This window comes from Doryrhamphus excisus, linkage group LG14 (assembly GCF_037039965.1).
Source record: "Doryrhamphus excisus strain RoL-2023G ecotype Guam linkage group LG14, RoL_Dexc_Guam_v1.1, whole genome shotgun sequence".
Classification (NCBI taxonomy): Eukaryota; Metazoa; Chordata; class Actinopteri; order Syngnathiformes; family Syngnathidae; genus Doryrhamphus; species Doryrhamphus excisus.
This window is the reverse complement of record NC_136370.1, coordinates 14,030,432-14,977,255: the sequence shown is the minus strand read 5'-3', so window position 1 is coordinate 14,977,255 and position 946,824 is coordinate 14,030,432. Positions and strand designations below refer to the sequence as shown.

The 946,824-nt window shown below is 41.1% G+C and overlaps 34 protein-coding genes, 8 long non-coding RNA genes and 3 other non-coding genes across 91 annotated transcripts; 28 read left to right on the top strand and 17 right to left on the bottom strand.

Moving 5' to 3' along the window:
- Nucleotides 1-10,159: 10,159 nt before the first annotated feature.
- plcb2 (phospholipase C, beta 2) lies at nucleotides 10,160-31,149 on the bottom strand. The gene is given in 32 exon segments (XM_078796195.1): nucleotides 10,160-10,585; nucleotides 12,542-12,625; nucleotides 14,610-14,667; nucleotides 14,778-14,831; nucleotides 15,340-15,404; nucleotides 16,753-16,897; nucleotides 17,210-17,435; nucleotides 18,445-18,810; nucleotides 18,895-18,970; nucleotides 19,304-19,368; nucleotides 20,067-20,171; nucleotides 20,246-20,345; nucleotides 20,913-21,077; nucleotides 22,414-22,565; nucleotides 22,731-22,855; nucleotides 22,927-23,011; nucleotides 23,103-23,199; nucleotides 23,302-23,384; nucleotides 23,440-23,656; nucleotides 24,891-24,975; nucleotides 25,112-25,194; nucleotides 25,914-26,071; nucleotides 26,133-26,279; nucleotides 26,349-26,509; nucleotides 26,865-26,965; nucleotides 27,043-27,118; nucleotides 27,195-27,248; nucleotides 27,338-27,417; nucleotides 27,743-27,883; nucleotides 29,949-30,017; nucleotides 30,631-30,708; nucleotides 31,001-31,149. Coding segments are annotated over 32 exon segments (3,756 nt in total). The 5' UTR covers nucleotides 31,085-31,149; the 3' UTR covers nucleotides 10,160-10,414.
- A 1,385-nt stretch (nucleotides 31,150-32,534) lies between these two features.
- On the top strand, nucleotides 32,535-34,262 carry LOC131140365 (uncharacterized). Its single transcript, XM_058090716.2, has one exon. It carries the CDS (start codon nucleotides 32,893-32,895, stop codon nucleotides 33,496-33,498), a length of 606 nt encoding a protein of 201 aa, XP_057946699.2. The 5' UTR covers nucleotides 32,535-32,892; the 3' UTR covers nucleotides 33,499-34,262.
- Nucleotides 34,263-41,357: 7,095 nt separating this feature from the next.
- Nucleotides 41,358-61,988, bottom strand: ccdc9b (coiled-coil domain containing 9B). 7 transcript variants are annotated; one of them, XM_078796187.1, is made up of 13 exons: nucleotides 61,884-61,988; nucleotides 55,750-55,854; nucleotides 55,554-55,652; nucleotides 55,317-55,475; nucleotides 54,214-54,366; nucleotides 49,452-49,630; nucleotides 47,179-47,227; nucleotides 47,062-47,113; nucleotides 46,319-46,415; nucleotides 44,123-44,153; nucleotides 43,542-44,040; nucleotides 42,836-42,918; nucleotides 41,358-42,470 (listed from the first exon to the last, which is right to left on the bottom strand). In XM_078796187.1, exons 1-13 carry the CDS (start codon nucleotides 61,971-61,973, stop codon nucleotides 42,444-42,446), a joined length of 1,623 nt encoding a protein of 540 aa, XP_078652313.1. In that variant the 5' UTR covers nucleotides 61,974-61,988; the 3' UTR covers nucleotides 41,358-42,443. The 7 variants fall into 7 exon arrangements, with proteins under 7 accessions (XP_078652313.1, XP_078652315.1, XP_078652317.1 ...); XM_078796189.1 differs by having other exon boundaries at nucleotides 54,226-54,366; XM_078796191.1 differs by having other exon boundaries at nucleotides 54,292-54,366.
- Nucleotides 61,989-62,194: 206 nt separating this feature from the next.
- Nucleotides 62,195-66,437, top strand: cln8 (CLN8 transmembrane ER and ERGIC protein). Its single transcript, XM_058090522.2, has 3 exons — nucleotides 62,195-62,298; nucleotides 63,245-63,861; nucleotides 65,092-66,437. Exons 2-3 carry the CDS (start codon nucleotides 63,307-63,309, stop codon nucleotides 65,416-65,418), a joined length of 882 nt encoding a protein of 293 aa, XP_057946505.2. The 5' UTR covers nucleotides 62,195-62,298; nucleotides 63,245-63,306; the 3' UTR covers nucleotides 65,419-66,437.
- A 630-nt stretch (nucleotides 66,438-67,067) lies between these two features.
- On the top strand, nucleotides 67,068-105,877 carry arhgef10 (Rho guanine nucleotide exchange factor (GEF) 10). 4 transcript variants are annotated; one of them, XM_058090862.2, is made up of 29 exons: nucleotides 67,068-67,212; nucleotides 73,343-73,450; nucleotides 77,022-77,357; nucleotides 78,307-78,624; nucleotides 79,416-79,452; nucleotides 79,622-79,710; nucleotides 79,934-79,990; nucleotides 80,313-80,491; nucleotides 80,958-81,074; nucleotides 81,736-81,847; nucleotides 81,995-82,107; nucleotides 82,183-82,260; nucleotides 82,345-82,524; nucleotides 82,750-82,866; nucleotides 83,033-83,125; nucleotides 83,458-83,628; nucleotides 84,025-84,170; nucleotides 84,510-84,688; nucleotides 86,811-86,926; nucleotides 87,669-87,796; nucleotides 89,007-89,107; nucleotides 89,224-89,345; nucleotides 90,027-90,113; nucleotides 90,850-91,058; nucleotides 92,101-92,258; nucleotides 95,527-95,669; nucleotides 96,847-97,021; nucleotides 104,274-104,396; nucleotides 104,648-105,877. In XM_058090862.2, exons 2-29 carry the CDS (start codon nucleotides 73,414-73,416, stop codon nucleotides 105,151-105,153), a joined length of 4,227 nt encoding a protein of 1,408 aa, XP_057946845.2. In that variant the 5' UTR covers nucleotides 67,068-67,212; nucleotides 73,343-73,413; the 3' UTR covers nucleotides 105,154-105,877. The 4 variants fall into 4 exon arrangements, with proteins under 4 accessions (XP_057946845.2, XP_057946844.2, XP_057946847.2 ...); XM_058090861.2 differs by having other exon boundaries at nucleotides 89,004-89,107; XM_058090864.2 differs by lacking the exon at nucleotides 80,958-81,074.
- On the top strand, nucleotides 73,508-73,581 carry trnai-aau (transfer RNA isoleucine (anticodon AAU)). The gene has a single exon. It is a non-coding gene; the product is annotated as a tRNA-Ile (tRNA).
- On the bottom strand, nucleotides 76,732-76,805 carry trnai-aau (transfer RNA isoleucine (anticodon AAU)). Its single transcript has one exon. It is a non-coding gene; the product is annotated as a tRNA-Ile (tRNA).
- A 1,813-nt stretch (nucleotides 105,878-107,690) lies between the features above and the next one.
- On the top strand, nucleotides 107,691-113,679 carry kbtbd11 (kelch repeat and BTB (POZ) domain containing 11). The gene is made up of 2 exons (XM_058090865.2): nucleotides 107,691-108,058; nucleotides 109,298-113,679. Exon 2 carries the CDS (start codon nucleotides 109,388-109,390, stop codon nucleotides 111,215-111,217), a length of 1,830 nt encoding a protein of 609 aa, XP_057946848.2. The 5' UTR covers nucleotides 107,691-108,058; nucleotides 109,298-109,387; the 3' UTR covers nucleotides 111,218-113,679.
- Nucleotides 113,680-115,511: 1,832 nt separating this feature from the next.
- Nucleotides 115,512-332,257, top strand: arid1b (AT-rich interactive domain 1B). Of its 5 annotated transcripts, XM_058089853.2 has the most exons (22): nucleotides 115,524-115,666; nucleotides 118,248-118,339; nucleotides 185,512-185,709; nucleotides 204,537-204,686; nucleotides 219,143-219,247; nucleotides 276,705-276,984; nucleotides 289,841-289,927; nucleotides 293,279-293,407; nucleotides 301,543-301,867; nucleotides 311,740-311,858; nucleotides 314,805-314,902; nucleotides 316,698-316,892; nucleotides 318,224-318,439; nucleotides 318,718-318,943; nucleotides 323,608-323,749; nucleotides 325,749-325,918; nucleotides 326,520-326,652; nucleotides 327,277-327,393; nucleotides 327,483-327,558; nucleotides 327,659-328,397; nucleotides 329,012-329,142; nucleotides 329,297-332,257. In XM_058089853.2, exons 2-22 carry the CDS (start codon nucleotides 118,337-118,339, stop codon nucleotides 331,061-331,063), a joined length of 5,406 nt encoding a protein of 1,801 aa, XP_057945836.2. In that variant the 5' UTR covers nucleotides 115,524-115,666; nucleotides 118,248-118,336; the 3' UTR covers nucleotides 331,064-332,257. The 5 variants fall into 5 exon arrangements, with proteins under 5 accessions (XP_078652311.1, XP_057945836.2, XP_057945829.2 ...); XM_078796185.1 differs by lacking the exon at nucleotides 118,248-118,339 and having other exon boundaries at nucleotides 115,512-115,666; XM_058089846.2 differs by lacking the exons at nucleotides 115,524-115,666; nucleotides 118,248-118,339 and adding an exon at nucleotides 150,111-151,684 and having other exon boundaries at nucleotides 316,701-316,892.
- Nucleotides 332,258-338,870: 6,613 nt separating this feature from the next.
- Nucleotides 338,871-364,421, top strand: zdhhc14 (zDHHC palmitoyltransferase 14). 5 transcript variants are annotated; one of them, XM_058089864.2, is made up of 11 exons: nucleotides 338,871-339,407; nucleotides 339,909-340,191; nucleotides 348,922-349,082; nucleotides 355,596-355,748; nucleotides 357,250-357,387; nucleotides 357,956-358,004; nucleotides 359,865-359,967; nucleotides 360,223-360,332; nucleotides 361,365-361,470; nucleotides 362,210-362,232; nucleotides 363,412-363,665. In XM_058089864.2, the coding sequence occupies exons 2-11, from the start codon at nucleotides 339,950-339,952 to the stop codon at nucleotides 363,506-363,508; spliced, it is 1,182 nt and encodes a 393-aa protein (XP_057945847.1). In that variant the 5' UTR covers nucleotides 338,871-339,407; nucleotides 339,909-339,949; the 3' UTR covers nucleotides 363,509-363,665. The 5 variants fall into 5 exon arrangements, with proteins under 5 accessions (XP_057945847.1, XP_057945846.1, XP_057945848.1 ...); XM_058089865.2 differs by having other exon boundaries at nucleotides 338,875-339,407; nucleotides 363,457-363,665; XM_058089863.2 differs by lacking the exon at nucleotides 362,210-362,232 and having other exon boundaries at nucleotides 338,874-339,407; nucleotides 363,457-364,421.
- LOC131139935 (galectin-8-like) lies at nucleotides 364,226-368,368 on the bottom strand. The gene is made up of 8 exons (XM_058089879.2): nucleotides 368,160-368,368; nucleotides 367,888-367,976; nucleotides 366,239-366,449; nucleotides 366,034-366,153; nucleotides 365,942-365,968; nucleotides 365,549-365,637; nucleotides 365,319-365,484; nucleotides 364,226-365,246 (listed from the first exon to the last, which is right to left on the bottom strand). Exons 1-8 carry the CDS (start codon nucleotides 368,196-368,198, stop codon nucleotides 365,097-365,099), a joined length of 891 nt encoding a protein of 296 aa, XP_057945862.2. The 5' UTR covers nucleotides 368,199-368,368; the 3' UTR covers nucleotides 364,226-365,096.
- A 1,143-nt stretch (nucleotides 368,369-369,511) lies between these two features.
- Nucleotides 369,512-372,108, top strand: LOC131139939 (uncharacterized). Its single transcript, XR_013629798.1, has 4 exons — nucleotides 369,512-369,691; nucleotides 370,342-370,383; nucleotides 370,708-370,821; nucleotides 371,851-372,108. It is a non-coding gene; the product is annotated as an uncharacterized LOC131139939 (long non-coding RNA).
- A 1,504-nt stretch (nucleotides 372,109-373,612) lies between these two features.
- Nucleotides 373,613-374,671, top strand: LOC131139941 (uncharacterized). Its single transcript, XR_009132322.2, has 4 exons — nucleotides 373,613-373,745; nucleotides 374,012-374,041; nucleotides 374,378-374,476; nucleotides 374,561-374,671. It is a non-coding gene; the product is annotated as an uncharacterized LOC131139941 (long non-coding RNA).
- Nucleotides 374,672-375,973: 1,302 nt separating this feature from the next.
- On the top strand, nucleotides 375,974-377,450 carry LOC131139940 (uncharacterized). The gene is made up of 4 exons (XR_009132321.2): nucleotides 375,974-376,123; nucleotides 376,903-376,920; nucleotides 376,997-377,101; nucleotides 377,209-377,450. It is a non-coding gene; the product is annotated as an uncharacterized LOC131139940 (long non-coding RNA).
- A 1,940-nt stretch (nucleotides 377,451-379,390) lies between these two features.
- On the bottom strand, nucleotides 379,391-382,456 carry LOC144901702 (uncharacterized). The gene is made up of 4 exons (XR_013629764.1): nucleotides 382,294-382,456; nucleotides 381,854-381,874; nucleotides 380,701-380,853; nucleotides 379,391-379,599 (listed from the first exon to the last, which is right to left on the bottom strand). It is a non-coding gene; the product is annotated as an uncharacterized LOC144901702 (long non-coding RNA).
- Nucleotides 382,457-384,758: 2,302 nt separating this feature from the next.
- LOC131139938 (interferon alpha-inducible protein 27-like protein 1) lies at nucleotides 384,759-386,620 on the top strand. Its single transcript, XM_078796116.1, has 4 exons — nucleotides 384,759-384,893; nucleotides 384,997-385,026; nucleotides 385,125-385,286; nucleotides 386,419-386,620. The coding sequence occupies exons 1-4, from the start codon at nucleotides 384,791-384,793 to the stop codon at nucleotides 386,502-386,504; spliced, it is 381 nt and encodes a 126-aa protein (XP_078652242.1). The 5' UTR covers nucleotides 384,759-384,790; the 3' UTR covers nucleotides 386,505-386,620.
- A 133-nt stretch (nucleotides 386,621-386,753) lies between these two features.
- Nucleotides 386,754-398,291, bottom strand: LOC131139934 (cytosolic 5'-nucleotidase 1A-like). 2 transcript variants are annotated; one of them, XM_058089875.2, is made up of 10 exons: nucleotides 398,139-398,291; nucleotides 394,188-394,332; nucleotides 392,930-393,050; nucleotides 392,586-392,797; nucleotides 392,214-392,523; nucleotides 391,223-391,390; nucleotides 390,344-390,473; nucleotides 388,880-389,002; nucleotides 388,608-388,792; nucleotides 386,754-387,436 (listed from the first exon to the last, which is right to left on the bottom strand). In XM_058089875.2, the coding sequence occupies exons 5-10, from the start codon at nucleotides 392,325-392,327 to the stop codon at nucleotides 387,101-387,103; spliced, it is 1,056 nt and encodes a 351-aa protein (XP_057945858.1). In that variant the 5' UTR covers nucleotides 392,328-392,523; nucleotides 392,586-392,797; nucleotides 392,930-393,050; nucleotides 394,188-394,332; nucleotides 398,139-398,291; the 3' UTR covers nucleotides 386,754-387,100. The 2 variants fall into 2 exon arrangements, with proteins under 2 accessions (XP_057945858.1, XP_057945855.1); XM_058089872.2 differs by lacking the exons at nucleotides 394,188-394,332; nucleotides 398,139-398,291 and having other exon boundaries at nucleotides 392,930-393,645.
- A 6,567-nt stretch (nucleotides 398,292-404,858) lies between these two features.
- Nucleotides 404,859-407,750, bottom strand: LOC131139932 (protein L-Myc-1b-like). Its single transcript, XM_058089868.2, has 3 exons — nucleotides 407,502-407,750; nucleotides 406,665-407,256; nucleotides 404,859-406,127 (listed from the first exon to the last, which is right to left on the bottom strand). The coding sequence occupies exons 2-3, from the start codon at nucleotides 407,191-407,193 to the stop codon at nucleotides 405,559-405,561; spliced, it is 1,098 nt and encodes a 365-aa protein (XP_057945851.2). The 5' UTR covers nucleotides 407,194-407,256; nucleotides 407,502-407,750; the 3' UTR covers nucleotides 404,859-405,558.
- A 3,205-nt stretch (nucleotides 407,751-410,955) lies between these two features.
- On the bottom strand, nucleotides 410,956-411,029 carry trnai-aau (transfer RNA isoleucine (anticodon AAU)). The gene has a single exon. It is a non-coding gene; the product is annotated as a tRNA-Ile (tRNA).
- A 189-nt stretch (nucleotides 411,030-411,218) lies between these two features.
- LOC131140708 (zona pellucida sperm-binding protein 3-like) lies at nucleotides 411,219-414,231 on the top strand. Of its 2 annotated transcripts, XM_078795919.1 has the most exons (7): nucleotides 411,224-411,783; nucleotides 411,858-411,955; nucleotides 412,361-412,467; nucleotides 412,540-412,714; nucleotides 412,807-412,924; nucleotides 412,988-413,067; nucleotides 413,136-414,231. In XM_078795919.1, the coding sequence occupies exons 1-7, from the start codon at nucleotides 411,370-411,372 to the stop codon at nucleotides 413,230-413,232; spliced, it is 1,089 nt and encodes a 362-aa protein (XP_078652045.1). In that variant the 5' UTR covers nucleotides 411,224-411,369; the 3' UTR covers nucleotides 413,233-414,231. The 2 variants fall into 2 exon arrangements, with proteins under 2 accessions (XP_078652044.1, XP_078652045.1); XM_078795918.1 differs by having other exon boundaries at nucleotides 411,219-411,783; nucleotides 412,782-413,187.
- A 625-nt stretch (nucleotides 414,232-414,856) lies between these two features.
- LOC131139928 (uncharacterized) lies at nucleotides 414,857-444,069 on the bottom strand. 5 transcript variants are annotated; one of them, XM_058089856.2, is made up of 8 exons: nucleotides 443,008-443,164; nucleotides 435,766-436,081; nucleotides 421,506-421,649; nucleotides 421,342-421,385; nucleotides 421,097-421,223; nucleotides 419,797-419,907; nucleotides 415,985-419,611; nucleotides 414,857-415,633 (listed from the first exon to the last, which is right to left on the bottom strand). In XM_058089856.2, exons 2-8 carry the CDS (start codon nucleotides 436,055-436,057, stop codon nucleotides 415,578-415,580), a joined length of 4,401 nt encoding a protein of 1,466 aa, XP_057945839.2. In that variant the 5' UTR covers nucleotides 436,058-436,081; nucleotides 443,008-443,164; the 3' UTR covers nucleotides 414,857-415,577. The 5 variants fall into 5 exon arrangements, with proteins under 5 accessions (XP_057945839.2, XP_057945838.2, XP_057945841.2 ...); XM_058089855.2 differs by lacking the exon at nucleotides 443,008-443,164 and adding an exon at nucleotides 443,907-444,069 and having other exon boundaries at nucleotides 414,858-415,633; XM_058089858.2 differs by lacking the exons at nucleotides 435,766-436,081; nucleotides 443,008-443,164 and adding an exon at nucleotides 422,778-423,105 and having other exon boundaries at nucleotides 414,859-415,633.
- Nucleotides 444,070-444,723: 654 nt separating this feature from the next.
- On the top strand, nucleotides 444,724-445,930 carry LOC131139933 (syncoilin-like). The gene is made up of 3 exons (XM_058089871.2): nucleotides 444,724-445,215; nucleotides 445,303-445,713; nucleotides 445,782-445,930. Exons 1-3 carry the CDS (start codon nucleotides 444,754-444,756, stop codon nucleotides 445,908-445,910), a joined length of 1,002 nt encoding a protein of 333 aa, XP_057945854.2. The 5' UTR covers nucleotides 444,724-444,753; the 3' UTR covers nucleotides 445,911-445,930.
- A 347-nt stretch (nucleotides 445,931-446,277) lies between these two features.
- LOC131139930 (histone-binding protein RBBP4) lies at nucleotides 446,278-449,771 on the bottom strand. The gene is made up of 11 exons (XM_058089866.2): nucleotides 449,604-449,771; nucleotides 448,921-449,068; nucleotides 448,694-448,839; nucleotides 448,259-448,432; nucleotides 448,067-448,182; nucleotides 447,786-447,946; nucleotides 447,578-447,704; nucleotides 447,413-447,490; nucleotides 447,118-447,252; nucleotides 446,929-447,039; nucleotides 446,278-446,846 (listed from the first exon to the last, which is right to left on the bottom strand). The coding sequence occupies exons 1-11, from the start codon at nucleotides 449,620-449,622 to the stop codon at nucleotides 446,784-446,786; spliced, it is 1,278 nt and encodes a 425-aa protein (XP_057945849.1). The 5' UTR covers nucleotides 449,623-449,771; the 3' UTR covers nucleotides 446,278-446,783.
- An 8-nt stretch (nucleotides 449,772-449,779) lies between these two features.
- Nucleotides 449,780-452,915, top strand: zbtb8os (zinc finger and BTB domain containing 8 opposite strand). Its single transcript, XM_058089881.2, has 7 exons — nucleotides 449,780-449,966; nucleotides 450,591-450,615; nucleotides 450,712-450,833; nucleotides 450,919-451,001; nucleotides 451,240-451,292; nucleotides 451,409-451,445; nucleotides 451,516-452,915. Exons 1-7 carry the CDS (start codon nucleotides 449,885-449,887, stop codon nucleotides 451,600-451,602), a joined length of 489 nt encoding a protein of 162 aa, XP_057945864.2. The 5' UTR covers nucleotides 449,780-449,884; the 3' UTR covers nucleotides 451,603-452,915.
- A 338-nt stretch (nucleotides 452,916-453,253) lies between these two features.
- Nucleotides 453,254-457,514, top strand: khdrbs1a (KH domain containing, RNA binding, signal transduction associated 1a). Of its 2 annotated transcripts, XR_009132320.2 has the most exons (11): nucleotides 453,254-453,615; nucleotides 453,937-454,064; nucleotides 454,224-454,340; nucleotides 454,411-454,557; nucleotides 454,631-454,749; nucleotides 454,861-455,119; nucleotides 455,234-455,310; nucleotides 455,394-455,455; nucleotides 455,551-455,719; nucleotides 457,197-457,253; nucleotides 457,321-457,514. XR_009132320.2 is itself a non-coding variant. In XM_058089867.2 (9 exons), the coding sequence occupies exons 1-9, from the start codon at nucleotides 453,525-453,527 to the stop codon at nucleotides 455,652-455,654; spliced, it is 1,104 nt and encodes a 367-aa protein (XP_057945850.1). In that variant the 5' UTR covers nucleotides 453,254-453,524; the 3' UTR covers nucleotides 455,655-456,568. The 2 variants fall into 2 exon arrangements, 1 of the variants encoding a protein (XP_057945850.1); XM_058089867.2 differs by lacking the exons at nucleotides 457,197-457,253; nucleotides 457,321-457,514 and having other exon boundaries at nucleotides 455,551-456,568.
- Nucleotides 457,515-457,922: 408 nt separating this feature from the next.
- On the top strand, nucleotides 457,923-463,218 carry tmem39b (transmembrane protein 39B). Its single transcript, XM_058090504.2, has 9 exons — nucleotides 457,923-458,088; nucleotides 458,615-458,815; nucleotides 459,055-459,274; nucleotides 459,914-459,997; nucleotides 460,196-460,350; nucleotides 461,840-462,173; nucleotides 462,339-462,526; nucleotides 462,618-462,738; nucleotides 462,847-463,218. Exons 2-9 carry the CDS (start codon nucleotides 458,685-458,687, stop codon nucleotides 463,078-463,080), a joined length of 1,467 nt encoding a protein of 488 aa, XP_057946487.2. The 5' UTR covers nucleotides 457,923-458,088; nucleotides 458,615-458,684; the 3' UTR covers nucleotides 463,081-463,218.
- A 461-nt stretch (nucleotides 463,219-463,679) lies between these two features.
- ccdc28b (coiled-coil domain containing 28B) lies at nucleotides 463,680-467,213 on the top strand. The gene is made up of 6 exons (XM_058091067.2): nucleotides 463,680-463,861; nucleotides 464,612-464,871; nucleotides 465,309-465,478; nucleotides 465,850-466,004; nucleotides 466,577-466,599; nucleotides 466,679-467,213. The coding sequence occupies exons 2-6, from the start codon at nucleotides 464,636-464,638 to the stop codon at nucleotides 466,731-466,733; spliced, it is 639 nt and encodes a 212-aa protein (XP_057947050.1). The 5' UTR covers nucleotides 463,680-463,861; nucleotides 464,612-464,635; the 3' UTR covers nucleotides 466,734-467,213.
- A 141-nt stretch (nucleotides 467,214-467,354) lies between these two features.
- togaram1 (TOG array regulator of axonemal microtubules 1) lies at nucleotides 467,355-480,199 on the bottom strand. 2 transcript variants are annotated; one of them, XM_058091066.2, is made up of 23 exons: nucleotides 479,923-480,199; nucleotides 477,906-479,063; nucleotides 477,085-477,151; nucleotides 476,594-476,722; nucleotides 476,223-476,399; nucleotides 475,860-476,137; nucleotides 475,471-475,694; nucleotides 475,226-475,326; nucleotides 474,992-475,150; nucleotides 474,856-474,921; nucleotides 474,557-474,672; nucleotides 474,320-474,464; nucleotides 473,257-473,493; nucleotides 472,483-472,606; nucleotides 471,989-472,094; nucleotides 471,540-471,775; nucleotides 471,306-471,464; nucleotides 471,039-471,165; nucleotides 470,856-470,971; nucleotides 469,466-469,649; nucleotides 469,159-469,378; nucleotides 468,941-469,027; nucleotides 467,355-468,867 (listed from the first exon to the last, which is right to left on the bottom strand). In XM_058091066.2, exons 2-23 carry the CDS (start codon nucleotides 478,935-478,937, stop codon nucleotides 468,608-468,610), a joined length of 4,350 nt encoding a protein of 1,449 aa, XP_057947049.2. In that variant the 5' UTR covers nucleotides 478,938-479,063; nucleotides 479,923-480,199; the 3' UTR covers nucleotides 467,355-468,607. The 2 variants fall into 2 exon arrangements, with proteins under 2 accessions (XP_057947049.2, XP_057947048.2); XM_058091065.2 differs by having other exon boundaries at nucleotides 476,223-476,480; nucleotides 479,923-480,198.
- LOC144901679 (uncharacterized) lies at nucleotides 471,723-473,906 on the top strand. Its single transcript, XR_013629725.1, has 3 exons — nucleotides 471,723-471,814; nucleotides 473,609-473,678; nucleotides 473,837-473,906. It is a non-coding gene; the product is annotated as an uncharacterized LOC144901679 (long non-coding RNA).
- Nucleotides 480,200-480,731: 532 nt separating the features above from the next.
- Nucleotides 480,732-488,574, top strand: klhl28 (kelch like family member 28). Its single transcript, XM_058091262.2, has 6 exons — nucleotides 480,732-480,884; nucleotides 481,587-481,847; nucleotides 481,944-482,581; nucleotides 482,668-483,111; nucleotides 485,103-485,311; nucleotides 485,841-488,574. The coding sequence occupies exons 2-6, from the start codon at nucleotides 481,587-481,589 to the stop codon at nucleotides 486,002-486,004; spliced, it is 1,716 nt and encodes a 571-aa protein (XP_057947245.2). The 5' UTR covers nucleotides 480,732-480,884; the 3' UTR covers nucleotides 486,005-488,574.
- Nucleotides 488,575-489,938: 1,364 nt separating this feature from the next.
- Nucleotides 489,939-502,569, top strand: mthfd1b (methylenetetrahydrofolate dehydrogenase (NADP+ dependent) 1b). Of its 2 annotated transcripts, none has more exons than XM_078796031.1 (28): nucleotides 489,939-490,093; nucleotides 491,727-491,811; nucleotides 492,711-492,770; nucleotides 492,856-492,909; nucleotides 493,034-493,170; nucleotides 493,482-493,582; nucleotides 493,687-493,823; nucleotides 494,759-494,870; nucleotides 494,947-495,074; nucleotides 495,173-495,270; nucleotides 495,352-495,525; nucleotides 495,727-495,863; nucleotides 495,947-495,993; nucleotides 496,064-496,171; nucleotides 496,247-496,321; nucleotides 496,401-496,503; nucleotides 496,600-496,676; nucleotides 496,930-497,070; nucleotides 497,175-497,243; nucleotides 497,404-497,515; nucleotides 497,615-497,754; nucleotides 497,844-497,885; nucleotides 498,525-498,625; nucleotides 499,074-499,251; nucleotides 499,339-499,446; nucleotides 499,586-499,738; nucleotides 499,825-499,933; nucleotides 501,912-502,569. In XM_078796031.1, exons 1-27 carry the CDS (start codon nucleotides 490,056-490,058, stop codon nucleotides 499,912-499,914), a joined length of 2,805 nt encoding a protein of 934 aa, XP_078652157.1. In that variant the 5' UTR covers nucleotides 489,939-490,055; the 3' UTR covers nucleotides 499,915-499,933; nucleotides 501,912-502,569. The 2 variants fall into 2 exon arrangements, with proteins under 2 accessions (XP_078652157.1, XP_057946756.2); XM_058090773.2 differs by lacking the exon at nucleotides 501,912-502,569 and adding an exon at nucleotides 500,012-501,629.
- Nucleotides 502,570-503,755: 1,186 nt separating this feature from the next.
- Nucleotides 503,756-644,896, bottom strand: dlgap2a (discs, large (Drosophila) homolog-associated protein 2a). 9 transcript variants are annotated; one of them, XM_058090765.2, is made up of 15 exons: nucleotides 644,732-644,886; nucleotides 637,524-637,578; nucleotides 637,168-637,215; nucleotides 549,513-550,657; nucleotides 542,318-542,526; nucleotides 532,222-532,290; nucleotides 529,755-529,908; nucleotides 529,404-529,620; nucleotides 522,603-522,665; nucleotides 514,229-514,614; nucleotides 510,511-510,599; nucleotides 509,963-510,402; nucleotides 509,781-509,872; nucleotides 508,972-509,124; nucleotides 503,756-507,791 (listed from the first exon to the last, which is right to left on the bottom strand). In XM_058090765.2, exons 1-15 carry the CDS (start codon nucleotides 644,747-644,749, stop codon nucleotides 507,585-507,587), a joined length of 3,345 nt encoding a protein of 1,114 aa, XP_057946748.2. In that variant the 5' UTR covers nucleotides 644,750-644,886; the 3' UTR covers nucleotides 503,756-507,584. The 9 variants fall into 9 exon arrangements, with proteins under 9 accessions (XP_057946748.2, XP_057946750.2, XP_078652154.1 ...); XM_058090767.2 differs by lacking the exon at nucleotides 522,603-522,665; XM_078796028.1 differs by lacking the exon at nucleotides 532,222-532,290.
- Nucleotides 512,706-521,862, top strand: LOC131140390 (uncharacterized). Of its 2 annotated transcripts, none has more exons than XR_009132400.2 (3): nucleotides 512,706-513,123; nucleotides 515,432-515,485; nucleotides 521,615-521,862. It is a non-coding gene; the product is annotated as an uncharacterized LOC131140390 (long non-coding RNA). The 2 variants fall into 2 exon arrangements; XR_009132398.2 differs by lacking the exon at nucleotides 521,615-521,862 and adding an exon at nucleotides 519,574-519,855.
- A 386-nt stretch (nucleotides 644,897-645,282) lies between the features above and the next one.
- Nucleotides 645,283-649,707, top strand: erich1 (glutamate rich 1). The gene is given in 8 exon segments (XM_078796236.1): nucleotides 645,283-645,607; nucleotides 646,027-646,158; nucleotides 646,264-646,407; nucleotides 647,099-647,424; nucleotides 647,426-647,503; nucleotides 647,577-647,658; nucleotides 647,661-647,728; nucleotides 649,505-649,707. Coding segments are annotated over 8 exon segments (1,038 nt in total). The 5' UTR covers nucleotides 645,283-645,576; the 3' UTR covers nucleotides 649,682-649,707.
- A 1,488-nt stretch (nucleotides 649,708-651,195) lies between these two features.
- On the top strand, nucleotides 651,196-654,314 carry LOC131140389 (uncharacterized). The gene is made up of 2 exons (XM_058090775.2): nucleotides 651,196-651,393; nucleotides 652,310-654,314. Exons 1-2 carry the CDS (start codon nucleotides 651,343-651,345, stop codon nucleotides 652,595-652,597), a joined length of 339 nt encoding a protein of 112 aa, XP_057946758.1. The 5' UTR covers nucleotides 651,196-651,342; the 3' UTR covers nucleotides 652,598-654,314.
- A 141-nt stretch (nucleotides 654,315-654,455) lies between these two features.
- Nucleotides 654,456-669,029, top strand: LOC131140388 (uncharacterized). The gene is made up of 12 exons (XM_058090774.2): nucleotides 654,456-655,163; nucleotides 655,454-655,577; nucleotides 657,291-657,872; nucleotides 658,017-658,069; nucleotides 662,577-663,073; nucleotides 663,924-664,017; nucleotides 664,095-664,161; nucleotides 664,241-664,301; nucleotides 664,421-664,517; nucleotides 665,382-665,498; nucleotides 665,940-665,999; nucleotides 666,161-669,029. The coding sequence occupies exons 2-12, from the start codon at nucleotides 655,538-655,540 to the stop codon at nucleotides 666,248-666,250; spliced, it is 1,758 nt and encodes a 585-aa protein (XP_057946757.2). The 5' UTR covers nucleotides 654,456-655,163; nucleotides 655,454-655,537; the 3' UTR covers nucleotides 666,251-669,029.
- Nucleotides 669,030-669,546: 517 nt separating this feature from the next.
- On the top strand, nucleotides 669,547-687,013 carry LOC131140386 (CD109 antigen-like). The gene is made up of 29 exons (XM_078796030.1): nucleotides 669,547-669,705; nucleotides 669,800-669,922; nucleotides 669,999-670,038; nucleotides 670,966-671,047; nucleotides 671,137-671,224; nucleotides 671,802-671,910; nucleotides 672,017-672,126; nucleotides 672,226-672,417; nucleotides 672,536-672,634; nucleotides 672,734-672,796; nucleotides 673,497-673,667; nucleotides 673,744-673,896; nucleotides 674,672-674,744; nucleotides 674,820-674,904; nucleotides 674,993-675,107; nucleotides 675,767-675,880; nucleotides 675,950-676,168; nucleotides 676,281-676,422; nucleotides 676,844-677,020; nucleotides 677,101-677,182; nucleotides 677,716-677,947; nucleotides 678,023-678,194; nucleotides 678,674-678,864; nucleotides 680,454-680,603; nucleotides 680,692-680,757; nucleotides 681,346-681,473; nucleotides 682,112-682,268; nucleotides 686,098-686,200; nucleotides 686,369-687,013. The coding sequence occupies exons 1-29, from the start codon at nucleotides 669,688-669,690 to the stop codon at nucleotides 686,569-686,571; spliced, it is 3,657 nt and encodes a 1,218-aa protein (XP_078652156.1). The 5' UTR covers nucleotides 669,547-669,687; the 3' UTR covers nucleotides 686,572-687,013.
- Nucleotides 687,014-752,531: 65,518 nt separating this feature from the next.
- On the bottom strand, nucleotides 752,532-804,984 carry col12a1a (collagen, type XII, alpha 1a). Of its 6 annotated transcripts, none has more exons than XM_058090210.2 (67): nucleotides 804,248-804,983; nucleotides 803,078-803,194; nucleotides 799,755-799,871; nucleotides 799,532-799,675; nucleotides 798,619-798,672; nucleotides 797,297-797,560; nucleotides 797,048-797,212; nucleotides 796,713-796,886; nucleotides 796,325-796,615; nucleotides 795,638-796,240; nucleotides 794,987-795,265; nucleotides 794,621-794,896; nucleotides 794,262-794,534; nucleotides 790,722-790,991; nucleotides 790,140-790,406; nucleotides 789,159-789,351; nucleotides 788,945-789,069; nucleotides 787,886-788,035; nucleotides 787,688-787,807; nucleotides 787,447-787,611; nucleotides 787,235-787,381; nucleotides 785,837-785,976; nucleotides 785,548-785,677; nucleotides 784,871-785,016; nucleotides 784,025-784,154; nucleotides 783,805-783,941; nucleotides 783,066-783,195; nucleotides 782,832-782,971; nucleotides 782,557-782,689; nucleotides 782,368-782,388; nucleotides 781,537-781,676; nucleotides 780,088-780,217; nucleotides 779,818-779,957; nucleotides 779,512-779,641; nucleotides 779,336-779,356; nucleotides 776,164-776,306; nucleotides 774,575-774,704; nucleotides 774,350-774,492; nucleotides 774,078-774,207; nucleotides 773,494-773,613; nucleotides 773,269-773,415; nucleotides 773,063-773,179; nucleotides 772,836-772,988; nucleotides 772,679-772,753; nucleotides 772,467-772,606; nucleotides 772,238-772,361; nucleotides 772,003-772,146; nucleotides 771,341-771,505; nucleotides 771,084-771,122; nucleotides 770,856-770,994; nucleotides 770,191-770,333; nucleotides 769,734-769,843; nucleotides 764,742-764,897; nucleotides 764,421-764,498; nucleotides 763,255-763,341; nucleotides 762,747-762,800; nucleotides 762,279-762,374; nucleotides 762,113-762,166; nucleotides 759,405-759,458; nucleotides 759,221-759,274; nucleotides 758,756-758,827; nucleotides 758,642-758,677; nucleotides 758,496-758,562; nucleotides 757,678-757,860; nucleotides 757,406-757,483; nucleotides 756,174-756,344; nucleotides 752,532-753,369 (listed from the first exon to the last, which is right to left on the bottom strand). In XM_058090210.2, the coding sequence occupies exons 2-67, from the start codon at nucleotides 803,145-803,147 to the stop codon at nucleotides 753,221-753,223; spliced, it is 9,366 nt and encodes a 3,121-aa protein (XP_057946193.2). In that variant the 5' UTR covers nucleotides 803,148-803,194; nucleotides 804,248-804,983; the 3' UTR covers nucleotides 752,532-753,220. The 6 variants fall into 6 exon arrangements, with proteins under 6 accessions (XP_057946193.2, XP_057946194.2, XP_057946195.2 ...); XM_058090214.2 differs by having other exon boundaries at nucleotides 753,309-754,768; nucleotides 804,248-804,984; XM_058090211.2 differs by lacking the exon at nucleotides 779,336-779,356.
- LOC144901725 (uncharacterized) lies at nucleotides 786,432-796,885 on the top strand. Its single transcript, XR_013629794.1, has 3 exons — nucleotides 786,432-786,507; nucleotides 788,353-788,482; nucleotides 795,657-796,885. It is a non-coding gene; the product is annotated as an uncharacterized LOC144901725 (long non-coding RNA).
- A 965-nt stretch (nucleotides 804,985-805,949) lies between the features above and the next one.
- On the bottom strand, nucleotides 805,950-810,275 carry LOC131140098 (cell cycle control protein 50A-like). Its single transcript, XM_058090220.2, has 7 exons — nucleotides 809,806-810,275; nucleotides 809,608-809,727; nucleotides 808,735-808,842; nucleotides 808,566-808,653; nucleotides 808,317-808,460; nucleotides 807,328-807,537; nucleotides 805,950-806,662 (listed from the first exon to the last, which is right to left on the bottom strand). Exons 1-7 carry the CDS (start codon nucleotides 810,052-810,054, stop codon nucleotides 806,469-806,471), a joined length of 1,113 nt encoding a protein of 370 aa, XP_057946203.2. The 5' UTR covers nucleotides 810,055-810,275; the 3' UTR covers nucleotides 805,950-806,468.
- An 806-nt stretch (nucleotides 810,276-811,081) lies between these two features.
- LOC131140097 (filamin-A-interacting protein 1-like) lies at nucleotides 811,082-834,496 on the bottom strand. Of its 3 annotated transcripts, none has more exons than XM_058090218.2 (6): nucleotides 834,351-834,496; nucleotides 824,170-824,458; nucleotides 821,563-821,736; nucleotides 821,309-821,487; nucleotides 812,535-815,322; nucleotides 811,082-811,609 (listed from the first exon to the last, which is right to left on the bottom strand). In XM_058090218.2, the coding sequence occupies exons 2-6, from the start codon at nucleotides 824,449-824,451 to the stop codon at nucleotides 811,403-811,405; spliced, it is 3,630 nt and encodes a 1,209-aa protein (XP_057946201.2). In that variant the 5' UTR covers nucleotides 824,452-824,458; nucleotides 834,351-834,496; the 3' UTR covers nucleotides 811,082-811,402. The 3 variants fall into 3 exon arrangements, with proteins under 3 accessions (XP_057946201.2, XP_057946202.2, XP_057946199.2); XM_058090219.2 differs by lacking the exon at nucleotides 834,351-834,496 and adding an exon at nucleotides 825,970-826,056; XM_058090216.2 differs by lacking the exon at nucleotides 834,351-834,496 and having other exon boundaries at nucleotides 824,170-824,612.
- Nucleotides 834,497-839,182: 4,686 nt separating this feature from the next.
- Nucleotides 839,183-873,838, top strand: tfb1m (transcription factor B1, mitochondrial). Of its 3 annotated transcripts, none has more exons than XM_058090578.2 (8): nucleotides 839,183-839,279; nucleotides 840,024-840,172; nucleotides 840,693-840,844; nucleotides 841,075-841,183; nucleotides 842,285-842,436; nucleotides 843,432-843,551; nucleotides 871,237-871,364; nucleotides 873,008-873,838. In XM_058090578.2, the coding sequence occupies exons 2-8, from the start codon at nucleotides 840,040-840,042 to the stop codon at nucleotides 873,273-873,275; spliced, it is 1,062 nt and encodes a 353-aa protein (XP_057946561.2). In that variant the 5' UTR covers nucleotides 839,183-839,279; nucleotides 840,024-840,039; the 3' UTR covers nucleotides 873,276-873,838. The 3 variants fall into 3 exon arrangements, with proteins under 3 accessions (XP_057946561.2, XP_078652042.1, XP_078652043.1); XM_078795916.1 differs by having other exon boundaries at nucleotides 839,278-839,297; XM_078795917.1 differs by lacking the exon at nucleotides 873,008-873,838 and adding an exon at nucleotides 871,459-872,392 and having other exon boundaries at nucleotides 839,278-839,297.
- Nucleotides 856,199-861,563, bottom strand: LOC131140300 (claudin-20). The gene is made up of 2 exons (XM_058090580.2): nucleotides 861,228-861,563; nucleotides 856,199-860,698 (listed from the first exon to the last, which is right to left on the bottom strand). The coding sequence occupies exon 2, from the start codon at nucleotides 860,541-860,543 to the stop codon at nucleotides 859,818-859,820; it is 726 nt and encodes a 241-aa protein (XP_057946563.1). The 5' UTR covers nucleotides 860,544-860,698; nucleotides 861,228-861,563; the 3' UTR covers nucleotides 856,199-859,817.
- A 1,164-nt stretch (nucleotides 873,839-875,002) lies between the features above and the next one.
- Nucleotides 875,003-933,272, bottom strand: tiam2a (TIAM Rac1 associated GEF 2a). Of its 3 annotated transcripts, none has more exons than XM_058090570.2 (27): nucleotides 932,900-933,272; nucleotides 911,541-911,631; nucleotides 909,598-910,764; nucleotides 907,838-908,282; nucleotides 906,815-906,987; nucleotides 906,417-906,641; nucleotides 904,084-904,269; nucleotides 903,505-903,642; nucleotides 900,688-900,744; nucleotides 896,653-896,829; nucleotides 896,085-896,189; nucleotides 895,924-896,002; nucleotides 895,745-895,834; nucleotides 895,468-895,662; nucleotides 893,794-893,882; nucleotides 885,385-885,612; nucleotides 884,595-884,663; nucleotides 883,335-883,460; nucleotides 882,848-882,956; nucleotides 880,473-880,652; nucleotides 880,231-880,349; nucleotides 879,689-879,797; nucleotides 878,732-878,790; nucleotides 878,534-878,636; nucleotides 878,201-878,294; nucleotides 877,405-877,559; nucleotides 875,003-876,801 (listed from the first exon to the last, which is right to left on the bottom strand). In XM_058090570.2, exons 3-27 carry the CDS (start codon nucleotides 910,756-910,758, stop codon nucleotides 876,152-876,154), a joined length of 5,121 nt encoding a protein of 1,706 aa, XP_057946553.2. In that variant the 5' UTR covers nucleotides 910,759-910,764; nucleotides 911,541-911,631; nucleotides 932,900-933,272; the 3' UTR covers nucleotides 875,003-876,151. The 3 variants fall into 3 exon arrangements, with proteins under 3 accessions (XP_057946553.2, XP_057946554.2, XP_057946555.2); XM_058090571.2 differs by lacking the exon at nucleotides 932,900-933,272 and adding an exon at nucleotides 927,207-927,265; XM_058090572.2 differs by lacking the exon at nucleotides 932,900-933,272 and adding an exon at nucleotides 914,566-914,630.
- A 253-nt stretch (nucleotides 933,273-933,525) lies between these two features.
- Nucleotides 933,526-935,510, top strand: LOC131140301 (uncharacterized). The gene is made up of 3 exons (XR_009132383.2): nucleotides 933,526-933,660; nucleotides 934,691-934,834; nucleotides 935,372-935,510. It is a non-coding gene; the product is annotated as an uncharacterized LOC131140301 (long non-coding RNA).
- Nucleotides 935,511-946,824: the final 11,314 nt, after the last annotated feature.

Genomic DNA, 946,824 nt, shown 5'->3' with positions numbered 1-946,824 from the left:
GCACATATAGACAAACAACCATTCACACTCACATTCATACCTATGGACAATTTGGAGTGGCCAATTAACCTAGCATGTTTTTGGAATGTGGGAGGAAACCGGAGTACCCGGAGAAAACCCACGCATGCACAGGGAGAACATGCAAACTCCACACAGAGATGACCGAGAGTGGAATTGAACTCCGGTCTCCTAGCTGTGAGGCCTGCACGCTAACCACTAAGTCACCGTGCAGCCAAGCATGATTATATGTTACTATATTTCCTATTCAGCAGTTGATCACGGGTCCATAAAGGTCCATCACTAGGTCCGTATCCGGACCGAGGTCCGCCATTTGGTGATGGCTGGTCTAAATCAACAAACATTAACCGTTGAATTGAATCGAACCGTATCGTCTATACACTGCATCAAATCGTATGAAATCGTGGACAACAAAACTTCACCACCAGAAGAACCGTATCATCTTTGTCACGGAAGGTGGGGGGGGCAAAGATCCACCAAGCCAAGGGAAACACCAAGACCCTTTTAGGGGTTCACTTTGACAGGTAATTTTGGTTCCCTGGGGGGCACTGGGGGAGGTGCGACAGGTCAGTCAAATTCTTTGTAAAGGCATCCAGTACCAGCTTTAGCTATTGCATCACTAACTGTCATGCTGAAACCCCATTGAAACGAGTCCATTCACTAAAAATAAAAATGGGTCCCACTAGCACAAATGAATGAAACATGGTTGATTTGGCGCTATGAGACTTGCTAATTGCACAGATGTATGCAATAAAGCAGAGATGTCACGGTAAATACCCCATCTCTCATTCATCGTCTATCTGAATCAGGAAGCAGCCACTTTGAATGCTTGATTAGAAATTAAAGCCTGTGTCAAGTTCAGGTGTTATGTGCAGCTCATAACGCCTTAATGAGTCACCAGGGGACACCACATATTCAGGGTTGCAACACGTCTCAAGGTTCTTCAAGGAAAGAAAACTTGTTAATGGAAACAAAACACCACACGGAACTCTCTTGGTAACTCGGAGCTTACTGACACCTGGGACTAAATTAGTCCAAAAGCACAAGGTTGGTATATGGCATACATCAGGGACCGGGTTCATTGCAACTAAAAATGTCTCGTCAATGAATCAACATGCCCTCGCTCTCTCCATGGACTGGTTCTTACTAATTGAGACAACCCAAGAGCATCACGGTCAGAAATATCTCATTTAAGGCCTGATGCAATTTGAAGCTTGCACTTTCCGTGCCCCTCACAGGGACCTGTTATGCTCATTTTTCGTCCCTTTGTATTGAGTTGTGGACTCCCATAGAGCAGCACACACAACGACCGGCACACAAAGCTTTATACAGGGTCAGGCAAAATGATCTGACACATTTGTAGGTTAAATAAAAGGCAAATAAAGTAAAGAAACAAAAAAAGTGTTTTTATTTTGGAAAAGTACATACGTACAATGCCATTCTGTTTTATTATGTTTTAAAAATGTAATCAGTTCTGGCGGTTGATTTTTAATGCAGATCCAGTAGCTCTGAAGTTGGTAACCCATAACAAGATGGCGTTTGGAGCTGGTACGGGATCATGTCTACCAAGATTGAAGTTACATATTCATTAGTTTTGATAAACGTTTCCACAATGAAAGCGCGATGCTCATTAGTCCAATTCATGGCAGCAACTGAAAAAAAAACATAAAACAATGGCATTGTAAAGAGACTAAGCAAAATTGCATTATATGTATTTTTCAAAAATAAAAACACTGTTTCATTACTTTATTTGCGTTTTATTTAACCTACAAATGTGTCAGATCATTTTGCCTGACGCTGTAGTAGTTCTTCCAGAATCTGCACCTATTCAGCTGTATTTCTTTGGATTTTGTAGTTGCCGTGAAAACAGTGGTCGTGCTGCCTCTATCAATTGTCTACTTGTCTCAATCTCGGACGCTAAACGGTAGGCTGCCCCTCACGCCTTTGGCAGTGCGGGGGCTTTAATATCAGTCCTCGGTCCTGATTGTAGACAAGAGAGAATCGGCTGCCAGTTGAATGTGTTCTATTGTCATGGTCACAGAGGGTAAAGGCTGTAAAGGCAAACAAATGTCAGGATTTAGGATGTCTGTAAAGAAAGAGTTTAGTGTGTAATATTCCCCTCAGATCCTGTTATCTCTCAAGAGGGCGGTGCCACGAGGTGCACCTGTAGCCACTTTGCCATTAGGGGTATTTAGCAACCAAAGAGAAGAAGGATTGTACTGCTTTGTCTGCATGCTACCCGGAACGCACCAAAGTTCTGTCTGTGACTAGTCAGTATTTGTTGCTCTTGTATGTACTCCTGCAAAGTAATCTGTATGTTAGTCTCTTGTCCTTCTAGTGTTTTGTGCCACCATCTTTGAATGGTCAGGAGACAATGCACAACATAACAACTTGTTCCAGGTTTACTGTTTAATAAGAATCAATCCTAAAGCCTTTTTCCGCCATGCCCTCCCTTGGTGTTGTTCCCCATGTACCACCTGTGTACCTTCCTCTATAATCTGTCTGGCCTGATGGAAATTCCTTTCCTGCAATGATGCACAGGAGATGGAACCCCCCCCCCCCCCATCTCCTCGCTGACAGGACCTATTTGTGGCCTTGCAGGCCTGCTCACCTCTGACAACTCAATAAATTGTACAAATGGATAGCAAATGTATTTGCTTTATAGCCACATTGAGCAGACATGGCCGACACTTGTGTGCACCTGGAGTAAAGGTCTGCTCCACTGTCACATCCAGGAAGGAAACTGCTCGAGTGGAAGGTTGAGCAGGGTTAAAAAAAACACAACAACATTTACTACAAATTGGAATGTTGCTAAGCAGAAATGAATGGTGGACTATAATCAGTTAATGCATCATCGCATATAATAGCAATCCTCATAAATAATGCAACTGTGCTACCCTAGAGGCTATTGGCAGCATTGGCAAATCATAAGAGAGAAATCTGATTGGATGCTTGGTAATTGCGATGCAATACTGTGACGTCTATGCTTTCATTTTGCTTCTGACCAGATTCTCATCTTTGGCATTTGACCTAAACGGTAGTTCTTTGTAACCAACGGGTGTGGACTGACAAAAGTCCTAATAGAGGCACACAAAAAATATGTCATACAGATAAATTATATAGTAAGGGTGGGTGGATTGACCAAATAGCAATACTATTGATACCAAGGGTAATACTAGTAAGATTGATACAAAAGCCAATCCAGAATTGTTGATAATTTTGGGCATTTGAGAATAAGATTTGTGTGAATATGTACCTGAATCTATAGGGGTACACTCAACAAATCAGTAATTTGACATGATGTGCAACATGTTTTAATGTTTACTATGATTGTTACGTCTTTGGGTGAAAGACCCAATTTCATGTGATTTCCGATTTGATTTAAATCAACATTAAAATGCATTAAAATGTGTAAACTGGTTCACAGTCGGTAAATATATTAAAATATAAAGTAAAACTGGTTAAAAAGCTATGGTTAAAAATATACAAGTGAGACATCTTCTCCGAAAACAACCGTTTAAGTGGCAGCACGAGTGCGTGCTCTTTCTGTGAATAGACAATCTTTGACGTTTTTTCTTCTCTCTGTGAAGCACAAGCTAGCAACGCAGAAACGAAAATTTGAAAAGCACACAATCAAGCTGAGTTTGTGCTAAAACGTTTAGCTTAGTGAGCTTTGTCTTTGTGAGCATCTGTGTGAAAAAGCAAATCAAATATCGATCTTAAATATTCCTGAATTATTATTTTGAATGTGTTTGTAAACTCGGTGTGATGTAGCTGCTAACTAGCCTGTGTTTTGGCTAGCTACTCATGTTTAGCATATTTAATACACATTTATAGATAGTAATTGTTTTTTATATTATATATATTACTGCATGCATACATATACGACAAAGAAAGGATCACTGAAACAAGAAAAGTAAGTGGAGTTTTTTTTTATTGGTCCACTGGTTGTCTAGCAGTATACAGTCATGTTGTGAGGACAGCACATTGATTTGTAACACTTAGATCCCATGGAGTATGCTTTCTTTTATTTCATAATTCCTAAAAAAAAATGCTAACAGCAGAGAAAGTCAAAGCTCACCTGAGGACACAAACCTCCACTACGCTTCCAGAAGGAAGTTCACATCTTTTTAAATAAACAAGCGGCCCTGAGGCCCACGTTTATCTATTCTATCCCACACACTCTGCCACTCATCACATCCAGCCTCCAATTGCACACACACAAATCTTCCAGAGCTTCAGTCAGTGCACAGCAGATGCAGCTTTGAGAGAGCATATGTTTAAATGTAAGACTTTACTTTCTTGAGGGACGACCGAATGACTCATGCGCTTTAAGTGCACAACATAGCTTGTTGTCATGACATGGTGGGTGCGCCGCCTGATGAGCCATCTAACACCCACCTGTCATCTGCTGTGTCAGAGAAACATGCAAAATAAAATGTGCAGGTTGGGAAATGAATGAAGGTTTTAAAGTTATAGCTGGAACTGTAAATTTTAGATTGCATGGAGCAAAAATTGATCCACTGCCAGCTGCATGAAAGACAGCCATGTGAACCACTACCATACCAATGTGGTTTAAAGCAGGGGTCTCAAACTCAATTTACTTGGGGGCCACTGGAGCTCGGGTCTGGGTGAGACTGGGTCGCATCAGGTTTTCCAAAACCCCCCCCCCCCCAAAGAAAAGCTCTGATAACACATTCCACTGTTCTCAAATATCTTACTTTTTATTTTTCTACACAAAATAAGATGAAAAATAAATAAACAAATCAAGAATAAAGATAATCAATCAATCAGTAATAAATAAATAAATATAGTAATAATAATAAAACGGCAAATAATAAAAACTTAAGAAACCACGTATAGTTGGTGGGTAGACAAATTATTTTTTGCAGATTTAAAATTAACAAAGCATTATTAGAGCCCTGTAGACATGACAAAACACGACTATAGTCACATTTATACTCTTTTTATTTACAACATATTGCGCAACTGCAGGGTCTTGACCTAAACGGTAGCCTTCAAGTTATTTCCTTTAAACTTAAATAGCCAAAAACTTACCACTTCCACACGGATAGGGAGGATAACTATTAACAGTTATTTAACCTTTAACATGAACATTAATCAAACGTAATAATTTTTTCTGGGTACATGATACCATACAGCATCCATATCAAACTTGCGCGGGCCGCACTAACGTTAAACTTTCATATCAAGGCGGGGGCCTCAAACTAGTGTCCTGTGGGCCACATTTGGCCCACGGGCCGCATGTTTGAGACCCCTGGTTTAAACAAAGAATATGAGTGTAAAGGTGACTGTAGGGGTGTTATTTCATGTCTACATGGCTCTAATGATGGTAAGGAATGTCAGTCAGGACATCAATTTAGCAATATTATCCATCTATTTTCTATGCCGCTTATGCTCACTAGGGTCACAGGGGTATGCTGGAGCCTATCCCAGTCACAGATAGCTCACTTTCTGTTGGGGCCTGTGACTCTTTCAAGAGATGCTGAAGCCTCCACTGGGAAGGTGACCCAGCCTTTGAGCACATTGCTGATAGACCCGCATACCTGTCCTCATTTCGGTCGTATGCAGCCGCCATCTGCTCTCCAATGATGACCGGTCTAGCAGGTGCTGACCGGAGCACAGTGTGGCACTGAGCTGTCATGGTGATCTCTGCAGAGAATTTCTGTTGGCGGTCGTGGTCGACTTCTGTTACTCGACTCGGGATGGTTGTGTCGGTGCAGTGCTGTGCTTTGGTCCCTGGATTCACTTCGGGGCTCTGGGTGGGTTCTTCCTGCTAACTTGACCTCATGATGGTCCTGTTGGTCACTGCCTCCGAAGTGGTTCATCTGCCTTACTGTTGCTGGCTCCCCTGTGTGATCTTGTAACTTTCCTCATCCCTTTTGACAACCTCTGAGACGAGTAAAAAGCACTGGTATTGATATCGCACCTTGCAAGTAGGCTCCAGCATACGCCTGCATCCTTTGTGAGTACAAGCGCCATGTGTGCGTAACTTCAAGCACACATATGCACCTAATCCCCTCATCATTGCCTGGACTCTGATAGAAGAGTGTCACTGGAAAAATAAATGAAAAAGGTATTGTAAGAGTCCTCAGGGGCTTTTAGGTGTATGGTAGAGTATGCAAAATCATCCACACCCACACATTTCCAAACACAATACACACACAGCTTGTAAGAGGATAGCTTGAGCAGGCGGAGGATGTGTGGGAGGTGTGGGCGCTGCTTAGCATTCATCCAAGATGGCATCCTCTTCATGGCAAGATGGACTCAAGTGCATGACTCCCCCACCTCTTGTGGCTTCACACAGTACACAAGCAGAAGAAACACACTCCTACTTTGCATTCTTGTCATGTCAGGTTATATAACCAAGAAATGCCATCATTTTATTCTGACAAATGTAATCTTATATTCATGAAAGTAAAATGAAGTATTAAAAGAGGAGATGTGTTTTAATGAATTAAAGCAGGTTTAAGAAAATGACCTACAAAAGACAAAAGCTGTAGTTTCCTTGCAGATATTCGGTGTCGGATGGCTACTATTAACACTTTTCTGTGTTCCAAATAAAAGTTGAGGTTTGTTATGTAATTAGTTGTGCTTGTGATTTTACAGTTCTTGAAACACTTCACATCTTACTATGTTCATTGTGTTCTATTTTCTTTCATCAAATCATGACTGGAATTTAGACCAACAATTATTATGTCCAGCTGAGTAAATTGTTATTGTATACATTGTTATTGTATACATTTGTAGGGGATAGTTTTTCACGTGTATGTACACATTGGCTTGGCTAGCGACCAGTCTGGGGTGCATCCTGCCTCCTGGCATAGTGAGGGCAAACACGATAGAAAATGGATGAATGGATGATATCTTAGCTCAGTTTGTCCCTTTTTAACAATGTTTGTTTGTTTGTGGAATTATGCAAAACATACAGACATTTTTTTAAAATTTCCAACACTTAATGGCATAATCTAAGCATTGGTCGCAATGACGGTATACAATTTGGTACTGATGCAAAATTTAGATTTTATAGTAGAATAGATTATAATAATAATAATAAATATTAATTCATTCATTTTCTACCGCTTTTTCCTCACAAGGGTCGCGGGGTGCTGGAGCCTATCCCAGCTGTCTTTGGGTGAGAGGAGGGGTACACCCTGGACTGGTCGCCAGCCAATCACAGGGCACATATAGACAAACAACCATTCACACTCACATTCAGACCTATGGACAATTTGGAGTGGCCAATTAACCTAGCATGTTTTTGGAATGTGGGAGGAAACCGGAGTACCCGGAGAAAACCCACGCATGCACGGGGAGAACATGCAAACTCCACACAGAGATGGTCGAGGGTGGAATTGAACCCTGGACTCCTAGCTGTGAGGTCTAACCACTCGACCGCCGTGCCACCCATAATAATATGTATAATAAAGTATAATAGATTATAGTCTGCTATTTAGTTTGCTTCCTGTCTGATTTTGCCTTAACATCTGTCATGGAAAGCCCACCTTTTCTCTATCAGTGTTTTCTAACCAATGAAGATGCATTCAAGGTCTTTTACTGATTGGTTTGCGCTTCCTCATTTTTTTCCCTATTTAGTTAATTTTCAGTTGTGTAAACTAAATCTAAATTTGTTTTGATTATTGCATTACAGAAACATATGTTGTACTTGTAGTATATTTGGAGCAAATCATCAAAACAATGAGAATGTTGTCCTGGCTGCATGGTACTTCATGTGTAAAAAAACGTGCTTCCTCCTCTACTTGGCTTCCTGTCAGTGTCAGCGTGTGGCCAAAGTGTTGCCTGGTTCCAATCCCTTCCCGTGCCATCTTCCACCAGCTGGTATGAGACAAGTTATCGGGGAGCCTCTTTATGTAAAACGATGAGCCCAATGAGTCACCGTTTCACACTCGAGTTCACGGTTCTTCTGTGTTGTGCAAGAGGTGACGGGACTCTCAGGGACAAGCTGTGTCTCCCACACGAGGCTGTCCGCAGCTTTGGTCCAATTTTAAATGTCAGTCAAGTCATTTGATTGAGAAGAAGCGTGTGCCAATGAAAGAGAACAACAGGAAGTATAAGGACAGGCCAGATTGCTCTGGTTGGTGAGTCAATGAAAAATGATGATGGTGTGTGTCGACACTTGATGAAGTACAGTAAGTGGCTCGCACTGATTAGGACATTGCTTGTGGCTGTTATTTAATGTACCATATATGAAGCGGAGACGGGGGTGGGAACAAATGACATGTAGCCATTACTTTAGCTATATTCTCTCCATGAGTTCACTTGTAACACAAATGTAAAAAAGATATATTTTTGAACCTGTTGATATGCATATTATATTCCTCTTGGCACTCACTACTTAATGCCTTTCCAGTTATGGCTTGGTTGCGTTATGTGTGCATTAGTCACAGATGGAGGCTGCACTTTTGTAGCTTTATGAAACAACTTTCAGGTGCAAAAATGACACTTTGAGGTTTCCTTGTGCATATACAGTAGCAGCTGCTGAGTCATCCCCCACTTTCTGACATTGCATATCATAGGGGGGCGGATTGAACAATATTATCAATACTAGGGATCTGTACTGGGGCAATACTAGCATGATGAGTTATTTTGTAGTTGCCTTCAATGTTTATTTTCACAAATATGTGGGGTTTTTTTTTCATTCATTCATTCATTTTCTACCGCTTTTTCCTCACGAGGGTCGCGGGGGGTGCTGGAGCCGATCCCAGCTGAGAAAACCCACACATGCACGGGGGAGAACATGCAAACTCCACACAGAGATGGCCGAGGGTGGAATTGAACCCTGTTCTCCTAGCTGTGAGGGATTTTTTGTTTCTTCAAATATATTGTAGAAATTATATAGCTGAAAAAGTTGCTTAGGGAAAAGGTCCTTGGACACGGGAAGGAAAAACATTGCCAGTACCCGCAATATTAACTCCTAAGTCACTCACACTGTACAAAGACCACACAAAGGACTCCCAGACCTATTTTGTAACAGTGCACAGAATCCATGACCCCTCTTATCCTTTATGATGGTTGAAACTGTCGAGTGGATGATGTTCATTTTCATGGGGATGGCTTTTCTTTCGTTTCGCATATTGCATTGTAAATTCTGGGCTACATTCACACACTCTGCATCTTAAACAATTTGTGGCTAAAAGAACTACAGTTCCCATGAGTGTAGATTCAGAAAGTAATTGGAGTCAATGATAATATCATGTTTTGATGTTTTAGACAGCGATCGTGTTTTGATTTGACAAATTTGAAGAATTACTACAGCTTCTGTTTAGGCTGCTGGACCGTGGAAGCTCCAATGAAAAAAAAACGCGCCTCACCTCCCACTCATCAGAAGTATATATGAAGAATGACATCACAGATTAAGCAATTAACTTTATTTAGACCATTTTATCACAAGACAAGAAATATATTGAAAAGGCTATGCTGCATGAACAACAGACTTTGCAAACAAGTCAAGCAAGAAACTGCATTAAGAGTATAACATAACGTAGAGTTAAGAGTCAGTTGATTGATACGCTATTGATGATGAGTCCTACATTCAGTGCTGGAATGATCTACTAACTACTAAGATGTGAATCCTGTTGTGTCATTGGGTTTGCCTGCAGTCTTCTTCTTCAAAAAGCATGATTTTGATGTTTTATAAGTGAAAATATTAATTTTCTGTACTTTATATTGAGTTGTGGACTCCTATCGAGCAGCTAACATGATAAAATGCACAGAACGCTTTCAAGATCTTCTAGACTCTGCACCTCTGTTTTCAGTGTTTCCATGGACTTCCTGCTTTCGCCCCATCTTTTTAATTTACTCCACCCATTTACTCTTTTATAACTGTCAAATCCATATATAGTGTTTCGAGTATAGGCTTAGGGCTCTTAACTTGTCTTTTAAGGGCATTGGTCTAACCATTACAAAGGAGTATTACGATAAAACATGAGAAAGTTGTAGAAATATAACAAAAAAGTTGTATTTTTCCAAGAAAAGAAGTTGTAATATTACAATAATGATAGTAGTAAGCCCTGTAGAAATAGTAAGCATGTTTTAATGATGTTTTAATTTTAAAGAATGACTGTATGAATGAATGTCAAAATGAATGAATGTCAAAATCCCATGCTCCTTGTCATGGTGTGGAGTATATTGTTTATCTTTTTTGCCCTCATCTTCAACAGTATATTTTCATGATCATATGTAATATTACAACCTTTTCCTTTTAAAATCACCCATAATATTTCCTAATTTCTACTATATTCTTCTGGTTTGTATAATGAAATTTAAGAATATAAACCTTCAAATCACCATATGAAGTCCAAACACACACAAATCCACTGCACCACCAAAATGGAGCGTCCCATGAAGGAAGAATCTATCCCAAAAAGACATCTCCATAGAAGTTTGCCCCCTCAGCTTTATTGGTGACAGCCTGGTCGATGAGTTCAGGGAAATGAGCGCCCACACATGCGTTCACAGCCTGCCTCACCTCCGCTGACAGAGACCTCATTTTATCTTCGTGCTCCTTCAGTGCCTCCTGATTAAGCTGCAGTCACACAGATGGAGGTCAAAGGTTAAACTAAAGGCAAGGCTGACAGTGTGCTCGTTTCTTTATAGGATGATTTTATGCATTTACACATCAAGTTAAATGTTTTAAAGCACTCTCTCAGACAAAAGTCTTATCAAGGGTACAGTTGTCTAGGCGGGGAAAAAAAAACCTATGGACTTTACTGAAAGACGCAAATCAGGCCTTGATCATATGCCATATAAATGAAGTCCGATATGAATCAAATATATGCCATCGTGACGACAGTATCAGCGGACAGACGCCATTGTGAGATGGACTATCAGTGGCGTAGCTCAGAGGTGGATAGAACATGAAACGGAGAAAACAAAGATATTTCCCTTTTGAAATGATAATGAGTCAGTCCAGGACATACTAAACGGTAGGTAATGTAATAGATATATGTAATAATATATAATATTTAATATGTAATACATACGTAGGTAATTTAATAGAACGGACTGGCAGAATGATCCAATAACCTGTTTACAATTTGGTCAATTGTGTGGAATCAATTGTTGATTAATGGTAGGAGTGCACTCGTGTGTTGCAACCAGCAGAGGCACTGTTGAGTCACTCAAACGTGACTGAGGCGACATGTTTTAACACTTGTAATATTATGAAAAACAAACAAAACAAAAGTTGGATAATACAGTATCAATAGTCTCAGTATAATGTCAATATATTGTAATATATTATGACAATAAAAACATCATATTTTAACAAAAAATGACATGAATTGAAATATTTGTTAAAAAAACAGGCAAAAAGTGTAACATAAGGGGGAAGGTTAGGTACGTTTTTTTTTAAATAAAAAATGTCTTTGCATATGATATATACATATCACTATATTGACGGTTACTATGGTACCCATTATGTCATTGTATGGTCATATCACCTTGTACAGCTCGTATGTGACAAAGAATAAATAAAATAAAAAAAAATTAAAATTAAAAATACATTTTATTATATTAGGAAAGCAGGAAGTGAACAAAGGTAACAGTTACTGATTGTAAAAGTACCAGATGTTCAAATGAAATTAAACCGTTACCATATCTACATGCATTGGTTTAAAAAAATGTGATTTTTCATCTTATCGCGCGATTAGAACATAGCCTATGAGATGCAGGGTTCAAAGTCTGCCTTATGCAGTGGAAATTACGGTAGATTAAAAAGTGGTTAAGGGCACAAAGTCAGAAATTAGCATTATAATTCACACTGCTGGGCCGTACGGTGGACAAGTGGTTAGCATGGAGACGCACTGTCAAGAGATTGGTGGAGTTTGTACTCCGGTTTCCTCCCACATTCCAAAAACATGCTAGGTTAATTGGCCACTCCAAATTGTCCATAGGTATGAATGTGAGTGTGAATGGTGGTTTGTCTATATGTGCCCTGTGATTGGCTGGCGACCAGTCCAGGATGTACCAAAGACAGTTGGGATAAGCGGGCATTGTGAGGATAAGGGGCATAGAAATTGGATGGATGGAATTGACACTGGTGTAAATCTTCATTTGAATTGTCCCCGATGTGCTATCCATCTGGCCCTGACACGTCATTGTCTAAAACCACCCCGTGTTTTCTGTTTACCAATATTTTCACAATTCACAACAAAGCTCTGACATCATTTACACGTATCAATCATCCAAACCCAAACGTGTCACATTGCAGCAACCACGCAGATGGCACGAGTTGACAGTGTAATCGATGGCCTAGTTTGTATTGCAAATACGCATGTATGTCAGTGGGTTGCGTTGTGAAAATACAAATCGCTGTGTCATTGTGATGAGGAAAAGCAAGCCCACGCAATGTGATTTTTAGACACGTGTGGTTTTTTTTTTTTTTGTTACAGAAAATGAAGAATTTCAGAGACGGCGGCATGAGCTTAAAGGTAACTGCGGATGTTCCGTGCTGAAATGACAAAAGCGGGTCAGCGTGTACCTGATTTGTCAGAGCCTTGATCTCCTCCAGTGTTGCTGCCTGTTTCACCATCAGAGTCTCTTGCTGGGTGCTGTAATCACAAGGCTGTTGAAGACAATACAACATGTCAAAAACACACAATTGACTTCAATCTGTGTTTATGCGTGTGTCTATCTGGAAAGCAGTGTGCCCACGGGATGCAACCAAAGCATGAGAATCAATACATTGAAGCCAAAGCAGGTCTGGCTTCTCCGGGTTATTAACGCAAGCCTAATTGCACACAGGGAGTCTGTGCTGATTAAACATCTTATTGTATAATAAAGAGCTGCTGTAATTAATGGGCTGATGCTGATTCAGTGAGACAAAATGAGCTGCTGTGAAAACTCTAATGAGTGGAGGTGAGGATGACTGGAGCGGGTCAATCTTTACCTGAAATACTACGGGTCTGAATGTTGATAAGGCAACAGAGGAGAGCTGGGTGAGTCATAGGCCACACGTGAATTAGCCTTCTTCCAGTAAACAGCCTCTGAGTAATGGAGCGGCCGGGCCGCTAGTCAGAAAGCCTGTATATGTGTGTGTGTGCATCACTGAGGAACACGTGGGCGCGGAGAGCATGTTTGCAGATGTGTGTGTGAGGACGACATGCCATGGGTGATTTTTTATTTATTTTTATGTTTTCTTCAACTGGACCCGCTTTTGTGTTGTTACCATAGTTACTATTGTAAGAGTTGAAGAAAGAAGTGTGAGCATTGTACACACATACATGTGTTAGTGTTGCATCTGACACACATACGCATCTCGGACGTTACGTGCAATATTGTAGATATAAAAACAGAGGCAACATTTTTAACAAAAAACAACTGTTGTGTATGAAAACTGTAATTTGAAGCCATTGTTGAAACTACAAATAAGCAGCGACTTTTCTCTCTAAATCGCCAATCCAGCAATCGAATGCATTGCCGCTATTCCGTTTGCCCTCATTATTGTCATGGTTACCCAGGGGTGTCCAAAGTGCAGCCTCGGAGCCTTTTACGGCACACGACTGTTTCTTTATTGGCCTTTCACACAATCAAAAAATATAGTTAATAGAACAAAAAACAAGAGAATAAAAAAAATACGAGAATAATTAATATAAGGAAAAATAATGATTTTATTAACAAAAAGTATTCATTCAATTGTTTATTCATTTTCTACCACTTATCCTCACAAGGGTCTCTGGGGTTGCTGGAGCCTATCCCAGCTGTCTTTGAGGTACACCCGCCTACACTGGTTGCCAGCCAATCACAGGGCACATATAGACAAACAACCATTCACACTCACATTCATACCTATGGACAATTTGGAGTCGCCAATTAACCTAGCATGTTTTTGGAATGTGGGAGGAAACCGGAGTACCCGGAGAAAACCCACGCATGCACAGGGAAAACATGCAAACTCCACACAGAGATGGCCGAGGGTGGAATTGCTAGCTTTGAGGCCTGCGCGCTAACCACTCGACTACCGTGCAGCCTAACATAAAGTAGATTTGACAAAATTTTACCGTGACTTTATTCTGATGAAGTGATGACCAATTTTAAATGAACAAACCAAACTTATTTAAGGTGTGTTTACTCACACTTTTTGCGTCTCTGTCCAGGTTATGTTTTTCCTATAGCATTTGTTACATCATATGCAAATAACATGCAAATTTGCCAAGTTAATTTGGACAGCCAATAGCTACTTTTCTTACTGAGGGGTTGGCAAAAGTGTGAGTTGATTGTGTGGGATTTCTCGCCACTATTGCTACGACGGTGTTTGTACTTCGGAGCCACTGATATTTTTCGGATGTTTGGCAGCAAAATACAACGTGATACATTGATAGATGAAAATAATATCAGTGACGTGAAGTTGTATGACATCGCCATCAGCAGTGTGGTGTATCAACGTATTGGTTGTGTTTGGCAGGTCCCATTTTCTTACGTTTTTTTGTTTTTAAATGATTTTTGAAACGTTAGATTTTAGTTTCTGTATGGCAATATCCTAAACAAATGATTCATTTGAAAAATATGCAGTTTATGGGCTCAAGGTTTATATTGATAAGTGTACTTACCACACTGTCTGATGCATCAGGCCCATCCAGCAACTCCATACTTGTTGCTTTTTTAAGCCTAAAAGGACATTTATTGTGACATGTTTACATTTACGCTTTATCATTTGCCCCTCAATATATATTTCTATATCTTTTTAGATTAGACACTGAAGATGGAAGTAAACTCACTTGGCGTTTTCTGAGCATAAAGATTTCGTCTTCTTCTTCTGCGCTTTGATTTCGCTGCAAAGAGGCCATAAAGAAAGGATCAGTATGTGATTACTTTTTTTAAAAATGAAAAATGACCCTATAAACAACCTTTTGCCTTTAAGCCACTGTTGCATGGCTGTGTGTTGGTGAGGTGACCTTTTCTTTATCGTGAAAGGAGAGCTTCAGTGTGTTGTTATAGTGTCAGCGTGGACAGCTAGAAGAGCACAGCTCAACGCTGCTGTTTAAACACCCTCTGGATAATAGTCGTCCTAAGATAACCATATGCCAGCTGGGGACCCACACACACACACACACACACACACTACTCGCACATCACGATGCGGTAAGCTCTCAATAGGAAATTCAAGGAACCACACTGTGATTCGGTCATTATTCGAGGTTTTGTCATGAGAAAATGTCAGGTGTTTCACCTCAGACCACCTCAGTCTAAGACGCAAAACAACACAGGGGTCTTTAATCCCAACAAACTGATCCCAAATCAACTCAGCATGCCCCAGATGTATTTAAGGTGAGGACGTACCTCCCCAAGGTTTTCAGTTCAGTGCTGTGTCTCTCAGAGGCCATCTCCATCAGCTTAGCCAGTCTCTGTGACGACACAACAAGGAAGTGACATCACAATCAGGATCAAACTTTAGTCCCACTACTTTCATATGCGTACTGAAACCAGGAAAATGCAAGAATATGCAAGAGTCAAATTACATCTTGAGTACTATAAATGTGTACATGTTGGCAGGTCTGCACTAAACCTCATTCACTTCACACATGACATTTTTTTTTGTCATGTGTGCACTTTCTGTTATGTCTACTGTATTGGGTAATACAAGTGTGGAAGTGACTATAGGGGTGTTATTTCATGTATAGAGGGCTCTAATAAAAACGCATTTAGAAGGTCGAAAAACATTTTTTTGTCATGTGTTCACTTTCTGTTATGTCTACTGTATTGGGTTATACAAGTGTGTAAGTGACTATAGGGGTGTTATTTCATATATAGAGGGCTCTAATAAAATCCATATTTAGAATTCATGTACGCTGTTTCTGCTTTCAGGACCCACTGGGGTGGTCACTCTGAGAGGAGGTTCAACTGCACCTTTGTCTTTCTTGCCAAACTACATTCATCTAGTAGTAAGAGTGTGTCTTTTGCTATTATACTTTGTTGCTACTTTTCCGGCTTTTGTTTGTACTTTTGTCACCTGTGTTTTTTTGTTGTACTTTTCCGCTCAATTGAGCTCAAACGTCAGACAACCTGTGAATGGTAAAACTGTGAGCAATAAAATGTCTATTCCTGACACTTATATCAAGCCTTTATGTCTCTGCCGCTAGGGTACATGATATCAATGTACTTAAAGACATCCTGTCTGTTTGCAGTAGCTTCACATCTACACCCATACTAACACAACACAAACGTCAGACGTCATCAAACCAAATGCCTCCCTCACTGACGGATGTGGAACATATACCTTGAGAGTTATAAATTATGAAAAAATACAGTCATAGTAGTATTCCTTATTTATAAATATAATAATGTAATAGTTGGGCATAGAAAACCCATTTACGGCCTTCTAAATATGTTTTTTAGATCCCACTGGACATTAAATAACCTTTACACTCGAATGACCTCCCTTGTTAGCCACCATTAACATTACCAGCAAGGTGCATTCATACACATTACAGGAACATTACTGACACCCAGTGACCAGTGTATAATATTACATGTTGTGTAATTCAGTGCTTTTTCTGAATGCCTTATAATTTGGATTTTAGTTTGAGTCATTTTTATGCTTAAAAATACTTAATTTAGGCCAAAAATACATAACATTTTCTGTCAAATGAAGTCCTTGACTGTATGCATATGTTCTTGACTGCAGTCCTTGGTCCCGAACAGGAAGTGTGAGCTGCAGTCAAGCCCTGGTGACATGTTCCCATTTAAACCAACCTCTGTTGCACATTGCTCCTTCTTCCTCCTCAGGTGAACATACTGTTCCGTCCACAAAGTGTGCAACTCAGATTGCATTTTTTGCTTGTTCTCCTGCGCCGTCTTCACGCTGAAGTCGGATGTGCTTCCTCCAATCAGGCAAGTCCTGCACAATGGGAACAGAGTACATTATTTTCAGCGAATGTACATAGCTTACATTTACAGGAAATCAAAAACGCACCACACATTTTCTACCAAGAAAACACAAATCAATGCAGCAGCATATTTAATTTGTTTTATTGCTGCGCTAAAAAAAAACACATGAACAGGGACATACTTGTCTCTAGTTAATCTAATTATTAACACAGACCAAAACAACAACAACTCAGGCGATGTTCAGCCTGTCAAATTCCACTGTGACTCCTAAGACAGCTTCTGTGAATATAAGATGAAAGAAACAAGAAATTAATCCCCTCACTCTTTTTTCTTCAGCGATGACTTTTTCTTGCAAGCCTTGAAAGCTTCCGTGTATTTCTGGGTCAGATATTCTGCTTTTCTCTCATACTTCTTTTCTGTTTCTTTCATCTCCTTCTCCTGATGCTTGATGATCTTCAAGTAGCTCTTTTGCTGTGTCAGCTCTCCGGTCGTCACAGTGGAAGATTCTGCAGCATAAACACAGTGGTTTTACAACAAATAACACATCACTGACTGTTAATATGGCTTATTAACGGCGGTATTTCATTAATTACACAATTAACACTTGGGTATCATGGCAAGCCACGCCTCTCATCATGACGACAGATCGTGGCACGGTGTAGCCCCCCCACACAGAGTATGCCGCTCTTTTATAAGTTTATTCTAACAATTTCCAACACCATATATGTCTCCAACTCACAAACACGTCTCTAGTCAGAAATATAAAGACGTAGAAAGCCCACACCCGGACACAACACACAAACAGCGGTGTCGCCACCGCACTGTACTTGAGTGAACACGCCGCCATCTTGTGTAGCACAACCTGGCAGCTCAGCGTGCGCAGTGTATAGGCATATATAGGTATATACAGTATGGTATTGTAATGCCTTGTCACGCCCAGAATTTAAGAAACCATCAATAAAAACGTCGAAAGTCGAAAACGAACAAGATAGTGCTACACAAGATGGCGGACCCGCGGCGACATAAACGTACGGCTCATGAGTTTTCTACGTAATGTATTTCTGTGGTTCAGACTCATAATGGGACTTCCTCATTGTCGCTATCGCAAGATGTATTCAGGGACACTCCAAAAATCACACCTCTTTATTATGCATGTATATGTGGTCTAAATAAACAGAAAGACAAAAGAAAAACAAATAGCACATATTCTTATCCCTCTCTTTAAAACCCTTAATGCAGAAGTACAATATGCTGCATTTAAGTATGCTGGTAAATCCCAGAAAATAAAATCAAAACGTTTGTGTTCAGCTTGCTTGAATGCAAAGTTATCTTTTTCATTAGTTTTCAGTTGGCGTGAAGCTGTTAATACATACAAATATACATAATAATTTATTTCAATAAACTACAGTAAAAAATGATACAATTTGCAAATGGTGATTAATTGTGATTAATTCATTTGAAAACTGTGATTAACTGTGATTAGTTTTAATAATTTGACAGCCCTACTTCAAATGTATTACCAGGAGGAAAGCTGGTTGCAGCGTGTGATGCAGTTACCTTCGCCACAAGCTGAAGATGATTGATCTGACTCTGCACATTCAGCTGATGAACTTGAAGTAGGCTCTCCTTGAACGTCATCTTCAACTGGTTTGTCATCTGAAATAAGCTCAGAGTTTGTAGAGTCAATGCTTGACTCCTCTGTGTCATGCTCATCCTCAGGGGGACCTGGAAGTGTCTGACATGTGGCACTTCCTGCTTGGGGTGAAGCATCTGGTGCATCAGCAACCGTGGGAAGAGATTCAGGTTGTGGAGTGTCTGACTCTCCGGCAGTGTCCTCGGCATTTGGTTCAGGTGGAGCATCATCCTGGGATGGTGGGTTACTTGCTTCAATGGGTGGGTTTGGTTCAGAGAACACCTTTTCTACTGGGAGATTTACGTTGAAAAACATCAGCGATCAGAAAGCTTTACTAGAACTAATTGAAACGACAATATTTCCTTTATTTTTACCCGTTGGTTCTCTTTCAGTCACCTCAGTTTGGGCCACAAAAGGCAACTCATAAGGAGAAAGGTAGTCTGCTGATGACTGCATGGGCACAGAAAGGAAAGGTAGCAAGGTTATTTCAAATGTAGCCAATTGTAACAATTGTTTCATTGTATTAAAAACAATGAAAAAGTAAAATAAATGATGGATATTTTAGTTTTAGCATCCATTTCATAGCAAGAGGAGCTGGTATTGGAAGTATTAATATTTCAGTGTGGAGCCGCACATCACTAATATCAGGAATTGATAAATCGACGACATCCTTAAGGACGTCTCAATGCAACATTGCGATTATTATTATTATTATCATTGTCACCAAATACATAACAAATTAACATACAAAGGGTAATTTAAGTTTACTGTATTTTTTTTTACCTCTTTAGGCATTCTTGTTGTCTTCTCTGTGCCCTTAGTTGGGTTGAATAGAGCATCTGTGAAATCTGAAACACATATACGTACATTCATTTATTCATTCATTTTCTACCGCTTATCCTCACAAGCGTCGCTGGGGGTGCTGGAGCCTATCCCAGCTGTCTTCGGGCAAGAGGCGGGGTACACCCTGGACTGGTGGCCAGCCAATCACAGGGCACATATAGACAAACAACCATTCACACTCACATTCATACCTATGGACAATTTGGAGTTGCCAATTAACCTAGCATGTTTTTGGAATGTGGGAGGAAACCAGAGTACCCGGAGAAAAAACTCACGCATGCACAGGGAGAACATGCAAACTCCACAAAGAGATGGCCGAAGGTGGAATTGAACCCCCGGCCCTGGTCTCCAAGCTGTGAGGTCTGCGCGCTAACCACTCGACCACCATGCAGCCTCCTCCACAAAACATGAATGCACAAAAAGACAAAAGAAAAGTCAGTTCATTACTGCAATCACTTCTCCCTGGAGCTTAAGGGTGATAGCCAGCACACTGGCCAGGGCGAGTTGGCTCTGCTGCCCTGGCCAGTGAGTGAGACTCACTGTGGGACAATGCAGCGTGACACCTTGAAACTGCAGCTTTCGCTCATCATGTAACTTATTCAGTCTTTAAATTTAAAGATTAGATTGCATGTCAGCCCTTACCACCAACCACCTTACCAACCAGCCTAGCCATCAAAAAAAAAAAGACTGAAAAGCCACAAACCTGCAAAAGCAGCAGGGATGTAGTCCTTGACTTCGATGTACACAAAAAGAGCAGGCAGAGTGAGCGGCAAGTTGCTCTCGCTACGCAGGCAGATGTGATGGAAGCCTGTAGGACACAAACCAGAGTGAACAAGGCAGCGATGTCACCGATTTGTCTTTTTCTTTTTACATTACACTAACCTGACTGAATGGCATCAAGTGGGATGATTCTGTGTCCAATGAATTTGCCGTTTTCATCATGGACTACCATTCTCAGAGAGGCCATTTCTGGGAGGAGAATCTATCATAAAAAATATTTTAACTCCAGTCACACACTTTACATTGAGGTACACAAAAATACCATAGTTACTGAGAAACTAATGAATAGGTTTGGATTAGGTAGGTTCATTCCACTAATTTTGTCAACCTTATTGTTACTGAAAAGTCATACTGCAAACACAACATGTTTATTTTTATATGTGATGATAATGTTTGGTGGCACGGCACGGAGGTTGAGTGGTTAGACCTCACAGCTAGGAGACCAGGGTTCAATTCCATTTCAATTCTCTGTGTGGAGTTTGCATGTTCTCCCCGTGCATGCGTGGGTTTTCTCCGGGTACTCCGGTTTCCTCCCACATTCCAAAAACATGCTAGGTTAATTGGCGACTCCAAATTGTCCATAGGTATGAATGTGAGTGTGAATGGTTGTTTGTCTATATGTGCCGTGTGATTGGCTGGTGACCAGTCCAGGGTGTACCCCGCCTCTCGCCCAAAGACAGCTGGGATAGGCTCTAGCACCCCCCGCAACCCTCGTAAGGAAAAAGCGGTAGAAAATGAATGAATGAATGATAATGTTTGGAGTACGCACCTTTTCAAACACAAAAGGTTCCTCGTTCCACACTGGATTAATGGAGTTGGGTGTGGTGGACAATTTGGTGCGATATTTCTTCTTCGGGTCTCCTGGTAGTCCAATAACTTCCACCTCGACTCCTGTTCTCACGTTCTTGTCCGACAGAAACTGTCCCGAATAGATCTGGTGATGAGACATGTGACCTTTTTGGTGTTTGTTTTCATCGGGTTATGGCTATTTGTTAGTTTGTTTGTTATGGGGTGTTACAAGACACTCAGATCACGGGACAACTGAAGGGGTGGCAAATTTGGATAAAAATGCAGTTTGGTAGTATTTTCTGCAGTTGAGTGGCTAATGGAACCTTTATATCAATGTAGTATAATCAGGAAGTGATTTTATGCATATGTTTTAAACTAGGCAACAATCGGTACTAAGATAGAACTGTGAGGAGTGTGAACCAGGACCAAGCAGCACCAAAAAGTTTTTCATACACTGCCTTGGTTTTCATACACTATAACATGTAACAAACTTGTCAGTTTGCCCCGTACTGTATAGTACACCGAAATTGAGTGCTGAAAAAAGGCACCCTGCATGTTGCTGACTGGCATTTTTTAATGGAGTGTGATTGCTAAGTAACCCGCCATGGGGCCAAATAAACATTTTTTCAGTTTGCCAAGAAATTTCCAGCACAAAAACATGAGAAAACACCACTGAATTCCATCTCACCAGTTGCAGCTATTCGTCATTTAGAATTATTTAATTGTCTTATGCATGCAAAGCTATCATTATTCTTTATGAACTGTAATTTTGTTAATTTTTATAAACTGTAATTTTGTGTATATGGCATGAATTAATTGGATTTACATTATTTCCTAAGAGACAAATTGCCTCGGTTTTGGTACATTTCAGTTTTGGTCAAAGCCTTTGGTACAAATTAATAACATAACACATACTACTGTACAGAAAAAGACAAACTGTACTTTCAAAATGTCCGATTAGTTTTAAGGGGCCTCTGCCTTTTCATGATCATGGTGTTGCAAATAAAAAGAATGCTATCATATGTTGTGATGTATGTGCAGATCTCACAGCTAGGAGACCTGAATTCAATTCCACCCTCGGCCATCTCTGTGTGGAGTTTTCTGCGGGTACTCTGGTTTCCTCCCACATTCCAAAAACATGCTAGGTTACTTAGCCACTCCAAATTGTCCATAGGTATGAATGTGAGTGTGAATGGTTGTTTGTCTATATGTGCCCTGTGATTGGCTGGCGACCAGTCCAAGGTGGACTACGCCGCTCGCCCGAAGACAGCTGGGGTAGGCTCCAGCACCCGTGTGACCCCCGTGAGGATAAGCGGCATAGAAAATGAATGAATGTTGTGATGTATAAGCCAGTGTTATAGTCAATACTCATGTGGTATTGGTCAGTATTTACACTTTACAATGTCTCTGTATTAGAAATACAAAAAAGGCTAAATGCAGAAGAACTGAAGAAGCAGTGCTACATAAGCTTGTGAACCTGCCTTAATGGTCAGCGTGATGGCCACAACTGTGTCAATCCTCTCGCAAAAAGGGTCAAACTTCTTGTCGCCGCGTCGCAGGACGTCGTGCTTGAGGATGTAGCCTGTCCTCCCATTGAATTCAAACAGAGACATGTTCAGCTGCATGGGGAAGTCTGAAAAGACACAAAGAGCCTTTTAAGGCCTCGCTCTCCTCAGCACCACTCAAGGCCCATCAGAGAGAGCGTTGAGAAGGTGCAACACTGACCTGCTGTGGTGGGGAAAAGAAACTGACAGCTAATGTTTGTCTTCTTTGCTGGAACAAATGTGCATTGTCCTACCCATTGTCTGATAGTTTAACGCCACCATCTGGCAACCGACTGTCCAAAAGGGCTGGGGGTTGAAATTGGAAGAGTCCATTCTTGTCCCTTTGGGGTAAATCCTGCTCATTTGCCTTTTGTTATATCTGACAGTGAACGGTTAGGAATAATTGCAAACATTGATACTTTTGTGCCGTAAAAAGATGTTAAAGGATACTCCACAAATTCAACAGCAGTCTTAGCAATCATAGCCTCCCCTTTGGTCTCCACAAAAGACGAGATGACGTAACTCTTGTTTTTTTCTAAAGAAATAAACTGCCATTACATAACTGTAAATGAGTTTACCCGTGCTTGTGTAAAGTTTAGCAATCTGTCTCGGATGGAACTACACACTTCTGGCATTGTCAAAAGAGATGAATTTGTTTGGCTGGATGTAGTTGACCAGTGATGACATCGCCTCGTACGCTGTTACTTCCTGTCCAGCTGTGCCCTGTGACGGATTGGCAGGAAGTAAAGATGATTGGTGAAAATCTTCAGGCTGGACAAAGAAGATATATTTACAGAGTAATAGCTTTCTAACAACATTGTGTACCTCGTCGCATGTCTTCATTTTTTCCTCATCTTGTTCACCTGTGTCCTCTTGCTCTTCATTGTCCTCCCCCGCGGGTCCCCCGTCTGATGAAACATCATCATTAACATCTTCTCGCATGATTTGATTTGTGTCAATCACCTTGGTTGTCCATATTGCTGCTGGTCTGGTTGACAGGTTCTTGGGAAAGCGTGTCCGCGTTTTGTGCGTTTGAAGCTGTGGTTGTCGTCTGGTCATTGGCTGTTGTGCTGCTCTTTGTTGTCGTCTGGTTTGTCTTCTCATGGCTGCCCTTCTTGTTCTTGATCAGGATCTTACCCATGAGCTCAGTTGGACTCGGGATCTGCTGACCTGGCTTCAGCTAAATAATTCATACAAAGATTAAAGACACAATCAGTTTTGGTGGGGTCACTGAATTGATTGTATTTTATCTCAGTTGTATGCTATAAATCAGGGGTCTCAAACACGCGGCCCGCAGGCCAAATGTGGCCCGCAGGACACTAGTTTGACGCCCCCGCCTTGATATGAAAGTTTAATGTTAGTGCGGCCCGCACAAGTTTGATATGGATGCTGTATGGTATCATGTACCCAGAAAAAATTATTACGTTTGATTAATGTTCATGTTAAAGGTTAAATAACTATTAATAGTTATCCTCCCTATCCGTGTGGAAGTGGTAAGGTTTTGGCTATTTAAGTTTAAAGGAAATAACTTGAAGGCTACCGTTTAGGTCGCTAGCTCTCTAGTTTGCGAGTTAGCATGTGTCTCAAGACCCTGCAGTTGCGCAATATGTTGTAAATAAAAAGAGTATAAATGTGACTATAGTCGTGTTTTGTCATGTCTACAGGGCTCTAATAATGCTTTGTTCATTTTAATCTGAAAAAAATAATTTGTCTACCCACCAACTATATGTGGTTTCTTAAGTTTTTATTATTTGCTGTTTTATTATTATAATTATATTTATTTATTACTGATTGATTTTCTTTATTCTTGATTTGTTTATTTATTTTTCATCTTATTTTGTGTAGAAAAATAAAAAAGTTTTTATTATTTGCCATTTTATTATTATTATTATATTTATTAATTTATTACTGATTAAAAGATTTGAACCAAAGCAAAGTTTTTTTAATTTTTTGTTTTTAATAAATGCGTTTTTTTTGGAAAACCTGACCCAGTCTCACCCAGACCTGAGCTCCAGTGGCCCCCAAGTAAATTGAGTTTGAGACCCCTGCTATAAATATTGTCAAGTGCTTATTAGAGCCTTGTCGACATGTCATAACACCCCTATAGTCACTTTTATATTTGTATTACCCAATATAGTAGCTATAATAACAGAAAGGAAATGGAATAGACATTCTTGAGGTGGCTGTTGTCATCAATGTAACATTACTGACACCTAGTGGCCAGAGTAGAATAGTGCCGCTGATAATAGGCTAAATAGGCTAGAAAAAAAAAGATTTACAAAACCATATAAATGATGCTGAACTAATATACAACAGATGGACCACTGCTGTCCAGCTTGTTTATGCAGCTGTGTGTTGTGTTGGGTTGTGTCGTGTTGACAGACGTCTGTGTGTTGCCGCACTGGAGAACTCACTGGGTATTTGTCCAGGGGCTCTGTCAGCAAGGCATTACCAAATATGGTTTTGCAGTAGTTGGCCATCTTCTCCTGCTGTTTCACCCTAGAACAAAACACAAAAAATGTCAGTCATGTTCACTTTGTCAGCATCCTCAGACGCTAGCATTACGTTTCTATGGGGATTAATGATGATAATAATAATAATAATAATAATATTACAACACTGGAAATGCTCTTACGAGTCAACGTGGTTTTCGAAGGAAAGGATAACAGGATACGGTGAGGTTTTGAAGGCACTCTCAGCAATGGCCTCAATCACATCCTGTTGAGCATCACAAGAAACAACATTCATGTAAACCAGGGGTGGGCAAACTACGGCCCGGGGGCCACATGCGGCCCACCAAGTGTGTGAATCCGGCCCGCCAGTTGCTTTCTAAGTTTTAACATACAAACTGCCAACATGACCTGCAAGTTGGATGTCTTATTCAGTAAAAAAAAAACCAACAAAACTGTAAAATTAAATTACATAGTTTGATGTGGTCTGATGTTTAAAGTGACATTGGAACATACAGCTGATAGTATAACACTTTTATAGATAAAATAAAAGGAAAAGTATAAGCATAAAATATTGTGTCTGTGTTAAATATATATTCTGGCCCCCCAAACAATTTTATTAACTTAATGTGGCCCACGAGTCAAAATATTTGCCCACCTCTGATGTAAACAGATGGCGGCAAATCTATTTCAGATTTATTTGTAGCGGGTTGCCACAAATGATTGTATGGCAAGTGGTTCTACCCGATTTTGATGTGTACTAACCACTGTAAGGATTGCTGGGACCAACATTGTGCACTCCCCAAATAAAGGGGGGCACTGCCACGACCTGAGAAGCGCTGATGTATGGGAAGCACTGGAAAGAAGTTTGTTTAAAAAACTGGCCATAGTTTCGGGCCATATTGACCCATAATGATATAACAACAATAATAATGATGTTCCATCTCAAACCTAATATATATTATGTTATGAAATCAATGACGCAACCTTGAAAAGGATCTCTGTGGTCATGGTGAAGCCGTGTGTAATGATTGGCTCCTCCTCTGGTGGTTTCCCCTTCCAGCAGTCCAGTTCCAGACACCGGCATCCGGACAGCAGACACTGGCGGTACATCTCCGGAGAAGAAACACCGGAAAATTGACCAGCTGTAGGAAAAGCACGTGTGAGCATCAGATAAAAAGTTTAGGGCAATGTAGCGTCTGTGACCTGTTAGGTATGTGTTGTGGGAGGACTTAATGAAGTAATGGGGTATGGGCTGGGTCATGTCCTGACACGTGGCCAGCCTGTCCTGCATGACGACAGAGGTCTCTGGACCCATGAGGAAGGACAGAAGACCTTCTGGAGTAATCAGACCTGCGGATTAACAAGAAGATTTGAATAATTGTTCATGCGGGGAGAAAAGATAGCCGAGAGCAGCATCACCTCTGTTGCAGTTGGTGTTGCAGGGTTCATATTTGGCCATCAAAGCTCGAATCTGGTCCTGCCGCAGTCGGGGAAACAGTTCCTCGTTGAGGCGAGAGTCTCTCTGCTTCTCATTGAGGAACTTGGTGAAGTGTTCCTTCGTCATGGTGGGTTTGTTGGAGCTGGATGGCACAGTGAAGTGGAATCATGTGGTCATACATAAACAGGTTTTGAAGTTGGTCCTTTCCAGAATAAGTACGCTATTTTCTGGACTGTGTGTCGCACTTTTTTTTGTTCATGGTTCGAACGGTCCTGAGAATTATACACCAGAGTGACTGTGTTCTTGTTGTGCATTGTTGGCTGCATGGTCCAGAAAATACGGTACCGATTAAAAACTCCACAACTATGAATAAACACACAGTAAACTAATGAATGGCAAAGACTTAATAAGACTTAATAAGAGACTTAATAAGAGACTTAATAAGAGACTTAATAAGAGATAATCAAGGAATTAGGAATTGTTGCGGTCTGGCTCACTAAGCAGTGAAGATCTCATAGATTTCGGGCCGAGGACAGAGATGTGCCAAGAAGTTCTTAAAGGCCGATTCAGTGAAGACATCAGACTTCATGCTGTCATACTGTAAGACGACAAAAGAAAAGCTTTTGCAGGTTGTTACAAAGTAAAAGTCATTTTAGCAAGATCTTTTTTTTTTACCTTTCCTTTGGGGAGATGTGCAGACGCCAGGGCGCTTTCCACCCTCTTCTTATCAGCGGGGAACATCTTGTAAATACTGACAAGCACACAAAATATTAACAGTGAAAAACATTCAACATCCCCCACATAGTTTTCGAGTTGTTGCAACCTACTTTTTCACTGGGATCTTGCCGTCCTTGTTGGTATGAAGACAAATCCGAACATATCTAAGATGTAAGACAGAGTAACAGTTAAAAAAAAAATCCTCTTGGTACCACTCAGCACAATAAAACCTCAAGATAAGGTTTTCACTTACATTTTGTCCAGGAAAACTTGCCTGCAGGCATTATTTCTGGCAGCATTGTAAGCAATTGCAAGAATGTCATTGGCCCAGTTCTGGTGTACATTCAATTAGAACATTAGCTCACTTTGCAATGTCATCACTCTAAAAAGCAACATTAATAACATGTGAAGTGACGCCAATATGCCACTAGAGGGCGATGGTATAATATAACTGAGATGAACAGTACCAATTGGGATTTCATTGTTGATAAAATTCGATTTATAAAGACAATGAATGAATGAATGAACATGAGGTGGGGGGTGGGGGGTGGGGGGTAGAAGCCTCATTGTTGTCACTGCAATGAATCAGCGACCAAAAGGCAGCTTTGTAAACAGCGACAGATGAAGCAGGCCAATAAAACATTGTGTGCTTTATTACCTGTGTCACTTTATCCTTGGAGGCAAAGAAGTTATGATAGGTGAGGTTGACGGTATCAGGACCGGAGACAACAGTCAGTGTTTTGGACAGGTGATTGCTGTCCGGGAAATCCAAGTTGAACACATTGCGGACCTTAGGATGCTGTAAAAAAAAAAAAAAAATAATAATAATAACTGTTTGAAAACTAGCAATGTGGGAGCTAAAGTATATCTGTGTGGAACACATCTAAGGCTGAGGATAAAATGGGCCTCACTCGGAGGTCATCTTCGTGAGTGTGAGCCTCTAATCAATTAACTCATAAGCTTTTTCTGTGGTATTGGAATTATTGGAAAAGAGGCAAAAATTTACAATACCCATAACAGCGTTTGTCCTGGTTACTCAGTATAATTGGTTACATTGTTTGGGGCAGCATTGCTCGGGTGGTAGGGTGGTTGTCTACCCACCTGAATGTTGCTGGTTCAATCCTCTGTCTTCCTATGATCATGTCAAAGTATCCTTGGCCAAGATGCCGAACCCCGTTGGCTAATATTTAATATACACTTATGCCCAAACACATATGAAGTCATTCAACTTGCATTGAGCAAGGATCCCTCTCCACTCCACAAAATACAATTCCTCCAAATTCAGTCATTAGTTTTAAGCAGTGCTGCATTTTTGGGGGGAATTTTGCCCATCATTCATAATCCATGAACACATATTCTTTCCCTTTTCTGTGCTTTCCGGTGAGAGAAAACTAGTTAGAAGATTGGCGCTCAATTTCACAACAGAAACTCAACAAGGACTGGAGCACAGGTCGTGTGCTGGAAGACACAGCCATCCCAATGAGAGCGGACATTGTAAGTGTTGTCCATGTTTCTATGTTGCTGTTGTTGATGGAAGTGGAGTAGCGTAAGTGTTTTGCTGTGGGTGAACAACAACAACTCTTGAGTAGTTATTTAGCGTCTTGTGTAGTAGTGATCAATTGTGACTGAAGCAACATCCAGAATACTGATACCGAGTTTGAGGAGCTAATTTGGCACTGTGCGGTGGTCGAGTGCTTACCGCGCAGACCTCACAGCTAGGAGACCCAAGTTCAATACCACCCTCGGCCATCTCTGTGTGGAGTTTGCATGTTCTCCTCGTGCATGCGTGGGTTTTCTCCGGGTACTCCGGTTTCCTCCCACATTCCAAAAACATGCTAGGTTAATTGGCGACTCCAAATTGTCCATAAGTATGAGTGTGAGTGTGAATGGTTGTTTGTCTATATGTGCCCTGTGATTGGCTGGCGACCAGTCCAAGTTGTACCCCGCCTCTCGCCTGAAGACAGCATCGTGAGGATAAGCGGTAGAAAATGAATGAATGAACAAATGTTTCGATTCATCGACTGTGGAGACATGCACCAGGCATCACGAGGGACAGTTTTATCCCATAAACAACGACAGAGCATTGGAACCTCTTTGGATTAATTTTAATAAAACGTTTCTTTGTTCACCGACTAATAAGGAATGTGATCTGGATTCAAACCATCGTGGAACAGGTTAGTTTTACCCAACTTGTTGGAATAGTATTCATTGCTTATATTCTACACAACTCAGAGGCTGACCAGCTTCCACTATGGACATTTTTGAAGTTGCAGTGTATTTGAATTGTACCTTACAGGTTTATGTGGACATGTAAACATGTTTACACACACACACATATACCAACAGAACATAAATATGTCCCATCAGGAAACATATGGTGACATCACATACCAAGCTTCCCAATAATGCTCAAGATCAAAGAAGGCCTGTATCCTAACAGATGACTCCCTTCACGACCCCCCCCCTCGCCTCCAAACACACCCGCCGCTCAGATTTCACCTCTCAATGAACCCTCCATGAGGGATGAAGATGACTGCTCGCTGCTCTACTCCGCTGATGAACAGAAGAAAGGAACAGATCACAAACCGCTTGCTATTGATCAATAAAGTAAAAGATGCTGACACGGCAAAGTGTCTCTCTAAAGGGTGACTCATGTGAGCTGTGTGTTGATATTTGCGTGTGTGCACCTGTTTGTCTATACCGAGTGGGTGCTGCTTCATGTGCCCATTACTGTTATTTGCAATGCAAATATGTTTCTCACCCTAAAGAGGCTTGAGGTGACTATTTGCATACCTGCCGAGATTCTTACATAATGAATCACCTGTTTGACTCTATGGGATGATTTTACTGTCATTGATACTCACTTTGGGAAGTTTAGCGTATCTTCCTGTTCTGGTATCTCTGATTGTAGCCACATCCAAGAATGTTGTCTCCTAGAAACAAGAAGCAGACAATCATTTCTATGACTGAATTCAGCATGTAGGCGCAAGTCCAAATATGGACTCACAATGTGGAGAAAACTTTGAGAAATGATGTCTCAGTGCAGGATTTTTCAAACACAATATAGGATTGTGTTGCTGCTTGCTACAATAGCGTCCCAGAATGGCTGAAACAGGAAGCAGGCGTGCATTTGATGTCGGCTTCACTGGATTTATGATGTGGCAAAAAAACAAAAGTAGCCTCATTTTTGAGTGGCTGCAAGAGAAAGGGAGAGAGAAAGCCAGCCAGCCAGCCAGAGCAACAAAGACAAATAGTCCTCTCCGTGGAGTGCATCACAGCGGAGTTGCACTGTGCAGCAGGATGGCGGACCCGAATCAGCACCAATCAATAACATCCACAAGCAGCTGGCACCGCAAGATGCAATGCAGCTCTCTCAGCTTTGCCACACTTCACATGAGTTCCACTCTCACATATTGGATGTTGCATCAAAAACATGGACTACAATCTATTTTATGACATCCTCCTCCACCAAATGGGTCAGCTTTTTCTGACATGTCGTCCACACACAGGCAGGGTATCTTAGTACACACTCTACACAACCATTACCTTGCTTTGATTTGTCCAGTAGAGGTAAAATCCTTTCATATCCATCTTCATAGTTACAGGAACAGTCTTGTTGGAGTCCTTGTAAGGAGACATTATCACCGTTACGATATCAAGGAACCATGTTTGGGCTTGTAATGAAAACCTTCAAATGCACCCAAGCTTTACGCAAGGATAGGACATGCAATTACTTAAAACCAGTAAGTGAAAGTGTATATTGAAATAATAAAACACATAATTAAATAATTGCTTTGGGTTAAAATAGACTTATATATATTAAGGTTGTTTTTTCCAATACAAAATACATGTAATAATATCCATAGATTTTTAAAAAGTTACCAAAAATGTCAAATTTCTGTAAAGTATAACTCACCTCTGACCACTTGGTAAACCTTTCTCCTTTAACCATGTAATCTTTGACCACAGGGTGGTCCAGAAAGTACCTTTTCTTATTCATTGTTCTTTTACTTACTAGTACAATGCTGGTAACATTGTCATGTATATAAGCATCTTCTTATACCCTCGGACTGAAAGGAAGCACTGTAATGAGGTGTGTAGTCACTGGACACATACACACAAGGTCACACCCAAAAGAATATGAATTGCAAATGAAGCTGACAAAGGAAACTGACTAAACGCAATCAAATTCACTGCCTTAATCCTCTTGGGCATGGAATTCGACAGTACTGCACAGGAATCGTTTTTTTTCCACTCGTATACTGGTGGAGATGGTGTATGTTGAACACTTTGAGGATACCCCACAGGTACTCCATTGGGTTCAGGTGTAGAGACATATTGTATCACTCCTTCCGTTTCCTTAGCCACCAATCTTGGTATCAATCTTGGCCCTTTGAGACCCTTAATCTAAACCAGGGGTTTCAAACACGCGGCCCCCGGGCCAAATGTGGCCTACAGGACACGAGTTTGAGGCCCCCCGCCTTGATATGAAAGTTTGATATGGATGCTGTATGGTATCATGTACCCAGAAAAAATTATTACGTTTGATTAATGTTCATGTTAAAGGTTAAATAACTGTTAATAGTTATCCTCCCTATCCGTGTGGAAGTGGTAAGTTTTTGGCTATTTAAGTTTAAAGGAAATAACTTGAAGGCTACCGTTTAGGTCGCTAGCTCTCTAGTTTGCGAGTTAGCATGTGTCTCAAGACCCTGCAGTTGCGCAATATGTTGTAAATAAAAAGAGTATAAATGTGACTATAGTCGTGTTTTGTCATGTCTACAGGGCTCTAATAATGCTTTGTTCATTTTAATCTGAAAAAAATAATTTGTCTACCCACCAACTATATGTGGTTTCTTAAGTTTTTATTATTTGCCGTTTTATTATTATTATTATATTTATTACTGATTGATTGATTTTCTTTATTCTTGATTTGTTTATTTATTTTTCATCTTATTTTGTGTACAAAAATAAAAAGTAAGATATTTGAGAACAGTGGAATGTTTTATCAGAGCTTTTCTTGTAGAAAATTGGAACCAAAGCGAAGTTTTTTAAATTTTTTAGTTTTTAATATTTTTTTTTTTTGGGGGGAAAACCCGATGCGGCCCAGTCTCACCCAGACCCTAGCTCCAGTGGCCCCCAAGTAAATTGAGTTTGAGACCCCTGATCTAAACAATACTGGCTGTGTGTTGTAATTTTTTTAGTTGAAATACTGCTGTACAAGCGGTATAGTTTAATTTCAAGTATACACTGTAATAAAAATGGAGGTGTACTTACTGTAATTGAGTTTAATTAATGCATCATTAAAAATAATAAATCTAGGCCCAAATATTGCTCTCAGCACTTTTATACGTTGTAAGTCATTTCCTCCCTGGCCGTTGCTCATGCAGCTGCTTCTTTAAGAGTCCCCCCCCCCCCGACCCCCCACCCTCTGTCTGTATTTTTAGCTGAGCCAGCCACTTCATTTGCTGGGTAGGACAGTGTTCCGTAAGGTCTCCTCATCCTTTTTTTAATAAATGACATCCAATCTTGCGGACCGCTAGTGGGCCTATACAAGCAGCACCTGCGTGGACATGTCGTGGGCAGGTTAGCACACTGTCGGATGTTGCGTCCAGCCTGTGGATGCTCGCTGGTCATGATGAGACGCACTGCTGCATGCACTGGGCGCATTTCATTTTGACATCAAGTCAATCCTGCTGAATAAGGTGTCTTTCGTGGACGCAGGCTTCCTGTCTTCTCTTGGATTGTGGATTAGAAGAAGCCTTCAAAACGGAGGGGGTGGTGGAGCATCGAGGAAAAAACAGGGGCAATATGAGAGAACGGGACTTCATGCCCAATATGGAGCGGGGCAAACCTGCTACTTATACGGGGGACAAAAAGGCTAAGATGGCTGCGAAGACTAACAAGAAGTGGGTGAGACTAGCCACTGTCTTTGCTTATGTACTGTCCGTGTCCTTAGCGGCCATTATCCTGGCAATTTACTACAGCCTCATCTGGAAGCCCACCAGCGCATCGTCTGCATTGTCGGGCAAGCCGGGGACGCCGGAGGGGGTCACGGCTCCCCAGGCGAACATCACCGCTAACAATTTGACCGAGTGGAACTCCACGCAGCTGTCCGTCAACCACACGGCGAGGCAGAGCTCGACCCCGCACAGCAGGGCTTTCCAGTGGGATCACACCGAGGAGAGCGACGCTGTTGCGGATGGACTTTACGCATCGCCCCGCGGTGCCACGCAGAGATCGCGCACTGTGGAAAGAGAGACGCGAGAGGGGCACCACGCGGAGGAAGAAGAAGAAGACGAGGAGGCTCAGCAGGAAGCCCCCAGGCCAGGAGAAGGACAGGAACATGATCCGGACCGGGTGGCTTCCGATGCACCCACTGTGCCACCCAGACCCATCGGGACGAGAGCTGCTTGACCGGGCCTCTCTAGAGTCCTGGAAAAGTCATCCAACAAGTAGGCCTTGTATTTTGCAGACAGCCGCTGGTCGGACAGAAACACATCACTCATTCGTCAACGTTGACCTCCACTTTGGATCTGCTACTATGACCGATAAACATGGTGGCCACCAAACTATGCTGTTTTTCTTTCCTTTTTTTCTGTTTTAGGCCGTTTGTATGCCTTAAACCCCTGTTGGACTGTTTCAAGGACCCTCTCTATGGATAGACGCCACAGGTAAAAATAGGACGGGAGTCACTTTGGGTTTGGACATGCTTCCCTTCCCTTCACTTCCATTCATGAGCTCGCCACTGGCTTGTTGCATTCCGACATATAGGCTATATTTACTTTTCATGGATCAAGCCTGGATTTCAAGTAGAGGAACTTGCTTTGTTGAGTTATGCTCAGGTATGTGCATATAACTAATGTCAAAGTATTGTGCTATTGGTTATGTACATAATATAGAAGCGGGCAGACACCTTTTTTTGGCCGTGATGAACTTAAAAATGTAATTAGAGGATTTTTATTAATGATACCTTATGTATAATAGGTATAAGTATATCCCAAATATACAAATAAACAACCAAAATGATGAAAATTCTATGGTTTGATGGAAATAATTTCATGTATTGATTCAATTAGATGCATTTTGATAAGGGATGCTCCGATTATTATTGGCACATTTCCGTGAAAAATCAGTGCCGCTCACAAAAGACAATTACCTGTGGCTAGTACTGTCGCGTCCTACAGTGTATGTAGTGTCTTTCCACAATTAACTTCTCGGGTAGCGTTCTCCTCCCACTGTTCTTCTCAGCACCCAGGTGTGCTTTTTTGGCGGTGATGAACTTAAAAATGTAATTAGAGGATTTTTATTAATGATAACTTTTATATAATAGGTATAAGTATATCCCAAATATACAAATAAACAACCCAAATGATTAAATTCTATGGTTTGATGGAAATAATTTCATGTATTGATTCAATTAGATGCATTTTGACAAGGGATGCTCCGATTATTATTGGCACATTTCCGTGAAAAATCAGTGCCACTCACAAAAGACAATTACCTGTGGCTAGTACTGTCGCGTCCTACAGTGTATGTAGTGTCTTTCCACAATTAACTTCTCGGGTAGCGTTCTCCTCCCACTGTTCTTCTCAGCACCCAGGTGTGCTTTTTTGGCGGTGATGAACTTAAAAATGTAATTAGAGGATTTTTATTAATGATAACTTTTATATAATAGGTATAAGTATATCCCAAATATACAAATAAACAACCCAAATGATTAAATTCTATGGTTTGATGGAAATAATTTCATGTATTGATTCAATTAGATGCATTTTGACCAGGGATGCTCCGATTATTATTGGCACATTTCCGTGAAAAATCAGTGCCACTCACAAAAGACGATTACCTGTGGCTAGTACTGTCGCGTCCTACAGTGTATGTAGTGTCTTTCCACAATTAACTTCTCGGGTAGCGTTCTCCTCCCACTGTTCTTCTCAGCACCCAGGTGTGCTTTTTTGGCAGTGATGAACTTAAAAATGTAATTAGAGGATTTTTATTAATGATAACTTTTATATAATAGGTATAAGTATATCCCAAATATACAAATAAACAACCCAAATGATTAAATTCTATGGTTTGATGGAAATAATTTCATGTATTGATTCAATTAGATGCATTTTGACAAGGGATGCTCCGATTATTATTGGCACATCTCCGTGAAAAATCAGTGCCACTCACAAAAGACGATTACCTGTGGCTAGTACTGTCGCGTCCTACAGTGTATGTAGTGTCTTTCCACAATTAACTTCTCGGGTAGCGTTCTCCTCCCACTGTTCTTCTCAGCACCCAGGTGTGCTTTTTTGGCGGTGATGAACTTAAAAATGTAATTAGAGGATTTTTATTTAAAGATGATTACCTGTGGCTAGTACTGTCGCGGCCTGCAGTGTATGTAGTGTCAAACTAATGGCGAACAAACATGTGATGGAGTACGGCAAGTTTTTGAGGCTCATGACTCACAGCCTGTGATCCATGTGATCGGTATTGGATGATTTCAGTCCTGGATGATCGATACCGGAATCAGCAGCATCAAACCGCATTTAGAGCATCCCTGATTTTGCCACAAAATACTAAGTAGTTGGTCCGACACAGATTGTCTTTAGGTTTTGACTTACCATGGAACCAATGCAGTGTGTGGTTCAGCCAAACTCGCGTACTGGCCCTTTAACAATGTTTTTCAGAATGAAAGTTGAGGGCATTATCAAGTCGGCTTGTAAGGTTCTGGGAGTGAGGTTTTCCCAACTCATACTGGCACAGCCACACTGACATTGACACCCATTTGGTATCAACTCTAAATAGTGCCTTGTAGTACCTAATAACGAGTAAACCTATGCAAGCCAAGTAGATTAATTGCAGTATAAAACCAGGAAGTAGCACTTTGGGAGTGTAATTATGTTTACTGATTATAGCATTCCTGAAAGAACAAATCTAAAGGTGCTTTGTGTATTTAAGCCAGAGAGGGGTTCAAATCCGATGGCTGTTAAGAGGATTCTCATGAGAATCAACAGTCAAAGGCTTCCATCTCTTTTCACAGATGTGTTGCTGCATCTCTCCCTGGAACCACTTCACACAGTCGCATGTGTCCAACTATGAAGTGGAAATAAGAGCAGCCACCCCGTGCTATTTGTCAGTAGCATGTGAGGGAGGTGTATCGATCTGAGCCGCTCGCTGTACAAAGCAGAGAAGCACACATTACACAATGCTCGCTTGGTGCTATTTTTGATCCATCTCTCTGAAAAAGAAGCGTTAAAATGAGACATTTGCTTTCCGTGTGCCGGTGTTGACAAGCATAGAGAAGCACTATCCAGCTAAAAATATCAACTTCAATTGCACAGAGCAGCCGTCGCCTGGGTGTTACACCGTGTCGTTGAAGCCGATGTATGTGTTTGCTCTGCCAAACAGGAAGTTCATTCAACACAACAGGGGGAAAAAAATGCAACACTGCGTGCACAGTTTTTATTAACATGCACCCTCCGACAGATAGATGTGTTTGCAGTGCCACTCGCAGCTCTGTGTCATACGTGACAGAATGGCTGACCTATTAATGGAAGAGTTCATCATATCAGGGCTCGGGGATATGGAAAACATTTCAAAATGACTGAGCTGAGCTGCTACTGTTTAGAAGGGTGGAGTCTAATTTACTGTATAGTGATAGTGTAGCATTGTGTGACATTCTATCAGTGGGATTTGCCATTGAACAAAGAAAACAATGCAGTAAACAAAGGACACAGATGGAGGACATCCAGGATTTTGTGTTATTTCTTTTCGGCATGTGGCCTTGCATTACAAGAAGCTTTCTTTGACAAATGTTATGCTTTTAATCAGAAAGATTGTTTTACAGAAGTGACAATCTGTGTCACCACAACAGAAAAAATGCGATCCAATTTAAATACGCCATTTCGATTTGAAATAAAACAATGAATATTGAGTCACAAAAATCATTTACCGTTAAGCAATCACAGCCATGGACAGTCTGGACACGCTGAACTGAATAGTTTGGCACAATCAGGGCTGGCAGGGCCATTACACGAGGGTTGTAATGCTATTGTGGGCTCTAAAATATGTAATACAGATTCAGAGAAGAAAAGCATGAGCAGGAAGGCGTTTCTGAAATAATAATGATACAAATGCTGAATTAAGTCCAAGATTAAATGGTGCAACAAATCGATCTTTTCTGGCAACAACATTTATGGAATGAAGTCCCAATTCTTGTATTTAAATATGGTACAATACAAGGCCGGCTGCACGGTGATTGTGTGGTTAGCGCGCAGACCTCACAGCTAGAAGACCCAGGTTCAATTCCACCCTCGGCCATCGGGTTTTCTCCAGGGACTCCGGTTTCCTCCCACATTCCAAAAACATGCTAGGTTAATTGGCGACTCCAAATTGTCCATAGGTATGAATGTGAGTGTGAATGGTTGTTTGTCTATATGTGCTGTGCAATCCTGTGATTGGCTGGCAACCAGTCCAGGGTGTACGCCGCCTCTCACCCGAAGACAGCTGGGATAGGCTCCAGCAGCCCCAGAGACCCACTTTTTGGAGAGGCTCATTCATTGCCCATAGATACATACTCTGGTACAGTAGGTGGCGGTATATACCTTTTTTAAAGACAGCTGGGATAGGCTCCAGCACCCCAGGATAAGCGGAAGAAAATGAATGAGGCCACTCCCCAAAGTGAGTATCAAATGTGGCTTATTATTTGTAAAAAAAATAAGATTGTAGTATTCTGGACATTAGGCATCAGTAATGAGAGATCAGTCAGCCATGGCATGTCTCACATGACAGAATGAAATAGAGTTCTCCTCCCATTCCGTGTGGAAGTGGTACGTTTCGGCTTATTACTTTGTCTGTCTTCCCCACTTTGTTTAGAATAAGTACTACGGAGAGACTAGCAGTTGTCTTCTACATCCCTACAGTGGTCCCGTACCTTACGCAATGTGGTGTAAACAAGTAATAATGAAGTACACACTGTGGAACATATTACACTAGTATAGTACAGTATATACAACAAAAAGAAGCAAGACATTTGCAAAACTTCAGAGTTGGAGTTACGTAAAGCTCTTGTTGGGTCAGTTAAGGTTCTAGAAATGTGGCGACACAGCAGCCCGGCGGGGGCCCGGTATTACTGGCGGGCGCCCCTGACGCACACGCTCCATGGGGACCGCCAGTCTGTCTTTGTGAGGTTCTGTTGGGGTGAGCACAGAACTTGGATCCACTTCAGCGACATCCATGGACTGTAATGAAACACCTTAAGATTTTTGTGCACATTTTTATTCAATGACTTTGTATGAGGGCGGCACGGTGATCGAGTGGTTAGCGCGTAGACCTCACAGCTAGGAGAGCAAGGGTTCGATTCCATCCTCGGCCATCTCTGTGTGGAGTTTGCATGTTCTCCCCGTGCATGCGTGGGTTTTCTCCGGGTACATTCCAAAAACATGCTAGGTTAATTGCTGATGAATGTGAGTGTGAATGGTTGTTTGTCTATATGTGCCCTGTGATTGGCTGGCGACCAGTCCGGGGTGTACGCCGCCTCTCACCCGAAGACAGCTGGGATAGGCTCCAGCAGCCCCAGAGACCCACTTTTTGGAGAGGCTCATTCATTGCCCATAGATACATACTCTGGTACAGTAGGTGGCGGTATATACCTTTTTTAAAGACAGCTGGGATAGGCTCCAGCACCCCCTGCGACCCTTGTGAGGAAAAGCGGTAGAAAATGAATGAATGAATGACTTTGTATGAACTATTTGCCTCAGCAGGTTTCCAAAAACATGCTAGGTTAATTGGCGACTCCAAATTGTCCATAGGTATGAATGTGAGTGTGAATGGTTGTTTGTCTATATGTGCTGTGCAATCCTGTGATTGGCTGGCAACCAGTCCAGGGTGTACGCCGCCTCTCACCCGAAGACAGCTGGGATAGGCTCCAGCAGCCCCAGAGACCCACTTTTTGGAGAGGCTCATTCATTGCCCATAGATACATACTCTGGTACAGTAGGTGGCGGTATATACCTTTTTTAAAGACAGCTGGGATAGGCTCCAGCACCCCCTGCGACCCTTGTGAGGAAAAGCGGTAGAAAATGAATGAATGAATGACTTTGTATGAACTATTTGCCTCAGCAGGTTTCACTGTGCTGTGTGCTGAGTGCAACTAACATAATCCTACACTGCACTTCAGTCCTCAAACAGCCTACGGGACTTATTTCCATTATATTAACACCCCCACTGCAGTGAATTGCGTCATACCCTGGAAGCGATTGGCTACCTTTGCACCAAAGTGCACCCGGAGTAGTGTGCAATGCAAATGTGTGTTTTAAGAGAACAGTTCATCTTGAAACAAAGTCGAGAAAACAACGTCTGCATGCTTTGAAGCAAGTGACAGGCCAAAATGTAGTGTCTCCAGAGACAGAAGGCTGCTATGGTGACCGCCTCCAGAGGAGATAATTAAAATAGTCGCACCTATGGGAGGTCCCACCTGGAGGGCTAAGAGGGAGCGCTTTCCAATTCAGCAGCTCTGCAGAGACCTCATCCGAAATTAATCAAACCCAACATGAAAGTGGACTCAGTGGGCTGAGGTGGAAAAGCGTGAAGCGACCATGCTGTAATGTGCTCCACATTTATGCTACACCTGCGCCTCACATAGGAACGGGCAAAAGGTTGTATGCACACATATGCATGGAATTTCTTCATTCACAGCTGGAATTGCAAAGCAGACATGAAGACCTCATTTTGCATACAATATGGCGCATGTCTTGTGTTATTTTCACGTTTTTTTCATTTTCATTTCATCTCAACTGTGTTCTTCATGTATTTTTTATCACAAAAGGTCCATGTTCTCAGCTTGCTAATACAATTTTTCCCCCTCAAGTCTCTGTTTTTCTTCTCATCACCGCTGCAAAATAACCCAAAATGAAAGTTACAAGAAGGTGAGAAACATTACTGAAGTAAGAAATATCACACAGCAAAATGCGAAGATGGTTTCCGTGTTGATATCACCTCCACATCCTGTCAGCTTGTCTACGGGTCTTCAATAAAGTGACCTTAAATGCTGTGTATTTATATGTACCTTGAAGTGTTCTGCATGGGAAACTATACTTTCATTCATTCATTTTCTACCACTCATCCTCACGAGGGTTGCAGGGGATGCTGGAGGCGGGGTACACCCTGGATTGGTCGCCGGCCAATCACAGGGCACATATAGACAGACAGCTGCTAGCCTCTCCGTAGTACTTATTCTAAACAAAGCGGGGAAGACAGACAAACTAAGAAGCCGAAACGTACCACTTCCACACAAAATGGGAGAACTCTATTTCATTCTGTCATGTGAGACATGCCATGGCTGACTGATCTCTCATTACTGATGCCTAATGTCCAGAATACTACTACTACTATCTTATTTTTTTTACGAATAATAAGCCACATTTGATACTCACTTTGGGGAGTGGCCTCATTCATTTTCTTCAGTTTATCCTGGGGTGCTGGAGCCTATCCTAGCTGTCTTCGGGTGAGAGGCGGCGTACACCCTGGACTGGTCGCCAGCCAATCACAGGATTGCACAGCACATACAGACAAACAACCATTCACACTCACATTCATACCTATGGACAATTTGGAGTCGTCAATTAACCTAGCATGCTTTTGGAATGTGGGAGGACATGCAAACTCCACACACAGAATGGAATTGAACTCGGGTATTCTGGACACTATACTTGTAAAACCATGAAAATGCACCTCGGGTAAATATTTTTAGCGATACGGAATGGATTCATTGGATTCACATGATTTCTTATGGGAAAAATTGTACATTTTGGTTAGAGTCGGATCTTCTGGAGAAGATGCTAACCAAGCTTTTTTTAACATCATCTGGTTGATGCCATCCCACAGCAGTGTGTGACCAGCATGAGGAGGATTCAGGCTATGGCGGCTGTGTATAGTTTTCTACTGAATATGTTTTCTATATGAATATGTTCTTATTGTTCCTCAAAAGAACTCCAGAGTACAATTATTATGGGAAGGACCAGATCCAAGAACCAGGTCCAATTGTTACCTCATTTCCTTTTTTAAATTTAGCTAGCAGTAACACGGGTGAGTAAGTGAACATTATGAGTCCTGACTCAGTAAATAACTGATGAGTGGTTAATGGCTCACACATCTCTAATAGGCAGTGACTATTTGGGCACATTTTCCATCTACGGCACAGTGCTCATGCTCTCTCAGTGCTGCTCATCCCTCAGATGTGTTTCTTACATAAGTGTGTAAAAAATCCATTGTTACATCATAGAAATAACACACATTTCCTGATGTTTTATGTTTATTTGACAAAGCCAAAATACAAGGCACAACATTCTCAAGGAGGATGCTTTTGTTTTTTTTTGTTTTTTTTTCATAAACATACAAAAACAGCGTGAAAGGACAGCTGCAACTGAAAGTCTGTGTTTTAACTACTGGTTGATTTATTTGCAACATCTCAAGTGAGTCCCTCCCAGAGGTGCCTCAACGTCAGCGTCGGTGGAGAAATCAAACAGACAACTGTCCTAAATGCCATAGAAACCAAGCACGAGTGCAAACAGTTTTTTTGTTTTGAAGGTATCATTCAAATCTTTCTTACCCCTGCTGTCAGACACACAAATGTGCAAAGTTGTATTTCTTATGTGCGTCAGAATATCAAATAGTATAAGTGGACAGAAAGTGACCCTTTTGAAACATAGGAACATTTCAATGTCATGTGCTGGCTACACAATAATGGCTTGAGTATGCCCTGCAGCATGTGCAAATGTATAAGAGCAATGTGACGTGCATCATGACGTGCCAATGGCGACAGTCACAAAACCAAAAACTTACATGTCAGTAGTTTAACATTGGAGTGCATTGTTCCAAAAACCCTAAATCGCCATAATAATGAATGTCTAGAAATGTGTGAGTTACATAAGGCAATTGACTGATGCTGCAAGCAGCTGCTAATAGCTTCTTATACTGTTTGGGTGCAAAACTCCACACTCTACTGTAGCTTTCTATTTATTCATTCACCAAAATGAGTTTTTTTTTGCCATTATTGAAAACACCTCCAAGGCAGAATCAGGCACTAAACAAATAGACCGTGTCAGAAGTTTCATTTGAAGGCCTACCTCCAGTATGTTACGCTACGCACATGTAAACATTGAGCGATATTGCACACTAGATGCACACTAACACACAGAAAATGATGTGTCAGCACACATGCTGTTTATACTCATAAAGTGCTCGGATGGAGCAATGCTCACAAACACCATCCTTATGTCAAATGTTGGGTGAAACAAGCATGGCACGCTGTAAGGTTTGGTGTCGTATCTCTCATAAGTCTTTGTTTCTGTATCTGCTTCCTGGTGGTGTCAAACGACCTTCCCGTTCTCTCTTGCCTGCCCAAAAAAATACAAAAATATTACTTTCCCATTCGTTACATATTGTAGCTAATCTATACAGGTGACTTTGCCATGTGCACATCAGAAGTAGTCTATTCCAGGGGTGGATGAGATGAAGGGTCTTTCTCATGAGACTATTTCTGCTGCACTCCAACAGGCCCCTGAGGGTGGCGAATATACTTAAAACTCAAATTGGATATCACACAGCTGCCGTTCATACACACACTCAAACACACACACACATATGCGCCACGTCTCTCTCTTCTTCATCTATTTAACATCATCATCCATTTGCACTTTCCATCAGTCCATTTACACATCTATCGATTCCTCACGGACCTCTGCTTCTCCCTCACACTGACCTTGTCGCTGCTGCTGGAGTGTGCCGTGTGTGATTCCGCTGAGTCCAAGCTCAAGACACACACACGGGAGTCGATAAGTTCCTCTGTCAAAGGAAAACGTTAGTGTGGGTTAAACATGGCACCATCAAAGGAGTCAAAAAAAAAAACATTGAACATTTCGAGTCTTTCCCGTGTTTGTCCGTCCATTCATTATCTGTACTGCTTGTCCTCACTAGGGTTGTGGGTATGCTGGAGCCTATCCCAGCTGTCTTTGGGACTGGTCGGCAGAATGGTATTCATTCATTTTTTATGTCGCTTAATCCTAAAAAGTAAGCAGTCACCGACTGGGAAGGTTTTGATATCAGATACACAAGATGGTTGTCGGGGGCGGCACAGTGGTCTAGTGGTTAGAGACCAGGGTTCAATTCCACCCTCGGCCATCTCTGTGTGGAGTTTGCATGTTCTCCCCGTGCATGCGTGGGTTTTCTCCGGGTACTCCGGTTTCCTCCCACATTAGGTGGGTTAATTAGCGACTAGCGATGAATGTGAGTGTGAATGGTTGTTTGTCCATATGTGCCCTGTGATTGGCTGGCAAGACAGCTGGGATAGGCTCCAGCACCCCCGCGACCCTCGTGAGGAAAAAGCGGTAGAAAATGAATGAATGAATGAATGAATGAAGATGATTGTCGTTGGGTCGTGCAAGTGTACCTAATGTTGTGTCTAGTACCTGTGTTCGTGTTGCACTTGGCGAGCTCCACAGGCTGGACAGAAGTCTCCAGTAGAGAAGCACAGGCCTTATCGGCAGGGGGGCAACAGTGAGCCACGGGGGTATTGATGTCTTTTTTAGTACATTCACTTTCAGAAGCCTGCGGCTGGCCACGACTACTTTCATCCTCCTTGGCACTTTCCAGACGCTGCTGGGGCGCTTCACGTTTGATTTTTTTCTGACAGGAAGCTTTTAAGGAGCTTGGACTTGATTCGGAGTTGGTGGAATTCAGAGAGCCTGTGATTTGCTTTGTGTGTGCTCCCTGGATGAGCTCCTCGGAGAATCGGACTTTCTTTTCTGAAGCCAGAGGGGATGAGGATTCTGCTTTTTCCTGAAATGGGGTGTCTGCTCTCAAAGTAGCCGCAGAACCAGTGGATCCCTGTGAATGCTGGTCTTTCTGCTCTTCTGTCTCCGCGTCTGTGAGTTCCTCCTGGAATTCCCCCAGTTGTATGTCCGAAGTCTGCAGGATGAGACCAACAGTCACGTTTATTAGCACTTTGTGCTTCAGTTCATATTAAAAGGAAGAATCCTTGACCTCTCACCTGGAGATCTCCTTCTTCGTTATCTTGCCACCTGGGAATGAGACATTTGTAAATCATCATCATGACTCTATTCACTAGACCAGGGGTCGGCAACCTTTACTATGAAAAGAGCCATTTTACCCAATGCCCACTGAAGAAAAATAGCCTGGAGCCGCAAAACATATAGTATGTTTAAAACAACATTGGAGGGAATTTGGGGGTATCAAAGTAGTTCAGATAAGAAAAGACGAGTTGGAGTACTCTTGCTAGTTTTGGAGATAAACTTACATAAATGTATGTGTAAACTACTGTAAACGTAAAAACAAGTTCCCATGCCGCTGTTTTTAAATTATCTCGAATTTATTTTTTAGATTTGTAGGTAAGTATTACTTGTTTTTCTTCATGTACTGAAGTCAGTCAGAACTCACTCAGGATGCATTCATGGTCTCAGACAAAGTTGGATTTTTTAAAACTCATTACAAAAGATGTGCATTTTCTCCACTCGGGTGTTAAAAATATTCAAGCATCGCAAAGGGAGCCACAATAAAGAGGCTGAAGAGCCACATGCGGCTCTGGAGCCGCAGGTTGCTGACCCCTGCACTAGACAATTCATTCATTCATTATACCTGCACAATTTCATATCATCTATTACAGCTATACAAAGATAATAATGCCCAGTTCTGTATACTCTCACAATATGCTTTCACTGAAGCTATTGCAGTTGAATAAGGTCACTGAAATATTTCAAACAGCTTTCTAGATCTTCAAGAATCTGCACCTATTCCAGATGTATTTCTTTGGATTTTGTGCTTCCAGCAAAAATGGTCTGTTTTAAATGATTTTACCAACGGCCCTCCAGCACTTGATCATACTCCCAAGTGCTGGGGGGGACTTCCGGTGATGCACCAATAACTGCCGAGGCCAACTTCATGTAGGACTTGATAATGAACGGCAATTTATCTTTTTAAAATGTTCGCTTTTAACATACAGCCATATGTCTTGGATCCTGAATCTGATCCGGAAGTACAGCCCGGACAGTCTGAAGTTTCAGACGTTAGAGTTTCAGAGGTTACTTCAAGACGTCTCTTAATGGTAAGTCACTTTTAGCATTTTAGCATTTAACAGTTTTTTTTAAACTGTAATGTCTAATGTGGTTATTACACGTTTTTTGCAGCACTACCAGTGTTTAAAAAACTCGGGTAGACCCACTGATTTTGGTGGGAAATGGCTATTAGCAACCCCGCTCCCTGTATGCACACTCTATAATGCTACACAGACAGCCGCTTTTGATCCATGGCTTACACCAGTGGTTTTCAAACTTGTCTCCACCACACCCAACAAGCTCATCAAAATATCTGATTCACGTGTCATACTCTTAAATTGAACACGGGATAAGTAAATAGTGCGATTTACTTATTTACTCATTTAGCAAGTATTTTTTGTGTCTAAAAATTAATCAGTTTGACATGTTATTCTGTGGCTACACGGCGGCGAGTGGTTAGCGTGCAGGCCACACAGCTAGGAGACCCGAGTTCGATTCCACCCTCGGCCATCTATGTGAGGAGTTTGCATGGGGTACTCCGGTTTCCTCCCACATTCCAAAAACATGCTAGGTTAATTGGCGACTCCAAATTGTCCATAGGTATGAATGTGAGTGTGAATGGTTGTTTGTCTATATGTGCCCTGTGATTGGCTGGCCACCAGTCCAGGGTGTACCTCGCCTATCGCCCGAAGACAGCTGGGATAGGCTCCAGCAACCCCGCGACCCTCGTGAGGATAAGCGGTAGAAAATAAATGAATGAATGTTATTCTGTTGTTGTTTGTCTTGTGTCTTACGTGAGCAATGTAATGTCTTCAGTAACACCAGAGAATATTATCAAAAGTCTAACACACTTGAGGTTCTACAAGATTATGTGAAGGATGATTGTGTAACAACATGACCTGATCGCCTTCACGCCAACCAGAACACAAGAATGTTTTACCACAGAGTAAAGCTACAGGGAAAAAAAAGGATGTAGCAAGATGTGAATGAAACCTTCTGGGTTATTTAGTCAGCTGCCAAAAACGTCCAATTGAAGTAACATGACATTCATGGGAATTTGTGTTTTAGCACACAAGGCGGAAAAACAACAAGTCCTCCCGTGGGGTGGGGGGGGGGAGACACTGCATATCCCAATGGTTGAATCAACTTGCTACAAAACAACATGTTTTACTGACCTTCTGGCCCTCCCAGTCAGACGATCTTTGCCTTTTGCGTTGCTGCTCATCACTTGTACATTTTTAGTCGCCTTGTCTTTGCCTCGCTTCTCGTGACCTGGGGAAAAAAGACACAAACTGTCAGAAAAGTTGTACAGCAGGACTTGGTTACTGTACATTGTACTTCAATGTAGCATATACAAGTGGTCCTCGGCTTACGGGTGACTTCCATTCCTATCACGCAAAGTTGAATTTTGCAATGTTGCATTTCCTGAATTCAAGAGTTTCTCACTTTCTTTATGAAAATGCTGTCCTAAAAAAGAGAGCCTTAAGAGTTTACACAGTCACAGGTTTTGCAATTCTTACTGACTAAAAGGTTTAGCATGAGCTACAGAAAAGTGCTGTAACAATTGTTCCAGAACTGTATTGCTCCTACTCCCTTTGACCAAACTAAGTATTTATTTATAACTAGGACCGTCTATTAAAACTTTAGAACCCTCCTGAGCCTGATTCACTATTCAGTATGTTCAATATTTTATAGCGCTGACATCAATGAACAGCTTTAACTTGGCACCATCATTTTTCTCCAGTGGGTCTTTTTTGTTTTAAGAGGCTATCCCTACAGCTTAGCCTGTTCCATGAACTATAAACGTGTACAATTATTACTTTGGTACATCAGACAAATGAAAAGAAAGTAAATCAAATAGTCTTTGTATGTAGTATGGTGTTAGCTTGTTAAAATAATAATTATCTTTGCCGATCACCTCGTGTGTCTGCTCCAGATCTGTGCTGTCCTCTTCTGACATTCCGTCCTCCGGGAAGCAGAATAAAATATTTCAAAAACAAAATTCAGAAGTTATTTAGGTTGCGACATTCTCACCTCGACTTGGAGGACCCCAATCTCTGTCTGGGAGGGATTTGTCTGGAAACCTGCAAGAAGAATTTCAGTTAATTTACATGACATAGCCAACACAGGGGCTGCACGGCGGATGAGTGGTTAGCGCACAGGCCACACAGCTAGGAGACCTGAGTTTGATTCCATGTTCTTCCATCTCTGTGTGGAGTTTGCATGTTCTCCCCATGCATGGACTCCGGTTTCCTCCCACATTGCCAAAACATGCTAGGTTAATTTGTCTATAGGTGGCACGGCGGTCGAGTGGTTAGCACGCATACCTCACAGCTAGGAGGACCAGGGTTCAATTCCACCCTCGGCCATCTCTGTGTGGGGTTTGCATGTTCTCCCCGTACATGTGTGGGTTTTCTCCGGGTACTCCGGTTTCCTCCCACATTCCAAAAACATGCTAGGTTAATTAGCCACTCCAAATTGTCCATAGGTATGAATGTGAGTGTGAATGGTTGTTTGTCTATATGTGCCCTGTGATTGGCTGGCGACCAGTCCAGGGTGTACCAGCACCCCCCGCAACCGTTGTGACGATAAGCGTTAGAAAATGAATTAAATGAATGAATAGCCAACATAAGAGATGCCTTCTCCAATGTTTTGGTCAGTGGAGACAAATGATCGTATTGCCATCATCACATATCACAAATGTGAAAAATGACATAAAGATACAACAGTTATGCTTTGGAATTCACGTCCCCACAACTCACTAAAACTGCCTCTACTATCGAATCCGACGCAAACACCCTAGGTTCTTCCTGGTGGTCCTTGTATAAGCCACACCAAATAAGGCAAGGCATTCCATCCTTCATCCCTGGCTTAAAATAACCACTCCTCCCTTGTCTCTTTACATTTTGATGCTTCCTTAAACAGCACATTAATTTACCCTGCTAGGAGTTAGTGTCTACACAGTCTTCTGCACTCTTTGTACTACAAAGTATATAACATAGAGTTTCATGGACTTCCACTTGCTGCCCATTGGCTCACAGATATAATAAAAGTTGGAATGAAACAGATTCTAGTTTAGTAGCGGCTATTGTTTACAGTTAGTTATTGTCATACCTATGTAAACAGTAGGGGTTAATTTTTAATTTTTGTTCCTCAAGGCATATTCATCCATGTTGCGTCTCAGAATTGGTCTCCTGAGTAACCGTTTGTACTTGTACAGTTGAGTTTGCTGATGACGATGACTGTTTAGTCATGTAACACTCCAATATCCTACAATTAACCGCTGAGCCTCAGTTATTTACAAAAGCTGTTGCGGTGTCTAAATACCGTATGTTCAAAAGTCGACAGATGGCAACTTTCTGATGTAAACTGGGTCAGTGGTTATGTTTTGCGTTGCCATTTTGTTGCCACCACTTTTGGACTAATTGGCATACCGGCTCGTCCGGGTTCATGGGCTCATCTCTGTGTTACCTTGCATTGCTCCTCCTTTGAGGCAACACTCTTCTGCTGTGTATATGCTAGTGACCCCGCCTCTCCTCACAGGGACAAAGGGACTGTATGACTGACAAGAGGGCTCAGGTCGTTCAAACCTTTACTTCATGATTCAAATCAGCCCAAGAAATAAAAACAACGCACAGAGTGAATCTTCTTCCTGCCTGTTTAGAGGCAAGAGAAGAGCAAAACAGACACGCATGCACGTTCAATTTCACTTATTGTGAGATGAATTAATTTACTTATTATTGTGGGTTGTTTTCTGAAAAAGAAATGTCATCATGCTTTAATCCCGTGAGGTTTCGTGACACGAGATCACATGATACCCATACTATGAAAGCTGTCTCAGCAATTTGCTTTTAGCAGTTTTACGATCTCTGTCGCTGTTTTGATGGTCAATGGCCAATACTGTACATGTAAACAAATGATCATGTGGTCAAAGAGAAATACATTCTCCCTTCCACTTTCTCATGCACTCCAAATCATTATTAAAGTTAAAAGATGACAGTTTGACTTAAATTGACTTCCAATGAATAAACATCCTGGCTATAATTACAGCATTACAGAATGATAACAGATGATAACATGCCAATGACAAACAACTGTACGCGGCAAAGACAATGGGACATTATTATACTGTGACAGATTATTATTGGGGATTAAGAAGAGGAAACTTGGCTAATTGAGTCATGACCTGGCAAGGCATCGTTGGTTGTAAAGACAGTGAAAAATCTGTCAGGTCCACCAACTACTGTGGTCAGCAAAAAAAGTGGAAACATTCTTACAACAGTTTCCACTAGAAGTAAGGCATCTTACATGTTATCGGTTTTGTCCATGTCCCATGCCCGTCTCCACTGGCCTTTAGCATTCTTGTGACGTGCCACTCTCTCCTTGTCAATCTGCTCACGCTCCTTCTTCCATCGCAAGTACTCCTCCTGCTCCTCCTGTGATGTGGGGATGCTAAGGTCTGTGATGGCCTCTTGGCTTTCCAGTTCCTTGCAACAGAAAAAAAAAAAAGTCAACTCCCCCGGTAAATGAATAGTTCAGAGTTTGAACAACATTTTCTGGAAAAATAGAAAAACTTCAGCATATCTTGCTAAACCTCAGCTCGGGTAGCATCTTTTTGATTTTGCCTTGCCCAGTAGTAACCCCAAAGAAGTCGGGCCGATGTATGTGAAAAGGGGGCGGTTTTTAAGTTATTTGAAGTTATAGTATTTATTAGCAATATAATGAAAACGAATAGAAATGTGAATATTTACTTTGCCAGTCGATTTCGGTGTGTGCCCTAAAGTTCGGGGCCACTGCGCTCCTAGTAAAAAAAAAGTTACTCTGTAGCCCTGTATTCTGCATATTCATGAAGGCAGTCATGCAAAATGGATTGTCAGTGTTATTTAGCTCATTTGACAGACGGAATCGTCCTCCATGGAAGCCCGTTTTCCCATTGGGATTTCACTGATTACAAAAAAGCTTTGTGTGTATCTTCCATCATTACCGTAAAGCCACACAATGGAGTGTACTGAGGTAATAGAGCAGGAAAACCACAGTCTACAGTAAATGCGATTATATCCCCTCCTCCCGTTCCCCTCTTAACCTGTTTATTGATTACTGTGGCCAACGGAAAGGATTTTATGTGATCCTCAAGAGAGATGTGATGTCGGCTTTTTAACACATCAAAGAGGACAGAAGCTGCGCACTCTTGTTATAAAAACCCTGGAGTGGAACAAGTCAATGGAGCTGCTGCTTAAACAACTTAAGTATGATGTGATTCTGGCGAAGAGGGCGAAATCAGTGTGCTTCTCAGCAGATTATTTCTTATAACAATTAAAACAATGTGAAAATGGAGACGGGACTGTAAATGCTGATGTTTCCCCCCCCCTCAGGTGTGTACCAATCACAGCCAAGTAAACATGTTGCCTTCCTGGCACAGGAACACGGCATCTGTGATCATCCTGCTGTTTTCCATCTTCCCTCCACCTTCTCCTCAGGCCCCCAAAGGACACTGGGCATCACAAGGGAAGGTGCTTCTCACATGTTCCAACAGGCCTGCTGACACTCGCCCTCGCCACCCTGCCAAATATTACTTTTCAATGACCTGCCTTCGTCAAGCGTAACAGACAAATCAGACAACGAGAGGTCAGCCTCAAACTGGACACTTCATTACAAAGATAAAAGTGCTTAAATCTGATTAAAACAATATAAATATGACTGTGGCTTTGGTTTGCAAATTACAAGCTCTCCGATGACACGGGTAGACCCGCAAAAAACATGTAATGACCACATTTCTACTACCAATGTTGTGCCAAGATTGTCGAGCGGCGTCCTCAAGTCCGGCTTCTGAGCACCACAGCACCAGCGATGCCTCTGACAAAGTGTGTCCGACAATGAGTGCTCCTCCTCAGGCAGGCAAGGTGGAGGCCTCGGCCTCACGTCTGGCTTCTCCTAAGCTCCACTGTACCAGCGTCGCCTTAAGTTACCACTCATACACGGTAAGTCAGGGGTCTCCAACCAGCAGCTCATTAGCTACCAGTAGCTCTTAACCACTTTTCAAGGGTTCATTCCTTTATTATCACTGGCTTAAAGAAACCTTTACAGCTACTGTCAAACGTTGTCTGACCTTTAACCTGTTATGCAGCCTTTCCAAGTACACAGACTGCATCTTTAAATATTCATTTAGCCTGACTGCATACGAGCAGGCGAGACAGTGAGGCACGAGCAGTACCACTTTTGTGTTCAATGGCCCTTTGAAGCCTGTCCTCCCGTCCTCCCAGTCAGCCTGTTTATTGCACACTAATCGGTGAGACAGCTCTGAGCTAGTCCAGCGACGTTTGACTTGCCAGCCCTGCAGGATGCGAATGCGCACTACAAAAGGGGTTGTGTATGGTTACGTGTCGGCTATTTCTAATGTTTTTGCTCTCATACTTCAATGTGTGTAACCCAAACATTTTTATCATTTGCACTTGCACTGGTTGACCTCCAATTTTAAAATCCAAATTTAAAATCTAACTGATGATTCAAATTAATATAAAAGTGACTAAACAAATTGGAGATCAACATGGCTCAATAGCAGCACATCATTGGTATCATACGGTAAACTGCCAAAAGATAAATAAAAGATTTGTAGGTCAACACTGCCTCCTAGCGGACTAATAGCGCCATAGCATGACTTACAAGCAACATCCTGATGGCAATTTCCACTGCAATGATGTCATCAGAGCTGTTTGCAGTGATGACAAGAGGATAATTGTGTTTTTCTCTGGTGCAAATATTAGCTCATTTTGTCATTAACAGCAACATAGCTAGAAGAGAAGATAATAAACTCTGGTGGTCGTGGATTAACCTATCCAAATAGGACAAATCTAGTCTGAGGAAATATTGCAGGATCCAAAGTATTGATCCTCCTCTCAGACTGGATCCTGCACCATCTCCTTAGACTAGAGCTGATATAGTCTGTGAGTATGAACTGGTGACACCTGCTCGGATGAGAGGTGAAACGGTGGACACACACATTTATCCTACTACCTGCATCAAAATCCACTTTAACACAAAGACCCATCTACCTTTTCGTTTGGTTTTTTTGTCATCAGTCCTCTGTCTCACACTATTTCTTTCTCTCCAACACTTTCCTGGCACATCTCCAGGCCTCTCTCTTTGGCTGCATAATGAGCCTTTTCAGGGCGAGAAGGCAGTTGAATGTTAATTAGATCAAATCGGCCTTTTCAGCAACACAATCATGCCGGAGGCGAGCAGACCACTTAAGGTTGCACAGAAGGTGAAATAAGAGGCTGGAAAGCAGACATTGGTCTCCTCAGCCCCCCCCCCACTCGCTCTTAGTATGTGAGCAGACAGCAGTCGCCTGCATCAAGACATTACAATCTGCCAGATAGCCACACCCCTTTTCAGGACAGTATTATGCAATCTACGCAGACCGGATGAGTGACATTTCCTCCTCTACTGTACCTTCTGCTTTTTTCCCTTCTTTTGCTTATAGAGTATCACTGTATAGTACTGGTTATGTAAACAACAAGCACGTGGTAGACAGACCACAGTGAGTCACAAATGACTGGTGCACTGTAGCGCAGGCTACTATTTAAGTGCTGATTCAGTCCACGAGATAAATAAAGGGGCAAAAAAGGAACAATATGTTCAGCACAAAACTTTATTGCGTATTACTTCAACTTGCATTATTTTTGTGTCGCCTCCTGAGGCCGCACTGTCTGTGTCTGTGCTTACGGCGATGAGGATCAGCTGCCTGTGCTTTAGTTCATTGATGGACCAGCGAGCAAGCGCAAGCGTGAGCAAGTTTCAGGCGGAGCAGCTGTCTCGAGGTTTCCTCGTACTCCAGAGGCCTGTCACTGATAGTGTGGCATTTCACACAGAGGCCAGGGGGGGTACTTCATATGCATATGTGTCTCATCATATCGGTGTTCAACATAGACTACAGTAACCAGTTATCAGATGTGAAGACTAACATGTCAACACGTCAATAACAAGGCCTTGCAGGAGACTTTGGAGAGTGGGGTCCAAACTCAGGACATAAATAAACAAATACACTCACATTCAAAACTATGGAGTCTCCAATTACGCTAACATGCATGTTTTTGGACTGTGGGAATCCCCAGGGAAAAGTCACACAAGCACAAGGAGAACATGCAAACTCCACACAGAGAGGTCCAAGATTTGCATCCTGAACCTTCTTGTTGTGAGGCCAATCTGCTTAGCACTTTGCCAACCTGCTATCCACTAAAGCTTAGAAACACACACACACATGCGTATATAGCATTTTGTATTTGTTTGCCTGTTATGTTAGCCACAGTGGGTAACTTATAGAGTTCACTGAGTATGACATAAGATGTCAGGGCTGCAGGGAACCTTTCAACCAAATGTTTTAAGTTGAATTAATTCAGAATTCAGTTCAGTATGCTTGCAGTCAGTAGTGGACTGGGACAAAAATTTGGCCCTCGTCTTTTTGATTCAGATTGGCCCCACTCCCCATTTTGAGTCTTATTTATTATAGAACCTCGGAATGACTTGATGCTTCAAGCATGTTTCACAGCAGTGACGTGCATCCTATGCACATACAGTAAGGCCCCCTTTGCATAAAGTGTACTGTATTTACAGTAAGTAAATAGTCAGCTCTTTACTGACCAGCCCACCAGGAAACCCTGGTACTACTGATGACTGGCCTTTGTCAGGCTTGTTGTTTGTAGGTTCAATGAAAATGATGACGTAGTTTTTGCATAACTATGCTATGACACAACAAATACACATGAAAACAACACCTCCTGCTTATGTAAGTGACTACAATTACGTTTATGTGCCTCAGTTTCAACTCTACAGATCAACATATCAGACAACAGCATACAATATGGGGTGGCCCCTCCCGACTCAATTCCGACATTAGCGCCCTCCTTCATACGCCTGTCTGCCAGCCTTTGTGCCCCACCACCAGGGGGGCGTGGCCAGTCTGACATCTATGTAAAACAGCTCCGTAAAGCATGAGGGGACACACACAGGGCATGAGAGTAGACACCGTCTTTGAAAAGTCTTATCACTGCAGAGTTCAATGTCTGGTTCCAACCTGTGCTGTTACCTCCCTCTTGGTCATGTGACGTGGTTGTTTTCCCCTCCCCGCTGCCTCCATACTTCCAGTTTGTACCTCATTGGTCGGGTTCTTTACATCCGTGGGGTGGTCTGGCCTCTTCTCAGACTTCTCACTCACCACCCTCTTACCCTGGAAAGGGTTGTTATTGATAACAGGGTATCATAATTGGGCCAAGATGCATATACAGAAATGTTGTCATGTAAACCTGTAGATTTCTGCAATTTATTTTTAAGTTACATTCTAGAACCCCCACAGATAGAAAACACTTGTAACTAATCTATTAAATCGTGGATTATGCTGCTGCATCAAGACTCACTTTTCGCCCTCCAAACCCTACCACAAGCTCGACATTGTCCTCCAATTTCGTGACAAATGGCTGTTTTAATTATTACATTACATTTAGTTACAGAATCCAACCCTCTAAGTCTCTTTTCATTTGACATTGTTTTCTTCTTGGAAAAAAACAGCCTGTTTTCAGAGACTTATAAATGCTTTACTCAGAATTTTTATGACATAAAAAAACAGCAAATGCTCAATCTCAACATGGAGGAATTTACTATACTATGCAAGTGTTGGCTAATTTTGGGGTTCTGGTTTCAAATCTGATGTCCGTTTTTTCATATTTGGTCATCTTATGCTCACACCCCCTAAAAAGCTTGAAAATGTTATAAAGCATGGACAAAAAGTCAAACTTTCAGCTAGATTTGCTCAATTTGCATCTTTTCACTGGCTCATTTCCCTAGAAGCAGGAGGGAGTGGTATTCTATCTTGTTGAGCTTCACTTCTCTTGGGAGTCTTAGTGCAATTTTCATAGGGCAATATTTCACCAAGACATAAAGGTGATTGAAAAAATCGTGAAGATGGACTGTCAGCAGACGACTGATGGAGTTTGATACGTGGATCTTGGGATGCTGTACATTCCCGTCAATCTAAAAGAAGGAAGCTGTGGGGAACTTACTGTATATCCTCAGTAATTTTATTTCCTCCTCTATGCTTAAATTACAGCATATCCACTACTTAGCAACTGCTTTTGCCTTCACAGCTTCACAATAGTTTATGCATTTCAGTGAGCAACTTACCTTTTTGCCAGCCATGGTGACGGTTAGCTGCTTCTTGTGTCCTCTGCCTGCACTGCCAGCAGCCTGCAGAACAATTTCATCCCCTGCTCCCATATTCTGGTGTCCTTTCCCATTAGGGCAGCTGCTGTTGAAGGACTTGGTCACCACCACTCGACTGTCCTGCTCCACATCACGGACAACAGAAGTCTGTGAAACACTTCTGAAACTTCATGAGAGTGTTATTTTGTTAACACTCACACAGGCGGACTTGTTGATTGTGATCGTAAGGTCATTGCCCTTACGGTTCTGCAGCGCCATTCCTTCCTCTTCTGCTCGTTTCTTGTCTTCTTCCACCTCCTAAATGTCACCCCAACAAAGAACTACATTACAGTTTCTCTACATTGGTTTGTTAAAGTAGTCAGGAACCAGGGGACTCATCAAAGCTTGTTCTCACCTTGTATCTCTTCATAAGTGCTTCATTCTTCCTGCGGAGAGCTTCAATTTTTTTGTCCAACTCCAAGTCCCTCTCTTGATCTCTTTTTGCCATGTCACATGGGGTCTGGAAGGGCAGACATTATTTCATGTACATAAATATATAAGTAAATAACAAGAGCTAACATGACTGTGATTCTTGAGTTTCAGGAGCAATATTACAGCATTATATCAGTATCAAGCCATGCATGAATTGTAAATGGAGTAGAATATTTTACAAAGGGATAATAATTTGACGGAGCGTTGGATGGAAAAAGTGCGTTGCTTGACATGATTGCACATGACTCCAGAAAACCACAGATGGAGCCTTCATTACGCAGCTCTGTTACATGCGGAGAATGCATATGCAGGGAATCCCAAACATGTCAATGTGGCCACAAGGGTTTGAGTAGCAAAGAAGACAGAGCCTGGAGACACTCTTCCATCGTAATGCTTTGCCTTCCCAGTGAATTATGTAAAGCAAGGGTGCCCAAAGTGCTAACGCTAAATTTTCAACCCTTTGTATCGAGTTGTGGACTCCGATAGAGCAGCTACACACAATAACCCGGACAGAAAAGATTTTGCAGATTCTGCACCTATTCCGGCTGTATTTCCTTGGATCTGTGCTTCCGGCGAAATGGTCTGTTTTAATTTATTCCACCCACATTTTATTCTTCTGGGCATGCCCACTCCACTGTGATTGGTCACACGCCCAAAGTGCTTCCTAACTACGAATAAACCTCACTTTCTAATATAGTAAGCGTATATAATAATAAATGAAAGAAAAATGAAAAATAAAGCCTTTAGAAGGTTCATCGAAAAGTGTAACTCATGAGCTACAGGCTGGAGACCTCTGACTCGCCGTGTATGAGCTGGTGCTCCTCCAACCTCGCCTGCCTGAGGACGAGCACTCATTGTCATACACACTTTGTTAGAAGCACTGCTGGTGCCGTGGACAGAAGGTGAAGCCGGTGAAAACCGGGACATGTGACCGCTGCCTCCAACCTCGCCTGCCTGAGGAGGAGTACTCAATGTCGGACACACTTTGTCAGAGGCACGGCAGGTTCTATGGAGCTCAGAAGCCGAACGAAAAGTGGAAAAAGCATAATAGGTCCCCTTTAAAGTCGGAAACCGTTTGGTAACAGAATCTTGTTGAAGAAACCAATTGAAATAATTGGTGTATCATATTATTACTTAGCATGGTTAAGTAATACCTCTATCTAATTCTTATACAACAAAATATCTGTGTCCACAACAGAAGCTTGGAAATTATTGCAAGAGATGCTTAAATAATGAACACACCAAAAAAAGCCAAAACTTATACAACTTCACCTTTATCATTACGGCAGCTACAGAATTGAGTAGTCAAAAAAATAACACATAGTGCAAAAAAAAATCCCAATTAACTTGATATCCCAGTTCTAGGTGAGACACCCCTGCAAGATGTGCAAAGACATAATGGTATTATTAGGTTGCACTCCAAGGGTGCAGCAGTGAGGACAGCAGTGCAGTGGCTGCCCCTGTATAATCTTACAAGCAAGTGCACACACAAATATCGCCACATTGCAAAGATTCTTACTGTGTGTTTTACGTTACGGCCACTATATTGAGTAAAAGGAAAAACTGGAGCAGACCATCACACTCAAATCGCACCAAATCTATTTCTGAGTCCTATAAAACTGCAAAGGTACTGCCAACACGAGAAAAAGTTGGGACTCACTTATAGAGGCTGCAGGCAGGAGAGGTTTTGCCTCACAGCTTTCAGTTGTCAGGGAATCCAAACACAACAGATCATGAGGACATACCACCAGGAATAGTCGCAAGGCAGAGACACGCTGCAGACTCTGAGTCTCAGCAAAGCCAATGTCACTGCAACCAGCCGCCAAACTCTCAGCTGCTTGTCTCTGTGGAGACGCTATGCTTCTGGGTTTATGTGGGTACTTCTTTGCAGGAGTGACGTCAATATATAAACACACAATCCCAAACCCCCACAGAGGCATTGTGGGGACCGCCAGCGGACAGGCAAGCCATGGGGACAAGGGTGGGCCCGCAAAGAGAAAGCTGCCAAGGCGTCCTTCATACCCAACGTTCCTGCCACCTACAGGAGCTCCACGAGGGGAGACAAAGAGCCAGACACGAGTGAAAGGCTTTTGAACGCAGCCACAGCTGAATCTGCGACAGAGCAGAACCCAACACTAAGCAGAGGCACAGGAATAAAGTGAGGGGGGGGAGTGAGAGAAGAGAAGGCACTCACAGGTCTTTCCATGTCAGCGCTGATAGCGAGGCTGGGTCCAGACGCGAGGCAGCCGAGGCAGCAGCAAGGGCTGCCTGGAGTCCACGATCATGCCTTGATCACAATGAGCCAAGTTGGGCAAGCATCCAAGGCAGCCAGCAAACGCACAGAGCTCCCCTGTTAACGGATTTCACAGCACCCACCCGCCTATCCTCCCACCACCCCCTTTCCTTTTCTCCAACCCTCCCACCCGCTGACACATATGCTCTCAGCCCATCTTTACATCACTTCTTCACCCCCCATTTACAGTACTTGTGATCTGCATAGGAATAGGAGAATAGGATTTTCTTCTCATACCAAAATTACAATAACAATATTATTCCTATTAGTGACGCTCCAAATGATTGGCCACTGATCAGTATCGGGTGATTTCCATGAAAAATCATGTGATCGGCATATGCCGATAAATGGCTTTGAATGCCGATCACCTGTGGCTAGTACTACTGCAGCCCACAGCGATCCATGCATGCAGTGTTGTGTCCTGCACTAACGTCTTGGGCATCATGCTCCTCCCACTTTTCTTCACAGTGCGCAGGCGTGCCAAAACAAAAACAATCACGCCTGCCGTGTGGAACTCAATGGATGTTAACTGCCAAAACTTGCCATGAAAACTATCTTGTGGGGGTAGCACATTAAAAAAGCATTCATTTAATTTGAAGAACAAACACTTGACGGAGTATGGTGAGTTTTCAAGGCTCACAGTGTGATCATCAGTATGTACGTGCGTGAAAATCAGAAGGCTAAGCTAATAACCCGAAAGATAATTGAATTAATTGGACGAGATGACCAGCCGTTCTCAGCTGAGTGCTCTCTCACTCACCTGAAAGTCCTGCTAGAGCTCCCTCAATATACTCGCAATTCCAAAGTCTCCTTAAAGAAGGCGCCATCTCCTCTGTAAGTTTTATGAGTGACATACGGTGGTTTGCCCTCTTCAAGATTTCTTTCTTTCCTTTTTTTTGTTACACTTCATCACACAAATGTAAATATTAGTCAATGACAACATAACTAAAAAATGAAAATGAAGTTCTTAAATGAAACCTCTTATTATTAAGGGGAAAAATCCAACCCTACATGGCCCTGTATGAAAAAGTGACATGGAACAGTGGTGAATCTTCCCAGGAGTGACCGGACAACCAAAAAGCACAGAAACGACTCATCTAAGAAGTCACAAAAGACCCCACAACAACATCCAAAGAAGTGTAGGCCTCACTTCACATTATACCAACAGTAAAATATTGTGGTGGTAGTGTGGTGCTCCTTCAGAACCTGGAAGACTTGCTGTGATAAATGGACCAATGAATTCTACCGTCTACCAAAAAATACTGAAAGAGAATGTCCGGCTAACTGTTTGTGACCTCAATCTGAAACCAACGTGGGTTCTGCAGCAGGGCAATAATCCAAAACACAGTTGCAAGTCCACTTCTGAATGCCTGAAGAAAAACAAAATGGCATGACCTTAAGAAGGCAACAATTCTGCAAAGATGAGTGGGCGAAAATTGCAGAAGACTCATTGCAAGTTATAGCAAACACTTGATTGCAGTTGTTGCTGGTTTACGGGACAGTCACTTTTTCACATAGGGCCATGTAGGTTTGGATTTTTTTCATTTTAAAAATGCATTTTGTGTTTTTTTGTCATTGACTCATGATTCAATTTGTTTGATGATCTGAAACATGAAAATTTGACAAACATCTCAAAAAACGAAATCAAAAAAGGCGGCAAACATTTTTTAACACCTGTAGATATGGACTATTTTTACACAATTATGAAGGGTCGTGAATGCTGAATCGCAAATGTGTGGGAATGCACTGTACTGTATTTAATCCTGTGAGATTTACTAAGGGAAGTTGTGGTTGGTTTTTAAAAGCAACCTCGTCTTAAGCCTAAAAACCACAAGTTTGGCATTCAGACAAAGTTCCTAGAGGGCAAATGGGTGAATGACTCTCTACACAGGCCTTTTTTTGTGAGGAGTTTTTTAGCCTGTATGATTGACAGGCGATCAATCCACAACTCTGCCTCTCAGTCTCGACATTTAATAGAAAATGGTTAGATATTTGCTGCGGTTGTCAGTAAGATGATCTGCATGTGAAGACAGACAGATGCCACATGCTTCTCAAGGAGAATACTGAAAGCAAAGTCTGCAAATTCCAGACTATTATGGACACAAACAGAAGCTTGCAAGTCCCCACTCTAAATAAATGACAACATGTTTAGCATATCCAATGCCTCATGCCATACATACTTCATGGAATAATCCGTCAAAATCAGCGTTTGACTTATTTAGACATTGAGAAAACATGTCAAGAATCAACACCAGCAACATCAACTCCATTCTAGGTCCTTTGCAATAAGAGACAGACTTGGTTGATATATAACACATAACACTGAACAATCCGCTTATGTTACTAAAATCTGCCCACTTAAGTTGGCGTGGACATACTATACATGGTCAACCGCTTTTGTCGACATAAAATTGACACCCAAATGTATCATTTATCTGTAAATTTCAACATATGTTCCCGTATTGTCATGCTACATTTCAGAAAAAGAACATCATACCAAGAGTAAAATCTGGTGGTGGTAGTGTGATGGTCTGCAGCTGTTTTGCTGCTTCAGGACCTGGAAGTCTTGCTATGATAAATGGACGCATAAATTCTGCTGTATACCGAAAAATCCTGAAGGCTATCTGTTTGTGACCTCAATCTGAAACCAATTTGGGTTCTATTGTCAACTTCTTAACAGCAACATAACAACTGTGTAGTCACACTGCGTTAAAACAGCGACTTCCTGCTCGGTGCAAAGCAAGCTTCAAAATGCAATAAGATAGAATCACAGCTCAGAATCATACATAATATCCGGTCACTACAATAAACCATGAAAACAGAAAATTCTGCTGGGATAGGCTCCATCATGCCTGCGAACCTGTATGTTATAGTTTGAAAATTTTATCCATTAATCCAGAATGAAGTTTAGGGGGTAAGAGGTCACTGATTTTGGAACCGAGAGAGATTTTCATGGGATTGAGGTCAGGGTTCATCAGTTCTTCCACACCATGATCTTACAATCATGATATGATGGACCTTTTTTAACTAATTTAACTGAAAAGTGTATCAGTCTAGTGTGAAGTTGTAGTAAAACTATAACGATACTATAGTAAAGCTATAACTGTAGTATATGACTACAATAATGGTTTGTGTTTATGCTAACTATGCCAATGTTTACCTTGTAAAATGATCAGTGTACTTTCTTTAGTGAGGGACACCCATTATTTCTTGCTTGAACATCTTAAATCAGCCATCTGAAAACAACAACTTCAGTCATGTATTGTTTACATGTCAAACTGCACAACTTAGCCCATTTGCAGGTTATACGTATGTGCTTTTTGAGTTGTAAATCTGATCACCACTTAATGAATTTGTTTAAGTAAATCTAATTAAAAACAGTATAAAGAGAGTTAAAGCTTACATTTTGCCGAAGCTGAAGGTCGTATTCATGGGGTCAGTCGATTCAAAATATACGTGGCCTTCTCCGAGGAACAGTTTAATTAAAAATAAATCTCAGAAAATGCTTGTTTCGGACAAATACAATGATTATTAAGCTGATGATAGGCGATCTTATCATTTTCCACCGAATTCAATTAAGCTGATTGTGCGAACAAAAATAACCAGCTAGAAACGTGTTATAGCTTGTGAATCCTGATATCCCAAACATTTCGTCAATTTATAAGTAAATCTCCAGAATTCAAGGAAGCACCGTGTATTATTAAAGCTACAGAAGCAAACACATGCAATATGTATGTCATATTAAATGTTTATCTTTTACTTACGTTAAGTAAGAGATGCTTATGGTGAAATGCCTTATTAGCCAATGACAGTATGGCATGTCGTGGTGACATAAACATACCACAAGATGGCATTGTTACGCCAACCAATCAGCCTCCCCCTCAATCAGTTCATTTGGAAATGGTTTAGAAATATGATTTTACTATTATATAATACTATTATTAAGCATGCCAATAAAAATAGGTTTTGTTTTTTTTTACGCGTGAATTTAAGCTAGAAAATGTGACTCGAAGGGAGCAACCAATACATTACTCCACTTACACATTTCGTCCAATGGGGTGTCTGTGAAGGCGTAACTTCCTGTTTGTGGGTCATATGATCAAATGTAACTCGTGCAATGTAAATACCACTTCAGTACTTGGACCTGGTGTTCATTTTACATGATTGTTGGGTGTTGATGTAAGTAACAGTTAAATATCCTTTAGTCTCAAAACTTTCGTTCCATTCCAGCTATCGTTTTGTGGTGGTATATCTTGCTCATGCTCTCAACACGGTTAGCTACTTGGGGCTCATCGAGTTTTTAATTTAAGTAACGGTGGAAACTTGCATTTTGTATCTGTTGTAATTGTTGTGATTTGCTAACTGGTAAGGCACCGATAGTACATAATATAAAGATATTTGCCAGCTATGCTTTTCTCAAGGCTCTACTAATAGCAATGTTACAAAACAATATTTTAGCGATGACAAAATCTGACAGTGAGCTTACGTCCTTTTTAAAAATGCATTTTTCATATGATATGTATTTTATACGTGTTGGTTAGGTATATTACTTCTTCATCTTCAGTTTCGTATCGGATTCATATTGAGTGTTGGACCACAAGTCAATATGTGAAATTAAGTACATCTTCAAGCCTTTCAGACTCATGGAACGTAGCTATGGAAGAAGATCAAAGCTATATGGGATATAAATTTACTTTAATATATATCTGTAGACGGAATTTCATTAAAACTGAATTGTTCGACATTTTCCCCCCTCAGAAATACTAAATGTCGTGTTTGCATTGTGGTTAGTGTGGTGTTAAAAGGATTATAACAGCGTGCTGCTGCATTTAAGTGTGAGGCGTATACATGAATAAAAATAAACACTTCACTTGTAAATTGATACTCAGTTGACTTATAAAACAGGTTTCCACAGCGATCACAGGTTTTGTCTTGACTCAACGTTATATTATCCTGTATAAAATAATGCTCTAACATGTTTAGTATTTGTTATGAAGTAGAATTAATCACTGACTTAATTTTTCAAATTCCCAAAATCTGTAACATTGTTACTATTAATGTTTTTTTAATTGATTGTGGTGTTATGGTGGTAATTGTCTTGAGCAGTTATTCTTTTGCTTTGCAGGTGTCAAGCACATGTTTGTACTGGGTTGACAAGCTGGTAACTAACTTTCTTCCAACGCCATCATGGATTCTGGGGAGACCGGCCACTTCCCACCCTCTGATGCCCCCTCCCATGCTACTGCTCAATACTTCCCCTGGGATCTTCGCTACCAACTTATTGGCATGGGTTTTGCCTTCTATGCAACAATCTTCATTGTCTCCCACCTTCTGTCTGCAGCGCTGTCCCACACCTACACCTCTCTTCTTGTTAAAGAGAAGGTTTTCTGGAACCTGGCAGCTACCCGGGCAGTATTTGGCATCCAGAGTTCAGTAGCTGGTCTCAGAGCTCTCACTCAGGACTCGGTGTTGAGCAGAGACAAAGTCAGAGGACAGGAGTACTGGTCGTGGTTCAATGTCCTCACAGCCACAGGGTTCTTTGTGTTTGAGAATGTAGCATTTCACACCTCTGGTTTGATATTTCGCTCACTTGACCTCCCGCTGGCAATGCACCATTTCTTCGCCTTGGCAGGATACGCAGGAGCAGTAGTGTCCGATGAGATGGGACACTTCCTGCCAATGGTGACGCTGCTACTGGAGATGAGTACACCATTCACTTGTATTTCCTGGATGCTTCTGAAGGTAAGAAGATATTACATCACTCACACTTTATGAGTTGATCTGTATTTTTTTTTTTTTAATGAGTAGAACTGTTGACTTGTTCTCCTTTTCTGTTTTTAGAATTGAGAAGTTGTATTTGTGTTTCTTTGTTCCTTCTGTTCCCTCGCATTATCAAACATACATTGTCGTTCTTAACTCAACTTTATGGAAATTACTTTACATATTTAGATATGATTTGGTTTTACATATGGTTTACATATGAATGTTGCAATCCAGGGTTTTATTGTCAGGTGCACAGGAAAGAAACATCTCTCCCTGTACAATGACATTCATACTTTGCTGTACCGGCATGAATAAGTGTATAAGTATGAGAACTATAAATAATACAGTAAAAGTAGAAGAAAAATTAATCAAGATAAATATTAAGGCATACAAATAATATATACAAATGAAAGAACTGTGTGCTTTGGTGTCTGTAATGTAATGATTTTCTAGTCTGTGATGTGCTGCAAGCTTCTCCGCATCCGTCCAGAGTCAGCAGTGGAAAAGCAGCTATCCCGCTTCTCCCTGTACTGTCTCTTTACTGCTGAAATCACTTTCCCCAGTCCGTACTTGGTAGCCTCATTGAGGGTTTGAAAGTATCAGAAATTATATGCTATTAACTCAGTACTGTTTATATCGACAACATGTCTATGTCGAATAACTCCTCCAAGTCCCATTAATCTGTTTAGAGAGCAGGGGTGCGTTCAATACTAAAGAGTGATCATATTGCTTGTAATAACAGCAGAAAACAAAGCAAAATACATTTGTGAGTTGTCCCTCACTTCATCATGATTTCAATACTGCTCACTTCTGGTCAGGTTACTGCGACTGGTTGTTGAAGTAATCATTTAAAAAAAAAAAAAAAAAAGCAATTGTTTGCTAGTCCACATGGAAATGACGAGCCGGCGTTTTCAGATTTTCCCACTCTGGAAGCCGTCTACAAAAAAATACAGTTTCAGGGAACCCAGAACTGAAATGATGAAATACTTTCCTGTTTTGACCTGAAAATGTTTCTGTGTGGATAGCCTCTGAAGCACTTGACTTGAGGGCTAAGTATGGCAAAATATTTCATTGTTTCAGCCTCTCATCCAAAAAGCGAAGAAGAGTTTTTGGGTGGCGTTTTATTACCGAGACGGAAATAATTTTGTTGAAAACTTTAAGAACTGCCATCATATCTCAACCTTCCCTCTCTCACTCTCTCTTTGCTAGGCCGGCTGTGCCCGCAGCCTCTTTTGGAAAGCCAACCAATGGATGATGATCCACATGTTCCACTGTCGCATGGTCCTCACATACTACATTTGGTGGATAAGCCTGACCCACTGGGAAGGAATCACAAAACACATGGCCCTGTCTGTGCGCCTCATCTTCTTCAGTGGCCTGACTCTTCTTACGCTTATCATCAATCCATTTTGGACGCACAAGAAAACCATGCAGCTGCTCAATCCTGTCGACTGGAATTTTGGTAACAGGCTGGTACCTGAGAAAAATATGACCGGGAACCAGGCAGATGTTCCTGTGAAACCCCATTTAAGCTAAGGAGGAGTTTGTTTCTGTATATTTTTTTAACATTTGCTTTTTGTCTTAACTTATTTTTAAAGGTTCCATTGAAATTTATCATGGACTAATGGGTAAATGGTTGGGTGAAACTACCTGGACCCTCTTACCTACCTTTTATTTCGACATAAGTTAAAAAATGACTTGGATGTTACACTTTGTATGAATTATCCTTGGAAGTATTATCTTAACTGACCGTTTTTATTTTCACATATGATTCATTAATTGATAAATGACAGCACAAAGAGACTGGGTCTGTATTAGGTTTTAGGTATTAGGTGATAAAAACACCACAATAGAAGAAAATAGAAAACCATGTTTGTATAAAATACAAAACATGGAGTAACATCCAGATTGGGCCACTACTTGATTGATCCTTCTTACGATGCAGTTATTCAGATCTGTTTTGGTAGTATAGGTGACATAAATGCAGTGGAATTGGTTATTTGAGTTCTTTTTAACAGTATTTTTTCTGTGTTTCTCGTTGTCAAGAAACAAAGATCTACAGAGACATATCTGAACCAGTGTTGATGCAGACTAAGCAATACTAAAATGAAATATAAGCTATGTTTGGTTGCGTGGGTGTGCAAAGTGTTATTAATTACTTCCAAAAAGCACTGGAAATACTCTTTGCTGGCTAAGTTGTCCAGAGTACAATTTCATTCCATGGGCTGGTTAACTGCAAACCTGTGAAACAATAGATCAAACTGTAAGCCTCAATTCAGAAATGAAGACGGCAACTAAATGATTGATCAGTTGGGTCTACATCTTATAACCTCAATGTCACGGCCCACTGTCTTATTACATACAGCATCTTATCACTGTTTCTCTTGAAGTTGTTACAATAACATTGTGTTTTTTTCTTCCTTATAAGAGAGTATTCTAAATTGGTATTAACAGGCTGGGAGAAGGTTTTCCTGTTACATGTCTGCCATATGCCAAAATCACCACCTTTATCTTTTGTATTATGAAATGTGTTCTGTTGAATTGGTGTTACCAAATAAAATGCTGACACAGCAAAATTGCCTTGATCGAGTGTAATAAGAATACAGCCCAATGTTATTGTCCAGTTGTTTGCAGTGGTGTCACTGAATTTTAAGGATTTGGGGGTGATATATATATATTTATAGAACATAGAGTATGTATATATATTTTGAATAAATCAGCGAATTATTCAGTGGGTCTGAAGAAGATTAGGCCTAACAATAGCATAAAAACTATTCAATACAAATAACTAATACATTTATCAAAATAAAAAAAAACATAGTTGTATCATATATGATTTATTATTTATAATCATTGTGTTTATGAATAGTTTCCAGAAAGACGAGAGGAGACAGATAAGTAAGTTTGATGATTATGTTGTGCATCATGACTATTTTATGATGAATAATATGAGTATATGTATATGAATAATATAAGTAATATATTCATCCATAAGTCCAACATCTCCGGACAGCTGTGCAGTGCAGAGCCACCTCGAAGGTCACGTGGTCACATTCCAGTCCTCCAGCAGAGGAAGACGTTGGCGATTTGATTGACGTGGTAGCTCAGCCAATGAACACTATCTAAACTCACTCATTGACCAATCAGATGCAAACACTATAGACGGGGGGGTAGGTCCTTGAATGGAGCCAGTTTGCATCGAAGGAAGAAGCCAAGTTAAAAAGGACACCAGGCGAAAGGATACTGATGTCTAGTCGCTAATGTCCAACATAACTTATAACAGTTACAGGATTACTACAAAGGGCTAGAGTTGGTTAAAGTCGTGAAATGGTGAGTGGAAGATTTGTTGTACTGCTTTCGACAAAGTTATACATACAAAAGTTTTTTTTGTACCTTTTTTTGTACCTGCTAACGTGAGGCTCAGGTGTGTTTGGTCAGTCTAAATGGGAACATCTCGGTTTACTGTGTATCATTTGGGGTGTTTTAATCTGTGTGTTGGGACATGGATATAACGTGGCGCCTCAGGTTGTCAGGTTGCCAACGCCGTCCAATAACATTACCCAGTGGCAACGTGTCCGAAAATAAGACAGTTATGTTACTTTAGCTCCTAGTCATTCATGCTTTACAATGTTCCATTTATAGAAAGGGTGAGCATAGAGAGCCATATTGTACTACTAACTACAAATAGCAATGTTTCTTTTGCCTTTGAATACACTTATACCTTATACTATCATAAGAGCGTTATGAAAAAGTATGTATTATTAAGAGTAATTCATACAAACAAGGTCCAATAAAGCAGAAATAAATCACTTTGCCATGCAGTGAGGAAGTGTGGTCTTCAATGTGAAGTCTGGAGCTGCCTAGACAACAACAAATTCATGTAGTCATGCATAGCATTCCTTGGTGTTCAGATCCACTCATCTGGAAGATGTGTCTTCACAGGTAGTCGAAACCTGACTTAATAATTTCCAATATTATGAATACACAAATGGTGGTGCTGTGTACGCTGACGGATGATCCAAAACCCAAAACACACAAGCACCATAAAACAAATACAGTAGGAAAATGCAAATGCTGCAATCACATACAAGTATATGGTGCAATGAAATGCAAAATAAAAATACTACAAATACCAAATACATACACAGATTGCTGCATGTTCACCAAACATAACAGAAGATAAGCAGGAGCAGCAGACCTGAGGGATGCCCGGAAAAAGGTGGCTGACTATTGAAGACTATTTAAACACTTGGTCTTATAATATTATACAACGACAATATTATAGAGCAACCGATTTAGATACCTAGGTTTGGCATCCCTGGTAGCCTGGCAACCGTGCGTTTTCTTCCGTCAGCATTTTTCTCATGCAATTTTTTGTGTTTTTGGATGTTGCTATGTTTGGAGCGTATGTACATTTCTGAGTGTTTGGCCCTACTGCTGAGGCAGCTGTAGGAGTCTTCACTGTCAATTTGTTTAGCAAATCACTGTGGTGGCCTGGCTGCAACTACAAATGTTCTACCCCCCCTATGTAAACATCTTGAGTGGGCTTCTTGGGAGTACAGGTATATTTTTCCTTGCACACTATAAATAACTCAGTCATGAGTTGTGGATCAAAGTTGAGGGTTTAGACACCACTTGGACATCACTGTAACCGAATCCTAACCTGTAAATGTCACATTTAATTTGCTGTGAGACGTATTGACGCAATAACTTTGTGCAACCTGACTTTGTTTGTTGAGTTTGTTTGTGTTTGGTCAACCCCAAGCCACCTTCACACATGTTAATCCTTATATGATGGCTTTATGAACCAAACATCCATTCAGAAATGCCATAAATGTGCTACCTTCACATACTGTATTACAGTACACCAACAATACCATGTTTTATGGTTCCATAATATTGTGACTTACAGTACCAGCTCAGACAAAAGCACTCTAGGAGAGGAGAGAGAGTGACGACATGTCAGTCCCTGCTAGAACTGAAGCTCCCATTCAAAGTGGGTGTAAATACACTTCTCTATGCATTCAGCTTTGCAGAGGACATTCTCAGCCACCACAGTAAGGGCAAGGGTCAACCCTGATTTCAGAAATGCCCTTTTCCCATCCCTTCAAATCACTGCAATGATGTAGTCATGATGCTAGCGATTTGTTGCAACAACATAAAATCATGAACAATAATCGACTAACATTAAGACTTTCTATGTAAGACAGGTTATACAGGTACATAATTAATTCACAAATAAAAATCCAAAGAAATATGGCAAAGTGCAAAATGTGAAACTCTGGACTACTGCAATCAGTGAAATTATGAACTGGGCTCCGTCAGCATGAACAAAAACATATTAGATTAGAAGTATTAAAGGAAAACACCATATGCCCCCCCTCGCATACCAGTACTGTCATTGCAAACTGCATATTTACAATCCAAAGGCAAAAATTGCACACCTGTGCTAGCAAGGTTGTTGCTCTGTGGATGACGTCATTACTTACCTGCTAATATTATTAACAAATACTGATATGAACAAATATCTCATTTTATGTCAATGTTGGTCTAATAGCAATTTAACCAAATAGCCACTAATCCACAGCTTGCTGCTCTAAGTGTGTTTCTGACATCATGTTGAGCTCTCAGTGTTTGGTGTGGCTTACTGGGTGGGCAGAGACCAGTTCAAAGGCACATCCAAGACTGGCATTCTTCCACAATTGCCTAATGTTTCATTAGAGACCAGAATTAGTCTGGGCCTTGTTAGTGTTGACTCCAGTGTACCTCACATGTATGGTAAACACTATAATTCTGTAATGTCATTGTCATTTCAAAGGCAGTCATAAAACATTACATCAGAGCCGGAAGGCGTGCAGTCATTTCTTATATCTGAAGTATCACATCTCTCTCTTCAAAAGACAAGACTGCAGGCCAAGTGGATGTCCGCTTATCCACAGCAGTGGCCCTCACAAGTATATTAGCAAATAATACTTGATACCACCTCTTGCATGTTGATTTTTCACAATATTAGTTTTTGATTTTGGTCCAAGGATATATTTAGAAAGCCCTGCTGCACTCCTGAGACTTCCCCGCCCTACTTGAGGTCAGAGTGGGTGGTGAAGTGTTTGGCTCAGATGGACTTGATGGTTGATCTCAGTCAGAACTGCAAAGTTTCTATGCTTACTTTAGTTGCTGCTGCCTAAGGTGATCATCTGCAATAGGCACCGTTAGATGTGGCAAGTAATATTGTTCATCACTTCAGGTATTAGGCTTCAGATCCACTCAAAAAAAAAACTGTGCTGTATTCCAAGTGCTTTTGTCTGAACCACCTGCTCCCACTACAGTCTAGGTCAGGACAAGGAAACAAAACAACAGTAAGGGCTTAATAAGGCTGCCAGTTGGTTGGACTGTTTCCTCTTCTGACTTGGAACTCAAATTGCCTCCCTGGTTTTGTTTATTCAGGAACATTTTCTACCCTGGCCGTTTGTAAAAAGATGTGGCTTTGGAGGTTTGGCTCTTTTGATTGTCATTAATCAGCCATATCATCAGAATTTAGACCACATAACGTGATGATGTAATGGTGGAAGAATGAGATTTTAATGTTGGTCTTGAAGCGGCTAAATGAGGGTGCTGCAGGCAACTTTCCCGTCCCCTCGCTCAAGCATTTTCTGCAATGGACTTTAGACAAATTTGTTGACTCTTAGGCTCATGGTTTTAACACAGCCTGATTACTATAATCCTGGCCAAAAACAAAGACTGGGACACACCATTCAATTCAACGTTCTGAAAAGACACTCACAGCCAGCACTCCGTACCAGCCTCTCCTCCAGGCTTGGTTTTAGGGCTTTCAGCCCATGTGTGGAATGCCACTTGTCATTAAGTGCACCAAAAAAACACACTGGAAAACCAAACTGGGCTTTTTGTTTTTTTGTGAGTGGGGTCCAGATGGTGTCAGGGGATGTATGCTGATTGTCATTGTTTCTGAATATTTGTCATAAAACCATATGATTATTGTAACCTAGCCCTGAAAAACAGCACAAAACACTGATGTAAAAATTTGAATTGTTGATTTGATTGTTAGGTTGGAAACTGCTGTTGTGAAATGCGTTTGAGGCTTTCCATTCTACAATAAGCGCATTTCTGAGGTCAGAAGTCACAAATGTTTTGTTCTCTAGTACATCGCCATGTTTGATGGCAATTAGGTTTTCTAACACAACAAACGTATCCCTTTATGCATTTACCGACTCTTAAAAATTGAAATTTCTCAACCTGAGGCAGTTTTCGTTGTCTTGTCACCAGTCAGTTGCAGAGTATACACAGACTGCCATTCACACTCACTTTCACATCAGCAGTCAATTTAAAGCCTCCAATTAACCTATGATGCCTGTTTTTTTGGACTGTAGGGGTTTTGATCCAAAACCGACATATCACCAAACTGTCATTGTAGAAGTCATTCTCATGCATTCTGTTGTATCAGTGGATGTTCTCATTGTCATCATTGGTTTTAAATACAAGTAAGTAGAAATATGCAGCTGAACAATTTATCTGCATTAAACCAACAGGCCAGATGTTTGCTTGTCTGAAGCTGTTCAGTGATCCTAACATGTAACGACATGCTCTGCTAAGTCTGTCATTAACACAGGGTGGATTTTACTTGTCTTCCGCCCTACCTTCACTCTCTGACATAAGCTTTGTTTGTAGCTCAGCACAATTTTGACAGTTGCTGACGACATTTATTGACATAGAGAGGATGTGATCGTGGAAAGCAGTGTTTTGTTTTCCTGAAGAATTAAATAAAACATGTAAATCTATATGAGGCGCTCAAAACATGAGTTTGCTCTTCTTCACTATGTAACTTCTCTTTCCTCTGCTTCATGAATCAAACCCAAGCATTTCATAGCTTCCTTTGCCCACCCTTCCTTCCCTTGCTCCCCAGACCTTGAATAGATAGATGAGTCACCCTGTAGACATTTTATTTTGTTAGGCCCTGACTGTTCATCTTCACACCAAAGTGTGAGTTTCATCGGACAATGTACACTTTATGTACCCGTGACTTTATGCATAAGCTAAACTGAGCAGTGTGTGACTGTAAATGAACCATGCTCAAGTGCAGACCAAGTATTTTTTCTTAAACATTTTTGGTCCAGACCATGTATGAAGGCACCCTAAGATAGTACATATGCATTATACCTGTTCCTAGTACAGTACAGTATATGCACATAGAGAGGACAGTTGACGTAGTTGTCTATGACCATGCATTTCTAGAAACAGTGAACAATTGCATACAGTAACCATCTCTTCAGGATCTGCATACGCTACCTGCCAGTGTTAGTATAGCATTGTCCACCAGTCCACCCTGCACTCTATAGACACTAGCCCCGTGTGTTCATATTCTCCCTTCTGTCCTTGTGCCCTGTAAATAGGGCGGAGGACAGAGAAGCAGAGGATTTCACATTATTTGAAGACAAAACAAGCTTTCAGACTCACAATGACTTATCTTTGTGACTATATCCCCACCATCTGCCTTTCTTTTTCATTGAAGTGGACAGTTAGGCACTTCTCTTGTATTGTTGTATAGTGGTTTTATGGATAAAACGTGGCGTATACATGCATACCTCGACAATGACTGCTTTATGCTACAGCATGATGTCATTTTGGTGTAATTTATTCTTGAGCAGAGCAGGAAGCTTTTTTTTGGTCAAGCCCTTGACACAAACCGTACCCTCTGGTTGTGAATGAACAAAGACTATGAGGGTGAGGAATTCACACTCTCTATCATGCCCAAGCAGGTCTATATTAAGATGTCTCGGGTCTGAACATGTAAAGAACACTTCCCCTTGGTCCTCTACTTGTCAGGTTGACCATAAAACATTACATTTTCATAACAAAAAAAACTACATTGCAATTTTGCAATTATCTAATAATGTAGACAAATAGACTTTCTTGTACGGTGTGATTGTAAGTAGTCTTTTGCTATACCATATTCTGTTGTCCACACTTGATTGCATCAAGTTCATTTATTTTTAGACCTCTAGTAAATTTGCTCACTTTGACAGGGCTCCAGCTGAGTCAACACACGTGATTCATGCTTTGACATTGCCGTTTACAAACAGGAATCACATACCATTCTTTGTAATGGTTGTCAAGACATTACACACTTCTCTCATTTGCATGACACTGTTGTATACACAACAATTGACAAACTGAAGAAACACAACAAATGGTTCTTTTGTTTGTATTCGTCCACTAATTTGTGTGAACCAGCAGTGGGTTGGTTCTCAAAAAGGCCCACAACAGATAACATTGGGATCAGTGGGTAACTGACAAAAAGTACATTATTAGTGTGCATTCAACGGCAAGTGCAGGAGTGGTAAAATCATTTTTAATGGAAAGTTAGTCCGTTGAATTTGAAATGTGGAATCATCTTGCTTGTTGTGCCTCCTCATGACAGCTCTCTTTTTTCCCCCATTTCCTTTAGGAAGGAATGTGAGTGTGCATAGTTGGTCCCCTGCATGTGGTCTGAAGAGCTTGTACAGAAGAGCTTTAAACATGGATATGGAAGACTTCCCTCCCCCGCCTCCAGAAAGTAAGGTCAACCGTGCTTCTTCATGATCCCTATGAAGTACGAAAGTTGTACTGTTGTGGCCGGTTAGCTCAGTTGGTTAGAGCGTGGTGCTAATAACGCCAAGGTCGCGGGTTCGATCCCCGTACGGGCCAGTGTTTTCTTGGATACCCAACTGCATCTGAAGGAAAAGCTGTGTTTTAAAGTTCTAGTCGTGTGTCCATGAAACTGTCATTCTTTCAAAAGGTAAATTGTACTTTAGAGTCATCAACAATTGCACACCCTTAATGGTCCTTTTGATTGAGAGGAAGATTACATTTTAAAATAATTTTCAAATTCAGCAAATTCTGTTTATTGCCTTGAAAATGATTTGGGAAATGTTGTTATCTATTGCAGGGATCATTTTCTCAGAGTGAACACAGATTCCGCCACTCCTCCACTGTGGAGGGTGTGGGCACACGATTGAGGGAGTTTGGAGAGTAAAATGTGCTGTGTGTACACCAGACAATGTGCCTCAGTGTTGGACTGAATGCCGGCGCAGGAGCACGCACACATTCAGGAATAGACACTGGCCAGAGAGATCTCCAGCTGGCCTCCCGCTTGCTTTGTAGGAGCAATGCTTTTCGCTGCAGTGGGGTTGTCATTCAATCTGGAAAACTGCATTGGAACACCGTTCAAAGTTGGAGTTTCTACTCGTGAAATTATGGCATTCGGTACCCCGAGTTCACACATTTGATACACATTCATGGCAGTGCCCACTGTGAATGTAAAACCTCAGTTACAAGAAGATATAAAGTAGGTGCCTGCACAACTATGGCACATTCATGCACCACCAAACAAACTGAAAAATATTTGACGAAAAAACATTATTAGTGAAGCACAAAGACATAAAAATGTAAAAATTATGCGCTTTCCAATATGTACATTTTACCTTTATTATAAATTATTAGTGACTTATAGTGAATGAGACATTTTCTGTGGGGAAAAAACTGAAAAAATAATATTTGGACCAAAAATCTGCACATTTACAGCGCTGTGAATGGTGAAGCTTAACTGTGAGGGGATCCACTGTAAACTATTTATACGGTGTCACAATATCTTGCAAGATTAAAACTCAACAAGATTATTTATTATTGGTTACATATGTGCCTTACCTTAAAGGTAAAGTCAGTCTGCAGAGCTGTGACTACGCACGAACATGGCCAAAGGCAATTAAAAATCATCTTCCTCCATCCATAATGCGTAATACTTCTCCAAAGAGAGGTTGATAGTACATACATATTCATCCTTCTCACTTGGTGTGCCTTATCTGTATCCAACCTGCACCATTAATAGCAAACGGATGGAAAACGACAGATAGCATCTTTGCTTCCACGTTTGATCCTTCTCAAGCACCTTGACTCACTGGTGCAGATAGACACAGGTCACAGATTTGACCTGTGGCAGTCGCTACAGCCCATGTTTTAACACACTGACTACAGGGTGGAACGACTACCTGTCACTACCAGAGTCACAGTGGTGATTTAGACTTGTGTGCTTGACTGTTAGGGACTTCAAAGCTCCTCCTGGCTTTGCTTAAGGCTCTCGCTGTAAGTTCAGATTTATTCACCTACAAGCAGTGAATGGCTCAGGCCTGGAGGTACAGTAGGCAGTGTTCAACGCTGATGGGATTGATTTAGTGGTCATTACATGGAAAGCGACCTTATTGACCACATAATAAACATGAACTAACTACCTAAATATGTCAAAAAATGTGTTAGGGTGTCTTTTATATGCTGCCAAACATTAGGAATGAAAACAACTTCTTAAAGTTATCTGAAGTTGTCACAGAATGTAAGGTCCATATTTATGTATATATCCATACAGATATGGAAAAACATTTCCCTTTATGGACATTTCAGTTTTTGAACAGTGTTCACCTGTCTTTGCAGTCTTAATAACTGTTGATACCTGGTGTGTTTTTGGCATTAAAAACAAAGTCTGTAATGGGTTAATGGATTAACATGCAAAGCAGTTGATATTGTTTATATATCTTAATCTTAAGTGATTCAGTTTTTTGCACTTGCTTGACATTTAAGAAAGTTAGATGCTACTTAAAACATTTTTGTGTGTTCAAAATATGAACAAATTGCTCAGCTTCATAAAAGGAATTTGTAAAATCGATTTGCACCAAGCGATTTGTTCAAAGTCAGCTGTCACTGTAGTAATAGAAACATTAATTCATTCATTTTCTACCGCTTATCCTCACAAGGGTCACAAGGGTGCTGGAGCCTATCCCAGCTGTCTTCGGGCAAGAGGCGGGGTACACCCCGGACTATAGACAAACAACCATTCACACCTATGGACAATTTGGAGTCGCCAATTAACCTAGCATGTTTTTGGAATGTGGGAGGAAACCGGAGTACCCGGAGAAAACCCACGCATGCACGGGGAGAACATGCAAACTCCACACAGAGATGGCCGAGGGTGGGCTTGAACTCAGGTTTGACCTCACTTTTGACCTCAATAGATGTCTCAACATGAAGAGCCAGACTCCATTTAAGGTTCACAGGAACGTTTCAGGCACATGCCACGTCGTGAAGGAAATTGAATGCCTTGTGGAAGCTTGGAATTTTGTGTTATCTTTGTGAACACATTCAGGATATGAGTGTAAAACTTTAGATTGTCAGCTAACACAATCAAGCTGTGACTGTTGAAGAAACAACTCCCAAGGAATGTGAGGTATGTTTGCTTGAAAAATTGTGACAAAGATTTCATTTGAATGTATTTTAAAGGAAAATGTAACAAATACTATGTACTGCAATATCCTTTAAAAATTAACAGTTGACTCTTTTGAACATTCATTAAAGCAGGACTCATGCATAAACTCAGAACTGCACTTAACAGCTTGACAGTAACAGCTGTCTTTTGGACTGGACTAATTGCAGTGTGGAAACTGGAATGACATTTGTTGTTGGGTTCCTGTCTGCTGCAGAGCGAGCGCACCCATATGAATGTGATGCCTTCAAACATTAACTCCGTCAGGGAGCTGTCGTAGCATAGAGAGAGCTGACATGCTGATCTGGAACTTTGACTTTTTTTGGAAGGGGAAAAACACTGATCTGGTCGACCCCACCCTTAATTATATGTCACTGTGTAGCTCTTAAATCTACGTAAATAGAGAGAGCCAGAGAAGCCTCAAAAGTAGTTTATTTTTCTACAAAGTTGTGAAAGTTACCAATTTTCATTATGTGAAGTTTTACTGTTTTGGTTGATTGTTTTAGCTTCTAATTTGCATTTAAGTGAGCTGATAGCACCCAGAATAATGGCCGGTACAGGGATCGAACCTGTGACCTTGGCGTTATTAGCACCACGCTCTAACCATCTGAGCTAACCGGCCACATGCAAATGTTATATTCTTCAAATCTTGATCTCTTTGATCTTGTGTAAGTTCTGGCTTCCTTCACCACAGTGTACTAGGTGCACCAGATGACTTTTCTAGCTAAAATCAAAGGCTCAGGGGGGCAAAAAAGACTGATTAAAGGTCATCTGCCACCAAAACCCTTCACTCAACCTTGACATTTATTAATTGTACAATGTTTATTTGTGTATGCAGTTTTTGCTGAAGATGAAGATGAAGGGGAAGCCTTTGACTTTGATGACAGTGGTGATGACATCCCTGAGGTGGATCGGCCACCCCCCACCTCCAGCATGAAGGAGCAGTGTCAGGTTGACCTTATGTGTCATCAAGCAGAGGGCGATCAACCCAGCCTGGCCCCACAGACACCTTGCAGCGTACCTGACACAGCTCCATCAGCCCAAGTTCTCACAGCAAGTGAAGCAACACCGGGAGCAGATGGGATAACCACTGCAGAGGAGACTGATGACAAGATAGATTTACCACTGCCTCCTCCACCTGATGAGGTTGTGGGGACTGATTCTGGAAGAACAGGTTTGATTTTTCTTAGTGCATAAATATTTTGTTGTTATTTTTGTGAATATATCCATTGTACGTGCCACAGCTTTGGCAGTTGGTCAAATGGACTTGTTTTGAATAAGTTATCTCACTAACCCGAAAGTGTGTCTCTATCGTGACACCTTGTATCACTGACTGCCTGGCGCTGGACTGTGTCTGGCTTTTATCACTAACAGTTGTGACAGCAACAACAGTCGGGACTTAGCCTTGCATATTCTGCCTCGTTCTAGACCAGGGGTCGGCAACCTTTACTATCAAAAGAGCCATTTTACCCCCTCACTCACTGAAGAAAAATAGAATGGAGCCGCGAAACATAATTTAACAGCAGAATATAGGGGCTGCATAGCGGTCGAGTGGGTAGCGCGCAGACCTCACAGCTAGGAGACCCGAGTTCAATCCCACCCTCGGCTATCTCTGTGTGGAGTTTGCATGTTCTCCCCATGCACGCCTTAAGAAATGTGTAGCAACATGCTCACATCCAGAGCAATTTGCTAGTCTCCCAAGATTTTGATTGAGGGAATTTTGGGATATCAAAGTAGAGAAAAAGCGGAGTTGATCAAGTACTCTTGCTAGTATACGGCCTCACAGAAAGTCAGATTTTGTTCAAAAGATGCATATTTTCCTCATTTGGGTGTTAAAACAAATATTTGAGCATTGCAAAGGGAGCCACAACAAAGAGGCTGAAGAGCCACATGCGGCTCTGGAGCCGTAGGTTGCTGACCCCTGTTCTAGACAATGTGCATACTGCGGCGGTATTTAAGCTTATTCCCTTTAAAGAAGGCTACTTATAAAGACATGCACAATACGCAATTCTGATAATGCTCACTTTTGATAGTTATTGTCTCATAATTTATATAATTCTTTTCATCATTGTACTTGTAGCATTATAATTGGAGGACTCACCTTATTGCTTTATTCATACCAGGGTGTGAAGACCAGTTAGACGCTACACATCCTGTTTCAAAGAGCTCCTCAAAAGTCAACCCTTACTCGGTGATTGACATCACTCCGCTCCAGCTGCAGCACGTCGAGCAGAACGGAAGCCCTTCTTCTCCTCCTGAACCAGGAGAACCCAAGGAGGACGTAAAAGAAGCACAGGATACCCACGGCAGCCCTGGTGTCATCACCTCGGGCTACTCGGTACCAGTGCCTTGTGGCTATGCAACCCCATCTGGCGTGCCGCTCATCACGCCTGCTTACACAACACCCGTCATCATTCGACACCTCTCTGTGGATGAAGACGGTAAAATAACTGATTTATTTGAAGATTTATTGAATATTTTCTTGTTTACATGACATGCTTAGGACTCTGATTGCATTGTAATTAACTCACCAAGGTTACACTGCATTAATGCAATAATATTACTAGGATTATGTAATGCTGTAATAGTCGTTTTTGGTGAAACTTTGTTTCCTGTTACATTCCTTGGAACGCATAGGTCTTATAATAGAGCTTATAATAAAAATTTAAGTTGACCAGTAAAATATATAGAAACAACGTCACAAGAGACTACATTGAAGGACACTTTGAGACCGCTTCAAAGTAAAAAAAGTGTGATTTGTCTCACCAATGTTTTTTTATCAAGTGTGGCCCAGAGGTTATATGCGGCCTGCAGCTCGTTTTCATTGGTTCCACTTTCTAGGGGAAAAAAAAATGGAACAACTTACATGTTGATACTTTTCACTAACAATAACACAGATTAGTCTTTTGAATGTAGATCTATACACATTTTTAATGTATAGATTTACAAAAAAAGTAAAAATGTAAAAATAACAAAGCAGCCCCTAGCATGACTTTTCAGTATGTAGCCCTCCTGGAAAACGTTTTTACACCCCTTCTCTGTAGCCGCTGACAATCTCTAGAAATGTGATTTTGGTGAAATGAAACTATTAGTGACACCTGGTGGAACATTTAAAACATTACAGTATTTCAATACAGTCAGTAATATCTTAAGGGCAGTTCAATATATTTGACATGTATGTACTACGTTGTGTTACAAATGCAATCATGTTTTTCCTCTCTTTTCTTCACAGTGACAGTAATACGGACCGGGAACGCTTCTGTTGACAGGTGTGTGACCCGCCTTACTACTAGTACTAATAACTGGTACTGTTTGCAGTGCCATTTAGTAGTTCTAGCACTCAACCTTTATTACATCCTGTAATGGTACTGGACATGTCTTATTTTATCAATATGTAAAATATGCTGACAGGTGAATTTGTTTCAATACTCTTTGAAGTGTTTTCACTGAAGATTTTCCACCCATAAAAGAGGAGGATGCCCTGGCAAAGTGGGCATCAGATCCCGCCAACACCGCATGGATGGAAAGTAAGGATCGCAAAGAACACTGTCATTGTCTCAGACACAGTGCCTGTCAACAGGCCACAAACGTTCTTTTTATTCTCTCTCACTTTCGACACTTGTCTGAACTCTCAGACTTTCTTCCCAATTTTTTTGAGGAAGCAAACCACTGTACAATCTCTCGCAGAGTGACTTTAAAATGACTGCACTTTATGATAATGTTGCTGTTAATTCTCTCCTTTATGGTAAGATCCAGACGAAGTGATTTACGATGATGTGCCCAGGGAGAACTCTGACTCCAACACAGGTAAGGCCTTTTAATCTGCACACTAGTGTTTAAATATGTTCGGCATATACCACTTTACAAGTTTCATTTTTGTTTTTCAAGATATACTGACTCATTTTTACTTTGACGCATTTGATGCAATAAATACATCACTTGTCCATTTAGTACAATCAGATTTTTGTGTTGGGAAAATCAGTTACAATATACTTGACATGTATGATGTTTTTCATTTTAGGTCAATTCCAATTCATGTTGGTCAATTGTGATAAAAAAAAATCTGCATATTCCCCCTGTATTTTTAAAAGATATAGATGACACTGCTGTGTTATTTACACCCATACAGAACCAGATGAGATGATTTATGACGACGTGGAGCTCGGTGAGGAAGGAGGTTATCTCGACAACGGCTGGAGCTCAAGCGAGTTTGAAAGCTATGACGAGGCCAGCGATGGAGAGGGACGCTCCGAGAATGGCATGCCCCATGCCTTCATGAGGGGGAAGCCCTCCCAGAGGAAGACGCATGTGAGTCAGTCATTTGCATCCTGTCAGGGTTTCTACAAAGAAAGCACAAACATAATAATACACTAAATTAAATCTATCTGTATATTATATATATACAATTTTTGTTATTCTCAGTATTTATTTCAGTCATTGGTTGACAGAATTAGTTGTGTGGTGGCCATTTTAACTTACATTTAACTTACCAATTATGGTGCCTTCCTTGTCTTGCAAGTGGCCTGAAATTTCACCTTTTCTGAATCTAAACATACAGTGCAAATGCATACTACTATACTGTCTGTTACATGTTGTGAGCAAGTCATGTTGCCAGGAAAAGACATTTATTGCATTAGGTCTAAAGCATCAAAAAAGCATATTTCAGGGGAAAAAATGGCTATCAGACATAAAGAAATAAGTGGGATGGCTGTAAATAGCACTCCAAACACACTTTACAAGTGTAACCTATAATGCTTGCTTTGCTTTTGTTCAGCTCTCTCAAGATCTGAGCCGCTTGAAAGAACACTATGAGAAAAAGATGAAAGATCTAATGGCAAATACAGTGGGAACGGTAGAGCTGCAGCAGCTCAAACAGAAACACGAGCAGAAGGTAAACCTGCTGCGGCTCGCCTTGGCCCTTGCCTGCCTATAGTATGTTCGACTCTCAGTTTAGCCAACTTTGAATGCGAGCGTCTTACTGACACCGTGATACCCTCATCCTGCACTAATGTGAATGTTTCATGGTGGTGGTACTGGTGATGGGTACGCCGTATTGTCTGCTGCACTGGCCTGTTTTATCATTAGGAATCCAAGTGAACGTCCAACAAGGCAGAAAGATGCGTTGCCATGTAACATTTGTTTAGTGTATGGTAAACTGGGACACCAGTTAGATGGTTAATATTTATTTAAGTCATTTCAAAAATGCACCTTTACATACAGTAGATGCATGCTTAAACTACCGCCAATTAAATTATTTGCAAGAATGTCAATTACAATTACAACTCAACAAATAATTATCCCTAACTGCAATAAAATCTAGAAACATAACAGATAGGAACTATTATTTAAACTCAGCTGATGTCCCAGTTACCGTCTCATCCTCTGCTCAGCATTGCTTGCTGTCATCCTATGTATATTAGCATCTGGATTCTAACATTGCACATGATGTGCTACATTCGTCTCAGTAGCACTTGGGCTTTGTGTACTTTGTGTACTTGTGTACTTTGGCTTTCAAAAGAAATACTCGTCAATGTGTTTTGTCCCCCTATAAGATGCAAAAATTGGTGAAAGCAGCCAAAGACGGGACCAAAGATGGGCTTGAGAAAACCAAAGCTGCAGTTAAGAAGGGGCGTTCTTTCATCAAAACCAAATCATTTTGTCATGGTACGTGCAGTGAATGTCATTCAAATGCTTTTCAAGATCCACTTAAGTCATTAGTATTTAACTTTTTTTTATTAGTTTTGTTAAAGTGACTGTTTGCTCTTTACTTTTTACATATTTCCTGTATGGTGTCAACTATACACGATTCAGAGAAAAAGTCCACCTGTTTTGAAGAAGAGGAGTCTGAATTCTTCATTGAGGTGGACTGCTTCAATGTTGAGCCAATTTTGGGTGCGGCCCCAGAGGGCCTTTCACAACAACAAGTAAGCAAACGTTGTTTTATTTACTGTTTTAATTACATTTTAATGATCAATTATAATATCTGTTGTCACTTACAGCTGGTGAGAAGATGTATACTGGGATCTATACTGGAGAGTGAGAAGAATTATCTAGATGCACTGAAGAGGATTTTAGAGGTATTGCTGCTGTGTTTACCACGTCTCAGTTCGATTGTAGCGTTTGTTTTTCATTTCATATTGTTTGCTTGTCTGCATCATCAGCAATATGAGAAGCCCCTGTCTCAGATTGAGCCAAGGCTACTGAGTGACAGGAAACTCAAGATGACCTTCTACAGAGTGCGGGAGATCCTGCAGTGCCACTTCCTGTTCCAGATCGCACTGGCGAGTCGAGTGGCAGAGTGGGACAGCCTGGAGATGATTGGTGATGTTTTTGTAGCCTCGGTAGGCCCACATTGTGTATTACTGCCTTTTGTTTTCATACATATTTTCAGAGATCTGCCCTTCCTGTTAATTAGTAAGGGAGGCGTTCTACTGGTATAAAGAACTGTTGAGTAACTTTTGTCTTCTCGGACCGTTCTCCTGGCTACTTTGTAACAATTTTAGACCATTTTTAAAAATGTTATTTTACTGATTGTGATGTGCTTCAATATTTGTGTTTGCCAACAGTTCTCAAAGTCAATGGTGCTGGATGCCTACAGCGAATATGTGAACAACTTCAGCACGGCAATGTCAGTGGTCAGGAAGACGTGTGCAGCAAAACCTGGCTTCCTGGAATTCCTGAAGGTTATATAATACTGTCTTTACATCACTAATTAATTTAATATTAGATACAATATTACCTACACGGCATTGGTAGCATTATTACCCCACAAAATCTATGTGTTCACAAATATCAAAATGAATCTGCTGGCATAGATAATATTTATTTTTTATGTTTGACCTTCTCCAGCATCGCCAGGAGACAAGCTGCGACCGGATGACTTTGTATGGCCTGATGATGAAACCAATCCAGAGGTTTCCGCAGTTCATTCTGCTACTCCAGGTACTTGGATCAATTTACACTTTCATTCTGTTCACTCTGATCCATTTAAAGGTTATATCTTCATCCGCCAGCAGAGGGAGTATTTGACTCACAGTTACAAGTACATTGTATCACAACACCAACCAAATTGGTTATAAACCTCAACTTTTTTATGATTTCTTTAATGTTCACCATTAATTAAAACTAACACCGACTGCACACCTTTATGCTACATGCCATTATTATATCCTCAAATTGCCCTGTGCAACTTACATTTTGTGTAGGCACACAAATACACGCAAAGAGATACATATTGACAATTAATGTGTGATATCTCCATGGCTCCTCATCAGGACATGCTCAAAAACACCCCCTTGGGACATGCGGACCGCCTGCCCCTGCAGATGGCCTTAACAGAACTTGAGACCTTAGCGGAGAAGCTCAACGAAAAGAAGCGAGAAGCCGATCAGCGCTGTGAGATTCGCCACATTGCAAAGGCCATGAATGAACGCTACCTCAACAAGGTGTGTCATATGAATGCTGTTATGTTTTCTTTTTAGTGCCTTTTAGACTGGTGTTTAAACTCATTTTAATGTGTTGAAAGGAGTTTGGTCTAATTTCATTATCTCCCAAAGAGAGCTGCCAGCTGCTTTGAATTCTTTCTATTTCCAGCATATGGTTTAGTCAACAATTTCAAACAACGCCAACTTCTCTCCAAGGTGTAATTATCTGTCTATATGCAGCTTTCCACGTCCTGCATCTGGTGTTTTTCCCTATACAACCAACCATATACTGTATGGTTTCTTGTTCTCATGACCTTTAATGACTTTACTTCTTGTAACAAATGTAGAGTGGGTACACCTATCAGGAGACGAAGCAACGGTTCTCACATAGTACCTTACTGAATTTCATCCCCACAGCTCCTGAGTAATGGCAGCCGTTACCTGATTCGTTCTGACGACATGGTGGAGACCGTCTACAACGAGCGTGGTGAAGTCATCAAAACAAAGGAGCGACGCCTTTTCCTGCTCAACGATGTTCTCATGTGTGCTACAGCCAATATTCGGTCAGTAACCACGTCGTCCACCATTTTTACTCTCACCCTTAAATTACAATTTCTCGTATCCTCTTCTTAGAAATGTGTTGTTTTTCACCTATTTTTAGTTGTTGAAATCACTTAGTTAAAAAGCTACATAAATAGTAATAAAAGTGTAACGTGAGCTGCTAACCACTGTGTGTGTGAGTGGATCTAGCCACTGTAACATGAACTTTTGCCAAGAATGAGTGAGAGCTGCTGTTCTGAGCCTAGTGGGAACATTTTCCTCTGAGGAAAGTGCCAGTTGCTATTTACAAATGCAAAGTGAGCCACAGGGTTTAGACTTGACCTCTACTTGTCCTCAATCAGGTGCCAGGATGGGAGTGGAGGTGGAGGTGCCCCATCAGACCAGCGGTTCCTTCTAAAGTGGAGCGTTCCTTTGAACTTTGTTGAAGTGCTGGAGTTTGGATCCAGTGAGGACATGCCTGACAACACCCGATACCCTGCCCCTCATTCTGGGGAGAAAGTGGTCATCAATGCAAAGCCAAGTATGCTTCTTTTTGTCGTCCAACTAGCTCATTTACTGATTGATTGATTGACTGATATAAACGGATAAAGTTAACATAGCCTCCTTGTCTAATTGAGCATAACAGGTTTTAGGCGAACATAATTGTAGTTATCTCCCGCAGTGAACTGTTGTCATTTGCTGGGAATTTACAGATGTTTCCTAAATCCCAACAGTGCATATTTTCCCTCTTCAATCTTCTGGACTGTTTGCTGCCCAGTCCAATGATTTCAGTCTTTCCACTACTTGGCTTTCTCCTGTCACAGATGGCTGCTCAGCCACTTTAAAGGCCTAGATCGGTCAAACAACAGGCACTGTTTAACTCTAAAATGATTTTGTGGACTGTGGTCATTGTACGGTATGGCATATGAATATATATATAATCACTGACTCTACCATGTGACCTTTTCCAGTCAATTATATACATTTCAGAGTTGTAGTTCATAATATACCCAGCACATACGTGCACATCCTTTGCCTGCCACACTGCATCACAATAGAATGATGGCTCAGTAGTTTATACGTACATCTCGTGTCCCAACCATCAGCATGCCTCTGATACCTCACTGAGCTAAACTGTCGAGCCACGAGGGGATTTCGTGGAACAGATGGTAGAGGCCGAGACCTCCATAACATCTGGTCTGGTTGAAGGGCATTCATGGGGCTGCATCTGACACAATGGCAGCTCCCTCTTAACCTGATACAAGTGAGTGTGTATGTATGGCGTAATGGGTTGTTTAATTTTAAGCATTTCATGGATGGGAGGATAAACTCATTGTCTGTGTCAGATTCAGTCATTCGAACTTTTCTGTGTGGAATTGCGTGGAACAAGTGGATACATGTTTTTTTCCCCCATGACTAGCTTGTATGAAGGCTTTTAACCTGAATTAAAAGTCACCTCTTTCCATGTCTCACAGCTATCAGACCATTCAGAACTGTTCTTCCAATTCTCTTTATGCAATTTCTTGGCATACTTCTGCTTTTTAGGGTTCTCTAATTGCTGGGGTGACCGCTGTGATTCGGATACTGGTCTTAGGCAGTTTTGTTTGAACATGTTGGCGCTTTCACAAAGCGTCATTCATGAGTTGGACACTGATTACACAGCACTGGTTTAGTCAGTGGGAATGGTCAGTTCAGTTAAAGAAACATTAATAATTGAAATAGCTGATACATCAAGTTATATGCTGATATTGCATATTTGCAATAAACTATAAATGTCAAATTAGAAAAAATGTTTTGTGTTAACATTGTTGAAACAGATTAATTAGTTTAGCAACTGTGATACACTCCTTACATGAAATGGCACATATCATTTATGGGAGGTTTATTCAGGCTTTCTGCCTGAATTCCCGACCTCAATTCAACCTCTTGTGTTTGTTTGCTCGGTCAGATGAGCCATGAAAATCCTGTAGAGCTCCCTTTGTGCAAAGCAGTTGAATGCAAACATGTTTACAGTAGCACATAACATGAGGAAACCATTGTAAAGGATGAGCTGCTGTCTACATTATCCGTGGAGTATTTTTTACATTGACAAAATACACTTGGAGATTATTGACAGTGAAATAATATCCAAATCTGTACAGTCGGTTGTAGCTTTTTTGATCATGTTCCATTTGTGCTTTTCATACAGAAGCTGCACTCATGCATATGTATGATTTTTTTTTATTATGTTCAAAGTCATTGCAAGTGTACATAGTACTGCACCACAGAAGGAATGAGAGCATGGGGATCCAATCAGGGCTTCCCTTAGTAACATGTCAGTTAGCATATTGTCCTCGTGTTGTGTGTTGTTTTTACTCTCCTGTGATGGGTGGGCTCTGTGGCTCTGGTCTGTTCGTTTGGTCTGTTGCAAGGTTTCCTGTTGACACCGAATATCATCACCTTTTGCCTCTCAGTGCAAACATGTCAATGACGCGAAGTGATCCAGATGACAATGTGAAGACTGTATTTTTATATTTATGTGCCCTCTAAGGGCAAGTTTCAGCGCTGTCACTGATCAACGTGGGAGTCAGACCTGTTTTTTTTTTTTCACCTTACTCATTGATTCCCTGTTTTTACATATCAGCTTTATTTTCTGTTAAACAAGCTTATGTGTGTCTGTGTAGACAAACTCTACATGGGCCCGGGGCAGCTGTACCAAGATCTGCAGAACCTAATCCATGACCTCAGCCTCGTCAACCAGATCTCTGGCATGATCAGCAGCCTCAAAGGCCACTATCAGGTAATTGTATCACTGCACTTGGCTTATTTAGAAGAATTGATGGCAAGAATAAATATATCCTGAAAAAATATCATGCAGCAAAGCCATTGGCTGAGGAGACACACAAACTCAAACCTTTTTTTTTCGGTTGTTGGGAGGAAGAATAGCACAGTGACTTTGATTGTGTGCTGTGCTGGATGGTCTGAAGTTGCATCACAGAGGAGCTCTCAGAGAAACGCGTGTCCCAAATATGGAGGTTATGTGGGACAGTCTGATTGAAAGAGCAAATAGAAAGGCACATGTTTCCCTGGGCATGGAACTTCATTTGCTAAATGACACAGATTATAAATATAGATGAGGAGAAATGTAGTAAAATCTGAAAATGAAAGGTAGAGAAGTTAGTGTCAACATTATTAGACAGCTATTGAACTTAATTTAATTACAGAATGGACACTATATGATCTATATTTTCTTCTTTGTATGTACTTTTAAACAGTAGCAAGAAAACCAAGAACTACTTGGAAGGACTTGCAAATCTGGTTTAGAAAAGACCCTTCCAAGCTTTTAACAAATGCACTTCTGCCACCTTGTGTCTGTTTTTATGGCTTAGAAGTGCTCTGAAATGGTAATGCATTAGTGTAGAGTTGCATCATCACCTCTTTTTGCCTCTCGTACAAAAAAGTATCCATAAGTTGATGGGATCGGGCGTTCGGTATTGTATAAATTGTCTCTACTACTCTTCCCTTCCCTCTGTTCTTTCTAGAATGTGAACCCTACAGTAGCCCAGGACTGGGTGTCAGGTCTCCAGAGGCTGATTCTGAAGAAGGAAGAGGAGATTAGAGCAGCTGACCGCTGTCGGATCCAACTTCAGCTGCCTGGCAAACAAGACAAGTAAGTCTGTGTTGTTTTACCTTCCACACAATGTCACTACACTTCTCTTCAGCTTGGTTTGCACTTTCAAACAGGGAGCATACACATGTTTTGTGTCTGCAGGGTCATTTCATCTCTCCATCTTTACCCTACAAGCCTTGTTTACCCCTTTTCCTCCATCTGATCTCACACCTGCTGTGTTCATAGCTTTAGGAGAGAGCATTAGAACACATTTGGATGAACATGTTTCTCCACCAGCCCTATTAGGAGGTATGAATCACAAGGGAGGAAATGTGCATGTTTTTTTTTGCAACTAAAGGCTACCCATTGCTGCAGCTGCTTCCCAACATTAATGCTCATGTCACATATTTGCATGCACACCAGGCCTGCATGCTGTCCCTCAAGGGTACATACTTCTCTACTTCTGGCTTTTGTCTCATCATTCTCAGTATCATACACTTATCTGGGGAGATTATGCTTAGAAAGCATAATTTTAGTTTTTAAATATTTTTTTTTACATGATCTCTCAGTCTCAAAGCCCAGCAAATCAAACACATCTTTCCATTATCCAGAGACAGAACCCATATAAAGACACACGAGCTGCCTGTGTGAGCGGGAAATGCTAACTGCCATTGACCTCTTCCGCTAATGTCAGCCTTCATTTTTCAATCAGCGCCAAATAGACTTGTGTTCCGCCCTCGGGTGACAAAATCCCAGACAGAGATCATTTTATTTGACTGGATACACATCAGTCGACTGGTGTGCAAGTATAAATAATCACACATGAACACGACTGCTTGGATGGAGTAACAGTGAGGCTAATGCTTGCCAGGGCACAAATACTATTTATCATATTAGGAACATTTTGTTTTGCAACATTTTAAAGTCTTATATGTGACAATCAGCTGTAAGGTAAATTTGACTGTTGATTACTATTAGATTAGATAGCCTTACTTCACCCATTAGAAATTGGAACAGTAATGAGGATATTAGCTATGTCTGTTTGGTATTAAATGAGCTTGCACTATCTAGCGAATAGAACTCTGGCTAGAATGACTCAAGATGCAAAAATCTGCAGCACTGAATGTTAATTTTCTATAGAAATGGTAAATAAAAACAATATAAAGTGCAAATGAAAGCATCACAAAATTACATTTCAAAGATATCAAAATGAATTACAGATAAAACTGATACTCCTCATTTGTTGTCCTCTTTTTATTTTTGTCAGCAGGTTGGGTAAGCCCACATACTTCAGTGCGGTGTTCAATACCATCAACCCAGCCAATAAACAGTCATGGATCAGTAACTTGCAAATGGCTAAGCTGGCTCTAGGTACTACCTCTTTGTGTTTGCTTCCATTATTATCACGTGTGCATGTAGGGCTTAAAGCCTGCACTGTATTCTGCATACTATGAAATTAAGCTTCCTGTTTGTGTGTTTTGTATCAGAGGAGGACAACCTTCAGGGCTGGCTCTTTGCAGAGGATGACGGAAATCAGCTCAAAAAGCAGAAACACCCTCTTTTGCTCAAACAGATGCCTGTAGTCATGTCTAAACTGCAGGAGTTCAAGGTGAGATGCACATGATGCTTTAAAATGCCTGAAGCAGTAAAAATGGCATCCTAAGTGGTGTCGTGTCCCTGATTGTGTGTAATTATTGACATGTCCCTCACATACCAGATTTAACCTTTATCCAGTCACACTACTCTCCTGGATTAATATTGATTAGCCACTTAGCAATAAATAGCTCTCGGGACAGTGAAGTGTTAACAGTGACACAAACCCAAGGTCATGTGCTTATCACGTGCTGGTCATTTTAAAAATCCAAAATAATGTTTTATGTTCATTCATTTTCTATCGCTTATCCTCACGAGGAGGATGCGCGGGTGCTGGAGCCTATCCCAGCTGTATTCAGGCGAGACTGGTTGCCAGCCAATCACAGGGCACATATAGACAAACAACCATTCACACTCACATTCATACTTATGGTCAATTTGGAGTCGCCAATTAACCTAGCATGTTTTTGGAATGTGGGAGGAAACCGGACTACCCGGAGAAAACCCCACGCATGCCAGGGGAGAACATGCAAACTCCACACAGAGATGGCCGAGGGTGGAATTGAACTCGGGTCTCCTAGCTGTGAGACCTGCGCGCTAACTGCTTGTCCGTCGTTCAGCCCTGTTTTATGTTTATGTATTGTATTTATTTTGTTTAAGTACTCTCTATTATCTTGTTTTTCATGCATTACGACAGGTGGAATGTGCAGTCCACAACCCGGAGCCCTACATAAACACAGAGAGCACAGCAGACACCCCAGCGGTGGGTCACGGTTGTGTCTGGGTGAGAAATCTTCCCTCCATCTTTCAGATAGCAATCAGTGGACTAGTTTTGGACTTCAGCACTAAACTGCATTACATGCATAATACAAGACTTGATGATTTAATAATAAAATGTTGAGCAAGTCCAGCAGCTGTTGAGTGAAGGTCACTAAGCTTCTGGAGCCTCACATCTGCCTGCCTTTGCTTGTCGCAACTAATTTTCAATGAACTACATATGTCAGTGAATCAGACACAGCCGTTTTTGGCAGTTTAGCTGTTGTCATTGTTATTTCTCACCAAATTGATATATTCCACATAGTATGTTGTTGTTATTTGGTGAAGCATCTAATGTCATCTCAAGTGAGCCTGTCAGGGTTCTGAGAGTGACTACATTTTTCTTCTCATAATAAACAATGAATCTCAGCCCTGTGCTAAACTCTGCTAATGTAACAGCTGGCCCATTAGGGGGAGGTGGGACACACTGATTGTTTTCTCAGTGATGTAATATTTGAAAATGTATATATTGTGTTAATTTATTATTTTAAAATGAAGCAAGAGAATGTAAATCATTGCGTGTGTGTTTTTAAAACAACCGAATGGGTTTATTGTTAATTTAAACATTTCAATATTTTGTAAACGTAACACCAGATACTCTGAGGTTCAGCAGTGTTTATTTTCACCAGTTTTGGCTGCACTGTACGTTTTGCACAATTAAAGCATCCCCCCAGGTGCTCAAATCTTAACAAATATGACTGCAGGTTTCAAGTTGTACCAACCAGATGGGGCAGGTAGCCATAGTATCCATGCAGAGCTGCAGCCCGAAGGTGACGGAGTGCTTTAATGTGGAGTCTCGCATCCTCTGCATGGCTTACGTCCCAGCAGAAGAGCCACTGGAGAATGATGTCCCCACCGAAGATGGGAGAGCCAGTGTTACACCGACTGTCTGCCTGGGCATGGAGGAGGGCAGGTAATCAAATTATTGTAACCAAAGCATAGACACTGATGCCACTTTGAAGCATTATAATTCCCACCTGATGAATCGGCACTAACACCAAAATACATTATACTTTTGATGTGCATTTGTTAGTGATTTATTATTATTGTTTGTATGGTGACCTATAGTATGTCACTAAAGTGTGTACAACACTCACATTTTTGCAATAATTTGGTCATGTCTTTTCATGGGATGTTATCAGAGTACATTTTGGATAACTGTAAATTTACTGTCCCATCAAAATAACTCGACAAATCAGTAATGTCTAAACCCCTGGCAACAAAAGTGAGTAAACTCATGAAATGTCCAAATTTTTGTCAAAATTTAGTGTGGCCATCATTATTTTTGAACACTGTGTTTCCACTGTGTCTCTGGAATGAGGTTCACTAGAACAGGTTGACTCTGGAATCCTCTATAGTGCCTCTGTGATTACATCATGGAACTGGTGGATACTCAAACTTTGCACCCGCCTCCAGTGGGCTTAGGTCCATCATCTTTTCCCTCAGCTTTTTAGCAAGGCAGTGGTCATCTTGGAGGTGTGTTTGTGGTACTGGAATACTGCCCTGCAGCTAAGTTTCCAGTATTTATTAATTCATTTTTTTACCGCTTATCCTCACGAGGTTCGCGGGGGTTGCTGGAGCCTATCCCAGCTGTCTTCGGGCGAGAAGCGGGGTACACCCTGGACTGGTTGCCAGCCAATCACAGGGCACATATAGACAAACAACCATTCATACTCACATTCATACCTATGGACAATTTGGAGTTGCCAATTAACCTAGCATGTTTTTGGAATGTAGGAGGAAAGCGGAGTCGGAGATGCCCGAGGGTGCAATTGAACTCAGGTATCCTAGCTGTGAGGCCTGCGCACTAGTTTCCAGTATTGTCCCATGAAAATATTTATTTTTTGCAGAAATGTGAGGGGTGTACTTACTTTTGTGCCGTAAGGAAAAAAGCTATTTTACATAGAAGTGTTTCTTTATTTGATTGATTCTAATTTCATATTATCCCCGTTTAGCATTATTGTGTACAAGAGCAGCCAGCGGTCCAAGAAGGTGCGCCTGCAGCAGTTCTTCTCCCCAGACAAATCCACCGTCACTAGCTTGGCTTACATGAAGCACTGCCTGTATGTCGGCCTGGTCAGTGGCTCTGTGGCCATCTACTCCAGATCACAAGGTGTGTCTTTCAGGGGGGATGGCTTAATGCACTGTTTGTTCCTGTAACAAGTCACTGTTATTGTGTAACACAGAAAGGTATTCATTTTGATCATTTACATCTTTTTAAAACATGTGGAAGTGAGCATGTTTTGCTCAGATATTTAGTCTGCATCTGACCTGAATGGAAGTCAGTCTGGATCACAGCACATGAATAAGAGCACTGTTACTGAGATAGTGGCTCTACTTTTGAGTTGCACTTGCCACATAAACAAATATGGTGATACGCGCCACATGCGTTAAAACACTGTACAATCTGCTGTTTGTCTGAGATAATGTTGGCCATTTTATTGAAATGTCTATTCTTGATGAAACACTCTCAAAAGGTTTCTTTCACCGAATCACTGGGTTAGGAAATTAGAGGCTCACCGGGGTCCCCTTTTTCCTTGCATTGTGGTTCTGTTTCCATTTGCTTGGTTGTCTGGGAGAAGCCATTCTAAAAGAGGTGACCTATTTAATGTCCTCACTCTCAGACGTGCACAGAGAGAGGGAAGGATCTAGGCTGGACACTCTTCCCACAGTCCTTGCCATTCTCTGTTTTGTTCCATCTGTCACTTGGCTCTCATTCAGTCTGGCTGCCTCTTTTTTTTATCTTCCTTTCTTCATACATGCACTAATGATTGCAAATATTTGATAAAAAACCTATCCGTCCAAATAGTTGCATGATCAGCATTCCTCAAATACCACATTTGTTTTATTAACTACAATCACAAAAAATATTACTCAGCTTGTCTTCAGATGATTCAGATCAGATGTGTGCTTAGTTTCCTGCTCTGCTCTTTTGAAAAGTTCATCTTTTATGTGTGTGTGTGTGTGCTTGTAATAGAAAAAGAGACAGGAGGAATATGTGTCTGGAGACAGAAGCTAAAACGATTGTCGGTGCTTCTCGAGCCAAGCTGTCGTTGCTCCGGCGTTAAAAGGAGCTCATACTGAACTGTCCAGTATTGTTTTTAGACTTCTTATCATATTTTCTTTTGGATGCCAATTTTTTTCCGCTTGTCCACTAATTTACAGACAGTAGCACAGGGGCTCTTTGGGGTTTGCTGAATATTTTCGACTATTATTTTCGACTATTTTTCTCATTTTGGCTTTTTATCCCTTCAGTCAACTGCCTGATTTCATGCCAGTCAAAACTCATTCACTAGAACATGATTTTGACATGACTCAACTGCATCTTTGTTGCAACTTTGCTAAATAATTTTTGTAGCAACTTATTTATGATGTACTGTACTTCTTTTTGGTTATTTGTTATTCCAAACTTCCATCACTCACATTTAATTTCGAAGTAATCAGTTAATCGGTAATTGATTGCAGAAGCTCAACTACAGTTCAAAATAAAGAAACAAGCAGGCCTACATTCCTATATGGCAAGCTGTTACACTGCTGATCAAACTGATCTGCTTGGAGATGCTTCTCCTCCTCTACTCGTGTGAAGCTGTACAGTCATCCTCATTCTGCCATGCTTGCTTTTTGCTTTGTGACTGGCTGTGGAACAGAGGGTTTGGCAGAGGTCACACATCATCACCATACACTGGGAACAGGGGATCCATCAAGCTCAGCATCATTCTGTCGAGGGTATTTCAGTGCTTGATGAACTGTCGTCACAGGAAAAAGATTTTTGTTTATTCACAAACACACACAGACACACACACCGCATGATCATTTGGTTGTAGCTGACACTCTCACGAAGGGAGCAATAAGGACTTATATAAGACTGCAAGTTAGCACTTCTGAATTTTTGTGCTTTCCCAGCACTGCTCATTCCTTTTTTGTTGACTCTTTCTGCATGCATATCTATTATAATAATACACCCAGGGCGTTGCTGGAATGCTAATCTCACCTCGACTCTGTGGTGTGAGATTACTTCTGCTTTCCCAGTCATTATTGTACTGTTCTTTCTGCAGGAAATCTTTCCTAGCGTGGCACAGCTAGCACTCCCCTTCAATAGCTGCCTTTGTGCCTTCTCTTAAACAAATACTTTTGGTGAGGCCTCATTCACTTCCTGGTTGAGATTAGGAAAGGCAGTGTGGCATCTGGATGAGGTAAATGCCAGTTAAGCATTGGGCTCATCTCGCTGAGCAATGCACAATTTGGACACTCAAATCTTGAATTTATTTATTTTGGTTAATCCTTACATTTATTTGAATTATTTCACCTTTATTTACCAGTTAAGATCATTTACAATGAGGACCTGACAAGAGGCCCCGACCATTAAGTAAAATCAAAACACATACAGGAATCCACAATGTAACCATACAACCAATGAGGAAAAATAACATTCAAGTAAACCATAATTAAACATATGGAGTATAGTCATCTTCATCAGGGTTGGGGTCACCTTTAAAAAGAGGGAGTACCGTGGCAGATTTCCAGTCAGAAGGTAAAGCACACAGACGAATAGACAGGTTTAACGTAATGGGGGCAGCAGAAATATTAACAGCTTCTTATAAAAATGTGGGCTCAAACCCGTCATAGCCACCAGATATATTAGAATCCAGTTTGATTAGCTTCTCCAAAACTTCTGAGGCGGGGTTGGTAATGGAGCAGCCTCGGAAACCGGGTCAGTTCAGGCTTGCGGGGTATGAACAAAATGTTGGTTGAGGAACGAGGCTATATGCGTGATTTATCAGTGACGATTGTGTTGCTAAATTTTATGGCGGTGGATGGGTGAGGGAACGTGAGTTTATTTTCCATAGACTTGACTGTATTCCAGAACTTATTGGGGTCAATGCCACAGGATGAGAATTGGTCCTGGAAATGGTTGATTTTAGACCCAATTGTCTCAAGGCAATCCAGTCAACGTGACTGGCACAGGCTGTAGTACTGAAGAAGTGTTTTTATAAATCAAATTGGTGGTTCGTGTGATTGCATGCGGTGTTTCATGTGTGCCGAGCTAACACTCTGGGTGCGAGGCACATGGAGAGCAGCGCGCGTAGGAGGTGCAGGCAAGATGCGCCTCACAGCACATCTATATTCACAGTGAAGGATGTGAAAACCCATCAATGGCCTCTCTGTATGAGCGGCGTTTATAGATGGCAATGACCTTCAGAGGTGACATTTATGAACACCGCGTCAACATCTAAGCAATACAGGCCATTACTGGTTGACTTTATCTGGAAATGGTAATGGACTGTGTGTAGTGTGCAGTATTACTAGTACAAAAGTTGTAATGAATGTACATCAGGCATGTTATTTTGTACAACATTGATCTGTCATTATATCTACTACAGACGGACTGTGGAAATGTGATAATCCCAAGGTGGTGAAGTTGGGAGTCCTGCCAATCAAGGCCATGCTGGCTGTGGAAGAGCACCTCTGGGCTTCATCGGGTGGGCAGGTCTTCATCATTAGCGCTCACACACACTCTGTGGAAGTAAGTACTGCATGGGTATGATAAAAGGGACAGTTCATTTTTTTTAAGCTGAGTGAAGATTTAAAAGAAAACAACTCATTTTCGTCTTATCTGTCTCAGTCTGCCTGTGCAAATCACACAGGAAACACTCGAGTGGAAGATATGATGATACATATGTGTGCATCTATAGAGCTGGTTTGGGAAAAGAGTTGGTCTATATAATTGGTAGAATTGAAAAGACAGGCATGTGTTCCGGTTTCCTCCCACATTCCAACATGCTAGGTTAATTGGCAACTCCAAATTGTCCATAGGTATGAATGTGAGTGTGAATGGTTGTTTGTCTATATGTGCCCTGTGATTGGCTGGCGACCAGTCCATGGTGTACCTCGCCTCTCGCCCGAAGACAGCTGGGATAGGCTCCAGCATGCCCACAACCATAGTGAGGATAAGCTGAAGAAAAGAAAAGACAGGTGGCTAAAAAAAACTGAAGTAACAACAGCAGGGTATGTTATCTTATTTCCGCCCTCAGAGCTTCCTCTTTCCATATTCTGGAATATGACTGTGACTTTGACATTCCATTTTTGTGTTCTATTCTCGTTTCGGAAATGGAAGCTCCTGTAATGGGGCCACAGCGAGTGCGTGTCCTTCTGACATGCACTCACTTATAATCAGTTTAGCCCCATTAAGCTCATTATGTTGGACCACCTGCCTATCTTGTTCTCGTTTTCCACTCGCCACTGTGGAATTAGACCTAATCCAGTCAGACTAGGAGTGTGGAGCAGAGCAAGGTGTATATATACTAAGTGAGGTACAAAATAAGTTCAATAGGACATATTTACTGTATTAATTAAAGGGGTGTCACATGTTGGAAGACAAATTTACATTTTATGTTTGATTTCATAGCTGCTTTTCAGAGGCGCCTTCCTCTGCTTGTGAATGGACTCCACTCGACTAAATTTAACTCCACCTACACATAGAGCAATGTGTGGTGTGGTTATGTAACTCTTGGCTAGGAAAAAAGTCCAGTTATTGCTATCTTCACGGACAATTCAGTTTTACACATTTCATAGTCTGAAAAATCATGTGCAAATGAATCATACTCAGTCGTCCCACAAAAGTGTTTTATTATAGCCTGTGTATGTGTGCTTTTAAGGATCGGTATTTAGACTCACCTTGTCCACCTATCATCCCCACCCAGATGCAGCTAGAGGCCCATCATGAAGAAGGTATGGTGGTGTCCAACATGGTGGTGGCAGGGGTGGGCATCTGGATTGCCTTCAGCTCCGGTTCCACTTTGCGTCTCTTCCACACTGAGACCCTGGAGCACCTGCAGGACATCAATATTGCAACACCTGTCCACAATATGCTCCCTGGTAAGATAACATTATCATTTCCAGAGCTTACTCAGCATTATTAGGACGCAATGGTGATATTTGTCTGTAAAGTGAATGTGAAAAGCTCAGCCTGTTTTTATGCTTTTACAAGTTTTTCTAGTTTACACAAAATACAGTATCATAGCACGCAGGCCTCACAGCTAGGAGTCGAACACAAGTCCGATTCCACACTCGGCCATTTCTGTGTGGAGTTTGCATGTTCTCCCCGTGCATGCGTGGTTTTTCTCCGGGTACTCCGGTTTCCTCCCACATTCCAAAAACATGCTAGGTTAATTGCCGACTCCAAATTGTCCATAGGTATGAATGTGAGTGTGAATGGTTGTTTGTCTATATGTGCCCTGTGATTGGCTGGCGACCAGTCCACTCTACAAGCGGTAGAAAATGAATGAATGAATAACTAATAAGGGAACCAAAACCAACCTGTGCTATGAACAGTATTGTACTCTTAGTGGCTTTGTTTATGTGTTTTTGTGAACTAATTTACCATCACGATTGTGAGTCATATGAGTCTATTAACACTGACAAAGGCTAAAAAAATACTACAAACACATTATATATGAATATGTAGTATTGTAGTTAATGTCTCTGTGTTTTAGAATTATTATCTGATACATCAAAGAGCAAAAGAACAGCATAAGCGATACCTTATTCTACCAGTTATACAGATTCAGCTGCATTCATGGACAGTGACCTCATGTTTGTCTTGCTGAGTGCATGTCAGAAAGTAGACATCAATGAAGGTGCTCATTCTGACTCGTGTCATGGCAGGTTTGTCCCATCCCCTTTTTAGTCTCAACACTGGAGCAGTAACCTTTCATTTGGTCTCTATTCATAGTGATGCACCAAAAACATTTCACCTCATCAGGCCAGTTTTTAAGGTTAGCTCAAAGGAACGTCTGACCCAAATAATAGGACTGAGATATAAAGAAGTATGGAACTGTTCAAATGAAGAGCACTTCCTTGTTTGTGGGCTTTACTAATGATTACATTCATATTCTGTTGGCTTTTTCTATGTTTCCAGTTTATTGGGAGTCTGTGCACACTTAAATATCATAATATACTACCATGATAATAATCAGCCAGAAGTATATAAACCTGATACAAGTATCATGATAATAATCAGCCAGAAGTATATAAACCAGGGTTCGACTATGAGTCTCATGAAAGCCACACATTTTTAAGCAAGAGCAACGATTTCAGAATGTAATAAGGTTCGGAAATTCTTTTTAAGAACATTGTTATACTGAAGCTTACCATATAGAGTACTTCTGAGTACGAAATACTTCTTTCCACGAATGCGACTTCTTCCTTCTTTCTTTTCACCATCATCTTTTGTCAAAAGGTTTTTTTTTTTTTTGCAGAATTAGCTAGCAGACAGTTTGAATAAAGGGGCAAAGTTTACCTCTTGGCCTCTCAATAGCTGGCCTTGGCCACCCACATTGCAGTAGAAAATGGATGGATGGATTTAAATTCATAAGAAAGTTTTAGATTTTGAACATTATTTAACATTAACATTAACATTGATTTTATGTAACGTTTTACTTTAAAAAAAAAAAAGAATTTAAATGAATAAATGTTTTCATGTTAAGAAATGTCTGAGAGCCAGATGCAGCCATCAAAAGAGCCACATCTGGCTCCCAAACCACAGGTTCCCCACCCCTGATACAAGCCATCTGCATGGATGTAAAATATATAACTATATCATCAGTTGATATGAGCAATTCATCTTGGAAGCTGCATTTGGAGTCATATGTTCTTTTCCAGAGGCAAATATAGAATTACTAGTAAATGTGGGTTGTTTTGAAGTGAACACAGCGATTCACCTTCATTACGTCATTCTACCTCATTCTACCATGACTGTCCTTTGTTCCGTGCTCGTGTAAGCCATCCCGCAACCCACACAGTCTGCACACTAACTAACTATTAAAGGTCATGCTATTTATTGCGAGAAGTGTCCGTGCTTACTCTGTTTGTGTCATTTAGCATCTGCGTTTAATGTCTTATTGGTGAGCTCACAATACAAGAGGACAGTTTGACGGCGCATAATTCAGTGGTATTGCTTACGACGTTCACAGCAAATGAAATTCAACGTCAGCAAAATCAAAGATCCCTGAAGTCAGCTGAAGTCATCAGAGAAGCCTGCCGCTGCTTTGGATCTTGTAATCCTCTGCGTTACATCAGCCTTGACCCACAAACACACAGCCTGAAAGAATGACTGGAGTCTGTTGAACGGGGAGATTACACATGTTTATTTGAACTCTGGATGTGTGGTGCAACTGAGTAATATTTAGTAATGTTTTGTGTAACATCTTACAGTATGTGTCTTGCTTGTGATGACAACTTAAACCATAAACGGTTGCCCGCAGTCGTTGTGGACCGCAACCAGGCAGCACCAGTACCGTCACTGGGTCAGCTCTCTTCTCTTTAGCCACAAGATGATAGTAATATTTTGAAGTATTTGACTCAAAATCACATCTGGCATTCCTTGCGCCTCAAGCAGCATTTAATAGGACATGAATGCAACATCACAAGCCATAAAGTGCAGTGTGGGCTTGGTATGCAGTGCTTCGGTGTGTGAGGCTCAAATCCTACAGTTAAAGAGGCGACCTCCTCATACCTATGACTGCAAAGAAAACAGATCACTTAACTATAGCAGGAGTTATTTATTTTTTATTTTCCTGAAGAAAAAAGCCCAATGTCTACTTGAAGCAATGGTCCCGTGTTCACCCGATATAGTGGTGACCTCCCAGTGATAGACAAGCGTTTAGAGTTACAAGTGGTAGGCCTATCCTTCAGACAGATGTGAATGATAAAAGCATTCTACTGTGGGAGCTCACCGTCCGTGTGGGCTAATAAGATCCATGCAACTGAAGCGGAAGTTAGTTCTCTGACAGACTGTACCACACATGCAAAACTTTGTTCCTCTGGGTTTATTCTTATCTCCACTTTTCCAAAATGCTCTGCAGAGAATTTACCACCACAAGTCCCTCCAGAAGGCTGCCTGTGCATCAGCTCTGGTGTAATTACAGTACTTTAGGGATTGCTGCAAGAGAAAGAGTAAGGGGTCTTTGATTTGCAACATTTTTTTGCCATAAGTTAACTTTTAGGCTACTTTCAGTTAAGCCTTAAAAAGCGAACAATCCAAAGGTTGTACAAAGTGCAAACCCAAAAGAATAATATGCCTTTTAAGTTTGTGAGACTTTAGGACCTCAATTCAGCAAACTAGATTAACTCTGCATTTTGTTTTTCTGTTTACTTTTTTTTCAATAAAAAACATACTATTGGTGAAGGCAAGCAAAAATGGGAAAATGTGATTACAACCATAGAACTGAGAAATGACGCATCCAAGAACCACATCAAATGACTGTGTTATGTTATTTGTTTTTCAATTGTTAATAATGTTACAATTATGGTCATCACAGAACCGTTTTAGTGGGTCGTTGCCCCCGACTAAAAAAAACAAATAATATGATGACCCGATGTCCGTGAAGACACTTTGCGTTCTTGTCTGAGTTATTCACTTGCTACACCGCCACGAGGTTGGTTCCCAACAAACTTTCACAAACAGTCCCATCAATTATAAGACATCTGTAAAGTTTGAGTTGAAAAGGTTCAGAAATTTGTGTCACTGTTTGTCATTGAGCGGCGATGGTATTGGTCCCTCAGCCAAACCAGTTGAGAACCACTGCTCTACAGAGGTGATGTTTTCATAACGGCAGCAGATTATTTATATTCCTATGAGGAAAATGTAGTCTAAATACATACTTTTAAATTTCCACTGTGTATTGAAATTATATAATGTTGACATTATTATCCTATCTAAGTGCGAAAAGATTTAGGTGTGGAGAACACCTGTGTAGTTTCCACTTTGAATTTGTCCTTCTCATGTTCATACATGTTGGAACAATTGTACTAACCCCTTTCATTTCTGTGTCCAGGTCATGAACGTAGCTTTTGAAACACATTGGCATAATATACTGTAATAGCAGTCATTTTCACGGTAATGGATGCTAATAATTCAATGCACCTCATAATTTAGAGTACTGTAATTCTAAACAACACAGAAAATGTGATTTATTATTTTTACTGAAGTCAGAATAAGGTTGCATGTTGTTGGTGGCAGTCTGGCTAATGTGCTCAGGGTGTAGTCATCTGCCTTTGTCTGCTGCTGTGTGACCTAAATAGGCAGCCATGCATGGCTTAATGAGAGATCAACATCAGGGGGGGAGTCAATAAATAATACCCCCATCTTGTCATTTACACTACCATTGTTTCATAACTGACATCATTAACAATGCTGGTGTTCCTGCATGCTTCCAGTCCTGCAGATCTGCAAGTTTGTGTCATATCATTTAGCTGCACCCTGAAGTGGCTTTGGAATGTAATAAAATGATAAAATGACTATTCTCTAATAACCAACAGAATGAAATGTTCCACCCTTTGGGGTTGTTACCTCAAAGAACGGTTCCCATTCATTCATTCATTCATTCATTCATTTTCTACCGCTTATCCTCACAAGGGTTGTGGGGGTGCTGGAGCCTATCCCAGCTGTCTTCGGATGAGAGGCGGGGCACACCCTGGACTGGTCGCCAGCCAATCACAGGGCACATATAGACAAACAACCATTCACACTCACATTCATACCTATGGACAATTTGGAGTCGGCAATTAATCTAGCATGTTTTTGGAATGTGGGAGGAAACCGGAGTACCCGGAGAAAACCCACGCATGCACGTGGAGAACATGCAAATTCCACACAGAGATGGCCGAGGGTGGAAGTGAACTTGGTTCTCCTGGCTGTGAGGTCTGCGCGCTAACCACTCGACCGCCATGCAGCCCTCCCATTCATTCAAAGTCAAATAAATGCAAAATAAAAAAAAAAAACATTTGGAATTCGACCATATTTTTCATGAAGATATATCAATAAACCCATGCCATGCGGGGCATCAACCTATTTTGTGTGTGATGACAACCATAAAACAGAAGAGTGGCGTACAAAAACCAAGGTTCCACTGTATATGTGAAGCGACTGACCTTGTACTCACAAGAGCGTAATCTCAACTTGTCAATGGATGTCGTCAACGTTCAATACGTTCAACGTTCAATTGTTATCATAGGTTTTACTTCTAAGACTTGTGCTCTTGTATATCATTTAGTTACATTTAATGTTTTCTACTTTGGTGGTTCCACTGTGAGAACAATACCTAAATAGAACCAAACTGTACTGCTTAATGCAAACAGGGCTGCAGTCTCCCTGATTAAAAAAAGTAAAAATGTAGACATTAAGACGAGATCCAGAGCACTTCATCGGCTTAAAAGTCAGCCTAATCCAGAGGACACCATTTCCTCCATCCATAAAGATAGAAAGGCACCGCTGCCCAACGGGTGCTGTTATTCTTAGTGTGACTGCATGGCTGCTATGGTGTGTTATTGTAAAGTGTGAGATTTACTCCTCCCTCCTGCTGTTGCTTGTCGGGGCTAAGTGCGGATCAAAGTGGTGCTCTGCTGTAGGATCAAGGCCCATGTGGATGTTCACTCTAGATTTATTTTAGTTTACCCTCTGGGTGTGGAACTGCAAATATTATGAAAGGGGGAAATTGAGCAATACCCCCCCGCTAGTAGTGTGTATTTCTACTCATTGTGGGCTCTCATCAGAAGCACATGTGGCCAGGATTGTCTATCATGAAACGGGGCTTTGGACAGGGAAGTCTACCTGGCTGAAGAGGGGACTGAAGAGGGACTGGGAGGCATTTTTCCGGACGCCCTGGAGGATTACTTTAAGGGAGGACATTCAAGTCAAGCTGTTAAAGCTGTAATGACTCATGACAGCCTTGCCCCCCCCCACATTGCACCAGTAAAAACTGTTTTTTCTTCTTAATCTCATAAAGACAGATGGTAAAAATGTCTGTGGAGATATATGCAGCCCTGACAAAGCTCATATCTGGATACAGAGATATAAGAGATATGCTATATGAACATTGCTCCTAACGTAACTTGATTTTTCCCGTGCACGGTTATATTGCAGGGACATTTGTGACCAAGAGGGACTTGGACAAATCACACCGTCCTGTTACAGCTACTACAAGCTTTCATGAATAGGCACACTGTTCCTTGCTTAATTACTGCGTTACGCTTCAGTCATTCTGTTATGTAACACTGCTGTGTTTGTTTGTGTAACTCTTTGCGAACCATAAGGAGCATTTGATGGCTTGAAAAGAGCTACTGTATGTTTATTCAGGCTCTTGTTAGCGTTGCCTTAGAGCAGGGGTCTCAAACACGCGTCCCGGACACTAGTTTGAGGCCCCCGCCTTGATATGGAAGTTTAATGTTAGTGCGGCCCGCGTAAGTTTGATATGGATGCTGTATGGTATCATGTACCCAGAAAAAATTATTACGTTTGATTAATGTTCATGTTAAAGGTTAAATAACGGTTAATAGTTATCCTCCCTATCCGTGTGGAAGTGGTAAGTTTTTGGCTATTTAAGTTTAAAGGAAATAACTTGAAGGCTACCGTTTAGGTCGCTAGCTCTCTGGTTTGCGAGTTAGCATGTGTCTCAAGACCCTGCAGTTGCGCAATATGTTGTAAATAAACAGAGTATAAATGTGACTATAGTCGTGTTTTGTCATGTCTACAGGGCTCTAATAATGCTTTGTTCATTTTAATCTGAAAAAAATAATTTTTTCTACCCACCAACTATATGTGTTTTTTATTATTTACCGTTTTATTGTTATTATTATATTCATTTATTTATTACTGATTGATTGATTTTCTTTGATCTTGATTTGTTTATTTATTTTTCATCTTATTTTGTGTAGAAAAATAAAATGTAAGATATTTGAGAACAGTGGAATGTTTTATCAGAGCTTCTCTTGTAGAAAATCGAAACCAAGGCAAAGTTTATTCATTTTTCTGTTTTTAATGCGTTTTTTTAAACCTGATGCGGCCCAGTCTCGCCCAGACCCTAGCTCCAGTGGCCCCCAAATAAATTGAGTTTGAGACCCCTGCCTTAGAGACAACTAAACCTCATCACCTCAGCAGAAACATTATGTCTCAACGGCCACAGCATGTCACTGTAGCCTTCTGAAGTGGTCTGGTTTTTCATGGGGAGAGTTATGAAACACCATATGGACTAATACAGTATTGGCACATCGGGCCTGGTCTCAAAATGTCAGTGAGAGTTCATTCCAAAGGTGTGGGTGTCATACTTTTATTGTTTTGTCGTTCTTCCAGGAAGCCACAGAGTGTCGGTTAGCAGTTTGTTGGTTTGCCACGGTATGCTGCTCGTCGGAACCAACCTGGGCGTGACTGTGGCGCTCTCGGTCCCCAGACTACAGGGAATCCCCAAGGTCACAGGTAATGCAGCTCCAGCAAATATGGGTACACTAGATCCCTGCTATTGATTGGGGATTACATTATCAGACGCCTGATATAATATAATAATGATAATGTAACTGAACCACACGAACAATGCAGGTATGGAACTAAATGCTAACACCTTAATATACATGCAAAATAACTATTTTATACTAATTTACAGTTCTGCAGGCCACATAAAATGGTGTGGTCGGTGACTCAATGTGAAGTGTTTATCTGTATGTCTTCAGGTCGGGGCATGGTGTCTTTGCACGCTCACATCGGACCAGTCAAGTTCCTCACCGTGGCCGCAGCAGTCTGTAACCATCCCTCAGGCCTCCCATCCCCCGCCTCCTCAGCCTCAGCCCAGGCAACTGAGCCAGAGGATGGAGAACACGTTCAGCCCCCCTCAGAGTCAGTTTCAACCCCACCTCAGGGGAAAGGGGTCTGGCTGGGAGATGCAGGTTGCACCACCATGGCTCTCCAGGACTCTCTGTCCTCCTCATCTTGCGGCTCCTTGGCTCAATCCCAAGGCTCCTTGGAGCACGGCCCTGAGGACGGAGCGCTTTATGACATGCTCCATGATCCGGCCCACCACTGGAGAGGACGCCGGGCCAGTAAAGTGGATGTCAGCTCGCTGCTGGTGGTGTCTGGAGGATCGGGACATCGCAGGGTGAACAAAAAAACCAAACAGTCCCGCCATGACGACAACACCTCGACCATCCTCATCTGGCAAATCCCCTTGCTCAACATGTGACACGCCAGTAAGCTCTTTTTAATCACAAAGGCATCTGATCTTACATTTCACTGACTTTTGGACCAATTACAACGAACTAAAAGTCTTAGGATACAGATTTTTACTCCATCACAGTATTTGTCATGATGAAAAGGAACATCATCAATGTTGTGCCAAAACCGACAAACTAGCTAAAGCATCACATGACTGGACAAGACCAGCGTTTTTCAAACTTATTTTTCTACCTGAGGCGTGTGAAGTAACAATAGGGTTGTTACATAAAAGGTATTTTTTTAAGATTAGGATCAGGTTTAAGAAAATCTGTCAAGACTTGTTGAGGTGTAAATATGGAGCTGACTGAGGATTATGTGTACGACTTCAGACAAACGTTCTTTCTCTGTGTAATATTTAAAATATTATCATTTCATGGCCGGACAGCTCTGAGCTAGTCCACTGCTTGTTACCTGTGTATTTGCAAAGAAAAGGGATTCAAAACGGTGAAATAATGTTGAAATAATGAAATAACTTGAGAAGGGATGATGAGATCCCTGGCTGGCCGGGGTTCTAACAAACAGACCAGTTGTTATCCACAAAGAAGCTTTTTCTTCGGACCTAATTTGTTTTTAATTCTTACTTAAGTATATTTAAAAGAAAGAAAAAAATGTATTTTGTCACCCCACTTGTATGTACTATTTTTGTTATGTTTCTTTAACAAATCTATAAACATTGTTTTATGGAGACACTATTTGTTATGATTTATTTTATAGTGTAATCTGGAAAATATGGTTAACATCGTGAAAATGGTTGACTATTATTGATAAAAGTAAATTGCCGCAGTTTGAGGAACAGGGTACAATATTGTATTCTCCTGTGATTGTGCTAGTTTTTTCTCGAGTACTTGTTGGGACTAGCAGCGCGCCTGAAGGTAGGTGAGCTCAGCCTGATGCATCTCTTCCGGGATTTTGATGCTCATTTCTCCCACTGCTGAGCAAAGAGGGTCAAGCCATTTTCTACGCCTACGTCGACTGTTGTGCAACCATTATCATCACTATTCAACCATAATATGGGAGAAGGGCATCATGCAATCCACAGCTGATACTACGTCTTACTACTCCTTGGTTATGTCTGTATCTTGTACAACAATATGTTTGTACTCCTTTAATTGGCTAGTGTTTAATACGGCCGGCTGTTGGTAGCATTGCTCACACTCCAAGGCTCTTTGCTTTCCAACTGACCCTGCAGGTTTCCATGGAGACGCTCATTTGTGTGCATGCATCAGTCCTCCGCCGCTCTTTGTTCTCACAATATCTCGCGTTCAAACCCCCCCATTTGAATACCTCAGTGTAACCTCGCAGGCCTGATGGTGGTGCCATGCCCTCGCCGTGGCTCACCTCGATTAATACATCAGCAGGCCAGTTGCAGTCCACAGAGGAGAGCTTGTGGACTGTATGGGAGGAAACCAGTTACTATTTTGTGTTACCTCAGCTTAGGCCGGGTTGCACCAAAACTTAATGGGGAGGTCAAAACCACAAGTTGAAAAGTGCCATCTGTTTTCATTTAACTGCTATCATAATTTACACGCAATTCCAAAGTAACATTTGAACACAATTGTCAGTACAATAAGTGTAAAAATAAGTCAACAACTACCGATACTAAACTACAAATACTACAAATTTTAGCATTGATCCAATAGTACACTAAATTCATGGCCAGTATTAGCTTAAGTGACATGTTTTCTATTGTTTTTATTTTTGTTGTTCTTATTTTCAAGCAATATCCCTCGCACATTCTTTTCTTTGTAATTTACTTTTTCTTATTTATGTTATTGTTCTGTAGAATTGCACTTTTATGTTCCTGCTTATACTGTGTTATACTGTTTTGTAATTGAAGTTTGTTATAAAAATATATATATTAAAAAATTAAAAACAAAAAAAACACTGCCAGTATTACCAATGCCAATACTTTTCTCAAGATCATTGACAGGTGTTTTTTGCCTGTGTTGTCATCATGATTGTAATCCTAATAAAACACAAGACAGATACTTTAGGCAAACAAAAAATATTAATACAGTTGACATATACTAAAAGAGTCATTTTGTACAATGTATATATTTATGTAATATTTAATACAAAAAAGCAAAACTATCAACCGAATAATTATTTCCTTTTGTGCAAATCAAGTAAACAAATGCAAACAACAACATAACAAAATGCAAATATACCACACACACACAGATATGAGGAAACAAAAAAAAATGTATCAACGCCACACAAATGCGGCATTGGTATCAATTTAATCGATATTTGAATCCACCCACCTCCCTCGACTGTGCGTCCACCTGTTGTCATTACAGCAAAGTACCTAGAAGTCATATTTGTATCTTGGCGTGTCATGAAACCGTGAAATATAAGTAAAATGTGTACCTGATCTTTATAAATAAAGTTTGAGAGGAGGTGAGGTGAAGGAATGGTCCATGGTGTCCAACAGATGGAGCCTCCTGGACTGTGGAGGGTTAATACTAGGCAAAGGGGCGTGGCTTAAGTCAATAGTCAACTGTGAAAAACTACCTAGATGTCCCCTGATTACTCATGCTGCCAATATTGGACTCTTCCCGCTCGTGAGGACACTCTCCACCTTTTTCCATTCCACGACCAAGCGAGGAAGCTGGTGACGGAGGCGCGGCACCCGAGGGACTCGTGTTCGATCACCGCCGCTTCAGCCGCGCCTCGGCTGCGGGCTACAGCTCCTTGGAGAGCCGATGAAAAGATCCAAGCCGTGATGAGAGATGGACCGGTGGACTGAATGACGACATGTGGATAGAATAAAGTCATCTGGCTGCTTGGTCGGGATCGCTGCTTTACGTAACGGAGCTTTGTGGAAGGATTGGCGGGGAAGCTGCTGCTATAATCACAGCCTGAAAACGCAGGTAGGTGACATTTCAACGCAACATGGAAATAAACGTCTATTTTTCCAAGGTCGCACAGATGCCGCCTTCTTATATTTTACTTCTTATTTTATTAGCTTAAAGGAAAATGAAAAGGCTCTTATACACCCTTTCTCATTTATAGAGTAATCTCGCCTTGCGCATGCGCACGGAATGCTTTCAGTTTAATGTGCAGGAAGGGTGAGTAATAATCACTGATTGTAGGAGTTTGCATCTAAAATAAGCTGCGTGTTTTGATTAGTTGTTTTTGCTAAACGGAACCCTAAAACACAATCCTGTACTCGTACAATATGTTTACTGCAGTTTTAGGTATTAGGTTTATTGTATTAGGTATTAGGTTCATTGTATAGTAGTCATCTTACCCTCTATTATTATTATTATTAGGGAAACAGGTGACCTGGAAACTGATCAAGTTGGTCTTTTTGACACTTATTTGGAGCATTTCTACAAAAACATTGAAGTGAAAATTAGAGCGCTCAATTAATAAAAATATTTAATCGCAATTAATCACATTTAAAATACATAATTAACTCATAATTAATCACATTTTAAGTTTTTATCTGTTTTTTTTGTAGTATCGCTGCACTTAAGAAGCCACAGTATTATGTGTACATCACTAATTGCTAATTTATAAAGATGCCAGATACGCACTTAAAAGTAACAAATAGTTTAAGTACATGAGTAAAAACGACACCACTTATTACAACATGTCTGTACAAAGTAACACAGAGAATCACAAAGAGGTGCTTTAGTGACGAACAATCACGCCAAAAGAACCATAGTGGCAGCCATCTGGCCGATCACCCAACTGTCCATCAATCCATCCCTTTCTATGGCGGGGGTATGCTGGAGCCTATCCCAGTTATCCCAGCCAATCACAGGGCACATATAGACAAACAACCATTCACACTCACATTCATAACTATGGACAATTAGGAGTTGCTAATTAACCTAGCATGTTTTTGGAATGTGGGAGGAAACCGGAGTACCCGGAGAAAACCCACGCATGCACGGGGAGAACATGCAAACTCCACACAGAGATACCCAAGCAGAGAATCGAACCCTCTGACGGGGTGGCCAACATATTTTGTAATTATTTCATGGTTTATTTGCATTAAACTATATATATTTGATCATACTTTGTATGAGGTTGAAATGATGACAAAAAACAGTCCCTGTAGCTTAATAACAATTTTTTCCTCTTCCTTTCCATCCATGTAGGTGACATAAGCAAAACAAGAAGTTTGCGAGTCAAAGCAATCAGCATGATCAGTAGCGACGCGGTCCTCCACCTAGAGTGAATAAATCAGGATGAGCGAGGGCTACAGGCCAGGTGGAGGGTTCTCAACAGTCAAGGCCGATGTCGTCCTCCATGCTGTCAGCCTCGACAAGGACAGCGATTTACGTCCAGGTTATGTCCAAGGGTTCTTGGGCGACGACCCAGACTTCAACCCCCCTCCAGTATTTGAGAAGGAATACCTGCTGGATGGAAGGCTGATGGAAAATAACCATAAAGATTGTCAGAAAGGTAACGGCACATACATGGCAAGCGCTCATCAGTTTAATCTCTCCATAGACAAGAAGAATGAGAAGGAACCAAACTTGGCAGACAATCCAATCCACAATGGTGCGAGATCCAAAGTGTCTTGTCTTGATTCTAAACAAGAAACAGATCAATCAGACTTGAAATCCAAGCCGGAGTGCAGCCAGGATGTGATCAATTTAATATCCGGTAAAAAAGAGCCGGATTTAATCATCGAGGTTGGTGGGCAGACCATCAATGCTCATAAGTCGGTCCTGGCAGAGAAAAGCGACTACTTCAAAGCTCGACTGTCGCGAAACATCCTCAAAGTGAAAGGCATGAGCTACAAGACTTTATCGACGCTAATAGACTATGTTTACACTTCCCACATGAATGTTTCGAAGGACAACGTTGTAGATGTCATCACAGGGGCCAAAATCCTCCAGATTCCGTGTGCCGTTCAGGCAGCCATGGACCGCGTGACGGAACAAATCACTGCGGAGAACTGCTACGAGATTCTGAACATTGCCAAAAAGCAGCGACTCAGTGAACTAAAGGAAACCGCCTACGGCTTCATGAGTGATAACTTTCTCCAGATCCTCAAGGACCCCAGTGTGTATGGGCGTCTGACCGGATCGGAGCGTGATCTGGTCCTGAAGAAAAGAATGGATGGGAGGAAGACTCTGATGGTTGCCGAGATAAACGATGTGTTTGATCGTGTTGGGAGCCGACCGCCCAGCCGCTGTGGAAGCCGTCCTCAGAGCCCCTTGTCGGTGGGGTCTTTGGAGGAGAGTCACATGATCTACTCCTTCAGCGAGGCAGCCAATGACTGGAGAGCTTTGACAGCCATGCCGGAGGACATCAACACTAAAGGATGTGGAATCTGCACCATGTATAACTACCTGTTTGTGGCGGGGGGGATCAAGGGTCATGGGGACAAAGGGAAGGTGTCCGACAAGGTTTTCTGTTATAACCCCAAAACCAACCGCTGGACTGAGATCCGACCAATGACCCAAGCTCGCGCCCAGCTAAAACTGGTGTCCATGGACAGCTACCTGTACGCCATTGGAGGGGAATGTTTGTTTACCGTGGAAAAATACGACCCTCGTATGGATCGATGGACTACGGTGGCCCCTTTGCCAAAAGGAGCCTTCGCCGTGGCTCACGAGGCCACCACCTGCAGCGGAGAGCTTTACGTCTCCGGGGGCTCGCTCTTCTACCGCCTACTCAAATACGACCCTAAGAGGGACGAGTGGCAGGAGTGCCCGTTCAACAACAGCAGGAAGAAGTCGACAGACATGGTAGCGCTGAAAAGCTTCATCTACCGCTTCGACGTCACCCGCGAGCAAGGCATCAACGTGTTCAAGTACAACACCATCGTGAAAATGTGGCACGATTGCGCATCGCAAAGGCTGGGCAGCTCATTACCGTTTAGGTGTGCAGTTGTGGGCAATTGTATCTACTGTGTGAACAAAAGCCAGACTCTTCAGTTTGTGGTGGAGGAAGAGAACGCCTACTTTGTGGAGGAGCCGCTGAAGGCGCCTCTCGAAGCCAAGGGCCTTCTTTTTCCTTTTGTGCTCACTTTGCCTGAAAAGCCTGAGAAAGTGACGCCAGAGTAACAATACTAGAACTCCGACTACAGTGGAACCTCCAAAGTCAAACATAAACTGTTGTGTGATGTTATGCTAGGAGTCCACTGGGCCGGTGCCAGTTGGTACCGGTTCACGCCAAAGATGATGTGATTGGCGCCTAGTGGCTCGATGTGGCGCCGAATTAATGTTCGCAACTTGGCTCGCGCCATTACATTCCAGTGGATTCCAATAGGTGGACTGTTTGTGACATTTGGTTCCACTTGGTGGACACTTTGTGGCGCAACGAAGATTTTTAAACATTTTGAAATTTTCTTGCCGCTAATCAAAATTTTTTACCAGCACCACCACGAGCCAGTTGGGGGGCAGTCTGAGCCACTGCACACCACTAGGCACCTTATTGGTGACGAACTGACACCAACTGGTGCCGTCCCAGTGGACTCTTAGCATTAGTTGACTTCTAAGGTTTTGTTATTCCAGAAGATAATAAGGGACTTACCGTAATTACTTGAACATACACCAAACAATTTGTCCCCAAGTGAGTCAGAGCATTTCTTCTTGTCACTCACCCAAACTTTTGATCTCGTGAAAAGTGGCAGAAATGTTCTCTCCAAAAAACATTTTCAAAAAAAGAAAGGCCATCTTGTATTCAGGGTCGTCTTATATTCGTGTCAAACTGTTGCTACCATGAAACCCACATACAAATTACATAGACAATGTAGTTTGAACATTCTCAATTGTTATATACATAAATAGATAATAACCACAGTGTAATTGAACTTAAACGTCACACTTTGAAGACTCTCAGTTGGGGAAAATGTTTTCTGAGCAATACTGCCACCCAGTGGCGTTTGATGGGTATTGCTGTAGTTTACTGGAAGATTTAGGCTCTGCTTGGCATGTGTAACAGATATTTAATAGATATTTAATTATTCTAGAGGCTGGAGCCATGTCCATCCATCCATTTTCTATGCCGCTTATCCTCACTAATGGTTGCGGGGCAAGAGCCATGTGTTGCAATAAATTCCAGTGCCAGTCCTGTGGTGCCATCACCGGCGCTCCTCTGAGATGTGGAGAGGCTAAACACACATTTAGTTTGATGAGATACTGTATGTTGACATTTTCTAATGCATAATTTGAATGTTTTTCAACGACTTTTAAAGCGTGTTTCTCCATAATATTTTGACTTTGGAGGTTCCATTGTACTCCATTCACTCTTCCCAATGTGTCAACCGTGTGTGTGCGTGTCCATTGCCTGTTTGCAACAGAATGTGTGTATTTGCATGACAATTTGACGTTTTTGCTGAAGCAAGCCTTAAAAAAAGGAACTTTTGAGTGTTGAATCAATACTATAATATTAGTATCAGATTATATGACATGATGGAAGTGACAGTAGATGAGTAAGTACTTCATGCCTGTGTAGTTTGGTGCATCTCTGATATTATTTACACCATATAGACTAGTTTGACTGTGGTGACAGTTTGTTACAAAATGCGTCCATGAATGATGCGGTGTGGCTTCTATGCAAATGAAACAGCTATGTAGGGCTTCACGATTGATGACTGGAATGTCAATGACCCGGATACACGACAGTACTAGTGGACACTCTAAAGCACATTTCATTCAAAATGATTGTTGCAATTCTGCAGACCTTTTTAAATGTTCATTCAAAATCAGTATTTCAATTTTGGAGACAAAATGAATGAAGATCCGAGATGATAGGGTTCTATTGTCGGAGCTGATTTTTATAGCCATTTTTTTTTTAGAATGAATATTTTGCATACTTCATATTTGTGTACGTTCCAGCACTTAGCACATTTGCCAAAGATAATTAATAATCTGTGAAATCAGGTTAACATAAATCAACAAGTGTAATATTTGCCCATTTTGGGTGTACAGTATTGGTGTCTATTTAGAATACCATGTTCGCTGCTAACAACCACCTTCAGGGATGTTGAAGAAATAATAGAAGAAGCGGGGAGCCCTGTTTGTATCAATGACATTTGCTGAGGTTAAAGGTTAAATTCAATGCCGCATTGCTTCAGTCACAGTCTGTCCATGGCCTTTATTGCCGCAACTAATAATAATCATCTCTGGCACTATGGCACTTGTATCATACATTCTACATCCATAACATGTATTTAATTTTAGAGATGTCTTAAGTACAGTATTTGCTGCTGCAATAGCACACAGAGTTTTGTATGAAAGAAAAATCTGCAAATGTGCTCAAGAGTTTCCGAGCCTCTTGGATGAACTGGATGTGGTTTTGGTATGTTTATTAGCAGGAATCTGTATTTTTGTGATTTATTTTTTTTTCTGTATGAATTTGATGGATTTGGACCTGCTGCTGTGATGACAGTGAAGTGCTGTAATGCCAGGTTAAAGCTTCTAGTGTAATGGCTTTTGGAATGGGCTAAATAATTAGCTGTTGGATAATGTTTATTTGTCAAATCAAAGTCTGTGCTTGGAATAAAATATTTGGTGTATGGAAATATTTGCTTTTTTGTGAGTTCTTTTTGTGTAAGAAGTAGGACAGAGCTGCCATCTAGTGGAAATTTGAAATTGAAAATACAAAGTACTGTATTTACTAAACATGATTTATAGGAATTAGTTACTATTAGTTTAATAATATACAGTGCTGTCCATACTATCAATAGAATATTATATACAGTACTGTATATGCTATCAATAGTATATTATTAATAGGATATTCATGGAAATTATTAGGAAGTCTTGCCATAACCACAGTAAAAAAACATAATTATATACGTATACTTGCCCCCAGAATAATATTGTGTATTGCTACTTCTAAACAACAAAACTAATCCTAAATGATTTACTCCCTTGCACAGCTTAAAGAATGCATATCGGGCATGTGTTATGATAATTTATAAATCATCTTTTCAAATAGGAGGGCCGGTGTTTTTCAAAATAAACAATCAATCATTCTGCGTTGCAATGTGCCCGCTTACTGTCCAACAAACTGCTGTACTAATCTTTCAACACTGGGGGGCAGTGTAAGCATGAAGTAGAAAACATTACAGCATGTTTTTTCTAATGTGAGAGGATGTCAGACGTGTATTCCATTTTATACATAATACAGCAATTATTTATGCATGGTGATTATTTATTTATTTTTATTTAAAAACTAAATGTCATCAAAAATGTCATAAATCTCTTGTCGGTTTTCGTCAAGTATATCTAAAGTAATCTTATTTGCGTATATTTAAGCAACAAATGACTGAAGAATGTTACACATAGAGAACGAGTGATTTGCAATATTTATTTGTTTGCATGTATAAATAAAACACATCATAATTATCAGTAATCTTACAAGAAAAATTAGGTCGTTATTGTAGCGATGGGTAGTTCCTATCCTGCACCCTGTTGCCATGTAGATCGACCGCGCTTCGCTGATGACCCTTGACCTCTGAACCTAATCTAATGGACCAATAAGCGTCTTTGTATTTTAGGATTAGCTATTAGCTATTAGTAATTAGGTTTATTTGTATTCAAAGAAGGACAGACGACGTTTAGGGTCAAAGTGTCTTCGTACCTTCGTACCTACTTCGTAGCTGCAAGCTAGCATACATTGAAGGATGGGCACGCGCAAGTCCCGGAAGTGAAAGGTAAGTGTCTGGTTTTGAGATTTATCAATTGTACAGTATTTAAATATTTGGCAGGGATTTGCGTACCGGAGGTGTTTTTTATTTGTTTTTAAACATACATGAACAGGATGCTTAATTTATGACGCTTCGTTCATTCATTAATTCATTCATTTGCTAACGCTTATCCTCACGAGGGTGCTGTCTTCGGACGAGAGGCTTCGTTCAGTGAGTTGTAAAAAAGGTAGCACAAATAAAAATAATAACATCTGGGTAAGCGACAAAGCGTTATGTTATGGAAACCTGACACAAAATTGGTTTTCAGTAAAGGAGAACATTGGTGAACAATGAAGACCTGTCCTGATAAACTATGCCCTAAACCAGGAGTTTACAAAGTACATACTATGATTGGGACCTCAACTATTTCAGATTCTTATCCTCTTAGCTTCTCATTATAAGAACTACATTAATTTTGCCTTACAATATAACTGAAGTTAGCATAGTTATTATGCAGTTAGCTTTCAACACCTCCAGTCCTAAACATTTGAATGAGTAACAGCAGAATTTCCTTTTGATTCATCTCTTGTCTTGGACCATTTTAGCTATTAGTCATGTCATTAATACATATGGGTGAACACTGGCCATCACAATGCCTCTTTTGACCAATTAATGCAAGCTGGCTTTTCCCTTTTATCTCGCTTTCAGCCGTCTTACAGAAGACATTGACACGAAGCTGTGATTATCTGCCATCCGACTTATCTTATTTGTGTCAATTTCACAACACGAAATGAGTAGACAGCAAGGAAGATGTCAGCCCTGGAAATGTTGCACAACAGATGGATGCTTCCACCAACTCGTGGATGTCTTACTGGAGGTGAGCACCTTGCCACATACTACCTGTCTTTGTTCTTGAATATTAATTAAGCGTGTCAGTATAATTGGTTTTAGTCATTCCAATGTGGAGCTTGTTAATTTATTTCCCCTTGTTTTCACCTCTAGCTAAATTTAGCAAACCGTTGCCTCTTGTGACTGATATCAACGGGTCTAAAACTATGTGGTAGAAACCAGATTTTGTCACATAGAAATGACCTTTATTGTGACAACAAAATAACAATCTGATGACAAAAAGATTTGCATCACACCGAAAGTGGGAGACAGAAAGTTAGTATTAACAGCGGACAAAGTCGGACAAACATAACTGAAAATGGGCTGTAACATAATATGGGAGAATATACAGTAAATTCTCATGCATCATTTCTGTGCCTTTTGTCATTTTTAACTCCTATTCAGTCTTGTTGTCAGGTGACTGTTCAGCAATGATGCTGGCTTTCGCCAAAGCTTGGTTCCGGAGGTGAAACTCTTTTCAACGTGGAAGTAGCCACAGCCGCAGGACAATGTGCTGCAGGAAATACACTTCTAATTGTGTAGGAAGCAGTAGTGTTCAATATCACGCTGCTAATGATGATGATGATAACCGGACAGCGGATTGTAAGGCGATATTTTTTGATGAAAGGCTTTATATTGCGGAAAATACGATATATTGATCATATATTGTGGGTATATCATAAGCCTCACTGTGTTTTTGTGCTCTTTGATGCCTCTCTTTGTTAGATGTAAAATAATATGACTTTTGATTTAAATTTCCAGTTGATTAACTGTGTTTTGAGCACAAAAACGGCAAACATGCAATCCTTTGGAGAGGCACAGTAAAAAAAATGTAAAAGGCTGAGAATCAGAATCACAGGAGAAAAGCATGGCCTGGGGAGAAGCATCATGTAATGTGCTTTCGCGTATCCACCCCGCACTTTCTCATTTGTGCCATTTAGATATACACAGAATTATTTACACCTTCAAGGCAAGACGACTGAACTGCACATCAGTCAATTAGTAAATCAGAAATTTTCTGTGATTCCATTTTAGCGTGCAGTCCTTGGCTCCCTCTGGTCCCACCTTTTTAGTCTTCCATCCTGACAGTGACAAATTACTCCTCTGCTTGGCGAGATTGAAAATTAAAAGCATTTAAAGTTGCTCATGCATTTATGCTAATGAGGAATTCAGATATGATTTGCATGCGAAAGAGGCTAGTCTCAGAACTCATCATTGCCCCCGCCACCTCCAGCTCCTCATTTCTTTAGGCTGTTTTTCTTTTCTGTTTTTAAAGGACATGCAATGTGTGAATGGATTATGATTAAACTGTATGACATATGTTTTATTACATACAAGAAAATTGCAATATTGCCTTATAGAGGGCTTTTGTAGCTGTATTTATGGTGAAATACATCATTGGTGCAGTCACTCAGCCAAAGTGGGTCATTGTGTCTGGGTTGTTCACATCACATAAAAGGAGCAAACACTATGGACGCTATGACGCTGTGATGCACGGCTAACCGCTAGTTTCAACCAGATGGTCCTGATGCTGCATCATTGCCGTGGAGGTGGAAAAAGTACTGTCCAAGTGAAAGACCATTTCCCATTTATCTTATTTAGCTACAGGAGTGCACCTTCATTGAAATCGTTATTCAGTAGGGACAGTCCTCCAAATCTGATATTAAAATATTTGCTTAGATTAAAAAAAAAAGTCTCTGTGGACATGTGCGGAACACTTTGGCGCCTGAGGATTAAACCTGTGCTGATTTGTTCCCTCAGTAAGCTCCCGTTCTTTTGCTGCCCTGAAAATATCAAAGCCCACGCTTCTTTAAAATTGTTTGTTCCAGTTGCTAAATGATCATCACCTTGGAAACGAGATGCATTAATGAAGCCGGAAAATGAAATGGGACTTTTAATTTGTTTCAGTTTTCATAGCTGAGGTGAAATAGATTAGCTTTGATTGAGCTGTGCGATGAGGAAGGAAAGCGCTGACATGACACTTGTGTTTGTCATTGTGTCATTTCAAGGAGGATGCTGCAGCAATTATGGATACGGGGTACACAGCAATTAAAGGCGCTGGGATTCATTAATAATTTTCACATTAATTTTTCAGTGGACGCTGAAAGGATTGCCACCTCACACCGGCTTTCCAATTATGCTGCTTAATTAGAAATGTCAATATTAAGAGATGATTAAATGTGGGAATACATTAAGGCTGTCAGAAATATTTTAAAAAGTTATGAGCATCACTCATGCTGTGTTTTCTTTTAATATGTCGTACAAGTTTCAGGAAATTAAAGATGCTATTCTTTTAACCAACAAAACTGCAAGAACACCACCATTGTCTAGTATATGTTACCACTAGTGGTTTCAGAGAACAGATGGTACAAAAAAATAATTATGTTTTAGATCAGCGATTCTCTATGCCTGAGATAAATGCACCTTGCCACACCGCCACCGCAGGGTGAGTGACATGTTTATGGGCAACGTTTATCAAGCTTGAGTGGGTCCGTCCGGCACACAGCTGCAGATATCTGCTGGAGAAGAGAGGACAGTGTCTCACCACTGCAGCTCATGTTGTGTTGCAGGTTCCTTTAAAGAGAAGATGTTTGAGAAGTTTGAGGTGGACTTGAACGAGAACTAGTTAAGAGTGCTCAGTGGTGGAAGAATACACTATATGGTGAGTAATGTACAGTATTGTTAAATCGCTCGACTGTCGTGACCATCGTTAAGGATAAAAATCGTGTTGTGATGTCTCCCAAGTTTTTGTAAGGATGATCAATTATTATTATTATTTTTATTATTATTATAATTATTAACATACTGTCAGTCGAACCAAGCTAGAACATTCATTCATTCATTCATTTTCTACCGCTTTTTCCTCACGAGGGTCGCGAGGCGGGGTACACCCTGGACTGGTCGCCAGCCAATCACAGGGCACATGCAGACAAACAACCATTCACACTCACATTCATACCTATGGACAATTTGGAGTCGCCAATTAACCTAGCATGTTTTTGGAATGTGGAATGTGGGAGGAAACCGAAGTCCCCGGAGAAAACCCACGCATGCACGGGGAATTGAACCCTGGTCTGTGAGGTCTGCGCGCTAACCATTCGACCGCCATGCTGCCCCCAAGCTCGAACAATAATCAGCAAACTCAACTGTCCTCTGTGCACACAGCCGTTCTCTTCGGCACACACACACATGCATGCACACACACACAGGACCCATGTCACATTCACGAGAGTTTCGGAAATCATAAAACTCTTGATGACAAAAATAACTGCCACGTTGCTTCAGTATCCTTGAGCATGTTAAACGTTCTACTCCGATGAAAGCGAGCGTAATAAAGCAGTGTAGTGGATTTTTGTTTTCTCTTTTTATTAAGGTTTCATTTAATGACTGAAGACTAACGTCACTCTTCAAGGGTGAGCGACTGAAGTGTTTGAGTTCTGACTTGTTGACACTAAAACTTGACAATGTGTTGTAGGAATGGAACTTGTTCCTAACCCAAGGACTACCTGTACTAGCCATTTACATGTAAACATCTCTTATTTGAGGAATAGCTACAATTTGTAATATTGAACTACATTAATGTGTACGGCCCGCACTTTTTTTTTTTTTAAAGCATAATGAAAGTGCATGCGTAAGCCTTTTCCCATTTTAGCTCAACACATCAAGGAAGTTCAGTAAAGGGTTTATATTGTTGTCCATCGTTGGTCCAGTCACTCAGCCAAAGTGGGTCATTGTGTTTGGTTTCTTCATGGTTGTGCGACTAGAATCTTTTTCCCACCCATTTTGCTTTATAGAGTATTAAAGTACGTTATCACCCACTAATAATGTGATGTTGATTTTTGACCTCCTTTGCTACTGTTGACATCACTTTCCTCCTGTCTTTTGCTTCTTCCTCAATTCCCCCTCTAAACTCTAAACCTTTGTGAACCAATGCTGATCCTGGTCCAAAGCGTAAGTGTGTGTGTCTCATTTAACCTGCGGCTACAGATTAGCCTTGAGAGCTAGAGGATCGACGCTGCTCTCAGACAAATGAGAAAAGCCTGAGTGGCCATGGCCAAAGTGACAGTCCAAATGGAAGCAATTCTTCCCGAGGCATAGGAGAGCAGCTGTGACCAAGGCCCGCTATGCCACTGCTATGGAACTCTTTGCATTGGCTGCTGAACTTTAACCCAAGAGACTCGAGGCATTTGAATGCAGCGTGTCATTAACCCAGAGGAAACCCATCAGTCACCTGGGGCCGGTTACCGTTTACATAGTGAATTTGTGCTTGGGATGTCGAACTTCCATTCATCCATTTTCGATGCTGCTTATCCTCATTAGAGTCATGGGGTATGCAGTAGCCTATCCCAGCTGACTTTGGCCACATTTTGGGTACATTTGGTTTAAATTATGACGTCATAATTTGTGTCTTGTTATTGTACCTTAGACAGCCTGGTTGTATTCCTGGCTCTTTTAAGTTAGAGTAGCGATGGAATACTATCCTGTTGAAATCTGCTGCCATTGATGCAGGCAAAGTGGATGGTAAGAAATAGAACAGGGTTAAAATGTTAGAATGCAGTATATTAACCACTAGCCAGATAAGAAATTCTACACGAACACCAGGCCATTATGACAGGAAGTAAAAATGGAAGAAGAGATGGATTGATCTCTCAAAGACAGCTTATATGAACTTCTTGGGGACACATCTGAGACCAATGTTGAGTGATGTAAGAGGCTGAGCGCTGAGCATACTGCTGCGGCACGAGTATAAGTTGTCATACAAATGAACAAAAGAGATTAGGTAAATACAAAGTAACAAAGGACAATGGCACAAGGGGCAAGAACTAAATAAAGCACCTTGGAGTAGTGTATAAAAGGTTAAAGGAGACCTATTATGAACATTTTTTTGGCCCTTTGTATTGACTTGAGGCTCCTATAGAGCAGCTACGCACAATAACCTGCACAGAAAGCTTTCGAGAAATTCCAGAATCTGTACCTATTCCACATTGATTTCCTTGGCTTTCCAAAACTGTCTATTTTAATTTATTCCACTACGCTATGATAGGTCTACAGCTTGTATTTGTTGATGCCCATATAAGGAAGTCTCACTGTGAGGTCACTGGGAGACGGTGTTAGAAAAATCTCTCTGAAACCGAGCGTTCAGAGCCATCCCAAACTTCTTTAATGATTGCTGGGCACGACTGAAGAGACACAGGAAGGTGAACTCACAAAAAATATATGACTACCTAAACAACAGAATACACGTGATACTGGGGTGTCATGGAGTAGCAGTAGCACTTAGCAATGACTATCAAGGAATAATAGACTTCTACAAGGAAAGGAAAAATCACTGTCCATTCTTGTTTTGATTTTGTTTTATTTTTTATACAAACAAATATTTTGTTCATTGCCAAACAAACTGATATTCTATACATGATACTGTTGTGTGTCGTGAAAAATAATGCATGGGATGCATGCATATGGGAAGGGATGTCCTCGAAGCAAAATGTCCTCTGTCATCCATGCTCTCCTAATGTTTGATTTAATTAGATAGTTTTTCTGATTGGGGGGCTTCAGAATCCAGCAATCACAAATCATGTTTTTCATACGTCTGCATCAGTCCCCTGCTGGCTGCTAACTGTTTGAGGGTGAAATTATCAACGAACTCATCAGTCATGCCACTTGATTGTGAAGTAGGAAATGATGTCATTAAACACCGGTGAATAACCTCCAAAAACCCAAAGAGTTGCTTTTATTTTTAAATGCTTATTTTCTTGCTGGCTTGAGAAATCAATATTATTTGGAATTATTCTGGATTTCTTGGTTTGGATACATATTTTGTGTTAGACTGCTGATGATATGGACATAGACTAATCATAGCACTTAAGACTGGTATTATTTCACATTGTTTGGAGATTAATGCTATTGCTTACATGCAATATGTTGATGTGGAAAGTTAAGCAGGAAATGCTGAATATAAATGCTTGAATGTAAAGTTCATAAGACTATCGAGGCAAATGGAAAATGAAGTCCCTCGATCTTTTGACCTGAGTCAACATGGAAACACGTAGTTTTAAAATATCTGGATAAAAAGGGAAGAAACAGTTGCTTTTTACCTCGGAGGTTGCTTGTCATTTCTCTGAAACCGACTACTGGGCAGATTAAGGTCAAGTCGACCACTTTGACCTCTACTTCTCTCTTCTAAATAGAGGATGAAGAACATGATGAAAGGTAGGAATTGTGAGAGAGAGTAAAGGTAGGATTTGGAAAATCTTTCAAAGAGGTTTTACATTTGACCCTTGTGGGTATTCGCTCTCTCTCTCTCTCTACGAAAAGTGGATGACAATTATGGGTTAGTGGTGCAAGTAGTAGTTTCTTTTTCTGTCAGTGGCAAATTTCTATTTTGATATGTCAGTGAAGGGTATGTCATCTGAGCTAAGTAAGACACCAATGCGTCTCTCAGGCCGTAGACCTTTTCTTACCCAAACGGGTCTGTCTGAAAAATATTTACCCAGGTACCCGGGCATTGACAGCCTCTTCAAACTGAGGACATATTCATGTTCATTCATTGGCCGATTTGGTTCGCACTGTTCCCCGGGCGGAGTCTTACTGCTTTTTCGACTTTTACGTTTTAAGCAGATACTTCCTGCTTCCCAATACTGAAACTGATAACCAACAACTTTTTGTATCTTTTTTTAAATTGATAGGGGAAAAAAAAGTGATAGGGACGACTCAAGCAAAGTTGGATTTGACAAACCAAAGTGTAGATTTGTCCCCATATCATGACATCACGACTATTAACAAAACATAAAAAATGGCTGAGACTCAAGTAGTACACTCAAGACTCAAGTACAAACCATGGCTCGTAGTGGTTTGCTAGCTGACAAGGACTGGTGTCTTGGTGATGGTGGATGACGCTACGATGATGGGAGCGGACCTCTACAGGCCTTTTGTGGGGGGGCTTTACAACATCTTCTTTGGTGGCGCAGACTTTTTCGTGGGCTTTCACGCAGCCATCGTTGCGTTCAGTTTGGCGTTTGGCACAGTTAGCACGCGAGATGTCTAGGGCAGTAGGGAAATCCCACACGATCGATGCTATCTTTGGTTACAATATGTCTTTACAGCACGTCACATGTTGGTGAAATGGAACACTTGGGTAATCTTTATAAAAGATTGGTTAACGGAGCTACTTTTTAATGTTATTGGATTTATTTTTAATAGAAATTCACACTCCAAAACTGTCATATTAAATAAATATCATAAATAATGTCATATGTCAAGTTCAAATTTGTAGTGCCATAATAAGAAATAATAATACACAATAAAGTCCAGTCCTTTTTTGGTCTTTTTTTTATTTTGATTTGTCTACTAATTGAACAAAAAAATTGGTGATTAGGTGATTCAAAATATTAATATTGGTATAACATTATAATTCCTAATATCGGATGAACTTTATCATGCAGCTCTACTTTTATGGCTATTGGGCCGGCGGACAGCTAATTGCCTCTGGCTAGGGAAAGCACCATACGCAACACGACAAAGTTATGGTAAGAGTAGGGTTTCACAGCCATGACATCTTTAATACTGGAATTAAATTAAGGATTATATTTGGCAAATTTATATACCCTCATATTCCATTTTGGCAGCCCGTTCTTTGCAGGCTACCTTATGGAACTCAACAAGTTCCTTATGCAGGACCTCGAAATGCGGTAGTACTTCAAAATAATAATCATTTCGACTTTAGCAGACATTTCTCAAACATATTTAGACTCATGTGGTTCTATCTACCGTCCATGGCCAACAAATCGCAATACGACCACTTCTGATGTAAATATTAGACAGAGGCAGGCAGAATTGTTAAACAGCAGTACGGGACGGAACTAATAGCATATTATATCATTAAGTCCTTCTCACATATGAGAAATCAGCCAAGCAGGAGTGGCAAGCCTGCCACTTGTAATTACCGAAACAATTGACACACACAATTAAGTCTTTTGTTTCAGTGGATTGTCCCGTCAATCAGGAAAGAACTGCCGCAGTTTTACTGATGTGAGTGAACGGCCGTAACATTTTGCCATTCTGTGTCAAGGGCACAGTCGTAAAGTCTGCTAGCAATTAAGAGTCGTAATGTGCTGAATGGAACCCAGCAACAAAATAGGCAGCAATTTCTTCTTCTCCTGATGAAATTATGCTTATCAGGTACCTTGCCTCAGCAAAGGTGAGGGGTCGACCTGAGCGGGCGGACTGCATTGCTCCACATAATTGAGAGAAGTTTGGATTTAATTGTATAATTAATCTTGTCAAATTAAGTTACACAGAAGTCCAACCGCTAAATGAGCAGATCTAGAATATTTTAAATCGCCTTAATGTGAAATCAGGCTCCAGAATGCACTTTGTTCCCTCCTGATGGAGGCAAGCTTTTAGCCACGCTGAACACGCCATGTTGTAATAACCTGTTAACAGTTCTTATCACGTTGTTCCTTTTTACATGATTAATTTTCAGAAAGTAATTGCAATGTCTAAAGCGGTCTCATTTTATTCAACAGCTTTTGTGTGCCGGTAAGTGAAGTGAAGGTAAAGACAGAATTCATGAACATGCTCATCAAGGAAAACTTTCTAAATATTGCAGTCGGTAATCTGTATGCCTGGCGAACTTCATATTTACATACAAAAAAACATGTACCGTAAATTCCGTACTATGAAAGGCAACTTTTTTCATACACTTTGATCCCTGTGGCTTAAAATTAAGGGTGAACTGCATTTTTAGGGGAATTTATGTGAAACATGGACACATTTTCGGTGCATTATAACGCAAGAAAACGAGTTAATACGAGCTAGCTCAAATGCACATCATTGGGACACAGCTATTAAGATGCTTAAGCACTAATAAAAAATCCTTCAAAATAAACACCAAAAGTGTCCCATTTTCATAACTGACCTGTATAATAACCGAGCTGCAGTGATGGCGCATTATAACGCAAGAAAACGAGTTAATACGAGCTAGCTCAAATGCACATCATTGGGACACAGCTATTTAGATGCTTAAGCACTAATAAAAAATCCTTCAAAATAAACACCAAAAGTGTCCAATTTTCATAACTGACCTGTATAATAACCGAGCTGCAGCGATATTGTTATTGTAGCAGCTAACACAGAGTACTATTTTCTGGTGGAGTATCACAACGCCTCGCTATAGGTGGTGGTTTATCTTCAAAAGGGGGGCACTGCAAAAAAAAACAACTTTGGGCTAGGTTATAAATCATGCCCAGCATGTGTATTGTTGAAGTTTATGGCAATAAACCGAATAGATTCCAAAAGCTACCAACAAAATAACAGGACAAAACTGAAGGACACCAGCTCCCAACTTAGACCGGACAACATTGCTACAAAGACTCTGCAAGATGCTGATTTGTTCTGAGCGTTATTTTGAATTTAACAGCTCAATAGGGAGCATACATTGGCGCACACACCAAGCTCAGCATAAAATAACACGCTGGACGTCAGTGAGTAGGCTACCAACGACTCAACACCCAAATTCATTCAAGCAATCTTCTATTCTCTGCACCAAAAAGGGCAAATTAATTTATCTCCTGTGGGGTTCTGTCTCCTGAGGGGTGTTTGACAACAACCCTGGTCTACTGTTGTCAGGTTTAACAGAAGTCAACACTCGAGAAAAAGAGTCTCATTTGCCTTGCTCAAATGCCAGCTGAGTTTTCAAAGGTCTCTCTTTGTTTGAGACGTGGGACTGTCTTTATGTAGACGGCATATTTGGGAGGAAAACGCTGCCCCAGCATGACTCTCCTGCTGCACAGAAAGCACTATCTCCTTCCCTGATGTACGTTTGTAAGGGTACACTTGCACTGATGGTTCCATTCTGCAATGCAATGTGTAGTTCTATTAAGTGTTCTTCCTGCAAGTGAGGAGACATGTGACTGCTGCTCTTGAGTTTTCTCAAGTGAGATTATTTTTAGTTTCTCTCTTTACTCTTTTTTTTTACAAACTGAGGCAGGCACATCTGCAAAAAACTCATTGTTGGTTTACTTAAGGAGTCCAATATGTGGGTTTGTAGTCTTAAGAGTTTTCTTGATCATTTTACTGTAATTATGAGGTTTATTTAAACAATAGCAGATTAGCATACACATTTGAAGAATGGTGTTTACACATTAATACACCCCTGATCAAAGTTTTTGAATTTCCATTTTGCACTGTTGGATCTTGAAGGGGAGCTATTGTGCTTTTTCCACAGTTCTGACCTATAAATGAGGTAGGGCATTCCACAGTGTTGGAACCTGAATAGAAAAGGCTCTTTCTGAGGCGTTGTGAGCGTAGGTTTCTAGATAGAGCATAGGGTACAATTAGGTCAACCAAATAGGCATGGATCAGTTAGCTTTAATGGCACATACAGCTGACTGCTGTCGGCATAACAGTGAAAGCTAACATTATATTTGCGAATGATGTCGCCAAGTGGCAACATGTAAGTATTAAACAAAAGAGGGCCAAGCACTGATCCTTGTGGAACTCCGCAAGTGACACCACAGTACTGAGAAGTTATATTATCATAAACTACACGATGGAACGGATCCCTAAGATAAGATGTAAGCCAAGAGAGTACCGGACCAGTAACACCAATATGCGTTTGAAGGCATTCCGGTAGGATAGAGTGATTGACGGTATCAAAGGCAGCACTGAGATCTAGTAATAATAATATTGAGGAGGTGTCACAATCCACAGATAGAAGAAAATAATTTGTCACTTTTGCAAGTACCGATTCAGTAGAGTGGGTCACCCTAAAACTTGGTTAATATGTTATTATTAATACCTGAACATATGTGTATGTGTAGCGTAAAAATGTGCCATGTCACTACTTTTGTCCAGAATGTTTGGGTTATAATCTAAATAATACGCCTTAATGTGTGGTGTTTGATGTTGGAGGTTCCACCATACTCTTGTAAAATCTTGCACGCTTTATATAGCTTCATTCTTCCCTCTCCCCAATCTGTCTTTAATTGTTCATGGAAATCTCAAATGGGACCAAACAGAATGTAATTGCTGCTGTGTGATGATTACAAGGAAGAACTAATGATGTCCTAACACCGGGGTCAGGTAGGGTTTAATTAGAGGAGGCACAATCAGTGTCACTTCTCTTTGCGCTCTCATGTTTTTGCTGCCTGCCTGGTTTTGTGCCAGCTTGCTCTCCAAGAGGGTTAAAAATGGGCTGTTGATTCCAAGAGAGGAGGCAAAAATGAATGCAGCTCGTTTCCTTGTTCAGAAGTAGAATGTTCTTTGTTTGGGAGAAGCCTGATTTGGATATTTGAGCTTATAAGCAGCACCGGGTTGTCTGCAGATAAGAAGGTTAATGACAAATAGAAAAGGCAGTCCGTGGTCTGCCTGAAAATGTATTTTTACCATTATGAGAAAGCAACATTTTGCTTTTTAAAACCAGTCACCGTCAAAAGCCAAAGCGACCATTAGTGGGAATATGTTCTGCAACCGTTAGCAGACGACCCAAATCAGGAGGCCAGATTGGACAGAAGAGCAATCTCATCCAAGGAGAATAACTGTGGCCAACATTCCTGATTATCCAATCAGCTCTCCAAAAACATCAATTCCATCTCGTCAATACATAATTAAGAGGGATAATTGGCTGGATATTCTCTGGCCAGACAAGCGTGGCAACTCAAGTCCCATATCACACACACATATGCATGCACATTCAGACAAAGGGTGACATTTAGGATTAAGGGAACGGAGTATGTTCTTATCTCATTCTTGAATGCACACAACAGTCAGCTCTTCATTCAGACATAGTTCTTGATCTCTGGCTTTTGTTGTTTTAACACCAAGGATGATCCGTCTTGGCCAATAGAGACCTAATTTTGACTCCTTTCCACCATGTATTTAGTTTTCCTCAGCCGAGGGCTATTCGTGCCTTCAAGATCCAAAGGCATCTTGAAGTACAGGCTAGCAGATCTAACCGGACATGGCCAGAGATTTAAAACATTGCCCTGCCTGGTCTCAGCAGCTGTCTGCTAATCCAGTCCATTGCTCTGACTGTCTTTCCTGCTCTGGTGAATAGCAAGGTCCTTAATGTGTGAGATCAAGAGGAAAATAAGGCTCTCCAAATGGAATCAAATCAAACAGAGGGGCTACCAGGCAGCAAGAGGCCTCGGTAGCATTAGGGCTACAATAAGATCCAGCAATTGGACCATAATTCCTTTCCCAGCTATTAGCCGTGCACAGCTTGTTGTTTACTCGGTTCACATCTCATCTACCTCCCGCCGCCACCCCCCCCCCCCCCATCCCTTTTTGATTCATTCATTAATTCACAAACAAAAACTGAATCACACAATATGTTTACTTATATTGAATGCAGGGTATAATAGTCATCGTAGGACTCCTCTCCAAAAATTACAAAATGATGGCGTAAATAGATTGCTGTCAAATTAGATTTAGATATAAAATTTGAAGTTGTGTTTTCATCACAGTTCGTTAGCAAATATTGACTTCCACAAAACTTTGTCAAAGGGTGGGCAATGGTGTGCCCATTGCATTTTTGGTCAGATAAGATATAAAAATGCCTGGATTTTAGTTTTGTTCCTCTGCCGTATCTGTACATATTTTTTGTGAGCAGAACAAAGGTTGTGTCACAATTCAAAATCGCTGTTTTCTATTTTTTTTTTTTATATTTCATGTTAAAGATGACCTATGATACTTTTTCCACTTTTGGGACCTATAAATGTTGTTAGAATGTTGTATTCTCGTGTTAAACTATGCCACATTTTCAGATAAGGAGGTTAGCGCATTTGGAAGTGAGCCCTGAATGAAGTTTGGGATGGCTCTGGACGCTCAGTTTCAGAGAGTTTTTTCTAATGCCGGCTCCCTGTGATGTCACTGTGAACCGAACATCCTTATACAAGCTGTCGGCTTGCCCTCCCCCCCGCTGTGCTGCACTGTTTCACTGTGTTAGCACAGAGCTAATGCTAATGGCTTCCAGGAATATTTGTTCAGGTTTGAAGAACAGCTAACTTACCTAAAGAAGAGCGCAGTTCAGCAGTAGTCTGGTAGTCTTCGGAAATGTTTGGGAGTGTGACCAACCACATTAGAGTGTGGTTTTGGAATAGGTGTAGATTCTGGAAGATCTAGAAAGCTTTCTGTGTGGGTTATCTGTACAGGTTAACTGCTCTATAGGAATCCACAACTCTATACAAAGGGCAGTAAAATGAGCATATTCAGTGATTAAACAAATACATATGCATATGTAACCAAGTGGTTAGCGCACAGGCCACACAGCTAGGAGACCCGAGTTCGATTCCACCATCTCTGTGTGGAGTTTGCGAGTTCTCCCCGTGCATGTGTGGGTTTTCTCCAGGTAAACATGCTAGGTTAATTGGCGACTCCAAATTGTCCATAGGTATGAATGTGAGTGTGAATGGTTGTTTGTCTATATGGTTTTATGATTTGGTGTTTTTTGTCTCTGTTCAGAGAAGCAGACTTCCTGTCGTATGCGCCCTCCTATAGTCAGCACCACACCATGTAGTTTGTATTCATTTCAAGATTTTAGCCCCCTGAGCCCCACACTCCTTCCACTCACAAACATTCCAGTCCCATTTCCATGCATTCCTTATTGCTATGATAAGCTACTTTAGCTGTTGTTTCGGATTCATGATTACGATATGCATCGCCTTTGACAGACAACAGTGACTTTTGCAAGCCTGTGTGCAAATGTGTGCTTGTGTGTTCCACGTCGACCTTGAGTTTGCTGACACGCCAGCCCCTCTGGAAAACCTGCTGACGCACTGCATGTATGCACCTTCACTGACACATGCTTAAGTCCTCCCTCCACAGCCTAACCTTCCTTCCCACTGTCTCCCAGAGGCTTGTTCGTCAGTGGTGCAGGACACAGTGGACATAGGCTGGTGCTGGATGGGTTTTTTAACATGCGAAGCAGGTACTTCTGTGCGTACATATTGATCCTTGGAGAGCTCTCAGCCCCCCTTTTCCTTTCTTTGCTTGGCAGTGGAGGCCATTCATCAGTGAGGCCATGACTGGAGAGCTCAAACAGCCGTCTCTGTCTGAAAATAGGCTGCACCATGCTACACTGAAACAGTCTCTCTCATCAGGAGGGATGAAGGCTTGACACAGTGTCTCATAGAATAATCTGCTCACTTCCCTCTCAAAAGCCATCCATAGCTTGCTGGTCAATGCACAGTCATGCCTCCATAATGCCAAGCTTACCTTAACGACTCTATCGGTTTGCTGTGTCCCATTCCAACATAACATATTTTTATCGATTTTGTGGCATACGAGGCATGCACTTATCTTTTTGATCTTACGACAAGACATTTAAAATAGCATAAAGTTTGTTTCATTCGGGAATTGACCCTTATACCTATTAACTTTGCATGTTTTGCTTTTTCTTTGGCTTTCACTGGTTTTGTTGCAACACAGAACGTGTAAATTAAAACATTTCAACTTGTCCCAGTGGAGTGTTCGGACTGTCATCCCTATTCCAGATAGCAATGATAGCAAACATCAAGTCAAGTGCTGACCTTCAGTAGCCACAAGAATAACTGAACAGAAGGAACAGAAGATGTGAAGACTGAAGGCACTGTGGAGTCCAGGCACTGTGGAGTCCAGCCACTGGAGTCCCTACTAACGAGCCACTGACTGGCTTCCTGCTGGGCTACAAGTCATCACTTGGATTTTAAACTTTAAGTAGTCAATCTGTAATGCAATTTGTATGAGACTCCAGAGCAGCGGTTATTTGCGGAAAACAGCATCTCATCCTTTTAGGAGTTGGGCGTTGGGATCGTTTTCCAGATAGTTTTGTAGATTAAACAGTGATGGCATGGCATGGTTATAAACCAAAGGTCTGTGGTTCAATTCCTTTATTGGATTAATTAGATTTTTTTATTTCTTGTGTGAAAAATAGTTTAGGTGTTTATACGTTTAGGTTTTCGTTGGACCATTTGGAACCGATGGGGTACTTGTTGTTGTTCATTCATTCATTCATTTTCTACCGCTTTTCCTCACGAGGGTCGCGGGGGGTGCTGGAGTCTATCCCAGCTGTCTGAGAGGCGGGGTAGACCCTGGACTGGCGGCCAGCCAATCACAGGGCACATTTCGACAAACAACCATTCACACTCACATTCATACCTATGGACAATTTGGAGTCGCCAATTAACCTAGCATGTTTTTGGAATGTGGGAGGAAACCGGAGTACCCGGAGAAAACCCACACATGCACGGGGAGAACATGCAAACTCCACACAGAGATGGCCGAGGGTGGAATTGAACCCAGGACTTGTTGTGATTTATTTTATTTTTTTAAGGTTGACTAGCTTCTCAGAACGGAACGCGTTTGGCCTTTGAGGTTCCACTGTATGAATATCTGGTTCATGTTGTTTGTCTTTGACATTGCTTCCCCGTTTAGCGACTTATGCAAGTCTCCTCTAGTCTCACTTCCTTCCTGCCTCCTGCCACACCTATATGTCCTCCCACTCACCCTCATGTTTGATTGATACTAACTGTAGATGCCATTGGGAGATATAATTCCCAGCTGAACTAACCGAGGCTGGAGCCGCACCGGTTGTCTTAGTTTGAGCCATGACAAGGACAAATGGAGAAAAATAAAGATGGAGGGAGCGTGCAGAAGCAAGTGTGGCCTCTGCATCTGATGTATTTTAAATGACTTTGACAGAGCAGTTTCAACAGTCTCGCCGGGCTGGTGCTAATCTGATGTGAGAGGATGCCACACTGAGGCTGATGGGACACACAGATAGAGGAAGGCTGAGAGGCATAGAGAGAGAGAGAGAGAGAGAGAGAGAGAGAGAAGGGTAATAGAGGTGCTCACTCAGCTGGTGAGAAAGCTGCCCTCTTCATCTTTTCATCTCCAACCTCTGTCTTTCTCACTTTGCTGCTGCCTTCCTCACCCAGTTATATCCATTTGCCACCAAGCCCCAGCTTTCCTCTTTTCTCCACTCTTTCTTTTTTTGTTCGCACTTTACATCAAGCTGCCTCTCTCTCCTTCTCCCGTTGTCATCCCCTACATTCACCATCGACCCCCCCCCCCACCCACCCACCCGCCTCACCAGCATCGCTCTCTCTTCTGTCTTTCACAGACGATTTAGGAAGTCACAGTCTCTCCCTTCCATTTATGAAATTGCTCACACTATTTCCTGCCACCAACCTTTTGTACCACAGCTCCTCCTCGCACATCTTATTGGATGGATGCATCCTCTCTCAGTGGATTGTCCAAACACGACCCTATTCCTCGGAGGCTGGTGCTCCAAGAACAAAACACAACAACAAAAATAATCTTTAGGGTAATAGTCTCAGACAGCAGGATTTGCCCCTGACTCGGCGACTCTGCCACAATAACACAGAGAGGTCATTCATAATCCTCACCGATGGCCTCTTGTTCACCTCCTAGCCCCGTGGCCACTGTGGAAACGCACATGCTGCCCCAATTTCCCTTGGCTGTGTCTTTTTTTTATGAGTTACTGCTGTGAGGCATCGCTGTTGTAAGTGTTGTACAAGTGCTCCTGCAGTCATTTTCAAGGCTGTGAAATATGTTTTGTCCTATAAACGCAGTACAGAGCTTTCATCAAGAAAGCTGCCTGGAGGGCCAACATTTCAGCTGCAAACATTGTACTGCATCCCGCCTCTACCTGCTTTGAGTGTGCAAACATGGCACATGCATGTGCACTAGTTATGGTGGTTATGTGTAGCAAATCATAACATGAGTGAAAGTTGTTGGTCGGCACTCTGAATGAATATGTGAAGCCGTGAGTGACAGCTATGAATGCCAGTAATTTGATACCGAGCAAACATGTATGACAATTTTATGTGAAAAATATGTACTGTATATAGTATTTTTGTTGTTGTTTTAAACCACTATTGATAATGAGGTAGCTTGCAGTGGTGTTGTTTTTTATGTGTGTTTTAGAAAGTGTAGTAATGAGTGAGTTGCATATAGTCCCTTTAATTGCCTTATTCAGTGATTGTGTTGTAGTATGCCCATTGTAACCATTAAAAGTTACAAACGGTAATGGATGTATGGGGCTGAACTATGCTGAGAGTTCTAACTGGCTTTTTTCTATTGCCGTCTCAGCTCTTTGCTACTCATGTGTGTCTGCTCTGCGTCGAAAACACGCCAGTATTCACAATGGCTCACAAGACACAGCGGTCTTGAGTTTTACCCTGCCAGGTAACGTGAGGAATAAAAGTCCTGACCTTAATCCTACTGAGATGTTAGAAAGGAGATTTATGCTCGAAAAACCTCCAATGTGGCTGAATTACAACAATTCTGCAAAGTTTAATTGGCTAAGATTTCTCCACGGCGCTGTAACATTCAGCACGGGCATGTATTTCATTTGCTGCTCATAGAGGGAGGGTTCTCATAGTGACATCACTTCCTCCTTCTCCAGTCTATGATGGGGAAAAATGTAGGAAAAAGAAAATAAATCGAGCACACGTCGAACACAGGAAATATGTCTTTCAATGTTATTTTTCACAGAATAAATAACTACATTAACATGTGTTTTGGTGCCATCGCTTAAGTCCTTTGCCTTTAATAATAACATGCAAGATCACATGGTGAATTTAGCAATTTGAGTTTCTTGGTGTTGAATGGAAGATAAAGGGAGGATAAGGAATACCACATTGTGAAAGATGGGAATGTCTGGAGGAACCTTGATGGTGCTTGCTGTAGGGCGAGGGATATTGAATGAAGGGCGTGTATGAGGTGGGTAGAATATGGCAGCATGTCCTTGTGCCGCCTCCTCTCGTCTCCTCTCCTCTCCAGTCTTCTCCACTGTGCTCTCAGCCTATTTCTGGCTCATTACCCCCTTCGCCAGACTTCTCCCTGGGCGACACTGAAGAGAACTGTCCTCTCACTCTCTCCCACTTTCTCCCCGACAGGCGCAGCCCAAGCGCTGCCTTGCCCTCCCAATATTAATCAACACACTCAGACACACACACACACACACATACTGCTTCAAGTGTCTGCTCCCACTCTTCGAGATGAGCTCGCCTGATGGACAGGCTGGTGGGAAGCTGTCTCTTCTCTCACTCCCTCCCTTGCAAATGAGAGAGCCGACCTCTTAGAGGAGCAGGCAAGGGCCGGGATATTAGAAAACACTTATGGGAAACAAACATTGTTCATTCTATACACTTGTCTGTGAACAGTGAGTGAGCGTAGACTACTAAGTAACAGCTGTTGAACAGGTAGACCAAAGAAACCATTGGAAGGTGGTGACAGAAACATTGTGAGTGTTGGAATTTGTCAAAAAATTCTTTATCAATTCTTTATGAACACAAATGAAGCCGGATTTTAAGCATAACAGGCTAAATAAAACAAAAATATATGAAAAAAATATATGCTCAGCAGCAGCTGATCGTTGTCAGAATGGTACAATTTATTTTCAGATGCAACTGCAAGATTGATAGTCGAATCTGACGTCTACGAATGAAATCGTGGACGAGCCGACTATTATAAGACACTCCGACAGATTAGATACTGTTATTCTGAATGGGGCACACACTCCATTGGAGATTAGAGGTTTTTCAGTTTGTGACAATAGAACGACAACAAATCATTTCCAGGGGTTAAGCTTCATCAGTTCTGTACAGATTTTTATTAGATATTGTTTGTCAGTTCATATCCATTGTCCATTTTCTGCCATTTTCTGGAGCCCATCCCGGCTGACTTTGAGTGAGAGGCGGGATGCACCCTGGACTGGTTGCCAGTCAATCACACTTCACATACTGTATAGTGTAGACAGGCCAAGTGCTGAAATTGTGATTGACTGGTGACCGATCCAGGGTGTATGCCACTTTTTTTCCAAAAGTCATCTGGTGACCCAAATGAGGGCATGCGGAATAAAAAAATACAGCAGTTCCTATTGATGACCCTTATATGTGGTGGTATATAGTTGTCAGCATACTCTACTATTTTTGTCTGTGGTTTCTTGCATAGATGCATGGCTTACCATCCGCTCCCATTTACTAATAAAGCTGAGCTTATTGACAGTCTGCCAGCTTTGCCCAAACCCAGGAGACATGGTCCAATGTCACCATGCAAAGCAGGCTCACTTTGGCCTTGAACAGAGGCGAGATGCCAGCTTGGCCACAGTATATCTTCAGATGGAGACAGATATGATCCTTGATTCCGCTACGTGTGACATTAGTTGGCTGCCTTCCCTTTCGTCTCAGCGAGGCTCACGGCCCCGGTGCTCGCCTTCACATGTTGATTGGGTATGTGACCCGGTGTCCCAGTGACATATTCCCTGGCAGAGAGTCAGAATATGAAATGATCGCATTATTCACGTCCTACCTTTGACATTGTCTGTAGGCTATTCACTGAGCTGCACATAAAGCGCCACAATCTGCCAGTGCTGTCCAGCCAAGATAGGAACAAAATATATCCAAATGCGTCTCATGGTTCAAAACCATGTGTACTCTTTACAATGTGCATGCGTGTCTCCCGGATTGCTTTCTGTGCTAATAACTTTGCCTCCACTGTTGTGCCTCTGTCTCGTGGGTGTCCCTCGACTCATCCTGATCTGATGAGAGCAGCTGGACACTGGGGAGGCTTCGTCTCCTTCCTCAAGCAGACTATGCAATTTAAACCTGCCTCAGGCATGTAGATATTACTCCCTGGTGAGATGGCTGAAAATTAATGGAAATTGTTTTAGAGGAATCATTATTAACATTCTCCTTTGGATGCCCTTTTTTCATCTCGGCTCCGTCGCCTCGCCTGTTTTTTCTCACACTAATTTAAACAGTCATTGACATTCCTGGTAGAAATGCTTGAATATATGAAGAATCAAAATAATTGATAATAGCTGTGTTACTTCACTGAGCGTGTCATATCAATTGTGCTTTTAGCTGTTTTGTTCCCTTTTATCTTGTTTTTTTTTCTTGATTTTTACTTTGTTTAAGCCTAGGCATGGGCAATCATTTTGACCTGCACCCACAAATATTTATATATATTTTTTATGTATTCAATACACAATTTAATAATTGCAACTAATTCTAATTGCATTATTTTAGCTGTAAGGTACTGTAAAAAGTGTATCACACAATAATAATCATAATAAACGTAATTGAATAAGACGCCCACAATGTACACGAGTAAAGGATTGTGGATTTACAATACAAACTATGAGCTATTTAGCAGTGACTATTCATGTATGACCATCCCTTGTTTACTTCCCTGACTACCTCCAAAAATGTGACAAAAATGGCAAAACATGAAATGAAAGAGTAAAAACTACCGTGCACACGTCGGATAAAATATCTGCAGAAAGCATAATTACAGTCAGGCTCTGCACACACAACCACATCATGACTCTGTTGCTTAACAAACCATTGGAATGATCTCTATAGTTTAATGCTATACTGAGTCTTAAGCACTGCAAACCCTATTGGTGGCTACTGATTCCATATTAAAGGTTTAAAGAAAATAATACATTAATGGCCCATATATGGGCTGTGAGATGTATTTTGCATAGGTTTGGTTTAGGCACGTGTACTGCAAACACAAGACTTTCCCTTGGTGACACCGACTTAGTTATAATGTATTATTGTATAACAGGCACACAGAAATACATACACACGTGTTCACACACCTCATTTTCACACCCCGAGCTGGATTAAAAAGTCCATGCTCACTGGGCCTGTGCAGGAAAGAAAAGGTAAATATCACCCTGGTTTCTGGTGCAGGAAAAGCTGCTATTTAAATGGTGTGTAATATAACTGACATTTTCCAGTTCATTATGCAGCCCCTGACCTTCACGATGTACGGCTTGAATACTTCTCTGGCAAAAAGGCGAAGCCTGGTTCTCTCTAATGGGAGATGTTTGACCTTGTCAGGAACTAACGGGAGGTCAGGGATGAAGGTGGCTGTAATCGGCCAAGACAGATGGGACGCTGCTGAGGAAACATCTTCAACAATCACTAAGAACAGAATAGCATGTTAAGGTTTTACTATTAGCCACATAATACCAGTTAGTAACACATTCTACTGTTACCACATTTTAACCTTATGATGAGCAGACCTTTCAATTTCCTTAGTTACTAGGTTGACTTTTTGGAACCTGTAAAAGAATATCGATTCTTCCTCCCAATGTGACTTGCTTTTCAGTTTAAGTGCTACCTTCCTGCACTGTGTCCCTGTGCCGTTATTGGCCGGCTCGAAGTCACTGTTCATGCAGTCACTGGACAATGTACATGTCAGAGCTGGAATAGTACTCATCATAAATAAATTGAATGATGTACATGAATGCATGTGTGTTTGGTATCAGTGTTGGCCAATCTCACTCATGGGTGATCAGTATTGGAACTGGAAGCATAAAGCCCTTATAAAGCATCACCTTATGACTAATAGGCCGTATTCAACCACCAAACAGCATGATTTATTAATGTTACATAGTATATTTTTAGTGGTACAGCAGATACTGGCACAGAAGCCTACAGCACCCCGTTGCGGCTGTAAGTGTGAACAAAAAAACAAAACAATACATTACAAGTCGCTCCGGAGTACAAGTCGCAGGACCAGCCAAACCATAAAAAAATGGGCGACTTGTAGTCTGGAAAATACAGTAATATACATATTTTTAAAAACCTGATGAGTGAAGCTGAGAAATTCGAACCTGGAGGTGGCAAGGGAAGACTGTATATTCTTTACAATGGGATATAGTGAGCACATTTGTGATCTGAAGGGATCATCTACCATATAGGTGTCGAAAGTATATTACATGGGAGTTTATCAGTGCTTGTGGCCAAAATACTGTTGCTTATCGTCGGTGGATTCAACTAATCTTCAAACGGCTATTGCCTTCATGTCCAGCTGTATTTTAAAGACTCCTCAGGATTCAAGATAAATCCATGGCGCTCAGTCACAAATGCAAAAGAAAGTAATCATATCAGGAGTCTTTCATGGATTATGCCACTATGAATGTGATTTATAATCTCTCTCATTTGTGTGAACTACAATAATGTGCACTGGGCGTCTGGAAGAGATAATCTTATTAACCAGTTGGCTTTTGTTTTCTGCTGCCTCTCTTTTATTCCATGTAAAACATTTTGGTGCTAATTTGTAGCTGAGCATAATTGGGGTCTTACTTAAAAAAAAAAAAAAAGTCCCCCCTGTTTGGTAGAAGATTAGGAATTTCATCTTTGGGATTATGTATAGAGCACAGTGAAAGGGCCATGAAATTGTCTTGCATTCTATTATGTTTAAAGCCACTCAAGCTTATTAATGTGAAAAGGAAGTGAAAATTATTATTGAAGAAGACCATTGTCATATCACAAAACGTGTCAGATGGCAGCTATAGCAATAGATGGGATGGGATGTGTGATTAGTACCGGTCCAATCAGCACGCTGCTAGGGTCGCACTCATCAAACCAATCAGCTAGACAAAGAAGAATTCTTGTTCAGTGAAATCTCTCCATTGATAGGAAAAGCTTGACATGACTCCAACTGCAAATCTGCCAAATGGTTTGTATTAAGTGTCTGAAAAGCAAGCAAACACAGCTCAGGACACCAGAATGCACAATGAGAGATGGATAAAATAAAACAAAACAAAAAAACATGGAGGAATCCTCACTGATCATTGCTGGCTTTTCATGCTCCTCAGATGTCGAGAGATCAGAGCTTATTATGAAATCTGATCTCATAGTATCAAATCATTCCCCAGCTATGCTAAAAAATGTCAAAGAAACTGCAAAGAGAATAATCAGGTGTCAGTATTTCTGCCTAGTTTACCTAGGGGTCTAATAGGTGATCACACAGAAAAGGGGGCTTTTTCTCCACCATAATGGTGAGCAACTTTTGATTTTGTGTCAAAACATATTTAAAATTTTAGCAGTGCCATCATTCCTGTGGTGTGCCACTCTCTCAGTGGGGCTTGTCACAGGAGGCGTCAAGGCATGCCGCTCCAATACACGAGGCTCCTTTCATTTTTCTGTCTGACATGTTAAGTGTGATAGTACAAAGAGGTTCCATTTTAATTGTTTGGACAGATCACTCGTGGGAGAGGGGCTTTGATATTTGGTGTTGACAGAATAGGCACAGGCTTGCTGAGTTGCTTTGGTGTCGATCTTTCCAATCCTGGCACCGTAGCGTATGTACGGATACTGGCTTGTCTACCTCAGACAAAAGTCGGCTTTTGTCCAGTCTTCATAAGTAACAGAAACGAGTAGGGCTGTCTTCGAACACACATTTTCATTTTCAGATTTCTCATTTGTCCATAATTGACTAATCGTCACGTTGTTTTCCTTTTTAAGGAGTCCCTACAAATAAACAGATCTCATTCTCATCAAAGAAAAAGGCTAAAACACTCAAATTAAGTGTGGCGGTTGCCTAGCTCAATAGCGTCGGTTTCCCTAGTCGTCCATTGATCCGACGATGATCATGGTCCTCATCCTTGATCGGCAGACACGGTGCAGTGGGGGCAACGAAACTGTCCGGGTTGGTCAGGATTTTCTTCTTGCCCGTGCTGCAATCGCGTCAGCTCCCCTCTTCTCCTCGAAGTTGTCGGGTCCACTCCAAAACAATGTGATAGGACACTAATATGTACTGACTAGGAAACAAGAACAAGTATATGTATTACACGCTAACAATGGATCTGCGCGATCGATCGATAGTGCTGCGCCCAAGATGGATCCATCGATCGATTTTTACGCTCACGATGGATATAACTGCCTTGCGCTGGAGACCGATGCTTTGACACTGTGCTGACGATACAATGACAATCGTTGATCTGCTAATTGCATACAATGACTGGGTTAGGGGTTAGGGGTTAGGGTTAGGGTTAGGAGTTAGGGGTTAGGAGTTAGGGGTTAGGGGTTAGGGGTTAGGGTTCACACTCCCCCCGCCGAGAACAAAGTGAACTGCTTGAAAATCAATCAAAGATTTGAAATTTGCATACATCGACTTCTTGTTGATTCTTGTAAGTAACAACGCTCAGCGCTGCCATCTGTTGGCATCCAAACAAACCAAACACATCCATCCCAGGCGCAGCAATATACCATCGATCGTGAGCACAGAAATCGATCGATTTGTATGCTAACGATGGATCCATCTCGGGCGCAGCGCTATTGATCGATCGCGCAGATCCATCGTTAGCGTGTAACATATGCACAACTACAAATCGAAATTATCTGTTAACATTTAGCCCACATTCCATGTTTTGTTTATACACGGCTAGATTGTTATGAATCTGGTCCAGCTGGTCTGGGGTGTCTTTTCCAGGTAATTTTGGGTCAATGGAAAAAACAATGTCTACCGCTGCAGCATTTGCTGGCTTTAACAAGTCTTTGTTCGTTGTGATGCAATCTCTTGGAGTCCTCCTTGCCTTGTACACAAAGCCTTTCCTTGGATGGTAACACTGTGTGCCGCTCAGTACATGCACTGCCGGCATGGCTATGATGTTTCAATGTTTCACTCTCTATTCTTGCGGGCTGTAGCTCATCCTCTGTATATTTTGGCACAAAGGGAAAAGGTTCTGGATTCTCATTTTCCAAAAATAGTCGCAATCCTCGACTTTCACAAAGTATGCCAAATGTGCCATGATTTGTAGTAGCAAACGAACACAAGCTTGACACACTGATGTTGTTGATAGAAATGGGGCTGGACTTGTATGAAAATAGGCTACACATAACAAAAACAAACATTCTATGTAAAAATGTACGCTCTGAAGCAGCTGTGGGTGGTCAGGATGGTACAATCTTGATCATGTGACGTTTTCTTGTGATTGGACAGCGAGATTGATCGTTGGATCAGACTTCTCTGAATCGAATAGTTGACTGTTTATACGACAGCCCGAGAAATTGGATACACTTATATTGAACGGGGCACGCTCCATTGGAGAAGGTTCGATTTGTTCAGTTTGTGACAATAGAAGTACAACAAATCAATTCCAGTGGTTAAGCTTAATCAATTCTGTACAGATTTATATTTTTGTCAGTTCACGTCCATTGTCCATTTTCTGACATCAGTCAATCAATCAATCACGGTGCACATGTAGACAGGTTTTGATATTTAAAAACATTAAATCAAATCAAATCAACTTTATTTGTATAGCGTTTTTCCTGCAGAGACATACAACACAAAGTGCTTTACAGAATTAAAAACAATTACCACAATTAAAAGGAAAAACAAATACTAAGAAAGCCACTCCCTCCCACCCTCCACACACCCCCCCCCCCACACACACACACACAATCACACACAGTAGGGAGACATGGCATGGCACTGAGGATCAAGGAAACGCCACCTTTGGGGCCGTCCACACTGGGAGGAGCTGCACGCCGTGCCATCCGGGGACCAGCACTCGGGCCTCCAGACTCCAACAGACGGGCAGACCTCCACATTAAAGTGAGGAACCCCCAGCCGGCCGGGTTGAAGGGACCCAAGGATGGCACCCCCTCAGCAAACCCGACACAGCCCCCAGTGTGGAGGACCCCCCCCCCCCGAGGAAACACTGGAGTTAAAAGCTAAAAACTAAAAGCATAAAATAGGACTAAAAAGATAAAAACATAAGAAAAGTTTAAAAATATTAGTTAAAAGCCTGATTAAAAAGTCTTTAATCTTTTAAAAAAATATATTAATACAAAGCAGCCTGGTATCTCTGCAGCTACCAGTCATAACTTCCACATAGTTAGTGGTTTACATAGCATTGTGGCTATTTATCCAGCCATTGATCTTTTAGTATGCCGCTTTTGTATGTATATGCTTTAGACAAATACGCACAGGACTATACACGAAGCCTTGTGGAAAAATCACCTGTTGATGGGCCATAATATAATAAAATATTCCATTTGAATGGGCGGCTACTATAATGTCACACACGGCATTAATATTCTACCGCTGTTTGGCTCTCTGCTCTTAGGGAATTATTAGGTTGATGGAGGACGAGGCAATGACACAAGAAAACAGGACACCCCCCCCCCCGCCTCACCTCCCTGCCTTCTTTTCATCGCCTCCCCTCTACCCTTCAACAGAACTGCCACAAATTACCCACTTTTCCCGTAATATTATCAGGGGTTATCGTTGGCCTCCATAATTAGAGTTTCTGTGTCGTTAGCCCCCATTAGGCTAACAATAGATCCTTGGAACAAGGACACTTTGAGCAAATAACATATTTGAGAACACTTGACTTTTTGTGAAGAGATAGTAAAAAAAACATGTGAGGCCATTACTGATCCAAACAGCCTTGACTGGACTCCATGAAAGGCATGGCGAGGTACTGGAGAAGCCGAATCATCTCCATGGCAAAAAACAAAACAAAAAAAACACCTACTCGGGCAAAGATGCACAGGATGAAATGACAGAGACACAGTCACGCTCATCGTTTTGCTCAAATGGTGACAGTGTTTTCCATCTGTGCACCCATTTCCTTTTGACAGTGACACAAATAAAAATATCATCACACCCTGCAACCGCAGCCTAGTGGAGCTTGCATTTCAATCACAGAGTTAGATAGCTTGCTACCGGGATCCTTCTTAAGCTCCACAGAGCGAGTGAGCACTGTGAATACTGTGCCCAAGCCCTGTTTGATCTCCGTCATCATCCCTCTAAGACATCATTGTGTAACACTGTACAAGCGGACTGCTTCATGGTGCGGAGGAAATATCAAGGAAGTTATTCATAAATATTAGATTAGATCAAAACAGCCCGTTGCCTCTCAGACTCTGAGCTCCTGGGTCAATCCATCCTCATCCCTTTGATTTTTAGGTTTCCCCTCAGAGTAGGGAGGATTGGGTGCACATTGAAATTGAAGCCAGGAGCTGAGAAAAGGAGGAAAAGCAGCAGAAAAAAAACAAAAAAAAACTCGCTCAGTCTCATTTCTTCACTGATAAGTTGTTAATAAAGCACACATGTAGAGATTTGTTTCATTTCTGATCAACGCTTTCCATTATTCATAATTGTCTTGTTTTGATTAGTGCCCCAAACACACACAGTACACCAAACCTGCAGAGATTAATAGGCAGCCCCCCCATCCCCCCCCCCCCCCAAACTCTTCCTCTCTCCTCCGGAACTGACACAAATTGGTGAAATATCACTTTGATCATGGCTCCTGAACAACAAACAAAACAAAAACCTAATTAGCCTAATTCAAAATCATTCCAAATGCCTTTGTTTGTTATGAAAGCCTTCACTTTCAGTGCCTTTTGTTAAAGATAAAACTTTGTTGGACTAACAGTCGTTGTTCTACATATTTTTCTGTGTGCGGTCGTCCCTCGCCACTTTGCGGTTTGGATTCCGCGGCTTTACTCTATCACAGTTTTTTCTGTTTTGAAATTAATAAATTATCGTTGTGTTGTGGTTGACTATGGCTTATTTGTCGGCAAATATGCATTTTTAATCCAGCATAAAAATGGCATTGAAAAGCATTCAGAAGGAGTGACATGTAGCGGAATATCTTGGGGAGTGACGTGTGTGACGTCAGCTAGCTAGAGTCAGTGTGATGACTTTTTCGCTAAATCCAAACTCTCTTGGAGCAATAATCTCTAATAAAAATCTAGAATAAAAACAGGGGCTACTATTACAGCTGTAAAAAAAGTATTTTTATTTTATTTTATTTATGTCTTAAATTGCGTATTAACTCTTATTATATCTACTATATCAGGTAATACGAGTGTAAAGGTGTCCATATGTATATATTTTATATTTCATGTCTAGAGTGTTATAATGCTAAAACCTATTTAGAGGGTTGTAAACAGATTTTCTATCCTCCAACTATGAAATATTTGATTTATACTACATAAATACTACATCCATAAACCTCCTCTTTGGTCTTCTTCTACGCATCCTACCTGGTAGCTCTAAACGCAGCATCCTTCTACCGATATATTCACTATTTCTCCTCTGGATATGTCCCAACCATCTCAGTCTGGCCTTGGAGATAAAGGGCCTCTAACATGTAATGTCCCTCTGATGTACTCGTTCCTGATCCTATCCATCCTGGTCACTCCCAATAAGAACTTCAGCATCCTCATCTCTGCGACCCCCAGTTCTTTTCATCAGTGGCACTGTCTCTAAGCCAAACAACATGTGCGAGGGCTGTTTTTTTTTAGCTAGGGATGCTAGGGATGGGTCCACGAGGAAGGTTTTTAGCTCATGACATCATGACTGCAAGACTGGCACCCTGGATGTTGGGAACGCCCGTTTTAAATAATCATGTGGTGGTCTTTCTTCTACATATTTAACAGCTTGATCAATATTTGAAATCAATTTTTACATGTTGACTATAGTCAATGGGCGGTCTCGTGGTTAGCGCGCAGACCTCACAGCTTGGAGACCAGGGTTCAATTCCACCCTCGGCCATCTCTGTGTGGAGTTTGCATGTTCTCCCTGTGCATGCGTGGGTTTTTCTCCGGGTACTCCGGTTTCCTCCCACATTCCAAAAACATGCTAGGTGAATTGGACTCCAATTTGTCCATAGGTATGAATGTGAGTGTGAATGGTTGTTTGTCTATATGTGCCCTGTGATTGGCTGGCGACCAGTCCAGGGTGTACCCCGCCTCTCGCCCGAAGACAGCTGGGAATGAATGAATGACTATAGTCAATCACATTAAAGGCCTCTATACATCAAGTCAGCAACATGTCCACTGTGAAATGTGAAAAATGTATCCTTAATCTCTTCCTGCTCGAGGCAGTGATGTGCTGTAAAAGTCGACACCCCTCTTCAGCACCAGCGTTCCAATGGTACAGTTTTTTGTTTTTTTTTGTTTAGCTCTGAAGCCACATAGCATTTGAAGATTTCACTTACCCGAGCAGCCTACCTTCCGATGCTAGCGGATTAGCTCGCATCGGCGCACTAACATATGCAATGACTGCTGGCGAGCTCTTCCCCATTAGGTTGGCACATCAAAGGCACTGGAAGAAGTTCTTCACAGGCAGTTAAAAGTGGGCTCAGTGTGGATCTTGTAAATACCATCTTTTGAGTCGGAGCCTCTCGGGGGACACTTCACACACTCCTCCAGCCAGGAGAAGGGAGGGGGGGGGGCAGTGACAGGCATCAGGAGGGGAGGAGGGAGTAGAGGTGTGTGAAAAAAAAAATATATATATATATATGAAGGGGGGTTTTGAGAGACCGGTCCCCTGTCACCATCAGGATAGGATCTGCGGATGAAGAAAATCACTCTCCTCTACTTTTCTCTCCATCTCTATCTTCCTCTCATCCTCTTTCTCCTCTTCATACTTCACATGCTAGCTGACAGTGAAAGTAGAGCATCTCTTCGTGCTGTTTCATTTGAGTCATGTTTTTCATAACACATAAATAGAGCATGCTGCAACTTGGGAATTCTGTGATTCTATATTTTAGTATACAGGCAGACACAATAGCAGCCATTCTTCTGAAGTGTTTTTTAAAAAAAACAACATTTTATCCATCACAGCTGTTTTTAAGGCTCTGGTGAGGCCCTCAACTCTGCAAGGAGTAGACAGGAATGAGAGATGTTTTGTTTTGCACATAGCGTTTGCTCCTAGGCCCATTGTTGCTGGATTTTGCAGACTGATCAATGCAAATGTTGTTATTTACCCAAGCCTGAAATGAAAAGACGATGGATCAATTTGATATCCTTCTGGCTTGCTTTTTTTTGGCCCTCCCAAGCCACTTTCTTCAACATCGCTAATGCAAATGATGCCGCCAGGATCTCTCCCTCATGAACACAACAACATGTGCATTCTCTCCATGTCTTTTACTTCTTAGCAGACATACCCACAGTGCAACGCCCGGGCTGTCTGAACTGTGTTTGTGCATGTATGTGTGTTGGGCTGACCCACTTTCTGTGCTTGGCCAAGCTTTTGCTGCTGTCTGCTGTGCTGTTCTGTGCTCCGCTGCTAGGGGGAGATCCCTGCAGACCCCCCCCCCCCCCAGCACACACTCCATCCCTTCTCCTGACAGACACTCACCCTGGCATGTTATCCCCCCGTGGATTGCAGACCTCTGCCTCTCTGCCAGTGTGTTTCACATGTACCTTGATGCGGATGCACCAATGCATGAGGCCGAACAGCATCCTCCAATGAGAACACGCTCACTCCTACACATATTCACAGCACATTTCCATCCAGCCTTCTCCGGCTCCTCCTCCTCCTCCTTCTTTTCTCCATGTTTGTCTGGGGTTATTGTTTCAATCTTGCTGCATCAGGGGGCCCCTGAAGGTTATAAATTAAACATAAATGCAAATGCGCTGAGCCATTGCCGCCCTCCATCTCCCTCCTCCTGCACATACACACTCGTCATTCAAACAGATCAGTGTGTCTGCGAATTAATAGGAGAACAGTGGGCTTTTTTTAATGAGCGGGTGAGGGAAATTAGAGTTGCAAAGCCACAGCGCGGCACACGCCGTACTGCAGCCGAGGCAACGGCTTGAAAAGCCATCATAGAATATGCTAATGCCCCCGGTCCTCTTGCTGTCAGCCTTATAGTGTTGCTCTAGATGAGATCAGAGCTGAGGCTTTGATCTGCCACTCTGACTGGAGCCAGAATCGGCATGTGTACAAAGCACAGAGAGCAGGAAGTGTGTGTGTGTGTGTGTGTGTGTGTACACGTAGATGAGCCTTGTTCTAATCACAAAAGGTGCATGCAACCAGCCACGGATCTAGAGTTTGACACCTTATGCATCACTATGCTCCATCGTTTAGTTTTGTCTGTACTGTCACACACACTAACATACAAAAAGAATAACCATGTTTTGGGGGTGTCCTATGTATAAATAGCCATCTGGTCCTGTTGATGCTATTATACACAGAACATAGTGAATGGTGAGGACCATGGAGACTTTGTTGTTGGACCATAACCATGTTATGGCTTTTATTTTCTGCCATATGGACACATAAAGGCGAGTGGCTGATGCATTTTCCCAGGGATACCACTTGCTTTTATTTGACTCCAGTGAATGAGCTTCCATTTGGACCATTGAATATTCTTTTTTAGTTAATGTAGTGGTACAGTCACAAATGTGTTTTTAGAAGTAGTTTTTACTTGGGATTTTAGCCTTTTTGACAAGCGGAAACAGTGGAATCTCTACTTTTGGCCTTCAAATCGCCTGAAAAGTTGTAACATGGAAGGAAACTGTTGTGGAAAACTTGGAGGTCAAATCATTGTTCTGTGTGACTGCAGCAAATCTTGCTAAACATCAGCAGCTCTCATGAGACTTCTGGTCACTGAACATCTGTTCCTCTTTTTAAATTATTAATGTCAACACCTTGTCACTTCAGCTTTATACTGAGCAGCCAGGACAGAGACAATTTTATATATGCACTACTTTTATCAACACAATAATTTTCCCTTTCCTGTGCTATGGTCAACGTCACCCTTATGAGGTGTCCTTCCTTTGTTTTTATGCTATCACTGAACGATACCAATGCAAAGATTATACAATAACCATAGAACAGAAATAGACAATGTAACTTATTACGTGCATCTGTCCTGCTACTAAGCAACAAGTTGCATTTGTATGTTCAGTGTTGGCACACCGCCTAGGCACTCACGGTAATCCTCCATCTGCATGCCCATCACCCAAGTTTCATATGATTTGGTTTTCTTCAAAATGTTTGTCTTAGTTTCCATACACTGTCTTCGTTTGCACAGAACAAACTAGTCCATTTCCCCTGTACTGCATCGTTCCGCGAAATTGAGTCCCCAAACATAGCACCCCTATGTGTTGCTGATGCACTGTCCGTGCATTTTTTTTATTGAGTGCGGCTGCTAAATAACCCACCATGGGGCCAATGAAAGTCGCAAGTGCCAATTTGAAAGAGAGAAACACGATTGAATTTGACCTCTCCAGGAAGTATGCATCAAGTTCTGTTTATTTTTCTTTGCAATTGCTTTTCATTGTTTGACGCATTTATACTGTAATTATGCTCTGTAAAGTGTATTTTTGGTAATATTTTAGGGTATGTGTAATGGATTAATTGGATTTGCATTATTTCTTATAGGAGATTTTGCCTCAGTTTTTGTACGTTTCGGGTTTTGACGGACCTTAAAAAAGGAATTACAGTAATGACAAAAACTGAGGTTCCAGTGTATTCATTTTCTACCGCTTATCCTCACGAAGGTTGCGGGGATGCTGGAGCCTATCCCAGCTATCTTTGGGCGAGAGGCGGGGTACAACCTGGACTGGTCGCCAGCCAATCACAGGGCACATATAGACAAACAACCATTCACACTCACATTCATATCTATGGACAATTTGGAGTCGCCAATTAACCTAGCATGTTTTTGGAATGTGGGAGGAAACCGGAGTACCCGGAGAAAACCCACGCATGCACGGGGAGAACATGCAAACTCCACACAGAGATGGCCGAGGGTGGGATTGAACTCCGGTTTCCCAGCTGGGTTCCACTGTATATAACAACTAATTCACATTTTAAAATATGATTTTCATTTGAACTTATTTTTACACTTGCATGACAAAATTGAGGTCAACTGTTGAATTATGAATTATTATGTTGAATTATATGGTGGCTAATTTATTTTTCCACTTTCAAGCTAAGAATGTAAAAATCTTATTTAGTTTTGGGATGGATTGATTTTATTCAATTGAATGTTTATGGGTAAAAAAAAGGGGGAAAATATGAACAAATCAGTGGTAGATTTGTTTCAGATTGTACAGCAATGTTCTTTAAACGCTAATGCAGTATTTATGTTGCTGTTATTTTATGAAGCTCTGACTTGTACTGACAACAGATATCCAGCAGGGGTCTTCCCATTGTCATGGACATAGAATAGCTCCATAGAGCACAGCACATGATACAGAGTGAATTGCATCCTCTTGTTTTGTCAGCCAATGCAGCTGAAAACATAATTCTCACCATCAGTATAATCATCATAAACTTCACACCGGTATCAACATCATCATAACATTTGTCCTTAGCACTAGAAGGAGCAGCACCATCCACAGTTGTGTCATTACCAGGGCCATCCTCAGCACCACTCATCCCCAAATCCTTCCCCCATCCTCCCTTCTCCCCCTTTCATCCGCAGCTCCCTCTGTTGATCAAATGCATCTGATCTCATCAAAGCAGAGCCTTTGCTTATTCAAGTCCCAGCAGACAGTCGGCGTCTTTGCTAAGCAGTATTTTACATTCATGTTTGAATACCACTGATGGGTTACAGCGTATCTTGTAGACTTTGGTTTTTGTGTGGTCCGAGCCCAAAGCCTGGGGTTGATTTATTTTATTTCATCCTCTCTCCCTTTTTAAAAAAATGTCATTATCAGTTCAGACAAGTTGCTGTCAGATAAATTAAGTTTCTTTAATATGTGTAGTTTGAACTGAATACTACTTTTTGTGCATCAATTCAAAGATCTATTACTCTGCAATCCCTGCAATCACAAGGTGATTCTAGTTCTTTGGAAGGACAATATTGCTACATAACATTACAGCTTCCATAAAAGCTTGTAACACTCTTACTCTTTTTCCAAAGGCAACATTATTGCAAACAGCATGCAGTTGCGTGTCCGACTCCTGTCAGAGCTGCAGAGAACTGGCTTGAGAGTCTAGGGACGGAGTTGACGGTAGGAGGGAAAACCAGATCTGGATAATACAGTGGCTGATGGGGCAAACGCTCAACAACGTTGAAAAACACAGAAATGATCCAAAACCAAAAGCACACAACCACAATAAAACAAAGGCAATGAGCTTCAGTCACACAAAGGCTGCAATATAAAAAACAAATACAAAAGTTAAAAAGCTTTAAATGCCAAAAACAGATACAGCCCCCCTAAAAAACATACATGAGAGAAACGTTTGGTTAGGGCTGCAACTAATGTTTACTTTCTTTGTCAATTAATCTGAAACCTGTTGTTTCAATTATTCAAGTAATAGACTCTAGTAGACTCTAATAGAATTCAAGTGTAGACTCTTAAACATCTGACCACATCAAACTGTGGAATTTAATTTTACAGATTTATTGTTGTTGTTTTTTTTACTAAATAAGACATCCAACTCCCAAGTCATGTTGCCAGCTTGTATGTTAAAAGTTTAAATACTTAGAAAGCAACTGGCGGGCCGGTTTCAAACGCTTGGTGAGCTGCATGTGGCCCCCGGGCCGTAGTTTGCCCACCCCTGCTCTAGATGGACCAATTCAATATGAACCAAAATGACAATCACTGTTTTTCAAAGTCAAAGCTGATGTGTTTGAATGGCTAATGATTACTGAAAGACCAAAATAGTTGTGGATTAATTGAGGAATCGATTAATCACTGATTAATCAGTTAATTGTTGCCGGCTCAATGCTTGGTATCTTAGTAACACTGATGTGGCTGGCCCAATGGGCGACATCGTAGACGCTAAGATAACCGTGGCCTTTAGGGAGCGCCAAAATCGTCTCTGTTTTTCAATTCAAATTTAATATAATTATATTATAAACCACACCCCACGTAACACACACACTGTTGTAAACTCAATTGGCAAAGTTAAGATAGTTTAGTTGAACTCGTTTATGCTAAATGAATCAAGCACACTTGGATATGTGCATCAGGAACATGGATCGGGACTCCACTCCGTATTTTCCATGTGAGGCGTGCTGGAGCCCTGGAGGTGAATAAGCTGGTGGAGCCCGCTCTCTCTCTCATCCAATGCTGGGCCACAAGGGCTCGGAGAGACGCGGCTACACATCACCAAGACCCGGGATGGAGGAGAGAGGCGGAGGGGGGAAGGAAAAAGTTTAAACCTGGCAAGAACCAACTTTCACCATGACGCCTCATTGACGCGCAGCCTCGCCACCGTCACAACGACAAGAGCAGCAGTGCTAGATTAAAGCTTGTGAAAATATTCTTCACCTTTTTTTTTTTTGCCTTTCCTTCTTCGCTGTCTCTGCGCGCAAGGCTGGCGGGGGCTTGCTGTCCCCGCGCGCTGAGATGTTGGCGTGATCATGGCCGCGCAAGTGGCATCGGCTCCCGCCAGAACTAACAACAAAAATAAGAAATTATCCAGCACCTTGGGCACGGAGCTCAATTCTGGGAAATCCGGAGGAGGAGGAGGGAACATACAGATGCTGGGCGCGGGAGATGGGACCTTAAATAACGTAGACCATCACCGCCGAACGGAGCCCAGCATGGTGCGTTCAACTTCTACGGGTCACAACAAGGATGGGAATAACCTGACATCGTCTAATTCCAGCACGCCCTCAATGGAAACGGCACTGATCACAAACCATAAGCTGAAATGTGTTGGGAGCGGTGGAGACCCCCCTCAGTCCCAGACACCGCAGCCGCAATTCGGCCAATTTGCGCCGCATCCGCAGCGTCAGATCCACAACAACAACAACGGCCAGGGACCCCGAGGTGGGGTGGAGCACCACAGCGGTAAAGAGAACCTGCTGGGGGGTCAGGCGGAGTCACAGCAGCAGCAGCAGGTGCAAGGTAAAGGTGAGGGACACCTTAAATCCACAGAGGGGGTGATGTCCGCAAGGTATGAGCACTCTAACTTGGGGCCAACTAGCAACAACTCAGAGTTCAACAACTATTACACTGCAAGGTCTTACGAGCAACATGGCGGACAGCCACAGCAAGGCATGGGGGTACCATCGGCACAGAACAGCATGGACAACTCTCACGAAGCAGGCTACCAGAACAGCCAGTACAATCAGTACCCTCCCTATAACAGGACGGGGTACGGCGGCGGGGCCTACGGCATGATGGCCCCCTCTGGGTGCCGGCAACCCGGGAGCATAATGATGAGCAGCAACTCCTCAGCAAGCCACAGCAAGTCCACGCTGGGGGCCTCTTCTAGTGGTTTCCAAAGATTCCCAGGGCCGGCTCAACAACAGCATCCCTCGGGGGCCACCCCGACCCTCAACCAGCTGCTCACATCCCCCAGCCCCATGATGCGAGGCTACAGCGGGGCCTACCAAGACTACAGTGGATCCTCCACGCAACAGGGCCTGGGGAAAGATGTGGGGCCACAGTATGGAGCCACCTCAGCTCACGGATGGGGAGGGCAGCCTAGGACCCATCCGCATTCATTGAGTCCGAGCAGTGGGGGGCAAGGCCTCGGGAGAAGTCAGGTAAGGGATGTGGATATTGTGTTGTTGGTTACTAATACATTATAAATACTAGCATGACGATGTATTATTTTCTGTGCCTTGTTGAATTCAATCACAAACAAGACTTACATGACAATGTTAGCTACACAATAAGATCCTATAGTTAATCTATTTCTATAGTAGAAATACAACCTAGTGGACACATTGCTGGACTCTATTTGGAGGGCTTGTTGCGTTTGAGGCACTCATCAAGCAGAGTAAAACACCTCCATCAAATATTAATTAATTCCCATAATATCGCTCATGATTAAATAGTCACATTGGCGTTACTCTGAGAAGAAAATTCCAACAGACGTCTTCCATCATTCATGTTAAGCTACAAAATTTGACTTTTGAAGCCCTGAAGGATTTGTGACATTACTCCATGTACACAAACTGGACAAATGCATGGATCAATCTAAGGTCTAAATAGTGACGATCTTATGCAGTATTAGCATTCTTTTTATTATATGTGATAACATAAACTATGAACACCTTATTTAATTCTGGCCAAGATTTTGACAAAATAAGACATTTTAAAGTTACTTTTGTGATATGACTGATGCCGTCTTCCAGGAAAAAAAAAATAAAAATCACATTCAACAATTTTAAACAACAACCCCTTCAAGCCAGTGTCTATTCTTGGCTTCAGCGGGCAGTTGGATGCCTTGCTTTGGGGCACATCAGTGGAAACAGTTGTGGGAGGGGAGTGAGTGTGTTTCTAAATAAGTATCCCCCCCTCCCCTCCCCTGTTCTGGGCAATAGCTGTCAATGTTCTCTGCTTCTGTCCCTTAACCTCTCACTCTTTGGGGAGCACGGTGTTGAACCAGTGCTAGTGTACTGTAGCAGAAGTGTACTGCATAATATTTTCTTTCCCCCAGTGAGACTTTTTTTTCTGTGATGTATTTGATGCACTAAATTATGCGCCCCACTTGATGTCACATCTGTTCAACTGGAGGGCAAAAGGGTTAAATGCAGCATAGACAAAAAATATTAATATGCTACATTGTTGTATTGGATGCTGGAGAGGGGGTGGCTTATTAAGGCAACCTATGACAGTAAATGATAATATTTAAGTGACTACACTCAGAGTTGTTAGCTCAGTTAATACATAATGAACCTCAGACAGTGTCAGTCTGTTTTTGTTGAGTTGTGTTGTTCTGATTGTAAATGCATATTATTCCACCCGGCCGGCCCCCCTTAAACAAATCTAGCCTTTTCTGTCTGGACCAACATTTCAGGAGCACATTCACACCACAAAAGCCGTATGTTTAATTCATATTTGGAGCGCCAACACTGTTCTTCTGTGCGCTGACAGGCAGTGTGAGAAAAGCGAGTGGTGTGTTGTGCATAATAGTGCATCCAAATTGGCCCAGTGATTCGACTGCGCTTCACTTCAGAGTGCGTTTGGTTGGAGCACGCCTCTGTCACCTGTTGGCACACTTTCCCCCTCTTTCAAATTTAATTTCCCCCCTCACTGCCTCTCTTCAGGAGTGAGCAGTGAGCCAATCCACCGCACCTCATTTACACTTGTACACCCCTCTATACACTCACACACACACACACACTTACACATTCACCCGTATGACTTGTCTGGACAATCACCAAAATGAAGGCAGGACCTTAAACCCACTTCACACTTTAAATTTCACGGCTAAAAAAAAAAATTAGTTAAAACATACTCATTTAAGCAAATTGTACCTTTATAGCAATTTAAAGCATAAAAATAGCTAAAATAATGATATCGCAGAACCCATCCATCCGTCATGGGTATGCTGGAGCCTATCCCAGCTGTCTTTGGCTGAGAGGCGGGGTACTGGTCTCCAGCCAATCACAGGGCACATATAGACAAACAACCATTCACACTCACATTCATACCTATGGACAATTTGGAGTCGCCAATTAACCTAGCATGTTTTTGGAATGTGGGAGGAAACCGGAGTACGCAGAGAAAACCCATATAACATGCAAACTCCACACAGATGTTCAAGCGGAGATTTGAACCCAGGTCTCCTGACTGTGTGGCCTACATGCTAACCACCAGAACCATGGATGTATATAAGTAATGTATCCTATCATATTGGTATATTTCCAGATAAAATTAAAATAACATAAAATAAACAGTACCGATTTTCAAAACTGGAGATCTTTTCAAATCTGGCATGGCAAAGCGAAGACAGTGAGGTCGTTAGCAGCATTTTTAACAGTTATTAATAGAAATGCATGATTTTGTCTTTTTCAAACCGATACCAATAACTTCCTGCTTCTCAAGACCAAAACTGATAACTGATAACTTTTTATGTTTATTATTTTTTTATTATTTGTGCACAAAAATGACTCAAGAGAAGTTGGATTCAACAAACTGCACCTGTAGAGGTTTATTATGACTGGTATTAATAAACCATAAAAAAAAGTACCAATCGTGGCTCTGAGGGGTTTACGAGCCAACAAAATCTGATATCTTCAACAATAACAGGCTGGTCATCCAGTGCCATTATTTTTATGATGAAACCACAGATGGCTCTAGCCCTCTGGCAAATGTTTTTACACGTTTCAAACGACACGGTGGTAGGAACAAGCTCTGGGCTTCGTGTGTTGTAGTGATGCTTTCAGGTGGTTTAATAAGACTCGATGTGTTGATGCTCTATGTTTTTATTTTTTTTGTCCAACACAATCGTCGCCATGTTTATTTACAAGTGAGCTCAGGGCAAGTTACGTCATGCCGTTTGCAGCCCATCACAGAATAAGAGCACTTCATTTGCTCACGGTACCGCACATTATGGGTAATCTCAGGATAAAAATCCACTTTTTACTGCATTCTCATCAATTATGTTAAAATCTTGAATTGATGCAAATAGTGGGTGTTGCCTTGCTCTCTGTGCCGTGTGTACTTTTGGTAGTAGTACAAGCACAGCTGTGCAGTCCTAATGATTTATTAAAGTTTATGTCATAAATTACATAGTGTTTTCCATGTCATCCTACATGTGTAACAAGGATGTGTCTGTTATCCACTAATCTGAACAGACACACGACACATCGAGAACAATAACAGTAATTAGTGGATAATAATGAGGACTGACTACATTAGAAACGGTGGCGTTTCTCACACACTTCATTGTAGCAGCAAGTCATGTGACGTGTGACTTGGTTAAAAATACAAAAAAAAACATGAAAGTATATATATATATATATATATATATATATATACAGTTTCCACCAATTTCCACGATTGTGTTTCATGTGTTGCCTTTGTTAGTTTGTATTCTCAGTACATATCAAAGGGAAGCACATTCCCATCCTCGGTCATGCAGCGCTTACCTTGAAATGATCCCTACTCGCTCTGCTTTTCACTGCATACTGTTTACATTTCTCTCTTATGAATTATTAGTGTGATACGAACAAAGACTTTATAATGGGAGCAATGCATCAATGTCACATTGTATTATGCACCTATCGCAGGGAGCCTTGTGCATAGTGATGGGCCTGACTGTGGCTACTGGAATGGAATTCATGCAGCATGTTGTGCAGTGGACAGAGCAAGATAGTGTGTGTGTGTGTGTGTGTGTTTGTGTTCCAGTCTTTCTCCTTTATCCTGAGACCCGATGCACCTTTGTCAGCACTAAGCAGTCCGCCCTCAATCCCGCCCCTCTCTCGTCATCTTTTTCCTCAGCCATCCGGCCTTGAACAACCCCCCTCACCCCCCCCCCCACCCTCCACCACCTCCGTCAATCATTTGTTGATGTTGTTTTGTGTGTTGGCCAGCCAGCACCGTGCTGATTAGCAACACCAGAGTGAATTTTTAATTTGCTCTGTTCTCTCCGATAAGGGACCTGCTCAGCGGTTTTCATCCTCCCTGGATGAAAACACACGGCTAGCTTAGGTAATTGGCAAGCTGAGTTATTCCTTGGTTGTATACAATTTCCACAGAATACGAATTCTCTGTTTTTAATCGTTCAAATAAAAAAAAAAAAAGTGTACCGTAGCAACAACTGTATGACTCGTTTCGTGCTCGTTTATGGTGACGTTGGCTACATTCACACTGCAGCGTATGATGCCCAGTTTGGCTTTTTTGATCAACTCCGATCTTTTTATGTCATTGTTCGCATTACCAAACAAAAAATGTGACTAGTATTTGTGTAAATTATGACGCGAATGCTAACCAAACACCAACCTCACACTCACGGAAGTTAATTTCCTACTGCATTTGTGGCAATTTCAATTAATATTTAGCCAAATTATTTCACATAGGAGAGTAAGACGGAAGAGTTTTGGCAATGGCGGTTTGTGGAGAAGTCAAAAGCAACATAAATCACACTCCCTTTTGGTACTGAAACTGGGTTCTATGATTGCACCGATAACAACTGTAATGGTAGTAACCAGAGGAAAAAACAAAGTAAATATTGGTGCATAACTTTGGTGCTAATTGAATGTAAACTCAGCCACCGACAACAGATGCTTGAAGGTGATACGTACCTGTATGTACAAGGAATTGCGGAACTTGCCAATAAAAACAGAATATACTGTTAAACGTGAAGTCTTGCGGAAATTGACGGAATTTGAATGAAATGCTGTCATCATGACGAGAAGGAATGTTGTGTGGAGAGTTATTTCCCAGGCGGACCGCTCAAACATAGCGGAAACTTAGTCCCCTTCCGAACTTGACATGCTGAAATTCCAGCGAAAGTTGATGGAAAAACTCTTCTAACAGTGCATGAATGGAAGCTAGCTGGGTTGTCCAGCTAGCTTCCATTCCCAAAGGTGGAGGAAGAATATCTTATTTAATCTATTGCAGTACATACATTCACTTTCTGTATTTCTGTATTAAGTAATACGGTAATGAAACAGTTACAAGTTACAAATAGAAGGTGAAAAGTTAGAAAATAATCGTAACAAGGCAACGTTTTTCACAGTCATAATAAATAAATATGAGTTCAAGCTTTTTCTTTGTATTTTGCGAACATCAACTGCTTGTAGTGTACTTTGAACTATTTACAGATGTGTGTGTGTGTGTATGTGTGAACTGTTTATAGACGAACAACAACGTTTTCCTCTATCCTTAGCGAACGCTACTGAGCTGCCTGTACGTTTGTCTCTGCTGGATTTCCTCATGTATGTTGCAGTTTGTTGAAGTAGCAATGTGTGCGGATGCTGACATCCCATTAGAATAGTTCGCCAGGTACATCCATTTCTGAATTGCTGGCCAAAATTGGCCAGTGATGTATTGCATCAATAAGTGTAAGGATTTCTGTATTTTCGTAATGGACATTTTATTCAGTAACCCCAAAAGCGTAGACTCTATGCTGGTAAAATAAGTGTAGAAGTTAAAAAAAAAAAAAGCACATAGGCCAGTGCACTCAGTTCCATCACATTTGGCTGCAACGCTATCCACAACAACCTTCATTATCACCCAATCACAGTCACAGCTTCTTAGTATTGCATCCTTGTTTTTAAATCCCCAGTCATGATTCCCATATTAAAGAGAGCACTCTATACTGTTTATGCCCAAATAGTTTTTACATATCTTTTAAGACGTGTTACCTAGAACTTATGTTCCATAGTTTCCAATTTGCATACACAGACCAGAGGGGAGGCTCAGCTGCCGGAGAGAAAGACTCCAGCAAGGCCGCAGATGTAAGAATGTAGGCGATATTTGAAGTGAGTCACACGGAGCGTTGCTGACTTCTGAGAAATGTTCCACGCTCAGTTTAGACCGAGCAAGGGAATCAGTAACAGAACTCTGGCAAATGTCAACTTAGTTAAAATCTTCTCCCCTCACTGGAGCTTATTGGGTTCCAACCTGTGAACAATGAGAAGCCGGGGGGGCGGTGGTGGGGGGGGGTGTTGGTCTCCTTCACACTACAGTAATTTAATTGGCTTCTTTCCCTTTAGTGGAGCACACGTGTGTCAGTGCTTTCGGTGGTGCCCCCCGACTCGCTGCCACCCTGACCTTCACATATGCTAATTAGCCATGTGGAGAGGCTGAGTGGAAGGACCCCCCTCCCCCCCATCCCAGAGGAGGAGTGATATTTCTTTCTTGTCCTCCCACGTGGGCTTATTTGTGTATTTGCAAAGGAAGTGTTTTAGAAACAGATGGTCCTCTTTACTTATAGCTTTCAATTTTGCAGCCATCTTGCCTTTTTTGTTCTGTCAGATTTTCCCATTTCTTTTCATGTGATCCGGGCTTTCTGTTGCAAGCTTGGTTTCCCCAAGGGACCCGCAGTCAGTTCAGAGGTATTTAGACAGCCTGCATCTCCCGCTGAATATTTATACACCTTACTCAACACATCTGTAGACTATTGTCCTGACAATACTGCTTTAGTAGTACTTCCTCTTTAAGCACCCACCAGGAAATAAGAAAATCAGTCATTTTCGCAAATTGCAAGCATTAATTACAATTACTATAAAAACCCACACGGCTTTCTTTAAGAGTAGAGAAAATATAATCCTATTCTTTGTGGGATATTTAATAATTAAGAATGTTTATAGTACATTTTAGCCATTAAAAACAGGCAGTAGCAGAGGTTAAGACAGGGTTTTAAAAGGCGCCCTTCCTTATAGCAAAGCAAGAGATTTAATTGACCATGTTTACCAAGGTTTTGGCTTCAATATTGAACATATTTTGCACACACATATTCCTTACAGTTTGAAAAAAAATTATGTATTTTTGTCCACCATTTTTTCAAATGTAAACGTTTTAATATTATTCATTCATTTTCTACTGCTTTTTCCTCACAAGGGTCGCGGGGGGTGCTGGAGCCTATCCTAGCTGTCTTCGGGCAAGAGGCGGGGTACACCCTGGACTGGTCGCCAGCCAATCACAGGGCACATATAGACAAACAACCATTCACACTCACATTCATACCTATGGACAATTTGGAGTCGCCAATTAACCTAGCATGTTTTTGGAATGTGGGAGGAAACCGGAATACCCGGAGAAAACCCACGCATGCACGGGGAGAACATGCAAACTCGAACCCTGGTCAGTTTGAATATTATGTCAAATAAAATTTTATAGCGGATGCTTTTTGCTCCAATTAAAATATAATGTGGACATAATCAAGGATCATGGTAATGATATTTCTGTGTAGAAATACACTAAAAGTCTGAATTTGAAATTTTTGTACTTCCTTCAATTTTATGTTGAATTGCAATTCTACTTCCTGTTTGTAATTTCAGGTCAAATTAAATTCAAAATCACTCACTTGAGATGTATTCTCAATTCATTGAGATTTTTGCACAAGCCTGGTTTGTGGTGATTTGAATCAGTGCTGGCATGATGGGATTGAATGCTGAATAAAAAGATAAGCACCAGAAAGGCTGTCTGTGAGACAAAAATAACCTGAAATCACGATGACTTCACTTTTTTTTTTTTAGCTTTCTGAATATCTTGTCTGCTTCTTTGAGTTGTTTCCCGTTGTTTTGTTTTTGTCCCTTCTATCAGGCAAATATAGACTCAGAGACACACACTCGTCTTTCAGCGCTCCCTCTGTCTCGAGTGTGTTTGGCCACTTTCATGAGTCGGTCGGGTGTGTGAGAAAACAGTGCATCTCACAACAGGATACCGATGACCAATCTTGGCTGCACGCGAATTCATTCAGATCATCTATTTTAGAATTTTTGGTCGAGTGTGCACTCATGTGAATTCATCAACACACACTGCAGATGGGAGATAGATAGGTTATTTGTTAAATAGTTTTTTAAACCCCAAGCCATTATTTCCTTTCCTTGCATTAGCCAGCTCCTTGATACGGCCAGACTTGTATTCCACATTCCAGACACTCCTTTTAACTGAAACCGGATGAACTGGATTAGATATCGACATCCCAACTGAACTTTATTCTGGAGAGTAAATGTCTTATTGCTTTATTATGTTAATTCCTCCAAAGCATGTTGATACTGATTTGGCTGAGCGTACCGTATGCTCTACGTATTCCACTGTGCAACACTGCTTTTGTGTGTCTCAAAGTGCATACATAAGTGTGTGTGTGTGTGTGTGTGTCTCCCTACTCAATGAACATCCATAGTTCATGTTTGCTAAACATGCAAAGGTTACTGTAATGTCAGACGCATGCCAGAGGGGAGTGTGGAATACCACATTACCATAATCCATAGACAACTGTCCCATTTACAAAGCTGGCTGTGCAGGGCTGATCAGTACTGCACCGCAGGAGCACATGGCTGCTTTTGTTAGCGCTCTGCATGATACTAGAGGGAGGAACTCCATATTTCACCTGACCATATTTTTATTTGAACAATAGCACAACCTAAGGGTTATTTGTGCTTTTTAGTTATGTTTGTTTTACATTTAAGCTCATTTCTGACCAGTATAAATCTGCAAATATTAGTATAAATATGATGTATTGTATGTTTGTTGTGGTATTAAAATGTGTGCCTGTTGGTCACTCGGGTGGGGGCGGGGGGAGCACTAATGTGACCATACCTTTTTTTCCTAATATTCTCTCCATTGACAATCAATCATTATGTATTTTATACTTCAAATTGAATAAATGCATGAGGCATAATTCAGCCTCAAACATGGACCATGTCCTGAGTGAACAGTTGCAATTAAAGAGAGAAGGGGAGGGTTCTGGAGCTCATTCATTCATTTTCTACCGCTTTTCCTCACGAGGGTCGCGGGGGGTGCTGGAGCCTATCCCAGCTGTCTTCGGGCGAGAGGCGGGGTACACCCTGGACTGGTCGCCCGCCAATCACAGGGCACATATAGACAAACAACATTCACATTCATACCTATGGACAATTTGGAGTCGGCAATTAACCTAGCATGTTTTTGGAACGTGGGAGGAAACCGGAGTACCTGGCGAAAATCCACGCATGCACGGGATGGAGGTGGAATCGAACCCTGGTCCTCCTAGCTGTGAGGTCTACGCGCTAACCACTCATCCGCCGTGCCGCCTCATTGACAATCAATCATTGTGTATTTTATACTTCAAATTGAATAAACGCATGAGGCATAATTCGGGCTGAAACATGGACTATGTCCTGAGTGAACAGTTGCAATTAAAGAGAGAAGACGAGGGTTCTGGAGCTAAATACTGTAATTTCAAGTGTCATTTTTATTGCAAAAGTTGATCTGAAATCGGAGGTGAACATGAACGTTAAGCCAGCAGACGGTTTTGGATTGGTGGGGGTGTGAATTTGTAGAATTTTTGTGTAGGTCACTTCAGTTATTGTTGCAGAAATTATGATCTAACCTTTACTGAATGGACGGCTATCCGAGTATTAATATTTGCCCTTTTAATGTTAAATAGATCTTTTATTGTACTTGGAAATGGTGGGAAATGCATATGTTAGCTTGTCTATCCAAATGCTTGTTGCTAGGAAGAGTTATTGTTGAAATAATTATATGCATAAGCTCCAGAGGAGGCTTTTGCTGTATTATGGATCTATATTTTATATTTACAGCTTTGTTTACCTGCGTGGAAGTGTACTTTCCCTTTTGTTTTGAGAGAATGACGGTTCGCACTCGTCTAACGTGTTTTTTAATTAAGTTTCTCTGGAAATTCCCAGTGTGTGTTGTGGTTCGCATTGGACATCGCAGACTGCCACAGCTCGTAGTCATCGCTCATATTTTTAGTATCTGGGCATATTCCAGAAAGCAGAGTCTGCATATTCACGTTTGTTATTGTTCTTTCCTTTTGCTTTCTTTACTGTTGTGTTCAAGTGACTCTGTTTTTGTCTTTTTCCAAGCTCGTCGTGGCTGACCTTGGCCGGTGACTGCAGTGTCTACTCATTAAGTAGTAAAGATGAATGATTCCATTATGGCGGGAGGGGGGGGAAATGAGTGGGGACGATTAGTGGTAATTAACAGTGGAGAGGGTGAGGCACGCTGGAGGGCACCGTGACTCCAAGTCTGGAGGGGGCAGAGGGGGCACAGAGGGTGTGTGTGTGTGTGTGGAACAGATTTAGGGATATAGAAAAGTGTATTTTTATGTGTACCTGCTTTTAATAATAATAGCTTTAAAAATGGGTTACAATGATGTCAAGGTAGTTAGGAGCCTCAAGTGTCTTCTTTATGTTCCTCTCTGCTTGTAACGATGTAGTAAGGTAACACTTGATGTTTGCACAAAGCATATGATGTAATCACTGGCTTGTATTTAAGTCTTATAAGGAAGTAGACAAAACCTTGGCCTGCATGCATCGTTCTGACTGGGTTTGAACAAAAAAAAACACTTACTGTATTTCTATCCTCGACTCAAAATACTACGGCCATTATCCAAGCTTGTTGGCAGCTGGTGTCGTAAAACAGATTAATGGGAAGTGACTGCTTGTTGACGTTGTTGTCGGTTTTCAGTGTTCCTGCAAACAATGTGGGTGGTACATTTTAAGCCTGGAAATACAAGGTTTGATGGACTCTTCTGACAGGCAATGGAGATACCTGGTAAGATATTATTGTTGCGCTTAAAATAGTAGCCTTGTATGTACTGTTAAAAACTGTGAAGTATTTCATAAAAACAAACCATTAAAGATGGTGATATTGTTTATATGACAGATTTACCATAAGAAATGTAAATCTCATATTGCAGCCCACACTGTTTATGTATATTCTTATGTTTTGACACTTTAAAGCAGACTCAGGACATCTATATAAATATCATGGTTATGAGCTGTTCATGCTTGTAAGATAAAACGACAACCTCTCAATGTCATAAAGCGTTGCATTGTTATTTTACATAAAAATCAAGTTAAATGTCCCCTATTATGTGAAATGACTTTTTAATGATTCTGTAACAGTAATGTGTCCTTAGAGTCTGTTTACAACCGCTCTACCTGAGAGAAGGCTATCATCTTTTTCACTTGTTTGATCCACATTTGAGAGGAGGTTCTCAAACGGTCACATTTGAAGTGACACCATGCACCAAAAAAAAAAAAATGGTCTTCTTGCAAGATACTGGTTCTGACACTCCACCTTTCATCATCTATAGGCCCATTATTTCACTGAGGATAGCTTTGTAAGAAGAAGGCTTCGCTACACATCTTAAAATAAAGCATGGTGCTCTACCAACTAGCATGGCGTTGTTCGTTTTAACTTATTTGTTACCAAAGACTGTCTATTGTGTTTCCATGAGAGGCAAAAAGAGGTGATGATGCAGTAGAAGAGAACATGTTTAGTTCAGTTTTAAGATGTAAAGATGGCCACAAGGTGCCATTTTATAAGAGATCAGCATGCATATTTCCCATGTTTACATGCTCCACAGCAATTAGGAAGTAAAATAGCGTGGGGGAGTGCAGCGTTCATGTGCGTGCAAATGCAAAAACACACACACAGTTGATTTCCAAATATGATAACTGTAAATAGTTCATGGTGTTGCATTTGCAATGAGCCACTTTTCACAGATGGCTCTTGTGCCACACTTTGGACACCCATGCGTGTTGAGACAGAAGAGTCTGTCTATCTCTGTCGGGTTGCATTGCGGAGGTTTTAGAGCTTTGGCATTGCACTGCGTGGCAGATACGTCACCTTTGTTGACCGCTGGTCACCAAAGTACGCCTTGATGTTGGACACACGCCCTGGAGGTCAGGTGACCATAGAGCAGTGGGAGTCTCATGCTGTGGCCTTAACGGTGCACTGTAGTTGGGCACCTGCTCCCAGCAGACCCGGTGCTGCCATTATTAATGTTGAAATGGAAGTGAAGTTGGACCACCTACATGTTTTGATCTGAAAAATATTAAGTAACTTTGATCAAATGTAGAATGACGACATCTTCTACTTGGATATTAACACAGTTAGATGAAAAAAACATAAATCACATGCTTATGCTGACAGTACACCAAGGTAGGTTGGATTGCAGGGTTTAAGGAGTGTGTAAACCACTCTATTTGTGGTTCCACTAATGCCTTGCACATTACCACGTCATTATTACAGTTATCATTATTAATAGTAGTAACGGCATGATTCACATTCCGATTGGCTTCTTGCTGTCTTGTTGTCAGTTTTTCAATAAAGGAGAACATTTGTCACGTTTCGTGACACCCCTACTTTTGACCCTTAATGTGATGTCACACTCTCTCCTGGGAGTTTGTTAGGCAAAGGTCTGGGAATAAAATAACCGCAGATGCTAAACATCAACTCTGATGACCATATTTTTTTTTACTTTAGTTCTTAATTGGATATTTTTTTGTGCTGATGTGCAGTATTTTAGCCGCTCAGCATCAAGGAGAAATTCAAGGTTGTTGAGAGAGAGAGAGAGAGAGACGATACTCCTGTGCTTGTCTTTTCTTGTTCTCTCTTCTCTTTCTTGAGCTTGATGTATTCACTCCCCCTACCCTTTTTCGTGTTTTCCATCAGATCTTGGGTGAAATTGTCAGCCATGTAATCCTTCGGGTACCACTAGCGGGGAACCCTTAAACGTGAGCCACATACTCGTTTGTAATGATGGTGACAGCAACGGTAGGCAGCACCTGGTCTTGTGGCCAACAAGAAAATCCATACAAAAGCAATAAAGCGATGTTCAATAGACTAAGAGACGAATCTGTGTTGTCACTTTAACATTGGTTAGAATTGGAAGTTTGCGAAAGAGAGCATTTGTAAAAGCAGATGTTTTTGAGGTATTTTTTAAAGTGCTTGCAAAGTGCTGCTTTCAGGGGCTCTGAAATCACCATTGCCGGTAAATAGAGGGTTGAGGAAGATGCAATGTATTGGAAGTAAATTCTGCATCGGAGAGCCTCTTTTCCATATCACTAGTCAAACACAAGTGTGTGTGTGTGTGTGTGTGTGTGTGTAGCGGAGTGACACATAGACAGTGTCTGTACAAGCCACACATTCTATTTATTTGGCATTTCCTCAGCTCACGTACAGGTTAGTCTATATGGTCGCGGTGGTGATGTTGGTGGGGGTGGGGGCGGGGGCGGGTTCAGGGGCATTACACCGCGGGAGCAGCAGCATACATCAAAGACCATTACCCATAATGGCCTCTTATTCCACGCAGCGCGTATCCATTCCCTTTCCCTCTTCTGACATTTATTTTATGACTGCTTACATATCAAATATTTAAATAAACAGAATCTGGAGCTTGGGCTGAGGTTTGCCCAGCGGTGATGGGGGAACGTGAGGGAGGAATGGGATAGATGATGACATTCATTTCGGAAATGAGCAAGGAAAAAAAAAAAAAAAAAAGAAGTAGGTTGGGGCGGCGAGGAAGGAGGATGAAAAAAATGCTTCGCTTGGCTCCAATCGAAGCAGGCGGAGGAGGGCAGCATGTTTTTTCGCTTACGTCTGGCAGCGGCGGTGACAGACGGTTGTGTATGCACATTTGTGCATGATTGCGAGTGTTGATGCGTGTTTGCACACTGTCGCAGGGCTCATCCGTCAGCGTTTCCCAGGGACTCGCGAAGACGTGGGAGAAGGCCCCGGTGGCTCATAAAAAGCAGCCCGCCGCACTGAAGCAATATCAATTGCACGGCGACTGCAAAGGAGATCAGAAAGTAACACAAGCAAACATCAAGACACCGAATGGAACATGGTCGTCGGTGAAGGTGGAAAAAAGAAAAAAGGGCAGAGGGGGGTGTGTGCTAGGTTAGGAAGAGGTTTTATTTTGTCTCAGGAGATAGTAGAAAGTTGAAAAGAATAAACGGGTTGTGGGAAGAGGTGTGTGTGTGTGTGTGTGTGTGTGTGTATGGAGACCGGCTGGGGTGCAAGCAGCCAGTCTTGCACCGGCTGGCGTCAGTGGGAGGCCCATTACTGTCAGAATAATCTTAAAATAATTAATTGCAAAGTCGACGCTTTTTAAAGAGTATTGTAATTGAATCCTAAATTAGGCTTGGGAAAGGGGACGTGTCCTGCTTCGCTGCAAGTCTGCTCCCATTCTCTGAACATACACACACACACACACACACACTTTTGCACATCAGTGGGTCATGTGCAAAGGCAAGCGAAAACATGCGAAGGAAATGCTAATGAAATGCATATTTGGGAGGGGGGGAAAGGGGTCATCTATAATTTAGCTGTGCTCTTTGAATGTGAATGATGTGTGTGCAAGCGCTGTGATTTATTTTTGTTGTGCAGACGGATAATTCTGTCAGAGTAGGCTTTTATTCTTGTAAACAAATGTGGGGGAAAAGAGCATAATAAAAGTGGAGTAATAAAGTAAACAGAATAGTATGAATGCGATTAGCTGCTGGCATGAATAATTTGTGCAAAGGACTGAGGAGTGTGATGAAAGAAAGATGACAGATATGAGACCCGGGATGTCGCATGACAAAATGTTAGCCTCTAAATACTCCACTCATTTCTTGCTCTGTGGTTTTAATTTCTGTTTTTTGTATTTTTTTTTATGATTGCTTATGACTTCACACACTAGTATACACAATAGAGTGTTGCCTGTTCCTGACAAATTTACGCTACATGTTATGAAAGCACACAATTTGGCCCCATAAGTCGGATTGAAATTTGAAGAATTACCATTATGTTAATTTATTGATCAATATAAACCTTAATATCCAGTGTATTTTTATTAAAACGTCAGCATAGCAATGCAGCTAATTTCTGACTATCTCGCGGTGTCTCCTATATTTCAGAGCTACGACTAATCGTCTAAATACTGTTCTGTTCGCAAGTCAGTCGCTCATTCTTTAGCAGAAGAAGGTTGTCCAAGATCCACACTGGCTCTCAGATACCAGGTAGTGTTCCAGGTTTACGTTGAGGCGGTTGGACAGGAAGCGGACCAGGATCTTCCTGGCGGTGGAGAATAGAGATGCCGTGGTGGTTGTTGCAGACGTTCCTGTTCCTCTTGCGTTTGCAGAGGTGAAGGATTAAGGCATCGTTGACTTCCTGTGGTTGTGTCTTTTGGGGTCCACATGATTTTGAACTGGGGCGGCACAGCGGTGGAGTGGTTACCGCGCAGACCTCACAGCTAGGAGACTAGGGTTCAATTCCACCCTCGGCCATCTCTTGCATGTTCTCCCCGTGCATGCGTGGGTTTTCTCCGGGTACTCCGGTTTCCTCCCACATTCCAAAAACATGCTAGGTTAATTGGCGACTCCAAATTGTCCATAGGTATGAATGTGAGTGTGAATGGTTGTTTGTCTATATGTGCCCTGTGATTGGCTGGCGATCAGTCCAGGGTGTACCCCCTCGTGAGGAAAAAGCGTTAGAAAATGAATGAATGAATGATTTTGAACAGGCTCTAGGTCAGTTTTAGACCACCTGAAGTATATACAGGTATTTCAACTGGGATGGAGTCAACACCAGGTGCTTTGTTGCTGGACATGAGCTTAATGGCATTGACAACCTCATCTTTGGTTGGGTTGGAGCCTCTGCAAGTGTGTTGTCAACTGGGACTTGCAGCTATGGCGTCGTCATTGATGGGGGGGACGGTTGGTTGATAATAATGTACTTGCACTCACCTTCTTCATTCTGTTCAAAACCGAAATATTCCACAGTCATTTGTTTCATGTTTATGAAACTTTTAGGACATCTGTTTTACTTGCCCGCTAGCATGTCTTTAAAAGCATTTTGTACACGATCCATACATGGTGACATAAATGTAGCCTAAATGCATCCCATGAGTGCAGAAAGCTGTCAAACCCGGATGATACCGGCTTCTGCACTGACACTGAGGTACTGCTTAGCATTAGCAGCTCAATGTGCTTCCACTTACACATGCTGCTGCCCACATGGCCCCTGTTGGTTGACCTCTGCAAAAACTATAAACTATTGAACTTGCTGGATCAAAGCCCTAGGAAAAGGCTCTGCCCTCCATAAACGTTAGCTCTGCTCCATAATCCTGGCAGGAGCCTGGAAAGAAAGATGACACTGGGTGCAGGGTCAGGGAGACAGTTTATCAACACAGTAAGCAATCTACACATGGAAATAGCTGAAAGGTCACTTAGATCATGTTTAGTTTAGGCTGTTAGTTTAAGCCAAATGTGGCCCGCAGGACACTAGTTTGAGGCCCCCGCCTTGATATGAAAGTTTAATGTTAGTGCGGCCCGCACAAGTTTGATATGGATGCTGTATGGTATCATGTACCCAGAAAAAATTATTACGTTTGATTAATGTTCATGTTAAAGGTTAAATAACTGTTAATAGTTATCCTCCCTATCCGTGTGGAAGTGGTAAGTTTTTGGCTATTTAAGTTTAAAGGAAATAACTTGAAGGCTACCGTTTAGGTCGCTAGCTCTCTAGTTTGCGAGTTAGCATGTGTCTCAAGACCCTGCAGTTGCGCAATATGTTGTAAATAAAAAGAGTATAAATGTGACTATAGTCGTGTTTTGTCATGTCTACAGGGCTCTAATAATGCTTTGTTCATTTTAATCTGAAAAAAATAATTTGTCTACCCACCAACTATATGTGGTTTCTTAAGTTTTTATTATTTGCCGTTTTATTATTATATTTAGTTATTTATTACTGATTGATTGATTTTCTTTAATCTTGATTTGTTTATTTTTCATCTTATTTTGTGTAGAAAAATAAAAGTAAGATATTTGAGAACAGTGGAATGTTTTATCAGAGCTTCTCTTGTAGAAAATCGGAACCAAAGCAAAGTTTATTCATTTTTCTGTTTTTTAAATGTATTTTTTTTTGTTTTTTTTGGAAAACCTGATGCGGCCCAGTCTCACCCAGACCCTAGCTCCAGTGGCCCCCAAGCTATTCAACGTCAATGCTTTCAATAATACCAATACAGTATATAGCACCTACTCATTTAATTTCAGTGATTTGACACATCTACATTTTAAACAGGCATTGATTCTAGTGATAGTGATTTTTACTGCAACACTGGAGGAACCAGTCTAACCACTCATCCAACATGTTGGCCCTTGCTGCTGTTTACTAGGCTGTGCGGGGCAGTTTCAGCGTCATTGACATGTCTTTAAAAATCCCTTTCCAAATCAAAGTACCAAGGAATTATTTAGCTGTGCTGCAGGAATATGGCTGCATGCGTATGACAAATCAAACATCCTCACGCTGCGTTTCAAATGTTTGAAAGCCATTCAACTCCTATTTGGCCGGCTTCTGACAGCTCTAAACTTGGCTCCCAAGCTCACATTCTCCCCTGGCTGACTGAGATGAATAACAGCAGACAGGACAATATTGTGGTCGAGCTGAGCATGGCTGACTCTTCTGCCTCTGTGATCCCTCTATCAATAAGGAACACAGGCCTGTCAGATGGCCTGCCAAGCGTCTGGCTGTGCTCTACACAACATCTGGAAACAGATGGTGCACACTGATCACAGACGCACACACAATACTTTAAATGATGCAGGGCCTCATTCATAGGCGTTTTGTACTCACGCTGATTGGTAGACTTGGTGAGGTGTAAGTCGGTTGATTTAACTTATAGTTTGATTCCCCTAAGGTCATAATACACTTCTATTCAGCACTTCTATACACATCTATTCAGCAAATATCTGTTTCACTTCAATCCTCCATGTATGACGTCACTGTAGCCATGCAAATAATGGAAAATAGTGCACTACTTCCCTCCAACTAGCAGACATTCACTTCCAATTAGTTTGCCGTCCATTGTCGACATGTGACATTCTTGCTAATCAGACCAAATGTACAGAACTACACATACAGAATACACGCCTACATACTCCACTTCACAATGTGAGCTGGAAGGTGCTTGTCGCTGTTGTCTTTCCATAGAATCTAGCATTTTTTTTTGTCAGCAGCACCAGCGAGAGCTAGATTTGACAACAAATCAACAATACGATAAAGATATTTTTATGCCCTGCTGACTGAATAACAACAAAGTAACAGAGCTTTTCCTGGAGAAGGATATGGCATATGCACTTAAAGTACAACAGGAAAAAATGCATTATTTTCATATTTTTCCTATTATCCTATTAATCCTCTACATTCCCAACTACAGCTTTGAAAAGACATTCGACCTTGTTGTCCGGTCTAACCTGCATGTCCGGTTGGAGCAAAAGCCTGTTCCTGGTGAACCATTGCGGTCTTTGTCGCCGATTCTGTTCATAATCTTCATGGACAGAATTTCTTGGCACGGCCAAGGTGTTAAGGAAGACCAGTTTGGAGGTCCTAGGATCTCTGCTATTTGCAGACGATGTGGTCCTGATGACTTCATCAAGCTGTGACCTGAATGTGAAGCTTCTCCGAATCTGAGGCCATTGTATGAGGCCATGATACTGAAGTCGGAAAAAGCTAGCTTGCACCGTCGAGGTTGGGAGTGACGTCTCCCAACCTCACTCCCTCTCTGGTAAGGCCTTCCGGACATGCCCAGCTGGAAGTAGGCTCCGGGGAAGACCTCACAGCTGAGCTGGGAACGCCTTGGTGTCCTCCTGGTGGAACTGGAAAATGTGGTTGGAGACCGGGAACTCTGAGCTTCCTTACTGAGATTGCTGCCCCCATGACCCGGACACAGATAAGTGGAGGAAAATGGATGGATGGATGGAGTCAGTGAACTACCAGCTTTGAACCTCACTGCACATCACCGATGGCGCCTGAAGGCCAACAATGATCAAACTGCAGTTTAGAATATTCATAGAGATTATTCATACCATTGAAAAAAAAAAAAGGTGAAACTACATATCTGTTAAATGTGTAATTGAAGTGTGTCACTGGGGCAGCAATCATCACAACAGAGCAAAAAACTGCTAAAGTGAGTACAACATACTCAAAACCCTTGCCTTGATTTTGCCTATAATGCCTATAATGCTTTTCAAAGCACTTCTCCTTCACTTGTAGTGTGTAATATGGAGCAGACATGTTGCCACTCTTGGGAAATATGTATTGTATATCACATAAATATGTCTACCTTTAATAAAAAAAAACAGGACATACAGTAAAAGGTCAATGATTGTTCAGTTCCACTTATTTCAAAAGTGTATTGTAGTTGCTCAGGTTTTGCACATGTAGTGGAAAACCTGGAAAATGTTTCAGTCATGGAAAACACATGGAATGTGAGAATAAAGTATAAACTATGCGTCCCCCTGCCCCACCTTGTGAAGTTTTGCTCATTCATGTCTGTTGTCACCTTATCTTGTGGGCAACATTAAGGCACAGCATTTCTCTGCTTCTCACCGGCGCAGCGCCCCATGGGGTGCTACCAGCCAATCACACTTGCATTTGAGCTCAGAGCAGTGCTTCCAATTGACTTTGTTGCCAGATTTAGCGACTTTTATTGCCTAGAGGCAGAACCAGCAACTGTAAGTATCGCTCGTATTGACTCGTATGATGCTACAACTTGAAAATGTCCTTGAAAAGAGTTGAAACCCCGAGTTGCATCTTTAAAACCAATGTGTGGTTAATGTGTGGTTTTTCAATTTTGCCTCGGGTAACTGCACATTTTTGCAATTCTTCCATGTAATTCTGGTTAATTTGTTGCAATATACACAAATGGATATTGTAAACTATAAAAGAGGAGTACATGACATGAAAGGTAACTATGAGCAAATCAAGTCCGGCTTGAATTGTTCGATCTGATTCAGTTTTCCAGGACACATGTTTTTCATATGCGCTAACATTACCAGTTCTCTATAAACATAGCTGCCCTGCAGGGGCTTGGTAATAAAGAGGGGGGTGAATGGTGACGTTAAGTGTGATTCAAATCTATGCGGGTGTGCTCAGACCATGCATCAGGGTCCCCACAGGCCTGCAGCCTCTTACTGATCGACTCCGCTCCCCCCGCCTCTCTTTGATTGATTCCCAGTCAGGGTCGAGGAGATGGAAGGTCTGGCTCAGCCTCACAGGGCCTGCGGCCTCCCAGAGGGTGACCTGGAGGGGCTGCGGTGGCTTGAAGTTTATTTCCAGGAAGTTGCTATCGAGGCCGAGGAGCTCTTTTCAGGGTGGGGAGATCTTCATAGCGGGGTGGGAGAGTGGACGCTCCCATTCATTACAGGAGAAAATGAAGGCCATGTCTGCTGCAGCTGCTCCAGTGACCTCTATGTGTAGGTGTGGGTGAGGAAACAAGGTTGGGTGGTGCTGGTGTGTGCATCAGAATGTATGTTTTTAGGTTCGGTGATATTGCCTCCATTTACTTCAAAAAGAAGTGGAGCACCAAACAATCTGGGTTGCATGCTGATATAATGGCTTGGAATCTTCTCTGTCCCAATTCACAATGTCCCGAGAAAATGTCCATTTTCTTCCGACTATTTGACAGACTGCAGCGCGTCTAGCGCCACACTTTTGGTACCTCACCACTGCATACGTCAGAGCTCACAGATCAGATGAGTAGGGTTTAGGGGTCTGAATGTGTTATTTTGTTACACCCTTAACAGTGTAAACCAGGGGTCTCAAACATGCGGCCCGCGGGCCAAATGTGGCCCGCAGGATACTAATTTGAGGCCCCCGCCTTGATATGAAAGTTTAATGTTTAATGCCCGTGCAAGTTTGATATGGATGCTGTATGGTATCATGTACCCAGAAAAAATTATTACGTTTGATTAATGTTCATGTTAAAGGTTAAATAACTGTTAATAGTTATCCTCCTTATCCGTGTGGAAGTAGTAAGTTTTTGGCAATTTAAGTTTAAAGGAAATAACTTGAAGGCTACCGTTTATGTCGCTAGCTCTCTAGTTTGCGAGTTAGCATGTGTCTCAAGACCCTGCAGTTGCGCAATATGTTGTAAATAAAAAGAGTATAAATGTGACTATAGTCGTGTTTTGTCATGTCTACAGGGCTCTAATAATGCTTTGTTCATTTTAATCTGAAAAAAATAATTTGTCTACCCACCAACTATATGTGGTTTCTTAAGTTTTTATTATTTGCCGTTTTATTATTATTATTATATTTATTTATTACTGATTGTTTGATTTTCTTCATTCTTGATTTGTTTATTTATTTTTCATCTTATAATACAACAAAACCCAAAATGCATTTTTAAAATGAAACTTTTTATTGTTAAGGGAGGAATGGCTTGCATGGTAGAGTTCCAAGACTGCTGAACAAAAAGAACACTAAGGCTCGTCTCAATTTTACCAGAAAACATCTTAATGAACCCCAAGGCCTTTGGGAAAATACTTTGTGGTTTATTGAGACAAAAGTTGACCTTTTTGGAATGTGTGTCCCATTACATCTGACGTAAAAGCAATGCTGCATTTCAGAAAAAGAACATCATAGCAACAGTCAAATATGGTGGTGGTAGTGTGATGTTCTAGGTTTTTTTTTTTGCTGTTCAGGACCGAGAAGAATTGCTGTGATAAATGGAACCATGAATTTTGCTGTCTACCAAAAAACCCTGAAAGAGAATATTCGGTAACTGTTCATTACCTCAGGTTAGGATGAAACACACCAGCAAGTCCACCTCTGAATGGCTGATGAAAAACAAAAGATGATTTTTTTAAAGTGGCTTAGTCAAAGTCCGTACCTCTTTTGTGTCTAGTTGTGTTGTCATTGACTAATATTTACATTTGTTTGGTGATGTCAAACATTTAAGTGTTCCTTTCCAAATCAGGAAAGGAAGAAACACATTTTCACACCACTGTATGTATCAAAAGTATATACAGAAAGTTTGATTTCCTCATAAACTTTGTACATTTCTCGCCGGGTTATCAGACGTGAGGGCCTCGCGTGTCATGCCAGGTTCGATAATGAAATCAATTTGGTTGAAATTGTTTCAGGTGACTTTTAATGAGTATCTAATATCCGCCTGAGGTACGAAGGTCAGGATATCTATTTCTTTGTGTGCGTGTGTGTTTGTGTTTGTGTGTTTTTGCTAAAGTGATAGATCACCCGCAGGAGAAATATGGATGGTTCCACCCTTGAGGACTGGGCAGTGCTCCAAAACAAACTGCCTGAATGTAAATCCCTGTTTTTAGTGGGGAGCCTCTTTAACTACACCATGTGTGTGACCTAGTTTGACAAATGTGTTGTTTATCGGAGCAGTGCATTTGGGATTTATTGATTATTTGATGAAAGGCATTTTCATTGAAATCCTTTACCTGTATTTTAGGTGTGCTAAAGAAAATCAAAGGCTTAATAGCATAGATGGGGGCGACCTATTGTGTTGTGGCCTTAGATAACACATTCATAATTCACCATGCTCCCTCTCCCCCCGATGGCCGGCCTCAGGAGCTCGTTAAGCTTTGCCTTACAGGCAAGACTAATGGATGGCAGAGAGAGCCCCCTCAGGACCCTTTAGCATCATTTGTGTTGGTCTGCTCACTTAGTATTCACTTATGTATTTTCATCCTACTCTGAGCACAATATCATGAATAACCATAGCTAATTCATAAACACACTTGGCAATACAGGAATTGGCTCAAAATGATTCAACATGTAGGACCCCCCCACCCCCTCCCCCATTAGCAAAGACGGTGATTCCCTGGAATAAGAGGGAAACCTAACCTGCATGTTTAATAGCAGTAATTCAGCCTTGACTGCAGGACACTCGGGGAAGCAAAAGGGCAGCCCATTTACTCAAACAGCATGCGTACTGTCTTTGGGCCAGATGGGCCTTACTCACAAATAGGTTTTGGAATTTACCCATATTTCCTTGTTTGGGATTTGTTCTTACAAGACTTTGGCAACACCTAACATAATGTGCTTTTGATTGGGAATATTGTTGACCAAAAACATTGCTGGAATTCTTGAATTGTGTTTTAAATTACAACAATGATTCTACATATAGTGGCACCATGTTATGTTGGGTGGTTAGTTGTTATTAAAAAAAAAATATACAGTGAAGAAAATAAGTATTTGAACACCCTGCTATTTTGCTATTTCTCCCACTTAGAAATCATGGAGGGGTCTGAAATTTTCATCGTAGGTGCATGTCCACTGTGAGAGAGATAAACTAAAAAGAAAAATCCAGAAATCACAATGCATGATTTTTTAACAATTTATTTGTGTGATACAGCTGCAAATAAGTATTTGAACACCTGTGTATCATCTAGAATTCTGACCCTGAAAGACCTGTTAGTCTGCCCATTAGAAGTCCACCTGCACTCCATGTATCATCCTGAATCAGATGCACCTGTTTGAGGTCGTTAGCTGCATAAAGACACCTGTCCACCCCATACAATCAGTAAGACTTTAACTTGTAACATGGCGAAGACCAAAGAGCTGTCCAAAGACACCAGAGACAAAATTGTACACCTCCACAAGGCTGGAAAGGGCTACGGAGCAATTACCAAGCAGCTTGGTGAAAAAAGGTCCACTGTTGGAGCTATCATTAGAAAATGGAAGAAGCTAAACATGACGGTCAATCTCAATCGGAGTGGAGCCCCATGCAAGATATCACCTCGTGGGGTCTCAATGATTCTAAGAAAGGTGAGGAATCAGCCCAGAACTACACGACAGGACTTGGTCAATGACCTGAAAAGAGCTGGGACCACCGTTTCCAAGGTTACTGTAGGTAATACACTAAGACGTCATGATGTGAAATCATGCATGGCACGAAAGGTTCCCCTGCTTAAACCAGCACATGTCAAGGCCCGTCTTAAGTTTGCATATGACCATTTGGATGATACAGAGGAGTCATGGGAGAAAGTTTTATGGTCAGATGAGACCAAAATAGAACTTTTTGGTCATAATTCCAATAAGCGTGTTTGGAGGAAGAAGAATGAAGAGTACAATCCGAAGAACACCATCCCTACTGTGAAGCATGGGGGTGGTAGCATCATGCTTTGGGGGTGTTTTTCTGCACATGGGACAGGACGAGTGCACTGCATTAAAGAGAGGATGACTGGGGCCGTGTATTGTGAGATTTTGGGGAACAACCTCCTTCCCTCTGTCAGAGCATTGAAGATGGGTCGTGGCTGGGTCTTCCAACACGACAACGACCCGAAGCACACAGCCAGGAAAACCAAGGAGTGGCTCCGTAAGAAGCATATCAAGGTTCTAGCATGGCCCAGCCAGTCTCCAGACCTGAACCCAATCGAAAATCTTTGGAGGGAGCTCAAACTCCGTGTTTCTCAGCGACAGCCCAGAAACCTGACTGATCTAGAGAAGATCTGTGTGGAGGAGTGGGCCAAGATCCCTCCTGCAGTGTGTGCAAACCTGGTGAAAAACTACAGGAAACGTTTGACCTCTGTAATAGCAAACAAAGGCTACTGTACCAAATATTAACATTCATTTTCTCAGGTGTTCAAATACTTATTAGCAGCTGTATCACACAAATAAATTGTTAAAAAATCATGCATTGTGATTTCTGGATTTTTCTTTTTAGTTTATCTCTCTCACAGTGGACATGCACCTACGATGAAAATTTCAGACCCCTCCATGATTTCTAAGTGGGAGAAATAGCAAAATAGCAGGGTGTTCAAATACTTATTTTCTTCACTGTATATATACATATATTTTACATATATAATAATATATTTTTCTTTTAATGTCAATATTTCTGTTAAGCATGATATCAAAGCGTGGATGTTCATCTTATTACGTTTGTAGCTTGCCGCTTGCACCGTTGTTGACACCCTGGAGCAGCTGTTAGCAGCTGTTAGCATCCCTTTGTTATGTCAAATGATGGGATATCCCTCGCGGAAATATGGATTTGAGAGGCTGCATAGCGGGACTAAACGGCGAAAAAGACGGTATAAAGGTCTTCAAAGACGGTATCAACCATGTTTACCATCTGTTGTCCTGGGGAACATGAGATGGAAGCGCTAACGGGGTAATGTACGAAAACCAAGGCAAAATTTTAGCAAAACTTTTAAACTAAAAACAAATCATACAAAAACTGGGGCGTGGAAAAACCCCAGTTAGACTGTGTAGACATTTATTTGTTCAGTCTGTTCTTTTAAACCACTATTGGTAACATATGCCGGCTGTTGGTAGTGGTCTTAGTATATACTTTGGTTGAAAAAGCATGCAATATATAGCCAGCTGCAAACAATCACTTTTAATTAATGGATGATTTATGGCAAAAGACCGTAAGAATGTAATTTGCATTTTAAATATTCCTAATCCTTTCAGGAGGCAAGTAACTTCTAGCACAATCTAGAGCAATTTCCAAGTGTGAGGTGGGCCTTCCCTCGCTTGGAGGTGCCTGAAGACTTCAGGGAAGGCACAGCAGCTCGAAAAAATTAAAGAGCACCTATAATGCTTTTTTCACTTTTCTGACCTATAAATGTTGTTACAATGTTGCATTCTCGTGTTAAACAATGCCACAGTCCCAGATAATGAGGTTGGGATGGCGCAAAACGCTCTGTGTGAAAAGGTGTGGTAAAACCGTTCCTTTGTGACATCACAGAGGAGCAGACTTCCTTATACGGTTCATAGTTAGGAAGCACTTGGCCATAGGGTGGATTAACAGACCGTTTTGGCAGGAAGCACAATTCAAAGGAAATACAGCTGGAATAGGTGCAGATTCTGGAAGATCTAGAATGTTTTCTGTGCTGGTTATTGTGTGTAGCTGCTCTATAGGAGACCACAACTCAATACAAAGAGTCAAAAAATGAGCATAAAGAAAAACATCTCCAACTTACAGAGATTTAAAAAAAAAAGTGCTTTGTGTCATATTTGGTGACATATTTGGTGGTAAATGTACATTACTGCCACCTACAGGACAAGAGTGTAAATTTTTTTCGAGTCACATGAACATGTTGATGAACACGTATGGTTCTGCGTTGCCAGAATGCGTACTACAGAGTACCATTCCAGTTATCTTTGTTATGTTATGGTCACAAAGGACATGGCAGTCGGGCGTGCTGTAACCAACCACCTCACCCCCAGCATCTGTCATTTAAATTGGACCTGGAGGCACCGTTGTAGAAAAGTCACATTATATTTATATAAAAAAAAACCAACAACCTTACAAACACATTGGTGTCTGGGACCCATCGTTTTTTCCTCTTCTTCCCCCCTCTGTTTCATTTGGTTTCATAAGAGCCAGCCTCCATGGGGTTCTGGGGGCCGAGGAGCACATTCCAGTCGTTCCACCACGGCCACTAAACGAAATGGGTCCCAGTGTTGTAGCAGGCGGAAAACATGGATGATGGGAAATGTATCAGGTCACTCGGTGGTTCGCATCAGTAAAAGGAACCGTGCAGTCTTGTTATTAGTGAAAGTACCGCCAGGCAGTCTTCAGGCTTCTGATAGAAGATACTGCAGATCTGTGGTAAAGATGATTTCAAAACACATCCTAATAGGAAAAACAATATGGAGCATTTGACAAGCTTTGAAAAGCACAATCCATTCAGCCTTATAAACCTGCGTCTTTGAAATAGATTTGACTGGCAAATTTGAGGTCTTTGCTCTCCCACACGTTTCCTCTGCACCGTTTGTTTTTTATTTGTTTTCATTTTCTAATGGGGTGTCACAAGCATGTCAGACAGATCTTGTTTTGTCATTGAGTTTTTTTTTTTCTTCCTTTTCCTCCTTCCTATTTTTGTCCCTGCCACTTCTCCAGCTCTCATTCAGCAAAGGAAAAGGGCTATGGTGACCCTTCGACCCCAATCTCACTTGAGACAGATGAAGCAGCTTCTCCACCCTCCCTGTTTCTCCTCCGCTCTCCTCCTCCCTTCCGCTAATGACGTTTTTGTGATGGCCGTGACGAACCGTGCGATCTGCAACTTTTCCTCAGCCTCGTGGGAGGAGGTCGGGAGGGTTTGGGTGTATTGTGCACACGTGTGCGTCTGTGGTGTAAATATTGGTGTCAAACGCAGAGGGCACACCTCTCACCATCAACCAGAGCGACACAGCACAGAGAGCAATTATGTGCATTGCGCCAAACACAAAAGCACACTGGTTGTCTGCATTACGGCAGCCTGTTATCTGACTTCTCTCTCTCTCTCTCCGCCTGTCTTTCATTTTCACCATCCCATTGCCAAACATGCGCTGTTTATCTGGAAGTCTCCACCTGCTATCTCCTCCTCTTTCTTCGGATTATTTTATCCTCGGCTGCAAAGACATCTGCAGATGTCTATGCCATGCAGGCATGAGCTTAGCAGGGACGGTTTAGCTCCAGCCAGCTGCCTGTGGACTGGAGCTCCTCTTCTCGCTGTCATTTCTTACATGACTTTTTCCTAACAAGGTGATGAGATTGTGATGCAAAGCATAATTGACTGAAGCTGTCCGTCTTGGAATGGCAAAGCTATTTCACTGCAAGATTGACGCACGCCATATATTTTTTTTTGTGGTAACCCAGAGTAGACTCTTCTTAGCAGAGGCCGGGCAGGGAAGAGTTAACACACTGCTGCTCTCCTCTCCACTTGATGACATCAGTATTGTCTCTGCATCCATGAAATTAATTTTTCTAATCTTAGTCAGCAGGAGCGGGGGAATTTGCACACATTAATATGGAACTCGATCTGTAGTCGCCCACTGCTGCAGTCTCTCTTTCTCCCTCCCCCATCTTTTTTCCTCCTTCCCTTGTTTCTATTTTTCTCAGTTTTCTAAAACAGTAGGCCCAAACGCAAAGGGTTTCAAGCCTCAAATGCGTAGCTTTGTTCTGCAGGCGGAGGCATTGTTGGGCCCCGCTGTGTAATAGGAATTGGTGAGTGCTTTGCTGCATGGTATAAATAAATAACATAAAAGACAAGAATGATTGTCCCAGCAGACCGACGGGCTCTGACTGCAGCATGTTGATTCTCCAGAAAGAGACACACAGTGCACTGAGTATAAAGAAGATCCATAGACAATAATTATGCTTATTTGTTTCTAATCACAAATTCACACAGCTAAAAGGTTTCATTACATAGGAATAAAAGTGGGCAGTAGTCGCCGGAAGAAAACAAATGAGAGGCGTTCGGAGCCTCTGCTTTGATGCTTTTGTTAAGATGGCATTCAAAATGTGATAGAGCTATACTCATTGTAATGCTCATCCTGGAATGTTATTTAAGGAACTTCTCCATGAGGAAAAACATGCGTGTTCCACGCAGCGTTTAACTGATACTAAAAAGAAACATAATAGCTCATTTGAGGATTAAACCATTTCTGAGGTAGCTGTGGCTCAATAAAGCAGCTTGTAGACCATAAAGAACATTATGAAGGTTACATGAAGACCAACGTTCCCTCTAAGCTGCACTGACCTTGTGTTCTCGACGAACAGCAAATCCTTGCAGCGCAGCAAAATCAAATCCAACCTGAACTGTAAATAAAATAAACATAATATTTTTTTCTGTGCCAGTACATACCACTGTTTTGCAGGTTAGCATATAGCTACGGGTGATTTTTTTTTAAAATGAATACTTTGTTGAGACACAATGTATATGCATGTGTTCCGATCAAGGTTTTATACTGCAGATACTGATCCCGATAATCTACGAGTGAAATTATACGAAACAATACGATGCCAGTATTGATCACATACATGCCATAGCTTATTTAAAGCCAATCAAAGCCAATATGCTTGTTTTACCAGAAATGAACAAAATGCTGTTATCCACAACTATTTGCAATTTCACTATGCATTTATTTTCTAGTCTCACATTATTAACTGAAAACCTTAATTAAAATCAGGTTTGCCCATCTCTGCCGGGCCCCTCAAGCCGCATCCGCTACCTTTTGAACTGCAGATACAGCCAGCTCCCTCTTCTGTGCCGGGGAGAGGAGACAAAATACTGGCACTCGACCGTCACACAACAAAAGTTCCTCCTGCACTAAAAGTCCAATCCTTACACAGATGGTACTTTTACTCACGTTTGCAAATACAGAGGGTTGGAACCCCGGGCTTTACAGCCGCTGTCTGACGGATGATCACATCACGAGCCTCAAACTCACCACACCAAGCCAAGTGCTCGTTCCCGATTCCCGTACCAATCTAAAGCTTTTCAACACGCCCCTCCAGTGAGAAATTTTATAAGGAATGTTTTGCAGGGTTCAAAACTTCTATCAGGGCTGCACAGTAGTCGAGTTGTTAGCGCACAGGTCACACAGCTAGGAGACCTGAGTTCGATTCCACACTCGGCCATCTCTGTGTGGAGTTTGCATGTTCTCCCCGTGCATGCGTGGGTTTTCTTCGGGTACTCCGGTTTCCTCCCACATTCCAAAAACAGGCTAATTAATTGGCAACTCCAAATTGTCCATAGGTATGAATGTGAGTGTGAATGGTTGTTTGTCTATATGTGCCCTGTGATTGGCTGGTGAACAGTCCAGGGTGTACCCCGCCTCTTACTTTCTACAAACAGTGTTTATTTTTCAAATGCATCCAGTAGCATCCCAGTAAAAGAAGCACAGTGTGTTCATCACACAACATTAGTTTGAGAAGAGTTGCTGCCAATATTGAAATCGGCAGCTGGACATTATTGGTATATTGGATAGAAAGCCAATATGCAGCATCTCTAGTCTACTGAAAGCCAGGAATACATATCTAAATGATCTTACATAGAATGAGGTTAAAAGTGAGGTTGCCATTGTTGTGTTACATTAGATGAATGCATTAATGAGCGGATGCAGACATTGGGTGTGCGATGTGAGGCTTTGTGAGGTTCTGAAATATCCACAGGAGCATGCCTGTTTGTGCATGTGCCTCTGTCTTTATAATAATAAATTACATTTCAATCAGAGCCGTAGTCCAATGTTGTTTTTATGTCTCATTTCATCCCAGCGTGTGTCTCCTAATCCACATTTCTGAGCCTTTTGTGTGGAGCATTCTGTCTTTGCTAATACAGCTCGCCATATAAAAGCGAGCTGTACCGGAATCTGTTTTCTGTCATAAAAAGTTTGTTGAATGAACTCAGAAAAGCCATTTAGCTGGTTTCACTGTGTTCTGTGTAACGGCTTTGTTTTGCAAAGGAAATTAAAAAAAAAGGCTGCTGAAAGTTAAAATGCCATGCATAAGAGTGAGAGAGAGCTTCATCAATTGAATTTTAAATTTAACAGTTATATTCGTATTTTTCCCACCTCTCACCTTCCATTGATTGCATCACGCCCGGATGAACCAAATGGGGAAAACACAATTGTTTTTTTTATTTTTTTTTTTATCTGCTGTCCCCCCTGGCGCAAACATGATTTTGTTCATGTCATATTCAGATTTCCCCCCCTAAGTACACTCATTTCTCCAAGGAGAGGAAAAAGGAATGTTTCAATTTGTCAAGAAATGTTGTTTCTTGTGCTTTGAGGGAATCGCTGGCCATATCTCAAGGAAGCCTTCAGTGGGCTGAAATCTCATTTAGTGAAACTTGTCATGAGGGCAGATATGAGGCTCTGTTTGGGGAGGAGGAGAGTTAACTGCCTGTGTTGATAATGTCACATGTGGTAGATGGACGGATGTGTCTGCTGGCACTATGTAATTTTACTGCAGCCACTTTATTTGACAAATCCTCACCGGTGTGTGTGTGTGTGTGTGTGTGTGTGTGTGTGTGTGTGTATTTGCGTTTAATCGAGCATCCACTTCTCCATTCCCAAAACTCAGAAGTTATTTTCTGATTCCATTGCATTTTTAAGTGTTGCGGTGTTACATTTTTGCAAGCTGTGTGTGTATGTGTGTGTGTACACTATATACACTTGGCAGCTGTGTGAGGGGATTTACTTGAGTTGGCTCAGTAGTTCTTACAAGTGGGGGAGCTCTTGAGATGTAGCTGGTAAACTGGATGGTGCGTTGGGGTTGGTGAGTGCCACTATGGCTTATGGGCTTGTGTATTTTGGGTACATGCCCTTTTCAGGATGAGCAAACATGAATGAAAAATGTACTAATTTAATAAAGTTGCAGTAGCCATACATTTGTTCATATAGTCTGAATTTGCACACTGCCCAGAGTAAATAGTGCTATCCGTTTACACAATGCCACTAGCACAAAGTGAATAATCCCAGTATGATATTGATATCAGCAAAAAAGACGCATCGGTGGCTGCACGGTGGACGGGATGTGAATGTGAATGGTTATGTTTTTCTCATACCTACAGTTGACTATTTCAGTAATATCACTTGATCAAGCCTTTTGTACTATTCTACTATACAACTATTTATGATTCACTGCACTATTGGATCGATATTGGTGTCAGACAATATTGGTATTAAAAGTTGTATTGTCTGTACAGCTACACTAGTTGCCTATAATGAGAAGGGGGGTGGTCGATGGTTTAGGTGTAAATACACGACTGCCCACTGCCTGTGCTGCTCCATGAGTATCCCTTGGATTTTTTATTTTTTTATTTTCTGATGCAATTAAAGGTGGGTGATTTACAGGCACCTACAGTACTTAAAGGGGAGAATGATGCTGAAGAAGAGCAAAATAATTTATGTGTTTGGATGCGGAAGAGAGACAGAAATTAATCTCTCAGAAGCCATAATGATGTTAAAAGACATGGGATGCAGGTTGAACAACTCGGGAGAAAAACAGAACAATGAACATGACAAAACACATTAAGGAAGTGTAGAATTATACTGCATCAATTTGTAAACAAACTGACAAAGTCAATACTTTTAAAGAAGCAAAATGGTGAACAGGATGTGCAAAATAAATGTGCAAATGTGATTGTGACGGGGCTTCACATTACATGCAGGCCTTATGCCAGGGCAGCTGATAACATAGGACATGACATGTTGTTGCTTCGATGGATCAACAGATGGCCAACAGTTCTGCAGTCTAAGGGGGTGGATATGATTGTCAACATCGCATTCCGATGTTTGGCAGAAATAACACCACCACACCTGTCATCGTCATAAAGTTCACCAACAAAAAAATAGATCAGATTTCACTGCTGAGGCAGAGAAGCAAGCTGAAAGGATCAAACTTGTACATTAATGAGCATTTGACAAAAGTCAAAACGCTAATATTGCGTGTGTGTACTTTTACGGCTGTCCAAATGTCTCTGTGTCAGGCTATGTATGAGAAATACTGCATAAAGTAGTCTAGCACAGGGGTCTCAAACTCAATTTACCTGGGAGCCACTGGAGCTAGGGTCTGGGCAAGGCTGGGACGCATCAGGTTTTCCCAAAAAAAAAAAACACATTAATTAAAAACAGAAAAATATACAAACTTTTTCAGTGCTTTCTACAATAAAAGCTCTGATAAAACATTCCACTGTTCTCAAATATCAGAATTTTTATTTTTCTGCACAAAATAAGATGAAAGATAAATAAACAAATCAAGAATAAAGAAAATCAATCAATCAGTAATAAATAAATATAATAATAATAATAATAAAACGACAAATAATAAAAACTTAAGAAACCACATATAGTTGGTGGGTAGACAAATTATTTTTTTCAGATTAAAATGAACAAAGCATTATTAGAGCCCTGTAGACATGACAAAACACGACTATAGTCACATTTATACTCTTTTTATTTACATCATATTGCGCAACTGCAGGGTCTTGAGGCACATGCTAACTCGCAAACTAGAGAGCTAGCGACCTAAACGGTAGCCTTCAAGTTATTTCCTTTAAACTTAAATAGCCAAAAACTTACCACTTCCACACGGATAAGGAGGATAACTATTAACAGTTATTTAACCTTTAACATGAACATTAATCAAACGTAATAATTTTTTCTGGGTACATGATACCATACAGCATCCATATCAAACTTGTGTGGGCCGCACTAACATTAAACTTTCATATCAAGGCGGGGGCCTCAAACTAGTGTCCTGCGGGCCACATTTGGCCCGCGAGCCGCATGTTTGAGACCCCTGGTCTAGCAAGAAGAATCTGTCCACTTTTTACTCTGTTAGAAATTCTGCCGATGTTGACCTTTCCAAGATAAGCCTTTCTCGCATGAGGCCGCAAACACCTCAATGCTGCTTAACAACTTTTCAGACCCCCTGAGTTCTCTCCTTAGTTCCTCTCCGGCTTTCCCTCACTGTCTCTCTCTTTTTCTCTCTCGCTACACAAACACGCTTTCACACTCACTTTTCTTTTCACACTGTGAAATAGCCCAAACTACTCCAAACACATGCCTCGGTAGACAAAACCACTTTAAAAGCCAGACCGCTGCCCGTAACCTGCTGAATAAAGTGCCTCCATCCCCTGACATGTCTTCTTGATATGAACCTGGCAATATGAGGCAGCGGCAATTTCTCCTCCACACTCGACGAGGTGATATTGAGCTGGGGAGGAGGGAGTTGGCAGCGGCGTGGTGGTGGAGTGTGTATGCACTATGCTCAGTGGAGCTGAGAGAGAGAATGAGAGAGAAGTGAAAGTGTGTGGAGGGAACAGTAGGAACAAAATGTCATAAATCACACATGATCCTACACGACAGAGACAAAAGGGCGAAAGCCGGAGAGGAGAAAGGTAGCACGGTGGAAGTCGACATTATCTGCCTGGCCGACACACAAACACGTATCTACAGGTGACGGATTAGCCTCGACTGATCCTGAATTTTCAGTGTCTCTCAAAATCCCTGTTAAAATACATTGAGATACTCATTGTGAAATAAATTGACACCTATTTTTTTTCTTTTTTGGACATGAGTGCTACTTTGACTGCAGGGATTTGAATCCCATTGTCAATTGAATCCAGTTCCTTATTTTTGAATTCAAGCTCCAATTCAAGAATGAATATTTTGTGCTGCTTTGCTGTAAGCGACAACAAGTGAGGTGACAATGTTGTCAAGTGATTATTGGCCTTGTTGGTCTGCAGTTGTGGTGAAAAGGGCTATAAAGTTTTTATTGCTATTGTTTCTTCTTGTTTTAAAGCCATTTTACAACCTTTAAAACCTTTTCAGGCATTATAATAAAGACGTGTTATAATTGAATCATTTTATTTTGGCTTTCCTCCAGCTAAGATGGCCCCCTGTAGCAATGTAATAAATATCTTTGCTAAGTAATTCCTTTTGTAGTTCATTCATGACCTGCAGACATCCATTTAAGGCCTCCAATCAGCATGTAATTATAACATAAATCAATTGTTGCTGTGGTTTAGAGAGGGTGTGCACTTAATGGACTTGTGTCAAAGGCCGCTGCATTGGAGATGATTGTTGTATTTATGTCATACAATACAACATAATCACTATGTGTCATGCGTGATGATAATAATCAAATACAATTTCTCTTCCATAGGTGTCCTCCATGGATTTCATTGCCATGAAGCGTTCACAGCTGTATGGCATGGCCAACAATCCATACCCACAACATCCAGGGGGCGGGCCTTACCCTCCTAGCCAGCCATACACACCGCCTCCTTCGCAGCGTTATCCAATGAGCATGCAGGGAAGGAGTCAAATAGGCATGGGCGGCATGCAGTATCCTCAGCAGCAGGTATGGCCACAAACCAAAGATGTATTGTGTGTGTATATATATATATATATATATATATATATATACACATGTGTGTGTGTGTTTATGGACAAAACCGTTTTATCATTTTGCCGGTTTCATGTGTTGAAATTCCAGTGTTCCCCTACATAGTACATTATTGCAACATTATGGCTAAATAATAAGTCAATTTAGTATAATATGGAACCTTTGAATATCAGTGCAATGTTTTGATTTGTAAAAATATGTAGTTTTGCCCTCACAGCTAAGAGACCAGGGTTCAATTGCACCCTCGGCCATTTCTGTGTGAAGTTTACATGTTCTCCTTGTGCATGCGTGGGTTTTCTCCGGGTACTCCGGTTTCCTCCCACATTCCAAAAACATGCTAGGTTAATTGGCGACTCCAAATTGTCCATAGGTATGAATGTGAGTGTGAATGGTTGTTTGTCTATATGTGCCCTGTGATTGGCTGGCGACCAGTCCAGGGTGTACCCCGCCTCTTGCCCGAAGACAGCTGGGATAGGCTCCAGCACCCCCCGCGACCCTTGTGAGGAAAAGCGGTAGAAAATGAATGAATGAATGTAGTTTTGCTCCCTGCCATTGCTACAGGAGCATCCCATACGTAAACGTCTCTCGCGCTATTGTGACATTCACACATCCGTCCTCATTCGGACACTTTGTACAAGCCAGCTGAAACATTTTGAGTTGAAATGTCCAACGTCGTACAATGATGGCTGTGAAAAGACAGATTTACTCTACAGGTGCTAAAGCTGTCTAATAACTGTCCATTTGTGGTCGTTTTTATGAAACCAAGTTTTTATTGCTCCTGGAAAAAAAAAATCCCTGAAACGTTACATACACACTTGTCATCAGAAAAAGACGATATATTTTTCCCTGAAGGCTTTGCAGGTTCAATTTAAGACTAGGCCTAAATTACCGAGCAGGGTTTTTTTTACAGGCAGACATGTACTGATGTCACTCCTACTCATCACTCACTTCCCTTCAGACTCCCACTGGAGGAGGAGGGGAGTTGATGGGGTGAGCAGAGTCTGTGCATTTGTCCTTTATACAGTATTTGTTCAATTGAGTGCCCGATGTTGAATAACATGCTTCATACTGGTTGAGTTTCACACGTATTTCTGTAGTTCAGTACCTGCAGAACATAACGACATCCCATATAACCACCTTCACACCGTCTGCAACACAACAGATGTATCTTGGAGACAACGGTGCTTCTGTTTTGCTTTATTGAGTCATAAATAAATCTTGTATGGACAAGAAGGATGTGCATGGATGGACACTTAAAGGAACGTGTGTATGTCATTAGCATTAGATTGTGGACTATAGTAGGTTAGTAGCACATTTAAAGGATGACAAGTCAAGCTTTTTTATTGTACTGGGTGGTGTGTGTGTGTGTGTGTGTGTGTGTGAGAGAGAGAGAGCGAGAGAGAGAGAGGGGGGCACAGTGTCCTATGCTGTCACTGCCTGCTATTTACTGTCACAGCTTTGTCTGTTCCATTGGACTTGGAAACCTCACACGAGTGAGCTTCTAAATTTAGAAAGACTACACTGAGACAGTGACAGATGAACCAAGAGGGGGACAGATGCTAACAGACATATATTCATTTTAAAACATTGCATACATGTACTTATAGATATTTTCCAAGGTAGAGTTAGTGCAACCTGGTCTGCAATAAACTACATTGTCTGAAAGCTAATTTCAGCCACAAAAATATATAAAAACTCGGGGTGCTCTGATCGATCGGCCACTGATCTGTATCGCCTATAGCAGGGGTCTCAAACACTAGTTTGAGGCCCCCGCCTTGATATGAAAAATTTTATGTTAGTGCGGGCCGCGCAAGTTTGATATGGATGCTGTATGGTATCATGTACCCAGAAAAAATTATTACGTTTGATTAATGTTCATGTTAAAGGTTAAATAACTGTTAATAGTTATCCTCCCTATCTGTGTGGAAGTGGTAAGGTTTTGGTTATTTAAGTTCAAAGGAAATAACTTGAAGGCTACCGTTTAGGTCGCTAGCTCTCTAGTTTGCGTGTTAGCATGTGTCTCAAGACCCTGCAGTTGCGCAATATGTTGTAAATAAAAAGAGTATAAATGTGACTATAGTCGTGTTTTGTCATGTCTACAGGGCACTAATAATGCTTTGTTCATTTTAATCTAAAAAAATAATTTGTCTAACCACCAACTATATGTGGTTTCTTAAGTTTTTATTATTTTCCGTTTTATTATTATTATTATTATATTTATTTATTTATTACTGATTGATTTTCTTGATTTGTTTATTGATTTTTCATCTTATTTTGTGTAAAAAAAAATAAAAAGTAAGATATTTGAGAACAGTGGAATGTTTTATCAGAGCTTTTCTTGTAGAAAATCAGAACCAAAGCAAAGTTTATTCATTTTTCTGTGTTTAATAAATGCGTACCAGAACAGATTGTACAAAAAAAGTTCAGTATTTTTCACAATTACAAACTAAACTGCAAAAAAAGCATCCTAAACTTTTATTTGACTCAAGTCCGGGACAAGTGGCAAAGAAAAAAGATGGATGGTTTCTGATTCTAGTGCTTAGATTTGATCTACTTGAGAGACATGATCCATTCTGTTTTCTGACAGAGCGCTAATGCACACACACAAAAGCGGTCTGACAATTTGTAGTCATTCCATACATTTAATGATAGCAAACATTAGTAGCTAAACTTTGCCAAACAGCTATTATTATCTGACAGAAAACTTCCAAGCGGAGATATAATGCTTTCAGTATGTTTGAATGTTGCGTCCATTCTACAATGATGTAGGAGCCCACTACATACAATCCCTTTGACTATAATTTCTAGCCGTTGAAAATGGCAAGCTAAATAATGACAAACCATTTATTGTACAAAGTGTACTTGAACTAAAAATGTATTGTAATGAATGTTTGTTCTTTCTTTTCCGCGCCATGGCTTGTACTCCACTGTTGATTATACTGTATATAGTTCATTATACACTGGGATCTTTGATGTTGCATTTTGTTAATGAACACGTACTTGGACATGTTTCTGTAGTAAAACTGATTTATATAAGCTCAATGGAAGTGCCAGACAGAGTTGCAGTAAGTGGACCAATTTAATTAATAGCTTACAAAACAATCACAGGGTTACAACTCTTAATTGACCATTACCCTACACATCATTATCTTATACTGAGATAAATGTACAGTGGAAGTGTCATCGGGATGCACAACAACTTTGTAAAGTTGTAATGTAGTTTGTCCCCAGCCGAGTGCTGTGATTGCTGTCTCAACGGTGGCATATCAGGTAGCCATTCCACGTATAAATTCATCGATATTTAGTATTATTATGATGTCATCACATTGTTTCTGTAGAGTTCTTCATGCAGCCAGAATGAGTTCTATTTGTGGGAGCGCTGTTTTGGGTTTATCCAGTGTAAAAACTGAGCCGGAAGCTGAAAATGTGCTATTCAGCATTCACGAGTGTTACTGTCCCTGCGGCTGCTGTCTCGGGAGAGACGGATGTGCAACATAAAGGGACGGACATGATGGACGCTTAAGTTAGACTCACTGTTATTGCAAATGTGTGTCTGAAATTAGAAGAGAAGCTTGATTTGGAGCAGGTGGAGAGAACCTGTGTAGCATACGGTTCAACGTAAATGCAGTAGCATAACCCAGACTTTATTAGGCTCAATTACTCACGTTTATTCGCTATTCACAGGTGGTCTCGGATCATAATCCCTTCACATATCGGGATGTATTATACTAACCTGAAGCAAACTTTCTGGAGGCTGCAGACAAGTTTTTTGTGATTGATACAGCGGATGCTGAGAGAGATGTATATGATTTGAAACTTTATGTCAGACCCTGCATTCACTCACACAGGAAATAATACATCCTTGGTACTATTTAGTGTTGAGACCCTTAGGCGTATTACATAGGGGAGGCTGTGCATCAGCATAGCAATCACAGCATAGCACTATGGAACGTAATTAGTTCAAATAGAATTAGTTGTTCACTCGGGCTATAGCCATGGGAACTGTGCTTCTAAAGTTTCTAATTATCTGGTCCTGGCTTTAAAAGCAGCAGCACCACCACCGCATCGCCTATCTGCAGCAGCGAGAATCTAGCTCACAGTAATGAGTTCGGAGGAGGTTTAATTCCACACGCTCAGACGAGAGTAATGAGCCTCACCTACAGAAACACGGTCAGAGGTCGCGTCTGAGAGAAGTGGAAAGGTCTACAAAAAAAAAAAAAGCAGTATGCTTAATATAGATTGCGAACGTGACTTAATTACAAATGGAAAGATGCAGCAAGTAGAATTTCAAATGGTGTCATAGCAACGTTGCTAAGGATCAACCTCGCTGTCATGACTGCGACTCCATCAATGAGGATTGTGGGTGATGTAAGACATGGCACACACAATCCCCCATGATGCATTGCGCCTCAGGGCTAAGACCCCTGCTTGTCACAGCCAAACATGCTGGGATGTTGCCAGGCAACATGTCACAGAGATGCGTCCACCTCTGTGAATTGCCTGATGAGTGAGTGTGTGTGAGTGTGTGTGTGTGTGTGCGCATTAGCGGATGAACAAAAGGTCCGCTGCTTTTCATTATGATTAAGACCAGCAAAAATTAAGCCTTACTATTTTAGTTAAAAAAAAAAAAAACTCAACATGCAGTGGAGTGGAGGCACTTGTCTGCTTTTATAGAGTGAAACTTCAATCTTATGTCTTGTAATACACCTTTTTGGGAGTGTGTAATTGCAAAGATTATGGCATTGTTATGGAATAGTCATGTTCATGTTGAAAACCTTAAAAAATACATAAATACATTCTGGGATGCTGGTCATTTTCTGATTTGGTTGTATTTTGAAACAAGTTTTTCCCATAGGAAATAATCACAATATAAATAATCCGTTCCTGTTGTAATCCGGTCCAGTTGTTGCCATCATAATGTCTTTGATTATTAATTACAGCTAAAATAACAACCTCGATTCACACCAGCATGCGATCAATTTTCTATTTTTTTCAAATTGTATTCTACTTAAGCTGCATCACTAACAAACACTGCTATTGTACTCAAGTTGGCATGAGGGCCAACATTTTCACCCCACTCTCTACACCCCCCCAGTGAGACTCACAGGACATCATTGGAATTTCACGGGAGGAACAATTATACATTATTTCATGAATTTACTTGTCTTTATTACATACGTGAATATACTGTAGAATGAATGTATGCCAGTCTTTTCACTTGATTCTTTTATGAAAGCAGTGCTGCTGAGTATTCGGGTATTTGGTTTACATGTGAACATGCTTGGGTGTGTGTCGCCCACAGGCTTAGGTTGACACCAGATTGAAATCAGCCTTACCTTTTCAGGCCCTTCAGTTCTATGTCTGGAGGTGTGAAAATGCCATACGTGTTTGCACAGGAAGTATACCGGTGCACATCCACGTGATTGTGCATGCACTCACACGTGTGCTCTGACAGACTCTGGCTAGCATTTCGATACACCTCTCCTGGGTTTTTTGGTTTAATCCTGTAATGAGAGGCAAGCATAGACATTGATCTTACTGATGATGGCTCAGGAAAAATGCTGCCCCTTAGCCTCTAGCTAATAAGCCTGCAGAGCTGAGCCTGCTGTGTGTACCGTGCTAGGAGTATGACTGCATGCATATGCAGAATTTATTTTTATTTTTTTTACTAGGAGCACAGTGGCCCCTAACTTACAATTTTAGGAGCGCATGCTGAACATCGTACTTTCCCTGTAGGACAAAAATGAACGGACCATATTCCTTCTTTGTTTTAAAGGGGACCTATTACTATATGCTCATTTTTTGGAGTACACACGATAACCAGCACACAGAGCTTTATAGGTCTTCCAGAATCTGCACCTATTCAGCTATATTTGTTTGGATTCTGTGGTTCCCGCAAAAACACTCAATGAAGGATAAATAATGTATGTGTGTGGGCATGCCCACTCCATTTCTCAAAAAAAGAGGTTACTTCAAGATGTCTCTCAATGGTAAGAGGCTTTAGCATTTTAGCGTTAACTATAGCGTTAACTGTAGCTATTGCTAGCTATAGTTATCTTCTTAGCTACAGTCAGAGAGACAGTAGAGCCAGGCAAAATGTTTAAACAAATATGGTAGAATAGTCGTATTTCCATGTGAGTCAAACGCTGGCATAGGCTTAGGCTGTGACAAGCTGCCGTCAATTGACTACACTATTTTTCATTATCACCGTAATTATCACATAATAAGGAACACTTTGTCTGGTCATACATGCGCGAGTAGGTGAAAAATTAACTCGTAATGTCTCATATTTTAGTCGCAAAATGCGACCATTTCATCACAGTGTGGAGCTCTGACATGATTGTGTGTGTATAGTGCTACAAAAACCCTATAGTGGAAGTAGAAATGGCAGGCAACATGAGAGAAGCATCGGCTTGGGAACTAGAATGATGCTGAAAACAAAAAAAAAGGCCAATTTCAAGCATAATTTCCTGTGATGTCAAAGTTGGCAGACGTGGAGGGAAAAAAATTGAAGGAAACATTAGTGTTTGATGTGAAATGAAGGGAGGGCTGATGGAGGGGGAGAAAGACAAAAAATATCCTTGGAAATGAAGACGGAAGGAGTGAGTGTGTGTGTGCGTGTGCGTGTGCGTGTGCGTGTGCGTGTGTGTGTGTGTGAATCAAGGTGAACATGTCAAAAAGTCATGCCAAAACAATCACTAGCGTTCCTCATTCACTGTAGTAGGTAGTGGCCAAACATTTTATCTTTAAGTGGTGTGTTCATGCAAAGCACAACATCCAACACATTTACTTTTACTTTCCATTCCTTTGTCTCCTTTGTCATGTAAAACAGAAATTATGTTCAGTATCTCACAGCAGGTGTGCATTATATATATTATATTGTTATGTTCCATATTGCCATTGGAATATGTGAATAGAACTGAGCGATTGTTATTGTTACAATCAACAGCATTCCCATTGTGCAACATTGTTGCAATCAAAGAAGAAAATATGCATCCTGTTAAGGTGTGCTATTACATTTTTGAGACCAAATGTTCCAAAATATTGGACTTTTTTATAATTTAAATTAGGACTGTCAAAGTTAAAGTGGTAATGGCATGTTAATAATAATAATAATAAAAAAAATTGCAATACAAAATATGCTTGCTGACTGTATTGTTTTAAATAATGTCCCATAGTTCCGGAATTGATATCCTTTTACATAAAATTTTATGTAATTATCATTTTAGTTTATCACAGATTTCCCCTACTTATTATAGATTAAAAAAAACATATATATTTGTATGCGATTAAATGTGATTAATTGCTAGATAACTATAGACAAAATGTGATTAATCACGATTGATAACAAATAGTTACAATAATAAAACTAGTGTTCTGTTATCACCTCTGTAAAAGGGTCAAATAAAAGTAAGCAGCTGACAAATAAAAATAATTGTGAACACAAACCAGACTGCACTAAAGTATAATATTAACATTTTTGGCCTGGACGCAGAACCGGCTCCCTGAGAAATATTTGTTGCAAACCCTAACCTGCAGGTGTAGCAGGCCCATGGAGACCCCTTAATTAGTCATCTATTCTGGGAGAAGGCAGTTATAAGCCTAAAAACACACAAAGGTCCATTATCATTTGTGAGGTAAATGTCCACATGGATGCCTCATTAGAGACACAGCTTTTACACACAATCACAACAGAGGTAAGATTTTTTTTATATTGAGTGATGCCTCATCTGCAGATTTGCATTGTAGCATTCTCATACTTCCTGACTAAATCTTTATATGTAACCCTGCTACCATATTATTGTATTTATATGGCTATAAAATAACTCATAAATGCTTAGTGTAACCATTTTACACATAAAAACACATTGCTATGGTGGTTCTATCGTACCCAGAGAAGTCTGAATTAACAACTATATAGACTTTGAATAAATTGTAGGCAAAAAAGAAGTGGGAACTATCTATGGAACTAAAGAGGTGTTTTAGTTCTATTAATGCTTCACTCCTGTATTATTAATGCTAGACTGTACAATCCGCATAGCAAAAAAGTCATAATAATAGTCTGATTTATATGACACTAATAAATCATGAGATTGGTATATTTTTGTCAAGTTTCACCCGTTATAAATGTTCTCATCAAAAAGCAAGTCAAACATGCTTTGGTCTAAATTAAGATGGTTTTATGGTTCATTTTTTCCACATCATATAGCCTGTAGCACAGGTAAAGCCAGGAATTCTGCGCCCCATGGAAAAAAAATCATGTTAATGATTAAATTAATTAATTACGGATTTTATTAGTAATAATTTAGTTTTTTGGGTCCTCTGGCAGTTAAGGGACCTTGGAATTGCCCTGACTTTTCCCCTTTATATGGCACCCGTGGCCAATAGCATGATTAATAATAGCATTATTAGCATTATATTATTACCCAATATCATGATAGTTAATTAAGCCATGGTATCGGTACCGGTACTGCAGTATTATATCCTGTCTACTTCTGCTTTGAGTATGACAGGGTAACACACACATACACGGCAGCCATACTGTATTAGTTATCAAATAATGATAGCTATTTGGCAAAGTTTAAGTACTAACGTGAGCTATCAATGCATTACAGCATAGCCTATTATGACAACAAAATGAGTGTAAATTGTCTATTGCCTCTCTGGGACTGCTATTATGTTTGTGTACGGGCATGCATGTGATTTCTAACAACGGTGAGTGACAGCCATGAGCGCTAATAATTATAGGGACAAACAAAGATGCATGGTAATTTTTATGCGGTTTGATTCATAATTGTGAAAAATATAGACCACCTTTGGCAACATATGCTAGCCGGTGATGCTGACTTGTCTTCCTTCTGCTCCTTTTTATTTATTCATTGGAGAATGATTGTTGGAATTGTGTTGTTTTCTTCAATGGTTAAATGAAATCAAATGATACATGAAGCGAAATGAAACGTTGTTGTCGTTTGGAGTGAGTTGCATACGGTCCCTTTGAGTATTCCTGCATTTCTCAAGGTTGGCAGGTTTGCAATCTAACGCAAGCGGTTGAGAACATTATTTGCCGGTTGTATTCAATGTTGGTGGGATTACGTTTGAACATCGGAGTTATTCAAATGAGCTTTAGAGTTGACATTGAAATATAGAGCCTGTAAAAACCTGGCCTGTCCAAACATCATCCAGTGGAGTATCGACTTCAGGGAGAAAGATGGGTAATTTACAACATTGATTGCGCCTGGGCAGGGGGTGTTCTCACCAGTGTGGGGAGCAAGGGCCACTTGGAAGCACTTAGGGGGCCCCCGGGTGCCGGGGTTGTCCCGGGGGTTAATGCAGCCAGCGCTGCAGACTCTTACGGATGACTGGGAAGCCCCAATAAATCACCCCCTCTGCCAGGAAGGATGAACGGAGGAGGAGGAGTGGGGGTACAAAGGGGACCACTCCAGCCTTTCTGCGCCCCTCCCTTTCTGAAAGGCTCTTGAAATATTGGATACTTGCTGTTCAAAGTACCCATCTCATCTATGCGGTCACACACTTGTGCCTATACCATTTCCTCTACAACTCCAGACCGGCACTCCATGCCAGCCCATGGGAGCCTGGGCTCCCCCCGCTCACCCCTCCACAATTAAAGAGCACATTAGAGATGGAGGGGAGGGGGGGGGGGGGGGGGGGGGGTCCATGAGTAAGGAAAGGTGGGGTGAAAAAAGGACATTGAAAAGAAAAGAGGACGCCGATGTGAAAAAGGCTGATTAATTAAGGCTCCTCTGGCTGCAGAATAGATGAAGTTTCAGAATCAATTAATTAGCAAGCTAGCCTACGCACATCAATGACTCTAATAGCCTGCTCTCATTTGTAACTTTTATTACCCCTCAACTGTGGAGTGGCTCTCAGCCAATCAGACGCAGCGTTGAGTCGATGCCGTGTGGCTATTAAGCGAAACATTGGGGTGAAAATGTCTTCCATTTTTACGGAGTTGAAGTGATGTTATTATTTATTTCAGTAACACTGATTAGAGCACTGTTGTTGTATATGTCCTCCTTGGCAGGTAGGACATGCATGTCCATTTGTAAATGTGAATCAATATATATATATATATATATATATATATATATATATATACGTATATATATATATGATGAGTATGCCATTAGCTGCTACATATATGATGTCTTGCATTATTTGTAGGAGCTGCAAATGCCATCGTGTTCACTCAGGCAGGTGAGTTGATGTTGGGATTTAATGCAATTTAGTGTTGAATGCAGACAAGCCATGTAAAACATCACAAACTGCGTGTTTCTGAGAGTTGCATGTTCGCTGCTCCCTGTCTTCCGTGCTCTATATATGTCTATTGATAAGATAAAAGAGCAGGGAGATGAAAGTGAAACCAGATTGAGAGAACGTGGAGGAGAAAAAAAAAAGGATATTTTACGTCAGAGCAGCGTTGCGAGGGGATTAGCCTCTGTGCTTTTTTGTCTCATTGAGAATTTATCTGACTTTTCATCCAGACTATTTAAAATGTTCTTACACAGGTCATGTCTGCCAGAGCTGAGATGTGAAGCGGCATCGTCAAAATAGATCTGAGAAGTTAGATTGGCGTCGTAAAGATTTTGCCTCATTTGAGAGACCGTGAATCTTTCATATCCAGTTAGTGTTGGATTGGTATGAAAAGGTTGTCAAGAAAAGAGAGAATCCTGGAAAAGAGAGTCAAAGTGTATCAACTATACAGAATTTAGTATCATATACTCTGGTATCCTGTTTTTGGCGGTAATTTGCCCCAAAAGGTTAGATGAAAAGAAAACGAAAACCAAGGCAATTTCTCCCATAAGGAAACATTTTAAAAAGTACGATGCAGACATTGGCACTCAATACACAAATAACAGGGAGGCCATTGTAGCGACCACTGGGTAAAATACAGCCATGTTTAGGGTGCTCTATTAAGCATTTAAACCCAGCACTGCGACTCCACAGGGGACTGGCTTTTTTCTGTTATAGCCGATAACTTCTTGTCATTCCGAGGGAGTTTCTCACACTTGGCAAATATTTCCTACAGCAGAGGAAAAAAAATGCCATGATCTGGTGAAAATCATATGTTGTTTTTCGTGATTCTGCTTCAAATGTGCAATGAGGTTGGTCGTGTGAAACATCCCAGGTTGTGCCACCAAGGGAAACTTGTGCACCATAACAGACTTTTAACGAAAAATACTACCACATGGCCGACATCACTCCTACTGTGCATGCTGGACCTGCTAGATTGAAGTTTTGGATCACAGTATGGAATGGACTGCTTCTTTGGGAGCACTGATATTGGCAATTGTGCCCTGTGATTGGATGGCGACCAGTCCAGGGTGTACCCCGCCTCTCGCCCGAAGACAGCTCGGATAGGCTCCAGCATGCTCAAGACCCTCATGAGGATAAGCGGTGCAGAAAATAGATGGATGGATACATAGGTACAATCTTATTTAGCTGATATTCATGAATTCATCACTTTATAGATCATAATAATATTTTTCCATGCACAAAATAATGCAAAATAATGAATGTATGGAACATATTGTTGATGTGGACTTCCCGTATATCCTGGTAAGATTCAATTTAATCGTGTTTTTCACCTTCTGTATCAAAATGCTGGCTCTCATAGCTTTCTTTGGCCCCGTGGCGGATTATTTAGCACCCAATAGAAAATACATACACAGTGGGTCAACAATGTGCAGGTACTTTGAGACAGGGGAGACAATTTTGCAGAACAATATAGTGTCGGGCAAACAAACTCGTTTGATAAGTACAATTTTATTAAGAAGAAAATTTTAGATAGAAAAGATGAGTACCAATGCAAGGATTCATACGCTGGTCGATGACTTTTGATACAGTTACACTGTCCTCACAATATATCATTCTGACAGATGGAATATGTTGCTGTAAAAGCTGACACACTTCACGCTCTCTTTTTTTGTTTATTGAAGTCACTTCCAAGCGATGAGAAGCAACGATTTTGATCCTTATCACTAACTGTAATGGCCCCCGAGCTACTTGACAGTTCAATGTGTCAGCATCATTAACACATTGGCACTATTAGAGTGCCAACAAGTGTAATAACCTGTGCTGATGCTGGTTAAAAGCTATTTTTAGCACAAGCTCCTCTCTCCAAACATGTACTATACAGTACATGCATGTACATACACGTACAATATTTGCACCACAACTGGTGGTGATAAATGTTTCAGTTTTGAGGTTGCCATGTCTTCTTTTTGCACATTGCCTTTATCCCTGAAGCATGAATGGTTGTTGGATCCCGTTGGGAGAATGCAGGTCACAGTTTTATTTGGATCATGTTCGTATTATGTTGGATTTCCAGTGTCATTCAAAATGAACACTTTTATTTGCGCTGACTGTATTATTTTGTTGACTGACTCTTAAGGTACCTGTGATGCTTAGTTAATAATACATTGTGCTTGTATGTGACCATGTATTCCTTATTCCCTTTCTTTTACAGTACTGCAAAAGTGTGGTTAAATATTTCTTGTGATAACTAATGTAGTGAAAAAGCTTTCTCTCTTCTCTACCAGTCAGTCTGCCTGTCTTAGCCTCTGATCGGGGTCAGGAGTTTAGTAGGGGAAAAGCATTTGGAGATGATGGCAAGGGGCCCAGAGCCGCTTGCAAAACCTGCGAAAATAAATGGCTGTTCACACATGCCGAGCATTAACACTCATAAAGCATTAACCCGCATTGCACTCCTTCTTCAAATGTCGTCTTTACATCGCTGACTGCAAGTCACAGCCTATGACTGACTTTATTCATCACTTGATGCAAGCAAAAACAGTGTTTGAAACTGAGAAAAATAAGAAAAGATAGAAAGCAATGTTTGGAAGTGTTCTTTTTTTAAACCAGATTTCCAACCAATACTTTGACAGACGCATTTGTGTGGTGAAAATTGTTGAAGAAGAATTATGACTGGAATAACCAAACCTTTGCACAATATTCTAATTCTAAAAGGTGCACATATATACAAAAATATATATACAAAGGGAAAAATATAGCAAAAAGGCAAAATATACAGATGAGTTGAAATGTTGATACTAATAACTAACACAAAGCTTTATCTTCAAATATATATATCGTATTTTCTGGACTATAAGTTGCTCCGGAGTATAAGTCACACAATGTCAAAAATGCATAATTAGGTAGAAAAAAAACATACATAAGTCGCGCTGGAAATTAAGTCACATTTTTATTTTACAAACTACTTAACCAAAACAGACATTATGTCCTCTTGGAATGCAAGTTCGAACATTAATAAAAGAATAGAGAACAGGCTGAATAGGTGTAAGATATGCTAACACAATGGTTATTCAGCTACACAAAAATAAACATTAACAGAAAAGGTGTCCAGTGTTTATGTAACATAAACAGTTTTTTCATGTATAAGTCGCTCTGGAGTATAAGTCGCAGGAACAGCCAACCTATGAAAAAAAATGTGACTTATAGTCTGGAAAATACGGTAATATGCATGTTTTGAATTTCAGTATGCGACCAACGGTGCAGAGGGTTTGTACATCCCTGACTTAAACTATTCAGTGTATACAGTTTAGGCAATATCAGGAAACAAAGAAAAAGTCGTACTAAGTTCAACTATGGCGGCATTCTAAAAAATATTGCACACATCCAATGTCTCATTAGAAGTGTATTTTATATTCCAAGTGGTAAGCAGGTTAGGGTTCAAATGTAATATTTTCATTTTATTTTAACTTTTTTATCCTTTTTGGATGAAAACAAGTAAGACAATGTTACTTTATCTTTTTCTTGTAGACAATTTACTGTGTGTAATAAATGAAATTATGTGTATGGAAGTGTGGAAAACAACTGTATATAGTGTGTATTTTGTACTTTATCGATCTTTGACACGCTGTGCTATGTTATGCACATCTAAAAAGTTTTGACTTGTACTTACTGTGTGTACAAGTTCGTGTTGTAGTGTTTAGCATATCACAGTTGTGCCCTCACTCCTCCAAGGGCAACTCATTCCTTAAGGAGTCACAGGCCCTCCCTTTCCTCCATGTACGTGGAGGGGGAGGAGAGAGTGGGAGATCAAAAAAGTGCATAGCAACGAATGAGCGTGGCGTCACCTTGGGGGAGCAACTCCAAGATGATGACGAGTGTTCATTCGTTTGCTGATGTTTAATCATGAGACTGATGATGCAAATCCTTCCTGCTTCGTCTTACGGGCTGAATGTGGCCTGGAAAACGGCGTGAAAAGCCCAAAAGCCAGCACTGATGTGTTTTGGACTATGAACTTTGAATGCCAGTCAGAGTGAATTATTTTTGTACTGATTGTACATGATGGTGTTGATATAAAACATCCAATAAGTTTCTTGGATGTGGTGGAAAATAACCTAGAGAAACTCCTTAAACATTGGATTAGTTCTATGTTTTGCTGCCGGGAGGCTTGTTCTGTATTGGGTAAATGCTGAAACAGCAAAGAAAGACAATTTGCTGATCATGCTCACCACACTGTATTTTATTACTATGCACTGTATATGGAAATGAGGAACAGATTACGTCATTTGGGTCGCTCATCCTTTCCCTGGTGGAACACATGAGTGTATTATTGAATGTAATGTGGAGGATTCAAAGTAGAAGTAGTATTAGTTACATGTTCTGTTTTGCTACATTATGTTTTTTTCCACTTTCTAAACTCTAAATGTAGTTAGAATGTTGTATTCTTGTGTTAAAAGGATGCCAAAATTTCAGATAATGAAGTTTCCGCATTTGGAAGTGAGCCCTGAAAGGAGTTTGGGATGGCTCCAAACGCTCGGTTTCAGAGGGCGTGGTCAAACTGGAGGTTTGTGATGTCACACATTAGCTTCTGTGTGAGCAATGGCTCCCAGAAAATGTTTCTTCAGGTGTTAGGGAAAGGTACATTTGTTTACAATCGCTAACGACACAAACATCAGGCCGACAAACTGTTGGTCGAGCAAACAGTAAGTTACAATTAATCAGTGTCCTAACTGTGTTTATTTTGTGTAAGCAATGGAACAACAGCGTCTGTGTAGCAATATAGAGTGTGTATGTAATCTTGTTCAGAACTATTCCACACTATTCCTCTGTCTTTGTTCTGGTTGCGCTGCGATTGGACGAGCCCATCTCAGTTGGATGACCCCAACTGTCACTCAAAAGCACTAACCTATAGTCCCGGTCACCAGCTCGCCATATCACCATTCTGAAAATAGCTTCCTCACTGCTCATTGGTCCAACTGAATTACAAGCTGTGCTCTGTGTCGACCTTAAAATGGGTAATTTGAGGAACACTAACACACGCAAGCACGCACACACACACACATATATACACACAAACGCATTCGCTCACACATTGTCTCTGTTTTCATTCTTTTCTTGTTGACAGTTTTACGATTGGGTTCTTTTCAGCGTTTATGACTGCATTTGTGTCCTTGGCTTTTATTTTTTTCATCACACTGTTTCTGCAGTTTATGGTGAATTATTTGCTTTGCAGGACGCCTATTATGTGTCATTTCACACCTAACATCTGCTCTCATTTCATTATATTTGACACCATGTATATGCGACGACACTGTAAATAAACCACACTGTTGTTTGATCTGCTATTGTATTTGAGTGGAGGGAATGGCAGAAAATGTTCTTATTTTCTGCTGCCAGACGTTATTTTTATTGGTAGAATCAGCAGCACTGTCGGTGCTGAGGTTGGACGTCGGCACGATACCATTCATATGCACATGCACGTGGGCAACGTAGCCGCATCATATAATGACTGTACTGCAATTACCAATGGAGGTTCTTAATGATATCCAATACAATACATAACACAGTGGAACCCCGGTTAGCTTGTGTTTTGGTTAACCGTGAGGATTAGCGAGAGAAAATGAATGAATGAATGGAACGCCACATTTTTGTGTACATTCTGTACATGTTTGTGTACATTTCCTAGTTAAAATACTGCACGAGTCCACCAACTGTGTTCTTTTCTAGCCTATAAATGTTATTAGAATGTTGCAGTGCAACAAGCTGTTAAATGTAGTACAAGCTTAATGGGACCAATCACGGCGGAGTGGGCGTGCCGTGGGTGGAATAAATGAACACAGACCATTTTGGAAATCCAAGAAAATCCAGCTGAAATAAGTGCTGATTGTGCAAGGTCCAGAAAGCTTTCTTTGAGGGTTAGCTGGTCCACAGGAGTCCACAGCTCAACACAAAGGCATAAAAATGTGCATAATAGGTCCCCTTTAATATGTTCTTTTTTTCCCACAAAACGTCCTTGTTAACTGGCTAATACATGGAAACAACACTAGCAACTAACAACAACAAAGTTGTCGGGGCGGTGTGAAGGACGTTAATAAAGGCGTTAATAAAATTGGAGAAAGTTAATAAAATTTTGGCAGTATACTAAGATATGGAGGGACTCAATGACTGGGTTCCCTTGGGACCCAAAATGACTAAATACGGCCCTGGTCACTAGGAAGAGTTGTTCTAATTGCCGTGTTATGGACTGATCATTATGTGATAATAGTCATCAGGTTTTGATGTTATGGTTATGTTATGGTTATGTCTCATAATCATGCAGCGCTGATTGTGTAAACACTAGATTTACACAATGCGAGCATTACACATACAATGGAACAACGGAAAAGCAGAGAGAACGCCAGAGAGTGTGCATGAATTGATATTGTGGATATTTTGAGGTACAAACCCAATTTTTGCTTCTTGGCTGATATCTGTCATGTCTTCTGTCATACTTGAAGTGTCAACATGTGGCTGTCTGTCGCCCTGTCATTTATATTTATCTGTGTGAGAGGGAAAACCCATGTGCAGACAGCAAGCCCAGAACGGGGGAAGTCATACAATTCTTATTTTTCAATTTGATTAACATCTATTGGACACCTAATGCCTGCTTGTATTACTTTTATTTGCACAGAAGACATAGTTGGGATGCTTTTCTGTTTTCTATTCCTGTATTTACTCAGTGCAATTTGAAAGCATGAAAAACAAAAAATGTTAAGTCATTTATAAAATATAATAAATGTACTGTATACATAATGTATTACATACAATAGTCAATCACAACAACAATATGGAAAAAACAAGGAAAACACTGAATTTCTTGTGCATTACCACATGAGTATGTGGCCTCATATGTCCATCTGTGCGTGCGAGTGTGTGTGTGTGTGTGTGTGTGTGTCCTGGTTGGCAGTAATGAATCTAGTGAAGCTGTTGGCACGAGCAAGGCCACGCTATTAACCTCTCTGCCAGCGAGACTGATCTCACCCTGTCTGTCTGTCTCGTCGGCCTAATGACACACTCACACACACACACACACACACACACACACACACACACACACAAGACACTAACCTGTCCTTTCTAATCAAATTCCATTTGAAGTGAAAAGCATTCTATATTGCCTAATCAGCTCTATTCAAAGCATCATTGTGACGGCGTCCATGGATGATTTCTTTTCTCCACCTCCACAAAGGAGGTTACTCTTCAGAACTATTGCACATGTATTCATCTCCATTTGCCCTGTGGAGTCACATCATATTTTACACTTGCCATTTGTTGAAAGTATATGCTTTTATGAGTGGGTTTCCTTGCTAATAATATTCACACTATACCAATTGTGCATCATGTGGTGCGTTTGATCTTGCAAGACCTTAGTAGTTGCTACATCACGCTTGTAAATCGAGATATAAATCACTTGGAGTTTTCCCGTTTCTGAAGAAGATTCACAGATTTCCATAAAGGTGGGCGTAAACTTTGAGCTTTGCACACACTTGAAATGACTATGCCTATCCTTATATCCTTATAGATGAGCTTTTAGCTCAGCTGTTTGTCGGCCAAAGAATAGCAAAGTAACACAAGGGCGGAAATATGACATGAAAAGTGCTGTCCTATTGCTTTAATGGCAGTTGTAAATGATGTTTAGTAATCTGCACAGCGCTTGCCTTTTGTGTGTGTGCTTGTACAGTATGTATGTGCGTGTGTGTGTGTGTGTGTGTGTGAAAGACAACCCACACTGCCACAGAAATCCTTAGAGGAGTGGAGAGCACCTGGCTCTGTCTGTAGTCATAACAAATGACAAGCAAGGATTAAGACTACATCTGTATGTGTGCCAGCTTGTTACACAAAGTCCCTGGTCTCATATTCTCTCTCATAACCAGTGTGTAATGTAGCAGCGACGCTTGGCAAGCGACTTTCTAACTGTGCTGTTCTGGAAGGCCCCGGCTCATCCATGTGTCCCTCATTAGGGTTACGTCCTGGGACAGGCACGCTGCACTATCCGATACACCTCATCCCATCTGTGATCCGACCGAGATGGAGATAATTTGAAGAGGACGACACATTTGGCGAGCCAGAGGACATAGCGGTAGAGTTCTTTGCAGTGCGAGTTCATTAGGCACAGGACTGCTGGGAGTCCGTCGTCAGCCTGGCCTGAGCTAAATTAAGATCCTTTAGCCGAGGGACATTCGAGTGAATTGGAAAATGGAGACAAGCTCATTTCTGCTACCCCATTTGGAATGTTTGTGTGTATATATTATTCCTCAATCACGTTCAAGTTGGGGTTGAACTTGCAGCTCAATCACTCCCTGATGTGATTGACTGCTACACAATTTCACAATACAGCCACCCGCTGTGCTTTCCGGCTAATTTGTACCTGACAGCATGTCTGCACTGCTTTCATTTTAAACTGAATTTCATACTCTTGCCTCAGCCTTAACCCTAAGAGTGCCCCCCCAACCATTCTGCCATTGCTTCGGCAGGTGGCGCCCTATGGTCAGCAGGGGATGGGTGGCTACAGTCAGCAGCAGCAGACGGGCCAGCAGGGAACTCTGCCCTATTTCAGTCCCCCCCAGCAGACCCCTCCAGGCCCCAACCAGAGCCCTTACCTGCAGTCACGACCACCTCCTCAGGTAACAACACAGCAGCATAAATAATGTTTATTTCTGATGACACGATAACATACACCACATTAGTAGCACTTCTCGGAGTGATGTAGTATAAAGTCATCTCTTATTTATTCTGGTTTATTGGTTGGCAGACCCAACTGTGATAAGTGAATTTACGTGAAGTTGGATTCCTTATTCATATTCATACTATTAATATTTTCTTATTCACAGCATAGAAAACCTGCATACAGCCTTCTAAATATGTATTATTAACATGGTTAGAGCCCTCTACACATGAACTAACACCCCTATAGTCACATTTTCCACTCATATTACCCAATATAGTCGACATAATTTGAGTAAATAAGCCATTTAAGATATAAATAAGACTCTTGTGTGTGTTGCCATAAACGTGTTCCCCAGGGGAGCTGAGCTTGACTTAGGTTGCAGCTGCAACAATAGCCAGTGTTTTTGTTAGGGATTGTGTGATAATTGAAACCTACAATTAAAGTCTGTTTGTGTTTGTGTGTCAATAGCTTTACTGACACCTAGTGACCAGTGTAGAATACATATCATCCACAGCGTCTTTGAATGTGTCTTTGGAATGCCTTATAATTGTATTTTAGTTCATTTAGCCTTTTTTTATAATTGGAAATGCAACAAAACAGCATGATTTATTGATGAATATATTTTGGATTAAAGTTAAATGCACTAAGTGGTTATGTCTGCACATCACGCAAAGAGGGCAGGCTTGAGAGTGGAAGCTCCTAAACAGACTTGCACCTCCAATGTCAAGAGTGACAAAGGAAATGTCACGTGCACATGAACTTTGTCCAGCTCAAGTTCAGTCTGATGCACCACAGAAGGTTGTTTCTCAGAAGTTGGGTTCAAGTTCAAGTTGTTTTGGATTTGAGCAAAGACTGCCCATGTGTTTTCCATCCACAGTGCAGCCAGTGGGATCTCTTGGCCTTTGTGGAATGACTGTGGCCTGGATAAAACCGAATAAAATGGTGCAGGAGAAACAACACAGCGAAACGGGAGGGTTTTAAAACAGAAGTGGACAGGAAAGAATAGCTCAGACAGAAGATAGAAAAGTGCTTCTGAGCTCTTGTTAAAGATTAATATCTCAGATGATGTATAAATTAATTTAAAATCCAAGTCTAATCTAAACACACGTCACATGCTAGACAACAGTAGATTGATAATAGAAGCTGTAGGCAGTGTTCCCCATACGTTCATTCATCCAATCAGCAGTCGAGCCAAGCGGCAGTCAAACAGGAAGACTATGAACTAAATGCTAAAGTGTAAAAATAAGTCTTAATTAGGGTCTTGAACATTTGTACTGAGATAGCAGCTCGCGTTGTGAAGCCTGAAAAAGCTGCAATAGCTGACTTTGTGGTGCATTATAGCATATCTGCTCATCAATATAATTCATTCATTTTCTACCGCTTATCCTCACGAGGGTCGTGGGATGTGCTGGAGCCGTACACCCTGGACTGGTCGCCAGCCAATCCCAGGGCACATACAGACAAACAACCATTCACACTCACATTCATACCTATGGACAATTTGGAGTCGCCAATTAACCTAGCATGTTTTTGGAATGTGGGAGGAAACCGGAGTACCCGGAGAAAACCCACGCATGCACGGGAAGAACATGCAAACTCCACACAGAGATGGCCGAGGGTTGAATTGAACTCCAAAATCTTAGCTATGAGGTCTGTGCGCTAACCACTCGACCGCCGTGCAGCCCTCATCAATATAATGTATTATTAAATGTTCAATGACTTGCACATTATTTTTTTAAATCAGCATACAGTTATGCAAATTAGAAGAGGTCACCCACTTGCCACAGATATATTAAAGTCCTGCAGGAAACACAAACACTCCAAGCAGTAATCTCACTAGTTTTATCATCTGTACAACTATACTGTGATTTACAGGCAGCTATTATGAAAACACGATTATTTTCATTCTTGGAGAACATTTATGCCAGCCCACCTCGTGTCTCACTGCGAAGAAAAAAACAATAGCACACCCTTGTGTTTTCTCACTTGGAATGCTCTCACATATAGAGACTGTGCAGCCAAGTGAACAAACATTACTCACTCTCAACTCAGAGATCCATGGCCAGGTTGACATTTTGTGATTGCAACAATGTGTTTTCATCATCGCAGATGATGTGGCAGCAATTGACCCGTGCTGACATTTATACACCAGGTAATTCCACTCGACCATTCTGATTGGCCATTAGCTGCGTTTCACCTGTGCTGATAGGTCCTCTATTGGTTGCCATACCAACCAGCGCGGTGTTCAGGGAGCTGGGTTTTCTTCTATTTGTCATTGTAATGCATGCTAATAATGTTTGAAGTAAAAATGTTGCAGTCACGTCACGTGCTTGTTCATTGCTGCATTATTGTTATCAAGAAGGCCTTTCTGTAGGAGAATAAAGCAGCAGGAAGTAAATATTCATCAGCTACAACATTAGGTACACCTGCACATCATCTATCCAATACAGGCACCGTATCAAAAGCCATTACATAAAAAAAAAATTTGTAGCTTAGTTTTGATTTTCAACTTTAATTTATAATATGTTATTTTACTGTGCTTTGTCACTAATGTGTTGTTTTGTCAGATATGCGAGAGGGGAAGGATAGTGATAATGATAGTTTCAACCAAATCATTAGAATTTGCAGGTGTACCTAATGTTATGTTCATTCCCCCATCACCCTAAAATATGTTTTATACCCACACTGCAGTTTCACATCCTTTTCACAGTAACAGAATCGGGTCTTGTTGCCATTTTGGAAAATGCAGGTCATGCTGTGTTTTAGAATTCCAAGTAATATTTGAAAATATTGATCAGTACCAAAACATGACATTTCTCCACAGACTTCCCATTGATTTGAGCGAAAGAGAGTAATTCAAAGAGGAAAACAATACAAGAAAAATACCACGTCTTCAATTTTGAATCCAAGAGTAAACATGCCTAGAAATTGAGCCTACACAGTACATACATACTATATAGTACAGCAGGCCAGGATTACAGAGAGAGAATTTGGTGAGATTTCAGATCAGAACTGTTCTTTTTTCTGTTTTGTGTCAGTTTATGTGTGCGTGTGTCTGTCAGCGTACTAATCGAGTGAATGTGCTGTAGCATTTCTGAGCTGAGAAAAGGTCAAACCGTGACCTTTATTTGTGATTCGGGGCAAAAATGAGGCATGATGTGAGTTCCAGAAAACACACACACACACATATATATAGTAGTATTTGCGAACCCACCACAGATGAGGATGTCATTGTGGTTTTGACCCAACATTACTTGGAGAAATCCAAGCTGCAAACTTCTTTATTTGGTACTACACACAGCTTTGTGTGCAGCACCCCACAGCCCACTTCACTCCCATTAACCCTAGCCAGAGGACATCTTCACGCTGATGGAACCATTCCAACTGCCTTTGACAAAAAAATTAGCTCTGCAACCAAGCACTATTAGCTACTTTAGTAACAAATCGATGTGAAAGCAGCACCTTTCTTTGAGGCTATTTTACTGTCGTGACCTCATCTGATTGCAAGGAGCGGAGGAGGTTAGAAAGGTTAGAACAAATATTTCTCAGACATCCAGGCTGATGGGACTAATACAAAAATACTACACCAGGATACACGCAGGTTGCGGAAAGAAAAATAACAACACAATTGGATGCTGGGTAGTGTTCCTTGTGTACTAGTAGTTTTGAATGTAGCAATATTTTTTGTACTGCCTTCTAAAAGTGGAAATTAAAATGTAATTTCAAGAATTTTCAGATATATTGATATTGTTTGGGGGCGGCACGGCGGTCTAGTGGTTAGCGCGCAGACCTCACAGCTAGGAGACCAGGGTTCAATTCCACCCTCGGCCATCTCTGTGTGGAGTTTGCATGTTCTCCCCGTGCATGCGTGGGTTTTCTCCGGGTACTCCGGTTTCCTCCCACATTCCAAAAACATGCTAGGTTAATTGGCGACTCCAAATTGTCCATAGGTATGAATGTGAGTGTGAATGGTTGTTTGTCTATATGTGCCCTGTGATTGGCTGGCGACCAGTCCAGGGTGTACCCCGCCTCTCGCCCAGCTAGGATAGGCTCCAGCACCCCCCGCGACCCTCGTGAGGAAAAGCGGTAGAAAATGAATGAATGAATGATATTGTTTGCTTTATTATAGCGTGACAGACTTGAGAGGTTGGCTGGCTGCCATGTTTAAAACTCAGAACATGTTACTGGAGCACACCAGATTCAATCCTGCACCAAGAAAGCTTGTCTTAAATTTATGTTTGGAGAGTAATTACATGTAACAGAATACAGGACAGCTATTTTATGGCACTATATAAACTGTAAATATGCCTCCAAGTGGTATATAGTTTGGACTTCTGGTCTTTTGAAGAAGGCAAGTCATTCTTCATGAGCGCTAGTCATGAGTAAAAGCCTTTTATCCATGTCTGAAAAGGATCCTACTGGTCCTTTCCTCTCTTGGTCTTGTTGATTTCCTGTTGCTGTCGCGATTGTTGCCTCTTGGGAGCGGTTCTCAATTGATTGGAGGAGACAGGCGCTCTTCATGAAGACCAAAAGAACTGATTTAGAGGTTTATCATTGCCCCACAATCGTGTTGCAAAATAAAAAAAATGGCACTGTCAGCAAAATTCAATTAGAGTAGCCTATAATACTTTCAGCGACACTGGTCGATCTTCAATTTGACTTACAAATGACTTTGCTTATAGGAAATAATGGAACGTGACATATGTTTATTTTAGGTAACATACATGTGCAAAAAAATATTACCATTAGCATTATTCAGTTCTTTGGATGTTATTGTGGGGCCTTCTGTGACCTCTTGGATGAGTTGTCGCTGGGGTAATTTTGTTTGGCAAGCTAATCTTGTGCCTCTCACTGTGGTTTGCTGGAGTCCTAAAGCTTTATAAATGGCTTCATAACCTTCTCCAGTATGTAGGTGAGACATCAGAAATCCTGATGGGCTGTTGTAGTAAAGTGTGAACAATTTTGGGCGCATGATCCAAGATGGTTGAGTAAACAAGAAGTTTGTTACGTGCGCCATATTGCACACAAAACAATCAGTAAACCAATGCAAACTTTTAGCCGCTGTACTGCTGTATTAAAAAAAAACCAAAAACAAATCTCTCTACAATGTCAATTACGGAGATGTTATGGAAAATTTGATTGCAGATATAAATCTGCCCTACACCCTTCGATTCCCTTTTCTATCGTATAAATATTGCACTGGGCGCACTGGTGGGCGCACTCCCGAGTCGTTTCCCTTTCACAACCAGTCTACCATTTTGCTTTTCCTTCCTCCCCACCCACCACCTCCCTTGCTTTTAATCACACCAGGTTAATTAAAAGGCCGTTGAGCTTTTCTGCAGCCTGGCCCCTAGGTTTACAAGCCCCTTGCTGTGGTCTGCTGCCTCCTGTAGCAATCCCCCGTCCATCCACACAAACACACTCACACTCACACGGAAATTGGAACTCACCTTGGCCACGGGAGGCGGGATGGGGAGTTTGAAGAAACAAGACAGAGGAAATGAAAGTCAGCAAAGAGAGTGTGTGAGTGAAACGAGGGTGGTGGGAGCACAGCATGTGGGAGGGGGGCCTAAAGTTCAGTGTCATTAATTGGTCACCATTGGAATATTAAGTGCACAACTCTGTTAATTAGCGTGATAATAAAAGTGCTGCTGGCTGGAAGGGTATGGAAGGATGCAGGGAGGACGGGTGACGGGGAATGGAGGCCAAATGGCAACCGAGGAGGAGAGGAGGAGTGAGGCTGGGTGTTGGGTGATAAGGAGGAGAGAGAGATGTCCGTGGGTAAAGGTCTGGCAGTGGTAATTTGCGGAGAGCCGCGTTAATTGTCATAACCTTTTAAATGGCAGAGTTTATCTGAGCCCTCTAAATGTCCCCACGTATCTCCACGGCAACCCAAGGCCTGCTGCACTCAGATTGGTTGCCTCTGACGAGCACTTAAGCTTGATGAATTTTACACATATGCATTTATGAGTGTATAGGCTCACGGCATATAAAAACATACATTTACTGGGGACACCTGAACAATATAATGACTTCCACCGTAGCGAAAGCTGTATCAGAGACTTCAGTATCACAGTGTCTGTGTCAGTACTGTTTGCTTATACTGATACCACTACCTCTTAAATAATGTAGGCTCCATCTGTTTCAAGGTTTATTAAAACATATAGCAAGGAACAATGTAAAACATCAACAACTATTTTTTATATCCTACAGTAGTTTATGACCGTCTCTACCATGAAAAGCTTTGGTGGGCCGCATTTCCCAAGCTCATTCATTCATTCATTCATTCATTCATTCATTCATTTTCTACCGCTTTTCCTCATGAGGGCCGCGGGGGTGCTGGAGCCTATCCCAGCTGTCTTCGGGCGAGAGGCGGGGTACACCCTGGACTGGTGGCCAGCCAATCACAGGGCACATATAGACAAACAACCATTCACACTCACATTCATACCTATGGACAATTTGGAGTCGCCAATTAACCTAGCATGTTTTTGGAGTGTGGGAGGAAACCGGAGTACCCGGAAGAAACCCACGCATGCACCGAGGGTGGAATTGAACTCGGGTCTCCTAGCTGTGAGGTCTGCGCACTAACCACTCGACCGCCGTGCCGCCCCCATTTCCCAAGCTGATAAATAAAATAAACAGACCCATTTCATGCATATGTTATATGGGCCAGCACTCTTGATTTTGAAGGCCCTGGACGTATTACATTGACATGACGACACGTACAAGCTGAATCTGATTGGGGAAAAAAAAACACACACTGAATGTACTGTTTGCGTACTGGAAGCAATGCAGCTAAGGGACGTGCCATGAAATTAAGATAACAGACTAATTAATACACTTTTATGGAACAAATACTCGCATTAAGAAAATTAAGAAAAAATCAAAGATGAGGTCACTAGTGTTCATTATTAATGGTGATGGAAGAGATGTATGCATTTAACAAAATTGCTGATTGGCTTTGGTTGGCACTGATTAGAAGTGCACCGTGTGTGTGTGTGTGTGTATAGTTATTTACTTCTATTTCTAAAGAGAAAACTTTTTCTTGGTTGAGTGTTGTGTTTGATTAATTTCTGACTTCAGAGGATCCCTTTAAGGTGATATAATAAACTGCCCACAGAATAACGCAAGTACAGTTTCCACATCCCTAAATGCCCACAAGTGTATAAACCACATAGAAGTGTGTGTGTGTGTGTGTGTGTGTGTCGCACACATTGTTTTATAATGCAGTCTGATTTTTACCTTCACTCTGACTGGCATTTGCTAATTGCTCGACCGGAATCCACCACTTTTTCTTTTTTTTTTTTTTTTCTCCCTTCATTTTCCTTTTTTGATTTGTGTTTGTTTTTGTGTAGCCGTGCTGCAATTCAAATGCAAATGACCAAGAATAGGAGAGATGTTTCTGGATTGGTTAGGACAATCATAATGGGTTTTGAACAAAGCAAGGCCGGTAGTTAGTGGCCCAGCACCCTGGGGGCCTCATTTAGCTGCCATTTGTTAGAAAATGCCGCTACATTTGTTCCTGAATACACACTTCACAGGCAGGAGAAGAAAACACACACAATAAAAAAAAGAATGTCAAAGTCGAGCTTGCCAACGTTTTGCCATTGTTCTTCCATGATGGGGAGCAAAAGCCACGTGGGTGTGTTCCAGTTGGGGTGGATGTCTGCTTTAATTGCGAGCCAAACAACTGAAGTTTGCAGACAGATGGGGCTAGTGGTGACAGCGACCATGGACAGATGCGTAAAGTAAAGATTTCACAAAGCCTTGCTCTTATTTGATGAACTTCAATGAGAATTAAAGAATGTAGTTCGTTACAAGTTATTGAGTAACTCACAATCTGATATTATCACGATGATACTGATTATGAGATATGTCACTTAATAGATAGCAAATTAACACTGCATGTTTTTGGAAAATGATGCTAGTATTCAGATGATGCATTGATTATTTTTACTCCAAACTCAATGTCATTGAAATAGAAAGTCGGCTTAAAACATTGTCAGATAATAAAACAAAAGTAACAATAAGAGGCTCTTGTTACTATTAGTAACATTAAATACTTGGTGTTGACAGTAGTAGACTGTAGTAACGTATTTGATAAATAAAGCTTGTGCATTGATACTGATACAAAGAGACAACAATACTTTTCATCCCAATATGTTGTCAGCTATACATGTGGCATTATCCCAATGGGGAGGACCTACACGCATGTTAAGTATGCATGCATACCTTTGGCGGTGTGTATTTGGTTGTGTTGGCTTATATAGGTAAGTAAATGCTTGCTTATTTGTATGTCATATGGCTTCTTGTATAGACTCTTTGTGTTAAAGGTCAGGCAAATTGCTGCGATAGAATCCAATTTTAAGGACATGCACACATAGCACTGGAAAAGACCTTGCTTCAAATGGACCCATTAAGATACACACGCACAGATACACACAAGCGTCAGCGCAGCTCTAATGGTCACCTTTTCCGTGATGATAATAATAGGCTCCAGCCTGGGATGAATGCCCATCATTTGCATGAGGTCCAACACTGCATTTTTTAAAAAGCAGTCACAGCAGATGAAAGTAGCAGTGCCCTGTGATATATTCCCAGCATATGTGAAATAATCAGCATGTAAATACAGTGTGTTATGTAAAACAGGAAAACACTGAACAAAACATGAAAGACAAACCAAACCTTGATGTCTGTGATATTTTTCGCAAGGCGATGTGGCTCCATCCCAAAGCTTCCATGTCATTGTTCATCCAGCGCTATTAGCATGGGCATGTGTGTGCTTCAGGAAAGTCAGTATTATACTCTGTTTGTATATGTGTGCACATGTGCACGCTCCTCAGGGCCGCATCTGCACGCCATGAGCGACTCGTAGTCCTTGGTGTCTCGGACGTAGTGTATCAGCAGATTGATTGACTTACACGTTCAAGTGTGTGCTTTTGTTCATTCCTAGTGTGTGTGTGTGTGTGTGTGTGTGTGTGTGTGTCAGCGGGGGGACTGTCTCACAAAGACACACAATTAAGCTTAATTTTTAATGAATATTAATGGCATTAGTGTCAGATTTTGTGAGATGTGCATCTTCCAAGGTGCTGTGGAATAACTAATTCATTTGATAGTCATGAGGGTTGAAGGGGCGGGGGTGGAGGGTCTATTGATGAAGAGGAGCAGGGTAGCACAAGAGATGGAGAGGTGGGATAGAAAGCCACACAAGGTGAGGAGAGAGACAGGAAGTGGATGGGAGACTGGATGTGTATTGTGTAATTTGTGAAAATAAAAAAAAAATGATAATATTGGAATGCACAGTCATCGTATTATTCATTGAGAGGTCGGGGAAATGCTGGAAAATATGATCTGCACCAAAACTGGGTGCAGTAACTCCAATTTAGTAATGGTTCTGTCGTGTTTGTATAAACTTACAAATAGACTGTCGCCATTATTAAACATAGACTTTGTCTAATTTGCATAGTTGGCCATGTCGTAAAACTGCAGCGTGAGTGGAGGTTTTTAACTCTGACTCTGTTTGTGCATGAACGGGTAAAACTGAGCATATCCGTTTGTGTCATTATACGTGTGCAACATTATGTAATGTTTTTTTAAAACTTGATTTAACAAGAGAAAGTGAAGTTATTGACTTACTGGTGTTGGTTTCATTTCATGCAGAGGCGTGTGCTTGGGCCTTATGGCATTAAAACACTCATGATGTTTCCTGGGTGTGCGCGTCATAAAGCACGCATCCTTGTACGTCTAATATCTCACTCTATTGATGAACAGACGCGTTATCATGCGCAACCAAGTCAGTTGATGCCATCTACTGTACGGAGCTGTAATCACAAGCTACGCAGACGGTCCCATTACGTGTCTGTGAGTGAGGGGTAAATAAAATAGAGGATAGCGCCAAATGCATTTCATACTATCAAGCTTGAAAGCCTACTTTGTTGGATATATGTGATCAAGGTCTTGCAGCCAGGTAGTCGTAAACATAGCATGTTTCCAAGCACGCATGGTAAATTTACAAAGATAAAACTGTTCAGTGTGTCAAAATCCAAATTATTTCCTCACTTTTTGTAGAAAAAGAGATGAAGACTGACTCAAACAAATTGAGCTTAACATCATGGCTGTAAACTTGCCCCCGGCTGCTTCCTGTTTTGTAGATTGGTGGCTTGCTGTCATGCCTGGGTCATGGCGTATTTTATCCGACTTATATTGCTCAAGACAGGCAATCAAGCAGCTACAAAAGGAGGCAACATTTCACCTCATCCCATGCTTGAATGTCGAGTTCAAATGTGTGCGGTGCATCCCGTCAAAAAGGCCAAATGCAGTTCTTAAATGATGTGAGACATGAAAAATGTCAACTGGAGGAAAAAAAAAGAAGCCGTCTCTGTGTGATGGTTGGATCGCTTCTTCAGGCAGTGATCCCTTTTAAATGACATCTCTGTTGAATATCATTCAGTTCCGTGGGACCATTTTTTTTTTTTAAATATGACTTTCGACCCTGCCGTTGAGGAAATGAAATTTTTGTTTCTGAGGTTAACAAAATTTATACATCATTTGAATCCAACGTTTGAATCCAACTGATTGTACTACGGCTCATACTCCAAACAAGTGTCAGCGAGATTTCCGAATGTCTCACTCGCCGTCTTCCTGTAGCCGGGATTAACGCCGTGCTGCAATATTGATTTACGTCTGCATAAAGCCTCTCCGGCTCTATATATTACAGCACGTTCAGCAGTCATCTATTCAATCAAATCTAATATTACACTGGCTCTCCACACAGCTGTCTAATAGCATTTAACTCACAGTTTGATTCCCCTGCACTCCCTCATGTACTTCAAACGCTTGCTTTTCAATATCCTTCATTCGTTTCCACTATGCCAAGATGAAGTCTTTTGAAAAGCGCGGAGGATGAATGAGCGCGTCTCTGTGCATGCATGCGCAAATGTGTGTATGGAGACAGGATTAGCTGTGGCCTTAGGCTTAAGGTATGGAGCGGAGTGTATTTTAGAAGCTTCTAAATTAGCCGGGAAATGGGATTTTGAGACAATGGAGTGGAGGGGGGAGGAAAAAAAAAAAAAGCTCAAATGAACGGATGCACTCGCAGCGCTTCTTCATTTGCCTCTGATGTTTTTCTAGACTGTTTTTTTTCTTTTAATCAACGCTCCTCTCTTCATCTTCTTGTTCACCTGCTCTCTGTGTCACCTTTTGTTTTCCCTCTCTCGTCCTCCATGTGCCCTCGCTCCCTCTCTCCCTCTCTCCCTCTCTCACTCTCTCGCTTTCTCTTACTCTGTCCATACAGTTGACAGCGATGATGTAAGAACGTGAGTGTAAACAGTAGTATGAGGCTAACCCCATTTTGACCCACTTAAAACAGAAATTCCCACGAGCACACACACACACACACACACACTCACACTATACAATCTCATATGTCTGAGTAAATATTGGACTTGTGTCAGCCGGCACTGGGTGTTCAACCGTCTGTTGTCTGTTCATGGCTTTTTATTTATCTATTTCTTTGTGGTTGAAGATCATTTTTCCACATTTCACAAGCATTCATTTTTTTAATGCTTTCTTATAGCCTTGATTTTTTTTCTATATGTTTTTCAAGCAGCAACCCAAGCAATTCACTTAGGGGATGGAGTTTTATTGGTCATGTCAAAGTATCCCCAGTTGCTGATGACGCTATCCTGATAAATGTGGGCTTTTTATATCCATTGATCTATTTTGTATGCTGCTTTTTCTCGCTAGGGTCGCACGGGGTGTGCTGGAGCCTATGCCAGCTAACTTTGGGTGAGAAGAGGAGTACGCCCTGAACTGGTGACCAGCCAATCGCAGTGCTTTAAATAGAATATGAATAATATGCTGCCACAGTGTCCACCTTTGTAATTCAGGGAATTACACAATGTTAGTGTACTGTGTATTAGGCCACAGTGCTAACGTGTTTAAGTTAACATAAAAAAAGTATGGCAAAGTTTTCTGGTTAGCATCAACTGGTTAACTTGTCAACCTATTGGAAATTGCAGAAGGTTGATACTCAATAGAATAGTCTGACTCACAAGATCATTTTAAAGAACACTGAACTCATCACACAATAACTTAACACTCAGAAGGTGTACATAAGAAATATATAAACAAGTTCCAATACGAGTTTAAAATGAAATACTGTATATTTTAAAGTTTTCCCATAATGCATTGCATCTGAGCAAAGCATCTCATTGGAGGACAAGCAGCATAGAAAATGGGTGGATGGATGTTGTTGCAAGTGTTATAATACATACTTTAGAAATACATATAAATGATGAATACTAGCTGGTTCATAGAGGATGACAGGTAGACATGATTTTGCAGGAGCGGATCATTCCTTTTGATGTCAGAGTGACTCAGACTTTAATAGTAAGTTCCTGATTTAGCACCTTAATTCAGAGCCTCAACAGAAAGAATTTCTTTTGTATTTGCAATCTGTAATCCTGCTAATTGTGTTTTTTCTCTTCTATTCACAATGCTATTGTGTCTAAATGATTGCTGTGAAAAAGTTTAGTAACAATAACATTTGAACAATACAGGTAGTCCTCAGGTTATGAATGAATCAGCGTGAGTCGGAACTTCAACCTAAATTATACCTAAATGAAGTCACTCACACTGTACGCAGAACACATGAAGTACCGTCAATGATTAATACTGTACAAAAACAGAAAGAATGAGTTACCAGTACTCTACCATTAGTAGAGTAATACGTAGTTGCACTAAGTACACTGAAGAAGGACAATGTCACTTTTGTTCAGTTTTGTTATGTTATTAACTTTAACCTCCATTATGTCTCCCAAACGTGAGGCGGACTCCTCTGCGCTAAGGAAAAGGAAAGTTAAGGTATTGCAAAATGCTCAGCAGAGAAGTGGAGAATCAACATTGTCTGATGGTTTGTTTCAGTTTCGGTTTCGATTCCGACTATGTCAACAACCGCCTTTGTTGATGTCAGTCACCAGATAAGCGGGTTCCGCTGTACTGCTGCAAGTTTTAAGCTAAAAATAGTGTCTTGTTATGCTTCTGGGGTTTAATTGGCTGATAATTGAAATGTGGATTTCCAGGAACTACTCTAGGGCTTTTAAGGTCATTACATTACCTTCTCTTAATAATGGATGAATGAATACATTAACTTTTGTCTCTCTGTGCATGCAGCTGTTAAGGCAGCACACAAAGTGTGTGTGTGTGTGTGTGTGTGTGGAAGAACTTTGTAGGTAAAGCGGCAACAATATTTACTTCATATCATATTTCACATGCAATCTGCTCTCAGTTCTGCACAAGAGTAATTCAGCTCTGTTGCACAAATGACTATGCTATTAATTTGTTAATAATAGATTTGTTCTCAGTTGTTGGCTGAGAAGGATAATCTCCTGCTGTAACATGATATCCACTAGCTGGCAGGAGTTTTGCCCAAATACTAAAGTCTAATTACACAAGAGATAAGAAACAAATCAACGGAAGAAAAATGATTTTAGAAGTCAGAAAGTAAATAAATATGTTGCATAGATGTGATGTTCTGCATGTTTAGTATGTTTGGCATGAATGACTTGCGTGTGTGTGTGTGTGTGTGTGTGTGTGTGTGTGTGTCACGTCTAGCCGTCAGCTATCACTAATCCTTCTACTCAGAGGTCTGTAACCACTTGCTATTATGCTACTGATGCTTAACATGATGGAGGAAAGGACCACTGGAGTGAATGAAAAGAAGAAAGAGAAGGAAGGAGGGACTGATATGAAGAATGAGAGCAAGATGAAGGAGGTGGGCAACACCCCCAACAATGGAGAGGAAATTGGTTTACACTAGATAGCCTTGTGATTACAGAGGGACAGAAATGACTTAGATTGAACAATGCGGATGACTGTGTGTCGGTTTATTTATTATAGTTAAGGTAGAAATGAATGTTGGGTGGGGGGGGGGGTGTCTGTTTCCTTGATCATTGTGTGTCCTTGCCTGGAAATTTCATGCTTGAATTCTGAAGGAGACCAGCATTCTAATTGTGATTGTTCACCAAGATTTCTACGCAGATCAAAGGACAAAATATGGATTTTGTTTCAATTGTTCAGTTTCATAATGTATTATAGTCTAAAACAATCACTGTGATATTATAGCACGACGAAGGGTGAATAATGGCAGTGACCAGTCCAGGGTGTACCCCGCCTCTCGCCCGAAGACAGCTGGGATAGGCTCCAGCACCCCCGAAACCGCTAGAAAATGAATTAATGGAATTAATTAAAGGACTGCTAAAAATGGGAGAAGTTCATTATTGTTACTTTGTCAGTAATCAGTTGATAAAGTATCCATTTTAGCAGTAGATTGGCCTTTCCCACAGTAATTGTAGTATTTATAACTTTTTATAAAGATTCACAAATTTCATCTCCCCTTTTTCTTTGAAGGAGGCACAACACGAGAGCTACAGCACCAGAGGTCCTGGTCCAGGGAACTCTGGGAAGAACAATGAGGATGGTGTCTCTTCCCAGGACCGCCCTTCCAGTCTGCCGGTGAGTGAGTGACAATACTGTGGAGCAAACAGCATTGCTAAACATGTCCAAAATAGCGATACAGACACACAACATAACAAGGAGGCACTCTCAGCCACATCACAACAAATCTTTCATGTTTTTGTTTGAACTGCGGTACACAGATTTTCAGCCTTTCCACTCGTGTTGACTTCTGAGCTTGTGTCCATCTGAATGCGTCCATTTACCTCATGGCCCACTTCTTTGTCTCATGTTTGTGTTTTGACTGCTATCCACCACGAGTGTCCAAAAAACATCAGTGGTGAAAGCATCATGCGCTCTCCCACAGGCGCAGGAAAGCATATGCACAGTCACAAGCACTTGTGCTGAAGCGCACAGTCACACATGCAAACCCACGCGCACCGCCTCTTGGCATTTGGGCTTGCTCAAACTTGTTAAGCAGACAGCCGCCAGGAGTAATTGAGGGGGAAAATAGTCAGTGGTCTATTCGTTTTGGACTGCTTTGCTTTTTAAAAAAAATTTTGGCTAAACTAATCAGTTAAGTCATTTCTCACGGCTCCTCTGCATTTTGAAGAATGGCATAAAAAGACATTTACAATTCCTTGGCTTAAGCTGCTTGATGTGTCTGGCAGGGCTTGGAGTAGAATGTGAAAAGTGGGAGATGAAGGGTAGAAACTTTAAATGAAGTCAGGATGTCGTGTGTTCATTGGTTATCTTGCAACACACATTGATGTTTGAATTTGTTGAAAGCTTTTGTTGCTTTTGAGGGACAATGCAATAAATGTTGGATGCAGATGAGGACGACTGTGTATTACAAAGCATACATGCTGCCTCTCTTTTTCTAATACGGAGTTTGTCTTTACTCATTTACTTTTCTTTCCCGAATGAGTGTGGGACTCTGGAGCAAGAGTTCCAGTTGCAGCGGATGAACCCTTGTACCCCGTTTTCCATTACTACTAGCGCATGTTGTCCATCCATGATGGATAGGTTAGCCACTTATACATTTTGTACGGTCTGGAATGATAGTGATATTGTAGCAGCATGGCATGGTGTTCGATGAAGAGGAGCAACAATGCAACAATCCATCTTTTTTCTTGGCAAGCAAATTTTGACCAGACTCGGCATGGGCGATATGGACTTTAATCCATATTACGGCTGTCAACTTAACTGTGGTAACTAATTTGTGTCCTTAATAAAACAATTTGTTTTACCGTAATAAACGCATACACATCTTGGCAAGGCTGCACGTTGGACGAGTGGTTAGCGCGCAGGCCACACACCTAGGAGACCCGGGTTTTATTCCACCCCCAGGCATCTCTGTGTGGAGTTTGCATCTCCTCCCTGTGCATGTGTGGGTTTTCTCTGGGTACTCCGGTTTCCTCCCACATTCCAAAAACATGCTAGGTTAAATTTTCCATAGGTATGAATGTGAGTGTGAATGGTTGTTTGTCTATATGTGCCCTCATTTTCTCCTGCTTATCCTCATGAGGGTCGCGGGGGGTGCTGGAGTCTATCCCAGCTGTCTTCAGGCGAGAGGCGGGGTACACCCTGGACTGGTCTCCAGCCAATCACAGGGCACATATAGACAAACAACCATTCACACTCACATTCATACCTATGGACAATTTGGAGTGGCCAATTAACCTAGCATGTTTTTGGAATGTGGGAGGAAACCGAAGTACCCGGAGAAAACCCACGCATGCACATGCAAACTCCACACCCAGATGGCAGAGGGTGGAATTGAACTCAGGTTTCCTAGCTGTGAGGCCTGTGCTCTAACCACTTGGTCGCCATGCAGCCCAGTGCAATTCCAACACCATATATTTATCTCCAGCTCCAAACAAATGCGTCTCTAATCCATTGGAACGACACTTCCTAATTGTCAGTAGGCACACGGCAAGATGCATTCATGGACACTCCGAACATCCTCTTTTAGTGGTAATGATACTTAAAATGTAGATTCTTCGGCGCCACAGATTAGTAAGGACACAGCTTGGTTGCATCAACATGCATTATTGCGATATAAATAAAATCTCTTTTGGTTTATATCGGTCATTCCTAGACTAGAATAGCTAGACTAGCTCCACCCTTTAGGTGCTGTACCACTGAGGTTGCCAAAAGCGGTACAACTTTTGATGACGGAAACAAACAAACTTAGCCAAACTCTGCTGCTTGGTGAAAACAGGCCTTTCATTTTAGGGCATAAAGGAGAGCGAAAATGAGAGCTGTACTCTTCCAGTGAGCTGTCATGGCGGTGTTGTAACTGTTGTTTTTTCTCTCTCCTCATTTTTCTTTCTCTCCCTCTCTCGCCAGCGTTTGATGTCAGATCTAAAGCTGCTGTCATCTCTTCTTCCTCTTTCTCACTGGCAGGTGGGAGGGAGAGCAGGTCGGCAAAGTGTCATGTTGTTGTTTTGGGACACGTCTGTTGTGTGATGTGGCGGGATTTTTTGAAGAGAGACTAAAAGAAACTGTGCTTTTGTGACTTACCATAAATGCACATGTCCCCTGGGTTTTTAAAGTGTTGCACATGCGCTATATCATGCCTCAAATACAATATCTGTCAGTAACCATGTTGACCTCCTTATCTACTTTTACAAAGACTGTATAGGACTGCATATCGATGCATCTAGCTAAATAATAAGGTCCAAAACACAAAGTGGTTCCAACTGGTTTTGCTGCGGGATCCACCATCACCCTTCAAATTTTCATTCATTCATTCATTTTCTACCACTTTTTCCTCACGAGGGTCGCGGGGGGTGCTGGAGCACCCGGGTGCTTCGGGCGAGAGGCGGGGTACACCCTGGACTGGTCGCCAGCCAATCACAGGCCACATATAGACAAACAACCATTCACACTCACATTCATACCTATGGACAATTTGAAGTCACCAATTAACCTAGCATGTTTTTGGAATGTGGGAGGAAACCGGAATACCCGGAGAAAACCCACGCATGCACGGGGAGAACATGCAAACTCCACACAGAGATGGCCGAGGGTGGAATTGAATCCTGGTCTCCTAGCTGTGAGCTCTGCGTGCTAACCACTAGACCGCCATGACGCCCCCTTCAAATTTTGTGTTTTTTTAAACACTAATGTTTATCGCATTTATTGAATAAATTGCATTTATTTACAGTTTAGTGTCTGCCTACAGGATGCACACCTTTAAAGGTGCCTTATATCTTGCCCTAAGATGGGTCCCAGGTAACCCACACATGCACGCAACACTTTGCTAAGCGCTAGCAGTGTCATTTTAGCCAATTGCAAACTTTAAATTTGCGGTAGTGCAAAACCAGCTCAAAACAATTTTTCATGATCATTTCAGGAACAATATATTTTTATCCACAAATACATAACATATTTGAACAAAAGGTGTCTGTAAAGGTCTTCGGTGCATGGTATATCTGGCGAGTTGAATCAAAGCATTTGCACATTGACCTGGATCAGAGGTGAAACATCTTCAAGAAAAAGCGAGTCCATTTGCTCTGACTGAACACTCAGCAAGTTTCATAATAATAGGAGGACTATTTCTTCTGTAGACCACCCCTGTGCCGGGGTCAATAGATCGAATCGGACATTATGAAACGGCTCCCAGGACTATCATACTGTACCTGGTAGTCTTCATTGGGGGCAGAATTCTGATTTACTGATGTTTACCTAGTTTTTTGGTCTGGTTGCTACCATTTATGTATACCACGGTGCCATTACGTTACATTGCTAACGCTGGCAATAAGATGCAGGGGCATAACCCATGTTTAATACATCATAATTTAACAGAAGATTAAGGAGATATAGGAAAGTACTGAATGGTGCCTGTGCTCGGCAAAGACCTCGTCTAAGTGGAGACGTCCACGTTCATGTCTTTAGGGATTTCCCATTGACATCTCCAGGCCTTTCTGACATTTCATTCAGTTCCAAAAAAAAGAGGGCAAAGTGGCTTTTGACTGCCATCATCTTTTTTGGTGATTTGTACGGTACAAATGTGGTTCTTTTTAAACCACATGTGACTTCAAATAAAAGCATGGACCCCATGGGAACATAGGGATCAAACCCCATATTACATGTGTATTTGCTATCGGATTTTTTTCAGTTTAAATTTTTGTTTACCTTTTGCCACCATATAGTGTGTTCTTTTTGTGTTAGTAAATACAATGTCTATTAATTACATGCACAAATGTGTTAATCCAAGACGTGAATTGGACAATTTTGCCCAGTATTTCATAAACGGATGTAGCTTTGCTAACTTTTTGAGTGGGACACATTGTTCAAGTGTCTGAGGATACACACAAACAACCTCTGGTAGCACCAATGATATGATATTGACACCGTCTCCCCCACACAGACAAAGCGACTTTTTGACAGGATGTCTCACTCTGTTCGCTGTTGTTCTGTGAAGTGAACACTCGAAACGAAGAAAACAGGCACGCATGCATATGGCAATATATGGAGACCGGCAAATTATTGTGTGATTAATTTACTTATTTATTAGTAGTGAGGAAAAAGTAGCATAGAAAAGGGATGCATGGATGGCGTTCTCTGTGTTTTGCCTAAAGTTGCATGTCTGTGAGAGTAACACACACACACACACACACAGCCGTGTTCCAGTCAGTACATGTTCCCAGCTCTCTAGCGCTCCCCTGACAGCCTGCCAAGCTGGCGCGCCGCCTCCTATTCTGCAAGACACGGTAGTGGATGGCCAGCCATGTGGAAACAGAGTGAGAAAGAGGAGGGTGGCGCTGATGTGATGGGGGGGGGGGCAAGAACAGGATGAGTAAGCAAATAAGAGAAGAGAGAAAGGGCGTGAAGCGGTGAGGTGAAACGTGGTTATCTTTTTGTCACTTGTTCAGGGTGAGGGGGGATGCTGAATGCAGGCTAGGGGGTTCAGGTGGCAGCATGTTATTCACACATGCACAGACACTAACACACTCTTATACCCCTAACACTAACTTATATTATTCCCCCCCACCCAAAAAATGTCACATACCAACTCTCCCTCCTGCTTGTATCCACCTTGCCCTCCTCTGAGTGTTAGGTCGTGAATGATTGACAGGACACAGCTGGATAGGCCTGCTACTCTCTCTCGTTCTGTCTCTCTCGTCACAACCACACACTTACACACACAAACACACGCTTAAGTGCACTTTGATGCACGTTCTGCCAGTTTCACGCACACTCACACACTCAATGTGTGCGTGCTCTATCAGAGCATGTCAGTCTGCCTCTACAGGATGTACCCTGACTGGCTCTCCACACTACTGCCTTTTATTTGAGAGTCCCCCGGCAGTCAGGCAGGCAGGCAGGCCAGCAGGCAGCACACAGTAATGTCATCCAACAGGGTTACATTCAGCCTCCACATTAGCACACACTGGGGGGGGTGGATGAGGGGAGTAAAGAGTAGAAGTCCGAATCCCAAGAAAGGGAAATGAAAAAGGGATGAAGTCTGACATATTTTTGGATCACATTCATGTTACACTCACAAAGTCCCTTCACAGTTACAGTATTCCCACTCCATTCCTCATGCGGAAATAACTGCCCTATGAGCTGCTGTGGAGAGAGAAGCAGGCACAGAGACAAGACGTTTTCTGGATGCTGTCATCTATTCTTACAAGGGGCAGCAGCACTGAAGGCCACAGCAGCTCCTGGCTGCCACTGCCTCCGACACGTAGCATGTCTGAGAATAGAAGTGCTAATCTGAAGCCAGGAATGCTTTCAGGGACACTAAACCGCCAGAACGGCCTTTTAACTATTTTCAACCTCGGTTTTTGTTAATTCATTACGAATGGTCAGAAGAAAAACTAAATTACCAAAATAAAGCAAATCCAATGACTTTGTTCCTATATGCAAAGAAACAATGTGATTACTAAATGATGAATAGATGGAACTTTGTCACCTTTCTTATCAAATTACTGTGTGGTAAGTTGGTTTCAGAGATCAGAAGAATAACATGTAGTATATGTGCATATCCCTCCATCCATTAGACATATAGACATATGTAGATGCTATTAAGCCTAGTATAATTATGCTTCTTAAATTTGCATGTTGCACGGTGTAGCGTGCAGGCCACGCAGCTCGGAGACCCGAGTTCAATTCCCCACTCTGGCATATCTGTGTGAAGTTTGCATGTTCCGGGTTTTCCCCTGTTTCCTCCCACATTCCAAAAACATGCTAGGTTAATTGGCGACTCCAAATTGTCCATAGGTATGAATGTGAGTGTGAATAGTTGTTTGTCTATATGTGCCCTGTGATTGGCTGGCGACCAGTCCAGGGTGTACCCCAGACAGCTGGGATAGGCTCCAGCATACCTGCGACCCCCGTGAGGATAATAAGTCTAGAAAATGGATGGATGGATGTAAATTTGCATGTCATGCATATGTAGAGTAATCCACATTTTGTCCTGTTTTACCGCCAACTCAGATATAATGACTCAGTGGGTCAGAGGAATGGTCTTCATTTAAAATGCAGACAGTCTAGTTTTACGCTTGTATGCCGGCCTGTTTTCTTTTGTTCCTCATGAATCATTTAGCATGCACACACAGTTTCATGTACTGTACACACTTTCCCCCCTCCCCCTTCTCTAGAGTGAACACGTGTTTTTTCTTGAGCGTACCATTCGCTCCCCCGTATAAAGTCGCACAGGAAACGGAAATGATCTGAGGTTAAATTCCTCTTTGCCACGCCATCGGCATTCCTTTTAAGAGTTCACATGTCTGGAGTCCAATTAGAGTCAGCAGCAGTTCTGGTCCACAGTCTTTTAGTGAGAATATGATACAAGTAAGTTTTGAAATGGGGAAAAGTTGAAAAGAGACCAGCCATTAGTTAGGCCTTTTAAACTTCTGTGTTGACTATGAATTCCTCCCCGTGCTAAACCACCGCTGATACCGCGCTCCCGTGGAGGAGAGACACACTAAAAGAAAATATCCCAATGGGGATCTGTAAAATATTTTCTTTTCTGAAGGCTTTTAGTTGTAACTTGATGGCTCGACATGGTTCTTCCTACTGGGAGCTCTGATGGCCAGGATAGGTTGTTAAAGCAAGCTGGTAACACAAGGCTGAGCAGCAGTGGCATGGAGATGGGGGAGCCCATGTTTTCTACCCATCTACCCTTGACGGGCTGGTTGGTGAGAAGGGTAGATAAATATGTTTGTGCGCGCTTACACATGTGTGAACCCCCAGGATGTGAAAGGCTTTATGATTTGAGACTGAGGGGAAATGGAGAGGGATGAACTTGGTTAAAAAAACACTAGTTCAGTTCCACTGGCGCCTCTCCACCCACTACAGGGGAGGAAGGAGGAAGAAGAGGGGGAGAATTAGGGACTGAGGATTGACCCTTGAAGGAAATAAACGTCCCCTGTCTGCCTCATTTTTTTAATTTTTCGGAGTTCTCGTCATGTACTGGTGTCCCTTTCTACTACATCAGAAAGGCAAATTTCTTCATTCACACACAAGGGATCAAACTAATCCGACACAGTATCGGTATTGGTTTCCAACACCAGCGTAATTCACATATTAAAAATGCAGATTTCTGATTCATGAGCCATGTTTGTTCTTTAATGTTGTCCGCAAATTTAGCTGGAGGAATATCAGTAAAGGTAGCCAAAAGAGTACCCAAATGCAGGTATCGGGATCTGATTGAAAGTTGGTGCATCCCTATCACACACACACATCCGTATTTTAGTGCCGAATAGCCTGCTGTGTAATTTAAAAAAAAAAAAAAAAGGACAATACTGTACAAATTCAACATTTGGGGTGATTGCATTGCCAAGCATGTGTGTGTTGTGTACATTTCTATGGATCTGTGTGTGTGTGGCACAGAATGTTCATCAGTGTATGCATGAAGGCTATGCTAAAAGGAGTAAATGAATGTTTACATTGTTCAACAATAGATCAGGTCTTTTTGCTCATAATTTAGTAATTTAAAATCGACAATAGCATAATAAAATGAGGCTACATCTCATCTCTCTTGGTATGTACATTTTATATTCACCAGCACTAAAAGTCTGATCCATCCTTCTGACATGAAGCGTTCTTTCATGAATGGTCACTTTCTTGTCATTACTGCATTCATTTTTAAATCTGCAGTTAAAATGGCTTTAAATGTTATTTAGCCAGTCTGGGCAGAAGATTGGAAACATCAATTTTATATTCATTAATAGCTTGGACATGGAAAGTGTTCATTGGTAATTCACTGTGTGTATATGAAGGTGTGTAAGACTGCACACACATTTCCTCCTTCCATTTTTCCTTCTCTTACTTACCATCCTAGCTTTCTGTTTCTGCCTTCGGTCATCCACTGGGTTTATTTTAATGTGTGATCATGGATGCCTGACATCCCAGCACATTGGCTGGAATGAAGGAAGGAGCCCACAGAGGACCGGAGGAGAAGGACTAAATGGACGGATGTAGGAAACACTTGTTTCAAGGGGGAACTCAGCTGTCATCAGCATGGCTCCCTCTGGCTGCAGGGAAGCTGAAATTACATCTGACTTTGAACTTAGATGCAGCGGCACTGCCAGCGTTGCTATAGTGAGAGGATGTGTGTGTGTGTGTTTGTGTATGTGTGGGTACACACCTTGGGAGGTTTATTATGCATGATCCACACTGTGATGAGCCCTGATGGCACTATACAGTGCTGTTATTAATCTACTGTCATCAAATACCTGCACTTTCAACTCCTCCACACGTGCACACCAACCACATCGGTGAATTTATGCTGAAACGCATTCCCATACACAAACACTACCTCGCTCGCTCACGACCCAGTTCACAGCTTGATTCTGGATTCATGCGGTGCCTTTTAAAGATTAAGATAAACTTTTTCAGGCTTATTATATTTTGAGAAGGTTTAGCTGGCTGCACACTGTGCTCACAGGCAAACACAAGTGCAATTACACACACGTACTGTAAATGCAAAGTTACTCAGATTGTAGATAGCTGTGTTTGAGCTGCCTCACTGAGTTTGTGAATATTTATGGCTTTAATCTCATCGAACACTGTATGAGAAGTTAGGATAGATAGATAGGTAGATAGATATATACTAGATAGACAGACAGACAGACAGATGCTATTATGTTGCATTAATGCAGGGCCAGTCTCTCGCTGAGGGCCCAGTGTCAACACACATCTCCTGGTAGTCTCCTACTTATACATTTTTCATGAACACTGAGCGCGAATTAGTGACGGATAGCTGCTGCAAATTGCTTGTTCTCCATGGTCGGGGACCATTGGGGGAGAGACAAAGAAAAGGAGGGTGAAAGTTAACGTAGAATATGGAATACAGAAAATGAGCAGGGATGATTGGAAGGAATAAAACAGAGAATAACACTGCTTTGTTGTGTCCCCGAGGCGTGCCTGTTTGGCGTACAATATGAACAATTATCCTATGTGCCATGTGTACATGTTGCAGTAAATATTCCAATTAACGCCTCACAGAGTCTTCTATAGTCGTAGGTTTCTTGTTCGACAAAAGCAAATAACTGCTTTTGTCTGTAATTAGCTAAACAACTCTGTGGCTGTAGGCAACCTCCTTATGTAGGTAGCTGTCTGTTACTTTGTTCACCTCAGAATGGGCTGTAAAATTGGCATGCTACTGAGGTGTTGGTGTGCATGTTACACTTGCTGTGCTGTTATTTACAATTAACTCTGTATTGCAACATTGGTTCTGTTGCTACTGTGCTGCTTGTATTTGTAATATATGTAAAGTGTGGTTTCTTTTAATTTTCTCATGCACACCAAATTGTGTTGGTAATAGTGAAAGTAGTTGTATTTAATTCAAAATTATTCAAGACACTCGTTGAGTGCAGACGTCCGGCATAGTTCCCCCACATTATGATTTAGACCTACATTTATTTTATCTGGATGTTAGATTTTTAGCTAATGCTGCCAATGCTAACATGCTAATATTAGTATGCAAAGTGTTTATATACATATATGTCTATCTATGAAATGCATAAAAATGCTACTATGCTAATGTTAGCATGCTAACACCGAGCATGATCGTGCTAGGTATTTCTATAAGTGTCTACCAGTGAAAATGGCTATAAATGCTACTATGCCAATGTTAACATGCTAGGAATGTTAACATGCTAATGTTAGCATCCTAACACCTAGCATGATAATGCTAAGTGTTTCTATATGTTTCTACCGATGACAATTGCTACAAATGCAAGTAATGCTAACATGTCAACATTAGCATACTAACACCTAGCATGAATATGCCTAGCAATTTTTCGAATTAGTTGTGAATTTTAAGTTTGGAATGGTTGGAAACGGTTGAAAATTGTGAAAGTAGTTAGAAGCGTTTAGATGAAAGGGATGGTGGAAAATCCACTGAAAACAAGTAAATGTACCTTAAATGACCTGATGTCTTTGAATGCAACCACTCATTGCTCATAATAACACGGTTTAAAGTGTGATTCAAATGACTAGTGTTAGACAAATAGATTTTTAGACTTATAGACTGGTATCTTTTAGCTTGATTGACATTCTATTATTTAAATGTGGTAAAAATGGGCACCTTTCAGCTATAGTTGGTGATCAATTGTGATTAATTTAAAGCTGATTAATGTGATTAAAACATGTAATCATTTGACAGCCCTGGTAATTGTTCATTTGAGATGTTGTTGTTATACATTTTCTCTCTAATGTTTTTTTGCTTCCTTTCCTTCCCACATGTTGTCCAGTGCAGCACATAGTTCTGACCCCAATTTTAGCTTGCTCTCCCTACTCCAATATAACACACATTCACCGGCAGCCTTTTCCTGCCATTACAGAACCTCACGACCAGACAGACTGATAGACTCAGTGTTAAAGTTCCTCTTGAAAAGTTTTTGTCAATTTTTTCCATCTCTGGAAAGAAATGTTTTTATGAACTTTACCTTGAATGGTATCATTTCTTCCTCTTAGTTAGAAAAAAATACTTCACAATTTGGAGATTTTTTTTGGAGTGTCTCAGTCAATAATGCCTGGAATCTAATCATATAATCGAGTCCCTTGTCTAGGAGTGTTTGGTCTTTTGAAGTCGACTGAGTGTTGTTCTTCTCGAGTTGGTGTTTGGTTTTACTGTATGGCGATGTAAGATGGGTGGCACTATCAGGCAATTCCCGGGCATTGATAACGGGCATTTGTTTGAAAGTCATTTTTTTAATTCTAAACACAAAACATGTATGATTAACCATCCAAAATAGACAAAATTTTGAATATTTTTTTGCTACGAATTCTCTTAACTGTGTGGAATTGTTTGTTGACTGCAGCAATTGAGGCAAAATTGAGTGCATAGGTGCTATTAAAGCAGTTTCAAGTGAGCATGTTCTAAAGAAGAAAAACGCAACATACAGTAGTGTATTGGAGGTTGAGTTATAGCCACTGGGGTCTCCATTATCGGACAGAACCTCCAGGCAGCAATCAAATACCCATCCCAAGTTCAAATGACATTGACTGACTGTCCTTGTGTATACTAGAGCATTGTTGTTCTTGCAGTGGACCCGGGACATATTTGACAATCCACAGTTCAAATATACTGTTAAACATTGCAGTATACTGTCACGTTAACTGACCTTTAACTTTACCGACCATAGAAGGATTAAGTGTGTGTGTGTGTGTGTGTGTGTGTGCACCATGTGCAAGCAGGGACTATTATTGCTGCTGTAATCAGCTCTCTTCTGCCAGCCACAGTTATTACACTTGTCAATATGGCGCTCAGGGCTTTATAGACTCCGGCTACATGACACCGGCTGGATGTTGGCCAGAGTCTTTGAGTGTGTGTGTGTGTGTATTTTGTATGTATATATGTGTTTTTGTGCAAGATGATCCCTCATCTCTCTTGCATCTTACATTGTATGACCAATTTTAACAATTGGTGTGACACCTTTGAGGAGAGAAACAGGAGAGAAACACTATTGTGTCTTGAGGATGTAGGCAAGTAGAAAGGAAAGGCTTAATGATGGAAATAAAAAAAAAAAAGGATTGAAATCCGGAGGGGTTTTCTCCTGGTGGCATTCAGCCCTGCCTTGATGACTGTCCAGTCCACTTCAGCTTGTTACTCGCCCTGCCAGCCTGATTACTAACGGCGCTTGGCACTGAGCTATTGTGCAATGGGACCAAAAGTGCTTGAGCAACATTTGCTTTGGTAGCACTGAGTCACACAGTCATACGCACTTTTTTTGGGGCATTTTTTTAACAATAAAAATTGTCCAGAGAAACCAAGATGACTTTTGTCTATTTATTAGGAGCTCCTAGATGACACAGCCCTCCAGAAATAAACAAGCTGCTGTCTGTATGAGTGTGAAAGTCAAACAAAGACACATACAGACATACACTATATTACCAAAAGTATTTGCTCACCCATCCAAATGATCAGAATCAGGTATCCTAATTACCAGGCTTGGCCACGGGTGTATAAAATCAAGCACAAACACTTGGGCCGCTCTCAAGAGCTCAATCAATTCCCGGGTGGAACTGTCATCGGATGCCACCTGTGCAACAAATCCTGTCGTGAAATTCCCTCGCTCCTAAATATTCCACAGTCAACTCTCAGCTTTAATATAAGAAATGGAAGAGTTTGGGAACAACAACGACTCAACCACAAAGTGGTAGGTCATGTAAACTGATGGAGAGGGGTCAGCAGAGGCTGAGGCTCATAGTGCAAATAGGTTGTCAGTTGCTACAGAGCTCCAAACTTCAAGTACTGTACACAGAGAGCTTCATGGAATGGGTTTCCATGGCCGAGCAGCTGCATCCAAACCATACATCACCAAAGCAATGCATAGCGTCGGATGCAGTGGTGTAAACACACCACCACTGGACTATAGAGCAATGGAGACGCGTTCTCTGGAGTGATGAATCACGCTGTTCCATCTGGCAATCTGATGGACGAGTCTGGGTTTGGGGGTTGCCAGGAGAACGGCACATTTGGGACTGCATGGGGCCAAGTGTGAAATTTGGTGGAGGAGGAATTATGGTGTGGGGTTGTTTTTCAGGAGTTGGGCTTGGCCCCTTACTTCCAGTGAAAGGAACTTTGAAGGCTTCAGGATACCAAAACATTTTGGACAATTGCATGCTCCCAACCTTGTGGGAACAGTTTGGAGCGGGCCCCTTCCTCTTCCAACATGACTGTGCACCAGGGCACAATGCAAGGTCCATGGTGGATGACAGAGTCTGGTGTGGATGAACTTGACTGGCCTGCACAGAGTCCTGACCTGAACCCGATAGAACACCTTTAGGATGAATTAGAGTCATCAGTATGCAACCTCACCAATGTGCTTTTGGAAGAATGGTCAAAAATTCCTATATACACTCTTCAACCTTGTGGACAGCATTCCCAGAAGAGCTGAAGCCACACTACGTAGTTGCAAAAGGTGCACCGACATCATATAGAACCCTATGGGTTCAGAATGGGATGGCACTCAAGTTCACATGTGAGTCACAGCAGGTGAACAAATACTTTTGGTCATATAGTGTATGTAATAAGTGTGTGAAAGTACATGAGTGCAAAGGACATTTTCCTCTATGGAAAAAGAGAAGAGAAGAGCTAGCTGCAAGATACCATAGACGGGTCGACCGGAACATACTGTATCTAGCTAAGTGCAAAAAAAATGCATCAACAGTGAGACGTGAAAATTTAGCACAAAAATAATTGCAACAAAACTGAGCAAAAGTCCATACAGTGGAGATATCGATTTTGCGACTACAATATACGCGCACACACAGTCAGAGTCACTGAGCACCCATTTTTGCATTCTCATTGCTCTTTTGGAAGTGTACCACCATCTGTCACACTTGGCTAAGTGATACACACTATCACTGAAAGTGTGACTTACAGCTCCAGTACCTGCTGTTATCATGAACTTCTCGCCTCCATACACGTGCAAAGGACACAGAGCGACCATAACATTATGGATAGTCAAAATGTGGTACATTAAATACAATACATGGGATTCATTGTCAGGTCTAAGACGGTACATGTGTTAGTATTCAGATGTGTTTTAGGTACAGAATCTCCAGTTTGATGTAGATGCATACCGAATTCCAGGCCGTGTATAAAGAGTTAGCGACAGGAAGTGGTCCTTACATGATGTGGTTATTTGGTAATTAAACACAAGCGACTTCAATAGATCCATTCGGCACGGCAGCACAAATCCAATGAAATCCAATGAATCCTTTCCCCTTGAAATACTTAAACCAGAGGTGACCAACATGTGGTCTGGAGTAGATATTTTAGTCTTTTTACAGAATCATAAATACCATAGTTGCCCCCCATATCCTTTGAATTTTCAGTCTCCGGCCTTTGTTGGAAAAAGTTTAAACACCCCTGATGGATAAGACAAAATCCTACCCTTCAGGTGATAAGGAACTTACATTTACTGTGGAACCTCGGTTTTTGTACAACCTGGTTTTCATGGAGAAGAACAAAGACTGAAGATGACTCTATCATCCTGATGGAGTGGAAATAGCAGAATGGAAGCTTTAAAGGGAGTTTAGTGCTTGGTATCTTTTTCCATCTTCTGTTAACCCTGGCTAGCAAACAAACACTTGAAGTCATCATTGCTTAGCATAAAAGGGCTTCATACTGTAGGAAGGGATATTTCTGCTATGAAATGACACCTCAATCAACCAATCATTTGTTACTCTAAAGAGGCAAACATCGTGCAGAAGAAGTTGGAGTTTCAGATTCCTGACCAGTAAGAGAAAAATATGAGACTGTTTTGTGAACGGGCTGCACGGTGAACGAGTGGTTAGCATGCAGGCCACACAGCTAGGAGACCCGAGTTCGATTCCACCCTCGGGCATTTCTCTGTGGCGTTTGTATGTTCTCCCTGTGCATGCATGGGTTTTCTCCAGGTACTCCGGTTTCCTTCTACATTCCAAAAACATGCTAGGTTAATTGGTGACTCCAAATTGTCCGTAAGTATGAATGTGAGTGTGAATGGTTGTTTGTCTATATGTGCCCTGTGATTGGCTGGCGACCAGTCCAGGGTGTACCACGCCTCTTGCCCGAAGACAGCTGGGATAAGCTCCAGCACCCCCACGACCCTCGTGAAGATAAGCGGTAGAAAATGAATGTACTATGAATGCTCATTATAATGCAGTACTGTTCTACATCAGCCACAGTAATAAACATGATGTTAACACATCTTGAGCATTATTATATTTACAAAACTAGTTCATAGATTGCTTCTTTGCATAGCATTTGTCCTAATGGCTTGTGTTTCTTCCCGACTTGTCACATCCATTAGCAGCTGCGTTACTTCCACATCGCAGCTTGTTTGCTGGTGGGAGAAGAAAAACAATGTCCAAGTAGCCAAGAGATTAAAAAGGCTGCCTGTGAATTGAGTTACAGTCCAAATGATTTGTTGTCTTTCAAGTGTTTCTGCCTCTTCTGTTTTTCATTCCTGAGTTCCATCCTTTCTCGTGCGCCCTAAAGGCTTACTGCGGTGTTTATCCCTCTAATGAGCTAGCAGCGCTTTTTTTTTGTTTATGCTTTTTGGATGGCTGATATTCATCATATTCTCAAGCTGACATTTGCATCATGTGCACAAAGCTAAGTGCTCCAGCCAAGGGTTTTCTTAGTGAAAGTGGCCACTGGGGTTCAGAGCAGCTCGGCACAGTGGCCCATGTTGCCTTGTTATATACTCCCTGCCTCATCAGTATGCAAGCTAGCTGGCAGCTTTGCATTTGACACGATTGCTCTAAAAGGGCAAGCGCATTTTGTAACACACAAAAACACACTTACTGTACATGCACGTGGTTGCAGTTGTTTGCTCAGAGCCATGGCGGTGCCAAATGTGTTGTTTCTCTTATTATTTTGCCCAGGCAACGTGGGACCGCTGTGCACCGCCCGGTTCAACATTGTCTGAGTCATTCTTCTCCTACACACTGATATGCATATTGTGTAAACATATTCATACAACAAGTATGAGGAGGGAAAGGTTTATTGGTGATCTTTTGTGTAAACAACATCCAGGGCTTGACTTCCTGAGTTAGACTGCTTTTATAAGTCCCATGATTTCCCTTCTCTGGTCCTTTCACCTCATATTTCCTGGTAAAAAGCTATTTTTTCTATGCTCACTTCACTGTAATGGCTAGGTGTCCCAATTCTTGTTAGTACAGTGTGTCATTTGACTTTTAGTTAAAGTGGACGTGTTGGTGTGTGCATGTGTTGGTGGTTAAAATGATGTGGAAATCAAATTCACCTTGAAGTGCCCTTCTCTCTCTCTCTCTCTCTCTCTCTCTCTCTCTCTCTCTCTCTCTCTCTCTCTCTCTCTCCCCTCACCATCTTTGTGTGTTTTTCTACCTTCGCCTTTGCTTTGAACACACCGCAGCACAGCAGTTCAAAGCATATGTGTGTATATGTGCGTGTCTGTGCGTGTCTGTGTGTGTGTGTGTGTTAGCAGTCCAGTTTGAGGAGCAGGGCAGAGCGGGAGAAAGACCTGCTCCTGCACTCCTCTAACATCCCAGCACCCCCTTCATCTGTCCCCATCAAAGAAGAGCCAGGCTTAGAGGAGCACTTGTCCTTCTCCTATCAACCCCCTCATCAATGAAAAGCAATGCGGGGCAGTGGAGTGGGGGAGGCAAGGTCACTAGCAGGAAGGAACGGAGGAGAGTGAAGAAGGAGGTTGGAAAAGGACAGATATGAATTGATTTAGATGAAGAGGAGATGTGACTGGGGTGAGGAAACATCAGAGAGAAGGGGTGGGGGGGGTCGTCATCCGGGTCTTGGTGACCTTTGACATCCAGTATGTGTGTTGTTGTTGAATTATTTGTGTTTTCAGTAACTTTTTAAAGAGTAGTATCTTGACTCCAAACTTGACGTTTAAATAATGTTCTCCAGTGTTCCTACAGCCAAACATGACAAATACCTATACCAATATTGTCATATTAATTAGTATGAACCATATGATTTAATATTCTATCACGGATATTGTAATTTTAACGTCTGGGCTGTGGTCAGCTCGGCTAATGTAACGGCATTTCTGCTATGAAGTGTAATAAGAAAACAGGTGGAAGAATAGTCTAATGCACACTATACTATGTATAATATTGTATCCCAAAACAGTCAGAAAGTAATATGTGCAGACGCTAGCGGTCATAATGACAGAAATGAAAGAAGCTGATCTGCAGAAAACACACCGAACCAGATAGACAAAACATTTGAACAGAAGGAAAGTAACCATACCAACCTTATTTTAGGTCATTTCATTTTTGTCTCTCTCCATCCATTCTCATTCTTTCCATTTCTCGAATGGTTTCCTCTGCCAACTTAATTCTACCTCCCAGGAGATGGTTGATTCACCACACATTTTACAGCATGTTTACCTTGGCAGATGTACTCTATTAGTTTACTTCTCTCTGATTTTGTTATTACAGCCTCTGTATCTAACCACAATTGGATTTCAAGAACTGTTCTCACACCTTGTCTGTACCACAAGATTACAGAAAACAATATAAATTCCATATGTTTTGTCTTTAATTGCCCATTGTTCTTCCGTTCAGAGTCTACATGAATTCAGACTTTTGCTTCCCAACCTTAACTGTGTTTGATTCTCTTGCTATTTCTCACCCTGGGAGCACACTGATCCCTTTTTTCCCCTTCTGTGACCTCATTCCCTCTTATTTTCCTGTCCTAACCACTCTCAGACTGGGAGTGCTGCCGTGTCTCGAAGTCATTTTCAGTTAAAATGCATTTGGATTGGCTAACCGGAGCGGCCTCCATTCCTTTTACCACTTCCATTGAACCAGGACACCAGCCAGCTAGCCGGTCAGCTGCCCTTGGGGTCAACTAGATCCAAATAGCTTTTCCTGCAGAGCTTCAGACTGGTTTTTACTCTTTTGTCTTCCCTATTTCCCACTTATTATCTTCTTCCTAGCTCCCAGCTAACAAAAGAAGAAGATGGATTGTGCGAGTACGATTTAGGTTTACGTTAATGGTTCTGTTCCAGAAGCCTGTTAACTTCCATATCAGGGGTCAGCAACCTGCGGCTCCAGAGCCGCATGTGGCTCTTCAGCCTCTTTATTGTGGCTCCCTTTGCGATGCTTGAATATTTTTAACACCCGAGTGGGGAAAATGCACGTCTTTTGTAATGAGTTTTAAAAAATCCAACTTTGTCTGAGACCATGAATGCATCCTGAGTGAGTTCTGACTGCTATCCAGTTCAGTACATGAAGAAAAACAAGTAATACTTACCTACAAATCTAAAAAATAAATTCGAGATAATTTAAAAACAGCGGCATGGGAACTTGTTTTTACGTTTACAGTAGTTTACACATACATTTATGTAAGTTTATCTCCAAAACTAGCAAGAGTACTCCAACTCGTCTTTTCTTATCTGAACTACTTTGATACCCCCAAATTCCCTCCAATGTTGTTTTAAACATACTATATGTTTTGCGGCTCCAGGCTATTTTTCTTCAGTGGGCATTGGGTAAAATGGCTCTTTTCATAGTAAAGGTTGCCGACCCCTGTTCCATATAAATAGAAGTACTTGTTACAGTGGAACACAGTCCACTCAAGGATCATAGCCCACTTATTATATATTTTTAAAAGCTCACCACGAGTTAATATTAAGACCGAAAAAATGATAAAATAACTTTGGATTGAGAGTTTTTATTTTAGATGAAAGGCAAGAAAAGCAATGACGTGTCAGTTATGGCATCACATTAAATGATTGCTCTAATCCCTTTTTAATCACATCCCCTAAAGAGATGTGCTAAGAAAAGATCTTGGCATTGATATGATATGTTGCGATGTATGAACTAGTCCTCGTTTAATTCACATTTAATTCACACACATTATCTAAAGGAATTGCGAATCCTACGTATCACATTATAATGTGAATAGCCTACTTAATGTTCACCTGCTATGTTAGTAGTGTAATTGTAAATCACCATACATGACACACATCATTACCGTGAAGCAGTCAATGAAAAGGCCAGACATAAATTCCCCTGCAATGTGACGTGATTTGAATGTATTTGCGTAAAACATGGGAGGAAGATTAACACAGCTGTGGGAAATAATCACACCTGTGATTGGAAAAAGGATTACAGATCCGGCTCTGCCTTTCACCGGTAATGTCTGCAGGACAGGATGCTTGCTTAAACTCCGGACAGTCGCTAACGCTGCTTTGTTTTTCTTCTCAAATGTGACTTTAATGTTGTCTGTTTTCTACCTGTAAATGTTTTACTATTTATGCTCAATCAAAGGAAAAGTGCATTTTGAGGGGAATTTTGCCAATCATTCCCAATCGTTGAGCACACATCTTTATCTCGTCTGTGTGTTCTTATTCTGTGTATAAAGCCTTCTGAAAAAAAACCTCTAAAAAGTGCCAACAATACTGGTCACCTGGCACCATAACTTCCATGATGAAATCACTATGGCAAACTTCTTTGCACTTTTCAAATGCTGCAGTGATAGGAACAAGCACTGGGAGTCATCGCATACCTTATCAGCCACCTTTTCAGGTGGCTGATAAGGTTTCCATCAGTTATCTGAGCTATTTTCATCATAATTATTTTCCACCCCCCTTTTTCATAATAATACAGGGATGGGAATTTTCCGCGGATCCGCGGAATTCCGCGGATTTTTCTGGCAAAAGTCCATTTTCGTAATTCGTGTAAATTCGTTGAGAAAACTGTGGGGGGTGTGGGGGGGGGGGGGGGTAGGTGTAGGTACAGTCTCGGTATATCGTGTCCGATCGGGCCGAGGCGGCATCTTGGCCGCGAAGTCGACGAGAAAATGAGCTGGTTTAGTAGGCTTGCTGTGATTGGTTGTATCGTGTCTCTCAGCCAATCACACGTCGCGTTTCAAACGCGTTCGGTGAACCCGTAATGGCGGAACACGGTGAAAGAGAGAACATGAGAAAGAGAGTAGAGCTGAGCAGAAGAAAAAAAACGAGAAGGCAGCGAAAGTTGCAAGACTGGCACATCAAAAAGCAGAAAAGAGGAAGGTTGCGACTGATCGTTTGCATGCACTGATTGCAAAAAGAAAACGACTATGTTAAGTTACCTGGTGTTGACTTCAACGTACGTGTTTAAAAGGAAATTGTGAGTCACATATTCAAACCTATGGAAATCTATTAATTTTACTTTGAATGCAGTTTGTTCCATGTTTTTTAGTCATTTATTTTTGTTGTTTGAGGTCTTAATATTTCTTTCATTGTATGCCAGTTTTAGTGCCCTCAAAAGCTGAAATGTTGGGAGCTTCCGGGGGGCTTCGCCCCCCTGGGCCCCCTACCGGGCTCCGCCCTGGACCTGGCTGGGTGGCCCCCAGACCCCCGACTTATTTTCAGCTGATTTTCAGCAAAGCCATTCCCATCCCTGATAATAATAATAATAACATGATGGACTGGGACTTGATGAGTTGTTCATCATAGATAGGTTGACAACATACTTAGGGGCCATCTAAAATTCAAAAAGGCAGCTTTTTCATTGACTTTCACAAAATAATGCATTTACGTATACCAAATGTTCTGGCCAGTTAAATGAGGAAGACAAATGCCTGGAACGTAGCGTTATGGCCTTCATTTCCTGCTGGCAAACTTTAGCCACTTAAGCTTGAAGTACCTAAATTGACAATATGATACACAAGATTGAACCGCTAACATAGTGGGGAGTATAACCAGCACAACGGACGTGCAAGCGGCAGTTTTGCATTCAAAATATCAGTGTAATATACCTCTATATCTGTCTGCGTCTGCATGTGTTTGTGTTGTGTTCCATCCACCAACACCCTGCAGCCCCCACACACTCAGACACTTCCTCCTGCACAAACGCCATCCCCGCGAGACAGCAGTGGCGGTGGCATTAGAAAATGTCCAAATATGACGGCATAAACAAACGGGCGGACAGTTCTTGGTCTCTCTCTCTCTCTGTGAAGTGATAATGTGTTCCCCTCGCTGTTTTTGTTCTCATGCTAATGAAGTGGACCACATTGGTAATCACTTTCAGAACCTCAGCCAGGGGAAAAGGAGAAACGGCAAAAAAAACAAAAAGCTCAGACAAAATGAATGCTGGGCTCTTGTTTGTGTGTTGGTGGAGTGTTTGGGAGTGTGGCGGTGGAATAGGTTGTCCTTGCTGCTAGAAAACTGTGTTTAAACAGATCCCGATAGTCACTTATTATCATGGCTTGCTACATACGGCCAGGTCAAAGGTCAGTACTATCGGTATCAGTCGATAGTGTTGTGAGAACTGGACTCCCTAATGTGAGCGAACTAGAAAAATATAGTTTTGAGTTTTTTTATTTGCATGATTGTGGTGAAGAACAACTGCTCTCTCAGACATCGTAGTCACTGCTGGGCAACTGTTGTAGTCACAGACTCACTTTACCTTGTTCACTAGGGGGAAATATATTTAAGAGTCCAGACAGTGGTCGAGTGGGATGGCGGACAACTCACTTAAACTGTTGTCAACAACTTTGCAATTTTGTCTGGACGTCTCATGTTCAATGATAACATCACTTGTAATCATCTATTTCTCAATCTATGTGCTGTGTAAATACATATGCTTGTGTGCCGCTGGTCATCAGCCTGTGCGTATGAGTGCTCTCTGTGCAAGGCTCCAGTAACAAGCTATTGATTGCACAGGGCCATAATGGAAATACTGAGAGGCCAACAAGACATACAATACAGGGACATGTGGCAATGCATACAAAGTTACTTTAATAACACATGGGTCTTAAAGGTTTTCTTTTTTATGTATACAGTAATCCCAGCTTTTTATGGGGGGGGTAACGTTCTGATTCCAAATGTGACATTTTTTTTTTTTAAACAAAGATGTAATGCGGTTAGTTTGGAGCTCGTTTTTGTCTCACAGGGCAGATGAGTGGATATCAGATTTATGGAGTACGTAGTAACATTTCAAAGTTGCACTGAACAATTTTGCTCTCTTGTTGTCATGATACTAATTAAGTTGTGTTCGCAAAACACTATTTGTGTGTTGTTGTTTATTTAACATTAACATGGTGTGTCCAGCCTCTCCGAGTTCGCCAGGTCATTTTGAATAGTTCATCTGCAACTCTCAAAATCAAAGCCAAATATATAAGTTTCATTAAACTAAATGCCTACCTTTTTAAAAATGTTAAAGATTCATGCAAGATGCACATAAAAGTGGGCAATTTTTTAAAATAAATATAGAAAAAGTCAAATTTAACCTTTTTATAACAAGCCATTAGCTAGGCTCAAATCCTCAACTAATAACAAAAGAACAAAATAAGAAGGAGTGCCTAGTTTAAGAGGAGATTTTAAAATTAAAAGACAAGTATGTCCTTATTTTGTGCTGGATCTGCATCAGGCTTAGCACCTGTCTGTCTAACGTCTTGTACATTTGCGGTAGAGCTTGGCGTGTAAATAATTGACTTGAAAACCTCGCTGGACATTGCAAGTCCATCGTTTTCAGCAGGTTTTTAAAGACGTTTTTCCACTGTTGCACCGGGGGACCCTATATACAGTAGCGATGTAGCGATTGGAGTTTGTGGTGGTCAAAATGATTTTTTTATGATCTGGATTGGAAGTACGTCTATATTACTGAGTTACTGCTTATTTTTTGCTGACTTCTTCCACCGCTGACACGGTAGCCTGTTTGCTTCAACTGAGCCTCCGGGCTTCTGCACGCGTGCATGAGGGAAGTCCAGTCTACTGTATGGTGATATCAATGATATGGTTAATTGTGATATTGTGCTTCAAGTATCGCACAGCCCTATTTTTTCATAAATGACCTATTTTGCTATTTTTGACCTATTTTTCTTGGAATGGCGGCCCGACCTTTAGCACTCATTGTAAATAAATTGACAAATTTCCAGTTAGCCCACAATTGGGTGGCGACCAGCCCACGATGTACCCCGCTTCTCACCCAAAGACAGCTGGGATAGGCTCCAGCATGTTAGCGGCATAGAAAGTGGATGGATCTACAGTTAATCCATGTGATTGGTATCAACCGATCTCACTCATAGATGATCGGTATCAGAATCTTTAGCTAGTAAAGGCTAATATGCCGGGATTCACTGGAGACGTTTGTATTGTGTTTTTAAAATGTTTTTTAATATTTATCACTTTCTAACATGATCCTCCTACTCACCAGCTGCAAATTGTTGTATGAGCTCAATATCACTGATGAAGAGTAAAACACGCAGAACAAGCTTTAAAATGTTTTTTTTTTAGCTTTGGCTACAACATCATCTGTGGTTTGTGCAATTTTGACCAAGACTTTCATTAACATTTCTCATTTCGAAGTTTGCAGGGTCACCGATAAATACATAATCACTATCTTCATCTCTACCTTTCTGTGTCTCATCCACACAAACACACACACTAACACACCTGCTTTGCCACTGGCGTGATGTTTGTGTCCCAAAGGTAATTAGACCGAGGCTGTTGCTGGCTGAGCTACAACAGCTCAGATACCTGCACCGACTCTAGGTTACCTGAATGGAGGGAACACCCCCCCCTGCGTGTGCACGCGCGTGCGCGTGTGTGTTCATGTGCTGTCTTATGGCACATTGTTATTATTAAGGATTGTGTGACATGCTTTTCATCGCTTACCTGCACACAGTTGTTGTGACATCTGTGTGATCTTGGTGATAAACCTGAATAATAGGAGCATATATGATCATCTTCCTGTAGACGTCTTCCTCACACACACATACAGGAAGAGACGAAAGGGTAGACGTGTCTATTACGGAGGAGCAAACATGACAAGGCTGTTATCTGCTATGCTCTTTATGAATATCACTAGATGGTCTTTAGGATAGATGGTGCAGGTTTTGATGATGGTAGTGTCACTGCAGTGACATTTTGGCAGTTGTGTTGCTCTCACACGCCGAACACAGCGCTACATAATACACCCAGATCAAAAGCGAGCACAATCACAAACGCTGGGATTTTCTTGCAAGCTGTCACCGTCTTTCTCACACCCTTTGTACACATTTTTGGGAGAAAAGTGTGTGTGTGTGCCGCAACGTGTCATTCTTTCTACGACACAAACACACACTTTTCAGCTCTGTGTTAGTGGGTGCTGTGAAGCTGCGTTAAGCCGAGAGAGTTTAGCGTGTTTATCCTCCTGTTTGTGTTATCGTTTTTTGGAGGCTGGAGGCTGAAATTGAGCTGTTCTTTGTTATGTTAGAGTTAACTATTCATATTTTTAGGTGTAAATTTGCTACTACAGGAGACTTTCAAATGTACAGTAGCGTTCCCACACCACCCGTGAATGATGAAAAATGCAAGTAAATGATACTGCCATAAAAATATATATTTTTGACACACAGCCCGTACCCCTCCAACCTCTCCCGCTATCTTGATGTTGACGTTTTTGTTATAAAAACGCTTGTAATTATTGAACTAGATTCTCTTTTCAATTACAATTGTTCACTTGTGACACAATCCAGGTTTAAGCCCTAAATATGTCACAGACACTTATTAAACATCAGCAAAGTATTACGCGTATAAGTACACTTCACAAATGAGTTGAAATGTAAGATGATCAATAAATACATGGAATCGGATTCACAATGTAGCCTCTAGTCTGGTTGTCAGGCATAAAAATATGATGCATTCAAAGACCGCCGGAAAATGGTGCAAAATCGCTACATGAAAACACCTTATCTCTGATGTATGTGTATGTTTATGAAGTACATAAACATACACGCATTTTAGTACATAAAGTACAAAAATATACCCAAGCCAACCGCGTTCCATTCTTTCAAGTTCTCCGTGATGAGTTTTGAAGCACACATTGCGTAGATGGCGGGTACATCCACAGGAAGAGAAGAAGAAAGTAGATGAAAAGAGAGGAAAAACTGCCAGGCTGTTTGCTCCCACCTGTCTACATTTGCAAGAAGAAACAAAAGTGCAAGAGGAAAAAGACAAAGACGGCAGACGCCTGGGAAGACTTGAAAAGGGAAACTGAAACAAGAGGAAGAGAGGAGGGAAGGAAGAGAGCAGATATGCGTGTAGCCCCAAAAGGCACATCGGTGTTTGAAGCCAAAGCGCTGGAACAAGCGGTAGCATCGACTTCATAGAGAATGGGTCTCCGGGTAAACAGGCACAGTGGAGGGATATGTTGGTATACTGGGAATGCTGGAAGGGAAGGATCATCGCTCATTAGAGCTGCATTTCATGCCATAGCTAAAGGATTTGGATATCTACAGATTATGGAGCTTTTTCAATCCATTTGATGAATTTCTCATCATCTGATTTTTTTTTCCTGCTCTTATGTTATTAGTTGTCACGGACAATATTAGTTACACTTGCACAATCTAATGAGATCTACTGTGACCTGTGTCATTTATATATGGGTCAGTCTCCTGAATCAGAGAGAGTGGTGTATGATGAACTGACTACAGTCATTTACAGCTATGAGCAAATATACTACATACTGTGATATTCTGAAAACACATTCAACAAACAGAGGAACAGTGTATAGTATTTGCTTTTGATGATCTAAAGTAAATTTCAGCTGTTTTGTTGCATAACAGTGGAACCTATGTTTCACCTGCTGTGATTTTCACAATATAACACCTTATAGAACCATAGAAACCATGCAAAACAGGAAATTGACATGCCAAAATAAGAGAACAAAAGGAAATATATAACCCAAAAGTCCAACCTGTCAAATGGAATATTACATTGACGTTCATTTCAGAGCCCTTGTCACGTATTTGTTGACTTGAGACTACTCTATTCCACTACATGTAAATGATTGTAATCATGACATTTATGATGTTCATTCATTCATTCATTCATTCATCGCTTATCCTCACGACGGTTGCGGGGGGTGCTGGAGCCTATCCCAGCTGTCTTCGGACGAGAGGCGGGTTACAATCACAATCAACCCAATCACAGGGCACATATAGACAAACAACCATTCACACTCACATTCGTACCTATGGACAATTTAGAGTCGTTAATTAACCTAGCATGTTTTTGGAATGTGGGAGGAAACCGAAGTACCTGGAGAAAAACCACGCATGCACAGGGAGAACATGCAAACTCCACGCAGAGATGGCCGAGGGTGGAATTGAACTCGGGTCTCCTAGCTGTGTGACCTGCACGCTAACCACAAACGTGAGCAGGATAAGGGCTGTAGAATATTAATGGATGGATGGGAAAGTGTACCTAATGAAATGGTCCATTATATTTCCAGTCCAGGAACATTTCAGTTGTTGTCAGTCTGCATGAACTTTATCTCACTCCATAGCAGTAAAAGCACACATGTCCTTGCTGTTAAAGAAGTGTAAGGACAAAGCATTGTCAGTGAAGCAGCTAAAAGAAAAAAAAAATCAAGGATCACAAGGGAGAAAAGGGGAAGAATGAGTGTATAGAGAGTGAGGAAGACTGGCGATGGAGGAAGTGAGTGAGAATAACAAGAGAGGGAATTATTAAAACGTCTTTAGGGGGGATAAAAGCACCAAGTCATTTTCCAACACAAGAGGAAGGGGACCGGTTGGGGAAGAAAAACGCATTAGCTGAACAGGGTTTTCAAACAGGCAGACGCAGTACTGCTGGTTTTTACCTTGCAAAAAATGAATGCACGGGTGATGTTTTGTGTGTTAAAAAAGCGAGTGACGGCACTTTCATCTCACTCTTTCTTTAGTGTGCCTGTGATCTCAACTCTGGAGGATTTCACTGCAGCGCTTTTGAAATCAAGTCCCTGTTTCCCTCGATGCTTTGCTTTCCTTCCTGTCTGCCACTCTGTGTGCGTTTTGTGTGTGTGTGTGTGTCTGTGTTACACGTCAGACTAACAGCGGCAGCTACAGAGATGCGCCAATAGGAATCCAAAGGCTAGCAGAGCTAAGCTCCGAGGGCCAAACACATCCACAATTTGACAGCAGGGACACGTTCACCCTGGGAGAGTGAGATAGGACACGCTGCTGCATCCCACTGAGGCACAGCATAGAACTCTCATAACGGATGCACTCACAAACATGATCTCAAAAAGCAAGTCTCATATTCATCTTTTTTGCAGCACTCAATGACATGACATCTTTGACCTCATTGATATAATAAAACACCCCCTCCCCTCTCATCCATTCATTTTTGGGAATTTTTCCCCTCCATTTTAAATGATGTTAAAGGAATGTATTGTGGCCGCATGATGGCCAAGTGGTGAGCATGTTGGCCACACAATCACGAGATCGGGAAGATTTGTTGAGCATCTCGGTGTGGAGTTTGCATGTTCTCCGAGTACTCACATTCCAAATTCCAAAAACATGCTAGGTTAATTGGCGACTCCAAATTGTCCATAGGTATGAATGTGAGTGTGAATGGTTGTTTGTCTATATGTGCCCTGTGATTGCCTGGCGACCAGTCCAGGGTGTACCTCGCCTCTCGCTTGAAGACAGCTGGGATAGGCTCCAGCACCCCCATGACCCTCGTGGGGATAAGCTCTAGAAAATGAATGAATGAATTCCAAAAACATGCATGTTAGGTTAATTTATGCCTCCAAATTGTCCATATATCTGAATATGAGTGTGAATATTTGTCTATATGTGCCTTGCATTGACTGGTGACCAGTGCAGTGTGTACCGTGCCTCTCACACAAAGTCAGCCGGGATAGGTTCCAACATACCCGAGACCCTTGTGAGAGTAGAAACAGGATGAATGGATGGAATGCATGGTTACTGTCTCATCAAAAGAATCATCATTCTACATCATCCCAGATTCGTTTTACTCTATTTTCCTTTTTGATTTTCTCAAGACAGCTTCTCTTTGTGGGTAATTAGAATGCCAGCAAATGTGGAGAAGTGTGGGGTACGGAGGAGGTGGAGAGACAGGAAAAAGAAGAAGATCTAGTGGAGGACCTCAGTCACATTAATATCCAACAGGAATGTCTATCATTGACACAGCTAGTCAAAATACAGCGGAACCTTGATTTTTGGGATTAATCCAGTGTCAGTCTGAAAATGAATTTCATGAAAACAAAGCATTTTCCCAATAGGAAGCAGTGGCATTCAATAGTGCAATCATTTCTAAAATATCAAAGTGTAAGTGTTTGTGTTTCAAGTTCCAAGAATCCACGGACAATGTGTGCTTACTTTGCATCACACACTTGAGACAGTGCCAGATATCACACTCTTGTGACTCCGGAGCAAAATGCTAAAATTTTTTTGTTGTCATGGTGGGTTATTTTGCAACCATACTCTTTTTTTTTTTTAAGCACAGAGCCTGTCTGAAAGCCTATTGGAAACTCAAAGTTACACATTGCACTTGAATGTTTCATGTCTGGAGTCACTAAGGTGTGAATCCTTTGTTTGGATCTAGTAAAGACTAGGACTAATTTGTTAGGCGCAGTTTTACCATTGTAGTTTTACATAGAGAAACACATTGCAAGGGATACATGAACATGTAAGGTTTCTTTTACTTTCATTAAAGATGTTGACGTGTTCCGAAAGACACAATGTGGGCCACCTTCTTGTTTTGCCATGAGTTATTTCTTATTTCAAAATGTTTCTCACCCCCATAACTGAATATGGAGCCAAAGAAAGTTGCAAGTGTCAGTATTTTCATCACAAAGTTGTGAAATTCTATCGAATTACCCAGAGCATGCACACTCCACATGGAGAATCGAACCCAGGTTTTCCCGATCTCCTGACTGCGTGGCCTACATGCTAACCACTCGGTGTGTATAACCAATAAAACATAAATGCATACAACTGGGTGACACAAATACTAAGCTCACCCCATATCTTTGATCAACACTAATTTCTCACCCTGTCATGTGCAAAAAGTCATTAAAGCACTCTAAAATGTACTTTGAGGTTCTACAGCACTAATGACCCAGCCACTATTTAAATAGAGCACATCACACACTCGCAAGTGTTGCCAGTGTTAGGAAACATTCTTGGGAATATACATAATTTTATGCCAAATGCTTGCTGGGATGTGGCTGTGTAAAATTAATAATAGTGTGTTTTTACACACAGATAATGACATGCAAATGATATGGAACATGTGAGAGTTGATAGTGATGTCATTGCACTGTTAAACACTATGCAGCTCATTTTTGTAATGTTGTAATTCTATTCACCTATAATGGAATATCGTTTCATCGGATAAGAGAATAAACTTCATAGCAGTGAACAGCAAAAGAAAGTGAGCGCTTGTTGTGTGAATATCGGTTTGCCCCACTGTGCTTGTCCCTCCGAGGGTCCTTATATGGCCTTATCTCACAACCGCGCATGGCCACTCAACTCTGACACTGAATATGCCCAGCGTGCTGGGTACACACTCACACTGGAGAGTGGGTCCACACATTATTCACTCTAAATGACTAAATGCCTGCGTCTCCATGCTCTTCAATGGTTGAATGGCACTGAGATGTGACATTGAGAAGGCATTGTGAGGCTGTACAAGTGGCTGTAAGGGATGTCTGTTGGAGCTGCTTTAGAGATAGTGCTGTCATGTGTCACCGGTGAATTACAAAGTGTTGCATTTGAGATGTGAATGTGCTCATGCATAAAAGTTTGTCTTTATTTAATGTTTGAAAGCTCTCCGCTCAATATCTTAACAAAATCCAACCGTGGGGACCGTGTGGATGAAAATCTTGGCACACAACTATTAATTCTATACATTTTACATTTTAAGGGATCCCATGCCTCAATTACACACAATAATACATATGAACTAATATCTGTCAACAAATTGATGTTTGCTATCACCACACTGGTGAGGGCCTTCAGTCATGAGGGAGGCCCCCCGCAACATCTCCACATAGCCATCTGTCGTTTGACGCCCCTGCACAACCTGACAGTACTCAGCAGCAGGTTACATGTTTTGGGTTTACCGGTTGACCTTTCTGTTCAGGATCTTCAGGATCAGGAGTTTAAAATGAATGAAATCTATAATCAGCTGATGAACAGCCTATTAATGCTTGTTTGCAATACAGCCTCATTTTTTTATGTCTCAATCCAACTTCTTCTGTTTGCATTTTGAAGCTCCTTAAGATCCAACCATCCCTCCATTTTCTATGCCGCTTATCTTCACTTGCGTCACGTGTATGCTGGAGCCTATCCCATCTGTCTTTGGGCACCCTGGATTGGTCGCCAGCCAATCACAGGGCACATATAGACGAACAATCATTCACTCACTCACATTCATTAACCTAACATGTATGTTTTTGGAATGTGGGAGGAAACCGGAATACCTGGAGGAGACCCACACATGAGAATCGAACCCAGATCTTCTTATAATTAATCAGGAGTGTATGAAACATAGTGTTGATGTTATATTTTAGGCCTTCTATTCCAAAGTTGTTCCAATAAAATAAATGAATTTCCTTGCTTTCATCCCTTTTTTACTAGTAGTCATTTTAATTGTATAATGTATCTTGTTTTTGGGTCATGTTAATGTGAAAAATGAAAAAGCTTTGTGAACTCTAAAGCACAATTGGAGGAAAGCATGTGGCTTTTCATTTTTTAACTCATTGCACCAATGACCTTGCTTTCCAAGCCATCCCCTGTAGAGGCGTCTAGCCCTAACCCTTCGTGCACCCAAAATCAATAATGGAAAATGCAGGACCGTGGCTGTGTGGAACCATTTGTGTGAGTCACTTTGGTGGCTATTGGCCTCTCAGAGCAAGCTCTACAGTCATGCTGGTTATTGCTCTCTGGGTAAAAGTGGGATTTGGGAAGTCTTAGCTGACTATTCCCATTGCCTGCAAGTCCTTTTGGACCCTGTGGAGTGTGAAAAGAGCACATAGCTAACCTTAGCATCGCTGCAGTGGGACACAGCTGCTGCTCAATCACGTACACAGAAAGAGAGTCAGCATGTTCTTAAAGTAGTGTGAAAAATGTGTCATGTGGTACTAGCCTGTGGAATTGCCGCCCCAGAAATTCCCAAAAATGCCTACACACACCTTTGAAGGATTTATTGCAACCTATTAAATGTTTGCTTTGTCCAACATTCTGATTTGGCCTTTTCTGCCTCATTTCTTGACCAGAGCCGATATATTATTGTACCCCCACTCCCTCCTTGCTTCATCCCTCTCACGCCAGAGGAACGTTTGCTCTGCCCCTTGTGTCTGGGTCCCTGGTGGACGACCAAGAATCTGTCACAGTTACACACATTAGATTATAGAAAAGCTGAAGCCAAATTGCCCTCTCCTCCTCCTCCTCTCCTCCATAACCCTCATCCTCTTCTGCACTGACTCGTCTCCTTTTCCCACAGGGGTTAGTGTCATTGTCCTCTGCTGTTTATATAACCTTCCAGTCTTTATTCCCTCACCAGTGTCAACTATGCCTTTTTGCCATATGCTGGGCATCTAGGGACCAACGCAATAAAGGAAGGCTTCTTCAGGTCAACCATTCTTTACTTGTCAGTGTGGGTGTCTAACATCGTAGTTCTGTCTAATAGTTTGACCCCATGATGATTGAATTAGTCATTTAGTAATCATACCTATAATGAACAGCATTAGAATATCTTAAATTAAATATTATGTCATGACATTGACCTTTGTGCAAGTCTACGTCTACATTCACAATGCAGGATCTTCTTACAGACCGTGGCAGTGACCCCTCTAGACCAGACATGGTCCTGCTCGCCAGGAGCACAAAAACCATTATAGTTGCCCAACTCACAGTACCCTGGCAAGAGAGGTTAATGTCATTCCACCAACTGAAAAAAGCGAAATACCAAGACCTGATTGATGAAGCTGTTTTATAAGGGGAGCATGCAACCATCTTTCAAGTCGGCTGCCGTGGGTTCCCAGCAAAATCAGTGTGGCATTTCCTTTAGAGGTTTGGGTTGGAGCCCAAACAGCTGAAAAAATTCACAAGGGATTTAACCGCAGAAAGCTCAAAACAGGAGAACCACAGTTGGAACCCTACTGCAGGTGAAACCTAGTCGGTCTTCGCTGGTGTGGAGTGGGAAGAACATCGTACAGTTATAGTAATGTTCAAGTACTTAGTCAGCAGGTTGGCAGAATGTGACATATATGCGTACATTGTCAAGCTCTCTGAAGTCACCCCCTTTTGATCATTTTTCATTAAAATGCTTAGAAATAAGCCGTATTTTAACCAAATCAAAACAAAAAAACCAACAGAAAAAGTCCCTGGGCAAGGTCACTATTCTTTCATCATGGACCGTTGCTGACATCTAGTAGATGAGAGAATCAGCTGTAGGGCACACAACACATCTCTCACACAACTCGCATGTTGTATGGGTTATTATTTGTAGACACAACAGCAAACAGCATATGAGTAATTCAAGTGCAAGCATCAGATATGAAGCCAGTTTCACCACATACGCTTCATCAATAGAGTTTCCCATTGACAAAAAGCCTTAGCCTACCACTTTGGGTCAATCATCATAGCCTACCACTTTGGGTAGGCTAAGGCTAAGACATGGTAGCCCCTATAGCATAGCAAGCTACCGATCTGACTAGTCACTCCTTCCGATAAAGTTAGACAAAGTAAGAATCCAAAAACTTACCACTTCCACATGAAATGGGAGGATAACTTTTTTCATTTCGGACATGTCATGACTGACTTCATGCTTTGTGGACGTTGTATTGTCATCTGTCATCAATGTAAGATTAATGTAACATTACAGATGCCTCATGGCGAGAATACTACATCCTGTATAACCTTTTTTTGACTGATAATAGTCCATAGTCTACAACAAAATAGTGGTCATTTAGTTACTAAAAACCATGGTAGAGTTAGGGAGCGATGTTGGAACCACGATGTAATGACGGAAGACTGTATGCCCTAATTGTCGTCCTTTATTTTATCTCTGCCATATTTCCTTGTTTAATTCATTGGTTACACTCTGTCACACTTACATTATGTCACAAGGTCATCTCTCACTTGCAAGCAGGCAGAAGTGACTGCATATTCTCAAAGTGGAGGATGTGTCTTGTACTTTGAAGAGAGACTCCTTTAAGGGCAAGATCTTAGCTAAATGACAAAATATTGTGGCAAAATTTAGGAATTTGGCCCCATCATCCACAACAATTATGTGAGACATGAACACACGTGTGTTAGTCGCTAGCCGGTGTGGTGTGGCGAGGTGTCACTACACCACTAAAGTAGTCCTTCTGTGTAACAATGTTAATAACAATGTTGCTGTGGATTAGTTCATATGCAGGTCACATTATGTAAATGGTCATTGGTGGCGGTTTTTGGTGTTTTTTTTTCAGGAGGCTTTATATACATAATGGCTGTGTCCCACTATGTGCATTCTTAGCTGCTTCTTTTTTAGCATTTTTATACCTTTAGAAGGCACAGAAATGAGAAAATGTAAAATTAAAAAAGAAATTAAAAAAGAAGTACACTTTTCTTTTAAGGTCATTCGCATTTATGCATCTGTTTGTGTTAGGAAAAGATGTCAGTGATTTTGTTTTTCAGATGTGCTGCTGGCTCTCATGGTAGGTGTACTGTACGTCATGACAAGGATAACGTTGTACTTTCAGAGGGTTGTCCTGAGGCAATTTAGGTTTTGGCCTGAGGAGTTTTGCAGTTTGTTGGCTTTTCACCTGCTGCTAAGCTTGTAATGAGTCCACAGCACTCAACTGAAGCAATAATTGAGGTCTATATTTGGGTGGAAATGAAATGAAACATGATATAAACGAGAAGTAGTATCAGATGGGAATATAAAAAAAGAAAAATGAAGGTGACATCACAGGCAAGGAAAACAAGTGAGGGTAACATAAAAACGTATTGTAGATATCCCTTGGGTTTTGCAGGAATAATGTAGGAAATGAGGAAAGAAATCTCCAATCTTTTTTCTCACAGAGCCAGCAGTCTTGTTTAAATGCTGCAAATGAAGTTAAAAACGTCTAAAAACTCAGTTCATTTTATTCATCTATTTTGATAATCAGCTGATTGTATGTGTAGATTGCTTGTGCCAGCACCTCATACAGTGGTTTGTACAGAAAATTCAATAATTATTAACAAGGTCTCAATACTATTTGAAGTCAAAAGTGGGGGTGCTTCTTTTCTTACGTGCATTTAAAAAAATCCTCTCAGCTCAGTTTAAATTGATGTGTGTCTTTCATGATTTAGGCCCGGCAACCAGGCTAGCAGCCATGCTAGAGGCCCAGAGAGAAACAAACACCAGAGGAGGGCTGCAGTGTTGTTCCCCACCCCGTACTGTGCTCTATTGATCACAAGCTAGAAAGAAAAGATGAAATGAGAGAAAGAGTGCTATGAGAGGCCTAATTATGGGGGTCTGATCATTTGCATCAAAAATAATGAAAGTCTTGGACAGTCTCCCGAATCTCTTGAGCATTTGCAAAACCCCCACTCATCCCCATCTTCCTTGATTTGTGTGCCTCTCTTTCTGCCTTTTTCTTCTTTTCGGTTCATTCTAGCGTAACTGAACATCGGAAAGGAAATGCCAATACATCATTTCATAGTAACACCTCAAGATGAAGTCATATTTCAGCATTTAGCTCCAACTACAGTATGAAAAGTGAAGCGCTCGGATGTCCTTCGCTGGCCTAATGGACCTAGAAATCATTCAGCCATGAACATTATGCTAATACTTGCAAAGCTCGCACCCCCTTGCCTCCTATTGTGAGTGTCTGTCACTCTATTTAGCCTGATAAACAAGCCTGATTTTCAATTATCGCTATTCAAATGAGCCCTGAGGCAGTATTTGCTTAGAGGCGTCCAAATTGGGTGTGTGTGCATGTGTGTTTATGACTGCAAACATACATGCAGCGTGGACAGGAAGCTTTGTTTTTCTCTTTCCTGTGTCCTGCGATTGGCTGGTGACCAGTCGCATCTTGCACCGTGTCATCTATAGGCTCCAGGTTACCTGTGATTGCAGTGAGGACTATCAGAAAAGAAAATATCAAGCTGAGAATTCACAAACCCTCTTATAGGTCTGGCTCCTCCACACCAAAATCATCCAAGCATGCCTTTGTAGAATTTGCTCTATGCACTGGGGCAACAGAAATAGACCTTACCCAAACTATTCCACAAAGTTGAAAGCATACAATTGGGCAAAGTATCTTAGTATGTCAAATGAAGTTGTATTGAGATACCCTATATTAATTTATTAGTCAGTTTCAGCTGTGTGTAAACTGAGCTGTGTGTCTCATCTTAAAAGGATCCCCTTCAGCGGTTTGATACACAAATGGCGACAGCCCCCCCCCCCCCCCCCCCCCCACATACACACACCCCACTTCGACTGTTGAGCCAAGTTCTGTTTGGTTTTCGCTCTTGAGGAAAGTAGTTTGGGGTAGTTGGTGGGATCACTTCAGTAAATCCTTTTGCTTCTCACAACAATATGCGTTCAAAAGAGTAATTTCATTTCCACTAAAAAGTCCCAAACTCACCATGGATCTGTGTTATTTTCTCTCATTTGGTATCACAGTGCACTGCACGCCTGTTTACATGTCTGGACGATGACCACTGCAACGCGAGAAATAATCCAACCTATCCCTTTAATGTTTGCAGGTCACAAAATGATACCCACTTTTTCCTATTGAAACACAGCAATGGAGACTGAAATGGTCAGTCAGACAAACTAATACACCGCTTTATTGATCAGGTGCTATTACTGTTAGTCAATCATGGAGACAGTGTGACCTAAAGTAAGATAAGAGAAGGTCGTGATTCATCTTCCTTTGGCTTTCTCCCTTCTTCCCATTTCCAGGGTCCTTTCTCTATGCTCCTCTACCTCCCCCCCTCCCTCTTTGCTTCCCGTCCTCTGTTTATGAATTCCCCTTGCTTGGCACCGAGGCTGGTGGAGAAGTTTTTAGTATGCAGCCTCTCAAGGACAGAGCCTTGTTAGAAAACCCTATTGAGCTGTGCAGCAATAGCTTGCTTTAACACAGCGCTGGAATCAGTCCATCCTCCCTCTCTCCCACCCTCATTAATGATGTATTAGTTTATTAGGCGTTGGATATTGGGTCGGGGACCCTGTGACGGACTTCATCACAGCAAAGCTGTATGGAGAGGAAATAGAGGGAGGAGGAATAGAGGAAGCAGAGATGCATACAGATGTTGAAAGACCCCGCACACATCCTGTTCCGCATACACACTAGTAAACTTGCATTAACATCACACGCACTCGTCCCCGTCAGTATTCATGAACACGAACTACTTACTATGGAGTGATTTAGTTGGAGTGCCCGGATTAGTAACTGTGCTTGTAATAACGCTGATGCCGGCACAAGCGGTAAACAATGGCGTCCATACAGGCAGGCTATGGTCACACAGAGACTTGAGGTGATTTCCCATAATGCCGTTGCTATACAGGCATCTGTTATGCAAAGATACGAGAGTGAAGCAAGGAAGGGCAGCGTTTGCAGTTTGGTACATATTTGTAATGCATAATGGAGGGGGCCGCTGTGTGATTTACACAATGTGATACTGAATCTTTAACTTCCTTTTCGACCGAACTGAAGAATTTCTTTTTCCTTTTTAATGTGTGCTCCCTCAGTTCCTGTTTGTCAAATTATTTTTCATATCAGCGTTGCCTTTATTCTTCTTTCATGTTCATTTTCTCTATTCTTCTTTGTTCCAGTCGCATAACCTAAAACTTAAGAGTCTTAAAAGATACTGTTTGTAGTTAATAGCTCCTGTAAGTTTTACTTTTCATTGTTCTTTTTGTCAACATCTTGCGTCCCCATTCACCTATTTGTTCAATCCTGCCTTTCTTCCTTCCTATCCCTCCTCCCCTTCTTTCTCCTAGTTTCGACTTTAGTGCTCCATCTCTGTCTCTTTTGTTCCCGCATGGATGATTTTGTTTACCTACTTGTCATTGCTGAAGTGCTGGATCTCTCCATTTGGCTGTGAAGAGTGTATAGGTGCGTGCGCACACACACACACGCACACAAGCACATAGGGCAGTGCATCTACAGAAGCGCACACACATTCCACGTTAGCGCAGCCTCAGCGCTCTGGCTACAAAGTAGGCCTTGAATGCCAGCCAGCCCATCACATCTTACCATTTTTACTCTGTGCTCTCGCTCGCTCTTTCTCTTCTGCACATACACAAAGTTACGCACACTCACACACTACTTCATCATATTTTTTTTTTCACAGTGCACCATCATTGCTACACTGCTGCTCTCCCTCATGGGGAAAAAGTCATATTTTAAACCTAAATGGGAAGCGATGCACTCACAGTTTGGCTTTGGCCTTCATCTTGATGCCAAAAGAAGACAGAAGCACTGACTAAGTGAGGTGTGTGTGTGTGTGTGTGTGTGTGTGTGTGTGTGTGCATGCAGGTGCTTGTGTGTACCCAGATATCGGTGTGAGATATAAATGTGGTTCTATTGCTGAAGGGCAACAACTATGGGTCACTATAAAGACATTATACAGCATCTTATTTGAATGGTTGTTAGTTTACATGTGCTGTGTGATGGACTGGTGACCAGTTCAGGGTACCCTGCCTCATCTCCCAAAGTCAGCTGGGACAGCTCACCCGTGACCCTGAACGGGATAAGTAGTAGAAAATGAATGAATGAATCCAAAATGGATTACCTGACATCTTCTGTGTGTTATCCCGATGTGTTGAGGTCTGGGTTCTCATGTTCCTCCACTCATCCAGTCATGTTTTCATGAGTCTTGCTGTGTGCACTGAGGTAGTCAGAAAATACTAACTAAAACATTTAGTACAACAATAATTGATTAAGAGAGGTGGATCAGTACTTGTGTTACTTTAGCTGCAAATTATTGTACTTGGACTTTTTTTTTTGTTTCTGCCTGAGTGGCCCTAAGCAAGTTCTAAACTGTCTGCTGAACCCTTGTGGAACAAAGTATTAGTCTCCTCTCTCCTTGGCTTCAGGAGAGACATGAAGGGTTTTCTGGTACAATGAACCAACACATCTCACAACCCAGCAGTAAGCCACAGAGATATACACAGATGCCTCATAGCCTGGAAGACATGGCGAGAAAGTACACACATACACAAAGCACTCACACATGATGTGTGCTCCACACATCTTCATGACCTATCTTTAATTTTGCAACATTCACTGGTTTGTAGCGTGGAAGTGAGCCATTCATTTCACACACTGAAACAATAAGGTGTTTCTTTTTTTTCTTTTTTACGCAGTGTGTTGCAGTTGCTCGATGTGCACGCATCACTCTCATCAAGTATTTACTGCCTATTCTTTGGAGAGGATGAATAGCAAATTGCTTTTCTTATTAAGGCGACAGTGGTGGGGGTTTGGCTTTTTTTATATACACTCATCAGACAAACGAGGGATGTGAAAAGGATGTAGGATCATTTCCTACTGTTGGGTCTTGGACTCTTTCAACATGCACACACATTATCCCGAGTGTCATACACCTGGAATTTGGTTCCTACTCGCTTAGAGCGGCTTGTCTGCAGGCATCTTTTCTCTTAGCTTCCTGTTTTTGAGAGAAGGGAAAAGTGGATATGACATATGGTTTATTCTACATTTCTTGCTCTATTTTGCTGTCTGTGTCTCAGAGTCACACTTCTTGACATCTTCTTGAAGAGTCTGGGTCCAGAAGTATTTGGGCTTTTTGGGTTTTTTTTTGGTCAGCATTTAGTTTTCATACACCACAGTATATTTTAGATTGTCAGTGGTTTGTCAGACATATTTCTCCTAGATTCATGTTGTTTTTTTTTTCATTCTAATGATGGCCTTTTTAACTTGCATTGATGGGTTTTTTGGACTTTATATTGGTATCTCCAGTCAAAAAGCTGCCAAATGTCTTCTCAATATCTGATATTTACTCTAATATTATATTAGATGGCAGGGAAGGATACCGGACAAAAGTGGCAGCCCCAGTCCAGGTGTGCTGGGTCTCAAGTTTGGAATTCAAGTCTGAATGGACGGTATTCTGTGCCTCTAGTGCTGGAAGCCGTGACCACAAATCTCGAACCCAGTGGTGGACATCTGAGGTTAGAGCTGCCGTCAAGCTGAAGAAGTAGTCTTGGATGGCTTGTGGGACTCCGACCAATGGTCCGACCAAGCAGCCAATGGCGTGGTCGAGGCAAAACTCTTGTGTGGCAGGCGTTTGTAAAGCACGGAGAATGATTTTTGCTCGGCCTGTAAGAGGTTCTGGAAAACCATTTGAGAAAGAGGAAGCAGTGATCAGTCCACACAGTGGGGACGGAGACCTGTTGATCTGTTGAAGAATACTTTGAGGCCTTTCTCAATCCCACTGACATGCCTTCCATAGAGGAAGCGGAGTCTGGGTCCAGAATGCTGGAGAGATGGGTATAAGCGTTTGTGGAACCTCCGCTATACGAAGTGCAATGTGGTTTTTGAACTTGCAAGGACACTGAAGGGTGCATTGGATTTTGCCCAAGTGGTCTACATGTGCTTTGTGAACTTGAAAAAGGCATCGAACAGGGGTGCTCGGCGAGTACAGGATTGGTGTCACACTACTAAAGCTTTGGAGTGTGTGACTCAGCTGGTCGTTTTGCTTCAAACAAAAGATGCTAAGTAGTGACCCTTATTTATTTACCTCTACATCCATATGTTGGCTTTTATCATTGCCGTTATTGTATTATTGTATTATGGTATTATGAGTGGTGGCAATTGATGAAGACACACACACTTGTCCCACTTCACCATCTGCTTCCTGTTTTCCTTGGCATGCCGATCCATCTCTAATTCTTTAATTCCACCACTCCTTCCTTCTGTCAGTCTCGCTGGCTTTATCTTGCTTTCGCTCTTTTTTGCTTTTTTTTCTTCTGTCTGTCTTTCCCTAGGAGACCACAAAGGCAATAAACAGAGTTGTGCGGCGGTCAGTCTGCGGGACTGCAAGAGTGTGAATGATGACGACTTTTTTTCTCAACAAACCACAAAAGCCGCTCTAAGTATAGGAATGAGAAAATGGTTTTGTTTTTCAGATATATTTTATGTACAGGAGGTTTACAAACAAGTTCTGTTCTTTGTCCTGTAACACAAGGAGGAAAACATACAACTTATTGATTTCACAGACGCAGATCCTTTCACATGTTCAAGGATATCTTCACCCTTGATGATGGTGACAGTGGTTGATTGGCATGGATCGAGCATGTAGACCGTGTTGATGGCGTTTATCTCCTTTCCGTACATTTTTGCAACGTCTGGTGTCCCTTTCATGGTGGCGGCTTTCCTTTTCTTTGCCACACTGCGAATGGAGACTTAGGAGACATAATGAAGGACGTGAGGTTTGGGAGTTAGAGTGATGGTGACATTGTGCGGCGAGTCCGCTTCAGGCACTTAAGTTGTTGAATTTTTACTGTACAGGTCCATTCATTAATTCATTTATTCATTTTCTACCGCTTTTCCTCACGAGGGTCCGGGGGGGCTGGAGCCTATCCCAGCTGTCTCTGGGCGAGAGGCGGGGTACACCCTGGACTGGTCGCCAGCCAATCACAGGGCACATATAGACAAACAACCATTCACACTCACTTTCATACCTATGGACAATTTAGAGTCGCCAATTAACCTAGCATGTTTTTGGAATGTGGGAGGAAACCGGAGTACCCGGAGAAAACCCACGCATGCACGGGGAGAACATGCAAACTCCACACAGAGATGGCCGTGGGTGGAATTGAACCCACCCTGGTCTCCTAGCTGTGAGGTTTGTGCGCTAACCACTCGACCGCCGTGCCGCGTGTACAGGTCCATGTTTTGTCATTTTCTCTATGAAAGGCTTTGCTACATTTCAGCGTCAGAAAATGAACTGGATGCAGTCACATGAAATGTTAGTGCATGCAAGAGCAGAGCGACGGACACACACCTGTTTGTATGCATGCGAGGCGGCCGCCTTGACTTCCACTCGCAGTCAAAGCATTAAATGAATGTGTAGAATTGGTATGTGGACGGGGGGTTTGGGGAAAAACAGGCTGAGATTGAAAATGAATGTGAACTGCATAATAGTCAGCCTCCTTCCGCTGTCCTATTGTTCCGTCTTCCGTCACCCTCCTCCGTTCCCATGTCACCCTCTCTCCTTCCTCCCCCTCTCACTTTCTTCTCTCTCCAGAGGGATTTGACTCTAACTGGCCCTGGCGCCCGTAATGAAACCAAATCTATTTAAAGCCAAAAGCGATGCAAGTTTTAATTTCCTATTCCAGACTTAACCTTTTTGGCTGCGCTGCATTTTCACATCCACTTAATAACTTTTTACCCGCTCCTCCTCCTCCTCCTCTCCCCCCATTCATTCTCTCGCTCTCTGTCGCTTCTCCTCCTCCATCACACCACTGATTCCAACAACCACCCCACCCCCCCGCCCCATTGCTCTCAGTGGCTAGGCACAGGCTGCCTCTTCAAGGGCAATATCTGTCAAATGATTCCCTTGTGAAATTAAGACAGAGGCCATGAAGGAGGAGAGAGAGGGTAAAAGGGAGGTTGAGGGCTAAAGGGGGAGGGATGGAGTAACTGGAAAATGTGGATGTGACAGAGGAAGTTTGAAAGTCAGGTGATGGCCTGTCTCACAAGCTGACAGCGAGTCTCGTCTCAACCGACCATGCTGTAAATGAAAGATTTTTTTTAGGGGAAAGGACGGAGAGAGTGTAAAACACTGTAATATCCTCAAGTATTCTGACAGCAATTAGGCCAGGTATTTGCATCACATTTGAATCAAACATCCAAGAATCATTACTGTCTTCTTCTCTGATTTTTTTTCTTTTTTTTGTATTTTTTTTCTTTTTAATTGTATTTATTATTTCTGTAAGAACTATACCAATGTGGCTCAAAGCTTGGACATTTCAGCCCACACAGCGGCACACTTTCTTCATGTTCATAAAATATGTCATTACTATTCAACATTTTTAATCATATTTGTTATATAAGTTTCATTATTTACTAAAACATTATACAAAAGTCCACATTAGGAGATTAGAGGAAGAATGGCATGTTGTTGTCTTACCTTAGTCCTGAATGCAACCCTGTGTTTGTATTTTTGAGCACATGTCCTATCCTGCTAACAGCAAGCACAGCACCATCTGCTGACGATTTTACATATTACATCTCTGGGGTGGAAACAATTGCCTTGCACTGCATCCACGCCTGCATCACAGCAGCAGATGTGCTGCTTCCTATCATTGTTCTCGTATGAAGTTATTTTTTCTTCTTCTATCTGCTGGCATGTATTCCATTGCTGACATGGAATCAAATATCGAGATCAAATATCTCAATTATCAGCGCTCGCCGATAGGTGCAGCAGCCTGAGAGCTTAAATTTACAGCCTCATTCCGTAAATGTCTGAAATCAAATTAACTTTTAACAGTGTGTCATCTGTGGCTTTTGAGCGCTGAGATTGAAGCTCCTCACTACTCACACACACACGCACACACACACCTCATAATGAGAAGCCATTATTAGGCCTGTGATTGCAGTCAGGGTGCAGATATTAAAAGTGGCAGGAGAGGCAATAACAGCCCAATGTCTAATACCCTGCTAGGTATGTCATATATTTTAAGACAGCTGCTCTGCTATTTATAATTAATAGCAATTTAGTCCCCCTTAAAAATGAGACGGCAACTAACAGAAGGATCTTGTTCGTTTAAGTGCAGATTCCAGATCAGTGTCATAAGAGATATTGGTGGTCCAATATAAATACCATAAAGCCCATGTGCTGTTCTGTGGGTTTTTCACTGATTCCTCTTTGAGTCAGTGTAAAAATAAGTGCTCTGCAAACAGTCGAAATGAAGTTGGCCTCTGAAGACACATGAGTAAAAATAATCTGTCTTTATTCTCATGCCTCACAGTCGTAAATCACCCCCCCCCCCTCCCCAAATGACAAGCTTATAGGTGGTGTATGACTGTGGCAAACTGCTCTATCTTATAATAGCAATGTAGCACATCACAATATAATCTGCTAGGGAGTATTGTAGTGTGTGTGGATGTGTGTGTGTGTGTGTGTGTGTGTGTGTGAGTGCTGTGCCCTGCAGCACTAGCCAGATTACGCTGGGCCCAGCGACAGTCTTATAATAAGACTTGCCCATTAAATCATATCAGCACTGCTTTTTATATCCCAAACACCTCAGCTTCGACACTATGAAAGTGTCGATCACACAGATGAGCGGTGCATGTGTGTGTGTGTGTGTGTGTGTTTTAGCAAAAGTTGTTGCCTTTTGAGCCTCATGCCTCCACGTCAGACGCCGCTTCATCTTCTGCTTTTATTAGATCATCCTCTCGCCGCTGTCACCTCTCCTTTCTCTGGGCTTACATCACACACACACACACACACACACACACACACAATAACTGGAGACCTCGGCGAGGACGTTCTGCTCGGCTGGATGGTGTTCGCTCCATCATGTCTGGTATAGGGAGAGGGCATCCAGGATGACTTTCCATCTCCAGTCACGGTGTGAATATGCAAACGACTCTGATGCTGATATGAGCAATGAATCACAGCGTGTGTGTGTGTGTGTGTGTGTGTTGTGGGCTTATTCATAGATGGAATTAAGATGACTTCTACAGATGTTATTTGATGTTGCAGATCTCATTTGCTGCAGTTCCTTCCTCCTTATCACATGATTTCCAAATGTGACATTAAAAAAAAAACATCTAAAAGCTCCCATTTTATTGCAATTAAAATGCTCTCTGACTAAACCCGAGATTTAAACCAAACATAATTAGAAGTCCCTCATAAGAATGTTTTATTTTCTCTCACTGACAAGTCACTAAAACAGTTAATTGTGGCCAATGTTTTCACACGCAATTGTTGTTTATTGGGACGGGACGACATTTATTTAAATAAACATTCCGCGGTGACACACGAGTGCAAGTCTTTCTTTGTAGCTTCCCTAGCAGCGTTGTCGTGTCACGTTTGTCATCTATGATGGATGGGGTCGGGGTCTCACAGAGCAGCAAATTCATTTGGACCAAACTGACTGGCATGTTTTTGTTCATCGACACTTTATTTGATGCCTTAAGGAGAAATTTTGTACCACAATTTAGGACGCTCACTTGTCTGCCTGATACTGCATCAACTATACTTAGTATACACGGCCCAAAACATCAGTCTCTATCAAGACAATAGTGCTGGGGTTTGTTTGTGGGAGTATTTAAATGGATACCTTTGTGTTTATTAATGTGGTTGTCGTACAGTGATGAGGAACTACACTGCATCATTGCAGCACACTAAGGTAACTAAAATAGAAGAAACATGATGCAGTGTAGCTGATTACAAAACGTGAATAAAACCTATACGTCATCCTCACTTCCTAACGTATTGCCAGTTAAAATTTTGTGGAAAATTAACACTTAAGTCAATCATACCGGACATAAAACGCATTACTTAAACACATACAAGAATTACGTATAAAAACGTATGAGTTCTATGGTTTTGACTGTCTGTGAACATTTGTGGTTGTGAGTTCGATGTTATGCTTGCATGGTTAAGCCGTAGCCTGTTTTGTTTTGCACGTCCAGGTAGACATTACAAAACGATATTTATCCTTAACGATGGTCGCAATAGTACAGTTCTCCCAAAAATCAAGAAGGCACAATTTATTTATTTATTTCATGTCGCCCTCTATGGACCAATGTGTTAACTAACAAACACACAAAAAAATGAAAAAAACTTATGGAAAGCAGGAAGTGAACAAATGTAACAGTTACTGATTGTAAAAGTACCAGATGTAGGGGTAGGATTTAATAAGCTTTGCTTCTACTCCTTTTGGACATGTGGAACTGTGAACTGATTATGTGATGCATTCAATTGTAATCTGATGCATGTTCAAATGAAATAAAACCATTACCATCCACAGATAAACGTAAATCCGGCCTCCCCATGTTTAGTTAACACATAGGCCTTGGTGGAGATTTTGTGCAGACCTCTAGTACCGGATCGACTTAGATTGTGATGTTGTACGTCCTGTTGTGGCCTTGTGAGCCACAGCGGTGAAATCAGCTCCCATAGACACCTTTCTTTCCCAAAAATAATCAGTTAATGATACATCTCCTATTTCCAGCTAACACAACCAAATGATCCACACAGTGGGATTTAATTGAAATGCCTAATGGCCTTGTTACTCATGCTGGGTTTTATGCTAATGTTACCACGCCATACGTAGATAGTATGTCTTTACTGTCATTTTGAACCTCAAACCTACAGCTTCAGAGTTCATATGAAATCAACTGTTAGACATGCGGAGTGTGAGACACATCCAAAGTGACGCTGGAACATGCTGCACATACAAAGCAATACACATGTAGATGGACAGGCTGACAGACAAGCAGACTCACACACACACACACACACACACACACACAGCATCCCCACATCTCTGCTAATCCAAGCTGTCAGTCAGTGCTTAAGGGCCTGGATGCTGCTGTTTGATTGTAATTGCAAAAACCCGGAGACAGTCGAGAGAGAGAGAGAGAGAGAGAGCTGGGGCTGTCGATAGATTGGCGGAGGGGATGGATTCCTCCCACCTTACCCACAAGCCCCTGCTCAGCACGCCATGTGACTTTGTGTCAGCAGTTTGCCTTGTGCATAGCTAATGAAGGCTCATTGGTGTGGGCGGGCTCATGTCTGCATGCAGCCTCTCCCTTATAGCTCTTTTCTTTTCTTCAAGACTTCTCCTAAATTCCATTCAAATGAGATTGTGCTGGAGGTGGCGTGTGGAGCAAGGCCACTGTCTGAGTTTCTGTCTTTTAAAAAAAAAATAAAAAATCTCACAAGCTGTTTAAGACCCAGAGGTTTTTTTTTCTGCTCCTAAACATTTTCCCTCTATCCCCCCTCGTCCCCTTCATTCTTTCCTCCTGCAGCGCCGTCTGTCTTCTAATTGAAGTTGGAGGCCATAATAACTAACAGCGAATTGTTTTAATGATGGAGCTGGAGGAGGGGGAGGAAAGGGCAAGGGCAGCCAGTCACACTGAGCAGCACAGAATTGGAAGGAGGGTGAAAAAAACAATTGGGTTTGGGGGAGAAAAAAAAAGGTTTTCCAATTAAGAAGTATTTTTGTTTTGTTCCCTTGCTCATAGACAGTCAGTCACACTTGCTTTGTTGAGTGTGTGATGAATTACGGACCTCCGCTGCTTCTCCTCTGTCTTTGTTGTGGTGAACCTCCAACTGTCTGTACCTCCTACTTGTGCAGTGAATTCTTCATGCCTGTTTACCAAGCAGGCTTCTATTTGAACTGGAATAGAGAAATGGCTTTTTGAAAAGTCTCTTTGATGGTGAGCCTAATTTGTTTTCGCCATTTAAAAGTTAGTTTGAACACTCGGAAACATGGAATGACGTCAGTGGTGTACTGGGGCAGCTGTCCTGAGAGAGACAGTATGTGTGTTTGTGTGCGTTTTATTTGATTTGATTTGATTTGTGTTTATCTTGTCTCGTGTATAATTACAAAGTCTGCAGGATAGTCAGTTGGCAGATAATGCCAGAGGATCAAAAACAGTTATTGTACATATTTGCACAAAAAAGGATTCACATTCAGTATGGTAGAAAATAACAGTGCGTTCAACTTCATGTTATGTGTAAACATAAATCATAAAAGGTACATTTGTTTGACATTAAATAAGTGAATACAACTTAAAAAACATATATTTATAGGCTAGGAGACCGGGTTCGATTTTCGCTCGGGCATCTCTGTGTGGAGTTTGCATGTACTCCGGTTTCCTCCCACATTCCAAAAACATGCTAGGTTAATTGGCGACTCCAAATTGTCCATAGGTATGAATGTGAGTGTGAATGGTTGTTTGTCTAGATGTGCCCTGTGATTGGCTGGCCACCAGTCCAGGGTGTACCCCGCCTCTCGCACAAAGACAGCTGAAATAGGCTCCAGCATGCCCATGACCCTTATGAGCATAAGCTGTAGCAAATGAATTAATGTTTTTCAGACTTACTTCAAACTTTTATTTACTTTGTTATCTACTTTTATGAATATAATGTACCCTCACGGCTTTTACACAATAGGTTACCCACCAGGATCACCAGCAAATGGCAAAAAAAACTTGAGTAACACCCATACCCCCAAACACTCATGTTAGCTTCATGTTGATGTTCTACGCCGACTTCAGCTCAACATTTACAATAAAAGTAGTTATTAGATTAGATTAGCCCTCCATTTCTCTCTTCAATTGCCATTGTTCACTTTAGACACAATCCAGGTTTAAGCAATGAATATGTGAGAAAATGTATAGGTACTCCCTACTAATGAATGATAATCTAAGATGAAGAACAGATGGAATTGGAGTCCCAGTGTAGAAGTTATGTTCATTCATTCATTCATTCATTCATTCATTCTCTACCATTTATCCTCACGAGGTTCGCGGGGGTGCTGGATCCTATCCCAGCTGTCTTTGGGCGAGAGGCGGGGTACACCCTGGACTGGTCGCCAGCCAATCACAGGGCACATATAGACAAACAACCATTCACACTCACATTCATACCTATGGACAATTTGGAGTGCCCAATTAACCTAGCATGTTTTTGGAATGTGGGAGGAAACCGGAGTACCCGGAGAAAACCCACGCATGCACGGGGAGAACATGCAAACTCCACACAGAGATGGCCGAGGGTGGCATTGTAGAAGTTATATATCTAAGTTATAAATAAGCAACAGCGGTGAGTTAAAGGACTGTTGAGCAAGGTGTGAAATCTCAATGTTTGACAAAAAACATTATCATTGAAGCATAGGAGATATGTAAAAGACATGTAAAACTGTTGGGGGGGGGGGTTTAGACTATATTATCACATATTTATAAATTATTACAGACCCATGGTGAAAATAGTGAATGAGAGGTTTTGGTAGAAAACATTTGGACAAAGATTTTGACTAAACTCCAATATATACTCCAATATAACTCTAAACTCCAACTATTCCATGCATGATGGAAGCTTATACGTGCACTGACAATATAGCAAGTATTCTCCTCCCTTTAATTCTAATAAGGCGTATCTCGTGTTACAGTTTCCCTGTGTGTACTTTTAATGGGTCTTATGCAACACATTACTCTATATTAATGTCTTTGTCTGTCAGCCTTTGCAGTAAATTTATGTAATCCTTAATTTAACTGGAGGATTTACAGTCATTATGTTAAAGAAATGTTCCGACGTTGTTGTAATGTTGTATAAACAAAAAGGCGTGCCCTTCGCCATGATGTCACCGCTGTCCATCACATGTTCCAACACCGCATCTTTCAACAAGAATGAGGATGAAATATGTGTGCCGGCAGTCACCGGTTTTCTTTTAAGCCATCTGAAGGGCAAAGTGCATTGTTGTTGTTTTTTTCCCAGCATGCATAGATCTCCACAAGGTATCTCTCAGAATTCCACCGATCGCATTATTGATCAGCAAGAGGGGTTGATGGATTACTGAGGCGAACGCGCTGACAGGCATGTCCAATGGAAGGGGGGGAATTTTAGCATCACTCCAGTCAGGCCCAACTCCCTCCCTCCTCCTTGACTCTGCTCTCTCCCCATCTCGCTCCTTCTGATCAGTCATTTTGACAGTGATACATACGTCTGTGCAGCACGAGGTTGGCTGGCTGACAAGAAATGCCACAGATCCCCAAGGAGTCAAGGAATGAGAGATTAAACAGAGAAAGACACCCCTTAAAAAGGAAATCAATATTTCCTCCCTCTGCGGACGGCGAGAGATGTTTAATGATGGTAGCTACTTGTGTTTTTGGAGACATTCTCCTGAGTGTTTTTGTGCTCGTCTGGTGTGCCCCTCATCTTCAAAATCCTCGAGGTTAAATGCAAATGATTACGATAAAATCATATCCACCGTTCACCAAGATTTCTATGTATTACCACTTCCACCAAGGACGAGACAGGACACAGCAATTAAAGCATGACGACTAAACATAAAAAGCTAGTTAAGACAAAAGAATGGGAAATAACCTTTCACTTGTTTTCCAATGTTCCTTTACAAACTTGAACACACCTCCGCCGCACCCTTTGCCATCTACCGCGTTCCCTTTGTCAGTGTATCCTTTTATTCGCCATGTTCACAGGACACCACCAAAGCCTCTGAGGAATGGGGAGTTAGAGTGCATTAAAGCAAATGTTGTCTCACAAAAAAAAACGGTCATTCTCCTTTCAGCAGCAAATCCAAAGGCTGTGCAGCAACTGTGCTTCAAAGCTGCTCAGAAAAGTTGTCATAAAACGACTTTGATTGTCTGCTTCTGACGGAGACTAGTAGGGGATCCCCCCCCCCCCATGTGTCTCCGCAGCCATTCTTGTATTTCTTAACACTCCTAACTTTGCACTCTGTTGTGGTTGTTCAGTAATTATTTCAATAGCTTTTAAATACGGATGGGATGCAGAATTGTATTTTATCGACCATTACATTGCAGCATTGTTGAGCAACTTTTATGGTGTGATAAAGTTGCCTGGTGGGTTGCATTGTTGTTGTGAACAGCAAGTTCAGACGTTGTTTTGAATCCGAACGCACTGCCAGAACCACATTGTTATAAACATTACATCAATCTTCCCCACGTATAACCATCATTTAATCATTAATATAATGGTCCAGGAAGTGAGGATGATTAGTCATGCCTCAGGTAATCAGGTGCCTTCACTGACCTCCAGAATTTAAAAACACCAACATGAATAACAATACTAACTCAAAACTCACTGCTAATATAACCAAGTGCATTACCAAAACGGCACTTTTGTTTTTGTTATCCTTACGTAATAAGCAGATCAATAAAGTGTTATTTACTTAATGTTTTAACTTTAAATTCTTTGTTGAATTCTGTGTAGTAGGTGAAGGTGGATGAATACACACTCATTTGTTGTGGGTCTGTTTATTTTTGGTATACATATAGTAAATTAATTCCTATGAGGGGGGGAAAGTGTTCATTGTTTATTTTGGACATGCTTAACAAAATTGTACAATTTGAAGTAAACCACATGTGTCCACTTGCAAAATTATATAATTTATAATTATATATTAAATATTTTGTAATATTATATTTATATTAAAAAATATATAAATAAAATAAATACTATATAGTAAATAAATAAATCGTATGCAATTTATTATATATAAAATAATTAATAATATATTAATTATTTAATATATTATCAATTCATAATTGTGTTATTGATATTTATTTTATTAAATAGATATTGGATATTTTATTAAAATTAATTTAAAAAATAATTATTTTATTAATTCATTAAATAATTATTTAATTATTAGTCCATTCATTCCATTTTTAACTTGACCCATGTTCTTCTAATCTTCTTATAGGGAAAAAAGATAAATAATGTTCAGGAATAAAAAAATGAGTAAGTAAGGGAGTAATAAATATGCATGATGCATTACGAACAATACATGAATTACATTTAAAAAATGAATGAATATAGATTGGAATATCATTTTTGCCCGTTTACAAGTGGGAAAAAAAGGAAGCTCCTGAATGGTACTTCATCACAATACTGTCTCAAGTAAAATTCATTTTTCTTATAGTGGTCTTGACCTCCTGAATTTAAAGCTGCAACATTGAAGTGGATGTCATTTTTCATGGTATTTGTTCAAACGGTGAGCACTGAGAGTGTGAATTTAAGAGTGAAAGGCGGCTCTCCCTCTCTCAAGAAAAGACTGACCTTTTTAAAGAAAAAGGAGTAATGTGTTGGAGGGAAATATGAGAGACGCTAAGAAGATGAAGAGCAAAGGAGGAGAGAGGATGAAAAGGAGTGATGGGAAGATTGGTTGTTTGCATGGTAGTTTGAAGTAACGATTGCAGTCAGATGGACCGTCTTCCTGACACGTACGCACACACGTGCACTCCAAAGCGTTCAACCCCGGTCCCAACCTCCCCCCGCAGTCTCCTCCAATGGCCCTGTCGGTGTGCCAGGGCGGGTGATTACCGACGCTCTCCCCCAATTATGGGCTGATTATTCTGCCGCGCTCTAATTGACTGGGGAGATATGCAAATGACTGTCATTTGGGATGATAAAGGATGCGGGTGCTGGATGCCCCTTGCATTATTTAGCCTCGGCTGTACGCGGCGTGAAGGATGTGGCGTGCGCGTTAATTGCTGAGGAGAGAGAGGTTAAGCTGAACGAGCAGCTGAATTAGAAATGAGGAATTTGGACCCTTTATTTTTTTCCCTCCTCTCTTTCTATCGCTCTCTCTTGCACACTTGATGTTGTGTGTCTAGGGTGAGTGTCGGGGGGCCAAAGAGTGGGTGGCTGGATGCTGTATGCTGAGGTGCTATAAATAAAAACAACATTATAGAAAGAGTATAAAGTAGAAGACAATTGCAACAAATCTACAGGTTTAAATCACAGAAAAAGGGGGTATAACAGGATTAGGTACAGAAAAGTGATACAAACTTGAAGATAGCGCTTCCAGTGCTGGTATACATAAAAGTTTAGGTGGTGCAGGGGGGTCTGCTGGCTAAGAACTCCGACTACAAGCTGCTTGGCATACTATCAGGGGAATCAGAAATTGACTGAACACTAATCCCTCCAGTTTGGAGACAAGCAGCGCCAGATTTGGGTGTCTTTACCAGCTTAGGGGTAATAGGGCCACCAATGTCCCTTTTCAAAGCGGCCCACCTTGTATGGCCACATTACAAGAGGCTTAAGAGCCTCGACGCTTATCACTCATCCAATAGCCAGCTATCAAACAAGCAACAGCTGCTCATGTTGAGGAGTTACTGTTAGTATTATTACATTGAGTCGCCCCCCAATCCAAGTTCACACAAATGTTTGACCCTCCAAATATTTGTGAAAAATAAATCAATATTGAGTCTGGATTGAAAAGAACACTTGTTTTGTGTGTGTGTGTTTGTGTGTGTGTGTCTTACATGTCTCTGCAGTGGAAGTCCTGAATATTGTGTTCTTAGTTTGACATTTTTCAGTATCTGTGTAAACTTGCTTAAAAGTGAAATGTTTATGCTGAATTTATCGTGCAAAATTCTGGATGAGCCCAGTTTATCATTTCACTGGTTTCATATATTATCACACACAACACATGATCTAACAAAGATAAGTCCTAACTCACAAATATAATATTCATTCATTCATTCATTTTCTACCGCTTATCCTCACGAGGGTCGCGACGGGTGCTGGAGCCTATCCCAGCTGTCTTCGTACGAGAGGCGGGGTACTCCAGCAAATCACAGGGCACATATAGACAAACAACCATTCACACTCACATTTATACCTATGGACAATTTGGAGTCGCCAATTAACCTAGCATGTTTTTGGAATGTGGGAGGAAACCGGAGTACCCGGAGAAAACCCACGCATGCACGGGGAGAACATGCAAACTCCACACAGAGATGGCCAAGGGTGGGATTGAACTCGGGTCTCCTAGCTGTGAGGTCTGCGCGCTAACCACTCAATCACCATGCAGCCCCCTTTCAAATCATCATAGTAAAAAAAAAAGTGAGTTCTGTTTATGTATGTTGGTTTTTGACAAAGAAACAACTGATCAGCATAAAACTACAGTAAAAACACAATTGATGTTAAATCTTTACCAAGTTTCTGTTTTCCTCTCTCCTTTCCACTTAATAGCACTAAGGGTAGAGTTGGTGCTCTACAGGGGGTGTTGCATTAAAAAACCCTCTTTTCACACATTAACAAGTCCATTTGGATTCATTTGAATGGCTTTTTTTATTTGAATTTTGCCTCAGTCGATGGTTGGGTGGGGGGGTGTGGATGAATAAACATCTTTACGTAATAGCCTTTCCCTTCAGTCTCCATCGCCACGTAAAGATGGAAAGCTTGGCATCCGCAGCCGCCAAATGTGTGCATTGCTGCAGTGAGTAGAGCTGTCCCTCAGGCCTAGCAACCATAGCTACTGGACTTAATTACAGTTCACATCATCATATTTACTTAGAGGAGAGCAACAGAGAATAAAGCGCACCTTTGTGTGCACAGAGAATTTATTGCTGTATATATACGGTACCGCGGCGTGTGTACAACTTTATAATGTCTATATTTACTTTTGACCCTCGTAACACAAGTCGTATAGATGCATCAAAAATATCAGTACTAGTATAAACACTGGAAAAGTTTTCTACTGTATAACTGCTATACTGGCTATGATGCAAAACTTCGGCCAGAGTGGACATTTTCATCATTAGGGTGTGGATGGGTAAACTACAGCTTTTTGGTTTGTATCATAAGAAATACTGTATATAATACTGGCTTACGATTGTCGCTTTCATTTCATTTTGCGGTAAACACATGTGTGTGCTTTACAACCTGTTTGCAATGAAAAAAGTAGTAAGTATGCACTGATTTTCAAGATAATTTTTCAGTCAGTTGTAGTAGTTGTGTATGAGATGTGTTACGATGCCACCTTCTGTATATAGTTTCAACAACAAACTAAACAGACATTCCCGATATAATGCGTTTATGAGCGAAGGTGAACCGAATCTAAAATAAAGGCTAGCGTCAAATCTATCTGTTGTGGTCCGAATGTAATTGTGGCGGGACACCACAAATAAATGAATTGTCCTTACGTGTGTGCAAGGACATAGATCCTGACCCCAGAGATAAGGAAACATTAGTATATTATATTGAAGTATATTATATTTGGGGGCTGCACGGCGGTCGAGTGGCTACCTCAGAGCTAGGAGACCAGGGTTCAGTTCCACCCTCGGCCATCTATGTGTGGAGTTTGCATTTTCTCCCCGAGCATGCGTGGGTTTTCTCCGGGTACTCCGGTTTCCTCCCACATTCCAAAAACATGCTAGGTTAATTGGTGACTCCAAATTGTCCATAGGTATGAATGTGAGTGTGAATGGTTGTTTGTCTATATGTGCCCTGTGATTGGCTGGCGACCAGTCCAGGGTGTACCCCGCTGTTGGCTGTGCTAATATTTAAGCGTGGAAATGCTAGTGTTGTTATTAACCCCAAAGTTTAAGTGGGCTGGACTCAATGTGTGTACTGTAAAAAGACGATGATCAAGCAAGCATCCTGCAGATTGGTAGTCCCATTCCCTACTCAAAAATAGCGGATATACTGTCTTACGAACGTCCATAGCATGACTTTTACTTACTAGTATGTGTTTGTGATTAAACTATTTAACAAAGACAATGTCAGTTGTACCCTGCCCACCTAATTGTCACTGTGTGGTTACACAAAACCAGCAGCATGATCAAGGCAAAGAAAGGCTGCAGTTTGTTGCGTTCTGATGTGTGTTTGTGTGAGAGTGTGTGGTTGCATATGCGTGTTTGAGCACATACGAGTAAGGGATGACGTGATTATTGGTCATGCGTGTCTCATGTGTTCCCCTCGGCCGCATCAGTAACCAAGCAAGTCTGACTGTGACAGCTCAGCAACGTTATGTGTGTGCACCGCAGACAGGTGGCAACACCAGCAAGGTGAAAGGTCACGAGCAACTGCCTTTCCAATGTTGTGTGAAATGTGCGAATGGAAGCCCATTAGGTACACACTGCATGTGTGTGTGTGTTGGGGTGGGCGGCGGCCATCTCCAAGTAACTGGTTATTATCACCTCAATATTTTTCTTATTATGACAATTACATGCTCCAAGAGTGAATTAAGCAGCACAGGACGCCAAGCGGGAGAGGTTGACAGCTATTTGGAGACTCAATGCACAGAGCAATTTGCAGCCTAGAGCCAAACAAATTGGATTTGGGCCACTTTGGATTGGGGCCCCCGATTGTCGGGCGTTTGGATGCTTCAACCGCATGGCTGTCTGGATGGTTAGCTAGCTGGCTCTGTTTGTGTGTGACTTCGCGGTAGACACCAACTCTGTGGCTCATTACAAGAATGGTATGGGTTGACAAACACATTCAACTCAAGGATCTTTCTATATTTTTATAGTGCTGATTGACGAATATTATGTGGTATTTGGAATCGGTGTTCAGGTTTACCACCCTTTTATTTGATTTTGTGCTGCTACTTGTTTTGGTCTTGATCTACACAGCTGTGCTCAAGTGTGTGTATAATCCAAACGAGCCACTAAACAAATTAGCGATTCGCATTTTCCCACCTCGAAACTGCCACTGGAAAAGCTGGCAACAGCACCCAATTAGGCAAAATGCAATTATTCCCATCCATTCACGTGATTAGCCCATGGGTTAACAACCTAGCTGCACGTCATGCTAGCTGGTGGTTATTTGGAAAAGCCATCACCATGGATACGGCGGATGTCATGGTAACCTGCAGAGTGTCAAGCAGCATTCAACGGCGCCGACGCTGATTGGAAAAATAACCTTCATTGCTTTTAGGAGGCGCTTTGCTTAGCTCGGACAACCGGCTGACCTGATTGGCTGAGACAGGGAGCGGCACCAAGTGTGAGACAGGGATAAAGGAGAGCGGGTGCCCCACGTGCTCAGTCGAGCGAGGGTAGATAATGCCAGGCGGCAGGCTGGCAGGCTGGCAGTGCGGGTGGGCACTCATCACAGCGGTATGATGGGAAACAAAAGCTTTGTGTTTCGCCGTTGAGATCGCATTAACCAAAACAAGCAGCCGCGGACCGACGGGCGCTGCTGTTGAAACAGAAATGACACGGCTACATGAATACAAAACAAATCCTTGTGTTGAATCACAGCCAGTGCTCTCTCTTGTCTCGTGTTGATCCCATTGAGTCTGCACTGAAACCTCTTTGCAATGTTCAATTAAAAGGTAGACTGCTGACAAGTGAGGCTTATTATAATCAGTCAACATACTGTATTTTTAACAACGGCCTACCTTTCTGGCAAATGCAAACCACTCTTAATCATTATCTTGTCTGTGTTGTCTAATTGATTTTAAAAAGGAAGTGTCAGAAAGTATAACACGGGGTAAAGTGTCCAAGCTAAATATGGAATTGATATTTGGCAAATACTTATGGCAGTTTAATAAGTGTCAACAACATGCTAACCAAAATATCCTGTGTATTACAGCTCTCAGTGTGATGTAGTACACTTTTACACCATTCATATTAATGCATTCCACATACATGAATCCAAAAACACAATATAACAGACATAATGAGACTAAATATTGCATTTAACACATAAATATGCTTGTGTGTTGCTATAAATGTAGGAGCGGCGTGAGTGCCGTACAGGAAGTGGCGTTGTGAGTTCAGAGTTGTGCTTCATTCTTGGCTGCAAGACTATTTTTATTTATTGTGTTTATTTTATTTATTGTTACAGTAACATTACTGACATCCAGTGACTAGTCTTGAATAGTACGTTGTCCTTGAATGCATCTTTTGAATGGCATATATTGTATTTTGGTTCATTTAACCATTTTTATGGTTGAAAAAGTTTAAGGAAAAGCTTAAATGTGGAACATTTTTGACTAATAATACGTTGGGTAATAATACGTTCATTAATATATATTTTTTAAAAACCATGATAAAGTGCAGCCACAAAATTTGAATCGTGAAGTTGCAAGGGACAACTGTATTATGGATCAGGACTACACAATTCTGCAAAAACATCACCATTTTCTCACGTGTATGTGGGCCATTTGCTTGCACTTTATGGAAATCACACAGTTAATTAGTATTATCTTTATTATTATTAACTCATATTGCCTTGTTCTGTTTAAAGAAATCTTTCTGCGGTTCTTCATGGTAGGTCGTGAAACGACACTTGGACTTTTTTGATGGAAATGGGTAGAAAGATTGGAAACAATCCACACGAAAAGTCAATTAATTAATGTAACAGTGAGCTCATGAAGAGCCAATATTTTTTATTTTATGTTATTTTTTTGTGCAGCCCCACTATAGAGACAGGGAATACTTGGTTGTTTTGCTTTTGTAGTCCTTTATAGACTAGATAGGCTTTATATATTTTGTACACAATTCTTCTCTTCTATAGGAATATTGTTTGTGTTTTATTGCATTAGATGCTTAGATGGTTAAGGTCTATTGTTACCTTGGATTTGGAGGCACGCTAAAGGGGACATGTTGTCTGGTGTCACGTCTGTATCTTTGCACGTATCTCAGGTGGGATCAGACTGAAGGGTCACCAGGCCAGGTTTAGCAGGTTGCATCAGCTGGCATTCACCGGCTACTCTTCCTCTTCCTCCCTGAGGAAGCACTAGCCAGAACACCAAGGTCACTTACAGGTGACTTCCCCCACTTTTTTTTTTATCTGCAGCTGATCGCCAGCCATCAGTCTGGGGATGTGTGTCTGTTTGGGGGGAAGCAATCAAACCTAATATTGCACATTCTACCACTGCCGTTCATTTTGCTTCAGTATGGGATTCCCCGGATACGCTTAAGAGAATCAAGAAGGGGGACACACACAAATAAAGTGCTCACCACAGGCAATGAAACTGAATTCTTGAGAGCCTGTTCCATTCTAGTGTCACCACAGCAGCAAGCGTTCAAGTGGATTGTCCCGTTCTCCACACCCACGCTGATTATTAAGGCTAAAACTCACATTTTTATTTGTACTAAGTCACACTCACTGGCCACAACTTTAGGTATTTCTGTGTAATCAAATAAGTATGCAAATGTATTATGGCTTTTAGATAATAGCCTATTAGGCGTGCATTGATGCAAATATTGGGAAAAAAACACAATGATGCAGTGCAATGGTGCAACTACAATAGCATGCATTCATTATTTTCATCAACTATTAACTCCTAGTACAAAAAACTGGTCTTCTTCAACCATGTACTTCAACTTTCTTAATGCTGCCATCATCTACATTGGACTTTTTGGTCTTCTTTTTCAGGATCTATCTGGCTCCATAGATGACCTCCCTACAGGGACCGAAGCTGGTCTGGGATCAGCCGTCAGCAGCAGTAGTAGCCAAGGGGAGCAAGCAGGCGCCAACACCCAGAGACAGTCTCCTTTCTCTCCGCATGCCTCCCCGCACCTTCACAGCCACCGAAGCGGACCTTCTCCCTCACCTGTGGGTTCACCTGCAGGTTCCACGCAGTCCCAGCAGTCACGGTCAGGTTCTGGGCCCATCTCACCTGCCAGTGGACCCCCTGCTGGTGCCAACACACCAGGTAGTGCTTCCCTCAAATGCGCTAAATGTACTCACACATTGGATTATACAGTGAATACGTAAGTCAGCTCGTCTCCGGCTTACACATGTGACCCGAATGAGTAAACACAACAAAACAAGAACCACAGTATAACATCACAGAATGAGGTGTGGTCATGTGACATGTCTGTGGTAAAATGTTATTTGACATCTTTCTGGAAACACTAATAGCAGCTTATCACTCCTGGTGGGAAAGAGCAGGTATCACACGCCTGACCTTTCCATTTTCACTCTCTTCTAAAATAAAAGCTAGTTTTTATTTGTGCATGTAGACCTGCTTTTAAAAGATTTTTTAAAATGTCATGAAATGCATGAAGTTTGCAGTAGACTAGTTTTCATAAATAGAATCTTGCCATTATTATATGTTTTGGAAGCAAAGCATTTCCTATTTTGTCTGAGCCTATAAAACAAAAGGCTCAATTTTGGTTGACTTTTGCACACTGCACAAATGACATCAGTCTATCATCAATATTCTCCTTCATAACACAAACTGTCTCACATTATGATAATGTTACTGCAACTCTTGTTCATTTTCATCACATAGTTTTTGACCTTCAATGGTGAGGCTTTGCTAAGACTTTGATCCTCTCCAAATCCAGTTTCATATAACAATGGATCACAGCATTACCTTTTTAATGTGTGGACAATATTTCCACTCCTCATTTATTCTGTCTTCCCATCCCATTTACCATACATTTATAATCATTTCTAAACACGTGATAATACATGTCAGTATACATGTACCACTTAGAAAGCCCACAGTTTTTGTTGTCTGCATGTCTTTATGCTTCATTGATAATATATTTTCATCAAGCGTTGAGATTTCTGACTTTTGGTGGTCCTTGAACGCACCGTATGTGTGTGCTGTGACCGGCTACAATGTGACACCGATTCCATCTGTTGAGTACCTATATATTCATTCATTCATTTTCTACCGCTTTTCCTCACGAGGGTCGCGGGGGGTGCTGTCTTCGGGCGAGAGGCGGGGTACACCCTGGACTGGTCACCAGCCAATCACAGGGCACATATAGACAAACAACCATTCACACTCACATTCATACCTATGGACAATTTGGAGTCGCCAATTAACCTAGCATGTTTTTGGAATGTGGGAGGAAACCGGAGTACCAGGAGAAAACCCACACATGCACGGGGAGAACATGCAAACTCCACACAGAGATGGCCGAGGGTGGAATTGAACCCTGGTCTCCTAGCTGTGAGGTCTGCGCGCTAATCATTCGACCGCCGTGCCGCCGTACCTATATATTTTATACTTTAAATGTGTTTAATATTGGATATTGTGTGGCTAGTGAACAATGGCAATTGAGAGAAGGAGAGGAGACTTTGAAGTTGAAGTGATGTGATCTGAAATCGGAAGAAAACGCCATTTTTTCCACCATTCTCTGGTCTTCCATGTTTGATTCTACGACTGCTACTTTATTATTACACATTTGTATGCGTGTATGTGAGTATGGTAAAGCACTTTAGGGTTAATTTTTCAAGAAATGTTTAAATATATTTGACAGAAAACCGGCTCACAGGATCATTAGTGCATTGGGCATATTAGATATAAGATGAGTGTGTCTTTGTTTTGCCTCTGACTGACATGACTGGCGAATGTGATGTGTGCGCGTGCCCGCCATTCCCGCCTGACCTCCCTCGTCATCCGGCCACCTCTCTGCCCCAACGAGCAGTTGAGTAATGTATCAGAGTGTCTCAGAGCTGCCAGTCATCCTGACGAGGCGGGGCAAAATGTCGTGAGTGAGTTCCTGATGTCAGGCCTCCCCCTCCCTTTCCTCTTCCTCCTTACCAGAGTGATTGACGCTAATGAAAAGTGGGACAGTAGTTCTCTTGCCAAGAATCGTGCCAAGAATCCCGAATGAGGCTGCAAAGATGGGGAGCGAAACTGATTGTTGGGACATGATTAATAAGCAAATATTTAAAAATATTCCCAGTGCCAAATAAATGGTGATAAAGTGTGGAGCAGTGCATTTGGCATGTCTTAGTGGCTGTACTACAATCACTTTGAATTAGAGCAATGAGCTTCCAGACTCGGAGAGACACACAGGAGAACTAATGTGCTTAGCACATATCTGATTACTAAAGCCTCCACTTTCAAACTCTTTATCACAACTTAAGACACTTTCATTAATGTTGGTGGAAGTCAGCAACACTGTGTGTGTGTGTGTGTGTGTGTGTGTGTGTGTACTTCCCTGTTCATTATTCAATTTTATGAACAACAATGTCCACTAAATCAACAAAACATTAATAAGAGACTTAATTAGTGCGAAAAACAAATTGTTGCAAGCTGCATTACTGACTGCGCTTCAGTCAAAAAAAAGTCATAACAGCGTATCTTGTGGCTGGGTTTCATTTTGCTTTATTAATGCGGCTGCCATAAAAGTGGTATCACTTGCTCTGTTATGATGGATTAAGGCTTCGGAATGAATTTACAGATGATGATTTAGTTATTTTGACAGTTTTTGTCATACTAGACTCCATTGTGGCTGTGTATAAATGCCAGCTAGTGACGCTGTAGGCGGCTAATGTAATGGTAATGCAAAGTGAAATTCATCAGTACTTGGGAAATGATGGACTACAAATGATTAATGGGGACCTGGTATGCTTTTAGCCACTTTTCTTACCTATACATGCTGTTACAATGTTGTATGTAAGCATCAGATAATAAGTGGTTCTACTTATGGTTCTCAATGAGAACCAGACTTCCTTATATGCGCTGCACATTGCCTCAAGTCAGTAAACACAGACCCACATATCTGGAAGTCCTCGGGAGCGCTTGGGAATGTACTTTCAACCTCATCCGCCATAATAACTTTATAGCTGCAAACCATTAATACATTGTCAGGCATCTATGTGCTATTAAAGCCTTGGTTATTGCAGGCAATATTACGGTTATTTAATCATACTGTACTATGTTTGGATTGTGAAAGAGTTAGCCGTTAGCCGTGTTTGAATTTGGTTATACAGGGTCAGGCAAAATGACCTGACACATTTGTAGGTTAAATAAAAGGCAAATAAAGCAAAGAAACAAAAAAGTGTTTTTATAGTCGAAAAGTACATATAATGCCATTTAGCTTAGTTTCTTTATGATGCCATTGTTTATCTTTTTTTTGCTGCCATAAATTGGACTGGTTAGCATTGCGCATTGATTGTGGAAACGTTTATCAAAACTAATGAATCTGTAACGACCTTTCTGTTTGCACTTCAATCTTGGTAGACATGATCCCGTACCAGCTCCAAACACCATCTCGTTATGGGTTACCAACTTCAGAGCTACTGGATCTGCATTGAAACGAAAATCAAACGGCTGACCTCACACCGCCAGAACTGATTTAATTTTTAAAACATAATGAAACAGAATGGCATTATATATACTTTTCGAAAATAAAAACACTTTTTTGTTTTTTTACTTTATTTTCCTTTTATTTAACCTACAAATGTGTCAAATCATTTTGCCTGACTGTGTACGAGACCAATGGCTGGCATAATTTCTGGTATTTATATAATATTCTTTAGTCAAAACATTTTCTAGGAATATTTATGGATGCAGTGTTTCAGTAGCATCTCGTCTCGGCACAATGATGTGACATGTCACACGGCTGAGCTCTCACAGGATTATACTAGACTTGGCAGCGGTCAGAGAGGAGCAATTTCATGATGTCATCCTTTCACCTGGCTGTCAAATGCATACACACTATATATTTGGAAGGATAACATGGCCGCTAAGCAGGGCATACATAACAGCACACATGGTTGCACGTACAAATCATTTTGAAATGCTCGCTTGCTGGGATGTGACTGTGATAGAGCCACAGTCAGAGGTGAGGGAACGGGAGGCTGACATATGGCCAGCCTATCATACACCTGTACACATGCACAAATCCATCACAGCATGCCTGTAATTCCCTCTTCTTGCCTTCCTCTCCCTTTCCCAGTCTCTCCATGAGGAAAATCCAATACGCCGGAATATTATCTAGCCTTGCCTTGCTCTGCTGCAGTCAAAAAGACACACACTGGGCCAAATTGATTTTCCTGTTGCACTAGATTTGTGAATTGAGCAGAAAATCAGAGCAGAAATCGCATTGCACAACCTCACACTCACGAAAACAAGCTCTCCGTCGCCACCACATGTGCACCTTCATCAATGAAAGCAGTTGAGTGTCCTCTGAATAACGGTAATCCTCCCCTTCCATAAGACTTTGGGGATAATGCAAGAAGATATGTGTCTTTGTCACATAACTGTAAAGTGGAATTGAGCACCAGAGCTACGGCTGGGGGAGATACGGAGGAGATGGATGCTGTTTGAGTGCTTGAGAGGAGTCAAAGTGTGTAACACAAGATGCTGAAAAAGTTCCCATCCCTCATTTAAAGTTGTTTTAATGGCAGCAGACACATCATCAATCAATCAGCTTGTTTTGTATATGCTGAGAGCGCTGCGATATTCTGAGATGAAATGGTGTTGATGTCGTTTGGAGTGTGTGTAAGGGCTGTTTTTTTTGACGAGCTGACAGCCTTCCAATGTAGAATCACTTCAACCCCAAAATGAGTTGCAGTTGTGCGTATTACATGGCAGAAACTGTTACCTACAGTAAAAGAGCGAACTTCATGTATACGGAGCACAAATAACTCACTTGTCATTGACACAGAAGAGGTGATGATGGAGCACCTAAGACACGGAAATGTGCCACAACAATCCCACAACAACTGTGTGTCGACAACATTTACTGTGAAGGCATATTGCACTTCTAAAAGTGAGGTCTGAACCAGGGAAAATGATACAGGGGGACTCTAAAGTAGAACAAAATATTCATTCATTCATTTTTTATACTGCTTATCCTCGTAAGGGTCGCGGCGGTGCTGGAGCCTATCCCAGCTGTATTCAGGCGAGACGCGAGGTACACCCTGGACTGGTGGCCAGCCAATCACAGGGCACATATAGACAAACAACCATTCACACTCACATGGACAATTTGGAGTCGCCAATTAACCTAGCATGTTTTTGGAATGTGGGAGGAAACCCGGGGAGAACATGCAAATTCCACACAGAGATGGCCGAGGGTGGAATTGAACTCCTAGCTCCTAGCTGTGAGGCCTGCGCACTAACCACTCGCCCGCCGTGCAGCCATTACCCAATATAGTGGACATAATAAGAGTAGTTAAGCCATTTAAGACATAAATAAAAGTCGTGTTAGTGTGTGTTGCTATAAATGTGTTCCTTGGGGGAGTTGAATCAGGTGTGGACAGGAAGTGATGTCAGGATTCAGAATTGATTTTTAGTGTGACGTGAGTTACAACTGCAACAGTAGCTAGTAGATGATTCGACCTGCAATAAAAGTATCTTTGAAAAGTATCAAGAAAGCATCTTTGAATGCATCTTCTGAATGCCTTATATTTTTATTTTAGTTTGTTTAGTCATCTTTATGCATGAAAATGCTAAATTTTGGCGATTTAAAAAAATTAAGTAATTATTATTATTACTATTGAAATATTTCTTATTCATTCATCTAATTCTTCTATTTATTCTTTATTTATTCTTTTAATTTTTAATTTCGCCAATTAACTTAGCATGTTTTTGGAATGTGGGAGGAAACCGGAGTACCCGGAAAAAACCCACGCATGCACAGGGAGAACTTGCAAACTCCGCACAGAGATGCCCAAGCGGGGAATCGAACACGGGTATCCTAGTTAGAACAAAACAATAGCTTATCTAAATTTTAAACCTACTTATATGTTGTGACAGTATAACCAAAGGTTCCTCTGTATCAGTGATTCTCAATTCTTTTCTGTCATGCCCCCCCCCCAAGGGTCAATCATGTTTTCATGCCCCCCCATTTGAAACTGTAGAAACTGAAATCTATTCTATCTATTTATATGCACTGTACACAGAGTCGAACTGAATGTTGAGTACTAGAAATGTGTACATGTTGGTAGGTTCTGCATTAAATTGAAAGCCCCCACTGCTCTATATTGATTATACTGCAGATAGGGTATTATGCATCACGCATCCAACTTACAGGACCCTTGTTAAGCAAAAATGGTCATGTTAGTAACGACATTATAACATTAAATGTGTCCCTATAGCCTGTTTAGAACCACCAAATGGGAGAAAAATCTACCATCTGCCTCATTTGTTTGCTTCACTTTTCAGAGAAGAGGTGCACAGACGGACGGTTTTGAAGTTCCCTGTTTTTCATGACATCATGAAAAGGAAAACGTCCTTCCTCATGGACATTATACTGCCTCTGAGACGCCCCCCAGCTAGATCAGCCTGCATCGTGTATACGCCCACCCTTTCACAGACAATCAGGGATTACAGGGATTGCCGTGTATGTAAATAGTGGACGATGTGCTTCTTGGAGTGAAACAGTGCCAGAGAAAAGGGGTGGACAAACATAGCTCATTAGTATTAAAGCTACAGACATACAGGCTAAATAAAAGTACTGTTAAAATCTGTGGGCTTCCATGGTTATGGAGAAGAACTTGACGCAGATTGGCATTAAAGTCGGTTAGCTCAAGGTTCCTTATTAGAAAATGTCATCCCCCTTTTTTTGCACCGCCTCTTATCCTTTGTATCATCTCCAAGTCTAGACTGTGGTATGCAAGTATTTGGCGTCAGGAAGTACATTTGTATTGCAATCTGTGATTATATGAGAACATCAGATGTAAAAATATCTTTGTATTTTCCACAGTGAGGTCAAAGATCAATCACAGATGCCCGGAAGGGATCCCAGTGCAGTGTTCAAGTGAGAGCTGCATGCTTTAGGGTGGCCATTGTTGATAATGTTGTCAGTAAATGACTTCCTCTCGCATAGAGAGAAACTCATTTGCAAGCGGCAAAATATCCGAGTGGAAAACACGCCACGGGAATGCTCATTGGAAACTTATTTTTCCTCCGTTAGGGGTGCACGTTATTACTGTGGGAGAGAGAGTAAGGGGGATGAATTTTGATGCAGTGTGAAGGAAGCGGAACCAGGCTGCTATTTTTTTTCCTCGTCACACCACTCCCAAAGAGGCTGCATGGGAACACTGCCTGTGGCTCTCCCTGTCCCTCCCTCGGCCTCGTATTACTTTCATCATGCTCACTCTCTCTTATGTTGCCTCTTGTGTCTCACTTTACCCTCGCATCCACCCCCGACCCCCCCCTTCTGTGTTTGTCTCTACTGCTGTCTTCGCTTAGAGCGTTGCTGCGGTGGAGGCCTCCCACCGAGGAACCAGGCCCATTTTTCCATCCCCTTTCTTGCTTCTGTTCCCTCTCCTCTGTACTGCTCCTGCAGCTCTCTTTTCCCTCTTCTGTCCTTTGGTTTTATCGTCTTCCTCTCATCCCTTTCTGCGCATTAAACTTCTACCCACCCTCAAATTCTTCCTCTTCTCCCACATGCCTCTGCCTCTCCTCCATGATGTGAGAACAGCAAAATGTCCTCCCCGCTGGCAACTACTTCGCACAGCACAAACAAAATAAACATAAGAATAAACACAAGACTGTGTTAGCCATTTAAAGAAATTCTATTCTGACTCTGTCCGAGTGGAATATTTAAATTGGAGCGCAGTGTTCAATTATTTTACTCTCCCCAACATGTACCACTCTCTTGCTCCTCTGTAACCCGCTCGCTTGCATTTTTAGCTTAAGCTGCACTTTTGTTTTACTTACACTTGCTACTCAGTGCTGAAAGTAATGAGGATCTCTGGAGAGTGAGAGCACTTGTTTTGTGAGCCACTGCAGGCCTGCACTCGTCCCCTGCAGGTGTAGTTAAACTGGCATCAGCCCCTGGCTTGGAGAGGCATTGGCTTGCACCCATTGAGAGCTGAACCACCATTACTGGAACCTCTTGTTTATTTTCCTCTCTGTATATAAAGTCAGGAAGGACATATTACCTTGCTGTGGGTGTGTTGGGGTGGGGAAGGTGGGTGTACATTTACAACCTAAGGGTTGTATTAGGAGACAGTGCTGAAGCAGCCCTTTCTCTTTATTTGAGCTCACTGTCGTACTCTCTGTTCCGAGGGGATTGTGTCTATCATTGGCCACAAAAAGAGACACGAAAAAAGTTGTGAAAAAGCGTTTGTAATAAAAAATACATTAGCAACACACATTGTATTAATAATATTACATTAATGTGCACCATATTGTTCTATAACCAGGAAATGTATGCAAACCGAGACAAAATTTAACCAAAAACATACACTAACCGGGGGCGGACGCTAACCAAGGTTCCACTGTACCTTAGAATACAGCTGAAATGTACCTGTACAGCATACATGTACCAATGTTAGCCCACAATTTGTACATGTTTATGTCTTGACGCTTAACGGATGATGTTTTTTCATCCAGTGTTGAGATCAGTCCTTGAACACACCATTGTTGTGTGCCGTGACCTGGCTACAACATGACCCAGAGTCCATCTGTTCTCAGGATCTTTTTACATTATCATTCATTAGTTTTAAGTCCAATACTTAGCATGTGTTTGGTAAGTGTATGAGGCATACTTGGAGCCCAAACCTGGTTGCATGTAAACAATGTTGTTGGAGAACCGTAGCGAGAAGGGCGGGATTCTGGAGCTGAATTGAATATAACAGTTTTATTGCAAATAGGATCTGATCTGATATCAGTGGAAATTTGTTAAGGTACTTGTTGTCCAGTGCTGGTTCCAAACCCGGAGAAATTAGGGGTTGCATCAACAATTAATGCGAGTGACTCGTTACGGTAACCCTTTATTGCATCCTTATTATGTACAGTATGCATTTGGGCTGTATTTGTACTCGTGTATCTGCAATGAATCGGGTCTTGTCATTGACTGTATGCATCACTTCCTTTATTGGCATTATACATTCCCACCCAATCTCTCACAACACACATTTACACACACACACCATTACTCCAAAGCTTAATATTAGCCGAGCCCTGAAACAAAACAGAAATATGGCCACAAGTCCTCCCCCTCAGCTTTGAACTTAACAAGCTTTTGCATTTGAAACCCTGATGAAAAAAGCTTCAAAGACCCCATTCCCTCTCTTCAAAAGGAGACTCCGGGTTGCCTTGACAGTACTTGCGGAAGAGGAATTTCAAATGTGTTTTTGGTTTTTAGCGAGCAGCATTATCTCCCCAAAATAAATGCAATGAACTCCCATTGCTTTCGGCCCCATTCCCTTATATCATGGAAAAGTGTGGAAAATGGTTACGCCGCCTAAGTGCCTTTTTATACAGAGCAAATTACAGTTATTTGACACCTCAGTGAAATACCAAATAGTTTCGTCTTTTTTATCCTCCTGTTCACTATCAGTAGCATCACATCAACTGGACTATATTGTTTTGCCTGGAACACAAAGATAATAGGTCTGCTTTTTTTAAAAATGTCACATTTGACAGGCTGAAGTCAGGATAATTACGGTAAATAAGTAAATAAATGATCGTCGATCAGTAATCGTTGCAGCTCTAGTTGTTACAGTACGCCTTTGTTTCTCATGGTTAGTTGGTTCTAGAGCCACTGGTGTAGGTAGGTTTCCTTATTTATAAATCAAATATATTTATACATAGGAACATGATAAGGTAAAATAACAATGTTGTAAAATAGGAGTCAAGGTTGTTGCCATGATTACATATTATAATTTATTAAATAACAGTCATAATAAATATTAGGGATGTCCGATAATCAACGGCGCAAATCAACATAAAAATGCAATATCAGTTGATATTAACACAATATTAAACAAATGCTCTATACAACACATATGTGTTCATTACACATATCTTTTTCATAGCACAGTGAAGTGTACATTTATAGATTCTTCCACATATGTCCACACAATAAGATACGATAATTGTGTGCAAGGAACTTGAATGTGTACATGCATTAAAGCAAACACACAAAGGCTATAATATTCAAGCATCATTATTCAGGCGTGTATACAGTACATGCAAACCCATATATTTTGATGGTTAATATGTACACAGACATACAGGTCTTGTAAAACATGCTCGCTTGCATGGTGCAGTGAGTCTACAAATAGGTAAACACAAAGCACACACATATACACACTTGCATGCAAAGCCGGGAAGACGACCTGTATGGCAGAAGCATTTCCATACAGATTATTATTATTTTTTGTGTATACAGGGAATGATATACTGCTGACATTTAGTTCTCTCGCTTCTCTCTCGGCAGCACATGGTGAAGAACTGCACGTCAGAGATTCAGTGTATGAATTATTAATGGTACAGATTAAGCGTGCCAGGACTCACTGTGGAGCCTGTTTGTTTTATTTAAGCATAATTATTTAATGGCATTTTGGGTGAGGATAGGAGGAGGGGAGCGAGGGAGAGGAGGTTGTCAGGGAGAGATAGGCTTTGTTTGGACACTAATTGGTAGTGAAATAATTACCAAGTGCTGGAAGCTTAACTGGAGTAACAAGGAGGGGCTGTGGCTTTATCAAACGTATTCTACTCCTCTCTTATCTGTTTTCTTTTCAACATGGAGGCTTTCTGTTTCTGTGTTTTTTCTTTCCTTTTCTGTCTTTTGTCATCTCTACTCAATTCCTCTCACATAGATGCAAAGGCCTCATATGTTGTTGCTTCTGTCTCAGACGACACATTGCATGCTTGTGTGGTACCTTCACGGTGACACACACACACACACACACACACACACACACATACAACACAATCTGCTGCCACCATCAGTCTGTCATCCAAGCAAACAGGCACTGACAGCAAAGCTGACGGCTGGCATGCATCTCTGCACACACATACACACACATTTGATCGGGTCAAATTTCATTGTTTCACAGTTCAGTAAATGTCTACCTCATCTGCCAAAACAAACCGATGTTGTGGCTTAATCTGCAGGAATAAATCCTTATTTTGTGCAATCAGATTATTGTCAAATGATTGGTTTATTCGCCCATCATAATCAACTACCTGCAGACTGCCCTTGTGTTAGTTGGTTCCAAACCCGTCATGCCGACGGGGTATTATACTTGAATCATAGTTGTGGTGTCCAGGAGTCGGTGTCCAGGCATGATATTGGTGTTAGGATTCGACTGTTGGGTGAATTGATGGCAGTTTTAGAATGAATACTCGTGAAAAGTTGTAATTTAAAAATGTTATCCGCAAGCATAGTTTAAGCCTTTAAACAACAACTAAATTAAATTACTCACTTAATAAAGTAGCATTCACTCATATTGTGTTGTGATGGGTATGACTTACGGTGATTGACTTTTTTTCTTGTAATATATGGCTTTATGATTGGAATATGGACTGTAATATTGGATATGAGGCTACAATAAGGCGTCATATGGTGTTTTGAGAGTAAATTGTTAAAGAAAGCAACACTACACAATGCTAAATGTTGATTATGACCTCAATATAATAGGAAAAGTGCTGCCCAACTTAGTGTCCCTGCATGTTCCTGCAATGCTGTAGTGTTTCACAGCAAACTTTTGATGAAATATTTTCATCCTAAACATGTCGTGGCGCGACGCTAATGTCTCCAGTGTTATCTAAGGGTTGCTTCAGCGATAGCACACGGATGTTTTACCGTCCCGCCTGCCACATGTTGACAGACTAACTAATCGAATATTCTCTCTTTGAAGCGGTGCCGCTGGATCCACTCATGTGTGAGGCAGGGGTCTGTGTGTGTGGGGGTATGCGGGCAAGTGTGTGTGTGTGTGTGTGTGTGTGTGAGGCATTTTTGGCACATATCCAATCCCTTTGTGCTCTTACTGTGTTTCCTTGTCGGCTTGTGAGTGTTTATTTACATGTGTTTGTGCAATTACTTTTATTACTTTCACGTGTATGAGTGCCTGTGGTTGTGTAGGCAGCCTGGCAGAATGGAATGTTTATGCAGTTTTATGCAAAGCAATTATGTTGACTTAATTGGGTTTGTTTATGTTGACACTGTGCCACCTCCAGTCATGACTTTCTATACACATTTTTTTATCTTTATAAGAGCCCTGTAGATATGAAATAACACCCCTGTAGTCATATTTACACTCCTATTATTCTTTGCTTACACCACTTTTTGCGGACTACGGGCTCGTAGCATGTAGCAAGTTACTGAGCTAACTAGTTAGCCACCAAGTTATTTGTTCAAAACTTAAGGAAGTATTTCAAACGGAGAGGAAGGCAAAAACTTACCACTTCCACATGGAATGGGAGGATTTTTTTCTTTTTATTATGTTGGACATGCCATGGCTGACTACATAGGTAATTCATGTCTCATCAATGTAAAATAATACCTAGTGACAACAATACTATAAATAACATGTATGCCTATACTAATAATAGGCAATAGTCAACCATGTAGTCAACAGCAATCACTAATTTGCAATTACTACATATATACATTGGTCTTGCATGCATTTAATTTGAGTTGAATAGCCAATGTGGTTCTGTTTTAAAATGTGAATCCAAAGATAAAAGGTTACATTTGCAAGTCTCTCTCCTTGCTGTGGGCCAAATCAATCCACTATGGTCCCTGTCTGCCATTGTCCTAATCAGACTCTAAACTTCTTATTGGAGTTCAATGGAACTAGTGCAGGCCAAAGACACGCACAAGCACATAATCAATGACTCTCAAATGGCTCTGCTTTCCTACAGGCGATTGTTCCCATGTTTTAATGCTTACACAAAGAGGTAGCAAAGGGTCAGAAGACTTGACATGTCCTCTGGAAGTACATTAACTGTTAGTGGATACACACAATGGGTGCTTTAACACTTATTCACACTGCAAAAGATGCTAAATCTTATATGTGGGTCTGTAGGCAATAGAGTACAGATTAGTCAGTGACACTTTGTCTTCCTACAGGCTCCACCTTGGCCGCACAGAGCTCTGGGAACGGATCGGATGGATCTCGTCCACCAATCACCCGCTCACCTATGGCTCAGGAGCGAGGTACGAATGTACAGTACTAAACATGTGCATGCATGCTTGGGATGATAATATGTCTTTGATTTTGGAGTAAAAAGATGCATTGTGTATATATTTTTGACTCATAGACTTATTTATTTCAAAATCCACTGAGAGAAACACTAAAAAAAAAAAAACTCGCTGTAGATTCTACAGTCATCCCTCGCCACTTTGCAGTTTGAATTCCGCTGCTTCACTTTTAGGCTCTAACTTTTTCACAATGTGTCCAGTCTTGGAAAACATAGAAAACACAGTGATGGTTAGAAGTGTTTTTGACATGATGCCCATGCGTTAATGTGCATCACACACACACACTCACACACGCACAATCTCTCATCCACACACACCCACTTTGCTCAAGTGCTTGGTTTGCCTCCCTTAAGAGGCTCTCGTCTCTTCATTTTGATAAATACGCTGAATGTCCCTTCCCACTTTCTCGCATGTATGCTTCGCCGGCTGCCTCCTGTCCGGCTGAGAGCTTCGTTCACTCCGCCAGGAAGAGAGAGAGCTTTTTGTGTGTTTGTGTGCGTACAGAGGGAGTGAACCAAGCAGAAATAGAGAAATCCTTGAATGTGCTATTTGCTTTTAGCGCTTTCTACACATTGTTCCTCTCCCCATCCATTTTCCAGGCAATTTAAAGTGCGGTATTACACACTGTGTTTTTTTTCCTCCTCCTCCTCCTCCTCCTCCTCATCCACTCCCAACATCCCCTCATCCTAATGGAAGCAAAACATTACAATAATGTCCTCGCTCCTTAAACCCAACACTCGCAGCCTAAGCACTTTCAGGCCCCAATCTCTGCTCTTTCCCTCCCACACACACTTTTTTTCCAAATGTCTTGGCCTCCATCTCTTTCCCACACACATGCATTTATTGGTCTCTGTCTCTGTTATCTACCCCAATACAGTCAGAGACGCAATATTAATGTGCACATTTGCAAACAGGCACGCTCACCAGCCACTGTATTAGGTACACTTGCCGCACAATCCAGTGGTCCAATAGAATTTTTCCTTACAAATATAATAAATATAATAACACTCCGTTTCAATAGCACAGTCAGACTGTGTATTAAATGTATTAAATAAACAGTTTGTTTATTATTATTCTTGTAGTTTACAGTAATGTACAACTTAGCTGCCGCTTACCCGTAATCCTGAACAAGAAGTGGTAGAACCTGAATCGGATTGAGGAAAGGAATATTCCACCCCTGTGAATCTGATTATATTATGTTCATTCGGATTGGAACGTTTCTTTCGGAATGAGGTGTAGACAAAGGTTAAATTCTTTCCGTTTGAGCAAATAAACCGAATGCAATTTGAATATTTGGGTCCATGTATACATGGTTACTGTTGCGGTTGTAGAGTACGATAATAAATACAACATAAAATAATACCACATGAAGTATCGACCAAACCCACTTATTATGACTTTCTGGCATATTCTTATATTGGATCCCAAAAATACACATACACTTACTTGCGCTACTTAAAAATCTCCAAATCACAAAGGCGTCACTCTGTGTACAAAGTGGATGGTTATCAAAGTTTACACCCTTGCAGTCCAAATCCATATACGCTGCGCGTGAAATACTGAAACCTCTAACACACACACTTTGTGTAGTTCAAGGGCCAACCACCGACCAGTCCCCGTTTGCGCTGCATCAGGAGACCTTTCTGTGGGTTTTAAAAAACGTACACGTGCCTTGAGAACACCGGGCCCAGACGCGGATCTCTCCAAATGTCAATTTGAATGGTGGAGGCGAGTTTTAGCCTGAGAGGCTTTGAGGCACCTTTTGACAGAAACGGCTTAGAATAATGAAGCAGCGCTGTTCAAATCAGTAGCTTATTCTGGACACGTGCAGCTTTTTCCCCTCATAGACACAACAATGTTTAAACTCATTCTCGAGGTCGAGCTTACACAGTTCACTAATTGTGACATTGGAAGTGTCTGAGTGTTTGATGCCTTTTTTCATTTTTCTATTAGCTGTTCCCGCTGGCTAATGCAGACGTTTTCAATAGATAGACTATGGTCTAGATCAAGACCCTGACGCCTGTCTTTGTTGAACGTGACCCTTTAGATTGTTGTGACAAGTGCTTGTCATTTAAAGGGACCGCCCCGCCTCTTCCTGCTTTGAATACACAGGGTTATGCGGGTGTGTGTGGTCTTAATAAAGAGAAAGTGAAAGAAAAAGTGGGTATTCTCATCACTCACTAACATAACTCTTACGGTTGCAGTGTAATTTGCTGCATTTAAGTATGCTCGGAAAGCCCAGAGAACACACTCAAAACGTGAATTCAACTTAAGTTACATGGTATCTTTGAACGCAGCACTTAATGACTCATAATAACTCAGTTAAAGTGTAATTGTGCAACTATTACAAATAACACTGTTAAGCAAATACATTTTCTGACATGTTTGATTGTAAATACACACAAATATATACAATTTATTTCATTTATCTTTCTAAAATATTGCAAAAATCTCACACATAGTGGCAAATAGTGATTAATCATGATTAATTAATCAGAAAAAAATATATGTGTGTGTCTGTGTGAGATGGTCTTTATGGTAGTTTCAACTGATCATTACAATGGAAAAACACTCAGGTACACAGTACACAGTACTGTGCTTGTGGGTTCTGTTCAAGGTTTCTTCCCTCGATGGAGTTTTTCCTTGCTTCCAGCTTATATGCGTTTTCAGTTGATTCTTGTTTCCATTTGTGACCTTCATGAGTAAAGTGCTATGAGATAACTGGTGTTGTTATTTGGTGCTATGTAAATAAATCAAATTGTATTGAATTAAACATGTGACACAAGTCAGCCAATTAAATCATTTATCCCGAGCATCTTTGCGGAACGAGTGGTTGTCAGGCAGTCAAGCGAAAGACACAAGTCCAAGGATGCAAGTTTTGGATAAATAAGTATTATCATGTTTTAAAACGGGCTGCACGGCAAACGAGTGGTTAGCACGCAGGCCTCACAGCTAGGAGACCCGAGTTCAATTCCGCCCTCGGCCATCTCTGTATGGAGTTTTACATGGGTGGGTTTTCTCCAGGGACTCCGGTTTCCTCCCACATTCCAAAAACATGCTAGGTTAATTGGCGACTCCAAATTGTCCATAGGTATGAATGTGAGTGTGAATGGTTGTTTGTCTATATGTGCCCTGTGATTGGCTGGCCACCAGTCCAGGGTGAGGATAAGCAGTAGAAAATGAATGAATATAATGAAAAATAATGTCAAAAATAATGATATAATTTTGGAAGGTCGACTGTGCTTCCATATGTTGTGATAACATATAAAATTCCACTCGTGAATTTGATCTCTGTGTGTGTTTCAGGGTTTATGTCAAATATGCAGAGGAACCAGGCTGGCTCTCAATTCCCTTTGTATCCCGGGATGGGGCCCTACTCCCAAGGTGGACCCCAAGGCCCTTACGGACCTCAAGGATCCCAGTATGGACACCCAGGTAAGAACTGAACCACACTAAGTCCCTGAAGCCATTTTAACTGCACACAATTTTCCTTTTAGAATTCTATAATTCTAAAAGTTCGGACTCTTTTCAGGTTTTCATGAGAAATATTTGTGTGTCAGTCAATCAGGTTGAGGTCCCAGTGGATTTTGGCCCCTGACGGGAACGTTTGGTTTTATATATAAATATTTTTTTGACAGTTAGCCCTTCGTTCACAGTCACTGTGGACCTTGGCATCAGTGTCACCGCTTTCAAAGAGAGCGTGCTCATGAGGAACATTAAATGATTCGTTTAAAACGACATATCCATCTTCTTTTGGTCTCCCGCTTGCACACACACATGCTCACACCCCGTCACACACTCGGCTTGTCTTGTATGGAGAATATTAAATTGGGACTTTCTGAGGGTGACCTCTTGGCCCTCTTCATGAGAAGATGATGAGGTAGCCCCCAGACTGACGATGATGATGTCATCGAGGTTTATCTACTGAATAATGATAGGCCTTGTCATCATCCATTTCTCCAGGGCTCCGTCAGTCAGCCCATGTCATCATGTGGCACATTTTGCATTTTAAAACGATTTAAACAGCTTTACAAAGTCGTGAAATCTAATAAATAATTTCAACTAAACGCAATTAGTTTAGTATTGATATACCTGACAAGTACTACAAGTATTTATAAAAAAAAAAAAGCAACAGTATGATGGGAAAGAGAGAAATTAGGAATTTTGTTATAAGTATTTATAAAGCACCATTCATACATTAATATGTTAAGGATATTAATGTAAAGATTAATGCTTTGTACAGGGTCAGGCAAAATGATCTGACGCATTTGTAGGTTAAATAAAAGGCAAATAAAGTAAAGAAACAAAAAAGTATTTTTAGTACATATAATGCCATTCTGTTTCATTATGTTTTAAAAATTAATTTTCAATGCAGATCCAGTTGCTCTGAAGTTGGTAACCCATAACGAGATGGTGTTTGGAGCTGGTACGGGATCATGTCTACCAAGATTGTTGTGTTCATTCATTCATTCATTTTCTACCGCTTTTCCTGTAGTCGCGGGGGTGCTGGAGCCTATCCCAGCCGTCTTTGGGCGAGAGGCGGGGTACACCCTGGACTGATCCCCAGCCAATCACAGGGCACATATAGACAAACAACCATTCACACTCACATTCATACCTATGGACAATTAACGTAGTCGCCAATTAATCTAGCATGTTTTTGGAATGTGGGAGGAAACCGGAGTACCCGGAGAAAACCCACGCATGCACGGGGAGAACATGCAAACTCCACACAGAGATGGCCGAGGGTGGAATTGAACCCTGGTCTCCTAGCTGTGAGGTCTGCGCGCTAACCACTCAACCGCTGTGTTGCAGTGACAAATTTGTTTTGATAAACGTTTCCACAATGATCATCAGTCCAATTCATGGCAGCAACTGAAAAAGAAACGAAAAACAATGGCATTATAAAGAAACAAAGCAAAATGGCATTATATGAAAAATCTTTACTTTATTTGCCTTTTATTTAACCTGCAAATATGTCAGATCATTTTGCCTGACTCTGACAAATAAAGGCCCTCTTTGAATAAAGAAAAATAAGTCACTAAAGTCCAATTCAAGGGATTATGATAAATACCCTTCGCTTGTCTTTTTATGGACCAATCATCATTGTACAGAATTACAGAATACAAACTATTCAAGCATCCTCAGGAGTATGACTAAGGCTTCCAGGACTTAGCCAAGACCCAAATCATGGTATCGAGCAGGGTGGACAGCTGTTGGTGATTTTTCTTTCTATGTGACAGACCCCATCTGCTTCTCTTCCCTCTCCCCAGTGCACTGACAAATTAGCAAGCCATTAGCCAACACAGAAAGGCTCTCCAAGTTCCTGAACTCTGTTCTTTGTTTTTCTTGGCCTGCCCGCCTGCATGTGTCAGGAGAGCCCAATCATTGGCCTGTGTGTGTTGTGTAACAGAACGTTTATAGCAACGATACCTGCTACGCACATCCGCACAGACAGCTCATACTTCACCAGGGAATATTTAATGCTCTGGAATTGTGGTGTTGGATGATTTTAAGGTACTGTTCTATTTTATTGAGTTTGTTTGGCTCATCGAGAAATCCCAACACAGCTCGTGTGTATGACGATATGTGCAAAAACTGGATACTTTGTTATCTATCATGCTCATTATGTTATCATTCTCTACTCCCAGCAGTTATCCAGTCGTGTGCATAGTCCACAGCCAGCACAAGCAGATAAGACAATGGAGGTGGCTGTCCTCCCATTATAGCAAAAACATTCAAAGTCTACCTCAGCTCTGCTCTCTCAACACTTCCTCCACACAGCAACCCACCTCATCCCCGCATACGCTCCTCCAGGGGTTAAGGGCTTCACCTGTAATGACCATGCAGACAGCACTTTTAAACTGGACCTACGTCGTTATTCTTACCACACACACACACATAGAAAAAAAGACAAGTCATGACTCAAGCCAGGTCCTGAGAGAGGCAGTGGAGTTTTGGGGGAGAAAATTGTCAATGTGAGGTCCTCATCAGACCTCAGGTGCACCCCAACTCTTCTCTGGCATATAGACATCCTGCCAGGAAAGGTGCAATAAAGATGCTGAGGTTGCAAGGGCAGGATGTGCAAGCCTCAGGCAAAAAAAAAAAAGAAAGAGAAAATGCAGCAATTAGGGTACACGGCAATCTAGGACTGAGGCAAAAATAAAGTGTATCAACCTTAGATTTCTTGCATTGGTGGTTTTCATATCCATATTGCCATTTCATGAAATACATGTTTATATATTAATTCATTCATTTTCTACTGCTTATTTATACTGCTGGAGCCTATCCCAGCTGTCTACACCCTGGACTGGTCGCCAGCCAATCACAGGGCACATATAGACAAACAACCATTCACACTCACATTCATACCTATGGACAATTTGGAGTCGCCAATTAACCTAGCATGTTTTTGGAATGTGGGACGAAACCGGAGTACCCGGAGAAAACCCACGCATGCACGGGGAGAACATGCAAACTCCACACAGAGATGGCTGTGAGTGGAATTGAACTTGGGTCTCCTAGCTGTGAGGCCTGCGTGCTAACCACTTGTTCGCCGTGCAGGACCTTATCATCTTATTTGCTGACAGGATTATAGAAAAACACGCCATCAGAAAGCTGATGATGCCTTCAAGCTGCAATTCTGCTAATGGCCTATAGGGGCCAAAGTGAATGCATTATTAATGTTATAATGCACAGGATTAATCCCAGTGTGTCCCGCAGTTTAAAGAAACAGGAAGCGGTGCAGCTGGATTGCCTGTGAGATGTTGATACACATCACCGTTCAGTCCAGGCTGCACCATGTCTCTTGCCCGAACTCACCTGGGATAGGCTAGAGCTCACCCATGACCCAAATGAGTTCTGGTGATATAGAAAATGGAGGGATGAAGTTTAACTCATCCATACTAGAGAATGACAAGAACAAAGTTATCTGTATTTATTGTCGCTGTTAATGCAATGGAATATGCCGTACGGAATGTGTGTATGGTATGTTTTCCTGACTTCTTTATGCATTAGTCCAATTTGGAATCTTCGTATTAATTTCTATTGTCCAAGGTGGCAGCTGGCTTGCATAACAAGCAAAAAAGGACACATTTAGTTTGGACTGTATGTATTATTTTTCAGTATATTTCTATGGAAGAAGATGATGACTATTATTAAGAACTGGTGCGTAGTAGTCGTTCTTTGATGCCTGCGTCTCTGTTGCCTGCATGTAGGTCTGTGTGCATGAAAAAAAGAGCAGAGCCCTGGCCAACCTCTTCCTGTCATGGACAGGAAGTACAAAAGTATGTTCAGTGTAAAAGTGTAATTTTGCATGACCATTGTTCGGTTTGCCTTCTACCCTTCACAACTCAAGATGTTGCCACCGTCCGACATGCTGTGTGATAGTGCCGTTGTCCTTGGCGACATGCAGCCATGTACACTTATCTGCTTTCCAATCTGTATTGATGGAGCTCCCAAATCAGGAAAGTGCATGGTGCACCATCACACATTGCTCCATCATAGCCAGGGGGATGAGTGCCTCGCCTGTTAGACTGGTCCAGTCCATTCTGCTGAGGGAGCAGTAGACAGTAATCTGTTCAGTCACACTTCAGCTCTCCCGTGCGACTCCAGAGATTAAGACCAGCGCTGAATATAGTGTCCGCCCAATGCGTGACTGTGCGGGGAATTTCCATGTAATTGTGAACGAAGTTCCATGAGCGTTGCATCTTCTTCTTCTTCTTCTCCCCCTCCTTCATTCTATAAATACCACCAAGACTCCCCAAAGGCTGCAAGCATCCAAGAGGCAAACAGGAAGCTGAACAACGAAGCACTAGGACAGAAAAAAGGACAAATAAGAACATTCACATTCTCCTTGTCCTTTTTTTATCTTGTCAGTCTTTGATCAATCTCGAGCAGCAGTGAATCACTCAGCTGTACTTATGGTAATGTTCGCACACCCATAGGAACTAACAGAAGGAACGAGGAATGAACAGCAGCGGTGGTGTATCGTGGTTCATGAAGCAGATGGACAGTCGAAATAGACGTCACATACATTGGAACCTCAGTTATTGAACACCCGCTTTTGCGTATGATTCGTTTTTGCAGAATCGCATTTACATTGTTTGTTATGGGAAAATTTGGTTCATTTTTCATAGGATTCGGTTTTAAACGCACTCTGAGGAACTTGTGTACAATTTCATTATTGAACTCTCAGTAAGTGTGGTATCTGTCCTTGAAGACAAGCTCCAGGCGTAGCAGCAATCCTTCAAGATGTGAGTGATTCTTGTGAAGATAGAGCAAGACTAAGCAAAGCTTAGCAGTAACCCTGTCCAACAGCTACGCTGTCTTTCTTTTGTCTGCTGAGCCAACATAGTCCATGGCTGGAACAATTTAAAAGGTGCTACATCAGGGCAGCACTCACTTTAATGACATGACTTTTTTTTTTTTTTTGCTCCAAGATCTGGCTTCACGTCTCCTCTAAAAAGAGAAAACTTTTCAGACACTATAACTCACTTTTGAGGCTCGCCCACTAAAATAGGAAAAGATACAGATAGTCCAAGTGGGACCGTGTAATCTAAACAACTCTGTGGGAGGTGTCTTGAAACTTAAGTCTTTCTCAGAGGCCAAGAACCCCAAAGCGTCCACCCAGCCTATGGCGTCAAGCCATGACCTGGGGCTAAACAGCTGTCCGCAGACGGCTGTGAGAGATTCTTGACTGGGACCTTGTTCATCAAGCTGTCCACCCAAGCTGATAGGAAAGAGACTTCAGGGCGCAATTCCCAGAAATGTCTACAGTGTTGCAGCCAATTGCTTTTGGATAGAAATATGTCTCTTTTTTCTGCAAAGTCTACAGTATTATTGCTTTAGATTGGAAGATGGACCAAGATGGAAAACACAGCAACTTTGGGACATGAGCAGGAAAAGTAGTCCGTTGTAAAGACTATACTGTATGAATTCCTGCATTGTTTAGTAAGGTGGATCATTATAATTGATTGGTCTATCAGAATTTGGTAGGTTCTGTTGAATCGATAGTTGACTGAAGCAATTGATGCAAAATGGAGTGCACTATTTGGCCTCAGAGTCAGCACCAATAGGTTTGCTGTCTAAAGGAGGTCAGCTACAACGATGCTATGACATCTCCTTATGGCAGCATTATTCATTCATGCATTCATTTTCTACCGCTTATCCTCACGATAGCCAGCCAATCACAGGGCACATATAGACAAACATTCACATGCCAATGAGTAAGCGATTTCAATGACATAAACCCAAATAGAATCCTTTTGTCCACTAAAAAACTGTTCTTAAGATTGTCCATCTTTTGTGTCATCACCCTTCGTCTATCACTTATCCTTAGTAGGATCCCATGAGGAAGGAGTCTATCCCAGTTGACGACACCTTGGACTGGTCGCCAGCCAATCACAGGGAAAATATAGACAAACAACCATTCACACTCTATACGGAAACAAAAGCTCAGAACATTCAGAGAGAGGTTCTCCCATCCCATTACAGAACATTCAGAGAGAAATTCTCCCAGCAACATTACAGATGAATATTTGAAAAATGGATAATTTTCCACCATAGTCCATCAAGCAGGTGTAGCTCACCTTCCTTTCCTCCTTTTGCACCCCCATTAGCTTTGATAGGTTCAGCTCACCGACTCATTCAAAGCCTCCTCAAAAAATAATCTTCTTCTGCTTCACTCTTGTTTCCAATACCGGACTTTGTTACAATTTCTGGATAAATTCGACTACAGCTGCCGGCTTTGGCGCAGAGACCTTTATTTTGATTCAATATAAATCCTGTCTCAGAGGTTTGGACGGCAGACATTTTTCCCTTCCTCTTGCTCTCCTTGCCTGTTAGATTGCAGGCTTATGTCATGTAGAAAGAGAAGCTTTCCATTTTCAGAGTCATTTCCCCCCCTTGTGGAATATTGTCATTCAACTTTTCATTGTTGGAGGAGAAGCTTTCAGGTTTTAAAGGGACTTGATCCCTTTTTCCAGACATATTCTCAGAGGATTATGCGGTGAGGCCCTGCTAAAGCACCCATAATCAAATCAAAATAAATAGCCCCCATCATAAGGGTGGGTGCCACATTTGCAGGGGATTTGTCCTGGGGTGGATGATCATGGTGGAAATGGCCCAGCAGCTACAGAGTGACTTGTAATGTTCTGTGTGTGGGTGTGGGTGTGGGTGTGGGTGAGTGCGTACCGTACTGCCTGTGTTTTAGTGTGACTGGGTGTACGTACACATTGTCTTTGACAGCCTGGTGGTTTTCTGTCAGCTCTTATTGCAGCTGGTACTGGAGTGAGACTGTGCTGTTGGAGCCAAAATGGAGGGGTTTAAGTGCGCCTTAGGAAAGCCTCTGGCTTGGCAGGCATGCAGCACACCAGGGCCGCAAGAAAGCATTTACTGCAGATTAAAGCTCCACTCAAGTGTTTCACAAAGTCAGCCTTAAGCTTGGCAATTGTTCCCAGGGCAATTCGGCAACCTGCAGCTATGAAGAATGTCACCAGACCCACACCAGAATATGATTTTCCAGCCTCCCATGGCGGTTGTGATGGTCGTGAATCCGAATTAAGCTCCGGTCTTTGCATGTTTCATTCTTCACCTGGGCAAGGATTACTCGTTTGATAGATGATGGAGCTGTAAGTGTCAATGGTGGAGGTCATAGGGTGCCTGGGCAGTATGTGATAGATCCTCCATTTTGAGTAATAAAGTGATTCATTCTGCCGTTTTATACCATTTAATTTGCGTTTTATATCATTTGATTTAACAGGTTGTTTTTGCAGCTGCACAGCGATCGAGTGGTTAGCTAGGAGCTAGGAGACCGTGGTTCGATCCCACCCTCGGCCTGTCTCTGTGTAGAGTTTGCATGTTCTCCCCGTGCATGCGTGTGTTTTCTCCGGGTACTCCGGTTTCCACATTCCAAAAACATGCTAGGTTAATTGGCGACTCCAAATTGTCCATAGGTATGAATGTGAGTGTGAATGGTTGTTTGTCTATATTTGCCCTGTGATTGGCTGGCGACCAGTCCAAGGTGTACCCCGCCTCTTGCCCGAAGACAGCTGGGATAGGCTCCAGCACCCCCGCGACACTCATGAGGCTAAGCGGTAGAAAATGAATGCATGAAAAGGTTGTTTTTGCAATATGTAACAGTAAAGAATACGCTATGTTCTCAATATTGGCTACACTCTCAATTGCTTAACTGTCCTGACCGTCATTTAAATCATCACTATAAATAAATTATGCAACCATCCTTCTCGGCCTGCACCCACACACACACACATTCAGGGCTGATGTCACGTTCACAGCTTCACATAGTGTCGGAAAGCACAAAACTCTTTAAAATTACACATAACTACCAGATCATACATTGTTTTTGCGCATGTTAAAGGATCCGTCCCTATGAAAGAGACAGTAATAACTCAGAAGCATAGTATTTTTTTTTTATTGCTTGTATTTAGTGTTTCTTGTCAGGCCAACTGGTGATAGTTTCAAAAACCACCACTCCTTGGACACATACCATTTGACAGTGTTTTATAGGCAACATTTCCATCCTAACTACTACACGCTATCTTCTTCAGGGAACTACCCTCGGCCCAACAGCTACATTGGGACTACAAGTACCAACTACAGTGGTCCTGGCCCAGGCATGACCAACAGTCTGGCCATGAACGCAAGCAGCCCCATGCACGGCCAAGGCCCTGGTCAACCCATCCCTGGAGGACGCAACAGTGGACCGGGCAATCACAACAGGGGATACCCCACTGTGGCACCCACCTCGCCCAGCATGCCTCAGCCAGCAGGACCGGGAATGGGTCCACCGTCTTCAGCTTCTTCTAACCGCAAGACCCAGGAGCCAGCACCAGTCGTCATGCAAGGATCAGCTAATGCAACAACACACAGCAGGTACTTTTAACTGAATGTACCATAATGACCCTAAAAATGTAAATTAATTTGACTTGAACTGAAATAGTTCTAGTTGCTGCATGGTTGATGAGTGGTGAGCTCGCAGGTTCGATTCCCCGCTCAGGCATCTCTGTGTGGAGTAGTTTGCATGTTCTCCCCGTGCGTGGGTTTTCTCCTGGTACTCCGGAGTGTGAATGGTTGTTTGTCTATATGTGCCCTGTGATTGGCTGGCGACCAGTCCAGGGTGTACCCCGCCTCTCGCCTCAAAACAGCTGGGATAGGCTCCAGCACCCCCGAGACCCTTGTGAGGATAAGCGGTAGAAAATGAATGAATATTTAATTGTGTAGTTTCTGTTTAAGTGCACAGCAGTATGGGGTACATGACTTCCAGTCAGATGTCTGTCGGGGCATGCGACTGAAATGTGTGCGAACCACTGCTGTACACCTAGTGTCATTTATTGCAGACAAAATGATGGCTTATATGAGGCTGCTCTATCGAGACATAAAAAAGAAGGAAAAGTAAACCACAGTTTTCACAGTGAAAACACCAGAGACTGAAAAGACACCAAGCACCTTCACACAATGGCAATGCACTTTGATGCCATAACACTATACGACTTTAGAAATATTATTGCGCCGTCAGGGTTTAATACATATCTAGTGTTTGCAGTGTTGGGGCTGCTGAGGGATGTGGTGTGGTGTGGCGGTGGAAACTTCTGTCGAACTGTCGAGCTGTCGAGGGAACTTGTGCAAAACATGGCCACCTTGAGAGGGAAATGTTGGGTATCTTTGTTTTCTCCTCTTGTTTGTAGGAAACAGCACATCAGGATAAGCTAACAATATAGACTGACATTTGTCAGGATTTATTATATTTTCTGATGGTGACCAGGGATGGTTACTGATACCATATTTGCACTGGTGCCAACATTAATGACCGAAGAACTAAGTCGCTATTGGTGCCTCATTTTGGTGCAAGATGAATGCAGATGTCCTTTTATAATTGTATTTGTACTATAGTAAATAACATTAAAATGTTAAAACATTTAAAAAGAAAAAAAAGACACATTGAGCTTCAACACATCAAACTCTCCAACGCCCTGTGCCCAGAGCTTGTTCCTATTGCTCTGTGTTTGATAAGTGCAAAACTTTCTTTATCTTGTAATGTGTACAAACTACAGTTAAAATGTAAATCTAAAAACTAATTGACATAAAAAGTTATGGGTTATTGGTAACTGCTTCGGTCCTGAGATGCAGGAACCTATTGGTATTGCCTTGAAAAAAAAATTATGCACTTGCTGAGTTTTTGTCACTTAAGCCCCGAAAATATGTTTTTCTATTTGTTGGCTGGAAAATGTTGTTGTTGTTTTAGGAATTACAAGGCTTAAATGTAAATGGAGCACCAAAGGGTCTTTTATTGATGAATGAGGCCCATTGAGGCCCATTCTTCATCATGTGGTAAAACCCTTGTAAGAACTGTTGAATTTGGGCCATTGTCCTTCAGAATAACAAGTCAACACAAAGCGTTTGCAAGACACACAAACACACTGACTGAGTTTCCATAGTGTGTGCCGTGTGTTGAGCCAGTGTTCTCAGTGCACAGCAAATCTTTGCAGCACACAAAATAAAATCCAACCGGAAACTAAATAAAATATATTTTATTCTGTACCATTTTGCAATGCAACTCTGTGACATATACAAATGACAAACATAACATAACTCATAACAGCAATAATCACTGCAGTGGTCACCTTTACAGTTCAACAAATACACAGGCGAGTTTACCAAGCCAAAAAAATAAAATAAATAAAATAAAATAAAAAAAAAAATTAAAAAACAATATTTTAAAAATCCAAAAATTGGTACAACTTTAATGATGAAAATGGTAATATTAATGATGAGTCTGGCCTCTCTGACTTTATCTCCAAGGCCTCTAACATGTAATGTCCCTCTGATGGACTCGTTCCTGATCCTATCCATCCTGGTCACTCCCACTGAGAACCTGAGCATCCTGTATTTTCCTCCTGTCTCTAGACCAAACAACATGGTGTGTTGAGTGTCACCACTCAACACCAGTTTTGTATACCTTTCCCTTTGGTAAAAGTTGGACGAGCTGTTGTCAGGTTTTGGATATGTTGTGTGAAACCACAGTGTCCACGTCTGATTGCGCTCACAGAGGTCCAAGGAATGCTCAGGTCGTTTGTCCGTCTGCTCAGACGCTTCAAAAATGAGGGTGACATCTTACGTTCGTGTGAGCTTTGTTACCAAATATTGAATGCTATTTCTACGGCAGCGACGTTGTAGAATGAGCAGCTTTGCAACAGACATTAAAAAAGAAACTCTTGGGTCTGTGACAGCTGTCTTGCCGACACTGTTGTTCTTGTCGGCTGTCAATCATTCTGCCTGCTCGTGTTCTCTCCCCTCCCACCTGTTACTCTTTTTTTACCAACTCTCCCAACTGTATCGCCCTCTCCCTCTCTGCTCTGTTATCCTACCCCAGACTCTTTTATCTCACTCCGTCTTTCATCCTCCCAATTTGCTTTTTGTTCTCTGCTGTCTCCAGTGCTGCCTTGTTATGTTTTCCTCCCTCAGATCCCACTTTAAAATATCTGAGGGAGATCAGGAGAAAATTGGCCTGTGAAAACCTGCAGTTAAAGGCTCCAGTGCCCCGTTTGCTCTTCCGATCTCAGCGCAACGTTCCGAAACGTTCAGACCTAGTTCCTCCCTGTCTGAGAAACAAGTTGTTAGTCGCTGCACACGTCTAGTTTCCTGCTTTGATGCATCGACCCTTTGTGAACTACACAGCCGCCTACTCCCTTCAGTCTGGGAAAAAAAGTACATCATTGTACGTCTAAGGGTGGCTTGTCATTGGGATGTTTTCCTCAACAGTACTCGTTTTGTACTCTTGACTAAGGAACAGAAGTTTACTTTTGGTACTGGAAACATTACATGGAGTTGAATAATTATCTGTTTGCATTATAATGCATAACTTGGCAAGATACTGTCTTTTGTACTAAAGATTATAAAACCTAAACACAAACAGATTCATTACACTGATGATTACTTTGCAAAACGCGGACTCGTGGATATAAATGAGCACCGTAAAGGAAAATTGTACTTTTTTTGGAATGTTGCTCATCATCCAAAATCCATATGCAAAACATTACCACACGTCTTTTTTCTTTTTTGTGCCTTCTAAAGAGAGAAAAACAGCTAAAAGAACAGCTGGCATGTGGGAGCTAACAATGCACGCAATGGGAAAAACCCTCCAAAAAACACCAACAATGTTCTATTTACATAACTGACCTGTATACAGTATAAACCAAGTTACAGCAATGTTGTTATTGTAGGGTTTATCACGAAGAACGATTTTTCTCATGTGGTTACTTAACAGGTCCACCAAATACAAAGACATCACATAACTTAAGTTGAATTCACATGTTTTGAATGTAGGTGAACATTCTGGCATTTCCGAGCAGACATAAATGTAGCTAATTGCACTTGTGCTCTAAAAGTTACATTATTGCCAGATAAGAATATCCACTGTTTTCTTTTGTCAATTTGTTTATTTAGATCATACATATATGCATAACAAAGACATTGTGATTCCTGGGATCAAAATAAGTTCTTTTATACAACCCAGAGACAATGAAATGTAATATAGTAGACATAATAGTAAAAATAATAATAGAAAATAAGCCGTCTCTTGACAGCGTACTTCCTGGTGGCTATTGTCTCATCAGTGTAACTTTACTGACACCTAGAGACCAGTGTCAAACACCGCTTTGGAATTTGGAAAGTTGGAATTGCACTGCTGTTGATGTGTTCAGGTCAGAATAAAGTTATTAAAGGAGCAGCAGACTCTGTGGGGAACCTACTGTAGCTCACAGAGCTGCTCACGCAGTAATGACGCAAAAAATTGTAACGTCATTAAAATGAAAACTTGTTTACAGGCGTTAACACCTTACACATTTCCTTTGTAAGTTCAACATTTCCTTCTTCTATTATGACATGTGGAGGCTGGTCCTTTTGGAATAATTGTAATTAAAAAAGAGACACATCCATCCATCCATGTTTTATGACACTTTAATCCTCATTAGCGTTAGGGCTAATGAACACAAAAAAAATTCTAGTAAACTTTGTTTGTTGTGAGTTATTGTGCTTACCGCTCAACATTTTAATTGTACAGTAATATACGGGATATTCTGTTCTACCACAAACATTTTCACTTGCACCCGCCCCCAAAAGACCTGCCAACTGGAAACTATGCTGCTCCGGCATAACCGGGAAACAGGAAAAATACAGGACACTATTAAAACAGGAGGGCACTGGGACAGAAGAGATAAATACGGTATAGTATATATTATGTACTGTATAGTAACGGGCCACTCATGACAGCAATTCAAACATGTTTTGTGCAACCTCAGGGGAAGTTGACTTTAGAGGTTTCACAATGCTTTCGTGCATATTTACATGCTGCTTCCTCAACTCATAACCGCTTGTTTGGGTCCCTGATGGATGAAGGACGAGGACGAAAAAGACATTTGTTAAGAGAAAAGGTGCAGCAGAGTTTTTTTTAGGGGGCTGTGGATTGATGGTGAGGTATTTTGGAGAGGAGACCAGAAGGTATTAAAAGGTATAAGCTCTTCTTGGCAGCAGCTTCTAAGGACAGAATTGGCTTTTCAAATGACTTTACAACGCTGCCGGCGACACTCTACAAAAACTTCCCGGAGCTATAGGAACGGGCGCTGTCGAAAAAATAAGCACTTAGTAGAAGAAGAGCAAAAGCTTTGAGGGAAAAAAAAGCCGTAAATCAAAGGGAAATTGCAGAGAAAAAAAATGTAGGAAGAAAGAAGAGGAGTGCTCCTAGGCAAATCCTTGCCAAATAATTCATTTCTGACCTTCTTAGTAAGTAAATTTCCTAAATAAATAAGAGCAGCACTTGAATGTCAGAAACGGGGATAGTGCCTGTGGTACTTTGTCGCTTGCAGTCTTGGCAGGCTTGTGGAGTGCTCTGTTTTCATTAGATGGGCAAAATAAATGGCTTCTCCTCCATCCATACTGAGCTGTTTGATGTTTGGAGGATGCGGAGCGGAGAGAAGCGAAGAGGAGCTTTTCTCTGGATTTAATATGTTAAAAGCTGTCCTTTATTTTTGTGCAGGGAGTTCTGCTGTGTGTTTATGTGTGTGAGCCAGGAGTTTGGAAGAGCTACTAGGCCGGACTGCCCTAAGAACAGATTGGTTCCATATATAATTCATGGCCTCCAGCCGATCCACTCCATCCAGCAAACCTTCCTGTCTGGCTCTTTCTCTGACACTTTCTTCCACACTTTTTTGCACACACACACACATACACAAAGCACTGGGATCGATGGGTTGCCTTCTTCACACCCCTGGCGGCCCCAGCACATGTGCTGTCTCGTCTAGTTAACAGCAATGGGAGGAAGCGTCAGAGTGGCCTGTCACCACCCAGGAAGGACACAAGGCGCTGCCACATCTAGAGAAACCAAGTCAGATGGTTGGCTGGCACCCCGTAACCATGGCGATCCCTTGGCAACAGCACACACACATACATGAGCACAAGGACAGGCGCCAACACACACACACACACACACACTGCCCCACGGTGTGAAAGTGATCCACATGTGTGATGCTCTTCACTGTGTTTTGGGCATGAATGTGTTTATAGTCACATTTTCTGGTAGCAAGATAGTGAGTGCCACCGATGTAACAACAGCAACCACTCAAGTGTAGACGTCCACCAGGAAGCCACCAAATGTGTTTTTTTTTTTTTTTGGTCCATTCTAATGAGGGTCAGTTTATGCAATCTGACAATAACAATTAACAGCCTTTATTGTAAAGGCACACTCAAAACTGCTAGCAGCCAATCAACAACTGGTACAACATAGCATCCGTCCATCTTCTATACTGTTTATCCTTGTTAGAGTCACATAAAGTATAGTCGATAATGAAAAACACAACAATCTATAAGTCAATAGGTCTAACTCACTCGCTGACATTGGCAAGAAAACAAGACAAAACGCCAACTGCAAAATCGAGTCAAAATCAAGTCAAATGTTGAAGATGACATCATTCATTCATTCGCTTATGCTCATGAGGGTCGCGGGGGGTGCGGGAGCCTATCCCAGCTGTCTTCGGGCGAGATGTGGGGTACAATCACAACCAAGCCAATCACAGGGCACATATAGACAAACAACCATTCACACTCACATTCATACCTATGGACAATTTGGAGTCGCCAATTAATCTAGCATGTTTTTGGAATGTGGGAGGAAACCGCAGAAAACCCACGGGGAGAACATGCAAATTCCACACAGATGGCCGAGGGTGGAATTGAACTCAGGTCTCCTAGCTGTGGGGCCTGCGTGCTAACCACTGCAGGCCGAATATTACATCATTTTGTCTGAAAAGATCTTAAGGCCAAACTCACAAAGACTATTTTGTGATAGGGCATATTTATTCTGCAGTGTCCATTATTGTGTTTGTATTTGGTTCGACCCGCTGTGGTCTTCTTGTCCCACACTGCCTACATACTCCTTGTGGGCCCCTCTTCAATGTTGCTTTCTTTTTCCTCCACTTACTCCCTCCCTCTCTCTCTCTCTCTACAGCAACAGGACGCAGAGTTTTTTTTCCAAAGGTGCCTGAGAGCAAGATGAATTCGTTTTGCCCTTTTTTTCCCTCTCCGATAGCTGTACATGCATATATTAAGTGTGATTAAACGCTGTGCAGTGCCTCCATCAAGTGCTCGCTAATGGCCTTTTTTATGACATGAATTAGTCATAATGGGAGTGCAGCACAGTCGAAAGCCTCCAACTACTGTTGTTGTTGTTGATTTGGATGTTTGGCCGTTCACATGAGACCATGGCTCCTATTGCTATAAGTGGGTGCTGGAAAAGCAAGTTGGAAGGCATTTGGCATTGCAGAGAAAACATGTTTTCATGCAAGACGTGTGAAGATCAAAAGGTAAATGTATTTCTGCATGTTGACTCACACATGGCTTATTAGACAGTGGGGTCTATATTCCCCACTTCTTCTGGAAATGGGGCCAGATAAGCGTGGATTTTGTGCTCATCTGTGTCTTTTCGTTGGCGCTCCCCAGTGCACCTCGACCCTCCTCCCCCCACATAGAGGGATTACATATGTATCATCAGTCGTGCTCTATGACTAATTACATCTGTGAGATGAGATTATAGGGAGGTTTACCAAGCCGATCCCTCCTCTTAGGCTAACTGTATCGGTTCCAACATGCAGCATTACACTGAAAGGGAGACTGATGCCAATGAGTAAGCGATTTGAACGACATAAACCCAAATAGAATCCTTTTGTCCACTAAAAAACTCTACATTTGCTCATAAAACATCTGCGTATGTTCTTAAGATTGTCCATCTTTTGTGTCATCACCCTTCGTCTATCACTTATCCTTTGTAGGATCACATGAGGATGGAGTCTATCCCAGTTGACGACACCTTGGACTGGTCGCCAGCCAATCACAGGGCACATATAGACAAACAACCATTCACACTCACATTCATACCTATGGACAATTTGGAGTCGCCAATTAACCTAGCATGTTTTTGGAATGTGGGAGGAAACCGGAGTACCCGGAGAAAACCCACACATGGGGAGAACATGCAAATTCCACACAGAAATGGCCGAGGGTGGAATTGAACTCGGGTCTCCTTGCTGTGAGGCCTGCGCGCTAACCACTCGTCCACCGTGCAGCCCACATCCTAGAATATCAACACAAAACAGTAACACAATTGCTAGAGAATAAGTGTAGTTTTACATGCAGAACACAATGTGAAATACATATCAATGAAGAATATAATGGATACTTCAAGATTTAACATCACTTTTACCTTTCTTGAAGATTTGTGTTGGTGACCACGTTGATGAGAGGAGGGGGGAGGGTGGCGAGAGGACAAAGGAGCCACGTGAACAAACTTCAAGGGGACCTATTATGCTCATTGTATTAACCTTAGTATTAACCATGGACTGCTATAGAGCAGCTACACGCAATAACCCGTACAGAAAGCTTTCTAGATCTTCAAGAATCTGCACCTCTTCCAGGTGTATTTTTTTGGATTTCCAAAACAGTCTGGGCACACCCACTTCGATGTGATTGGTCCCACTCAGTTTGTAGAACCAACAGGTTGTACAGCTTAGACGCAGGCATGCCCATATGGATGGAGCCTCATTATCTGAAACTTTGGCATCATATAACACGATAATACAACATTTATTGGTCAGAAAATGGATAAAAGCATAATAGGAGTCAGATACAGAGTCATTCATCGTTCAATGTACGTTCTATGAAAAAATAAACCACACACACACATAAGATGATTAAAATTCCCTGGGCAGATTCTGTCTGTGGTGTCCCAACTCTAAAGGAACCTCTATACATTCTTCATGTGGATGCTGTGTTTGGGCCTGTGATTGTCCGACTGGTTTTTGAGGTGCACTGTTTGGTTGCATGAAAACAGACATATTTTTGGTAATCATTTGCATAGAAAACTGAATCTGAAAACTGGAACTGGGCATTGGAAAACTGAGCTATCAGAGAATTTTATAGGCATCATGCACCGAGGGCACATTCTTGGCTGAAACACAATAATCATACCCGAAGTGTTCCCACAAAGTCTGAAAAAAATGTCATTATATGCAAAATACAATACATTTAGAGGCAACCCCTACTTGATTAATTTCTGAAGTACGTAATTACCGTATTTTCCGGACTACAAGTCGCACTTTTTTTCATAGGTTGGCTGTTCCTGCGACTTGTACTCCAGAGCGACTTATAAATGAAAAATCTGATTATGTTATATAAACACTTATATAGACACCTTTTCTGTTTATGTTTATTTTTTGTGTAGCTGAATAACCATTGTGTTAGCATATCTTACATTTATTCAGCCTGTGCTTTATTATTTTATTGTTAGAACTTGCCTTTCAAGAGGACGTAATGTCTGTTTTGGTCAAGTAGTTTGTAGAATAAATTACCCGCAAAAAATGTGATTTATACACCAGTGCAACTTATATTTTTTTTGACCTAATTATGCATTTTTGGTCTTGTGCGACTTATACTCCGGAGCGACTTATAGTGCATAAAATACGGTACATAATTGTGTGTCTTAGCACTTTTGTCCATATAATGTTATGTCCTGTAGTCCATCTTACCATCTCATACCCCACATTTCCCTTTTTTATGTTTTCCTCTCTTTTCTCCTTGTGCCCTCACACTTTACATCTCTGTCCTCCGTCTTTTATATGGTCGTCCAGGGGATAATCTTGTGGCAGCACGTGAGGCCAAATTGTTCCAAACATAGAGTTCCCTTTTAACTCCCATGTCAGTGGCTTTGGCCTGCCCAGAATGTAATGAAAGATGCTGCCTTTAATCTCAAGCTGCACACACACACGCATCCAGCAGGTTGCCGATAAGCCCCTCTGATGTCACTTGCGACACCGTGTGATGAGCCACGAGACGAGGGAGGCTGAAGGAGGGAGATTGAGCGGAATTGATTTTTGCTGTCGCTATGGAAACAAATAATATGAGCCTCTCCAAAAGCACACCTTAATTAGTCAAATTATGACTTGTGGGAGAGGGTAGGGGGGAGGATTTGTAGAGGAAACGATAAGATCTTCGAAGAGTTTGGCTTTTCTGATGAAAGAGATGTGTGTCATCGATGATACGCCGTCTACTGTCTTTTTAGACCCCCAAAAAATGAATGCAGTAACAGATTGCCAAATCTCATCGCTGCAGCATCTTGTCATTCTCTCGCGCCGCTACTTCTAAAGCTGATATATTTGCTGCAAGGTGATCTAACGATACATTCGCTTGTCTCTTTTACACAGGCAGGGCAGCTATCAAGGACCAAGCATCACCCAGGCAAGCACCACAGCCCCCTACAGCCAACCAGCAGGCAGCAATGATCCAGCCACTCAAGGTCCAGCCTACAATGTGATGCCTTCAGGTATCTGGCAGAGCTTATCGTATTGTCTGTGTCATCAGATGTGGAAGTTGGCAACACACAGGTCTGCATTAAAAAACGATACACAATATCATAAAAGTTTGATGAGACTTAGCAATACTACAAAACTAATTTGTATTCTTCATAAAAAAAAAACAAAATTGTTACATATCACACAAAACACACAAAAAATTAAATTAGAAAATTAAAGTAAAACTGAATAAAAAAAAATTCTAATGAATTTAAAAAAGTTTTTTGTATGTTTTTGTGTGATTTTTTATGAAGAATATTAATTAGTTTTGTAGTATTGCTAAAACAAAATTTAATTCATTGATGAGACTTGGCAATACTACAAAACTAATTCATATTCTTCATTAAAAAAACACAGAATTGTTACAAATCAAAAACACACAAAAAAATAAATTAATTAGACAATTAAAGTAAAACTGAAATAAAAAGTATTGGAAACTTAAACTAAACTAAAATATCCCAAAAATAAAATAAAATGTCATTGTAAAGTGTCTTATGTTCACCTCAGAAGCGCATATACAATTATCCGTGCATTTTAGTCTGTTTAATTTCACATATAGTTTAATTAGTTTTATTTAAAAGCTGTTGACATTCCAATTGAAATGTTAAATACTCTTGACATTTTTTTTATTTTTTAGTTTATTGCATTTGATAATGATTATCATTATGAAAAAACGGTTTCAAAATAATGTTGACAATAATATTCTTTATCTGCAATGATGTGTACAACAATCAGGATGACAGGCATATGCGTTTTAGTTTAGTGTAAGAATGTCTAGCATTATTTTATCATATTTGAATTTTTGACTTTGAAACTACATTGTACAAATACCGATCATTTGAAAGATGTTGAGATAACTGAAAACTTGGCAATATGTGAGGGTGGCACAATTGCAAACCTGACTCTTATTGGGAAGTGAAATACTAGGAGTAAACAGGATGTTGCGTCATCTAGAGCTGGGGTCTCCAACTTTCATCGCTATTAAAAGTTACTTTGACAAAAAGAAAGGAGAGGTGAGCTCTTTGTGTTTTACTTTATTTACAAAGCAGGTGTCTTTATTGTCTTTATAGCGTTACATATAGGCATGTAAGCATAAACTATGAATTTAAGATTTATACAGGGTCAGGCAAAATGATCTGACACATTTGTAGGTTAAATAAAAGGCAAATAAAGTAAACAAAAATGTGTTTTTATTTTTGAAAAGTACATATAATGCCATTCTGTTTCATTATGTTTTAACGGTGTGAGGTCGGCCGTTTGATTTTGGTTTCAATGCAGATCCAGTAGCTCTGAAGTTGTTAACCCATAACAAGATGGTGTTTGGAGCTGGTATGGGATCATGTCTACCAAGATTGAAGTGCAAACGGAACGCTTGTTGTGTTGCAGTTACATATTCATTAGTTTTGATGAACGTTTCCACAATGAAAGCACGATGCTCACCAGTCCAATTCATAGCAGCAACTGAAAAAGAAACGAAAAACAATGGCATAACGAAACTAAGCAAAATGGCACTTCCTGGTTTCTTTACTTTATTACTTTATTTTACTTTATTTTACTTTTATTTAACCTAAAATGTGTCAGATAATTTTGCCTGACTCTAGACTTGAAGCAAATCCTTCGGCAAGCTAAAAGTAGCTCATAAGCAACCTGTTTGAGTCCCCTGGTTTGGAGGACCCGTATGAACTTTTAAGAGTCAATTTGTACAATTCTTTCCAAAATGTTGAAAAAAAGAGCTTATTTGAAGTCATGGACTTGGTACACATTTGATGTCATGTGACTAAAGCATCCAACTATGCCCCAAACCTTAGCAAAAGGAAAAGATGACCAAAGAAAAGCCTACGTATTTAGAGCAAGAGCAATGGTAGACTGATTCCTGAACACTGTCAAGGTGCCCTTGATCAATACACCAAAGCCCCTCAGCCCAAGGGCCCAGTCGCAACGTAATCAATACAGCAGAGTACATTTATTCTGCACCAAATATACTTTCATTTTCGCTGTCAATACGCATGCTAAGATTTGAATAATTTGGACCCAGTACTCTACTGACCTATTTTCTATTGCGAAGAGAAGGATGCAACGTGCAAAATATCCCAGAATATCAGACCAGTATTTATCGGAATGACATCTCGGTGAATGAGGAGTGGAGGGCAAATACTTCCACGCTTCCAAGAGTGGTTAGTTCCTCCGAGGCTCAAACTCACAGCAAATGTTGGCGGTATCAATCTTTTTTTCTGCATTGTCGCTAAAGGCGGCCTTTTATTCAAAGCCAAATATTGGAATGTTTGATATATGAAAAACTTGAAATGATTTAGAGAGTACCAAGGTTCCTCAGCAGTTTTCTTCTTTGCCCTGGGAACAGAGAAAAGCCATTAGTCTTTAGTCTCACCGTGCTAGAGCGTAGGAAGGACAAGCCTTCTATCCAAGGACCCTTTCTCTGGCTTTGTAAGAAATGTATAGCTCGTACTATGAAACACAATCTTCAGGATCTTTACCTCCACTTCAACTTGAAACTGCTGGAAGACATGCCAATGTCTTTGAATAGAGAAAAGTATGTCTTATGAATGACAAATCCCCGCCATAGTGATGTGACTTTGATTGTATTTGTTTTCCTTTATACTAAATTATTGCAGTGGATTTCTTAAGGCAAGCATCGTTTGAAATATTTCCGGTTTGAAAATACGCTGCTTGAGACCGACGACTTTAAAGAGACAAAAATGATGAAAGACGACTGTGACGTCATCCAAGACATGATATTGCAGCTTTTACACATCACAAAGGAAGCACAATGAATTGTAGAAATCAATGAATCGGCAGCAGCAAATCTCTCGAGATCGTGTTTAATCAAAATATCATCCTTTGTTTGAGGAATTGTGTTGAGAAAATATTTTTATTTAATGATTTGTTCATGCTTTGTCAAGGAGCCATTGGGATTTCAGGGGACGGCATGATGAGCTCAGATGTGAAAGTGAAAGCAGATGTAAAAGATGATCCCAACAACGACACACATAAGCCAAAGGTAACTGAAATGATATTTTTCTACATTTTGTCGCACTTTGGTTTGATCTCGCTCTCCTAATGACGTGTGATGTTCACATGCTGCCTCAGCACACTGGGGCTGTTTCTCGCTTGTTTTCGCATCATATTTAATGATTTGTTTAACATTTAGCATTGCTAATGTTTTCCCAGCTTTGTTTTGGCCCCCAGCTTTCTCCACTTGCTGATGTTTAGGCAGACTAGGTTTCAAAAAAAAAAAAGAAAGAAAGAACTTGGCACCTGCAGCACAGTCACTTGGACACAAAAGTGCAAGCACTCATGAAGCCTTTGCTGTCCTTCACAACACACACACACACACACACGGCATCTATTTGTGTGTCCAAAACACAATGCTGACTTCCCATTTCACCCAACCATTGCTCCTCTGCTTGGCTCACCTCTGCAACAACAAAAACAGCTCTTCGCTCTTAACCTACACCCTTCCATTATTTCCACTCAGACACATGCACTTCCATCACGTCCACTATCCCTCCATATCGCCGTCTTTTATTTGGCTGATTACGGTCGTCGGGCTCTTTTGAATCATTAAAGGCATTCAGAGCAGCCAGAAAAGACCCCTCGTGCTCCCAACAGAGATGATCTGTCTGCCTGGACCAATGCAAAAACACAAAGAGACAGATCCAGAGAAGACAGACTCGGGGAAATAGAGAGCAGGGAAGATAAGCTCTTGCTGACATGAAGATTCCATACAAAGACCAGGAGCACTTGTCAAGATGTTGTTGTTCCCCCTTTCACACCGGGGGGATGATTCTATTGTTACACTGATATTATTTTTGTGCCGCTGTTTCTGCTGTAGGGTGGCACGGCGGTCGAGTGGTTAGCACGCAGACCTCACAGCTAGGAGGACCAGGGTTCTATTCCACCCTTGGCAATCTCTATGTGGAGTTTGCATGTTCTCCCCGTGCATGCGTGGGTTTTCTCCGGGTACTCCGGTTTCCTCCCACATTCCAAAAACATGCTAGGTTAATTGGCGACTCCAAATTGTCCATAGGTATGAATGTGAGTGTGAATGGTTGTTTGTCTATATGTGCCCTGTGATTGGCTGGCGACCAGTCCGGGGTGTACCCCGCCCAAAGACAGCTGGGATAGGCTCCAGCACCCCCGCGACCCTCGTGAGAAAAAAGCGGTAGAAAATGAATGAATGAATGAATGTTTCTGCTGTAAAACTACAACTATGATAATAAATGCTAATTAATTAAACCAGGTATTGTGAATCGCCCTTCATGGATTATTTTTTTTCTTTAAAAAAAAGTCGGGACTAATTTATAAAAAAAGACCAAACTGACAGTTGCATGCTCCCATGCAAAAGTGAAAAAAAGTGAAAAAATTTCTGATGTTACCACATTTGAATAAATCAATTTGTTCATCAGTTTTCTTACATTATCATTCCATTGTGTTGCGAGTGAACCCAATGCTAGGAAGGCTTGGAGGTGGAGGAAGCCAGACACATTTTTATGGGCATTTTAATTGCCAGTGGATTTTCACTATTTGCTGGATCTCATTAGATGTACATATAAATACTGTAAATAACCTGAGAACTACAAGTTGGCGTCAATGCTGAATTATATACTTTTTTAAGGACCGGCCTTGTTTTTTTCACTGACTGACTCGCTTCTAGTGTACAGTGGACACAACATTTAAGCTATCATACATGTGTATACAATCATCCTTCATTTATCGCAGTTAAGTCCTTTCAGACCAGACCATGATAAGTGTTTTTCATGAAAGTTATTTTTTATGTTTTACTCTGTTGACAGCAGTTACAAAACAGCCATAGTACCAACAGCACCACGAGCTCCCAGCAGTGTGTGTCTCAGCCGGCTACACCCAGCAGCGTCCTGCCTGTCCCCTCCCCACTTTCACCCAGCCCGGCGAGTTTGTCCTCCTACCATGGAGATGATAGCGACAGCATCAGCAGCCCACCTTGGCCCATCAAGGCCCCTCCCAGCCCTGTAAGTAACACAAATACAGATGCATGGTCACATATATACAATAACACAGGAACACAGGAGCTTGTTTCCCTTAACGAAAGGGTTAAGGGTCTTATAATAGTCAAAATACTCAAATACACCAAGGCCATGATAAATTACATCAAATGTGATATATGGAAATTGGAATAAAAACAGCTGCACGGTGGAAGAGTGGTTAGCGCACAGGGCTCACAGCTAGGTTCAATTCCAAACTCGGCCATCTCTGTGTGGAGTTTGAATGTTCTCCTCGTGCATGCGTGGGTTTTCTCCGGGTACTCCGGTTTCCTCCCACATTCCAAAAACATGCTAGGTTATGAATGTGAGTGTGAATGGTTGTTTGTCTATATGTGCCCTGTGATTGGCTGGGGACCAGTCCAGGGTGTACCCCGCCTCTCGCTCAAAGACAGTTGGGATAGGCTCCAGCACCCCCCGTGACCCTTGTGAGGATAAGCGGTAGAAAATGAATGAATGAATGAAAGATTGTTCACAATGTGTAAATATGCAATGATGATTGGTAAAGCATAGCAAATATGTGTAATGATCAAAATGGTCAAATTGCAAGAATTCACATTTTGCACTGTTGGATCTTGAGCCTGGTTCTACCTCGTCTCTTGCCTGAAAAAGCAGGGATAGGCTCCACAGCATTTTCAAAAAAGGACTCAAAACATTCTTGTTAATCACCTTAAAAATCGGTTTAGGCATACTCGATGCCCGTGTCTCATGCGTATTCGGAACGGGCAATTTTTTGGCTTTGAAGGAGGCCTTGTTTGATGTTTTTTGTTTTTAAAACCCATCCCTCGCGGATGCTGTTTGATGGTTATTGGACTGCATTCAGCACCAGTAACAACCTTCATTTGGACCGAGAATCGTACCATGTCTTGACGGACAGCCAATTCTGGCTCAGTACCACATTTTTTAGGGGGGGGGGCTACCGCTTGACTTTTTTTGTTCCCTAACCCTCGGGATCTTTTAAGTTTTAAATGACTGTCTTACTACGTTCAACCTCAGCGGCATTGGCACACACTGCTTACGCAACTCAACAATGTAACCATGTTCAGCGAGGGAAAGCTTTTTCCATCGAGAAGTCTTGACCGTGTGAATTCCTGACTGAAAATGAATCGACATTTTTCAGCTCGTTCAGTTTGATTTGCAATAAATTGTTTAATCAGAATTGTTTGTATCTTTGCCTTTTATTATTTTTGCATTTTAAATATCTATTTAGAACTTCCTTAAATTTAAATGATGACATTCTTTCAGTGTCCCAATTTCTCTCTTTTTTGTTTTTGTTTTGCCCACCATCATTTTTTTGACAGAAAGGCAACTCAAACTCCTCCACGGCCGGTGGTGAGCGAATCGTGCGGCTATACGATCTGGGTGTGGAACCAGAGAGGCGCAGCTGGGTGGAGCGCTATCTTTCCTTCATGGAGGACCGAGGGACGCCTGTCTCCCAGCTGCCTGTCGTGGGGAAGAAGCCACTGGACCTCTGGAAGCTCTACGTTGCTGTTCGTGAGATTGGAGGCCTCGCCATGGTAATGATGATGTTTTTGACCCCCAAAAATGTCTTACCAGGCACTTTCTTATACCAACACGGTTATGTTAAACAATATGTATACTAAAATCTCAGCCATATTACATAGGATAATCTAAAAAAAATACTAGATTTCCACTTTTTACAGTGTTGGGCAAAATATTAGAAACTCTCAGTACGATGCAGTGCAGTCAGCATCACAGCAAACTACATTAATGAACACATTCAGTATTTTGTTATCATGTTACTGAAACAGAATAAATAACATGTCATCCACAGGTAAATAAGAACAAGAAGTGGCGTGAGTTGTCGACCACTCTGAGCGTGGGGACATCGAGCAGCTCAGCCAGCTCACTCAAGAAGAACTATATCCAGTATCTGTTTGCCTACGAGTGTAAGATGGAGCGGGGAGAAGAGCCACCAGCAGACAGCAGCAGCAGCAGTAGCGGCAGCGTGGCTGGAACAGACACCAGGAAGCAGGTCAAGGTCCAGCCGCCCTCACCTGGTAAGGCTTAGTAGCAGATAAATGTACTCTACTACCAAAATGACCCCAGTAAAGCTACATGTAGAGATGCTGTTGCTGAGCATCCATGCTTCATCACATCACATTGTCCCATGACTGGTTGCTGTCGTGAATTACTTGCAAGAAGAGTATTTCATGAAGTGAACTGTATTTACTATGCAGAGAAATGCAGTCCCGGATGGGTATGCTAATTGTTTCTCATAGCTTCAACGTAAAAGGCCAATTCAGTGTTCCATTGAAAGTAACATTATATGCATTTCATATTTCATATTCATGAGTAATTGATACGCCAGTAAATAGTAATAAGTTTGTTTTTGCCACACGGATCGTTCCTACCTATCCAAATCCTCCTTCAACAGTGATGTCCTCCGATTTCAGATCAACATTTGCAATAAAAGTGTCAGAGAAGGCGTTTCTCCAAACACAAGTCACTTTGCTGCAAATAATCAGGCCCGATTGTTGTATTTTTTTGTCTCAAAACAAATTATGGGGCCTTTAAGGCTGAACAAAGTGTGAAATCTCAATGATTGACAAAAAGAAACATTATCAGTGAAATAAATGAACAACATAAAATGTAAAAAAAAAATCACAGTAGTACAGTTATGCTGTATTCTGTATATTATCACACATTTATGAAATAACAGCCATGAATTTCAATGTTGCATTGGGAACATTCCACTGAAATCTCTCAACTGTACAAGGTGTGAAGGTATAGAAAAAGTTGATGAACACACCTTAAGCCCGTGAGAAAAGTAAACAACACTGTCTTGATGAGATAATTCACCATTTTTAATGAAGGCCACTAATGACTGAGTCACCAGCAAACCTCAAGTCAGTTGCTTTTATTTTACTCAAGTGCGATTGATGTTAAGTCGGGTCGTGTTGGGTAAACTTTTATTTGTATGCGCTCGGTGTTCACACCGTCTTTGAACAATTATGACAGGAGGATCAGCAGAAGGAGAGAGAGAGACAGTTGGAGCGTTAAGGTCACACCTCTAATTTGCAACGGAGATGAGAAAGGTGGCCCCAGCTTTTAAAAAGAACATCAGGGTACTTCACCTGCATGAGACGCTGCAGATTGCTTTTTCTGCCAAGCAGAAAAGATCATCCACCTGCATTTGCATGCATACTGTTACACATACTGTACTGCTGACATGTATGGATGAGTACATGACCTCTCATCATTTGGAATTTATTTCACCGCTAAACTATAAAAATACTCATCTAATCCAGTCGTCAAAGGTCTCCCTTTATGTGAAATGTACTTATAATTATGTTGAAATACTTTTGTTTGTTTATCAGCACTAAACATGACAAAAATCTATCATGTCCCGCATTTGTAGTTTCAGGAAACGTAGCAGTAGATGTGGAGCCATAAGCTAAAGTTTGGTAACTTTAGCTTTGAAGCCTGGTAAATGGCTCTCACAACAAGACCAAAGTTATTTGTATATGTCGTCAGAAGGAGCACTGCCGGTATTATTTTTTCCATTTATACAGTACTACCTTAGCAAAAAAAAAAGCCACTAATCACCACTGACTTTTTAGCTTTGAACTGCGAGCTAACATTAGGTTTAGGAGCCGCTAGTTACCGACAGGCATAGCCAAGGTCAACTATATGGAGGCTTCTGTCAAAGTGCCCATGACTGAAGACGAGAATGGACCTAAATAGCATTAGCAATGCTAGCAATAGCAGCATGCTAGTTAGTCGCTGGAAAAGATTTTCAATACAATAGCAAAACATACATAAATATAGTAATCTAATTTCACCTAGATCTAATAACCTAGAGTACCTAGAGTACTACAAAACATAGTATGATACTATGATAGTGTGGTAATGTACATACAGTAGACTCCAATACAGGTTACAGTTTGGCCAACCAAATGTCTTACAGCACAGCACTTTTATACTATTCATAGAACATGTGGATGGCAAGTTTGAGTCTGCAGAGAGCATTCTATGTGTAGCTTTTCTGGTACAGAAAATGTCAGCCTATGAGTGCTTTTTAGATGGGGGAGGGGCCTACTGCAGCACTCGCTAGGTACCTTCACGTCAGACTCTCCAAAAGTCTCCTGACTAAATTTGTCGCTAGTTTTTGCAAAAGAATGTCAAGAGTAGGGATCTCAAAGTCAATTTACCTGGGGGCCAATGGAGCTAGGGTCTGGGTGAGGCTGGGCCGCATCAGGTTTAAAAAACAAAAACAAAAACAAACGCAAAAACAGAAATAAATAAATAAACTGTCTTCAATGCTTTTACTTCTGCTATACCCTACACTTTTTCAGTGCTTTGGTTCCGGTTTTCCACAAGAAAAGCTCTGATAAAACATTCCACTGTTCTCAAATATCTTTTTATTTACTACACAAGATGAAAAAATAAGAAAAATAAAGAAAATAATCAATCAGTAATAAATAAATAAAATAATTAAAAAACGCAAAGAAAACCCTTAAAAACCACATATAGTTTTAATTATTTTATTCAGATTCAAATTAACAGTTATAACAGTTATTTAACCTTTAACATGAACATTAATGAAACTTAACCCTTTTACCCAATTAGCAAGTTAGCATCGTTACATTTGGGAGCAGCGTCTTAACTTGCAAAATTTCGTCAATTGCGCCGCACTAACATTAAACTTTCATATCAAGGCGGGGGCCTCAAACTAGTGTCCTGCGGGCCACATTTGGCCCACGGGCCGCGTGTTTGAGACCCCTGCCTTAATGAGTCAGGGTGAATAATTAGCACCAGGGCCATCACAAATAATTGTAGTATAGCAAGTTTTTGACTTCTAAATTGTTGCTAAAGCTAAAAAACTAGCCTCCAGAGAGCCTGCCAATCTGTTTTATCGACTTGACAGTGGGGTGATGTCACAGGGGGAGTGTGTCCAGCGGGCTGGTGTGTGTGTGTGTGTGTGTGTGTATGCAGAGGCTTGATTTAATGAGGGCTGCAATGTATAATGTAAACAAACCTGACCTCGTTGTCACCTTTCATTCACAAAAGACCCCCCCCCCCCTCTGCCACCATCTCCCTGGATTATGTCACCCACTGACACACACATAAAATGTCAGCCACATGCCTCTTACACATTTTTCCTCCACTGTCATTCTTTTCCCTGTAAATGTGGAGCAAAGGGTACTTGAGTTCATGCTCTCGTCCATCTCCCTTCTGTCTTCTTTGGCCCCACGGCTGAGTATTATATATGTCAGCCTGTCTGCTCTTGAAGAATGGCAAACCTCGGTTAAAGCCGCCGCTGTTTACACTGACACGTGACTCTTCTGATGAAGCCCAGGAGTTTTCCCCGTAAGTGCCTCTTCTCCTGCTGCCATTACGGGATAACCATCTCTGCCCCTATTTCTTTCTCTGTCTCCCACCATGTAGAGGCAGGGGGCGTTGTTGAATAATTCAGAATTAATATGAATTTTTAAAGCTTGAGTCTTGTGTTTCCTGTTGGAAACGTGCGGTGCAGTAAAAGGCCACTGAGGCTCTTCCGGTGGAAAGCTTCTTACACTAAATGCTCATTAGGATGTTTTCATATTCTTTCTTTGTCCTTGTCATCTTTTAAGCAGAGGAGTCCATATTTTCCTATTAGACTTGCTTCAGGGAATGTTTATCCCTTGATATGATGCGCTTGTGTTACCAGTATCCAGAGAATTCACTGGATTGTGGTTTCAGATTATACGCGCTAACTTAGTTGTAGTGGAGATCTATTGATATTTTTTCCACTTGTAACTAAGCATGGGCGGCACGGCGGCCTAGTGGTTAGCGGTTCAATTCCACCCTCGGCCATCTCTGTGTGGAGTTTGCATGTTCTCCCCGTGCATGCGTGGGTGTTCTCCGGGTACTCCGGTTTCCTCCCACATTCCAAAAACATGCTAGGTTAATTGGCGACTGCAAATTGTCTATAGGTATGAATGTGAGTGTGAATGGTTGTTTGTCTATATGTGCCCTGTGATTGGCTGGCGACCAGTCCAGGGTGTACCCCGCCCAAAGACTGCTGGGATAGGCTCCAGCACCCCCGCGACCCTTGTGAGGAAAAAGCGGTAGAAAATGAATGAATGAATGAATGTTTCTGCTGTAAAACTACAACTATGATAATAAATGCTAATTAATTAAACCAGGTATTGTGAATCGGCCTTCATGGATTATTTTTTTTCTTAAAAATAAGTCGGGACTAATTTATAAAAAAAAGTGATAATACACGTCAAATGTATTTAGACCAAACTGACAGTTGCATGCTCCCATGCAAAAGTGAAAAAAAGTGAAAAAATCTCTGATGTTACCACATTTGGTTGTTTGTCTATGTGTGCCCTGTGATTGGCTGGCGACCAGTCCATGGTGTACCCCGCCTTTTGCCCAAAGACAGCTGGGATAGGCTCCAGCACCCCCGCGACGCCTCATGAGGAAAAGCGGTAGAAAATGAGTGAATGAAGGAATGAATGAATAACTAAGCATGTCTGATACTATCAGCCAACCAATATTATTGGCTTACTCCCAGAACCTTTGCCTCAATTCCATAAGACAGACAGACGAGGTACTGCCAAAACCCGACAATATAAATCTGGATACCGGAAGAACATATGTAGTAGACGGTTTTCAGCTTTTATTTTGTGGTTTAAATATATCTTAACATTCCATCATTTCTGTCCTCCAGCTAACTCCGGCGGCTCCCTTCAAGGTCCACAAACACCGCAGTCTTCTGGCAGCAGCTCCACCGTGGAAGGTGCAGGGGACCTCATACCGCCGACACGTGCCACTACCCCGCTTGGACAGGGCGCACCTGTGCCAACCAACAGGTACCACCCATCATATTCCCTTTTGCTACATTCCTACTGCTTTGATTATTTGCAGCATGACTGCTTGTCTTTTTTCAGTCATCATTCATTTGGGTTATATTTCACATTTCATGTACTGTAACTACTGTCACTGTAAAATATCACTTCCAAATTGATGCACGTATCAAGAGAAGAAGGGGGAGTTGATTTACAAACCTTAAAGGTCACACGAGACGGATGTGAGGAATCTTCTTTTACACTTGATCAGTTATGATTTGAAGATGAAGTCAAGCTCATATTTTATTCCGCTTTACGACACGTGAGCGTGTTACTCCTGCAAAGGACATCCCTTCTCCTTTGCTTCTTGATTTTTCAAGCAGAAGGAAGCATATTTTGTTTTCCACACTACGTTTTTAAATGGGACCTATTATGCTTTTTCCATTTCTCTGACCTATAAACGTAGTTAGAATGTTGTATTCTTGTGTTAAATGATACCAAAGTTTACGTTAATGAGGTTTGCACATTTGGAAATGAACCCTGAAAGAAGTTTGGCATGGCTCTGAATGCACAGTTTCAGACAATTTTTGACTATGAGAAGTCTCCAGCTCCATCCAGCTGGTGTTTTCCTTATATGGGTGTGCTCAAATAAAAGCTGTACAATCTGGTAGTTGTCCAATCTGAGTGGGACCAATCACAGTGGAGTGGGCGTGCCCGGATGCAGGCCCTGGGTGGAATAAATTAAAATAGACCATTTAGGAAATCCAGCTGGAATAGGTGCAGATTATGGGAGATCTTGAAATCTTTCTGTGCAGGTTATCATGTGTAGCTGCTCTATAAAAGTCCACAACTAAATAATAGGGCCGAAAATGAGCATAATAGGTCCCCTTTAAGACACTAATTTAAAAAAAAATTATGCAATCCAGTCCAGGGTGTATCACTTGTCTTGCCAAAGTCAGTTGGGATCGGCGTCAGCTTTCCCGTTACCAGGAGCAGTAGAATGTGAATTGACTGACTGTCAGTCGTAAAATGACTTTTCTCAGCTTTTCACGGTTCCATGAGGCACTCAACATATAAATATTAAATTAATCCAAGATTAGGTATAATATTCTGTGTCTAACAAAATTCAATTGTGTGGAAAAAAAAATATGAAGTAGTATCACTGTTTTTCAGTTCTAATAATATCATTAAAGTAATGAATAATGTTGATAATAATACAGTAATCATTTATCACAGTTAGTTGGCTCCAGACCCCACCGCAATGAGTGGATTTCCGCAAAGTGATTTTATAAAAGAAATATTTTCGGAGTTATGGCATAGAAAACCTGTTTTAAGATCTTCTAAATATGTTTTTTGAACATTATTAGAGTGCATGAAACACACAAGACGTGAAATAACACGCATATAGTCTCCTTAACATTTGTAATATCCAATTATCCAATGCATATGTGTTTACAATTAATGTGTTCCAGTAGCTAGTAGGGAAGCAGAATGGGTGGTGGACAGGAAGTGGAGTTCAGAATTGAATTTTAGCTTGTCATGGGTTATGGAAGCAACATTAGCCCATGTTATTATTATTATTAGTAATTAGTGGTAGTACCCTCGTGAGGATATGCGGTAGAAAATGAATGAATAAATCAATGTTATTTTTGTGCCTGTGATAATTTAAACCAACAATTCATATCTAATGTTTGTCTCACCAATGATATAAAACACTACATGCGCAATTTGAATCATCTTCTGAATGCCTTATATTTGTATTTTATGTACTTCAATGTATCAATTTTAATGCTTTAAGAATTTAACACTTTGACTTATCAATTTGTTGTGGTGAAAATGTGACAGAAAAATAGAATAATAGCTTTCTTAATAGGTGACTCTGTGTCCTATATACTGCACTAATATTACATCTATTGACATGAATGATGGAAAATATTGTCTACCTTTCCTTCCTTCTTTCCTTGTTCCTTCTCTTCTACTTGTCCCTCTGCCCCTTTCCTCCTCCCCTCCTCCCCTGGCCCAGGAGCAGCGTGAGCGTGCAGGACCCCTTCTCAGAGGTCAGCGACCCAGCCTTCCAGAAGCGCTCTTCCTCTCTGCCCCCCTCTGCGTCGTACCAGCAGGGCCTCGGCATGCCTGACATGATGATGAGGATGCAGTACGATGCCAAGGACCCGTTCGCTGGCATGAGGAAGAGTGAGTGAGGCGAACACGAAGTTGTTGAAAAATGTTTAATTTATATTATATTTATCCTACTTGTGCAAAAAAAAAAAACAAATATTTGAAATGTAAACTTGTCCTTGGATTACTGATCTGACTATTGCCAAGTCACTATGATATTTCAGAGGGACAGATGTGTCTTTAAAGGTGTTTGTTATACCACACAGCTCTTCACTGAATACATCTGCTGCTCTTGTAGCTTAGCATTCGTCTCATCTTAACTTTGTTCGTCCTTTTCATCGCCATCTTTTGAACCCACTGAGGAGCACCTGTTTGTACCAACTTGTGTACTTGGGACTTCAAAACAAACCAGTGGAGAATGGAGTTGGAATGAATAATATGGAGGATGTAAGCCGCATGATAAAGGCAGCATCCAAAGAACAATAGATCCAAACAAGCAGGCAGTTTTTATATTTATGGGGATGCTGCCACCTGCTGGCTTGAAGAGGCCATAATTTACAATGATACAAAAATTGTATATTAGAATGGAAAGTCAAGTATATTCATCCCTTCCATTCTTACATATTTCATGTGACATCTTCATTTCCTTTTACTGTATTTGTGTTTTCCTCCTCAGTGGTAGGAGCTGATCCCTACATGCCCGGCCAAATGCCAACCGGTGGTGTTCAGGACATGTATGGGCGGCCCCCGACAGCTCTCAGCATGAGTCAACGGTCGCAGTATCCATACGGGCCTGGCTACGACAGGAGGTGAGCATGCATGCATGCAAAACACACGCATGCACGGGGAGAACATGCAAACTACTCTTTGAGATGCCTGAGCGGGGAATCAGACCAGGGTCTCCTTGCTGTGTGGCCTGCGCGCTAACCACTCCTGTGCCATGTGACAAACAACGCAAACAATTTTTTTTGACATATTGTAAAAACAATGCTGCTGTTCTCATGAAGCTATAAGTTTTGTTTGCAATTCTGGGAGTTTTGCATTTCTTAAAAGTTGCGATTGAGTTTCAGCATCACCGACATATAGAAATTTGATTGGCTATAACGACACACATTTCTCTCCATAGTGCCAAACATTTAAAGGTAGATAACCACCTAGGAGGTGAGTGACATAATAGTCAAAGCTTGTGTCATTGTAATTGTTAATATAGCCATGTAGTACTAAGAATCCAGGACAGAGTGTTCCATGTTTAGTTGAACACCCCACTGTGGTGGCCTCACACAAACAAAATACTTGCGAAGTTATTCCTTTTAGATGCTGATGTCTCACAGGACATGCTGAGGTTTTGCCTGCTCATTAAATTCTAAGCGTTTTGACTTTTTCAAATGGATATCAGTCGCATCATTGATATTGAACTGTTGTTTATTCTTCAGACCAGACCACATGATGGGGATGGAGGGGAGTATGGGTCCTCCTGGCAGTCAGAATAACATGGGACCACACAGTGAGGGTAGCATGTATTCTCCCAGCAGATACCCTTCACAGCAGAGGTAGGAACCTGTGTTTGCATGTGTCGTAGTTCCATCCTGTGTCAATGGAAAGCAGTGAGTGTTATATTCTCTATCATTTCACCTTGCAGACATGACGGGTATAGTTCCCAGTATCCTGGCATGCCATACGGGATGCATCCTTCTGGAATGTACCAACAGCAACAGGTGAGCTATAGCCTCTCTTCATAGGTCCATCATTATCCATCATTATTATATTTACAAACAAGAGTATGTTTACTAAGAAGGTCTACCTTTGCTTGGGCAGGGTTACAAAAGGCCCATGGATAGCATGTATGGCCCCCCACCCAAGAGGCACGAGAGCGACATGTACGGCATGCAGTACCCCAACCAGCAGACAGATATGTATAACCACTATAGCGGGGGCTATTCGGGTCCAGATCATAGACCCCTCCAAGGACAGTTCCCTTACCCCTACCCCCGTGACCGCATGGCGTCTTCTATGTCAAGTCAGCACACTATGATGAGTGGGGGGGCTACCCCGAACCACACTGGAGACGGTCCCAACATGTGGCCATCCAGAACAGACCTCAGCTATCCCTACCCCAACCGACAAGGACCCCCATCCCAGATGCCCCCTTACGGCTCCATTGGCAGAGAAGATATGGACGGGCGGCCCGGACAGGATCATTGGCACCGGCAGTCTCCTTATATGTCATCTCCTGGCAACATGGCTCCCTTTTCATCCCGCCACCCCCCATCGTCTTATTCCAACTCCCAGTCCATGGCAAACCACCTGCCCAGAGCGCCAAGTCCAGGGGCTTTTCAGCGGGCCATGGAGTCTCGGGTGTCACCCAGTAAAGCAGCTTTCATGTCAGCCATGAAGATGTCAAAGCCTGGGATGGCAATGATGGGATCTCAGGGATGCGGAACGCTGGGTCAGTTCCCTCCCAACTTGAGGAGGGACCTCAACTACCCACCGGGATCAGTGGAGGGTACCATGCCGATTCTCAGACATCGACGCAAGCTTACCTCAAAGGACACAGGTTAGATGCATTTGTAGGACGGAAAAAAATTGTACAGAAAAGAAGGCTAAAATCATTCCATAGAAACATAAAATCATGACATAAAATTCCGTAACTCATTCCATAAAATGAATTGTGCAGAAATATTTTCAGTTGCTCAGATAAGTATTCTAACTGTTTTAGATATGCTAACTTCAGTGATTTATATGGACCTGAGGTGATTTATTAGCCTCAAATACAGCGGAATGTATATGGCTAGGGGTCGCACTGTTGACAAGTGTTTAGCATGTTGGCTACACAGGGTTCGAGTCTCCACTTGTCCCTATGCGTGGGACTTCTCTGGGTGCTCTGGTTTCCTCCAAAAAAATGCATGCAGGTCAATTGGCGACCATAGGTATGAATGTGAGTGTGAATGGTTGTTTGTCTATATGTGCTCTGTGATTGGCTGGCGACCAGTCCAGGGTGTGCCAAAATTCAGCTGGGATAGTCTCCAGCATACCCACATACATTCTCTTAATTCGATCAATTAATAACAGGTCAGAATTAATCTTTTTTGAATCTCATGACAATTTCAAACTGATTTTTCTATCTATTTGGGCAAAATGTGATAACTTTGGTCTTTTTGTTTTTCCCAGGAATGCCGGAGGCTTGGCGTGTGATGATGTCCCTGAAGTCCGGCCTGTTGGCAGAGAGCACATGGGCGCTCGACACCATCAACATTCTGCTGTATGACGACAGCACTGTGGCCTCCTTCAACCTCTCCCAGGTAAACCGATCTCTACACGATGCCTCAATGATGATACACACAACAACGAGTCCTTTTGTCTGATTTGGGAAACATCATCAAAGAATCATGCAAAGTTCATGTTTCAGTTTGATTCCGATTGACCCATGATGTTTACATGTTTTTGTATGTCCAGTTGCCGGGCTTCCTGGAGCTTGTTGTTGAATACTTCCGTCGTTGCCTCATTGATATCTTTGGCATCCTGCAAGAGTTTGAAGTAGGAATGGTGGCACGGGAAAGCTTATTGGACCCCACCTCTGATAAGAATGAGGAACCCATCTTGGACGATGGGACCGAAAGTGCTGTCCGGCTGATATCTGAGTCTGTACCAGTTACGGAAGAGCCAGCGGACCAACCAGGGAACAATATAGAGGAATCTTCTCCTGCCGATGGAGAACCTGTATCAACAGATGGGAAGAAGGAGCATAGTGGGTGCATAAAAAAGGGTGAAGAAGACAAAGAGGAGGGCGAAAAGAAAGCGGAGAGTAAAAATCAGTGTGATGCCGAGCAGCCTGTCGCTGAGCAGGAACCCAAACCCAAACAAGCTAGCAAATACGATAAATTCCCCATCAGCATTGTTGACAAAGAGGACATTACTGAAGACATGACAGGCGACTCGGTTGAAGAGTTCACCAGTGGGCTGCTCCACTGGCAGGCAGGTGGTGGCGACACCACGTCTCACATTCAGACGTACTTTGAACCCCGTTGTGGTCCACCTGCCAGGGTGGAGGTCAAAGAGAACAAGGTGCCTGGTGAGAAGGAACAACCGAGGAAACATATCATCGCTACAATTGATGATGTTCTGTGCGCACGGGTTGATGCCCTCTCTTACGCCCACCCCGCACGCTCCCTGCCTTCCTACCCTTTCAGGGTCCATCCAGACGGAGAACAGGACCGCATCACCTTGCTGGAGGACGAGCCACGCTGCATGGATGAAGCCCCGCTGTCCACAAGCTCAGCCTGGCAAGAATCACTTGCCAAGCGTTGCCTCTGCGTTTCCAACATTGTCCGTGGACTGTCCTTCATCCCGGGGAATGACTTGGATTTGTCTCGGCACCCTGCGCTGGTTCTTCTTCTCGGCAGGCTCCTGTTGCTGCACCACCAGCACCCCGAGAGGAACAGATCGCCCCCTAGCCATCAAAAAGACGAGCAGCAGGAGAAAGAACATTGCAGTCGGAAGGACGAGTGGTGGTGGGAGTGTCTGAGTCTGCTCAGAGAAAATGCGATGGTCACTCTGGCGAATATCTCAGGCCAGCTGGACCTCTCCACCTATCCCGACAACATCTGCCTGCCCATCTTGGACGGCCTACTCCACTGGATGGTGTGCCCTGCAGCCGAAGCCCAAGACCCCTTCCCTTCGGCAACGGCCTACTCACAGCTCACCCCTCAAAGGCTGGTTCTCGAGTGCCTCTGCAAGCTGAGCATCCAGGACGGTAACGTGGATCTCCTTCTAGCCACGCCATCTTTCAGTCGCCAGGAGAAGCTCTTCACAATACTGGTCCGTTACGTGGGTCAGAGGAAGGCCCAGGTATACAGGGAGATGGCCGTGGCCGTCATCTCCCACCTGGCACAAGGAGACCCCACGGCTGCACGTGCCATCGCCATGCAGAAAGGAAGTGTGAGTAATTTGGTGGCCTTCTTAGAGGATGGCGTGAGCATGGCACAGTACCAGCAGAACCCTCACAGCCTATTGCACATGAGCCACGCCCACATGGATGCACCTAGCGTCAGCATGTTGTGCAGAGCAGCTAAAGGACTGTTGGCCATGGCCAAAGTAGAGGAGAACAAAGCAGAGTTTGTGCTCTACGAAAGCAGATTGTTAGACATTTCCATTTCTTCCGTCCTCAACGCAGGAGTGGTGGCCATTGTTTGCCAGGTTCTCTTTCATTTAGGGAAACTATGACAGGAGGAGAAGCAGGACTTGGTTAGCAGATATTAAGGCGGACTATTTCACTTGTTTTGCTATTTTTATTTATCCAACAGAGGAAAAATTGTTTTTTAAAGAAAAATTCCATGTCAGATATCTCTATGTATAGTCTCTGCGCCCTCTTAAATGCGGGTTGAGATTTCATTTGAATACAAATATTTAATACCTGCTGGCGTTGGATTGCTCAAGTTGATATTACGTTGAACTTTTGTTTACTTTTTTCAGCCAAAGCTGACACCAAATATTGGTGCTGACTTACATCAAGGAGTTGTTGCAATTATCTTTTTTTGTTGTTTTGTTTGTTTTGTAAAAGCTATAATGTGCTCATTTTGTTTTTGGAGAGTATTTATTTAAAAATGTGACACTGTACAGGAGGCTGACCTTTTTGCCAGCACTTGTGGAGGAAAAACACACTGACTTCTTTTCATCCTTGTCTCTGCTGGAAGAGAACTTGTGCAATAGGACAAGACCAAGGCGGTCCTTTCTAGAGAACCAGAGGAAGACACACATGCAGTCTGTACTGCGGGCCACAAGGGGGCAGCCGTGCACCAGCCAATCAACTTAGACGCGCATCTGTTAAAAAATGTATTCGTCATCGCCTCAAAGACTGCAACTTTTGTCTCCTCAAGGCTTGTGTCATGTCTGCATTATTTCATCACTGTATACAAACTGAACAATGGATGCACATGGTTATTTACCATTCCAATCAAGCATAGCAAGAGATGGGACTATTAACAAATGCTTTTATTGTTGTCAAACATTTGTTATTGTTATTACTATACACATTTTGTTAATGGGGTCCGATATTTGAACATGGTAACCGGTGTTTCAATGTAAAAAAATAATAATAATAATAAAATATGCCTGTATGCATTGTATTATAGCTGAGAAAACAATCGCTTTGGTAGTCAAATGTGAAAGTGCCAGGGTGAGAGGATCCGTAGGTTACGTAAGAAAACTGAACACATTTCTTTTTGTTGCTGTCCTCCATTCACGTCAGTGGGCACATTTTGGAATGCCCCAAAAGAAATGTGTTGAAATCCTACAAGATGTTCAAGATGCTCATTGTAAAATTTGCCTTTTTTCATATGACTACAGTATGTCTCTTTTATCCAGTATACACATTTATACTCTGTCCTGCACATGTCACAAATAAATGTACAATGAACATCATCGTAGTTGTTACATTCTGTCTCCACCATCTTATTAGGCCGAGAAAACCAAACTGCCTAGCCTAGCTAGAAAAGCCTAGCTTGATGGATTGCAGTTATTATTTGTCTTAAACTGCTTATTTATTGTAATTATGGCTACTATATTGTGTAATACAAGTGTAAAGGTAACTATAGGGGTGTTATTTCATGTCGAGGGGGCTCTTAATAACATATTTTCGATGCTATTTTCTATTTTACTGATCTGATCTGGAGCCTAGCCTAGCTAGAAAAGCCTAGCTTGACGGATTGCAGTTATTATTTGTCTTGAACTGCTTATTTATTGTAATTATGGCTACTATATTGTGTAATACAAGTGTAAAGGTAACTATAGGGGTGTTATTTCATGTTGAGGGGGCTCTTTGTAACACATTTTCGATGCTATTTTCTATTTTACTGATCTGATCTGGAGCCTAGCCTAGCTAGAAAGTCCTAGCTTGACGGATCGCAGTTATTATTTGTCTTAAACCTCTTATTTATTCTAATTATGTCTACTATATTGTGTAATACAAGTGTAAAGGTAACTATAGGGGTGTTCTTTCATGTCGAGGGGGCTCTTAATAACATATTTTCGATGCTATTTTCTATTTTACTGATCTGATCTGGAGCCTAGCTAGAAAGTCCTAGCTTGGCGGATTGCAGTTATTATTTGTCTTAAACTGCTTATTTATTCTAATTATGTCTACTATATTGTGTAATACAGGTGTAAAGGTAACTATAGGGGTGTTATTTCATGTCGAGGGGGCTCTAATAACATATTTTCTATGCTCTAACTCTGAGAATATTTCATTTTTAAATAAGGAATCCTACTTCACAGAAATTCACTTATCACAGTCAGGTCTGGAACGAACTAACAGTGATAAACGAGGGATTACCTTGCAGTACACCAGCTCTTGCCTTGGATCTTGATTGTGCAAGTGTGGCTGATGAACGAAGTTCTTATCTCATTGTAAATTGTCAGTCATCCAGGTCATGATAATCCCTAAAGTTTGACTCAAGGCAACCGGATTCTTCTGGTTTGTAAAGACGTTTCACCTTTAAGCTATTATTAGGCCCTGGCATTGGTTAATGATTGGCAGCACCATCGATTTTTATTAGGATTGTCAAATATAATGTGTTAACAGACATAACAAATGACTTTGTCTATTCCTATTTCAAGATGACTCCAATCATAGCATTCCTCAGGACGACAACACCTATAAAGGCATCACAGGTTGGTCTTTAAAGCGAAGGCTGCAGAGCAGGTATAACCTCATCTGCTGTACATCTCATTAAGAGTACCTGGCTGCCTTAAACAACATACCTGGATGATTGCTTAATCATCACTGCAGCTTCTTCATCCTTTGTTGCATGTGACGTGGGTATAGAAAACGAACACACCCCTGTATGAAAGAAACACATTTGTCACATTTGAAAGAACTAGCTGTTTGCTTTAGGCTTTCATTTTTTTGCAGCCCTACATATTCGAACATTTTTAATACTGTATTTGTGAGGGACATTCTGCCAATTTGTGCTTTTTCTCTCTGAAGACACAGGTGGTTCTCGGTTTAGGAGATTGTATGGTTCCACAGTCGGTCCCATAAGTTGTTTAAAAACAAGTTACAGCTTGCCGCCAGCGGAAGAATACGTACGTGCCACGCGCAGTGCAAGAATGCAGCATGTGCCTCGTGAGCCGCGGAAGAATACAATGTGTGCCGTCCTCAGCTACACTGTGGAAGAGTAATACTACTTTTATTTATTAGTTCACTTTTTACACTTCATGTCTCCCAGGCGGCAGTGCACCGAAGAAAAAGAGGTTTACTTTTCCAGACTAGCCTGGGGCAATATTATTTAAAGTTAGAAAGGCCTGCAACTATATGGATAGAAGTTTTTTTCCTTTTTATTACTGTTTCATTTATTAACTCTAGTATTTATTTTGTATTGCTATATTTTATGTGTTCTGTGTGATAATTTATCCATAAGTAAAAACTCAACTCACATTCTTGTAAAGGAACTTATACCTAATCTTTTCACAGTCAGGTTTGGCCTCAAAACTTGCAGCAAAATGAATACAAGTTAATATACTATATGATTGTAAATTATTACTGAAATTCCAACAGGCAAGCAGTGTGGATTATGTAGACGCTTGCATCATCTCAGACTGCTAGCCGGGACAATCCAGCAGCCACTTTTGAGGGAGATGGAGACGGCAGAGAGGTTGCTGCCACAGCCTGACATCCAGGCTAAAGGTAAACTGTGACACCCATTCCATTTGTTCCATCAATCATCTTACGTTATCATTAGAAAGTGGCAAGTATATGGAATTTAAAATTTTGGACTGTGAGCGCTAACCAGATTAGCCAGAATGTGCTGCAGTATACTTGACTAGACTAATATTTATCACTGCCATTAAATGCAAATTTACAGCATTCAGTCTTTTTATGTAGGCGTCTACCAGGATACCTTGACTTTATCTAATCATCCTCATTAATTTTTTTTTTTAGTTTAAATGTAGTATTATTTTTAGGGTGTGCATACTCTTACTAAAACATCACTGAAAAAAACAGTTTAGCAATGGCTTATTAGATTTTTTTTTTTTTTACCAAAATGCACCTGCACATTGAAAAGACAGACCTACGCAGTTCAGCGTTCCCCTGTCATTTAAAGTGGGTCGCATCACTTGTTATGGTGATGGCGGATGTGTTTCATGTAGGCAAGAGAAAAACCTCCCACACTTGTTTGCCTCCGAGAAGCTGAGTCATTACACGCTGACAGTGTAGATATGATGGCTGAGAGGATGCTGTGCTTGGCTACCTGCCTTACTGCCTCTCACCATCAGTGTAGGTAGGTGAGTGAGTAATCTCAGCTGACTTTTGGCGGGGTACACCCTGGACTGGTCACCAGACAGACAAAATACCGTTCACACTCACATTCACAATTTCCAATTAATTACACAGATGGTTTTAACAAGAATTTGCTGTCTATGTATTGCTGTATTGTAATTATTCATTGTTTGGGTTAGGGTTAGGGTTAGGGTTAGGGTTAGGGTTAGGGTTAGGGTTAGGGTTAGGGTTAGGGTTAGGGTTAGGGTTTTTAATTTTTATGTGGCTGGTGAAATAACTGTTGATTTGACTTTAGTCAAATTAACAGTTAACAGAGGACGCAAGCATGGAAAGAACATGCAAACTCCACAAAGAGATGTTCCAAAGGAGACAGCTTGTGTGTGACTGAATCTAGAGAAGTGTGTTTTAAAGGAAAACTGCGCTTTGGGGGGAGAGAGGATTTGGAGTATCCTTCACAATCCCAATTTCATTTTCTGTGCGTTCTAATGAGAGAAAACAAGTTAGTATGAGCTAGCAAACAATGCACATCATGAGTAGTACCTATTTTGATGCTAAAACCCTAACTAAAAAAATGGCTACTGTGTTCCATTTACATAACATTAATCAAGTTACAGTGATATTGTTAATAAGAAAAAGTATATTTCTGTGGCGGAGTAACATGACGCCTCGCTATCTGCTGGTCACAGAAGGAAGAATGCATACCTAGCTCTCAATTTTGCTCCAAAGACTCAACAAGATGCTTGTTTGCTGTCAGCTGTCAGACGGGAGCACACGTCTTGTGCTGGAAGACACAGCCATCCCAATGAGAACGGACATTTGAGAGTGTTGGCCATGTTTCTATGCTGCTGTTATTGATGAAAGTCACGTGAGCTATACGAGCTCTGTGAAATCAATGCACAAAGAAGTTTCGTTAATGTTTTAAATCATCAAAATACGGATAATTATGCGTGTCAAAGTGTTTTTATTTTATTTTTAACATCACAGCCTTGAATTGTATGAGTGTGTGTGTGATGTGATTAATGTAGAATAATTGTTTTCCCTTCCTGATTATGCACACACCAGCAGCATGCAACATTATGTATGTTTCCACAACAATTCTACGGGTTGACTGACATCAGGGAGGATTTTTAGTTTGTGTAGACGTGTTAAACAGAACAGATGACAAAGAAGCTGGAGGCTAGTGATGCAATCAATCACACAAAACGGGGCGGAACAGGAAATTGCAAAAACAGTACAAGCACTGCAGTTGGCATCGGAGTGGGACTCAATGTGGCAAATGTACTCACTGACTGATTTCTCTGCACTGTGTTTCCAGGAGACATATACATGATTAGGGTGTCTGACCCCCATTTGTTGGACATATTGTTTGTGTCTGTTGCGATACTGTATCTTATAATTTCATTCATGAAAAAGTGGTCTCAAAGTAACGTTGACAGTAATATCATTTATGGACAATAAATTGTAGGACTGTTATTGTCCAGCAAAATTCACTTTGTTGCATTTTCCTGGTTTCAGTTTTAAGTCAGTCTGTATAGTACGGTTTCTCAATAGTATTTCAAACATGTCTATCTCCCAGTAGGGGCATGATATAAAATAATTGACAACCACTGCCCAATGCAGAGCCGTTTCTGTGCTGTGGGCTGAGCGGAATCCTGACTGGAACTTTGCAAATAAGATGTTTCACTTGACATGGTTCTGGAGCCGGAAGACAACAATCTTCTCTACGGCCTTTGACAAGAAGGTGAGGTTGGAGATAGGCCTGTAATTGGCAAGCACTTGTGGATCTAATGAGGGCTTCTTGAGGATAGGATGGATGACAGCAACTTTGAGGGAAGGCGTGACAGGGCCAGATTACAGTGAAAGATTAACACACTGGGTGCCAAAATTGGCTCACATTAGGAATGAGAGGCTTGAGGGGGAATGTTGGGATGGGATCCAAGATGCAGTTGGACCATTTCATAATCCTTGTATCTTTTGATGATATTTTGACACTCCTTCCATGTACCTTTTATGAACCTTCATGACACAATGCAAGGTAGATTGATCCAAATATTGATACCAAAGGTAGTATCAGTATCAGATTGATATTATTCCGTTCTCTTCTATATTCATTTTGTCAAACATCTGTGTTTTTTGTTGTTTTTGATTAGTGACAGCCAGCAGCAGTTTTCGCTTTTGTTTAGTTATTTTGCACAACAAAAGATCCCTGCATTTTCACGCTAACATTTGTAACCCAGCAAATTTCTGGATTGTTAATTTGGTTTTTTTTCATCATTTGTGCTCTTTCTCTCCAAAAATATACCGTTTTTACAGAAAACACATGAAGTCTGCAATAATTTATAAACATGTCTTCAATTGTTCAAGCGTCAAATGTCTGCATAACACATAACCACATAATAATACAGAATACAGTACAAAGTACATCATGTGTTTTGAAGAACAACAGTCTGGCGATGGTTCCACAACAGAGTGTGCCTTTGAAGTACAGTAAGATGCCGTAAAGAAATAAAAGACAGTAGCAATGATTCCACATGAAAGATGGATACTTTATCCTTTATCCCTGATGGGCGGTTCCTTCCAGGAGCTGAAAATAAGGGAATGAAAGACAGTTAAAGCGTGGAGGGATCCTGGCATCATTATACCTTCAATAAAGGGTCCTGGTTCAGGTCTTGGTTCCATGTTGTTTTGCTGGACCACAAGGTATAAGTCAGACAGAGTTGTCTTCTCTCCCAGACTGACCTCCAGGAAGTTTCATAATACATAATGAATGCACTGAACATTTCAATGGACACATTTTTTATGGTATGTTGTTACTCATTACGCCTCCTCTGACTGACACTGCATTGGGCGTCCTAGATGGTCTTCTTTCATCCCGTTACTTCTGCTGTCATTATTTCTTCCTGGCGCCAAGCCTGTCCGAGGGCTGTATCATCTCCAGATGGGAGCCCAAAAAGAGACTCAATGAAGCCATCACGTTTCCTGCAGAACTTAAAATGATGAAACATGTGCAATATCCTTTCAGAAGGTGAGAATATGACTCTTGAGACCGCTTGAGAGCTGGGTCTCGGTCCGCTTGCAAGTGAACTATGGTGAGCTTGAGCCCAAATGTGTTTGCGACAAAGACACAGATCAGTGTTAAAATTACAGCAAAAAGCATGCATAAACTACAAATATACAGCCGGTTCTCAATTAACGATGATTTGCGGTTAAGACGTACCCGCATAATAGGTTTCGACCTTAATGTTTTGGTGTGTAAATACAAGAATAGTTATGTGAGTGCGGTGGAAGAGTATGTAATCTGTACTGAAGGACAACATAGACCCACCCCCCACTCACCAACCTCACGCCCTTCATCATCATGCCTTCCAAACACATTGCATATGTCAGTGCACCAAAGAAAAGGAAAACTGGAAGTGAAACTAGACATATCCTTGAATTTTGACCATTACATCAACATCATAGCATTCACCTCACAATTTTGTTTGTGTAAAGTTGGATGCTAATGAAGTTGTTATGCTCTAATATGATATGACAATTTTAAATGGTAGACTACAGATTCATACTGTAACACTTTTATTTTGGAGCTTACTTTGCACTGAACAGGAAGTCACTCTGGTGCATAACAAGAGGCACGTTGCTTCGACTCGTTTGTGTTAAGTGCATGTCTCAATAAATGTATTAAAAGAAAAATAAATGGGCAATTATATGGCGGTTATAATACATGTGACGTTGACGATGATGTTAATGGAGGTCCCGAATCCGGTTTGGGAGGGGTCTTTGTAGAGCGCCCCCTCAGTGGCGACGTCGTTTTTGAAGTGGGAGGAGCCGGCGAGCAGGCTGGGAGGCTCCGCTCGGCTCCCATGGTGATGGTGCTTGAGAGGGTGGCAGTTCAGCCCGCGTACCGGAACACAATGTAAACCGAACGGCTGCTCGACTGGATCGCCCGCACGCTTCTTGGGGGGAAGCTACAACTTGCCACGGAATGGTTAAGATTCGCGGTGTTTGACCGACTGTTGTTTTGATGAAAGGCTGGGGCTTTGTGGTCCGGCGGCGGCGAGTCGGGATGCTGGAGCAAGCCTGAGAGCACCCCACTGCGTTTGTTGTCTTTCTCTTTGGATTTTCCTTCGAAGTTTATCGACAAGCTGCACGTTTAAGGCATATGGAGCCTTTAAACTTATAAAATGGTTTGTGTCGTTTGGTTCTACGCTCGTTACAAACCTGGATAAGAAGCAGTGGAGCAGCGACGAAGCGACAACACCCCGACACGACAACCAGTGTTACTTGCCCTCGGTAAGGCAACGCGCCCGCTCCGCCAGTTTGTCGCCTCTCTTGGTTGCACACAAACAACCTGAACGGGGAGACATGGAGCTCATAGTACCGTGTGTTGACAGCCAGAACACGAACCCCTTAGTTTAGGCTGTGTGTGATGTCGTAATAGTTAATCTGAAAGCCCAAAACGTGTAGTTATGTAGAAGAAATTGTGTATTAATGAGATAGCCTCTCAATTGTAATGGTAAGTCAAAGTGCTAACCTAATTTCATGTGTCAAACTGCATTAGCTTTAGCCATAGTTCGGATGCTACGTGAGGCTAGCCAGCTCGCATGCTAACAATGTCTGCTGTAACAACATGAAACGCTGATTGCTCATTTAACAAGTTAAATATTTATTTCTTATATAAAGACGAAAGGTGAAGCATTGTCTATTTTCGTTTGAAGTACGCATTTTTTAACTTTTTTTTTAACTCAGGTGTTGCTGTTAGCCTCACTAACTTGTACGTTGTCTTCTTCACAGCCTGGAATCCTTTCAAGTGAGTGGATTTGAAAGAGCAATTGATGCATCTCGGAGTGTCTGAGTCTATGAGAGAGTGCGAGTATAGCCAAATAAGCACTCGCAGCTCCACTCCAATGGAGACTCCTTTCAAGAAGAAGACTCCTAAAAAGAGGAAATGGGAGTCATTCCCAGGTCGGAATAAATTCTACTGCGATGGGAGGATAATGATGGCCAAGCAGACCGGGGTTTTCTACCTCACCCTTGTCCTCATCCTTGTGACTTGTGGACTTTTCTTCACATTTGAGTGAGTATTGTATTCAGTCTTTGTGCTTCCATAGGTGATTAACCTGCGCACTTTGAACTGGTGACTTGGGGATGTCATGAATGCAGAAAAGTTTAGATGATAGAACATGCCACTTGTGCCATCAGTTTGGAGTCAGTTTGTTTCCAATGACCTTTGGGCACATTGGGAAGGAAGCCTGAACTGACTGGGGATTACCAGCTTCTTCATTTTTCCATGTCAATTTTTTTTTTGGCTAGGGCATGTTTGTGATTTTAAAAAATGCCTTGTGGTTAGTGCTGTGGGTTTTTATTTGCTCCACAAGGCGACAAAGCGACTGCGATTGGCGAAACTCGCCAACATATAACAAATCCTGCACACGGCAGGCAAAAAGTGAGGATGTGCTCACATCCAGAGAGATTAACTCTTTCACGGTTTTGTTCGGCAGTCAGATTTACAAGGAATTTGGGGGTATCAAAGTAACTCAGAGAAGGAAAAGCAACGGTGCTGTTACATAAATGTCCATTTTAATTAATGTAAACTTAAATGGTATGTTTACTGTGGTAGCCATGCCACTGTGTCTTTTTTTTTTAAATCAAAATTAAATTAGAAATGTCAAATAGCTCTGGTAAATCTGACATAGCAGGTATTATTTTTTTCCTCCATGTTTACTTGCAAGAGAGTACTGAATAGCATCTTATCTATTCGTTGGTCACCCAGTGAAACTCATGCTGATTCGTCCTTGTCTGGGCAACAGCGATAAATAGGGAATTTTGTCACAAGCTCGCATTTGCACAATGACATACACAAGGACAAAATTTAGTATGCATGAATTTTGCTTGTCACTTGGTTGGACGGTAACTCGGTATTTCGCCATGTTGCGCAGATTCAATTGAAAATGAATGGACGAGAAGCGACGTCGCCTCCTGTGTGTGGCGGCCATTAGTTTGTGGGTTATACATGCCTCTGCATGATGCACACTGAATGACGGTGTGTTCACACTTGTCATTGTTGGTTTAGTTAAAACAGACGAGAGACATTACAGTTTGTTTGCTCAAGTATGAACGCGATCCATGACCAAACAAGGGGGCCGAGACAACCTGAGAGATGGGAATCCGTCTGCCTGCAAGTGGACATATTGCGAGTGAGACAAGTGTGAACGGCCAACCAAAATACCGCATATGACGTCACTGTGCGCCGATTTCCACAAGTGAGTTTAAAGGAACTGCTAAAGTTGAGTAATTTGGACAGCAATTTTCTAAATGTTTCATTTATTTATGGGAGAACTACATCATGTGGAGTTAAGAACAAAGTTTGTATCGTTCCACACGGATTGTTCAGTGTTTTTCAACAAAATAGATTGGAACATTGAAGGTTTATGCTGTCAGTTATTTAAAATAAATTGGTATCGGCCCTGTGATGTTACCAAATACAACCCTAACCAGGCAATGCATTGCAACACTCAACAGAAGCTGAGGTAAAATCACCAAATACAATATTTAAATGTAAGCAGAGAAGCGTAAATAGAGTAGTTTAACATACGATCCAATAGCTTAGCGCTAGTTTTATAAAATGAGAATGGCTGAGAGCTACGCCTTTTATTTAACTTTATAGCTTATTTCAACAGCATTACACAAAATAGTATGTAAAACTCACATTTTGTACATAAACCAACAAAATATCTGCATTTTGTATTTCAGGTTGCGTTTATTCTTTGTGCAAGTTTCTCTCAACTTTTAGAACTGTCTGACAAAAGGAAAGGAGATGTGAGTCACTTCCGTTTTATTTATATGACGGGCAACATTTAAACTGTACTTTATTTTCAAATTTACAATATTTTCTGCACTGTTCAAATTTGATGAAAACGTGTTGACACTTTGATTGCAGTCCTCACAGAAACATCTTCCTCTTCATCTCACTTGCAGTTGGACAACTTTCGATTTAGCATCAGGCTCTTTTCAAATGCTGCAATAACAGTCTGACATTTTATTGATAAACTGCATACCGTGCTGTACTATCCTGTTAATTATGACATATTGTACATTTCAAAATTTCTCTCAGGGGTTTTGTCTAATATCTGCCTCAGCGTTATGGAGTAGACTAGTCATGTCATTTGTACTTGCTTAATTACAGTCCCAGTCTCCCAAGAGACTCACACACTAATCTGAGCATCTGAGCCAGCCTTTCCACGTCTTCCCAAGTGTCCCAAATATTACATCACTGGGATTGAAGTATGTGATGGATATCGACAATGACCTAAGCACTGCCAACTCATGGGTTTACCACAGTGCATTGTTTCTTTCACCCCTTTGACTAATCACACTGTCATTGTAGAAACCTGATCAGGTCTAGATAACAGTCCTGCTCCTTCATGAGGTTTGTTGCTCAATCTGGCTGTCTGTAAGGGTAAAGTGCTTTCGAACTAGATGGACCTTAATAGGCAAACTGCTGTGTATGCAGTGGATAATGGCTACTGTTCTCTGTGTAGGGTAAATGTGCTCTTTGTTTAATGATGTCAGAGTACCTCAATACTGAATGTTGCAATAAGGACCATTACTGAATGTTGTGACAAGAAAAGTCTGAAATTTGTGTGTATTCCAAGTTATGGATGTGCATTCTGCCATAGGTGTTTATTAAATTCCTCAGTGTACTTACCTGTTCCCTTGACAGCAATTTAGGGTAGGTCGGAATGTATATCTAAATTAACTTAACACTGGACACACACCACATGAAGGCCGAATAAAATAGAGCAATAAAAAGATAAATACAAGAAGTTAATGAAACTGTGATTAAAAAAAAGATCTCCTTACTTTCATGCCTGTGGTTGTCTGCAAGGGAGGGAGAGACAGGCTTTATTGAGAGGAGGAAGTCAATAATGAGACCACTAGGCTGCTCAGTTATCATTGTTAATTTCATAGGAGCAGATTATTTTGCATGCTCACAGATATAGTAATTGTTATCCTTGGTGATGGTATCTGTGTTTGACTGAATTGAACATGCAGCCCTTGAGGCACTGCATTCAAAAGAGTCTGCCTCACACTTTAGAGAAACCTTTTTAGTAATGTTGCTCGAATTCTATTGAGGTGAAGGGCTGAGAGACAGACCAAAGAAGAACCCATAATTGTGGCTGTAGATCCAGGAATTTTTTATACATTTTGTTTTTTTCTAGATAGATAGTGTTGGTACAAATCTTAATGAGAAAATGCCATATGAAAGAGGTGTTTTTCTATGAATCTGCCTAAGCACTGATGTGCATCTTGTATTGTGAAAAGTTGCCTTGGACATTTCCAAATTTGCCACTCAGCCAATTAATAATAAAAGAAATCAAAAACTGACAAGGCAGTTAATTGTGGCGTCATAATTAGGTTCAAACAGTGTTAAGAGATGTGAAATTGCCCCTGTCCGAAATCCAGTGTGCATGCAGTGGTGCATGCTAACCAGATCTATCAGTAATGAACTCTGGACCGCCTAATCTGGGAATACATTGTCACCTCAGAGGAACACATCCATGGCTAAAGGACAGCCTCAGTAAGGAGCAGGAATCTCAGGCTAAACCTTAAACCCCATTTTAATCACAAACTAATTCAGGCTGCACAAAAGTTTTATTTCAGATTCACAGTAACATACAAAATCATCTCTAAATGTTTTTTTTAATTATATAGTCTTGACAAGCTGCATCACAAACAAATGTTGACATTTCATTCAAGGCCTCAAACGGCACTGTCATTAGCATGATGGCCAGCACTTCCTCTTTGCTTGTCCGACAATTGGCGAGGCTTGGTGGCTGTCATTCATCTTCAGTTGATTGACTTTTATTGTGACTTGTCTTTATTACATCCATGAATGTACTGTTGTGTGAGAGACCATGAAATGTGTTTTTATGGATACTTTTTGTCATTCTTGACAATTAAGTCAGATACGTTTTTGTCTAAATTAAGGTGATTTTATGGTTCCCCGTTATCTCCATTCTTATCATTACGCGCTCTCACTTGTGCAGCAGTCTCCATCCACGCATGTAAACACTGTGAGACACACACAAAACAGACAAGCAAGACCATGTCGTGATAAGATCGGAGAGATCAGATATTTGTTTTTGTTAGCAAATGTATTACTCTTGCACGCATATAGTTTTGAGAAGCCAAACTCTTTACTTAAGTGACCCCATCAGCTAACTGGGACTATGTTTCCTCCTCACCGAAATCCTCTCCTCACCGAAAACTCTGCTCATGGAACACACTCATTAGTTCACTTGAGTGTATGCAAATGTACACATTTTACAGAGGGCGTTTTTGTTTGTTTTTATTTATCTTAAGGGCTAAGGGGATACTTGGCCATAAAAAACAAACCCTGTTCACCACCAGCAGACCTTGGTCTATTTATTATTTTATGCTCCCACAGATGTGCAAGTGTGCTGTCTTTGCACGTTGTCTGGCTAGTCTCATGATACAATAAAGTTCACGCAGACACAGGATGTTTTCTGTCACGCTGTTGTGTTTTTGGAATGTTGATCACAAGAACCATCATGAAGTACCGAAGCACAGAAGTATTGAAAATTGTTAGCAGGACTGCTTCTTTTGCTCTACAAAATGGAAATGTAACATATTTAGTTTGAAGAAATTAAATTAGGGCTGGGCGATATGAACCAAAACTCATATCCGGATACTGTAAATTTAGGTTGAATATGGATATACGGATAAGTATATCCCGATATTTTTTCCACAAAGTCAGTCCAGACAAAACCAAAGCCACAATAAAGTTGACGACTCTTGTTTTGAAATATAGAAAATATAACCATACAGTACATCTTTTTATATATGGTGGAGAAACATGTTTTTTTATGTTCTGATTTCGAAGTACCTCCACATTACCGAGATACTGCTTATTTCTTTGTGAGATGCTGGGCTTCTGCTCTGTCTCTCCGACCTCGTGCATGCAGGGATATACAGGAGATACAGGGAGATACAGTACCAATCCAAGCTATATCGATATCAACTATTTATATGGTTTGTTTTGATATCAAGCTTAAAGTAAATATCAATATACTAAGAATATCAATCGACCAGCCCTAAATTAAATTCAACCCTTGTAGTAAAATTTGGAGCTGTTGTGTTACAGGAAAGCACATTTGACTGTTCCCTTGAAGTAGAATCACATTTCATTTCCATAGTACAGTATTTGCCTCATGTATTTTAGAAGAATTCTCCTGGATCACACTGCCAGAGTGCCAGTTGGGGATAGGTTTGTAGTTAAATCACATGAATGTTTCATGTGCTGAATTTCTGTGAGAGGGTCTAATGCAGAAAGAACACCCTGGATTCTTAATGGTGATGTGTTTGTTTGATTGTCTGAATTCAGGCTGTCTTTTTACCTGATTTTGCACAAATGAACTCAAATGAGTAATATACTATAGTAAAGCATTATAGAATATTGAATATCAAATTTCATTATTTTTTTTGTAACACTCAACAACACAGATTGTCAGATATCATTACGTCACTTCGTCTCCTAGCCACACTGGACATCAGACCAGAACGACTGGGGACTTTCCACAAGTACTGTAGTTGTACATAATATTTGTTATTTACACGGTTCGGCACTTGGACCTTGGACCTAGCGTAGGGGTGTCCAAGCTTTTTACACCAAGGGCCACATACTAAAAAACGAAAGGCGATAATTACAAACATTAGCCAGGCTCTATGTTGGTAAAATAAGTGTAAAATGTAAAAAACAGAATAAACAAAGAATAAAAAGGTAAAAACTGAAACCAAAAGTTGTCTGAATCTCCTCTTACAGAGTGTGAATGGAAGCTAGAAGGGTTAGCTTGTGTGGTTGCGTGACTCGGGCTTGATGAGTATATTTTTACCATGTTGTATTTTAATGTAAGGTAGGTTTTGCGGTGCCCGGTGACGACGTGGAAGTAGCTGTAAATACACAATCTCCACACACACGGAACACACTTGCGACCGTCCTTTAAAATAGAGCACCATTTGCCTCATATCTGCCTAAATAAACAAGAGTGTCGTGCTAAATATCCATATATGCATATTCCATATGTTTACTATGTGAGACAAGTATATATCATTATATGGCTTAAGGTTTGTAGCATTTCATACAAGACTGATTAAAAATATTATATCATCATACCGTGATGCATCCTAAAATATCATGGTATATGCTGAGGTCCACATTGCCCAACCTTATATCTAACATATATTATATTTATATTTAATAAAATATTTTTTTCATGTTTTAACCTTCTTGTACTAAAATTAAATTACCTATATAAAAATAAATACACAATGTTATTCTCATAAAATGTAAACTTTTTCTCATTAGATTTGCAACTTTTTTAATATATATTTTTCACTTGATATAAAACTACTGCTGATTTTTACGGCTTGTATTTTTTTTAAAAAAAATACAATTTGCATATGAATACAAATAGAGCCACACTTTGGATACCCCCGGCGTAGTGTTACGTCTTTATTTGGTGATTTTTCTTTTCCTTTACAACATAGCTGATGAATTAAAAATGTTAATCCTATTCTCATCCGCTAATGAATGTGTTGACACAATTAAAGATTAGGACTGCCATGTTGTATTCTTTTATGAAATGTCCTTATGTGTTCTTTGTTCCCTTTTAGTTCTTCGAGACAGTTGACTCATGTAGCTGTTTCCAGGGTAACTGCATCCCTTTTCAAAACTGACATTGGATAGGTTGTGTCTCCATAGCAACAAAACCCCTAAAGTCTATGTAAATGTAGGATTTTCCATTAAATTTAAAGGGGAAATGTGTTCGATCCCACAATGTCCCTTTTTTGAGTCCATCCAATGTAATCCACAGCTCCTCATTTGTCACGTTCAGTGACTGCAATTGATTGCTGACCACATTGTCCTCGAAGGGGAAGAAAAATGTACTGTGTATTCTCCACATATTTATTGATTTGTGCCTATTGCAGAGTTGGCCTGAAAGTTTCGTCCATCCTCCTCGAAGCGTCTGCATTTAACTCTGGCCATAACTTAGGTCACACATGACAACCTTTTCAATATTTTTCTGATGTATGAGTCACTTTGTCTCTAAGGGCAGAATAAGTACTTTTTTCTTTTATCTCTTGTGAAAGGGATACATTTAAGGTTACTTTTACGTGACTCTTCCCAAAGACACAATGTGGCATTGAAATCAACCACTACTACCTTCCTGTTTTCAGTCAAATCAAGAATCATGTCATCAGTGAAGTCTGTGTGTGCGTGCGTATGTGTGTGTGTGCCTGTGTGTGTGCATGCGTCTTTAGTTAGATTTCATCAAATATTGCTCTCAATTTTCCAGTTCCTTTGGTACACCCAGATATAATATATTTCAATAATCCAGCATGGAATCCTCCCTTCATGTGGACACGTGCTGTTCCACTCCCTAGTTCAAAAGTGACTTTATTGATCATATGTTATGTAATTTAGCAGATCAATGTTTTCCAAGACTTACAACAACAGTGATTCAGTTGTGTATGACAGTGATCCTCATCCAAGTGTCCCAAGCAGAGTACATTTGTTTTGTCTGTTGATGGCAAGGGGCGCATTCCACCGTCATGGCACCAACTCCATTGATGATGAATATTAGCTTGATTTATTTATTGTCTTGAATCCTAATTGTGCTAGATGGAACATTGATTTTATAGGGCAAGTACACTGCCAAGAACCATCTCACTTGATTTACTGGCAAATAATCTTTTGAGTCAGTTTTGTGTTTACTGCTTGATCGTTTGTTGGCTGACCTTTTTGTTTGGAAGGTGTTCCCCTCTAGCCATTGAAGTGAACAAGAAGGGAGGCTGTACTCATTGTTTGACTTTAATTACCACAGACCTGCAACCAATATAAATCTTCTGGGTTCATGTTGATATCCCATGCATTCACATTTGTGGAATCCAACATGACAAACCTAAATATAGTTTGGCTCAGTATGTGCGAATAACTGAGGTTGGCATACATCAGCGGATGTGAGTGCCCCTCCTAAGGTGTTACCATATGAGCGGTAGATGTGATATGTTATATAAGCAATTGGTATATTAGGAACTCACTGCCTTAATGATTAACCTTGCAAGGCCACACTTCCAAGAACACATACACGTTTCTGTTTTTATTGTACCTGTGAAGGGTCCTTCCAGTAATTTTCAGTCAGGCTCTTGCTACTGGTCATCTGACCTCATCTTTGGAAAGGTAATGGTTTAAATGACTTAAAATTAATTTAAATAATAAAAAAAATATATGTTTGTCAAATAGCTTCAGTAAAACAATAATTGTACACAAAAATACAATCAAGATCATTTTCGAAATTTGAAGCTTTTTTCAATTAATGGAATAATCGGTTAGGCCATTGATGGACCAAGTTAATATGATGTGCCACAGCCAAATTGATATACCGATAAGGAGCAATTCATGCTTCCATCTCTGTACAACTAAGTGTGATCACTATAATATAATCACCTGTGCCACTGTAGGGTTAATAGGATTACACAGGATCACCTAATGAGAGTGATTGCAACTTTTGAGACTGACATGCGTGTGTGTGTTGGGTGAAGGGATTACTTACACTTAGGAGTCATTATACAACAAAGTGCTTAATCGCCAGTATGCATTACACTTAGTGTGTTTTAAAGTGGGCTTTGTGGTATTGTATGTCTAATGTTTGTAGGGGTTTGTGTTGTTATTTCATAATTTCTCATTTTCCCCTCCTCTCACTATCATTGTTTCTCGTTTCAGTTGTCATTTCTTGGCCCTGCAGTTGACCCCAGTCATACCAGTTATAGGGGGAGTGCTCTTTCTTTTTGTGCTGGGAACGCTGCTGAGAACCAGCTTCAGTGATCCAGGGGTTCTGCCCAGGGCCACAGCGGACGAAGCAGCCGATCTAGAAAGGCAAATAGGTAAGAAACCACTGCTATTACATTACATGATTGATGTGGTCTAGACTATGACCAGAGATGAGATGGAGGGGACACTCTTGGGCTTTAATGGTGGCTTTGGAAATACATATTTTTTAAAACTGTTTAAAACTTTAAAAGATTATTTTTGATATTTTAGAGAAATGTAGACACTATACGACAATAAATATTTTATGTCCTTACCCTCAAGAGCTCATTTCTTGAATGGCTGAAATAGGCTCGATTTGATTATTTACTCGACCCAAACAATTCAAATTGCATTTTTACAGCTCTTCAAGTCATAACTGCATGCGAGCATTGGAAGCCTTTCAGTGATTCCCAAACTTCAGTTCAGTGATCTTCTTCAGACATTTGACCTGAAGACATGTACCTACTAGTACTGAACAACAGTACTGAACAAAGCATACCCTTTTTTATCATAATTAACTTGAAATATATAACATAATTAAATGGTTCATTCATTTTATAGTAATTTGGGTCAAAATTTTGTATCTTTGGAACCTCTGCTTTAGTGTATGTAAAATACCAACATTGTGGAAGCTTAAAATGCAAGAGTTTCAAGATTATTCAGTGATATGCCACATATAAAAAAGGTCTTTCTATTTGCTCTGTGAAGTATTTGTTTCCTGTCTTTCAGGCCTCCTAGGGTCTCATTAAACAAACTCTGGAATGGTATACTCTCTTTTTACCAGACTTTTTAACAAGCTTTTGGTTACTGCAAATTGCATAGAGTACAAACCAATGTGTTGCAAGAGCCATCTGAAAAGTACCAGTGAACTTGACAAACATGTGAGAATCTGAGAATAAACAAAAAAAGAACACTGCTGACCCAAATTCCACACAACCACCATTGGCTTTTGTGGATAATAAATAACTGCTTCTCAACCACAATTAATCATTTTATTTCTTTTTCTTGTTACTGCTGATTGGAGCCAACGTTGTATCTGTATACTGTATACTTATAATTATTCATTCATTCATTTTCTACCGCTTTTTCCTCATGAGGGCCGCGGGGGTGCTGGAGCCTATCCCAGCTGTCTTTGGGCAAGAGGCGGGGTACACCCTGGACTGGTCGCCAGCCAATCACAGGGCACATATAGACAAACAACCATTCACACTCACATTCATACCTATGGACAATTTGGAGTCACCAATTAACCTAGCATGTTTTTGGAATGTGGGAGGAAACCGGAGTACCCGGAGAAAACCCATGCATGCACGGGGAGAACATGCAAACTCCACACAGAGATGGCCGAGGGTGGAATCGAACTCGGTTCTACACGTAAACTAGCTGTGTGGCCTGCGCGCTAACCACTCGGCCGCAATTTAATTTTTTTTTAAAATACGTACGTGTCTCCATTCCATGGTATTTAGTGAACTTTAACCAAATGACTTTTACTTTTGGTGTGATTGTAGATCATATTGTATTTAGTACATCACCACCCTTATTAGTTTGCATGGCTATGCATTGTTGGTATCCATTACCTTGTCCCGTGTTTATGGTTGAACTGCATAGTTCTGCGCTTGTGAGTTGTTATTTGTGTGCCAGCAACGTGTGTTATTACGTCATACTGGAAACGTTACAGAGACACTTTGCATTTCGCTTATTGTCTTTCTTTTCCTCTGCTGTTGCTGTCCAGTGTGCAGCTGGTGCAAGTCTTGGCGCAGCAGATTTACACGCGAGACATCTCTTGCACATCTGTTAGCTCTTATCCCAATCATCTAGCCTCATTCCAAGCTCCAACATAAGTCAGCCTCAGGAAGGAAAACACTCTATGTCCCCCTCGCTCTCTTGGTTCTTTCTCATTTTCAGTTTTACTATGGGGTGCCCACCCGTCTTGATGAGTGGACTGAATGAAGTGTTATTTAACAATATTCACCCGGGGTGTCCCAATGCAACTTTGTCACTTCGATATGATGCATGCAGATATGGGAGCCTTGAGTATCGGTCGATTTCAACACAACTCATACATACTTTTATTCAAGATGTGTATTGTCATGTGCAGCAGTAGACACACAGTGGTAAAACGATTGTGATTTCTCATCCCAGTTGTCATGCTGCTCAGATGTGGTTCTGTGCCACTATGGGAAACTTGTGCATGACAAGTTTTACACTTGGCTGCATTGTCTTTTCCCAGATGCTGCTGAAAAATACTGCCACACAGTTGACATCGTTCCTACTCCTTGTTAAATGCACTAGCTGTTGCTGTGATCAAGTGTGCTCTGCATGCTAAATAAAAGTGCTGCCGTGGAGTCTGGAATGGACTGCTTGTATTGCTCTACCAATATTGGAGATTTTAGATTTAGGCCCATATAATACCAGTTTTTGCCGGTTTCGAAACGATACCCAGGACACCCCTAACATCTTCTTGAACTTTTGATATACTACTTGAATGATCAGTTGTATATATGGTTGTACTTTGCACAGTAAGCTTTTCTCTTTTCTGCTTTTCTCACATGAACCTTTTATTCTTCACAAATTTGCTCCTTTTTTGGTCACATTGAAGCTGACATATTTTTGTCCAGTACTGTTGGATGTTCACCACCCTATCCAATTATTGACTAACACATCCTTAGAAAAGTAAAAGTAAATTACTTATTGATAGCAAGTACTTGTACTCAGCATCTATCATGTCATTTTGAAAAGAAAACTGCTTAATGGTCTGGCCACCAGTAAGCCATGAACATTAGTGTTCACTATAAGTCTCATTAATATGTAATGATGTTGTCAAGTCAGCTCTACGGGGTTCAAGTTCAACCCCACTATTATTGATTTGCTTGCAAAACAGTTGAGCTAATGTCTGCACCAAATGTGACATCATGGCGGCATTGTAAAAGCACTTAGTTTAGTTTAGCACAAGTTTAGCACTTAATTTAGCACTAGCATGCTAAACTAATCTAAATCCACTAGCTTCCCTTCATGCTCCATAAGAGGAGCTTCCATTTCAACATGTTTAGTTCATCAACTCTGCTTTTTTCTGTTTTAAATGGTCATTTATACTGGTATACTAAGTTATATCATTGGAAGACTTTATACCGGTATATAACACTTATCACCCAACCCTAGTTCTGTTTGTGTGTAACATTAGTTCCATTGTTTTACTGACTCTTTGGCGTTACCATCATTATTAGCATCATAATTCAGAAACATAAGACGAGCATTGATGGATTTGTGGGAGGAGATGAATTAAAAATTCAGTGAGTGTATTGTTAAATGGTAGAATAAAGTTAAACTAAACTCACTGTTTTTTTTGTTTGTTTATTTGTTTGTTTGTTTTGTAGATCGCATGTTTTAGCATACGCCTTATGGTGCAGAAAATTCCTCACTTTGATTGTTTGAGAATTTGGGATGACTTTTAAGAGTGGAGCATCGGAAGTGACACGTGTGATGCCAGCTAGCTCAAGTTGACTGTATTTAGCTGAGTGTTAGCAGTGTGGAGGTCGACAGCTGCTCCTGTGTGAATATTCACTGCATATATGTTCTCATATGTGTTCTGAGTCTTTACTTGACTACAAACAGGGGCATTACAGTAGTATTCCACACTGGTCACTAGGTGTCAGTAACGTTACATTGACAAGACATTAGACTACCCCTGCAGGTAGTATGTGGTTGATGCTAACGTGTGAGTGTAAATAACATTACAATGTTATTTTTATTAAAATCTAATATGGCTTATTTTCTATGATTATGTCTACTATTTTGGGCAATATGAGATAAGGAGTGACTATAGGGGTTTTATTTTATGGTGAGAGGGCTCTAGTAATGCTAAGAACTGTATTTACAAGGTTGTAAGCAGGTTTTCCGTGCTCTAACTATGCAAATATTCTGTTTATAAAGAAGGAATCCGACTTGGCAGAAATTCACTTATCACTGTTGGGTCTGGAACCATTTAACAGAGATGAACAAGGGATTACTGTACTCTGGAATCAATAAGGCCATCACTAACAACCACTACAACATCCATGACACATTGGAATGAGTTTGGAGCAACAATCTGTTCAATCAATCACACAAAATGCTAGTATTTCATCTAGAGGTGTGCATTATGTAAATGAATGATGGATGTATTGATTTTACAATAAAATCAATTAGGCCATGTAGGTCGTTAAGGGTGCTCCACTTGATCAGTACTCATTTGGACAACATTAGTTCTGCATGAGCTGAATGGGAGTGAGGTATGCTGTTGTTGTGTAACACTTGGAATGAAATCTAAAAGGCTGGCTTGGAAATCCACTTGTGTTCTGTGAAATAGTGGGGTCACTATTACAGTGGTATTAGAAAGGCTTATGGAACATAATCTATGACACAGCCAGCTCAGTCATATTGTACTATTGCCTCAAAATTCAGTTGAAAATGCAAAGGAATGACTACTGATATCTTGCAGTAGTGTGTCATGATTTCACTTATTGATTGATTGATTATACCTGCAGGATAAATTTATGTAGAACCACATGTCATGATGAGCAAATGATTACTAAATTATTTGAAGCTTTCATTAGCTTAGATTTGTATTAAATTGCAAACGTTCTACTAGTCAGGAAATAAAAGTGTGAAAGATCAGACATCGTATCTCAGCTTTTTTTCATTCCCAAAGTTGAACACAAGTTAGTTTTCTTCATTTTGCCACATCAATGCATGGTCACTTGCCTGGTGCCTATGCGAAAACTAAACTGGCTGGCATCCTCCTTGTGATGACTTGCCAAATCTAAAAGACTCTCTGAAACATTAATCAGACTGAGAGATGGCTGGAGCTTCCTACTTCCTTCCTTGCTTTTACCTAATATGGGCCAAGCAAGCTGACGAATGCCAGGGCAGTGATGTTGCCAGAAGAGGAAATACATTTTTGATAGCTAAAGGCTCAGACTAATGAATGCATGGAGAAAGGATGGCCACATCAGTAATATTTAAAGGGAGAAATTAGCATGAGTGAGCTAACAATGTACTACGTCATGGGACACAGCAGCGGTGACATAGTAGTCTGAGGCGTGAGCTCGATGCTGACACCCTGTAGGTGAGTCTGTGATGAGGCTAGTTGCTAGCCAGTGTGTTCACAACACAGCTTTATGTTTGATATATATATATTTTACCCTGCAGATGAAATACTGTGTTCCACACTTTAAATCGGACCCATTAGGCTAATATTTCGGCCCTTTGTATTGAGTTGTGGTCTTCCCAGCCCTTGAAATTACCCCCTTGGGTCTCATACTTTGTCGGTTTATTATGTATGTCGACCTAAGCAGGAACATTTTAGGAAGAAGAATATGGACCAGGACCTGATGGGTTGGTTGACAAAGACTGGTGAGTTCCACTACATTGCAAGCCTGTACATGGAAAGGTGTGCCAAGTCAATCCTTTCACACAGTGCTGAGGCTAGGAAAGTGTACCGTGTTGGCACACATGTTAAACAACTGTGACTCGAGGGGGCAAGCATAGTTGGCAACAAAAGTGTAATGCCGGGGTTAGTAAGAACCCCCAACCGTTATCTAGTCCTGCATCTGAAGGTTGAATGTTGTGCTATTATTCTGTCATCTTTCTAATCTTTCAAATCCATCCATCTTTATCATTTATCTCTGATCGTAAACACTCGTTTCTGACCTTTCTATACATGGCAGGATAGCAATCAGTCTTTCTTTGTACACCAGCGGGCAGCACCAAGTTCAGTTTGGCTGACATTGAGCCCTCTTCTGTGTTGTTTTGCTTCCCAGTCTACTTGGCCAATATCCTAGCTTGTGGGACACTTACTGGTAAATTAGGGGCTACCTTGGGTTTCAGCAGTGCCAATATATTTACTCTTCATTAGTCTGTCAGCGTCTATATAGTGTTGTGAATGATAATGGACAGGTTGAGGTGAACTGTCCACTACAATGTTTAGTCAGTGATAGGATGGTGCTGAACCCACTGGCTGCACTCCTCTTTTGAAATGGACCCACTCAAGCCTTATGCGTCCTAGATAGACATTACCCCAACATAAATAGGTCTCCTTACACACATTGTCCCCCTCCCAGGTGTGCGTGCTCAAAGTGAAACAAGCAGTAATGGCAAACTGTCTCAACCTTTTTATGGCTCCAAAATTATCATCATCACTCTCCTCCTCACCATTTCACCTGTCATCATTGCTGTCTCGCTACTAAAATTATTCAGAGGCTCAGGATCACCATGTCACTGTATTGTGGACAGAAAAACCTTCTATGGAATGCTGCACAGACTACCTTCGCTTTTTTATCTTTTTTATCTACCTATCTTTATTATTTTTTTACATTTATTTAAAATATAGTGTCATGTAATGCTGATGGGTCGGCATAGCATAAACTGTTTAGCGCCGTGTTAGTATTCAAGCAAGTATATGTCATCTATATAATTCTGTAGACCATACTCTATGTTTACGTAAGCATAGATGAAGCTACACTTCCAATTAATAATTTATGCTTGTGGATTCCTTGTGAGAACATGCCAATGTTTCTTACAGTATGTGCGCTTTTTCTCCCATTTCTAAGATGTGGCCAACGGGAGTACAGGCTACCGGCCACCACCGAGGACCAAGGAGGTGGTGATCAATGGCCAAACAGTTAAGCTGAAGTACTGCTTCACTTGCAAAATTTTTAGACCACCACGTGCCTCCCACTGCAGCCTCTGTGACAATTGTGTGGGTGAGTAAAATATACCGGTCAGCATTATGTGATTTACTCTTTAAACTAGTCATTTTCAACATTTGTAGACATAAAGGCATATTCACACAAAAATGTGTAGCGCATGCATGTTTTAGAGTTGTTTTAGTTTTTATCTCAGTCACAAAACAAAAGTTCACCGAATGGGTGATTTGTTGTATTGGGTAGTGCATATTTTATTACTTTCCCTGTGCTTCACACTGCACGATGTGACAGAAGCAACTCTTGTTTACGTTTGTGTCATTTATACCAGTATAAGTAATTTTCTTATCATTGGAAGACTCTTTGCCGGTTTGTCAGATACAAGAAAAAAAAGCAAAAATGGTAATCTTCCATAGGTTTTCAGCTGAGACCAGGAATCTTGGGCTCAAAAAGGTTGCTGACCACTGCTGTTAAGCCATTGTTTAGTCACAGTCGCTTTGACTGTCTTTTGGTCTTTTGTTTTTTTCTTGGAACTTGTTTATTATAACTCTCCATTTTTCACATTATGTGTCTATTTTGTGAGACAATTCACTTGACCTACATTTTGCACAGATGTGGAATCCCACTGTTTGTTTACATGTTCTGAAGTAACTGGGGTATTACATTCAAACAAGCATCTGGTGTCTCGACGTGAAGCCATGCATAAGGGCCACATGTACAGGGGTATTTAAAAAAAACAAAAGCATTTTTATACTGAGTTGAGTCAATAAGTTCACATTCACTAAAAAAAAAGCAAATTGTTGCATGAATTCAGTTGAAAACATTTTTTAAAGCATTTTTTTATACAGTGGGTGAAAACCAGATCTGATGTCTATATAAATCAACATCTGGCACAACGCAACACTTGATATTGCCAAGAAAGCACGCCACCTAAGGAAGCAGGAAAAAATTCAAGGCACTTGGAGCCGTAACTGCAGAATTCAAGCTAAATTGAGAACCGGAGGAAGCCAAAAATTCTTGCTGTCAAAGACATGAAGGAAGTGGGCCTCAATGCACGTGCACAGATACACACAGCGGCACAGCCTCCAATCACCAATCACACATTTATGGCCTCACAGATGTTAGGATGTTGGGGAAGTAGAAAAAAATAAGTGGAAAGTAACACTCAGACAAGTATGAATATCAGTATGTATCATATATAATACATATAATTACTGTATGTTTTATATTATCATTCACGATCATATATCATTAAGTATCACACTTCAATAGTAATATTAGCTGACTACACACATCTAATGCATGTGCATGTGTGTCTTATGTGGGCTGTGGTTTGTACGGTGGCGAGCAGGAAATGGGCAGGATATACACTTTTCCATGTACCTAACTGAGGCACAACTGAGGCACAACTGAGGCACCACCTTCATGAAGGAAAAGATTCAAACAAAATGTGTTAACTCACAAAACCAGGGCTTATGTGTGGATAAAAGCACCAAAAGTATGTGTAAGAGTGAACATACCCCAAACTTTCACTCTTTCCCTGTCCTTGCTTTCCATGCAGAACGTTTTGACCACCACTGTCCCTGGGTGGGGAACTGTGTGGGAAGGAGGAATTACCGCTTCTTCTACATGTTTATCCTTTCGCTGTCCTTTCTCACCATCTTCATCTTTGCCTTTGTCATCACACACATAATTTTACGTGAGTAAAAGACACACACACACACACACACTTGCACATATACATGGATGTGCTTCAAGCCAGATGGTTCCAGGTGTGTATGTTCCAATAAGCAGCAATCAATGCTGCTGTGGGCACAGAGATATGGGCTCACTTGAGCAGTAAAAATTATATTTAATTATATTGAACGTAATTATTGGTCTCTCATTGAGACTGAATTTATTAGCAATTGGTTATTTGAAGGACAAAAGCAAATTCATGTCCTCAGGCCCAATGCCATTTCACCCTTTTATGTCCACATTTAATCTTTCCTTTAAAACATTACCAAAACCCAGCAGCCTGTAAACCCAATGAATTTTGCACAGCTATGAAAAGGAAAAACAATTCTGATCATTCTGCACCAATCTCACAGCTGCCCCCAAATTTTGGGGGCTTTTTTTCCCCTGTCCACGGGCAGATGGATGATAAATTGAAATGCCAATTTAAGTGGGCACTCTGCCTTGTATTCGTAACTCCAACGCATATATAACCCACCCTCAGAGCTTCTCACACTCTTATGATGGACGTCCTTGCATCTCTGTTTCTACAGGCTCCCATGAAAGTGGGTTCCTCACTGCTCTTAAAAATAGTCCAGCCAGATATCCTTTCACCTTGAGGCCTTCCATTTACTGCTGCAGTCCTTCATGCTTTGTCATTGTGTTGGTCATTTGCTTGAAATGTACTCTCAAAGCAAGCGCTCCATTGTTCGTGGCATTTTGTACAATGTTATAGGATGTGCACATCACATTACTCCTGTTTCATTAGTCAAACCCAGCTTGCACCACTTTGTCTCAGTTTATCTTCCATCACGTTGCTGACAAACCCACCACCCCAGGTTGTGTGTGAGAATGGATTTTTTTTAGGCGTGTCTGTGCGCTAAATGGTGAGTATATGTGAAACACATTAAGCTCCAAATGCAACAATTGTGCCATACGTCAGGCTGTCATCACAATATTGTGTTGTGTAAGCGAAAGTACAGTGAACAGTGCTCCTCCTCAGCTTGGTATCTGTCAGTATGTTTACATGCACAAAAAACTGCATTAATAAGCTTAAAACTAGCTTTTAAATACACATGAAAACAACATCATTAAATTGTGTAAGAATAAAAATATATGTAGATTATGCAATTGGAAGCTGGTTTCTGTCTTGCATATGTGCTATGTTCGGTGGTTGTAATTTTAGTTACGATCAGAATTGTTGCTGGGTCGTTCATGAATGTGAAGAATGACAGACAACTGCGAATAGCTTTAGTGTCTAAAGCCATAATTAAAGCAATAATTAGCACAGTGTCATTTCGTGACACGAAAGTCCATTTGATAATTAATTGGGTCTTTTGTCTTTTTTGTTTGTTTAATTTATTATGTTTTTATAATTAATTTAGAAGATGTTCCAATTACAATGTTGAATACTCTTGAGAAGTATATTGCTTCTGATACGGTGTACTCACATTATTATGCCATATGTCATTAATGGAGAAAATTGTCTCAAAATAATGTTGACAGTATTGCATATATATATTATCTTTACATGAATCAAAACATGGTCTCAAAAATAATGTTGACTATAATACTGTTTATCGGCAATCATTTGTAGGACAATTATCGTCCAGCATATTTACGTTGATGCCCTTTGCCCACCTGCAGTGATGTGGGGAAAATCCAACTTAAATACAAACATTTACTTTTATCTATTTTTTAAATATATGTATTACTGCTCACAAGCATGACTTCATCAGCAGATTCTCGTCCAAGCAAAACTAAAATCATTTGACTCAAATAGCCAAGAAGACAGACCACTATCTAGTGGACAGCCAGCCCAGAGCGCTCTCCTTTTTCTGCCATCCTTTCAGTGGCCGAGTGCCATAACAGTTTGTCTGGCAGAGAAAAGTGTGTCAAGCTGAGCTGAGAAGGGCTTGTCCAGCAGCACTTGAATAAACGGATGCTGGAGTCAATGTTATCATGGCAGTTCTTTATCCAAGGTGAAATATGTTAGAGGGGTTAGAATCGGGCAATGACCCCGACTGGGTTGTACTGTATGAGAGAAGAGAAAAAGAAGGTCCATTGGATTCGTCCAGTGTTTGCAGACTTATCTGACCATGTATCATCATGTGTGTGTGTGTATCTACAGTAGATTACATAAGCGTATTTTTAAGAAGCCTGCTTCATCAAAGTGCTTCATCTCATATTCCTCCAAAAAACACTGTGCTAACATTGACTTAGTGATATTGTATGTTAAGGGAAGAAGGTATTCATGGTATTTGTCATCTCAAGGCTTCATGTGGCAGTTAAGTGAACAAATAAAGAACCATTGGCATGAGGACAAACGTCCTTGGGCTATAGGTCAGTACGTTGTTTTGTTAAATGTTGTGCCTGCTCAGGTCCCTGTTGTTATACTGTATGTATAAAGTGTTCACTGAAGTATACATGCTTTAGAGTTCTTCCTTGACTTCACTATGTCACTGTGTTGGAGGTGGTGGTGTGTTTCTTCTCTGTGTGGTCCATTGTGGGCCTTTCAGGCTTCCATACCTACTTGATCAGCTCCAACCAGACCACCAATGAAGATGTAAGTACTGATTTTAATATTCATTATAATGCCTACTCTAAGTTTCCTCTTGGATTTTTTTGAAGCGGTGATGGTGAGCTGCATAGGAGTGAACTGCGTCATGCGCGCTGTAATAATAATAAAGCTCAGTTTGTCTGCCAATTTTGCATGTGATAGTAAAGCTGACACAAATTGTGAGTCTAGATACCTTCAATACATAATAGGTTGGGTCCACTGAAGCGCTGACAGATGTTTCTGCTGTGTTGTCACGTCCAGATAAAGGGCTCTTGGTCTTCAAAAAGAGGGAAGGACAACTATAATCCTTACAGCCATGGCAATATAGTCACCAATTGCTGTGCAGCACTGTGTGGACCTTTGCCGCCAAGGTATGATGTTTACCACTGTTTGTTCCCACATTTGCAGGATAACTTTCCCATCATTGTCTACGCATTCTAGCAGTACACAACATTTCCAACTCATTGTCATCGTCAGTTTATTTGAATTGCCAAAATAGAAATGTTGACACGAGGAACTACTTAGCCCTGCTGCTTTTTGAATGGGTTTGAAGCACCTCACAAAATCTGTGATCAAAGAATGGTAGAGATATGATTTCACACATTCAAACACATTTTTGTGTTCAATTGATTGTCAACGCCTTCCTTTTCATCGTCTAAATTTAAGAATGCGCTCTTAACCATGCTATCTCTTATCTTTATTTGCTCAGTCATTCTTCCTGTGGATAAAATAACAACGTGGATGGTGTTAATATTTACAGTACATTAACCCGGTAAAGAAAGACATGCATAGTAATCTCTATTTCAACACATAAATGCGTGCCAATATAGCCATGAACTCATATTCACCTTGTAGAAAATAAAAGTACGCGTGACATTCTTTTGCATCAGACAGGCATGACTCATCAATAATTACTGGTTAGCGAAGGAGAACCTTCATGGCACAGGTGGCTGCCATCTGGCTGCGTGCTTGTTGTAAGCAGCAAGCATTGCATTGCTGGGTCCACCAGCGAGGAAGGAATGTTTGAATTCACCCTCAGACTATGCCACCAACGCTTCCTTCACACACCCAAACACATGCACACGAGAGAGAACCTGATGCATCCGTACCCTTGCTGAGGCATTGACTTATTTTCACTGAAGTTAATATGCTCTTTTCTTTTCAATTGTTTACTAGCTGTGCACATGTGGCTGCTTTAGCTGTCTAGAGTGACTCCTCAACCTTTGCGTTGTGTTTTGACCCAGTCGAAGGGAGAACAACGCAGAATGCATCCATTTACACGGACAATAGGCTCTGTCCGCTGTGCTGACTCACAAGGGCCATTTGCACGAATGTAATGTAATATGTAGGAATGAATGGCCACCAACAATACCTTGCTCCTCTCTTTGTTTCTCCCTAACTAGTCTCATTGATAGACGGGGCTACATCCAGCCAGACACACCGCAGCTGGCCCAGCCAACCAACGGCATCACTGTGTATGGTGCTACTCAGTCTCAGCAGAGCCACATGGTAAGACAGTCACCCACTGCCACAACTGGAACAAGCTCACATGTAAGACAGAAGAAGCATGCATATTTAGGACATGTCCACAGCAGCGTAGTTTTTTTTTATGTAGTCTGGCCTTTTATTCATACATAAACTACATTTTAGCTCACTGACATAGCTCATAAGAGTGTCATTTAAGAGCTTATATGTAGCCATTTCCATGGTTTTCTTGATAATATTTATATTTTAATATTTATTTAATTATATTTATTTAATGTTTATTCTTTCTTACATCAGTAGCTATTACATTGTACTGCAAAAAACAGTGCAGACATTCCATGTTGTCGGGTTCATTGTACTTGTAGTGGTATCAGCCTTTAGAATTAACCAGAAATGTCAAGTAACAAGGCTGGTCTAATATTAATTTTCCATGACTGTATACTGAATACTGTATACTGTCTGTATTATGTGATTATGCAAACATTTTCTGCTTTATTATCACATATTGATACATTATTAATGATGTAGGGTTAGTGAGGTGGGTTTTCTGAAAGAAACAATATTTTAGAGAGAAAAAGCACACAAATGTATTTCATAAATTAAAAAAAATTCATTTCAAAAATCTCCAAATTTGCAGCCATCCACTATACTCCGGCTTCCTCCCCCAATTCAAAAGATTAGTCCGTAAACAAGTAGTCATCACTGTCAATTCCGAGAGCATGAGCACATAGTAATGAACGATCTGCACTGTCATTTTTTTTAGGTCAGTGAGACTGAGGCAGACAGGTGAGATAGATCTAAATGTCCACATTTTTGGTCACCACCTATATTCTGTTCTTACCTGCCACCTCAGCACTATTGGTGGTCTTCCTTCTATCGCTGGATTACATGATTGCTCAGTGCCACTAATCTGGTCAACAACCTTTAGAGCAGTGGTTCTCAAACCTTTCAGTCGCGTCCCCCTTCAGACATTTGACTTGAAGCCATGTACTCCCTACTCCTGCATACTTACAAACAAAAATCTAAATCTTCATTAACTTAGTGGGGACCTATTTTTATGCTTTTCCCACTTTTCTGACCTATAAATATAGTTACAATGTTGTATTCTCATGTTAAACAAATATAGTTAGAATAGGTGCACAAGATCTGTAAAGCTTTCTGTGCTGGTTCTTGTGAGTAACTGCTCTATTGGAGTCCACAACTTAATACAAAGGGCCAAAAATGAGCGCAGTAGGTCCCCTTTAAAATATTGAACATGACTAATTGGTTCAAAAAAATGTAAGTAATTCTGGTTCAGAAGTTTTAATTTTGCATGGTCAAATTTTGTTTTACAGTTTTACATGTGCAGTGATAAATGTATTCAGTATTCGTCCTGCATATCTTTTATATCAGCCAGATGTGGGGATAATAATAATAATTTGAGCTTCACTTTTGTCCACTTCCGATTGCTGTTATTTAAATCTGCATATTAATTTAATACCAAATTGAAAGGGAAGGATTATATAACTCAAGCCGATGAAGGACTTCAATGCTGCGTCTCCTTCCTTCCTTTCTGCTCTGACTGTGCGCTCTGTGCTGTCAGGTGTTCAGGCTCACTCGTAATTGTGTTGGGCGCTAATTGTTTTTCATTTCCATTTATGTACCTCCATGACAGTTGGCGTACCCCACTTTGGGACCCTCGGTTATAGAGCGATGTGATGTTAATTGTCATGTCCTAGGACGCTTTTGTGCACCTTCCAATCTACAGAGACCAGCAGGCAGCAACTGGATTTTTCAGCTTTCTTTCATTTGAGCTGTTTACAGGTGTACAGGGTTCTCTGTGGGCTGTAATGAGGGTACTAACCTCTTTTTCCGTTTCTCCCCTTTCTCATCACGTCTTTTTTCTTCCATTTCTGCTTTCATCCCTCCATGTTCTTCTTTTTCACTCCTTCTGCCCCCTTTCTGCTTTCTGCCATGTGCTCCCAGTGTGACCAAGACCAGTGCATTCAGAGCACTAAATTCGTTTTGCAGGCCGCTGCCACCCCCCTCCTCCAGCAGCAGACAAACGAACCGGTTATCCTGACGGCCTCCCCAGAAAACGGAGGCTCCCTCCCAAGCCGAACCTCACTAGGACTGGGGGGTCCCTGCACTTCACTCCCCCTTGGGCAGCCCACCCCTCCTAGCTCCACACCTAGCCTCAGCTGCCAGGAGGCTGGCGACATGCTGCCGATTCACACACACGGCCACAAACACAACCACAGTCGGCCCCTCCAGGACCACCACTTTCTTACCCCAGAGGACCTGCCCTCCCCCCCAGGTATGCTTCCTTGCAGCAGCCCCCTGGGCCATAGCCACACTGTGCAGGCCGGCTTCTACAATCCAGCAAGCCAGGACTCACTGCACGAGGATTCTGTCAGAGGACTGGTTAAGCTCAGCTCTGTCTAACAGTCGGGGAGACAACCTGAAGTCATGCACCCGGTCCCGAAAATGTGCCACAAGCGCTCGCATAGAGTTTCAGGTTTCCACCAATGTGGTGGCATGAATAGAGCTGCTGATAACAGAATGGACCTGAACACAACTGAAGTGAATGCAGGTGTCCGCAGCCAATGTCTTGCCAAACGTCTCTGCTGTGCTGATACTCTTCTCATGTTCCTTTTGGACTAGAAGGAGAACATCTCAAATCTGCACAGGTTGTTTGTTCTTCAAAGCAGACATTTCAAGCAAAAAAATATATTTGACACATTTTTGGTCAGAAAAACAAAAGGCTGAATTTCTGTCATTTTTTCCCCCCACCAGACAGACTTGAGCCTATTTGCCTGTTGCTGATTGGACAGTGTTTTTTCTGCCTTTTTTCCATGTACACTCAGCAGTGCAATGGTTGATGTCATCATATTGCATATCATCCTGCTTTATGTTGGAGAAAATGACAGTTGTATTGTACCAAGGTTATTACAAATTATATTTCCTGTGGATATAAATAAATCACCTACTTTTTATCAGATGCTAGTTTCTACATTGAACTTACCAGCCACTTTGATCATAGATTTTATTTTGTATTTCATCAGACCAACACCGTTCTAAACATCTAAACGCATACATTTTCATCAGCTATAAAGAAAGCGAATGGTTTGGTGAATTAGCTCTCGCCTGACATCTAGTGTCGAAATAGAGGTGCTGCAGCCCATGTCAAATGAACTCTTGATTCCTTCACAGAACCGATTTGAATCTGAACTTAAATGCCTGTATGTAGATGGTTTGAATTAAAAAAAAAAAATAAACTTAATATCAGATTTGCTGAAGAAGAAAAATACAATATGTAGTTTTTCAAAATAACAGGCTTAATGTGGTTATTTTCAAGAAAAGTATTTACATTCCCCTCATGAATTAGACATGAGAAAATATCCCTCAAGTTCTGATTGGTGTGTTCCACATTATTACCATGCGCGTAGTGAATGAAATGGCTTGGTAGCAAAGTGACAAAGAGCAACATTTACACATTTTGTGCATTGAAGACTGAATGGGAAATGAATGCAATCCTAAATTTTGTGAGCCTAGTGTTTAATTTAGTCTCATGCTGCAATCTTCCAGCCATGCTGAGCAGCATTTAGCACTGAGCCTTCAGCACAGACGCTAAACTACATGAGAATTTGAGACCCAAACCATCAGTTTGATCACCACAATTTGACGTCCAAAAGCTCCAGGTCTCCCATGATCTCGAGTTGGTCAATGCTGCTCAGGTCCTGCACCCGATGTCTGAACTCAAACAAATGTGAACCGTTCACCGCCAACTTGAACTGATGTGCTTGGCACAGGAGGAGAATCTGACCAATGACAGAACACAATGTTTGACTGTGACCCCAGATTTATGCAAGAAATAAACAAGTCAAGTTTACCTCAAAGTAATCGCCGGAAGAAAAGGGAAAGAAGACCAATTCACTCTCCTCCTGGCCCCAGGATTCATTCAAATACGAGTTCCTGACGAATGTACTGGACTTCATGCGAGGGTTCAGGTGGAGAGCAACGTTCTCTGTCCTGCTGTTGCGTAGGTTGACTGTGAAACTGAAAGACACTACAAATGAGATTCCGCTCTCCTTGACAAAAGATAAATGTCATGAGTGGTTACCTGTGAGGATAAACGCTGATCTGTCCTTTGATGGTGATGTGCTGCCCAGGGCTCAGGCCTTTCAGTATGCTGCCTTTGTAAGGGAGGCTCTGGGGACAATATGACAACAATTTATGCTACAATATTCTGGATGACCTTACACTGTTGACAAAATTATGGAGGGAAACACGGGCATTACATATACAGGAATTGAAAAACGTTACGATTTTGAATTCAATCACTAATGAGCCTAAGCAAAGTGCGTACCTCCCAACTGATTTCACGCTACTGTATTATGTGTTCCAAACCAGGTGTGGATGCATGTGGTATACTGTAGTATGCATCATTCATTACAGGGGTGTCTAAAGCGTTTTTATTGGCACTTGGCATATTGTTAAAATACAAGAAACTCACCAGGTCACCTGACTCTGAGTATATTGCCTGTGAGACACAGAGAGAAACTCCAGTCATTGTGGAGACAAATTGAAGGATGGAAATAGCTTTACCGAGTTTGGGATGTAGCCTATAGCCTGCACTTGGACTTTCCCAGACATGGAAAATGTGTTGATCCTGTTGAGTGGGACTCTGTGCTTGTATTCCAGCAGGTGAGCGCCATTTACTGCTACCTGTAGGATAAATCAAGTGAATCGGTACATCGGATGCTAGTTAATCTCTTACATTTTAACTGCACTCATCTTTAACCCTGCTGACCTTGAAGGCATCCTCGCACACCAGGATAATGGTCTCGAACGGGGCACCTCGCTTGTAGGGCAGCTGCTGCAGCGTCTCCTCTTGACCCCATCTCTCGTGCAACAGGGAGTTGCATCGCACACAGGGTGGGCCTTTGAACCGAGGGCTGAAGTGCAGGGCCACGTCAGAGCGTGGCTTGGTGCTACCACCACACGTCAGGTCAATCTGAAACCTCACAAGACCATGTGCACCGAGGGTGCATTACACAGCAACTGAAACCAGGAAGTATAGTCTTCAGCGTGCAGCTTGTGCTGTTGTCATTGAATCATTACATTTTCTGCACAAGAAAGTAGCAAATATGTTTTTAATTTTAAAAAATGACAGTGATTTATGCGTTCGTGACTGACTGGCCTTGGCTGAGGTTTGTGCTATAATCTATAGCAGTCAGTTGCTTCTTCCAGTTGTAGTGTTAAGGAATGTTCATCATCCACCCTGAGTATGCATAAAATTTGCTCCAATACGTGGTGGTGGGTGAATTTATATCATAAGAAAAATATTTTCCACATTGCCTTTTTTACTCAATTGTCACAGTATATCTGCAGAATATCATAAGAGCTAGTAAAAGGGCTGCCTTTTACTTTTACCTGTGTGGCTTTCAAGCTAATTGTGCGGCCTGTATTTGATTATGATTGTACTGGCCATTTATGCATCATATGGGTTTAGTTTATTTGGTTTATTTGGCGAAGCTATACTTTCTTTGACCACTGGTGGCAGTATGGTACGGGCTGTATTGCTGGGTTTCAACCACGTGACCTTGACGCAGTTCCGGGGAGCAGACGGCGGGCACTCATGAAGTACGTATGCGGATTTACGCATAGTTTGTGCAATATTTTGGAGATTAAAGCTAATATGGTTGGAGTTATTTACTCTAATTGTGTGAGGGATGTGATACATGAAGACATAAAACAGTCGAAAAGCAATGAACCCTTATCTCAGCGTCAGACGTCATGAAAATAATACGTGTAAGGAGTCAATTTCCTTTCTTACACCCAATCATTTTGAATGGATATTGTCTTTTATATGTCCTTCATCGTTTCGCTGCACCGTTTCAGCGCTATAACCAATGTTCAGTCTGATTTTAGGTGCTTCTAGAAGCTAGCTAGCTAGCTAGGTATTTTTGCTCTGGTATTACATGCCTTCAGGTTAGGAATACCTTTGTTTTGGGGGGGGCATTTCTTTGAAGCAGGGTTGACGACAACCGGACGTGACGTCACGTAAACCCAGCAATAAGTGTGGAAGTGACAGTGTATGGGTAGTTGATAGGAGGTCACATGTTTTTTTTCATCAATCCCTCTAACAGATCAATTACAATTAATCATAAGCGTAACAGAAAATCGATGTCTTGTGCAGCTAGAACTACTAGAACTACACTGCAGCTAAATTACGTGAGCATAATAATGGCTAATCTACAGCTCTCTATGTGATGCAGTTCATTTCTACACCACTGACAATAAACATCCAATATGATAAATTATTTTGATGCCTATGACCGTGGCAGATTTTTTGATAATGGAATGTTTAATGCTGGGAATGATGGATGTCAAATTCCAATGGCTCTTCTGATTTGAGTGTCTGGTTTTCTGTACATAATGTCTTCTATGGTCGCTCACCTGTCAGCGTCTGGGGTCACTGTACCCTGAACGATGATGATCTCTCCTGGGTGCAGGCCTCCAGGTATAGACCCTGTGTACGGGATCACCTGAGGTGGGCATATTTCACAACAATGTCTCGTAAAGTGCATCTGCGAGCAGACATAATAGCTTCTAGCCGAGAGTCTACTGCGTACTGCATAAGTGACCGTACAGGACTATTTATAATAATAAAACCAATCAATGTTGTAATAATAATACATATATACGTACATACATAATACGTATCTCACCGGTTTCAGGACACTATACTTCGCATTTGCCACCGACATTGGGCTTTCTCTGTCAGTCTACAAACTATAGCTTAACGACAAAACAGACGTGTTATTTTGGGGGCCAATTGTGACCCTCTTCTGTCATCCAGAGTGAAACAGGGAGGACGACAACAAAGTACCAATGGTCGCCGCCATCCACGTCGAACAAGGTACGCATGCGCACAGCCGACCAGCCAGGTTCTTTTAAAGGCGACTCACTCAAATATAAAATCTGATTTGAGATAAATAGACAATTTAATCTCTAACGACTTTTGAGATGAGGTACACTGACAACTATTGAGGAGTTTCCCTAAAACCAGTAATTATATGTATGATTTAGTTATTATGTAGATGGATTTGGCGACCTCTTCTGCCCTCACTAGCTTAAAGATGCTCACTGTACCCCGCCATATCGTTTATTATTCCAGTGCAGTTGTGACATTATGAAATATTTGTGAGCAATGCTTATTTATTTACATCGTTTTATATGGCAAGAACACATGCTCGTTCTTCCTTATGTGTTGAAGGGATTGTAGTAGTGACAGGCAGAACAATGAAATGTCCCTCCACTAGATGGCAATCTTAACCTGTGTGTCTAGATGGATTTACGTGAATGGGAATGTTACTATAGCAGTGTAAGTTTTAGTGTGTAATGTTTTTGCTAATAAAATGATATTTAATATCATTATTCATTATTATCACTGATATTATTTTGAAAACGCCTTGTATCATTTGATTCACTTAAGGACCAACCAAGGCAACCTATTCTACCGAGTGGCAGCCCATTTATTTCACTATTATTGTCATCTATTTACTGTCCAGTAGAGTGGCTGTGTCTTTGATGAGTAGAAATAATTTAAAATGCAAGATTTTAGGCTTTATACTAGTACAGTGTGAGAAAGATTATTTAATAATATATTTCCCCTTCGAATATTTACATTATTAGTTTTTATAATGTAGCATCATCTGCATACATTGTTATAGGTGTGCTATTTTATCATTGGTAAACATAGAGAAGAGCAGAGGACCAAGGCTGCAACCTAATTAACGCCCATCGATGACGTGTTCAGCCAATCAGACTGTTTGAGTCAAATTTCCCCACCTCTTTGTCAAAATACGGCATTCTGATTATGTAAATCCATTCCTTTTACTGACTCGGGTTATTATGATATACTCATTAAAATCAATCAGTGATACTCTTTCAATAAATAAAACACGAGTCTCGAATGCGTGAGATGAGTCGGTCTCACTGACTCACTGGTAACGAGTACCCGTGATTCATCTCGGCCAAGACGAGGAAAGAGGAGTTGATCTGAGCCAAGTAACAGGAGGCGGGGGTTGCGAGCGAGTGAACGAGCTAACGAGCCCTCGTTATTAACGGTTCGTTCATGATTCGCACATGTCTCTTCGGCATTTTAGCAGAAAGACACATTCAATAACGGCGATCTCTGTGACGTTCAGAACCATCTTGACGAGTCTTTTGTCACAACACTAAGACCAAATGGGACTGCGTGAGTATATGTTGCAATTCAGCTTTTTAATTGTAGATCTTTAATCATTTAGAAAGAAATCTAGTTAATTTCACCTTACTGTATACGTAAGACTCAGATAGGCGGAACAACTGTCGGTTTTTTTATTAAGGTCCAAAAAGCAACAATTCCTACAAGGGCTATGTCGCGGCCGTAATCCACGCCACTACTAACTGCATCATGCTGTTTTTCTCCGTCACTTTCTGTCCGTCACACATTTTCCTTCCCCACCCGGAACATATCTCTCCATGGCACCATAATACTATAATAATAATAACCACATTACTATAATAATACTGTATGAGCAAGTTAAGTACTGCACTGTTACATAGAGTTAACAATAATAATGCTGGCAAAAAGGAGGGTAAATCAAACCCAAGTCCAGCATACAAATGACCTTGTGTGACTAGTCATGTAGTAGGAACATTAATATGGTGCTCATGTTACAGTATGTTTTCTCCAACACTTTTTTTCTGTCTCATTCGCATTGAATGTGGATTTTATTTTTATTTTATTTTTGGAATGTATACATGTAGTGTAATATACTTGAACTGAACTTCATCGTAAATTAAAGTGACAGTATTTGGAGATTGACTGTGTTTTATGAAAATTTGCCCCCTCTTATGTTGCAGTCACAGCACTCGCAGTTGCAGCAGGTACAGCAGGTGCGGCAGGTAAGCATTATCAGTATATTAGACATATACATAATACATTTTATCACAAGTTTAATGATGCGTTGTTACTTTTTATGCCGGGGGTCTTGAACTGAATTTACCCGGAGGCTGCTGGGGGTAGAGTCTGAGGAAGACTGGGCTGAATCAAGTATTGGGAGTAGGGCTGGGAATCTAACCTCCGGGTACCCCACAAAGAATGTGACTCTGCAGGTCGCAAGTGGCCCGTTGGCCGTGAGTTAGAGACCCCTGGTTTATGTGAATGACAGCCAGTTATGCTCAAGAGTTAGTGACTGTGATTTTTGGTGTTTTCTTGCTTTTCACCAGGAGGGGTTTTGTTTTTTGCCCCTGTTGCTCTTGCAACGATTGGTTACTCTGCTGCAGTGGGAGTGACCGCAGTGGCCAATGCTGGACTGTTAACAGGCACAGCGGCAGTAGCAGGTACAGTATATTGAGGCCACGTCCACATGCACACAGATATTTTAACTAATTAAATTCCAGACATTTTAGACAATTTTGAGTGATTTTTCAAGGCACACAGTATATTGTGTTCTATGGCTATATAAACATGGAACCTACCAAAAGAAAGATTAGTGTCTTATCTTTCATTTAAAAAAATACAATTATATCTATTTATATAGGTAGGTGTCAGGAAGATATCAGTTCACGTCTAAAATAGGGAGAAAACCAGCTTTTTGTGCTTTTTGATACATTTCAAACAAATTTGTTGCATTTGTGATGTCTGAAATATCTAAACAACACAAAAAGGGTTGTTCACAACCCTTGTTGTACATCAATATAATCAGATAATTTATATACAAATATAAAACACCATGAACAATTTACAGTTTTGAGGATACAGAGATGAGGATGCTGAGGTTCTCATTGGGAGTGACCAGGATGGATAGGATCAGGAATGAGTACATCAGAGGGACATTACATGTTTGAGGCCTTGAAGATAAAGTCAGAAAGGCCAGACTGAGATGGTTGGGACATGTCCAAAAGGAGAGATAGTGAATATATCGGTAGAAGGATGCTGCCAGGTAGGAGGCGTAGAGGAGAGAAAGAGGAGGTTTATGGATGTAGTGAAGGAGGACATGAGGGGTAGTTGGTGTGGAAGAGACAGATGTGGAAGACAGGGTTGGATGGAAGAGAATGATTTGCTGTGGCGACCCCTGAAGGGAAAAGCCAAAAGAGAAAGAAGAAGAACTATTTACAGTTTTAACATTTGGAACTAAACCGTGTGTGTGCATGCGTGTGCATGTGTTAAAATGTTCCTAACCTTCTGCGCGCGACTCTCCTCCATGCTCCTACATCACCTCTTAAAATAATAAAATAAAAGACGTATAAATACGTCCTTGGGATTGGGTAAACTATAGCGGAAGTCTTTTTAGTAGGTGTTTCTAATATCGAAATATGTGCCTAGGATCAGTGGGAAACACTGATCTAAAGTGTGACATCTCATTTTAGGTTCAGCTGGTGCGAGTGCTGCTGCTACTGCACCTGTCGCAGGCTTGGTGATGGCTCTCTTCTGAATCCTTGACCACCGAAGGACCATCCTAAAACATGTCTCCTATTTCAATTGTTAGGATTTTCACCACCTTTGGTGCCATTATTCATGTTAATGTGAAACAGATGTCAAGCCTAAGTTATGTCCAAATAATATGAATGGAAATGTTACGGTTGCAGTGTATGTGTGATATTTTTGTGAATAAAATGTCACACATGTGTGTGTGTGTGTGTGTGTGTGCAAGAATGTTCCAAAGTGCAAAACATTGATATGAGGCTTTAGTTACATATCCACATGGTTTTAGTTTAAACTGAAAGGTCACGATCAAGGCTCAATTACAAAGTTTTGGGATGATACAGGCCTACAGCTACTAAGTACTATATTGTTCCAAAAGATGCACTGGAAACAAATAGAAAATGGGTTAAAACTGCACATACACATATGCTAATCATACACTAAACACTTTGGTGAAACAGTGTTGAATCAAAATGAATACTCATGGTCTCAAGGTGTTGATAGAACTGGTCAACTAAATATTGATTCCAGCCATCCAATGAGGTCAATCATATGTTCCATATACAATATACGTATATGTTTATAAGTTAATAAATAACGCAGTGTAAAGTAGTTGAGGTATCATAAAAAGTGCTATATTCATGAAATCCATTATCATCTTCTGCTACAGCAGATCACCTCATGGTTTAACTTATGCATTTAGAAATGTGTTTATTTAAGTTGATATAACCTGATGTCCATGTTAATCATTCACCCATCTAAACCAAATGCATGAGTGGAAATATGTAGTCTAAATAGAACGTCTACTCAACCCAGTGGCCCCCACCAACCTTTTTCTGTGAACAGTTTCATTTCTTGAGAAACGAAACCTAAATGCTCGATTGACTGTTTTATCCAGCCAATAAAAAGTCACTTGTGTTCCTGGCCAATCGGGGAAGTTCGGTTCGCTTCATGAACGGCCTTTAAGGGCGGTGCTTCTCAGGTTTTTGCTGCCATAGTTTTTTTATAGTTATGATAACACAACAGCGTTTACCTTTACTGCTCGTGCTGAACTGCACTAAAAATGATAAACACCGTATATAGTTATTGTCCCCCTCCCATCCTTTTCCTGTAATCACTTTCGTTTCCTGTGAAATGAAACCCAACCCTTGATTGACAGTCCTCTCCAGCCAATAAGAAGTCACTTGTGCTTCTTGCCACTTTTTCCTGCCAAGGATAGTTCAGTTAACTCGTTCAGTCTTTTATGAGCTTTCATGATTCTTCTAGTCAGGTTTTTGCTGTTACAGTTTTTTTTCTTGTTGCCTGTGGTGACTACATGGGAACATGTACAATTATTGAAAACTAAATATTTATCTAGTTATGACAACACACCATCAACCTAGCTTTACTTCCCATGCTAAACTGAATTTGAGACATTTTACACAATTGTTTTTAAAATGATAAACATTGTATGTAATTATTCATGTCCGACAGTGCTAGACATATTCTCTCTTGTTAGTTTTATAATAAAGACATGTTTTTTTATTTTTGATTAATTGGTTTGTCATTTAACATGAGTTGAATGATTCTCCTCAATAATGACCCCTCCCATCCTTTTCCTGTCAACACTTTCGTTTCTCATTAAATGAAACCAAAGACTTGATTGACAGTCCTGTTCAGCCAATAAGATGTCACTTGGATTTCAAATTACATTTCAAAGTGATTAACATCACTTTGATTGCATAATGTTGTCCTGCCTATAAATCCAACAACTTTCTTGTTGGGACAAACACAGCATTGTTGGGTCATACAAGCATTGTATCCAGACGAAGATAAGCACAGAAAGACAAAATGGGACTCCGTGAGTAACTATTATCATTCATGAGCCTTTTCAGAGGTAATTCCCTCCTTTACACAGATTATAATACTCACTTTTGACCGACACTGTCAGGTATTGCTTTTAGAGTATGTTTCTTATTGTATTGTTGTATTGTATTATTTGCATTGATGTGTGGTATTTTGGCAAAATGACAAAAAATGAAAAACTATGAAACGACTATGACAACTAGCGTGAACAAATTGAATATTGCATTGAAAATTAAAACTCCTGTCTGTTTTGTTTTTCAGTTTTCTTACTTTTTGTTGGTGCAGTTTCAGGTACGACTTTTTCCAACACAAAAGAACCATCCTTATAGTTTTTAATACCGCTGTCATACCTCATTAGGATTGAGATTAGTTTATACGTTTTTATCTTTTACGGAATTTCTGTGACTTTGGGTGAAAAACGAGGTATATCCTCGACTACTCAATCACAGGAGACATACAGTATACAGTATACAGTATACAGTATACAGTATACGTACACATGCACATGTAAACTCCACACAGAGATGTTCCAACATAAACAAATGACACGCTGTCTCAAGTCAATGGATGTCGTTCTTGAGCATTTCCTATCAATATTGTTATTATATCCTATGATTTCCTATGCAGGCCCAGCTGCAGTGATTGTTGCACCCGCTATTACGGTCGCCGCTGCTGTCGCGGTGACCAGTAGCACTGCAACGGCAGCAGCCACTGCAACGGCAGCAGGTACATGACTGACGGACAGCTGAACAAATACTGGAACATGAATTTAGATATGAGTTTTTAATGTGCTCTGCCTTTTCATTTTAGGCATTGCAGCGACTATCTTGTGAGTCTTGAAGGACCATCTTGAACCATGTCAAACCATTTGAAATGCTCCAACGCAGCACCCTTGGAAAGAATAAAATGTAACTCCCCTAATGTGTGTGTGTGTGTAAGAATTTTTTTTCTACAGTGCACTAATGCAAGGACCTCAGAACGCTAACATCTAATGATAGATAGATGATAGATAGTCAGATAGACAGATGGACAGATAGATAGGATTGACAATATTTTTGCAGTTTGTTACTGTGAAAGTGCTGTTGAAATGAAGTAAACCTGAATTGTGTTCTTATTATGGGCCTGCAAACAAAGCACAGCAGGCCACCCATTCATTTTCTATGCCGTTAATTCACACTAGAATCGCAGTGGTATGCTGGAGCCTATCCCAACTGTCTGTTTTCACCCTGGATTGGTGGCCAGCCAATCACAGGGCACATATAGACAAACAACCATTCACACTCACATTCATACCTATGGACAATTTGGAGTCGCCAATTAACCTAGCATGTTTTTGGAATGTGGGAGGAAACCGGAGTACCCGGAGAAAACCCACGTATGCACGGGGAGAACATGCAAACTCCACACAGAGATGGCCGAGGGTGGAATTGAACCCTGGTCTCCTAGCTGTGAGGTCTGCGCCGCTCCCTTATAATAATAAATAATAATGTGGAGAATGATCTTCTCCACTGTCCTGCTCTCTACTCTCTGCAGTAACGTCTCTCAAATAACGATTATTAACATATAATACTGTTAAGAACCGTGTTTAGAAAAGGTCATAAACGGGTTTTCTACGCTCTAACTACGAAAATATGATATCAGTAAATGAGGAATCCATGTAAATTTATACAGGGTCAGGCAAAATGATCTGACACATTTGTAGGTTAAATAAAAGGCAAATAAAGTAAATAAATAATAAAGTAAAGTAATAAAGTAAAGTAATAAAGTAAAGAAACAAAAAAGTGTTGCAGTGAAGCAACAACTCATAGTAGTTAGCACTTTTTAAATGATATCCTATTTCTTCCTTGATCATCATCATTAGTTTCACATCATCAACATTTCAGACACTTACTTATTTGCTTACTTATTTGCTTACTTATTTGCATGGAACAACTTTCACATCCCATTTATAAAACAACAATAATTCATTCTTAATGAGATATATTATCAGATGTTATACTAATTTGCTTTGTCACTGCTCAAAGTCCATAAAGCAAAGGACATGCAGACCTTTTTACACCACAACAGCCTTCATTTCAGTTCTGGGACCAGGACGCAGTAATGAGGTCAAAAACACACTAAAGTTCAGATAAGAAGAAAGTGAAAGCCTCTTCCGCGTTGCAAGTATCGGTTGTCTCGACTTTGGCCTTGCAATGCGCCTCCACCCACAAGTGGCCTTTTTCTTGTCAAGTGATCGGCAGCCAATCAGAGGGGCTCACACCAGTCCCTCTCCTCAGACATAAAAGCTCCCAACTGGTTGGCTTTTCAAACCAACACTTGGCATCACTCAACGCTTGACTTAAAACCCAAATTCAAAAAAAATCATGGGAGCCGGTGAGTAACTTTTACTATTTATTCTATGATTACACTTTAGACATGAGCAAATATGTACTGTAATTTTGACTGAACATATACGTAAATACAATGGTTGATAAATGACAGGCAGCATTTAAAAGATCATGTTTGCAACTTATTATATTATACATATTATATGTATGTTATCATCTCTGTGTGGAGTTTGCCTGTGCAGTTTATTTTCTCCCCGTGCATGCGTGGGTTTTCTCCGAGTACTCCGGTTTCCTCCCACATTCCAAAGTTCCAAAAACTCCAAATTGTCCATAGGTATGAATGTGAGTGTGAATGGTTGTTTGTCTATATGTGCCCTGTGCCATTTTTTTAACAGTCCCACACTGTACTCCTTCATTAAGAGTCTAGTTTGGAGTTGTTGTTTTTTTCCCCTCCCCTCTCCGAGTGTTGTCCCCCGCTTCCTCCCCCCCTTCACCGCCCAATCATCCCGTCCTGTCACCCCTTGTCTCACTGCATAGTATGTTGTATATGTATGGACGGATGATTGCATAATTTTGCTTGTACTCCTGTATAAGTCAGCTGGGATAGGCTCCAGCACCCCCGCGACCCTCATGAGGATAAGCGGTAGAAAATGAATGAATGAATGTTGTCATAGCGCACCCAAAAGATGACATGGGAGCTGTGGTGTCTTTAAAATCTTTGCAGACAATAAAAAAAAAACCATGACAGACATTTCTCTACAAATATAAGTCATCTTTTAAATACAGTAAACAAAATTAATCAAGTCTTCTTTCCTTTTTCATCAGGCCCTTCTGCCCCTACAGGTAAGATTATATTTCATTTCAATGTTAATATTGTAGCATAAGGTGAAAAATCACATTGTGTCCCTCCAATTGACAGGAAACCCAGGAGGTTTTATGGCACACATACCTCCTGCTGGGGCGACAATTGGTTATCCCCAACCGAGCCCTGCTCTAGACCCCACTGGCCTCTCATTGCCGCCAGGTACCTCGTTACGTGGTCTTGTGGTGACCATTCACTCTCTACGCTCTTACAGTCACAGGAAATGTGTTCCTTCTCTTAGAATTCTAAAGTGTGACATCTCATTGTAGGTCCATCACTGAGTCCACCATCGTCGATGACTCCGAGGTTTTCCCCTTGAAGCTACGGCTGCTGTGTATTAAGCCACTGTTTTACTCCCTGGTGTCTATTTTAAATGTCAGTTTATTTTCAAGAAATCTGTATTCCAGTTCTTCTTTTGTGTGTGGAGGGCAAAGAGTAAATAAAATGCACATTTTTTGTGTGAAAAATTGAATACAAACCGTGTGAATAAAATGGTTATTTCTGGCTCTGATAGTGCTTGTGGGCTGTTGAATAAACCTGTCCCCACTCGACAGATACATGGCTAGTAAATATCATGGAATAACTTTATGGTCGCCCCTCCCTGTGCTGTGTGTAGAGCCCTGTGCTATTAAGAAAAGTCTTAGAGAAGATGGACAAGACAAGACAAAACACTTATCTCTCAGGAAATAACCCAGCACAAGTCAGAATTTAAGTAGAATTGACAATATTTTTGCAGTTTGTTACTGTGAAAGTGCTGTTGAAATGAAGTAAACCTGAATTGTGTTCTTATTATGGGCCTGCAAACAAAGCACAGCAGGCCATCCATCCATTTTCTATGCCGCTTATTCACACTAGAATCACCGGGGGTATGCTGGAGCCTATCCCAACTGTCTGTTTTCACCCAGGACTGGTGGCCAGCCAATCACTGGACACATATAGACAAACAACCATTCACACTCACATTCATACCTATGGATAATTTGGAGTCACCAATTAACTTAGCATGTTTTGGGAATGTGGGCTACCCAGAGAAAACCCACACACACATGGTGAGAGATTAGATTAAGAGACTAAAATATGCCTTTATTCGTCCCTCAGTGGGGAAATTTGCATTGCACAGCAGCAAGAGTACAGAATCAGTTAAGCAGTACAAAATACACAATATATAAAAATAACCAATATAAACAACCCAAGTATTAACAAAATCAACATTTTTTCCCAGAGTTATATACAATACAGTATGTAGATAATATGAAAGGAGATGAGATATATGACCAGTCTATACACTGAGATCTTGTTAGAGAGTTAATATGAGGCATTATGGAAATACTTCACATAGAACTTAGTATATTGCATTTAGGGCCCTTAATATTGCACATGGAAGTTGATCAGATATTGCACAATGAACGAATGAATGAAATAGAAATATTGTCAAGTATGCTCCAGCTGTATCCGCTATACTTCCACCAAGCACACACACACAGAAGTCCCCATGAATGTCCTCAATGCAAAGTTTAATCTGTAACCAATCAGAACACACACACACACACACACACACACACTGTGGAAAGTCCCTCTGGAAGTCCCTGCTAAACCCAACATCAGATAGTAGTGTTATAAACACACATCACTGGTAGCAGGGTTGGATTTAATCAGCTGTATTTATTATTGTTTGAACTATTATTGACTTTGAATTAGAGTGACTGCTAGCAAGGAAGATGATGGATGGTCAAAGGTTGATAAATACATTAAATACCATATGTCATGTTTTGTGTCTTTTCCTGATAAGCTTTTTCTGGATGTTTTTTTTTTACAGATACCTTAACCTAACCCTTGAATTTGTTCTTAGTGGTGTGGGTGTGGGTGGGGGGGGGTGTCATGCATTTGAGTGGTTCCAGTTTGAGCTACTAACAGAAAGAACTGGACTGAAGCCCAGAAGCTGCCACCACTGTGAGAACAACAAGTCCTTACAAGGAAGCGAAAGAAGGTCAGGAGGGTTCAACTTCTGACACAATTATTTATGTTGACTTCAGCCGCCCGTGAAACCTTCTTCTATGCACGTACAACACTTTCATTTCTCGGAGACTCTTTTCAATTATTTGCAACTCTTATTGCAGAGTCGGTGGGGGAGGGGGGCGGTATCATGATCTGCGTTGCTTTTCTCTTCAGGAGCTTCAGGTAGTGCAGGGGCGTCAAACGGCAGTTGGCTATGTGTAGATGTTGCAGGGTTCATGCGTCCCTCATGACTGAAGGTAGTCATCTGTGTGCTAATGACTGGGTTTTTCAACATTATGTCACTCTTATGGATCATCCTGTGTTCCCCCAATCTAAATCCAAATGAGAACATTTGGGGATGCATCGCAGTTTACAAAACAGAGAATGTGGATTTAAGGGATTTAATTGTTCTGTTCATCTGGCAATGCTGCAAGCAAGAGTCTGGCACACAAATACTTCAGTCACTTCATTTATTGGAGGACTTCAACACTTTAGCTCCTGTAGGTAACACTGAATCCATCTAGCTTGATTGAAATGCATATTGGTCCTTTTGAACCATGTAGCATGTGAAATAACAGCCTCAGAACACTCCTTTCCGACAACTCAGAAGAAGAGTCTCACCACATGGCCGGCGACAGGAGCAGCAGCAGAAGCAGCACCTGAACCTAAAATGAGATGGGACACTTTAGAACACTTAGAGCAGGACAAAGATGTACGTAGATGGAGAAGGACATCAATTACAGATACCAGATCAACAAAAAAGTACCTCCAACCTCCTAGTTCTTGTAGATAAATATGAGCATGACGGCAAGAATGCTATCTAGTAAGGATTTTCAAAGTCAAATATACAGCATATAAAGGAGAGTCTGTGGTGTGTTCACTGGTCAAAGAGTGAAAGATCAGCGAGAGTGGAAGATGTTATACTATGGAATGGAATGGAATGGCCTTTATTGTCATCATACAAGATGTACAACAAAATTGGAGAGCTTCTCCTTTCAGTGCAGTAGGCAAGTTTAAAAAAACAAAAAAAGTATATAAAGTAGAGTAAAAAAGACAATTTAACAAGATATATACAAGATATCCAAAATACACACATAGTATTGCACAGGAGCATATGCAGGAGCAGATATATTAATTTTAGTGCAATGATAAATGGGTCATAGTGCAAATAATGACTGGTGTATACAGATGAGTAAAGACATCTAGACCCGATATAAATATAATATATATAAATTTTACATGACTATCTTCCAATATGCATCAACCCTTTGGAATCCAGGGTAGGATTTATGATGTACCGTATTTTCTGGACTATAAGTCGCACTGGAGTATAATTTATTCTACAAACTATTGACCAAAACTGACATTACGTCCTCTTGGAAGGCAAGTTCTAACATTAATAAAAGAATAGAGAACAGGCTGAATAGGTGTAAGATATGCTAACACAATGGTTATTCAGCTACACAAAAAATAAACATTAACAGTAAAGGTGTCCAGTGTTCATGTAACATAAAGAGTTTTTTCATTTATAAGTCACTCTGGAGTATAAGTCGCAGGAACAGCCACCCTTTGAAAAAAAATGTGAATTATATTCCGGAAAATACGGTACTTTACTTTTGAGTTTAATGTTATAACTAACTAACACACCAATTTACACCATGTAAATATATATGCAGTGTGTAGACAGGACTTGGACATGAGACGGAGCATACGTCATACTACATCAGCGTAGACGGTGCACGTGAGGTATCCGTGGTGTACCGTACCTGCTGCTGCTCCTGCTCCTGCTAGCCCAGTCGCCACCATCCCAGTTCCAGACAGTGGTGATGCTGGTTGAAGAGTGGTTAACATACTCGCAGCATTGGGGTTCATGCCATAACCAATTGTTGTCCCAGCAGGGGGCGGAAAAAGCAGACCACCTATAGTAGCCCAGAATTATAAGTTAGTGGTGTATATTTTTTGCCATCTGTTGCCCAAAGGAAACCCGTCTGTCCTGAGCAGATGAACGTTCATGTTTATTCATTAGCATTCATCAAAAAATGGCTTGAGCTATGACAGGGTTTGCCACACATTTTTTTTATTTATTTGTGACGGCCCGCCACAGATGATTTTGGGACTGCCACAGAAGGATTTAGCGCTCCCTGTTATTTTACAGTAATCCCTCGGTTATCACAAAAAAATTGGTGCCAGACCACTGTGATAAGTCAATTTCCGTGAAGTAGGATTCCTTCTTTGTAAATGGAATACTTTTGTAGTTAGAGCACAGACCTTCTGTATATGTACACTTTGTAACAGTTTTAAAGCCCTCTAGACATGAGTTAACACCCCTATATTGAAAACAATGTCACAAAACATACCCATTGTTATTATTATTATTACCCATTCACACGTCAATTTGATGACATGACCCAACTCATGTTGTAATTTTTTTTTACTTTTTAAGTATTTTTATGAGTTTGCATGTTCTCGCCGTGCATGTGTGGGTTTTCTCCGGGTTTCCTACCACATTCCAAAAACATGCTAAGTTAATTGGAGACTCCAAATTGTCCATAGGTATGAATGTGAGTGTGAATGGTTGTTTGTCTATATGTGCCCTGTGATTGGCTGGCGACCAGTCCAGGGTGTACCCCGCCTCTCGCCCTAAGACAACTAAGATAGGCTCCAGCACCCATTGCGACCCTCGGATACCATAGCGGATAAGCGGTAGAAAATGAATGAATGAATGAAGTATTTTTACTGATTTTATGTAATGTTGGAAGAAATGTTTATGACTTCAAGCCCTGAAAGGTGGGAGGCTCACTGTTGTCACACTCTGAAAACCACAATTTGGATTGTGATATCAAAAATGCTGCTTTATAAGTACACACCATTTATATATACTGTGCATATTTAAAAAATGAAATATAAAAAAAAACTTACTCGCTGGGGTAGATGGAGAGGCTGTTGAAAAAGAATAGTGAATCAATTGAGTTCATCAACACCAATAAATGTTAAACGTTCCCAATGTTCTTTTTTTCTGTGCTCCATCAGACACACTCCACAACCCAAATTAAAGTGTTGTACATATTTCCACATTGCCAAATACCAGACTAAAACCCATGATCTTATATAGTATTAGACATTTTGCTATGTGTTAGTATTCAATGCACAAATCCAACACTGCAGATTCAGAACGAATAATGTTACTTTATATGTTTAACGTGTCTTGTAGCTCGTTTGCCACTTCCATAAAAAGGTTTAATAAAGGCTTAAAGGCTTAAAATACAGTATTTTATGCTGTTTTTGCCAACTGTGACGCATTTAAAATTCAACAAGAAGCAGGAAGTAATAAATCATGTCAAGCATGCGCAGATACTCACCTCCCATGTCGAAAGGCTTCTTTATTTTGTTGTGGTCGAAGACTAACCTTGAGGAGAAAGGAAACGCTGTCGACGCGTTTTATAGCTGAAAAGGGGCGGCGGTACGAAGCGGGATTGTGGCTCTCTGATTAGTTGCCCTGTGCAGCTGTGTGTGTCATAGCGAAAGTGAAAGTGCGCAGCGGGTTCAAAAACAATATGGTGGAGATCCAATAACAAACCCGGTAATAACTGGCTGCCGTCTTGAAAATAACACTTTGTGTAGAGAACAGCTGAACAAAGAAAATCATAAACACTTTGCTGATTATTAATTCAAAATGCTATTCATATTGCTACTTAGAAGCGTAGTAGATTTTTACCTCCATATACAGTATCAGCGGTGTCCAAAGTGTGGTTGGGGGGCCATTTGTGGAATTCATCTAATATTCTTTAATAGCTTGCGTCATTACAATGCAGTTTTTAAATGACTCTTCCAATTATAAACCACCCTTAGCAGCAACAACTGCAATCAAGTGTTTGTGATAACTTGCAATGAGTCTCTTAGAGCAGCTGTGGAAGACTTTTAGCCCACTCAACTTTGCAGAATTGTTGTAATTCAGCCACATTTCCGATTGAGGTGACAAAGAGACATTCTTTTTCAGGATGTTTTGGTAGACAGTAGAATCCATGGGTTCATTTACCATATCAGGGGTGTCCAATGTGTGGTTGGGGGGCCATTTGTGGAATTCATCTCATTTCTTTTAGTAGCTTACGTCATTAAAATGCAGTTTTTTTAAATTACACTTCCAATTATAAACCACCCTTAGCAGCAACAACTGCAATCAAGTGTTTGTGATCACTTGCAATGAGTCTCTTAGAGCAGCTGTGGAAGACTTTTGGCCCACTCAACTTTGCAGAATTGTTGTAATTCAGCCACATTTTAGATTGAGGTGACAAACAGACACTCTTTTCCAGAATGTTCATTTACCACAGCAAGTCTTCCAGGTTCTAAAGGAGCAAAACATCCCCAGACCATCACACTACCACCACCATATTTTACTCTTGCTATGATGTTCTTTTTCTGAAATGTGCCGTTACTTTTATGCCAGATGTGATGAGACACACGCCTTCCAAAAAGTTCAACGTTTGTCTTTTTTGTTTTGGAACACCGCCATGCAAGCCGTTTCTGTTTAGTGTCTTTCTTACACTGACTTTAACTGAGGCAAGTGAGGCCTGCAGTTAAATTGGATGTTGTTGTGGGGTCTTTTGTGACCTCTTGGATGAGTCATCACTGTGGCCGGCCACTCCTGGGTAGATTCACCACTGTTCCATGTTTTCACAATTTGTGGATAATAGCTGGAGTCCCAAAGCTTTAATAATGGCTTTATAACCTTTTTCCACACTGATAGATGTTAATTAATCTCGGTTAAGTTGTGTTTTATCACCGTGCAAGAAGGAAGCACACGCCTATAGAATTGTTGTGAAAGTGGAGCGGAAATAGCTGCTGCTCTTCACTCCTGCGGGTTGTGAGATAACCAAGCTTGCTAGAAGAGTTTCACATCAGTATTAGTTAGAATCTAATGGGGGGGGGTAAGCAATGTTTTTTTGTGAGAGCTATTGTCAGAGAGGTAGTTGTTGAACAAAAGATTTATTATTGAGGTTGTAGTTTGTAACAAATGACACATTATATATCAGTCTATATAATCCAATATGTCTGCAACAGGGTGCTGAATTTTCTTACATGGAGGCTACAAACATGCATCAACTCCAAGACCAATGGGGCCCCACATGGATGTGTGCTCAGCCCCCTGCTCGTCACACTGCTGACCAACGACTGTGTGCCAAAATATAGCATCAATCACAACAGAGTTTGCAGAGTTTGGGCCTCATCTCCAATAACGATGAGGCCTACTACAGTATGGACAAGACCAAAGGAATCATTCTACGGAGAAATCCCCACCTCCCCCCTCTGGACAGTATAACACAACCCCTTAATGCAAACTAGCTGCTGTTTCGGACAAAGACATGGCTTATTGCATTGACTGTTTTCACTCAGTTTTAGTGATACTTTCTATTCTTTATTATAAGCACTGTGTGAGAGAGTACCCATATCAATTCAATGTTCCACCGGAAGGCCCACCATCTTATTTTGTTCCACAGGTGGTACTCAAGACTAGTATTATGAACATTTGCTAGTATCTGTCGCCCTCTGCTGTGAAGAGATAGTACTACAATGTTTTTATCTAGTCATTCATGTAACCGGAAATGACGTTTTTGTCTGCGCTACATGAATTGAAATCTCAAAACGTCAGAGTGTAAGTACTTGGACATTTTACGTTTATATAAGTACACTTTTACATTAAAAGTTTATCTTACAGTATTTTGGTAGGAAAAAAACGTTAAAAGAAAGAGCCGTTTGGGAGCCGAAGAAGCGGCTCTTTTTTTAGACTCCCTAAAAAGAGCCGGAATTCCAATCACTTGAATGGATTGGATCTATTCTGGAGAAACGAAACTGGGTGAAATGACGCCCTCTTCAGTTAAGTTTCGTTTTCCAGAACTGTCCACTGACGGAAAACTCTATCCACAGCTGAAGTGGACGGAAATCATCTACGACATGGGATTGTGTGAGTACCTCTCTTTAGACTGCAATATCATTAGATGTAATACAATACTACAATACTGGCAATTTGAGCACTTGGTCTTAAAGTGTTTGTGTGTGTATTTCAGTGTCGATTCTTGCTGTTGCTGCGGGTGCAGGTAAAATGATGGAATAAGAACTTGTGGTATTTCTGAAGCAAATTGGGTACACGTACAGTATACTAATATGTTTTCACAAATGGTTCACTTTGGTCCAGGTGCTTCGGTTGCCGTGGCTCCAGTGGTTCTTGGAGCGATCGGATTCACCTCAGCTGGGATAGCGGCAGGATCCTATGCTGCAGGCATGATGTCAACCACGGCCATTGCTAATGGAGGTGGGGTGGCAGCGGGGAGCCTGGTGGCTGTTTTACAGTCTGCTGGTAAATACAATAATATGATGTCACACTCCAGAAGCAGTACAATTGCTGTTTTAGAGTATTGATGACAGTTTGCAGTCAAAATTATAACTGCTTCATACATTTTGAGAAATTAATTTGACCATACTGTAGACATAGGCGGTGTACAGTAATTAAGTAAACATAGTTTGATTCTATCTTTTCTGTTGTTGAGTAATCAGCAGTAGAAGGTCAATTTTCACCAAAAAGTATTGTTGCTTAACAAAATTAAGAGTAAACGCCATTTTGTAAAGCTTTGATTGACTTTAAAGGTGAGCCACGTATACATTGACCCAAATATTCCAATTGCAATCAGTTTATTTGCTCAAACGGAAATAATTTTACTTTTGTATACACCACATTCCGAAATAAAAGTGCCAATCCGAATGAATATATAATCGGATTCACAGGGGTGACAGCTATATTGCACCCACTCAGGCGGCGTTTTTCTTCTTCTGTTGTTTATTGGCGGTTGGCAAGCAGCTTTCGATGTGCATTACCGCCATCTGTGGAACAGAATCAAAACACTTCTATACTCCATTCATAAGTCAAAATTGTAAAAGGAATATATCTATATATAGCGAGTTTAGTTATAAAGTATTAGCAAGATGGAATTTTATCTTTTCCTGTTTAAATGTATCCCGGGTGCGTTCTTTCAACGCATGCTCAGATATGACGTAACATGCAGCTCGAGACGTTCAATTTAAAAATGGAGGCGAGCAATCGGCACTGGACTGCTGCGGAAAGTTAGTTTTTTTTATTCAAACTAAATTTCAAGATTGGACGAACGAAAAACTCGCAAGAAGTCGTTTTCACGTGATGTTGATGTTTACGCTTTACTGCGCATGCCTCATGGAAAATTGTTTTCGGAAGTCATTCGGAAAGAAGAAAAACTAATGTAAACAATCGGTTCTGAGCATGCGCGTGATTACGACACTTCCTCCTCTAGCTAATTTTGACTCCAGGCTTATTTTTAACTTATATTTCACATATGTGATATATTTGGTGGTTATATTATTAAAATACTTTGTTACCATGCAGATTCTTTGATTGTCAGTTTTCACCAAAACTGAGCTATGTTACAAATTACAATGCAGTGTTTTACATCTCACCGTAGGAATGGCTGGTCTGTCAGGCACTGCCTCTGCAGCTGTGGCCAGTGCAGGTGCGACTGTTGGAGGACTCGTTGCATTGATCATCTGAGACCAAAGGTTTTTTTTTGTCAAACGGATACAACTATTAGTTATTCAAACAGGAGAACCTTTGTTCATACAAAGGTGTTCACACGAAAATCACAATAAAATCTCAGCAATCCGCAATTCATTTTTTTCATGTTGCTTATTCTCTCCAGGGTCAAAGCAGGCTCTCGACTGATCACCTGTCCATCATACAGTTAGGATACCCAAAAAAGTAGTGCTAATGGTTCCTATTAACTTCTTGTCGGTGATCATGATTGACTGCAGCTGATGGTGTCGCTTGTTTTTATTTACTTAAGGTGTAGGTCATGCAAGTAAATGTCCAAATAAGACAGGAGAAACAACTATCATAAATGTGTGATATAACATATCAAATCTGTGAGGTTTCTGTTGTATATATTTTTCTTTCAACCACTGTGCCAAATTTATAGTGGTAAAATACATGAATTGTCAATAATAACATGCCACCGACATTCATGACCATAAAAATTCAACATACAATGTGACAAGACATGAATTTGACAAGATGATTATTAACAGAAGTAAAATAATATGCATACATTTTCAACTCCCCCGCTTCTCGGTGTTCAAATAATGAAAATGTCATTTCTTTGCAACTTTCTGAGCAATACCGTAAGGAACATGACAGGCCACTGTGCCAAGCTCGGCTGCACCTTCCACATGAAACATCTGATCGTCAAAGAAAATGTGCGGTCTGATCTTCTCCAGCATGGGGCCCTTGGGCGCACCTGCTAGAAAGAGGGCCTCATCGATTTCCAGGCCCCAGGAACGCAGAGTTTTTAAGGCTCTGGTACCGGAACTGGCGGCGCTGCGGGCCGTCACCAGGTAGGTACGGATAGGGCAATCCATGCGCAGGCCTTTGTCAAAAAACTTCCTTTGTAGTTTTCCCAAAGCCTCCAGGAAACCCTTCAGTGGGCCCTGCAGCAAGACGGAAGAGCTCAGTGAAAGAAGTACAATAATGTATACTAATGCAATGCTATGCAATTGTACATACACTACACAGATATAGAATGTTGCCATATGTACATTAGCTGCTGGAACATGAATTTCTCCAATCTGGGAGGGAATAGGCCTTCAAAATAGAGCATGTTCCACTGTGTGACAATGTTTGACAAATTCTCTTGGAGAACTTAATCCTTATTTAGTAAAACCTTTACTAAATGTACATTCAGTGTTTTAAGTAACATAACATCTGGAATAAACTTGAGTAAAACTACTGAACCCTTTGAAGGCATTCAACCGACACAAAATGAAAGTGAAGGAGGAAATGTTCTTAGCAATACTGACACCTTGTGGCATTTTAGTGGTATTGCTGGAAGTGGAAGTGTATGCAGCGGAACACATTTTATGGTTGTTTTTAGACTCAACAGGGCATTTGTTTGCTGCAATTATTAACTTTGTATTGTAAGTACTGAACAGTGAAAATAGAATGGAATAAAAAATGACCTTAATTGTTGTAAGTTATAGTTTTTATCCCTGTAAAATGACAACCCTTTTCTTGTACTATTATGATCATTCTAATATCAGAACTTATTTCCCCAACCTAATTTTCCAACTTGTTATGATGTTATGATGTTATGACTTAAGAAAATAACGTTAAGAAAATAATGTTACAGTGTGCCTCTAACAATTACATTACGACTACTATGATTATTTTGACTTTATTCTCATAAAATTGTGAAGAATACTGTGAAGATTTCAGTTTTCACCAATCACAGCAGATTGGGTGTGTCCGGAGGCGGGACGTGGGTGGAATAAATCGAAACAAACCTTTTGGAAAGCCAAGAAAATACCGCTGAATAGGTGCAGATTCAGGAAGATCTAGAAAGAGTTCTGTGCATGTTATTGTGTGTAGCTGCTCTATAGGAGTCCACAACTCAATACAAAGGGCGGAAAAATGAGCACAATTGGCCAATTTTGTGGGTGTTCAACTTAATATGCTATGCTATGCTATGCTAAGTAATATGCTATCCTTTCATTATAATTTTTTAAGCGGCACCATGCTATCTGTAGTTAATTGCTAGTGTGTATCAGACATTTATGGTGAATACATTTCTGGTCATAAGAGTGCACTATGTGTATACTTTACATGGTCCAGAGGCTTATTCTCATGAGCTTTCTCATGCTCAAAGAACTTGTCCAATCCATGGGCTTTGAAAATGCGTTCGGACTCGTCTGAGAAGAGGACAGCATCACCGTCAAAAGCAACACGCAGCTGAGTCTCTGATACTTCCTTCATCTTCTCTGGAGTGAACATGGTGGCTGCAGCTATACCTGAAACACACATCAAGGAAAAACAATGTATTTTTGTTACTGCCACCAGTTCAAATGTGTCAAAAAGACACTTTGCTTTGCACTGACCTTCTTCCAGAGCTTCTCGAACCTTGGTGGAGTCAGCAGAAAGGTACAAGTTGGTGTGGTAAGCCTTTAAGTAACCTATAGGACTGTTTCCTCCCGTCATGCAGAAGCGTTCAATGAACAAGCCTGAAAGAGAATCGGAAAATAATATCAATTACTGTCAATGTGTTCTCACCAGTTATGGTGAATGGTCTTTCACTTGTAAGGGACTCAAAGCGCTTTCACACTGGTACCTACTGATGACGCAGCTTCAGGAGTTTCAGTATCATGCCCAATTAGTCCGACATGATCACGGGAAGCTCAAACCCGCAACCATTCTACAAACTGAGTCATTCTGCCCCAACAGTATCCGTATTCGACAACAGTATCCAAATATCCGAAAAGGAGCAGTATGACACATGAAGCCCATCTCCAAAGATTTAGTTCCAAGGTCAAAAAGTAATAATTGTGCATAGAGGTAGGAAAATGCGAAAAAACCAAGCCGAAAGGGGTCTAATTCCATTTATAAATGAGGAATCTTACTTTGAGGGTGGGTCTAGAACCACCAATAAACAAGGTCTTATACAGCATCCCTTTTTGGGTATAGACCAGCAATAACCATAGACCAGCTGCTATGAGAACCAGGAGTCGGGACTTAGGAACTGGTGCTATGGTAGTACCGGAACCATTCATTCATTTTCTACCGCTTATCCTCATGAAGGTCGCAGGGGGTGCTGGAGCCTATCCTAGCTGTCTTCGGGCAAGAGGTCGCCAACCAATCACAGGGCACATATAGACAAACAACCATTCACACTCACTTTCATACCTATGGACAATTTGGAGTCGCCAATTAACCTAGCATGTTTTTGGAATGTGGGAGGAAACCGGAGTACCCGGAGAAAACCCACGCATGCACGGGGAGAACATGCAAACTCCACACAGAGATGGCCGAGGGTGGAATAGAACTTGGGTCTCCTAGCTGTGAGGCCTGCGTTCTAACCGCTTGTCCGCCGTGCAGCCGTACTGGAACCAGTTTGGTGGAAAAGGGTTGAGATGTTTAGAAGGGAGCAGGAATGCAGCGTGACATGCAAAGCCTGGGATCTTATACTGTAGTCAGTAGTGCAGATTTTTCCACTTGACTTGATTACACCAGTGGGTCTGATGAGTGTGGGGGTCTTCAACTCCCTTTAATTCCCCTGTGGGGCATTATGTGGCGTAGGACCCAATTTTAACCATACAGCAGACTGGGAATTGGTCCACAAGAGCAGATTTGCAAATAAAGAGCGTAGCAATCGACTTTCCTGTTTACCAACGGATGCAACACATACTGTACATATACATTTGTGTGCCTTAATGACCTGAATTGTGCATCTCATTGGAAGTTTGTGTCTTATGACATTGTCAATCAAATATTATCTTTGTAATCTCAGAATATTTAATTCAGTACTGGTGTGTGTGTGTGTGTGTGTGTGTGTTTGTATAACTCACAATGATGATTGATGGTATTGATGAGCCTGAGGCCCACGTATGCGTGGTTGTTGGTCACGAGCACCACATCAAACAGCTCCTCGCTCTGAGGGTAGAGATCCCGCAGTCGGGTGTTGACAGCCTCCAGAGCCTGGGAACACGACCAAGACCCATTTTGGCGCAAAATATACAAACACACAGTGGAGGCGGCGTCATGTGTTTGTTTGCTCTTTAATCCTTATTATGTATGCAACACCTCCAGAAGGACATGTAAAACATTCTCCAGTGGTGCTTCAACTGATCAAGAATAGTTTTTTTTTTTACCTATCCAATTGGGCAAATAATATTATGCACAGAGATGCCCTGACATGTTAAACAGACTTGCTCTGCCAGGGAAAAGTGTAAATTAGCAGCAACGCCAGCACAGCATGAAAAGTGCGTGGGCTGATCCAGCTAATATTAACAAATGTTATAGAAGACTCAAGCATGTGGTGAAATTGATAAGCTCTGCTGTATTCTTGGAATACCAGATTTATTGTTTATTATTGCTCCTGTTTGGAGATAATCCAAACCTGCAGTCAATGTTCTCACTGAACATTACCGGAACAGAACTGACACTGACTTAATTTGCTTAAAATGTAATATTTGGCCATATTCAACAACAAAACAGCATTATTTATTCATTTATATAGTTTTGAAAAGCAATGATGAGTGAAGCTGCAAAAGTAGAACCACAAAGTAGCGAGGGACGATTGTACACGGAGCAGACTCGTCAAGTTAGGGGCGAGTCAGACGTGGTATCATCCCAGTATTGTCATACACTTCCAGTATGTACAATGGTAGCATGATTTAGTGAGTGTATATTTGTGCTGGGTGATACCAGACTAGTGTCTCTCTGACCTTGACGAAGGAGAAAGCAGGACCGGGACTGAACGGCTCACTTTCATGCTCCACTTGATACTTGAGATACTCCTCCATGCCTTGTTGTTCATAAATCTGCTGCTCCAGCTCCATGTTGAAGAGGACTCGTGACGACACGGCGACGGTGATGGCGTACTCCGGTTTGGGCTGGGAAGGGAAAAGGTACACAGGTCAAGATGATAGAATGAAACAAGGTTGTCAACTGGTTTAGTCAACACATTTACATTTCACTATAGCCAATAATCATTTTGTTGTTGTTGGGCTGGCAGAGCAGAGGTGACAGTGATCTAAAACACTTCTTCTCCTCTCCAAGGGCACATACCACAATTCCTGACACTCTTAACCCTTTGGGGGCTCAAAGTACACAAGACAACAAGAAAACATTCATTCATTCATTTATTTCCTTTGCTTATCCTTACGAGGGTCGCAGGGGGTGCTGGAGCCTATCCCAGCTGTCTTCGGGTCGCCAGCCAATCACAGGGCACATATAGACAAACAACCATTCACACTCACATTCATACCTATGGACAATTTGGAGTCGCCAATTAACCTAGCATGTTTTTGGAATGTGGGAGGAAACCGGAGTACCCACGCATGCACGCATGCACGGGGAGAACATGCAAACTCCACACAGAGATGGCCGATGGTGGAATTGAACTCAGCTCTCCTAGCTGTGAGGCCTGCGCGCTAACCACTCGACCTCCGTGCAGCCCAACAAGAAAACAGTTTGCAGAATTTCTATTGAATTAACAAACTTTGTACTAAAAGTCATGCATCCTGCAAGAGGCCTGGAACTGCATCAACATGTTGCACAAAAGCCTGCTGATGTGAAACAAGAACCCACCTGTTTTGCCAATCACTTGAGAATCAGCATCTTCTCTGCTTTCGTTAGCAATTAACTTCCCCAAATTGTAATGGAGACCAGGAAAACATTGCCATGACAACCGTATGCTGCTGTCGGAGTACTTACAGGTTGAGGTTTCCGTGTTGGAGTAGAGGGCTTCCCAACTCTGCCAGCATCTTCCCAGCTGCTACTCGTACAGTTTCTGTTCTGTCCGCTGACAGTCAAAGTTTCGCCGTTCATTTTTGCCCACTTGTTTCCGCAACAACACACGTCTTTAAATGTGTGTGTAGTCTCCCTCCTTCCCTCTCTCTCTCTCGCTCTCTGTCTGCCAGGAGTTGGTGCCAAAGTGCTGCGTCACTCATGCATATTAACAATTTTGAGGTAAGCTCCCATGCACTCAGCAAAGTAAATCCAGTCAGACCGCAGTGGACCAGATCTGGATATGGAATCAAATGTGTAAGAATAACATCAATCAAAGATGGTGACAGTTCTTCCTACCTGCAGCATCGTGAGCGGTTTCTTCCTCATCCGGCTCGTCTATGCTTCCCTTTCCTCTCTCCTCCACACACTACTGACTTCAAGTCAGTGGGACGTCCTCCCTTTTTAACCCTTGGGGTTTATAATTCCCAGGAGCAGCAGAGCATCGGACTGGACGGTGTACATCGGTGTCTCAAAGCAGAACTGTGTCACGATGCGTGCAATACCTTCACCTTCATGAGATGGACAAAATCTATTGAGATATTTTGATGCATTTACTTATCAATGTGATTACTTCCACTTCTCAGCATGGCTGATCAGCAGTGTGGGAAATGGAGTATCCTCACAGTGCCTGTTCATCTCACCTCATCTTATGTGAGCCCCTGCAGGCTTGCGCCAACGATTGAATTACGGAGCAGCACTTGCTGTTGCCAGGCAACACCCACAGAGCCAGACTTGGCTGGGCGGGACCCCCGCATCTTGGATCTGATTGGTCACGATGACAACAGTCAGTATACACTCACAAGGCACTTTAATAGGTACACCTGCATGATGAAGCACCAGTTCAGAAACAGGTACATGATCCAGGGAACCAAGATGAAAGTGTTGATTGTGCTTTGAAGATCTTAAATGTATTATACTCACTTATAATACCACAAACAGATCATTTAAAAGCAACAGATGGCTTTCTGTGTAGATGATGCTGAGCAGACATTGATGACTCAAGAAGTGGTTCTTTCATGGAAGAGGTTGATTTTCCCATCATTCAATGAGATCCGGAATATCTGGGTTCGAATCTCCACATGGATGGGCATCTCTATGTGGAGTTTGCATGTTCTCCACATTTTCTCTGTATACTCCAGTTTCCTCCTACACTTCAAACAATGCAAGTTAGGTTCATTGGCGACTCTAAATTGTCTGTATGAATGTGAGTGTCAGTGTTGTCTATATGTGCCCTGTGATTGGCTGGCAATTGGCGCAGAATCAAAACACCACTGTGCTGCCTGTAGGAAATACAGCTTTTGAATTCATGTAAGTTTGACCTCATGTGTCAATTTGAGGTGTAATTTATACAAAACACCCACTGAATCAGCAAAGAAATTTGGCACACACACTTAGGGAGAAGTTTATGTGTGTAAATTTTGAGCAAGATTGGCTGGAAAAACATGGCCGTCATCAACCAAAACATTTTTTGAAGGCACACAGGCGGGACTTATGAGCCACTGACCGTTTTATAAAAGATGACAGCTTCTACATGCAAGTGTACAAGAAATATACATTTGCACCTCAGGTAACAGCATCATGGCCTTTTCTACTATGTGTGTCTTGGGACATGGGGACATGCTGGAGACAGTAATGTTGCAGAGGACATCCTGGAACCACTGCCTCTCTGTGAGCAACTAACAGATAAATGGTAAAATTGGTAAATGACACCATATAAAGTACTATGCACATTGATGTGTATACTTTTTTAGCATGTATTTAAAATAAATAAATATTTCATTGTGTATAGTAAATATCAAGAATAGTTTCACATTTCTACTTGAACTGGTGCAATAATTTACATTTTCAAATATATTGTAATTATTGAGCTGTGTCTGTATATACAGTATATTTTCTTACCGCTTTCACTAGCAGTGAAGTCACCAAAGTGGGAGGGGCTTCAAGTTCCTGCATTTCCCCTTAGTAGCCACTAGAGGCCAGTAGATGAGAGGCCAGTCTTTACCGTCTCAGTGCAGAGTTCACACCCTTTGAGTTCATCCGACTGCTAACAAAGACAAATAGAGACAAGGGGTGATTTTGCAGTCATGTGTATGTTTAAACTGCATTGTGGAGTTGAATATTTTCCCGAGTCGCCTCACTTTATCACACATGAAACGTATTATTATTACAGAATGGATATCGCAGTGTTATTTACAGGCAAGCAGTCGGAGAAGAGTTCTATTGTTTGTGGAAACATGAGCGAACACATGCTTTTCTCTTGCGTGTAACAAATATTTCTGCTCACACTTGGCTCTCCCTTTGTGTTCTGATAGCTCGGTTGAAGCTCACAGGGGGTTAACAGGACACGGAGACGGTTGGGCCGCACCCACGTAGCTGATTTAAATAACGCCGGCATTTTGGCGCGAAGCTCCGTTCTTCATACCGAGGCCTGAGTGGCGGGAAATGCAGGACATGAAAAAAAAACCATAACAGAGAGATGAATGAGCAGAAGTGGCTCACCTACTAACTAAGCCGGTTTCCTTGGAAACCCAATACCAAATGTACCACAGAGAAGAGGAGGGGAAAGTACCAATACCCGCCTTCCTGTTGTGGCGCGAAACTGTTGAGAGATAAAGCTCTCTCTGTGGGAGGAGACAAAGGCAGGCATGAGTGGCGTGGACCAGAACAAAGAGTGTACCCTTACCCCTGATCAAGGCCCCACCCCCCAAAACACACCCTGAGGGCTGAAGGCAAGACAGTGAATGGCTATTAAAACCTCAAACAGGCTTTCTGATTATTTATTCATAAAAACACAACAGTGGTCTGGCCAAGGTGTGTTACATACAAGACTCCAATCGCTTTATCACTTGTTATAACATCTTTTTTTGTGTGTGACAATGAATACTATAAGAAAAAATAAACTCATTTGACTTGAACCTAATGAACCCGTACACTGATACACTCTTTAAAGTGATGCTGAGACATGAGATGTGGATCATCCCCGCCAAGGTAAAGGAACCACGTGAAGGTCACACGGCTAACACGGACCACTAAAAGCATCCACTGAGCACTCCAGTGACTTAATTAGATTTGCTTTCATTGGTTTCCACAAATGCGATTGTCCCGCCAAGCCTCCAGTATCACTGGTGTCTGTGGGGCAAAGTCACAGAACAGCAGTTTGTCTCACTTCCTGTCTCCATTTGGCTCAACACAAAAACAGGAAGTGTGTACTGACTCTGTTTTCGTGCTTTACGCAGGTCCTACAGTAGGGGGTTATTTATTACATAAGATCCAATGTGGTGGTCCCGTGGGCCCTGATGACCGCAGACAGATATACGAGGTTAACGTTGGGCGCATCTGATAAAAATACTGAATAGGCTGAAGAGTGTATCTGTACCATTCAAATGCATATAGATGCAAATACTCTCCCTTAAAGTCTCACAATGCAGTAATTGGTCAATACATTGGCTTTTGATGTGTGTGGTGGTGGTGAAGAGGGGGAGGCTGATTAGGCCTTACCCGGAGGGGGTAAGACACAAGCAAAGTAGATACCTTGTGTGTTTGTGGGGGTGGGGGACTTTAAAGGTTTTAATGGTTGTGGTGGGACAACGATGAGGTCTGCAGGGGGTTAAAGTGGAGCGGGGGGAGGGGCAAATCCGGTCCCTCAGTAGCTTGGGGGTGCAGACGGGGGTGGGGGGGGTGAGCAGTGAATGGGCCTACATTCAAAAGATGCAGCAAAGTCCCAACTTCAGCTGAGGCAACTTTACACCACCGAGCACAACAATGGAACATCTGCTGGCTGCGAGTCCAACTGCTGCTCGGGCCTCCGCAACAAGTTTTTTTAATGGTTCTGTTACTTTGTTACGGCCTTGTCTCTCTTTCACAAATCAATAAAACACTCAGGGAATAGTCTGATGCTATACTGCTATACGGCGTATGTAACATGCACATTGTCTGACTAAAAAGTCACGCCTCCAAAACAACATCGTCATGTTGGTCACATGTGATCCTAGGACTTTTGTTTCATTCATTCATTCGTTATGCTGCTTTTCCTCACTAGGGTTGCACGTCATGCTGGAGGCTATCCGGGCTGAGTTTGAGCAAGAGGTGGTGTACACCCTGGACTGGTCGCCAGCCAATCACAGGGCACATATAGACAAACAACCATTCACACTCACATTCATACCTATGGACAATTTGGACTCGCCAATTAATCAAGCATGCATAATTTTGGAATGTGGGAGGACGTCACATTGGGTGGCACGCGTTGTGGCCTCTGTGGGACTTTGCCTTTTGCCTTTCGACTAGCTTGACCCTGACAGTTCATATTGGGAAGAAATTAGTTTTGAAGCATGAGTGAAGAGTTTTGGGAGAGGTACTGTATGAGTTCTTGCAAGGGAGCTATGGTGTAGTGCTGAAGTGTAAGACTGTATGGGCAAATGGAAATTTCAAGAAATGAGCCAAACCAATGGAGAAGACCTACTGTTTTACACATACTATTGTTAAGAATGTCAAGATCTCACGTAAACATTGCATGTACACTTATAAGCACATTTGACCTGGAGACGGATTATTTATATTATTCATATTTTAAAATGAGCGTGCCATTCTGGATCCTGTTTTGACAGTATGTAATACAAACGTCTCACCTAACTTTCTCCCCAATTAAATGACAATATAAAAAGAGTTACGACTTTTACTCAAATGCCATATGGATGACATGTAATGTGTGCAGCGTAAAATTAAAATGCGGTGGCGCTAGCAGGAGCTGTCACTGCAATCTTTTGGAATTCTTTGGCAGGCTTTGTGATTGTGTGTAAGGATTTTGTCCCGAGGTTTAGCAAATCATGAATACAATCATCGTTTGACGTCACTATGAGATGACATTGCAATATAATGACTTAATGAGCCTTAAAATTACCCCAGTCTATCAACATGCATTGAAGCACAAACACCAAGGATGATCATAAGATGAAGGTATGAAAAATATGTCACGTTCACATTTGTAGCAGTGAAATAAAAGCACCTATGAATGCAGTTCAACATTATATAACACTGTCTTGACAAGGGTCACATTCCTTATAAATCACAGCGCTCCAAGAGGTGACGGAGAAACTCCCCACAAACTGGAGAATGCATCCAACAGACCCAAGACTTGGTGTTGGGTCACCATCTGCCTCGACCAATCCAGTTGAGAATAAGACAGAATAAGTAAAAGCAGAAGAAAAAATATGCAATATAGCTATAGCAAATAGGAATGGTGGACCTCTACTACAATAGCAGATGTGGCATTATAACACATCTGTTCATCAATATAGTCATACAGATGTACAATGATGTGTACATTATGTTTAAAATCAGTGCACACTAACCCGGAGCCTTTAAAATGTAAAAACATGACATAATATTGCATATTTATGATACAAACCAAAAAGGTCAGTTTCACCCAATTAGACAATGACGTAGTCTAGTCCCCTCTAGACAAAATATCAATGCAATGTAGATAAGTATGATAAAGACTTCTGATGCATTGCTTTTAAAAAAAATGTGACAATTACAATGACCTTTTTATATGAAATCCTCTCCAACAGTGCCAGTCAGAACAAGAGCATTATTGTCCATGTAAAACCAATTTGGATTTGATTGCACAGTGCAGCTGTACCTATTCATGTGCCCAGTTAATGCTGATGAGCAGTCATAAATGCATGTGTGTACTAGTCACCCATTCTGTGTATCATTTGCTTATCCACCATGGTGGGTGGTGTACAAGGTCCCAACACCGCATTAAACTTTATCTTGTGCCTCCAGAGACAGAGAAAACGACTGCTCCTCTTTGTTTCTGTGAACTCTAACAAATTACGAGTTACTCACCCTAACTGCCAAGTGTCTTTGTTGCATCCATCTCACCTACAGAACCCGACCACCTTCAGCATGATTGTTATAAGCAAAGGTCAGGGGTTTTATTTCCAACCTGATAGCTCACGCAGCGTGACACCTTGGAGACCTTTTGACGGCTTCATTATAATGACCGCTATGGTGTTTGTAGTCACAGATGGCAGCAGTGTTTACACTAACGGGATTAGGATTATCACCAGATTAGACAGACAAGTTGATCGGTCTGCTGCATTGACATTGTATGGCTACATAGTCTTGGCTAACACTCTTAACATGTACAGTTTAGTTGTATTAGTATACATGCAAGGGAGGATTTATTGGCTAAAGCATGTCGGCATACACAACCGTAGGTACCGCTATTTGCTTCAAGAAATTTATTTTATACATAATGAAATTCCCAGAGCGGCACGGCGGTCTAGTGGTTAGCGCGCATACCTCACAGCTAGGGTTCAATTCCACCCTCGGGCATCTCTGTGTGGAGTTTGCATGTTCTCCCTGTGCATGCGTGGGTTTTCTCCGGGATCTCCGGTTTCCTCCCACATTCCAAAAACATGCTAGGTTAATTGGCGACTCCAAATTGTCCATAGGTATGAATGTGAGTGTGAATGGTTGTTTGTCTATATGTGCCCTGTGATTGGCTGGCCACCAGTCCAGGGTGTACCCCGCCTCTCGCCCGAAGACAGCTGGGATAGGCTCCAGCACCCCCGCGACCCTCGTGAGGAAAAAGCGGTAGAAAATGAAAATGAAATGAATGAAATTCCCAGCTGTCTTCGGGCGAGAGGCGGGGTACACCCTGGACTGGTCGCCAGCCAATCACAGGGCACATATAGACAAACAACCATTCACACTCACATTCATACAAGACAGCTAGGATAGGCTCCAGCCCCCCCGTGACCCTCGTGAGGAAAAAGCGGTAGAAAGTGAATGAATCACAGGGAGAACATGCAAACTACAAAAAGAGATTCAAACCCATTTCTTCTGACTGTGACACCAACATGCATTAACATCATATTGCGGGGCTAGAAATAAATATAACAGACATAAATCCATGTAAACTTGACAGAAGAATGAGTTTGGGAGACATAAAGTGCTGTACTTTTGCAAGCAATGTGTCTCTAAAGGATGCAAATCTTCAGCAGCGTTGTCGTCCACCATTGTTGTTATGATCGTGTACTCGTGCTTGCCTATATTGAACTTTCCTCAGCAATATTGCTTTTGTGTTTTCAGGTTCAGTGCACACATTTTAATGTTTTTAGGGGGAATTTTGCCCATCATCTGTGCACTCTAAAGAAAAAAAAACTGCTAGTACAAGGCAGCTAACAATACAATGGGAGTCACCTAGTCCCCATTTAGAACCCGCTATTAAAACACCTCCAAAGACCACCAATAATGTTAACCATGTATTAAGAGGTGGACCAGATAGATAGAATGGCTGAGTGACATAACATACCCGTGGACATTGGAAAGTCCCAAACATCCAAACAAAGCCCAAGAGGTGCTAAAATAGGAAAACGTGAGCTTGAGCGTGTTCCTTTTGCCTGAATGCCATCTCACAAAGCCAAACACCACTATAACACCAGTGGAGGGAAAGAGGAACTCTGTTCCAACAGAATCATCACTGTTATGTAATGCTGACCTTAGGTGGGGAGAGCGAGGGACACGCACAGACGGAGGATCCGAGCACAGAAGCATGACCCAGATCAGCAAACACACACATACCTGGGAGGTAACAAACTGCGGCTATCTGACAGGAAGTCAATAAAATAGATGACAACAAGAAGAGTGTGAGGACGGGGCAGACAGGGAGAAACGGTAAGACGAGGGATAAAGATTACAGCTCGCATGCCAGCAAGTGGCGGCTGCCGGCTCAGTCCCAGTGACACAATCAAGCTGGAATGTGGGTCAGTAGGCAGAGCGAGAGTATGACCAGAGAAAGTTTCTTGAAACGTGTGTGACTGTGTGGCGTGTGACCTCGCAAGCCCATCAGCATCTCTTCCCGCTTGTGTTTCCCGTAGCTTCCTTGCCGGTCAAGCCTCTTGAAAATAGAATAAAGGGAAGGGTGTGTGAGTGTTGAGCAAGTTTTAGGACAAGAAAACTTCTTCTTACTGCCAGTATGTAACCTGGACAAATCATTGCATCACCGCAAAATGAGAAGTTATTAAATGCTATCATTATATCACACAGCATGTTAGATGTTGCCGCTAAATCAACCTATTTACCTCCGTGTGCCCTATATTTGGCAAATGGAGGTCAGCAATAAGGAAGCATGCTCCAAGAATCACAAAGCAGTGCAGTGCTTTATGGTTCTTCTTCCTTCACCCCCCCAACCCCTCCCACTGTGTAAACACACAATGCTAGCCAGCCCAGGTAGAAGACAATCAGTCAACATGGTGGAAATATTGCTCAATTGGCTTGTGTTTTTTTCTGTTAAACTGCAGAGGTAAAAGATTCATCACAAGCTAGCGGATGTTGCAAAACGTTATCCTCCCTGTTTCCAAGAAATTGTTGCTCAATTCAAAAGCCTGCAAAGGTAAAGTTGATATTATCAACACACATCATGGCTTGGTGAGAGTGAAGACCCAAAAGATCGCTTCTAAAGGCCTAGCTTCCCTGTTTTACATGCACAGGTACACTGAATGTTAACTCGATGTGTCAGGAGAGAAATGGGTATTGCATGACTAAATTGTACAGCAGGTGAAAGTTAATGATCACGTGTCATCATGTGTTATTCTAGGTTTCCTCCCTCCGTTAAAGTGCCTATGGCACAAATTGATGAGCATCTTGGCAAATAAATCCGCAATACACAAAAATAAGTTATATGAGTATGATATAAATGAGTAGTACAATTAAAAATAATTGATGTTCCGATCTGGACATCATTGTATAGCATTAAAATAATAATAATAATGTGTGGAGTTTGCATGTTCTCCCTGTGCATGTGTGGGTTTTCTCCGGGTACTCCGGTTTCCTCCCACATTCCAAAAACATGCTAGGTTAATTGGCGACTCCAAATTGTCCATAGGTATGAATGTGAGTGTGAATGGTTGTTTGTCTATATGTGCCCTGTGATTGGCTGGCAACCATTCCAGGGTGTACTCTGCCTTTCACCTGAAGATAGCTGGGATAGGCTCCAGCACCCCAGCGACCCTTGTGAGGAGAAGCAGTAGAAAATGAATGAATGGATATGCATAAGTCTCCATCAAGTGCTATAACTGGATCAAGATGGCGTCAGAAGGGCACGCAGAGTGACAACACTGCTGTATGCATCTTCTCATCAGGAATTCAAGTCATTAACAATAATTTCACATCCTATAGATGAACATATATCATACGTGCTCTGCTGTGCTGACTTTTTTTCTTTTCAAGGTGGCGCGTGACCTTTGTCATTTTTGAATGTGGGCTTACAGGCTTTGTGTTCTTTGAATATACTGTGGGCCCCAACAAAAAATGAGCTGCACCCCGGCCCATTCTGAGAACCACTAGCCTAGGTAGTCTTGAAGAGGTCTCAATCCAAAGAAAAGCAAGATAAATAACAGAGTATGTAAAAAGGAAGTACAAAAGGCTCATCAAATCCCAACAGTCCCACCCTGATCACACACTGAGGTCAAGCCAAAGACCCGCAGTTGTGTATTTAGGCAACTATGTCACTTTGCTCTCCTTTACTTCCCAGTCATGGTCAAAAGCAAAGCAAGGCTACAAGTAAAAAGCTGTGTGTGCATAAAGTGATTACATGTGGTTCACAGATGTAGACTAGATTAAACATGTCAAAGCGGCACATAGGTTCTAGATGTGTGTAATAGTGTTAACATGTGCACTTTGGAAGTTCTGTGTGGGCGAGGCTTAAACTTCAGAGCCGACATTCTGGTTTAGCAAGTTGGTAGAGTTGAACCGGCAGAGCTAAGATATGTTTGGTTCTGGCTCCCTTATTGTAGACGCACAGGGGGGTGTCAAGTGTTTGGGTACATTTTAGTGAACGGGAAGCTCATTTTTGAAAAGAATGAAAAACAGTGTCATTGCACATATGAACCAGTCATAATATCTCATAACAGAACCTTCTAACTTGGACTGCATCGTTAAAAGATCTCATACCAGCCCAACATTTGACACTTGACCTTTTTCATTCACTTCCTGGTGTTGTAAAAGTCAAAACCGTCCAGCCACTGGTAACAAAATGAAGCAATAGCTCATGCTTTAAATGTGATAGATGTTTGCACAAGCTGGTATTACCTGATTGTGGGGCACAAAGCTTCTCTTGGGGAAAGCAGGAAATCCTGCGGCAATATTCTAAGATCTCTGATTAAATAAAAAGGTTCTGGAAAATGTAGTAGAACTTCCCTGTATCTACGTATACTGTGATGCACTGGCAACCAATGCAGAGAGTAACATCCAGCCATCCATTTTTCCCCCAGCGGGTACACCCTAGACTGGTGGCCGGCCAATCACAGGGCACATATAGGCAAACAACTATTCATGCTTATGGATCCGGATCTTGTGACTGTGTGGCCAACATGCTGACCACTAATCCACTGTGCGGCCTGAGATTAAGAGCAATTCTTTCCATTTGTGTGTTCTATAGAAACAAATGCAAATTGTCAAATTAACCTGGACTTTAAAACAACAAAGTTTTGGGTAACTTTAGGCAGAATTTCAATTTGTGCAAATTCAGGGTCATCAGGTAATACAATAATCTATTGTGTTATTCCATCCATCCATTTTCAATACCACTTATCCACATGAGGGTCGCAGGGCTATGCTGGAGCCTTACCAATGTAATAAATCATTTATAAAATGAAAGATTAAAGATTTATGGACACATTAAATTCTGCTTCTGTTCACATTTATATTTAAAAAAAAAACAAAATGAACGAAAACTGGTGCATTTTCCCATAACAATGTAAATCCAGGTCATTCATTTTGTACTGCTTATCCTCACAAGGGTGCTGGAGCCTATCCCAGCTGTCTTCGGGCGAGAGGCGGGGTACACCCTGGACTGGTCGCCAGCCAATCACAGGGCACATATAGACAAACAACCATTCACACTCACATTCATACCTATGGACAATTTGGAGTCACCAATTAACCTAGCATGTTTTTGGAATGTGGGAGGAAACCGGAATACCCGGAGAAAACCCACACATACACGGGGAAAACACACAAAGAGATGCCCAAGTGCGGAATCAAACCAGGTCTTGCTGATGTCCTGACTGTGTGGCCTACAGGCTAACCACTACATCACTGTTACACCGTTTGTGATTTTTTATTAATTATTATTTTTTAAATTTTCATACAGGTATGTTAACAGAGATTTCCTGTTGAAAAATGTGACTATACAAACATCAGCAAATAGCACTCAGGGGTACTTTATTCTGAAACTGTGTCCCGAGGGGTGAAAATATGCATGGAGAACTCAAGCCAATACCAACTACAAATGCAGCCATGACAAAAAGGGAGGTGTGAGACGGTTAGAGCGCAGGGAGTGCCTATCTCGTCTGTCAGGATGTACCTGAACAAAAACAGTTGCTCTGGATTTAATAGACAACTGACAGAATTCCACAAACTAGCCGGGACTCGTCAGCGAGGTCACTGACACAGGAGCTCGAGGAATACTCACACCGGGTCATTTGAACTATGCCATTGTTGGACACAAGCCAAACAAATATGACTTTAGGTGACAAGTGGGCGCAACCGCAGCATGGATTTGCTATCTTGAGTGGATCCTCACCGGGATATACACATCGCTACTAATGAATGATTCATAACCAGAAAATGGATGTGTATGCAAAATATAGTACAATAATATGTCTTCTTGTGTGAGCAACCATGATTATTTTATTCATTTTACAAAAAAGCTGAACTGTATTTGGTTAGGATTAAAGACACAAGTTTTTATGTGTATTCTGATATATACTAGTCCTTTGTCATAATGTTCAGATGCAGTGCAGGTCATGTTGAATTTTTATATACTTATGATACGCTATCAAACAAAAAAAAACCCAAATGCAGATTATCAAGGCACTTTAAACACCAGTGGATTTGATCGATTCCACATCCACGTATAATAAAGGCAGGATATCAGTTATGTTTTGAAGTTTCATGAAAGCATCTGCGCTCCAACACAGCTGTTCCTCCTTCAAATAACAATAAGTTGGCTCATTAAACAGCGACAAGCATGCAAAGCCACCAACAGGTCACCTCGTAACAAACCATCTAATAAAAGACGGAAAAAAAAGACATCCGGTTCAATAATATAAAATTCTAGTATATATTTTAACAAGCCACTTTAGGAGACGTGTGTGCTCCGTGTAGTACGGTGAGGAATAAAAGTTGATCCACATCATCGCCACACCCACGGGACTGTTCTAAAGATACAGAAAGTGCAATATATATGTGTGCGTATGTAACCACTTAGGTGAGAGAACATGAAGTGCCCAGCATGCAGCAGCCACTGCAGAGAGGAGGATCCTCAGCAGTATCATGCGTAGGCTCGTGAAGGGCAAGTCTCAAGGACAAGCTCAGTCTAACCTTGTGCAGGCCAGCAGCTGGCCAACGTAACGCTCTTTTTTTACACAAGCACACACCGCCAGTGACTTAGAGACAGGAAACCAACCGGTTGGTGCTATTTGCCTTTCTATGAGCTGTCTTACAGCAGCTTCTTTACATCTACATGTGGGAGACTTATATTGACAAAAATGTGAGAAAAGACAAAATGCTGGTTGTTTGCAAATAGGGTATAAAAATTTAATGTTGAGCATGCTTTAGAATCAAACAAAATCAGGAGATGCATTGAGGTGGCAAAGTGACATGTGAGTGTAAAGTACAGCAGTGCTACTTATCAAACTTTTTTGCTTTTTTTCCACGTTTTCTTAACAAAATAGACGCTCCACAATGCCTGGTGGCAAATCATACAAAACAGCAAAGCTTTGTGATGACCCTTGATTTTTTTTGTTTTGCTCCCCCACCAGGAGAAATAAGCTATTATTTACAAAGAAATATGAACAGCGGCACAAAAAATACCCAAACAAAAAAAAAAACACAGCTCTCACACTCTCATCATGCGTACACAGCAAAGGCTTGTTTACGCTTCACTCCGATATGAATGTGCAATGATGGAATGAAGTCATCTCGGCCCACTTCCACACTCTCCGCTCCAAAAAAAATCATACTAGACAATATCTCTGTCATAGCTACAAACATATGCTGTGTTACCCTCGCTTTTTGAAACTGTGCAAAAAAAACAGGATATGAACCACGCACACTCATAAGGTCCAACCACCCTCCTATCAATCAATGACAGGTTCAAGTCCGCTGCAGTCCACTGTTAAATGAGAGTATTCCAAGCGGCTTATATCGGGCCTGTTGTCATATCAAAATGGCTTTAAAGGTCTCTTTGGAAGTTTCAAGACCGCTTCAGTGCAGATAACCTGCGAAGGAGATGCTGTTGGCGAGCTTTGAGGCGTTTGCGCTCCTGCAGCTGTCGCTTCTCTCTGGCTTGCAGCTCTGTGAGGTACTCCGTGGCCTGGGTCAGGATGGCTACCTTAGGGGTCTTGGCTGACTCTAGACCCGGGATCTGGTCCCGTAGAGCAAGGAATCTGTACCTCAAATCATTCCTCCTCTTCCTCTCCAGGTAGTTGTGGTTTCTCCTGCGGTCCGTGTCCTCCGCGTCAGAGTTCAAGGGGCTTCCTGACGGAGAGGTGGGCTGACTGGATGTCCGACACATACGTTTGCTTTGGAGCCCCTCCTCGTCTTCTTCATCGTCATCATCGTCATCATCATCCTCATCAGGTTCTGGCCCACTGTCCGGGGAGCGTGCCGCATAGTTGTGCTGCTGCCGGTGTACGGATGCATGGAAGCGTTTCGGGCAAGGGTCTGCACGGACTGTGATGGTCACTGGTTTACGGACACTTGCTAGTCTGGCCTGGTTGTGTTTGCTCTCCACAGTGACAACATCTATTTCTTCTTCGTCATCTGCGATCACATAGAAAAATATATAGAATTATTTCACATTGCCAGGATGTTTCACAGAATACGTGCAGTAGATACAGCTGCTATTGTTCACTCCAAAAAAGGTGGCAATGAGGAAGTGCATTCCACAGCCAAGCAAGCACATCACTATTTCCCCCAACGCTGCTGTAGGGCATTGGAGCAGAGAAGAATTCAAGCCTTTGTCATGGACCACAAGGAGCATTCATCAGCAATTGTAATGAGGGGACTTGATGGCAGTAGGACGCCATCTGAAAGTTTAGTGTGCTGCTGAGTGGAGCATACAGTCGTAAATCACAAAGCTCTGTTTGTCCGCCCCTATGGCGCATCTGATTGCAACGTGAGTGATGAAATGATGCAAAAAAAGTGACCCGGGCGCGGTTTTTAAACATCCAGAAGAGGCATGTGACACGTTGTCGGAGAAGAATTGTTCTGTTCAAGCCGTTATATGCCCGAACCAACCTCTGAACCGCACAGTTATGCAATGCTTGTTCTAATTATGGGGTCAGACTGCGCCCTTACCAGAGGAGTCGGTCCGAGACTCCGTGCCAGACGACGCCGGCTTCCTGCTGCTGCTTGTCGGATAGGTGAGAACAGCCGCGGGGTCGACGCAGTCTGCCGCCGACGTGGTAATGTGAGTGCCGGCCGAGAGGCACTGTGCTTTGCTCGGCCTCGTGTGGACTTGTGGAGCCGGGGGAGCTGCGGGTCGCTGAGGCGGTGGCGCCTGCCTGCCGCTGTCCTTATCCAGCTGCTTGCTGGAAGGGAAACTACTCCACATGCAGTCCTGAATGATGATGGAGCTGAGGTTGCCGAACAGTTCCTCGCCCTCGTAGTCGTCGTCCTGACCCAGGACTTTGGACAGCCAACTTAGTTTGTCTCCCGGCGACATCCACCCATCCCCGCCCTGAAGAGTCCGGGTGGGCGACATGGGAGGGGTGGGCAGGAGCTCGAACTTTTTCCAAATGCCCTCGCTCGGTGCAGTCGACTTGTAGAAATCCTCGTCTGTGTCAAAGTCATCGAAGAAATAGTGCTGGTAACAGTCCAGCTCCATTGTTCCGAATGATAACAAAAGTCCTCTTTGGGGTTAATTATTCCACGTGAAATCCTTTTTATCCTGAAGGGGAATATCACAGTCATTAACGTCATGCGGACTCCGCATTTGCACAAACTAAATAAATCGTAGATTTTTGCTGTGATGAAATCAAACTACCTATGGTTATTACGTAAGGTTCTATGTATATTTAGAATACACTGTACGAGTTCAACTAACCGGCTTTGCAGTTGCCTCAGTCCATATAACGACCTGCTGTGAAACTTTACACAATATACCTGTACAGTATTACTTTTCATATTACATACCGAAAGGCGAAATGCAGGTCATTGAGTTGTTGCGTGTCGTTCCCCCAGAGCTGCTTCTTGTAAAGATAGCAAATAAGAAGCAGACAGTTGTGCCGTGGAAGAGAAGCCGAGCACTGCGTTTTTTCGCGCCAGTGAGAAATCCTGTTATAAGACGACAAAAGTGCAGGGCGGGGCCTGGCAAATATCTGCAGTAGTAGATCCGGGTAAGCCTCCTTATTTGCATAAGAGGTGGGACCGAGCTGCTCGCCCCGCCCCGTCTGAGCCTCCAAATATGGTCACAATCACTGATAGACTATTACTTAATAACATGGAAGTCAAACGCTATATTGTGTAGCTGTAATAGCTATAATACATATACATATAAGATACAATATGTATGCTCTGATTGTACAATATTAAATATTGATAACACATAATGAACATGGGGAATTGTGTTTATTGTTATGTTTATTTTATTTGCATATTTTTTTACTTTCAATTTTGTAGTCTAATTTTATTCTTACAATACTGTCTGTACATGTGGCTGCTGCAGCAAGTAATTTCCTGGAAAGGGTCTATAAAGTATCTAAATCATATTTCATTGTATCTACTATTAAAAAAATGTTTATTATTCTATATCTCAATCTGATAATTAATTCATACACAATCTATAGAGATCCTAGAGCTGTTTACAAACACGTGATAATGCTCAGTTTTGAGATGTATTATTTTAAATATATATTATTGTGGTTGCAGTGGCATTAGGATTATTATTTCATTGATACAGCATCATTTGATGTGTGCTTTGTGTTGCTGATGCTGTGGTGGGTTGGTGGGGAAACATGATCATTTAATTATCATTAGCGTTTAGTAGTCATTTAATTGCTCTCATATATAATGACATATCCGTACACCCTTGTAATTAGCAGGAGCATTATGATTTACTGTGTTGTCATAGTTTTACTTACTGATAGAGTTAATTATCCTCTTCACACAATTGCAGTAGTGTTTCTTCTGTTGCTCAACAGGAAGATTTTGAGTGCAAATCATTCTCCTCGCTAATTTTTCAAGCACTATTGTTGAGAGATACTTAAGCAACAGTTGAGGTTGAGTGGTTAAACAGTGCTTCACTGGTACAATGCTCAGAAGGTGGTCCAACTATTTGTAATACAAAAGGAGGCGCAAATAATTCAGAGCAGTTAGTAGGTACTTCATTTCCATACTCAGCATGTTGACGGTGGAAAGGTACACTGCATGTTGGAAGACGGTAAAGCACAGTGAAGGGCATGTAATTTACTTTTGAATGAAACCCAAACAAGCGCAAACCGTTGAGATCCAGCAGCTGAGGTGTCCAAGGGAGTGCTCGTCTTTAAAGAATGAGGCTCAGGACTCGCTTGTAAACACAACTGTAGCAGGCTTCGCCACACAGAAAGAGAACAGAGGAATGACTGAAAATTTCTGTGCGCCATGCGCTCTCATGAAACACAAATATAGACAGCGAGGATTAAGCAGAGACAATTTGTCACAACACACGCTTTTTAGGCTGTCTTGTAAGGAAAAGGTCAAAGTTCCCCAACGTTTCATGAGCAGACAACGCCAGGTCAAACTTATGTGCCATCTCGGGGGCCTCTGCCTCGCGGCGTCTAACATATTGATTTGGTTGATAGTCGCACGGTCAGCCTCGCCTTAATTGCACATCACAGTGAGCCACACAAAAGCTTCATGCTATGCAAAAGTATCATGTTCAAGCAGAGTGAAGGGCATTGATTACTGACGGTCATCTGTTGTCAGCTTTCCGCTACAAGCACATGACTCTGATGCCCCTCCAGACCATTTGAATAAGTCTATCAGGCTAGACATAAATGAGGTGAGACAAGCCTTGTGATTACATGCAGACTATTTTTTAACATGGCTTATTCAAGCCTTGACATGGAAGATGTTATGCCATCTGAATACAAAAAAGATGTAAAAAATGGTATCACAGTACTTACTTTATATTAAAGTAAACTACAGCGGCAATAGAAACGACCCTAAAGTTCTGCAATTTGTAATTCATGCAAAGTGTTTGTGAACCTATGTCTCTTAAGTGTCAGTATAACACTATCATGTGAGTATAAGAGAATAAACGGATTAAATCTATGTGTGTTTTTGCTGAAAAAAAGACCAGTGTCTATGCAGGGATCTACTCTAATGGAAACACTATTCTGAAATTGAAACAAATCCAAAATAAACAAAGAAACAAATTCAAAATAAACTTTACATCCTAAAATAATTGAAAACTTAACTATCTTATTGTCCAATATGGTACTGATGCATTTGTGGCAAAGAGTAGCGAGACAAAATGATACAAGAACAATGAGGACCCTTCTTTATCTTATCCTATCTTCTATCATTAAAGGTTCTTGTTCCTCAGCGGAGAGTTTATTGGGGTAACAATACTTAACACAAACAAAAGCCTTCTCCCACCGTCATCCCCCAAGCTTAACTTCAAGTGGCCACCATTGTCTTTTATTGTTCTAGTAGCATATGTGCAAGGATGGTAAAGAAAAGAAAGAGAGGGGGGGGTGGGATTCACCTCAGCTGAGCACCCATGTCATCCACATGACCCACCAAGTCTTCTGAGGAACATCACACACTAGGCAGTGAGGGAATTTGGATGGTCGGATGTCTCCATGTTACATACAAGAGGAGCCCTCCTTTTCCCCACGACCCTTCACCCTAACCTTTGACCTTTAGAAGGCATCGAGGAGGAGGTTTCAAAATGGGACCAGTCAACCAGAGACAAAGGAAAGACATGCAGATAAGAACGAGAACATAAATAATTCACACAAGTTTTACAGCTCCCCTGAGAGGTAAAACGTACTCAGACGCACCCCTCAACATTATGACAGCATCATGGGCTGGGTGACCTCTATGCATTTGTTTTAATATAAAGACATGACATGCTGTGTCTATCGGATCAGTCTAAAGTTGTCTTAGTCTAAAGTTGTGGATTTTTGAAAATGTTAACCATATAATACTGCAGCCTTTTCTTTTCTAAACTAATAGGAAAAAACATGCAATTGTTCTTATGTTGACAGTAAAAGATCATTGTGCGCATTGCTCTCATTACTGCTTGTCGTAGACTGCCACCTGGTGGTTAAAGTACAAAATTATCTTATACAGCTCATGTACCTAGATCAGGAGTAACATACTGTTTCACCTCTATATTAATTTTGTAAATATATATTTCTGTACAACTCTTTGTGTGGATGTCAATAGATTTTGCTGTAGTTTAAATGTTGTCGGTTAGTTGGTCTGACGCTACCATACTCCATGTTGTTTTATATATATATCATCTCCGAATTAATAATGTCACTATGTCATTAATGTCAATGTCATTAATCTGTCACTTATCTTACGTCTAATCACGTCAACTGACGTCATTTAATGTACAGTTAATTAAAATTGATTGTAAATAAAAAATGAAAAGGTGTGGCCCGTACGGGGATCGAACCCGCGACCTTGGCGTTATTAGCACCACGCTCTAACCAACTGAGCTAACCGGCCATGTACAACATCGTCTGAAACCGGCTTATCTCATTACTGCAAACACGCATTTGATACTTTGAGAGTGAGACGTGTTTAAGGGAATCGTAATAAGAATGGAATCCGCCATAGGGAGTTGGTGATGTAGTGCCTTGTCTTACGGTGATATTTAGTACTATTAAACCAAGTTGTCTCGCGGAGTGTCACAGTTGTAGATACACAATTTAAATTTTTACATGAGGCAGATTAAAATTAGAATCTTAAATTACGCTTTACTTCACAAAAGTTGTACCATCTCGGCTAATTACATGCAGCTGCGACTGTGATGTAGTTTAACGCCTACATTTAGCGAGGAAAGACAATGAAAAGAAGACACCTTTACTTTATCTGTGGCCTTTTCGCATTTGTACGCCTTAATGGCTTTTCGTCAGCTTTCAGGCGAAATAAAGCTAGCAAAATCCCAAAAGACAAACTGTCAACGTCAAACAAGATTCCTGGGCCGGTCTTGATGCCTCAAATTGGTTCGCAAAGCCACCACCCAACATCAGCACCCAGGTCGACCAGGACCCGGTTCGACTTGACTTACCTTCCAGACGTATCTGTCTCTTGTTCCACGTCCGACATTGTTGTTCGGGTCAAGCCGTCTTTCTACGGGTTCGGCGCGGACGAGTCGGAGCTCAAGCTGGGCAGCAGCTGCAGAAGCAACGGTGTGCTCAGACCATACGGAGACTTCATCTTCACTTACCCGTTGACGGCGTGTGACCCCGGGCGTGAGGTAGCAAGTCATGCCTGCTCGTGTATGGACTGTTTTTGCATCCAAAATGACTTCCGATTAACTTCCATTTTCAGGTAACGCGCGACTTCTTGGTCTACAGATACACGCTCCACTATGAACCTTCAAACAAGACGCCTCTGATTGACGTCGGCATTGAATGTCGTTATCAGAGGTACGGTGTTCCCAGTTACTTGGTATAAGTTCGGTAACTAAATTTGTATCACCAATCCCGGCCAGGAAGTCATAACAGGTGCCCGCCAGAATAGCTCAGATTGGTTTGCTAAATACTGCCCCCTACTGTTGATGTCATGCATTACATGTTCAGCGTCGTATATAACAGATGCATCTTTTTCAAGTGCAATAAGTGCTTTTGTGCTTGTGATCACAACGTACATTATACAAAAAAGTTGATAATTAATCGTAATGCTCAAACATGATTATAAAAGCAAGTTTCAGTGTGTGTCTAAGTGACACAAGTTGAAACATGTTGGAAGTTTTGAAAGAAATGCTTGCACACTATGCATTCATATGTATGAGAACCTGACCCACTTAACTCTCACCTTCTATATTTGCACAGGTACCACCATGTGTACCAACTGGCAGTCAAGCCCACATGGCAAACTGCTCTTGTGCGTAAAAACCTGAAAACACGTCAAAATGAATTCCTAATCCAGCTGATGGATGGTATGTCTAATGCTGTCCACGTGGAATTATCCAGTGCATTATGTCAAAGTAAATACAGTGTGTCAACCTCAGATTCATGGCATAACCCGGTTAAACATCAGGTGTACCAACTTGGTCAGAAGGTTCACATCCAAGTCTCGGCTCCACATCTCCAGACTGGAAGGAAATTATACATCAACAGCTGCCATGCTTCAATCGCTAGTGGCTCTTCATCATCACAGAAATACACAATCATTGGACATTTAGGGTATGTCTTCAGTACAGGAATTTAACATACTTTTATATTGGTTACTCCCTTTGGTGTTCTGCTTAAGACGCCACGTTCCCACCCATCTGCAGTTGCATGCTGGACAGCAAACGGGACCCTGGAGGGGCCTCTCAGTTCATCTCTCACACAAACAAGACCTTGAGATTCTCATTCAAAGCCTTCCAGTTCAATTCTGACCCAGACAAAGAGGTGCAAAATAGTAGCAAACGCTTGTTCTCAAAAAATGTGCTTTAAGCTGTTGTGTCTGTTTAGATCAGCATTCACTGCAAAGTATTTGTCACATCAGAGGAGCCAGGTCCAGCACGTAAATCATGCACCTACAAACAGGGCAGGTGGGCGTTAAATCTAAATAAGTATTCCATGTACTTACAAGTGGATTGAGAATATTTGTGCACGTTAGGTGGAGGGCCCTTTCAGGAGATGACTCCATTTGTGAGTGCTGTAATTCAGGATGCGTGAACTTCAAGTCACAGAAAAACATCATGGAAGGTATGTGATTTGACTTTTTATCAGAATATTTCCATTTTAAAGGTTCAATTAATTGTTTTACAAATGCCAAATCTGTTTGCTAAGGTTCCGTAAGGAGTGCGTTGTTGGTTGCCGATCAGCCGCTTGCAGAGGAAGGCTTACTTGCCATCAGGAGACGGAATCATCCTCAACATCAGAATCATGGTGTCTTGCGGCAAAATGCAGACTTACTTAAATATGATAAAGACGAGTATGATGGGGGAGAGAGGCTGATTCGTGAATCTGCACTCGAGAAATTTCCCCAGGTGAGGGAGACGTCAGAAGAGAGCATTTCAAATGAGTTTGAAGAGAAAGGATCAGGATACGAAGTGGACAACCTGAAGGAAGAACGAGAAGGACAGAATGCAGGGCAGCTGGGCCAAGTCAATCCAACAAAAGGGGAAGCACTGCATGAATGGCTGCAGCCGGAGCAAATGTTAGCATCACAAGTCACAGAGCAGGGAGATGTACAACAATATGATGCTAAAGAAGATGAAGAAAAGCGGAAATGCACAAATGGGACGGAGGAGGCTGCAAGAACAAAGTTCTCTGAGGTCCACAAAAATGATGAGCAAAGAGATGACAAAGACCTGATCTGGTATTTCTCATGGAGGTAGCTTCTTCACTATGTCATCTCAATAAAAACTCACATTTCAGTTAAGGGATGGATTATTTTGTCTTAAAACATGTCATTCTTAAGTTGTCTAATAATGGATATATCATTCAACATTCCTGACACTGACCAATACAGAATAGATTTTGTACATCATTCTGCCCTACAGGTATTCATGTTAATCCTGAAATACAGTGAAACCTCCGTTTTGAACCAAAATGTCTGTTTTGTACACAAAATTGATTGCAAATCATTCACGCGTCGGTGACTTACGTATAGGTTCTTAGTTCCTTCCAGGAAATTCTTAAATAATTCATTTCCTGTGTTTGTGGTTTATTAGCTCATAAAACACAAAATGATGAACAATTATCTGTCTCCTTTCTTCATCACAAGCAAGTGCTGAAGTTTACAATAAAGTTTGAGTATACAGATCAAGTGTACAGACGAGAGTGAAACTGTTTGTGTGGTTCTTCCATCCGCTCCATTCACCATCCTGTTGGCCAACAAGTCTTCCATAAAGGTGAAAGTGATCGTAAATGTTCATTCATCCATTTAATTCTATATTTTGCGTTTTGGATGTGAGACTATAATTGTACTGTTTTGTGTTATTTTGAGGTGTCTGGATGAGGATGGGGATGCACGGTCGGAGAAAGTGATTAGCACGTAGGCCTCACAGCTTGGAGACCCGAGTTCAATTCCACCCTCGGCCATCTCTGTGTGGAGTTTGCATGTTCTCCCAGTGCATGCGTGGGTTTTCTCCGAGTACTCCGGTTTCCTCCCACATTCCAAAAACATGCTAGGTTAATTGGCCACTCCAAATTGTCCATATGTATGAATGTGAGTGTGAATGGTTGTTTGTCTATATGTGCCCTGTGATTGGCTGGTGACCAGTCCAGGGTGTACCCCGCCTCTTGCCTGAAGACAGCTGGGATAGGCTCCAGCACCCTTGTGAGGATAAGCAGTCGAAAATGAATGAATTGGATTTACACTGTTATGCATCAGTTTTTGTTCATTTTGGTTGTTTTTTTTAAATATAAATGTAAACAGAAGCAGAATTCTTCAAGTCATAGACAATTTAATGTGTCCATAAATCTTTAATTTTATAAATGATTTATTACATTAGTCTTTGAAAGTCTGAAAGGTTCAAAGCAGATATATCCCACTATTTGAGCCATAACAAAAGCTGCAAGAAATGGTGTTCTAAATAAGGAATTTCAGTATCACCTGACTGATTATTTACTGACCCCGGATTATATTATGGGTCATGAACACAGACAACCTTAAGTTAACGGGTGACATTGTGAATTTGTGAGAAGAATAAGAGTAAATGATTTTAAGACTTTCATGCAACTTCCATCAGTGGGAACCCTCTTCTTTTTGAACAAGAAAAATAACTTAGGATTCGTTTTCTTAAACGTGTTTTTGGAAACATCTTTGGTAAAATGACAGACATGCTATTTACAGATGAGCGCCCTTACGTCCCATTGCTGCAATATTGAGCACACACTGATTCAGCAGGACATATGTACATGGTACAATCATTTTCAAACAGTAAAAGGCAGTACTTTTCTCTCGCACCAGTAAAGCTCAGAACACCACGTGGCGAAGAAAACATACTGTGTCGACTAAACTGTTAAATGTCCACATCATTTGCATCAAAGTGACATTTTTTTTTCATGTCACAACTTGGAATGAAACCCATCCTGTCTTCTGGTGGAACGATCATGTCTCTCCTTCAGCAGTACCCGATGCTGTGCCATTTGATTTTTCCACTGAATCTGAAGAAGGAGAATGTAGAGTTATTTTGTGCAAAATTGTCTTATATGTTTTCTTTGTATTGTTATGACAAATGGAAGGAAAAACAGTTAGGGAAGTCATACATTGTTAGGGTCACATTTTTCATTTAAATAAATCTGATACGACCGCCTCTTTTGAGCCTGAATTTGATAAAGGTGATTCCTTAGAGTAGGGGTGTCTAAACCTCGTCCAACAAGCACTGCACCCAAAAAAAGATGGGCCACTTTGATTCATTTTTAAGATGATTAAAAACGCTATTTTGAAAGAAATATTGATACCTTAGCTTGTATTGTGACAAAGCAGCTCCTAAACATAGTATAGTATTCTCTTACCAACGATGCTCTCTTGTTGTGCTACATCACTGCCCTCTGCATCCATGGCCTTTGTTTTGGGTTTCTTTGCAACAGGTGGTGGCATCTTGACTTTCTTCATCAACTCAACCTCATTGACCACTTTAATAGGAATGTCCTTCTGTGCCTTATTCTCCATCACCACCCTCTTGTTGTTCTTTGAGAAGATAAAGCTTGCTGTGCTGGTGGGAGACTGACCGACGTCTTTTGGTGACGTCGGCGAGTGCAAGCTGAGGCGAGGTGCAGAGCTGTCTTTTGACCTGGCAGCTGTCCGCAAACGGATGGCCTCCTGCAGGTTCATGGAGGGAGATGTGATCGATGAAGACTTGAGCACCGTGGTTGAAGGTGCAGGTAGAACAGCAACGGACTGGGACTGAGCTGGTGGACAGGTGATAATGGCGGGTGGAAACGCAGATGTAGGTGAAGATATGATCAGAGATCTTCTAATGGGCTTCTGAGGAGCCTCACAGTTGGTTTGTGGGGCCTTGACCTGGTTGGTGGGTTGCTGAATTGACAAAACGTCCTCAGCTTGAGCTGGCTCCTGAGCTGTGGGAGGTTCAGGGCTGCTATTTACAGGCCGCAGCTTCACCATCTGCAGAAGGGAAGGGGTGACCACAGAGACGGGTTCCTCGTGCACAGGAGATGACGACGAGGGCTCAGGGGTTTTATTCTCTGTGCTTGCAGAACTAGTCTGGTGCAGAGGAAGATCAAGACCCCCAATGGGAAGAGGTGGTGGAACAGGAATGTTATCAGGTGGAGCGAAAGTGTGTTCCTCAGTCTTCTCTGGCGACGGAGAAATATTAACGGTTGATAAGATGACAGCTTCTTTCTGAAGTAAAGGGAGGACCTCATTGACAGAGATCCCATCAGTATTTGGAGTTGCGGCATCAGATGCAGAAATCAGTTCAAAGGAAGGTGGAGGTGGAACACTTTGAGGCGGACCAAGAACCCCGTTAGATGACATCTGTTCACTTTGAGATTCAGACAAGATGCTCTCTTGTTGGAGGATGATCTCCGCTTCCAATGAACTTGAGAGTGATTTTAAGGGTTCAATGGGTGGTGGAGGTGGAATACTTTGTGGTGGATAGAGAATGGAAGCTGGGATTTCCTCTTCAGAAGACCAGGAAGAACTCTCTTGAGAATGTGAAGGAGCAACCACTTTAGAACGCTGAGCAGAGACTGCTTCAGGAACCTCAGGAGAGGGATTCTCTTTTGCCGTGACTGAAGGTGGGGGGATGTTCTTTGCTATTAGAGAATGCAGCACTTGAACCAAGGGAGGCGCAGACTCCTTGACTATCAGAGCTGGAACTTCTTCAGGCACCGGTGAGGGACCCTTTTTAGGTGTTGGAGGAGCAACATCCTTATGTGGAGGAGAAATAACCTCTGTAGGCCTTGATGGGGTTGCAGCTACAATTGGTGGAGGGGGGGCCATGTAAGGTGGTGGAGGGGGTATACTCAAGGGTGGAGGTGCACCTACATGCAATGTTTCAGACACCAGCGGTTCAGGTTCAGTCATTGATGGAGTGGCACCAGAGAAGTGAAGCTCTGGAATAATTGTTGCAGCAGGTATTGATCTTGGTGATGCTAACAGAGGTGTAATTAATTCTCCTTCGTTAATTAAGGGTGGGGGTGGAAGGGGTAAATCTAACTCATCAGGCACGCTGACCACTTGTATTATTGGTGGAGGTGGTGGAGGCCAGGGGGAATCAGAGGACACGACATTGTTTACCTGTTTGCCAGGAGGCTCAGGAGGAAGGTGTGCAGGGGGAGGAGAGGGGGACGGAGATGTGCGTATTAATTGAATATTATGTATAACATCCATTCTCGTCTTTACCTCAGTCTTGCCTTTGTCGTCCCTCATCACCGCCAGCCTTTCTTCACGTTTCTGTACAGCTTTCACCAACATTCCATTCAATGTGTCACTTACTTTTACCTTCTCGTCGTTCCCTTTCACTTGGTCATTTCCTTCTAAATCTACATTTTGAGTCAGTCTTTCATTGCTAATTTTATAAACCTCATTCACATTCAAAAGTGCACTTTCTTCAACCTTCTGTTCTGTTCTATCTTCTAGCGCATGTTCAATTCCATGCTTAGCCTCTACTGTCTGATTGGTTTGTTTTCTCTCTGTCGAAACAGATGGAGATGATCTCTGTGGCCTCCTATCTTTTGGATTCTTTTTTATAATGGCGTATACATTGTCTGGGGCTGGCGGTCCCAGAAGCAATTCAAAGGTGCGTTTGTTGTGAGCCCAGACTTCTGGAGGAGGAGCTGGGGGTGCATGGACTTTAGGATGTGGAGGGATGTCAAAAAGTTCTCTCAAGGTCCTCACAGAGGAGCTGACACTTGCAGAATCCACTTTTTCTTGTTGAAAGATTGTATTCTTAGATGATTTGGGGTTTTCATGAGGATCAGACTGTGTGAGTGGAGATGGAGCTGACGCACCAGGAAATAACTTTTGAAGCTTTGCTAAGATTCCTCTTTTGTGCTTCGGCGAAGAGCTGAAAGGCTGAAGCTGCGGGGATGTACAATCTTGACTGGAGTAGCCGCTGGACGGGGAGATTATTTTGGTCATCTTGTTTTCCTGCAATGGTTCCTGCTTTTCTTCTGAAGAAGAAACCATCTTTCCCGCCTTGGCTGAGTCAGTGGCCTGTGGTGATTTTGACAGGTTAAATAACACAGAGCCTGTGGAGTCATCCAGGGAGCTGGTGTCTCCGTTGTAACCAGGACTGTCGACGGTTCTCACAGGAGAAGCTCCAGGTTCATTTGGTCCCCCAGTTGACACCGAGACACTTTGAGGAGAGGACTCCTTTGAAATGACCACCACCTCTCCTAAATCCCGTGACCGCCGCTTTATTTTGGTGTGCAGAGAATATGACCGGCTTGGGGGAGGCGGAGCCCTTTTGGGTTTCATGATAGAAAGGCTGCGTGCAAAAGGCCCATCCTGCTTACCTCCGTTTTCCTTGTTTCTGAGCTTGCCATTGGCAGCAATTTGGGAATCTTTGTTGATGGATGAGGACTCCTTTCTAGAGGCGTTGCCACTGGAGATGGTTGAAGAGTCAGACACCAAAGTCTCTGAGGAGTCAGAGTTGCTCCAACCGGAGGTGTCTGACAGATTGTAGGGGTTGTGGTGGGAGGCAGAAGTCATTCTGGAGCCTTTGGAAGAAGTAGTTCTACGCGAGGAGCGAGATGGGGAAGGGCTGGACAGAAGTAGGCTGCTCTTACTGACAGTGCGGAGGCTGTTGCGACTCTGGCCACGGCTGATCTCCACAACCTCGATAGATGGTGGCAAAATTGCATTGGGAATGATTTTGGACATATAAGCAGCCTGGGGGGACATCGACATAACAGGAGAGGGCATCTCCTGCTGGAGGCTGTTGGCAGTGGTCATGGAGGGAACAGCCACTGACCGAGGCCTCTGCCCATCCATCAAATCGGGGCCCAGTCGGTGCAGCAAGGCCAGGTCATCCATGTGATTACCACTGGCGGCACGGATCTGCTTCATTTTGTCCTCCCTTGATGATTCCTGATGCTCGCTGCCACAGGGCTCACCGTTGAAAAGCTCTTCTTCTTCAAACTTTGAAGCCACTGTCTTGCCACCTCTGTCCAATCCTGATATAAAAGTAGGAGGAAGCTTAGTTAATATAGGTTCATTTGACTAATACAGTGGAACCTCGACTAATACAGTGGATTGACCCTGGCACAGGTTACGTCTGTTTTTTGCTCCAACAACACCCTTAATCAGACTAACTGTGTTCAATAATTCCTGATATAACTTTGAAACATAAGCTTCATACTTAGTTCTCGCTGAACATGCTGAGGGATGCCTCCCACAGTCTTCCTGTGTCGTCGTCTTGTCTTTCCTTTTTCTGACGGTTTCCCAGAGTTTAACGGCCTGAATGTTGACCCTGGACAAAGAGAGACAGTTAAGAAAGAAGGTCTCTTGATAGGACCTATTAGGGAAATTATTTTGTTTCACTTTCCATTCACAACAACATACTTCAAGTAAAATCAACCTGTATATGCCATGTATTAAAATTATAATAAAGTAATCCTAAATAAATTTGGCTGCATGGTGGAGAAGTAGTTAGCACGCAGGCCACACAGCTAGGAGACCCCACTTCGATTCCACCCTCGGCCATCTCTGTGTGGAGTTTGCATGTTCTCCCCGTGGGTTTTCTCCGGTTTCCTCCCACATTCCAAAAACATGCTAGGTTAATTGACGACTCCAAATTGTCCATAGGTATGAATGTGAGTGTGAATGGTTGTTTGTCTATATGTGCCCTGTGATTGGCTGGCGACCCGTCCAGGTTGTACACCGCTTCTCACCCGAAGACAGCTGGGATAGGCTCCAGTACACCCCGCAATTCTTGTGAGGTAAAAAATGAATGAATGAATCCTAAATTCATTACTAATACGGTGGAACCTTTGTTTTCATAAGCACTGTTTTTTGTAAGATTTGTTTTTTGATTAAAATTATTGCCAAAAATGTCTTTCTGGTTATCACACACCCAAATAGTGCCCATACAACGCATACACACATAATTAATTCTGTCTCTGTGGAAAAGGGATTGTGGTTCTTTTGGAACTGGGACACCATAGAAAGATTCCGACCAGGGAACACTTCGATCATTTTTGCGTGTGTGTGTTAACAACTCTGTATCCATCTCCTTTCTTCCTCCTAACAAGTACTGCGCTGTGTGCTGATGAGGCGTTCAAGAGCAGTGCATATTGCGAGTGTTCTGGGTGTCCACATGGCTCTTCCATTATCTCCCCTAATCCCTCCACTCATTGCTTTGTTTGCAACAAAAATCTTCAGTCAAGGTAAAAGTATATTCATTTATATGTATTTCACATGACTTCAACAAGCAAAACTATAATTATTCTGTGTAAAATATTTTTGTTTATAGTTCAGGTTGCCTGGAATGGATTAATTGGATTTATATTATTTCCTATGGAAAGAATTGTTTCAGTTTTTGCACATTTCTCTTTTGTTTTTTACAAAAACTCAGGTTCCACTGTAGCTTTTTAAATGTAAATACAGTCCTGTGTATTTTTGTTGCAGTACATAAAATGTGTTGCTTATTCTGCACTTACCTTGCCTGGTGAGTCCAGAGCGGGAGGACCTTGAAGATACGGATGACTGCACAGAGGCTGTGTCAGGAATGGTGCTGTCAGTCGTAAACCCTCCACCCTCTCCATCGGTCTGTGCCGTCATTATTGACTAATAGGAGCACAACACGTGTTCATCGTCATAAATCGGTTGGAATCTTAGAATGTTTGAACAGTTGTACAATATTTACACAAGAATTAGTGACATTCCGGTTGCATTTTCCACTTACAATTGTACTTTCATTATCTTGGAACTCCACTCCGGTGTTAGTTTCTGCAACGAGAGTAGCATTTACATTCATTATGTAATTTGTTAGGTTACATTCTCTGGTATAACTCACCCAGAGTTATAAATACTTTGGCATGGGGTAAGCTACAAGACCAAACTTTATACCTTCCTGCTGCATCATTTTCAAGCCTTCCAAAGCCTCAGTGTGAAGGTCCTCGAGGTACTTGGGCCTGCTAGCTTCAATGAACACGTTCTCCTGGAGCAGGGGGGGAGGCGGGGCTTTGTCATCATCATGTAGATTTAGCACAGCTTGAGGGAGAGAAAGCCAGAGAAGGTGATCAGCATTGTCACCGAAACAGCAGATTAGCTGCCCGTACAGACACCAAGTGGCAATAAGGTTGCTACAAGACACATTTAAGCCCAAACAAACAATACCAGCAACCAAATACAACACGAGAAAGAATATTCTTTCAATTAATCTTTGTTTTGCTCATGGGTTCAGGATTAAACTTTGTCTTGCAAAGGATTATCAAATAAAAAATCTCCTTCGTGCAATTTATGATAGGATTTGCACATTCTTCTGGACTACATCTAATCTCATTAGACAGTGAAAAGGGAATGAATACATCTGCACAAGCACAGTAACTAAATTCTTCTGCTTGAGTGACAAGAATCATGGACACCATCCAGGAAAAAAAGATAACCTGCTTTGAGATACAAATGGTATTCAGTCACATGTGGACTTCAAACATGACAAAAACCTGAAGAACAACTTCTTACGACTAATGAACGTCTCACATTATCACACTGTGATTTCCATATTATTCAATGCAACATTTATTTTTTTTTAGTTAATGATAGATCTCAAATAGATTGAAAAGAAAGAACCCAAAATGACACTTGCCATGTGATGCATTGGGGCTCATTAGGCTAACTACCTGCTAAGACACATTTATGTAATGCCGACGGCTGCTCTACATTTAGCCACCTACTCTACTAAATTGTCCACAGACTGTAAAGCCACGCTGGAATTAGCTTTGGTGGCCATGTGCTTAAGTGTCAGCACTATTTTGTAACAGAGCATTACAAAGCCAGGGGTGTCCAAACTTTTTCCACTGGGTGCCACATAATGAAAACTCATAGAATAGGGGGCAATTTTGATAAGGCTAAAAAAATGCATACTAATATGCCTAAGTTGTGTGTTACTATGTGGGCCAAAAAACATCAACCTACGGGCTGAGAATGGTCCCCATGCCACACTTTGGACACTGGTGCAATATATTATTTGTTACTTGGCTCATTCTGAAGCAATCGCAGGGTCAAAATACCCCCAAAACTGGTCCACGGTAAACTGAATCCTGGTTTTAAGGTGTTAAGCCAACCTGCTCTATTGAACTGATCCTATAAAATAATCATGTGTGTCCTGCTTCCTCTTACCTTTCTTCTTGGCTGTGAGAAAGCAGTAGAAGTTAGCGCTGAGGTCATTAGTCAAAAGCACTACCATGACTTGGCTTGTAGCTCGTCAATAATCCAAAAGTGCAGCAGAAATTGGCAGAAATTACAGCATTTCTAAATAAAAAAAATCCACAAATGCAGGTACCGTAATAAAGCAAACATTCACAGTTGAGCATGAGATGATAATCTGTGTTGTTTATGTTAAAGTTGTTTTTGTCAGTTGCATTCAGAATGGAGGAAGGTCTAAACAGCCAATAGACAATCAGAGCTCAGGCACTAATCCTCTGCAGCCTAATTCAGGCCATCCCTCTTTCTGCCTATCTGGTCCCGATTGGTTGGTCGGGATCAAACAACGGCCATACATGTAAACACTGATGATTTGTTGTCAGGGATTTGATGGACAGGAGAAGAAAGTTTTCCACATGGAAACAATACATGGATCTTATTGTATACAACTCTGCAATTCAGCAGTAATGTTTTGATTTAGCCACAAGGGGGGGCGTGTGGCTTGAGCCAATTCATTCCTAAAACAAGATTAAGAACATGTTTGAAAAAAGGCCTGCAGCTCCACAGCACATGGTCACACATGTGAAATGTGTTCCTGTTTTCTTGGCACAATATTATTCGGTAGTAATATGGTGCACAAATGACAACATGGCACTTCTCTATGTCGACTTCTTAAAGAGGTTCTTATGAGGTTGCTTCTGTCCATTTCCAGTAAAAAGTGGTGCACACACTTCCTGGTGTGCTTGCATGATACACAGAACCAATGACATCTGAACAAATGGAAAACATTCCCATGCTTGATTCAAACAAAAATCACATGTTACCAAAAGTAAATTGGCGTCTACATTGGATGTTTGATTGTATAGATATAAAAAGATAGTTGATATGAACACATAGTGCGCGACATGGCAGTGTTTTGTTACCCTGACAGAACACGCTTGACAGGAGACATGGGTGGGGTGTGGCCTCTGGTTAATAAGGATCTCCTATATCATAACTTTCACTGGTGACGTTCAAATATGTGTCCATATTAATCATGATGACCTATTAAAAAAGGCACCATCTGTCCGTGGTGGATTGACAGCATTAACAGACTGGAAGTGATTATGTATAAAACCTAGGCTGATGTTTACATCTTGGATTTGAATAAACTTACTAAATCCAGTGGTCATGATCCTGCGTAACCACTCTATTCAAGTTCCACATTTCCGCCTCCAGAAAGGGAAAAACATTGTGTGACAGAAAATCTGCTTAAGAAAATATGATTACATTTTGAAGAGTTATACTGTAAATAACGCCAGCTGTTGAGCAGTGCATGTGGGAAGCATCTGCTGACAACTATGCATAAAGCCAAAATCATAAAAAGCTATGTCAGCGTCCAAATACTTCTGACTATGTAGTGTATGTGGAAAATACATGAAATGGCCACATCATTAGGTACATAATGAGATTTTACAAGAGCTATACAACAATTCCATTTCTGCAAAGATAATAATGCTTTGATTGACATTGTAATGTCACGTTAAATAATAGTACACATTGTGCTTTGAATTTTGCGACTTCACTATCAAATGTTATCAAAATATATGAATGAATAAATCATTGGGGTTTTGTGGTTGACTATGACCTAGAATATTAGTAAAAGAATATGCATTTTTAAGCACTATGTACAGATTTTTGGCCTAAATTAAAAACTGAAACTATGGCAAAAAAAACTTTCAGGTAGAAATTTATGCATATTTCTACTTGTAAGAGGAATTATTGTTGACTCATAGCTTGGGTTGAGTTGTCATGGTGTCACAGTTCATTGCACATGAGTTGGTCTCTGTGGAAAAGTGGGCCAAATACACATTGCACAATCAACAGTGGGTGTCTTAATTTCAGGATTGCTTTTGGAGGCCCAAAAAAAGGCCAGTATTGTTAGTCCAGTGAACGGCATTATGCCACGTCTATCATGTGAATAACGTCTTCAGGAACTGGTTATGATGGAGGCTGGTTTGAGCTACTGTGAGGGCTATTCCCAAACCAAAGTCCGAAACCTGCACGAGCACCAAAACACGGCAGGCTCTGTTGATGACAGACCACGTTCAGGGGGAGAGTGACAACACCCAACCAGGATCGCTACACCTGCAGGACAGGTTTTGCCGTGTCAGTCGTACAGTACAGGAAACACCCAGCAAGTCCAACACCCGGATCAGCAGCCCCACTGTGCATAGACCCGATATTGACTGTCGTGACTTTGTCTTTCGCAGGTTCCATTTTCTTTTTTTGAGTTTTTTGTTTTGAAAAAAATCAATTTTAGGACTTCAAAATAAAAATATGATCTCAACGTTTCTAATGACTGTCAGTGACCCTTCTTCTCTGTCTTCTTTGTAGTCAAAAGGTTGGACTGTAGGCTTGTGGAGTTGTTACGCACGCTTCCATGAAATATATCATACATTATTCATTCATTCATTCATTTTCTACCGCTTATCCTCACGAGGGTCACAGGCGTGCTGGAGCCTATCCCAGCTGTCTTCGGGCGAGAGGCGGGGTACACCCTGGACTGGTCGCCAGCCAATCACAGGGCACATATAGACAAACAACCATTCACACTCACATTCATACCTATGGACAATTTGGAGTCACCAATTAACCTAGCATGTTTTTGGAGTGTGGGAGGAAACCGAAGTACCCGGAGAAAACCCACGCATGCACGGGGAGAACATGCAAACTCCACACAGATGCCCGAGGGTGGAATTGAACTCGGGTCTCCTAGCTGTGAGTTCTATGGGCTAACCACTTTCCCGCCATTCAGCCGATATTATACATATTATACTAATTTGATTTCTTATTTTATTACAGTAGATGCAACTTAATTTTCATGATGCTGTCTTATTGGCTTGTTCAGATAATATTCTATACTAATGGAAAGGTTGACCTAAAGGGCGTACAATACAAACAATACAAAGATGCACACACAACTGTAGGCACAACAACAACAATGACTTTTACACTTAGCGCTGACAGTTAGAGGTAATATATGTTGCAGTTACACAAGTCATCATTCTGGTGGCATTACACTCAAGCAGAGTATGTGCCCTTTTGAAGTGTCTACTGATTTGACGTGACCACAATCAATGGAAATCCTGCACAGACAGCTACACACCTCAAAGTCCCTGCCCTAACTTGTTCCTCTCTGTTGTTTTACTAGCCGGCAGCCATGCAGAGACATTCTGACTCTGGTGCCGTCTTGTTAATCAGACACAACCATCTCAACACGAAGACAGTGAGAAAGATGTGCTACGCATTCTCAATTGACTGTTTTGAGGTTGTGAAGAAGGGGGTAGTCGTTCTTTTACAGTTGGAACACCATGGAAAGATTCCAGTCAGATAATAATGTAATTATCTTTATTATGCAAGTGGATAGGCTATTATAGCAGCATATTTGTGTCCAGAGGAGCATGGGTTTGTCCAAAGGAGGGAGTCGTATGTGTCCAAAAGTTTATATGTGTGGTCTTATTGAGTCAACTAGCAAAACTGCTACCAGTGCTGAGCTAGCTCTTTCTAAGAATGGCACATTCAGGTGCATCACGTACATCTTCAGGCACAAGGTGCTGCTGCGTTCGTGGATATGTGGAAATCACAGGAAACATCCCAGACATGCACATGCGGTCCCAAACACGTGATATTTACAAAACAAACACTGGTTGCTGTAAAACAATGTTACAAATGTTGTACCTCTAACAGGCATCAGGGATAAACAAACAGACTTTCAGATGCTTCTATAGCTTCTAGCTTCCTTTTTTGGCAGACAACACAACTCCAGCGATACCTGTAAAACGCCACCACTATTATTGAGGGGGGGAAAAATCCAAACCTACATGGCCCTGTGTGAAAAAGTCATTGCAAACTAAACCTAATAACTGGTTGGGCCTCCCTTAGCAGGAACAACTGCAATCAAGCGTTTGCGTTAACTTGCAATGAGCATCTTACAGCGCTGTGGAGGAATTTTGGCCCACTCATCTTTGCAGAATTGTTGTCATTCAGGCACATTGGAGGGTTTTCCAGCATGAATCACCTTTTAAAGATCATGCAACAGCGTCTCAGTAGGATTCAGGTCCTGACTTTGACTAGGCCACACACAAAGTCTTCATTTTGTTTTTCTTCAGCCTAGCTGGTGTGTTTTGGGTCATTGTCCTGCTGCAAAACCCAAGTTGGTTTCAGATTGAGCTCACAAACAGATGGTTGGACATTCTCTTTCAGGATTTATTGGTAGACGGCATAATTCATGGGTCCACTTATCACAGCAAGTCTTCCAGGTTCTGAAGCAGCAAAACAGTCCCAGACCACCACACTACCACCACAATATTTTATTGTTGGTATTACGTTCTTTTTCTGAAATGTGGCATTAGTTTAGGTTTGGATTTTCTCCCTTAATAATAAAAAGTTTAATTTTAAAATGCATGTTGTGCCCATTTCTGTTGCCACTGATTAATATTGAAATTTGTTTGATGATCTGAAACATTAAAGTGTGACAAACATGCAAAAAAAAAAGAAATTAGTAAGGGGGCAAGCACCACCGTATGTACCTATCCCCACTCGCAAACGGTGAAATCAGGTACATTTCAGACATAGTTGCTAATGGCGATTAATTAATATATAAACTGTGAGTCATCTTATTAAACATTTCAATCGTTGTAACTTTCTGCACAGCAGCACAACTTGCTGGAAAAGTGTTTAAAAAGTTAAAGATAAGGCAACAACATTAAAAAAACAGTATTTATACAACTTGTTGGAGAAGCATAACTACAGTATTATGTGCCGCCATTGTTGTTTTGACTGAACACTTAACTCACTTTAAACACTAGTCTTGTTAGTAAAGCTGTAACACTAAAAATACTCTTATAATGTTCTGTAAGCCGACGAACAAAATTACAAAGTTTTTCCATTTTCATTCTTCTGTAAATGGTTACTTAGTCTACCCTTTCAGAGAAGTCTTGTTCCAAGACCTGAGGAAGGTCTACATAGCACTCCTCTCTTGAGCAGTGAATCAGATGCCAATAAAACCTATACAGAAGAATGGGAACTACAGTCTCCAGCTCTGTAAGTGCATGTTTAATTAAAGCCTTACTGACTCGTACTGTACGGTATTACAGGCAATAAAACTGCATTTGAAGTTACACTGCAGCCCCAAACTATGTATACTAGAGTGAGTTGGGACACATGTAAATAAGTCACTGCAATACCACAAGAGTGTGAGCTTATCACTGCAGCCCCCCCTGACCTTGACAGAACACTGTGTGCCATGTGAGGAAACAAACAGCACCTTTGTTTTACCAAAACCATCTGTATGGGCATACTGAACCGGGGTGTGATGGTACATCATGTATACGTAACCGGATTTGTCCGAACGGAACCTTCAGACAGTATAGAAGATAATCGATTTCCCACCTGGTACGCATCATGAAAAGTGAGGGGCAGGAAGTGTTTGTCGCACCAGATGTCGTAAGTACTACATGAACAAAAACAGTGCAGCCTTGCCATTGGTCAGTGAGAGTAATGGATAGCGATAGCACCAACTTACAAATTTCCCCACTGAGGGACGAATAAAGGCATATCTTAAGGAGAAGCCAGGTGGACAAGATACCCACTTCTGTGGTTAAAGTCTCCTATTTGGGAACATTTTTTTTTTTTGCCGGACAAAGACAAGTGGATAAGACAAAAGTGTGTCAGCATTGGTCAGTCGAGAACAGGAACGACAATACAAGCTGGAACTTGTAACTGTAACTGTATTTCAACTGTTAAGTCTTGTGTCTTATTGTTCCAAAGCAGCCTCATTTAACTGCATATTTACTGGCTGGTGACTCACAAAACCCACACTTATCAGTCTTTGTATGTACATGCAACAATGCATCGGCAAACATTTTCCATTCTTGACAATAGTCTCTTTATAGCGTCATCTTGCAAATGAATGATTCATGACAACACCATCAAATTGAGGAAAATTTAAGTGACCTGAAAGTCACATACATATGGACTACATACCATCCAGCGAGTCAAGCTAAAGAACACATCAGCAAGCATCATGACAAAACACAAATGCAGTGTGTTTGAACTTTGACACTCAGAAGACTTCCTCCATGAGGTGAAAACATAGGAATTAGATAATCACTTTTCAAAATGAAGAGCGACAGTGAGTCAAACCTGTTTCTCTGTCTACCGTTGTTATTATGTCATCATCACAATGACAACAACATGACAAAAACATAGCCATCACAACATATAGTCTTATTTCCATCAAGGTGTAGATGATCATTTTCTCTTGACCAATCAATTGACCGCAGCTCATCGAACTCCACTCATTAAGTACGATGCCACTGTGGTTACCCAGTTTTTTAACCACTCTAAACTCTACTAGTTTTGCCTAGCATCATTACCCAAACAACAATGAAATGTACCAATTCTTCTCGTCTTTTAGACATTTTATTGTATATGTGACTTTGGAAGCGATATCAGAAGTGATGATAAAACCACGCCAGATACTCGGCTAAATACAAATGGCCCCAAATAGTTATGTTCATACTTGTCACAATGTTTGACAATTGGAATTTAAAAAAACGACTGCATGCACTCGTTGACAAAAGCAGGTTTAAATAAGTGATTTCAAGCAGCCCCTGCTTGCCTGCGTTGCTGTTACAAGGATAATTATGGAGTTCACGGCATTGGAAGAAAAGTCATTTCTGGTCGCTGTGCACTTCATATTTTGTAAGAGGCTAAAATCAAGTTTGCGGTATAACCTGTTGTGCATGTTTTTTTAAAGGTGAGAACGAATATAATATAGTCATTTGAACAGAAATTTATATTAGATGGCACAATGTGCAGTTAAAACAACACGTTTGTATTATTTCACTGGTATTTTTCAACAAAATAAGATGTGATCATTGACGTTGTACACTATGTGACCTGCCTCCATGCTGCTGCTTCTTTCACTTCCCTCAAAGAAAAACAGAATGTTTCATTTCCTTATTTGCTGGCCTAAACACACTGTGCTATTTTTACACAAATTACAAACCTGACGGTGGAGCTGAAAAACCTGCCCTTACAATAGGAACGACATCATCCCCTTGCAACACGGGCATCTCAGCCAAACACAAAGGCACACAGAGGGCTCCTTAAATCCTCCCTCCTCAAACAAATATCTTCATAAAGGTCAGGCATGTGAGGAATTTCAGAATGAGCGTTTGGAGCAAACAGGTGACCCTTTACTCATATCAGGGAGGACTGCATGACCCGTTCTATCATCTCCATCCAACTTCAATTAGTCCAAAATCTTCTTTAAAGCCATAATGAAGGGAAGGAAGGATGTGAGAGGCCTTGTGTGCTTAATAGGATCAAGTAGAATGACATAGAAGAAGAAACAATCGCACATGTCAACATAGATAACCGCTACTTGTCAGTTTATGTTAAAACATATAACAACAGCTTGTCAAAGAAGCAGAGTTAGTAGTACGGAAAGGTCCAGAAGGTCAGAGGTTATCACTCCAATCCAGCTACTGTGCTGGTCAAATTCCACAAGCCTTGTTTACAAAAAATACATTCCTGCAAAGGATGAAGGGTCAGATAACTTAGAATGACATTCAAAATAACCTCACTGTCATACATTTAGGATTTCATCATTAGTTCCTGTATACTTGTATATGTACAAAGTATTAGTGGTACACAGGTGTTTGTACTTGCCACATAGTAATCCTTTGTGGGTGCCAGTTTCTCAGAGAGGAGGAGTGGTGAGTGTGGAGAGGGTCAGGAAAAACAAAACCTCTTGTTCATCCCTCACTGTAACAGTGCTGGCATGGCTTTTTAATGAACTGGCCTCGTGCCAGGCATTGAGTGACCAAGAGGCCCCTTTCTGGCATCGGTCCTCATCATCATCACAAGTTCAATGCGGAGGGATCTAATTCACTGGGCAAGTGTGCGACACTCTAGTACCCGTGTGTAAATAGAGGGCCGAGACACTGCAGGTTTTCATTCCAACCAGTTTCGCCAGCAGGTGATTTCATTGATGAGCTCCTTCTGTCAAACTGAAGGTGTTGATCATTAAAATCACCTGCTTTGGTGACCGGCTAGAAAGAAAACCTGCAGTGTCTCGGCCCTTTTTACTGAGTTTACTGTCATCTACTCCAGTTGGTGTGCTTGCAGAAGCCACATGATGAGGAGTTTACTGTGCCTTGTTGTCAACAGCAACCATTTATACACAAACCACTCATCGCTATGGCTAGCGCTACAACAGAACCTCAGCAGTCAAATGCTTTTGTAGTTGCACAAAAATAGACACATGAGACCCAGACGCCCCTGTGATAGAATTACTATCATAAGGGTGGGCCCACTGTGTGTTTATGTTCATTAAACAACCACACACACATGGTATGTAGTTAGTTTTGAATTAGTACAGCAGAGTGAAATACAAATACAAGCTCTACAACAAAGCGCATTGCTTGTTTGTTTAAAAATAAAATGTCACCTTGGTAAAAAGTCACATCAGAAGCTAGGTGCATAACTCTAACGAGGTAGTTATCGTGCTTGGAAGGACAATGGCTGTTTTGCTGCATTTGTTCTTTTCCTAGCTGCAGCCCCCTAGCTACCCGCAACCGATGCAAAGCACCATTAGTAAACACAAATGCAAGAATAGTCAAACGGCAATGGGTTTAGTAAGGGAGTGACGTAGCGTAGCCTGTGTCAAGCTCAATATGAGACGTGTTATTTTAATGGCAACCCTCAATGACACAGCAGTTTTTTGTGTTTGGCTTTCAAAGGCGTTTATCAGCACATGGTGATCACATGGTTTTTTTACGGAAAATGGGTTGATTGATCAATCAGAGAAATTTGCACATTGTTTTGTGACTAATAATAGGCCGTATTGAAGCCTGAAACAGTATGATTTATGAATGAATACATTTGAAAAACCATGATATAGTGAAGCTGCAAACTCAAACCACAATGTGGCAGGGACAACTATACATTTTGGAGTTGTTCCCGGTGAAATGTCAGCTTTCTTACAGTGTAAACTGCCCTTAAACCTCTCCCTTGATGTATGCCTGCAGGCTTATGTGCATGTGTGTGTATGTAAATCCTAATGTATAGAACAAATAAAAAGCCAGAAGGTACAGTCCATACAATGCCCCCTCAGGAGATGAATATGACAAGCTTTCACTTGTTGTGTTCTATAGGTTTAGTTTTTTAAGTCCAGTAAATATTGCCATGTGTGAAAAATGTACAGCAGAGAGAATCATGGCTTGGAGGTAGCAGATATTGTGCTTGCAGAACTATGTTATCTTCTACAAAGTTTGCCTTCTCTTACAAAACTCAAACATTTTGCAATGAGGTCTCGCCGCTCACCAGACACTTCATTAGGTACACTGGTTAAATGTAATGACAGCTAATGCAACAGCTGAATCAAAAATGCTGTCTTTGCAAAGTTAATATTAAATGCATGGTTGCCGAAGACCTATAGTATGCAAATTATTAGCTGGGTTGGATATAATAATGTTACATTTTAAATAAATCGTCAGATAAGTATCAATTTAACAATGTGTGTGTCTGCACTTGCAGAAAAGAGGCACTGATACTTAGCTCAGCCTGTAACGCTGTATGAGAAAACAAATAACATTACTTTTGCAAAATTGAAGCAAGACAATTTTTGGCCCAGGTTGAGATATCACGTGGACCGTAGCATACACCCCGGCTAGCCAGTTTCTCACAAAACATCAAAAAATTTTGTATTGTTTTCTACTATAACTGTAAAACTATAAAAGACCCATAAATGTAGTTAGATTGTTGTATTCTCGTGTTAAACGATGCCAAAGTTTCAGATAATGAGGTTTGCGCATTTGGAAGTGAGCCTTGAAAGAAATTGGAATGGCTCAAAATGCTCTGTTTCAGAAGGCGTGGTAAAACTGCCCCTTTGTGATGTCACAGAGGGGCGGACTTCCTTATATGGGCATGGCTGTAAGCCAGGTAAGCTCTCTGCCCTCCCCCAAGCTCTGCTACTCTGTTTACAAAACAAGCTCAGTAAGTGTTAAAGTTAATGTATGTGAAATATATTATGTCATTATTGTCATTATATTTTCATTTGACACGGGGCAAAGCTGAGTCAAAGCTTTAGTGTGTAGCTGCTCTATAGGAGTCCACAACTCAATACAAAGTGTCAGAAAATAAGCATATTAGGTCCACTTTAAATGGGAGACAAAAACTGAGTTAATGGGAAACGCTGACCTGTGTTATGTTTTAAAAAAGCTATATGGGAGCATATCCCGGTGGGATACAATAATGTTACATAATAATGATAACATGTTATATAATAGTATAATGAAAGCAATATTGCAGCCAGTGAGTGCATAAAAATGAGCAAGCTATGTTGTCAAGGTTTTCATCACAGTTCATTCATACAACTGGAAGTCTCCTACCCCACTCAAGTTGTAGTTTCACACTCGGGCAAGTGGCAGCAAGCAAAACAGGAGGACCCTCCTCTGTCTGGAAGTTAATTAGCCAAGACTACAAAAGTGCTACCAGAACAACACACATATAAAACAGCCTTAAACAAACAATACTTCTGTGTTTTCGCACAAGCAGCCTCATTTGGACAAAGTGGTGCTTGTTCGTCTGATGTTTGAGCTCTGATCGTAACTGCGGCAAAGAGGTTTGATGAATGAGCATGTTCAGTTTAGCAAAGACCAAAGTCTGCCATTTTGCAGCACACAAAACTAAATAACATAGTGTTCACTCAACTTGTTGCACAGACTGCACAGTGAAAACTGGTTTGGGGTTTGCAGCAGGCGTGTGCAAGCTCAGACAAGATCTGCCGAGCACACCTATGGGAAAAGTCACTTTTCGCAAGAGGGCATGAATACTTTTTTCACCATCAAAGTGTACCTGTGTGTGCGTGTGTTTGTTTAAACTGCTTCACATGGCCGTGTGAGTGTGACTTCACGTCTGAAAAAGCCCTGATTCAGTGAGTGCAGCGCTTGGTGTAACACGAGGACCTGGTAAATCAGTGATTGTATCACAGGACGAGACAGACAACAGCAAAGAAAGCAAACCTAAAGGTCAGCGGGTGAGTAGGAAGACAGTGTGTTCATACAGCCCCTGCAGTGAACAAACATGCATGCCCTGGGGAAAAGAAGCAGGATATTCCACTGGTCCCCAGCAACTTATCATAAAAGTTTCACTTTGCCTTTGAGATTAATTTCAGGTGCTGTATCCGCACAGCTTCCCCCTTGAGGCGTGTGTGTGTGTGTGTGTAAAAACATATTCCTTACTTAACATAATGTAAAATATTCTTGGGCATCCGGTCGAGATGCCTCCCGTACACGACAGAGGGACGCCCAGTGAGAGGCCTCGGAGAGGACCCAGGACACGTTGGAGAGACTGTCTCTCACAGCAAAAATAATGCATAATGGTAAAAATAACCCATTACCAAAAAATGTTGTACAATATGTTTCTACAACAGAGGAGAAATATGATCTCATAAAAACCCACAGCATTTCAGTATGTGGAATCAAATTATGGAACAAATTGAGTAGGGAACATTAATGCACAAGGATGAGAAATAAATTATTAATACATTTATTTAATTATTCAGAAATTATCTCTATTATTATTTATCACAATTTTGATTGTTATATTATATAATTGTGAACAATCACCATTACATCACTCTATGGTTACACTACCTTACACTTCTTTATGTATTGAAAAAAATCTAATCTGCAATACAGGAAGTGAATAATATATATAATATATGTATTTCAATAGAAACAGATGGGGGGAAGGATTTGATAAGCTTTGCTTCTTCTTGCTCCTTTTGAACATGTGGAACTTGGGTATACAAAACTGTGGTGAGACCAGCCATGTTGTTTGGTCTAGAGACAGTGCCAGGGAAGAAAAGACTGCAAGCAGAACTGGAGGTAGTAGAGATGAGGATGCTGGCGTTCTCATTGGGAGTGACCGGGATGGATAGGATCAGGAACAAGTACATCAGAGGGACATTACATGTTAGAGGCATTGGAGAGAAAGTGAGAAAGTCAGAGAGGCCAGACTGAGATGGTTGGGACATGTCCACAGGAGAGATAGTGAATATATTGGTAGAAGGATGCTGCATTTAGAGCTACCAGGTAGGACGTGGGTAGAGGAAGACCAAAGAGGAGGTTTATGGATGTAGTGAAGGAGGACATGAGGGGTAGTTGGTGTGAGAGAGACAGATACAGAAGACAGAGTTGGATCGAGGAGAGTGATTTGCTGTGGCGACCCCTGAAGGGAAAAGCCGAAAGAGAAAGAAGAATTCCATTGTAACTTGATGCATGTTCAAATAAAATGAAACCATTACCATAAAAGTAGCCAACATGTCCCTGCAAACTGACCCAAAATGTGACAGGTGTGGTTATACCCTAGCTTGGAAGGCTTCTGGAGGGGCAACTATGATGCCTTTTTCACTGTTAAAATTTGCTCCAGATTCCCTGATGATTTTATAATACACAGGGGTCCTTTCTGTCCTTGTTTATCAAACGCACCACACAACTACAGGAATAACTGAAACAAAATATGTACGGGATGGATGACATTTGGGTGGACCTATTGGCTGGTATTCCAGGTGCTAACTACGCTATTTCTACTTGACTATTCATATGCTTGACTCTCTAGTTCACTATGACTAGATGCCTTGAACTGTGAACTGAAGGTAACATGAGGGTAAAACAGCGGAGGCAGTCGGCCTCAAATGCAGCCCACTACCACAGCTTCAAAAGAATCCAACGCAAAACCCTGAATGCCAATTATTTCATTCTGGATGAACAAAAATGTACGACAATTGATAACAAGCTTAATTTGTAACAGTGAAAAATATATACTTTGCTGCCCCAAGTGCAACAAAGACAATGTACAGACAACAGTAATCGGACAAAGAGTACATACGGGTTTTGTGGGCTCTTACCATGGCTGTTTCCTTGTGTCTGGGATGGTTTCCCTGATTTTCCTCCCTTGTTTCCGCTGAGATGCACAGCCATGTGTCCGTCCAAAGCCAAATCCAGTGCAGGACCAAGACCTGGATTCTGTCCTTTAGCGCTGAGATCCTTCCTCTTCTTGCCCTTTAGCCAGCCTAAGGCCCGGCCCAGGGAGTGACTGCGCTTTTTCCTCCCTTTATGACTGTGCTTCTCTTGGGCAAAGATCTCAACCACATCGTGAGGAATCAAATCCCCGAAGCCCAGCGAGTCACGGTTTGACATCCCACCACTTTCTGGAATTCTTCCCTGAAACAGACAAAAAAAAAAGAAGAGACTCGTCAACAAAGCCCACGTTGTTCCTCAGTGTCTGGTGGGGATGCTTCAAAGCTTTCGTGGGTACACCACAAAAGTAGCTAGAGGGATAGTGATGGATTATCAAGGATAAACAGGTTTTAAGACACGGGTGTGTTTGTGTGCCTATGTGTGCTGTGTTTGTGACTGTCTGTGGGTACGACCCACTGAGCCTGCCACATGGCAGCCAAACTCAGTCCCCTCTCCAGCCTCTACACCAAACTTCACAGTTCTGCAAAGAAAGGCCTGGCACCGCTCCCTTCATTCCACAACACAGAGTCATAACTCACAAGCCGCACCCCACACACACACACACACACACACACACAGGCACAAACTGCACACTAGGAATCTTAAAGCAGGGAAATAAACAATCCCTGTTGAGCATCAAAGTTCAGATCAGAGCAGTTTCATGTTATTTTCAATCATCTCCTCTCTTTTATCTTTTTTTCATTCTTCATGAGCTCATCACCTTCCTGTTCCTCCCTCCTCCACCTTCCCAAACTCCTCTTTCTCCTGGCGAATCACAGAATCCCTCCTTACTGTATTAAATACATTCTTATCTTACAAAACTACAGGAATGGTGAAGTACATGAAAACTGGGTGAATGACAGCATCAGAATCCTTGCTTCATTCGTAAGAAACGCAGCTCCACAGTCAAGTATGACCCCCCCAACTCTAATTTCAGCATGATTGAACATCATAACTGAGGGAATGCTTGTGTCCCTCAGCATGAACCAGACTAAAAGTAACGTTCCCAAATAAACTCTGGTTGTCAAAGCAGACGTGTTTGGATGCACCATAAGGAACACATTTTGGAACAACTTTTAGTTATCACATCTTGCCAAAGTTTTGTGTGGGACATTGTGGCGAAATGAGAGCCATAAAAGTTAAATGTGGATCTCGTCTCTAGGGAAAATAGTTGTCCGCCTCAAAATATATGTACACAGCAATATGCATGCAGAGCTTCGGTTGTTGGGGTTTCTTATTTTCACTTGGCTACAGCCTAATGTTTGTCTTAAGGAGTGAGTCACAGTGAAAGGCCTTTAACAAGACAATGCATACATCTTAATGGGACAAAATCACCAGGTCTTCCTTGCTGCACTGATCCCTGTGTTTCTACTGCTCCAAATTATAGTCATTTACGTGTGTGTGTGTGTGTATTGGATCCAAAAAAATTGGATGCCTCTCTTTGGCGACAGGGGCTGATTCATTTGTTTACAGCCCAGAGGCCGCTATAAGAGCCACAACCTCCCTGATTATTTGCTCCAAAGAGGAACTAGAGTAGTTCCTCTGGAGTAGGATGTGGCGAAAGGACCACCCAGTGACTTACCCTGCAGTCCGCTCTCAAGGAGTTGACTCACACTGCTATTTCCACGGTTACAGTTAAAAGCCTTCAAGTATTAGTCCTGCCAGCTAGTTTAAAAAGGGAAGAAACACTGAGAATAAAACTGTCAAACCCATTAAATTGATGACCGCCCTTTTTTTGTACACTTCAGGACGAGGGTTTATTCAAGTCAGCCAGATGAAATGTTAAAAATCTTGTCTTCACTGGCTCTGCAATTAATACAGGCTCACCACACCTTAAGAGTGACAATATAAACTAACAGAACAACAAGTTTGAAGCTTGATGTTTGCTAGATTATTTCTATACTTCTTGTTAATACGTACATAGTTCACCCTTACAAAACCTACCTATTTACTTTTTCATGAAATGATGCACTATGTAAAATTCTACAGTGAAGTCACTGAACAATAAATTATTTCACAGATTATTCTTTTAACAAACAATCCAAAGTCTCAGTAGCGAACCATACATGGTTACAACAGCGCGGCCCCTCTTCCATTCCACTGCTCTGTGGGAGGGGAGCCTTGTCACCTATGGAGATAGGAGATGGCCACTGCTGAACCCTTCTCAATCTGCCTCAACATTAATGGAGATGCCATCACACAAGACTTTGTCGTGAAGACTAAGCCAGATGACAATATTATTAGCGCACGGTATCGATCCCTCACACAAATACACACACATATCCTGTGTTTTTTTTTTTTTAGTTCGAGTCCTCATCTTCTCTGTGTTGTTTAATTTACAAAGGCTATTGGGACTATCACACTGCAACTCATGATGTAGTGTCAATATACCTGTAGCATTATCCCCACCATAGCTACGTTAACAGCAGTGTGTGCACTCCAAGTCAGCAAAGAATCATTATGGTTTGCATGCTGTCATCAAATAAACTGCAAAGGTGATTATTAGGAAACGGTAGCTGATGACACTCGAGACCTGCCCAGGAGCTTGAGGACATATTCCAGAGCGCGTCTATGTCAACTGTGGTTTTATGAACGCTGGTAAGCACAGTTAAAAAAAACAACCAAAGTGGTGATACCTGCCTTGCTGAAAGTAAACAACAGAGGCATGGCTTGAAGTGGTTAAGTAAAAAAAAAATCATCCTAAAACGGAATCTAGTGCTACATATTTTGTGTGCCAAAGCAGAGAAGAATGGTGGAATCCATTTTTGGCTACAAACAGCTACTTCAATCACATGTGTGAAGAATGTCCTTGTTGGCAGTGCTTCCAGTATCAGTGTAATCTGCCTAGGGCCTTCAGAATCAGGAATGCTGGCCCATGTCACTTGAACACTATTAGCAAGGGAACTTTAGCAGACTCCTGATTCACCTCACAGCTTGTAGGCCTTTAGTTGTGATTGGCTGATCAGAGCAAAGAGGCAGGCCCTCTGTCCTGATAGGTTGAGTTATGCCTGACCGAGGGGGAGGAAAACTGACATCTCTAATGGGTCGAGGCATTTTTAAAATAAGTAATATTGATTGTAAACTGTTTCAGATGTAGTGTAGCTGAGAAAGGTTTTTTTAGACCCCACCGCATTTTAAAATACCCACAGACTTGAGATGAGGCCAAAAAAATATCCCCAGTACTCCTTATAAGCTCAAATGCAATCACACCCCATCAACACTGGTAAACATGAACAATGAGAGGTCCATTTTGGGAAAGTGCTTGGCGAGGAGTTCTCCAGGAACCGAAGCCTCGGTGAGGCTGAGGTAGCAGACATGTGGATAAGGTACTGCCAAGAGGGCGTGGTAGCACATACAGGCCGCCACCTTTGTTTGGACTAGAGCAAGCTCAATTTAACCACAGGACGTTCACATCTACATGTGCTTGAGTTGCAGCGCCTCACATGGCCCAACATAGCAGTCAGTGATCAGCCGGATGTGCTTAGTCTGTGTCTGCGCAGGGAAGTAGCACATTAGTAATAATAATATGCTAAACAGGGGAAGAGCTTGGGATTTTTTTTCCAGTTTGCCTTCAGCAGACCAGCAGTTCAATTTCTTCTGATACTGGTTTGTTTGATCAGTAGATGTTTAACTTCTCAGCAATGTGGAGTTGGTGCTGTGCAGCACCTGGATACTTCAGTCTGGGTAGTCCCTGCCTTCTCTGTATGAACACCATTGCAGAAATGTATGTAATGTAATGTATCTTTTTTTAAATTATTATTATTAAGTGACTGAGAGACTAGTAGTGTCACTGGTCAGTCGACAACCACCGTCTTGAGCAAAACAACCTGTAATTCTGTAGCTCATTTTAGCAAACGAACCCTCATGCACTTAGATCATGTGCTGTTAACTTAGTCCAGTGGCAGAGTCATCGTTTTAGGGTGACATCCAGGATGGAGCATGACAGTGGAAACATGTACGTATGGTGACACATCTCAGGACTTTTTTTTTTTAGAACAAATAACAGCTTGTGAACCCTTAGAAGAGGGACAGTCATGACTTGTATAAGCAACATTTCTCATTTTCTCTTCAGAATTTTACCAATACAAAAATTATAAAGGCAGGATGGTGGTTTTGTGGTTAGCATTAAGGCCACACAGTCAGTAGATCGGGAAGACCTGGGTTCTCCACTTGGGCATCTCTGTGTGGAATTTGCATGTTCTCCATGTGCATGCGTGGGTTTTCGGCGGGGTTAATTGGCGACTCCAAATTGTCCATAGGTATGAATGTGAGTGTGAATGGTTGTTTGTCTATATGTGCCCTGTGATTGGCTGGCGACCAGTCCAGGGTGTACCCCACCTCTCGACCGAAGACAGCTGGGATAGGCCCCAGTATGCCCGCGATCACAGTGAGGATAAGCGGCATAGAAAATAGATGGATGGATGGAAAATTCTGGTTGCTGCTAAGTCCTAAAGACTGTTAAAAAAAACAGTAAATGACATCTGTCAGAAAGTTAAATATTATGTGTCCAAGTAAAAATGTGCCATAGATATTACTATATTGACAGTTACTATGGTACCCATTATGTCATTGTATGGTCAAATCAAAAAAAACTTAAACTATATAGAGGAAAGCAGGAAGTGAACAAATGTAACAGTTACTGATTGTAAAAGTACCAGATGGAGGGGTAGGATTTAATAAGCTTTGCTTCTTCCTACTCCTTTTGGACATGCGGAACTGTGAACTGATTATGTGATGCATTCAATAACTGTTGTTGGTACACCCATAGTCTAGACATTTATTATTCAGTTGGTTACAAACCAACACATAAGAGCTACTTATTTTTATTACACATTACAGTAGTCTTCTGTGCAATTACAATAAACTTGATGACTGACAATGACAATAAAACACCCATCCATCCATTATTTATGCCGCTTACCCTCTCTAGGGTTGTGGGGGTATGCTGGAGCCTATCCCAGCTGACTTGGGGCGTGTGCTGGACAATAAAATTAATATTTTAATGTGCATAGCTAAAAAGAGAGACAATGGAGTGGTAAATATAACAATAATGTAAATCCACAATAGCATCAACAAAGCCCCCAAAAAACTGTACGTGAGCTGAGTAAGGTCCGGACAGCAATGCAAGTTGGCGTGCTGCGAGGCAGCTATAGCCATGCAACGGCATGTCTGCTAGGGGAGCATGCTACATTCCTAACAGATTGATAATTACCCTCAGAGGAACTCTTCAGTCCAAGTTGGCTTCCACCCTCCCGCCATCTCTGTTGAAGTCACCACCTCCATTACTCCTTTCACCACCTCAGAGCCTCCCGCACCGCCATGCCAAGATAAAGGATAGAGGCGGGGACACGGTGTATACTGTTTATCCTGACTAGGGTCGCGGGTATTTTCAGGAAAGTTAAGATGTCACAAATCTTTATAGTTGCCGTCACACAGGAACTCATACCAGATCCAAGGGTGCCTCACAATCATCACAGGATTAACTCTGTTTGTGTTTTGTATTTTCTTTCAACTGCTATTTGTTCCTGCGTGTACTACTTATATATAGTAAGTATATGGTAAGAGTAATAAGTATTTTCTGGTTTGAGTAGTTGGCCATCAATTAATTAAAATGGTTATCTAAAAGGGACATTAGTGTAGATTGTACTTCACGCAACGTAAATTGATCTTATTTATGCACCATGTAGGACATGAGGTACTAACCTAAATTTTTATTTTAATTTAGTCAGAATTATTAAGTGCAAAACCTTTAAAGAGGATTTAAAGAGTGCCTTCCTTTATGCAGTAATCTCTCATTTATACTGGTTAATTGGTTCTAAGTAAGATACATGAATTTACACATTTTTCATTGTGAGATCAAAACATCCGCTGTGGCAACTCCAAAATCAGGAAAAAAACAGAAAGAAACAAACAAAAGTGCATAGAAAATCTGTTTATAACCTTCTAAATATTTTTTTTAACATTATTAGAGCCCTCTAGACACAAATTAAACACCCCTATAGTCACCTTTACATGCGTATTACCCAACAGAGGAGACATAATAACAGATAAGACATAAATAAGACATGGCATAGACCCACACTGTATCATTGGGAGAGTTCCTTGTTCCTTCCTTGGGACCTATTATGCAAATTTTTGTATTGAGTGGTGGTCTCCCATAGAGCACATACACACAATAAGCCGCACAGAAAACTTTTTAGATTACCCAAGATTAAATACCCAACGTGCTTCCTAACTCTGAACCATATAAGGAAGTCTGTCCCTCTGTGATGTCACACTGGAACAGCTTTACCACACCTTTTGAAACTTAGCGTTTTGAGACATCTCAAACGTCTTTCGGGGCTCACTTCCAAATGCGAAAACCTCATTATCTGAAACTTTGGCATCGTTTAACAGGATAATACAACATTCTAACTACATTTATAGATCATAAAGTGGAAAAAGCATAATAGGTCCCCTTTAATATTTGCCGTTATCGGTTTGCGCTCGATTACAAACACATAACGGTGTGTATGTAGCTTGTTGTTATAACTGGGTAGAGTAAATGAAATGGTAACCCTGCTTCTTAACACACCTCGTATGCCCACACCACAACTAACTTGGCCGTATATTATAATGCATCTGTTCTTCAATATAATGATACAGTGGATGTACAACAACGTATTACAAAATGTGAATTTTCCCTGGAGGTATTGAGAGATTGCAGTGAGCATAGACACTGCAAAATATTTACTTTGCTTCCAGATGTTGCCAGGGGTCAAAATAAGCACTTTAAGACCCCCGAGTTGACAAGTCAGTCAAGACTATGTTGATAAGCACCAGTGAACACAGCTGGACATTCAGCTTTTGGACACAGCCAGACTAAACAAACGCAGCAGGTTCCTTTCAGTAGAAAAGTTCCCCCAATTAAATTTGATTCTACAAAAGTGAGACATTGTAGGTAGCAAAATATTCAACAACATGTTTTTGTTTGCCAAATATTGTTTGTGATAAGAAGCCACTGATGAGTTACTCATCTGCTAATCCTATTGATCAACAGTCACACTCATCAGTCTGGAGTTTCCTCTCACTGCAGGATGACACAAACACACACTTAATCTACTTCCAAACACATGATCACGAGTGGGTACCTGTTGCAACACCCCATTGTTCTCCCTGTTAACATCTCCTTTCCATCAAAAAGCTGAACCAATCGTCTCCTAACTTCATGCTTTCTTCCCAGTCACCACATCTGTGTCATCGTCATCATCACGTCTCGCACTTTATGCACAACATCTCTCCTTCCAAGCCAAACCATCTGCTGCACCTCCGGTGATTACATAATTCACCTGTAATCTCCATAGTACATGCCCCAGCATGGCAGGCTGGTGGAGAAGGAACACCAGTATGTGACACACCCTTTCTAAACAAATGTATCACCTTACCAGAAGGTACAAGAACTAAAAAAGTAGATACAAGAAAAGTTAATACAAGTATAGCATTGTGATGTGCACACACACATACACTCACACGCACACACTACAGTTGAATTTATCAATGGAACAGAATAATAATAATAATAATAATAAAATACTTGATTTTGGTGGTCACTTTGTGTTCATACTGTGTATTTTTGTCTGTAGCTCAAATATCGGAAGGAAAGATGGCAAATGAACGCACCTTAAGCCAAGTGTGTGAGCTCCATGCTGTCAGGCCAAGTCAGTGATGGGAAACAACACAATAGTCTCTGCTGTCATGAGAGAAGCACGACAGGTCTTAAATTACCTTTGCTTAGGATCCCTCAAGGCCAAGCTAAGCAAATCTCCCACACCTACTTTTTTCCATGCATGCCAATACTCGAACTTAATGTTCTCAGCTCGGTTTCTCACCCCACTGTTAAAGGCAACACCTGAGTTTTACTCTATTCGTGGACAAGGTGGTTTTAATCAACCTTTTGCGAGTTTTTTTTTCAACATACAATATTTGTATCAGTCTATGTGTGAAGCAAATGGAAAAAAAACGTGAAATGACGAATAATGAAGATGTCTACCTTGTTAAACTTTAATGGTCCGGATTCCTTTCCTCTCCATTTGCAGCCTTTTCTTCTTCAAACTTCACCGACCAAACTTCAGGTGAAACATTTCCGCAGAAAAGGGCAAAATGAGTCAGGAAGTTTTACTGGATTCGATCGTTTGTGAGGGAAGTCAGCTCAAATGTCTCCCGGTTGTCAGAGCGGCTTCGTCTGAGGACGCCCCGCCGGGCCGCGGAGGGAAAATGGCAAGAAGGTGGCGCTGGAGTGAACAAGTAGCGGCCCACCTGTAAGGAGGATGGCCGCTCAGGTAAAGGGCGCGGCACCGCAGTCTGTGTGAGGAGGACATCTAGTGGGCAGTGTGGAGAATTACACGTTTGAATCACTGAATGGATGAATGGACCGAATGGAATGCACCCAGTTCAGAGCACATGCAGAGGTTTGAGGTTTTGTGCATATAAAAAATACACCACTGTAAATATAACATGTCCGTCACCTAATTGGTCATAATGTATGCTATGGGGTCATGTTGGTTGTTCTTCAAGAGGCCCAAACACCCCTTTTTTGAACCTCCATGGGGGTCAGACAGAGTTCTGCCTAAGGCAAGTATAATGTTTCCACTCTGACTCCAGTTGTTATTAATAAGTGCAAAGTGGGTCCCTGTTTTGGAGACATAAACAAGCAGGGAGAGCTCTGAAGCAGTGAAAGATTTGGACCTACCTTTCTTTTTAGAAACTGAGTGAGTACAAATAACATGTATTCAGATTCATGTTCATTGTTTTTATACTGTATGGGTGATTTATTGTGATAAAATTGACTTGTTAATCTAATCTTTTACGACTGTGATTCTTTCATCACCAACTGATTAATGACTTTCTGTCTTCTGGCTCGTCTTGCAGTCGTCATGGAAATTGACATATCAGTGGACAATGCGAAACACATGGAATCCACATTTGTTGGAGATACTAGACAAAACAGCAATGCCGACTTGGACATGGACAACAATATGGAGGAGTCAGACATGGAAAGCCTCGGAGAGATTTTTGAGCAATACATCGAGCAGGTGTCCCGTTTGGAGATGGAGAGGGATGTGTTGATAAAAGAGCTCCAGTTTCTGCATGAGCCCTTGATGAGGGTTGTGGAGCACTTGAGAGGAAAGCTTGTAGAGAAGTGGAGGCTGGTCACACTAGCTCAGATGGATTACATGGTTGTTTCAGAGGAAGTGCAGCAGGTAAAGAGGAAACTCTTCATCACTGCAAGAGACTGCATCCAGAGTCAGGTGACACTGGCTGAACAAGAGTACCAGGTGGCTCAGGCAGCACTTACAAAGGTAGGAGTCTCAGGTCTTCTTGGGTCTACGTGATTATGCCCTGCTACAACCCACATGACACATTTCACTTTTACTCATTTGTCACAGGAGGAGCTCAAGGCCCATGTCCAAAGCTTGACAGAAGAGTTGTTTCAGCTCCAGGACGCCCATCAGAACCAGCTCAATATTTTGAAGGATCATGCCAAAAAGCCCTCAAGACCAAGAGCCATGAGCGATGTCAGCCAATGCCGACAAGCCTCTGTCCGCCTGCAGCGACGGCTCAGCATCAACATGAAGGAGTTGGAGGGCTGGTATGAGCCTCGACTCGTATCACTCCTGAAGAGGAGGCAGTTTGGAGAGAAGGCCTTAAGAATGAGTAAGGAGCAGGCAGTGGGCTTGAGGGCTCAAGTGGGGAGCCTGAAAGAGGAGGCACAAAGACTGGAGGAGAAGAGGTATTCAATGGAGCAAAGAATTAGTCTGATGGAACAAGAAAGGGAGACGATGATCACACAACACAAGGTAGAGTACGGTACAGTTGATTTAGACTTTAACAGATATTCCATGATTGATACTACTTGTTTGCTCAGGAGCTCGAAGAGGAATTAAAGGAGACTGTGAAGAAACTGGTCCTGGAATTTGAGATTCAAAAAAGACAAACAAGAGACTTGCAGGCACTCACAAATGATATTTTAGAAAAGCTGGCACAAATCAGGTAGGTTTTAACAGGCTTGACATTGCAAATCCCTGCTGAAGAAATGAACAATACACTACTCCAAGTGTAGTTACATTACAAAAAGTATATTGAGAAATAGCTGCTTGGGCAAACTGTTAACCAGTATAATATACTTCATATGCATCAATGACTATTTGACTTTAAATGAGACTGAGTATTGTCTTTCCTGTCCAGAGACTCCGATGAACCAAGTGTAGCTCCTGACAAGGAACATCCCCAAGATTCTAGTAGTCAGTCCACTTAATCTTGACCAGACCATTGAACTGCTTTACATATGAAACGTCAACTCTTATATTTGCCTTTTAACCTTCTCTGCTGACATGCTGGGTTATGAAAAAAAAGCACACCAATTTACTGCAAATATTTATTATGAATATACTTAAGTACACAAGAGTTCTGATGCAGCACAGACAAAACCAGAGGAAACACAGCAGGGAACAAATGTGGACGAGACGCAACACACAAGCTGGAAATTCTTACTACTTCATTTGCACAAATAAAGTGAAAACCTACGTATGTACATTGTTTATAAAAATGGATCTCAGTAGAAATGTGTTGAGCACAACTAACCGATGCAAGAAAATATGTGAATAAAACCATCCAAAAAACACTGGAATGATAGACAACTCTTTGATAGTTTCATCACATCAGGGTTGAATAACTGAGATTATGACAAACTAACAGATCTAATGTCAGACCAATCCAGACAGATTTTAAATACACCACAAGAGCATTTTATGAATTTCCCCCCCAAAACACTGAGTCCAAAATTAATATTAAAAAGACGTTCATCTGCACCCGACAATGATGGAATTGGATTATTTCAACAAGCACGTCAAAAATGTGTTGAATGGATTCATGCTTGGACCTCTGACTCTGCTGCTCCTTCTGGGTCCTCGTCATTGTAGATGTTTTCAGCCTGGAGTAGAAAGAACATGAAAGAGTGTAGTTTTTAATTTAGAATTAGAACCAACCAACACTGTTAAACACACAACAATTACCATTTGCCACACTTGCATGATGTTGTCCTCTGACACAGAACAGATAACCCATGGCTCATTGGGGTTCCAAGAAAAGTCTGATATCTTTGCTGTGTGTCCACCGTGGATGAACTTAAAAAGAACATGTCTGTTAGGCACATAACATTCAAGCTTTTTTTTTTTTGTTTAACAGATAGTTGTTAAATTCACCAGCAGCTCAGGTGGGCCATCTTCTGCATCCTCGGGCGACTGCTCCTCACCGATCTTACTTAAGTCCCACACATTTAGCCTCCTGTCTGTGCCGCTGGAGGCCAGGATGGTTTCGTTATGAGGAGACCACTGCACCTATTTTTCAGACGTGGTACAAATGTCACATTTCTACAAATATATTCTCACTATAAAAGCTCAACAGATGATTAGCCTACCTAGTCATATGCTTTCTAAGTATAATTTCATGTTAATCAAGCAAAGGAGGATTCTGTGTATTCATCGCATTCACGTTTACCTGAAAGATCTCATCTTTGTGAGACTCAAATGAATGCAGCTTCAGCTTCAGATTCCTCAGGTCCCACAGAGCCACGGTCTAAAAAAAAAAAAAAAACACATTCAAATAATCAATAACCATTGATAGCAATGACAATAGCGATTGGCATCGGCAGGGCAGGATCACCTTGTCTGCTGAACCTGTGGCCAGGATAAACTCGCTGTAGGGATTGAAAGACAAGCAGTTGACCTCAGCAGTGTGAGCGTCCACTGCATGGCTGGGCTTGGAGGTGTTGTTGGACCGTGTGTCCCATCTATTCAAAAGAAATGAATAAATCATATCAAACATAAAGTAAACATTTTGTTTATTCTCTGATCTTGACATCTTGACTTACATCATGAGTTTCTGGTCATCAGCCACAGAACCAAAGAGTGACTCATGGAGCAAGTGCCAGGAGACATCCTCCACAACAGCAGTGTGGCCTGTGAAGATGGTCTTGGCATCCACAATCTTTCCCTCTTTCGGCACTGTGCTGATATCCCACAAGCAGATAGTCTGTCAATGTAAAGCAGACAAGGTTAAGAAACAAACAAAAAACATTGTCAAGAACACTTTAAAAGAAAAAGTAAAACAGTTGAACTTGGAAAAAAAAGAAGCCACAAAGCGCTCACTCACATGGTCATCAGAAGCACTGAGGAGGCAGCCACTTAGGTTTGGATTCCAGGAGAGGCCATAACCCTCTTTCTGGTGACCTCTCAAGCGGAGGTCTGGGGTGCACTCTCCAGAGGGGTCTGGTATGACACAATATAAATGTTATCAAGAGAAGACCAGTTAATCCAGGATTGGAATGTCTGGTCTGATTGTCACCTGGCTTGGATGGGTGCTTAGTATAATCAAAGACCAGCACATCACTGGTCGGGGTCTTGGTGGCAATGATGCAAGGGTTCTGAGGCATGTAGCGGGCTCTGTTGACTTCACCTTCGTGATTGATTTTAATCTCAATCTCTATCTTGCCACTTACAGAACCAAACCCGCCAAACTCTGAAACAACACAAAGAACACAAATGTCTACAACTGAAATAAAGTTTTATGCAAGTCTTAAGCCACCACTAGTTCTTGTTTTAATGATCAATGCCCAGAGCACAGTTATTAGCTGAGAAAATACAGGAATTACAAATACTGTTTTATTATATAGCGGCACAACTGCAATACAATCGGCTATCAGCCAAAAAATTTCTCATTTGTTTTACTTTTGCACAGTGCTGTATTTTAACAACATAACATTCCTACAATATCCCCTACCTCCTTTTTCACTGTCATAGTGTGAGGCATCAAACTGGGCATCATCATTGGGGAGTTGAACGCTAGCAATCACAAGATGATTCTGCTCATCTGAGGTGTGTGTCCCTAGAACCAGCCTGTGCACACTGTAGTCCTTTCCCTCGGGTCTGTGAAAAGGGACGAATTGAAAATTAACTATGTCAAACGTTTTCTTGCTACGTTTTAATATACAGGTGTTCTTCACATACCTGGTGACATCTGGCAGCCACTGAGCAGTGAGGCTGGGCCACTCCAGGGCATGAGTCATGACCAGGTCATAGAGAAAAGGGGTGTTCTTTTTCCAGATCTTGTACTCCTCATTGATTACCCTCTCCTCCACGGCATCATCAAATGCAGCTGTGGATATAGCAAAACACGTTTAAATGGCAGAATTGAACCAGTCAAAGATTGACTGCACAGTTTAATACATCAAACAAATAATGGAATGATGGATTACCAGATGCGCAGTGACTATTATATGATTATAAAAAGGTTGCCATGGATCATTAACATGACTTGGTTATACAGCAGGTAGATGGTGCCTTACGTGTTAATTAACTAAGGTTCATTAAGCTAACATTTATTCACATTACTACAGCAAGTTGAGTAAATGCACAAGTGCGACACAGTCCACCAAAAGAACGTGGGCACAAGCCAAAGTTCCAAGTAGAACAATACATTTCCACGCATTAGAACATTAAAACCTACTCATTTAGCACTCTCGTGGCAGCTAACGCTACAGTAGCTAACAGCTAGCTCGCTAGTTTGTAACAATGAACTGAGATGCGGGCAGACGCGCCAACACCGGTCCAACTAGTCCCACAGTTTACATCTTACCGAGCGCCCGCAAACACGGTTTCGGCAACTAAATTAGAAGTGTCGGCAGCCTTACCGTCTTTGTCGGCCATCATGTCCTTGTTTAACGGCTAATACTTTTACAAAATGCGTATTTTAGGGGAGAGCGCTTTGAAGGTAGCACGAGCGCTTGCAATGGCGCCAACTCCATGCAGGACGATTAGCCAATCGGTGTAGAGTGAAAACAGAACCGGAAGTGCGACACAGCTACGGCGTTCCGCCCACCTTCCATGTTGAATTCGAGAGGCTGTACTGTAGACCGACATGCTGAAAGTTTAGTTTGGCAATCTCTTTAAACATAATCGATTCGTGATCCAAATGGGTGACCGCCAGCTAGACCTGACAGAGGCACAGAAAGAAACCAAATCAAAATACCCGCCCATCGACAAAAAATATGAATGTGAGTGAATTATTGTGATAGTGGAAGGGCTAGCTTAAATTGTCGTCATTATGTACATAGTTTAAGGCAGGGTTTAAACTCGGGCCACGGAGGGCGGAGACACTGCAGGTTTTCACCCCAGCTAGTCACTAAAGCAGGTTATTCCAAAGTCGTGCATCGTCTCGTCTCGTGAATTGGGTGTCTCCGGACACCCCGTTACATTGTCTTATTATTTACCTATTGTGAAATTGCTCACAAATACTTCTGTTTGCGAAAATCTTTTTAGTTTGCTTTGAAACTTTATCTTGTGTTTTTCTTTTGTTTATAATCACGCTCGACCAATTTATGGAAAAAATCACAAAATCTGGCGACTCCAAATTGTCCATAGGTATGAATGTGAGTGTGAATGGTTGTTTGTCTATATGTGCCCTGTGATTGGCTGGCGACCAGTCCAGGGTGTACCCCGTCTCTCGCCCGAAGACAGCTGGGATAAGCTCCAGCACCCCCGCGACCCTCGTGAGGAAAAGTGGTAGAAAATGAATGAATGAATGAATCACAAAATCTAAAGTTAACAGTAAAATTTAAAATGGTCACAATAACTTAAGTCAATATTGTCTAAACTTATCACAATGTGTTTGTTTACAGACTTGGATCATACAGCAGATGTACAGTGAGTGTTTTATTGTGGCTAAATTACCACTAAATACTATTTTTTTGGGTGATAAGCATTGTGATGTGTATGTTAACGTATGATCTCCCGTCCAAGAATCCATTCCTGGGGAGCGTCTCTGGAGGAAGCCTTTGAGCAATGTGCCATGGGCATGTTTGGCTACATGACAGACACTGAAACAGTTGAGCCGATTGATACGATTGAAGTGGAGTCAGAAGGTGAGCGCACAGTTGACGGTTTTCAAATCGAAATGATTGATACTCTACAATATCATTAGTCATACTTCCTCTCTGTCATTTACAGGGGAAGACATGGAATCTCTGCTCTTCCACTTCCTAGACGACTGGCTGTACAAGTTTAGTGCAGAGATCTTCTTTATTCCCAGGGTGAGTATATTCAACAGAAATTGCTTAAAATTGTGGTCCGCATAGATTAAATTTATACTAACAAATCATGGTTATCGCCTTCTCACAAAGTTGAGTTGTAATGCAGGTAGACTGGCAATCATTTTAACACATAGAGCGAGTCAGTTACTGTACAGTTAGTGTTGTAATGTGCAGGCACATACACCACATTATTGTGTTCTTCATTGGCTGCATGGCTTGATTTTTTTTCTCCTGGCAGGAAGTCAAAGTTTTGCACATAGACAGAATGCGCTTCAAGATTCGCTCCATTGGGTAAGTATGTTAAGCTCCTCATAAAAATGTGACAAATAAGTAGAACATCTTGCAGTCTCTTGAATCCTATCGTCTTGTACCATTTTTGTTGTAATATCTGTTTGTATGTGTTGAAGGTGGGGTGAAGAATTCTCCCTGGTAAAGCATCCACAGGTAAGAATGCTGCAAGGTTATTCAGAGTAAAATGAAAGAAACCCTATAGTAAGACTGTTTGTCATTCTAGGGTACAGAAGTGAAAGCCATTACATACTCTGCAATGCAAATCCATGACAAGGAAAAACCTGAGATATTTGCAATTGTTGATATCTGATACTTGAAAAATGTTGATCACATCGTTGGTTTGTTGGGACTGGAATACCTTAAGGCCATATTAAGTGGTCTTTTTAAAATTGTATAATATTGTTTGCTTATTATAGATTCCATGGAAGATTATTATACTCATTTATCACAATTCAATAACTATTAATTACAAAATACCAGAATAATTCAATCATTATATGATTATTTGAACTCTATTACGATTAAGGTATGTTTATTACCTGGAAGTGAATCAACTCCAAACCCTTTATGTTTTTGCTTTTTCAAATGTTTTAACAACTATGATTATATGTAAATATATGACTTTTGTGGTTTACGTTGCTCATAAAATATATACTATATACTGTGTATGTATATATACTGTGTATGGAGTATATATATTATACACATGCATATATATATATATCCTTAACTTTTTGTGAGTTGTGTATATGGCCTTTCTGGTTCAAATGAGGTTTTTGAAAAATACAGAATAGAAATGTGGCATTGACATATTTCACACTTGTTTAAGCGTTAAAAACAATAGCATTTAGAGAGTATTCAGTCTTGGCTATATTCCACTTAGTGGTATAAATAGAAGTATCATGAAACACTCAGTTTATGAGACGAGACGATACGCAAGATTGGGTCTACGATAACGAGACAAGATTTTAACTTTACTTTTAAGAAAAGTACTATGGAAAAAATATATAAAAATTGACAATTTATCAAACTCTACTTATGGCCTCGGTGATTTCAGAACAGTTGCTCTGACATGAAGATCGTTGAGAGACTTGTGCTGGCTACAGTTTGCATATCAGCCTCATGTTTGGGTATCGTGGAGACAGGACGCTGACCATTTCTGAGCCTGGTGATGTCATAATGCTAATTAGATGAGTGAATTTACTCTCATCACAAACTTTGGGTCATACTGATGTTTTTTCCCATTTACAGTATCTATTACCGTTTGCTAGCGCCAACCTTTTGAAATAGTAATCCCAAACAGAATATTTTCTTGAATAAACTCCACTCCATTCTTTTACTTTACTTGATACTTGACAAGATACTCATTGCCAACCCAGAGGGAGCACTCCACCCTTATTCTGACTGAAAACCATGGTTTCTGATTTGGAGATGGCAAGGCGAACCAAGCTCCTGCTACGGTTGTACAGTTGTACTTATCATGTTCACCAACAAGTCTTCAATAAAGCTAAAAATGATGTTTAATGTTCATTTATCAATTTCATCAGCCATTTATGTTTTGTTGCTTTGTTTATGCATGTAAAACTAAAATTATCTAGAATTTTTTTTCATATTTTTATACAAAAAATTACATTATTTTGTATGGATGAAATGGTCCATTGTATCTCATGTATAATGAATTGATTTTATTTTTACAATAAGTCCAGGGTAAATAAAAGAGAAATGGCCCCGGCACTTTCAATTGCTTTCATTCATTGTTATTTTAAATCATTTTATTGCGGTAAATTAATCCAATCAATACAATTTAATGTACATATTATTTTTTATATTTTATGTACAGGATATATAAAGGATGGATGCATGAATATACAAAATATTTTTATGTTATTTTTATTTTGTGGGCCTGACCTTTGTCAGCCGTGGCTGTGACGTCATTCACTGTTCCCGCCTCTCTTCTCAATCAAATACAGCTGCGCCATTTCCTCTTTGTCCATTGAGGAAAGAGCGCTCGCTGCAGACGCGCCGCAAGGCTGAATTACCACGACGCTGCTGCTCAGGAACTCTATTACTATTGTTATTATTATTTTTTGCGACAGATTTTTTAATCCTCAGCGAGGCGCACGACGCTCCATTCGTTAAATTCGCTCGTGCTCGCGGGTTTGATTTACGCTATTGCTAACAAAGGCCAAACAGTCCGCCATCGCGCTGAGCCACGAGCACAAGTAAGGCAAAATGGAAGACACTAAATACCTACCTGAGCTCCTTGCCGAAAAGGACAGTCTGGATTCATCGTTCACACACGCCATGAAACTCATTTCTGCTGGTAAGTTGATTCGGTTACCGGGTAGCTTTTGTGGCTAACTGCGAATAGCCGGCTTTGGGCCCTGGGCTTTTATCGCTTGGTTGCACTGAACAATGGAGAATTAAACACGTGGGTTAGCAATGTAGGTCAATCTCCCTTGCATTTTCGCCGCTTTGCCAATGTTATGCATTCAGCAGACATCTGCGATAATCATTTGCTTTTAACACGCTTAATGCCCACATATACTCAATTTTGTGTGTTCAAATTATGAATTTGAGGATGGCCTTTTGTTTCATCTTCGATGTGGTGCATGGAGAACTCACATTTATTATCATTCTGCAGAGATTGAGAGGATCCAGAAAGGCGACACAAAGAAGGAACAAGAGAAAGAGACATATTTGGACCTGTTTGCCACAAAAACACTCAAACTCAAAGAACGAGTACTCATTCCATCTAAGCAGTTTCCCAGGGTGAGTTTGTTTTCCTGTAACAATTCCATATTACATTAGGTGAAGATCTTTGCTCTGTACCCAGAATGGGTCATGCATCCATATTTCCGTGTGACAAAATTTTCACTGGGTCATGGGAAGGGACTAGTGTGCTAATTTTTCTTTATTCACCCCCAAAAGGTCAACTTTGTTGGTAAGCTTTTGGGACCTCAGGGCACCACAATCAAGAGGCTTCAGGAGGAGACAGGTGCAAAGATTTCAGTCTTGGGGAAAGGTTCCATGAGGGATAAGACTAAGGTATGTTAAGTTTCTCATTTATAGATGATGGGATGCACCCAAAATGCATCACAGTGAATTTCTGTTTTAGGAGGAAGAGCTGCGAAATGGTGGGGAACCTAAATATGCTCACCTCTCTATGGAGTTGCATGTTTTCATTGAGGTGATGGCACCCATCCCAGATGCCTACCTACGCATGGCTCATGCTATGGATGAAGTCAAGAAGTTCCTGATCCCAGTATGTTAGTCACACTTCACAGCACATTTTGTACGTGGGTGTCTGGAATGCTTTAATAAATGTTTGTGTTTAGGAACCTTGCGAATATGAGCCATACATGGACCCCCACTTCCTCAATGGATCACAGGATGGTTCAGGCAGAGGACGCGGTGGACATCCGGGAAGAGGTCGAGGTGTTCCTCCAGGGCCGAGGTAGGAAATGCAAGCTTTCTCAGCACATACTGCAATGTCTGTGCTTTTAAGACGAAGTCATGATTGACACAGCTACATTACTAACAAACAGCATAATTGCTGTATTTTCAGAGGCCGTGGCATGCCTCGTGGTGGTCCTCGTGGCGCTATGCGTGGTGGAGCCCCACGAGGGGGAATGGGCCGGGGTAATGGCAGAGGTGCACCATCTGGTAGGGGAGGACCAGCAAACGCTTCTGGTAGGGGTGCAGCTGCTTCCCGCTCCAGGCCCCCTTCGGCTGGAGCACCAAGAATGCTTCCCTCTGCTGCCCTTTCACACCAGCAAGTTCCCCCTTCGGGGTCTCAACCCAAACCTGAGTCCTATGAAGACTATGTAAGCTGTTAACACAGATTTCTTATTTAGATGTCTCAATAAATGGTTATTCAAACGCAAGGCTTGACATCTTTTTGCCATGATAATGTACTCCGTGATTTATCTTCCTTCCAGCCTGCTTATGAGGATTCATATGCAGAGCCAGCCTATGAGGGGTATGAAAATTATTATAGCCAACAACCCGTACCTGCGTAAGTAGAGATTCAAGCACACGTCACATTTTCACTATACTGAGACAAGGACATTTCACTTACACTTGAAAATCTCTTTTCAGGGATACTGAATATTATGACTACGGACACGGAGAGCCCCAGGAAGCCTCTTATGAGCAATATGGTGAGTTTTCACCTTTCTATACACCTGTACACTTTGCTGCTGCTATTGCACCTTCCAGTAATATCTTGTCCGAAATCTCTCCCTACTTGTTACAGGTCAAGAGGACTGGGAGAACTCGTGGTCTGGAGCCGGAGGGAAGGCTGCTCCAGCCAGGCAGACGAAAGGAAACTATAGAGAGCATCCCTATCCAAGATACTGAGCGGCTACTGGTAGAGAGTTGCTATAGCAACTGTCTTCGATTGTAACCCACTTAACGTTTCAAAAGTAATTTCCTTCTCGTTTTCCTCACCCTTTTATATAGTTTTTTGTTTTTTAAACTTGGTACAAATTTTGTTGGCTGTCACAGTTCCAGGGGTAAAAACGTTTTGTCTTCACCATATTTTCATTTAATAACTGTTACAATAGAGTAGTTTGCAGTTGAGGTCAATTGTGACGTAAACTTGAGGCATTCACATTTTAATATTTGCTGGTTATTTTTTAATTGTACCATAAAATGTTAAACGTGGCGAGAAAAACAAAAGGTATAATTACAGAATCAGATTTTTGCAAACTTAAATTAGCCTTGTTTGATTTAGAAACAATTTTGTGGTGCAACGCAAATCTTACAACTGTAGTCTTTTTATCAAGTGGTCTCAAGATGTTATACTAGTAAATTCAACAAAAAAATGCCTGATACTTTATGTTGCACCATTATTTGCAAAATAAAATGTCTGTATTGGAAGGCTGCAGCCACCTCAATATTTTGTATATAATGTAGGACAGTGTGTTTGAAGCTGCACTAAAATGCATAATTGTGTACTTCTGGCTAAATAGGATACTAAATATACCCCCAAATGTCTTTGCAGTGCGTTTTTCAATAAAGTTTGTAGTTTCAGTTAAAATGATTTAAACATGTTATATTGATTTTTGTTGTACCAAAAAAGATTTCCGTTGGACAAAGTGTACCAGTGTATTTGACGCTGACCAAGCTATGTATACTGTTTACCTTTTTTCTTTTTCTTAAAAAAACCAACACAAAACTGTTTTGACATTGAGCTTAGTCTGTTTTTTCCAAACTTTCTAAACTACACTTGTAATGTCATCTACAAAAAAATAAAGCTCATCATTCCATGAGGTAATGGTTTGCCAAATATAAGTTGGACTTGATATACTGCTTGAATATGTATTGTCGTCAACCTCCAACTCTTAAGGCAATATCTTCAGCCACTTGCAGTAACTGAATCTCAACAGTATTTCAAATCAAGCTTGCAGGGGTCTTACTTGACTTTGAAGCAAAGTCATGCTGGCTGCTTTTTATAAAAGAAAAAAATCGCAGAGGGGAGGATTCTAAAAGCCAAAAGATCACCACAAGAAGGTAAAACTAACCAACACTCATTTATTAGATATATTGTTTTATTTTATGTGCAAAGCATAAGGAAATGCAATGTGTCATCCAAAATATCAAAAACTATTGAAGTGCGAAATATGCTATCTGTAGTTATTCGAGCAAAATAAGTCGTACAAAAAGATCAGAAATGGTTGAGATGCAACTCCAAAAATGGTCTGAATTTCCCTTATATTTCCCACTTAATCGTAATGTCGTTTAATGTATGTTATAGTAATATCACAATAATGGGAAAGAAACTTAAATTCGAGTTGCATGAATCTTAGGTAGCGTCATGTTTTGCATGTCAACTCGTTTGTAGATTTGTGAATGCTTGCTTGTGTAAGAGTTCGAGAGCTTACTGGTTTTTCTTCATAGGTTGTCAGTGAAATGTCAATGCTGTTGATGTAGCTTCCAAGTCTCCCAAGTACTAAGGTCAGTTGAACAATTGTCACTTCTAGTAAAAACCTAATTTTGACACCAACTTTCAATATACTTGCAGGTCATTGAGTGCCTTGGAAAGAGGTTTTGCTGTGTCTTCTCACTGAATGCGGCTCTGAAGAATGCACCCTTCAAGATCCGTCTTCTGATGTATTTTTCCTTTGTGAGGAAGTTTTTTTACAGTAACATTTTACCCTTTTTAGGGGAAATGAGATTCAGAGACTGTTTTTTATGAGAATAAAATGTATTACTACTGACTCTGTATTTTTCATTATGCATTAAATTACCGATGTCACCTTGACCTTTTTGCTAGTATTGATCAGATCATGTGTGTGGTCTTAAGGCATATTTTGAATTTTAAAGACACTATCCTGCTTTTAAAGTAAATTTGCAGCCCCAACAATTAATCCAAGGACAATACAACCAACTGCATTATTTGCAGTGACAGAATTTCGGCTGTTACCCCTAGCAGCCATTGAAAGCACTTGAGGTTGTTAATCAGTGTGTTACATTCACAGTACAGGACAAAGTTTGTTTGCATTTCAGAAAATATTGTATAGTCACTATTGGTAGACTTCAAAGCACAAGAGACAATTACGTCTGAAGGTTTATGTTGCCTTTTCGCTTCCTGGTTCGAGCATGTCCCTTTAAATGAAACTCCGCCCACAATTTGCCAACGTATCCTCGCTGCAGTGTATCAGCGGGCACTTGTACAACAACAATGAACGTATTGGGTGATTTCAATGAAAAATACGTCAGGAATTTTGAAGCTGTATTGCTTTTAAGTGGAAATTGATGCTGCGAGTCAGTATTTGACGCACTGTCACCGGTAAGCTTTCATTTTCTCTTTCAGCAGTTTGATATCTTAGCTGGAAGCTAGCTAGCGCGCTACTTAGACTCTTAGCTTAGGCCTCAGATCTTTGTATTTAATCAAGCGTGGTCTTGGCGGAAAAAACGTGTCCATCCCTCAATCTCGAGCCCCCACGTTGTGAGACCCTGTTGCCTCATGGCTTGTGCGTTTACCCGCATACAGTAAAACATGTTGCTACTTGACGTTGTCTGGGCAGATCAGAAAACATCTGCATTGTACTTAAGCGATGCTTGTACAGCAAATACGAAGCGGTTTGAAAGTTTTAGGAGATGCGTATTTCGCACGGATAACTGGCGTAATATACTACATTTTGTATTGCATATGTATAATTCAAGTGTTTTGTGCTTCTAAAGACCAATCCTTAGTGTCTAGCATAAGATATTTCACACACTTGTAGTAGCTTTACGTCACAGTCATTTCAAGTATTTAAATAACAACCTGTAGACGGAATTAATAATTAGAATTTGTTTTTCCTCATAAACAGGAAAGAAGGAGCAAAGAGAAGCAAGCAAGCAGAGGAATCCCCAGAGGAGTGAGCTGTGGGTGTGTCTGCAATGGCAGGTGGAAGGCGAGGGGCAAACCGTACCACTTACTGCAGACCTCCACTAAGCAGTGAACCAGGCTCAGTGAGCAATGGCAACCACTCCACCAGCTCCCCGGTCACTGGGGTACGCTCCCGAACAAGGTCAGTCTGGGTTATCTAAACCAGCAACCAAATAACGTAGTTCATGTTAGGGTTTGAATTACAAACCCTGCATGAAATGCAAAAAATCCTGCAGTTTTTATGTGATTGCAGCATTTTCTAATTACATTTCTTTCATAGTGTTTGTGTCTTTTGGATCATTCCCATGTTTGAAGCATACAGACATTACTGCACAGTTGCCCACATTGCCAGCCGTACATAATATTTTGTTTTTCTTCCAGGAGCGGCACAGGAGCATGCATGTCCAGCCCTCCACTGGCTGCACAGACGGTGGTGCCCTTGAAACACTGCAAGATCCCCGAGTTGTCTGTGGATCAGAACGTGTTGTTTGAGCTCCACCTTTTCTTCTGCCACCTCATTGCGCTCTTTGTCCACTATGTCAACATCTACAAGACTGTATGGTGGTACCCCCCATCGCATCCTCCCTCACACACTTCACTGGTGAGTGTATCTTTTGGGCAGCGTCAACATTGACATTTGCTGTTTCTTTGACTTGCTACATAACAAATTAATTAATTCATTAAAAAACTGCCACAAAGTCACAAGAGAGTACATATGAATATGTACAGTCAGTCTTGATTTGTTTATATTTTCAATAAACCACTAAAATATACACACTCTTCAACCATAGGGTTTAAGAATGAGGGAGGAGACTGTTGACTTTGTAGTATGCATTACACGCTTCTTTTATTATTTATGTGGATTTGTCACTAGCCATATTGTGCTGAACTCCTTGTGGAGTTAATTATTTATAAGCTTATTGGACTGTATTCTATTTTCTGAAGTCTTACTTCATGCCTGACTTGACCTTGGATGTTTTATGCCCTTTCAGAGGGTGAAGGTTTTTGTCAAATTCTGGTTTGCACAACTTCAGGTGGACTTAAATGTAGAGGTTCCACTCCAGTAATAATATAAAGACACCACTATATTTGTGGATATATTTTCATGTCATGATACTGTTTTTGCTACACCCGCTCGTCTATGAAATATCTGCTCTACCTGCTTATTTTATAATATAAGGTGACACAGGAATATGTCAGAATGGCACTGCTACCTTGAAACAGTTGTGTTGTTTTACAGAACTTCCACCTGATTGATTATAACATGCTCGTGTTCACAATCATCATACTGGCAAGGAGATTAATTGGAGCGATTGTTAAAGAGGTAAGCTTTAGACGCATTTTTTGGAAGTTTGTTCACATTTTTGATATAAGAAAAAACATGACAAAATACATTTAAACATGACATTTTTCAGCCTGTACAATCAAGAGAGTTATGAGCTATAGCCAATAATAGAATTTAGGCAGTTCAATTTCTGAGTTTATAGTAATGCTGCTTCTTTCTCTCCTGGATCTCCTGCAGGCGTCACAGAGCGGGAAGCTATCGTTTCCTCATTCAGTCTTCTTAGTGATGGCGCGTTTTGCTGTGCTCACGTTGACTGGCTGGAGTCTGTGCCGCTCACTCATCTATCTCTTCAGAACTTATTCCGTGCTCAGTCTGCTCTTCCTCTGCTACCCGTAAGTACCATCAGGGAAAATATCACATTCAATCACACATGCTGTCTCTTCTGTTCAGTGGTCTTTGGACTTTGACACTTGGTGCCAGTGGACTTGAAGGAAAAAGTGATGCTGTACACAGCTGGCAATTCCACGTTAACACATTGCCAGTTTTCACATTTGAAAAAAGTGACACGGTCTGTTCCGTGAGCTGTGATATACTACCGTATTTTGCCCTTTTTCCTCATCGCACTCCCGTTAAATACTTTCACATACATGTATTGTATTGTAGCATTCATCAAAATAAAATAATCTGGTACTGCAAGTGACAAAGGTGCTTGAACCACAGCAGTCTGTGAGGGCAATGGTGCAGCCCATGTTGTTCAGTTTAGCAAAAGATTTCCTTTATTTTTAGTGAAAATGTTGCATTTGTTGCCTGGGGAGCCTGCTCGGTTTACTGATGATGTAGGAGACAGGTTATAAGTTTGATGTGGAGCACTAATTTTAGACTAACTTAAATAGAAAAGTGGTTTGATAGCACTATCTGCAGGGGGAAAAGAGTGAATGAGGTCAATTCAGTCAATATTTTCCATGATGAATACTGTATACTAGTGCAATGAACCGAGGCAAGAGAGAGAATGAACTCGTCAATGCAGTGCATTTGCAGCTTGAGGCGTGCACGCCGTGCAACATTTGTTACCTGTGAGGAGAGCATGCGGTGTGTGCTGGCACCTCAGGGTTTCAGGGACTGAGCTCAGGGCTGGGGCTGGCGTGGTGCATGTATACGGGCATGTTCAGGGGGGTCAACATGTTTGTCAAATGTCTAATATTCGAGTGGGGATGGCACTTATGTGAGGATGCAGTTATTTTTCCTAACCCTTCACTGGATCGACTGCCAAAGGTCACTGCGCATCAATGGGTTGGTGATCCCTGCTTTATTGTATGCCTACAGTTGTTTAATGTGTAAAACTGAATTGAAAATGCATTTAATAACTGGTGTATTGAGGGGGTATATATTATAGAGTTTAGAGTTTTTAAAAATATATATATTTTTAGGGATTTTTATGGGTGGGAGTATTATTCACATGATTTTGTCATTTGATTCAATAGCAAGGATATATATATATATATATACACACACACTGTATATGCGTACAATGCTTGTACAAATGTTTTAAGCCTACAGACTTGAACCACGCTCACCTCTGTGCTGCAGTCAGCTCATAGTCCAATAGGAAGAGGACTCTTGCATGTTAGAGAGTTCTCTGCTTGTTAATTGAGGCTGACAATGTGGACATTGTACACAGACACAAGAGCGCATTGATTCACTGTGGCTCTCCATGACCAGCTGTCGTGTTCTCTAAACGGTCTTTCACTCATTCACCAGGTGGACATGCAGAAGATTTTTCCACAAAGCATACATTCTTACATAATTTTTATCTCCCATTATGGGCTGTGATCTTGATGATGATCTCCTAACAACGATGATTGTGCCTCTTGTTTCCAACAGGTTTGGCATGTATATTCCATTCTTTCGGTTGAGCTGTGATTTCCGGCGCACAGGTCCTCTCTCCCCCATCGCCAGCATCGGCTCTAAAGAGGTGGGCAGCATCGGCCGGGGGCGGGACTACCTGACCGTGCTGAAGGAAACATGGAAACAGCACACCAGCCAGCTATACGCTGTTCAAGTCATGCCAACCCACGCCTGCTGCCTCTCCCCGGACCTGATCCGCAAAGAGGTGGAGTACCTAAAGATGGACTTTAACTGGAGAATGAAGGAGGTGCTGGTCAGCTCCATGCTGAGTGCCTACTACGTGGCCTTTGTACCTGTCTGGTTTGTCAAGGTGAGACACATGCAGGTTTCTGGTGCACTGTGGGACCTCTAATTTAGACCATGAAACGCATGAATTTCTGCATTTTCAAATCAGAGCCTACTAACCTCAGACGTTCTACTATACCTGAAGATTCCTGCCGTCACCTTAATATGTTCCTACTTTGTTTTTATGTAGAGCACACAGTATGTAGACAGACGCTGGTCTTGCGAGCTCTTCATCCTTGTGTCGGTCAGCACATCAGTCATCCTAATGAGGCACTTATTACCACCTCGTTACTGCGATCTGCTCCACAAAGCTGCAGCGCATCTCGGCTGCTGGCAGAAAGTAGACCCCTCTCTCTGTTCCAACGTCCTCCAGCACTTGTACGTACTTCTCACAGATCATTGCTCAAGATGGACAACATGCTTTGAAATAATATTTAGAATGCTTTCTGTGCTGTGTTTCCCCATTCAGATGGACAGAAGAATACATGTGGCCCCATGGTGTTCTGGTCAAACATAATAAGAACGTCTACAAAGCTATGGGCCACTACAATGTCGCAGTACCATCAGATGTGTCCCATTATCGCTTTTATGTGAGTAATATGAACAGATCAGCTCTCCACAGAATCGCTTGTTTCGCTTGTGACTGAACTAATATGCAGAAACAAATTATTCTAATGCTGTCTTTTTTTACCCAACAGTTCTTTTTTAACAAGCCACTACGAATATTGAACATACTCATCATCCTGGAAGGGGCCATGATATTCTACCAACTCTACTCATTGATATGCTCAGAAAAGTGGCATCAGACAATATCACTGGCACTGATCCTCTTCAGTAACTACTATGCCTTCTTCAAGCTTCTAAGAGACAGAATCGTCTTAGGGAAGGCATACTCCTACTCAAACAGTCCATCTGACCAGAAAGTCAGTTAGAACTAAGTTATTGTGGGTCACTTTCAAGAAAAAAAAAAGATGCTCAAGACCTTTGTATTTTTTCTACAAATTGCATTTTGCGTCATGCTTTTGTTCTGATCTGCCATAATAAAAAAGGAGATATTTTTGTATTACTTCAAATGTCTGTTGCCTAGTTGTTCTTGTCCACGCACTTTTTAAATCGACTCCCATTTACCATGAACATGGTTACATTTTTATAAATTGACTCCCAGCACTAGAAGAAACACCTGCCATACACATACTCAATAACAATACTTTACTGCTCCTTGTGTTCAATAAACATTATAACCCTATGTAAGACTCTCAACTGAACAGTATACAAGCAGGGGGCGTGGTTTAGTTTAAAGGTTAACGCAGCATCGTTTGCAACCGTAGTCAAGGGCCATAAACTATACTAATTCAGGACGAGACATTTAATATATTTTTGGTTTTCTTTCTATTTTTGGTCAAGCTTTGCTACAGTTGCGTGGCACTCGTAAACGAGGCCGAGGAAGTCACAACAAAGGCGTTCATTGTACCTGTCAAGACAAGCGCGGTAAATTGTATTCCCATGGGGTGTACTGCCCCTTTAAGAGGGATAAAACTTGGCAGCTGCGCAGAGACAGTCGCTCATCTCGGCCGCCTTTTAACATTAACACCGATGCTCTTATTAAGACAACATTTATTTTTATCGTTATTTTTATCCTCCTAAATGTGGAAAATTGTATAGGGAGAAATGTAATGTTCCGACCAATACATTTCCTGGCACATTTCTGATACGGTAAGTGTCATTTGTCACATCTGCTGTCGAAATGTAACGCCAAATGGCATTGAATTAATACAATACAATATGTAGCAGTTTTACTAATGCATAAAAACGTTCGGCAAACAAAGATTTTTTTCGCGGCTTAAGTTGCCATTGTGTCAAGCGGCCATGTTTGTGTGGTTAAACGCTATTACTACTATTATTTCAGCTATTGTAGTGGGATAGCGGCATCAAAATAGCATCGTGCAGTGTTATCTAAAGTGCGGCCCCTGGTCCATACATAACAATAGCACATATAAAAATACACCCCCACCCACAATGTATGACACTTAAAAAAACACTACTATAAACACATGGAGAGAAGCAAATACTTCTTACCATTAAAAAAAAATACAGGGCTTTGCTTTTTAGCTATATTTACGATGCATAGTAAGTATGCTGCTGTGTTATCACATACACACAGCCACAATGTTATGTACACCAAATATTAATGGTCAGTTTTGGATATAACAATAACAATATATTTACGACTGTGCACGGTCACTACCACATTGTATTTATTCAACTGCACAAGTGAATTAGTGATTTTTTTCATTTAGCTCTCTGGCATCTTGTTGGGTTGGATTGTGCAGATGTACTTCAGGAAGTGTTTTGACATTTACCCCATTGACCCGAATATAAGACACCCCTCTTTTTCAAGGCCCATTTGTGTGTGGAAAAAACCCTCAATTCAAACCATGTTCCACATAACTATCTGCTCCATAGGAAGAAGTGAACCATTAGCAGGTGATGGAGGACAAGCGCAAGAAGCGGAGCCCCAAAGTGTCCCTCCCGCAGCCCCCTCCTCCACCAATCAACCCACGCAAGCTGTCTGTCCTGCCTGCCAGCAAAAGCGCCACCTTCTCGCTGGGCCTGCCGCAGCCCCCGTCCCCTAAAAACCGAGGGAAGTACAAAAGGTCCGTGGGGGCGGCAGGGCAGCCCAAAGAGGTGTTCACTGGGGTTGTCGCTCCACCAAAGACAACCAGGTAGAGTCAAAATATTGGAATCACTTCTCGGTGTGATGCATTGCAGTTGTCCACCATTGCAAACTCCAGCCACAATACTGTGAATGTATATGGCGTTGACACAGTACCAAACATGTTTTGACACAGCTCTTGTACTGGATCTCACAAAATTGTGCCATTCGTCACATAATAACATTGAGGCCAGTTGGTGCATACGTATGTTAGGGGAAACAAATCATCTCAATTGTTGGTACTTATACCTATATACCTGTGTATATATAAGATATTGGATTATATCTTGTGGGCTGCATTGTGGTTGTCTACAACCTTGTACTTCTAGGTCTGACTTGTTCAAGCTTGTCATGTTGGAAAACTGCCATGCAGTTTTCAGCTTCCCAATGGCACAAAGGCTATAATGACTTGTAAGATTTGTATATGTGTGATTGTTGATCTTACAGGACCCACAGGGAGAAGCCCCGGGCTCCCCAGCCTGCAGGGCCGAGTAAAGTCGTCCAGTCCTCACCGCTGCAGCACTCCTTCCTTACAGATGTGTCTGATGTGAGAGAGATGGAGGGAGGCCTCTTAAACCTCCTCAATGACTTCCACTCGGGAAAACTGCAGGCTTTTGGTAAGGAGAATTTTTAAATAAAAAGGCTGCAAAAGTATTGTTGTCTTCCCAGCACATCACATTAAATAGATCAAATATCTGCAGCCTAAATTTTTCAGACCTCCTTCCATAGAGAGGATCAGTTGTCTCTCGCCACGTCACGCTTTGAATTTTGTGACTTCACTCTATCACGTTTTTTCAAAAATATACCAATAAATCATGCTGTTTTGTGGTTGAATACAGCCTATTATTAGTAAAAACAAATGCATAATTTAGCTAATGTTACATATTTCTGGGACTGCCTTGATGTCCGAGAAAATGCAATGGAAAGAAACAGGTTCAGTCCTGCAGCATAGAAAATGTGCACACGTGAGCAATTCTGTGTGTGGCAGGTAAGGTGTGCTCCTTCGAGCAGCTGGAGCACGTGCGGGAGATGCAGGAGAAGCTGGCACGACTTCACTTCAGCCTCGACAGCCACGTGGAGGAGCTCTCTGAAGACCAAAAGAAGTGCGCCTCCAACCACAACCTGGAACACCTGCTGTGCAACGTAAGTGTACGCCACAATTAGCTCTTTATGTCAATGCAATGCTCTCTTCCTTCAACTCCATTTAGTTGAATTTGTATAGTATCAGTGAGCAGGTCCAGGACTATGCGCTCAGCAAACCAAAATATCTTATTTTGTATATTTATATATATTTTTTACTAAAAATATTATTGCACCTTTCTTCAGATTGACTTAAAACGCGGTTGCAGTGCCCCCTAGTGTTGATTTTAAATAATCAGAGTGATTACTAATGCAACTGTAGATTGTCTTATCATTTTCACTCACTGACCAGACATGGCAGCATACAGTTGCCTCTGAAAGACTCTCAATGAATGACTGGAAAAAGCAATTAGACCTCTGGAGAACATCAATGCTGTCAATTATCTGTCACGGAAAACTCATTAAATATTTAATCGGAGCTGAAAAACACTATGAAGGTGAGCTTGTTATACCATGTCAGTGTCTGTTAGTCTTGTGCATACACTTGAATCAGAATTCTGATTCGTGTAGAATTCCACATTCTACACAGTGTGACGTTAACTTCTATTCTTGTCTAACTTTTTTAAATCCTGTAGCTGGAGGAGCTCAGCACCTCAATGTATCCTTTTCTTGCATTTCTAATAACCAAAAAATCCACAAATGAGATATGCAAGACTCTTTAACATGCGTACGTTCAGACAAAAGCTCCACTTGGCTGAGAATCAGGATCTGCCCAAGACATCTGCTCCCTGATGTAGAGAATGCACTATCCTTGGTAGCACAGGTTACCATGACGTTCCTCCCTGCAGCCGCCCTTGCACCACAATGGACACTTGGAGTGGGTGGAGTAGCGCTCATGTTTTGCTGTGAGGGCACAGGAACAAGACAGTACAACAGTCATTCAGAGAAACAGTCACACAAACCAACATTACATGTCTTCTTCAATCTATTTTGCATTTCCACAGCATGTTTTAAAAGGGGAAAAAATGTTGCACAAGTTTTGTATCTCTGCTAAAATTTTGATACCTGAAACCTGACTGATTTAAACCTTAAATTTTAATATTAATTTTTTCCCCAAGGGTTTTTCTGCATTGAACAAAATGGCAGCTACTTCCAAATGTCAGTGAATTTAGGTGGCGAGATTGTGTTCGATAACAATGTGTGTACCGGTACTTTAAAGTTAGTGCTGGCAGAGGAACTTGACTTAATAAACGCATTTGAGATTTTAAATAAGACTCTTTGAAATTCAATTTTTTTGTCGTGATACAATAAACACAACAAAGAGAATTTGTATGCTGTGTGGTAGCAATGTCCTACTCTATTATTAATAATGTAAGATTCACTATACTCAGCAGACACTTCCAAAGAATCAGCTGCACAGCATTCAGGTCACTTATTGCACTAAACGCACACTGGCCAAAACACAATCTAGTAAGACCTATTGCAAGAGGTGTATCAATAATGAATCAATATTCAGAATTTATGAATAATTCTGTAGGTCTAACAATGTTATTGGATTCTAGATAGGATTGTTGGTTTGGAAGAAGCCATTTAGAACCAACTAGAAAGGTGCTCTTTAAACAGAGGTCTATCGTCCGCATATAACGATGTCCTCACATAACCAGCCACTAAGGAGTTTTTTTTGCCACCATGTCTCCAATTCAACTTTTGCAGATCACCATGACCTGGGTGACTGACAATCTACAGACAGATGTAGCTAGATGCTAGATGTGTGAGTCAGAAAAATGCATGTCAGAAGTTTGATTTACAGAAATAAAACATTTATATATATTTGTATATCAATCTTTGTCATCGTTCCCAAAGAAGTTTGAATATAATTTAATAGAAGTTGAAAGGCTACTTGAAGACTGGCACTGTACTGAGAATCCTCCATCTGTGCCTTCTTGGTTTCTCAGGCAACGGCGGGAGTGAAGCCCAAAGTCTTTTCTTTCATAGCCAACCTTGATCCAGGCATCAATACACAAGAGTTAGCCAACAGCGTACCTCATGCCAGTGAACTGGTCATGCAAAAAGAAAAAAAAAAGCGCATCATCATGGTTTAAAAGGGTTACACAACAAATTGACTGTACTGTCTTACGATTACAGAAATGCTAATACTGTGCAAATACATATCAGCTGTACAAAAGTATCTTGTACTAATTGTGTAAATCTCAATTCACCACTCTGCAAAACAAAAACAGCCACGTAAACATAAAAAAAAAAATATCAAGACATTTGATGACAGCACAAATTGTACACCTTCCCTGTCTTTGTCCTTTAGTGTGCATTTTAACTTTACATTCTGCAAATGGCTCTCTGGTTTGTAGTAAAGTTCAGAGCGTGAAGAAAAGTGACAACTGTATGAATTTCATGTTCATCATTTTCATGAGCTACCTTGTGAATGTGCAAAGAGAGCAGTGTTGTGTATGTAGGACCTGACGTCAGCATGTTGCAATAGTCTGAGCTTCTGTACCAGAGGAAGAAATATCACTGAGAAAAGAGTAAAAAGCTCCTCAATCAACAAGGACTTCATTGGGATAAAAGTGCAGGCACTAAGAAATGTAGAACATCTCTGTCTTCAAGTAAGGTCAGTGTTGTGTCTTTTAGGTTTTTCCTCGGAATCCGCCTTATCTTTTGGACACGCTTCTCAGAACCTCGTTTAACCCTTTCTGGATGTTGGCGGACTGGGATGCAGCACACTCGCTCAGGCCGGGCCCAATCTGTGCGTAAAGAGCTTCGCACAGACTGGCGGTGGCGGCACGCACGCTACCTCCTCGGCCGTGCACGGTGCCGCTGTGACTCGATGTACCCAGGAGGTGCCACAGCAAGGGCAGCACTTTCTGCTCCACCATTTGTGGCTTGCGAGGGTACAGCTCCGTCACAAGATCTGCAAATAGAAAGAGTCGTAATCCAAGAAGGTACATTTTGATTTGAAACTTACTTTTGATTGTTGCACTTACCTGCAACCTTCTCAACAAGATCCACCTTGGCTTTACCGCTTACAAACTGAGCCTTGGTGCAGAAAGGCTGAAGGAGGAGGATGTTATCTGCCAATGACAGAAAGCAAGTTAACTCTAGATCAGTGGTTGCCAAAGTAGTTTGCAGTGCCCCCCCTTTTGGAGATGAAATTATCTTCTGATCCCCCCACACCACTCTAGGTGGCTGCTTGAGTTCATACCGAGATTGAGGATAAGTGCGTTGATGGTGCCGATAGCAGCAGAGTAAATGGCGTTGTTTTTAGAGTTGAGGTGATTGTCCACAATGGCTGGGACAAGAATGTTGACCACTTGAGACAGGTTGTCCCGCATCAAGGGGATGATTTTCTGCAGCGACTCCAGGGCGTACTGGTTGACCTTGCTGTTGGATTCTTGCAGCCTTGCCTTGAAGGCATCGAAAACCTGCAAATAAAAACAACAGAGGTCAAATCTAAATGCCTCTTCTTTTTAAAAGGCATATTAAAAATACTTTGGTGGTTATTTACGTACTGGGAATAAGCTATGGATGACGATGTTGGGCTGGTGCTGGCAGTCAGCCACTAGCTGGTCCATACCCTTGAATCTCTCTCTGAAGTCCTTTGACGCCAGCAGGCCCGTTATGTGCTTGATATATTCATTCTTGTCTGCCACACTCTGTGTCTGAGATCTGCTGCTGTAATTACTGTTGGCCATTCTGTAAATGACACACAATAAATCAGTATCAATCTGTCATTTACGGCATATTCACAATACAGGCAAAAGTATGAAGACGCACCTCCTAAATCTTTAATAAATAAATTACAATTATATACTGCCAACTACGGGTTAACACTTAGTAAGAACTACAAAAGGCATGTTGAGGTGAATTTGGCCTAATGTAAACCTGACCCCTTAAACATCTTTGGGCTAAACTTCCAAGGAAATTATGAATCAGGCTATCTTGTCAAGCATACATGATCTCTGACCTTCTTCTGGATGAATGGACAAAAAACAAAATAATGTGGAAAGTCTTCCGCTGGTCCTCAGGATACGAACAAGTTCTGTTCCAAGACTGTAAGCCGAGTTTTAGAGTAAGACAGAACTTAAAACTAAATTATACCTAAACGATTTGATGCTTAAATGCTGTGAATCTGATGAAAAACTGAGGAGTTTGGCAGAATAAGAACAACAATATATGGCAGCGAAACTTGCTCTCAAGGGCATTCACACAATTCACTCCTTAGTCACTGAAACTGTACACAGAACATATCAAGGACATAAAATACAGCGATAAAAACGTGAAAGATAAGAATTGAATGAAACCATGGCAAATACAACCCCTTTACTTTTATGCCCGTTGCTGTCTTACAGACCTTTTAATATTGTCTCAGGTTAGCATGGAAGGATAAACTCTTTCCACAGATCTCTTTGTGACAGCACATGACATGACAAAAAAAAAGAGCAGCCTATATTAGAGCGCATGTCTCCCTGCTGAGATTTTTTTTTCTCCTCATTTTCACTTCCATGGTGATGGCTGTTCTTTGGTTCAGTGCAGCTTGGGAAACCCGATGAAGACTACTAATAAGTTAACAAACAAGCTATGTTGTTCTTCCTCACTGTGGCTCAGGCACTCAATGTAGTCCTCCGCTCAGCACGAGGCACTTACTGCATTCTTGTGTTATGTGTGGCGCACGTTCTACGACCGATGCATGCTGCAACTGGTTCTCGAGTGAGTCTTGTGTTTAATTACTGCGACAAAAAGCTGTAATACAGACCTTGTAAAGCGAGGACCATCTTTATACTGTATTGTAGAATGTAGTTTTAATAAAGACAGGTGTCTCAGTACTTTTTCATTAAAGTTTCATTTTCATTTAGTGTTATTTCCTGTCTTTGTGGTACTGGCAGGTGGTGACACACATACCTGATGGTGTGGTTGATTGGCTCTCTTGTGAGAGATGAAGCTCGGACTGTACCACTTCCTGGGAGGGAACGTCTGCCTCTGGCTGACTGGGTGTCCTGGGGCATCTCACCAAGACCCTAAAGTCAGTTCCAATAGATGCCGTTAAGACATGAGTAAAAACCTGTTTTAGCCTGAAGATTATACCTTGGTCTTGAGAGTTAAGATGGTTTCTCTGGTGGTCTGTAGGTCTTTCGACTGAATAATTCTTTCCAGGATCTTATCAAAGTCTGGATGGTAGGACAGGGACAACAGCATTCGACGGCCATAGTATCTGAAGATGAGGTAGAGAGTTAGTATGTGAATTGATGATCTTCAAATGTGTTTTCATTTGCATGAATAGGGATTGCTACACCACAAATGAATCTGACGCTGTTATTTTGTGTACGAGGAGAACAAAACGCCTCTACATACCTTGCTTCCTGTGAGGAGTCTTGTGCCAGCCTGCTGACTGCAGGTAAGATTCTTTCAGTTAAATCTTTACCTCCAGAAAGGAGACGAGCGGCACCGACTTTTTCCACCAGACTGGCTAAATGTTGGGCAGTGCACTTCCTTACCACTGAATTGAGATGACTACAAGCCGCAACAAAAATTACTTAAACTCCTACATTCCAAGTTCATTGTTGTGTGTGGTGAATAAATACTGACCTTAGTCCTCCAGACAGTAAAGCATGGATGCTTCGGGTAGGAGTACAGTGCTGCACCATGCAGTCCAAAGCAGCATCAACATCCTGCCGAATAAAGGCATTACTTTCCCCCGCCTTGTGTAGCAAGGCTTTAACGGTCCCTTCGAGCTCCTGATCCATTGCCTTCTGTAGGTGCATGTAAAGATCACCCAGTGTGCATACTGCAGCCCTGGACACACCTGACCTAAGGTTCTTCACCTGAACCAGAAGAGTCACGTTTAGACAACATCATTCAGTGTGAGTAATGCACATTTAATACATGACAGAGGGTATATTACTGAAATTAAGATCAAATTCTGAGTTCAGTTTGACAGATCATATTGCAAAAGTTGTCACAGAACGGGTTGTGTTGGACCAGTGAGGTGCCGGTATATTTTCATTCCATGCATGAATTGATGTGATCCAAGTTACCTCTTGAATGAGAGACAGGCAGACATCACGAAGCCTGCCCTGGAGAATGTCTGAGTGGTATTGAGCCAAACAGCGCAGGAATTTAAGACCTTCAATCTTTTTCTCCCTTAAAAGCAAAACAACATGTTTTCCACATTGTTGATCACTAATGTTGATGACAGTTATGATACATAAGCTTCTTTACGTATGCAATAGCTCACAAAAGTATATCCCTCAAATTTGAACCACTTTAATAACCATTTAATTGTCTCTTCTCCAGGAACAGTACCATATGAATGAATATTCATTTAAAGTAGTCACTGTACAGCTTGGAAAGCAGTATACATTTGTCAACACACAGCAATTATTGTCAAAATAGTACACCCAACAGTGAACATGTTCCATGTGTGAACAGATCAACTAGCAGTGCCTTAATCGCAAGGTCAGCAAGGACCTTTACGTGTTTTAAGTTATGATGGGATGGATTTGTATGTGAAGTTGTGGCTATTTCTTACCAGTGATCTGAGCTCAGCAATTCAAAGCTCTGCAGCAGTACGAGGTCAGGTTTGGAAAAGGGACACAGCTCTGGAGGCTGAGAGAGGTTTTTCTTGTGGCCCGTAGTCGCAGAGGAAAGCTCGTCTAAGAAGACCAAAGACAATACATGACACACGCAACTCATTCAGTCTCCTATTACAGCTCTATCAGGCTCAAAACAAAGAGTGCATGCATGGGTGGGCGAGTGAGTTGGTGATGCATTAACAGTGAGTTGTCAGAACAAGTCACATCAAATAAGACAGAAAGGGCATACTTAACCGCGACCTGGTGGATTTAGTAATATGCAAAGCGCAGCACTGTTTGGTCCAATACAAATAAAATGTGCAAACTACTATCAGGAGGTACACAAACAAGCACACTGCGCAAAGGAATAGGTACACCTGCACAATCTAATGACGTCCAACACATCTGCTGCATCTTATCTAAAGTACTGTCAAAAAGGAGTTGGCCTTCAATCCTGTCGTTGCCTGAGAAACAGTGAAGACAGCAGTTAGTTCAGGGCCAGTCAACTATTCTATTGTTATATTCAGCTTGTTTATGAATAGAAAGATTTGATGCAGGACAGTTTGTATACCTCTGCAAATACCTCTTGTACCGTGTCAATAAAACATTTATATAATATATATGATAAACATTATTCATTAAGTCAAATACATGATTGTGCAGGAGTACCTTATCTTGTGGCGTATGAGTGTCTTTAAAGCCAAACCAAATATGGTCAATCCCTCACTGACCTGAGCTGTGGGACAGCGAGGGGCGTGTCCTGCTGAGGTTTGGTGCCCTCCTCACACGTGACTGGTTTTGGGGATTGGGAGGCACTGTCGGGGGGCTAGGTTGGTGGGGTGGAGAGAGGCACTTGATAGGGCTGTGGGGTCCAGGTGGACTAATCGGGCTGGTGGGACTTATGGGGGACCCATCTGAGATGAGGTCTGCTGTACAGGATATGATTGTGCTTCCGTTCAGATGAAGATCTACAACAGAGATGATCATCACATGATCACAACACTCATGTAAATGTCTTGCATAAGCTGCTGCATGGTGCAAGTTATCAAATACCATTTTCTCTATCTGTTTTTATATCTTTAGAATGCACAAAAAAGAGAAAGACATTCATTCTCAAGGATTGCAGGTGATGGGAAAAATAAAACAAGTGCAGGTATGTTCCGCTGAGAAAGGCATTGTCATCTATTTCTATTATTCATTCATTCATTCGTTGTACTGGTCACCAGCCAATCACCGGGCACATATAGACAAACAACCATTCACACAATTTAGAGTCGCCAATTAACCTAGCATGTTTTTGGAATGTTGGAGGAAACCCGTGTACCAGAAGAAGATCCACGCATGCACGAGGAGAACATGCAAACTCCACACAGAGGTGGCAGAGGGTGGAATCGAACTCTGGTCTCCTAGCTGTGTGGTCTGTGTGTTAACCACTTCTTCACCATGCAGCCCTATTCCTATTAATTCAATAATTTTTCTGGTCATTTGCTAAGCACACTGTCACACTTACAGGCAAGTGTTGCCCAACATTTTGGCTGCATTAGCTACCATTTGACTGATGCTTCACCTTGGGCCTTGAAAACTCATGCGCAGTGTGAAGGAAAGTGGGCGGGGGACGCTTTACAAGATGTTAGAGCAAGACACTACACTGCACACCGGAATCATGACAGACTGCAATTCTACACGTCAGAGGTAATCGGCTTTTGTGATCTGTGTTGAAAGGCGTATATCAGCAGATGCAGATACAAATGTAAATCCACATGAATTAACATGAATTATTGCAAAATGACCTACCTTTAATATTTGTACTCTCTTCAGTGGGTGAGTCAGAGAGCATCTGTCTGACACGGTGCCGAATCTTATCCCTATGACTGGACTGCCCCTCGACTTGATCCAAATGCTGTAGCAGGATCTTATCCTGGCTGGACCGTGTATTAATCTGCTCACACATTGGTGGGGTGGGGGAGACACATCAGGCTGTGACAAATGCAAACGCCACATTGCAATTTACAACATAGCGGCAATCGTTACCTCATCAGGACCTGTGGCATCATCACGGAATATGTGATCGCCAGACAGAACATGGATGACTCCTGGGGGATCAGAAGGCGATTTGCCCACTGAATCACCCTGCTCGAGTGACAAGCCTGAACAAGGGGAGGACAGTACTAAACATTCCTAAGACATACAGTATAACAAGGACATCTGCAGATAAGTTGGATTATAATATGTTGTGGGAATTGGTGATGACCAAGATTTCACTTTCTATTTGTAGCTCAGACTGCTGAGTGAAGAAAGAGCAAATACAACAACCCATGCCATATACATACCTCTGCCGATGACTCCTTCAGGCATCTCTGTGGCTGGTGAATTCCTGCTTCCATTGTTCCAAGTTCCTGAAATACAGGCAATTCTATCAATGCAACCCTGAAATGTAGCATTTTATTTCCCTCATGGCTTGCTTACCTTTAGTTGCCTTTTGAGCTCTGAACGAGTCAATTAACGCTGGTTTGACCAATGGAGGGGATGTTGTGTCCTCATTAGCTCTGACAGTTCCGTTGGAGTAAGTGACTCTCTGCCCAACAACCCCCACCTCAGATGATAGTTCGTTCCTCTGTGATAATCCTTTGAAGCAAAAATACAAATAATGAAAATCATCATCACAAGGAAACAGGATAAACCACCAAGACTATTTAATACCTGGAAGACTGCTAAAGTCCATGGACACAGAAGACCTCAGTTTTGCAGAGGGCACTCTTGCAATACGAGGTTTCACCCCTGGGGAGGCCATGCTTCCAGTACTGTAGAGGTGGAAATAATTAGAGTCTAGGCAGGAAAAAATCCTTAAATTATATTATATACAAGTATCGGTAGGTTTTCTAATAGTCCTCCCCTCCCACCGATATGGAAGAGGGCAGGCTGATTGATAGTTGCGCTCCTGTTACCTTGTTTTGCTGCCAAAGATGCTGGAGCTGCTGAGACTCAAACTGGAAAGACCACTTTCGCTAGCTGAGCTGGTCAGCATAGGAGAGGTATGCACACTTAAGTCTTGACTCAGGTCTAACTTTACAGAATCTAAGCTGTCCTGGTCTGGGTCTGAACTGCTGAGGCTGACTTTGGCCCTCTTCTTAGCAGCACTGTTTCGCAGTGAACGCAGTGAGTTCAACATCTGTAAGAACACGAGATTGGCAAATGAAAGCAGGAAGAGGAATGCGTAAGATTAATATAATTAAATATATCTTCTACATAGAATATATGATTTGATATTATAATTTATGTGATTATCCATAATTTATAATAAACAAAAACCAACCAAATATGTACATAAAAATACCTCCTGCATGTCCAAAGGATCTTCCTCTTGATTATCTTGAGTTGTGTTAAAACTAACAGGCTCCAGGTGAAGGTCCCTCTCTAGATGCTGATTCTGAGGGCTGCACTGTGCATTGGACCTCTGGTCATAAAAATGGGGCTGCTCTCCTGAAGGAATGACTGGTGAAATGGAAAGGGCTGTCCTATTACTGTTCAAGGCCCGGCGGAATGACAATGTTGAAGAAGAACTCTTTAGGGAGGCACGGTTCGGCCGAGGAGAGCATCTGCTAGAGAGGTCCTCTAGGTCGGGTGAGGGCAGAAAATAGATTATTCCAAAATCATGACCAAGCTAATCTTACACTCCTGCTGACAAGATGACCCTTGCCTTGTACTGCTGTGTCCCTCCAGGAGCTGGTGTCTCGCTGGTGAGGGCTGCTCTCTCGCTTGTTGGGCCAGGTGTTGGACATAGAGAGGGACGAGTCGGCATGGCGACAAGACAGTGTTGGAGTGAGCACGCCTCCTGGGAGTGCAGCCAGAGGGTAGGAAGGCAGCAGGAAGGAACCTGATATTTTGTGGTTTGATGGGAGAGAAAGCGTGCGCTCAACACTGGGGTTCCTTGAGAGCATGAGTCCTTTGGAAGACACTGTAAGACACGTTTCTCACACATTATCACATCCAAAACAAAAGGTAAAACTGGATGCGCTAGCTTTGTTCACTAGGAAAAAATGAAGATGTTTTGTGATATTCATTCCTTACCACTATCTGTTTCGGTGAAGTTTGTTGTTTTAAATATGTCAGGGTCTAAGTTCAGGCTTCCGCTTCTTCTCAGTCGGGCAGGAGACAGTCTTCTCCTGGAGGTTTGGGGTGTCTGTGGTTCTGCAGCACCTTGAGACAAAGTATATTTGTCAGTTTGACATGTCTGCAGTATAGACCCTTTGCAACTAACATGGCAGGAACAAGCTCGTCAACCCATGGTTGAAAAGGATGAATTGCAGAAAAGCCAATTAAAACAAATGTCTTTATTATGCAATACTTACTTCAGGCAAGCTTGCCCGTCGTCCAAGTTGACTTACAACCACACACATCTCACAGCTTTCTGTAACGTGTGGCCTTGTGATTCCTTTGACTCAGCATGCTAATCCAATTCAAAGCGGCTCTAATATGTGCCAGCTGAAGTTGACTGTGACAACCGTGTACGTCACTTCAGATTAATGTTGAGCATGAGAGAAGGATCGATTGGGACTTACTGAAAGTGGGTATGTAGGTCTCTGGACTCTGCTTCCTGGACAGTGGAACAACATCTTCAATGGTTACCTGTGAAGAGGTTTTGCATTGATTGAAGGAGGTGGGCGCAGTTGAGTGTAATTGCATACACTGGCCTACAACCTTACAATAGGATGGAGCAGAAATGTTGCCTTTATGTGCATCTTCTGTTGCTGCCACTGATCAAGTCATCTCTTCTCTGTCAGTGTCAAACCAAGCTTTAGAGTAAAGAACTAAAGCACAGCAACAGTATCGAGAGCTTTTAGCATCTCTTGCTTGCTCGGTCATTACGGCAATCTGTCTGAATTTAAGTGAGGGATGGCGCTGTCTGCTTGCTTGATCACACTCTAGCACTTGAACAGATTGCAGTCAACACTAGAGCTGTAAATAAGCCATATTTTGCACATCTAACCTTGTGATATTACCAATTATATTTGCCACCCATAAGAGGTCTCCTGCGGTTGCTGGGAAACAGATGCTGCTATAAACAGAAGGTTTTTAAATGAAAGCTTCTATACTATACAGCACTTCCCAGAACAGAATATAGTCAATTACCATTGTTACAGCTGAAAACTCAGGATGCAGGATGCTGACTCACCTTCAGCATCCTTTCCTCTGCACAATTATTTTAAAACACAGTTTAAGGCATTGCTTAAAACATTGCCTGCAACATTGATATTTTTGTTGAGCACCTATTCATTGTGTTTATATTTAATTCTAAACAACGATTTTGTATGGAAAAATATTTTCTAAATTCAAATCGGAAGTTGAGCAGCACCCTCAACGGTAGGAGGTCGGATCTTACCTGCTCTGAGCACTTTCCACTGGGGGAGCTGCAGTGATGATTATTTTCAGTTGATGAACAGCTCAACATCTCCCAGGGTAGTTTGTTCTTCCCTTTACCTGCGCTGACAATCCTCCGTTGTGAAGGAAGCTCATCAGTGAGGGAGCCTAAGCTGCCGTAGCCATACAGTTGTTCAAAGTCTGGTTCAGTTCTATTACTCTTTGCACTACTAACCCGTCCTCCATTCATCACCCAGTCCAGATCAGCTCCAGAAGTAGCCTGTGGCGAGCAGCGTAAGCCTGTTTTGGGTACCAACAGACCATACTCTACTACCCCCTCTGGTGAAAGCTTAGGGAGGATGTGCCTTGCTCGTCTGGCCTGTACAGCTGCCATAAGACCCTCTGCTTCCTCACTGAGCTCAACCATGTCCACTGCTTTCGTGAGAGGCTGTTTTTTCCCCATGTCCAAGCGGGAGTCAAAAACTGCAAACAGCTCAAGGGCAGCGTGGCGGACCTTCTTTTTGCTGTCTGCCAGGTAGGGTGCAACTTCAAAACAAAGCTTTGGGATGTTGAACTCTTTCCTCGGATGAGTCAGCAAGGCTGCAATAATAATGTTCAGAACATCCTCCCGGACCCTGGAATTTTTGTGTTTCAAGTTTCCGATGACAAGATCGAGAACTAGTTGCGGGGCAACAGTTCTCATCATCTGTTGAAACATGTTCATATATTCATTCCTGGCGATGGTGCGAGTGTCTCCGAGAGCCTTGAGGGCCACCAAGACAATCTGTTTGACATATTTGTCAATATTTGTATCCAATCTCTGAATGAGTATGTTTAAAACTTGTAAGGTGCCACACAATACTTTAAAATTACTGTCATCCAGAAGTCTGGGGAGAAAATTAATGAACTCTTCAATACTGTCAGAAGCAACCAATTCCAGATTCACTTCCGACAGGATTCGTTTGAGCTCTTCTACGCCATTTGTGCGATTCTGATAATTCTTGGGGTCCAGAAGCTGCTGGTACAACTCCTGGGAGATTAGCCCAAGAATCATTATTGATGATCCAGTAAATGAGGTCAAACATGAGAAGAATCCGGCACAATCTTGTGAGGATGATTATATTCCTCTCGTCTCCTGTTGGCGTTCATCATGAGTGGTTGATGATGGTGAGCCGCTCAACTGTAAAGGTAACAGAAAAACAAAAAGGATTGGATGTACTTTGTCAAATTCAAGTTGCTTTCACAAATTGACATTAAGGGCTCTTCACACTTGGTGAGCTTAGTTACTTGGTCGTCACTTTAGTGCGGTCGCTCAGCTTTCTGTTGGGTGTTCCTACAGGCACATTTGGTTACATCATAGTATCTGGTGTTTTAGTCCACTGGTGTAGTCAGTGTTAAGACTTGTCTCACTCGGGATTCCAGTCCGCTAGCAGGCATTCTCGGTATGCCTGCCAAAGCTACTCTTTGGTCTGGTCATTTTGGACCCTTGACCAAACAAACCGTACTAGCAGAGCAAACATATTCCAGTTTGTTTTAATGGACCAAAAATGACAAGCGTAAATGCATCCTAAATTGTGTTTTAAATTGTGCCAAACAGAAAATGATGGAGGCAAAACAACCAAGATAAGACTGGCATTGATGTATAAATGTTGCAGCACTGATTTATGGGAGCATAGCACCGTAGAACACAATGCACTAACTCGTACATTCAACCACTTGTGGCTTTTTGCCACCCTGCAAGCATGGTTCAGGTAACATCTGCTGATGTGCATGATTCCCTTCTAATGTAACATGTCAAAGTATTAAGTAACAGAAATGTAGACTGTAGCCTTGGGCAATTAAACCACGATAGTGGCTTCAGTAGGTTTACAACCAACCCGTGACTGTATACGCCACGGTAAAGAAGGCAACATAATCTTGATACATTGAAGATTTTGTTAGTATTAATAAAATCGCGTGGACGGTGCTAAGCTAGCTACTCTGCTAATTAATGCTGGCTGACACGAGCTAGCAAAGTTAGGAATAACAAGAAAACAGACCTTGTATTTCCACCCGATGACACTTCGACGACGTTCGCCGAGACCATTAAACGTTACGTAGTCCATGTTCCCATGTCTACTTGTCCAGTGTGGAGCGCGCTAGCCGTTGTCCAAATGTAAACATTTTAGTTCTGTTTTAGCTGATGTGAGGAGTGTTGAACGTTTGGAAGCTACAGAGGTATTTGCACCGACAGGCGCCCACGCACACACACATGGATATACACACCTTCACACACACTCGCGCACGTCCACACATTGCACACGCACGCACAGGAAAGCAAAATGGCGACTTCAGGTCGCAAACGGAGCGCTTCCATGGTGACGAGCTAAATTCGTGCATGCGCTGTACCACATTGGTGCACGCGCAAGTGCATTGGAAACTGAAACAGTCACATATGACCAATACACACATCATACAGTATATGATATTTGTATAAAATATTTGTACTATATATTTGTACTATTTTTGTCGTCTTAAAACTATTAGCATTGACATGAAGTCAAATTACCTTGCATACGTGAAGTATATCCTGCATTATGATTTATAAATTATACACTTTCCCTTAAAAAGTATTAGTGTTAGTATCTCAATTAATTTTCTATATTTACTTCGATATCAAACTTGACAGTATCACCCACGCCTAATGTTTGACGTAAACCAAACTATTACAATCTTATATCTTAATATTCGTGGAGTTCACAGAATTTACTAGTTTTGAGAGTCACATCGACATGATCGCCATTAACGACAAATACGGTACTTTTACTTTGAAAGTAGCGGAAGTGGGTGTGCTGTTTACTCACTCGTTTATTACAAGAACTCATCTGTAGCTTTGGAGCTAGCTTGGCAGTTGGTTGTTTTCCTGATAGCCGCCCGGGGTTCCCACTTGTCGTCACCGCTGAACTCCATCGCTGCAAAATCGATTACCACAGCGGCTCACCGGGCAGAAAATAAGTTCCAGGTTCGTTATACTCATGTCGAAACGCAACTCATCAGCGGACAACTAACCAAAAGGTTCCGTTTAGTGTCTGTCAGCCATGTTACTGTATATCAATCAATGATGCAGCTAGTAACCGTGTTTATTTTTAGCAGCTATTTTCTGCGGTGCCCCAAATGCAGAAGTATATTTTAGTTTTATCGCAAAGTAATATTTTTGACAATTCCGTATTTTAATACAAGTGCTAACGTGCGGTCCACAGAAACGCGTTAATGCTAAATTTGCTGGTGTTTGGATTTACTGTGTGCTAGCTAGCGCAATAGCATCTGCTGAGGTGAAGCTAGCATGGTTGTTATCATTTGATTATCATGCAATCGTATCAGTAACACATTTCAGAAATAGTTTTTTGTATCATGGAAGAAATTAACCAACACACCACAAACGTCAGACTGTTTGGTATAAGGTCTTTTTTCTTTCATTGCGGTTGATTGGACAGAAGCCAACACAAATACATTGGATTATGGCTGCCTAACACGAATATAATTCTCAATATCTGGGAACAAGGCATATTTCCCTGACTTATGTGTATGCCATAGTTCACAGTATGTCTAACTTTTCGAGGTGTCTAATTAAATCATGTTTACAATTAGTTGACCTGCATTTAAACAGTACAACTGATGGTGCAAAATGTCAAAATGGCACTCATTCATGTAGTTCTGTTCTCAGATGGATCAACAGGATCAACCCTATATGTTTGCCAGTCTCACACGGCCGCATTCTGAACAGTTGCTGCAAGGCCTTCAGCTCTTGCGGCAGGATCACGAACTATGTGACATTGTGCTCCGTGTGGGTGACTCCAAGATCCATGCCCACAAAGTAGTGCTGGCCAGCATCAGCCCATACTTCAAGGCCATGTTCACGGGTAACCTGTCCGAAAAGGAGACGGCTGAAGTTGAATTCCAATGCATTGACGAGACAGCATTGCAGGTGGGACAGTTGAAATTGCATCCAACAATTTACTGTTCTGTTCTTCTAGTTGTTACTGATGACTCTTTTTTTTTTTCCTCCCCCCTCTCCATGTAGGCCATTGTTGAGTATGCTTACACTGGCACAGTATTTATCTCCCAGGAAACTGTGGAATCCCTGCTACCAGCAGCCAACCTTCTCCAGGTCAAGCTCGTACTAAAGGAATGCTGCTCCTTCTTAGAGAGTCAGCTGGATGCTGGGAACTGTATCGGCATCTCCCGTTTTGCAGAGACATATGGCTGCCATGATTTGTGCCTGGCTGCAACTAAGTTCATCTGTGAGAATTTTGAAGACGTTTGTCAGACCGAGGAGTTTTTTGAACTAACAAGGGCAGAGTTGGATGAAATAGTATCTAATGACTGCCTTAAAGTGGTGACAGAAGAGACTGTATTTTATGCCCTGGAGTCATGGATTAAATATGATGTAACTGAACGACAACAGCATTTAGCTCAGTTGCTGCACTGTGTGCGCCTTCCGCTCCTCAGCGTCAAATTTCTGACTCGTTTATATGAAGCAAACCATCTTATACGAGACGACCACGCGTGCAAGCACCTGCTCAATGAGGCCCTCAAATATCATTTTATGCCTGAGCACCGACTGTCGTATCAAACTGTCCTGTCTGCACGACCCAGGTGTGCCCCAAAGGTGCTGCTGGCAGTAGGAGGCAAGGCTGGACTGTTTGCCACATTAGAAAGGTAATAACTCAAAGGTATTATCTACATTTCTCACTTGTGTTAAATGAACAGCAGAACTAATGTGTCTTGTATCATCCTTCTGGCAGCATGGAGATGTATTTCCCTCAGACAGACTCATGGATCGGACTAGCCCCACTCAGCGTACCCAGATATGAGTTTGGAGTGGCAGTTCTTGACCACAAGGTGTACGTGGTGGGAGGCATCGCAACACATATGCGTCAGGGCATTAGTTACAGGAGACATGAAAGCTCAGTGGAAAGCTGGGACCCGGAAAGCAACACCTGGTCTTCAGTCGAGCACATGGCTGAATGTCGCAGTACACTTGGAGTGGTGGTCCTTGCTGGAGAGCTGTATGCACTAGGAGGCTACGATGGCCAATATTACCTCCAGTCGGGGGAAAAATACGTCCCCAAGTTGAAGGAGTGGCAGCCTGTAGCACCCATGACCAAGTCTCGCAGCTGCTTTGCCACCGCTGTGCTGGATGGCATGGTGTATGCCATTGGGGGATATGGACCTGCGCATATGAACAGGTACTACTCTTGCTTTTTATTTATTTTGAAGTATGACTGTCAATTGTCCATATCAATTTACGAGGACCCACACTTTGTTTAAATAAATATATAAGTATTTCTTCTTTTTCCTTGTAGGAGTAAAAGTAAGCAGGTGGTGTTACTTTTACTTCTGCGGAAAAAAGGCTCTTGTTCCATGTTGTGACAAATGCATCTATATGAATGAGATGTACCCTTAATAAATGCCTTTGGTCACTACTGTAAATGATAAAATACAGTAATCGGTATTGTTAAAGAGCAGGACTGGGCAAACTTTGATTCTTGGGCCGCGTTGAGTTAACAAAATTGTCCAGAGGGTGGCACAATATATATTTAACACACACACACACTATTTTACATTTATAACTCTCATAGTCTGCCTTGAATTATTTGTCTAACTTTATCTGTAAAAGTGTCATTCATACTTTCAGGAGCACTTTAAACATCAGACCACATCAAACTATGAAATAGAATTTTACACGTTTATTTTTTAATGAATAAGACATCAAACGTGCAAGTCATGTTGCAAGCTTCTATGTTAAAAGTTGGAATACTTAGAAAGCAACTGGCAGGCTGGATTCAAACGCTTGGTGGGCATGTGGTCCCCGGGCCGTAGTTTGCCCACCCCTGTTCTAGAAGAAACCTGCTTCTGATCCTGTACATACATGAAGCACTTTTCGTTAAGAATTAAGTTGTCCCATTCTAAATTCCTTGTGGAATGTATGGGGAAGATCACTGGAAGAATACATACTAATTCAAGAAATAAGAAATACAAGTTGATATCCGCACGTAAACAAACTGTTCTTCGTTGCCCCACCATCTAAGCCTTACTTAAAGAAGTGGCAATCAAGTGAAGGGTGTCAAATTTTGCTGAGAAAATGGCCAGGGGCTTGTTTATGACTGAAGTCAAAAATGACGTTTTGGAAGAAGTTTCATTGAGTGCCGCCTGTAAGACCTCTGCTGTTGGTGTGGTGCTGCTGTCTCTAATGAGCACTGTCTCTGTTACTTGTTTCCTTGACTCCCAAAAACCTTCGGGAGTTTCTGTTTGGACAGAGACTCTCTGGAGACTGATGCTTTTTCCTTTTCTCCCTATGGCTTTTATACACATGCCTCATGCAAAACACTCCCGTCTTGCCAATGTTCCAGTGAGTCTTTAGGGGACTTATGTGATCTATTTGTAACATGACCAATTGCATGTTTTTAAGGAGCCAGTATACTGGTGTTATACTTGTTTGTTTGCTTAATCTTGTAACCTTGTAACAGGCAGTGACGTCGGGGGTTCAGAGTTGAGTTGTGATTTGCTTGTTGTGGACTATGGCCGCAACCGTAACCTGTGTTATTATTGTTAAAACTACAGTACCAAAAGTTGTTGGTTTTTTTTTTGCTTTATTTGAAAAAGACAAACTAGAATGTTCTGAATACTCACTTAATATAGCGACAAAATGGCAAAGTCTCTCCTGCTATGTTTTCTTATTCTCCGGCAGACCATGTGCATATAAGGAGTGTTAAGCCACCATCTGTGCTACAATGCACTGGTTGCACTGTTGGCGGTCCAAATGTATTCATGGTGAGCCGCCACAAATGAATCAATATATGGCAATGTCTGTTGTGAATTGTATTTGTTTTAGTAATGTCTTATTTAGCCATTCTCATCTGATGTGGTAAAGTTAATACAAGTAATTATGTAACTGTATGATGGAGCTATCGCCACCCTGAACTCTCACATGTAAAAAGGCAGACATTCCTTCCTGCTGCCTACAAACTTCCTCATTATTCCTCATCTGTACAATCCGTGAATGTAGGGAAACACTACTTCTGTGCAATAAATAGTTTTTGTAGTGTGTTTTATATTTGTTTTTATTATTATTTATATTGTATGTGCACTGGAACAGGAGAAATCATTTTTAAAATCTCATTCTACTTTCTGCAATGACAGTAATGGTATTCTATTCTATTCCATCTTCTATGCACAGTGTGGAGCGGTACGATCCGAGCAAAGATGCCTGGGAAATGGTAGCCCCCATGGCAGACAAGAGGATCAACTTTGGTGTTGGAGTCATGCTTGGCTTCGTATTTGTGGTGGGGGGACACAATGGAGTCTCTCACCTGTCCAGCATCGAGAGGTATGATCCGCATCAAAACCAGTGGACAGCTTGTCGACCAATGAATGATCCACGCACTGGTGAGTGAAAATCATACAGTATAGGGAAAATTATGTGGTTTTACTTTTTTTTCTATAAATAAGTCATCCATATTAGTGAGGTTTGGTAAAGAGAGTAGTCCAAACCAAAATGTTAAATGCGGCATATAGTTAATTAATCTGTAAACATTCAAATGAATAAACTTTTCATGTTTGTTATGAATATTCTAGGCTTATTATCCAAAACCAAACAAGGTTTTTCCTAAGACAACATTTCCAAAACTCCACCTTCAGCGTAATGTGCAACATTATCTCAAGGATATAAACATTATTTAACAGCACATGATGAATTTATTCCCTTCGTGCACAACTAAAAAAGATTCCACCGATACAATAACAATGTAACAAATGAAGTAGTTTAAATATCCACCAACTTTTCACATTGTTTATCTTGAAGGTCTGCATGGGCAATGGAATTATTTGACCCAATTGTCCTCGACGTTACTACATTTAGATGGCGCTATTATCCAAAATATGTTAAATTGTATTTAGTTATATTGGTTTGTTGCAGGTGTGGGCTCGGCTATTGTGGACAATTACCTGTATGTGGTGGGAGGTCACTCGGGATCCTCTTACCTGAACACTGTCCAACGCTACGATCCCATTTCAGACAGTTGGTTGGACTCCAGCGGCATGATGTACTGTCGCTGTAACTTTGGTCTGACTTCCCTTTGACCCATGGCCCAGCCAGCTAGCACTTAATGAGACACCCCCCTCTCCCTCCATTCATCCTCCTGGTGCAAAGGAGTGCAAAACACCAGCAAGAGAGGCTGTGGAGGACGTGGATGGATGGACGGACGGACGGACGAACGGATGGATGGATGGCCATGGGGGGAGGTGTAGGCTGCAAACATGATTAAGAGCTTCACTCTTCTGCGGATGAAAATGTCTGATGATCTGTTGTCTGCTCTCATGGCCACAAAAGAGACGACTGCTCTGTCTGCTGGACCACAATGAGGACTAGGAGCCATTTCCCAGAGGACTGTGGGAGAAACCTGTCACTTTTATTTGAATATTTAGTTACTTTGACCATTTTTTTTATTCCATGCCTTGTAACACTTAAATCTTTTTCTAATTTCCCTTGCTGCAACACAAGGACCATGTGTTCAACATCTGGAGAACACCGTAGTTTTCTTGTGAATACATGTTTGTTAGCCGTATAGATGGGTGTGTGACAGTGTGTATGCTCGAGCGGTATGTGCATGTCGGATAGCATTGTTTTTGTTTGGTGTCTGCATGCAGAACGGATGCTCGTGCCTGGCGACACGAGGTTCTGCAACACAATATGTGCGTCACAAAATGAGGACTTAGAATATTTTTTTTCCACAAGGGCTGCCTTTCTTTCTTGTGTAAATAGTCCAAATTCAATATATAGATATAAGTATATCCTTAATGCATCGCCCTGTAAATGTAAAAACCACACTGGGTTGTGTCTGTATGTATGTATGTGGATGAGGAGGTGAGGAATTCTGAAGTCAACCTCTCGTCTGCGTCATTGTCTGGTTTTGCCTCTGTTGTGTCTTTCAGGGCATGTAGTGCACTCACTCTTCTTTTTGTCGAACCTGACCCTCTTTGCACCCTTTGGTCTGTCTGCAATGCCAACTGGTGCTATTTTTAGGATTCAACTGCAGATCTGTGTTGCCTCACACAACTGGGTCAACCGCTGTCTGCTTCATGGCTGTCTTAGGTGTTCATTTGTTAAAACACACGCACCACACCGTACAAAGATGAAAAGCGCGCACACCATCACTCATATTTTTATGTGAGATTTATTTATTTTTTGCATTTTATCCAGAAGCCATGTACCCAGAATCAATGGCTCAGATGTAGGTTAAATGTATTATCCATGCCAACAAAACTTTGGTCACAATCCCAACAAGTGCCAAAGCATTATGCATCTTTGGTGCAACACCTGATCAACCCCCCCGCCACCCTTCCATACCGGCAAAGAAGTTTCTTGTGTGCCACAATGTCAAGATTATTATTTAATTCTATTTTGTGGCATTAATGCTGTCAAACAGAATGCTGACTGGCGGACAAAATATTGAAGGATAATGGAAGTCTATGGAATGGAAGTGTAGATTATGTTGGCACTTACCAAACTCTATGGTACATATTGTAAGTTGTACATTATGTTTTAATGTAGGCTAGCGGGATTTAGATCATGCAATAAGACTTCCTGTTAGAGTTGTGTCTCTCTTTAAAAAGCCAAGGCAATTTATTGCTGTAACAGAGCACGTGTTTAACACTTGTGGCCGCTCATGTTGTACGACTTAAACACCACATGGTGTTGCTGACCTTTGGCCTCATCATGACGTGCATGTTTTATTTTGTTTATATGAATGTTAAATTTAGGTTATGTTTAGACCCAGGTCGATTCAAATGGATTGTTCCAAATACTATAATAACCACATTTTTGGCATATGCGCTACTGTTTAAGTAGCTGGTAGATTCCCACTTCCACATTGGCTCCGTGCTTTAATAAGCTAGAATTAACCATTACTTCTGTGACCTGTTCAAACCAGTAGAAATTTAATTTTCACCCTTGCAAACTGATAAGGGTTTTGTTTAAACTGTTTATTTAAAAACGTTTTTAAATTTTGAAATGTAATATTTAAAACAAATGTGAATGAATGAAATATTTATGTTTTTGTTTCATGTTCTGTAACTTTGTCTTTTTTTTTGCTCCCTTCCTGAGGGTGCAGCACAAATCACGCAGGCGTAATTTTGTGCTGCTGCCATGATACATTTGTTTTGTTTATTTTTTTTTCAAGTTTACGCCAACTGCTTTTTGAGAAAGGCTAACGAAAAATCTGCAAACGTGAATCTGCAAAAAGAAAATGGAAGCTAAACGTGAGTTTATACGTATGTTCTCTTGTGGCCTAACTAATGCCATTGCCACCACTCTTACCAAAGTGCTTGTTCAAAGAAATCCAGTCCACTCGTATGCGGTTTGTCTGAAGGTAAAGAAAACCCTTTGAAACTGATGTCAATGCTAGCCAAATGACCACTCTGCTTTTTTTTTCCATGTCCCATTTGTACACCTGGAGTGAGGTGATGATCTTGAACTTTAGTATCCTGTGGATGAATACTGGATGTACAATCTAACCCTCAAAACCGTAGCCTTCCATGTTTGATTGAAATCCATTTTGCATAATAGTCTGTCTGTGAGGTGCAGTTGTACCCAGTTTTAAAATAAATGCCTGCCTTAAAAGGTACAGTCTGCTTTTCTCATTTAAAATGTTTATGTATCACCAAATATGGACTTTTCACATTCACTGCTCAAATACCGGTATGGAAATGGGCCTTGCAAGCATGCATAAATAACACTTTTATAAGGTAATTTGCTTCGAATGTAATTCCAAGATGACCAGGATGCTTTCACTAAAGGGTGTGAGTTTCTCTTCTGCATGTGCAGGAGTGATGCATTCGCTTGTCAGCGGCACAAGCTGTATTTTAAAGAGAACAGTTGCAACAGAAGAGATAACTTTTTCATGTCCTACTCAAGCAACTTTTACCATTACAAGTCCCATGTAAATGTAATTTACACTATTCCTACACTGTTGTATTTGTGTTTAGTAGTTGGCACATGCTAATTGCTGCTTCATGTATGACACTATCAACAGACAGTGGGTGCCATTATGATTGTGGATGATGGACTTTTTTTTGTATTTTCTCCAGAAGCCACGTACCCAGAATCAATGGCTCAGACGTAGGTTAAATTATCAATTCTCCAATTATTTACCCATGCCAGCAAAACTTTGGTCACAATCCCAATGCGTGTCAAACCATTATTCACCTTTGGTACAACACTTGATCGCCCCTGCATACCGGCATAAAAATAGCAGCCAGCATTTCTTGTGTGCCAATAATAGTCACTAATAAAATAACTCCCCAATATAATACATATACAAAGTTGTTATTGACCATTTATGTTCATACGTTTAAGAAATAATACTACCACAGCACGTGATGTCGCAGAATCACTGTCGTAAAAAAAATGCTGAAGGAGGAAGTGACGTAGTCCTCGCGCATGTGCGTCGCGGACTGCGTTTTCGGGACGGATTGCGTAGTGACCGCCATCTGCTGATAATAGCGGACTAGTGAAAGCTCCGCCCATTTAGTGGGCGTTGCACACAACAACAGTTCATTGGTCAAGATTATCTGTCGTTCCAAAGGAAACACACAATTGGTTGTCAAGTTTTGACAGTAACTCCATAACCCCGCCTCTCCACCGATCATGGTGTCCATTGGTTAAAGTATGTAAGCAAGGACATTAGGCTGACTTAGAGCACTGATACCCCCAAACGTATGCAACACAATGTAGTACGCTATGGCGCAGAAAGTGTTGATGGTGAGTAAGAGTGTTTGGCGGTACTAAACGGACAGGACTGCAGTGTGCAATGTATTCACTCTAGCTCTGAGCTTGGTATATTAAAGTTATACGCTGATATGCATGCTCACCATCATGGCGGCCAAACTCTCGTGGGGCATACTACGAAGGTGATTTGAAATCAGATTGTCCATTTAACTCTAGTGTCTCTGGTAAGTACATCCAAATTCCTCAAACAAGATACGCCCAAAGTTTGGCTTTACACCACAGCAAAGTGCGCTTAATGTCACTTCCGTCGCTTGTCGCCAAAGTAAAGTTTGCGGACGCACTCTCACAGCAGTGAGTCTGGACGAGAAAATACTTTACATTTGAACGGACTGTCAACCCACTAAGATGCCTGCTCAAGTCATAAGTGGCAAGGAAGTATCGGCGTAAGTCAGCTTTTTAATTTAGTGCTTTCGTTTAGCATTGTCAATGTTAATTCTGAATTGACCAGCACAGAAAAGCATGGTCCTGGATGCTGGCTAAAATGGCAGCTAAATTAATGATATTAATAACCCATTCAAACTCCTTCTGCACCATCATAATACATTGTAGTTGTTTTACAATATTTTCACATTTACACACAAGTATTGTGCATTCTTCAACAACTTTAACACTGCCATGTTACAGTAGGTGATGACCACGTGCAGCAATATTTACAGCCAGGAGCTCACAAGCTGGTGAGAGTTATCCTCCAAAGACACATAATACTTGTTTTTATTCCAGAACATGTCAAATCTCTTATGCAAAGAAAATTACTGTGCTATTAGAAACTGTCCATGCTTCCTTTCCGTATTGTGTAAGAACTTAGAATATGACCTTTGTCCTCTTGAATAATAGATGGTTTGTTTGAGGAACCCATGCCAAAGTTTATGTTGTAGTGTTTGATATTCTAATCGATTATTTAGGTTGATGATAGTCTCATGTGCTGGTCACAAGACAGGATGGGCTGTCGCCTAGCAGTCCCTCAGTGCACTCATTATCAGATAATTTAATACAGCATAAATGAACTATACAGGGAGGCTTTATTTTCATCTGCTGTGAAGCATGACAAAATATGGAATGCTACTACTCATTGTACTGGATTGGACTTTTATGCAAGTTTAGCTGATCAATTATCTTTTACAGCGTAATTTGTTACACTGGTGAACTTAAGCACACCGACTGTGCTACATCTTTATGTACTTCCTGGTAAATATTATAAAACAAACACATCCGACCATTCATGCATGCCTGTTAAATTTTAGTTTCATACCTTTTCCACATTGAAACATTCAGTTCAACTTAAATGTCCTCGCTTACTTTGCCGTGAGTAAGTCGTGTCATGCATGCATAATCAAGAATAGATAAATGACCTGCATGTGAGCAACACACACTCACATTCACTCCAGCACACTTAAATTAGAGAGAGTCAAAAGTCATGTTCTGTCCTTCATGCTCATCAGATGTGGATAAGATAAGTTCCTCAAGACAATTTCACAAGATCCACAGTGAATTCCAGTATCATTTGTGAGGAGAACCCAAAGGAATGCAATAAGATTTGTTCACACTGAGAAAATAATCTCTCTCACTATGGCTTTTAGCTGCTGTAAGGTAAAGTCCAACTAACTTTGCCTCGCCGTTGTTTCATCTTTGACTGGCTGAGCTGATAATCAATGTGATAATGTGCATTGTGTCCCCTTCTCAACAGTGTAAAATGATTAAAGATAACGGGCAACAGTAGGAAAAAGTAATTGCCCCCTAAATCTAAGATTAAGATATGCCTTATCTATCTAATAACTGGTTGGGCCACCCTGAGCAGCAACAACTGTCCTAAGTCCAGAACATAAGTTAGTTCAGTAAAACAAACCCCGGACCACTACACTACCACCACCATATTTTACTTTTGTTATGATGTTCTTCGTCTGAAATGTGACGATGCTTTTACCACAGACACACACCTTCCAAGAAGTTTAACTTTTATCTCCTCAGACCTTCTTCTCGGTTTTCTGGCTAAATTGAGAAATATTTTTTTCCCCCCAGGCAGGTGAGGGAGAGCTTAAAGAAGGATGTTGAGCAAATGAAGCTTCAAGACCCCAACTTCCAACCAGGTCTAGTGATTTTACAGGTTAGTAGCCAGTAGCCAAAGCATATTTTTTTATTTTATATATTTTCATGGGAGAACACTGAAGAAACAACACCGATACAATGTGAAGTAGTCAGTGTACAGCTTGAAATAATAGTGTACACTTATAGTCTGTTTGCTCATTTTTGGAATACAGTTGTTTTTCCTCTTTTGTCTTCTATAACAAAACATGATTGACATAGCATTGGGGACCTGTGCTAGCGAAACAAAAGGTGATCACATGTAATTAACTTACCATCAATATCTAAAGTTGTTGATATTGAGTGCCAGGCCTTTTCTTATGTTGTCCTTGTAAAACTGGTGTTTTGGATCATATGAAAGGTTAAGTTTCTCCCCTTCAAAGATTAATCATCATCGTCTTCAGTGCAATGAGCAGTAGTTACATAACATGGGGTCTTTCAAGCTTTTATTTTGGTGAAAAGCAGAAGTTTATTTTGACATTGGAAGCTGTTTTGGGGTGTTTTTTCTACTAGCATGCTGCTGGATTTATGTGTAAACGCATCAAAAATAGACTTGTGGTCTATCTTTTGCGTCACGTCAAAACAAAATGTGCATCAGACGTGTGTGTGTGTGTGTTGGCTGGTGTGAATTGCTAGATTGATTAAGTTTAACACCATAGCTCCATAGAGCATAGATTTTGGCTTTGGCTGTGGTTTTGATCAGCTACTGAACAGCCTATTTCAGTTTAACTGTTGCTTGGAATAAATTGTTTACTTAAAAAAAATTTGCCTTGCTCTCATTTCCTCTTTTTGCTTACTTGGTGCAAACAGCGCAAAATGTAAATTCCTTGGGTGAGAGGGACTGAAGTTGTGTTGTTTAATAATAACCCTGTTATTAAATAAATATAAATAAATTTAAAGCAACACTGTTTGTGTCTACAGGTCGGAGATCGTGATGATTCCAACCTCTATATTGGCATGAAGTTGAAGGCTGCAGCTGAGGTAAGAACATTTCATCAGAACGTCACTACTGTTGTAATGTGTTTCCAGTCACATCAAACATGACAAGTCTCTTATCTTTGAGCAGATTGGAATAAATGCCACACACTTGAGACTTCCCAACACTGCAACTGAGGAAGAGGTGAGGATAATTATTTTTTTTTTTTTAAATTACACACACGCTTTGTACTTCTGTAACTTGGTTGATTCCTGAATGTAATGTAGCACCATATGGATGACTTCAATGTTTTTGTTTTCTGTCTCAGATTCTTCACAGCATCTCAGAGGTGAATGAGAACTCGGCGGTTCACGGCCTCATCGTCCAGTTGCCCTTAGACTCAGTCCACAAGCTTGACACAGAAAAGGTGACTAACGCCGTGGCTCCCGAGAAGGATGTAGACGGGTAAGCACAGGCGAGCTTGAAATCAAACTTTGATTCGCTTGTACTTACAATGACAACAAAGGACTATTCTATTAAACACTTGAATGCATCATTAATTATCTCTACCAAGGAGCTTACATTGTCATCAATCTTTTGTAGTTGGCAGAATTATGCAAAATTACTACAATTTTCATGAACATTTGTGGAGAGCCACATGGTATAATTCTCATGGAAAGCTTTGAGACTCCATATTAGGATCTGTTTATCCTTGTTAGAGGTCAGTACTCTTTCACATTTCCTGATATTTGATTGTGTGTATTGTTTGTTTGAAGGCTGACAAGCATAAACGCAGGAAAGCTGTCTCGTGGAGACATGAGCGACTGCTTCATCCCCTGCACCCCAAATGGCTGCATGGAATTGATCAGACAGACTGGTAAACAGAGCAATTGAAGCATCTTTGCTGTAATGTTGACTATATACTAACTCTAACAAGAAACAAATAAAGAACTCTTATTGCTATCTATTGTTTCCATGCAGGTGTTCCCGTGGCAGGGAAGCGAGCGGTTGTGATTGGTCGCAGCAAGATTGTGGGCGCACCAATGCATGACCTTCTGCTGTGGAACCACGCCACTGTCACCACGTGCCACTCCAAAACAGTGGACCTGGCTGAAGAGGTAACAACTGTTACATGTCGGCTATCATTATTTTGTTCAAGGAAAACTGCACTTTTTGTGGAATTTTGCCCATCATCCACAATCCATTTTTCTTTTCTGTGCAGAAAAATAGAGACAGATCATTACTACATGTAATGGGACACTCGCATTCCGCCATTAAAGCCTTCTAAAAAAGCGCCAACAACTCCTTATTTACATACAGTATAATGTGATGTGCATATTACTCAAACTACAGCAACATTATTATTATTAGTACAGTTGTTACACCGATCCAACTATGTTACTGGGGAATTGACGTTTTGTCAAAACACAACGACTATGTACGAGTGTTTTTGTTTTGAGTTTGGAAAAGTCAATGCTAGGTGTAGGTGTTTGTTTCTATGTTGCTATGTGAAATCCATGTGCCCAGGAAGGAAGTTCCTGTAATGCTAAAAAGGACCAAAATATGGCAAAATACCCCATAAGTGTTACATGTTACATGAATGTAGCATGTTATTACATGGTCACAGCATGTATATAAAACCTTGTTGGAGATTTTTGGAGGTGTTTTAATAGCTGTCTTTGTAGGCGGCATATGTTTGTCCCATTGCATGCAGTAATGAGCTGTTTTTTTTTTTTTTTAAATAAAGAAAGATGTGTTCATGTCTCGCATAGGGATTGTATATGATGGGCAAAAGTGAAGTTTTCATTTAAATGAGTGTTTCTGTGGAAATGTTAATATTTCCACAGGAAAAAATATAATGTTAATATGTGTAGGAGTGCTTTGTACTTAGGACTCAATCTAAAAGTAGTGTTATGTTCCTTTTTACTTAATCTTGGCTGCCACCAAGTGGCAAAAGTATGTAACAGAAACAGTTATTAGGATCATGCATTAATTTGGTATATGGCATTGTTATCCGTACTGAAGATTAAGATTTTTTTATGCGTCCATCCAGGTTGGCAAAGCGGATATTCTTGTTGTTGGCATTGGGAAAGCAGAGATGGTAAAAGGAGAGTGGATCAAAAAAGGAGCAGTGGTCATAGACTGTGGCATCAATCTTATTCCAGGTTCTCTCCCTTATTAGTTGTTTTCATTTTTCATTTTGGTTTCATGAATGTCAGAGCTTCTATTTATGTTCTACAGATGAGAGCAAACCCAGCGGCAAGCGGGTTGTGGGAGATGTTCACTACAATTCGGCAAAGGAGCACGCAAGCTTCATCACACCGGTGCCTGGTGGGGTGGGGCCCATGACAGTTGCCATGCTGATGGGGGTAAGGTTACTTCTTAATGTGATTTTGGCAAATTATTCAGGTCTGTTGTTACTGACACTAACCTGCGTGTATGAATGTGTGTGCATGCGTGCATGTAGAACACAGTGCTAAGTGCAAAGCGTTTCTTAGAGAGCCATCAACCCGGGCGGTGGTGTATTTCTTACACCAAACTCAACCTCCAAAAGCCTGTGCCAAGGTTTGTCATCGCCTGTTCAATGCTCCACAAGCAGGATGATACTTAAATGTGTTTACATGTTTTTGCTCATCTTTTGAACAGCGACATTGTGATTTCTCGCTCCTGTGTGCCTAAGAACATTGACCTCCTGGCAAAGGAAGTGGGCCTGCTCTCAGACGAGGTGGAACTTTATGGCAAAACCAAGGCCAAGGTCCGACTGAGTATCATTAAGCGGCTGCAGGCACAGCCGGACGGCAAATATGTGGTGGTCACTGGGTATGCTGCACTCACTTGACATACTGTATTTGACCCTAGGACCTGTTAACAATTGTTTAACGTGTAAAAGTTTACTTTTTTGTTTTGTTGGTTTATTGCAAACTACTGCAAGTTTATAGACTTTGCACAGAAATATAAATTTGACTAATTTTGAGTGCAACCAATGCTATAAGTGGCTCTGACATGACTTTCTTTGTGCAGTATTACGCCGACTCCACTGGGGGAAGGAAAGAGCACCACCACAATCGGCCTGGTCCAAGCTCTGGGGGCCCACATGAAGCTCAATGTTTTCGCTAACGTCCGTCAGCCTTCCCAGGGACCAACGTTTGGCATTAAAGGTGAGCATTGAGCAATGATTCGAAGCTGCTGAAATGTCAACCTTAAGTGCCACAGTACCAAGAGGTTTGCTTTAACACCACAGGTGGTGCTGCAGGGGGTGGATATTCTCAAGTCATACCAATGGAAGAGGTATCTATCTAAGATATATAGTATATATTTATTTAAAAAATATATCCCTAATACATTAATATCTTTTCAGTTCAACCTCCACCTCACAGGAGACATCCACGCCATTACGGCGGCCAACAATTTGGTGGCAGCTGCCATTGACGCCCGCATGTTCCATGAGTCAACACAAACTGACAAGGTGACTTTTTTTTTTTATAATCAAAACATATTTCACATTAGTAGTAATATTTGTTATTTGTTATGAACATACAAGGCTCTATACAATCGCTTGGTACCCCTCAGTGGAGGACAGAGGAAGTTCTCACCTGTTCAGATCAACAGACTAAAAGTAAGTTATCTTTTCACTCTCATGTCCTTTTACCATCAGTGCAGTGCTGTCACATTCATGTTTTTGTGCTTTTATTTAGAAACTGGGAATCGACAAAACCGATCCCACCACCCTTACTGAGGAGGAGATCACTCGCTTTGCCCGTTTGGATATTGACCCCAGCTCAGTGACGTGGCAAAGAGGTGAGAGTGTACCAGAAAGTATTATAAATACTCCTTCATGTGTTGTTGTTGTTGTTTTTTTTTATTATTAGTCATGTCTCTTTTGTGTATATCTAGTTCTGGATACTAATGATCGATTCCTCCGGAAGATCACAATCGGGCAGTCGCCTACTGAAAAGGGCTATACAAGAGAGGTAAATGGACAGTAATCCTCTTTTCAGCCAATTTCATCACCAAGTGGTAACTGTGGAATGTATATTTTTATATATATATATATATATATATATATATAAAGTATATTATTTGTTTGATGAAACTGAAATGTAATTTTACCTTTGCAAAAGTCTGAGGATTACAAGTATGGTTTTGAATGTTCATTCAACCAATCAACACTGTGCCGTTTGTTATGTTGTTCATTAAGCAGTGTGAGTCTTTTTGCTTTTTCAGGCCCAATTCGACATCACAGTCGCCAGTGAAATCATGGCAGTGCTCGCCCTCACCAGCAGCTTGGAGGACATGCGTCAGCGGCTGGCCAAAATGGTGGTGGCTACCAGCCGTGGCGGACAGCCTATCACCACAGAAGATCTGGTCAGTAGCCTTCACTTATTAAATTGGTCTTGATATCACAATAAGACAAATAATCCATGGGAGAGGCACCATGCAGTTAAGGTGTTGTGTTGTGTGTCCTATAGGGTGTGTGTGGTGCGCTGACTGTGCTAATGAAAGACGCCATCAAACCAAATCTGATGCAGACTTTGGAGGTGGGTGAAACATAGACTCATTCTAATCTAAAAATAATGAATTTCCAACACGACAGTCGATTAGTTCATGGAGATTAAGGGAAAAAACAGAAGAGTGTGCATGCAGTCGGATTTATGTTTAATTTTGAGTTCACATTATCTAACTTGTACAAAATCACAGGGAAACCCCGTGTTTGTCCACGCTGGCCCTTTTGCCAACATTGCGCACGGAAACTCCTCCATCCTGGCTGATAAAATTGCTTTGAAGCTGGTTGGTCAACAGGGCTTTGTCGGTACGTAGCAGAAAACAGTTTATGCTGTTCTTTGTGGAATAAGTCCTAAAACCGCATAACTTTATGTGCCTTAAATCTTTTGTACATTGTGCCAAATAGTGACGGAGGCTGGCTTTGGTGCTGACATTGGGATGGAGAAGTTCTTCAATATTAAGTGCCGATACTCTGGCCTGAGACCTCATGTGGTGGTCTTGGTGGCCACTGTCCGTGCCCTCAAGATGCATGGCGGAGGACCAACGGTGTGTCTTAATATTTCAGCTTTTTTCTTTGGTAATAGTATTTACTTTGCTCGGAAAGTCTTATTTAATAGATGGTACTTGTGTTTTAGGTGACTGCTGGCATGCCGCTACCAAAGGAATACATTGAGGAGGTAATGTATACTAGCTGACTGGCAGCCTTCCATCTTTTCCACTTCTTCTCAATTATGTATTTGTCATTCAGAGTCCTCAGTGACCCTTTCAGAGAATGATTGGGGTGCTTTTTGGTCCGCCTTAAATTGTTTCTAAAAATAATTTTTGTTTGGTGAGCTGTCATTGCTAATGTTAAAAATCTGAGGATCTTGATGGAGGGAATAATTCTCCCAGACTATTTATCCAGTGAATGAAAGAGAGGACGTGACTGTCTGTATGGTTTTATGATTTAAGGACAAACACACATGGTCAAAATTGTTGGTACGCTTACGCCAAAGAATGAAAAACCCACAAGAATCACTGAAATACTGTAATTCCTTGTTTATCCATCTCCATGCCATGTAGCTTTTCAATACAGCAAAGCGGGAGAAATAAAAACACTTTCCTGGCTTATTAGGATTGGATACCTTATTTATAAATTAATTGTGTTTGTATTTAGAGCATTACCACCTTCTAAATATGGCTTTTAACATTATTAGAGCCTTATGTTTGGAGTTTGTTTAATAACAGGCCATATTCAACACATTCAGACATTGTTTTTTAATTGTAGTTCAGGAGAACTTAACGTAACCCGGGGTTTTTTTTTTCTTTCTGTGTAGAACCTTGAGCTGCTAGGGAAAGGTTGCAGCAACATGAGAAAGCAGATTGAGAATGCAAAACACTTTGGAGTCCCCGTGGTGGTGGCTGTCAATGCTTTCAAGTAAGTCTTGTGTTCATTTTTATCAAGGAAACATATTTCCACATCAACAGTCCACCCTGGTGTGCGCTCCCACTGCGGGGTGATTAAGTGTTAACATCAACGCACCAACACGTCATTGACAACACACATTTTGGCTTCTTTGTTGTTAACATGTGGATTACAAGAACAACACAAGCTGTTTGTTTTTTCGGAAAATATGTAATTTATAATTAATTTCTTTTCATTATCATGACTACTTGCTTACTTGTTTGGCCTTCAGCTATTTCTGGATGATACCTCAATGGAAATGTGCCAGAAATAGGCCTGGTTTGCAATTGAAAAAAAATGTAATTCTACTGTGAGCAAAAAATTCAGAATTGACTCTCTTGGAAAAAAAAATCTCTTGAATCAATTTGATACTTATTAATGTATGAAATATATCCCTTAAACCGCTGCTCTTGCTGCACAGGACAGACACTGATGCTGAGCTGGACCTGGTCTGCAACATGGCCAAAGGTGCCGGAGCCTTTGACGCTGTGCGTTGCAGCCACTGGGCTGAAGGTGGCGCCGGTGCTCTTGCTCTTGGACAGGCTGTCCAGAAGGCCTCTGAGGTGCCCAGCAAGTTCAAGTTCCTCTATGACTTGGAGGTAATGGTGCAAGGCAGCCCACAAACTAAAACACGACATGTCTTCATCCAAATAATTTCTATACATTTTTTTCCTTTTTATTATTAGCTCCCTATCACGGAAAAGATCAGAATAATCGCTCAGAAGATATACGGGGCAAATGATATTGAACTTCTCCCAGAGGCCCAACGCAAAGTGGAGCTCTACACCAAACAGGTCTATATGTTTGCACGTTAGATATAGTTTGATGTTTTCATAATGATAAAACCAGTTATGGGGCTCAGATACAGAAATAATCCAATCTTACATAGAAACAACAACCAACTGGATCAGAAATCGTCTCTTCTTCCTTCAGGGTTTTGCCAACCTTCCAATCTGCATGGCGAAGACCCACCTGTCGCTGTCCCACGAGGCAGACAAGAAAGGTGTGCCCACTGACTTCATCGTGCCAATCAGGGATATCCGAGCCAGCGTCGGTGCAGGATTTCTCTTCCCGCTGGTCGGCACTGTAAGTTTTATTATATATAATATTAGCACAGCCTCGTTAACTTCCATGTTGTTTCCGGTGAAAAATCAACTGTCTCTTCCTCCTAGATGCCCACAATCCCTGGTCTGCCCACCAGGCCTTGCTTCTATGACATTGACTTGGATCCTGAGACTGAACAGGTCAATGGACTCTTCTGAGCTTCTGCACTACATGTTGGTAAGATAATATGAAATGTATGATTTATCAGCAATATTTTCTCTTTTTTTTATATTTCCTTCCTCGGTTTATACCTAGGTGGTCTAATGTTGCCCCCAACTGAGTCTTAATGAAAACAACTGGACGCACCTTTAGCTATATGACTGTAAATAACAATTCATGTTGCCTTGCTACTCATTTCTTTAAAAGCCTTATCGACACTGAAACATCACGTACCTTCAGATGAGCCATTCATGATTGACCTTTTAAATGTTGGAAGATTTCACTCTTTATCATTTGTACGGCCAACACTGTCAATGTTGTCATACCTTAAATTCAAATGTCAAAAGCATCCCATACCATTTCAAAGAAAAAAAACCATCTACTGTATGTTAAGACTTTTAATTACCCTTATTGCAAATTAAGTATTTCTAACATTGTATAACAATGCCTAACCTGATAAATCAGACAATTCTGCACTAATAAAACATTTTAATACAATGCTCTTTATTCTGAACATGAATCTAATTTATGTCTGAAATGGCTTATTTACGTCATTTATTCTATATTGGCTAATACGAGTTTAAAGATGACTACAGGGGTGTTAGTTCATGTCTAGAGGGCTCTAATAATATTAAAACATGTACTTAGAAGGTCCTAAACAGGTTTTATATGTTCTAACTATGTAAATATTTGATTTATTAATAAGGAGTCATACTTTGCAGAAATTAAGTGTTGGTTGGAGCAGAAAAAACTGAACATGGAATTATTTAAAGAAATAGAACAGCTGTGTCAGGACAACCAAGATACTGTAATATCGTATTTGTCCAACAGGGGGCGATATCACATTCGTTTTGAGCAGGGTTCTCACATAACTCAATGAAAGGATATTTTGCAGTGAATCATCTCCTGGCTGTTGAGAATATTATATGGAGAAAATGTCAAAGTATACGTTGTCTGCCTGTAAGGATGGCTTATAAATAAATACTAGATTATAGAAAAAACATGACAGTTATTACCATTGGATTGGGAATATCAATAAGATATTCAAACAATGGGTGTATGTAAACAGTGTATTTAAATTACAGATATAGGAAGCACACAGACAAGCTGTTTCAAACTTTTTGTCCAAAAATTTAATTGTGGGACTTATTTACACTTGATGATGACTGCAATGATCAAACTACTCAAAGAGGCAAAATCTTTCAACACATGAGGTTCCTTAAATAAAATCAATGAATAAATATATCAAATAAATAAATAACAAATGTAGGCTACATCGGTAAAAAAAGGTGACTTCATGAATGAATAAAGGAATAAATTAAATGAATAAATAAATCTACATTCTGAATCAGTATTTTGCATGCCATCATATCTGTTTATAAAATCAGAAAGCAAAAGTGATGACAGAACATGAGCAACAGCAGAAAATAGTTGATTCAGGTGAGAATAATATAGAATTATATACTGTACTATATATCTGTATATTTATATATTTCTTTACAAATAATGAATATTTGGCATTATATTCATCCTTACTATAGATATGCTATACAAGAGATGAAAATAGTTTTCGCTAAACAACTACTTTTCTCATTTTGCCTTGTGGTCATAGAATTGTTTCACATTCCAAGTCCAAAGGGAATCTTAATGTTACGTTATGGATAGGAAAAATGCCCCCCCACCCCACACACACACACACACACACACAAACACATCTGTGGGTCTGCGGTTAAGAACAGTTGATGCAGAAGTGAGGCCACAGATGAAAACATTAAAAATGGGATGCAAGATGATTTGCTCATGGGAAACCTCTTCTAAGACGTGTGGTTGAGTAATAATTTTACAGATTTCATGTCTTATAAGTGAAGAAAGATGGCACTTGGAGTGGATTGCTGCCCTCGTGCTTTTTTTTTTTTTTTTTAGCTATCATTTCTGCCCTTGGGGGTTTTCACAAGGTTACGGTGGCTGACTTGCTATTAATTCATCATCACTCCAGTGACTTCCTGCCAGTGGAGACTGCCTTCAGTTCTCACTGCATCATGTGAACATCCTCCAGTGAACAACCACAAGGGATGTCAAAGCACACAACTTTGACAATATTTATTAAGTGATATACTTATAACCTCCCAGAACTGTCAGTGCTTTTCAAATGACAGTAAATGATCTTTAGTTGCCTTTTTATATTGACCAACACTTGCGAAACACTGTTCCACAAGTTAATCAACACACCGTATGTCCTCGAATAGTGGGGCCGGGGCTTGGTGCTGTCTGATGATCATATTTGTGTCCGTTTTTCGGACAGTAATTATATTGGTATCCGAGTGAGGCCTCATCAGTATGTCCGCAGTCTTATTGTTTTTTCTGGACTATAAGTCACACTTTTTTTCATAGGTTGGCTGTTCCTGCAACTTATACTCCAGAGCAACTTATAAATTAAAACTGTTTATGTTACATAAACACTGGACAGCTTTTCTGTTCATGTTTATTTTTCGTGTATCTGAATAACCATTGTGTTAGCATATCTTACATCTATTCAGCCTGTTCTCTATTCTTTTATTAATGTTAGAACTTGTCTTCTAAGATGACGTATATAATGTCTGTTTTGGTTAAGTAGTTTGTAAAATAAATTACCCACAAAAAATGCGACTTATTTATGTTTTTTTTTCTGCCTAATTGTGCATTGTGCATAATATACTTTATAATATACTCTATATAATATACTCCGCAGCGACTTAGAGTCCAGAAAATACGGTATTTCTAAGTGCCACTTTTGAATTGTAAACACTGTTTGTGAAGCGGTAACGTTTGCTCATGGTGTGTAATGCGGCTCGACCTAAATGAGGGGTGTCCAAATTTTTTCCACCAAGGAGTGCATACTGAAAAATCAATAGATTCAAGGGGCCACTTTTTATATTGTATTTTTAGATATTTTATTAAATTTATTTAAAATTCATTTCAGGACAAAGCTTTGTGTTATTTATTAGTATCAATATTTTAGCTTTTAGTCTTGATATTCTGCCTTTTTCCTCAATTTGTTCTTTTTTTTATGTTAAATTTGATTTCTACATTGTGCCGTGAGCCAATAAAAAAAACAAAAAAAAAACAATCCACAGTGTGTAAATGGCGCCTGTGCCACACTTTGGGTACCACTGATGTAAATAGTGTCGCTGACTACTAATAAGAAAACGTTTTCAGTCTGCACCGAACAGGAAAAGTCCAACCTGTGCAGAACATGACATAAAACGCAATACGGTATACGATGCGGGATAATCTTCCTACAATTCTTCAAATCTGATTTCATGCAGCATATTTGTATTTTTGCTACAATTTGTATTGCATATTACTTGTGAAATGCACCCAGTAGAAGCACAATGTGTTTAATTACACAACATCAGTTTGAGAGAAGAACTGCATATCAGTTGAAATTGGTATCAATGATGGACAATATTAGTAAAAAAAAACCTGTAGTTGTAATTAATTTGGAGCTGCCTCACATGTGCTCAATGATACAACGGAGACAGAAATAGTTGGTGTAGATTCAGGTTTTTTTTACTTGCTGCATGGCTATAAGACCATGTGTCTGCCGTCATATTAATCCTGGTAAGTCATTTGTGTGCTTTGGAGACTCCACGGAATGGAAGGAAACCCAGCACCGTTTAAAATATGCAGATATCATGGAGAGACGGGTCAAGTCTATACAATGTCCAGATAGAACTGTTTCAGCAGGACAATCAATTAGGACTTTTAAATTGAAGGAGGCCTAAGAAAACAAGCTGTCCTGTTGTCATGACATCAAGGTATGTACGTAAGTCATGCTGCTCACTGCGTTCTTCCGACCAACATAATGGCTGTACTGATTCGATACTGCTTGATGGAAACATTTTACGGACATGAGGGACAATAATATAGAAATGAAAGTTGGGTATCTCCTTATGGTAAAGGCAAAAAAGCTTTCTCTCTTTGAACGTAGCCAGATTGTTGCGCTGCATAAACAAGACATCTCTCAGTGCACCATTGCTGCTGAAGTTAGACACCATAAGGCGATTAAACTTCTTTTAAAGACCCTGAGGGTTACGGAACAAAAAAGTCAAGTGGTACACCTAAAAAAAAAAAGAAATGTCACCGGCCCTGAGTTGGAGGATCCAGTTGGCTGTCCATCAAAAAAGGGACAATTCTCGGCTGGTTGTTACTGGTGCCGAGTGCAGTCCAATAACCATCAAATGGCATCTATTTTTATTATTAACGAGATTATACACGAGATTGGGTCTAAGACAACGAAGCTACATAAGATTTTAACATTACTGTTAAGAAAAGTGCCATGAACAAAATATATTGCAATCTAATTTAATTTCTACACATTACACTCTTCTGCACTCTGTGTGTATGCTAGCCACCCCGCCTCTACCCACTGAGACAAGGATTGTACCGTTGTATTATACCATTGTTCTATGGAACAAACAAACAAGGTAATACTTTGAGGCCAGCAAAAACATTTTAATTTACTGTGTGATTAATTAATTAATTTATTATCGTCCCAGGCGTCGTGCTCACGAGGCAATGCGCCAAAAACTCAAAGCGCAAAGTGTCAAGGGATGACGGTACTATAATTGCAATTGGTTGCTGGTGTCATTGTTTATTTTTCTAAGGGGAAAAATGGAAGTTTATTTGAGGTGAGGTGTTGATGAAGTTAACATTTCACTCTGCAAGGATACCCGCCAAATAGAGTATAACGTTAAATACCATGATTTATCAACACTTACTTTTGAAGGCCCCCCTGTGAGGCTGTTTCCTTACCGAAATCTTACATAAGCCATTTTTACCCCGTCAAAAGGCAGACTGAAAATACCCATTACAGCGTACAGCCATCCTCACATAACAGCCCTGCAGCCAAAACTACAGCACAGCACACGACGGCAGTCGTATGGGGCCCAACACCGAGCCCACGTCTCCTCTAAGCCAATATATGTCAGGCAGGGTCTGTCTCCTGCCTGCCTGTGTGCAAACAGCAGGGGATTGTCTCTGCTTCTGCCAAATGGCCAGCATCGCACATCCTCACGCTCTTGCTGTCAAACTGTTAAAGTCTCTGAAGGGACGTGTTTTCGTAAAGTGTGTACCAAACGTGTGAGTGAACAAACAACTTTTTTTTTTTTTTTTTATATGGTGAGATATTAGCTTGTTTTGAACTCAACCACTCGACTGTATTCCTTAAGTACACAGCAGTACTACACTTGTACATCTAATATGATCCATGAGATAGTGGCTTTTGAATGTATGTGCTGGTTATATCTCATAAAACCCAAAATAAAAGCAGTGCTTCATATCTTTGTTTTGAAGAAGCGCTGACGCAGAACAAATGTCCAATGTGTGTGTGTGTGTGTGTGTGTGTGTGTGTGTAACAGCTGGATACGCGATATGCCACTGGCGGGTGGCAGCGGTGAAATAAAGTCAAGACAGTCTTTTTCACCTTCTCTTCGTCAGCACAGCACTACTAAAACTCACAATAAAACTCTTGCTATTCTTCCACATTATCAGGCATCAACCCACTTTGTAGGCCATCACTCCAAAAACATGAGTGAATAAAATAAAATCTTACGACCAGTTAAAAAATAGCTAGAATTTACGTTTTAATGACTTCAAAAATTGGTTTGGGTATGCTTGATGCGACGGCGGTCGAGCGGTTAGCGCGCAGACCTCACAGCTAGGAGACCAGGGTTCAATTCCACCCTTCACACACGGCCATCTCTGTGTGGAGTTTGCATGTTCTCCCCGTGCATGCGTGGGTTTTCTCCGGGTACTCCGGTTTCCTCCCACATTCCAAAAACATGCTAGGTTAATTGGCGACTCCAAATTGTCCATAGGTATGAATGTGAGTGTGAATGGTGTGAATGCCCGAAGACAACTGGGATAGGCTCCAGCACCCCCTCAACCATCTTGAGGAAAAAGCGGTAGAAAACGAATGAATTACAAGTTCCAAATTTATTTATTTTTTTTTAGCTCACTCCCTTTTTGCTTTTGGATATTGTGGCTCTAATTAAAATCTCATTAAGGTCCAAATGTACAAAATGCATAACCCTGCATTTTTTTTATCTGGTCTTAAGATTTTAATCAAGAGTGTATCTCACATAAGCTTTAAAAGATGCGCTACATTAAGTAGCACTGCACAATCTAATACGGCTCAATATGAACACGTGTGTACAATAATCTGCTTTTATGAAGATAATAGAGGCTGTCAGAGTGGCGTTAAAGTGTCTTTCTAATATTAGAATATATGCAGTGCATTTCTACATCATTTCCTGCAAAACAATGCAAAAAAAAATGCTGAATTTCTCTTAGTGTTTGTATTGGACCTCATTATCTTGTGCACGTGTACCTAATGTTGTGGCTGGTGAGCCAATATGCCACAGAGTGGATCGTACAGCTTGAAAAAAAGTCATGTTTAAGATTTAAGTGTATTAATTTGTTCTCTATTTATGCTACAAGGTGAAAACCCCATTCAATTTGGTCATTTTGGCTCAATTTAGTGAATCCTTTCCATGCGGCTTAGTAGTTAAAGTTAAAGAGAGCACCTCAAAGCAAACGTAACACCGATGGCATGTGAAATATTATACATACGTATATTTCATTGTGTTAGGACAAGCGATCTTTCGCTGTTCTCTTTTAGGAGGGGGGGTCTGTGTTAGTTAGTTTTCAGGGATCAAATATGAAAGTGAGCAAGAGTGCTGCTTGAACGGGCCCCGAGGTAAGCACCGTAGATGGGAGTCGAACAAAGCAGAGTGGTTTTGTGCCTGTGATCACTGTAACAATGCAGGTGTGTCAAAAGCAATTAGAGGGCAGGCGAGCTGTGGAAAATAAACATTGTTCCTGTTTATATTTAGAAAATACAGCAGCATTGCTGTTCACTAGAGTGTGTATAAGTAAACGCAATAAATGCATTAGTGTGTGTGTGTGTGTGTGTGTGTGTGTATGTTTTGATTTCCCACCTGCATGGATGTCATGTAAAATGTTGGCACGAGACTCGTGTTGTGTTTCAAGTAAACTGCAATAATTGATAGTTGGCTACAAGACCATGGGATGCACGCGAAATGTGAAATTATGTGAAATTATGAAATGAAGTAATGAATATGAAGAAAGAGCAGGAGCATATTAACACATGGGTTGGATTAGTGCCACATGCACAGAGATGAGGTATTGTCAGGATTGGCACTTTATCAATTTCACATTAAGTTTGGGAAACAAATCATTAATTAAAAAAAAAAGATTGAGTTGGAGATTTACTTTTAAGTTATTTAAAATGCCTACATTGCTATTTATCTTTTTTTTTTTTTTTAAGTCATAGGTCTGGTTGCTGGTAGGTTTCTCAAAGCTGCACTTTTAAAATGGCACTTTGCAAATGTTGGAAAAAAAAAAAATCCCACACAAGATGCTGGATGAGGTTGTTTCGTTTGGGTACCATGGTAACCAGAGAACCAGTGAGAAAACCAGCCAACCCGTGTTGGATATACATCTCCGCTAACGTCGGGGACAAGAGGCACATCCTACAGGTTGATGACGTCGGCCAGGGCCACTGAGGATGGCTTCTAAGATTGGATGGGGAAAGGAAAAGAGAAAAGAAGTCTAGAAAAAAGGCTAGGTGAGCAGGGAGACAAGTTTTTCCCCTGACCCTAACTTCTCAAAGTCGAGTTTGAGCCTCGGGAATATAGATCTCGATGCTGTCCGCTCTCTCTGAGGCTGAGTTCTGCCGAAAGGAAGCCGCTCGCTTGGCTGCCATGAGCCTTCTACGAGCTTCCTGCCGGTGCCTGTCAGGCAGGTCCAAGGATTTCTCCCTTGTCACCAGACTCTTCTGTCGACTTGTCTTCTTTGGTACAGGAGTTGGAGGCTTTGGAAGATAGAAAAAAAAAACCAGAAGACTAATTAGGTGATGCTTTTAGAAGATGTTCAGCGTTTTGTGTGGATCAAACAAGCCTCGCAAATCCAGAGTTGAAAAACAAATTAACATTGTCCTTCCCTTTTCTTCCAACCCTTCACTAATTGGTTTCACAAGATATCTTATCTCAGATGGAGCTGAGCTATTTCTGAAAGACAAAAACAATTCAGTGACTTTTTACTTTTATTATATAGTCCATATTCATCTCTTAAAATGTAAGATTCTGTCTATCCGTTCCGTCCGAGCTTGAGCCGAGCACAGCTGTCAAAAAGCAGATGATATGTGGTACTGAGGCTGCCGTATCTGGATAAAAATCTGATTCGCTATACACTGGATCCCCACACATTCAAGATTCACTGATATTTTTGTAATTTTCTCTGAAAATAGACGGAAAACACATTTCATTCACTCTAGGTCAGGGGTCAGGCAACCAGAATAACTTTAACCAACATGCTATCACAACCTCAGTACTTGGTGTCCGTTACACACACACATACACAGGGCCCAACTTAGCAATTGCATAGGCACTGAGTTTTCCAGGGTCCCCAAAACATCTCATAAAAACATATTTCTTCTATTTAAACTATGCATTACTGTCTTAATTTAGATGCTTATACGTCAAAATGTGTAAACTATCACCGCTTCCTTTCCCTTCTCATGTAATGGACTATTCCATGTTTCTGCGTATGTGAAAGTTGATTCTGGAAAACAAATTGAATCGGAATCTAATCTAATAATTTCAGTGTTTGCTGTTATTGCAAATGTTGATCCGAAATCAGACAAGAACATCAGCATCAAGATAGCAGGATGGTTTGGAAGGGGAGGTGGCGTAAACTCAGTGTCAATAGTATTTTTATTGGGGGTCTAAATTACTTGCGGTTTTCTGCCATTTGCTGCTGGCCCCAAATCGGAATGGCCGTGAAAGATGGGGACAACCAACGGCTTATATGGAGACACACATCTGCATTTCAATATTAGTGATTCAAGTCTCCAAACATGACATTATAAGCTACCTGTTCCGAGCCAGGAAAGGACCAAACCAATGAGGTAAGTTACCCAATGTCTCAAGAAAACTGCATGCAGTTGTATTTGGACTGAAGTCCACATCAGGGGCCAGTCCTGACCCACTTACCTTCTTCTCCGGACTGTCTACTGGCCTCCAGTTGTTGCTCTTGATCTGCTGCAGCTGGTCAAACTTAATGGTTACGTCTTCGATGGAGAGCTGCAGCAGGTCCCAGAACCCAGCCAGGTCCTGTGAGGTAGGCCGCGGCATGGCACTCGGGTCCTAGAGGATTAGGGTGCAGATAGATGTCCTCAGGAAACACTGATCAGAACCAATCCAATTAACAGATTCAGTTCCGTCACTTTCGGGAAAATCATTGTATTAGTAAGCATTCGGCACTGATGGTGAAACAAAACGGTTTGTGCCGTCAGAAATGTATGGACATGACAGGTAAGTTATGGCGATACAAAGCTTGGTCTGTGCTTGATGCATCTGTGATGTCGGCACGGTCAAATGACATCATTTAGCAACCACGGCCCTCCGTGCGGGACCAATATTCAGCACTACGCGGCGCGAATGTGCATCAAGCACAACCCAAGCTGATGTCACCTGTCCAATGGTTTGTATGGGCTTCCATTGTCTTTTAGAGCATCATTCCAGCACACTCCTGTATTTTGTTTACAATTTCAAAGTATTAAAATATATAAAATATAAATAATAGCGAGTCTCATTTTTAGGAACCAAAATTAGGTTTTACATTTTTTTTTGCAACTTTTGCAATCACTACATGCTGTAGTAAACCGAGTACTAGTAGTATTCATCCAAGGATTGCTTCTGGATTGGACACTATTCAATAGTAGTAATGCTTGTAGTAGTAATGTTCATAGGATGATGATTAAAACGCAAGCACACACACACACACACACACACACACTTACCAGATTTTGCTGACACAACCAATAGAATTGCTGGAATTTCTGTGACATGAGGAGCTGAGCGCTTCCCACTGCACTTCTGATTTTACCGAGGACTGAAAAAGAGTAATTATACACATATTATATATATATATATGCTGTATATATATATATATATGTATAATATGGAAATGTTTGTCACTCACTTTCTTCTGACAAGTCATTTTCTTCAGCCTCTGCCTCCATCTCCTTACACCATCCCTCCATCCTCTTGGTCTCGGTGTGCAGCAGTTGCATGAACCAGCTCCCGTCTCTCCTCAGAGAAGGGGAGCTACGCCCCGACTCACCAGATGGGACAGCATTCTCCTGCGGGGAGGGGGGCTCCAGCTGCCACGTGGGCTCACTGGTGGTCTCCCGGGGACTTGGGGGTTCAGCTGTGGTGCGGTAGTCCTCACGGTAGCTGAAGAGCCCCTGGGTGCGGACGGTTCGCACGGCTCCGTACTGGGTGGGCGTGCTGGGCTCCGAGTGGCGCTGGAAGCCCCCGCCAAACTGCAGGCCTTTGTCCTCCATAGTGGGGAAGCCTTCCAACTCCATGTCCGCCTGCACGGCTGTAGTCACGCTGTTGGAGCGCTTGAAGCGGCCTTGCCTGAAGGTGGTAAAAGTTCATAGTGGAACATATCAATCTTTTCTTCCAACAAAAATAAAGGAAGTGACAGCTGACAAAGATGGTAAAGATTCCAAACCATTGCATTACCCTTTCTTGTCATCCTCTACCTGGATCCCTACAGAATGGTATTCCCGGGAGCCTTTGCTTTCCGATTCAGAGTCTGTGGCAGCTTCCACCTAATGCACAGAAATAATAGAAGCAAATATTCCTATCATTATATCAACTATACTCCCCAGTGCTTCTGTCCTTATTAGTTAATATTCATAATTTATGGAGGTTGCAAAAGTAACAAGGTTTGTTTTCAAAAGTCCTGCTTATGACTGAACAGTTTTTTGAGTAAAAAAAATAAAAGTCTGGCTGCACGGTGATAAGTGGTTAGCGTGAAGGCCTCACAGCTAGGAGACCCGGGTTCAATTCCAGCCTCAGCCATCTCTGTGTGGAATTTGCATGTTCTCCCTGTGGGTTTTCTCCGGTTTCCTCCCACATTCCAAAAACATGCTAGGTTAATTAGCGACTCCAAATTGTCCATAGGTATGAATGTGAGTGTGAATGGTTGTTTGTCTATATGTGCCCTGTGATTGGCTGGCCACCATTTCAGGGTTTACCCCGCCTCTCGCCTGAAGACAGCTGGGATAGGCTCCAGTATGCCTTGGCTGCAGAATATGACCGAGTGAATGTCATGCATTTATTAATATAAATACACAAATCAAGGCTTTCAGCAGTCTGCTCAGATCAAACAAGGGCTAATATTAGATCAATATTAGATTTATATTCATTAGACAGACAAACTGTTCATTAATGCTAATTTGGTTGAATGTGTTAAATAGTATATAGGTCCATCTCGGCAGATATGTACGTATATATATTGAGAAAGAAAGATAACATTACCATGTCTGTCTCCCTTCTAATTTTTGTTTGCAGCTCCCTTATCTAATTACTTTGCTGTCTTTGACTAGTGATGATAATTTCCTGTTGGCTCGCCTCGTCTGTGTCTGCACTCCCCTGAACATTTTGCGCGGGTGGCTGTAGAAGAAAATCAAATCAAAGGTTGGTGGCACACAGCGTGTGGATATTGAGACATATGGTCACTGCTCAGAGGCAATGTACCATTTTTGTCCCTTTGCTCACTTGAATGCGCTTTTCTCTAAGTATTCTTCTGTCTTGTACACAGAACAAAAACAATAACAAGAGCGGCGCATACAAGACTTTGGAAGAACAGACGTTCATCTTTAGCTCAGTTCTGTTTTGAAACCGCACAAGTAAGTTGCTCGTTTGAAATATGATGTGCTCCAAATGCAAGAAAATATATCAACTCTATCTATAACTTAGATAGGGTATTGAAAAAGCCGGGGAGACACATTTTTGTATTTGGTCACAATGTCAGTCATTGCAATGCAACACGGAAAATTAGAAAAAAACATTAAAATGTAGTACTTTTAATATCACAAAACACATAAACTTGTCTAAAGGCTAGGGGTTCCCTATAAAGATTACCCTCCACTCATCACTGGAGTCAATTTTAGGTTCTCAAACACAACTTAACCGGGGGACCACATCAACTATTCTGTCCGGAATCACGTTTCAATAAATTAACTTTTCATCAAACACCACCGAAAGCTGTCATGAAACTATTGCAGCCTTCCATCCATCTATTTTCTATGCCACTTATCCTCAATAGGTTCGTGGGTGTACAGCCTGGACTGGTCGCCAGCCAATCACAGGGCACATATAGACAAACAACCATTCACACTCACATTCATACCTATGGACAATTTGGAGTCAACAATTAACCTAGCATGTTTTTGGAATGTTCCAAACTAATCTCATTCATTCATTCATTTTCTACCGCTTTTTCCTCACGAGGGTCGCGGGGGGTGCTGGAGCCTATCCCAGCTGTCTTTGGGCGAGAGGCGGGGTACACCCTGGACTGGTCGCCAGCCAATCACAGGGCACATATAGACAAACAACCATTCACACTCACATTCATACCTATGGACAATTTGGAGTCGCCAATTAACCTGGCATGTTTTTTGGAATGTTCCAAACTTAACTATTGTAGCCTATTTCTTAAAAACTAATGGGGCCCGAGGGCCATGAGTTTGAGACCCACAGTCACTGCAAAGAAGCACTTCTTTGCAACCTCTTCCTTAAATTCACTTATCATCCTCTTCCCATTTCCTGCAGGCTCTATTGCACCTTAAAAAAGTAGCCAATCAGAAGCACATGCAGGCTGATATGGGAGGATGATACCCTGATTGCAAGTTACTCCTCGTCATGCTTTGTGGGCAGCAGTTCATAATCAGACTCAATCATGGTCAGGTGAGCTGATTTGCAGGGCAAAGAACTAGAGTTAGGATGATCATGTGGGAAAGATGGCGATGTAGTGAATTTTAAGGAGGGACAGGAAATGTATGGGAGTGAATGGCAATATAAAAAGCATATCCATGTGCTTACATGCCATTCAACTCGTTTGCTGTTACATTGTCAGCATGCAGTTAGTTGCTTGTGGACACCAAAGTCCCTAGCTATGGTGCTCCGTATAAAACTTAACATGTCCTCCATTGGCGACACCTTGTAGTGGTAATAATTCATTGAGTTAAGGTGACACAAATTGAATGATACACGGCATAATGGACACTTTTTGTTATGGAATACTTTTTTTTTTTTTTTTTATGCGCTTCTGACTTGGATATCCTGTCTGTAAGTAATGTGCAACTTTAATTATGTGATGGTTGTGTGAACTGAGAAAAGTATTTTAGACAACAGGGTTGTTTAATTAGGACACTAATTATGTGTAGCTTGGAGATGGTAGCTGCTGTGTCAGCCACTGAGTGACTAAATACACACATATGACTTTAATTCTATTCTCTTCAATGATATTTATAATATTGAATAATAAATAATATTTGAATTTTAGATAATTTTTCCATTCATATGATTGAAAAGCTTAATCTAGGCAAAACATGTACAAATAGTAATAAGCCACAACCACAAAACAGCATGATTTATCAATTGAATAGAAAGTAAAGATGGGGGCTGCACGGCAGCTAGGAGACCCGAGTTCAATACCACCCTCGGCCATCTCTGTGTGGAGTTTGCATGTTCTCCCTGTGCATGCGTGGGTTTTCTCCGGGTACTCCGGTTTCCTCCCACATTCCAAAAACATGCTAGGTTAATTGGCGACTCCAAATTGTCCATAGGTATGAATGTGAGTGTGAATGGTTGTTTGTCTATATGTGCCCTGTGATTGGCTGGCCACCAGTCCAGGGTGTACCCCGCCTCTCGATTGAAGACAGCTGGGATAGACTCCAGCATCCCCTTGTGAGGATAAGCGGGAGAAAATGAATGAATGAATGAATAAATAAAGATGAGGGTGAATAATGATGCTTACAATCTCTATAACAGCTAGACTGATGGGGGATTAAACACCATCTCCCAATCCACACCCCAACAAAGGATGGTACAAGAAAAAGACAAAAGACAGGATGGTAGTAATTAAGCAAATGTATTTTTCACTCATTATTCTTGGCTGTGTTTTTACAAATGAACATCTCAAATGCAAACATAAACGGCGTTAGAGTGAATGAAGCCTGGAGGGAACCATTCACTAGAATGTGCTATAGCATGAGCTGAATCCTAATTGATGGATTGTGGAACGATGACTCACTCTGCCTATTTTTAGATGCTGAAGGAAGAACTATGTTTCTCTTGCGTCTGTAGCGTTAAGCAAGTATAGAGTCGACAGGTAATAGAAGTGTCATTTCCCGAGCCCCGTCTGAACTATTGATGCCGAATCAAGACTAACCTGTATTCCTATGGAAGATCGAGGCGTCTTCAGGTACTCCTCAGCTTTAGACACCAAGATGGCCTTGTCACAGGTGACGATTGAACTGTGGCTGTTTGTGGATGGTTGTCTTTTCCCAGCCATGACCCCAGCTGCCTCCATGGCTATAGTTACGGCCTTGGCGCTGTCCAGGCTGTCAACGGAGTTATAGAGGGCCCTGCCGGGGCTCAAGCCTAGGGTCAGACCATCAGGGCCCCACATCCCTCCGTGGGGGTGTCTTCCGTCATGGTAAGCGTCCTGGGTGGACTCTGTGCTGCTTTGGGCTGTGATGGAGATGAGAGGTTTTGAGGTGGTGCGAGGCGGGACGGGCGGAGGGGCCTTCTTGTAGCTTGGCGTGTAGGTTATGGCTGTAAAAAAAAAAAGACATTTTTACATACACGCAGCATTCATCACTTTTTTCATTCCGACCTAAATATAAACTTTTTTTCATTACAGTTCCAGCCAAAGTTATTCAACTCTATTCTAACCCTAACCTGGTTCGAATGATCGCTGTTTTGTGGTTAACTATGGCATATTAATAGTCAAACAATATTAAAATACAAAGTTATATAGTATTCTGGTCGCTTCTGCATCAGTATGTATATGTTATGAGACACGGTGTCAGATTATATTACTTTTCACACTGCATGGAGCCAGCATAGCTGAGTCCTCCTATTTCATGTGTACAGGTCTCTAATAATAAAACCTCTATTAAGAAAATCATAAACAGGCTTTGTATGCTGTATGAAAATATTATACACTGGTCACTAGGTGTTTCTAATGTTACATATGTCTCACTTATGTCTGAAATGGGTACTATTTTTTTATTTTTTATTTTTTTTCCTTTTAATATTTGATCTTATTTACTTTCCTATCTCATAGTTCAAGCTTTTCTCATCATGACTTAGTTATGACTTTATGTTTTATGACTGTTTTTTTAAAATCTCATTTCAATTTCCCTATCAGATTTTTTTCCTGTTTTTATCTCATAATTATGACTTTTAATCTCAGATTTTTTACTTTCCTACCTCTTTTTTTTTTGGGAAATGGATACTATGAGTGTGAAGGTGACCATAGAGGTGTTATTTCATGTCCAGAGGGCTTATAATAATGTAAAAAAACATGTTTAGAAGGTTGTAAACAGGTTTTCTATGATCTAACTTTGAAATTATTCCTACTTTGCAGAAATTCACATATCACGATCAGATCCGGAGACATGGAAATCGCAGTATACGAGGGGTGAGTGTATTATTACCTTCGCTTTTGTTTATGGTTGATATGCTTGCTGTTCATCACAGCCTCACAAATTCCTCACATATCCTTACATAATCTTAACATATAGTGATGTTGTGACTTGGTGTAGCGGACTGACCTTTTTCCACATGCCGCCATGTTGACATAAGAGTGGGTAAACACAGCTGTCACTAATGACTTTAATTAGGGCTCTGTAGCAGCACGGTACAGAACCTTCACTCATGCAATCAGCAACACCTGCGTTTGCATATGACTTCGTCGCTAGCGCTGTAAAAGATGGCTCATGTTTTTCCTCAAGTGTTTTTTGAGAAATGTGTTGGACGATAATAAAATATAGGATTTATCGACACTGTCAAGGAAGCGAGGGAAATTCACGGCACTTGGAGCAGCAATCATAAAATCTAAGTACTATAAGTACTTGTTGTTAAAGACATCAAGAAACTGGACAAATATTGGAGATGACATCATCATTGAAGACACAGCTCAAAGACTGGAGGCAACAATAATCCAAAATCATAACGTATTACTAATTGCTAAGAAACGCATTTCATTTATTGATTATCAAAAATCATTTATCAATCACCATTTATAGAGAAATTATTTCTAAATTGTGCAATGTTGTTTACATTATATATATATGTATTATTTTAATTATTTACATACAACAGGAAGTGAACAAAGTGTAAATGACAAAATGTAAGCAAACTAAATATTGCAAAAATATTTAAAAATGTAAAAGATCATTGTTTATTTATGTACATTATTTACGATTGTGATAAGCTAATTTCTGTGATAGGATTCAATCATAAAAAACTGAATATTTTCATTGTTAATACACTAAAACACTCTAAATACATTTTCCAAAAGTATTATTAGAGCTCCGTATACATGAAATAACACCCCATAATCACCTTTACACTCCTGCTATTCTTTGTTTACACACATTGCGCAGGCTACAGGATCACTGCAGGGGCATAAAAGATGGCCGCTGCTAGCATAGCAAGCTACCGAGCTAACATGTTAGCCTCTCTAATTTTACTATTCTAAACTTAAAGGGGACCTATTATGCATTTTCCATTTTTCTGACCTAAAAATTGTGTTCTCGTGTTAAACGATGCAAAAGTTTCAGATAATGAGGTTTTCGCATTTGGAAGTAAGCCCTGAAAGAACTTTGTGATGGTGACGGTTTCAAAAGGCGTGGTAAAACTAGTACTTTGTGATGCCACAGAGGGGCGGACTTCCTTATATGGTTCATAGTTATGAGGCACTTCAGCACAAATCAAAGGAAATACAGTTGGAATAGGTGCAGATTCTGGAAAATCTAAAATGTTTTATGTGCAGGTTATTGTGTGTAGCTGCTCTATAGGAAACCACCACTCAATACAAAGGGTCAAAAAATGAGCACAATAGGTCCCCTTTAGGAAAGTGAGCAAAAAACTCCAAACAACATTCGAAGCAAAAACATACCACTTCCACACAAAATGGGTGGAGAATTTTACTCACTTTTTTCAAGTTTTTTTTTTCAAGTTAATTCATTCATATAATTTCATTAACATATTTTTTAGAAGAAAAAGTTGTTCATTCATACACTTTTAATAGTACAGTACACAGTTAAAGTCTAAACAAAAGAACCCAATCACAGATGCCTCATAGGATTCTCCTAGAGAGCTCACTCTTGTGTCGGTACATGTGGAACAATCTTTGTTCAGTGCCTTGTGATCAAACATGCATGCTACCAGAAACCCCTCAGCCACAATCACAAGAGGAAAGAGCCCTTGGCCACACGGTACGTGACCTTCCCACTTAGCCTTGACCAAGAGTGAAACTGCGAGGAACCCGATGCTTCTGTTTTTGCTTTACAAATTCCTCCATCACACGTGCCAATTAAGGAAGTCCTTGTGGGATCTGTTTTGGGTTATAATGAGTTGCAACCTACACACAAGCCCTCCCAAAGGTTGGTGCCAAATTAATAGCGATTCGCCTAATTAAATTGCAGCCTGAACAACACAATTACTGAAGACACTGCCATCAAAACGAAAGGCGGAGAGACTTTTCAATGCCAATAAAACCCCGGCCCCTCAATCCACTCAACACATTCTGACCTCCTTCTCACCCATGATTTGGTTGTGTTATTAATAGCCACAGAAGTCTGTGAAGAGTTCTGCTTCAGGGAATCAATGACTCATGCAGCTGTCCATTCACAAAATTAACTCCCCAATGATGAGGAGATGCATTCGTGACAAGGAAAATCACGGAGAAAGGAGAGAGAGACAGAAATAGAGAGGTTACATGTGGACTAATGGAAAAAGGTAGTGTTTGTTGGGTAGGTAAAAGAAAAAGGCTTATTCAGGGGGCATGACTCAGCAGGAACACCAAAAATAGACCTAGTAAGTCGGGCAGAGGTGGGGCCGGATGCTGAGAGATGATGATGGTGGTGGTAGACATTGGTTCTTTCATCTTGACACTGGCAGTATTTAGTCTGAAGTGCACACAGCCGGACTCATTCAGGGGATGTTTATACTGTACTCACGCTGGTTTTAACTGAAAAGTAAGGCTGTATGATGTATGATTATCTGACTGAGAATTATCGTTATGACATCATAACGATGAATCAGTTAAGAAACATCTCAGATAACCATTAGGAAAATAAACACTTAGGCCAGATTACCTGTACTGTGCTGTAGGCTAAGTAAGTCAAGCACTCCTTTTCTGTGTTGTGCTGTAAAGGGCCTTTCGTAACTTCCCCTAAACCTCCTAAACAACATGACCACAATCATGTGGGACTCACAATGTCTAAGACATTTCGCCAAACACCCCTGAGACCAATCAGGGGTCTCAAACATGCGGCTCACGGGCCAAATGTGGCCCGCAGGACACTATTTTGAGGCCCCCGCCTTGATATGAAAGTTTAATGTTAGTGCGGCCCACGCAAGTTTGATATGGATGCTGTATGGTATCATGTACCCAGAAAAAATTATTACGTTTGATTAATGTTCATGTTAGAGGTTAAATAACTGTTAATAGTTATCCTCCCTATCCATGTGGAAGTGGTAAGTTTTTGGCTATTTAAGTTTAAAGAAAATAACTTGAAGGCTACCGTTTAGGTCGCTAGCTCTCTAGTTTGCGAGTTAGCATGTGTCTCAAGACCCTGCAGTTGCGCAATATGTTGTAAATAAAAAGAGTATAAATGTGACTATAGTCGTGTTTTGTCATGTCTACAGGGCTCTAATAATGCTTTGTTCATTTTAATCTGAAAAAAATAATTTGTCTACCCACCAACTATATGTGGTTTCTTAAGTTTTTATTTGCCGTTTTATTATTATTATTTATTTATTTATTACTGATTGATTGATTTTCTAGCTCCAGTGGCCCCCAGGTAAATTGAGTTTGAGACCCCTGCTCTAAATGCTCTGCAAACATTTTGCGATGAAGAAAAAAAACATCGAGCTTCACCACATCAAACTTTATCAGCCACCTGAAATTACAGAATCACAATGAAGCCCAAGTCTTGTTCCTATCGCCGCTGCATTTGAAAAGTGTATAAAGTTTCTGTGATTTCATCATGGGACGATAACACTGAACGACTAGCCCTTTACTATTGTTGAAGATACCAGCTTTTGTCGGCTAGTAAACCCATTGGAGCCACTTTTTATTTTTTTTGTCTTGCGGTAAAGCGTATTGTTAATCAAGATGCCCTTACATGCTAAACAGATTTGCTCTGCCAGGGAGAAGTGTAAGATACTCTTCTCATTGGTACATTGATTTCACTTGACTTTATTTGATGTTTATTGTTATGAAAAGGGAGCAGGAGGGGATAGAGATAGAAAGAGGCGACAAGAGAAGAAACAATAGTGAAGGAAAAGCAACAATTGGGAGTCAATGTGTGGTTATTATAGGCTATACATTCAATGATAACTAACGCAAATGGCTAAACCTCACAAAATTGCTATCATTAGCTCTTCGGGTGTCACTTAATTAATGCAAATTAATTCTCTTCTTGCAAGCAATTAATGACAGCAGCCTTGCACCACAGAAATAATCAGAACGACTCAAAATAAGATCTTCTGTTCCAGCTCAGATGCAGCTATTTTGCAGTAAGAAACACCGTCAACTCCTGGTCTGATATGCTGTACATATTTCATCTTTTATTTTTAGGCCTATATGACAAGGAACGTTTCATCTTTTGAGAAATGCCGCAGTGCTTCAATACCATGTGCGGCACAATGTCCACAATATAATTCACCATTATGGTGTTGAAATATGAAAATAAATGAGAGGATGGAAGATTTGTGCTGCAAATGAAGCTCATCAATTTTAATAGCAGACCTTTCACACCACAGAACATCATGGCTTAAGCCTATGGGACCTTGGAAAGCGGTGCAATAGTCAAAGAAGGCTTAGCAACAAATAACTGCATCAAGCACTAATTTAACAACGCCAGTTTTGCTTTGGGGCCTGTGTTCAACTTTTAGAACTTTATTTTAGTTCCTGTTCGCAGATGACTTTGGCGTGCGTAGCCCATGAAGATTCCGGCCAGTAAGGCTGCAGAAAGAAACAGATGGCCCGACATTGCTGGGAGACAAAAGAAATAGAAATGAAGCTGTCATCTTTTTCAGTGTGACTGTAGCAGGGATTCATTATGTTGCACAATTTGCACCGAGGAAAGCAATAATAATCAAATAATAGACATATTGACAATTCTGACAATGGGTCATGTCTTGGAGCTGCTACTGAAATGAGATATAAACTGCTGAAATGAGTCTACCTTCTGTGGCATTGTGCACATCACAACATCAAGTGCCCCCTCTGGTTTTATAAACTTTATTGACCCCTGAGGGAAAATTCCCTTTATACACTCCGAGAAAGATATGAGTGAAGGGGGTTGCTATCTGAGAGCAGTTTGGTTTTTGGGGGAAGCAGAACTCCAGTAAACATCCAAAATGTTTTGGATATTGTGAAAATATCATGTCTCCGAGGCAAATCCTTATAGATTGAGCAACTGTTGCCCCACAAAATATAAATAATACAGCACCACATGCCGTCAGGAGTACCAGGAGAACAATATAGTGTAAATGCTGTAATTATAGGCCTAGTGTTTATTTATCTAAGCCGCAAAGAGGATGCGGTGTTTTTGGAAGCAGGCTGTTCATATAGTGATTGCATAACTTTGTAGTAAGTGATGTAGCAGCAGCATTTCTGTGCATGGTAGGGTGACCTTGAAGACAGACCAAGTCATGTCAATAATAGACACACAAAACACTTTCATCTTCTCACTTTCTATATGAGCACTGTATTAGAGAGACTGATAAACACAACAGCAGGGAGTCAACCGCGCCATCTCTGTTAGGGCCACTCCATCAAGACGGGCTTGGATGCTAACATGAGGCAGGGAATTGAGGGAGGAGCTGAGCGTCACACTATTAAGAATCTTTCTCTGCAGCCTGGATTTATCACTCTAAAGCAGTGGTCTCAAACATGCAGCCCGCGGGCCAATTGTGGCCCGCAGGACACTAGTTTGAGGCCCCCGCCTTGATATGAAAGTTTAATGTTAGTGCGGCCCGCGCAAGTTTGATATGGATGCTGTATGGTATCATGTACCCAGAAAAAATGATTAAGTTTGATTAATGTTCATGTTAAAGGTTAAATACCTGTTAATAGTTATCCTCCCTATCCGTGTGGAAGTGGTAAGTTTTTGGCTTTTTAAGTTTAAAGGAAATAACTTGGAGGCTACCGTTTAGGTCGCTAGCGCTCTAGTTTGCGAGTTAGCATGTGTCTCAAGACCCTGCAGTTGCGCAATATGTTGTAAATAAGAGTATAAAAATAATTTGTCTACCCACCAACTAAGTTTTTAAGTTTTTATTATTTGCTGTTTTATTATTATTATTATATTTATTTATTACTGATTGATTTTCTTTATTCTTGATTGATTTATTTTTCATCTTATTTTGTGTAGAAAAATGAAGATATTTGAGAACAGTGGAATGTTTTATCAGAGCTTTTCTTGTAGAAAATCGGAACAAAAGCAAAGTTTATTAATTTTTCTGTTTTTAATAAATGCGTTTTTTGTTTTTTTTTTGGAAAACCTGATTCGGCCCAGCCTCGCCTACACCCTAGCTCCAGTGGCTCCCAGGTAAATTGAGTTTGAGACCCCTGCTCTAAAGGAAATGCAGCAGTTTGTTTTGCAGCAGACTATTAAGGATATGTACATGAAGTCAGGAAATATGGCAAGATGGATTGTAAACTACATTATAGGGGCTGTCACCTTGCATGGCTGGTAAAAGCAAAGGAATTTGTATAAACTGGCCATGGCCAATGATGGATAACAAAGACTGGAGTGCTTGAGTTGTCACCCATATTTCCCAATCAACCAATTAACTCAAAACTGGATGGTTCACAAAAGATTAATAGGTAAGCATAGCAGCAAAAATAAGATCCACTTTCCCAGTGGTCCTTAATTAAAGTCATTTGAGAAGCCTAAATATATAAAGGAAGTCATAGTATTGTAGTGAGTAATGAGTATTTTACACATCTTCCAGTCTTCTGTCAAATTGACTTCTTCCCCTTTCGACTCTTGAGTGTAAAAAAAAAAACAAACAAAAAAAACCCATCATCTTTTTCTTATGAAGTTTTCTCTTCTATTTTAAAAGGCGCTTCAATATTTGAACAATAATGGCTGGTATAATTAAGTACAGCAATTTTAGCACCGCCTTACAAAACACTTGTGCAGGAGCAATCTTCCTGTCAGCTGATGAATTACCTACTATATACAATGGAAGCTATATTAGTAGACAAACTGAAATATAAAGAACGTTTCTCAGGAGTCACGTCACATGTCAACTTTCAGACGATGACGCAGTCATAAATATGTCTGACAATGGCAGACAAAGCACTCTGAACAATTGAAAGTCTTTTACGACTGTGGTCTTCGCCAGAGAACAATTTCCAGTCTTTCATAGAACCTGTAACTTCCACTGGCATACACTTGATGAATATCTGTGCTATACGTGCACACGGCAGCTAAATGGTGCACTGTGGTATGCACATTTTATTTACATCAGTCTGGGAACATTGTCCCCATGTGGTAGCTTATTGAAGGTTTTACCTGGGGGAGGCTGGGGGGTCCGTTCAATGCTGCTGCAGTTTAAAGGGAGGCAGAACTGGATGCCTGTAAACAAGGGAGTGGGGTGGATTGTTCAGTTGTGGGCACATCAGCCCAAACATTCATTCCGATTATCCATTTATTTTATGTAATGAACGGAGAAGATCTGTTAGTCTGTTGGTTACTCGGAATCGGAATCTTGCTACCCAGGGGTGCATTGCAGAATCAAGCATTCTGGGAAAATCAAGAGTCGTTTCTCAACCATATCATTAATTTGTCATTATGTCATTGGTCACTCTGTGTCAGTAATTGGCAATGCAAGCATCAGACTTGATCGCCAGAATAACAGGCTTTTATTGCAGGTTTAAATTATCTCACAACAGGCACAGTAATGAAAACATAATGATAATAATAATAATAATCCTAATAATAACACGATTGCTCATAACCCACAATAAGCTAACTCTCGCTGATGTTTTATTTATGTTTTAAATGGCTTATTTTCTGTGATTATATATACTACATTGAGTAATACAAATGTAAGGGTGTCTGAATGAGTGTCTAGATAGCTCTAATAATGTTAGAGCTGTATTTAGAAGATAATAAACAGGTTCTATATATACTACATTTCCATTTATGAAGAAAATTTTGAAAATTAACTTATCATAGTCACAGTGCTTGCCCCCTTCCTGGTTTGTTTGTGACACTGGATTCAGATTATCAAACAAATCTAATTAATCAATACAACAAAACACAACTGAACACAAAATGCAGTGCGCAATCATTTTTCACACAGGGCCATGTAGGATGGGATTTTTTTCCCACTTAATAATAAAAAGTTTCATTTAAAAACTGCATTTTGTGTTCAGTTATGTTCAGTCATTGACTAACATTTACATTTATTTGATGATCTGAAACTTTTAACTGTGGCAAATGTGTTTTCTGCACATAAATATACTGTATGTATATCAATGAATACATACATGATTGAGTTAATTTTCATTTATTGTGATTTATTTATTTCATGTGATTTTATATGCACTTGGCTGAGCTGAGATTTTATCATTTGTCTTGATGAGAAAAACTGAGATAACTTAATATTGTGCAAACTTATGACCAAAAAAAATCTCTCAAATGTCTCTTCTGACAAAAACAGCAGTCATTTTTTGTCATATTTGAAAGCCTTTAGTTGAAAGCATATTTTTTACAGCCCATCATATGAATTTTGGCCACAGCAAAAATTCACTTTTTGACAGTATTTCATTTCATGTGAGCATATATATATATATATATATATATATATATATATTGCTAGAGCAAATGTTATATTACAATCTATTTCAGATGGATGTTTTGTAAATGAAAAGTTGGCTATGAATGAGTACGTCAAAGAGAGATGGGCTTTGCTGCTGAAATGACAAAATGAATACAACAATACAACCAATTAACTTTCCATCACTTGAAAAATCTTTCTGCCTCAGCCAATTTAGCCAAAAGTTTCATAAAGTGCACAGGAAAAAAAAGTCATTTTCTGGAAGCGCACCGATGCTCAGCTAAAAGGTTGCTTTTTTTTTAATTTTTTTTTGCAATGTGCTTTATTAGAGCACAGACGTCAGTGGACATGTACATCCCATTAAATGGACACATAGCAAAGATGTATCATTTGATTGATCTGGCTTTTCAGTTGTTCATTGTTGATAATAGAAATGTGCCGTCGGTGGCTACGTAGGCGCTTTTAATTGCACTGCTCATCAGGAAGAAATAATGAATAGTATGAAATGCATACAGTCAGACATGGTGCTGTGTTTTGAAATGCACAAAAACTGGAGACAGCAGTCATGCACCATTACCAAATCGTTGTCATCACTCACTGTCACATGTATAAAAAATACCCACACAATAATATACAGTACTTCTCTGCATCAATACAGTCATTCTGAGCCTTTTGATTCCTGAGCACAACAAATATACTGTATCAGATACAAATATTTTCCCCTAAAAATACACATTACCACCCTTCAACATTGCATTTTATTACTGTAATCATCTACTGGTGACTGAATTACGGAGTAATAATTGGATTCAAATGAGTTTCCAGGATACTATAAGTAATGTGAATGTGATTATTAATTGTGTATAAGTACCACTATGCAGTATATCATCACTGTTTGACTTTGGGAATATATTTCAGCATACATATGAATGATTTAAGACATCAACACTGCAGTATTCCAGATTCCAGAATTTAAAAGGACTTGATATTTCATACTTTGTCCATCGTTGAGCTCACATAGTAAACATCCTGGCATTTCATAGTTATATGATAACTGTCCAAATGATCTCACTCCAACCTGAAGTGAAAATGCATACACATAATTAATATTGTCAGTATTTTCAGATTGAGATCTTCCATCTTGTCTTGTCTTTCAGTAGTCCAAAAGAGTTTCTTCAAATAATTGAGTCATTTATTTTCTTCAACCTCTGAATATTACTGAATCTATGAACTCAGCAGTAATTTCCCCGCAGTCCGCATCCTTCGAATGTAACATTTTCAGTGAATATTTGAAATCATTATTGTTGGGCACATTTGTCACAGTTGAAGACAGTTCTCGGAGTATGATGGCACTTGCTGCTATAAATACACTTCATCTTTTGCGGAATTTTACGAGGAAGTCTTTGCTTTGAATGCCAATGATCTCATTACATTTGGATCAGTGCATTGCTCTACATCATTGTGGCAGCTATGAGCCACGAGTTATCAATTTACTTTGGGCTACATTTTGACTGCTGAGACTTACTGTAAGTACAAGCTCACAGAGTGAGAGAAACATATGTGATTTCGGCACTGTTATACTCATATCTCCCACTCCAAAGTTCAACGCTGGCACTCCTGTGGACTGATTCTTGCCTCTGAGTTCTTTTCTGCCACCGGTACCACAGAAAGGCTTCCTCGCGTGAAGATTCGTCCGGACAATCCGGGGTCTTCTCCTTCACAAATTCCCCATGGTCTTGAGAAGAATCCATCGATTCAAGTGGGTTTTCAGATCGATTCATGCTTGCCTGGACCGTTGACGGTGTCACTATGTCTTCCAGATCATGTGGGAATGCACCGGAATTGGGTGGAGAAGGATCTGGTATTGGACTTGTGGGTCCAAAGTCAATTTCTAGAGAGGTATCAGGGGATAATGAACTTGGTGGTGATATTGTAACAGTGACCTGTGGTAGAGGGGCACCCTGAGGTCCAGAATTTAAACACAATTCTGAAACCGGTTTCAAACAAGTAGCAACATGGAATGTTGCGGCAGGGTCTGTAATGAATACCGATGAACCTCCATAATCTGATTGGTTGGAAGGTGTATCCAAATCTATAATAGGAGAGTCGAGATTTAGGTCAAATGGCTCTGGTTCAGGGTCCATGAACACTGAATCCAGATCCTCCTGATCTAGGGAAGTCAGCATTACTAAGTCAAAGTGAACCAGATCAGCATGATATATTGGGGTGTTATCAAGCGGTTCGGGAAGGGGCGGCCATTCAGAGTCTTCTGCCTCTGGTTCAGTGTTTGGTTGAGTTTGCACTGAACTCGACGAAACGGTGCAGTCTGATTCCATTTGCACCAAGAGAGGACTTGTGGTTTTGTCTGGAAGGGCGACATTGGGGTCAGGATTTGAATCGTTGTCAGTTGGACTTCCAGGACAATCCATGTCGAAGTGCTCTGTCACAACAATGGAAGGACATTTATCCACGCTACATGACGGAGCGGTATCGTTCCTACACGTGGTTGTATCATAAACATCTGTCATGCGGCACTTTGATGCCGTAGGTGACTCTGTTGCTTTTGGTTCGGATTCCCTTGTATCTGAATGAGTTGACTCTTCTAATGTTGTATTTGTTGGAGATGATGGGTTTCTATGTGACTTATCGGCATCAAAATGATCCGGAAAATCAGAGTCTAATGTTTTGTGGTATCCGTGCTCTTCTGGTGGAGACACAGTCACAACAGGAACTGGATATGGAAGGTGCATCTCTTGTTTCTCAGTGTGATCCAAGTCTGGGGATCTTACCTCAATTGGTTGAAGTAGTTCATCTTTAGAGGGGTTGGCATTGGTTTGCTCCAGAGTGAGGGGAATCTTTTGGTCCACTGTTACTGAATTCTGGGGCTTTTCAGTGGATATTTCTGATGAAGGTACCATGATACCGTCAGATGAGACAAGTGTATCAGACAAGCTTCCAACATCTTGGTCAGGCAACTCTGGCTCTGTTTTTTGTTTATGTGGGTCTATGGGGTCTATCATTTGTGAATCCAATGTCTCCGGTTTGACATTTCTAATAAAGCACGGGATTATTGGATCCAAAGAAAGTGGTATGGCGCTTTCCACATACATGGACTGTGGACGTGCAAGAATGTTTGGGTCCATAGAGAGCTGCTTTGGCAGTTTTTGTCGTGATTCTCTCCTTTTCTCCTTCTCTTCCGGACAATTGACGGCTGCATCCGCAGTGCTTTGCCGCACCAAACCCTTACTCCTGGCCTGAGTCCCCACCGAAACTTTAGATACGGGTTTGGTTTTCCCCTTAGCTCCACCAGTGCTTTGTTCCGTCCCAGAAGTCCCCAAACCTCCAGCACTTGCTCCTGCTCCAACATCTGCCGTTGCCGTTGCCCCAGCTCCTGGTGTTTCCCCTGCCGCAACCCCTCCACCCATTCCCACCCCTGTCGATGTGTTACAACTTTGGGGAGACCACGTGTTGTAATGCTTTGCGAAGGTGTTAAAATTACTGTTGAAAGCACGGAGCTCTTTACAGAGGTCTCTTCTGAGTTCAGCCAGTTCTCGACGCATGGCAGAGACCTCCTCTTTCCATTGCATGCTAATAGCCGCAGCCAAGGTTGCTGACTCTTTAATACTGGCCTGAATGGCTTTTGGTGAAGGCCTTTCTGATGTAGTAGGTCTGGGGGATCTGAAGAGGCTAGGAGAGACTGGCGGTCCCGACAGAGGCTTGGCTGTAGCCACCGTGTTATCTTGGTGGTAGGACCTGTCTCTTCTGATGGGGCAGCCTAGATCGTCATGAGCCAAAGGGGATTTTTCTGCTGTGAAATCCTCGTGTGCCCTGGCTTGTTTGGGTAAACAAGAATCTTCCTGCACATAATTTCTGTCTGGAAGACAAATGTAAATATGTATTTGTAATATGGCCACAGGTGTGAGCAGCTGGAGAGAATGTGCTTTTTTTTCATTGCCACAGAGCAGTAACATAAAGTCATGCACTAATTGCCATGAGTCAAAATAAGATTAGAACATACAGTAAATATACTATTACTAATTTGCTTAGTGAATAAATTATGTATGTTTAATATGTATTTAATACCATGGAGTATTTATTGTTGATAAATCACTCCCATTTTGACTCATTTATGTTTATGGTTTACACTGCCTTCTCAAAATATATGTACATGTATATAAAAGAATTTGTAGCATGCATTCTTAACATCTTTTCAATGCACAAAGGAGAACCTCCTAATCCCTAGAATACAAACAAAAATATTCATAATATATAGGATGCTTCCAAAACCACTCGCATGCGCTTCTGCTATCAGCTAAGAAGCAGAAATATGTACTTTGTGCAAGGAAAAGAGGCAAAGATGAGCAAAGCTTCCAACCTTCTCCCACCAATCAGGATGTATAGTATGAACCCTATTGAAAATGACCGAAACATTCCAAGCTCTGATTGCCTCATGTCCTAAATAAATAAATCCATCAAATGCCAAGTCCTGTCTCCTGAAAGATATAAATTTAGTTTACTCAGATTGGAAATTGATTTACTGAGAAAGCAGTGTAAGCAAGCACCAATGGCATTGATAGAAATGATAAGCACATCTCCAGATGGACACACCTCTAACCTAACCTACTTTAGTCCCAGTGTTGTGTGACAAGAGGCAGAATCCATTCAGACTTCTTTTGTGGACATGTTTTTTTCTTCTGTTCTTCCCCCGGGTCTCCATCGTTCATTCATTTGTGCTTGGACGGATCTTTTCCCTTGAGAAGCCATCAATCTAAGCAAGTCATGAAACCACCAGCAGCTTTCAATTTATAATCACGCCTTTAGTACCAGAAATAAATGGCTGTGTCAGCTGAGAAGGTTTAGATTTAACAATGTAACAACGTCTCTGATGGGTGATTAAACATTTGTGAGCTTTCAGGAATGTTTACTTTCTGTGCCGACTGTTATTTATCCATATTACATAATCATCATGTGATCTGACAGTGTGTAAACAATGGATTTGCATTTTGACAAAATACTGATAAAGCCCTAAGAGCAAAGACATCTCCCGGTGTATTTTGCGACATTTAGAGATTTGTAGCACATCGTAAACTAGCTTTACAAGTAGAGAACTCTATGCCACTTTCACCATTCCTTTGCCCAATTTATAGTAAAAAAATCTGTGAATATATCTGAAAGTCAGACATTAAATATGATGCAGAAAGCCATTGAGCATCTGGCCTGATTTGTCTTTCTTGAGATTTTCAATAGGGTTCATAACTTTACTCTCTGATGCATCCAATGGACGAGCAGATGAGGTAACCGCATCCAAAATACAGAATGATGAACTTGCACAGGTCAAAGGTTGTAGGTATGACAACCCAATAATGAAAACACATAAATCATGCAAGGATTATGAGACACCTGACAGTATAACCATTTTATGCAGTCTTAAATTCCAGCCATTACCGCACGTTCAAAAGCAAATAAAACAATAATCTGCTGTTCCGTCGGTACACACGCACCGATTGGATGAAGGGAATGTACACTTTTACCTGTGGTGGATCTGATGGTGGAGGTGACTGTGGAGGCCATGGGTGCGATGCATTCATCGTCTTGAGAGTAGCCGGCTTGGATGGCTCGTAGGTAACTGTGGCTCCGGGTTCGGAAGCAGCCGGGTAAGTCCAACGCATCCATGGCCTGGGATTCGACCTCGCTGAACACCGACTCACAGACTGATTCGAACTGGCCATTTATTTCTGTTTCACTCACCTGGCAGGAAGAAAAGACGCTACTTGACACATGCACATATTTTGTCTCTGCAGTGGTAGATGAGAGATGCTCCCTCAAGGTCATTCAATAGTGTGGGTTTAATATTGTGATAACTAATCCAACCGATGACTCACCTGGCTCACCTGGCTAACACAGCTCGCCTGACTGAGGGTGCTGACCGCCCGCATGTAGCTTTGATTCCTGGAGCGAAACTTTGGGGAGTTGTAGTTTGCATTGGTGTCCAAGGCGATGCTCGGATGAATGGATGATTGCAAGTGGTAACTCTGACTGAACACACAGAAAGACAGAGAAAAGTAGGCCAGAAGTGGCACTTTTAGATAGTTTAAATATCATTTAATAACAGCAACTTATACTTGATGACTTGTGGCTACAACTGCGTGCTGTGGAAGACACTGGGCTTCCACCCCCTCGGATAACCTGAACTTGAGAGAAACACAGTTTATGACCTTTCTTCCTCCAAGAAGAGACCCACCTGCTGTGAGGCAGTGTCCTTAAAAAAGGTGATTGGATTTATGTTGTGCTGAAACATCAAATCAATGTGTGCAAATGAGGGAAATGCAAATCAGGAGCTAGTTAGCGTGCACACACTTCAGGGAGCACCCCCGTTATCCACCGCATCAATTAAATGTGCCAACCTAGCAGAGGAGGGGAGCTGTTCAGTGGACTCTGCCAAGAAAAGGAAATATGCCAAATGAATGAAAAGACAAAGGTTCAGTAAATAAACCGAGAATACCGAGTGACTCACAGCAGAAATACAAATCTTTCTCTCTGCTGGATGTCTTTCTAAAAGCAAGTAAGGATGATTTAGAATCCTTTGATGGCGATAAATGTTTGGCAGTAAATGAAATGCCGGTGTGATTAAAAAGGCTCTCAATACATCATTAGGTTGTCGAATGTCCTTGCTCCGTGTTTGCAAAGTCTTTCAAAATGAAAGTTCAGTCAGTGTGAATGAAGTAAGAAAGTTGAATATATGAAAATAAAATGATCACAAACTGCAAACAAATCACACTTGCTTTCAATCAATATTATGCTTTACTGTATATTGCAGTTATGGTGGAACCTCTAAAGCCCCTGAGGTTGGAAATTGTCTCCTCGGCTTTTGTCCCGCATACAGGTAAATTGTTTTACCATCTTTTACACTTGTGGAACGGTTAATAATATCAAAATGTTACGCAATAAAATCCACAACTAATTGATACGGGCATAAAAATATCAATTTCTGACTCATGGCTCATTCCCCATCCATTTCCATACTATCCTACTAACTTGACAGTGATGTTTTTCTCCGATTTCGAACCAGTAAAGAGTGACTTTTATAATTCCAGTGGAACCTTGATTACCAAACACAACAAAAGTTTACGGCAACATTTTGCCTCAATTTGCATAAATTTCCCAGCTAGCATACAAAATGGCCCGCGTCGTGTCACGTTATTAATGCACTGCGTGAGTCCAATAGTGTTTAAAATGTATTTTTATATCAAAATGACCTAGTTAGTGGCCTATTAGCTTGTTAACAAAATAGAAACCAACATTGTACCCCAGCTTTGTCGCCCGTCTATGATGTCATCAGTTGTTTATTCTGTAGATCTTCGCTAACTAATATAGTTACGCCGCAAGTGTCTGCTTTTGTTATTGATCACGGCTGCAAAAAAGGTGAAAAACAGTATTAAATTAATCAATCATCAATGCCCATCTGTCTTCTCCTCCTCCCTCGCCGCTTGTCATTGTGTATTTGTCAACAATCAAGTCTTCATTTAAGGCAAAAGTTATGTTAAATGTTAATGTATTCATTTCATTCATATGCATTTGGAATTGTTTTACCACATATGATTGTAGAACTATAAAAAAGTGTTTTGCATTCATATTTTTGGGTGTCCAGAATAGTTTAATTGGATTGCATTATTTCCTATGGGAAAAACTGATTCGGTTAGAGTACATTTTGGACCTTGTGCAATGAATTAATGAAGTTACCCAAGGTTCTACTGTATTAGATTGTATAGATATAGATTGTATAGGTACTCATCACTGATGATAACTTTTGCTTCTCACAGCAACTATAATGTTTTCATTGACTGCCAAACAAAGTGTGAAAAAACATTATCAGTACAGCAAAAAGACAAATACAAATTGTGGACTTTTTAATCAGGGTACATGTATGCTGTACATTTTACCTGCTTTATTTTGTATTTATAAATATTACCAACAGAGTGAATGACATGTTTTCTGCAGGAAAAAAACAGCATATTTATGGAGAAAGATACATGAATAATCGGTTTGGACAGAAAATCTCTTAATGGTAAATTGTTAATGCACAGGGATTCACGCCATTTCGATTTTCATTGCTTTGGCTGGGGAAAGAATTGACCGGCAATGACCAGCATCCTGTAAATAATTGTGATTACCCGCGGAGGTTCAACTGTAGATTATTTGTCACCTATTTGTGCATGCAATTTGAGCAAGTTGCCATTGATCTCCATGTTGAAAATGTCAGCAATGGTGTCGAGCCAGCCACCTCCCACACCTGACCACTGCGGCTGGCAGCAACAGAGAGGTAAAGGGAGGCACTGATCGTGTATTCACCTTAAGTCTGCGGCAAAATTGGTGATGTAGTTACGCATGTCACTGTTGATTTTATCCAGGCGATAAGAGCTGTGGGCAGAAAGGAAAACACAGTTACTGGGTCCCACAAGTGGGAGTTGGATGGAGGTGACTTCGCTTGCCATTAGTCCACTGGAAGTAGCTTTGTATGGCAATTGTGGTGGGGCTCAATGTTTGCTTGGGAGTTTTCACCACCAAAGTGCTGCAAACATTAGTGTGACAGAACATGACCAGCATGGTCTCTGTGTGATGATAAAAGAAGGACAATGTTGCCGTAGCATTTAATTGGTTTGCCTTGGTCAGGGAATATGTAGACACACATGCAGGCACACGCACACATAAATGTAATCAGTGTGGTCTCGCAACGAGTGCATACACACACACACACACAGAGACAGGCAGACAAGCCAAACACACAAATGAACACTACATTTCCATGTGTGACCAATTACAGTCACACAAACATTAATTGAGCCAAATGCAAATGGAAAAAAGGACCTACCAAAAATACCACATGAGCATAGGCACATGAGCACGTGATGGTAGGAACGTAGATCGACCGGTAAATTGAGAGCTTTGATTTTTGGTTTTGTTCCTTCTACACCGCAATGAACCAAGTCAGGCTCTGCATCACTGCGGACGCCGCACCAATGTGCCAGTCGATCTTGCGTTCCATCCTTACATCACTTGTGAACAAGACCCTGAGGTACTTAAGCTCCTCCACTTAGGGCAGGACCTCATCCCTGACCCGAAGATGGCCCCATACTTTTCAGGAAGAGAACCATGAATCCAGACTTGAAGGTGTGATTCTAATGAACCAAACACCAACAGCCGGTTTTTGCCATATTCCTGGAGTACTCCCCACAATATACGTAGGATCCTCCTCAATATCCATGCAATGCTGCAGAGTCATGTCAACCAAGACACGCCCACGCCATGTAGGGCCTTAAGGAACTCCAGGTGGATCTCATGTGAGTGGATCTCAGGCACCTTCCTCACCAGGGACGTGACATTTCAAATGCCAAGAGCTAGCTTTCGCAGCCGAGGATCAGACCACCAATGTTTGGCCACCGCCTAGCTAGCTCTACACCCAACCTCTTTGGCCCCATGTTACATTTTCAGGCTATGCCCAGCCAAGCCCCATGGGTGCAGGCCCGGCCACTAGCCGCTCGCCTTTATGTCTGACTTCCAGGTCTGGCTCCAGAAGAGGGCCCTGGTGACCCGCATATCGACAAGAGAAAATTAGGTCCATTGTTTTTTTTTTTTTTTTGAGCTACACTTTGTCTGGTCCCTCCCCGAGGACCTGTTTGTCATGGGTGACCCAACCAGGGGCATGAAAGCCCCCGACAACCTCGCTCTTAGGATCATTGGGACACGCAAACTCCTCCACCACGATAAGGTGGTGGCTCAGGAAGAATTGATAATTGTTGCTGTTCACCAACAACGACAAACAATGCAATTAGTCAACGTTCTGGCACATCTACACCATCATCCGTATGATGTGATTGCTTCTGTTCCCGAATGAATGAATATGCACACACACTGAAATGTTTTGTTGGGTTTGTTCTATAATTATATCTGAAGTGCTTTTCACAAGTAGTCAATGATGTTACCTCAATAACTCTTTATATGATGGGTACTTGGAAAGAGAACAGCTGCTTGCTTCAGACTGTTGAGTTTAAAGGGTTCCTGACATGATTCATGAACCTTGCTTGGGTATATTAAATATTGTTTGTAATTATGTTATACATTGTCCGATTTGTTCAAAGTAAATATTACATTTGCGGATATGCCATTAGTAGTTCATGGCACCAGCCATGACACATTAGTTCTTGCAGTTTGGCCTCATTTCCTGGTGCCCAGAGTGCTGTTTGAATCCCCGTCATCCAGCTGGAGAACAGCAAGTCGCACAAACAGCCCCGAAACACGAACGACCCAACATGCACACACAGAAGCCGAAGATTGTGCTGCCATGTTATGCTAATCAAGTGGTTCTCATTTATTTTTCTGTCATTACGGAACAAAAAAGTCAAGCGGTAGACGCCCAAAAATTACACGTGCACCCAGCCGGAGTATTTGATTGGCTGTTTGTCAAGACACAGAGCGGCCCTCGACCCAAGTTAAGGTCCATACTGGTGCCAACTGCATCAAAATAACCATCACACACCATCTTCAAAAACAAAAGACCTCGTCAACTTCAAAACCACAAAAGCGCCAGTTTAGACTTTGCCGGGGGGGGGCATCAAACATGGGACATTGAAAGGTGGCAAAAAGTTTTATTCTCTGATTAGAAAAAAATTTAACCTTTACGGTCCAGAAGGCTTCCAACGTTGCTGGCATGACAAGGAGATCCCACCTGAAATGTTTTCATTCAGTGGAAGACTGGAGTTTAAGGTGGTGCAGGGTCGTCAAACGGTGGTTGGTTACGTGCAGATGTTGCAGCGAGCATGACTCGTCTGTGTGGTAACAGCTGGCTTTTTCAACAGAACAACGCTGCAGTTCATAATACTCGCTTGACCAAGGACTTCTTCAGGGAGAATAACATTTTAGACCGTCCCGCATGTTGACCTCATTTAAATCCAATAGAGAACATTTTGGGGATGGATGGCAGGGGAAGTTTATAAAAATGGCCATCAGTTCCAGACAGACATCTTCACCACTTGGAGCAATGTTCCCAATAGATTTTGATCAGGGCTGTACTACTGAGAAACTGATCATATCTATTTATTTATCTGTATGGTACAGACTGTACTCAAAAACTGAAACTGAAAAATGCAACAAAACATATAAGTATAAAAGCATTGAAAGTATTTCTCCTCATTTCTCGTAGTTTTGCTTTCTTCTGAATTCCTGAAAACGGTATAATCACAAACCAGACACAATGACACATGTCAGACGCTGATAATTTGAACCTCATATCCAATCCTTAATTGCATTGAATTGAGATAATTAAGTAATTGCTTTGCTGGGTGATGACTAGAAGAGTACGACCAGTTAAGGCAATCTGCCACATGTCACTGGCACGTCCAACTCATGTCCTAAAAAAGTCCAACTCAATATTTGAAAGTGGGAGAAGAGGGGTGTTCATAACTATTAATTAAAACAATCTTGGTCATCTAACTTTCCTTCTTTCTGAGTGATCTAGTGGCTGTGATGTATTTTATATGAGATGAACACAGACACGACCTTGTCAACCACCAAAGCCATAAAGGGGCTTGAAAGAGAAAAGGATGGAAGGAGGTGACGCAAACTGACTGTTCACATTTATATGCTTTGCCTCAGCTGTCATATTGTAGTTTGACACCTCTCAAAGCCCCCCCCCCCCCCCCCTCCCCTCCTCTCACAGGGCATCAAATTGTTGCAAGGGCAAAGGAAATCCAGCTCATTCTTTCTGGAATCAGATTCCATCCCAACAAGTCCAAACAACCTTTATGTGTAAACTCATCTTATATGACTTTTCAGAAAACACAGATTCTGATGTATTTGTCTATCTCAGGGGCCTCAAACATGTGGCCCGCAGGACACTACTTTGAGGCCCCCGCCTTGATATGAAAGTTTAATGTTAGTGCGGCCCGCGCAAGTTTCATATGGATGCTGTATGGTATCATGTACCCAGAAAAAAATATTACGTTTGATTAATGTTCTTGTTAAAAGTTAAATAACTGTTAATAGTTATCCTCCCTATCCGTGTGGAAGTGGTAAGTTTTTGGCTATTTAAGTTTAAAGGAAATAACTTGAAGGCTACCGTTTAGGTTGCTAGCTCTCTAGTTTGCGAGTTAGCATGTGTCTCAAGACCCTGCAGTTGCGCAATATGTTGTAAATAAAAAGTATAAATGTGACTATAGTTGTGTTTTGTCATGTCTACAGGGCTCTAATAATGCTTTGTTCATTTTAATCTGAAAAAAATAATTTGTCTACCCACCAACTATTATTATTATTACTGATTGATTGATTTTCTTTATTCTTGATTTATTTATTTTTCATCTTGTTTTGTGCAGAAAATAAAAATTAAGATATTTCAGAACAGTGGAATGTTTTATCAGAGCTTTTATTGTAGAAAATTGGAACCAAAGCACTGAAAAAGTTTGTATATTTTTCTTTTTTTAATAAATGCGTTTTTTTTTTGTTTTTTTTTTTTAAAACCTGATGTGGCCCGGCCTTGCCCACACCCTAGCTCCAGTGGCCCCCAGGTAAATTGAGTTTGAGACCCCTGGTCTATCTGATGAATTTTCCTGTCTGAGTGAGAGTAGAACATGTTTCATACTACTGCAAAAATCTCCAGTCTGTTGCGGCCATTCTGTTCTTTCTGCTTATGAACTCATAAGCACATCATTTGCTGACATTATGCAAAGATGACCTTGTGTCTGACCTCAGAGTGCAGTGAATGATACACACACACACACACACACACGTATCCTTGCAGCTGCAGCCTGTTATGACCGATAGTCACACACCGACTAACAATAATGATTCCCCCGCTCTTAATGTCACATCCTCAAAACTGAAATGCAGACTCTGCTCACTGAAATGTACTCTTACACTGACAGTGTTAATCTGACACTGCTCATTGGCACACACCCCCCAGTTAGACGGAGCTGGTGACCATTTTTAACCGTCCTGATGGCTTCCAATTGCCTACGACGAGAGTCAGTGTATTTTATTTTATTCTGGATTATGCATTGCATCATTTTTGTTCTGTTTATGATAATGTTTTCTTATGTGTATTATATTCTATAAGTGTCATGTGTTGAGTTGGGAGGGTTATTCGTTCATTTTCTACTGCTTATCCTCACGAGGGTCGCTGACATGCTGGAGCCTATCCCAGCTGTCTTTGGGCAAGACACCCTGGACTGGTCGCCAGCAAACAATCATTCACGGCACACTTGCAGTTGGGAGAGTTATTCATTCATTCATTTTCTGCCGCTTATCCTCACAAGGGTCGCGGGGGTGCTGGAGCCTATCCCAGCTGTCTTCGGGCGAGACACCCTGGACTGGTCGCCAGCAAACAACCATTCATGGCACACTTGCAGTTGGGAGGGTTATTTATTCATTTTCTACCACTTATCCTCACGAGGGTCGCTGACATGCTGGAGCTTATCCCAGCTGTCTTCGGGCGAGACACCCTGGACTGGTCGCCAGCAAACAACCATTCACGGCATGCTTGCAGTTGGGAGGGTTATTCATTCATTCATTCATTCATTCATTTTCCATCACTTATCCTCACGAGGGTCGCTGGCATGCTGGAGTCTATCCCAGCTGTCTTCGGGCGAGACACCCTGGACTGGGCGCCAGCAAACAACCATTCAGTTGGGAGTGTTATGTGTAATGTAATTTAGATTGAAGTGTGTAGTGTCTGTAGTGTTAGAACTGATTTAACTGTGTTTAAAATGTTTTTTTTGCAGTAGTTCCAATACTTTTGATACATTTTCCTCCCCTCCCGCATCTTTCCTCCCCTACATCCCGCTGCAATTATACCCTTTTAACAATTTAACAGCTCACATATTGAGCAGGTAATGTAATATTGTGACTTTGCTTCCACTGTGTGATTACGTCGTCTCTTCACTTGTGTCTTCACTCGTAAGTCCTGGCTGGCAATGTTCTCTTTTCGAAACATTGGATGTTATCCATCAATCTCCAGTAAAAGATGCGACTCTGAATAAACCCCACCGGGTAGCATATGATGACAAAATGGATTGGAAAGAAGGAGGATTACAGTGATGTTTTACTGAAAAAAGCATTTGTCCTTTTCAATAGCTCTTTTTGAAATATGACGTGATATACGAGGCCCCTGTGCTGAGGAATGTTTTCACATCTCCCAAAACCGGCCATGACGATCCATTCTGAATGGCTGTAAATGATGAATGATTTGAAATGATGCAACAGCAGGGAGTTATTGCACTCCAAGGCCTCTCTGAATAATGACTCGCTTAGTGCTTAGACACAGACTCTGCTGGGCTGTGCTAAAAAGAAGCTATTGACCAGCATGGATCAGGCTGTGAGGCCTGACTCCGAGTTCACTGATTGCTGCTGCAGTGTTATTGAGTGGAGAGGAGCAGCTTTGTTATTGAATTCATTTCAAACACCAGGAGTGCCCCCAAGGGTGCCATTACCAAGGAGTTCTGATACTCGCTTGAACCATTTCGGAGAACGGCACTCATTTTGATCCTGTATCAATACTCTTGCAATGTGTGCTGTCCGGAGAGCTGAGTTGATGTTAGATGTTATATTTTTACCCTGAGAAGACATCATTCCATGTTTGAGAGAAAGTTAACCACAAGCTCATTTGAATAAAACATTTTCAGCAGCTTCATAAACATTTTACAAGAGTCTAGGGTCACAAACGCAAGAGACGTTTAACGATTTGGGTACAACGGCTTGAAAATCTCAGTCACCTTGGGTTTTATGGTGTTACTCGGGACCTTCAGCCATTTTTGTGGTGAATACTCGAGAGACCAGTTGGGTGAGTAAGGGAGGAGAATGTCCGTAATAAACAGAGGTCTTTAACTATCCAAGGCACACAGGGATGTTGCTCGTATCTTACCACGAATAAAGATCATTTACTGTAAGGTAAACAACTTAGGTAGTACATATACGTTGGTCCATCTCTGTGTGGAGTTTGCATGTTCTCCCCGTGCATGCGTGGGTTTTCTCCGGGTACTCCGGTTTCCTCCCACATTCCAAAAACATGCTAGGTTAATTGGCCACTCCAAATTGTCCATAGGTATGAATGTGAGTGTGAATGGTTGTTTGTCTATATGTGCCCTGTGATTGGCTGACGACCAGTCCAGGGTGTACCCCGCCTCTCGCCTGAAGACAGATGGGATAGGCTCCAGCACCCCCCGCGACCCTCGTGAGGAAAAATCGGTAGAAAATGAATGAATGAATATACATTGGTTTCAAAATATACATAGCATAATTCTTAAACTTGGTCAAATTATTACGATCCATGAAGCTTGAACTCTACATTTGAAGGACAAAAAAGTTGTGTGGTTTTGGCTATTTCAAAAAGGGTGTCAACGAGAGTCAGCTGGTATAGGTTCCAGCTTACCCGTGATCCGAAGTACTGTATTTCCACACCATAAGGTGCACCGGATTATGAGGTGCAGTCTCAATTACGGGTTTTTTTTCCTGTACTTAACACATACATAAGTTGCACCGTACTATAAGGCGCATGCTAAAACAGCATCTGGCAACAGAGGCAAAACAGTGAGTTAATTGAACTTTATTCTACTATTTAACAATACACTTTTTAAATTAATCTTCACCCACAAATCCATGGCCAATTATGCCGGGTTCCCTCTCATCATTGTCGGAGTCAGTCTCCTTGTCAGGTGGCTTTTCAGCAATGATGCCGGCTTTCCGCCAAAACCCGGACAACAGATACCTTAGCGCAATCAATTATGTCCAAATATGGGGGCGTAACTCACTCGGCGCTGCCTCCGTGTTCGCCATATTTCATTAATCTCTTTCACACCGCTCGCAACTTCACTTTGAACGCCCTGTTTACGCTAATGTCCAGGGGTTGGAGTTCTTTTGTTAATCCTCCTGGAAATGACGGCAAACTCTGAATTTATTTGCTTCGCTTGTTTTTAGACAGTAGCAGAGAGAGGCGTGGAGGATGTTAAGCGTGCGTACTGTACGTATGTACGCCATTGCCGATTTTTGAGAAAATTCAAGGCGCCTTATCGTGCTTAAAATACCGTAGTAGAAAATAGATACATGAATGAATGTGGAATCTCTGTCCATTATTGCCAACTTTTGCATTTATCGAAAAATAATCTGCAAAGCTCCAACAAAGCTTTATCACAGAGACAACTTTAAGTTAATTGCCGAGCCTCTCCGGACCATTCCCCGCAAGACTGGACCAAGGAAGTACCCCAGTAATGCAGAATTCTTGTATTGAAATATGTTTACCGACTAAGCCAATCCCATCTGACAGTGACCATCGCTTGTCAATCACAGGGCTGACACATATACACAAGCATTTTGGATCCTCCAAAAATGTGATGTCACCACTCAAACTTTAAGAAGCAGAAGTCTTCTTTATTGGTAAATGCATTGCATGAATCGGTTAAGTCCTTCTTAGTTAAAATTCTAAATACTTTGGCGATCAGCCTCTGCAAGCATAGGACTGCGGTGCAAACCACTAACCAAAATGTGGGTACATTGTGTTACATTTTCTCTAGCAGGTCATGCTCTCTTAAATCAGCACAGAATAATATGATTTCAATAAAGCCTCCAGATCTTGATTCTGTGTTTTATCCACAGTAGAAATTATTATGCAATACAGAGAGATTGTGATTCCTAACCATTAAATTAGCTTGTTTAGTAAAGCATTTAACAATCACAGGGGGTGGGCGGCATAAATCGCTCGCAGCTGAATTTTCAATTTATTCTCAGCATGAAAACTAACTCAAGTGACCTCAGCTATTTTACATATTTTAATAGGCGGACTCAATAGATTAATTAAGTATATTCAATCCTTCTATGCTTCTCAAAGACTTCCTGACCTTTGCGCTTTCCCTGCTGTTTAATACACATTTAACTACGGCATTAGTCAGAAATGATTTTAAATTGATTATATGTATTATTTTGTTTGTTTTTTCACCAATCCGCTGTTGTAGTTTTTGTCAAAGCCCCAAGGCGCAGGAGTTTTAAACAAGCAGATGGATCAAATAAAATCTGTTTTGATATTTTTTCTTCTTTGAAAAGCTGAGATGGAAGTGGAAAGAAGAATGCCAAGACAGTCTTTTCTCAGAAACTCAAAAATACATTATTGGATTGTTTTTGTTAAGGGATGGATTACAGTGACATCATATCTCTAACATATTGGCATTTTCTTTGCTGTGACCTTGGTCACATCTCAGTTTGGAACCGTCCATACTTACACTTAGCATTTTCAGTGTTGAAGTGCTTTGACATTGAGAAGTCCACTGTCAGTACCTGCATGTTGGTGAGTGTGCAGCAATGGAACCTAACCTCCCTCAGTATTGTCATCTTGGTTATGTAGCGGCATGGGAGGGACTATCATGAGCGGGGGTTGAAAAGTATAGATTTTGTGGTAACATAATATAAAACAAATGAAAGTCAATGAAAACAACAACGGAAATTTGCACCCTCAGGGACTAAATATGCACTGTATACAAGTATACAGTAGATATTGAAGTGTCAATTTGCTAATTCATTGGCTTCATCCTGGTTCCTGCAGGATTATAAACAGACAAGTGCCACCGATATGGTTCTGAAGGGTGGGTGAACATTTCTTGTGATAGTTCCTCTAAAATGTATAAAAACAAACAGCTCTATCTGCACTTTATCCAGATCCTCACCAAAATATTATCACTTCAACCTTGGCCACCCTTCTGCAAAGTTACACAGAAAAAAGTACAAACGACAACAATTTCTCTTTTGGTCTTTGTGTGCAATTCTGCTTACTCCATTCCTCTTCATACTGTATTTCCACATTGGCTTGTTTGTCAAAATAAGGTCAAACAACAAAGATAATGTTGGTGCTTTTTTTCCACAATAATTTACATACTTATACACACAGTGGCATGAAAACAACAACAGGGAAACAATGACATGGGTTGTTAAAGGGGAACTGCACTTTTTTTTGGCGGGCCCATCATTTACAATCCTAACATGAACACATATTTCTGTCCCTTTACTGTGCATTGTAACACCAGAAAATGAGTTAATATGAGCTAGCTAACAATACACGTCATTGAGACAAACCTATTTCGAAGCCCTTTAACAATGTTTTATAGTTTTATATACATGCTGTGATCATGCATGGACAAGTACATTGATGATAAAATGTAATACTTACAGTATTTTACTGGAATGTCTCTAACGCTAACCACACAGTACCAGCACCATTAGGTAGCGTTACTAGGGAGTACCTTGAGGAATTGTGATGCTGAGACGTCACACACAACGCCTATAGCTAATATTCCCCCAAAAGCGCAGTTCCCCTTTAAGATGGACATTGTTTTTCTTGAGTCCACAAGCAAATATATGAGTAGCATCATGCAAGCAGAAGTAGAGGCAAACTCTACAGGAGTTGCATGTGGTGTACCTCTGAGAGTCCAGCAGGTCTCTGGGTCTGATGATGGCCAGAGCGTCTGGCCGCACCAACTTCTGGGGAGAGGTCTTGGGGCTGGAATCCGACTCGCCGCTCTCTTCATCCCCCATGGCTTTAACGTAGCTACTGCTCCGCATTCGTCGACACGGAATCTCGTCATCCTTCCCGCTGCCGGGATAACCTCCCCATTCATCCTGGGGCACCTGGAGAAAGATAATTCATTATTGCTGTACGGTTACGTGGTTATTAAGTGTTGCCAGCGCATGATTAAGTATTTGTATCTGGATTTCTTCTCTCAGTCAGGTATTGACCTTTTTTTAAGGAAGGAATGTTTGTGTCATCAGTAACCCCCCTTCCAAACAAAACATATTGACGAAAGTTGGCCGCAAAGCTCCTCTTACAGAATGTGAATGGAAGCTAGTTGGCTTAACTTAGTTTAGCACTGAATGCTGGTGTAGAGGTGTGTGCGCGACCCATTTGTGTGCGACTCTGGTTCTGCGAGCGTGTTTACACAATGTTGACTTTTAACCCTAATTTTTCAAATTAAAAAAAAGGGTGTCATAAAAAAATATTTTATATTAAAATGGAAATTGCATCGGTGACTACGTCTTCCTGAACCACTAACATTACAATTTGTGGAGGATGTTTGCAGTGGCTGACGTCCCATTCGAAATCTGCTTCGGAATTATTGGGAAAAATCGTCCAATGATGTATTGCATCAATAAATGGAAGACATTTGGGAATCTATGTGATTGGTATTGGCTGATCGCACTCATGGATGATCGGTATCAGTATCTCTGATCGGAGCATCCCTAGTGTTTACACTGTTACAGTCAACCCTTGTCATACACCAGCTTTCATAAAGCTCTAACAGCTGCTGTGGATTTATTATAATTTCTCCAGTCTTACAAAATCCAGACCAAAATACTATCACATTTGTCTTGGCTGACTATGATAACTACTGGCAAATAAATGCTTGTTGTTTGGATCATCTAATTCACAAAGGAAGGCTGTCCTACGTCGTTTACACATAACTCATGCCGCCAGAAGAACATTTGTGCAAAGAAGATTATGTAGATTTAAATATTTTCTGACTCATAATCAAGGTGCCAATAAAAAATGTGACTTGATAATTGCACATAATCATTATACAGCATGTGGGACTGCTGTAACTTAATAGGTGTCAGTAGGGAAGACTCGAATTTGCTGGGCTATCATCATCTACTCCTGCAATGCACTAATGATTATTTATAAGCTCATCACACACTCACATGCAGGCACACATACTGTACATTTTGCTTTGCGACAACAGAGTTCAATTACGTTGACAAGAATTGGATGAGTAGTCGGGTTATTTGTCTCAGTAAACGCACACCATCAAGCAATATGCTCTGGGAGAGACCATTACACTGTTGATCTTTAAACTGAATATCCAATTAATTCATTCAAGACAGCCGAAAATATGAACAAAATATACATTTTTATAGTATTACATGCAGAAAACCATACATCCTAATGACAATCGACGAATGGATGGAAGTTGTTGTTAATTCAGACTTAGTGTTTCTCACCTTCATCAGCATCAAAGTGCTGGCACTCGCAATTTTATTTGGCCCCATGGCGGGTTATTTAGCAGTTGCACTCAACAGTGAGTAAACATGTAAAATGCTTTCAATACAGGGCAAAACTGAAATAGTGGCTCGGGTCGCAGGCATGCTGGGGCCTATCCCAGCTGTCTTTGGGTGAGAGGCGGGGTACACCATGGACTAGTCGCCACCCAATCACAGTGCACATATAGACAAACAACCATTCACACTCACATTCATACCTATGGACAATTTGGAGTCGCCAATTAACCTAGCATGTTTTTGGAATGTGGGAGGAAACCGGAGTACCCGGAGAAAACCCACACATGCACGGGGAGAACATGCAAACTCCACACAGAGATGGCCGAGCAGGGAATCGAACCCAGAGGTACAATGCAGTGCAGTTGTACATCCACAAGCATGAAATATTTTGGAAGTATCTTTCCCAATACTGCTCACATATGGCGTTCACACTTATTGCTAAAAGTCATTCATCTCTCTGCCAAAGACAGATATGCAGAAGCTACCAAATGGAGTCAAAGGGTTAATTAAGTCTTGGAGGGGTTTGGTATTTTTAGATGACTAATTAATGAACAGAATGCCAGAGGAAAGGCGCAAGCTGTGGTAAGATTTGTTTAATTTGGATTGGCTGATAAACTTAATACATTCTCAGGTGTCTCCCTGTTGAGATAAAAAAAAAGATCTGAGAAAAGACACAGTTCTCACAGGACATCATGCAAGTGCAAGAACACCCCAATGGTGTCAGCAGCAAGTGTGACCCGTCTCATTATTAAGCAGCACATTTTTCATGACTCTGTTGCTAAATAAATAAGCGCCTGGTACGTTTTGTGCCAGTGATGTTTACGCCCTGCTCTCCTGGGACTGTTGTGAAAAGTCACAGCTTAAATGTAAGAATTGATATTTCAAATGATGCAGTCACAATTACTAAATGTTCCTTCAGACTTTTCAAGAACGTGAGTGGAAGCCAGCCGCAGGGTAAAATATTAAAATTGTGATTGTTGAAGGGATGTTAGTTTGCTTCCCATGCAGTGTGGAAGTTCCCTTGAGCAATGATCAGTTGAAATTTTTCAGATTGTTGAATTTCAAGTGGGCGGCACGGTGGTTGAGTGGTTAGCGCCCAGACCTCACAGCTAGGAGACCAGGGTTCGATTCCACCCTCGGCCATCTATGTGTGGAGTTTGCATGTTCTCCCCGTGCATGCGCGGGTTTTCTCTGGGTACTCCGGTTTCCTCCCACATTCCAAAAACATGCTAGGTTAATTGGCCACTCCAAATTGTCCATAGGTATGAATGTGAGTGTGAATGGTTGTTTGTCTTTATGTGCCCTGTGATTGGCTGGCGACCAGTCCAGGGTGTACCCCGCCTCTCGCCCAAAGACAGCTGGGATAGGCTCCAGCACCCCCCACAACCCTTGTAAGGAAAAAGCGGTAGAAAATGAATGAATGAATGAATGAATTTCAAGTTGGCTCAAAGCACAGCTTCACAATGCAAAAAAGAAGAAATGTGAGTGAGACAAATCATGGCGAGTGGGGATGCGGCTCCAGGTGGTGAAGATGGTTTCACAATGGCATCCCTAGTCTGGAATTGATGTCCATTTATGGAACATTCCCTTGCCATCCATCCACAAATGTTCTTTACATCAGGGGAACATGCATGGTCCAAAAAACGTTATTCCTTCAGGCGGGCATTGTGAGGACTTAGCATTGTCCTCTTGAAAACCACACAGTCATTTCCACACAGATGAGTACTTTCAGTCATGAGGGATGCCACGTGCAACATTTACACATTTACACAGCTGCCGTTTGACGCCTCTGCACAATATCACAATACCCCCATATCATTATGCCGTGTGTGAAACAGCTCAGGTGGGATTGAACTGTCATGGCGGTAACATTGAAAACCATCAGGACCGACTCATCAACTTTCTTTGAACCTCCTTAAAATCCAACAGTACAAAATGTAAATTGCAGTTCTTCAATTTGTCTTCAAATTTTGATCAGGAGTTTGTGCTGTTTGTGTCTTGTGAAGCATGGCTGGCATCAGCCAAAGCTCCAGCAGTAACAGTGCATTTCATTGATTAGCCCTGCAGTTGTATCAATATCCAGCGCCTCTCTTACCAAGATGGATAAGTCCCTGCCATCAAATTAAAAACAGTGGGACAGACAGAGATGTAGAAAGGGATGTTCACAGAGAAGAAGGGGTATTCAAGTACAAAAAAAAATGGTTCATTATTTGCAATGGCACCAACGGAGCTTGCTTTTCCTCTCTGTAAAATTGCATGGAAATAGTGTGTGTCTTGGAGCAGGTGCTGTGTTCCATTTACTCTATTGGTCCTTTCTTGGGTCCTCCAATGAAGGCAAGAATGATTAGTTACCAGTTGACAGTAACTACACTTGACAAAGCTCTACATCACTTCCACGTGTATTAGAACCACTATCATCTGATGGTATGCAGTATTTGCTGGAGAGCAAATACAGTATATTACTGTATATACTCATTAGGGATAAGAAGAGTCACCAGTTTGCATTGAGCCGCGTTGCCATGCATGTGAGATGCAAATCAAATTTGACCTCATTATATTGATTTAATTTGTTTTTGGTGTATTTTAACAACATCAAAGCTGTGCTGCTCGGGTAGAACTGAAGAGAGGTGCAAAATATTTTTCTCTGGGTTATGTCCCAAAGAAAAAATGAGAGGGCTGACAATATCAGTAAATGACAACAAGTGTTTGTGTTAGTAAAGGCTAACTGGGGCTAATGTGTGAATTGACTTGACATTGGCAATGAGAGAGTGTTAGCGAATGTCTGGCCTAATTGTGCGACATTTGTCATTTCAGAGAAATAAACACCAACATCCATTTAAACATCTTACTTGTGAGCTAACGCTGTCAAAAACGTCCACATACACACATTTTTGTGTATTCTGCTTCCTCTGATGGCAAAAAAAAAAGGATGCAAACAAGGTGACTAGGATATCATCAAACCATCTGGTGTATGATGAATATCCCCCACGCAAACACCCTCACTCACACATGGACAAACAAAGAGGGCAGACAGTCCCTGGACATATTTCTGCTTGAAAAGTTGTAGGCAATTTCAATTCAGCAGAGGACAGCAAGTATTTCATAGCAATTTGACATGGTATTGTTACATTAGAGGTCATGCAAACATTGTTCCTTAAAAAGGACAGTACTGTACACTAAAGATGTCCCGAGACACATTTTATGGCTTCCATGCAGATGCGATTTTTTAAATAGTCTTGCCAATGCAATCTGGTAGCGACCCTTTTTTAAAAATTTAATAATAAAAATAACCTTTGTTATAAACAGGAATTTGTAGAATTGAATATGATTATGAAAATAGCTCTGAGAGCTGATAATAATAATAATAATAATAATAATAATAAAAGTGCCTCCTGCAGCTCCGACTCTCTTAACATTAAGGGAATGCTCACCAGCTTGGTTACACTCTCTACAAGGATATCGTAATATATTTATGGTTTGTAGTATTAATCCTGTGTGAGCTCACCGCACCATGACACAGCAGTAGGGAAACAGTGAGGGCAACTACCGCTGCAGCTACGGAACCTAACATCCAACATCCAAAATGAAACTAACTTACCCACGATACACCTCAGACATGTCTGCATGGAAATGTTGAGTTCTCATCTTTGAGTCGTGTGGCCCAGAGTTACGAACATGATACGGCAACCGGATCCGCCCAGAGATAGGACCCCTAATATTGTGCCATTTCCAGAAATACTACAACAATCATTGACTTAAATGGCTTTCATATGATGACTTAAAATAGAGCACATTTTGACAGTGTGCCACATGAGGACTTTTGTGGCTGTGCTCCTCAGTAAGAGCAGTAGTAACAAAGCTCAAAAATATCCTTTTTTTGAGCCTTTTCATTTGGACTTTCTCAATTCACCCATAATGGGGCTCACACACTTTATTTGATTGTATTTCCAACTTCCTTCCCATCTTTTCCAAGCATCTTGCAGAATTCCCCTGCAAGGGTGGGTAGAGATGTCACACCGCATGGATTGGATTGATAAAGCAGGGCTATATATAGTCCTGCGGCAGGAAGCAGGAGTGGATATTTTTAGAAATGTTTATGGTGCTGCACATTAGACTCTACCTGAGTTCGGTGACCAAAAAGTAGGAAAGGGTAAGATTCACTGCAGGCGACTGCACTTGACTTGATGAAAGTAGTGTCTACTCACTTCCAAAATACTACTGAAAACATTTTATGCATCAGCAAGCATAAAGTGAATGTTATTTTGTAGCTCCACTGGTCAATTTGAGAGATGTATTAGCTTACAGTTTCCAGCGGACTCTAATCCATACACTAATCCAATGTGCTGACATGTTCATTTTATTTTGGCTGCAGGCGGTGCGTACATGATCCTGTCTGATGTCATATTGTTGTAAACTCAACAGCAGTGTTATTGAGTCTGTATGAAAGCCCTGTGGGGCTAACAATTTATAATCTATTTATTATCTTCTTTTTGGAACATATAAACAAAATGATTCTGTCAAATATGCTGACTGATTGGCAATACGAGATGTGAGTAAACTGCGAATTAACACCAACATCTTCTAAAAGGTCATACATGCACAAAAGCTTAGGGCAAATTTTGATACAATATCAAACGGCAGAAGACAAAACAACCAAGAAATCAACAACAGCCCCTTATGCCAATTTGCAGTTCTTTTTACTGTCCATTTTACGGTCCCTGCCTGCATAATGTCTTCCCCTAACTACTAACTAACATCTTGGGCAGCATCCTCCTCCCATGCTGAAACAAAAACAACCATGTCAACATAGCATTTGAAGAACACTCGTCATCATAAATAAATTGAAATATGCATCATTAGTGTAGGGCTGCACGGCGGGCCGAGTGGTTAGCTTGCAGGCCTCACAGCTAGGAGACCTTCAGTTCAATCCCACCCTCGGCCGGCAACCAGTCCAGGGTGTAGCCCGCCTCTCACCCAAAGACAGCTGGGTTCCAGCATGCCTGCGACCCAAGCCACTATTTCAGTTTTTCTACAATATTATAAACTAGTCAGTTTGCCCTGTATTGTATCGTTCCAGCTACACGGCGGTCGAGTGGTTAGCGCCCAGACCTCACAGGAGACCCGAGTTCAATCCCACCCTCGGCCATCTCTGTGTGGAGTTTGCATGTTCTCCCCATGCATGCGTGGGTTTTCTCCTCCCACATTCCAAAAACATGCTAGGTTAATTGGCGACTTCAAATTGTCTATAGGTATGAATGTGAGTGTGAATGGTTGTTTGTCTATATGTGCCCTGTGATTGGCTGGCGACCAGTCCAGGGTGTACCCCGCCTCTCGCCTGAAGACAGCTGGGATAGGCTCCAGCACCCCAGTGACCCTCGTGAGGATAAGCGCTAGAACATGAATGAATGAATCATTAGTGTATGTGATCGGTATCGTTATCGGCTGATTTCGGTTCTGGATGACCGGAACGCTGATCGGAGCATCTGCACTTTTAAATTAAGCCATTTCATCCAAGAACTAAATGGCCAGTATCTCATGAATCAAGAGACCAAGGAACTCACCTGTAGATAGTGACACGGCCTGAGGTTGGGCTTGAGGTCTGTTGGTGTCATTGGTTTCTCCAGATTGAGCGAAGACTTCCTGTAAGCCTCCTTCGCTTGGCTGACTGTTAACGTGGACCAGGAGCTCCTCTTCATGAACTTCCCCTCGGGTGCCATGCCTATGCTCTCACACGCTGAACACTTGACATCATTGTTACTTTTGGAAGTCTTTAGTGATAGGTCTCCTGCCAGGTGGCTGTGCATTGAGTCAGGGTAGCAGTGAGTGATTTGGTCCACGGGGTGTCGGGACATGACACTTGGTGGCCGATATGTGCTGTCGCTATCTAAGTTGTCGTCTGAGCTCCACCAACCTCCCGATCGTTGTCTCCCGCTCCCGTCACCTTTGCGATCTTTACTCTTACTGCGCTTGCTGTGTTTGTGGTGGCCTTGATGGTGGTGATGATGATACGAGCCGTCCCGGTGTGAGTCGTTTTTGTTGCCGTTCATCTTGGATGAACCTTCAAGAGAATGTGACTTTGTGAAGAGCTTCTGTACCGAGTGCACTAAGTGACGTATCCGTCCGGGGCTTTCGTTGCGTTGTTCTGTAGTTGTGGTTGTAGTGGATGTACGTTGGTATTGTAACGTGTGGAAGCCATCCCGGTGCAGCGGCATCTGCTTCTCAAATTGATCTAGAAGATTTGCCGGGATTCGGTTCATTTTACTGCTACCACCATGTGATGATGAGCCGCAATCATCCCGGGAATCCCTGCCACAAGAAGTGTTGCCCCCGCTGTCCCGCGAAGCACTTCCATAGTGCATGCGTGGAAAAGTGCTACATGCGACAGAGTGGTCCGTGGGCGCCATGGACACTGGTATGACCATGCACTCAGAGTGGATGGAGCTCCGTGGTGAAAAACGGTGACGACCTTCCAGGGGACAGCTTTCAGTCGGGCTGAGGAGGTAGGATGGGGGCCGTGAATCTCCATGGTGAAGATGATGCTCCAAGGAATGGTCAACATCTACGTAGCCACAGGTGTGGGCTGAAGTGGGAGAGGTGAGCTGGAGGTGGGTGGGGCGGCCACCGGAGAGACCCTTCATGTTTTTGGGTGGAGGGGAGTAGCTTTCCTCATCGAAGTACGGTGTGGTCGACCATGAATACTGCTGGTCTGAAATGAGCGTGAAAGAAATACTATTAGATCACAAGACATTTTGTTCCATGGTCAAGATAATTCATACTATTCAAATAAAAATGGATTCATGATTCTAGTTCTTTGGAATCCTCTGGAATTACTTTTGGAGAGGGACAATGCATGCTGATAACGCACAAAGTTGCGAGCAACAAGCTGAAAAACATTGGTCCACAAAACAAGCAAACGTAGATGAAAGAGAACAAGAGGAGCTGGTGTCAATATGTATCATAAGTAAACATTTCACGATAATAAGCTCAGCTCCAATAAAACAGCCAAGTGGCTTTTGAATGTACAAACAAGAATTTGAATTGTAAAAGTTGCAAATACACAATGTGAACAAGGTTCATCCAATGGGATACAACTCCAGTTTTGTAATAGCATTCACCAAAATCCTTTCTACCCTTATACTGCTTTTTTATTGTCAAGATGTGTCTGCTAAAAGGAGAGGACAACAAAGACAGATATAAAAAAAGAGAAGGTTGGATCCTGCATGGCCATTTATCCAATGCAAAGTGAAATAACAGCCTATCAGTGTGTGGTTCTGGTGTGATCCATCAAAGCGCAGAGAAGAGTCTGAGAGACATATTGCGTGACAGACATCCTTAGGATTGGGTCACCAAATGTGCCCCAATTGTCCTGAATGGATGACCGTTATGAACAAAGGCTCCATCACTTTACCATTTTAATTAGTCTATGTAAGAAAACTATGGAGTTTATTACAGGGGCGACCAACAATATTGGCTGATTTCCGTAAAAAACATATGATCAGTGTATACTGATAAATTATCCTATATGTCTGCGGTGTCACTCGTATGGCGCTTGACACAGGCGCCAGCGTGTTTGATCACTCTCTTAACAAACCTATTACATCTTTGTTTACACGGTTTGCCTGTCTGTGATTGGCTGTACTTTACATTGGGAGCAGCCAGCTCGCTAGTTAGTGTTGTACACCTAGCTTCTGGTTTTTGGACTGCAAATGTGATTTTTTTTTTTTTAAACGGTTAGTTTGGAGCTTGTTTTGGCCCCACGAGAAAGCCAGATATACACAGTACCACGATATCACATTCATGGGGTACAAACGAACTTTTTAGAGTGCAACTGAACAACTTTACTGTCTTGTTCTAATTGTACTAATTATGTCTTGTCCTAGGCTGCATGACGAACGAGTGGTTAGCACGCAGGCCTCACAGCTAGGAGACCCGAGTTCAATTCCACCCTCGGCCATCTCTGTGTGGAGTTTGCATGTTCTCCCCGTGCATACGTGGGTTTTCTCCGGGTACTCCGGTTTCCTCCCACCTTCCAAAAACATGCTAGGTTAATTGACGACTCCAAATTGTCCATAGGTATGAATGTGAGTGTGAATGGTTGTTTGTCTATATGTGCCCTGTGATTGGCTGGCGACCAGTCCAGGGTGTACCCCGCCTCTCGCCCGAAGACAGCTGGGATAGACTCCAGCACCACCCACGACCCTTGTGAGGATAGGCGGTAGAAAACAAATGAATGAATGAATGTCTTGTCCTCAAAACACTGTATGTGTGGTTGCTGAGTGAATATAAACACATAGTGTGTCCAGTGTTATGATGGTGATACTATCGCATGTGTCTCCCATCACGCCAGTTTATTCTGAGGACGTTATGCCTCGATGTAATGACAAATGACCACAAAACGGCCAACTTCTATTATAATGCTTTCCTCTTTAATAAAATATTCTCTTTGTATTTGGTTGAATTCGGCTTACATTGTTAAAAATAAGCATAACATGACTGTACTTGTATTCACCAGAGAGTATTACAATTCTTATGTTGAGTGTGATGCTAAAAATGCAAACCTCCTATACAAATATAATGCCAACTTGATACCGATGTGAAACACCAGAACTTAAATGACTGTAGCGAGAGAAGACCAATGAGATCCCTGCTCTGTAACAACTTTTGTTGCTTCAAGATACAACTGTGGTTACTCTGAGTTGTAATTTGATTCTATTCTTCTTTGATTCAAAGGTTATCAACCCAACCCGCAAGCTCCTGTAAAGAGTTGCAGTGTGAAATAAAACTCGAGAAAATCCACTGGAGTTGAGTTGAAAACACGTCCTCTAACATCTTCTCAGCCTTTTCAAGTGCGGGATGGCTTATGTTGACACAATGCAATAAGGAAAATGACTATATTATGAGGAGATTACATTGATCTTTTGCTTAGATAAGACTCTCAGTCAAAGTGGATTATAGATCCAGATATATACAGTATAAACTATCACAATTAAAAATGCACTGGATTTTCGTTGCCTGGTTTTGCGTGAACAGCCCAATAGTGTAGTGGAGATCTGCCTCCAGGTTAAACTTGTATCTCAAACTGTGCAGACACTTAAAATCTCCCAGCCAGTTGTAGGATTTATTGGTACAATATACGTGATGAACATCTCATTATTCAACTGTAAGGATTTTTGTTGGGGCGAGTAGATCGTTAATGGGTGTTTTATAATCAAGCTTGACTCCTAAAAGTAAAAATCATTGAAATATAAGGTTGAAATGATGACACCGAGCCCCTACATTCAACATTGTCCTCACTCTACTGTGATTTAGGGTGAATGTTCATTTTCATCTTTCAAAGTGGATCATATTTATTCCTTTGCCAAACTTATTTTTAATGAGGGCTAAGATCTCAACCCCTGAGGTGCAGCCGTGCTCTGCTGTCGTTCTCCATCTGTTGAGATGAAAACAAATTCTTGTTGTTTACCAGGCTTACACGAGGAAATCCACTTGGCCGTCTGATGTAAAATTAATCTCGGCTACTCTAAGCATGCACGGGGGGGAAGTAGATAAGACGTTTTCCCTGAAGAGGAAGTGCTTTCTACAGGCTATATGAAAATGCTTATCAAAGATGTTATACAGCAACTGAGCTACATTGCTAAACTTGCCGTATTCCACTTGCCGGTACTTGCAGCAGAAGGATGATAGTTGATTATGGACAGATGTTATACTGCATTCTTTCCCAACTTTTGATGTCTTTCCCGTGACTCTTGACTCTCCTAGGTACACCAGAGAGCTGTGCTGAATAAATTATCCCCGAGCAGAGTTGTGGCATTTCCTAAGATTATACCACAGATGACAGACTAATCCTCCCTGTGTCTCTCTTTCTGCACTACATCTCTCCCTCTGCAGAATTTCGCTGTTTGAAAGTTTAGCTAAAGGAGAAAAAGGGTAAATGCATTATGCAAACATGATTGCATAATAGTTTGAAAATAGAGCGGAACCCCTGTTTTTGTCATTAATCCATTCCTATAGGTCAGACGAAAACCAAAACATCCATCTATCCATTTTCTATGCCGCTTAGGTAGGGCTGCGGTATGGAAACCGAGTCAATTTTGAAGCAAATCTTAGTTTGTTAGACTTAACTTTAATGAGTAGACAGTTACAGCTATATACTGTACTTTAACTTTATTTAATTTATTTACTTGAACTTTTTTCACTTGAACTTTATTGTAAAGTTCAGCAGCGGGTACAGTCATCATTACAGAACTGCCCCTGCTCACTTTCTGTTATGTGTCACACTTAAAACATTCCCCCTGCAACATGTGTTGACCAGGAACATTTACAATACAGATGCTACCTTCTTACTCATTGAATTCAATAGTTTTTTGCAGTCGTATTTAATAAAAAAAAAACTATACTATAGCATCCATCTAATATACAGTGCTCCTGAATGTCTCATCAGTGTTTGCTTGGCTACTGTTACATCCCGTAGTGTGTGGGATACTTTTGTGTGTTTCCACTCACGTGACACACCTGGAAGGTGCATTCCAGTTTTGTTGGGTTTGTTTTCTGTTGCTCCTAGAATTAAATACTCCTTTTTTTGCACCTTTGTTATGCCCCACTTTTGGGCGTACACCCCTAGACTCCTTTGGGAGGTAACAGTGACACTGTTTATTAGGAGGAATTGAGCAAATAAAGGACACATATTCCTGGATGGAATCTGTCCATAGTGTTTCAACTCTGAAAGAACCACTATCAATTCTTCAGACTACCACTGCACATAGAAGCTTTGTTCGGGCACTCGCACACTATTTTGTTAGGCCGCACAATAACCGAGAATGTACAAAAACCAAGACATAGCAATGATTTTAGTTGAAACCTGAATCCTCCAAAAACCGAGGTTCCATTGGATTATAATTCAGCGTTTTTATGAGGCAGAAAGCAGCTGTCTGTGATAATAGCTTTGCAAACAGAGAGACAAGTGTGTGACATCTGTGGATGGGATGGGGGTGGGGGTGGGGGGGGCTTTCTGTGTCTATGAGGATACAAGCCCCACTTGCCACCCCATTATTGGCTTTCCTGCAAAGGTGACAATTGCATCCATGGGTGGAGGGTGTCTTTTGTGAGTGGGTGACAATGAAATACACACCTACTGTACTTTTACGACATAGTGATACTTTTAAGGCCTGTTTTTTGTTTCATTAGAAATTATTAGAAAATTATAAATTATTTAGATAACAAATTTTAAAATAAGACTGCATGCTATGAATATAGAAATTAATTAATTACTAAATTAGAAATTTTATTGTACATTAGAAACAGAAAATAAATCCTCTCAAAGAGTGTATGTTCTTGAAAAAGAACACCTTGACAACATGACTTATTGAGGGATAAAAGTGAATGAGGCTCATTTGTTAAGATTAGGTTTGGTGTCGCTGCACGGCCCACGTGTACATAAAGGTTGTTTTGCTGCCCTTAACACATTAGCATTTAAATAGCATTATAGCTGAACCGACTATGACCTGCAGCTCCTGCAGCTCCCACTCCTCCACCGGCTCAAACTCCAACTGGACTTCAAGTCAAGGTTTAAAGGTAATAAAGTGTAATAGGGTGAAAATATACACTTTGCAGTGGTTAGCTTTTGAACATGTAGTGAGGGGTGCGTTTATGAGAGAAATTTACAGAGAAAGTAAGTTTTACATTGGATCTAATTTCAAGCTAATGCTAATATGCTAACATGACAAGGTAGAGTCTCAACAATCAGTCTTGACAACAACCTGGCAAAAACTGTGTGTAAAAGGACACAAAAAACTCACAATCACATCCATTTATGGCCTATAAAACATTTCATTGTGTAGTAAGCAAGCTCACACTGAAATGTAATTTGCCAAGTTGAGGTTCAGGTCCAGGCAGCTGTAGGACAGTCATTCTAAACAGTTCTTTTTAACAGACCAAAGTTAGCTAGTCACTGCAAAAGATTTTCAACACATCAGCAAAACAAAACAAAAAAAACAAACAAATTTGGAATGTCTTTTGATTTTTACAAGAAACCAGACCAACACAGGTGAGTACGGTAACTTGTTTGCTTTGTAACTTTTTGCACCTTTTGTTGTCAACCTGAAGTATTGAAAATATATATGGTCAGTCTGAAATGTTGTACGCTGACTATTTTTATATTTATGGGAGTATGAGATTCTATCATGTGTACACTGCAATAAATTATATCGAATCATTCTGTTTTTAAAATATATCGTATTTGAATCATATTGGAATGGTTTATGTTACAATAAATCCAAAATGTATTTTTCATAGTTTTTAATAGAATTTTTGTCATTAAAAACACATTTTGCACAGCTTTGAAATTTTACGTGTATTTTAGGAACAGATCTGATAATAATAATAATAATAATAATAATAATAATAATAATAATAATAATAATAATAATAATAATAATACATTTTATTTCAAAGTGCCTTTCAGGACACCCAAGGTCGCTGTACAGAAGATATAAAAACACAAATATAAAATACAAGATAAAAGAGAACAAACGATGAATAAGAACATACAATAAATAAATAAGGGGGGGGGGGACAATGTGATGCAGTTAGAGGGAGTAAGCTAGTTTGAACGGATGAGTTTTGAGTTTGGATTTGAAGATGGGAAGGGTGGCAGAGTTACGGAGGTCAAGTGGCAATGAGTTCCAGGGTTTGGGAGCAGCAGAGAGGAAAAGGAGAGCGTTACAGTAGTCGAGGCGATAATGATTTTTAAAAATGAACATCAGGCAAATTTGACCAATATATATTCAACATAGACAAAATTCAACAAATTTGGATGTTTATAAACACAGGCAATAGATTGTTGGTTGCCGACAAGGCACTACTGATTCCGATAAAACTGTTGCGGTGGCCATTGCACTGGTGCTAATCTCTGATTGGTCCAACGACCGTATCTCATGAAGCATATCAGTTTAAAGATAGATTACATTGGTGTGTTCACACTTGTCCGACTGTTTTACAAGGTTATGGTCTGCTTTCAAAGTTGAAATTCTGTACTCCACTCACTCAATGAAAGTCACAGTTACATGTAAAATACATACATATTAATCACAACAGTGCCTTGACCCCCTTGCACCCTGTCAAGTCGTTCTGGCAGCATCTCTTCCAGCTGCCCTCAGTAAAGTCACACATTTTCTGAGCAAAGCAAATCGATAGAGAAGCGTACTTATCAATCTCCTCAAAGGTTAAATGCTCTCTGTCCAGAATTTTGGCCTTTGTTTAGAAACCCGTAGGAAGGAGAATTGTGTGCTCAACCCTCAGGGCAAATCAGCCATGGCCTGAGTCATTAGGTTTGAGAGGAAGCCAAGGCAAAAAGTGTCAAAAGAGCAATCTGTCAGCTCGGCAAGCCTTGTAATAGTCACCATCGTGCTTTTGATCAAAATAAGTCAGTGGCTTATGGCTTTGGCACATATCCTGCTCGCTTGTCCATCTCAGTGACAGGACAGCATGATTCATGCATACATTTAAACTGTGACAACTGTGAGCTAAAAATGAAGCCGCAGTACTGCAAGATGAAACTGCATTTTTTTTTTCTGAGAGCAAGGCAACTGTCGCTTCATATAGACACTCTGTCTCTGAGATAACATAAAAGAGTCTGTTTCATTAGTGTTTGCTGAGTCAGCAGGCTTTCAAATAAACTGGCTAATTAAATTTGGTAACTGGTTATTAAAAAGTAATGTTGTCCACAAATAGAATAAAGGCCACATAATGAAGACTGTATATGTAAGCAATGTGTGTTATTTTTAAAACACGCTTTTGCTCTACTAAAGATTTGATCGTATACAAACATTCAAACATGATCCGAGGATCTACTAACACGATGCAGTAAGGATTGTGTCTGTCAAATGAGCAAAATAGCAGTGGCAAAAACATGCAGAATATATGCAGATGATCAAAATGCACAAAATACTGGGAGGCGCAGATGCAAATGTAATAATTTAGTACCTGCAATGTGATTTACCAAACTGAAACCTGTTTGCGGTTTGTGTTTTTGTGCCTTTTTTAAGCATGTTTGGAAGGCAGGTGCAAATTGCCACATAGTAAAATGTTACCTATATGTGTGTGTGTGTGTAGTATTTATAAGTTTTATGATGGAATAAGTAGACGCTGCAAAGATATCTCATGTAGAAAATTATTTAGAAATGTGAATAAGCTGAAGGTCAAACAGCGTCCTGAGATCAATTTAGTTTGTGTTTTAGAGGTCGCTGCATAGTTCCTTTGTGAGACTTTCTTTTTTGCAAAGACATATCTACATATATAATGAAATAATAACATCAAAGATCCAGAATAATATTTAACACAAATAGTACTTTGTACTATCTAATACATATGGAACAGTAAGATGAAATATTAAAATAGGGAAGTCAGGATTAATAATTCACATTTTTGACGGGTGTGCATCCTTGCCACGTTCCAGTGTAGCCTCAGGCACGACCTGTTGAGTAGTGCACTGCATGTGGTGCAGCTGTGTGGATGTGAGACGTCACCCGCTTCTCAGCCAAGCATTACTATCTCTCTCCCACCTGGCTGAAGGTTTGCATGCAAGAACAAAGGGATGGATTAGAGCAAGGGGGGAGGGGGGCTACAGAAGCGAGTGGATAGATTGGTTTATGAGCCTGTGAACAACACTTATTATTCAGGGATGCCGGTTTGTTTGTGTGTACAATAATCCCTCATTTATAGCGGTTAATTGATTCCAGACCCGACCACGATGAGGGAATTTCCACACAGTAGGATTTTTTAAATATTCAATTTACAATTTTTTAAAAATGGAATATTTTCATAGGTAAAGCATATAAAAACTGTTTATGACCTTCATTATTAAAGTCATCTAGACATTAAATAACACCCCTATAGTCACTTACACTTATAATACCCGACATAGTAGACATAATAAGAGAAAATATATATTTGAGATAAATAAGACATAACAGAGACGCACACATTAGCATTATGCTGCAATGTCGCTATTTGTGCCTAAGGAGACACTTGTGAGGCACTTCCACTTTTCTGACCTATAAATGTGGTTAGAATGTTAGAATTCTCGTGTTAAACGATGCCAAAGTTTCAGATAATGAGGTTATCGCATTTGGAAGTGAGCCTTTGGGAGGTATTTGAGAGGTATCAGAGAGGTTTTTCTATCACTGGCTCACTATGACATCACAAGGAGCTCTATTACTGCCCTCCCCACAGCTATGTTTGGCTCTGTCTATGGTTGTTAGCTATGGCTCTCGGGAAATCTGTCTATGAGGCAAGCTCAGGCAGAAGTGGTTGGAGTTTAAGAATCCCAGCAAGAGAAAAATATTTTCATATTTTCACATGTGGACATTTCATGTACATAAGTAAGTTTAACCACTCATCCGTCCAAAGTGCTGTTTCACAGTTGAACACCGTGGAAGCAATATTAGCGCCCTGTCCCGTCAGAAAGTAAATGACAGTTTTCTTCTTGAACACACAACGAACAGAGTTGCTGGCGAGCAGCGAGAAGCTGCAGTATTTAGCTGCAGAGAGATTTCAGTGACCTGATAAGTAGAAGCTGCTGAATGCTCGAATACTTATCATGAGCCTGTTAATGATGGAGCACGTTATCTGTGCTATGCTCAGCGCTCCTCATCCCTTCAACTCTCTGTCAATCAAAACAGGAACAAGTGGTAGGTAGGTGTCAGAAAGAAATCAGGATCAGCATTTGTTGTTTCTCCAGAAATAACAACACTTAGGTTGCCCTTTGTGTAATACTTGAACAATCAATATTAATCTTTAAAAAATGTTTCTCTTATACGCTTTTGTGGTAATTACACCTGGGGCAGCACTGGTTAGTTCTGTTGCTGCACAGTCAAGTTTTCAGTCTAGGTTTCAGCTCTAGTTATTCAAATATGCATATATGGTTGATTAAGGACTGTCTATGGGTGTGAATGTGAATGGTTGTCTGTCCGCCCGTCACACCCGACACGTATCGCGGTGCATCCGCCATACTCACTGGATATGTCACTCCTTGAGCATGTTTGGGAAGCTTTGGATCACCTTTTATGGTTTAGGCAAATAATGTGAGGTTAAAGTGGACATTTTGGAGTGGCCTTTCTTTGTGATAATAGAAATTGTTTCTAGGTGATTCTAGGTTTCTAACTTTTAATGGTATGCAAAATCATCATCACAATATAAACAATGTTGCCCCACTTCCAGTTCCAAAAATGCACGTAGAGTCCACTTTACCCAGGAGTTTGTGAGGTATGTTTCTTGCAGACTTGCATGTACGTAGATGAAAAATGATAAATACAATGCAGCCAGCTGTAGTCTAGTCGCAAATTATGCTGAATATGGAAATCTGCCACAGGAAAAGCCCTGTGTGAGAGAAGACGAGGTTGCGTCTTACATAACGGCCAGGACTGCATTTTCCGACAAACTTGTTAGTTGCCTCAGAACAGTTTCTTGTTGCTGTAGCAACACATACTGAAGTTCTTTTGCAGCCACTATGGAGTTCAGCGAGTAATAAGAACTACAGTTGTTACTTACATCAGAGTAACAACTGCATGCCTGATTCAGTCTATGAGTCCACAAAGACCTAAACACTACAGATCGTCGGAGCATGTTGGAATTTACAATGTCCAGTCAGAGGAAGACGGCTGAAGTCTTTTACCCTCTAATATAATTCACCCCCCCCAGCCACTATGCAGAGGGCAACCAAAATTACTTTTGGGAGATGAAGTGATACGGACAGTCCACTTCAGATCCTTGTCTTGTACGCGGCTCCTCTATAGTCAGCCATAACAATACAAGTCAATTAGCATGTTAAAAGACTTGCAGTGATGTTAATCAGGAAATAATCTGGAAATCAGGAATATTCAGTGCAAAGGGGGCATGAGAGGCTGGAAATGAATACTAATAGACTTGCTATGCAAAGGGTTTTTAATGTAATAATGATCACATTCACTGTGTCTAATTTACAACATAGACGTCACCCCATTAATTTGCATGGAGATATTCAAAAACAACACAGTCACCCGCTCTTTAACACATTCTGATTTGGAGTGAGGAAGGTTGCATGTCACTCCAGGGAACGGAGGTGAACCTGGACGATTCTGACTGTAAAATGCAATTAGTTTAAGTGCCTGTCCCAGTGTTTTACTGGCCTGATTTCGCAGCAGGGAAATGAATGAAGCGCTATTGACAATGCCCTGGGTGGGCTCTAAATACAGCATATAATAAATATTTAGCAGCGAATGCCTGAGAAGCCAAGAAGCACATATCACCCTTCTACAGATGTACTAATAAGTGATGTGCGGCTTTCATATGCAATTATTATAAGACTGCATTCACTTCGTCAACTTTATTGGTCTTTTTTTAAAGGTATTTTTCTGATTTATGAGCACATCTACCTTGCAAGGTTTGCATATTCTCTTAAGATAAGAATACCATTAAACCATAAACAATTGTGTGACCAACATGCTAACCACCACACCGTGCAGCATAATGATTATTATTATTAGACAAGGTGTGTATTATGTAAAAATAACAAAGGCTGTTAATGGGAGTACTGAAAGGTTGCAACAGTGATCTTGTCAGACGACCATGTGACACAGTCATAGTGAAATGTAGTGGAAATAAGCACATTGATGCTGACTTGACAGTCAACATCTGTACCAAAGCACCCTTCTGGGAGCAGGCACACTTTCATGTGCTTCCCCAGGCAGTTACTAAAAGCACATGATTCTAGTAGTAATTCAATGCAGAGAGCAGACTGATTTAGTTTCCCTCTCAGATCCACAACACAAGCAGCTGTAATGGGATTGCTATGAGATGTGGAAAACACGACTATGGACTTTCACAAGGACTGGACTGGATTTTAGCAGCTGCTGTTTCACACTAAAACGTGTAACAGGGAGAAAGAATGAATAAAAAAAAACAACATCTTGAGGTGCACTAACTCTGACAGCAACACATGACAATGATTGGTAACAGGCCAAACTGCAGCCTCTGCTTGTCTACCAGGCTCCAGTAAGGTGAACAGTACGCACAAATATATATTTATATGCGTGGAAGAATCTGTGTGCTGTCAGATGGAGGCACGGAGGAAAGAGAGTGGGTGAAGCATGGGTCACTAAACCGGTGGACAGAGTTTGACAGGGGAGAGACATCAGGTGCTAAACAAGACTAAAATGTAGTTGGGCTTAGGCATATTTTCCATCCTTCCATCAATGGAAGTAGTCAGATTAAAATTCTTTGACAAAAAAAATTCTTTTTGAACTTAAATAGGTCAGTATCACTCTCTACAAAGGCTGATGATGACAAAAGACAATGTACCAGTGATTCATGATTCATTACCACTTTACCTCTAAAAATCCTCCACAAAATAAAAGCACAGAGTGCAACGTACATTTCACAAAAAAATTACTTGATTGTTCCTCCTGCACGGCGACCGACGCACGCAGACCACACAGCTACAAGACCCGGGTTCGAGACCACCCTCAGCCATCTCTGTGTGGAGTTTGCATGTGTGGCTTTTCTCCGGGTACTCCGGTTTCCTCCCACATTCCAAAAACATGCTAGGTAAATTGTCCATGAATGTGAGTGTGAAAGCTTGTTTGTCTATATGTGCCCTGTGATTGGCTGGCAACCAGTTCAGGGTGTACCCCGCCTCTCACCCAAAGACAGCTGGGATAGGCTCCAGCACCCCAGCAATGTGAGGATAAGCGGTAGAAAATGAATGAATGCTCCTCCTACAGTTATTAATTAATTCAATACCAAAGACGTTTTTATATATTTTTATAAACGCGAAGGTTCAATCCAAAAGACCTTTATGTTTGCATTAAGCACCAAACATTTGATCTAAAAACATATTGGCAATCAAATCACAAGGTTGGTATCGTAGATTGGATAAGCAGGGAGGAAGTCTCATTAATATGATTGGCTGGTAAATACCTTTAATAGAGCCAATCAGATTTCCTCTTGAATATTTATGAGAGCATGCCAACTGTGCATCAAATGTACCCTTTGCACTTCATCAAGTGCTGTATAATGAAATAGAACATTAAAGAAAGTGTTTTAAAATCTAGAATAACAACCCACACTTCATCTTAATATTTGGCTCAGGGTATACAAAGTGTAAAAATGATCGATCCCTTCGTACCTCAAGCCCCCCCATCAAGAGTCTCTTCGGTGGTTCTCTTGATCATGTGCTTCCATCCTTGAGCCGCAGGTTGCTCAATAAGGATTGAGAGCATCACAGGTAAGATGAAAGCGTTAGTCATTACCAGGGGCCACATGCAATGCACTGGAATGTGTGACAGTCGCCAGCTGTGTCCCATTTAAAAAAAAATGTTTTTCCAAACTGTGTGTCTAATCTGATAAGCAAATGCAGCAGTTACTCTCTGACACTCACTGTTAAGCGTATACATGCACCATGTTTATACAGCCCTAGACCACAATATTCTATGTGCTTTAAAAAATCAATTAAAATCATCCAAAATGTACATTCCGGATGTCTTATTCAGTAAAAAAAAACCCTGTAAAATTAAATTTCAAAGTGCTCCTAAAAAGGGGGACACAATAAGTACATATAAAAGATTGTATGACACTTCTACGGACAAGACAATGATTCCAGGTGGACAGTTATATCCGTAAAATAGTGTTTGTGTATCAAATATCCAGACAATTTTTTTCCATCTCAATGTGCCCACCCCTGACTTTTCAGTTGATGAAACCCAAGGTATAGATTCATAAGACAAAAAAACACTTTTGTACTGGAGCATTTTATTTATTTATTATTACCAAACAAGCCCTCTGGGCTTCCTGATTTTTGAATGACACCGGCTGCTTGTTGAGAAGAATATGTGCTTTCATGTAATGAAATGTTAACCGAACGCTCCACTTAAACAATAAAAATACAATAAAATACACTGTGATCAAAAAATTTTCCTGGTGCATGATGGCGCACCCTATGCAGTGGTAATTTCGAGTAGCGTCCAAGCTCGCCATCTCCGACCTGGTCTCTTCTTGGCATAGGCGAAGCGCACTGTGCAGTGGTAAATTGACTGACAAGCGCACAGTGAACACATGTCACCAAAACCTGATAAGCAGGTTTTTCAGAGTGTCAGGCACATTTCAATGCAATAAACAATCACAGCAACCACTCTTTAATGTAACCGTCTGAACCAGCATGTACATTTTTGTAGTAATTGTCTCATCACATCTAATATCAGATCAAAGACGTCTCACCTAATGAGAACTCAACCTTAAGGCAGCTAAAAGTATGATGACAACTAATGAGTTCACATTTCTCAGCCAACCACAAACAGCCACGGCATCCGATATGGAGGATACATTCAACTCATGATGATCTCATCTCTTCTCATTCAAAGAGAAAAAGAAGAATGAAAAATAGCATGAAAAGAGAATGAAAAATAATGTGAACCACAGTTGTGCATGATGTCGGCAATTTTACCAGACTTTCATTCGGCAAGCATCTCTGCATATATTCTGCTTTTTTGCTGGCTTTTTGGCAACACTAATTCAAAGGGCAGCCACATAGCAGGGATTACGTCACATAAAGCACAGTGCCCTTATGCCACTCGATTTAATGGCCCAATGAAACACAATGAACCAGGACATTTTCATCACTTTCAACAAAAAAACTGAACAGGACGAACAGGGCAGGACGTTGAAAGCAGGAAAAGTGTTGGGAGACACATGAGAATAAGTATAGATAATTTATTTGGATGAACTTGATTCACTAATAACGTAACACGCAGTAACATGTTGTATCATATGACAAGTTGAAACTCAGCATCTCAGCAAATCAGACAACATCCTCCTACAGCAATATTGACCTCAAGGCTATTGTGTGCCTTTAATTAGGCAAGTGTATGTGTGATTCTCAGCATTAAACTGTTTGGCTGTTTTCAAATGCACAACAAAAGGCAGGACTGAAATCAATTAAAGTGCCTGTGATATCGCTCTCACCCTCATTTCCATATCCAACAAGGTGAGACGCAGAGGGTAACTACAGCATCACCGCTGCGTCCAGATTAGCCTCAAATGTTTGTCCTTGAGGCCTGAGATTTTGGTATTCATTACGTATAGGCAGACACAATAAATGGCTACACCTGCAACAGTAACTTCACCATGAGCGTTTGGGTTATGTATTTGATTCTTTTCTCATTATGTGCTGACGTGATTCGAATTATTTAAACAGATGCAGGCTTATGTGATCGTACTTGTGAATGACATTGCATGTGTTTCTGGTCATTTACGGCTCAAGAGGGAACACTCTAAGAACAGGGGAAGGAAATGTTAACCAAAGACAAAAGCAATGCATGTGGCGAGGCATGGCTTAAATGGATTGCTGTTGTTTTGATTGAATTTCACCAAAATTTGAGCAAGAGATGATCGATGTTAAGTTAACGCAATCATAATAACATAATAATCATAAGAATAACACAGGATACTGTTACATCGCAGACCAAGGGTCTCAAACATGTTATTTCATCACTAATATGTGAAATAAAAAGGAATGTGGAAATTATGTGCAAATTACACATTTCCCAGTATGCTTTGCTATAGTTAAAATGATCGCTTTTCACTGTGTTCTGCCTTTTAAGATGTTGATTTGTACAGACAGGGTGTAATCGTTAAAATTCTCTAGTTTTAGTCACGTACAGTTAAATTATTTTGATTTTTGGTCTGAATCTGGCATCTTATTAATGCATCATCTTATTGATAATTAATATTATCGCCCCGTGTATAGTATTCTACCGACAATATAACATCGTGAGGCTGTAGCCAGCTTTTCAGCCAGAAAGAACACCCTGACAAGCGCTCTTTAAATCGCCCCCATAATTTAGTAATTAGTAATGCATCATCAGTATATGGTACTAACCTCATCTCATTTGCAAAAAAGTATCGAGTGCAAGGTGAAACTCATGAAATCCCTGTTGTGGTGTAAAATGACTTCCTTACACCGTCGTTACTGCCACCACCAGGAGTTTATACATTCAGGAAATTGAAGAACATTATGCTCTGAAACCAATCTATAGCCTAAACCTTTATCTATAATTGTCAATTGACATCTCACTGAATGGCAACATATGACTAATGAAGCACAGCGAGGTATTCATTTGCTGCAATACATCTACAATGTTGGCCCTCGCAAAGCCAAATTGAATCATCCAAAAACAGTTCTCAGGGTTTTAGAACATTGCAGCACAAACAAAAGCCACATTCATGAATTAAAATGTATAAAGTTTTGTGATGATTGATGGAAAATGAGGAGGACAGCCTATGTTTTGACCCATAGCTGTAGACCTCCTGGCCGAATGGTGCTAATGTAGGCAACAAGGTGTAGATTCAGGATGGTAGGCATCCCTCATTCACAGCTCCACATTGTGTCACAGTTACCCCCAGTGACCCCCATTGAGGATGGCGCATGGATTAATATATCCTAAGGTCCACATCAGACGTATTCACAGCCCTTGAAGAAATGAGGGGGGGGGGGGGTGTTTTGGGTCAGGACACCGTACACACAATTAACCCAAGTGGTATTTTGGCAATCATCTGTTAGATGATTGGATGAAAGGGGTCAGCTATTGTGTCTTGAAGTTGGTTTGTCACAGGAAGTGCTTTGATTGAACAGTCATGGCTGATGAAAGAGTCAATTTCAGTTATCATATCAAGAAAAGCAAAACGGAAGCTGTCAAAGTGCTTTGAGATATTTTACATAACTTGACATAGGCTAAAACAGGGTTCAAACAGCACACACATGCTAAACACATCCATCCATCCATTTTCTATGCCGCTTATCCTCACGAGGGAGGGGGTATGCTGGAGCGTATGGGGGTACACCATTATAAAACCTCGTGACAGCCTGCTGACAGTAACCGGCTAACATGATTACATAACTTTTAATGCCACAAGAAGCAGTTTTGTTAGCAATAATGAAAATGTTGTTTTTTTCCAGGATCAATTTCCTAAAGTCTTACTTTCGGTCCTCTGAGCATGTGTTTTATAGGTGGCTACAAAGTCTTAGTCAGGCTAAAGGCAATGGATTTTTGGGGCCGATGGGAAATGAGTCTGACCCACTCAATTCAGTTTGTGTTCACTTGATTTGCACCGACGTTAATAGCTAATAGAGCTGTGAATAGAGCAGTTACATTACAGCGGCGTTCACTCCCAACATATTAGTCGTGGAGTTCCATCATAGAAATTTGTTTGCAGAAAAAAACTAATTATTAGGATTAATTATTTTAATTACATGCAACCTGAAAGACAGGGATTTGCAACATATTCTAAAAATCTTGTCTTTTTTTGCATCAAATGAGCAAAATATCACAATAAACCAGGGCTGTCCTAACTTTGTCTACTGATGGACAATATATATATTTCAAGAAAAAACAAGTGAAAAAGCTTACTAATAGTATGAACTTTTTTTCTTAAAAAAAACCCCAAAATATTTGTTTTATGTTCTTCTTAAATAATCTTTGTAAATGTTATTTTGGTAGTATTTTGACTAATTCCCTTTTCATAACATTTTTCCCAACCTAATTTTCCAGAACTTACACTTTTTTTCTCATATTATGACTTTTTAAAAATAATGTTGTTTTTCTTTAATATTTAAATATTTTTCCTTGTAAATTTTCTTGTGAGTTTTCTTGTTAAATTATTAGGTTTGCCACAAGATCATCGTGTCATGTGACAAGATTACTCCTTCAGAAAAAAATCTTGTGTGCACTAGGCCTGGGACGATAATAAATAAATACATAAATTAGTCGCACAATAAATGAAAATGAACCTGAGAATTTTTCCGGCCTTAATACATTGCCATGTGCATGTTCATAGAACAACGGCATGAACAACGGCATGAACGGTGTGAGCCGTTCTGTCAGTCATACACTGTGGGTGGAAGTGTTTGGAAAACACACAGTACACATTTTGAAACCCCTGCATTAAAGAGGTGGCTGCTAAACATGCTCATTTCAATATTAGCATGTTTAACTTGCTGGTGGAAAATGATAACATTTTGCAAATATTTGCCCAATCCAAGTATTAGTATTAGTATTAGTCAGCTAAAACATGTGGTTAATGTGTTGGTTAATGAGTGAATACTGTTGTACTGAATAATGGCGACATTGCACTTGTCTCTCTTGTCATGTTGGGTCAATGACTTCGGCCGTGTCAACCACTCCCGACCTTATCTCTGTGACCTAAATTCGATGCATGGGTATAAGATCTAAATGGTGCACTACAGTGAATCCAGTCTTAAGGACCATGCCCGAGTAAATTCTTGTTTCACAAACCGCATGTCAGAATAATGTCAAATGTCAATGACATCATCGCGGTGGCATTGCTCATGAGTCGGAACATGATGTGCAAATCCAAACGGGTAGAAATAGGAGCTCATGATTCATCGAAGCAATGACCTGGCAGCAACCATCAGCCATTCACATTCCCAATCCACTTTTCGGAGATCTTCTTAGTCTATATGTACATAGTGCTTGTGATTCAGAGGTGAGCCAGTGTATTATCTCACATTACCGGTCACTCATTCTGCTTGGATAACAAAGCAATGAATCTGCAGAGCCACCATGAATGGAAGTTGCATTAAAATTGTGAATATAGGATGGCAATACTAATCATAGTAGTACAGGGTGCTACCCGATAACCCATGGCTGGCTAAAACTCACCTCTGAACCCTCAATGTCACTTCATTTCCTCCATGTGCAACACACTCGGGCACATGTTTTATTCATTCATTCATTCATTCTCTATCGCTTATCCTCACAAGGGGGTGCTGGAGCCTATCCCAGCTGTCTTTGGGCGAGAAGCGAGATACACCCTGGACTGGTCGCCATCCAATCACAGGGCACATATAGACAAACAACCATGCACACTCACATTCATACCTATGGGCAATTTGGAGTCGCCAATTAACCTAGCATGTTTTCTTGGCCAAGAGTGGAATTGAACCCTGGTCTCCTAGCTGTGAGGTCTGCACACTAACCACCACAGTTGTATTCATTTCTTAAATGGCTTATTTTCTCTGATTGTATCTACTATTTTGAGTAATATGAATGTAAAGGTGTATGGTGAATATGGGTGTTATTTTTATCCAGAGGGCTCTAATATTGTTAAAAGAGCATACCATAAATGTAAACATATCATGAACAGATAGAAGGAATTCTTCTTTGCAGAAATTAATTTATGGAAAATAAATTATGTAAATTTATGGAAATAATTCCTTGGTAAGGTCTAGATACACAGGGTCCATATAACCCGATGATGTGGTTCTGATGGCTTCATTCAGCTTTCACCTTCACCAATATTTGGATTGCAGCCTCCAGGAAGAGCATCATGCCCGAGTTGGCGGGGTATCTTTTGGGTTTTGTTCACAAGATGCTGTACGATATTGATGATGCTGACCATGAAAAACCTAAATCTGGATTTCTCATACAGATCAATAGAATTCACTCTACATATGAATTGTATGTGTGATTTGAGAACTAAACAGATACATTTTGGTATAAAAAGTAACATATGCTTTTCAGGACTCAATTCATCATTGTGTATTAGACGATTCCGGGCAGTATAAGCAACAGTCTATGTTTGATATTCCAAATGTGAGAAGAAGAACGATGAGAAAGATGCGAGACGGAAAACACAAGCTCATTAGGACTCCTATTAAAGATAATTTTCCCACCTGATCTGAAATGTTAATGGTCAATTAGAGGTGACTCAGAACCTTCACCCTTTGTTCCATTTTCACCGTGTTTGAAATAAAGCTTTTTTTTATCGGCCATTATACTTCCATCAGAGCGAGTTTTCTTTGTATAAATCTGTCATGCTGTTCAGTCGACTCAAATGAAAATGATAAATGAACAGAATTGAGCCTATTCTACGATTGGTGGGCGACAGACACCAGGCACTTCAGTACTTAGACTACTGGCGTCCGTATGACTGATTCATGGATGTCGGAACGCATTGGCTGTTTGAGCTCTCATCACACTCCGGGGCATTGGATTCAGATTCCGAGGATTCAGAAGTTGGTTTACTGTACCCTTGGAGACCTGAGAGGAAGCTGCAGCACCAAAGACTTTGGTGGTGCAGCTTGAAGGGCAGAGGCTGCAGCTTAATAGAATTGAAAGATGGATGTTACAGCTCAGATGATTTTGGAAGGGGACAGTCATGCCTGGAGACATTGGGCATACTCCCACTGGGTCAGATGTACCATGCTGAAGCATGATTACCTCTCACATGCCTCTATCCTGCTAGCTGGTACAACTCACTCCCGCTTACATCTGGCAACATGTGTTACAATCAGGAATGTGGGATATTATCGGCTGATATACAAATGAGATATTTCTGTCAATAATGATATCAGTGCTAGCTCTGTATGTAAAAACCCATGCAAGCATGAGGAAAACATGCAAACTCCAAGCCGGGAATCAAACACAGAACCTGCTGACTTTGAAGCAGACAAGGTAACTACATTTATACCATGCTGGTCATCTTCCATCCGTCCATTTTCTATGATGCTTATCCTCACAAGGGTCATGGGTATGCTGGAGCCTATGCCAGCTGTCTTTGGGTGAGAGGCGAGGTACGCCCTGGACTGGTCGCCAGCCAATCACAGGGCACATATAGACAAACAACCATTCACACTCACATTCATACCTATGGACAATTTGGAGTCGCCAATTAACCTAGCATGTTTTTGGAATGTGGGACCGGAATACCCGGAGAAAAATGCAAACTCCACAGAGAGATGCCCAAGCGCAGAACCAAACCCCAGAACCAAACCCCAGTCTTCCCAAGTTAACTTCATTCATTCATTCATTTTCTACCGCTTTTTCCTCACAAGGGTCGCGGGGGGTGCTGGAGCCGATCCCAGCTGTCTTTGGGCGAGAGGCAGGGTACACCCTGGACAATCACAGGGCACATATAGACAAACAACCATTCACACTCACATTCATACCTATGGACAATTTGGACTTAGCATGTTTTTGGAATGTGGGAGGAAACCGGAGTACCCGGAGAAAACCCACGCATGCACGGGGAGAACATGCAAACTCCACACAGAGATGGCCAAGGGTGGAATTGAACCCTGGTCTCCTAGCTGTGAGGTCTGCGCGCTAACCACTCGACCGCCATGCTACCCCCAAGTTAACTTAATTCTTGTAATATTATGACGTTATTCCCTTATAATTAAAACAATGTTCTGACAGTCTAAACACAGTACTGTACACCCACCGATGGAAACTAAAATGGCAAAATAGCCTCAGCCATTTGTGCTTTTAGAATTAATATTTGTGCTATTTTACTTTTTGAGCTATAAGATATAATTTTATAGAATCTGAATTTACCCAGCCCCCCCATTTGCTCCAATTTAAACCCAAACAATCTGTCATTTACGCTGGCAAAAAAAGCCCCATCATACAGACACTGATACAGCACTATTACTAACCTGACTGCAGAACTGTCACTGTAACATTGGACTAAGCCACTTCATAAAAACAGGTGAAGCGGAACATTACTCATGGAACCTCCTGTGTCGAGGGGGGGGGGGGGCACACATCTCTTTGTTTAAGTGTCCCAGAACGGAGACAAGCCAACCCCGGAATCCATCTGCATTAAGCAATGTTACAAATTGCTTTGTTAAAAATAATTTGCAAGTCACTTGCCAAAATAGGGTATGTTGATTATGATATGCAAATTGTCAACCCTGCAGCAGAGTGTGAAAGCAGAGTTATTATATTTCAATCTCTAAAAGTAAAAAAAAAAAAATCCACACTGTCTTGCTGTACTCACACTGAAGCTTGATGAGACGTAATAGCGGAGCTCTCTGTCATAACTTCTCCCCTTACAGCTTCTGGCCTCATTATTTTGCCTAGTACATTTTTATTTATTTTTATGTCACATACTGTGCCGGAGGGCTCTCTTTGAGGCATTAAAAACGGATTTTCAAAAATGTACTGAAGGGTGGGAGTGTAAAAATATCAAGGTGAGGGAGGGTTCGGGAAAGACAATGCAGGCTTCAGAAAGCTGAGGGAGCAATTCTGGTTACTTGATGATGAGCTCAAAAGATTGCTTTGCCACTGCACTTTTTCTTCCACCTGCTAACGGGGGGAAAAAATAGCTTGCAGTTTTAATTGCATGCATCCTTAATCCCACTTTACTGGGCAGCTGCAGGCAATCTTAAAATGTCATATTTGCTTCAAACTTCCTCTCTCTCTCTCTTTCTCTGAAGACAAGAGTGACTAGTAGCCTACTATATAATAACTTAATTGTGTGACGTAAAAGGAAGAAAAAAAGTGCATAATGCACAACATCAGCAGTCCCCTCACATATACCAGCAAAGCTATGCTGGACATCAAAGCTAGCGGTCTGGCTAGCCCAGAGGTAGGGAACCTATGGCTCGGGAGCCAGGTATGGCTCTTTTGATGACTGTATCTGGCTCTCAAGCATTTCTTACCACAATAAAAATGTATTTTTGCTAACATTTCAAAGTAAACCATCACAGAAATGACTGTTAAAAATAATATTCAAACTTTTTTATGCATTTTAATTCGTCCATCTATTTTCTACTGCAATACGGCCGACCATATCCATCTTTCCTGATATTTTCCAGGTCAAACACCAAAACTTGATTATTACTGGGTAATGCTGTAGTCTACCTCGGTCATTGAGATGTCAAAAAAAACATGTAAATGTAAACTTTCCTCCTTTAGTCAAATAGCTAAAGCTGCAGAACCAAGCCTTCTGATAAAGAATGAAATATACTGAGTATGGTGCAAAACTATGCAGCAGCAGAAGTTGTATTAATGGCAACAAGTATTTGATTTATTATTAGACACTGCGCTGCTCACGAAAGTGTGCTGGCCACACCCCATTGGCGTGGGGTAGTGTGCCTGGTCTATGTAATTAGAGCCCATTATCTAAAACTGTTGGTCTTACATAAAAATGCACACATTTTATTGTATTCAATGTTTAAAAAAATGTATATGGCTCTCACAGATACACATTTTAAAATATCTGGCCTTCATGGCTCTCTTAGCCAAAAAGGTTCCCGACCCCTGGGCTAGCCAATATACAATGTACTAAATCAAATCAACTTTATTTGTATAGCACTTTTCCTGCAAAGACATGCAACACAAAGTGCTTTACAGAATTAAAAACAATTACCACAATTAAAAGGAAAAAACTAAGAAACAAAAGAAAGCCCCTCCTTCCCACCCTCCATACTAGGCACACACACACACACACACACAATCACACACAGTAGGGAGACAAGGCATGGCACTGAGGATCAAGGAAACGACACCTTTGGGGCCGTACACACTGGGAGGAGCTGCAGGCCGTGCCATCGGGAGGCCGCCCCGACTCCGACAGACGGGCGGACCCCCACATTAAAGGGAGGAACCCCCAGCCGGCCGGGTCGAAGGGACCCAAGGATGGCACCCCCTCAGCAGAACTGACACAGCCCCCAGTGTGGAGGACCCCCCTGAGGAAACACTGGAGTTAAAAACTGAAGACAAAGAGCATAAAATAGGACTAAAAAGATAAAAACATAACACTGGAGTTAAAAGCTGAAGACTAAGAGCATAAAATAGGACTAAAAAGATAAAATAGGACTAAAAAGATAAAATCAAAACACTGAAAAGCTGAAAACTAAGAGCATAAAATAGGACTAAAAAGATAAAAACACAAGTAAAGTTTAAGAATATGAGTTAAAATGGGTTTCTCAAAATTGAAAAAAATCCATGCTGTCCAATTGAATAGAGGACAGTGTCTCGGGGCTTGAGGAAGGAAGGTATACACTTTTACAGGTCCAAGATGGCCTCCATAGTTCACAAATACTGCTTTTATCCACGCATTTTCAACTTTCTTCTTATCTCACACGTCCCCATTTTCCTCCCTTCACCTCCACTGACTATCCCTTCATCCCCAAACTCTCTTATGCCATCCCTCCTCCCTGCAGCAAAGTTCAGGGTCTTAGTGAAGGTTTGGTTAATGATGCACATTTGTGGCTGCTGACAGAGAGTAAATTGTCCGTGCCTCAGTTGAAGGATGGGGCTCATATTTTGGCTCAGAATCAAGCTGTGACTATGCGAGTAATGCAAAATGAGATGTCAGACCATCACAGACTGAATCGGAATGCACATCAACGGTGTGTGTGTGTGTGCGTGCACATGTGTGTGAAGAGGCTTCTGATCATTTGAGGATGCCAGGGTGAATCATGTGACTTTCCAATGATGTTTATCAATCAATGACAATGCTAATACCTTTGTGGCAAAGTGGCACAAGTAAATACGCTTCAGTTCTTCATTTCAGACCATTCATTCTTATATGAAAAGTTGCCCGGCCCACAACACTCAATGGAGCAGCATGTTTCCATATAGATGAGGCATCATCATTTACACACAACAGTGTCAATCAAAACCAAGGGTTTGTCAAAGCAGTTTTTGATAGAGCTTATCTCATTAAATTGTGCAGGTGTTCCCAATGATATGTCACCTTGATGCCACACAGGACAACCAAAAGGTCCGCTGTGAGGTGACCAGGCATCTTCTTTCAGACACTTTTTGGACCTAAAAAGAGCATCCAGCTGAGATTTAGTTTTTTATTACTTTAGCAGATATGATTTGTTATTTCATTGTGTCTGGTATTTATTGTTGTGTCTGGCCTTTTGACATTGTTTCTGAAAGAAGAAACTCAATGGTTTCATATTTTAACATACGGCTGCATGGCGGAGAGTGGTTAGCACGCAGGCCTCACAGCTAGGAGTTAAATTCCACCCTAAGCCATCTCTATGTGGAGTTTGCATGTTCTCCCCGTGCATGTGTGGGTTTTCTCCGGGTACTCCGATTTCCTCCCACAGTCCAAAAACATGCTAGGTTAATTGGCGACTCCAAATTGTCCATAGGTATGAATGTGAGTGTGAATGGTTGTTTGTCTATATGTGCCCTGTGATTGGCTGGCAACCAGTCCAGGGTGTACCCCACCTCTCGCTCGAAGACAGCTGGGATAGGCTCCAGCATCCCCGTGACTCTCATGAGGATAAGCGGTAGAAAGTGAATGAATGAATTTTAACAAAGTTGTAGAAAATTCATAGCTATTAAAATCATATATCTTAAGCTACTAAACAGTTCAATCATAGGTATTATTGTCATTAGGGCTGTTCCAGTCAGTATCAAACGATATCAGAGAGAGAGCACGGTATCAGCCGATACATGCTTTAAAATGTTGATCCCTACAGCAATCAATACGCCGCATCAAGACTTCCTGTCTTTCTGAGAGTGATATAAGTTCTGCACCCTGCAAAACGTGCCTAAAAAAATTTCTCACCAGGGCGGTGCTTTAAAAAGGTTTAGATTGTTGTGGCATTTTAGGGCTAACACCTGTGGGATGAGTAGTGCCTCAGTAAGGATTTGGGAGCATGCAGACACTATGTAGCACTTTTAGTGCAGGAGGAACTTTCGTTGTGTGCGGGCAGAACACATGTATACAACCAACCATTAACAAGTACATTCACACTTAAGGACAATTTACATTATTAGATTATTTTATTAGATTAATTAAACATGCATGTAAAGCAAGCACTTGAAGGATTATTCAACAAGATCATATTGATATTTTAGTTGTGAGCAGAAAATAACATTTCATTGAAAGGATGACTCTAAGTGTCAATTTGGTGAAAATAAACACATGAAAGAGAGTATATGCGATGCCATGTTGACTATACTGAATAAAAACATACATGCATGTTCTCCCCCCGGGATTGCATAATAACCTTGTGGTCCTAATGTCATAGTAAATGACAACACCAAAGGGAGATCACTTCTGCTGCCACAGAAACACATGTTTTCACAACTAATATACTGCACACACACACACACGCGTGCAAATGCCCAGTTGGGATGTTTACCTCGAGCCTTGCCTCCCCACTCCGTCTGTCTCGGGGGGAAGGTCACTGTTATCACGCTCAATTTGATTATGTCTTAATCCAATCAGGCAAAGCACAGAGAGCCCCATTGATTTTTCAGACATAGAATAATGCTTATTGGACATCGAGGCACATCGTTGATTCCTGTGCAAGGTTAAGTCCAGAGGAAAATATCTTATCTGTCACTGAGCCGTTCACTGAGCGTGTTTGCTTATTTCCTCGATTCACCTGTCTTGAAGCTAAATGCAAAGCAAGCTGTCAGCCCCTGTTGCATTCACAGGCCGTTTCTGCCCACTTCTGTTTAGCGAGATTGTCACTAACAGCAGACTTCCAAGCAAAATCCCACAACAGCCGCAGAAGATGAAATGCCTGATTGCACCTCAAAATATAATCCGTGCAAATAGAGAGAGCGAGCGAGAGGCTGGATGGAGAGCCAAACAGCAAAGATGCACACAGGAATAGTTTGCATTTGGAGATGGATGATGAGGCGGCGTGAGCTGCATGAGAAGATGCCGAAATACAGAGGAAGCGGGAAGCTGAAGGGCTAAGCAGCTTTCTGTCGCTCAAATACATCTGAAGCAATGTGGTAACACACCAGAGAGCATGGGAACTCAAAGAAATCACATGTGCACATAAAGCTTCATGTTCAGTCAGATGAAGTAGAGGCAAATGTGCTTAGTCAGCGCTCTGGAGATTTGTCCTTCAGCCTTCATGCTGCCAATCAGTCAGTTAAAAGCACATTAAGATAGCCGCCCGCTTGAAATTACATTTAGATGACCCGCAGTCCACAGTGCAGGTATCGGCTGTGATAACTGTGCAAGACAGTTGTTGAATGTTTAATTTTGGGGGAAGTAAAACCAGGGTGACCCCTTTTTAATATGTGTTTTTCTCTGAAATGAAGACGGAGAAATAGTGTGCCTGCAGTGAAGCGTGCCCCCACCCCTCCGTCCCCCACTCCCACAACACTCTCAAAGCAGCACATAGCAAGCTGGATGATGACAAGAGCTTTTGGGGAATGGCGAGACCCACTCACCTTCTGGTTCACCGCACAGTGTGCACTGTGATTCTGGACAAGGACCAAAGAGAGAAAACAAGATATTACATGAGACAACACATACGTTTTAAACATCTCTTCTTCAGAAAAAAAGTCATAAAAACAATAACTTTATCAAAAATGACAGAGTACATTGTTGTCCTGTTTATAATGTCTTTACCGAGTAGCACCCGTGTGCACCACAATATGGCGACAAAAACCATGCATAATATAACTATCAGCTGCATGCAGCTGCATAAAAAGAGATGCAGAGTCAGGCATGAAAAGGAAACAAACAAAAGGAGACGTATTACTTCAGTTCATCATTGCCCTATAGAGTAGAAGCAACGTGTGTGCACGAACCATAAAATGAGCAAACATGGGGTATACTTGAAATTTCAATCTGAGAGCAATGTGCACTTGTTGTCCATTATTTTTATTGGTGACGCTGGGGAAAGACCTGAGTAGAGAGCAGACGCCGTTAGTAATATCTGTATCTCATTATATTTACATATTTATATCTATATACAGTATACAATGCAGTATATATCTATATATATTGTATTATATATATTAGAGCTTGTCGTGGTGTAGTGGTTAGTGTTCTGGACTTTGGACCGGACGCGTCGGGTTAGAATCTCCACTATTAAGCATCATCAGTATTCGTCAGGAAGGGCATCTGGAATATAAAGGGTTAAAAAAAAATCAGTATGCGGATCAAAAAGATCCACTGTGGCCGAAAAAGACGAAAGAAACAAACAAACTGTATATATACGTATATCTATATTAGGGATGCTCTGGTCCGATTGGCCGCTATCAGTGAAAAAGGACTGTATCGACATCAGCCGATACATGCTTTAAAACGGCGACCCCTTCCACCGTCAACTCCGCCCCTTCGCTAGAGAATTTAGTAATAAGTTCTGCACCCTGCAAAATGTGCCTGAAAAAGTCTCACTGGGGTGGCGCTTTAAAAAGCTTAAATCGGTGTGGCGTTTGGGGGCAAGCACTTGTGTGGCAGTGTGGTGAGTTTAAGGCTCGCAATTTGATCATCCGTCAGGCGGCGGGGGGTTCCAACTCGCTGTACTTGTACTTGAGTGTGGGCCAAATTTGTAGATGAGTACCGCCACTTTAAGGATTTTGTGCAAGAGGAACTTTTGTTGTGTGCAGGTGCTGCGTCAGACTGTGTTTATTTATTAGCGTTAGGCTTAAATTACTACTCAAACATCATTTTGTCTTTCAAACACATCAATGCTGAAAATAACTGTAGATACTGTATATCGCTAAAAATGACAACATATAGAAAAGAGTTTTGGCAAACTGTCAGCACAGTGGCTGATGACTGAAGCCTGGAGTGAATTTACCGGTTTAATTACCTTCCTATCCCTACAGTGTAATTCCGGAGTCAAAGCAATTGCCGCAATCAGCTGGTCATGCCTGTTAAAATTTAAAGCGCTCTTAAATTTCCCTGCGTAGAGTCCGTATTGATCTAGGTCGCACGGCTTATGTATTGTGGGAACTGCTCTTGTGTAATTCTCATTGGCTTTCAATGACATGTTTTAAACTAGCTTGCTGGCTCTTAAGCCTCAGATAAACTTAATAGGTTATCGTTTTTGAGCCATTATGCACTCATAACGGTGTAAATCTGTTTCAATTGTATCTAATCTATGAAGATCTTAAAGGCTCTGAAAAACCTTTTTAGCTAGACGTGTCTTCTTGATGGAGAGAAACCAAAAATCTAATAAGCGTGGAATGGAGAATGGAAAGACTTCAAATAAAAGTGACTCAGATACGTATAAATATTTGACATTAATAATTGGGTGTTTTCTTTATTTTAATTTCAACTAGGTTAGGGATAAAAATTATTTACATTTCTACATGGGTATGCATTATTTACCATGGTTGATTGGTTCCAGACCTGACCATGATAAGTACATTTCCATCAAGTAGGATTCCTTATTCATAAATGAAATTTACCTACTTAATACATTTTAAACTTTATTAGAGCCCTCTAGACATAAAATAACTCACTCCACCTTTACACTCGTATTACTTAACATAATATAGTCTACATAAAAGAGAGATAATAAGCCATTTGAGACATAAATAAGACAAAATATAGACTCATGTTAACATCAGGAAAGTCAGTAGTTACTGCAGTGGTTATTGTCTCATCAATGTAACATTACTTACTGTAGAATTTAAAGTGTGATGTGATTTAATGTAAGTATGTCAACATGGAAATATATATATTTATAAAACCCCTTATATTATTGTCTTGTCACTTTGAAAGGACTGCTACAGCACAAATATTACAATGTGAATGGAAAGTTACTGCTAGACAAACAATAAAGAGTAGCCAATAAATCGTCAAATGGGGTTTTCATGATGCAAGGTTAAAAAAGTACTATTATAATACATAAATGCTGCAGTTCAGATAAACAGACAAGGGGAATTATATAAGAGAGAACCCTGGTGGCAAAATACATATTGACACTTTCCCTAAATGGCAATCAATATTGACAGCATTTACACGCAATGCAATATACATTTAGGAAACATAATGATAAATGTCATAGATGGAATTGATTTTAACTGTTATATATACACAATAAAGACTTTCATTCTTCGCATGAACAACCACTCTCTATTTGATAAATAAACACCGAACAAGAGCAAGACGATGGCTTGAATCGTCATTGACGTGTGTGTATAAAATGGAAATTGCACAAAACCCACCACACATTCATCTGGGGTCCCAGTAAGACCTAAAGAAAGAAAAAAATCCCACTTTTCTAATGGTTCGTTTTTTGCCTGTTTTTCAGGTCAAGCGGTTGTTGCAAATTCGCCTTTTTTTAAGGTGTTTAAACAACACTTTTACGGTCCGGGAGGTGGACAAAACCCACCACACATTCATCAGGGGTCCCAGTAGGACCTAAAGAAGGTAAAAAATTATATTTTTTTAATAGTTCGTTTTTCGCCTGTTTTTCAGGTCCGCGGCAGTTGCAAATTCTCCTTTTTCAAGGTCTTTAAACAACATTTTTTTGGTCCGGGGGGTGGACAAAACCCACCACACATTCATCAGGGGTCCTAGCAGGACCTAAAGAAGGAAAAAAATCCCAGTTTTCTGACGGTTCTTTTTTCGCCCCTTTTCAGGTCCACGGCTGTGGCAAATTCTCCTTTTTTCAAGGTGTTTTTAAATAACACTTTTCTGGTCAGAGACGGGGACAAAACCCACCACACATTCATCAGGGGTCCCGGCAGGACCTAAAGAAAGAAAAAAATCCCACTTTGCTGATGCTTTTTTTTTTTGGCTGTTTTTTAGGTCCACGGCTGTCGCGAATTCTCCTTTTTTCAAGGTGTTTTTAAACAACACTTTTCCGGTTCGGGAGGTGGACAAAACCCACCACACATTCATCAGGGGTCCCGGCAGGACCTAAAAAAGGAAAAAAAATCCCACTTTGCTGACGCTTTGTTTTTCAGGTCCGTGGCTGTCGCAAATTCTCCTTTTTTTCAAGGTGTTTAAACAACGCTTTTGAAGGATAAAAGTTATGATGACAGGAGATTTCAACTCAAAAGCAATAAAACCTGCGCAGCCGCTTGAAACCGCAATGATTTTGTATCCAAACTTGTGTAAACAACCTTGGAGCAAATCTCGCTGCTGATTGCTTGTTGTCTGTGCAGTAAACAAATACATGGAAATTCACGAGGGTCCGCGGTGTCCCCTGACATCATAACATATCCATTCCGAACATACAAGGAGCTACCTTGATATTATAATGTCTTCATCCATAATTAAGGCCTTCATTTCCATATTAGAAGGACTTCTTCCACCTTCCCCTTTGGCTGAGCTCTCGCTTGCACTGTTCGCTTTATATGACTTGTCAGAGACACAGGTGTTAATGAAACTGCTTTGGGTGTGATAAGCAAGGTGTGATGCAGAACTGAAATAACGAAATGTGGATTGATGGTAGATATAACAGTCCCTCCAGGATTTTGCTGGATTTTTTTGGTTGCAGACTAAAATGCCTGATTCGTAGGCAGGTTTTTTCCACAAAGTTACAGCAAAAGTTGTCATGTTTTGAGGCATATTTTTCCAAAAATCATTATATCAGCTTGTGATTTACATACTTTCCTCGTAATCTTGCAACCCCCAAAAGCACATGATTTCAATGAAGTGGACAAAATGATGAACAAATGAAGATGCCTGATTTGTGCCCATAAATTTGGTTGCAAAATGGACTTTATTCAGTCACAACACTGAATAAATTAAATAAAACACTTAACCTTTAAATATATCTTAGCCTTCACATGAGGGAAAAAAACAACAAACAAAACATTTCACAGTGAAATAACGACGCTCACTTCCAAATGCGCAAACCTCCTTATAATAACTTTGGCATCGTTTAACACAAGAATACTTACTACATTTATAACTCTGAAAAGTGGAAAAAGCATGAAGGGGTCCCATTTAAAAGGGTCTGACTAAGGTTAGGTAATCAACTTACCTTAAATATGTTATATATTGTAATTTCTATTTTTTTTTATGTAAAATTTGTTGTATTTTTGTTCTGCATTGTTCAATTTTTGAAAAATTACATGACATAAAAATTTATGGCGAGCATCATTTCTGGAAGTAAAATCATTCATCATTCAAATTCTTAAATTTGAGACCTATTTTGCTTTTCCCACTTTTCTGACCTGTAAATGTTGTTATAATGTTGTATTCTCATGTTAAACAATGCCAAAGAATCAGAAGCGATTCTTCGCGATTCTTTCTAACACTAAGTTCCACTGATGTTATGCAATCCGGACTTCCTTATATGGGCTGCAGATTGCCAGCACCCAACAAACGCGGACTTATGTATCCAGAAGAATCAAATAAAATCCTCCTGATTTTCTTTATGACTGACAAATTTGGTGATTTTAATGGTGGAAGTAATAAGTGGGTGTGTTTATTAAGACAGGCTCAATAGCTGGACAATAATAGGCATTAAAAAGAAATGAACAGACAGCACACACACATACTATATATATGCATTCACTTATTTACTTCAGTCAAGCACAAGTCACACACACACACACACACACACACACACTCGCTACTCTCATCTATGTGGACGATCACCGATTTCAGTTTACCTTCCCCTTGACTGGCTCAATCCATCTTCAACAAGCGTCTCCGTATGGGTGTATGTATGTGTGTGAGTGAGTGCGGCCTCCCCACGGAGCTGATTTAGCACTTCTCAAAGGAGATACTGTGTCGAACGCAGGCCTGGAGGAGAGCTCATCAGGCCAGCAGTGTAAACCTTTCCTGTCTCTTCAGGGGCTAATTACACAGCACTGACACACACACAAGTTTACTGCTCCTGCACAGTCATACACATACCTTTAGTAATATAGTTTACGCAGGGGCGTCGTTTTGAGCCACACCAAAGAAACTCTTTGTAGTGAATGACTAACAATGTGAGGTATGAAACCCGTGAATGGATCACCTAGTACAATGTTGGCTTCATTGAGATTAATAAAAGGATGAAAGATGACTTTCAGAGTCAATGGCGGGCTAGCCATTAAAGCCTTGGTGTTTTGCGTCATTATTTGGAATATTATTTTCGCAATTATCAACAACATGATAGAGTTAGGCGTAGTCTCCTTCTGATGATGGCCTGCAAAACAATGCAGCTTTGCAAGGAGTTTTTCCATTGGAGATATGGCATAGCTCGCTATTTCTGACAGTCCAAATTTGTCAAGTGCACAGAAGAGTCTCTCTCTAGCCATCCTCCGTCATTTAACCTGCCTCCTCCTCCTCGACACAATGACTAGCCGTCTGTATTGCTGTGCCATCGCTGTGCCAATTTGATCCTGTCGTCCAAACTTGCTAAAAAAAAACAAACGGCTTTGATTTATAATTTGATCAATTATATTGAGGGTACAAAATTTGCAACATTTACATCTTCTCCTATAACTATTGTGTGCGTTCTGATAATGTGCATATAATAGGCATATTATATTATATGACACACGCAATTCTCGTTGCACCCTGTTAGCAGCTCAGCTTTGCACATACAAAGCCCGAGGTGTGTTGAACCCTCCTTATTTACATTCATGACGGATTGCCTTTATACAGTATGAATGCAAAGTGTCACTGGAATACTTATTACGCTTTTTCCACTTTTCAGACCTCTAAATATAGTTAGAATGTTGTATTCTCGTGTTAAACGATACCAAAGTCTCATATAATGAGGTTTGTGCATTTGGAAGTGAGCCCTGAAAGAAGTTTGGGATGGCTTAAAACGCTGATGTGGTAAAACTGCCCCTTTGTGATGTCACAGAGATGTGGACATCATTATATGGTTCATGTACATCTGTGTAATACTTGCTTTTATAGTCAGTATAGTTACTCCAGACCCCATTCACTGTGCAATATCTGATCAACCTCCATGTGCAATATTAAGGGCTCTAAATGCAATATACTAAGTTCTATGTGAAGTATTTCCATAATGCCTCATATTAACTCATTAGCAAGATCTCAGTGTATAGACTGGTCATATATCTCATCTCCTTTCATATATCTACATACTGTATTGTAAATAACTCTGGGAAAAACTTGATTTTGTTAATACTTGGGTTGTTCATATTGTTTATTTTTCTATATTGTGTATTTTGTACTGCTTAACTGATTCTGTACTCTTGCTGCTGTGCAATACAAATTTCCCCACTGAGGGACGAAATAAGGCATATCTTAATCTTAATAGTTAGGAAGCACTTTGGGCCAGTGACCAATCACGACGGAGTGCGCATGCCCGAAGGCGGGCCGTAGGTGGAATAAATGAAAACAGTTTTGGCAGGAAGCACAAACTGAAGGAAATACAGCGGGAATAGGTGCAGATTCTGGAAGATCTAAAAAGTTTTCTGTGCTGGTTATTGTGTGTAGCTGCTCTATAGGAGACCACCACTCAATAAATGGTGTAAAAATGAGCATAGTAGATCCCCTTTAAGACTGGAAAGCATGAAATCATAGCAGCCACTTTGGAACACTAAATGCCACATTGGTAGAAATAGTGTCTCCAAAACAAGGTGTATGGGAGTAAATGGCTTCAAACGGCTTATAGTGACTTTCAGTAGAAGTGGCAGAGAGTGCTTCACTATGACACAGAGCTCTAAACTCAAACTCCACTGTCCTTTATTGGAGAATACAGAGGCCATCAAATGGAGTGCACTACCCTGTCCATTGTGGAAATGTCAACAGTGTGTAAGATGTGTGGCTGTGTGTAGTGGCCGGTTATATCTATAAGACATATGGGCACTTTCTCTTGGGGGAGCCGCGAGTGGAAAAATCCCATTAGCTCATTTGTTAATCGAGTCAGGATGTGTGGCAGATGGGCGTCCTCTACAGGTGGGATACTCGCGCCCCCATGCTGCTCAGACATCATATCAAACATCCATGGTTTGACATGGATCAAACCAAAATGACTATTGAGGGGAGTGACTTCAGGCCCTCAGGTTAATTACACGGCATACAGTGTTGGGTCCGCTAAGGGCGTCATTCAAGCCAGAATTGCCGCTGGCTGTGAGGTTACTGATGCTTGAAGAAGGCGCATCCTACTTGGAAAAAACTCAAAAACATGTCTCATGGGAATACTGAAGCTGCTCTTACACAACAAATAAACAACCTTGGGGTCACTTACACTCTATGCAAAGTACTGCTATTTTCTACACATGCTGTGATGCTGACACAGCGACTAAAGTCTTTTATACAGGGTCAGGCAAAATGATCTGACACATTTGTAGGTTAAATAAAAGGCAAATAAAGTAAAGTAACAAATTGTTTTTATTTTTGTTTCATTATGTTTTAAAAATTAAATCAGTTCTGGCAGTTGATTTTAGTTTCAACGCAGATCCAGTAGCTCTGAAGTTGGTCTCCCATAACAAGATGGTGTTTGGAGGTGGTACGGGATCATGTCTACCAAGATTGAAGTGCAAACGGAATGCTCGTTGTGTTGCAGTTACAGATTCGTTTGTTTTGATAAACAAGAAACGAAAAACAATGGCATTATAAAGAAGCAATATGCACGTTATATGTACTTTTTGAAAATAAAAACACAAATAAAAACACTTTTTTGTTTCTTTACTTTATTTGCCTTTTATTTAACCTACAAATGTGTCATCATTTTGCCTGACCCTGTACAAAACACACCAAAACACACCAAAATGGGACATTACCATGCCTGTATGCACTTTCATACAACAACATGGCGTCATGAGTTTGATCATTTCATTGGTAATCTGGTGTGATGCAGAAAATACATGACAGTGACAAGGGTCAGATTAGTTGCTTATTGGTTAGTTTATTAGTTGATTATATGTTTTTATTTATTGTATTTATTATTTAGGTTAAGTTGCCAGGTGAACTTTTCCCCCTCCACTCCACAGCGTTTATACATAACGCATGCAAAAAGCCTTTTATAGGCAGTGTCAAAGGGGCTTATCACATCAGGACTACAGGCCTCCCTGAGGACCAGACAGCCATTTCCCATGATGCCATTACATGTGGTTCAGTGCAACAGTTAACAGTTTTTTTCAAACTCCCGTTTTATATAAGGGTGCACATATGAATGTAAATAACTGAATGATTTCATCATTTATAAAGGCTTTTAAAATCCCTTCAAAGTAAAGGTTAAGTGCCGTAAATGGAAGTAAAATTGCCCATACAGTACTTTACATCAGGGCATGCAATATGTATGTAGAGTATATACTGTGTGTGTGTATATATACATAGGTACTGTATGTGGTGTGCTTTTGTGTCTGCAGGTATTTCTGCAAACGTGCATATTTAAGTACACTGATTTTGCAACTGCATTCCCGCTGTGACGTTCCTTCAGAAATATTTTTCTCTCTTTATTCCGTGAACATTCTGACTGTGTGAGAGTGACTGAGTTGAAAAAACAAAAAAAGCTGTGAGATTTGGGTGGTTGATGGTAAAAATAGTCAAAAGGGTAACCCTAAGATAGCTTTTCACCTCCTGGGTGATAACAGGAGACGGAGTGGCCTTTAACTGAATGATTTAAATTGTGAAGGACCATTTTAGATAACTATATAAATGGGGAAAGGCTTGAATGATTTATCTGTGAGTGGATTTGAGCGTGAACACAACCCCTGGACTGAATGAAGAAGAGTAGAGTGAATACAAGAGGACAACAAGGCAGGTTTGGGCGCATGGAAAAGACAAAGCGAGCTGCAAATAGACAGAAGCAGCCCGAGACTTGCCACAAAAAAGGTTATTGATGGTCTCCTTCACGCCCCGGCAGCCTTCTGTCTTTGGGCCAGTAGATGAACATATCGGCACGTCCTGACCAAGAGGGAGTAGCCATCAATGATGAGTCCCTCAGTGCTCCTCTTTTTAAATCCTCACGTCCTCCTCGGTCATGCCAACCTATCATTGTTCCGTCAATTACCAGTTTCTGTTGACATTGTCTCTGTTTGGACTCCCTTTATCTTACATCACCTTCATCGTCAGCCATTTGCATCATTTCAAAATGTGACTTCTATATCGGAAATTACAGTATTACTAAAAATGTATGCTGTGTTATCCTTCTATATTTAATACTGACCAATGATTTTCAGTCAATTTTGATAGTTATTGTAAGTCAATGTGTGATATGCTTCTACACAAGTGTCTTCTTCGAGAACATGCTGACAATTATTAAACAGGAAGGTTGATTTTATTCATATACTTAAAAATATGATTTATTTCAGCTTCTGCAGCTTCATTTTTTGTCCTTGTTGGTGTACAAAATTAACCCCTCCCTTTGCCTCTTCATGGAGATAGACATTTTGGTACCAAAACATGGTCGCTTTTGGTTTTACGTGAGTCGGTATCCGGTAGTAACGGCGAAAATTGATCGGTGCCAACAAAAGTACAGTTTGAGTCAATCGCTAATTTTACACACATACAGTATATAGAGTATATACAGTATATTTATGGACAGTTATGGACAGCCAGAAGCTGTCCTCTGAAACCAGAATGAAAGCTTGGAGTAGGGGGAAAGTTTTTTTTTTTTACCGGGGTAATGTCAGCGGAAACATGCCGAGCGTTTTTAAAATCCTGGCTCAAAGTTCCTGTGGTGGAAAATTAGCACTAAGTTCCTAATTGGATTACGTTATGGACTCTGTAGTGGCCAATTCAAGTGTGAAAATGTTCTCATGCTACCTGAACTAAGCTTTCACTATGTAAACATTGTTCCCTTGTAAATATACCTGTGGAAACACTTGTTTATTCTATATATTTTGTCTGTAAGCTGACCTGGCTCTTTGGGGTAACTGGATTCTCTTGTATAGCGACATGTTGGATGCATAGCTCCACTTTGCACCAATTCTTACCCTTATGCAGCCATCACTAAGACACTCTTCATACCACATCAACATTTCCATTGCTTTCGAATTCAATCTTTATGTTACCTAGCAAATAGAAGACATTTTTTCCCACGAGGCTGTTTTTTTTAAATGAATCATGCTGTTTCTGTGACTTATTTTTGGAAGAAAAATTTTATATTACAAAAGTCACATCAAAGTCTTGTAAATTAAGTGGTTGCTGCTCCATTTTTTTTTTTTACTTAAAATACTTCTCTACATGAGAGGAGAAATATCTCAGAAAAGAACTAAATTTGAAACACTTATATGCTCGGACTACATTAAAAAGCCATAGTATTTCAGTATGTGGAATCAAACTATGGAATGGATTGAGTAAGGACCTCAAACAATGCACAACGATGAGCCAATTCAAGAAACAATACAAGCAGTTGATGTTTGCTAAATACAAGGATGAAGAGTCTTGAACCAGTCATGATGTGCTATATATATATCACTATATTGACACTTACTATTGTACCCATTATGTCTTTGAAAGTTAAAAAACTATATTAGGAAAGCAGGAAGTGAACAAAATGTAACAGTTACTGATTGTAAAAGTACCAGATGGAGGGGTAGGATTTAATAAGCTTTGCTTCTTCCTACTCCTTTTGGACATGTGGAACTGTGAACTGATTATGGGATGCACTCAATTGTAATCTGATGCATGTTCAAATGAAATTAAACCATAACCATTATCATTACCAAAATGCCAGCAGTCCTTCAAGTTCCCTTTACATCTAGAGAAGGTTGCTCTTTTGATGACTGCATCTGGCTCCCGACATTTCTTAACCCGGTAAAATGTATTATTTTTTCAGCTGACACTTTAAAGTAAAGCATGACAGAAATCACAGTGGTAAAGATAACGTTCAAAATCTAAAAGGCCGAGAAGATTTTCTTATGAGATGATTTTTTTTTGTATTCATGGTTAACTTATGGAGGGGGAAAAAAGATGGGGGTGGGCACTCCCTTCCGCATGCTCACCCACTCATAAGTGAGAATTCAGCGAGGATGCATTCACAAACTTACAAACAATCGGGTATTTTTAAAACTCTTCTCAAAAATGAACATTTTACCCACTGAAAAATATGAGATCTCTGTGAAGGCAGGCTGTACTCCACAAATCACAGAGATGATACATGTGTGAAACACAAGGGCAGACTGGGAGGTGATTGGCTGCACAGACAGCATGGACCACAAATAGGAGAAACTAATCAGAAAGCAGCATAATAACATCAAAGCAGGAAAAGGTCATAACCAAAATTGGATCCTGTCTGTCCAAATTGATGACTGTTGTTCTTGTCTGTTGTATTTTTTTTTCTTTTCATTAATCCGCTGTATGGCGGCGAGTGGTTAGCGCGCAGACCTCACAGCTAGGAGACCAGAGTTCAATTCCACCCCTGGCGATCTCTGTGTGGAGTTTGCATGTTCTCCCCGTGCATGCGTGGGTTTTCTCGGGGTATTCCGGTTTCCTCCCACTTTCCAAAAACATGCTAGGTTAATTGGTGACTCCAAATTGTCCATAGGTATGAATGTGAGTGTGAATGGTTGTTTGTCTATATGTGCCCTGTGATTGGCTGGCGACCAGTCCAGGGTGTATCCCCGCCTCTCGCCCGGATATAGAAAATTAATGAAAGAATCCAATTAGTTTTGGCAATTTTCCACTGTTTTCTGTGATTTTTCGATTGTTGTGATTGGGGGACACCATAAGTAGGGGGCCTTTGTGCTGTGGACAAAGAAAAAAATAATCCCAGCCGTTATCAACAACCTTCACTAATGAAGAAACGGCTTCTATATTATAGAACTACATTTGAAACATGATATATTAGGATATATATTTTTTCCAAACAAGATAGCGGTTACATTTATGTCTTTACAAGTAATAGCCATCATACAACACTGCCCCCAGGGAGTCAACATATACTATGTATAAAAAAAAATACAAATTGATGACATAATTACTCCTAGATACAAACATCCAGCCCCCACAGTGAATTGCCTGGATGGATACCAAAGCCACTATTCCATTAGTGAATCATTATTTTCCAATCCCTCCATTCATAAAAGCCATTGACTACAATTCACATATTCATAGACAAATCATTAAGACTGGGTTTCAACTGCAAATGTAATCAAACATATTCAAATCAGGGTTGGGCGGCTCGCAGTATTACTGCCATGAATCAATAAATGTAATCAAGCCCCATCCCAGCCGTTTGCCTCCTACATGTGTTCGGCATGGTGCTCAATAACGGTGGGCGAAGGAGCAGAAAAAGGAACTTGTCAAGCATGAAAGTAATCAGTAAGGTTGGCGACAGTGGTTGCATGGCGACTGTCTATTACTCTTCATCTTTCAGACATGTTAGTTTTGTGTGAGTACAATACAAGAGGGGTTCGTAATATGTGATGTGAAATCATCAAATGAGAAGTCTCATGCTTGTCATTTGATTTGCATCGTAAAAAGGAGACGGGACTATCCATCCATCCACTTGCTATCCCGCTTGTCTTCATTATGGCTGAGCTGGAGTCTGTAGCCGTCTTAACACTTGGTCCGCAATTCAATTCAACATAAGGTGTGAAGTATGTGTAAACTGCGCTAGCAAACACTGCTGTGTGATCACACCGGCTCTAAACGGATAGACTTGCTTGACTAGACTTGGGGGGGGGCGGACTATGGAATCGACTGCTTGTATATCTACGGGATGAATCTCAGATCGCTATACTGCAATGTCATCGTGACATTTAATTATGGCAAGAACTTCGACAGGCCACCGTTCCATGTTCTTTTCACGAGGTAGAATTTTACTTTGCATTTCTTTTGCTCCTTAGTAGTCACACTGAGTACTTTTTTTACTCATTAAAAATGCAAGATGCTGCACTTGGAAACTACTGTCAAGGGGACTGCAAAAAAATCTCCCTTCACACTAAAACTGACCCTAATATTTAAAATACTTTATACCTTTCAGTATAATTGCCCTTAATGAAAATTGCACATGTGTGTGTGTGTGTATATATTTCCCCCTTCCTGATTGCCTATTTGTCACACTTAAATGTTTCAGATCATCAAGCAAATTTAACTACCACTCAACAACAACACCACTGAACAAAGAATGCAGTTTTTAAATGAAACTCCAAACCTAGATGATGTGATAACGTGCAATGAGTCTTGAGGAATTTGGTCCCAATCATCTTTGCAGAATTGTTGTAATTTAGCCACACTTTAGGGTTTTTTAAGGTCATGCCACAGCCTTTTTAAGGTCATGCCACAGCCTTTTTAAGGTCATGCCACAGCATCTCAGTAGGTTTCAGGTCAGTACTTTGACTAAGTCACTTCAAAGTCTCCATTTTCATTTTGGTGGACTTGCCGGTGTGCTGCGGATCATTGTCCTGCTGCAGAACGCAAATTGGTTCATTTGTGTTCAGTTGTGAGAAATCAAGAAGGGGGCAGATGCTTCAATAAAAGTAAAATTAAGTAAAATATCAGTATCTTAGTATTAATAATAAGGTTATCTGTCTATATGTGTCGTGCCATTGGTACCGGGATGTATCTCACCTCTCCTTCGGAGACAACAAAGATCAAATGGTATAGGAAATAGATGTTTTTGTTATGATTTCATATTGTAGCGAATATGCAGGTCGGATTTGTTAGACTGTGTATTTGCTGAGGTTTAGTTAATTTTCTTATCTGCATCGCCCACACACTATATGGGACAGAAGCTACAAGGCTGGCTTAGATGGCCAAAAGCTTACATGACAAAAGTCAGAGGGTGACAGGGAAGCTGACACTTGACAGAGTTTATCTGTGTCAACTTGAACTGCGGGGGCCAGATACAGCAGGCAACAGCACGGTATAAATATTTTTTCTCTCATGTCAATCAGTGTGGTGACTTCCAAGGCTGGATGAATGTAAAAAAAAAAAGCTATTCAATGCGACAAATCGTAAGTGAGGGATCCTTCAGGGAGTCTCCACGTTCTTCTGTATCTTAGCAACCAAAAATGCAGCTCCTATTTTGCTCTGCAGTGCTCCAAGAAGGCAAACACTATGGCAGGTAAAAATCGCAACATGCCAAAAAAAAAAAAAAAAAGCTTAAAAAAACTAAACTGCATGACTAAGTGGCACAAAGGCAGTGAGAAACCGAGGACAAAAAAAGTAGCAAAAACACAGATCTTGCGAGACTCGGGAGACCTCTATCACACACATACCAGCGAAAGCTAACACAGTAAAGTGAATACAGAATACACACACATACACACACATAAACCTCAGCGCTCTTATGAAGATGTTCTGTTGCCATGACGATGTGCAAGGAGGTGTTTGCGGAGTCTCCTTCCTGTGCCTAGTGTTTTCCCTCTCACTCTCCCGCTTATAGCAGATGCATGAGTATAAAGATAATCTGCTGTCTCCGCCAAGGCTGAATTAATGCGGCCCACTTCTATTCCTCATAGGAAGATGCCAAGAATGGAAGATGCTAATGCTATTTACTGCTTGTTCAACACATGGAACTCTTTGGCGTCACCTGACTGACAGGTATACAGTACAGGATGTGGAGTCTCCTCAATAGGAAATTGTGAATAGGAAATTTGGGAATATTACATCATATACTGAGAAATGTATAACACCTACAGGAAGTGAAAGGTATAGTTGGTGGGAATTTTTTTTTTGCCATTCATACATAAGAAGATGGGCGGCACGGCGGTCAAGTGGTTAGCGCACAGACCTCACAGCTAGGAGGACCAGGGTTCAATTCCACCCTCGGCCATCTCTGTGTGGAGTTTGCATGTTCTCCCCGTGCATTCGTGGGTTTTCTCCGGGTACTCCGGTTTCCTCCCACATTCCAAAAACATGCTAGGTTAATTGGCCACTCCAAATTGTCCATAGGTATGAATGTGAGTGTGAATGGTTGTTTGTCTATATGTGCCCTGGCCACCAGTCCAGGGTGTACCCTGCCTCTCGCCCAAAGACAGCTGGGATAGGCTCCAGCATCCCCCGCGACCCTCGTGAGGAAGATATGTAATGTCACATGCAAACTCCTCACAGAGATACCCAAGCGGATATTGGAACCCAGGTCTTTCCGATCTCCTGACAAGCTAACCACTCGTCCACCATGCGGCCCGTATAATTATTGAATTCATGAATGAACACAAATTGTGACATATATTTGTTTCTGCTTTACTGTCTTTTGGGGGGAGACATCGCTAAATGGCTAAAATCAATACTTTATTCACTACAAGAGTCTTCAAATAAAGCACAGACATGTCGACATCAGTCTTAGCCAAATGCTTTCTGATGCGCCAACTGCACCAGCGCCATTCCTCTTTGCCTTTAAATAGTTAACAGGCTAGCAGCTGTGTTTTTACATTATTCTACTTTATCTGTAAAGGCCACAATCATTGTGTGATGCGTTGAAATCATTTGACTGCTTTTTAAAGGAACTGTAGAGTTCAGTGGTCTTAGAAAAATCGAGTATTCGACGATGAAGTGTGCAACTGAATTGTATGAAAATCATGTGGTCAAGATTATACCATTCTGACTGCAGGGGGCTGCTGACCATACATTTTTACTTAGAATGTATTAATTTTGGTTATAAACAGCCTATTTTGATAGTAATTCAGCTGAGTCTGTGTTATTTAAAATGACATTTGTGTTTAACTCTGATTGGCTGGCGACCAGGCAGGGTGTATCCCGCCTCTCGCCCGAAGACAGCTGGGATAGGCTCCAGCACCCCCCACGACCCTTGTGAGGAAAAGCGGTAGAAAATGAATGAATGAATGTATTAATTTTGGTTATAAACAGCCTATTTTGATTATAATTCAGCTGAGTCTGTGTTATTTAAAATGACATTTGTGTTTAACTGTGATTGGCTAGCGACCTTGCCAGGGTGTACCCCGCCTCTCACAGCCTGCGACATTCGTGAGGATAAGTGGTACAGAAAATAAACGGATGGATAATGACCGTTCATCCATTTTCAATGCCGCTTATCCTGACTAGGAGTAAGCTGAAGCCTATCACAGCTGACTATAAATACCGGTATCATTAATATATGTGCATCATAGCAAACATATATTCAAATTTTATTTAAAAAGTCAATATTTATATGGTCTAAAGTCATGAACATGGCCAGGTGTTGAAAGACAATCACAAAACAGGAATAATAACGGCTGGAAAAAAAAGGGAATTTGAATCCCCGTTTCACATTTAGTTCCTCAGACATCAATTTCACTGTGAGAAGAAGATAAAGAATGTTGCGTCGCATCTCCATTAGTCATCTGTCTCTTCGGAGACAGTGTAAAGAGACCGATGGCACAGCGAGAGTAAACATCAGAAAGAGGATGTGTCTTGAATCCCAAAGGAGAAAAGTTGGATTAGAACCTGACTCGCCAGGGCCAAAAAAACGGATATTGATGAACGACTTTGTTGTTATCGCAGATGATTTGTTTGTCCGTGACAATAAATCGCAAGTTTATGAAATTGAATGATTTCAGTCAATTGAAAAATGGTTTAAAGCTCAGGCAGATTTAATGGTATGCATTGGTAAACACGGATTACAAATAGACACATCTTTAGATTAAATTATGCTATTGTTTAAGACCAAGAAACTAGAGTTAATTCCCTAAGGGAACATGTAGAAACACACACATACACAAATGGCCTCTTATTTCCTGCCAAGATGATTAGAGGCAGCACCTCAAAGCCATTACAGTGTTGACTGGAATCATACATTGTTGCCATAGCGGCAGATTCTGATTGACTATCATACGCTCAGGCATGCTACACACACGGCAGCTGATGTGGTAGCTATTAATTCACTCGCTTGTTCTTTGTTTTCAATACTTTACAATCCATTTTTATATTACAAATATTGTAGTAGTAGTAGTAGTAGTTACATTCATTCATTTTCTACCGCTTTTTCCTCGCGGGGGTGCTGGAGCCTATCCCAGCTGTCTTGGGGCGAGAGGCGGGGTACACCCTGGTCGCCAGCCAATCACAGGGCACATATAGACAAACAACCATTCACACTCACATTCATACCTATGGACAATTTGGAGTCGCCAATTAACCTAGCATGTTTTTGGAATGTGGGAGGAAACCGGAGTACCCGGAGAAAACCCACGCATGCACGGGGAGAACATGCAAACTCCACACAGACATGGCCAAGGGTGGAATTGAACCCTGGTCTCCTAGCTGTGAGGTCGGCGCGCTAACCACTCGACCGCCGTGCCGCCCTCAGTAGTAGATTAGGTTGTTTTTTTTTTTACCTTTTTGTGAATTTTGTTGTTGAATAATCGTTTTTTTCCCATTGTAGTTGCTTCTGGGAATTTCACCGTTACATAAAACTGATAAAAAACTGTTTATATCTCAGCTGATATACATACCTTACTATAACTAGGTGTCCAACTGACCTTCTCGGGAGAGTTCTCTATTATTCTCATGTGAAAATAGTTGAATGAATCCAGCTTTTCAGCCACATCTCAACATGCTGCCAGATATCCATAACCAACGTGGTGTGTGAATGGCCATTTCAATTGCTTTTGTCAGCTTTTTAGCAGACATTGAGTGATTTCAGAGAGCAGATGCCATATACAGATGGATACCGTCAGGCGTGTGAAGAGACCTCTCGATTTGTCCACCAAGCTTTGTCAAGCTTTCAGTAACAATCCCGCTGCCAAATCGACACATCTTGTTTTTAAATACACCGGCTTGTACTGAACAACTTTTAACGACAATTCTGACTGTTAAGCACTGGAGAATTACCTGCAGGGTTCAAGTACGTATACTTGGAGTTGATTCACATAATGCATCAGTTCTGCTTTTCTTATCAACTTCAAAGGAAATGTTATATCAATATGTCATGCTAGTTGGTCATGTCAATCTCCGCAATCTACTGTATTTTAGATACTAAATGTATAAATTGTATGCTAATGCTCGGACTTAACAACAACATCATGGCGATTTTCTGTGCAATTTTAAAGTTTATGGGATGCACGGTGTCCTAGTGGTTAGCATGTTGGCCATACAGTCAGTTTGAACCTTTATATACTGTATCTCTAACACAGTGGTTCCCGAGCTTGGGAATCAACACAAAAACAGTGTGCAGTGGGCACTTATTCAAATATGACCCCGGTGAGTTTTCATGCCACTAAGAATAAACAAAAACCTAAAATGTTGTTATTTCTGCAGCGTGTCTGCACACTGTGACAGTCCACCAAGCAGCACATGACTATCAACATTAAAAAATTTTTTTTATGTTTTTTAAGGTTTAAAATAAAAAAAAAAAAAACCTCATCGCACTCTGTGTGACTATAAAAACACAAGAAGTCCTGGAAGCAACGGAAGAAACAGCAAGGAACTCTCCCAATGATTATGTTTGAGTCATATTTTGGTGACTCATAGTCTTATTTTTTTTTACTATGTCTACTATATTGGGTAATATAAGCGCACAGATGACTATAAAGGTGTTATTTCATGTCGAGAGGGCAATAGTAGTGTTGAAAAACATATTTAGATGGCCATATATAGATTCTCTATGCTCTAACTCTAATATAACATAAATAAGAAATCCTAATTCATGGTTGCTTGTGGAAGCAATGACAGTACTTATGATAAGTGAAGGATGGCTGTACTGCACAATTCTGTGTACGATTTTTATAAATGATTTTAATATGTGTGATTTTGAATAGGGCTGCACGGCGGTCGAGTGGTTAGCGTGCAGACCTCACTGCTAGGAGACCTCAGTTCAATTCCACCCTCGGCCATCTCTGTGTGGAGTTTGCATGTTCTCCTCGTGCGTGCGTGGGTTTTTTCCGAGTACTCCGGTTTCCTCCCACATTCCAAAAACATGCTAGGTTAATTGGCGACTCCAAATTGTCCATAGGTATGAATGTGACTGTGAATGGTTGTTTGTCGAAATGTGCCCTGTGATTGGCACATATAATGGGCCACCCATGGGCCCGGGGGTGCCCATGCGTGCTGCTGACCATACATTTTTACTTAAAATGTCTTAATTTTGGTTATAAACAGCCTATTTTGATAGTAATTCAGCTGAGTCTGTGTTATTTAAAATAACATTCGTGTTTAACTGTGATTGGCTGGCAACCAGTCCAGGGTGTACCCCGCCTCTTGCCCGAAGACAGCTGGGATAGGCTCCAGCATCCCCCGGGACCCTCGTGAGGATAAGCGGTAGAAAATGAATGAATGAATGATTTTGAATAGCTTTCCTATTTACTTTACACTTCATTCCATTGCACTACATGACTCTATTTGCCACAAACCTTTTGTCACTTTGAATCAGTTTGAGCATTGTATCCTAAAAAAAAGTTTTTCAATTAACCCGGTATGACAAAAATTTACAGAGACTAAAACAGCACAATTTAGAAAAATATAAAAAAACCTGTTCTGATAGTATTTTCTTGGCACAATGACTAATGATGCCAACGTACTAATCTATAGTTCTGTCTGTAGGCGATAATGTCAAACATGTGCTGCTCAGCGGGTATCACAGCAGCACCACCTGGCCTAATGACCCTGGTCCTTACCAGTCAGCAGGACTCTGGCTTGAGCTGCCAAAGATCAGCTGTGAAAGAGGAGGGGTTGCATGGGGGAGAGTGTGGGAGGATCGGCGCGTGTTTGTTGCTTCATCACACCACCGTGTGGCCGAGTGATTAGCATGTTGGCCACACAGTCAGGAGATCGGTAAGACCTGGGTTTGAATCTGTGTTATACTCCACTCGTTCTTGCTATGAGGCAGCAGCGCTAACCAGAGCACCACCGTGCTGCTCCTCATGCCAAATAATTTGATTACAATTTAGCAATGTCATGGCCGTGTCACATTGATGATTTATCTCATGCTATTAATAGTGGAGTCGGGGGGGGGGTTGTAATTGCATTCTTGTGATGACTAACTGCATAAAGGGCATGGGCAATAGAAAGAGATTGGACAATAAAGTTTTTGACAATAAATAAAGCCACCAGTTAAACACATCATTGTAAAAAGTCCCAAAATATATTAATATTCTTCATTCATTAATTATCTATACCATTTAATCCTCATTAGATTCTCGGAATACAGACGGATTTCCACACTACATCGTTCTCTGTGTATAAGTCTCAAATATCCAGCAATGATGACTGATGCTTGCCATGGCCGAGCTCTCACCTTTGAACCATCTCCCATAGTAACTTGTCTGGAGGGAACGCAGTGAGTCCGCTTCTCATCAGAGGTCGTGTTCGTCTGTCACACATCTCTGCATCATCATTCACTCCATGCCATGCCAATGCTCTGTGACAGCGACGTCTCCATCGTAAAACATCGTCTAACATGCATCATGGTTTGCTTTGCTGCCTCTCTGCAATGTAGCCCATAAGCTGGATCACAATTCAGTTTATTGCAAAATATATTTTTCATTTTGCATATTTGAATTTCTACTGTACTTCTTTCTGTTTTGTTTTTTTCCTTCAGGGGTCGCTACAGCAAATTAATCCCCTCCATCCAACCCTCTCTCTCACACCAACTACCTTCATGTCCTCCTTCACTACATCCATAAACCTCCTTTTTGGTCTTCCTCTACGCCTCCTACCTGGCAGCTCTAAACGCAGCATCCTTCTACCGATATATTCACTATCTCTCCTCTGGACATGTCCCAACCATCTCAGTATATGTGATATCTCAGTGATGTACTCGTTCTTGATCCTATCCATCCTGGTCACTCCCAATGAGAACCTCAGCATCCTCATTTCTCCTACCTCCAGTTCTGCTTCCTGTCTTTTCCTCAGTGGCACTGTCTTTAGACCAAACAACATGGCTGGTCTCACCACAGTTTTGAATTACTAGAGTACTACTATTACTATTACTATTACATTAGTGCTGGAGCCTATCCCAGCTGTCTTCGGGCAAGAGGCGGGCACATATAGACAAACAACCATTCACACTCACATTCATACCTATGGAGTCGCTAATTAACCTAGCATGTTTTTGGAATGTGGGAGGAAAATCGGAGTACCCGGAGAAAACCCACGCGTGCACGGGGAGAACATGCAAACTCCACACAGAGATGGCCGAGGGTGGGAATTGAACCCTGGTCTCCTAGCTGTGAGGTCTGCGCGCTAACCACTAGACCGCCGTGCTGCCCATTACAAATACATATTGTAAGAAAAGATAACAATGGCCAATTACATCACTGATCCTTATGCATAGAAACAACTTGAAACCGTGGTCAAATTTTGAATGAAAGGGAATGTGTATTTAGTGAAAAGATATAGTACATATTTTTACATGTCAAGAATTATTCATGTTTTTCTCAAGACATGCACATTTGTTGCTCACAATTAACAAACAGTGTTTCTTAACCACAACCAGCATTTGAAAGGCTGCAGCAAACTTTTACACTTGTGGGTTGTGAGGGCCGTGAAACAGCATACATTATGAATTCAACAAGACATGAGACATACTGTTATCCATGTCCTGTTCACGTCAAACTTATAGAGACGTATTTTTAAACTGTTAAAGGCAGACTTTTTCGCCAGAAGCAGAATTACAAATGCTATTTTTAAACTACTCAAACAAACACTGTGTTTTTCCTGAAGGCCAACAGTCGACACTTTCTCCTTTGGCTCCACTGCCTTGGTTCCGTGTAAGACAATTATTATTCATTCATTTTCTACTGCTTATCCTCACAAGGTTTGCAGGGGGTGCTGGAGCCTATCCCAGCTGTCTTCGGGCAAGAGGCGGGGTACACCCTGGACTGGTCGGCAGCCAATCACAGGACACATATAGACAAACAACCATTCACACTCACATTCATACCTATGGACAATTTGGAGTCGCCAATTAACCTAGCATGTTTTTGGAATGTGGGAGGAAACCGGAGTACCAGGATAAAACCCACGCATGGCCATGGGTGGAATTGAACTCAGGTCTCCTAACTGTGAGGCCTGAGTGTTAACCACTCGTCCGCCGTGCAGCCCTAAAATCTTCCATTCCGGAATAAATTAGTTAGTTAAGCTCATCCTGGAGCAAAGGAGGACAACAATCCACCAGAGTGCTCTATCCTGGGCTTTCCCTCCAGGTTTTTCCCATCTTCTTGATGTTTGCATCAAAGTCTCGTCGCCAGGTGTTTCTTGGCCTTCCTGTCTTCTGCATCCCTCGGGGGGGTTCCACTTGCTTGAGTGCTTGCCTTGTGGTGTTACTGGCCGGCTTCCTCAGGGTGTTTCCAATCCATCCACATCTTTTGTGCCGGGTCTCTTCCTCGGCTGACAGCTGGTTAGTACACGGCGTTGCTGATGATGACGGGCCAGCGTCTGCAGTTTCCTGATGGTGGGCTTCGTCGTCGTCTATGTCAAGTATGCTGCCTTGCTTATTTTTACTCATATGTCAGATGGCATCCTGTTGGTCGATGACAGTTCCCATGTATGCGATGGCCTCTACCTCATACAGCTCACTCCCGTGCAGCGTGCCTGAGACCTCATTTCCTGTTGAACTTGAGGCTAACTTGTACTGAGGTGGCTGCTAAGTCTGTTCTGTCCTCCATCTGCTGGTCCAGATCATCTAACTGGTTCTGTTTTTTTTGTCTGCTGCTCATGTCTTCATGGTCTTCATGGAGCCTTGTCTGACTCTGGTCATCAATATATTCATTCGTTCATTTTCTACCGCTTTTCCTCACGAGGGTCAAGCCTATCCCAGCTGTCTTCGGGCGAGAGGCAGGGTACACCCTGAACTGGTGGCCAGCCAATCACAGGGCACATATAGACAAACAACCATTCACACTCACATTCATACCTATGGACAATTTGGAGTCGCCAATTAATTTGATCCATTAATTGTATAGACTGTCCCATATTCAAATTGACAAGGTTGGGAATTAGGCTTTGATATTAATGGTTCAAAAGGTCACAAACTAGTTGATCTGCATTGTCAAAACAGAATTCCCGATTTGTGATGCCTCAATCAGACATATCAGAGCGAGACAAAGATATGTACTATAGTCATGAATATACAGCAAATAGACAAATGTTGAGGTCTGGCTCTACTCATCGTGATGCACTCTAGGGAATTAACACCAAAAATATGCAGCTTCACTCAGCTCTTTGCTTTATTGTCCAACAGCGGCTTTTGTGTTTTACTTTCTGACTGCCCTCAGTTGCAGCAGGGAGCTTTTTTTCACAGGCAAAAATCACTGAACCCATAAAATCAGAGAGACAATTAGTGAAACACACAAAAAAATCGAATGTAAGTTTGAATCTCGCCCCTGTGTGGACTGTACACGCTCCCTCCATGTTTGCGTGGGATTATGATGGGATGCTCTGCTCCTACCTGTCCGAATACATACATGTTAGGTTAATTAAAACTATTATTTTTAAAACTTCAAAGCCCTGTTCACATGGTAACACTCCTGTATTTTAGTTTGTTTTTTTTGTTGACAAGTTTAAAAAAAGGCTTTTGGTTAGCAGGCAGGCCTCACAGCTCGGAGACCCGAGTTCAATTCCACCCTCGGCGATCTCTGAATGGAGTTTGCATGTTCTCACCGTCTATGCGTGGGTACTCCGGCTTAATTGCCGACTTCAAATTGCCATGTGATTGGCTGGCGACCAGTCCAGGGTGTACCCTGCCTCTCGCCCGAAGATGAGAGGCACCACCCAGCAACCCACGCTACCCTTGTGAGGATAAGCAGTAGAAAATGAATGAATAAATGAATGAAAAGTTTAAAAAGAAATCATATTCAATGTGACAGATCATAAATACCATGAGTCATGTCATGAGTCACCCAACGCACGAATTGAGACAAAACACAGAATCGGGTCAACGAGAACGAGATGAGATTTTAACATACTGGGTGACTGCAAGCCCCATTATAGTATGTATTAATAGTATGTATGTGACAGTAGTAGCCAGCACTCCTGATTCTGAAGGCGCTGGGCAGATTACATCAATATGCCAACACAGGAGCTGGAATCTGATTGGACGGGAAAAAAGGCATATACTACTGGAAGCACTGCAGTGAAGTAATACAGGACAAAATTAAGATACCAGACCGTTGGTAATAAATGAATGTACTGTAGGTCGGTACTTCTGGTAATGGCTTGCTGGCCCTGACTGCACACAACTGTTTGTCTATATATCTGTCCTGTGATTGATTGATAACCAGTCCAGGGTGTACGCCATTTCTCATCTAAAGTCAGCTAGAATAGTCTCAAAATTGTAAGAAAAATGTTTTATTTTTGTGTCAAATTTGCACAATATGTACTTTATTTATACAATGCAGCAACTCGCTGTGTCAGTAAATCTTTTCCAATTTTAGCTCTTCACCACATCGTCTAACATCAAGCCCATTTGGTGAATCATTGTTGCGTGATGCATAATTAGCAGACATTTGAGGAACCTCTGAGTAAGCATTATGTTAATGCTTTCAGAATCTCAGTCATTCTCTACTTTGAGTCAGCCCCTGCAGGAAATGAGATTGCTGGTAAATTAAGCTTCTAAAACAATGCAATACAAAAAGACAAATATAGACAAGAATAAGGTCACTTTAGAGAATACATAAAAAAATGCTGAATTCTGAATGCATGAGTGTGTATAACGCTCTCAAAAGTGCATGTCGATACACTTAACAGATTTAAAAATCATTGTGCAAAATGTGTGTGACGCAAAAGATAACCGGCTCATGATGCGAAAAGTGAGAAGCATTTTTCCAACAGAAGTTTGAAAGGATGAAATTAAAGGACAAAATAATCAGCACTCCTGAGGACTCCCCTCAAACCACACCCCCACGCCCCCCAATTCCTCCCACTTTGTTTTGATCTTTCTCCTTCCTGTTCCCATTCTCTCTTCATCACAATAACATGCACATGCGCTTGTCTACCCGCCCACGTAAACCGCAGGCATGGGTGAGCCCCCAACATGCGGCACAGTTTGGATGGGGGTAAGGGTGGTGGTGGTTGTGGTGGTGGTGGGGGGGGGCATTTATGCAAAGACTCACAAAAATCAGTGCAGCACTGCTGACAAGTGGTGGTGTCTCCATGGCAACTAAGGGAGCAAGGCCCTGCTATGCGGTGTCAAGCAAACACACCATGTAAAACCTTTGAAAAAATGAGATGTGTAGCGGCGGCGGTAATAATGACGGGATGGGGGTCAATAAATGAAGCTCAGTCACAACTTTTGCAGTATTAAACGCTCTGTAAATTAGATATTGCAGTCTAATATTATTGTTAAGAAAGCTTACTTTGCGACGATATATATAGTGTTCAAATTTCCTTTTTTTTATTATTATTGTTTTAGATGGTTGAGTCGAAACTGTTTTACAGATACATTGCAGAAACTTGTTATATATAAAATTGTAGAGAAACCACCAGGGAGTGACATGTTTATGCAATCCCATGACTTGACTAGTCCAGCCCTGCCTCAAAATTCAAAAATACAAAGAATGAGAATTGCACATCAAATGCTGTCATGGCGATGGAAGGAACGTATTAACGCAGAAAAGTATTTCCCCAGGGAACGTTCAATTGTGGCAGAATCTAAACAACAAAAAGACGATCTAAGGCAAAATTTGGCGTAACAACTTTGAAATGTATCTCTTACGGAGCGCGAAAGGAAGCTAGCTGGCTTAGCTTAGTTTAGCATCCTCGTGTGGCAGTGTGTCCGCAACTCACTTTTACTGTTACTGTTAACGGAACCGAGCGTTTTAGGTTCTGAGTGAAACAAGAACGAGATGTACAATTATTCTCGTCTTTACCAACAAGAGACAACCCACACAACATACCTTCAAAATAAGAGCTCGGTTTGCCACATCCTGTTTAATTGTGTGAGCAAATTAAGAGTGCCATAAAAAAATTTTTTTTACATGAATCCTGTTTTCCTTGATCACAAGTGTGGGTATTATAGTTTGTTGAGGTTTTGTAGTAATATTTGAGAGGATGGCATCCCGCTAGAAAAGTTAGCCAATCTATTTTTTTTGAAAAACATTGGCTAATCATGCATTGCATCAATAAATACAGGCATTTCATTTTATCCTTACAAGGGTCACAGGGATGCTGGAGCCTACCCCAGCTGTCTTTGGGCGAGAGGCGGGGTACACTCTGGACTGGTCGCCAGCCAATCACAGGGCACATATAGACAAACAACCATTCACACTCACATTCATACCTATGGACAATTTGGAGTCGCCAATTAACCTAGCATGTTTTTGGAATGTGGGAGGAAACCGGAGTACCCGGAGAAAACCCACGCATGCACAGGGAGAACATGCAAACTCCACACAGAGTAATGGAATGGATACATTGGATATGCATTATTTCTTTTGGTTAACATAATTTGGTTAAAGTACTAACCAAGGTTCTACTGTATTTGATATTGTATTATTTAATTTTAAATCCCATTTCTCTTTATCTGACAGCGCAAATCAAAACTGCACAAACAGTGAACTGGGAAGCAAAAAGGTAGAGAAGTCAGTAGAAAAGAATATGATGTGTGATCTGTGTGTTTTTGTTTACAAAAGGGAGGGGGAGTTCACAAGGGCCTTAGGACAAGGTTTGTATGATATCTGATAAGGAATTGTTATGACAGGTATCCAATACTTGGAGGAATTATTTTGTAAAGCTGCTGCTTATAGCCGGTAAGAAAATCCTCATGTTGACAAGAAAGCGTTATAAATACTAGAAAAAGAACCAAGCTACTGGTGATGACTTAGAAGCTATTATGGTTGTATTTTGGTTGGATTGCAAATACAAGACTTAACAGTGAACATTAGTAGTGTATTACATTAGAATTCATTCATTCATTTTCTACCGCTTATCCTCACTTATCCTCTGGTCGCGGGGGATGCTGGAGCCTATCCCAGCTGTCTTCGGGCGAGAGGCGGGGCACACCCTGGACTGGTCGCCAGCCAATCACAGGGCACATATAGACAAACAACCATTCACACTCACATTCATACCTATGGACAATTTGGAGTCACCAATTAACCTAGCATGTTTTTGGAATGTGGGAGGAAACCGGATTACCCGGAGAAAACCCACGCATGTGTGGGAACTCCACACATACATGCCCTAGGGTGGAATCTAATTCGGGTCTCCTAGCTGTGTGGCCTGCGCGCTAACCACTCGGCCAATTGCGATACTTAACCTTACCCTGTTATGTTTGGATTTAATGCAGAGTTAATTAGTTAATCAGACACACCAAAAAAAATCATATTTCTTGTTACAGTCTGCTTGCATCGGGGCAGAGTAGGGCAGCAAACATCCACATCCACTATGCACCACTACCACTTATAGGCCTGTAATGTCCTGCAAATGAGTCAGATGGATGTTTAAGGTGTTCAACAGACCGCTATTCCCTTTTATCCATGTTTTATATGTACATGTATTTATATTTATGTATTTATATGGAACCTTCCTAAGCGGTGTTGTTACAGAGCAAATAGGTTGTTCTGTCCCAGTGCATGGAACTGTTTGTTTGAGACTCATTAAGTTCAGGCACTGGCTCAGACTGCAGTACAACCTACTGATTACACAATGGAGGAAAGTGAGAAACGGGTAAAGAGACAAAAAAGGAGGACGAGGAAGGATGACATTGAGAGAGAAAGACACAGACAGAGGTGAGGGCCTAAGATGAAAAAGAAGAAGACCATGGAGACCAAGTGGTTCTTACTGGTTGTGCTTAATGGTGGTAAGTCACGCATCCATTATGATCTATTAGGTGCCAATGATGACTAGCCTTATTTCTTCCTATTGCTTTTGCTTGGTAAGGCAAAAAGCAGCGTTTGGCCTTCGTCATTTGTTGTCAAAGTAGAGATTATTATTTTGCTTAGCATATTTGCACAGAGGCTGCACGGTGGCGCGCAGACCTCGCAGCTACGAGACCAGGGTTCAATTCCACCCTTTGCATGTTCTCCCCGTGCATGCATGGGTTTTCTCCGGGTACTCCGGTTTCCTCCCACATTCCAAAAACATGCTAGGTTAATTGGCGACTCCAAATTGTCCATAGGTATGAATGTGAGTGTGAATGGTTGTTTGTCTATATGTGCCCTGTGATTGGCTGGCGACCAGTCCAGGGTGTACCCTGCCTCTCACCCAAAGACAGCCGGGATAGGCTCCAGCACCCCGGCAACCCTCGTGAGGAAAAGTGGTAGAAAATGAATGAATGAATGAATTTGCACAGAGGCTGCACGGCGATCGAGCGGTTAGCGCGCAGACCTCACAGCTAGGAAACCGGGGTTCAATCCCACCCTCGGCCATCTCTGTATGGAGTTTGCATGTTCTCCCCGTGCATGCGTGGGTTTTCTCCAAAAACATGCTAGGTTAATTAGCGACTCCAAATTGTCCATAGGTATGAATGTGAGTGTGAATGGTTGTTTGTTTATATGTGCCCTGTGATTGGCTGGCGATCAGTACCCAGCACCCCCGCGGCCCTCGTGACGATAAGCGGTAGAAAATGAATGAATGAATATTTGCATAGAATATTACCACGATACCCTAAACTTTGCTTTTGTAGTAAATAAACACTTTGACAGTTTCCTATATTTATGGAAAAAATCAGTTCCAAATCCGAACCAATCAGAGGTCAAACATAATGTCCCGGAACAGATGGTGTTTGACCTTGGAGCTTCCACTATAAAGTGCTTTCATAATGTTTAATTGCTTGTGAGAATATGTAGCATCTGGACTGAGACTTGCTGTGAAGAGATAAAAGTGCAGCTTCTCAACAGCTTCAAACATGTTTGTGCGTGTACGCCCGTGTTCTTGGCAGTGTTTTCCAATAGGAGAAGTCGACTCAGTCGGTTGGACACTGATTGAAGTCAAAAGCATTAACCCAGCAGATAGAACACGCTGACAATCATTTGTGCCGCACACGGTCTCATGAGCGCAACTGACACATCATGCACGCTCCAAAATGACACATTTGACATCGGGGCTGATCACCGCCAGCGGGTGAGCTGCTTCATCTCAGCTTGGATCAACTGGCCACTCAATTTGTGGAACAAGCGAGACCCCCCATCTGTATGAAGCCCACCTCATGCACAGAGCTGGCAACGTAATAAGATTCCCCCCAAAAAATGTATGTTGCCATGCATGAGACATTTATATAAAAATGCATCACAATTAACCTTGCCATTGATCAAATTAATGTTAATTTACGCTGTCAAGAAATAAACAGTTGTTTTTCAGTTTTTTAGACGTTACTCATGGATTTACTGGATAATGGCTGTGTTCCGTAAAACTAAAAAAAAAAGCTACACTAACTATTACTTCTATTCTTTATTTGAAAATACAAAATACTGTAGTTATATAAAATTCACTCCACATCACTCTTGGAATTTCGTAGAGTTTCAAAATGCCATCCATCCATTTTCTATACCGCTTATCCTCACTTGGGTCGTGGGGGTATGCTGGAGCCTATCCCAGCTGTCTTCGAGCTAGAGGCGGCGTACACCCTGAACTGCTCGCCAGACAATCACAGGGCACATATAGACAAACAACCATTCACACTCACATTCATACATAGACATAGACTTCCTTTATTGTCATTGCACAATAACACAGCAGTGAAATTGCCAACGAAATGTCGTTGCCTGGCTGCTTATGGACAATTTGGAGTCGCCAATTAACCTAGCATGTTTTTGGAATGTGGGAGGAAACCGGAGTACCCGGAGAAAACCCACGCATGGGGAGAACATGCAAACTCCAGACATGTGGAATCGAACACAGGACCCCGACTGTGGCCTATGTACATGCTAACCACTCGGTCACCGTGCAGCTCGCTTCAAAATGCAAAAAGAAGAAAGGCTATGTAAGATTCCAAAATTCATATTTGTCATATTTGATTAAAAATAGTTAATCACTGTTTATATGAGGCCACAAATGCATCATCTAACAAAAGGTGAAAATGCAGTTACTCCTTTGGTGCTTACCTATGTATACGTATGTATGGTCCTGACAGTTTCACCAAGGCCTTCCTTGATCATGTGTGCCGATGGTTTAAACTCCCAAGTTTTGTGCAGGGCATATTTTTCCTTTTGGTCGAATTTCAAATTGTATGACTTCAGGAGCATGCAACTTAAGAGGTTTGTGTGTACATTCATAAAGGTGGCTTCTTTACTGCTGTTGATTTCTGTCAAATAAATTGTACCTAACAACAGTCGAGCAAGGACCCTTGCTATTTTCAATTCCGTACTGCTCCTTAAATCTGTGTTGCTCAAATCCGACATTACAAATTCATGTGATCACATCCACAACCATCTGCAAACCTCCAAGCACAAACGTATGACATCTAAAAAACCCTTTACCCACTTTGGACGAATTGCTCCTTTTGTGGCTATCACTGAGTCGAGTACAATCATGTAAATGGCCGTTACAATGTGCCGGTGGCAATATTTCACACATGCTCTCACAGCAACAGCTACATGTCAAGATGTAGAGCAATAAACGGCCAGTTGACAGATGTTTGGAAGTCTCAATGTTTGACTGACCATGACTGGGACTGTCATAACAATAATCCCATCATTGCATTCGTTAATGCATTCGGCCTTGCATGTTTATGGTCACACTTTGTAGAATTTAGTTTTTCTCTTTAACTGTTCTGATCCTTTTACTGTTGTTATTTTTTTATTTATTCATTCATTCATTTTCTACCGCTTTTCCTCACGAGGGTCGCCGGGGGTGCTGGAGCCTATCCCAGCTGTCTTTGGGCGAGAGGCAGGGTACACCCTGGACTGGTCGCCAGCCAATCACAGCGCACATATAGACAAACAACCATTCACACTCACATTCATACCTATGGACAATTTGGAGTGGCTAATTAACCTAGCATGTTTTTGGAATGTGGGAGGAAACCGGAGTACCCGGAGAAAACCCACGCATGCACGGGGAGAACATGCAAACAGAGATGGCCGAGGGTGGAATTGAACCCTGGTCTCCTAGCTGTAAGGTCTGCGCGTTAACCACTCGACCGCCGTGCCGCCCCTTTTTTTATTTAGTTGCATGGAAACTTTTTTAAGAGTTCACTTTTTATATCTACCCAATTCTTTTGTACAGAATTCAACAATATTCCGCTGAGAACTGACTCAAAGACAGACATTTAAATAAAAAGTGTCAAGGTTTATGTGGAAGGACTGAAAGGACATATTCAAGTAAGACTGTCTAATGTTCATCAACTGCTTTGTTACGTTCATATCTTTAAACATGCAGATTTGTAAGCTGAATACACTTAGGATTGTGACACTGAAGAATACCATAATATCACCATATTCATGCGACCGCATGCTTCTAGCCTGGGATGGTCATATAAGAGCCAAGGAAGTTTACTGAACTTTGGTGAAAAGGATTATTGTGGGAAAGTGCCTGGTCTTGACAGATAAACAGGCACCCAATTGCAGGAGTGTGGCAAAGAGATTAGTTTTGTTTTCAAAATGTCTGTGGAAAGACAGTGCACTCAAGGCCGGAGAATCCTGATTTATACTGGCTGTATAGATTAAAGCATTTAATCATAACCATCCAGTTGGCTTAACATTTAATATAAGGAAAGGTCACGATAGAAAGTCAGGGTCATGGGTGAGGTGGAGCCAAGCCAAGCTGACTTTGGGTGAGGAGGCATGGCTTATAGTCATTGACAAGGCACATATAGATGCACAACCATTCCCATTCACACCAGTGGACTATTTAGAGTCTCCAGTTAGCGTAACTTGCAAGCACAAGGAGAACGTGTACAGTATACAGTCTTCCCTCATTTATTGCTTCCAGACCTGCCTGAGATAAGTGAATTTCTGCAAAGTAGAAATTTTTTACAGCTTATCCTCACAAGGGTCACGGGGTTGCTGGAGCCCAGCTGACTTCGAGCGATAAGCGGGGTACACCCTGGACTGGTCGCCAGCCAATCACAGGGCACAAATAGAGTCGCCAATTAACCTAGCATATTCTTGGAATGTGGGAGAAAACCCTCGCATGCACGGGGGGACCTGCAAACTCCACACAGAGATGCCAGAGGAAGGAATCGAACCTTGGCCTCCTGGGTGGCCTACGCTTCCTTATTTATATCAAATATTTCTGTAGTTAAAGCATAGAAAACCTGTTTCAGACATTCGAAGTATGTTTTATAAAGAGCCCTTTCCGCCCTGGAGTTATGGGCTACAGTAGAGCAGCTACACACAATAACCCACACATAAGCTTTCAAGATCTTCCAGACTCTGCACCTATTTGTGCAGCATTTCCATGGATTTCCTGCTTCCGATCCAAATAGTCATGAAACAAAGAGAGAAAGCGTATTGCAGAGATGAGCTAGAATACTTTGTGCCTGAGTAGTGCACAAAGATACACAAATTTCTGCGCTGAAACCATCATAATATAAAAATATATAATCCAAATTGTTACTGTTATGTTTGTTGCTTATTTAAAACAATTCAAGAACAGCAATGCACACTAATATCTAAAGCTCTTGGCTTTATTAGCATATCATCATTACTCACATGTAGCTTCGACAGAGTGTAAACATCCGGTTTCCACTCAAGTGCTGAGGCTTCTGGGTAATGTTGTACACATCCACAACCAACACAATTAACATCTTCGGATGTTCAGATTCGGAATCTGTACAAATTGTAGGTGAAATTGACTGCGTGAAATTGTGTAAATATATTGCAACTCCTGTATTTGTAGATATATATTTCACTTCTACAAATTCCAATACATTATTTTTACAAAATGTAACTAAAGTAGTAATAATATTTCACATATTGTTAAATCAAATTCAGTCCTGATCTTAGGTAAAAAAAATGCAATCAAATATCTAACATTTACGATGAAAAGTGAAGTTAATTAGAAAAAGTAGGTGTAAAAAAGTACAAATAGAGTAATATGTGATTAGTGCTTGAAATATCGCAACAGGTCTAATGCTATCTAATCCTCGTCATATCAACACATTAATGTAAGTTGTTGTTGTGCTAATACTTTATAGGCATAATCGATACTCGAGTATTGATATATATCGATACCACGGAATCGATTCTCACATCACTAGTGCTAACCACATGTCAAACTGTGATGCTATTTGCTATGTTTATGTCATGCAGTTCAAGCACATTCATCTTGGTGCAAAATCCATTATTTATGAATGTGCATCCCACTAAGGCATAGTCATACTTTTCCACATGTGTGTGTGTGTGCATGGAGGCCACATGAGTATTTGTCTCATGTGTGTTATCGCTGCTGCAATGACACTTCCAAAAGAGACATGATTGCTGTTTTGTAGCGTATCTTGCAGTCTAAATATACATCCCTATGGAGTCAGCATGACACACAAAGCAGCAGGCGTGTAGGTGGACACCCTGAAGATGGACGGTGGGGAACCACTTGGCGTATCCAAACAGTCTTGCAGGAGATCAGATGTTTATTTAGAGCAGCAAGAGATCCCGAGGTTGTCATTATGGTCTTGTTACTGATATCATTTATCTAAACAAAGAAATGGTAATGACAGACTAACTCCCAACAGATAGATGCACCTGCATCCCCAAACACACCACGGTGCAGACTGCAGGAAGGTACTGAGCTACAACCATCTGTTCAAATGGCACAGACAGATATACTGTATGAAGAGCCTCTCCAAGCCAACGCTGTCTGTGTCAAAGTAAGGTAGCACGTAGCAGCCTGGGCGGGAGAGAGGCTGTCTGCAGTGCAGCAACGGACAGAGAGGACCATAAGCATCTCCAAAACAGGCTGGACCAAAAACCAGAACAAGAAACGGGAAAGCCCCGAAACCTGCAAGCGGTCACCAAGTCCCCACCCACACTCATAGCACCCGGAACCTCATGTAGCACTAATGAGTGTTTCCTAAATGAAAGCTTATGTTGTTGCCCTCTCGCTCACAATCAAAGGATAGTTCAAGCACACACACATTATTGAAAAGGTGTCACACGCATGCAAAGCTGACCCACCCTTCATGACAGTTTACATTAGATGCATACAGCTGCTCACACCCCCACATGGATAGTATTCCCTGCCACGCATGTGTACACATGCTGCAACAATCCCTCAGGACAGCACTGGCAGTGACATAAAAATAATGTTTCTTTCCACAAAAACACTATATATACATTATGCAAAGCATTCCTGTACAATAAATGCATAGCCCAGATTTCAAATTTCTGCATTGAAATCCAATTTATTCCAGATTTCACTGTGCAATGTGGTTGAATTTTAAAACAGGCAAACTTAAACATATTAATCTGACAACTTCTACCAAAATATAACCTTCCATTAAATGCAAAGTCACTGCAAAATGATGCCCACTGACAGCTAATATATCAATCGCATATTAAACTACACGAGATGAAGAGAACTAACTTACCTTGCAAAGTCTCTAAAAGCAGGAGGCATCTAGGAGCACAAGCTGATTTGTCACCCAAAGACAGCAGAAGATCACACAGTCATGTACAAAGTACACTGAATCATAGACTTCCTCAGCTCCTACAGCACCTGTATATTGTCTTCCCTTGCCCTTACATTTATCCAGACTCACTGACAATAAGGGACTCAGGGAAAAAAAAAACAAAAAACACCCGGGCTAAGAAGACGGGAATTGTCAGTGAGATGCTGCGCCGCCACTGCGATGAGTTGCGAGCGCACACTGAGGACCATCTACTGCAGCACAGCAAAGTGGCAGTGCAGCAAGAGAGAGGAGAGACAGGCAAAACAGACATTTGCCACTGCTGGTTCCCACAGCATGGCTGGAGCTAAACTGTGACTGGAATGTGGATTCTGGAGTTTTTTGACACCGGGATTTTTACCAGAACAGATGGAGAGTTATGTGATGAGACGGTGAGAGACAGAGGACAGAAAAAGAGTAAGAAATATAGAGATGTTTGTTATGGTATATATATAACACCCAGATAAGTAGTCTTATTCATCTTTATGCATTCCATATTCTTCCTTCCTCGCTCTCTGACTGCATCCTGGCTGTGTCCTCATTTACAGTGTCAACATCTATTAGGTGTATGTGATGATAAACCCTTCTATGTTAATGTGTTCAAAGCTGGATTTGGCAAATGTCATTCAAAAGCAAGATGCGGTCACACTGGGCATTCGTGCTAATAATTCACCTTGGTTAAAAATATGCCGTCAATTTGTTTTCAAATATTTTTTGTCCCATTTATTCATTTTTTATTAACTGAAATTTTTTTTTTATGGACCAGTATACCGGTAAAGATTCTTCCAATGATAAGAAAATGACTTATACTGGTATAAATGATATCACCCAATTCTAATAATCAGTATAGAAGATGGATGGATGAAAATTTGTACATAAAGTACACATACCCTATCCTTCTCCAGGAAAGGTTCTGATACTTTGTTGGAAACGATCTTACTGTATAAATCCTTAATCTAGACAGTCAAATTAATTCATTCAGCATTAAAACTATCTTTAATGTATTTCAATAGCTATCTAGCTAGTGCTCCACTGCTGCTCTCTGTTGAAGGACGGCAATGACAAGCACCTCCCAGTTCACGCACACCCCTTCAGAATGAGGAGAGTACTGCAACCTCTGTTTTATTGTCCGATGAACAAGAATAAGGAAGCTATCCCAACTCATGTGCACTCAGACGACAGGCTTGTGCACTAAGCTGAGATCAGAGACTTGCGGCAGCCTCATCTTAAGCGTCTACCTGTATTTGATCAAGAATTGTGCAAATTCATGTTATGTTTTTGTTTTTAAATGTTTCATGATGACAAGTTACCTGCCTCGCCTGAGTACACAGGACTGGTTTGCTTGAACCATCACTTCTGCACCGTATGACTGCAATGTTTTGCTGATGCTGATGCTTTGTCTTATATTGACTTATGCTGATTATTTATTCTATGCAAAGTGGCGGTTGTCATTAATTACTGGTGAGAGAAGGGGTTTATAAATATTATGTATTATGTATGTACCAGACTTTATGTGTGAAATGGGCACGCCCTAGTTGTGACTGTCTCCAGTAAGTTTGACCGTAGCATTAAAATGGAAAAAGTACAAAATGCAACGTGATCCATAGAAAGTTATTCGTTCATTCATTCATTCATTCATTTTCTACCGCTTTTCCTCACAAGGGTCACGGGGGGTGCTGGAGCCTATCCCAGCTGTCTTCGGGCGAGAGGCGGGGTACACCCTGGACTGGTCGCCAGCCAATCACAGGGCACATATAGACAAACAACCATTCACACTCACATTCATACCTATGGACAATTTGGAGTCGCCAATTAACCTAGCATGTTTTTGGAATGTGGGAGGAAACCGGAGTACCCGGAGAAAACCCACGCATGCACGGGGAGAACATGCAAACTCCACACAGAGATGGCCGAGGGTGGAATCGAACCCTGGTCTCCTTGCTGTGAGGTCTGCGCGCTAACCACTCATCCGCCGTGCCGCCCTAGAAAGTTATTATTGAGCATTTTGTGACCAACTGACTGAGGAGCACCTCACTTGCTCTAACAAGGGAGCAGGCTTTTGCTTGTAGTCCCAGCAGGACTCAAGGTCGCTTGTCAGAGCTGCTTGCCGGCAGCCCAAATCCTTCAATGATTAACAGTGGCAGACAGGATGGAGCAGCTGTCAATCTAGATCTATAATGTCGGCCAAGAGAGACAGCCAGCCGGGCTCTAAACAGCCTCCATGTTCAACCAGGTAGAACAGAGATTTATGAGACTATTGGAAAAAATCAGTCCTCTTTCAGCGGGTATATGCATAATGCTGATGCTGTTTGCCGACACACTCAGGTAAAAAAAGGAATTAAATTTTAACAAGCCTCTGGAGGTAGTCAAGTGGGAATACAATAAATTTGGTGGAATTACAGATGTGTGTTCTGGGAACTAGGACAGGGATGAACAGTTCTGAATCAATTATGTATACTCACTTTAAACAACATAAAATAGCAAAGGAAATACAGCAATCTTTCATTTATCCCATTTTCTTAGTTATAGATCTGACCGAATTGGAAGAATTTCTCCTCTAAAAAAAAGTTTTTATTAATGAATTAATTAATGTAATAAGTCCCGCCTCTCGCTCAAAGACAGCTGGGATAGGCTCCGACACGCCCGTGACCCACATGAGGATAAGCCGTACAGAAAATGGATGGATGGATGAATGGAATACAAAACAATCTAGCAAAAGTCAAAATTGTATTAGTAGTATTTATTGAAATAAATTACATAATAATGACATATTTAAGCCTTTAAATGTAAAAATGATATAGAAATTAGCAAATAAAACTCATTCTTGGCTGTATTTACTAGCATTGTGATATTTTCAGTCTCACAACAATCTTGTGATGCTCAAAAGAAATATTTTATGTATATATTTTTTTTACCTTCCTTCCCATTCATCCATTTTCTGTAACAAATTTCTGTAACGGGGTACACCCTGGACTGGTGGCCAGCCAATCACAGGGCACATATAGACAAACAACCATTCACACTCACATTCATACCTATGGACAATTTGGAGTCGCCAATTAACCTAGCATGTTTTTGGATGGCCGAGGGTGGAATCGAACTGGAAGACTACATCGGGTGTTACGCCCAATAGAACAATAATTTGCATGTGCAAATCAAATATAGACCACGATTAAACAACATGAAAGCTGCTTCATATACATTCTTTCCACATTTTGCTGCCTTATTACCAGTTGAGAAACATTTAAATGTCACAAGCAAGCATCCAAATGACGTCTACTATATGCTATTAGTGCAAATTGCAGCCGACATATCTGCAGCAACAGCATGCTTTGCTTTGGAATGTTTCCAGCTCCTTGTCAAATCTATGCTCCCAATATTGGCTTTTTTGCATGCATGTAATACTTCAATATATCTTCAATCTCCAGCTCAGCCCTTAACACAATATCTGCTTGTGTTGCCTGTTACTAGATCAGCAATAAAGGTATCATCTTCGCGTGTAACTGTAGTCTCATCACATAAAAATATTAATTTCAACAGTCAATGTCAAATACAAGCCAATATCCACCAAGCGTAAGGCAGTAGACCTTATTGCAAACGGCAAAGATGTGCTGTGGCAGAGAAATCCTCCTCCTGCATGAGCTTTTGTCCTTGCAATGCGGATGCAGTGAATGTAATACTAAACAGACAGTCTAATCATTCATCAACAAGCCTCATCATCGCTCTTGTTTGACTTTGGCCAAAGTACATGCAAAGGTGACACATTTCAACCGGTTATGTGACATTGCACCGATGTCCACTTATTCACTGTTGGGTCATTGTAAACATTGTAAACCCACAAATTCCAACTCTGTTTTGATTTCTGCAAGATTAATGTGCAGATTTCTGATGAAATCATCTTAGAGGGTCCCCGCTCGGGCATCTCTTTGTGGAGTTTGCATGTTCTCCCCGTGCATGCGTGGGTTTTCTTCGAATACTCCGGTTTCCTCCCACATTCCAAAAACATGCTAGGTTAATTGGTGACTCCAAATTGTTCATAGGTATGAATGTGAGTGTGAATGGTTGTTTGTCTATATGTGCCCTGTGATTGGCTGGCGACCAGTCCAGGGTGTACCCCGCCTCTCGCCCGAAGACAGCTAGGATAGGCTCCAGCACCCGAGCGGTAGAAAATAAATGAATTGCTGAATGATCTTAGACGGTAGTCATAAAGAATCCAAGGATTTCATAAAAAACCCAGGACTGGTCGACAGTCAGGCACTTGTGAACAGTGCATTGGGTGAGAATTGATCCCACACCACATGGATGGAGTCAAAGTTATACTGGCTATGTGACATCTTGAGTTGTGAAGTAGTGAAACCAGAAATATCACATGGTTTTCTGACTTTATTTTACAGACGGATGCCAGAATCCATGTTTAAATCCAATAGTTCCTATCAGGATAAATAGTTTTATGTTATTCCAATTCAGATAAAATCATATCAACTGCAGCATGACGCATTGTGTCATGCTCCATCCTTAAGGAACCGTGCTTCTCAAGAAGCCATGTTTCCTCACCTTCTGGGAGCACTCCATCCTTAACTATGACCTGACCAAAACTGTACTTTTTGGAACTGCTGTGTTGTTATTTTTGAGTTTGGACGGTGTTTTAGTACCGGTCTATGTTATGTCACTGTCACATTACGTGCAGAAATGAGCTGTCTTTTTGTATCTGTTTGTATATCTTTAGAATGCACAGAAGCATACAGAAAATAACAATTGTACATGACGGATTTCCAGAGATTTCCAGGTGAGTCTAAACTTCACATTGTTCTAAACAGCGGCTTGCAGATTTACCCTAAGGTATCACCGTTACAAAGTAGAACACCTGCACAATATCAAAACAGTAAAACCACTGGGACGTACTGTATGTGTATCCAAGAGGAAATATACGTCTCACAGACAAATCAAATTGGGATTTGATTTAATTCTACGTCTGCATGCTGGGAATATCTGCCTCTGCTTGCTGCTGGGATAATGGTGCTCCTCGTTTATCTGCTCTCTCTGATCTCATCCGCTGGTACAGCTTTGTTTGTTGCTTGTGTAAATGAGATATGTATTACGTAAGCACCGACACCCATTGTGCAACACTGGCACAATTATTCAAGGTGACGTGTTCACATACGTTTTCTTCCAGAAAAGCCTACTTGCCAAGCTATTCACAAGCTCCTCACTCAATGAGAAGGTTAAAGTCCATATAGAATATCGCAGCCGTCACACAGGCTTTTATAACACTGCAGCAGCCGTGGAATGACTGGGTCAACAGAGGGCTTGATGAATTATGTTCGGTAAAGCTCTTAGAGTGTAAAAGAACAATATGCTGCGTATGCCAAGTCTTTCTGTTTGCAGTTAGGCAAAGCACAAGAAATGACTTAGAGCGGGTGTGATTACTTGGCTGAATTAAGCTACACAATAGATTTTCCCAGCGGTATTAACACTGTGAACTAAGACAAATGAGTGAGCAAAAACACTGTGACTCCAAGTGCAGAACAAAGTGGGCAAAACTATCGTGTACTTTCAGTCGATGAGAGAAAAGTGGTGGATGAGCAGCTTGGTACATATTTTCACGAGTTTTACATACTTAAACTCTGAATGATTAGACCCAAGACTGCATATACAGGGTCAGGCAAAATGATCTGACACATTTGTAGGTTAAATAAAAGACAAATAAAGTAAAGTAACAAAAAAGTTTTTATTTTCGTTTCATTTTGTTTTAAAAATTAAATCAGTTCTGGCGGTTGATTTTGATTTCAATGCAGATCCAGTAGCTCTGAAGTTTGCATCAAGGCAAAAACAAGCAGACTGAGAAACAGCCATCACCACCCTGAACTCAGACATACAACGTACCCGGTCATTAGCATAATGCAAATGTTCAATATTTCCATCACTGCCTCTGTTACTACCTCATATTTATCATATCATATTTATTTATTTAACAACCCGATACAATACACTCATATGTGACTTTACTCATCTGTATACACCAGTCATTATTTGCACTATGACCCATTTATCATTGCACTAAAATTAATATATCTGCAATATGTCTGCTCCTGCATATGCTACAGTGCAATACTATATGTATATTTTGGATATCTTGTATATATCTTGTTAAATTGTCTTTTTTACTCTACTTTTATATACTTTTTTTAACTTGACTACTGCACTGAAAGGAGACGCTCTCCAATCTCGTTGTACATCTTGTATAATGACAATAAAGGCCATTCCATTCCAAGTTGGTATCCCATAATAAGATGGTGTTTGGAGCTGGTACGGGATCATGTCTACCAAGATTGAAGTGCAAACGGAACGCTCGTTGTGTTGCAGTTACGGATTCGTTTGTTTTAATAAACATTTTCACAAGTCCAATTCATGGCAGCAAGTGGAAAAAAAAACAAAAAAAAAAACAATAGCATTATATGTACTTTTCGAAAATAAAACCTTTTTGTTTCTTTACTTTATTTGCCTTTTATTTAACCTACAAATGAGCTCCTTTAAAGAATATGCACATTAACATATCTTAAATGTTTGATCGAATTGAGACATCCACTTGATAGAAAGTTCTGTGCCCCCATGGGTTACTTTGTGTTATTTATTATTAACAGCAGAAAAGTATCTTACACGCTTCCCTGACATAGCTAATCTGTTTAGCATGTAAGCGCATGTAGGTCAACAATACTATTTGCACTATTGGCTGGATCGGGCAGGTTATTTCACTGGCACCTATTATTCTGCTCCGGTCTGACACACACCTTGGGAAAGGACACCCGTAATGATGACAAAGGTTTTGGTGACAGAGACCAATCATATCCAGCCACATTAAATGGAACAAGGTGAGTGAAATGAGACACATTTGAGAGTGAGAGATGGTGATATTTTTGCTCATAAAGACACGGTGGTATTTGTGGAAGAAGCGGTGGACTTAATGAAAGGATGGTCATGGATGAACAAAACCTGGAATTTAATATAACTATATTATCACGGGATGGGGTGTTGAAGCAAATTGAATAAATGTGAATATTCAGAGGTCAGTCAGCTCAACTGGGTGATGACACATACAGTGTTTTGCTGTTTCAGGTATATATAATCCATACTCAAATCTTACAACCTACAAAATATGACATGGGTTGGCACCTGTGGGCTTTTTTAACAATACAGCGAACCAGAAAAAAGTATGCGGGCTCTAGAGCGCCTTCTATTTGCACTCCAACTGCTGATATTAGAACTGCTACTTCAGTAGAACTCTTTCATTCCCGACTCGAGACTTATTCTTACACTTTAGCATTTAGTTCATAGTATCCTGGAATGGGAATAAAGGCAACTCTTGTCTATAAGCTGCAGGTGAATATTGCAATTCTACCTCCACTCGATTTTCCCACCGTCATTCGTTAGCTCCGATGAATGACATGAAAAACTGCTATTGTCTAAGCAGTCTAAGCAGTCTAAGCAGAAACTGTATTAATTCTACACTTTAACAAACTTATCGTAATTCTTATGTATTAAGATGCTACCAAATCTCATACAGTGGTGCAGCTAATTTAATGTGATGTTCCAAACTCGCAACATCTTGTATGCTTGCATATATACGAAATGCACATGATGCAGCTTCCATCCAGCAATTATTCTGCTGGATCGCCAGTGAATCCACACTGTAGGGAGTGTCAAAAAATAAATTATTACCAATGGATTTTCAAAAGCTGGACTACTCTGTGATGAAGAGGACAACACACTTGAATCAGCTCAAGAGCTAATTTGCCTCAAGATGAAAGTGACACTTACAGCGACAAGGTATGAGAAAGAGAGGAATTGTGAGGCTGTTCAATTTATTTTCTGGAAGGCTAATAAAAATTTTATATTCATTAATCACCACTATTTGGGAAAAAAAATGGTTGTTTTTCACCTGATCAAAAGTTTAAGACCACAGGCTATAAAAGCCAGAAATTAAAATTTTTCGTCAGGCATTCACACGGTCATGCCCTCCTGAACGGAGTCAGATTGTGGAGCTGCATAGGCAAGGCCTTTCGCAGCGTGCCATTGCTGCTGAGGTTGGATGCAGTAAAACGGTCATACTAGTAAGGTCTAGTAAGGTCCTTCCTGATTGGCCCTTGCTGATACAGACTGCAGCGCAATAACCATCAGGTGGTGATTGCCGCTTATCCTCACGAGGGTCGCCAGGGTGCTGGAGCTTATCCCAGCTGTCTTATCTGCGGGGTACAACCTGGACTGGTCGCCAGCCAATCACAGGGCACATATAGACAAACAACCATTCACACTCACATTCATACCTATGGACAATTTGGAGTTGCCAATAAACCTAGCATGTTTTTGGAATGCGGGAGGAAACTGGAGTAGTGGAGAATTGAACTCGGGTCTCCTAGCTGTGAGGCCTGTGCGCTACCCACTCTTACACCGTGCAGCCTTTCAAAAAGTAAATGATTTTGAACAAAAGGCTTCTGCTTATTAGCATACGGCCTATTATGCAGGAACTTTGTCACCCCAGTCTTAGCCTTGCATCTGGTAAAATGGTAAAAAAAAAAATGTACGCTGAGGAGAATCAAAGTGTCCCTACATAAAATTATCTCGGGACTAATACGCCGTAGCTATGTACACATGGAGCCTCCTCGGATGAGATTTGAAAAGCAAACACTTGAGGAACATGCATCTGGCCCTGTAGCTAAAGGAGATTACACATACAAACACACATGCTCTCAAGATGGATTTTCATTAAATTATGTGTATCGGGTGTGTTTGAATTTGCTTAAAACCTAAAGCTTGCCTTCTGTTTTGTGACAAGGGAAATTAATCTGCAAATGCCGGTCACCGTGAGATATCATTTGTGTCTAAGAGTGCAAAAAATAACCACGACCCTCTGCTGAACACAGCACATTTAAAGACAATTAGAGCATCTAATGTTTGCCACAAAAACAGGACACTCCAACCCTTGTGTTGGTGCTAATCCTCTGCTGTAAAACACATCCCTAGCGTTCTTCCATCGTAGTTTATCCTGTGTAAATTTGCCTACTCATGAGCTGTTTTCCAGCAGCACCGAACATGCTGACATGAGGATCATGGCGGATAACAGGAAACTGTGAATAATCTGATCTGACTCTCTACCAAGAGCTCATAACAATGCCAATACACACTGACAACAGTGCAATGCTTTTCTCCTTTTTGGGTTCAAGTCAGATGCTGAAATCATGTTCAACAGTGAATGGTTGAATAAAAAAAATGAAATAAAAACATTTCAGATTCATGCAGCATGCTTGTTCTCTCAAAGGGTAATGCTAGAACGTCTTTCTAAAAATAACCCCCGGCAAGGAAAGTTTGGATTTTAATCTGTGATGATTCTCAACGTCTTAATTCTAAAGCTCGATAAAATGACTATGTTGGCCTTTAATCGCAATTAAGTGAATCATTGCAATCACACCTAAGGGGGTTATTTACTGTGATTATGACTTTGACAGTGATGGAGTCTACACCGCAACCATATTAAACAGTGACGAGTACATTCATTTTAGATTCTTCCCACAGCTAGGACTTCTCACAATAATTTCACATGCTATGACACAGACTTTAATGCTCTGAAATTAGTATACAAGCCACATATTATTATTATTAATAATAAAAAATGCTTTAGGCTGCACGGTGTACAAGTGGTTTGCACATTGGCTACACGGTCAGGAGATCTGGAAGACCTGGGTTTGATTCTCCACTTGGTCATCTCTGTGTGGTGTTTGCATGTTCTGCGTGTGTTTTCGGGTACTCCGGTTTAGGTTAATTGCCGACTCTAAATTGCCCATGAGTATGAATGTGAGTATGAATGGTTGTTTATGTATATGTGCCCTGTGATTGGCTGGCAACCAGTTGGCCTCTAGCCCAAAGACAGCTGGGATAGGCTCCAGCATACCCGCGACCCTAGTCAGTATAAGTAGTATAGAAAAAGAATGGCTGGATCAACATTCATCTCAACTCAAACCCAAGCATCATTTATACTGCTGCTGATTTTAGGGTCACTTTTCTGTACGGCGCCAACACTGAATGCAAAAATATCCCCTATATCAACCATTACGCACAAAATGTAACACTTTAGTCAATGTAAATTGCATATTTACAATGCAAAAGTGACACTTGGAAATTATCCCAGACCATGGACATACTAAGCTTGGTGCTCTCAATTGACAGCATACCGCAGTTTAATGATTGTGCACCAACATCATTATCAACAGAATCAACTATAACAATGATCCAATATCTCATTTTTATGCCAAGGTTTTTTTATGCCTATAATAGGTCAGCCGATATTATCAGACATCCCACAGCTGATCCACAACAAAGCGTGTGCATATGGCGAATTACCATAAATATATAAAAGCAGACCAAAACGAGTTTGAAATTAAATTTTTCCCATTGCAACAGAGCAATTCATTCATTGGGGTGCTGCAATGACGTCACCCTCCCTCTTGGCTCTGTGCTCCTCCGGTTCTCTCTGATGGACAGAAGTAACAAACCCATACTTGAGAATCTTACAATATTCATTAAAATGAAATCAGTAATACTTCAAAAGACTTAATGAAACAAGATAATGCACATCAGATAAGATTATTATCTTGAAACATTAAACTGTGCTCATATGAGCTCTCTGTTCCCAAGACTATGAAAAGTTTCTCTTGGAAACGGGAAAAACCTTGAATCCGGAGGTTTATCAATAATGCAGCGTTTCATGGGGGCGAACCAGGTCTAAGAACAAGACCGATGAATCAAAGCCTCCTCGCTGTCTCAGAAAGCCTCTGTGACTGTGTGCACTTTGATGATGACTTTTTTTTTTAGCCAAGATTTAGCATCCAGCATGACCAAAAAGTACCTTACAAAGCGATGAGCTGACAAAGACATCATCTTAAAGCATATATCTGTACTGCAATCTCCAAGATCGTTTTTACTTCTGATCAGATCAAGTCCATTCATTTTAAACTTACTGTTCTCAAGATTTCAGGCCTGTTTGAGTTTTAATACTCTTATGTTGTCTGCATAATACTGGCAGCAGCATTGTAAAGTTTTGCCATCTCCATAAAGAAGTCATTCAACCTATGGCCATTTTTCCTCATTCTAAAAGCAACTGTGATGTCATAGTGTGCCACACACAGAATATGTCTGGGATTCATCAGCAAAGTACAGCAGAAGAGAAGTTGATGCGTGCAGCCGTACTGTCGCTCGCAGATCTTCATCCAAGAGTGCATTGGGGCTGTGCCAGCATTCTTTCTTCTTTTCCGCTATCAAATATTTTGATTGATTTGCTGTCAGAGAAGTGACAAAAATTACACATTCCCCGTGCATGCGCGGGTTTTCTCCGGGTACTCCGGTTTCCTCCCACATTCCAAAAACTAGGTTAATGCTAGGTTAATTGACGACTCCAAATTGGGTATGAATGTGAGTGTGAATGGTTGTTTGTCTATATGTGCCCTGTGATTGGCTGGCGACCAGTCCAGGGTGTACCCCGCCTCTCGCCCGAAGACACCTGGGATAGGCGCCACGCTCCGCGACCCTTGTGAGGAAAAAGCGGTGGAAAATGAATGAATGAATGTTTTAGTCCATATTGCCCAGTACTTCTTAGTTGATGCTCGGCAGTTTGTTTGTTGCTTTTTGTGGCTATTTATTCCAATCGGCGCAGTGAACATCGAAACTAGGAATCGAAATGAAAAAATGTGAGCCATCCCAGGAGAGCGTCAATGTTAATCCCTGTTCCCATCGATGCTTGACACATCCCAAATGGCAGCATACAAAGCTGACAGACTTACTCTCCGAATAATATTATGAACAAGGGTGATCTGACATAGTTTTGGAATGACATTAAATCTGAACTCTAGAGGTACACATACTGTCATAGCAAAAAAAAAAAACATTCCTTTAGAGCTTAAAAGTCCCTAACATGGGGCGACAAATTCCCAAAGTCAGAGGGATGCTGAAGCAGTGGAGGGCACAACACTCTGCTAGGACTTACTATAATCCTTCAATTTCATATTTTAGCTGGCTGCGATAGTGGGGCCGCTCAAACTGCTTCACTGTCAAAGAAACAATAGACAAACGGTCAAAAGATCATTCTTCTGCAATTAAAATGTTCCTTCAGGGTCAAATTCAATGTATGAGATTTGCTATGTGTTCTTGGTTACGTTATTGCAGATGGACTGTAGCAGTGTAAAGGTATTTTATTCTAAAATTGCCTTAAAAATAAACACAATTGTTTTTTTTACCATTATTACAGCCTTATAGTCACCTTTACACTTGTATTACCCAATATAGTAGACCAAACAATAATAAAGTAATCTTAGACACTAAATAAGAGACTGACACAATAGTATTGACAGCGTACTTCCTGGTGGTTATTGTCTCATCAATGTAACATTACTGACACCTACAGACCAGTGTAGAACACCATGCTACTCTACTTCCTATTTCATGGAGAGCCTCGTGATGCACTTCAATCGCTTTATTCGCTTTATCGCAGCTTATTTAGCCATTTTTATGCTTGAAAATGCTTAATTTAGGCCATATATATGTACAATGCACATAAAAATTTATTTTATAAACCAATAATAGGCTATATTCAACCACAAAAGAGCGATTTTTGTTCAAACTTTTTGTTTTTTAGTGTTCGAACTGCAGGGTCCTTCTATGGTGCTCTTATAATGTTTATGTCATCAACTTCTGATGTTTTCCTTGTTCTTCCTGTTCGCTGTCTGTTACTTGGTACACAAATGGTTTATTTCTTCTTCAGGTCTTTCCAAATGGTTCCGCTGGCTATGACCAATTTTTGTGCAATCGTTTTAATGGATTTTCCATCTTTCAGATTCACAATTGCTTGTTTTTCACCCATAGACAGCTCTCTGGTTGAAATGCAGTCCATTCAGGTGGATTCAAACAAAAACTGATATATTCTAAGTTGTGCATCCTATCTAGATATAAATATCTGCAACTAAAAGCTGAAATGTTGCTCTTGGGTCATGTATTTGCCCCAAATGTTTTCAGTCTTCAGCAAAAATAAAGAAATTGACCTCACCGTTCCTATACTTCTGGAGGGCACTGTAACTCGGGTGTATCATGCTGTGAAATGTGATGTTTTTTATCACGTCTCCCAGAAGAAACAGATCCACTTTACCTGGACCGAGAGTTATTTTCCTGACCACAAACCTACGCAGCCAAGCCAGCAATTTTCATTTCTTGTCCAGCCCCTCCTTTCCCCCTTTTCCCATCCATTTCCCTGGGCCTGTAGCCAGCATGGAAGAATGGCAGCTAGCATCCTCTTGTTCCCCCCCTGCATGGAGGCTTGTTCCATTACAAGAACTGGCAGGAGATGATGTGTGAGAGTGTGTTCAACCTAGAATAACACTCCATACTGCAGTCGTCTCTTAAATTCCTTCACTGGAGGTATACACAATAAATGATTAGTATAGCAAGATAAGACACTGACTTAAATGCAAAAAATGCATTTTCCCTCAGGTAAAAAATGCTACATACACTGGATGTGAGCATTACTGTCAACAAAATATCGGGTATCCTAGGAAATATTCACCTGCTACAGGAATAGTGAAGAATTTCATCTTTTCATAACTGTGCTAGTTGGTGACTGGTCCAGTGAGTCTGTTTCCAGGAATTGTGTACAGATTACAACATGGGGCCGTGCATTATAATGCTGCAATATGGGGTGATGGTCGTCAGAGTTAAGATTGTGCTACAGTATCTCTGTGCATTCAAAATGTCATCAATAAATAATCATAATAATAATAATACATTTTATTTGTATAGCGCTTTTCAAAATACTCAAAGACACTTTACAGAGGAATGGAGTTGAATAAAGCAAGTAAAGAGAATAAAAGACATACCAAAATACAACATTCATTGGTTAATACACAGTTAAAACATGAGTAAAAGCGGGGCGGGGCAGTCTTTGTTATCCATAACATATAACTGCATATATACAACATGTATAGCTGCCCATACCACAGCGCCACCGCCACTATGGACCATTAAATCTGGAAGACAACACACCATATTGAGCATGTTCGGGGTGGTCTGGATCAGCCTTGACAGTATTCAATGCAAATGGTGGTCACACCAGATACTGACTGGTACTCCCAGTAATTCATAACTTTGTTGAGTATACTTATTAGTAAAATATATTTTTTTCAGTTGTATTTCTAAAAACACAATGCAAGCCTTTTAAGTCCACAACAATCACAAAAATAGCCTGTGAGATCCTCGAGGGCCTGCTTCATTGACACATGCCACAAACCTACTTGGGAAAATCATCCAGCTATTTATTTTCTGTGCAGTCCTGCTAACGCTGTGTTGGTGAAAGCCATCTTGCTCCGGCCTTGTTTCAATCATTGCCGCAAACTGGGAGTGTGTTTAAATTCAGCCTTTCATTCTGTGCGTATTGACCTTGTACTGAAGGGGGGCAGGCTGCTAAAACCTCCCTAAACAGTCTGCTCTTGTGATTGGTAGCCCGGCCGAGCCAGCAGGCTGATGCATTGTGATGGCACACATATTGAATACTTTATGGGTCCTTGGTTTGTTCCAATATGCCAGTGCACAGGCCCCCAAAGGCCGCATGCTCAGAGAAAGTGATGTAAATCTATTGTAAAGCTGAGATTCACCATTTCAATCACACAGACTAAAGACAAACTTACACAGTGCATACAGCAAAGTCTGGCTACTGTCTATTACTGTGAAAGTGCCGCATTTTAATTGTTTTTTGCCTGCAGTGACAGCTGCTGGTGAGATGAGGTGAGCACATGACTTAGTACATAGTTACTATGATTCAATACAGTATGTGTATCATGTGCTACAATATGATGTAGTTTTATGTCTAAAGGAAACAAATCCAGATTGGCAAGACAGCACCATCTTATGGTCTCAGTGAGAAATTGATGTATACTATTTAAATGTGATTAGCATTGTATTAAAAACGAATAATCACCGCTTTGTTCTCATTTGCATCACGGGGGTATGCTGGAGCCTATTCCAGCTGGAGGTACACTCCAGGACTGGTCACCAACCAATCACAGGTCACTTTAGACAAACAACCTTTCAGACTAACATTCACACATATGAATAATTTAAAGTGGACTTATTATGTTCATTTTTTGAGTTTGCATTGAGTTGTGGACTCCTATAGAGCAGCAACGCACCACAACCAACACAGAAAGCTTTCTAGATCTTCAAGAATCTGCACCTATTCCAGTTGTATTTCTTTTCTTTTTGTGCTTCCCGCGCTTTCTTGTTTTAATTTCATGCAGACACGCCCACTGCGCTGTGGTTGGTCATACGGCCAAGTACGTAGGAGTACTTCTGGTGGTGTACCACTAGCTGCCAAACCCAAATTTATTGGAGTTGATAAACGGCATAGGAGTTGATCATAAACTGCGATTTATCTTTTTAAAATGTCCGCTTTTCACATCCAGCCATATGTGTTGGAAATGCCGTTGACAGATATTTTTCTTTTGCTGGTAAGGAATTAGGAACTCCAACCACTTGTGTCTGATGTTTTCCTCGTTAGGAATTGTGAACAAAATTCCACTTTCCCTTACACCCAATAAAACACTTCTTTGGGAGAAATTGCTAACACCATGAACAGAGAAGCAGAGCTTGGAGGAGGATGGGGGAAGCAGTGCTTGGGAGGTGGGGGGGGGGGGGGCATCTAAGGAAACCCGGCAATCAGTGACATCACAAATCTCCAGGGTTAGAATGTACTCTGAAACCGAGCGTTCAGAGCCATCCTAAACTTCTTTCAGAGCTCACTTCCAAATGTGTAAACCTCATTATCTGAAACTTTGGCATTGTTTAACACGAGAATACAACATTCTAACTACGTTTATAGGTCAGAAAGCAGAAAAAGCATAATAGGTCCCTTAAAAGTTTGGAATGTAGGAGGAAGCCACAGTACCTGGATCTTCCAGATCTCCTGGCTGTGTGGCAAATTGATAAAATGACCCCTAGTCAGTAACATAATCATTCTTAAAGATAGAGAATCCAAATAATATTATACACAAACGCAAACCTACTTGAGGCCATCTATTAATACAGCAACTCCGAGGAATGATATCAGCTTCTGGATGCTCATTCCGAAAAAGCAGGATAGTTGATAGCATTTTACACACTGCTGTTATTTCAACACTTCAAGTCAAATGCTGTACGCTTTAAAGACATTGCCAGCTTAAAAAAATAATAATACAGAGCTCCAAATCAACAACTGCAGGAGCTACGTTCTGACATTTGACGTAAATTGAAGCAGGGCTGCAAACTTTATTTTATTTCACATACTTTCAGACTCTCATAGTTGAAGCTTGCATAATCTCCATGATGTAGACTGAAGGGGGAGATAAGATGTCACCTTGAATGAAAGCAGGCTCCAGTTAAACTAATAGAGAAATGAATGGGTTGCTGGTGCAGAAAATTAAATAGGCCATGCATTACTTTCATGAATAGAGAGTAATGCATGGCCTGCAGTGAAAGAATATTTATGCAATATTGGAAGGAAAAACTAATGACAAAATAGCACCACTCACTGTAGAATTTCGTCTGAGTGGTCAGCAACTAATCCTTATGTCATGGCTCTAACATCCACCTCTTAAATTTACATATTGATTTTAACAGTGAAAGCTAAGTTGAAATCCAGTAAAATGCATTAATCATAACATAAAAATGGTCAACTTAAAGCAAGATAGCAACAACATTCTGGCGGTGGATTCAGTGGCTTTAAAGTAAACAGAACTTTAGAACTGTATGCGAAGCAAAAGCAAAAGCATGCTCATTGTACTGTACATGTAATCATCACACAAATCATGTGTTACTGACACTTAAATACATAAATTAGGTATGGATGATGTCAATAAAGTGCATAAAAGTGGCAAATACACACATCACCACTGTAGGAATCACTGCACTTTACCCCATCCTGCAACATTAAATCAATTTGCAAAAGCTTTCACAGTCGGTAAAAATCAGCAAACTGATAAAAACAACTAATATTTTGTTGTGACAAGCAAGAGTAAGAAATGACTGGAAGATTCTTTGAAATACACTCTATACACTGGAGAACCACAAAAGATGAGTCAGTCATGAATTCAAAAGGAACCGTGGCTGATGGCCTCATTTACTGTGTCCTTGAAAAAAAAAAGAATATGTCCATTCTTTTTGTTTATTGGTGACCCATCACTATGTGCCAAAGGAATGTTAAACAGTGTCAGAAAGGGCTTTCATGATGGTTATTTGGAAGACTTAGCGGTGGCCTTGTTTAGATGATCCCTTAAGGCCTGGACAGATTCATTTATATTCAATAAATAACAGCGGTGATGATAGGAGCGGTACAAACGCTGTACACAAAAGGGTAAAAAATGGCACATGCACCTTTACTATGTTGCCTATGCTATTATATTCTCATATTACAGTTTTGAATCCCAGAAGTCGGATTGACTTTAAATTTCTCACACTGCTTTACAAATGTCACAGAATGTAGTAACACTGACAAGCACATCAGTAAAATGAACAAGACTGATTGAATAAAAAATATAGACATCATCAATCAAAATGTCTTTCCGGGGGCATTGGACTTAGCAACAAATTTGTCATAAGTCATTGGCCATTTTACTAATGGTTAAAAGAATTAATTATGAATATTTATAATACATGTGCTGCCAGGACTACCTCAACTGGCCTGTACAAAACTGTACAAAAAAGAACAGTAAGGCCTGATCTCAGAAGCTTCCAAGCAGCAAATCCTTCTGAAATGAACCATATTATTCCCTACCACAGGGGTAGGGAACCTCTGGGCCGGGAGCCGGATGTGGCACTTTTGATGACTACATCTGGCTCTCAGCAATTTCTTAAAGGGAGCCTATTACGCTCATTTTTCGGCCCTTTGTATTGAGTTGTAGACTCCTATAGACAAGCTGCACACAATAACCAGCAAAGGAAGCCTTCTAGATCTTCCAGACTCTGCACCTATTCCAGTCCTTTGGATTTCATGCATCCTGTGAAAACGGTGTGTTTTCATTTATTCCCCCGCCCACCTCCAGGCACACTCACTGCGCTGTGGTTGGTCACACTCCCAAGTGCTCAGGAGGACTTCCGGTGTTGCTGCCGAACCCAACTTTATGGGAGTTGATAAACAGTATGATTTATCTTTTGTGTTGGATCCCAAATCCAATCTGGAAGTAGAGACTGGACAGTCTGAAGTTTCTCAAGAAAATATTTTACTTCTCTTAATGGTAAGTACTACCAGTGCTTAAAAAGCTCGAGTAGACCCATTGATTGTGGTGAGAAATGGCTATTAGCAACTCCAGGTCAGTTTGTAATTTTCACCCTGCCCCATGTTTGCACACTCTATAATGCTACACAGACAACAGCTTTTGATCCATTACTTACACACAAAAATACACAGTTAGGACACTGATAAATTCTTACTGACTGCTTGCTCTCCTGACTCTTCAACACGACCAGTTGGGATGATGTTCTTGGGGTCATATTCAGCATTTCTTAATTGTGGTCTCACCTGCCCATACCACATTCTCCAAAACCTTGTCTAAGTCATTTAAGTGTTTAGTGGCAAACTTCTGATTTCGTGAGCAGGGCACCTTCATGGCACTGCAGAATCTCCATTCATTACAGCAATATTTTGAAATATAATGTAAACTAGGCCTATGACATGCGTGTGGCGAGCAGCTCATTCCAGACTAATGAAGCAGAATAGCAAAACATAGATTTAGCATGCTGCGTGTGGTCGGTTGCAAATGTGAGGATCATTTTCTCTGATGATCTGGTGTTATGGCTTCTGGGTTGACATGTCAATAAGATACAACGCATTGCGGCAGTTTGCCCAGCATAGATATTGCAATAAAAATAAATGTATGGCTTTTCCTTTTCAACATCATGAAGACCAATGAACCATTTCGTATGACTTACAATGATACGCACGGTTGTTTGTTCAGGTTATAACTCTCACAGACAACATCCATCAGCACGCTGTAATCCCAGTAAATGATGCTATAGGTAAATCGTTATCACAGAGTAACTACCACTATTATACTACTATACCAATGAACACGTCATCAAGCGAGATCTATTTCCACAGCACATTCAGTAGAGGATTTGCACCCAACTTTGGTTTTAGGATTTTAAACAAATTTGATTTAGTTTCATCTATGGATGGAACCAATATGAATAATGGTGTCATATTAAAATAATCTTTTCTTGATGATGATGACTCTGTGAAATAAAATAAATTTTAATTCCACTATTCTGGCTGAGTGTTAAACGACAGTAAAGTGCAAAACAAAGTAAGTAAATGTTGACATGCCACTTGTTATGGTCACGGCTTATCAAATCATGACTGGCTTTTCCAGAGAGAGTAGCTGTCTTCACAGTTGTTTTCTCTTCCTATGAAAACAAACTGCTATTGTAACCTGCCATGATCACTGTTATTTATCTCAAACAACAAAGCGTGCATAAGCATACACACACTCTAAAGTGTTTTTGAGCAGTGCTAAATCTGGATGACAGAAGAGAAAAGGTTTCTTTTGGGTATGAGTTATGTAAGTACCCTCACATTTGACAGTGCACACACATTCACTGGCACTGAAATTGCTTGCTTTTAGGGTCTGGCAGTGGACATGTCTGTCTGTCTGCGTTTATATACACAAAGAAAGCCAATCAGGCTCCAGTGGCTAGTGAACACATTATCATGGGACTGTCTATGGATGTACCTACACAGAGTGAGTGGCTGGATGGATCATAACTCGTTCGTACATAATTGACGTTTCAAAATTCCAGGTCATTAACACAAACATCCACCTTGTGTTGCAAGCAACAATAACAAAAGACACAAATGGAATGCATGATATACAGATCGGGAAGACCTGTGTTCGATTCACATGGACTTTCTCCGGGTACTCCGGTTTCTTCTCCAGTCAGCATCAATGCAGCATTAAGGTGGTAGTTTTTTATGTATAGATGGAGTCCATAGCTCTTCCAACATGAGAGGGAAATGGGCCATTGATGTCAGCATGTGATGTATAAGGTGTGAACTGTGAATTGATGAGTTAACCGTGTGTGTGCGTGTGTGTGTGTGTATGTGAAAGAATCCTGAGTACTCACAGTGTAAAAACAGAGGAAAATTCAGAGGGAATTATACAATTGTCAACACAGGGCATGTTTACAAATATAGTTAAATAACCCTATCATAACCAGAATATTAGCATTAAGCCAGTTGTGTACAGCTATGTAAAAGCGAATAACCCTTTTGAAAAACCTGAATATGTTCTCATATTCCGGTTTTTAAAAAACGGAATATTAACCCTGGGTTACTCCTTTTCTAACCTGAATATTGGGTCATGTATACGCCTATTGGGATATTCCCATCAATAGGAATATTGATTTAAATTCTGCGCATGTTCCATTCGAAAAGGTATCTCATGTCTTTGACAGGAAGTATTTAATTTGAAAACATGGCGGCATGCAAAGCTGCACATTTTTGGAGTGAGGAGGAAATGTAACCATGTTATTAATGTGGTGAAAGTTTTTTTTTATTATTATAAGGCTTGCTGATGTTGTTTTTGTTTTCATATCCAGGAAAAAGAAGCGCATTGCGTCACTTGTGCGTCACTGTTTTGATCGGGATATCAGGATACAGTATATACAGGAATAACCCTGTTTGCTCAGACATGTAAACAGGTTATTCCAGGGGTGGGCAAACTACGGCCCGGGGGCCACATGCGGCCCACTAAGCGATTGAATCCGGCCCGCCTGTTGCTTTTTAAGTATTTCAAATTTTAACATACAATCTCGCAACATAACTTGCAAGTCGGACGTCTTATTTAGTAAAAAAAAACCAAAAAAATTACAAATTAAATGAAAATAAATAACAAGAAAAAATATATATATTAACAATATATATATATAAATAAATGTATGATATATTAAATGACTGATGTTTAAAGTGCTCCTGAAAAAGTTTTACAGATAAAATTAGACCAAAAAAATCTAGAAAAATTATAAGTATAAAATAGTGTGTATGTTAAATATATGTTATGGCCCCCCCGGACAATTTTGTTAACTCAATGCGGCCCAGCAGTCAAAATATTTGCCCACCCCTGGGTTATTCCGAATGTTTCAGAAACCGGAATATTGACCTTAACCGGAATTTTGACTGCATGTGGACATAGTGAGAGTCACTGTTAACAAAGACAACAATAATACTAATTTTATCCCCTCCAATCCTCCATTCATCCGTTCATTAATGAAGTAACAGTGTGACTCTGCAGTAAATCAACACTTTTTCCCAGATCGCTCATTTGGTCAGAGACAAGCTGAGGCAGTCAAACCACACACGTCAGCTGTCACCTTGCCAGGCACCGTGTTTTCCACTGACAGCAGTCCCTACAGGGATGTACATGACGAATTACACTCACATTTATACTTTCTTGGAAAGGTAACACTGCAGAGACACCAACTGCACACTACGGCAACAGTTTAATAGTACACAGCTGTCGCTGCACACAGTTGGTTCAAAAAGGGTCCTGCTTCCTCTTCTTTCTCCACATCACTAACAGGACAAATCAATCAGTAGCAGCCCTGAAGGCAACCACATTAAAGTGGTTGTAGCTTTTCTGGCTTTTAGTCCAAATCGACATGGCAAAAATCTGAAACGTAAACCAGATGTCTAAATCGATGTCTAAAATACTTGTTTTTGATTAACATATCTTTTTTTTTTTTACCAGACTAGGGCCATTTTTATTGGCCCTCTGCATATTTTGAACATACAATTGAACAAAAACAACAAGAGCAATGGAAAGAGAGCGGTAAAAAGTGAAGTAGAAATAATACTGTAAATAGTACTATAAAGCTGTGCTATTAATGTAAAATATGAAAATATTGTGTGAAAAACGACATATTATTGTAATACCATGACAAAAATGTTATATGCATAATAATTTTCACAATATAACAAAACAAAGAATAAAGTTACAATTTTTGAAAAAATTAAGTTTGGAGAAAAAAAATCATATTCTGAGAATAAAGTCAAAATATGAAGGGTATAAAGTCACAGTGTTGAACAAAACATAGAAGAAAACAGCTGAGTTCTTCTTCTTTCTTTTTGGGCTTTTCCCTTCAGGGGTCGCCACAGCAAATTAAACTCCTCCATCCAACCCTGTCTTCTGCATCAGTCTCTCTCACTCCAACTACCCTCATGTCCTCCTTCACTACATCCATAAACCTCCTCTTTGGTCTTCCTCTACGCCTCCTACCTGGCAGCTCTAAACGCAGCATCCTTCTACCAATATATTCACTATCTCTCCTCTGGACATGTCCCAACCATCTCAGTCTGGCCTCTCTGACTTTATCTCCAAGGTCTCTAACATGTAATGTCCCTCTGATGTACTCGTTCCTGATCCTATCCATCCTGGTCACTCTCAATGAGAACCTCAGCATCCTCATCTCTGCTACCTCTAATTCTGCTTCCTGTCTTTTCCTCAGTGGCACTGTCTCTAGACCAAACAACATGGCTGGTCTAATAACAGTTTTGTATACCTTTCCTTTCATTTTAGTTGAAACTCTTCTATCACACATCATGCCTGACACTTTGGAAGTGTCAAAAGTGTCCTTTGATTTTACCAAATGCGGTCCTTGCTGGGAAAATTCTGGAAACTCCTGGTCTAAGAAGAAGCTATTAAAGAAATTTAAACTTGATTTGGTTTCCAGTTTTTGCAGTATGTTGTCTGCCTTCTCTTGTTTTGCAGGTTGATTGCCTCTATAAAGCAAAAAAAAAACAAAAAAACAAGAGGTATTATTTTGCTTGCTGTACCAAAAAAAGAACCAATAAAAGTTTGGTCAAGTTCTGGATACAAGCACAGACAGGAAGTTATTTTCACTTTTAATTCAACACACTGTATTCCACTCACACCGAGTATAGGCACATATAGCATTGTGTAAAAGTTCCAGCTCAGTGACTTAAATTTATTCTCCAGACATCTTATCAAGAATATTCAGCTAAGCCACATCTTGACCAATGAGTCCTGTTTCCAAGATTTGCACTGCAACATGAGAGATGTGCACGATGTATTGCTTCTCTAATCCATAAAGCTTTTGTGTCATATTTGTTTGCAATCAATTTGGTGGTGCAGCAGTTCCGTCGCAGCAAAACAAAGGCATGTCGCAAAGCTGTGCTTGCTTGTAACAGTTCAATGGATGAGCTTTGATAACACTGGAGGGCTCTCAGGGGGGAGAGTATAGGGAAGCGCAGGGACAAACGTACGGGTCAGGGAGCCTGAGGAGAAGAGATACGGCAAGACTCATTATCAACAACAACAGTGGAGATTTCAGTAGAAGTGAGGAGCTGTGAGGGCCATCAAATCACACATAAACGCATGCCACACAATCTTCTATAATAGCATCAGCTCAGTTTTATCTACCAGTTGCAAGTCTGTTGTTGAACCTCGTGTAGTCTCATGCTTTCATTCTCTTTTTCCATGCCGAGGCTGCTCATATTTCATATTTCTTGTGTGTATTGTGATGTGATCTTATGATACAAACGTATTTAGTCAAACTGCATGATAAATTTGTTCATTTTGGCGCTGATGTAAAGGGTATGTGTGCACACGTGCTTTCACCAAGGCAGACTGCACACACAAAGGGAACGGGACAGCTCACCCATTAATTATGCCAGCTAATAGTGTGGCTGCTGATTCAATCTTGTGTCAGTGAGATTTGCTGAGTTGGATAAGTAAAGTCTGACAGGACATGCAAGCATTAATATGAATGCTCTGAGACACAAGACAAAGGCTTGTATTAGAAGAGGAACCATTGCACTGATGCTGCTAACAATTATATATGTTGGAGAGAAACATTGTTATGATTTTTCATCAATAAAATATGTTAAAATGTAATATTCATGCCAGCTTGATAACTTAAATGCATGTGATCAACATTTTATGATGTAGTTATATAATTACAACAACAGAGGATTTTGCAGTTAGTTAAAAAGCAATAATGGTACAATGATATGATTGGTGGGGTGTTACGAAACATCTCCTATGATGCAAAGGTATTTATTGCAAGCTTAACAACTGCAGCACATTATAACAGAGTACATGCAATCTTAAAAAAGTGCATTGTAAACTTTCTTCATTTGTAAGAAAATGCAAAGGCAAGAAATAAATTACCATCAAGGGGAGGAACTGATAGTAAACTCCCAGAAACGCAGCGCAAGCAAGACAAATTGCAATAGAATGGTAAAATATTCACCCGCTAATTGTTGTCTATGAATAGAAATATTCGGAATTGACTGCTGAATGTACTTCAGCGCAGTGGAAGTATAGTAGAAGTAGTGGGACACACTGATAACAAAGGGTGCATGATTATGATAAGCCAAATTGCCTCAGTTTCTTTGCACAAGCTTATGAAGATGACAAAAATGAGGAATAGAAATTTCATGACAGCTCAAAAACTGCCCAGTAGAGGTCGCCGTATATTCAATAAAACAGAAACACACACACAGAATGAAGCAAGTTAAATCAAACTCCCACTGCTGGAGATCATCTTTTTTCAGCTAATACATCTCAGGTCTTCTATTATCTTACTTTTTTTTTTTTACCTCGCCTTCCTGCTTTCATTTATTACATTTTCATCAAGTTTTAAAAGTATGTACAGTACTAGCAAGCATTTGAACACATTTACTCAGGCTATGGTGTGCACGGTGGAAGAGTGGTTAGCGTGCAGGCCACACAGGTAGGAGACCCGAGTTAGATTCCACCCTCGGGCATCTTCGTGCATGCGTTGGTTTTCTCTGAGTAGTGCGGTTTCTTCCCACATTCCAAAAACATGCTAGGTTAATTAACGACTCCAAATTGTCCATAAGTATGAATGTGAGTGTGAATGGTTGTTTGTCTATATGTGCCCTGTGATTGGCTGGCAACCAGTCCAGGGTGTACCCCGCCTCTCACCAGAAGACAGCTGGCATAGGCTCCAGCACACCCGTAACCCTCGTGAGGATAAGCGGTTCATATACAATTCAAAATTCCAAAGTTAAAAAGGAAATTCACAGCAAGTGTTTTTCACCAAGGTGGCTGTGCCCTTGGTGGTCGTGTCTGGGAATGTATAGATGAGTGCATCAATCAAAAGCACTGAGGTTGTATCATCAGTCAAGCACTGCTGTTATACTCACAAAGTCCACAACGGACAAGTCGTAGAGGGCAGCTTTTGCTGTGATAATATAACCATCGTTCGAATGAAGGAACCACTTCATGGCCGAAACGGTAGGATTGAAAAGATAACGTGCATGCAATCACAATGCAGTCAAGGGGTTGATTATTGTAAAGACTGCATCCAGGTACCTGAGTATATCTCCCTGCTCTTCAATTTCATCAGCAACCTCTTCACACCTGCAACAATGTGAATAAGCCCATGACAAGGTTTGCAAAAATGATTTAAAGAATGATTCACCATCAGTTTTAAACAAGTAACACAGCCATTTCGCATGTGATAGTATTTTGTGCCAGAAAAAGGACTTTTTTTCTAGATAGAAAAAACCTGCAGTAATAATGAAACGTGGATATCCTAAGAATGTCATACAGTATCGTAAGCCACCAGCAGGCACTCAAAGAAAAGCACAGGGACTCATCATTTCCTCACCAACACCCACTCCTTGCTTCTGGTTGTCACGTCTATGGTTCTTTTATTTAGTACTTACCTGTGTTCCTGTTTAGGAAGATACAGCAATGCTTCTGCAGTATGCCTGGCAGCACCTGGGAAGAAACAAGACAAAAGTGAGTATAACAGCATAGTGTGTATCACCGTGACCACAGTACCTTATCCAGGTTTGCACAGTTTGTTTGAGTTTGTTGATTGAAGGGTGACTGAAGTAGAAAGAATCATAAATGAACTAAATAAAAAAATATTGCTCATGTGAGAGAGTCAATATACTATCACATGAACAGACTTTGACGGAGCAGGAAGTTGAAGCAGCAAATACCAGAGCCAATTATTGAACAGTATATCACTGAGGGTAGCCATTCTAATCAATAACGAAAGCTTAACATCCACTCTCTGGGGTAATATACAATTCTAATTGATATAAAATATCCTTTTAGCTGCTAATAATTTGACTCCCTGAGGAGATTTTTGGGGGGGAATCTGTGCCGACATTGACAATAAAGTCAATGTATTTAAATCTGCTTCAATGTTAACAGGATTGTGAATGTGAATGTTAATATTAGCGTTCACAGGGGTTTCTGACAGCAATAAGCCAAGAAAAGAAAGATGTCTCAGTAGGAGCTATCAATTTGTGTTTACCTTTGCCAAACTTTTGTGGATGTGGGGGCCCATACTGGTAGATTTTGTCAATGAAAGATGCTAAAATTAATCCAATGTCGGTCAATGTATGTTATGTATGTTCTTGCACGCTGAACGAAGCAAACGCCTATCTCTTGTAGACATGCTGAGGGACTGCTTTGAAGGGGAAAACTGGTGTAAAAGTTGGGTTTGAAACTTCTTTTTGCCCTTGAGCTTTTTTGACATTATCTGCTGTTCGTTATTGCTAACAATTAGATTGTAATAGGGGTGTCACAACAATTATTTGACGATATCTCTTGCTTTTTTTCCAAAGGGTCGATTTTTTGCAGTTTTTCAGGTCCACGGCTGTTGCAAAATTTTTCCAAGATGCTGACACAACATTTTTCTTGTCAGGCAGGTGGGCCAAATCCACCACAAATTCACAAATATGGCAAAAAAAATGACTTTCCCGATAATTCCGACAGATAATTCTGATTTTTGACCGTTTTTTCAGGTCTGAAATGGCATTATCCCAGGTTGCTCACTTTTCTATTCCTGCACATTCATCAGGAGTCCAGGCAGGACCCAAAGATGGCAAAAAAGTCCACTTTTTCTGATGTTTTTTTTTTTCAGGTCCAGTCCAGCAAGGGTTTAATGGCCTTAAGTGAGTATGCCCTAAAATTTGCCTGTTTAATGGCTGTACCAGCCAACACATTGTTGGTTCTCTCACCCTTTTCAAACCAAACATACAATTTATGAATCAGTGCACACCTCATTAGCTCACAGATAATTAACCTTTATGCAACATAACAAGAGAATATCTTTCAATCTTTTAATTAAGACAGTAATTGTGCCTATATGAAGCCACATAGGTCAACTGAACTACAAATTCCACTTCAGTAGTCAAGTGTGAAACAAAGGGTATAGCTGCAGATGAATAGCCTTGCAGATACAAGAGATACATGAGCTGGTTTGTGGTGACTCAAGCAGCTGCATGAGGTACAGTTTTAATTGATGCCGGCTGGCAGCGACGTACGTACACTGGAGGAGTGTGGAGAACAAACTGTCAGCGTCTCATCCGCGTCTCAAGACAACACAAAGCTGTCGCTTGCCTTGTTAAAAGGATTACAGACAAGCCATCTAATTTTACATACCGTACATCAGTGCATTAGGTGTCAGTGTTTGGTCTGTTCAAGCAGGGAGGATTCAAGACAGGCAGAATGAGATGACACACATGGACAATGCGTAGGACATATAATTGGGACAGCTGTATTTTGAGCCTCAGAAAAGCTATTTGTTGCAAAGACGGATCAGTTGGATTACATTTTATGAATCTGCTAATTTTCCAACAAGGCTATACAGTACATACTTCTGTTTAACCTGTTATTTATATGACATAAAAACTGAATTATATAATTAAGCACAAGTTATATCTAATCAATGATGTCTCCTCTGCGCTGGAGGGTCAGTCTTACAAATAAAGTGTCAAACATGTACTGAATAAGTTCATTAAGGTTTTTTGTATTTGGTTGAATGGCTTTTTCCTTATTACCTGAGACTAGAACAGTGCTTTTCAATTATTTTCTGTTATTAAGGGACATAATCTTTTTTTTCTTTGATTTCTTTGATTTGAAATACTAGAGAAACTATTATTATTTATTTAAACTAGATATTTATTCATTTATCTGTACTGTAACTCCGATTTCCTCCCACATTCCAAAAACATGCTAGGTTAATCAACAACTCCAAATTGCCCATAGGTATGAATGTGAGTGTGAATGGTTGTTTGTCTATATGTGCCCTGTGATTGGCTGGCAACCAGTCCAGGGTGTATAGCCCGCCTCTCGCCCGAAGACAGCTGGGATAGGCTCCAGCACCTCCCGCGACCCTCATGAGGATAAGCGGTAGAAAATGAATGAGTGAATAATGGTTTATTCATGTAAATAGAACACTGTTGGTGGTTTTTGGAGATTTAACTTTTTAGTCGAAATAGGCGTGTCCCGTTAAGTGCAGTGTTAGCACTCATACTGGAATTTTATTCTGGAATTTTATTATCTGCCTTACACCGTGAGGTGCCCATCAGTCTGGAACAGGGTTAGTCTGGACTCATTAGACCACATGACCTCACGCTTCCATTGCTCCAGTTGCTCCATTGCTCAGTTCCCCCCCCCCCCATTATCCTCACTATTAAGTGGTGTACTTTCAGAGCTTTTTCGTGCCAAACTGTCATAAGTAACGAGTGTCATGTCACGAGTTCTGTTCAGCGACACTCCTGACGTCACTAAAATGGCTTCATAATGTGTGAGTGTGTGGAAATAAACAGGAACATAAAGAAAAACATGAATTTTATGGTCTTAGCACTCACTTTGTAAGTCTTAAGCATTGAAATGCCGCTACATGGAAGCACACAGTTGCTATCAGTGGCTGCTATTGGAGCTTCACCGTGTTCTGGGTCGCAGGAGTGGACATCCTAGAGCAGGGGTCTCAAACTCAATTTACCCGGGGGCCACTGGAGCTAGGGTCTGGGAGAGGCTGGGCCGCATCAGGTTTTCCAAAAAAAAAAAAAAAACGCATTTATTAAAAACAGAAAAATGAATAAACTTTGCTTTGGTTCCGATTTTCTACGAGAAAAGCTCTAATAAAACATTCCACTGTTCTCAAATATCTTATAGAATGAAGAAAATCAATCAATCAGTAATAAATAAATATAATGATAATAAAACGGCAAATAATTAAAAATTAAGAAACCACATATAGTTGGTGGGTAAACAAATTATTTGTGGGTAAACACGACTATAGTCACATTTATACTCTTTTTATTTACAACATATTGCGCAACTCGCAAACTAGAGAGCTAGCGACCTAAACGGTAGCCTTCAAGTTATTTCCTTTAAACTTAAATAGCCAAAAACTTACCACTTCCACGCGGATAGGGAGGATAACTATTAACAGTTATTTAACCTTTAACATGAACATTAATCAAACGTAATAATGTTTTCTGGGTACATGATACCATACAGCATCCATATCAAACTTGTGCGGGCCACACTAACATTAAACTTTCATATCAAGGCGGGGCCTCAAACTAATGTCCTGCGGGCCACATTTGGCCTGCGGGCCGCGTGTTTGAGACCCCTGTCCTAGAGGATTCATGTTTCTTCTACAAGAGAATGTAAGATGGTTATGTTGGTGGTGGTGGTGGGTGCGGAGGGACGGGAAAAAAAAAACAAGTTGTGGCAGAATGTGCAGCACTTTTAATAGCCGGGGGTCAAACCATATCCATCGATCTCCACTAAATGAGAGTTGAGTAATGATACCTACTTAAGGCGTCGGAGAGTGAGGTTTACCAAAGTACTTTTTCCCCAACCACACCAGTACCCATTACTTGAATACAAACTGTAGTAGTTTCAGTCATCTTCTTTCTGTCCCTCATACAGGACAATCATTTCAGAGTAATATCATTAATTAGCCACGCTACCAGACCTGAAGTATATCCGTCTTTGTGTTTTATGCATTTTTGCCTGTTTTTGGTACGGATTATTTATATGTGAAGTGTGTGAAACTGCAACTATATCACTTGACTAAATATACCATAATTTATTTAAATAACAACTATGGAAAATGCCTATTAGAACTTGAGTGTTTGTGTTGCAAGGGTTTTGTAATTGCAAAAGCATCAAGACAGTTCCTCACTGGTAAATATCTTTAATTATACCTTCACTTTTACCCGACATTTCCATCGTGCATAAATTGACAAAGAGCATCTGGCAGTTGTTTAGCGACCGAGCCAAGAGTCAAACAACAGCTGTTGCTATGATGAAAAAGAATTGGCCTGTATGACATGGACAACGTGGAAAAATAATCATAAAGAATGATATTAACTGGCATCAAAGGGTTTGTATTTACTGCGTTGTAATCAGAAAAGAACGTACAGAAATGACACACATGATTTTATGCTTTAACATTGATCAACCTACGTCCAATTAATTTGATTCGCTATAATTTATCAGACAATATGATTTTATTATAAGGCAAAAGAGTGAATAATAACAGTAATAGGACATGAGGTGGAGCAGCAGGGATGACACATCTGTACATGGCAGAGCGGTTGAGAAAAGAGCTTGCTAAATGTTTCAGCACTAACTCCTCGCCATTGGAGACTAAAATGGCATCACCACTTGAATAAATGTGGACTTGCAGCTTGGCTGTGCATCTGGAAACAGATTGTGAGAGCCTTATCGTGTCGCTGTCTGTATAGGCACGGTCCAAACAAGCCTCCCATTGACAAATTTAAAAGCATGTGTGATAAGGTCTGTCAGTGCATATTGCTGTAACGATTTCAATTCCAGAGTGCTTACAAATGATAGTGAACGGTGCCAGTGGCCTATTTTTGTCTTCTGTTTACTGAACATCAGGGGTGTTGTTAATTAAATCACGTTTCTTTTAAGTAATGTAAAAAGCTTTATTATATTCAACATGGATAGAGTGAGATAAATCCCAGTGCATCATAGCATTGTCAAGAATTCCAGATGTGTCCTGTATTTCTTAGCTGTTATTTTACACCTCTCCGCCCACAGCATTCTTATTTTCTCTCTCTTTCACATACACAAGCTACATATCCATGCATACAGTACAGCACACACCCTGATGGAAACAAATTCATGTTCACAAAGACACTGTCAATTATCCTCCTCGCTGATTTAAAATAATGATAGTTACTCCTGCCTGCTTCCTGTATTAACTGTATTAGCTTTGCTACACCTGCACGCTATATGAAGCTGTAAATGCAGTTTTGATGGAGAAAAAGTGTGAACAAAAGTGGCCATAGCAAAGTCTGAACAAAGCAGATACATGTCACTGACCACCAGATGACAAAGTGTATAAGATTTTGTACTTAAAAACAGGATTAATTTCTTCTGCAGACCACCCTTCTGCCTAGCTCGAACTGGGCATGAATAGTGTACCTGCAAGTCTAATTGTGGGAGAAATTCCCCCATTTAATACAATGTGAAGCAGTAAGACTTGTCTTTATCACGTGGTTGGATGGCCCCGCCCACTCAAGCTTGACCAAGTCGCGCATAAACACCTAGCCAGAAAATAGCAAAGACACGAGGCGCATTCATGGACATCGGGTCATTGGACCTTTTTTTTTCCTTTTGGCAAAATCAGTGACCCACCAGTTGAGAATCACTGCTATAAGGAAAAGGATGAAAAATTAGATTTCAGCCTTCACTTGGGAAAAGAAAACATTTCATGGTTAAAAACCATTTATGCTAATAACAACCAGACAATGCAAATACTCTCAAGGGACATTGCTACAGAAATGACAGCAACTACTACAGCATGTGAGACATTGAGGCATTTTCATCACATACACAACAATGGACAGGTGAATTGGTACAAACAGAAAGTAACACCGAGCCATTGTGTGGTCTGATTTTTTTCAAGGAGTCATTTTTATGACACAAATGTATTAGTCTTTATAACTCATATTGTTTTCAGAAGCCAATCTCTTTACTTAAGTGACCCCAGAAACTAACCGGAACTGCAGTACAGGCCAAACCTTTAGACACACAAACACAACTCATGTTCCCAAGCCCATTAATAACGCAAGAAATTCCACTGTATGTTCCTCCTCACCAAAATCCAACCAGAACTGGGCTCCCGGGGATGAAGTGGGGGGGGGGGGGGGGGTAAGTCGCCATTGATACACTACACTGCTGATGGGATGTCAAAAAATCCAAATTATCCCTTTAAAGTAGAATGTGTTATTGTTTTTATGTTTTACAGTGATTGTCTTTTTTTAGTTAATAATAATACTATACTCATTGTACCCTTCTCAATTCTTACCGCATTGCAGTGGAATTTGGTAGATTATCTTCCCCTATTTGTGGCACCGCTTTCATTGTGACAATCTGACGCTGGCAGCGAGCACCAAGGCAGCCACAGTGTGTTGTGAACATGGTGTACTTATTTTGTATAACTTCCCTCTGATGTGTCACAAGAGTTTAGACATCAATCCTAGATAAGCGTCAACACCAAAACAGATGCAATACAAACCACAGGTGGGACAGAGACTCGACTCGTTATCCCAGTGTGCTCATGGAATTGTGCCTACATGACTGCAAGATATTATGTAACCTTTTTAAGTATGCTTGTGTAGTGTTACTGAGAATCTTCAAATCTTGTATTGCATTTTTTTGTCATGCGTAAGGTTGCTTCACTCTCATTCAGAACTGCCAAGGGCTTGACAGTCATTGAAGCACATCCACCCACAGACAAGTGTTTGTATGAATATACACGATGCAGTAGAAGTTAACCTTGGAGCAGGCATCTTTCTGCCTGAGTTGCTCTTCAGCCATATCACATCCCCTTTAAGTGGTCTAGATACAGATAGATGAGGAATGGTAATTCAAGTGCATGCAAAATCAAGCAAAAGTCATGTGTGGCTCATTCAGATATTTTTTTTTAAATCATTACTCTATAGCACAAAAGTGTCATGATCCATTTTGATTGCTGCAGCACACACACTGTAAATACTATTTATATAACTGTTTTACTGCAAAATGAATAACATATTTTGTGCAGTTTATTGTGTGCACAAATATTACAAAGAGGATTATTTACCTTCTTCAGAGCTGACATTCTAGGTGGATCCTCCTCTTGCAAAGTCCACTCACATGTTGAAATCCTAAATCAAGTTTGGACGGTGAGCAAAACCCAAGTCAGCCTGGTGTTGATGCCTCGCCATGCGGTGCTGTTGAGTTTTCTTATCTCATTCTCCCTCTCCTCACCCCCGCCCTGCACCTGGCGAGACTGCTGTTATGACAGCATTCAAACACAGGGGGCGATATACTCCATTAGTATACAAGTACTATGGAAGTTCTATACAAAGTTTACGTACCATTAATAAACGTAGTTCAACGATAAGCCGAATTAAAGTAGTGTGGAAAACACAGTAGATGATTTATACATGATAAAAAGTTATCTTCTCTGATATTAACCAGCATCCAAATTCTGATATTTTGAATGGAATTTAGCTGACAACTGTTCTTATTTATTTATTTTTTTATATTTAATGGGGTGATAGCGTCTCTTCCACGCTCATTTCCAGAAGGTGGCGGTAATGCACTCCATACATTGCTTGCCAACCGCCAAAAAACAAAACGAAGAAGAAGAAGACATAAATCCGGTTCCCTTTACTAGTTTTTAATACATTGCTTTTGCTGTAAGCTTGAAATGAGTAAACGGCACTAACACTATGAGAAGCATAGTTTACCTATTACATATTTTGTAACCAGAAATTACGCTGGTTTAACTGAACCTAACATCGAATTGTTTCACCAGTGCCGAGCGGATCATTCTGTCACCTTTAATGGAGCGACATACCAAAGCGAGCTAAATACACTTGCTATTTGTGGTGCTCCAGCCACTTCGAACAGTCTACCAGTCGTCTTCGTTTTAAGTCTTCTATGCCGGTTAATATGGCACGCAGGAAAGAAGGTAAGTGGGCCTAAGAAACTGTAGAACATACTACAAATGCGTACCGTATTGTGTACGTGGCTAGCTAGCGTATTCTGTAGCTAGTTAGCTAGCTCTTAGGTGTCTGCAACAAAACACTTCTTTATTCTATTCTAGAAGTAGAACAATGATGTAAAATGTCAGCTGTTACAATATGTGAACGCACACTGAACAAAAAACAAAAACTAGACTTGAGAAAGTATGTTGTTAACCACCATTGCATTTGGGGAACTTGAGCTTTGTTGAGCTGCATCTTGGACACAAAGCCCAGATTTGTTGAGCCACTTTCTCAACCATAAACATGCCTACTTTCGATTAGAACCTCAGATTTAACCACATGTATAAATGTACTTCAATGTATGTGATACAACTCCTAATACTGAATGTGTTGTCTGTATTAGTCTTCCAGTCAAAGGTACTCCAGAAGCTTTACCCTGCAACCCCTGAATTGGAAAAGGAATCAAGCTCACCATGCATATTGGATGCTTTAGCCAATAATAAATATAAGAAAAGAAAAACGTCTCACACTCACAGTAAGATGCTGTATTACCCGACTTTTTGTATCATTTACAAGCATGTTACCACCACCTTTCTGCTCTATTGTGGCTCATTCATCTATATTTAACTGCCTTTTTCAGGTAATGCTGAAATGACACTCAGTGCAATGAAAAGCAGCCGCATGTACACTGCCCTGCCCCCACCCGCAGACTACAATGCTGATTCTGGGACATCTGTCACCCTTCCCCAGCCCGAAAACATAAATAGCGCGGAGGCCCCATCTGGTAAGACAGTAATAATCTTATATTATCATGGACTAGTGGTTTGCATCAAAGAACTCATGGGATTAAAACAAAAATTATCTTCAGTTTCCCTTCTGTTTGTTGAATTAAAATTCACCTTTTTTCTTACTTTAATTCTCTTTGAGAAACAGACCATGAAGGTTTTGTTGTTCCTTAAATGCAGCACATATGGTCTTTAAAGCTGGCCAATTACCGTTAGGTTTTTCAGTGTTATTTGTTAGAAGAAAGGTAACTCACTTTTTGGTCTCCAGGGGATATAATAAATAAACATTTCACAAGCTGTTATTAGTTGACTAGGCTGTTTAAATTTATTAATAGATGGATAGTTTTTTGTTTTCAAATATTGTGTATCATATCTGTCATCATTTTATGAATTGCCAGAATTATCTTTTTTTATGACAGTGTTGGTTCATTCCACATCTTTCTGTATTCATCGTTTTCTTTAATGCTGATCCCCACCTGAAATAATTTTCTCTGTCTCTGTGAACTGGAAAAGTTGAGCTGGCTTGTATGGGCTGTGTACAAAAGTTTTGACAGCTCAGCTGTGAGGACTAAATCAGTAAACCTTTTAAAACAAGTCTACATTTTTTGGATGAGAATGGTGGTGTTAGTCTTATTTTTGAGGTACTATACTCTGGAAAATATTAATTATAATGTTCCCTGTTACCTACAGAACACAACTTACAAGAGTTTGGTGAAGAGCTGGAACAAGAGTTAGGAGCAGATGAACCGAAAAGAAGAAGGAAAAAAAGAAAAAAAAGACAGAATCTTGAAGGAGACTTGAGGAGTGATGGAATGGCTCCAAATAAAGACATTGGTCAGAATGGGATGCCAGCTGATGAGGAAGCGGTGCGTGTTAGCCGGAACAAGAGGAGGAAACTGAAGAAGAAACGGCACAAAGAGAAGCTGCTGTCAATGGGCTTGATGCCTCGGGCGTCTGCCCTGGAGTTTACATACCAGAAACAACAAGAGGAGAAGGACGAGGAGAATGATGATGTGACGAGAGTGGCAGGTGGCAGATTTTCTCAGGACAATGATGAAAATCTATGATTGTGAGTGTAGAGATTATTTAAATTTGGTTACACGCGTTGCACCATGACAATTTGGAAAACCAACGTCCTTTTTTTTTTGGTGACCTTGAATGCATGCAGAGAACCTTCCTCAGTTGTCCTTTGAGCAGCATCACCAGTGGAAGTAGGCACACCTTCCTCCTGAAGCAGGTCCACACCATCCAGTTATTCAATACAAGGAGAGCGACAGACTAGAAACGGCACTGCAGTACCTCTGCAACAGCACTCCTGATGTCTGCAGGTTAGTGGTGCTTTTGTGCACGTCATTCACCCGAAGTCGGTAATAATTTACAAATATGGTATAAAACATAATAAAATTTACATCTTAATTCAGCATACATATACTGTAAATGGCAGCATACTGTGTAGCTAAAATGAACTTTGTTACAATCCGACCTCAAAACTTGCAGCGAGATGAACACAGGTTAATGCATGATCTTAAATTGTTACTGGAATTGCAACAGTCTATTGATGTGGATTATTTAGTTGCGGGATTGGAGAGACGCCTTCTCGGTGACACCGCTAGCCGCTTTAGAGGATGTCACGGTAGCCAGACAACCAGGCTAAAGGCCTTGGTACAATTACATGGAGCACATGAATGAGGCGACGTCTTTGTTTGCTCTTGGCACATCCAGCATGGCGGCGACATCAATATCTGATTTAGAGCTCAGTGAGGTGTGTACATAAAACAGTGTCTACGCTATAGAGGGCTATAAGTGAAGTTAGAGATTTGTAATCTCTATTATAGTTATTTGATGGGATTGAAGTCAGTCAAACTCATCCAACCTTGCTTTTTGGAACAAAAAAGACCTTCCTTGGTTGGAAACACAGTATTTTCCCCAAATGGCTTTATGTGGTGAAGAATAATGATCGGGGAACCGAGTTATGCTGATTAATTAATTGATTATGAAGTGTATAAATAGTGGTGAAAACCCTCCCCTTGTTTACGTAGATATTTGTCTGTCACATTGTGGGCTATTTGGTGCAGGTTCAGACATGCCTTTGTCAGTCCATGCTTGCCGCTCATGCCTCCCAGTCTATCTCTGTATGGTTCACCTGATTAAACCTGCCTTGACCTGCCCGTTTCAGCCTTTACATGTACATACATGATCTTAATTTACAAATCCATACGCTTGAACTTGTCCATACATGTTATACTATACTATATTTAAACCTGCTAACCTTGCCTTAACTTTTGCTTCTGTCAAAGCACCGCAAGCCTGCAGGCACGTTTTCATCCGTGTGTGTGTGATTGATTACCGTGTGGCATAATAGGATCAGCAGGGACTTGTAGGGAGTCTGTTTTGTGTGTGTGTGTGTGTGTGTGTGTGTGTGTGTGTGAGAGACACACAGGGAGGGTGGCATGTAGTAGACACCAAAATCCATCCTCTGTCAAAAGACACAGAGCAATGCGTGTCTCTGTCCATCGCTGTGGACAAAGCCTGTTGTAAGTCTTCCTTTCCTCTCCAATGTGCACCTGCTCCACAACTACATGAAAGCTTGCCAAACATGTCCAAGCTCTCCATGGTGTATGAGTCATCTTATTTCACTCTTTGATAATGCAACTCCCTGGGCAGATTGTATCAAAGAAGCAGATTATGAATCAAAGTCAGCCAAAAGTTCTTCTTGTGAAGATTCATTCACGTGGCTCATCTTTTTATCCCCCCCAAAAATAATTTTCAAGGAACCCATTGGCCTTCACATTCCATTCATGGGAGTTTGACATACAATTTTCTAAAACTGTACTGCAGCTTTGTTCATTCCAATGATCCATGCGCCTGCAGCGAAGTGCTCTGATGGCGAGTACAAATCACCTTTCCTTCTGGCATATTTTTATACACCATGGAGTTCCTCTCATGATTTACCTGACCGTGGTACAGCTTTACCATGTCCATTTCCTGTTTTTCTAAATTCAACTGTTGCATATGTTGCCATGCACAGATGTGAAGTTGCCGGCGTGTTTTGATTTATTAACTTCAATACCACACTTTGTCTTCGTTTTTCCATAGGAAAGCACTTTGGTTGCAACGTTGTTCCAGTACTGTATAACAGACATTCTTCCCATGAAGAGAAGAAATGACACTGGACTCCCACAGCTACTGACACTATGTAAGGATGAACTCTTGCCTTATTTTCATATTGGAAAATTTATTCTGTCTTTATTCTTTTGCATCACACAACAATAAAATGAAACATTCTGCTCAGTCCAAACAGTATCGATCTGTTATTTACTTCAGCGTTATTTTTTTTAGATTGTTTAAATTAATAGGAAAAAAACACTTGTCCGTTTTATCTAACCCCTCATTACCAGCAAATCAAATGTCAGCACGGCTGGAAGTCAGGTTTTGTTTGCTGTCATGACATTTACAATTAGCGAACTAACCAAACTGCTTGTTAAACATCACAACTCTCTGCAGCTCACTGCAAGGTGCAGTTCTGTGTTTTATTTCACCCTTTTCACTATGTAGCCACATAAGTTCACTGTTGGTATTACTCAAGAGGGTTGTTGACACTTGTTGCAGTTATCTAACTAGTTATACTCAATATAGCAGCACAGCATGTTGGATGCATGATAGACTTTGAGCACCACCGCCTCCTGGGGAGCCTGAAGCTCATGTATTCTATTCTGGAGCATTTACCCAAAGTGTTTTGCCAGGGGAGGAGTTCATGAAAAGGACAGAGAATTATCACGGCTAGGAAGTGCCACTGTGTCGGGTTGATTAAGAGATGTTGTCTTTTCAGGACTCAAACGATTAGAGGGAGCAGCTATGCTCTGCTTTGGTAGCATTATTAATTCACCTCTTGTATTGGAGCTCATTAAACTGTTGTTGCTATTATACAGTATAGTATATGCTATTTCAGTTTACTCACTTATTACAGTACTTTACATTTAATTTCACATGGACTCCATAGAAAATGCTCCATAGAATGGCCTTCCTAAAGGATGACCTCAACTGTATTGAACATTTATGGAGCGTGCTTAAAAACTGGGTTCATGCCAGGAAACCAATCAATTTAAAATGAACTCTTTTCAAATCTGTCAAGAGTGGTGAAATATCAAAACAGAATTATACCAAAAGCGTCTTTTAATAGCCACAAAACCATCAGGTTGAGAAGTATGACTGGTGGCATATTTATATGCTGTATTTAAATCTGTATAATTTTGACCCGGTGTGATTTTGAGAAAAATCCCAAATAAATTCAAACCCAATTTAATTCATGAAATGTGTCCTTTTTACAATTATTCCATCCAGTTAAAGAACAATTAAAATGAATCAAGGGTAAAAAATTATTGACAGTAAGTTATGTCAGAATATATAGCTAAAACTCAACTCTGAACCCCCAACGTCACGTCTTGTCTACACATCTGGAACACGTTTATTGCGACACACGTAAGCATTTATGACTTAAATGGCTTATTTTCCCGGATTATATTCCATTATTGAGTAATACAAACGTTAAAGTGACTGTAGGGATGTTATTTAAGGTGTAGAGGGCTTTAAAAATGTACAGTATCTGGAACCACGTAACCGTGATAAGTGAGGAGTTACTGTATAACAATTTTTTTCAAGTGTCTCCTACTTTGTGTATACTGTACTGGGATCAGCCATGTTTCTGTTTACTTCTTGGCCCCAGTATGCCAAGTCCTTTTAATCCCCTTAGAAACACCAACTGCTTGCAGCCTGTTATATAAGGAGACATTATCAAGGTAGACAAGTTCGCCTTGAACCAGATACCTGAACACAGGCTGAAGTGACCACACGCACTCAGGCAGACCCTCTGTCAGTGGGTTTCCCCTCCTGGGAGGCCAGGAAGGGGAGCTTCTTCAATTCTCAACATTGGGAAAATGTTTTTCCGACTCCAAAGACTCACACCAGGCTACATCAGATTACTGCAGGTGAGTTTTGTTTTTGGTTGTTTTGAATGTTCTGCATATATAATTCTGGTGGAAGTCAAATTGTATGGTCTACGTTTTCATAGTGTTGAAGTCCTCTGGGTGTGTCAAAGTGTTCACCGTGATTTATGCCCAAAAAGGACCCCCCTGCACATTTCCATTTAAAGTTCAGGTTACATGGTGATTGCTTGGTCTACACTGGTCCATTGAGTAGTTCTTTAAGGCTGATGTAATCACTGCTTTCAATGTAGTGGTTTTATAGGCACACACTTAGGCTTAGCCCGTGGCTAAGTACATCACCTAAGTATAAACTAAGCATTGTGATGCCATCAGGTAGCCTGTTATATGGTGTGGTGTATCAACGGCATGACCTATGCAAATGCAATGAAATGCATACTCATCACACTATATACAGTTAGTCGATCCATGCTACATTTTCCCTGTTTATAGGATGCATTTTGCTTTAGTTCATGTCACATAATTAGCTTTTTGGCGACAGAAACAATGAAGAAGTCTGAGTCCGTGACAGCCCATTGAGTTGTAAATGGCAATAACAATTGGGTGAGTGAGCAACAGGAATGGCTTTTTAACTGACTGTGACACGGCGCCGTTGGAAAATATGAGGTTTCTATTATTTTCAACACTTTATTATTGTGAAAGGACTGTACAGGAAATTGTTTTTTTGTTTGCTCAAAGAGATGCGGTAAATAGAAGTTAGATGGGTCTAAATCTAATGGTGCACTGAATGGGGCAGATACCTGAGGTGAGTACTTTGAGGGTCATGTGATGGAGTTCATACTTCGGCAAAAAGTTACAAAATAATCTGGATTCACTGAACCCCTGGATAATATATTTTTTTCGTGAGTATTGTGTTTTGGACGCCAACACTTTGATTGATTTGTCTTCTTTTTTCTTTCAGACCCAAGCCTACCATAATGTATGTGTGGTGCGACCCCCTGAGAAGACCATGCCTGGCATGGCTATGCTCTTAGGAGCTGTGGGGATTGGGATGTGTGGCTACAGCTGCAGGCAGTTGGCTCTCTACCACCGGCCTTCCAGCCGTGTGCTACAGTGGGTTGGCTCGCACACTGACGCCACCATGGCGGGCGCTGCTGCCCATAGGACCCCCTTCCTGGATGCCACCTACAGGGCCGGAGCCTGCCAGGAGATCTCCCCACCCTCCTTTGTTGGCCAGAAGTTTGTTTAAAATAAGATTGGTCGCCATAGGTTGATTCTCAGTAACCACACTTGTGAATGTTGAAGATTGGAGCTATGCTGGCCCATTGTGTAAATGAGGCCCTTGTGCTCTCTGATGACATATGAGTGTGGGTATCTGGATGAGTCAACATGTGTGCTGACAGGAAGTCGGATGTAACATTAGTTTTGTGGAATTCTGTAGTTTATGCAATATGAGGAAATAACATCTTTATCTCTAACAGTAGTGTATCATTTCCTTCGCAGGCCCACTTATTGCTCAATGTAGTTTGCTTATGTTTAACATAGAGACATTGTATGACTTTTGGATGACGCAAAAAGGGACTAAAGCTTGGCAGTTGTCCTTTATGCACAGATAATTTGGCTAAGTGACCTCACCTCCCCAAGAAGAATCAACCCAACCTATCCCATTCTGAAGACCTCTGAATAAAGCAGTACCATCCATGAGCAAAACCTCTCAATTGATCTGGCTAAAACTGTTAAGGACAATGTGGAGGTTGGAGGTAATCTTTGTAACCCAATTAGCAACCCATTGTTAGAACCTTGATCAGGATGATGGTAATGAATACCAGGAAGTGGCAACGTACTGTTGTTTTTACCGGATTACATGATAGTGACATGCAATGTAGAGCGCAGGATTAAGCCAGGTGGCAAACCACAAAACCTCTAATCTGGTTTACAATGTGTCTGTCACTCTTAAGAGATACACAGTCCCTGTGCATCCAAACATTGTACCTTTCTCCCTGCAATGTCCACCAATTGTCTCACTGCCATACATGGATTTGAATGATGTTGCGTTGGTGTTTTTGTTTGTGTTCACACCAATGAAATGAAGTCATTGAAAAGAGGGGGCATGTAATTTGGCGAGGCATTGAGTGTGGTTGAGAATGTGTGCTGTGCCTTAGGGAGAGCACAGGGTCTAACAGTCAGACTGATTCAAAGCGAAGAGTTTTACATAGACAGGACCGCAGACCACAGGGATGCTTCTTCTGTGCTACACAATGAGGCTTTCCTGTCTGACTAAACTCGACTCATAACTAGTTGTAACAGGTTGGGAGTTTTTGGAGAGACAATTGCAGACTTTGTGAAGTCCATATAACTCGGACACAAAGACAAAGTCCATAATCCGATCAGCAATGGACGTTGAAAAATTGGAACAAGACTACCACCTGTAAAGATGTTTATAATTGTTGGTCTCCCAGTAACATATTCATCAGAGAGGAAACTTGTACAATATGTATTGCATTGTCTGACGGACATAGACTCTCATTCAATGCTCTCTCAGAGGATTGCAGTCAATATGGGATGGGTTGCAAGTTAAGTAGTGTACCTGGCTGATTCTGCCCAACTCAAATTTTTTTTTTTTTGTTGGCACTGCAGTGTTTTAGAGTGAGCGTGGAGCTCTGAATGAACCTATTGATCTCAATCATTCCAGTTGGGGAGGAGAGACCTTGGGCTGTGCCTCTGCAGCAAACTGCTTCACTCACTGCTTGTCTGTTTATGAGGGTTTACTGTCAAAGATGTGCACTGAAAAAATGGAATACATACAATATAGGGAGTGTTTTCTTCCAGGTTGTGTCTCTTAAATTGTGTAGGTGTCACTCTATTGCTGTATGGATGAGTCTACCTAAAGTTGACTTCAGCTGTGCCCTTTAGATGATACAAATGTAATGTCAGAAATTCAGTGTGAAATAAAAAGTATAATTCAAGCTTCCTGCACTGCTGTTGGCTGTAATTCATAATCATATTCATATGAATAGCAATATTTAATTATATAAACTATTATCTTTGAGAAAATCAATGAAGAAGAGCTTAAAAATACCAATCTCATAATGCTTGTATCAATCTGATATCAATACTGATATACCAATAACAGCACTGTTTGAATTATCAACCAAAGAGCTATAGGATATCATGTGATTAATGGATTTGGACTTCATAACAAAGTGTCATTTATAACGGTGTGCAACTTGTAGTGACATGTTTGACCCCATGACCCCCCCCATTTGAAAAGCATCACAATGACGCCAACCAACGTTGAGTCAGCAAGCAACAAGTTTCTTCATTCCAGGGGTGTCAGAATTGTGCCACTGCAAGTTTTTTTTTTCTAGTCGGTGACTAAAGCAGGTGATTTTAATGATCAGCACCTCCTTCAATGTGAAGGAAGGAGCTCATCAATTCAATTACGTGCAGGAGAAACCGGTTGGAGAGAAAACCTGCACTGTGTCTGCCCTCCATTGACACATGTATTATTCACCCTCAAGTAGCTCACCCGCGCCCTCTGGTGGCTTCTTTTTTTAGCGGATATCCTCGCAGGCGGGCACTCGTTGGGTTTGCCTTGTTTTATTTAGCTCGGTGCTTCACTGTCGGGGTTACAGCGAGAGTTTGCTGGAAGATTTGGATTGTTTCTAAAAACAGAATGGGATAAAAAGTTTTAAAAGGCGATGTAGTCACATGTGGAGGAGACTGAGCGAAGCGTTGCTACAAAGGAAAGTGTTGTGAAGAGTTGATCAAACTACAACAGGCGGATTTCTTGGATTAGTGATCCACTTTCGAGGGTTTGTGTCTATTTATTATATTCCTTTCTTAAGTTGCTGCATACAGTTTGACTTAAGTAAGTCATTTAGAAGTCACTTTAAAGATAGAGTAAAGTAACCGTATTTAATTTAATAGATGATATGAAGCGTGAAATGTCTATGCAGTACGCTCAGATGTCATTGTGTTAAATTCTGATTAGAAGTGAATGAGTTTCGAGAAGTCACTGAGTTTATCTCTCAGTTTGCATACAGTGACCAAACTGTGGGGCCTCATCAATCATCTCGACCGGATGTGCTCTATGTATGTGCAGGTCACCCCCACTGCCACTTTGATCTGGGCTGGGCAGGGAAGCAAAGCACCAGCAGGGCCCATCAGTGGCCAGGTTTACAGCAGGATGGGGAACCTTTCAAGCAAGGACAGCCATGGGCTCACAGGTAGGTCATTCATGTATGTATATATATAGATATATATACGTATATATACATAGTACACACGCTGGATGGTGCATTGTAGATTAGAAGGAAACAAAAGCAACAAAGAGGCCAGAATCTTGGCAGCCCTCCTATGTGTGTTGCTCAGTTAGTGGTCATTCTCCTCCTGTCCCCCATGTGATCCATCGGGCCAGCTGTGATGAATCGGCAGAATTCCCCAGCTCGGCACAAGGGCAGCAGATTAATCATAAAGGCTTAATGCTGTCTGACATCCACGCTCGCTCACACTCGCACACACACAAACCTCATTACACACATTTACTCAGTCAGTCTGCCACCCATGAGCATGGATGGGCGAGCACATTAAGGTTTGGAATGAAGAAATAAAAGGGAAGGGTGGCTTGAGAAACTTATTAAACAATCCACTCATTCTTTTCCAATGAGGTCGTGTATGCATAGTTGCTGCTATCACATCATTTAAAATGAAATCCTTTCTTTTTACAAGCAGAGCACAGCTTTTGTCCAAACAAGGGCAATGAAAAAAAGAGAAATGATGCTCAGTCATTTATGAGTTGTGATTAGTGACTCCATTGTTCAGTTTGCTGCAGTTGTTTGTTCCAGAATTATGTGGTTTTGTGACTGTTGCCCAACATTGTTCATGTGCAGCCTCCCCGTGAAAGTATTCCCAGTGACATGAGCAGCTCAATGAATTGGTATTTTCAGTGTCAACGTGCCAGACGAGTGACCACTAAAGTGGTTTTCTCCCATCGTTCCTCCATGACATCATTGCCTGGTGATTCACACACTAGCTGGGTGATTGTCACTCCTTTTGTGTCGTCCTTCCCACGCTGCTCAAAATATGTTTTTATACTCCCTTGCTGATTATTATTGCTTTATATTTTCACAGGTGCAGTTATTTATAGAATATTTGGATAGACAACTAGACTCCATTCACCTAATGAGGGAAAATAAGGATTCATTCATTTTCTACCGCTTATCCTCATGGGGGATGCTGGAGCCTATCCCAGCTGTCTTCAGGCGAGAGGCGGGGTACACCCTGGACATGGTCGCTAGCCAATCACAGGGCACATATAGACAAACAACCATTCACACTCACATTCATACCTATGGACAATTTGGAGTCGCCAATTAACCTAGCATGTTTTTGGAATGTGGGGAGAATGTGGAAACTCCACACAGAGATGGCCAAGGTTGGAATTGAACTTGGGTCTCCTAGCTGAGAAGCCTACGTTGTAACCACTCAACCGCCGTGCAGCCCGCAAAAATAAGGATTACGTTGGTAAAATAGATCAAAGTGGTCTTTTTATATGATTTACTTCAGTGTATGTCCTTTGTTTGTTTTATATGTATACATGCAGGTAATTTATGCTGTTAAACTAAGCTAGGTATTAATCTCAGTTGCAAAAACTACAAAAATATTACATAGCTGTTTTTAAGTTGGGTCTAATTGCTGACAATTGCTTTCACCACGTCAAAATGCCAAATAAGAGTATTAAGTGCAGACTGTTACACAGGTTAGGTTATCAGCACATCATAGCGAGCCTACATATTGAGAGTCAAATCAGAGTGATCTGTTTCTAGTCATTTTACGACACAGAAATTGTCTATTAAATATTGTTTAAAAAAAACATGGATCAGAAGGTCGTGCCAAGCAACTCATATGCTTTCTTTCAAAAATCATATTATTTCTTTTAGGTAACCACTTGGAGAGTTTCCACACTCCTCCTGCCTCCCCACAAAGTGACGTACCTGGACCTGTACCTGGTGTCCCTCATCTCCTACCTCCCTCATCAGCTAAATATCCCATTTCATCTTCACCTCCAGTATCAGTGTTTACATCGTCCAGCGTGAAGAGATCACAGCCAAGTTCTGCCATTCCTACACCTGAGTGGAGGCCTCCTCCTTCACGACTCAACTCAAACAGTTCCTCAGCTGCTTCAGGAGCCAGTCCGGTGGCCACCAAGCCAGACAGTACAGTAGCAGCGATAGGACATATTACGGTGGCAAAGAACGGGGCTCCTTCTTCTTCTACCCCTCGGCCCGTACCTGTCAGCCCATCAAAGAGTCCATCTACTCCATGTAGCTCCTCACCGGTTGTGTGCAGCTCTTCTGGGCCAAAATGGAGAGAGAGAGATAGCGGCCTGAGTCGGTCTCTGCTGGAGAGAGACCGTCCGGAGGCTGGAGACATCCAGGCAAAGGAACTGGAGACACTGCTAGAGGAATGTCGGACAACACTGGGGATCTCCGTCAGTCAGGATGGGCCCACAAACATCACAGGTAAGAGCTGCAAAACATTTGACTACTCTAATATTTTGTTTTATTACAAATTGTCCTATTTTGAGAAGAACAAACACTTATTTGACCTTTTTCCCCTTTGGTTTTGTTTGCATTTGACATTATCTGACATTTCTACTCCATCAGAGATGCTGAAATGCCTCCAGGTTGAAGTGAAGAATTTGAAGAGTACAATGCAGGTGAGATATGCATGGAGGATGGCTGAAACTGTGAATCAATACACTGATGGGGTAAAAGCTAGTACCTAGTGTAAATATCTAGTAAATGCACCTTTTAAAAAAAAAACCAACACCAACCAGAATGAAAACATTTTCCAACTCAGAACGTGATAACTGGTTTCTCCTTTCTATCTTGTCAGAGCATGAAACAGTCTTTCTGGTTTCATGGATTATTTTTTGTATTGTAGCCGCACGGGAGTGGTTAGTGGGGGAGTGGTTAGTGTGCAGGCCTCACAGCTAAGAGACGAGAGTTCAATTCCACCCTCTGCCATTTTTGCATGATAGTTTGCATGTTCTCCCCGTGCATGCGTGGGTTTTCTCCGGGTACTCCGGTTTCCTCCCACATTCCAAAAACATGCTAGGTTAATTGGTGACGCCAAATTGTCCATAGGTATGAATGTGAGTGTGAATGGTTGTTTGTCTATATGTGCCCTGTGATTGGCTGGCCACCAGTCCAGGGTGTACCCCGCCTCTCGCCCGAAGACAGCTGGGATAGGTTCCAGCATACCCCAGACTTTTTTTTGTATAGTTTTGTTCACTTAATCTCTTCAGATGTATTTTTATCATTTTCCTTGATTTATGTTCCTTTGGGTTTATCATCGTCAGCATACATACAGTACATACTACGTATTGTTTTTCTGTCTCTGTACGTATTAAGTGCACCGACAGAAATTCCATCACATTAGGAAGACATGTTCACAAGCGTTTCCTAGATGTATCCATCATATCTAAAGCTAATCTGCGGTGATTTCCTGGTTCCAATTGTGACCACTCCCTTAGGATAGCATCTGGAGGCTCACAGCTTCCTACAGGTTACAACAGCTGGAATACGACCCAAAGCAGGACCTCCCTTCTTAGCTCTTCTCTATGTGAGTGCTTGTTTTTTGTAATTTAGGTTGCAAGCACTTACAAAGGAACTCATCTTTTGTGAATGTATTTAAGTTGAGAACATTTGGTTTTGAAGTTTTCAACTGCAGATAGCTTCTTTTTGCACGTTCACGTTATTGATGTTATAATGTTACTGCAAATATGACCTGTTGGACTGTTTCGCGGTATCCACGCAATGCACATGGCAGATTGAGGGCTCTTGCTCGCATGTTTGTTGTTCATTTTCTCTTGTCAATATCTACACTTTGTCTCCTTTTCACTTTCCCACACCACGAAAGAAGCTTGCAAATATAATCCGTGCATGGGCCAGCACAAAGCACCGAAAGGTAGCAGTGTATTAGAAACTGAGGCAATCCAACACTGTGTTTACATGGGCCCTCACTGGGCCAATTGACGTTGCAAAGCCTGACTTTATGAACCCACTCAGTCTGCTCTGCTGTCCTGGGAGCCTTTTTGTGAGGAGCGGGTGGAAGGGGAGTGGGTACGGCAGTGTGGAGGAGGAGTGTTCACAATGGGCTGTTCAGGAGACAAAACTTGTTTTGTTTTGTTCCGTGTGGTGAGCAAGAGGAGGCGGCTGAAGGCCGAAGCGCTCGCCCTCACTGGCCATTTGTTTTTGTGTCTGTTGCACACGTGAGACAGAGCTCACAAATACATAACACATGCAGTGAATGTCTTTTAAGAGTGCAGATGATTTTTGCTTTCTTCTTCCCCTGTGGTGCCTCTCTTTGGCTTTTCTTCAATTTGTCCATCAGACATCCAACCGCTCATTCCTGAGCACAGCAGCTCAAAAATGTACTACATTGTTGGTTTCCCCTCCTTTCACCCCCATCCCCTTGACTTTATTTCTAGGATGTTCCACTTGGAAATATATTTTTATTAAAAGCCTATATATTTTAATACCCCTTTCTTTTATGATTTAATTTATTTCAGTTGTTGACTACACAGTATGAACTACAATATTGGGTCACATGACTTGAATGAGGGTAATCAGTCTTCTGTCTGATGTGTTACTGTTTTTTTTTTGTTAAAAAGTACCCCGCCTCTCGTTTGAAGATAGCTGGGATAGGCTCCAGCATGCCCGCGACCCTGGTGAGGATAAACGGTATAGAAAATGGATGAATGGAACTATGTCTTCCTATAGCAATACTTGGAAAATTACTGTGATATGAAATTAGCCATACTCCTAAAAACTTGAAAAGTTAAAGTAGTCAGTGTACAGCTTGTGATTGTCTAAGTACTCTTGCTGGTCAATAAAACAAATGTTTTTAATGAATGGACACACATTCCTATAGATGCACTCTAAAATCTTGTGGAGTGTCTTCACAGAAAACTGAACCACATTCACTTCCTGTAAGGGCCAGGTGTCCCAATGCCTTTGACCATATCAATGAATATATACTGTATTTCCAAACAGCTCTAGAATGAGTTCCAGGTGATTGCTCTTTTGAAAATTTGTAGAATGATCTTGGTCGTTATTTACTCGCTTTATCATTTAAACGACGCTGTCTAGACTAGAAGGAGGCATCTGCGATGTTGAATGTGAAAACGGTGAATTATGCAGTGTGGAAGACATGGCATTGACTTGGGCCCCCTTTCACTTTCATGTCCATTTAGTGGAGGTATGCAGTTTGGTGGTGAGACGGTATTCAATCATTTTTGAATGCATACCGCAGAGTGAGAAGAGTTTTAGATGTTTCTCCAAGTAAGTGTCAGAGAGAGATCGAGAGCTTGGGTGGGGGAGACAACTAGGGACAGATGGATTGAACAATATCGCTTTCCCCATCAGAAATTCAGATGTGGAACTAGATGTGTGTGTTTATGTGTACACACACCACATCTGGTCTTGCTGTGAGCCATGGGTCATAGCTCTTCCGTGTGTGTGTGTGTGTGTGTGTGTGTGTCTCTTGACAATCCACACCCTTATCTCAGTGTGAACTGAGGAGCACCCCTTCCTGTTTCCTTAAACAGACTTGCTCCAGTTGGAGCGTTCATGGCCAGATAAGCACGACTATGTGAAGACAAGATCCGCATTGGGTTTTTTTTTGTTGTGCTTAATATAGAACTAAGAATGAATCCTGCTGTTTGACATGTTTCCCCGACTAGAACGGGAATGCCAAACAATACAGATAAAATGATCATGGGGTTTGGCGGTGAGGCTCAAGAATAAGGAATGTGTGTGCGGGGAAGAGAAAAGAAATGTGAGATGTGTGTGTGTGTGTGTGTGTGTGTGTGTGTGTGTCTGTAGACTTTAATCAGGTCCAGCTGTGTTCTTGAGTCACTGGTCAGAAGAGAGAACATCGACTTGGCTCGGATATTACTTCCTCCTCCGCATCTCCATCCTTTCTTCATCTAATTACTCACCTCTCTAACCTCTGTGCTCCCCAACCATGCTTCTAAACCCTCTGGCTGATATTGCCTTTCAGTGCGTCTGCTGGCTTCATTAAATATGTACCTCCCTTCCTTTTATTTCTTGCTTCTTTTAAACCGGTAGCTGGAGCAGACACCAGTTGGTGCTTCCTTTTTTTTTTTTTTTTTTTATTTAAATCACATGATCATAAATAACACTAAACTGTTTCAGCATGATTATCATCAAAAGTATTGTTGGCTATCCTGTAATCACTTTCACTTTATTGTTAACGTTTCTTTGTTTTGAACATTTTGGCGAGTAGAGACATTTTTTACATAGTTCACTTCCTGTGGAAAAGTCCCTCCCTGTTTGCTTGTCAGGGCTTGCAGTGCCATTTAATTCCCATTGTTCTCTACTAGTGATAGTAGATGATACTCATATATTATACATCAAACAACAACACTTGCAGCATAGTGGACAAACCATCCATTCATCAATTTTCTATACCGCTTATCCTCACGAGGGTCACGGGCTGGAGCCTATCCCAGCTGTCTTTGGGCAAGAAGCGGTGTACACCCTGGATTGGTCCAGTCCACAAACACGGATGTTAATTGAATGGTCCAAATTGTCTGTTGGTGTACATTATGTACATATATACATAATAAATGTCTGTGGTTGACTTCTGACCAGTCCGGGGTGTACCCTGTATGTCATCCAAAGTCAGCTGGGATAGGCTCCAGCTCACAAGTGACGAAGAACAGGATTAGCGATAGGAAAATGAAGGAATGAATGAAATAACAGCGCCCAATAAGCACACCTCCGTGCCATGGCTAAACAATAATCCCAGTTAGTGGTGAATTCCTCCCTTTTGTTGTAGTGAGCGTTACTGTATTCATTCATTCATTCATTTTCTACCGCTTGTGCTCACGAGGGTTGCGGGGGGTGCTGGAGCCTATCCCAGCTGTCTTCGGGTTTAACAAAATTTAACAGTCTAAAAAGATGGACAAGATAGTTAGAAAAGAAGCTGTGATCAATCGTTTTACACTTTCATAGTGTTCATTAAAAAGTGGGTAGTTAGAAACTGGTATAGGACGAGAAGTCATGTGGGTTCCTGCAACATCCCTCCACATAATTTAGTTGACATTGATATAATAAAATTTGAGTAAAAACAGTAATATAGTATATCCACTTTGTAGCAGTCAATGCACCTAACGCATCTATTTGTCTTTTCAGACAGAGCGTACAGAATGGCTGCAATTCCAGGCTGACCTTCAGGTAGCAGTATCAGTAGCTGACCGTCTCAGAGCCGAGACCGAAGAGGAGCTGACGGCGCTCCGGACGGCTCATAAAGATGTGGAAAGAGAACTAGCCGCTGCCCAGCATCGACAAAAGGAGGCTGACATGCAGCTTCTCTCTTTGAGAGGGGAGTTGGAGGAGAGCAGGCGGAGGCTGACTACTCTGAGTCAGACTACAGACAAAATAAATATCCAAGAAGGAGAGAAGACAGAACCTCTGAAGAACTGTGATGTCAACGAAGGGAGCCAGAGAGGCAGAGAGAGGGGGGTGTACCAGCAGGCGGGGAGCCCGAATGATGCCATGAAGAATGTTGCCAGAGAGGAGAGTACAGCTGTCACTAAAAGATACCTTAGAAATGTAACCAATGAGGAAAGAAGAGTGGAGGAGGTGCGATTCGGTGAGACACGAAAAACCGCACCTGCTGTGAGGTCAAGGTGAGATATCCTAACCACTATTCCACTATGCCGCCCATACAAAAACTAATAGATACAAGAGAGTATAACAATATTAAGCATTAAGTAGAAGTGATGCCAGCCTTTAACATGTTGGGGTCGTGGAGGATGTTTGAGGAAATACGGTTGCCGGTGTCATTTTTGGTTTGGGGGATTCTGGTGTCTCATGCATGTAAATAAATTCCTGCCATCAGGAAGCAGGAAGCAACCATTTGTATTTCTTGGTCCTAACACTTATACAGTTATACTCCAAATGATGTACCCCACATTTTAAATGACATTCATTCATTAATTTTCTACCGCTTATCCTCACAAGGGTCACAGCGGGTGCTGGAGCCTATCCCAGCCGTCTTCAGGGCGAGAGGCGGGGTACACCCTGGACTGGTCGCCAGCCAATCACAGGGCACATATAGACAAACAACCATTCACACTCACATTCATACCTATGGACAATTTGGAGTCACCAATTAACCTAGCATGTTTTTGGAATGTGGGAGGAAACCGGAGTTACAGTACAGATAAATGTATAAATATTATAAGTTTCTTTAGTATTTCAAATCGGGGGTGGATGACAAAAAAAAATTCTGTCCCTTAATGACAGAAAATAATTGAAAAGCACTGTTCTAGTCTCAGGTAATAAGGAAAAAGCCATTCAACCAAATACAAACCTTGAAATGTGTGTGGAAATTATTTGTAATATGTAAATGGACACTTTCAGTGTATAGCGACTGCTTGTAATGCTGGTTGTGTTGTGTTGTGTCTATATATGACATTCCATTGTTTTGTTTTATTTTAATTGTTGTAAATCTCTTAATGTATCATAACACTACAGAAGTCTATCAAGATTACCAGCATCCTCAGATTCTGTCACATTACAGAATGGAACTTCCCAGCCTACCATTGTCACAGCTCAATCTGCAAACAAGGTCTGGTTTACTTTAAAAAAATATATGTTTACATTAAAAAAATGCTTTAAAAGATATTTTTATGTATACTTTTTAAGAATTTGGGGCACCTTAGAGGACGTAGAAGTTTGGACCGACAAGACAGCAGGCCCAATATAGATACAGGTATATGTTTTTGTTATTATGTCATCCATTCTAGTAAGGATGTTTTGTATTTAAATTTTGTGATTACTTTTTATTGCAGGAAAAACTGAGGAATCTTTAAACAAGTACAACTCAACCCTCACGGAGCTTCCACCAACCAGGTGACCGTTAATTCCCATTAAGCTTTCTATTCAATCCTAAATATATTACTTTACTTTTACATTTGAGCGATATAACAAAATGTAAGAAGCAGATCTGAAGCTCTTGTCCTCCTGTTCAGGTCTCAGGATGGTTTCAATCTGCTCCTGCGTCGCCATGGAGGCTCGAAGAGGAACTCACTGCTACGTTGGTGTCAGAGTCAAACACAAGGCTACAAAGTAAGCCTAATACCTGTCTTTGATAAATAGTAGACTCTTCAAGTGGGTACACTGGAACCTTGTTTTGTGTATTTTTTGTGTTACGTGTGTCTTGTTGTGTTTGTAATGTTTTTTTATCGACTGGTTTCCATGCACACATATAGGAAAAATGTATTGAGTTTGAGTACGTTTTGGTTTGAGTCTGAACTTCTTAGACATGTTATGAAGCTAACAAAGGATGTATGCTCCTAAATGTTTGAACAAGTATGTATTAGTAATAGTAGTAATAAATCTTGTGTTGCATTACGGTATATTGCATGATCCCGAGATGGAAAGACAGTGGTGAAGTGCAGGTAGAAGTCTTTAATTAGCGAAAAGAGAAAAGCTTCCAGGGAGTGGCATTGTTCACCACCTCAAAGAAAGGCAACGGATGGTAGCATAGGATGGTATTAACTCGCCACTCCAGCCACATCTGACACAAGCAATAATCTAGCAACTAAATGAAGCTCATAATTGAAGCAAATTATAACGCTGAATGTTCATTAGCCTCAGCTGATCTCAAAGAAAGTAAAGACTTCCCACTCAAAATCCAAAATGAGAGTCTTAACAGGAAATAACACCAAAGGTCCAGCTTGTCTTGAATGTGAAATGGAATATTTTGTCAGACCAAAAAAAAATAAAGGTACAAACACAGCACTGTAGCATAATTATCATATCATATATAAGTAGTTAATGTATAGTAGTTTACTTCGAAAAATGCTGTATTTTAGCATAGCCACAGTGTCCGTCTCACTGAGTCTAAGACTGAGTCAGCCATATCTTGTCCCTAATAATGCCACATTATGTCATTATGTGCTAATGGAACTCTTGCATTATTTTCTCCAGAATATTGACATCACCAATTTTAGCAGCAGCTGGGTAGATGGCCTTGCATTCTGTGCTGTTTATCACACCTACCTATCTTCACACATCCCCTACAGCAGTCTCAGTCCAGAGAACAAGGTAAGCTTGTTACTGTTTCATATCGGTGGGGTTTGTTGAAGATAAATGTAATATTCATCTGCCTTGAATACAACTAAACGCTTTCAAGCAGTTTAAGGACTTGCATGCTTGTACGATTTGAAACACTCACCAGCCGTCTCATTAGGTATGCCTGCATAATCTGATGAGAGCTGGTGTAAGAGCTGCATCCACATTGCTGATCATAATGCATGAGGATAATAAAAGCATTCACACTCACATTATTCGTTTTTGTGCTGGTTTTAATTACATATGATAATCATTACTCAATAAACCCAATAAATCAAGTTCTTGATTCAGCACAACTAATTAAATCAATCATAACATGTGGTCGCCTGACTCATAGTGGATGTTGAACGGGTGGAATTAATTTATCTTATGTGTCACTGGGTTGTGCTTTTTTGCTTTGTTGTATCGTTGCAGAGGGAGAATCTCAACCTAGCGTTCAAGACAGGCGAGGCTGTTGGGATTGCCCGATCTTTGGTAAGTCTTATTTCCTTTCAGAACCTAAAATTGGTTACTTTATTGATAACATTAGTTAGGATGGTTGATCCTAAAAAGACTATGAGTCTGTCTTTACAATATGTACAGTCTGTGAAGTAATTCCACTTCTCAGTTAATCACTTAAACTCTTTGTTTAACAGACTGTAGAGGAGATGCTGCGAACAGGCGGCCCTGACTGGCAAAGGGTCCTGAGCTACGTGGAGAGCATGTATCGTCACTTTGAGATGTAGTCTGCAGTCTCAAAGTAGGGAAACTACAGTATACACTATTAACAGTCTTAAGATGATGGCTCAGTTAGTGTTTGGACCACAGTTCAGCTAATGTTTGTGAAGTGCAGCCTTTTGACCTTGAAGTGAAGCAATAACCATCATAGAATGTGAATGGCTTGTGTCAAAATGATTGTGTAAAATCCTAAAGTGGTATAATGGCGTAGAGCGTATACTTTATGCCATTGTTTATCCAAGCTGTTTCATAACACTGGAAGAAATATTTCCACATATAATACAAATTGAGTGACAATGTGTTTATATCTCTATTGGAGTGATGACCAGCATTGTTTTATGTGTGTAGAGCAGGCGTGGGCAAACTACGGCCCAGGGGCCACATGCGGCCCGCCAAGCGTTTGAATCCAGCCCGCCAGTTGCTTTCTAAGTATTTCAACTTTTAACATAAAAACTGGCAACATGACTTGCAAGTCGGGCGTCTTATTTAGTAAAAAAAAAAAAAAAATACAAAACTGTAAAATTAAATGACATAGTTTGATGTGGTCTGATGTTTAAAGTGCTCCAGAAAAAAGGGACATGAGAACATACAGCTGATAGTATAACAGATAAGAGATTACAGATAAAATTACACAAATAATTCAAGGAAAATTCTAAGCATAAAATTGTGTGTGTGTGTGTGTGTGTTCTGGCCCCCCGGGCAATTTTGTTAACTCGACGAGTGAAAATATTTGCCCACCCCTGGTGTAGAAGATACATTTATGTCCAAAAACTATGCATACCCTGGCTAAATTTCTGTTTGCTGAACCAGTTTCTTTCCATTTAACATTAATAACAAAAACCTGAACTCATAATACACCCATCTTTTATTATCTGCAGTTAATTGTTCAATTGCTTACACTTTAATGTGCTCTAAGTTAAAATCCTGCTAAACAAAATACATTTGGATTGTATTTGTTGGTCAAAACAAAGGCTGAGGGTCATGAATCACACTCGTAATAAAAGGACTCGGGGCTCTGAAATATTCAAAATGAAAGCCAACAGTGTAGATATTTTTTTAGTATATTTGACATGTGCTGTAAATGTCTTTACACTGGTACTGAACTGAAGTACTGTAATTCATTAAGCTTTTACCGAACTTGCATTTATTTTTTGTTCTGCATGTGTGTTTTTATCATTTAACGTATGTACAGCTTAGCAATCTCCTAATATGCACTTATGCAAGCACTTTGTCTGTTAAGAATGTATTTTGAATATTGATGAATGGCTTTTATTGGGTTGCAAGAGCAGTGAATTTAAGGGTCCAGGTCTGCTTAGTCGTGATCACAATGTGAATGTGGTTTCATTGAAAGTTGACAATGTTAAATACTCCAGGCGGCTGCACAGGCTTGCTCATCCATTACATTAACAGTGGCACAACAAATGCCTTCCGTTGGCATGCTTAAAATGGACTTTGTACTCTTGATTATACAGTAGGTGCACGCCAAATATTTGACAAACATTTCTTGTAACATGTGTTAATATGTAACTAGTGTTAATACCAAAGGAATAAAGTGTTTATCAACAATGATAAAGCCTGACATGTTTCCAGTATTTGGTAAAAAAAAAAAAAAAAGGAATTAAACACTTCCAAGCACAGTTAAAGAAGCATTTAAACAAATGGACGTGTAATGGGTGTTCAGCCAGGTTTTACATACACACTTGAAGTCTGTCTCACTGGGTGGGCTGTGGAGAACTCTGGTTTGACTTTACATTAGCCTGCACTGTGCTACCACCTAGTGGTAAGATCGAGTAAGGATAAATCCAAACTGCTCCATCAAATGCTGCTTATCCTCACTAAGGTCGCGTTAGTATACCGTAGTCGGAGGGCAAAAGGCGGGTTAAACACTGGCATTCAATTGCTTCCAAACTTCTCTTTTTAGTCAATTTCTTTCATATACTTTACCTTCTTATTGCAGTTTTACAATTTATAATGTAGCGACCCTGATGTGTTTTTGTTGACATGTTGTGTTGTGGAATGTCTGACCGTTTTGGGTGGCCCCTGAATGCACCGGGATGGAGGCGTGTCATTGTGATGGAACCAGGAAGGAAGCACTGGTGTCGTTGCTTGGGGTGTTTTTGGCGGTGTTGTCAGCCATTGTAGTTTGCAATAAAAAGCTTGTTATTGACCACACGGTACAATACTATATAATGGTGTTGTATTAAAAAATTAAACAATGATTTTAATATAAGTGTAACGTAATGTCTGCATATTTAATAATAACTACAACTGTAAATTGTACAAATAGACAAAAGGTGAAAACGTTGCCGACAGGCAAAAGTACTGTGAAGAGGGAGTGAAATGACAGCCATTGTGTAACAAACGATATATGATATAGGATGTGTGTACATCCAGCATGACATGAATGACAATACCATGTGACAGCATCCTCAGGGGAGAAGAGGTGGCCTTTTGTCTCAGGCAGACTCAGCTCCCTTGAGCTTGTTGGTGGCGTTCACTTTCAGTTGGGAGTCCACAAGAGAATTCTGTCACCGCTCTAGTAGCAGGCGGAAGAAATATGGATGATATTTGGGCCCTCGTGTGTTTGGGAGTTCTTTTTTCTGCTCAGACCGGCTCTACTCAAGAGTAAGTAACATGAACAAAATGGACCCAAGTATAGTTTGTCATTGCAAAATAAAACCCAACCGTTTCCTTCCATGACCTCGGCTGTCCACACAGTGCCAGGACATTATTTGTGCTGACGGGACCTGAAGTGTTGCCGGCTGGGACGCCCTCTGTGCTGGCTGTCACCGTAGTCTCAGACCTCCCTGTCAGGGTCAAGGCTGAAGTGTCGCATCACAACAATAAAGTGACCCAAACAGAGGACTTTCAAGAAGGTGACACATATAACACTTTATAGTGATTGCAGTGATACAGTATTAATACTTTCTGTGAACACTAGGCATGGTGAGTGATTGATATGGCCAAAAATGTCAATTATAAGTTTAATTTTTATGTCTCTTGGAGCATATGTGTGTACTTGTAATGGAATACGGTAATAAATAGTACCTCTTATTGTAACTAATGAGCATATACACATACTGTATGTATAAAATATTCAACTTTTTAAGGTGTGACCAAGCTGCTGACTCTCCCACCGGTGAGTATTTCCTTATTCTTTTACTTTACATGTGAAATCAAATCATCTGAATTTTTTTTTTTCTGCTGATTCCATCCCAAACTGCTACAGTTTCCGGCCTCCGTAACTGAAAATTCCCATTTAAATCTGACGGTGACTGGCTACAATGGGGACAACATTGTTTTCACCAACATCACCAGCGTCAGTTTTGACCCGAGGAATGTCTCCTGCTTCCTTCAAACTGAACGCTCACAATATCGTCCCGGAGACGCTGTCAAAGTGTGGGCCGTGTGTCTTCAGTTGGATAATCGTCCATACAAAGGAAAGATGGATATCTCCGTGAAGGTACAGATTTGATGTGCTAGTGACCTAAGGAGATGACATTGTGTGGTGATGCACACTTGGGAAGTGTCACTGATGTTCCTTTGTCACTTTGAAGAATCCCACCGGGAATGTGGTAGACAGGTGGCAGTCCACCGGGAATCACGGGATTGTGTTTCAGGAATTTCATTTATCCCTGACCCCTCCTCTGGGAAAGTGGGCAGTCACCCTGACAGTGCAGGTAAATTTAAAATGTGACAAACCTGAAAGCTGAAACTTTCACCACTAAACTTTTGTTTCCTGCCCCTGCAAAACAGGATGTGACTGATGAGAGAACATTCACTGTGGAGCATGATGGTAACCATTATAGTATTTATACATGCCATCCATTAGTAGAGTGATAATGGTAGTTGTTTTATCTATAATTCACCAGTTACACTGACGAACGTAACATGTTTACACTTGCAAAATTCAACATACAAATTACTATAATCCAACCTCTTCTCAATCCTCAGGCAATATTGATAGTTAATCTGGTATCAAAGTAGAATCCCTGCTTTATAAATTGTATAATTTTGTAGTTAGAGCATAGAAACCCTGTTTAGCAACTTCTACACACAGTCTTTAACATTATTAGAGTCATTTCGCCATGAAATAACACCCCTATAGCCAACTTTTGTGTATATAACCCAATATAATAGATATGCTTTGTACTGTTTCTTATACTGGCCAATATTGGGTAATTGTTTGAGTTCCCTGCTCAGTCCATTTAATAATTTAACTATGATGAAAGCATTTAGTGCTGTCTATTTGAAATGAATTAAATTCACATGAAAGCAACAAAAGCTGGTGATTTTTAATCAAAGCGGAATAATGCAATGACGCATCGGACAAGCTGTGTGTATGACAGTTTTAGCGTAATATGAGAGAAATAGAGTGGGATACTACCCAAGAATCTAATCAAATGAATACAAATATTACCTACATGATGTGGGTTTTCTGCTTTTGTGCACTATAGATTAAATAACTTCATTTATTTTGCCTTTGACATTACTAAAGTTTGAAAAGGATGTTTTTTTTTATATTTCTCAAACTGCTGCACAGCCCCTAAAATCTTAAAGCTTAAAAGTCCTGGGCCTAAGCCATAAGAAAGTGATTTTTTTCCCTTTCTTACAGTACAGATGTCAAGGATATTTGCGAGAATTATTGTAATATTTGCATTGTAAAAACAAAAAGTTGCCTTACCGCCTTTTAATCCTACTTATGCACTGCCTGCTGTTGCAGAGCCCCCTCATTTTGACGTACTGCTTAAGACGCCACCACAGGTCCTAATTGGAGAGGATATCTCAGGATCAGTAAGAGCCATGTGGGTCCGGTATCAAGCAAGCATATGAATAGTATCACATAAGCATATATACAATGCTAAACACTTAATCATTTGTCTCTCTCGTCAAGTTATCCCAACAGACAACCTGTTCAGGGAACCCTGAATGTGTCTCTCACTCAACTGTCTGGTGTGGATGGATTAACACAAACTGAAGAGGTGAGATTTATGGTATGGAACTATAGAACTGTGCTCCTAGAGTAACTACAGCAATGAATGCATGCCTCTCTGACTGTGCCGAAACGGAAGCGTTATTAGCATCCATTAATAATTATAGTATTTTCTGCACTGTAAGGCGCATTTAAAAGCCTTTAATTTTCTAAAAAATCAACAATGCGCCTTATAATCTGATGAGATCCATAATTCAACTTCGGTAAGCGCTCTGCTTGATTGACTGGTGGACCATTTCCCACTGACACAGGGACATCATATGTACTCTGGCAGTGATAAACCAATCAGAGAACAATATGTAATACATACAGCACATACATTGGCAACAATAAACCATACAGTACATACGCTTAACGGCTGTGGACTATTTTAACATTGTCCATCATGTCTGTGTTAACACCTAATGCATAATTAAATGAAGGTATACAATTTGATCATGACAAAATTCAAATAGTTTGGCCTTGGTGAAGGTATACGCTACTTATCTTTGTGAAAGTAACATTTATTGGATTTACGTATTAGGTTTTGAGCTTGTTTTTGATGTTTTTTTCCCCGTTTTCTACAGATCTATGGGTCAGCTCAGTTCTTCTTCAGCAAAAGTCAGCTGCGGAGCCTCAATGCGTCATCAATGGACGTCTTACACATTACAGCGTGCATCACTGAAAGGTCTACAGGTTGGTTATCCTGTCACTCAAAGCTGCACTGTATTGATTAGCACGGTGATTAGCATTAGTACTGATTAGCATGGTGTTCTCATCTACTTTTATCATTTCACATAAGGAATTAAAGTCTGCAGAAGCGTTGCAGTCCACCTGATGAGGAACTCATTCCAGCTTAAATTCCGTGATTTTCCACAGTCACTGAAGCCATCTTTAACCTTCTTTACAAAAGTGGGATAGCTACTCGTCTGTATTGTAAAGATCCTGTATTTTCAATGAAATAGCCATAAGCTGCACTTCAATACAACCTTCTCCGCTTACATTTCTCAGCTTAGCATCTCCAGATACGACAGAAAGCCTCTGAGCCCATTGGATCAAATGAACTCCGTTGTGGTTGACGTCACTCAGACAACATCCATGATGGAGACCGAAACTACCACAATGACTCTTCCAGTGCCCGGGGATGGGAACATCCACATTCAGTTTAAATTACAGGATGAAGTAAAGGTGCTTTTAATTCAGGTGGGTGTTTATTTGTTCCCAGAACTCAAAAGGTGGTTGTTAATGAAAACAAGCCGTGAGATCCTTGTGGTTTCAGTGGATGCTTAAAATTGAAATGAAAAAAAAATCATCCTTTCAGGCCAAGTTTCAGTCAAGTGTAGAAACGCTGAAACTCTACAAGAACTACTCATCTCCTAGCGGCTCATATCTTCTGATCTCACCAAGCTTACCTGCAAAGGTATTACACTTTGCAAATGAATGTTATACTCAATGTAATAAAACTTATATGAGATATTATGAAACGATTTGTTTATCAATGTTTGTGTTCATCTTCCAGGTTGGATTGGCTCTACAATTAGATGTGGAAAGCACATTTGAACCAACCAAGCTCCATTATGTGGTACTGTATCTTTAGTCAAACATATGATAAATAATATAATTCCTTATTTATCTCTGACATCAGGCAACCAAGGTCATTCATTCATTCAGTTATTGCCAAACCAGGAATATAAGATTTTGGTTTTTAGCTCTCACTGGGAACGTGAATTGGCCAATTAAACAGACGAACACTGTGAGCCGTGCCTTTATTGCACCCTCCCGTGAGGAAGGGTTAGCTTTAAAAAAGTATTTTAGAAGACCTTTAAAAAAATAATTTAAACCCCAAATTAGGCAAGAGTCTTAATAATAATTTTTTTTCCTACTCCTTTTTAGACATGTTGGATTGTGTAAATGTGATTCATTAATGTAACTTGCATATTGGAAATTAATTATAACCGTAACTGCACATACGGTATCATAAACAATTCCCAGAAAGAATCAGAATGGCTGGTGGGATACAATGTGGTCATCTATGATTATGCTTTCCAAATTATTTATACAAAGTATGGCTGCATATCATCCTTAATTTATCAATTAATTTCAAATGTTGTGATGATAAGTGACCTAAAACAATGCATTCGGTGTCAAATTTCATAAGAACAGTTCCTGTTTGTTAACAGAAAATTCATGTATTCACATCACTGTTCTACATGTTATGTAGTTAACATGGTGATTTTTCAACAGCACCAACAAAAGTTACTACTTCCTTGCCGTACTTCTAGGTGACCTCTCGAGGTCAAGTGGTGACAGCAGGGACAAAGACTTCCTCCTCGTTTTCTCTGGTGCCGACACTATCCTGGTCCCCTGAGGCCTGTATTACTGTCTATTCTATCCTCTCTGATGGAGAGCTCATTAGTGACACTGCGCAGATTCCCGTCAATCAACAAGGCTATGTATGGACCACCTCTAAAGTTCCGTATCCAATATACCTACATATGCATGTGATTATGAGTGAATCTGCTTTTACAGGTGTCTTTAAACTGGAGCAGTGACAAAGCCCAGCCAGGTGAGCAGGTGGTGCTTACTGTGACAGACCACGAACAAAACTCCCATGTCGGAATCTTGGTGACGGCAATTCACGATGATGCTCCACAGGACTACTGGGATTTCAAAGCACGGCAGGTGTGATTAATTAATGTCACTCTTTAAATTTGTGTGACGTGATTGTTTTAAAATTTGCAAAGTGTGTGTGGTGAGAGCAGCCATGTTGTTTAGTCTAGAGACAGTGACACTGAGGAAAAGACAGGAAGCAGAACTGGAGGTAGCAGAGATGAGGATGCTGAGGTTCTCCTTGGGAGTGACCATGATGGATAGGATCAGGAACGAGTACATCAGAGGGACATTACATGTTAGAGGCCCTGGAGAGGGTTTTTAAGTTTTAAGGCATTTTAAGGGTGGATTTTTGCCATTCACGGTTGGTCAGAGAATGCAACCCTCACATAAAGCAGGGATCTATTGTATATACTCATAATGAAATATAACAATATAAAAAAACTGAACAAATAGTGAAAATATAGTGAATCTTGACTCTGTTCTCCCAATGGACATATCATAAACGAGTTTGCATGTTGTGACCCGGCCTGAACCAGTTAGTCTTGATGTAACTTATCTGCCTGCTTTGTTGTGTTACTTGGAAGAGCTAGAAACTCTAGTGTGCCAGGTTCATCACCTGAGGCTTGTTGATGAATACACAAGTACAAAAAGAAACATTTACATGTATCAACATGAGCACTTTCTCATCTTATCAAAGCTGTGGTGGATTGTACTTTGTATGTGTGTGTGCGGAGTTAATGGACCTTTTTAAACTACACGTATAAAGCTGAGGTGTTTTTACACCTTACATCAGATAGTGTAGGTTGATTTTATTTATGCACCTTCTTTTGCATTGTCACCACAGGGATGCAAGATAAAGATGCTATCCAATACCAGACTGCATAAAGAAAAACAAATGGTGGATGGATCAGAAAATGGTGTGTTATAAATGATAGCAGAAAGCACACAAAAAATTGTTACTTTCTACACAATTATCTTGATTTGCACTTCAGTCAGGGATGCCCTCTTAGTGGAGAAGTACTGGACACACTGGGTGGACAGAAGCCAGCCAATTGTGTGGTTCGATGCTGCTCTCAGGTGAGCGCTTTAGAGCTGAGAATTGACTAAAAGAAAGAGGACATGTGCAACATGAATACATGGTCATGTACTTCTGTTTCTGCTCTAGTAACAAAACATGGACGGGGGATATAACAGTTCCAGATGATATTACATGTTTAGCTGCCACCGCACTGGTAATGTCGGACGACTTGGGTTTGAGCTTCACTCCTGTGCCGCAAAAGGTAACTAATAATACATGCCAAAATGAAATTCCAATTGCTTTATTCACAAGCGGTAAAACACAACACGGTGAGAACACACTCATACACACACAGCCAGACTAGCATGCTCTGCTAAACTAAGGTAACCAAGAAAACTTGTCACAGATGAGTGGTTAGCGGGGGATACTGTATTTTCTGGACTATAAGTCGCACAAGGCAAAAAATGCATAATTAGGTAGAAAAAACATACATAAGTCGCACCGGAGTATAAGTCGCATTTTTTGCAGGTAATTTATTTTCCAAACTACTTGACCAAAACAAACATTACGTCCTCTTGGAAGGCAAGTTCTAACAATAAAAGAATAGAGAACAGGCTGAATAGGTGTAAGATGTACACAACACAATAGTTATTCAGCTACATGAAAAATAAACAGTAAAGGTGTTCAGTGTTTATGTAACATAAACAGTTTTTTTCATTTATAAGTCGCTCTGGAGTATAAGTCACAGGAACAGCCAACCTATGAAAAAAAAGTGCGACTTATAGTCTGGAAAATACAGTATTTTCCATAAAAATGTTGCTTCTCCTCACGATAACGCCATTTAATTCACATGTCAATTTCCACACACAGTTTCCGCTACATTTTTATTCCCTAATTCTGCAATTAACCTCTCATTCACAGTTGATGGTGTCCAAGGATTTTTCATTGTCTCTTAATGTTCCATCATACCTCATCAGAGGAGAGGAGCTTGTCATGGAGGTGAACATCATCAACCGCTTAGAAAGGGACTTAGAGGTAAGGAAGGACTATATTCAAATGCTCCAAGACAATCATATCCATAAACACATATTTGTTTTTCAACAGGTGATGTTGTTGCTTTCACAAAGTGAGGCCTTTGAGTTTGTTTTACGAAAACGTGGTGACATCGCTATGGTAAACGCCCATACGTTCATCTTAAAGGGCTATGCCTCTGCCACAGCCTTGTTCCCCATCAGGCCTGTGGCAGTTGGGGAGATGGAGATATCTGTGGATGCCATATCTGCAGACTCCTCAGATAGCCTTGTTTGGAGAGTGATTGTGAAGGTATGGAAATATGTGCATTTTGTGCAGTGAGATAACATTTTGGTGGAATTCTGTAGTATTTGAGCAATAGGTTTTCTTTGTATTAATCCTCATGATTCCTATGTCTTTTAAGCCTGAAGGATTTGAACAGCACTTCTCCGAAACACTTTTCCTGGAAGTGGCACCACACACCCACAACAACTCCAAGTCCATCTCTGTGTCTTTGCCACCAGATGTAGTACAGGACAGCCAGAGAGTCAATGTGGTGTTAATGGGTATGTGTGTACTTATCGCTACAGCTTCATTATTCGTCAAACGTATACACATGATTGGAAACCTGGTGTATATAGATATCCATGACTAGCCTATACCACACCAATTTATAGAGGGGACACGTGATTAAAAATGAAAAACAATCAGCATCTAACACTCACAATTATGAGTGTGCCTGAAGAAGATTACTGAGCAAAAGGAGACACAGCATAAAATTGTTTATTGTTCTGTGCATTACGTATATGAACAAATAGTTGTGATTATTATTTTGTGCATTTAATTTTGAAGATTTCATTCACATTGGTGTACCAATAAGTGTACTGCACAGTGGTACATTCATTTGCAGATTTCAATAACATCATTTTGGGATAAAGTTTGTCAATTATTTTCCGGAATCAAAAATCCCACTTTTACGCTACACAGGTGATATATTGGCCTTATCCATCAAACATTTGGATTCACTGGTTGAAATACCTATTGGATGCGGGGAGCAGAACATGATCCACTTTGCTCCAAGTATTTATGTGCTCCAGTACCTGGACAGGTCCAGCCAGGATCATCCGGAGATACGGAAGAGGGTTTTGGGCTATATGGTTGAAGGTATGCAACAGCAAGGAATGAGGAATTTATGGAAAACACAACTCTAACTATCTACATGAACAAGTATTATATTTGGTCAGGTTATCAAAGACAGCTGTCCTACCAACGAGATGATGGGTCTTTCAGTGCTTTTGGTGCGAGTGACACTGCTGGTAGCACATGGTAGGTTATGACTATATCCCATTAGAATACTTTGGATTTACTGTTCACTTATTGAATTCTTCTTCTTTCTCTTTTGGCTTTTACCTTCAGGGGTCGCCACAGCAAATCAATCTCTTCTGCATCTGTCTCTCTCACAACTACCCTCATGTCCTTCACTACATCCATAAACCTCCTCTTTGGTCTTCCTCTACGCCTCCTACCTGGTAGCTCTAAACGCAGCATCCTTCTACCAATATATTCACCATCTCTCCTCTGGACATGTCCCAACCATCTCAGTCTGGCCTCTCTGACTTTATCTCCAGGGCCTCTAACATGTAATGTCCATCTGATGTACTTGTTCCTGATCCTTTCCATCCTGGTCACTCCCAATGAGAACCTCAGCATTATCATCTCTGCTACTAATGGAATGCATAACACTCTGATGTCTTTTTTTGATTCCTTCTAAAAGTATTTGTCCGTCGTATCCGTTAAGCTAATTGATTTGGTCAAAAATGGTAGACACACATGGGTTTTGTCCCTTTTTTCTATTGCAGGCTGACGGCTTACGTCCTGAAGTGCTTCCTCCAGGCTCAGCGCTACATGCAGATAGACCAAAGTGTCTTAGATAGAGCCAAAAACTGGCTCTTTGACCACCAGGGACCCCAGGGTGAGTTCCCTGAGGTGGGGACTTTGATGCACACAGAGATGCAAGGAGGACTGGATAACAGCCCCGTGGCCCTCACGGCTTATGTAATGATGGCATTACTGGAGAACAGGACCTATGTGGTGAGTTTTAGTTTTAGAAGATGTGAGAATATTATATGTTTTCACACTATTCTCTTGCTCTTTTTTTATGTGCAGGAAATGTACCTTAAGAATATGCTCATGATGCAAACGTACCTGGAGGGGCATGTGACCAACGGGACGCTCAGTAACTACACACTGTGTTTGGCAGCTTACGCTTTAGCTCTCGCCAAAAGTCCGGTGGCTGGAACTGCACTGACTGAGTTAAGCAGGAGAGCTGACTACAGAGGTGATTTACAAAATGATATATGAGAATGCACCGGATCACATTTCCATTTAAAGTTGATTCATGAATATTCTCTTATTCTACAATACTATGTAATTCCATCTAACACCTATTGTGCCTGATTCCCTCCAGTCTAGTAGAGTTGTATCAATATTGGATCATGATTACAGTATTACTTCATGTGGGATTTTCTGGATATTTAATATGCAACACTAGGCAGGTCAATTTTCAATCGTCTTGTTATTGTTGTTCATTTTTGGCATTTTGTACATAAATTGTTTAACATTTGTTTAACGTCTCGCAAGGATTCTATTCCACATATATTTTCAAATTGTTAGTCGTACGTGAAATGAAATTTTTTGCTTGTAATTGTTACATTATTGAGGTCTGGCGATGAGGTAACGAATCATCAAAATGAACATTTCTGTGAACACAGAAGATGCTACAATGTATACTTACTGTATAATATTACTATTTCCCAGGTGATGTCATGATGTGGGCATCCTCTGCTGGTCTGGAGTCATATGAAGGGCAGCCACGCTCATCCCAGGTTGAAATGGCTTCGTATGTGATGCTGGCACATATTCAACGTGGCAGCTTTCCTGACGGCATCCCACTGATGAAATGGTTAAGCAGGCAGAGGAACCATCTTGGTGGCTATGGGAGCACACAGGTAAACATTGGGGGAAGTTAATTAATTGTTGGTTTCGTGAGGGTTTCGTCGTGAGACCAGCATCTTTGGTTTCGCAAACAAACTGAAATATCCACCGAAAAATCAGAATCAGCTTTATTGGCCGTTATTAGGTCAAACTAGGAATTTGACTACGGTCAACATCACTTTCTGTTACAAGTACAGCAATAGTAAATAAGTCACACATAAGGGGAATAAGAGAATAGTACTACATAAGATGTTTTAGAATGTTTATGTTTATAATAATTTGGTGTATACAAAACTGTGGAGAGGCCAGCCATGTTGTTTGGTCTAGAGACAGTGCCACTGAGGAAAAGACAGGAAGCAGAACTGGAGGTAGCAGAGATGAGGATGCTGAGGTTCTCATTGGGAGTGACCAGGATGGATAGGATGAGGAACAAATACATCAGAGGGACATTACATGTTCGAGGCCTTGGAGATAAAGTCAGAGATACCAGACTGAGATGGTTGGGACATGTCCACAGGAGAGATAGTGAATATATTGGTAGAAGGATGCTGCGTTTAGAGTTGCCAGGTAGGAGGTAGGTAGAGGAAGACCAAAGAGGAGGTTTATGGATGTAGTGAAGGAGGACATGAGGGGTAGTTGGTGTGAGAGAGACTGATGCAGAAGACAGGGTTGGATGGAGGAGATTGATTTGCTGTGGCGACCCCTGCAGGGAAAAAAGGAACTGGAACAATTTGGGGGCGGGGTCTGAGTGGTCCGCAGAGATGTTGCCTGCCCTGTTCTTGGCTTTGGACCATTACAGTTCCTGTATGGAGGGCAGCCTAGTCCCGATGGTTTTGCCTGCGGGCCCTATTTTCTGTTGCTGTCAGCTCTTGCTCTTGTCCATCAATTGCATCAACAATCCAGCTTATATTTTTGTTAATATATCTGGAAAATACAACCAATGTAACTCAAACAGTTTGTTCTCTGGAGCTCATTACAGTGTACAGTGCAAACCTTTGTCCACAAAGAGAGCCTCTTTGAACTAAGCAAAGAGTCTCCCATTGGATAACTGCTGCATGGGTGATAATGTTTGAGCAGGTAGCAAGTCATAGTATACAGTAATTACTGCAGTGATGCAGTGAGGAGCTTCTCATTTCCCGAAATATGCCATGCTTGTGGAAAAGATGATCTGTTACAGAAGGATCAAATTGGCATGCATCAAGCATGCGAAAACATTTAAGGATCAGAAACTATTAAAATCGAGTTAAGAACTGTCCAACACTTTTATTAAAAAGTGGAAGAACAGTGGGGAAACCTTGAGTAGTGTTCCAAATCCCTTGTCAAAGATACAACATCTTGGCGAAATATGAATGCAAGTCAGAAACAGAAAGAAAGAAATGTTGTGACAATGTTGTGATTGTGGAAACGATGTCACAGCAAATACGTGCGGTAACCAAGGGTGCACCAACTAAATATTGGAATGTGTGATTTTTTTTCTTCTGGTCAAGCAATGTAATAGCTGTTAAATCTTGTATTATGATTTTGGTGGAGGTGAAAACTCACTCATTTGTATTACATATATACAATAAATGCATAAACGTGGTTGTGATCTTTTTCACCTCAGGATACAGTCATTGCGCTCCAGGCTCTGGCTAACTATGCTGCATTTAGTGGCGCCAACGCTATTGACCTACATCTCCAAGTCTCTGTTCCGGACTCTTCTTATATGTTTTCCATCAACTCCACCTCCTATCTAACATACCAGCAACAAGAGGTAAGATGGATGTGTATGTAGTTTCTGGATGAATACACTACATTGCAGATGTATTGATACAATATTTTGACTTCTTCCAACTTTTCAGATCAAAGCTGAACAGGATATCCACCTTAATGTATACATGGAAGGAAGAGGATTTGCCATATTTCAGGTACAATCATCAATGTTTCTTTTCTACCCTCCTTTTTTTGCAATCACACATAGTTACATAACACAATTTACAGCTTAAAATGAATGCCATAACAAATGTAAAGCAACAATATGTTTCCAACTCTGCATAAATTGCGGTTTTAATATCCAGACCATGACCTGAGTCACTTGAATGCTGCAGCTGTGTGTGAGCTAATGTAATACATTGTAAAAAAGCCAAAACAAAAACACAGCTAAATGCAAATGTAGCGTGATGGTCTCCTGCCGATGACCATCTGGAACACATACTAAAGCTTAGAGTATTGTTTGCATTAGTGTCTCCACGTTTATACCACTCACAAGACTTTGGTGAAAGGTTAATCTTTTCATTCTGTTCAATTTTGAAGCAATAGCCCTCCCTCCACCTGTTTCTACAGTCTGCGATTCATGATGTTGAGTTTGAATCCCTGATTACAATACAGCAACCCACTTATTTTTTCCCCATACTTGCAGCTAGTGTTTGTGGTGCATTTGCTGTCCTGTAAACAGTGGCATTTCATCATAAAAAGCTAATATTTGATGTTTTAAACGCTGCTATGAATCCTTCCAGATGAATGTCTTTTACAACCTGGAGAGCAAAACGATTTCCCCGAAACGAGAAAAGGAGGCTTTTGAATTAAACGTGAACGTCAGCGACGGCCGAGACCACAATCACTTGTTGTTATCTGTGTGTGTCAGGTAAGAGTAATAAACTTCTCATAAATTAATATAAGTTATTGTTTTTACTAGTGATGGGTGATACCCCAAATTGTATGATTCCAATATAGCATCAGTTTGGGAAATAAATTATACACTACCTATGTTACTCAATGTCACATGTTTATACATCCATCCATCCATTTTCTATACCGCTTACCCTCACAAGGGTCGCAGGCAGGCTGGAGCCTATCCCAACTGCGTTTGGGCGAGAGGCGGGGTACACCCCGGACTGGTCGCCAGCCAATCACAGGCCACATATAGACAAACAACCATTCACACTCACATTCATACCTATGGATAATTTGGAGTCGCCAATTAACCTAGCATGTTTTTGGAATGTGGGAAAACCGGAGTACCCGGAGAAAACACATGCATGGGGAGAACATGCAAACTCCACACAGAGATGGCCGAGGGTGAGGGATTGAACCTGGTCTCCTCGCTGTGTGGCCTGCGTGTTTATTGATTCATTAATTCCTTTCAGACAATTCAGAGTCTCCGATTAACCTGTAACCTTTAATTAGTGGTCCAACCAGTGATCCCTTCACAAGGACTACAGACTGATGAGATTCTTTGGAACCGTTTCCGGGTAAACTACATTTTCTTTGCTTCCTCTGCAGTTTAAAGAAGAGCCAGGTCATCGCCCACACAGGCATGGTTATACTGGACGTAGGGATGCTCAGTGGCTTCGCTCTCTCTCCTGTAGCTGCTGTCCCAGTACATCCAATCAGAAAGGTGGAGACACTGCCTCAGAGAGTCTACCTCTATCTGCATTCAGTGAGTGCTCATCAACTTTAATTTAGTTTGTTTCAAACATGCTTAACAAGGAGGAGTAAGCTTATTAAATCCGACTCCTGTTCCAGTTACTAGTCATTTGTTTACATCTTGTGTGTAACATGCTAACACACACCATGCTAACACAGAATATGTTGTGTGTTAGCGTAACATGTCGTGTGTTAGCATAACCTGCTAACACACAATATGTTGTGTTAGCGTAACATGCTAACACACAATATGTTGTGTTAGCATAACATGTGTTAGCATAACATGTTAACACACAATATGTTGTGTGTTAGCATAACATGTGTTAGCATAATGTGTGTTAGCGTAACATGTGTGTTAGTGTAACATGCTAACATACTATATGTTGTGTGTTAGCGTAACATGCTAACATACTATATGTTGTGTGTTAGCGTAACATGCTAACATACTATATGTTGTGTGTTAGCGTATCATGCTAACACACTATATGTTGTGTGTTAGCGTAACATGTGTGTTAGCGTAACATGCTGACATACAATATGTTCTGTGTTAGCCTAACATGTTGTGTGTTAGCATGTTAGCAATATCTACAATATTGTAGATTTGAAGGTTTGTGTATTCCCTATAAATGGTATTATGTATTATCCTGACCACCATTTTTGCAATATGGTTAATGATTGTACTTTGCTTTTATAGTTATTACTCCATATCTCAATACAATTATTCAGATATGGTAATGTCCGTGAATAGTAAAGTCTGTGGAGGGATTTTTTTGTTGTAAAACTTATTTGCATGGTTTTGATCATTGATCTTTGACCTAGAAATGTGTTTTCATAGACGCTGGATGGTCTCCCCTGAACAAAATGTAATATGTTATCTGCAAACGATATTAACTTTTGTGGTCTTGAAGTCATTTATGTAAAAAAAACAAAAAAAAAAACACAATGACTGATATTCAACAAAATGGTATATATCCACAAGAATAGCCCACAATGTCCTCCATCAGTATAAGTGAAGGACCCATCCTCTGCTGTCTCCCTCAGTTCATAGAGTGTTTTGGTTATTGACTTGCACTCTGCAGAGTCTGACCCACCACAGATGTGTTGGTACTCAGCAGGGGTCCTTCCTGCATATCTCCAGCCACAGGCTGCGGCACTCAGCAGTGCCTGATATTTCTTTGATGGTGTGAGACATGGCTTGGCAGGAGAACTCCAGGCCTTTTAAGGACTTTGATGGTTGATGTTGCGATGAAGCCACGTCAGCCAACCTCCACTGGGTAGACCGTTGCTTTCCAGCCTCCGCCCTCAGAGCGCCTCCCTTAATAAGCTTCTTTTGTTGCATCCTCCCATAGTGAAGCATGTCAACCCTATGAAGCAGCTAGTTTATAAAGAGTTGGACCAGAGTACTAGATCTGGCCTGAAGGTTGACATGAGTGTATGACTGAATAATGAGCTGTTGGCCAACGTCCGCCCATGTTTCCCAGTCCCTTGCACCGTCCAGCTGTCCTTGTTTCTCTTCACAAATGAGGGACAATGCCGGGACGACAGTAGATGTTCTCCTTGCAATCAGTGAAGGTTATGCCTGAGGGTTGTTGGAGATGAGCACAAGGAGCATGCAGGAGGTTTCTCTGCTGGGCTTGCTTTGCACATCTTGCAGCCTCCTGGCGCCAGATCTCTAGGACAACCAACTTTTGCTGTTCCGATGGTCTGTCCTGGCGTTTTCCCAGACCTCCTCTTCCCTGCTGATCATGGCCCATGAGCTCAGCATGCTGGAGTGTTGATGTAGCTTGTCTTTTGAGGTCTGTTTCCAGTCTGTTAGTTCTGATGTCACATACCTAATGGTTGTCTTCCAGGGTCATTATTCTTGTTTTGTACAATTTCAATTATTCCATGAGACTTGTGTTGACGGAAGCCAATAATCTCCATTTTGTTGCATTTCACTGGTTTTAGTTTCAACTTCAGTCTATACAGTTCATTCATTTTCTACCGTTTATCCTCACGAGGGTCGCGGGGGTGCTGGAGTCTATCCCAGCTGTCTTCAGGCGAGAGGCGGGGTACACCCTGGACTGGTCGCCAGCCAATCACAGGGCACATATAGACAAACAACCATTCACACTCACATTCATACCTATGGACAATTTGGAGTCGCCAATTAACCTAGCATGTTTCTGGAATGTGGGAGGAAACCGAAGTACCCGGAGAAAACCCACGCATGCACGGGGAGAACATCCAAACTCCACACAGAAGGTGGCCGAAGGTGGGATTGAACCCAGGTCTCCTCACTGTGAGGTCTGCGTGCTAACCACTCGACCGCCGTGCAGCCCAGTCTATACAGTTGAGATAGTAATTACATAAATCATCAGTATTTCAAATCAGGGGCACAAAAACATTTCATCACCAAAAATAAGTTTATAAGTCGATACTGCTTTGACCTCTTTGGACTCCTAACCATTTCCTCACATAGACGCAGATCATTCTCTTGATCATCTGAACTGCTACGATGGGGATGTCAACAGCCGAGGAAGCAGGCCAAACTGGAGACACCATTATTTTAGCTGCCAGGGAGCACAGAGTAATTGATCATCTTGAGATCCCAGACAAACTCCTACTTGAGTTGTTGGACCTGGCCGCTGTCTTTGAGGCTTGCAACGTCGCATCTCCTGATGGGATTTCACATATGGTTGGAATTGGTTTGCTTTTAATGAAAAACTTTAGTTTGACAGCTTGTCTTTGAGGGAGATGCTTCTTGATTTGAACTTGATCTTGGCCCATGAGATGTTCGTTGCGGTCAAGGTCGTTAGGCGGTGTTACTGTAAGTGGATTTCAGACACTTTTTGAAGCTCTAAGAACCACCGCCGCTGCTATGGTGAATGCTCGAGCAGATATGATGGAGCCAGCCATGATTGTATTGTCTATGCCAAGGGTCTCAAACACGCGGCCCGGACACTAGTTTGAGGCCCCCGCCTTGATATGAAAGTTTAATGTTAATTTGGCCCGCGTAAGTTTGATATGGATGCTGTATGGTATCATGTACCCAGAAAAAATAATTACGTTTGATTAATGTTCATGTTAAAGGTTAAATAACTGTTAATAGTTATCATCCCTATCTGTGTGGAAGTGGTAAGTTTTTGGCTATTTAAGTTTAAAGGAAACAACTTGAAGGCTACCGTTTAGGTCGCTAGCTCTCTAGTTTGCGAGTTAGCATGTGTCTCAAGACCCTGCAGTTGCGCAATATGTTGTAAATAAAAAGAGTATAAATGTGACTATAGTCGTGTTTTGTCATGTCTACAGGGCTCTAATAATGCTTTGTTCATTTTAATCTGAAAAAAATAATTTGTCTACCCACCAACTATATGTGGTTTCTTAAGTTTTTATTATTTGCCGTTTTATTATTATTATTATAGTTATTTATTTATTACTGATTGATTGGTTTTCTTTATTCTTGATTTGTTGTATTTATTTTTCATCTTATTTTGTGTAGAAAAATAAAAAGTAAGATATTTGAGAACAGTCGAATGTTTTATCAGAGCTTTTCTTGTAGAAAATCAAAACCAAAACAAAGTTTATTCATTTTTCTGTTTTTAATAAATGCGTTTTTTTGGGGGTTTTTTTTGGAAAACCTGATGCGGCCCAGTCTCACCCAGACCCTAGCTTGCCCCTAACCCTAACCGAAAGATAGTTTAAATATGTCTACCATCTCATACACGAGAGCTAAATAACAACTCTTTGTCACGGCCTGCAAGTGTGTCTTTATTATTATTTGAAAGAGCACGATGTTCCACACAACATCTGATATTTATTACATTCATATAAAAGCATTCAATTTTATGACATTATGCTTCCAGCTCAACAAGTCAGAAGTTTGCATCCAAATTCCACTCATCAGAATGTTCAAAGTGGCCCACATCCAGGATGCTCTGGTGCAAGTTTATGACTACTATGAACCCAGTAAGTACATGTTGACTGTTACTAAATGTAAATAGCAATTATCACCACAGACCCCATGATGCCGGGTGAAATCACTCAATGTGCATATGACCATCATTTCCATAATCACATACATCATCAGGTTGTCATCTTGATGCCATAATCACATTCTTTTGTCTTGCTTTACAGCGAGGAGAGCAGAAACAACATATAATTCGGATGTTCTCCGCCACATGGAGCCTTGCGTCTTCTGTGGTGAGGACTGTCATCTCTGTCGGACGGGAATCCCCATTGTGGTGTCAAGTCTCTCAGCTCACGCCATAAGAAGCTCCGCCTCTAGCCTTTGTTGGCTCTTAGTCGGAATGATTACTGGTTACTTTTTCATTATTTGAGTCTAATTGCAAAACTGGTCCATTTATAATGTTCCCAATGTGCATTCAAATGTACAGTATGTCCCCCCACCCACTCCCAGTAATGTGTATATTTTACTTTTGTAGTTCTGCACCTACAGATAGCAAATCAATTGTTATTGTTAATTACTGAACAATAATCAAGCATATTCATGTTACTTTCAATCCACTGTGGTCTGAATGTGACGCACATCAGTTTGTACATCACATCATTGTTATGCTAGCGAATGCTAGAGAAGTCAGAGGATATCGGTACTCTAATTACATGAACCCTATTATGAAAGATTACAATGGAAAAGTTCACATTTATTCAAATGTAATACAATGCCCAATTTATATTACTACAAATGATAACAAGTGGAGATTATTTTTGTACATAGTTTTTCGATATAGTACAAGTATATAGTAGCATATAGATATTTGATATAGCAAGTGGATCATGCAGATGTACCTTATATAGAGTTATTGTGTGCAAACTGTGGTTATGTAGTACATTTTGTATTTGTAGTTTAATTATGCCAATTTGATGACTCATTATCTTACAAATTAAAGACAACAGTAAAAACAATGCCATTCCTTTGATTTTGCAAGTCATGTAAGTCATCTACGGAAGGGGGGCATCATATAAAATCTTGCCTAGAGCGCCACTTTTGGGTAGGGCCGTACCTTTTTGGATGTTGGAATCCTGGCTGCAAATCAAATATTGTGTTTTGGTAGATGTTTGTGAATTTGCCCTCCAGGCTGTGCACCACAGCAAAGTTGAACTAACATGTGCACCTTCACCAACACTAGATGGCAGGCTTGGCATCATAAAGTGGTGGTGGTGTGTGGTTTAGTGTGGTGTCAAAACAATGTAATATGGCAACCAGACTGTACATGTTGCAGCAAACAACCACCACATCAATAAAATGATTGATAAATGAATAAAAAAAAAAAAACATTTTGCAGGTGTACCTAATATTGTGCCTAAGAAGTGCAACATAGTATAATGAAACATATGTGACTGTGAATGTCTGTGATAACAGCACACACGCTAAGGTCGCGCCAAACGACCCTTGCACTCTGCAGCCATGTTTTTGGGTCATGTTGTAATAACAGCCCATCAATCACAAGTGATGACGTCATACATTTACTATGTTATAGGTTATTTAAGAAGCAGGTTTGACAATGCAGTCAAAGCATCAGTTAAGTGCCGCAAATATATTAAGATGTTTTAAAAGGTTTTAAATAGGTTGTGTGACAGAAGCCAGTGGTAATCATCGGGAATCTTTCAGATCTTTATGTCGGCAAGTCAAACCTCAAGGCCATTCACGATGAGGACATTAAATGTGGCTGCAGAGGAGTCGGATCGGCTTAAAGCAGGGGTCTCAAACACGCGGCGGCCCGCGGGCCAAATGTGGCCCGCAGGACACTAGTTTGAGGCCCCCGCCTTGATATGAAAGTTTAATGTTAGTTTGGCCCACGCAAGTTTGATATGGATGCTGTATGGTATCATGTACCCAGAAAAAAATATTACGTTTGATTAATGTTCATGTTAAAGGTTAAATAACTGTTAATAGTTATCCTCCCTATCCGTGTGGAAGTGGTAAGTTTTTGGCTATTTAAGTGTAAAGGAAATAACTTGAAGGCTACCGTTTAGGTCGCTAGCTCTCTAGTTTGCGAGTTAGCATGTGTCTCAAGACCCTGCAGTTGCGCAATATGTTGTAAATAAAAAGAGTATAAATGTGACTATAGTCGTGTTTTGTCATGTCTACAGGGCTCTAATAATGCTTTGTTCATTTTAATCTGAAAAAAATAATTTGTCTACCCACCAACTATATGTGGTTTCTTAAGTTTTTATTATTTGTCGTTTTATTATTATTTATTTATTACGGATTGATTTTCTTTATTCTTGATTTGTTTATTTATTTTTCATCTTATTTTGTGTAGAAAAATAAAAGTAAGATATTTGAGAACAGTGGAATGTTTTATCAGAGCTTTTCTTGTAGAAAATCGGAACCAAAGCAAAGTTTATTCATTTTTCTGTTTTAAATAAATGTGTTTTTTTTTTTTTTTGGAAAACCTGATGCGGCCCAGTCTCACCCACACCCTAGCTCCAGTGGCCCCCAAGTAAATTGAGTTTGAGACCCCTGGCTTAAAGCCTCCTCATGGCGAGGAATTTATTCCTCTTTGTTTCCTCTTCTGATGGGATAAACATGCCATATTGTCGTTGGACTCCCTGCGACAGATTGCAAAAGTTAGTGTTTGAATAAATACTCACACTGGGATTTTATTGCATAAGTAAAAAGAGAAAGAGTTTGTGTCACTGGTATATTCACTGGTATAATGATTTATTCTTAACATGTATATGATAAACAGACATTGAGTATAAACTACTGCCAAGTTTGACGCTTTATTTCAGGTACGATACATCAGCAGAAGAAATAGCCATCAACAAACAACTAAGTGAAACGGAAAGCCAAAAGCTATTGGTTGCGTGACGGACATCGGAGGTGGTGGCAGGAACAACAAAGATGAATCAAATGCTGCGACCCAAACGTCTCCCTACATTGGCGATGGTGAGGAGGATGATGATGCATTTGTTTGGCAAGACGTGCTTCACCGGGGGCGAGTCATGGAAAATCTGTTTGAGCTTGCATCCCACCCAGCGTGAGTGCGTATTTGCACAACCCCCAGGTGACCCTGCACAGGCCAGCCAGGAACGTCCTGCTAAGAGGTGGGAGACAGATCCATCCCACAGAGAGGAAACTCCAGAGGAACAAAGCAGGCCTGAATGTCCTCTCCATCATCTTGCTTGAAGCGGAGCTGAGCTTCGTGCTAATGGTGTGCGTAAGGGAGGGAGCACAGGTGGACGACAAGCTCCTGTGAGTCATTGTGGTGTGTCAGTGTTTCTGTCTGCTACGCTACATGAGCTGTCTCAAGCCGAGACATGATAACGCTGATTTCCCGGAGAACTAGTATCAACTCTGTTTCATGACATGCATGCAGGTGGACCAGGATGAGTGGTTAGCACGCAGGCCTCACAGCGAGGAGACCCGAGTTCAATTCCACCCTCTGTTAAATTCCCTGTGCATGCGTGGGTTTTCTCCAGGTACTCCAGTTTCTTCCCACATTCCAAAAACATGCTAGGTTAATTGGCGACTCCAAATTGTCCATAGGTATGAATGTGAGTGTGAATGGTTGTTTGTCTATATGTGCCCTGTGATTGGCTGGCGACCAGTCCTTGTGAGGATAAGCGGTAGAAAATGAATGAATGTCTAAACAACGATGCCAGTTTTACATGGAAATACATTTCTTTTTCACACATATAACCCCATTGAACTATTTATAATTTTCACATTTGCATGTGTTTGAATGGGGAATATGCAGGCTAACTTGTGGCTGGTTTTTTTTTGGCTTAAAACCGCACCAAACATGCTCGCTTCCATTACGCAAGTGCATCCTTACCATGCAAAAAACTTAAATACGTCATTGGTAGGGAATGAGTTAAACATTTTCAAGAATAAACATGGCTTATTCAATCATTCATTTTCTACCGCTTATCCTCACGACGGTCTTGGGGGTGCTGGAGCCTATCCCAGCTGTCTTCAGGCGAGAGGCGGGGTCACCAGCCAATCACAGGGTACATTTGACAAACAACCATTCACACTCACATTCATACCTATGGTTGCCAATTAACCTAGCATGCTTTTGGAATGTGAACATGCAAACGCCACACAGAGATGGCCGAGGGTGAGACTGAAATCGGGTCTCCTGGCTGTGAGGTCTGCGCGCTAACCACTCGATCGCCCTAAATATGGCTTAATGAACTAAAATACGAATATCAGGCATTCAGAAGATGCATTCAAAGATATGATATATGATATACTACACTGTAGGCGTCATAAATGTGTTGGATACAAACATTTTTTTGACTGATGTTTTGAATCAAGTGACATGTACCATTCATTCATTCATTCATTTTCTACCGCTTTTCCTCACAAGGGTCACGGGGGTGCTGGAGCCTATCCCAACTGTCTTCAGGCGAGAGGCGGGGTACACCCTGGACTGGTCGCCAGCCAATCACAGGGCACATATAGACAAACAACCATTCACACTCACATTCATACCTATGGACAATTTGGAGTCGCCAATTAACCTAGCATGTTTTTGGAATGTGGGAGGAAACCGGAGTACCCGGAGAAAACCCACGCATGCACGGGGAGAACATGCAAACTCCACACAGAGATGGCCGAGGGTGGAATTAAACCCTGGTCTCCTAGCTGTGAGGTCTGCGCGCTAACCACTAACTCACTGTACCAATTGAGTTAAATAGATATAAATAGATAGATTTAGCATAACCTCATTTAACACAGCATTATAACAATATTAGTATGTATCTTTGAATGCATTATTTAGTTCATTTAGCCATTGTTATGCTTGAAAATAATGGAGGCAAAGATACATAACACTAATATACACATAATTTTTTATGTGTCCGAAAATTAGGTGTGTGGTTTAGGGCCTCTCCTAACAACTCAAAACATTTAGTTTCTGAGTCTTGCTGGCCCTCATCAAGTAAAAGGTGTTGAAAAAAATAACATCAGTAGTTACCATCATTAACTTTAATTGCACAAGTCTCACAAAATCTAACTACAACGGTTTCCTGTCTTTAATGAAGCATTTTTGTGGCTAAAGCCATCAAGACTTGCGAGTAGAGATGAATGAGGATTGTCCCATAACATACACTTTGAGCGCATCAAAGTGTCACACACATTCCACTCAGTAAAATACGACTGGAGTCGAGGCCTTCGTACCTCCCCAACACGCTTCATCTCCTCTTCACACATTTCACCACGACTTCCACAGCCCTGTTTCCTTGTGTATTTTTCTTTCCAGCCTATTGATGTGCGACGCAGCAGAATGAAGCCGTTTTCATCATGCTGAAAGCGCATCAGTGGGGGAGGAGATTCCAACAACATAGGCTTCTTGGAGTGCGATTGATTGGTTCTGTCTGGCTCAGGATGGGCCTGTTCACCCTTTAACCTCCGCTCTTACTGCTTGAAATGACGAGGTGAGCCAGGCTTGCTGAATATGTTTGTGAAAGAATGAATGATTTCACAGCAGGAGTCAGACTAAACTGGTGCGGTGCGGTGCGGTGCGGTGCGCGTACACACTGGGACCAAACCCCTGACTTTAAATGCTTCTCTCAGTCAGGCACTCCTCATTTTCCACTCATTTTTTTTTTTTGCCAGGGTCAGGTTTTCTGCCCCAGATTCAGCTGTCACACATTTCCCCCAACCTCACTGGGCAATTACAGTAATCAGAAACAGGTGGAAGTGGGTTTGTGCCTCTGCTCCTGTATGCCTGAGTGTGCGTACTGTATGTGGACATAAGAGAAATCCAGCCAGACCCAAAAAAAGTGAGAAAATCACAACATGATTATTTGTATGTACAAAAGACGGCATGGTGAGACTTGTAAAAACAGCACTCTTATGTTTGAACAGGCACGCATCTGACTGACATGGGATCATTATGCGTCTCAACCGCACAACGGGCGAGAGCTCCAGCGGTCCAGATGAGGACTCAAACACCATTTCAGACGTCTGGAGTTGTGTGATCAGCCTCTATGGTTGCTCTCAATAGAGGAAACACATCGATCCATGTTTCCTTGGCTTAATCGCTCATGACTTGAGAGGTTAGGCAGTAGCGGGGATCACAGGGTTGATGAATGGAGGAAGCCGGGCAAATAAATGCGCCTGCTCTCTTTTTCCACTGACGTATGGCTGGAGAATTGTGAGATCCTAAATGGTGGGCCTGAATGGCTGAGTCATAGTTGAGATGGAGTTTAAGAAGTGAGAATGATGCACTTTCTAGCCTTTAGGAAAATGCCCGTACAATCTAATGCAACCCCAAATAGCAGCTGTATCAAAACTGACAACCTACAAATTATGCAAAGGAATAATATTTATAAGTCGCTAGTCTTCAGTTGATAATGTGGGAATGACTGTTGATTAATTGCCTTATTACAGCAATTGAGAATTGAGGCAAAACAGTGTGCACTACTTAGTGGCAGCCATCAGAGGCGCTGCTGATTCAGTGTCAACCACATCGAGTGTAGCCGATCTCCATTAAGGCAACTCCTTGTTCTGCTTATTACAACATGGAAACAGGAATTCAGAACTTTTACATAGATATTCCCATATCCCATCTGTCACGCTCCCAATTCATCAGGCATTTAATGTTTACCCAACTGTCAATCAAGCATGGTTGGTGCATGGTTGTTCATAATCGGAACGTATTTCACCTGGTATCGGCTGGATTTTCACAATAATCACCAAAATGTCAGTTTAGTTGCTCTACCAGGTGGGGACATGTGGAAAAAACTGCATAATTCTGCATAAAAATATCACTTTTGGCCCATGATAAGTGCTCAAATATTATCCTATCCCAGCTGTCTTTGGGCGAGAAACGGGGTACACCCTGGACTGGTCGCCAGCCAATCACAGGGCACATATAGACAAACAAGAGTACCATCTCTTAACTTGATTAAAATTAATTTGCTGTTGTTAATACATACAAATATACATAATCCTGCCCAATAATAATAATACAGTAAAAATGGGCATATTTCAGACATAGTGTGACATTGTGATTAATCACGATTAAATAATTTGTGAACCATGATTAATCTGATTTAAAATGTTAATCATTTGACAGCCCTTGTCATTACATATGTGTAGAACGTGTTTGCCTTGTGGGTGTTTGCAATGGGAAACAGAAATGTGCCTTTGGAAATGAGGGATCTATTATGATGGCTCTTATCTCAGGAGAATGTTGGCCTCTGATTTACTGTTGCATGCCATTCTTTTTGGATCTGATTCTAATGGAATTTGTTGCGTCTGCTTTTGTAATGCTAACGCAGCATCAGGAAGACTCCGATTAAAAGTTAAAAGGACAAAATGTGACTTAGAGCCAAGGCGGTTTTCTTCCCATCCGCAGTTAAAACATTATACGTATATATGTACACTGCTCTGCCACAGCGTCGTTCTCTTTTGACTGACTTGAGGATTTGACCCTGCTGTCCAAATATTTCCTGTCCCAGGTTAAGGACTTTAGCATGAAGGCAGATGTATATAAAACTCTGAGGCACGCTTCCTCTTCTCAAATAGTCACAACGACGCAATGAGCGGCAGAATTATCTGCAAGCAAGATGGCCAACTCTTAAAAAATGTAAACTGTTACCACTCCATTACCACGATAGAGTGACCGCTCATGTTATCGGGTCCACTCTCAGGTGAGGTGTGAGAACAGCTCATAAATCCAAACTGTGAAAGACGTTGTCATTCATTGCTTCTTTGCTGTGATGTAATCACCCGAGCTGTTCTCCTCCATCCCGTAGTCTGTCCAATCACTGTGTCCTGTGCCTGTGCCTGTTGCGTACATAGGAAAAAGTTTTAGCTCTTTGTCTTTTAGCCCATGAAAAATCAAAGTGTTATATATGTGTAATATATTCTACTGTCCAAAAGTTATTGGCTTTTCACCACTAGAGCACAGAAACAATGAGCAAATGTGAAGGAGGATGATAAAAGGGTGGTGCCATTAGAGGTAGCAATTACTGTTTAATGATGCCATGGTGGCTTAGTCAAAATAAGAACCTACATCCACATATTCATCCAGAATGTCACCAACATTATATAGGTTCTTACTAGGCTCATATACCATCCATGTGCAAAGTGTTGTGGAAATTGGTTTAAGATTTTCTGCGTAATTCTGGATGCCAAATACCATTATGTCAAACTGCATGAAACCTACCACTTAGGTAATGTAACCTATAACCTCAATAATATATGCTCTGCTCTTTACAGTGCAGACTATTACGCCGAGTTTGTCTGGGATCTGTGCCAACGGCAGTCACAAAAGGTCATAAAGGAGCTAACATGCTTGATTTGGAATCATTATGTTGCTTTGAAGCCTCACTGCTTTGTCACATCTGCTGTATTTGTAGCGCTCGGCCCCAGACGAGAGATTTGTGCACGCATACCATGTGAATGAACAAAAACACACTCCACCCCAAACACCTGAGAAACACACCCAGTCTGCTTTTGAGTGAATCGGAACTGTAAATCCTTGAGCTGACAGAACGAAGAGAACGTCTGGAAGAACAACCTGACTGCCTGCAAGGGAACCAAGCTGTGACCTGCACAGCCAAAACAAAAGCTTTTAAATATTACTGATTTGTATACCGTCATTCCTCGTCTATCACGGTTAATTGGTTGCAGACTGTGATAAGTTAACTTCTCTCTTGTTGGTTTGGTATTCACCATCAGGATTTATTCTGCCTCTCAGAACACTTCAGATCTCATAAGACGATCATACTAACAGTTCCTTATTTGTTTCTAGCATTATCAGTTAAACAAACCTTTGAACACTGATTAAACTTTAATACAATATCATTTGTGATGTTAAGACACATGTCAATCTAGTGACAATTTATTACTTTTCACATATTTTTAGCACAATAATATCAGTAACACAGTCATTTCATATATTTACATTAGCCTGCTTAATGCTATTCATTATACTTGCTAGCATTAGCCATTTCACATTTGTTCAAATGCTCTACAAAACATTTTATAACAGACCACTTTCCAGTCAGCTGTTTACTTTAGCAACTTTCTCCACTCATTATAGCTGTTTTGTATAAATTATTTCTACTTTATACTAACCTGTGGTACAGAATAAGGAAGACAATTCACGATGAGCTGATGTGTACTCACCATCAGGATTTATTCTTCCTCTGTTGTTTTATCACCTGCTCTATACAACTATGGCTGCCAGCACCCCCTAGTGGACCTTTCGGTATTACACCCAAACACCAACAATGGGGATTTGGATTATTTTAGACACAAATATATTTTTAAAATAGTGAGATGTCTGTATTTATAACTAAATTTTATACATGAAGCATGAATTATTACTACTTTTAACTGCTTTAAACATAATGGTTTTTAACTGCTTTTAACAATGTTAACTTATTGTATCCTTTTTATGTACTTTACACATTCAATGTCTGTGACTGGGACTGTTAGTTTGCATGTACAAACATCTAGACCGTTTTTGCAGTCTTATACAGTGTTCGAGTCACTAGAGTAATAATAATAATAATAATGAACTACCTATAGTCAGGGCTTTGTGTGCTGCCTGCAGGTTTGAACATTTGTGTGGGCCACATTCGTGTCGCTTGCAATTTTCACAATTTTCGCACATAGCCAGCACGTAGGAGCACGTACATCGGGATGTAACTCTTCCTGTAGATCAAAGGTGAAATGATGTACATTTTGCTTGTCAGTGCTTTTATCTAATTGATGAACATAGCTGGGGTCAAGGGTCATATTATTGTTTATGGGTTCTCAGTTCACTACCAGTTGCAATTTTCCTTTTAAATATTTTCTGTACGTCTGTTTTGAGCAGAACTAAACTTCAGGGTTGCATAGCCCCTGAAGTCCGTGATTTACTTCATGTTTTGGAATATGTACTATAAAGTTGTTGTTTTTCCAAATACTGTGTATTTGCTGTCAGTGTCACATCACCACCACAATGTAGCCCAAGTGTGGAATGATACGAAATAGCTGCCCTGCACGGCCTGCTAAAATAACAACAGCATCGTAACTCTCTGTACCTTGATCCCCCCCCCATGTGAAAATACTACACTCTTGAATTATGACGGAATGTTCCTTCTCTTAAAGCTAACTTCAGACATCTGAAGCCCACATGAGGAAATTTGGTCATCTGCTGCCATGGATATTCTCCAGCGCTGGGTTTGTGTAACTGCCTGTGTACCTGGAAACATGTCCAGTCTAGCACACACCCCAGCAGACACGTTTGATTCACTGCACAATGTCTACACTCACATGAAAACACACTGGAAGGATATTTGTGAGGGAAGATGTAAGATGCAAGTCATTATAGGCCAGTTTGTGGGTGCTACAGTATCGGTGATGTACATACTGCTGCAAATAATAATAATAATAAGTAAACTGATGGTAATATATGTACTGAAGGCAATAATGTGTTTGGTGGAGATTAATACAGGTGTGTATACGCAATTTGTTTCGTTATGCCAAACAAAAGTTGACATTTTGTCACAAAATAATGTCATGACATGAAGACATTGTGCTTCTTTTATTGTTATGCCACTAATAAACACTATTGGTGAAAAATAAGACAAAATCCTGCAATATGTAACTAGAAATGTGCAATTTAGGGAATAATAAAGCTGACATTGGACTGAAATGCTATAGCTAGCATGCTAACTGTTAGCATGCTTAGCATAGATAGCGCAAAGGCATTCCAAGACTGTGGCTATACTGACCTAGCAAGGTTCGGCTATGATATCATTATTGGTAGATAGCAATATAAACAAATTTTTATGTCAATAATCGAGTGATCAATATTATCAGACATTCCGAATGATAACTTTGCCACGGAAACCATTGTGTAAGTGAATTTTTAAATGGCTGCAACCTACTCAGGTGTTTTCACTGTCCTATAAACTGTATACCATACAAAAGGTCAAAACATATTGGAGACAAATGGAGTCAAGACACTGACGCCTTTAAACTGCTGAGACAAGGAACAACTATGGAACGTTATAGCTTTGACCTAAATAGGTTTTACAGTCACTGCTGCCTCACTGGGGGATCCTCCATATGTAAAAAACATCAAGCAGAGTTGAGCATCAGCAGACTTGATCTTCCTTTTTACACAGTCTGGCATTAAATGAAACAGGGGTTCAGCTCAATGCCATGCAGATTGCAGCCTCCATTGTGGTGAACGGGGATGATCTTGAAAAAGGTAGTCGTGTCCAAGCCTACATAACATTGTCAGGCTGCACTCTTAACATGCTCGTAGGTGAGACGTACGCATGTCGTTTCCTAGACAAACACCAATTCATCACATTAGCAGTGACAGGAAGTCAGTGGTTGATTTTGCTTTGGGGCGAGTGTCTTTCCAATAGCATCAACTAGTCTATGTTCTATCCTGTAGGGTCACAAAGGAGCTGATTTAGTGTGAGAGGTGGACTACATCCTGGATTGATCACCAGTCACTTACAAGATCCTGTTGCCAAGCAGCATCATGGTGAGTATGACAAGCATACAAAGTGGAAGCTCTGTTTTCATAAGCCCGGTTTTTGTACCAAAAAGTGCACCAAACAAACAAGTCCACACATTGGGACACTATAGACAGATTCCGGCCAGGGAATCATTGAATTTTCTTTATGTGGGTGGTTTATTTATTCATAAAATTCATACATAGAATTATGAGCAACTCTTATCTGGATCCTCCATCCATCCATCCATTTTCCTCCGCTTATCCGGGTCCGGGTCGCGGGGGCAGCAGTCTTAGTAGGGAAGCCCAGACTTCCCGGTCCCCGGCCACCTCCTCCAGCTACACCGGGAGGACACCAAGGCGTTCCCAGGCCAGCTGTGAGACATAGTCCCTCCAGCGTGTCCTAGGTCTGCCCCGGGGCCTTTTCCTGGCTGGGCATGCCCAGAACACCTCACCAGGGAGGCGTCCGGGAGGCATCCGGACTAGGCATCTGGATCCTTCCCTCCTCTAATAAGCACAGTAGATGTTCAAGGGTACTGCGTATCTTTGAGAGTTAATCCTTGCTTTAATGGGGGATATGTGTTTTTTCTTCTATTCATTTTCCCTCACTAAAACATCTGATCAATGATTTTTTTTTCTTTCTGTAGTATTATTGTCACCTCCATGTAGGCTAGACATCCCCATTATATGGTGGAAGCTGCGGAAATGGGGGGTGGCCATGTATTCGTATCAGAAACCACCATCTCCCCGTCTTAGGCCCCTTTCCAGGAGACGCTGCGGAGCCGCCTCCATGGTGAACACCAGATGAAGTCATGGAAAGTGTGGGCCCCAAAGCTTGTAATTGCTTAATTGGATCGACTTGCTCCCTCAAACATTTTCTTCTCGTCTCGCTTCCTCTATCTTGATCCATACATTAATGAAAACATAAACCAGAGGGGTCTGTCTGTGGTGTGTATGCATGTGTGCCTGCACGTGCACGCGGAACCAAGCTTGACCGACAGTGATTTGCGGTTCTTTGATTTAGAGCCGTTTTTTCCATTTCCAACCTCAGGGCTCACATGCCGGTGATCAGGTCATGGCGGATGTGGCAGAGGAGGAGGGAGTCGCAGTTGTGTACTCGTCTGGTGATTTGTGTCTTGTCTGAGCGCCAGCTTGTCCACCCATGGAGTGAAACGTGGAAAAATGACAACAAATGTAGAAACTCATTGCACTGTGAATATTAATAGAACATATATTGTGGGTCCCTGTTTATCCTTGTATATTTTCAATTCATTACATTCATGACATAAAATACAATTAAACTATCTAAAAAAAAGCAATAGCAAAAGTGAAAAAAAAGAAATAAAAACAAAATATTAAGAGAGTAATGACACAATACTAAGAGGAAAGCATAACATTGAAAGGTTAAAGGGATAAATACAAGAAACAAACAAAAATTAGGTTGGATAAAAGTTATAATATTATGATAAGCTCAAATATGAGAAAATTCATAATATGTACAATTAGAAAGTTTAAATATTTGTAAAAAATGTTAAAAATGTTATGCTTTTTCCACTTTTCCGACCTATAAACGTAGTTAGAATGTTGTATTCTCGTGTTAAACGATGCCAAAGTTTCAGATAATGAGGTTGGCGCTTTTGGAAGTGAGCCTTGAAAAAAGTTGGGGATGGTTCAAAACGCTTGGTTTGAAAAGGCATGGTAAAACTGCCCCTTTGTGATGTCACAGAATGCCGAACTTCCTTATATGGTTCATAGTCAGGGAGCACTTTTGGGCACTTTGTGACCAATCACAGCGGAGCGGGCATGGCCGGAACAAATGAAGCACAAATCAAAGGAAATACACCTGGAATAGGTGCAGATTTTGAAAGCTCTAAAATGTTTTCTGTGCATTATTGTGTGTAGCTGCTCTATAGATCACATCTCAATAGAAAAAATATGGAATATGAAACATATGCATAATACATCCCCTTTAAAAACAGCAAAATGTCTAATGTAAGGAGAAAAGGTTCATACTGATAATCCGCTTTGTCACTGATTATATTGATTATACTGTAATAATCAGTCACATTTATTGCAAATGTTGATCCAAAACAGGAGGAAACCATCAAGCAGTATGCCAAAAAATAGGCTTTTTTTCATTGAATGACTTACTGAGGTTTTTATTGCCGTTCGCTGGTGCTCCCTTGACGTAACTCCCGTCTTTTACAGACTTGCAGACTGGCATCGCTCACGTCTATATATTTCACACTCTATAAGATAAATTGTACTGTTTGTTTACAGCAATCTTAACAACGGTGCTTCCTATTTTTGTGCAAAACCTGTACATGTGTCCGCTGGTCAAATGCTTATGCCACTTAAGCTCTGAAGCACTATAAAAGTCAGCAGAGCGGCTGACCCAGTGGACCATAGTGAAGGTCACCCCAGAACAGGAAGGAACAAAAACATAGAGGAGGTTTATTGCCCGACGGGATCTCCTGGCGACTCCTTCTCAAGGGGAAATGCTATCCGTTGCTTTGTGGTTATGTAACTGTTCCAAAAGTGTCTCTCGAAAGAAAAAAAAAACAGCGCGGTGTAAACTACTGATGATATTTCATAACGTTAATATTGATCCGCTGTGACCGTGCTGAATTCCCATTGAACGATCCCATGAGAATATTGGAATCGTTGCCTGACAACAACGCAACGTATCCGCTGAGCTGAACTACTGAGCAGATACTCATACACCGGATTTGCTTTTTTTTGTCCTGAATCTCTGCTATCCTTGTCAGCGTGCAGGAGATTTATTTATTAGTTAATTGAAATACCTGCTGCACACTGAGCATGATCTTTCCCTCAGCATGTATGTCTTCATTTCACGGGAAAAATAGATGGGATTCTCCATCTGCTTCACTGTGGTCCAAACTCGACTGCAGAGATTTGGAGATTTGGAAGAGTATGAATCCAACTGTTAGATGTACTGTATGATGATGGGTTCCGTAAAGGAATGGACCATATTCTCATTTCTACAGAGCAGTTTTGATTATATCACTGGCTTCAGAGAAACAGCAGATGTAAAAGCTTCATCCTGCAGACCGTAAAGCCGACTTTTTTGAACGATTATAGCCAAGATAATATTATGAGTGATATAAAAGTGTCAAAATCGAATGCCAAAACGTCTAGGCTAAAAGGATGGGGTCGTTCTAGAGGCAAACCTATTTACAGCAACTGTAAGGTGTCCAAACTAAGTTCAGACAGTGTGGTTCTTCTGGGTATGATGGCTAACGCCAACATAATAATGTGGTTTTAAGCATTTAGGCCAGCTTAGGACAGCCAAACAACTAAGCAACAGGAGAAAAACAGGAAGCAATATGGGCTTAACAGAGTCTACGCTTTCTTGGAAATATAGGTGGGTGGACCTTATAAATAATAACAAACCACTTTACTTGTTCATATATTCCCCAGCAGTATGACATAATATATTAAATCATAGGACAACATGGTGGCAGTAGAGTTATCACAGAGGTTGTGGGTTTGTATGTCTGCTTGGAAGTCTATGTTTGATGTGTGTACTGTGTATGTGTGAAAGTGATCCTCTTTAATTATTTATAATGATGTTTTTAATGCTGAAGTTTTTTTAAAATGAAATATTTAATGCAAAAATCACCAGCCAAACTACCCAAAACAAGCAGACTAAAAAAAAAAAAACCACTGTCAGTGACTGATGCTCGATCGTGCCCACTTTTATTGCAAATGTTCATCAAACTAGAAGGAGGTTTTGGAGTCAGCCTTGTTGACCGTATTTTTCTCAAAAGCAGTTTTCCAACTGACTTTTCATTACCAGCCAAACCACCCGAAACAGGAAGACTAAAAAAAACAACAAAAAACACTCAGTGACTGATGCACGATCGTGCCCACTTTTATTGCAAATGTTCATCAAACTAGAAGGATGTTTTGGAGTCAGCTTTGTTGACTGTATTTTTTTCAAAAGCAGTTTTCCAACTGACTTTTTATTACCAGCCAAACCACCCGAAACAGGAAGACTAAAAAAAAAAACAACAACAGAAAACACTCAGTGATTGATGCATGATCGTGCCCACTTTTATTGCAAATGTTGACCAGGCTAGCAGGAGGTTTTGGAGTGAGCCTATCAAAAAGTGGATCCTCAATGCAGCAGCATAATATTATATTAGACTGTGAAAAAAATTTTCAATTACTTGCATTTATTTGCTAAATGAAACGTAACTACTATACTTGTACACTCTTCATTTTTTGCTCTTGTGCGTCTCCTCCCGTCAAATGAACATCACTTCCTCAGCTCACATGGCTGCTTTTCAAAACGTTCGTCCATATTTGGAAACTAGTAATCGCTTCGGAAATCAACACACTGTCCCACCCTGATAAAACAGTTTAGCCCTTCCGGAATTCCATCTTATCGCATTCCGCTTCAACCCAGTGGGCCCATCAATATTGATTCCCAGGAAGTCCTTCTTACCTGCACAATATGACAAGAATGTTAGCCCCTTCCAATTGATCATCTGCTGTAAGTGACGCGAGGAGGTTATTCTATGACAGGATGGTTACGCAATCTAATTCACTGTGAATAACAGTTCCCGCTTATCTCCAAACATGGCCAAACGAGCCTAATGTGATAATGAGACTAACAGTCAGTCGTTTTCCTGTTTTCTTGACAAAAAGTAGCAGGAAAGGGAGTAATGACATCATTTCAACTCAATGCGGTCTCCCCAATTAACAATCTTTGCTTCTGACACAAGGCGTCTGCCTGAAGAGTGACATCATGCTAAAGCAATACAGAGTTAAAAAAGCCCAAATGGAGGTCGCTGACAGCAATAGTGCAGTTGAGACAATTGCACAAATGAAAGTGATGACTTTCCCCGTCCGAATGAAGTCATGTAAGTATCTCTTTCACCATGCACGTGTGAAAATGTTGCGCTGACAGTAAAGTAAAGCTTGCAGCTTTGAGTCACTGCCAGGTATACAGCACGCCGCTCCTGTCTTTTCCACTGCCAACCCGGGATTCATGATTAGTTTCCAAGCCTTCCATGCAAATTCAGCTCTCAAGCCTTCATTTTTCCACTCATTAAAAACAGGCCCCAAAAGGCCCCGGTTCAGCACGACAAATCTCTCCGCTCATCATATTTCTCCACTAAAAACAATACAACAGACTGTCGACTCAGCACTTCCTGGCATCTCTCACGTTTATTGTGGGAGTACGTCTGCATGGTGAGTTTTATTGACTGCTGGGGAAAAGGCATGCATGCTGTGAGTGCGAAAGTATGCTCGAGCACACGCACTAAAGTAGATTATAATGTGTCGGAGAAATTAGGCTGGTTTGGGTTTTCGGAAAACATTTTCCTTCTCCTAACTTCAACTTTTCTGTCTGGCAATAAAACAGAGTCATTTTGCAGGAAGTTTAGCAAATATAACATTGGTGTGAACACATGTATGCATGTGTAGAAATAATCACCATCCAGCAGGAAATGGTGTTGCCTGTAATCATTATTTATAAGCATGACATCATTGGGCTTTGGTCTCCCTGCATTAAATCATCCTTATGAGCCTCATGAAATGACCCCTGTAAATTATTGGTAGCCCTACAGCACCAGGTCACCGCTAACGTCGAGACCGTCCTACGCTTGTCTGTCATGAACTGACCTACTTTTAGCTGATGTACAATTTTATCGTTTATTTAAGTGACCTCAAAGACTCAGACCCTCACATCTGGTGAGAACTTTTATTGTTCTGTTCTGTGACTGAAGTTCTTCAAAAATGTAGGGCACTATATGATAGCATACACATGGATTTTACTGTGCATATATAAATATAATGGTGGACATCTTTCCTTTATTGTTAGACTCCAGAACCACATTTCCTTTGATTTGAATGGGTAATTTATATTGAATGCAGAGTCAATTACAAAGTTGGTGGTTATAATACTGCTGTTTTGTTTTTAGTGTGTCCTTGAGTTTTTATACTGGCATTAAATCGGTTCATATCTGTATTGTTCTTTCTGCCGACAATGATACCCACTACTACAATACAAAACAGTTGATGTTTGCTCAATACAAGGATGAAGAGTCTTGAACCAGTTATGATGTGCTATACATATCACTATATTGACACTTACTATGGTACCCTTTATTATGTCATATTATTGTGTCATTATATGGTCATATCACCTGGCATGACAAAAAAACCTTAAACTATATTAGGAAAGCAGGAAGTGAACAAATGTAAAAGTTACTGATTGTAAAAGTACCAGATGGAGGGGTAGGATTTAATAAGCTTTGCTTCTTCCTACTCCTTTTGGATATGTGGAACTATGAACTGATTATGTGATGCACTCAATTGTAATCTGATGCACGTTCAAATGAATTTAAACCATTACCATTACCATTTGTCTTATTTTATACATAATGTGTTCCATCATTACACAAAATGTAACCTGACATGAACCTAAACCTGACCTGTAACCCAGTTTGAGGGGAGTGCATGGTTGTTGAACTGCACAAGTAAGGCCTCTTGCAACGTGTCGTTTCTGCCAATGCAGGACAGTGATTTGGAATTTCTTGAAGATCCTGAAGAATTTAAGGGTTGACAAAAAAATTCAACTGAAGAGAAAGGGTTCTCCTTGATCCAAATGAAGGCCCCGACTGATACTGATCACAAAGGAATAACTATAAGGCAGCATCTGAGAAAAAAAGGGCTAAAAGATAGACAGAGACAATCTGGTTACACTGCTGAAGAGTGTATACTTCGAAAAATGTATGGGCACATACTAGTAAATGTACGTATATGCTATACAATATGCATTTAGATGGTCATTGTATTGTAGTTATCAGGCTGGTGGAGTCATTTCCTTGCCATCAATGTCGTACTGGTCATGGTTCAAAATTGCAACCATTTACGTATTTTGGTTGTTTCTGTTATTTGGCAGCATAGGGTCAAACGTTTATTGTTACTTTTCTTTTTGTTGACAGAGTCCTTTCTTTGTTGCTCCGCAACCTCCACATGACACTCTGACCCCTGAATACCAGCCGCACAAAAGTCACGGTGGGACTCTTTGTAATACCGAGGCTTTCAGAGTAAGGAAATGAACCTTGGTATTGACTGACAGTTGCTCAGGCATGTGAAAATTGTGGAGCGAGCTCTCCGCTGTGAATCCCCGCTGAGGGTGGACAGGTTTGGTGATTTGGGCGGATCAAAACAATATGACATTTATGACATTAGGATGGAACATCCCTAGAGCATAAAAATATACTCGATACTCGATGTGCAAAAGAGTTGACCACTAGCCTTCTTTCTTAATTTCTTTGAAATTTTTGATATATTTATTGTGTTTGTGTGTTTTCAGTTAATTCTGTTCTGCACAGTATGAACCAATCATTTTCTCAAAGGTGAAAATTGTCTTCCTTTGGATTGTGCCACTGCAGCAGGTGATAAACTTAACTTGACTTCAAATATTCATTCATTCATTTTCTACCGCTTATCCTCACAAGGGTGTGCGAGCCTGCTGGAGCCTATCCCTGCTGTCTCCATATGAGAGGCGGGGTACACCCTGGAATGGTCGCCAGCCAATCACAGGGCACATATAGACAAACAACCATTCACACTCACATTCATACCTATGGACAATTTGTAGTCACCAGTTAACCTAGCATGTTTTTTGGAGAAAACCACAGGGAGAACATGCAAACCCCACACAGAGATGCCTGAGTGGGGAATCGAACCCAGGTCTCCTAGCTGTGTGCTCTGCGCGCCAACCACTGGGTCACCGTGCAGCTAAGTAAAAAATAAATTCTGATTACCTATTACTTTTGTTTATGGACTTACTGTATTAGAGTTTCATTATATGATGGTGGGAAGAAGTCCACCACCAAATTATGTCCAAAACTATAATAAGCCGAGTTAAATGTGGAATTCCCACATACCACTTGCTTGGTGTCAGTTGAAGACGTCAGAGGTCAAAGGACGATGACGCCATAATCAGCGTCATTTTGTGAGCATGTGTGTTTGCCATGGCTTCAGCTGTGGAGGATTACCTCTAAGCTGTGACCGGAGGCTATTTGCAGTCGCCTTCATGCAGAGACTGAGACTGCTCACTCTTTTTTTCTCTCTTAAGGCAGGATGTCAATAAACCCGCCAAATTTTTTGTTCAAGGCAGACAGAGGAACCCCTTGGAGGCGTTTTTATGGAGACATGCAGAGTGGAAGGAGAGCTAGAGTTTTGGAAAGGCTAACGTCTGTCTTTTACACATTGGCTCAATGTCTTTTGCAGTATCAAAAATACATGCATTTAATAAATAATGTGGAAGAGGGCAAAATCCATACAGTGGAGCCAGACAAAAGAGCAGTAACTCCATCTGACTGTGTCCCACATGTGGCTTCACACTAATGCGGAGAAGCAGGGCTGAGCGCCAAAGTGAGTCATGCACAACGTAACGGGCCTTTTATTTGTTATTCTTTGCTTCCTTAAACCTTTAGAGAGGTCAGAGGTCAAAGTGACTGCTTGGGGAGAGCTGTAGGCAGCCGATTAAGAAAACAACGCGTCGGCTGCATCAGCTGAGAGCACAGAAATCGAGACATGACAGATTCCTCTCGGGAGCTAAAGAGGATCAGGATCTGGTAATGGGATCCAGAGAGGTGAGGGATGATGTCATGAGGAAAAACGGGGGTCTGGGTGTTTGGGGGGGGGGCTGGCCAGTCTGTGTGCGGATAGATATATAGAGCAACAAACCAGTAGACAGCTCACATATCATTCATCAGCTCTGGAGACATGTTTAGGTTAACTTGTATGTTGATGTTGTTCCTTGTACTTGAACAGTGCACACCCTCAGTTCCAGTTCAAAAGCGACAAAGTTGAGCCCCCCCTCCCTTGGAAAAAAAAATCCTACTCAGATTGCAATAATTTATATATATTTTTTTTATTACAGTGGATATTTCAGGAAGTTGACTGTGCGAATGAACCTTCATTACTTCATTAAAGATGCTTCAGGTAGAATGGGGGGGGCGGGGGGGGTAGCATTGAACCAGCAGGTGTCACTGTTCAACTGTAGCACTGACACATAAAAAGCTGCTGAGATAAAAGATTCATTTTCCAAAGGATGCACACAAGACTAAAAATGAGTCATGAACGCTATTGTAAATGCTTAAAGTCTGTAGTCATTTCTTCCATACAATGCCGTATAATTCCTGGAAATGCCGAGCCTATAAACACGTTTGTGTGATTTGAGCCTTCCCACCACCGAGGTAGTTATGTCATCTAGAATCATATAAAATTTGATGAGGATGCTTGATTTTAACCTCTCACAAAAAAAAACATTAAGTACACATTTACAAACTGTTGTTTTACACCACATCTAAAAAAACGTCTAGAGTGCATTGGCTGTTAAACTTTAGATTCATTTAATTAAAGTCCTCATGACACCAAAAAATGTAGTAAAAAAAACATAAACATATGAAAGTATGAAAGCTGTCTTAGATAAATAAACAATGGCGGACGAGTGGTTAGCACAAAGGCCTCACAGCTAGGAGACCCGAGTTCAATTCCACCCTCGGCCATCTCTGTGGGGGGTTTGCATGTTCTCCCCGTGCATGCATGGGTTTTCTCCCGGTACTCCGGTTTCCTCCCACATTCCAAAAACATGCTAGGTTAATTGGCGACTCCAAATTGTCCATAGGTATGAATGTGAGTGTGAATGGTTGTTTGTCTATATGTGCCCTGTGATTGGCTGGCGACAAGTCCAGGGTGTACCCCGCCTCTCGCCCAAAGACATAATTAATGAATGAATAAAAAAGTGAAAATGAAGTGGTAATTTTTACATGATTTTGACGCGCCCCCACTTGGAACACTTTCTTACGTCACTCCAGCCATGGTGGCAAAGCAGAGCGAGGAAGGAGAGTTCTTTCCTTACATTTTAGGCTGTTCTTCGGTAATTGAATACTTTACTGACTTTACTGTTGAGCATCAGACCACACAGATTTGAGCCATATCTTGACATTTCATGACAAGCTGTTCTGATCAAAAACACATCAATAATACGCCACAGTGCTATTTTTTGCAAGACCATTGAGTAGTAATTGAGCAAAACTGACTTTGTAGCTTTTTAGCTTGTGTTCTCTCATTGACATGTGACATGAAAGAATATATCAAGCACAAAATGTGAATTTATTAACCTTAGCAAGCTTTTCCATGGTTGAACATCTTTTGGGTTTTAGACTTGGGATTGCTTTCTGCATTGGTGCATCAATACTGATTAATCTGAACACATTATGTGTTTTTGAGTGTTTGAGCATAACACAACACTCAGCCATACTATCAAAACATATGTATAACAACAACAGAAATTCAACAACAAAGCTCCACCACAACACAAAAGCAATTGAAACAACTGAGGAGGCGTTTCGGATGTGAGTCACTTCAGCATCCTGCCCCAGACTTCGGAAAGAGAGTGTTTTTAGTGACAGCCTTTACAAAAGTTTAACATGGGAAATACTATGCCTTTCAATGTGATTTTTCACAGTGAAAATAATATTAACATGTGTTCTGGGGTCATGTCTTGCACACTGTATTATCATTCATAAGCATTCATTAGCAATGCCATGGTTCAGTTTGATTGGCTTGGCAATGCAGCTTTTCTTCATCATCATTGGTCATCATCCCGTTGCTCCAGCTATAAACCTAATAGTGACCTAAACCTTATACTAACAAAAAAACAGACTGTGTACATATATTTATACTGTTTATTCTGTATATTTTGTATTTTCATTCTTTTTTTAATAGATTCTTCACCAAAACAAATTCCTAGTATGTGTTTGATCATACCTGTCAATAAACTATTTCTGATTCTGATTCTGGGGCGGCACGGTGGTCTAGTGGTTAGCACGCAGACCAGGGTTCAATTCCACCCTCGGCCATCTCTGTGTGGAGTTTGCATGTTTGCATGCGTGGGTTTTCCGGTTTCCTCCCACATTCCAAAAACATGCTAGGTTAATTGGCGACTCCAAATTGTCCATAGGTATGAATGTGAGTGTGAATGGTTGTTTGTCTATATGTGCCCTGTGATTGGCTGGCAACCAGTCCAGGGTGTACCCCGCCTCTCGCCCATAGACAGCTGGGATAGGCTCCTGCATCCCCTGCGACCCTCGTGAGGAAAAAGCGGTAGAAAATGAATGACTGATTCTGATTCTAAGCCCAAAACTGCAATTACATTTTTAATCTCTTCAAGCAACATTTTTATTATCTTTTTTTATTACCAATTATTTTTTCAACAAACAAGCTAACTATCAGCTTTGGGATGCAAACTTCTTGCAATCGCTTTTAACCAGACTGCCCACATACCTCCAAGCACATTATTCCTAAAACGCTGTATAAAACCTCCCAAATAGAAGGGTGATAGGTTTAAAAAGCACTAATAGCTCTTAATTAGCAGTTCTTTTGAGGAGGGGGGATGCCAGAGGGCTGACCAACATGTCATCAACTTTCTGAATACACGTTTGAACATGAATGGCAGCAGATGAGTTTGTAACTGATTGAACGCCAACCGCAGTGCTTACTTCACAGAGTTTCTTCCTAATGTTGCCATGTGTTTCAAATCTGTCCTCTGTTCTTACAACACTAAAAAAGAATAGAAAAGGTCTGATTAAGCTTTGGAAAACACACATGCAAAAAAGCTGTTGAATGTAATTAAACAATGACGCATTTTTCCAGAAGTCCAACATGAAAAGGTAACATATTGCAGTGCCGATGGTTATTTGTCAATCATTCCTCACCATCAAACACCACGACTAAAAGCCAGTATTTACACATTTACCGTACTCTATAATGACAGCCAAAGGAAAAGCCCAATAGCACAAAGTGTATGTTTACCGGCTTCTATATGGGTGACTTCAATGCGCGCAAAAAATGCAAACCGTAAAAAAAATGATGGCCTCTCAGCTCCCAGTTGTGGTGAATTTCGAGGGTTTTTTACGGGGTTCACTTAGACCGCGTATGTGTTGCTGTTTTTGTTGGCCCAGCAGTTTTTAACTACTGCAGATGATGGAGGACAGCGACGCAGATGCTATGTGGTTTGCCGTCTCTGGGATGCAAACCTCTGAAGAGAGAGCTTACACTAAGCACCACTGTCATATTATTATTATTATTATTATTTTATATCTACATGTCTTTTTTCTTTGTGACATTTGGGGACAATAACAATGTTGCTTTTGCTTGGTTAATATGGAGATCACAGCATGAAAATGGAGCATTGTTGGTGTTTCTTTTTAATGTTTTTCAGCATGCATTATTAGTGGAAAAACTGCCAGACTGATGTGGCTCTGTAGAACACACACAAAAGGGAAAATATGTGCGTGCTTGTCTCACATAAGGTATGTGGATGATGGACCAAATTCCCCCCAAAATGCAGTTTCCGTTAACATATTTCCATTGATCTAGCAGGAGTTGTCAGTCATCCATTTAGCAGGCAGGAAAGAAAGGCGATCCTCTGTTTCTCAAGCAACAGGGGTCGTAGCGTCCAGGCTATCCATGAAGTATGGCTTGTCAAGACTTCCACTTTTCTGGGCATACTTAGTCCAACTTCTGTTTCCTGTCGACAACGAGCTCACACCAAACTCCCAAGAAGTGAACATATACACAATCTCAAGATCGGGTGGTTAGCGCAAGACCTCACAGCTAAGAGACCAGGGTTCAATTCCACCCTCGGCCATCTCTGTGTGGAGTTTGCATGTTCTCCCCGTGCATGCATGGGTTTTCTCCGGGTACTCCGGTTTCCTCCCACATTCCAAAAACATGCTAGGTTAATTGGTGACTCCAAATTGTCCATAGGTATGAATGTGAGTGTGAATGGTTGTTTGTCTATATGTGCCCTGTGATTGGCTGGCCACCAATCCAGGGTGTACCCCGCCTCTCGCCCGAAGACAGCTGGGATAGGCTCCAGCGACCCTCGTGAGGATAAGCGGTAGAAAATGAATGAATGAATGAATCTCAAGATCTTGTCACAAGAACACACTTGTCTCATCTCGTTCCTACAGAGAATAATTACTAGTCTATTAGCCACTTTAGCTAATGAGCTACCTTTTATAGACACCTAACCAAACTGCTACTGTTACATCTTAGTGCAGCCACAGCGTTCTGTCTTCTTTTTACAAGCAGTGAAGGTGAGTGACAGAAAATAATGAATAATGACAGCCAGTTTGCATTTGGGACAAACAAATTACAGTCACTCTCTCTTTACGGACAATAAACAAGAGTGGTCCTAATTGGTTGCACGTGGGCACCCTGGCAGGTGAAAGTCTACAGAGGGTTGAAGATAAACAAATTAAACACCGTCACGTGTACAATTGTTATGTTGTAATTTTAATTATTGCAAAACCTGCTACACAAACTCTATTCTAACACTGTTATACTGACATAAGAGTACATGTTGAATACAGGAAGTGAACAAATGTATGAGCAATTAATGTCAAGTAGAAGTATAACGAACCATAGCACAAACCATAAACCATAACACAAATGATGGGCTGCACGGTGAATGAGTGGTTAGCACGCAGGCCTCACAGCTAGAAGACCCGAGTTCAATTCCACCCTCGGTCATCTCTGTGTGTGGTTTGCATGTTCTCCCCGTGCTTGCGTGGGTTTTCTCCCACATTCCAAAAACATGCTAGGTTAATTGGCGACTCCAAATTGTCTAATTGAATGTCTACGGCTTGCACGGTAGGAGTGGTTAGTGCACAGGCCACACAGCTTGGAGATTCAAGTTCGATTCCACCCTCGTCCATCTCTGTGTGGAGTTTGCATGTTCTCCCCGTGCATGCATAGTACTCCGGTTTCCTCCCACATTCCAAAATTGGTTAATTGCCGACTCCAAATTGTCCATAGGTAGGAATATGAGTGTGAATGGTTGTTTGTCTATATGTGCCCTGTGATTGGCTGGCGACCAATCCAGGGTGTACCCTGCTTCTCACCCGAAGACAGCTGGGATAGGCTCCAGCACCACCCGTGACCCCTCGTGAGGATAACCGGTAGAAAATGAATGTATGAATGAACACAAATGATATTATTTCTACTCAAGCCGCAGCTCCCACCTCCCAAAAATCACATCTTCATGTAAGATGTAAGCCATTTGGTGGAAAGTTGAGTGAGCTTTTATAGGCACATTCTGTATATCACTCAACCAGCAGGTTTCTCTGACTGTACTGTATATTGCTCTGCAGAGACAACAATCTGTCCAGAATAATAGACAATAAAATATATATAATGATATGTCGACTGCACCACAACCATCAGACTTGAAACAGTCTTCATACCACATTTCTTCTTAAGGACAATTAACACAGTTAGTGGTCACCGCAGCATGGGGAAAAAAAACAAGTCACACCATTAAGAACATCATGCCAGACCCCCAACCTGTCATGGGATCACTGCTTCAGTGTTATACGTTGGCAGACAACACAGTACCGCTGTCAGCAAATGTTGAATAGGATAAGTAGAAGATGGAAACATGGTTCTACACGCACACTTTCCCTGGTAACACAGACCTCCACGGGTTTCATCCAATCATTGTGACATGTGCTGAATATATAACAAGTACAGTGTTTGGCAGTTTCTTGATAAAAAAAAAAAACGAGATCACTAGATCACTGCCAAAACTCAAAGTCCATTTTTGAAAGCTCATTATCTTTCCTAATATTTATCCAAACTCAATGAAATTCCAGCACACTATACTGTGCTTGGGTCCAATGCATTGAACTGTGCCCAAGCACAAACTTACCCTCCTCGGACATGATTGGAATTAACGGGCCAAAGCATGGTACAATGCCATGCACATACATGTGCATTCAGGCAGCATAGCAGTCAAAGATTGACTAATCAGGCCTTGCAGGCTCCTCCTTATAACCATCACCTTTTATTTTAGAAATACTCAAAATAATCCTAAAGTCGGGCGGCACGGTGGTCGAGTGGTTAGCGCGCAGACCTCACAGCTAGGAGACCAGGGTTCAATTCCACCCTCGGCCATCTCTGTGTGGAGTTTGCATGTTCTCCCCGTGCATGCGTGGGTTTTCTCCCACATTCCAAAAACATGCTAGGTTAATTGGCAACTCCAAATTGTCCATAGGTATGAATGTGAGTGTGAATGGTTGTTTGTCTATATGTGCCCTGTGATTGGCTGGCGACCAGTCCAGGGTGTACCCCGCCTCTTGCCCGAAGACAGCTGGGATAGGCTCCAGCACCCCCGCGACCCTCGTGAGGATAAGCGGTAGAAAATGAATGAATGAATGAATCCTAAAGTCAAATCTATAGTACCCTCATTTACCCTTTACATCCTCATGCATAATAAAGGCATGTCATTTAAATAATGCAATCGTCCCTCTTAATTCATGTAATTAATGAGATAAAAGACAAAAGAAATAATTAGAATGACTTGAAGTAATCCACAAAATCAGTGAAATTTCATTACTATTAAAGTATGGAAGTCAATGGACAAACAAACAGGCCAAAGCGCAAATTCAGAGGGAGAATGGAGCCCAAGTCCAGCACAATACAAATAGTTTACTAGTGTGTGGACGCCCCAAAAGCCCGTCTCGCATTCAAGGCATAAATAAAACCAGGATTAAACTAATCTGGTTTAATTAAGACATACTAATCAAGTTGCTTTCTGAGATGTCAGTTAATTCCATATTAAGTAGTTCCAGACTACAGTGTTCCAGACTAAAGTAATCAAGTAATCAACTCAGGTCACATGATGTAATTGTAAGGGTGTGCTACAAACCTGGAGTGGAACATTTCAACATACTACGTGTGTTGAACTGGAATTTGAACCCAATCCAGAATGGAGAAAAGAAAGAAAGAAATTCAATGAAAGCGAGAATACACTTTTAATATACTTCAATACACTGAGTATGAGTATGAGTATGCCATATTTGAAGACAAACGCCATGATGAATATAACTCAAATTGAGGTAGAGGGTCGACTTGGTTCGGTATATTTTTTTTTTATCAAAATAGTAGTCAAACCGAAATGATGTGTTGCTGCTGGATGTTCAATATATTTGCGCGGTACTTAGAGTTTGTTGTCTTTTCCGCTATGAGTGATACTACCCTGATGACGTCACTGAACTGCGGGAGCAAATGTAACATTTGTTTTCAAAAATCAAACAATGTAGAACATGATTACAAACAATATATAAAATATTTAAGCAAAATTGATGAATCATGTCGGGACCCTTTAAGTGTTGATTTAGTCTCTCTTCAAGGAAGGATAGGATTTAGCTCAAGACTAGGAAAAATCAGAAACTGATTTGATTCAGTATATTTTTTAAATCAAAATAGTCATCAAGCCGAAATGTTGTGTTGCTGCTGGATGTTCAAAGTATTTGCATGAGGATGATGAACTGATTTGACCCTTAACCTTTGTGGTTCTGCCCCTTGAACATCTTTTGTCAAGGGCATATTTATATTTTAGTGGTTGTTTTTTTGTGACCATACATTTGCCAATAAATGTAAATCTCCAACATATAAATTTGAAGGTCAATGTGAGTTGCAATGATTTTATGTAAAGTATATTTCTAGTATTTATATTTCAGTTACTTCAGTTTGCTTTAACAAGCAGGCACAGAAGGAGGCTATAATACATCTTTGGTAAAAAAAAAAAAAAAAAAGATATATTTCACAAGAAAAATGGCGCACCTGAAATATTCATTGATCAGAGTGGGAGAGGGATAAGTTTCATATGATGGTCTCTCGTACGCCAGAGGGTTTCCTGGACCTCATGGGCCTCTGGCAGGCCACATGTTCTAACATAGTCCAAGCAGAGGACAGCCAGAATAGCTCACCTGGCTGCCCTGTCTGGTTTATGACAAAGGATGTGGAAAATAAATATTGCAGTCAAAAATTTCGAGTGGTGCCTCAGCGGGAGGGCCCATCTGGAACATTATATCCGAGACACGGCATTCTCCATTTGTTTCACAAGATGTTGACCCAGAAGAACCAGCGGTAGTCAACATGCCACTGCTTCCCATCTCCCGGCAACATGGACATCTGGAATTGCATAGTGACCCCAAAACAAATGCCCTGACCATTTTATTACCTAACCTAAGACACGGAAGTTGTCTTGGAGTGAAATTAAAACCCGCGTCCCTGGTGGCTATCTCTTAGATCATTCATAGATGAATTAAGCCGTTCCGCTTTCATGCTTGGTACGTGTCGCTTCTACATCTGAATCATCCGCTTTGCCACAAAAATCACAGCAATAGCTTTGTCTCATTGGAATATGAAGTTTATAATGGAAATCACCACAAAAACAAATCAAAAACAAAACTACTCATGTGAGCAGCAATACCAAAAAACAGTATAAACAATGGGCTTTTCATTTGACATGTGCTTTATGACCAACTGTTTATAGTGGGTATGATTTATCACGTATGTCCAAGTCAAAGGCATGATTTAAAACCCAAGTCAGGCACTCAGAGCTACTTGAGATTCCTTGGTTTCACTTAGAAGAAGTAATGTCTTTCTTATTTTGTATACAGTCTAAGATTTGCTTTTCCGTCTTATCATCACAGGGAGGGACTCCTGTGCTAAAAATATCATTCAACATATTTCTGAGCAATAAGTGTGTTTTTAACCTGTTGAAACATGGCTCTAATGCACCATTGACTTGCAATGTTTGGAAATAAAACACAAATTATGTCTTGATTGCAGGTGGATTTGTTATTAGTGTTAACAGTGGGATGGTATTTCATGTTAAATCACAACACCAGAACTTCTAACAACACTAGTTACTACTAGTATGTAGTACAATGCCCTTCAGAAGTTCTAGAGCAGCTTTGGGTTTGACATCAAAAGAAACATACAGGACAGACAGCAAGATTTCAGTGTGTATTTACATCTGGATGGAACGTATATGTAGAAGATAGCACCAATTGTTTGAACCCGCCCCTTGCCAGTCCAGGGTGCCTGAAGTCAGCTAGGATAGGTTCCAGCACATACTTCAAACCCTAATGAGGATAAGCAGCATGCTGCAGCGAGGGTGGTACTGATCGATAGAGTGGATCTGCGTTTTGAAGCAAGTATCAGCTGATATCGATACAGTGCTCTTCCACTGATATCGGCCGATTGGTTGCCGATTGATCAGAGCACCTCATTAATCACATATTTTTATATGACTCATCCAAATGAGTCGAATAGTCAAATAAATATCACTGAATGTCTACGGCTGTGCGGTGTTCGAGTGGTTAGGCCACACAGTTTGGAGACCCAAGTTCAATTCCACCCTCGTCCATCTCTGTGTGGAGTTTGCATGTTCTCCCCGTGCATGCGTGGGTTTTCTCCGGGTACTCCGGTTTCCTCCCACATTCCAAAAACATGCTAGGTTAATTGGCGACTCCAAATTGTCCATAGGTATGAATGTGAGTGTGAATGGTTGTTTGTCTATACATGTGCCCTGTGATTGGCTGGCGACCAGTCCAGGGTGTTTTGCCTGAAGACAGCTGGGATAGGCTCCAGCACCCCTGTGACCCTCGTGAGGATAAGCGGTAGAAAATGAATGAATGAATGTCTACGTCCAGTTTGAAATTGGGTAGGATACATTTTGCCTGTGTAAACTGCATTTGGAGGGGGGAAACAAATCAAAATCAGAGAACGTCTTTGGTTGAAAAACAAGCAATTGTGAATATGACATAAGAGCAAAATCAATCATGTCCATTGCACAAATATTGATCATAGCCGCTCCAACCATTTGGAATGCCCTGAAGAAGAAACAAACGTTTGAGGTAATCAGCATTTGATGACAGAAACTTTGGGTGAGCTGGTGATAAAGAACAATTAGTGATGTCAGTACCAACTTGCAGAGGGGAGGAGTGAAGTTATCACTATCTACTCTTCAAAAGTACAATGGCTGCACCAGAAGATACAAAGCACTCATTAGCAGGAAGAGTAGGAACTGTTGTGTTGTTGGGCTGACCAAGAAGTGGTGGTGTGGTAACATGACTAAGGACATTTTAAGTGAGAGTCTGAAATCAGAAGTTGACTAATTTGATAACAGTTAATCATTGCATCAATTAATTGTTGCAGTTCTAACAATACTCATCGATTCATGAAGTCTGGAAAGAATCTGAAAAAAGTATGGAATTTGGAAATATCAAATTCGGTAGGAACACTGAATGAAGGACACACAAACAAAAATCAACCCTAGAGTGCTGCGTAAGAGACATTTTAGAGAACTTGTGCCCGGCCAGAAGTTTGGAGCCGTTTTCTTAATTTTGTTACATAACCTGTGGAAGTATTCCACAGACCAGACTGGGATGATGGGAGTTTGATGACGCTGCCATCTTAAGTTATTTATGACAGTTTGTGTTGGATGAATACGATGCCAGATATGTGTGAATAGTAAAGTAATGAACCTGTCATAATGGGGGGGGGGGGGGGGATTATTATTTTTTTCCTCAAAAAGAATGTGGTCCCCCATGGCTACTTCAAACTCAGCTTGGTCTGGAGGATAAATTGTAAAGACAATCCAAGCGTGTAGGTCTGGTAACTAGTTTATTTTGCAGCTTAATGTAGATAAAGACACAGTATAATCTTCATTTTAATGTGTCTCTGGAAAAACAATAAGTTTTCATGGGTCATCATGGAAATTCAATATTTCAATTATAAACAAATTACTAAACTATATTACAGGTATTTTTTTTCTACTTTTGTAACACCCACATTCAATATTTACAATAAGTGTACTAAAATATTTTCATTCATTCATTCATTTTCTACCTCTTTTTCCTCACGAGGGTCACGAGGTGCTGGAGCCTATCCCAGCTGTCTTAGGGCGAGAGGCGGGGTACACCCTGGACTGGTGGCCAGCCAATCACAGGGCACATATAGACAAACAACCATTCACACTCACATTCATACCTATGGACAATTTGGAGTCGCCAATTAACCTAGCATGTTTTTGGAATGTGGGAGGAAACCGGAGTACCCGGAGAAAACCCACGCATGCACGGGGAGAACATGCAAACTCCACACAGAGATAGCCGAGGGTTAGTAAAATATTTGATTATTGTAAATATTTTGCAGATTAAATGGAGGTAATGACACTATGTAAGGCCCAGTTTTGGATTTCCATAGTAAAAGAAAGAAGATCAAACAGGGAAGTATTAATGACTAGATACTTCCTTGTTTGCTCACCTCAGTTTTTAGATTAGATTAGTAATCCAGTCTCTCATTGCCAGAATCAACTCTGCTGCTCTTATTGTAAGATTCAATTATCCACTGTAAAAAAAAAAATAATGTCAATGTCGTATTACATTTCTGTCAAAACAAGCGTCTATGAACAGAGGAAATCATATAGTATCATCACTTGAAACGCTCAAGTTTGGGAAAGAAAAGAGTTTTTCAAGTTCAGCTACATGTGTAAGACATTTTGAGAGTGCCACAAACTGTCATCAAACATCGGTAATCACTTTTCAGGTTGACTCCCAGCTCCTTTTTCTCATGTTTCTCATCTGCGGCCCCGCTGTGGACAAACCCTTCAAACGCTCCCAAAAACTGATAACCAGCAATCAGAGAGATAGCTAAAGTAAAAGCCCCGAGCACAGCTGAAACGACCAAATTCAAGGAAAGACGACCACCCTTTATGTTTCTTAAAATAAAAATAAAAGAACCCAATAATTACTTTTGGGCTCGACTCAAATAGTGTTTACTTACACAAGCGTCCACCTTTTACACCTGCCAGAGAGAGCTGACTTTCACCACCACGGTACTCCTGAATGTTTGTTTTCATATGGTTTAAACACGATAAATAGCAGCAAGAACACAAACAAAGATATTCTGGCTGATTTTGAGCCGGAAACCGCTCTTAAATTCAAAGTCAAGAAAGACCCGAGTAGCTGATGAGTCCAAAGATTAGCCTGTGCTGTGATTTTACCGGGGCCTGGTAATTGTAAATGTTAAACGTTTCAACATTTTCTTTACATCAATCTGAGCCACAGACAGACATGTCAAGCGGAACGAAACAATAACCAATCAGAACACGGCTCACGTAAGAAAACAATAGCATAAAACAAACACTGGCTCACATGAACCTCATTAAAGTAAACTTTAGTAGCAGTCATTTAGTCAGGTGGTTCGCAATTATTTCCTGTCGTGCCCCCACTGGAGTAATACAAATGTTTCCATTAGAAATACTATTGAGAAACTGATAATATTTATAGTACACATCTGTAGCTATTCTGTGCATTCATTGTCTATCCACAAAATATTTTGTGCAAAAATTGCAAGGAAGGAACAGCAAGCAAGCGTAGAAAAACACATGCAAATGAAGCTGAAGGAATAGCGTTAAACAGAACGTAAAGTTGCACAAAATGGGCATGACAATGACAATCAGAATGCACTTCCAGAATAACAAACAAAAAACAGACTGTGTACATATATTTATACTGTTTATTCTGTATATTTTGTATTTTCATTTTTTAATAGATGTGTCTGTACCTACTTCACCAAAACAAATTCGTAGTATGCGTTTGATCATACCTGGCAATAAACTATTTCTGATTCTGATGACAAAATAAAAGTCTAAACAGGAAGAAGACAAGGAAATTAGGAAGGAACAAATTATATCAGCCATAATTTCCTACTATTTTAATACATTATATCATTTACTATTTACTCTTTTACCAACTGTAAAAGTAAAACCAGGGATGTCCACAGTATTTGTACTCACAATCTCACCGTCTAAGTGTTGTCTAGATATGATTTATTTCATTTGACCTTTATTTTATCAGGTTAAAACCCAACTCTGATTAAAAATCTCTTATAAGAGCGACATGGGCCAATTAGCAGCAACACTACATCAAATGTTTAAAGGTGACCCATTATGCTCATTTTTCATTTTTTGGCCCTTATTATAAAATTATTTGTACAAATTACTGTTTACGCTATACATTGTTCATATTTGATGTAATCTATTTATTCTCCACATTATTATTTATTATTTATTATTACACAGGAGCCAGGCAACGACATTTCGTTGGCAATTTCACTACTGTGTTATTGTGCAATGACAATAAAGAAAGTCTATGTCTAGTCTATGTCTTCATACTGAGTTGTGGACTCCTATAGAGCAGATACACACACTAACCCGCACAGATCTTCCAGAATCTGCACCTATTCCAGCTGTTTTTCCTTGGATTTCCAAGTGAGTACCGTACTTTTGGACTACTGCTGAACCCCACTTTCTAATTTTGTGGGTATAGGAGTTGATAATAAATGATAAATGATAATAAATGAATAAAGCCTTTGGAGAGCTAATTGGTGGTAAAGTGGTTCGAAGCTACTGACTGGAGACACTTGATTTACCATGTATGAACTAAAATAGTGGTGACGTAGGTCCGCATTTTACTGCATTTTAGTGCAGACATTAACGCACCTTTCCCGGTGAGAGAGGGTGGCTTCTCCCGGCCAATGTTGTGGCCCTACACCAACTCCAACCACTTCTGCCTGAAGCTTGCCTCGTAGAAAGATTTGAATGGAGCCATACTGTAGCTAACAACCGTAAACAGAATGAAGCAGAGCTGTGACCCACAAGGTATACTCATATAATGAAGCCTGGCTCCTTGTGATGTCACAGGGAGCCGGTATTAGAAAAACCTCTCCGAAACCAAGCGTTCAGAGACATCCCAAACTTTTTTCAAGACTCACTTCCAAATACGTAAAAGTCATTATCAGAAACTCTGGCATCATTTAACATGATAATACAACATTCTGACTACATTTATCACTCATAAAAGTGGAAAAAAGTCCCCTTTAACATATTAAAAACATATTACAGACAGGAAACAGTTTACACATGCACATATTAAAGAGTGGATCATACAGTTAAATAAAACATTTCCAGCTTTTCTCCAGATCTTTTTAACCAAGATTCATAAATGTAAAAAAGACATAACAGCTGTCGAACAGACAGCTTACTCTGCAGCTGATTGCAATCCAATATGGCATTAGCGTACATTGACTGGAGGTCTCAACTTATGATATTTCGTTAGAACTGCAGCATATTTTACTCATGAGATGTAATAAAATGTGGCATCTTAGTGGACTAGCTAAGTCATGGTTATGGATCTATTCATCATAGATTGACAAACTAGGACCCCCCCTCGCCCCGAACCGCATCTTGCCTCGGGACCCCATATGGCTCGAAAAAGCTCTGCATTCAATCATCTTTACACTCTTTTTCTGTAATGTGTCCCCCTTAAACCGTCCCCCCTGACACTTACGCTAACTAGGAACCTTTACATTACAATCCTATTGGGTTTAATTGACCCAATGGTGGGTTATTTTGCAGCCCTAATAAATAAAGACAGAATCAGTGTTGTTCATTGGTCTCTGTGCATTCTATAAACAAAAAACACCCCCCCCCCCCCAACACAAGCTAACGGACCACTATGTTAGGGCATACAATATATTTTTGGCAGCAATTTTTGTTGAAAACTGAATCATACGAAAACCAAAACTAGACACGACACGACAGGAAACCGTGGAAAAACGGATATGAGGAACATTGAGTGGCTGGGAAGGCCGGAAAATTTTCTTTTCTTCCCAAGGGGCCCCCCCTTGCAAATTCGGAAATATCCCCTGACAGCAATGACACACCTTGTGTAATATGACAGGAATCCCTGTACGACAAGCTGCTAAACATAAACTAAACGTATATTCCATCAGTCCTGACTCATCTCAAATTGGTGTTCTACCGCAGTTTTTTCTTTCAAAATGAAAAATATTCAGTTTTATGCATCAAAAAACAAATTAACTGAAGACATAACCTTATAACTTGAATGTGACTGTGAAGAACTTTGACAACCAATGCCTCATTTCTCATTATCCATCCAGGGTTCCCTCTTCCCAGCTGCAATAACACACACACACACACACACACACATACATACACAGCAGGAGAAAAAAGGTGCAACTGTTTCTTGAACATCTGCTTAAAACATTTATGCAAACTTTTATTTTATTGTTTCATACAGCGACGCTCAACTTCTTTGAGGCATTGGATTGAAACTGACAGAAATGTCTTTAAAAGTCTTTATATAGTTTATTAATGTTTTGGATGGCGCAATCACAGGTTTTCAATTTCTACTCAAATTTCCTCTCCTGAAGACAACTGGTTACATCAGCCGCTCGCAGAAGCGTGGCGACAACGATCCAAGTGAACATGGTGGTTTCTTCAGCAGACGCAGCTTCGGCAAAGCGTCTGCGAAGCTGCACAGACAGAACGATCTCAGTTTGCATGAAAACAGTCAAGGGACTCATGTGCGCTCTTCTTTCAGCTTTCCGAACAGCACAAGGATGAGTGGGAGGCTTTGATCGGAAGTGGCATGATGCCCAAAGTCAACAAGGAATTATACGATATCTTCAACATCTGCGAAAACTCTGTAAGGGTCCCACGCATTGAATGTTTTGGAGATCCCGAGAGTCCACGAGCAGTGATGCCAAACAACCACCTTGTTGTGCTAGTACACCCCTTCATCCCTAGCATAGCTGCGTTTAGCGTGATTTCCAGGGTATAAGACGCTACTTTTTTGTCAAAAAAATACAGCTTATTAATGCCTGAAATAACTACAATTCCCACAAAGTCTATCCCAACTAACTTCAGCTGAGAGGCGGGGTACACCATGGACTGGTTGCGAGCCCATTGCAGAATAGAAACAACATGGCTTAAAAAACTGTTGGCAGCCTAATTCATTCATTCATTCATTAGTTAATTTAAATTTTTTATCAATTTTTTTATCAAAGTTAATTTTTAATCATTTCAAAATACTTCCACACTGCAGTGGAAGTATTTGTTGGTTGTTTCTATAGGAGACATTATGAGCCAATAATTCAGTTGTTCCTGCTTTTCCTCGTGCTCACCTCAGCTACTTTGGATCGTGTCGCTGCGGAATTATTATTATTATATTTTCATACGATATTTTCATAGAATATGACTGCAAGGTCGAAATGGACTCCTCCGAATCGAATCGTCGGCTATTCTAAGACACCCCTAGTAGAGACTGATTGAAAAGAAATATTTGTTTTTCATGGAAATCTATAATATTTATATTATTTATTTTTTGGCTGAAAATTACACTAAATATTAGCTCTTAATTAAAAATGTTTACGCTAACTACGTGTACATTTCAAAACATTAGGTAAAAGGCTATTATATGCAGTTGTTTACAGGGTTCTCGTATTCGAACAAGTTGCAAATATTATAGCCGTCCCTCTTCCTGGTCCAACCATGTCAAATACGTCCTGTGAATAAACATGCACACAACAAAAGGATCACATAATATTGCAAAAGCTTTGTTTTTCACGGAATGTAACTTCTAATTGTGACAACCGTATACATGGATTTATTAAATATGTTCTCTCAAAGCACCATTGAGCCGGTGACATATAGCAGCTTCACTGTATTACGTTTCTTTAAGTTGAATGAGTACATTTCGGGTTCAAACAATTTATAAGACCACTGTTGGACCACTCAAAGAATATTCTATCAAAATGGAAGACACAGCCATAACAATCTAGCGTGCAAGTGTTGCGGAAATAAAATGGAAAAAAAAACTAAGTGCCAAACCAAAAACCAGACGTCTTCAGCAAGAGGTGAAACAAAAAAATGCAGATCCAAGGATGTTGAAGAAGTTCTTATTTGTGAAAATAATCTCTTGTTTACTCTTCTCTTCCAACTTTCAAGACCAGTGTTTCATATTTTGTTTTGTTTACTGTTCCAATAACTGCCAAAGTTGTAGAAATACTTGTTTTTGCAAATAAAGTTGATGTAAATACTGTCAGAATGATGTCAAATTAACATCTAAGAGGCCTTAAATGCTAGTATTCGGTGTTTAAATAGTTAAGAGTCGACGCTGCAATATGCCAACAACGCATCGCTGTTTCTTTGCTTCTGAGCCCTTCTAGACCTCATCGTACTTCCCTTCAAAAAATACCTGGAAAAATCATTAAAACTTTGTTTGGATTGGAAGACTCGGAGGAAATCTTTCCTACCGACTGGCAGCATGAACAGGGATTGCCATTGCAACAGTGCGCAATGTTTACAGTGGCATTAGAGCTGAAATTAAGAGATGGTCAATAAATAATGGGAGAACATAAACATCAACCAGCGCTGGAGGCTGTAATGGCACAGGAAATGTTCTGTTAACCAAAGTCATTTAAAGGCTAGCGGCAGAAATGAAGCTAAAACACATAAAACCTTCTTGCCCGTGTTAGGTGATGGTTCATGTGTAAAGTCATCAGTATTTCTGACTCCGTGCTTTAAATAATATGGATAAAATTTGCAACAACATCCTAATCGTGGATCAGCCTGTGATAATATCTGACATTCTTTGTGGCGCCTTAACGTAATCTCCTTCCTTTTCCAGCTGTTCTTGCCACTGGATTTCTGCTGATTTTGCGTATTTGCCCATCAGTCTCAGATTATCTTAATTTGAAATCCAGTTGAGGTGTATTCTGTGTGTGTGTTCGAGGTCTCAAACACATCTCCTGGAAATATAAGCTTTCTCAAAAACCACAGGAGACATGCGGAGGAGCTCGAGCATAGCATTCATCGCCAGAAAGTACTTAACAACAAGAGTGTATATGTTTCAGGACTACTATAGGCTACTGGGTGTACTGCGTGTATGCGTCACTCTTACGTGCTCGGGGGCCGCTGCGCTGTAATGACTCTGTTTGTGATGTAATTACTGAAATGTGTTTGAAACCATCACCAATTAAGTTCAATTTTATAGTCTTTACTAAGTGAAAACACACATCATGGAGTTACATTGCCTGAAACCATTACTGCTAAATACACAGAAGAATGAGCAGCCATTTCATGTTGTATGCTCTTTCACCCTTTTGTTATGTTTTCAGGTGGTCTTCGTGTTCCTAGAATTATGATGTCATCGACAACGTAAACAACACAAAAAATTTAAATAACCATTTAAGCTCCTTTTCACTTCCTTATTGCTGCAGAACATGTATTTCTATGGCAAAGATGCACATAAAAAGTTTTTTTTTTGGCTTATAACTGCACCAAACATTTTGTGGAGTTGCATCATCACCTCTTTGTGCCTCTGGCATAAATATTTGGTAGCAAATGAGTTAATGATGGTGTCTTCTCTCTCTGAGAATGATTACTTTCACTTCTAAAGTGATGGCTTTCCTTTCCTTTGGCATAGACATGATGCCACACATTGCATTGCTTGCACTGCACGTGTAAATAGTTCTCAAGCAAGTCTCGGGTTTACAGACCAAAATTACATTTCTATGTAATTTATGGGATTGTTGGAATCCGCAAAATGTCAAAACACGGAACGGTGTGTACCAAGGACCATCTGTAGTGCTGTGTGTGAATCCTCTGATAAAATCTCACCCCCTTGAGTTTTTATTAAATCAGCTCACGTACGTACCCCGCTCTGCCATCCATTTCCTGTTGACTCATTATCTTTGTTGTTGTTATTATTCGTTCCTTGTTCTTTTTGCCAATGTTTCAAGTCTGAAAAAGTCGTTAAATCAATAAGCCAAGTTGCAAAAAAGCATTAAAGAAAGAGAAGGTCAGCAGATGCAGGCAATATGACACAAAGCATGAGATGATGTTTATAATCAACAAAGGGCTCCGAGCGAAAAAGCAGCGAACTATTCAAAGTGATATAAACTCATATATCATATAAAAAGCATATCTGAATTCATGTCTTTGTATTTTGTAATATAATAATTTCCTATCCATACAGAGAAGGCCTACTCTGTATGGTATCAAGTGTTGGGCCGAGCGTCCTGGACGTTTATATACGTAATCAAAATACAGCCACCGTAAACTCAATAATTCCTTCAACTAGATGAGAGGATCGAGACATTTTTTAATACAACAAATAAATGACTTACTTTTTAAAATCACATTATCATTCTACATGAAGCAGTTTTTCTTTCATTTGGTCCCCCAACTATCATTCAATATGAGAAAGTAGTAGCAGTTAGTTTCCTGTCCATTATTGGAAACATGTCTTTTCAGTCATCTGTTACCAAAACCACCTCAAACTATTGAAAAAAAATACATTTTAGTTGTAAAACCCATAAGTGGCGGCACGGCGATCGAGTGGTTAGCGCGCAGACCTCACAGCTAGGAGACCAGGGTTCAATTCCACCCTCGTCCATCTCTGTGTGGAGTTTGCATGTTCTCCCCGTGCATGCGTGGGTTTTCTCCGGGTACTCCGGTTTCCTCCCACATTCCAAAAACATGCTAGGTTAATTGGCAACTCCAAATTGTCCATAGGTATGAATGTGAGTGTGAATGGTTGTTTGTCTATATGTGCCCTGTGATTGGCTGGCCACCAGTCTACGGTGTACCCCGCCTCTCGTCTGAAGACAGCTGGGATAGGCTCCAGCACCCCCGCGACCCTCGTGAGGAAAAGCGGTAGAAAATGAATGAATGAATGAACCCATAAGTGGATAAGAAACTGACTAGCATGAATTTTGAGGAGACTGATATTGTATTTCATGACATCTCCATATCATAACATTTTCATTATGAAACAATTGTACATTACGAAGGACAAAAATACACTGCTGGGATTTTTTGAGAAGGGGCCACCCAGTATTGACACTTGGTTTGGGAAAGGCTGACATAATATATACAGAGTTATTTAAAGTTAAATTAATTTAGTGTCCCCATAATTGATATCAAATACTACCCAAATTGCAGCCCACTGCACACAGTGAAATGAACAGGGGTGGGGTGGGTGGTGGGTGGTTGGATGGTGGTTGCATGTGGAACCTTTTGTCAGATTCTAATAAATAGTAATAATAGCAAATGTGGGTTTCTCCCGTTTCCTACCACATTCCCAAAATATGCACTTAGGCTAAATGGAGACTCTAAATTGCCCATATCTGACTGGCTATACGTTAGGGTGTACCCCACCTTGCACCCAAAGTCAGCTTGGATAGGCTCCAGCATTCCCGCAACCGTAGTGAGGATAAACAGCATAGAAGAGGAATGTGTGGATGGATGGCCTAAGTTCAAGGAAAAAAATAATTTTCCCTGATAAAAAGAAATAATTCCTGGCAACAAAAATCTCCACCTGGGCTTAACACAGAAAAAAAAGTAATAAAGTCTCTCATTGGATAATGGCTGGAGCGGCTGGTATGGTTCTGTTGACAGCAAAATATTTAAGCCTTACTGATGCAGTGAGTGGCTTCCCATTTTTAACCGTGTCAGCGAGAGAACATATCCTGTGGTTTGGGGAAAGACGCTTCTAAACTGTATCAAGCCAAGAAAGCAATTCAAGAGATAGCTGAAACCGCAAAAATCTTTCTATCTATCAATCATTATAATGTCACACTTTATCGTGTGGACGTTGGCTTCTTTCCAATAAATTGAATGTATGAACCCGGACTCCTTGGCTTAGTTTTAGCCAGAAACAGACAGGCGATAATTGAGTCTGTCAACTATGACAACTAAGATATGTCTCTCAGATAACACCTAAAGATTATTGGTAACTTATAAGATGGACAGATGGAAAAAGACACACACAAATACATATGCAGTCAATCAAAATGTTATAATGTTTGTATAATGTCATTGTGTTCATGTAAGGGTGGCTTTGGATGTCATCAGTAGAGAAGTTATGATTTAATATTAAACAGCACTCCATATGTTTCCTATGTGGGGATGCTGTAGCAAGGCAGATGACAAATATCGTACTGGAGGCAGGAAATGCTGCAGGACCCAGTAGGCCACACATACCATTTCCCCCCGAGATAGCTCACTTTTGCTGAAGTTCTATAAATGTTTAGTCTTCACCCTAATGAAGAACGATTAAATGCAGTAGCTGTCTCTACACATTGCAGCTTTCCTCTCCTCGGGCCTCCAAAAAACACGTGTTGTGAATTAGCCTGCTGGTTACAGTCACAATGTGGAGTCTTCCTTGAATAGACGCGGCCGTGGCAGACTTTTACTCATCCCCCGCTGACAGACCGACGTGGAAAACCTGTCTTCAGTTAAATGTAAATACAGAGTATAAAATTTGAAAGATCTGATCAGAGAAGAGTAAGCCAGTAGCGATGACGCCACAAGAGACCTTTTGAAACGTACTTAGCAGTGCTTGACAGATAGGGAGCACTTTTGTACTTTATGTTTATTAATAAGTGACAAAGCACATCGTCATTCATATAATACCTGATATGTCCGCTTCAATAATGACAGCCAATGTTCCCTTTAAGCTGCAAACCCTTAGTTTAGTTTAAAATTAGTTTACTCGCTTTTTTTAAGCGTATCATGCCTCTTTGCAAAATTAGGTAAAAGTGATGTTAAATTTTAATTTCCCCATATGTCAGTTGTAACATTATTTTTTCATGTAAAACGGTGCATGTTAAAAAGCCTTTGCCTGCCCCATGAGTGCAGTCATGAAAGGGATTGCCCTCCAAGCATCTCGTCCCCTAAACGCCTCCTTTTTTGCAAAACTTGGTTAAATTGATGTCAAATGTTTTTTTAGTTCAGCATTTACAACTATAATTATTTTCTATGAAATGTGTTTGGTGACAAAAGGTTTGGGTGTCCGGAACAGATTATTTTCGTTGGGAAAATTTGCTTTGGTTATAGTCTGTTTTGGTTTAAGTCGGATCTTCTGACACTAACCAAGGCACTACTGTATTTGATATGCCACGCTGGAATTATTTGCATTTTTGACACATATCTGTGTCATACACTTGTGTCCCCTTTTTCAGGAGCACTTTAAACATCAGACCACATCAAATAATGAAATGGAATTTGAGTTTTTTTACTGAATAAGACATCCGGAATGTACATGTATATTAACTCTACTTAAACCATCATAAGGTTGTCTCAGATTGACTCTGATTACTTGTCATGTTGCCAGGTTCATGTTATAAATGTATATTAAATACTTTGGAAGCATCTGAGTGAGTGATTCAAATGTTGGAGCGCCGGGTGTGAACCTTGGGCTGTAGGTGGCCTACTCCGGATCTATACTCACAGGAGTGCATGATTGCTTGTTGTTGAGAAGTCTGTGAGAGTTTTGTTTTGTGACCTATCTGAGACCTACAAGAAGTTCCATCTGTTTGACACCGACTGTTGTGAAGAAACAACATCTTAACACTCAAAAACAACTTGACACCACAAAAGAGTGAAGCCATTCTTGTCTGGTCTTGCCTCCTCCTTTAGACAATATATTATGTATCTGCATATTCTGGGTCTGATGAAGCCCAGGCGAAATGTCTCCTAAGACAACCTGGATAATCCATCTGCGATCAATGGAAGGCCCTGAGAATAAAATAACCTGGATGAATGACACTACGACACTATTCACAGCCACATTTCACAACTGTTTTCATCTAGATTTCCTTCAAGTATGAGTTGTCATTACAGGAGGCATAAGGTTAAACAATCAAGTCAGAATTAACGTGTGCATGCGTCGAGTAGAATGCTAATTCCATTGATGACTGTCGTGGCAAAGCACTAGCCAAATGTGATTCGTGCTTGTCTCCCAATATCCTGTTACATGATGGTTTCTTGAGGTCTACATGGACATCTGGCAATACTTTTAGATCTTTTTCCACTGGTGAGGGAGTCTGTTATGGATTTTTTTCCCCTCCCACTTGATAGGCTTCAAGGCCTCAGGGTTTGCCAAACACTATGGAAATGTAAAGCAGTTCAAGCATTCAATTCTTTACGATGATGTTTACTAGTTGTATCGTGACGTCGGTGGCAGCAGTCTCGAGGACCAACAAGAGCATCAGCATTTCAGTGATCAATTTTCAATCATGATTTCACGATTTTTTTGAGATAATAATAAACCTTATAGATTATACTTTCATCACACATTTGGTCAACGTTCACTTAAAGTTACAACTCAACTGGACGGTATTGTGATGTTAAGCCTATTGTATTTGCGTTGATGTTTGTGGCAGTGGCAGGTGGTGCATTTGGTACCTGGGCCTTCAGTGGGCTGGCCAGATAGTATCAAAAAACATATATACATAATTACCAATACACTTTCCACAAGGGTGCTAGTAAAAAGAGTGTAAATAGAACAGCTTAGAGATGAAATGTTCGGACAGCTCTAAACATGTACACTACAACATCATCGGAAGCAGTACACAATCAATATTTATCGAAAAATATGAAAACTTTGAAGTAAAATATATCTACTTACCAGCGATGCAATTTTCTCCCCCTCAGTCAGCTATTGTTGGCATAACCTGTCTTGTTGAACTGTTTTGCTCTGATCAACCAATCAGAGGACAGAAAAGTGCTAATGTCACTATGATCTGAAGTACAGTATTTATCCAAAAATATGAAAACTTTGAAGTAAAATATATCTACTTACCAGAGATGCCATTTTCTCCCCGTCAGTCAGCTATTGTTGGCATAACCTGTCTTGTCGAACTGTTTTGCTCTGATCAACCAATCAGAGGACAGAAAAGTGCTAACGTCACTATGAGCTGAAGTACAGGGTCAGGCAAAATGATCTGACACATTTGAATGTGTAGAAGACATCACCACAGTAGACATTCTGTGTGACAGAGTGCAGACGAACCAAAGCTTCTTCCTCTCTCCAGGTAGTGGGCTCGACCATCAGCACTATGGAAACTACGGTTTTGTGGCTCATTTGGAAGGACAACAGCACAATGTACAAGATCAGAGATGGAATAAACACTGACTGACTCAGGATCCATTCTAGGTCTTCACTCAAAAATTGGGAAAGGTTGTTATTGTTTATATGTGATGATGGGTTCCCACAGCAACGACAAAGATACTGTTCTGCTTATTACAAGCCAGTGTAGCATCCAAATAATTTTGAAGGTGAAGGTTAAATGACTACATGTCGTTTCTTTCAAAAATGATTGAAAACCTGTTATTTTTGTTCCCGCAAAAGCAAAATCACAGAGCAGGTTTTTGTGTTAAGCAGTTAAAATGTCAAACTGAACAAACACAATAACTGTTATTGGTATCTGGGTCCAAATATGTCTTAACATATTTTCTCCATTATGCGTACAACAAGACCTTTTCGTGGCCTGCTTTAAGCAGATGCTCAGATAACCTTCAAAGACCATTGTGGGTAAAAATCAAAGAAGAAATCCCAAGTAGACATTCCTCAGACAAAATGTCATGTCAATGAAACTGTTGAGTTTGCCCTTGAAATGGCCAGAAATGAGACCAATCAGTGCTATTTTCGGTATTACAAGCTCCCTCCTGATGGTCAATTAAAAAGAGAATCAGGATATGGGATAATGTGAAGCATACTGTTACTGGCCAGTAGTCTTTGAACGCATCTCACGCAATCAGCAGAATAGCAGCATCCATTATCTAAGCAGACCAATGTTTTGGCAGTTTATTCTGAATGAAAACCTCCATTGGAATATGCATTAATAGCAAAAACAGAACGTTACATTGTTACCATGTTGGTTACAAACCTGAGAAGATGTCTCTAATAGCGGATGACACAAACTCCTTATTCATACAAGTTCAATTCAGTGCAGACATTTTTGGTAAACCTATAATTGTATGGTTTCCCTGCAAGTCGTTTAAAGCTAAAGATCAGATGTCAACTAAGGATTATGTGAGTCTGGTGTCCCTCATATTACAAGGCAAGTCTTTCTAGCAAGAAAACTGGTCTTTTCCCATCTTTGTAAGACGATGACTTAAAATTATGTGACAAGGTGAGTGTCGCAAAAGGTTAACCATGAACATGATTTAGACCACCAGCAGCATGACTGGTGTTATATGTTCGGTGTGTGTGGTTGTCATGAGCTACAACCGCTGTGAAGCTCAGATGACGCTGAGTGGCACTTTTGTGGCCAAGGTTGAAGGGCAGACCGGGGAAAATGGGTTTTTGTCATGCTTCTCGTTTTTTGTGGAAAACTTCAAGGTGCAACTCGTGTCATGGTTAAGTGTTATAATGGCCTGTAAGTACAGTACATTGCTGCTAAACAGCCTTGTTAAACACCTTGAAATGACATTTAGTAACCTGAGAAATCTTATGTAAAACAATACAAGGGGCTGACTTAGTTAAATTGATAATGTTATTATTTATTTTGAACATGCTTAACATGTTTACACTTGCACAATTCAAGATGTCTGATAATGAGGTTTGAATTTAGCAACTTCAATCTATGAAGGCTTTCCAAATAAATGCATATTTAATTCATCATACTCCACAACAAATACAATAATCCTGGCCGTAACCCATTCCAAGATCAAACTCAACTTTAAACCACCGGACTTAATATGGTAAAGCATATTTTCATTGTCGCAATAAAAATCCCACTTTTATTAAAACATACAAAAGTATTAACATGTTCACTTATTATAACTTGTTTTTGTGTTCAGACAGGAACAATATATCTGGCATAGTTTGATCTGAAAAATGATTTTCCCTTTTCTTTCCCTCTCAAAACTAAAATAAAAGGGTTAAAAAGGAAAACACTTTGCTCCATGCTCCGTCTGGCAACCTAAACTTCCATAGAGGATGGAAAATGTGAGTGAAGGAAGAGCAAAGAGTGGAAAGTTTCCAGCTATGGTTTGAAGATTTCTAATTGAAGTGGACAGTGCATGAATGCACAGACACTGCTTAATTTTTCTCTACATATGTTGCTCCCAGCAGGAATGGAACAGCATGGATAAATAAATCAATGTCAACTTAAACGTGTAAAAAATCGGTCCCAGAAGAAAGACGTATGGCAGAAACGTCACATTCACTTTATGTAAAGGACAGACAGAAGATAATTCAATTTTTTAATCCTTAGAAGAGTCCATTCGTATTACTTTTTACATTCGCATTACTCTAAAACTAATAAAATTTTGTTTTGTGTCAAATACTGCAAAATGTTGTGTTTTTGTACTAGTCCCACAGTACTATTGGACTAAATAGGTCATGTAACAAAAGGAGGCTTTTTTTTGGACTTAAGCGCTCACAGCAACTTTGCCCTTAAATTAACAGTTTTTCTTTGGCCCCATAGCAGGTTATTTTTCAGTCAATTAAAACGTGCAAGGACTGTGAATCGCCAATGTGTAGGTTGCTTTGTTTGGGCATTTGATTCTGCAAAATGATACAGTACAAGGCACACAGACTAGGTTGTTACGTGCGAGGTTGTAGAAAAAGTGAGACAAATTTCGGCATTTGAAAGATTTGATTGTAGTTACACAGATGTCTGCCGCAGTCTTTGTAAACCGGGGAGATAAAATTTTGGATTGAAAGCAAGTTTGCGACAAATCTTTGTCTTGCACGCATTGACTCCTAAACACTTGGAGGCAGTGGTGCTCCTCTAACACGGTGGATTGTCATCTTTGGCTTAGTGGCCCAAATGGTGCAACTCGCAGCCAGTGGACCTCTCTGTCTGCTGACTCAATGAACGAGTAGAAATTTCTCATCTGACTTTCAAACCAAAAAAGGGGTTCTCAGTATATCAGCACTAGTCTGCAAAGAAAACATCTGCAAGAATGACTAATACAAAATTCTGAAAATACACAAGCTACTTATGGTTGGAGTAGCACTTCCGAGCAAGCTCCTCTGAGGTCTTTTCCAATGAGTAGTATGAGTAATATAAGTTTGAGTAATTTTACTTTTTCCTTCTTGATGATTTGCATCGGTAGGGAAAATAGCCCATAATGCACACGAGTCCCAAAATAAATGCCATAAATCTTTGCACAATGTCCAAACATAATTTGCTTTCAATTAGCATCCCGTTAATGATAGGCATTAGCCTCACTGTCATTACCATGATACACTGTGAAAAGAAGTTATTTTAGCTTAGTGTGTTTGCTCAAGTGTTTCCTCACCCTTTGTAATTTTTCAGGGCCCTTAACAAAATGGTACATGCTTAGAAAACAAGGAGCTGGTGAAAGGTCTTGAAAAACAGAATTGGCCCGTATTTAGTAACAAAAGTATGCATCCCGTCCTGTGTTAAAGGGATCCACTTTGTCCCGTATTACAGTGAGAAACAAAAAAAAAATTAAATTTTCATGGAATTCATGAATTTATTGGAAGATTGATGGCAAAGTTTGTCATTAGTAAGTGAATAAAAAAGCACAATTGACCTATACGGTTCTGGTAATTCCTGGTGGTGTAATGGTATGCACATTATTGTATTTTGCAAGTGAGCGGGATATGCTCGTTACAGGATGCATGCAATAGTCCAAACCACAGGTGATCGGCATTGAAAGAAATTAATCGGCTTTTTCGCGGAAATTGTCCGATTTTGATTGGTGGCCAATCAATCAGAGCACTTTTAGTAGAACATTAGAACCTCAATGTGACGAGAAACAACCGTATTAGTTAAAAAGCACAGATCAACTGCTGACTTTTATGGGAGTATGATGTTTTTTTATGATGTTTGTGTTACAGGTTGATCAAAGTGTTATGTAAAACAAACATATTTTTATAATGATTGCCTTTTAATCTGCAGGCAGGAAAATGAAATCATTTTGTCCCGAAGCATGATCCTTGCGCAGGTGTTCTTATAAAACAATATTGGTGGTGTTACCCCAGAGGAATCCCCCCAAGATTAGCCTGGAACCAAGCTGAGGTCACGCTACAGCCTGTTGTTGACATCCTTTGTCAGTCTTGGAGAGAGGTGATTATAGTCTGACTTGTATAAAAACCTGGATGGTGATGCTCGCACTGCACACTTTCACTACATGCTTTCCGATCAGCTCCAACCCCCTGTTCACAATCTGAGCGATAAAAAGGATGGAACAAAGAAACCAAACCAAAGACATCTGCTGAAACCTGGCTCGACCTTCACATCACTGACACACTACAACTTTCATTGGTAATAACGACCACATGTTGAGTGTTTTCACAGACAGTGGAGGTAAATATGACTTCAATAATAACATGGAGCTGCTTACCATGTATCTCGCTGTGGGCTGCTCTTTAAGTACGTGACCACCTGAGATGCAGCAGATACATGTGTACACATTTCTATGGATTGACTGCTGGTTGAACACAACACGGACGATATTCACTCACGACACCAATCCCTCCGTGCTCAGGTTTTGCACTATTCCCTTCTTTTAGGCGGGCCAGAGCACCTGCATGATAGAAAAGCAATATTGTCAATGAATACAAGTTGATGATAAGTGAATGGATGAAAGATGGAAAGTGATGGAAAATAATCCAACCCGGAGCAGGGTCTCACCCGTGACTACATTTATGTGCGTAATAAAGATACATACTTTAATGAATTCAATTGCTTCTCTCGTAACTAAGCAATGACGGCCAATAATTAGAATGACTCAAAATAATACTGAAAATAATGGACATAATTAGGGAAATTGCAGTAATACAGCAGAGTAGAAGTGATAGAAAGAGCAAACAAACCGAAGCATGAATACTTAATGTGTACTCAAGTTTGAGTACACATACAGTAGTGACACTTGAAGACCATACAAAGCAGAGTGGACTCGAGTTTCGTATGATCCAGTTTTTGTCAAATTTTTGCCAAAATTTTGCCTGGGTTTTTGTTTACTGTATCAAGTACCCAAACAAAACATTTTACATAATGCAAGACTATAATTATTCTCTAGAAAATGTATTGTTGTTATTACTTACATTTACATGACTTCCTATGAGAAAATTGCCTCCGTTTCCGTATGTTTTGTGACAAATTAATAACAAACCACCGTACCACTGTATATCAAATACTAATGCAGCAGTGACATTTAAACACAGTTGCTACCAAAACATTTGGGCCATGACTGTAGAGTGCTATGTTATGTTATGAGTGTGATTATAAACTATTTGGTTTTTGCCCTTTTTAAATGCTTAAACCTGTTTGGTTGAAAGTTACAGAGTGTAGTTTTCCCCCCGATTCCTAACATCCTTCAATTTGTTTGGTTGCGGAAGAAAGTGGTAATTTTTCAGTATAATAGTGTAATCAACTTTGTTTACTGTTGTGTATACTCTCCCAGAGCCCATCCCTATTCGATGGCATTTCTCAGAGTTTTGGCGTAATTTTGTGATGATACAGCAATATATACAGCACAGCTGTTTGACTGCAGGTTTTTGGTGCTGAAAAACCATTTAACTCGTATGCTTAATATAACAATATAGATATAATGATTTGCTTTCTCCGATGTCAAACAACCTTGATCTTTCCGGGGTAGGTGTGGCGTGCCTGGGATTACCGTAAAGGTGTGTACAGCACATAAAGCGACTGTTTAAATTTCTTTAGGCTGTAAAATCAACTCAGCTGGACGTATGGATCAGTTAATAGTGTTTTGTAAAGTCCTACTTCACAACACAGTACAGGAGTATTTCTCCAAAGTGACCTATGCTACAGCCAGCTTCTGATTAGTCTATCTTACATCTGCATAATATCTGGAAACAGTGAATACATTTTTGGGTTGTGTGTTCATAGGTATTTTCACTTCCAGTGATGATGCCTGGCTGGAGATTCATGTCGATGGCATATAGACATGGGAGTAACTCCAGTGGTTTCATCCAAGGTCCCAGTTACACTTGTCCTTCCAAGTTCCAGTAGGACATATTTCATTAACACGCTACCACATGTACGTGTATGTTTGCCAGACTCCAAATCTGAAAGCAATTCTCCTGTAAAGGTCAGACCACGATCTTACAACAAAGCACAAAATAATGAATCCTTTATGTCTCGAAAAATAGAAGTTCATCAAAGTGCATTCAAAAATTACAAAATTATAAGTTGACTCTGAAACTAAGGTATTGCCACTGATACCACAATGATGTTTCCCATCATTGCAGTTGTATCCCTCCTCTAATGTAATCTAAGAAGCCTCTTGTCAAACTTTTTCCATGGTTCCTTATGACTTCCCTGCATATGAATCATATTCCCTATTCAACTTGTATTATTATGAATTGAAGCTGGCCTCAGGTTGACTTCTTCTGTGCCCTGTGACTGGAACTAAACGATAACATACCAAGTAAGGCAGCAGCACAGCTGAAATGTTTACGACCTTTTTCGAGAGTTTATGGGAAATAGCTAATGACAAGAAACAAACAAAAAAAATAACCACAGTGATGGTAAGATTTACATGGACTTTCCAAACTATATAAGGCTGTGGTTTGGTGGTATGGTGTGAAGCTGCCTCCCATCGACCCTATATGAGGGTACAATAAACTCCATTTTGGATGAATACCAGGTTTGTTTCATTACACCTGTTCACTCTGCTCTTGTCAGTCTTCATCCGGATGTTCGCCATCCTTGTCAAAGTCAACTGGTCCCTGCTTATCTGTCAGCTGCAGGGGGGGAGGCTGCCGTCAAAATAGTCAAACTTCTCACAGAATCTCAAGAGTCAAACATTCCCTGGCTCCAACTCTGCATCCGCCTCTTTCTCGACTGTTTGTCTGATTAACGTATCCTCCTCTGCCCTTGCTAAGACTCCTACTTGGGTTCACAATCTTTTATATTTTTATTTTTACTGCACACATACAGTCCATCCTGTGACTGTTTCATGGAATGTTGTCTTCTGAATATTTTTCCCCCCTGAGATTGTTTGCCTGCTCTGCCAAATAATCACTGTATCAATTATGAAAGCAATAGAGGATTTATTTATCTGGAACTTTGATGAACTATTGCCAAGCTTCATGTTTCATATTCCTCTGTGTTCCAATAACAACTTTTCATTGGAACCTTTTTCCTGACTCATCATTGAAAAGGGGAGATTCCCACAATTGTGTCATTTTTCAGTGGTCCCTGGTCCACTTTGGTGTTAATATTTATTTGTGTCACAAAAACATATTTAAAATCCAAACTACAAGTTGCACAAAAGGGTAAAAAAAAATCCCACAGACCCAGGTCGTGTGAATCGGGCAATTCGTTGCTGCATAGTGGCTCGCTGTGGCGCCGAATTAATGTTCGCTCGGCATGTTGCCATGTTGCCATTAATTCAGCGCCAATGCGAGCCACTACACGCCAATCACATAATCTTTGGTGCGAACTGGCACCAACTGGCACCAGCCCAGTGGACTCCTAGCATCATTGCCGCAACTTGGCGCGGGCCATTACATTCCAGTGGATTCCAGTAGGCAGATTGTTTGCGGCACTTGGTTCCACTTGGTGGACACTTCAGTTGCATCAAACAATCAGCACAATGAAAATTTTAAACATTTTGAAATTTTTCTAGCCGCCAAACTACATTTTTGCCACTGTTACAGGCCACGACGAGCCAGTTGGGAGGCAGTTTGAGCCACTGCACGCCACTAGGCACCTTATTGGTGACACTAGGTGCCACAGCAAATTGCATTGGCGCGAACTGGCACCAAATGGTGCCGGCCCAGTGGACTCCGAGCATCACCAACACATATTCAGGGTCAAATGAGGTTCCAGGAAAATTACACTTGATAACCTTCAGCGTTGCGATGGCTTTTTCTTCTTTTTGGCTACTTTGGCATCGTGGCTGAGAGAGAAACCAGCAGATGAAATTCTGCTGGACTGAACGAGCAGATAAATAAACTGACAGAATTACAAAGTAAGCTGCTTGAAGGAAAAACGTCAGGACCATGAAACTATAGCGCCACGGAGTTCAACCACTTGCTGTGACTGCATATGAATACATTACTGCAACAACAATCAGTGGTTACATTTTTTCCACTTTGTTTTTCTTTTCTTTATCTTTACATTTTATCAAAACTAGGTGTCAAAGAAGAAAGACAGAAAAATGATTGACAGAAAAAGTTATATACTAAAGGCCCTAAGATTGTTTTACAATCTAAAACCACAGAGTCACCAATGCCAGGTTAGATTAGTCTAGGTTGGTAAATGATGTAATGCTTTCACAGAAGTGTTAAACATATAACATAAACAAGTAGAGATTTGTGGAAAAATCAAGAATTGGTCTCTCCTACTACTTGCAACGAAAGATTCACTGAGGAGATCCAAAATGTTGACGTAAAGTTTGGAATAAGCATCAGGTATTTGCACAAGGCCTGAGTGAGAATGTAGTTTCAAGGTTAAAGTCATGATAGACCCACATTGTGAAAATAAGTTTCATTTTGTGATAAATGAGAAGTGCGGGGAATTGACGCTGACTGATTTTGATTGATTACTTATAGAACTGCTCAAAAGATACAATATGTGTCAAGTATGAATTGTTCCAAGTCATGCGATCATTACAATATAATCAATTCTGATTATATTATTCCTTCTTGTCTTGCATCATTCGAACAACATAAGACAATCGGAACATTCAACCATTTAATTATGCAGATGTTTAAGCCAGTTTCATGGCCGATATTTGCAATTCGAAACGTGAGCTGTGATACCAGCATTTTGTTCCTGTTCTGGTAAAACTTTAACTTTGTTAAGCTTGAAATAAGCTCTGAATACATAAAAGTTTGATAAAAGTAAAATAAATACCTTGGTAACCCCTAATATAGCCTGTAGTACATAAAAACATTTACACTGCATGTATGTGATCGCTATTGATATCGGTATCGGCCGATTTCACTCATGCATTATTGGGATCAGTATTGGAAGCATAAAACCCTGATTGAAACATCCCCAATATACGTATATATACGTATATACATATATATAATATATATATATATAATATATATATATATATATATTTGTTTCTTTTGATTTTATTATCTTTTTTATAGTTGTACTTCATTTTTCACAAGTCGTTCCAAAATGTGTAAAATGTGTACAAAATGTGTACAAAAAACAAAGCAATTTTTCCCCTAGGAAGTCATGCAAATCCAATGAATCCACTCTAGACATCCAAATATTTCAACAAAAATTCATTTTAGTGAGAATAATTATAGTTTTACACGCAGAAAACAATACAATGGATAAATGAAATGGATGGATTAACATTTAAAGTCACTTTTATTGACTCTTGTTAAGACTAGAAAATGGCGAGGAGCTGAGTTGAGAGTTGAGTTTTACCGTGGGTTACGGCTGCAACAGTAACTTGTGTTTTTAGTAGGGATTATGGAGTTTCTTGCGAGATACTTCTAACCTGTATTAAAAGCCTCTTCCAGTGATCAAGTCTGGTGTTTGTGTGTCAATAACATTACTGACACCTAGTGACCAGTGTAGAATACTACATATCATTTACAACGTCTTTGAATGCGTCTCCTGAATGCCTTATGTTTGTATTTTAGTTCATTTAGCCAGTTGAAAGAGCATGATTTATTCATTCTTATATTCTTGAAAAGACCCGCTAAAGCACAGCAAAGTGGCGAGGTATAACTGTTCTGTATTGCAAAATTTAGTGCTGGGTGTGTGATCCAAGATGGTTGTGGTAGTTGGTCCACCTCTTCATTAATACCACAAGATTAATCATGACAAAGGTCAAAATACAACAATTTGTTATGTGCAATATTGTACGATATTGTGTCGAAAATCTAACCAAACAAAAACTGGACCATTCAAAAGCTGAGGTTTGATTGATTGTACATAACAGGATGTGTGGTGCATGAACACCTTGTATTACGGAATAAACTTAATCATCAGTCAGGTTCATAAGCATCCCTTCATAATTCATTCAATAAATGAAACGTAACATTGAAAAAGTAAATAATTCACTCATCAGCCAGTGATTAAATGTCCATTAGGTTTGTTTCATATAAAAATATCGGGCAAGTGATTATTCCAAAATATGGGCCAAACCTTGTGATAAAACATGATTTGATTAATGATTGTTTAGGCGCTTATTGACACATGATGGCGTCAACATTTCTCAGCGGATTCCACCTCATTGCCAAAAAAAAGTCTAGCTCTTTCAAGACAGATGTGCTGGTTTTCACATCGTAAAAAAATTATTGGTTCCGAAATATTCATGTTTTCCTTTAGAAGATCATAGACAGAAATGCGCAATACGGACTTGGCTGTTTTTGACTTCGGCTTGATCCTCAACTTAACATGGACAGTTTTCTACTTCAAATAGGCTACTAAAAAAGACATTCATTTACTTGTCACGATGTTGCGTAAGCGAGGGTAGCAAAAAAATAAATAAATATTGACTGTGGAGTACAATAAGGTACCATCCGGACAGAACCTAACCCTTTCTAGATGTACAGTATGTATTTAAAAGTTACAATGACATGCTTGACTAATGACCAAACAGCAGTGATGTATGTCACCATGATGGTTATGCTTTTGCCATTTTTTTCTCATCAATACCCAGTCAAGTTGTGTATGTAAAGCGCAGTATGTCATATCGCTATTAATGTCATCATCAAGCTGTTTACATGGTATGAAATGATTGTTGGTTTCTGTGATGTCCTCCATGGATTTCTTTCTTGGCAACAGCATTTCTCATGCAAGTTTACTTATGATTCCCAAGGGAATTATGTATAAAATTTGTTAAGTAAAGCATCTTATTTACATCCGATAATCATAGTAGTAGTTCCATATCTGCAGTTGATTTGCAAAAGACAAGGGGTTTTACATCTGGCCTGTGTTTCTCTGCCTCCCTAAACTGTAAATCTAACAGAAGAAAGACCCCTTGTTCTTCACAAGATTGATGACACCATTAAAGAATACTGTGTCAGCCCTAATTGCACCAGTTGCAGTAAATTACTGCTGTTGCGATTATGCTCTGCTTTGGTATTAGGGTTCACTTTGTATTCAGACAAGTGGTGAAGTATATGTTGAATTAGGAGTGTTGAACACGTGCATGAGATTTGTAAATTATATATACATTGTCATTTTTCACATATCTGTTCAGCATGTTGGTGCAGCCTCTCTGCTTTACATTTGTCATGAAACAATGTCAGTCCTTTAAATTGGAAACAGAAGAGATGTCCCTTATGTTATTGGATAAGAGTTGGATGTTTCTACTTGGTGGGGGGGGGGGGGGGGGTGAGAGGGTAGGAGATGGAAGACCACAATACCTAAGGCATTCATCCGGTTTCCCTCCAAGCAACACAGCATGAAGCACGGCCTTGAGTGTTGGTCTGCGGAACCCATCAGCCATAGGAGCAGCAGTAGAAAACTTCCATCATCATCCGCTTGGAATTTCCCTCCCACACAAACGAAGAGCATCAGCCTTCATCACTTCCATCATGTTGACCCCTCAGTCTCACTTATAGTCTGAGGGAGGACTTACTCATCCCACACTGGGAAGCTTTTTGAGCAGTGGGATGGTTCGCGGCATGTAATTCTGTGTCTGAATATACACACAAAGACATTGTTATCATTTTTATATGCCCACTTCATCAAGTTGAAATACATGAATGGAAACACTGAGTCACCGCTTTGTGAGTGTGAGTGTGTCATGGTGAGTTATGTGTTCAGCTAAACATGCTCCATGCAGACTCTCAACAATGATTTCAGTATGAAGTTGTACAATGCCTCGGAATGAGCAGCGAGGGACACTGCTGACTCCTGCTCTTTTTAGTCGTCTGGCTCATACAACTTGTGAACAGCAGCACAATGGGTTGAATTAGGACACTGCTTTCTAGGATCAATGACCAATAAGTAATAAAAATGGGAAAAAATGTGCATTCTGGCCAATCAGAAGCAACCAGAAACACATTGCAATGCATCTGCTCATTAATATTTTTCAATACACATCTATAATAACGTGTTTATTATCTTTAAAGGAAAACTGCACTTATTTTTAAATTTTGCCCATCATTCACAGTACGTATGTGAAACATTAACATATATTTCTTTCTCGTTTCTGTGCATGACCTGGTGGGTCACTGCCCCACTTGGACCAAATTAAAAGGAGACTCCAAACGACTAAAAGTCTGCACACAATTTAAATCAATTTTCCTAGTTTTGTAGTTTTTAATTTTGCTGAATGACTTGAAAAAACAAAAACAATTGGCAATTTTTAATCCTTTGTATTAATTTAACAATACGTTAAGCATCGTTACCAAATTTGACGAACACTATATAAAATTGCGAATAGTAGTTGACATTTTAATGTTACCCTAAGAATCAAATTACTTTATTTTGACTTTATCCTTGTAATATTACACTTTCCCAACCACATTTTTCCAGAATTGCAACTTTATTCTTTGTTTCACATAATATGATGACAATATATTACATTTCTGATTAAGTCCGCAAATGTAAAAGATGGGAACTATCGTCACCCCTGTGAGTTACTTAGTGGGATTCCACAAAAATTCAACTGATTGCTATTAAATTTTATGGTGTGCACAAATGTCAATGAAACATCTGTCCTGCTGCCCAGTCTCTGACAATATCAAGTTGGCATTTACAAATAAATTACGAAATGCAGGATGAAAGGCCAGAGGAAAACTGAAATGGAGAAAAACAAAGCAATTTTTCTGGGTGCTTTGTTTAGGCACACAATTCCATGGAATAGTACTAGGCAAAGGTTACCCATGATATTATATAACAAAAACAGAGGCATTTTAGTTGAAAACTGAGCCATACAAAAACCGATGTGTCAAAGTGAAGTTTGACTGTAATTACATTACTTTTTACCCTCATCCTGACGTTGCTGTACTTGGAGTACGCAGTAAAGTCAACCATGACCTGGCGTAGCTCTGTAGGGTGTTGCCGCAAAGGCCACAAACTATACACAGAGTCAACAGCACCTCACATCTGGTATTTTCATTTTGTGATGGATTAGTTTTGTTGCAAATAGTGTTTGTTTATTTCATAAACCCCCTTGAGACTTGGCAGATCGGCTTCATATAATTACTCTTAATCAATAAGCTTTTACGTTTATATACGAAACAGTGTGAATAAAAATGTGTTTTTCTTTGGCAGGAATTCTTTGTGTTGATATGCAGACCGCAGACTTTCCACCATGGCAGAGGTTTGCGTTCCACTGAGTGTCTTTCTAGTTAATACTACATTTAAATGATGTTATCCTTATTAAGATGACTCTTTTGAGTAAATGCTGTGGCGAGGTTACCACTATCCTGCATTTTTTTTTAAGTTGTACATAAATCTTTCCCTTTTGTTCCCGGAAAAGCACATTTTTCCCGTTTGAACATTCACAGACTCCATCGGGAGCTGAGTCATACAGTCATTGGGGGGGTTCAGAGGTCACGATGACGGCTGCTCTGCCAGTTGTTGTAGCAATGGGGGAGAAGGAAACTAGAGTGGCTTTACTTCAAGTTTCCTTCCGAGGAGGGAGTGACTCAGCACTATATGGAACCCCAGTAAGCGGTTTTCCTCACTGGCCTCATGGGGAGCAAAGTGCTGACTGTCCAGGCCCACACACCATCACCCACACAAAAATGCAGATGAAGTCAGTGTGGAGGCTCTGCTCTCTATCTTGATGTCCTCACCTGTCGCTGTTTCTTTTCTTGTTCAACTTGTTGACTGGAAAGGATCCATTATGGATTCTAGTCAAACTCTGCTGTCAAAATACTCACATAATAATAATAATCTGCATATCAAGCCGTTTCCAGCCCCTTTTAAGGGTGCATGTGTTCCTGTTAAATTAAATTCCATTCATTGTTATACTTACATTTCGCCATAGCTACAATTTTAAACATTTTAATTTGTGAAATATATTCAAACAGGGGCACCAATAGGAATTCTGGGGACCATGAAAAAAAATGGACTAACAAGCCACACATTTTGTAAATCAATGATGTCACTTACACGTCGTGTGACCAGAAGTAAGCTTTGATGACAAGCCAACATGGTATATGAATATTCCAAATGTCATGACTCACCGCAGTCCTACGTCTAGACGAGACTTGGAAAGTGGAAGACAATGGACTGTATGCACATGCCTTCTTTCTTCTTCAGGGCTACTGTTGACCCATTTGTTGTTAAATCTGGCCAATGGGGGACAATTGATTGAATTATACATGCTAAACATTTACCTGTGTTGATTAAATGCTGGTTAAAATGAGTGAGATGTAGGCTAACACAACATGTTATCACTCTGCTAGCTTATTTCATGGTGAACATTAGCTAACAGACGACATACAGCTTGGCTAAGCTACAAAAAAAAAAAAACAGGTCACATATTGACACTACTTTCATTTGGCTTTCTTCGCTCACCTTTCTCTCTTTCTTTTCACTCCGAGACATTATTTTACTGGCAGAATAGTTTCACTCTGCTTTGCTGCTACTGCAGACAACAACAGTGAAGGTAGTACTGGACCAAACCATTTCATCTAGCAATGGGGGGTTAGTCAATATGGAAGTTTACTTTTAGTCAATGTGGATATTTAACTGTTTACTATCAAATACAAGAGATTGTTTTAATTGTCTTCTGGAAACAAAAAATAACAAATTATTCAGTTATTTACAGAGGCTGAGACTACTGGAGCTAATAGCTGAGACATATGTAAAGGTATAGCCCCTTTGAGACCAAAACACAGGAAAAATTATGAAATAATGAACTTCTAGTAGAATCAAATGGAGCATTTTAAAAGCTGGAGAATATTTTTCCAATAATGTATTTCAAAACAGTCTGGGAGTGATCAAAATGCACTCAAATGAAAAAAATATGCTCATGAAGTGGTTGACTGACATAAGTAAAAGTATAAAGATACTGAACAGGGATGCGCCTTCGTGTTCCACTGCTTGCCCATAATGTTCAACCACTGTCACAGATTTACGTGGGCCTTACACCATGAACCCTCCAGCGGTAACAACAAAGCATCAGAGACCACCCTCATCTCACAATAAATACCCCATCCCAGCTGACGCCCTCAAGAAGTCAAACATTCTGCAAAGTCGGCACTGTTGTGGGCTCCGAGAACCAAACATTTGTTGGCCCGCCACCAACAATTTCCACAGCTGTGTTCATCATGTGATACACCCTATCACAAAGGGCAGAGCAGTGAAGCCAATAAGAAACATCAGACATTTTAAAAGGACATCTGATCCAAAATGTAGCGAGCTAGATGATCGCAAAGGTCAGCTAGAGGGGTAGTTGACCTTGGAATGGACGCTGCTGTTTGCTGGACTGAGGTCTCAAATGAGCTTCAATTCTGTGTCAAATTGATTGAAAATGTGCAAAAGCTTGTTATAAGAAATTGTTAAGTACCCACAAAACCTTCAAGGAGGCTGGTTTTCCTTTTGACTTGGTAAATAATGTACAAGTACATTGTAAAAGTCAGATGTCTTGGATACAAAAAATGTCTAGTGTTTTCAGTTAACATGGACACTGGTTGGACTGGTTTGACTGTTGTGATACTGCGGTCCGGTCCGGATCGGGACACAGCAACTTTTCAATATGGACCAAGATTCCCCCGACAAATGCATGGTTACCTCATGCAGTTTAATTTAACTGCAGCTAAAAACTGACAAGAACAGACCATAGATCAGTCACTGATGACCTCCACATAATGGATTCCACCGTCGGCCATCTCTGAGTGGAGTTTGCATGTTCTCCCCGTGCATGCGTGGGTTTTCTCCGGGTACTCCGGTTTCCTCCCACATTCCAAAAACATGCTAGGTTAATTGGCGACTCCAAATTGTCCATAGGTATGAATGTGAGTGTGAATGGTTGTTTGTCTATATGTGCCCTGTGATTGGCTGGCGATCAGTCCAGGGTGTACCCCGCCCCTCGCCCGAAGACAGCTGGGATAGGCTCCAGCACCCCCCTCGACCCTTGTGAGGATGGTAAAATGGTAATGGTTTTATTTCATTTGAACATGCGTCACAGTTCCACATGTCCAAAAGGAGTAGGAAGAAGCAAAGCTTATTAAATCCTACCCCTCCACCTGGTAGTTTTACAATCAGTAATTGTTACATTTGTTCACTTCCTGCTTTCCATAATACAGTTTAAGGTTTTTTTTTGTTTTTTTTAATAATGCACCTCATACTGAAGTACGAGGTGATATGACCATACAATGACATAATGGGTACCATAGTAATGGGTACCATAGTAATGGGTACCATAGTACCTGTCATCATGACTGGTTCAAGACTCTTCATCCTTGCATTTAGCAAACATCAACTGCTTGTATTGTTTCTTGAATTGATTCATTGTTGTGCATTGTTTGAGGTCCTTACTCAATCCATTCCATAGTTTGATTCCACATACTGAAAAGCTATGGCTTTTTAACGTAGTCCTAGCATATAAGTGTTTCAAATTTAGTTCTTCCCTGAGATAAGCGGTAGAAAATGAATGAATAATAACAGTGCAATCTCACTTCAAGGTCTTAACTCCACAAACATACAGTAAGTCAAGTCCATGACTTGAATCGTTCAACCTCAACTTTAAGACCTTTCCTGAATTGGACCTCTATTCAAGACTGAACTCAGGACAGAAGGATTGGTAGGTGGATCTCCGGTAAGTTAAATAACGGGCAAAAGCAATGAGTGATAATGAAAAACACCTAAGCCTGACAGGTGGCAGCCATGACACGTCTTAAACCTTTAACCGGGGGTCCTTTGACCTAAACCATGGTATGCATCAAGCTAATCCCCTTGAAGAGGTAGTCTCATAGTTCTGTTTCAGCTGGGAAAAATATCACTAACCATCCATTTTCTACTGCTTGTACCGTTTGGGTTCATAGCCGGGGCTGGCACCTATTGAACGTGAAATGATCCTACATAAGTCAGCTATGTGAACCACTTCACTGGCAATGACTCCTGTGCAATCAGATTGCAACTTCATCCATATGCTTTTCACTGGCCAAACGTTGTTAAAGATATCAATGCGAGCGCGGTATAACACACCACATGTTATTGTCTACTTTGGTCTAGACCAGAGAACCAGATTTGTGTAAACACAACTGGGCTCGTAGACCAAAAGAGAAATAAAATCCCAAATGTTTACAAGTAAGAGTATATCAGCCTCAATAAAAGGAAATCATTTTGTAAATATTTATTTTTCAGCACAAACACATGTACTTACTTACGCACACACAGCAAACATCTTGTGAATGGGTTTGGGTTGTAAAGCAGTACAAAAAGTATCCTGGATTACGACCATTGACTGGCCCTTTTTCACAGAGGGAAAATTCACACCCATTTGTACTTTTTTTTTTTTTTTACAAGGTCAGCTGGAGAGTTGTTGGCTCTGCTTCTGACACATTCAAAGGGGAGTCCTGCTCTGCTGTTTCTTTTGGCATCGAACCGGATGGAAACCTACTGTACTGTCTTGCATTCTGACTGAATACTTGCCCACTGGCAATTGCACTCCTTTATGTTCAGAAGGACATTCCTACGGTGGTTTTGATTGGAATCAATCTGTTTTGATCGGTGATTGCTTCAGGGAATCAAATCGTATACTGTTTATTTGAAAACCCTAAAAACCTTGCACACACACACACACTAAAAGCACGTTTAAAAACTTCAAGGTAGGGCTTAACAAGAAGAAACTGATGTTTGAATTGGTCACCTGTTCAGACACAGTCTCAAGTTCTTGTTTTTTAATGCACAATTTTAGACACATGCAATCCATAAAATGATATATAAATGTTACACTTGGGGGGGAAAAGTGGGCAAATAAATTGACAATAAAAACACAAATACTGCGGATTTCAGAAAACAACAGATGGAATGATACAGCACTCTACAAGAAGCAATGAAGTCTATAAAATTATATAATTAAAAAAAAAAATCCAAAAATTGTTCCAACTATAATGATGGAAATGGTAATATTAATGATGATTATAATAGACATAGACTTTCTTTATTGTCATTGCACAATAACACAGCAGTTAAATTCCCAACGAAATGCCGTTGCCTGGCTCCCGTGTAATAATAAATAATAATAATGTGGAGAATAAATAGATTACATCAAATATGAACAACAATGTACAACGTAAACAGTAATTTGTACAAATAATTTAAATAAATTAGAATAAATAGCAATAATTTAAAGTTTTGTTTGTGCGTGTGACGTGTGGTGTGGTGATAATAATAACAATAATAATGGTAATAATGATAAAGATTATAACAATAATGATAATAATGATAATAACAATAACAATATTAAAACGATAATAATAACAGGAGAGAACAAGACAGTGAAATGAACATGATTATATCTTGCAAAAAGCTTTTGCTTCAGCCAACTCCTTTTGGGCTTGTGATCATATAGTTGAATACAAATGTAAATAATGGAAAGTTATATTTTGATTGATGTAAGAAATGCACTGTAATGTTTCATATATTTGCCCAAATAAAATTAAAAAATAAACAAAAAAAGACTTTAGCTCTAAATTATCTATTGGTATTTGATGGGATGAAATACTGTATAGTCCTTTGCATTGTCTAATCGCTGGTATGATGCACGGCCTGAATAATATTTGAATAAAACTTCCATTTTATCCCATTGTAGATGTAATACCTCTGGCATTAAACAACATTTTTGGTTATAATTAGTTCACTCTTGGCATTGTATTAAGTCAGCCTGAAGCACTGCACAGAATGTGACACTAAATCTTGATTATAGGTTTGTTATGAATCATAAACCGTTTCAACAGTCATACAAAGTAAAATGTCCTGCTGTGCTGTTACAAGACTTTCTTTGAAGCTCGATCGGTGTTTAGATTTGCCGGTGTTGATGTCATGTCGTAAGGGGTGCACCGTGTGCAAATCCCCATTTAATAACCTCCCATTTCTGTACATCAATACCTTCATAATAAATCAAGCAAAACTGTAAAATATGTGACATTAATGTATCATACCACTACTCCAGGTGTATCTATTGTCAATTTAATGTGCATTCTATCCGTTCACACCTCTCCCATTTGCTTTTATGCCTTTTAAAGACATCAAATAACAGTGTCACAGGCAAATACATACAGTCATAAAACCAGACATCCATTTTTTGCTTTGAATGAAAACATAAAACAAAAGTACACAACTTATTCCAGCCTCAAAAATACGCATGCAATGTTGTCTCAAATTGAAAGGACGCAAATAAGTAAAATGCTTCCTTCCAATCATTCCTTTCCCAAATGAATTACTACTTAAAACTAACCAGACGTTCCCGATGAGGAAAAGACGTGTGGTCCGCTTTTTTGGAGGAGACAACTGAGAGATAAAACAGGGAGTCCCAACCACAGACTATGAAGCAGCCCACTACTACAAAGTGATCACAGATGCATGTTGGGTTTTCAACAAAGCAAAAAGACAGCACATAATAAAGATTTGTTTAAGACAGTTTCGAGGAAAAACTGCATAAGTGGATGTGATGGGAAAAAAAGAGGAAAATAGCATTCCCATGGGGAATTAACAAAGATCGGAGTTGCATCTGTTTTCTAACAACATGGCCAGCTGTTAACACATAATAATTACAAGTTGTATTATGTTGCTTTACAGTAGAGCATTTGCTGGTTGTCTTCACATTTTGAAGCACCTTTTTTTTTCCCATTTGATGAATGGAAATAGAAGTACAGGTGGTAGAACTTTAGTGTAATAAAGTACTTCACTACTACACAGAAAACACAAAGGAGGTACAATACACTGATAAAAACACCAAATACAACAAGTTAATGAAAAATGATCCGGTCAGACTAATTTGGAACAAGGTTTTACATAATAACCACTGCTAACTTTTTGTCTTTGAACAACTACTGAACAACAATCATAATACATACACATCCCACTGTTATGTACAATAAGCTTCAAAATGGGCAATACGGGACTTAGGTGCAATAAGATTCATTCATTCAAGTGAAATTCATGTACAGTATGTGCAATTCTACATTTTTTTACAGGTTATTGTTTTTGAAATATGTGAAAATTGTGCAGACTTGGCCGTTTGCATGACAGAATAGTAGAATGTAGAAATAGTACAATAGTACAAAGAGCAAACAGTAGTGTACTAGTAGTCTACTCTCTTGACTCCAATTTGTCATTTTGTCATCATGCATGTATATAAAAGAATGTGATAGTCTGCTCCGGAGGCCTGTTTGGGTTATGTGGATGTTTATTTAAGATTCCGTACTGATATCAGACTACACATCCACAGAAGTCAGCTTTTCTCCCCTCTTATTTTCATGTCAGCTCTTCTCTGTATGTCAAGTGTTTTTACACATTTTTCTCCCTCCTGTGTTATGTCAAATAAGAAGCAGCTGTACAGACAGACACTCTTTTTGTGCTTATACCTAGAATTAATACCAGCTACCAGGAAAAATAGACCATTTTGTAGAGGGGGGGAGGGTGTTATTATATTTAGTATTTTTTTCCTCTCAGCGTAACAGATATATTGCTGGGTTGTACACGACATCACGTCCAGTTGCAGTCGTCGCAAGCTCAAACAGATGGAGGGCAAACATTTGTAGCTGCAGCAAGACGCCAAGTGAAATCAAAGCGAAAACGCCGCTTACATGTGCTGTTCCGGCATATGGAAATTGTTCCGAAAGGGATTTTCGGAATGACTTATTACTGAGTTTCGAAAAGTGCATCACAGGAAACGACCAAAAACACTGAAAAAAGTGCTCACTGCGGTCAAGTGTCAAAAGTGTGTATGAAAATAAACTGGAAAAACGTGTTTATTCTAAATATATTTACACATGATTACGTTTCTTTAGGAAATATGTGTGTTACGTGGAAGTTGGTGTCATGTGTAGCATTATATGATGTGGAAAACGACTTGGGGAAATATGATCTCAGGGAAGAACTACATTTGAAACACTTATATGCTAGGACTACGTTAAAAAGCCATAGCATTTCAGTATGTGGAATCAAACTATGGAATGGATTGAGTAAGGACCTCAAACAATGCACAACGATGAGCCAATTCAAGAAACAATACAAGCAGTTGATGTTTGCTAAATACAAGGATGAAGAGTCTTGAACCAGTCATGATGTGCTATATATATCACTATATTGACACTTACTATGGTACCCATTATGTCATTGGATGGTCATATCACCTTGTACTTCAGTACGAGGTGCATTATTAAAAAACAAACAAAAAAACATTAAACTCTATAATAGAAAGCAGGAAGTGAACAAATGTAACAGTTACTGATTGTAAAAGTACCAGATGGAGGGGTAGGATTTAATAAGCTTTGCTTCTTCCTACTCCTTTTGGACATGTGGAACTGTGAACTGATTATGGGATGCATTCAATTGTAATCTGATGCATGTTCAAATGAAATTAAACCATTACCATTATCATTACTAAACAACGGAAGATGGTCTGTATGCTGTGTCGTAAACGCATTATGCAAAAAACACTTGTTGTGTCTAATTAACAATTCAGTAACAACCCGAAAACTGTGAATCTTGGAACTCTTTGCGAGTGTAGAAGGAAGTGTGGACCACCAGGTATTAGACTATTTAAGTGTTTGACCCCCAATAAAAACTCAGCAATGCATGGTTTTTATATTCAAACAGGGAATCAAACAGGCTTTTCAATGGTATGAAATGTATTGGCGTCAGAGATATAATCTACCAACTAACACACACATTTTTTTGTTTAATGTTTAGTGAAAGATTAAGTACAGGTTTTTTTTATTTGCAGATATTTTGAGTTGGCTTTTACGGTTGTGATTTTGACCTTGATACCCGCCCCCGTTCCATATCTCTGGACTTTACACTCATTCTACTTAATTCTCAATAAAAATGTCATCAATTGTTCCTTCCTTCATCTATCTCATATTCCCCCAGTTGCGTATAGATCATTTGTGAAAATGTTTTTCCAGGTTTGGTATCAGCGCCATCTAATTTCCGTGGTTTCCTCACATAACTTAATCATTCGTACCCCGAAGCAGGAAAGGTGCTCTGAGGACAAGTCTGAAAAGTTGTGAATATTTATTTTCCCGCTCCTGCTTCTCTTTTCCTGTTATACTGACATACAGTGAAATCTAGGCTGGTCTAAAATAAATAGAAGCTTTAAAGTCTATTCCTAAAGGCTTTACATGGGAATGAACAGGCTGTCACTCCAGATCAGGAAACCCATTTCCTAGTAGGAGGGAGGGGGGAAAAAAATGCATGGAAATTTGAAACAAAAGTAACATTTTCAGTAGTTTTATTGAAAAATGCCTCTTCTTTTGTTCAGAAATAAATAAGAAAATAAGGCTGCGTGGAATTCACAACATGTGCAGTTAAAACATGAGAACAGCAATTCTATGTCCATAGTCTTGCATTCTAATCTAACTGCATTGATAGAAAACAAATATATTCTGACTTAGAAATTCTCCGTAAATTATACAACACACACATGCAATTCCACATCTGGTAACAAAAAAAGAAAAGAAAAAAAAAAAAACATTGGTTGAAAAAAGTTGTTGAGTTACAAGTCAGACGGTTATTTGCTTTTATAGGCCATACAAAACATAATGCTGAACAAACCTTTAGGGGCTGCAATTAAAGACCTTTTTTTTCTCCTCATGGATTTCCCACAACAGCTTTACATAAAAATGGACAAAAAGAACACCTGGTGGTTTGGAAATTCATGATGTTCTTCCTTTTCACTTCCTTTCACAGGGATTAGTGCATTCAACATCGGAGTCAGGTATTACAAGGAGACATTAAAAGGAGCTCTAAGCATGATGAGCCATGATGTATCGCTAAAATTCTCATGTCAAAACAATATATGTTCAATATAACTATGAGTATCAAACCCATATACGTACTGTATGTTCTGAATAGCACTTTATCCTCACATAAATGGATCATGAAAGTCAATAATACACTTTCACTATGATGCTAGTCTCTCTGTATTGTCTCTTGATAGCGATCGCTTTCTTCGCTGGTTTCGCCTGTAACCTGATGAATTTACTGTCTCAAACTCTCCAGCGGGCTCCACGGGTAAAGACGCTACCTCCGGTTCAGGCTGGTAGTTGTTGGCTATAGAAAATATGTGGCCAATAAAACAAGGGTTGCACAATTTCACAAATGGTATTGCACAATTTTTTTTTGTTTTTCTAAAATGCCCTGTTTACACTTTTGCTGGAGGGCAAAGGTGTATTAGGGCTACACTGAAAAGAAAAATAAGGAATGATGCAAAAATAAATTGCAAAAAAAAAAAAAAAAAAAGTTGTAACATTACAAGAACAAAGTCGCAAGATTATGAGAATAAAGTCATAATTGTTGATGATGAGAATTTTGTTTTTTTGGACAATTTACAAGAAAATTGTGCTGTTTTACGAGAATAAAGTTGTAATTTTATGGGAATAAATTTATTTAAAAGTCCGAATTTACAAGAAAAAATGCTATTGCACAATAATAAAATTGCATTATAATAAGTAAGAAATTATTTCGACTTTACAGACACATGATTTTTCAAAAATAAATCTTATTATCTTAAAGAAAAAAAGTACTTTATCATGTAATATTATGGATTGGTTTGCATAAAAGTAACAAAAATTAATTTTTTCACAAATAATAGAATTTGCAATAGTCATTGCTTTGTCAAATCGACAATATTATCAATATGAGCACTTTGATGTGCATAGGTTCTTCTCATTCCCGAAAAAGCACAAAAAGTAAAAAAGTATTTATATATAATCTTGCCTGATTAGGTCTCATAGCGAGCCTTGACTTTACTCTCGTAATTTTTCGACTTTTTTCTTGAAAAATATGACTACACCTGGTAGCGTTACAACTCCTTTTTCGTAATATTATTCTTCGCTCACGTTCTTGCATAATAAAGACTAGACAAAACCAACCAGGCTATATACTAAAGTAGCAAGAGAGCAACATTGAGCACTAATTTGTCCGACATACACACAAAATAAAACTGAACAAAGAACATGATGGTTAAAAGTACAAATGGAACATGCTTCAGTCTGGTGATTTTGTAAACAGAGGTTATTGCTGGTGTAAGTAAGCGGGGGTGTTATAAGGCACAAGCTTGGATTTTAGTGAAGTATCCGAGTTCATACATCAATTTACAAAGCACAAAATTAGTTTTATTTACAGTCTCACCTCTACATGTACACACTATGAAATCCTCTTTGTTAGTAGTTGTGTTGGATGGTGTTTTGTACATGCTCCTCCCTTGGTAGAAATGTCTTTGTTTTTTGTTCCCAGCGGTTTTGTGGTTCAAGATGCAAACAGGCCAGCAGGTTGCCATCATGGTAGCTTAATAGCTGTGAGATGATGTTAGTGGCAGTCCACTTCCATTCTGGTTTTTGGCTTTTTGGTTTTAATGTTCATTAATTACGTCCACGGGCAAAACATCTCAGAAACAGGACTTCAAAGTGTAAAGCTGCACAGTTGACTCAGAGCTTTTACTATGCCAAACCTGCAAATAGGTCAAAGAGGGGGTGAGTTGTCTCTGTGAAACAATGTTACAATAAGCCAATGGAGTGATTTACATGCATGTTTTAAGTCAATATGAAGGTTGTGGAAAATGATGAGTCCCGACTGACCAATCGCTAAACGCTTCCCAGTAGGGATTGTACCAAACACGGCCTTTGATAAGCTCAACTAGCTTGGATTTAAATATTGCATATGGGGCTGTAATGAGAGCGAAATAAGGAGTCCAAGTTGGAAATCATGAAAGTTTCCAACTTTTTTTTTCCTACCCCTGCTCAAAAAAATTAAATGGATCCATTGTTCATAATAGAGTGGAACCTCTCAAGTCAAACTCTGTAGAATTGAACCAAATTTCTGGTCAAGGGAAAGTAGAAGGCACACCACTGCTTCATAAACAGTGATGTAAATATCAATATTGATATCAATATTAAGAAATTAATTAGCATGTAACCATAGGCCCAACCAATATGCACAGAAGCTTACTCTCATCTGTCATGTGTCCTTAAAGAGTGACTTTAGTTTTACCTTCTTTTTACACTTGTATCAACACTGACTTAAAACATTTCCTTGTACAGTTAAGATGTTCTGATGGCGACGGTTTGACACTGGAACTGATTGTTTATATTCAATATTCATTCATTCATTCATTTTCTACCGCTTTTCCTCACGAGGGTCGCGGGGGTGCTAGAGCCTATCCCAGTTGCCTTCGGGCAAGAGGCGGGGTACACCCTGGACTGGTCGCCAGCCAATCACAGGGCACATATAGACAAACAACCATTCACACTCACATTCATACCTATGGACAATTTGGAGTCGCCAATTAACCTAGCATGTTTTTGGAATGTGGGAGGAAACCGGAGTACCCGGAGAAAACCCACACATGCACGGGGAGAACATGCAAACGCCACACAGAGATGGCCACCGGTGGAATTGAACCCTGGTCTCCTATATTCAATATTTTTCCGATTAATTTTTTTTTTTTTTAATCTAAAAATTGTAGTCAAATGGATTAGGTTCAACTTTAGAGGTTCTCCTGTATAATGGTTACATAATGGCATTGTTGATACTGCTTGAGGTTGAGGGTGGGGTGGAGCCTAGGGGTACAACCTGGACTGGTCCGCAGTCAGTTTCCAAATTTCCTAATGTTCATGAATCATTCATTGTGATCAATGGGACTAAAGGTGCTAATTTAGTTTTAGTAGTATAGCAAATGGATGGATGGAGTTTAGCGACTGGTCGGTTTCATGTCATTATTACTTATTATGTATTATTTTGGTTTCACTAGCACAGAACATGCACGTCTGTGAAAGTTCTACACAGATCTTTGTGTAATTAGAGTGCTATGTCATGTAGTAGCATGCAGGAGCTACACAGTGGAGCTACACGCTTACCTGTGTACCCTTGTCCGTTGTAAGGGATGCCTACGCACTGAGAAGAGTCGCAGTATCCCTGGGGTCCTGGTGGTCCCCTCACCCCGGGATTACCTTGACGGCCAGGAGGTCCACGAGGTCCAGCAGAGCCAGGAGGACCAGAAGGTCCTGTTCTGGAGTCCCCTTGTACTCCTACAAAGAGGTGAGAGCAGACAATGTTCTCGTGATATAAATCTCGAGTAGAAACGGTGGTGATTTTACAATTTCAATTGCTCAATTACAAAGCTTGACACCCCCCCTTCTCACTCTTTCTCGAGGAAAAAAAAAAAAAGCTGTGTGGAACTTTGTGAAGGTGCTCTTCCCCACCTCCCCAGCCTCAGCTCCATCTGTCTAGACAGTGAGAACTCAGCATGGAATTTTCCCCCTCGCTCTTTTCTCTGCCTTAAGTGAACCCATGTGTCGTCCAACGAAGCCACCAAAGAAAGCTTGGTTGTGCAACAATTTGATTTTTTCACATATACACACATACAAACACACAGGCACACGCTGAACTGAGTCATCAAAGTGGACTTCCTCCCACAGGTCTTTAGTTGTGTCTGACGTGATTCAGCTTTTGGTGCTGTGAGGTGATGTGAACTCAACAGAGCACTTGTGTGGTTTTTCTAAATGGCTTCCTGTGAGCAAACGGACATCTAAAGAAGTTTTCAGCTGTTTGTAAAATACAGTGTAACGCTACAAAGACATGTTTTTTTGCTCTCATGACCTCAACTGACATCTGGAAAATGCCAATATGTACAGAGAAATAAAATGCTAAATTTAAAACGCGGGATATGGTATGTAATATTTCACATCTTCACACTGTTTGGAGAAGCCTGATGCACATAAATCCTAAAGAAAGGTTTGGGAATATCTTTGGAATCTTTCCAAAAACTTTATGTGACGCAGCTGCCACAAATAAAGGTGCCTGCAGCAAATACATTTTTTTGTGAAAATGTTCAAACCATTTTAATTGGACAGAGGGGACCAACTCGGTTTTCTCATAAGCTCTGTGAAAAAGAAAATGTAGCCACTGTGCGAGTGGGATTTAGTGTAAACATAATGTTGTATGACTGCTGGAGACCAGCAGCGTGTCTGCAGCTGCCCGAGATGATAAACAGAGGACCTACATGCTTATGTGGCTTGCCTCAATGGGATGGAGGATTTAACAATGGAGGCCATTGTCAAACGAAAACGCAAGGAAGGTTTTGTCTTACCTGGTGGTCCAGGAGCACCTCTTTGTCCTCTTTGTCCGGTACCTGGAGATCCTCTCTCTCCCTTCTCACCTGGAACACCTACACAAATAAGCAACAGGAGTGAAACCACTCTCATAATGATAAAATATATTCCTGCAATGAGTCGGGAGTGTGAAGCTCACATATGGAAAACAAGTTAAGTTGAACCATGTGTAGCCTAACACCAGAAAGGTTCTTATGTAATTCCTTCATAATTAGCATGACCTTAAACTCAACTTCTACAGTTCAAGTACCTCTTTCTCCTTGACTTCCAGGCATACCGGGGCTTCCTGGGAAGCCATTTCGTCCGGTTTGTCCGGGCTCTCCACGGGCTCCCGGATTTCCAGGTGGGCCAGGTGGACCGGCTGGCCCTGGACTGTTGCTACGGTATCCTGAAGGAATCTGGTTGAGCATCACGTCAATTCTGCTCATCTGGCCTTGGAAAAAAGAAGAAAACTTGTTAGAGTGGGGGAAAGATTAAAATGATTAATCAGATTAATCACAGTTTTCATATTCATGAATGATGATTAATCACTATCTAATTTTGATCATATTTTGGGAACAGAAAAACCAATGATAGGGCATATTTATATATATTTGTCTGTTTTAAAAGCTGTGAATGAATGGAAAATTTAAATCTGTGGTCGTCTATTAGAACCAGAACATTTGAATCACACTTCAGCTGTGTTGTTATGAGCAGTGAGGGTTGTGTACAAAAACATCACGTAATTTAAGTTGATTTTGCATGTTTTGAGTGTTTTTTTCTGGGATTTCCAAGCATACGTCACAGCAGGACTCCAACATTAGAAGATACAAAGTGAATGTTAACAATATCCACTTGTTGTTTTTCTTTGTCCCTGTTTATTTAGACCACACAAATACATCTAGAAAAAAGATGTTGTTTTGATGTTCGGAGTTCCGTGTCCTTGTATGCACTCTGCAGTCGTTCCAAGGACGAATTGCTTGCAAGTCGAATATTCTTTATAAGGTGTTGGAATTATTTGCCATCATAACGGAGCGTGTGGCTTGCCATGACGTACATGCGTTAATCAGGTAAAATATTTATACTTACTGTTCACAAGCTGTTCGCAAACTTGTCTTGCGATGGAGCGCATCATGTTTTGGGATGCAAAGTCTCCCTGAAATGAGAAGGGTTCATTTAATATTTTTCTCATTAATATTGATAAACGAGGATAGAGTAAGAGCATCCATACATACCCTCTCTCCCTTTTCTCCTTTAAGGCCAACAGGCCCCTGTTAATAGGAGAAAAAAAAACATGTTTAAATTCTTTATGCGTATACTACAAGCATGTTTGTCAGGTTAATACATACTGGGTTTCCTGTATCCCCTGTTTTTCCTGGTTTCCCAGTAATTCCTGGTACACCTGGAGTGCCCGGACTTCCCTAAAGAAAGAAAAGACAAATACCGACATACAAATAAACAAAAATTGGGTTTGTTTGATTCCAGCACAGTAGCAGTATTCTCCTAACTATTGCTTGAAAACTTTATTTAAGTAGGGATGCACACATAACTTGAGCATTGGGCCACATGGTGCCAAGGGCCCTAAAGCGGGGATGGAAACACACTTGATGCCCAAACATCTTCTGCTAATGGCACTAATGATGGCACATAATGAATGTGGATTCTATGCTGGCATGATGCTTGTCTGCAGCAGGGCTTGATTTAAATAGATGCAGGTGTCCCCAAACCACAAGAGAAAAAAAATGGGAGGCACAAATAGAAACAGTGGTTGCACACAAAGATAAAAAAGCACATTTAAATCAACAGACGCTTACCATTGGCCCTGGTGGGCCTCTAGGCCCAGATGGTCCATCCTTCCCTGGCGGGCCCTGCGTAGAAACAACATACAATCATACATGAGCTACGATACAATAGTTGAATAGTTTGGCTTAGAGCGATCAATATTATAATGTGCTTGAGTGAGTGTAGGATGCAACAGGCCTCGGAGGAGGACCTTACCCGTGCGCCGTTTGGTCCAACAGCACCCAGAGGACCACGTGGCCCAGGAGGACCCTGAGAGAAAAATGCAGACACACTCAATCAACATGCAATGATCGGGAACAATCTATTCATGCACTTACTAAACAGACTTTTTCATATTATCCACATACTGTATTGTATATACAGTGAAGAAAATAAGTATTTGAACACCCTGCTATTTTGCTATTTCTCCCACTTAGAAATCATGGAGGGGTCTGAAATTTTCATCGTAGGTGCATGTCCACTGTGAGAGAGATAAACTAAAAAGAAAAATCCAGAAATCACAATGCATGATTTTTTAACAATTTATTTGTGTGATACAGCTGCAAATAAGTATTTGAACACCTGTGTATCATCTAGAATTCTGACCCTGAAAGACCTGTTAGTCTGCCCATTAGAAGTCCACCTGCACTCCATGTATCATCCTGACTCAGATGCACCTGTTTGAGGTCGTTAGCTGCATAAAGACACCTGTCCACCCCATACAATCAGTAAGACTTTAACTTGTAACATGGCGAAGACCAAAGAGCTGTCCAAAGACACCAGAGACAAAATTGTACACCTCCACAAGGCTGGAAAGGGCTACGGAGCAATTACCAAGCAGCTTGGTGAAAAAAGGTCCACTGTTGGAGCTATCATTAGAAAATGGAAGAAGCTAAACATGACGGTCAATCTCAATCGGAGTGGAGCCCCATGCAAGATATCACCTCGTGGGGTCTCAATGATTCTAAGAAAGGTGAGGAATCAGCCCAGAACTACACGACAGGACTTGGTCAATGACCTGAAAAGAGCTGGGACCACCGTTTCCAAGGTTACTGTAGGTAATACACTAAGACGTCATGATGTGAAATCATGCATGGCACGAAAGGTTCCCCTGCTTAAACCAGCACATGTCAAGGCCCGTCTTAAGTTTGCATATGACCATTTGGATGATACAGAGGAGTCATGGGAGAAAGTTTTATGGTCAGATGAGACCAAAATAGAACTTTTTGGTCATAATTCCAATAAGCGTGTTTGGAGGAAGAAGAATGAAGAGTACAATCCGAAGAACACCATCCCTACTGTGAAGCATGGGGGTGGTAGCATCATGCTTTGGGGGTGTTTTTCTGCACATGGGACAGGACGAGTGCACTGCATTAAAGAGAGGATGACTGGGGCCGTGTATTGTGAGATTTTGGGGAACAACCTCCTTCCCTCTGTCAGAGCATTGAAGATGGGTCGTGGCTGGGTCTTCCAACACGACAACGACCCGAAGCACACAGCCAGGAAAACCAAGGAGTGGCTCCGTAAGAAGCATATCAAGGTTCTAGCATGGCCCAGCCAGTCTCCAGACCTGAACCCAATCGAAAATCTTTGGAGGGAGCTCAAACTCCGTGTTTCTCAGCGACAGCCCAGAAACCTGACTGATCTAGAGAAGATCTGTGTGGAGGAGTGGGCCAAGATCCCTCCTGCAGTGTGTGCAAACCTGGTGAAAAACTACAGGAAACGTTTGACCTCTGTAATAGCAAACAAAGGCTACTGTACCAAATATTAACATTCATTTTCTCAGGTGTTCAAATACTTATTTGCAGCTGTATCACACAAATAAATTGTTAAAAAATCATGCATTGTGATTTCTGGATTTTTCTTTTTAGTTTATCTCTCTCACAGTGGACATGCACCTACGATGAAAATTTCAGACCCCTCCATGATTTCTAAGTGGGAGAAATAGCAAAATAGCAGGGTGTTCAAATACTTATTTTCTTCACTGTAACTCTGGGAAAAACTGTTGATTTTGTTAATACTTGGGTTGTTTATATTGTTTATTTTTTATATTGTGTATTTTGTACTGCTTAACTGACTCTGTACTCTTGCTGCTGTGCAATACAAATTTCCCCACTCAGGGACGAATAAAGGCATATCTTAATCTTAATCTCTTAAAGAAGAACAAAACCTTGTTATGAAGCCAAAGAGAACATACAATTTCACACTCAAAGTAGTCGACAGATGATATCCATTAATGGTACATTAATGGTGTTATAATAAAAAAACACTAAGTATCTCAATAGCTTGGTTTGGTACTGTATGAATCTAGATCACTAGTGGGTGTTGTGACAAAGGGGGACTTCACCAGGCAAGCCGGACAATGGGGCTGCCATATCCTCGCTGAGGTTCGTGAGGGTGCTCTAGCTCACCACAACAACACGACAAAATTGATAACAGTCCTGTCGAGAAAGCTGGCATCAAGACTCACAGCTCTTTGGCCCCTACATCCGTCCAGTGAGTGTGAGTGTTTGAATTGGGAAACCAATATGATGAATAATTCATATAAACTAAGACGCCCCCTTCATCCACAAAATCCACAGACTGACATCAAATGTTTGCAAAAGACAGTCAAAATTGTGTCTTTATCATCTTCAGTTACAAAGCTGGGATGAATGGATGTTCCATTCCCTGTTTTTCCCATGAGTAACCGGAGTCGGCACTTAATAATTTAACTGCAAACGCCGGTCTACCGTTTGTCAATCATCGCTCTGCTCGGAGTGTGTGGGTGTCCCTGAGGATGGAGGGTAATCCTCCCACTCCCTAGTGTGGTTTCCATCTTTGCAACGTCAACTGAATCCAGGCTTCAGTAGCAGCGATTCTCTCAAAGGATACGCTCTTGTTTCCTATCCATAACCACAAAAAAAAGGGGGGGGGGAACTTACTTGCAAACCAACTAGGCCGGGGTCTCCGCGATCTCCCTTTGGTCCAGGGCGACCCTGGCAGTGGAGAAGAAAAATACATATTTTGACGCTTGTAAATATTGCAGTCACCCAAGAATTTGTGTAGGCACTACACTGATAGTGATGATTATGGTATATGTGAACTTACAGGTTCTCCAGGTAGCGACAATCCATTAGGACCTTGTGGACCCGGTGGTCCCATTGGGCCAACAAGTCCTGGCTCACCACGTGGACCCACTGGACCCTGCCAAGATACACAAGACCAATGCTTTAACAAGAAGACAACATCCATCAGCCATTTTACTTAAATAAAGAAAACCGACTTGAGTCTTGAAGCTACTTGACCCCTATTAGTCCGAGCTGAATGAGAATACTCAGCAAAAGTGTTTGATAACCAAATTCAGATGTTGTTCTTTCTGTTGGTGTGAGCGAACATATTGCTGCAGACTACTAACTATTTTCTGGAAAACCACACCAATGAGATTTGACATTCCTAATCTGGGAAATTTCTTTTTCATTGGTTACATTCTTCCTTCAGTCAAATGAAAAACAGTTAGGGACTGAATGATTGCAAAAACACTACAAGATGTTAAAAGTCTAGCAAGGTTCCACTTACAGGTTTGCCCGAATCTCCTCGATCTCCTCGTGGACCCTTAGAACCCGGGCCGCCCTAGGAAGGCAAGGAGCCAAAAAAAAAAAAAAAAAAACACAGTGTGAGTGGAGGAGAAGATTCCAAGAGCCCTAAAATCCACAGCCATCCAAATGATCCTCGCACGAGACGAGTAGGGGTTACTAGCTCACATTATCCAGACTTCTGTAGTTTTTCCAGCAGGCACTTATCTTTTGACACTACCCCCTTAAGCCCACATTTCATTGCATGTCAATGGCCTCATCCTCAATTGTGCTGCTCAAAGGAAAAACTAAATATCTCCTGAGGCGAGCGACATCCTCAAACCTCTCAAGATCAGACGCAAGTCAAGCTGATCTTTGTACCACCATTAGAATGTATGGCATTATCATTATCATCATCCTCATAACACGTTTGCCATATGAGAAAAGCATTATATCAGATGTAGAGGAAATGAAGACAGGTTAGAGGAAAGTGGGATGTGCAGTGTCTTTACCGAAGGACCGGGTGGCCCCTGGGGGCCAATGCTATCCTGTGTGCATGTGCAGGAGTGGGGGAGGGCCGGGCACTTTGCCTCATCTCGCTGGAAAAGAGAGAGAAAGGATTAGAGGAGGGGAAATACAAGTGTAATAAAAGCAGTAAATACCAATACAAAACTGTGCCTTTTTGGAGTAAAAACATTGAATAAATGTGCATGCGTGCATCTGTTATTGACCAATCAAGTTAATGTCAGTCCTAATATAACGATAGAAGTACTCCTCTTCAAGATTGATGGCCAAGGTTATTGTATTTACTTCAACTCAAATCAAGATTCCCTGAGGTCATATTCGGAATCAGACCAAAATCGAATGTTGCCAAAGGTTCAAACCCTTGAGCATCCAAGGTTGAACCCTCTTTGGGCTTTTTTGTATCACTTCATACAAAAAAGGGCCAGCCTTAAACAATGGGAGTGAAGAGAAGAAGAATATAAATTGGAAAATGGAACAAGTACAGCAGTTCGGAAGGTCCCTCACATTACGAATGGTTAAAAAAAATATCATGTTTGAGGTGCAGTTACAATTGTCAGTTAAAAGTCTACCTTAGAAGAAAAGGCTGTGCAGTGAATGAAGGATTTGAGATGATGATGATAGTTTGACCCTGGAACAGATTATTTCCCATCCATCCATTATATCTATACCGCTTATCCTCACTAGGGTCATGCTGGAGCCTATCCCAGCTGTCTTTCGGGCAAGAGGTGGGGTACACCCTGGACTGGTCGCCAGCCAATCACAGGGCACATATAGACAAACAACCATTCACACTCACATTCATACCTATGGACAATTTGGAGTCACCAATTAACCTAGCATGTTTTTGGAATGTGGGAGGAACACGGAAAAAACCCACGCATGCATGGGGAGAACATGCAAACTCCACACAGAGATGGCCGAGCGGGGAATCGAATGCAGGTCTCCTAGCTAAACACTCTGACACTGTGCAGAATATTCTATATCCATTATTTCCTATGGGATGATTTGTTTTGAAATCTTGTATAATCTGGACTTTTATGTCATCAACACAAAATAAATATAAATAATTCATGCACAATCCCACACAAAAACACAGAATGGTGGTATATACTGCATATATATATATATTTTATGTGTTGGAAAAGAAACTTACCGTGGAAGGCAGGTCACAGCATTTATCTCGGGTGATCCAGCTCAAGCTGCAAATAATATCGAACATCTGGAGCTGGAACTAAACAGAAAAAGACAAAAACATGGAAGGATGTTAAAAAATGACTTCCATACATGATGGCAATGCAGAGTGTTAAAAACAAAGTGGCTTTTTAGAAGTCGTGCAGAATTTATTTTGCGTGAACACACCCAGGAATTCTTTCAAGGAATTCATTTTAACAGTTTGTTCAAGCTGTGAAACGCAGTGGGATGTTCTTTTGAGATTTTTTTTTTTTTTTTTTTTTTTTTTTTTTTTTTTACTTACTGTTGCAGACTGCCTCCTTCCAGCAGCCCGGGCCATCTTGCCAAGCACTTCGTAGCCCTCCAGAGTGATGTTTTTGGCCTCCTTGATAGGCTTTTCCGCCACCTCTTGGCAATCCAGGTTGAGCTTGACTTTGTCTGGTGAAATGGTGATGTGAAGCTAAGGGATGGAGATGATGAAGAAAAGACACTGTTTTACAAAACATTCTCATCTCCTCAAAGCTTTGCAGCTTGCCAAGCTTGCAGCGATGCAATTATTTAGTAATACTCGCGGCTTTTGAAAATATGGGTTTTGGCTTTAATTTTTTTATTCGAATGGGGTTTGATTGACCTTTCAAAGTGAAGGAAATGAAGAAAGTACGTTCATACAGATGGCAACAACCTCACTGAACCTTTTTTAACCGTTTGGTCTGAAGCATCTAAAAGACACTAGAACGATTCTTCACATAATTGCTTCTTTCAGGAAACTGTTTCGACTTTGCAAAATTGCTTTGATTATCCACTTCCATATTACCATCTGGCGGTTACTGATTCTGTACACAACTTCTGTTTGATGCCACTACTGATGAATGGGCCGTAACGTAAGGAAATATACACCATGTGACAGCAGCCTGCAGTGCTGAAGCTGTAGACAGAGTCTGTATAACAACACAGAACGACTAAAGAGAGCCCCTGCTTGACATCCTGGAAGTATATCATTTGCGGCATACCGAGCTTTTTCTTTCACCGATGCACATTTTCCCCTCAACTGTTGAACAAGCGTTCTTTGTCTTACACCATGCAACAAGCTACAAAGCTACCACGACCACAGACTTGGACGAGCTTATTGGAAACCAATTACATACAGTTATTTCCTTGGTACCTGAGCATGAACCATTACACTCTTTTCCTTTGGAAGATATAGTTGGAGGTTAAAAAGTCAACAAACCGCCGTGAAATTATTAGATACGTTTAATTAAGGAGAAGGGAAATGTGGATTTTTTTTTTAATAAAAAGCTGCAGATGGAAAGCAACTATAACAAGTTTGGGAAGATCCAAGCAGAGCTCAGACCAAAATTCACATCTGAGGCGAGAGTCAAATGTCCTGCATTGATTGTGTTTATACAATGTGTCTTTACTTGCTTCATTATTACTGAATTAGCTATCTACAATCTATATACAAACTCTACTATTACACATTCCTTATTCTTTTTTGCTCTATTGTCACACCCGCCACATTTTAGTCATCTGTATTACCTCACCGAGTCAAATGTTAAGAATACCTTAAGTGAGTCATTTTTCTAGTGACTATTACTCCTCTAGTGGCTGACACTAAAAAGATAAGTGTGTACGTGTTGAATAAATATATCATGGTGTTGACACAGAGCTACTGTGAACAATCCACTGGTAAAAATCAGACCATCTCCTACTTTCCAGGATTTCTATCAGATTAGGTTTTATTGTTCTTGGCTTGCTTCGATCCTCATCATTAAGGACCAAGTGGCTTCACTGCATGCATGATCTGATGAGTGATTCTGTGATTATATTGCTATTTCAAAGCAAACAACAAAAAAAAGCAAGCCTCAAAAAAGGGTTGAAAAGAGATGACCGCATGTTGGAATCCCATAGACAGAAGATGCTCTCCCTCAGTCATAACCATAACAGTCCAATCAAAAGAGTATTCTCATCGTCTCAATGGACTCCTACTCCTCATTCGTGGGAGACATCAATTCCCCACAGAGAACGCAAACCTATCATCTGCTAAAGTCATCTTTGAGAGTTTTCCCACATGCTCGACTAGTGGTAGACCATGACCCCTCGAGCCTGGCTTGCTCTTTATTTACAAGTTGAAGGGGAAAAGCCAAAAGCAAGCAACCCTGTGACCCAGTGCTGTGGATTTAAACCACATTAAACGCTCGTAATTCTTGACTAAAAGTCATAATGGAGTGATTGTTAGGAAATAAAAAGGAGCATTGTGCTACTTAACAAAATAAAATTCATACTCACTTTATTTTCCTTTCTCCTCAGAGTGACTCTTAGCAGTCACAGTTAGGGTTTTTTTTAAAAGAACACTAAGGGAGGTCTGTTTTGGCAGACTGAGTGGTACTGCCTTGGTTTAACCGGAATATTATTATTATTGAGATTAGTAGTGTTTACACTGAACATTGTGCTTGTAATGTTTGATTTAGATGTATGGTTAAGAATGAACTTCAGAGGATCTAGGATCACTTTACCAAAACATACATTTGCTTCATATAACATTGTCTGAGAATGTAGTATTTTTTTAATCTCTACCTTTGTGTACTGAAATAACGGCAACACAACTGTTGGAGAATTGTTTGGAGCAGTTGAATAAGATTCAATATACCTTTTGAACACAATCGTGTACAAAGTGCCAGAAAACCACTAACAACTTCAGCAAGCGACGAGGTACTCAGTCAAGATACCAGTAAATAAGCAGCTAGGTAGACTGCCCCACCACAAACTAGCCACTCGGTGTACATTGGGACAACAGTCGCCCACCATGGCCAGGGATTGAGGTCGCACACGTACAAATTAAGCTGTCCGAGACAAGAGCAGCGGTGATGTCATTAAAACATCCGTCTACATTTTCCAGGGTCTCATTCATTCACAAAACCCACCCAAAATTGTTTATGTGGTTGCTAAATCATGACACAGAGAATCCAATTTTCGGAACATTGTGAGACATATCATCTGGTCTCCAACCAGATAAAGAGAAACAGCTCAGCATAAAAATATTGCAAGGGAAACACAGTCTGGTCCAAAAACTCAACAGGCTGGAGTAACCTGAACAAAAAAATGGACAATATGGGTCAAACTGGCTCTGAATCCACTGGATCACTTTCTGGGGTTATGTACCTCAGTTGGGTTTGCTTAAAGCAGGGGTCTCAAACACGCGGCCCGTGGGCCAGATGTGGCCCGCAGGACATTAGTTTGAGGCCCCCGCCTTGATATGAAAGTTTAATGTTAGTGCGGCCCGCGCAAGTTTGATATGGATGCTGTATGGTATCATGTACCCAGAAAAAAATATTACGTTTGATTAATGTTCATGTTAAAGGTTAAATAACTGTTAATAGTTATCCTCCCTATCCGTGTGGAAGTGGTAAGTTTTTGGCTATTTAAGTTTAAAGGAAATAACTTGGAGGCTACCGTTTAGGTCGCTAGCTCTCTAGTTTGCGAGTTAGCATGTGTCTCAAGACCCTGCAGTTGCGCAATATGTTGTAAATAAAAAAAGTATAAATGTGACTATAGTCGTGTTTTGTCATGTCTACAGGGCTCTAATAATGCTTTGTTCATTTTAATCTGAAGAAAATCATTTGTCTACCCGCCAACTATATGTGGTTTCTTAAGTTTTTATTATTTGCCGTTTTATTATTATTATCATATTTATTTATTACTGATTGATTGATTTTCTTTATTCTTGATTTGTTTATTTAATTTTCATCTTATTTTGTGCAGAAAAATAAAAAGTAAGATATTTGAGAACAGTGGAATGTTTTATCAGAGCTTTTATTGTAGAAAATCGGAACCAAAGCACTGAAAAAGTTTGTATATTTTTCTGTTTTTAATAAATGCATTTTTTTTTTTTTTTGGAAAACCTGATGCGGCCCAGCCTTGCCCAGACCCTAGCTCCAGTGGCCCCCAGGTAAATTGAGTTTGAGACCCCTGGCTTAAAGGACTTCAATGAGCTTGTCGCATAGTAAACTAACTACAGACACGGTGCAAAAACAGATGACAAGACAACAAATAACAGGTAAATAAACACACATAGGACAACTATGACTATGAGGAATAAGAAAAGGCTACTTTTTACAAAAGACATACTGGGAAGCCTTCAGAAGCACTCCCAGCAACACTGTGTAAGAGTCTCTGAAGACTGAGAAGATTGGATCAGTTGTACGCTTTTGGAATATTGGAAACCCTTTTGTGTCAGTCTCAGACTCCAGCAGCGACCATGTAAATTGAGTTTGAGACTCCGTTTAACAATGTAGATTAATTCCATGAATTTATTTCTGAACAGATGGGTTTTGAGGCTTCCAAGCATCCACCGTATTGGGACTATTTAGACATGACTCCACGCCAATATAGAAAAGACTTCAGGGTCGTTCAGGGTCATTTTGATAATCTTAGAAAAAGGGACTAAAATACTAGACCTTGCTGTCTTTGGAAAGAAAAACAATTAGACTTGAAACAACTTACAGCGTTGGGCCATAGCTAAGAAAATATATTATCTTTCATTGTTCGACTCCCTACACCCTGCTGTGTAAAAACATCGATGTTTAACAATTGCTGGTAGTTTTACTTGGATTTGACACAATCTGATTTCTGTCCTCCCAAGAGACGATACACAAACATGTGGGTCTAATGTAGTGGCAACAGCTCTGAAGACAAAGGTTTCGCAAAAAGGAAAACAATGGCCCTCAGTTCAAGTGATGGGATGTTTTGACAGATTGTTAGAAGACAAGCTTCCCTTAACGATGCTTCTAATAAGGAATGTTTCATTTCTATCACAATAACACATCGAAGATGACGGCATCTGGGCAGCTGCAATCATTTGAGCTTGAGGGAGTAATGTTTAAAGCTGTGTTTATATATTTCCTGAATGCATCACGGCCGGTTCACGTTCAATCCAAATAAAATAGAATACAAAAGCTGATTGGTTTGCAAATCACTCACCAAAGTCACCCGTCTTTGTGTGGATATTGGATCACTGAGGTTGAAGAACTTCTTTTTAATTTTATTTATGAACACCAGAGCTCATTTATCATATAACTAATTGAATGTCAAAACACGACTCGGACGTGAGACCTCAGCTGTATGATGGATTGCAATGAAACTTATTTGAAAAGAGGAATGAGCTGGATGTTTTTCTGTCATATTTCAAATGATTTTAGCCTGTTTCAAATGTCGGCAGAGGTATTTTGTTTTTTTTTTAAAGAGAAATATAGGACTACAATCATAACGCTTCTCTTGAAGGACGATGCATTGTGTTTACCTTGTGGAAGCTGCCATGGAAAACACGCTTGACTTGCTCCTCATTAAATGTGGCTCTCTGGATCTCTCCTCGGGTGTCCTTGTTATAGAATGTGATTGTTTTGCTTGAAGCTGGAAAGAGAGGAAGCTTTGATGAAGGCTACGATTGAGCGGCACGCAAAGTGCAGACGGTACTATACAGAACACATGGTGGCAAGCGGATGGGGGGGGGATAACAAGGAAGTTATGGGGGGATTTAGTCCGTGCTCCTAATCATTTGCATGCATTTACCACATGTGCAATTACAGAGGTAAAAGATACTTGTTTAAAATTTAAATTTAATAAAAGAAGGAAGCCAACTCAAGCAAGCCAAAATCTGAAATAAATCAAAGTAAAGTAGTCGTGACAGCTCCATGAATTTAAACGCCACAACATCTTTGTGCTCCCGCTGGAGACCAAAATGACAAGAAGAGCCTTACGATTGATGGTGAGTCCAACCTCCGGGTTGTTGTTTCTGTCAGCAATCTGCCAAACATCAAAAGGTTCCGAAGGTGTATCAGGTAGGAGTCGGAAGAGGAGGACGATGGTGTAAGATGGGGGAAGACCTTCCGGGTGGATCTCTCTGTTGGGTTTAACACATATTGTTATGAATCAGAACTCATTGTGGAGATGAAACCATGAAAACAACATAACACAAAACATCTAGTCCGTGACTCTAAAAGGTAAATCATTACCACTTGGCTTTGTGGGCATGCAAGCTTTGCTTCCATGTTGAAAGTATTTGATGTCCCATCTTCCTGACTACAAGTGGAAGTGTTTAGTATTGTGGAAGAATTATGTTAATGGAGATCTCTACACTCAAATCACGCTATGAGTGGTTTTGTAGAAGCCTAACACCACAAAAAGAGACAAATCCTTTAACCCATCAGAGTAAGACATCAACAGGAAGAGGAGGAATGTCGCTTGAACATCATATTGTACAACAATTAAGGCATATTCCCAAAGGCTCGCCGAGGGTAATCCCTTTGACTGCAGGGGAAATTGAGCATCATTATGAGTAATGACTGTGGGCTGGACAACATCTGAGCCATTCGGATGTATGATTATACACATCATATACATATGATAATACGTCAGCTCTTACTTGGTGGGCTGATTTAGGAAGGCGTCTTTATGCAGTCTGTATGCAATGTAGCTGTTGAACGAGCCTGGCTCCATAGAGACACCATTCATGCCGGCAAATGTCTTGTCTGTGATGTTGAAAGCCTCCAGCATCCGGAATCCTAAAAATGTATAAACAACACAAACGTGTGATGTAGTGGAAGCCATCACTGCACAACAGCGTTGTAGTAATGCAGTGTGTGATTCTTACCGGGTGTGGTGTATCCATTGATGTAGATCAGGGGGCAAGCTAAAGCAAAAAAAAATATATAAAGTTATAAAGGGTTGGAAAAGCCTATTAAGATAATTCATCCCTGTTTGCATGCTGGCAATAGATTAATAGATATGTGCCTCAATAAGCGAGCTTCCTGCAACCTCTACAGGTGCTCCAGTCAACTATCCCAAGACATTACAAAAGTCATGTTTACCCCTTGAAAGACATTCAAAAAGAACATAATCAAATCTTACTGGAAGTCGCTGTTTCACAGATAAACGTGATCAGATTGTCCTGGATCTTGTCGAAGGCGTCGTAGTCATCTACCACAAACACGTGCCTTTCACTGGGCTTGCTTCCAATGTTTCTCAACTCCGCCATGTCCACGTCAGCTACTCCAACCACAAATACACTGTAGCCTGTGGAGGCAAAGCAACACAAAGCAATGGTTAAAAACAACACCAAAAAATTCATCCCTGAGGGGGGGTTATAATTTGAACTAAAAAGGCTGAAATGTTACCAAAAATGGACAAGCTGGTAGTTGAGGAGGAGGCCATAAAACATAACAGTCTATGACATGTTGATTCTGGGGTGGACAGTTCCATTCACATTATAATGACCAAATGGGAAACTCCTTGATCCACACCAGTGGGACAGCATGAGCTGCCAGTGCCCGGAGCACGTCATGCCTGGGTCTAGTATTACAGTACTTTAGTACTTTACTGTAGCCCAGTATGGGTATTTGGTAATGTGGAATTGAGGCAATCAATTCAAGTCACATGAAACATTTGGTTAAAGCCATGGCCAATGGGGACTGGTAAACGGTTACAGGGAATAAAGGGGCAAGTGCGCTTGCTAGTATTATTACTACTACTACTACTATTATTATTACTATTTTGTTCTTTTCTACACATACCTGACTGCTGCAACTGTAGGGCACTCTTCTTGACATCATCCTGGGAGCGTCCATCAGTGACCACCACAAGCACCTTGGGGACATTCCTCCTCATTCCACTGTCGGAAGTGAACACCTTCTCGTACACGTGCTTCAGAGCAATGCCTGCAGGAATGAGTATAAAGACGAGCGGAATCAGTTCCAAAATAACATTTGATGATTCCAACTTGCAGATGCACACTTGCAAGATGAGTACCTGTCTTGGTGTTTCCTCCTCTGTAACGGACATTCTGCAAAGCTGATATCACGACACCCTTGTCATGGTAGGTGTTGAGCTTGAATTCAGTCTTCGCGTCATCGCTGTACTGCACAAACGCAACCTGTTGAAATGGAAAAAATGTGACAACAAACACATTAAAATACAATAAAACTGGCCATTCAGATACAATTGGAAAACAACTGAGCATCAGAAAGTTTCTTCTGACCTGCATTCCACGGGGGCTGATGACATCGAAGGCACCAGTCATGCTTTTGACAAACTGGATGACCTTGTGAAAGCTCTCGTCTCCGATACTCCAGGAGCCATCGATGAGGAAGACCAGGTCTGCCTTGGCACCTCTGCAGACTACAAACACATCAATGGTTAAATCGGAAATTGATTTATTTCTCTTACTTTATATGTGAATGCTTTCCCTACCATCCAATGATGGTGGGACTGTTGCTGGGGGAGGAGGCGTGGGGGGCTCGGTTGGCTCCTCGGTGGGTTTCACCACTAAGGACGGAAACAAAATTACATAATAGTGGAAATGCTATGGTACGGTATGGTATATATGTTACAATGGATGTGATATTACATGTTCTCTCCTTGACACTAACCCCAGGCCCCTCCATGCTGGGGGTCTGGGTGTACACAGTGGCAGTGTAGAGGGTGTCAGGGGTCAAGCCGTTAAAGCAGTGACTGCTCTCGGAGCTTCTGACAGTGATCTCCTGAGCTCCGCTCTTAGAGCCTGTGTGAACAAAGATCATAGCTGTAGAAACTAATCAGATAAAATGTCATTTAGCTCCATACTGAAGAACTCACGGTCAACGGGTTGGACTTCAAGTCTGTAGGAGGTGGCTGCTCTATGCTGGGCCCAGCGGATGCAGAATGAATCGTAGCCAACGTTGTAGGTGGTCAAGTCTGTCACATTCAGGTACACTAAACAGAAACGGACATTCTTCAACTTGTTCTGCTTTGACAAAAGTCTTCATTTTTACTACAATCGTTTCAGAGACAACACGACTTACATGTGGTGCCTTGGCCAATTAGAGGGCCGCTCATGCCTGTGCTATACTGTGCCAGGACCTTCAGGTCATAGGTTGTTCCAGGTTTCAGGTTATTCAGTTGGTGAGAAGTGACGTCTCCAACAAACACCTCTGAAGACTCGTCAGAGCCTGAGAGGAAACGGGAAGCAGACAGAATGTTCCAATACGGCGTCTGCTACCAAAGACTCAATATCGACATCTTCATACCCTCAGGCTGGTAGATGAGCTTGTATCCGGTAACCCTTGAAGGAACGGGATCCCAGGAGACTTTGAAGCGAGTGTACCATTCATCAGAAACACGAAGGTTCCTCGGTCCAAGCATAGCCGCTGTAGGAAAGATGATGCAAAACAATAACTACGGTGTTTCTATCATAGCAGCAAGATACAGATACTTGGAATTTCTATTTCTTGCTTGTGAATGATGGTGTGAAGAAGCGATGGAGAAGCCACATGACACAACCTCAGAAGGCAGATTGTGCCATGATATAACGTTTTAATGTTTTTACTCAGGGCCAAAATAGGTAGAATGCTCGCCAGCACTCTAAGCAGCAGCTCTCCCTAACTGGAGAAAAGCCATTTTGTAATCCTCTGGCAATAACCGTGGTTCTTTTGGCTTGGCCAGTGCGATCGGTCAAGAATGTCTTTTTCTGCAATAATTCAGGATTTTAAATCAGTACATAGCCCATTCAGATTTTCTGCTGTGAATTCCAAGGGTGGAATGTTTCTACTGTGGACAAAATCTGTGGTGGAGGACGCATCCACCTCTAATGGATGTGTTGCATAGTCTGTACCTGTGCGACCATCTCCTTCCAACTCTCCTCCTGGTCCATCAGCATAGATAGCAGTAACTTTGATATTGTACGGGGTGTCTGGATCCAGGTTCTGCAGGACCACATTGTTTCTGTTCCCTTGGACCGTAGTCTAAATAACATAAGACAAAAAGTTTATAGTTAACCAACAAAATAAAGATCCATCATAATAACAATAGGGCTTGTTAATTTATTAGTTTACCTTATAACCGTAAATAGTGCATATGTAAAGTAAAAGTTCTGCATATGCTTACATATTCCTCAATGGGGTCTCCAGTAGTCGGGGCATAGGTGATGCGGTATTGAGTGACAGGACCATCAGCATGTTCCCAGCTCACAGAGAGAGTAGAGGTGGTGGGATCATACACATTCATGTTCCTAGGGCCAGCCCGTGGGCCTGTGGGAGAACAGCGTGAGGAATGACTTCAAATCTACCCCGTTATTAGTGACAGTGGGTAACAGGACAGAGTTCTTCTTACGGGTTTTGCCGTTGTCACTGATGGTGGGTCCTTCGCCATCACTGTACAAGGCAACCACTCCGACATTGTAATCAGTGTCTGGGATCAGCTGCTGCAAAAAGGCTGTGGTGCTGGTCCCTGGTACCAAAATCTGCATCCAATCACAAAATATGAATATTATGTTGTCACCCAGATTATAACTGTTCTCTTTGGATTATTGACTATCAATTTGATTCTTTGACCAAGCAGGGGCTGTGTCGTAATGTCATTCTACTGTACAACAATAACTCTTTTTGTTATTTCATTCCAAATGGTCAGATGAAAATCATAGAGTATGAAAACAGGCAATTTTTCCCCATAGGAAATATTAACAAAAATAGATTTTAATTCAATAGTGTCTTGTCGCACTCAACAAAAAGAATCACTAACAGTGAGTGAGCAGCGCAGAAGGTGCTTTATTTGGGTATTTTTTATTATTACTTTTCATTATTATTTGTCACACGCAATATTGTATAATAACGCAGATGAAAAAAAACACTTTTTTTGATGAAAATCAAATTATATCAACATACGATTAATACATTTAATAGAATATATTTTTATATAATAATATAAAAATTATAATTATTATATATTAATAATATATTATTAATATAATAATTAAAATATTTATCATTATTTTGATTATTTTAGCTCTTACCATTTCCTAGTTACCACATAATGGTTTGTTCCATTCCACCCAGCTGTGTCTACCTGCCTTTGAATACTCCTGCTCGTAACGTCAATAACAACACTCATCCTCCCACCAATTGCACCCACAAAGACCTTTCCCCTCTCTCTTGATACACACAAGTATGTTGTCCATCCATAATGCATCCCTTTAACTCATCAGCCCCATTGCTGTCAACACTGAGGGAAAGGAAGAGCCAACTATTCCTTTGAAGTTACAGAGTATGTTTGACAGCCGCAAAGGCCATGTCTTTCACACACAGTGTGAACACATGCGTGAGAACTCAGTTGCCGGAGACTCCGGGAGAATACCAAGGCCAGCAACAGGTAAAGCTGTCAAGCCGAAGTTTATATTTAAACATGCTAATCCAATGCACCTCAAAGAAGGCCTGAGCCTGAAATCTTCACTATTTGAAGCAGACAACAGAAAGAGCCAATGATGTCATATCATAAACCACTTCAAAAGTTGTTTACATATTCATGAAAATTCTTTCCAAGGGAAGATGTTGTAACTCTGGTCCCAGATGTCACATACTGTACAGCCGGATTTGCAATTAAAGAACTTCTACTTTGATGAACGCAGTTCATGTAAATGCGCAGGTGCAAAAGCATATAAACCATTTGGTGAACAGACGAATGTTTAGCTTTTAACGGCGCACTATGTGGCTGTTACATTCCTGGTGGCAAATGTAATGGTACTGTAAATTCTGGTCAAAGGTGGGATGGTGGTTGGATCACATGTGCTCCCACATAAACCCACAATTATCCTCTCAGAATAAATCATTTGATGTTTGAGTTTGTATAACGTTTGACTTCAGGAAAAGACGCCGCTGTAGGCATTAAAACATACATTTATGCCCACTTCCGGAACGGAAACTTACCGATTCAGCAGGCTTGGCACCAGTAACTGGAGCGTAGACCACCCTGTACTGCAGAACTGGACCAGTGGCATGCTCCCAGCGAACGTTTAGTGTGTTGGTTGTAGGGTTGAATACTTGGATGTTCCTGACAGGTTGACGCTCCACTGCAGAATCAGGAATGGTCGAAGGTGGAGAGAGAGAGCAAGATAAGGAAAGAAAAGATCAGGGTCAGGAAAAGGTAAAAGAGACAGTAGAACATGATGAGAGGACGGTTGCACAGCGAGAGACGAGTGATGAGAGAGAGAGGTTAAAGGGCAGCAGAGTAAGTCGTTCGATTGAGAAGATGGATGGAGAGAAAGGATGAGATAAAACAGACTTAGTTTAGGTGCAAGAATCCACAGATGTCAGCACGGCGTACGCAAAAACACAATCAGGGCTCTGTTATATTTGAATCCAAATAAAATGATATGTTAAGACAACCTGGACACTTCTATCTACCTTTGCTACATGACTCATTGGTTTTGCACTTCAGAATACTACTGCTGCAGTCGTGGGAGAAAACTGGGAGATCAACGCCTCAGTGAATGCATCACTTGGAAAGTGCTGAGAAACAAAAAATGAGGAAAACTACGATTGGAATGTCCAGCAGAATTACAAAATGCGTTCTCCTAATGAGCAACCAGCGGTCATTACCTATTGTGGCATACCTAGAACCCAGACTGCCCAGGTACTACAACTACGTAGGTCAGGGGTCAGCAACCCGCCTCTTTGTGGTGGCTCTCTTCGCAATGCTCAAGTATTTTTTTAACACCCAAACAAGAAAAATATGCATCTTTGTAATGGAAAAAAAAAATCAGACTTTCTGTGAGACTGTATACTAGCAAGAGTACTTCATCGACTCCTCTTTTTCTCCTCTGAACTACTTTAATACTCCAAAATTCCCTCCAAATGGCAGTCAATTAAAATCTTGGAGACTCAATTCGCTCTGGATGTGAGCACATCGCTGCACATTTCTTCAGGCGTCAGGTATTGAGGTTTAACCAAGACGATACTGTCATTACTCATTACTGGATTACACATGCACAGTGTACTTCTATTTGCTGTATTCTGCTGTTAAAACGTGTTCAAATTAAGAAAGATTCTAACTTTTGAAAGTTTATAAGATATTGTTTTTAAATTATATTTTCCGGCTCCAGTCTACTTTTGTGAGCGAGTGGGAAAAATGGCTCTTTTGATAGTAAAGGTTGCCGACCCCTTAAATGGCTGAACGAATCAGCATGTGTCTCACAGCCACCTTTTGTGAGTCTCTTCCCAAATATCACTTCAATCCTCCTTTAGACACACTGAGAACGTTTTCATAAAACATGAACAACATTGCCCTCCAACCAGCAGAGACAAGTTGAAGACATTGTTGAAGAATAACCGCTATCAACAGGAACCTTCCTGTCAGTGCCTTAAAGGTGAATGAAAAGGACATACAAGGTGTATGTGAAGCCCTGTGTGCCGTTCACATTGAAAAAAAAATCCAAAGCAGATGTTTTGAGCTTTTGTGCTGCTTTCCCATTATAACCCCATAAACGCAGGGGGGGGGGGAACACAGTGGGCAAAACACAGAGAGAGTGCTTCCGTAGTTTCACAAGCTAAAGCTGGTTGCCTGTAGCCGCTTTGAATTTTTAAAGTACAATAAACAGGGAGTGAATAGTGAGAGAAGATCCTGAAGTTGAATGGACTTGACAATATAGTAGCAGCAAAAGCAACTGGAAGTACAAAGTCAAAGGTTATTTTGCAGCCGTAGTGCATTAAAGGTTGGGGTTGGGGAGAGAAAAAACACTAAATATTAAGGACTATTATTAAAAAAGGGAAATGGTAGCAGACATATTGCGTGACCTTCTCCAAGTAAGTTGAAGACCATAAAATATATAATGATCTCTATTCATTTAAGCTCTTTATTCTGTTTCTTTTTCCCTACTTTTTCCGTATACTTAGAGCCAATTAGCCAATCCGTTCCCTCCCCTGATACCCCAGCCCCACCATTATCCTGACCACCACCCTACATTCCAACCTGCAAATGAACAATATTACAGTAAAGAAAAAAGAAACACCATTATAATACTGCCAGCAGAGGAATTCCTTCCTACGCAATCAACCCACAAAATGCTGACTCAATCCCAGCAGAGGTTGGCGGTTTGAAGCTGTGGGAGAAACTGGAAAGTCTCTACCCGCAGAGCCAGACTTTGCTGATGCTGCTAATCCTGCTTTATGATTGATCTCCTGGGAAACTTATGGTATATACAATCATTTTGGTCTAGACGGTGTGATATATTATGAAACTAATCACTGAGGACTGTCTGTTCTAGAGGCGTGCAAGCTAGTAGTAGAAGACTTCTAAGTTAATCCTGGCAAGACATCTTCATCACAATAATGTAGTCATGCGATGTGTCAATCTTCCAAGGGTGTAACCACTTCAATTCATTGATGGGTGGAGTCTTGGGTGCCGGAGAACACAAGCACATACATGACAATTACATCCTTGTCAGTACAGCTAATCATTGTAGGATGGATGAGAGGCTTCTTAATCAATGGACCATCGATATGCCAGTCCTTTTACAAATAACTGTTATATCAAAATGTGCTTCTTCGGATTGCCCATGCAAAATATTGTATATTTTCCAAAGCAGGGATGGATTAATGGATGGAACAGTCAGTGCAGTGGATGGATGGAAGGATGGAATAATGAATAGATGAATGATGGATGGATGGAAATGAAAATATTCTCATTAACGGCATTGGGTGACAGGAACACAGACATGGATGGAACATGTACAGCACTTAAAGGTCCCCTATTATATATAATTGTTGTTAGAACAGTTATATGTGTCCTTAGAGCCTGTTCAGCTCAGCTCATTAGCATTAAAGCTACAGACACAAACTCTTCATGCTCCCAGTCAGGTTGACTAGAAGCATTTTTAAAGTGTCTACATTCCAGCATCAGGGCTAGATTTGGGTAACACTTAGAATACACATTTTGTGGGACGTCTGAGACTATAATGTGGGACCTTTAAAGTAACTGGTTTTGTCATTTCAGATGTGGATGTGTTAAATGCTTTGCTTGATGATGATGATGACAATGCAAATCATGCTTTCATTCCTTAAAAAGGAATAGCATAATTTTCCTTTTTACATATATACTTACAGGAACCACCATTGCTGGACACTATAGAGGCAAAAAATAAAAGGGTATAATGGGCGCACCTTTCATTGAACATTCATAATATTCATCAAGACGTGAAAATATGCTTTCATCAACATTAGACCTCAGTCTTCCAAGGACCTGAAGTGCACTAGTGGTCAGTGACGAGCTGAACTTACGTGTTTTGCCGTTTTCCGATATGCGCTGACCCTCTCCAGATGGGTAAACAGGAACCACAGTAACAGTGTAAACGGTATCGGACTCAAGGTTCTTCAGCACTGTGTTGTACGTGTTGCCTGATACTTGGACCTGATGGAGCGACGACAGGAGTAACATCAGGTGGAAGCTATGACCACTGGTAGTAATCTCATTAGGACTACAAGGATCAAGGAAGCTTCATTAAGAACCCTTTGTAGATCCGGTTTTAGTGAGACCCACTTCAGGAAAATACTGGTAATTCATTTTTTGGTGACTTCTGAGCTTACCATGTCCTCCTGGCCACCAGCTGCAGGCACATAGAAGATTCTATACTGTCGCACGTTGCCCTCAGCAGGCTGCCATTGGACATTCAGGGTGCTGGTGGTGGGATCAGTGACTCGCAGGTTCCTGACACCACCGAGCGGTTCTGACATAAAAGAAATCAACTCATTACACCACAAGCCGCAAGCCTGCTTAACCGCGGTAAATATTCATTAAAGACGCTCCTGTTGATACTTGTGCAGTAATTTGGAAGTATCCAAAGTGTAACATCTTACTGGTCCTGCCAAGTCCATTCAGCTCCCTGCTGACTCCTCGGGGGTAAACCGCCACCACGCTGATGGAGTATTCGGTGTCGGGCGTTAGCTTGGGCATGAAAAGAGTGGTCTTCTTCCCGCCAACCTGGGCCTATTTGGGAAGTAAGAACATTTTAGTCCAAACATATACAATGAATGATGCTATGAAATGTGTGTTTGCAACATGTTAGAAATTCTACTCTGAAATGCAACAAACCAAAATGATGTTTCATGAGCGTGAAGTCATTTTTGTCAGATGTAATCTGTTTTCCTAGACAAAGCAAGTATGCAATGCCGCCCAAGATATCTTCACCACAGTTAACTTGGCTGACATTAGCTTTTTAACATTCACTTTCTCATCCATCTGTCAATTTGATATGATGGAGCTATCCCCAGGGTAACCACTTTTCATCACATTCTTCAGAGGAAAACACTCTGTCTAGTCTAGTATAAATAAAACCATGTGAGGCCGAAGTGAACCTGCAAACAGCATCTGTCAGTAAATCATATGAAAGAGGCAAATGGGTGTTAGTCATTTGCTGCCTCCGCTAGTACGACAAATGTTCAAGGCCATACGTTGCGGTATTAAAGTATCACAATATCTGTTACTTGTCACGCTGCAATAAATTATACAAAAAGCCAACTCTGAGAGTTGATCAGAGTCTGTATGCTGCTGGAGTGTATGCATTAGCATGGATGTAATGTCAACCAAGCAAAAGAAACCAATATTACAGAGTGCCAATAACCAGTGGGACACGGTCTTCACTGTTAGAAAAAACTGGAAAGGAACGTGTTGCTTTCCAAACAACAGCTTAAGGGATTTTACTTAGAGTAAACTACATTAATGCAAAACGGGTGCAGTTTGAGCAAGTTACAAATATTACTTGGAGGAAATTCTACCTCTGGAGGAAGGAAGAAATCATATTGAGTTAAAAATTAAGTAGTCTTGTTTTTCTGATTGCATATTAAAGTCTGCGTATGGCTGTAAGTAACCATAACATCAAATCTAGCCATGCAATGGTAATGGGTTAATTTCATTTGAACATGCATCAGATTACAATTGAGTGCATCACATAATCAGTTCAGAGTTCCACATGTCCAAAAGGAGTAGGAAGAAGCAAAGCTTATTAAATCCTACCCCTCCATCTGGTACTTTTACAATCAGTAACTGTTACATTTGTTCATTTCCTGATATAATTTTAAAATTTTTATTTTTTTTTATTTTTTGTCGCATACCAAAGTACGAGGTGATATGACCATACAATGACATAATGAGTACCATAGTAACTGTCAATCTTGGGATTTTTATAAATCCTTATGATTTCCAAACTGGTTTAAAATGTCACACATTAGTTATGTTTCAAAAAGAGAAGCGCTGACATTAAGGAATCTTAAGTTCTAAGTTTGTGTTGTGATTAAAATGTAACTTACAGTTTGGGTCCTGCCTCCAGAAGTGGGCACATAGGTGATCCTGTAATTCTGGACACGGCCTGGAGCTGGGTTCCATCTGGCGTTCAGGCTGGTGGTTGTTTCATTGAACACAACCAGGTTGGAGGGAGGGGCGTTAGGTGCTGGAGAACACATGCACGTACGGGAGAATTACAACCTTGTCAGTATGGCAATGGTCATGTTTTCATTGATTTGCTTAAAAATGCTTTTAAAGATGCAGTCCTTGATATTCCGGTCATTGACTAAGTCAATGGACCCTTTTGTATCATGTGACAAATACACACGTGCCATCAAAATACAAGATAACTAACATGCTTTTTTTATGTGATATGAATATCAAGGATATGCTGCTTTAAAGCAAGAAAAGATTACTAATCCAAGGGATTGTATCTTTTCTGAAGCAGGAATGGCATTTATGGATGAATGGGATGTACAAGTCAGTGCAATGGATGGATGAAAAGATGAATGAATGATGAAATGGGTTCACAAACAGGAAATTCTTAACCCCGTGTGTCACAACATGCGCACTTAAACTCCATCTTCAGCCATTTAACCTGACTGAGTGAGAACAGTTGATTGGGATGAGCAGTACGGTGGCAAGCACACAGATATGGATGGAAGATGGACAGCACTTCAAGTAAATGGCTGTGTCAGCTACAGCATGGATCCAATGGAGATGTGCATGGATGAAAGAGCTTGCTTAATGATGATGATTATGATGATGATGATAATGATGATGACCAAAAATATGAAATCATGCTTTCATCATTGAAAAGGAAAGGCATTCTTTTCCTTTTTGACACATATACTTACAAACACCACCTCTCCTGGACACTATAGAAGCAAAAATAGAAAGGGATAATGGGTGCACCCTTCACTGAACATTGACTCGTGATATTCTGCATTGATAAAGCCTTTCACCGTAGAGATACGTTCAACTGCATCACATTGTTGAGTGTGTGTTCATTACTTATGGCAGAGTAGTCAGCATGCTCATCTTACATGTCCTCTCGGTTCCAAGCAGATCCTCGCTCTCGGACTCATCTGGATAGATGGCAGTGACAGACACGTCATAGGGAGTATCGGGCTCCAGGTTCTCCAGGACATGGGTTGTTACGTCATTGTTCAGAATAGCCTGATAAGGGCGAACATGGTATTGTTATTAACGGCATACACATCATCCATAACATTTGCATTTAAAAATAAAAAAGGAGGTAATAAATTATGGAAATAGAAGAAAATACGATAAAAGGTGCTTGATAATAAATCAAGCTTACATATTGGAAGTTCGTGTCTCCTCTCTTGGTCCAGCCAATGCGATATAGCGCCACATCAGGAGCTCCATGCTCCCAGGTGGCTCTGAAGCTGGTCTGGGTCACCTCTGAGAATCGAAGGTTCTTTGGGGCGGGAACCACATCTGCAAGGTCGAAGATTAGGAATGACGTTAGGTTGACCTTTCACCAAAAAATGAACAAATAACGATTGTAATGGCATTGCATCTTCATTCTTACCAGTGATTCCTTCGCCCAGCATTGTCTGACCAGGACCTTCATCATAGATAGGAGTCACAGCCAGGGCATACTCGGTCTGGGAAACCAGGTTGTCCAGTATTCTGCTGGTCATTGTTCCACTCACTTCCAGCTGCAGGAACCCATTTAACGTTATTGCATAACATTATTTCAAATTTACAACTTCAATTTGTAAACAGACATGCAAGTTTAGATTTTTGTTGCCCTATTTTGTCCGTTTTTCCCGAATACGTTTCCAAAAACAGACATTATTTGGAACACAAAACGCGACAAAAACCTTTTATCTTGATGTCTGTGTTTTGAGTGCCAATCTGTCACTGAGTGAATTAGACTCCCATGATCCATAACGGCAATATTATGTTATTTTCCAGCCAGAACACCCCCCCCCCTCCTTACTCAGTACATTTTTCACAATCAAAATGACAGGCCACGAGACACTTCCACATATGTGTTTCCAGAACATGAAGTCTTCCAAAAGGAAAAGAGGAACCATGTCGTGTTTATCCCTTCAACAGCACCATAACCAACCTTTGACCCCTGTAAAACCATACTGTCTCAAGCCTTTCATTAGACTCACTCACACAAGATTTTTAAGGTTCATACAGCCAGCTGCCGTCTCCATTATGTTGCCCTAGCTTGCTGATGGAGACATCAGTCAAAGAGTTTCCCCCTGTGTTATTAATACCCCAGACCAAAATAAAGACTTGGATCACACTTTTACCTCCTTAGCTTCTCCTCCCTCCGGCTTGTAAGTGAGGAGGTACTTGCGGACTGGACCAGGAGCAGCATCCCAAATGAGCCTCATAGCGCTATGGGTGATATCCCGAACCCGTAGCTCTCCTGCAGGTGGCAGGGGCACTGAAGAAGAGAGTAATGACAACTTAATAAGTAAGGCGTGAATATAATTTCTTGGATTTTTAAGCAATTCAGTCGCTACGTACGAGTGACACCCTGCTGGGTCAGTGGCTGACTGGCTGACTCCCCGTGCAGGGCAAAGAGGGACAGTGAGTAGGCTGTGTTGGGGATTAATTTCACAAGCTGGATGTCAGTCGTATCGCCACCCACTCTGACCTGTGGGAGACAAAACACACAGAGTTTTATGGGAAAGTAAATACAAAAGACTGTATGTGTTTGATGACGCTCTCCTAAATGATAAGAGCATGCTAACACGAGGGCGACCAAACATCCTGTTATCCCAGGACATGTCCCGCTGTCACATCCTGTCATATTTTTTGTTTTTTAGAAAGTGATGAAAGTGTCCTGGTTATTATGGTCCGTGCATTGGGACCTGAAATTGAGTGGCGTGAGGGCTCTCTGCTGCATGTGATTTAATCCCTAAAATTGGGGTCATCGTGCACAATGGTTGTTTAATTTCCCAATTATTTGTTACACTCCAAAACTAAACAAGGATTTAACTAAGGTTCCTGTGTATTTCTAATTTTTGTATCATTTTGGTGCCGTTCTTTTAACATTCTTCTATAAATAGCATTTTGTAATATACTGATTTTCTATCCATACACAAATGTATTGAAATGATAATACATCTTTGATTAAGTGTCACTTTAGTATCTCATTACCGGGCACCGGGTCCTGGTTTTCGATAATTAAAATATGGTCACCCTAGGATGGTCGCTCTGTACTTCATGTGTCACCTGGCTGTCATCACTAGTGTTTGCGTTGCATTGGTGTGTACTTTGCAATTACAAATTCAAGCGTTTGTATGTTTAGCATAGCGTGATATCAACAACTGACAGGCTTTCGTCTATTCACACCTCACTTATGCTTACCTCCTCCTCAACAGTAGGCTGGGTTGCATTGATGGCGCTGTAGAGCAGCATGTAGCCTGTAGCGCTTCGTACTGCCTCCCATCTCACACGCATGGTGGTCATCTGCTCGTCATAGACGTCCATCCTTCTCACAGCAGGAATGGGCACTGTGTAAGAAAATACAAAGTTAAAGTTGTCAAAGGACACTCGAGCTTTTTTTCCTCCCTCTATTTCTCCTTAAAGGTTTTTATATATACGATTAAAGCTCTGCTATTCTACAGAGTGCCAATAAAACTTCAATGAACCACTTTGAAGATGCCTCACACCCCATTTGTCCATGATCTGGTATTTAATGAAGATGTAGTATTGGCATTTGAAGCCAAATAACTTTAGGAAATGAGACCAAAATATTTATTTCCTAAGTAGGTTGGATTTATGGGGACCACACACGAACCACGGAACAGATTCACTTTTTGCGACAGACCCAAAAGTAAATTCTCACTCAGTTCAATTCTTCAAGGTTGAAGTGACATGGGCGAAGATAGCATGGGTGATCAAAGTCTATTTAGACTTTTTTTGTTTGCGTTATTTGGAGAAAACGAGAGTTTACATTCCTACTGGAAACTTTTGAGTGTAAATGGTTGCTTAAAAGTCTCTTCAGTCAATTAATACAGACAAAGTAGTAAACCAAAACCTACATGTGGTCTCGACTCCTTTCAGTGGTTCGCTGACCTCTTCGCCCACCACAGAGTAGACGTTCACTAGGTACTCAGTCAGAGGGCTGAGCTGCTGGAGAACCACTGTGGTCTGAGTGCCATCCACAAGCACCTAATAACACAGATGAAGGTTAGAAGATGGTGTACATTTGTTTTGGCATGTTCTTGTTACTGGTGAGGAGAGCACATTACAGCTATTATATGACAACTAGGCCTGTCCTGTGACTGATGTTTAATTGAGATGTTTTGTGATGCTCAGTTGTGTAGTTACCTGTTGTGGGACTCCTGATTCAGACACATATTGCACACGGAATCTTTCCACTGGGTCCTCGGGGGCAGTCCATGTGGCTCGGAAAGAATTGTGAGTCACCTCAGATGTTACCAGATTAGTCGGTGCATCGGGCGCACCTCCTTTTGCGGACGGAAAGTACAAAACAAATCATCACGGTCAGCATGATAGGTGTGCAAAAAGGATGCCTGGTTGTTTCCGAACATTTGTTTTACCACCTGCAAATTCTCATAAAAAGGAAAACCACAACCTCCACAGAGCAGAGCCTTCCTAGCGCTTTAATTTGATTAAGATGTGTGCAATTTTCCCCATTCCAGGGAGGCAGAAACATATTTTTGAAGGAATAAAAATATGGATTTACATTTATCACTAATAGTTGGGCTTGTGTTCTGCTTCAGTTTGTGTAGACTCAATATTGAGCCAACTACACTACATGGACAAAAGTATGGTTTTATGCATGTAAGCCAGGTGGACTGATATTGTGCTGCCCTTAAAATAGTACTGTTGCTTTAAGAGCAAAGCGGTGCAGGGGGGAGGGGGAAATCTTGCGAGAGTACGTAGTGGGGCTACCGCGAGATCAGGAAGTAAAGCCGATAAGGTGGCTAGCACAAGAGCTTGGGATTGCCTTGGGGAAAATCGCTGTAAACACTAATGTAAGTTGAAAATGACTCATAAAATCAATATATATCGGTGGATAACATTGTACGTTGACGATGTTTACACAGAAAAGGTTGTGTGCCAACAATAGCAATATTGGCCAGGGGAGGGACGAGCTGAACAGCAGTGCAGCGTGAGTGTAGCTAAAGTTGCCGTGTTTTGTTTTTTTTTAATTCTGTGTGTTATGTGACTCTGCAATTAACAAATATGTTGTTGAATACTGTTTAGAGGGGAGAGGTGATGTGTTACTTGCCAAGTGTGTAACAGCTACCGTTGAACACACTGGACGAAGTTCATTTAATCTGCCTGTAATGTACAATATTACGCTGATATGAAGATGTAACTGTAACAACGGAGAGTATGTGGCGAAGGAAAGTTTTCATTGATTTTTTTGTATTTGCTTTTTTAGCAAGCCACTACTTTTTATTGTGTGTTTTTGTATGTTTTCTGGAAGTGCAGTTTTTGGTTGTTGGTGCAAGTCAGGATACCCGGCACCTATTAGGACCAATATTCAGTACTAGGGACAGAAGAAAGCAAATAGCTGTATTCACCTTCGCTTGCCAAACTCAGTCTTATTGTTGTTAATGCTGAACATTCCGTGTCCAGTCGGAAATAAAGACCCAGATAAAATGTTGTGCTTAGTCCAGTCCTTCCATAGACCCGGACACATGCATTTACAGGGCCTGACAATGGAAGAAGATGATGAAGACAACTGATACACACCTGGTCCCTTGACGCTGTTGCAAAGGTTGTCAGTCAAGCTGTCCACAATGTCTAGCAGGAAGGAGAAGTCTGCCACATTGTACATGTGAATATCATCTGGATCCGTAGCGATGGACCTCAGCTCATTCTCATCAGCGTTCTTTACGCCTGCATAATAAATCAGAGCTCAGTGATCATTGTAGACTTTTCTTTGCTACAACTTTAATGCTTACCGATGGCATACAGCTCGATGCCGTCGTCACGCAGCCTCATGGAGTTGACAATGACATCATCCTGAGACTTGCCATCAGTGATCAACACACCAATTTTACGAGCATTAGGCCGCATGCCAACATTTTCTTTGAAATTGTTCTGGAGCAGGTAGTTCAAAGCCAGACCTGCACGGAAGGTGTGGATATTTTAGGGCTGTAGGCAGAAATATTTTGTGCGTCCTATTGAAATAAAAAAAATTACCAGTCATGGTGTTTCCACCCTTGTAAGGCAAGTTAGCGATAGCATCCAGAAGGGATTCCCGGGTTTTGTGAGCATCCAAATGCCATTCAGTCTTTGGATCTCCACTGTACTGAGCAAGACCTGAATAGATATCAAACGTTTGTTGGACAAATACACACAAAATTTCTACATCAATCTTAAACTTCTAGATAATCTCACCAATCTGAACCCTTTTGGGGCCGATGTCAAAGACTCCCACCATGCGAGCAATGAAGGAACGAATTGTCTTGAAGTTGAGGCGTCCGATACTCCAGGAGCCATCCACCAGTAGCACAATGTCAGCCTGTGCACTGGTCTTACACATCACCTCTGAGAGAGCAAAGGGTTCAGTGTCTTCATTGGAGGAGATGCAATTCCATGGTCATATGTCAGGTTTTCACAATGTTGAGTGTGGAAATATCATGTCAAAGGTGCTTTAAGATGTGGAAGTAGTAAAGAACAGAAGGAAATAAGAGTACACATTGAAAACAATTCCAAACAATCGGCAAAATGCATGACAAATATCTCCACAAGCAGATAATAAAAGTGCACAATATTTCTTTCATCCTTTTCTGAGGAATTTTTATCAGGGAACATTTATTTTCCAGGTGTTGTAATTATTGTCCTCTTGTCTGGTTGCATGTCAGGGCAGTGTCTCTGTTGGCTGCGGTTTTTGGCATCTGTGATCATCCCTGAGGCAAATCAGGAGAATAAAACCATAATGGCCCATGACATATCAAAGGCAGGAGGAACTCCCATGCCCTCCTGAGCAGCCAGGTAACATTTGAATGTTGTTTTCCACCTATACACAGGAATCCTCGGAAAGCTGCAGATGTTGCACTAACTGCCACTGTCTGCAACTGAACACAGGTTACATTTGATTTACACACATTCCCACCCCCGCCGAGAAATAAATAAATCCTACAACAAACAGACAAATAAAAAGTGACTCTTTCAAGTGGGCTCTTTATCGGGTCTCCTTATTAGGAATGACCCAGTCAAGCTGACCTTCCATGCTCCTTCAAAAAAAACCACAACATTTTTCTTCTTCTCATGCTGCACTCTGACTCAGAGAATAGTAAAACACTTTTAAACTGACAAGAATGAAATATGTACACATGCAGTCTACACTTTTGGACTGGAAAAGGTGGAGTCCCATAGTTGCTCACTGTAGAGAGCAGATTTATGTGCTACTACAATTTCACTGTATGACGTATTGGGATTATTCGGTAAAGTTACCTGGTACTTCAAAAGGAGGTGGCTCGGGTCCACTTGTAAGTGTGGTTTTCTCTTCTCCGGCCAATGGCATACTCTCTCCTCCCTCAAACATCCCAAACACATTCACGGTGTATTTGGTATCAGCTCTATAAACACAAAGAATGAGCATTTTAATGTACTACATCACATACTTCAAAACCCTTGATAAACTAACTGTACTATACAGTAGATATACCTTAACTCCTCCAGTACCACAGTGTTGTCATAGGGGCCAACAAGAAGCTCTCCCAGGTCAATATCATCCTCCACGGGATGGAAGATGACCTTGTAACCCTTAACGTCTCCCGGTGCATGGTCCCAAGTTACACGGAAACTGGTCTTTGTTGGCTCAGAGGTCTGAAGATTCCTGGGACCTTTGTAGGGTGTCACTGGAAGATAGAGAAATATTAATATTTTTTATCTTATTTGATTTTTATTCTTGCCTGGTATAAGGTGGTGAGTGGAACAAAGGGGACCTATTGTGCTTTTTCCTGTTCGCTAACATAAATGTTGTTACAATGTTGTATTCTCGTGTTAAACGATGCCAAAGCGTCAGAGAATGAGGTTTCCGCATTTGGAAGTGAGCCTTGAAAGAAATTTTGGATGGCTCTGCACGGAGTTCAACATGATCCGAAGTTCCTTATACGAATTGCAGATGGACCTACGCATCCGGAAGTCCTTGAGAGCACTTGGGAGAGTAACAAATCACAGCGGAGTGGGTGTACTTAGAGGTAGGCCGGAGTAAATTAAAAAGACAGTTTGGGTCGGAAGCAGGAAGTCCATGGAAACACTGCAGAAAGAGGTGCAGAATCTGGAAGATCTAGAAAGCTTTCTGTGCTAGCTGCTCTATAGGAGTCCACAACTCAATACAAAGTGCCGAAAATTAGCATAATAGGTCCCCTTTGATTCATTTCAAAAGGTCAGTCTAAAAAAAACTTACATTTTTCACCCAGACTCAGAAAATATTACCATAAAACATATTTTATAATGGCTTTTTCAAGCATAAAATTAGGAGAAGTACATATAAATGTTGAATTAAATGAGTAATGAACTTAACATGACTTTTACTTGGGATGAGCCGGATATTTGTTATGAATAATGCATTGTTGTGAGTGACATGCAGAAAAAAACCAAAACATGGTATGCCATGGTAATCAGGTCCACGTGATTTACGTACATGTTGTTCCCACGCCTAGCCTTGCTTTGCCCTCTCCAAATCGGTACACCGGAACAACAGTGACGTCATAGGTGGTGAGTGGAGTGAGGCGTCTCAGCACGGTGGTGGTATTGCCACCGGCCACCTTCGCCGCCAGCTGGCGCCCTCCTGACTGCGGTTTATAAGTAATGCGGTAGTTGACCACATTTCCAGGTGCCGGCTGCCATGTCACCTTCATGCTCCTCTCTGTCTCCTCGGAGACAACGATCATTTTGCCAGCAGCTGAGACTGCAAGGAAGAAAAACAAAAAAACATTTGTGGTTAAAAGAGATGACTGGCGAGTCAGATGGAAAATGGAGACCCTGTTCAGAAAGTGTTTGAAATGTCTGCTTAACAGCTTGTGTTTCCCATGCACCTTTGGAAAAATAAGCAGCATGCGTGGCTGTCTTGATGGTAACTCAACTCAATACTGACACCTTCTACTGCAGAGCTTGAATTAACACAGAAATGTATCTCATCCAAGTTTGTTGCAAGTAGCAATTTGAGAAACAAAGAAGAGGCAAAAACGAAGAAGAGCAAATAAAAACATAATAATGAACTTACTATCTGTGGTTTCCTCTCCAACCAATGGCCGGCCTTCACCATGACCGTAAACGGCATACACAGACACTTCATAACGTGTCTCTGGGGTGAGACCATCCAGAAGCGTGGATGTGAGATCTCCCTGAATTCTCTTCTCTCCTGACTCCTCAGTGAACAAAGACCTCCAGGTGATCCGGTACTGACGCACTTTACCAGGAGCCGCAACCCAAGACACAACAAAATTGGTGTCTGTAGGGTCTTTCGTCACCAGGTCTCTGGGTGAGCCAAGTTCTGTGGATAAATTGGGAAAATATACAAATGAATCCTTTATGTATGTATGTTCAAAATGAATCACGGTTGGAGTGGTAAGGTACATAAAAGTGATTTAAACAGCTACTGAGTGAAATTGTATGTGACTACTCGAGATGTAATCCAAACAAAAAACCACCATCACTCATCTGTCTGAACCCCGCAGGAGCTGTCCTACACCATGATCTTCTCCTTTTACAATCAAAGGCTGTTGGAAAATTCTGCTAAACTAATCACAAATTGCATATCCTCTGCACTGCTCCCTGCAGCACTTTAATTTTCCATTGAAACAGAGAACACAAGCCACAGAAGTGTGTTTTCTACAATTGCAGATGTTGCACTACCTCATGTCCTCACTCTTTTTACAGCTTGGGGAATTTGTTGGTGGTGTTTCATGATGAGCAGTCAGCTCCAAAAGAGGGATGAGCCCATGTTAAGACTCTTAAAGCTCCTGCCTGGATGAGACATTTTCAAGCATAAACAACCACACGCCCTTGAATAATTGTTCAAACGCGATCACCCCTTCATGAGCTGGGTGGTCTTTAGAACCAGATTCATCAAATCTCACAGAAAATGTTAAATATGTGTGACTCTTAAGTAGCAGAAGTGGCCACTGTTCCTAATGTATGACTCCTTCTCAGCATCCCATCCATCCATTACTGAAAACCTGGAGAGTCATCTGAACAGAAATAAAAGCAGAAGGTGTTCCTGCCAAACAGTGATCTTCACCTTGAGAGGAAAGTTCAGAGATGACTCCTTCCAGAGTTTGGAGGACAATAAAAAAAAAGACAAAGTCACTTATACTATAGCTAGACGATCAACCAGACTGAACTTGACTGACTCTTCCGGATGTGTGTGAACCGTGGGCGTAGGAAGGGAGCATGGGATTGATGACATTTGCAGACACTGGCCCACTTTTCAGCTTTTGCACACAAGTGAAGGGGCCACTCCATAAGGTAAAGCATGCATGCATGAAACACATGGTTCACAGATTTAGCATAAGCTAAATCTGACTTTTTTTTCCCACTCTACATTTTGTGAAAGGCTTTACCTCCAAGTTATTGCAATCAAATCATGCAATTGATTCTCAACAGCGCTGTATACATCCAATACAATTCCTTATTGTACATCTTACTGACTAAATTAAACCATTGAACTGATCACAAATGTACACTAAAGCCTTGTCGGCATTAATAAAAGTCGTTTCGACACAAATGAAGATGTGATATAGCATGTCGTGACATAACCTTCATGAGTGCTTAAAGCATATTACACAAAAAAACCAGCATCCACAAAACAGCACCCGTACCATCTAATTACCTAAATTATTTTAAATACCATTAGGCCACTGAGCTGTCTACTAATCACAAGCACCGAGTTCAGACTTGCTCGGTTTTCACTTTCTTTTGGTTGAAAGTTTTATTTCACTTGGTTCACTCCTCTCTACAAAACTGAGATGAAAATATGTGATTTTCCAAAAGGGTCTGCCAGTGGTGAAAACATCCTCTACAGTCTCGGAAACAGACTAGCATGAAGCATGAAGATGATTTAAAACTAAAGTAAGGCCAAAATATAATTAATATAAATTAAATAACCCAAGGCTGCACAGTGGGCGAGTGGTTAGCATGCTGGTCACACGGCTAGGGTACTCCGGTTTCCTCCCACATTCCAAAAACATGCTAGGTTAATTGGTGACTCCAAATTGTCCATAGGTATGAATGTGAGTGTGAATGGTTGTTTGTCTATATGTGCCCTGTGATTGGCTGGCCACCAGTCCAGGGTGTACCCCGCCTCTCGCCCAAAGACAGCTGGGATAGGCTCCAGCATTGAAGCCCACACCATTGAAAAAAACTTGATAATGACCATTGGGCCTGAATACAGGCTGAATACTATTTTCTGAATATGCGGTTTTTGTTTTTTTTTTCATTTTCACTCTCTCAGGACCTTTCATGTTCTTTGCCCCACCCCGGAGACAGCTCCTGCACATTTCCAATGTTTCCTTGGGCAACATCTTCCAAAATGGACAGAACACGCTTTTCATACGAAAATAATCATGTGTTTGTTTATAATAACCATGTTTCATCTAAGGGGTTTTCTGTGCACCTGGCGAGTGCACCCTTTTTAGACATTTCATTGGAACAATTCTGTCTACCTCATGGTTTGTGTTTTGGTTGCTATCCCAAGGGGTTAGCCACAAGGAATCGCATTGTGTAACCCACCTACACAGACTTCACAGGCGGGGGTCACTCAAATTTAGTGACCTCTGAAGACAACGAGATCAGTGTTCATAGTGTGCTGAGACCATAATGGCTTATGGGAGTGCTTTGTCATCCAGGTCTTTTCCTATGGTACAGCTGACCAACCACAGTGCATAGTGCCTGCACATGCAACAGGATTTTGGTCGGAGTGGGTTAAAAGGAAGACTTAAAGAGGAATTTAGCTGGCCTTGAACCATTGACAAAGTGTTTCAGTAAAAAAACATACCACACCCACAGCTGGGGTAGGGTTGAAACAGCGTGACTGTGTTGTCTAGGAAAATGGAATTATATCATTATTGATGCAATGGTTGGTCAAGGAATGACCTATGGTGTTCATCATAGATGAACAGCCCGATAATCTCAATGTGTGTGTGATCTTCTTGTATATAAATCTATAAACAAATCTTGTCACTTCATGTCTATCACAGTAAAGCAAATTTTTTTTTTATTCTCACTCATTCTCACTACAATTTAAATTCCCACTACTTCTTGGACACAATACTTTACTTGTTGTTTGTTGAGCCCCTCGTCCCCTCCCATTCTGATGTGATGATGCACTGACCTCACAGTCCTCTGGGACTTGCCTCAATTGCAGCTCAAACATTGTCCATGTGCAGTATATTAAACTGCATGATTCGATTAACGCAAATACACGTATAGTGTGTGTGACATCGGGAACAATGACCAGACAACGGATGCAATAGGATCACTGTACAGGCTCCCGACTCCACACCATTCACAGTTTCCAGCTTTACAAGTACGCCCCCACCCCAATTTCCATCAAGCTTACAGTCTGTGCCAAAAGAATTACGTCAAGTACCACATTCCAAACTTTTTCTTCCTCTATCATAGATCACAATAACAGCTCTAACAACTTAAAAAGTCCAACTTCATACTTATTCACCGTCACTTGCCGAGCTACCAATTTAGCATTCTAGTTGCTGAGTCAATTGTCACATTGTTACACATGCAGAGGCATAAATGTGTTTCTTACCTTCTAATGTTCTCCCCGTGCCCAGAAGAGGATCGCCAATAGCAGAAGTATAGCGAGCGCTGACAAACAGCTCATACTCGGTATCTGGTTGGAGATTCTGAAGCAAAGCCTGGGTGGTATCTCCCCTAACGGATACCTCACTCCTCTCACCGCCTTCGGCTGGTTTATAGACAATATTGTACTGGAGGACATTTCCTGGAGCAGCCTCCCATGTCAGTCTCATGGTATTGATGGTTTCATCAAACACCCGAAGGTTACGAGGTGAGCCAATGACTGAGGGCAAACAGAAGAGCCTATAATTAGTATTCATTAAGAACGATAGGTCTTTATATCTTTCGATTTTACTTGTATGGCCTCACCTTCCTTGGTGGTGCCATCTATTTGCATCTCATCCCCCATGCCTGTGATGTACTCGGCAGATACAGACACACGGTAGGTGGTAATGGGGAAAAGCTCTTGTAGCACTATGGTAGTCTCATCTCCAATAGTTTGGGCTTCCAGTATTTCCCCAGCACCACTAAGTGGAATATAGGACAGACGGTATCTGATAACCGAACCTGGGGCAGCTTGCCAAGACACCCTGAAACTGTTGGTCGTCTCCTCAGTAACTCGGAGGTTCCGCACTCTGCCTTTTTCTGAAACAACACGGAATATCATAGCAGAAGTTCAGTCAGCTGCAGTATGAAGAACTCAAATTAAGTTGCTAAATCTGTACAATGTCTCACCTTCAAGAGTGGTTTCTTCACCGGTCAGAGGGAAACTATCCCCTTTGTCGTACTGAGCAAAGACGTTGACCTCATATGGCGTGAGGGGGAAAAGATGAGGCAGAACAGCGGTTGTGGTATCACTGGGTACCGCCAGGGTAACGTAGTCCCCGGTGACGTCTTCGGATTTACGGAATCGGACCAGGTAAGACAAGACATAGGCAGCAGGGGCGGTCCACGTAGTGCGGAAGCTACGTGAAGTAATCTCAGAGAATTGCAAATCGGTAGGTGGAAGCAGACCTACAATAATAAAATGATGACATTATTAAACACCAAATCAGTCAGTCGGTGTGATGATTTGTGGGCCTCCATGCAATCGACCGATTTTAGAATCGGTCTTCAGAATTAATTAGAGAATCGGTCTTCCGTCTTCAGAATTAAACCCTTAATTACTGCCAAGAATGAACAATGATGTTTTGTATGTTCAGCTTGAAAGGTTTAGAAAATGAAGTCGCCAAGCATGGCTGCATTCTTTAATTATTGTAGTTGTGGAGTTCTGAAGTTCTAGTATACTTTACATGAATCCATAATGTGTATGGCACAACATGAAAGCAAATATTCAATCAGTGTGATCATAGCTGGTTGGTTGAGATAATTTGTTCTGCTACTTACTCTTCTTTTTGATTTTCAGCAACTCCTGTTCGATCCGCAAACAGATGGACTGGGTAAGCTCTTTGGAGATCCTCTGGAAGGCATCAAAGTCCTCCACCTCGTAGACATGAGTTTCTGAAGGAGGATTGGCAATAGCCTCCAGCTCGGACCTCACTGCATCTTTCACACCAACGGCGAAGATTTCCACATCGCTATTCCTCAAATTGGTTGCCGCGTCCTTAAAAGAGTCGGATGACTTTCCGTCTGTGATCAACACCATAACACGAGGTACATTTTCTCTTGCTCCACGTGAAGTGATAAAGATTTTGTCCCTGACGTAGGCCATGGCCCTGCCGGTGTTGGTGGAGCCTCCGCGGTAAGGGAAGGTGCGCACGGCTTTGACAACAGCATTAATGTCATGGTGGGTGTTGAGAGCGAACTCAGTGTGTGGATCTCGACTGTACTGGACCAAACTTATCTGGACCTTGTTGGGTCCGATGTCGAATGAATGGACCAGTACCTCCAAAAAGGCACGAACTTTGGCAAAGTTTTGTAATCCAATACTGTAAGAACCGTCCACAAGTAGAACCACGTCAGCTTGAACATCCACACCCAGAGAACATTCTAGAACGAAACACACGCTGGAGTTAAACCACAAAAAGCAACACTACAGTGATGACAACAAATCACACCAATAAATCCCCTCACCTGTTGTCACCTTGACAGGCTGAGTCTTCTCCATAGCCATGATGGGTTCACTGGGCGTCAGACCTTTTAGGGCATACAAGCTTATCTCATATTCAGTCTCGGGAGAGAGGTCTCGGACAATGATGGACGTCTGTGTAGCGCCAATGTACAACTCTTGCCGCTTCATGCCAGGCAACATGGGAATAAGGACAAGCTTGTAGCCCGTCACCTCTCCTGGGGAGGGATCCCACGTAACTCTCATCGACTTGGATGCCATTTCTGTGACCTGCAAGTTGTACGCTGGTTCCACCACTGATGTAAGACAGCAAAGAAAGAAAACAAGAAATTGTGCAGTAAACAACATTTTCCAGGCCATAAAGAATTATTTGAAGGATGATGTTGGACGTACGTTCTTCACCGCTGACGATTACGCTGAGCTGTTCATCAACACCCGAACACACCTCAGAGATGATCTTTCTCTGGACTTCTTGGATCCTATCAAAGTTGGGCACATTGTACACATGTTTGCCGTACGGAGTGGAGGCCATTTCTCTGAGCTCATCCTCATCTGCTCCTTTAATACCTGAGATGGAAAATAAAAAGTACAAAACTGTTAACTCAGATGTGGTGCTCTGGTTTTAGTGGAGCGTTTATGACAGGCATCTTATAATGAAGATTCAGTGGAAAGTCCAAAAGGTTTCCAATAGGCCACATGGGAGAGCAAAATAAAATAAAAAAACATACCTAGGACAAATATTTCCACTCCGATGTTCCTGAGTCTTTTAGCATATTCCTCCACTGGATCTTGGGATTTTCCATCAGTGATAATCATGGCTATCTTTGGAAAACCTTTCCTGGATCCAGCTTCCTCCGTAAAGATGTTTTGCAGCAAGTAATCAATAGCATCACCTAAAGACAGATGCATAAGGAATATTGATATATTTATTTTGGATAATTCATATGTAAAACATATAGAATTAACCAGCTCCATACCTGTCATGGTATTTCCTCCCTTATACGGCAGTGAGTTGATGGCTTGAAGCAGGTCACCTCTCCTGGTGTAACGTGTGAGGGGGAACTCTGTTCGAGTGTCCGTGCTGTATTGTACCACTGCCACTCGAGTTTTGTCCTCGCCAATATCAAAGGCACCAGCCAAACCGGCAATAAAACTACGGATGTGCTTAAAATTCTCTCTACCTACGCTCCATGAGCCGTCCACCAGGAACACCAAATCTGCGATCGCACTGATCGAACACTCTGTACAGACAAAGAGCAAAAATGGTTCAGAAATAGAAGTTTTATTATGTCACATTTGGAAATTTGGAGCTTAATGGGAGTAAAAATGACCTTTTCTTCCTATGTGGAAGAACTCCAAACCAAAGGAATGGAGTGTGTCAAAGGCTTGGTTTTGGTGCAGTCATTAAACTCTGAAGCAGCTCTGTAGACTAAATATTTAAAGGGGACCTATTATGCTTTTTCCACTTTTCTGACCTATAAATGTAGTCACAATGTTGAATTCTCATGTTAAACGATGCCAAAGTTTCATATAATGACGTTTGCGTATTTGGAAGTGAGCCCTGAAAGAAGTTTGGGATGGGTCAAAACACTCAGTTTCAGAGGGCGTGGTAAAACTGCCTCTTGGTGATGTCACAGGGGGGTGGACTTCCTTATATGGTTCATAGTTAGGAAGCACTTTGGGCATGCTCGGAGGCAGGCTATGGGTGGAATAAATTAAAACAGATCGTTTTGGCAGGAAGCACAGATCAAAGGAAATACAGCTGGAATAGGTGCAGATTCTGGAAGATCTAGAAAGTTTTCTGTGCGGGTTATTATGTGTAGCTGCTCTATAGATTGTGTAAAAATTGTGTGAGTGCTTGGCCATGAACGAGGGCAAATTGAAATCTGGAAGTAGTTTCCAGAAGGCTCAACAGGTGGGGGCCGGCGGATGTTTAAGATCCTTATGACGTACTTTGTCAGACGGTGCTTGTTTCTACGGGGTACAATGAACATGTCATTGCTGAGTAACCCTCCCCTTCATGCTCTGTCCGGCTCCATGAAGCACAAAAGAAACCTTGTATCCTGACTTGAAGATTCCTTTTCCCTTTTTGGAGACTGCTTTTAATTAAAGAAGTCAATGCTTGCTTTCTCAGTCACTGTCAGGAACGCTGTACGCTTACTGGTGACAACCCAACACGAGGTAAACGCTGACCAAATTATTCCAAGGGAAAAATATACTACCGTTATGACAAGATATTTGAAAAAAAAAAAAACAGCCTCATAAATATTTTGGTTGGCAATAGACTAAAATTACTCACTGATGTCTTCTGACTGTGGCCTCCTGACTCGTCCGGTGGAGTTACCGGATTGGACTGAAAGACAAGAGCACTTGGATGTTTAGCAGTGCACATTGTCACTCCGGTCCAAGTGCGTTATTTTCACAGCAGGAGAAGGCAAGAAAATCAACACATCGTAAAAAAAGAAGTCAACAGAATCAGAAACAGCTGCGTACGGACACATAATGTATGTTTGATGTATTACGCATAAACAGTGGCAGATTTAAACTTGAGAAAGACATCAATGTCATTGTCATATATTTTGTGGGGAAATGGAACTTCGTAAATTACATTTCTTTTAAAGAGCATGGGACGAAAGAATCCCAAATATGGAGAAAATCCAAAAGTGCGGCCATGTGGCACATTCATAAAATTATAATTCATCAAGAACATTAAAAAAAAAAAACAGCAAAAAATTCCAAGTAATTTTACAAGAATAAATTAAAAATATTAGGTGAATAAAGTCATAATATTACAGGAAAAAAGTTGTCATGTTACAAGACTTAGGTTCTTATATTAAAAATATAATTATTGAAATTAAATCTAAATGAAAATTAAATAATTGATCAACTTTGCAGTGGATGTTCTTCATGCTGCTTCTGCTTTCTCTTGAATGTTACACAACAGAGCATAAAGTTTCGCCAACGCCGTATTTGGGTTTGATATAAAACTACTTCCTGGTTCATAGACAGTTCCAGAGTCCTTATTGGGTCATCTATAAATTTTTGTGTAGGCACCTTCACCTTCAATCATCACCTGCAGTCTTCCAAAAATGGTTTTATAACTGTACCTGTCCTACTGTTTACTGTTTAACTATGTTAAACGATCAATATGTTGGCCTGTCATATCCGTTGGAGATCAATTTTTAAAAAAAAAAACAAGATTTCAAACTTACTTGTCAGTTGACCAAAGATGGGAATGCTCTCCTCTGATCCATAATAGGAGTTAATGGACACAGAGTAATCCAGATCAGGCGTCAGGTTAGTGATTGAAGTGCTTGTGGCATACGGATTAAGAGCAAAGTCTCTGGTCGGTTCATCTGGATGAAGAAAAAGCAATAAATAGGATGTCAGGTATTCGCATTTATGTAAATGTTGCGTGCCCGTGTTCTTACTGACCTGCCTCTGATACCACTTGTATTCTGAAGCCATCTATCCTTGACGAGGGCCTTGCCCACGACATTTCCACTGTGTTCTCATTTAAAATTTTAAAGTTCAAGTCCGAGGGGGGTTCCACTGTAAATAAGATGAAGTAGTGTTAAATCACAATACATCAATGACATTTTTGTATGCTTGAAATGATATTTTTGATCAAATGGAAGAAGGCATATCCAGTCAAGCATTCACATTGATTCCCAACGACAAACACTTCATGACTGAAGTGGGCTTGTTTCATTGTTGGGGGGACAGACAACAAAGCACTGATGTCCATGGGGTGGATGGGTGACAAGTAGAGAATATGGAACAATACCAGAGAGGTGAAAGGCCATTTTAGAGCAAAAATGGCATTTGTTTGAGTTGTCCGACCACGGTGACCAACAACTCAAGCACTGGCATACATAACATGTGCACGACCGAAAACATTACCGCAGTGCAAACATTGAGTGAACCATCCAAATAACATGCTGGGTGCAGTCATCACAGTGCATGCCCCGACCACTTTAACCACGGAGTTGATTTCAGCATGACAAAAACACAACTCCACTGCAAGTTACTGATTATACAATGGAATCCATGATGCCATATACTAGTCTTGACACAATTGAACACCATATGTTTTATATACATGGAGTATATAAACATATTTTATGTTGGTTGGGAGGTTCAAGAGGCCTTCTCAGAGCAAGTGGCACACATCCATTGCAAACCTTTTAAAAAGAATACACAATATGTCACAAGAGACTCTTGTGTACTTTTTCCACTGATGATTTTCACGTGAACAATAAACAGCAAAATAGTCCTCCAAAAAAAAAAAAAAAAAAGAACATATACATTGGGTCATGCATCATGTACATGTGAAAGTTGTTTGTATCAACAACTTTGATGGACTTGATTCTCCATGTACAGTTGGGGCCACACAGACAGGTGACAAACATATTTTAGAATGATATTCCGTCTTATAGCCGCCAGCCCGACAGCCCATAATGTAGATGCCATGTTAACAGAAGGAAGCGAATGTAAACGTGCATGCATCTCTATGAATTAGCTCATCAAAGTACTGCGTGTGTCCTTAAACTGATGTGATGAGTGATGATGAAGTGTGGAATCGTGGGCATGCTGGAGCCTATCCCAGCTTTGTTCGGGCGAGAGGCGGGGTACACCGTGCAGCTGAAGTGTGTAATCATTCATTCATTCATTCATTCATTTTCTACTGCTTTTTCCTCACGAGGGTCGCAGGGTGCTGGAGCCTATCCCAGCTTTGTTTGGGTGAGAGGCGGGGTACACCCTGGACTGGTCGCCAGCCAATCACAGGGCACATATAGACAAACAACCATTCACACTCACATTCATACCTATGGACAATTTGGAGTCGCCGATTAACCTAGCATGTATTTGGAATGTGGGAGGAAACCGGAGTACCCGGTGAACATGCAAACTCCACACAGGGGATTCAAACCTGGATTTCCAAGTTGTGTAACCACTCGCACACCGTGCAGCCGAAGTGTGGAATCATTCAATCAAATAGTGTTACTTCCGTTAAGATGTGGTGTTTAGCTAAACCCTAACACAAGAAGGAAGTAGGAAGGAAGCATGCATAGAAATGTATCTATCAGGATAGAAGTCCTACATTAGGCTGCGTGCTAGCTGTTAATAAGAGGTTTGCCATGAATATCATTGCAAAATATACTTTTTGAGGGAAGAAGCCATAGCTTTGGGAACACACTGAATGCAGAGGCAGATGACGAACAGGAGCCCATTAAGAACGTAAAAACTTGGATCGGAGGATCACCAACCTGGCGTATATACTCAAGGATCCCCGACGGACCGTGTCGCCATTGATTTCTCCACGAGTGCACTGCTCCAACCGTGGTATAAAAGGTGTGAATATGTGTGTGGGCTTTGGGAAATGGCAAACTAAAACTGGTGAAAATGATTTAAACAAGTATTGACCTGCCACCTTTGTTCATGTTAGTTTATTTTCTTAAGAGTTGAAAAACACTTGAGGACTAATAGTGGTCTCGGGTTTGTTGGTGGGATCTTGTGGTCCCATCAGATCTTAATAAAGGACACCCGCTCTGTGTCTGGCTACTGTTCTCTGAGTAACCTCAGTCTCCAGGCAGACAGCCACCCTGGTTTGTACTACCGCCAAAAGGGGAGACCAAGAAGAGGGGGGGGGGGGTGAACACAGACCCTCCCAAAGAGGCAGGAAAAATGCCAAAGTCATTGGGTAACATGTGCTGACATTAAACATTACTGCATATTAACTTTCCATATGTGTTACAAGTCAGCATTTTTCACAAATGCCTGCAAAGGAGTCCTAGAAAGACTCTTTGTGCTGTCTGAGGACTCATTTGGTATTCTCCTATTTCATCTTTCCATTCCTCCAGTGGCGATACGTGAGAGGGAGAGCTTAGACTCCACTCACACTGCCAGGCAGCTTTATATGGGGGGAAAAAATGACAAGGTTTCCATACCATATTTGACATGATTTTGGATCAGATCCTTGCATATAAAGTCACTTTTTGTGTTACCATTAATAGCATACGACAAAGTAAACATTTAAATAACACATCACTGGTACACAGAATAAAGATGGTGTCGTTTATAGAAGCAAGGCATTAGCTGTGATGTTCAAAATGTATCATGCTTCTTTGTTTTGACTTTTAAAAGCTTCATTATAAGTGACTTAAAAACACAGATGTACTGATTCAACACTATTATAATAACTTACAAATGTCTAATCATTCTTTCCAGTGTCTAATTAGTTGGGATTTAGCACATGTTGCCATGGAAAACAGCAAAAACTAAGAGATTTAATAGCAAAACACTAAGTCATAAATTTGATGAAGTCCTAGTTTATGCCCTGCTGTTTTAACACATTTAATTAGAAATTGGAAATGGATACCAATTTTACGTTATGTGTTTACTACTACTTGCCAACGTATATTACGAACAGTGAAAACCATATTACTGACAGCATGAATGGACATAAACTGGTGATGGTTATTAATGAGTCATGACATTTGAATCTGATAAAAAATACACCACAAATGCAAGTATGACTAATAGTCACATAGGCAAACATACACATAGAATAAGCACAACTTTATTGACTTATCATTACATAATCATTACTGGTGATGTTACAATGAAGGGCTAATCCCCGGGAACAGAAAATAAAAGGAAGGCAACTGGTGAAAGAGGAGAATGAGGAGCTAAAGAGACAGAAAGAGGGGGAAAGTGTGTGTAGTTAACATGATTGACAGGTGTGCGTCGCTTACCTTGAGCATCAATGGAGGATATCAGAGCTGCAAGCAAGGCAGCCGAGGCTAGACAGAGCCCTGTCTTCATTTTTTTTTTTTTTTTGGCCCTCAGGGGTCAGCAGGACATCAATCAGTCTGAATAGGAGACACAAGGTCATAGTTATGTCAAGGCAATAGCGGCCCCTGTGGCGGGACTGAGCATTGCAAGCAATGGATGTGTTTAATTAGCTGCTAAATAGTTTGAAGGCTTGGCAGCCGTTATGCCAGGGGCTCGTTTTTTATTGTAGAAATTAAACAAACAAAAAAGTGGGGAGTAAATAGCACAAAAAGGCATAATGATACAAATAACAAATGTAATAACACAATAGCTTTGGTTTATATCTATATAAATGGAAAATATATCCAAATATTAAATGTTGCATTGTTTCCTTTTTGGTTTTTCAGTATGTGGCCCTCCGTGGAAAAAATTTGGACGCTCCGGACTTATGCGGAGTCAGCGGAAGCTAAATGGCCACACAAGTTAAGTTTCAGCAATCTAAAGACAGAGGAGTAATTTCCTGGAAGTGACTTACATTTTGTTATCTTATTCTATCTAATTATAATAACAATAGTCATATACTAAATACAATAAGTTGGGGATATTTCAAATACATTTCCGGATTAAGCTAAAATTGTATAACATTTACATGAAAACTTTACAGGTAAACACCTAACACACTTACTGTTCCATAACATATCTTTGACTTTTATAGTATAACTAGTTATAGATTAAATTAGACATGACTTGCTATAAATGATATAAAAAACAGTTTTAATTTTCCTGAATTTATCCAAAATAGCATGAATTGCAATTACTTTACATCCACATGACATTTTCCACCCACACAGGTTATTAAAATGTTACATATGGGTTCTTTAACACAGGTTTTGGGGGCGTCAAATCAATGACAAAATTGTGCAAAATTAAACCAGTTCAAAAATACTGTGCTGTTAGTGTTTGGGTGTGGACATATTATATGACAATGCACAAAAAAAGTTAAATTCGGTTAAAAAAAATTATGCTTACTGATTGGACGATTGTAGAGCTCTACACAATCCCCACCAAAAAAACAAAGGTTTTGACATAAAAATGGCAATACCGTATTAATCAATAGACTACTAATAAATAAATAAAGTTGGACAACTCACCTAATCACGCAGCCAAAAGATGGAGCGATCAGAAATCGGATGATCTTGTGTGAAGCCTCCCCCTCTGCACCTTCTCTCCTCTCTGGCTCCTGCAGACTCCACCAGCAGATGTCCAAGGAGGAAAAGCTTCCTTCCAAGTGGGAAGAATCTTTCCACCAGCGGCTTCTTAATAGGGGTGGGGGGGGCAGTTCCCAACTCTCAATTTACCATCATTTTGCTTTCTGACGAAACCCCCCCATCTGTGAGTTGATGTATATCCCCCCTGCTGGGACCAAGTAGTTCCTTGACAATGACATTTTCCTCTCAAATTCCATTGCTCTGGTTCTATAAAAAGCTTACAGCGACAATGTGACCTCACAGCAGTTGATCAGACGACACTGCGGCGTGTGCGAACAACTACATACAATATATCTGGATATGTGTCAACTGATGAGTCCAAATGTCTGCTGTGGGAAATTAAAATCTTTTTATGATTCATTACTTATCATAATGCGTAAAATGTTCTTGGACATGAATACTGCTACGATCTAATTAAGAATATTTTGTTAATTTATAGTTTGTCAGGTGGATTTATACATTTTTTAAATGTCCGTTTAGTTATAGGAGTTCGGGAACTTTCTTTGCTCGTTGTACCGAAATGACTAGTGGTTCTTTGGCGCCCTCTCGTGTTCGAGATTTACACCTACAGTACATCGGAATATTTTTGGGGGTTGTTTTAAACCAAAGGAAAAAACAACCCCCAAAATAGAGAGGCGTGGGCAGGCATTAAATCAGAATTTCTTGACCTCTGTAGTGAACATTTTATCTCATTTTTAAATCCCAAAAGGACGACTAAAACATTACTGTTATTTCAATTGAACAGTAAATGCAGTCATACCTGCAGTACCAATCCATGTTAACCAAAAAGTAAAGCCTGCAATTCTTTTCATACTAAATTATTGTGTATGTATGTATATATATATATATATATATATATATATATATATAAAGCGATTTTTGAAGTGTCTTTTAAAAAGGTACAACAGTGGCATCTGCTGGCAATCACCTGATACTGCATAACCGTATAGTTTTTGTCCGCATAGACATAAAACGTGTCATTGAATGACACACAAGCATGCGTTCAAATAGGATTATAAAGAGTATATTTGAAAATAAATATTTAAAAGCAGCTATTTATAGTGTACTTGTACCTGTTTGGCTGCTAATCACTATTATCCAATCAGGTAACTTTTCTTATGAATATTAATAATGAGCCCCCTTTGGCGGGGGTATGCTGGAGCCTATCCCAGTTGAGGGCAAGAGGCGGGGTACACCCTGGACTGGTAGTGTTTCCATCACGTTCCTCGCAAAAGTACACAAAAATGGTGGTATATGATTTGAAAGATACCTGCAAGAAAATATTCCAAACAGTGACCAAATTATTTAATTGCTCTTAATTCTGTACCAACCTTAATTAATTCCTATTGACCTTATAAAAACCCATCAATTTCAACTTTAAAGAAGTGCCTCAATGTTGTTACAGGGTGGCTTCAAAAAAGTGGAAAGCCAAAAAAAAGTCACTTTTTAGGTGCAAATCATTTGGTCAACACTGACTGGGAAAATAAATATTAGCTCCTTTCCAGGATAGTAGCCCGGAGTCATGGGATCATCAAAGTGTTGGTCATACAAAAAAGCTACACTACCAAGAAAATGTGGTCAGAGATCAGACATAAGATGTAATTGGTCATTATATGGAGGGCATACAGTACGTTTAAGTGAGAATATGCTTACCAGGGTGGACAAGACAAGCCGAAGAAAAGATCATCTAAAACTGAAAGGTAAGTCAATGTAATATTAGTACATTCATCAGCAGAACATCTTACAATACAGAAACATGAACAAAATCTGGGATACAATAGACATCCTTCAATAATTAAGCCATTCGCAAAGCTGTGCTAACATATAACACATACTTGATAGCAATATATATATATATACACACACACACACACACACACACACACACACACACGCACGCACACAACTTCTTTTAAATAAAAAACAAACATGACATTCGCAGCAGCCAACTTGAAGCAGTCAAGACTCAGGCATTGTCTCCTGCCTTCAAACACAGCTTTACGACAAACAAAGCCGTTCTTGCATAAACATACATCTACAGATGGCCAGTGTATTCAAGGTAAAACTGATGAGCAGTCCGGAATGGACACTTCGCAGGGAGGAGCTAGTTTGGAATGTCGGCACTGTTGTTGCGGGAGTCGTATTTGTGGTGAATAATGAGCAGAACCACGCCCAGGAAGAAGCAAATGGAGCCCACGGTGATGTAAGCGATACCCAGGAAAGGGTTCTTGCCTCCCATCCAGGAGATGGTACTCAAGATCATTCGCTTGCGTCCATCAAAGCTGAGGACAGGGTAATCTGATGACATTTAGGTTAAAGAAATAGTCAACTGAGACCAAATAGAAGAACATAATGAAGAATAAGACAATAGAGTGGTATGAAAAAGAAAACCCACTCGTTAAGGGCCATCACGACTCATCTCTATCCTGAGCAATCTATCCGTAGCAACTTATGAAGAAGGCACATCAAAGTCCTTGCAGATAGATTCTCGTCTTTCTTCCGCCATTACCTACCAGGGCTATAAGGGCAAGTGGAGAAGCAAGGGGAAAACCACTCTCGGTTGGTCAAGTCATCCTAATCGTGGATCCTCAACTTCCTTGAGCATCATGGCCTGTGGGAAGGATTATTTAAACACATCCGGGAGCAGATGGACATTCCCGCATGGGGAAGAACACAAATTGTCATCCAGCATCTCACCTTATGCTGCTCCTGCCTCTACCTTTCAGCTGCCATACAGACAGTTGTCGTTGATTTCTAAGTGTCCATGAGTGCAGCAGCACCATGACGCACCTAAACGCACCATTTCTAGACAGCGCTAGCTCAGCACTGGTAGCAGTTTTTGCTAGTTTGAGCGTGCTTCCCACGTGGAGTATGAAGTGTCCAGGCTTAGACACGTACAACTCTTTGGACAGACCCACGCTCCCCTATACAAACCCAAATGTGCTGTATGTTGAAAAGGATACTGTAGGTGATGTCCAAGACATATCTGCCGCTAGCGAGGGTTGGGGTTGAGCTGGACTTCTTCTGGATGATCCTATAAAGCTTGCGGAAAGTGGGTAAGGCAGCTGTGCGCATCCACACTATGAAGTCCTCATTGATGAAGCCGTTGTTGTCGTCGTCATCCAGATCCAGCTCAGATACATGTTTTCTCCAATTCACTGGCTTGTTGGTGCCTGGGAATGAACAACACTCAATTAGTCTCCAACGGGATCGCAGTGTTGGGGAACGTGAAGAATGAGCTGCACGGTGATACCTCTGGTATAGCGTGGCATTACTCAAGCCCTCCATTAAATGTGTTCTACAAAAAAAGTCAGACCTCACAATCGCTATGTGTGTGTTATTTTCTCTCCCGGCGGATGACCGCACACTGCTGCTTGTCCACTGTTGTGTACGTGTTTCACAATGTCTACATGCATGGATGACGACCGCTGCGACGTGAGAATGTTAAAATGAGAGCAAGGCAAGAGTGGTATTGTCAAAATACATATACATCTAAAAAAATTGGTGCAGACTTGTAGTTATCTGAGCTTTAACAACAATTTTCTGATGCTTATCCTCACAAGTGTCTGTCTACGGGCGAGAGGCGGGGTACACCCTGGACTGGTCGCCAGCCAATCACAGGGCACATATAGACAAACAACCATTCACACTCACATTCATACCTATAGACAATTTGGAGTCGCAAATTAACCTAGCATGTTTTTGGAATGTGGGAGGAAACACACGAATGCACGGGGAGAACATGCAAACTCCACACAGAGATGCCCGAGGGTGGAATCGAACATGGGTCTCCTAGCTGTGAGGCCTGTGTGCTAACCACTCGGTCACCGTGCAGCCGGGAGGCAGACAGAACATGCAAATTCCACACAATAGAAAAGGAATGAATCGATGTCTTAAATAAATAAATTTAAAAAATAAAATAAAATAAGTTGGCAAAGTTAGGTCAAATCACCTTGAAAGGCAATAGTGAGGTTGCTGTTTCCACCAGGATTCCTGAACTTCACATGCTTGTCTGTCCACCAAGCGATGCCCTTCTTTACCAGAGGGATTTGGATTCTGGTGCCATTGGAGTCGATATGATAGAGAACAAGAGAATCTGCAAAAGAGAAACATTTCTTTCATCTTAAGTGATTAATAGAATTAACATCAGTTGTATATTATTAGCGACAATAAATATGTGAATGAGATCTGCAGTTCCTACCATTAAAGAGGCTGTTAGCGATGGCTCCACAAGGAGCAATGGGCAGTCCTTCGCTGGTGCGATAAGGCTCGCATTCCTTGCTGGGATTCTGTGAGTGGCAATCAGTCTTAACTTAAAGCATTTGTTGATATCACTTCATGGAAAAATAAAAACTGATTTTAAAATATACCGTCAAAGCTGTACGGTCACCATTGAGCTGGCTGTCATCCCTGGATTTCACATAGCGTCTATGGTTCTGATAGAAGTTGGATAAGCCATAGTACATGAAGACGTTGCTCTGGATAGGGAGAGGACACACGGTGTTATAGACAATAAAGGCTATAATATTTATAGTTTTTGTAAACAACTGGGTTGAGCTGTCAAAGACACAAGTGGGATCATAGAACCTTGAATTGTGAATTTTTCATTCTTAGTCCATCTTAATTGTATTATTTTTACTGCTTTTCTTTTTTAATTGTTTTAAACATAACTTTCACGCATTTTACATTATTTAGTCCTGTGCTTGTTTTTTTCCAGTATATTAGTTTAGCTGTACTGTAAATCACACCACTACTGCCATATACTATATATATATTGTTCTGCCATTGACTGCCTTCCAGTCCAGGGTGTGTGCACCCTGCCTCTCGCCCAACGTCAGCTGGGATAGGCTGCAGCATACTCCTACAACCCCAGTGAGGGCAAGCAGCGTAGAAAATGGATGGATGGGTCAATATTTCGCAGTGGTGTCTTGCATTTCTATGCTATAGCTGTGCTGTGATTTTGAAATACACTACATTTTTTCAAATTTCAGCCTGAATTTTGCTCAATATTGTATCAAAAAGGAAAGCACAACAATGCTGCATTTGTGGCTGCCCTGTTTAGTTTCTCTGAACTAGAAATATCGTCACGTTTGAATCTCGCGAGATCTTGACACCCATACTGTCTACATAGCTTTGATTGCACTTTAATGGCACTCCAAGCAACATAATCAATACTGAACGGAGATGTTTATTATTCATGATGTGCATTCAGGGTGGAGGACTGGTGCAAGAACCGGATCTACCTCGAATGGCTGATCCAATGTAAAGTTGACAGAACAGACACAAGGTGCTGTGCTGTTCCAAGTGTAGTTTTTAGCACAGCTGAAACACGGGCTTGACATGTCCACACCAGTGTAATCAATCTGAAGACGAGATACAAAAATACATAAAGCATATAAGTTTATTTGAGTATTTAAAACATGACGTAAGCGTTTCCCTACCTCGAACTCCTTGATATTATTCGACGTAACATACAGGCCGATGCCGATGGGGATGAAGATGAGGCCGATCACGAAGAAAGCAGGAAGCACGGTACCAGCCGTCAAAATGGGCTGCCATGCAGGTAGTCTTTGTTGTTTAAATGCTGTGTTATCTGGCTTCTTACTTTTCACGGCTCCTGCGCCGCAATGACTCGAAGGGCCTGAGTGGTGACCGTCCTCTTCCTTAGCGTTGCAGCTTGACGCCATCATGGCTGCAATCCGCTCCGAGTAAATAATCCCCTTTTGCTGACAGTCCAATAATTCCGGGTTTATTCCACACTTTAAAGTAATGTTTAAAACACCGACAGTGGAAAAAATCAAGTTATGTGATCAAAATAGCTGCTCGAGATAGCATTGCCCAAACGCGCTAGATAGCCACCAGTCCAAAACGTCTATGCGGTGGCGTATGTGTGGAACGAAGCAGTGCGCCTATCACTTTAAGAAAAAAAATCACGTGACTGATACAGTTGCTGCGTTTCGCCTGTCACTGAGTTGTCAAACTGTGTTTATAAGGAAGTGAGTCTGATTTCTGTCAATGGCATGCAACGTCTGTCAAGTATGAAGACTATATATGGATCTGAAACATTTAAGTGTGCAAAAAAAAAAAGAAATCAGGAATGGGGAAAACACTTTGTCACACTACTATATGCACACATACACACAAAAGTGCTCATCCATTCGTTTTATATGCCTCACAAGGGTCGCTGAGCCTATCCCAGCTGTCTTCATGTGAGTGGCACTGGTCGCCAGCCAATCACAGGGCACATATAGACAAACAATTCACACTAAAGTTCATACCTATGGACAATTTGGAGTTGCCAAATCACCTAACATGATTTTTTTATGTGATTTTTTTATATATTAATTAATATATTATTTATTATTATTTTTAATATGATTACCATTGTTTTGAAAAACACTACTGATAAAACTTACATTGGCACAGTTGAAGTTGCTTGTATTGTGGTCCAAATCACCTAACATGAATGTTTTTTTTATGTGATTTTTTTATTATTTATTATTTATTAATATATTATTTATTATTATTTTTAATATGATTACCATTGTTTTGAAAAACACAACTGATAAAACTTACATTGGCACAGTTGAAGTTGCTTGTATTGTGGTTGGATGATTTGTGCCTTGTATTTTCACACATATACATATATGTATACACACACACACACACACACATATATATATATATACACACACAAACTTTGCTTTAAAATATTTATTCAAAATGTGTTTGATGGCAAATGTTTTACATACAATTCCAAAATGCATAACATTGAACAAAATGAAAATACATGTGAGCCAATCACACAAAGCAATGAACAGTTAGTAGCAGGATGGTTTACATTGTTTTCTGAAATACAGTCCATTATAACAATGCAAATAGGAACATGTGACGTGACAGGGAAGTGCAAAATATTATGCAAAAATGACAAATACAATAATGTTTTAGTTTAAATATAATCTGAAAGGAATCAATGATACACTGCATGTCTGTGGTGTTATTGTCTTTGTAGCACCATGGAGTATTTTGGTTGGTTAATCAGCCTTTTCCTCCATTTTGATAAGTTATACCATTTATGGCTGTTTTCTTAACCTCCACCCTCAAAGATTGACTCTCGGCACGTGACTCAGTCTTCACTCCACTCGATATGCCCAGGGAACCAAGAACAGCTTTCCCTGTTTTCAGGCTCTTGGACATTGGGATGCGGGTCAGCCCTGTGCGAGGGGCTTGGGCATCGTGCCCACACTATTTGACAAAAGAGAGAAAAAGAGAGTACAGTTTCTCAGGCAGGAGAGTGAAAGCAGTTGGCATTTGAATGGAAATGCAGAGTAATTCATTTTTAAAAAGGCAAAACTTTTAGGAATTTCTAAACATTTGTAGTTCATTGGACAAAGATGGAATAAACATGCAAATATTTGTTCATTCTTTCATTTCCAACCTAGTTTGGCGGGCAAAAATACTGTATGCTGTTACTGTTGCAAGGCTGTTTTGTGTCAGCCAGGGGGTACAGAGCCCTGCAAATCTGTTTGTGAATGTAAACACTGTGAAACAAATATAAATGACAGCATGCCTGTAGCAGGGTGGCACAATGCCACATCATTAGCTCTGATGTGCAGAGGCCAGCCCATAGGGCTTTTTTTTGTCACGCTACCACTCTGAGCCACAAAGAGGATATCATAAGGTCGACTGAAACATCAACATAGTTGCATTCTCATGTCCATCAGTCTACAATCAAGGGTCACCAACATGATGCCCGTGGGCACCACGTAGTCCTCCCACATCTACATTAGCCTGCTTTTTATTACAGTTTTCAGTTATAATGTGACAACACTAGAAAGAAATACATTCTGAAAAACAAAATGTGATTTTGTTAATGTTCTGGTAAATCAGTTCGTCAGTCAGTTTGTTTGGGTTATAATAAAATACTCTCAAAAATAAGTAGTTTTCGTCCATTTTCACTTTGTACAAAAAAAGGTAACAATAAATCTAGTTGGCCTGTTAAGGGCTGGTTTCTCCGACATATTGATAATTTAACTTGGCTCTAAAATATGGCCAGTTCTTAGGTGAGTAAACTACTGAACCAGTCACTATCGTTAATAGGGGGATTAAATCAGAAGACCTTTCCTCAGTGGTAATATAATTTTTGATTATTAACCTAAGCACAACTTACCATGCTTTGTGTGGGTCTTGTAGTGTTGGATGCAACGGGAGAAATGGTAATGCTGCTCATCACTTTGTTCTGAGTGGTCCGAGTTGTGGTAATTTGGCGAGGGGAGCGCAACACTGTCCCCGTTGATAGGGTTAGTTCTTTGCCGTCGGTTACAGCAGACACCGGCCGGACGACCATCTTTGGGGTCAGACTGTTGCCTAGATGAATATGGATCTTGTTATCCTCACTGGTGGTGATAATGCTTGTGTTGTTATGACCCTTCCTTATGGGCATTGGGACCATCTGTTTCTCAGGGGTAACCTTGAATACGGCCCGGCCCATGGTCATCTCTTGAGGTTCTGGAGAAGAAGAGGATTCAGGTACTGCTGTGGTATTAACTGTCATGATGGTGACAGGAGACATGGGCCTTCCCATAGTGGAGGAAGTTTGACTGCTGTCTGGTGACTTGGCTCTGGAAATAGTGGTGATGGTGACTGGAGATTTGGTTCTTTCTGGACCCTGTTGTATATTTGTGGACTTTCCTCGAAGAGTTGCAGAAGAATGTGTTGGAATGATAGTAATTCTGGATTTAGGGTGTGATGGATTGGGGTTTAGCGGAGCTGATGTTGAGAAAACATCCCCAGTCGTGGCGCTGCTAATCTCAAGGGTAGCAATATTGTTTTGGTGGTCTGGTGTTACTCGGATGTGTAAAGGCTGCCCTGGCTTGTGGGCCATGGTCAGGTCCGGATTTCCAGTAATGTGTGGAGTTTTTTCCAGGGTTTCATGAGAGTTGTTATCTTTCTTTCTCATCCAAGGAATCCAGGATTTTTTCACACCGAGATCACTTCCAGAGGAAAGGGAACGCTCAATGCCTCTCGTCTTTTCTGTTGGCTTCTTCAGGCTCTTCTGTCTTAAATTGTTCATGATGTGATTCTCTTCTTGAACAGACTTCCTGATAAACCCTGCCGGGGTATCATCCTCTATTGGTCCATTGGACAAGACCTCCGTCTGTACTCCAGTGGATGTCACAGCAATGTCCACCATCCTCCTCCCATTCAAACCGGGCCTTAGTGAACGACTGTGACGCTTTGCTATCTCCAGTTCTTTAGTAAGATGGAGAACTTCAGTGCCCATGTTCTTGGCTTTTTCTTCTTCTTCAAAGAACCTCTGCTGTAGGACTGAGTAATCGACTTGCAGTTGAGAAAGCTGATCCTCCTTATGCATCAGTTCATGTATCTTCTCCTTAAGAGCTAGAACGTCCGCTTGAAGCTCCCTGGTTTTGGTCTCCTCTCGCTTGTATCGTTGTCGCAGGTCTTCCTCTTGGCTATCCTCTTCTCCTTTCTCCACAGCTTTGTTCCGTGCTATCTGATTCCTCATCGCCTCCACTTGCTGGGAAAGTATGTTAGCTTTATCTTGTTCTGTTATGAACCTTTTCTCCAAAATGTCATACTGATCTTCGGTTTTCATCAGGTCTCCCTCCACGACTTCAAGCTGTTTGAGGCGATTTCTCAGATGTTCAATCTCAAAGGTTAGCTCTTTGATTTTATTATCGTCTTTTTTCCCAGCTTCAGACATCCTTCCTTGCTCACATTTCACTGCATTTTTCACAGACAACCTTTCTGTTTGCTCCAACCCATCTAACCTCTTTTTCATTTGACTGACTTTGGAAAGAAGATCCTTTGTTTTATCTGTTTCATACGCAAGCTTGGTGCTGAGGTCTCCCTTTTCATTAGTTAGGATCTCAACTTTAGTTTCCATTTCTGATTTGAACTTCAAGAGCTTTTTGCTTTCTTCTATCAATTTCTCAGTCACCTCCATAACCTTACTTTGCTCAGCTTTGACCATTGTACTCAAATCCTCCTTTGTCTTTTCACCCGATGTCATTCTTTCCACAAGAGTCTTTCGTTCCTCCATCAAAGCTACAGTCAGCGACTTCAGCTTACCTAAGTCATCCTTCAGGTTTAGCTCAGACTTTTCTAATTTTAATTCAGAGGATTCCAGCTCTTTTAGTCTGATCTTGAGTGTAACAACTTCATCAGAGAGGTCTTTGGTCAGGCTCTTCTCTTTTTCTAAAGCAGTGTGTAACTGAGCACACTCTTTCTTGCTTAGGTTGAAGGCACCCTCAAGTTTCTCTAATTCTATCATTCTTTTCTGGAGTTTCTCCACCTCCATCCTAAGTTCTTTACTTTTGTTGTCCTCCTCTTGTAACTTCTTCCTGAGCTCCTTGCATTGATTTTCTGTTCTGGTGATCTCCTCATCATTTCCTTCCATCTCCAGGAGACGCTTCCTTAAATTCTCTAGCTCTGCAATTAAGTTTGAGTTTGCACATTCCCCTTTGCCAATTTTGTCTCTCATCTCCTGCAGTTCCTCTTCGGATTTCTTCAAGGCCTTGTTGCTCTCCTCGAGCTCATCCACTGTATGCATAAGCTCTAGAATTTTCAAATTGAGTTGACGGTTGAGGAGCTCCTGACTGGCCAGCTTAGCATTCGTCTCTTCATTCTGCTGAGCAAGAGTGGCAGTTTTCTCTTTAAGCTCAGCTTCTAAGCTCAGAACCCTGTGGGCATCCTCTTGAGCGTGCTTCCTGGCTTCAATCACGATCTGTTTTTGCTGCTGAAGCTGCTGGCTCAGTTCCTGAACACGCTGACTTTGTTGGTCCATTTGCTCCAGGTATTGTTGACGCTCATTGACCAACATCAGGGCAAAGGACTTCAGCTTGACCAGCTCCTCTTGCACCTTGGCCAAACGTTTAGAGTGCTCTTTTTCCTTTTTAACTTGGAAGGCTTTCTCGTTGTCCAGCAGCCCCTTCAGTCTAAAAATGACAATAACAAGAATCAATGATGTACATTAGGTAAACATGTAAACATAAACAAGTGTGTCATGAGTCATTCATTCATTCATTTTCTATAACGCTTATCCTCACGAGGGTCGCGGGGGTGCTGGAGCCTATCCCAGCTGTCTTCGGGCGAGAGGCGGGGTACACCCTGGACTGGTCACCAGCCAATCACAGGGCACATATAGACAAACAACCATTCACACTCACATTCATACCTATGGACAATTTGGAGTCACCAATCAACCTAGCATGTTTTTGGAATGTGGGAGGAAGCCGGAGTACCCGGAGAAAACCCACACAGAACGTGTCAGGAGTCATTGTTTAAAAAGTGATTTAACATTTTTTTGGATTGGAGAATACCACATTACATATTTTAGTTATCTCCCCTGATTTAAATATTCAACAGAGAGAGTTTTTTATGCTATTCATAAAATCAGTCATTTACAACAGCACATTAACATTACATTATTGCACAGAACAACCAGGTAATATTCCACACTTCCACAAATATTATAACAAGCTCTCCCAAACAAGGCACATAGTATAGAGACTCAAACTGCTGCTTAAAGTTTACTGTTTTTTTTCCAAGTGGACTTCTGTATGTTTCTTTCTAATCTACTCATGCTCATTATAAAGTTCAACAAATGCAAAACAGATTAAATGCAAAGTTGGCTGTCTCCACTCCATTTCCCCGCATCAACAAACATACCAGTGCCAAACATGCAATGCAAAAGACACCCAAAAACACTGACAAAACATTTCACAGTTGTGATGCTATATATTCGGAATTACACCGTACCAGAAAATACCTGGATATATAAGAACTTACCACTGTTATGATGCTCTACAAGCACCACAGACATAATTACTGTGATACAAAATCCCATCAGGATGCGTGACAGGTCGCCAGGACCTCTTTTCCCACAACTTTCTTCTTTCACATCCCAGGCATGCATGTTTAAGGAAAATGAAATGAATGAATAAATACAACACAGAACCATCGGATCTCCAGTGTGGGATGTCACCTCATCCATATACGGCATAGTGTGTGTGTGTGTGCTTGTATGAGAGAGAGAGAAAGAGAGGGAGAGACTGTGTACTGTTTTGAACACTGAAGGGGGTGGGATCTTCGCCAATAGAGGAGCACACTGCAAAACTCCCCCATTTTTTGCTTCCATGCAACACTGGCATGTTTGAGCAAAGCTTTCCCAGCAATTTACAAAACCCTTACCCTGAGAAAAACATTTAGCACCCTAATCGTTGGTTTTTCTATGTTTATTTTAGGAATTTTCTGGAATTCTACTTGAGGCACAACTGGACAAGCAGAGTTGCATGTGATGAGGAAAGCAGATATGAAATTGTTGGATTTGTCCTTTTTCGGGTGATGAAGACTGGAGAGTATAAATCATAACCACGATAATAGATTTATACGAGGCTAATCTGATGCACATGACAGGATACTTCATCAACAAATTCCTCTTTGTGTCTGAACCCTTGTATAACAACAAGAAGTTTCAAAAAAACACAATGTCACCAAATATGCTATGAAGTACAAACAACAATGTATGTTCATTCATTCATTTTCTACCGCTTATCCTCACGAGGGTCGCGGGGAGTGCTGGAGCCTATCCCAGCTGTCTTTGGGCGAGAGGCAGGGTACACCCTGGGCTGGTTGCCAGCCAATCACAGGATACATATAGACAAACAACCATTCACACTCACATTCATACCTATGGACAATTTGGAGTCGCCAATTAATCTAGCATGTTTTTGGAATAAAACCCACGGATGCACTGGGAGAACATGCAAACTCCACAATGTAGTATGTTACAAATTAAAAATGAATTGCCACACTAGTACTTTTCACATCAGTACTTCTCTCAGTTTGTCTTTTATTGTCGCCATTGAGCAGGTGATAAAAGCCTAGATTCTCTACTACTTGTCTGCATATTTTGTTACATGGCGGGTCAGAATCAGTCCCGAAATTAACAAAATGTAAAAAAAAAAACAAAAAAAACTAAACCCTTAAATTTTTTCAATATTCTGCCCTTGACTACCTTTGGACTATCTATGAGCTGAAGAAATTCTTTTTCAGCTTGCCACATACTGCATGTAATAGAAAAACACGGAAATCACCATTGTATGTTTAAATTTTTCAATAATTATGTTGACATCTGTTACAGCTTAAGTCATTTTTTGTGTGACTCATTCAAGAATGGAATTTGTTCCTCTGTTCAGCATCAAGCATAATGTCACTTATATTTTTGACATACTAATTTATCTGTTATCTGAGAGGCGACCGGTGCTCATGGTTGCCAGTGTGAGAGAGCTGATTTGGTGCCCATGAACATTCCATGAATGTTTGGCACAATACCATTTACTTTTTTCCACTTAGCTCTCACCCAAAGGGCAGGAGGACATCATGCTCGTGGAAAATGAGACTTTTTCCATTTCAACTAAGGCAAGGGAATGAGAGCAGTAGCAGACATGCACAATTTGCAGGAATGCATTTCAGTATAGGTGTTGGCCTATTGTATACAGTACTGTAGTTCTGTAAAATGATTATTGCATGTATGAATGAATAATCTTCCACAATGACTCCAAATTGTCCATAGGTTAGAATGTGAGTGTGAATGGTGAATGGTTTGTCTATATGTGCCCTGTGATTGGCTGGTGACCAGTCCAGGGTGTACACCGCTGGGATAGGCTCCCAATTAGCAATTAATTCATACCATACGTGTCCAAACTTTTTTCACGGAGCGGAGGGCCGCAGATGTAAAAGTCAAAGGATGTGGGGGCCATCTTGATATTTTTTTGTGTTCGCTCTTTCTGACACAGCACAAGATGAGTCAGACTGGCGCAGCAGTGTTATAGACCGCTAAAGTGCTAAAGTAGTTGGTCAAGGGTAGTCATGACAATGTCACAATTGCCGTATCTGCAGGGATTCAGGGATGCTTGTTGAGTTGCCGTTTTTTGGATTATACTTTTGCGGTTGGAAATAACATAAAGACCAGTCCAGGGTGTACCCCGCCTCTCGCCCAAAGACAGCTGGGATAGGCTCCAGCCCCCCCTGCGACCCTCATGAGGAAAAAGCGGTAGAAAATGAATGAATTAAATAACAATAAATTGAAATCCTCCCTCAAACTGGATTGACTTTGAAGGCTATTTTTAAACTACATTTTTGACATTCTAAACTGTCATTCATGTTAAGAAAAAAATTATGCATGATGTCTCGCAAGGTTTTTTTGTGCAGCTTTTGAAGACATTATTTTTACCTTGACATGCGCAAACTCAGGGGAATTTGATTGAGGCCCCACTGTGTGAGACCCAGTAAAATGATGACAATGTCCATGCAATGAGTACATTCATACCAGAGTGACAGGTGATGAGAATGTTTATTCTTCCTGAATGTCATATCTAAAAACTGAAACTGAAAATCACATATGAATCTTAGTTACGTTCTCACTGCTGTTCTTTTGTCACTGTCTTTTCCTCCTCTGCGTTTTTTCTGTCCTTTTTTTTTGTCCTGTTTTGACTGGGGGTCGTCCAAAGAACCAATCTTGTCCTTCCCAAGTTTTAAGTCCTTTTTTGTCAAGTCTTCCTAACACTGACTTGAGTCGACTTGAGTCAAAGTTGCTCTGACTGAAGCACAGACCTCTAGTCACAGTCACTTAGCCAAGCTTGACTATAAAGTCATGATTACTTTCTCGGAACTGGCTTCGACACTCATTCATGCAGACATGCATTTAGCTAGCTGCAGGGGGGACGAGCGAGGTTAAACGGTCAACACAATATTCACTTTTTACTCTGTTTATTTAGCACTTTACTTTTATTGGTCTCTTTCAAAAGAACAAGTCATTCAGTCAATCTGAGAGCACATACTCTAGAGAAAAGTAAGCATTCATACCTAATATGTATGTTTTGGGGTCCGCTGACTGGAAAAATATATTCACTATTCTGTTTGAGCTCCTGGCACTATTTCTAGTATGCTGGAGGACCAGTTCCCTGCTGCACACGGAGCATATCTGGGTATTGTGGCCGGGCTCTAAGCACCATTTCCAGGCTGCAGTAAGCCCCTTTCAGGCTAAACCTCCCCACCTTCTACGGAGCCTCGCTGGGCATACTCCAGGCGGAACATCTTGCTGCTCTGGCCGGCCTCCAGGCACCATTACTAGGCTGTTGGAGGCTCCTTTTCCCCCTCCACATTTCCCCACCTTTCAGAGAGCCTCTCTGAGCGTGCATAACAGCCTTCCCTCACTGCCCAAGCCCAAGCAGCACTTGTCAATGAATAAGCACTCACATATGAGGTTGTCAAAGATAGGAAATATTTTGTAAAAGTGTACCTTTGTAAAGAAAATTCATTACATTTTTGAAGTTTTATATTTATATACTTGTCATATATATTAGTAGTTTATTCGATTCAATCAATGTTCAGACATTTACCATAATCCAAAAATAACCGGTTCGTGACCATGCCAACTTTAAGGACCCTTCCTGTTGAAAGAATCTGAATCCTTGCGGGCTCGAAATGCAAAATCGGATTTTTCAAATTCAGTCGATACCCAACCCTAGTGGACCCTGATATGTTATGTATACAAGTTCTCTCAACAAAGCAACTGTCATTTACTCTTAACTATTTAGCCTCCAATGTATTTACTGTATTCAAAACTTAAAAAAGGTTTTAAAAGAAGCCAAAACCCTACCACTTCCACACTGAATGGGAGGATAACGTCTTTTCACTCCATCATGTTGGACATGCTATGTCTGACTCCATGCAGTGTGACAGTAAGCTTCATGTCTCAATAATGGAATATTACTGACACCTAGTGGCCAGAGTACTACATATAGCTTTCAATATTTTTTGACAAAGAAAACGGTATAGTCAACCCATAAAACAGCAACCATTAATTAGTTCATTTTTAAAAACTGAAATATAGAAGTCCGTGCATATGAGCAGTTCATTTGATCCCTGTGAGGCCTTCTGCATCCATGTGATGTAATATCCCATCTTTGATGATGGAGCATGTGCAGCGTACCTCCATTTGTCTAGCTCCATCAGACCTCCCGTCGTCTTCCTTTATGACCAAAAGGCAAAGGTCACAGGCTCACAGCCGACATCATTTCAGAGGTCATGTCATTGACTCTCCACAGGAAGGGCCTTGATTCAGCCTGACCCCTCTGCACATCGAAGTATCCACTCTGCTCACCTGAATCCCCCACAGCTATGTACCTCTTTTGACTTTGACAGTGAGATGAAATACTCATCCACGCTTGGTTGGCTTGCTGAAGTCAACAACACATTCTCCAACATCGCTGCATTAACTGTCTCCATGGCTTATTTCCAGTCTTCCACTTTTATGTTTTATCAAGTTGTCGTTTGGATTTGTGCTTTTACTTTCTCCCTCTTCACGTTCTATCTCCTCTCATTTTCTATCTACTGCTGTCACCACCTTACATGTCCAACTTGGAACCTTTTCGGTTCATAACAGTTGACATATACAGTATATAAACTAATGTTAAAAGCATGAATTTCCACAAACGTGAGTCAAAAAAGCCCTTAATAGCGGTCTACTCTTGACAGTCAACATCCCTTTTTGAGTTCCAGAAACCCAACTTAATTAATATCAACGCTTATACTCCATACATATATATACAAAATGTATATTTTTTTATTTAACATGTGTCATTAATCCACCTATTGAATATCTATGTGTTTTAAATCTATAAAACTAAACTGTGCATGATTGATTGTTTTGTACATCCAAGCACAAACGTTAAGGTCAAAAGTCAAAATTACATGTCAAACACGCCTATAAATACAATCAACAATTTTTATTTAGTTATATACCTAGTGGATATTAGTGCTATGTGTCACGGCAGTGATGTGCATCCTTTGCACAAACTGTGCCGCCCCATGGTTCGAGGGGCCGTACGCACGCGTGTGTTTTGATCTCCTGCTCACCTTTCTCTCTCCTGCTCGAGCAGGTTGGTGAAGTCGTCACTCTTGTTCATGTAATCGATGTGTTTGCGTTTCTCGCTGTCCAGCTCGTGCACAGTGCGACGGTGGCTCTTTTCAGCAAGGAGCAATTGACCCAGCATTCGTCTGTAGGTCTCCCTGTGCTTCTCCTGCAGGCGCTCCAGCTGCAAAGGGCACAAATAACAAAAATCATTTTCATGCTATGTGAGAAAGTTTTTAGGAAGTATTTTGCGACTGACCTCAATCATTGGCTTTTGGTATACAATGTGGTTGTGTTGTGGGGTACCAGTGATGAGGTCATCTCTCTGCAGGGCCTGGAGGGCAGAACTGCCTTTTGCAGAGCTGCATGCTGATGAAAGGATATCTTGAGGGGTTTGTTTGGACTTTAGCATGCTGATAACATCTTCTCTTGCCTGTAGTCACACAGATACAGTGAAGAAAATAAGTATTTGAACACCCTGCTATTTTGCTATTTCTCCCACTTAGAAATCATGGAGGGGTCTGAAATTTTCATCGTAGGTGCATGTCCACTGTGAGAGAGATAAACTAAAAAGAAAAATCCAGAAATCACAATGCATGATTTTTTAACAATTTATTTGTGTGATACAGCTGCAAATAAGTATTTGAACACCTGAGAAAATGAATGTTAATATTTGGTACAGTAGCCTTTGTTTGCTATTACAGAGGTCAAACGTTTCCTGTAGTTTTTCACCAGGTTTGCACACACTGCAGGAGGGATCTTGGCCCACTCCTCCACACAGATCTTCTCTAGATCAGTCAGGTTTCTGGGCTGTCGCTGAGAAACACGGAGTTTGAGCTCCCTCCAAAGATTTTCGATTGGGTTCAGGTCTGGAGACTGGCTGGGCCATGCTAGAACCTTGATATGCTTCTTACGGAGCCACTCCTTGGTTTTCCTGGCTGTGTGCTTCGGGTCGTTGTCGTGTTGGAAGACCCAGCCACGACCCATCTTCAATGCTCTGACAGAGGGAAGGAGGTTGTTCCCCAAAATCTCACAATACACGGCCCCAGTCATCCTCTCTTTAATGCAGTGCACTCGTCCTGTCCCATGTGCAGAAAAACACCCCCAAAGCATGATGCTACCACCCCCATGCTTCACAGTAGGGATGGTGTTCTTCGGATTGTACTCTTCATTCTTCTTCCTCCAAACACGCTTATTGGAATTATGACCAAAAAGTTCTATTTTGGTCTCATCTGACCATAAAACTTTCTCCCATGACTCCTCTGTATCATCCAAATGGTCATATGCAAACTTAAGACGGGCCTTGACATGTGCTGGTTTAAGCAGGGGAACCTTTCGTGCCATGCATGATTTCACATCATGACGTCTTAGTGTATTACCTACAGTAACCTTGGAAACGGTGGTCCCAGCTCTTTTCAGGTCATTGACCAAGTCCTGTCGTGTAGTTCTGGGCTGATTCCTCACCTTTCTTAGAATCATTGAGACCCCACGAGGTGATATCTTGCATGGGGCTCCACTCCGATTGAGATTGACCGTCATGTTTAGCTTCTTCCATTTTCTAATGATAGCTCCAACAGTGGACCTTTTTTCACCAAGCTGCTTGGTAATTGCTCCGTAGCCCTTTCCAGCCTTGTGGAGGTGTACAATTTTGTCTCTGGTGTCTTTGGACAGCTCTTTGGTCTTCGCCATGTTACAAGTTAAAGTCTTACTGATTGTATGGGGTGGACAGGTGTCTTTATGCAGCTAACGACCTCAAACAGGTGCATCTGATTCAGGATGATACATGGAGTGCAGGTGGACTTCTAATGGGCAGACTAACAGGTCTTTCAGGGTCAGAATTCTAGATGATACACAGGTGTTCAAATACTTATTTGCAGCTGTATCACACAAATAAATTGTTAAAAAATCATGCATTGTGATTTCTGGATTTTTCTTTTTAGTTTATCTCTCTCACAGTGGACATGCACCTACGATGAAAATTTCAGACCCCTCCATGATTTCTAAGTGGGAGAAATAGCAAAATAGCAGGGTGTTCAAATACTTATTTTCTTCACTGTATATACTGAGATTAGAATATCATAACGTGGCTTCAAGTGCACATGCACGTTTGAAGAATATGTAGCTGCAGGATAGAACTCTTATTTCTGTTTTATTTTGATTTTCAGATCTATTGTTTAGAGTTTGCTGTCAACCTATAGTATATAGAACCTGAGGGGACAGAGCCTTCTCCATTGCTGCCTCCACCCTCTGGAACTCTTTGCCCCATTTGCTCCGTGCTTGCCCCGACGTTCCCACCTTAAAAAAACAACTCAAAACCCACCTGTTTAAATCTGTTTTTAATGTCTAACTTTTTATACCTGACTGCTGCGCCCGCCCTGCTTTTAGCTCTGAATGAATGTTTGGATATTGTATTTTAATGCATCGTTTACTCTGTTTTCACTCAACTCTATTTTTATTTATTTTTTCTCTACTGTAAAGCGTCTTTGAGTACTGAAAAGTGTTATACAAATAAGATGTATTATTATTATTATTATTATAGATTTTACTATTATGGAAATACATTATATTGTAAGTCTGGATCCTACCAGATGAAATACATTTCTAATTTGTGTCTTTAGCTGGAAAAGGTTTGGAATCCTAGCTGTTAAGTCATATGGAGCTAAAGTGTTTTTTGGTTGAAATGTCGTCTGCAACCACAAGGTAGCGCTGTTGTGCAACAAGCCAGTCCAACTCAATTGTTGACAACAGTGTGACTGTGGATCTGGAGTTTTGGCATGAACTGTGTGCTTCTGTGCAGATAAGATAAAGCTAAGATTTAAGAACGGAAATATAATTGACTCATTGGAATATCACCACAGGGCCTCACCTGAACTTCTCCTTCCATGATTCCCAGCAGTTTGAGCATATCTTCTCTGGACAAGTTCATCAAGGCACCTCCTTTTCCTTCAAGCTTTGTAGAGTCCAACAACGGCTGTTTTTTGTCAAATATCACCTCCACTTTATCTTCACCATCCTGCTGCTGAACTTTGGCTTTCATGCCTTTCACGGCTAGACACACATCCTGCTCTTGGCCCATGTCGGGGTCACCCTGTGGGACCCCAAGCACCTCACTTGTCGGGGGTGACACCACACTGCTTTTGGATCTCATCTTCACCCTATGAACAAGAACAGGGGAGAGCATATTATAAGGCTTGAAAAGAATTAGTATTTTAGCATACATCACCTTGTGTTTTTTTTTAAAGCAATTTATATATTTTTATTCTTCTCATAATTTATATCACATTCAACAACTTGTAGCTAAATGTCCGTTTGTGTGTTGTGTTGTGAGCAGACTACTTCCTGGTTCATGGACTGTAAGTTGTGAGAAGACTACTTCCTGGTGCATGGACTGTAAGTTGTGAGCAGACTACTTCCTGGTTCATGGAGTATTAACAAATATTCATGAGGAAGAGATGGATAGGATTGGGGATGAGCAAAATAACTGATAATTGCCAAGTAATAGATCGTTAAGAATGATCTCGATTGTGTTGAATGGATTATAGAGTGATGATGTCGTGAAGAAAAGAAAAAATATGATGCACTTCTTAGTTGCAACCAGTAGAGGCGCTGTTGATGATTCAATAGCCACGTATTGTGGTCTGAAGAAGAACAACCTGCGTTCAATTCAGGGTGCTGTGTTGGTGTTTTTGATATGTTATTGTTAATTGTTTATGTTCTGTATTTCGAAATGAAATTCAAATACTCAAATAACATTTTTTTTTTGTAATTCCCATTTATATATATATATATATATATATATATATATATATATATATATATATATATATATATATATATATATATATATATAAATTCCATGACCAAAACCTACACTCTCAAACTCTCATAAACATTCAATATTTGTCGAGTTCTGATGGGCTGTTGCTGCACAGGATGAAATTCAATCAAAATCAAAACATTTTCCCATCCAGATGCTGAACATTTTTCTAATCTTGTCAAATTTTTCTGCATTAATTATGCTGGATGATACAGTTCATGTTTGGCTTAGCTTGCTGCATGCTCCCATTGTAACCATAATTACTTTAACACAGGCCTGCAAGTACATTGTATGGCTCACTGTACAGTGCGTTCATTGTTCAAATACACACTGTGGTTGGAATGAGTGTGTTTGTCTCTATTCTTACACTACTTGTGTGTTTCTAGGCTTTTTACCAATGACCTCGGGAGCAATGTTTCTGGTCTATTTAAAAAATCATTTGCATGAACATCATCAGCCACAACAGGCAGCCTGAACAAGTGTTCCAAAATGTTAAACAAATGCAAATGCATGCAGCAGCAATTACACAACATGCCAACTGGGGATACAGGGCAGTCAATAGAAGACTTAAAGTCTTTGAACCCTGATGAGATCAAACTTTATACTAAATGCATTATAGAGAGCTTGTCTGTTAAAGATTGTGGCTCAAGGAGGCAGGGGCATCTTGACTGGACCAAATCTAATGGTGCTTGAAACTGACCTCTCTGAAGCCAACATATTTCCATGAAAAAAAAGCCTTTCACATGAGAGGGGACGCATACAAGATAGAGAGGACTGCGTCTCTCAGTTCAAAGAGGAAAGATAACGAATCGCAAGCAAAATAACACATGAAGTACATGCTTATCTTACCTCTCGGAGTTCACTGGGTACAGAGAGTGTTATTGTTAGTAGGAGATTAATTGCACTACCTGCTATCATGTGCATAACTGTAACTATCATTGGGCCGTGTACCAGCAGTGCCCAGTAGTGCATATGAGTGCCTCCAGGCCTTATCCAGGCAACACGTTTGAATGAGGCATGAGAAGTGTCCAGAAGGAATTAACGCTGGCACGACCGGGGCACGAGTGATGAAACATGTGCAACACTGTGAATGACACTCGAGGGCTTTTTTAGTGGCGACAAAAATAAATGACACTATGCTAGGTGGTTTATTTTTATATACTGAGCTGATGCCATGTAAATCCACAAATACAACTATCACTGTACAGTATCTGTCGCTTCTATTTTACGGGGTCACTTTGGTTTAACTGAGCATAGCTGCAGGGTGTTAAATAGCGGCTCTAATGATGAGAATTTCTCATGAGTACAATGCCTTTTGCTTTTGATCCACCTTGCCTGATCACTGAAGCTGTGACCGTATTGAATTCTCCTAAACAAATGGGCATTCCAAAGTCCCGTGCCCTCCTATACAGTCTGGTATGCAGCATTCCCAGTTGTCTTCATAGAGAAGGGTCAAACAATCAGGCTTTACTCAAAGGCCTTGGTGACCACCAGACTGCCCACACCACACTATACATATACAATGCTACTGACTGTCTGGCATCCACCGTGGTGCAGTTGAATGTCTTTTGTATGATGGAGCCAGAAAGGCCACAGACAAGACCAGAGCCTAAATTTAAAATGGGAACCCAAATGTAACTCATGGCAAGTCCAGCTGTCACATATACAAAGTATTTATAGGATGGCCGCTTCATTCCAACGAGAAGAAAAGGGAGCTATAAAGTCTTTCAGTGGTCAGTGGTTGGCAAGTGGGTGGATACCACTGATGGTTACTACATGACTTTTATCTTTGTTCTAAATTTGCTGTACATGTTTTACCTCAAAGTGTCGGATACACAAAATAGCTTCCATTTCCGGGGCGTCCAGAATGCAAGCATACTGTATATAAGATATTGTAAACAATTAATTGAACATTTGTGGAGTACACATTTGAAAGCCCTACAGATGCAATATATGGAAAAACGTATCAGGACATAGCTCCGAAAATTGGGTACATTTTTCAGAAAAGAACCTGAAAACTCTGACTTCAATCCCATCAAAGACCTTCGGGATGAAGTTGGACAGTGATTGTGCACCTTTGACCACTGACCACACTAATCTTCTTCTGGATGAAGACCCCAGAAGGGTGGCAGCTGTTATACCGGAAAAGGGGGACCAACTCCATATGTATTCTCACTTTCTGTAGGTATAATGCAGGCAGGCCCGCCCCTCCAGTGGCGCAGTGAATTGCCACAGGGGACTTGAGAGGCATGGGGTACTTTCAGTGTTAGTGCAGACCTGCCAAGATACAAGGTTGATCTGCATATGTTGCTGCATATCCTGAAGCAACCCTTGCATTTACCAGAACCAGTTTCTCTACCAACCACCTTCAGAAGCTATACAATGGACAGTTTAATGTCAATTCAAAATACAAACCTATGAAGGAATATAATCGCCATACTATAAATACTCAAATAATTACAAAATAATGAATTAGTAATGTTACAAGAACAATATAATAATATAGTACTGTTACAGTACAACTTGGTATGAGAAAAAGATCATAAAAAGAGAATCCGAAAAATGTTAATTTATGCCTTTCATTATAAAATTTTTGGATTAATTGGATTTAATACATTATATCTTGATTCAGCATCCGTTTTGTCAGCCCTTCTGGAGAGAATTCATGACCCTAACCAAGGTTTCGCTGTACTTTATTCTTGTAAAATTAAATGTTTTCCTTAACATCAGTTATCAGTTATTTTAATGTACTTTTATGACAAACTGACATTTTATTGCCACTTCATTATTATGTTAAATTTTCAATGTAGTCCTAATAATGACTAAATGTAGTTATCCTTCAGTTCCTCCATTCAGGGGTTTCCTCAGAGAGTCACTTGTATGATTTGTTTGGCTTAGTTTTTTTTTACGCTGGATGCCCTTCCTGTTACAACCCTCCCATTTCTCCGGGCTTCGGACCAGAACTGGAGATCTCCAGTGGCTGGGTGTTGGGGCCCTGGCCGGGATTCAAACCTAATAATGACTAAAAAAGGAAAGAAAAATGTGAGTGTTTGGCAACTTGCTCTATCAGTAGACACCTATGAAATGTGCATGCTGGTGGGCCTTTTTCATCCTGACATAAAAGACCAACCCTGCCAAGTTATTCAAATTTCATATTTGAATTTATATCTGTTGCCTGAAAGCTGACATTTTGAATCATTTCATCTGTGAACGAAAAAAACTCCCCATATAGGGGTACAGAGCTGCAGGATGTGCCAGCATTTTGATGGACAGTGCATTCCAGTCTAGACGAACAGTGACCTCAGGGGTCGGACTTTACATAACTGCCGTGTTCTCGGAAAATTAAAGTTTGGCATGTGGAGAGGGATGACGAGCTGTTCAAATAGCAACTGTAACGCATACATCTATAAATCATCTTACAATACCTGCTGTCAGCAGCATTTTGGTGAGAAGACCAACGTGTATAATAATGATAAATTGTTGCATGTCAAAGTGACTCCAGTGGAGCTTGTGTGTCAGACTGCAATGATGCATTCTTTGTTCAGTCTCAACAATCCTAATGTTTCTTGAGTGTCACCAAGCATATGGTGGAGTGGAGCTGCCGCATCACATGACTCACCTTCAGGTGTCAAGGATGAATCAGGATCTCAGGAAACATGAATCCAGCCATTACTTTTCAGAGAGGGTCTGAACCAACATCAATTTATCAAAACTTCATCTTGGACCATTAGAGCTATGTACAGTATTATCCATAAGGCGGGGCACATAGGGGATCATATTATAGTGGTTCTAGGAATAGAAACAACAAGAAAGCAGATGGATGAAGCAGACTTGGGTATTCTACCCTGCCATTTGTCTTAGGTGTCATTTCTAAGCTTCCCAGATTTACTATTATTCCTCTTGACAATCACAGCTGATTACTGTGATGCACTGTGCTATTTTGTGACAGAGGACTCGGACCTACACTTCAACACGGCATAACTGAAATATACAGTCCACCAAAAACCCTTACAAGTCAACTACCAATAATTGCAATGTTTCAGTCGACTTGGCTGAGACAAGTGATTCTTAACTGGTGGGTTTCTTTCAGTGGGTCACGGCTCTCAGCCTGGGGAAAAAAATAAAATTAGTTTGAACTTGTAGGACATCCCCATCAACTGTGACTTTGAGATGACCCTTTATTGATCTTGTCACTTATACAGAAGTACAAGTGAAATTGTGCAATCATCCGTCCATGCATATAACGTGCTATATACTGAGAGAAGGGGTGGATAGGACAGGATGATGAAGGAGGAGCGAAAAAAAACTGCAATTCCAAACTAAATTCCGAATGAAGGAACATAGTGTAAACACATTTTTTACACAACATGAACACAAGCCTAGTGCCACGAAGGGGAAAGGTTCCCAGCGTGACCTCCCACTTCATCCAGTGAGCAAGTTCTGGTCATTTTCCGGGTTGAGAAAAGTCACTTAAGTAAAGCGTTTTGCTTCTCAAAACAATATGCGTTCAAAAGAGTCATACATTTCAGTCACAAAGGCATACTTCACAATCGATCAGCGTTATTCTCTCTTCATTTGCATCACTGTGTACTGCCGCCTGTGTATGTGTTCCATAGTGTTTACATGCGCGGATGACTGCTGCGACAAGAGAGCGTAAAACTGAGAGCTAGGCTAGGGGGGTCTCAAACACGTGGCCCGCAGGACACTAGTTTGAGGCCCCCGCCTTGATATGAAAGTTTAATGTTAGTGCGGCCCGCGCATGTTAAAGGTTATGTTAAAGGTTAAATAACTGTTAATAGTTATCCTCCCTATCCGTGTGGAAGTGGTAAGTTTTTGGCTATTTAAGTTTAAAGGAATAACTTGAAGGCTACCGTTTAGGTCGCTAGCTCTCTAGTTTGCGAGTTAGCATGTGTCTCAAGACCCTGCAGTTGCGCAATATGTTGTAAATAAAAACATTATAAATGTGACTATAGTCGTGTTTTGTCATGTCTACAGGGCTCTAATAATGCTTTGTTAATTTTAATCTGAAAAAAATAATTTGTCTACCCACCAACCATATGTGGTTTCTTAAGTTTTTATTATTTGCCGTTTTATTATTATTATTATATTTATTTATTACTGATTAATTGATTTTCTTTATTCTTGATTTGTTTATTTATTTTTCATCTTATTTTGTGCAGAAAAATAAAAATTAAGATATTTGAGAACAGTGGAATGTTTTATCAGAGCTTTTATTGTAGAAAATCGGAACCAAAGCACTGAAAAAGTTTGTATATTTTTCTGTTTTTAATAAATGCGTTTTATTTTTTTGGAAAACCTGATGCAGCCCAGCCTTGCCCAGACCCTAGCTCCAGTGGCCCCCAGGTAAATTGAGTTTGAGACCCCTGCTATAGAGTGACATTGTCACAAATAAAAATATCTACAAAAATTATACAAACTTATCTGGGATGTAACAACACAATATGTCTGAATCGCCTTACATATGCTATTGTTTTCCTGTCACAGACTTTGCTATTAGACAACTTTGGCTTATTGCCTTACTTGCTATAAAGCAGGAATCAAGGTGGCCAGGATGAAAAAACAGCATCATGAGTTAGGCGACAAGGATTACGTTCTTACACACCCAAGACAGAAGAATAAACATGTTTTGAAGAGTTTTGCTGTTCCAGCACCCCGGGTTATATTGCTAATTACATGGCAATTACTATTAGCATCTTGTTTACAAGTTAACAGTATTAGACGCGGATCAGACTATCAAGAATCAGCTAGTGATGTTGTGTGCAGTAATTCACCAAATGCCATATTACCAGTGAAGCAGCTACATGGTGGAACTACTTTCCTCAACACAACAAACAGAACTCAGCTCATGGCACAAAGTCCGGGGGAAAGTCACTAATGATGCACTACACTGCTTATAGGAATGTCATACAACTTCACGTCAAAAAATCCAAACTATTTCTTTAACATTGTTACATTAGCAGCAATTATCAGATAATCCACTGTTGATAGCCTGTGTGCTTTGCCGCCTCACCATTCAGGATTAAATGATCTGGAGAATATCTTAAGTTGCTACGGAGTTTAAGCATTTATTTTTAGACCAAGTGAGTTATGAGTGCCAGTGATCTGTGAAACATCCAAATGTGTCTAAACTGCATTTTTGGAATTCAAGTCCAGGGGCTCTTATATGTCCAAGAGCCGTGCATGTGTCAGTGACAGCTGTTGCCGAGGCCCACCGGACTCAGAGAGTATAGATGGTGGCTACTGGCCGTGACCGGCTCCACCTCATTTTTCATCGTGTGCTTCAGTGCGTGCACAACAGAAATTATCCTGTGCTCTCATGCAACGGAGATAGGAATAGAGCCAATATGGTACAGGCAACTTTAAAGGTGTCAGGAACTGATAAACGCAAAACCCATTCTTTACGCCCTTATTTAAAGTGTTATTTTTTTTCTTTATTGATTTAGTATTTTTACATCATATGACCTTATGTATTGAGTTTTACCACAAGTTGCGCACAAGTTGTTGAGGTGTTGAGGTGAGAAACGTATAATATTTATATACAGTCTTCCTTCGCTAGTTCATGGTTCAAATTTTGCGGCTTCACAAAGTTTAGTTTTCTATGCTCTAACTAATGGTTTGGTAATGGTCACTAATGGTAATGGTAATGGTTTTATTTCATTTGAACATGCATCAGATTACAATTGAGTGCATCACATAATCAGTTCACAGTTCCACATGTCCAAAAGGAGTAGGAAGAAGCAAAGCTTATTAAATCCTACCCCTTCATCTGGTACTTTTACAATCAGTGAAACTGTTCACTTCCTGCCATTGTAATGTAATTAAATTTTTACATTTTTACATTTTTACATTTTTACATTTTTACATTTTTACATTTTTACATTTTTACATTTTTACATTTTTACATTTTTACATTTTTACATTTTTACATTTTTACATTTTTACATTTTTACATTTTTACATTTTTACATTTTTATTTTACATTGTGGAAATTAACTTATCCAACATTTTTTTTCAAAAACAGACTGTGTGTTTTATTTAAATCCCTGGCTATAAAATTAATTATGTATTGTTTTTGGGGGGGGACGTGTAATTGTTAGCATGTCCTTGCACTGTTAAAGGGTATTAATACTTTACCTTAACATTTAACATCATACTTTGCCAATTATGTTGTTATGATACCAATTATGATGCTGTTCTGAATCTCTAACAAACCAGGTGACACAGTAATTTATTCAGTGCATCTTGACTCGATATTGCATTGGCACAAGCTTAGATTTTTAAGTGGCCATTTAGGTATTTTTTGCACATTCAACGCTTAGGACAGATTGCACTCCAGCAGAATGAGCACAGAACAATGTTAATGAGCAATAGGTTACCACCGGTTCTTGTGGCGAGATCATCACATCAGCTAAGGAGGGTGCGGGAGGCCCCAAGAGCAGTTGGGTGAGGGTGAGAAAAGGGTGAGGTTGCACAGAGCGTCTGAACACATGACTGTAAGAATCTTTAAGGGCGGCTAACGCTACACTGGTATCCAATGCTGGGTGTGAAATACTTTTCAGGTTTTCGTTTTGGGATACTGCGGTGTTGTACGTGTTGACAACTTGACAGCGGGTAGCGGCAACAGCCATGTGTCTTTTCCTACAGGTTGATGACTTCATGTGGATGAAATGGAATTCATTTTAACACCATCGGAACACATATGCTGGATGAAATGTGTCATCCTGCTTCAGGATGCAGATGTTTTGAATTTTTGTTAATGTTATGACGTGATGTGTGACTCAACATGTCCTTGATTCCCATTACACAACAGTAAAGCTTAACATCTATTGATCACTTGATCAATAGACAACTTTCAGGTTAACTATATGCATGCCTGTCAAAATTTGCATTTGAAAATAAGTCTAATTGTGGCTTCCCAGGCCTGTCACAATCCCAATCCCGTATCAGCATCGTCACCTGCACTGGTGTGGTGTAGGTTGCAAAGTTGCACCATGCAACCAACCATGTTTTACTTGCCTAGCTTTTTACCTGCTGCAGGATGTGTTGCTGAGGCGAAGCAGACTTTGCAAGTTGGGAAAAATTGGAAAAAAAGGAATGGGAGGACACCAGTAAAGAAGGGCAAGGTGTATGAAACAAGATTGCTGGGAGTAGTCTGTACACCATCTTTAGAGGTACCACAACATTCAGCATGCCAAAGGGTAAGACTCCGAGGAAGACAGTCTGACAGTCAGTCATTGATCTATAAATAGATACAGTTATAGACAATTGGAGACGACGGGGAGGAGGGGCAATGCCCCACCACATCCGGTTGTCTCACAAAACTGTGGCATTCAAAAAGCTGCCACGCATGACATCATGTGAGGCACCAGGAAATCTCAGGAGATTTCAGTGCAGGAGGAACGAAGGACGGATATTTATTCATTCATTTGGAGCCTATCCCAGCTGTTTTCGGGGCGAGAGGCGGGGTACACCCTGGACTGGTGGCCAGCCAATCACAGGGCACATATAGACAAACAACCATTCACACTCACATTCATACCTATGGACAATTTGGAGTCGCCAATTAACCTAGCATGTTTTTGGAATGTGGGAGGAAACCGGAGTACCCGGAGAAAACCCACGCATGCACGGGGAGAACATGCAAACTCCACTCAGAGATGGCCTAGGGTCTCCCGAAATTGTGTCTCCTGCTAACCACTCGTCCACCGTGCAGCCTAGTACGTATATAATTAGGATAGTATATAATTGAATTAATTAACAATGGTTAACTTATTGTTACACTTGTATCATAATTCAAAATGATTCTATCAAAGGCTGCCTGTCCACTATATGACATCATAGATGACTTCAGTGTGCCATCATCTTTGGTTGTTGTATGTTTTTCTGCCCACAAGCCAACACTCTAAATGGTCACATTCATATGTCAAAAAAATGAGATGCAATTCATTCATGCCTCTGCATTCTGGATAACAACGACAGAGCTTTAGTGTCCTGAAAGTATTCAAAAGTCTTTTTGTGGATGAGTAATTCATGTAAAATGAATGGATAGGGTTTAATTGAGGTGTGGATGCCACACAAGAGGATTTGTTTCATCCGTACAATGAAGAAGAGTGATGACCAAGATGTGAGTTGGTAGTTTAAACCAATAGAATCAGTTGATAGGAGTAAAACAACACAAGTAAAAGGTGGACACTGAAAAAGAAATTTACCTGTTGTGTTGTCCCCAGGTTTGGTGGCGGTGGTGGCTTTGTAACTTATAAATTAAAGGCAGTGAAGGTCTACAAAAATCCGCTTAAAATGTCTTGTGATGGTCCTCGCTCCTAAGCAATGATAAGAGCCATCCTCATGCTCCTTCCGTTCTCTATACAAGGAATAATGGAATACTGGAACTTCCCACTCTCTCTTTCGCTCTCTTCCCCCCCTCACTTGTTCACTCCCACTGCCTAACCAGTTCTGCCCTGCTTGGCCTTGGTCTAAAGCACAGCTCACACTGGTAGTGTTGTAATAAAGAGGAGAAAATGGGAACTTTTTAACCTTGTGATAGAATGGGTTTGTTGCCCAGAAGAAGAAAAATCAAAGTGCAGTTCGATGTCACAGACGCTGATTTTTTTCCACATCTTTTACTCCCTTGCATTTCTTCTGGTCAGAGTCACAGAAGCTAAAAAAATTCCACTCTATATTTAACTCCTCCTCTCTTGCCAGCATGGGTGCTGTTGGCAGCTGAGGCTATCTGAATCTTAGACACGTTGGCTGGCCGGCAAGAGCGCTAACTGACAGCTGAACCATGTCATCGTGCTTGGAAAGTCCGGTGATCGCAGCCACCCGAACCCTGAAGTTGCTCCAAGGAAGCACCAACTGCTGATGTAGGTGGGCCAAAATTCCCAACACTTCTGGAGCTGCGCTTGCGTGCTGATCCAACTACAGTCTATAATGGGCCGGTGAGGTCAGTGTTATTGAGCTCTACTGTACACTACATCATCTAATGTGATCCAAGAAGGGAACTGTATCATGATTTCTGCCTTTATAAAGACGGCTACAATAGCCCTCACTGAATGTCAGGCCCCTTGCCTCACTTGGCCCCATGCAGTATGTGGACAATAACAGCAAACAGTGAAAATAATCATTTTCTGTGCAACTTTATTTGGATTGCCATTGTCATTTAAAACCATTTCCAAGGAACAAATGTGCCAAAAATTAATTAAACTATATTTGTTCTTTCTAATTGTGTTTGTAGAACTACTATACATCATTGTGGAGATGTGGTTCTAATATTTTGACTGACATAGCAAAAATAAGGTAATAGAGCACTGCACAGTGAAATTAAGGCACTACAGGATGATAACGCTGCCTTGCGCGTCGCTCTTAAGGAAAATGAAGAAAAAAATCATTATGCAAATGAATAGTACAATTGATTAGATGGATCAAAATAAACAAATGAGTGATGCAAAGAATTATACCCAGGTTAAATTCCAAGGCAGTCGAGAAAATTAATTCATTCATTTTCAACCGCTTATCCTCACGAAGGTCACGGGCATGCTGGAGCCTATCCCAGCTGTCTTCGGGCGAGAGGCGGGGTACACCCTGGACTGGTCGCCAGCCAATCACAGGGCACATATAGACAAACAACCATTCACACTCACATTCATACCTGTGGACAATTTGGAGTCGCATGTTTTTGGAATGTGGGAGGAAACCGGAGTACCCGAAGAAAACCCACGCATGCACTGGGAGAACATGCAAACTCCACACAGAGATAGCCGAGGGTGGAATTGAACTCGGGTCTCATAGCTGTGAGGCCTGTGTGCTAACCACTCGACGTCTGTGCAGCCCACCAACAGTGAAATCTACCAACTGTAAAATCTACATCAAACTAAATTGAAGACCGGGAGAGACCATCTGGATGAATATTAAAAAACACATCAACATGACAACAAGAAAAAAGGATGGAAAAAAGATGGAGGATACAACTCACAAACAGGAAGCAATGCATTGAAGATAAAGGGTTAAGTGGGTGTTTTGCATTATTACTGTAATAATGGTATTGTAGCACCTGGAAAATATGTATGTGTACTGGATGACACCCTGAGTCATGATGCTGGTGCTTGGCATGGGTTTAAACCCCACTTCGAGTGACTAAATAGTACTAGTATTATTAGTATTTTGACAATGAAACTCCTTGCTTTCCCATGCAGGCATTCCTGTCTCTTATTTGTCCTACCTTTAAGTTATCTATAGGTTTTCTGTACTTGGCTAGATTCTTGTCTATTGATCACACAGCCCTTACTTGCAAAAAAAAAAGTACTTCTGTTTTTTATTCTCGACTGCGGCTGCTTACTTTTTCTGCACTTAGTTCCACCTGCTTTCAGTCAACACTCCAATTGTGACACATGGTTTTGTTCAAATGATCTCACTGATCTGTAAAGTATAAGAGCCAACAATTGTGTATTTGGATATTTCTTTGATTCTACAGAGAATATGCATCATTTCAGCTCTTTCTTGATGTGAGCCATATGTATTAAGAAGACACCGGATACATCTTTGCAAATAGGATTTATATGCCATGTCAGGCTGTTGCTGGCAAACCACATTCATGCAATCCAGTGCCAGGCATGCACTGTATCACCCAAAATGTGTGTGTTTTTTTAAAGAAACACTAAAAAAAAAAGTGTTTTCAGGTATGGTGATACTTGCTTTTCAGTGGACAAGTCAGGCACACATGTTAAGGAGCAAAAAACGTACCACTTCCACATGGAATGGGAGGAGAACTTTTTTTCTGCCTTTTGTTTGCCTCATCAATGTAACATTACTGATGCTTAGTGACCAGAATCCTACATAAAACTTGGCTTTCAATATTTTTTTTTTACTAATAATAGGCAGAGGGAATGGGTTTGACTTATGGCCAGGGGTGCGTAAAAACAAACCATTCATGTTATTGACTTGCTGTGGTGACCCCTGACAGGAAAAAGTTGAAAGTGAAAAAAAAGAAAACATAATGAATTTTTACCCAGGGAGCTTCCAAGTAATGGGCGGAGAAATTGGGTGTGAGGGCAGTCTTATGTAAATGAGCTACATTGTTAATCCATACACAGTCCGAATGAGTTGGGCAAAGTTTGTCGGGAGCTAACATAAAAATGACTTGGGTGTATAATTTCACACTTGATAGTTGGACAAGCCCTCTAGAGACCCAGATTATGATAAACTGTGCAAACTATATGTGAAATGACCACATCAGTGGTGCAAATATAAATTGATTTTACCTGTTGCTTACTTAAAATAGGACAAAACCTTCCTGTGTTATATAAGCACTTGTCTATGTGCCATAGACAGGTTTGTTCCCAGCAGTGTGATTGGTTGTTGTTTTACAGTATACTGAATTTTTGACCGAGGACACTGTCAAGGCTGAGCGTGATTTTAAAAAGTGCAGGTCAGATGTCTTAGTCTTCAGCCTGACATCGGTATCTGTCTCTGGTTAGTGTTTGGCCTGTTAAGATCTCTTTTAGCCTCTTTGAGTTCTCTACAACTGGATCACTGTGTTCTAATCCTACTGTTTGATCAACCATATTCTATATGAAGCTTGCAAAAGTGTTGTCGGAATCTTAAAGGGAAACACCTGGTAAACATAAAACTGTTGGAAACCAAAGCAAACAAATGAGACATCAAGCAGATCAAGTCACCGAGGACATTGCGAGTGCAGTCAGTCCCTCCAGTGTGGATCTGACCCAAGAACAGTATTGCTCTCATGTAGTCATTATCAAACCGGGCGGGTGTTGTGATGATGTCATGATGTTGATGAAGTGAAACCACATTTGAGCAGGCGTACTGAACAGTTGATAAAGCCTGGCGTTCCCTGAGCAAGTGTGTCAACGTATCGGGAGATACTAAGGTCACACAAGGTCAGTTAAGCATCTCAAAAACCTCATGTAATACTCTTGTAATTCCTTGTATGTATCACTTGACGTTAATCAGAGCAATACAGAACAGCACATTTTTCCCCTTCACATTCACTATGATGTCATCTTCCTACTTGTGGTATCAAAGAGGAAGGGTGAACCATACTGAGGTCACGAGAAGTGTATGTTGATTGAGGGCCATAATTCCCACACCCAAAGTGAAGTCATGTGTTGGGAAGCAGTGTGGAAGAGGCTTGTTATGATTTCACTGTTCATACAGTGTATAATGCACCCATGACCTGTCTGCACGGGCCTATGGGGATCCGGTTGTTATGGATCCCAGAGGAAATGTGGGCAGGTTGAAGGAGCAACATTACCACACTAATGTGATTGGACTCAATAGCGATCATATTTGGTTAATACAAGAATGACGATGTGGTCGGGCAATTGCCTATTTGTGCTTCATGCAACACTTTTATTTCTTTTCCTGAAGGGCTCATCGACTGTGTCTGTCGTCAAAACACTACTGCCGCTTTAGCAACCTACCAACATTTCTGCATGCAATACAGACAGTTTTTCTTTTTTTAGTTTCACTTATAGCACCCATGAGACTTAAAATAAAAATAACATAGCATAAGACTGAACCAGAAGTTATTGTTAAACACACTGTAGATTTACATTTCATTTGGTTTCTGTGTTTATTTGTGTTAGCCAGTTCTTGCAAACAACCCTGGAAATTACATAGTCTTTGGTGTTTGTGTTTTCTTCTGATGTTCCACTTATAGTTATGACTCCATTGCACTCATTCCATATTTTTATGTGGGAACATGCTGTATCTATGCAGATGATAACATTGTTGTGTTGTTTATTGTAATCCATGCCACAATTAAACAGATGGAGTGGAATAAAAGTACAATACATTAATGTAATTAATGTAATTATATCATTTTTCAGGAGATTATAAATAACCGATGGTCATTAATGTAACATGTCTGATGTTTTTATGAAATTAATACATGTATTTAAATCTATTAGCTATTAAAGAACCAAGTGCTAAATATTGCCCTCTCCCGACCATGAGTCAGCATTACATCAACAGCAAACGACTGTTGAAGGGCAAACCTAAACCCCTCCTACGACCATTGATTGGTCGAATTTACTGTTCTCACAATTTCATTGGACACCCTGACGTTCACGCAATGACAAACCCGGAAATGTGTAGAAGAAACTCGGCAGTCGGTGAAAAACGTGGGTGATGTGTTTAATGTTTGTATGCATGGTATTTGTTTGCTTTCAACAGTCTTGGATATTTCCGTCTGGTGTTGAATTATTGTGCAATGCCCGTGGTTATTTGCATCTTTGGCTATTTAATGCTAATCGAGTGACGACTAAACCTTAGTGTCATATTGCTAAGGATTGACAGTGGCAGTTTAAAAGATAGTGATATGTACAGTATGGAGCCGCCTTTCAAAGTTATACATGGAATACTGCTAGCACTAGCATTTGAAATTAACGCACAGCCCCACTGTGCTAAATTGTGGTTAAATTGTTTCATACTGCATATTTTCATTGGATAGATTGTGTCGTTGGTTAAAACAACGATATTAAAAGTATCCATAAAACTGTATTGTATTTTTCTGAAGTTAAACTATTATGCGCTTATGCTGAAAATATTATAGCTGCTAGCTCTTACGCCACTAGAGGGCGCCAAAGTTCCTTAGTCCTAATGACTTATTTTCCAACCAGATCATTAAAATCAATCTCTAGAGATGAAAATTAATACGTTGTAGTTGAAGACAGTATTCCAGACATGAAATGTAATACTGCTGTGCTCCAAATACTGCTTGTGCTTCCTAAACCCATCCCAATGAAAGAGTTTAAATAGCTTAAATATCGCATAGCCTTTCTAGACACTTTGTTGTGTGTCTCCCATTGGTCCTACCTCTGTGGTGTAAGTTTTTACATTTATGGCTTTTGTGTTTGATTTTATAGTGTGTATTTAAAAAGAATGGCTGCCTCGGGGAAGCTTGCATCTTTCCGTTTGCCTCCTCTGCCCACTGTCAGTGAGTTGATAAAGCTGTACAACCTGCGAGCTGAGAAACACCTTTCCCAGAACTTTCTGTTGGACTTGAGGCTGACAGGTTGGTCTGGCTGCTGCACACATACACTCTCTCGTCGTCTGGCTCTATCTGCATTGCACCAATACCTGCTCCCCCCTATTTCTCATTATTTTGTCTACACCAGTGCACTTCACTGCACAGCTCCACGTAGCCTTGTTTCCAGGCATTAAAAGAGACAGGCTTTTCTGTTTGGGTCATGTTGAGGAGGTCTCCTGCTAAAACGAATCAAGCAAGTCATCAGCCCTTATGGAGCTTAATGTAATTATCAGTGATGCACTGCTGGTCTGATCTGCTCTTTTGTTATTGGGCAAGGTGACCGTTAGATTAATGCACCTCATCTCCATAGCACACGTGCAGAAAGCTCACACTATTCATTTATGTTTGGATACACTATACTGATGAAGTTGTTTGAGAGGAGCACATTGTGCAATTTACATGATGTATGAATTCAACATGCTAATTAATAATGTTATTTGCCAATTGTGTGCAGAGGACAACAAAAAACAAGACATTCATGATCATCCATCTCCATCTTTTTTAGACAAAATAGTGCGCCAGGCAGGCAATTTGAAGGATGCCCACGTGTGTGAAGTGGGCCCGGGTCCGGGTGGCTTGACCCGCTCCATCCTGAACGCGGGTGCAACAGACCTGCTTGTGGTGGAGAAGGATTCGCGCTTCATCCCTGGATTAAAGGTAAATGAAGCTCTCCACTCAGATTGTGGAAATGTCATTGCACCAGCTTCTCAATGTCAGTGGTTCATGTTGGATAAATGGCTTCATCTGCCCTTTTAATCCACGTGGATTCATCTGTCTCCTACTACCGCATCACTAACTACCCCGAGAGTGACTGAGAAGACTGTTTGCTTTTAATGAGCGTACTTTAATGTTTTTAATTGAATGTTATTTCAACTGTGTTTCCACAGCTGCTTTCTGAGGCAGCACCAAACAGGTTGAGGATTGTCCATGGTGATATTCTTACCTACAGAATGGACAGAGGATTCCCACCAAGTATCTGTAAGCCATGGGAGGAAGGTGAGAAGATTACACTAAACAAGGGGGTAAAATCAATTTTATCTAAAATATGTGCGAATGTGTGTGCATGTGAGTCCAGTTTGGTAGCCTTAGGATCTCGTCTCTCGTCTGATGTGGTCCTGATGGCCTCATCGGGCTGTGACCTTCAGCGTTTACTGGGTCTCCCATCCACTGTACAGGAGCATTTGCTTATTATCATATGTTTAAGAGAGTGAATCTATGTGTCAGGCCGCTGCAATATGTATGGGAATTTTTGTTAATGAATTCTACATTAGACAAATGACTTGTTCAATTTCTGTAATCATTGAATAACTTAATTTGACTTAATTTTGAGAACAAGAACAACCTCACAAAATATGGTGATACAGCACCTTTTTTTGTTGGACATTAATTTGTAGTGTTTTTTTATTTAAAAAGGAAGCATTTCAATGAAAAAATAGTAAACATATGACTGACATGTCATATACTGGATAAAATTAATTAAATTGGAGCTTCCCACTGTTCTTTATGAAGGTTTGCTAGACTTTGCAACATACAGATGTAGTTTTTTTGGGGGGGTATTTTTCCTTATTTTTAGGGCAACTTCAGTCACATGTTTAGGCAGTAGTTGTCCAAATAGTTGCCTGATGTATATAACTCAAAGTCTGTAAATATTACAAGCCACACTATAACACTGCAATCTTAATAATAATATTAATAATTTAATTTATAATGCACTTTACATCAAATGAATGATCTCAAAGTGTAACATTTACAATAAAAAAATAAAAGTTAACAGCAAGTGTGACAATAACACAATAAGAACATCTAAAATAAGTAGAGCAGTGGAGGTGAAAATGACCAAAGCCAAACTTAACACAACACAGTGAACCAAAGACATTAAATATGCATTAAAATAGGCAAGCTATGGAAAAGCTTTTTTAAAACAGTCTAATGTCTGTGGGCCCTCAGATGATCGGGGAGTCCGTTCCACAGACTTGGGGCAGCTGCGCAGAAGGCACGATCGCCCATAGTTTTGAGCCTGGTCCTTGGAGGCTGGAGGATCTTGTTGCCGCTTCAGGTTTTGATTGATGTTAACTTGTGCTTTTGTCTGCCCCACAGAGCCGCCAAACTTGCACATCATCGGGAATTTACCATTCAATGTCTCCACCCCTCTCATCATCCGTTGGCTAGAGAACATGGCTAACAGGACTGGTCCTTTTGCTTACGGGCGCACGCGACTGACGCTCACCTTCCAGAAAGAGGTCGCAGAGGTGCGTGACGTACATATTGTTTGTTTGTTTATCAGGAAGCTGCTATTTTGTCCAAGGGAGAGGGCAGCGCTAATGATTTAATATAAAGCATATTTTCCCTTTAAGGGAAAATATTTTTCAAATAAATCAAATCATTAATAATGATTTGATGACTGTATATATTTATGCATACTGTACAGCAGGGGTCTCAAACTCAATTTACCTGGGGGCCACAGGAGCTAGGGTCTGGGCAAGGCTGGGCCACATCAGGTTTTCCAAAAAATAACAAAACACATTTATTAAAAACAGAAAAATATGGTTCCGATTTTCTACAATAAAAGCTCTGATAAAACATTCCACTGTTCTCAAATATCTTAATATTTATTTTTCTGCACAAAATGAGATGAAAAATAAGTAAACAAATCAAGACTAAAGAAAATCACTCAATCAGTAATAAATAAATATAATAATAATAATAAAACGGCAAATAATAAAAACTTAAGAAACCACATATAGTTGGTGGGTAGACAAATTATTTTTTTCAGATTAAAATGAACAAAGCATTATTAGAGCCCTGTAGACATGACAAAACACGACTATAGTCACATTTATACTCTTTTTATTTACAACATATTGCGCAACTGCAGGGTCTTGAGACACATGCTAACTCGCAAACTAGAGAGCTAGCGACCTAAACGGTAGCCTTCAAGTTATTTCCTTTAAACTTAAATAGCCAAAAACTTACCACTTCCACACGGATAGGGAGGATAACTACTAACAGTTATTTAACTTTTAACATGAACATTAATCAAACGTAATAATTTTTTCTGGGTACATGATACCATACAGCATCCATATCAAACTTACGCGGGCCGCACCAAGGCGGGGGCCTTAAACTAGTGCCGCGTGTTTGAGACCCCTACTGTACAGTATGTTTATTTTCTTAAATGTGTTGTGTCTTGTCAAACATCTATCAGTGAATAACCAAATACTGCGGTGTGGTCTTCTCCATCCAGAGGTTGATAGCCAGCACGAAGAGCAAACAGAGGAGCCGCTTGTCAATCATGGCTCAGTATCTCTGCACCGTCCACCACCGTTTCATCATCCCCGGAAGGGCCTTCGTTCCCAAACCAGAGGTAGGGGTTTAATAATACTTCTATTTTGCTCTTAATGCAGAGTGTCAAACCAAGCAGAACAATTTTATATTTTGTTGCTGAGACAGTTTTTTGTTGTTTTTTTTTAAATCTCCGCGGAGTCATTTGATTGCTGCCCCTTCAATAATCATCTTCTGATGTGTTTGCTTAAGCGTAGAAAATCCACACATGCCTCCTCAGGGGTAGGGTGATGCTGAAATAGCATTTCATCTTTCAGCACACATTTGATTTCTTTTCTTTTTTATCCAAAAGTTTGATGTTTATTTCAATCAGTTGTAAAATTGTAGCTTCCAGGCTGTCACTGCCAGATGGACGTGTTGTTATTATTTCATGCCCCTTCCTGGAGGACAATTGTGGGACCTCAACCTCCTTAAATCTGGACCCATATTCCCATCACAAGTCCCTCATCATGTCACCATCACTCATCCCCCCCTCCCCCCCCTCACGCCAATCGCTTCAAGGCTTCATTAAGACTGTGTTGAATCACTTTTGTCTCTGTTCTGTCTTTGGACCATTTCTGGGATGTAATGATGCCTGGTGGGTATTTGAGATGTGGCACCCTCGCGCTGCGCCTTGTAATGAGGCCCGAGTTCTTTTTTAGGCCCCATTTCTGCCTGTGTCTTTTAGCCTGTGTGTGGATCAGCGAAGGAAGAAAGGCATTCGCGCTTACATAACATGTGAATGCAAGATGTTTTTTGCTTTATTTTTGGGGTTGAGGATTTATAGTAGGACTAGAGGGTGTATTAAAGGAATAAAAGCGCTGCTGCAAAAACTTGAACATTCAAAATGTCAGCGCTGGCATATAGACGGCTCCACTGAGATGTGTATTTTGAGATAATAGACGTGAGGCTTTCTGGAAGACTCAGGAGGTCCCTTACATCCTTGTACAAATGAAATCATGTTTTTCCTCTGTCTCTGAATTAAAGGATAGGTGTAAAGTTAATGTCAGAGATGGACTTTCAGTCCCTTGAAGATACAGTGGCGCTTTAGGACCCACTGAGGGTAAATAATTCATCCCCTGTGAGGAGTAAAACGTGGCTGAGTGAATGGGACCAGGGCTGATTGTTCATTCTCTTAGAAGAGATGGCTTCCGATGATTATTTCATCACAGTCAGCTGCCAAACGGCACATTACTTTTACTCTTCTGTGTCTTATTTTTGCGTGTATCTCTCACTGTGGCTTAATGGATATCGGCGTACTGTGCTGTAAATGCGAGTACATGTAACACAAACACACATCCAATGCATGCAGACATAATTAGAGAGGGAGCGTTCTGCACTGCAGATGAATCAGCACCTCCTACGTCCCCACACAGGCCATCTTCTCCCCCTCTAAATGTTTTAATGGGCACTTGGTGGAAATGATATCATTAGGAAAGATGATGGCGGTTTGATGAGCAGACCCCCTAGTGCTGGTGGCCTATAAAAGATCACGGAGCCCAGTGTGGATTAATGCTTGCGTGTGCTCTCTTCACATGCATGGGCGCACTGTGGACTTAAGTATAAGGACAACCAGGCAGCTACAGGAGCTCAAAACCTAAGAAACCTTTAAGAACGTTCATCCCACTGTGGCAGTAACTGTTTTCACTCTGTTTGTGGAAATTGAATGATCGATGACTGATTGCAGACTTTTTTTTTTGTCTGTGAAGTGGATTTCTTGTATTTCTGTTGACATGCATTATTTACCCATCACTGAATTGTGGTTTAACTCCAACATCTTGATGCTTTGCTTGAAATGATTGTATGTGCAGCCTCAGTACAGCTTTAAAAGGGGACCTATTATGCTTTTATGTTGTATTCTCTTGTTAAAAGTCATTTGTCTGTTGACTGGATGCACCGACTATGTTAGAAGGCCCCCGATTTTGCATGTCTAAGTACTTTTATGCTTTCACGAATAATGTGTCTTCTTCAGGCGTTGCGGCCACTTTGTTGTGCGGTCCTTGAACACGACGTGTGTGTGTGTGTGTGATGCAGATTGAGACTAATGTTTAGGACTTTCTTTGTCGCTGCACAGATTTTTTTTTTCCATTCTTCCTTTCACCTCGTCCTTGTTCACAAATGTTAATGCTGTGGGTTAAAGACACAGAGGTGAGGTTTAAGAACGTTTGCTCTGTGCTGCTTTGCATTGCATTGTGCATTTGGCCTCATATGTTATTCATTTCCTAATTGATTTCTGTACTTTATGTGCCTTTTTTTCATAATGATTTATAATGAATATGTTTACATGTTAATTGGCGGCTCCAAATTGTCCATAGGTATTAATGTGAGTGTGAATGGTTGTTTGTCTATATGTGCCCTGTGATTGGCTGGCCACCAGTCCAGGGTGTACCCCGCCTCTCGCCCAAAGACAGCTGGGATAGGCTCCAGCACCTCCGCGACCCTTGTGAGGATAAGCGGTAGAAAATGAATGAATGTTATTCATTTCCTAATTGATTTCTGTACTTTATGTGCCTTTGTTTTCATTATAATATATAATGAATATGTTTACATGTTAATTGGCGACTCCAAATTGTCCATAGGTATGAATGTGAGTGTGAATTGTTGTTTGTCTATATGTGCCCTGTGATTGGCTGGCGACCAGTTCAGGCTACAGCACCCCAGCGACCATCCGAGGAGGATAAGCAGTAGAAAATGAATGAATGAATGAATTTTTATTACCGGATGATTTGCGGATTACCATGACCTGGATGGATACAGCATGGTTGTGACTATCAGAATGAGAATATATTGTTGTTGGATAATGTCACTCGTCACTTCGCCTTTTAATTTGTTATTAAACAGAAAAATTCACTTTTAATTTAAGAGGGAGCTTGTGTGTGCGTTCCCCAAACCTATAGCCAATGACTTGCCTCACTGCTCTAATTGTTGGCATTATCTTGTTGGCGCCGAAGCTGTGGGCTCACTGATTGTGTTAATGAAGAGGGATTTGCTCAAATTGATGGACAAGAGGGATTCCTTTTTATCTGCTCTTGGCATGCCTGAACTAAACCACCTGGTTCTGTGGTAGGCAAAAGTACTGTGACTGTCCTTAACCTGGTCTGCTCAATAATTTACACAAACAGGCCATAACGATGCTTAAACGTGCACATTTAATGAGATCCATTACATTGGTAATTCTAGTAGTTCTAATTGTGTGAACAGTTGTGTGGGGAAAAAATGGCTTCAAATGCCCATTGCCTGCACTTTTTGTTGCCAGTGTGGATTCTCAGGCAGTAGCAGGTACACATCTGGCAGTTAGTGAAGTATGACATTTTTTGCAGATGCTTTGACATCACGCACTCAAACGAAAAAGCCTCATGAACCTTACAGCATCCAGTAAATGTTTGGAGGTGGGGCAACGGCGCGGGATAGTATATGCTAAGATGATAATGAGGTACGGAATGTTGAATCCGCTTCCACTACATTACTTAGCAGGTACAGTTGCCAGTATTGATGTGGGGGAGGGTCTAATAGTCATCCTTATTTTATCTGTCAGCCTTGTTCTCCTTCCCCGCGGCTACACCTCTCGTGTCTTATTGAGTGACTGATCGCCCTTGAAGGTTTTGGAGAGTTGCGATTGGTTGCTTTGATGGCGTTCTGCCTGGCGCCATGCACCCGAGGCAGATCACACCTGCCCCCCTTTTCCTTTTTAGTCACAGTCCTTTGGATAATTCTCACTGAGACTGATGTTTAAATTTGCCTCTTGTCATCCAGTCCTAGGTATATATATACCACGTGTGTCTGCATGCTTTATTGCTTCTGCTTTATGCCATTGTAGTAATTTCTCATTTATATTCTGGTCATGGGTCAAGGGGAAGCCATCAAGCCATCTTTACCTTCCACATCCAGCCATCCAAATTCATCTCCATGCCATCTTTACATAGAAATGAGCTAATTCACAAAGAGCGCATCTGTGTTCTCCAACATAATGTGTTTGAAAGTCTGCTTGAGAGCGTGACAAGCAGCCCTATAAGTCACGCGGTCGATGCTCCCTCACGAGCAACATGCTGTCGTCTCGTATGCGGCGCCATCGAACACATCATTGATTAGAGTAGATAGTGTTGGATCATTTGGAGATGGTGCGATGAAAAAAGCCTGTGTTTTGAAATTCACACTGATAAGGGCGAAAGAAAAATACTATCTTAGTGAGAAAGTATAATCTCAATTTAGGGATGACATTTGAAGGTGCAGTAAGACTCCTTCAAATGGGGCCTGACGTAGCGCTGCAACGATTCATCGATTGTCCATCCATCCATTCTCTATGCCGTATATCATCATTATGGCCGTGGGTATGCTGGAGCCTATCCCAGCTGTCAGGCGGGGTACACCCTGGACTGGTGGCCAGCCAATCACAGGGCACATATAGACAAACAACCATTCACACTCACATTCATACCTATGGACAATTTGGAGTCGCCAATTAACCTAGCATGTTTTTTGGAATGTGGGAGGAAACCGGAGTACCCTGAGAACATGCAAACTCCACACAGGGGATTCAAACCCGGATCTCCAAGCTGTGGAACCACCCTTACACCGTGCAGCTGAAGTGTGTAATCATTCATTCATTCATTCATTCACTACCACTTTTTCCTCACGAGGGTCGCGGGGTGCTGGAGCCTATCCCAGCTTTGTTTGGGTGAGAGGCGGGGTACACCCTGGACTGGTGGCCAGCCAATCACAGGGCACATATAGACAAACAACCATTCACACTCACATTCATACCTATGGACAATTTGGAGTCGCCAATTAACCTAGCATGTTTTTTGGAATGTGGGAGGAAACCGGAGTACCCGGAGAAAACCCACGCATGCACGGGGAGAACATGCAAACTCCACACAGAGGAGCAGATCTTATTAGAGTTTCCCCCACCAGAGGAGCAGCTATTTGATCTACACTCTTATTGCATAACCAAAAGGAAGTGGGAGCCGTGAATATTCCATGTTTGTTTCAGGAATTTCCTTTCGGCTTGATGCGGACCAGGCAGCGATCCGCACTAAATTAGCTAAAGCTTAGTGCTGTACAATCAAATCCTGTAGTATTGCAGTATCTTTCATCACTTTTTTAATCATAGGTCATTTAGAATGAAAAATGTACTTTATAACAGTAACGTATGTAATGTGTTTATGTCATCAAAATTCATTCATTTTCTACGGCTTATCCTCATAAGGGTCTTGGGCGTGCTGGAGCCTATCCCAGCTGTCTTCGGGCGAGAGGCGGGGTACACTCTGGACTGGTCGCCAGCCAATCACAGGGCACATATAGACAAACAACCATTCACACTCACATTCATACCTATGGACAATTTGGAGTCGCCAATTAACCTAGCATGTTTTTGGAATGTTGGAGGAAACCGGAGTACAAGGAGAAAAAACACGCATGCACGGAGAGAACATGCAAACTCCACACAGAGATGGAATCAAACTCACGTCTCCTAGCTGTGTGGCCTGTGCGCTAACCACTAGCACACCGTGCAGCCCGTCATCAAAGTTGGGCAACTCTGCCGTTTCTCAGCAATAAAAACAGCAGTAAACATAACCTAGCATGAGACGAAACTGAACATGCAAACTCCATACAAAGAATCGAACCCAGGTCTTCCTGATCTCCTGATTTAATTCATCGATTAAATAAATCTATTCAAGTAGAAAAAAGCTTTTGAGTCTATTGAGTTGTGCTGATGGACACAACAATGTCACCTACAGGACAATTTGTGTGGCTACACGTTTTACCCTGCCTGATTACAAGCAAGAGACGGGGGGAGAAATGGTGTTGTGTAGCGAGTAGACATGATTAAGAGATTGAAACAAAAGAGAGAAAATGATCCACACGGCCAAGCCTTGTTGACAGCAGCAGAGTGCCAAAATGTTGCTTCGTGACAGAGATGGATCAGAATAGAGAGTGAGGCGTACCTTCAGCAGATGGCCGTCTGTCTGATCCGGTCGTCAGCCCGCTTCTTGAGTAATGGCCGCATCGGGCTGCACCAGCCAGTTAACTCAGCCTCGCAGGAGGAAAGCCCTACAGATGTTTGCCTTGTACATAGTCATCAGCTAAGACCACAGGCCAGATGAACTGAGCCCAAATTAAATTTGTTAATGCCGCATTGAACATCCATTAGAGCTGGTGACTGTCCAGGGAGGAGGCATTCAGCTCGGTTATTTTCTGGTTTTCCTCCAGGCTATGCTATTTGTTTGTGTTCCAGGTAACAAAGTAGCTTTATCTCGTAAATTTGAAGGAAAATTTGGAATTTTGCCCCCATGATAACATGCAATATTTACAGTATTTTGATCATTTTAAATATCAGAACGCATTGATTTCTGGTCTAGCGATACTTCCGTCAACAATAATGTCAAGCGGTACTAATCATGGCAGGCTTTGTGACTGCCTGCCTAGTTTTGGACAAATGAGGATCCCGAACCTCATCTTTTGACACCTGATTATACAGAGGATGAGCCTCCGCCTGTAAGAAGAGAGTTATGTAAATAGACCATTGTTGGTGTTTTTTGGAGGGTTTTTTTTAAGGGCTTCATAGTCAAAATAGTTGTTTCCGTTATATCTGAAAAGAGAACATGAACATGAAAAGAGAAAGATGTGAGGTCATCATTGTGGATGATGGACAAAATTCCCCCAAAAGTGTACTTTTCCTTTTAAGATGGCATTTGGGTGGTGACATAAGGCAGTGGCATGTTGAGTGATGGATCCCTCCGCTGTGACCTGACGTGGCCTAGCGAGAGTGAGAATTTATTCAGAGGGTCCGCACAGTTTTCTCACCTCCTGCAGAGCACACGCTGCATGGCCACCGCAATTCATCCCAGCCTCTTCCTGCCTCGTAAAAGCGGGTCAAACGTGGTATCAAGAGGATCGGGGAAAGTTATTTTCAGGGACTCGTGCCAACACTATAAACGCCTCGGGCTTCAGACCTGATACAAGGTAAAGACCACCAGTATCCTCGCACAGTATCGCCTTAAATAGAAGGCAGAGGTTCATTGGGTTTGCTGGTGGTGTTAGATTATCATCTGCAGAAAGGTCGACTTCAACACTCTCCTGTGCATAGATGATTGACGGAGAATTGACACCTCAATAGCAATGTTATGAGAAAAACCGAAACGTATCATGCATCTGTTTTTCTATGCTGCTTTTTCCTCATTAGAGTAGCGGGGGTATGCTGGAGCCTATGCCAGCTGGCTTTGGGCTCACATTCATACCTATGGATTAATTTAGACTCACCAATTAACCCAACATGCATGTTTTTGGAATGTGGGAGGAAATTGGACCACATGGCGAAAACCCATGCACGCAGGCGGAGAACATGCAACCTCCCCACAGAGATTGCCCAAATGGGAGACTTGAAGCCAGATCTGCAACCAACGTGCTAACCGCTAAGTCCCCGTCTAGATAATATCAACACGCAGTATTAAACAGAATTTAAATGCACTTCAAAGTACAGCAAATTCAGGTCTTTGTAGTTGGTGGGCATGTCATGATAATATGCAGGTGGGCTTTTTGTTCCCATACACGCCTAAAATGAGGTCAGCTTCATACTTATAATAAAGTATTGAAAAAAAATCCACAATGGGAGCCATCAATCTATAAGCCATTAACGTGAATGCTCCAATTTAACTGCAAGACTGTGATTCATGAACTTTAAGCTTTTTGTGGGTATAATTTGGTATGTGTCAATTTTTATTTACTCAATGTATTCATAATTCGTTTTTTATATATATATTTATTTATTTATTTTTTCTTCTTCTTTAATTTGAACATGAAAAACATCCAAAGCACAACAAAACAACCAAAATCAATACAAATAAAAATACCTATGTATATATAAATGTACACATGTTCAAAAGGGAGTGGGAAGAAGTCAAGACTTATCTAGTCCCACCCCCCCCAAAAGCACCCAAATTCCAACCTCATCCCAACAAAACATATATTATTCCTTGTCTACACAGAATAAAAAAACCCACATCCAACCACCCTCACCCAGCTTGCAACCAGTTCATTATTTTCTACTGCTTATCCTCACAAGGGCGAGAGGCGGGGTACACCCTGGACTGGTCGCCAGCCAATCACAGGGCACATATAGACAAACAACCATTCACACTCACATTCAATTAACCTAGCATGTTTTTGGAATGTGGGAGGAAAAACCGGAGTACCCGGAGAAAACCCACGCATGCACGGGGAGAACATGCAAACTCCACACAGAGATGGCCGAGGGTGGTTACTCAATTTACTTTTAGTTTTTAAAAAAAATGTTGATGTTTGCTTGCTCCCCTGCATTATTAGACTTCCTCTACAATTCCATTCATAGTCTGTACTATCCTCAGAATGCATCAAGGGGCGAAGGAAACATGAACATTTCTCGTTGCTTTGGCCTCACCTGGGCACCAAACCCTCCCAGCCACGTGTCTCACCCCCGTGCTGAAGCTGAAATATGAAAATATGAAGGCATCTCCTTTTGAACTGTCACTGTATTGTTTCCTTCCACGTACTATAGTCCCTTTGTCATCCTTGTAGCTTTTACTGCCTTCCTCAGCAGTTTACAGCACAGCCAAGGTCGCGGCTATGGTTCCCCAGCTTTGCATGTGTGCTGGGACCAGGAAAAAAGAGCAGCTCCAAACAAAGGAAGGTCATTCTCGCTCTCTCGTACTCGCTCTCTCTCGCACATTGATGAGAACATTATATCTTCAGTATGATCACTCCCAAGCAATAATGGCTGTCCAAAACAAAAAAGCTGCAGATTAAGTGCAGTGACACACAACGGCAAGTTAGATTTCCACTGCATTTTGGCAATCACCGTGATGGTAAATGGAGCTTTTCATTGCCAGCCTGTCTTGTGGAGTGAGCGGTCCTCGCCTCATTATCTTCCACTTTTTCCCTTTCTCCACATGCTCTCTGGAAGGTTATTTGTATTTATATCAAGAGGGCAAATATAGTGATCTGTAAATGTGACGTGGAGGGCAAGTTCAAAAGAAAGGCCCCCGTGCGAGATTAACCCCTGCCTGGAAATGTCGATCACTCACCACCCCCTCGTATAAGTTCACGTTCAGATCAGTCGTAGCGGCAACTCAGGGTGGGAGTCTCTGATGGAGAATGTAGGTTAAATACACAGAGGAGCAGATCTTATTAGAGTTTCCCCCACGAGAGGAGCAGCTATTTGATCTACACTCTTGTTGCGTAACCAAAAGGAAGTGGGAGCCGTGAATATTCCATGTTTGTTTCAGGAATTTCCTTTTCGGCTTGATGCGGACCAGGCAGCGATCCGCACTAAATTAGCTAAAACTTAGTGCTGTACAATCAAATCCTGCAGTATTGCAGTATTTTTCATCGCTTTTTTAATCATAGGTCATTTAGAATGAAAAATGTACTTTATAACATTCATTCATTCATTTTCTACCGCTTATCCTCACAAGGGTCGCGGGCAAGCTGGAGCCTATCCCAGCTGTCTTCGGGTGAGAGGCGAGGTACACTCTGAACTGGTTGCCAGCCAATCACAGAGCACATATAGACAAACAACCATTCACACTCACATTCATACCTATGGACAATTTGGAGTCGCCAATTAACCTAGCATGTTTTTGGAATGTGGGAGGAAACCGGAGTACCCGGAGAAAACCCACGCATGCACAGGGAGAACATGCAAACTCCACACAGAGATGGAATCAAACTCAGGTCTCCTAGCTATGTGGCCTGCATGCTAACCACCAGGACACCGTGCATCCTGTCATCAAAATTTATTTTGTCAAAAAATGTAGATAATAAATTTCAATTTAGTTTAGTTTTAGTTTCCCTTTAAAAAAGTCTTTATTTAGGCAAAGCATTCCAATTATAAAATTAATACCAAAAAGCAAAAATAATAATAATAATCAATAATAAAGTATGACGGCTGTACAAAGTAATAAATCAGGTCTGCATAATGTACTAGGCATCTATCATGCAACTCTACCCTTTCTCAGCAATAAAAACAGCAGTAAACATAACATGAAAAGTAATACCAAATTATTATGTAAATTGTCTCTTCTCTTTGCTTCATACTGCATACTGCTCGTATGTAGTATATGCAGCTTCTATAGTTAGCTGTGCATCGTTCATAATTGCTGACATGGTTTTCCACAGTTTTCTTGTTCTCCTCAGCGTTAAACATGCAATGTACATGTTTACTATTCTCTAGCTACAGTGAAGAAAATAAGTATTTGAACACCCTGCTATTTTGCTATTTCTCCCACTTAGAAATCATGGAGGGGTCTGAAATTTTCATCGTAGGTGCATGTCCACTGTGAGAGAGATAAACTAAAAAGAAAAATCCAGAAATCACAATGCATGATTTTTTAACAATTTATTTGTGTGATACAGCTGCTAATAAGTATTTGAACACCTGAGAAAATGAATGTTAATATTTGGTACAGTAGCCTTTGTTTGCTATTACAGAGGTCAAACGTTTCCTGTAGTTTTTCACCAGGTTTGCACACACTGCAGGAGGGATCTTGGCCCACTCCTCCACACAGATCTTCTCTAGATCAGTCAGGTTTCTGGGCTGTCGCTGAGAAACACGGAGTTTGAGCTCCCTCCAAAGATTTTCGATTGGGTTCAGGTCTGGAGACTGGCTGGGCCATGCCAGAACCTTGATATGCTTCTTACGGAGCCACTCCTTGGTTTTCCTGGCTGTGTGCTTCGGGTCGTTGTCGTGTTGGAAGACCCAGCCACGACCCATCTTCAATGCTCTGACAGAGGGAAGGAGGTTGTTCCCCAAAATCTCACAATACACGGCCCCAGTCATCCTCTCTTTAATGCAGTGCACTCGTCCTGTCCCATGTGCAGAAAAACACCCCCAAAGCATGATGCTACCACCCCCATGCTTCACAGTAGGGATGGTGTTCTTCGGATTGTACTCTTCATTCTTCTTCCTCCAAACACGCTTATTGGAATTATGACCAAAAAGTTCTATTTTGGTCTCATCTGACCATAAAACTTTCTCCCATGACTCCTCTGTATCATCCAAATGGTCATATGCAAACTTAAGACGGGCCTTGACATGTGCTGGTTTAAGCAGGGGAACCTTTCGTGCCATGCATGATTTCACATCATGACGTCTTAGTGTATTACCTACAGTAACCTTGGAAACGGTGGTCCCAGCTCTTTTCAGGTCATTGACCAAGTCCTGTCGTGTAGTTCTGGGCTGATTCCTCACCTTTCTTAGAATCATTGAGACCCCACGAGGTGATATCTTGCATGGGGCTCCACTCCGATTGAGATTGACCGTCATGTTTAGCTTCTTCCATTTTCTAATGATAGCTCCAACAGTGGACCTTTTTTCACCAAGCTGCTTGGTAATTGCTCCGTAGCCCTTTCCAGCCTTGTGGAGGTGTACAATTTTGTCTCTGGTGTCTTTGGACAGCTCTTTGGTCTTCGCCATGTTACAAGTTAAAGTCTTACTGATTGTATGGGGTGGACAGGTGTCTTTATGCAGCTAACGACCTCAAACAGGTGCATCTGATTCAGGATGATACATGGAGTGCAGGTGGACTTCTAATGGGCAGACTAACAGATCTTTCAGGGTCAGAATTCTAGATGATACACAGGTGTTCAAATACTTATTTGCAGCTGTATCACACAAATAAATTGTTAAAAAATCATGCATTGTGATTTCTGGATTTTTCTTTTTAGTTTATCTCTCTCACAGTGGACATGCACCTACGATGAAAATTTCAGACCCCTCCATGATTTCTAAGTGGGAGAAATAGCAAAATAGCAGGGTGTTCAAATACTTATTTTCTTCACTGTACATATTGTGGCATGTTACTTGTTATATTATTGCACCATTTTGCAGTGGAAGCTCTAACTGCCCTTGTCAACATGCATTTGTTATGTCTTTCTGGACTATAGAGTAAAAATAGGTTTATAGACATATAGGCCACACCAGTCTTTAAGCCACAGGTGTCTACATCGTAAGATGGGATATTTATAGTACACAGAAAATATTGTTTTTAACTTTTAATACAATTTCTGTTTTTTTCCAAACAGTGGGGTGTAATATGGCTGGTTAAATGGTAGCCTACTAGAAAATCAGTCTCTAATGTCTTTGCCCTCCGCCTGGGAACTAAAAGTCGTCCACAATTCCCTCAGCACACACACCACTGGTCTCTCTCCTTTCTTTGTTGTCGCTACCAGCGTCACCCCCGACCCAAGGCCAAACAGCCCTCAAGCTTGTGCTGTCTTGTCCAGCCCCCTGAAACCCGCCGACAACCGTGGACCCCCCGACACTGCAAAAGCAACTTAATTGATCGCCTTCAACCTGAAAGCCGCATCACATGCACATCTCTATTCTCCGCGATGAGTACTGATGTGTGGATTAGTACTGAAATATCGATACCTCTGATACCAGATACTTAATCTCCTAAATTGATTCTCTATGCTCTTGGGTCGGTATTGCCGATACCAGCCTAAATTTTACTCGGTATTGAATCGGAAACCGTAGTATCACACATCATTAATGATGAGGGTGCACACAGGAAGCATCTGAAATACACCAGATATCAGCCACATCACTGTGGCATGACAAAAAAAGTAGCGGCTTATATATCGGAAATGACAGAATGACAGTACATATGACAGAAATTATATTAATTTCAATTCAAAAATCTCATTCTTCATGGACATGATACCACCTCTGACCAGGCCTTAGCTACGTGATGTGTTTTCCCACCAATTAATGAAAGCATTGTTAAAATTCAGGCTTCGCTACATATCCTAAACTAATGACTGGAGCATTGCCAACTATTGGTCGGTCAGGTATAGACGTGAGAGCTTGTTTTCAGTGAATGGACATCCTAGCATGATGTTGCTGTTAAAATGTTGTTTTAAAAATGCACTGTAGCTTACATAACTGTGCTAGTGTTTGGGTCCTCCTTCACTTCCTAATATTACGCTGTTGGACTTGATATATGGCATCTATTACATTTGACAATTACACATTTAAGAGTGTTGCCGTTAAACCCGACCCTACCGTCTAATCATATTTTTTTATATTATTGTCATAATAAACTCATTTTCAAGGTACTTCAAATGGCTTTACATGGGACAAATAAAAAATTAATCTCCTGAGTCCAGTTCCCTTTAACTCTCAGGAAGGTTATTATTCATGCTGTCATCTCGGTGAGGAATGGCTGGGTGAGCTTGGGCGCGACATTAAGAGAAGAATTCCTTCTTCAAAACCCATTTGCACATGGCGATGTTTTATGGATGCATACAGTCAAACCAATGCCACGTCTCCCCCCGGGTGCTGCGTAATAGCAGCCTGGCTGGTCGGATGCAGTCAGTACAATTTGTACTATCCCACAATCTGCACATTTGGCAACGGAATGGTAGCTCCCATCTTCACAGTTATTATACACACACGTAACATACACCCAGCAGGCGTGTTGTTTTCGTAAAATAGTTTTATTGGTAAAAAATAGAACTACTTGCACAAGCACATTGAGACAACTGTATCAGAACTTGTGAGCTGCTCTTCATCACAAATATGCTCTGGCAAAGTAAGAAGTGCTAAAGCATCCACAAAAATAAGCTGCAGTTTTATCAAAAAGATAATATCTCGGTACAGTTTCTATGCACGTTTGTAACTCTTAGGACCGCTTTGCACTCGGGCCGTTTCTAAGCTAATGAAATTGCGTGCTGATATCAAGCTGCACAGACACAAAAGAGAGGAACCGCGAGCCCTGCTGGAGCGGTCAGACATTTCTTTTTTTTTTTTTTTTTTTTTCTCCCCCTTCCAGAGTGCCACTTGTGTTGTGTTTGTACTGGTGCAGGGAGCTTGAAATGCTCAACCATTTGAAACAAACTACTCTCAAAATAGTAACACAAAAAAGGTGCATTTGAGTACTCTTCTTATAAAGAAGATATGGCGTGGTCATGGTATTGTATCTTCTATTCCAACACTCTGAGGAAATACTAAGTCCCTCAGCATAAACAAAACACCTAGACACTTGTGTACAGTTACCACAGAGCTTTGGATATTCCTGAAATAAATATATTCGTTTAGAAAATACCACCCTCAAGTCCTCCCCACACTCGGGCTTAGTGAATCTCACTGTGCTTTGGGAAATCAGGAATAAAGAGGATTTGAAATAACCCTCGAAAGCTGCCTAGGACTGCACACAAGCATCTCGTTGACTTCAGACTTAGTCTGGCTGAACAAATCCATAAAACATTCGCTAATGTACAATTCGTGTACAAACGACACGTTTAAAAAAATAAAGATAAAGGAGTCAAAATAGTAATAAAATGCGTCATCATGAGACTACAGTATTTGGCACATTCTTGAAACACAAAAATGTCAGTATTAGTCGATGACATGGCACATTCTTAGCATTTTTATGTTTATTGCATTGGTTCTGGTGCCTGGGCACTGAGTTATTGTGAGCGCACCAGCTCTGTTGGAGATGCTGGGGCAAGATGGTGTAGAAACCTGGCCCCCGAGGGCTGCCAGGACTGGAGATGATGCTCACAGTGTCGCCTTGTGGTGTGCCGGCATCGGCCTGCAGGTGGCAAGCTGGGCTTAGCCATCTGCTCCCCCCACAGGAAGCTATGTGTTTATGAGAGAGAAGGAGGGAAGTGTGCGGTCCTTTTTGCGTCACAGCCAAAGCCTGTCTCAATCACAAATCCAATATTCCCTCCCCTCCTTCTTCTCTAGAAAAGAGCAGACGCAAAAACTAGCACGGGAACGTGTGAAAGCGCAACATTGCCCGTGACATTTGAGTAGGTGGGAGTTATGTGTGTATGCGGGGGGGTTGGGGGGGTCATGCTTTCAACATGCATCAGCATTCTCCAGTCAGTGATCACAGCCACGTGATGTGTGACGGAAATGGGTAAAGAGGGGAGCGTGTGCTGGTGTATTGTGACAGGTATGAATGACAAGCAGCAGTCAAGTGGCTCCTATTTAAGACACTGAGATCTTCTGCGGATGCAGACTCAATGCCGATGCAATTGGAAAACAAGTCAGATATGGAGAATGACTCCAACCTTTTTCAGTTACCTGTCGTATAACGAGCTTCGTGTTTGTGCCGCTCAAGAATGCTAACCCTTTTTAACGTGGATGCTGCTTCTTCTCACTGGCTAATAAAGGAGATTAGGCTAAGTAGTGTGCACAGAGGTTCTGACTGAAGCTTATGGAACAATGGGAAGAGACACAAAAAAAAGATGTCCCACTATAAACAAATCACTTGGCTGACAAGCTGCAGCTCTCAGACAATAATTTGGTTTCCATGGTGCTGTGGAGGAGGATGGCAGGGGCAAAAACACAGAAGCAAGCGTTTGTGTTTACTGTGTCTACAAGGACACTCGCAAAAACATATGTAGGAGTGAGCGTGTGTATGTGTGACTGGGCACTGGTGTCCATGTGTGGAATGGTTATATTGGCTGGAATGGACAGCTTACCGACAGGGTGTTTGTTTTTTTTTTGCCTGAAATGGAAATATGAAAACAGCCCACTCCCACATAGTCCACTCCACTCAAGGATTCAATTTCTTTTGCCGTTTGTTTCTCTCCGTCTCTCACACCTGCCAAGAGGAAAGCAGGTATCTGTTGGTGTACATTTTTTTTTTTCAAATCCTGCCCAGCAGCCCTCGTCTCCTCTTTCCTCATTGAACACTTACAGCACGCCAATATCTCTACATCATTTTTCAGGCACAGGCATATCGCGTGGCTATGTCTCGGACTCCTACCGGGCATTGCGCTGTATTAATACACAAGACAAGCTCCACACCGCATGCTTAGAGGCGAGACATCAACGTCACTGCAACAGCAAACAAAAATATGGACGTTTTTTGAAAAAGACTTCAACCTACTGCATTTGTTGTCAATTGAGAGGGCTCCAAACGATTGTAAATAGCAGCTAAGTGATTGCTTTTTTTTTCCATTTTCAACCTTTGGTGAGGAAAAAAAAAATCTTTATTTGCTTAATCCACTCCCCAGGGAACCCTCTTAGTGATTTACCGATGAAGGATGTCTTGCATTTGGTTAGCGGCTCCCTTCGATTGTGCAGCACCTCATCCGTGCTTGTGATACCTTCACTCTGTTTATTCCAAGGTGCTGCTCAGGGATTACCTCCACTGCTTGTGCTTGCAAAACAGGAAGAAAAAAAAAAAAGACAGGAGCAGGGGCTGGTTACTCTTCGTTTCATATTATCCCCACCTGTTCGAAGCGCATCCTACTCTTGTAGCATAAGCCGTGGTCGTCCACCCCCTCCGTCCGCTAGTGCACACACAACGCTGCCTTCCTACACATAGTCCTGCAGGCTATAGCCAGTCTTGTTGTCTAACGGGGAGAGAGAGCAATACTGGTGCTGGAGCTCTTGTTGTTGAAGCAGCTGTTGCTGCTGTTGCTGCAGCAGCAATTTGTCAGGCGGGGGGAGCAGGACCAGGTCCTGCGGGCCGTGCCGCTTCCCAGAGCAAGACATGCAGAAGATGGACCCCCCCATTAGAAGGAATCCCGCAGAAACAAAGGCCACGTACACAGCCCCCCCAGGCTCAAACTTATTGCTCTCGGGCACAGTGGAGTCCAGGAAGTTGGTGATGACCTCGTTGGTGAACCAGGAAGCAGGCACCAGACACAGGAACCCGGCGGCCACGAAACAGCCGCCGCTAGCAATGGCCGCATGCCGCTTGGAACGGCGCCCCCCTCCCCAGCGCGTGCACTTGAGTCCCAAAGATGCAAGGCAAAGGCCCATGGCCGCCAGTACGCAGCACAGCACCATGGTCGTGCGGGCAGTCTGCAAATACGCAGGAAGTGAAAGTACGGAATACTTGAGAGTGCAGCTGAACATTCCCGTGCTGTACCACGTGCAGTCCATCCACAGTCCCTGCATCTGGGAGATGGCTGTGATGATGTTGGAGCCCACATCGGCGCTGACCTTCCAGTTGGGCAGCAGAGTGGCCACCATGGCGCCCATGATGCCCAGTAGCGCCAGCACAAAGCCAAATATCTGCATGCCTGTTGATGCCATGCTCGCTTTTCAAGCCTCAGCCGACGTTCCTCGGGGGTAGCATTCGCCAGGCCCCTTCTTGTCCAGCCACGTCTCTCTCGCCCTTTTCTTGGCCCGTGTAGCAGTTTCCAGTCAAATCCTCGCCTCCTCAGCTCTTAGGCTGCAGCTCCACTGGACTGGAGGAGAGAGACACAAATGAGAAAAAGAACAGAGTGGCTGCTTTCTCCCCTCATTCAGCTCACACAGACACACTTTACTGGCTGGAAACAAAGGGCGAGCAATAAGAGCTGACAGTGCCTGTCCCTAGGTAAGCAAAATAAAGGAATTATTGTGCATGTGTGCATTTTCTGTGCTTTACAACAGCTGATACTGGAGAGGGAGAAATCATTTTGTGCTATTTACAATGCTCAATCATTAAGGAGAATTAAAGCTGCAGTGTCCTTAACATAACACTCATTAAGTATCTTTTACAACCTTAGGGTTTTGGTGTGTTTTCCGAAAAAAAGTGTGTCCTTAAAACATTCCATTCACATTTTTGAAAAAAAAAAAAAAAAAAAAAAAAACACAATGTAACAAGTCACTGGAATGTAACTTTATCAGTCTGCTGATTCCAGTTTTAAATACATTTAAACTAATGAAGGTAATTCCCGTCAGCCCCCAATGGGAAAGTGTTTTGTTTTACGTCCCAATAAAACAATCGCTTACCCTGGCCGCCGTTGCCGCTGCTACCGCTGCTGCTGCTGCTGGTGGTGGTGGTGGTGGTGGTGGTGGTGGTGCAGAGCTGCCGCTGACGCGTCACGTTGTTCGCAATAATTCCGGTAAACACACACGCACACACAACGACGGCAGACTGTTGAGGGGGCGACGTGGACGATTCAGCCCGGTCCGCGGCTCCGTTCGAGCCACCCATCTCCTTAGCAACAGCGGAGGAGAACACATCCCAACCCGACAGACCACACAGGCTGGACCGGAGCCTGCTGGGAGGAAGAGCCGCGGTGCACTTGCGCTCTCTCTATTCTCGATCGCCCCCCCCCCACACCCCCCCTCACTCTCTCCACTCCTGTGTGTGTGTGTGTGTGTGTGTGTGTGTGTGTGTGTGTGTGTGTGTGCGCCTGCCTGCCTCACAAGCACTACTTGGAAAGCGACAGAACGCTCCCAACTGCGCGTGCTGCCTGTCAGCAGCTGTCAACCAAACATGGACAGCTAACTGTTTGACTGTCGAGCAGCAAACATATATATTACATACATTGGCATTTTTTTCATAAATAACATTTATTCACTTCCTTTGACACAATGACTAAATTTACCAAAACATAAATGTCTTATTTTATGTAAAATTGACATTCATTCATTCCTTCATTTTCTACCGCTTATCCTCACAAGGGTCGCAGGGGGTGCTGAAGCCTATCCCAGCTGTCTTTGGACGAGAGGCGGGGTACACCCTGGACTGGTCGCCACCCAATCACAGGGCACATATACTAGACAAACAACCATTCACACTCACCTTCATACCTATGCATGTGTGCATGTGCATGTGTGGGTTTTCTTCGGGTACTCCGAAGAAGACCAAAAACATGCTAGGTTAATTGGCAACTCCAAATTGTCCATAGGTATGAATGTGAGTGTGAATGGTTGTTTGTCTATATGTGTCCTGTGATTGGCTGGCGACCAGTCCAGGGTGTACCCCGCCTCTCGCCCGAAGACAGCTGGGATAGGTTCCAGCACCCCCGCGACCCTCGTGAGGAAAAAGTGGTAGAAAATGAATGAATGAATAATTTCCAGGATTAAGGCTAGACTTTGGCCAACAGACTTAGAATAAACCATTGTTGGACCTATGAGAATTATTAAGTGTTGAAAAAGATATGTGTGAAATTGAACCCAGTTAGTAAACCTGGACCGTTTTCCCCCCAAAAAACAAAATGCATCTCAACAAAACGCGTAGGATTCTTCATTACACTGCTCAGGCTTTGGCAACAATGGGGTAGAACCGCACTCTATCATATAGTCTGAGGGAGATGCAAATATTTTGGTTACCATATGAGGTCAGAAATTCCATCCATCCCGTCTATATTTAACTATAGCTACATAATGCATCACAACTGGGAAGGGTAGAATCCGGCGTCATCGTGATCTCATGACCTGGCCAGCTGTGTCTTAATGATCTTTGTTTATTTTTGTGGTAGAGCATGTGGACCCCACCACGTACAACAGCAGACCCTCCCTTGGGTGTTATCTTCATCAGGCATTCGTCAGTGGGAGACTTAACCTCCCAGCTGTTCCATCGTATGCGCCTGCTTATCTCGTCCTTTCAGTAGAGGGTATACAACGGGAGGTCATGACAAGGACATTGTGGCTTCATGAATGACAAACAGGACAAAAATGAAAGCAGGGTTGCAAGGAGGCCAACCTGATACCTTTGGATACACACATTTTGTTTAGTTATATCACCACAAACAGTCTGCTGTGGGGATATGATTTTTCCATAGAATGTTAAAAGCAACGACTTACAGTAATGTGCAACCATTCATTCATTCATTTTCTATTGCTTATCTTCATGAGGGTCGCGGGGGTGCTGGAACCTATCCCAGGTGTCTTCGGGCGAGAGGCGGGGTACACCCTGGACTGGTCGCCAACCAATCACAGGGCACATATAGACAAACAACCATTCACACTCACATTCATACCTATGGACAATTTGGAGTTGCCAATTAACCTAGCATGTTTTTGGTCTTCTCCGGAGTACCCGAAGAAAACTCACACATGCACAGGGAGAACATGCAATGTTCTCAAACAGAGATGGCCGAGTGGGTTTGAACTCAGGTCTCCTAGCTGTGAGGTCTGCACGTTAACCACTTGTCCGCCGTGCAACCCTAATGTGCAACCATTGCTATCAAATTGGTTGCTTGCAGTTGATTTGCAAAGCTATTGATCTGTTTATTTAAAATGACCCAATACTTCCACCAGCTAATCCATTGTCAGTAACTGTTACTGATTGTAAAAGTACCAGATGGAGGGGTAGGATTTAATAAGCTTTGCTTCTTCCTACTCCTTTTGGACATGTTGGAACTGTGAACTGATTATGTGATGCACTCAATTGTAATCTGATGCATGTTCAAATGAAATCAAACCATTTTTCAAAATTAAATCCGAGCATGCTGAGGAAAGGGGGAAAGTCTCATTGCCTCAAATGTGTTGTGACTTCCTGTATCGGTACCACCGCTGCCACAAAAGAACATTTCCACTTTTCTGCAGGAACATTGGAGTTTGTTGTGTGTGACCTGTCTCCTTGTAACTGATGAGATCCTAAGTGCTGATGCTGGTGTTGCTCCGTGGGGAATATGATAAATAAATAAATAGATGATAAAAGGAAGGAGAAAGAAGGTGCAAAAAGAGAAAGAGCCAAAAGCAGTTAACATGCGGTGGTGGGGGGGGGGTGCAGATGTATGACGCTGCGATGTGTGAAGATATCGCAGGCTATTAAAAGCGCGGTACCCCCCCTCTTTCATTATCACCTCACCGGCAGAACGCTCCAATCCGGACCAGTCACGCTACGGCATGACCCGCATGAGAGGGTATTTTATCGTTTAATTAGCATTTTGCTATACTGAAATTGTTTTTCCAAGCTTGTCCTGCAAAGGCAGTTTATTCACAGCTGAGGCGCAGGGTTGATGTGTGATAGCTGCTGTCAGTGCAGTCTTGTAGCGTGGCATGGCCTGGTGTCCCGTTTCATCATGTGACAAGCTGTCCAAAGAATGTGGCATCTTGCAACGTCACCGGTTTTGGGTAACAAGTCTGACTCGATGTGGTTTTTAAATATCCCATCCAAACTATTTACCTGCATTGAAGAACTGTGGGCAGAGTTTGAGCTCGTAGGAGCTGATCCCGTCTGATGTCCTGTGTGAATGCCTTGGGGCGACTTCATGGGAAGTACGCCGGGATGCCTGCACAGGAAGGCAAAGCCCTTCCTCCTGAAAGCCCACAAGTTACGTCAGCCTTGTGTATTCAGTCGCATCGACTGCTGCCGTCTCTTCTTGAGAGACCGCCTTTTTGCATTGGTGTGGGGGTTGTCTTCTCAAGGTGTCGTCCTGATTAATGTGATTCGTCTTTCTTCTTTGGCTGCAATGTCTCTGTGAGCCTCCTCTGTATTCCCTGGCTGTATTTTGCTTTTTTCCATCCCCTTCAGAAGCAGTCATTATGTAAGTGCGAGTGTTTCAGGTAGCAAGGTGCCTTGTGCCCCTCGGCTTCTGACATCCCATCTCAGTTCGAGGGACATGACAAATTACAGCTCACATACCATTGGGTGAAAAGCCGTCATGAAGGGAGTGGGAATGGGATAGACGGGCTGTAGAACAAAAGGGCAACGTTTCAGTCATACAGGTCCCTACTGAGCTTTGGGAAGGTCAAACGTAGGAAATATGGTAAAGCCTGAGTGTGTTAATATGGATGTGGGACTTTGCAAAAAGGCCTCCAACTGCAGACTAAAGCAGGCTTTCAGGTTGTGATCTTTGTTTATATTTAACACCCAACCATCAAACCATCTACCATCATTGCTGTCAGGCGGAGTTTGTACTGAAGGACGTGGTGGAGGCAGGGGCGTCACTAGGTTCTGAGGACAGGGGGGGCTTAGCTCCCTGGACATGCACAGGATATGAATGAATGTAACAGACATAAAAAAAAAATCAAAACAACAAATAACGAACAAGAACCGCGATATAACTTTCACACATTTGGACAGATTTAGTAGAGTTACTCAATTGTTTTAGGCCACCATTAAATGTACACAAGTACACACAATCTACACTGCAAAACCGCTGATCAATATCTGCAACCATTCTGTCCAGTGGACAGTGATCAATTATATAATAATTTTTATATCATTAATTAGCCTATTATTATTATTACTATCAGCATTATTCTTCTTCTTATTATTATTACTACTACTACTACTACTAGTAGGCTAGTATTAGCCTGCTTATTGGCTTGCTTATTAGCCTGCTATTTCCCTATTATATGAAATTTGTCAGAGTTTTTTGTAAACAAAAAAAAATAAAATAAATTTTTAAATCAATAAAAATCTAAAATTAAGAACATTTTAGAACGTTCTTAGACTGTGATGTAATTATACTGAAATGAACACCTCCCAAATGACGTCACAGGGAACACATGAAGGGCATGTAAAATACAATATTAAAAAGATGTAGAAAAGGCAAAATAAGACAATATTTTAGCCTTTTCCTGAATCAACATAAGGCTCACTGAGATATTGAGGCTCAGTGCCTAGTTATTACCGTCGCATTCATAGGAGCTGATCCTTTAACATGTTCAAGGATACAATCCTTATCCTATATTATATGTCGAACTGTTAAAACCAATACCGGTGGGTGTTTCACCTGTCTTTGGACCTTTTCATAATGTTCATTTTCACTTCCATGGTGATGGTGATTTTACCCCCTTGGTACATTCCCACTATAAGAGCCTGCATTGTATGTGGGAGACATAATGAAGTGGAAAAAGCTCACACTATTCACCCACGGCAGTGGGAATTCATCCGCTGTGCTTGCTGTAACTAGTTCCAGAGGGAGTCGAATGTTTACGGACCAAAATTACGTTTTTAATTAATTTGTAGGATATTTACATAACCACAAAACGCTGTAACACCTATGGAGAAGCACCTATATACGTGATCGTCTTGGTGACATTTGTAATGTAACAAATGGAAAAAAAGGACTGATGCTTGTGGTTTTATCTTCCTTATTGCTATGTACATCTGTGTAATACTTGCTTTTATAGTCAGTATAGTTACTCCAGACTCCATTCACTGTGTAATATCTGATCAACCTCCATGTGCAATATTAAGGGCTCTAAATGCAATATACTAAGTTCTATGTGAAGTATTTCCATAATGCCTCATATTAACTCATTAGCAAGATCTCAGTGTATAGACTGGTCATATATCTCATCTCGTTTCATATTATCTACATACTGTATTGTATATAACTCTGGGAAAAACTGTTGATTTTGTTAATACTTGGGTTGTTCATATTGTTTATTTTTATATATTGTGTACTTTGTACTGCTTAACTGATTCTGTACTCTTGCTGCTGTGCAATACAAATTTCCCCACTGAGGGACGAATAAAGGCATATTTTATCTTATCTTATCTTATCTTATCTTATCTTATCTTATCTTATTGATGGCAAAGTTGTTGTTAATAGTCCAATATGCTGCATCTTCACAATGCTTTTTTTTTTATCGGCAATGTGTCGAGTAATGTGGCGTTTCGATGGGGTTGTCTGCTGAGTACATACTCACGGTGTTGCTTATAATATGCTGGGCTTTGTTGTTAAGGCCTGCGACCAAATTAAATCCATGTGTCCTTTTGTATCGATCTATACAGAATAAACTCATTTTGATGAGTCACTTGTTTTTGACGATATAAAATAATTGTATTTTGGCCCTTCGATTTTTTGGGGGGCGAACGGGTGGCGTAAGCACGTTCACAGCACCTTTACTGTATGGCCGGGTGACAGTATGTTGATTTACAGTGGAGTTTCTTTGCATGTTGAGGTTATGGGTGGGGAGGATTAATGGCAGTCTCCAGTATATATTACAGTGGTGCTACCCAGTAAAGCTGTGTAGCAAGGCCATCCATAAATCATAATAGCAAAGTGACATGGACAAGCTGATGGCGAGAATGCCGCCACCCGTATAGTCCCGGTATCGACTTTTCTCCTCAGTCTTCTCTTAAATCATCAAGTGAGGAATATAAATGGCCTAATTATTCCGGCAGAGGGTGGAATTAAAGGCGTGGGTTTTTATTGCTTCTCCGGAACAGATGGTGCTCTGATGTTGCATCACCAGCACTGATGGAAGCTTTTTGCAATGCAGATATATAGGCTCAAGCCAAATCCCTCCGTGTGGACATGACAGGTGGAAAAATGGATTCTTATAATGCGTACCGAATGATGCAGCTATGATTCTCATCACCATCAGCTGCTTATTCTTTAGGATTCAAAACTGTTAGGACAGGAAAAGGGAATCTAACAGACACCTTTGAGTGAGTAAGTCACCAAATCCACAAAGGAGTTAGGAGTTCCTCACACTCTAAAAAGTAATTCAGAGTATCTGTTGACACCACTTGATTTAATACATAAATGCAATGTAAAAATTGTAATTAATTAATTGATTTAGATAAACTTTCTAAGTTGCTAACTTTATTTTTTTAAGTTATGTTCAAATAATAATGTTGGCGATTACATGGACTTAATTTAGCATGTCATATACACTCAAATTTTATTGTTGGTAAGCTTAAAACAAAATTCAAGTTGGTCATGACTTAATAAAATTAGCTTGGTAACATACCAATAATATGTAATACACACACACACACACACACACATATATATAATTATATATATATATAATTATATAAATAAATATAATTATATAAATAAATAAATAAATAAATATATATATATATGAATAATTGTTGTCATAGGGATAAGTTTTTAAGCTCGTAACTCAAAAAAATATGTTAAGTCAACTGACTTAGTCATTTTATTCAAAGTAGTTTAATTTGTTGTCTACTTAATTATAATAACAATGTACACAACTTTTTAAGTAGCAGTAACTTTATATATATATATATATATATATATATGTTGTTATTATAATTAAGTAGACAACAAATTAAACTACTTTGAATAAAATGACTAAGTCAGTTGACAATGTACACAACTTTTTAAGTAGCAGTAACTTTTATATATATATATATATATATATATATATATATAAGTTACTGCTACTTAAAAAGTTGTGTACATTGTTATTGTTATATATATATATATATATATATATATACTGCTACTTAAAAAGTTGTGTACAACTATATTATGTTATTATATATTATAATTAAGTAGACAACAAATTAAACTACTTTGAATAAAATGACTAAGTCAGTTGACAATGTACACAACTTTTTAAGTAGCAGTAACTTATATATATATAAGTTACTTATAAGTTATATAAGTTACTGCTACTTTATATATATATATAAGTTATGTATAAGTTACTGCTACTTAAAAAGTTGTGTGCATTGTTATTGTTATATATATATATATATATATATACTGCTACTTAAAAAGTTGTGTACATTGTTATTATAATTAAGTAGACAACAAATTAAACTACTTTGAATAAAATGACTAAGTCAGTTGACTTAACATATTTTTTGGAGTTACGAGCTTAAAAACTTGTCAACAATGACAACAATTATTCAGTAAGCATTACTTAAAATAAGCTTTAAGTGAATTTCAAATTAAGTTGTCATAACTAAGACTAATGGAAACTGTTGCGTTGATTTTTTTTTTTTGTTGAGGCTAAACATTTATTTTTTGAGTGCAGGGTACTCACCCCATGTACTCGTTTGCATGGTTCTCAACTCTCTTTACAAGTTCCTTTCAATCCAGGACGGATAAGTTGGGAATGTTTTTCCTCCATAATAGGTCTTAAAAAGGCACCCGCATCCACAAAGCACTTTAAGGGAATGAAATATATTATTCTAATGATGACTAATACCGCTGATGTTTGTGACGTGTGTGCCTTGCCAGAGCGCAGCTATAGCGGAACGACAAGTGCTAAGCTCCTCTATGCGCTGCTTTGCCAGGCCATTGGTTCACACTCACACACACACACACACACACACACACACACACATAGACAGTGGATTGTGAGCTAGGGCATCCATTAAGCTATAACATTCATGTCAAACACTGCTGACAAAGGAACACCAAATGCCCAGATGTGGGATTATGAAATTGTCTTCTGATGTAGTATGTTTCGTGTCATTCCATTCTGGTGTTCAGAAGATAAAGGAAGATGATCCTTTAGAGGAAAGCAAACAATCAAGGGAGAGTGAGAGTGTGTGTGTGTGTGTGTGTGTGTGTGTGTGTGCTTGTCAGTTAAAGCGAAAGAGATCCTAAAGCCATAGAGAGTGACTCTGCCGAGTCTGTCACGACTTCTTCAACGGTGTGTCACATCATTTTAGGGCTAACACACAGGAAGAATGGCGAGGCGACACCTCCACCAGGGAGGAACGCACACATGCAGGCAACACGGAAACATACGCTTTAGTGTCGTTAAAGTCAACACCATCCAGAGTTCCAAGAGCTGTCAAATATACTTTATGGCAGGGGGTCTCAAACTCAATTTATCTGGGGGGGCCACTGGAGCTAGCTAGGGTCTGGGTGAGGCTGGGCCGCATCAGGTTTAAAAAAAAACATCTCCCTTTCAGTCAACCGATCAGCAAACAGACACAATTTTTGTATTTCTTTAATATGATCAATTCGTTAATTAGCATTCTTTATTTAGTATTTTTTAACTTCACGCAACTTAATTTACCCTTTCTTATTATATCTATACATGTTTTTTTTTTTATCTCTTTCTCTCACCAATATAGCACAATTATGCGACTCTGTACTATTATCATATTACCACTTTTGTAAATACACTTAATGTTTACAAAAAAAAGAAAAAAATCAGAAATGGTTCCGATTTTCCACAAGAAAAGCTCTGATAAAACATTCCACTGTTCTCAATTATCAGAAAAAAAATCAAAAATAAAAACATAAAAAAATCAATAAATCAATCAGTAATAAATAAATAAAATAATAATACAACAGCAAATAAGAAATAAATGTAAGAAACCACATATAGTTGGTCGGTAGAGATTTTTTTTTGTCAGATTTAAATGAACAGTATTAAGTTATTTAACCTTTAACATGAACATTAATGAAACTTCATAATTTTACCCAATTAGCAAGTTAGCATCGTAACTTTAACCACATGTTTGATCACCTGCTTTATCTTGCATTTACATATATATATACATACATATATACATATAATTGGATTTTATTCCAAATCATTTCCTGCCTTTATTTGTACCCAGCATCATAAGCTTGTAGCTTGACTGCTAATCCAATGTTGCATGTGCAGGCCGCATGTTTGAGACCCCTGCCATACAGCATCCATATCACTAACCGCATTAACATTACACTTTCATATCAAGGCACGTTTGAGACCCCTGAATTGGTTAGCATGTTTTTGTTGGTTGAGTTTCGAAGGACCTGGATCCTACTTTGTAAGGCTGAAGTCCATTTCAGTATTTGTTTGTCGCTACTGGTTTCCTCCCAGAACCGTTTGTGTTCCAAACTATTGTTGGACAATCCAAGTGACGTGCCAGGAGTGGCTGAATGACGTCATTGGTGTTTTCCTCCTCTGTGATTATTCACCAGGCCTTTTTTTTTAGGTGTGGTTTCTTCCTGCGGCGTTTCATAGTCATCGTCGTAGTCGTGGTTTTATTTCTTTATTTGTTTCATGCTGTACGTCCTGTACTGTATATGATGAAGAGAGTATGGTAAGTCAGGCCTGAAGGCAACAAATTGAACACATAAAAAAATTAAAAAAAAATCTCAGTCCATTGCGTTACCATGACAACTGGAAACTTCCTCACCTGTCAGCCATGCCGTGTCATCTCTCCTTTAATGATTTTTGTCCGCCAACCTTTCTCCACATTTTTTTTTTTTTTTACTTCACCCACCTGCTCTATCCAAGCGCCCCTCATTCTCATTTCAAGGTCAGTGATATAACCCGTGTGTGTGTGTGTGTGTGTGTGTGTGTGTGTGTGTGTGTTTATGTGTACATACGTGTGTAGGTGGACGTAGGAGTTGTTCACTTCACCCCTCTGGTTCAGCCTCTCATCCAGCAGCCCTTCAAACTGGTGGAGAAAGTTGTCAGGAATATTTTCCAGTTTCGCAGGAAGTTCTGCCACAAGGGGATCGGGTGAGTGCTGATGCTACGTTCAATTCCCTTATATATACTTTTACATTATTTACACATCCTCATCACACACGTTGAAAATGTATAAACATGCCAGAAAGACAAAGACGCCCATGTGGGGCTGCCCGGTTGACCCCACGCCTGCGAGGAGTCTGCACGCGGGCCCCGGATATCAGCGGCACGACGCTGCCGGCGGTGTGAACGGGAGCAGCAATTCTTAGTCACCGAGGTGGCACACGAACAACGAGGCAGCAGATTTTATATAACCGCAGCGTGTTGGCGGGAACAGGCGATTATGCACCAGAGCTGTACAGTTTCTCACTGCTGGGGGTGGGCATTTGACTGACTGATTTATTCAGCGTTGAATCTGAATGTTCTGGACTCCTGTTTCCAATGTAGTGATGTATTGAGCTCAATATGGAGGTGGATGGAATTGGACATTCCAATAGCTAACATTCATTAATTCATTTTGTATACTGCTTATCCTCATGAGGGTCGCGAGGGGTGCTGGAGCCTATCCCAGCTGTCTTCTGGCGAGAGGCGGGGTACACCCTGGACTGGTCGCCAGCCAATCACAGCTAACAGCATGTCTTTAAACACACTAAATCAACAGCGCCTCTGCTGGTTGCAGCCTAAAATTGCACTCTATTTTGTACAAATTAACTATACAGTATAGCAGGGGTCTCAAACTCAATTTACTTGGGGCCACTGGAGCTAGGGTCTGGGTGAGACTGGGCCGCATCAGGTTTTCCAAAAACAAAACAACAACAAAAAAAATGCATTTATTAAAAACAGAAAAATATACAAACTTTTTCAGTGCTTTGGTTCCGATTTTCTACAATAAAAGCTCTGATAAAACATTCCACTCAAATATCTTAATTTTTATTTTTCTGCACAAAATAAGATGGAAAATAAATAAACAAATCAAGAATGAACAAAATCAATCAATCAGTAATAAATAAATATAATAATAATAATAAAACGGCAAATAATAAAAAACTTAAGAAACCACATATAGTTGGTGGGTAGACAAATTATTTTTTCAGATTAAAATGAACAAAGCATTATTAGAGCCCTGTAGACATGACAAAACACGACTATAGTCACATTTATACTCTTTTTATTTACAACATATTGCGCAACTGCAGGGTCTTGAGACACATGCTAACTCGCAAACTAGAGAGCTAGCGACCTAAACGGTAGCCTTCAAGTTATTTCCTTTTAAACTTAAAAAAGCTAAAAACTTACCACTTCCACATGGATAGGGAGGATAACTATTAACAGTTATTTAACCTTTAACATGAACATTAATCAAACGTAATAATTTTTTCTGGGTACATGATACCATACAGCATCCATATCAAACTTGAGCGGGCCGCACTAACATTAAACTTTCATATCAAGGCGGGGGCCTTAAACTAGTGTCCTGCGGGCCACATTTGGCCCGCGGGCCGCGTGTTTGAGACCCCTGCAGTATATAGTATTTTGTACATAAAAATGAGTAAAGATAACTTTGTGCGCCACAGATTGGGTGAAGTTAAAGTTAAATTGCTGAGGGATCCCAAAGGCATTAAACTTGTATGATCATTGAGGTATCAAAGCGACCTGAATAGAACACTTTTCTCCCCCCCCCCCCTCCTCCCCAGAATGTTGTTCCCCGAGGCGTGTCGGGAAGCTCTCACAGAGGAAATGATGCGCAAGGCGGACGTGGAGCCCACCCTGCGCCCCACCGAACTCACCATCCCCCACGTTAAGGCCCTAGTGGACGTCTACGCTGAAATGTGCAGCCGGGAGCCGCATCTGACGGGCTACGAGTACAGAGAAGAGCTCAGACTCAAACACTTGGCCAAGCGGAGAGGAGCACAGACGGACATGCCGAGCGGGACGCCAGAGAGCCCCGAGCAACCAGAGTGAAAAGGACAAAGAGAGAGAAGGGCTGCCGTTAGCTGCCTTGACATTTCCACCTGGCGCCGACATGCATTTTTTAACACGGTTTTACACGCAACCAAGAGCAACAACTGTGTGTGTGTGTGTGTGTGTGTGTGTACATGAAGGCAAGGGACAAAGAAGCACATCATGGATGTTTTTTTGTTGTTTGTTGAATAGCTGAAGTGTCTGCTGAAAGAGCTAATTGGGCATCCGTGTTTCATGGCTTTCTGAGTCCAAGTCACACATCACATCTCACCATCATGTTGGTGTCAACAACATAGCTGCACCGTATCCAGGTCAATTATTGGCTTACACTGCGTGTGCCACTGTCACTTGGGAGGCGGAGCCACAGGGGAGGACAAGCGATGGAGAAAATGTGCGTGAATGTGTGACGTGTTGTGGAAAACAAGTCTGGATTTGAAAAGTTCACTTTTGGCTGAAGTCAAGTCATGATTCTTCTCCAAACTCATCTGTCGTTACTGGATCTTACCTGTATGCTGTCATATTGATGTTCAATAAAACTTGATATTTCTCACCGTTGATGGTGTCCCGTTTTGCAGATGATGTGATCCTGGTGGTCTCATCAGGTTGTGACATTCAGCATTTACCAGGGCGGTTTAAAGCTTCTTCGGTGAAGCTTCTGTGCTGAGATAACCCCCCAAGTGATGACATGCTAATGGTTATCAACAAACGGTAAAATAAGGATTCCTTATTTATAAATTGAATATTTTCATACTTTGACCTTCTACATTTTTAAACATTCAAGCCCACTCGATACAAAATAACACCCCTATAGTCACTTCTACACATGTATTCCTTCTTTAAAAATTTAATATTTTCATACTTTGACTTTCTAAATACATTTTTAAACATTAGAGCACACTAGATACAAAATAACACCCCTATAGTCACTTTTACACTCATGTATTCCTTATTTATGAATTTCCTATTTTCATACTTTGACCTTCTAAACGCATTTTTAAACATTAGAACCCTCTCGATACAAAATAACATCTCTATAGTCACTTTTACACTCATGTATTCCTTATTTATGAACTGAATATTTTCATACTTTGATCTAAATACATTTTTAAACATTAGAGCACACTAGATGCATAACAACCCTATAGTCATTTTTACACTAAGGTATTCCTTGTAATGTGTATTAAATTTGTGGCAATGAGCCAAAAAGTGGGTCTACCTTGTAGTTTGGCACCATGGCTGTGGTGGCTGTCTGGATTGTATTCTCAAAACTTTGGAAGCAACTTGCCGGACGCAAATATTGTGTCATTGCCGAGTGCCCGTGGTGTTAAAGACTGTCAGAGCAATGTAATATCGGTCCGTGTGGCAACACGTAGCGGATTACCTCGTACCTCCAATGGACTTAGTGATGCATGCGAGGTGGTTAGTGGTGTCCCGCAAGATTTTTCCTATATAAAAAACATGCCGTGGCTCAAAAAAGGTTGAAAAACATTGCTCTCGAGAATACAGTCGAGGTAGCGAGTACTACTGTATGATGTCCATGGTTTGACATCTGATAACACTTTCATCTTCATAACCACTGTGGTGGTACAGATGGAGAAGTGTGCGTTTGTTATGCCATCCATTGATGTTTTCCTCTCGGCTGCAAGCAAGAACCAACATAAAGGTTTCTTCATCTGTCAACGCCAGTAAAGAACACACACACACACACACACACACACACACACCACGACACTGTTCTCCAGGCACCATTCACAGATAAAAACTTTTATTTAGAAAACAATTCCATCATTCACATTCATTGGTATGCTAGCGTTAAAGGCAAAGTAAGGTAAAGCATGGACTCGTCTTAGTGGTTTGCTTTTTAATCGTACCTCAACTCCAACTTGTTTAACCAAAAAAAATATCCATTTATTGCTAACTGATTCCTGCCTTGTTTGGAGGCTGTACAGTATCAAGTTTATGTAAGAAAGAAACAATACACAAGATAGAAAAGAGGCTCTGTCCACAAAACACACAAACATAAAAAGTCAATTCCGATTCCTCATCACAACAAGAATCGTGAAGGCTAATGTAGAGAAAAATATCACCCTGCTTCTTTTTGCTAACTAAATGATTCAGCCCTTCAAGCCAAAGCGTTGCTTTGTTAACATTTTATACACATCAAAGTAATAAATAAAAAAATGCATTAATAACATTAAAACCTGTACAGAAAACAACAGTTCAATCATAAAGGCAAACAGTGTACTTTAGTGCAGGGGAAACTTAGTGACTGCAGGTCTTTGGGTTTTGGCCCCACAGTGAACATGTGACCATGTGACCATGTGACCATGTGTGTGTCACATCTATCTCATTTCCTTTTTTGTTTTTTTTCAATCATCTTTGATCATTTCCTGTCATTCGATCTGCTTTTTAAATGTCTTGTCAGCTATTTTTAAATCTGCCAGGAAACATAATAGGATGTGAAACCAATTTCCTTCAAACCTGCCACTTTCATTAAAAATAAAACGCAGTCAGCCCTTAGAATATATCATATAAATAGTTTGGCCCATTTTCTTGGCTTGCAGGATGCTCTCACACCTGGCCACGTCACTGATATTGCAGGCATTTCCTTCGCCGTCTATTGTGTGACTTAGCCTCTGTGGAAGCAAACAACCCCAGTGTGGGTCTTCTGAAGAAAATGTGTTTGTGTTATGTGGCTCCGCCCCCTTCCTGCCTCAGCGGGACGGGCTTAATATTTCTTGAAAGAAAGGTGAATAGGTGGAATGGGAAAAATGCTATTGAGCTGAAAGGTGAATGTAGGATGGATGGAATGCTCGGTTTGGGAGATTTACTGCGGCCCTCGGTGGCATCGTGAAGCGCAGGTGCGCCCAACGGGACTAACTGGTGGTATGGTCCTGTGCTCTGGGGGTGCTGTCCAGGCCCGTGTCATAGAAAAAGTCCTCATTGACCACCGAGGTCAGACTTTGGACACTGAAGTCCCTCTCCAGGAGTGCATTGAGGTCCAGTCCCAGTGGGGGCGATGCTGCGTCATTATCCAATGACCTGCTTTGCTCCTTCATGCGCACCAGCGCCCCCTGGCTCCTCCTCAAACTCAAGCTTTTCCTCTTTGCCGCGCACGGCTGGCCTCTCGCCAGTCTGTGCTGGACGTCAGGCGTGTCCCCCTCTGGTTGGACGCAGGGGGCTGGCATGTACGTCAGCACGGGCTCCTCTGAGATCTTGAGCTGGAAGAACTGAGCGTCGACGCCGCTGTCTCTCCTCGTTCCCGCCGACTCGCTAAAGCCGTCATCGTCTTCGTCGCTGAGAATGTCCGACTCCTTCACAGAGACGGCGGCAGGCTGGGAATCACCACCTGGTGGAGATCCAGACCAGTTTTCCTGGACGGGAAGGAGATGTGGAGGAGCGCCGCCGGACGCGCTGTTGGTGCCGCTGCTCAGGCTGCCTTCATCAGAGTCCGCTGCAGACTTCCCAGACTGGGTGGTGGAGTCTCCCGGGGGCTGCCGACACAACCAGGACGCCCTGGAGGAGCCTGGGAATCAAGATGGAGATGGAAGTCATTCACGGCACTCTTATCTTGGAAACACACTTATACCACAAGGCCCTCCAGCAGTTTTATGACCTCAAAAGTAGAGATATGATCTTGGGAAGGTGCGTGTGTACTCGCATTACACACTTGATTATTGTCAAAGCCACATGACCTGAAGGGCTAACCACAAAGACCTTCTCCTTTCCTTATGGGTCATTGCTTTTCAATACAATCCCACCCAAGGAACAATGATGGAACAAATCTGAATGCAGTGAGTTTTGGTGACAATCTGGCTAAAGGAGTAAAAACCAGGAATGCATTTCAAATAAATTGATTGCTGTTTTGTGATTGAATATGACATATTAGTAAAAAAGACTAGCGGAGCTGACATGCCATGGCTGAGATTGAGTGGAAAAAAAGCTTCTCTCATTCAGTGTGGAAGTGGTCAATTTGGCTTCTGTGTCTTTCTTCCCCACTTGGTTTCAAACACTTTGCGTCTGTTGTGTAGCAAAGTGGTGTAACATCTAGGTCCCCAAAGTGGGATATGGAGAAAGAAGGAACGTTCAATATGTCCATCTTCGGATTTAAGGTATCGTGGAGTCTCACCCAGCCTGGCGGTGCAAGGCGTGTTGTTACGCACGGCAGCCAGACGCTCCTTGCAGCTGCGCTCCAAAGTGGCCTCGCCTCTGGTGTTCCTCCTGGTGTTTTCCCTGAGGATTGATCGGATCGCCTTGATGACATTGACCTTGCTCTCCGGGGCACTAAGGAGGACAAAGACGACAAGGCGGAGTGGAGTCACACAGCGTGATTGCCTTCGGTAGCTAAATGTAGATTAGAATTGCTCCGAGAGTTCCACTGTGTCCCCTGAGAAATGAGCGATGCCGTTCATGCGGCCTGATCCCAATTTGTCCGCGCGCTACGGGACCTTCCATTTTGATCACATGCTTCACTCTCACCACTCTTGAAATCGAGTTCATAGAGAGAAAGTTCATTCATTTTCTACCGCTTTTTCCTCACGGGGGTCGCGGGGGGTGCTGGAGCCTATCCCAGCTGTCTTCGGGCGAGAGGCGGGGTACACCCTGGACTGGTGGCCAGCCAATCACAGGGCACATATAGACAAACAACCATTCACACTCACATTCATACCTATGGACAATTTGGAGTCGCCAATTAACCTAGCATGTTTTTGGAATGTGGGAGAAAACCGGAGTACCCGGAGAAAACCCACGCATGCACGGGGAAAACATGTAAACCTAGCTGTGTGCGCGCTAACCACTCTACCACCGTGCAGCCTACCAGGAAACGGCATGATTTATTCATATATTTTTAACATAAACCGCAAAATTCGATCTGCGAAATGGCAAGTGTAGTAGTAACAAGAGTGTCTGGTTTAATGTCTGACCTGCTGCACAACTGGAAGACCGTCTGTGGTCTCCCTTCCACTTCAGACCTGGAGTGAATCAGCTCCCAGATGCAGCTGCCTTCTGTTCCTGGTCCTGTGAAAAAGCAGGCCAAAAAATCATCTTTAATCCTGCAATCCAAATATGGTTTATCATTTTTACAGGGAGCTGTGTGTGTGTGTGTGTGTGTGTGTGTGTGTGAGCGAGAGAGAGGGCAAGGAGAATGAGCTTAGGGGTGTGTAGAGGGAGAAGATGAGAAAAGAACAAACAGATTTAGTGGATTTTCCTTGTGAGTGGTTTAGTCAGGGTACCACGGCGGCAGCCCAGCTTCTTACCTGCTGTATTTCCCAGCCTGACCTGAAGCGCCGAGAGAGGGATGAGCCAACGGAACTTGAATGTGTCGGTCTCACCATGAGAAAGTGCTGAACGAGGATTGGTCTGGTCCAAAAAAAAAAAAAAAAAAAAAAGAGTAATGGTACATTTGATGCCAATATACCATTAGCATGTGAAAGCAAATGAGCGCAGACTCTCACCATCTTCTTCTTCAGCTTGTTGTTTTCCCTGTAGACCAATATCACGGCTTTCTTGAAGACTGGCGAGAGAGAGAAAACACATCTCAGCATCTTTATTACGGCGTGTGAATGCCTCGTGGGGGAAGCCAACTGAAGGGGTACAACCCTCAGAAGCATTTTTGATGCAAGCTTGGAAGTCTAAAAAGCTACAGCTATGCATATTGAAGTTTCCCTGCCAACTCATTCACATCCCCCACTGTGATTCCACCACAAACCCATGTCGTTTAAAAAGGATTAAGACCGGACTGCACATGAAACTGAACAAATAATGGGATTATTTAGTGCCGCATTAATATGGCGGACGAGTGGTTAGCGTTGTTCGCATGTTCGAGTGGTTAGCATGTTCTCCCCGTGCATGCGTGGGTTTTCTCCAGGGACTCCGACTTCCTCCCACATTCCAAAAACATGCTAGGTTAATTGGTAAAGGTATGAATAGGTATGAATGTTGAGTGTGAATGGTTGTTTGTCTATATGTGCCCTGTGATTGGTTGGCGACCTGTCCAGGGTGTACCCCGCCTCTCGCCTGAAGACAGCTGGGATAGGCTCCAGCACCCCCCCACGGTGAGGAAAAAGCGGTAGAAAATGAATGAATAGCTATGAATGTGAGTGTGAATGGTTGTTTGTCTATATGTGCCCTGTGATTGGCTGGCGACCAGTCCAGGGTGTACCCCGCCTCTCGTCTGAAGACAGCTAGGATAGGCTCCAGCAAACCCCGCGACCCTCGTGAGGATAAGCGGTAGAAAATGAATGAATGAATGCACTAATATGCAAGAGATTAATCATAACATCAAGCAATGAATCAAAGATCATGTATGATATAAGGTAATAACAAAAATATGAGGCCAAATTAAAAACCTTCTATATGTCATCAAAAGTGGCTGGTGAGTATTTATAACCCGAATGTAACAGCAGACATACCGAACACGGTCATTTCGGGGTCTTTCCTCATGCGGCCCAGTGACGGGTGTGGGTTGAGCCAGACTGCAGTGGAATGTAACAGAAACTCTCCCATAGAGATTTCAGTGACCTGTGACACACACACACACACACACACAGTAATGATCAAATAATGTAAAGCTGTAGAAGTGGCGACAGTGCAGTAGTTGAGTGACTAAAAATAAAGACTTATTTGTACGTCTCCCTGTGTGATCTGTTACCTATTTAAGCACAAGTGTCGTTGATTTAACATTCCCTTTGAATATTTATACCAACTAAATATTCTATCAATTTCTAAATGTATTCATTCCCCACAGGCAAAAGAGGAGAAGATGGCATAAACAGCACAAGCAGCACACCAGTTCTTATGATGTGTGGGGATTATTAGTCAACCGACGGTGAATATTAGATTTTGATTCCATTTTTGTAAAAAAAAAAAAAAAAAGAAGAGTCATTCCTATCGGGGCAGCTTAAGATTTCTGTACTTAACTCAGCGCCATTTGACTTGGAAAGTACGTGCTTACCTCTCTGTCGTGGCCGGCCTGCTCTGCGACAAGTTGATCAAAGACGGAGCCGTAATCCTCGTAGATTTTCTGCATCTCATTGATGTGGCTGGCCACCTTCTCCATGGCCTTGAGCGCCTCTGCTCGGCGACGAAGAAAACAAAAGTATTAGCGGGGATCAAGTCTTTGACGTGACACCATCATAGCAAATGGGTGATAAACTTCTGTTTATACCCTGGATACATACTTTGGTCTAAGCCTACCTGTGAGATGGTAGTGTTCTTCACTGTTGGCATCAGTGAGGGAGACCAGCTCCCTGAGCAGCAGGGGGTACTTGAGAACTCTTTGCACCGGTTTAATCAGGTAGGACTCGAGGGTGGATGAGTGCTGTTTGGTGGGGTTCCTTGCGTCCAAGAATTCCTTAAAGGCCCGGTCTGTCTTGGCTGCAAAACAAATACGCTGAGTTATTACTAATTAAGGGTGGGATTAAGTCGTTTACATTACAGCACTGTCTCAGTATTTCACCCACAATGGATGCATGGCAACTGCAGCTGTGGAACTCACAATGGACATTACTTTCATAATTCACAAATAATTGTATTCTTGATTTATTAATAGGCTTTGTTTTGTGCATACTAAGCATCCCAAAAAAAACCTCCCCATTTGGGCTGTATGTGAGCTGGAGCCTATCCCAACTGAGCAAGACAGATGGACATGTCGCCAATCAATCACAGGGCACATATAGACAAACTATCATGAGTCGTGAAAAAAAAACCCACAATCATTCATTTTCTACCGCTTATCCCCACAAAGGTCACTGGGGTGCTGGAGCCTATCCCAGCTGTCTTCGGCCATCTCTGTGTGGACTTTGCATGGTCTCCCTGTGCATGCGTAGGTTTTCTCCGGTTTCCTCCCACATTCCAAAAACATGCTAGGTTAATTGGCGACTCCAAATTGTCGATAGGTATGAATGTGAGTGTGAATGGTTGTTTGTCTATATGTGCCCTGTGATTGGCTGGCGACCAGTCCAGGGTGAACCCCGCCTCTCTCACCCGAAGACAGCTGGGATAGGCTGCAGTACCCTCCGTGACCTTTGTGAGGATAACAGTAGAAAATGAATGAATGAATGAATAATAATACTAATGGAGCTTGACTGTAGTACCAGTGTTTGGCAACGTATTATTTCCATATAGTCTGTAGTCAAGCCATACATTGGCGTGTGACAGTGCTACATATAAGCAGACCAGTGCAGATTCATGGAGCAATACGACATCTCCAGCAGGGGGTAGTGTAGGCTTCTTCTCAGTCCCATCATGATTGATTTTGAAGTTGTTTTATTGTGAAGGGAAACGATTGTAGCACAACGCATCTGCTTCTTACATTTGTCATAATTCATAGGAAAAAAAAAGTGCTTAGTTTAAAAACAAAGCCAGCAGCAGAGAGACTAATTTATAATACGGGACAAATCTGGTGTAAAAATGATGACATTTTCTTTGAGCAGCATGCTTGCATGATGCTGACTGAGGGGGGGCATTAAAGTATTAATTATAGCACTCCCAGCTGCAGTCAGGCAGCCCAATCGACACCTCCCAGTGTAATTGGCAGGCAATTAAACTAGTAGACAAATAAACAACGAAGCTAAGACAACCCGAGCCCTGCGGCATGATGTACAAAGAAGGGGAGTGATGAAGATGGAATGATGGGCATCTAATTACTGATAACGACTTGACAAACGCCCACATCTTCCAGTGGCGTCCTTGGATCAGCTGGATGTGGTCCGGCTGTGCCATAGTAGGATGAGTCACAACTACACTTATATGTCCGCTGTTTACTTCGGCGGCGCCCTGTGCAATGATATTCATTGCTTGGCTGTTACTTCAAATACTGCAACATGGACATTACACAGCGTTACACGCTTTATGAATAAATATCTAAATACATAGTGTATATTTAAGCCAGACGGTGGCACATTATTTCATTAACTATTTTTGTTCCTCCACGCATTATGCCACCATTTCATTTCAATATCTTGTACAATATAAAGAGTCCGCCATTCTCCTCTAGATAATGCTGACCTATCAAGAGACTTGTCCCGGTGTTGTTCTAACGCCTAATCCTATTAAATGTCCATCCTGCAGCGTATATGGAGAATGGAGCAAAATGACCCCCACTCCTCACCTCCCACCGTGGTGGAAGAACCAAACCAAACTGTGTTTTATTCATCTGTTTAGTTTTTTATTTATCTGTCCAGGTGAGGGAGAGAAAGACCTGAGTCATCTTCAGCATAAATCATCTTTGAAATGTCTTTCACAGTCTGGGGGAGATGCATGGATTATATCAGAGGTGGTCAAGGTCATTCTGCTTTTGATTTAAACTATTATTCAAATATTTAACCCTCATCTTTTAGTAAAAGAGGTATTTTGTGTGAGTGGTTTGTAACCACGAATAGTGAAATGACCGCGGTTGGGCATCTGGCATCTCAAACAGGCTCCGCCCTCCACCTTCGACTGATGAATGCAATGAGGTGCGACTGATGCAACACAGGTGCAAAGATGCTACGTTTGGCAGTGAGGATGGATAGTTGGAATTACAAGATTGTACATAAAAGGTACACCCAAGGAAATTAAAAATATAGTACCTCTCTCCAGGACTTTCTGGACCTTGATATGGTTAGCGCAGAAGCCACTGTAGAGCTTAAAGTGGTCAGCGTAGTACAGGAAGGAGCCCCCAAGAGAAAACAGAAGCTTCTGTGGATAGACAAAATATAACAAGTGAGTGTCGCACACAGATGGAGAGCTGGCACATTGCATAATAGAAAACGTGTGAACATGTGAAGCCGCCAACACAACGCTCCGACTTCCCTCTCTTGAGAGATGGAGATGATTGACTCTGTCCTCTCCCTATCCCATAACCTCTTTCAGCACCTCACAATCCAACCAGTGAACCGCCGCGTCGATCAATAGACCCCACACCTTGTCACGTCAAGCCAATAAATCAGCTGGCAGGCTCCCTGCCACAGTATCTCAATTATTTATCAACCTCAAACTCTCAGTGTTGACACTTTTGTTTGAGAGGTGGCTAAATATAAGTCGTCCATTTGTTCAATAATATGTGGTGTGTCTCACCTTGAACTGCGAAGGCGTCTCAAGTGTGATGAAGTCAGGGTAGGAGGCGATCCTCTCTTCCAGCGTCTGTAGGAAGACCCTTTGGAAGTCTAACATCTCTGGCAAGCTGCCAAACAGACTCTCCATCTGAGGAGGGGGTGAAAAAGGAGCGGCGGGTCAAGAAAAAGAATTGTGGGTAAAGGCGAGGGGACAGAGTGAGGGGATGCGAGGTGGGGAGGGGGCCTAGATAGCTTGTAATTCATAACAGTGAATCAGACAGGCACCCCAGAGTGTTGTAAAAACCTCCACTCTGATGGCTTCATCACTTATAAAGGCACTTAGGGACAAGCAATGGCTCTGCTGTAAATGTAACACACAAACAGACATGCATTTAAGCAGGCTACCTCTCTAAGACACACACACACGGGGTCACTGCCTCTCTTCATTAAAAGCCATTTGAGGGCTAACGCGACCTTGTCCGTTTTGTGTCTGGACACATCTGACTGTCCCATAATGTTCTTTTAATTTGCCCCCAATGCTTGGTAGTCTATCGACCAGTGCATCTTGGAAGAAGCACTCTGAGTTTGAGGTCAAGCTTGACATGGCTCAGTGCAGCATAGAAGCAACAATAATAATCCCAAAGATTTCACCGTGTGAGCACAGAGGGAGAAATGGCTTCCAGGAAATATTTGTTCAGGTTTTAAGCTTAAAGAGCCTAAAGTGGCAAACATCAGGCAGAAGTGGTTGGAGTCACAGATTCCCAACCAGACTTTCGTCTGCTTTTAGGCACAAATGTATACTTCCTGTCTACTGTATCGGTAAACTGGTGTAAAGAATCAATTGTTCCATGCTGAAAAATACAAATCTGATTCATGTACCAATACACCCCAAGTAATTAGTATATATTTGTTTCTTTGTCCAAAATGGTACCCCACTGAACTTTTAACGTAAACTTTATTCATTGAGGGTAAATCCCATTTCCCTTTAGGAGAACAATTCAGGTTTTTCATCTTCCTATTCGGCAGTCTAAGAGGTTGGTTGAAAAGGTGGCCTTGACATGCATGTCCCACTGGGAAGGTCATAGTGTGGGACATGCTAATTTGTCCTCCAGGCACTAAGGGTGGTAATGAGAAAGATATGGCCTGACAGGGTTCATCTACATCACCGCTGGGTAATAAACACTCAATGAATTTCATGTCTCCCTTCACCTCAACTCATGCCAGAACATGCCTTCACTCGCTAAAGCCCGCCAACGCCAACCATCATGTTCTTGCTGCCTACCTCATCCAGTGTGAGGAAGGTTTCGTTCTGCAGGGGTTTCAGGTAGATCTCAAACAAGCATTCCAGGTCCTGCACAGAGAAGCCCAAAAAAGAAAAAAGGGTCAGTGGACGGAATAAATATTTCCCCTCGACTTGCCTCCTTCATCTTCACATCAATTCTCATTTTCACATTTTATGACCTCCAAGACTCCCACAGTCCCTCACCTCAAGCTTCCATCTAACGGTCTCATCACTGCGCTCCCCCCAACTGCTTTAATGTGGTTGTAGTTTGTCTTGGTATCAGTGGAGATATTCTCATTAGGTTGGATTTATGAGCGTCCTTCTCCTCTTTGCCTGCTCTTAAAGCTACATCAGCCAATGTAGCATACAGTCTCCGGTGCACAGATTTGAGCTAAAGCATGCTAGAAATGCAATCACCTCAAGTTACGAAATCAAACTGAAGAGGAGGGATTCACGAGGGACGGGACTTAATGAAAAATGAGAAGATGAAGAAGGCAGGGCAAAAAAAAAGCTGTCAGGCATAATAAGCATTGCTGAGACAAGGAGATCATGAATGTGGCTGCTAAACGTGTGTCAGAGAGGAAAAGGTCATGCTAGGAAACAACGATAGGGTGGGAGGAAGATGAATAAGGCTTGCCAAGCGGAAGGTAGGAGGTGCTCCGTTTAACAACATATCTAACGTCCAATCCCGTAGCTTGTTTTCAGTCAAAGGGTGAATTTCAAGGGCATTCATTTGTCACTTTACTGGTGGTTAATGGTGAGGTCAAATAACCGTAATCATAGTTCTCACCTTCACATAAGACTTCTCTGTGTCCACCAGCTCCTGGATGACCTTGCTTAACCTCTCGGTGCCGCTCATGTGCTTTGGACAGGACCTGACAAGAGTGCCTTCACCCCTGGAGCTCGGCCCTAACTCACCACCCTGCCTCGTCAGCGGCTCCTTGGTGTCCGTCGCTGGGCCACCGGTGGCTTCTCCCTCCTGGAAGGACTGGTATAGATTGCACACCGTGTCGACGCTCTGTGGGAGGCAATATAGTACAATTCAGTCATCAGAATGCATATGAAACAGATACATATTAGGGTACAAAACAAGAGCTGTATCAACAATTCACTATACAGTGGAACCTTGCTTTGTGTCATTTATTAGTTCGAGAAGGTGCGACTCTAACTGAAACGCTTGCAAACCGGACCAATTTTTCCCATAAGAAAAAAGGGTAATCCATTGTGGCGTAGATTTTCAGCGATAACAGAAAAACACGCTAACTGAGGTTCCGCAGAATCTTACTCCCCAAACGTGCCTCCATAGTTTGAGATAATAATGTCACATGTGCACCCCCAGGGGTCTGATCAAAGCAGTATGTACATATTTGCTGTATTCTGGCTTTGCATGAAATACTTGACTGTATGAAAGATATAACATAACGTGTTTTTTTAAATTCATAATGGGCAGTCATGCAGCTCTTTGTCACATCAATTCCCGACAAGTGAGTGTGTACATGGTAGGGGGTTCACAATGGTCTTGCATTATTAACCTGGAACAGAATAAGCACTTCTCTATATTAATTCCCACATGGATAATTCACTGATGTTAACTTGGTTGCAGATAATTATGCATGACATAATATTGGACTGTACTGCATGAGGTAGAGTAATTATAATCTGGTATCAGTACTACACAGGGAGGTCTTGCCTGCAGTGGGTAAAAGTTTTAGTTTGTCAGCAACTAGCAGAAAATGAGCTTATCGGGGTCTCTTCATTTTTTTCCCTTGAAACTTAAGGAAAATAATTATGACTAAATTACACAGTAGCTGGTACTGATTTGCCATTATGTTACATACATTTCAAATGAGTATACTTCTATTTCAATACCTTAATTTCTTCTGAGATAATGCCAGGCTTGATTAGAATAATGGTCTGATTTCATTCATTCGTTTATTCATTTTCTACCACTTTTCCTCACGAGGGTCGCGGGGGTGCTGGAGCCTATCCCAGCTGTCTTCGGGCGAGAGGCGGGGTACACCCTGGACTGGTCGCCAGCCAATCACAGGGCACATATAGACAAACAACCATTCACACTCACATTTTTGAGCCAAAAATAGCATTAGCAATAAGCAGTCACAACACATTCTAAGCACATCCGACACCAGAAGGTGATTCCCATAGTTAGACCTCTTTCATTTCAGCGGAGCACAGACTGGAGTGGTGATCTCAAGGTTCCAGTCTGCTGCACAATGACAAGAGTGTGTGGGCAACTGTGCTCAGCACTCTTTGACTTCCTGTGTGGAGGTGCAGATATTTCAGATATTGCATATGTAAGCTTTCAGGTGGAAGCTCACCGCACAGACTGACACTGCAGATGTGAACGCACTGAAACACATACTTTATAAGTGTATGTGAAAGCTTGTTCGACGCATTCAGCACTTACGTGGCCAAAAAGCAGTGTCAGCTTGAAATGCAACACACCTGCTTTTCAATCCTTTCCCAATAACCCACCAGCGAGGCCAATTATGTTACCCCAGAGATGGTCCTAAATATGAGCAGAGGGTGCTTAAATTATGTTAAACTCATAATGCAAGAGCGCAGACAGTGAATGCCCCATTTTTGCATCGAATTGCTGGAATACTAATACCTTTCTCAAGACTGAGTCTCCATAAACAATTGTTGCCTTATTCAAGTTCTCTCCAGGGACAGACAGGGATTATTTAAAACAATTCTGGACATACAAAAATTAACAATCACTTTCTGCTGACAACAAGGCAGTAGCGGCAGTCAATATGCAATATGGTGGGAGGACGGAGCGATTGCCTGAAGGAAACACAGGAGGTTGAAGGATATCGGAGCGACATATTCATCAAGCCACCCAGTCGCTGTAGATGGTAGAATGCTGCCTTGTGGAAACTGATAACAGTTACAGCCCTTTTTTTTTTTAGCCACAAGGAATTGGTGGCCTAGTAGGAATGTGTTTATGCCCACGAGCACACATGCTCACAAACATTGGAAGAATATGCACTCATGTTCAACTCACACACATAAATGAGATAACGGAGGCACTGCAGAACTGGGAGAAATGACTATAAGCTTGACTTGAAGGTTGGGAACGTGTCTACAGGAAGGCAACTTCTACAGCGTCCTAGGAGCTTGATAAACCGAGGGACGCGGGGGGACCGCCACGCCTCAAGAATTGTGATTGCCTCACAGCAATTGTACCAAAAACCCTGACCTGACAGCTCGCCCAAATAACACATTAAGTACAGCGGCCAAAGAGGCGGCAGAGATGGCCTCGCAGCAGTACTGAGAATTCCTTTCCAGGTTTTTTTTCTCACTGACAGTTGACAGCTCCATCATGTTTCTGCCTCTCTTCGCTCCTTGTGTTCAGAGTTCATTTGGAAAGGACTTCATCAAGCTTACAAGTCAAAATTGAATCTGACAATACTTCACATTACTTGTTTTTCCTACCTCACACAACTCTGTTGTAGTATAACCACTACTGAAAATTACAGCATATCACCACATTTAATTACTGTGATGGTGCCCATCAAAACAAAGCCTTATCATTGGAAATCTGGAAACTGCAAAAGTAGTCAAATTGTTAAGACTTATCAACACTTAATGACACACATTGCTACCAGTATTTACCGCATAATGTGTGTGTTACTCATCCTTCCCTCCTCTCCGCTCACCATGAACAGCAGCCTGTAAAGCAGTCTCCATGCTGCTGTGGCCTGCCGCTGCGTTCTTCTGGCCAGGGAGCATCCTTTCCTACGTAGCCTGCTTCCCCTGGATGTAGGCATGGTGCCTCCACGGCCGAGCACTCAGACACGCACGCAAAGAAAGTTGGTTTGTACGTTGCTCATCCTCGCATGCGTCTACGTCCTTCGCGTGTAGGCTTGCTAATCATCAGCGGTGTACCTGCTATCATGTTTTCTGGAGTGGAATCAGGAATGGACCTTCTAGCCACTTGGCTTCTTACCCCCGTGTGCTCTATTCCAGCATCTCTGCCCATCTGTTTCCCTAATCCTCAGTTCTCTTCTTCCACTCAATTAGACTTGTATTTATGATTTCCAGAGAGCTGAATAACGAAACAGCGTGCAGCATCGATGCTTGGTCTCAATAGAGGCAGTACAATGTAGACTGTTCTGGCTTGTTGCATCCAAACACAGAGGAATGGCTGACTCAAAAATGGGAAGTTGTGAGCCCGTTGGGGAAACAGAGCAGGAATGTAAACAACCGCCATCAAACACAAGCTACAATGAATCGACAAATTCGTTTTTTAAATTTCCTTCACTGGATATCACTGAGCAGAATATTTCTGCGGTCAAAGGCCGTTGATGACAAGCCTTTCTGACAATAGTTCATCCCAAAGTCAGTCATGTGAGGTCAGAGATCATTGATGTTCAGCCTTTCTCATAATGGTTTTGATTCATCACAAAATATTATATTTAAGTCAAAGTCTTTTACTCCAAAGTCATCCAACCCTCTGTAAATCCCAAAGTATCTGATCCAAAGACAAGCCAAGCAAGTCACTCTAAACAACAGTCACATCGTAGGATATTGGGTGTGCCACAAGAGTTGTCAAATTCTATCGACTTGTTAGGAAAATGTGTGTCAATATTTATCTTCCAAGTGTTACTCAACACTAGGAAAGTGGAAAACCAAGACAATAACACAACTCCAATCTGTCAAAGATCTACTGCCGTCAAGACTCTGATGAAGGCATTGTGCACAGTCCTGTCTGCTTTGCAGATGAAACACTGCCATCATCTAATGAGCACTTCGGCAGTTCAGATACCCTATCATTGCGTCAAAGTAAACAAAAGTAAACAAACAAACACAGGACATATTAAAAATGGAGGACGAACAACAAACAGTCGAGCTTTGGGGATTGCTCTTCTCTTTGCTCACAGGAAAAATAGTCAAGGAGCTGTGACTTGGCTGCCATGATTCAATTGTCATAATAGCGGGCAACACTGGTACAATGCCCTGCCGAATGCCCAATTTGCAAAGCTCCAAAAAAAAAATCATCATAAACAAACGTAGAGGGGAGGGAAGAGGAGAGATGAAAAGGAGGCTAAACCATTGCACTACATTCCAGCCCATTTATGCCTTTTATTATTCATTCTAAACAAATATTATTCCACAAAGTCTCTGAGGACTTTGGGAGAGAAAGAGTGATTTCGTAATGAAGGCAGCTTCAGATTAAAAGCACCCATTCTCTTGAGTCCCTAGGCTCTTCATATCCACTCCGCTGCATGAAAGCTGCTACAAAGGCATAGTGACGCTTGTGTCATTTCATCCATTGCTGAATGAAAGCTTAACGATAAAATACTTGTTGAAGACATTTACTAAAGTTTGATGGAAAAAAGTTAGAAAATGGAAAATCCTTAAAAAAAACTTTTCAAACCTGGAAACCCCAGAAATAACATTGGTAAAACAAAGCGAAGGACCCAAGCTTTATGACCTGTGCAGCATGAAGTGTGTTCCAAGACAGTAAAAACACACAAAATAATTCACCGTAAATCCAATTCCCACAGGCCATACTTACTGTCGTTATTGTCTCACTCTGACAGGACAAGGTGTTTGTTATGTCCTGTGCCAGGCAGGCCAGCTTGTCCTTAAGAAAGCGTCCAAGGCTAAGCAGAACAGAGGCCAGAAACAGGTCCTTCTCCTCTGCTTCACAATTGGGAGGCCAGGACCAGCACATGGTCAGCAGGGACCACAGAGCCTGAGCTGGGGACTGGTCCTGCATAAAGAGCTCAGCGAAGGTGGTGAGGCACAGACTTTGGTCAGGATCCTCACTGTTCACTTCCGTGGCCAAAACCACTACCCCAAGAGTCATGGCGGTACCAAACGCCTGATGAGGTCAATCCAACCGGATCTGGGTCATGGTTCTTTCTTGTGGCTCTGTCCGTTTCTGCTTTTTTGTTTAATTCCTACCTCAAACGCTGGTTTCCGGCAACTAGGACTGACAAGAGCAGACAGGCATTAACTGCATTGCCGAGAGTAAACCCAGATTATTAGCCTGCTCACAGCCAGATGGCTAGCGGCTGATGGGCTTAGTCATAACACACACCTCCGAGTTGCAGCTCAACCAAAAACAGACGCACATAAGCATTCAAAGCAGATTCTCCAAAGTTAAGAGAAGGGACGACTGTTGCTGCAAGCAAGAGCGGATCATGTTTTTGGAAAATGATACTGCCTAATATCTTAAGGCATCAACTACAACAAACTTTTTGAAGTTCAATACTTTTCCCAGTCACATTTTTCAAGGGTGTAACCCCCCACCCCCACAAATGAGTGAGCGGAAGATGAAGACTAAGACCACAAATAAGTACATGGACACAACAGCAATGGGGCAAAGTCCAACAGCATTATTACTTATTAAACAGAATCAGAATCCAGTCATTCCTCATCAAGCTATTTAAATGCTCTTAGAGAAATGACTGCCAGGACAAAGCGGCTTAATATGTCTGTCTGCTGTTTAATCTTTATAGTTTAATACAAGACACAACACGCAACTATATAGAAATAATTCATTCATGAGTCAATAAAACAATAGAATAAAATTCAGCACATACCATTTAATGGATACTTAATAAACATGGCAGCGGTCCAACACCCAGCCATATATATATATATATATATATATATTTACAACCATAGGCGTGGCTGTGTAGTGGGAGTATTTCACTTGCATATTAAAAATTAAAATTCAAAAAGGAGTCAGTCAGGAAATGTAGATCATTCACTCACAACGAGCTTGTCGGAAATCGCAGGAGGCTATTGCTCAATATATCAGTCTGACTCACGGTATCATCTAAGAAAGAATGCTAAAATCATCACACAACAGCTTAATACACTAATGGGTAGGTAAGAAACGTAGAGGGACTGAATGAACTGCTTTGCTTTGCTACTGTCTGTATGTGCGTGTGTGTGTGTGTGTGTGTGTGTGTGTGTGTGCAGGGGGCGTTCAGGCAGGTAGCCGCACAAAAAATTTATTGGTTACATATTAACCAGTATTGATTAATCAGTGATATGTCGGCCTGATTAATCGGTCAGGCTCTGGTGCCAACGCTCCACCAGATGATTTGACGTCTCTCCATCTGTCTGCTGGGATCTCCTAGTATGTTATGCATGCGTATGTGTGTTCAGCCATGTGAGTGTTGTTCTTGGCTCCGTCTGAAGCCTTTTTTCACTTCCTTAACTAGTACAGATGACTTGCATCTGGAGCAAAAGTGGCAGCCACAATTCCAAATGTGTTGACTCACATCCCATCCTCGCGGCTCCTTACAAATACAGGCAATGCATGTCAAATCCAATTTGAGATGTCTTATAGCACTTATTCAGGGCAAATATGGTTGAGTCCTAAAATCGATTGGTTAAGCTCATAATGGCACCACAACATTTGCATTAAACTGATTAATACTGCCTTCTGGAGCCAAATACATTGATGGGTAACTCGCGGGCACAGGAATTACAGTCGGTCCCAATGGTAAACAACACTGTTAAACTCTGCCTAGTAAGCACTTCACCTCAAACACACACACACACAGCTCTCTCTAGTGTAATGAGAGTAAATTGGAACGCAGCAGAGCAATTAATCAAAGGTAGCCAGTCTAGCAAGGCGGCTGATTACAAGTTGTGACAAGAGGCTTGAAATTGGTCCTTCCTTTTCCATCCATCTTTATTGACTTTCACAACGCTGTGTACACACATCTATTTTGCTAATACGTGTGTGACTACTGCAAGGTAACACAAATTTCTCCTCCTAAGAAAACAAATGTTACTCTTTGTAACAAAGAAATCTTATTTAATATATCAAATTTTCAACCTGTGTTATTTGTAGTAGACATCTTTTTGCTTTGCATCAGGTGACATGCCATCTCATTCACATTCAGCACATCCAAAAACCCCTTTTTGGACACACACACACACACACACACACGCCTTTCTTCCATTCATTCATCCACAATAGACAAATGCCTGAGCGGCAGTGGTGCAGTGCAGAGGGACTGACTCATGTTGCCACCAGGAAGGCAGACATCACGATACAGAAGAGAGAAGGAGATCATGTAATACTCTACCTCCGTACATGACTTTGGTCAAGTCATAGCAGCCACAGAAATAACTAGTGGTTTCCAGATATTTGGTTATAATGTACTTTCAGTGAAAATGAACAGAGCACCACAGATAATTCACTCTTTCAGCTTATAGATGGTCAGTAAATAAGTACCAACGTCAGTGTATACTACTTTGCAATACAGAAAATGTTATTAGCTGCACTGATGCAAGATCATGTATGAATATGCATGAAACACACACGCTGGATGGGATGTCTACATCATTAACGCATTGCTTTTCATGATAACCATACATACACATTATGATTCTTGATAAACATCTGCAGACTCATTCCCCCAATTACATTACAGCACTGAGGCATAGCTCCCCTGTGGCCCAGGCTCACACTCATTTTAATGACTTCTTTAAAGTTGGTTGAGACATGAAAATAGCTAAGCAGCTCTTTAACAACTAGAGACTGAAATGTGTCATAATTCATCAGGGACAACCATTTGACATATTTAATAATATTTATAGATGATTATAAATATTATATAACCATTATGATGGTTATTTTAAATGCAGCAGTGTTAAAAACCAGCACCAATACATCCAAAGAGCAAAACAATGTTGTAAAGATAATGCCTGCCACTGCGGCTGATATGATATTTGAGTGAATGTCAGGATAACAGGGAGTAGTTGACAACTGTTTATTTGGCCCTAAGCAGCTTGCACATCCGTTTGTGCATGCAATAAGTAGCTACATATGCTTGCATAGCTAGCCGTGAGCTGTTGTGCTATGTTGGGTAGGGGGCTGCTGAATCAATGCCAGCGAGGGTCCTCCCAGCTACAGAAAAGCAGAATATGTGTGCATCTGCCCGACTGTGTGGATTTCATCCCTCAGTGCTCATCCTGCATGACAGTAATAAGATGTGTTTGTAACCAGTGGCTATGATGGAGTATTCTAATTACAGTAATCTGGGGAATTGGTGCCAGTCTGGTTTCACAAAGCCACACATCCGCCTATTGTGATTGGACAGACACAAACACACACACATGCATCCTGAAATAATACAGACGTGCTGTAGATGATGTGGGTGTCTGTGTGACAATTGAAATTCTCTTTTTCAGCTCCACCCACCTTGTGCTGAACAGGTCTATATGCACAGTGGGAGTGATTCTCTAGCCCGGTGCACTGATTCTCACTACACTCCTCTGTGGTGCACAAATCTAGAGAGAGACAGAGGGAAGCGGGTTAGATTGAAGGCCTTTCTTTACAGCTCTGCATCATTGCAAAATAGGCCTGTTGAAGGACGCCACCTAAATGGCAACATAACACAAACAATCGTGCCTGAAAGCTATCAGAGTCTGCTAGTCTCACAGCTTGTCCATATGTTCCCTGTCTTAAAATGACAATGGCATATTATGTCCTTTAAAAAACGACGCAGATGTGACGGTTAAATTCATCTTCATGACGGAAGATATTTTTAGATTTCGTTCTGATAACATATTTTTGATATGGTGTACAGCTCATTAAATTCAAGGTTCCCGTTCCAAACTGTAGCAGCTGGCACATGAAAATACTTTATCCTTGATTGTAGACTGGGAGGTAAGCCAATCCAACAGCAGAAAACAAAAGAAAAGTTGTGGACCTGCTATGGTGCTCACCAGTAAGACAGTAAGAGGATATTCAATCTGTATTTGAAGACAACAGCTTCCAGAGAGAAATGTCTTCATTAAATCATTTGCGTAATTGCTGTTGTTTGACAACTGCCAATTCACCTCTATGAGCATTTACCTCCCTACCTCCTCAAACAGCCTGGGATCATGTGCCCTCTAGAGACAGAGAAGGAAACTGCAGGCACTTTGATCACGCCATTTACTGTAATGAGGCATTCAAAGTCATTAATCCCTTTGAGTTTAATTAAAGATCCACCAAGGAAAGGCAATGCTAATGAATTACTACCATCAAGATAACGCAAAGTCTTCTGACTATTTTTTTGGGTGGGGGGGGGCATTAAAATATATTCGCCTGCTGAGGGAAAAATTTGAGTTGCACTGTGTGGTACATTTAATTTAAAGCAGGCTGCTTATTTTGATTAATTTTGGAAGGGCATTTCTGAAAAAAATGCATCGATTGAAGTATGCTGTTCAAGATCCTGCTTGTCAATTCACATATATGGAGATTTAAGATACTACTAAAATGTACAATCTTAAAGTCACACATTCTAAGCAAAAAATGTCAGGCAACAGTTACTTTTTCCCAATCCTTATGTGAAACATGAACACATATTTCTTTCCCTTTTCTGTGCATTATAGCACGAGAAAACGAGTTAATATGAGCTAGCTTACAATGCTGTCATTGGGATACACCTATTTCGACTATGAAGCCCTTCTTTTCTCGACCTATTGATACACATACTTATGCTAGTTCTGTCAAAACAACAGCAGTGACCATTCTCATTTGGATGGCTGTGTCTTCCAGCACAAGAGGTGTGCGCCAGTCCTCAGGTAAAAAATGCTGTATCTTGTTGAGTCTTTGTAGCAAAATTGAGAGCTAGGTATCCACACTTTTGTATGTGAATTATGCTGAGGCGAGCGGTTAGCGAGTTGTTGTGTCAGTTAGTATCAATGCGCTGAGGAAATAAATTTTGGTTGTGTTTTAAATAATCAAAATACGGCAAGATACTGCAACTAAGGCGTGGTGCTCCTATGAACATGTTTCATTATTAACCTTTTGGGCTCCAGAGTTTTTTTCCCAAGAAAATATTCAGTGCATTCAAGTATGGAGCCTATTTATTGAGTACATTCGTACCTGAGGACGACTTGGCTCTGAGATTGCATGTCGGAGGAGCTAGGTGGTTGACTGCCCTGTTTTGAGGCAGGGGTCCATCCCGCCTTAGGCACAAGTCAAGGGTTTCCCCAGCAAACAGCGTCTGGATGAGTGTAAGGTCTAAGCCTGACACATATCGACCATTCAGCATCAAGATCTCATCACCAGGACGCAAACCTGGAATGCAAACAAAATTGTTGGAAGTGTTGGAAAAGAGGCTCCAGTCGCCCGCAATACAAAATGTCATTGTTGTTGGTACCTTCACTGAAACCCAATCCATCAGGAAGCACCTCACTGACAAAGATTCGACTGTTGTTCTGACCGTCTATATTCCCTGTTACTGCAAATCCTGGGAGGAGGAAAACAACCAGAACGATAGGATGAAGATGAATCTGCAAAGGGGGGTTTACACATCCAGATCCTTTGAGGTTGACTCACCAAAATCGCCAATGCCGCTCATTCTGCTCATACTCAGAGTAAACACATTAACTGGGACCACCTCCAAATGGCCAGTGACCTACAAGGTAGTTTCAGATAGACTATTATAATTACATCAACACATGGACCATGATGATGCACACATGGTTTGTTCTCCTCACCAAATCGCAGACGAGCTCGCCAGCAGCCACGGCTCGAATATCTGCATCCTGTCCTGCCTGCCTGTGCAGACGCAGTCGATGCAGGTCAGGGTCCAGCTGTTTAGCCTGTTTACACAAGAGATTTTAATGCTCAGCAGCTTGTGTGCGCAGACTTATCAGACGTATTTCATGCACCGACGCTTGGTTCGACAGCTGCGCTATGGTAGAGGCGTGAATTATTCACAGACTTTACACTCAGCGATGAGAGATTTGCGGTCAACAAAATTGTCACCCATGGGGATTACGACCTATCTGTCAGCCTTATGGGACCTTGTGAAGTTGACATTGGATGAATAGGTGTGTTGCTTTAGGTTCCCATGGGAGGGTAAAATAACAGCATCTGCTCCAACAATGTGTATACTGTATATATATATATATATATATGTATATATATAAAAGGGTGAAGAGGCTGACTTTTTTAAGGAATCAATAAAAGATGTAGAAAGTATTTTGTTTAAATCTGTACACATTCTATGGAGTAACACATGTGTAACATCAGCCATATTGTTTCTCTTGTTCTCAAACTCACCTTGCAGGCTTCAGAGAGGACGTCCGCAGCTGTCTGTTCCCTTCCAACGTTAACTCGTGTTGTCAAGCCATCTGGCATTTGGACACAGGTTAGCACGTCTGCACCGTAGCTGATGCTATCCCACACTCTGCCCTCAGGGGGCGACATGGAGTAGATACTGGCGAGCATCTCCATCCTCTGTAGCAATGGGAAAGACAACAAGGGATGGAGACCGTCAGCATGAGATAAAGCATGGTTAAAGGGAATAAAAGGAGCTGAGACAAAAAATACATTATTGTACAATAAATTATACAGAACAAAATGATTAAAATCAGTCAACTTATATGTAAAAGTTACAATTTATAGGGGGAGTGCCTCAGACTTAGTGTCTCTGGAAGGAAAATTGCCACTGTGGCGTTAAGGGTCTGTGGGAGACACCAAATTACAGCCTGCGGCCACAATTGTTCAAGCAGTGGATTCGGAGGAAGCAGCCATATCAAATGAATCAAACCTCATTGAATGAGGCAGTTTAGTGATTCAGCACTTCTGGAAAAAGATGACACGAGGCTGTGGTTTAGACAAGAGAGGAATAAATGCCTTAGCAACTGGAATGATGTGGGCACGCGCCAAAGATGAAAATACACCCAGAGTTACTTACAACGCAGAGTGGTGTGTGACTGTGTGTGTGTGTGTGTCTGGGGATTTTGGAATTCGCACTCTTTTTGTGTTTCAGAAACACAATAACACCTTTTGCCACCCAGACAAAAAGCCCCATGGACACAAAGTACAGAGCTGCAAAAAATGTGCGTGTAGGATATGTGGATGCAGTGAGCGTGTTTACAAGTTTGCGGATGTTATTTTGTCATGTTTGTGGCAGACTGGAATCTGCCTGTTTCAATAAAGAAAGATCTCTGATCGACCACCTCTCTTGGCAGCTCTGGTAATGGCACCGCACACTAGCAAAAGTTTCAGTTCAGTCTCATCTGTCCTGTGATTGCAGTTTTCTAAGTGATGAAATGAACCAAAGGTGCTATCACCACCCACCGCAGGAAGTACAATGTCCAGAAAAAAAAACACTCCCAATGCTATGATACAGTAGGTCTGTCTTATTTTCTGCTTTGCCTACGATATTAGGTAATCCGAGTGCAACGGTGACTATAGGGGTGTTACATATTAATAATGTTTAATGTTAAAATCTGTATTTAGAAGGTGGTAACACAGGTTTTAACTATGAAAATATTCAATTTAAAATAAGGAATCCAATCTTTCGGAAATTCACTTATCGCAGTCGCCAGTCGGGTCTGGAACCAATTACCCGCGGGATTACTGTACTCACTTTTCTATCCATTTAGGCATGGGAGGGCAGTGCTTACTAACCGAGGATGAAGAAACAAGGTAACACGGCAACCGGTTACATAACCGGCCCATTCGTTTTCCCGGCACGATGGCGTGACTGGAAAACTAAGATTTTGTTGCCTGTGCTGACCTGAGCAGCAGCTGACTTAACACTGTACACCCATTCATGGTCAGAGGGTTAGAACACGCTGGCGGTTGCCTGGTCAACCTTCCATGAACAAGTGCCAGGACTGCAGAGAAGACACGCGCTTCAACATCAACAAGTGCCCTCTTTGGTCCGTCTGTGTACGCTATTCATGTTTGCATTCAAACTCAAAAGTTCAGTCTTTCCACTTAAAAACGGAACACTTTCTAAAAACAGAAGTGAGAAGCAACTGACAGCGCCAACTGGATAAATACACCCTTTCAGCTTCACTTAGCAACCGAGGAACACAAATACTTTGGACGAAAATAGATAAATTGACCCTGAAAAAGGAACGGCAGAGTCATTTTTGACAATTTGAGACAATTTTCCTCAATTATGTCTATTAAAGCACCATTACTCTTAGTTTTCCTAAAGCTCCACCTACAATACTTCTTTACACGATGGAACAGTGACTATGTGCATAAGAGGGACCCAGTGCCTGCTGGAGGAAGCGACCAAAAATATAGCAACAATATAGAAAAAGCATGAAAAGCAAGAAACAATCCTATTACACTTACACTCTTATTATTCTTTGTATGCAGTACATTGCACAACAAATACGAATGAAAAGCTAACTAGTTAGCCTATTGGTCTAAACTTAAAGGGTTTCAAATAAAGTGGGGAAGAAGGACAAAGAAAGAAGCCTAAAACATACCACTTCCACACGGAATGGGAGGAGAACTTCTTTCACTATGGACATGCCAAGGTAGTGTAATCTCCGTCTCTTGTCTCACCAACAGAACATTATTGATGCTTATTGTCTAGGATATGACACATGACTTGTCTTTCAATATTTATTGATTAATATACCATAATCAATAACTTCATTTTTTAGAGTGAGATATACATTTCAAACCACTGAATAAGAATATGACATTAATTTCTTTCTAGAAACTCTTTTTGAAGTGGTACTGGTTAATAAATGTAAATTTCATCGTGAAATAGCAGTAATCATGCTGTAATATGATGATAAATTGACAAATATGCTAGAAACAGCTCTATTCATCAAAAAGGCAACAATAACGATTTCTAGGCATCCATCCGCACCATCTGTGGGATGCAGTTGGTGGTATATCATACCTGAATAACTACAGCTGATGGAGATACCTAAAGAAGTTCTAACATCTTATGCCCCAAATCCTGTTCCACGGTGTTAGACAGCTAGACAGCCCACACATCAATCACACCTTTGGAATAAACTAGAACAGCCTCCCCACATCTTGTCTTCTCAGGAGAGATTAAATTACATGGGGTGTCACCACCATATTTTCTTCGGTTTCTGATGATGAGTGTAAAATTAATAGCCATGTGTCCCCAGTTTTCTGTCTATATTGTGTGTGATTGTTAGTGTTGCTCTCTATACGTTGTCAATGGAGGCTGTCATGCAGGGTGCCAACAAGAGAACACAAAGAGTTGCAGACAATAATACAAATGAGGTAGTACAGTACAAATTCACCCTTCACTTGACTTCATTTCACAGGATTAGTAGAAAATGGTTGTTTGATAGAATCATTCAGAGGATTTATGACTCAAATGGGTGCCAAGTCATTAGGACAGGGGGAAAACTGTGTAAACAAAAATCAATATTCAGGCTATCCTCTCCCTCGCTGCCTTCCTGCATTCTACCCACTGTGAAATTTTACTCCCCACATCAAAATCAAGGAAAGATCGCAGCATTCGACCCAAGGGAAACACCCACATTTGAGGCAACATTGAAGCATTTACCCAAATGAAAGACCGTATTGTTCCCCAAACCACTTCCGTGCTGTTTCTAGACCTTTGATAGGGGGCACCTTTGACATTGCCACATTCACCACAGACTATGAATCACTCCATCCTGTGGAACCTCCTAACACTCAAGGAAACAAGCACTTTTTAAACTGAGCTGTATATTCCTTAGCACACAGAAAATCCTAATCATCTTCTTAGTCTCTTGCTTAAAAAAAAAGTTACCAACTTTAGTTGAAAAGTACATGTGCAGCATTAAGAATTGTCCACCCAAATGGAATTCATCCAGCAATTCACCGGCGTCCTGTTGCAAGATCCGAACTAAACGTGATATCGTTATTGTATAAGTACAGTTATAGCTGAACTTTTGGAGAAATAACACTCTACTTCGATGTCTGCATTTACGAATGCAAATGCAATGAGGGCTTGAACTGCCCAAAGTTCACTTTCAGCGGCTCTTCTGGTCAACAGTTAAAACTCATTAAGCTGTGAATTGGGACCCGACCCTTACCATAGTTTTAACATCTTTTATACTATCAAAAGATGCTGTTTCTGCATCGGTCTGACACCATTAACAAAATGTCTGTTCTAGTCGTAGACAAGAAATTGCCTCACATGGGTTAAGATTGGGCGGCAAAGGCGGTGTATTCCTGCCTGGACTACTTCATGCTGCTCAGTGACGACAAACGGTTCACTGGGACAGATATGACATGAGGGTGAGGTTTTAAATCATAAATCTAAGCTCCACAAACTATACTGGACAAAGGGAGGGAAAGGCAATGACTCACCTCTGTGTTCTTGGAAGGCTCAGCATGCACTTGACCTCCACCGTCGCCCTCGAAGACCTGAGATCAAGAGACAGGCCGTAAGACCAGAGACAGCGGGGAAGCACCGAGTGATCATGTGTCCGGCCACTTCAGCATTACAATATCACAGGTGCTCCTCCGTCCCTTGTTTTGACGGTCCATGGCGATGTACACAATGCCATTATTTATTAATGTTGTACAAAAATAAAAACTACTAAAAAGTTGTCGTGGGCACTAGGCCTGGAAGGATGGACACAAAATTTCTGCGTCTTTTCTATAGAACAACGGCATGAACGGAGTGAGCCCTTTGTCAGTCATACAGTCTCAGTGGGTGGAGGCGGGGCTGGTAACATACACACAGCGTGCAGCACAGTGTAACTTAGTAAAAAAATGATTTTAGCCGATTGCAATGTTATATTTTTTCCACTTCTCTTTAAAGTCATGTTAAAATCTCATCTTGTTCTTGTAGACCCGAGGGCATTCAAGCAATTGTGGAGAATGTGGCGTTTTAAACCTCACTGGGGACCATTTGACTGGAATTTTATATTTGTTTATTGTCGGATGACAGAAGTATGAGACAAAAAGATTTGTAATAAGTGAGTGCTTTCATTTTGTTATTGTTTTCAAACTTTTGTGGTGTCATGTGAAGTGCAATGGGTAGCACTAGTGCTTTAGACTCTTGACTTTTGCTATTGTTTCTCACACTGCAACACTGCAGACGGTTGTAGGAGCCCTCATCTGACCCCTGACAATGTTACAGTAAGTCTCCCGCCCCTGCAGGAGTACATCTATAAAGTGGATGTAAACAGTACTGTAAAAGGACTAATTTTAGAACGCATTAACCAACTCTCCCACAAATCCTTAGACCATGGCCTACTTCCCCCAGTCGAGTGAGAGCCAGCGTCTTACTGTATACATATAGCTCTGCTAAAGGGGATGAGAGAAAAACAAGGAGGCGAAAACGGGGACGGGCATGACTCGGCGACAGGATTGTTAAGTGCAGTGTTAAATGGGCTTAGTCAACAAAGATGAGTCAGGGTGGAGGCTGTGAGAAAGACAAACCAAGAGCGAAATTGGGCAAGAAAATCAAGAATGAGTGAAAATATTTTATAGTTTAATTTGGAAGCTCAAAACACACAAAGGGGGTTTTTGTCCAGCTGTCCAAATCCTTCAACAAATGTCACTAACACAGCTAAGGACATTGATGAGGTAATCTACGACAAATCCCAGAGTAGATTTCCCACAAGAAAGACCTGAGTACTACAATCAAGACCCCTTAAACTAATGCCATTAAACGCCTCTGATGCAACCTGCCATAAATGTGGTTCCAAGAGAATGCAGGGAAAAAAAATGAAGAAACGACCATCTAATATTTAGCATCTTTACAGCAACCATCTGCTGGAGTCTGCAGGGCGCAGGCAAGAATGGAGAATGCCATCTACCACATATGGCTATTCATAATTGATGTTTGTGCTGCAGCGCCACCTCAGTTTCCTGCACTGCGCAACGCTAACTGGGCCTCATTAGAGCGAGCGGGTGGAGCGTCACAAGAAAACTTAAGTTAACAGACATAAATTAATGCTCAAACGCTAATATGACAGAACAGGTGGTGAGATAATGGACGAGCAAATTGGGAATGTTTTGTAGCTGTCTGGCGTCAACGGTTTAACATCGTGAAGAACTCGATTTGACACATAACTCAAGAAACCATGATGACCTCATAGCGTAATGACAGTAAACTCCAGATGAAACTCCACTTCTCGTTTCCTATATGCTTACAACTAATGAGCAGAGATCCATAAAAAACAAGCAAACCGTTGTTTCCTTTAGTGTTTCTCAATATAGGTCACCTTATAGAGCGTACACACGCTTAGTGGGGGATCCTTGTATCAATAAATAACAAGTTCGCTAATAGTCAAGTGCTTGACTAAATGCAAACCTGAGAAGTCTTAAATTTGCCCCCTGGGGACACGGTTTAAGAAAGCTCTCCTGTGTTTTTGTACATGGTATGTGAATATACTGGAAAGGAGGCTGGGCCATGAAGATTATGTGCTTCCAATTAAAATCTCCTTTGAGGGAGGTGATTATAGAGTGGAGCATGACTGTAAAACATCTCTTGTTTTCTTTCATATCCAAACTAGCAGGGTGGATTTTTAGGAAGTATGTTAGAAGACTGCTTGGCAATTAAGATGCACTGTGTTCTATCAAGGGAGACGTTTTTTCCCTGTGCTGTCTGGAGATCCAGCTCGTGGATCTGTGAGGATGTTTGAGAATAAACTATGAATTTTAACACAGGCACATTATAGGAATGTGTGGATGGTTCCTTGTCACATTGTCACGGCTGTGTTAAAACCCTGCTAATCTCGACTTCCCACCACGACTTTCATCACTCATGGCTTTAATGGGAGATTATTTTGTAAAGTTTCCGTTAGCAAACAGCATGAAGACAAAATTCCTGATTTTGTGTGGGTCGTCTTTTCCCACCCGTGATCATATCGGCTTGCATACTGCCATGTAGCTCCCGTCACGCCACACACAACTACTTTATGGATAGTTTCAACTTAAGGCGCGACAGCTGCAGTAAATTTGACGATGGGGAAACAGCATTTACAATGCATTTTTAATTTATCTCAAATAATTTAGGGTGCTTGATCATCTTTCAAGTCCAAATGTTGACGTTATAATGAATATTTTGTCAGTCTTCAAAACATCAAAACTAAACAATGTCGCTATGGGCTTGGGTGTATTTTGACCCTATGCATGTGTCTCTAATATTTAGAATTTTGAGTTTATCCATACCTGTGATGCAGAAGCCTTTTTGCCCTTTTTCGTCAAGTTGTCAAGGCCTTTGAGGGAGGAGAAAAGGCCTCGCTTGTGCTTTCGAAAAGTACGAGACAGTGAGCGCCTCCGCAGTGTGGCCTCGTCTCTGGAACAAATCTGAACAAAGGCCTGAATTAGGACTTACATTCCATGACAAACAGTTGGGGTTTTTAACATCAGCATATTTCAAGATGCTTTAGATGATTAAAAAAATAGAGGTGTCAGGAGATTTTGGAAGATTAAAAAAAGATTTTTCGTTTGGAGAAAAGCTATCTTGCGAGAACATGGTATCCAGAAGCAGACTGAACTCTGGTATCTCTACTATGAATGATAATACACGTTATACTAAAGTGGCAGAGTGCTTAGTGCATACTTTAAACCAATTTTTTACATTGTACTTTTCTTAAAACAAATGTTAAAATCTGGTCTCATCTCGTGACACCCCTAATAAACGATTTTCAAGACTGGAGCTAGACAGGACAAAAGAGGTGAATCAACATCAAAGGCATGCCAAGAGATCAACATTATTCATGCCATGTGCCTCGTCTCTTGTCTCACCAGTGCATGGAAGGACGAGACAGAGAAGATCCCCAGGCGGCCCAGGACGGTTTTGGTGGGACGACTAGCGATAGCCAGCAGACTCTTTGGGTTTGGTAGTTCTCCGCCCTGAAGACTGGCCAGGTAGCAGCGCATCCTGAAGAGGTCCAAATTAAACCTCTCTAGGTTCTGCTCCCACTGCTGGATCTAAACGGACGAGAGTGGAAAAATATATGAGTTAAATGGTTATGTTTTGTTTTTGCGTGATGACTCCAAAGTTTAGAGAAGGGGGGAGGTGAGGACAAGGGGACAGAAGGGAAAGTGGGAGTCAAAGAGGGAGTAAGGGTCAGCAAAGTGTTTTCCATCAAGCTGCGATTGCTTGCAGATGTTGGTGGAGGCTGAGGGCATAAATTGTAGGGATGGTATCTAGCAGAGCTGTAAGGGCATGTGGGCGTAAAGGCAGGTTTAATTTTAACGCAAGTCGAGAGCAACGGTGATGCTGCACAGACATAGCTGTTAACCCCCACTATTCATAGGCGCTTCCCCCATTCCTCTCTGCCCTATAGGAGCTCGGAGAAGGACCCATTTTGTTGGCAAGAGACTAGTTTTAACGAGAACACTCCCACAAAACTTCTACAGTAAATGACTTTTAATAGGTCTTGCCTGCATTGTGAGTTAATTTACAATAATGGAACCCTTGGCGTTGTCCCATTAGGAACACCTTCACCATTGTGGCAACTAGGAATATACAAAGGTGGGATCAAAGTGGTGTCAACCAGTTACTTGTCAAACATCTTGAACAAAAATCCCCATGAGACAATCCAGTACAATGCAGAAAGGGGTTATGTCCACGACAGACTCCATAAGTCCCGTGAAGATGGAATTTCCAGCATTCTTGAGAAGAGCATTAAATTGTTAACTCATTTATTTTGAACCCCACCATTAATTTGACTCATTTACTTGGGATTTCAAAAATCCTATTCTAAACATTTGGATCAAATCAAACTTTCAAATAAAATTTTCTTTCATAGCACTTCTCATTAAAGCCCGTTTTCCAAACAAACATCTTATTAAAATAATGCCCCTTTGAGTGCAATGGTAGACTTTTTAATACAGCTTATACTCGAGCACAGCTGTACCTAATGTGGTGGACAATGCCCCGCAGAGGACACTGTGTCCTGCAAGCAATCCCAAAGAGTGATTGGATGGCTTGTTGATGTGGAGGAAGGAACCCTCAGGCTTGTTTGCTAGAGCTGAAAATCATCATTCTAAATAAGTGATATTAAAAATAGCCCTGTGCATAAAATTGAGTTTAATGATTCATCGTCAATTAGCAGATTTGGAGGGGGATAAGGCTGCTGATGCAGAATTAGTCAGCAGCTCAAATAACATGAGTGGAAAAACAATGCAGGTAAGCTCCCTGCTTGTCTTATTTTGGGATTTCGACATCTGACCCCGGAAAAAAAACATAATCCGAGTTAATTGTTTCAAAGCAACAAGATCATAAGTGAGAGAAAGAGAAAGACAGAAGGGGGCAAAGGCACACTTCAAAAGAAGTCTGTTGCCACTGGTTTCAACAGACATGTTTGGGGGTGGAAGGGTAGATCAAAGTTGTGCCCTGTTTGTTCTGGATAACCCCAACAGAACCTTAAATCTATCATCAGCCTCTGGGCGCCCGTACCCCTCTGACCCTGTTATTGACTCCAAACCCTACCTGTCTCTGAGCCTCCGCTGGTGTGGTACAAAGGCTAATCGGAAACATGCGAAGACATGATCACAATGACATCTTTACTAAACAGGACTAGTATGTCCTTGATGGGGTCCAAGGGGTACCAGAATGGTTGGATGCATTATATAAGATGATAAACAATACCATGTCTGCCACCAACATCCAAACACCAAATGAGGTGATATTGTTTAAAGTAGTACTGCTGTTGTACTGCTTTTGTCCTACCCACATCATGTAGGCTGCAGCACAGTCCTGGGTGCTGGGAACCCCCCCAAGCAGGGGAGTATAAAAATGCATGCTGAGAGCCCATTACCAGGAAACATCTGGAATCCTAATCTGATGCTTGGGGAGAAAGATGTTCCCATGGGCCCCTTGTGAAGCATTTGGGGATTGATGCATTAAGGACATTTATCCCTCCAAAATAAAAATGCAGGCTTGTAACCCCATCCGTGAAAAGCACATCGTGATGTTGGCAAAAAAAAAACAGTGACATACATACACACAGACTGAGTCCAAAATGAAAAAAATATTACCCTTCTAGGCCTCCATATATTCATCAGTATTGCAAGATTTCTACCTAATTATACAAATACCACAAAATCAATAATTGTCATCATCAGCTCACCTGATTTTCAATGGCCTTGCGGTTTTTGGGGTCACTGACAACAGTCAGCTGAAGCTCAGCCATTTTCTTCATTTTCCCATCCATATCAATCTTCTGCAACAGGCCACGGACCTGACTCCGCAGCAGGCGGACTGTATCCTCCTTTCCCTGGCGCTTGGCCAGCAAAGAGGCACTGGCTGAATGGATGGCTGTCACCCAGTTCTCGAGGTCAGTCTGGTTGCTGGCCTGCACGAGAGAAGGTTAACATAAGCTCAGTTTGATGAATTGGTGAGGAAAATATCCCTGTGAAATATAAAATTCATCCAAATAAATCGCAAAGAATTTCTCATCGCCATCCATCACAATAAGATGTAACATTGTAATAAGCCTATGCTACTGTGTTCTGTCATGGTTTTCACCTGAAAGAGGTAGATATTGCCGTATGAGTTGCTGAGGCAGAAGACGTTCTCCTTTTTGGGGTGCTCGGGAACAGCTTGGACGATGCTGTCCTCGGCCAGAAGAGAATAACGAGGTGAGAGCTCCTGCTCTTGAGAGCCTTTACTGTATGTCTCATAGAAGAGCAATGTGCATCCTATGAGGAGAGGAGATGAAAGGTAACGAGATGGTTATAGGATGAGTGAGATAAAAAAAAAACAGTAGATTTTTCACAGACATTGAATGACAAGTAGGTCGTCGATCGACCATCAATTTATTGATATGAACAACTACGCCACAACAACCATTGTCGTTTTTTCCGCAGACTATCGCAAAGTAGAAATCTCAAGCAGGAATGAACGGACATTTCACCATTCCAATGTACAATGATTAAAAAAATCCATCCACCCGAGTGAAGAAAAAAGTATGTCCCCATAAAAAACACATTCCGCGATTTTTGTCCCAAACTGAAAACAACCACGGGGTTCCATGTTCCAATTCCGGCACTGCATTCGTGGGGAACCAAGATGAAAGGTGTGTAGGCTTACTTATCTATTCGTCATGCTAATGAGACATTTTCTCGGAATCTGACCATAACAATTTTTCAGCCTGGATTATTGGGCTACGTCCTATCATGGTAGCAACTTCAAACAAGCACCTGTGTGTGTGTGTGTGTGTGTGTGTGTGTGTGTGTACACTAATGACCGCACGAGTGTGCTTATTTCACCAAATATGTTGACTCAAAGGACACAATGATTTTAATTTTTTTTTATATACAAGTGCTGAAAATTCCAGGATAAATAAATAGATACAAAGTTGGGGGGGGTTGTGCTGTCCAGTTTAACCCACAACCTAAAGTTTGAGTTTTGGCCCCCTCTGTCACCTCTGATTTAATATGTCATCTTTTACTTTGTATTTCTCGCAGGCAATTTGTATGTTTGTCTGTCAAACGTTTGCAGCATTTCTTCTTACATGGAAGTTAAGACTTCATGTAATGTAAAGCGCACCTTTCAAGGTGATCCAGTACTGTTTCCACTTGCGCCTCGTCACCAGCTCCAGCTTCCTGTCCTTCTGCAGAGTCACCAGAGGTTTAAAAGAAAGCCACCCGGCCCGTCTGACGACCCCCTGCTCTTTTTCAAATAGCAGGTCTAGCTGCTCCATGGAGCCTTCAGCAGACTCGCTGCTACTCTCCCCCTCCTCTTCGCCTGTGGACGGGTCTCTCCTCTCACTTCCTCCTTGTCCACTGCCCATCTCCAACTCCTTCATGAAGTTCTCATAAATGTTCTGGCGGAGGGCGTCGTTTGTTGGTTGGTGAATAGCTCCTGATGACTGGGTCCTAGGGGCTCCTGGGTACCAGAGGAGACTTGAGGCCTGAGAGGGGGAGCTAGTGTCTGCAGTAAGGCCATCAACGCCACTGTCAAAGACGTCGCTCAGGTCCTTGTGTGTGGTCTCCTGATAGGACACACAGGAAAGAGACAAACAATTTCTTTAATGAGATCCCATTCAATAATTTTCAAAGTTCACAGGTTAATTTGCCCTTACAATTTGAGAAAAATGACACCTTGTTAGCCCAGAGGCATACACACAATGTATGTCAAACCTTGTGAGCTTAAAAATGGAACAAAACTCAATCTGTGCTCTTTTCAATTAGCCGTGAGGCACTGCAAAGTTGAAGAGGAACTTTTGCAAACACCTACTCAAACCACTCAAACCTACTTCAAAGTCTCAAATACAGTTGCTTGATATTTCGGTAGGCAAGAAAAGTGGGACATATTTCCTGTGATGGTACCTGGGGAGGTTAGAACCCTCTAGGCTCAGACAATTTCATATCATTTCAGGCCTGGAGTGGCTTCCCAATTCTACAAATGAACACTTGATGGAATTGCACTCTTAAGTCTAATGGAGCCGATCTATACTTGACTATATTGCTGCTTCATTGGAGCGCTGTCAACGCGTACAATCGCAGTATGTGACTCCCTGTTTATTCTCCCATGTATCAGCCTGTTATTAATGGGAAACAATGGCAAGATACGGTAAGTGGATTCCACCTATTCTTTTGTGTTTATTAGCATGTTGTATGTTGGCAAGAATGTGAATATAGAGACGTCATGAATAAAGTCACTATAGAGTAAAGCATGCATGCTCTAACGCTTGAAGCCATTTTCTTGGTGCTGCCTTAAAAAGCATGTTGAAAAAGCTCCAGGCTGAGTGAATAAACATCCAAACAGCTGCTCACAAAGACAGAAAGACATGAGGCTCAGTTAAAACAAATGTTTTATATAAAAAATCATAATTTTGGTGCGTGTAGAACAAAAGAGAACACGTTAGGGAGTCACGCAGACAAGCTGTGGTTATTTGCGAGTATCAAAACATCTCTATCACACATTTGCTCTGTGTTAGCAGCATGCTGGTCCTTGAACACTGAACAATAATTAATAAATGATAATGCTTTGCTTGGATGAATAATACAAAAGAAACAACAAAAGCTGTGAAACACATTCCATCCTTACAGTCTACATCACTTATGTCACCTGTACACTCGCATCAGCAACAATTATTCTTGATCTCATGTAATAATATTAGAAATCATCATCATCATAGAAACTTAAATGTACATCATTGCCTTCTACACCATCCTTAAAACAGAAAAAAACAAAATGACGCCGGCTGACCTTTCCTGTGTAATCCTGGTTACGCCATCACCCTGCAACCAGCTATGATGCAAATACAGGAAAACAACATCGAAAAGAAACTATTCAAGCCCTACCTGACACTTCCTTTTCTTGTGGCTGAGGCTGCCAGTCCAGTCGCTGAAACGTCGAATGTGGTTCTTTATCGAACCTTTCTTGTGGAAGCCAAACTCCGATCCGGCCCGCTCTCGATGTTGTTGATGGTTGGGGTACTGGTCCAAACCTTCGCTCATGGTGTGAGCTTTGGGTCTTCGACAGGGCAGGGTGTATGATGAATATTGGCGAGCATCAAGGCATTCCTCCTCCAAGGGAACATCCAAGACTGATGCAAGGGAGGCTCGATGTGGCGGCTGGCCAACTGGAGCTTCCAGTAAATGGGAGGACAGGTATTTGGCTGTGGGAAAGGTAGCAGCCATTGTGGAGTCCTTGTAGAGGCCTCCGATGGACAGAGGGGGTGACTCCTCAGTGAAAGAGTCATGTTGGTTAATAGGGGAGTGCTCTTGAGTACTGATAGCACAGCAGGGTTGATCCTGCTCACAGAGTTCTGTGCTGGCGCCCCAAGGGGAATCATACCAAGAACCATCCGAGCTCAGAGAGCTTCCTTTACTGGTTCTGGCAGTGGAGGAGGTAGAGGCTGGCGGGGGGCCACTGAGGAGACCATCAGGCTCACTACTGCCAGAGCCGGGCAGACTAGAAGTGGAGGGGGATTCCAAATTAGCAGAGAACTTGAGGAGCTGCACAGGACCGGAGACCTCATCCAGGAGGAGATCGCTGCTTGAGGTGTTGGTGAATTCCACCCTCAGACTGCCATCTTTCTTGATCACAACTCGCGGGCTACTCTGTTTCACTAAAACCTGCTCTTTGTCTCTCTGACCATTGAAGTCCACGCCGTACGGGTTATCTTCATAGTCATCAGAGACATGCCGCCTGCGTATTCCACATCCTGTCGAGCGATGCCAGCGATGCTCATTCGGGCTGGCCCTCGCTCCCCTTGAGGAGTAGTCAGCGTGACGGGCAGAGTAAGGCTGTCGGCTTTTTGGAGGGGAGAGACAACCCCTGCTGACACATTTGGCCTTGTACCCTGAGCTCACTGGTGCACTTTTCCACCATTCGTGAGGCGACAGGGGGTCGTCTGTGGCTGACCCGACCTTCAGCGAGTATGGCTTCTGTGTCCCAGAGAAGCCAAAGTTGGTGGCTTTGAGGCCCTGGATGCTGTACTGGCTCTCGGAATTTCCCATTGCTGCCTGGAAACAAACACGAGAATGAAATCAGTGAGGGTATGGAAGTGGAAAAATAATGGCACCCGCTGTATGTGACATAATTCCAGCACATGTCCATTTTCTAAGTACCGTAATTTCCGGACTATAGAGCGCACCTGATTATAAGCCTCACCCACTACATTTTTAGAGGAAAACCGATTTTGTACATATACAAGCCACACCTGTATATAAGCCGCCTGTGCCCACATTAAAACATGTAAACATATTTAAAAACAAAGACGGCTTTTATTACCTCTGAAAGCTTTTTTTCGTCTTTTTACATTACTCCAGTTCTTCCTGCTGCCGTTTCCAGCGTCTCACCATAGATTCGTTTATGCCAAGTTTACGTGCAGCAGCTCTGTTTCCTTCTTCTTTCCTTCCTTCCTTCTCAGACAGCTCGATTGATTTTAGCTTGAAAGCTGCGTCATATGCCTTTCTTTTTGCATTTCCCATGATGAGGGTATGTTCGCACTAATTTAATTTATGCACAAGACAAGAAGTTGCAGTCTTCCTCGACGCATATATTCCACCGGTCTTAATCTTACCTTTTCTACTCGAGAGCCCCTGGCGGCCGTTAGAAAAATTACATAAATTGGCCGCATCACTGAATAAGCCGTAGTGTTGAAAGTTTGGGAAAAAAGTAGCGGCTTATAGTCCGGAATTTACAGTAGTATGAATAAAAGACTGGGGAAAAAAAACATTGTTTTGCAATGATTATATATAGACTTGTAGTGTACACAAGACAATGCCCTCAGACTCACCTGTATCAAAGTCTCAAACTCAGGCTCCTATGTGATGGATCCTTCCACCTCATGTCTCAAAGTAATCCATTTGCTTTGTAGCCTGGCTCACCTGAAACAGACAGAAAGAGCAAGAGGCATCAGTACCTTTTCGCAACACTGTCATCTAATTTTGTATAATAACATGTGTACTAATCACCATTTGACGGAGGAATTGGTAAATGTGTGTTTCTACCAGTGCTTGTAGACACTAAACAAACACTAAAAGCATAAAGCACAGCACAGCAAGTTTAAAACTCACCCCACCCACATGCTTCTCCATCAGCCAATCTAACTAAATACTGGAAGCATGTTTCCACCTCCCCAAAACAAAATGACGAAATGTTTTGGAATACTGGCTGTAGCTTACCCATCTGTTTATTTTTAAACATTGAAATCCAGTGTTTTTTTACTGGCCATTGCCAAATTTGTTCAAACTAAAACCAGAAACGGATGAAGTGTTCTTTGAGGAGGTGTGTGTGCCATCTCTGGTGAAGCAGTGTGACTTTTGTATGTGAAATACAACTCTCTTACATGCATTCAGCTCACACTCCCACTAGTTTTGTAAGAAGCGCTAACTCCGTTAAGCCTTTCCAACACACGTATAGGGTTACAGAGCAAGCACTACACTACCAAAAGCCTTAACCTTCGGGATTAAGTGATGTTAAGAGTTTTATCTGCCCCTGCTTGAATGCACCTTGACCATGAGGTGAGATTGAGTTGTGTGGTTGAGTAAATTGACTGCTTGCAAATGAGTGACTTCAATACATGCATCTACATTGAAAATTCAGAGGGAGCAATTTCAGTACTGTGCAAATTCTATGCTGTTGTGGGCTTATCCGGCAGCTGCTGGGGCCAATATCAGAGATTTTTCATGCAGGCCAATAATAGTCCCTTGTTTTTTTTGCTGGTTATCAGCCTGATATTCTACATATTCTACATTCATCTATCGGATTGGGGCACTCCTACTTATATTCAACTCAGCTTAGACAAAAAATGGAGGCAAAAAATTTGCTTTCTATCTATAAAATCTCAATGAATGTGATTCAGTGTCAACAAGTTTGTGGTCATATACATATTAAAAAACTATGTACTATTCATTACAAAATGGTAAATCAAGTTTTCAAATGCTCAACTTGTGTTTTCTTCAGTGATAACTAATTTCAACAAGGGGCTAACACACTAGTTCTGCTACAACTACTAAGATTTCCAGTATTACTAGTATCACTAAGCAATCATGTCATACATTGTGTATAGCAGTTTATCCAGTTTAAATATGTTTAACACAAAATCATCCCATCAAGGACTAACTAAACTAAGACATCGAAAGACGCTGCCAACAAGAAGCTTCTTTCTTTTCCTCCCGCCACTGACACTTTCCTTGCAAAGTTTATTCAGGCAGAGCAAGGCTTTAAGGCGTGCCAGCAGAGAAACCTAAAAAGGCACACACACACACACACACGTTAGCCTTCTGCTGCGACTTCAACTGGACTATTGTGCGGATTTTCAGGCGAACAAGACAAGTCTGCCTTTTAGCTGCAGCCACAGTTGAGTCTGAACCCTCCCTCCTTCCATCTCCCATCTCTCCTCAATAGATTTCCTGCACGCCATCTGCTCAGGGGCCAGGGGACCCCGACGCTCTTCGACACACCCAGTGACCTGGCATTCTTCTCCCGCTGCCCTTGAATGACTCCCACGTAAGCTCCGTGTTTAGTCTGGCACTCTGTGTGTTGGGGAGTGGGCCATACCTCAACACTGGTTTTCGGAAGCAAAATTTTCCTTCAACTAAGTCACTGTACATCTGGAGAGCTTCAACAGACACACTCGATTCTGACCCTTTTTGTCATCTAATCTAACCTTGTGGAAGAAAAAAGTGGAGCAGCAAGCTCACACAGCAGCTTGGCAAGCAAGGCAATCCCCCCCAGAGCGCCAAGACACAGTGATATCATCTTGCAGTTTTTAAATCAGCATCACTGCAGTGCTGTGGGGGGGAAACCCATATATACTCTGTAATATACTTTCAGGGGAATATTTCACTTTGAAATGAGAAATCATTTACTAACATTTATGAATATCAAATGACAACTAAATTGACCCAAGTACTCGCATGCTAAAGGAAAGACCCGTCAGGGTTTTATTGTTTGAGTTAAATATGCTGCCAAAAAGAACAGTTAGGTCATTTGTTATTCTTACTGGCTGTTTACACAGTCGCAATGCTGTCTTCCTGTCAAATCGCAGACTGTGGGACCTGCCTCTTATCACTTTCTCTAAAGTATACTCCGAGAGAAGCAGCATGCTCTACAGCTTTCGGGCACGGCTTCGATTCAAGCTCGTACAATGTTTTTGTATGACAACAGGCCACAAATGAGAAAGGAAAGCTTTATAGGTGCCAATGAGCAGACCGTTTCTTGCTCATTTTCCGTAATTTGAACCGCATCGTGGTGAGCGCTGCCATTGTGTATATCATTCACTGAAAAGCCTACATTACTGTGCGGTGGAAACAGCGAGACCAACCAAAAGTCCATCAAAGTGCTTATTAAGTGTCTTAACATAAATATAAATCAGCACATTGCTCCTGCAAAAATGCCAAGGTGACATGGCGGCCTTCTTAAAATATGATACTGCTTTTCACACACAAAAAAAAATGGCACAAAGACAATGCCAAGATATCCCAAATATTCTCCCACAAGATAAGCATGGCATGAAGAGTAGCAGAAGTGATGTCAAGACTATGAAAGGTCATTTGTTATCTACACTTACAAGGCAACTCAATGAAGGCTCCACCTTTGGACATAAATGTGGAAAACATTTGTGATATGAAGTAAAGCAGTTGGCTGTCTAATAGTTTGGTTTGGATTCAATGAAGCAACTCGCACGTGCAAACACACCTGTGTATATCAACAAAAGGCTCCAAATGACAACCCCGTCACCCCGGCAACCTCTTAATCCAATAAGTAGGACAAACACAAGGGAGAGAGACAAATCAAGAGCCCATAACATGTCTTACCTCTGCTGCACCGGCCTTTAATCTAAAAGCTCTTTATAGATAGAGATTGCAAAGGCGAAATCTAGCTGCTGTTGTGTCACCTCAAAGTGGATTCTCCCGGCGAAGCCTTGTTGAGTCTTAAAGCAACAGACACACGCCGCATCTGACTCACACACACACGTACGCTGGAAGACACGTGGAAACTCCCTCCCCGCTCAGAAGCGGTGGCGAATCACAGCCCTCCTGGGGTAACCCTGGGTAACGAAGCACCGAGGGGGAAAGCATCAGAGGAAGGGAGGAAAAACTTTTAACAGAAGCTCTTTCTCGGGAAGCGAAAGAAGAATGTTTTACAGCTTCCATCAATTAAGAGCTTCTACTACTGCCAGTTATTTTTCCTATACTATAACAGAACCTCTGCTTTTCCGTCGGCTTGGATTGGAAGAGTATGCAGGACTTGCTAAAGCCAAGGCAATTTTCCATGGCTGCCTGAGACAATTGGTCGAGACAAGCAGGCGTGTAGTTGCTGCAGCGTTGCCTTACAGGCAATGGGAAGGGAGTGATGACTGGAGCCCTTGTCTGATCTAAAATAGCACAATAAGCCCAGGAGGACGCCAAGGTGGCCGGCTACTGGGGAGACTGAATGCGTGTGTGGTTCGGCCAGACAGAAGAAATAAAGACTGCAATACGGTTAAATCTGGTGTGTGTCAAGGACACTTTCCAATGTACTGCAAGCCTCGCAGGCCGCCCTCATCCTGCTTTGAGCACATGAACTACTACGTACATACAAAGTACATCAGTTATAAGTTCTGTTTTTGTCCGCTAATGATAACGATTTGGGGCGGCACAGCGGTCTAGTGGTTAGCGCGCAGACCTCACAGCTAGGAGACCAGGGTTCAATTCCACCCTCAGCCATCTCTGTGTGGAGTTTGCATGTTCTCCCTGTGCATGCGTGGGTTCTCTCCGGGTACTCCGGTTTCCTCCCACATTCCAAAAGCATGCTAGGTTAATTGGTGACTCCAAAATGTGAGTGTGAATGGTTGTTTGTCTATATGTGCCCTGTGATTGGCTGGCGACCAGTCCAGGGTGTACCCCGCCTCTCGCCCAAAAACAGCTGGGACAGGCTCCAGCACCCCCGCGACCCTCGTGAGGAAAAGCTGTAGAAAAAAATGAATGAATGAATGAATGATAACGATTTGACAAAGTATAGCTATTCTAGAATGTGCAGCCTCTCATAAGAACAGCACTGAAAACTGACATACGACATTACTACTGACACCATTATTGCTAACTTATGCTAAATGGTGGTGCTACTCTTGGGCATTTTTGGTTTGAAAAACATGTCATCTCAAGGCCAGTGCAGCAAATTGTCCAAGAAAAAGTGACTCTCTGGTGGTGGAATTCTGGAGATGCTTTGGAAATCTTGTGACTAAGCCGTACCCCAGCAGAGAAGCACTCAAGACCGCCAGCGGTTTAAACCCCACACACATGCCTCCATTTGTGTATGGATCACATAACTGTGGTCACATAGTCAAGAAGGGCTCATTTAGAAGGCCACAGCAGTAGGATCAGCAGTGGTCAGACTGTTTGCTAAAGCTACTAAAGACACACTCACAGGAGTTGGGTGGCTGAACATTAAGCCCCATTTCCCCCTAGAAGTCCAGTTCGTGGCATACACATGATAATGTTTTTTCCCATTGTCAAACTCCTTTGTTTATATTCACTGGCAGGTCAAACAATGCCAACTGTGTATCATGGTGAAAACGTGGCATAACATAACGTCGGTACGCTATCCTAACTTAATCTTTGTCTTGAACATGTTTTAAAAGTCATGCTGTGTCAGCTGCGTAATAGGCATTCATCAGCCTGTGTGCCTGACTTGGAAACATCAGGCCAGTAGAACTCACCAAGGCTAAACAACATTGTTAACGCTACAATAGATGTTGCGGAGTCGTCTGGGCCGCTCTCAAAGCCCTTTGTCTGCAGGAGCTCAAAACACGCTTGGAGGGAGTGAGAGGCGTGAAAAGAGAAGGAAAGAACAGTGATGCATATTCATACAGAGCAGGTGCAGCGTTTTCATTCTGCTCAAGCCAAATGTTAAGACCCTTAATTAAGATCAATTACGAACCCGTACAAAGACGAATCAAATCGCTTCAGTAGCCAACCAAAAAAAAAAAGGTCATCATCAAGTCAAAACGAAATACAACTGGCTTATTACGGACCATGAATGGGAATCATATTGTGAATATTGTGAACATCCCATTGCGATATACTAAGACAGAGGTAGGGAACCTATGGCCAGGTAGGGCTCTTTTGATGACTGTATCTGGCTCTCAAGCATTTCTTACCACAATAAAATTTTTTTTATTTTAAAGTAAACCATCACAGAAATGACTTAAAAATAATATTCAAAATCAACAACTTTCTTATGCATTTTAATTCGTCCATCTATATTCTTCTGCAATACGGCCAACCATATCTATCTTTCCTGATGATATTTTCCAGGTCAAACACCAAAACTTGATTATTACTGGGTAATGCTGTAGTCTACCTCGGTCATTGAGATGTCAAAAAAACATGTAAATGTAAACTTTCCTCCTTTAGTCACCTAGCTAAAGCTGCAGAACCAAGCCTTCTGACGAAGATGGCCAAAAGAATGAAATACGTCTACGGAGTACGGTGCAAAATTATGCAGCAGCAGAAGTTGTATTAATGGCAACAAGTATTTGATTTATTATTAGACACTGCGCTGCTCACGAAAGTGTGCTGGCCACACCCCATTGGCGTGGGGTAGTGTGCCTGGTCTACGTAATTAGAGCCCATTATATCTAAAACTGTTGGTCTTACATAAAAATGCACACATTTTATTGCATTCAATGTTTAAAAAAAATGTATATGGCTCTCACAGATACACATTTTAAAATATCTGGCCTTCATGGCTCTCTTCGCCAAAAAGGTTCCCGACCCCTGTACTAAGAGAAAAAACTGTAGAGGCATTTGGATCAACTGTAGTAGAAAATGCCCTACCTAATTGTCTATTTAAAAGGTTTTCATACCATAACTCAAAGCAAAATAACTGTCTGCAGTTATTCTGATGGATTCACGGGCTGAACTGTGAGGGCACGTAAACTTCCATGTAAATGTTTTTACAGCACGTAATTTATGTCACATTTAGTCAGAGATTACTTTCAATAATCCGTACTTAATGAAAAAAACTATTCCCACTGGGGGGGGGGAGTGATGCTCATGGGATTGGGCTGACAAATGAAGGAGAGCTATGGGAAGAGTCATGGGAAGAAATATGAGAATTCTTTTCCGTGGCTTTGTAATGCTTTTTCAGAAGAACATAGAACCCCCCCCTCCCATTACTGGCTGGGGCTGTTTATACTGCAGTCAAGACATCAGTATAGAGGCCATAAATTGATCCTAATTGGTCACGTTAGCAAAGATTAGTCCCCTGCCACGCCCACAAACAAGGATCCAAATCTCTGGAGTCTGGAAAAGCTTTGGGATTAATAGATAGCATGTCAGCGGAAATGGGGTGTGAGAACTGGTGGAATTCGCTTAAGACATTGCAGTTTAAATCGGGGTCAAAGGTCAAGTCTTTGTTTAGTGATTGAGCATGTTTTTCAATTAAGCTATATGGTGCATTACAGCAATAGCTCTGTATTTTAAACATAAAAACATACAAGATCATTGATATTCAGTGTCAACATATTTACTATCTGTATTTTTGCATCTGTGTGTGTGTATGTGTGTGCATACAAGTGGACACCAGAGGGTTTGCTCCCAGTTGACAGTGTTGAAGTCTAAAAAGGAAGAAAAGTGCTGCAAACATCCTTTGATGCTGTGTTTAGAGCAGAGTGTGAAGTGCCTCCAGGGGGCCGTGAGCAGCCATCCAGCTGCAGACGCGTGCATTTGTGTGTGCATGTACACAGACTTGGCATGTTTCGAGAGGCAAAAGGGAGGGATAGGTTAACACTACTAAAACGATGGGAGTGTGATATCTCAAACAGCTGGAAGGCAGAAGGGTTCAAATCGGCTAATCTAACAAGTTTAATGGACGGGAGGAGGTCATTTTGGAGGTTAAATCTACAAGGCACATTTCTGAACTCATATATTTCATCATTTTGAGACTTTAGAGCACATTCACACAACTCAATTCAGGACATTTTTATAAAGTCGTTCCTCTCTGTACTGGATATTTTTGAGGATTTTGACCAATTTTTCAAGGCACACAGAATATTGTGTTCTTGTGCTATATAGACATTGTATATACCAAAAGAATTTTCATCAAAAAAATGTTTTTACTTTTATCCATTATTATTGGATCACTAGTTTTCCACCTCAAATGTATGGTTTTTGTTTTCAGTTTCTCCTTTCTTTGAGGTGCTTGGTTTGGGCATGAGTATGGAGGCGTGCCCATGTGAGTGCAGGCCAAATGCATGTCATCACCCTGATTGGACTCTCCCAAGTGTCACCTGGATGGGGGTGAGGGTTAAGTGTGTTAAGTGAGTTTTTCCATTGTAAATAAAACATAAACAGAAATTAAAACCTAAATTAACCAACATTAAAGTACCTTTGTAACATAAAGGGGTTTGAAAATGTAAACATAGTGCCTTTTGTGGAAAATGCATCGCCCTCAAATTGAGTATTATTATACAGAGGCAATTTTTACAACTGAAATCGTATAGATACATTTCAAGCATAACTTTCACTTTGACAAATAAGATCAAAATTCACCCGAATCATTTTGTTTTTACTCGCACCTTATGAGGCCTATTGTTATATGACATGGGCACCTCCTACCCCCTTGAAGATCTTGAACACAAAATAAGTTATGTTAAACTGTGGATTTCATAAAATGTGAATATATCAAACTGGTGAAGCACAACCAGAATACAGCCATGTCATGTCATTGTCATTATGCACTTGAGCGTGGAACTACAGTAAAAACAAATGCCTGCTCTGAAGAAGATAGGGAGAAAATCGTTGGAATGAAGATGGCGGGTAAAGCAATAGAATGGGTGACAGTTCATGCATATGAAATGTGTGAAAAGCACAGGGTAAGATAAAACACTGTGATACAGCACTGAATACATGCAAAGCTCCAAGCTCAAATACAGATGAGGCACAGATAACTACATATCTCCTGAATGATAAAGCGATGGGGATTTTTTTTTAATGTGCCATTGGCCGAGTAAAGTGAAAAGACGTAAAAGAACATTAGCTGTTAACTTTCAGAGAGGAAGCCCTGATCCATCCATCAATTAACACAAAACCTTTTCATCCTCCTTACTGTTATGATTTTTTTTCTGCTCATGTGACACAATAGAGTGTGCTGCTGCTGGAATTGGCTAAGGCTGTGCAGCATCATCAATCACACTCGCTAGTGTGAGCTCCAGTGATTAATAAGATTCACTCACTCATTAGCAAAGCCACTGTAGTATACCGCGGTGAGACTCACTCCGGGCTCCCGAAGGATGATCCATCAGTGATCATTGACCACTGCGGCACAATAAGTCAGCTGCTGGGGGGGATACACCCCCCTCACCACAGGTTTTAAGGCAACAATGGACTGGTGCTGGATTTGGAAGCAAGAGCGACACGTGTATGAAGAGTAATCAATGTTCACATTCACCAATGAATAGTCACATTAACACAGAGAGGCACTGATAGCCCTGTTTTAATAGAGAATGCAAATCATTTTTTCCTAATGTTTTGCACCTCACTTTTTGGTGCTTCACAACAGTGGTGCAGTGTATAAGTGAGGGTGCCAGATGCACTCCTGATTGAACAATCCCGCTAGAAGAACGGATACAAAATGCTGGATGCAGAAAGCTAAACTAAGTGGAAAAAACAACATACCAAAGGAGCATAGATTAATTCAAGGATGAAGCAAATCATTGAAAAGTGTCCCAGAGAGGAAGTAGCAAGCTATTGGCTGTGTCTTCCTGTCCAAAATGACACGTGGCTGATGTGTGTAGTAGTATCTGGGGTAGTAGGGCAAACTACCAAGCGTGTCTATATTGCACTTGGAAGGGCCATTCGTCTGCATCCAGATGCTTGGAGGACATGTGTATGTGTGCGGAGGGGGTACCATCAATCACTGCAGCAGACACACATTAATCCCTCCCTGCATTCTTGAGAATGTGACGCCGGCAGGAGTTTGCCTTTGTGCCCCCTTCCCCGCGTACTTATAGCCCCCAAAGCGGCTTTCCTTGCAGCACAAGCAAAAACTTTATCCAGAAATGCGGCGCCACTGCGGAAGCTGATGGATTACTGGCACGTGATGTGGAAATGGAAGACCAGAGGGCAGGTAATGGATATGGTCAGGAACCAAGACATATGTTCATGCTGAACTGGCAATGGTCCTTTTAAGGAGCACCTTTAAAAAGGACCAATGTGCAGATCAAAGCCAAACCAAGCAACATGAATGAATGGTCAGATCAGAGTTAATAAGAACATATCTCCTGAGGGTCTCTTCTCAATGAAAATTAGTAGCAGAGTAATATAAGCAGATTCATCCGGCAGGTCAGAGGGATTGTTGCTAGCTCAGCACTTTCACCAGTCACTTGTGCCAAAGTCTTTACTCAGTGAGAGTGAAAGCCAAGATGACTCTATAAAACTAATAAAAGGAAAACTGCACTTCTTTTAATTTTTTCCTCATCATCAACAATCCTCATGTGAGATATGAACAAACATGCCTTTCTCATAATAGATATAAAAACCGCTATTAAAACACCTCCAAAAAGGGAGTGAGTGGCGCTAGCCGGTGTGGTCTGGCAAGGTGTATACGCCAGTTAAATCGGCATAACAAAGCCAGTAACATACAGTAGTTCAATCAGAGTAACAATGCTAATAACTGTCACTGTAGCTTAGTTAATAAGAACATCATTACATCAAATTCCATAAATAATTCCAAAAAAACAAAAAATAATAATAATATGAAGAGTGCAGACATAATATTCAGTTGTTAGACCTAAGTACTGGACTTATGTGGTCAAATTTTCTGGTTCTAGTCAGGACTCGAGCAGCAGCATTCTGGATGTACTTCAGCTGTTTGGAGAGCCCAGTGAGAAGGCCATTACAGTAGTCTTAGCCGTTAATCAGACATTCTCCACACTATTGGAACACAAGAACACACTTCTGTGACCGTCCTTCAAAATAAGTGAGACCAATACAGTTGTTCCTTGCCACACTGCGGTTTAAAATTTCATTGCTTCACTATCACAGTTTTTTCAAAAGTAGATTAATAAATCATACGGCCTATTATTAGTTTTAAAAATGCATGTTTAAGCAAATTGTACATATTTATGGATTTAATCATGTTCAAACAAAAAATGTATCTTTACGACTTATTTCCTATTATTATGCCTATTATATTGGGTACTACTATACTTCTATGCAAGTGTAAAAATGACTATAGGGGTGTTGTTTCATGTCTGGAAGGCTCTAATAGTGTTAAAAACCAGAAGGTCATAAATAGATTTTCTATGCTTAACTACATGCTTTACTACTACTTTGTGTAAATTCACTAATCACAGTCAGGTATGGAACCAAATAACCACAATAAAAGAGGGATGACTGTATACGCCTTACACTATGTCTGACCTAAGGTCAGCCAGGAAAGCAAATGGCAATAAATGGCAGGATAAAGCAGCAGGTTACCATCACGTCTTGTGCACAGACACCAGAGCCTTATAAACATGACCACAGTCTGGACTGTTACCTAAACATCCATCAGATGAGAACATCTTGGGTTACCTGGAAACCTGTATGTGTTTCACACAGTAATTAAATGTTCTTAATGCAGCCTCTAATAAGGATGTACCCCACTTAAGGAGTACAGCTCTGGAAATCCTCACATAAAAGCAGCCATCCTCTGACGTCAACAGCTTCCTCTTGGAGGAGAGTAACTAATTGTGCAGACTGCTCATCAAACAGCGGGTAAATGCCCAAAGCAATAACTGCTTATGAGCTATTTCAATCTGGAAAGCAGCTACAATATTGCTCCCGTGATCAAACAATGTGTCTTTATTGCATCTTCAAGCTTGGCTCAACATAATACACAGCATGATTCATCAAGGCTGTCAATAGCAGCCTTATAAATCTCACATAACAGAGAAATCTGAGCTGCTTGGCATCCTGGTACAGCTATGACAAGAGAGACAGGTGGTTAGGAGACATTTCATTCCACTCGAGGCCACCCAGGGGTGTGAAAATCAACACATTGCAGCAGTTATGAATAAAAGCCTCTCTACATGTAAGCAATCTTGTGCCATCCCTATATGAGGGAACATTGTTTTATTAGCTTGGATTAAGCTATGTCAACACAGCAGGAAGAAAGGTTGTGTGTAGAGCGTGCAATTGTTTTAAGAAGTAAGATTACATCATGTGCAATTTTACAATGCAACATATTGGTCTAAAAGTGTGAATGTATGGCGTTTGCCCAAGAGACAATTAATCCTTTCCAACAAGAGGAAACACATTGGAATTTCAACATTGACACAAAGTCTGAATAGCAGTCCAAAACGGCTGGAGATAAGATTAAGTTTCGCCATGGAATTATCAGAAGAAATTAGCTGGGAGCAGCCATCAACCGCTAATCCAGAGCAGGTGCTCCACAAAGACACACTGTTTAACCAGCAGCGTTAAAAGCCGGCGACGTGACAAAGGCTGACCTGTGTCGGCTGCGGTTTTCCCACCTTAAACCTGTTTTTCAACTTGTGGGAGCAGCGGCACTTGGGCTCGCTGTAGAAGGGTCACCGATAAATCTTTGCAGAACAATCTTATTTGTTGACTTCAGTGGATCTTTGTGACAGAGAAATGTGGTCCTGGAAGACTGATAACATGACATGACTAAGCTAAGCACCATATGTGAGGCACTTTTACGGATGTGATTAAATTAAGGTCTATGCCAATCTCATTATTATCACACGCATACCAACATTTGCATATATTATGCATAATGCAAAAAAATGGCCCAAAAACGCCATACAATAATTCTCATCAAGAGTGCAGATTATATTGTTGTTATTCACTCATCATCCAGCAATGTGTGTCAACTATTAACATCTTTGTTTATACTTTTTGATGAGTGTTATATTCATTCATTCATTTTCTACCGCTTTTTTCTCACAAGGGTCGCGGGGGCTTGAGCCTATCCCAGCCGTCTTCGGGCGAGAGGCGGGGTACACCCTGGTCTGGTTGCCAGCCAATCACAGGGCACATATAGACAAACAACCATTCACACTCACATTCATACCTATGGACAATTTGGAGTCGCCAATTAACCTAGCATGTTTTTGGAATGTGGGGAGGAAACCGTCGCATGCACAGGGAGAACATGCAAACACCACACAGAGATGGCCGAGGGTGGAATTGAACCCTGGTCTCTGAGCTGTGAGGTCTGCGTGCTAACCACTAGACCGCTGTGCCGCCCTGTGTGTTATATAATGTATTTATATTTTATTTACAAATCAACTTCATTGTAACACATTGTTGTATTGTTTTGTTCGAAACTGGCGAGGGGTACATGTTAAATAGTAAGTAAATAAATGTATTCGCAATTAATGAGAAACAAAGAGCAGGTAGGATTAAATAAGCGCTATACTTCTTCCGACTCCTCTCGGACATGAGGGAACTACCGACTGTAATATGTGATGTATGTAATATGTGATATACCAAGTATACCAAGGGAAAAGGTATGTGCAACTCAAATTAAATCATTAAACCATAAAGGAAAGGATCAGAATGTCAATGAGAGTCCCGGTCATTAGGCAGGCGTTATGCACACTAGACAAAAACAAAACTTTAAATCAGCACCTGTGTCTGTGACACTGATAATTACTGACCACCTCTTAATTCCTAATGAGTCAAGTAAATTCCAGAGATTGAATTAGCAGTCGGGAGCAGATGTGCTGGCCTGCTGATGTCCCAAAGGACCAGACAGGGTGGATTTGACAGGCAGATGCGCTACCAGCAGGGGTCATGAAAGGTCAAGCTGTTCCATTATGAGAGGACAAGGGTGGTATTTATTCACAGCCTTCCCCTCCTAAATAGGGGTGGGCTTAGAACAGGAATGGAGATGGATATTTAACCCTTGAGGCACACTGCTGATTACAAACCAGCCTCTGTTTCTCTCATTCGCTGGTGGAGACGAAGCACAACCTTAGAGAGAAAGCAGGAAAGTTGTTGGAGAAACCCAGACGTTCACACATTGTCTCATTCAAGAACAATAATGAAGTGTTCCCACTGGAGTTGAGGAAGAAACAGACAGCCTGCACTTTTTTTATTAAATGTAATTTACTGTGAGACTGCATCAAATTGGTTGTGACACCCCTGCATTAAAAAGATGATTTAAACCTTTGGTATTTTTCATGTTGGTGTATGTATTTTGGCCCTTGGCCCTCGGTGGAAAACCAAAGCCTATCGCATCATTTGCCAAAAGCTACAGCATAAAGCATGATGGTGAAAAAGATCAGAAAGAAGGGAGGTTTTCCAGCCAGTGAAAATAATCACGAAAGCATCACAACACTAATGAAGCATTCTCAGAACTGATGCTGAAAGGGATAGTTCAGATTTTTTGACATGAAGTTTTATGACACCCCCATAAGCAGTGAAGTCCGTCAACAGCGACTCACTCCCCACTTTGAAAGTAGTTCCAGCTAGTTGCTGGTGACAGTTGAGTAAAGGGTTTGGCTACTCCAAACAATATGCGTTCAAAAGCATAACACATTTGCATCACAAAAATGTCTATTACCAAAACAAATCGCTCTGCATTATTTTGTCTGCCGTCGTATCCCAGAACTTTGCCTCCATCGGTGAGTAACTTTATCCAAGTTTTGCACGATAATCCGTGAGTACATTTTAAAGTCTCGGTCAGCGCAGCAATACATGCTTCTCGATGACATATAGCTCGGATATATACGACCTGACTGTTCATTTTGCAGTCACATTGCATACATATCAGGTTGATAACCACATATGAATGAGGCCTGAGTCGCATTTCAAAATAATTGAAATTGCGCTGTTGACACTGGCATGAAAAAAATCAGGTCGGATATGAGCAAAGAAATCAGAATTAAACTGCAGTGTGAATATAGCCAATGAGTCAGAGAAAGGGGGGGAAGCGCAAATGATACACGAGGCCATTAATATAACATGACTGCATAAGTACAGCTTTCAGTCGGGCCCTTGACCCATAACAACAGTCTCAGCTAACAGGAAAACCCCAATCCTGGCATTTCTCTACATTGTTATTATTAGTTTAAGGCTATGCACGCCAGCGTGGACGTGTGTGCCGTAAAACATTATTTTTAGTTTCCAAGTGGAGGTGATCTCTCCACGAGAGCAGACCGCAGGGCTTGCGGCTGGACCTTCATACCGGCACACAAAATTTCGACAGATGAGCTCTTTCACAGACAAGAGGACAACTTGAAGACAATATTGTCTGTCAGGTCATTCTTTAGCATTAGAGATTGTATAACTGCCTGCAGTAACATGATAGCCAGGAAGAAAAGGTGACAATAAGCTCAGTGTTTTGGACTTTGTGGTTTGATCAGGCAGCTGTTAGTCAACACCTGAGATCACTGCTTTTAAAAGGTGCCGTGTCTGTTAACTTGAGTACTGCAAAGTACTTCAAACGTACAGTGTCGCGTCTTTTTCCTGCTCAAGCCACACGCCCCGTAAGACTCACATGCAGGATAACAGAGACATATGTGTATGTGCGCTCTCGCTTGTCTATTGTTGTATGTTCCACAGTGTCTACACGTGCCTGTGCAACACATACACTAATGGACAGACGGGAGCACAGTGATATGAATGGAGAGAAAATAACAGAGCGAAAAAAAACAAAAAGCAACAAGAAAAAAAAGTGTAGGAGTCTGAGAAAAAAATCAACATTTTGCCCAAAGACACATGCTTTCCGTATGGTCAACGCCCCATTAGTAATGTATGCATGCAATGTTATTTGACTGTATGTGTAGCTTAGTTCATGCGTGTACAGGATGTCGTATGCCAGGCTACATACACATAAACACATAAACACATACACAGGCCCTTCAAGAAGACATTCTAAATTGAGAATGTAGTAGTCTACATTGGCCACTAGATGTCAGTTATTATTCAGTGCGACAAGCACCAGGCAAATAGGCTTTTATTGTAGGTTTAAATTATTGAGGTACAATAACATAATAATCATCATTATAACATAATCAGAACACTGGCTACTGTTGCAGACATAACATATGGTAAGCTAAAACTCAACTCTGAATCTCTAGCATGCAGGTTGTTGATTCGATTCAAGAATTGTCCTACCATGAACACCAAATCCGCAATGCTGTGTTGGCAGTTCCACTGATCAAGTTGGAACGTCTGATTTCCCCAGTTGGATAAAAGACTGCAACATCCTTTGAACGGATATCAAACTCATTCAACGGGAACCCGCAACGAGTGGTAAATGCGTCAATCAGCACTCGAATGCATTACCTTGATTACCGTCTCAGCGATTAAAGCGTGTTCAGCCTGTTGCATAATACCCACATTAAACAGCGGAGACGTTATATTAGTGTTGAAAAGCTTCGAATACCGCCATTATCGTACATAAAGAAGTGCTACATCTAGCAGTTAGCCAGAACAAGACGACATAAGGTGTCACATACCTGAATTGGTTAGCTTGGAGTGATCGGCGTGGCTAATGTGTGCCGCAGTGTTTGCTTGTTTGTTTCGTCCCTTTTGTCTGTAAGTGTAGATAAAACAAGTCTTTGAAGTGGTGGCGGTTGGTCTGCTGTTTGAAGTCGTGGTGGGCGGATCGAGCCCGATATCGATGGTATCGATACCAAGCGTATATGCTCGATACTAGCGTGTTTTTTGTCGTTATGTACTATTCATTTTGTCACGTTGTTCATATTGTTATATCACTACGTGTTGAAGGCAACGGCCCAAAGAATTTGAATGAAAACTTCTGTTGAGTGATTTTACACCATTTATTTTGGGTGTAATAAAACAATGTGTTTTATTTGCCTCAGAACCTAATTCTGTGTGACTATGATCAAAAACACAAAATCAGTCAATGATCTTGATATTTCAACTAAAAACTATTAATATCAGCAATTTTGGCAGTATTTGCTTGCTGTCAGATCAATGCCAAAATGCAGCATCGCCCCTTCTGAAAAAAACTCACAAATTCCTGGTCATTTATTTACAAACCATGCAGCTATGTATAGACTGTGAGACTGTGTCGTTACGAATAAAATGTTCCCCTCTTGGTTTACAACGCAAGTGTGATGTCATTTCCTTCTCAAAGTTCCGAGGGACATGAAAACGCAGCACACGTGAGCCACAGCAGCCGTTATTCATCCACGCGGTGCTTTTCCAAAATGCACACGCACTAGTTGTGAGACACATGGATTTTGCACATCCCTTGTAGTTGTGAGTCATTTGTTCCACTTCTACCACACAGAGTCAGTCTAAACTGTGGATATTACACATCTTCCACATGTACGGAGAAACATCTGGAAAAGACACCAAATTATTTTTTCCCCTCTTCTAGCTCCCGATTAAACTCGCTCCATATTAAACAAGATCGCAGAGATTTTATTCAATGCATTTATGGAAATGATCTCTATAAAACAAAGAAAGTTGGTTGCTTTTGGCCAGAAGCAACAGGAACGGATGACTATACAAACAAAGCAGTTCACTTTCTGGGCTGCAGGACCTTTAATAACATTAGCATAGAGCCGCTGGCAAATTACAAGTCAGCTTCTCCAATGACCGTTGAATGTCAAGTGCCACAAATAGCCTGTGTTGGATTTGCGAAGGCTTGAAGAAATGGTTCCTGGCCATCCACTTATTGACAATCATTCGACATGTGAGGTTCCGCAAGCTGTTTGAGGTTTGATTCATCACCCGACCGACCTAAAAATCTAATTTGATGACTCTATGAGTGTGTAATTTTCTTGTCGGGAAGACTGAAAAGAACCTTATTTTTGCCAACTTTATCAATGTACTGTTGAGCAAGGGAGTGAGTGAGCGGGGCACTGAGAAAGATGGGCACCTCGCCGGGGCAAACGGCGCATACTGTGGGTCAAACAACTCTTATGCAATCGAAGAGAAGAGATTATGTGTTGGCATTGACAATGGAATAGTAGAGCTGGATGTTTGTATTAGATAAGAAAGCTAAGATACTTTTGGGTGGCGTCATATCAAGGCATAAAAGGCACACACATAGGTTGCTTGCATAAGCATTTTATAAACCATTTATCCTTAAAGGCTGCAAAAACAGATCACAGTTGTTGCTTACATATCCTCTTCCGTCTGACAGCTTGAGGCCTGGCGATGGTATCGCTCCAGGAAACATGTTCTTTGGTTACAGTTACCTCTTTTTTGGACAGAGTTAATTGAGCATGCTGTGTGAGTCAATCTGGGATTGCCAAGGAAATAAAGCAACCAGAATGTGTTGACTCTGGCCGTCCGCCAAATGAACCAACATGACTGAGGAGTAAAATAATTACATCGAGAAATGAGAGTTATCAAGCCACCTACTGCTCAAGGAGAAGGATGGACCATGAGAGGAGCCACCTATGAGCCACCTCAATATCACCCTGAAACAGAGACCTTCTAAAGAACTATGGGTCTGAAAAAAAACGAGAAAATCAATATCTTAATGCTTAGTGCATTACAGAAAAGAAGGGTAAAATCGCAATCCATAAAAACAATAATCTTTCTAAAACATTACAAAAAATTCCATAAATCATTCCATACAACCAAAAAAAAATGCAGATAATGGTGTGTTGTCATGATGATATACAGCTACTAATGTTCTCAGAGAGCACAAACCTTTAAAATATTAAAGACAAAACATGTTTTAATCTATGCAAGTACACACCACTTTTGTGGCTAAGACACAGGTGAAGGGAGCTTAATTTAGTGGTGCTGATAAACATTTACATTATTCCAGGTCTGCATGTTACTTAGCAGCAGTACAATTATTGGTTGCTAGCATGATTAGCTCTGTCAAAGTCCAACTGCGAACAATGAGAAAAATAAATCTGTAATCCGTACTTTTCTGACTCCACGCCAAATTCAACTGGAGTCACCTTTGGTCCCGTTCAACCCCACCACAAAATTCATACAGTGGAACCTCGGTTAGCGTCTGCACCGGTGTGAGGTGATCGAAGTTGGACCAAGCACCATCTTTCATTCCATTCGGTTAAAGAGGTTATGTAAATTCACAGAGGTCAAGGTGCTACATAACAGATGAAGCGCAGTGCCTAGCTTTTTTAAGACAGAAAGTCCATTTATCAATCTCCACTCGCAAGATGAGCAGGTGGAACATGTTGGAGTAAATGTGAATTTGCACCATCCATCACATGGGACAATAACAAGAGACGTGGTGCCAAGTGGAAACCCTCACAGTAAGCACTTCGGCCATCGCGCCAGCTGTGTTTGCCTTTCCAATAGGATACTAAGTGACACCTGATGGCTAGTGGACCAAGGAAAGGACAGATCAATCATGATTTCCATTGTCACCAGGATCGACCAGTGAGCATCTCCACCACACACACACACAGGCTTAAAAAGCCAAGGAGCAGGGGCCTTGGATGGCAAATTTCCATACAAACAAGATTGGTGGTTGCCTATAAAAGTGTGTAAACATGTTTTAATGGAAGAGCCATAGGAAAAAAACAACATGCATTAGCATTGAGATCATGTTAACAAGGTTCTCCATCAATCTCAGTATACTGTATAAACTCCTTAAACTCTATCGGTACACCAGAATGTTGTTCCTCTTTCCATCTAAATGCTCATACCCACATTAAACAACAGAGACGTATTTGTGTTGTAAAGCTGCAAATACCCCATTATCGTGCATAGACAAGTAAAACATCTATATTTCCATAATCGCAATATTGAGTACCCAAATAAAACAGAAAGAGATGTTAATATGATGCAGTGCACTTCTACACCACAATAATAAATATTTGGTCACATGTTGTGACCAGTGAGTAATTGCAAAAAGCTACCTCCGTCCTATTTTTTCCACCCACTCCAACTCCAATCATTCACATGGAACCTTTTAATCCTCCTGCACCTTGTGAGAAATCGTTAAAGCCAGTACCATCCTTTAATCTTCATTTTCTTTGCACAGCTTACAGACCATCCTTTTTTGCAGGTGACCCTGAAGGGTGCCACTGAGTTTAAACTGATGCGTTAATCTCTATCCTCAGACTTAATCTCCACCCTCAGGCTTGAGGCTGTTAAAAGGGCGCGACTGGTCGCACCTTGTTCAACTGGATGAGACCTTGCCGCTCCGGTGAGCTCGGACAGAAGGTCTGTGCAGCATAAGACACACAGACTAAAATGATGTGTGAGTGCGAGTCCACAAACAGTTGCAAGCAAGTTTTTTCGGAAAGTTTCAGAGTCACTGAATTATGCAGCAAGAAAAAAGTATGAAGGCACTAAAAGCCGTGCCACTATTATCAAGGTTGTGGAGCTCGTCGTGTGTCTTTTAGGTGACGTGGGCTCGCCAAATGACAAGTCTCGGGCCTTTAGTTAAGTTTCTTTATATAGCAACCTCTCCAGATGTTGCTGCATGAACACAAATATAATCCAAACCACAGCAGCAGAAAATAGAAACACACAAGTCACCATCGCGCCGGCCTGACTCGACCGTGCACACTGCAAAAAAAGAACCTGGATGCCATAAAAGGACATTACATTGTAACAATTCAGTCCAATTTAAGTGATTTAAAGTGAGTTTAGTGAGGGATATTTCCACCGTAAAGGTTGCCACCATGTGACACTAGCACAGATGTTAGCCATGCCTGAAGTCATGTGTACACTTCACCATATATGGAGAAAAATGCAGCGGGGAGACGCCATGAAACAGTGTCAACCTTAGAATTAACAACAGCTCAAACTTCCTAATGCTGCAGCAGAGGTGGAACAATTCCAAAAAACTCCCTGGCCACATAGACCATCAAAAGAGAAGAAAAGCTATTTTCCATCATCCATTAGCCGGCGCCGCTATGCATAATTCACACTAAATCAACTGACATCAAAACAAAAGTGTTTGCACGAGGGAAGCTCTTGTGGTCATGATGTTACTGCTCTCTATTATCCTTGCGCCACCCACGGAGGAATAGGCCGGCCATTAAATCCTTCCTTTTTGGTCACTCGTCAACACATTTGACAGCAGGCCTCCTCCTCCTGTCATAAAAAGAGAACTACCAGAAACATCACATGCTCTCTACTAGAAGGAAATTACGGGTCACACTCAATCGCCGTCACGTAACCACGGAAAAAATGAAATAATACAAACATGTCGCGTGTGGCGGACAAAATTTTCCTCGCCTCAAATATGTCAACCGCGCAAGACAAAAATATGAATGTGGTGCCACAATTCCTGACCCACTAAGTTTAGTTTCCCCACTTAAAACACTACACACACACACACACACGCAATAACAATTATAGAAGTTGATTACTAATTCTTTACGGTCCATAAAGCAGCTGAACCAATCAGGCTTGTCTCTCCTGCCAAAATCGGTGCTCGGTCTAATTCCAGTACAAATGAGGTAAACGGTATTTCCACTACTTCAACACCTCATTGAATAATCACTAATGATGCTAATTAGGATATAAATATCCCAAGAGAGTGAATCAGCACAAATAGTGCAGGTCTAAAGACTATGGGGTGGCAACCAAGCAGAACCTTTAAGGAGATTACTCCCAACCATTAGCCGGTGAGTTTGCTTTTACATCCTAGCTGTTCACACTTGAAAGTGTAGGAGAATCAGACACCTCCATGTTGCCATGACACCAAGGGCCACAAATGCCAAGAGGGAGTCCTTCCTGGTTCTCTTTGTCTCCAGGGGGGGCAGTGCCCTTTTGATGGCTCAGCATGGGGCTTTGAGTGTCCTTTTCAAGCAAGCACACAGCCAAATAACAAAAGATTTGAACATCTAAATACAGCTAATGGTCATGTTCTACGATTTATGCAAAGGGGAGTTCTCCCAGAAGACATAGGCTACACACAGTGGGCTAAAGTTTGAATGGATGATGTACAACAACAATACACTTCCGGTTGATTTTTACATAACGATCATGTTAGTCAACATGCAACGCATATTCCAATGAGCACAAAGTGAAAGCACAAACATTTAATAACTATTTCCTCTAGCTATGTGGAGCAATGCACTTGTTGGATCAATATCATGTTTTGCAAAGAAATGCAGCCGTTTTAACAACTAAACAACTGAAATCATCCCCAACTGTATAGGATATTGTAAATAAAAACTTTAAGACATTTTCATTAAAAGGCGCCTGATTGAAAAATAAGTTGCAAACTCACCGGTTAGTGTTTTTCCTCCATTCAAACATACTTAAGAGTTGTTTTCCTCCTCACGGCATGCACATGTAACTCTTTGTTGTAGTTTGAAGCGACAAAAACAAGCGCATTAGTTCGAGGTTGTTACTTGCACGGATGGTGATGTTTCCACACAGGAGCGCGGAGAGAGAGCCGACTCCTCCCTGACATTGTTGGGTTAAACTCCTCCTTTCCACCCCGGCCAACAGACGAGGGGGGCGGCCAAGCTAGTCGCTTCTTTTCTACCACGTAACAAACGTCTTCGCTAAATCATTAATTGTTTTTACTTTTATAAATTAGTCTCACTGGGTTGAATGTACACAGCTGCCGCTAGCAAATGCTAAAAAGTAGCATATATCCAGGTGTTAGTAATAACATTAATTGGGTCATTCCAGCGGTGGTTGACAGGGACAAACGGGTAGTACAATCAAACGCTCCAAAAACAGAAACACTATAACGTAAATGTGATATTCTATAACGGCCAAAACACACGTTAAAACAAAATTTTAACACAAAACACGTTTTTATGGTTTCAAAATCATATTTCCACATGGAGTGGTGTATACATCTTCAGTTCAATATAGTTTTCTCACCTCTATAACACCGAAAATAAAGAGACAGTAATTTGAAAAAGAAGGAAAAACACAATTGAATCGAATTGAATTCAAGAAATAACGCCTGACAAAAGAGGAAGATGGTGTCTTGCTGAGGGAACACTCACATGAAGAATCATGTCTTCAATTAAGGTAAAAGTAACCTTAAAGGTTCACTTATACCTCCCATTTGTCGGTTATATTCATTTACATTTGTAAAAATGTATTTTGTGTATTTATGAGAGTCAGTCACTGATGACATCATAGACGGGCTAATGTAGCTGACTTTGGGGCTCTGGCTGCCATTTTGTAACTTAGCAAGATAGCTTCTTTGTTAGAAGCTAAGGACATTTTGGAATAAAAAAAATACATTAAGAAGACTGTTAAACTCACACAGTGTATTGATAACACGGCAACATGTGCGCTGTATTGTATGCTAACTGGAAAATATGTAAAACAAAGCAAATTTTGGTGTAAATTTTCAACATTAACTGAAAACACACTAACTGGGGCGGATGCTAACTAAGGTTCGACTGTATTACATAGAAACTGATTTTTCCAAAGTGTTTAATGAAGTCATAAAAATGCCTACTATTAATTTTTCAGCACTGATAAATTATCTTAAATTATGTAACATTCATAATAAAGATAATTTATCAGTAAATTACCGCCCTTAACTCCTATTGTAGCACATTGTTATACTGCCTTATGAAATGCAATGCTATGTATGTGTTTTATATGTTACAGTTTTAGATTGTAACCCACTTAAAATTACATCAAACAATAAATTTGTTTCTGGTAATTATAAGATTGTACTAGTGTTCTGTTTTTTTTACAAAATATTTCCTTGCCTTGTAAAGTATTCAGTATTATTTTAAGCACATTGTCGTGCCTTATGTCCAGATCAACCGTGGTTTTGTGCCTTCTCGTTCTCCATAACTAACGTTCCAAAATGTCACATGGCCCAATGATCTGATAAGAAACAGGTTTGTCTATCCAGACAATCTATCAGTATGCATCTATGAAGCGTTTTCATTGCTCTTCATGCATCAAATGTATGAGAAGCATTCATCTTGCTTCATATGCTCTCTCCCAATCTACTCCATCTTGTTAACTCATGAAATATCCACAGCTTCTTTCATGGTGATCACATAAACTCAGTGTTGTATCGACGCAATTACAGGTGATCCGGTGGGACGTCGAGGATCGTATCGTCATGTATGGCCATCGTATTGCAGCTCTGGTGAGCCAAGCATATCTTCTCAGCATCTTATGCATCTGCAGCAGTGTCAAAGGATTTTGCTGACGAATGACGCCAACAGAAAGGGTGAGTCACTACATGCTGAAACTAAGGACATCTGGAATTCACAGGGTCACTTTGGTTAAATAAGATTTTAATTTAAATGACGGGTTTGAAGTATAATATTATTAAATGTACAAAATGTTCATGCATATACACACACACGGTACGCACACACCTATTACCACCTTGGCGTTGACTCATTCTTCCTTCACTACCTCTCTAAAATGAGTTCTCTCAACACCCCCAGTCGTGCCATTTGAACTGTCACCACTTTGTTCTGCCTTTGTGAATGCCGTAATCGGGTGGTAATTGTGTGTGAGACTTGGGTGGGGATGCTAAGTGATTTTCTAACCATATCATTTTTCCTATTGCACACTATGATCCTCCCCTAAGTGGTGAACATGTGGACTTTAAAGATGACAAGGGGTCTTGGGGGATGGGGGGGGGGTGGGATGATAGTTGTTGAGCAAGTTGTGATAGTGGGTGTGTGTGATTACAATCAGACACACACACAAGGCACGCCCTGCGACAACTATTCTCTTCTCTTGTGTCTAAATACAGCAGGCGACATGAAAGAGGCATCTTGCAGCAGCTCACACGCAAAGACAAAGGAAGTCCGTATACACAGGAGAGGTGAAGGAAGGGCGGGAGAAAGATAAGGCATGAAAAAAACAAAAAAAAACCCCACAAGGACTTTTAATCGAACACGATGGTTGAGAGATGGTTGAGATCCGAATGAAATCGCAGGCAGCCTTTCACGGTCCCAACTAATGAGAAATCAATAACGACAACGTGCGACCCGACAACCTCTAGCACCGATGTTAGTGAGTTAAGACAGAATACTCACAGCACCGGATTTAACTTCACTTACAATTTATACAAGGAAGAGCATTAAAACACACCTACTAATCAATACGTTATTCAGGAAGAGGTTGGGGCATTTTAATTTGTCAGCATACCAGGACAACTGGCCTTGCCCCCATGTCCAACAATGACCACACAAATATTAGGAACAGACAACAATTCCCGAGAACACATAGAAAGATAGAGGGGACCAATTCCTTATACAGTAAAACCTCCACTTTTGTATGATTCGGCAGTCGACCAAAATTTGCCTATTGTACAATATTGCGTGTAACAAACTTGTGCTGTACTGTATCATTCCACGGAATCGATTGCCCAAACAAAGGACCCTACGCAACGCTGACTCACTGTCTAGTGCATTTTACATTGAGTGTGACGGCTAAATAACCTGGCATGAAACCAAATAAAGTTGCAAGTGAAGAATTTTAGTAAGAAGGTGAGAAACACTATTAAACTATTCAACAAACTCCTCCCAAAGTATAGAGATGGTGTTTGAGTAGCCAATATCAGCAGAATGCATGGGAGGTCCGCATCAACAATTACTTCCATTCTGCAGAAGAAGAAGGAAATCAAGGAAGCTAATTTTGCAAAAGGGGAAAGGTGTTAAAACAGAGAACACAAACAATCAGAGTTGTTGACAAGTTGCTGTTAGTGTAGAGCCCCTTAAACCCCCTTCTCCTTCTTTGCATTACTTTCTGCATGACAAACAATAATTATGCTCTATGTAATCAATTTTATTTGGTGTCTGAAAAAGATAAATTGGATTTGCATATTTTATCAGACCTTTTGGAATGAAATAACCAAAACTGAGGTATATATGTATTGTTTATGTACAGTATCTTCTATTTTCACTTTGTGTCTCTGTGCTTTTGTCTGTACAGTGTCCAAATGATTCCTCCAGCATGAAACTTAAGTTCCATTGCTGTCATGCGCACTGCTTGACCATTACTCAGCACAAATGTGACCAAGACTGCATGATAAAATAAATGGAGCTGTTCTAGATGATGTTGAATGCACAGGTGCACCTGCTAAAAATGATACACTGCAGCGTGATGGTTTGGTGTGTTGACACGGCACACGTGATGATTTGTCACTTGCGTTGCATCATCTATCTTAACTGCTTGGCTGCTGCACAGTTGTTACAAAGGGGGCCTGACTGCTGATTTCTTTATTGGCTTCCAAGTGACCAAACAACTGCTGGTGGTCTAAAACTTTTACACAGTGCTGCATTTCTCGTCTACATTCTAAAATGAACCATTAGTACAACACAACAAATGCATTTTTTTATTGTTGGATATGTTCTCACACATTACCATACTGTATAATGCTCACTTGTATGAGATAACACAAAATTAAATAAATGCACCTCACTGTTCCAATACATCTGGATGGCACTGTAGATGATAAACAGAAAGGGACAGAGTCTTGTACAGAGCCTTGAGGGACACCATGTGTAATTGGGACAGAATGGAGTTTGCTGTTATTGATAGATACAGTGAACTCTATCCACGGTCACTTCCATGCACCGAAGTTTGTGCTAATCGATAATATAGTGAAACATCGGTTGGTGTATGCCCCAGTTGTTTGTTTCCTCTGTTTGCATAGATTCTGGTTAGCGTACAAGATGGCACACGTATTGATAATACACTGCGTGAGTCCAATTCCGTTCTTAATGTGTTTCTATCACAAAATGTCCCTTTAGCCTGCTGGCAAAATGGCAAACGCAACCGTAAGTCAGCTACATCATCAGTCAGTGATGTCATCAGTGATTGACGCTCAAAAATGTTAACACAAAATATAATTTTATACTGCACAGTTTTACATAAAAAAATTGAAATGATGAATAAAAGGAATAAATAAACATTTAATGTTACTTCAATGCAAATTTCTTTGGTCAATTGTGGGTTCCTGAGGTGAGAAACACTACTGAATTCAATAACTTCAATAACTGTTGAAGAGGAAGGTGTTGATCTCATTGCCACATCGTGTCTTTGGAATGGTCACGTCAAGACCCACATTTTCAGTTAATTTATCCCTTTAATTCATCATTTTGAATAGTTTTCTACATGTAAAACTATTTACATTTTGAGCTTTCTGGAATGGAATAATTGGATTGACATTATTTCTTGTGAGCACCCATTTCAGTTAGAGCCCTTTCTGGAAAAATGAATGGCCCTAACCAAGGTTTCACAGTAGTGTTGCAGATCTACTGGGTTTCAGGAAAGTTGTCAGTAGATTTCAAAGCACATTCAATTGTAACTTTTCCGAGTGGGAAAGATAACATTCCCGTCATACCGGTTTACTGGAATGCATCTTAAGTCAAATAAAACCAAGTACTAAATACCAAATGATGGGAATCAAAGCAAACCTGAGGTCACTTGATTGAATTTCAGCATGATGGCAGGTCAACAAGCCAACAACAATGGAAAGCTCAGTAAAGAAAATACTGAACGCTGAGTCCAATGAGTCAAATGCAATCAGTCACTCAAGTGTAATTTGATTTGGGTTGTGCTCTGCTCACATTTAATTGAATAAAAGTATTTCGCTTAAGATGTAAACAACTTTGAGTGGTAGCTAAGTTTGAGAATCAGATTTCTTCAAAATGTATCCAAAATCATGAGCTCATTAGGCCTTTTATAGTGCTGTAGTTTCATGCACAATTAGCATTGTGGCCATTTTCACCGAGGTTGCCAACATTCCCAAAGACATTACCTCCTGACTCCCTGGAGAAGAACTTTCACACCCCTGATGAGGGGGCAATTAAAATTACACACCCCTGTAAAAAACTGCTCATTTCACTTTCCTAATTGGAAAAACACATTGTTCTGGATCGTTCCCACTAAAGTATCACCTGACCTGCAAAAACAATGCAGCGTAACAGGAAGGCCCTCTGTCTGTCTGGCTGGCACGTCAGGTTTTAGACAAAATGAGAAATAATGACCAGGAGCTGGTAAAGGAAAGCTGATCTCCCACAGCTCCTCTGCAATAAAGTGTATGGCCTGGTTGGCTTTGCTCTGTTTTCGTAGCGCTATGGAGGACTTCAACAATGGATTAGGATGTGTTTAGTCAATGCTGGTTTGAGTCGGGGAAGAAATAAAATCCATTTTGGCACAAAGCTTTTCATATCCTTGGGAGAGGATGAAATAAGCACTTTCAGGTCCATTTCACAAGTGGGTACCTGCTGTTTTTGGACTCCACTGCAGTCCTCTGTGTGGGTGTGCTTCACCAAAACGCAAGCGGCAGTGTTTTCCTAACAATGCCGACTGAAGCGACATCCATATAAATCTAATATCTTATAAAAGTGTTCATATTGGTGGAATTCCATTGTTTTCTTTTGGCCGACTTTTTGGCTCTTCTGCGAGAGGGAAGAGCCAGGAATGATGTACGAAGAAAAGACAACCAATCACAGCTCTGCACTCCGCAAAGTTGGACATTTTTGGAGGTGCATGTCTAGCTTTGCTGAAGAGATTTAAGGAGGAGGCAACCAGCCGGTGTTGCTTACGCTAGCTCTGTGGTGCTGGAGCATAATTCAGGTTTTAGACGGTTTAAACAGCCTTCACTGTACAAATGATTATTACTATTAGAAGCTCATAGTTGCAGATGTACATGTAACTGTTGTAGTTTACCATGAGCAGGCTTTTTTTCTGTATTTTGGAAACAAAAAGAGTCTAAAAGAGAGCATAGTGTAGTGGTAGCCTATGGTAGTAGAGGATGCTCCTGCCAATGATTAGCTATTCCTCCCATACATGTACAGTATACTGGGACAGTGCAAGTAGTACAATCTCGCTCAGATGGCATATAAATTGCATGCATCCTTGGACCAGAGACATAAACAGGGAGACTCATTCCATAAATATGCAGAATTGAAAAAGTCTTTTGAATTAAAGATGAAACGCCTTCAACTAACAAGAAAAGTCCAGTCGCCTCCATTCAATCTTTGCGGATTACTATGACCTGGTTGACTGAGGATGTACGCATACAGCAGGGATTATAGTACCAGTGTTGTCTGCAAGTGAAGATATTCAAAGAACATTTTTACCCCCCCCCCCCCCCACAAAAAAACCCTTGGGGAGCAGAATGAAAGAATTCCGAGAGAAGAAAAAAAACGCCTGGATGTCACAAAAGTTACAAATCACTGCTCCTTTCCTCATTTTTCGTCTCATTTGCTGAGTCTGTGGTGCGAACGATTTGATTTGCATTTCATATCAGGAAAGGGCATAAGCGATCTCAGAAACATGCAGACCGCAAGTGTGAGAGCACCGAGGGCATTTCCTTCAAGTCAGGGTTGCCAAACTTTTTCCACAAGGGCCACATAGAGAAACATCTATTTAAAAGAATATTTAAAAGGATGTGGGGGGACTTTTATATATTTTTTTAAATGGACCCGTGTTGATATGCTGAGATGCTTTTTTGTCTCTAATATCATGCTCTATCGACTAAATGCTGACTTAAGCTCCAGCCAAGTCACTCCACAATCCTTCCAAGGGCGTCTTGATCCATTGACAGTACTCCCTCTTTTATCATAGTTAATCGGTTGCAGAGCACACCGTGATAAATTGATTTCTGCAAAATATGAATCCTTATTTATAAATGGAATATGTTCATACTAGTTAGCGCATAGAATTATTTATTATTAAAGCCTTGCAGACCAAAATCACCCCTTAAGTCAAATTTACACTTGTATTACCCAATATAGTAGAAATAATAATACAAAAGAAGACAGACCACATAGCAGTAATGTCTTATATTTAGATTTGAGTTCATTTAGCCATTTTTATCCGCACCATGGCCGAGTGGTTAGCATGTAGGCCACACAGTCAGGAGATCGAGAAGACCTCAAAGTTTGCCTGTTCTTCCGGGCATGCTAGGTTAATTGGCGACTCCAAATTGTCCATAGGTATGAATGTGAGTGTGAATCGTCGTTTGTCTATATGTGCCCTGTGATTGGCTGCACACACACACACACACACACACTAGTGTGACATCTGCTGTGGATAGACAATGTCACACTGCAAAGGGGCCACCCGTCACAGATCTCAGTTCTCAGTGAGGTTCTTCCCTTCCCTCACCCTTTGGGAGAGTTCAGAGTGACAGCCCACAGACACAAGGAAACAGGAAGTGTGTTTCTATTTAACGGGCCAGCAAAAATCCATTGTCTTTCTCACGTTTTACAAATGTCATTGGACGCTGTATGTTTGAGCCTGTAAAAATTGAGGTCCCCAACATAAATACTATGTGGTATAAGATAGTAACTGTAGGAGTATTTGGGGAAAGAAGCCCTTTCATACACAAAACAACAAAGGGAGATGTATTAAATGTGTCTGTGGTTGAAAGAAAAGGACAGATTTGTAGGTAGGGAGTGTGTGTGCACTCTTTTATAAGAACAAAAAAAGGGAGAAAAGTTTTCCTGCATCAACTTTGTGTGTGTATGAGATTAAGATAGGGTTATGTAGAGGGGAGATGGTGTGGTTTAAAAGTTAAATGTGTATAAGCATGTGTGTGTGTGTAAAACAGCCCATAGAAGCCAGCTGTCTCGTCATTAATAAACATGATCATGAATGTTTAATTACCATCAGTAGGGTGGCAGGGGGACCGTGGGTGATATTGATGACTCTAAGACACACACACACACACATACAGTCCATACACACAACAGATTGGAGGAGCGACAGGAGGCAAGTGTGTCGATTTTGTGAGCAACAGTAAAAGTGTTAAGTGTGTTAACTCGCGTTGGAAGGTGAGATTTTTCTCCTTCACATTTAACACCTAAAACTTGTGATAAATCCGCATTTATCGTATATACACAATACATTGACTGTTATAACCACAATGGTTGCTTTTGCTTCAGAAACATTGGCAAATTCAAGTAAAGTTACCTTGAAAGCTGATGTCATAACATCTGTAAAAAAAATTATAATTCTAAATCAGGAATCCTACTCAGTGGAAATTCACGTATCACGGTGAGGTCTGGAATGGATTAACTGTAACTGTGCAGTTACATCATCACATCTTGTGAAATCCTCTTCCTGCTAGAAAATGTTGGTGGATTCAGAACTGCAGCACTTTTACCTCCCCTGCAGATAGTGCTATCAAACTGTGCAATAACCCGAACTACGGCAACAATCTAAGTTTTATCCTGATTTGCACCAAAATTGGAATGGATTCCTACATGGCGTCTGTACTAATCCTCACAAAGTTTCTCATGGTTTTCTGATATTTCATAATCCTGCTAAAATCCCATTGAATAAGTGGCAATGAAGATGAAATAACAAAAGGACGTTCTTTGGCAGTTCTTTAAGGGCTAGCAAGTAGTCCTCAAGAACATCCTGTACCGACGAGCACTCAAATGGAGCATCTGTGCCAGCCTCTAATGTGTGTTTAAAAACATTTTCTCTGACCTTTCAAATTGATGGCTCAGACATAGTTTGGCAGCTACCGTCGGGTCAGTGCGGCACCCAAATCATTTTAAGGCTGTTATTTTACAGGGAAGAAAACTTGCAGTGTCACTTTAATTTCTGGTGCTTATTTTTTTTAATGGGAAGCTAAAAACAGAATGAAGAATTTTTCTGTAGTGCAATCCAAAATATCCTATGTGATTAAAATCTTATTTAATGATGGGGGAAAACTGCATTAAAAGATTGTTTACCATGGGGATGATAACTGACAACAGATGGTCACTTTGGCAATGGATGGCAGCAAATATGATTGGTCCATTTTGGGAAACTTACTTCCAAAAAGTAGTCTATTTCATTTGACTAGTTGCTTATGAAAGTAATCAAATTTGCATTGCAGTATCGTCGTCACTGAATTGTAATGAGCTATGCTACTTTTGTATGACTTTTTAGCTTACTTTCACGAAAATGTCCAGATTGAACTTTTGTATGCAACGGATAGTACTGGCGCTATTTCGTCACCTCGCTCCTGTCCGAGTATTTTTACTGCCAGCTGGTTCCTCACTCTAATTTCTACTTACCTGCTGTTTTGCGATGCTCCTGCAAGTTTGCTACCCGCTAGGGGTGTATTTGTGTTAGTCTTACTGTTGCTATTAGCTGTACTATTTTCTTGTGGTCTTGTTTGTCCCAGCAGCTTACTAACAATTGTACAACGGTCCGGATTACGGATCCAGTGATAACTCTTCAAAGGGGTACTTTTTGGGAGAATTTTGACCATCATTCACGATCGTTATGTGAAACATTAACACATTTCCCTTTTCTGTGCATTCTAGTGTGAGAAAATTAGTTCATATGAGCTAGCTAACAACGGACGTCATGGGAAATAGCTATTATATTTACCATTATATTATACAGTACAGTATATACCATTACAAAAAACTCTAGAAAAGCAGACATCGTAAGTGTTGTTGCTGTTCCTATGCTGGAAAAATAAACCAAGTAAACGTTTTTTTTTTAAATTTAATATATCACCACCTCCATGCCATTGTTGAAATATCGAGACTACGTTCGAGCCCCTAAAACCACCAGTTGATTCTGCCGAGTCTGCAATTTGTTGCTATGTTTTCCATTGATGTACGTCTGTGATGCGACCTTCAGATGATGACTCTCAGGGGGGGAATCTGCACAATCTTAGCATCGTAAACAAGACCGCAAGGCCTGAAGGGCTAATTAGCAGCTAGCTGCTTGAACCGTGCTGTCATACGGCGAGGGAGGGGGGGGCGGTGGGATGAAACAGACGCACAGTCATTGCACTAAACGGAAACAATGAGTCTTGGTTTTTGTGGAAGCAGGAACAGGTGTCACATTTGCAGGAAGACGCTGAGTCAGCTTTAATAAGCAGCTTTTTACGAGGTAAACGGTGACAGACTTATGAATGGAGCCTGCTTAAAAATAAGGGAGGGGGACATGTCTGCTTTATTATTGAGGCGGTGTGAAGGCCTCTTGCAGCAGTGGAAAAAATAAAACATCCACGGATGCTTATTCCCTTCTCATATATTTCCATACACAATGTGATGTGCTGTGGCTTGCTCAGCATCCCTGCACACACCTCCTTCCTCCTTTAATAAGCTCCCCAGTCAACCACATAAACACAAAGACGCTCTCCAGTCAAAATCAGCATTTTTTCGCTTAATGGCATCTCCTTGACAACCACTGCATGTCTACATTCCCAGCATTATCCTTATGTCTCCTATTGGCCACGACCTTTCAACTCCAACACAACTATGACCCCCTCCTTAGCACCCTGCCTTGAGTGTATGAGATAATCAGGAGGTAGAAAGGGTACAAAAAAATGTCACTTCAGTCAAAACATATGCATATTGCAGCAAATTGTATGTTTTTTTCTTGCCTAAATTAAACATTCAGAGAAGCAGCGAATGATATGTAGTATTCTACACTGGTGACTAGTTGACGCTAACGTTACTGATACACAAACACCAGACTTGATCAACAGAACAGGTTGCAATGATCTCATAACAGTTATAATAGTCCTGAATAAAAACACGAGCTACTGTTGCGGCCATAACCCACAACAAGCTACAATTCAGCTCTGAACCCCCAATGTCACTTCCTGTCCATCAACCCTCGACTCCCCGAGGGAACACATTTTTAGCACAACATACGAGCACTCATGGAACTCATAACATTTGACGTCACGACAGTCATCGGAGTCTGCATACAGATAGGAAGTGGACCAGTTGGTCCCCTGGTGTGGTCAGAACCATCTGGAGCGGAACCCCCTTTATAATCCTCAACAGCACAGTGTCTCGTGTGGACACCTCTCTTGGGGCCTGAAGTGGTCCTCCCACGTACACTCTGCCTAACAAGGCCCAGCAGAGGTTGTACATCCTACGCCAACTCAGGAAGTTCAATCAAGGAGCTGCTGATCCAGTTCTACACCGCAATCATTCAGTGTGTTCTGTACCCTTCCATCACTGTCTGGTTTGGATCTGGAACCAAACAGGAAAGGAACCCACTACAAAGGACCATTATATCTGAAAATAAATAAATAATCGGAACCTTCCCTCCATATGTGAACTCTTATCGGTCCAGGGCCAGGACGTGGGCAGGGAACATCACTGCTGACCCCTCCCTCATCACCGCGCTAACTAGGAAAATATTCCTTATATAAGGAATCCTACTTCGCGGGAATTCACTAATCATGGTTGGGTTTGGAACCAATTATATTCAATACTATATGAGTGTATTACCATTTATTAGTTAAACATAATTATGTCAACTAAAGCGTTACATCAGAACGGTTGTGATTGTGATTATCAATTCATTGACTTGTTATGGAAAGCTAAGTATAGAAATGAAGTCAAAGGCTTTACTGTTGTGTTTATACTAATAGTCTCATTCATGTTGCATTATAACAACACTGATACACTGCCAATAAACTAACAGTGACAAGCGTGGGTCCACAGGCATATAAAACACACGCACACACACTACACTAACCAGTGTGTAAATACAGTCGTATAGCAAATACATGCTTCTAGCATGGAGTTAAAAACCTTACAACGCGCCCCCAAAGACCATTAAAGGAGGGCATTGAAATAACGGTTGAGGGTATAATTAGATCAAATTTCAGAGGAGAGACTCCTCAAGTGCGATTCCGTCTGAAAATGTAATCGCTGGTATGCTGCTAGGCGGGGAAACTTGCACAGTCGTCACTTTGGTTATTGCCTGTAGTGTAGATATGCTGCAAGTTGACTTTTCTGTACGTTTCCTACCATCATCACATTGAAATTCATGAAAGATAATCAACTGAAACTGAGGATGTCTATTTCTGTTTAATCCAAACCAAAAGAGCCTCAAGAGTCTTTGATAATTAGCTGGTAATTACTGTAGGCATAAGCAAACTGGAGTGCAGTACTTGGTCCAACCTATAGAGGCACTGTTGATTCAGTCTCAACTAGTTAGCTTTCCAAGAAAATCACACTGATAACATTTTTTAGTGTACAGTGAAAAACACAGTAATCCCTCGTTTATTGCAGTTAATTGATTTCAGTCCTTACCATGGTCGGTGAATTTCCGCAAAATAGATTTCCTTATCTATAGATGGGATATTTTCGTACTTGGGAGCATAGAAAACCTGTTAACAACCTCATTAAGAGTTTTTTTTAACACGCTTACAACTCATATTAGACATAATAGACAATAAGCTGTGTGTGTCACTGTAAAATGTGTTCCAATGCTAGGAGAGATGTGTGAGAACAAGGGGTGGAGGGACAGGAAGTGGGGCCGCAAGTTCAGAGTTGAGTTTTAGCTTGACAGTAGGGATTTTTATGAGGGTTTATAGTGCCGGTTGCGAGATGATTCAAACCTGCAATAAAACACTGTTGTTCCGACGATCAAGTTTGGTCCTTGTGTCTCACTGAACAATACAGTAACATTACTGCCACCTAGTGACCAGTGTAGAATACTACATATCACAGCACCTTTGAATGCATCTAATGCCTTATATATATATATTTGTTTTTTTTTTTAAAGATTTTTTAAGATTTTTAAAATATCTTAATGAAAAACTGATAACTGATTTCTGTGCTTTTATTAAATAAAATATATTTCGGCTTTTCCCATTAGGGGTCGCTACAGTGTGTCAGTGATCTGGTTCAGTTTGTACGCAATGCCCTATATTTGTCAGGATATAACATATTTTTCAATATTATATAGATATTTTAAAATGGTACAAATACAAAGAACAATACCAACCCACTGTTGGCCCCATGGCAAGTGATTATTGATTCTTGGGAGACGTGAGAGAAATGTCGTCTTTTTTTCATTCCACCTTTGTGAGTAAATATTTAGTTTCTTTATGATAATTCAGCTGCTAGAACTACATATCACCAAACCCTCTGCATCTGCATGTGGCCTCCTGCAGGGCCGGACACCAATGAGCTTCAAGGTGTAGCCTGGACAAACTGGAGATAAGATCCAGCTTCTAAAAGAGCCTGCAGGGTCTGATCAGAGGAACTGAGCCCAGCAGAGACTCCTTGAACGCAGCGGGAAGTTCCAAACACAGTTTTGAGGGGATCAATACTGGAATTGCTGTGTTTGAGATAAGGGAAAAAAGATGGATGCTCCTGCAAGTGTCTCCACACGAGGAGTGAAGTCATGAGGCTGTTGTTCCTCATCGAATGGACAGCTTCCATCCATTAAATTCACACATGGAAAGAGGTAAACAAAATGTAT

Bases quoted from the DNA above. Each gene is read 5' to 3' on its own strand.
- LOC131139932 (XM_058089868.2), bottom strand. From the start codon at position 407,193: ATGGAGCTGGACTGTTACCAGCACTATTTCTTCGATGACTTTGACACA. The intron at 406,128-406,664 runs GTAAGGGCGCAG...ATGTGATCGCAG, and splicing joins GTCTCGGACCGACTCCTCTG to ATGACGAAGAAGAAATAGAT.
- khdrbs1a (XM_058089867.2), top strand. From the start codon at position 453,525: ATGGAAGACACTAAATACCTACCTGAGCTCCTTGCCGAAAAGGACAGT. The intron at 454,341-454,410 runs GTATGTTAAGTT...TTTCTGTTTTAG, and splicing joins CCATGAGGGATAAGACTAAG to GAGGAAGAGCTGCGAAATGG. The intron at 455,456-455,550 runs GTGAGTTTTCAC...TACTTGTTACAG, and splicing joins AGCCTCTTATGAGCAATATG to GTCAAGAGGACTGGGAGAAC.
- zbtb8os (XM_058089881.2), top strand. From the start codon at position 449,885: ATGGGTGACCGCCAGCTAGACCTGACAGAGGCACAGAAAGAAACCAAA. The intron at 450,616-450,711 runs GTGAGTGTTTTA...CTCCCGTCCAAG, and splicing joins GATCATACAGCAGATGTACA to AATCCATTCCTGGGGAGCGT. The intron at 450,834-450,918 runs GTGAGCGCACAG...TGTCATTTACAG, and splicing joins GATTGAAGTGGAGTCAGAAG to GGGAAGACATGGAATCTCTG.
- LOC131140365 (XM_058090716.2), top strand. From the start codon at position 32,893: ATGAGAGAACGGGACTTCATGCCCAATATGGAGCGGGGCAAACCTGCT.
- togaram1 (XM_058091065.2), bottom strand. From the start codon at position 478,937: ATGATTCTTGGGCTAATCTCCCAGGAGTTGTACCAGCAGCTTCTGGAC. The intron at 475,151-475,225 runs GTATTAAATAGT...TTTGCTTCAAAG, and splicing joins GGACTTTAGCAGTCTTCCAG to GATTATCACAGAGGAACGAA. The intron at 469,650-470,855 runs GTATGTGTGTCA...TGTCATTTACAG, and splicing joins CCAATCAACCACACCATCAG to AATGGCCAACAGTAATTACA.
- cln8 (XM_058090522.2), top strand. From the start codon at position 63,307: ATGGATTCTGGGGAGACCGGCCACTTCCCACCCTCTGATGCCCCCTCC. The intron at 63,862-65,091 runs GTAAGAAGATAT...TCTCTTTGCTAG, and splicing joins TTTCCTGGATGCTTCTGAAG to GCCGGCTGTGCCCGCAGCCT.
- LOC131140300 (XM_058090580.2), bottom strand. From the start codon at position 860,543: ATGGCATCAACAGGCATGCAGATATTTGGCTTTGTGCTGGCGCTACTG.
- LOC131140098 (XM_058090220.2), bottom strand. From the start codon at position 810,054: ATGATGGCGTCAAGCTGCAACGCTAAGGAAGAGGACGGTCACCACTCA. The intron at 809,728-809,805 runs GTAGGGAAACGC...TCTCGTCTTCAG, and splicing joins ATAATATCAAGGAGTTCGAG to ATTGATTACACTGGTGTGGA. The intron at 808,461-808,565 runs GTAGGAACTGCA...TCTCTTTTGCAG, and splicing joins CGCTAACAGCCTCTTTAATG to ATTCTCTTGTTCTCTATCAT.
- kbtbd11 (XM_058090865.2), top strand. From the start codon at position 109,388: ATGAGCGAGGGCTACAGGCCAGGTGGAGGGTTCTCAACAGTCAAGGCC.
- arhgef10 (XM_058090861.2), top strand. From the start codon at position 73,414: ATGGATATGGAAGACTTCCCTCCCCCGCCTCCAGAAA. The intron at 79,711-79,933 runs GTAAGGATCGCA...CTTTATGGTAAG, and splicing joins CAACACCGCATGGATGGAAA to ATCCAGACGAAGTGATTTAC. The intron at 83,126-83,457 runs GTACTTGGATCA...GCTCCTCATCAG, and splicing joins AGTTCATTCTGCTACTCCAG to GACATGCTCAAAAACACCCC.
- ccdc9b (XM_078796187.1), bottom strand. From the start codon at position 61,973: ATGCCATCTTGTGGTATGTTTATGTCACCACGACATGCCATACTGTCA. The intron at 55,476-55,553 runs GTGAGTGTTAAC...GATGTGGAGCAG, and splicing joins CAATCAACAAGTCCGCCTGT to GACAGTCGAGTGGTGGTGAC. The intron at 46,416-47,061 runs GTGATCGGCAAA...TTTTTTCCCCAG, and splicing joins ATCTGGAGCAGACACACGAG to GTCACGAGAAGCGAGGCAAA.
- LOC131140389 (XM_058090775.2), top strand. From the start codon at position 651,343: ATGTTTTTCCGACTCCAAAGACTCACACCAGGCTACATCAGATTACTG. The intron at 651,394-652,309 runs GTGAGTTTTGTT...TTTTTCTTTCAG, and splicing joins GCTACATCAGATTACTGCAG to ACCCAAGCCTACCATAATGT.
- LOC131140708 (XM_078795919.1), top strand. From the start codon at position 411,370: ATGAAAAGAAGACACCTTTACTTTATCTGTGGCCTTTTCGCATTTGTA. The intron at 412,468-412,539 runs GTATGTCTAATG...TGTCAACCTCAG, and splicing joins CCTAATCCAGCTGATGGATG to ATTCATGGCATAACCCGGTT. The intron at 412,715-412,806 runs GTATGTCTTCAG...ACCCATCTGCAG, and splicing joins ACAATCATTGGACATTTAGG to TTGCATGCTGGACAGCAAAC.
- arid1b (XM_058089845.2), top strand. From the start codon at position 150,551: ATGGCCGCGCAAGTGGCATCGGCTCCCGCCAGAACTAACAACAAAAAT. The intron at 293,408-301,542 runs GTAAGAACTGAA...TATCTTCTTCAG, and splicing joins ATCCCAGTATGGACACCCAG to GGAACTACCCTCGGCCCAAC. The intron at 329,143-329,296 runs GTAAACCGATCT...TTGTATGTCCAG, and splicing joins CCTCCTTCAACCTCTCCCAG to TTGCCGGGCTTCCTGGAGCT.
- dlgap2a (XM_078796027.1), bottom strand. The intron at 542,527-549,512 runs GTGAGTTCCTTG...ATCTTTCTCCAG, and splicing joins GGCCGTGTCACTATCTACAG to GTGCCCCAGGATGAATGGGG. The intron at 529,621-529,754 runs GTGAGTCATCGG...TCTTCCTGCCAG, and splicing joins GTGTTAGCCAGGTGAGCCAG to GTGAGTGAAACAGAAATAAA.
- LOC131140388 (XM_058090774.2), top strand. From the start codon at position 655,538: ATGGGGAACCTTTCAAGCAAGGACAGCCATGGGCTCACAG. The intron at 655,578-657,290 runs GTAGGTCATTCA...TATTTCTTTTAG, and splicing joins GGACAGCCATGGGCTCACAG to GTAACCACTTGGAGAGTTTC. The intron at 658,070-662,576 runs GTGAGATATGCA...TTGTCTTTTCAG, and splicing joins ATTTGAAGAGTACAATGCAG to ACAGAGCGTACAGAATGGCT.
- col12a1a (XM_058090210.2), bottom strand. From the start codon at position 803,147: ATGAAGACAGGGCTCTGTCTAGCCTCGGCTGCCTTGCTTGCAGCTCTG. The intron at 771,123-771,340 runs GTAAGATTTGAT...TTTTTGCTTTAG, and splicing joins CTGTGAAACAGCGACTTCCA to CTTGCCCCCTGATCTACATC. The intron at 756,345-757,405 runs GTAAGACAAAAC...ACCTCTTTGTAG, and splicing joins AGGTGCTCCTGGACCACCAG to GAGTACAAGGGGACTCCAGA.
- LOC131140386 (XM_078796030.1), top strand. The intron at 671,048-671,136 runs GTGGGTCCGGTA...TCTCTCGTCAAG, and splicing joins TCAGGATCAGTAAGAGCCAT to TTATCCCAACAGACAACCTG. The intron at 673,668-673,743 runs GTATGGACCACC...CTGCTTTTACAG, and splicing joins CCGTCAATCAACAAGGCTAT to GTGTCTTTAAACTGGAGCAG.
- klhl28 (XM_058091262.2), top strand. From the start codon at position 481,587: ATGGATCAACAGGATCAACCCTATATGTTTGCCAGTCTCACACGGCCG. The intron at 482,582-482,667 runs GTAATAACTCAA...TCCTTCTGGCAG, and splicing joins CTGTTTGCCACATTAGAAAG to CATGGAGATGTATTTCCCTC. The intron at 483,112-485,102 runs GTACTACTCTTG...TTCTATGCACAG, and splicing joins GGACCTGCGCATATGAACAG to TGTGGAGCGGTACGATCCGA.
- ccdc28b (XM_058091067.2), top strand. From the start codon at position 464,636: ATGGAGGACAAGCGCAAGAAGCGGAGCCCCAAAGTGTCCCTCCCGCAG. The intron at 464,872-465,308 runs GTAGAGTCAAAA...TTGATCTTACAG, and splicing joins GCTCCACCAAAGACAACCAG to GACCCACAGGGAGAAGCCCC. The intron at 466,600-466,678 runs GTATCCTTTTCT...GCGTACGTTCAG, and splicing joins GAGGAGCTCAGCACCTCAAT to ACAAAAGCTCCACTTGGCTG.
- LOC131139933 (XM_058089871.2), top strand. From the start codon at position 444,754: ATGACTTTCTGTCTTCTGGCTCGTCTTGCAGTCGTCATGGAAATTGAC. The intron at 445,216-445,302 runs GTAGGAGTCTCA...CATTTGTCACAG, and splicing joins CTCAGGCAGCACTTACAAAG to GAGGAGCTCAAGGCCCATGT. The intron at 445,714-445,781 runs GTAGAGTACGGT...TTGTTTGCTCAG, and splicing joins CGATGATCACACAACACAAG to GAGCTCGAAGAGGAATTAAA.
- tfb1m (XM_078795916.1), top strand. The intron at 840,845-841,074 runs GTAAATGAAGCT...GTGTTTCCACAG, and splicing joins GCTTCATCCCTGGATTAAAG to CTGCTTTCTGAGGCAGCACC. The intron at 871,365-873,007 runs GTGAGTGCTGAT...CCTCCTCCCCAG, and splicing joins TTCTGCCACAAGGGGATCGG to AATGTTGTTCCCCGAGGCGT.
- LOC131139935 (XM_058089879.2), bottom strand. From the start codon at position 368,198: ATGTCGGTGGCAAATGCGAAGTATAGTGTCCTGAAACCG. The intron at 366,450-367,887 runs GTGAGCGACCAT...TGGTCTTGTGAG, and splicing joins GTGACCCCAGACGCTGACAG to GTTTCAGATTGACCTGACGT. The intron at 366,154-366,238 runs GTCAGCAGGGTT...TTTATCCTACAG, and splicing joins TGTGCGAGGATGCCTTCAAG to GTAGCAGTAAATGGCGCTCA.
- mthfd1b (XM_078796031.1), top strand. From the start codon at position 490,056: ATGCCTGCTCAAGTCATAAGTGGCAAGGAAGTATCGGC. The intron at 493,583-493,686 runs GTAAACAGAGCA...GTTTCCATGCAG, and splicing joins GGAATTGATCAGACAGACTG to GTGTTCCCGTGGCAGGGAAG. The intron at 496,172-496,246 runs GTGACTTTTTTT...TGAACATACAAG, and splicing joins AGTCAACACAAACTGACAAG to GCTCTATACAATCGCTTGGT.
- LOC131139938 (XM_078796116.1), top strand. From the start codon at position 384,791: ATGACGCCCTCTTCAGTTAAGTTTCGTTTTCCAGAACTGTCCACTGAC. The intron at 385,027-385,124 runs GTAAAATGATGG...ACTTTGGTCCAG, and splicing joins TGCTGTTGCTGCGGGTGCAG to GTGCTTCGGTTGCCGTGGCT. The intron at 385,287-386,418 runs GTAAATACAATA...ATCTCACCGTAG, and splicing joins GGCTGTTTTACAGTCTGCTG to GAATGGCTGGTCTGTCAGGC.
- zdhhc14 (XM_058089861.2), top strand. From the start codon at position 339,950: ATGCATCTCGGAGTGTCTGAGTCTATGAGAGAGTGCGAGTATAGCCAA. The intron at 355,749-357,249 runs GTGAGTAAAATA...CTTTCCATGCAG, and splicing joins CCTCTGTGACAATTGTGTGG to AACGTTTTGACCACCACTGT. The intron at 359,968-360,222 runs GTAAGTACTGAT...TGTCACGTCCAG, and splicing joins ACCAGACCACCAATGAAGAT to ATAAAGGGCTCTTGGTCTTC.
- tmem39b (XM_058090504.2), top strand. From the start codon at position 458,685: ATGGCAGGTGGAAGGCGAGGGGCAAACCGTACCACTTACTGCAGACCT. The intron at 459,275-459,913 runs GTGAGTGTATCT...GTTGTTTTACAG, and splicing joins CTCCCTCACACACTTCACTG to AACTTCCACCTGATTGATTA. The intron at 462,739-462,846 runs GTGAGTAATATG...TTTACCCAACAG, and splicing joins TGTCCCATTATCGCTTTTAT to TTCTTTTTTAACAAGCCACT.
- LOC131139930 (XM_058089866.2), bottom strand. The intron at 448,840-448,920 runs GTATGTGAAGAA...CCCTTTTCACAG, and splicing joins TGGCTGCCAGATGTCACCAG to ACCCGAGGGAAAGGACTACA. The intron at 448,183-448,258 runs GTGACAATCAGA...GTGTCATACCAG, and splicing joins TAAGCACCCATCCAAGCCAG to ACCCCTCTGGAGAGTGCACC.
- LOC131140097 (XM_058090216.2), bottom strand. From the start codon at position 824,523: ATGTATGCTAAAATACTAATTCTTTTCAAGCCTTATAATATGCTCTCC. The intron at 821,488-821,562 runs GTCAGTCGCAAA...TGCCCTTTGCAG, and splicing joins ACCAAAAGCCAATGATTGAG to CTGGAGCGCCTGCAGGAGAA. The intron at 815,323-821,308 runs GTGAGCAGGAGA...TGTCATTTTTAG, and splicing joins CTCGAGCAGGAGAGAGAAAG to ACTGAAGGGGCTGCTGGACA.
- LOC131139928 (XM_058089855.2), bottom strand. From the start codon at position 436,057: ATGTCAAACCGTGACTCGCTGGGCTTCGGGGATTTGATTCCTCACGAT. The intron at 421,650-435,765 runs GTAAGAGCCCAC...CTCTCCCTCAAG, and splicing joins GACACAAGGAAACAGCCATG to CTGTGCTAAATCTACATGAT. The intron at 419,612-419,796 runs GTATGAAGCTTA...CTTTTATATCAG, and splicing joins GCATGTTCAGCGAGAACTAA to GATTGGACAGAGGTGGCAAG.
- LOC131139934 (XM_058089875.2), bottom strand. From the start codon at position 392,327: ATGAACGGCGAAACTTTGACTGTCAGCGGACAGAACAGAAACTGTACG. The intron at 389,003-390,343 runs GTGAGTTATACA...ATTCTCTTTCAG, and splicing joins CAATACCATCAATCATCATT to GCTTGTTCATTGAACGCTTC. The intron at 387,437-388,607 runs GTAAAGTATACA...GTCTTGCTGCAG, and splicing joins AGAATAAGCCTCTGGACCAT to GGCCCACTGAAGGGTTTCCT.
- tiam2a (XM_058090570.2), bottom strand. From the start codon at position 910,758: ATGGGAAATTCCGAGAGCCAGTACAGCATCCAGGGCCTCAAAGCCACC. The intron at 900,745-903,504 runs GTATGGATAAAC...TCTTGATCTCAG, and splicing joins AAAAGGCTTCTGCATCACAG to GTCTTCGAGGGCGACGGTGG. The intron at 876,802-877,404 runs GTGAGACTCCAC...CTTGATTCCCAG, and splicing joins GCCTTGCACCGCCAGGCTGG to GCTCCTCCAGGGCGTCCTGG.